The sequence below is a fragment of the Bubalus bubalis genome, chromosome 19, assembly GCF_019923935.1.
Source record: "Bubalus bubalis isolate 160015118507 breed Murrah chromosome 19, NDDB_SH_1, whole genome shotgun sequence".
NCBI lineage: Eukaryota > Metazoa > Chordata > Mammalia > Artiodactyla > Bovidae > Bubalus > Bubalus bubalis.
The window spans coordinates 1,342,568-2,495,871 of record NC_059175.1 but is presented as its reverse complement, the minus strand read 5'-3'; the positions used below and the strand labels follow the sequence as shown (position 1 = coordinate 2,495,871).

The window sequence follows — 1,153,304 nt, the reverse complement described above, 5'->3', positions numbered from 1 at the left end:
AAGCTCTACGGGGCCCTTCAGCTGTTTTGTTCCCTGATGTATTCCAGTGCCTGGCACATAGGGGGTCTACAGATGTGTTGAGTGAACCGTAGCAACTCAATGCTGTTGGTATTTCAGGACTCCTGTTCTAAGAAACAGCTGGGGAGCTGGAATGTCCTGCCCAGAGACACACAGCCAGGGAGGGGCTGACTGCCAAGTCCGCATCTCCGCCCCTGGGCCTTGCTGAGGCTGAGCTGATGCAAGCTTCGTGAGGTGGTCTCAGCCTCGGGGGTCCCAATGCCCCTCCCCTTGACTGAACTCCCCATGGGGTTACTAAGTAAGCATCCTTACTCAGCACCCCCTCTTTTGTGTTGAATAGGGAGAACCCCTAGGCTAAGGAGCTCTGCCCTAGTTAGACCTGGGGGAAGAGGCTGGACTTGGCTGTGGTGGGCTTGTGCTGAACTTTCTCATGCTCCAGAATATAGAAGTCAGAGGCGCTTGGCTTCGGGCGGGGGCGGTGGAGTGGCTGGCAGATGGGGAGGGCCTGGCAGAGAGATGAGGCTCACACAAAGCAGCTAATTCTGACAGTGTCTTGAAGACCCACCTTCTGAGGCTAGAGAAATCAACCCCACCCATTTTACCACAGGTTCCTGGCTTGCTCCCATCCCCTCTTTCCCTGAATATTATAGCCACGCTCAGCATTAGAACGTGGCTTTCTAATCCTTGTAGTATGCATTTGCTTTGCAAACCCTCATGCAGCCAGTTCAGGTGTGGCCGTGGCCCTGGCCTTGCCCAACCTTCTCCTGGGTTGTTGCTGGCATCTCTCCAAAAGGCTGGGGCACCTGCCTAGACCCCAACGCGGTGCTGAGGTCTCCAGGAAGGTCCCGCTGGTGTGACCCCAAATGGACTCATCCTCTCCCCTTCTCCCCGTCTCTGCTCTGCTGCTGCCGAACCCCAAGCATGCCACATTTGGTCTTGCCCCTGGCCTTTGCACACCCTGTTCCCACTTCCTGGAATGCCCGCTCTGCTCTCCCCCACCCACTGAACTGCTCCTCATTCTTCAGGAGCCAGACCTAGTGCTGGTCTCTCCTGGAGGTCCTCCTGCTCCCTGCCCCTTCATGTGTGGATGTGTGCGTGCACACGTGCACACTCACACACACAGATATTCTGAACACAGACATATGCATTTATGTTCCATGTACACACACACAACATGCACACATGAATTAATTATGCATCCATAATTCCCATCCCCTCCACAGGTACACACACCGTACTCCCTTCCAGATAGACCCACTCGCAAGTATACAGACATATTCCACGTCCCACACATGTTCACACACCCTCCTGCCCTCTGTACCTGCTCTGCAAACACAGCCCCGAGCCACCCCCTTCTTTATGCCTCAGATCACTGGGCACAGGTGTCTTTTAGCAGGTCCTGCACTGGACCATGATGGGTCATCCCTTGTTCCTCAACCTGGACCAGAAGTCCTGCCTGAATCCCCCTTCCTAACAGGGTGGCTGGCACACAAGAGGACAGAAAAGCCATTGGGAGGTGGGGACAGAATCAAAGTGAACTCACGAAGAAAGGGTGGGGTGGAGATGAGCCCTAAAAAGGATACCAAGAGCATTCAGCCCAGGGCCTCAGTAGAGCTGAGGCAGACAAGGGCATCTTTACTTTGAAAATCAAAACAAGCACAAAAGAAAGAAAGTGATGCAGCACCTCCCTGGTGAGTCTCACGTGCACCTCCGGGTAAGAAGCCCTGGTCAAGGCCACCAGCCCTCTCGTTCTCAGAGTTGGGTCATGGTGGCCGTAATTACACACAGCTGGGTTGGGACCCGTGCCCTGGTTCCTAAACACCCTGTAATACCCAGGCAGCACCCCTCCACCACTCCAAGAAATAACTATTTAACCTAAAATGTCAACTGTGCCCCCTTGAGAAATACTGGTGGAGAGAAAGAAAAGAACATGGGTTTTTGGAAGCAGTGTGAATCCCAACTCTGCCCCTTCCTGCCCATGTGATCTGGGACAAGTCATTGTCTGCCTCTGAACCTCGGTTTTCTCACTTGCAAAAGGAGATGTTTATGCCTATGTCACGTGGTTATCGTGAGGATCAGATACACACAAAGCGGGAACTCCCTGGTGGTTTAGAGACTAGCACTGCGCTCTCACTGCTGAGAACCCGCGTCTGATCCCTGGTCAGGAAACTAAGATCCTACAAGCCACAGGGTGCAGCCAAAACAAAAACTGTTTTTACACAAAGCATCTACCTAGCTGAGTCACAGGGTACATGGAAGGTGTGTGATTAACAGTGGCTTCACTTTAGCCCTGGAGCCTTCCAGAGCTAGACTTCTGAAGCCAGGTACTTCCCTCTGCCACGCCTTTAGCAGATCTTCCTCCTAGTCTCTCCTGGTCTCTTGGTTTCAGAAGTGTCCTTGTTCTGTCACTGGTCTTCCTCTCTTCTCTTTGAGCTGTGTCCATGTGAGCTGGAGTTCTGAGCCCTTCATCTTCAGTCCCCCACCTTGAATATATATATACCTCTGCTTGAGTGCCTGTGTTAGCTCTGGATGGGTAAAGCATTCCTTGAACGCAGGGCGTGGGGGGTGTGTGTGTGTGTGTGTGTGTGTGCGCATGCCTACATGTTCACGTGCATCTGTTCCCCTTTCTAACTTCTCCTCTGATATGATTTTCAGAAAAGAGATGGTAGGGGAATCCCTGATTTGGAGGTGTGGCATTTTCATTTCTAAAAGTGTGAAAATTCACATCCTTCCATGGTAGCTCAACTGGTAAAGAATCTGCCTGCAAAGCCTGAGACCCTGGTTCGATTCCTGGGTCCAGAAGATACCCTGAAGAAGGGATAGGCTTCCCACTCCAGCATTCTTGGGCTCCTGGTGGCTCAGATGGTAAAGAATCCACCTGCAATGCAGGAGACCTGGGTTCCATACCTGGGTTGGGGAGATCCTCTGGAAAAGGAAATGGCAACCCACTCCAGTGTTCTGGTCTGGAGAATTCCACGGACAGAGAAGCCTGGCGGGCTATAGTCCATGGGGTCGCAAAGAGTCGGACAAGACTGAGTGACTTGCACTTTCACTTTCAAGTATACTCATGACATAAAAATAAGAAGACCCAATAATAAAACAGTGCCCACACAAAGTGATATTCCCCATCTTCTCCCAGTCTTGCTATAACTAACTTTTAGAGGAAACTGTCATACTTGTTTTGGACAGAAGAGTGTCAAAGAACTCTAGAAGGGGGCTGTGGCGGGGTCCCTTACCCTTCCTGAGCTTCTCTGGATGTTGTTATGCCCCATCTCAAATGTTTTGTCTGTAGCATATATTTTGTTTAAAAATAATAAACTTGCCTTTTGGTATTATAGAGGAGCAGAATTTGACACCCTAAAACGTGTCTCTTAGTCATATTAATTATTTTAAGCTGATTATTTTCTGAGAAATAGGATATAGGGGAAGGACTTGGAAAACAAAGTAGGCCCTTTTGTAACTAACAGTTACCTTTGCAAGAGAAATCCCCGTTTTAAAGTGTGTCTCCCTCTCTTACTCTCAAAGGTCACCTTTATAAGATCACCAACATACTAGTTCAAAACACGGGGAAGGTTCTTCCCAGTGGAGCCTTTTGGGAGCTTCAGCCTTGATGCTTTTGCCTGCATTTACCTCCATCTGCCATCTACTTCCCCAGGTCTTGTTCCAAAATGCAGTTCAGATTATGTCACTCCCTTCCTCAAAAGCTTCCCTGGTGGCTCAGACAGGAAAGAATCTGCCTGCAATGCAGGAGACCCTAGTTTGATCCCTGGACTGGGAAGATGCCACGGAGAAGAGAATGGCCACCCACTCCAGTATTCTTGCCTGGAGAATTCCACAGACAGAGGAGCCTGCTGGGTTACAGTCCATAGGGTCGCCAAGTGTCAGACACGACTGAATGACTAACTTTTCCTCAAAAGCTATCAGCAACTTCCCATCATCTCTGGCAGAAAGTTTGAAATTCTGTGTTCTGCCCTTTCAGGCCCTCCACCAACTTCCCTGGGCTTTACTCCCACTGCAAGGCACTCTCAACATGCTTTACCCTATGTCCCAGCCACATCCAATATGTTCTGTCTTTCCTTTTTTTTTTTTTATTTTATTTTTTTGCTTTTGCTGCTTCTTTCACCTGGACTACCTTTTTTGCTTTTGTTTTTGTTATTTTCTTCATCTGGACTACCCTTTCTTTCCCATTTCCCCCCTCTCTAAAAGTTACTCAGGGCCTTCCTTGGTGGTTCAGATGGTAAAGAATCTGTCTACAATGCAGGAGACCTGGGTTTGATCCTGAGTCAGGAAGATCCCCTGGAGAAGGGAATGGCAACCCACTCCAGTATTCCTGCCCGGAGAAGCCCATGGACAGAGGAGCCTGGTGGGCAACAATCCATGGGGTTGCTAAGTTGTACACAACGGAAGCAACTTAACACACAAAGTTTACTCATCCTTTAAGACACCCCTCAGACACTTCTCCCCTCCCAGAACCTCCTATTTGAAGTTCTCCCCTCCCTATAATATAGCCAAGTGCTGGAGTTGACTGGATACACATTTTTCTTCTCCAGGACTGAAAGCTTCTGAAATTCAGGGACTGTGTCATTAATCATTGTGGTTGATCTCCTTCCCCCTTTCCTGCATCCAAGTGCTTGGCACAGATTAGGGATTAAATAAATCATGGAATTAAAGGGTTTTCTACAAGCTCTTATAGGAACCACTGATGCTGACAGATGAGGAGTAGGGCTTGATGACTGCTGGAAATCCTCCCCAGCCAGGCAAATAGCAGGAGAAAACCCAGGAAAGACTCTAAGAATTGTTGAAATGTGTATTCCAGTGGTTGGGAACCCACTCCAGCCGAAGCCACATTATCTTCCCTTCTGTAAGAGCCAAGCAGCCTCTTCCCTTTCCAGCCCCTCCCACTTCTCTCCAGCTCCCATCTCTGCTGCTCTCCAGGGGAAATTTATGTCTGTAATGGTGTAATGATTAGCTCCCAATCCTGGTATGCATTAACCTCGAATTGATGGTGTCAGCTAATGAGAGAGAGGGAGCAGGAGGGCTCAGGCATTATGGCGCCTCTAACTGCAATCCTTTCTCTAGGGCCTGGCTTGAACTTGCATGTTTTTTCACTCCCAACTAGGAAAGATCATTATAGTTTTTCTCATACTCTATGACATCAGTAATCTCCATTTTAGTCAAATCTTTCTCCCCCATCCCAAATAAAGTTAACAATATATTTCTTCCCACAAAGATTTCTTTACCTGTGGACTTATTTTTGCCCTGGCAAATGGGAGGCACAAGGTTTAACCATCAGTTATTAACTGCGACTCTGGATGAGCTGCTTAGCTTAGTCTGTTTCTTATCTGTAAAATGGAGATAGTTATGATATCTACCTCATGGGGTTGTTGAATGGATCCAATGGTTTGACATATGTAGATACTCAAGCATAGGGCTGTGCTTAACTACTGTTAAGTAGTCATGATTATTGCTTGGTCCACAGGAGCACTGGCAGCCTGTGCCCTCTCTGGGCCTCAGCATCCTTTTCTCTAAAATCGGGGCTGAGCCTAGAGGGGTGGGATGGGGGAGTAGTGGGAGGGAGGCTCAAGAGAGTAGGGGTATATGTATACATATAGCTGACTCATGTTGCTGTACAGCAGAATCTAACACAGCATTATGAAGCAATTATACTCAAACTTAAAAATAAAGAAGTAAAATAAAGAATATAAAGAGAATTATAATTAGACAAGAGTTAAGAAAAAATAAAGCAGGGGCTCAGACTTGGCCATCTGTAACTCTCAAGTGAAATACTAAGACGGGATAGCTTTTTTTTTAACTTTTTATTTTGTACTGGGGTAAAGCCAATTAACAAACGATGTTGTGATAGTTTCAGGTGAATAGAAAGGGTCTCAGCCACACATATACACATATCTATTCTCCCCCAAACTCCCCTCCCGTCCAGGCTGCCATGTAACACTGAGCAGAGTTCCCAGTAGGTCCTTGCTGGTTATCCATTTCAAATACAGAAGTGTGTACATGTAGATCCCAAACTCCCCGACTACCCCTTCCCCCCGTCCTTCCCCTAACAACTATAAGTTCATTTCTGAGTCTGTGAGTCTGTTTCTGTTTTGTGTAAGTTCATTTGTATCATTTCTTTTTAGATGACACATACAAGCATGTCATACATGTCAAGCATTCTCCTTCTCTGTCCGACCTACTTTGCTCAGTATGACAGTCTCTAGGTTGAGATGGGATAATTCTCTGGTCTCCTCATCACTCTATTTATATACCAACCTGGCCGCTGTTTCTCATTACTTAAAGTCTCACTCGATTTGCTCCACTCACCAGTGCACAAGATTCCTTGGATAGTAGTCATAATCGTCCCAGTAACGCAATGGCAGGGAAGGGACTTCCTTACTTAGAGCTGCTCCCTGCCATCTGCAGAAGTTGCTGCACTTTGTCAATGGCTTCCTCAGATGGTCTTCATCTCTGGCCACCGACAATATCAGTTCACTTAGTGATTCTTGTGTCTGCATAGTGTTTTAGAGAGTTTTCCATCTCGGTGGTCTCAATTCGTCCTCTCAAGTAACCCCATGGGTAGCTGGAGTAAATATCTGTCAATCCCAATTTAGAGATGGCAATACTTATTTGTTTGTGAATATTTGTGGAACATTTGTACAGCTGCCCCGGCTCAGATGACTGGTGTGCATGGCTGAGGTGTTGTGGCTCTCAGTGGTGTCTGGGTCCCAGGCCTCCCTGTGCTGGGCCCAGTGTGCCCTGCCCTGCCACACCCCTTGCCTGGAGGCGGCCCCAGTCACCACCCTGGCTCCTGGTCCTGAGGCCCTCACTCGATGATCACCTCCAAGAGAGGCCATCAGCCCAGGCAGCCCCCTTGGTGTCGTTTACTGAGCCCGCTGTTCCCTGGTGAATTGCTACTCACGCTCTGGGCTCCAGCTCCTCCCCTGTGGACCCTCCCTCACTTCGCCTTTCTTTGCTCCTCCCAGCAAGGCACTTTAGATTCATCTCCATGACCACACTAATCACACTGTAGTGTGATGACTTATGTACACTCCTGCATGTCTGTACCTGCACCCCCCCACCCCGCATACATCCCCATCCATATACAATGCTACTAACTGGAAAATTCAGGAGGTCGAGGGCCCATTCTCTCATTCCTGAGTCTCAAGAGTCAAGCCCAGCATCAGCAAAGGCTCAGTAAATGTTTGTTGAATGGATGGAGTAATTCTGAATGGGTCATTCCCTCTCTGAGTAATGTTGGTACCTTACATCCTCTGGGTGTAGTTGGGTAAGGAAGAGGAGAAGATGGGGAGATGGTGAGGGGAGAGAGTTATTAAAGATAGAAGCAGAATACCAGGCCTGGCACCTCTGTGCTTCCGGGGTAGATTGTTTTAATATGAGATGTGTCTCGTTTATAGATGTCCAGTAGCCATTGTGGATAAGTACCCCTCTCAATTTGCTGCCATGTCCTTTCCTCCCAATAGATCCTGGGCCAGGAAATTAGAAAGACACAAAGCAACCAGGCAACTTGCTTAGCAGAAATGAAAGGGAATTTCTGATGGTCTCTCAAGTGCTAGGCTTCCTTGTCACTAGGTAATATTATCACCATTTTACAGGTATAGTCAACATTACACAGTAGATCCTGGGCCAAGGTGAGATTTGACTTAAGACTTCCCAGGACCAGGAACACTAAGGGTCTCCAGGCTTCACTGGGGACCAGAGAGAAGGGTCTTATATTGAAACCTAACAGACTGGGAGGTGGGAGAGGGAAAGACCTGGAGAAAGTTATGTCGACTCTGGGAAATGATTGATGTCTCCAAAGGTGGACTCTGCTTCATGTCTATGTGGTATTATCTTACTTATAAAGAGTTACTGAGCTCAAGAAAATGGCCAGAAGTAGGGGACAGTAAGGGTCACGTATGTCTCCTGAAGGGACCCCCACAGAGGGGCAGATGGAAAGCTGTAGCATTGTTTGAAGGGACCCTGAAGTAAGAGCTCCAAAGCTCTGTGAGGGAGAGGGCTGTGACTGTGTGTATGCCCTCATGTGTGTGAACTGTGTGTGTGTGTGTGTGTTTACCACGTGTGTGGACTCTCAGGAGCATAAACTGAGCCTTGTTCAGTGTGGTTCTCTGGGTTCCTGGCATCACCAACTGTGCCATCTGCAGTGAATCTTCCTCTACCTCAGTTGGCTCCTGCTCCAAAGGACCATCTGGGCCACATCCCCCTCACCCTGCGGGAGCCCCTGTTTGACTAGCTCTTGAGCAAGATCTGTTAAGAAAGTGTAGATTAATTTTATTTTCTCAAGAGTCACATTATCTGGAGAACCCTCTCTGGCTTTCAGGCAAGTGCCTGGACTATGGGCTGGCACAGGGCCACGGGGCAGGGACAGTCGGCTGAGCAAACAGAGGGCCAGCTCCTTCCTTCATTACCTTTGTGTTCAGCACCCAGGTGGGGCTCAGGCTGGGCTTTGGGCAATCAAATGACCCACCTGTCCAGTCCCCTTTCCCCAGCCTCCCCCAGGGCTCTTGTACTGAGCCCGAGTCTAAGTGGTTTCCTGCCTGTGTATTGGCCCTCTGAGGAAGTACTGGCATCAACCCTTACTCACACCCCACCATGACTTCCTGACCCTTCTACCTAATGGAATAATGGTGTGTGTGGGACTCTTCATAGACTATGAGCTCTTCATAGATTGTGAACCGTTTCATCCAACAGCTAATTTACAGGCCAGGGAAAATACTATTAGAATTGTCTGTGGTTTATTCATTCACTGACTCATGAACATTTATTATACCAACTCTGGGCTAAGCGCTGGGGAAATAAAGATGTATCAGACATAGCCTGTCCCTTGAAGGGTTCATGGTCAGCTGGAGGAAAGTTGTAAACAAGAAACCCATTATGCAGTACAGGGAGCAAGGAGAGTGGCATTACAGAGAAAGGAGCCAATGAGGTAGGGGAAGAGGAGAGAGACCACTTGTGGGCTGAAAACTTCGCCAAGGAGGTGACAACTGAAATGGTTCTTGAGGGATGGGTGTCTGCTACCCAGGTGAAAAATAAGGACAGGGTCCTTCTGGGCAGAAGAAACAGTGTGTATGAAAGGCTAGAGCGGGAGAGCGTGTACCAGGAAGACGCCAGGAGAGGGGAGTGTCACACGATGGGCCTGGCACCCATCTGGAGAAGTCAAGAAGTTTGGATTTTATCAGACAATGAGGAGCCAGCCGAGGACTAGCCAGAGAGCTGCCTGCTTGCCATACATGGTGTGAGAATATGGTGAGTAGGTTAGAGAAGCTCCTCAGCGCTGAGATCGTGTGGTTGGTGCCCAAAGACGTGGTAAGATTTGAGTGGGGAAAACCTCTCTGCTGGGAATGGCTTCCCACCTCATTAACTCTGTAGATCTGGCAGCAAAGTGTAGACAAACTCCAGTCCCTACAGCTGGAACATGCACCTATGCTGAAAATACATCTTACCTATGAAACACAATGTGTAATAATTAACAGGAATAGATCCTTCATTCTCCAGCCAACATGGAAATGCAGACGTTTACTCATACAAATTTAGAGTGGAAAAGTCCTAATACCTTTTCATTGGATTTTGTTTTTCCAGTGAGTTTGGGGACTAAAGATCCTCCTCCTCTTCTTTTTACTTTTCTAATGAACAAAAACCTTCCTTCGTTTTAAAGTCTGGAAAGCCAAGACCCTGAAAATGTAAGTGAATCCCTGCAGATTCCACTGTGTTCAATGGCAGTGTTTATACTCATGAAGATGGGGGTGGGGCTTGTGATTCCTGAGTATGAAATGGCCCATCTATGACGTCCTGAGAGGGGTGCACTGATGCAATTGCCTAGGAATTTTTTTTTTTTTTTTGAAACAAACAAAGAAACAACCACCCTTTATCTTCCACTTGAGTTATCTGGATCCCAAGGCCAGAGGCTATTGCCACCCATGTTTTCCCTAGCTTCTGCAAGATTGGTCTTCACATCCCAAGTAGAGATGACCAGACAGAGGGAGAAGTGAAGAAAACATCTCCCTTCCTGACTACTCCCTTCACTCCAAAGAGTCAGATGAGGCAATCTTTTATTTTTAATTAATTAATTAATTTGAAGTAGACCATTTTAGTCTTTACTGAATTTGTTACTATACTGCTTCTGTTTTTCTATGCATTCGTTTTTTGGCCATGAGGACTTTCCAGATGGCACAGTGGTAAAGAATCTGCTTGCCAATACAGGAGACACTAGAAATGCAGGTTCCATCCTTGGATGGGGAAGATCCCCTGGAGGAGGGCAGGGCAACCCACTCCAGTACTCTTCCCTGGGAAATCCCATGGACAGAGGAGCCTGGCGGACCACAGTGCATGGGGTCGCAAAGAGTGGGACACGACAGAGTGACCAACACATGCTTGGCCACAAAGCAAGGGGGATCTTGGCTCCCTGACCAGGGATCGAGCCCACAGTTCTTGCACTGGGAGCCAGGCTTCAGCACTGGACCTCCAGGGAAGTCCTGGGGCAGGGCTTTCCGCTCGGAGCATCTCTGCAGGGCTGTCAGTGGAAGGCAACATTATGCTGCCCTTCATGCCAGAGAAGTTCGCAAAGCAGGAAAGCAGCCCCCTTGCCCCTCACTCCTACGATGCCTTCCTCGGGTTTGAGCCTGCTCTCAGTGTGAATCTTTTGCTATTGTTGTGGGGGCATTTCTGCAGCTGTGTTTTATATTTTAAAACATTAAGAAGTGTGAATTAAAAATTTTCTCTTTCATTCCTGTACAGGGTAACCAGATTTGGCAAATAAAAATATAAGACATCCAGTTAAATTTGAATTCCAGGTAAACAAAGAATACTTTAAAAATATGTGTGTTCCAAATATTGCATTATTTGGTGCTGATCTGAAATTTTAATTTAACTGGGCATCCTGTATTTTATGTGGCAGCTCTACTCTCTCCACAAGGAAAATGGCTCAATATCTGTTTTCTCTGACCAGAGCAATTGTTTACACTTGTTTTTGCCATGATGATTTGCTTTGAGCTTGTTAAAATAATTGGTCAAAATATACATGTGCCTGGGGAGTTCAGATGTCTGCATTTCCAGAAGAGTGTAGGAAATTGAATCCAAATATTGATATTTCTGATGATTAATCATTAGCAGTGTTTGTGCCTGATGCAAGCTCTTCCTTTTGACTGAACTGACAGATTAGTGAAAAAGATAGCCAGTCACTCGCTTCTACCTAAGCCCGTGTCATGAAGCGTCTTCACTTTTCAATGGGTTGTTTAATGTTTACAACCATTGTAGTTAGTGTGTAATTAACACACGGAAAATACCTCCTTGAGGCTAGAGGCCGTCTGGCTCTGTAAATAGTATTTGTACTGACCAAGCCAATAAACTGTGCACACCGGAGGGACAAGCTGTGCACCAACCCCCTACCCCCACCCTGCCACTGACCCCAATAATTTAGAACTAAGGTAGTCCTTTCGGAGAAGGCAATGGCACCCCACTCCAGTACTCTTGCCTGGAAAATCCCATGGATGGAGGAGCCTGGTGGGCTGCAGTCCATGGGGTCGCTAAGAATTGGACACGACTGAGCGACTTCACTTTCACTTTTCATTTTCATGCATTGGAGAAGGAAATGGCAACCCACTCCAGTCAGTGTTCTTGCCTGTAGAATCCCAGGGACGGCAGAGCCTGGTGGGCTGCCGTTTATGGGGTCGCAGAGTCGGACACGACTGAAGTGACTTAGCAAAGGTAGTCCTTTAAGAGTTACAGAATAAAATTCATAGAATATGAATGAAAGAAATCATCTCTAGACATTACAGGGGTTTTTGCCAGTATTTTCCCAGAGCCTTTTAATTTTATTGTATAAATTCCCATAGATGGGCAGGCACAGATCTCTCTCTTCTGGAGTTAAGGGAGGCTGGGCATCTAAAGGTGGATAATCTCCTGTTAAATACTACTTTTTAGAGAAAAAAGGGGCTTCCCTGATGGCTCAGCAGGTAAAGAATCCACCTGCAAAGCAGGAGACACAGGAGACATGAGTTTGATCCCTGGGCTGGGACGATCCCCTGGGGGAGGAAATGGCAACCCACTCCAGTATTCTTGCCTGGAAAATTCTGTGGACAGAGGAGCCTGGCGGGCTACAGTCCACGGGGTCGCACAGAGTTGGACACGAGTAAGCACCTAAGCACTCACACAGAGAACAGAAGACAAGTCTCCCTAGGGTGACCGCAGCGAGTGGGGACTGTGTGGCGTGGTGCCGTATAGCCTGTATGTTCTCATGTGCCCTGAGCAGTGGTGTTAGCACTGCAGTTTGTCTGCCAGCTATGCGAGGAACAGGCCCCAGAGCCTCTGTATTCAGCAGCAATTCACTGCTGGCTTCCCGTGGCAAAATGCCAACTGTCTAACCTTTCTGCATTGCTATAGAAAAGGTGAGTGCTTGCTCAGTTGCTCAGTCATGTCCGACTCTTCATGACCCTTGGACTTAGCCCTCCAGGCTCCTCTGTCCATAAGATTCTTCAGGCAAGAATACTGGAGTGGGCTGCCATTTCCTCCTCCAGGGGGTCTTCCCGACTCAGGGATTGAACCCGAGTCTCCTGTGTCTCCTGCATTGACAGGCAGATTCTTTACTGCTGAGTCATCAGGAAAACCCATAGAAAAGGTAAGTAGCTGTTCAAAATTGCAAGTGCATATAGAGGAGATATACTTCGGTCATCATCTTCTATATTTTATACAGTGTGTGTGATCAAACTGTATTCAGAGGCAGGGGTTCTTCTAGCAGGTCAAGGCTGACTGCTGCATCAAACTCCGTTGCTGTCCATTCTGGGGACGGTGTTTGCCATGAACACACTGAGCCAGGAGAAATGATAGAGTGGCATTTCAGGTTTCTCTCCTTTTGGGTTCTATTTTGTGTCCCATTGTTCAGGAGATTAACTTAATATAAGAAGGAGGCAATTAATTTAGCTTAAGGGAAGCCTATTCACTCATTAAATAAACATTAGCAGAACACCTGCTCTGTGATGCCCTTTCGGCCTAACAAGAACAAACAGGAGAAACAGACATCTTGTTTGTTGGTTCAGTGGCGCCAGAGATGTGTGGTTTGGTGGCCTAGACCTATGTCTTTTTGTGCATATTAGAATTATAGGTCACCACTAGGTCATGAAGATGTGGATGGAGCTGAGTATTATAGGTATAGGACAAAGTGGTGAGGACAGGGCAAGAATGGTCTGGGAGCTGTCCAGGCCTGGGCAAGGATACAAGATCCCTCCAACATTCCAATCCAGAGCCCTCAGACAGAGTCAGTTCAGTTCAGTTCAGTCGCTCAGTCATGTCAGACTCTTTGCGACCCCATGAATCACAGCACGCCAGGCCTCCCTGTCCATTACCAACTCCCGGAGTTCACTCAGACTCACGTCCATTGAGTCAGTGATGCCATCCAGCCATCTCATCCTCTGTCGTCCCCTTCTCCTCCTGCCCCCAATCCCTCCCAGCATCAGAGTCTTTTCCAATAAGTCAACTCTTCTCATGAGGTGGCCAAAGTATTGGAGTTTCAGCTTTAGCATCAGTCCTTCCAGTGAACACCCAGGACTGATCTCCTTTAGAATGGACTGGTTGGATCTCCTTGCAGTCCAAGGGACTCTCAAGAGTCTTCTCCAACACCACAGTTCAGAAGTATCAATTCTTCGGTGCTCAGCTTTCTTCACAGTCCAACTCTCACATCCATACATGACCACAGGAAAAACCATAGCCTTGACTAGCTGGACCTTTGTTGGCAAAGTAATGTCTCTGCTTTTCAATACGCTGTCTAGGTTTGGTCATAACTTTCTTTCCAAGGAGTAAGCGTCTTTTAATTTCATGGCTGCAGTCACCATCTGCAGTGATTTTGGAGCCCCACAAAATAAAGTCTGACACTGTTTCCACTGTTTCCCCGTCTATTTCCCATGAACTTGGGTCTAATTATCTATGTCTAATGGCTTTAGCCAGGCAACTAGCTGGCAAGGTAAGTGGTTAAAATGCTGGATATGATGGCAGGAGCTCAAAAAGTCATAGGACTGGAAGGGAGAGGGTTGAGTAAAAATTCCAGGGTCTAATTATCTATGTCTAATGGCTTTAGCCAGGCAACTAGCTGGCAAGGTAAGTGGTTAAAATGCTGGATATGATGGCAGGAGCTCAAAAAGTCATAGGACTGGAAGGGAGAGGGTTGAGTAAAAATTCCAGAGTAAAAATTTTCTGTTCATCTATTGATTCACTCATTAATTCACTCAGCAAACATTTATGAATATCTGTTCTGCAAAACTCAAAGATAAATAAAGCTGACTACGTACCCTCAAGGAGCTTAGCACCTTGTGGGAAAGAAAGGCAAGTGACAATGATTAGAAATACTAACTGGAAAAAAGAGAGATACTAGCTAAACCTTGCTATGAACAATCTTTTTGTGTCAATCCCCAATTTCCTCAGGGTGACAGAAAGAGAGCCGGGTGTCACTTGTACATGCTGTGGATGGCAGTACAGGAGAGGAATGCTGAGCTTAGGGGGCCCATTGCTTTTATAGCGGACAGTAAGCCTGCCTACCCTTTACTTTGAAGGGGGATGCTATACACCTTCTGAGTCCACTTGCTATATAAACTTTCTTGAAAAGATAGCCTATAGTCAAGATAGTGTCTCCATTCACAAGATATGCAGAAACATGAGAGACTCTGGAAAACTGTTTTCTCAAAATAAACAGGGTCACCAGCAGGAGTGGGAAAGGGGTGTGGTGTAATCAGACACTCTCCTATTGGCTAATGGTAAAGGCTTTTGTTTATGAGGAACATGTGGCTTCCCCCTATGAGCATCTCAGAGCAGATATCTGAAGAGAAAGGAAGCTTCTGAAGGAAGGAAGGAAATTAAAATCTGCTGAGGACCTCCTGAGTATGTCAAGGCTGTATATTGTCACCCTGCTTATTTAACTTATATGCAGAGTACATCATGAGAAACTGCTGGGCTGGAAGAAGCACAAGCTGGAATCAAGATTGTCGGGAGAAATATCAATAATCTCAGATATGCAGATGACACCACCCTTATGGCAGAGAGTGAAGAGGAACTAAAAAGCCTCTTGATGAAAGTGAAAGAAGAGAGTGAAAAAGTTGGCTTAAAGCTCAACATTCAGAAAACAAAGATCATGGCATCTGGTCCCATCACTTCATGGGAAATAGATGGGGAAACAGTGGAAAGTGTCAGACTTTATTTTTGGGGGCTCCAAAATCACTGCAGATGGTGACTGCAGCCATGAAATTAAAAGACGCTTACTCCTTGGAAGGAAACTTATGACCAACCTAGATAGCATATTGAAAAGCAGAGACATTACTTTGCCAACAAAGGTCCAGTCTAGTCAAGGCTATGGTTTTTCCTGTGGTCATGTATGGATGTGAGAGTTGGACTGTGAAGAAAGCTGAGCGCCGAAGAATTGATGCTTTGAACTGTGGTGTTGGAGAAGACTCTTGAGAGTCCCTTGGACTGCAAGGAGATCCAACCAGTCCATTCTAAAGATCAGTCCTGGGTGTTCTTTGGAAGGAATGATGCTAAAGCTGAAACTCCAATACTTTGGTCACCTCATGCGAAGAGTTGACTTATTGGAAAAGACTCTGATGCTGGGAGGGATTGGGGGCAGGAGGAGAAGGGGACGACAGAGGATGAGATGGCTGGATGGCATCACCGACTCGATGGACGTGAGTCTGAGTGAACTCCGGGAGTTGGTGATGGACACGGAGGCCTGGCGTGCTGTGATTCATGGGGTCGCAAAGAGTCGGTCACGACTGAGCGACTGAACTGAACTGAGGACCTCCTATATCTCAGACTCTGCAATCAACATTTCTACAGCTTCCATTTCACTTTGTCTCAGAATAAACTTTCTTTTTTATTGTGGTAAAATTCACATCACATAAAATTTACCATTGTAATCATTTAAAAGTGCACAACTCAGTGTCATCAAGTTCGTCCACCAGGTCATGCAACCGCTACCACTATCTAATCCCAGACATTAGCATCAGCCCAACAGAAACCCCAGACCTTGGAAGCAGTCAGTCCCCATTCCTCCCTGCTGCTCAGCCTCTGGCAACCACTAATCTGCTTTCTGCCTCTATAGGTCTGCCCACTCTGTATATTCATAACAACCTTTTTTTTTTTTAAAAGACTTTCTTTGGATGTGGACCATTTTTTAAAAGTCTTTATTGAATTTTTTGCAATATTGCTTCTGTTTTATGTTTAGATTTTTTGGCTTCGAGGCATGTGGGAATCTTAGCTCCCCAACCAGGGGTCAAACCCACATCCTTGCGCTGGAAGGCAAAGTCTTAACCACTGGACCACTAGGGTAATCCCCACATCAGCCTTTTGATATAAGTATTGTCATTCCCATTTTACAAATGAGGAAGCCATAGCTCAGAGAGAGAGGTTCACGTCCTGCCCAAGGTCGCAGAGCTGGTCGGTGAGGAATGTGATGGACTCTGCACTGAGCCCTCCAGGTAGAAGAGCATGGTCAGTCACCTTTGAACCTGGCCTTTGAACTTGGCTTAGAAAGGCTCTCAGGAGCGTGCCCCCAGTTAGCACGTCCAGGGTGTGGAGCAGAGCAGAGGAAGGGGAGAAGCAATCCTGTGCACCGGGTCTGGATCAGAAGGCAGGCAGGAAGGAGAGGTGCTCCAGGTGGAGGAAGAGTCCAAGATGTTAGCAGGGGTGGCCCGTCGGTCAGTGGAGCCAGAACCCCTGCTGAGTGAGGGCGGCTCTCTCTCGGTTAGGCGGCATTTGGTGGTGGGGGCAGGACCCTGATTCTGGAAGTGCTTGCAGCACAGAAGGCTGTGGCTCCCCTAGTCCAGCTCTAATATATCTGTTTATTCGAGTGAGCCTGACAAGAAAGTGCCCGAGGAAGTCAGCTGACTTAGGTTTCGTTTTCTCCGGGTAAACCCAGACCTGTCTTTGGGTGAGAGTCTCTCTTGGCAGCTGCCAACAGCCTCCACTGCCCCGGGGGTGCTGAGTGACTGAAGGGGAGTTCACGAGCGGCCTCTGGTCAGAGCAGCTGCCGTGTGAGATCTCCCCTGGCTGTGTGAGCCTTTTGTCTGTCTCCTGGGAGCCCGTGAGAAGCTGGGTCAGAGCCCCACACGCCCACAGCAGCCGTCTCCTTCAGCCTCATGGGGCCACTTTCTGGGCCTTCCCCCAAGCCTCTGGGACTCAGGGAGCCCCTTTCCTTGCTTGGGGGAGTATGGTAGGTGTTGGGTATGTTCCTTCTCAGATTCCCGAAACTCAATAAGCTCATGGTCTCTGCCTCTGGGGAATGTTGGCTTCCTGCCTCCCCAGCGCTGGCGAGCAGCATCGCGTGGGGGAAGGGGGGGGTTCTTTGGGCGGTCCTGGGTCATCCTCTCCTCTGGAGGATGTCTCTCAGAAGGATATGCATCCCTCAGCTCTGACCCGAGGGTCTTCAGAAGGGTTATGTATTCAGCAAAACGAGCCTTTCCAGATGGGCTGAGCTGCAGCAGCTGACACGTAGGGCCTCCGCCAGCCCCCGTGGGCCCGTGGGATGCAGCCGTCACTGCATCTGGCTAGTCTGACTCCAGCCAGATGAGCTGGGACGTGAGGTGTGTGCCTTCCTCCTGGCGGGGAGCTGGGTGAGCCTGTTCTATGGGTTAGGGTGACGACCCTATGGGTGAGTGGGAAGAAAGGGGGGATGCCCTAGAAGATGTCTGAGTGCCCACAAAGATGGATCCTGTAGCAAATACCCTATTCTCACTCGGCAGAGTGGACACGGAATCGGGACTCACTGAGCTTCATCCAACTTTGCCACACGTGGCCAGGTGGACTTGGGCAAATCCCCTTACATCAGCGAGGCTTTGTTCCCTTCTTTTACAAAGTAGGTAATACCCACCTCACTGAGGTGTTGTGAGGCTTAAATGAGAATGTGTGTGAGATCCCCGAGAGATGGGGAATAAATGTAAGTTTATTCAAGTCTGGTTATTGGAGACTTTGACTTTCCATGTAGCATTCAAATATCCTAAGAGAATGAGTGGATTTGCTCATGGCCCCTTCTCTCTTGGCCTCAGAGCCTGCCTTAGCCATTTCTGGGACATTTTTCTGACCAGTCATCCTGTGCCAGCCTGTCTGACTCAGGAAGGGACTCCAGTCCCTTCCAGTTTCTGCGCAGCTCTGTAAATTAAAGGCTGCAGCCTGCGTTTCTAGCTGCTGAATGAGGACGTCCCTGTGAGACCCCCTGCTCTCTGCTCAGCTCCTTTGCTTTAGAGTGGTTGAGGCTGCGCATGTGATTCATGCTGCCCTCTGCCGTGGGAGGCAGGGAGAAAGATGGCTACGCATGCTTTGCAGCCAGACGGCTTGGGGTGAAATGCCGGCTCCATCGCCAATTGTCTAGGTGACCGTGGGCCAGTGTCTTCATCTCTCTCTGCCTTAATCTCACCTTTTCTAAGAGGTAGACATGATCGTCTTACATGCACATGTCAGGCTATTGGGCAGATGAGATGCGCCGACACACACAGACACGTAGGACAAAACACGGAAGAAGGAAGGACGCCACAGCTTCCAGTTGTTATCAGGACCTTAAGTTCTGTGCATTTGCCTAGGAAGGATGCCACAGCTTCCAGTTGTTATCAGGACCCTAAGTTCCGTGCGTTTGCCTAGAAACCCCATGGGCTATGAGCCAAGCACCCATGAGGGCGTCAGCAGCACATTCTGTTTTCTAGATCCGAGAGGTGGGGTGATGGGTGGGAGGAGGCAGAAAAGGAACATTTCTTGGCGCCTGCTGGGTGTCAGCCTGCATCCTACGACCTGTCCTACATTTATTCATTTACCGTGATGAGAATCCCATCAGGCAGGTGTCTGTTTTTATTGATACTTCACAGAGAAGGCAGCAGGTTCAGGGAGGTTAAACACCTCGCCCAGATGTTAGTGGTGAGTCAGGGCTCAACCCTGGGTCTGTCTGAAAAGAGCATTATTCTCCCATTCTCACTCACCCTTTCCTGTTGGCTGAAATGGAAAGTTCCTAAACAGAGACGGGACTGTTCTTTAAGACCTATTGTGCTCTTGTTGGTTGTATTTTAAGAGCTGCCCTAAGTGACTGTGAGACAATCTATAAAGATTAAATACAAGCTCCTCATCCCAAACCGTCCTGGGAGCTTTCAGGTCAAATTGTTAACATGCCGATGGTGGTTCTACCATCAATCCGTTCCTCTGCTGAGCTGGGGATTTGATTGCCTATAGTTATCATTTACAGCCACAAAGTCAGAAAGAGTCATGGCTGGTTGTATGACATTTGTCACTTAATGTTAACTCCCTTCCATTTAAAAGTGTTAATTTCACCAGAGTAAAAAGAGGCTGCTTTCCTCCACTTTACAAGCCATCTAGAACCTTCTTAAGCTTTCTAGAAACTAAAATCTTTGGAAACAGTTAACATTGGTTTTCATGAAGGGCAGTGGTGCCGGCTTGGGCAGACAAAGCCTCCAGGGGTTAAGACTGTAGAAATGGGAGCTTGGGAGGCCAAGAGTTAGTCCAGGTTTTGAGTGGGAGACGCCATTGGGGTGGGTGTTTCTGGCTGTTGGTGATGGCGGGAAGTCTGGGGAGATGCACAGACAGTCCAGGAGAGGGCCTGGGTGGTGGTGTCCCCCAGGGGGACGGTGTGGGAGGTGATTCCCAGGCAGGACTCTGTCAGCTTTGAAAAGATGAGTGTCGGGTGGTAACACTCAGCACAGCTGTTTGGAGCAAGCCACTCTTGTGAATGAAGAGTCCACATTTTGGGAGTAGGGGATACAATGGGAGGCTCCCCTCTCTTGGGGAACCCCATGGGGAAGGGCTGAGTTGACATCAAAGACTGCCAGTGGAAAGGGAAGTCCTGTGCCGGGTCCCACCCTGATGTCCCCTAGGTCAGGAATGCTTTCTGGATGAGACGAGTGGAGCAGGGAAGATAACCTTCTCTTAAAACCCGGACACTCTCCCAAAGCCCATCATATGAATCAGAAGGCCGAAGCAGGTGGAAATGGCTTACCTTAGCCTCCCTCCGCAAACTGGCATTCGAGCCCATCTCAGTCTGTGGACCATTCATCCCAGACGACAGAAAGGGTGACTGGGCCCAACCCGACTGACCTTTGTGGCCTTCACATGCCCAGGAGCCACCTCTCTCAGCATAGAGTGGGTGACGAGGAAAGACACAGCTGGGGGCTGGGGAGCTGTGTCTGAGGCAAACAGATGCCGCCACACCAGAATGCTACAGTGTGAGGGACTGAAGAGGCCAGCTACCCCACCCATTACTGCCCAAATCCAGAGGGGGACGTGATCAGATTCGGGTTGGGTTGTCCAGTTTGTTGACTTAGCAGTGCAGCCAATGTCTCTTTGATCAAAGGTGTGAGCTAGTCCTTGAAGAAATTCTCTCTGACTTCCTGCAAATAAATATTTGCATCAGAGTGTGGTGGTTCCGGTGGCCCAGCAGAAACAGGCTTGAGAGGAATGAGAATGGCTAAGGTTACGTTTTCTTTAGATGTATAAGGGAACACCACAGAAAACTCTGCTATCAGACAAAGCTGTGAGTGAAGTGGGTGTCGTTCGCAGCAAAGGTGAGATCTAACACAAGTGTGCTCTCTGTGCGGTTACAAAGAGTAACGCGTTAACCCCTGGCCACAACCCTGATGAAGAAGGTACTGTTATTACTTTTTATTATTGTATTATTATTAGTTATTACAAGTTAGGGTCCTTCAAGAAGCAGAGGTCAAGAGGAGATTAGATGTGCCAGAGATCTGTGGCACTAAATGGCTATGAAGGGTAAGGGCCGGGACACTGATGAAGGGCTGACAGCCGTAAAAAGGAGAGAGGGCAGGAAGACTGGGTAGGAAGAGTTCAGACAGCAGTGCGGTTCTGAGAAACCCCAGCCAGGCCGATGGCAGTCTCCAGGCAGAAGTCACTTTCTAGATCACCTGTCCTGCAGGGATGGGATGAAACTGGCACCCCCTGCCCGCTCAGTCACTGTCTGGCACAGATTACAGGGTCATGTGGCCCCCGGCCCAGCAGCGGGCAGCCCTGCACTCCTTCTCTTCTGGGGCAGAGGGGGACGGTCACACCCACATCACAGCCCCTACTCTGAACCCATAAGCAGAAGGTAAGTTCTCTTGAAGGAGGTCTGGGAAGCACATCTCCACGGCCACCACACCCCCATTTTACAGGTGAGGAAACCGAGACACAGAGAGGTTACGTCACTTGTCCACAGTTTCAGGCCAATAAGTGGAAGAGCTGGCACCAGAAGTGGCCTGGTGCCAAAGTCCACCCTCTTAACCTCTGGTCATACTGTGGGCTGTGAGACTATCTGTTGGATTTTAGGGGAACGCACAGCTTTGAAACCAGGCAGTCCGGCATGCCCCTTCCCGCTCTGGCACATACTGGCTGTGGCAGATTGAGCTTGGGGTACACAGAGTGCCTGGAACCGCGGCCAACAGAGAGCCGGTGCCCCGGCTCCAAGGGGCGGCCCGGGGTCACACAGCACAGAGTGACATGGAGGAGAGATACATTCCAAAACAGGAGGATGTTTGCAACAGCTTCTTGGAACTCTCCAGAGGACCTGAGAAACGACTCCCCACACAGTCCCCTCCTTTTGAGCAGCACCTTCAGGTCAGACTCACGTGCAGAGCGTGGTTATCCACTGAGCCGTCCTCCCCTCATCTCTGGTCTGATCTCAGCCTAGGGCTCTGTCTCCATGCAGGGTGTGGAGGTGTTAAGATCCAGCTTTCTGGATTACTTCCAGGAGTCCCATCAAGAATCCAGCTTGCGTCTCCAGACCACGACCATTAGGATATGGAAGCTCTTCTGGGTGATTTCAAAGACCTGCTTCCTGTTGTCCTCCCTGTCCATGCACCAAGCCTGCGGGCAGCCTGGCGCTAGGGAAGGCCCAGCCATCAACTGGAGCGGGGAAAGGTGCCAGGTACTGGCTCTCAGGTCAGCTCCATAGTGATGGCCATGTTGTTAAAGGGCTTTGCCTGAGTTACTGTGTTAATCCTCAAATTTAAACTAATACTGTGAAAGGTGTTACTAGCTCCAAACGTGTTGTTAAACGTGATGCTGGTGAGGGATGTATTCACTCAGCAAATGATTCCCAAATGTCTGATACGTGCAGGCGCTGTGTGAAGTGCCAGTACCTGTGGGGAGAAGAATGTGAGGTGGGCCTTTCCCTTAAGAAGCTTGAAATTCTGGGGGATTTGAGCATAGCAGCAGAGGAGCAGGCGCTCAGCTGCGAAATGCGCAGAGGTGGGCGGGCCAGCCACACTCAAGGTTGAGAATATGTCTCAGAAGTGGCGACAAGGACTTCCCTGTTGGCGCAGTGTATAAGAATCCGCCCACCAATGCAGAGGACACAGATTTGATCCCTAGTCCGAGAAGATTCCACACGCCAACAAGCAACTGTGGGATTGCCCATGTGCCACAGCTACTGAGCCCGCGTGCTGCAACTACCGAAGCCTGCACGCCAAAAGCCTGTGCTCGGCAACTGCAGTGAGAAGCCCCTGAACTGAAACTAGAGAGTAGCCCGCCTTCGCCACAACTAGAGAAAGTCCACGCAAAGCAATGAAGAACCAGGGCAGCCAAAAAAAAAAAGTGGTGTCTATCATATGAGGTCTTGAAGGGTGAGCTGAGGTTTGCCCAGGGGCTAGGTAGAGAGAGAGCATTCTACAAAGAGGGACAATGCATACAATGGCATGGATGTAGGCAACAGTACACGGAGAGCAGCCTATAGTTTGGTTTAGTTGTATATAGACTCCTGGGGAAGACATGTCAGCAGACAGTGGGGAGTAGGCCATGAACCACATTGTAGACCTTGCTAAGTAGGTGAGATTTTATCATATAGATTATTTGAGAGTCTTCTTATGGAATACAACAGAATAGAATCAACAATGACAGTAATTGCTATTATATAGATATAATAATTATCATAATTTTATTCTATTTTTTTATAAGTGAGTATACCAGACCTTTTTCTAAGGGCTTTGCATGCGTGCTATGTCGCTTCAGTTGTGTCCGACTCTTTATAACCCCATGGACTGTAGTCTGCCAGGCTCCTCTGTCCAAGTGATTCTCCAGGCAAGAACACTGGAGTGGGTTGTCATTTTCTCCTGCAGGGGATCTTCCTGACCCAGAGATCGAACCTGCATCTCTTATGCATTGGCAGGCAGGTTTTTTACCATTAGCGTTACCTGGGTTTTACCTGAATTAATGTGCTAATCCTTAAATTTAACACTTATTAAGTGTTAAAGTATTACTTTAAGTGTTAAAGTATTACTGCAAAAGGTGTTATTAGCTTGACTTCACAGATAAGGAAATTAAGGCATGGGAAGAGTGGGTGTCTGAGTCTAAACGCAGGCTGCCTGAGTCCAGGGCACACATCTGCCCTGCTCCTTGCCTAGGGAAGAGAAGCAATGGTGCAGAGCCCGAGTGTGATAAGGACTCTGTTGCTTTCTGCGATTTCCAAGTCCTGTCCTAGCCTCGCCCTGAGGTTTGGTTTTTACTCAGTGTTTCAGTGTCAGGCAGCCCTGAGGTGCTTCTGAGATCTTGGGATGAAAGACCCAGATTTCAGATAATTCACAGTCTTTCCATTGTTGATACTGCCTGGTTAACATCCCGCTCTCTCTGAATGTCAACTCCCACCCCCGAGAGGCGGCCTGCTGACAGCAGGAATGCTCCTGAGCTGACTGCTCCGTGAGCAGGCGCCAGGCCTAGGCCTGGGGTGGCCTCTGGAGTTAAATGCAGCAGCATTTCCCCTCATTCTCACCAGGGGAGACCAGGCAAGGTGTCTGTATGTACATGTGTGCTAAGTTGGTTCAGTTGTGTCTGACTCCTTGCGACCCTATGGACTGCATCCTGCCAGGCTCCTCTGTCCTTGGAATTGTCCAGGCAAGAATACTGAAATGGGTTGTCATTTTCTCCTGCAGGGGATCTTCCCAACTCAGGGATCGAACCTGCGTCTCTTATGTCTCCTGCATTGGCAGGTGGCTTCTTTACCACTAGCACCACCTGGGAAGCCCATAAGCTGTCTACTTAATTCTAGCTAATATTTCATCTCTACTACCTTTAGGCAGGAGTTCTTAACATCCCCATTCTTCAGATGAGGAAGCTGAGGCTTATGGAGGTGAAGACTTCTTGCTCAAGATCATATAGCTCATAAATGGCAGAGCTGGAATCTGAACCCAGCCTGACCGCCTGTAAAACCCACTCACTTTCCCCCACAACATTGTAATCTTGTGAGGTAAGTATTACCATCCCTGCTTTATAAATAATGAAATAGAGGCTCAGAGAGGTGTAGTCACTATCTGAGGTCACATAGCAAGTACATCGCAGCAGTGGGGTTGGAGCCCAAGCCTGTCTGTCTCCAAGGACTCTGGGACAGTCTTTCATCCTGGTTCAGCCTAGACTCTAAGGAGGCCACACTCCCTGGAATCCGGAGAATCTTCTGTTCTTCAGTCCCCAGTCCCCGAGCCCAGCACCCACTCCTAGCTCTGTGCATCTGGAAAAGCAGAGAGGCTTATTCTGCCTTTTCTGTCTCTCCACCCCATGACCTGATTCTGCAGCACGAGGGTGAGCCCTGAACCAAAATTCAGAAGATTGGGCCAAGTCCTCGTGTCTCCCTCTCGACCTTGGGCAGACCACTCATTTGTAAATTGGGGTGGTGAGTGCCCAGTTGGCTTCTTAGGGGAGCTGCGGGGAGAAGCAAAGCAAGCAAAGCGGATCAGAAAAGGCTTTGAAAGCAGCCCAGGGTGGTATAGGAGTACTATCATCATTTTGCTGTTGTCTTCCCTTCTCCCCTCTTGCTTCTGTGCAGCCTCTCCCAGCAGCAAGGCGCTTTGCAGGCCTCTCTCCAGACCCACAGTTCGTGGTGCCCCTCTGGTCTGGCTTGTTGGACCACATTTCTCAGAGTTTTCCCACCCTCAGCCCTCCCAACTGTCTCTGAGGCCTCTGCCTCCTAAGGGGAAGATGCCCAGGGCAGATAACCCAGTTGCTTTCGTGATCAAACCCAAAAGTAAACAAAGGAAGATTTACAGAGGACCTGCAACTTGCCAGGCACATGAAGGGTTTAATTGTCACTGCCACCCTGAGAATTCCTCTGGTTTACTTTTGATGAACATGAGGCTAAGAGGTCACCTGCTTAGGGCATGCTGGAAGGAGAAGTCCACCTCTGGGCTGTTGCACTCACTGGGAGGCCAGACTCTTGACTCCGTTCTACTCACCCTGCCAATGGGCAGGTCCTTCAGTACCCACGTCTGTGGCTGTCTGTCCTGGAGGCCTAACAAGCCAGGACTAACAAGCCCTGGGCTGGGAAGATGAACTTTTCCTTCTGGCTGCCCAGGATCTTTCAATCACCCAAAGAAATGGAGACTCTGGGGACATCTCTCCTCCTGGCCCCTTCATCCCAGCCCCACTTCAGATTCAGAGCACCAGGTGGGCCTGAAGGAGGCAGGGGCAGAGGCCTTTGTCTGCATTCTGGCAGGGCCAGTGCCTGCAGAGGGCAGCCTCTGATGTGGGCAGGTAAGAACTGCTGTCCTTGGGGATCAAAGATGCTGCTTCTGGTGGGCAACCCCATCAACGAGCGTGTGATCTTGGACAAGTCTCATCCCTTCTCTGAGCCTCGGTTTCTTGGTCTGTGAAATGGGACCATATCTTTACTTCTCGGGGCTTCCCTGATAGCTCAGCTGGTAAGGAATCTGCCTGCAATGCAGGAGACCAGGGTTCGATCCCTGGGTTGGGAAGATCCCCTGGAGAAGGGAAAGGCTACCCACTCCAGTATTCTTGCCTGGAGAATTCCATGGACTGTATAGTCCATGGAGTAGCAAACAGTCGGACACGACTGAGCGACTTTCACTCACTCACTCACTCACTCACTCACTTACCTTTCTGTGGTGTGGGCGGGATAAATGAGTCACCAAGTGAAGGTAACGGGAAAGCAGCGTCGGACCTGGTGCATGATGCGCAGGCCTCGGAGCAGACGTAAATGTGTGTTCCCTTCCAAGGCGGTGGCAGCGGAGCGTGACCCGGCGCCCAGCCCTGGGAAGCAGGAGGCCCTCTGCATGCCCAGGCGCTGAGGTTTGGGGTGGTGGGGCGCACCCCCTGGTTCCCTCTCGGGCAGCAGCTGCGCACCGCCTGCTCCCGGGCGCTGCGGGGAGGCCCAGGCTGAGGGTCCCGTGGCGCGTTCAGCGGGGCGCCTGCTCCATCTAGCGGCGTCTGGCGAGCACCACCGCCGCGCGCGCCAGCCTGCCACAGCTTCCGGGTTCCACTCCTCCTGTGTGCGAAGAGAGTGCTGCTGAGTGCACTGCGGCCGCGTCTTAATTCTGCGTCTCCCGTCGGTCACCACGTCCTCTGCGTGGTCCTGCAGGCTCTCACACTGGTTCTACCGGGTTTTCAGTTCTTTGGTCCACTCACCCACCAGCCACTCCCCATGCTTTTGGTCGAATTCGTGATGTCCCCGCCGATCCGTATGGGCTTCCCAGGTGGTGCTAGTGGTGAAGAACCCAACCCGCCTGCCAACGCAGGAGACCTAAGAGACATGGGTTCAGTCCCTGAATCGGGAAGATCTCCTGGAGGAGGCCATAGCAATCCACTCCAGTATTCTTGCCTGGAGAATCCCATGGACACAGGAGCTTGGAGGACCATGGCTCAAAGAATCGTAAAGAGTCAGACACAACTGAATTGACTTAGCACGCACACACGCATGCACCACCATCCTTCCCAGAGCTGGTCCCTCTTTGGCCTCTGGAGACATCTCTCTTCAGCTCCATTTCAGCCTGCGGCTCCATCTTCTTCAGAACCCTGTGACTCTCTGCCCCCTCCAGAGCAAGCCCCTTCTGCTGGCCTGGCATCTGAGGCCGTCCATCTGGTGGCCCAGCCTGAGCCCTCACCTCCCCCACCTTGGCCTGCTCATGATCCTTTAAGCGTCACTGGCTTCCTGACATCTCTCCCTGATTTGGGGTCCCCTCCTCCTGCTCGTGGTCTCTCTAGGTCCCACTCTGCTGGGAACCTTCCAGGATTACTAGAATCCTCAGGGTGCCATCCCCTTTGGACAGCAGTGTGGAGGTGTTATTGGAGTCAGAGGTGGCCAGGTCAGGGGTGTGCATGGAATGAATTGTTGTTGTGAGGATTACGTGAAATGACTTTAGGCACTTAGAATGGCATCTGGCTCATTGTAAGCACTGAGTTAATGTTGTTATGGCCATTATTATAATTATTAAATCCTGTGTCCATTAATTACCAGCAGTGACTCTGGGCCCCTGATTTCACTTCACTGAGTTCTTCCCATCTGGAAAATGGGTACTTTTTTTTATTATTTATATTCCTATCCCAGAAAGTTGCCGTGGTTGCAGCCATGAAATTAAAAGATGCTCACTCCTTGGAAGGAAAGTTATGACCAACCTAGATAGCATATTGAAAAGCAGAGACGTTACTTTGCCAACAAAGGTTCATCTAGTCAAGGTTATGGTTTTTCCAGTGGTCATGTATGGATGTGAGAGTTGGACCTGTGAAGAAAGCTGAGTGCCGAAGAATTGATGCTTTTGAACTGTGGTGTTGGAGAAGACTCTTGAGAGTCCTTTGGACTGCAAGGAGATCCAACCAATCCATTCTAAAGGAGATCAGTCCTGGGTGTTCTTTGGAAGGAATGATGCTAAAGCTGAAACTCCAATACTTTGGCCACCTCATGCGACGAGTTGACTTATTGGAAAAGACTCTGATGCTGGAAGGGATTGGGGGCAGGAGGAGAAAGGGATGACAGAGGATAAGATGGCTGGATGGCATCACTGACTCAATGGACATGAGTTTGAGTGAACTTCAGGAGTTGGTGATGGACAGGGAGGCCTGGCGTGCTGCGATTCATGGGGTCACAAAGAGTCGGACACGACTGAGAGACTGAACTGAACTGATCCCAGAAAGTCGCCGCAGTACTAAATGAGGTGCTGTACAGAGATGCTCAGCACATAGCAGGTGTCCAAGAAAGACTAGGCCTCTCCGTTTAGTCCACACTCTGGCTGCTCATCAGCTTTTCATAGATCCTTCTTAGTTATCCAGAAGTTCTGCCTCTCTGGAGGCAGAATGCCTTCTTCCCAGTGGACTTTAATCTTTTCTCTTAAGGCCTTCAGTTGATGTGAGGAAGCCCAGTGCGTTTTAGAGGATAGTCTTTTATTCAGATTTAAATGTCAGTCACATCTATTAATGCAAAATTTAAGCATTGCTTCAGTCATATCCAACTCTTTGAAACCCGATGAACTGTAGCCTGCCAGGCTCCTCTGTCCATGAGATTTCCCAGGCAAGAATACTGGAGTGGGTTGCCATTTCCTTCTCCAGGGGATCTTCCCAACCCGTGGATCGAACCCTCATTTCCTGCATGGCCTGCATGGCAGGCAGATTCTTTACCCACTAGACCACCTGGGAAAAGCAACATCTGGAATGGCATTTGACAAAAAACTGGGTACCGTGGCTTAGCCAAGTTAACACAAAAAATTAGCCATCACAGTGGGCTAACATTTATCTTGTAAGGAGTTTATAAGCTCATTCATTTTCTCTCATTCATTCTTTTTAAGTTCCTTCTCTGCCTCCCCATACTCCTCTCTGCTTCCTTTTCTCCGTCTTTTACTTACTTTCCAGCAGCCAGTTTAGTGCCTCTGTCACTCTCCCCGACAGAATCCACAATGATCCATCTTTCTCCGCCTCTCCCCAAGCACTCACTGTTCAGTGTCAGCACAGAGACTTTGGCTCCTTGCACTGGGCAGGGAGTGGGGGTCTAAGAGATGGGAGGGCTGGGTACTCTTAGTTCCTGGTCACCTGCCACAAGGTTCTGGCCACCCTTCAGGAGTTCTCGTCTGGAGAAGGGGCCTGGCTTGGACTTTGGGAGCGGGGAGGCAAGGTAGGATTCACTTGGCAGGCTTCCTGGTGGGGGTAGAGAGCGAAGTGATACAGCTGGAGAAAATTGGCTGGAGTAAACTGGCCAAAAGACTGACCAGGGAAGGTAAAATGATGAGGCTTGTTCATGTAAAGTGCTTCTTGAAGAACAGAGCTCCCAGAATGGTAGGTAAACCATGAAAGCTGGTGGTGGTGTGCTCTGGGATCCCAGGCCAATTTTAAAAACATCTATATGATATAATTTGACATATAATACAAAAAATAAACTACACATATTTAAAATGTATAATTTAATGTTTTTGATAGATGTGTATACTCATGAAATCATCCCACAATCAAAATAATAAATACACCTGCCACTCCCAAAAGTCTCCTCTTGCCCCTTGGTGATATCCTTCACTCCTCTCTGTGCTGACCTTCCCCAGCCCCAGATAACCATTGACCTGCTTCTTGTCACTATAGATTAGTTTGTGTTTTCTTGATTTCATATTATAGAGCATATAGTATGCATTCTTTTTGCCTGGTTTCTTTCATCAGTATAGTTGTTCTGAGATTCATCCATGTTGTATCTGTCAACAATTCATCTTTCTTTATTCTGAGTTGTGTTCCTTTGTGTGATGACTGCGCTGGCTTGGGCCCTAAGCCCACCCCTGAACCAGTCACTGTGGCCGGAGGCACGGGAGGGAATGATTAGCCTAGACTACGTCATGTGCTCCATGTCTAGACCTGTGAGTAGTTAGCTCTCAAAATCGCATGCACCATCAAAAGTCCACTCAGTGGGGCTGGTGACTTGTGAGATTTTCCTCTTCTCTTCAAGATCTGAGGTTTTTGGTCTCCAATCATTTCCTGGACTGAGGTGCAGAGGTTGTTTTTTGAGGTCTGTGAATTAAATTGGGCCTTATTTTGATGTGAAGAGACTTCTTTCAGCTCCTGTAAGAAACCCATATGGGCATCTTTGCACATGTTTTTGGCATCATTCCCTCTAGAGGAACTGTAATTTGGCTTGAATTTGTAGACTTGTTTTCACTGCTTTAGTTTTCATGACTGCTGCTTTCTAACACCTTCTGGTGTTTATACATCATCACAGCTAGTTTTAGGAATAGGTGGAGACAGTTTTCATGTTCTCTAGGAGGTGGAGCTGGGCTTGGATTTCAGAGCTGGTAGGCTTTTAAGCACATTTCCAGCTGTTGTGAGCACTTCCCTCTGTGTCTTTGGGCATCCTTTTCTCATCTGAAGCACAGGTGCCTAAGTGCCTGCCTCGCAGGGTGGTTGTGAGGCTCAGGTAGGGTCTTATCCACGGAGAGCCTAGCGCGGAGCAGCGGCCCCCACGCCACCTGCATCTCCTCCCAGCAGCCTCTCCAATGGGCCTTCCTGGCCTCGCTCAGGATTTATTCAGAGATGGGATGTTAGCGAACCACAGGATTGGTCATGATGGGATTTTTCATTTCCACATCAGATCAGATTTCCTTATTGGAATAAGAGAATCTCAGAAGCCTGAGCAAGAAGTCACAGCAAGCCTAGACCCAGGTTTTCTGAAAGTGGCTAATGACCACCCAACCTCTGAGATTGCGTCAGGTTCCGCTCAAAGGAGCCTTTCCTCTGCACCCGGTCTGGAGCAGCCACCCCCGTCATTTTCCTCATGTTACACTTCTGTTCTCTTCATACCACTTTAAATGGCCCAAGTCATTTTATTTGTTGTCTGTTTGCTTTCAATAGAATATAAGAGTCTTGAGAGCAGGACACATACCTGTCCTATTCATTGCTTGTTTTAGGTTAGGTTCCTCCAGAAGCCAGTCCTGGGACAAGGATGTGGAAGTAAGTGGTCTGCCTGGGAGGTGATTCCAGGAAGTAATGGTAGGGGGATGCAGGAAATGAGACGGGGAAGAGAAAGAGGTCAATAAGGGGTGCACTTTTGAGTAGGTTACTACTGTGGGTGATTGGGGCTCAATTCCAGTGGAGAAAGTAGTCTGGGAAAAGGCAAGAGTTCTTCCTATTGGAACCTGGGTTATTGATTTGCCAACTTGGCATTAGTCATTGGCTCAGGGCTGCTCCTAGGCAGTGTTAACAACCTGATTCTTCCTGCCTGCCCTTTCCACAAACAGAGTGGGGCTATCTTGGCCACAGTCTTCTGTGACAGTCAAAGTCACAGGCAAAAAGTCACATGCATTTGCAGTCGGCAGCCGTTGAGTCCACAGGAGTGAGTGCCAAGGGTGTCTGGCAAGGCATCTACTACACAGCTGAATCCCCATCAGCAGGCGTGATGACTGGCAAATAGTGATAATCTGTTGGATGATTCAGGGGGAGGAGGATCCCTCCAGGATGCCAAGGGGATGGATGTTCCAAGCTGAGAACCTTGTTTCTGTAATACCTCAGCTGCTGAGGGATGCATGGATTCACAAGAGCCCAGGCCTCTTTTTGTTTCTGTGCCTCTGTGGAAACCGCAGAGTTTATTTTTATCCCGTTCCTTTATTAAAAGCTTTGACGAATGATGGCCCATTTATTTGCAATTGCTCCAACAGGGTGTCCTTATCCCTCTACCCACCAGGATGACCAACGTCCTTTCTGTTGCTTATTCATCTTAGGACAAGTTTTGACTCTTCCTTCCTTTCTGATTTCTCTGTGTTATCTCCAGATGCTGATTGTCCTGTCAGTATTAGGTTCTGAGGACTGAATTGAGTTTCTTATTTGTGGCCTGGCCAGGACAGGGAGAAGGGTAGCAGCCCTTCCATTCTTCTGGAGCAAGGGCTCTTAGCCCTAGGTGTACACTGGAATCACTTGGAGAGTTTTTAACACATACTGATGCTCAGGGCCCCACCTCTGGAAATTCTGATTCAGAACCTGGGACAAGGCTCAGGCATTAGCTACTTCGAAAACTTTCTGTGATTCTGATAGGTAGCCATGGGGGAGAAATGCTGGCTAAACTAACACAGGCATTAGACAAAGGCACCTGGAAAGGTCATAGGTATGTGTGGGTTCGGGTACAGCTGGAGCCAGCAGCTCAATGATCTCATCAATTTCTGGTTTATTTTTACATTGTTTATTTAAAAAAAAGCAAAACCTCTCTGCTTATCTCCTGTGATTCTGGTTTATTTGTCCTTTGGTTATCAGATAAGCTCTCAGAATTCGCAAATCACTGCAAGCTGTCCTAGGACTTCTCTTATTCATGTCCAGTAGGAGACAGAACATCTTTGTCCCACCGTTCCTAGCACAAGTCTTGAGATTCATGCTGTGTGGACTGGCATATGTACGAAGCCCAGCTCTGAGCCAGTGATCGTAGCCAGTGGGATGGTTCAGATCCTGTGCTCGTTCATAGGACTGGGTATGGTCAATTCCCCACTATAGCTCTGCATGCACTTTACAATCACTGGGAAGCTTCTAAGGAATTCTGATATCTGGGTTCTACCCTCAGAGATTCTGCTTCAAGTGGTCAGGGATGGGGTCCAGGTATTGGCATTCTTCAAAAGCTCCCCAGGTGATGATGAACGTGTAGCCAGGGTGGAGAACCATGGCCTAGACACTGTACAACCTCAGGATGCAGTGCACACCCAGTGTGGGGAGGGTCACAAGTGGAGATCCTCTGCTTGGGCCTAACTGTATGCCTCGTTAGGGGCCAGCCACCTGTCCAGCAGCCTTAGATGACTGCATGGCTGCACTCAGGAAGCTCACATAGAGAGGCAGAGCGGTGGCCTCTGTGTTCCCAGCCATAAGAAGCAGTAGTCAAGGGCAACCAGATTGGGAGTATTTCATGCATGCAGAGGTGTGGTGACCTGCTCTTGTACAGATAGCTAAGATACCCGAGGTATCCACAGACACCTAAGGCTTCCCCTTCTCTGTATCTGTTTCCTCATCTGCTACTTGGGTTCAAAGAACGCCTTTGCCTCTCAGAGCTGACTGGAGATGAATGAGGTTTGTGTGAGGGACCCTTGGTTCCTCGAGGTGAGACGGAAGCCCCTAGCAGGAGGCTCCAGGAGACTGTGGGAAGAGTGCGATCTCTCTAGGGAGCTGCGCGACCTTAGTCAGTGTCCCTCACCTCTCCGAGCTTCAGGGTCCAAACCAGCAAGATGAAGACTCTACGTTCCGGAGCGTTCTACCATAAAGTAAGGTAGTGTATAAAAGCCCAGAGTGTAACCCTTGGCACGTAATAGGGGTTAGTACATTGCTTTCTTTCTAAGAATGCCACTGTTAACTCTTAATCTTTTTAATATGATGTCAAATGAGGAAACCAAGACTCCCAGTGTCCAATAAAAGCAATTATTTGCTGTTTATAGGCTGGAGTCTCTTGATCAACTCCTGGATTCTAAGTCCCTCAGCAGGAGGTCCTGCCCACCGCTTCATCTCTGTATCCCCAACCATGCCATGTGAGGCTCCAGACTTTCTACACCAGAGGGTCTTGGGAGTGGCAGTTGTGCTGGAAGGGACAATGTGAAGAGCCTCATCTTTAAGTTGCATTTGCTTATGGTCACAGTCTTTGCATTTGAATCGGATATTTGCCTGGGGGAGGGTGATGCTCTGCTTGGCACAGTGCCTGGCACAATGGCAGTACTAAGAACTGGAGGCCAAAGGGATGGACTAGTCTTCCCTTCCCACAACTTACCTTTTCTGCCCAATGTAGTCATGGATGAAATGAAGACTAAGAGTGTAAGAAATAGTTCTGTTTATTGATTAGAAGATGGTATAAAATTACAGCAATTTGCAGGCATCCTGGGCTTTCTGGGAGGGTCATGCAGTGCTGGACTCAGGCAGGAGATGGAGTGAGGCATGGGTCACTGGGCGCTGGCCCCCTTCCTGCGCCACTAGCGCAGATGTGAGCACGAGAGGGCACTACTGTCCCTGCCTCTGGAAACGGAGCACATGGGCAGTTTGGGTCATCAGACAATGCCATGCTTAGTTCAGTCCTATCCTACATATGTTAGGTGCTGGCGCTCCCAATCTAGTCAGGGTAGAGTCTGACTGTGCTGTATAACACTCATTCTTCCCACCAAAGACAGGGAAAGAGGCACATTGGTTCGGGAGGCCAGAGGATGGTGCGTGTTTGGCTCAGGTCATCTTGCTTCCAGATACATCAAGGTCTGCTGGACTTGGAGGCAGTGGCCTGGGACACGCAAGCAGAAAAGTGTGCACTACTGTTTAAGCTCAAGCAGAGGGACCTTCCACAGGGCAGTGTGAAGAGATGAGCATGCTTCCAAAAGAAACCCGACTTCATCTTGTCTCTGTCGAGAAGAGGGAGGAGGAAGAGCTAGCAATCAGAGACTGAGCCACATGGTCCTGGGTTCCATAGTATGTCTTCACAGAGAATTCTTCCAAAGTGTAAAAGGTGTTTCTGTCCCAAGAGTTAGTGTGTAAAATCAGCAGGAGGGCCGATCAAGGTGCTCAGTTGGTGTCTCTGAGAGCCGGATGGCTGCGTTCACAGTTACATGACATTTTGGAACAGCTGGAGGGACCGCATGATGTTGTCATCCTGGGGAGGGAGAAGGGAGGGAAGAGGATGGTTAGAATTCTCTGAGGCCTCTCCCTGAGAAGCTCTATAACTGGTGAGCACATCTCCCAGAATGAGGGACTTCCCTGGTGGTCCAGTGGTTAAGAATCTGCCTTGCAATGCAGGGGATATGAGTTTGATCCCTGGATAGGGAACTAAGATCCCACATGCCAAGGAGCAACTAAGCCTGTGCAAAAACTACTGAGCCAAGAGAAATTCAAAGCAAGAAACACCTTCTCTGGCCTTAAAGAGAAATTCAGAAGAAACAAATTATTCAGTAAACCAGTGAAGATTGCTTCTTTTAAGAAGCTGTGGGGAAGTGCATTTTATCAAATGCTTTTTCTGTGCTTATAGAGATGATCACATGTTTTTTGTGTTTTATTCTATGATGTCATTAATCACAGTGATTAATTGTTGAAGGTTAAACCATTCCAGCACTCCTGTAGTAAGCCCTATTTGTTCATGATGAATTATGCTTTTTACATATTGCTGGATTTGTGTTTCCATGCCTGTGTCCAGAAAGAATACATTAGCTCCCCAAATTTTGTATCTTGTAGTGGTCTGGTCAACTTTCCATGATAGGGTTATGACAGCTTCATGAATCAAACAGAGAAGTTTTCTCTTTTTCTGTGTGTCCTTGAGTTTGTGTATGATTAGCATCATTTCTTTGTTAAGTGTTTGGAAGAATTTACCAGTGAAGGCATCTGAGCCTGATGTTTTCTCTGTGGGAAAATCTGAAATACAGATACAATTTCTGTAACAGGCATAGGACCATTCAAATTTTCTGTTTCTTTTTGTGCTAGTTTTGATAAGTTATATTTTGTAGGGGGTTTGTAGACTTCATATATTATCAAATTTATTGGAAAATTGAACTGTTAACTTTTTAGTGCTGGTAAAGCTTCTGGTGATGTTACCCCTTTAATTCTGGATATTGATAATTTGAGTATTCTCTCTCTTTTTTGTTTAAATTGGTCTTGTTAAACATTTATCAATTTAATTTTTTCAAAGTGGCAATATTTGGATTTACTGATTTTCTTATTGTATGTCTCTATTTTATATTTTTATATTGTATATTCTCTAAGGAGTAAGTATGGGATGTAGAAAATCCTCAAATGTTTGGATCTTAACACGTTTCAAATTCCATGTGTCAGAGAAAAAAGTATCTTAAATTAAAATATAATGAGAATATGACATCAATAATCTAGGAATCTAAAGCAGTACTCCACTAAAGCAGTACTCCAGGAAAATTTATCCCTTTAACTGCTTATATTAGAAAAGAATGGTTGAAAACCAATGATCTGAACCTCTGTCTCAAAAACGTAGGAAGAATACCTAGAAAATTGAATTAAAATTAAAAAGCAGAAGGAAGAAAATCATTTGGAGCATGTGCATGCATGCCAAGTCGCTTCAGTCGTGACTGGGTTGCCATGCCCTCCTCCAGGGGATCTTCCTGATTGAACTCACGTCTGATTAAGGTTCCTGCGTGGGCAGGCGGGTTCTTTACCACTAGCGCCACCTAGGAAGCCCAATTTAGAGGACACATGAATGAAACAGAAAGCAGACTAAAGTAGAGAAAGTCAACAAAGTTGATTATGGGTATTTGAAATCTTTTAAAAGTACAAGCATTTGGAAGTCAGGCTGCCTAGATTCTAATTCTGGCTCTGTTACTAATGGAGTGACCTTAGAGTGACCTTAAAGAACCTCTCTGTGCCTCAGTTTTTTTGAGAGTGCAATGGTATGGAACATAGTACCTACTTACAGGGTGGTTTGTGAAAAAAAAGTGAGTTAATGAATAGCTATAGAAGTTGCTAATGTGAGAAACTAAACTGATTAAAAACCTGTCAAAAAGCAGAATACAATCAAAGCATAGTCAACAAGCATAGTACAATAGGGCATAGTATTTAAAATTAAAATGATATAGCTCAAGTTCCATCTCAATCATTTTTTGAGGCTTAACCATATCTCTTAACTTAGCAATACCTCAGTTTTCCCTTCTTTAAAATGGGTATGATGAACACTGGTGGTTAGCCAGCTCATAATGATTAAAATGTGGAAATGTTTCTAACCGTGTTGGTAAATAACTGCTGACCTGAGCCTCTCTTTCAGCAACTTCCCCTCTGGCTGCCTGATAACTGGTTCAGAACCCCTAGACTACCCAAAGATCCATCAGCTAATAGGTTAGTAGCAAGTTTAGCAGGGCTTCTCTAGGGCACTGCTCCAAGGCATTGGTCAAAGTCAGTTAAGAATGATCAATTCTCAGTCTATTCTAGTTATTGACTATGTGAAGTTTATGTAATGTACCTAAAACTTGGCTGGTGCTCACTACATGTTAATAACGTCTTCCCTCTCCCACTTTTCTTGCACTTGCAGTTCTTACTAAGAGGAGATCAGAGTAACTGTATATCTTTCTGAAACAAAGTAGGGGTATAAATGCATTTTTCTAAATTAGAGGAAAGTGATTATTTCCAGTTCAGTCTCTTGCTGACTCTGGGGCCAATGTATCCTTTAGAACACAAGCATCAGCAGAGACCCACTGAATTAGGATCTGCATTTAAATAAGAACTTCAAGGAGGCTGGTTTGCACATTAAAGTTTTAAAAGCATTGGCCAGGGCAATTGTGCTAAAATGAAGCTTTCTAGATCCACACCCAAGATCTAGAGTCTCTGGGATTGAGACCTGGAAATGTGCATTTTCACAATCATCTGAGGCAATTCTTACACACACTGTGGCTTAAGAATCACAGCTTTAGACTTTTTCCAGCAACTCCCTTATAATCTAGGGCAGTGGTCCCCAATCTTTTTGGCGCCAGGGACTGGTTTTGTGGAAGACAGTTTTTCCACAGATGGTGAGGGGCGGGGAGGGTCGGATAGTTTGGGGATGATTCAAGTGCATTATGTTTATTGTGAACTTTATTTCTATTGGGCTTCCCTGGTGGCTCAGCTGGTAAAGAATCCACCTGCAATGCAGGAGACCCTGGTTCGATTCCTGGGTCAGGAAGATCCACTGGAGAAGGGATAGGCTACCCACTCCAGTATTCTTGGGCTTCCCTTGTGGCTCAGCTGGTAAAGAATCCACCTGCAATGCAGGATACCTGGGTTTGATCCTTGGGTTGGGAAGATCCCCTGGAGGAGGGCATGGCAACTCATCCTAGTATCCTAGCCTGGAGAATCCCACGGACTACAGTCCATGGGGCCGCAAAGCGCCTTGCACTTTGTTTCTGTTATTATTGCATCAGCTCCACTTCAGATCCTCGGGCATTAGATCCGGAGGCCGGGGGCCCCTGGTCTAGGGAGTGGGCCATCAGGGCCATCAGGCAGAGGAAGACTGAGAAATGACAGTGCTGCCCACTTGGAAGTCTGCAGTTCCACAGAGACCCGCTCTGGGCTCTCACAGCCCCCCGCTCCCCTGCTTAGTCTGTGCGGCTCAGCCCGTGCGTGGCCAAAACCAGCCGCAGGCCGGTCTAAGCAGTGGAGGTTGCTGACATTCTGAGCTGCATTGCCGTGGCCGCGGTGGCTCTGAGTCGAAGGGCTGCAGGTTTCTCGTGTTCTCCCTTCTTCAGGTCTCCAAGCCCCAGATTTCCTTTCCCAGATTTAGAGGTTTTGTGCCCTAAGATCTCTCCTTACCTCCTGACAGGATTCAAGAAATTCATCTAAAGTCACGATGCCATCTTTATTTTTGTCCATTTTCTGAAAGACACAGGAAACAGTTTAAAGAAACTGGTAATCTGCATTCCAAAACTTGCTTTTTGCTCACCAACATTCCCCTGACAATTAGGATGGTCTTTCATTGGTCAGACAACTCCAGGCCCTAGTTACAGCACTGTGACCCCCATGAGCACCTTTCAAATGCAAACATTTGCTCTAGACGCTCGTCTTCTCATCACCTGATTATTCTGCTGACTCCTAACATGTCTTGCCTGGTCTCACTTCCAGCCTGTCCATTTGGCAGTGAGCACACTGGACATGGGCAGTTCTACTTCTGTCCGTGTCACCTACTGTGTGACCTTGAGTCTCCCTGAGCCTCTGCTTTTCTCATCTGCAAAGTGAGAGGATTAGACTAGAATGAGCTCTCATGGTCGCTGATACTCTCCTGCCAGGTGAATTTTTTTCTTTTTACTAGCACACCACTAAGATCTTGCCACTCTTCTAAAAGTCACAGATTAACGGCATCCACCTACTTTTTACCAGAGCAAGGCTAAGCTCTTCGATTTAAAGATCTCACTCTAGTTTCCAACCCATCCTACTTTCCATCTGATCTCCCCTTGCTCCTCCAGCACAAATGCTTAACACCAGCCACACAAATGTGCTTAAGGACATCTTCTGTATTTACTCTGAGGGCTTCCCAGGGGGCGCTAGTAGTAAAGAACCCTCCTGCCAATGCAGGAGACGTGAGACACAGGTCTGAACCCTGGGTTGGGAAGATGCCCTGAAAGAGGGCATGGCAACCCACACCACTATTCTTTTCTGGAGAATCCCATGGACAGCGGAGCCTGGCAAGTTACAATCCATAGGTTAGCACAGAGTAGGGCACAACTGAAGCGACTTAGCACGAGGAATACACAGAACAATATCTTTGATGTATGCACATGTGCTATTTACTCTGATCTCCCAGCCATTTTTATGAAATTTAGAGTCCACACGCTACTTATACTTAATAATATTCATCCTTGCTCTCTTCCGTAGTGTATACTTGTCTGTGTAATAAAATAATCTATTCCCAGGGGACGGTACATCTTGTAATTCTGTTTCTTACCATGTGTAGTGGAGGCTTGGATACAAAACACTGCTCAGACACTTGTGGGTTGGTTGGTCTAAGGTGAGCTTAAAGCTTACACACAGGGTGTGTGCTCTTACCTGGAAGAAGATGTCCACGTGCTGCCTTGGAGTGTCTTCTTTAAGCACAGGATATGTGTATTTCCCCATCATGTCGTAGATGGCTTTGACAATGTCCATCATCTCCTGGAGAGGGACACGGAAGCACACGGTGTGGGAACCAGGAAGGTAAGCTCTTCTAGGTGACACTCTGGGGCTCTCTGTCCCCCTTGAGAATGAGAGTGATTAAAAGAAACCTCAGCTAGTGAGAGGGAGTTAGAAAGGAAGCTGAAGGGTAGATATGCTGGGAGCCTCTTCCCAGGACATTTCTTTTTGTTGTCAGAAGTTCTTGGGTGGCTCACCTCTTCCTGAGCTTTCCCAAGTGATAAGTTATAAGTGGGATTTGAGTGGATTTGTTCATGTACTGCATCCCACTCCAGTACTCTTGCCTGGAAAATCCCATGGACAGAGGAGCCTGGTGGGCTGCAGTCCATGGGGTCGCTGAGGCTCGGACATGACTGAGCGACTTCACTTTCACTTTTCACTTTGATGCATTGGAGAAGGAAATGGCAACCCACTCCAGTGTTCGTGCCTGGAGAATCCCAGGGATGGGGGAGCCTGGTGGGCTGCCTTCTATGGAGTCACACAGAGTCGGACACGACTGAAGTGACTTAGCAGCAGCAGCAGCAGTTCATGTACTGACGGACCCACATCGCATTTTTGGAACACCTTCTCTCTGCTCTATAATTCCTTTGCATGATTGGCCTGTGTGGCTTTGTTTGAACCAGCTGATTGGAACAAACGTGGACATATGACTATGGAACTGAGTCACTATGTCGTTATCTCTTGAGAAGTCGGAGTGAAAAGCTGGAGTTTGTGTCAGAGTTAGTACCATGGGCAAATCATTTCCAGGTTTTAGTTGAGATCAGGGGAGAGCAGACACTGAAAATAAATATAGGAAGAACTTCTGTAAAGCGTAGGCTGGAGCAGACGGCATAGAGGAGATGAGAGAAATGCTGGGAGGAAGGGAGCGCAAGTAGAGAAGTGACAAGGGTAGAGGAATAGAAAGCAGAGAAGGGAGGCGGCAGATGGAGGAGGACACAGATTTTCCCATGAGGAATTTCTCGTGCGCTTACATACATACACACGTACCCACACACACATGTGTTTTCTGAGAAAAGTGGTTGAAGTAGACAGAGACAGTAACAGGGATCAAGAGAAGCCCCGGAAAGGCAGGGTCTGAGAATGGTTACCCTATTCACTAAAGCGTCCTCTGGGGTCTCCCCACTGCCAACCATTCCTGCAGAGGACGGTGTGGCCATTTTGACCTAAGACAGTGCTGCAGGAGGGAGACGAAAGAGAGGAAGAGATGGGTGTAGCATAGGGGGAGACCAATAACTTTCTACTTTATAATGGGGATTAAAATGTGCTACATTAAACTACCTGTAATATTTTTCACTTTAACAAGAATTATTTATTTCTTAAAAGACTTTTCTAAGAAATTACCTATATCTTTACAAGAAAGGTCTCAACTTAAGCCCATTGATGTTGTTGGTTTTCTATCTTTGTAACCAAAAAATCCCTTTCTACAAAGACAAAAATTGCCATGGGGCCAGATAGATGTTACAAATCCTTTCATATTTTCTTTCCCACCTTTCAGTAACATGGAACAGTGATCAGTACATACTCATTAAAATAAGTAAGTGGTTCTTGTTGCTCTGTGGATCTGTTTCCCCAAAACTGTGAGCTCTGAGGATACACGCTCCATCCTTCATTGCTAAATTCTCTGCACCTGGCACCGTGTCTGCAGGGGCTGGGAGCCCCATGTCCGTTAAGTGGCCCCGTGGCGTTTTCCTGGTTACCCTGGCCAGGCATGGTGTTCCATGGACTTCCTCGATCCCTACTCAGGATGAGGAAAAGGAATGCAGGAAAGCAGCCTTGTCTTCAGGATATTTGATGGAGTGTCTACAGAGACCTGGGATTTCCAGGTGGCATTAGTGGTAAAGAACCCCCTGTCAAAGCAGGAGATGTAAGAGACACGGGTTCTACGTCTGTGTCGCAAAGATCCCCTGGAAGAGGGCATGGCAACCCATTGCGGTACTCTTGTCTGGAGAATCCCATGGACAGAAGAGCCTGGCGGTCTGCAGTCAGTGGGGTCACAAAGAGTCGGACATGACTAAGCGACTAAACAACATGGGTATTTATTTTGCAGATTATAATCCCAAATATAAATTTGTATTTGTTGCTCATGTTATAATATTAATAGCTTTGGCTATTGTGAACTCCTTCAGGCTGGCTTCTAGGACCTTCAGATATGCTCTTCACCACTCTTCTTTCTTTAATAGTACTCCCATTTTTTTTTTTCTGACACTGTAAGATGCTCTAAGATCATCTTGTATTTTCTCTTTCCCAGGCCTGGAATCAACCAAGTCCAAGGGGACTGGTTGCTTTTCTTGGAGAATGGTATTTAGAAACCAGGGTCGAGGTGCCAGTACTCATTGCTACCAGGGTGTCATTGCTCTTAGGTCCTAACAATGGACAGAACTAGGGTATATATACCTGTCCACGTGCTTATTTAAAAATGTGTGCTTTAATGAGTCCTTAACATCCATATGGCTATAGATTTGTTTCCTGAATAACTTTTATAAGAGAAAGGACTTAAAGATAAATTTTGATTGCTCTCTCAGGATTTTCTTTGCTATGATTTTGATGAAACTATTTCCAAATGACTGCCAGGGGAAGGTCCAGCTATCTTTTCTAGGAAGCTGCTTATCCACACTTTATTTTCTTTTAAGGAGAATTTTATTAATCCTGCTTCCAGAAAGGTCTGATGGATATTTAATGGGGACAATTTTGTCTATATTGTAAATTACAGAAGGGGAGCAGGAGTTAGTAAGATTATTTAGAGATGGAATAATGGTTGAATGAAGGTTGAAGATCTTGTTATAAGGCTCACTTTAGGGTCCTTTTTTTTTTTTCTTTTTAAAAATATATTTTGTAAAGTAGTATTTGAATATTTTAGACTATCTTTTATTGTTCTTTCATTGCTAAGTCACGTCCGACTCGTTAGTGACCACATGTACTATAGCCCATCAGGCTCCTTTGTTCATGGGATTTCCCAGGCAAGAATGATAGAGTAGGTTGCCATTTCCTTCTCCATAAAGTATCATATATTTGAGTATATATAGAAGCATTTAATTATTTACAACATTGAGATAATATTATACATCCTACTGTAAAAAATAATGTTTAAATGGAATGTATAATGCTAATTTAAAATTATATCTAACTGCTTTTGCATGGTTTTACATGGCCACTTGTTATTCCATTATATAATGGAGTTCTTACCATATCTGCTGTTAGTGGACATTAGAATTTTTCACATTCTGGGGATAGTTCACCACATTATCTTCAGCACCAAGAACACCTAACAAGCCCTCAAATATATGTTGAGCAAATCCATGACTGAATGAATGAGGAATGGAAATTGGAGGGTTGAGGTGAGGATTAGAGATGATATTTGTAACTCTGGACACTGTACCTGGCACATAGGAAGTCAGGAAGTGGGATGCTATGAGATGCTAAATCCAAGCTTTGACTGAGATTCCAGGATACAGTAGATACCAAAGTGAGTTTTGAGATAGACCTGTGGGTATCTCGCTATCTATGTACCACATCTACTTTGAGGCTCTAAAGGTGTCCAGCAGTGAAGCTTCAGAAATTATTTGTGATGAGTTATTTAGAGATACGCCTGAGGCCAGGGACGGCGGCTGGGAGGACCAACCCCACGTCCAAGGAGCCGTGGCTGCGCGGGCGCAGGAGGGCCTAGAGGAGCTATCCCACGTTGAAGGTCAGGAAGGGCAGCAGTGAGGAGATACCCCTCATCCAAGGTAAGGAGCAGCGGCTGCGTTTTGCTGGAGTAGCCGTGAAGAGATACCCCACGCCCAAGGTAAGAGAAACCAAAGTAAGATGGTAGGTGTTGCAAGAGGGCATCAGAGGGCAGACACACTGAAACCATACTCACAGAAAACTAGTCAATCTAATCACACTAGGACCACAGCCTTGTCTAACTCAATGAAACTAAGCCATGCCCGTGGGGCAACCCAAGATGGGCGGGTCATGGTGGAGAGATCTGACAGAATGTGGTCCACTGGAGAAGGGAATGGCAAACCACTTCAGTATTCTTGCCTTGAGAACCCCATGAACAGTATGAAAAGGCAAAATGATAGGATACTCAAAGAGAAACTCCCCAGGTCAGTAGGTGCCCAATATGCTACTGGAGATCAGTGGAGAAATAACTCCATAACGAATGAAGGGATGGAGCCAAAGCAAAAACAATACCCAGTTGTGGATGTGACTGGTGATAGAAGTAAGGTCCGATGCTGTGAAGAGCAATAATGCATAGGAACCTGGAATGTCAGGTCCATGAATCAAGGCAAATTGGAAGCGGTCAAACAAGAGATGGCAAGAGTGAATGTCGACATTCTAGGAATCAGCGAATTAAAATGGACTGGAATGGGTAAATTTAACTCAGATGACCATTATATCTACTACTGTGGGCAAGAATCCCTTAGGAGAAATGGAGTAGCCATCATGGTCAACAAAAGAGTCCGAAATGCAGTACTTGGATGTGATCTCAAAAACGACAGAATGATCTCTGTTCGTTTCCAAGGCAAGCCATTCAATATCACAGTAATCTAAGTCTATGGCCCAACCAGTAATGCTGAAGAAGCTGAAGTTGAACGGTTCTATGAAGACCTACAAGACCTTTTAGAACTAACACCCAAAAAAGATGTCCTTTTCATTATAGGGGACTGGAATGCAAAAGTAGGAAGTCAAGAAACACCTGGAGTAACAGGCAAATTTGGCCTTGGAATATGGAATGAAGCAGGGCAAAGACTAATAGAGTTTTGCCAAGAAAATGCACTGATCATAACAAACACCCTCTTCCAACAACACAAGAGAAGACTCTACACATGGACATCACCAGATGGTCAACACCGAAATCAGATTGATTATATTCTTTGCAGCCAAAGATGGAGAAGCTCTATACAGTCAGCAAAAACAAGACCAGGAGCTGACTGTGGCTCAGATCATGAACTCCTTATTGCCAAATTCAGACTGAAATTGAAGAAAGTAGGGAAAACCAGTAGACCATACAGGTATGACCTAAATCAAATCCCTTATGATTTTACAGTGGAAGTGAGAAGTAGATTTAAGGGACTAGATCTGATAGATAGAGTGCCTAATGAACTATGGACTGAGGTTCGTGACATTGTACAGGAGACAGGGATCAAGACCATCTCCATGGAAAAGAAATGCAAAAAAGCAAAATGGCTGTCTGGGGAGGCCTTACAAATAGCTGTGGAAAGAAGAGAAGTGAAAAGCAAAGGAGCAAAAGAAAGATATAAGCATCTGAATGCAGAGTTCCAAAGAATAGCAAGGAGAGATAAGAAAGCCTTCTCGTGATCAATGCAAAGAAATAGAGGAAAACAACAGAATGGGAAAGACTAGAGATCTCTTCAAGAAAATTAGAGATACCAAGGGAACATTTCATGCAAAGATGGGCACAATAAAGGACAGAAATGGTATGGACCTAACAGAAGCAGAAGATATTAAGAAGAGGTGGCAAGAATACACAGAAGAACTGTACAAAAAAGATCTTCACGACCCTGATAATCATGATGGTGTGATCACTGACCTAGAGCCAGACATCCTGGAATGTGAAGTCAAGTGGGCCTTAGAAAGCATCACTACGAACAAAGCTAGTGGAGGTGATGGAATTCCAGTTGAGCTATTTTAAATCCTGAAAGATGATGCTGTGAAAGTGCTGCACTCAATATGCCAGCAAATTTGGAAAACTCAGCAGTGGCCACAGGACTGGAAAAGGTCAGTTTTCATTCCAATCCCAAAGAAAGGCAATGCCAAAGAATGCTCAAACTACCACACAATTGCACTCATCTCACATGCTAGTAAAGTAATGCTCAAAATTCTCCAAGCCAGCCTTCAGCAATATGTGAATCGTGAACTTCCTGATGTTCAAGCTGGTTTTAGAAAAGGCAGAGGAACCAGAGATCAAATTGCCAATATCTGCTGGATCATGGAAAAAGCAAGAGAGTTCCAGAAAAACATCTATTTCTGCTTTATTGACTATGCCAAAGCCTTTGACTGTGTGGATCACAATAAACTGCAGAAAATTCTGAAAGAGATGGGAATACCAGACCACCTGATTTGCCTCTTGAGAAATCTGTATGCAGGTCAGGAAGTAACAGTTAGAACTGGACATGGAACAACAGACTGGTTCCAAATAGGAAAAGGAGTACATCAAGGCTGTATATTGTCACCCTGCTTATTTAACTTATATGCAGAGTACATCATGAGAAACCCTGGGCTGGAAGAAACACAAGCTGGAATCAAGATTGCCGGGAGAAATATCAATAACCTCAGATATGCAGATGACACCACCCTTATGGCAGAAAGTGAAGAGGAACTAAAAAGCCTCTTGATGAAAGTGAAAGAGGAGAGTGAAAAAGTTGGCTTAAAGCTCAACATTCAGAAAATGAAGATCATGGCATCTGGTCCCATCACTTCATGGGAAATAGATGGGGAAACAGTGGAAACAGTGTCAGACTTTATTTTGGAGGGCTCCAAAATGACTGCAGATGGTGATTGCAGCCATGAAATTAAAAGACGCTTACTCCTGGAAGGAAAGTTATGACCAACCTAGATAGCATATTCAAAAGCAGAGACATTACTTTGCCAACAAAGGTTCATCTAGTCAAGGCTATGGTTTTTCCTGTGGTCACGTATGGATGTGAGAGTTGGACTGTGAAGAAGGCTGAGCGTCCAAGAATCGATGCTTTTGAACTGTGGTGTTGGAGAAGACTCTTGAGAGTCCCTTGGACTGCAAGGAGATCCAACCAGTCCATTCTGAAGGAGATCAGCCCTGGGATTTCTTTGGAAGGAATGATGCTAAAGCTGAAACTCCAATACTTTGGCCACCTCATGCGAAGAGTTGACTCATTGGAAAAGACTCTGATGCTGGGAGGGATTGGGGGCAGGAGGAGAAGGGGATGACAGAGGATGAGATGGCTGGATGGCATCACTGACTCGATGGACATGAGTCTGAGTGAACTCTGGGAGTTGGTGATGGACAGGGAGGCCTGGCGTGCTGCGATTCATGGGGTCGCACAGAGTCGGACACGACTGAAGCAACTTAGCAGCAGCAGCAGCAGCAGCCCCAGTCATGACTCTGTGCGACTCCATAGACGGCAGCCCACCAGGCTCCCCCGTCCCTGGGATTCTCCAGGCAAGAACACTGGAATGGGTTGCCATTTCCTTCTCCAATGCATGAAAGCGAAAAGTGAAAGTGAAGTCACTCAGTCGTGTCCGACTTGTAGCAACCCCATGGACTGCAGCCTACCAGGCTCCTCCGTCCATGGGATTTTCCAGGCAAGAGTACTGGAGTGGGGTGCCATTGCCTTCTCCATGACTGGGGCTATTTCCTCTCTGATTAGCTCTCTCGTGCTCCTAGCCTCAGCTCACTTACCTCTTTGTTTATGTATCCGTCTTTATTGATGTCATACAAATTAAATGTCCATCTTAGTTTCTCATGGACGGTTCCTCTCAGTAAAATTGACAGAGCAGTTACAAAGTCCTGAGAAGTGGAAGAGGCATGAGACATTAAGCAGCGAGCCACTGGGTGGGGCGGCGCTCTGTCTGGGGGTCAGACTCCGTGACTGTCTTTACAGAATGGTATTGCCCAGGTCCTGTTTCCTGAAGGATGTGGCCAAGCTCAGCACAGTACGCCACCCACCTTCCACTGCCTACCTTGCCCCATACTGGGGAAGGAGCTTCTGGAGGAAGAAGGGAAGTCAGCGTGTGCTGACATCGGCTGTCGCCTTACCCCAGGGCTGTAATTACCGTACAAGTGGGGGCATCCTCTGGCGGTTAAGAGTGTGGACTCTGGAAACATACCACCCGAGTTCAAAGCCCTCCTTTGCCTCTTACTGTCTGACCTTGGGAAAGCCACTCTGTCTCTCATTATCTTACTTTCCTCTTCTGTAGACTGGTAATATATAGTAGAACCCTACCTTGTTAGGGTTGTTGTGAGGGTTAAATGAGTTAACAGGTGTAGAGCGCTAAGTGCAGCGCTGGTCAGCTCGGTGCACATGTGAGCCATTAGACGGTCAGTCCCTGAGGCCCTGAGTTCTTGGAAGACAGTTGTTTCTTCTGTCTTCAGAAAATCCTTCTTAAATGGTATAGAACTTAAGCACTGAATGATCCACTCCTCCCAATATGCCCATCATTTAAAGGAAGAGTTGTTGGGGCCCTGGGGCCTCTGAGAGACAAACATACCTCAAACTTCACAGAGCCTGTCTGCGTGGTGTCGAAGGCATGGAAGAGGTAATGGGCATACATGCTGGCATCTGCAAGACACAGAAGGAGAGGCAGGTGATGGGAACAGGGACCCCGCACAAGGGAGGGAGATCACTTAAAAGCAATAAGAAAGAGGAGAGGGTGATGCTGGGGCGATAAGAAGGAAAAGCAATAAGAAAGAGGAGAGGGTGATGCTGGGGCGATAAGAAGGAAAAGACTGCCGAGTGGGAAAAGCCACTGCTGTGACCTGAGACCTGTCTGGTTGTCCTGGGGTCTAGGGGGGAAGTTCTAGCAAAAGCTAAGACAGGTTTCGTCCCTGTTAAGTCTAGCCATCCCTGGAGAGACGCTCCTGTGTCTGAGTACAGTTCTTGCTGGATGAAGGACTTGGTCCTGTGTGGAGAAGATGTTCTTCCGGGGCAGCACAGTGCCATGGACTGCGCACCCACTAAGGGTCAGTTAGACCTGGACTCAGAGCAGTTCCATCACTACCTCGCTGTGTGACTGCAGGAATGTAATGCAACCTCTCTGAGCTTCACCTTCCCATCTCTGCACACTGTTTAACTCTTCACGTAGTCATATCATTAGAACCATCGTTGTTTGCCACATAGTCAAAACTCAGTAAAGAGTGGCTCAACAGGACTCCACAGATAGTGGGTGTGGGGCCTGCATGGGGCAAAACTGTCCCCAGCTGGGGGAGGAGCTCTGCACTGGAACTCACACCTGAGAAGGCGCCTGTCTGCTGCTGAGGGAGGCGTATGAGAAATAGAGCCGGAAAAGTGTCTGGGACACTTGGATCTCTGTTTCATTGGCCCCCGAGGAAGGGGTCCTGCAGGAGATGGCTCCTGGGCAGGAAGTAAGTTGACATGTGACACACGGAAGCCATGGGAAGCCTCTGATGCCCCAGACCCCGGGGCCAGAGCGGGTGCCCGCAGGAGTCAGGCAGGGTGGCAGAGCGCCTGTGAGCCTGGCACACAGGCTAACCTTATTTATAAGCACGATTTTATTCACCTTGCATCTTTTTCGATTCTTTATTTTTATAGCTTCTGGTATTTACTAAAGTTCTTTTTCAAAATTCCACCTTGTCTCAGCCGTTTTAAGGGAAAGATGGAGCACGGCGCAGTGGGAGGTGGGCCTAACACAGCAGAGCTTTGGATGGACACTCTGGGGTCCAATCCTGGTCTGCCGCTCTCTAGCTGTGTGATCTGCAGTGAGCTGCTTAGCCTCTCTGAGACTCAGAGGCCCCATTCTCCCATAACCATACCAGCTTTCTAGAGACTTTATGATACTGCTTTATCACTACCATCTCTGGGAGAAGGTCCATTTTCAGAGCTCTTTTCTGCTAAAGCTTTAGTGGATTCCACATCTTGCAGTAAGGGAGGAACGCTGCTCTGAGCTCTCCCCAGCCCTGAGGTGGAGGCAGACAACAAGGCCCTGTGGCCCTGGAGGAAGGAAGCATGATGGAGGGAGCAGAGAGGGAGCCAGAGGGAGCAGAGAAGGAGGCGGGAGCAGAGAGGGAGGCGGGAGCAGAGAGGGAGCTGTGAGGGGTCTCTTTCAAGACCGGACTCACCTCCATGAGGGAAAAACTGAGCGTAGATCTGCTTGAATGTCTCTTCATTGACCACACCGCTGGGGCACTCCTGTGTGAGGGAGATGGAGTCAGTGGGGGAGGCTGACAGCTTTGGGGGTCCTCATGAGCCCTGGTGGGTGGGGACCGGGTAACCACCTGTGCACTTCCCTGACTCCAAGGAGAGTGGCTGGAAGTTCTACTTTAGGACTGAAGCTGCTTTGCAAAATGGTGAGATGTTATCAGAGAACAGGCACTGTGAGGTGGGAGTCTGGGCTGTGGGATTTTTAACAGAAAGACCTGGGTTTGGATCCTGGCTCAGCCCCTTCTATGCTTTGTGACTTTGAGTGAGTCAGCCCTGATTCTCAATGTCCTTACCATGAGAATGTAAAATAGGGCTACCAGTACCTTCCCAGCCAGGCTCTCAGGAAGTTAAATATATGAAATCATGATGGTGAGCTGGGTTAGCAGCAGACCTAAATCCCCACATTTCTGGGACACTAATGACCCTGATGGTGTGATGAGCTATCCTGAGGTGAGTATCTAGGCCGAAGCTGTGCCACCCTGCCAGGTCTGGGCCACCGGCCGGCTTCCCGTCCACCGAGACTGCCTCTTTCTTGTTTGGCACCTTTCTCTCTAGCTGGTGAGCAACCGTGCTCTCCTGACTCCTTTATAGAATGGCCTTCCTTACATATATGCAAAAATCTCTTGGAGGGGTCCCTTTGGCATTTGAGAGAGCGGAGTCCCAGGTGGGAAATCCTCCTGGGCCTTCAGAAGCCGTGTAGGTCTTACATTTTTGAAACCTCGATAAAGGACTTGCAGCTCCCTCTTGGTGAAGTTGGTCTGTGCCTCCAGCTGCTCCAGCCCCTCAGGCCGATGGCAAACCATGGTCATCTCCAGCTCGTCTTCAATCTTATCTGGAACCAGAAGAGATGGCATTGGGGTGGCTCACCTTGGTGGTCACTTGTCAGACTGTAGCCCGGGTTGTCAGAAGGGGGGTGTGGTGACCAGGACATAGGGTCATGGGCTGGGGGTGTCACACTGCAGATGACCTTCTTGCCTTGAGCCCCACCTCTCTATTCAGTCGCTTTCTATCTCACCATCAGTCCATCACTCCAGGTGTGTTAGACACCATCTATGGAGGGAGCTTCAGCCCAGGAATGTGTGTTCCAAGTGCTAAAAATAAGTCCATACAAAAACATTTCCTTGTCTTTCAAAATATCTGTTTTGTATATTCAATTTGCTGCCCACTGAATATTCCACTGCTCATCTGAATATTCCAGAGACACAGGTAAGTGAGCAGATGGATTAACATCCTCCGAACAGCAAACAGAGACAAATCTACTAAAAAACCATAGAGTAAAGTCTTACCATCTGGGAAACTAGAGGTAGGCTAGCTTGATTTGGCAAAAAGTACAAATTATAGCATGTTAAATATTAATTTAAAAATATGAAACCACTTTCCAGTATTGTAATATCTAACAGACATCCTTAAATGATAGGAAAGTAACTTAAATGGGAGCTACTTTACATAAATGAAAACTTTGGAAGCATTTGAAGGGCTCTACAAACAACTGTTTACGTGTACTAGGGTGCAATAGTTTTGCACTATTATTTAGGAAGCTTTAGTCATTTAAAGCATCCTATTGCTCTGTCCATCTCCTATTGAAGGATCACAAAATCCAAATAAGCGGAACTTTGAACGTTTTACCATCACCACTGGGCTTCCCTGGTGGCTCAGCTGGTAAAGAATCCACCTGAAGTGTGGGAGACCTGGGTTCAATCCCTGGATTGGGAAGATCCCCTGGAGAAGGGAAGGCTACCCGCTCCAGTATTCTGGCCTGGAGAATTCCATAGTCCATAGGGTCGCAAAGAGTCGGACACGACTGAGCATCTTTCATTTCACTTCGCTTTACCACCATAGAAGTGTTTTCCTTTGGGACCTACCAGAATGCTTTCTACAAATTTACTTCAATCAAGAATCAATTGCCATCTAGCCTTCCTGCCCGTCGTTGTCAGGCAGGCATCACCAAGTCCAAGTATTGAGTAACTGTAAATCTGAACTGGCAAGAGTAGGGATGAGATGGGCAGGCTTCTGGAAATGTACACACACCATCATATCCCATGATGACGGAGGGTGAGGATAGGCTGAGTTTCTGTCTGAGAGGATAGGATGGGTACATGCATTTCCGTAGCTAGTGTCAGTCTCTTTGCATCAGATTCTTTCTGCAATTATCACTTTTCCTTTTGAGACAATGACCCCAATGAAAAAGGAATCCACCAAAGTCAGTTTATATCTTCTCTGAGGTAATGGACATTGGGGTAGAGTTCCAAGGGAGAGGCAGAAGAACTCGGTGACAATTTCCAATTGTTATCTTTTTTATGTGCTAGGGAACACACGTCATCTTATCCCACAGGGATCAGAGCATATTACTCAATATAAATGACACTTTGTTTGCACAAAATAGCTGCCAGTGGCCAATTTCCTTATAATTTGAATAGAGCCATTAATTATTGTTATGTTACCAGCTAACAAGTTAAGTAGCAATTATGAAACACTGTAGCATTCTCAAACAAATAATCCCACATAAGTATAATTCAGAATTCTCCCATATATTTTTAACTCATTTAAAAATAGAAAACAAGTTGTTGGTTTAAATCTTCTAACATTAGATTTTAGTAGCAACTTTATTTTAAAAATGCACAGAAATTTAACAGTGAAAAGAGGTGAAAGTTATATTAAAAGGTAAACAAGGAAGACAGGAAAATATTTTTGGAAGAACTAATGTATTTTTGAAGTCACCTAGTATACCTTTTCAAGTCTGTCTTATCCAGAAGCTTAAAAGACTTCTCTTTTCAGTATTGACTATGATCAGATTCTTCACAAGCTCAGGGAAATTCCTTTGCAGAAGTTTGAGAGACTCTGACTCAGAAACTGCACTTGCTTACCATCTCTTTCATTAAAAATGCACTAAATAATTATAGATATATCAAATATTAAACTCACTTCATTAAGACAGAACTGGTTTGTTTGCTGGCTGACCAGCAGGGTCAATTTTCCATATCAAAGAGATTCTATAATATCTGAATATTTGGATGTTGACTGCCAAGCTTTTGTTTGGCTTTTTCATCACCCTCTAATTGTCAGATTGTGATCACATCCGTTACTGAAGAAAATTTATGTACTTGGGATTCAAGATGCTAGAGCTGGTAAATCACTGGCATGGTGAGTGTTAGGGGCTTAACCAGTGGTTCTTAATTTTTTTTCATTGTAAGAATTACAATTTACATCACAATCCATATACATAAAGGAACAATTTTGTAAAATGTTTTGAACCAAAGGTTTCATGAAATAATACATTTTCTCACTAATGGGAACTGTCCTCTGTTTTCAATTTTAACCTATTCCTTTATAAAAGTGTGCTGATTATGACCCTCATGGTCATGATTTGGGAACATACAACACTAATTTGTTTAAACCTAGAGCAATCTTTATGGGGGCGCCCATACTCTAAGCATTCTTTCCTTCACACCAGCTGCCCCTTCTTTTTCTCTGTAAGGTTCATGGTTCTGGCCACTGTAGCTATATTCCAAAGCAACCTTGGAAGGAGCTGTGGAGGTTTTCACATTCCTGTTTTCCCCTGGGGAGCCTCTGAGTGCTGTCCAAGTGGTCCCACTAAAGGAAGGAGGATGGTCCAGCACCCTGATTGGAGGAAAAGGAAACAGAATGAATAGATGGGACCTCCTTGATAGTTTCTTCTGAGGTTAAAAGTTTCTGAGGCCAAGTGCTACTTGGTATTACTATTTTTGTTATTAAAAATAATGATGAGCCAGTTGCAAAGTCAGGTTGAATTTGAATCAAAAAGATAAAAATTAACCCAGAGACCGAATACAATGGGGATAACCACAAAGCAAGAATAAATCAGAATATCTTTTGTTTGTAAATTGCCTTTGTCCTGTAAAATGTTTTCATGCCCACTGTCCCGTTACAACCTGTGTGTGGTGGGGAGTGGGGAACATTACCTTCTCCATCAGAATATTAGGAAGATGAGTGTCCTAAAAGATCAAGAGTTTTTCTAACTATAAGAACCTTAAAAAGGGATGAACAATCCAACGCTGGGGGTAGTTAAAGAAAGATAGAGTACCAGAATAACATCTAATGAGTGTAGATGTTATACAGGTAGTTCTCAGACTGAAGGCAAGTTTGGAGAAGATGATTCAGATTATGTGGGCTTTAATGTTTCGGGGCCACAGGCTCTTCTGAGTTTGGATGAAATCTATAGGCCCTCTCAGAAAAAGAAAATGCACCTAACTCACATTCCCTGAGCTCCCGTCTCTTTCAAACACTTGGAGCCCACGTTGAGGACTTCTAGCGCAGAAGTTCTCCACACTCTGTCGCCTCTGCCTTTGCCTGAGTCCTGGCTCACACAGTCAGTTGGAGACAGAACTGGACCTCAAATCCGGCCAATCCAGGCAGATCTGGCTTCCATGTGCCTCTCCAATGGCTTCTGCTTCCCTCCAGCACAAGCTGCAATTTGGTTTGTAACCAGCTTCGCAGTAGTTCTGCTTTTGGCAAGCTCTCTGCCCATGTAAGAGTGAGGCGCTTACACTATGAGCAGTCTGTGGTCTCCTCCCTGGTAAGGGGTCTCCTCTGTTAGGTTCACAACCACGACAGGATGAAAGACCATGGCCATTTCCATTTCCTTCTCCTTGGACTGGAAAATATTTTCTGGATTGGATTTTGTACCAACCATCTAGCTTTAAGGTTGCAAAATGAGTTGGTCCTTAGCTTGAACAGAGTTCAAAGACAGGTCTTGTTTGGCCTAGAAAATGTATTTTGTTGGGAATTTCCAATATTTAAAGATGAGAGATTCAGGCACAAGTTTGGATTTCTAGTTTCTCTTGGAAACTGAGATTCCCTGACCACGTTGGCAGCAGTTTATCAGAGCTGAGCAGGGGCCGGCCCCTCGAGCCATGAAAACCTCTAGTGCGCCCTCTGTCTTCCTCTGCATGACTTCATTTCTTCTCTCTGCCTGCTCCTGCAGGCATCTGAGGTTTTGGTTCCTGATCTCTACCCACTTACCCTGCCACCCACCTACCTTTCTCTGATCTCATAACACCCAGACGACCACCTTCTCTCTTCCTCACCATTTGTTTATTTAAACACGTTTTGCTTTGTTTCACAAAGGGTTTGAAGTTGATTATATGAAACACATATAATAAAATAAAAAGAGATAAAGTAATAAGAAAAACTGCCTTGGAAAATATTAATTAGATTAGGAGGTTGAGACCACAGGGAAAAAGAGAACACAGAAATTCAGGTCATTTGTTCCAAGCAGTTACTACACTTGAGCCACAAATTGGCTCTGAGCTTTCACATGTATCTTATAGTCTGTGAGAGGAAAACATCAGTTTCTTTAGGGGAAGCAAAATTTTCCTATAACTTGTCTCTACAAGAATGTTTTCAACTGTTTCTATTTAAAAGAAGTTTGCTGACGGGACACAGAAATTTGGTCTGTGTGAAAAGAGTAATGACAAAATACATCCTTGATTAAGAAGCACTCCCACTGAAAGTAATGTAACCAAAGCAGTCAAGTTAAACTTTTTTTACCTCTCTGATACTGGTAATACCACCAGGCGATGTCTAGGAAAAAGTAAGAAAACATTTTACCAAAACTGTTCATCAAACAAGCAAAATATACTTTTATTTTCCATGGAAAGCCTGCTCTGCGGGTGTCCAGGTCACCATCCAGCGCAACGTATGTGAAGAGGTCTCTTCCTAGCAGAGCTGGAACTGACCTCCCACGGCCAGAACAGCCAAGAGCAATGGGTTACCTTGCAGTGCCCACTGCTTCCAGCAGGGGGCTCATTGAGCATGCCCGCAGCCATGCAGCCATGCAGCCCGAAGAAAGGTAGGGGGCGAGGGGCAGAGGATGCACGGATGTGGATGGGTCTTGGAAATACCTGCATGTTTGATTGAAGAGTGCCCTATAAGATAACCCTCCACAATACAGGCCCCATTGCTGCAATCGGCCATTTTGTGATTTGAAGCTGCATTCTTGAAGGATTCTTTACTCACTCAATAACTATCAGTGAAGTGTCTACTATGAGTACATCAGTGAATGAACAACTCTGTTCCCTGCTCTTGTGGAGCTTACAGTCTACAAGCCTTTGCTTCTCTCTTCCCCTCTCCGTTGCGAGAAGTAACACAGATTCAGAAAAGGATAGAGGGTTATTGAAGAAATTGCTTTGCACTTTGGGAGGACCGGACAGATTGGTTGCAGGCAAAATCCCCTATTACACTGAATATAAAACATGAGACAAAATATCAGACCTGGAAAATCCTCCATTTCATGGTGGAGTTGGGTGGAACTAGGTCCCAGACAGTGGGAAACAGGTTCTAGTTGCTGTTCTTCTGTTGGCCTTTTTGGGGCTATTTTGGGATCATCCTAGCTTTCTCTGTATCCCTGATCAAGAGTGCATAAAGCAGACCAGCCACCATCTTGTGTGTCTGAGTCATTCCTTACCCACAACCCCAGACAGGAAAGGCTTCTTTCCCTGCTGCCCTGAAAGTCGTGGGACAGGTGGGTGTCCTATTTCTGCTCTTGTTGCCTGACCTGAATCCTGCGGGAGAAACTTATCATACTGCATATGTCACTCTCATAGGTCGCATTTGTATTTATTTTTCTAACGGAGGCTACTTTTAGAACAGTTAAGGTTATGGAAAAATTGTACAGAAAATAGAGTTCCTATGCATTCCACCTTCACAATGTCACCTATTTTAACATCTTGACTTGGTATGGTATATTTGTTGCAATGGACAAACCAGGATTGATATATTATTTTAAACTAAAACCTGTAGTTTACATTAGAGTTCACTCTATGTAGTACAGTCTTGTAGGTTTTGATAAATATATAATGCCATATATCCACCATTATAGTATTCTACAGAATAATTTTACAGTTCTAAAAGTATAGCATTCTTGTAGAGATATGTCTACAAATATGGTCTGACTTCTCTGGCATTCCAGGAATGTGACAGGTATTGGGAGAGAGATGATTTTACCATGTCTATTCATAAGGAGTTAGACTGATGGGTAGGGCACACGCATAGACCAAGGATCACAAACTCAAATGCCAATTGTTGTCGTTGCTCAGCCGCTAAGTTATGTCCAACTCTTTGTGACCCCATGGACTGTAGCACCCCAACCTCCTCTGTCCTTCACTATCTCCCAGAGTTTGCTCAAATTCATGTCCATTCAGTCAGTGATGTTGTAATTCAGATGAGTTTGGTAATGTAAGTACAACCATGGAGACTGCTGGGGACTGAGAACTGGAGAGCCATTGCCCCATGAAAGGGAAATAGCTGTTATGCAGCCAGTTGTTGTTATGTAGAATTTAAGCCTGGTGAATCCACATCTTCAGGTTTTTCAAGAGATGCTACAATCGAAAGATGATTTGTGTCCTGATTCTTAGCTGTTATTGATGCATTTAACATTTATATATATACCATTGGACAAGTATAATATTACTGTTGGTAGAATATTGTGGATTTCTGGAATGGAATTCTTCATTGGCAAATCATTCCAAGCTCTGTGTATGTGTGTGTGTGTGTGTGTGTGTGTGTGCACTTAGTCACTCAGTTGTGTCCAACTCTTTGTGATCCCATGGACTGTAGCCTACCAGGCTTCTCTGTCCATAGGATTTCCCAGTCAAGAATACAGAAATGGATTGCCATTTCCTTCTCCAGGGGATCATCCCGACCCAGGGATCAAAATCATGTCTCTTATGTCTCCTGCATCGGCACTAGGAGGATGGTAATGCCATTTGGATGGCAGGGGAACAGAAGAAGTCACAGGGAAGATTTCAAGGGAAAGTGATCGTTTATTGAGTCTTGAAGGAAGAAGGACAATGCAACAGCATGTGAAAAGGCACAGAAGCTGAAAGGGCCCTAGAATTGCAAGCTCTCTTGAAGCAGAGCTGACTTCTCACTGAGAAAAACAAGAAAAGGGGAATTTAAAAAAATCACAACTGTTTGGAGAGCTACCAGGATATGTATCAAAAAGATCACACATCATGACCAAGTGGGCTTTATCCCAGGGATGCAAGGATTCTTCAATATTTGCAAATCAATCAATGTGATACACCACATTAACAAATTGAAAGATAAAAACCATATGATTATCTCAATAGATGCAGAGAAAGCCTTTGAAAAAATTCAACATCCATTTATGATAAAAACCCTCCAGAAAGCAGGCATAGAAGGAACATACCTCAACATAATAAAAGCCATATATGATAAACCCATAGCAAATATTATCCTCAATGGTGAAAAATTGAAAGCATTTCCCCTAAAATCAGGAACAAGACAAAGGTACCCACTCTCACCACTACTATTTAACATAGATTTGAAAGTTTTAGCCACAGCAATCAGAGAAGAAAAAGGATTCTTCTTTTCCACATTGGAAACCCTAAAGACTCCACCAGAAAATTACTAGAGCTAATCAATGAATATAATAAAGTTGCAGGATATAAAATCAACACACAGAAATCCCTTGCATTCCTATACACTAACAATGAGAAAACAGAAAGAGAAATTAAGGAAACAATTCCATTCACCATTGCAATGAAAAGAATAAAATATTTAGGAATAAATCTACCTAAATAAACAAAAGACCTATATATAGAAAACTATAAAACACTGATGAAAGAATCAAAGATGACACAAATAGATGGAGAATATTCCATGTTCACTGATCGGAAGAATCAATATAGTGAAAATGAGTATACTACCCAAGGCAATCTATAGATTCAGTCCAATCCCTATCGAGCTACCAATGGTATTTTTCACAGAACTAGAACAAATAATTTCACAATTTGTATGGAAATACAAAAAACTTTGAAAAGCCAAAGCAATCTTGAGAAAGAAGAATGGAACTGGAGGAATCAACCTGCCTGACTTCAGACTATACTACAAAGCTATAGTGATCAAGACAGTATGGTACTGGCACAAAGACAGAAATATAGATCAATGGAACAAAATAGAAAGCCCAGAGATAAATCCATGCACCTATGGACACCTTATCTTTGACAAGGGAGGCAAGAGCGACTGAGCGACTGAACTGAAGCAAAGCATGTGAGCGGGACTTTCAGCAATCTGGGAAGACAAAAACTGGATCAGTGCCACAAAGACATTGAGGACGTGAGGCCCCAGACTGGAGGGACCACAGAGACATGAGCCTGGTAACGCGAGTTGCTTATTCCCTCAAGGCTTTTGATAATTCCTAAGTGACAGAAGTCAAGAGAAACTGAGAGGTCAAGACATACTACCACAAAATTTTGTAGAGCCAAACAGAGCTTTTGGCAGGCTCATGGTGTTAAGAGATAACTGTTAGCGTTCTGGGTCTTCCTAGGAAGAGGGTTCCTGGTAAATACCCAGGCTTTCAGCTTGACCCCTAAAGGATTACATTTTAGGAGCAAAACCAAGTTAGGAATAGGTCCGGCCTTACAAAGACTGAAATCCAGCCTCAACACAACTCAGCCCATGTTTGAGTTAAGTTTACTGCCCCTATTCTAATACTTTCTAGAAGTGGAAGTTCAGCTAGGTAGTTTACAAATTTTTAATTCTAATGCCCACCTTTCATTAAAAATGCCAGTTGTATTAAGAGACAGGACCAAAAGTAAAAGAAATAACATGGTAATAGAGATTTATGAGACCTAGATATTGAACCTCTCAAACATGGGCTTTAAAACAATGAAATATGCTCTAGAAAATAGAGAAAAGATGGAGAATGCCATCAGAAAACCAGAATATATATAAGAAAGTAAGTTTAAAATTCTAGAATGATAACAGTAGGTTATGCACAGATGAAGAGAAAATTAATGATTTGTTAGATAGGTCAAGAGAAAAATATACTCACTGATGCACAGAGGGAAAAAATGGAGACTAGAGATAAAAGCACAAGACATGATGAAAAATTCTAGCATTTATAATTGGAGTCCTGAAATAAAAAGGAGATAAAGAATGATTCTGATGGAATATTTGAAAGATAAGTAAATGAGAATTTGAAAAATGGATGTAATAAATCAAGCCGCAGATTCAAGAAGTACTACAAACCTCAAGCAGATAAACACAAAGAAAACCACATCTAGAAGCATCACAGTAAAACTGCTGAAATATAATACAAAGACAAATAAAAACTCTTCAATATAAGAGAGCAGCCTTCAAGTTATAGCCAAACCCTAACTAAATGCTGCTTACAAGCATAAGGACAACAAAGGCAAAAGTAAAAGTATGTAAATGAATACAGCATGCAAACAGTAATTGAGAAATTCTGGCACGGCTATTTTAACATCAGATAAACTAAACTTTAAGGCAAGAGGCTTTGCTGGAGAGAAAGAGTTTTCAAAATGAAAGAGGCCATTCACTGGGAAGACATAGCAATCCTAAATTAGTATGCAATAATAATATAGCTTCAAAATACATATAAAGCAAAGGCTGACAGACCTAGAAGGAGAAATAGCAAGCTCACAATCAGAACTGGAGATTTAAAAACACCCTGGAAAGATCCCCTGGAGGAGGGCACAGCAACCTACTCCAGTATTCTTGCCTGGAGAATCCCATGGACAGAGGAGCCTGGCGGGCTATAGTTCATAGGGTCACAAACAGTCGGACACAACTGACACGACTTAGCACGCGTGCACACGCAGTGTGTAATTGATAAAACAAAAGACCAAAAAGGGCATAGAAGATACGAGCAATGTAATTAGCAAACTTGGTCTCATTGACGTATGTAGGTCTCTTTACCCAACAATCATAGACTATTACACACCCTTTCCAAGTGCATATAGAACACTTACCAAAATGGACTGCTTCCTGGCTCTTAGAGCTAATCTCCAAGAATTCAAAGAATTGAAATTTTCAGGATGTTTTCTGTTCAAAGTGAAATTAAGAAATCAAGAGCAAAAAGAAAACAAAGAAATCTCCAAATGTTTGGACATCAAGCAACATGGTTCTAATTCCTAAGTGTCCCATGTATCAAAAGAAGAGACGTCATGGAAATTAGAAAGTATTTTGAACTAAGTGATAATGAAAACATGACATATCAAAACTTGTGGGCTGCCATTAAAACTGTGCCCAGAGGGAAATTTAAAAGAGCATAACCTACTTGAGCTGCACATAATTTATGTGACAGGGTGCATAAAACTGAATGATGTGCTATCTCTTGTTATCATATTTTTAGTGTTTCCAATGATTCAATTTTAATGTTGCGTAAGCTATGTTGGTTACTTTAGAGACTATTTGTGATGGCATGCTGGCATCTGAAAATGTAATTTTTTCTCTCCCCTAAACATGGCTTGTTGGTCTTTTCTGGATAAGTTTAATAACATCTTTCAATTGACAGATTACCCCAATGTAATCAGGGATGAAGATCCTCGTTGGTGCCTCTGTGTAGCCAAGGGGGAAACAAGTTCTATTAGACCCTTAAGTGTAATCCTGGAGGCTGAAATCCCTACAGCCAAGACTTAGAGGTGAGTCATAAGCTCAAGCAGACACTCACGGCACACAACTCATCAGCTCTGAATTTTATAAACGTAAGGATGAGTCCCCGGAGTGCTGAGTTGAGACTTGATAAAGATTTTCTGAGTGTTCTAGACATTTTTTTCAGTCTTCTTGGTTCAATAAAACTCAAATCATGTTTTGCTCCAAGCATCTGTTCTCTTAATCTTGAAATCCTCTTTCCCCTTTTAAGCAAAATTGAATCTATACATATCTCATTCATTTATACCTCAGTCCTAAAAATGTTCTGGCAAAGGAGAGTCCTACCAAAAAAATATTTGAGTATTTGAGTACTGCTGCTTTCACTAGATGGGGGTTTTTCTGGATGAAATGTCTCAAAAAAATATATAGTGTACCTGAATTCTCTGACCTTTCTCCTCAAAAGGGGATGTTTTTGAGGGTGACTTTCAGATCAGCATACTAGATGGGGTGTATGGAAGGGGCATGTCAGCTGTATACTGCAACTTCTTGAAGATGGTGTTGGTGGTAGAAATGAATTTTCAGGAAGGTAATGCAATTATTTAAACTCCACGGAGTCACTACATACGTTGTGATGTAAGTCGTAAGTCACAATTCTTTTGTCTGTGTGGTGGTCAACATTCACACATTTTCCACCAAGACTGAAGAAACAAAGACACTCCTGGGAAAGGAGCGTGTCACGTAGATGCCAGGGTTGACAGCAAGGAGGAGCCCTAACTGGTGTTTCAGGACAAGGAGCAAGGCCACTGACATTAGGGACTCTTGAGTCCTCTCCTCTCCAAAGCAAACACTTCTGTCCAGCTAGCCCCCCTCCCCCACCCCGCCCCCAGGTTGCAGAGCAGAAATATATGTCAGCTTCACTGCAGTGTCTCAGCCACAGGCGAAAATCTCTAGATAATGTTTTAAGTGGACTTGTTTGTCTAGAAAACGTGTCCCAGGATGAAACTTTGGATGATTTACTTAGGTAACTCCCATAGTTCCTACAGCTGTAGGGGAGAATTAGTTATATCCTGCCACCAGTTAGTAGTCAGGAAGCGGTGGGGAAACCTCCCACTGTTTCTCCTTTAGTCTCAGCAGGACCTTGCCCTGAAGCTCCAGCACTTGGAGACAGCCAGGTAATGAGCAGTGGCTGCCCTGCTTTGGGGAAAGAGGGCATACTACCCAGGATGAATGGGTCTAGAATATTTCTGCAGGAAATCAGAGGATTACATGGGTGGGATTTTGTTACTTGGCTGAGAGGCTAAAATGATTTATTGCAAATGATGAGAGAAAAATAGTGTCTAGGGAGAAAAGATGCTCTTAGTATTAAGATGGACAAATGAAGATACAGAGACAAGCTGAAGGAATGACTCAAAGGAAAAGTAAAATTGCCACCTGAGCAAGACTTATCTCAGGTTGGCAAAGAATTTTCTCATCCATGGAAACTCACTGGATTGAGGTCAGGCTAAGGAGTCAATAGCCTGTCTTCCAGTCTGCTTTTTGAAGAGTAGTTCACTGCTGTCCAGATACCATGTCAACTTGCTGGGTGTTGGTTTCCAAGTAGGGAGCTTGAGGGGGTGGCGAGAAGCCTGCTTGATACCATTTTCCAATTTCTTGCTGTACATACCCCCTTCATAGCCTAGTTCAGGTTATTAACATGAACTCACTGAATATGGATTTGGGAAGCAAAGCCCATGATCTGACAGTATGACCTGACTCCATCACTTTATTACTGCATATTTAGCATATGCTTAACTATTCAAAATCAGTATACTAAAGACCTGAAAATCAATTTAATACTGGTGAAATATTCAGTTTCATAGTCATTGTAGTCCTTGTAACCCAACTAAATAAACCCTTTCTTTTTTTTAATTGGAGTATAATTGCTTTATAATGTTGTGTTAGTTTCTGCTATACAAACAAAGTGATTCAGCTATATAAGTATACATATAACCCTTTCTTTGTTAGTGGGAAAATAAACTCTTGTATACCATACAGAACAATCACAAGCAGGGAAATAATGGAGACTGGCCAAGTGAGCTTTTTCTGGATTCAGTTTTAATGTGTCCTCATATTAAGTGCCTCTCTCAGTGAGCTTAGAGAGTATGGTAATAGTTTTAGAATTGATCTAATAATTTCACTATCCCTAGGAGGTATGTGGTCATTAGACTAATTGGATACCCATCTTGTAGCTGTGAATCTAAAGAGATAAGATATATAATGCTCTCTCTGCATACAGTAGGTGCACAAAAATGTTGTTCCCACCTTCTAGTACATTAAGATTGTGATCTTAAGGGTCATTCTCAAGCGCAGAATCCAAAATCATATCTGTTAGACTTTCTAGGTCATGATTACATTGTCTCTGATGGATCTAGTTAATTATGTGTGCTTCTCTTCACAATACAGGAAGATTTCTTGTTCTGTGATTTACCCTGTCAGAGAGTCACCCGGTTGCCAGTTCAAGTTGGATATTAACTAGATAAAGTGAATATTAACATTCTATATTAACTGCAACGGACATAACCAAACATAAGACACTGAAAGAGCCACTAAGCACCTCAGTCCGCAGACTGCCACGGAACAGGGCAGGGTTTCTATGGGTGTGGACGCCAGAAATGTGAGCAAACAGACATAATGACTGGCGGTCACTGAGAAAATTCCCTGCCTCTCCTCCGCTAGAGTTATTACACGGCTCCATGTCCTCTGCCCTTAATAATCCAGATAGTCACAGGGTGCACTGCGGTGGTCCAGTTCTCGGCTGGAGGAGAGAACTGGATGCTACCCTCTCCTGGAACACGAGCTGCCGAACCAAGGACTGCAGCCAGGTTGTCTGCCTGCCTGCCCAGAGGCAGGGAGAAGGCAGCAAGGTGTCCTCTCCAGGACTCAGCTAAGAAGCCTCTTAACTGTGCACTTAATAAATGAAGCCTTGGCAGACACACCTTGAATTATTAATGAAGTTATTCAGCTTTGATTGTTTTCTTCTTTGGGGGAAAGGTTATTCACTCAAACGCCTTTGATTAGACTGTATAATACATCACAATTGGACCTATTTTATGTGCAACTTTATGGTGATAATAGTTCTGTCTCATTTAGAAGCAAATCAGACATTATGAACTTCGTGATTTATTAATGTATTGATTTCTGTAAATGTCAGTGCATCTCACATCCCATCAGAGAGCCTGAGAACAATCAGTGCAGGACCAATAAAAATGTAAAATGAAATCATCATTAAAAAAGGGAAAGACTGCATGTTAAAAAGCCCTGCTGCCTCTCTGAAATGTTTCGGATTCCAGATCATTACCACGCAGGGACCCCTCCCTCGGAAGCACAGCCTGCATGAGATTGGGGCAGCTCTGTCCCATTTGTCTATTCTGTATGGACTGCAATAAGACACAAGAGGTGAACAGTCAGACCTGGAGGGGCCTCCAGGAGCTTGTGCCCTGACTTCTTTTCCTGGAGACGAAAATCAGATAAGGGGGTCCCTCTCCATCAGATTCGCCCCACTACAATCCAGCACCCCCTTGCTGAGTCTTCAGGACAAAGCCCAGACTCGCCAGCTGGCCTTGAAGGATCTATCCTAAAGGCCCAGTTTACCTTTCCAGAGCAATTTCCCCACGACTACATGACATGGGTCTTTTGCAACAGCTGCAGAGTCTACTGACATGTGGACCTTTATCTCTGCCGAAGTATGTGATCAGCTGACTCCAATCCCAGCCACCTTTGAAACTTGACTAAGAGCCATCTCCTCTCGCTACCTCCTCCTAGCAGCTCTCAAAGACCACCACGTGGAAAGCTCTCTCTGTCCAAACTCCAAAAGCACTTATTACCTGTTAACAGTTACCCAGTGGGTATCAGAATCTACCTTTGGGTGTTTCATTGTGGTGTGAGATGGAGTGGGGAAGGGAGACTGTGTCTTGTCTTTTTTTTCCTACCCCACTCCCTCCATGATGTCTAGTATATCTACTTTGCACATAGTAGGTGCATAGTAAGTGCTCATGAGTGTACGCATGCATGCTAAGTTGCTTCAGTGGTGTTCGATTCTTTGCGCCCACATGGACTGTAGCCCTCCAGGCTCCTCTGTCCATGGGATTCTCCAGGCAAGAATACTGGAGTGGGTTGCTGTGTTCTCCTCCAGGGGATCTTCCCAATCCAGGGATCAAACCCATGTCTCTTATGTCTTCTGTATTCATAGGAGGGTTCTTTACCACTAGCACCACCTGGGAAACCTCTAGTAAGTGCTCATTATTTGCTAAAAGTGTGTAGAACTATTAGGAGCTGAATGGGAATTACATCAGAAGTCCCAAGAAAGCAGCCAAGAGACTATCTGGAAAGCAGTTGGCTAATTTGGTGACTAATTCCATCATTTAACAGTTTTGTTCAGAAACCACAATCTGGCAGTCCACAGGGTATAGTTGTTATCTCACTTCTTTCAGATGTGAACTTTGCCAACATTGTTTTCACATAAAATATGGATTTGGTTTCATATTTTATGTGGAAACACACAGCACAATTGGCCGGAGCAGAGAAGCTGCTTGCTCCAGAGCGAGTGCACTCTAGAGAACCGCAGATGCCACTGCTCCCTATTACCTCTCCAGCACTAAGATCAGGGGGACTTGTTGTCCAGCATCACTCATTTATATTACCCGCCTGTGTCTGTGAGCCCTGTGTAACAGCCAGTCTTCTGCCACATGCCATGTTTTTCCAAGTGACTTTTGTGTGTTTTGTGATATTATACAAATGACTGATTTTCATTTTGGGGGATTCTAAGCAACATGGAAAAAAAATGAGTGCCGGGTGTGATTAGAGAATCTGTGTCTTCGTACAGATTTGGGCTGTGTACTACACGATGCTTCTGTGCTGCTAACATCACATGAATCAAGAATGGGGTTGAGGGAGTTCCCTGATGGCCTAGTGGTTAGGATTTGGCACTTTCACTGCAGAGGCTGGGGTTCAATTCCTTGTTGGGGAACCATCTTGCATGCCACACAGTATGATTGTTCATACAAAAATAAATAAATAAATATTTTTTAAAAAGAATGGAGTTGACTTACAGGTTCTATTTCAGTACTTTTCAGGCTTCTATTCTACAGCTGCTGCTGCTGCTGCTAAGTCGCTTCAGTCGTGTCTGACTCTGTGAGACCCCATAGATGGCCTCCTACCAGTCTCCTCTGTCCCTGGATTCTCCAGGCAAGAACACTGGAATGGGTTGCCATTTCCTTCTCCAATGCATGAAAGTGAAAAGTGAAAGTGAAGTTGCTCAGTCATGTCCGATTCTTAGCAACCTCATGGACTGCAGCCTCCACGCTCCTCTGTCCATGGGATTTTCCAGGCAAGAGTACTGGAGTGGGGTGCCATCTCTTCTACAGAACACTCTTCAAATCACTTAGCTCCTGTGAGATATGTTGTTATATTATTCCCATTTTACAGAGGAAAAATCTGTGGTTCAGAGAGGCAAGAGAAAATATTAATATTACCTTTTTCTTAAGAGAAATGGAATCAGAGATCCTATAAGACATCCCTGAGGTCACCAAGATGGTAAGTAGAAGAGCAAAGGCTAATCTCTTCATCTGATTGACAGATAATTCCTGGCATAAGGGACCACCCTCTGGGTCTCTCCTGGGCCCACTCCTGTGTCTTTGTGGTTGCTCCTCTGTCTCACCGAATGAGGGGCTACAGTCTTCTATTCAAGCTTCTCACACTCTGCACTTGCGCCCAGTGGCAGGAGGGGAGAAACTGAGTAGCTTCAGGGTCTTCCTCCGCACTTTCTCCCCTGCCTCAGGCTCGCTGCCATCCATTTAGCATTTCCAGTTTTGTTTCCCTTTTCTCAGCAGGAGAGTGGCCTTCATTCTGGGTGACAAGTTGTAGAAGTCACAGAGCATGAGTTATAGAGAGGTATTTTAGCCTGCCCTCTAACTTCACAGATAAGGCTCCTGGGGTCCAGAGAGGGAATCAGACTTGTCCAAGGTCACACCCTGGTTTCCTGAACAGCAGGGTTAAACTCAGCTCAGTCCTGCTGGCAATTCAGTATTCTTTTCAAAGCACTGTTTACTCCTTCAACAAATAATTACTGAGTGCCTACTGGATGCCAGCCATTCTTTTAGGCACTGAGGATAAAGGTGGTGATGTGTCCTGCGAATGATGATATAGTAGGGTTACAGAACTAGAGAGAAATGGGTTCTGGGAGGCACTATTTAGACAGTGGTCAGGGAAGGTGTTCTCTTGGCAAAACTCTATTAGCCTTTGCCCTGCTTCATTCCGTACTCCAAGGCCAAATTTGCCTGTTACTCCAGGTGTTTCTTGACTTCCTACTTTTGCATTCCAGTCCCCTGTAATGAAAAGGACATCTTTTTGGGGTGTTAGTTCTAAAAGGTCTTGTAGGTCTTCATAGAACTGTTCAACTTCAGCTTCTTCAGCATTACTGGTTGGGGCATAGGCTTGGATTACTGTGATATTGAATGGTTTGCCTTGGAAATGAACAGAGATCATTCTGTCATTTTTGAGATTGCATCCAAGTACTGCATTTTGGACTTTTTCATTGACCATGGTGGCTACTCCATTTCTTCTAAAGGATTCCTGCCCACAGTAGTAGATATAATGGTATTCTGAGTTAAATTCACTCATTCCAGTCCATTTTAGTTAGCTGATTCCTAGAATGTTGATGTTCACTCTTGCCATCTCCTGTTTGACCACTTCCAATTTGCCTTGATTCATGGACTTAACATTCCAGGTTCCTATGCAGTATTGCTCTTTACAGCATCGGACCTTTCTTCTATCACCAGTCACATCCACAACTGGGTATTGTTTTTGCTTTGGCTCCATTCCTTGATTCTTTCTGGAGTTATCTCTCCACTGATCTCCAGTAGCATATTGGGCCCCTACTGACATGGGGAGTTCCACTTTCAGTATCCTATCATTTTGTCTTTTCATACTGTTCATGGGGTTCTCAAGGCAAGAATACTAAAGTGGTTTGCCATTCCCTTCTCCAGTGGACCACATTCTGTCAGACCTCTCCACCATGACCCGTCCGTCTTGGGTGGCCCCACATGGCATGGTTTACTTTCATTGAGTTAGACAAGGCTGTGGTCCATGTGATCAGATTGGCTAGTTTTCTGTGATTATGGTTTCAGTGTATCTGCCCTCTAATGCCCTCTCTCAATACCTCCTGTTTTATTTGGATTTCTCTTACCTTGGACATGGGGTAAGAGAAAGGCTCTACACATGGACATCACCAGATGGTCAACACCAAAATCAGATTGATTATATTCTTTGCAGCCAAAGATGGAGAAGCTCTATACAGTCAGCAAAAACAAGACCAGGAGCTGACTGTGGCTCAGATCATGAACTCCTTATTGCCAAATTCAGACTTAAATTGAAGAAAGTAGGGAAAACCACTAAACCATTCAGGTATGGCCTAAATCAAATCCCTTATGATTATACAGTGGAAGTGAGAAATTGATTTAAGGGACTAGATCTGATAGATAGAGTGCCTAATGAACTATGGACGGAGGTTCGCGACATTGTACAGGAGACAGGGATCAAGACCATACCCATGGAAAAGAAATGCAAAAAACCAAAACGGCTGTCTGAGGAGGCCTTACAAATAGCTGTGAAAAGAAGAGAAGCAAAAAGCAATGGAGAAAAGGAAAGATATAAGCATCTAAATGCAGAGTTCCAAAGAATAGCAAGGAGAGATAAGAAAGCCTTCCTCAGTGATCAGCGCAAAGAAATAGAGGAAAACAACAGAATGGGAAAGACTAGAGATCTCTTCAAGAAAATTAGAGTTACCAAGGGAACATTTCATGCAAAGATGGGCTCGATAAAGGACAGAAATTGTATGGACCTAACAGAAGCAGAAGATGTTAAGAAGAAGTGGCAAGAATACACAGAAGAACTGTACAAAAAAGATCTTCATGACCCAAATAATCACGATGGTGTGATCACTCACCTAGAGCCAGACATCCTGGAACGTGAAGTCAAGTGGGCCTTAGAAAGCATCACTATGAACAAAGCTAGTGGAGGTGATGGAATTCCAGCTCAGCTATTTCAAATCCTGAAAGATGATGCTGTGAAAGTGCTGCATTCAACATACCAGCAAATCTGGAAAACTCAGCAGTGGCCACAGGACTGAAAAAGGTCAGTTTTCATTCCAATCCCAAAGAAAGGCAATGCCAAAGAATGTTCAAACTACCGCACAATTGCACTCATCTCACATGCTAGTAAAGTAATGCTCAAAATCCTCCAAGCCAGGCTTCAGCAATATGTGAACCGTGAACTTCCAGATGTTCAAGCTGGTTTTAGAAAAGGCAGAGGAACCAGAGATCAAATTGCCAACATCCACTGGATCATGGAAAAAGCAAGAGAGTTCCAGAAAAACATCTATTTCTGCTTTATTGACTATGCCAAAACCCTTGACTATGTGGATCACAATAAACTGTGGAAAATTCTGAAAGAGATGGGAATACCAGAGCACCTGACCTGCCTCTTGAGAAACCTGTATGCAGGTCAGGAAGCAACAGTTAGAACTGGACATGGAACAACAGACTGGTTCCAAATAGGAAAAAGAGTACCTCAAGGCTGTATATTGTCACCCAGTTTATTTAACTTCTATGCAGAGTTCATCATGAGAAACGCTGGGCTGGAAGAAATACAAGCTGGAATCAAGGTTGCCGGGAGAAATATCAATAACCTCAGATATGCAGATGACACCACCCTTATGGCAGAAAGTGAAGAGGAACTAAAAAGCCTCTTGATGAAAGTAAAAGAGGAGAGTGAAAACATTGGCTTAAAGTTCAACATTCAGAAAACTAAGATCATGGCATCTGGTCCCATCATTTCGTGGGAAGTAGATGGGGAAACAGTGGAAGCAGTGTCAGACTTTATTTTTTTGGGCTCCAAAATCACTGCAGCAATGAAATTAAAAGACGCTTACTCCTTGGAAAGAAAGTTATGACCAACCTAGATAGCATATTCAAAAGCAGAGACATTACTTTGCCAACAAAGGTCTGTCTAGTCAAGGCTATGGTTTTCCAGTGGTCATGTATGGGTGTGAGAGTTGGGCTGTGAAGAAAGCTGAGCACCAAAGAATTGATGCTTTTGAACTGTGGTGTTGGAGAAGACTCTTGAGAGTCCCTTGGGCTGTAAAGAGATCCAACCAGTCCATTCGAAAGGAGATCAGTCCTGGGTGTTCATTGGAAGGACTGATGCTAAAGCTGTAACTCCAATACTTTGGCCACCTCATTGGAAGAACTGACTCATTGGAAGACTCAGATGCTGGGAGGGATTGGGGGCAGGAGGAGAAGGGGACGACAGAGGATGAGATGGCTGGATGGCATCACCAACTTGATGGACATGAGTTTGAGTAAACTCCGGGAGTTGGTGATGGAAAGGGAGGCCTGGCATGCTGCGATTCATGGAGTCGCAGAGAGTCGGACACGACTGAGCAACTGAACTGAACTGAACAGGGAAGACAGTAGCCCAATTAGGCATCAGTAAGTGGCGAATGATGGTGAGCTTTGCAGTCAAAATAGTCAAGCTTGAATCCCAGTCCTGCAGCTCAGTAGCTGATCAGCCTCAGCATGTTACCTCCACTGTCCGAGTAACACCCATCTCCCATCCCGCTGGGACCGCTGCAACGACTGCAGAGAAAGTGCCGGCTTGTTGAAGGCACTCGGTGACGTCCCCTCCTCACTTTGTGTGGTGGGGCAGGGAGCTTAGCTTAATAGTAGGTGTTTTGCTCAGCTATGAATGGAGTGCAACCTACACAGAGCCCACATAACACTCCATTAACCAGGGTGGCCAGCCGGAAGACTCTTGTAGTTTAAGATGAACAAGCCAGGATTAGCCTGTGAATGCCTTAGTGGGTCACAGGACTCTGAAGCTATTTAATCCGAGGAGTGGTGGGTGGCAACTGCTAAGCTTGGAGGGATTCTTTGATAAAACTTTCTAGACTGGACCTCTGGCTTGGAAATCCCAGCCTTTCTGAGAGAGATCTTATTTCTCATCATTAGACATAAATCTCAAAGTAGCTTACTGAGAAGCTTAAGTTGAATCATAGGAGTCTTTGAATATTAAATCTCAAATACAAGCAAGCCAAATAGCTTCCACTCATGCCTTCTCTGTGAATTCTCCAGACCTCCCCACCTGATCTCAAGACCTGAAATGCTTTGTCTATAATGATCTCTTCTATGGGATTATGGGGTGGGGACACTGAAAGAGGAGGCACAATTTTTCACTTTATAGTCTATGGTACTGTTTGAAATATTTTTTTAAGCTATATGTATGTGCTGCTTTTATAATTTTAATGTTTTGGTTGAAACACTACATGTTGAGTAGATAATGGTAAATAGACGCCATTTGTTTCATTGGGAAACTGGCCTGGTTAGGTCTCGTCTAGTGCAGTTGTTCTAGTTGTATTTGTTGTGATGTTGGTTTTGTGTAATCAAACTTTTTTTGAACAAAGCATGATATTCTGATGGTCATTAGTGCTTGTCACGAACTATTTCTGGTTCTTCTTCCAAGCACTTACTGCTCCTTTCAGTTCAGTTCAATTCAGTTCAGTTGCTCAGTCATGTCCCACTCTTTGTGAGCCCATGGGCTGCAGCATGCTGGGCTTCCCTGTCCATCACCAACTCCCAGAGCTTGCTCAAACTCATGTCCATTGAGTCGGAGATGCCATCCAACCATCTCCTCTGTCATCCTGTTCTCCTCCTGCCTTCAATCTTTTCCAGCATCAGAGTCTTTTCTAATGAGTAAGTTCTTCGCATCAGTTGGCCAAAGTATTTGAGTTTCAGCTTCAGCATCAGTCCTTCCAATGAATATTCAGGACTGATTTCCTTTAGGATGGACAGGTTGGATCTCCTTGCAGTCCAAGGGACTTTCAAGAGTCTTCTCCAATACCACAGTTCAAAAGCATCAATTCTTTGGTGCTCAGCTTTCCTGCTTCTTTTGAGAGAGCTAATTCTTAGGTAGGTTGATAAGAAGTCCAGGGTCCCTGATGAGAAGGAGGAGGAGGAAGAGGAGGAGCAGGGAGAGGGAGGGGAGAAGGGGAGGGAGGAGGGGAAGGAGGAGAAAGGGGCCTGGGGCTCTAAAGGGGAGAAAAGGACAAAAGTTTTTCTCTACATTGCTTTGTCTTAGTCAGTATAACAATGTATCTTGCTCCAGGACCTGCTTCTCCTTAACAAGAACCTTCTGCCTAATCTTATTATCTTAAGATTTATTTTGTGGGAGTAGGTCTGGTAAGACCTTTCTATTGTTAGCTCTAATCTTGTTAATTTAAGATGTATGTTGGGGGAGTGGGTTGGGTAAAAGTAAATAAGGCCTTAATAAGACTAACAAGGGGGGCGCTCTTCGTTCCCCTTCTGATGTCTATGACAGAAGCTTTCTCTGTCTTCATTTATACTTTAATAAAACTGCTATACTAAAGCTCTTGAGGGATCAAGCCTGGTCCGTGGTCCCGAAGCTAAATCTTCTTTGGAGATCAGGAATCTAGCTATCGCTTTGCAGTTAGGTGTGACCCCTGCTGGCCAATCATGTGGGAACAGGAGCGACACTGCTTTCCAGGGTGGAAAGAAAGTGAAAGTGAAGTCGCTGAGTTGTGTCCAACTCTTCGAGATTCCGTGGACTGTAGCCTACCAGGCTCCTCTCTCAATGGGATTCTCTCAGCAAGAATACTGGAGTGGGTTGCTATTTCCTTCTCCAGGGGATCTTCCCAACCCAGGGATCGAACCCCAGTCTCCCACATTGCAGGCAGACGCTTTAATCTCTGAGCCACCAGGGAAGCCCCCAGGGTGGAGGTAGAGATTAAGTGAATAATTTCTGAATTATAACTGAGCAGAGTGCTATGGAGGAAAGGCATGGGATACCATAGGAACTTAAACTGTAAGACTGAGCCATGACCACAGGGCTTCTCTGCGGCAGTGCAGAAGGACAAGAAGGGAATGGACAAGTGGAGAGTGAGGACAGAGGGAGGCAACAGCCTCTCTCCAGGACTCTGCAGTGAGAAGAAGGAGGCGTCCTCCAGGAGGTGGAAGAAAGCCCATCATTGTGTCTGGAGGCTGCGACATGGTGAATAAGGGCCAGAGAAGTGTGAGGAAGGCATGGACCATATTGTGCAGGGCTCGGGGCCTGCGTTAACAGTTTTAGAAGTGGCAAATAGCAAATAAAGTACAGTACAAAGAGTTTTATTTTTTTGAGAAGCCAGTGAAGAGTTATAATATAACATTCATCACCCAATGAGGGCTGATGTTAATCATAAGAGAACCAGGACATCCTTAGCTCCTCTCCCACTTGCTGGGACTTGGTGGAGAATGGCTTTGCAGAGCAGTTCTCTGTCTGATGGCTTCACATCCTTCCTGTCCTTATTGGCTCTTTGCAACAGATAGCCTCTGTTAACAAATCAGGCCTGAGATTTTAGACTTGGTCTCAGCTCTCTATAAGTGAGAGAAAAGGAAGAAAGCCTGTTTCTCCCTTTTAGTTAGTAATACCTATCATTTGAGATACTGAAGTTTCAGCTGGACTGCCCAGGGGTCTGATTGTCTCTGTTTAGAATTCCAAAGGCTGAGTCAGGCTTAGCTGTAGACCTGACTCCATGGCATCAAGAATATTATAAAGCTGGAGAAAGTCTCTTAGGACTAAGACTTTTTGTAGCTAACCAGAAACTTCCTTCTTTATTCTTATTTTAGTTAGCCCATAACCCTGAAGGGGAAAACAGGTCCTGATAATTGTAATTAAAAGGAAGAGATTAAATAATGCAAAGAGCTTCCCTGGTGGCTTAGTCAGTAAAGAATCTGCCTGCAATTCAGGAGACCTGGGCTCGATTCCTGGATTGGGAAGATCCCCTGAGGAGGGCATGGCAACCCACTGCAGTATTCTTGCCTGGAGAATTCCATGGACAGAGGAGCCTGGTGGGTTACAGTCCACGGGATGGCAAAGAGTCAGACATGACTGAGTGACTAACACTAGGAAGCTAAGAAACCATGAGACCAGGATCGAGGATGCAGGTAACCTTGTACATCCTTCAGATCATTTCTCAGAAATATTCCTAGAAGTGGATAAAAGTAGGCTTCAGGAAATAGGGAATTTCTGTCTGTCTATCTATCTATTTATTTCTAAGATAACATACATAAAAATTCCAGCAGTGGTTATCTGAGGAGGTTGGGGTTGGATGGCTGTTAAATGCGTATGTTTTAAACTTTCCATAACGAGTAAGTACAAATTTCTAGAAAGAAGAAATCCATGAAGGTTATTTTTAAGTCAACTTAAAGAACAAATGTGGGATGCCTTGGAAGTCTTGGTAGGGAGTGGGCAGGTGAGGATGGAGCGCCTCAGGCTTGGGGACCTTTGTGTAGCCTTGTGACATGTCATATCCACCAACCTCAGTTTCAACACGCGGCAACAGTAAGAACAATCTCCACTTGTTAGGGCTCCTGTGAGATTTCAACGAGTTAATGAATGAAGATGCAACTGGCATGGAGTACAAGTTCAGTAGATGATAAACAGTTCCTGATAACTATTCTCTGACTTATAAAGAAAAAAGACACAGTCTGGCTAGAGGCAGTGGAGGAGGCATTTCTCAACATCAGGGGTTGGGAGTGGAGCAGGGAGGGTCTTCCTTCGGTCAGAGCAGTAGCTGACATTTCAGAAGCATTTCCTAGATACCAGGCCGGCATCTAGTGCTTCATATAACCCTTTACAAAGGTTACATTATTTCATGTAACCCTTCCCAAACCCTGTGAGTTCTACGTTGCTACCCTTTTACAGACAAAGAACTTGAGACCCAGAGATGTAAGGTCATAAGTTAGTAAATGACAGACCTGAGACTCAAACCGAGGTCTGCGTGAATGCCAACATCTATGTTCTTAACTGCTACATTATATTGCACGAGCCTTCTAACCACATTGAGCTGGATTGAAATTCCAACTTTGTCACTTGAATGTGATCTAACTCATGTGTCATGGTCCTGATGGGGATTAAATGTGACAAGGCATGTGAAAGACCTGTGTCTGGTACCCAGCGATGCTTGTCATACAGTGGCTCCCTTGGTCCCACATCTGGGCCCCCAAGAGGACATTCCCACAGCTTTTTTGGTCTTCTGCGGAAGTTTCTCAAAGCTATGCTGCTGAAAAAGCAATTTTTTTTTTTTTTTTCTGTAGCTATGTGGATAGATTTTTAATATTTAATTAGAGAGACCTTCAGCTTGGAGAGAGGGCAGGACTTGTTATTAAATCCCTGCTGCTTCGTCTCCTTCACTTGCCCGTGGGATTATTCATTCATTTCCAGTCACACAATTTAATATTGCAACAGCTAATGGGGAGATGTTGATAATTTGTAAAACTGGTTGGTCCTGAGGCCACTAGAGAAGCTCCAAGCCTGGGCCTGATGGGGGCTGGGGCGGATTCTCTGGAGAGAGGGCTTCCAAGAGCTCCCTGTTTATTATCTGCAAGCATTCAGGAGTGCCTTCTGAGATGCCCTGCTGGACATAGGTGAAGATGAGAATGTTCACTGTACAGTTGCATCCTCAAGGAGTTGGGACCCTGGGACACCTGAATGCATTAAGGGTTTTTGTGGTAAAATTTGTATCCAGGGTTTGTTTTAATCAGGTACCTTAATACACTGGAGAAGGAAATGACAACCCACTCCAGTATTTTTGCCTGGGAAATCCCATGAACAGAGGAGCTTGGCAGGCTACAGTCCATGGGGTTTCAAGAGTCGGACATGACTTAGTGACTAAACCATCACCACCACCACCTTAAGGGGCTTCCCTTGTGGCTTAGCAGGTAAAGAATCCACCTGCAATGCGGGAGATCTGGGTTCAATCCCTGGGTTGGGAAGATCCCCTGGAGAAGAGAAAGGCTACCTACTCCAGTATTCTGGCCTGGAGAATTCCACAGATTGTATAGACCATGGGATAGAAAAGAGTCAGACACAACTGAGTGGCTCACTCACCACCTTAAAAAAGACACACAGATGTGAAGATGACTGTTACGAGGAAGAAGTTTATACTCACAGATTCCTAGACACGGGAGACACAGGACACCAATGCCAGGCCACTCAGGGAGGCACCAAGGTTGGCAGGAGGCAGAGACAGATGAGAGGGGCGGTGTGGCCCACAGCCTTTTTTTTGGATTTTGTGGGAAAGAGTGGGCAAGACAGGATGGGTATGCAAGACAGGAGCAAGCTTAGGATTGGAAAGTTTGAATAATGTGGCAGCCCCGGGCTACAGGGGTGGTCCCTAGTCACCTGGTACCTGGTTCTGGGATGATTTAGGGCAGAGTCAATATTGGCGTGGTGTGTGAGAGTTAGATAAAGGAGATGATTGCATCTGGGCTCTGGGTTGGTTGACTTGCACACAAAGGCACACTTGCAGAGTAGTCATTTGCTATCCCCAGCAGCAGCAGCAGCAGCAGCAGGAATTAACTAGCTGGGCTGGGGAGTGGGGGAGTTTCTCCAGGATAAAGGCCCCAAATTCCAGAGCATCAAGAATATAGGAAATAGGGACTTCCCTGGTGGCCCAGTGGTTAAGAATCTACCTTGCAATGGAGGGGATGCAGGGTTGATCCCTGGTTGGGGAACTAAGATCCCGCATGCCATGGAGCACCTAAGCCTGGGCACTACAAGCTAAGCCTGCATGTTCTGGAGCCTAAAAGCCTAGGAGTCAGTGTGCTGTGACGAAGACCTCACATGCCACAACGAAGACCCAACACATCCAAACAAATAAATATTTTTAAAAAAAGAATAATCAAATATAGTCAATGGAGTTTGGTTTTGTAATCAGACAGACACACGTTAAAAAATGCTTACTTTGACACTTCCTAGGTGGGGCATCAGTAACAAACCTCCCTGGGACTCATTTCACACGCTCAGTATCTCCTCTGAGGACAAGTGCAAGGACTACTGTGCCTCCTGTTTCTAGGAGTCTGTGAGTATAAACTCCTTTCTTCATGACAGTCATTTTCACATCTGTGTGGATTAAGGCCCTAATTAAAACAAACCCTGGGAATGAATTTCACCACATCAGTCATTCTAGAGTGCATAATTATGGAGTGTCTTTGATGGGCAGTATGATTACATGGGTGGACAAAAACAGATATGCTTCTTATCCCCAGTGAAGTTACAGTTTGTGCATGGGAGACAGAACTTCAGAATCACAGAAGACACACATATAAAATTATCACTGAGAAGTTCTGGAAGGGGGAGCTGCTATTTGATGCTGTGGGAGGAAATGGCAGGGGCTGCGGAGTGTAGGCAGTCAGGGAAGCTTTCCCTGAAGGAGTGATCAGTTCAGTTCAGTTGCTCAGTTGTGTCTGACTCTTTGTGACCCCATGGACTGCAGCACGCCAGGCTTCCCTGTGCATCACCATCTCACTCAAACTCGTGTCCATTGAGTCGGTGATCCCATCCAGCCATCTCGCCCTCTGTAGTCCTCTTCTCCTCCCACCTTCAATCTTTCCCATCATCAGGGTCTTTTCCAATGAGTCAGTTCTTCACATCAGGTGGCCAAAGTGTTGGAGTTTCAGCTTCAGCATCAGTCCTTCCAATGAATATTCAGGACCGATTTCCTTTAGGATGGACTGGTTGGATCTCCTTGCAGTCCAAGAGACTCTCAAGAGTCTTCTCCAACACCACAGTTCAAAAACATCAGTTCCTCAGCACTCAGCTTTCTTTATAGTCCAACTCTCACATCCATACATGACTACTGGGAAAACCATAGCTTTGACTACATGGACCTTTGTTGGCAAAGTAATGTCTGCTTTTTAATATGCTGTCTAGGTTGGTCATAGCTTTTCTTCCAAGGAGCAAGCGTCTTTTAATTTCATGGCTGCAGTCACCATCTGCAGTGATTTTGGAAGTGAAGGAGTGATAGTGGACATGAAATCTAAAGAGATGGGAGCTCACTTGGTGGGAAGGAATGTGTGTGTGTATGCATGATTCTAAGAAGGGAGGGAAGATGGGGTGGAGCTTTTCAGGAGCCTCTGGTGTACAGGCTCTGGGGAAGGAGAAAACAAGGTGTTGAGAGGAAATACATCTGAATACGTCCTTCAGTGGCTCCCCATTGCCCCAAGGAGAAGGGCCACACTCTGGAATGAGGCAGTCAAGGTCCTTTCTGATCTGCTCCCTGCTTAGCGTTCAGGTTTCTTCTGTTGCTTCACTTGTACCCACTGACACCCTATTACACATATACTCACTCTCTAGAAGTTCTTGCTGTTCCCCCAGCGTGATTTCCCGGGTGACATTTTCATAGCTTTGCATGTGCTCCTGCCCCCACCTGCTGCCTGATTTCCTTCTCTCTCGCGGGGTTATTTCCTGGGTCTCCTTCAAACCTGTCCCATTGCACTGCACACCTGTGAGGACACTGTTTAGGCTACAGTGAGAATGGTGCTTGCCGGAGTTGTGCAGCTCTTCAAAAGATGTCACCGCAAGAGCTACTTCCTCTGAAATGGAAGTTGTTCTGTCTTCCCCAGACAGCATCAGTATAAGATCTCACTCTTTGCAGCATCTATCATATGGCATGGTAAATACAGAAAGGCTTTTCTGTCTCTCTTGATCATGGGCTCCTTGAGGGTATGGCAAGTTGAGGCACTCACTTACCAAATATGCAATATGTTGAGCTCCTATTCTGGGTCAATTACCATCCCAGGCACCAGCCACATGGTCACAAATGCTCTGTTCAGCAAGACTGACACATTAAACAAATAATCACTCAAATGAATGCATAATTACACAATTATTTCTGTGAAGGAAAAGAGTGGGGATAACATGAGTCAGAAAAACCAGAAGGAGTCAGTTTAAGTTAGAGGGAAGGAGAGTCGGCAGACACATAAGCTGAAGTGTAAAGGTGAGAAAGAGTGGTAGAAGAGTTTCAGGGAGAGGGAATAGAGTGTGCCAGGATTATGAGATGGGAAAGAGCTTGGCCTTTTGAGGAAGTAAGTGGAAGCCAAGTGCTGGAGCAGAATGATGAAAGGAGGAAGTGGTATCAAATAAGAAGGCAATTGGTCAAATCAGCCAACTTCAGGATTTTATCTTTAAGCAGGGAAAGCAGAGGTATCAAGTTTATAACTGCCCCCAGACTGACCTAATTAAACTTCAAAGCTTTTGCACAGCAAAGGAAATGATCAACAAAGCAAAAATAAAACCTACTGAGTGGGAAAAAATGTTTGCAAATGATATGACTGATAAGAGATAAATATCCAACATATATAAACAGCTCAAAAAAATGGACAACGTGATTAAAAAATGGCAAAAGAACTGAATAGACCTTTTTCCAAAGAGGAAATACAGATGACCAACAGACACGTGAAAAGAGGTTCAACACCGCTGCTCCTCAGGGAAACGCAAACCCAGCCACAGCGAGACACCGCCTCACGCTGCCAGGGGGCTACATCAAAAGAAAACAAATGATAAAGTGTTGGCAAGGATGTGGAGAAAAGGGAATCCTTGCATACTGCTGATGGGACTGTAAATTGGTACAGTCACCACGGAAAACAATATGGAAGTTACTAAAAAAACTACAGGCAGAACTAACTATGACCCAGTAATTCAACTGCTGGACATATATCAAAAAAAAAAAAGCAACCTCAAAGCAAAAATACTAATTCAAAAAGATACATGGACCCTAATGTTCGTAGCAGCATTATTTACAGTTGTCAAGATATGGAAGAAACTTGTGTCCATTGACAGATGAATGGATCAAGAAAATGTGGTACACACACACACACACGCTAACTACTTAGCCATAAAAAATAACAAAAATTTTCCATTTTGCATCAATATGGGTGGACTTGGAGGGCATTATATTAAATGTCAGAGAAATACAAATGTATATGACGTCACTTACATGTGGACTCTAAAGTAGACAGCAAACTGGGTGAATATGGCAACAGTGAAGAAGCTTCACAGATGTGAAGAACAAACCAGCGGTTACCGGTGAGGAGGGAGGAGGGATAGTATACAGCGGGGAGCGGGAGATACAAATTATCGGGTGGAAGATAAGCTACAAGGGTGTATTGTACACCATGGAAAAGAGAGTCAATATTTTATATTTACTGTACATGGAGTATAGCCTTTAAAAATCATATAAAAATTGCCCCAAACCAGAAATTCACCTAAATATTCATCAACAATAAACAGCAAATTGTTAATATCATCACACAATAAAATGCTACACAGTGATGTGAATAAATTAAGTGCAGCAGCATCCAACAACATGAATGTAGTGCAAAAGCAAGTAGAATTAACCTGTGCTTTTAGAAGTCAGGATAGTAGTTGTCCTTGGGGAGTAGGGACTGAAGTGGAGCAAATAAGGGGCTTCTGGGATGCTGAAATGGTCTTTGCCTTGTTTGTTGGAAAAAATTATGGGTGTTGGTTGCATGGGTTTCTGGTGCATATTTCAATGAAAGTTTTTTTTTTTTTTTAATCTGTTTGTTGTTTTTTAAGTTGCAGAAGAAATACCTGCTAAGAGAGCGTTGTAACTGGATGAGAGATGATGCAGACTTTGAAGGAGACCCATGAGAAAGTGACTTTAAATCTCTCTGTCTGAGGAAACCACCAGACTTGCTGATGTAGTGGATAGGGTATGAGGGAAAAGGGCGGGGAGGTGACGAGGAAGATTTTCCAGGCTTGAGTGATTGGATGGGTGATGGGACTGTGTTGTGCAGGGGGAAAGGCTGGGAGAGAGTTGTCACATTCCTCTCTGTACCCCTCGCCCTAGCAAGGGTCTCTTACAGAGCATGATAAACACACACTTTGGTAAATGCACACTTACCTTTGATTCGTAACCTAATGATCAGGGGTTTCCCAGCTGGCTCAGTGGTAAAGATTCCACCTGCCAATGTAGGAGACGTAGGTTCAGTCTCTGGGTTGAGAAGATCCCCTGGAGAAGTGAATGGCAACCCACTCCAGTATTCTTGAAAATACTGGAAAACCCCATATCCTGGGAAACCCCATAAACAGTGGAGCGCTGTGGGCTACAGTCTACGGGGTTGCAAAGAGGTCATTAGGGCTTGGTTATCTGAGCAAACTTCAGGAGACAGTGAAGCACAGGGGAGCCTGGCTGTAGTCCATGGGGTCACAAAGAGTCAGACTCGACTTAGTGACTGAACAACACTTAGTAATTAAGTGACAAAGGTGGAATTTGAACTATGTTTTTTAATGTTGCCACATTACTTCTGTCTGATCTGGGGATCTTGTATCTTAGTGGGAGATGGGGATATTTCCCCATTTCAGCCTCTATGATGACAGGAGGGAGTCCTGATGCTCAGAAAGTGCTTGGAGATCTCCAAAAGAGAACAGCTCTCAGATTGTGTTTTGCCCTTCTTAAAAAAAAACGTTTACCCATAATGTCTGTTTATAGGATAATAGAAATAAGCCACATGTCTCAGGCTTATTAAAGTATACAACTTTCTACTTTAAGACAGCATGGCTGTCATACATTTTGAATCATATTATTCAACATTGCCAAAATGTATCATATATTATTAATTTATTTTTAAACAGACATCTTTCTTATAGATTAACATTCTAATTACTTCTGAAAAAGTGGGCAGCAGGAAGGCGAGGGTTCCAATTAGAATCGTCCTGAAGATAAATTGAGGTCACTGGCTGAGAACACTTCAGCCTTTTCCCCATCTGGGAACAGGACCATCTGTCATCCTGGAGGGGCCAGGCTGGGATTGTTTTTTGTGCTAGATCTTCCCCAAGTGTTGGAAGTTCTCCCCAGGAGTGAACTGGGGTGCTTCCAGCCATAGATCCTGCAAAAGCACCATCCAAGGTTGCATACTACTGCTAAGTCACTTCAGTCGTGTCCAACTCTGTGCGACCCCATAGACGGCAGCCCACCAGGCTCCCCCATCCCTGGGATTCTCCAGGCAAGAACAATGGAGTGGGTTGCCATTTCCTTCTCCAATGCATGAAAGTGAAAAGTGAAAGTGAAGTCGCTCAGTCGTGTCTGACCCTCAGCGACCCCATGGACTGCAGCCTTCCAGGCTTCTCCATCCATGGGATTTTCCAGGCAAGAGTACTGGAGTCGGGTGCGATTGCCTTCTCCAAAGGTTGCATGATGAAGGTGAAAACCATCAGGACAGAGCTGCCTCCCATCTGCCTCTTGCTGCATCTCTCTTTCTAGTCAGTGGCCCTTTCTAAGGACCCCCTCCCCACCAGGCACACACAGAGTTCCTGTACTGATTCCTCCCCCAAGCAAAAACCAAAACTTCCCTGTGGCAGCCAGGAGGGCAGCTCATGCATGCTATGTGATGACAAGAGAATTTACGGGTCTTTCAAATGTTTCATGTAATTGTAAAATCTCAGCATTTACAATTTGGATGAAACCCAATCATGTCCATTCATATCAGGACGTGTTGATTGAGAGCCTTCTGAGGTCAGTTCAGTTCAGCTGCTCAGTCGTGTCCGACTCTTTGTGACCCCATGGACCACAGCACGCCAGGCTTCCCTGTCCATCACAAACTCCTGGACCTTGCTCAAACTCATGTCCATCTGAGGTCGGATGTTCGCATCTGTATAGCTGGAGAAGTGGAAAAAGGTGGATGCTGCCCCGGGGTGTGTCTTGACTTCCATATCTGTCATACACTGGTAGTGTCGCTTCTGCAGTTAGGTCACCAGCCCAATGCATTTCTTTGTATGTGAAGGACTCTCACTTTTCAGGTTCTTCCCAAGGATTAGGTAGGCACCCAGGACACAGCACGTAGTAGGTGTGCAGCACTTGTGGCTCCCTTTCTTTGCCCTCCTGCCTACTCCTGTGTGAGGAGGTGGTCTGGGCCACCATGCCTGGGAGTCAGTCTACCGCCATCTTCAGTGGACACTGTGGGCGGGCTGGCCTGACCCCTGGGAGCCAGCACAGGGCAATGAGCACTAAAACACATCCCTTGACCCCTGGTTCAGTGTCCTCTGCAGGGCTGGACATTTCCATTCTCTGGGCTCTAATTCCTCTACAGTGGAAAGAGAGGGTGGGGAAACAGGGGCGCTGGATTTCCACTTGCTAGCCTTGGGCAGTTCTTTCTCTATTTTTTGTTATTAATCAATTATGGATCTAGTCTCCAGAAACTTCTCTAAAGTCACCTTGAACCTATGCTATCTTCAATTTATATTAAATTTCCTTTTGAGATACCAAGTTTCATTAAGTTTATTGGCTTTGGGTAACTCAAATTCCTTCTAATCAGCTCTAGTTTACTTCTTTTAATCTAATTTTAGTATGTTTAGGATTTGCTCAACATTTATTTTTTTAATGTATAAGCATGTCTATGCTCTCCATATTCAGATTTTAGGGAAGAGACGATTTACATAAAAGAGCTTAATGAATTCCTACTATGTAAATTAATGAATTCTTACTATATGTAAGGATATGTTAAGTGCTTTCACATTTGTTAATCTCCTTTTATCTTACCAGCAATCATGAGAGGTAATATTTGTATTCCCAGTTTGCCATTGGTCAAACTAAGTCCCAGAAAGCTTAAATGACTCTTCCAGGGTCCCAGAGAAAGTAAATGCTTGCACTGGGATGTAGAACTGGAGCTCTCTTTCTGTAATCTGGTCCCATCACTTCATGGCAAACAGATGGGGAAACAATGGAAACAGTGACAGACTTTATTCTCCTGGACTCCAAAATCACTGCAGAAGGGTACAGCAGCCATGAAATTAGAAGTTGCTCACTTCTTGGAAGAAAAGCTATGACCAACCTAGACAGCATATTAAAAAGCAGAGACATTACTTTGCCAACAAAGGTCCATAGTCAAGGCTATGGTTTTTCCAGTAGTCATGTATGGATGTGAGAGTTGGACTATAAAGAAAGCTGAGAGCCAAAGAATTGATGCTTTTGAACTGTGGTGTTGGAGAAGACTCTTGAGAGTCTCTTGGACTGCAAGGAGATCAAACCAGTCCATCCTAAAGGAAATCAGTCTTGAATATTCATTGGAAGGACTGATGTTGAAGCTGAAACTCCAATACTTTGGCCACTTGATGTGAAGAACTGACTCATTGGAAAACACCCTGATGCTGGGAAAGATTGAAGGCAGGAGGAGAAGGGGACAACAGAGGATGAGATGGTTGGATGGCATCACCGACTCGATGGACATGAGTTTGAGCAAGCTCTGAGAGTTGGTGATGGACAGGGAAGCCTGGTGTGCTGCAGTCCATGGAGTTATAAAGAGTCGGGCACGACTGAGCAACTGAACTGAACTGAACTGCTTCGACAACGTTGCGATGTTGTAATGTTGCCCTCCAGCTTCTTCCTGCCTTCCTTTTCCTTCTCCCTCTTTAAACACTGAGAGATGGAAGTGATTATTCCTGGAGTTGCTCAGCATTGATTTTTGCTTCTCCAGACATGGAGGCTGTTTTTTTTCTTGAAGCCTCAATGTCTTGTCTGAAAAGGACTGGAAACTCGAAAGCAGGGGTCCTCTAGGGCTCCCATCTAGCAGCCTGCTTCATTTCCGTTGCGCTTGGCTTCTGTGGTGTCTTAGGATAAACCTGTCACTGCTACAGCTTAATGCAGACCTAGCTGAACAGCAGCACATACATTTAATAGCATGCATGTTTAATTGCATCTGGCCAATGAATGCATTCCATGTTTGTGGATCTTTACTTAGGTGGTTCTTGGGGAAAATTGAGGGCATGTATATCAAGCAATTTTTGAATTATGTCTCTATTAGAATCTGTGAATGTCTCCCCAGGGGAGCCAGGAAAACTCTATTAGCTGAGCAGTTTAAAACAGGATTGGAGGAAGCAGTGGGGGAATATCCCATAGGGAACAATAATTACAAACAGCACTTCCATGTAAACAGGTCTTAATGTGCTTTCTATATTAAATTCCTGAGAGTGAGACTCTGGGGTGGTATCTCAGCGCCCCCTCCAGGGTCACACCCCTGAAGTGCTGGAAACTGAGGCAGAAGGCTCAGAGGGCCCTGCTGGCTTCCCCAGCACTGGAAGCCTCTCAGACCTTGACAACGCTGAGCTGTAGGCAGCAGGACAATACTGGCATTGTTGTGTGACCTTGAGGAAGTGACCTTGAGCAAGTCACTTCCTCCCGTTGGGCCCTTAACGTTTTAGCACTGAGTCAAATGCTTTCATACAATTCATTTCAATTAATTCTTACAACAGCCTTCAAGGTGAGTTATATTACCCCATTTTACAGACTGGGGGCTAAGTACCCCACCCAAAGTCATTAGTCAGCAGATGGCAGAACGGGGGTTTAAACTCTGGCCTCTGACTCCAACTTGAAGGTTATTTTCATGACACTAGATTGTTCCTATGCTCTTTAGGGTGTTGTCCAGCTAAACATTCTATGAAATAAATCTTTTTGGTACCAGAAGCTTGGTGATCTCACCTTGGCTTTTGCAAAACTCTCTAAATAAAACTCATTTACAGTCTAGCAGCCATGGAAGCAGATATATCACTCATTAGTCCTGTATTCTATCTATGACTGCTGCTGGTTCCAGTGTTCTAGGGGTTATGGCTGGGCCAGGGCACCCGTAAAGCATCTGTTGTCCTTGTGATGGTACATAGGGAAATGCTGTGTTCCAAGCGTAACCCGGAAGGGTTAATTTGGAATTTATGCTGGATCTGCTTCTGTGACTTGAACCCCCATCTTGCCACTTTTGTAAGCATACATAATGGCCTGCCTTGGGGAGATAACTTGAGCCTCCCACCTGTGAAGGACTGTAAGGAGGTGAAACTAACAAGTTCCCCTGCCTGAGGCTCACCATTCTAGGGGACATTTGCAAGGACTGAATGCTCTTTTTCTTTGTTTCCTTACCCCCACCCCTCATCTTTGATCCGTGAAAGAACCTGGCCTTGACAAGATGGTTCTTTTGAGGCTCTATCCTGTCATCTTCTCGGTCAGCCAGTTCGCAAATAAAGTCCCTTAGTCCCAACACCTCTTCTCAGATTCACTGACATTGAGTCAGTGTGATACTTGGACTCGGTAACACTGGCTGGATTGCCCCTCTTCTGTCTACCTTGAAAGCAAGTACATGGGTCTTCTTACATAAAGTGGAATCATGGGATCATTAAAACTTCCAGGTTGGACAGACCTTAGTTAGATCATCCAGTAGATTTCAAACTCCTAGATAGGCAAAGAATTCTTTAATCAAAGGAAATTTGCTTGGCGGTTAAGTATGTATATGAGATGAAAGCGTCAGATGCTGAAATTAAAGTGAGAGATCATAAGAATGTTGCTTTCCTTCTTCAAATCCCATAAGGTGGTTCTTCAGGAGATTTTATAATTCATCATTGGAAACTAGTGATCTAACCCAACCTGTACCTTTTATAGTTGGCTAGCGTGAGCTCAGTGAGGGACGTTGGTGTGCCCCAGGGATTGGAACTGAGGCTGGAGTTCAAGTCTATTGACTTGCCACCCAGGGATCTTTTCTTAACCTCATAAACAGTGGCAATGAGTGTGTCCCAGGATTGGGCTAAAAAGGATTCTAGTCCTTTTGCTATGAATAATTTGTACATTAACCCATTCATTCATCACCATTTACTATGTGTCAAGTAGTAGAACTTAACCCAATTCTTAGAATACTCTCTGAAATATCAGAGTATTACCCTAGGGCAGGCCAGAGGAAGAATAGCTCACTTCTGCCGATATTTAGAATGTATATGAGGAAGATAACAGAGAGGTTTAGAGAAGGAGCCAGGCTTTGACCCACAAGAGAAGAGCAAGAAGTAACTGTGCTTAGTGTGGCATGTGGAGTCTTTGCTGGTGAACATGGAAGCCTTTGTCTTGGGCTGCCACATGCATTGCAAGATGTGAGAAAGTTTTGTGGATAAATCACTGGGTCTGTCGTCTGTCATCCATTAGTCGTTTGTTCATTCATTCAACATTTCTGGAGCATCCTATGTATTGGGCACGGTGTTGGGCAGAAGGAATTATGGTGAATAGGACAGACATAATCACTATCTTTATGAGTTGGCCTCTTCCCAAGTTTCCTTTTTGTGGGATAAAGGTATTTGTTCATTTGGTTCACTCATTTAACAAATACTTGTTCTTTTTTTTTTTTTTTTTAAATTTTATCCTATCCTCAAACTCCACACAACTGCACTAGCTTTGCCAAACATCAAAATGAATCCGCCACAGGTATACATGTGCTCCCCATCCCGAACCCTCCTCCCTCCTCCCTACAGCTCAACTCCAGAAAAATAAATGACCCAATCAAAAAATGGGCCAAAGAACTAAATAGACATTTCTCCAAAGAAGACATACAGATGGCTAACAAACACATGAAAAGATGCTCAACATCACTCATTATCAGAGAAATGCAAATCAAAACCACTATGAGGTACCATTTCACGCCAGTCAGAATGGCTGCGATCCAAAAGTCTACAAGTAATAAATGCTGGAGAGGATGTGGAGAAAAGGGAACCCTCTCACACTGTTGGTGGGAATGCAAACTAGTACAGCCACTATGGAGAACAGTGTGGAGATTCCTTAAAAAACTGGAAATAGACCTGCCTTATGATCCAGCAATCCCACTGCTGGGCATACACACTGAGGAAACCAGAAGGGAAAGAGACACGAGTACCCCAATGTTCATCGCAGCACTGTTTATAATAGCCAGGACAAATACTTGTTCTTGTTGCTAGAACCACCTATCCTCTTAAAGTTGATTCCCTTAGGAGACACAGCTTAGAATGACTCTTGAGGGGACAGGTCACTCCAATCATATTCTCTCTAATTTTTAAAGTAAGCATATGTGAAAGCAGCCAACAGTCTAAAGCCAGTTTATCATTGTTCCTCAATGTCCATGGAGAGACTGACTCCAGGCCACCTCTCCCCTAGCAGATACCAAAATCCACAGATGCCCAAGTCCCTATAATGTAAAATGAAATGGTATTTGTGTATAACCTATGTACCTACTCCAGCATACTTTAAATCACCTCTAGATTACTAATACAATGCAAATGTTATGTAAATACAATGTAAATGTTATGCAAATACTTGCTCAGATGCAGCAAATTCAAGTTTTGTTTTTTAGAACTTTCTGGAATTTTTTTTCATATATTTTCCACGTGCAGTTGTTTGAATGTTGACATGTGGAACCCACCAATGTGGAAGGTCAAGTGTACTATGATAGTACCATAATTTAATAAAAACGGTTGTACTTGGGCTGTTCCCATGCAAATTCACTGATGAAACAATTGTCTAAGCAGTGATCTGTTTTTCAAGAGTGATTTGAGAGCGGTCAGGGTGCAGAAGTAATGGAACATAGCCTAGATAAATTTCAATAGAAATGGATTAAAAGCAGGGAAGTCAGGGAGAGAAAGAATGGAAAGACCAGCCTAAGTGGATATCACAGGAGAAGGCTCTGAGCAGCATGAGAGAGATTTGGACTCCTGGGGCTAGATGGAGAGGAGACCAGGGGCATGGAGAGGGAAGGCAGGGAGGAAGAATCTATGTGTTTGCCTTTTTAATCCTTGAATGTTGCCTTGAGGGAAACAGAGGAACAATACTGCTGCTTACTTATTTCAAGGGTATTGGATCAATGAAGTATTATGTTGAATACACTAAACAAGTGACTATGTGGGTGACACTGAGCTCTTTATTTTGGAAAACCTCAAATGCCTGGCCTGCAAGATGTCTAAGAAGGTAACTAGGCAGACTGCTTTTTATGGTCAGGTATGGATGCTGGAGACAAAGGCTGGGTTCCTCCCTGGGGCTGATTTTGTCTAGGGGCAATGGTGTTCTGGCCACAGCTCAAGTGCAAGGTTGAGTTGCTGTTACTTTCTTGTACAGAGTAGAGATTGAAGCACAAAGAGCAGTTGGTAAAGTATTAACTAGCTAAGCAGACTCCTCAAGGCTTGCGATGATAGGATGTAAGTTACTGGACACCCAGGTGAATCTTGGGGTGCTGGTCTCAAAGCTGGCTGAATCTCCTTCCTGTTATTGCCTCCCCTTCCCCCATCCTTTCTCACTCACTCGCCTCTTCACTGCTTTTTCTAACCATTTCTCACTCCTCTCCCCTCTTTTCTTCTACCTCTCAAACTTCCTGTCTTATTTCACTTCCTTTCTCTCTGTAGTTGAAAATATTGTGAACTTTTTAAGAAGAATCATTATATTCCTTAAATAGAATTTATAGTCACTTCATGTAAAAATCAGGTTGTGATCCTTCTGTCAGTAGCCAGGAATCTGCATCGTTATCTTTAGCTTCTGAGCGGTGGTGTCACAACCTTGTCTCTTTTCACAAGTGAAAAGTGCAAGTGAAGTTGCTCAGTTGTGTCCCACTCTTTGTGACCCCATGGACTGTAGCTTAGAAGGCTCCTCCCTCCATGGGATTCTCCAGGCAAGAGTACTGGAGTGGGTTGCCATTTTCCTTCTCCAAGGGATCTTCCCATCCCAGGGATCGAACCTGGGTCTCCCTCATTCCAGGCAGACACTTTAACCTCTGAGCCACCAGGGACTCCATACAATAGTACTTGGGGATAAAAGTGGAACAAGGATGTCAGGGAAAGCTACAGGCACTTTCATTTTATCTGTATTGTAAGAAATTGTTTTTATTTTATTATTTTTTTCTTAATATATTTTATTAAAAATTTTAATATAAATTTATTTATTTTAATTGGAAGCTAATTACTTTACAATATTGTATTAGTTTTGCCATACATCACCATGAATCCTCCATGGGTATACACGTGTTCCCCATCCTGAACCCCACTCCCAGCTCCCTCCCCATACCATCCCTCTGGGTCATGCCAGTGCACCAGCCCTGAGCATCCTGTATCATGCATTGAACCTGTACTGGTGATTCATTTCACATATGATATTATACTTGTTTCAATGCCATTCTCCCAAATCATCCCACCCTCACCCTCTCCCACAGAGTCCAAAAGACTGTTCTAGAAGAAATAGAAAATCTTAACAGACCCATCACAAGCACGGAAATTGAAACTGTAATCAGACATCTTCCAGCAAACAAAAGCCCAGGTCCAGATGGCTTCACAGCTGAATTCTACCAAAAATTTAGAGAAGAGCTAACACCTATCCTACTCAAACTCTTCCAGAAAATTGCTGAGGAAGGTAAACTTCCAAACTCATTCTATGAGGCCACCATCACCCTAATACCAAAACCTGACAAAGATGCCACACACACACAAAAAGAAAACTACAGGCCAATATCACTGATGAACATAGATGCAAAAATCCTTAACAAAATTCTAGCAATCAGAATCCAACAACACATTAAAAAAATCATACATCATGACCAAGTGGGCTTTATCCCAGGGATGCAAGGATTCTTCAATATCTGCAAATCAATCAATGTAATACACCACATTAACAAATTGAAAAATAAAAGCCATATGATTATCTCAATAGATGCAGAGAAAGCCTTTGACAAAATTCAACATCCATTTACAATAAAAACTCTCCAGAAAGCAGGAATAGAGGGAACATACCTCAACATAATACAAGCTATATATGACAAACCCACAGCAAACATTATCCTCAGTGGTGAAAAATTGAAAGCATTTCCCCTAAAGTCAGGAACAAGACAAGGGTGCCCACTTTTACCACTACTATTCAACATAGTTTTGGAAGTTTTGGCCACAGCAATCAGAGCAGAAAAGAAATAAAAGGAATCCAAATTGGAAAAGAAGAAGTAAAACTCTCATTGTTTGCAGATGACATGATCCTCTACACAGAAAACCCTAAAGGCTCCACCAGAAAATTATTAGAGCTAATCAATGAATATAGTAAAGTTGCAGGATATAAAATCAACACACAGAAATCCCTTGCATTCCTATACACTAACAATGAGAAAACAGAAAGAGAAATTAAGGAAACAATTCCATTCACCATTGCAATGAAAAGAATAAAATATTTAGGAATATATCTACCTAAAGAAACTAAAGACCTATATATAGAAAACTATAAAACACTGGTGAAAGAAATCAAAGAGGACACTAATGGAGAAATATACTGTGTTCATGGATTGGAAGAATTAATATAGTGAAAATGAGTATACTACACAAAGCAATCTATAGATTCAATGCAATCCCTATCAAGCTACCAAAGGTATTTCTCACAGAACTAGAACAAATAATTTTATAACTTGTATGGAAATACAAAAAAACTTTGAATAGCCAAAGCAATCTTGAGAAAGAAGAATGGAACTGGAGGAATCAACCTGCCTGACTTCAGGTTCTACTACAAAGCCACAATCATCAAGACAGTATGGTACTGGCACAAAGACAGAAATATAGATCAATGGGACAAGAATAGCCCAGAGATAAATCCATGCACCTATGGACACCTTATCTTTGACAAAGGAGGCAAGAATATACAATGGATTAAAGACAATCTCTTTAACAAGTGGTGCTGGGAAAACTGGTCAACCACTTGTAAAAGAATGAAACTAGAACACTTTCTAACACCATACACAAAAATAAACTCAAAATGGATTAAAGATCTAAACGTAAGACCAGAAACTATAAAACTCCTAGAGGAGAACATAGGCAAAACACTCTCCGACATAATTCATAGCAGGATCCTCTATGACCCACCTCCAAGAAACTGTTTTTAAAAAGTGAGAATTCACTCATCAGTTGCTTGTGTAATTACTATGTAAACAAATAGGTAAACCTCTTTTTACAAATCAGGTGAGTTGAATATTTTATATTTCTCTTTCTGTGAAGAATCTCAACCAAGTCACATGCAGTTGCTTTGACTAGTATATGGCCCTCACTTTTCTCAGAATCTATGACTTTGGATAGAAAAGTAAGCTCTAAAAAGTTCATTGTGCTTGTATGATAGACTGTGAAATACCAGGCATGCTATGCCAGCAAATCCTGTGTGTCTTTGTGCTGGGTTTCAGATGTTCTCAACTGCAGGATGGGGCTGGGAGAAGCGGGCAGGGAGCAGAGCGGGGCCTGGAGTCAGTCTTGTTTTGTCAGTCAGGTTAGGGGTCTTCAGTCTGTGGCTGAATGAAAAAGCGGTGGCTTGGGTCTGGGTGCCTCTGGGGAGCTCTTTAAGATCCAAACACTAGAAAGGCTTCTGACCACAGAATGCATTCTCCTGATTAGAGGAGAGGAGGTCCTGGTTGTCCTCCTGCTTGTCATACAAGTGGAAAATTTTAGATAAAGAACAGGGGGGTTCCCCGGAGCAGAAGAGGAGGTTGTCCGTATGGGGAATTAGAGGTCTGAGGAGACCTCTCCCATTTACCTTGAAAGGGAACATCATAAGTTTTGAAAAATAATAAATAATGAATAGACTTGGTAGGGAGAGAAAAAGGAGAAGCAGAGGAAATAAGTGTCCTTTTCTCCCAATATTTCAGAGAAGGTGGATAATAGACACTGCTTAAAGCCAACATTTAAGTAGTCAAGGATTAAGTGTGCCATTTAAAGCATAATTATACATACAGAAGAATTAAACAAAGCAAATCTGGAGGTATAAAAAGGGAAAAGAAACAATGAGGATATAGTATAGCACAGGGAATTACAGCCATTATCTTGTAATAACATTTAATGGAGTACAATCTGTAAAAACACTAAATCACTATATTGTACACCTGAAACTAATATAATACTGTAAATCAACTATACTTCAATTAAAAAAAATGAAAGAAGGAGAAAAAAAGAGAGAGGGTGAGGTTAAGGTTGTAGATGAGTAGTCCACTTGAACTGTTTCTGTTCGTTCAGTGGTAGGATGGTATACGGACACGCATACACACAGAGGCACCAAGACACATTTACCAGTAGGATCATGCTCCTCTTAGAGGCTCTAGGGGAGAATTCATTCCTTTGCCTCTTCTAGCTTCTGGGGGCTGCTTGTGGCTGCACCATTCAGTCCCTGCCTCCATCTTCACGTTGCCTTCTCCTCTTCTGTCTGTGTCTAACCTCTGCCTGCATTTCTTTTATGATACTTATGATGGCAATAGGACCCAACAAGATGATTCAGGATAGCCTCAAGATCTTTAATCATACTTGCAAATAACTTTTTTCTTTAATAAAGTGATTAGGACCTTTGGGTGCACCTTTGGGTGCCCATGTTTCAACCCAGTACAACCCAACTTTATTAGGTTACAAACATTTTACCAAAAGGAATACTACAGATATTTGATAACTAGAAATGGTGATATTCCCAATGCTCTAGGCACAGTTTAAGAGCAAGTTTGCTGCACTTGGACAATGAAAAGTGCTCTGGAACTCAGAAGGCATGAATTGAGTCCTAAAATTGTTATTTTCTAGCTATGTGACTTTGAAGTCAAAGCCCCAGAACCTGAGTCTTTTGTTAACACTATAAAAGTGGTTCAATGATAATATAAGATTTTTATCTCTCACAGGATTTTTCTGTTGTCCAAGTCATACATGAGATGGGCAATGTTTTTTCAACTATAAAATATATGCAGGCACTAAGTCCGTAAGAAATGGTTAAAGTCAGATATATGTGGGTAGTTGGCTTCATATGAACCATATTTCAAATATTTTGCCATCAAGTGGATCCAGAAAAATTTCTGAGTAATACTATATGTTTAATACAACTTAGAATGCATAGAAAATGGACTTTCTAAAGACCCCAATAAACACACACGGATTCTCAGGCTTTCCCAAAGAGCTTTGCCAAGTTATTATTGCTATACTTTTTGTCTGCTGTTCTTGTGTAGCTTGTGACATTCCTTTTTTCATGAACAAGTTACAGTCAGAGACAGCAAAATAACCCTATATTTAGAAAGATATAAGATACGGCAGCAGGCGAACCCACTTTGAGGAAATCTGTCATGTGCCTCACTGCTTAAGGCAGTGCTTGGAGTTAGAATCCCCAGAAAAATCCCCAAGAAAAAGAAATGCAGAAAGGCAAAATGGTTGTCTGAGGAGGCCTTATAAATAGCTGTGAAAAGAAGAGAAGCCAAAGGCAAAGGAGAAAAGGAAAGATATACCCATTTGAATGCAGAGTTCCAAAGAATAGCAAGGAGAGATAAGAAAGCCTTCCTCAGTGATCAATGCCAAGAAATACTGGAAGACAGCAGAATGGGAAAGACTAGAGATATCTTCAAGAAAATGAGAGATACCGAGGGAACATTTCATGCAAAGATGGGCTCAATGAAGGACAGAAATGGTATGGACCTAACAGAAGCAGAAGATATTAAGAAGAGGTGGCAGAAATACACAGAAGAACTATACAGACATCCTGGAATGTGAAGTCAAGTGGGCCTTAGAAAGCATCACTATGAACAAAGCTAGTGGAGGTGATGGAATTCCAGCTCAGCTATTTCAAATCCTGAAAGATGATGCTGTGAAAGTGCTGCACTCAATATGCCAGCAAATTTGGAAAACTCAGCAGTGGTCACGACTGGAAAAGCTCAGTTTTCATTCCAATTCCAAAGAAAAGCAATGCCAAAGAATGTTTAAACTACTGCACAATTGCACTCATCTCATATGCTAGTAAAGTAATGCTCAAAATTCTCCAAGCCAGGCTTCAATAGTACATGAACTGTGAACTTCCAGATGTTCAAGCTGGTTTTAGAAAAGGCAGAGGAACCAGAGATCAAATTGCCAACATCCGTTGGATCATCAAAAAAGCAAGAGAGTTCCATATAAACATCTGCTTCTGCTTTATTGACTACAACAAAGACTTTGACTGTGTGGATCACAATAAACTGTGGAAAATTCTGAAAGAGATGGACATACCAGACCACCTGACCTGCCTTTTGAGAAATCTGTATGCAGGTTAAGAAGCAACAGTTATAACTGGACATGGAAAAACAGACTGGTTTCAAATTGGGAAAGCAGTACATCAAGACTGTATATTGTCACCCTGTCTATTTAAATTATATATAGTATATCATGAGAAATGCTGGGCTGGATGAAGCACAAGCTGAAGTCAGGATTGCTGGGAGAAATATCAATAACTTCAGATATGCAGATGACACCACCCTTATGGCAGAAAGTGAAGAACTAAAGAGCCTCTTGATGAAAGTGAATGAGGAGAGTGAAAAAGTTGGCGTAAAACTCAACATTCAGAAAACTAAGATCATGGCATCTGGTCCCATCACTTCATGGCAAATAGATGGGGAAACAGTGGAAACAGTGACAGACTTTACTTTTTTGGGGCTCAAAAATCACTGCAGATGGTGATTGAAGCAAATTAAAAGACACTTGCTCCTTGGAAGAAAAATTATGACCAACCTAGACAGCACATTAAAAAGTAGAGACATTGATAACAAAGGTCTGTCTAGTCAAAGCTATGGTTTTTCCAGTGGTCATGTATGGATGTGAGAGTTGGACAATAAAGAAAGCTGAGCACTGAAGAATTGATGGTTTTGAACTGTGGTGTTGGAAAAGACTCTTGAGAGTCTCTTGGACTGCAAAGAGATCCAACAAGTCCATCCTAAAGATCAGTCCTGAATATTCATTTAGGTCATACCTGAATGTTCTAGTGGTTTTCCCTACTTTCTTCAATTTAAGTCTGAATTTGGCAATAAGAAGTTCATGATCTGAGCCACAGTCAGCTCCCGGTCTTGTTTTTGCTGACTATATAGAGCTTCTCCATCTTTAGCTGCAAAGAATATAATCAATCTGATTTTGGTGTTGACCATCTGGTGATGTCCATGTGTAGAATCTTCTCTTGTGTTGCTGGAAGAGGGTGTTTGCTATGACCAATGCGTTTTCTTGGCAAAACTCTATTAGCCTTTCCCTGCTTCATTCCATACTCCAAGGCCAAATTTGCCTGTTACTCCAGGTGTTTCTTGACTTCCTACTTTTGCATTCCAGTCCCCTATAATGAAAAGGACATCTTTTCTGGGTGTTAGTTCTAAAAGGTCTTGTAGGTCTTCATAGAACTGTTCAACTTCAGCTTCTTCAGCATTACTGGTTGGGGCATAGGCTTGGATTACCGTGATTTTGAATGGTTTGCCTTGGAAACGAACAGAGATCATTCTGCCATTTTTGAGATTGCATCCAAGTACTGCATTTCAGACTCTTTTGTTGACCATGATGGCTACTCCATTTCTTCTAAGGGATTCCTTCCCACAGTAGTAGATATAATGGTTATCTGAGTTAAATTCACCCATTCCAGTCCATCTTAGTACGCTGATTCCTAGAATGTTGAAGGTCACTCTTGCCATCTCCTGTTTGACCACTTCCAATTTGCCTTGATTCATGGATCTAACATTCCAGGTTCCTATGCAATATTGCTCTTTACATGTCGGACCTTGCTTCTATCACCAGTCACATCCACAACTGGGTATTGTTTTTGCTTTGGCTCCATCCCTTGATTCTTTCTGGAATTATTCCTCCACTGATCTCCAGTAGCATATTGGGCACCTAGTGAATTCGGGAGTTCATCTTTCAGTGTCTTATCTTTTTGCCTTTTCATACTGTTCATGGAGTTCTCAAGGCAAGAATACTGAAGTGGCTTGCTATTCCCTTCTCCAGTGGACCACATTCTGTCAGACGTCTCCACCATGACCCGTCCATCTTGGGTGGCCCCACATGGCATGCCTTAGTTTCATTGAGTTAGACAAGGCTGTGGTCCTAGTGTGATTAGATTGACTAGTTTTCTGTGAGTATGGTTTCAGTGTGTCTGCCCTCTGATGCCCTCTTGCAACACCTACCATCTTACATGGGTTTCTCTTACCTTGGACATGGGTCATTCATGTATGACCTAAATCAAATCCCTTATGATTATACAGTGGAAGTGAGAAATAGATTTAAGAGGCTAGATCTGATAGACAGAATGCCTGATGAACTATGGATGGAGGTTCATGACATTGTACAGGAGACAGGGATCAAGACCATCCCCATGGAAAAGAAATGCAAAAAAGCAAAATGGCTATCTGGGGAGGCCTTACCAATAGCTGTGAAAAGAAGAGAAGTGAAAAGCAAAGGAGAAAATGAAAGATATAAGCATCTGAATGCAGAGTTCAAAAGAATGGCAAGGAGAGATAAAAAAGCCTTCCTCAGCAATCAATGCAAAGAATAGAGGAAAACAACAGAATGGGAAAGACTAGAGATCTCTTCAAGAAAATGAGAGATACCGAGGGAACATTTCATGCAAAGATAGGCTCAATAAAGGACAGAAATAGTATGGACTTAACAGAAGCAGAAGATATTAAGAAAAGGTGGCAAGAATATACAGAAGAACTGTACAAAAAAAGACCTTCATGACCCAGATAATCACAATGGTGTGATCACTGACCTAGAGCCAGACATCCTGGAATGTGAAGTCAAGTGGGCCTTAGAAAGCATCACTATGAACAAAGCTAGTGGAGGTGATGGAATTCCAGCTCAGCTATTTCAAATCCTGAAAGATGATGCTGTGAAAGTGCTGCACTCAATATGCCAGCAAATTTGGAAAACTCAGCAGTGGCCACAGGACTGGAAAAGGTCAGTTTTCATTCCAATTCCAAAGAAAAGCAATGCTAAAGAATGCTCAAACTACTGCACAATTGCACTCATTTCACACGCTAGTAAAGTAATGCTCAAAATTCTCCAAGCCAGGCTTCAATAGTACATGAACTGTGAACTTCCAGATGTTCAAGCTGGTTTTAGAAAAGGCAGAGGAACCAGAGATCAAATTGCCAACATCCGCTGGATCATGGAAAAAGCAAGAGAGTTCCAGAAAAACATCTATTTATGCTTTATTGACTACACCAGAGCCTTTGACTGTGTAGATCGCAATAAACTGGAAAATTCTGAAAGAGATGGGAATACCAGGCCATCTGACCTGTCTCTTGAGAAACCTGTATGCAGGTCAGAAAGCAACAGTTAGAACTGGACATGGAACAACAGACTGGTTTCAAATAGGAAAAGGAGTACGTCAAGGCTGTATATTGTCACCCTGCTTATTTAACTTATATGCAGAGTACATCATGAGAAACCCTGGGCTGGAAGAAACACAAGCTGGAATCAAGATTGCCGGGAGAAATATCAGTAACCTCAGATATGCAGATGACACCACCCTTATGGCAGAAAGTGAAGAGGAACTAAAAAGCCTCTTGATGAAAGTGAAGGAGGAGATGTTGGCTTAAATGTTGGCTTAAAGCTCAACATTCAGAAAACTAAGATCCTTGCATCTGGTCCCATCACTTCATGGCAAATAGATTGGGGAAACAGTGGAAACAGTCAGACTTTATTTTGGGGGGCTCCAAAATCACTGCAGATGGTGATTTAGCCATGAAATTAAAAGATGCTTACTCCTTGGAAGGAAAGTTATGACCAACCTAGACAGCATATTTAAAAGCAGAGAAATTATTTTGCCAACAAATGTCCGTCTAGTCAAGGCTATGGTTTTTCCAGTAGTCATGCATGGATGTGAGAGTTGGACACTGAAGAAAGCTGAGCGCCGAAGAACTGATGCTTTTGAACTGTAGTGTTGGAGAAGACTCTTGAGAGTCCCTTGGACTGCAAGGAGATCCAACCAGTCCATCCTAAAGGAGATCAGTCCTGGGTGTTCATTGGAAGGACTGCTGTTGAAGCTGAAACTCCAATACTTTGGCCACCTCATGCGAAGAGTTGACTCATTGTAAAAGACCCTGATGCTGTGAGGGATTTTGAGCTGGAGGAGAAGGGGACGACAGAGGATGAGATGGCTGGATGGGATCACCGACTCAATGGACATGGGTTTGGGTAGACTCTGGGAGTTGGTGATGGACAGGGAGGCCTGGCGTGCTGCAGTTCATGGAGTCGCAAAGAGTCAGACATGACTGAGAGACTGAACTGAACTGAACTGAACTGAATATTCATTTGAAGGACTGATGCTGAAGCTGAAACTCCAATACTTTGGCCACCTGATGAGAAGAACTGACTCTTTTGAAAAGACCCTGATGCTGGGAAAGATTGAAAACAGGAGGAGAAGGGGACAACAGAGGATGAGATGGTTGGATTGCATCACCGACTCAATGGACATGAGTTTGAGTAAACTCCAGGAGTTGGTGATAGACAGGGAAGCCTGGCATGCTGCAGTCCATGTGGTCGCAAAGAGTCGGACATGGCTGAGAGACTGAACTGAGCTGAACTGGAGCTAGGATAGTGAATCACTTCTGAGGTTACCATCGCACAGTCAGTGTACATGGTGGTTTGGAGAAAGGCTGTCATCTGGTGAGGGCAGAGTTTCATAAAGCTGGCCCAGCAAGAGTGAGAAGAGAGGGAAAGGATTAACTGGTATGGTCTCTGAACCTTCTGGGAGGCATTACTTGCCTGTCGCCTCCACATTCCTGTCTCAATCTTCTCTCTGCAGCCCCTGTTGCCTTCACTTTGGTGGAAGTGAAGATGAGCTTGATTGACTGGCAGGCCCTGGCAGTGATAGTTGGGTGTGCATGGTGACATTAGCATATCAGGGACAGATCATCCTAGTGTTCCTACTCTGGACGTTTCACTGGCAACTTTCAAATCCAGGAGGATTTGATGAACTTTAAATCAAAGACATAAAGCATGGATTTTATCTTTTTCCCCTGTTGAGTGGTATATTCATATGATTGGCAGGATCTAAGGCTGAAAAGAATTATTTATGAAGTACCTGCTATGAAATAGATAATAAGCTTGGTACCTTCCCATATGCCACTTCATTTAATTCTTACATTATGTAGCATAACTACTAATGTTTTGGGTTTAATTGTGTCATCCAAAAAAATATGTTGAGGTCATAATCCCTGATAGCTATAAAGGTGACTTTATTTAGAAATAGAGTCTTTGCATATGTAATCAAGTTAAGATGAGGCCATTAAGGTCAGTTCTAACACAATATGACTGGTGTTCTTATACGAAGAGTCAATGTTATGTGAAAACAGAGACACAGAGAGAAGGTGGGCATGTGAATATGGAGGCAGAGATTGGAGTGATGCTGCTGCTGCTAAGTCACTTCAGTCGTGTCCGACTCTGTGTGACCCCATAGACGGTGGCCCACCAGGCTCCCCCGTCCCTGGGATTCTCCAGGCAAGAACACTGGAGTGGGTTGCCATTTCCTTCTCCAATGCATGAAAGTGAAAAGTAAAAGAGAAGTCGCTGAGTCATGTCCGACTCTTCACGACCCCATGGACTGCAGCCCACCAGGCTCCTCCATCCATGGGATCCTCCAGGCAAGAGTACTGGAGTGGGGTGCCATTGCCTTCTCCATGGAGTGATGCTACCGGAAACCAAAGAAGACCTGGAGCTATCAGAAGAAATGGGGAGAGGAAATGATTGTCTTCTAGAGGCCCGGGGGTAGTATGACCCTGCCAACACCTTGTTTTTGGAATTCTAGCCTCCAGAACTGTGACAGAAGACACTGATATTGTTTGAGCCACCCAGTTTGAAATAATCTGTTACAGGAAATCAATATAACCATCATTCTCACGTCTCTACTTTTTGCAAATGAAGAAAGTAAAACCTGGAGAAAAAGAGACTTGCTCAGGGTCACACAACTGATAAATAGCACACAAGGATCAAAACCCAAATCTTTTGACTCTGGTCCAATACATACATTATTTCAAAACTACTACTGAAAAATTAAATAAGAACAAGACCAAGGGCCTAAGAAAGATTACTAATGAGTTCTTCAGAGATGTCCCACTGTTCTCCTTAAATTTACTGCATCATATTGGCCCCTCCAGTAGGAGGTAGTCTTCTCAATATTAAGTAGGTGAATAGAATTTCTCATACACACAAACATTAAAAATGGTATCTCAGACTATACGGCAAAGGTTGTAGCATAGGAGCCTATGTGTGGTATAGACTTAATGACAGACCACAGGCTCTATCTGGAGCTGACTTACTTGTTGAGGTGCTAGTTGTCCAGGATGGAGAATGAAATTTTAGAGTCAGATATCCACTTATTGCTATTGCTGTATCTTTGGAAATTTTATGTAACTTCTCTAAAACTGTATTCTTCCTTACATAAAAGAAACAACAATATCTACTTTCCACAGTTATTACTTTTTTTCCTTTAGAGTGTTATTTTGAGGGCTACATTAGCTCATGTATATAAAAGCACCTGGCACTTAGGATATTGTAGGTGCTGAATAAATGTTAATCCCTCCCTTCATCTGGGTTCCTGGAGGCAATCTTAAACATATGTTCTCTACATTTTACCTTAATCCCCTCATTATTATAACATAAGATGAGTAACTGATATCTTTTGTGGTAATAAAATCAAAAGCTGTAACCTTGAGATGTTAGAGCAGAGGAAGGGAGATGATTACCTCTGGATATGGAAAGGAAGAACAGGGTAGTATTTCCACTGCACCTTATAAGGAAGTAGGCAGCTCTTACATTAATCTGTAATCTCAGTGGGTATCTACTCTGAAGGTCTGAAAGGGGACAGAATACGTTGTCTTGGGATCTGGTGGAAAAGAGAGGTTTTTCTAAATTTTTATGACAAATTTTTTGGCAAGATAAGTTTGGAATTTTAGAAGGGCACAAATAAGGGACTGAGGGACAGGAGGAATCTCTATGTGCATACAGAGCTATTCTTCCAGATTGTTAGGTTTCCAGTGGGTTTTAAGAAAGAAAAAGTTTTCTGAATGTGCTTCAGCCTTTAAAATCTCAGCCATAGATTTTAGAATCATATTGAAATTCACTAAATTTTAGCTAAAGATTAAAAATTTCTTACATAGAGATAACATATAAAATAAATAAAATGGAGCTGGTTTTCTAGAAGCAGAAATGAATGGCTCAGGGTCTGCTTTACCAACCCAACCACAAAACCAAATACAAAGCAATCTCGGGGTTACTCAAGGATTCCATGAAGCAGAGACTGAAAGTCACCAATAGCCTCATAGTAAATTGAGATCCAAATAAAACAGTGATATTACCAAGGTTAAACAGAGATAGATTATTGGTAGAAACCAGGTCTCTTGGCTCCTAGTCCAGAGCTCATCCAACCACATCATTCTGTCCTTAAGTCTCTGGTCTCCCTTATTTTTGGTTCATAATTTAGCTAATTCTTTGTCTGAAAATGTATTTCACTATTAGGTATATTACCTCTTGGAAGAGGAATTCAGTCTACACTATGCAGTTATGGAAGAATATATATCAAATATGCATCAAACATGCATTTAATATACACTGTTGGAGGCTGGCCTTGTTTAATGCATGGCTTATCAAAATTAGAATCTAGAAAGTTTCTCAGAGCCTAATTTTATGTATATGAACAACAGAAAAACTATGTTCTACTTGGAACAAAATCTCATGAGAAGGAAGAAAATGCTTTTCATTTTTTGAGCTCCTTTAACTTTGGGAACCAAGCCATTAGCTTTACAGTAATAAACAGCCTGGTCAACCTGAATGTTAAACTACATTTTCAGTAAGGAATGGCAGATGAGGTGGATTTAGAGTAAGGGTTCTTTTGAATATTGAGGGTTAAGGGTTGGGGAAAGAAACTGATATCTTTGTTTAATGTCTTTTCATTGTTGGGCACTGTGATTGGCATTTTGCAAAATCTTTTACTACCATAATCTTCCCAACTACTTCTTAAACAAAGTTAAACAACACAATGACTTTTGAAAGTTATTGACTTCTATCAACCTTATCAGACAATTCGAGAGAGAATTTTGATGTATTCTGCTAGTCTCACACAGCTAGTAATCCACCAAGACTCACATGTACATAGGGTGGGAAGAGAAGATCCTAATTCCCTCCTGCTTCCCCACCACTCTCCAGGCGCCACGTTTCAGCACCACGGGCAGTGCATCACTCCGGTGCTGGGAGTAAGGTTGGGATCAATACAGCTCTGATTTAGCCGGGCTTTTTCAAATCTCTCGGGTCTACGCGCTACTTTCTGTGCGTTTTCTAAACTACCCTCACAACAACCTAAGCTGGAAAACACATTCATATGAATCGAGGAAGCTCGAGGGTTCGCTTACCGTCTGACAAGTCAATCAGCCCGAGGTAGTGCAAAAGTTTCAGAGAGGAGCACACGACCACCACTATTCCCAGTGTTTGAAGCCCCTCGGACTCTCCCTCCGCCCACATCCTCGCGGAGTACTGGCGCACCAGCACGACGCCAAGCGGGCATTTAAAGCCGGAAAATCACTCTTCCAAGCCTCCTTTCCCGCTGTTCTAAGCGCACTGTTTATTTCCACCAGTCTCTCCTCACAGTCTCTCCCTCCCTCCCTTTCTCTCCTCCCAGCTCCCTCCACCTTTCTCCTCCTCCTAGCTGGCAACCTCTATGTTGTTTCATAGTAATCTTTGCTTTTATTTCATTTTCTCCTAAGGTAATCTCCCTAAAGGTTTATCCAACCCCTAACCATTAGCTACCCAATTGTTGCTGCTGTTTAGTCACTAAATCGTACCCAACTCTTTTGCGATCCCATGGACTGTAACCCACCTGGCTCCTCTGTCCATGGGATTTCCCAGGCAAGAATACTGGAGTGGGTTGCCATTTCTTTCAGCAGGGCATCTTCCCGACCCAAGGATCGAACTCATGTCTCCTGTGTGTCCCCTACATTGCAGGTGGACTCCTTACTGCTGAGCCACCAGGGAAGCCCACGTGTGACTGTAATTGGCAAAGTCTTATAGCATAGTCTGTCTCATACTCAGAGGGAATGCATGTGAGTGTAGACGTAAGGGAAGACAGAAAAGGAAGAGATTTATGCTTTTCATCTGAGATGGAGTTGAAGGTTATTTTTAAAAAGGACAACAATTTGTCTTTACCTCTTCAGTTGCAAAGAGTCAAGCTTATTCTGGAATACAGGTGGCCCCTGCTTTGACAACACAAAATGTCCCAGAAAACTGAGTCATCAAGAAAGTAACTATAACCTGGGCCAAGTCCACAGTTACATTTGTGCTTGGGCAGGTTTTATATCAGTATCAGAAATTATTAAGAGGGTAGTCAGGCTGACTAAACGATCACTTAGCAGCACTGAATGAGCAAAACTTCTGGAAATAAAGCAAAAAACAAACAGAAAAACAGAGAAGAAAAAGATACATGGTGTATCCTAAACTTTGGGGATCTATGGGGAACTCTGCAATTTTCTTACACTGATTGTCAGCAATGAGCCTGGCGGGGAACAGTAGTCAAAGTGGTGAAGAGGGAAGATTGGAGACTAATGTCACAGACCTGTTCTTGGGAAGATTATTTGGTCTCCATGAGCTCCAGTTTCCTCTTCTGTGAATAGACCTACCTCAAATAAGAGAACCCATGCCACGTATGAGAACAGAGCATGCACTTAACAAACCCTGGTCTCAGATATTGAGACTACACTATGTTGGCAACAATGTGGGAAAAAGACTCTCATGAATTGTGGATGGGAATGTACATTCAAACAATTTCTTGGGAGGGTAAATCTCATCAGAAATAAATAGTATATATACCCTTGGGTTCTGAAATTTCACATAGAGGGATGCATACATGTCTGTATAAGTATATATATATATGTGTGTGTATAGGATATTTATCACATCATTTGTTCATAACAGTAAAAGATTGAAAAAAAAAAAACATTTGCTTATCAGTGAGGAAACTGGTTAAGTAAATTACAGTGCATACATGAAAGGAATACTATATAGCTATTAAAAGATTGGGATATAAGGAATATCATTGTTGTTTAGTTGCTAAATCATATCCGACTCTTTTATGACCCCATGCATGATAGCCTGCCAGCCTCCTCTATCCATGGGATTTTCAAGCAAGAATACTGGAGTGGGTTGCCACTTCCTTCTCCAGGGGATCTTCCTGACCCAGGGATCAAACCTGTGTCTCTTGCTTGGCAGGCACATTCTTTAACACTGGGCCACCTGGAAGCCCATAAGAATATTATATAGTCACTGAAACTATACATCTTGTAAATTTAATTATAAGTTAAAATTTGTCTTTTTGGGGAAGAATATAGAAAAATATAATTAAATGAAAATAGTTTCTCAGTACAGTAGTTTAATTTTGAAAAGGGACATTTTAAATTTTACCATTCATTTTAATTTTGAAAAGGGACACACACATACACAGGCTGGCATATACCTATTTCCAGAAGGATAACTGATAATTGAGAATTTTAGCTGCTTCTAGAGGGTTTGGGGCTAGAGGAAGACCCATTATTGAAATTTTCTCCCCTGTGTGTAACTGATGTTAGACAGCAAGAATAACTAAATGTGAACACTAGTCTCTCTTTTCTTTCCTTCTCTGTGATAGGGGGAGACATATTCTACATATCTGAGCAAGACTCAGGAAACTCTTGTCTTCTCTGCTCTGTGCCTCCCCCATTGGTTCTATGTACCAGTCTCCAGTTTCACTGGTGCCTGGGCAGTGCCTGGAGTCAATCCATTCCAGCTTGCGAAAGCTTATTGTTAAAATTTCCAGAAACCAACAAGGCAGTTGTTAAACCTTTGGTGACTTAAAATCAACCACAGCAGGAGTATTTACACCATGGAAATTGTCAAACACTATAAATGAGTGCTTCCTCCCCCTCCTCGCTATCACAGGTTTACCAGGACTCTTACTCTGCCATTCCAGACCCCACTATGCCATTCCAGACTCCATTTGCCCAAAAGGAAGCCTAACAAATACACCTGACCCAAGATTTTCCTACCTTCCTGTGTTTTTTCCCCTCTGGAGCCCTAGCAAGTACAATGCTTAGCTCAGTGAGCTTAGTCGTATTTTAGGCCGTAGCACAGCCAGACACGAGGAACTAAATCAGGAGTACAGATATTTCCAAGTTTCTGGTAAGTCAGGTCTTTGCTCTCCTCCCTTCCCTACAAACTCTCCTGGTTTGTACCTGCTCCTGCCTGTCTCTCTCATGCTTCCTTTTCAACAAATCTACCTTTTAAGGTTGTTGCTGCCCTGACTTTCTCCTGCCTCTGCACTTTCACTTTCACTTAAGATTATGCATGTTCACTGCTCTAGATGCCAGCCCTGGGTAGATGGCTCTGGTCGCAGCCATATTTCTGTCCTGCATTTTTGCCTGTTATATGATTTCACCCGGCACACGACTTTCTCAGTTCAGTTCCACTAACATATATATTACTCAGCATTTGTTAGATGCAAGGCCAGATGCCAGCAACTAGACTTAATCCTTGGTCACTTTCTAGAATTTCTGGAAATAAAAAGACATGACAAGGAGGAACTGGGGTTCCCTCTTTATGCTTTGCTGTCACCGTGCAAACACATCCTTTCAACAATTCTGGCCTCAAAGACAAGCCCCTCCTGATTGTCTCCTAACCCTGATCTTTAGGAACAGCTGCCTTTCATGCGAATTACCTCAAAGATAACTGCACAGACTTAACTACAATTTTCTAGAAATTGTGGGGTGCTTTATACAAGCCGCTCCCCTGTCTGAGGGAATGTCTGAGCCACTAGGGAAGCCCACACACAGCTCTGCCTGCCTTCAAAGGCCACATATCCAGTTAATAAGTGGGGTATCTGTGGTGTGGCACTTGTGAGAGATCCATGAATTATTTATTAAAGAACCTGTTTTTTTCCTCACATCACATTTTCAGCCAGCATCATGTGGTGTCTGCACAAATCTTCCCTCTACATGTAACCTCCCTTTAAATTTTTATTGAAGTTCTGTCTTTCACTTGATGAGAAATTCTTACCCTAACGGGAACACTTCACAAATTGCTTTTTCTTATTTCCATATAGATTGTAAGGTGAATATGTTTGCATTGTAGATATCAGCCTGCATAGAGCTGGACATTTTTCTCACTTTGTCCCAAATTATTTTTTGGCCAAGAATCTTTGCTGGCCTTCTTCAATTCTTTATCAGCACTAACAGGCTTTTTTTTTTTTTTCTCTCTGGGCTATTTGCCATAAAGAAACAAAGGACTGGGTCATTCATGAGATGTTCCCTCTGAGTGAGGATGGTGGGGGTGGGGGTGGTGTACCAACCTCTTGATCTCTTGTATCAGATACCTGACTTCTGCTCCAACCCAGACACCACAAAACACAGGATTCCAATTCAGAATTGTCACAGTCTGACAAATGAATATTGGCTGTGGCTTTCAAGGTCCCTTAGGATTCTTGGGAACCAAGACTGTCACACTCAAAATGCCTAGCATCTTAGTCAGCTTAGGATTGTTGTTGTTTAGTTGCTAAGTTGTGTCTGATGCTTTTCGATCCCATGGACTATAACCCGCCAGGCTCTTCTGTCCATGGTTTGGTGCAAGAATACTGGAGTGGGTTGCATTTCCTTCTCCAGGGGTCTTCTTTACCCAGGGACTGAACCCATGTCTCCTGCTTGGCAGGCAGATTCTTTATTACTGAGCCACCAGGGAAGCCCCAGCTTAGGACACTATAACAGAATTCTGTAGACTGGGTGATTTAAACAACAGATATTTATCTTTCACAATTTCAGAGGCTGGAAAGACTGAAATCTTTCAGGGACAAAGTCAGGGAACCAGCATAGTTGGGTTCTGGTAAGATCTCTCTTTCTGGCTTGTAAATGGTTGCCTTCTTGCTATATCCTTACAGGGTGGAAAGAGAGAAACAGCTCTAATTTTTCCCTTTCTATAAGGACACCAATCTAATCATGAGGACTCCATCCTCATGGCTCCATCGAAACATAATCACCTCACAAAGCCCCACCCCCAAGTATCATCACATTTCGAATTAGAGCTTCAGCATATGAATTTTGGCAGAGACACAAACATTCAGTCCATAGCATGTGGTTTTCAGCAAACAACTTGCAGGTACACGGAATCTCTGGGCGTGAATTTTAGCTCTGCCACCTGTATGACCTGGGACAAGTCATTGAAATGTTTGAAGCCAGCTTCCTCACCTGTAAAATGGGAATATTCCGGGTACCCATATTATAAGATTGTTGCAATGATAACATGTGATATTACCATAAACTGCTTTACATAGTCCTGGACATCCAGTGAATAGCAGTGTGGCATAGAGGTTTGGTGCAAGCCTCTGGGGCCAGACCACCTGCACTGAGTCTTAACTTTGCCTCTTATTTAGCTCTGTGACTATCGGTGAGTTACTTAACCTCTCCGGGCCTGAGTTTTCTCACAGTAAAATAGATATGATCATAATACATATTACAGACAGTTGTGAAGATGGAAATGAGTTAGCGATCATTCATAGAAAGAACTATATTAGTATCATTATCTGCTCCAGGAGATCATAATCAGCTGGGTCCCATGGAGAAGTCACAGATTGAGTATGTACACACAGTTTGGATCTGGGAAGAAAAAAGTATTATTTCAGGTATGGGAATAACACTTTCTCTGGAAATTTCTAGGTGCTTGAACATCTCTTCTCTAGCTACAAATTCTCCTTCCAGACAAATGGTTTCAGCTGAGTCTGATTTGCTGCTGGTTCATCTTTGTTTGTGTCATCTCCCATCAGACAGAAAATAAAATTCGATTTTAATTAGTTACTTCCACTGCTTACAGCTTGCTTTTTGCTGTGTAACCTGAAGTAAACAGAGGTGTCCTTTGGTACAGGGCCCCCAGTATTGGAGAAGTTCACTTAGTTAACTGAAAACACATGTGCAATGCTGTGTCCACATTTGCTTGACTCCTCAGCGCTTGCCGCTTGTATGTGGGTTTCTGCATGGTTCTCCTGGTAACGGTAATGTAAAGTCTAAATCTCATCTGGATAAGCTAATTTGGTAGAAGCCTCATCTTCTGGAATGTTCTGTTGCAGTTGGTATAAAAATAATGCCAATAATTGCATTTGGAGATTTCTTTTCTTTAAAAGATGGGAAAGAAATGAAAGAATTCCTTAGTGTGCCGTCTCAGAGCTCTCAATTCTACCAGAAAGCAAACTATTTAACTGCAAGGTGGTTATAGTTCAGAGAGAAAATCATTACTGTTCTCATCACTGGTCAAAATATGAAAATTATTCTTGTGTTTGTTATCATAGCCTTTATCTTGGTGCCCTTTGGGGGGCACTGACTGGATTTGTTTAATTTTATAATGATAACTGTACAATACTAATGTGATGATATCTTCCTTCCTTCTTTCTTTCATTCCCCCCTCCCTCTCTTTCCTCCCCGCCTCCTTTCTTCTTTTCCTTTCTCTCTCTCCTTTCTCACATATTTACTGGGCCTCTGTCAGACACTGGGAACAGATGGGGAGAAAAAGTCTTTTCCATTAGGAAGTTCACAATGTCTAGAAAGTCCTCTAGGATTTCTATTAATAATTTGCAAAATTCAGCTTCACCTTTTAAATTACTTTGCGTAACGAGGTAAATTAATACTTGTTGAGCAGTACTTCAGAGCAACTGTACAACAACAATACTTGTTGAAAAAATAATGTGCCCCACTGCTTAATAAAGTTTTAAATTATGATGCAGCATTACTTTCATTTTACAGGTAAGAAAACAGGGGAGAAGAGAGGGAAATGAAATGCTCTTAGCATTTTTCATGGGTCGGGCCCTGTGCGGGGCTTGCACACAGGTTTTTTCCTGTACTTTAATTGTCTGAGTTGTGTGTTAGTCACTCAGTTGTGTTCAACTCTTTGTGATCCCATGGACTGTAATCTGCCAGGATCCTCTGGCCGTGGAATTTTCCAGGCAAGAATACTGGGATGGGTTTCCATTTCTTTCTGCAGGGAATCTTCCTGACCCAGTGATCGAACCCAGATCTCTTGGGTCTCCTGCATCGGCAGGTGGATTCTTTACCATTGCGCCATAATTATCACAAGACACGTTTTCCCAGGAGGTGATAAAACTAGCTGGTGGCAGAGCCAGGCCTAGAGTTCAGGTTTTCTGTGCGTTCTTTCTTTGAGAGGATTCACGGACTCCCCAAGACTCCGACTCCCAGTGGCCAGCGGTGGGGGGCGTGAGAGGCAGGAGTCAGAGCTGGTCATGGGCCACGATTTTCCTGTTTCTGCTCAGTCCTTTCTCTCAGGCCCTTTGCTTCTCCTCCCAGTAGCTACAGTAACAACACAGAGTTAGAGATTTTATATACTTTGTTAACTCACTTGGTCTCAACAATGATTCTATTTCTTCACTAGCCATTATTGCTCCTGATAGTGTGTTTATGGGAAGGGGCAGATGCCGAAAGGTGAAAGCCTCAGTGTATCGAGCTGCAAGCCTTTCTCTCATAAACACAGCACTGGGGAGAGCTGACCTGCTTCAGCCAACTTCCCATGGAATCCAAGCGGGGAGAGTCTCCACCCCTTGGGTCCCAGTCTCTCCTTGGGCAATTCCCAAAGGCAGATCTGTTTATTTGATTGTATCATCAGCTCCATGGAGACAGGGGCAGTGTGGAGGGTAAGGAGGAGAGACAATGGGAGAGAAACTTGCTGGGTTTTCTTCTTGGATTTTAGAAAATCCTCAGGAAAGATTATCCCAAGCACTTCACAAGATTCGTTTGGGGAGGATTCTGAACCCTCTTTCAAGAATTCTGTGTCCTTTGGGATGAACTTCAAGACCCCTCCTCTTTCCATCCCTCTTCACATCAAGCATCTAGCCTGCTGGGCTCATTCTTCATTTTGCATCTCATCTATATTCCCCTCCCCTACCACAGACATAGGTCTGTCTGCTAAAAGCAGGCTAGAACACAGGAGTGGCTGCTTCCCAGCAGGGAAGAGTAATGAGCACATTAATTAACAAGTGCACAAGATTTGCATTGATTGTCAGCCTGAATCTTTTTTACTGGTACTGCTAAGCCACTTCAGTCGTGTCCAACTCTGTGGGACTCCATAGACAGCAGCCCACCAGGCTCCGCCGTTCCTGAGATTCTCCAGGCAAGAATAGTGGAGTGGGTTGCCATTTCCTTCTCCAATGCAGGAAAGTGAAAAGTGAAAGTGAAGTCGCTCAGTCGTGTCCGACTCTTAGCGACCCCATGGACTGCAGTCCATCAGGCTCCTCCATCCATGGAATTTTCCAGGCAAGAGTACTGGAGTGGGGTGCCATTGCCTTGGTTTGAGCAAAACTTGACTGTTGTGGATGTTCGTTTGTAAATAAAGCCAGTGAGTAATGGCATTTAAATATCCACCAATGTGTTTCAGTTTTTACCTGTTTTGCTTTCTCAGGAGGGATCCAGGCTCTGTTGGAATTTCAACACACATTCTTTCCTTCCTTCCCTCCTCTTCTTCATTGCTTTCTTCCTCTCTCCAATATCATGTTCTCTAGGCACCAGTGATCCAACTGTGACTAAGATTAATCTCAGTCATCACAGAGTCTCCAGTCCAGTGACTGACATTGCAAACAGAACCACAGATGGGCACCGGTTCCAGCCAGTTTTGTTCCAGAGTGAATGCATTTAACATTGCGTTTCTAGTACACAGAACTTGACTTGCACTGCCCTGCTCATTCCCGTGTCTGTCTGTTTCCCATAGAATGCTCTGCCTGGCTAAAGTCAACTCAGTCACCTTTCAGTTCAGTTCAGTCGCTCAGTCATGTCCGACTCTTTGCAACCCCACGGACTGCAGCATGCCAGGCCTCCCTGTCCATCATAACTCCCAGAGTTTAACCAAACTCATGTCGGTGATGCCATTCAACCATCTCATCCTCTGTCATCCCCTTCTCCTCCTGCCTTCAATCTTTCCCAGAATCAGGGTATTTTCCAAGGAGTCAGCTCTTCGCATCAAGTGGCCAAAGTACTAGAGTTTCAACTTCAGCATCAGTCCTTCCAATGAACACTCAGGACTGATCTCCTTTAGGATAGACTGGTTGGATCTCCTTGCAGTCCACGGTACTCTCAAGAGTCTTCTCCGGCACCACAGTTCCAAAGTATCAATTCTTCAGCACTCAGCTTTTTCACAGTCCAACTTTTACATCCATATATGACTATTGGAAAAACCATACCCTTGACTAGATGGACCTTTGTTGGCAAAGTAATGTCTCTGCTTTGGAACATGCTATCTAGGTTGGTCATAACTTTCCTTCCAAGGAGTAAGCGTCTTTTAATTTCATGGCTGCAATCACCATCTGCAATGCTTTTGGAGCCCCCCAAAATAAAATCTGACACTGTTTCCACTGTTTCCCCATCTATTTGCCATGAAATGACGGGGCCAGATGCCATGATCTTAGTTTTCCGAATGTTGAGCTTTAAGCCAACTTTTTCACTCTCCACTTTCACTTTCATCAAGAGGCTTTTGAGTTCCTCTTCACTTTCTGCCATAAGGGTGGTGTTATCTGCATATCTGAGGTTATTGATATTTCTCCCGGCAATCTTGATTCCAGCTTGTGCTTCTTCCAGCCCAGCGTTTCTCATGACGTACTCTGCATATAAGTTAAACAAGCACAGTGACAATATACAGTCTTTGTGTACTCCTTTTCCTATTTGAAACCAGTCTGTTGTTCCATGTCCAGTTCTAACTGTTGCTTCTTGACCTGCATACAGATTTCTCAGGAGGCAGGTCAGGTCATCTGGTAGTCCTATCTCTGAGCTGAATTAAAGTCATGACTCTCCGCACTCTTCTAATTTGTTCTTTTTTCTCTGAATGTAGAGCACATATTTGTTAATCATGAGCTTTGGGGCTGGGGGGAATCTCTTGCTTTAATTTCTTGCATTGCTAGCTAACTCTCAGCTACAATTGTGAGAATTATTATTAATTAAGGAAGGCAGCATGGCACAGACACACGGACAGGTGGTTTGAAGTCCCTGGGTCTATGCATGTCTCTGACACTCAGTAGCTGGGTGACCTTCAAATAAATTGACCTTGCTGAGACTCGCCTATGAAATGAAGCCAGTCGTGCTTCCTGAGTCCCAGGACACCTCTGTTGACCAGGAATACACAGAGTGGTTTCAAATACTTTTGCAAGAGCATCCACCTTCCTTCTAGGAGCATCCCTTTCTACCCTGCCAGAGATACACTTGTCTAAGGCCTGACATGGGACAGTCCATGGGTTGAGCTTGGAACACTGGAGGCAGAGATGTTTGCTTGTGTGTTTACCTACCTAATGGCAATCCACTCCAGTACTATTGCCTGGAAAATCCCATGGACAGAGGAGCCTGGTAGGCTACAGTCTATGGGGTTGCAAAGAGTCAGAAACGACTGAGCAACTTCACTTTCACTTTCACTTTACCCACCTAATAGAACCTCAAATCCATTTTTAATGGATTTGCAGAATATTAAATTGCAGATTGCAATATTCTGCAGGTTTCAGAATATTAAAGGGGAAGACTAAAGCAGAGGAAGCATCCTGAAGAATTCTCCAGCAATCACTGATTCTAAGTCCTGTAACACCTGAGAGATAACACATTCCTCCTGGGAACAGTGGTCAAGGCAGTGGTGACTCTTGCTTGATGATATGGGGAGTGAACTGGTGAGAAGATTTTAAAATCTCTAAGAGGCAGATGTGCATAATCAGGACAAGTTCCCCAAGTGGTTTTTCTATGTGTTCTTCCCTCTTTAGAACTCAAGTACTCTAACTCCTTTAAAAAGCATTATAAAATATTTCAGACATAGAAAGAGGTATGAAAAAGAATCTGATGAATACTCATATACCTGTCTTAGGAAATTAAGCTATACCAATAGAGCTGAAGCCCATGTACCCTGCTTTGATTGCAGCCCCTTCCCCTCCTTTTGATTGTTTTTAAACATATCCTAAACTCAGTGACTTTCATTTCCATGCACTTCTTTTTAGTTTTACTACATGCAAGTATATACGTATATTTCTTAAATCATATAACATCATTTTACATGTTATTAAACATTACATAGAATCGTATCACATGTAGGCTTCTGTAATTTGCTTTTATTTTTTGCTCAAATCTATGTTCATGAAATTGTTGACATGTTGACATATGAAGCTGTAGTTTTTCCATTTTACTGTTGTATTATATTCCATTAAGTGGCTATACCATGATAAACACAGCATTCAACTGTTACCAGATGGTTTGTTACCTCTGTTCTGCTATTGCAAACCTTGTGACTCTCATCAGTATTGAACTTGCTTCTGATGTACATTCGCAAGACTTCCTTTTGGGTAGTGGTTCTCAGTGGCAATTTTGCCCCCAGGGGACACTTGCCAATGTCTGGAGACAGATATTCTGTGTGGTTTCAGCTGGGAACTGTAGTGGAATCTGGTGGATAGAAGCCAGGGATGCTGCTAAATATCCTGCAATTCACAGAACAGCCCTAACAACAAAGAAATATCTGTCCCAATATATCAAGAGTGTGGAGGTAGAGACATTCTGTTTTGAGGGAGTAGAATTGCTACATCACAGAGTTTGTGCATCTTCAACTTAAATATTGCTAAATTGTTTTCTAAAGTGGTTGTATTAATTTACACCCAAACCAGTGGTACACTCACCCCCATTTTATTGATTAAACCTGAGGTTGGCAAAGGTATGGAGTGACTTGGACAAGGGTATGGAATGATAAGTGGAAGTCACTCAGTTGTGTCCAACTCTTCGTGAGCCCAAGAACTATATAGACCATGGGATTCTCCAGGCCAGAGTACTGGAGTGAGTAGCCTTTCCCTTCTCCAGGCAATCTTCCCAACCCAGTGATCAAACCCAGGTCTCCTGCATTGCAGGCAGATTCTTTACCAACTGAGCTACCAGGGAAGTCCCATGGAATGATAAGGGCATTAATAAACTTTGACAAAGACATGGTACTCTATTTTCCCAGAAATAACACATCAAAGGAAGATGAATCTAGTCCTTCAATACAAGAGACATTATAAAGTGTCTATTATGTCGCCAGGAATTCTTCTTTACACTCATTGCCTCTCATGTTGCAAGGCTGGAGAAGTTAGTATCAGAGACTAGAGCAGTACACTTAATAGCTTGGAAGTGAGACAGACCTGGATTTGGGTCCTAGAATAGTTATTTACTAGCCCTGTACTTTGGGAAAGTTACTTGACTGCTCCAAGCTTCAGTTTTCCTCATCTGTGAAATAGGGATCATTATCATAGTAATCTACTTATGTCACACTACCACTGTGATAGAACTAATGCAACAGATGATCCATAAATATTAGCCGTGATCACATCACATCATCACTGTCATTTAATAGATGAGGAATACAGTCTCTGAGTTTAAGTAAGTTGATAAAAAGTCACAACTTGTAAGTGGTAGATATGGAATTTGAACTCTTCTGACTCCAAAGTCCATCTTATTTTAACTGTGTTATGATGCCTCCCTCAGAGGGGAGGACTTCTGGCTCCAAACCATTAATTTGGATTTTGTATGTGTGTGTGGGGGGGGGGGGTTGGGGGGGGGTGGGTGCAATCCATATGAATTATTAAAAGTCACACTCTGTCAAAAACTTTTAAATAACACATTTCAATGGTCTCATGAATATTTAGTGACTCAACTAAGTAAAACAAATGATGCCAAGACATCAGTCCCCTGGGGACCTGCTGTAATAGACAAGGATGATCTGTAATTAGAATATGGACTGCATGCAAATGGTGGGTCTACAGAGTACAAAAATAACTTAGTCTCTTACAGATTATGAATCTCTCCTTTGCCATATAATTGCTATTAACCTGCCCATCCCTGAAGACAAACCGACTGAAGCCTATCACCTCTGCAAAAGACCACAAATTTAAAATTAATGGTGTCAGAATGAATGATGCTTGCCTTCCTACACCCAGTTTGCAAATCATGTCCTCCACTTTCCCACCCCCTCTTCTCCTCCTGGGAAAACATTTGTCTTCAGAGGCCAGCAAAAAGGCATTTGCCATTACATACATCATGACATATTTTACATATGCTCCAAGAAGCCAGGGCTAAATTACACTGGTGAGTTATTAAAAACAGCTCTCAATGCTATTATTATTTATTGCATTTCCAACTCTCTGCAGCAGCTGATTACACTGCTTAATCTTGTATTTTTAAAAAAATTCTCCATCCTGAAATTAATTCTCCCTGCAATGAATAAGCAAGGTCAGCCACACCAAGCACCCTTTGGAAAAGAAAGTTTGGATTCTGGAAAGCAGTTTTATTGACAGTCCTGGGATTGAGCCTCTGTTTCCCCAGGCTCAATCATTTGTATCTGGGGAAACAGGCTCAATATTTCCCATGAAATAAGAATCTGCCTACAATGCAGGAGACCAGGGTTCAATTCCTGAGTCGGGAAGATCGCCTGGAGAAGGAAATGGCAACCCACTCCAGTATTCTTGCCTTGAGAATCCCATAGACAGAGGAGCCTGGCAGGCTACAGTCCACGGGGTCGAAAGAGTTGGACACAACTTAGTGACTAAACCGTCAGCCTGAACATTTCTTTTCCTAAGTGTTTTCTGAGGGAGTTCTCCAAATCACAGGTCTCACAGGCCAGTTCCTTCTTTGACTCATTGAAGGTGTTCGGGGATCCAGTCCCTGCCTACCTCCCAACCTCATCCCTCACAGTACTGCCTTTTCAGCCAGGGCACAGTCGTCACAGGGGCTCATGTTTCCTCCAGGACCAGGCTCTGCTTTCTGAGTTCTCCTGCCTGCTGGTACTTTTATCTAAAATTTTACCTCCACCCTTATTTCTTTTCTGAACATCTTTTCCTTTCAGATTCATCTTAGGAAATAATCTCCTTAGGGGAGCCTCCTGAATGAACGCATTTCTTACCTGCGTCCAAGAAACCATGCACTTACATCTACTGCAGAACTCGGCACTCTGTATCGTCATTGTCTATTTATGTACCTGTTTCTTGTCACACTACGAACTGCTTGAGAGCAAGGGCAGATAGCATTTAAGATCCCAGCATAAAGCCTAGCCCAAGTGCCTGGAAATTAAGAAATCGCCAAATAAAAGCAGTATAGTGGAGTGAAAAGAGCTAAATCTCTTGTATTAGGCATTTATTCATTCAATCATTCAACAAATATTTATTGAGTATCTATAATGAGCCAGGCACTGTACTAAGCAATAGAAACACCATGATTAGAAATCAATTCTTATGGTGCCAGTGGCCTAATGAGGCAGAGGTACCTGCCTCAAATAATAGCACAAGCATATAATTACAATTCATGGTAAGTGGTAAGTTCCTATAAAGGAACAAGCACTCAGGGCTATGACAACATGAACATAGGATGCAACCCAGGCTGGAATCAGTACAGGGCGTTTCATCAGGGATGCCTTCCTGGAGGAAGTGATGCTTAAGCTAAGAACTGAAGGATCATTAGGCCTGAACTAGATGATTGGAGAAGGTAATAGCACCCCACTCCAGTACCCTTGCCTGGAAAATCCCATGGATGGAGGAGCCTGGAAGGCTGCAGTCCATGGGGTCGCTGAGGGTCGGACACGACTGAGCGACTTCACTTTCACTTTTTACTTTCATGCATTGGAGAAGGAAATGGCAACCCACTCCAGTGTTCTTGCCTGGAGAATCCCAGGGATGGGGGAGCCTGGTGGGCTGCCATCTATGGGGTCGCACAGAGTCAGGCACGACTGAAGCGACTTAGCAGTAGCAGATGATTGGTAGGACAAGAGTATTTGAGGAAAAGGGACAGCCTGTGCAAAGGTCCTGAGGCGAGCAGGTGCCTGATTGCTGAAGAAGTTTTTGGGAACTGACTGAGTCTAGTGTTAGAGGCAGGAAATGAGCAGGGGTAGATAGTATGGTGTCAGAAAAGGTTGAGAGGCACTCTAGGGTTAGGCCATGCAGTCTTGTAGACAATGTTAAGGTTGTTCATTCTGGGCACAGTGGATTTTAAACAAAGGAACATCATGAGTGTGATTGTGTGTGTGTTACATTTTATAACGTTTGCAATGTAGAGAACAGAATAAAAAGTGACAAAGTACGTAGAGATTATGGCACATGTATCTGCAGATTGCCTCAGATAACACAAAGGTGGTAACATGGAGTTAATGACTGAAGGAACACATGGAGGTGGGAAGCCTCCTAGAGGTGCCCTTGGAGATAGCTTGACCTTGTTTTAGGGTCTTAGGCCTGCCCTGGGATATCCCTCTTTACTGACCAAGGCTCAGCCTTTCTGGAGTCAGCTGGTTTGGGGCCTCTGTTCCAGAGGCCTGGGGGCTGGCATACTCAAGCACAGGTGAGCTCTATATGTGTACTTATGCCTCTGGGAATAAAGAGATCAGAGAACTGGACTTACCTCTAAGTTATAAGTTCTGCCTCTAAGAACTTCTAGGTTCTTGGAAGGGTTAGATCAGCTTCAGAGTAGACTTAATTTGCTACCATGAGAAGAATGGGACCTTGGGATGTGTGGTCTGGTTCATCTTTCCCTTCCATCCATCCATTCATCCATATCTATCTACCCAATAAAGACTCACTGAGGAAATATTGGCGGCGAGTCTAGAGCCTGGTCTCGTGACCAGGGACCCTAGTGCAGACCTTGTTCCGCCCTGGTCCACACCCATCGTTACGTGTAAGTGTCTCAGCTACTGCCAGGAGATGAGACTGTCACAGAATTTTGTTCTTTTGGTTCTTTGGCTGCTGAATTGGAGCTCCAGGAAAATCCTGCTTTCTTCTCTCCTGATTTAATTGGCCCATTATTTTAAACTTTTGTAGATAAGGGAATAAAAAAGTCAGTGGAATATTGTATTCATCACATTCAAATTAATATGCTTAATTACCATAAAGACAGTGAGTGTGGTTGCAATATTTTCTCAAAACTTTTAATTGAACAGAACACGGGAGGGGGGGGGGGAAGCGAAAGCTGAAACAACCAAGCTCAGATGTTGTTTTTCACTTTCTCAGAATGTGTGCTGTTTGTGATCTACTCATCTCATTAGTGTTAATTATGAACTAAAATAAAATGGCATTTAACACTGTGCTGAGACTTTAATTAAAGCCAAACCTCTGTATCCAGGAACTCTGTGAAGTCCAAGGTAGTTATTCTACAAGCGTTTAAGCTTCTGTTGGGTCAATGGTACACCTATACATGCTCATTCCCCTCCTGTGTGAAGGCTTCTGGAAGCCATCCATCCATCCGTCCATCCATCCGTCCATCCGTCAGTCCATCCATCTATATATACATACATATATGTATCCCTTCACCAAATAACATTTTACTTCAACATTTAAACTTTAAAGTAGCTTTGGGGGAAGAAAACAAGTATTTGTTAAGGTCCATTATATCTTTCACTTCAAATACATTATCTGAAGCCTAATATAGCACCAGTAATATAAGGAACATTCAAGTAAGGGTAGTTAATAATATTGTATACATCATCTCTTTAATCATCAAAACAGTCCCATAAGATAGGGACAGATTATTATTATATCTGTGTTACAGGAAGTAAAATTGAGGTCCAGAGAGACTGTGTGACTTGCCCAAAGTCATATTCACTCCATCTTTTCCTGCTTTGCAATGCTGAGCTAGAAGAAGTATTCTGGATTATCTAAATTCATTCATTCAGCAAATTCACTCGCTCTGTGCCAGGATCAACACTAGTGCTGGAGGAAGCTCAGTCCCACTGCTTACAGAGTCAGTGGGATCAGCAGACACGGGCTGGAGACGACAAATCAGTCCTGTAGGTGCTGAGAGAGAAGCAGAACTGGAGGAGCATCAACAGGGGCACCACGTCCACCCTGGGAATCCAGGAAAGATGAGACGAGTGAAACAGTTTCATCCAGGAGTCCTGCAGAGACACCCAGTCGGAAGAGTGGGCTCATGGTTCTTCTCTCAGGGCCTCTGGCAACCCCAAGCCCAGCTGCCCGGTAGCAAATACAGCTCGGTGCTCAATGAGCCAGACTGTAATTGAGCCTCCATGAAATGCTGGAAACTATTCCCACATAGCATGCCAACGACTGACCACAGTCATCGGGGCTGCTTGGCACCAGACACTGGAGATAATGTTGAAACGTCAGTTCCTGGCATGGACTAGGCACTAGTACACATTTGTATTCCCTTCCTCCCTTGTTACGATTCCCCAACTCTGTGTGGTTCCTGGGTTCTGATATCTGAACTGGGCTCCTCTCCTGGATGCCACAGTTTCTTTATTTGGAAGAAAAATCAACACAGGAGAGCAATTGCTGGTATGGTCAGGATTCAGGGATCTCTAGGGCTGACTCATTGCTTAATGACAAGGGACAAGGTAGGGGCCGGGACCAGAGCAAGTCACCTGCCCCACGCCAAACAACAGAACCAGGACTTGGACCCAGGACTCTTGACTTCAGTCTGATGGCATTTCCCTTTTCCTAACAGAGCCCAGTGGGGAGCCTTTTAGGAGATTCTCCTATACTTAGTGGGAGGTCAGGATGCTGTGGAAAGTGATTCTTGCCCATAGGTTTGCTTCCTGTTTGCCCAACTTTGCTTGACTTATTCCTCTCCCCTCCCTAGGAGCCTTGCTATGTAGGGACTCTGTCTGTCTTTGACTTGCCCCATTAGCTCAATGCTTAGCCCTTCAGAGATTTCTCCTTTTAAACTGTGTCTTCAGGGAAAAGGGAAGTGATTTCAAGGAAGGCATATATTGCTTTTGGCATCTGCACATCTCTCCCCTGTGATTTTTTTAGGGGTGAAACCTGTGACTCAAAGTGGCCAGTTGCATCCTAGGTCCCCCCAGTCACAGTGATTGTCCTGGGAAGGGCACAGGACCTGATCACTATGAACGTTTGGGATTTAGTTACATGAGCTAAAAAGTCTCTTTCGTTTTTAAAATTTAATTTTTATTAAATTTTATTGTAGTATAGTTACTTAGGGCTTCCCTTGTGGTTCAGCAGTAAAGAATCCCTCTGCCAATGCAGGGTTCAATCCCTGGGTCAGGAAGATCCCCTGAAGGGAAAAATGGCAACCTACTCCAGTACTTTTGCCTGGAGAATCCCATGGACAGAGGAGCCTCATGGGCTATGGTCCATGGCGTAGCAGAAGAGTCAGTCGCGGCTTAATGGCTAAACAGCAGCAGCAACAAATACTTGCTTTACAGTCTTGTGTCAGTTCCTCCTGTACAGCAGAGTGAAGCAGCTATGGGTCCAACGCTTTGGGACCCCATCAGTCCATGGGGTCCCACAGAGTCAGACACAACTGAGAGACTGAGCACAGCACACACACACACACTCACACACACACTCTCTCTCTCATGTATCCCCTCCCCGTTTAGGTCACCAGACACACACACACACACACGTATCCCCTCCCCGTTTAGGTCACCAGACACAAACACACACACACAAACACACACATATATATCCCCTCCCTGTTTAGCTCACCAGAAAGTCCCTTTAGTTTAAGCAATTTTAAGGTAATTTTTCAATTATTTGCAATCCAAAGAGTCCAAAGAATGATGAAATAATAAAAATAGTAAATAATATGAATTGAGTGCTTACTTTGTGCCAGGTACTGTTTTGAGTTACTTTTGTGAACTTATTTAGTATTCACTGCTGCCTTATAGAATATGCAATGTTGTTCTTCTTACATTGGCCCTGGTGAGGTTAAACAGCTTACAGAATAAAGGGGACCTGGCACGTAGGTGATGGATCTGGGATTTGAACCTGGGCAGCCCAGCTCCAGGGCCCACGTTCTCAACCGCAATGCAATTCTGTCCCTAGGTATGTATTCTTTTCAGTTAAACCCCAAGGGCCCTCTTTTCATTTGCTGATCTTGTAGAGAGACAGTTCCTCATCCAGTCTGCTCAGATTCTTGGGAAAATGAAAGTGAAAGTTGCTCAGTTGTGTCTGACTCTTTGCGACCCCATGGACTATACAGTCCATGGAATTCTTCAGGCCAGAATATGGAGTGGGTAGCTGTTCCCTTCTCCAGGGGATTGTCCTAACCCAAGAATTTAACCCAGGTCTCCCGCATTGCAGGTGGATTCTTTACCAGCTGAGCAACCACGGAAGCCCAATCATACTGGAGTGGGTAGCCTATCCCTTCTCTAGCAGATCTTCCTGACCCAGGAATCGAACCGGGGTCTCCTGCATTGCAGGCAGATTCTTAACCACCTGAGCTACCAGGGAATCCAACAGATGAATTTCATGAGGTTCCCATGGGGGAGGTAATTTGCTTGTGCAAATACATCCCAGAGGCCTGCCCACCACACCAAACCTGCCCTTCTGTCATTAGAGGATGCGTTTCTTCAGATTATTAATAATAATTATATGGGATCACAAAGAGTTGGACACGACTGAAGCGACTTAAGACATACACACAAATAATAATAGCTTTTACATGTTGAATATTGCTATGTTCCAGACCCTCCTTTAAGCATATTGTAGACGTTATCTCATTTAATCTTTAGAAAACAGGGAAGTGCAGTCAACTGTGGGGCTCAGGTTCACTGAACTAGGAAGTAGTCTTGTCCTCAGAGTCAGTCTCTGACTCCTGGGCCTCTTGGACCTGTGGTCACCCAGAGGGAGAAGAGCACAGAGGCCAGTGACTAGGCAACCCAAGAAAGGCCAGAGGGACTTCCCTGCTGATGCGGTGGTTACGATGTCGCCCTTCAGTGAAGGGTTGCATGTTAGATCCCTGGTCGGGGAGCTAAGATTCCATGTACCTTGGGCCAAAAGACCAAAACAGAAAAAAATGGAAGCAATATTGTAACAAATTTAATAAACACTTACAAAATAGTCCACATCAAAAAAAGAAAAATCTTAAAAAAAAGCCAGAATGACTCATGGGCTCCAACCAACCACAGCTATGGGGCAGGAAGGAAAACCAGTTCCCTACTCCCTGGGGATATCCCTTGGTCTGATGGAGAAGATCAAGGTTGAAAGTATAGAACAGACCCCTCAACTAGCCAGCAACTAGGTGAAAACACCCCAAAATGTTAGTATGGCTTTCTCTGCTGTTGGCTTATTAGGATTAATTATCTTCATCTGTATTCTTTCATATAGTTGCTAAATTGTCCATAACGAGCATGACTAATTTTTTTACTCATGAATAAAACAAAGCAAAACAACAACCTATTATGAAAATTAATACAGAATTCTCCAATAGAAGGAATCCAGGATCCGTGGAGAAATGGTTGATTCTAGGGTTGGGGTAGGAAATAAATAAAATGAGCTAGGGACTTAGCTGGTGGTCCAGTGGTTAAGAATTTGCATTGCAATGCAAGGGATGCAGGTTTGATCCTGTTGGGGAATTAAGATTCCACATGTCATTGCTGTTCAGTCTCTAAGTAGTGCCTGACTCTTTGCTACCCCATGGTCTGCCGCACGCCAGGCTTCCCTGTCCTTCACCATCTCCTGGAGCTTGCTCAAACTCATGTTCACTGAGTCAGTGATGCCATCCAACCATCTCATCCTCTGTCATCCCCTTCTCCTCTCACCTTCAATCTTTCCCAGCATCAGGGTCTTTTCCAATGAGTAAGTTCTTTGCATCAGGTGGCGAAAGTATTGGAGCTTCAGCATCAGCATCAGTCCTTCCAATATTCAGGGTTGATTTCCTTTAGGATTGACTAGTTTGATCTCCCTGCTGTCCAAGGCACTCTCAAGAGTTTTCTCCAGCACCACAGTTTGAAAGCATCAATTCTTTGGCACTCAGCCTTCTTTATGGGCCAACTGTCGCATCCATACATGACTACTGGATAAGCCACAGCCTTGACTAGACAGACCTTCCACATGCCTTCAAGCAACAAAGCCCACATGCTGCAGCTAAAACCCAATGCAGCCAAACAAACACATACATTTTTTAAAAAGGTCATAAAATGAGCCTAGAGCATTTTGTATTGCCAAAAAAGTAAGGAAGTGCTCAAAAAACTGTACAATGATGAGAGTGTGTCAAAGACACACAAGAGCCAACTGAGAGAGCTCCCAATGGCCAAAGGTGGAACAATTTGAACAACAAAAATGTAAACTAATACTGAATCATAGCCCAGAGTATAAACACAAATATCCATGATAATATAAGCACGTCTCCTGTGCAGGAGAATTCCAAATAATTGAGTAGATACTCCACCCTCAAGGAGGTGGAACATAAACCCTCAACCCTCAGGTACGGGCTATGCAGAGTGGCTTCCTTCCAAAGAGGGCAGTATGAAAAAGGGGAGGGTGAGAAGCTTCACAGAGGAGAAACCTGACAAATGCTGCTCTGCCAGATGATCAAGGTCAACATCACAGTGACGAACCATGCTGATTGCATGTATCCTTGACACAAATGCGATATGAATGGCACTTTACCTCTGCGCTCTTCCTCACCCAAACTATGACCCAGTCTAAACACAAGAAAAACTTCAAGATGAGAAGTTTTTATCAAGATATTTTTTATCAAGAAAAGACCCAACTGAGGAACATTCTACAAAACTGCACAGTAACTCCTCAAAACAGCTAAGAGGAGCCTTGGTAATTGAACAGGTGATTGAATGGAAACTGTGGTGGCCCAGACGGGATCCTGGAGCAGAAAGGGACATTAAGGATCGATAAAAACTAAGAATATTTGAATAAAGTATGGACTTTAGTTAATAATAATGTAGCAATATTGATTCATTAATTGTGACAATGCCAAGGTAAGATGTTAAGACTAGGGGAAGCTGGGCGTGGGGTGTCCCAGAACTCTCTACTACTTTTGCAATTTTTCTCTAAATTGAAAACTTCTAAAATAAAAAGTTTATTTTAAAAAGTCCGGAAAAGGGAGTGGCAGTGTGTGTTTTAGTCTTCGGATGATCACTCAGCCCCAACAGCAATGCAGCTGGAAGGAGAAACTGTTTAACTCCCCCTGACTTCTACTTTGCCTCTTTTTCCTTAGAAAAATCTAGACATCTGTCTCTTAGCTGGACTGGAAGGGAACAAGGTTATTTTATCTAGCTGGCCTCCCCGCAGGTCCCACAGAGATCTCTTGGCAGTTAAATTCATTAACTTGGTATTTCCTAATGATTAATACTGATCAATAATCTGCCGGCTCTGGTCCTTAAATCAATTCTCCCATTAATAAGAATGAAAGCACCATTTTATTATCAAGCCCTGGACCTTTTGCAGAAAAGGCTTCTGGGGTTTGGGCCTTGTGTTCCTGCTGCTGCGTATCAAGTTAATTAAAACTCCTACTCAGGTCTCCCAAGCCTCATGCTTGTGACTTGGAACAATATTAGCTTGAGGGAAAGAGCTCTAGAAAAATGAGTTGAGTCTTTCATTCAGTGAGACGCTCCGTTATTTAGTCAACTAATTTTTACTCAGAACCTACTAAGCGCTCCGGTCTCTGCTCAAACGCCCGCACCTGAGAGAGGCCGCCCCCCTTCATCGTGTTGCCTGAAAGGTGGCTGCTGCCGCGCTTCCTCGTCGCTGCTTAGCTTCCTTCACCCTGACCGCTGCTGTAGTTTTCGTCGCCACTTGCTAATATAGTTAATGTACTTGCTCACTCCTGTCTTTTTGGTGTTTGTTTTGTTTCCCCACTAAATCTAAAGCCCCAGGAAAGATTAATTCTAAACGCGAAGGAGAGCCAGGGAAAGAAGCAGTAGGGGGACTTCCCGGGTGCGCCAGCAGCTGAGACTCTGCACTCCCAATGGGTTTGACCCCACATACTGTAACTGAGATCTGCTGCTGCCAAATAAATAAATGCTAAACAAATAAATATCTTAAAAAAAGATGTAACAAGGTAGGATTTGTGTTTTGGAAAGATGACTCTGCCTGGAGTGTTTGGACAGGACTGGAGGTACCTGTGGACAGAGTTGGAGGAGGGTATGGACAGGACTGGAGCAGTGAACACACAGGGCCAGTGGAGGCAGTTCACAGAGCTGGTGTGACCGCGTGGTGTTGATGGGATAGAGGAGAGGAAGGCTGCTGTACGTTGCAGGAGCTGGAATGGACAGAACTTGTGCAATGACTGGGTCTGGGTGAAGAAAAGGGAGATTTCGAGGCTGAGGCTCAGGTCTCTGGCTTTGGTACCAGTCCACTGGGGAAGGACACATGGGGAGATGACCTGAGATTGGATGGGATCATATTTCCTGAGAAGTGGGCATGTGATGAAGAATCAGAAAGTTATCTTTCTGTTCTTCTAACTCTGATAGTACCCCGGTTCCTTGTCTTCTATAGGAGAAACTCTGGAGACTGGGGCTGAAATCCCCATTAGCTGGCCTCATGTACGTTCTGGGTGGAGAGAGAAGGTTGGTGGGAGACAGGGGAGCTGGGGTGGGAAATGACACTCAGGCCACCTCCATTATGGTTCCTTCTCAAGTGTGATGCGGCACAACTTCATATGCACCCCCTTGAGTTGGCAAATGAGCAAGTGGGTCGGCATGCAGTACATAACTTTATGTTGACTTGCAAAGAGATGAGGAGAGTGTAATATAGGGTGGGCGAGCCATAACCCATGTGCCTTTCCAGCCTCAGCCCCTTTCTTATACCAATGTTCAGGGACCTCTGCTAGGTCAGGGAATGCAGCTGTGGAAGGCTCCAGGCATAGGTGCATGGCCCACCTCTAACCACTCTGCTTACCATCTCAAGACTTCCTCACTCCTGCTCACCAAAAGAAAACATGCTGGCTCTGCCTTTGTGATTCACTGACTCCTAGAACCTTGGAGTTAGCAGGGATCTTAAATGCCAGTTAGCATTATCCCGTATTTGTGGGCCAAGAGAAAGCAGACATGCCTTGGCCAAGGTCAGACAGGAAATTGTAATGAATGTGACCTTCCAAGTCATGTATGTTACTGTACACACATAAACCAACACTCAAGTGTCCCCATGTCCACAGACACACGGTCTCAGGGAAACACAGGATCCTTTCCTGGACTCCCTCTATGGGCTTCAGGCAGTGGACCACCCCCAAATGTTAATTCCAGGCTTGTCTGGCCTCTCCTCTGAGCTCCAGCAGTCTCCTCAGGATCTCCACCTGTACGGCTAACAGGGAGCTCAACAACACCACCAAGACCATCCCCTTGATTTCTGTCCAATTATACCTGCTCCTGAGTAAGTCTTCCAGAAACTAACAATGACAGCATGTCAAAAACCTAGGTGTCATCTGAGAGTCTTCTCTCTCTTTGACCTTTCCAGTCCCTGTGCAAACGCTCAGAGGAACCTGTCGGCTCAATTTCTGAATAGATTGCAAATCTGTATTTGTTAATCTCACTTGGTTCTCGAGTGAAGTGAGCTTCCTGTGTGAGCAGTTAACCCGTGCTGGTTCCACGTGTAGGACACACCATAAAGAAGGAACAAGGGCAGCTAAGTGTGGAGGCCCCTGAACCTTGCCTGTGGTGGTAGGCAGTGTACCGGCCAGGCATAGCCAAGGGCTCCACCTTGGTGGGTCCCTGGGCCCCTTGTGAGGAGGAAGCAGGAGGCAGCCTGGCCGGCTCTAACCCCTTTCAGATGCCCTAGTATAGAGGCAGATGCCAAGCACAGGGCAGAAATCCACATAAATGTAGAACAGGGAAGTTGGGGCAGAGGCCCTAGGCCTGGAGTCCTAATCTGTTTTGTTTTGTTTTTTAAATTTTTATTTATTTGTTTTTTGTTTTGGCTGCTTTGGGTCTTTGTGGCTGCACGTGGGCTTTCTCTAGTTGCCGTGAGCAGGAGGTACTCTCGAGTTGCGGTGTGTGGGCTCTAGGCCCTTGGGCTTTGGTTGTTGCAGCACGTGGACTCAGTAACTGTGGCACGCAGGCTTAGTTGCTCTGTGGCATCTGGAATCTTCCTGGATCAGGGATCAAATCTGTGTCTCCTGCACTGGCAAGTGGATCCTTAACCACTGGATCATCAGGGAAACCCCTGATCTCCTCTTATGCTGGGTCTTTAGCTGCCACCCAGCTAGCTGGGGAGAAACATAAGGACAGATATCCACTAACTGGGCTTCTCATTACAGAAACTGCACATCAAAAACTCCCTCTGATGTACTCTAAGCAAATGACTGCTTTGTATAAAAATCTTTCTCCTTTAAATATTAAGGGGAGAAAGTTTTCCAGTTTCCTTTGGCATGGCTTTCTTATTATTTCTTGAGGGCAAAGACTTCCCATTTCAAAATGGAAATCAATGAGAAACATGATTGAATTTGGGAAACGCAGTTTTACAGTCGACAGTTCCAGACTGTGTCACAAGTTCTGAAAGCTATAAATAGATTTATAATTCATACGAACATTCTGGAGATCAGAAAAGTGGCTGGGTCTCACTTTGTCATATGACTGACTTAGACTGTCCTGTCACTTCAGATCTGTAATGTTCTCTGTTCTTTTGGGACAAAGAACAACTTGAGATATTATTTCTTTGTACCTTTCTCCACACCCCTCCCACCTTGGTGGGTCATGGGAAGAATTAAATGGGCTGGTGTGCATCAAGAAATAGGCCAGAGTGGGCAGAAAATAGTAGGCCTTATCTTTCTAATCTTGGGACCCTGAAAGGGCCAAGAAAAGAAAATCTCAGAGGTTATTAGGGGATGAGTCATGATGAAATGGAGTAATTCTAATAGTAAACATTCTTCTCTCAAGGTTAAAGTTCTAAAAGAAGATTAAAACATGGAACCATGAAAGCAAAGCGTCTGGTCCAGAGTCTGGTTTAAGACAAAAAGTGGAGGAACTTCCCTGGTGGTTCAGTGATTAAGAATCTGCCTTCCAATGCATGGGACTTGGGTTCGAGCCCTGGTCAGGAAACCAAGATCCTATATGCCAAGGAGCAACTAAGCCTGTGCACCACATCTAGAATCCTTGCAGCACAGTAACGGTCTCATGTGATGCAGTGAAGATCCTCTGGGCAGCAACTAAGAGCCGCTGCAGAAAAAAAAAAATTCCCTCTGCTGTGCATATTAGTTCTTCACTCCACTCTGCTTACTTTGGAACGTGTGAGGTATTTTTAACCAGGTAAGACTCTGGGAGAGCCCTCAGGGAAGAATTCTTTAGAAAAACAAGGAAAAAAAAAAAAGTCTGCTGCATTGTAGGCAGAATCTTTCCTGACTGAGCCACTGGGGAAGCCTTGATGGCCCTGCAGGGGCACTTGTTTCAGAAGTTACCACACTCAAGGCCTCATCTGTTTCATTCCTGGGTGTGAATCTCAGTGGAGGAGGTGCGATGCCAGGGAAACACAGGCTGCAGGGCCAGGTGCCACAAGGACTGAAAAGAGAAGTTCATTCTAGGATATTTTTCGCATATCTGAGTCTGTGCACTGAGATTCATTCCCGGAAAACTGGAAGGAAGCTTTTCATAGAACCTGGCTCATATACATGGCCGGTAATTGAAGGAAGCAGCTGCCTAATATTAGGACAGAGTTCCCTGGAGGCTGGGAGAGGCTGACAGGGCATGTGCTCCGTGGCCACGCCCCCAGAGCCACGCCCCTCAGAGCCTTGCTCCTCTGGCTTCAGGAAGGCAGTGTGGCCAGAGGCCAGAGGCCAGAGCTCTGAGCCTTGAAACGGGAGGAAATGGTACACAGAGTCTGTGCCAGCCTGTCCTGCCCTCGCTCTTTCCCTTATTCCAGCCCCACCCACACCAGCCCTTCGGGGCCAGCCTTTGTTCCCACATCCACAGCTTACTCTGAAATGCACATCTTTTCTAATTTCCTGCCCTGTGGCAGAGCCATCGGTCCACGAGCAAGATCTGGCCTGAGAGGGACTCGCTTCCAGGATAGGACTTTGCCCCACTGCAGGCACACGGTAATTAAACTGTACTGTGGCTGAGAGGACAATGTTTCTCCAAGAAGACTGTCAGTTTTCAGAGGACAATGGGAATCAGAAGTGGAGTGGAAATAAGGGTTGAGATCTCAGCCACAGAACGTGCCTGTGCTTATCGTTGAAAGCCAAGCTCCCCCACAGCTCTGACATACCATCGATGTGCAAAAGCAGTCCAGGCCACCTGAAAATGGAGAAGCCAGCCCTGGAGACCTCGCTGCATTCCAAAGGCCATCAGCACATCCAGGACCTATCGACTGGGGCTTAGCGATGGTGGGTGCCGGGACTGGGGTTGGCCTGTCTGGGTGGAGCCACCTGAGACTGATTTTGGTTGTGGGTGCTGTGCTAAGTCACTTCAGTCGTGTCCTACTCTTTACGATCCCATGGACTGTAGCCTGCCAGGCTCCTCTGTCCATGGAATTTCCCAGGCAAGAGTACTGGAGTGGGTTGCCATTTCCTTCTCCTGGGGATCTTCCCAACCCAGAGATTGAACCCATGTCTCCTGCTTTGCAGGCAGACTCTTTACCATCTAAGCCACCAGGAAAGCCCACAAGCACCACTTAATTTGGGTTAGATGTAAGCAAATGTACTCAGATGGAGGTAAAGAGATTTTTATGTATGAGAGAGAAAGAGAGGAAGGGAGAGAGAGAAAAATATGAGAAAACAATGAAATGGGAGCTGAGGAGAAATTCAGTCTTGCATCTAAAGCAATGCTCTACAGTTAGTTACAATCTCTCTGGGTCTTGGTTTCCAAGTGAGGTCTCCCATAGCATGCATCTCACTGGGCTGAGTGTGACCTGTATGGTAACATCAACATTCCATCAGCCATATGTAGTCTTCAGACAGCCCGGTCCCGATACATGCCAACTTCATCAAATGCACAACTAAAGAGAGAGTTCTCCTAATGTTGAGGGAAAAAATAACTTTTGTTGGTTGCATTTTGAGTTGGTGTTTTTCATGTATTATATTGTAAGGATGATTTAGGGAATCTCAAGAGTAATTCTGACTATGCCCAGTTATTATCTTTTGTGCTGATTCCAGAGACACTGAAGTCATTATTTTATAATCTTCTTTATGCAGTTAACTTACCAGTCTTTATTTTTATAAGTGGTAATGATGCAAACTTGATCCCTGTTTATTCTTGAATTGTTCCAAATTTCAGATTAGCACACTCCAAAATACTGGTTTTATGATACAGGTTATAAATAGATTTCAGAATCAGATTGTGCGAACATCATCTTACTACATTCCAAAAAGCCATAAAGAAAAATTCGCATCATAAACCAGATAATGTTAATGCAAGTCATGTACCTAATGTGAAACTACTGGCTCCAATAATACTCTGAAAATGAGAATAACATTGCAATTTTCACCAACAAATAGCTAACCTAATTTAACCACAGGTAGACTTGAGCTCTATCCAGATGCTTGATATACAGGTAAATCATACATAATATCTGCATAAGAAAGAGTAATGAGCAAATTCAACAGCTGGAATGAGCACTTTGTTTTAAATATGTTTTACCTTCATTAAATGCATTAATATTCATGAGTAAATGAATTTTCTATGGCAATGACTGAGATTCAGCCAATCTCCCTACTTTTTAAATGGATGTATGTATGTGTGCTGTGCTTAGTCACTCAGTCCTGTCCGACTCTTTGACCCCATGGACTGTAGCCCGCCAGGCTCCTCTGTCCATGGTGATTCTCCAGGCAAGAACACTGGAGTGGGTTGCCATGCCCTCCTCCAGGAGATCCTCCCCACCCAGAGATGGAACCCAGATCTCTCGTGTTGCAGGCAGATTCTTTACCATTTGAGCTACCACGGAAACCTAAATGGATACCCAGCATCAAAGTACAGCATAGTTTTATGGTACAGCATGATTTTATGGTGACTGGAGTAGTATATACAGTTTTACAAATTTGCTATAGACTTGTGGACATGACTGGAAGGTGAGTTCCTTCAAGCTTTCCGGTGCAATCCGCCCTTGGGGATATCCCCAAGGCCCTGAGGCACAGAGCCTGGCTCGTGGCAGGTGCGAGGCAGCATTTGACAAATGGAAAAACCGGTGCCCGGGGGAATGGCATGGACACCCCAGAGCACAAGAGTACAGAGAAAAGCAGGTCCCAGAGGGCAGCCTTCTTGGAGGAATTAGGACAGAGACAAACCCCAGAGACGGGAAGGGCTTAGGACTGACGGAAAGCTGTGCAAAGAAGATTTCAGAAGGGGTGAGACAGGGAGAGACAGAGGGAGGCAGTGGTGTGGGAAGAGTGAAATTGCACAAGAAAGGGATGAGGATGGGGTGACTTTTGTAGAAGAGGAATTGCTGGGTGAAGAAGGCCACCTGTGGACTGGTCAGAACAGCACCCTTTACCTTAGGAAATATCCTTCTCCAATTTAAATGTTTTTAGTGAAAATTGTGATGTTCCTCAAAAGGAGCTGGCTCCCTGGCTACCAGCTGCTTGATGTGGAGGATCTGGGGGGAATCCATCAGTCTTCTTCATGGAATGCTGAAGGGTATCAATGCACTCTCTGTCTCTGCGAGGGCAAGCTTTCAAACAGACCTGGAGCTGTGGAGGGTGGCCATCCTCTGCTATGTTCATCAGAAGATGACAGCCTGTCTGCAGGTAAAGGGCGGGGGGGCGGGGATGAGAAAGCAGGAGACAGAGAGAGCTGCCTGGGGCTACATTCCAGGCCTCGGTTCCACCGGGGCTGCCAGCCTCCATCGGTGTGCCTCTGAGAAGTGCTTGGCTTAAAAGTGGTTTATGTTAACTGGCACCAAATTAGAGTTTGGTTTTTGCTTGTTTTCTTTTTCAGCCTAGTCACACAGCATGTGGGATCTTAGTTCCCACACCAGGGATTGAACCCAAGCCCAGGCATTGGAAGCTCGGAGTCTTAACCACTGGACCACCAGGGAGGTCCCAAATTAGAGATTTTTATGTGCATCCACAACAGGAGTCTGGGTTGAGCAGAGAAGGTCTCACAAACTGTGGCACAAAACCCCAACTCAAACCCAGAGGGAGTCTCCCAGATCTGTACTTTTTGATGATGATGAAGAGTGAGGAGAGGGGAGCAAAGCAGAGACGCGCTCACGTCTTCTTGCTCTTTGCAAGGTCAAACCTGGCAGCAGACTTCTCCCCCTCCCCAGGTGTACACAACAAGACGCAAAATCCTGGGTCCAGAAAGCTCCAACGGTGCCACCCCTCCTAACCTGTATTGACAGAAAAGGGATCCGGAGCCGGGCTGTCTTTCCTCCCCTTGCTAAGCAGTCGTTCTGTCTGCCTCCCAGCGCTGCCTGGCTGGAACTCCGCTCGGATGCCCAGCACTCTCGCTCCCCACCATCCCCTCAGGGATGCGAGGGCACTGTGCCCCCCGGCCCGGGCGCAGACCTTCATGCCTCTCCCCATAGCCCCCATTCCATCCCAGCCCCACAACAAGCTTTTCTTATTTGGGTGTGTGTTCTCTCATCCCAGAAAAGCAAAATGAAGAATGAAAATCTGAGCGTATTAACATCTAGAACCAACCTAAACAGCTGTAAACTTCTGGAAGGCAGGGACTATGCCTTAGTTTTTTTAACTTTTTATTTTATATTTGAGTATAGCTGATTAACAGCTTCAGATGCACAGCACAGGGACTCAGCCATACATGTACATGCATCCATTCTCCTCCAAACTCCCCTCCCATCCAGGTTGCAATGTAACACTGAGCAGAGTTCCCTGGGCTATACAGTAGGGCCTTGTTGGTTATCCATTTTAAATAGAGCAGAGTATACCTGTGGCTGGTTTTTGTTTTTTTGTGGGTGCTTTGTGGGGTAGGGTAGTTGGAGAAGGGAATGGCCACGCACTCTATATTCTTGCCTGGAAAATCCCAAGGACAGAGGAGCCTGGCGGGCTACACGTCAGACACAACTGAGCAATTAACACCACTACCGCTCGTGTAGGGAGGAGGATTCAGGGTGGTGTCAGGAAAAGGGCTCAGGCTTTCCTTACCCAACTCCAGCTTCTCCATCTGTAAAATGGGAAAGAGCAACTCCCTTTCAACAGGGATGTTTCAATGATAAAAAGAGAGAAGATACATGTAAAGGCACTGGTACATGCCTGCCATGCCACAGGCATACAAACAAATCTCAGGCCCTCTCTGCCCCAGGGGCTATCTTCATATAGCTCAGTTGGTAAAGAATCTGCCTGCAATGCAGGAGACCCCAATTCGATTCCTGGGTCAGGAAAATCCACTGGAGAAGGGAAAAGCTCCCCATTCCAGTATTCTGGCCTGGAGAATTCCATGCACTGTATGGTACATGGGGTCACAAAGAGTAGGACACGACTGAGTGACTTTCACTTTCACTCTGCCCCAGCACTCGAGTCTGACAGCTAATGTCACCGAGACAAGCAAATGTGGACACCTGCCGGCTTCTCCAGTCCAGCTGCCTGTCTCCATCCTGAGCAGGAAATGCCCCCTTGCCTCTGCACCTGGCCACTTCCGTGGCTCCAGGGCCTCTCCTTCTGATCCTGGGAACGCCGTCCCCCAACACACTCCCAGGGACGGCAGCTCTACCTTTCACTTCGTCTCCCACCCTCTCTCCTCCTCTCCCACAGCCAGCCCGCTTCCCCATCGCTCACCCTGACAGCCACAAACGCCTATTTATTTGCCAGCTAACTTCCTGGTGGTTTAATATCCCCTTGAATTACTGTACAATCTCTTTCAAGTTATATTTGATTATTTTTCACATTTAAAAACATGAACACAGTTACCCAACAATGGCACGTGCCATTACAGTCAGAAATAAAATAGTGTTGCAATACAACCTATGCATCTCAGACAAGGACTCAGTCCCTGGAAATCATGTCTCCAGCAAGGAGCGAAATCTGCCTTGATAGGTACCATATAAATGCATATGAGACAATAAATAGTTACAAAGGGAGAGGATGCTGAATAATTAATCCACCCGCCTCTCCAGGAACGCTCTTTATAAATCTGTCCCAGGCGTTCATTTGTTTTGTTTTGTTTTTTAACAGAAGCAAATATTTAAAAGTAAAAAATAAATTATGTTCAGGAAGGAGAGGTAAAAAGAAAAACTCAGTGGGAGGGAGATAGAAGATTATAGATGGTGAGAGTTCCAAGATTCCTGTAACATCAGCCGGATGGCACTTGTTAAGGAGACGGATGGGGATATTCTGAGGGAGACAGGACTGGTCTAAAATCGGATCTAAGCACTAGGTATTCATGCTGGATTAGTGCTATGGACTTTGTTTGTGGCTGTTGTTCAGTCACTAAGTCATGTCAGACTCTTTGTGACCCCATGGACAGCAGCACACCGGGTCTCCCTATCCTTCACTAACTCCCAGAGTTTGCTCAAATTCATGTCCATTGAGTTGGTGATGCCATCCAACCATCTCATCCTCTGTCATCTCCTTCTTCTCCTGCCTTCAATCTTTCCCAGCATCAGGGTCTTTTCCAGTGAGTCAATTCTTCCATCAGATGGCCAAAGTATTGGAGCTTCCGCTTCAGCATCAGTCCTTCCAATGACCATTAAGGGTTGATTTCCTTTAGGATTGAATTGTTTGATCTCTTTACAGTCCAAAGGACTCTCAAGAGTCTGGAGAAGAAGTCTAGCACCACAATTCGAAAGCATCAGTTCTTCAGTACTCAGCCTTCTTTATGGTCCAACTCTCACATCCATACATGACAATGGAAAAACCATAGCTTTGACTAGACGGAGCTTTGTCAGCAAAATGATGTCTCTACTTTTGAATATGCTGTCTAGGTTTGTCATAGCTTTCCTTCTATGGAGCAAGTGTCTTAATTTCATGACTGCAGTCACCATGTGCTGTGATTTTGGAGCCCAAGAAAATAAAATCTGTTACTGCTTCCACTTCTTCCCCTTCTATTTGTCATAAAGTGATGTGGACAGATGCCATGATTTTCATTTTTTGAATGCTGAATTTTAAACCAGCTTTTTCACTCTTCTTCTTAACCTTCATCAATAAGCTCTTTAGTTCCTCTTCACTTCTACCATTAGAGTGGTATCATCTGCATATCTGAGATTGTTGATGTTTGTCTTAGCAATCTTGATTCCAGCTTGTGATTCATCCAGCCCAGCATTTTGCATGATGTACTCTGCATGTAAATAAAATAATCAGGGTGACACAAAACAGCCTTGTCTACTCTCTTCCCAATTTTGAACCAGTCCATTGTTCCATGTCTGGTTTTAACTATTGCTCCTTAACCTGAATACAGGTTTCTCAGGAGACAAGTAAGGTGGTCTGGTATTCTCATCTCTTTAAGAATTTTCCAGAGTTTGTTGTGATCTACACAGTCAAAGGCTTTAGCATAGTCAATAAGGCAGATGTTTTTCTGGAATTCCTTTGCTTTTTCCATGATTCAGTGAATGTTGGCAATTTGATCTCTGGTTTCTCTGCCTTTTCTAAACCCAGCTTGTACATCTGAACGTTCTTGGGTCACATACTGCTGAAGCCTATCTTGAAGGATTTTGAACATAAACTTACTAGCATGTGAAATGAGTGCAATTATACAGTCGTTTGAACATTCTTTGGCCTGCACCCAGGTCTGTGTATAGCTGGAGAAGAAAAAACTCATAGGGACACAGTTAGAAAAGCTCTAGAAATCTCCTCCCTTCCCTTGACACTACTGAATTTCCAAGAATCTCAGGGTAAGTACAAGATTTTATGTGATCCAATCCAAACTTGACTTTGAATTGCATCCTTCCCACCTTTTCCTCATTATACCCTCCAAACCTTTCTGGTTTGGAGCCAAAAAGACCCCAAACTCTTCTGCCCTTCAGATATATTCGCTCACTGGCTTCAGTTATGTCCAACTCTTTGGGACCTCATGGACTGTGGCCTGCCAGGCACCTCTGTCTGTGGAATTTTCCAGGCAAGAATACTGGAGTGGGTTGCCCTCTCCTCCTCCAGGGGATCTTCCCAACCCAGAGATTGAACCCACGTCTCTTGGGTCTTCTGCATTGGCAGTGGATTCTTTACCACTGTGCCACTTGCGAAGCCCAATTCCCACTCACCCTTCTCCTGGTTACTGGGTCTAAAATTCCCCAGATCTGAAATTTCTTTGGATTCAGAAGGTTCCTTTTAAAATATGCTCCTTGTGCCAGTCAGTCATAACTTAGTGGGAAATACGGTGGGCTATAGTCCATGGAGTCTCGAGTGGACACGACTAAGCGTGTGTTTTTTTTTTAACTTTTTATGTTGGAGTATAATCGATTAACAGCATTGTGTTAGTTTCAGGTGTACAGTAAAGTGACTCAGTTCTATGTATACATCTATCTATTCTTTTTCAAATTATTTTTGAAAAATAATTAAATTATTATTATATCCCCAACTAGTTTAATGCATAATATTGAGTAGCGTTCCCTGTGCTATATAGTAGGTCCTTGTTAGATATCCATTTTTAAATATAGTAATGTGTACATGTCAACCCCAAATTCTTTAACTAACCCCCACTTCCCCTTCCCCTCTGTTAACCATAATTTTGTTCTCTAAATCTGTCTCACTGTCTTTTCATATGAATTTTTTCTGATTACTAATAAGGTTAAGCAACTTTGCATAGAATTGTGAGCCTTAAAATTCTTCTGTGAAATTAGTTTTTTTTTTATCTTCTGCCCATTTTTTATGTTAGAGTGTTTGCTTTCTTCAACTTAATCCTGGATACTAGTCTTATATTGGCTATATTAATATGTGCTGCAAATAACTTCTCCCACTCCATGGCTCATATTTTAACCCTCTTTAAAGTGACTTTTGCTTCCCCGGTGGCTTACATGGTAAAGAATCTGCCTGCCATGTGGGAGACCCAGGTTCAATCCCTGGGTCAGGAAGATCCCCTGGAAAAGGGAATGACAACCCACTTCAGTATTCTTGCCTGGAGAACTCCATAGATAGAGGAGCCTGGCGGCTGCAGTCCATGGGGTCACAAAGAGTAGGACACGATTGAGCGACTAATACTTTCACTTTCAAAGAATCTTCTAATGGGCAAAATTCTTAATTTGAATGAAATCAAACTTATTCATCTTTTCCTTATGGTCTGTACTTTTTGTATCTCCCTTTCCTAACCTGAGGCCATACATATATTCTCCTATATTGTCTTCTGAAAGTTTTATCATTTTTCTTTTTCACATTTAGATTTTTAATTCACCTGGTCCTAACTTTTTTTTTTTCATGATGTGTAGCATGTGGGATCTTAGTTCCCTGACCCAGGATTGAACCCGTACCCCTTGAAGTGAAAGCTCAGAGTCCTAACCACCCAACCACCAGGCAAGCCCAGTATTGATTTTTTTTCCCCAAACATTAAGCTTTTTATTTTGTATAGCTGATCAACAATGTTGTGGTAATTTCAAGTGAACAGTGAAGGGACTCAGGCATTACATATACATGTATCCATTCTCCCCCAAACCCCTCTCCCATCCTGGTACTGATTTTTATACCTGGCACAGGGTATGAAGCAGGCTTCCCTGGTGGCTTGGCAGTAAATAATCTGGCAGGAGACCTGGGGTTCGATCCCTGGGTTGGAAGATCGCTTGGAGGAGGGCATGGCAACCAACTCTAGTACCCTTTCCTGGAGAATCCCGTGGACTGAGGAGCCTGGCAGGCTATGGTTCATAAGGTCACAAAGAGTCGGACTTGACTGAAGTGACGGCACGTGAAGTAGGAATTGAATTTAATTTTTTTCCACAATAGACTACCGATTGTCCCCCTCACGGCTATTTAAAAGTCTATTGTTTGCTCCACAAGTTTGCAGGCCACGTATCAGCTCTCTGTATCTGTGGGAGGACCTTCTGAATGATTGTTTCCCATCGTCTATTTGTTTCTCTCTGTAACTACGCTCTCCTCACCATTCTTGCTTTATCCTGAGTCTCGCTTGTTGGTTGAGTCTGTCCTCTCATTACGTCTTTCAAAAGTATTGCTGTCATTCTTGATTATTTGAATTTCCATAAACATTTTGGGAGTAGTTCTTAAAGTTCCCCAAATATTAGAATTCTGATCAGATCCTCAGAATCATAGGCCACTTTGGGGTGAACTGACGTCTTCACCGTGTTAAGTCTTCCAATCCAGTCATGGCTAATTCTCCCCATCTACGTCTGTGTGTCTGTCAGATGCTCAGTTGTGTCCAACTCTGCGACCCCACGCACTGTAGCCCGCCAGGCTTCTCTGTCCATGGAATTCTCCAGGCAAGAATACTGGAGTGGATTGCCACTCCCTTCTCCAGAGGATCTCCCCGATCCAGGGATCGAACCCTGGTCTCCTGCATTGCAGGCAGATTCTTCAGTGTTTGAGCTACAGGGAAGGGCCCCCCATCTCTGTAGATCTTCCTTAATGTCGTGGATAAAATTTTATTAATTCCCCCCACAAATGTACAGCTTTTGTGGATTATTCTTAGATGTTTTAGATATTTAATATTATTTTAAGTAATATTTTTAAAGGGGCCAGTTTCTTTTTTCTCTGGGTGTTTGTTTTTCATTGATTTTTGTCCGAAAACCTCATTGAATACAAGAATTTTAATAATGTATCTCAGATAATTTGAATCTATGCAACTGTATCACCCATAAATAAGTTTTTTCTGATTCTTACACATTTTATTGATTTCTTTTGCCTTCCTGTGCTAGCTAGGATTTTCAAAACCATTTTTAAAAAAAGTGATGTTAATGCCCTTAAAGGGTACATTTTCAATGATTCTTTCTTAGGTATAGTGTTTGCTGCATGCTTTTTGCAAATACCCTTTACCAGGCTAAGAGAGTTCTTTCTAATCCTGGTTTGCTATGTTTAAAAAGATAATGGACAGGGCTTCCCTGGTGACTCAGTGGTAAAGAATCCACCTGTCAATGCGGGAGACATGGGTTTGATCCCTGATCCGAGACGATCCCACATGCTGCAGAGCAACTAAGTCTGCATGCCACAGCTACTGAGCCTGTACTTACCATGCTCTGCAACAGGAGAAGCCCCCGCAATGCAAAACCCGAGAACCACAGGTAGAGAAAGCCCCCGCTGCAACGAAGACCCAGTGTAGCCATAAACAAATAAATAAACCCCATTAGTTCTTTAAAAAAGATAATCAATGGGAGATTTTGTCAAACACTTTTACCTCATCCGCATATGTTGATGAGCACATGATTTTTGTCCTTTACTCTATTAATGTACGTTGCTTGAAGTGACTTTAAGCCAATCCTGCATTCCTGAGTAACCTCAGCTTCTTTATGTTGTTGGAATAAGCTTGCTAGTATTTTGTTGAGGATTTACAAAAAATTATTATTAATATATCTACCTGAGCAATATTATATTTTAATTACCCTTTCTTTGGCAGGATTTGATGTCAAGCTTATGTGTGCTTGATAATGAGTTGGGAAGTCTTCCTTCTTAAAATATTCCTTGAATAGTCATTACAATCAACTGGTAAAAGTGTCTGGGTCTGAAGTCTGTGTTGAGAAAAGGTGTTTATTAACTGATAATTTCTCTGAGGCTATAAGTTTTCAATATCATTTTGAGTCAGTTTTGGTAAGTCTATATTTTTATAAAATTTTTTCTGTTTTCTACAGGTTTTCTATTCACTGCAAGATGGTTGTTCAGAATGTCCTCTTAAATCTCTAAAGGTCTTACATTTCCTTTTTTTCCCCCTAAAATTTGTTTATGCTTTCTGGTGGGGTTTTTTTGGTCGGGGGGGTGGTGGGGTGGGGATCAATCTTACAAAAACAAAACTTAATCTAGAATTTTACTTACATTTACATTTGCTTCCCTGGTAGCTCAGCTGGTAAAATATCTGCCTGCAACACAGGAGACCCCAGTTTGATTCCTAGGTGGGGAAGATTCCCTGGAGAAGGGATAGGCTACCCACGCCAGCATTCTTGGGCTTCCCTTGTGGCTCAGCTGGTAAAGAATCTGCCTGCAATGTGGAAGATCTGGGTTTGATCCCTGGGTTGGAAAGATACCCTGGAGACGGGAAAGGCTACCCACTCTAGTTTTTTGGCCTGGAGAATTCCATGGACTGTACAGTCCATGGGGTCACAAAGAGTCGGACACGACTGAGCAACTTTCACTTATTTATTTTCAAAAGTTAATTTCTCCTGTTACCTTTATTATTTCCTTTTTCTTCTACTTTCTTGAGATTTATTCTGGGTTTTTTTCCTCTTCTAATATGTTGTCTACTTTGTTCATTAATTTTCAACCTCCCTCCTCTTCTTTTATAACTATTCACATCTTCAAGGCCAAGCTGCACAGGGTTGGGGGTTCCCCTGAAGCCTGAGGGTCGCCCTGCCTCAGCTCTGGGCCCCTGCTTCACCGTGATCATTGCAGCAGAGTGCTTTGCTGAACTGGTTGTGACCTGGAGGCAAGGGCAGGCCAGGACCTAAAAGAGCCAATAGGACCTTGGGCTACCAGCCAGCGCCCTCTGCTGGTGACCCCAAGCCTTCCCCAACCCCTTCAGTTTCTGGCAGCTGCAAAACTCAGTGGTCCTGAATTCTTCTCTACCTCCCTTGTCCCACAGAGCACTCACTCTGTGACCTGCCTGGCTGCTGGGGACATGGGCAGAAATCAGCAGTGGTCTGGGTTGAGAGCCAGGCGCTCATGCTGCTGCTGTTGCTCAGCTCAGCCCTGAACAGATGCAAGTCTTGACTTGGCCTCTGGACTCCTCCACTGTGGTGCACTCTCCCAGAGAAGCCAGACAGATGCTCACAGATGTCAACACATTCAATCCCTGCTCAAAAGTCTACTGTGGCTTTTCCATTATGGTTTATCCCATGAGATTGGATTTGGTTCCCTGCATTACACAGTAAGACCTTGTTGTTTATCTACTTTAAGTGTAATTGTTTGCATCTGCTACTGCTGCTGCTAAGTCGCTACTTACCCCAAACTCCCTCCCCTCTTGTCCTTCCCCTTGGCAACCACAGGTCTCTTCTCTATGTCTGTGAATATATGTCTATAACTGAGTCACTTTGCTGGCCCCAACCAGGGATCGAACCTATCCCCCTCACACTCCCCCTGAAGTGGAAGAAACAAATGTTAACCACTGAACCACCAGGGAAGTCCCTGCCTCCCTCTTAAAAGGGCCCTGTGATTACATTTAGGGCTCACCTGGATACCCATCTCAAGGTCCCAAACTTAATTACAGTGGCAAAGTCCCTTTTGTCCCATCAGGTAATAGTTACAGCTCCTGTTTGGAAAGCGTGACTCAGATTCCCACATTTGGATTCATCTCTTCTTCACTGGCTGATCCTGAGTAACTAACTTGGTCTCTCAGAACCTCCATTTCCTCCAATAAAATGGAGATAGTAATTCCAGTTACAAGAAGGTTGTGGGTTTAAAGATGAAGTGGGATGATGAATGCTATGGTTGAATATTGATTTGATTAAAATCTGCATCTGAATTTGCTTCTCTCAGATCCACCCTCAGCCCTCAGCTCTCCTGGGCTTGAAGCAAACACAGTAGATGAGGTTAAAAGAAAATTGAGGGGGCTGGGACTTGAAGGAAACTTCCTATGGAACTCCCCCACATGTGTCCTTTATACGTGGCTGTGGGTCTCAGCCATCACTCTGATGAAGATACTGGGAAAGCAGTATTGGAGCCCGATGGAGGCCCCCTGTGGCCCCCAGGTTTATTCAGTGAGCTGGGACCCTTTAATGTCAGTGCCCCTTGGGAGACAGGCAAGTGGAGGGGCTTGGTATTCCACGTGCTCCCATAGGCTTTGGAGGTCTGCGACGCTAGCAACAACGAGTCGCGTGCCTAGCACTGTGTGCACACAGTCGGTGCTCAAAGCATGTGGCCCCTCCCCTTTTTCCTCTTGCCCATCTGCTTCTTGAGAGCAGCCCCTGGGCTCTTGACGCCCTTCCCTTCTTAGGTCTAGAAAGAAGCCGTGAGGAGCTGCGGAGGCATCAGCCGGGATCCTCGGCAGCTCTTTTGGCCTGTGACGTGGCCAGCGGCTTCATGCCCTGCCCTCACGCATCTGATCAAGAGGGACTGGAGACGCCTCCAGGGGGCGCTGTGAGGACTGAGGGGGACAGGCGGCTCACACCCAGCTGGCAGGAGAGGAGGGCTGGGGGCCGACTCAGGGGCATGCTCAGAGGACCCGAGTCACCTCTCATAGGGCATCCTTGTTTGACAAGATGGGGATACACATTGACCCCAACTTCATAGACAGGCTTCCCTGGTGGCTCAGTCAGTAACGAATCTGCCTGCAATGCAGGAGACCTGGGTTCGATCTCTGGGTTGGGAAGATCCCCTGGAGAAGGAAATGGCAACCCACTCCAGCATTCTGGCCTGGAGAATCCCATGGACAGAAGAGCCTGGCGGGCTACAGTCCATGGGGTCGCAAAGAGTTGGACACGACAGAGTGACCTTCACTTTCACGGACAGGAGGGATCTGGGCAGGCTGCAGGGAGCAGGGGTGGAGGGAGAGGCGTGGTGGGGGGGCGGGTCTGTGCACCGAGCTAGGGCTGGTCCTGGAGGAGGCCACACCTGTGGGCGCCGCCTCCCTTTGCCGCCTGCTGTGCTGACGTTGTTCACTTCCTCAAGGGCTTTTCACTTAGTCTCGACAGTCACCACGTCAACCAATCACCTTACATTATTTTCAAAGAGACTTTCAAAGTGCTTAAAAACGAGCTTGCGACTTCCCTAGTGGTCCAGTAGTTAAGAATCCGCCTTCCAGGGATGTGGATTCACCCCTGGTTGGGAAACTAAGATCCCACTGCTTCAGGGCAACTACTGAGGCCGAGCACCACCAGGAAGACCCGGTGCAGGTCTCCACTCCAGAGACGAAGCATACTTAACCCTCAGGGCCTTCGTGGGCCTCGGACTAGGAAAACTACGTGAGGGCAGCAAAAGCTATAAGGCACTGCCCCCTGCTCTGAGACATTGGATGTTTCAGTTACCGCAGGCCCCCCTCCTACCAACCCTGAAGGCTTCTGAGCTCTTTTCCCAAAGGCTTCCTTTATGCCAGAAAAGACTCCGTCTTGGGGAGGCTGGAGTTTATGAACAGAAACATACCATAAATTTGATTTAGAGAGGACAAAGTCGACTGAAAGGCTGAAAACATCGCCAAGAGGATGGTGTTGCTCTTGAGTCTTGGCTGAGACCCAGGGGAGCAGGCCTCCCCAACACACCAGCAGACGCGAGGATTCAGAGTCTGGGCAAAGCACTGAGGGTGTGGGGTGTACCCTGGGGAGACGCCCATGCCGGCTAGGGAGGCTCATGACTGAGGCTCAGGCTGTGTATGGGCAGCTGAACACCTGCCTGGTCTGAGGGACATTTTATTTACTTCTCAGAGAGAGTAAATAGTCCAAATCCTGGGTTTCCCACCTCAGAATGACTTTCTTCAAGTGGAAGTTTGAAGACATCTGTCTCTCCCTTTGGGCTTTCTAGGTGGCGCTTGTGGTAAAGAACCCGACTACCAGTACAGGAGATACAAGAGACATGGGTTTGATCCCTGGGTTGGGAAGATCCCCTAGATGAGGAGGGCATAGCAGCCCATTCCAGTATTCTTGTCTGGAGAATCCCATGGACAGAGGAGCCTGGTGGGCTATGGTCCATAGGGTTGCAAAGAGTCAGACACGACTGAAGCGATTGAGCATGAATGCATGCACATCTTTCCCTTCATCTCATCTTCCCAGTGGACACAGAGCCCAGGATGCAGCCGCCCCAGAGTACCCTGGGAGAAACCATCCTCGAGCCTTGGGGGGGCACCTCTTTCTAAAGCATCCTGAGAACAGTGATTCGCACAACCCCGGCATGTCCTGTTCCCTTAAAACCCAGAGAAAATGAATTCCTCTCACACTTGGAAGAAACTGTCCCCAACTCCCTTTTAGGCAAGAGATAGCCCTGTGCACGTGACCCGTCCACAACAGGACCCCGAGGCCCGGAACCACGGAGAAGGTACAGGGGGTCGGAGGGGGAGGGTGTTACCCGCCAGGTCCTGAGGCTGCACACACAGGTCCCTCTGGAGTCTTTGACGTTTTAGTGCCACAAATCAAATGTCACTAGAAACCTGGCCTTTCCTCCACATCACAGTCCCCCCTCCTACACGCGCAGTGACTGGAGTCTAAAAACCATTCCCATCGGCTGCAACTTTGACATAAGGCGATGAGTGGGAGACGCAAAGCCAGGGATGGGAGACATGGCTAGTGGGATGCCCATGAATTTGGAAACGGCCGAGGCTGCATGCCACCGAGGTCGAGGGTCTTTCGGAGCATCCACGTGGGACTGATGAGGTTCCCTCAAAGTTCCCTGCACCCTTCCAAACCGTGACGGTAGGTCTCAGCCATTTGAAGCCACCAGATGAAGCTCTTAAGAGCCAGTGTCATAGATTATGGGTAGATACTCCCTTGGAGCAGGCAGCCCAGTGCAAGCCACATGCACAGGCCTTATGGTACCTATGGTACCCAGAAGCCACTGTCCCCTCCAACCAAAGGCCACGCCTCCCCCAACCAAAGCTAGGGGCCCTCAGTGTGACCCCGAGTTTTGGCATCCCCTTTCCAGACCCAGAGAAGCCTCCTTTGGGACGGGAGAAACCTGCACATTGAAGCCGCCCTATCTGAGAACCGAGAAGCAATGAAAGACTCGTGTCTTACTGTGGCCGCTTCTGCTCCCAAACTGCCAGTGTGCCATCACACAGCCCTCCCGCTGGTCCAGCCTGACTTACCTGCAAGAGAGAACGCAGATGGGATGATAGACGCCTTCCCTGGGGACCAGCACAGCCTCCTGGAGGGCTCCAGAGCAGCTTCTCACACTGAGGGAGGGTTGGCCCTGAAAAGGCCTTCCCCACAGCAGGGCAGAAACAGGGAAGCCCACATTTTCTCCTGATGCCTTAACTTTGACCAGGTCAACAGCCCCAGAGAAATGTGATGAGGCTCAGAAATGGAGTCTGGAAAGAAGTTCTTGGCAGGGACGCAGGGCAGTAGAGAGGCCATGCCCTCAGGCCTCCGTGGGCGCATGTTGGGAGGCAATAAAAGAGAGCTGCCTTCTGAGCTGGGAGGTGGGGACTTGCCTCTGCTTGAATCAGTTCCTTGGGGAAGGGAACAGTGGGGACCAAGATATATTCTCTTTTTGCACCCAGGGGCTTTGTGGTTCAGCAAATGTTGAATCCTCTGCACAGCTGCAAGCCAAAAGGAAGTAGCAATTTCAGGGTGGAGTTTGGATTCCCCCTGAAAGACAATGCTCTCCCCCGCCTCCCCCAACCCCCAGTTCTGTGCATCCAAAGCAAGCAAGAGTCCATTCTGTTCATCCCATGCCAAGCTGCCTTTTACTGTTTCCCCTGTAGGATATTCCCAAGGTTTATAGTTCTCTAGACTACAAAGTCTGTTGGCATCTCAGGCAATGGCAAGTGAGGGCTGAGAGTTTTAAACAACCAGGCTTCTCCTCAAATATATCTGCACATGCCTAGCACACACGAAGATTTTATTAATAGTAAACACTGTTTATCCTCCCTGATGTTATGCTCCACTTCTCACTCAGTCTATAGCCTTGGTGTGTGTGTAGAAAAATGGATATGCCTCTGTTCAAAGCCTGAGGCACCAAAGACTTTCCCTGCCAGCTTTTCCTTTGGCATGATTAATTTTAACTCAGCTCTGGGTGTTGACCTGCAGTTTGGGAGCATCATCATCCAGTACACAGCCTAAACCATAAGACAAATAAGTGCTCACCTGAAATTCAGACGGCAGCCATGGGCTGGACGCACCTAGATGTAGTTGACTTTTCCATTCCTTGCTAATGTCAAGCACCAGGCCGGGTAGGTTTCTTTCCCCCAAGCTTTGTCACAGCATTGATAAGCTAATATCCATTGTGAAACTCTAGTGCACACCACTTCCTGGCCTTCAGATCACTGTCCTTGTCTCAGGAGATGGGGAAAATATCTAATTCTCATATCAGCCACTCAGGAGTCACCCTTGGCGTTTCCCTGGTCCCCATTTCCTTCTGAATTCATCACAGAGTTCTGTTGATTCTACTTTTTAAATCTCTCCACCGTCACTGTCATCTGTAGAATCGATGGCTACGCTTGTGCAGCCCTTTGGGGCCATGAGGTAACATCCATAGGTTGATATTGGCAGAACAGAAAGATAGAAGGAGCCTGAGTTCCTCATGATTCCTTGAGGCTGCCATCCCAACCATGCACCAACTTCCTCCTGCCTTCTTTAATGTGTAAGAGGGAAAAACTTCACACTCTAGTGTTAGGTTATTTTGGAACTTGAACACATGCAGTTGAACCTTATCCAACTGAATTGGTGAGGTGGAGAAAGGAGATCTGACTTGTGAACAACTGTATCCCGGGCTTCCCTGGTGGCTCAGATGGTAAGGAACCTGCCTGCAATGCAAGAGGCCTGGGTTTGATCTCTGGGTTGGGAAGATTCCCTGGAGAAGTGAATGGCTACCCACTCCAGGATTCTTGCCTGGAGAATTTCATGGACATGCACAGTCCATGGGGTATAGCAGGTGGAACACACATGACTATTGAATTGGAAAGTGTCAGGGAGATGGGAGGACAGGAAGGTTCCACAGGTGAGAGTGGGCCGAGGAAACACGGGACAGAAGTTGTCACCACCACAGATGGTTGGGGAATTACTGAGCTTGGGTATTATATGTCCACCTGTATTACCTCAGCTGTATTACTTCTCACGATGATCTTATGAGTTTGATTTGTTTTATTAATGAGAAAAGTGAGTTTAGAGACATGATGTAATTTGTCAAAGGTCACATAGTTAATAGTGGATGCAGGATTCAACCCCTAAGAAGCCTGGCTCCAAGGTCTATCCCTGAAATACTGACTTCTGGAGGAGCATTTGTTTTTCTTAAATATCCAACAGGATGAGTGTTTTTGTTTGTTTGTTTGTTTGTATTTTACAAGTTGCTGAAGTACAAACAGAATTGACTGTTAGTCCAGAAGAAAATCTAAAGATCATCTAACTACAGCCTTATCATTATTATCATTATATAATATTAATCATTCAGTTCAGTTCAGTCACTCAGTTGTGTCCAACTCTTTGCGACCCCGTGAATCGCAGCATGCCAGGCCTCTCTGTCCACCACCAATTCCCGGAGTTCACTCAGACTCAGTCCATCGAGTCAGTGATGCCATCCAGCCATCTCATCCTCTGTCGTCCCCTTCTCCTCCTGCCCCCAATCCCTCCCAGCATCAGAGTCTTTTCCAATGAGTCAACTCTTCGCATGAGGTGGCCAAAGTACTGGAGTTTCAGCTTTAGCATCATTTCTTCCAAAGAAATCCCAGGGTCATTATTAAAATAATTAACCAGTAACAGCAGGAGTATAATAGCATCTGGACTGCCTTTAGTCGAATACAGTTACAGTTTCCTGTGGAAACTTGTGAAGGAATAAAAGGTGGGTTGCGCCAGGCGAAGCACGTTGCGGGACCCCAGGGAATCGAACTTGCTCTCCAGTCTAAACAACTCCCAAGGTAAGGTCGCCAGTGCTCTTGTTGCGGCGGCCGGCCCTGGGCCTTCCTCGGGCTGCTGCTGCCCTCTCCTGGTCATATCTGGAACTGATGAAAGTCTCCTCCCAGCGCTGGTCGCAGGAAGCTTGACTGCAGCGAGAGGGTGCTGCGGAGGCTTCTTCAGTATCCACTGCTCCCACCGTCCTGTCGTCGTTGTGTTGGGAAGGGCCGCACGACTTGTTAGGAGCAAAAGGAAGAGGCCGCTTTATGTGGGGCTTGGTGCTCCCAAGAACTGCCCACGGGGCTGCTTGGGACCAGGAGAAGAGGAAGAACCAGACAGACTGGAGAGGGGTAGGGGGCTCAGAGAGGGAGGGGTAGAGGGAGAGGAAGGGGGAGGGAAGGGGGGAGGGGAGGAGAGGGGGAGGGGGGGAGGGGGAGGGGAGGGCGAGAGGAGGTCTACTGGGGACCCAGACAAGGTCACTATAGCCTTTAAGTGACAGACCTATATCCCAAATCCAGCAAATACAATTTCCATTTCATAGCTGTGGGTGTTCTTTGGAAGAAATGATGCTAAAGCTGAAACTCCAGTACTTTGGCCACCTCATGGGAAGAATTGACTCACTGGAAAAGACTCTGATGCTGGGAGGGATTGGGGGCAGGAGGAGAAGGAGATGACAGAGGATGAGATGGCTGGATGGCATCACCGACTCGATGGACGAGAGTCTGAGTGGACTCCAGGAGTTGGTGATGGACAGGGAGGCCTGGCGTGCTGCGATTCATGGGGTCGCAAAGAGTCGGACACGACTGAGTGACTGAACTGAACTGAACTGAACTGAAGACCTTAGATACTAGATGTGTGACCTTAGCAAGTTACTTGGCATTTTTAAGGCCCACTTTTCTCATCGGGACCTGGGGGTGCTCCAGGCCATAGAGAGGTGCCTGACGGGAGTCCATGGGCCGGTATGGTGGAGCACTAGCAGAAGCCTGGCACGGGGTAGAGCTCAAAACCGCGGAGCAGGGGCAGTAACTGTCCACAGCACGTCAGCAAATGGCTGCAGGGATCTGAAGCTGGTCGGGCTCCCCAAGGGCAGGAGTGAGGACGCTGGAGCCTGGGTTAAGGAAACAGACACTGTCCTCTAAAATGCAGACTAGAAACCTGCATCTGTAAGCCGTCTCAACTCCTGCCTAAAATCTGGGTCCTGGAGGTTTCTGAGCACTCCCCCCACCCCAGGGGCCACTTTCCTTCATTCCCTTGGCACCTCTCGCTTCCCCCTGGTTTGAGCTAAACAGAGACAGGAGAGAATAGACACATCTTTTTCTTGGTGGCCTGGTCCATTTTATTTGACATTCGTTTATTCAACAAATATTTCCTGAATACGTTTTCTGGGCCCATCACCATTCTAGGGGTGGGGGAATCAGCAATGAACAGAATAGATGATCAGCCTGTCCTCACGGAGCTTACGCTTAAGCGTGGATAAAGGGAGATAGGAGACCAGCATGCTGTAGTTCGTCTCTCAGTCGTGTCTGACTCTGCGACCCCACGGACTGCAACACGCCAGGCTTCCCTGTCCTTCACCACGGCCCTGAATTTGCTCAAAGTCATGTTCACTGAGTTGGTAATGCTACCCAACCATCTCATCCTCTGCCGCCCTCTTCTCCCTTTGCCTTCAATCTTTCCCAGCATCAGGGTCTTTTTCAATGGTCGGCTTTCCTCATCAGGTGGTCAAAGTATTGTAACATGTCAACAACTACAATATGTAACATGATAAAGAGTGAAAATGTCAAGGAGAAACGAAGGCACAGAAGCGGAGGGGAGGGGCGCTGGGTGCTGGGGGCGGGGAAGGCCAGCAACAGTCTCCCTAAGCAGATATCTGAGCAGAAGGCGGTGGGAGCCTGAGCCTGCGGATGGGTGGAGAGTGCTGCAGGCAGAGCGTACAGCAGGAGCAAAGGCCCTGAGGCAGGAGCACAGGCACCCGTCTGTGGACCAGCCAGGAGGCTGGCGTGCTGGAGCAGAGGGAGGGGGGTGGGGCAGAGGCCCTGACGGAGGCAGGCGGCGATCAGGAGCCTGCCGGGCCTGTGCTCTTGGGGTGAGATGGAAAGCACGGGAGGAGTTCTGAGCACGGGAGGGACGTAGTCTGGTTTCTTGTTCACAGTACCTCTTTGTCTGCTGGCAAAGAATGGACTAAGAGAACAACGAGGAGGCAGGGCAGAAGCGGGGAGCCCACTGGCGAGGCTCCTGCAATAATTCAGGGCAGAGAGGGGAGTGGCAGCTTCCTATGGGGAAAGCCTTGCCAGGCAGTTAGGGTCTGAGGACAAGCGGGAACAGGGTGGTAAAGCGATGTCTGAGCCAGTGGATCCTGGCCTATAGGACTCTCAGGGGCCAGGGAGGAGCTGTAAAGGACTAAAAATCCATATTCCCACTAGGTACCCATACACAGGATATACCTAACATGTGTATATATCTTTATTTTAATCTACTGTAGATGCTGTGGTCCTAGAAATAATGTTAATTTAAAAATGTTGCTGATACGTTGTCTGTTTTGAATGCATTCTGTAGTGGATCCTACCCATTGCTCTGTTGGTGATGTGGATGGACTGGGGGTGGGAGCCAACCCACTGCAGACACGGAGGGGGATTTTGCCTACAGACAGCCTGGTTTGCAGGTGGCTCTGCCACTACATGACCTTGAGCAGGTTATTTCACATCTGAACCTCCATGTATCCATCTGTGAAGAGGAGATGACAAGTCCTGCCCTGGGGCGGGCACTATTGTGTGTGTGGGGGAGCACTAGGAATGCAGGTGGTGTTTACAGGAGGTGCTCGCTTTCTTTCCCTCCTCCTGTCTCCTAAAAGCCTTCCCCTGGGGATTTCCCTGGTGGTCCAGTGGTTAAGACTCTGCACTTCCAGAGAGCTCAAATCTGGTGCTCTATGACAGCCTATATGGATGGGACAGAGTAGGAGGGGGAGGGAGGTTCAGGAGGGAGGTTCAATATGTATACCTCCAGCTGATTTATTTTGATATATGGCAGAAACCAACACTGTAAAGCAATTATCTTCCAATTAAAAAAAAAAAAAAGACTGTGTACTTCCAATGCAGGAGGCTCAGGTCCATCCCTGGTTGGGAAAGTAAGATCTCACAGGCCAAAAACAAAACAAAACAAAACAAAAAAATGGCCACTGTTATTGCATTACCACGGGCTTGCTAGGTGACTGTGGGGGGCTGTCCGCCTCCTTGGTCCGTCATCTTGTCTTGTACCAAACAGGGATAGTACTGGACGGGAAATACCTCCAGAAGCCTGGGATCAGGAGGTGTGTGTGTCATCAAAGCTGAGCCACAGATGCGGTCTCTGCATGCAGAAGGCCATCAGTCAGTACTCTCCTTGTGCATGAATCAGAGGTGCTGGCCCAGAGAGCAGTCCTAGAGAGCTTGCCCCGGCTCCAAGGCCTCAGGCCTCTGCAGGCAATACGCCGTGGTCGGAGCTCTGCCCCTTGGAGCAGGTGGCCCATTCTCTGCTTTCTGCCTCCCTTGTCCCTGTGTGTCCTTCCCGCCTCCGCAGGGTGACAGGCAGGCTTCCAGGGCCCAGGTCACTTCCTGGGTGGCCTCCTCCAGCTCCATACCTCTACACACCATCTCTACACACAGTGATCCACAATTTCCATTTCCTGCCTGGCTCCCTCCTGAACACCAGACTCCTGCTTCTGGTTGCTTTCTTCACATTTCCACTTCGATGTCTAACAGAACCCTCAGACTTTAAAGAAGACCCCTGAACCCTCCAAACCTGGCCTATGTCTCCTTGTGGCATTTAGTGAAACTATTCTCCCAGGCACTTGGACACCACTTTTGGGGACTTGCTTGACCCTGGTCTCTCTCATACCCACATCCTGTCCAGCAGCGTCTCCTGGCGGTTTCACGTCCCAAACATACCAGAGACGGTCCCTTCTCGTCCCTCCACCCACCCTCACCACCTGTGCCTGGGGCTCCATCTCCCGCTGCCTGGGGACCCCTGTGGCCTCCCAGCTGGCCTCTCTGCCTCCATCATCCAGTCTCCTCACCGCAACCCGGTGATCCTTGCTTATAAATCCAAGTCAGATTGTTTTATAAGTTATATAAATTTAAGCCTGGAAAATGTCTGCTCAAAATCCTTCAGTAGCTCCCACTTCCACCTCAGAACCAAGGAGATCCTTGTATTGCCTGGAGACAAAAACTGGAGCAAAGTGGAAACTGTACCTGCTTCCTTGAAGCCCAGAGTGTGGGAAACACAGCCAGCCAGGACGTAAACAAACACCCTGCTGACAGAGGTTGGGGGGCGGTGGAAGGTCTTTGAAGAGGTGATATTTAAGACATCAAAGAGACTGAGAACTGAAAGGGAGTCTTGAGACATCTGCTTAAATAATTCCTCCTACCTCGTTTAGAAATTGAGGGAAAATGAGCCCATAGAGGTAAGGTGACCTGCCCGCGGCCACACAGCATATTACCTACAGAACTGGGGTTTCAAGACAAGTACCCAACAGTCTGGTTTGGGCTAATGAGAGCTGGCCTGAAGCTGCAGTTCCTAACAGGGATGTCTGGGAATGCTATGAGACGTCAATCTTCTCTTATTAAATATATATATATACATAACACAAAATAAAAGCTGTATGCATCTCATGCTTAACACGCCCATGCCTGATGCGTCCTCTGATGAGCCATGGTGCAGATGTTGCCCACTGGATTAACGGTGCCTCCATCCTGCCATGCGCCTTCACCCAGAGCCTCAGATGGCTCAGCCACGCTACCCGCTCCTGCCATTTGCTTAGACCAAAAAACTCCCGCAGCCAGTCTGGATTTCTGTCTCACCCGCACATCTGGCTTCTCAGCAAATCTGACTCCATACTCACAGTACATCCAGGATCTGGGCCCTCTCTTACCTGCTGCCTTCATGGTGGGCACATCTGTCACCTCCAGCGAGGTCCCTGCAGAAGCCCCCGGGTGCTTCCTCGCCTCTCCCTGTGAGTCCTCAGCCCCACGCCAGTTCATCGGTCCACGCACAGCACAGCCGTTAACCTGCTGTCTGGGTTTCACTCCACACTCTCTGCTGGCTCCCTTACCACCCTGGCCCCGCCCTGCAGGCCACACACCTTTGTCGTCCTGTCGCCTCCCTGGCCACTTTGCCTCTGACCTCGCCTGGGCTCCCCAGCCCTACATTCCTGGCTGGGCACTGGCTGTTTATTCTGCCAGGAAAGTCCTCCCCCAGAGACCAGCACATCCCCCAAACTGCTTCAGCTTGCGCTCCACAGGCAGTCCTGATCACTCTAGCTGAAATTCCAGTTTGTTCCCTGCTTGAGTTTTTCTTCGCTCTTACAGCAGGATGGCCTACTTACTCTCCTTATCTTGTTGGTCGTCTGCATGTTAAGAGGTCTGCTCCCCGCGGTGTTGCCCCCCAGTACCGGAGTACCCGCCTTCCCTAGGTTGCTCTGGCTCCCAGCACCACGCAGCACAGATCTCAGCTCAGCCCCATGTCGCCCCTTTGGACACCAGGTGGCGCCACACGCCAACTCCCAGCTCCTGGCTGACGGGCCCTTGAAGGAATGAGAGATGCTAAGAATCTGCCCAGGAGAGGCCGGTGGCCTGACCCCACAATGAGAATGATCCTCTCAGACCTGGAGATTCACAAAATTCTTCCCTGTGGAGGAAAAGGCCTCTCCTGGAGGCCTCTTCCTGGTTCAGTCTGGACTCAAGTTCCCTACACCAAACTCCAAGCTGCCTGTGGTTGGCCTACTGTGTGCTGGGTGCTGTGCTGAGTGCTTTTCTCCAGAGGTCCCATTAAACCCTTCCCATAGCCCTGGTCCCATCTGTAGACTTTGAGGAGCTTCCCTGGTGGCTCAGATGGTAAAGAATCTGCCTGCAGTACAGGAGACCTGGGTTTGACCCCTGGGTTGGGAAGATTCCCTAAAGAAGGGAATGGCAACCCATTCCAGTATCCTTGCCTAGAGAATTCAATGGACAGAGGAACCTGGTTGGCTATAGTCCATGGGGCTGCAAAGAGTCAGACACAGCTGAGCAACTTTCACTCATTCGGATGTGGAAACGGGTTAAGAGAGGCCAGGTTGCTTGCCTGAGGTCACACAGCTGATAAGTATAGAGCTAGGACTCCAACCCACGCTCCTTTGGCTCAAAGTCAGGGTTCTTCCACTGTATCAAGCGTCTCCCCTCACTGGCCTGGAGAGAAGGCAAAGTCAGAAGTTGGTCCATCCTAAAGTTAATACATTTCAGGAATCAAGGAGGGGAAATGACACTGATTTGTGCTGGCTGTTTTCTTTCATGTACTTACTGCCCACGTCCCTGATATTGCTGCTGCTGCTGCTGCTAAGTCTCTTCAGTCGTGTCCGACCCTGTGCGACCCCATAGACGGCAGCCCACCAGGCTCCTCCGTCCCTGGGATTCTCCAGGCAAGAACACTGGAGTGGGTTGCCATTTCCTTCTCCAATGCATGAAAGTGAAAAGTGAAAGTGAAGTCACTCAGTCGTGTCCGACTCCAGCGACCCCATGGACTGTAGCCCACCAGGCTCCTCCATCCATGGGATTTTTCTAGGCAAAAGTACTGGAGTGGGGTGCCATTGCCTTCTCTGGTCCCTGAGCCCAGAGAGGAGGTGGTGCTTGCCCAGGGTCACACGGCACAGCTGTGTTCTTTCTCCTCACTTCCTAGGGCCTGTGCAGGGATGCTCCAGTTGGGATGGCAGAGCCGTTAGCAACCTGTGCCAAAGGAGGCCGCATGCAGACAGAGATGGGCAGGCGCCTTTCAAAGCCCTGCAAGGAAGCCCCACGGGCAGGGTGAGACCTGGGAAGGCACCTCCTTGGGCTGAAAGAGATAGGATTTGAAGAGAGAATGATAAAAAAGAATGAATGCTCCAGGAGGCCTTGGACACAGTCTGATCTCAGGGTTCTTCTAAGGCTTTCTGAGTCTTTCCTGTCCTGTCGCCCTGGGTATTTCTCTCCCTCCCTACTTTAAACTTTGATCAGATGCTTCTTCTCTTGTCCCCCAGACCAAGATGAATCTGGGCAGAGAAATGGGCATGGGGACAGAAGGACAGGAAGGGAGAGCCTCTGCCACAGGCAGGGCTCAGTGCCGAGGGCAGACGGCTGCCGACTGTCCCGGCCACTGGGGAGGCACAGCCCCAATGCTCTGGGGGCATCTCCGGGGGGCGGCAGGGTGCTGCGTGGCCCGTCCTCGCATTCACTAAGTGCTGTCCCATCCCTGGTGAGGACCGGGGCTGTGAGCTGGCAGGCCTGGCCCGTCACCAGGCTGTCAGCAGCTGAGCCGGAATACCCCCAGGGCCTCATGGTGGGGAGGAGAGGAGCCAGAGGCCCCGGGGGAGGGGCTGGGCGCACGCGGCAGCCCCAGCTCCCGCCCAGGCTCTGAGCTTCGAGAAGCGCTGCCACCGCTGAAGGCGAACGTGAAAGGCGCTCAGTCGTGTGCGACTCTTTGCGACCCCATGGACTATACAGTCCATGGAATTCTCCAGGCCAGAATACTAGAGAGCCTTTTCCTCGGCTCCTAATGAAGAAGGAAAAATAAGTAAATCAGCAGTTTGGGGCCTGGCAGCTCCCTTGGGGAAGATGGCTATCCTTCTGTGCAGGGAGGTAAATGTGTTGGTTTTTTTTCTTAAATAAATTCTATCCAGGACAGCTTTTCTTTGAATCTCCAGCTGCTTCTGGAAAGTCTTTGAAATGGAGAAGAGCAGAGCAAAGTCGCTAAGGCTCAGACTTGCCCTGGGGTGCTGAAGCCGTTCCTGGTCCCCCAGGGGCGATGCGTGTGGACCCCCACAGTGCTTCCTGAACGTCTACTGGGGCCACGCTTGGCCAAGGCTCGCCTCCGCCCTCAGGGCTGCCCTGGGGGACAGGCAGTCTAGTGCCCGCTTCACAGATGAGGAAGCTGCTTCCCGGTGTGCTCCAGACGGGAGCTGCGCTCTCAGGATCAGGCAGCCTCGAAGACATGATTTCACAGGGCTGACTGTTCCTGGAAGAGGGACACACAGACACACAGAGAGGGAATCCCCTGGGCAAGGCCACACAGCCAGTCACCGACAATCTGTGAACCTGACTCTTAATTCCGAAGGTGAAGTCCCCTTCGCTGTCCACACACAAGCTGTTCTTAGTTGCTTATATTTGGTATGAATGTGGGAAGGAGGTAGCCATGGAGAAGTGATTATCTGGACCCAACACCAATCAGAAAGGCTCCCTCTGAGCCTCGGTTTCTGGACCTGTGAAGTGGGAGTGATGCTGAGTTCTGGAATTACATCTTTAAGACACAGTCTCACAGTCTGTTTCTTTTCTTCCATCCCTCCTCCCCAGATAGCTGCTTCTGGGTCACAAGGCCGTGCCTGTCCCCTTGAGGTATAATCATGTCTCGGGAGATCCCCCCACCCACCGGTCTCATGGTTTTGTGAACATGCTGTGCCCATTCACACCCCATCCAGTGCCTAGAGGGTCCCTTTCTTTTTGGAATTTTAAACTCTTTATTTATTTTTCTGCTTTATGAGAAAATATTTACCATGTTTGATTAGAGCACCCTTGTTTCTTGCTTTACATCCCTCCCTTGTTTTAAAGTTTACAGTGGCTCCCCCGAATCCCAGTGCAGCCCTCCACATTCCAGTCATGTAACCACACTCCGGACTCCCCAGACGGGCCAGGCTCTTTCTCGCCTCTCTGCCTTGGCACTTGCTGCCCCTCTTCTGGGATGGTTTCCTCGCCTTGTGCACTGGGCGAAATCCTCTCCATCCATAAGCCTCAGCCCAAATGTCCCTCCTTTGCAAAGTCTTCCCTGGTCCTCTGGCTCACCTTGAGTGGAGGCAATTGAGACCACACGCCTGGTTCACTTCTTGCATTCATTCACCAGCACATTGTAGGAACAATAATTTATGTTGATTGAGTCCCAGTGCTCAGCACCCTGAAGTATCAGCATCTTCTCATCCACCCATGCGGCACCGAGTAAATGCTTGCTGAGCCTTACTATGTGCAGGGTCTAGCTTTAGACTCCTTTCCTGATGGCACGCTGAGTTTCCTGAGGGAGGGTCTGTGCCTGGATCACCTCTGGGTCCCCAGAGTTGGCATCTGCCCTCAAAATGGCCAGAGACTGTTTGCCTACTGATCACCTCACACTCTCTCCTGCTCTTCCCTAGAAGAGCCAGCCTGCCCCTGACTCTGCCTCCCTACCCACTTTCCACAGGCCCAGACTGGCCCAGGAAGTGGGTCAAGTGTCCCCAGAACACTTAGCAGCCTGGGGAGGGTCTGCTCAGCCCATGCCTGCCTCCCCTTCCTCAGCACCAGCCCCATTCAGACAGCCAGACAGACAGGCAGACAGACTGATGTGTCCAAGTCCTCACCTTGGAACCAGTGGGGAAGGGGATCATTTCCTTTCATCACACTTACTGTTCATGGGGAATCTGGCCCGTCTGGCTCCCCTTCCTTAAGTTCAGGTTTAATTCACTTCACAGATGTCTTTGGGGGTGCATTTGGTGTCCCCACGAGGTGCGCATGTGCTGGGGTGTGGCAGTGGAGGGCGCTGAGCATGACAGCCCGGGCGCTGATGCAGCCCCACGGGGAAGAGGCCTGCTGTCCAGGGGAGCATGGGCCGGAGCACCCACTGGGTGGGCCTGACATCCTGAGCACCGGGAGAGGCAGGGCTGCTGGGCAGACGGAGGAAGAGAGCGGCGGGATCGAGGCATCTGGCTGCCTCCTCTGGGCTGCAGGGGCTTCACAGCCACAGGGCCTCCCCCGGCTGCCCAAGGCCCTTCCTCACTCCTGCCAACATCAGGCAGAGGGGTCTCTGATTGACTGGGTGGGGACTTGGCTGTCCAGGCCTCTGCTCAGGGTGGGGCAGGTTCCCCCTGGACCCCTGAGTTTCAGCCTTACCCTCTGATCTCTTTCCTTCTGGCCCTGACCTAGAACTTTAGTCAGGAGTTCTCTGTGTGGACAAGCCCCCCTTACCCTCACCCCATGACTCCCCTTGTCAGAACCCAGGCCTGGAAGGAGTGTCTGTTTCCCACGGCAGCGAGTTTAAGCAGCTGGGCCAGCAGGAGATCGATGCTTATGTCAGGGGTGAAGGAGGGAACAGATGTTTTCTGAACAGCAAATCCATAGATGCAGGAGGCGGGAGGGGATGGGAAGGAGGGACACAACGCTTTCGCATTCTGGAGTGAGCCTGGGGCCTGAAGGATGAACAGCAGTTCTCAGTGGGGGCTGGGGGCGCGGGCGAGCCTGTGGAACCGCCAGGTGGGCTCCAGTCCAGAGCTGCCCTTGGTGCCACGGGCTGCAGGCTGCAGGGAGGCGAGAAGGCCACGGGCAGGTTTTCCGTCTGATCCCTCAGTGCATGGTCAGAGCTCCCCGCCGGGGGGCTGGGGCCAAACCTGTGCTACTCAGGAACCCCAGACATGAATGCTGCCAATTTACCTTGAGCTCCCTCCGAGAAACACTCCATTACCACAAACATGCACTGCAGCATTCTGTGTGTGTTTAAATATTCACATGTTGACGGGTGTCTTAGCAGGACCACCAGACCTGGAGTGAGACCACTAAATCATGGCTTTAGAGCCCAGATCCTGGGCATGGAAAATACCCCATGTTGCTTTTTATGACAGTTATGAAGAAATAAGTGCCTTTTTCTTTATTACTTGTGTTATTGATCTTTTTCCCCAAAACTGTTCCTGGCAGTTTCCTCACAGGGTCTTGTGGGGAGAAAGCAAATCCAAAACCTTCAGAGTCAGAGAGACTGAAGTTGAAATTCTAGCTCTAATGCCTATTGTGCAATTTTTAGGATGTTGACCTCCCTGAGCCTCAGTTTCCCCACTTGAATAAAGGGGCTTCTGATAGGCATGTGCTCTATGAGGATGAAAGGCCCTGGCTTGAACAAGGGCTCAGCGGAGCCCGGGGTGGTTTGTCTGACCTCCAGGTCAGTGGTCCCCAGTCCGGTCCTGGCCTGTGGACTGTTAGGGACTGGGCTGCACGGGGAGTGTGTGGCGGCTGAGCAGAGCTTCATCTGTGTTTAGACGCTCCCCACCACTCCCGCTGTAGCCCGAGCTCCGACTGCGGTGGGGTCAACGAACGAAACGCGCTTGCATTATCCGGAAACCATCCCTGCCCTGGGCCATGGAAAAACTGTCTTCCACGAAACTGGTCCCTGGTGCCCAAAAGGTTGGGGATCGCTGCTCTAGGGGATGCAGGGGTCTCAGTGTGTGGGTCTGAGGGGAGGGTGGGAGGGCTGGCCGCCTGGGGCATGATCCACAGTTCACCGTCCAGGCCAAAAGCCTCGGGAGGCCCTTTTGGTTGCAGTCTCATTTTCGAATGCCGTGTGTGTGTGTGTGTGTGTGTGTGTACGGTGGGGTGGGGAGTGATCCCAAAGACAGAAGGTCCCCATGTGCCTCTCCACAAATGGGGAAGGAAGGAAGGGTGGGCCAGGCCGGGATCCGTGACACCTGTCAGGTGAGACCGGTCCTGGCTTCCCGGATGAAGACGTTCCATTAAAAGCTCTGATATTTACTGGAGAGAGAGGACACCTGCCATCCTCACGATGCTGAGCCATTGCCTTGGGGTCTTGGGCTCTAGAATCCAGGGGAGCCCCCAGCCCCTCTCCTCTCCAGCCCATCCCTCCAGGCAGAGCCTGTACCCATCTGAGCCTTGGTGCTGGGTGGGGCTGAGGGCAGGGGCAGGGGGCTTCCTCCTCAGCCCAAACAAGCCTCAGCTTTTTGGGGGCCTCACTCAGGGAGGGCTAAACACCATAGACTGGTTCAAAACAGATCCTCCAAGCACTGTCTTCAAGTCAAATCAAAGTGCCCCACGCTTTGTTGGCTATCTGAGGGCCAGGAGCTGCCCCCAAGCTTGGGCACTGGGCCCACGGGGCCCATCAGGCTCTTGCGCAGCGGCAGGAGGACCTGGAGTTTTGTGAGTTTTCTGGGACTCGCAGGGATCTCAGTCCTTGTCCAGCATAGCTTGGCATCATGAGAAGCCATAGCGAGCTCCCTGGGGGTGTAGGGGGGCAGCCCAGGCTGGCGTGGGTCAGGCCCGCTGGGTGCTGGTGCCAGTGGGGAGTGCAGGGGGCTTGGTAAGGGGCAGAGGAAATCTGCCTGAAGGCGCTGGAGAAGCAGCGCCAGCTCGCCGTTCGGGAGGCCCGTGACCCAGCGGGGCCGCCCTGCGGCTTCCGTCCCAGGTGGTTCATGGGTGCAGGGAATGGGTTGGAGGGGCTCAGCTCAAGCCTCAGGCTGCTGAAGCGGGAAGGGATTAATGACCAGCCCTGGGAGCCAGACAGCCGGACCTGGAGAGACAGATGTTCTCCATTGTATAGTATCTTTTTTCTCATATTGTTCAGGGCCATTACTAGCTTTGTCACAGGAGCGTCCTTTGAGAGCCTTACAAACAGGGAGCGGGCTATGCTGGAGTCTGCAGTCCTGTTCCTGCCTTCCCCACAAAGTCCACACACACACACTCACACACACAGAGTCAAACACTCACACACACACTCTCACACACACACACACTCACACACACTCAGACACACACACTCTCACACACACTCTCTCACACACACACACTCACACACACACTCACACACACACTCACACACACACTCACACACACTCAGACACACACACTCACACACTCTCACACACACACACACTCTCACACACACACTCACACACACTCACACACACACACTCACACACAGTCTCACACACACACACGCTCTCACACACTCACACACACTCTCACAACAGTCACACCACACACACATACACACTCACACACACATACTCTCTCACACTCACACACATACACACATACACATGCACACACCCCACAGAGGAGTGGGGACAGCCAGGCTCACAGCCCACACTGGCCACCCGGGAGGACACGGACTGCAGCCAGCAGGTCACCTTCTCCTCAGAAGGCCGCCCGTCTGTCTCGGGCTCCCAGCCCACTGGGCTGAGGACACGTGCTCACAGCTTCGCTGCAAGGGAGGCTGGGAAAGTAAGTGTCTGTTTTCCAAGCTTCTCGATAGGGAGGTGGACCCTGCCTCCCCTCATTAGATAGTGGAGTTCTCAAACCCAGGAGGGGTTTTCACAGGGCAAAGTCCAGTGTCCTCCCCGGCTTTATCCCACGCCTCTCCTCCCACCGCTCGTTGCACACACACTCTCACACACACACACGCTCCATAGGGCCCTCCGTTTGGTTATGCCCAGTGATGTGGTCCCCACCGTGGGGCTCTGCCTAAGCTCCCCCAGGTCTGTGATGCTTGCACCCAACTCGTGGCCCCATGGCTCCTCAGTGAGGCCTGAGCACTGCTGCTCAGTCTCCATCCCGGTTATGCTTTAATACTTTATATTGTCTTCCTGCCTTTCAAGCGCTTTGCACCTCCTGTAATCATTGTAACAGAAGGCAGATGGAGGCATCCCGCTGCCAAGGATTTTGGCTAGAGCTTACAATCTGGGGCAATGGCTGGGAAGTAACCCTAGCTGAATAAATAGAGCAAATAAATACAGTTGTTGGATGCATGTTAGACTCGCCAAGAAAGTGGGATGGCTTTCATGACCATTATCCCAACCCAGTAATTCAGTGTACGAGAGAAGGTCAGACATTGTCAAGGAGATGGGGAAGGGAATTTGCAGGAGGAAGTGTGCTTCTGATTGTTCTCTTCCCCTTGATGAAGGGGTGCTCCCTTGGGTCACAGCCCAGTGCTGGGGAGCCAGGAGAACTTTCCCCAGAGATGAGGGTGCCCATGTCCTGCCCTTCCTTCTCCAGGGGCTCCTGAGCGGCACGCACGTGGTGCAGCCATTGGCCTGAAGCTTGGGTATAGAGCCCTTGAGAGAGCGTCCTGAGCCCCTGGAGACTGGGGTGTCTGTGAATGTGCGACTGCAGTCTGCACTCCCCTGGGGGATTCAGGGCTGGGGACCGCACTGAGGCAGCCTCAGGTGGCCGACCACAGAGACAGGGCAGCTGGGCACTGCCATTTGGTGAGGTGAGGATGTGCCAGTTTCCCACAGCTGGGGGCTGAGGAAGGTAAGCATGCTGGAGACATTTGCATGAGACACCCTCATCCCTGCCAGGAGGGCTGCTGGCTGGAAGAGAGCACCCAGGTAGAGAGAGGCTGTTCCTGGTGGGGGACAGGGGGCCAGGAGCTGGGGGCACGAGGATGGCTACAGAAATTCAGCTGACAAGGGCATCTACCAACAACAGACTGGGGGAAAGCCCTTCACCAAGGAGCCCCATGAAAGAGCCAGCATTTGGAGGCCAGAAGCAGGCATCTCCAATTTTGGCATTGGTTTGATTATTTTGGATGAACAGTCATGCAAAATGATTCAGATAGTCATAGAAACTTGGGATGGAATCTTCCTTAAAGATCCCCTAGGATATGGTACCAAGCCAGTGGTCTTCCCTTAGTCTGCAATTCCATTAATGTTTGAATTTAGCATTTTGATGTTCTAAAAGGTAGCATTTCTTCAACCTCCCCATATCATTTCTTATAACTTAATAAATATATCTTCCTGACATCTAGCCTTTTTTCTAGTGAATCAACTCTTGACTATTCAGAAAACAGACTTATTTAGCCTTTTTTCCTTCTCCTGGCTCCACGACTACTGTTGAGATGTTAGACGGTTTCTTAGCACGCATTAAAGATGCAGTTCAAACTCTGTGTTCCAATATTCAGTTTGTTTTAGTTCATTCTTTATTGGGCTTCCCTGGTGGCTCAGCTGTAAAGAATCTACCTGCCAATGCAGGAGATGTGGGCTCAATCTCTGGGTTGAGAAGATGCCCTGGAGAAGGGAATGGCAACCCACTCCAGTATTCTTGCCTGGAGAATCCCAGGGACAGAGGAGCCTGGTGAGATAGAGTCCATGGAATCGCAAAGAGTCAGACACGACTGAGCGACTGAACAACAGCAACACACGACGTGACAGAACAGCCCTCCTGGCTGGGAGAAAACCGCCAAGAGCGCCAGCCGAGTCCAGAGACCCTGTCCCTCCTCAGCCACGCCTCCCTCCTGCCCTGCACCAGAAGCAGGAGGGCCAGGAAGGGAGGAGAGTCTGGGGATGCAGGCTGCACCTCCCCTCAGCCCCCCACCCCCGCTACCCCATCCCCGTCTGAGCTGAGGCAGTGAGAAATTTAAAATTGCATGTGAGACTGAAGTTCTAATTGTATGGGACTTTCAGCCACTTGAAGACTGAAATTATTCCTGAGATGAGAGCTGAAGTGATTGCAAAGCTAAGAGAAGAGCCAGAGACGTTGTAAAATACAGAGGGAGGGATATGAGAGACTAGAGACTTGAAGACAGTTTGGAGAAAATGAAGCTCTTTGTTATTTGTACCCCATTTGTGTTTAGACCAATCCACAGGTCTGTTACCTTCTGGGTCACTTATTTATTAATTCATTTCCTGCCTCCCCACTCCCACTTCACCCTGTGTGCTACAAGACCAGGAATCTTCTCGGCCAAGGTCAAGGTCACTGCTGTGTCCTTAATACCTAGAACAATGGCTGGCACATAGTAGATGCTCAATAAATATATTTCAAATAAGGGAAAGGACAAATGTCCAAATACATGTATCAATATTGCTGTGACCTATTTTATTAAGTTGGTTGAAAATGTTATTTGATATTTGAAGACTGAGTTTCCCCTCAGTTAAACTGGCTTGGACTCCTCAATCCCAGGAGCTGGTCAGTAGGCTGAGCCACTGATCACCCAGCTCAGTGCATTAGGCAGGGCTCTGTCCTCCAGAGACCAGCCACCAGGGGCAGGAGGCAGAGCCCAGGAGAGACTGGGCTGATGCGAAGGCCAGGCCTGGCCTCCCCCTGGGACACAGCGGTCACTGAGATCCAGTTAAAAGTGGCTGCGAGGGGGCCGGTGGCTCAGAGTGCCAGATAGGAGCGCTCCTGATGCCAGATTAAGGATTTTCCCAAGGACTTCCCTGATGGTTCAGTGGCTAAGACCACGTACTCCCAATGCAGGGGGCCTGGGCTTGATCCCTGATCCAGGAATTAGATTCCGCAGGCCGCAACTGAAGATCCTCCATGTGGCAACAAGATCCCACTGCTGCTACTAAAGCCCCATGCAGCCAAATAAATAAATTAAAAAACAGAAAGGGGACGTTTTCCCAGAGCGCTTCCGTGGGCCGGGTGCTTGGCCCTTCTGTTCGTCCGCAAGCCACCAGCAGAGGGCGGTGCCACCACCCCATATCCAGGCTCACCCCTCCTGCCCATCCTTAGAGCTGCTTGCACCCCTCACTTCCTTACCTGGAGCTTTAGGAAGCAGCTTGCACATCTGCTTTGTTTAAGGGAAGAGGGTTGGAGAAAACAGGGTGTTTAGTGTCTTAGGGCTGCTGTAACAAAGTACCGCAAACTGGGGGCTTAAAACAACAGAGGTTTATTCTCTCTGGAGGCCAGAAGTCTGAAATCACGGTGCCAGGTGGGCTGTGCTCCTTTGAAGGACATAGGGAGAAGCCCGTCTTTGCTTCTCCTAGCTTCTGGTGGTCCTGGCACTCATCAGCACTCCTCAGCTCCTCATATAGTGGCAGCAGAACTTTCTCTGCCTCCGTCTCCACAGGGTCGTCTTCTTTTTATAAGGATGCCTGACACTGGATTTAGGGAAAACTCAGGATGATTTCGTCTCGAGGTCCTTAACTGATTACATTTCCAAAGACTCTACTTCCAAATAAGGTCACCTTTTGAGGTTCTGAGTGAACGCGAATTTTGGTGGGACCCTACACCCTAACCCCAAAGGACTCTTGATTGACGACCTACTTTGCCCTAGGGCCTGTGCAAGTCACCTGCATCCTCCAGTATTCATTATGCTCCAACAAACTGGGAGACATGTGTTATTGTTTCCTTTTTCTCCCCCAGAGGAGGAAACTGAGGCTCAGAGAGGTTCCCTGACTTCCGTAAGTCGCATGTGAACTGGGGTTGAGCTCAGGGCTGTCATCCTCCAAAGCCATCTATCCTGGTTTATGAGAAGCTTGAGGACAGGGGTTTTGGCCTTATTCATCTTTTCATCTCTCTTCTTCCATCATTTCTGGAGCCATCACTCTGCACACTGATAGTTCTGAAAACTGATAAATAAGAAAGGGACCATTGACCTTGAGAAAGACCTGGAACAGGTGTATCACTGATGTGGTTGCAGAACCTTATGGTTGCTGGGTGTGTGGACCACCCCACAAAAACCTCCTTCAAAAACCTCTGTGCTGACAAGTGACGATCTCTCATTGACTAGATGCTCCTGCTCCCTCGAGAAATCTAGCAGCCCCTACAATCTCAGATCTGTGCTAGCCCTGGAAAACAGGAAGGGCAACCATAATAATGATGCAATCTAAACAACAGTTACAATTTGTGAAATGCTTACTACCCCACAGGCCAGGCGTTTTATACAGGCGATATCTTGAAATCTTCATAACAGCCCATATAGGTAAGTATTATTATCCCTGTTTTTGCATAGAGGTTGCATTCTGATCTGAGACTCCCTGACTTTGAAGTTGGTATTTCTGCATCTTTTTTTTTTTTTTTTTTTTTTGCTTCTTTTCAACTTCCCTGCCAGAAGGACACCTTTGTACCACCACAGATTTCCTGGGCAAAGGGTGGAGGGAAGTGGGAAGATGCCGGAAGCAGAATGTCTAGGCTGAGTCAAGAGGATTCCTAGGTCCATGGGGAGGGCCCCCATACTGCTCTGAGTTTTAAAGACTTCAGAGAGAAAAAAACATCATTCCCCGAAGAGCCAATTAATGAAAGTTGATTTGCATATCTAAATTGGTTCATGAAAATTGTAACAAGCTCCTAGTGGACTTGGGGGTGAAGTTCAGGAGTGTTGAACACTTCAAGGAGATTTTTGCGTTAAGGTTTTTTATTTGCTTGTTTTATTTCTTCTAAAATTTAACTTCACCTGGCTTGAAAATAGAGAATCCACTAACTTGTGGATCAGGTGTAGATCCACTTCAGGCACAGTTTGATCACGACCTCAGCATCATGTTCTATGCCGCTTGCCTCCTCCTCAAGTTCGTTTTGTTCTTGTAGCCAGTTCCTTCAGAGAAGCAAAGTGACTGTAGCAGCTTAGCTTTTCTCTTCCAATCAATAAACCAGATTTCTGAGCTGAGATCTTATTGAAGGTCATGTGCCTTCCCCGAACCAATGATTAAGGCCCAGGGAATTTACGGCATTAAAGTACTGTGTTAAAGCCCATCAGAGACCACTCCTCGAGCTACAGGTGAGATAACTACATCTCAGCTGCTACAGGACAGGGAAACAGTGGGATGGGTGTTGGGAAGACATCTCAACCTCCTCTACAAAGATGTCCATGGGGAAGGAAAGTGGAACTGACATCCTTTGAGCATCTGCTGTGAATCAGACCCTTTTAAAATTTTGACAGCACATTGTATGGCAGGTGTTTTTATTTCCATTTTCAAGATGAGTAAATAGATTGAGATTCCCAGGTTTGTGGGTCTTAACACTCTGGCATCAGTAAGTAGTGGATTTTGGGTCTGAATCCTGGGCACGTGTCCCTGCTACTCCCGTCTGCTGAGGGGGCTCTGGCTTTGTTGTCTCCCCTTCCTCTATCTCCTTCTTCAGACCCCTCATGCTTCCTAACACTTGGAACTCTGTGACTGAGGGATATTGGCACAGAGATCTGAAGATTCTTAACTAAAATGTGGATAGAATCCGGCGTTGAGTGTGCCAGGGACTTGCAGGATCATCTCATTTTCCCTAGTGCCATGAATCAACATTTCTCTTACCAAGTTGTTAGATAAAGGCACAGTGAGGGCAAGGCATTTTATTAAGGCCACACAGCAAGCAATGAAGGATCAAGAATGGCAGGTGCTGGAAAGCCTGTGTTCTAACCATCTCTTCTCTCAACTTTTAAAATTAAGTTTTACTGGCGTGTAGTTGCTTTACAGGGCTGTGTTAGTTCCTACTGCACAGCAAAGTGAATCAGCTACATGTCTACACAGAGCCCCTCTTTTTTGGATTTTCTTCCCATTTCGATCACCACAGAGCTCTGAGAAGAGTTCCTGAGCTTTACGGCAGGTTCTCATTAGTCATCTATTTTATGCATAGTATCAACAGTGTGCGTGTATATACATCAACCCCAAGCTCCTAATGCTCTTCTTTCAATTGCTTTTAAAGCAGCACATAGCATTTCTGCACTTGGAACTGGTGGACATTGCCGGCACCCTCAGCCAGGCTCCACGGGTGGGAATCACCTTGGCCAAGGCCCCTTTCAACCCAGGTCTGATTTCTGAGCTCCTCGGGGCCTGCTAGAAACTCACTCTCATCCAACAGACCTTCTTACATGCCTCCAACCTATACATTCCCAGGAAGCTGTTTGCAGCCATCATCTCTTTAAACGTCACAGCTGCTCTGTGAGAGGCGGGGCTCACTCTCCAGGGACCCACAGGGGTAAGCCGGAGCTCAGAGTTTAGCTACTTGCCCAAGATTACGAGCCAGGCCATGAACTGGCTCCATCAGATACCAGTGCCCAACTGTACCACTTCTAACGGAGGTGCTGGGAAAGGATTTGAAGGGAAGGTGGTATAATATCTGTGTTTTGAAGGATGAGGGAAGAGTTAAGCTATAATAGAGTCCCCTCATTGGTCCAGTGCTTTTCAGGTTCAAGCGATCTTGCCTGTAGAAGCACCAACTCACTCACTCACTAACTCAATCATCCATTCGACCCTTCAGTAACTATTTGTGTTTATGATTTTAAAATAGTTATTATTTATCTTGGTCTGCACTGGTCTCTGTTACTGCATGTGAGCTTAACTCCCGCTGTGGCGAGCGGGGCTCCTCCTGGTCGTGGCGGGCAGGCGGCGGCTCCTCTCATTGAGAGCGGGTGTGCGGGCTCAGGAGTCGTGGCTCACCACTGGCTTAGCTGCTTCGAGGCATGTGGGCTCTTAGTTCCTGGAGCAGGAATCGAACCCAAGTCCCCTGCATTGGCAGGTGGTTTCTTAACCACTAGGCCATGAGGGAAGTCTCGGGAGATATTTACTGAGCACTGTTTGGGTTCGGAGGATTCAGTGATGAACAGGACAGGGTCTCTGTCCTGAGGCAGCTTCCGGTTATCTCACAACAGCATGAGGCAGGCCAGATGTCAAACTGTCATTCCCATTTGGCAGACTAGGAAACTGTTGCTTAACCAAGTGACGTACTGGTCCAAGATCATGCCTATTACGCGAGTGACGTTACTAGGTCGGACTTTGGTTTTCCAACCCCCTCAGTTACACTGCCCTGGACACCAGTGGTATCACAGAGGAGAAAACGCCAGCTTGCTTTCTTTTTTAGTTTCTTTCTTTGTTCCTTCCTTCTTTCCTCCCTTTGCTTTCTTGACATAAAAATGTAGAGAAGACAGTGCGTTCTTGCAAGGCTCTATGTGGAGAGCTGCAATTAGGAGGGACACCCTACGCCTGGGGACCCTCCCTGAGCCCCCAGAACTTTGGAACCAACGTCCTTGCAGAGAAACTATTAGCATGCAGACAAGTTATTGCAACCAACCCGGGCTTTTAATCAGGCAGCATTTAAACTGTCCCGTTTTGTCTGCGACTTCGCCGGATGTTTACATCATTTGTAATGAGACAAATTGGGACAAATTGCCAAGGACACTTATGTAAATGAGACCAACAGACATGCTCCCATCTCCAGTGGTCGATGGAGGGCCTCTTCTACTTTCTCCTCCCTTTCTCTCTAGGGATGTTGTAGGGAAGAAATGGTACTTTAAATTCTGCAAACCTTCTCCCTGGGCAAACAGAATATTCCTTGTAAGACAACAGCTTTACATTTCTGGTTGTGAGTCTCTCCTTCCTCGTATTTACGCTCTCACCCACCTCGAAGGAAAAGTAATGTGCAATAAACAGTTGTTTTAACTGTTTCTGTTTTTCCCTGCACAGAGAAGAGTTGGATCTGCATTTCCTGGAGTAGGTCTGTGGAGCCTTTGGAGAACTCTTCATTCAATTGAGTTAGAGAAATAGGGCTACTAAAATTAGCCCAGAGACTCCCGTACGGGACGTTTCAGAGCCTTTGATAAGCTAATGAGCAATGAGAATCTCCTAGAGCAGGTATGGCTTCTAGGAGACCTTTCTTGAATTCTTCATGAGCAGAACCAGCTTTGTAAAAAGTCCTGTGAACACTGTCTCCAAAAGACTCGGCAGAAACACAGCCTCTCTGGCAGCAGCTGGACACCCTCCTATTATACCTTGTAAGTCTGGCTGATGACAGACCCAGATGCTGGAGGGTGAGGGCCCCACCTGAGTGGACAGCATGACTGGGATGTGCAGGAGCCAGAGGACTGTGGTGTGTGGGCCCGGAGCGGGCAGAATCTGACCTCGGCCAAGCAGTCCCCGAGTCATACCCTGCTGGCCTTATCAAAGGTGTGTCCTTACTGGCCCCTCTGCCTTGGCTTCCGCTGGATCCTCCAGCCTCTGGGCCTTCCTCCTCCCATACTTTGCAGTGCAGGCACTCGGCCCTGTCCCCTCATCACGTCTTCCTGTCCAGGCCTGGGATCTGCAGGGCAGAGAGCCTGCGTTCCGATCTTGAGATCCTTCATCTCCAGCTCAGCTCAGCTCCAGCTCAGGGCCTAGTGTGCTCACTAGGTATCAGATCTTAGGCCCAGAGATGCCAAGACAAATAAGACATGGACCCTTCCCAGAAAGAACATGCTTAGGGGAGGCACAGACAGGAAACCAGTTACAACCGGGGTGATCACCAGGGTGATGGGGAGAATCAGAGGACAGAGGGGCCTTGCCCAGCCTGGGACTGTCTGAAAGGCTGGATTCCAGAGGGCAGGCAGTGACATGAGGGTAAGCAGGAATTACCCGAGTGAAGACGGGTGTATGGAACTGCGCTCCAGGCAGACAAAACAGCCTGAGCCAAGGCCATAAGCAAGAGACGGCGTACCAGTTTAAGAAACTGGATGAAGGTTGGTGTGGTTCTGGGGGGAGCACAAGAGATGCAGAGACGGATGAGTGCCAGACGGGGTGTCTGAGAAAGAGGGAGCCCCGAATCCTGCCTCTTTCACGTGTAGAGGGGAGCTTGGGGCAGAGGGAGTGCTGGCTTTCACAATGTGTGAAAACCACAGATATGAAAATGAAGACCTCAGCCCCTTACCCAGCCCTGATCTGAGTACCTAGGCCCTGCAAGGTCCTGCCCGCACCCCTGCCTGAGCAAGAAAGTATTTGAAATTTACCAAAAAAAAAAAAAAAAAAAAACAAAAACAAAAACAAAAAGAAGAAGAAAGAAAAGAAGGAAGGAGAGAGGAAAGAAAAAAAGTGGCAGAAACACTCCATGCTCCAGCCTTTGTTCCCACTGTTCTCTCTCCCTAAAACTCTTCCCTGTGATGGTCACATAGCTTCCTCTCTGTTTATTAAAACCTTTCCTCAGATGCTGAGACGTCACCTCTGGTAAGAGGCCCTTTCTGAACATCCGTTTGAGAAGCAGCTCCAGTGTGGGCTTCCCAGGCGGCGACAGCGGTAAAGAACTCGCCCGCCAGTGCAGGAGGCATGAGAAGCAGCCCCGGCCTTCTCCACTTCCTCACCCTGCTTTATTTTCCCTCCGTTTTACTTTCTTCCTCCTGGTGTTCATTGCACACTGATTTGTCCACATGGCCATCGTCCATCTCAATGCAACGGAAAGCTCCATGGAGATGGGACCATCTTGCTGATTTCCAGTGCCTAGCTCAGCGCCTGGCCCACAGTAGATGCTCACTAAAAGCTTTTGATTGACAAACAAACAAAAGACCAGTTATAAGCACCAGGTGCTCCCACACGCATCGGCTCAGTAGATTCTCAAAACTACCCGTGTTTCTGGGGAAGGCTCAGCAGGGGAAGGCACTTGTGTCGGGCCCCCTCGTCAGCCACAGGTGGAGACAGGATGTAAATTCAAATGGAAAGATTCCACTTCTCTGAGCTTTGCTGTTCTGCCGCTCAGTCGTGTCCGACCTTTTTCCACCCCCTGGACTGTAGCCCACCAGGCTCCTCTGTCCATGGGGTTTCAACCCTATTAAGTAGACATTATAGTTCTCCAAAGGCTGCTCCCCTGCTGAAGTAACCCTGCTCTGAAAACACACAGTTTTACCTCTTTCCAGGCAATGCAGCTCCCTGAGCTTTCTGAAGGAAAAATAATAGAATAACTGCCAAAATGAAAATCAACAATAGGTGCTCTTTATTGCATGATTATATGTTCTGGTTGCTGTGTTAAGGACATTCCTCACATCAACTCAATGAATCCTCACAGCCACCTACAAGATAGGGATTATTATCCCCATTTGGCAGATAGAGAGACTGAGGCAGCTTAAGTAGCTCCAGGCTCTGGAAGTAAGTAGTGAGGTCTGGATTCAAGTACGAGCAGCTGTGTTTGGAGCTGGCATGCCTCTGTTCCCATGGCCACTGTTTCCACGCCTAGTGGGCAGTGAAGGATCCTCCCTTTGACCTTCGCCAACCTCTGTCTTTGCCAACAAAGGTTGTCCTTTGGTTTTTCCATTAGTCATATATGGATGTGAGGGTTGGATCATAAAGAAAGATGAGCACTGAAGAACTGATGCTTTTGAAGTGTGATGCTGGAGAAGACTCTTTAGAGTCCCTTGGACAGCGAGATCACACCAGTTAATTTTAAAGGAAATCAACCCTGAATATTCATTGGAAGGACTGATGCTGAAGCTGAATTTCGAAAACTTTGATTACCTGATGCAAAGAGCTGACTCACTGGAAAAGACCCTGATGCTGGGAAAGATTGAAGGCAGGAGGAGAAGGGGATGACAGAGGATGAGATGGTTGGATGGCAAACTCATGTCAATGGACTGAGTTTGAGCAAACTTCAGGATGGTGAAGGACAGGGAAGCCTGGTGTGCTGCAGTCCATGGGTTTGCAAAGAGTCAGACAGGACTTAGTGACTTAACAACAATAACAACTTCCATCTGGTGGAAAACCTCAGGCCACTGAGATTCTCTCTGCAAGGAACTTGTGAGATCATGATTGTGATGGAAATGGCTTTTTTTTTTTTCTAGGGCAGACAATTAATCAGGAGTATTAATGAAAATGCCAGCTCCATTATTGCAGAAACATAAGTAATTTATTGGGAATTGGACTGAGGCCATTAAAATGTTATTACAGGCTTGTCAGTCAGCCCTCCGTGTGCTTCTGCTAAGAAACCGCTGCCTTAATGAAATTGTTTGGTTCTCCCAACTCAAAGTTGACAATGCCTGGGTGTGCTGTGCTAGTGAAAGTGACATCCTGGGGTCCCCAGGCCCACACAAAGCAGCTTTCATGTTCTATCTTGCTTTAATCATCTGTGAAGCTCCTACTATGTGCCAGGCACTGAGACAGAGAAGCAAGCGTGGAGACACAGGCTATGCCATCAAGGAGCTTGTAAACCAAGGGGGGAACGTATGTGAAGACAGCTCTGTGAACGTGCCGGAAAACAGCACATGCAGTGACTTTAGAGAATTCAATTCTGGCTCAAGGTGGATGGGAGGCTTCCTGGAGGAGGTGTCACTATGCAAAAAAAAAAAATGTCTTTCCTGCTAAGTTGCTTCTCTCCCCTAAAATCTGATGGGACTGACAGCAGAGGTTGGTGATCTGAGGATTTAGTTTATGACATGCGTTCTCAATGGGGATGACAGAATTTTTACAGGGGTAAAAATTGGTTCTTTCAGGTGGAGTGTGTGTGAAAAACAACGACAACAAAAACTTAACTTTTTTTATGTTTAAAGCACAGGTATGCATACAGTACACAGGTAGGTATACAGCATATTTTTGGCATTAAAATTTCATAGTGGAGGGGAAGAAGATGAAGGGAAAAAATGCTTAAAAAAGACATGAATGAAGAAAAAAACCAAGGGACTTCCCTGGCGGTCCAGTGGTTAAGATTCCACACCTCTACTGTAGAGGGTGTGGGTTCGATCACTGGTCAGGGAACTTAAGATCCTGCATGCTGCGAGGTGCCGCCAAAAAGAGAACAAAAGAAAAAAAAAAGAAAAAAAATTAGCAGCTGAGAAGCAATCAGCAGTTGGAGCACAGACCCCAGTGCACAGAGGGGGTGAGCGTGCCCTCCGGGCATTGGCTGATAAGAAACCGCATGAGTTACAGCCCACAGTGAGGAGGTGGGGCTGAGGTTTTGGCCAGCCTAGATGCTGGCCAAACGAGCTGACAGCTTTGCTTCACTCCTTGTCTCCACTCATGCCCAGTGAAATCCTGTCGCCAGCCCCCCAGCAGGGTCTCTGGCTCTCCTCTTGGCTGTGGCAATGTTTGGGAAGCAGATGCAGGCAGTTCCCAGGGACCGACAGTCCTTCCCAGCCAGCTGTCCCCATCTGCTTTGTGACACGGCCAGAGGAAGCAGGTCTTCCCTGGGAACACATGCTCAGCCACTGCATCCCAGTTGCTCCCTGGGACTTGATGGTTATTTGGGAATCACCTATTTCAACTCATCACCTCTTGTGGGCATCAGAGCTGGGTGACCTCCTCTTGAATGCATTCAGTCTGCTCACTCCATTCAGGCTGCAAGCCCCTGGTGCATTCACGCTGCTTCATCTCCTGGGCCATGAAGAGCCAGCCACACAGAAACCAGCCACCCCCTGCTGAGGACTAATCAGGCAAAGCCTTGCGATCCCTTACAGAAGTTCTTTACTGTCCTTCCTGATTAGACAAACCTTCTAACGTGTCTACACATTGCTATTTATTCTATCAGTCAGGACAGGCCGAGATCTGCTGCAGTAACAAACAACCCCCAAATCTCAGGGACTAAAAGTAACAAAGGTTCATTTCTAGCTCCTTCCCCTCCTTCCCTTTTTTTCTTTTCTCTTATTTCTCCTGTTTCTAACTTCTCCGTCTATTTCTCTCCCTGTCTCCTGTGCCTTTGGGTTCAAAATCTTGGCTCTCTCACTAGCTATGGAACTTTGGGCATGTTATTCAGGGTTTTTTTTTTAATGCCTCCATTTCCTAATCTTTCAAGCAAGAGGTAATCATATTACCCATTTAATGGACTGTTGAGAAATTAAATGAATTAGTGCATGTAAAGTTCTCAAACCACGCTGAACATAACAGAAATACTCAGTGTTCTGTCTAATTACTAGCTATATGACTCTATGTAAAAGAGTCAAAAACAAAGACTGTGTGAAGACTCGCACAGTCTTGATGGACGGGAGACAGATGCTGGACGAGCACAGGGGGTGGCAGTGGTCCACACCAACTGGGTGGGAAGGCAGGTGGGGGCTTAAAGTGAGAGACTGCAGCTGGGGGTTCACAGAGAGGCAGATGTCTGCCAAGGGGTGACAAGTAGAAGAGCATTGAGGATGAGACGATCAGATACTACAGTCAGTGGGAGAACCCACACAGCTCAGGGCGTGTGGGGTGGGGATGTTCCATAGGAAGGAGTTATGATCAACTGTGAATTCTAGCAAAATCTCTGCTGTGTGAAAAGCGGATAAGACCAGGACTCAGCCCAGGACCAGGCAAGTGGACAAGGGGGAGCTGATGCTGCAATCAAGGGAGACAGGAAAGACCTCTGGAAGGAGGAATCAGCAGAACCTACAGCCCGATTGGCCCTTAGGGGTAGAGGAGGCATTAGCACAGGTTTCTAGCCTGCCCAAGGCAGGCAGGACAGGGCGCACACCTTTAGCAGAAAGGATACACCGTGGGCCCTGAATTATGCTGGCCACATTCACTCAGAGCCAAACCTAACAACGTTAGTCTGGGGCATGGTGATCAGCCTGCCCTCCTGCTGCCACCATGCTGATGAGACTCCACTCCATTAAAGCAATTTACTCCATCTCCTTAGACTCGGGAAAATGGGAGCAATCTCTAGGGAGGGCTATGTGATACCTGACCTCCGGCTCACCCTGGGAAGTGGTGCATTTTCAGCCCTGCAGGCAGAAGGCCTGTTTGCTGTCACTCATCCACGCTGTTATCGAGGTTCCCGGGATGTGTGATTCAGCCAAGGGATCTGCATCCTCCTCCCCTGTCGCCCCATCAGTCTCTGGAAGGGAGAGCAAGTGCTTCCTACCCGTGATGGCTCAGTTTCACTAATTGCACTTAATTCCTCTGCACTGTGCCCGGCAAGGGCCTGCTGAGAGCTCTCCATCGACTTTCTGCGGATTTGGCTGGCCTGTGGCTGGGAAGGAGGGCTGGCAAAGGGAAGGGAGGGGACACAGGCGCTGAGAGGGAGTGTGCTTTGTGCCAAGTGTTTCTGGAGCTCACACTTGCTGTTGCCTCCTGCCTCGTCTGCGTTGTAATTGGGTGTTGGTGTGTCTGGTTTTCTCATGGGCCAGGAGCTTGCTGAGGGCAGAGAGGCTGCCGTGGACATCTCTGTCTCCAGCACCTGTCCAAACCGCTCATAAATGTTTGTGGACACATCAGGGGGATTACTCACTAGCATGTAAGCTCAAGGAGGGCAGGGACCTGTCTCTCGTGTTAACTGCTACCTAACCAGAACCCAGCACAGCGCCCGGCAAGTGTTGAGCAAACACACATTGAATGAAAGAGTGAACGCATCTTCCCTCCCAGCAACCCTGCAATGTGGGTGGGCTAGACTGCATCACTGGGTCATAATCCCCCGTCCCCGTCGCCCTTCCCTGCCCCACCAGCCCTAGGCTTGGCCATGTGACTCTCTCTGACAATATAACAATTGGGAACCTGACTCCAAAATTTCTGCTCTTTTCTGTGAAAGCTGGGAGGAAGAGTGGGCTTGGGACCTGGGTGTCCCAGGTTCCAGGAAGGCAGCCGTGGCCATGAACTCCAGGGGAGAAGGCAGGCTTGACAGACGGCTGTCTCTGTGGCATGACCACCCAGCATATAATGCCTCCCACAGGGCTACATGGATGATTCCACATTTTCTAACATTTTCTTACTCTGAGCAACTGCTTCTAGCACTGTGCCCTGTCCCTCAGTCTCATGCTAACTCTGTCATGCTGTGCTTTTCATGGGAATTAGCCTTGCCTTTCCAAGATGCCATGAGGCATGGGGTGGAGAACTGAGTACCAGCTGTGGATAGCGGAGCACGGGCTCTGCCGAGCTCTCACCATGGGATGCCAGGCAAGTCAATCCCTTCTAGAGCCTGGACAGCTGGAAGCCAGGGGCTTGAACCAGATAAGCTTGGATGACCTGTCTTGCTCCAATTCTAAAAGCTGGCTTCCTCCTCAACCCCCAGCTGGGGCTGAGAACCATTTTTTCTCAGAATCAAAGTTAATTAGAATTGTGAGCTGAAAATTCATCCCAGAGACCCTCAAGAAATGATCACTGCATTTGAGTCTCACTGTCAAGCCAGAAGATCTGAAATCAAATCCTACCTTTAGCATTTCTTACCTATGTGACTTCAGAATAATCAGCTGGTCTGGGAAGACCTCAGTTTCCTGATGCAGAAAATGGGTGATAATAGCTATTGTGAAGAGCTATTTAATGACTTTCCTGCTAGCTCAGTGGTAAAAAAAAAAAAAAAAAAAAAAAAATCCACCTGTCAACACAGAAGACACAGGTTCAATCCCTGGGTTGGGAAGATTCCCCAGAGAAGGAAATGGCAACCCACTCTAGTGTTGTTGCCTGGGAAGTCCCATGGACAGAAAAGCCTGGCAGGGTAGAGTCCATGGACTTGCAAAAAGAGCTGGACATGACTAGCAACTAAACAACAGCAACAGAGCTATTCACAAGATGAAAGGGTCTAGTACATGTGAAAGAGCCCTGACTGCATTAGGTGCCCACTACGTTTGAACATACATCTCTAGAGTAATCTTCCAGGAGGAGGGGAAGGATATACGTGTGGCTGTTGATGGGGGCTGACGGACACAGGCTTACGGTTTGTCTATTGTGGTTTAGTTCCTAAGTCGGGTCCCGCTCTTTTGTGACCCCGTGGACTACAGCCTGCTAGGCTCCTCTGTCCATGGGGTTCTCCAGGGAGGAATACTGGAGTGGGTTGTCATTTCCTTCTCCAGGGGATCTTCCCAACCTATAGGAAATACATCCTACTAGTTTATAATCATTGGACCATTTATTAAGGACTTAATAGCATATCGGTGGTCACACTCGGCACATTACTTATGAGCTTGTTGAATTTTTAGAACAACTCCATGAAATAGGTAGAATACTCTAATTTTACATACTGATGAAACTAAGGCATCAAGAGGGGATTCATAGAATTGGCCAAGCTCACTCAGTTACTGAAAGGCACAGCCAGTGTTCAAATCTGGATCAGCCTGGCTCCAGCGTCCTGGCTCCTAATAGCTATGCAGGACACTCCCCAGGCGTCTTACTACTTGGAGCTGTGTGAGAACAGGAAGCCTGCCTGGCGTGCTGTGTCTGACAACCCTGCTTGACTGCCTAGAACTGCTTTTATTAAATTGTGCCTTGAAAAGGTTCCATGTATCTATGCAGAGGAGAAACTTAAGAAGCATCCCTACAGAACTCTGATGGTGCTTACAATAAGGATTTGGTTAAAACACTAGCTTACCCACATCACACGGGCTCAGAGGAGAAATTACTCTCACATATCCATGTTAACGACCAGTATGTTCTCATTTGAAGGTAAGTGGTTCTCAAATTTAAATGTGCATCACCATTACCTGGAGGCTTGCTTAAGACCCTGATGGCTGAGCCTCACTCTCAAATTCTAGGCTGGGGCTTGGGAATCTGTTTACCTCACAGATTTCCAGGTGAAGCGGAGGTCACTGGTCTGGGCACCATGCACTGAGAAACAGTGCTGTGGGATTTTGCACAACAGATCATGTTTCCTTCTTTGCAGGGGCTGCTAGGAAGCTCAGAGACAGATTAGAAGCCATCCTAGCGAGAATTCACGCACTTTTCCACTGTAGCTTTACATCCAGCCTCTTTTTATTTTTTTTCACTTGCATTTTCCTAATTGTCACAAGATCCTGACTCGGATAGATAAGTAAGTTAGCATTTAAAAAATTTTGTTCAACTGTATCTTTATAAGTCACCAAAAAATCCCTTTTGAAATGTACAGACACAAAAGTAAAAGATTCAGTGAAATGGCTAAGTGCTTAGATTACAGCATTAGGTTGCCAAGGGATTCACCTTCACCATCTCTGTGCATCAGTTTCCTCAGATGTAACGCAACACTTCCGCTTCCGAAGCCCCTTGGGAAGGTTTTGCATGTGTTAAGGCATGCGATGAAGTGCTTATTAGCATGGCGCCTCACATCACCAGCTCGATAAATGCTGGTGATCATGATAATTATCATCTGCCAGAAGCATAAATAAATAGCCTTGTGGCCGCCATTGCTCTCTGCTGACTCTGCCGCTGGAAGGAAGTGAGGAAAAGCTTTCTCATTCTGTGTGATAAGAAGCCACCATGGGGAGGACGACGTTCTCTTTTCTGGTCTTTGCTATGTACGATTCTGCAGGAGACAGAGTGAACTCCACGCTCCGTGGTGAACAACTTTTCCTGCCCAGAGCACGACATTGTGGGGAGCACCAGGAGGCCCCATTACATCGCTGTCACACCGGGGGAAACAGACGTCTCCCTGTTGGAGAGTGATGACAAGTAATATTAAGGCACCAAACCCCAGTGTTCAGAGCCTGACTCAGAGCCAGAGAAACCTTCCCCGCCTCCATCTAGAGCCATGCTTCCAACTAGGACCTTAATCCTGAGTTTTTAACCCTTCCTCCAGCAGAGACGACTTTACAGAGCACGAAAGGAGCAGTGTGGCTTTGTCATTTCTCTCAATGAAGAAATTCCACCACCTTCGAGCTAGTTTCATCTCCATTATGAGTCAGCTGGGTAGACACACTTCTCCTCGTTGTTAACATTTTCATTTATTTACCTTTGGCTTGCTGGGTCTTCGCTGCTGTGTGGGCTTTCTTCTGGTTGCAGTGTGGGGGCTACTCTCTAGTTGCCAAGCAGGGGCTTCTCTGTGTAGTGACTTTGCTTGCTGCGAAGCGCAGCCTCTAGGTGCCCAGGCTTCAGCAGCTGGGGTGCGTGGGCTCAGTCGTTGCAGCTCCTGGGCTCTAGAGCACAGGCCCAACAGTGGTGGTGTGCAGGCTTCGTTGCCCCACAGCACGTGTGGTCATCCCGGATCAGGAATTGAACTCGTATCTCCTGCCTTGGCAGGTGGATTCTTTAGCACTGAGAGCCACGCGGGAAGCCCTAATTTTCCCCATTTTATGGGTGAGTACACTGAGGCTCAGAGAAGCAGAGTAAATTGCTGAGGTGACACCATTGAAGCTGGCTTTCCAGGTGGCACAGTGGTAAAGAATCCACCCGCCAATACAGAAGACAGGAGATGTGGGTTCCATCCCTGGGTCAGGAAGATCCCCTGGAGGAGGAAATGGCAACCCACTCCAGGATTCTTGCCTGTAGAATTCCATGGACAAAGGAGCCTGGCGGGCTACAGTCCAGGGAGTTGCAAAGACTTGGACACGACTGAGCGCGCACGCATCGTCAATGTTATCTGACTTCAGCAACCGTTCTCAAGCCATGGCAGCATGAAACCCAGCAGGTCGGCTGCCTCAGGCTTTAAACTTCTTTCACCCTCCTCCATCTGCTCTGGTGTCTGCTTACCAACCCTGATGACAGCTGGACGAAATGACGTCTTATCTGGAAAGAATTTAATGATGTTCTCTTTCCCAGGAGAGCCTGGGGCCTGAACAGTAGCATGAAAGACTGGGGAAGAGGGCAGGACTTGAGGCGTGTGCCACACAGGCTTCTGTGTCAAGCTTTGGTGCCCACTCCCCTGACCCTGGCGCAGTTTTGAGGTGAAAACCTTCCAGATGATATCTGGGTAACCCGCAGAGGCCCAAATTAGGAGCCATTACCACGGAAGACCCAGCAGAACAAGAGGCAGAAGTGGTACGTTGCAGGGAAGGGAAGCTTGCCCCTAGGCTCGGCAGACCCGGTTCTGGCCCTCGCTCTCGTTGACAGAGGCGGTGTGACCTTGTGTGGGTCTCAGGGTAATGCGGCTCCTCTGGACAGCCTGGCCTGCAGCTCCACCCTCAGCCTGAGGCCGGTCCTCATTCCATCCTCCTTCCCTGAGTACACGGACTGATGGCCCCAAGACGGCCACATCCTGATCCCTGGGGCCTTCGCTTTTAGCCTGGCAAAGAATTTGAGATGTGGTTAGGCTAAAGCTCTTGAGACAGGGCCATCATCCAGGATCGTCCAGGTGGACCCTGAATAAAATCCCAGGTGTCCTTATAATAGGAAGGCAGAAGGAGACTGGACACACACAGAAGAGAAGGAGGCGACACTGGAGGGATGAGGCCAGAAGCCAAGGAATGCTGGCGGCCACCAAAATCTGGAAGAAGGGACTGCCCTGGCAGTGTGGTGGTTGGATGTCTACCTTCCAATGCAGGGGATATGGGTTCTATCTCTGGTTAGGGAACTAGGATCCCACATACCTTAGGGCAACGAAGCCTGCACATCACAACTACAGAGCCCACACAGCCAGAGAGATGCCCAAGCCCCGCAGCTGGGACTGGACTCAGCCAGATAAGCACATAAATAAATACAATACACATTAAAGATCTGCAAGAAGCAGGGAACCCCCTTCTTCTGACAAGGAGCATGGCCGTGATAACACTTTCACTTCGGCCCAGTGATACGGACTTTGGAATTCTGAGCTTCAGAATGGTGAGAGAATAAATTTCTGTTGTTCCCGGCCCGTCTAATATGTGGTAATTTGTTACAGCAGCCACAGGAAGCTAATACACTCCCAAACAAATTCAATTCTAAAAGTATTGGCAAGGCATGTAGATTTTACTGAAAGTTTCAAGGGGAGATGAGAAAGGAATTCACATTGAACATGATATATTAATAGCTGGAGATGAACCAGGCTCTGCATTAGAGCTCTGCTCTCCAGGAATCCTCCCCTTATCATGTCGCCATACGATCCTGATACCCCAGAGTATCAGGGGCACTCTACCAATTGCCACTTTCAGACAAACAAAAGAAGCAGTCAGCAGGTGGGGACTGACTATAAGAAGACACCGTGTTTTCTTTTCCATGAGTGGACCAAGCTGGGATTTAAGGGTCAGACAGACCCAAAGTCCCCTTCGAGGTGCTCACTGACAGCTGGGAGACAGTGAGCTCTTCAGGAGCCTCATGATCTCATCTGTAAAGTGGGGGTTTGAATGCCTACCTCTTGTGGTCGCTGAAAAAACAGGAAAGGCACCTTGGCCTGGGTTTGGCACATAGTCATCACTCAATGATCATTTATATTAGAAAATAATGCTTAGATGAACTGAGCACTTACTGTGGGTCAGGCATCACTCTACACTTGTTACAGGGATGAGCTCATTTATTCCTCTCTTCTGCTCTATGAAACATGCATGAGAAAATGGAGGCAGAGAGGTTAAATACAGAGAACTGAGGTGACTGTGAGTGATATGTGGATCCAAACCGGGATGTTCCACTGCAGAGCCACATCTTCAGACTTTAAAATGAGATGGTACCCTAAGCGGGGATGCGGCTGTGTCTGGGTGTGCTGGCAAACCTGAGGGGGCCTGAGCATTTCTTATGAGAGCACATAGCTCGGGAAAAGGACCTTGCAGGAGCAGCTGGGCAGTGCGAGGGCAGCTTGGTGGCTGACAGCGGCATCTGGTCCCAGCCTAGGGCACTGTGCGGTGGGAGAGAAGTTTTCTGGATGAAGCGGTGCTTCAGGGGAGAAGCAGAGCAGCAGGAGGCAGAAACAGCTGATGCCGCGTCTTGAGCAGAGTTTCTGCAGCTACAGTGGGAATATGAACCAAGGACTTTTGAGCTATGACTGTATATGTCGCCTCATGGAACAGCCTGTCTGCAAGGTAATGGTTATTAATTTTAAAAAGTGTTGTAATGAGGACTCAGTGAGGTCACACGCATGTTTTGGACACATCACATGGGCTGCCAGGCTCAGGCTCCTACACTCCCCCACAGCCCAAAAGGAAGGAAAAACGTGAGATGATCCAGGCTCAGGCTCATACACTCCCCCACAGCCCAGAAGGAAAAACCTGAGATGAACAAGTTTAGGGCCTGGGACTTCAGGCTCCTCCCACCCTCCTGTTCTCCAGAAATTTGACTGGCCACAAAGAGCTGTCAGTCATTTCATAGGCTGTCCAGACTGCTTGCTGCCTGCCAAGAATTAAAAACAGATGGTCTTCACACCACTGAGAGTCGCTCAGTCGTGTCCAACTCTGTGCGACCCCATAGGCGGCAGCCCACCAGACTCCTCTGTCCCTGGGATTCTCCAGGCAAGAATACTGGAGTGGGTTGCCATACCCTTCTCCAATGCATGCATGCACGCTAAGTCACTTCAGTCAAGTCCGACCCTGTGTGACCCCATGGACAGCAGCCCACCAGGCTCCTCTGTCCCTGGGATTCTCCAGGTAAGAGTACTGGAGTGGGTTGCCATTTCCTTCTCCAACTCTGTGACGCTAGATGGCCATAATTTTATTTTTTAAAAAAGGAAAGCAACAAATGTTAGCAAGGGCGTGGTGACACTGACCCTTGTGCGTGGCGGGTGAAAGTGTGTTAGTCACTCAGTCGTATCCGATTCTTTGTGACCCCATGGCCTGCAGCTGCCAGGCTCCTCTGTCCATGGGATTGTCCAGGCAAGAATATTGGAGTGGGTTGCCATGCCCTTCTCCACAGGTACAAATAAAATGGTGTAGCTACTGTGGAAAGCAGTTTTTCAGCTACCCAACAAGTTAAACATAAAACTATCCTAAGACGGGCAATTCCACTCCTGGTATGTACTCAAAAGAACTGAAGACATGTGTTCAAAAAAAAAAAGCCATAAATGAAAGGTCATAGCAGCACTATTCATAGTAGCCAAAAGATGGAAAAATCTTAAATGTTCATCAAATGATGAGCATATGAACAAGATGTGGCATATCCATACAGTGGAACATCATTCCGCCATAAGAAGGAATGGAACACTGACATGAGCTACAAGAATGACCCTTGAGAACATGATGCTGAGCCAGACACAAAAGGCGACACATTATTCCACTTACGTGAAACATCCAGAGGAGGTGAATCCATAAAGGCAGAAAGCAGACGAGTGGCGGCCAGGGGTGGGGGAGGGCAGAGTGGGTACTGGGTTTGCATTTGGGTTGATGACAAGTTTGGGAATTAGTGGGGACGGCGGCACAACGTTGTGAACATGTTTAATGCACTGAATCGAATACTTTAAAATGATTAAAATAAGGATACAGAATACAAGGATACGGATACAAGGACTTGTCTGCAACGCAGAAGTGTACTCACAGACTTGGAGATCAAACTTGTGGTTGCCAGAGGGGAGGAGAGGAAGGAGGGACAGCTTGGGGGTTTGGACTGACATGTATGCACTGCTAGGTTTAGAGCTGATAAGCAAAGGGGAACCTGCTGTTTGTATAGCACAGGCAACTCTGCCCGATACTCTGTAGTAATCTAAGTGGGGAAAAAAATTTGAAAAAGAAATTGTTGCTGTTGTTCAGTCACCAAGTCATGTCTGACTCTTTGTGACCCCATAGACTAAAGCATGCCAGGCCTCCCTGTCCCTCACCATCTCCCGGAGTTTGCCCAAGTTCATGTTCATTGAGTCAGTGATACCATCCAACCATCTCATCCTCTGTCACACCATCCTCCTCATGCCTTCAATCTTTTGCAGCATCAAAGACTTTTCCAAAGAGTTGGCTCTTCCCATCAGGTGGCCAAAGTATTGGAGCTTCAGCATTAGTCTTCCCAATTGGTATTTAGGGTTGATTTCCTTTAAGATAAACTGGTTTGATCTCCTTGCAGTCCAAGGGACTCGAGAGTCTTCTCCCACACCACAGTTTAAAAGCATCAATTCTTCGGCACTCTGCCTTCTTTATGGTCCAGCTCTCACACCTGTACATGACTACTGCAAAAACCATAGCCTTGACTAGATGGACCTTTGTTGGCTAACTGATGTCTTTGCTTTTTAACACACTGTCTGGGTTTGTCATCGCTTTCCTGCCAAGAAGCAATTGTCTTCTGACTTCATGGCTGCAGTCACCATCTGCAGTGATTTTAGAGCCCAAGAAGAGGAAATCGGTCACTGGTTTCACCTTTCCCCCTTCTATTTGCCATGAAGGGATGGGACCAGATGCCATGATCTTAGTTATTTTAACACTGAGTTTTAAGCCAGCTTTTTCACTTCTGGCAAGTATTCAAAAGAACTAAAAACACGTGTTCAAAAAAAAAAAAAACCCAGATGAAAGTTCATAGCAGTGCTATTCATAGTAGACAAAAGATGGAAAAATCAGGGAATCAGATACATCAGCCCATCTTTATATATTTATTGTGATAAAATACCCATCACAAAAGATTGACTATATTTTAACCACTTTTTGGACGCATAGTGTTAGCTTTTCTCTTTCAGTTTTCATTGTGTATTGGCATAGTTGACTGCCAGTGTTAGCTTCAGGTGTGCAGCAGAGTGATTCAGTTATGCACGTGCATGCACGTGGGAGAACCAAAGCTCGGAGAGGCACGCCCACTCAAGGATCAAATGCAGGCCTTTAACCACTGCTCCATACTGCACCCCCAGTTGGGCTGATTCCTGCCCAAGTCATTTCCTGAGCTGCAGGATGGAGAGAGGGAGATCCGCTGGCTTAGAGAAGCAGACCTGCCGGGGAAAGAGGCGCTGCAAGCAGCCCAGTGCAAATGGATTTTCTTTGTGCCAAGAAGTTGTTTGCAGAGACCTTCCTGGCCTGTGTGGGGTATGTGTATGCCCCAGCCCATCCCCTCCTGGGGGCTGAACCTGTCTTGCTGGCATTCATAGTCAGTCTGGCCAAACGGGACCACTGACTCAGTTCCCAGGAAAGGGCAGGTCTGGGAAATGTCTGAGCAGCCCTGCTGGAAGGTTCCCATGGCCAGCCCCGCAGGCGGGCCGGCTGACCTCCATGAAGCACCAGGAATGAGCACAGAGCAGGGATTTTTCTTTCCGTGGCTTGCTCGCCTCCACCCACCATCTGGCTGGCCTCCACCCCCTTCCCCAGACTTCTTGGAGACCAAACAGCCGACATGCACACAAAGCCTCGCATTCCCGGCTGCCACTTGGCTTCTTCCTACAAGTGTGACGCGGGCCACAGTGAAGGTCAAGAGGGGCTCTGGGGCCTTGCGTGGTGCTCCAGTGGCTAAGACTCTGTGTTCCCCGTACAGGGGGCCTAGGTTCATCCCCTAGGGTCAGGGAATGAGCGCCAACATGCTGCAGCCAGGGGTTCATATATCACAACTAAAGATCCCACACGTTGCACCGAAGGTCGAAGATATCAGGTGCTGCAACTAAGACCAGGCACAGACAAATAAATCAAAAAAATAAATATTAAAAAAAACAGATAGGCTCTGGGCCAAGGATCCTAAATATCTTGGCTGGCCTCAGGGTGGCTCTGCCGTTTCTCTCCTCTGCTACTCCAGTTCCCCTCCACTGAACCTGCTGTGTCCAACATAAACCGCTGTCCCCACGGGCTGCGGCACTGGAGAGGACTAGTCAGGCTCCGCTGCACCCCTGCCCCACCCGCCCCCTGTGGTGTGACTGAGTACACGCACTAAGTGATTCCAGTTGACTTTCTGTGGCAAGTCAACTTGCAACCAAGAGAATCCTGATGGACAGAACCCGAGGGAATTCCTCGAAAATCAGACCTACCCTTCATCCCACCTTCCCCATTTCAGTGAGTGGCGCCACCTGTTGGTCAAGTCAGACACCCGCAAGGCTCCTACTGCCCCTCACACCCAGGTGGATCGGCCTCCATGCCCAGCTGACTTTACTTCCTAACTCTTGAACTTGGCCCTTTCTCTCTACCTTAGCTCAGGCCTCATCATCTCTTGTCCTTATCAGTCTTCCTTAATAGTTCCTCAATTGACTTCTGCACCCCCAGTGTCTTTCCTTCTAACTTCTGCTTCTCCCCCAGTTCACACTCCGGTAGTGAGTAACACAGGAGGGATTTCCACAAACCCCAGATGTCATGCTCTGTCCCCATAGGAATAACACCTAGGTCTGTGTGACAAAGTCCAGACAATTCTGCCTGGCATTAAAGGCTCTGCCCAGCCTGGGCTCCACTTACCCTCCACCCCTGACCACACAGGATTTGAATGTGCTGTGCTCTCTCACCCTCACCCTGGCTCATGCTGGCCCTTTGTGAAGGCAACCTCTATCCCTCTCTGTTTGGCTAACTGGTCACCTCCATGACCCCTGCCCTCACATGCCCCCAGCCGTGTCATTTGTCCTCCCTGGGGCTCTTTGCCCAGACCCCTTAACACTCTATCACATGACCACGACCCTCTGTTTGCTTGTCTCTGTGGTGTCTGTCTCATCCATCACTTTGTGCCTGGCTCCCAGCACAGGGCCTGCCACATAGTAGGGGCTCATGAAGGAGTCAGTAAATAAGTGAATAAAAAATGATCAGTGAGTCTGAGCTCAAGGCTTTTGATTCTCAGGCAAGGAAAGCAGAAGCTTTTCCTTCCCCGCCTCCTTCCCTCCGAAGGTGTGATCCGGACCACTGCGGCTCCTCTCTGCACCAATTCAGCTCAGCTGAACCTCCAGCGACACTTTGAATTCCTGTAAATTACTTCCCTGCTATGACTTGTAAGCTGGGTTGCCAAGCAACGAGAGGGGATTTGGTCCTTATCAAAGGGCCTCATCCGCACATTTTGCACTCAGAAGGTGTCCTTGTTCACATCGGGGGCGGGCAGAACCCCACTCTTTCAGCCCCTCTGCTCTGCTGGGCACCCCGGCCACAGTCTCATCCTTGGCCCTGAAAGGAGCTGGCCACCCTGGGGGGCCCTGAGACAGTCTTTTTCTGAGCTGTGATGTTGACTGGCTCACTCTGAGGGTCAGGAGAGGAGAGAGTGCTCATGAGCTGTGAGCTGGCCCATACCCAGAGACCACACACTTGGAAATCAGGAAGCTTGGGGTTTGCAACCCTCAACGGGCACTTAGCCACACGCCCTTGGGAGTGCACTTTTCCGCGCGGGGTCTGGTTTGCTCACCCGGCCAGTGTAGGTGGTAAGACCACTCGCCAGGGCCGGGGGGGATTAGATGCGATGATATGAATCCCTCTGTGACACCTGGCGCCGAGCCCTTGCACGTGAGTGGCTGCGGTTCTTTGTAATCTAGGAGGTCTGTCACCACCCTGGACAGTGGAGATGCCAGCGCTGGGCTGTCAGGCCTTGAGAGAGAGCCCCTGCTTGTGCCTATCGAGTCACCAGAGGGAAACAGAAGGAGTCCAAGTTACACTGTGGCCCTTTGGGAGAGTCCTTCACCTGCCCTAGATGGCACAGCCCATGGGACAGAGGAGTGGATGCCTGCCTTGTCTACAAGTTCCTACGGCCCGGGAGCAAAGAGGGAGGTGGTGCGTGGTGGAGAGGTGTGGGCCCGGAGGGAAGCTGCTTCTGTGGACTAGATGGGGGCTGGGGTGTAGAGTCCCCAGCAAGTATTTGCTGATGGCTGGTCTTATAAGCAAAGCGAATCTGCGCTTTGTGCAGGAACTAGTCTTAACCTTTCAGAGTCCTGCAAATTAAAGACATCAGAGGAAGGTCTGAGTCTGGTGCAGGGTGGGGCCCTTGGGCTTCCAGGGTCTCCAAATTAGACCCAGAGGGAGCTGCCTGCCTCTCCCAAGCAGGGAGAAGCCAGGGTGAGGTCCTTTGAAGCTGACCTCAGCTTGGTCCCTCTGGTACCGTCCCCATCTCGGGGTGCGGGGGTGGGGGGGCTCTGTCCCCTGCTGCCTGCTTCACTGCCCTCTGCCAAGGCCAAGGCCCAGGTTAGACTCCAGACAGCCCGTGCCTCTCCAAGGACACCGTTCCAGATGCCCGAAGGCTGCACAATGGTCCCTTACTGTGCTGTGATGCCTCCACTGGAGCAGGAAGCACACGCTCCAGCCTCCTTTTTGTGACCCGTGCACACGAGCCAGGTCTGGTCCGCATTTGGTCTGTAGCCCCCACACAGGGAAACAGAGCAGGTGTCTACTAGAACAGGTGAGAGGTGTAATGAATGCCATCTCTTTTTCTACTTTCTCCACTGCAAATGCATTTATTGCTTCTGCCCCTACCTGCCCTCAGATTTCATTCCGTTTCCTTCTTGCATCTTGCACAGCTTTCAAATACCTTGTGTCCTATTGGTATTAAAACCTGAAAGAAGCCCTGGACAGCTCACCTGCCTCATCCTAGAGGGGGGATGAAGCCAGAGCCCAGGACTTTCAGGGCATAACTAAAGCCATAACTGAAGTTTCAAGGGATGTGCTGGTCTGGCTCCCAGGAAAGGTTCCACCTTGTGCCTCCATCTCTTGCTCCGTCTCTGGGGATGGCTGGCAGCTGATGGTGGTTCTGATCCATTGCTCCCATAATTACCTCCAAATGTTATTTTCTTGAAGCCATATTCTCCTCCACACCGCTGTGACTCCCAGAAGTCCCCACCACGTGCCCCATTAGTTTCAAATCTGGAGCTGGTGTATTTAAAGGGCACTGCAGCCCAGCTCACGGCCCTGGTGTATGAACCGGGACAGGGTGCTCTGAGGAGAGAGGGGAGGAGCAGAAGCTCACTGAATGCCTATAAGGTGTCTTGAACTCGCCAATGGCAGGTGAGCTCTTTGAATGACCTGGGGGGTTGGTACTGCATTTATATTTCTTGCTTTAAAGACTGAGGAAACTGAGGTTCCAAGATGGGGTGCAACTTGCCCAAGGCCACACAGGCAGTCCATGCCAGAACATGGGCTCACCCCACAGCTGTCTGTTCCCAAGTCTATGCTCCATGTCCTGCCCACACCTCCCACATTCTGTTCAGAAATGCCACAGGCGATCCAGGGTCACCTCTTGGGAAAGGTGCATGTGTAAAGTTCAAAGTCCTGGGGGCCAGAGGCCCTTTCTCACCCAGGAAGCTCTGATCCCGCTCTCTGTCCCCACAGAGCCTGGAGCTGGGAGTCTGACCCCAGTCTCACTCTGGGCTGGCCTCACTTCAGCTTTCCTGGTGAAATTTCATGTCACTGAAGACAGAGGTGTGCACCCCTTGCTGAGTCCCCAGCAGGCTCCATTCAGCAAACACGCACTCACTTCTCTATTCGGACAGTGAGTAGGGAAGGATGACTGCCTGCTCAGTGTGTGCCAGCCACCATGCTCAGCATCCTGGTTCACAGCAGTCTTCTGACTTAAACCCCAGTGTTCAACCCATTTTCTAGATGGGCACACAAGCTCAAGGAAGCTGGCTGACTTGCCTAAGGTCACAGAGATGGTAAGTGGCAGAGCTGGGAGTCAAAACTAAGCCTGTCTAATTCCAGCCCAGTTCTGAAGTACAGAATTTCCAAACGTTAACTGGCCATCTTCTAGCTGCCAGGCACGGTGTTACTCGGTTTGTAAGAGCTCTCTCTTTGAGTCAGCACAGTGGCAACGGATTATCTGTTACTAAATTGAATAGGGAAATGGAGACTCCAGGCATCTAACTGATTTGCCCAGGGTTGCGCAGCGAAACAGTGGTGGAATGGAGATTTGGATCAAGTCCTTTCGATCCCACAGCTTAAACTCTAATCACTCGCTGTCCCACCCCCACGTGCCTACTGAACACAGGGCATGAAGCTAAGCTCTTGGGAGGCAGCCATCAGCGAGACACCCTTCAGGGGTGGATGACAAGGAGGTCCTCAGTCGTAATGAAGTGTGAGAAGGGTGGTCTGAGATGACTTTCGGGGAGGACAGATGGGGAACGTGGTGGGCATGGGTGCACGGGAGCCAAAGATGGCTTCCAAGAGGAGAGGAAGCTTAGTTTGGATCTTAAAGGACAAGCAGGATTTGCAAGGGGGGAAGAAATGAGGAAGGGAATTCCAGGCAGAGGAAATAGCCTGAGCTAAGGCCCAGAGGCAGAATACAGCATGATTTTCTCAGGGAAATGCAGGTCATTTCATGTGGCACTGACCAAGAAAGAGTTCCAGGCGCTGAGCAATTTAAGGTGAAGCTGGAGAGGCAGGCCAAGGCCAGGTTGAGTAAAGTATGAGGTTACAAGCAGCAGTGTGCTCAATGGTCAATTGATCTATGGTCAATCCGTCTATGAGCAAGGATGCAAGGATATACAACAGAGAGAAGATAATCTTTAGAATAAGTGGTGCTGAGAAAACTGGACAGCTATATGTGTAAGACTGAAATTAGGACATTTCCTCACACCATATAAAAAATAAACTCAAAATGGATTAAAGACCTAAATGGAAGGAGTTCTATGGTTTCAGGGCAGAATTTCACTCTTCTTTATGGCTGAATAATATTGTATTCCACTGTATATGTATACCACCTCTTCTTTATCTACTCATCTGCTGATGGATACTTAGGTTGCTTCCATGTCTGTCCTTATTTAAGTACCTCCTTTCAGTCAGTGCTGCAGGAAGGAGAAAGTGGAGAAGATATTCAGGTGAGATTTACACGCTTGGCCTTGGCTTCTCTAGTCTCTTCTCACTCACGGTGTTCTAACTTCTCGCTCTCTGCTCCCAGACCCATCACATGTTTCTGCCCACCCCACAGTCCTGAGCACCACAAAATCTTAGGGTGGGAAAGCACCTTTGATTCCTCCTGTCTATTGCCTCCTCTTCCACTTGTGACCAGAAATATTCCACTGGATTACTTCCAATGATGGGGGGCTCATCATACAAGATAAAGGACACGTCGGGCAGGGGCAGGACCTCACTTGCCCTGATCTCATTTGAGATGTGAGAAAACTAAGCAGGTACCAGCACTAGATTGCACACATGCTCCTGGGGGAGAAAAGGGCCTGCTTAGCTGTTTCTGGGTGAGAGGTGACAGTCAAAGATGAAAGCATTGTATGTTACAATGACTTCGTTCGCCAGTAATCATAATAGCCTTTATTGAGCACTGGCTGTATGGCTGGTATTGTGTACTAGCTCATTTTATTTTATTTAGTATTTATTGATGGGCTTTCCTGGTAGCTCAGATGGTAAAGAATCTACCTGCAATGCGGGAGACCTGGGTCTGATCCCTGGGTCGGGAAGATCCCCTGGAGAAGGGCATGGCAACCCACTCCAGTATTCTTGCCTAGAGAATCCCAATGGATGGAGGAGTCTGACGGGCTATTTATTTATTTGTCTGTGCCGGGTCTTAGTTGTGGTATGTGAACCCTTAGTTGTGGCACATGGGATTTAGTTCCCTGACCAGGGATCCAACCCAGGCCCCCTGCATTTGGGAGTGTGGAGCCTTAGCCACTGGACCACCAGGGAAGTCCCTGTATTAGCTCATTTTAATTGCTGTTTCTGTTTTTACCTATAGACCGATGCCAGACTTTTAAAGGCAACATTTGCTAGAGGAAAAAGGAGTGAGTTGGCTCTGTCTGGCTCCTGTTCCAGTGCTTCTTCCAGCCTCCGGTTCTGGCTGAGGCAGTGTTAGTGGGCCTGGACTACAGGGCAGCCTGTGGGCCCAGGCAGGCCAATGGGACCTGGAAACAGACCTACAGGATCTCATTGAGGTCTGGGGCCTCGGCCTCTGCCCTCTCTTCCTTCCCACCCTACCGCCCACACACACGTGGGACATTGTGTGCCAGCTAGGGCACAGGAGGCAGCACTTCAGATGTGGTTTGGGGACTGCCTGCATCCTCAACATCCCGTTTCCGCTTTGGCCTCTGGCACGGCAGGAAGCCTCTTTCCCTCTGGGCCTCAGCTGACTTCTGACCCCTGGTCCCAGACAGAGCAGGACAGCGCCCTGTTCCTGGACAGGGTCCTGCAGAAGTGTGAAAGGACCCCCATGGACACCTCCCACACCTCCCCTCTGCACAAGACCAAGATCTCCTCTCCTATCACCGGGAGCCTCTGATGCGCCGGTATCCTGGGTAACGGGCGGGGCTTGGGTAGGCAGCAGGCAGGAGCCCTGCCCTGCGCTGAGTGTGTGCAGCTGTAAGCAGACAAGCTCTCCTGATCCCAGGGTGCAAGTGTTCCCACAAGGCTCCTAACGCTGAAATGACACCCTGCTTTCCACTTGTAAAATCTCAAGTGTGTCCATCCATCTCTCTTGCTCCTTCGATTCTTATAAAACCCTGTGAGAGAGGCCAAGTAGGTATTACTGTCTCCGCTTTACGGATAAGTATTACTGTCCCTATTTTACAGATTAAAAAGTGCAGCTTGGAGAAGCGGAGTGATTTGCTGCCCAAGAGTTGGAGCAAGAAATCAGGGACTTCCCTGGTGGTCCAGTGGCTAAGAATCCACCTTGCAATGCAGGGGACGCAGGTTCAATCTCTGGTCTGGGAACTAAGATTCCACATACCATGGAGCAACTGAGCCCGCGTGTCACATTTACTGAAGTCTGTGTGCTCTGGAGCCCGTGCGTCACATCTGCTGAGCCCGTATGCCACAACTCGAGAGCGAACGCAGCACCAAAAGATCTCACATGATGAAGCAAAAGATCCTGGATGCCGTAACTAAGACCGACACAGCCAAATAAATAAATGTTAAAATCAAAGCCAGTCCCCCCGAATCCTGGTTCTCTGCTTCTTCTATGCATGGTTTCCATGGGTTTGCATTTATACACACAGGGCTAGGTAACTTGTCTGGGGTCACCTAGCTAGAAGATGGGAGTGACAGAATTGAAACCCAGAGACCACGGCCGGGTGCCCAGTGCAGGACGTGTGGAACCTAGTGACCCTTCTCTGTCCCTTTCGGGCTGGTTTCCTCCTCACCTGCAGGCCCCTGCAGTCTGGGATCCCACAGGCGATCTACGGGGCAGGGCGTGGGGGTGGTAAGTCCTTCCTTCTCCCGGCTTCCCTGGCCGCCAGTGAGGCAGGTGGCTTCCCCTCACCTCCCATTTAAAGGGCGTCAAGCTTGCAGAAGGCAGATGGATGAGCTCTTCAGCCAGGGAAGATTTTGTTGCTAAAATACACGGTCTGATTACGTGTGATTGAGGGGCTGGAGAGGGAGATGCTCGTTGGCTGTGATTTGTTCTGGTTTGAAGTAGCTCTAAACAAGTCACCGGGAGGCAGGATCCGGGCCCGCAGGGTTCAGCATCGCCAGCCTTTGGCAGTGACACATTCCCTGTGGACGCCAGGGCTGTATTTGACAATCCTGGACAGGGTTTTCAAACAGCTTTTGAAATCAGATTCAGTACATTTATCTTGTCTCCTTTCCATCTGGCATGAAAGCTTCCCCATTTTTTTTTCTTTCTCGCTCCCTTTTCTTTCTTCCTTTTATACATACATGTCTTATTTTATTATTTTTTGTCCTCTCCAGCATCAGAAGTGAGTTTCAAATTAAGGGAAGGTGGCTTGGGAAACTGAAACCAGCCTGCTGCAGATAATGATGCTGTTGGTGCCCGAGCTTCGTGGTACTGCCTCCGTATCTGTCTGACAAGGAGAATCTGCTTAAGGGAATTCATCCTGCCAAGACTGAAGGCAGTGATTTGGGCCAGTGATTCATGACCCCTTGATGGGCCCATGAATACATTCATCTTCCAGATTTATCTCATTTCCGAAATCCATGATCGTCCATTCTGGCAGGAGGTGGTGATGGGCGAGGGACAAGCCTCTCTGCAAACGAAGACGGAGGGGGACCCTGGCAGCTCCTCCACATGCTGGGAAACGTGGCTCTGGGAAGGGGTTTCCGTGAGACAGTCTGCAAGATGACCCACTCAGCCCTGCAAGAAGGCTGGACGGCTTCTCCCTCATGGAGAGGATAACAGTCAGACTCCCATCTGTCACTATGCCTTGGTTTGAGTCATGGGACTGCCGCAGCTGCAAGTGACTGTCCTGTTCCTGTCCCTTAAACTGGACTGAGCCAGCCACCCACCAGTTGTGGACTCCCCGGGTTTTTCAGGGATGATGGCCCCGACCAACCCTAACAGAGGCAGAACGACCGGTGGTGAGGAGCACAGACACTGGAGCCAGGTCAGCTGGGCTCAAATCCTGGCTTTTCCATTTTGGTGGCTGCTGCATGAAGAGTGAGCATGTTACATAAATGCTTTGTGCCTCAGTTTCCCCAGAAAACTCACTTAGATAGCCTGACTGTGTGACTGAAAGGAGTGAATAGACACTAAACGTTGAGCCTGGTACAGCAAGTGCTCAGTGTTGGCTAACACCACAGCCTCCCGCTCTGCCTGCCAGCTTCCCAGATGCTCTGTCCTTGACTCTGATGTCTGCTTCCAGTCTCATTGGTTGGAGAACCCCCTGGGCAATCCCCTTTGTCTTCCAGCATCTTCACTTCCTGTGGGGTTTCCAGGTGGCTCAGTTGTAAAGAATCTAGCTGCCAATGTAGGAAATGCGGGAGATGTGGGTTCAATCCCTGGGTCAGGAAGATTCCCTAGAGAAGGAAATGGCAACTCACTCCAGTATTCTTGCTTGGAGAATTCCATGGACAGAGGAGCCTGGAGGGCTACAGTCCATGGGGTCACAAAGAGTTGGACATGACTGAGCGGCTAAGCATGCATGCAAGTATCCTCATTTTGGCCTTGGTCACAGCTCCAGCTCTGGTGTGCCAGAATCCCACAACTAATCAGGCCCCAAACTGGAGTGGGGTTCAGACAGGATGAGAGCTTTGGAACTGTGGTCCAATGCTTGCAGAGCTGAGACCCAGAGAAAGGAAGGCACTTGCCAGGGGCGTTCACCAGACCCCCAGAGCCAGTGCCCCTGGTTCCAAGTCCAGTCCTCTCTCCACTGTCCCTTGACCCTTTGAATGATGTTTCCTTACGGACGCCATCTCTCTTTTTGTTGCCTGTGCCTCAGGCTGGAGTCCCGGTTCCTAGACAGCGCTCTGGAACATGCCTCTGAGTCTCTCAATGGCATGGGTCTCAAATGTAGAGTCCCTCAGTTTTTGATCCAAGAGGCAGCTGCACAGTTACAAGCTCTCCAAGTAGCAGCCACGGCCTCAGATCCAGTGCAGAGGGTGGATGTGGTGCAGGCGTGTCAGCATTTGCAGAGAAATTTTTTTTTTTTTTTTTAACAAATGGACAGATGAGCTTGCCTGTGTGGGGTGGGGGCTGGGGGATTCTAATCTTCTAAAACAAATTGTTTGACTTTTTCCTGAGTACAAAGGGATAAACGAACCCTTTGCATGTGCTTCTTTTCTCTGTTTTCAAAGCCATGTTCTCAAAACCTTGGTGTTTCAGAAACAACTTCTGCATCTTAATGCTGGAGGAAGCCTCAGTTCACTTGCCTGTGCACACGGCAGCCCTGCTGCGCAGGCAGGCACGAAAGGAGGCTGGGTGAGGCCCAGCACTCTCCCCTCCACGCCCCCGTTGCTCCCACACACGCCTGCCGTAAGGCTACGAGACAGCACTGCCTGCCGGCTGCACCGTCTACACGCACGGTGCAGACGAGCACAAGGTAAGGGGGTGATGGACCGGCTGTAAAGAGCCTGGCTCTCTGGAGTCAGAGCCTTGAGTTCAGATCCAACCACCGGCTAGCACTGTGATCTCGGCAACATTAGCCTTCCTCTCTAAGTCTCAGCTTCCCCTTCTGTAAAGTGGAATAAAAGATTTCTCCTGTAGAGTTCTCAGGAAGATGGAGTGAGCTAACACAGAGGCTATCCCACCTCACCTCTGACTCGTACATTTTAGAACCTGAGCACTCTGGTCCATCACCGGGTGGACTCCATAGAGTGAGTCCTGGAGACGGGCAAGGGGTCGGCCCTGAGGGGCCTGGAGGGGAGAGACGAACCCTTCCTTCCATCACTTGAGGATCTCCACCAGAGCCCTTCCAGGCCGAGTGCTACAGTATCCCTTGTCAGTTGACCTTAACCTTACCCTTTGGGGAGGGCTCATCTTCTGAAATGCCTCAGGATAGAGCCTGCGGACCTGGGTCGTATGCAGCGCGTCTCTGGCCAGCGACACACGCTGTGAGTTACTTTCATGGATTCCCTCACTGATGACAAAAAACATGGTCCTCTCAAACACAGCTCCCTGGCCTGGGGCCATCCTCAGGGGCTGCGCTTCAAAGCTCAAACACAGCTCCCTGGCCCGGGGCCGTCCTCGGGGGCTGCGCTCCAGAGCAGATGCACAGCCGGGCTGCACCGCTGCCTCCCCTTTGCCTGTAGGGGGAAGCGGTGCAGGGGTGTCAGCGTTTGCAGAGAAATGTGCTTTTTTAAGGAAATGGCAACTCACTGCAGTACACTTGCCCGAGAAATTCCATGGACAGGGGAGCCTGGTGAGCTACAGTCCATGGCGTTGCAAAGAGCAGCTGAGCACACAGGCCAGTATCTTCATTTTGGCCTACACTTCATCCCCTACCCCTATACTCCACCCCCAGGACTGGAGCGCTGCTGGGCAGGACTCCGGTGGACTTGGACTGGGGACTGGTCTGAAGAAGAGCTGACCTAGTTGGGCTGACTCGCTGCTCCACCCCATCTAGTTGTGCACACAGCACTTCAGACTACATGGCCAAGTGGTACGTGCTACCCGCTTCATGAGAAACCCAGTGGGAACAATAGCTAATAATTACCACATGTGGACCTTGCGGTACTGCCTTTCACAACTCACTGAGGAGATGTTACAATTGTCATTTACAATTTATTAATATAGAGAAGGAAACTGTAGTTAGAGTCAGCAATACCTGGCCCCACGGTGGGAGAGGTCGCCCTTGAACCCTGGCTTTCCGACTACAAAGTACTGCGCTGTTAGTCATGAAACTACACCCCTCTCTGGGAGGGGGAAAACCCAAATGCCATCTCTTTGTGAAACCCAAGACAAGGCTTTATTGAGGAAGCTCCCCAAGGTGTCCAGCAGCCAGTGGCTGACTCTGTGCATTCTAGGAGGCACCAACAAAAATAAGGAAAGATAGGAACATATGTAGAGCTCCTACCATATGCATTGTATGTGTTGAGTCCTGTTAAGTGTTCAGAGATCCTGGCCCTGCCCATCTCTAGCTTGTCATGTAGGAGAAGTCGCCCTTCAGGAGCCTTGAACCCTTCATCTGTAAAATGAGAAGGCCCACAGGCAAGGTCAAATAACCCCTCACTGAGCAAGAGTTATATCTGACTCAGTCTCTTAAGGGTAACCTGGTATTCTGTTACACAACAGAGGTCTGGAAAAGTTAATTGACTTTTCTAAGTGCACACCCCCCATGAAGCTACAGCCTACTCTCTCTTACAGTAATGAATGGGGAGGGAGGCCCCCCCCCCCCGACACATGTTCCCAAGCTCCAGCCCTCTGTGAGGGCCACCCCCATGTGGTGTCAGCTCCTCCATCTCCCTCTACTTTGGAAAAGTGACTGAGCGCAGTGGGCAGAGGGACCCCCAGGGGGGGATGATATCTCTCTGTTTAATGAGGGACCGTGGGAGGGTGGAAAACGCACCCGATTCATCTTTGTTGCCTAAATACTTCTTAAATTCTCCCTTGAATACTTCTAATTCAGCAGAATGTGAACAATTATAGCGGGAAGCTATTCATAGGTGGAAGGGGGCTGATGGAATTATTTATCAAAGTGACATTTTAATTATAGTGAAGAATGAGTTTGTTGTCACCAAGACGGAAGATGGTGGTACCAGGCCTCCACACACCCCTCTAGAGTAAATTAAAAATGCTCGCCTCTTCATGGTAACTCCATTAGGTGCTGGAGATGCAGGGAGTAAATGGCAGGTTCCTTCCAACACTCATTTCTGGGTGGTGGTAAGATGTGAGGGGTCCTGTTTCATGCTGGGAGGTGGGTGATCTCTGAGATGCATGGGGTCAGCAGGCAGAAGCCAGATGAATTCTTTTCAGAAGAGTCTCCTGCTCTCAGGGGTCTTTCCTCCTTCCTACTTCTTTGTGGCAGCCCACTTGTCCACATTCCCTTGGTGTCCCACTCTCTTCTAAAACAAGAGATATCCGCAGAGTAAATCCCAACCATGCAGAAGTGTATACAACCAAGGTCAAGCCACTTAAAGTCAATGAGCCAACTTCCTTAACCTCCCTGACTCCTGGCTCCCCGTCTCCCCCTGAGGCATCCAGTGTGTACGGACTCTCCTGAATCGGTCCTGAGATAAACTACACATACACAAGCACATCTGCAGTCTGAGCTGGCTTCAGTTCCCTTCTGAGCTATTGCTGGGCTGTTTACCTCCCCAGTCAGGAGGAAAGCAGGGATTATGTCACGGGTCTCTCTGGTATTGGCTGACTCCCCGGTAGCATGGCTGTGTTTGTTAGTTTCTACCACCGAGTCAGCACGTGAGACACACCAGATACCACGCTTAGCAGAAGTATTAATTCTGATCTTCCAACTGGCCACAGAGGGTTGGGTTTCCATCCCCATTTTGGAGATAAACCTAGATTTGGAGCTAGTAAGTCATGCCTTCCAAGTCACGCCATGCAGAACTTAGGGTGGAGCACGGGACCTGCGTCTACTTGTTCAGTATTTAGTAGACTCTTGCCTGTGCCCACCACTGTGTCAAAGATCATTGAGAGGCCGCCTCTGACCTCCAGGCGCGCACAGCGTACACGTGGGTGGGACGGGGGGAGGGCAGGCCGGCTAACGCACTGTCAGTGACGTAACGATAGTCGGCTTCGCAGAGCGCGCTTAGTGTTTGGAAAGAGGAGACGGGTGCTTAAATACAAGCCCTGTCACTCTCCAGGTCATACGTGACCTCAGATAAGTCACCTCATTGTTTTCAGGGCTTAGTTTGCTTAAAAGTAAAATGGGCATAATGATATCCAGTTCACTGGGCTAGCATAAGCATTGGGGACTATACTCATAAGGCACTGAAGGAATCTAAATAGGCATTTCTCCAAAAAAGATACACAAATGGCCAATAAGCACATGAAAAGATGCTCAGCATCGCTAATCATTGTGTGCATGCACAGTTGCTTCAGTCGTGTCTGACTCTTTGCGCCCCTAAGGACTGTAGCCCACCAGGCTCCTCTATCCATGGGATTCTCCAGGCAAGAATAGTGGAGTGGGGTGCCATGCCCTCCTGCAGGGGATCTTCTGACCCAGGGATGGAACCTGCATCTCCTGAGCCTTCTGCATTGCAGGCAGATTCTTTACTGCTGGGCCACCAAGGAAGTCCTCACTAATGATCAGAGGAATGCAAAGTTAAAATCACAATGAGATACTACCTCACACCCATCAGGATGCTTATTCTCAAAAAAACATTAACTCGTGTTGGTGAGGATGTGGTTAAATAGGAACCCTCATGCACCACTTTTGGGAACATTAAATAGTACAGCTGCTATGGAAAACAGTATGATAGTTTCTCAAAACAATTAAAAATAGAATTATATGCTCCAGAAATTCCTCAGTTCAGTTCAGTTCATTTCAGTCGCTCAGTTATGTCCGACTCTTTGCGACCCCATGAATCGCAGCACGCCAGGCCTCCCTGTCCATCACCAACTCCCGGAGTTCACTCAGACTCATGTCCATCAACTCAGTGATGCCATCCAGCCATCTCATCCTCTGTCGTCCCCTTCTCCTCCTGCCCTCAATCCCTCCAAGTATCAGAGTCTTTTCCAATGAGTCAACTCTTCACATGAGGTGGCCAAAGTACTGGAGTTTGAGCTTCGGCATCATTCCCTCCAAAGAAATCCCAGGGCTGATCTCCTTCAGAATGGACTGGTTGGATCTCTTTGCAGTCCAAGGGACTCTCAAGAGTCTTCTCCAACACCACAGTTCAAAAGCATCAATTCTTCAGCACTCAGCTTTCTTCACAGTCCAACTCTCACATCCATACATGACCACAGGAAAAACCATAGCCTTGACTAGACGGACCTTTGTTGGCAAAGTAATGTCTCTGCTTTTCAATATGCTATCTAGGTTGGTCATAACTTTCCTTCCAAGGAGTAAGAGTCTTTTAATTTCATGGCTGCAATCACCATCTGCAGTGATTTTGGAGCCCAGAAAGACAAAGTCTGTCACTGTTTCCACTGTTTCCCCATCTATTTGCCATGAAGTGATGGGACTGGATGCCATGATCTTCGTTTTCTGAATGTTGAGCTTTAAACCAACTTTTTCACTCTCTTCTTTCACTTTCATCAAGAAGCTCTTTAATTCTTCTTCACTTTCTGCCATAAGGGTGGTGTCACCTGCATATCTGAGTCCCTTGGACTACAAGGAGATCCAACCAGTCCATCTTATAGGAAATCAGTCCTGGAAGGACTGATGCTGAAGCTGAAACTCCAATACTTTGGCCACCTCATGCGAAGAGTTGACTCATTGGAAAAGACCCTGATGCTGGGAGGGATTGGGGGCAGGAGGAGAAGGGGACAACAGAGGATGAGATGGCTGGACAGCATCACCGACTCAATGGACATGAGTTTGAGTAAACTCCGGGAGTTGGTGATGGACAGGGAGGCCTGGCGTGCTGCAGTTCATGGGGTCACAAAGAGTTGGACCTGACTGAGTGACTCAACTGAACTGGACTGGACTGCTCTACTCTTAGCGCTCAACAGTGCCTGGCACAGAGCAGGGGTCAGTGAATATGTAAACTGATTAATCTGAGACTCTGAATACCTAATTAAATCAAGTAATAACAAATACCACTTATTTGGTAACTTTTATGTTTTTGGAACTGTACTAATGCTGATAGGAAAGTATTATCTCACTTTTATCAAAGAGGTAGACACCATAATTATACCCATTATATCAGGTGAGGAAACATAAGCCCAAAGCCGTTAGCAAGATGTAGAAGCAGGTTAAGAGCTCTCAGCTGTCTAACTCCTGGGCCTGGATGCTGAGCCTCTGCTCTATACATCCCTCTCTCAGCTGACCTTGGCCCCTGACCTGTGGCCATTTGCAGTCAGACTGAGTCACAGGAAGCAGCCTAGAAATGGACATGAAACAGGGAATGACTTGCTCTGCAAAGTTCCCGAGCTCTCTTGGCACCTCTTGTATTTCCTTCCTGAGAGGAGCCGTGCTGAGTAGCCTCATTCAGGGAACTGCATTCAGGGAGCCTCATTCGAGGGTTTTCGGAGGACGGTATGTGTGTGTGTGTATGTGTGTCCCTTGGTCCCACTCTGGGGCTGCCTCCCTCCTGACACCATCTAATAAAACAGTACAGGCCGTGGCCATAGGTGCAAGTGACCGGCACAGTCACAAGCTGATACTTGTTTTTTAAAATCTTGCAAGACTACAAATCACACATAGAATCCAGCAAGGAAATAGGAAGGCCCCTTAAGGAGAATGCTGGCTGGCCCCAGGAGCGGGTTTATTAAACATGTGGGTTGGAAACAAGCAGGAGCCCTGCAGCCTGGCAGCTGGCACTAAGTCTCAGTGGGTCAGGTCTGAGCGGACCCCACTCACTGGCCATGTGGCCTCGGGAAGTGACTTTACCTCTCTGCGCCTCAGCCCCTCATCTCAGAAATGGAGACGGCAGTGGCTGCTGAAACAGAGGACTGTAAACCAGATGAAGCACCCTGCATGGGAGCTCAGTACACTGCTGGTTTCTTAGGTCCCTCCCTGAATTTCAGCTTCAGGGCACCGAGTTTCATACATTACGAACTGGAAAGGTTTAACTCCCTAGCAAGTTTTACCCGATGCCACAGTGCACATCTATGAGCAAAGCAGCATTTTCTCAGGGAAACCATGAGAGCTCATTTCAAGTCTGGACTGCTTACAACAGGCTGGCCTTGTCTCTCTCCCTCTCTGTGAGCTCATTCATTCATCCGTTCATTCATTCATTCACTAACTCATTCATTCACTCATGGTCTCTGCTAAGTGCTGAGCTTGGTGATGTCCAGAATAGGACATATATAAAGTAGAGTCCCCCTGTGCGAGGCTGAATAGTGTCCCCTAAGGCTGTCATCCTAATTCCTGGAACCTGTGAATATGTTACCTTACATGTTCAAAGGGACCTTGCAATGTGATTAAATTAAGGATTCTTAGATGGGGCGATCTCCTGGAATTATCCAGGTGGACCCAGTGTCCTCAGAGTGGTCCTTAACAGAGGCAAGAGAATGAGCATCAGAGAATGGCAATGTGATGACAAAGAGAGGCTGGAGTGATGCCCTTCAAAGGCAGAGGAAGGAGCCATGAGACGAGGCATGGGGGCCGCACCTAGGTGATGGAAAAGTGAGCAAGTGTCTTCTCCCCCAGAGCCTCCAGGAGGAACACAGCCCTGCACACCTTGATTTTAGCCCCTTTAGGCTCATTTCTGAGTCCAGACCTAAGAACTGTAAAATAATAAATGTGTGTTGTTTTAAGGTACTAAAATTGTGCTTATTTTTTGTAGCAGTGACAGGAAACGAATAGCCCTCAGCCCTCCTACGTTATTCTGTATCATGCAACTTTTTGATTTCCTTCAGAGCGTCCATTTGTAATTCCACACTTGTCATTCATCTGTCTTCTCCACTGTGCTTGTTGACTCCACGAAGGCAACGATTCCCTCTGTTCTCTTTCCCACCGTGTGGCCAGAGCTCGACTTACGTGTAGGCACCCAGACGCTGCTCCATGAATAGCTGTTGGGTAAATGTTCTGTCCCCGCCCTCAGGGACCCTGTACAACATAGTGTAAACCTGCTTTCAAGGCGGAGTGCTGCTCCATGGGTAGGGGAGACAAGAAATGTACTTACAAGGATAAAAGCAATGCCTACTAGAAATTGAATGCTTACTAGGCCAGGTACCCAGCTAAGCCCTTTAGAAGCATGGCGTCATTTCCTCCTGCCAACAGTCCTATAGAAGATGAGGGGTGGAAGCCCGACCAAGAGAGATGAAGTAACGTCCCCCGGCCATGTGGATGGGTAATAAATTAAAGCACAGCTGCCTGGCTGCAGTGTTAGCCAGTTTTCATTGTGACAGAGTGCTGCCCTGTGACTTCTAAGGCCCATGTAAAAGGGCTTTACACTCTCACCTATCCTCTCCCTCCACCCAACGATCATTATCAGCAGCGTCTTAATCCTAGCACCTAACTACAGCACCTAATATATGCAAAGGTGCCATGAAGGTTATAAAGAAGTAACTATTATTATTGTTATTATCATCATCGCAATTGTTTATTAAACACCTACTATGACTGAGCGACTGAACTGAACTGAAGTCTTGCCTAGAGAACCCCATGGACAGAGGAGCCTGGTGGGTTACAGTCCATAGGGTCACAAAGAGTCAGAGACGACTGAAAGGACTTAATACACACACACAAGGACACTTCTTGTGAAGGTTTATGGCTTGAGTAGGCCACAGGCATGTTGTTAAGAGAGCTAGCTTTGAACTCCAGATTTTATTTTAGAAAATGATTTCTGCTTCTGGATTTACTACTTATTAGCCATGTGACCTCAGGCAAATTACTTTGCCTTTCTGAATCAGTTTTCTCACCTGTAAACTATCGATACTAGAAGTTCCTACTTCCTCGGGTTGCTGAGGGTTCAAGGGGATGATGCTTGCCTGTGAAGGGATGACCCTGTGCTGGACACGGAGGGCACTCAGTCAACGGGGGCCGCCGTGAAGACAGTCATAAACCCACAGGCTGCTCTGCTCCAGGCTGTCACTGTCTTCTGTTTGGGAGGATGGGCATTGTTAGGCTCCGGGAGCCTGCAGAGGGAAACGGGGAGTGAGGGAGAGAAAGCACCTGGATCTCTCTATTACCACTGATTGCAGCCGAAAATAAAACTGAAATTCAGCTAGAAAGAAGGAGCATGTGAGTCACTGGGGCGAAGAGCCCTCCACCAGCCGCCGAGTCCTGGGTGCTGTCCCTCTACATCTTCCTGTCCTTGTCACTGTGACTTTCCTCTCCCCGGGCTGGGCACCTCCCCACACCTCACACGGATGAAGGAGCTCTCCAAGCTGCTCCTTCAGCCTCCACTGCTCACTGCCAGATCCTCGTGTTAAGAGCGGCTTTTCCTCCATGATTCTGCTGAGCTCAAACCTTCCACAGCTCACAAGCTTCTGGGTTTGGCATTCTGAGCTTTTCCAAGTTCAAGTCCCAACTGCCCTGCCATTCTTATCTCTAACGGTCCAGCCTGGCCTCCCAAGACCACTGTGAGTCCACTGTGTGCAGCCTCTCTCTTTCTGCATCCAGTCCCTTCTCTAAACATGGCATTAATGAAGTAGTCCGTGCATTCGTTATTTTACCTAGCCAGCAGATGAGAACAGAATTTCTAAGTAGCACAGAGTCTAGGGAGTGGCTTGGCACTTGCAGCCCACGAGCGGCTGCTGCCCAGTCCAGTGCCCATGACAGACATTGCTAATGGATCACACAGCATTTTTCTACTCACTGAGTTCAGACACAGCCTCAAAATTCTCAAAGTAATTTCTTAGGCAGCCTCTGCTTATCACCTGAGCTGGTACAACTCAGACTTCATCTTCAGGTAATATGGTAAGACAGATCGGCTCCATCCCCATGCCACTATCTACCGGGGTGACCCCAGACAAGGCAAATGTCCCTTCTGAGCTTCCATATCCTCAGCGCTAAACGGCACTCATTTTGACCTCACAGGGCTACTGGAGGATTTGAGCTCATGAATACTACAAAATAACATTTTCAGGTGTTTTCATTGCTTTCCCTCCATTTGCTTAACAGCTTTCACTGCCTAAGGGGTGGGGGTGCAACTGGAAAGGTAAGAAAGATTTTCAGTTTATTAAGCCTCAGGTGCTGAGCCCGGAAGATAATTTTGTGCCCCAAACAGAAGATTTTGAAGAATGAAGGAAGAGGCAGGCCCTCCTGCCCTCCAGTTCAATAAGGCTTCTCTAAACCAGTGCAAGGAGGCGAGTGAAGAAGAGGACTAAGATGCTGGTGGTCATTGAGAAGGATAGGGAGGAGAAAGAACCTCTAAATCAGTCTGGACTGAAGAATGAAACTAAAAACAGGCTGGCACTGGGGTTTCTGCATGCAGCCTGGCACAGGTGCAGCAGAGGTTCTAGGAAGAAGGACCGAGACAGCCTCCCAGCGTGCCCAAGCCCTGCATAGTGCCCATAAATGGACTGTTCTCGAGTGTTGTCTGGAGGTGCCTGCAGACCTGCCGAGCCCGCCTTTGCATCGGGATGGGGAGGAGGCAGCGGTGGCTGCCCAGGACTGGACGGGACTGGGGAAGTCTGTGCGTTCACTGAATGAGGTGGATAAGGACAATCGAGCTGGGTGTCCTGAACCCCCGGTGATGGACTGACCCGGAACAAGCGCTCCCATCCCTGCCTCCAGCTCCCGCCCCAAACTTAGATGCAGCTGTTGGAAAAGAAGCTGAGAGAGAAACTGAAAACACTGAGGTTAAGGTCCTGCTACCCAAAGGGCTAGGGACTCAAAATCGGTATGAAATTCAGTGATATAAAAACAAATTTACACTTTTTCCTCCTCCGAATTTGAGGGCTGCTGTTAACTCACCACATACACATGGTAGCTAGTGTCTATTAGTATTGCAAATGTCAGCCACTTCACTGCTAATTTTTTGTTAATTTTTAAATTGTTTGTATTTATTTATGTTTGGCTGTGCAGAGTCCTTGTTGCTGCGCCGGCTTTTCTCTAGTTATGGTGAGCGGGGCTGCTCTCTAGCTGCGGGGCACGGGTTCCTCATTAAGGTGGCTTCTCTTGTTGCAGAGCACGGGCTCTAGGGTGTGGGGCCTCAGTAGCTGCAGCTCCCGGGCTCTATACCATAAGCTCAACAGTTGCGGCGCGCAAGCTTAGTTGTTCCGCGGCATGTGGGATTTTCCCTGACCAGGGATCAAACCCACCTCTCCTGCACTGGCAGGCAGACTCTTCACCACTGAGCCACCAGGGAAGCTCCATTGCTACTTATTAATGCTAAATGGAAGAGTATCAAGTGTTCTTATAGTGAGGATTAAACGAAATAATGTTCTCCAAGCCCTCTAACATGTAGTAGGCACTGGGTGAATATTTATTAGCATCCTTGTTTTCCATCCCCCTTCGTGGAATGAAATCCCTCCCACCCACAGATTCTGAGAACTGCCATTTCCATTGTGCAGGCAACTTCTCAGGGGTTCTGAACATGATCTGACTGGCCTGCTGGCTCTGTTGTCAAGTACATTTGATCAGTTCATGAAGTGGTCTTTAAAAATGCTCTGTGCTTTGACAAAATTCAGAACAGCAGACTTGGGAGGCAGATTGCTTCCTTGTAATTCAAGGAAACATAAAGCTCTTCAGCATTGAGCTTTCAGTAAACTTCACATTCCTCCTCTCTGGTTCTTCCCCCACATTTAGGACGAGGGGTATAGACTTCAAGAATCCCCAAGGAGAACTGAAAGGTGGAAGGTGTTATGGGACTAAGAGGTCTACCATTGGATTTTCTAGTCTTCTCTCCTGGCTTCTCCCATCTCAGTCAGCTAGGGAGCCGATTCCTATCTCTTTGGGAATAAAGGGCTCCAAAAACATGCCCCAGACCAATAATCTGGAGTTAATGACCTATGTGTCCCTTGGAATCTGCTTTTGGGTGGCCATTGCTGCTAACCCTTTAACAATCTGGGAAGATGATAACACAGAGGGGGGTAGATGCAATACTATATTGCAAGCACTTGCTCCTATTAATATTTACTGCTACTGCTGCAAAGTCACTTCAGTCGTGTCCAACTCTGTGCGACCCCATAGAGGTCAGCCCACCAGGCTGCGCCATCCCTGGGATTCTCCAGGCAAGAACACTGGAGTGGGTTGCCATTTCCTTCTCCAGTGCATGAAAGTGAAAAGTGGAAGTGAAGTCGCTCAGTCATGTCAGACTCTTCGCAACCCCATGGGCTGCAGCCTACCAGGCTCCTCCATCCATGGGATTTTCCAGGCAAGAGTACTGGAGTGTAATATTTACTGAGCAACTGCTAAGTGTTAGGCTGTGTTGGGTATTTCTTTCTCTTTTTTTTTTTTTTCTACTTATCATGGAAACCCTGTGAGAAAAATCTTATCCCTCATTTTACTAACCAGCAAAAGGACCTGGGAGAAGTACCTGCTTATGACTTCCCAGCAAGTAAGGGGTGGAGCCACCTGCTACCCAGGGCAAAGCACCTTCTTAGTCAAGATGAACTAGAAATTGTTATTCAAACCATCTACATATCACCTGTCATCTGCTTTATATTGTTGGGGCTTAAGGCAGCTGTGTATCTTTTTCATTCCATAGATGAGTTTAACCATCATGCAAGGATCTTTAAATCATTTTCATAAATGAGGTGGCTAAGGCCTTATCTTGCCTCATAATCTCTTCTGCAATATTCATGTCACTTTCAGAGAGCTCAGCTTGCACACCCAGAAAGTCACTGAGATGGATGAGCTCCAGGAGCCTGGGCGCACAGGACGTTACTTTCCCACCTATGCCCCAGGCAACCATCATAAATGATTCACAGATCTCATTTCCACTGAACCCACATGTGGCCCCAGATCCTGAAACAGCTCTTCAGGAAATCACAACCAATGAATTACAAGTTGGCACAGGGAAGTGAATCCTATTTGTCCTTGTAGAACGAGGAGAACCGCTTCCCAGGTGCCTCAGTGGTAAAGAATCTGCCTGCCAAGCAGGAAATGCAGGTTCAATCCCTAGGTTGGGAAGATCCCCTGGAGGAGGAAATGGCAACCCACCCCAGTATTCTTGCCTGGAGAATCCCATGGACAGAGGAGCCTGGTAGGCTATGGTCCATGGGGTCACAAAGAGTTGGACACGACTTAGCAACTAAACAACAGCAACAATAAACAGAAGACTGCGAAGGGTCCTTCGTCTCTGACTTTCCATGAGGCTCTGTGGTGTGGAGACTGCAGCTCACGCTACGGGGGCCCAGACCAGCCTGGCCTGGCTGCTGGGACCGGTCAGCTGCCATCCCCAGGCCTCAGTCTCTTCCTCTGTATCATGAGCTCTGTGGTCTCATGTGGTTCCAAGAACCGGTGATTCATGATACATCACCTGATGAGGATTGGATACAAAGTGATTCCTCAAAATTTGCATCCCAGGCCAAGAAGACATCATCTAGGAGTGATGATGATGCTTCCCTTTAGGCTTATTAAAAGGAGTCTGTGCTAGGCATTTTAACGACAACATAAAACGCTGCTTGAGATGAGGCTCCAGGGAATAACAATACAACCGCACAGACTCAGGATCAAAAGTGCCTCAAAAGTTATTTGTGTCGTCTCACACTGAGACCCCTGTATACCAGGCCAAATGAAATATTTTCCAAGTCTCTGTTGTATTCCTCCTGTGACAGGGAGATTCTCAAGGCAGCCTGACCCTCTTTTGGACATTTGAGTATTTGAAAGCTTTTTCTTATATTCTGGTATTACTTCACCTCACTGGACCTTGAGACTTGGTCTCATACAGAGCCATCTAGTCCTTTTTCCTACTTGATACATCATCAGGTATCTGAAGCTACTTTTCAGGTCTTACGTCTCTATAAGGCTTTCCTGGTGGCTCAGAATGGTAAAGAAACTGCCGGCCATGCAGGAGATCCAGGTTCAATCCCTGGGTTGGGAACGTCCCCTGGAGTAGGAAATGCAACCCACTCCATTATTCTTTCCTGGAGAATCCCACGGACAGAGGAGTCTGCTGGGCTACAGTCCATGGGATTGCAAAGAGTCAGACACAACTGAGCAACTACCACTTCATGCCTCAATACCCCTGTTCAGCCTCTGCCATGAGACCACCTTGTCTTTAAGCTAAAACATCTTCAGGTCCTACATCCTGCCACTATTTCTCACGTGACATGGTTCCGAGTATCCACGCCCTGGATATGCCTGGGGCTCTCTACGTCAACATCCAGCTTGAACAGAGCCACACAGGCACAATCTGCTCAAGGCAACGTGAAACGGAGCTGGTAGGTGGCAGAGGGCCTGGGTCCTACGGTCCAGGGACTTGGATTTGGACCTCAGCTCTGTGTGACCTCATGTGAGGGACTTTTCAGAACCTCAAATGCTGGGTCTGGAAACGAGAGTGAAAACAGTACTTGCCTCATAGGGTTATTCCAAGGATTAAGTTGGCTCCTGCGTGAAAAGTACACACAGGAAATGCTCAAGTAATATTAGCTATTACCACCCCATCTTCCTAGAAACGGTATTTCTGTTAACATAGACTAACGAAATAATTACCCAGTTCCTAAGAAAGTGCAGGTCCCTTGGAGCAGTTCTGTCACTTCTAGAATGGGACATGGACTAGCGTGTGGTGGTGGAGAGGTTTGGACGGGGTCAGCACACCCAAGCAATTGATGGCCAGGGGACCAGTAGCCAACTCTCCTTAGAGACTCAGAAAATAAAATTCAGAGCAGAGAATGCTAAACCCTGGCCTGACAGAAAGCACCAGGGATATCTATGAACTTATAAGACACTCATTATTTTACTTTTTTCTTTCCCATTTAGGGCTGTTCATCCCAGGGTGTTCAAGAGCTGATTTAGGGCAAAGAATGTGAGCTGGTAATGAGCTTTGGGATGCCCCCCTTCCACCCCTCTCCTCTGGCAGGGATCAGAGAAGAAGCATGCAGGGCTGTCAGAGGAAGGCAGGGAAGGCTGGCTTTGATTCCCTGTGAGCCACGCTAAGTCCTGGCCCAGCACGTCTCCCCGCCTCCAAGTTAGGAGCCAAATCTGGCTCTGAGCAGGGGATGAGGAGCCTTGGAATTCCAAGAAATCTCTCTGAGCTGTTCGAAGAACCTCTAACTTCACTATGAAATGGCAGAGGATCCAGCAGAGCTCAGCGGGGACGAGAGCCTTAGAGAAGGTTTATTATACCCAGGAGATGCCATTAACTCATGGCTTTCCCTGCTGGGCCCATCATAGTGGAGATGTGCTCTCTAAGAACACCCAGGGGCATTTCATGACAGTGGCAGCCACTGGGGTCCGGGCCCACTTCTGCCTAACCCTGAAGGTAGACAGGCAGGGTCGTTTTCCTGGCCTGCCTGGGACTGACTCTGGGGACTTTGGCATTGTTGATTCTCCAAATGCGGTCCATGGAGCACCGTCACCAGCACAAGAAGAGTTACTTCTGAAAATGCAGATTCCTGGGGCTTCTCCAGTCCTGCCAAGTCACACTCTCTGGGGTCGAGACCTAGGATGTTACATGTGTAACCAGCTCAATGGGTATTTTTCACGCTCCTTAGGGTTTGAGAGCCACTGCATGTAAATCCAGGAGCACTTCTTATGTACTTATACATTCTGAGGCGGCTGAGGTTTTCAGAGCAGACGGGTTTACATAGGGAGGAAGTGAATGTGGATGGAAGGAGGACAGAGGTTGTAGAGATTCACACCTAGGTTGTATGCTGCTGAGTACTGGGGTGGCTTGTCACACAGCCTTCCAGTGAGTGCCAGGCTTACTCAAGCCATTTCCAAACTAGCTCACCAGGCTTCACTCAGGGCCATCTTTCAGTTCCTCAAACATACCAAGGTTATTCCCAGCCTTTGCTCTTGCTGGTCCTTCTGCCTGGAATCTCATCCTCCCAGTCTATTCATGACCAACCCTCTCTCAATATTTGTGTTTTAGTTCAAAAGGCTCCCTCTTTGTCCTGTCTATCTAAGCAGACCTATCCCCTCCCCAGATCTCTTTAGCTTCTCCGTGGCATTTGTCATTTTTGAAATTTGGTTATCATCCGCCTCTTTCTGCTTATTGGATAGAGTCATTGCTGGGTTCTCAGTGCCTAGAACATAGCCTGGCATTAGTAGGCATTTGACAAATATTTGGTGATGGAGAGAATGTACCACGTTTCCCAGCACCACGTCTTAAGGAACCACTGCTGAGTGAGTCTTTAAACGATCTCCGATCTGTGGCACTCAGAGATCCCCGTCTAGCTTTCCCGCTATTCTCAGCCCCCTCCTTGGCACTCACTGCTGTCTGCGAGATCCCTCTAGTTTTTTTTCCTCCCTTCTCACTCTGCTGGCACCGTGAAGGTGGGGACCTTTTCCCTGCCGTCGGGCCAGGGCGGAGCTCTGCTGTCTAGTGCACAGTGGCCATTCAAGACACATTTGTTGACTGAGCAAATTAACAACATAACATGCACTTTCTCCTAACAAATTGCACACCTAGTGACCTATCCTGAAGAGGTAATTACAGCCGCACCAAGTTGTTCATGGAAACACCTTTTTAGTATAGCATAAAGCTATACATAATGTAAAGTTCATCATTAGCTCATCAACTAATAAGTTGTAGTCTGGAAGAACATGGACTTTGCAGCCAATATAAATGGAGCTCTTTACATACATGCCTTTAGGTGACTTTTAACTTTTTCTTTTTTCTTTTATAAGTAACACTGCATTGAACATCCTTGGCCTTAAATACATGCTCATCTCTCCTATGTCCTTAGGATAGACCCCTAGAATTTGAATTATTGGGTTACTTGGTATGAATTCTTTTTTAAAAATCCTACTTTTTCTGAATACACCATGCCATCTCCAAAAATTAATCAACAAAATTGCTTAGAGCACCTGAGGGAATACAGTTTCTTTGTTTCTTTAACCCTTTTTAATCAAACAAAAAGAGTATTGGCCCAGAGTCAGAATTAACAAGCAAGACATTCCATATTAAAAGATTCAGTTAGAATGAAGACAAAGGCATCATATGAGCTCTGACATTCACATGCAACAGACACACAAATGAATTTCTCATAGGCTCCAGCTTTTGATTCAATGTATCCAGGCAACAGAAGTCTGGATTTAATAACAGATGTTCGCTGCATAGCAATCACCATATAATGCCAGGGTAGACTAAAACAGCATTTTATCAACCAATAAATGTGCTGTTTGCTTTATTTTACCATGTTGTTCTCCAGGTCCCTTCAAAACCGAGAGGACAGATTGAGTCACTCGGCATCTGCTGGGAGCAATATGCTTGGCTTCATTTAAAATGAAAAATCAGGTCTGTGTTTACATTCTTCACCAAAGCATGGGATCTGATGTGCTAACACACCCAACTGGGCTAGCTGGAAGGGTTTTCAGGAAAATCTCAGGGGAACTGGGACCCTAGCGGGAGCCAGTCACCCTTCTGGGAAAGACATATGGTGGTCCTTCCACTTCAATCAGTGCCGCTGGAGGGAGGTCCAGGTCTCTCCAACCCACAGACCGAGTGGGGGCAAAGGACCCTGCCGGGTGCCTTCCCAGGGCCGCAGGGCAGCTTTGAGGACAGGAGTCTACTTTGAAAAGGCCAATCACTCAACAACATTTGAGTAACAACCTTTGTGTGCGAATCTGTGAATACACGGACGTCCTTTCCTGAGGGAACATGGTTCCAAAGTGGTAGCCAAGAAGAATGCCATTTTGAGTCAGCGCAGGTTGGCTGAGATGGAGTCGGGGAACAGAGAAAGAAGCTATCCTTTATCAGGCAGGCACTCTGTGCTAGCTACCAGGCCAACTTTTTATATATTATCTTATTTAATAATCATAGCTTCCCAGGTGGCACTACTGGTAAAGCATCTGCCAGCCAATGCAGGAGATGCAAAGGACGCAGGTTCGATTCCTGGGTCAGGAAGATCCCCTGAAGTAGGAAATGGCAACCCACTCCAGTATCCTTGCCTGGATAACCCCATGGACAGAGGAAGCTGGTGGGCTACAGTCCATGGTCGCAAAGAGTTAGATGTGACTGAGCAACTTAGCACAGCAATAATCATAGCATGACTCTGAGGCAGTGCTCATCTGTCTTCTCTTTAGTGCAGGAGACACGGCTTAGAGTGTTGAAGTCACTTGCCCAAGCAGCTAACACGTGATGGGGAATTATGTCAGGGTAGAAGGTCAGCATGATGCTAAGTTGGATGTGACTGTTTTCCAAAGATGCTTGCAACAAGAGCTTTCAACGCACATGTTCTTTTAGAACTTGGCCACTTCTCCATCAAGACATGGGCTCTAAGCCTCTATCCTTGAAATGGAGTGGAGTTTTGTACACCAGCCAATAGGCACGGGGATTTCTGAGGCTAGATCATAAAAGGCACTGTGGCTTCTACTTTGTTTGCTGGGACACTTGTTCTTGAAATCTTTAGCTATCATGTGAGCAGTCTGGTTACCCCGAGGTCACCATCTACTGTCAGGCTCAAACAAGAAACCTATGGAGAAGGCTCTTTAGAGGGGAAAAAGGCCCCTGACTGTAGCTCTCAGATGACAGCCAGCACCATCTTGCCAGCCACGTGGGTGAGTCATGTTGAAAGTGGATCCTTCACTTCCCTACAGAGTTACCCCAGCTGACTCCTCACGGAACAGAGACAAAACACCCCTGCCAAGCCCTGCACAAACTGCAGACCTGTAAACAAAATAAACAATTTGTATTGCTTTAAGGTAGTACATTTGGAGTGATTTGTTATGCAGCAATAGCTAACTGATACACTGGGGGAATGCAGAAGAGGGCTAAAAGAGCTCCATTCATTCTCTAATCTTCAGTGCCTGGGTATAACTTTTCAGTAAAAAAAAAAAACAAAAAAACCTATGTTTTTTATATAACAGGTGTAATAAAGTAGACTTTTAAGAAGAAAAGGCCATTGGTAGCAGTCCTCTCCAATTCCTTTGCCCATCTCCACACAGGAAAGTCAAGCTAGCATAAAGGCTTATTGAGAAAAACTGTGCTTCCCTTGTCCAGAAGGAGAGAGAATAAAGGGAGAGTGAGCTGAGTAGGTGAAAAGGAAGAAGTGGGAGGACTAGTGAGGGGCAATTCTGAGCTACTCAGCAACAGAACCCAAAGGATGAATGTCGGTGATTCATACACACAAATGCAGTGTAGACATAGGAGCAATAGAAAAAAATGGTCACCACCCTAAAGCTGGTCCCAACTTAAGCTTAGGGCTATTATTTGACACTCCCTTCTCCTCCCAAACTGAGGAGAGGACCTCCCAAAATAACTAAGACCGAATTTTCTGCCAGGGTGGCAGGTAGCAATTTATACTAGATTACACTGACTCAAAGATATAAGTAACTGGTACTTCTTGCATTCATTTTTCCTGCCCTATTAAAGGGGAAAACATTTCAGTTAGTGTTGACTCAAATTATTTTTATCATAATGTTACTTATTGGCAAACATAAAGCTAGGTATAAAATCCTTATGCTTGTAGCTCTCATTGAGCTATAAAACTGAAACAAATTTCCAAATTAAGCACAAATAAGACTGCAAAATCAGTTAACTTCAAATTAGCAACATTAGTTTAATGTCAGGTGGTTTGGTTGAAAGTGAGTTGCCTGCTTGCAGTGTGTCTATGGTGTGGAGCTGACTTTTTTAAATTTTATTTTTAATTGGAGGGTAATTGCTTGACAATATTGTGATGGTTTCTGCAGTACATCAACATGAATCAGCCATAGGTATACAGATCTCACCTCCCTCTTAAACGTCCCTCCCACCTTCCTCCCCATCCCACCCCCATTTCTCTTCATTTTACTACAGACATTTTACTTCACCCTGCTGGTCTGCCTCATGCTATGAAGGTTCAAGGCTCTCCTGGCTTCTCTTGGAACTATCAGAAAATTGTATTTGATCACACGAGGACACTCTGGGTACTTAAGTCCTTCTCTATTTTTTCTTATTAGCTTATAACAATAAAAACGAAAACAAAACAACCCCAAAAATAAGCAGATGCCTGACTCAGTTGGAAGCATCAGTGGCCACTAAAATCACATTGCATAAATCAGGGGTCAGTGAACTTTTCCTGTCAAGGGCCAAATAGTAAATATTTTTGGCCTTGCGGGCCAGATGGTCTCTGCTGAGACTACTCCACTCTGCTCACTATTGCTAAAGCAACTCCTATTAATGCAAACTAATGAGCACTGCTGTGTTTCAATAAAACTCTAGGTAGAGACATAGAAACTGGAATCTTACAAAATTTTCAGATATCTTGAAATATTCTTCTTTTGGTTTTCTCCCCCCAGTGATTTTAAACTGTAGAAATAATTTTTGGCTCATAGGACATACATGAGATGTATGGAGAGAGTAACATGGAAACTTACATTACCATATGTAAAATAGAGAGCCAACGGGAATTTGCTGTGTGACTCAGGGAACTCAAACAGGAGCTCTGCAACAACCTAGAGGGGTGGGATGGGGAGGGAGGTGGGAGGGAGGGTCAACGGGGAGGGGACATGTGTGTACCTATGGCTGATTCATGTTGATGTGTGACAGAAACCAACACAATTCTGTAAAGCAATGATCTATTAAAAAACAAATAAATTTAAAACAAACAAACAAAAAACCCCAAACAGGTTGAGCATTGATTCAGTTCATTAACTGTAGTTTGGGGATTTCTGGCATAGACTGTGACAAGGTGGTTACAGCTGATGATCTAGAATATTATACCGATGTTCAAATGATTTACTATTGAAATGAAAATTTTAAAAAAAATTTTAAAAGATACTACCCTTGAGAATATTTGAGGAATTGAGTTAAGACACAGGACCCTGGAACATCCCCAGAGAGCAAGCTCACCATGATCAACAGGAAAAAGGAAGATGCTGGGTGCTGGGACGGATGTCCTCAGTCCTCTGCAGCATCTCTCCCCTACCCCCAAGCACAGATAACACAGTAGGAGCATAAGTACTAGCAGTACTCCCGAGACCATCCACGGAAGCAGTGCAGCAATGGCAGCTTTTGCAAAAAAGTTCTTTACCCAAGCAGCTTGGAAAAGACTCTGTGGGTCTGTGTCTGGGTTCATGTAAGAGAACAATGCCTGAGCTCAGGTAGGAGCCCTGGATACAGAGCTGGCCTTTCTGCTTTATTGCTTATTAGCTGTGAGACCTTGGACTAAACCTCTCTCTGCTTCATTTCCTCCATGTGTAAAATAGTCATGCTGCCACCAAGGATCCTTGCCCTCTTCCTCCCCAAATATATGAGGGGTGTTGTGAGGCTTAAATGAGATGGTATATGCAGTGTGCTGGCCACGATACCCAGAACACAGCAAACATTCAGTGGATAGTAAAGTCGTGGTCGTGAGTGTTGTTGGGTAGTTGTGTGAGTTTCCCCGAGCCCCATCTGTAAGTGGTGGCCCGGGCTAGTCTCACTTTATCTCAGAGGTGGATTGAATCAGCCCACGTAGATGGGTCAAGTGGCACACAGGTGCCCTGGGTGGTAGCAGCCCTCCTCTCTCTCCCCCGCCAGGACTCACACTTGTTCCTTTACTCCAGTCAATGCTTCTGCTGCTGCTAAGTCACTTCAGTCATGTCCGACTCTGCGCGATCCCATGGACTGCAGCCTACCAGGCTCCTCCATCCATGGGATTTTCCAGGCAAGAACCCTGGAGTGGGTTGCAATTTCCTTCTCCAATGCATGAAAGTGAAAAGTGAAAGTGAAGTTGCTCAGTCATGTCTGACTCTCATCGACCCCATGGACTGCAGCCTACTAGGCTCCTCCGTCCATGGGATTTTCCAGGCAAGAGTACTGGAGTGGGGTGCCATTGCCCTCTCCACTCCCATCAATAGCACTGTGCAAATTGTGGTGAAACTGAAAGGCGATTCATCAGTGGGACTGGAAGCATCTGACCCTACCAGGGAGAGGGAACGGGGACAATATGTCAGTGACTTCAGCATCCACAGATGCCTTGATCTTTTAAGTGCTGCCTGGCTGGGTTATGAATATTTTCCCTTTGATGCGGGGGTTTTGGAGGAGCTTCAAGAAAGCCTGTGAACGTAAGAAGGGAGTGTTCGGGGTGGATCTGAGTGGGGTGGTACCACTTAACCCTAGGTGTTTGGTGGATCGCAGGTGTCGGGGGGCACTTGGGTCCATTTCCAGGGAGCTTTTATCTACCCAGCAGGAAAATGGATGCAGAAGTTCCGATCTATGACCCAAAACCTCTTGGCAGATGTTTTATTGGGCTTGTTTTGTGTGTGTTTGTGTGTGTGCATGTGTGCGTGTCAGTTTAATTGACACAACTCTTACAAACTGGGACACTATACATATAGTCTATTTCCAGCTTCCTTGGAAAAGTCGGGAAATCTGGCCATGTTCCCCAGGGAAACAACAAAGTGGGTGGAGAACAGCTATCTGTTTAGACACGGTCACGCGCCTCAGTTCACCACGGTCCCCCACCCCCCCGGATCCCTTTCATCTTCCCGACGCGTAGACCACTTGGGTCGTCATTTATCACTGTGTGTGGGATGCTATTTGTCTTATTGTAGAGACACAGTTCTCTGTATTCACATCTCTATTAAATGCGGGGAAATGAAAGATAGATCAAGAGGGATGCATTTTTCAAGGAAAATGATGGAAAACATACTTTCTTCTGATATTGAAGAATATTCTTAGGTACTTTGTATGCAAATGGCCATCCCTGCTCACTTGCATGCCTCGTCTGGCCCAGAGCTACAACTCTGCTCTACTTCCTAAGCCTCCGGAAATCCCCACCTTTAAGCACAGTCTCCTTATTCGGGTAATGCACTCAGCCGATGTCTACCTGACGCAGGGACTGCCAAGCGGTGAGTCAGGCAGATGTGTTCTTGTCTTCTCAGCCTGGCCAGCTAAAGGAATTGCAGCAATGCAAACAAAGCACCCTGCGGTGCTCCCCACAACCCCCTGCCTCTCCCCTCCAAGTCCTGGTTGCCTTCATAGGGAGAAAGCCATAGCAGTATCACCAAGGCGGGAAATGCCTCGTGAGGAGTCAGCCATCTTTCCAGGAAGAGCTGATGCTTAGGCTGAGACCTGGATGGGGCGGTGGAGGGTGTTGTTCCAGGCAGGGGAAAAGCACGTACAAAGGCAAGAAGTCCAGAGCAAAGGGTGTTTGAGAATTGCAGGAAGCTAGGTCCTGTTGGAGCATGGAGGTGGATGGGGTGGAGGATTGTCCAGAAATGAGTCCAGGGAGGTGAGCAGCTGGGTTGTGATGCATGTAATCTGTTTGAAAGGGTTCACGGCTCACTGGGGGCCTGAAATGCATGGATAAAATCCCAGTAGCTAGAGGACAGCAAGAGTAAGCCAGAGCCCATACGAGGACAGTGGGGGAGGGGGAGGGGGCTGCTGAAGGGGGCAGGGCACAGCCCCTCCGATGGCTCTGCAGCAGGCCCCCCAATCCAAGGCTGATGGGGGCCCAAAGAGCATGGTGCAGGCCCGGAGCTGCACAGATCTAACTGTGCCACTTTCTAACAGGCCTTGAGACACTACTTTATATTTTTCAGTCTCAGTCATCTCACTTATAAATTGGATAATGATAAATACCTTCCTGAGTTGCTTGGCGGGTTAAATGAGGCTAAAAACATCTGGCACTTAAAGAGATGGTAATAAGAGTAAGTTGATTTTTTTCAATTGATTTTGGTGTACATTTGGAAACCTGATGCCTAACCTGGGATGACTTAGCTTCATTTCCTCCCACGAGGCATCTCCTGTTCGGGGGCCCCCACCCAGGAGGAGCCCTCCCCGGTGCCCGCCATCTGTCGCTGGCACTGGCCCCAGGGCTGACCTGGAGTCTGGCACAGGGCCGCAAGGATAATTACCACTTCTGAATCAATTCCTTCGAGCCCTTTTGAGCAGGCTGAGGAATGCCGTGATTAAAATGATTAAAAACCTGCCTCCTATTTCACAGCTTTTAATATTTGATAAGATTTTGGAGAGAGGGATGAGAGCAGGGTATGAAATCTGGCAGTTTACAATCCCAGCTTCCAGCCCTCTCAGGAACTTATCAGAGCACTGAAAAAGGCAAGAGCCAGAGAGAAAGAGAGTGCATATGAGGGAGGGTACGCTGGCATGCATCCTCCAGAGAGGGAAACCACAGAAAGAAAAGGGGAGGAGATCCTCCTCCTTTCAGGTTCTTCGTGGTTTTGAAAGCCAGTAATACTTAAGATTATTATCACAAAAATGATGCTAAGACAACAGCAGCGATCATTTATCAGGCACCCAATATATGCCAGGCATGTGTGTAAGGAACAGACCTTTAGTTTTCCCAACGATCTTAGAAGGGAATAGATTTCTTCTTAATTTTATAGAAAACAGAGGCTCAGAGAGGTGATGTGACTTTTTCCTGGTATCACTCAGTCAGTTACTGGGAGAACTGAAATCCACACTGGGTCAATTGGGCCCTGCGCCCCACCCAACACAGCATTGTGGAGCATCAGAGCAGGAGCAGGAAAATGCCACAGAAAAGCAGGAGCCCTCGGGTTTCTTTCCTGTCCCCACCCATAGGTATGACAGGCAGTTATCTTTGAAGAGAACAACTCCAGTGGTCAGATATCAATGCCCGAATGTTTTGCTCTTTTTGTTCTTCCAGCTCATAGCCTCCCTCCACGCTCATTTTCTTCCTTTCATCCGGATCTTGATGACTCTGCTGGAATGTTAGCTCATCTAGGACAGCGTCTCCGTCTTGATTCAAATAACCTGACAACGCTCAGCACGGCTGAGCACTTACTGAGTCCTGAGCACTTTCTGTCTCTTTTCCCACCTGTTGTCCTGTGATGCACCACAGCCTGACGAGTTAAACACTGTTATCATCTTTATTTGACCGATGAGGAAACTGAGGCTCAGAGGTGTTGGGAAGTTCATTCAAACAACCCCTACAGGGATCTGGACTGCCCTCCAGAGTGGAAAAGGCAGCTTGAGGCTTCTTAAAGCCAGGTCTGGGAGGGCCACAGACTGTCCACCAATAGTGTCAAAGAGTTCATGGTTCTACAAAACCCTGTGCATTTGGGGTCGGTTGTGGGGAGCTCTGCCATATAGGGCCACCCGAGTCAGACAGGTCATGGTGGAGAGTTCTGACACAAGGTGGTCCATTGGAGAAGGAAATAGCAAACCACTTCAGCACTCTTGCCTCTGATGCAAACAAGCTGTTATCAGAATGGGCTCCCTAAAGAAGGTTTGAGAAGTCACTTTGTTCTCTTCATCTTGGGAAGGTAAGAGAATGTTCCAGATTACAGTGAAAGAGCTCTGTCTCTGTCTTCCGGAGGTCATCCTGCCACCACACACCTCACCCACCCCCCCACACACACACAAGGCCATGACTGTTGTGGGAAGGGTCCCGGGGTTGCAGCCACTGGCTTCTTCCACTTAGAGAGGGAAGAGATACACCTGAGCCCATTCTGGGTAGAGTCACTCAGTGTGTGGGGTCTAAATCCAACCTATCCAACTGAGGAGGCAGAATGGGAGTACGTTAGCCATTAAGAATCCCAAACGGGATGCAACGTGGGAGAGGAAGTGAACAAGCCTGGAAAGCTTCAGAGAAAGAGCCAGGACCAGGAAGATTTCGGCTCAGTACAGGTATGAACGTTCTCATAGTCAGAGTGGTCTATGAAAGAGGATCACCATTCATAGTCACGACTAGAAGAGTGTGGGCCAAGGTCATGCACCTATGCGGGATGTTGTAGAGGGTACTTAAGCCTAAGGAGAGAGTTTACGAACTTTAAGATCTCTTTCAACCTCAGGAGGGCAGTAAGCACGGAACCAAACTCAATCTCGCTTCCTCCATGTCATTTGAGCAGTCAGCACATGTTTGGGACATACCAGTTTGTTGAATGAATGAATGATCTGCTGCCATAGATACACACCAAAGTGTTCAGAAACACCAATGAGGGAAACACCAATTAGTATTATTCTGTTAATAATAAAAGTCACATGAAGTCCTCTAGAGTTCAGATAGTCCATATGCATAAACTCCTTTATTGCTCCCATGTTATAGATCAGGAAACTGAGGTTCAGAGTCAAAGGTCACACTCGTCGAAGGTGGCAGAGCAGGGAGTCAGACCTGCAGGGGTCTGACTTCTTAGTCATGCTCTGTACACTAGGGCCGCCCTGATTCTTGGTCAGGTCTCTGCTCTCCTGAGAGTCCTACCAGCACTCCCAGCATTGGCGGTCTCTTTGTCCCCCTGGGGTTTTCCCTGCTACCCCTCCTCTCAGCCACTACAGGTCACCTCCAACCAGTGACCTGCCCTGACCCTTGTTCAGATCCCACAGTTCACTGCTGGCCCCTTAGCTGTGTTCAAACTTCCATCCATCACCTTGACTCACATACCCTGCTTACCGCCATTCAAACTCTGACCAGCATGGCCCAACGACCCTCTTTCTTCCTGTCTCTGGTCTCAATTGTCTTCCTTGTAGCTTCTTAATCTTTGCTTCTTCAATGATTAGATCCTGACTTTCTGTCTGAGCTCTGAAGCCCATTTCCATCTCCTGCCCTGTTGCCTGGTCCATATGAGACCCTAAACTGACTCATCACTGAACCTCCTTTTGTCCTCTTAGCTCGTCGCCCCTGGGCTGACCTCTCTTCCTCCTGACTTCCCATCTGATGTCTGGTCTCATCTCTGACTCCTTTACCTCCCATCCCCCACGCTGACTCATCCCTTGGACCAGGGTGTCTCCACGGTGACCCTTCAGGCACTTGGGATTGGACAGCTCTCTGTGGTGAGGGACTTCCCTGTGCATTGTGGGGTATTTAGCAGCACATCTGCTCTCCACTCTCTAGAGACCAGGAGCACCTTCCACTACTTGTGCCAATCAAGCATGCCTCCAGAGATTCTCGGACATTCTCAGGGGCAAACCCCTGTATGGTGAGAATCACTGTCTCTTAGCTCTGTGCCTCTGCATTCCATTCTCTGAACACTGACGCTGCACTCCATTCTCTGAACACTGACGCTGCACTCCATTCTCTTCCGCAACTCGACCTGTGCACTGCTGCCTCCAGTTCTCCTGTGTGCGTGCTTAGTCACTTCAGTCATGTCCAGCTCTTTGTGATCCTATGGACTGCAGCCTGCCAGGCTCCTCCGTCCATGGGATTCTCCAGGCAGGAATACAGGAGCGGGTTGCCCTGCTCTCCTCCAGGGGATCTTCCTGATCAAACCCAGCTCTCTGGTGTCTCTGAAGTCTCTGACATTGGCAGGCGGGTTCTTTACCACTAGTCCACCTGGGAATCCCCTGGCTCCCCTAGGTAACAAGTATTCCCACCTCCCAAGCTACATACTCCTGCCCTCCAGAAGCCTGAAGCAGATTCTTTTTCTGAGTATCTGACTGCTTGCCACAGACTTTCTGTTCTCCATACTCTTGCCACAGCTTCCTTCTTCCTGCTTCTTTGTTTCCCTCCTTCTCCCGCATTGTGATTTTGCATTTTAATGGCCAGTTCAATCTCTCAGGTGCTTTGGGTGGGTCGTTAATTTCACGCTGCGCTACTCCCATTAACAGCATCGCCCCTGACAACCAGGAGCCTGTTTCAGTTCCATCCTCCCTCTCCTCTGCCTTGTGTTTTGCTTTGGTCCAAGGCCCCGGTTCGATTCCTGGGTCAGAAAGATCTGCTGGAGAAGGGATAGGCTGCCCACTCCAGTATTCGGGCCTGGAGAATTCCATGGACTATGTAGTCCATGGGGTCACGAAGAGTCAGAAACGAATGAGTGACTTTCACTCACTCAAGGCTTCTTCACTAGTCCAGTCTCCAGGAGAGACGTCAGCCCTGGTGCATGTATCAGTGTAGACTGTGTGGTCTCTGAAGCATGGGGATCTGTTTCCCAAGGGGAGGGAGGCAGCTCGGTGGGTGGGGAGAGCATGAGCGTCTTGGTCCATCCTGTCATTGTGTGAACTTGGGCCAGTCATTGAATTGCTTGGAGGCTCAGTTTCATGCAGTCTTTCCCTTTTCCCTTAAAAGCGTAAATGAAAATACACACTAGTACAGATAACTCAGAATTAGGAAACAAGTTTCCTCTCATGACTGTCCTCTTTCAGACTCTATACACATATCATTTTTGCATTGTTGCTAATGTATATGCTGCATTTGACTCATTTTTCTCATTTACTTACATATTAGGCTTCTTAACACTTTGCTGTGTCATGTGGAGATGAGGCACGTGACTTAAATATACTGCCTAACTGGGCTTCCCTGGTGAGGCAGATGATAAAGAATCTGCCTGTATTTACTCCTCCCAGCAATCCTAGGAGACAGATACTATGTCCTCCCATTTTATGGATGAAGAATTTGAGGTCGCAAAGTCTCCTAGGGAGAAAGTGACAGGGCCAAGGTTGCAATCCTAGTTTTCTCAACTTAAAGCACATGTTTTGAAAAAAGCACATTGTTTCTCACATAAAAATTAATAGATTTGAATAAGCTGGTGCATATAAAGTGCCCAACAAGTGTCTGTGCACACAGTGGGTACCTATCAACTGTTCATGCTTTTCTTTACCTGTTTGGGGAATGGATAATAAATAGAAACTGTTAGTGTTTCAAAAAGAGCCAAGAGCCTTTTGAGTTCTTCCCTCTGCCTGACCACACTCCCTGTGGGGCCCTAGGTTCTTTCAGGCAGAGGCAGTATGTGCGCCCATGCTTCCTTCAGCACCTTGGACAGGGCTTAGTAAATAGTTATTGACTGACCCACTGACTGCAGCAGCGCTAGGAGCGCCAGTCACCTCCATGATGGCTCTGTGGGGAGAGATGGGGCTGGTGTGCTGGCCCGCAGCTGCTCCCAGACAAGGGCGTTTGCATAACTGGAACGTGCTGTCCCCAGCTCTAATAAAGATCCGAACGCTACTAATTGGCAGGCAGAGGCTGTGTTCTCTCTATGGGATCAGAAGGGAGCAGAGCGTGCCCTGAATGTTAATTTCCTCTGCAGCCTGCACGCAGGGGCGGGGGACGAGATGGGGAGGAAGAAGGGCCCAGGGGCACAACACATCCCACACACAGAGCTCTGGTCTCATGGCCATTTCATCAAAATGTACAGAAGCAAAAATGAAAAGGGCACAGGATCTGGGGCCAGGTAACTTGGATTGGGTTTCTGAATCTATGTCTTACAAGCTAAGGAAGAAACAAAGTCCTTGGTCTCTCTGGGTCTCAGTTTCTGTATCTGTCAAGTGGAAACAAATGTAACTGGCAAAACATTCGTTGACTGAATGGATGAAACCTGATAGGCTTTTCAAAGGGTGTGACATCAGCGATACAAATAGTCTGTTTGTTCACAAGAGCATAAACAGGCAAAACACATCATAAAAATAGAAAATAATGACATTCAAGCTTCTGGGTGAGGTTGGCCAAGAGTCCCATGTCTCCTGTGGTGAAGAGTAACACCATGTCCTAGCCCAGTGGCACCCATGTCTGGTTGGGTAATTACCTGAGGAGCTTTTAAAGATACAAATTCATAGGCCACCTCTCTGAAGACAGTATGTTTCAACAGGTCTTGGGAGGGTAGGGAGAATGCAGGAACCTGAATTTCTATTGGTGCCCCTGAGGAACTCACCAGAGAGGCAATCATAGTTTGTGCTCAGTCACTTCAGCCGTGTCCGGCTCTTTGCAACCCCATGGACTGTAGCCCACCAGGCTCCTCCGTCCATGGGATTCTCCAGGCAAGAATACTGGAGTGGGTTTGGAATGCTCTTCTCCAGGGGATCTTTCTGGCCCGGGGATCAAACCGCATCTCATGTCTCTCATATTGTCAACTGGGTTCTTCACCACAAGCGCCACCTGGGCAGCTCCACCTCACAGCCTTTTCTCCCCTCCTCAGCACCTCTGGCCACTGGAAAGACTGAATGAGGTATCACAGGAAAGATGTTGTTCCAGTAAGAGTTGTTCTCGATTTACCCTCCAGGACCTTTAGGGAAATTTGAAGGATTTATATGAGCAGGACTGAAAGAATATGATTATAAGAAAAATATGGAGCTTTAATTTTTGAACTCCTCCAGAACATGAGTATAGTTTTTATTTCTACTTTATTTAATTTTTTTCATATTTCCAAAATAGTACTTTATTTTTTCAATTTGTGAAGAAGTTGCAAAACTTTTTATTTTTTTAACTTTTTATTTTATATTGGAGTATATCCAATTAATAATGTTGTGATGATAGTTTGAAGTGGACAGAAAAGGGACTCAGCCATATATATCCATGAATTCATTCTCCCCCAAACTCCTATATTATTAGCACTGGCTGATGCTGAAGCTGAAGCTCCAGTATTTTGGTCATCTGATGCCAACAGCCGACTCATTGGAAAAGTCCCTGATGCTGGGAAAGACTGAGAGCAGAAGGAGAAGAGGGTGTCAGAGGGTGAGATGGTTGGATGGCATCACCGATGCAATGGACATGAACTTGGGCAAACTTCAGGAGATGGTGAGGGAGAGGGAGGCCTGGCATGTTGCAGTCCATGGGGTCGCAAAGAGTCGGGTGCAACTGGGTGAGTGAACAACAACAACAGTGCTAATATGTAATGAACTTATCAAACACGCATAATTATAGTAATTAGGAATTATAAAATAAACAACTATCAGTAGAAGGCCCATGACTTCTTTCTGAATTTCTGATGAACATTTGTGTACCTCTGGGGTGTGGGCTCTTCTATTTGATGATAGCTCCTGTCAAGGATTCAGAAGACCTTTCTTGATGTTCAGAGTGTGCTGTGACATTGTAACAGAGGAAGAAGGATGAAGGGTCTTTGGGAAATCTGTGTGTGTGTGTACCTGTGTGTGTGTGTGTGTGTGTGTGTGTACCTGTGTGTGTGTAGGGACAATGTTTGAAAGCAAGGACGTGTTGGGATAGAAACCTGCCTACAAAAAAAAAAAAAAAGAAACCTTCCTGAACATGTTCAACATCATAAAACCTCCACTTCTAAACTGTATAGCATACCTTTCCATTCCTCTACAGGGAAGACATAAGAAAGAGGGAGACAAAGGAAGACTTTTACTGCATCTCTTATGCCAAATATTTAGCACAGATATCCTTGCTCAGAAAACTCAGGCCAGAGTGTGAGGTGTCAGGGGAAGGGCAGGTGATATCATCAAACTGAATTTAGGACTGTGAACGTATGTCCAGCAAGCTCTGGGTACCACTCCATGCAATTCCATCAATATCAGCCACTGGAGTGAAATTCCAAGAAAGTGAGCAACTGACTGATCCAAAGTCAGCACAATCACTGGCTCATTCCTTTCACCACTGGGTCTTCACAGTCGGGGGGTGTAAAGTGTGCCCTGGCCAAAGCGGAGAGAAGAAGCACCTGCTGAATCAAGAGGCAAGACAGCCCCCTGCAGTCTGGGGGGCTTCTGACCCACAGTGGGGATGAGTAAATGTCAGGCTGGTGGACGGAGGATGGGGAAGCTCTGGGTTTTGTCGGCTCTCCCAGGAAGTTTCCTGTGCATCCAAGACTAAAAGGGCAGATTATGGGGGGACATAGATCTGGGCATGGAAGGTTGTGAAATGCCTCTGGACACCAACCCGAGAGTCTAGAAACTTGGTATCCCAACCCTGGGTTTCCTTTCCAGAATGGAGGGGAAATGAGCATCCGTCTTGGGGCCAGGGACTGCCAGAGGCCACATGACTATACCTGGCCCCATGCGTCATTCCAGGGCTTGGAGCCCATTCTGGGCAGACGTTCCACTTGCTGTGTTTCATCCTTCAGCTGAAGATCTGATCCCCGGGCTTAGGAAAACAGATTTCTCTGGACTGCAATTCCAGGAAACTTTAGATGAAAATGCACCTCTTGTTGAAAAGACTTTCTTGAGAAAATAGAGCATGTCTTTCTCTGACACGGCAGTTCAGGGGCTGGGAGATGACAAGCAGGGGATGGGGGGAGGGGGGCCCACAGGACACCAGGCTCTGAGAAGGACTCTGGAGAAATACAGGCACTTGCAGGGATCCACTGGGCTTTGGGAATGGACAAGAGTGAGGTGCTCCTCCTGCCTCTTGTGAACAGTGGCGAACACGGCAGCCAGGGCCCCTGCCTCACGGAGCGCTTGTACAGTCGTGTGGCCCCTGGGCACGGGTTCCACACATCCTGATGATGCCCAGTCCTTCATCCTTGCCGCTGATCCCTCCAGGGCTCATCCCTGCCTCCACATATAGGCTGGGCCTGCTGCCTAGAATCCCCTCTGCCTCCTGTCGGCCTTGCAAATGTATATTTGCTCTTTGGGTCTCAGCTTCATTTGAGCTCCCCCAGGAAGCCTCTGTTATCCTTGCTGGGCCAGCTGCCTCTCCTCTCTGTTTCCATTTATCTTAGCATTTGCCTTTTCTGTTTGTCTTTGAAAACATAATACAGTCTTTAGGGTCAAGTCTCAGTCTTAATCATTTCGTAGCTTCAGTTCCAAGGATAAGTCCTGCCATATAGCAGGAAACTCAAGAAATAAGTATTGCATCAAACTGAATGGACCACTGTTGTGTACCTGCTGTGTGCACTAAGCAACCTGGGCAATGGAGACGTGAGAGGCTTTAAGACACTTCCAGTCTGGTGGAAGGTAACCAGAGGCAGAGACTTTGCACCTAAGTGATAAGTGATAGATGAGCTTTAGGCAGTGCCTTCAGGGACAGGGGCAAGAAGTTGCTCAGTTGCTCAGTCATGCCGACTCTTTGCGACCCCATGGACTGCAGCACGCCAGGCTCCTCCATCCTCCACTATCTCATAGAGTTTGCTCAAACTCATGTCCATTGAGTCAGTGAGGCTCCTTTTGCCTTCAATCTTTCTCAGCATTAGGGTCTTTTCCAATGAGTTGAAGGGACAAGAAGGGAAGTAGGTAAATGCTGCCTCTAGTCTTGCTTCTTATGTCCCCTTTAGACACTCACTCCAGCCAACTTCCTGTACATTCCTTCTATAGCCTGGGACCAACTCCCTCCCTGCCTCTCCACATGCTGTCCTTCGTGCCTGTAATGATCTCAGCCCATTCAGACCCTGCCCACCCCTTCTGTCACGGTCACTGTGTCTGCTGTGTCATCCACATGCCAGTAGCCCTCATGGGCTGGCAAGGCAGGCGGGAGGGCAATGTTCATCTGAGGATCCAGGGGCTGGCCAAGCAGAACAGGGACTTTTAATTGACATTTAAATGTCAATGCGCCACATTAAATGTTACGGGTGTTTCATCACAGCTCGCAAGGAGCATAAACACATCTCCAGCTCCTTAAGAACTGCCCACATTAATCACAGATGCCCTTTGTAAGTGGAAACAAACCCAGGGCAGATGCCACACTCTAGCCAGAAGCTGGACAGCAAGGAAGTCCATCACAGATAAGAAGCCTGGCCTGGCCACTGGGCCTCTTAATATGAGAAGGATGGACAGTTAGAGAAAGAGATTTACACAGAGGGAGAATCAGAGGAAGAGGAGGGGGAGCGGTGGGGGGAGACTCAGGGAGAGGAAGGCAGAAAGGTGAGACATAGGAGACAGAGAGGAGGAAACACACAGCCGAAAACCCAGAGAGAGAGAGACACTAGGGGCTGGGGGGTGGGTGGGGAGCAGGAGGAGGGGAAGCTTAGACAGAAAGAGACAGGCAGAGAGAAAGGCAAGCTAAGACCGAAAGAGACACATTCATAGAGAGGGACACAGGGAAACTAACAGAGAGGGTGAAGAAGAGACAGCGACTGTCTGTTTACAGGAGCCAAGACACGGAAACAACCCAAAAGCCCATCAACAGGGGACCAATTTAAGAACCTGTGGCATATGTATATGTGGTATCCAATGCATGCCTGTATATGCAGTATATAAAATGGAATATTACTCAGGCACAAAAATGAGCAAAACACTGCCGTTTCCATAGATGGACCTAGAGAATATCATACTAAATGAAGTCAGACAGAGAAAAACGAATGTTACATGATATAACATGTGAAATATAAAAATAATACAAATGGATCTACTTATAAAACTGAAGCAGACTCGCAGACAGAGAAAACAAACTCATGGTTACCAAAGTGGAAAGTGTTGAGGGGGGCATGAATTAGAAGAATGAGATTAACAGATAAAAACTACTATACATGTATATAAAATAGATAAGCAACAAGGATTTACTGTTTTTAACACAGGGAGCAATTTTCAAAATCTTGTAATAACCTATAATGGAAAATAGTCTGAATATATATATATATAATATATAATATATATATATATAACTGAATCGCTTTGCTATATACCTGAAACTAACACAGTGTTGTAAATCAACTACACTTCAGTTTAAAAAAAGATAGTGACTGAGAAGCATCAACCCGCAAACGAAGATGGTTCTTACTAGACCGTCCTGGAAACTTGACTCCGGGACACCCAACAGCTGTCTGTCACCTTCACATGATCCCCAGGGGAGGGGCTGGAGGAGACGGAAACACCGGCTAACACGAGGTGGTTCCAGACATTTCCTAGTGGTTCAGCCGTTAAGACTCCACGCTGCCGCTGCAGGGGGCACGGGTTCCATCCCTGGTGGGAGAACTAAGATCCCACATGCCACAAGGTGCAGCCAAAAAACCCAAATCAAAACAAAACAGAAAGACAAAAGACATGAGGTGGTCCTGGGAGGGAGCGGGCCAGGAAATTCACAACACTGCTGTACAACATGGAAGTCCTACCGCACCCACGGGGCAGCTGAAAACTGAGGTCCAGGTCACAAGGTGAGATACTCAAGGGCACAGGCAGAATCAAGCCCAAGACTCAGGTCTTGTCTTTCCCAGGGCTTTTGCCATGAGCCAGCACACCTGTCCAGACACTCCAGCTCTCTGCCTGCTCAGATCTGAAGCCTGACCCAGGCTTCTAGCCCGGATCCAGACTGGGAGTGTTAAGTACTGGGGCATTCACAGCTTGTCACGTCAAGTTGTGGGGAAGAGCACAGAGAATTCCCTTGTGAGGCTTCCTGCTGGAAGCCCAGGGAAGAGAGGACTGGAGGGCAGGTGGCTGACCTGACAAGCTCTGTCTGCCCCACAGCAAGCTTGGCTCTTTCTGCTGCTGCCCAGTATAGGGTCCACAGGAAGAATTCAGGAACCTGCTTTATGCTGACCGCTGACTTTACTGATCAATTTAAAATTGTTGCTGCATAAACTTTCTCGTGACAAAGTAGCTGATTTACACAAAATAGACAGTTTACAGTGTAAGCCTGGAGAAGGAAATGGCACCCCACTCCAGTATTCTTGCCTGGAAAATCCCATGGATGGAGGAGCCTGGCAGGCTACAGTCCATGGGGTCGCAAAGAGTCAGACACGACTGAGCAACTTCACTCACTCATAGTGTAAGCCTATGTTGCAAGGCATATGATTGAACTACCTATGGACACCCAACTCTCCCAACTTCAGAAACACAACAGTGATCAAGAAGCTGAATGTTCCCTGGGAAATACTGCCAGCCTTATTTACAAGGATGAGGGGAAAGCAGGAGGGAACTGGGAGAGTAGAAAAGGTGGCTGGGACTGGAATGACAATATGGATGCTCTCTAGGGCTGAGGCTGAGGGGTCTACAGCTTTGGGAGCTTGCTGACTTGTGGGCATTTGTCCGTGTTTATCTGTCAGAGCTCAGACACATCTGCTTCAAGCCCCATCATTGTCTGGCAATTAAGTCCAGTTTCCCTAACTTGGACCAATTCCCTCACAGATTCGGGCCAAGAACACTGGGGATGGATGCAGAAGAGAAATGTCCAAAGTACCTTCTTCAAGGAGCCCCACCCAGAGGGGGTACTGACAATAAACAGACCCTGGCAGCATGCAATGTCCTCGGCAACAGAAGGTGGATAGACATGAAGGATTCTAAAGATGGTTGGATAGCATCACCCATTCAATGGACATGAACTTGGGCAAACTCTGGGAGATAGTGATGGACAAGGAGGCCTGGCGTACTGCAGTCCATGGGGTCACAAAAGAGACGGACACAACTTAGCGACTGGAAAAACAACAGCAACAAAAGTAAGACTCACTTGGCCAGAAGAGGAAAAGTTTAACAGAGAAGGGGATTTAGAGGCTGGACTTTGAAGGATGAATAGGAGCCTACCTCAAGGCCAAGGGGATGGGAGGGCCATCCTAATCGGCACACAGAGCAAGTGTGGTTATAAAGTTTGGGGAGCTAGGGTATGCTGTAGACAGTACTGGGGAGGAAGCCAAAACTTGACTAATATATGTAGCTGCTTTGTAGGTAATTGGACATATATGCAAATAACTAATTGTGGGTCTGTTGTGATAGCTTGAATAAGAGTAATATAAACAGCACTTTGGAGCTATAGAAGCATAATTTTGAAGACAATGAATCATTCTTTGTGGTGGTGGTTGTTTAGTTGCTAAGTTGCATTTGACTCTTTTGCGGCCCCATGGACCGGGGCCCACCAGGCTCCTCCATCCACGGGATTTCCCAGGCAAGAATACTGGAGTGGGTTGCCATTTCCTTCTCCAGGGGATCTTCCCGACCCAGGGATCGAACTCACATCTCCTGTAGTGGCAGGTGGATTTTTTTTTTTTTTTTTTTTTTTTTTTTTTTTACCACTGAGCCACCTGGGACTTCTATCAAATTTGCAAAAGGAATGTAGGTGGTAATAGAGAGAAGGTGGTTATGTCTAGGGAGACGGTCGATGCTGCCTTGAGGAGTGATGTTTAAGCTGGGATTGGGAAGGAGATTCTCAAGAGCAGATCAGACAAGATGCCCAAAGATGCTGCACGGCCCCGAGTAGACTTGCCTTCAGAAATACTTCGAATCAAAGCCTGTATGCGATTCAAGAGGACACAGGGGTCCTTTTTTCAGTGCTTTTATTTCACAGATGGAGGAACTGAGGTCCTGGGAAGAAAAGGGACTTATTCAAGGTCACTCAGCTTGTTTAGGGGCTAACAAGATACAGCTCCATACGTCAATCTGCAATTTCTGGATTTTAAACAACTCTTGGATTTATAAGCACTTTGTTTTCTTTTATTAGATTTCCATGTCAGGGCTGATGCCCTTAAGGGTTTCTGTTTGTGCTTTTCCAGCTCATTAAAACATACTAACAGACTAGGGACCATTAGAGTTTCAATTCCCTGAGTCAGCACTTGGCTGCCTCATTCAGGGAAAGGCACAGGGGGGTTAGACGGCAGCACCCAGGGTCATTCCCAGCCGGCCCCAGGGACCGCACAAGCTGACGGCCGTGCTGGCGGCTGCTCTGACAGCTGTCGGGGTCACTCTGAGCGTCCTCCTGTCACCTTGAGTGGGGTCACTCGGCCCACCCCCAGGCCAGTGTGACCTTTCTCTACAGGTGAACTTGGCATCCCACCTGTCCAATGATGCAGCTGGAAGAGACATTTCCCCCAAGGTCCCACCCAGTTTCAGCCTTCCAATCTTAAATGGCAAGGGCAGCTTAAATAGCCAGCATCTTTGATGGTGGCACTTTCCTTTCAAGTTCATCATCCCAAGCAGTTCCCTCTGTCTAGAAATGCTCTTCCTAATAACGGTCATATGACTCAAACATTGGGCTTCCCCGATGGCTCAGTGGTAAAGAATCACCTGCAGTGTAGGACTCACAGAAAGACACAGGTTCAGTCCCTGGGTCAGGAAGATCCCCTGGAGGCGAGCATGGCAAGCCAAGTACTCTTGCCTGGATAATCCCATGGACAGAGGAGCCTGGCAGGCTACAGTCCACTAGGGTTACAGAGAGCTGGACACAACTGAAGTGACGAGCATGCACGTGACTCAAACATGAGCTTCTTAAAGAGGTCCTCCCTGGCCCCCATCAGCGCGGCGTCACAGTCCTGTGACTGTCTGTCCCTGAGAGGACAGGACCCACATTGTTCACTGCCGGGGACCCAACCCCAGGGGCCAAGCCTGGCACACAGGCCCTGAGGAGATGCTTATGGCGTGAAGAACGTCAGGGAGAGTCAGGAGAGGGGAGGCAGGGAAAGCGGCAGCAGGTGGCAGAACCGCCTACCTACGGTCACTCCTCCAGACTGCACCTGTTTGATATGGCTTCACAAAGGACAGTTTTCAGGACAGAAAACTGTTGACCACAGTTTGTCCATATTCAGTCCAGAAAATACTCACCCGCCCTGACGGTGGCTAACACACTCGAGTGCTTCCTATGTGCCACGTCCTTTCAGTGCGTGAAGATGCCCCTCCTTTGGTGGATACTGGTGGAACCCTAGTTTACAGCTCAGGACAGGCACCCAGGGGTGTCGAGTCAGTCGGCCAAGATCGCACAGCCAGCAAGGGGCTGGCACAGGGGGTGGGGACTGGAGCCCAACCAGGCTGGTTGGGCTCTGAAGTCCACGTGCTTCACCTCTGCACTGCACTGCCTCTCTGGAAAGGGAAACCAATGGACCTGTTCACGTCATGACAGCTGGAATATGGAAATGCTTAGATACAAGCCCCGGTCTGTCCAAATCTGAAGGCAGGACAGCCCAGGGAATCTTTAGCAGGCAGCGTCAGCAGTTGGAATCCAGGCTACAGACTAGCAAGAATCCCCCCATGTGGCAGCTGGAGCCGACCGCAAGATGAGGGCATAGAAATCTTCTGGGGCATTAAGGGGTGTCTCCCCCACTCCCAACCAAGTGCTCCTGCCTTTCTTAATCACATCTCAGGTTCTAGAACAAATGCCCAGGGCCTCCCTCATGAAATGAGCCATCTGCAGATGGGGCTGAAAAGAGATAATCGGAAGAGACACTTCAGATTTTCAGAGCAGGCCAGCTGGCTCCAGCCTGCTTCCGGGCCCACCTGCGGCAGGCCACCCCCACCCCTTCATCTCTCTCCCTGCTGACACCACGCCCTCCCCTGGCTCGCTCTGGCCTGGGGAGCGGGGACTCCAACCACAGGGAGCGAATCTCTGAGCAGCCAGGGCAAGGGGTTGACATACTTCACGAGGGTGGGGCTGCCTGAAGCCCCGGAAGCAGTGCACAGAGCAGGACCGGGAATCTCACGAGACTGGCAGCTCGGGGACATTCTTCCTCATCCTCACCCCCTAACTGTCTCTTGCAGCTCCTCCAACAGAACTCTGGAGGGACCCTGGGACACAGCAGTATGGAGGGAGGTTTAGGGCACAGTGGTTTAGACAGACTTTCAGGACAGCCACTTGCTGTGTGACCTGAAAGTGGTCTGATGGGCCTCACTTTGCTCATCTGTCATATGGGGATAATAACACCTGCTTTATGGAGTCTTGAGAATTGAGTGTTGAGATGTGTTTCATGTGTCTAGGGTGTATTCTGTGTTCAATCAACAGGCAAGTATTAATAGTTGCTATTGTCCTGGAAAGTTCCTTGTTGGAGCAGGTCATGGAAAGTTCCTGGCTGGCTGGTCTACACTGGCCCAGCCTTTCCCTGTGCTGAGGCAAGAGACTGGATCACAGGTACCTAGAAACTGGGCTGGGTCTGAGCAGTGTTTCCATCCCGTTAGCCTTTCCTCAGTGACTTTCCGCCCCTGCTTTGTACCCCTGTTGCCCCCAAATTATAGGACAGTCTCAATAACTTGATGTTGCAGCGCATGGGCTTAGTTGCCCGGAGGCACGTGGGATCTTAGTTTCCTGACCGGGGATCAAACCCGTTGGAAGGATTCTTAACCACCGGACCACCAGAGAAGTCCTTCCCAGGGCTTTCAAAGACGCCATCCAAGTTCACTTCACGAGGACTCCATGAGGAGTCCAACAGGAACACTAACTGGGCAGCGTGGACTGCAGGACTCAGGAGTGTTTACTCCTGACATGCTGGCACTTTCCATCATCTGCCCAAGAACTGCTTGGGGCAGAGTCTTGGGGTGGAGGAACCTGGGACACAGTGCCATAATGTAGAAGCTGTGGGGCCAGACAGCCCTTGGGAGAGAGTCCTGAGGCCACTGTAGTGACAGTGTAACTCAGAGTCTCAGTTTCCTCATCTGTAAAATGGGATAATGATATCAACCTGGCAGGTGACAGAGAAGATTAAACATCAGACAGGCATGGAAGGTGCTCCACACGTTGGCTCCTTAAGTAACCTCTGTCCCTTTGGAGGGCATGGTTCCCACTTCAATCGCTCTGCCCCTACATGGTTAGATAGCATCACCAATTCAGTGGATTTGAGTGATGAATTTGAGCAAACTCTGGGAGATAGTGGAGGACAGAGAAGCCTGGCATGCTGCAGTCCATGGGGTCACAGTGATTCGGACAGGACTGGGCGACTGGACAGCAATCCCAAGTTGGGGGACTGGGTGCTGGGAAGCCAGCCCCGCAGATGCTGTTGACAATCGCTGAGCGGCACACCTGCATTAACTTAAGTAACGGCGTAGCTCAGTCTCGGCCTAATTGGTGAACCTAGGTCTGCAGACTGTTGATTGGTGGGGCAAAGAGGAGCCTGAGTACTCTTGTTCTAAGAAGATGGGGCTGGAAGGAAAGAGATTCTGCTTCGCCTGCCAGCAACGAAGGATAATTACAGCGCTTGTCAAAATAGGATGTGGAGATAGAGCCCATTCCCTGCCAGCCAGTTTCTCAAATTCCCTGGGAATCCCTGGTTTAATTAAATACCTGGTGCAAATGCTTGGCACCGGGTGTCGGCAACATCCCTGGATTAAAAATCCACCCCAGACAGGGCCCGGACGAGCACATTCCCCCTCCCCTCCCCACAGGCTCCGGGTGGTGCTGGGGAAGAGGGTGGGGACAAGAAAAAGGAGAGGAGCGTTGGGAGGAGAGGATGATTAACACAGGAAAGAAACAACCGAAGGAAGCTCCGGCTGCTGCAGAAGGGATTAAATGGAACAAGGAAAGAATTTCCCAACTGGGAATCGTGCCTGCAAAGATATTTTCTCTCTTGATTAAGAAAATAAAACTCACATCCTGAGTCTGGCCACGGGTGGTGAATCTCCATTTGGGGAGGACGGCGGAGCTGCTCAGCCCTGGTTTCTAAGATGCAGCGGCTTCATGAGGCTCATTCATCAAGCCGCCTTCCCCATTCCTCGGGCCTCAAAAGCCTCTGCCCTGTCTTTGCCACCTTGGCCCCATTTTGTACACAAGAGCCATTCTAATCCCTCTACAGAATGACTGAGCTTGGCTGCGATATTAGACAAGACTTAACTGAAATCCAGAGATGACAGCTGGAAAATTAACACCGATCATATCCTGAGTCTGGATAAGCTGGCGTGCAAAATGCAGCTTCCTCTCAGAGGCTCCCGGACCTTCCCATCTTTCTTAGTGGTCAACAATCCAGACCCCATTCTGGCTCACCTCCTATTGATTCTAGATTGGGTGTCTCAACATAGTGGCCAAGGGACTTGATCTAGATAGCGCTTAGATATATTTTCTTGCGGACACACAGTCTTCTAAAAATCAGATAATTTTGTATGACATCTGTGTAATGAAAAATCAGATGACCTGGCTGCACAGGGTCACATCCCCACAGGCCTCAGTGGTCATCTGGAACCAAGGACAGGCCATGCCCTTGCAAGCATGTGACATTAGCATATGGGACTAGAGCCTGGGCTGTGCGGGCAAGAGTCATAACGGGGCCCTCCTGCACTGCCTGTCTGCACGGCACCAGGTACTGAATCAGCTGTACGATCTCACAGGAGGCTGAGCCTGTGTTCCCCCACTCACCCGTCCATCCACTCACTCAGCACCTGTTACTAAGCACTCCCTCTGTTTCACATATTCTGCTAAACCTAGAGACAGAAGGCTAAGTAAGACAGACATCCCAGGTCCACCTCCTCCTCACTTGGAGTTTCCAGTCTGAGACCCTCTCGCTATTTGTAAGGAATTGTAGCTGGAAATGCTCCATTATGCTTTTTCTTTCTGTATTTGTTGGCTATGCTGCACAGCTTGCAAGATCTTAGTTTCCCAACTAGGGATTGAACCCTCAGCAGTGAAAGCACAGAGTCCTAACTACTGGGCAACCAGGGAATTCCCTGTAATGAACTCCCTTTCAAGACAGGCCAGCCTTCCTAGGAGGTGTCCTTCTCCCATGATGATCACTGTGCCACTGAACAGCTCAGCGGTATCACTATGTGTACAAGAGATGCATTAGCTTGCTGAAGGGCACAGGTGGGGTGGAGATCTCTCCATCACTCCAGCTCACAGACAACAGAGGGGAGAGGGCATCAGGTGGAGTTAGAAAGAATGTGGACTCCTTAGACCCGTATTTAAATCCTGGCTCAGTGCTACCTTGGGCAAGTTGCTTACCATCTCTGGGTCTTGGTTTTCATCACCTGTTAAATGGGGATAATGATAATTCCTACCTAATGAATTGGTTATGAGAAATAATATTTGCAAAGTGATTAAGACACAGTAAGAGTTCTACTTAAGGATGTGTGTGTTAGTTGCTCAGTCGTGTCCAACTCTCTGTGACCTCATGGATTGTAGCCCGTTGGGCTCCTTTGTCTGCAGAATTCTCTGGGCAAGAATACTGGAGTGGGTAGCCATGCCTTTCTCCAAGGGATCTTCCCAACCCAGGGATTGAACCCAGGTCTCCTGCATTGTAGGCAGACTCTTTATCGCCTGAGCTAAAAGGATATGATTAACAAATGCACACAAATTCTGAGACAGGGGTGCAGATCATGTGAGTTCCAAGCATCCTTCCATGATCAGGGTTATAGGAATCATGTGCAAAACAGAGCTGTCCTTCCCAGGGCTGCTGTATTATACAGGACGTGCTGGACAAGGGTGTTGGACCCAGTACTGGGCCACACGAAGGACTCATCCAGGTTTTCTTTCTTCATCTCTCCCTCTGGCACACACTGGCAGCTTCATGCTTCGGTGTGTGGCCTCAGCACACCCTTGGGACGAGTTCCCTGCATATCAAACAGCCTGGAGCTGAAGATGATGTCATTCGCTGGGAGCTCTCCAGGGCCAGCTGGTTTTCCGAGGAGGGAGGGAGGTAGGAGGGAGGGAAAGATTGCATCTCACCACTCTCAGACGCCAGCGCGATAACCCTGCTCCTCGTTAGCACCAGCCCTGGCCTGGATAGCTCCTGACCTCTGGTCCACTTAGTCCCCTCTGCAATTCCTTCCCCACACAGCTGAGCTTTGAAAAGCATCAATGGGAACTTGCTATTCCTGCTTAAAACCATCCAGCAGCCTCCCCGCTGCCCTTAGAATAAAACTCCTTGGTACGGCCCAGAAGGCCCTGCGCGACCTGGCCATTGCTCTCCTTTTGACTCCTGCTTCCAGCATGCCCCCTCTCACTTATTGTGGTCCAACCATGACTGCCTTCCTTCTCTTCTCTCTGCATGGCCTGGAGTGGCCTTCCATCTTCTCTCAGATGTTTACACATCTGAGCCCTTTCTGTTAAGGTAGCCTGAGCACAAATGCCGCCTCTGCAAGGAGTCCTCCCGGATTTTGCCATCAAAGAGCTCTCCGGTCTCCCAGCACCACCTGCCCACGTCCCCCGTGTTGTTTCCTTTGTAGCACTTATCACTGCTCCCACTCATCTCACAGCTTCGTTACCTTGATTGCCATCTGCCCCCACCCCCTACTAGTACAGCAACTGACCACAAAACCATGAGAACACCACTTGGTTTTGCTCTTTTTGGCTCAGCTGTGTACCCTCAGCCCCTCGCACAGTGCATGGTGTTGAGATGACTCAATAAATATTCGTGAAATCAATGTGTGGCTGAATGGGTTCATTCGTTTCAGAGGTCAAGAGATGTATCCTGGTCCCTCCCAGGGACTGAGAGCACTGAGACCTCCTGTGACAAATGGCTCTAATTTTAAAAACTTCCTAAAGGCTATGAGAAGGCAGAGTCCTTGATCTATAGCACCGAGAACCCAGTCTCCCTCCAGCCCACCCAGACCTCACCATGAACAGGCACACAAAACCACCTACATGCACACGTGTGCACATGCATAAGTACACACACACACACACACACACACACACACACCCCTTTGTGCAAATAAGTGAAACTGTGTGGATGGAGGAAAAGAGAATGGATTACCAACCTGGTGAAAAGAAAATCTGGGCAACACAGATCACAGCAGAAGGGGTGTGAGCTTCCGCATCCTGCCGCCCCGCGGTGCACGCACCGCTCTCTGGTGTTCTACACCGCGTGGGGTCGAGAACAGACTGCGCGTCTAGGCACGGTATGTACCTTCAGGCAGCGCCTCCCACCCAGCACGGACAGACAAGAACATGACCTTGCATGTGGCGAAGGCCACACAGACACAGGCAGAAAGCATTACAGGAGGTGAGGCAAAGGAACATTCCAGTCTATTCCAGGGCTAAGGACGATGCAAAGCTCCAGAGAGGCTCTGACTGTGGAGCTGAAGGATAAGTGTGTGTTTTGTCTGTGTTTTGCTAGAAGACAAGAGAGAGAATAGGCAAGTAAGGAGAGGACATGAAAAAGGCATGGATGTGTCCGTGTACGTGGAGCGACTGGGCTGCAGTGGGTTGAGTGTGGTTGAGTTCATACATGATGAGAGGGGAAGAGATATGGCTGGGGAGGGAAGCTGTGGAGAGTCTTTAATCCCTGCTAAGGCACCCAGATGTCTGGAGCACAGACCTTGGGGAAACTCCAGAGCCTGCTTGACAAAGGAGAACTGTGGTCAGTCTTAAACTTTAGGAAGATTACATTAGCACAGTGCGGGGTAGGGATTGGAAGAATGTGAGTTAGAGGCAGCGAAATGCGATAAGGTGGTCATTAAGAGAGGATTAGGGCCTATTCCAGGGAAATGGTATTTTAGAGAGAAATGAGAGGATGGATTTAAGTGTAACTTAATAAGGAGACTCACAGTTCTTGGTGACCAACTAAATGCAGTGTTGAGTGAAAGGAAGGAGTTGAAGATTCCAACTACTGCGTCATCATCATCACCATCACTGTCATTACCATCTTCATTACCGTCTTCAGAATCACCACTGCTACCGTCATTGTCATCCAACACCAGCCCCCCACCATTACCGCTGTCGTCACCGTCTGTGTCGTTATCATAACCATCATCACGGTCAACACCACCGTCATGACAGTCACCACCATCGCCACCCAACACCATCACCGTCACGATATTCATCACCATCACCACCACCGTCATGACAATCACCACCATCGCCACCCAACACCATCACCATATTCATCACCATCACCACCACCGTCATGACAGTCACCACCATCGCCACCCAACACCATCACCGTCACGATATTCATCACCATCACCACCACCGTCATGACAATCACCACCATCGCCACCCAACACCATCACCGTCACGATATTCATCACCATCACCACCACCGTCATGACAATCACCACCATCGCCACCCAACACCATCACCGTCACGATATTCATCACCATCACCACCACCGTCATGACAATCACCACCATCGCCACCCAACACCATCACCATATTCATCACCATCACCACCACCGTCATGACAGTCACCACCATCGCCACCCAACACCATCACCATCACGATATTCATCACCATCACCACCACCGTCATGACAATCACCACCATCGCCACCCAACACCATCACCGTCACGATATTCATCACCATCACCACCACCGTCATGACAATCACCACCATTGCCACCCAACACCATCACCATATTCATCACCATCACCACCACCGTCATGACAATCACCACCATCACCACCCAACACCATCACCATCACGATATTCATCACCATCACCACCACCGTCATGACAATCACCACCATCGCCACCCAACACCATCACCGTCACGATATTCATCACCATCACCACCACCGTCATGACAATCACCACCATTGCCACCCAACACCATCACCATATTCATCACCATCACCACCACCGTCATGACAATCACCACCATCGCCACCCAACACCATCACCATATTCATCACCATCACCACCACCGTCATGACAATCACCACCATCGCCACCCAACACCATCACCGTCACGATATTCATCACCATCACCACCGTCATGACAGTCACCACCATCGCCACACAACACCATCACCATCACGATATTCATCACCATCACCACCACCATCATGACAATCACCACCATCACCACCCAACACCATCACCGTCACGATATTCATCACCATCACCACCACCGTCATGACAATCACCACCATCGCCACCCAACACCATCACCGTCACGATATTCATCACCATCACCACCATCGTCATTCCAGTTAACATTTAGGGGACTTGGCTGGACTTCAGACACTGTTACAGAGCTTAACTTAGGAGGAATCTTCAGATCCACCAGAGAGTCCAAAAGTCTTAAAGTGACCTACTGCTTACCTGTCTTTCCTGAACTTCCTTTCCTAGGTAAATTCTGCTATTCCAGAAAGAAATGTATTTGGATTTAGTTTTTCTTATGGTTCTCTTGAGTAGTGCAATTACATCAGTAGGTTTCGTAGCCTCCAGACACTGCCTGGCTCACGGGCCTGTTCTATAACTTGAGGAGCATTTAGGTTTCTAACCACTCGCTTTTCCTTTCTTAATGCCTCCCATGACAGTCCAGTGCTACCAGAAGCTGCACAAGACAGAAACCATGTCTGTTCTGTTCATCAGTGTATACTCACAGTGGAAGGTATAGTGGGCCTTCAGCAAGAATTTGCTGAATAAGCGTTATTTATCTCCATAAACCACTTTTCAGTGTTCATTGAGGGTTGACAAATTTCTGTGACAGAAGTGAACTCTATATTAAAAAATGAATTATCACTGTTCCAAGTTTCTTATATTTCTGTGGTTAAATATGACTTGAAAACACTGAATCAAACAAAATTAAACAGTTTTTAAAATAGCAGGACTTCTCTGAGTCGTGAATATTCTATTGTATGTTGTGAATCTCTAGGAGAAAGCTCATTATATAACATTCCTTCAGTTCATTTCAGTTCAGTCACTCAGTCATGTCCGATTCTTTGCAACTCCATGGTCTGCAGCACGCCAGGCTTCCCTGTCCATCACCAACTGCCGGAATTACCCAAACTCATGTCCATGGAGTCGGTGATGCCATCCAGCCATCTCATCCTCTGTCATCCCCTTCTCCTCCCGCCTTCAATCTTTCCCAGCATCCAGTGAGTCAGTTCTCCACATCAGGTGGCCAAAGTATTGGAGTTTCAGCTTCGGTATCAGTCCTTCCAACGGATATTCAGGACTGGCTTCCTTTGGGATGGACTGGTTGGATCTCCGTGCAATCCAAGGGACTCTCAAGAGTCTTCTCCAACACCACGGTTCAAAACCATCAATTCTTTGGCACTCAGCTGTCTTTATAGTCCACCTCTCACATCCATACATGACTACTGGAAAAACCATAGCTTTGACTAGATGGACCTTTGCTGGTAAAGTAATGTCTCTGTTTTTTACTATGCTGTCTAGGTTGGTCCTAGCTTTTCTTCCAAGGAGCAAGCGTCTTTTAATTTCATGGCTGCAGTCACCATCTGCAGTGATTTTGGAGTCCAAGAAAAGAAAGTTTCTCACTGTTTCCATTGTCTCCCCATCTATTTGCCATGAAGTGATGGGACCAGATGCCATGATCTTAGTTTTCTGAATGTTGAGCTTTAAGCCAACTTTTTCACTCTCACTTTCATCAAGAGGTTCTTTAGTTCTTCTTTGCTTTCTGCCATAAGGGTGGTGTCATCTGCATATCGGAGGTTGACATATCTCCCAACAATCTTAATTCCAACTTGTGTTTCATCCAGCCAGGCATTTCGCATGATGTACTTGGCATACAAGTTAAATAAGCAGGGTGACAATATACAGCCTTGACGTATTCCTTTCCCGATTTGGAACCAGTCTGTTGTTCCATGTCCAGCTCTAATTGTTGATTCTTGACCTGCATACAGATTTCTCAGGAGGCAGGTCAGGTAGTCTGGTATTCCCATCTCTTTCAGAATTTTCCAGTTTGTTGCGATCCACACAATCTAAGGGTTTGGCATAGTCAATAAAGCAGAAATAGATGTTTTTCTGGAGCTCTCTTGCTTTCTTGATGATCCAATGGATGTTGGAAATTTGATATCTGGTTCCTCTGCCTTTTCTAAAACCAGCTTGACCATCTGGAAGTTCACGGTTCATGTACTGTTGAAGCCTGGCTTGGAGAGTTTTGAGCATTACTTTGCTAGTGTGTGAGATGATGGCCATTGTGTTGTAGTTTGAGCATTCTTTGGCATTGCCTTTCTTTGGGATTGGAATGAATACAGACTTTTCCCAGTCCTGTGGCCACTGCTGAGTTTTCCAAATTTGTTGGCATATTGAGTGCAGCACTTTCACAGCATCATCTTTTAGGATTTGAAATAGCTCAAATGGAATTCCATCACCTCCATTAGCTTTGTTCATAGCGACGCTTCCTAAGGCCCACTTGACTTCGCATTCCAGGATGTCTGGCTCTAGGTGAGTGATCACACCATCGTGGTTATCTGGGTCATGAAGATCTTTTTTGTAGAGTTCTTCTGTGTATTCTTGCCACCTCTCCTTAATATCTTTTGCTTCTGTTAGGTCCTTACCATTTCTGTCCTTATTTAAAGATCCTTTGCATGACCTAATGTTTCAAGGAACACACTTTCAGAAACACTGGATTTAAATCAAGTGTTCAGTGATTTCATCAGAGGTAAAGCAGCTATGATTACTGCAGTTTTCCTTCATTACATTCTTAATAGTTAAGAGATGATCCATTTTATCAATTAGTTGCAGGAATGTCAGTTTCTCGTATCAGAGCAGGTTCTCTTAGCCAAGAACATCATTATGGTCTAAGGCTGGAACTAAAATCTTTTTGTATTAAAAAGAACCCAGGGAATCAAAAGATCTGAGTTATGGCAAATACTTTTTCAGGTCATGTGAGAATTTGTTTCATTCGCTTCTGACAACAGATCTCTGACATGGAGTAGAGACGGCAGGGCTTACTCTTGTGTGTGCAGAAGGCAAGCAGGAACACCAGCCCTCACACTGACCGTGAGCTCCCTGGTGTGCTGCCTGGCTTCTCTAGTCCAGCTCCTTCCGGAGGTCCCAGCATCAGGATTCTCCTGTCTAAAGAGGGACGGGATGATATAGCCTGGGGCAACCATGAAATTAGTGACTCTGAAAGCAGATTTACTGCTTTTAAATAATGATTCATAAAGAATTAGTTATACATTCAGAGGTCACTCCTAGCCATGGCAAAGCTTGCTTGGAAGCCAGTAGGTAAACAAAGTAGGTAAAGCCTCCCCACTTAAATCCGAGATCTCAAAGGGTTACACCTTTAATGTAAAGGACAATGAGAAATACATTCACACAGAAAATCTGCCTGACCTGACTTTGATGCTAGGGGTGAAGTGGAGAAGGGAGGTGACTCATGTTTCTAGAGAATTTGTAACCATATGCTTTCAATCACTTGGGTTTGTGGTCTGAAAACCTTAAGTAGAAATTTTAATTTGAAATGGTTTAGGGTTGGTATTTCTCCCAGGTGACTATAAGAAACAAGCACAGTCCTTTCTGGAGAAGTGAAATTTTAACTCATTCCTCAAAAAATTCTCAAAGATAAATTCCAAGGAAAATTCACTGTCAAAAACTGCAAAACACAGAAGAATATAAGGCACTATAATAGAGAACAAGCAGGAACAACAGATATCAAAATCAGATCAGCAAAGTTTCAGATATTAGAATTTTCATCAGACACAGAGTATGAGATGGCAATGTTCACATGTGTAAAAAAATGAGAGGTTTGAAAATATGAGTAAATAATAAGATACTATAAAATGTCTTAGGAGATTTGAGAAAGACTAATATAGAATAATCTAGAAATTAAAAACATATTTTAAACTAAAATGTAATAACCTCAGTGGATGGTTATGGATAAGTTAAAGAGCAAATGAGAAACAAGTAAAGAGAGAACTGGTAAACAATCAGGTAGATATAAATCAAGGCATCTAGAATGTAGGCTAGAAAGACAATGGAAAAAATGAAAGATGCTAAAAGATGTGGGGGATAGAGTGAGAAGGTCTAACACAGAGTAGTTGCTTATGACTATCTGGAGAGTAAACAGTTCAGTTCTAAAAGTGCAGGACTCATCACAGTCTATGACAGAGAAATACTAAAAGCAACCCGAGAGAAAAGTTACACCACCCACAAATAAAGAGCAATTAGACTAACAGCTATCTTCTCAACAACAATGGAAGCCAAAGTGTAATGAAGTAGTATTTCTGGTGAGCCAAGAGAAAAATAATTGGTCACCTGCATGCACATCCAGAGAAATTATGTTTCAAGAATGAGACAAAAAAAAGAACAAACAAACAAGATATATTTTTGGACAAATAAAAACTGAAGGTTTAACCATCAACAGATTCTCACCAAAGCATATTCTTAAAGATGTTTGCACAGTCAGAAAGAAATTAACCCAGACAGGTGGTCTGAGGAATACTAAGCAAATAATTGACCAATATGAGGGTAAATCTAAACTAATATCTACTATGTAAATTAATAATAATAGTGATTAATTTGTTGACTTAAAAAGGTAAATTACTGCTTTTAAGTAGGAAGTAGTATATCATGGCAGGCCAACTTTCCCAGGAACTAGAAAGGGAAAAAAAAAGCTGCAAAAGTAGAAAATTTGAAGATATCAAAGAGCTGTGGAAAAGAGAAGTAAGTGGACCTAAATTGCAGCAAACGAAGAGCTCTTCCTACATAAGCTGATAATTACTGATAGCTTTCTTCCCTGGGGGCATTTGTGAGTCTGGACATTAACTGAAGTTTAGCGTTGGTCCAGGGCTTCCCTGATGGCTCAGACGGTAAAGCGTCTGCCTACAATGCAGGAGACCCAGGTTCAATCCCTGGGTCGGGAAGATCCCCTGGAGAAGGAAATGGCATGTACGGAAAATCCCATGGATGGAGGAGCCTGGTAGACTATAGTCCATGGGGTCGCAAAGAGTCGGACACGACTGAGCAACTTCACTTCAGCGTTGGTCCAAGCAGAGGTTGAATGCTAGGGAAACGGAATTTAGCAGAGTTTTAATGATGGCCTGGCACGACAGACTAGAAACAACAGAAGTCAGAGATGTAAGCTGATTTTCTCTACGGGACCTTGCTCAGTGCTGAATCAGCACAGGTAACATGGATGCTGGGGAGGAAAATTGGAAAGAAAATCTCTTATGATCTCATGGTGCTTAGGAGACAGAGTCCCACTAGGCGGAGAGGACCTGACATTAAGGCCTGACTGTTTTACTCCTTTGGAGAATGAGGACACAGAATCAGCAGGGCTCTTATTCGACAGTCACACTCAAGGAACAAGGAAAAACCAGAGATGGTGGATTTAGTCTGTCAAAAACTGCAACCCACCACCGATGTTGTTCAGTCACTAAATCATGTCCAACTCTTTTACAGCCGCCTCACGGACTGTAGCCCACCAGGCTTTACTGTCCATGGGATTTTCCAGGCAAGAACACTGGAGTGGGTTGCCATTTGCTCCTCCAGGGGATCTTCCTGATCCAGGGATCAAATATGTGTCTCTTTCACTGGCAGGAGGATTCTCTACCATGGAGTCACCAGGGAAGCCTGGTTAACCCATCAATGACCCATCTCAATTTCTGACCAGGCTGAGAGACTCAGCCTTTCACCCTGTCCCCTGACAAAGGAAAGGAAGAGGCTTCTTTGATAGAATGAATCATCTAGAGCCTCCACGTTTCTTTAACACACAATGTTCAGTATACAGTCAATATTGTAAGATATGTGAAGAGGCAGGAAGAGGGAGAGAAAAGGAAGCAAACAATAGAAATGGATTCACAGGTGATCTGGATACTGTAGTCAGATAAAAACATTAACTATGATTACAGTGTTAGAGATAATAAAGGAAGTGATGGATGCAATGGAGGAAAATATGAGCCTTCTAAAGTCTACTCTCTTTCAACAGTTACCTGGAATCAACAAACAAGTACTAACTTACTAGATGGGTTTAACAGCAGACAAAACACAACAGACTACAGGATCAGTTACTGAAAGACAGAAACAACGGGAAACAGCCAAACTAAACAGGTGCTTATTACAGAGTATAAGCACCATGCGGGTCATGTCGAAGTTCAATATACACATTTTTGGAGTCCCAAAATTATCTTTGGAAAGATAATAAGCAAGGGTTTCCAAGCTTATGAAATACACTAACACTGATTCAAGAAGCCCAGTGAACGCCTCCAGTAGAATTAACACACACACACAAAATCACACCTACACATCTCACAAACTGTTAAAAACCAAAGACAAAGAGAAATTTTCCAAAGCAGTCAGTCACAGAGAAAAAAAGACAAATTCTCTTCAAAGAAACATGAATGAGTCTGTTAGCTAACGTTTCAATAAAAATGGGTGAACTTTAGAAAACATTCTTAAAATGCTGAAATTTTAAAAGTAACAAAGTACTCCTAGTATTATATGAACAACAACAACAACAAAATCCTGAAAAAAACCGGAACAAAATAAAAATATTTTCAGGCAAATGGAAATTAAAAATCAACAAAAATGTAATTTCATCAGACAAGCACTAGGGGATATACCAAAGAAATGAAAGGAAAATGATTCCTGCCAGAGACACAAAATTGTAAGAAGGAATGAAGAACACTACAAAGGAAATATTTAGGTTACTTTAAAAATCACAATATGAAAATCACAACATAGAGACTTCCCCAGTGGCCCAGTGGTTAAAAGACTCCACAATCTCAATGCAGGGTGCCTGGTTTGATTCTGGGCCAGGAATCTGGATCCCACATGATGCAGCTAAGACTGGCAGAGGCAAATAAATTTTTTTAAAAGTCACAATATATATCATATGCAGAAGTAAAAATTTTAACAACAATAGCACAACAAGCAAGAAGGGAATAATGGAACTCAATGGTTGCAAAGTTCTTCCATTGTTCAGGAAGCAGCAAAAGTCCTAACCTAAATGGGAGCTGACTGTGGCTCGGACCATGAACTCCTTATTGCCAAATTCAGACTGAAATTGAAGAAAGTAGGGAAAACCACTAGACCATTCAGGTATGACCTAAATCAAATCCCTTATGACTAGACAGTGGAATTGAGAAATAGATTTAAGCGACTAGATCTTATAGACAGAGTGCCTGATGAACTATGGATGGAGATTTGTGACACTGTACAGGAGACAGGGATCAAGACCATCCCCAAGAAAAAGAAATGTAAAAAAGCAAAATGGGTGTCTGAGGAAGCCTTACAAATAGCTGTGAAAAGAAGGGAAGCGAAAAGCAAAGGAGAAAAGGAAAGATATACCCATTTGAATGCAGAGTTCCAAAGAATAGCAAGGAGAGATAAGAAAGCCTTCCTCAGTGATCAATGCAAAGAAATAGAGGAAAATAATAGAATGGGAAAGAGTAGAGATCTCTTCAAGAAAATGAGAGATACTGAGGGAACATTTCATGCAGAGATGGGCTCAATAAAGGACAGAAATGGTATGGACCTAACAGAAGCAGAAGATATTAAGAAGAGGTGGCAATATACAGAAGAAATATACAAAGAAGATCTTCACGACCCAGATAATCACAATGGTGTGATTACTCACGTACAGCCAGATATCCTGGAATGCTAAGTCAAGTGGGCCTTAGGAAGCATCACTTTGAACAAAGCTAGTGGAGGTGATGGAATTCCAGTTGAGCTATTTCAAATCCTGAAAGACGATGCTGTGAAAGTGCTGCACTCAATATGCCAGCAAATTTGGAAAACTCAGCAGTGGCCACAGGACTGGAAAAGGTCAGTTTTCATTCCAATCCCTAAGAAAGGCAATGCCAAAGACTGTTCAAACTACCACACAATTGCACTCATCTCACATGCTAGTAAAGTAATGCTTAAAATTCTCCAAGCCAGGCTTCAGCAGTATGTGAACTGTGAACTTCCAGATGTTCAAGCTGCTTTTAGAAAAGACAGAGGAACCAGAGATCAAATTGCAAACATCCGCTGGATCATCAAAAAAGCAAGAGAGTTCCAGAAAAACATCTATTTCTGCTTTATTGACTATGCCAAAGCCTTTGATTGTGTGGATCACAATAAACTGTGGAAAATTCTGTAAGAGATGGGAATACCAGACCACCTGACCTGCCTCTTAAGAAACCTATATGCAGGTTAGGAAGCAACAGTTAGAACTGGACATGGAACAACAGACTGGTTCCAAATAGGAAAAGGAGTACATCAAGGCTGTATACTGTCACCCTGCTTATTTAACTTGTATGCAGAGTACATCATGAGAAACGCTGGGCTGGAGGAAGCATAAGCTGGAATCAAGATTGCTGGGAGAAATATCAATAACCTCAGATACGCAGATGACACCACCCTTATGGCAGAAAGTGAAGAAGAACTAAAGAGCCTCTTGATGAAAGTGAAAGAGGAGAGTGAAAAAAGTTGGCTTAAAGCTCAACATTCAGAAAACGAAGATCATGGCATCTGGTCCCATCACTTCATGGCAAATAGATGGGGAAACAGTGGAAACAGTGACAGACTTTATCTTTCTGGGCTCCAAAATCACTGCAGATGGTGATTGCAGCCATGAAATTAAAAGACGCTTACTCCTTGGAAGGAAAGTTATGACCAACCTAGACAGCATATTAAAAAGCACAGACATTACTTTGCCAACAAAGATCTGTCTAGTCAAGGCTATGGTTTTTCCAGTCGTCATGTATGGATGTGAGAGTTGGACTATAAAGAAAGCTGAGTGCTGAAGAATTGATACTTTTGAACTGTGGTGGTGGAGAAGACTCTTGAGAGTCCCTTGGACTGCAAGGAGATCCAACCAGTCCATCCTAAAGGAGATCAGTCCTGGGTGTTCATGGAAGGACTGATGTTGAAGCTGAAACTCCAGTACTTCAGCCACCTGATGCAAAGAGCTGACTCGTTTGACAAGACCCTGATGCTGGGAAAGATTGAGGGCAAGAGGAGAAGGGGACGACAGAGGATGAGATGGTTGGATGGCATCACCAACTCGATGGACATGGGTTTGGGTGGACTCTGGGAGTTGGTGATGGACAGGGAGGCCTGGAGTGCTGCGATTCATGGGGTTGCAAAGAGTCGGACACGACTGAGGGACTGAACTGAACTGAAACTGTTACAGGCTAAGAATGTACAGTGAAACTTCTAGAATAATCACTGAAAAATAATTATAGAATGTGAAACAAAAGTCAGTGCAAGAAAAATATAAAATAATAAAAATATTTGTTTAATTTCCAAAAAAGACAGGATGAAACGACAAATGGAAAACAAATAGCAAGGTGGTAGAATTAAACCCAATTATATCAGAAAGTGTATTAAATATAAATGGACTCAAAATCATAAGATAGAACTAAAATAATGAATAAAAGCATTTAAGTCTGAAAGAAGGTGTTGGAAGGGTGAAATTTTCTCTCTGTCCTGCTTGAGTTATTCAGTGCTGCATGCTTAGTCACTCAGTCTTGTCCGACTCTTTGCGACCCCATGGACTGCAGTCCACCAGGCTCCTCTGTCCACGGGAATTCTCCAGGCAAGAATATTTCGGTGGGTTGCCATGCCCTCCTCCAGAGGATCTTCCCAACCCAGGAATCGAACCCAGTTCTCCCACATTGCAAATGGATTCTTTACCTTCTGAACCACCAGGGAAACCCTTGAGTTATTTTAGCTGATCTGTTAAGGAAATTGACAAAAGACAGATTGACAGGAAAAAAACAAAATTCACATGCATGGCGATCCCCCAGAAATGAGACCCCCAAAGTGACCAAGGCAGGCTGTTTACAGATCAGTTTTAGACAAAAAACAGTTATTTTCAAGGATTTAGCAGAACAAAGGTGTCTGTGCATAGGGTAACAGACTAATGAAGAAGTAATGAGATTGGTTTACACAGCTTTCTTAGCCTTGAATTCCCCAAATCTGGTGATAAGAATGTTTTCCAACCTCCTAATATGGGGACTGCTACTGCTGCTAAGTCGCTTCAGTCATGTTCGACTCTGTGCGACCCCATAGACGGCAGCCCACCAGGCTCCCCCATCCCTGGGATTCTCCAGGCAAGAACACTGGAGTGGGTTGCCATTTCCTTCTCCAATGCATGAAAGTGAAAAGTGAAAGTGAAGTCGGTCAGATGTGTCTGACTCTTAGCGACCCCACGGACTGCAGCCTACCAGGCTCCTGCATCCACGGGATTCTCCAGTCAAGAGTACTGGAGTGGGTTGCCATTGCCTTCTCCATAATATGGGGAGGATATGTTCAAATGGGAGATTTATTTCCTGCTTTCACAGGGAAAGAAGTGGCTCAAAGTGTTGGGGTTATTTTTTAATATCTTTATTTTTGACCAGCTGTTTCCCAAATAACTTTTTTTTTTCCCCCCAAATAACTTTAATGCAGAAGAATTAACAACACATCTCGGGGGAGCCTGATCTGAATCCCAACAGCGGTAATTAGAGTCCAAGCATTATAAAAGTATAATGTCATTATTCATAAGAGTAAAGACATTAATATCAGTGAGATTCAGACCTTGTTAAGTGTGCATGCTTAAATTTCTAGAATACCCACTCAAAAAAAATCAATCTAGTGAACTCTCTATTCTGAATTCCTTTAGAAATCTTTGTCAGTTTCTCTGATTTTGACAGTTATTATTGTACAGTTACAAGATTTAGGAGAAAATTAAAACTCCTCCTAACCCAAAAATATTTACTAATGAGCTGGCTGCTTTACAATCAAGTATTACTCTCCACAGACACCATTTTCTATCTTTACTCATCTCATCCATGTCTTTGTTGGTTTTCTTCAGCTTGTTGCTCGTAGTATCAGAAAATGCAATGGAGAAAAAGGACAAATCTCTAAACAGAGCCAGATTTCAGAAAGTTAGCCAAAGAGTGGTTGGATGACTGCTCCAATCACATCTAAACTAAAAACGAAGTGGCAGAACTGAACTAGTTAATGATCAAAGCAGAGAAAACGGACAAAGATGCCAGATGTTTCAGAAGAAAATTTCATCATCTAATGATTGGAAGATACTCTTGGGAAAACTGATAAATCTCTAAAATATCTTCACAAATGCCTCTATTATCACGCTGTGAAAATCAAACACAAAATGAAGAATGTTTTGTGCTCAGACATGATTATCTCTAAAAATTTCATCCTCCCCTAAAAAAAGAAAATCAACACTTGAGAATTTCTGTTTTTAATGAAAAAACATTAGCACATTTGACAATATAACCTACATTTTGCTAACAGGAGATGAGAAAGGCTTGTTTTCAAGCTTCCAGTTTCAGTTTTTTAAAGTATGGCCCCCATTCAAACCTTTTTCCTTCACCATTTATAATGGATATTTTGACCCTTGTTTTAAGAAGACTCTCTTTAAGTGGTATTTTACTGGTATCAATTATCCTTAGAAAAGTGAAGCGTGCTTATGTCTGCTTTCTTTGACCTGAGAAGCATCTTTCTGTTTATATTTGTGTGCACGTCTTAGTTTCTTCTCCACACCAGATTGAGTCCTGACACCTTTCTGCATTTTGATAGCTGCTATGAGTCAGACACTCACTAAGTACCTCTCACGTAATCCTTCCAGCAACTCCGAGACATCTTAGATTTAGAAGCTGAGATCTGGAGAGTTTAAGTGATGAACTTGCCCAGTGCCACACAGGGAGTTGATGACTCAGTGCAATCCTCCAATGTGTCTGACTTGCAAACCAAGCTTTTAATTTCAATGCTACATTTCCTTATCCATCTTTCTCTTCCCAGGGGTCATCACAGAGCCGGCCGCATAGTAGGCGCTTAGTGAATGCTAGCACGTCTGAGTTGTGACTTAACTCGAGTCCCTGGTTCAGTGTGATATGGATGAATAGCTATTATGACCATTGTTCAGTTTGACTTTTGGGTGTATGGCTAGGAGCCCAGGTGCTATAAATCTGTAGATGGGGATGCCTCTTTGGAAGAGGCGCTGACAGTGGAGCATCTTTTCCCCATCTGGCCTTAGAGATGATACTATGTCATGGGGATGGGAGAACTGAAAGGGAGCCAGCAGGTCCTGAGCTTCTACAATGGGCCGGGTGTTGTCTGAGGTTTCCGGTGTGTTCTTGGAATCTCCTAAGAAGCCTGCAAGAGGCGTCACAATCCCACTTTTGGAGATGCACAAACTGAACCTCAGAGAGGGGAAGGCACTCGGTGAAGGCACTCTCCAAGGCAGGATGGACTACAAGCGGCAGAGCCAAGGCGCACGCTGTCCCACTGCAAACCTCTCTGCCTCTTTACGACGTTACTTTATCATCATTGTCTGGAGCATCCAAACGAGGTCAGAAAGAGGAGGAGAGAGGGGAGCTTTGCTTGGTGGTTCTGCCATTGCTAAGAAGGACAACAAGGTGCTCAGTCACCTGGGTGGCCAGAGGCAGAGGTTTCAGGAGGAGAGCTTGCTGGGGACTAGTGTTAAATAATCCAGCCCACATTTCTGGGGCAACACTCAAAGCATCATTCATTCAGTCAAGAAAGGTGAATCCCTCCCAGTGGGGTTAATGGAGACAACAGCACTTGCCGTCCAGAGCTGACTCAAAGCTGGTTTGAGCTCAGATAGACGACTCATAGAGGAACTGAGGAGCAATCGCAATAGACTCAAGAGGGCCAGGGTGAGACCTGACCAGTCCAAGAGGCCTGCCTCAGGCCTGGCACACAGCCGGAGAGGCCATGGGGCCCTGTGGAGCCTTAGGGCATGTGCAGGGTAGACCCTAATGCAGAATGGGGCCTCAGCAGTCAGCCTTCTCCCACCGCCCACATCCAGCCCACGTTAGAGACAGGCAACAAATCCCCAGAGAGGGGAGGGACTAGTCCCAAGTCACACAGCCAAGATGATCAAGCTTATGGGTTTTTTAACTGTGTGATTCCATTTATTTAAATCTCAAATTTAATGCAATATTTTAAAAATGTGTTATCTAGAGCTATGTCCATAAATGGGAAAATTAACAAGAATAAAAAGAGGAAAACAGATGGGCAAGGGAGTGGAAAGACGATTGATACTAGTATATTCTAGTTTTCAGCAAGGTGGGCTGTACATAGAGTACTTTGTTTTTATAGCTCTTCCCACCAATATTTCATAGCTGGGGAACCTGAGGTTCATTAAGAACTCGCTCACCTAAGGTCACCCTATGAGATTGTCTACCCCTAAATCCCCATTCTACAGATGGGACCACTGAAGCGGAGATGACACGGTGAGCAGAATCAGATCTGCTACCTTCTGCTCCCCTTTGGGGGTGGCCACCAGGACCTTTTCCACCAGGGACAGCAAGTGCCCGGGGCTCATCCTGCTGACGGCACACTTCAGCCCTGTTGCCTGCCTGTGGAGCCGGGGTCTTGTTTGTTCGCTTGCTTGTTTTTTGGCCATGCTACACGGCACGTAGGATCTGAGTTCCCGAACCAAACCCACATCCCAGCACTGGAAGCACAGAGTCTTAACCACTGGCCACCTGAGAATTCCCAGTAGGGTCCTTTTTTTACCCCAGCTTCTGCAGTTGGAGGAGGGTTAGCTTGAATAAAGAGCACTCCTTCAGGCAAACAAGGGAACGTGGTAAATTTGCCAGTGTTTCTGATGTTTCAGAAGCTTCAGTGCCCTGCCAGGATGGGGTGGGGGTCACTATCGAGGTCTTGTGACTGGGCAAGGGGCAGCGCTCAGTGTTCCCAACCTCTCTCCACTGCTGTGCCAAGGGAGGGGGAGTCCTCCTCACGTGGGGGGCTCTGTGAACTGTCCACTGTCATGTGGGAAGGCCCGTGGTTGCTGTGTAATTGCGGATAATCTACCGTCCCTGTGATCCCGGCAGCAGTGCCGGGCTGTCGCTGCCGTAACTCATGACCTGGAAGCTGTGTGAGGAATGGGGATTCATTTTCTACTTGCCAGTCCCAGGGCGGCTCGGCTCGAGCAGCCTCCTCCAGCTACCTCTACATAGACCCTTAGAGACTTTTGCAGAGTGGAGCGGGTGTGGCTTCTGGACAGGCGTACCCTCCGGGAAACCCATCTGTTCTCTCTGCAAGACGGGGGCTAGGAAGCCATGCCCCAGTAAGGCTCCTGGGCTCATTTCCTTGGCTAAAAAATCTTAGTTTCCTCACATCGGTTTATCACTTTCTATGGAAAGCATAGAGCCTTTCCATAGCTTCCCTTTGTACCTGGAGTGGAGTCCACACTCGTGGTCATGCTCCCGAAGACCTCCCTGAGGCCTTCCTCCATGCCCCACTCTGTGTGGCTTCCTGGTACTTCTGCTAACTCAGGCTCTTCCTGTGGCTGGTGCCTCCTTCTCAGCTTTCTGGGCTCAGCAGAACTGCCCCATTCCTCATATTTCTGACCGTTCTAGCCAAAGTGGCCCCTGCCTCCACCAGGAGTCTCATCTCATGGCTCCATTTTATTTCTCCAATAGTGCTTTCATGCGTCCTAAATCCCTTCAATCATGTCCAACTTTTTGCAACCCTGTGGACTGTAGCCCACCAGGCTCCTCTGTCCATGGGATTCTCCAGGCAAAAATACAGGAATGGGTTGCCATGCCCTCCTCCAGGGCATCTTCCTGACCCAGGGATTGAACCCGTGTCTCTTAAGTCTCCTGCACTGGCAGGCAGGTGCTTTACCACTAGTGCCTCCTGGGAAGCCCCAGTAGTGCTCACCCCAACTTAAATGCGTCTTGTGAGTTTGTTTGTTCACCTGCCTGTTGCCTTGTCACTCCCACTAGACTTCAAGGCCCAGGAGAGCAAGGGCCTGGCTGGCCTGCTCTCCGCTGTCCTAGCACCTGGCACAGCACAGGCGCTCAGCAAGCAACTTGTTAAGGAGCAGGTGCCAAGGGTGCAGCCCAGCCATCTCTACAAGTGCATCTTCTGAACCCAGATCTCTCCTTTCTCAGGGCAATTAAGCTGCATATCAAGAACACAGGGTGAGTAAAAATTTATCCTCCCCAGTGACTTCATGCCTGAGCTGAAATAAGAAGAGATTGATTTTTAAAATAGTAGTAATAACAGTAATTGTCTCTCAGCCTGGAGTCTGGCTTCAGTGGCCCCACCAGCCTGCTGTTTGGACATGCCCTGTTCACTTTCCCTCTCTGGGCCTGTGACCTCTCGTTACAACGAGGCTCCCAATACATGCTGCTTCCCCTTTTAGATCTCATGGGAATCTCTCCCCACTTCCCACCCAGGAAAACTCAACGTTATGTGTGAACTGACTGTGACTCGTAGCCGAGTCTGAAAGCTATGGCAACTGTCCAGGAGAGGCAGGAGGCTAGCCTGGGCCCCGGAGGCTGCGGAGGAGGCGAGAGGAAGTGAGACAGCCGGGGTCATGATCACAGATTCTGCAAACTGTATACGGATGCTGTTCAAGGCTGGGAGGAGAACATGTGAGACCAGGGAAGGAGGGACAGGAAGGCAGCCCAGAGCCCTGGGGCCAGTCCCTGCTTTGTGGGTCCTCCTAGAGGGTAACCCAACGAAGGAAGCCAAAATTGGATTCACTGAACGGTACTGGCTCACTGAGTGGCTGGTGAGCGCCAGGGGCGTGCCCTAGAGGACCCGTGGTGAGGAGGGGTCCTCTCTCTGGGCGTGTGGAAAGAGAGGTGCCCTCTGCATCAAGCTGTCTCCTCTGTGGATGGAGAGCTTCTGAGCAGGGCCTGGGCAGCATTTACGTACCTTCTATGCCAAGGACATGGCTTGGTGCACAGGAGACTTCTGGATGAGGACTGGAGGGCACACCGTGTACGTCATGGGACATGAGCAGAGCTTGCGGGCTGCCTAGTGTACCCCCCTCACCTCCTCAACGTCCCTCACTCAGCAGCAAAATTCCACCTTGACTCACTGCAAGCCTGAACCTTTCACTCTGAGCTGAAGCCTTGACTCTAATTATATGTCACATCCTCAAAGTAACAGCGAGTTTCCTCCCAGCTGCCTAGGCTCTAGGCAGAGGAGAGAAGCAGGAAGTGACAGAAGGCCCTGGAGGCAGGCTTGGGTATGGGGAGGGCCCGAGGAGTGACTGAGGAGGAACTGCCTGGGTGGAGAGACCCTTCCTGTGGCCCTGACCTAGCAGGGTCCAAGGTCAAGGTGATCAGGAGAACAGGAGCCTCAGGCTGTGAAGAAGGAACTGCCTTAGGGGGACTGTCAGTTCAGTTGCTCAGTCCTGTCCGATTTTTTTGCGACCCCATGAATAGTACACCAAGCCTCCCTGTCCATCACCAACTCCCGGAGTTTACCCAAACTCATGTCCATCAAGTCGGTGATGCCATCCAGCCATGTCATCTTCTGTCATCCCCTTCTAATGACAATCAGAATAGAATAGTTAAGCATCTCGTGCATCTGCTATGTCAGGCTCTGCGGGCTTCATCAAGTCACCCTGCTTGATTATCAGCCTGACTGCAGACTGATGTGTTCCCAGAGTGGCTGAGGAGGACGTGTCCACCAGAGAACGAGCCTTGGGAGTCTGCACTGCGTGTGCTCAGAGACTCCCCTGCCCACGCTGGGGGTTGCAGAATAGTTAGAATCCTGGCTAAGAACAGTTCCTGGAGCCTCGGTTTCCTCATCTGCAAGATGGGAAGAACCACAGTCGCTTCCTCCCAGGGCTATTTGAGAGCTTAGGTGAGGTTGTGAGGTTTCGGGGTGTAGCATACAGCTGCACTCAGCTGTGGGGAGTCTTCTTGCTTGAAACGCCCAAAGGGCAATGGAGCCGGGTCTGTGGCTGCAGGGACAGCCGCTTCAGTCAGGGTCTCAGCAGGACACAAAGCCCACTCAGATTGGGTAAACTGAGGCAGCGTTAACAAAGGGACTGTTGGCAGTGGTGACAGCGGGGTGTGGGAGACCATGGATGGTGCCAACCTCTGGGCCAGAACAGTGGGTGCCTTTAGCACGCCAATCCCAAGAATAAAGGAAGCTGTCAAAACCTAGAGACAGAAAGATCTGGGTGCAGAGGGCGGTCTGAGAGAGACCCGGTCCTCTGTCGAGGGGCCAAGCACCTCACTACAGTCCCACGGGACGGAGCCCAGGGGTGGGTCCCTTGAAGTCACTCTCCTCCCATCCTGCATCTCCTGCTGGAGACTCCACCCAGAACAGCCAGGACTTCCCTGGGGGTCCGCTGGGTAGGAATCCCCTGCCAATGCAGGGGGCACAGGTGAGATCCCTGGTCCGGGGAGATCCTACCTGCCACAGGGCAGCTAAGTCCATGTGCTACAACTACTGAGCCCGCGTGCCCACAGCCCATGCTCCGCAGCAAGAGAAGCCCCACAAGCCCAGGCACCGTAACAGAGTAGCCCAGTTCCCTGCAACCAGAGAAAGTCCACGCGCAGCAGTGAAGACTCAGAACATCCCCCAAAATACATAAATAAAAATTAGAACAGTCAGAAGCCAGAGGCAGGGTCTCGTTGATAGGGGCCTCCCAGGTCAGCCTCCTGGCACACGGGAGAGAGGAGGCAGAAACAGAGACTGTCCAGCTCAAGGGTGAGTGCGAGCAGGAAAAGGGGAAGCAGACAGCTACGCAGGCCCATGTTACAGATGGAGAAACTGAGGCTCGGTAGGGAGACTAAATCACAGCATGTGCACTACGTGACTCCCTCATTCATGCTCTTAACTGTTGCTCCCTGTGGTTCCGCCTATCACTACCCTGAGTTGGGTGTTAGTTTCCTTATTTACACATGTTTAGACAGGTAAAGTGACTGCCCAAGGTCACACGGCAGAGTCCAGATGGTAGAAGCCAGGCCTGGAGGCCCCAGTGCCATCATTCAACATGATCCGGCCTTGGCAGGAGAGAAGGTTCTAGAAGCTCTGTTTAGATCAGGGCTGCAATGTTTCTGAGCCACCAGCCTAAAGGGCCAAAGGACGGCGGTGAGGGTATGTGTTTGGGGACAGCTGGGTGTTGCCCTGTGTCTCTCTGTGAAGCCCCATCCTGGTGAAGCTCCAGGGTGCAATCTCTCCTCAGAGATGATTTTTCCAGCGCAGAGCTTCACAGGCGCGGCTCTCTTCTTAATTCATCCCGCCTAACACCCGGGGGACATGTCCTGCCACCGTGCCTCCCCCCTTTTCTGCCATTCCCCCACCCAGCCCCCTATCAGCAGCTTCTCTAGACTTCCGAGCAGGTTTTCTTTGACTCTGCTCTCTGCACCAGGCAGATAATACATAAGGCCGTTTGCCAAGGTCGTCTTTAACTCTGCGGCACTGCGGGTGAGGGAGTGAGGGAGACTTAAATCACAGGGTAGCCCCGCTTTCCTTAAGGTTTCAGCAGGGGTGCGGGTGGGAGAGGGGGGGCTCTGATCCCTCTCCTCCCCTCACTCTAGCTTGACTGGTGGGACGGGGCTGGCAGCTGGGAAATGTTTGCATTCCACTATTTCACCCTTGGGGAGGACAGAGAGAGAAAGGAAGGTCAGAGGAAGAGAGGGTGAAAAGGTTGTGGGCCACAGTCTGGACAGAAAATGGTCAGCTCCTGGAGAAGATGGGACAGGGCTTGGCCTGATTACTAAGGTCGAGATATGGCCTGGTTGCTAATAATACACCCATTCTACTGATGGGAAAACTGAGGTCCAGGGAAAGAAAGGTGGTGTCCAAGGTCACAGACAGTAGCAATCAGTGGAATGAGGCAGCAAACCATATCTGCCCAGGGCTAATGGAAGCAGCTCCCAGGTTAGGACCCACGAGTCCTCAGTTCCAATCCGGGCTCTGCTCTGACTTGCTGTGTGAGCCTGAGCAAGTCGCTACCGCTCTCTGGGTTTCAAAGTTTGATGATTTTATTTTTATTCAGCACCTTCCAGGGCTTCCCAGGTGGTGCTAATGGTAAAGAACCTGCCTGCCAACGCAGGAGATGTAAAAGAGGAGGGTTAGATCCTGGGTGGGGAAGAGCCCCTGGAGGAGGGCATGGCAACCCACTCCAGTATGCTTGCCTGGAGAGTCCCGTGGACACAGGAGCCTGGCAGGCTACAGTCCATAGGGTTGCACAGAGCGAGACACAAAGTGACTTAGCAGGCAGCACCTACCATGTGGGAAGCCCTGGGATGCTGCAAGGAACAAACATAATCCTGCCTTTATGGCGCTAATATTCAGGAGGAGACTCAGCAGAGACAATCCTCGAGACAGCCATCAAAGATGGATATTACGAATGCCATTTCACAGATGAGAACACTGAGCTTCATCACTACACTGATGGGACTGGAGGAGATGACTCCTCCGAGGACTCTTTCCACCTCCATGTTCTTCTGGCAGAGAGAAGCAGAGCTCAGGCCCCATGAGGCTGCACATCTCCCATATTTAAAACTTTATTTATTTGGTCTGGAGATGAGTGATCAGATTTTTTTTTTTTTCCAAAAGTAGATTTACCCTCTTAATTATGTTTGAGGTAGATTTACAATGATATTAATTCTCACTCCCTGAATAAACACGAGAGGCGAATGTTTGCTTAAGGAAAGGCCTCAAGAAGCAAGAGAGGCAAGGGGTGGGGGTGGACAGGCTGGGACTTGAGCATTTCCTGCAGGTTTTCAGAGACTAAGCATTCACCCAAGGAGAACAACTGGGGTAGGAGGTGCCAGATTTACAAAAGTTGGGGACAAAGTAGGAGGGGGCCTCTGGAGGTGGTCCCCTCCCCTCTTTTCTCTGGTCCTTTATCAACAGGAGCTGAGAGTTCGTTGCACACTTCCTAAGTGTTGCTGGGGAAGCAGAGAGATGTATAATCCTGTTTCCTGGTGCCACGGTCTGAATGTTTGTGTCCCCCGAAAATTCATATGTTGAAGCCTAACCCCCAATGTGATGGTATTAGGAGATGGGGCATTTGGTGGGTGATTAGGTCATGAGGATGTGATCTTAACGAATGAGATTAGTGCCCTGATAAAAGAGGCCAAAGAATTGATGCTTTTGAACTGTGGTGCAGGAAAACTCTCTTGAGAGTCTCTGGGACAGCAAGGACATCAAACCAGTCAATCCTAAAGGAAATCAACCCTGAATATTCATTGGAAGGACTGATGCTGAAGTTCCAATACTTTGGCCACCTGATGCCAAGAGCCAACTCATTAGAAAAGACACTAATGCTGGGAAAGATTGAGGGCAGGAGGAGAAGGGGACGACAGAGGATGAGATGGTTGGATGGTATCACCGACTCAATGGACATGAGTTTAAGCAAATTCTGGGAGATGGTGAAGGACAGGGAAGCCTGGCGTGCTGCAATCCATGGGGCCACAAAGAGTCGGACACGACTGAGCGACTGAACAACAATAGAAGAGGCCCTGGTTTCCCTGGTGGCCCAGTGGTAAAGAATTCACCTGCCAGCACAGAAGATGCAGGTTTGATCCCTGGATTGGGAAGATCCCTTGGAGAAGGAAATGGAAACCCACTCCAGTATTCTTGCCTGGGGAATCCCATGGACAGAGGAGCCTGGTGGGCTACATACAGTCCCTGGGGTCACCAACAGTCAGACGCAACTGAGCAACTGAACACACACACAAAAGAGACCACAGAGGGCTCTCGCCCCTTCCCCCACTTGAGGACACAGCAAGAAGACAGATGTTTATGAGCTTGTGAAGCAGGAAGTGGGCTGTCACCAGCCACTGAATCTGCCAGAACCTTGATCTTGGACTTGCCAGCCTCCAGAACTGTAAGAAGTGAATGTCTGTTGTTTATAGACATTTGTTAGAGCAGCCAGAATGAAGACACCTATCTTCTGGCTTTTTCTAGTCCACGAAAGCTGCCAGCCTTTTGTTGTGGCCTCTAGCACAGAGTAACAACATTGAAGAAAGCTCATATCTTCCTTCCTCTTCCCCCACCCAAGGGCACCCTATCATGTTCCACTGAGTTATCAGGCCAGTGATCAAGGAGAACTCTCTGCTCCTCCCTCCCTCCAGAAGTTTCCAAGGACAGGTGGTGGTGGTGTTTAGTTGCTAAGCTCTGTCTGACCCTTTGCAACCCCATGGACTGTAGCCCACCAGGCTCCTTTGTCCATGGGACTTCCCAGGCAAGAGTACTGGAGTGGGTTGCCATTTCCTTCTCCAGGGGATCTTCCTGACTCAGGGATCCGGCCCAGGGATCCAACCCATGTCTCCTGCATTGGCAGGTGGATTCTTTATCACTGAGCCACCAGGGAAGCCCAAGGACAGGAGCTAACCTAATTTGCGTCCTCCGAGACAGAGCCTGGCAAGGTCCCCTGCTCTAGACCTCCCCCGGGCGGCTGGCATGGTGCGGGGACCGTAACCTCTGCCGACTGAGTCAGAGACAGCAGCATCTGCAGTCACAGGATGATTTAGCAGCTAATGAGAAAAAACAAACAATGGAAGCAGTCCCCGCTGTGGGGGAAACGCATTCATCAGATTCTCTCTGAGAAACTGAGGCAGCCAGCACAGACCACTGCGCGCAGGAGGGGCCCTGGCTGCTAATGACCCTGGGCCTGGAGAATGCCGCCACAGCCGAGACCCATGAGGTCCTACCTGTCACCCTGCAGGTTCGTGTCCCCCAGGCCTCACCTCTGGGCAGGGCAGCCAGAGCTATCTGGAGCTTCCATGGGGCAGAGTCTGACTGCAGAGTGAGGCCAGGTTGACCTTGAACCAATGAATGAACAACTGCCTAGGAAAGCCACAGCCAGCCCACCCAGTCCAGCCCATCTCCTTCCTGCCCATGCTCCCTGCTGGAACCAAGGCAGTTTCATCAGGGGTGTTACTTATCAGAGCTGTTGGCTGTACCTGTTTTGTAGATCAGGAGACTTGCACTGGCAGAGGGGATGTGACTTCCCAAGGGTTGCAATCTAAAAGATGAAATCTGAACTTTGTACATGCAGGTCTTGGGACTCAAAGTTGAAGCTCTGTCCGTCAAACCTGAACCCGAGTCACTCCTTGTTCATGTCTTCCCCACATGTACTGCCCCTATTCCAGAGATGAGGAAAGTGAGGCTCAGAGGTGTTGAGTGACTCATCTGATACCACTCAGCTAGGAAATTACAGAGGCAACTTCCAGGCACTGTGCCAAGTGTTGGGCATATGAGAAAGTGGAGCCCAGTGGTTACAGCTCCCAGCTTACATTGCCTGGTGGGACTGCAAACGCTGGCAGTGTGGCCTTGGGCAAGCTACCCGACCCTTTCTGCATTGGTACCTCCTGTGCAGGATTATGAAATAGTGTAGGTAGGACTGTGCCGAGCTCACCAGAAACTCTCCATAAATGTTGGCTGGTTTTAACCCTTGTTCCACTATGCCTGGGGCTTCCCTGGTGGCTCAGACGGTAAAGAATCTGCCTGCTATGCCAGAGACCTGGCTTTGACCCCTGGGTGGGGAAGATCCCCTGGAGAAGGTAATGGCCACCCAGGCCAGTATTCTCGCCTGGAGAATCTCACGGACAGAGGAACCTGGTGGGCTACAGTCCGTGGGACGGCAGAGTCAGACGCGACTGAGCAACGAACACGCACTTCCACTACGCCTGGTTCTGGAAATGCAGAGATGAGGGAGCCGCTCCTTTACCCTCTCTGAGCTCTCTGAGTCTGTTGTGTTTGTTCTCTTCTTACTCTCAACACCCAAGACCCCTCCCCAGTTCGGGGTGCAGGCAGAGTGATCCACGCTGATGCCTCCTAGAAAGCAGAGAACAAAGAAGACCCTGCTTGACTTCTGAGTCCCTGAACAGACTCTGACTACTGCAGGCAAAGACCTAACTGTGCTCAGAGAAAAGGCTTTGATTCTGTGGACTCTCTGAATTCCAAAAACCCAGAGCTGTGAAGGACACCTGAAAAAAATGACAGATCTGGAAGGCTACCTGCTCTGTCAAAGGAAGCTGGGCCCGACCGCCCTCTCCCCTGCCCTGTATCTAAAATCTGCCTGAACTGGGGTGAAGAGGAGGAGAACGACCCAAGGAGGAAGAAGACGAGGCATTTGCTGGTGGTCACCGGCAAAGGGACTATGACCTTCCCTCCAGCTGAGTCCCTAAGGTGGGCTTGAGAGCAGAGGGCAGCCACACAGCCTTGGGGCCTGTGATCTGGACACCGAGATGGTCTCATGGGGCATCCTGGATAATGAGTCTGGGAGTGTGGGTCAGAGGACCTTATCCTAGAAAGCTCACCATCGCCTTGTGACCGAGAGAGAGAGAGAGAGAGAGAGAGAGTGTGAACTGGACTCAAGAGGCTTTGAGGCTCAGATACAGAGAAGACCTCAGGGATACGCATGGACCTGTGACCTGAAGTGAGGCACGTCGAGGACGTTAAGTGGATGCCAGCACAGACAGACGACTAAAGACCAAATGCCCCTGCTCTGCCCCATGCCTCAGCACTCCTGCCTGCCAGCAATGGCAAAAACTTTCTGACGTGAAAATGCAATTCCAGAGAAGGCAGAGGAGAACCTAAATTGATCAGAATTTTGTTTCTTTCATTTGGCAGAATGAACGCTTGAAGCTGAAATCAAGCTTAGTTACTGAATAATAATGAAAGCAACATATTTTGCATATCCACATTTGTGGTCTGAACTGACTGCAAGCTATAAGCCAAGAAAAAGTTTTAAAATGAAGTACTGATCTCTAAAGATTTAAGTCAGTGTAAGGACTGGAAAGGATGAGGGTCAAGGAAGGCTTCCTAGAGGAGGTAACCCAGGAACTGGGTTTTGAAGATCATAAAGGAGTTGACCAGATGGGTAAGGATGACAATGGGGAGGTTGTTCCAGGCTTGGGCATTGCCTGTGCACAGGTTTGGCAGAGAGAGAGGGCTGCCCTGTTGAGGGAGTTGAGAGTGGCCTGCAGCCAGGTGACCATGGGAAACAGTGTGAGCTGGGTCTGGAAAGACGTGGGGCCGGGACTTGATGATTTCAGAGGCCGTGCTGGCTGCCTCAAGGGCCTGTATCCCCCGGGTTGGGGGACTGGGGCTTCTGCAGGGCCTCACACATTTCAGCATGCCCTGGGCTGAGTCAGATGTAAAAACAGCAAACTATATTCCTTTCATGCTGCACTGTGGGGTAAAGGAACCAATCCTGTTTCTTCAACAAAGCAAATTATTAAAATGTCTTCATTAGGAACAGGAGCGGCATAACAAAGCTTGCTAATTATGAGATGTGAAGCTCCCGGTGCCATAGAACTGATATTACCAAAGATAGGAATAATAGTTAGTCGTGGACTTGCCAGGGGAGGACTGATCTCATTATTTCATGAAGTCAAAGTTGATATTTATGTAACATTCAAAGTTCCGCCTGAGGACACAAGAACCTCACCATCTCACTGGTGATCCGCAGGCTACCAGCTTCAACGAAACCTGGGGAAGCGAGGCGTCAGGAGCACAGTATCCTGGGTCCCAGCCCAGACCTCCAGGAGCAGAATTTGCATTTTAACAACACTCTTGGGTGATCTGTGAGCACAAAAGTGTGAATGTACTAAAGTAGAAGGAGAAAGCTCCCAAAGATCCATCAGCATAACAGTTTTCCTCTTTAATTTTCTACAGATGCCGCCTTGTTCTCGCCTGATCCCACTGACAGTCCAGAGCCCACGCTGCCTTCAGAAGAGGGTTAAGTCTTAAACCCACATACTCTGTCCTGCGGAAATGCATCTGTCAGGCAAGGCTCTAGCTTGCAAACTACTAGCATCCACTCTAGTTGGTTTACACAGAGAAAGAAGTTATTAGAAGATATTTGGGAATTCAGAGAATCTCCAAGGGGTCAAGGTGTCAGGTTTGGAGCCATTCTACCTGGACAACGTTCAAGGCCTCTTTAGGAGGAACCCTGCCCACTTTCCCATTGCTCAACACAGGCACCACGGCCACACGAGGGAGACGACCCCGGAACCACTGCCTCCACAGAGCTGCTTGTCTCTGCCGCCACTCTTGCCAAAAATGGATTCCATACTTCTAGGTGGGCCTCTTCCAAATAAAGCTTCATGGGGGTCCCTCTGCTATCTTAGCCCTAGATGAAAGGGCAGTGGGAAGTCTGAGTGTGAGTTCCCACTGAGGGGGAGGGAGAATTTCTAATGCTAAGAATTAAATGGAGGAAAAGCGCTCAGTAGATCCTGGGAAGCCACAAACGGCTGAAGGGCCAATCCTGTGGACAGCTCTCTGGACATGAGAGGCAGAGGTTGTGAGAGAGGCAGGCAGCCCCACCCTTGCCCTGGAAACTCAGTTACATAACACTCTAGTCTTTGGTCAAGTCATTTCCTCAGTTTGAGGCCCAGTTTCCTCACCTACAAAATGAGAAAAGTGTAGGAATCCCTGGCCGTCCAGTGGTTAGGACTCTAAGATTCAACTTCAGGGGGTATGGGTTTGATCACTGGTCAGGGAACTAAGATCCCGCATGCCATGTGGGTGCCCCAAAAAGGGAGAAATGAGAAGAGTGGTATCAGTAGCATCGTTAGGAGGATTAAAAGGAGCGGTTTGCAAAGCCCCCAGTATAGTATCTGACACATGTGCTCTTATTAACATAATACTCATCACCACCAATAACAGTCCTATCCCAGAGTCCTGGAAACCTTCTGTGCTTTGATTTCATTGCATTGCCACCTAAACAATCAACAAATATCTCATGAGCAATCAGCACCTACATGTGACAGGCGCTGCACTGGGTGTGGAATGGTAAATGAGAGAGATGGTCTCTGCTCTCCAAAAGCTGGCCATCCAGCAGAAATAAAAATGCCTACAGCGTTATGCAACGGGCTGATGGCTGTGGCAGTGTAAAAAGGAGGCTCAGCATTAACCCCCAAGAAAACCATCCAGAGGAGACAGCATTCAAGGATAGCTTTGCCAAGGGAGAAAAGATGGGAAGGAGGGCATTTCAAGTCTGCTGCTGCTAAGTCGCTTCAGTCGTGTCTGACTCTGTGCGACCCCATAGACGGCAGCCCACCAGGCTCCTCTGTCCCTGGCATTCTCCAGGCAAGAACACTGGAGTGGGTTGCCATTTCCTTCTCCAATGCATGGAAGTGAAAAGTGAAAGGGAAGTCGCTCAGTCGTGCCCGACTCTTAGCGACCCCATGGACTGCAGCCTACCAGGCTCCTCTGTCCATGGGATTTTCCAGGCAAGAGTACTGCAGTGGGGTGCCATTGCCTTCTCCGATATTTAAAGTCTAGAGACCAACAAGAACCAAGGCACAGAAGGGGAGCGTTGCAAGGCACTTTTGGGGAAGACTTTAAGACCTGGTGACTAAGAGTCTACACTCTGGAGTCAGGCTGTCTAATGTGAGTTCAAATCTCAACGCAGCCATTCATAAGCTCTAACCCTGGACAACTTTGTTATTCTACCTTGTAAATCTATGGTTTGTGCGTGTGTGTACTCAGTTGCTCAGTCATGTCCAACTCTTTGCGACCCCATTAGGGCTCTTTGTAGCCCACTAGGCTCCTTTATCTGTGAGATTTTCCAGGCAAGAAGACTAGAGTGGGTTGCCATTTCCTCCTTCAGGGAATGTTCCCAACCCAGGAAACGAACCCATGTCTCCTGCATTGCAGGCAGATTCTTTACTGACGAGCCACCAGGGAAGCTCCACACTCTTGGACATTTGTTTCCAATTATCTTCCAGACACCTGAGGCAGATGGGCTAGGTTTTCTGCAACTCCTGCTGTGCCCCGGCACTGGACAGAACACTTCTTGTGAATTCCTCTGTGCAGAGTGGTCCGTTCTACAGATAAGGGAGGCCACCCACCTAGCAAATACCACAGCAGAGCTGAATTTTGGCCTACAGCTCTTCGCACTGGCCCACAGGGTGTTGGGAGGGTCTAACAGGCCTTTGAAACAGCTGTCTTGCTGCTCAGAGGCTGCTTGCAGCTCCCTCCTGAGAAAAGGGCCTGCTGACTGGGGCAGGGTACCGAGAGAGATGAGCGGGGGGTGGTGGTAAGGAGTCGCGGCAGCCTCTGGTTCCTGAACAGCTGGGAGGCAGGCTGAGCCCCAGCAGCCTGGGTGGGACGGCTACTGAGATGCAGACTCCCCCCAGGGCAGGCCCCAGGCAGAACTGCTATGGCAGTCAATCCCGGAAGCTCCAAGGTGAGCTCCAGAAGCCTTCCCAAATCCTCCAGCTCACAGATACCACTGCGGCGTGCCACCTCCCCCATGTGCAGTGAAAGACAAAAATAAAATGCCCCCTTTGGAACCACTGCATCTATATATACAGGACGATAATTGTTTTTGAAACTATTAAGATGAAATTTGCCACTCGAACACACGCTATATGGCATTAGATGACATCGTTACTCTCAAAACAAAGGTGTTTTATTTATTTATTTATTTACTTGATGTTCTCACTGTTACTAAGAGTCCAAGGACAGGCAGAGAAAGCTGCAGCTGTCTTTCGATGTGCCTGCTGGGGACGGGGGTGTGAGTGTGTAAGCATGTGTGCAAGCCTCCAGCTCAGTGATCCTCCCACATCTCCAGGCCTCCAAGGAGAGCCCTTCAACTCCGCACTTTTGCAAAATAACTAGTGACCACCTGCTGTGGGTCTTTGGACCATCCCTGAACAGCCAGAAAGGCCAATGTCAGACTCATCTCCAGGTTCTGCCTCGTCTCTGACCTCGGCAGGGATCTCATATGGGGTCCCTCAGGTCATTCATAGCCTTATTTTATGAGTTATGGGCTCATTGAGATTCCAGGAGGAAAATGACTTCCCCAGAGGACCACAAAAGCCACAGGGCTACGATCAGAATTCCGCCCCCAGGTCTTTCTGATGCCATGATCACGTAGCTCTCCTGGCCTAGCACCCCTGCCCCCTCAGTCTAATTCAGCCCAGCAAACATGCACACATTCAGTTGTCTCAACTCTCCTTTGTACTACGGCAGAATGTTAGCAGATAAGTAACTGAACACAGAGCTTTATTTACCTCCTGCCCAACATCAACCCACTCTGGTATTCTTGTCTGGAGAATGCCATGGGCAGAGGAACCTGGCGGGCTACAGTCCATGGGGTCGCAAAGAGTCGGACACGACTGAGGCTAACACTTTCACTTTCTTTCAGTGTCAAGTACTGTAGGTTGAAGACGCTTTGACTCAGACCTTGAAGCCTCATGGTCTGGAGTTTCATGCTGGGCTCCTGGTAATGGTGACCTGAAACCTGGAGAAGGGTCATCTCATCCAGCTTTGGGATGGAGGAGAGGTATAGGAAGGCTTCCTGGAGGAGATGTTGTGCATGCCAAGTTCCAGAGGACAGGAAGTGCTGGTCAGATGAAGGGTGTGGGTGCAAGGCTGGACAGAAGTGTTCTGAACAGTGAGGACGGGATGAAAGCCGCAGACACTGTCTCGTCTTCCCCTCCTACATGCCACCCCCTGGGTTTCATTTGTGATTCTCCAATTCCAACAAATCTGCAAGGCCCAGAAGGATAGATTCTCAATTGGAGGGGCATGTTTTGGGCTCAGCAGACACTTGATATGCAAGAGGAGGAAAGAACCTCTCCACCCTCAACCCCATCCCCTGTCTTTGACCATGTCTCTTGCCTGCACAGACCACCCCCCTCTTCAATATGTGCTGCCACATAAGGGCTGCAGACTAAGAGTGTGCAGACTTCATAGTCTCAACAACTGACTTTTACAAATGAGGAAACTGAGTCCCAGGAATGTGACATGAGCTCAGCAAGTTCACACAGCTGGAAGGTGAAAGAGTAGGATTTGGAACCCAGTGGTAGGTGAGAAGGCTTCCGAATGGTGGTGCCAGAGAAGACTTTTGAGAGTCCCTTTGACAGCAAGGAGAACAAACCAGTTAATTCTAAAGAAAATCAACCCTGAATATTCATTGGAAGGACTGATGCTGAAGCTGAAGTTCCAATACTTTGGCCACCTGATGCGAAGAGCTGACTCATTGGAAAAGACCCTGATGCTGGGAAAGATCAAAGGCAAACAGAGAGGAGGGCGGCAGAGAATGAGATGGTTCAATAGCAGCACCGACTCAATGAACATGAGTTTAAGCAAACGCTGGGCGATAGCGAAGGACAGGGAAGCCCGGAGTGCTGCAGTCCATGTGGTCACAGAGTCGGACACAACTGAGCAACTGAAAAACAGCAGAAGGGGAAAGTGCCTGATGAGCCGGGGCAGACAGTGGCAGCTGGCACTGGGAGTCTCGGCCGGCACTGGGAGACTCGGCAGGACGGAGCTGGGGCCTGGCACTGGGAAGAAATTCCAAGGATGGTTGTGAGATGGAACTGCACGGAGTCTGGAAACGAGTCCTCCCCAGGAGAGCAGCCTGGCTGGCTCTAGCGTTCTGGACGGTGGCACTGTCTTCCTGGCTACTGGCAGATGTGAGGCTTCTGCGCATGGGACAGGAACTAACCACCACCCCTTGCCAAGGGGAACGCCAGAGACATGCTCACTGGAATGAATGCCTTCACCCAGGCAGACCCTGGGGATCAGATGGCTCGCCCCCCCCCCCCCCCCGCCCACCCCAGGAGAAGCTTCCAGAGCACTCCTGCCTCTGCTCAGCTGCCTAGGAAAGGGGCCTGTCACCATTTTTGGCTGGCATTGCAAAACTGCAGCCTGAGTCAGAGACACATGGCAGCAAAAGCCAAGGCTCCCGAATGAACTCGAAAAACTGCCAATCGGCAAAGCTCTATCTAGGGTTTCCACGGAGGTCTTCCTTTCTCTGTCACCCAGAAACGGAACGCATGTTGATGACGTGCAGAGACGGGTGAGCTGCAGACATTGCAGCGTTGGTCATGCCCCTGTTAGGCTTTGTTAAGTCTCGGGCACTACGTGGGGGCGTTTACACCTTCATCCTCACAACACCCCCTTGGGGGACTTTGAGCCCTCATTTTACAGAGGACCAAACTGAGGCACAGGAAGGTTCAGTCACTTGCTCAAGGTTATTCAACTGGTAAGTGCTGGACGCTCAGTCATGTCCAACTCTGCAATTCCATGGACTGTAGCCCTCAAGGCTCCTCTGTCCATGGAACTCTCCAGGCAAGAATGCTGAAGTGGGTTGCCATTCCCTTCTCCAAGAGATCTTCCCCACTCAGGGATCAAACCCAAGTCTCTTGCAGGCAGATTCTTTACTGTCTGAGCCACCAGGGAAGCCAAAGTTCCCCAAGCCTTGGATAGAAGCCCCACTTGCCCCCCAACCCCCTACTAACTGCAGCAGCCATCAGATGTCCCTTCATTCATCCCATCTGGGACAAAACCAAGTTACAACTTTCTTCTCCCCTTCTCCCACCCACTTCTCAGGGGACTGTGTAGGCAAGAGATTCCTCTGGTGAGCCCTTGGAGAGCTCAGAGCATGTGACTGTCCAGAGGGGGCTGTCCGACTCCACGCTCGGTGGGCTGGGCCTCGGAATACAGAGCTCCAGGCTCGGGTCAGGAGCCAGGCGCCTCAGGTGGCAAGGCGTCAGCCCCTTTGTCTCTCAGGACCTCAGTTTCCCCCTCTGGAAAGTGAAGACATGGACCGGTTCAAATCTTTTTGGGGGGGGCGGGGGAGAGATTTGCTGTGTTCTGAGTATCCACCTTGGGACGTGCAGCAAACATTCAATAAAAGAGCTACTGTGTACAAATTCAGTTCTGAGGGCTCCGCATGAGTTATTGCGCTGACCCCTCCCGATGACCCCAAGGGATAGGTTCTTTTGTTACTATTATCTCTATGCTGTAGATCGGAAGACAGAACACTTGGGACAAGTGACTTGCCCAAGGTTAACCGGTGATGGAGTCAAGATTCAAACCTTAGTCCAGCTTCAGAGCCCAGGGTGCTCGACCTTCCACTCCACACACACTTTCAGGCACAGCAAGGCCACACTGAGGAACTAGAGAAGTGCACTGTGGCGTCCAATAGTGCTGACTGTCCTGAGTGCGGCAGGAGATGCAGTGCAGGGCTGTGGCCAGACGGGAGGGGGCCTGAGCAGAGTCTGAAGGAGTAAGCCTGGCTCCCAGGGTGCTGGAAACCACTAAAGGGCACTAAGCATGGGAAGGTGGGTCAGAGTCACATTGAGAAAGATGGATTTGGAAGCGGTGGGGAGGATGGTTTCAAGGGAGTGAGGATGGAGGCAGGGAGGCCAGTGAGGAGGCCCCAGGAAGGAAGCCAGAGATGACCCTGGGTGGGGGCAGGAGGACAGGAAGAATATAAGAGCCACGTCCGCTCTGAAAATGACATGACCTGGCCTCAGATGACCTCCAGGTGGAGGGGGAGAAGGAGAAGGTAGAAGGATTTTTGCGTTTCTGGTTGGGAGTCTGGGGTGGTGCTGACCGAGAAGAGAATAGGGCTGAGCTGCAGATTAGGGTAAGGTGGACTGGAGCTCAGTTTGGAGCGTGATGAGCGGCAGTAGACATCCGAAGGAGATGCCCAACGTGACTTGGAGATGCACGGCTGGAGCTCAGAGGGGGACGTGGGTGCCGGAGTACTTGGCACTGACAGCGTTTGTCGGGGCGATGGGCTCTCACAGGCAGGGAGAACACAAAAGAGCTTAGGTTAGAACCCTGGGACCCCTCCTGGAGGCGGTGGGCAGAGGAAGAGTGAAGTCATCAACTCCCGAGCTCTATCGGCTTTGCATTAGCCGGCCCCACCAGCTAGGATTCTCAGGAGGCCAAATGATTACCCTTTTCTTTCAAACTCAGCCCTGAGAAGCAGGAACCGGCCACAGTCCCAAAACCCTGCCTCTCTGCTCTGGCACCAGCCCAGGATTCTCCAGCAGGCTCTGAATCGTGTAATTACCCATGCAGTAATTATGCCTGGCAGAAGGCTTCAGCGTTCCTGGGGGAGGGTGTCCCAGAGCATCACCTAGCAATCCAGTCAGCATCAGTCTGCTCCAAGGATGCTCACCACAGCCAGCTGCACTCCTCGGGCTGCAGTCCCTGGCCCAGGGGAGACCTCTTGGGCAGGAGCAGGTGAGCGCCTGCCGGTCTGGTGGGGCCCCTGTCTGCATCAGTCTGTTTGGCTTCCTGGAGGCACATGGCCCCGTCCTCGAGTACTGCGGCCCAGCACTCTTCTGCTGTCTCCCATGGCCCTATTTATGACCTGGGGGTGGGGAAAACCTATCAACTCAGAGCAAGCAGCTAATCGGTTTACTCAGTAGCCTCAGGTCTTCCGATGTAATTATAATTCCTACTAAGGCACTGGTGAGTGTCAGACTTATTTCAACAGCCACTGCAGACACGATAATCAAAGCACCGAGATTCCTTTGTTCCAAATCCTATACAGATGAGGCTCACAAGGTTTGCTTTGGAGGGAAAACTAGGCACGGGCTTGTTTTTTTTTTTTTTTCCCTTCTCTCTCTCACTTCCCCTCCTTCCTGTTTCTTTCTATACCGAGATCAGGAAGAAGCTGCCAGAACGTCAGGGCTGGAAACAGCCCCAGGCCTATGGGTTTGCAAATGTGGCTCTCGTGTGCTCAAGGGCTAGCCAAAGATGCCTCATGATGAGGCAAGAATGGTGCCCAGGGGAGGCTGCTGGCTGCCTCCCAGAGACCTCATAAGGTGGCATTTACCTTGGCGAATTCCCCAGCCTCTGGCCCCCAGCCTTGGAGGTTCAGAAACCTGCCTTTGCTGGCACACCCAGAAGGGACCCATCTGTCAGGAGAACACTCCCATTAACCCAGATCATGAGACCAAAATACAAAGCACCCTGAGAAAAGGAACTGCCTTGCAGAACAGGACCGCAGAAGCTGTTGTGAGCAGTACCGTCTCTCCCTGGACGCAGAGCTGCCTGGGGAGGGACGTTATAATAATAAAGTTTCCTGATGGATCTAGAATCATCTGGAATGTTGGCTGAACCACTAGAAAGCTTAATAGCATCAGGCACTGTCTGCTGCATCCTTTCCCCAGGAGGGAGAGAGGTAACAGCAGGATCACACAGGCCATGTCCCTGGGCAGGGCCCTGCCAACTGACCTCTGGTTGGTGAGCTGCCTTTCTCAATGCCTAAGATGACCAAATAGCATCTGGACTCAGACTCGCTCCCCAGGCAGGACCCCGCCCAGTTGATCGGGTACTCACCCCTGAACTCCTGTCTGTGGCGGGCCTGTCCGTGGTCTTCACCCTGCCTCCATCTCGTTCTTCCCCGAGGGTAAAAAGTTGCTGCTGGGCCAGCCAGGGACCACATCTTCTGCCTCCCTCCCCAACCCCACCTCCCTGCCACATCTGGGTGGGATTAAGAGCAAGCTCTCCCCAGCGAAACTAGTGTGTAAGTGATGTTAGCCATGGCTGGGTCCCAGTGGTTAACAAGCAGTGTGCTATCCACTTCAGCTAGATGTAAAGGAGGCCCTAGGGTTAGTGGAGTGACAAGACGGAAGGAAGTTGAATCCCTAAGTGACCACATGGAAGAAAGCTACTGGCCCACCAGTAACAGCCACACTGAACAATTTCATGAAGGGTAAACCTCTACACGTTAAGCCATTGAAATACTGGGGCCTATTTGTTACAGCAGCAAGCATCACACTCCAGAATAAATTTTCTATTCTAATCCTGCCTCCTAGAGATTACAGTCATCAGGCAATGGAATTTTAAATCTTCTGAAACTGCAAATTCATATCCAAACACCATCTCTTATGTCATTTCTAAATGGTGAGGGCTGTGAGTGGGTATGCTTTCCCAAATTCTAACTTGATTCTCACCCGCCGTCCTTCCCAGATATGAGCTGACGTTACGTGCAGATTCCAAGCCACAGGGGTGACATGGTAAACGAGACTCTGAAAGTATAGAAATCTGTGCAAATAAGCCAACACACCGATGATTGGAATGGTCTTTCAGCCTAAATGAAGGGTTTAAACACACACAGCACAGAAATGCACTCACAAAAGCAGAAGGAGACAGAGCAGAAAGACAACCTGGACTGTATAAAGGGAGCAGAAGATGGGAACTTCATCAGAGCCAGGATGCAAATACATTTCATGCTCCTTCATGTCAACTGTGGAGAAGACAATGGCACCCCATTCCAGTACTCTTGCCTGGAAAATCCCACAGACGGAGGAGCCTGGTAGGCTGCAGTCCATGGGGTCGCGAAGAGTTGGACACGACTGAGCGACTTCACTTTCACTTTTCACTTTCATGCATTGGAGAAGGAAATGGCAGCCCACTCCAGTGTTCTTGCCTGGAGAATCCCAGGGACGGGGGAGCCTGGTGGGCTGCCGTCTATGGGGTCACACAGAGTCGGACACGACTGAAGAGACTTAGCAGCATGTCAACTGTAATCAATTGGTAGTGACTGCCTGGGACGCTGTGTTAAGAAGGATTCTGAATCACATTCTGGCTCAGAAGAAAAAGTACTATAACAGATGAGCAAGGTCTGCCATAATTAATAGACGGGGGAATGACAGAGATGCCAGGAACTGTCACACTTGTGCTGGGGACTAGGACTGTGGTTGCAGAGGTGGTTCCAACTCCTTGTGACCCCATGGACTATACAGTCCATGATATTCTCCAGGCCAGTGATACTGCAGTGGGTAGCCTTTCCCTTCTCCAGGGGATCTTCCCAACCCAGGGATCAAACCCAGTTCTCCCCCGTTGCAGACAGATTCTTTACCAGCTGAGCCACAAAGGAAGCCCAAGAATATCAGAGTGGGTAGCCTATCCCTTCTCCAGTGGACCTTCCCAACCCAGGAATTAAACTAGGGTCTCCTGCATTGCAGATATATTCTTTAACAACTGAGCTATCAGGGAAGCCTGCAGTTGCAGAGGAGCCCATATTTATCAAGACTACGGCTTGGAACTCACTGGGTCAAAACATAACAACCAAAACTATTGTTAACCCTCAAATGAGTGCCCATTATGGTGCAGGTATTTTATATACACCTTTTCTGTTAATCCTTACAACAGCGTTGGAGGGAGCTCTCAGCCCTATTTTACAGAAGACAGATCTGAGGTTCAGAGAGAATAGGTGACTTACCCAAGATGACACAGTTCAGGAAAGGCAGAGCCAGACAAGAACTGCCTAGCTTCTAAGGGTGTGCATTTCACCGTTACATGGAATGCCTTCTGCATTCAGTATTCAGCAGGGTCTGGATTAAGAGGAACAAAGTGTGCCAGTCTTTTCAGCAGTTCCCCAGCCTTTCTGGCATGAGGGCCTGGCTTCATGGAAGACAATTTTCCCACAGACTGGGGTGGGGGGTGGGATGCTTTCAGGATGATTCAGAGCATTACATTCATTGTGCACTTTGCTGCTATTACTATTCCATCAGCTCCACCCCAGACCATCAGGCGTGAGACCCCGGAGGTTGGGGAGCCCTGAGTTGCTCAGTCTGGCTGCTGCCCCACTGACATAAACGCAACAGCGGTGGGGGTGGGGATGGGGCCTGTCTCTCAGGCAGCTCGGATGCAGGTTGTATGAAGACCAACTTGATTTCGGGTTTGAGCTTCCTATAGCCTTTCTCCGTCTCTTGAGTTGGTTTATTGCTCTTCCAAAGTTTTGGAAGAAGGCCAAGAAAGGCGGGAGGAGAAGGAGAGAAGGGATGGGAGCCTCTTACGTTGTCAGGTCCAATGATGAGTGAGCCGCCAGGGAGCGATCACAGAGCTGGCAGCCAGGAGAAGTGGGAGTAGTCTTGCATTGCATTGAGTTCCCCCAGAAGCAGCTTTCCTGAGCCTCAGCCTCATCAAGTGTCAATGGAGCTAATGCCAGGCAGCAGGCGGAAAGTCTGGCTTCCCGGGTGGCACTAGCCATAAAGAACCTGCCTGCCAATGCAGGAGACATAAGTGGTTGGGGTTTGATACCTGGGTCAGGAAGATCCCTTGGAGGAGGGCAGGGCAACCTGCTCCAGTACTCTTGTCTGGAGAATCCCAAGGACAGGAGAACCTCGCAGGCTACAGTCCATGGGGTCGAAAAGAGTCAGACACGACTGAGCGACTAAACCACCACCACCACCAGCGGACATGCCCAGCCCAGTGTCTGATGCTCCATTCAGGGCAGCAAGCTTTATCTCTCCCTACACAAATGCACACAAACACCACTCAAAGAGCTCTGATCCGCGTGTAGAGTCACTGGGCGAAACCAGAAGTCTGAGGCGGGGAGGGGCAGCCTGCCTCCGTTTCCATCCTTTACAGATCACACTCAGTGCTTTGGAACCTTGAACAGATCCAGCCCAGTTTGCATCCATCCCTCCACCCCACACTCACCTGGTGTCTTTGCATGAGTTCTTCTTTCTACCTGGGTTTCCCAACACACCTCTAAACAACAATACCAGTCACAACAATAAAAACGCCACCAGTGAATGAATTCTCCCCGTACTGAGTGCTTGCTGTGGGCAGGCAGTCTGCTGCCTGCACTCCACATGTTTACATCTCCTTTCAAGCTCTCCTTCCCTTCATTGCTTTCTTGATTCTGTTTCAGGGTTTTGGGGAATAATATATCAACTCCAGGACAGATAAAGGCTGTAGGCAGCTCTAATCCCCAAACCACTTTGGTCTTTCCATTACCTCCCATCCTGAGCTGCCTTGGAGACAAATCCCCATTCCCAGGCCCACTTACACTTGACTTTTCTTACTCTTCCAAGGAGCTGATGTGCTCAGTATTATCAACTTCACTGGACACCAGAAGACACCACGATTCACCTAGTAACTTACCTAGAGTCACACAATCAGTACGAGGCAAGCCTGGGATTTAAATCTAAGATTATTTGGTCTTCAAATTGAACTCTTTGTCAAAATAGTAGCTGGCCCCAAATGCCAAAAGGTTATCCTCATTTTTTTCCGAGCAATCCCACCAACACTGTGCGATCCATTCAGAGGATCCCCTCAGGCTCAGAGTTCCAGGACCAGGGGGTTCAAGGTGAAGCCATGCCCCCAGGTGGACAAGCTGTAAAGAACCCACCTGCCAATGCGGAAACCTAAAAGACTCGGATTCGATCCCTGGGTCGGGAAGATTCCCTGGAGGAGGGCATGGCAACCCACTCCAGTATTTCTTGCCTGGAAAATTCCATGGACAGAGGAGCCTGGTGGACTACAGTTTATGAGGTCTCAAAGAGTTGGATACAGCTGAGCATGCACGTGTCAAAGACGGACACACAAATCTCTGGTCTATCATTACCCATCACCTATTACATTAATCTCTCCATTAGTGATAGAAACAATAAATGCTACCAATATTCAGAACCACTACCATTCGTTAAGCCCTTACTCTGCGCCACATTCCTAAAAGGCCCAAGAACACTGCAGTGTCGGCATGTGCTTACCCCTTTTCCAAGACGAACAGAGGCCCAACAGGCGCCTCTCACTTGCCCAGGGTAAAAGGTGGACTACGGAGATGCTAGACTTGAAGCCACTCCTGTAATCTCTCTCAGGATTTGGGCAGAGGGATTGTGGCCACGAGGAACTTTTCTAAAGGAAGGATGTGCCTCTCCTCCTTGCTGCACACACAGAAAAATGGGCGCCGAGGAGGAAGCACGGTACCCCAGAAGCAGCTGGTGGAGATGCCATTTTCTCCACCCTTGCTCGTATTCAGTCAGTATAGAAATAGGGCAGGGTGCGTGTGGGCCAGGCGCACCTCCGGGAAGTCTTCCCAGCTTGCCAGATAAGAAGGGCTGCGGCACGCCCACCCTGGTCCTGGCGCGAGGGCAGGCACGTTCTGATGTGCTGGGGAACTGCCCGATGGGCCTTTGGAGGTGAGACATTTAACCAGTGAGTTCCTCTAAGAGCATGGCCTCTGTCCTTCTGCAACGTTACTCTCTTCTTCCACAGATATTTATTGAAGACGGACTACGCACCAGGCCTGGCACGGTCGTGGGATGCAAGTGTTGAGAAGGCTTATACGAAAAGGATTCTGCAAGTACCCACCACAAATAAAAGTAAAATCTAGAGGCACGGGCTTGATTTGTCTTACTCTTTTCTATTGTTGACAAGTACAGCGGGGGGAATTCAAATTCTGGGCGTTGGAAATCTTTCTGTGCAGCCTAGTTGAAGACAACAGATTGGATGAGGGGCATGAGAGCCTGACACCCACCTGTGCTACCAGCATCGCCGCCGCCGCCGCCGCCACTGCCCTGCTGTGAGCACCACCACACGAGCACCCTTCGCTGCACGACTTCCACAGCACTCCCGTCACCAACACCGCGACAGAAAGCCCCCCGCACACGAACCGTCAAGCTGCACACTTTCAAAGATGCAAACGTGCGTTCGCATGTCCAATCACATAAATTAGCTCAAGTGTCGGCGAACACTGTCGTGTGCACCCATTGCACGCGCGTGCGGTTACTACAAGTAGCTGTGCTTCTGTGTGCTTTACTGTTTCAACTCCCGGAGCTTACTCAGACTCATGTCCATTGAGTTGGTGATGCCATCCAACCATCTCATCCTCTGTCGTCCCCTTCTCCTCCTGCCCTCAGTCTTTCCCAAACACGTACAAGCACATTATCTCATTTAATCCCCATGACAATTCAATGAGTTGATATCATGATTGTTATTACTTCATAGATGAAGAAGCTGGCATGCAGAGAAGACTTAAACAATTTTCTTAAACCACGCAGCTCGTAAGGGGCAAGTTAGGACTGGACTTTGGTTCTATGTTACCCAATACCCCACATTTTTTTTTCCCCCCTGCATCAACTCTTAGTAAATGGTTATGGAACAGTCCCCAGTGCTCTCATGTTTCTGCACTAAACACGATCTTTGACATTCAGATCCTGTGAGGGGCTGTGTCAGAGTTGTGCCCAAGCTTCTTTGACACATTCATCCCAATTAGGGAATCCCAAGTTCTCCTGCATCTCTGTGAAACGTCAAGTCAAGTCACCAAATACCAGTTGTGGGCTCAAAACTGTGTTGAGCTTCCTGCAGGAGCTCAGAAGGGCAGAAAGAAAAGTCCCTGTCATTGAGGACAGCATACTCTTAACTGAGAGCCAAACATGTTTACAGGGAGTAATTATAGAGCAATTCAAGGCAGTCAATTGCTAGATCACGCAGGACAAACACAAGTGCACTGGGAGGGATGGGGAGCAAATGCGGGTGGAAGTAAGACTTTCCGGGAGACAGGCTGGGTTAGAGGGGACAGTCCCAGTCCCCACTTACTTTGTCCTTTGCTCATCCTTGCTGTCTGCTATCTTCCAGAACCCCTTCCCCCACCTCCTGGAGCATGGACAGCCTGACCTCCTGTCTCCGCCTCCATCCCTTCCCTCCCATTCCTGATGATACTCTTCTGCTGACATCCTCCACCTCTCAAGCATCACTGTCGTTTCATCCCTTCCCCTCTCTCATCCTCTTCCCAGATGTCCTCATGCTGCTCCTCCTGCTGAGAACGCCCCACCTGCATTCCTGCCCGGCCCAAGCCCAAGCCCAAGCCCTGCCACCCACGTCAAGCACCATCTCTCTCAGCCTTCCTCTCTAATTCTCTCACCCTGTCCCTGGGGAAGAGATGTCGCTCTCTCTCTCTTTCTCTCCTTGGAAGCTCCGCAGTGTAACACAATCTGCAGTTGAGGACAGTTAGATACCTGGATTCAGACTACCCTGGTGATTAAGGATGCAGATGCTGGAGTCAAACCCTCTGAGTTCAAAGCCTGGCCTGTGCACTTCTGAGAGAAGAGATACTGGACATTTCCCTCCTTAGCCCTCAGTTCTTCAGTTCTCTGTAAAGGGGCAAGTAATAGTACTGACTGCCTTGTGATGCCATAAGGTTTATATAAAAACCAAGCTGCTGAAGTGTCCAGCATGCAGTCAAAGATCTATAGATTTTGCTAATATTATTATTGTCACTAGCAGGAAGCTCCTTGAGGACAAAGATAGTGTCCTACACTACTCTCATCTCTTTCTGGCAGTTTCTCCTTCAGGGGAAAGCAGACGGGAGCCTGACTTTGAAATCACTGGGTGGCATTTGGGAGGCTCCGAAGAGCTCTGGTACCATAGTCCTTGATGTCTCAGCACAGAAAAGGACATAGTGAGAAGCAAAGTGATAGATAAGAAGTGATAAGAAGCATCCTCTTTTAATAAAATAGGATGCTTGTGAGGCTTACAAGTGGGCAGGTGAAGGGGTGATGCACCCTGAAAACTTCCTGGGCTACAGTTTTATAAACAAAGGAAAAGTGGGGAGGAGGAGAAGAACTTTTTCTTGCATAGACATTATGCTTCTATCATCAGCTCCTCCTTCAGGATGAGCAGGGGAGTTTTCTTGTCCCTACATGATCAAGCTAGGGCCACAATTTACTGTTTCTTATGTGTGCAGACAACATGTCCTCAGATCATTAACTGCTGAGCTCACTGGACAGGAGGTGGGTCTCACGTCCCATTGTTTCATTGTCTGGGGCGTGCTCCGTGCTTCTGTTGCTGGTTTTGTTGCTAACCAAGCCTGCTCTTCATTTCATGGTTAAGTAAACCTACTTTCTTGAGTAATCACTAACTTACAGACGGTTGTATTGTTATCTTCATTTCGCAAATTGGGAAACTGAGGCTCCAGTGACTAGAGAGCAAGGATCTGAAGCATGTCCAATTTAAAGGCACCTCCTGCTTGCCCTCTGACCCCCAAGAAGAGGCTGAACAACTGTGGCTGCTTCTGAGTCAATCTGCAAAATGAAGATAACAATACAACTATCACAGGACTACTACAGAAATGAAGAAGATTAGGTATGCTCAAGGCTCTGGGACATGGCAGGCCTTCAAAATTTAGAATTCTTCCTCCTTAAGCAGTGCTTCTCCAATCTCTCTAATTTCTACCCTAAACAAATCTATTTACCCTGGATAAGTCTTGATTAAGGCTTATCAGGTCTTAATAACTTGATAGGAAGTTCAGGTTATTAAAAAGGAATAACTTGAACTTTCTATCAAGGAAGCCTTCTACAATAATTCAGATTGTTCATTCGCTTTCCAACAGAGGCATTCTACCAGGCCCCCCAGAAAAGGCATTTGACTGTCAAGCTTCAGGCCCTTCCTTTGTCCATTAGATTCCTACTAACTTCTGTCAAATCTTCTGGCTTCAAATCCCACACAAAGGCTTTTGCACAACACCCAGGAGACCAGCCTGCTCTGCCACACTGAGCGCTGTCATGACACCCCTTGTGGAGAGAGGTCACTGGTTCCCGTGGCTCTGTCGGCACCTGTCCTGGGCTGCAGTCCTGGAAGCAAAGTAGACGAGGATGAACAGTGCCCCTCCATCAGACCTTCAGAGAGCACAGAACTTGGGGGTACAGCTAGGGTGATGACTTGTGGAATCAAGATTCAGGATCTCTCTTGGCTGAAATAACATTTTAAATTAGCAAATTAAAAATTAATGGCTTCCCTTGTAGCTCACTCGGTAAAGAATCTGCCTGCAGTGCAGGAGACCAGGGTTCGATCCCTGGGTTGGGAAGATCCCCTGGAGAAGGAAATGGCAACCCACTCCAGTATCCTTGTCTAGAAAATCTCATGGACAGAGGAGCCTGGTGGGCTGCAGTCCATGGGGTCGCAAAGAGTCAGGCACTGAGAGTACATAATCCTAGTCTTCTGTTTCATTTAAGGGAAAAAAAAAAAGATTAAAAAAAGGATCAATTGCAGAAATGCTCATCTGGGGAAATCTGACTTCCTGGCGATTCATATAAAAACAAGCAATAGCAAATGTCATGTGTATATTAATGCATTTATATGGAATCTAGACAAACGGTACTGATGAACCTATTTGTAGAGCGGGAATAGAAGCTCAGATGTGGACAGATGTAGGCAGTGGGGGAAGGAGTGGGGTACAAAGTGAGAGACAGCATGAACACATACATGCTATCACAGGGAGAACAGCCAGCCAGTGGGGAGCCGCTGTATAACACAGGGAGCTCAGCTCGGGGCTCTGTGACAACCTAAAGGGGTAAGGTGGGGTGGGGTGGGAGGCTAAAGAGGAAGAGGAATATATGTATACTTATGGCTGACTCACATTGCTGTACAGCAGAAACTAACACAGCATTGTAAAACAATTACGTTGCCAAAAAAAAAAAAAGTAGTGAAGGGGAAGCCTGGGGTTCAAATCCCAGGGCTGACACTCAAGCTGTGTGACTGTAGGCAGACTGCATGTCTTCTCAGGACTTGTTTGGTTATCCTAAAATGATACTTCAACCAGAAAGTTTCAAAAGTCCCTACCAGTTTGATATATAATCCTATAGTTACATATATACATATATGATACATACACACACACATACATACTATAATCAGTGCTCTAAGTCAAACACACACACATACATACTATAATTGGTGCTCTAAGTCAATGCTTCTCCAACTTCAGGGGCCTCCAAGCCACCAGGAGATCCTGTTAAGATGTGGGATTCAGTAGGGGTCTGAGACTCTGCATTCCTAATGAGCTCCCAGCTGATGCAGAAGCTACTGGTATGAGGACCACGCTTTGAGTAGCATGGTTCCAAGACCGCGGTCATTTGCCTCTCGTGTACCTTTGCTATATTCAGACCTCTGTATCTTACATGCCTTATTGTGTTGAATCCCCATCATGACGTTGGAGGTATTTACTATTGATATCTTAATTCTCTGGATGTTCACAGAGGCAAAGGCACCTGTCTGAGGTCAAATAGCTAATAACTGGCAGATCCAGGTTTTGAATCCAGGCCTGTCTAAACAAAACCATGTGTCCATACCTGCTATTCCACATACATATGTGTGATATGGATTTAGGCCAATGTTTGGCTAAGAACGGGAAGGAAATTAATGCGAGAGCAGAAGGCAAACACACCAGCAAGTTCTTGTATTTGTTTGTTTTGCAAAGATGACCACTCATCCACCCACTGACCCCTCCCTGCCTCTCGGGACCCCCTGAAAACACGGACTGATTCTGGTGCCTGATTCTAACAGCCTCGGAGGTATTTAAGTGCTCCATCCTTCTCTGACAGGCAATGACGGCTATAACAAAGGGAGAAGAGTTTAGTTCACAGAAATGATGAGAGCAGAGGAGAGATGTTTAATCCTATTAATGAATCTGCTAATTGGCCTTCTGCCCCCAATCCTTTCATATTCAGGCATCAGATTAAATAGAAACAGATCCAGGGGTGGTTGGGGATGGGGTGAAAAGCATTTTTTTCAAGGCCTGCAGATGGTTTGGTGGTTCCATATGGCTAAATGAGGTGCTTAGTCTACCCCTGGATGCCTTCTCCCCCACCTCCACACACACCCCGTTTTGGCTTGAGGTGAGGTCAGGAGGGAGGAGGCTGGTGAGGTTAAGAGCTCAGGCTCTGGGGTCAGCCAGAATCAGGCTTTGCCCTCCATATGCTGTGAGACATACGGACAAAGCACTTCCCTTCCTGGAACCTCAGTTCCAGGTTCACTTGTCAACAACATGGAAACTGTACTCGGGTTTGTTCTCCAGGGTTGGGTTGTTATTGTTGTCGTGTGTCCAACTTTTTGCGACTCCATGGACTGCAGCACTCCAGGCTCCTCTATCCTTCACTATATCCCTGAGTTTGCTCAAACTCATGTCCATTGAGTCGGTGATGTCATCCAAACATCTCATCCTCTGTCATCCCCTTCTCCTCCTGCCCTCAGTCTTTCCCAGCACCAGGGTCATTCCCATGAGCTGACTCTTTGGATCAGGTGGCCAAAGTATAGGGAGGAGGTTAATAAAATAGCCCAGGAAAAGGTAGAGCAAGGTGCCCAGCAAAGAGCAAGGCCAGGTCAACGTTTGCCATCACTATTATTATTAACCCTGGTAGGTGATCCACCTTCTCCTGTCTCATCATTGGGAATTTTTTCCATCATCTAAAACTCACAGCTTCCCACAGGAATCACCAGAGAAACTGCCCAGGATTCTAGTGGCCATGTCTGTGATGGCTCTGGGGCCCCGAGGGGTGGACTCAGAGGTCACAGGCCCAAGGCACAGAGGTCACCAAGGAAGGCCCAGGCACAGTGTACAGATGGAGCAACAGCGGAGGAAGGGACCTGCCCTGAGATGGGACAAAAGGCAAGAGCAAAGCCAGTACTGCCTCGGGTTGCTAAATCACCTCACCTCCTGTGAAGTGCAGTGCTCACTGTCTCCTGGGGCCCCTCCACAGCCCTGTAAGGGAGATAAAGGGGACGCTATCATGGTCTTCATCTCAGAGAGGAGGAAACTGAGGCTCAGAGAGGTTCATCTAAGAAGTCGCAGAGTCAGAGTTCGAGCCCAAGTCTCTTACTTTAACCAGAGGTCCTAACCATTGCATACCCTATTCCTAACTCCCTGATCTGAGCTGAGTGTACCTCCCACTGCCCCTTACTGCCCCAGTGAAGCTTTCAATTCCACCTGGAATAACAAGAATTAATCCAATGTTCTCTTCCCATGGCTAGGTTATGGGACGTCAGTGATGGCCCAACGGATGGCAGCCACTCCCTAAACATGACCCATTTAAACCCCTGGAGGACAGAGAAGCATTTAAAGTCAGGTTGTCTGAAGGTCCCAGGGCTCTCTCAGTCAGTCTTTCAGACACACAGACACACACACAGAGACTCCTTCTCTCTCCCCTAATACTGTTCGTCCTCTGCCTGATGAATGGGAACATCACCTCCAGGGCCATCATGCAGAACTTTGCAGCTCTTCTCCCCATGAGTAGTCCCGAATTCCTCATCTGTGCTGCCGCATTCCTGTACTACTTGGAGCCATCAAGGACTCATACCCTGGCCTATCCATCCTTACCTCTGGGCAGACAACATCCATCAGCATCAGGCCTTGACAGGGGCCCTAGAATAAGACTCATTCCCTGAGAGCTAGTCAGAGAGATAAATGTGTACATCTGTAATCACATAATGCTTGGAACTGTAGCCAAGGGAAGGAGTGGTAACTGTAGGGGAGCAGGGCAGACAGAAATGTATTTTGCCTGCAAGAGCTTGGGAGCAGGTGATATTGAATGAGGCCTTAAAGGGTGTATCAGTCAGTCAGTCAGTTCAGTCGCTCAGTCGTGTCCGACTCTTTGCGACCCCATGAATCGCAGCACGCCAGGCCTCCCTGTCCATCCCCAACTCCCGGAGTTCACTCAAACTCACATCCATCGAGTTGGTGATGCCATCCAGCCATCTCATCCTCTGTCGTCCCCTTCTCCCCCTGCCCCTAGTCCCTCCCAGCATCAGAGTCTTTTCCAATGAGTCAACTCTTCGCATGAGGTGGCCAAAGTACTGGAGTTTCAGCTTTAGCATCATTCCTTCCAAAGAACACCCAGGGCTGATCTCCTTTAGAAAGGGTGTATAGGAGTTTGCAATAAACAGGGAGGAGGAAGTGCAAGAAGAGTGGGGAGGCCAAAGGGAATCTCAGGTGGAGACATCAGGGAAGCAATGTTAAAGGACACATGGGATTGTTTAGTGAACAAACAACTAAGTGGACAGATACCCGGATTTTTTAATCTCAGACAAAATAAAGGGCAACGTGAAACACAAGGGAGCCCACTGTGGGTCAGTCTTCACTTTAGGTTTTGAATGAATCAACAAAAGAGTGAAAGCTGTGAGATATTTTCCCACCTTCCCCAAAGACACCACACTCCTACTGATATCCAAAAAAAAAGTGACCAGGACTCTTCTTAACTGAGTTTATAATTCTCAGCTCTCCAAGAAGCAGCACCTCATATATGTTTACTGGTAACTAGCTGAACTAAGGTTTCCTGTACCGTTGACTCCTTCCACGTTTCACAGTAGGGGGCTTAGATCCAGGACTTGGGGAGCAGGACTATCAATGCTCTTCATGCAAAGACAGTCTGCTATCGTAGCCTTTCTGGGACTTCATTAGCCATTCATCAGTTTGTAGATTCATGCATGCACTCATTTCTTCAGTCATTCCTTCTGTCATTCATTCAATCCTTCATTTGCTTCGTCACTCATCTATTCATTTCTTGATCTCTTCATTCTCTCACTCACTTATAGTGTATGTACCCATTTGCACCTTCACAAAGCAAAGCCTTTTTAGATACACAAAGAGGTCTAAGACACAGTCCTTTTCTGGGGGCCAGACAAAAACTCCCACTGATTTTAGGCAGCAGTCCTTTCACGCCCATCCTTCAGTCTTTCCCGTCTCCTGATCCTTATTTGCCTTGAGCTCCAATGACTCTCTTCTGGGATGGAGGGACCAGAGCTGTGCCTGACCCTGGGTGTGGTCTCCCACACTTATGTGACTCTCAGGGCGCCGGCAAACAGGAACACTGCTCTCAGCATTTCCCTGCTAAATGGTAAACAGGCTTAGTACAGTCCCTGGACAAAGCTAATTCAAAGCCAGCAGACCAAATAACAGAATTCATTTCAGGGAAAGGGCTGGTAACTGAAATTCCAGAGGGAAGCTAACTTTTCCTCCGGGGTCTGCAATTCTAGGAAATAACAGAGAATGGCCAAGCATTCCATTACTTATAAATTCCTCCATGGAAGATTTATGGAATGCCTACTATGTGCAAGGAATGAAGATGGGAGCTGTGAAGAATGATTCTGAGTAACTCAAAGTTGACATTCTGAGGGTGGGGGGAGGGGTTAAACCTCCATCAGTTGCCTTATTTAAAGCATGACTTGAGAGTCAGGAGTATGTACATCTAAAAGATTAAGGTATTTAGATGGGAGAAGTTGTTTCTTTCTGAGGTTTGGGGAAGCCTTCCTGAATGTAGAAATAGCTGAGTGGGGACTTGGAATGTGAGTTGAATTTTAACTATTAGACAAGGAAGCGGGGGAAAGGGTAACACAGAACTAAAAGGACAGACAAAGATGCAGAAATAGGTAATACTCAAGACATGAACACCCCTGCACAGCAGCATTCCTCTTTCAGACATAAGAACGCTGGCATCCCCAAGGGGAGGTGACTTCCAAGGGCCCTGAGCCCAGGCCCGTGTGACGGCAGAGCACCGCCGCTCTCCATCTCGCCGCCTCCCGCCATCTGGACTGTGCCTCGCTGGGCATGCTGCTCTGAGAACCGACCAAACCTGACCTCAGCAGGGGCATGCTCCAATAGGGTCTTTAAAATTCCACGATGCACACTGATCTAGGAGTGAGGGGAACGGTCCCGCATTTGTCTCTAATCTGCCATGTGGCCTCAGAAAAAGCATCTAAAAGCTATGAGACTTTGTTGGCTCATCTATTCAATGAACACCCTGGAGACCCCAGGCTCAGCCCTTGCTGAAGGCTCTGAATGCTTTCCCTCGACCACGGAGGATGGACAGCCCAGCCACCCCTACAGTGTGATGCTCCCCCTAAATTCTCTTGCCCCTCCCTCCACAGGTCCAGCTGCTGCCCCTGTGCAATCCTCCTCTAATCACCCCTGACCTGCCAGCCGTTTAAGCCCAGAGCTGTGTCTTTTGTATGATAAGCACGTACAAAACTGTTAGAGCCAGAAACCCTATCTGGAATGCAGAGTCTGAATCTCTAAAGCAGGACTTCTCCCATTCTTAATTAAAGACAAAGATTTCAAACAGAGAGAAGGACAGGAAATTAATGTGAAAGTTTTTCATTCAGTGACATAGCTCTTAAATTATTTTAGATTTCGATTGCCTTCTGGAAGCTCTCCCTGAACACCTAGGTTGGGCTAGGCACATCCCTGCCCTCAGCACTAAATCTTGTGGAGCTTTATATGTATTTGATTCCAAACTATATTTCCAAAACACGCAGGGCATGTGTTGACTAAGATACAATGCTTTCAGGAACAGCCACAAAGCAGAGAACAGCGGCGGCTGCGGCAATAGGACCAGCATCTGAGCACGTGGGATTTAGGGCCCGGTTTCCTGGACACAGCAGAAAGAAGGCTTCACAAATGAGTGGTGAGCATTCCCACAGGCACACCCTACTTCCAGCATGGCTTACTCTAGGCATTTGGAAGCTCCAAACAGTACAGCCATAAATTGAATAGTGGTTAAAATTTGCTGACTACGTATCATGTAGCAGAGCTTGTGCTAAGCATTTGATTTGCATTATCCTGAAACCCACACAACACAACAGCTATTTTAAGATTGTAACTACTACTGTCCCTGTTTTCTAGTTGAGAAAAATAAGGCTTAGTCATACAGTTAGTAAGTGGTAGCGCCTGGATTTGAACCCAGCAGGAAGATGGATTCCTGAGTTGAAAAATCTCCACCACTCTCTTCTGACTGCTTCTAATTAGATCTGAGCCTGAGGTCTCAGAGATCATAGTGGCAGCTCTGAGAAGAACATCAGCAATAGAAATCTTCAAATTTGAGAACCGGATGGAAGCTGAGAAAATGTCTCATGTAATTTTCCCCTTTAACAAAGGTGAAACTGAGGTCGCCATGGGGCAGAGATCTGACCAGGAAGTGATCTCTGATCACTAGCCTTTCCAGTCAGTTTCCAAGCCCTCGCCTCTCTGCAGAAAGGGTCTTCTGCTGATCAGCCTTCCACCGAGCAACACAAGAAGATAAGTCATTGCTCCAGGGAGGATGCTTGGGGGAATGTATGGAGCTGTGTATGCGAGTGTGCTAAGTCGCTTCAGTCATGTCTAACTCTTTGTGACCTGATGGACTGTAGGTCATCAGGCTCCTCTGTCCACGGGATTCTCCTGGCAAGAATACTGGAGTGGGCCGTCCCGCCCTCCTCCAGGGGGTCTTCCCCACCTGCGTCTCTTACGTCTCCTGCATTGGGAGGCAGGTTCTTTAATATTAGCCCCACCCGGAAAGCCTGCGTGGAGCTGGAGGCCCAGACAATTCCAGCCAGTGTGCAGGGGCTTTGTGCAAGTGGGGCTGAGTGGACACCCGGGCTCAGGCAGCTTGTCAATAGCCCTGGACCTGCACTGAGCTTCAGACAAGCATTATTCTGAGAGTTAAGTGAAAATGGGTGGATAAAGCACCTACCACTGTGTCAGGCACACAGTGGGGGCTCGCTGAGTGCTGGTGCCCCCTCTTTCCTTCCTTAGACTCCTAGGAGAGAGAAGCAAAGAGCTCTGGCCTCTGGGAATCCTGCAGGAATTTGTCTGGGATGACCTGGAGTTTTGAGTAGGAAAAGGGAATGGTGGATGGCAATGTCTGAGTGATGCCTGAGCTCTTCATCTCTGCCCAATCCTTTGTGAGGACTGTATCCTCTGTGTCCTCCATATCCATCATTCAGTTGACCTTGGCATCTTTCAACAGTCTCCTCTGGGTCCCTGGTGGGTGCAGTGAACACAGTAATCCACGCATGGTCCTCCTTCTCTCTACTTCCTCCACAACCTGTTTTCTGCCTGGAGACAGTATGCCTGTCCATTTTATGGATAAGAAAACTGAGGCTTAGACAGGTGAAGGGATTTTCCTGAAGTCACATAAGAAGGGAGTGATGGGCCTGAGGTTTGCACCCAGACTGCTGGGCTCTAGGGTCCAAGATCTTTCTGTGACACCTAGCTGCCTCCCAGGATGCAAATCCTGAGTTTCTTGTCCCCACAGTACTCTGGCCTCTGGGACCTCATGGAGGTCGGATGGTGGCGGTGGTGGGGGGAGTCCAGGATTTGGTGCTGAACTTTGTCCCCACTCATCCATGAGGAGTGGGGCTCAATGTCAAGGTTGTAGGCCAAGGCTTGCAGACCTCTCCTGCCTAGGAATGGTAAGAAGGCAGCCAGTCCCTTTCCTGCCAGAAGGACGTATAACTCAGCTGGACATATGGGCGGAGGCCTCTTTCCCATGTTCTAGGCTCTGAATGCCAACCCAGCTTCGTCACCTAAGATCTTCACGCAGAGATCTTATTCCTCAGTATTCAGCAGCCTGAGGTCTCTGTGGACTGGGCCAGATGCCAAGACCCCTCGTCGAGAAGTTATTCTTCAAGAGGTAGCTCTATGATGCAGACTTCCCTAATGAACCGGGAAGACCAACCAAGTCCTGACAATGGACTCACTGTGCGCCCTGGGGTCCACCATTATCCTAACGCTGATCTAATCACCAGCCAGCATAAGGGATAGCTCTAACCCTACCTGGAGCCAGAACCTGGGCTCCAACAGCAGAACTTAGAGGTTTAATGGTCAGGTAACTTAAAATCTTTCTACCACTCACAAGAGTATTCGAGCATAAAATCCGAACAAACCAAACCCACATATTCTTTTTCCTAACTGCATGCAGTGTCTTTATTCTAACAACCAACTTTCAAGCAGGTGGAGAGGAGGTCTGTATAGACCCCTGTGGTGCCACACGTTTTCCCCAACTTCCCGTGGACCCGCTGGGCAACTGTGCCACTGGTGAGACTGGGCTTATCTCAGCTGGCACCCAGGCAGAGAAGGGACTCCAATATACTATGCTTTCCAATCCCCGATGTTAGCTCACCTCTCCGCCAGACCTTGACAGTGCCCTCAGCTCCTCAGCGGTGCCCAGAGAGCGGCAGCATCTCGTGTGATGCCCTGGCTCCTGACACCCTGAGCCAGCGGCACCACAGCCTTGGAAGTTTTACCACCTGACTGCAGCTGACTCCTTTTGGCTTGCAGAGGCTTATTAGGGTGGGCAGACAGCACTCTCTCCCTGATGACCGGCCCCCAGGTCTGCATGGCATCGCTGCCCGGGAGGGAGTTCAGTGTGAATGTGCAGGCACCCTCCCCAGATGCCCACAGCCGTCTACGGGAATGGGGAGAGCTTCTCAACAGTTACACCCAGATAATTCAGCGGCTCCCCCCTCCCACCTGAATTTGCCTCTGCCTTCTGCGCTGAGAGATTCCCCAAGGAGTAGGGTCGTGGTACCTGGTGTCCCAGAGAGGTCCCGTGGTCCCTGAAGTCAGAGTCCACTCTGGCCCTCTCCTCTGTGAGCTCACCTATGTTCACACGAATCCTCCCGCCCGATTCTTACTCCTGTGGATACAGGAACCTAAACCTACTCTTCATGGAGAGGGGGGTCCGGGCCAAGGGGAACAGGTGGCACACCCCTGCCCAGCACCGAGCACCCCCCAAACCAGCCAGGGGAACAAAAGGAAGAAGGAGGTGGCTTACCTTTCGAGGGTCGTCTTTGTTTGGTTTGCAGAGAGGAGAAGGTGCCCATGACGGCCCCCATGGCAGCGAAGACTTGTGTGCGACTTGGGACCTCGGGCCCTGCCCCTCCCCTCCCCTGGAAGGACAGCAGTGTGGATCTTCTACTCCGAATCGGAGATTTAAAAAAAAAAAAAAAAGCCCCCGGCAGCTTGCTGCAGCTTGGTCTTCAGCGAGTGTGGGGCTGGGGCGCTGGGAGCCTTTCCTTTCCTTCTTCAGCACCGCACATGCACTGACTCACAGGGCTGGCGGCTCCTCGCCAGCCTCCGGACCCGAGCCCGGCCGCTCCGCTCGCCGAGGGTGGAGGACGATGAAGCCCGTCTGGCGCTGGACACCCGGCCGGCGCTCCCGCGCGGCCGAAGCTCCCGAGCCAGCGCCGCGTGCGGTGCGGGAGCCGCGCTCGCCCGCCCCTCCTGCCGCACGCTCCGCTCCCCTCCCGGCGCTCGGGCTGGGTCTCGGGGGGCCGAGTACCAATCATGAATGAACAGAGCAGGGACGGCGTAGAGCGGAGCCGCGCGCCTGCCTGCCTGCCTGCCGCGCTCCAGGCGAGTCTGAGCCGCTCGCGGAGAGCGGCAGGCGGACAGCCCCGGAGGGGCGGGGCGGGGCCGGAGCGCACGGGGGCGCCGGGGGCTGAGGTCTGGCGCATGGGTGGGGTTCAGGGGGAGGCAGATTAACCCTCCGGAGAACGTGTGTGTGGCCCGTGTGGGGTGCGTTGTTTCATTTGTCTTCAGGGAAAATCTTATTTAATCCACTTCCTGAATTCACGGGGTGAGAAAAAAGTCTGCTCCACCCAGGGAGGGGTGAATAGGGCTAAGTCCAACTGGGATGTCTTTTTTTCCCCAGTAGTCATCTACGGAGGTGAGAGTTGGACCATAAAGAAAGCTGAGCGCCGAAGAATTGATGCTTTTGAACTGTGGTGTTGGAGAAGACTCTTGAGAGGCCCTTGGACTGCAAGGAGATCCAACCTGTCAATACTAAAGGAAATCAGTCCTGAATATTCATCGAAAGGACTGATGCTGAAGCTGAAGCTCCAATACTTTGGCCACCTGGTATGAAGGGCCAACTCATGATGCTGGGAAAGATCGAAGGCAGGAGGAGAAGGGGATGACAGAGGATGAGATGGTTGAATGGCATCACCGACTCGATGGACATGAGTTTGAGCAAGCTCTGGGGGTTGGTGAAGGACAAGGAAGCCTGGTGTGCTGCAGTCCTGCAGCTGCTGCTAAGTCGCGTCAGTCATGTCCAACTCTGTGCGACCCCATAGACGGCAGCCCACCAGGCTCCCCTGTCCCTGGGATTCTCCAGGCAAGAACACTGGAGTGGGTTGCCATTTCCTTCTCCAATGCATGAAAGTGAAAAGTGAAAGTAAAGTCGCTCAGTCATGTCTGACTCTTAGCGACCCCATGGATTGCAGCCTACCAGGCTCCTCGCCATTATCTCATTTCCTCCACACCCAAGGCTCTTTAAAAAAGCAATGAAAGTTGCCCAGTCTTGTCTGACTCTTTGTGACCCCATGTACTATACCCTGCCAGGATCCTCTATGCATGGAATTCTCCAGGCAAGAATATTGGAATGGGTAGCTGTTCCCTTCTCCAAGGGATCTTCCCAACCCAGGGATTGAACCCAGGTCTGCTGCATTGCAGACCAATTCTTTACTGTTTGAGCCACCAGGAAAGCCCTTGAAGAGGCAGAGTACAAATAAATCGTAAGAGAGAACTCCATGGAGACAGCGGGAGCCTCCCATCAGTCACCTGGCTGTAGGGGCCCTTTATCCTGCTGTTCTGAATGGTGTACTCACTAAGGTGATCTTGGCCAGCTCCAACCAACCTTGGTTTCAATGGCTGTGGCTCCCTCTACCCTGGAAGGTGAGCCAGCTCACACACCATCTCCAACTCTGACCCCTCCCTCATCCATCCTGTTATGCACTAAATGTTTATGTCTTCCCCGAGTTCATATGTTGGAACCCTAATCTCCAGAATGGCAGTATATGGAGATGCAACCTCTAAGGAAGTGATGGAGATTTAAATGAGGTCATAAGGGTGGGGCCCTGACCCTGTGGAATTAGTGTCCTTACTGCCCATAGAACAAGCATCAGATCCCCACTGCCACCACATGATCAAGGAAAGACCATGTGCATACACAGCAAGAAGGCAGCCATCTGCAACCCATGGGGAGAGCTCTCACTGGACACAATCTCTGCCGCACCTCAACTGAATCTTGGACTTCTAGTCTCCAAAACTGTGAGAAAATAAATTTCTGTTGTTTAAGCCATGCAGTCTGTGGCATCTTGTTGTAGCAGCCTGAGCAGACAAATACACACTCACAGCCTGTCTACACCCTCAGAAGTCTCTGGAGCCAAGGTCTTGCTTTCCCTCTGACATGAACACCTATATAGAGCTCCTTAGGCCACCCCCAGGAGGCTGTTCAGGGGGGAAAGGATAAGATGGTCAGAGGCCCGCAGAGATCCTGCTGAAGCACAGTGCACTTGTCTGTTAAGTGACACACAAGCGGTGTTCCTTGCTTCCCTCGCTCATCACTGCTCCTCCAGTCATTCTCTTCCCATCCTTGTGGACAAGGGCAGATCACTGAGTTCCCACCACACATGGAGGCGGCAGTGTCAGATTAAGAGCATGAATCTGGGGAGGGGGATGCTGCTAGATGTGGGTTCAATTCCCAGCTTTGTCCCTTATGAGCTGTATGACTTTGGGCCTGATAAGTCCTTTCTCTGAACCCTGTGTTCCCCTTCTGTGGTCGGCATTAGCACCTACCTTGTAGTATTGTACGGGCTTCCCTGATGGCTCAGTGGGTAAAGAATCCACCTGCAACACAAGAGGCACAGGAGACGCAGGTTCCATCCCTGGGTTGAGAAGATCCCCTGGAGTAGGAAATGGCAATCCACTCCAGTATTCTTGCCTGGCAAATCCCAAGGACAGGGGAACCTGGCAGGATACAGTCCATGGGGTCACAAAGAGACATGACTGAGCACAGGGCACGCACAGTATTGCCACTAAGGGCGGTGCAGTCGTGTGTGTGAGGCCCTCAGTGTGTGCCCAGCACAGAGCATGACGGCCAGGGAGAGTGCACCGCCGCTGCCTGGTTGCCTGGGGCCAGGCGTGAGCCGTGTGAAAAGCGAGGAAGCCACCGCCTTCCCCTCGGCTTCCATCTTTGCTCTTCATCTGTTTCAGAGGAAATCTATTCTCAGGATCCCCATCTGGTATTAAAAGACTCAGATTAGTTAAGGAAGGGAATGTGGTTGGCACCTGATTATGTGCAATTCAGCACTCTGCTAGCTGCTGTCTTCTACCATTTCCCAAATGTTCCACATGCATAAGTCTGGCCTCCTTGAATAGATAGTGAGCTGTTAGAAAGCAAAGCATACACCCATTCCCCTGTCCTCCTCCCAGCATGGCTCAGCCTGGCCCAGGACATCTTGAGTGTCCCACAGATACTCTCACTGAGGTCACCCAGGGAGGGGAAAGGGGCCCACCCCACTTCTCTTTCTGCACGTGAATTTAGACTGGACTGCTTCATCTGTAAAATGTGAACAGGCCTCCTTCAAGTTTTGGTATGAGGGATGGGTTGGATAAAGTAAAGGAAAAATGTTTTATCTCTCTGTAAATCACTCTGCAAATACCCTTTATTATTTGTTCTGGGGTTAGTTTAGGTGTTCATTTATTCATTCATTCAACATATATTTGTTGGGACTTCCCTGGTGATCAAGTGCTTAAGACTTCGCCTTTCCATGCAGGAGTGTGAGTTTAATTTCGCCTTTCCATGCAGGAGTGTGAGTTTAATCCTTGGTCAGAGAGCTAAGATCCCACTGCCTCGTGGCCAAAACATAAAACGGAAGCAATATTGTAATAAATTAAATAAAGACTTTAAAAATAGTCCACATCAAAAAAAACTACTTAAATAAACACTTTGAAAAAAAAGTGTATATTTATTAAGCAACATCTACTTGCTAGGCATTATTCTAAACACATGGATCAGTACTGAATGAGAAGAAGCAAGAGTCCCTGCCTTTTGGAGCTGATCTGGGGCGGAGGGCAGTCAGATACTCGCATCTTTACAAACAGCAATCAGGAGGGAGGGAGTGAATATGGAATAAGGTGGTGGCGGATGCTCAGAAGCCAGATAAGATAACTTTTTGCAAACTACAGGTGATGTCACAAGTACAGATAGATCTCCAGAGGGCAGGGAAGCAGATAGAGCTTTCAACTCAGGGACATCAGGCTTCAAATGTGGGGTTTGTTTTGTGACCTTGAGCATGTTTTTTTGATCTTTGAAAGCCTCACTCTCTGCACATTTGCAAGAGGAACAATCCCACCAATGTCACTGGCAGGATGAGATTAAAATCGGCTGTGATAGCAAAAGCACTCGGCACAGGGTTTCCCTGCCTGGAGCACAGTCCTGGCTCAGAACGTGCTAACTTTATTCCTCAGTCTCCTCCTTGGGTCTCCTTTGCAAGCACTTTCTTCCCCACCTTCCTAGGAGCTAGAAAAGACCTTAGTGTAGGGCCTGAGCTTGGGAAGTGACTCTCCCGGGCCATGTCCTCATGCAGCAAGCGTGGCCTCATCTGTCGAGGCTGATTATGCGCCTTGAGGGAGAAAGGCTGATGTGGACTGCGAGGGCATGCGAGGGAAACCAGGACCCGGGCTCTGCCCTTCACGTCCTCACAGCGGCACTGCCTCGAGTGTCCCCCTTCATGCTCCAGTGCTGGAAGAGTCTCCGCCAGGGGCTGAGACGAGTTCAGCCAGAGTGCAGCCACCCACGCAGCCTAGACACTGGCAGCAAAGCCCTTCTGAGTTCCCCAGATCCAGGGAGGGGGAAATGACGTGCCAGAGCGCCTCAGCTTGCATTATCTGAAACAGCATTGCACCTTGTGGAGGTCAGGGAAGTCATGGGTGCCACACTAGACTAGCATAATGTAGGTGCTTCATGAACCTGATCAAATGACCCTCAGGGAGTGGATGGGAGGATGGCTGGAAGGAGGAAGGGTGAAGAGGTGGAGTACAATGTTCACACACGTTTAAATACCCGACGAAAACTATGACACTTCTTTCCCAAAAGAGCAGGGCGTGCTGGCACTCGCAATTGGCACTAAGTTTTCTGGTGTTCACGACCTCCCTATTGAAGCACATTTATGGACACCTGGTTAAGAAAATCTTTCCTCAGGAGGAGAGACTGTATGAAGGGATTTGACCCAGCCACTTCTTAGCTGAGCTTAACTTCTCTAAGACTCAGTTTCAACTTCTGTAAAATGGAGGTAATAATTACGCCAGTTGCTTAGGGTTGTTGTGAGGGTTGAATGAGAAGCATTCAAGTGCTTTAGCATAGTAACTGGCAGATTGCAAGGCTCCAGGAAGGATGCTCATCACCATTAACATCATTATTAAGCTTTGTTCACTCACTCATCCATTCAGTCACAATTTGATGAGTGCATTTAGTGAGCACCTCCTGTTTATCACACTCTAAGTGGGTCTCTGGGTTGCAGAAGTTGATGCTCACTGGCTTGGAGAACTCACAGTCCAAGGGACAAAGGACAGATACACACCCCCTATAACATCCCAGCCTTGTCAAGAAACAGTGGGAATGACCTCTCTAGCTCTGCCAGTGAAGAAAGTGTGAAAGTGCAAGCATTAGTCGCTCAGTCATCTCTGACTTTTTGCAATCGCATGGACTGTAGCCTGCCAGGCTCCTCTGTCCATGGGATTCTCCAGGCAAGAGTATTGGACTGGGTTGCCATTCCCTTCTCCAGGGGATCTTTCCAACCCAGGGATCAAACCCAGGTTTCCCACATTGCAGGCAGGTTCTTTACCATCTGAGCCACCAGGGAAGCCCACCAGTGAAGAAATAGGCCCTTAAACCTGGTCAGGCTGGCCTGCCCCCCTCTGAGTCCCACCCCAAGGTCTGGACTCTGCAAGGTTAGGGGCCTAGGGCAGCTTAGGAGGTCAAAGATCAGAGTGGAGGTGGGGTGGAGACAACAAGTGTGGAACTGGGTAGCAAGGGATGGGGCAGGAGGTCGAGATGAGAGTTAGGGGCAGAGCGAGGCTGAAGTGGGGTACAGGTGGCCCTGATAATTGTCATAGTGGCAGGGTGGACAGGTGACACTGAAATGATTGGGGCAATGGGGACAGAAATCATGGGCAGGATTTTTTATCTGTACAAAATATGGATTCATCAGTTCAGTTCAGTCACTCAGTCGTGTCCGACTCTTTGCAACCCCTTACCTGTCCATCACCAACTCCTAGAGCCTACTCAAACTCATGTCGATTGCATCGGTGATGCCATCCAACCATCTCATCCTCTGTCGTCCCCTTCTCCTCCCACCTTCAATCATTCCCAGCATCAGGGTCTTTTCCAATGAGCTGGTTCTTTGCATCAGGTGGCCATAGTATTGGAGTTTCAGCTTCAGCATCCGATTATTTACCCAAGATTATGGATCCATAATCTTGGGTAAATGTCCAGGAGTCAACAGTATTCATGCCCCTTCTTCATTCTCCTTAGGTTATATAACAATTACGTTAGCAACGGTAGCCACCATCTATGGAATTCTTACTATATGCTGGTCACATACCCAGTCCTTCTTATTCATTTCAGGACCCCGTAAAGTAGGTAGTCTCGTTATGCCCCATTTTATAAATGAGGCAAACAAAGCAAGTTAGGTTAAGTGACCTGCCCAGCATCACACAGCAAATAAGTGGTGGAACTAGTCTTGAACTTAGATGATCTGACTTCAGAGCCCACACTGCCTGTCTGGCCCCAAGTCCTCCAGCTGCTGTTGCAACTGATTTCTTCTAGCACTGTTTCTCTGGGAATTCACAGCAACGGTCTGACATCTTAGAGCTGAGGGACGGATAAGGAGAGGAGCCTGGCCCTAAGGGCTGCTCTCACCCATACCCTTGGTGCCTGGGGGCTGCAGCTATGGCCACCGGCCGCTGGGCCACCAGCCTAGAGGCACCCTGGGCCTGTTTTCACTCCAGGACTTCTCCAGGCTAGAGGCCCCCGGAAAAAGTGAGCAGGGAGGGGAGGCGGGAGCAGCAGCCCTGCCGTGCGATGATTAGTAATGATGCCAGCGATGAGCGCCCCGGGCCTGCGCGGCCGGCTGACCCCGTCAGCGCGGGCTCCCAGCTCGCCAGCGCGGCTGCAGCAGCTGCAGCCTGAAGAGGGAGGAAGGAACGTGGAGCGGAGTCGAGGCTGCTGTCGTCCTGAGGGCTGCCTCTGGGACAGGGCTGCAGAACGGAGGCCACTTAAAACTACTGGCTCTCAGCCGATGTTTCCTGTGCTTTGTCCTTTGACCACACACCCTGCTCCACAGTCGAGACTTGTGCCGTTTACTGCCTGGGTAGAGATGGCATAGAAGCTATGCAGTCACCTTCTGGGATTTTGACTTACAAAGACTCTGGTTTAAGATGAAAGGCCAGTTGGAGAGCAGGGCCAAGACATGTGTTCTTGGCCCACCAAGGGCACAGCATTCAGCTCTGAAACCCCAGACTGTGGAGAAGTCAGGGAACTGGGGATGCCTCACCCATTTCCTAAGTAGAACCGGGTCAGTGGACACAGCCCTGAGTCCCTCTTCCAGTCCCACCAGCCCTCTATATGGGCAGAGTATCTTTTTTACTGGCCTGTGCATCTTTTCTGCTGAGTCTGGCAAGGAGAAGACTCTTTCCCCTCCCCCCAGGAGGGGCATGGCCCAGAAAACCCCAGAGAACCAGCAAACCTTGGTTCCAGGATGGGGGGCACAGCTGTGACCTGGGTGGCACTGTGACCACAGAATGTACAGGGGCCAGGATTCCCAGAGACCACCTGCCTGCAGAGGTGATAGGCTGCACATTGATGATAAAGTCCACCCCACAACTCGGTTCTTCATAATAAGCCCCCAGAAGAATGTTCAGGCAAATCTGAGGGGTTGCAGCATCCTAAGTTTATTGAGATTTCATTTCTGCCCCCATCTCCTAAAATGGAAACTTGGAATAGAAATTAAGTTCAGCAATTTAAGAAATAAGCAAAGTAGTAGTCATGTATAGATGTGAAAGTTGGACCATAAAGAAGGCAGAGTGCTGTAAAATTGATGCTTTCAAACTCTGGTGTTGGAGAAGACTCTTGAGAGTCCCTAGGACTTCAAGGAGATCAAACCAGTCCATCCTAAAGGAAATAAACCCTGAATATTCTTTGGACGGACTGATGCTGAAGCTGAAACTCCAATACTTTGGCCACCTGATGTGAAGAACCGACTCATTGGAAAAGACCCTGATGCTGTGAAAAAATTGAGGGCAGGAGGAGAAGGGTATGACAGAGGATGAGATGGTTGGATGGCATCATCAACTCAATGGACATGAGTTTGAACAAGCTCTGGGATGTTGAAGGACTGGGAAGCCTGGGGCGCTGCAGTCCATGGGGTCACAAAGAGTCGGACACGACTGAGTGACTGAAACACAACAACAAACACTTCTGGCATAACTGAAGAGGTTGGCTGAAATTCTTAGCTACTCAAAAAGCGATTCTCACTATACCACAGTGGCTCTGCTCTTGTGTCCATTTTACAGATTAGCAAACTGAGGGGCAGAGAGGGATGTGATTTGCCCAGGGCCACAAAGCTGGACTGGGCTGTAGCGTCAGGGTGTGAACCCAGTTCTATCTGTTCTCAAAGCTCATGCCGTTAACCCAGCAAGGGAAAACTGCAGTGGATGGGGGAAGGGACGAGAAGGAAGTCAGAGGACACAGAGCAGCAGCGGAAGAGCCGGAGGGGCAGTGGGGCTCTCCACTCACCCTCCCTCCTGCGGTGGCTGTCCTGGGTCACAGGAGGATGGCCGCGAAGAGCCTCTGTGTTGGCTCAGAGGCCACCGCGGACATGGGCACTGCAGCTGGCCCCTGGTCACCTGGCCTGCGGGTGGTGGGGAAGGCAGACGCAGCACCTCCAGGAGCAGGGACATCCCCCGTGCTCCCCAGGCACCCCCGGTAACCTCTTTCTGAGAAGTCAGGCTGGCCCTCTCCCCACCCCTCCCCCTGGGCTGAGGCCCCCTTCCCAGGCTGCCACAAGACACTGGCTTGACAGCAGCAGCATTTCCAGATGATTTCTCTTTCTGTTGTCTTTTCCTGCACTGGGCTGGCCCCTAGTGACTGAGAGGGCTGGGCTCTCTAGCTGGTGCTAATTGACAGTCCAGGGCTCTCTTTCTCTGGACTGCCATTTGCATGATGCATTAGTATTCGTGCCCGCAGCTCAGGGCTGTTCTGGATGGCAGATGCTGTGCGGATGAGTGGCATGCCATAAGGACTTGAAGCGGTTTGCTGGAATCCAGGCCACTGAATAAGAGGACATGGAGGAAGGCTGCAGACGACATCGGGCTCCTCGCCTGCTTCCTGTTTCCCGTGCTGTCACACCTGGAGTCTGCCGTTTCTGCCACATATGTATGAGATCCCGGCCAACCCCTCCAACGGTCTGACCAGCATCCGCTCAGCCCCTGCTCTGCTCCACCTGGCCCACCTTGGTGCCAGAGATGCAGAGAGAGCTGCAGTGTCTTGTCCCGGCCCTAAGAAAGCTCACAGTCCTGTGAGGACAGTGGCATATTAGGCGTGTGAAGGTGGGCATGAGCCGCAGGCAATCAGCTCAGAGCTCTACAGCATCTCAGAAAAGGGACATCTAATTCAACCCAAAGAAGAAGAGTGGGGTAAGGGAGGGCAGTCAGGCATAGCTTCTCAAAATCAGAGATGCTGGGTCTTTAAAAATGAGTCGGAATTTGCCAGCCAAACCCCACTGTGAACACATGGCTGTGCTTTGTAACTGGACCCACAAGAGCCACATCCAGCTCACTCCCACAGTAGTGCCCCCACGGGCAGAGCATCACCAACTCCATCTATGGATTTCCTGAACCTACAGATGGATGGACTTTGGGGAAAGCTGGTCCATCCACCATGGGTGAGGACGTGATAAAACCCATGAGAGATGATTGAAGTGAGTGATGGAATCATCCCCAAACAGTCAGATGCAGAGGGTTGACACTGGTAAATATCTCCAGGGTTGGGTGGGAACTTTGTGGTTTCGGAATGCAACCCGATCTAGTATTTTACCATTTACCCAGAACCAGACTCACCCCTGTCTCACCAACGTCTGCTAAGCTGAAGAACTTTTACTCACAATACTCCTGAAAGCAGAGAATTAGGGCGAAAGAGGCTGAGATGAGGGAAACATCAAGGCCCAGGCCCCACAGAAGGAGTGCGCTGGGGGCTCCAGACACAGAGAGGAGTGGGGGCCAGGGTCCAGAGGAGGCCAGGGGGCCACACTGTGCAAGGCCTGTGGTCCTTGGTGCAGGATTTGTGTTTTATGCTGAGAGCAGTGGAGGGCCACAGGTGATTTTTTTTTTCACCTTTTATTTTGAAAAGATGACAGACTCACAAGAAGTTGCAAAAACAGTACAGAGAAGTCCTGTGCACCCTTCACCCAGTGTCCCCCAGAGGCGACAGCGGCAGCTATACAGGTGACAGGTGCAGCCGCCACTACGGGCTGACACTGGGGACCCACAGGCCTCCTGCAGATAGCACCAGCTTTACGTGCGCTCATTTGTATGTGTGCGTATATGTCGCACGTGCACGCCTAGTTCTGTGCTATTCTACCACATGTGTGTATTGATATAACTACCAGCAAAGGCAAGATGCCCAACTGTTCCACCGCTACAAAAGAACCAACTCTCCGCGCTCCCTCTTTGTGTTGCTCCACCCACCTGCATCCTGTCACCAGGAAAGAATAGCAAGAGAGGGAGGATCTGAGTGCTGTCTGCTGGGCCAAGGGCAAGACCCATCCCCTTTGATGCCCTAGAAGCCTCTCAGCAAAGCAAGTTCACCATGAATACAGATTGCTTTGAATGTCCCCACTTTGCAGCTGAGGAGCAAGAACAGACAGGTTCAGCAACTTAAGGTCCCACTGCCTTCTCATGATGCACTAGCAGGCTGTCTCTATTTAGATGATCCCAACAGCTTCGTGCCGGAGAAGGCAATGGCACCCCACTCCAGTACTCTTGCCTGGAAAATCTCATGGACGGAGGAGCCTGGTAGGCTGCAGTCCATGGGGTCGCTAAGAGTCGGACACGACTGAGCGACTTCACTTTCACTTTTCACTTTCATGCATTGGAGAAGGCAATGGCACCCCACTCCAGTACTCTTGCCTGGAAAGTCCCATGGACAGAGGAGCCTGGTGGGCTGCCATCTATGGTGTCGCACAGGGTCGGGCACGACTGAAGTGACTTAGCAGCAGCAGCAACAGCTTTGTGCAGAGCGTGGTGTGTTGACCGTGTGTCCTGGAGCAGAGGTCAGGGAGCTATGCAGAACCCACTCTCTCACTTCAAGGTCTCATCCCTTAATCTCTTTGTACTTCCCTGTCCCCGGGGGTGAAACGGTCTATCAACAACTTCAAATAGTCACGGTGAGGAACTGATTACAAAATACTCGCACAGTGCCAAGCATAAGGGAAAAAACATCTTTGTTCCCCAAATGCCAGCAATGACCCCAAAATACTGAAGAGAAATTGCTGCTCCTCTTCCCCCTCGCACTCCCGTCTCCGTGGGGAAGGTGGGGGTGATCTCGGAGGGTGAATGGCCCTCCAATCTGTAGCTCAGCCCCTCCTCACAGCTGCCTCCGCTCATGGCCCCACACACGGCACACACTCCAGGGCCTGTCCGCGTGGCTCTGGGATGCAGGGAACAGGCAGGGGACCCCCAGCTTTCAGTTGCTCTTGCGACCCTATGGCTAAGTTCTCTTCCTGAGACTAGAAGCTCTGGCTTCAGGCTTCCTCCTCCAGTGCAGCTTTCGGCAGTAATAAAGCCCTCACCTTCATCCACATTGAACATCTCTATTTCTCATGTGGTCCCCAAGAAACGAATGGGATTGATGGTGACCTTTAAACTCCAAAGCCAAGCATGGTTCTGGGCACAGAATCTCTGCCCTAAATAACGCCATACTTTTGTTTAGAGTGATTTGCTCAGAATTACTGAGAGACGTGTGTGTGCGGGGGAGCTGTTTGGGAGTTGGAATGGCAGGGGATGAAGGGAGGGTCAAGGAAGATGGAAAGAAAAAGAGAGAAGCTAGGGGTCGGACAGCTCTGGGGTCTTTAAAGGGCACCGAGGGGGTGGGATGGGTCAGCCGCTGCCCTGGGGTCCCCCTGCCTGAGACCATCAGCTCAGGCCATCACCCCCACCGAGTCTGCCCTGGCCCCGAGTCTGGCAGCCAGCAGGCAGTCTCATTCCCTTTCTGCCCGCAGGAGTGAACTCTTGGTTTCTGGCAGTGTGGCTTCTCCTTTCTCAAGGGGAATTCCTGCCTGCATCTAGCGGCCACCTTCCATCTTTTGGGGTAAACGCCGAGGTAACCTATGGGGTCTCGCTCTCCCTCCCCCTCTCTTTAGGGCCAGGAGCTTCCCTGGCTGCTCAGTCAGCGCCAAGAGGCCACGAGGTCAGCCTTCCCACCTGGCTCGCCGCCTGCCCTCCAGCCTCCAGGGCAGCGGGCACATCCTTCCTCTCCAACAGTAATGAAATCTCCCCTCTGCTAGGTGCCCTGCCGGGTCTGGGGTCAGCATTTTTATTCACTCAGCTCAGCCCTGTGCTCCAGCTCAGTAATTACACCCAACACCTCATCGCAGACAGGCCTGACTCAGCCCACAGGCCTGGCTTCCCTGAGCCATCACCTCCTGGAAACTTAAACAGGCTTCTCTGGTCTGCAGGGACTGTTGGTGTGTGACTTCGCTCCCTTTTCTGGGTCCTAACCTGTCATCCGCTCACATTGTTGCCCCTCCCCCAACACACATACTCAGGACAACCTGCCCAGGCCTCCCTCTGCTCCACCTGGCTGAATCCTATCCCTCAGTCCTGGCTTTCCTCATGTCACATCTCCCCCAGGAAGCCCTCCTGGGTTTTACTACACCACCTCCCTCTCTGTTCAGGTGCTTGTAGTGACTTCTTGCTTCTCTGAACTTGAACAGCTAGCACTGGGCGTGGTTTCTTGTTGTTTAGTTACTCAGTCATGTCTGATTCTTTTGCGACATCATGGACTGTAGCCCACCAGGCTCCTCTGTCCATGGGATTTCCCAGGCAAGAACAATGGAGTGAGTTGCTATTTCCTGCTCCAGGGGATCCTCTTGACCCAGGGATAAAACTCACGTCTCCTGCATGACCAGGTGGATTCTTTACCACTGAACCACCTGAGAAGCCCCTATGGTTTTTTTATAGGTCTATAAAATGCATCGTGACTAGATGAATTGATGAGTGGGTGAATGAGCACATGGGTGGATGGATGAATGAGTGAATGAGTGTACCCTCATATATCTAACTTCTCCCTCTGACTCTTAACCGCCTGCTATTTGGTTTTGTTTTTTAACTGCTTCACGGGATGACCCTGAAAGGAAGGGACCTAAATGTTATTTATTCATTACCCAGGTACATTCAGTAAAGCCTTGTAGTCTGCACCAAGCATGAAACATGAGACTATAGAAGAACTAATAAAGTATGTCTCCGCCCTTGAGAAGCTCTATCTAATGTCATGGCCCCTGTCTTGTAGGGACCCTCTTGAAAATAGGATGGAATCTGTGGACCCTCTCTCGAGAAACATACACACACACACACACACACACATGAAATATGAGTCAATTTCAAGAGCTCCTGAAATCCCTGGCCACAGTTTAAAAGCCCCTGGCCTGGTGGGAAAGAGAAACACATTAATAGATGATTTTAATGTCTTTTTCTAAGGGCTGTGCCAGGAGGCATGGCCAGCTCGTAACTGAGGGTCAGAAAAGATGCAGTGATTAGCTCACTTTGAGTGGGATGATGTGTCTCAGGGAGGTTGGAATCAAGGAAGAGATTTCAGAAGGGCTGGATCTTGAGCAGTGGGAATAAATTTACCAGACAGGCAAAGGGAGAGGAGAAGGAAGATGAACGTGAACGAGCACATGCAAAAGAGTGACTGCCAGGGGTGGGGAGAGAAGACTTGGGAGTGACTGCTGAAGCTCTGGGGTTGCTTTCCCGGGCGACGACACGCTCTGTGATTAGACAGTGATGACGGCAGCGCAGCCTCGTGACTATGCCAAAACTCTGAGTCACACACCTTAAGGGGTTAATTTGATGGCATGTGAATTGTGATTCTTAATTCCATGTGCCAATCTGGCAAAGTCATGATGCCCAGTTGTTTGGTCAGACACCAGTCTAGGTGTTGCTGTGAAGGCATTTTTTAGATAAGATTAACATTTAAATTAGTAAACTATGAGTAAAGCTGATTACCTCCTGTAGTGTGGGTGGGCCTCATCCAATCAGTTGAACATCCTAAGAGAAAAAGGCTGAAGTCCCTTGGGGAAAAGGGTTTCTGCCTCCAGACTGTCAAGCTGCAACATCCATGCTTCCTCAGGTCTCCAGCCTGTCAACTTACCCTGCAGATAGATTTCAGACTTACCAGCTTCCATAGACATGTCAATCTCTCTCGCTCTCTCTCTCTCTCTCTCTCTCTCTCTCTCGGTATAAACATAGCCTATTGGCTCCATTTCTCTGGAGACCTCTGACTAATACCTTAATTATATCTCAAGTCTAAAATTTTATTAGTAGAGGACTGATTAAATAAATAATGGTAAAACCATAAAACACAAGTACACAAGCATGAACCAGGATGGAACCCTCAGGGTGTGTGTAATAAGATGGCTCAGCATGACAGGCAGAGACAGGAGGGAGCTGGTCGGGCAGGCAGGAGCAGGCACAGCCATGCAAAGCCTTGATTATCATGCCAGGCTTCTACTGCCTGCAGGACAGTGAGCTATTAGTTAGGGCTATTTTTGGTTGCAAGCAACAGAAACTGATGCTGATTAACTTCAACAGAAGAAAGGAGCTATGAGTAGACTATGGAGATACTCACATCCAGAAAATACTTAACAATCAAATCCAGAACCTACCAGGGACCAGGGCCGTTCCAGGAGAAAGGCACCAGGAATTCATGGATAGGGTTTCTTTAGGATAATCAATTACCGCTACTTTTGGTTCTAGGATACTGTGGTCAGGCTTAGAAAAGAGAATCTGGCCACATTTTAGTCCCTGTGCCCAACTCTTAAATGGCGAGGGCAAGGCAGGACCCCATGTACAACTTTCCTGCCAGTTGGGTGGTATCTGGGAAGGAAACGAGGACAAGGGGCTGGCAGATAGATCCGCAGGAATGCATGGTGCAGACAACACTGGGGTCCTGGCGCAGCCAATGGACACGAGCAGGGGCTTGGTGTTCACTGAACTGTATTGTGGAGTCTTCATTCCAACCATGACAGTGTCCCTATACCCTGGGCTGTGTCAGGACCACAGACACCCTGTTGTCAGAGAACAGACTATTTAGTGGGAAGACTGGAGCCTCTTTGGGCTTCTAGCTGTGTGGTGTTTGATCAAGTCACTTAGCCTCTCTGAAACTCAGCATCCTCATCTGTCTAGGGCAGGCCATTGTGTGCATCTCCTAGGCTTCCTAGGAGGATTAAATGTGGAGACACATGCGACAAAACCTGGTTCAGGGTCTGACAAGTTCCAAGGGCTCTGTTCTTCTTCAGGGACCGTCTCTAGTCTTGACAATGATGCTGAGTCAAGCAGAATTACATAGGGGCCTTGTCAAGTCAATTTTCAATTAAACGGAGACTAGCCATGATCTAGGCTGGGCCTGGGGCCAAGGATGTGGGTCTTGGTACAGGAATCAGGTCTTTTATCTTTGGGCTCCCTGATTTCTCTTGTCATGCGCCCTACCCTGCCTGAAGGCTGCCTGCCTCCATCTGAGTCTGTGTCTTCAGCAGCCCCCTCTCCCTTGTCTCTGAGAGGTGGAGGATGGGGCCCATGGAGACTCAGACCTGCCCAGCTCCTTTGCAGATTCCCGGAGGTGGCTTCCAAAACAGTCCCTCCAAATTCATATGACTCTGAAGGTGGGGTGTCTGTGGGGGCTGCTGTTGCCCCCTCAGGCTCAACTCTGGGCCATCAGACACCCTCTTTGTCCAGGGCTGGGCTCTGTGTGCTTGAGTTTGGAATATGGAGGAAGACGTGTGGTCAAGGAGGGACAATGCCACCGCTGGAAGGAAGATAGGTTCCTTTACTAGGCCCAAGACAAAGGCCCCACACAGGCCAGGATTTGGTGAAGGCGTGAAGAATCAACTCTAACTCCCACTGGCTATGGCTGGAGAGGAAGGGTAAATGGGAAAGAAGCAGGAAAGAGGGAGAGAGCCAGAAAGCTGGGCAGAAAATGGGATTGAGAGAAAGAGAAGGGATCAGAAGGTGAAGAGATCAAGGAGCCAGACAGAGCAAGGAGCCCAGCTGAGTGATGTGAGAGAGGGAGAGGAAGAGAGGAGGGGACGAGGGCAGAGAGGGAGAAGGAGGAGGGAGAGCAACGGGCAGACAGACAGAGCTGGGAGACTGGATGAAGAAAGGAGAGAAGCAGGGGAGCAGGGAAGAGAGCGAGTGAGCCAGAGGGAGGGGGCCAGGGCGAGAGGGGACCCTGCCTCAGTAACCTCCAGCCTCCTGCAAACACTCACGATGGAGGCGGCCTGCCAAGGCTTGGGGAGGGGCCACGTGCCTGCCTCGCTTGTTTTCGCTCTCTGATAAATGACAAGCTCTAAATGGTCTATTAGAGCAGAGTGAGTTCTACAAGTGCCTCCGCCCACCACCACCCGCTGGGGAAATGCACTATATTTATAAGGTGACTCATGTGGCTGCCACACCCCCTGGGGATCCAAGGCTGAATGCTCGTCATGACTTCACCTTCAAAACACCACGGGGACCGTGGGCACAGGCCTACAGAGGTGTTCGTGGAAGGAGACATTCGGGTGAGTGAGTTTGTCGGGCGAGTTGGGGGTGCGCCTCCCGTGGTCGCAGGGCAGTGGGGTGACGGCAGCATAGGCCGACGCATCCGTGGACGGCTTGGAGTCGGTGCCTTCCTGTTGCCTCTTCCAGGATCCTTTTCCCCGACGCCCAGAGACTTGTCTAAGAGCTTTTGTTTCTCTTGGAAGCAAAGTGATGAGGTGGAAAATGGTTGCCCGTCCTTCGGGTCGCAACTCAACCCCCATTGCAAGCTGTCTTAGTACTACCAGCCTCTACTTCACTGCATTCCCAGAGTCAGAATATTTCATTTATTAGTGAGCTGTTCTCATCATCGGTAACATCTCTCCTGTCCAATAGACTGAAGGATGGTGATGGGCTTGGCTCAGTTGTATTTGTAGCATCACGGTATCTTCTTAACAAGCATTTACAGAATGGTGGTGGTGGTTTAGTCACTAAGTCGTGTCTGACACTTGCGGCCCTGTGGACTGTAGCCCGCCAGGCTCCTCTGTCCATGGGGTTCTCCAGGCGAGAATACTGGAGTAGGTTGCCGTTTCCTTATCCAGGAACTCTTCCCAACCCAGGAACTGAACCCAGGTCTCCTGCATTGCAGGCAGATTCTTTACTAACTGAACTACCAGGGAAGCCTAACTAACACTCTGTGAACAAAAATGTGACGTTTTGGTGTCTAGTGATGCTGAAGCTGTTATTTTAACAGTCATTTTGCAAATAAGGAAAGTGAAGCTCAGAGACATTTAGGAACTGATCTGAGGGACCAAACTAGAAAGGGAAGGTTGGTGCTTTAACTCAAGTCTGTCTGATTCCAGAGTCATTCTAACCATCACCCTGGAAACTTGCAGCCCCACACAAATCATCATTGACAGACACTTGCCCGAGTTATAGGGTGATTTGCACTCTCCCCTTGCACGCTAACTCCATAAAACAAGCTTGATGTTTCTAAATAGAGAGAAGCAGGAGGGACTGTGGCAGATAAAAGACGTAAAAGGGACTGTGGCAGATAAAAGACACGATCTTAAAACGAGGAGGCAGGTTCAGCCGGTTTTGAGGGGGCTCAGAAGCTGACCTTAGGCAGATCTGAGCCATATTCCAGTGATAGTCACAAGAGAGCCCAATGGTTGCATTTCCTGCTGGGTGGGGATTTTGGCTTTCATCCTTTTAGTCTGAAGGTCCCCTGACATGGGTCACCCTAGATTATTCCCATCACAACCCAGGTAGCTCCAACCCCACTCTCACCTTAATTTCAGGGCCTGGATAGGTGTGCCTGATAAACACCCATCTCAAGAGCCTAGAGATAAGATCTCTTAGCTCAAACTGTCCAGATATTCAGGCAGAAGGCCCACTTTTGACCCCATTCATGCTTGGAAAGAAGACTAGAGTAGATTAAAGTGAAGAAAGGCTATTTCTCCCATATGATAGTTTAAATTTAGAATTTAGGCTTAGGACTGCTAGGAGACACAAGGAATCTAGTTATGAACTATTTGAAATACCATTAGACTACAGATAAAATCTCTTAGGACAAAGGAGCTGGGGACAGCAGTAGCGAAATGCTTCTCCTGACAAGTACTCCACTTGTATGGCTGTGAATGTCACCAGGACTGTACTGGTGGAGAAAGGAGTTGGTGGAAAAGAGCTTTGGAAGGAATAATGTTAGAATTAAATCTCTCCCCCTCTCTCTCCCTCTCTCTGACAGACTTGGCCTTGTACATTCTTCACTCTCATAGCATACTAGATCAAATCTTTCATAATTCTGCCAGAATTCTTTGGGCTTTTAAGACATCAATGCTGAAGCACCAGCAAAAACAAATTCCATCAGAATCTCTGGGGGCTATGGCTTTTGACAGGGGTGTGATGCCTCAAAATACCAGCATCCCATATACCTGCTTCTGGGCCCTGCCGTCCATCAACCATGAGTCCTGGAGAAATTACTTCAGTTACCTGATGCTTGGTTTCTTCAAAGGTAAAGTAAAACAAATAATTGTATAGATTTCCTGTGACACTTATGAGGATAGACTGGCTGGAGACACAGGTTCAATCCCTGGGATGGGAAGATCCCCTGGAGAAGGAAATGACAACCCACTCCCATATCCTTTCCTGGACAGTTCTATGGACAGAGGAGTCTAGGGGGCTATATTCCAACGGGTCACACAAAGGGTCAGACATGACTAAGTAACTGAGCCCACATGCATGCATGATATAATAGCTGGAAAGAACCTTACATAGTGCCTGACATGCAATAGGAATTTAAAAGTCAGCCGTTGTTGGGACCTCCCTGGTGGTCCAGGGGCTGAGACTGAGTTCCCAAAGCAGGGGGCCCAGGTTCAATCCCTGATCAGGGAAGTAGGTCCCACAGGTGGCAAGTAAGAGTTTACACGTGGCAGCTAAAAATCCTACATGTTGCAACGAAGATCTAAGATTCCCCAGGCTGCAACTAAGACCTGGCACAGCCAGATAAATAAATAAATTAATTTTTAAAAAGACTTTTAAGTAATTGGCCATTTCTATAATTATTGTTGCTATTTCTACTAGTTAGTATTGAATAATCCCTGGCAAAAAGTCTACCCTTCCTTAAACCTCCTGGGGAAAAAAGTGAACTCGACCTGAAGTATCTGGGTTTACAGTGGGTGGGCCACCACCGTAGGAGGATGGGTGGTGTCACATGAAGTGTCTTGTGCTGTCTAAGTGGCAGATCCTTCTCAGAGTGGACTCCAAACAGTGTTTCCCGCTAACAACTCCTTTAAAGGTATTAATACCTCCTTGCCTTCTCCAGTATTCTCAACTGGCCTACTACCCTGCCATCAGAGGGAATGCCAGTACCTCACAATTGGTGGAAGATGTGGATTGCAGAACATCCCATAACCACAACCAACATTCTGCTAACCAAGTTGGAGGGGAGCAAAATGCTTTAGCAGATGATAAAGGATCAGGATTCCAAAAGTTGCTTTACTATACACAGGAACAGAGAATAAGATTTAGAAATACAGGCTCAGAGGCAAGAAATGTCAGTTGCAGTTCAGATATGATCATGTGGACCACTCAGAAAACAACCCATCACACATGAGGCCTTTCTTTCCACTAGAAAATAAAGTACAAATTGCTATCATTGTAGAAGGTGGGTGGGGTTATTCTCACCTCTCTCTGTGTTGTGGTAATAAATCTTAAATGAATAAGCTTCTTTAAAAGTGATTAGATATAGATTTTTCACTAAGGTACATTTGATCTGACTTCTACATTCTTCAATGAACTGACTACAGACGAATGAGAAATACAAAGTGTTTTTTATATATTTACTTTATAAACATAAAACAAAACAAAAGTGAAGTGAAGTTTACAGCTTGGATGAGACGTTAAGCTGTTATGTAAGTTTGTCACTGAGAAAATACGTTTGAAATTTTATATCAGGAAAACACAATTAAGCAAAGATAAAATTAAATTGGAAACTTTCCTGAAAGTCCAGTGCTTAAAACTTTCTTTCCATGAAGGATGTGCAGGTTTGGTCCCCAGTTGGAAAGCTAAGATCCCATAGGCCTCGTGGCCAAAAAGCTAAAACAGAAAATAGTAGAAATGTAACAAATTCCGTAAAAACTTTAAAAATGGTCCACACCAAAGAGAAAAAGAAAGGAAAGAAGAAGTTAAATTGGAAGCCCTACTGTGAACTTGACTTTAAATATTTTCCTACCTCTGTCACTAAAAGTGGCCAGAGAAGCAGCACCAACTCTCGCGTGCCCCCTAATGCCCAGCTGTGGTCTTCATACTCTTCTCCACGGAAGGAAACAATGGCTCTTTGGAGGGTGGCCTCAGGCAGGGAGGAGACAGCAAGGGTGCTCTCCCTAGTATCACAGGGCAGTTGTGAAGGAACCCAGACGCTGGGTGAGAGAGGCTTCCAGCTGTCCAGCTCTGACACTTTGAGTATGAGATGAGACTGACAGCTGTCATAAATGGAAACAGGATCTGTGAAGGGCCGTAAGTTCCTAATGAAGCTCCAAACAGAAAAGTTGATCTAAATTGCACAGAAAGGGCGAGCATAATAGAGTCTCATTTTACATTATTTTTAATAGCTGCCTTGTGTTATATATGAACGATGCTAGTTCCTCTATTAAGCATATCCTGGCTCTTCTCTCTTTCCTTGTAAGGAAGAAAGCGTGGATCTTGAATACATTTAATAGCCTTAGTTAAAAAAATAGAAATTAGTAGTCGTGCCCAATAAAAAGGGGAAACCAATAATGTATAGGAGATGCTGAACTGGGTGAATGTCTTCATGAAGAAACTGAACTGCTCATATTTATCCCTGGTTTCCTAAGAAATGAAACATTTTAGGAAAACCCTCTGGGTTCAGAAAAAGATCTATGAGAAATGGGCTTTTATAGTCTTAAGTACAGTAATCTTAGAAGACCCTGTTGAGGTCCCAAATAAGAATCTGTAACCTCAAAACTGCTGGCCTGAGATGATGCTCTTTTTCTTTTGGTTCTGGAGGAAATCTGTAATCCTAGAAGAAATTGGATTTTTTAAAAACCGAGTCCTAGGAATCTATCATATTAATTCTAAGAATGTAACTCTGGAAAGTATAAAACGAATGAAAAATATGATATATACAAAATATGGTCTGTATACTTTTGTAATTAGTTTCAGGGTAATGTAAGCATGTATTTTTCAGTCACTTTGATGTTTTCTGTGCATCTTAGCTGACTTTTTAGGTGTTTGAAGCTTTTAGGAGAGTCTGAACATTAAACTTACAGTTTTAATTAAAACATTTGGAGAGTGTGGTTAAATAATTTTGTAACCAATGTTTATAAGTAAGAGAAATTGAAATTGGTTTAATTTTTAATAAGTTTTGATATACCAATTATGTAAATAGTGTTTGAACATCAAGAGAAAAATTATTTAGTAGGTTCATAGGGTTGAATATTAAACAAAGAACAAGGAGGTGTGTGTGTTCCTCCTGGTAACAAATGTCCCACAGGCATTAAAGGAGCCGAAAAACAAGACATTACCCTTATGTAACCATACCAAGAACAGAAGAGACTGATGATTATTTTTCCTCTGGAGTATGCTGTACTACGAGGGATTGGGGACAGGAGGAAAAGGGGGCCACAGAGGATGAGATGGCTGGATGGCATCACTGACTTGATGGACGTGAGTCTGAGTGAACTTCGGGAGTTGGTGATGGACAGGGAGGCCTGGAGTGCTGCGATTCATGGGGTCGCAAAGAGTCAGACACGACTGAGAGACTGAACCGAACTGAACTGATGCTGTATTATGGGCTTCCCCGGTAGCTCAGCTGGTAAAGAATCTGCCTGCAACGCAGGAGACCCCAGTTCGATTCTTGGGCCAGGAAGATCCCCTGGAGAAAGGACAGGCTACTCATTCCAGTATTCTTGAGCTTCCCTGGTGGCTCAGATAGTAAAGAATCCACCTTCAATGTGGGAGACCTGGGTTTGATCCCTGGGTTGGGAAGATCCCCTGGAGGAGGGCATGGCAACCCACTTCAGTATTCTTGCCTGGAGAATCCCCACGGACAGTGAAGCCTGGTGGGCTGCAGTCCATGGGGTCCCAAAGAGTCAGGCATGACTGAGTGACTAACCGCAACACAGCACATGCTGTACTGTGCTTGCGTTTTCATACGGGAATTTTCAGAAATGGAGAAATCTTCAAGTCTGACAAGAATTGATCAAATGGAGCTTTTTCAAGTCTTATGTGGAAGATAAAAGAGGTCTTTGAGGCAAGGGTCCTAACCTCTCACCCAGTTGTCTTCAGTGCTCTCTGCCAGTACCACTCTCAAAGACCGAATTTCACTTCTTTTTTTCCCAGTACTCTGCTATTATTGGCTTCCCTGGTGGCTAAGGGGTAAAGAATCCGCCTGCCAATCCAGGAGACGTGGGTTCGATTCCTGGGTTGGGAAGATCCTCTGAAGGAGGAAATGGCAAGTATGCCAGTAGTCTTGCCTGGGATATCCCATGGGCAGAGGATCCTGGTGGGCTATATAGCCCATTGGGTTGTAAAGAGTCCAACATGATTTAGCAGCTGAAAAATAACAACTACTGCTATTATTATTATTGTTAATTTTAACCCAAAGAAGCAGTATTTTATCTTATAGGAAGCAATAGGCCATTTCTTTCTCAGTGCCTCCAGCTAGTAACCTCTTCAAAATGCCTGCAGGCAACAAGCCCCCAGTTTTCTCAGCAACCAAAAGTCCCCCCAGAAGTCCTGCCTCCTGTATGACACCACCACACATTTTTGGAATCCTCTGATTTGATGCCTCCTTGACAAGTTACTTGCAATCTCCATTTCAAAATCCAAAGAAAAGAGGATTAAACATTTGAGGGCAAATGCCTTGAAAAACCTGCCTACTTCTTGTTTTCATTTCTTTTTCATTAATTGCCTCAAAAGTCATGCGTGGAACTCAGATCCATATTACCATTTCATTTGCAGAAAGTGTTCAGTTGTCAGTGTTATTTTATTTACCTTGAAAGTCCCATTGAACGGTTATCTTGAAAGCGAACACCTTGCAAGAACCTCTTCTTTTTCACTTTAGAACTCACAGTGTATTCTTTTTAAAAGGAACCCAAGATGCCAAAATTCTCACATAGAAACTTAGACATGCAGGTGATTGTTCTGAAGATAGAAAACTGGGCTTGATGGGGAGATGGTTCCCCTGGGAAACTGAACATGGAAAATTGAACTTGGAGTTGCAAGATCTTGCAGTAAACCCTGAGACAGGGGCTGGAATTGGAGTTTCTGGAGTCATTGTGAGTGCCCAGGAGGTAAGACACCCTCAAGAGAACGTACAAGGGAGCATCCCAAAGGCTGGAGGGACCCACACCATCACTGGGACCGTCATTAGCAGCAGGGGCTCTCATGGGACTTAATGGCCAGGGAAATTTCTCCTCCCCCCATGAGTGGGGCTGATTTCCTTGTCCATTGAAGGAATCAGATTAAAGGATCTCATATTCTCTGCCTATATCTGTGATATCTTTCTGGCCATCATGCTGCCAAACTTTATGACAATTATCTAAAAACTAAGAAAAAAGTATAGAGAGTATCAAACAAATATGACTACCATAAAGTATATTTGAATAAGACCCCGAGCATAACCTGGCCCATCAGACCTTGATGTAGGCGTCTTGGATTCAACCTGCTACTCCAAGCTTCCTGGAGGCATGAAGATCCAAGATCCGTCTCAGTGACCCTTCTCTTCTGAAGCTCTCTCTGCCACCTTCCCACCACAAGCTGACATTTTCTCATCCTCCATGGATGCATGTCTATTGGAGTTTTGGAAATAACTCTTGTAAAAATTAATAAACAGAAATTTCAATTAATTAATTGAGATACCGGAAGCTCTCATGCCCTGTGGTGATAGCAGACTCCAACAAGAGAAAGAAAGGCTCTTCTTTTTTGGCAGGGATTCAGCCAATGAAAAGCTACAGACTTTCGGTTTTTATAACCCTCCCAACTTCCCTTCCCCCTTCTATAAAAGTACTCTCCTTCTCTTGACAGGTGGGAACCTGCCCTCGGCTCACCATAGTCGCAGACCCCAAATTGCAATTCTCTGCTGATCCTGAATAAACCCATCTTTGCTGGAGAAATATCTGACAGTCTGTTTGTTTTAGGTCAACACTCTATTGCAAATATTAATTCACAGTTCTCTGAAGATGTGAGCGCTGAGGGTGGAACCTGTGTTGGATTCGTCACTCTCTCTCCAGTGCCTGCAGGGGGCTGCGCATGGCCGCGCTGAAAGCACATCTGTTCGATGAATGAACAGAGACCAATAGCCACTAACGGTGCTAAACCAGGCTACTAGGTAAACAGTTAAGCGCCAGTCCACGAAACCAAGAGTTTCTAAAGGTGGGTATATATTAGACCTACAAAAAGAAATGTTTGCTTTCCGGTAGGCATGAAATCCCTGAGTGTATTTACAGGTCCTAGTAACATACAGAAAATACCTTCATCTCTGAACCCAAGGGGATGCCATTTATGATAAAATACTTTGCAATTCAAAACTGTCTCTGAGCTTCATAATTTATGTCAAGCATTACTGCTAGGATGTGATAAGAATATTTTCATTTTTCCTGAATCTGAGGAACTTGAGACTCTTTGTTGTATAGTAGGGAGGGATGTGTTAATTTGTGGAATAACAATGGTTTTCCCTGAGAATAGATTTCTGAAGGCAGAAGTCCACAGAAACAGGCTATTTTATTTACCAAAATTTCCTCTACAGGCAAAATTTCAGGCTGGTAACCATTTCAATGAGTCACATCACTATCCCAAAACAATAACTTAGAAGCCATGGATGAAAGGTCAAATCACAACATGTCTATTTTTTAAAGCTAAGCGAGAATCTTTTCTATTCATTGTTTATCAACAGTATGCCTTTAACTAACTAGCCATGAAACCAGAGTTAAAAACCCAGATTGAAACTAAAAAAGCAGTCTGCCTGTAATGCATGACACTAAGACAACTACATCGGAGCTGAGAGAAGCAGAACCCGTGCATTCTCACGGGGACTGGGAGCGTGCGTCTAGTGATGCTTCCTCATCTGTTAGCGTAATGAATCAGAAATATGATCATCTGAAAACTTGGAACTGCAAATTACAAGCAAGTCTAAACCAAAACCAGCCCGATAATCATGAAATCATCCCCCTGACCCCAGGAAGCATGGGCCACATGCACCCCCTAAACTTATCATTGAAGCTGAAGGCTGTTGAACCATTCAGGTTTTGATCCTGAGCTGAGTGGAGGGTCAGCTTTCCTAGGGGGTGAATTCCTGAATGAATCTGATCCCTTAGCAAGGGAGCAGCGGGAAAGGGAGGGAGGAAGTGGAAGTAGGGTAAATTATCAAGTGTGCGTGCCAGCATTCTTTCAGGGCCCTTGAAACTCTGTGGATAAGAACTTTTTCAAAGGGGCCCTTGCGCCAGTTGTGTGAGGAGAAGCATCCAGAACAGAAAGATATTTTGAGACTTCTTGGAACTTTGTGACTTTCTCCTTTTGTTTTGTTATTTTTATCTCCCCTGTTTCCTTGTCTTACCAGCCATGAGGACTCTTAACTTAGAAAGACCTAAGAAAAGCTGCCAGCTTGTTCCTGGGACAGCGTGTGGGAGGCCACCTCTCTAGGTCTCAGATGGGAGTCTGGGAAGATCACCCCGACAGAGACTCTCCTCTTCCCAGACAGAAGGAAGCAGACCAGCGTGTACAGAAAGCACTCAGGCTGGTGGCTGGCACCCAGCAGGTGTCAGTGTGAGGCTGGGGTGAGTGTCTGGAAAGGGATTTGATACAGAGGGAAGCAGAGCAGTGGAGGAAAAAGGCTTTGAGGTGGTCAGAGCTGGTTCATCTCCCAGTACTGCTGTTAACTGGCTGTGTGGCTTTGGGTGGGTCACTTGTGCTCTCTGAGCCCCAGTCTCTTCATCAGCAAAATAAAAATGATAACACTGAGCCCAGAGGAGTCTTGTGAGAATCAGAAATGATGTATGTAAAGCATGTAGCAGGATGGGGCACTTAGTAAGTGTTGCATGAATGGAAGCTGACTTCCCTCCTTCTGGTCCCATGCACTATAATTATTTTTAAATGTTAAGATGCCTTATCCTAGCCTTGTGTCTTGAGAGTCTCTTGGACTGCAAGATCAAACCAGTCAATCCTAAAGGAAATCAACTCTGAATATTTATTGGAAGGACTGATGCCGAAGCTGAAGTTCCAATACTTTGGCCACCTGATGCAGAGCCAGCTCATTGGAAAAGACCCTGATGCTGGGAAAGACTGAAGGCAGGAGAAGAAGAGGATGACAGAGGATAAGATGGTTGGATGGCATCACTGACTCAATGGACATGAGTTTGAGTAAACTCCGGGAAATAGTGAAGGAGAGGGAGCCTGGCGTGTTGCAGTCCCTGGGGGTCACAAAGAGTCAGACACAACTGAGAGACTGAACAGCAACAAGCCCTGTGTCAGCCATACCAGCATGACTGTATCTTGTTGCTTACCCCCTGATGTGGGGCGGGAGGCAGAGAATCAACAAAGGTGCCAGGACTGTGTGGCCATCATGGGCTTTGTGGATGAGTGACAGGAGTGCGATCCACCTCACTTGAAAGCACCACAGATGTGCCCCATCTGCCACACCATGTTGCCAGGGACCTCGGTGCTCAGCTGAATCTCCGTGTTTCCCTCAGCTTCTGGGTGAGGTCACTCTGATTATTCAAAGTACCTGGTCTCTCCCTGTTTTCCCCAGGACACTGACCTTATCTATAGGAAGCTGAACTCTAGAGTCAGCCAGAATTTAAATCTGGCTCCACCATTAACTAACTTAGTAACTTTGGACTTGGTGCTTTTGCTTCTTTATTCCTGTTTTCTCATCTGTAAAATGGGGATAATACCAGTACCAGCTTTATAATACTAGGAGCATCTGTGGTGAAAATTCAGTGAACTTGCACCCATAAAGGCTTTGGAATGTACAAAGCACTGAATAGATGTCAGTTGTCACTGTGACTATGGGGACCTACAATTCCACCCCGTTCCTTACCCGAGTGGGCTGACTTACAGGCCAGCGGGGCAGACGCCACCATGGCCAGCTTCCCCACTGGGCTTCTGTCCCCATCAGCCTGCTGGGGGCCTCCCCTTCTGTGAGCTCGCCTCTCCCTCTCACAGCGACTCTCTCAGGTTTGGGATAAAACCATTCCCATTTCGCAGGTGAGAAGGCTGAGGCCCAGAGGGACTGTATGCCTTCCTGGAGATCTGCCTGGCAGTCTGAAGCAGAGGCAGCGCTTCGTCTAGGTCTTCCTGACCCCACGTTTGCTGCTCATTCACCCCCGCCCCCGGGTGTGCAGGGTCAAGGCCCAGCCGGTGGAAAAAGGGTCAGGAACCCACTCCCACACCCCAGCTCCCCTGGGGTCCTGGACAGGCGCTGAAACTTCCCGCCCCACAGCCTCCTCTCCTCCCACCTGGCTGCCAGGAGGCCTCCAACACAGTGAAAAACGAGCCACTAAATGTATTATGACTTGTGAGGCTGTCTTAATAATTAAGTTTTATTAAAGCGAACACCAAGAAATTTCCTGACATGGCCTGCCTGGCGGAGCTCATCAAAAGGTGATAAACGAGTGGGTTCTGGGGAAGCGGTATCTGGACGGGAAGCAGGGGCGCAGAGAAGCCGCGGGTGGAAGAGCCGGAGGAGGCCGGGGCGCCCCTGCCCGGCGGCACAGGGCCAGGCCGCCCGCCTTCCTGCTCCGGCCTCCTGCCAGGCCCCGGGGCGGCGGGCTGGTGTGCTGCGGAGACAGACTTCAGAGCCCAGCGGGGCCACTGCTTACGGGGTAGCTTACCTCTCTGAGCCTCCCTCCCTCCTTCAACTATAAAAGAGGGGTATGAGTATATACCCTAGCAGGTGGGAAACTGCGGGGTAGCGCAGGGAGCTCAGCGTGGCGCTCTGTGATGACCCTGGGCGGCGGGGTGGGAGGGAGGCTCAAGAGGGAGGGGATGCGCGTACGCATAACGCTGACTCATGTTATACGCCCAAACCAGCACACCTCTGAAAAGCAATGCGTTGGTTTGCGTCCATGAACCAACCCAGACGTGTTTCTCTTCTTCTCTGCCTCCTCCTTCCCTTGCTTCCTTCTCTATATTAGTTCCTTGGAAGTAGCAGGGCTTCTTCAAGCTTTTATTTGTCAAAGAAATTTCTCCATCTAGGGACGCTGAGGGACATGAAGAACATTAGCCTCCATAGCATTTGCTATTCTGTAGCTATTTCTTGAGCACCTGCTGTGTACCTAGCACTGTGCTAGGTTCTGGGGACAATGAAATAACAAGGAATATGTAGCTTTGACCTTGAAGGGCTTTACAGTGCCCTGGAGAGACAGGTTGATCAAACCACCACACTAATACATGTATGGTTAGAAACGGAGCTACTGCTCTGAATTTTGCCTGGACTCGGAGGGTCTGGAAGGTTTTCTGAATTGGAATCTGAGAAATGATAGGAATTTTCTAGTCAACGGGTATGAAAGCACAGTGAGAGAATATTCTAGAACATGTGCAAGGTCCCAAGAGGGAGAGAGATGGCCTGTACCTGCCATTGAAAGAAGACCAAAGTCTGGGGCACGAGGAATAGGAGAAAGCAGCAGGAGAATCAGGCAGGTCTCATGAATTTCAGGAAAGTCACATTATGAATTTTGGATTTTTTTACCTTAAAGTTCATATTTAACCACTGAAGGGTCTCAGAAGGGATGGCCAGAGTGATGAGCCTTGAGTTTTGTGAACTGTGTTTGGGAAGACAAGCCGTGGGGTTTGCAGGACAGGTGTGGGAGACCAGTGAGATGGCCCTTGCAGCTGTCCAGACAAGAGCGGCAGCTGTGACCAAGATGGTTCGAATGGAGATGGAGACAAGTAGGGAAGGTTAAGAGATATTCATGAGACAAAAATGAACAGGACGTAGTGACAGATGAGGTGCGGGTCAGAAGAAAGAAGGCAGTGTCAAACCTGGCTTGCATAGCAGAGTGACTAGAGGGGTCATTCTCTGGGGGGGGACACCAAGAGGAAGATGCAATCATAGAGGACAGGGCCTGAGTTCAAGCTGGCATATGCACGTGAGATGGAAAAAATGTGTTTCAGGAAATGCTGAAAATAAGGGGAAATTAGGATTGTAGAACATCAGTTGTAGAAGTGGGACAGGAAGGATGAGGGAGATGGGGAGGGATGGGAGACATCGAGATCAAATGCAATGATGGGTTTCCTGAAGTGATGAAAGTTAGCTGTATCATCTTCAGACACAACTCTGAGTGCTCCTGCATCAGCATTCAGATGGCGATATATTTTAAAGTTACATAGTTTTTCCTGTATAGAAGTAATTCATGCTCATACTTAAAATTTATATAAAAGAATAGTTCAGAAAGGTGTAAAGTGCAAGATGAAAGTCACTGGAACCAAGAGAGATCATCCAAAACGGGCTAGTATGGGCTGTCTTTCAGAATTTAAATTACCTTTCAGAATTTAAAAATGGGGAGTCAGGTTCTCTGAGGAAAATGCGTTTGATTTCACTGATTTACAATGCTGTGTTAATTTCTGCGGTACAGCAAAGTGATCATATATATATGTGTTACATATATACACAAGCTACATGCATATGCACATTCTCTCTCTCTTTCTAAAGGTGTTTATTTGTTTATTTGGCTGACCTGGTCTTCGCTGCTGCACGCGGGCTTTCTCTAGTTGCAGAGTGTGGGGGCTACTCTCCAACTGCGGCGCACAGGCTTCTCACTGCAGTTGCCCGTCTCCCGGTGGCGCACAGGCTCTAGGGTGTCCAGGCTTCACTAGCTGCTGCATCTGGGCTCACCAGTTGCCGTTCCTGGGCTCCAGTGCTCAGCAGCTGTGTCACCTGGGCTTAGTTGCTCCGAGGCATGTGAGATCTTCCCCACAGGGATCCAACCCTTGTCCCCTGCATTGCAAGGGAGATTCTTAACCGCTATACCACAGGGAAGCCCCTACATTCTCTTTTTCTATATTATTTTCCATATGACTTATCACAGGATATTGAATAGTTTTCTGTGCTACCCAGTAGGACCTTGTTGTCTAACCACTCTATATATACTAGTTTCATGTACTAACCCCGAACTCCTAATCCATCCCCCCAACCCCCCACCCCCGGCAAACACAAGTCTGTTCTCTACGTCTGTGAGTCTGTCTCTGTATCATAGATAGCTCATATGTGTCATATTTTGTTGTTTTCCTCTTTCAAATTATGAAAGTATGATAAAACATTTACAGCAGACTTGGAAAATACAAAACAAAGTAACATACAGTTCTACTATATATTATAATTATCATTTGTGCCATATTTTAGATTCCACATATAAGTGATACCATATATATATATGCCTTGCTGTTCACTTAGTTTGATAATGTCTGGGTCCATCAGTCACCGAAAACTAACCAATCTAATCACATGGACCACAGCCTTGTCTAACTCAATGAACCTATGAGCCATGCCATGTAGGGCCACCCAAGATGGCTGGGTCATGGTGGAGAGTGCTGACAAAAAGTGGTCCACTGGAGAAGGGAATGGCAAACCACTTCAGGATTCTTGCCTTGAGAACCCCATGAACAGTATGAAAAGGCAAAAAGATAGGACACTGAAAGATGAATTCAGATGACCATTATATCTACTACTGTGGGCAAGAATCCCTTAGAAGAAATGGAGTAGCCATCATAGTCAACAGAAGAGTCTGAAATGCAGTACTTGGATGAAGTCTCAAAAATGACAGAATGATCTATGTTCATTTCCAAGGCAAACCATTCAATATCATGGTAATCCAAGTCTATGCCCTGACCAGTAATGCTGAAGAAGCTGAAGTTGAACAGTTCCATGAGGACCCAAGACCTTCTAGGATGAACACTCCAAAAAGATGTTCTTTTCATTATAGGGGACTGGAATGCAAAACTAGGAAGTCAAGAAACACCTGGAGTAACAGGCACATTTGGCCTTGGAGTACAGAATGAAGCAGGGCAAAGGTTAATAGAGTTCTGCCAAGAGAATGCACTGGTCATAGCAAACACCCTCTTCCAACAACACAAAAGAAGACTCTACACATGGACATCACCAGATGGCCAACACTGAAATCAGGTTAATTATATTCTTTGCAGCCAAAGATGGAAAAGCTCTCTACAGCCATCAAAGTCAAGACCGGGAGCTTACTGTGGCTCAAATCATGAACTCCTTATTGCCAAATTCAGACTTAAATTGAAGAAAATAGGGAAAACCACTAGACCATTCAGGTATGACCTAAATCAAATCCCTAACAAATACAGTGGAAGTGAGAAATAGATTTAAGGGACTAGATCTGATAGACAGAGTGCTTGATGAACTGTGGACAGAGGTTCGTGACATTGTACAGGAGACAGGGAGGGATCAAGACCATCCCCAAGGAAAAGAAATGCAAAAAAGAAGAATGGCTGTCTGAGGAGGCCTTACAAATAGCTATGAAAAGAAGGGAAGCGAAAAGCAAAGGAGAAAAGGAAAGATATACCCGTTTGAATGCAGAGTTCCAAAGAATAGCAAGGAGAGATAAGAAAGCCTTCCTCAGTAATCAGTGCAAAGAAATAGAGGAAAACAATAGAATGGGAAAGACTAGAGATCTCTTCAAGAAAATTAGAGATACCAAGGGAACATTTCATGCGAAGATGGGCTCAATAAAGGACAGAAATCATATGGACCTAACAGAAGCAGAAGATATTAAGAAGAGGTAGCAAGAATCCACGGAAGAACTGTACAAAAAAGATCTTCACGACCCAGATAATCACTATGGTGTGATCACTCACCTAGAGCCAGACATCCTGGAATGCGAAGTCAAGTGGGCCTTAGGAATCATCACTATGAACAAAGCTAGTGGAGGTGATGGAATTCCAGTTGAGCTATTTCAAATCCTAGAGGATGATGTTGTGAAAGTGCTGCACTCTATATGCCAGCAAATTTGGAAAACTCAGCAGTGGCCACAGGACTGGAAAAGGTCAGTTTTCATTCCAATCCCTAAGAAAGGCAATGCCAAAGAATGCTCAAACTATTGCACAATTGCACTCATCTCACACGCCAGTGTTCTTGCCTGAAGAATCCCAGGGACGGGGAAGCCTGGTGGGCTGCCATCTGTGGGGTCGCACAGAGTTGGACAAGACTGAAGTGACTTAGCAGCAGCAGCACGTGCTAGTAATGTTCAAAATTCTCCAAGCCAGGCTTCAGCAATATGTGAACCGTGAACTTCCAGATGTTCTAGCTGAATTTAGAAAAGGCAGAGGAACCAGAGATCAAATTGCTAACATCCGCTGGATCATGAAAAAAGCAAGAGAGTTCCGGAAAAACATCTATTTCTGCTTTATTGACTATGCCAAAGCCTTTGACTGTGTGGATCACAATAAACTGTGGAAAATTCTTCAAGAGACGGCAGTACCAGACCACCAGACCTGCCTCTTGAGAAATCTGTATGCAGGTCAGGAAGCAACAGTTAGAACTGGACGTGCAACAACAGACTGGTTCCAAATAGGAAAAGGAGTACGTCAAGGCTGTATATTGTCACCCTGCTTATTTAACTTACATGCAGACTACATCATGAGAAACACCGGGCTGGATGAAGTACAAGCTGGAATCAAGATTGCCGGGAGAAATATCAAGAACCTCCGATATGAAGATGACACCACCCTTATGGCAGAAAGTGAAGAAGAACTAAAAAGCCTCTTGATGAACGTGAAAGAGGAGAGTGAAAAAGTTGGCTTAAAGTGCAACATTCAGAAAACTAAGATCATGGCATCCAGTCCCATCACGTCATGGCAAATAGATGGAGAAACAGTGGAAACAGTGGCTGACTTTACTTTTTGGGGCTCCAAAATCACTGTAGATGGTGACTACAGCCATGAAATTAAAAGACGCTTACTCCTTGGAAGGAAAGTTATGACCAACCTACGTAGCATATTCAAAAGCAGAGACATTACTTTGCCAACAAAGGTCCGTCTAGTCAAGGCTACGGTTTTTCCAGTAGTCATGTATGGATGTGAGAATTGGACTGTAAAGAAAGCTGAGCACCGAAGAACTGATGCTTTTGAACTGTGGTGTTGGAGAAGACTCTTGAGAGTCCCTTGGACTGCAAGGAGATTTAACCAGTCCATCCTAAAGGAAATCAGTCCTGAATGTTCATTGGAAGGACTGATGTTGAAGCTGAAGCTCCAACACTTTGGCCACCTGATGTGAAGAACTGACTCATTAGAAAAGACCCTGATGCTGGGAAAGATTGAAGGCAAGAGGAGAAGGGGACGACAGAGGATGAGATGATTGGATGGCATCACTGACTCAATAGACATGAGTTTGAGTAAACTCCAGGAGTTGGTGATGGACAGGGAGGCCTAGCGTGCTGCAATCCATGAGATCGCAAAGAATTGGACACTACTAAGCAACTGAACCGGAGAAGGCAATGGCACCCCACTCCAGTCCTCTTGCCTGGAAAATCCCATGGATGCAGGAGCCTGGTAGGCTGCAGTCCATGGGGTCAGGAAGAGTCGAACACGACTGAGCAACTTCCCTTTCCCTTTTCACTTTCATGCATTGGAGAAGGTCATGGCAACCCACTCCAGTGTTCTTGCCTGGAGAATCCCAGGGATGGGGGAGCCTGGTGGGCTGCTGTCTATGGGATCGCACAGAGTCAGACACGACTGAAGTGACTTAGCAGCAGCGGCAAGCAACTGAACTGACTGACTGAAGTCCATCAGATGAATTGATCTTGAGCATAAATTTAAGTTTTCATAGTCTTATTAACAAGGGAACCAGAAAAGATGAAAAGAATGAGCTGATTTGCACTTCTTAGGGCAATGTGTCTACATGGACAGGGATACACAAGGGAGGTTTTTATGGGCCAGACTTAGAAGGTCCTTAGCTGACTTTCTCTTACATTAAAATTGGTTAGAATTCAGTCACATGACCATCCCTAAACTCAAGAGAGCTGGGAAATTCAGTCCAGCTGTACACCCTGGAAGATAGGAATTTTGTGGTCAGTTAGAAGCTACAGGCCCCGGAGGAGCTGAATTTTAATATTTGGAAAATTCAGCATTAAGTACAGAAATATAGAAAGGAATCAAACCCTTTGTATTAAAATATTTGTGCTTTGAAATAAGTTGTATCTATAAACTTGTGATGTTTAAGAAAATATGCCTTTGTGGAATCTTGGATGAACTTTTCCATTCTGATGTAAAATGCTTAATTGAGCAGTTGATTTAGAATTCTGATTTTAAGTTGAAAGCTTACTCAGTTTAAATAAGTACTGGAACCTATAAAAGAAAATAGTCTTTACCATATTTATAAGTTTAATGAATTGGATTAATAGCTGTTACTTGAATATTTGAAAAGGTTTGGTAGACAATTGAAGTACTTAAAAGATTCAAATATATTAAATCTATAAATGCAGTTTACAATGTTTAGAGCAATTTAATTAAACACATTTGTAAATGAGAAGAAACATTTCTCAAAGGTCCCCTTAAAAAGTGATTGTTAAAATTTGCTAGGCTTATAAATAAATAATAAAATTGGTAAACGGAACTTTAAAGTTTATGGAAGAACCTGAATCTATATGAATTTGTAACTTTATTAAATTGAATATTAATTTTAAAAACCAGCCTTTGAGTACTATATTCAATGCCCAAAAGCTTCTCTTGAGGGGATCAAATTAATAGATTTTTGTTATTAAAAATACAATTATGATTAAAAACTCAACCTATATAGAAGGAAGAGATGAAGTCCCTAGGCTCATCCCCCAGGTAACCATCTTTACTGGTTTCTTGTGTATCCTCCCAGAAATATCCTTTGCATACTCATATAATCTCCCCTCCTCCACCACTGTTTTTACACAGAGGTTTATTCTGCCTGATATCTTGCATTGCTTTTTCACTTAATGATATATCTTGGAAACATGTTTGTGCCTCTCATAAAAACAAAGATAACAAATGTTGCTTTTCATCTCTCTCCTCCAGGTCATGGACAAATTCCTCTCCAGAGTCAGTTGTTTCATTGTCTCTACTCCTCTCCTACTCACTCCGCAAAGCCCCTGGTTGCACAAAAATGGTACTTAGCCAGAATACGAATGGCTTCTGTGCTACCAAACCCACTCAGTTCTGCTTTGTCCTGATCTGCAGCTTTTGAGGCTTTTCTCTCTTTCTTTTCCCTTTCTGGGCTTTCCAAATTCTCTCACCTTCTCCTGATGCTCCATCACCTTCTATCCTTATATCCTCTCCTACCTAAACATTATATCTGAGAGAACCTTAAAAACCTGGACCTTAAATATCCTCTTGTTATCCTAGATCTTTTCATGAAGTGACCACGTCTCTGCCCAGGGCTTCCTTTCCACCTATATGCAGATGATCCATACATTTATATGTCCAGCCTGGAAGCCTCCTTCAAGTTCTCAATGTTCTCAACAGATGGGCAACTGCTTAAACAGCACCTGGTCCTAGACGGTTCAAAGGCAGGTCTGGCTATATAATTTGCTGGACCACTGCAAAATGAAAATTCAGGTCCCCTGATTAAAAAAAAAAATTCTTAAAGATTTCAAGATGGTCATTATTTAGGAGGCGAGAGTGCTACACAGTTTGTGGGATCTTAGTTCCCAGACCAGGAATTCAAGCTGGCCATGGCAGTGAAAGCGTGAGTCCTAACCAGTGGACTGCCAGGGAATTCTGTCAGGATGGTGATGGAAGAGCATTAAAGCAAGGATGGGTCCCTTTGCGATTGCACAAGTCTGGCACCCGTGAAGCTGACCCTGCTCAAAGGTATCTCAGACCCAGGTCTAAAAAATCACATCCCAGCCCCTACCTCGCCCCCCGCCACCAAATTCAACTTTTCTTGTCTTTGCTATATTAATAGATGGCACCACCGCCACCATCCAGCTATGTGAGCCCAGAAACCAAGAGTTACCTTTGACCCTCCCTCTCCTGCACAACCACATTATCCAGGGTACCACCAACCCCTCACATAGGTTTCCACACTTCTTAGGCTAGCCCAAGGGCCATCACCTCTTAGCTGGCCTAACGCAATGGGTTTCTCTCTGATCCCCCCACCACCTTCCTCTCCACATCATTCTGCAATCTCCAATATGACCAGAGAGATTGTTTTTTTTTTTTTTTTTTTTTTCAAAATATAAAGCTAAGGAAAATATAAAGCTGGGGAAAGATCCAGATGCTGGGAAAGATTGAGGGCAGGAGGAGAAGGAGGTGACAGAGAATGAGATGGTTGGATGGCATCACCGAATTAATGAACATGAATTTGAACAAACTCCGGGAGACAGTGAAAGACAGGAAAGCCTGGCGTGCTGCAGTCCATGGGGTTGCAGAGTCAGACATGACTTAGCGACTCAACAACTACAACACAGCTAACCATTACAACTCATCCCTCATTCCATAACAATCCTTGCTTTAACTGCTGCCCATTAAACTCTCCCACAGAATGTTTTTTCCTTTGACTCTTTGCATGTTACTTTTGACACATAAAAGCTTTTATATTTTTGTAATCAAGTTGGTCAGTCTTTTCCTTTGTGGCATTGGAGACTGGTATTCTCAGAATGATTCTATAAAAATATTGTCCATGTTTTCTTTACTTATTTTGTAGTCTCACTTTTTTATATGTAAGTGTGTGATCATTGTTTGGGTGTGAGACGTGAGGCTCCAGCTTTGTTTTATTCCAAACCCCTTGTTAGCAACCCCTGGCTGAGCCATCTTCTCCTCTGAATCACAAACTGACCTGGATCTGGCTCTGAATTCCCATTTGTGTCGAGTTTATTTCTGGCCTTTCCATTTTGTTCCATTGATCTCTCTTGCCTTGGGTACAAGTTTTCTGATAGCCTGACTTGATTCAAGGATAAAACCTGGACTCTTTTCAGGGTTTGAATGTCTTTCCCTCAATCCCCCATAAATAACAATTCCTTCCACAGAGTTTTTCTCTTTAGTTCTTAAGAAGAGATGAGGACAACAGAAGTTCAAGACTCTATTTTCTGATGAAGTCTGGAATGCCATTACTCTGGGCTATTGATTGAGGGCAGAGTTTTCAGCCAAGATGATGGTGGAGTTGATATCCTTGTATGGAAACTGAAGAGCCCAGCAGAGATGAATCCCCCCCTTCACAGAACGAGCTGGAAGTCTGGATTCCCGGTGCTGTGCACACCCCTGGGATTTCATGTGGGCCTGTCTCCTTTCTTCTTCTAAATGTCAAAGCCTTCAAAACTCAACTCACTTGTGCCTTTACCCAGAGAACCTCTGGTGAGGCTCCTCTCTGTGCTGCTTGCCTGGGTTCAGCTCTGTCTTACCTCCTAGCACGTGCACACAGTAAATAAAACCCCATCTTGCCCGTAAACCAGCCCCTGAGACCACTGTGGGCTTCCCCAGGGCAGGATCCAGGTCTGGGTTGACTTATGCCATTTACTTTGCACTGACCCTCAGCCTGGCACTCTGGGATGTATGTGGGTTGGAGGTGTGTATTGATTTTTTGCAGAAAAGCAATATATGCTCATTGTAGAAGATCCTGATAACAGAATTGCTCTAAACAACCCCACCCCCCAGGCCCAATGCCTTTTCCAGAAGAAACCACACAGTGTGGCATCTTGGTAAACATCTACGGAAGAGTTGACCTGCTTTCCCACACCGGCTAGCTGTTTACCCCCCTTTAGAGATGAAAGTAGTTCACTCATATCCCGCTTTTATTTTATCACATGGTATCACTTCTGCTGAACTCTACTGGTCAAACACTCAAGTGCTGCCCAGATTTCAGGAGAGAATGCACAAACCCCAGGTAACTGTCGGCCTTAGTTTGGAAGAGTTTTGTAAGAAGGGAGAGAGGAGGTCAGCCTGAAAAAATGAAGAGAGGAGACGAGGCAGACAGCTCTGCACACCCTCAGTGGTGGTGGGGTAGTCAGTTGATGAGGATGGCGTGATATACAGGGCATGGCAGCCTGATCTTCAAGAGGAGGCAATTTCCATTAACGTGATAGACACTGAGCTGAGCACCTCAAAACCTCAAAACAACACAGTCAAATCCAATCGCTGTCTTGGTATATCAGGAGCAGAACACAGACTCAAAGAAGCGTGGGGAGTCATCCAAGGTCAGGGAGCTGGGAAACCACAAACGGGAGGACACACTAATGTCTGCCCTGAGTGTAAAGCCCTAACACACTCTTAGCCACCACCCACACCTCTCTTGAGTTTCTGTAACATAGGACCTACAGACAGGAAAGCTGCAAAGCTTGGGAGTCTTGGAATCCTAATGCCCAGAGGCACCCTGGAATGGTCCCCACCTCAGCCTTACCTCCCTGTGGGGACCTCCTTCAGTCCCCAAAAGGATGTGTCTCCCTTGTCCCCCATTCCTGGAAGCATCACCCAGTGGGCTGTCTCCATTCTGTCTCTGTCCCACTGGCATGGGTGGGCTTTCCCAGGTGGTCAGGAGACAAGTCCCAGGGCTCCCGTCTTTGAATCACCTCTGCTGCCACCTGTGTGCCCATGAGTGCTCCATACACATGCTCCATCCACACTGGTGATTCTTGTGGCAGACTTTATTTTCTTGGGCTCTGCAGATGGTTACTGCAGTCATGAAATTAAAAGACGCTTGCTCCTTGGAAGAAAAGCTATGACAAACCTAGACAGTATATTAAAAAGCAGAGACATTACTTTGCCAACAAAGGTCTGCATAGTCAAAACTATGGTTTTTCCAGAAGTCATGGATGGATGTGAGAGGTGGACCATAAAGAAAGCTGAGTGCTGAAGAATTGATGCTCTTGAATTGTGGTGTTAGAGAAGACTCTTGAGAGTCCCTTGGACAGCAAGGAAGTCAGTCTTGAATATTCATTGGAAGGACTGATGCTGAAGCTGAAGCTCTAATACTTTGGCCACCTGATGCAAAGAGCCAACTCATTAGAAAAGACCCTGATGCTGGGAAAGATTGAAGGCAAAAGGAGAAGGGAACGAAAGAGGATGAGATGATTGGATGACATCACTGACTCAATGGATGTGAGTTTGAGCAAACTCAGGGAGATAGTGAAGGACAGGGAAGTCTGGCGTGCTGCAGTCCATGGGGTTGCAAAGAGTTGGACATGACTGAGTGACTGAACAGCAACAACGGTCTATTGGCTAATGAGCATCAGGGGAGAAAATTCATTGATATGATAGTCTTGGTGAAAGAGATAAACCTTCTGTGAGATCCAGACAGTGCTAGACCGTGGCTGCAGAGGATGAGGACAGGGGCAGAGGGAAACATTTATTGGACGTCATTTGTGTGCCAGGCACATAGTCGTGCCCCACAGGTGATCTCACGTCACCGTCCCCTAGCAGCCCAGGGGGCAGGTAGTACGAGCTTGTAGAAATATGGACACAAGGTCTCAGGGAGGTGAAATAATAGGCCCCAGGTCACATAGCTGATAGCAGGCTGAGACCGGACTGAAAAGAAACTCTTCCAACTTCTATTAGAGTACTCTTCAAGAGCTATGACCCGAAGTCACTTTCAGAGGTTTTAAAAAGCAAACCGAAAGGAGGAATGTGGCTCCCTTCCTGTCTAACATATGGAAGTGTACCTGCTGTGGGTGAGGGGACGGCAGCCCGGATGTCCGCAGACTGCCTTCTGCAATCCTTTAACTCGAATCTAGGCTCTTGAAAGATATGACAAAGACCATTAGATTGAAATAGGGGCCGTTTCCTCTAACACAGTAACTTTCCTTTAAACTTAAATTGAGAAACTAGGACTGGGCAATATCCTTTTAGTAGCTGCTCAGTGTAAATGCATTTTGAGAGCAAATGTTCCTTCAGAAGAGATCATTTCTAATGTTCTTTCAAATTGTCAATTTGGAGGATGAAGGGGAATGTGATTAGAAGACCAAAATAACAAAGAATTTTGAGACCAGCAAAAACGTTGCCTGCACGAATGTATAATTTAAACTGCCGAAGTGCTCTCACAGTTTTGATGCCAAATATACTTAATCAGTAATAATCCTGTCCCTCAAGAAGGCTCCTAATTTGCTTTATTGCCTTTTTAGATTTGTCCCCTTTCATTTTCTAAAATATAATCATAGTTCAGTGACTCCATCTGTGAGCGATTCGGCGATGAATTCTGGGTGGTAATGATGTACAACCAGCGTATAACAATTCCTTAATCACGCTGTTTCCTCTATTGTCGCCTCATTTGAATTCATGGTTTCCAGAAAATTCAATTATATTTGCAATTTCATCAAGAAATTACTCAGATAAATAACTGACAGAATAACAGTTCACTTATTTGTCAGGAATGAAGCAAAAGGAAGGGGGTGCAGAGAGAAGAAATGAGGGAAGAGAGATTTGGTAAAAAGCAGTATCAAGAAGCTGAGTTTTCCTGAGAGGCAGGCAGGAAGGGTGGCGAGGTGACAGCTGTGGACACCAGCTTGGCCAGCGGCAGGGGCGTGACGGGAAAGCCCTAATGAAGGGGCTTCCCTCGTGGCTCAGACGGTAGAGAATCTGCCTGCAGTGCAGGAGACCCAGGTTCGATCCCTGAGCCAGGAAGATCCCCTGGAGAAGGGAATGCCTACCCACTTCAGTATTCTTGTCTGGAGAATTCCATGGACAGAGAAGCCTGGCAGACTACAGTCAATGCGGTTGCAAAGAGTTGGACATAACTGAGTGATCGATACTTTCACTTTCAACACTTCCTAATTGAAATCTCCTCACAGATCAGGCCTGGCAGATCCCTCTCTGGTGCCATCACTGGCTTTTGCTGCATTTGTGGCAGCCTGGCCTTCATTCCAGGTAGAAATTGATGATGGGACATTGTGACCCCATTGCCACCTCTGTCATCTGAGTTTCATATTGGATTTTGGCTGCCACACACCCCAGCTGCTTTCTGGTTGCTGTGCAAAGCCTTCTCTCGACTTTAATCTTACCCATCAAGGGTCTCTGAGTTTCCAAGAAGAAAATTAGTCATTGTGCACAAAGCCGACCAGCATCTGTTGGCCTCCTGCCTGTTAGGGGCACCTGGCTCATTACACCCACCCACTGTTGGAAGGTCCAGCCGTCACGCAGCATGTATTTCATCTCCACTCGAAGCCACATCTGTCCTTGTCTCAGTCCTAGGTGCTACCAAACACACACCCCTCCAGATGCTCCCACGGGAGATGGGACTGGGGGCCAGAAAGAGAGCCACCGCTGTGTCCACTGTAGCGGCAGCATTCGGGGTCTTCATGGCGGTGCACGGATTTTTCCAGGTGTGGTACAAAGGCGCTTCTACAGCTGTGTTCCACGGCTCTAGAGTGCACAGCCTCAGTAGTGGCGGTACATGAACTGACTCTGTTGTGACTTGCGGGCTTAGCTGCCCTGGGGCATGTGGGATCTTAGTTCCCTGACCAGGGATCAAACCCTCATCCCTGCATTGGAAGGCAGAGTCTTAACCACTGGAACCCCAGGGAAGTCCCAGCACTAACTATTTTGGAGGCTGGTCTTGCAGACAGTGACCACTAAGCCATGACAACAGCCACCAGCTCAGGTCCTACTCAGGGCAGCTGCTGGGACAGACAACATGTGCCCTGTGTTCTCCCGGAAGCAGATATAATCACCAATGATAGCCTTTTTTTTTTTTTTTTCAATGAGTGTTAGCTGATGTTCTTCCGGGTCACAGACCCCCAGGACAGCAAAGCTTCCTTCTTTGTCCCCTCTACATACACAGGGGAGGGGAAGCCGAAGCACCTCTGTAGAAAACAATACTCTATTCAAGGTTCTCTACCCTGGCATGCACCTCCTATCAGAGATATATTTCTCACTATCAATTAGCTTGCATATCTTTTAAAATTAAGTTTTGAGAAATAAATTGGTGGTGATGGAAAGTGGACAACATCAACACCCTTTACCTAAAGATGTCCAGGGACCCACCCTGGTTGAACAGTGTTGGGTTCGTTGACACGTTGCACTGAGGGGGAATGCCCACCAGGGGCAGCAGTGAGCTGCCTGGGTAACAAGGTGCTCACAAAAGACTTAGAAAAGGATTGAGGCTTGTGCGCGGGGAGTTTAGGGAGAGTTCAGGGAAGAGGGACTTTGCTCTGGATTGGATGTTCTCAGGTAGCAAGGGGTCTTTATACATCTTATCTGTAAGGCAGAAGTAATGAAGAAGGAAATGGCAACCCACTCCAGTATTCTTGCCTAGGAAATCCCAGGGACAGAGGAGCCTGGCAGGACATAACTGAGCAGTCAGAAGACAATAACAACAACAGCAACACATGATGCTGTTACTGGTAGACTAGCCAGAAAAGGGAGACCCTGGTCATTTCTGTGGTTCAGACAAGGTTCTTGCTTTTGTCTGTGTTCATCATTGTGTTTATGGGACATGATTTTGAAGTGGTCTTATCTGTATCTTGCTCCATTCTGGTCAGTGTAGCTTTGCCTGATGTCCATGTTCTGGGAAATCATTTACGTTTAACAGGTAAACACCAGGACCCGGCCAGGAGTGCCAGGACAACTCCTGCCTATAAGGGTGTTTATCTCTTTCTGAATAATATGCTTCTCCAAGGTTGCTCAGTGGTAAAGAAAATCTGCCTGCAATGCAGGAGACCTGGGTTCGATTCCTGGGTTAGGAAGATGCCCTGGAGAAGGAAATGGCAACCCACTCCAGTATTCTTACCTGGAGAATCCCATGGACAGAGGAGCCTTGCGGGCTGCAGTCCAGGGGGTCACAAGAGTCAGACGCGACTTAGCGAGTAATCACCACCAAGGCCATGGATACTTCTTCATACCTGTGTTCTCAGTTATTCCACACGTTCCTCTAAATATTATCAAAGAGTGCCGGGACCATAGGAACACACAAGTCAGCCATGGCTGAGCCCTCCCTGGTCCTGCAGAGCTGGCAGCGATGGTGGGGTAGGATGAGTAACCTGCTTGAGGCCCACAAGGATGTTGTGAGTGCTAAGTCGCTTCACTCGTGTCCGACTCTTTGCAACCCTAAGGACCGTAGCCCACCAGGCTCCTCTGTCCATGGGATTCTCCAGGCAAGAACACTGGAGTGGATTGCCTTGCCCTCCTCCAGGGGATCTTCCTGACCCAGGGATAGAACCTGGGTCCCTCATGTCTCCGGTATTGGCAGGCTGGTTCTTTACCACTAGCACCACCTGGGAAGCCCCTCACAAGGATGTTATTAGCTACAGAATGGGAGGCACACCGCATGGCCAGGAGATACTTCATGCTAGAGCCAAGACTTAGAGGAGCCTTAAAAATAAATAGGAGTTGATCAGAGCAAGAGAAGGGAGAGAGTGTTCCCTATTGGGGGAACAGCTATGTCAAAGCTGTTGAATTTAGTGGAAGAGGAAAAAGCCTGGATGATAGGCAGGCACTAGGCCAGGCACAAAAACCTTTCGGAGGAGTCTGGGTAGAAATTAGCCTATGGTGAGTGATGGGGAGTCATGGAAGGGTTGTCAACTGGGAGAGACCTGGTCTGTCATGCTTTGCATGAGATGCTCAGAGTGCCCAGGAGAAAGGAAGACAGGCTTCAGTGCCTGAACTGGGCCTTTGCAACAGGAGGCCTCCGGTCCCAGGCAACTGTTTCTTGCCATCAGAGCAGAAGAAGCACATGAGGAGGTGACCCTGAGGGTAGCGTTAGAACTGACCCATGGCTGAGCGTGTGGCCCCTCGCCTGCTTCCGATCCCGGCTGACCCACACTTGGCACTTACTAACCCCCAGCACTACTCCAAGCCCCTTCTATGGATTGTTGTATTTTATCCTCACAATGATCTGATGGGGATTCTCAATTTTTTTAGTGCTATGTCATAGGTGATGAAACTGAAGCACTGAGAGGCGGAGAAGTTTGCTCAAGGTCACGAAGCTATTAAGCGGCAGAGCAAAAGTTCCACCCTGAGCAGCGGTGTGTTCAGGGTGGGTGTTCCTTTTCTGTGGGCTCCACTGAGCCTCCCGAGTGCTGGGCTCTGCTCTGGGCTCTTCGCCTACGGTGGCTCATCTGGACCTCACAAAACTGTGGACCACAGGTGTGTGCTGCTCTTCAAGGTCAGTCGGGGCCCAGAGTACAATTTGGAAAGGGAAGGCTATTTTCAGGAGTGGAGGAAAGGGCTGGAAGTTTACTAGTTACAGAGAAGCCTTTTGATTAACAAGTGTGCCAGCTTCAAGTCCTGAGCACCCAGTAGAAGGCATGCTGGTTTGACACTAACTCTTGGAAATTCTTATGTATATTTAAATGTATGTGGAAGTGAAGTGAAGTGAAAGTCACTCAATGGTTTCTGACTCTTTGTGACCCCATGGACTATACTGCATGGAATTCTCCAGGCCAGAATACTGGAGTGGGTAGCCCTTCCCTTCTTCAGGGGATCTTCCCAATCCAGGGATCGAACTCAGGTCTCCCACATTGCAGGTGGATTCTTTACCATCTGTGCCACTAAGGAAGCCCAAGAATACTGGAGTGGGTAGGTTATCCCTTCTCCAGGGGATCTGCCCAACCCAGGAATCAACCTGGGGTCTCCTGCATTGCAGGCGGATTCTTTACCAACTGAAGGATGCACAAAGCGACTGGCTGCCTATCTTTGTCTTTTGTTTGTTTAAAGTTGTTTTTTTTTTTTTTTTTTTTCTTTTTGATGTGGACCATTTTTTCAAGTCTTTATTGAATTTGTTACAATATTTCTTTTTCCATGTTTTGGTGTTTTGACCTTGAGGCATACGGGATCTTAGCTCCTAGATCAGGGACAGAACCTCCACTGCCTACTTTGGAAGATAAAATTTTAACTTCTGGACCACTGGGGAAAGCTCCTGGTTACCTTTGAAATAGATGGCAATAGAATGTGGTAGAGAGGGCAGGAGAGGGCTGGATTCTCATTTCTGAGGAAGATTCCTCATGGACATGCTGTGATAACATTAACAGTCCAGGCCAGGGAGAATTTTCTGCTTTGAATAAAGGATAAAATGCTGCCTCTGCCCTTCTCGCCTGTGCAACCCTCCACAGGTCACTTAAACTCTATGAGCCTCAGTTTCCTCATCTGTAAACCAGGAATAATGATGCTCACTTGGTGGGTTGTTTCCACGATTTGAAAGCATTCTTGAAATGTCTGTTAGGGTATGTGGCACCTAATGGGTGCTGGGTGAATGACAGGAAGTATTAAAACCAGTCATTTTAAACAGCGCTCTAGATCACAGACAAGTACAGCTTTATTTCCCTGTGATGAGAGCGGAGGAGGAGTGAGGACGGGCTTTGAATGTGCCCAGATGAGCTCCCGTGCTATTGTTTGTTTGCAGTTATCTTTTCGCTTGTGGCTTTATCTTGTCCATTCTTAAAAACTGTTACATAGAAACGGATGCTTCATTGGTAATTGTTCCCTTTGGTGGTCAGTGTTCCTCAAGCAACCTCTCCATTAATGAATCACCATGACAACCTGCCCACTTAAGAGGCTTGCAGCTGGCCCATGCTTCTCCCAGGGAGTACGTGGTCACGCCTCCAAGGGCCTGGGGGCTTCCGTAACTGGGCAGCAGAGGGGGGAGTGCATCTACCTGTAAGACCTAAAACGTGGGCATGAGAGGGCACAGGGTCTGGCCCACAGCAGATACAAAAAGAATGCTGGTGTGAGTAAAATGAGATAACGTGATTTGGGAGAGGGGGTTCTGAAACAGGGCAATTGCCCTGAGTCCAAAAATGTAAGGTGCCTCATGCTGCTAGGACGTGATGGTGAGGAGTCTACTGAGAATTATCCCGGCCTGGGATAGTTCTGTTCATTCATTCATTCAACATTCAGCATTATTAATAAGCTAGGCACTTACATAATGAAATACGGTTTCTATCCTTATTATAGCTCACAGAGTAGTTAGGGAAACACCAAAACAGACAAAATCCAGGGGGGCAAGTGCTTCTGAGAGCAACATATGGGATGCTGTGGGAGCCCAGACTCGGGGTGATCTGGGAGGGCTTTTCAGAGGAAGAGTTGTCAAGTCTGGGCACGTGGATGGATGAGCATGAGTCATGCAGAAGGAAAGAGGGCAGGGATGTGGATGCCTGCTCCTAGTGGGAGAAATGACATGTGCACCAAGAGAGGGAACGTGATGACTCCAGTCAGAGACTCAAGGCCTTCTGTGTCAGCAGGCTCTCATTTGTAAGCAGCAAGAATTAAGCCTGGATGATCTAAGCAGGACGATTAGTTGGCTCACTGAGAAACTCCAGGGGGTGTTAGTGATCAAGAACCCACCTGTCAATGTAGGAGACTCAAGATGTAGATTTGATCCTGGGGTTGGGAAGATTACCGTGGAGTAGGAAATGGCAATCTACTCCAGTATTCTTGCCTGGAAAATCCTATGGATGGAGGAGCTTTACAGGCTACAGTCCATGGGGTCATGAAGAGTCGGACATGACTGAGCCATTGAACACACACACACACACACACACAGTCACTTTGGAGGCTATATCTCAGACGTAGCCCCCAATATAGCATTGATGAACTGGTCCTGGGAAGATATCCACTGTCAACTGGTATCAATGTGCTGGTTGTTTGGCCAGCATCACAGGATCAGTTCTGATGCTGCTCCTGAAAACTAGATATGGTGGATCCCCTGCCACCTCTTTCACAAACAGGTTCTACGTGGTTCCAGATTCTTCAAGTCATAGCTTCCAGCTCTAACCTTGGGCCATGAGGGTCTGGTTAACTGGGTAGGACATCTGTGTTCATCATAGCTACCAAAGAGGCTGGAGCAGAGGGTATGCAGCATTCCCAGATTTATGGAGGTAGTCTCTGCTTTGCATGAGGGTTTTCCAAACACGACGTGGAGGGAAGAGCAATGCTGGGGAACTAACAAGGGAAGTTTATCATGGGAGACTCTGGGCTCACAAAGGTGAGTAAGACATGATAATTGCCTTCAACCTAACGGAAGTGATAGTCTTCTCCGTAAATAACTCAAGAGACTGGAGAAAGTGCAGGGAGAGAGCAGAGTGGAAATTGGACAAGGCATAGAATGAGCCAACATCAGGGTTCCGATCTGTAACCTTGGGCCTGTGATGCGGCAGGAACCCCTGCGATGCCCCGTGTGAGTAATGCTGACCGTGAACCATTCTGCCCCCAAGGTCTGTCTGAGTCAGTGGGACAGGACTGGGCAGGACTGTCCTGATAGGGTTAACAGTTCTTCAAAGACAGGGCTGTCCTCCAAACCCCTGGAGGACATTAACTGAGCCCTTAATTAATTCACCATTAATTGAACCCTACAGAAATAATTTCTATTTTATATTTGTAATGACACGTTGGACACTTGAACCTGTAGGGCTGCAACTTCCACCCAAAACAATCACTCAAATCTGGGTGATTGCCTAATGAGGGCAGCACAACTCCCCCAAAGTTCTGATGAATTTGGGAGGCCCTCTGCCCTCTGAGGGTGGGAAAAAGTGCTGGGAGAGGCTGAGAAGGCAAACCTTAGTACCTCAGTAGAACTGGCTGCTAAGTCGCTTCAGTCGTGTCCAACTCTGTGTGACCCCATAGACGGCAGCCCACCAGGCTCCCCCGTCCCTGGGATTCTCCAGGCAAGAACACTGGAGTGGGTTGCCATTTCCTTCAATGCATGAAAGTGAAAAGTGAAAGTGAAGTCGCTCAGTTGCGTCCGACTCCTAGCGACCCCATGGACTGCAGCCCACCGGGCTCCTCCGTCCATGGGATTCTCCAGGCAAGAGTACTGGAATGGGGTGCCATCCCTCTTACAAAAGGATGAACTGTCTTTATTCCAATCTCTCTGGACAGGATTGTTCTGCCCTAGCTCTGTTCTCCAGAACTGGATAAACCAAACCCCTTTAAGTTCTTTATATCTTCACTAGGACCACTGAGCACATCTGTATTTCTTTTTGTCCAAGAAAGTTTTTGCTTCATCTGACTTTTATCATTTTATATATAATTTGTGTTATTATGTGTTTACATGTTTCTGCTGTTCTTCTGACCTGCTGATGCTTAACAGGTGTCGATGAGAAAGTCCATATTCAACTAGAATTCTTTCAGTGCTTGTAGTCAGTGGAATAATAATCATCCCCAATATATTCCGGGTTTCCCTAATGGCTCAGTGGTAAAGAATCCACCTGCCAATGCAAGGGTTGCAAGTTTGATCCCTGGATCAGGACGCTCCCCTGGAGAAGGAAATGGAAACCCACTCCAGTAGTCTTGCTGGGAAATCCCATGGACAGAGGAGCCTGGCAGGCTACAGTCCCTGGGTTGGCAAAGAGTCAGACAGGATGAGTGCCTGAGCGCACACGCACACACACACACACACGTGTGAAGCACACACACACACTCTTGTGAAGCACAGGCTCTAGGGCACGCAGCCTTCAGTAGTTGCAGCTCCCAAACTCTAGAGTGTAGACTCGATCATAATAGTTGGTGCACAGGCTTAGTTGCTCCTTGCATGTGGGATCCTCTTGGCTCGGGGGTTGAACTTGTGTCTCCTGCATTGGCAGGTGGATTCTTGACTCCTGAGCCACCCGGGAAGCCCCATATTTGTGTTGTTTTGAGCCTCTGAGTGTTGATTTGTTAGAGCAACATTAGGTAACAGATACAGTGCCTATTCTCAGGGCTTCACTATCAGGCAAGGAGCCACCAAGAAGATGTTAGAACCAAGACTCTTGAAGGGCACAGAGTTCTGAATAGGGAACAAAAGCTTTGTTTGTAGACTTGCTCCTCCTGCTAAACAATGGCAGAACTATTTGCAGGGCAGCAGATGCAGAGAATGGACGTGTGGACGCGGTGAGGGGAGGGATGAACTGGGAGGCTAGAATTGAGATAGTCACATATACACCAACACGTGTAAAAGAGATGGCTAGCAGGAAGCTGCTGTACAGCACAAAGAGCTCAGCGAGGTACTCTGCGATGACCTAGGGGTGGGATGGGCAGTGGGAGGGGAGACATATATATAATGTAGTCATGACTGATTTGCATTGTTGTGAGGCAGAAACCAACATGATAAGAAAAATAATGATCCCAATTTTGTGTCATGGGGTATTTGATTGTTATGGTGATCAGAGAAGCTAGTATGAGCTGAAAGGAGCTAATTTCTTTGTGAAAGGAGATTAATCTTAAAAAGTATACTCCTTTGAATCGGTCCTGAGATTCTGCATCCATTGGCCATCATGAAATCAAAATACCCCTTAGGTTGTCAGCCATCTGGGCTTCTGTTTTCTCTTCTCAAGGGGTCATGTCCCCCGGCAGTGGTAACAGAACAGAGGGGCACTAGAAGACAGAAGTGAGTTAAGGGGGAGCCAGGACTTCTCTGTATCCTGGTGGAACGCTGGAGGTGGTCAGCAGCCTGGAGGGAGTGCTGAGGCTCCTGATATTAGGGGCCCCTCTCAGCCTTAGCCCTACAGTCAGATCAGGAGAGAGTGAGACTCAGAGGTTAAAATGGACCCAATGGGAAAATGCAGAAAACTCTGGAGTAAAGAACCCATTCCTAGGCATTTGCTGACAACTGAATTGGTAGGAGATGTGGCTGCTCTAACTGAAACCAAGAGACTGGAGCGGATAATATTGCTCTTGCATGTCAAACGTCCACTATTTTCCTTTCTGCTAAGAAATATTTTTCCCATTTCCCTCTGAGAAGCTATCCCTCTCCTACCTAGTCCTTTTGGTTAAGACGGGGTTAAATACACCCCTTACTCCAGGAGCCTGGAGAAGGGCATGGCAACCCACTCCAGGATTCTTGCCTGGAGAATCCTATGGACAGAGGAGCCTGGTAGGCTACAGTCCATGGAGTCATAGAGTCAGACATGACTGAGCGACTAACTCACTCAGGTGGACTTCAAGGAGTGGAAACATCAAATAGGAGATACATCTAAAGAATAAAACTAAGTCTAAATCACACCCTTGGTTAATGCGGGAGCACATGTTGTCTTGGGCACCTGGAGAAAGGAGACTAAATTCTGTCAGGACCTGGAGGGGGCTCACATGGCATGTCGTAGGATCCCAGGGGAGGGGTGTGAGGACCCGGCCGGGCCAGCTGGTAGAGTGCCAAGGGTGGGAAGCAGATCTGGGTGTGTCACAGGCCCTGCCTCATCTGGAGCCTGGGCTAAGACAGAAGGGAGAGAGGTGGGGTGTGGGAGCCTTGACCTGGCAGTCAGGTCAAATAAGACTAGAACACTGAAAACTCACAGCAAGACTTGAGCTCAGAGAGAGAGGACAGAATTGTCCAATTACACAGCCAGTGGGGGAGCCAGCCAACTCCAAACCTGGTTCTCCGCATCAGCCCACAGCTGTGGGCATCAGAAACAGGTTGCTCCAGCCAGTCTTCAAAGGCTATCAAAGGAAGCAGAAGGGGAGGAAACCCCAGTTCCCATCGCTTCACTGCCAGTGTGGACATCTCCTGATGGCCTCCACTAGGGGCCCTTGCTGGGCTGGCTGTAACAGCCGCTCCTGACTCAGAGCGCGCTCAGGGTAACAAAGGAAGAAGCAGGAGCTCTCAGCTCACTTTAAACTGCCAGCCTCTCTAGGTCGTGCCGCTTGCTTGCGGAAGATTGAGTGGGACAGATGGTGGGTGGCAGCTTCCCTGGTCTTGGCGCAAACTTCCTGAGAACCGCACAAATCAAGCCCTTCTATCATTGTTCAAGGGAGGCTGACTGTGACTGAGGGGCTGGGTTAGGAGCGAAGGACCTCAGTGGCCTCACCTCAACTCGGCCCTGTCGTTTTCTTTAGTCCCCACCAGCACTGCCCGGCCTTGAGGCCTGGGTAATTCAGATGCGAGGAGACGGCTGGAGAAGGGAAGGGAGCAGAGGGCAGTGGAAAGGGAGGGGTTGGTAGCTACTGCTGGGACTTGGGAGGGGGGGCACACGCGTCCCTGTGAGAGGAGGAGCCCAGCTGCTCTCCTTAGGAGAGTTCAAGTTCAGTCCTAGCTCCGACTCCTCCTAGTGGTGTGGCCCTCAGTAAGCTTCTTCCTAGAACCTCAGCCTCTTCCTTGTAAAGTGGAAATGCTAATAGCTGTCAGCTCATAAGGAGGTTGTGTAGATGAGTACATTCTAGCAATTATTTTATAGTCAGCAGCGGGAATCCACCCCAGGACTCTTCCTTGATCCCCTCCCATGTTCCCTTCTGATTCATCTGAGACCGTCCATCAGCTGTCAGATCAGGAAGGGCCATCCATCCATCTGCTCAACAGTTACTGAGCATTTTCTTTGTGTTCAAGGCTTTGGGAGAGACCACAGTTAGAGAGAGGGGCGAGCATGCTGCTCTCATAATGGGACTCTTTCCTGGCCATCTAGGTGAAATTGATAAGAAAACTGAGGCCCAGAGGGAGGAAGGCTTCTGCCATGAGGGTGGGGCCCATGTATGCACCATGCCTGGGTCTCCAACTCCAAGGGCTAGGCCTGGCAAGACTAGATGATGGATCAATATTTGCTGAACTGGTGAGTCCATGAATCAATGACTCCCAGTCTAGTGGCCTTTCTATGGCCTGCCCCAAATAACCAGGTGGTGGATACATGTATGGAGGGAAAAGCGTTAGTACTTTCCCCTATGTGGTCCTTATTATTCCCTTCTCCCTCTGTAAAGGTTGGGCTGAGAGAGCTGGAGGGGCTTTGCTCTCTATCTTGGGACATTGAATCAGGAGCCAAAGAAACATAATAATGTCGTTCAGAAATGTGGAGCTCATGGCCATGCCTGCAAATCATGTCAGGTCTGTAGAACTGAGGTGTAAGGGAAATCAGACGCCAAGGGGAAAAGCATTTTTTTTTTTTTAAGGAAAAGCAATTCTCAGGTACTAATACTATTCTTTCAGGATTCAACAAATCATACCCCTAACTTTTGTAGGGCTTGTAACAAGAATACAAACACAGGACTAGCCCTCCTTCCAAAAATGTCCACATTCTGATCCCTGGAACCTGTATATGTGGGTACCTGACAACAGGGTATTAGGTTGCAGATGGAATTAAGGTTCCTAAGAAGCTGGCTTCAAGTGGGGAGCTTACCCTGGATTATCTGAATGGGCCCAAGTATCCCAAGGGGTCTTGTAAATGGGAGACGAAGGCAGGGGAGAGAGCCAGAGAGACAGCGGTGTGAGGAAGACCTGGTGACCACAGCTAGCTTGGAAGGTGGAGGAAGGGGCCCCAGGCTGCGGAAAGCAGGCCAGGAGGGTCAAGGCATCGCATTCTCCCTCGGGCCTTCCAGAAAGAATGCAGCCCTACTGAAGCCTTGATTTTAACCCAGTGAGGCCCATTCTGGGTTTCTCACCTCTAGAACCTTGAAACAGGAAATTCACTGTTTTAAGTCATCACTGTTTTAAGCTCCGGAAGTAGCCTCAGGGCTACTTGGAGAGAGAATTTGAGGTTCTGGTACCCAGAGTATGGTCCTGGTGGGCAAAAACCCCGTGGCCCTTTCTCTCTCCTCCTCTCCTCACTCTGTGGGGAGGGGCATGGATGGGGGAGGATCAGAGCGGGTCCTCTAAAGCAGGAGCAAGGCCGTATCAGAAATCTGATTGAGTCCTGGCCTCCACCCACTCCTGTGGTCTGGGTTCTCCTCTGTCACGTCTGCGCTGACGGCATCATTCTGTTTATGTCCCTCTGCCATAGCCAAAAAGACGTCCACTCAGAAGGCAACGAGGAAAGCAACAAACGAAGGGGTCAGGTTCATTTGGCAGAAAGGGGACACCAGCCTGAGCACAGGATGATGCATCCTGGGAGTTGTCTGTGGTCCCTGCAGAGTGCCCAGGGCCAGTGAGATGGGTTTTCCCTGGAGATACTCATCATGCATAGAGAGGAAAGACCCATCTCCAGTTACCCAGGGCAGAGGCCCAAGGTCAGGCTGGATGGACCCCAGAAGGGCAGGTCCCGGGCCCTTGCAAATGAGCCAAGTACAGCTGAGACTAGAGGAGGGACTTGATCTCAGGTGCGTATCTAACTAATGCTGAGTCCTTACCACGGCTACAGGGCCCCTGAGGCTCCCGCCTGCCAGTCTCTGTGGCTTCACAGAGGTCCTCAACCACACGGCCTCCCTTCCCATTCCTGAAAAGACCTCAGAGTCTTTGCAATGCTGTCTCCTCCACAAGGAGCTGCCAGAAAGGAAAAGGGACTAACCAAAAGTCATGGAGCTCATCAGGGGCCCATCGGGGATGCGACTCCAGCATCCACCCCACTGTACGAGCCTGCAGGGGACAAGGCTTAACAAAGGTTCAGGGAATGGATGACACTTGAGAACCAACCATGATCCCAGCTCTGCTCACTTACTTCCTCTTGTAGAGCAAGCTGTGCTTACGATAGAAAACAGTGTCAGGCTTCATTCATTAAAGATCTTCTCACTTTCACCAAAGAACCAAGCACTGTAATGGGTCCCAGGGATACAGCCCAGGGGCAGGACCAGAGATGACTTCATGGCTGCACATGCCCCTTCCGTCCTCTGCTTCTCCATCTCTGACCCGAGTTTGTGGCTGGACAGAAACAGAAGTGCAGAGTGCCTGCACAGGTACACACACATTCGTACCCAGGGGCACACCTGCACCCGTTGTCAGGGGCTGGGAGCCCTGCCCAGCATGCTCCCTGGTGGGTGCAGCCTCAGAGTGTCTATCCCCTCAGGGGGCTCTTTGTTCTAAGCTCCCTGGAGCTGGCCCTGTTATCTGAATCACAAAGCCTCACTACAAAGGTGCCCTGTTCTCTCTGCTTCCTACCAGAGAGATTGCAGGCAAGGGCTGCTGCACATAATTGACCTCAGATGAAAAACAGTGGCTTCAAGGTCTGCTCCTGCAACTGCAAATGTCCTGCAGCCGTCCAGTCCTGCAGAGACCCTGGGATGGCACCTGCAGAGACAGTAATGCAAACTGAAACACAGTTTACTTACAGGATGTTCAAGAAGCCCATTTCCTGCACACCTGAGGCTGTAGGCTGAAAGTCACACTGCTCACTCATGCTCAGACTGATTACCGAAGTGGGCAGAGAGGGGCAGCTGAGGGCAAAGGCCCTGGAAGCGGGTGCCCGAACAGGGTGCTGGGCTGGGACAGATTTTGGGTGAGCGGGAGGGAACGTCTGCGGGTCTAGCCAAAGTGGTGGGAGAGTGCCCTCAGCCACAGGTATCGCTTGATCTTGCTGTCTCCATGGCTGCCACGCCTTAACACCAGATGTTCTTGGGTTAAAGTTCCAGGCACATTTCTAAGCAGTCGAATCTCTGCCCCAACTCGGAGCAAAGCTGTTGCCACCACCGCCTCCTCTCCCGAGTCCCCACTGAGCCCCAAAACAGAAAGAAACAGATCTACAGGAGGTCTCGGGTCCTGGCAGGAGGTGGACAGGGAGAGGATCAGGAGGTCTGCTCAGCCCAGTTGCCTGACCCTGGGTGTTCTGTGCTGCCCGAGGCCGGGGCTTTGCCAGGGACACGCTCTTCTCCTGTCCACTGTCTTAGAGTTCACATTCAGTCCTGCCAACTCCTCTCTGAGTCAGGTGCTGCTAATTTCTCCACCTTGGAGGCGAGGCCCAAGGTCACAGCACAGATCTGTGGTTGTGACGTGGTTTGAGCTCCAACCTCTGTGTCTTCCTGTAATACCATGTTAAGAGGGATCACGGATCAGATTCCGGCCAGGCTTCTACTTCCCTTACTCAACGAGGGGAACTCTACGGCCAGGGATGGCCTCTGTGCCCTCAGTACAGCAGGCTAACGTGCTCCTTGTTCTGTTGCCCTCTCAGCTCTTGGTCACTTCCTCTTCCTCCACCCCCTCTCCTCTTTCCTCGACACCACCCTTGGGCTGACTTTCCTCCATTCTCCACTCTCCTCTTCCCGATCCATTCTCTGCCGTTTCCTGCCCTGCTGTGTCCCATAGTCTGTGCCACCAGGCAGGGGTTTTTATTGCACCTCCCTCTCTGTCCAGCTGCAGTGCCAGAGGTGGCTGCACCCCTGAGGTCTCAGCTCCACCCACATTGAGCTCCAGCATCTCTGGGCTCCCTCTCCTTGCTCCATCAGGCCCCGGGATGCTAACGACTTCCTCTGTTTCGAGTCCCGGGGCACACACGTACTTGGGGTTTCCCTCAACACCGCCCAACCCCCTTCAGACTCTCTTTCCTTAGTCTCACTGACTGTGCCGTCTCTTTTCTGCAGGCCCTCTGAACTGGTACAGCGCTCTTCCAGCTTCCTTCTACTTCCCAGTTTCCTGCTCTGCCGTCTGTTCAGGCTCACATCCTTTATCTATTAAACATTGATGAGCCTCAAAGGCTGGTTCAAGAGGCTCTTCTTTTGTCAACCCATGCCATCAACCTGGTGATCTCATCTGCCCCCTGAGCTGCAATCACCACCCACCCAGATGACTCATTGAGGCCTCTCTCTAATCTAGGTTTTTCTGAGCTCCAGCCTGGATAATTCAACCCCCTCCTTGATGTTTCCCCTTGACTTTCCCCAAGGCATCTTAAACACAACATCCCCTAAATTAACCTTCTTTCTTAATGAAGGAGACCACCGTTGATGTAGTTGTGCAAGCTGGCGACCCGGAAGTCATCCTTGACCTTGCCTTCCACTCCTTTCCCACACTCAATCCATCACCAAGTTCTGTCCACCTCTCTCTACTCCCACAGACACCTGGTCCAGGCCACCATCAAATTTTATGTTGTTACTTGATCTACCAACATCCCTGTTGCTTCTGCACACTCTCTGAGCTGCCCTCTGCAATGTAGCCAGGAGATCTTTTCACAATGCAAATTGTGTCATACCATCCACTGCCTAGAGTCTTCAACGGCTCCCGGGTGCTCTTTGGTCTTGCATGGTCTGTCCCCGCCAGCCTCTCCCGTGTCCCATCCCTCACTTGCCCTTGAAGTCCCCCCCTCCAGGAAGCGTGGTCTGCCACGCTCCCACTCACAGGCACCCTCCCTCCACAGCGGCGTCTGCCTGTGTCGGCCCTCGCCCTCGCCCTCTTCAATCTGACCTCGTCACCCCTGCCCTGCCCTTGACTCCCACTCATCCTGAAGTTCTCAGCAGCACAGTCACAGCCCCAAACAGCTGCTCGGATCTCCTGACCAACGACACTGTACCACTCATTACAGTTTTAGCTCAACACGTACTTGTATGTTTCGTGAATACGTTTCCCCACCTGCTATGTCACCCAAGAGGGTTAAGGGCCCATGTGTCTCGGATGGGCAGTGCCCATCAGCAGTGCCTACTGTCTGGATCCAGCAGTGCCTGAATTCCTCATATCCTTGAACTTGCTAATTATGTGAACCATTAACTTTCTGCATTACTTATGCTAATGCAGAGCTGGAGTTTACATCACTTGAACAAAACAGAATCCTCATTGAAATGACGTCTGTGTCCTCTCTGTACCCCATTGTCCCCAGAAGCTTCCCAAGGTCTCCTGGGAAGGTGTCAGGAAAGAGCCTCACCTGGAATCGCTTCGATTTGGTTCCACTTTGCCTCTGGCTTGCTGTGTGACCTCAGCACATCCTCTGTTTTCTTTTCTGTGAAATAACTGAGCCTCTGCTCTGGGATTCGTGATGTCCTGTGTTTTTTCTGCCAGGGCCATATGACGGTTTTCTACTTGACTATCTGAGCTTGTCTGGCCTCCTCTGGACAGCCAGGTAGAGCCCTTGTTGGAAGAAGGAAGGGATGGACCACTCCTTCAGGCTCTAAGATCTGCAGGCCAATGTGCTCTCAGGAGCTCCTAAGCTCCGTGCCCACAGCCTGCCCCTCCCTGCCATCTCCCACCATCCCCCGGGGAATAAAACATGCCAACCCATGATTGAATTGGGCTGGGGCCTGCAAAGCCTGGGGAGGGGCAATGTTGCCCCAAGTCTTAAGGCTTCGCCAGGCCTGGTCCTGCTGCAGCTGAGGCCCTGTCAGGTTAAACCAGGCCCGCCAAGGCTAGCTCCGAGGGCCCAGCAAAGAGCTGGGATGCCACTCACCCCTTCCCTCTGCAGCATCAGGCAGACCTCCTTATGGAAAGGCAGCAGAAAGTGACAGGGGACAGATGCCAAGCTCAGCCCCTCCCGCTGCCCCTCTTCATTTGGGCTCTCCTGACCCATTTCGGGAATGAGCTGTAATGGCAGGTGGTGAGGGGACTTCCTGGAAGGCAGCCTGGGGCCCTGGCACTCAGCCAAGCCTGCACGCTTGTTCCTCACCTGCGTCTGCCTCCCAGTTAGCCTGCTGAGCTTTATAAATGCTGCTATTTGTGGAATTAAAATTTCTTCTTATTTGCATCTGGCAGCATGGTGGCAGGGAGCAGGGGAAGGGGTGATGGGGGCTAAAGGCTTCCGGTTGGGCCCTGGGCCTAAGGTAGAGATGCTAAATGCCATGGACCACTGCTGACCATCTGACTCCAGGGACCGGTGGCACCCATGAACCGGGAGGATCCACCAAGGCACAGAGGCAGGGGGATGGACTTAGGTGAGGGGAGGAGGCCCAGCACAACCACCCCCTGGAGCCGCCTCAACAGGCCTGGGAGGTCTCTGCCCTCCCTCTGTCCTGGACTGCCAGAGACAAATCACTCATGACTCGCCCTCTCCTTTATCTGAGACCAAGTTTCTAGAAGCAAGACCCTCTGTACTGGAGATTTATCAAGTAAGCGCTTCCAGGAGAAACCAGCAAACAAGGGGAGAGGAGGGCAAGATGCTGAGTGAGGCTGCTGTCTGAGACTCAATCCCGCCGGGACACAGGGGACCACAGGTGCCCAGGCTGGGTGGGGAGGGGTGGGCTTCTCATCTCACCACCAGACTGGGTGCTGGGAAAGATGGGAGAGAGCGGTGATGCCGAGCAGGGCCCTGTGGGACTCCTGAGCACCAAGGCCTTTTTGTCCCCTGTTGTTATAGCCGAGACTCCGGCCTCTATGACCTTCTCTCAGTTTCAAAGGGTAGAACAGTTGCTGATCAAAGGAGGAACAGCAATGAAAATACCTCTTGTTGTTGTTCAGTCGCTCAGTTCTGTCCGACTCTTTGCAACCCCATGGACTGCAGCACTCCAGGCCTCCCCAAGGTTGCTCAAGCTCATGGGCGCTGAGTCAGTGATGCCATCCAACCATCTCATCCTCTGTCATCCCCTTCTCCTCCTGCCTTCAATCTTTCCCAGCATCAGGGTCTTTTCCAATGAGTCGGCTCTTCACACACATCAAGCGGCCAAAGTAAGGCAAGATCAAAGGACCAGAGAGGCTCTTCAAGATTAGGAGAGGGACTACCTGAGACCCTGCACACACCCTCATCTTGTCAGGAACCCCAACCTCTTGAACTTTGCAGAAGGAAGAATATAAGACTGTTACTGCCTCCATCCTTGCAACATATCCTGCCTAACTCCATAACCTGTCCCTCCTCACCAGGGAGACGGGCACAGTTCTTGAGGTGCTCGTTGCCTCTCTGCCTGGCAAAGTAATAAAGTCACTCTCTGCTTCTCCTCCACAACTCCGTCTCCGTATTTCTGTTTCACCCTGGTGCACAGAGAGGCAAGAGTTTGGCAGCAGCGGGACGCAGACTCCAGGCTGCACTTCGGGCTCCAGGCGAGTGAGAAAGCAGCGCCAGCAGCCTGGGGACACGTCTCGGGAAGCTGTGACAGCGTTGGGCGTGATGGACTCACGAATGCCGGGGGGCAGCCTTGGTCTGTTGCCAAAAGGCAGATCCAGAATTTGGACACACAAATCTCATCTCCTGTGACCAAAGAGGCTGGAAGGAAAAGCCTGGAAATACAGAGGCTGGTGACGGAAAGGACAGCAGAGGCTTCGTGGAGGCACTGAGGCCAGGAGTGCCAGTGGTGTGAAGCTGGACCTCAGAAGGGGCTTCTTTCACTGGCAAGAGGGTGGCCTGCTCACTAACTGAGCAGGGGGGCTCCAAAGACTTTGTGCAAAGGCCAGCAATGAGGGAAAATCCAGATGTTTTTAGCTCTGCATGTGACTCCAGCTGGAGGGGCCACGTCCCTGCCTGCTCGCCGTGGATACATCCAGAGTGGCTGCGGGGCTGGGACAGAGCTCAGCTAGGTGGGCAGGTTTGTTCTGCTCATCCCCCCACACCTCCACGCTGCACTTGCTGAGGACGCTTGGCCTGTGCTGGGCTCCCAGGGATCAGAGTGCCAGGTCCAGGCTTGCTGTGCTTCCTCGGGCAGTTACCTCATCTCTGATTGCTCAGTTAGAGGCCAGCGTAGGTTTACAGACGGGTTTTGAGGACAGTGGCTTGCAGACAGAAAACACGTGGCCAAGCTCCTTCCTACCCTGATGTCTGTGACTTTGCAGTTCCCTCTGCCTGGAATAGGCAGGTAGCACAGTAATAAAAGAATCCACCTGCCAATGCAGGAGACACAGGAGACGTGGATTTGATCCTGAGTCAGGAAGATCCCCTGGAGGAGGAAATGGCAACCCACTCCAGTATTCTTGCCTGGACAGAGGAGCCTGGTGGGTTACAGTCCATGGGGTCACTAAGAGTCAGATAGGACTGAACATGCACATTTTTTAACCAGCCTAGTGGGCTTGTTGTCAGATGGCAGCCTTAGAGGATCTTAAGGAGCTGGGTCTCCAGCTGATATTCTTTTTGGTCTAGTCTTGGCCTCTGAGGGTGGGAATGAGGCTGATGGGCAGGTTCCCCCTTGGGAAGTCTGAGCTGAGACTTCAGGAAGCAGGAACACACACACACACACACACACACACACACACACACACACACACACGGGAACCTGTCAGAAATGCACACTCTTAGGCCCCCACCCCGACCTCCTGAATCAGAAGCCGTGGGGTGGACCCTGCCGTTTGGGGTCCAGTGGGCTTCCCCCAGGGGCTTCCTCATGACTGGAAACTGCTGAGGAGGACAGGGCCCTTCCCAGACCTAGCAGCTGTCCTTTTCACCCTGCCTGAGGCCAGTCACCCTCTGAAGGGGCTGCACAGACGCTTTTGATCATCAGGCAGAGCAGGAATCAGCCCTCTGGGAGCAGCCTTCCCACTCTGCCTGTATTGCTGGTATTCTTTACCTGACTCCACATTCTCTCCTAGAAATGAATAGCCTTGAATGGCCACATATTTGCATAATGGCTCTCCTGTCCCTTTCACTAGCCTGAATTAATTATTTTGGAATACCATTTCCCCAATCTGTTTGCTTAGAGCTTTGGTTCTTCACTGCAGGTCTCAGTCAGAATCACTGGGGCAGCTTGTGAAAATGCAGATGCCCGCCACACCCCTTCCTAGGTCCATAATCCTGTAGTGTAGCTGGACTGATGCACTTTACATACAATTGAGACAAGTCCAAGGTCTTGGTGTGCGGGGGTGGTAGCTGTGTGGGAGGGTGGCCAGGGTGTGTGTCTAATTAGATGAAGGGGAGCATGGAGGTGGAAATGGAAGAGAGAGAAATCACGGAACTGGTCCCTGAAGGAGCGTCCTGGGATGGTCTCTGCAGGATGTTGCCTGAAGAATAGCAGTGCTGTTTCCTAAGCACTGGGAGGATCATCTAATTCTCCTGTAGCCTGCAGGATAGGGCGGGGTGGGGATTTTATGTCACATTTCATAAACACTGTGGCTCATTAGTATCACATCACTCATCTAAGTGTTAGTCGCTCAATCATGTCTGACTCTTTGCAACCCCATGGACTGTAGTCCACCAGGTTTCTCTGTCCATGGGATTTCCAAGGCAAGACTACTAGAGTGGAGCACTGTTTCCTCTCCAGGGGACCTTCTTGACCCAGAGATCGAACCCAGGTCTCCTGCATTGCAGGCAGACTCTTTACTGACTGAGCCACCAGGGAAGCCCCACATGACTCATCAGGATTAAGCAAAGCCCTGTCCTGTGCCCTGGTCATAGCAAACACCCTTTTCCAACAACACAAGAGAAGACTCTACACATGGACATCACCAGATGGTCGACACTGAAATCAGATTGATTATATTCTTTGCAGCCAAAGAAGGGGAAGCTCTATACAGTCAGCAAAATCAAGAGCGGGAGCTGACTGTGGCTCAGATCATAAACTCCTTATTGCCAAATTCAGACTTAAATTGAAGAAAGTAGGGAAAACCACTAGACCACTCAGGTATGACCTAAATCAAATCCCTTACGATTATACAGTGAAAGTGAGAAATAGATTTAAGGGACTAGATCCGATAGACAGAGTGCCTAATGAACGGAGGTTCATGACATTGTACAGGAGACAGGGATCAAGACCATCCCCAAGGAAAAGAAATGCAAAAAAGCCAAATGGCTGTCTGAGGAGGGCTTACAAATAGCTGTGAAAAGAAGAGAAGTGAAAAACAAAGGAGAAAAGGAAAGATATACCCATTTGAATGCAGAGTTCCAAAGAATAGCAAGAAGAGATAAGAAAGCCTTCTTCAGTGATCAATGAAAAGAAATAGAGGAAAACAATAGAATGGGAAAGACTAGAGATCGCTTCAAGAAAATTAGAGATACCAAGGGAACATTTCATGCAAAGGTGGGAAAAATAAAGGACAGAAATGGTATGGATCTAACAGAAGCAGAAGATATTAAGAAGAGGTGGCAAGAATACACAGAAAAACTGTACAAAAAAGATCTTCACGACCCAGATAATCGCTATGGTGTGATCACTCACCTAGAGCCAGACATCCTGGAATGTGAAGTCAAGTGGGCCTTAGGAATCATCACTATGAACAAAGCTAGTGGAGGTGATGGAATACCAGTTGAACTATTTCAAATCGTAGAGGATGATGCTGTGAAAGTGCTGCACTCAATATGCCAGCAAATTTGGAAAATTCAGCAGTGGCCACAGGACTGGAGAAGGTCAGTTTTCATTCCAATGTCTAAGAAAGGCAATGCCAAAGAATGCTCAAACTACCACACAATTGCACTCATCTCACATGCTAGTAAAGTAATACTCAAAATTCTCCAAGCCAGGCTTCAGCAAAATGTGAACTGTGAACTTCCATATGTTCAAGCTGGTTTTAGAAAAGACAAAGGAACCAGAGATGAAATTGCCAACATCCGCTGGATCATTGAAAAAGCAAGAGAGTTCCAGAAAAACATCTATTTCTGCTTTATTGACTATGCCAAAGCCTTTGACTGTGTGCATCACAATAAACTGTGGAAAATTCTTCAAGAGATGGGCATACCAGACCATCTGACCTGCCTCTTGAGAAATCTATATGCAGGTCAGGAAGCAATAGTTAAAACTGGACATGGAACAACAGACTGGTTCCAAATAGGAAAAGGAGTACGTCAAGGCTGTATATTGTCACCCTGCTTATTTAACTTGTTTGCAGAGCACATCATGAGAAACTCTGGGCTGGAAGAAGCACAAGCTGGAATCAAGATTGCTAGGAGAAATATCAATAACCTCAGATATGCAGATGACACCACCCTGAACTAAAGAGCCTCTTGATGAAAGTGAAGAGGAGAGTGAAAAAGTTGGCTTAAAACTCAGCATTCAGAAAACTAAGATCATGGCATCTGGTTCCATCACTCCATGGCAAATAGATAGGGAAACAGTGGCTGACTCTATTTTTCTGGGCTGCAGATGGTGACTGCAGCCATGAAATTAAAAGATGCTTACTCCTTGAAAGGAAAGTTATGACCAACCTAGATAGCATATTGAAAAGCAGAGACATTACTTGCCAACAAAGGCCCATCTAGTCAAGGCTACTATGGTTTTTCCAGTGGTCAGGTATGGATGTGAGAGTTCGACTATAAAGAAAGCTGAGACCGAAGCATTGATGATTTTGAACTGTGGTGTTGGAGAAGACTCTTGAGAGTCCCTTGGACTGCAAGGAGATCCAACCAGTCCATCCTAAAGGAAATCAGTTCTGAGTGTTCATTGGAAGGACTGATGCTAAAGCTGAAACTCCAATACTTTGGTCACCTGATGCAAAGAACTGACTCATTTGAAAAGACCCTGATGCTGGGAAAGATTGCAGGCGGGAGGAAAAGGGGGCGACAGAGAATGAGATGGCTGGATGGCATCACCGACTCGATGGACAAGAGTTTGAGTGAACTCCGGGAGTTGGTGATGGACAGGGAGGCCTGGCGTGCTGCGGTTCATGGGGTCGCAAAGAGTCGGAGACGACTGAGCAACTGAACTGACTGAACTGTCCTGTGCCCAGCCTGTGCCTTCAGCATCCTCTCACACTTCCTCCTCCTGAGAATGTCAAGGATGTAGGTCAGTGAGCCTGCAAAAAATAAAAAAATCAGCCCCCTGTACAGACTGAAACAGCTGAAACTCTGAGGGATAAGTTGTCTGACATATAGGCTCCGGGACGCCCTGCCTGGAAGAAGAATTCAAAGACTCGTTTCCCGGCTTATAAATTTGCCATGAAATTTCTAAGCAGGCTAACAGAGTCAAGAGAGATTCTGAGGCTTTGAGACGAGGGAAGCAAGATGTGCCTGGCTTGTGAGGAGTGTTCAGGGCTTCTCTAGCCTGCAGGGAAAATCAGAGAGACGTTGGACTTCATAGTTAAACCTTGCCGGGAAAAAGCCAGGCTGGTGGGCAGGAGCTGCCAGCCTGTGGCCTGTGCTGCCCTCTGGTGGACATCAGCGGTACTAACCACAGCTGGCCAGGGCCGGTTTCCCAGGCTGACTGCCTCAGGCCTGCGCACCAGGGGAGATTGTCTGAGACCTGACCATGGCCAGGTCTGCCTCAACTCAGGCCCCCAGCAGCGGTGTTCAAAGTCCTGAGTCCTAGGTCCCTGGCTGCTGCACCTTCTCTCCGCAGGATCTGGCAAAGAAGCCTCTATGGTGCACAACCTTCCTGAGCCAGACTTCCTGCTGCTGCTGCTAAGTCGTTTCAGTTGTGTCCGACTCTGTGTGACCCCATAGACGGCAGCCCACCAGGCTCCCCCGTCCCTGGCATTCTCCAGGCAAGAACACTGGAGTGGGTTGCCATTTCCTTCTCCAATGCATGAAACTGAAAAGTGAAAGTGAAGTCCACCCTCCTAAATTTATCCATCCTGGTTTCCTGGGGAGGGGCTTGATAGCACCCTACCCAGGATGCCCTCTGATTTGGCAACGGGGTAAGGAGCAAAAACCCCAGGAGCCCTCTCGTTCAAGCCCTTGGATGATATTAAAAGCACCTGACATTAACTGAGCACTGGCTATATTCTAGACACTTTTCTAAATATAACAATATCTATATATTTCCCTATATCTTTCTATATCTGTCTATCATCTATTGAGAGAGGCTGGGCAATGATTGTCGAGACAAGCAGGACACACCTCTGGATGAATGGAGATACAGAGATCACAGGCAAGAGTGTGGTCTCTACAGCCAGAAGTCCACAGTCTCAGCACTGCCCTTGATGAACTGAGTCCCTGGTCAAACTGGCACCCTGCTTTGGGCCTCAAGTTCCTTATCTGTAAGATAATAATAGCATTTCTTTCTCTGAGGATTTTGGAAAATGCTAAATGGAATAATGAGAAGCATTTAGTACATGATGCACAGTAAGCCTTCAGCAGAGGCAGGTTTCTCTCCAGCCTTTGAAATTGGACTTAGGCTACCCAGATCTCTGGAGGAGGCAGAGGTGATAGTTATGATGGGGATGCTGTAGGTCACACCTGCTCACAATTGCTGAGTCTCTACCATGCTTACCCAATAGCTATGAATGGCTATGGTCAGTGAGTGTAAACTTTTGGCTGCATCTCAATAGTGCACACGTGAAGCTTCTAAAGACACTGGTACCCAGGTCCTACTGATGTAATTGGACTGGCGCAGGATCAAGTGTGTCTCCCAAGGGGTTCAAATTGTGCATCCGGTTTTGAGAGCCGGAGAATACTTCCCTCCTGCCTGCTCTCCCATTTAACAGCGTTCAGGTCTCAGCTAGGATTGTTGTTGTCATTGTTTAGTCACCCGGTCATGTTTGGTTCTTTTCGGCCCCATGGACTGCACCGTGCCAGGCTTCACTGTCTCCTGGAGTTTGCTCAAATTCATCTCCATTGGGTCAATGATGTCATTCAACCATCTCATCCTCTGCTGCCCCCTTCTCTTCCTGCCCTCAATCTTTCTCAGCTTCAGGGTCTTTTCCAGTTAGTTGGCTCTTTGCATTAGGTGGCCAAAGTATTTGAGTTTCAGCTTCGGCATCAGTCCTTCCAGTGAATATTCAGGGTTGATTTCCTTTACGATTGACTGTTTTGATCTCCTTACTGTCCAAGGGACTCTCAAGCGTCTTCTCCAGCACCACAGTTCAAAAGCACCAGTTCTTTGGTGCTCAGCCTTCCTTATGGTCCAGCTCTCACATAGGTACATGCCTACTGGAAAACCACAGCTTTCTCTAGATGGACCTTTGTCAGCAAAGTGATGTCTCAGCTTTTTAACATGCTGTTTAGGTTCGTCGCAGCTTTCCTTCCAAGGAGCAAGTGTCTTTTAATTTCACGGCTGTAGTCACCATCTGCAGTGATTTTGGAGCCCCAAACGGAAACGTCTGTCACTGTTTCCACTGTTTCCCCATCTATTTGCCATGAAGTGATGGGACCAGATGCCATGATCTTAGTTTTTTGAATGTTGAGTTTTAAGCAAGCTTTTTCACTCTCCTTTTTCACTTTCATCAAGAGGCTCTTCAGTACCTCTTTGCTTTCTGCCATAAGGGCAGTGTCATCTGCATATCTGAGGTTTCTGCATATTTCTCCCAGCAATCTTGATTCCAGCTTGTGCTTCATCCAACCTGGCATTTCACAGCTTGGATATCACCTCTTTAAAGAACTATCCCCTGACCACCAAGACCAGGCCCATTTTTTTTCTTTTGGTTCTATACCATTGTAAATCCCTATTCCTTTCCTTCAGAGAGAATTTACCTCATTTGTACTTATTAATGTGGCCATTTCAACATCTATCTCCTTTCCTAGGTAGATTTCCCATCTGTAAAATGGAGAAATTAATGTCTGCCTCACAGGATTCTTGCAAAGAAGCAGGTAAAGAGCTTGGTGGTCTTTCAGGTAGTCCCTGTGAATAGAATCCCAGGAGTCCCTTGGGGGCAACACATTGTCATCTTCAAATGTCTTAAAATGAACACTTGCCAGCTTCAAAGCACGGGCCTGGCACAGTCTCTCTGGATTTGGCCCCACAGTGGTCCTCATGTCGTCTGAACTTCCCTGGTGATACATCCTCATAATCAGAGCTGCTACGCTGTGAAATTCCACAAAGGACTGAGCCCTCCAGTACCAGTTCTGAGCTAATATTCTTATTTTATGTTCCCAGTTGGTGTGTCTTTTTAATCATCAGATGATTTGCTCAACAAATATTTAAATAAGGCCCAGTTAGGTGGCAGGCACCATTCCAAACGCTTTACACATATCTCATATAAGCAGTTTTGCTAGTTAAATAAAGCCAGTCCTTCTGTTGCTGGTTAAAACCTAAAATAAATGTCTGTGGGGGCAGGTGTTGATATAAATGAATACAGGGAGGGATTTTGGGGGGGGTTAGAGGGAAAGGGGTAGGGGAGATGCTCCTTTGGCTGCTGGAAGCTCAGGCCTTATTGAAAGCCCTGCTCTTAAGTTCCACCTAATCGTTTCTACACAAGTCCAGAACTGCCAGATTGTCCTACTTTTAAAAAGAAAGTATTGATAGCAGACTGCATTTTTTCTATGAAGATCTCAGTGTTTAGAAAACGGCTCAATTTGAAAAAAATAAAACAAAACACTTGAGATGAAACAGAACTCAGCTATGAGATGTGATCTGGCCTGGAGCAGCCTGGAGCCCTCAGGGGAGTGTGGGATGTTCTGGACTGCAGCCAGGTGCCGGAGTGCAGGAAGCTTTGGTGAAAGGGAGAGAAAACATGAGACTCCGTCCTCACGTCCAGAAAGGTATGGGGTCTGTGGGTCCTGCTGGGCCTTGGTGGATGTGATGGTTACTTGCAAGTGTGGCCTTGACTGAGATGAGAGATGCCCAGAAACCTGGGAAAGCATCATCTTTGGGTATGTCCGTGAGGGTGTCCCTAGAGGAGGCTGGACTGGGTATTTCACCAGTGTGCCTGGGTATTATCCCATCCCTTAAGCGCCTGAATAGAACAAAAAGGTGGAAGCAGGTGAGTTTGCTCTCTCTGCTTCTCCTTCCCCCCAGCCACACCTCTGTGCTTGTGTATCTTAGTTCCCCAACCAGGGATTGAACCTGTCCTTCAGTCCCATGGAATCAGTGTCCTAATCCCTGGACCACCAGGGAAATCCCTTGCTCGCTCTGCTTAAGCTGGAGTATCTATCTTTTCCTGCCTTTGGACATTAGTACTCTTGGTTCTTGGGCTTTCAGAGTCAGACTGAAACTAACCCCACTGACCCCTTGATTCTAGGACCTTAGGACTCAGGTTAAATCACACCACCAGCTTCCCTGGTTCTCCAGCTCAAGGATGGCAGATCATGGGCCTTCTTGGCCTCCATAATCACGTGAGCCAATTTCTAGGATAAATCTCCTCTTGTGTCTCTCTCTATATATCCTATTGGTTCTTTATCTCTGGAGAATCCTGACCAACATAGTGGGAGGGCCTGGCTCCCTACGGACCAGGTTCAGGGAGCCCAGTTTCAACAGAGACTTGGTGCTTCATGGACCCCAAATACTCAGACTTTCAGGGCCCCCGGGGGTTTGGAGTGGAGCCTTTTTTTGCTTTTCCAGCCCCATCTAAACTCTCCCAGATTCTTGCCAGAAAAAGGGGAGCGTAAATAATGAGAGAGGAGGTTCCGCACCTGCCCAGAAGCTGGGACTTTCAAGAACAAACAACAAACAAATGCAGGAATGGATGACAAGCAGATGGGCTGTCCTTTCTCCCACTCTGGATTGCGAGGACCAGACTCGATTTGCGTACGCTCCTCACTCGCTCAGCAAACAGTCAAGGGGTAAATGGAGAGGCAGCAGCAAGCAGCAAGGCCGGCTGGTCTCTGTCGAGCTTGTAAACTTTAATGCTTGCTTCGATACACAACCCAATCGTCTGTGAAACGAGGCTGCTTCCAGCGGCTCCCTTAATTGGAATCAGTTTCTCTGACTCAGAGGCCGAGGCTGAAGGCGCTTGGTCAGCATCTACTGAGGGAGCAGACGACAGGGAAGCTGTGCTATAGGATTGGGGTTGCGGGCCCCGTTCCTCCCCTCCACCAGGGCGTCAGGATCCTGTCTGGATGTTCTCAGCTGCAGGAGGAAGATGGTCAGTGAGCAATCCTGGGAACCAGGGGGCAGCTGTCCCCCTTCCTGTGGGGACTAGTGAAGGGGTCAGTTAAAGGAAGGGCTGTGATCCAATAATAACACAACAGCAGCAACTGCACCATTCACAGCTACAGCTACTATTTCTGGGTCACTTTTCATTAACCAGGAAAGTGCACTTCATGTCACAAATTCCCCACAACGCTTTTCAAGCTCCATCAGGCAAGGGTTCCCGACAGGAGGATGGTGCTGCCAAGGTGAGCTCTTGCTCTTGACTGAGCGCTTGACTCAGGCACAGGACTATAAGGGGCTTCCCTCACAGGACTTTATAGTCCTCGGGTGAAAGTGTTTGGAAAGCCCTGAAGCACCTAATAAGGCTGCGTTGAGTTAGCTGCACAGGATACGATAGATGCCAAGAATGCAACAATGTAATAATCTTCAGGAGGACTAGAGCCAAAGAGAGGTCAAACGAACTGGGCTTCCAGAGATGTGTAAGAGTTTGCCAACTGGAAGGAGAGGGAAAGGGATGTTGGGCAAATAGAACAACTTGAACAAAAATCATAGAAGCATTGGGGGAATAATAATCACTTCCATGTGCTCTTACCTATGCTATAAGAACATATGTATTGGAGGGAGAAGAATAAGGAAGAGAGATTAGTCTGGAGCTGGACTGTGACCAACCTCTGATGCTATGCCCTGAAGTTGGATTTTATCCTAGAGACCCTAGGGGCTCACTGAAGGGTGAGCCAGGTTTTAGCCAGGAAACGGACATATGTAGTCCAGCTCTGTGTTTTAAAATGTTCCTTCTGGTGGCTGGTGTGCAGTATGGGCTGCTGAAGAAAGATTCATGAGGCAGGACCCGAACAAGGAGGGAAGTTGCCAGGAAACCATCTTGGGATCAACAGAAGGCACTTCCTAACGCTTCAAGCTGCACAGGACGGGAAAGGGTGGCGTCCAGAACACCAAGCTCCTCCTCAGTGGAGGGCCCCAGGCAGAGGGCAGTCCTCTTTCATTGCCTTCTCATCCTGAGATGCCATAACCAAGTGGATGATGTAAGGACCTCTGTGGCTCAGATACAGCAGAGAGGATCCCTCATGCATCCTTCCCCACTGCTCCTGCCTTGTCGCTTGAGCCCCTCGGGCCAGTCCCTGCCCCCTTGATGGCACAGTCTAGCTCCAACGGTAGTGCCAGCAAGCCCCTTCCCCCAAATCACTTTCCCACACCCTTAGCAGGGGCACAGGACCAAAGTCTGATGAAGGGGAAACTAAGAAGAGGAAATATTGGGTTGGCCAAAAAGTTGGTTCAAGTTTGTCCATAAGATAGTACGAAAAAACCCAAATGAACTTTTGGCCAACCCGATCTTTCCCTCCCCATATTTAGGGGGCAAAGTTGAGGGTGGCGAGGTGGAGACCTGGGGGGCTGGTACAGAGGGAGCCTCTTGCATCCTTGTCTGCCCTGGCCGGGAACTCAGGGGCTTGGGTCCACGGTCCCGAGCCGGGCAGGCCTTCCCTTCCAGATGCCATGGGGTAGGCTGTGCTGGTTTGGGGCCAGACCTCACCAGGTACAGGCTGTGTGAGCCTGAGAAGTCCCTGCCCCTAGACGCCTTTCTTGAAACTGGGGAAATAAGAATGCCCACCGACCTCGTGAGGCAGTGGAGACGATTCACTGAGGAGGCTGCTGCTAATAGTCCTCAGGTCCAGGCTCAGGAAGAGGGTGACCGTGAGTGCCTAGCGCTTGGCCTGGGGGCTCTCCCAGCCTTGGGAGGCTGCCGAAGGGGTTCAGAGTGCAGAGGTCCTGGCTTACAGTCTTAACGGCCCAGAAGTATGTGTCCTAGAGTGACTCTCAGCCCCTCAGTAAGGACATAGCCTTGGGGAGAAAGGCATTTTGCTTCCTCTTTGCAGGTAAACCCAGGGAAACTGTGGGGAGCCACTGCCTGCCGCCACCCACCTCTGCAGCAGGAGGCTCGGGACGCGCTGACGGCAGTCAGCTGTCACCTTCCTCCCCTCCCCGTGGAGGTGGCCCCACTGCCCCTACAAGGCTGCAGATGGGATGGCTTCTTTCCAGGTTCCTCCTCCCAGGGTCAAATCATTGCTTTCTTTTATACAAGGGTGGCTGCAGTAGAGACCAGCTCTCAGCTCAATCCTCTTCCCACCCTCCTGGGAGCCCGAGAGATGATGCCTCCCACAAGTTCTCTCTTGGCTCCTGCAGCGGAAAAGCAGACCGTGTGTGAAATGTTTGTTTGGGTAAGTCAGGCGGTGCTAACCTGAACTGCAATTTATTGAGGGTGTGTGTGTGCAGATGGTGTGTTAAAAACCGTATGTGTACATTTTCCTCCCTTGCACAGGACGCCTCCAGGGCTAGATGCAATTCATAGCTCCGTTTTACAGATTAGTAAAACTGAGCCTCAGTGGGGTAATTGACTTCACTGTGTTCCAGCATCAACTCCCTGCAGTAGGCAAAACAAAAGAAGATGAGACTCTCTAATTGACCTGGAAAATCAAACAAATAGGACACGTGTTATTAACAGAGTTTCTCAGGGGCTAGACAGCCGCCTCGCTGGCTGGTGTGTGTGTTGGGGTGGGTGGAGGTGACAGTGGCTTTTCATGCACAAGGCATTAACAAATCCCTTATCCAGCATGCGAGGCCTGAGGATGAGGGGACCGGAAACGAACGGAACGGCCCTGACCCTGGGAGAGTTCTGCATCAGAGTCAGTGCAAGAAAGAGCAGCCCCTGCATGTTTCATGGAGGAAAGGACTTACTGAAAGGAAACAAGCTGCTGTGAAGTTACCTGAATTCCATCCCTGGGTTGGGAAATCCCCTGGAGAAGGGACTGGCTACCCACTCCAGTGAATTCTTGCCTGGTGAATTCCATGGATGGAGGAGCCTGGCGAGCTACACGGTCCAAGGGGTTGCAAAGAAATCAGACACGACTGAGCGACTAACACACACTTGAAATTACTAGAGGGGCTGGAGAAGTGACCTCCGGGGTTGACCTCCAGAACACTGCACAACTGAGCAGCCGGGGGCCACGCTGGGACCGCCACTGCCAGCAGCAGCCTCCCCTGTAGAGGACAGGACACGTGCGGGAGGAAGGACAGAGTTTAAACCAACTTGGGGGCCATGGCTGAGTTTTTCTCCAGCCAGAACGGGGTGTCGGAAGCCTTACCAGCACCAGCAAGGCCTCCTGTTCTATTTTCTCTTCAGACTCAGCCTACAGACAACAACAACAAAAAAATGCAAAAAGGCAAAATGGTTGTCTGAGGAGGCCTTACAAATAGCTGAGAAAAGAAGAGAAGTGAAAAGCAAAGGAGAAAAGGAAAGATATACCCATTTGAATGCAGAGTTCCAAAGAATAGCAAGGAGAGATAAGAAAGCCTTCCTCAGCAAAACACAGGAAAACAATAGAATGGGAAAGACTAGAGATGTCTTAAAGAAAATTAGAGATACAAAGGGAACATTTCATGCAAAGATGGGCTCAATAAAGGACAGAAATGGTAGGGACCTAACAGAAGCAGAAGGTATTAAGAAGAGGTGGCAAGGATACCCAGAAGAACTGTACAAATAAGATCTTCACAACCCAGATAATCATGGTGGTGTGATCACTCATCTAAGCCAGATATCCTGGAATGTGAAGTCAAGTGGGCCTTAGGAAGCATCACTACGAACAAAGCTAGTGGAGGTGATGAAATTCCAGTTGAGCTATTTCAAATCCTAGAAGATGATGCTGTGAAAGTGCTGCACTCAATATGCCAGCAAATTTGGAAAACTCAGCAGTGGCCACAGGACTGGAAAAGGTCAGTTTTTATTCCAATCCCAAAGAAAGGCAATGCCAAAGAATGCTCAAGCTACCTCACAATTGCACTCATCTCACACACTAGTAAAGTAATGCTCAAAATTCTCCAAGCCAGGCTTCAACAGTACATGAACCATGAACTTTCAGATGTTCAAGCTGAATTTAGAAAAGGCAGAGCAACCAGAGATCAAATTGCCAACATCCACTGGATCATCAAGAAAGCAAGAGAGTTCCAGAAAAACATCAGCTTTATTGACTATGCCAAAGCCTTTGACTGTGTGGATCATGACAAACTGTGGAAAATTCTTCAAGAAATGGGAATACCAGACCACCTGACTGCCTCCTGCGAAATCTGTATGCAGGTCAAGAAGCAACAGTTAGAACTGGACATGGAACAACAGACTGGTTCCAAATCGGGAAAGGAGTACGTCAAGGTTGTATATTGTCAGCCTGCTTGTTTAGCTTATATGCAGAGTACATCATGAGAAATGCTGGACTGGATGAAGCACAAGCTGTAATCAAGATTGCTGGAAGAAATATCAATAACCTCAGATATGCAGATGACACCGCCCTTATGGCAGAAAGTGAAGAGGAATTGAAGAGCCTCTTGATGAAAGTGAAAAGGAGAGTGAAAAAGCTGGCTTAAAACTCAGCATTCAGAAAACTAAGATCTTGGCATCTGGTCCCATCACTCCATGGCAAATAAATGGGGAAACAGTAGAAACAGTGTCAGACTTTATCTTTTTGGGCTCCAAAATCACTGCAGATGGTGACTACAGCCATGAAATTAAAAGACACTTGCTCCTTGGAAGAAAAGCTGCAACGAACCTAAACAGCATGTTAAAAAGCTGAGACATTACTTTGCTGACAAAGGTCCATCTAGTCAAAGCTATGGTTTTTCCAGTAGGCATATACATATGTGAGAGTTGGACCATAAAGAAGGCTGAGCATCAAAGAACTGGTGTTTTTGAACTGTGGTGTTGGAGAAGACTCTTGAGAGTCCCTTGGACTGCAAAGAGATCCAACCAGTCCATTCTAAAGGAGATCAGTTCTGAGTGTTCTTTGGAAAGAATGATGCTAAAGCCGAAACTCCAATACTTTGGCAACCTCATGCGAAGAGTTGACTCATTGGAAAAGACCCTGATGCTGGGAGGGATTGGGGGCAGGAGGAGAAGGGGACGACAGAAGATGAGATGGTTGGATGGCATCAGTGACTCGATGGACGTGAGTCTGAGTGAACTCCGGGAGTTGGTGATGGACAGGGAGGCCTGGCATGCTGCAGTCCATGAGGTCGCAAAGAGTTGGACACGACTGAGTGACTGAACTGAACTGACCTGAACAGACTGGAGAGGCATGGATTTAGGGGACACTGGTTGTCTTTCCTCCTTTGGAATGCACGTGTGTGTGCTCAGTTGCTTCAGTTGTGTCTGACTCTTTGCAACCCCATGGACTGTAGCCTCTCTGTCTATGGGATGCTCCAGGCAAGAATACTGGAGTGGGTTGCCATTTCCTTCTCCAGGGGATCTTCCCAACCCAGGGATCAAACCTGGGTCTCCCTCAATGCAGGCAGATTCTTTACTGTCTGAGCCACAAGGGAGGCTTTTAAATGGGAAAATAGCAGGACCTGACTTACAATTTTATTTTTCTTTTTTAAGCTACTCATTTACTTGTCTGTGCGGGCCTTAGTGCAGCAAGCAGGGTCTCCGATCTTTGTTATGGCATGACGGATCTCTAGTCGCACCATGTGGGATCTAGTTCCCTGCTAGGGGGCCAAACCCAGGTGCCCTGCATTGGCATCGTGGAGTCTTAGCCACTGGATCACTGGGAAAGTCCCTGATTTACACTTTTAAAAGATGCCTCGGGCTACTGGGTGAATGATGGATTGAGGTGGGCAAGAATGAAGGCAGGGAGGCCCGGAGGAGGCTGGAAGAGCGAACAGGGGGAAGGGGATGGAGATGTGGAGTAGTAGGGTGCTGGCCCAGGATGTGGAGCTCAGATCAGGCTCTTTCTTCTCCCATCCCCCAGCCTCAGCCCAAAGAATTCCCCACTCTCTGAGTCCTGCTCTGGCCTTTGTGGGTCTCATCATTGCCAAAAACCATGAGTTGTGTGGAGACGAGGGGGGAAGTGATGTGTCCTGTGTTTTCAGTCAGCCTGGTGTGATGATCCAAGGTTCAGATAGATCTGGGCTCAAAGACAGGCTCTGTTACTGACTATGGAACCTTGGCAGGTTGTTTCCATTGGCCTCAGTATTCACATCTGTAAAATGGGAATAGTAATGCCTTCTCGCGAAAATGCCAGCCCAACACTACACTTGCAATGCAAGCCCTCTGTTAACGCCTGCCTCTCATTCCATACTCTGCCATTCATGCTCCTGCTACCCCTGAACATGAGTAGGAAGGAGGGAACCCAAAGAGCCTTTCTGAAAAGTACCGCTGTAATAAAAATGTCAGCCACAGAAGACAAGGAGCCGGTGCCGCTCTGATGGCGGTGACGGCGATGAATGATTTATGTCCAGCGTAATGGTTACATAGGCAGCTGTTACATTTTAAAAGCATCATGCAAACAATATGAAACATTTATTTAAGTGGTTCTACACTATGGGGAATTTGATTTAATCAGCTTTTATTTCTGTTCTCATTAGAATGAAGTCTGGCAACTCTAGTAGACAGCCCTACCTCCGTGTGGTAGCTTCCAGCTACTGAAGGCAAATATTTTTACTGCGCCACAATCAAACATTTATACAGCACCCGGCTCCCCATCTGGCCTGCAGACAGGAGGGGAAGTATAGTGAATTCACGCCACGGAAGTCTCACACAGAGTGAAGCAAGGAGCACCCCCACATCTAACAGAATTAATAAACCGTTTGAAGAGCCCTTTGGAGAATAAAAATGTGCTCCGATTCCTAACATTTGTCTGAAGCGATGTGAGCTGTAGGCAAGTGATCTGAGGATTCTCAAGGTGGATTTTTAATCTTTGCTATTCCAGGGTGAGGGGAATATTTTAGTTTTGCTTTTAATTCTAAGATCATCACAACTCACAAACCATGAAAGATGTAAGAGGACCCTTTGAATATGATGTGATTTACTTGAAATTCTACCACGATTTCTTTGAATGATGTAACCAAATTTAGGGTAGGGGTTCTCCTGGGGAGAGCTTAGGGAATGGTATATAAGGGTTTTTTTTGTTGTTGTTGTTTTTTACTGCATTGACAATATTTTATTTCTTAGGGTGTTGAATATCATGAATATTTTGTATAATTCTGTATATCTTTTTGTATGTCTTAAATAGTGCATAATACAAATGGAAAAAGGAAAAGAAAGTCACTGGATATTAGAGTCAAAAGACCAAAATCCCCATGCTGGCTCTGCCATTACCTTTGTGAATCTTGAACTTGCCTCCTGCTTTTTCTGGACCCCAATTTCCCCTATCTATATAAAAGTAGAATTGGACTAGAGTCGTGTTTCTGAAATCATTTTCCCTGGAAAACTTCCCAAATAATGTCCCTTCAAAATAAAGGGTTCCATAGTTAAATAAGTCTGGGAAATGCTCTCTGTCCTCTGGGAAAATCATAGAACGTTAAAGGTTCTGGAAAGTCCTGTGACAAGGAAATCTGCTTTGTTAAATATCTATTAACATCACAAGGTACTAGCATTCTGTAAAAGAATCTTTGGGGCTTGTTACTCTGAATTATCTCAAAGATTCCTTTTAATTCTAGATTCTTTAAGTAAAACATTTAGGCCAATTTTTTGTCTCTGAACAGGACAATCTCTAGCCATCCCTGAGACAAAGAAACAAGACATCCCAGCCCACCATTTTCCTCTAGGTTTTCCAGGTAGCATCCTTCCTTCCTGCTCCAAGTTCCCCTTTTTCTGTACCTGGGTTCATGAGTGAGTGAAGTCGCTCAGTCGTGTCCAACTCTTTGCGACCCCGTGGACTGTGGCCTACCAGGCTCTTCCATCCATGGGATTTTCCAGGCAAGAATACTGGAGTGGGTTGCCATTTCCTTCTCCAGAAGATCTTCCCCACCCAGGGATTGAACCCAGGTTTCCCGCATTATAGGCAGACGCTTTACGGTCTGAGCCACCAGGGAAGTACTGGGTTCATACCCTCCCATTTTTGGGAAACTCTTCCTGAGTCAATCATTGTAATTCTTAGATGTCTGTCTTTCTTTTCTCTTTGACTCCCCACCCCAGAAGTTTAAATTATCCAAACTGTTCGTTGGTTAGTGTGAGATAATAAACCTGAGGATCAGAGAGGTTGTGTGACTGAGATAAGGTCACACAACCATAGAGCTGGTGAAGGATGAGATTTGAATCGGCTTCTCTCCTCATTGTTCTTACTCTTCTTTGCTTTATATCCAGTTTATTAATACATTCTGTCCCATGCTGCAATTTAAGCACATATGTTCTTGTATATTATCAAGATGCTGTTTCTTTTTCTTGCTATTGTTTATCTAGAATGGTTTGCACATCTCTCCTGTGAAGATTGTATCTTCTTAAAGGTGGAAACAACATCTCTGCACAAAATCCAGCACTACCCTGAGGACAGCACAGTGCTGAAAACGCTTCACTGCCGAGTCAGAGAAAGCGCCACCGGCTTCTTACTCTCCTTGCTAAGTAGCCCCGTCTCCAGACACTCCTGCGTGATATAGTCACATCATTCTGTTCACATAAAGCCGTGTTTAAAATTCCCCTTCAATTGTGGGGTAAGGCAGGAGTCTAGAATCATGTCAACCCACATCACAGATTCTTGATCAATTATTCACATTGGAAAAAAAAAAAATCTTGGTTAACTGGAATCCTCAAATAACCACACCCAATTTGAGCGAGAACGGTAACATTCGGAAGAAACCAAGTTTTCACCGATGATTAAAAGAGAAACTAGGGGGAAGCCTGGCACATAATCACCATACAGTGAAACTGGATGTGAAAGAAGGAAACCTGACTTTGTGAAGGGTTATTTTAGACAGTCATTCTGAAAAACTACCATTTTCTATTAAATCCTATGTGACTATGGCCAAGATTACTGATAGCATGGAGACTTGAGTTTCCTCTGTGGCGTTGCATCTCTCCTGGGGCCAACATGACAACAGTCTCCACCTCAGCACGTTTTCCTTTCTGGGAGCTCACCCCAAGGCAAATCGCGCGGCTCCACTGGATGCCCTGTTTTGTTCTGGGCGGTTTCCAGGAGAGACCCGTATGTCCACTAGATGGCAGTGTCTGCGCCCTGCTCTCACCTGACCTATCCCTCAGACCCAGCTGCTCCGGCCAAGTGGCAGCTACCAGCCACTTGCGGTTGAGACATGCTATAAGGCTAATGCCTTTGATTTCAAGGTCCTAATGGCAAAAAGTAATATATCTTATGAGTAACTGTTTTCTATTGACTGCAGTTGAATGAGACAATTAGGGATATATTTGGTTAGATAAATATACTGTTAAACCATTTCACTTGTTACTGTTTACTTTCTAATGTGGCTACTAGAACGTTTAAGATGATATATGTAGTCTCAGTAAATTTCTGTTGCCAGAGAAGAGAGAAAAAAGTAGAGGGGAGGGTGGCAATGGGCTAGTTGGGTAAAACCAGCACGAGGTCCTCAGCAAACTAATAACTCTGGAAAATGACCACTTGGCTTGAACTGGTGCTCCCTCATTAAATTTGGGTGCATTTAAGCTTTGCAGAGGGACATATGAATGTTACCTACTCATGTGGATGCTAAGAGGGTTTGCTGAAGTATAATCGGAAGTCATGGTTTGCTCGGTCCTGCATCCCAATGCAGTTATTAATAGCATCCCTTCCATTTCAGAATTGTCCCAATTAAAGCAGTAAATTATATGGTCTCTCTAATTAAAAGAGGTCATGTGTAATTGCTCCCTCACATGGTATAAGTGCATAATTTTATATATAAAAGAATCAAGTAACTCACATATGCAAGATGACTGCTTTCTTTTCTAAGTGACGTGATGTGAAAGTTGCTCAGACGTGTCTGGCTCTTTGCGACCCCATGGACCATAGTCCATGGAATTCTCCAGGCCAGAAAACTGGAGCAAATTATAGAGATGGAGACCAGATCAGTAGTTGCTAGAGCGAGTAGTTGCTAGAGGAGAGTGTGTGTCTGTGAAGCAATTACATGAGGAACTTTATTGAGGTTCCTTTCTCCAGGGCATCTTCCCAACCCAGGGATTGAGCCCAGGTCTCCTGCATGGCAGGCAGATTCTTTGCCAGCTAAGCCACCATAATTTCATGCAATTTCTGACTCTGAGCCAAACTTTTGCTTGAAGAAAAAAAATTCAGGTTAATAACTTTCAGGTAAATTCAGTCATTTCAGAATTATATTCAAATCCATCTACTTCCTTGTCCCAAGGGTAACATGTAAGTTGGGGAGGTCATGCAGATGACAGCAATGGGCTGGGGGGGGAGAATGGGGATGCTGGTCATTTAATTGCTTTCTCCAGCCAACTTTGTTCCTTTACCTCTCTAGTCACTGTTTAAATAGCCTGCAGTATCATGGCCCTGCCTTGGTCCATAGCTCCTCTCCTCCACATCTCTCTAAGACCTCTGTGTCCACTCTCCTGAGGACTGGCCGTGATTTACCTTTGCAGAGGTTGGCGCTGGGGGCTGCCTCTGCTGTCCTGTCCTGATGACATCTCCCTTCCTTCCTTCTACACTGTAGAATGGGAAGACCCATTTATTCGGCAGCCACACAGATTTTGAACGGGCTCTGACCAAGACCTTTGGCTGAGCTCGTGGGATACAAAGACAAGTGAAAATGGCTGCTGGTCTCAAGGAGAGCACGGTCTCAATCAAGACATTCATCCTAATGACTGCTGAAAGATGATCTCTTCCAAGAGAGACACACATACACGGGACTATGGGATGAGGAAGGAGGAACTTGTTCTTTGTAGGAAAGAACACCAGGGCTGGGGACCGTGTTTGAGGGACACCTGGGAAGGCGGAGGGCAGTGATCCAGCGGAGCATCCAGTGTGAGCAAAGCCTTGCCTTCTTATGTAGACCCAGTGATTCAGCAAAGATTAGTCCATCCATACAATGGAATATCAGTCCAAAATAAAAAAAGGAATGCAGTTTATACATGCAACAACTTGGATAAATCTCAAAGGCTTTATGCTGAGTGAAAGAGCCAGTTTCAAAACATTCTATATCATTTCCTTTATATGACATTATTGAACAGACAAAACTATAGCAATGGAGAACAGTTCAGTAGTTGCTAGAGGTTTGGTCAGAGGAGAGGGTGTGTCTGTGAAGCAATTACATGAGGAACTTTACTAGGGTTATGGAATCCTTTTGATTCCTGACCGGGCGTGGTTACACAAATTAATACGTGTGCTAGAATTCATAGAACTGAATGCCAAAAAGTAAATTTTACTGTAGAATATAAAATAAATATTGCATAAAATTTTTAAAAAAAGACTCAGTGGTTCAGTTTGATGGGAAGGAAGACTGTTAATGAGGGTGTGTGCATGTGTGTGAGAGAAATCCAGCTCTGGGTGGAAGGCTGAGGTGTTTGGTTTTGGTCTCACTGGGCTGGTTTTTGAGTAGGGGAGTAGATGGGATCTGAGCTGTATTTCAAGTACCCTTTGCCAGAAGTCACACGTAACACAGGTCAAAGACAGATGGGAGGTGAGAGAGGCAGCAGGCAAGGTGGCCCAGAGGGAGGCCTGGAGGGGCGAGGGGGCTGGGGGACTGGTGTGAGGGGGTTGTTTGGGAAAGACAGTGGCTGAAGTTGATTTCCTAAGCTTTGGACTTCAGGATGTCAAACAGAAAAGTTAGAAAGGCAAACAGAGATACTTTTGAGGTTTGCAGTGGGTCGAGAGTAAAGGGATGCTGCCCATGGAAAGGGAGAGAGAACTTAGTTTGAGAATAGATTAAGAAGTTGGGTGGCAGGATGAATTTTCTGAGTTGCCTGGTTGTCCAGATTAAGATGTCTAGTGGACAAGACCAGATCTCAGGAGGCAAGGTCAAGCTGGACAGAATCAGGAGCCATTTACTGCGGGGAATCAGGATGAAGGAAGGGCGGCACTGGTGGTAAAGAATCTCCTGCCAGTGCAGGAGACGCAGGACACGCGGGCTTGATCCCTGGGCCAGGAAGGCCCCCTGGAGGAAGGCACAGCAACCCACTCTAGCATTCTTGCCTGGAGAGTCCCATGGTGGGCTATGGTCCACAGGGTCCCAAAGAGTCGGATGCAACTGAAGCAACTTAGCAAGCACGCAAGCACAGGATGGATGACAGGGAGAAAGAGTGAAATAAGGTAAGAATGTCAGCCAGATTCTCAACAGGAAACAGGTGCTTCACTAAATTTGAGTAATTTGAGGAGGGTTTATTCATGAAAGGACTAATGACAAAGGTGTCAGTGGAGTGTGTTTTAACACAAGGGAGGCTTCAGGACTTTACTGCCTGCACTGTGACAGGGAGGTCACCAGAACCCAGAACACGAGAGGGTGTGTGGAGCCAGACACCCCAAAAGTGACCTCCTGTCTGGTGACCTCATGCTCTCCCCTACTCTGATCGCCTGAGTTGTCTTCCCATTGGCTGAGAGCGGACCCTGGGAGACAAACGGAGGTTCTAGCAAAGCAACTCCAGCCCTTCTTGTCGGGGATGAGGTTCACTAATTCCACAGGACAGCATGACTTCTGTCTGTTTATTCTTTTATTCAATAACTTTTATTGGGTTTCTTTCTTATTACAAGTGTAGCACATCTTCACAGTTGGAAAATTAGAAACTATAGACCAGCAAAAAGAAGAAATTAAAAATCATTAGGAGTCTGCTGCACAGACAAAATAGCTGCTAACAAAAGTGCAATTTTTTTCTGGATTTTTCTGTTAAAATATAGAGTGTAGAGGTCTTTCTAGGTTGGTGCATATGAATAGATGTCATTTTGAGCAGTTTCTTTTACATGGAGACACCACAATTTACTTAAATAATCCCTCTTAATGGAGATATGGGTTGTGTTCTACATTCTAAATAATACTGCATCTCTGTAGCTAAATATTTATACCTCTTTAAGCTCAGTTCTTAGAAGCAGAACTGCTGAGGTAAAAAGTATATTTATATGAAAAGATGTTGTGACATACTTTGGCATTAAATTTAAAAAAGAGAATATAATATAAGGGTTAGAATGTGGATGTTTTTGGCCAAACCTGGTTTAGCATCCTTAATGAATCTGGGCAAATGACTTAACCTCTTTGGGCCTCAGTTTCCTCATCTGTAAAGTGGGGATGATGATATTAGTGTGATCCTTATGTTAGTGTATTAGTGTATTAGTGTGATCCAATCCTCCTTGCTGTGAGGATTCAGTGAGTTATTCAGAGTGACGTGTTTAGAATAGAGCCTAGGGCCTGGTAAGTATTCCAAACAAAGTTAGTTGTTATTATTTTTAGGAGCTATTAAGTGGTTCATTAAATGCATAAATGCAACTGTTTTATTTTTTAATATTTATTTCTATTAATTTATTCATTTGGCTGCAATTGATCTTGTCTGTGGCTTGACAACTCCTAGTTGTAGCATCTGGGATCTAGTTCCTTGACCAAGAATTGAGCACCAGGCCCCCTGCATTGCAAGCACGGAGTCTCAGCCTTTGGACCACCAGAGAAGTTCTAAATGCAGTTCTTTTTCCTTAAAGACCTTCAATACTAGACCAGCCATAGTGTTGTGGTACAAAGTCAGGCAGGCAGCTCTGACAAGATGGAACTGACATAACCCAAGAGCTCTAGGGGCTTCCCAGGTAGCTTAGCGATAAAAAAAAAAAGTCAGCCTGCAATGTAGGAGATGCAGGAGATGTGGGTTCGAATCCCTGGGTGGGGAAGATCCCCTGGAGGAGGAAACTCTGCTTCAGTATTCTTGCCTGGGAAATCCTGTGGACAGAGGAACCTGGCGGGCTACAGTCCATGGGGCGTGGGACTGCAAATGGGCGGGCCCAACTGACAGAGCGTGCACACACACACATCTCTCACACACACACACACACACACACACACACACATGTAGATGACTAAGGAAGGGCAGGTCCAAGCAAGTTCAAGGCCAGCTTTGACTGAGAGCAGAGTGGCCCAAGCATCTTTACCATCTAGACAGAAGGACTCTCCCGCTGTGAGAGGTGACTCAGGAACCACATAGGCTTTTGCTTCAGCCTCAAGAGTTCAGAGCAGATTTAAGAATCCTCCCCAACCTGCTCATAGTGAGGCTGGAGGACAAGGAGAGGGGAGAAGTTGCTACAAGGCCAGGGACAGACTTTGGGGGCATGCAGTGGGTCTCCGAGGGCTTGCTGTCCCTTTAAAAATGAAGTCTTCACTTCTCATCCTGCTCTCCAGGGCCTCTTAATCAGGATACGTTTGGCTCTTGGCCCCTCTCCTCTTACCCACTTCTTCCTTTCCTTTCTATCAACCTTCCCCATGCCAAACCTATTCCTGCCTACCAGCTTGGTAATGTCTATTCCCTCTGCCTGGAATTCTCCTCCTCTAACTTCCCATGCCTGGCAACCTCATGTCATAGAGATGTCACCTCCAAAGACAGTCTTCCCTGATCACTTCCTCCTTGCCTTCATCCATTCACCACAATTTATCAAGAGCTCACTAAGTGTCAGGCACTCCTGGGCCCTGGGATGGAGAGCAAGGCAATAGAACAGGCCCCTGATGGAGCTCACATTCCAGTGTGGACAGGCAGACAGAAAACAGACAACATCTGTGCCAGGAAATCACAGAGAGGGACAAGGGTTCTGCACAGAGATGGGGCCTGGGGGTGAGAAGTGAGCCCTGACGCTGGGGTTGGACCATGTGGTCAGAGGCCCCCGAGAAGTGACATTAACGCTGAAATTGCTCAAAAGAAACCAGTCATGTTCCTGAGGAGACAAAAGCAGTAGTCTCTGATCTGGGAAATTTTGTCCCCCAGATGCTGGGAAAGATTTAGGGCAGGAGGAGAAGGGGGCCACAGAGGATGAGATGGTTGGATGGCATCACAGACTCAATGGACATGCAATTGAACAAACCAGGAGATAGTGAAGGATAGGAAAGCCTGGCGTGCTGTAGTCCATAAGGTTGCAAAGAGTCAGACACGACTTAGTGACTGAACAATAACGGGATCACTTGGCAATGTCTGGGAATATTTTTGGTTGTCACGATTTGGTATTGTTGCTGCGGGTAGCTACCTAGTAGGTATGCATGAGAGGCTAAATGTCACACAAGGCACAGGACAGGCCCCACGAGGAAGAATGATCTCAGCCCAAATATCACAGAGCTGAGGTCGAGAATCCTGGGCTATAAGATTAGGGATCCAAGGATGAGGAGCATCTGAGGGGAAATACGAGGGAGACACAGATAATGAATGACCAAGCAAATGCAGAGGTGGAATAATTCCTTCCATCCAGCCCATCCCCTCACTCAGAAAACCAATTAACAGCTAACATGTCTACTTACAGAGAAAGAAAAAGTTATGACAGTAGATAACACATTACACCAAAATTGTGCTGAAGTGACAACACTTAGGAATCATGGAAAAACACACAGAGACTGAGTTCATCATTCAAAATTGATTTTACAAGTGTTTGTTGAGCACCTACTATGTGTCAGGCATTACATACTCCTCCCCACTTCCATCGCTTCTCTTTTTTGCTGTGCACTATGTGTCAGGAGTTACTAACTCCTCCCCACTTCCATCGCTTCTCTTTTTTGCTGTGCACAGAAGCAAGAAGCAGCCAGAGTGAGAAAGCCTGGGTGGATTCAAAATATTCACCTATATTCCAAAGAATACTCATCAAATTTCAGGTTGAAATGCTTGAACCAATTTTAGTACAGAAAGAATAGTGAATAATAATATTTTTTCTTTCAAACACACACACACGTTTTATTTACATTTTATTGCTTTTATTTTAAGTTTACCTTTTGTTTATTGCTGTGCGGGGTCTCCACTGTGGTGCACGTGCTGCCCATCGCGGTGGTTTCTCTTGTGCCAAGTGCAGGTCTAGGGTATGTGGGTTCAGTAACTGCTGGCGGCACACGTGCTTAGCTGCTCGGAGGCATGTGGACTCTTCCCAGACCAGAGATCAAACCTGTGTCCCCTGCATGAGCAGGCGGATTCTTAACCACGGGACCACCATGGGACCACAACCCTGGGAAGTCCCACATTTTATATTTGTAAGTTTGAAACCTGGATCCATCCAATAATCAACATTTATGTTTAATATTTAATATGGGGTTATGGAGGAAAAACTGTCATTAGGTTGACTGCAGGTCTCACAATAGATTGGGAGATATAAGAAGGGTCTGTTATATGTGACATATATACCTCAGTTCCCCAACCCTTGCCTGGGGCAGGCATTGCTAATCAATACCGGCAATCTTGATTGGATGTACAGAATTCTGGACCCAGCCTCACAGTTCTTCCCAATGCAGAGCTCTAGGCACTTGGAGTCAGCAGATCTTAGTTACCATGAGGATGAAACTTTTTTGTTTTCTGGCTCTCTTTTGCATTAGACCATTTATTCCCCATTTTCAATTTGTACAACTGTTTTTATAAAACCTCAGTTCAGGAATAGTTGAGGATATGTTAGATAAGATTAGGAGTACATTCTGGATGCATAAATGGCTGTGGTCTATTGATTTTCCCACAGGAGAGAGAGGCAATTGGCTCTGAGTCAGTTGGTGGCTTTTGACTCCTTTGGGTGAGGGCAGGTCCCCGGGGCAGGCTGTGTCCTGGGGCACAGCCAGACCGTTTTTACATATTTTTATTTACAAGTCACATTCAAAGAGCTGGGCCAGGTAAAACTGGGCAGGACAAGGAGCCCTGGAGCTGAAGGCAGACCAGACATGAGGAGTGAGTTGGGCTCTGGGAGTAACACTGAGTGCTTCTCAGATGGCACTAATGGTAAGAATCTGCCTGCCAAGGCAGGAGTTGCAAGAGACTCAGGTTCAGTCCCTGGGTCAGGGAGATGCCCTGGAGTAGGAAATGGCAACCCTCTCTAGTATTCTTGCCTAGAGAATTCCATGGACAGAGGAGCCTGGCAGGCAGCAGTCCAAGGGGCTGTTGAGTCAGACAACTGAGCATGCAACATTAGGCACTGAAGGGCGTGGAGACTCCCCACTCCCAGTCTCCCCACCCTTTCCAAGACCAGTTCCAGGCTCCTGCACAGTATGGTTCTCATGGCCCAAAGGCACCAAAGGAGGGCTAGATACTCCCTTCTGCTGACCACTGCCCTGCCCCTTCCCCATCCTTTGCCCACCTCAAACTGTCACCGTCTTTGTGCTTTAAATAAGTCACTTTCTTCGAAGGGGCTCAGTCCCTGTGAGACAGCCTGGGACCCTTTGCCACAGGGCTTGTATCTGGACATCCCTCTCCTTGAGCAACAAAATACAAAGAAACTATATGGGACTAAAAATAACTGCATGCATGCACAGTTAAGGCAAATTCTGGACAAAAGACACAAAGAGACCAAAAAACCCAACTGCTTCTTCCAAAGAGGCTGGAGCAAAAGCAGCATATCAATACCACCTAAGGGGTGGGCAAAGCACCTAAGCCACCTCTCTTGCCAGACCTCTGGACAGCCCCCTACCCTCACCCCATATAAAAAACAAGCTCACCCTGCCTCAGGAAGTGAGTAAGCAAAGAAACCTGTTGAATTTCTTGTCTGGCCTCTAGTCAATTTCTGTTGACTTTAAGGAGGTCAAGAACTCTGGTGGGTAACACCTGGGCCCATCTCCTTCCTTCTCTTTCTCAGGGTTTCCCAAACATAAGCACAAAACAAAATAAGTGAAAACAAAACATTGAGAAAGTTTTAGTCCACCAGGAAATTCTGAAACAGTTCTGATCAGCATTTGCACTCAGAACCTGAAGAGGAAGAAAATAGTTACAGAAAGACCACTTGCATTGGTCATTGTGGACTGAGCTTAAAAGTTAAAGTCCAGGAAGCGTCCCCTCTGTCTGTTCCACATACCACTCTCCCCTCATCCTCACTTGGTATCAGACACGCCCTCACTCATAAACTAATTATGGTACAGCCTGGCCTCTTTCATATAATAATTACATACTGTTTGGTTATATTTGTGTGACGTTCTCAAATCTATCTCATTTCCGTTTACTCCTTGATCTTCACAGCACCCTGCAACATAACTCCTAGTATTGAAAGGTTGTTGCTGAACCATGAAAGACGCCGGGATTCTTGGCCTCCAGAGGAGAAGAATTCAATCTGGGGCCAGAGACGAGGCTTGATAGCTCAGAACTTTTGTGTAATAAGTTTTATTAAAGAGAAAGCTTTATTATAGAGTTTTATTAATAAAATTTTTATTATAGAGAAAGCTACTGCCTTAGACATCATAAGGGGGCAGAAGGAATACCCCCACTAGTCTTTAGCTGTATGTTATATAGCTACTACCAGTCTGCTAATTAAAGAAAGGAAATGTCTCAAAACTCAGAGAATGGCACCAGGCCCCTCACCCACAAGATGCATTTTGAGATAACCTTGGCACCAGGTGAGTCTTCCTGGGGCCATAAAACCATAAAACGATTGATAAGAATCTTGAAGAAAGGCAGATTTCCATACAAATATACTGTTTCATTAACATAGATTAGGAGAACAATAGGAGTATAACATACTGGTTTGTCACGTTGGTTCTGATCCTTTAGGCGGAACCGAGTTGAAGACAGACTAGGGTAAATACATGGCACATTAACATAGCTTAACACAAACATTTCCATAAGAAAAATGCACTGGCTAGCTCAAGGTTTGAGAAAAGTTAGGTTCAAGTGGAACCAGGTGTCATTAAAGCAACACAGAATTTTAAGAGAAACCTCCTTTTAAATGTGTATCGAGAAGGGGAAAAATGTAATACTAGTTTGTTTCCTCCTGATGCTTAAGAGAGAGATGAAAAATGTCTGACACTTGCAGCCTATTTCCTCCGTTTGGAGACCCCTGGCCTCCCTGCCTGTTACCCTCTCAGTATTATTCCCCTTTCACAGATGAGAAGACTGAGGCTCAGAGGGCTTTGCCCAAGAGAGACATGGGCAGATATTTGGGATATCTTCTAACTTAAGGTCTGGAAGCCTCCTTCTGTGTTCTGGCCACTTGCCGGACTGCAGGGTCACAGCATGGGGAGGCTGGCCTGGGTACCTCAAGGCCCCACTGGCTGGGGGTCAGGAGGCAGAACTACAATTGTTCTCGCACAACACAGCTGCAATATAAATACTGTGATATCTTAATTACATGTGGCTATGTTTTCAGTTCAGTTCAGATCAGTCGCTCAGTCATGTCCGACTCTTTGCAACCCATGAATCGCAGCACACCAGGCCTCCCTGTCCATCACCAACTCCCAGAGTTCACTAAGACTCATGTTCATCGAGTTGGTGATGCCATCCAGCCACCTCATCCTCTGTCATCCCCTTTTCCTGCCCCCAATCCCTCCCAGCATCAGACTCTTTTCCAATGAGTCAAGTCTTCTCATGAGGTGGCCAAAGTACTGGAGTTTCAGCTTTAGCATCACTCCTTCCAAAGAACACCCAGGACTGATCTCCTTTAGAATGGACTGGTTGGATCTCCTTGCAGTCCAAGGGACTCTCAAGAGTCTTCTCCAACATCACAGTTCAAAAGCATCATTTCTTCGGCGCTCAGCTTTCTTCACAGTCCAACTCTCACACCCATACATGACCACTGGAAAAATCATAGCCTTGACTAGACAGACCTTTGTTGGCAAAGTCATGTCTCTGCTTTTGAATATGCTATCTAGGTTGGTCATAACTTTCCTTCCAAGGAGTAAGCGTCTTTTAATTTCATGGCTGCAATTACCAACTGCAGTGATTTTGGAGCCCCAAAAATAAAGTCTGACACTGTTTCCCCTGTTTCCCCATCTATTTCCCATGTTTAAAAAGGTTCATTATGACAGGAAATGACCCCAGTGAGTGCCCAAGTCAGGCATGATTAACTGAAAGTGTCCATGGCAGCTCTAGGGCTTCCCTGGTGGCTCAGGGGTAAAGAATCTGCCTACCGTTGCAGGAGCGGCGAGTTTGATCCCTGCGTGGGGAAGATCCCCTGGAGAAGGAAATGGCAATTGACTCCAGTATTCTTGCCTGGAAAATCCCGTGGACAGCGGAGCCTGGAGGGCCACAGTTCACGGGATTGCCAAAGAGTCGGGCATGACTTAGTGACTGAAGGACAACAACTGCAGCTCGGCCTCCTGACCCACCCAGCAGGGCCCGCGGTACCCAGGCCAGCCTGCCCACGCCGTGACCCTGCAGTCCGGCAAGGGGCCAGGTGCCGCCCTGGCCCACTCCCTGCTGCCCAAGTTGCAGTCCTGTGCAAGCTGCACACTCACAGATCCACTCACCCATCACTCATTCATCCCCCCATTCACAACTCTTTATTGAACACTTACCCTGTGTGCATGACCGAGCGACTAACACTGCACGCTACTCTGTGCCAGGTACTGCTCTGCGCTGGGGGCGGGGGGGCAGTGGGCAAAATGACAATTCCACTGGTCTATTTTACATGCTAGTGGGCACATGAGTAGGGGGTGGTACAAACAGAGAAATAAGCAAAATACAGAGTATGTCGGATGGTTACACGTGATGGGAGGAAAATAAAGCGGCAGGCTAGGAAGATAGAGTAGGGTAGTCAGGGACGTGTCACTGAGAAGGGGGCATTTGGGCAGAGATGAGAAGGCGGGGGTTATGTCCCTGGGTGAGGGAAAGTATCTCGGGCAGAGTGAACAGCTGGTGTGCGGCCCAGAGGCTAGAGGGGAAGAGAAAAGGCAAGGATCCTTAGTGGGGGCTGGCTTGCCCGCTGAACCCCTAGAGCTTGCCAGTGTGGTCTATCCTCCACAGCAAGGTCCTCTGGAAAGTGTTCTGGGACAAATGTCCAAACGTCCGGAAATAAAATTTGTGAATCAAAGGATCTGCATATATTAAATGGTAGGAGTCACTTCCTGAAGCCCTCTCTCACAGCATTTTCCTCTTCCCTTTCTCCCACTCAGCGTGTTTTGCTTAGAGCCAGATGAATCTCCCCCGATTTTCTTTTTACCTTCCACTACTTGAATGCTCGGAGACCTTGGTGGTTCCTGCTTGCACACAGGAAAGCCCCGGCTTCCTCCCTCCGACCCCACAGACTTCCTCTATCAAACCCCACCTTTTCTCCTGCTGTGTCCTGGCACAGAACCTACTCACTTGTCAGCACACAGCATGTGTGTCTGGCTCTGCTGCTGCTGCTAAGTCACTTCAGTTGTGTCCGACTCTGTGTGACCCCATAGACGGCAGCCCACCAGGCTCCTCCGTCTCTGGGATTCTCCAGGCAAGAACACTGGAGTGGGTTGCCATTTCCTTCTCCAATGCATGAAAGTGAAAAGTGAAAGGGAAGTCGCTCAGTCGTGTCTGACTCTTAGCGACCCCATGGACTGCAGCCCACCAGGCTCCTCCATCCATGGGATTTTCCAGAAATAGTACTAGAGTGGGGGTGACATCGCCTTCTCTGGTGTCTGGCTCTGGAAAACCTAAAAAGCTGAAAACTGATGGGTGGGGTCACAGGTTAACTGAACTGCACGTCGTGGGTGGCTGGAGGCTCAGTGGCCACCATCCCTAAGAGACCCTAGACACTCAGTTGCATCTTACCTCTTAGCCACATCTCCTTTATTTTCACTGGACACAGCCTTGATTTATTCAACAAGCACACATCAGCACTTACTAGAGGCAGACTGTCCGCTAAACACTGGAGATCCCAAAATGGAAAAACTGGGTCCCAGCTCTTTCTGGGTCCCATGTGTCTTTCCCGTCCACCTTCATGCAGAATTTCCTTAATCAGCCCAGAGTGTAGTTCACTCCCCCCTCTTACCTCCCACAGCACCTGGTCTCTGCTTGATACTTGGCATAAATTTATTAACACTATCACTAATTCTTTTTAAAATATTTCCGTGTCTCATCTTTCAAGCTAGAGTGAAGCTAGAAGGCAGGGACTACATCTTATATTAGATCTTTGCAATTCTCTCTGCCTTATAGATTATCTGGCACATGTTTGCTAGTTAAATATCTGTTTGTTGAGGATATGATCATGCATCACCTCTGCTCAAAAAACACTTGATAAATCCCCCAGCCTGGCTCTCAAGCCCTTTCCTTTAGGACTACACTAGACATCACCTCCTCCAGGAAGTCTTCCAGGAGTGCTTATTTAAGGTAGACTGAGAGCCATTGCCACACACACAAGCACATGTGCACATAGATACACAGACACAGAGACAGACAGACACACACACATTGCTCCTTTGCCCTCTTCCATCAGAACAGCTGTCTGCAAGATGGGTGAGAACTTAGTCTTCAAAGTCACAACACCCCTGGGTTCTAACCCTGGCTCTACCACATACTGGCTGTGTGGTGGTTCCTGCACCTCTTTGCACCTCAGCTTCCTCATCTGTAAAATAGGCATTGTAATCACATGCCTCCTGGCAGGGGTGGAGGGCGATGCTAGGAGAAGTGAGCAAATGCTGCCGAGAGCTCCAGCACCAGCACCCATGCGGAGCACAGGAAATCAGCCTCATCCTTTCACTGGCCACACAGTGGGTCTTTGTGCTCCCTGAGGGTGGCCCAGAGCCGGCTTTGCTCCCCTGAATCACCGGCGCCTGTTGGGGTCGGGGACAAGAAGATACTTCATTAACACTTGTTGGAGACCTCCCTGGCAGTCCAGTGGTTAAGACTCCAAATGCAGGGTCCACGATCCCTGGTCTGGGAACTAAGAACTGCATGCCGAGTGGTGTGGCCAATATATAAACACACATTTTTTGGGTGGGTGACCATATACATTTGCCTTGAGAGAAAGCCTGATAAATACAATTATCTGTCATCCCCGAACAGCAGCACTAAAGCCCATGGACAGGACTTTGGAAGAGGAATGAGGCCAACTGGGAAGCTGAACGTGATTGCGTTCGGGGCCCCAGTTCACCAGCCACCAGGCACCTTAGTGGAGCTGTGTTGAACCAACCTCAATATCCTGCCAGCAGAATTTCTCAGACTCATTTAGATTCCATTAGGTTCTTCCTTTCTATTTTCATTTGAATAACATATATTTTCCCATTTTAATTTTTCTCCCTTCCTCTCAAATCAGAACATTTTGCCCACAGAGATATGGGCTACAGTTTGCATTTATAGCATCCTTATTAATCCCGTCTGACCTCTGGGCTGAGAGAGCAGCCTGGGGAAACAACGGCAGTTCCCTTTCCACAAGGCTATTAAAGTGCCTTTCTTTTCATTGGTCCAAAACAGAAGATGAGCTTAAAAAAAAAAAAAAAGCTGGATTTCCTTTTCCATCTCAGGGTGTGGGAAGGACACGCAGTTCCCTATGTGTAGGACTCGGGGGACCTGCTTGGGGTGGCTGGCAGACAGGGCTCTTGGACCTGCTTGCGGTCTTTCTGGATTTCTGGTGGGTACACTGGAACTTAGAACAAAAAATTGTAGAATTGGATAATGCCATGGAGTCTTGGCCTTCAACAAAACTGTCTTTCAAAAATGCTGGTCAGGTACTCTGGCTAATCCTTTGATACTTCCCGCATGTCTTTGAATATTTCCTATGCGTTAGACACTATTCCAAATGCTCTGCAGGTATCCACCGCTCGAACCGTCACAACAACCTGCTTACCTCTGAAAAGTATGTTATTTTTTCCATGTTTCAGATGAAGATATTGAGGCACAATGAGGGAATGAAGCTCAGCCAAATAACCTAGCTCCTGGCATCAGCCAGCCATGGCTGGCACATGTGGGTCTTTTCTAGAAATGATATAAGACCTACCGTTCTCCGGGTAGGGTCCCAGTGACCACAGGTTGGTGTCAGGAGCACTGAGTGCCAGCCCCCGTGCCCTCCCAGGCTGGGTTATGCCTTGCTCAGCATAACCCACCCACCCCTGCCCCCTGGTGGCTCTGGTGGCAGAGGTGGGTCTGGTGTCTGTGTGCATAACAGCTGCATGTCTTTGCCCTGCCCAGCTCAGTCCCGGGGCTCTTTTATCCCCGAGTCACTGGAGCTGAGAGCAAAGTGGGTAGGGATTTAAGGGGATGGAGACTGGATTAGTCTTGCAGGTTTCCTAAGAACAGTGGGGCAGGGAAATTGACGTATGCCTTGAGGACCCAGGTTCTAAATCCTAAGGACGACCCATTGGGGTCTCAAGACCCTGAAGGCAGGTCCTCAGAGAGTCTCCATAAGGATTTGTATGGGCTAGGAACCTGTTCCCTATCAAGGGGGCCACTGAATGATGCCATCCGGTTTGAGATGTCAGCTCCAGGAGATGACATGGTGGAGAAGGAATGGCATGGTCTTAAGTAGCAGATGGACTAGGGTGTATGACCTGCCTCTCACCTGATCTGGGTGACCCGGGTGTGTTAGCAACAACGCTGAGTCTAAAGATGAGCAGAGTCATGATTGCTGGCTGTCTAGAACACAGGCTCTCCCCGCTCTGCTCCTCTACTTCTTTGGCTGTGAGGGTAGCTTATGCCTCAAAGCCTACTTGCCTCACCAGCTACTCCTTGGGGCTCCCTCTGCCAACCCTTACCTGTGCACCCAGGGTGGGGTGCATTGTTAGAGACCAGGCTCACTCGCCTTCCAGAGCCCAGATGTTCTGGGAGTGAAACGTTTCAGAGCAGCCAGACTCTCCCCATATCGCCTTCATCTTTATTTAAAATTCTCACACAAAGCCCCACAGGCTGAGCAAAGCTTTAGTCTGCTCCTCTTTTTCAATGGAGCCTTTTTGACAAGAGCTGTGGTGAGAGTGGTGAATGCATTCTTCAAGAAGCCGGGGGCAGTGACAATACAATATTTCCGGTACGGATGGACCTACTTGCAGGGCAGAAATAGAGGCGCAGATGTAGGGAAAAGACTTGTGGACAGAGTGAGGGGAGGAGAGGCTGGGACGGATCGAGAGTGTAGCATGGATATATATACACACCACCACGTGTAGAGCACCAAGCTAGCGGAAGCTGCTGTGCAGCACCAGGAGCTCGGCTCAGTGCTCTGTGATGACCTAGAGGGGTGGGATGGGGCCGTGAATGGGAGGCTCGAGAGGGAGGGATCTTTCGTACACAAAAGCTGATCCATGTTGTGGTACAGCAGGAACGATCACAGCACTGTGAAGCAATTACACTCCAACTCAAAAGAGAGAGAAAATGCAAATTTCCCTTTGCCCAATACTAATCAGCAAACCGAACCAAAACATTCAGAATTTTACTGCTTTTTCCTTGACTGGTCCCCATGGCAGGCCTGGGGTCATCAAGTGGGGGCAAATGTGGTTTTGCCAGGGCCTCCTGCACTCTTGGAGTTTGGGCACAAAATAATTCTGCTCACATCCTTGATCCTATTGTGTTACATGACAAAGAGCTCATTCCTTCAGCTTTGGGCGAGAGCAGGTTACAGATGAGGGTCTGGCTGAGCCCTGCAGATGCCTGGAGGAAAAACGAGTGAGCGCCCCGCAAGTGACTCATGCCCCTCCGCAGTGGCCGCCTACTCCACGGAAGCCCCACCAGCCGGCTGCTGTCTGCCGGCTAATAATTCTAATCTCCTTCAGTCATCCAGTAACCATCTTTCATCTAACAATTCGCTCCTCCAATTAATACCGTCCACTGCTGGCTACTGGGGGATTTCAAGATGACGACGACAGCAAATGACGGCAGCAGCGAGCATCTGAGCTCTTATCTCTTGAGTGGTTGCAAGAGCTTTCCCTCTATTTTCTCCCCTAATCTACCCTAGAAGCTAGAAACTGTTCTTCCAGTTTACAGATGGGAAAACCGAGGGTCAGAATGATTAAGGAACTTGCCTTAAGTTATGCAGCTGAACAAGTGGTGATTCAACAAAGCCCTTGCCTTTGAAGGGCTACCTCCCTCCTGCTGATGGTCGATCTTCACTACCTTCCTGAGGATGAGGCAGTATGCTGAGCAACAGTGTGATTTTGGGTCACCACTATTCTTATGAGTGATTTCTATGAAGCTTGCCCTGTCCGCAAAATGCACGGGATCTAGGCAAGAAGGCAAGATTAGCAAATGTGAGATGATCAGAGAAACAAGGTCAATCCTAAAATTTCCATAAATGAAAAATATCTGGGGGAATTCTTTCCAAAATACATTTTATAGAAGTGTAGTTTGTTAGAGTGTTACTATGTCTTTTAAAAAATATTCAAGAGTCAGTTTCCATTTGTGAAGCATGGGACCCAGTGATGCTAATTTGTTTTTGGCTGCAGGACTTGTCAGGAACCTTACTCTCCTAACCTGCATGACACTCTCTACACCACGTTTCCTTCATTGCAAGATGTCATCAGTTGTAAGATGCCCCATTTATTCCATAATCACTTTCCCAGAGAATAAAAATTTTCACATATGTGAAAAATTTTCACATTTGTAAGGCAGGGGCTCATTTCCAAAGCATCAGTAGGTGGAAATCAAAGAAGTAGGTTATTAGACAGCATTTCCCAAAACTTCTGACCAAGGAACCATTTTATGCAGGACTGTTGCTCTTCAGAAAAGTCTCTGTGAATCATTGGTTGGAGGAGAAATCTGCTTTAGACTGGGGGAAGCCAAAGAGAACTGGAAGGAGGCAGCCTGGAAGTGGGTCTCACAATCTGGGCAGGAGAGGCTGCGTGGAAGACAGAGGCAGAAAGGGGTGGGTCCTGGAGCCCATTAAAGGGCTGTGTGCCGCCCCCAGGACTGGGTCCCACCTGGTACCCCATCATAATGGGGGGAGAATCGGATGTTCTTAGAACAGGCTTTCCCTACAGCATCTGACAGTGCAGGGAGCAAGACTCCACATGTCACAGTCTGTAATGGAGACAACGCAGCCAGCAGTTTCAGCCCAGGCCGGGGTACTGTGGAAGAGGAAATGTGGGCTCTGTGAGAGCCCAGAGGAGGGTTCCCCTCCTTTCTGGGGAGTGGTAGGAGAAGTCTTCCTGGGGGAAGTGGTTGTTAAGTTGGTGCTTGAAGGGATGGGAGGAGGTGAGCATGACTAGCAATAGTAGCCTAGATGCTGGGTTCACGAGCAGGGCACTGGAGGAGTTGAGAAGACTTCAGTTTAGTGGGAGTGGGGGCCTGGCGGGGAGTGGGGAGCAACATGGGAAAAACTGAACTAGGGCCAGATCATGCAGGACCCTAAAGGCCATGAGAAGACATGTGGCTCTCACAGCGCCAGCAGGCAGTGGAGACACGGCTGCTCAATTGTGTCTGACTCTGCGAGCCCATGGACTGCTGCCCACTAGGCTCCTCTGTCTGTGGAATTCCTCCTTGAATCTGGGCTGGTCTTTGATGAGCTTGGACTAATAGAATATGGAATAAATGAAACAGCACAAGCACTCCCCCTGGGCCTTGAGAATATTTGCAGCTTCTGCTTTGCCCATTGCTCTTGGAACCAGCACCATGAGAAAAGGCTCATCGAATCCACTAAGAAACACAGGGCACAGTCACCGCCTGTCACCGCAGCTGATAGCCAGCCAACCATGGGGAGAGCCAACTAAGTCGGCTATAGAGAGGCCTTCCAGGGGGGCCACGGACATCAGAATCAGCCAAGCCCAGACTAGACCAGAAGAACCACCAAGCAAGTCATACACCACTGCTCCTTCTAAATTTGGAGGTGGCTTGTTACAGAGCAATGAATATCTGATACACCAGTCTGTGTACAGAAAAACCATTTACAAAGGAAAAACAATCCTGGAGGGAAAGATTACAAAATGCAAGAGTAGTGCATTTATTCAACAGTGGGATTACAGGTGATTTTTAAAAAAATCATTTGCTTCAGATTTTCAAGACTATGCTTAAGCTATTTATGGTTTAAAACAAATGCACTTTTTCAAAACTGAAAATAGGAGCTGAATCTTCCTCTCTGGAGCATTCTAATTCAAACCTCTCTGGCTAGTTCCTGTTTAGAACTGGAACCTCATCATCAGCTTTCAGCAGATGTGGAGGAGACTTGCGTTGTGTCCCCCACTGTAAGGCCAGGATGGTGGGCTCTGGAGGGCTGCACCCAAGCTCCCCTCAGCCTCTCCCTCCTGGGCTTTGAAGTGAGAAACTTGGGAACTGCCATCTCTGTTTTCAACAGCCATACATAGCCCCTCTCTCTGAATCCCTGAGACATTCACAGTCTATACAATGCAGGCAGTCCCAGCCTTGCCCCTCGCTTTGGATTGTTTCCCTGTGTTTGGAGAGCTCCAGAAATTGAGCTGGCACATCAGGATAAGCCTGATATTTGGAGTGTAAGGGCCTGGACCCACATCCCAGCTTTGCACTTCCCAGATCCTGCGTTCATTTCTTGGCACCACTATCTTCCAGGGCTGAAGTTAGGCTGGACATTCAGAGATGAACTAGCCACAGTCAGTGGCCTAGGGGAGTGCTTAGCCTTGTGGGTGAGACTTACACACTCAAAAGCCAAAATCAGGGTGATCACATCATTTATTGTTCAAACTGGGACATCTGGGGGAGTGAAAGTGCCTAACTGGAGTCAACCAGGGCTGTCTGGGGCTAACAGAGACCTATGGGCATGCTGCCCACACTCCAGTGTTCTTGCCTGGAGAATTCCGTGGACAGAGGAGCCTGGGCTACAGTTCATGGTGTCACAGAGAGTCGGACACAACTGAGCAACTCACACCACCCATAGCCTAGCCTCTCCATATGAGTTGCAGTCAAGAGATGCAGTCCAGCTAACTAAAGGAATTTAAGTAAACTAAAAAGAAAATCACTGCTTTCCTTTACGTATGTAAATGTAGATGCTATTCATAATTCACAGCTACACTTTTGCTTTTCCTAAGTTTTTCCTAACTGAAGTTGCTCCAAAACCCTTGACGTGTCAAACAGGAGAATTTTCTAGGACACCTGGCCCACGTGATTTTCTCTTTCTGCCACCTCTTCCCTTTCTAGCTCTTAGCTCTTGTTACCTCTCTGCCTCCTGCGTCTCTGAAGCCAGCTGTCTCGCCCCATTCTCCAGAGGAACAGTGGGAGGAAGAGAAGAGAATCTGAGAGTCAAGGACACAGAACTATTTGGGGGTTGAGGAAAGAGTGGGGAGGCTCACATAGATAAAGGGTATCAATCTTATTTCTGGCATGCACACAGATAAATAGCATCCAGTGTGATAGATTCAATGATAGAACAGGCCCCTGTGAAGGAGGGGCACCTAATCCAGCTGACCCTCAAAAAACATTTTAGTTATGACTTAAATCTCTGTGACTTTAGTCAAATCACATAATTCTGCTGAGCTTCAAATTCTTCTTCGGAAAAGTAAATGAATGAATGAATGATATGAATGAGGAATGAATGAATGAATGATATTACAGAAGTCACAGTCCACTGACCAACAAAGTTTGATTCCTTTCTCCCACCTCCCATCAATCAGAATGTGATATCCATGCTGAGAAGCTGATGCTCATCCAAGACTACATTTCCCAGGCTCCCTTGCAGTGGGGAGCATGTGACTGGTCTCCAATAGAATGTGAAGGTAAGTCTTATGCGTCACTTCCAGGTCAAGGTGGTTAAGTATTAGGTATTCAGTTATTCTCTCTGTACCCTCTCTCCCTGCAGTCTATCAACTCGATAGGTGACCTCAAGGCCTTAAGACAGTGGAGCAATGAGATGTAAGGCACCTGATTCCCCTAGCAACCACCTGTGAAAGAAAAATCAAAATGGAGTCGGTATTGCTAAGAGAGCTCTTTAAAATGGAGCTAGGAGGCCATTCAGGAAATGTGATTATATACATCTTAGTCTGGATGGAATTTGGCCTTTGACCACTCATTATCCTAATGAAGTCGTCCAAAATATCTGCCAGAAACTCAAGATACTTTTCCAACACTTACCCCAAAATAACTTGTGAAAGCCAAGTTATTAGCTTATCAGATTCATACCCTAAACTAACTCCCGATTCCTTAAAGACATTTTCTGGCTTGCCTCAAAGTCAATCAGTCTCACCAGGAAATTTTCAGAGACCTCGTGTCTTTTTGTCTTTATAAACCTCTGGCTCTTTCTCTTCTCTGGAACATTCTCTCGGTTTCACCAGAATCTGTGTCTCCTGAATTGAAATTCTTAAGACTTCAAATAAACTCTTTTCTTATTTGCAGCCGCCTTCTCTGTTTTTCAACACACCTAGAGAAGAGCCATATAATCAGAAGCACACATGTTGGACTTTCCAAAGATAAAAAATGTACTGTTATTGGTAAAAGCAATTAAAATCTTGAGGTTGTTGCAGCAGTTAATTTATCCTGGCTACTTCACCTCTGTCTCAGGTGTTCAATAGATTAAATAAAATGAATGTAACGGCTTGAATATTACTCCTGCCCTGCAGTGATATAGCTATGTCCAAACCCTAGGATACTGGGAATGTGGCCTTATGAGGTAAAAGGGTCTCTGTAGTTGTACTTAAGGATCTTGAGGTCATCCTGGATTATCTGTTACATGAGTGGGCCCTAGATCCACTGATGACTGTCTTTATTTTTTTAATAATATTTATTTATTATTTATTAGACTGCACTGGATCTTAAGCTCCATTGTAGTGCAGGGGCTTAGCTACCCCACAGCATGTGAGGTCTTAGTTCTCCAGCCCAAGTCCTCTGCATTGCAAGGCGAATTCTTAACCACTGGGCCACCAGGGAAGTCCTGATGACTGTCTTTATAAAACAGGAGAGTTTTGGAAGCCACAGACAGAAGAGGAGATGGTCATGTGAAGATAAGAGGCAGAGATTGGAAGGAGATAGCCACAAACCAAGGAAAGCCTGGAGCAGCTGGAAGAGGCAAAGAACAGATTCCTCCACGGTGCCTTCCTGTTTTGGCCAAACGCTCCAGGAAACAGACTCACTCAGAAGGACAGCGTGGATAGCGGAGTGCAGTTTACGACACCGGCGGGTCCGAGGCAGTTTCCTTCTCAGCCAGGGCCCCCGACCGACTTTTGTGAAAACCTTATATACCTTAAGCGTACTAATCAAGCCCACATCCCCAGGTTCCTTAAGCCTAACCTGGAAAGTGCTAAAGGGAGATACAATCAGGTCACAGCCATGATTCATAATCAGAAGGGTCAGCTGGTTGTACACTGTAGCCTACACCAGTGGGTGCCATACAGATTACAAAGGTGACTGACTGCGTAGGGGATTATCACATTCTTTCTGGTGACGGGAAATCTTGGTATGGAATCTGGTGTTTATCAGTCCGGGAGGCCAGTTCGTCTGTAGGTATGTTATCGCCATGGCTACCAGGCACGCAGTCCAAAGCTCACTGAAAGTGCAAGATTGAGTTTCCTTCTTTTTCAAGATGGAGTCAGCTCGGCCTGTCCCTTTCCTTCCTTGTTCCTAGGGAATAGGGCCCTGCTGACCCTTTGATTTTGGATTTCTAGCCTCCAGAACTGTGAGAGAATAAATTTCTGCAGCTTTAAGCCACCCACCCAGTTTGTGGTCATGTGTTATAACAACCCGAGGAAACGAATGTGGTGAGATATGCCCAGGGCTTAGCACAGGGCCCAGCATGAAGAAGCACCCAGAAAATGGTGACAAGAAGAGAATCAGCCCGTAACGCCTCCACCGTTCCCTCCTTAGAGACAGGGTCTTCTGGAAGCTTGTGTCCCCTGAGAGCAGGCAGAGTTCACATCTGTACTGTTAATGCTAGGAGAAGTTTCTCGCTCATAACAGTATTTGTACTGAGAGTAAATGCAGACCTGGGAGCAGGCATTTTCATTAATGTGGAACAAAAAAATGAAAAAGGCTTTCTCTGCAGTGTCTCTTTTGAAATGCCTGTGGAAGCAGCTCCTGGGACCATCTGCCTGGGGCAGCCTGAAAACCAGCCTCAGGCAGAAGGGATGTGATCACTGGGCCTTCTGGAAGGCCACTCTGAATCCCTCTCCAGGCTGAGGTCCAGAGGAGTTCAGGAGACCTCTTGTAGGATCAGTGTGAGGCAGCAAAAAAGATAATGCAGACTGAGCGGGGAGGCCAGAAGCTTACGGCTCTGGAAATGTCTGTCCAGTAAGGTAGCATCCGTCAGGTGTAGCTATTTAAATTTAAATTCTTTACAATGAAATAAAATTTTAAAAACTTAGTCCCACAACTCAACTACATCAGATGACTGCAATTTATAGAATATTTCCGTCATCACAGAAAGTTCTATTGGGCCATGCTACTCAGCCAGGAGGTTCTGTCGATTACCAGCACTGTGATCTCTGACATGTAGGTCTCCGCTTGTTTCAGACACTGTCTCTGCCTCAGTGTCCCCATCTATAAAAGGAGGGTAATGACAATATTTACTTTGTAGGGTCAGGATCAAACGAGATACTAGATTTCAGGTACTCAGCTCAGTGTCTGACATGTGTTAGTGCTCTTTATGGGTAGAGAAATAATGTATGGTAGAGGAGTAAGGTGAGCTCACGGCTTGGGAGTGAGGAGGCCTGGGCTCCAGGCTAGGTTTAGATATTTACCGGAGGCTGTAGAGAAAGTTCCAATTCTTGCTCCATCAAAGTTATGTGGCTTTGGGTAAGTCACTTCACCTCTCTGAGTCCATATATCTTAGCAATAGAAGGGAAGTTCGAATTTTATTGGATCCTACGCTTCCAGAAAAAGAGAAAATTTTAAAAGCCTAATATTTTTTGACCCTGATCCCTGCTTTTAGAAATCTTTCAGAAGAATCAGAAAAATAAGCAAAGATTAAAGTTCAAAGATCATCTTTGGAGAATTAGCAAATAGCGACAAAATCTTGAAATTAGTTTAAATTTCTCCTAATAAGAAAATAAACACTTTATTGCATATCTGCATGATGAACAATTATACACATGCAACATCATTTTGTAAAATATTACATAAAAGGGAAAATGTTTCTATTTAAAACAAGCAGAACTTATTTAAAGTTATACAGTGTGTTCGTAAATTTATATTTTGGAAGCATTTGCATCTATCTATAGGCTAGAATACACCAATATTTTGAACAGTGACTTTTTTCCCAGGATGCTGGACCTTGATTGCTTCTATTTTCATCTTTCTGTATTTATCAGATTCTCTAAAATCTAGTTTGCCTCCACTAGTTTGCAAATGGAAAACCTTACACTAGCAGAAAGCTGATGACCTAGATGGTCTCTAAGGGCCCTTGGAGGCTCTGACAATCTGTGACTCAGCAAAGAGGTGGGAATAATCTGTTTACAGCCTCGAAACCTCTACTATGCAGGAGGCAGAGGACTGGGTGAGGGAATGTCATGCAGTCTCTGGGCTCCTTCCTGACAGGTGTCACTGAGAACAGCTGGTGCAGAGTAAGGCCCTGAATCTTGCCAGAAAAAGAGAGTCCAGACATCCCATTCACCCCTGACCACACTCAGTAGGAAGCCGTGAACGCACCATCGGTGACCGGGAATGTGTGAACTGTAAACAGACAGTGACAGGAGCTTGTTATGTGCTGGGTGCTGGGCTAAGTGCTTTCATAGGTTCTTTTCTTTTAAATCTTTAGAAAAGGAAATTTGGGACAAATAAACTTTTCACCACAGGACTGGAAAAGGTCAGTTTTCATTCCGATCCCAAAGAAAGGCAATGCCAAAGAATGCTCAAACTACTGCACAATTGCACTCATCTCACATGCTAGTAAAGTAATGCTCAAAATTCTCCAAGCCAGGTTTCAGCAATATGTGAACCGTGAACTTCCTGATGTTCAAGCTGGTTTTAGAAAAGGCAGAGGAACCAGAGATCAAATTGCCATCTGCTGCATCATCGAAAAAGCAAGAGAGTTCCAGAAAAACATCTATTTCTGCTTTATTGACTATGTCAAAAGCCTTTGACTGTGTGGATCACAATAAAATGTGGGAAATTCTGAAAGAGATGGGAATACCAGACCACCTGATCTGCCTCTTGAGAAATCTGTATGCAGGTCAGGAAGCAACAGTTAGAACTGGACATGGAACAACAGACTGGTTCCAAATAGGAAAAGGAGTACGTCAAGGCTGTATATTGTCACCCTGCTTATTTAACTTATATGCAGAGTATATCATGAGAAATGCTGGACTGGAAGAAACACAAGCTGGAATCAAAATTGCTGGGAGAAATATCAATAACCTCAGATATGCAGATGACACCACCCTTATGGCAGAAAGTGAAGAGGAACTCAAAAGCCTCTTGATGAAAGTGAAAGAGGAGAGTGAAAAAGTTGGCTTAAAGCTCAACATTCAGAAAAGGAAGATCATGGCGTCCAGTCCCATCACTTCATGGGAAATAGATGGGGAAACAGTGGAAACAGTGTCAGACTTTATTTTTCTGGGCTCCAAAATCACTGCAGATGGTGACTGCAGCCATAAAATTAAAAGACACTTACTTCTTGGAAGGAAACTTATGTCCAACGTAGATAGCGTATTCAAAAGCAGAGACATTACTTTGCCAACAAAGGTTCATCTAGTCAAGGCTATGGTTTTTCCTGTGGTCATGTATGGATGTGAGAGTTGGACTGTGAAGAAGGCTGAGCACCGAAGAATTGATGCTTGTGAACTGTGGTGTTGGAGAAGACTCTTGAGAGTCCCTTGGACTGCAAGGAGATCCAACCAGTCCATTCTGAAGGAGATCAGCCCTGGGTGTTCTTTGGAAGGAGTGATGCTAAAGCTGAAACTCCAGTACTTTGGCCACCTCATGCGAAGAGTTGACTCATTGGAAAAGACTCTGATGCTGGGAGGGATTGGGGGCAGGAGGAGAAGGGGATGACAGAGGATGAGATGGCTGGATGGCATCACTGACTTGATGGACGTGAGTCTGAGTGAACTCCGGGAATTGGTGATGGACAGGGAGGCCTGGTGTGCTGCGATTCATGGGGTTGCAAAGAGTTGGACACGACTGAGTGACTGAACTGAACTGAACTGAAACTTTTCGTTTCCAATAAGCATGCAAAGAACTGTTCAACCTTGCTGGTCATTTAAGCAAAGCAAATTAAAACTGGGACGAAAGATTTTTCACCTAGCCGAGGGGCGACTATTGCTAAATTTAATAGTGCCAAGTACTGGTGAAGACATGTGCAATCAGTCATGCTGATGTATACACATTTATTAATTGGTACAAATGTTCTGGAAAAAAGAATACCATAAATATAAAAATCTTTAAAAATGTAGAAACCCTTTGCTCTAGAATTTTTGCTTGGAGGCCTGGTCTTTATCCTAGGGAAATGGAAGTGGGAAAAAAATCATACACAGAGAATATTAAGTGAGATCTCATCGTCCAGAGGGTGCAAATGAGCAGCACTTACTGTGAGATACTGAGGTTTCAGCTCAGAGGCCCCACTCCCACAGCTTTCAGACAGGCATTTCTGGGGTTTTCAGCGGGTCCCACATGTGCTCAAGCACTCTGCTTCAACCTGCTTGATCTTCTTCTGCCCAAAAGCCACCTAAGGGAGATGGCCTCACACCCTCCCATGTGAGCCCCAGACCGACTTCCACTCTTCTCCAGACTGTTCTGCGCCCTGGAGGCTGAGCAAAGGGCTGTATCTCCTCTACCAACTGGATTCAGTTAGGGGGGCTGTGAAGCTCAGAAGACAGGTCTCTGGACAGTGAGGTCAACTCTTCATTCCCCAGCTGCCCCCTTAAGGGTCTCAGGTTGGAGGCAGCCCCTCTCAAGGGAACTCTATTTCAATGCTGGCACAGTACCCCCTGCCCCATCCCAGCTCACCTTGGCCACCCGCCAGGGTACTGCACTATTCCCTGTGTTTCCCTAGTCCCTAAACCTCCTCGAATTTCCCAACCTCCTCTTAAGTGGTGTGCTGGGAAACCAGCTCTCCAAAAAGCAAAAGCCCTGATTTGCAGTGTTTGTAGACCTCCATGGGAGAAATACCCCCACCGGGGCACGTGACCAGCTTCCTGTAGTTTAACAACTGGCTGACAAAGGCTCAGCACACCAGGGGCCTGCCCAGCCTCCCCCTCCCACCCCCCGCCCGTGTCCACCCCCCGCCCGGGACTCTGGCTGGACCTGGAGTCTCGGGCCCTGCCTCTGCTGCAGCTGCTGTCAGCGATGATGCAGATTCCCTTTCCAGAGGGCCACTGCGTCACTCCGAGCCCTCTGTTCTTATCACTCCAGAGCCTGAGTCACACAAGTTATGGCATAAAAAGAGCCCCATCCGCCTACATCCACCTCTGTCTCTCCTCGCTTCCCCTCCCCCTCGCAGTCTTGAATCAGGCTGAGACAGGGCTAGGAAACTCACAACCGGCTGCCATCTTCCACTTCTATGGCTTTCTCTTCTCTCTCCCCAGGTTCTGATTCCTAAACTGTGTCCTTATAGATCCAGCCTCCTCTGTATCTATCAGTTTAGGAAAAACGACGCCACTTTGAGTGAGGGTCAAGGTGAAATACATCTGCTGACCAGCAGAGGGCGACTCTGAGTTCCATCAAATAGGCAAACGCACCATTTCTAAACATTCAACAAAGGATGAGGTTTGCTCATTTAAGGGAATACTGTACAACCTTTTCAATAAAGTCTTATGGTATGGTAAAATGATTATAATATTGTGCCATAGTGAAAAGCAAGCTTTTTTTTTTTTTCTCATCAATTCTACAATATAAAACAACCTTGAGGACGTTATGCTAAATGAAATTGGCCAGACACAAAATGACAATTACTATATGATTCTATTTAGATGAACTATCTAAAGGAGTCACACTCATAGAAACAGAAAGTAGAATAGTGGTTGCCCTGACATGGGGGAGCCAGAAGGTGGGGGTTGTTTAATGGGTATCACATTTCAACTGATGCCAGGAGTCGACTCATTGGAAAAGACCCTGATTCTGGGAAAGACTGAGGACAGGAGGAGAAGGGGGGCAGAGGGTGAGATGGTTGGATGGCATCACTGACTCAGTGGACATGAGTTTGAGCAAATTCCAGGAGATGGGGAAGGACAGGGAAGCCTGGTGTGCTGTAGTCCATGGGGTTGCAAACAGTTGGACACAACTGAGCGACTGAACAACAACAACATTTCAGTTTTCCAAGATGAAAAAGTTATAGAGTTCTGTTGTATGGCCATAACCATATAGTTAACTCTACTGAACTGCACGCTAAAAAATGGGTAAGATGGTTTTTTTTTTTTTTAGCCAAATTAACAACAGAAAACCCTTAAGATTCTCTATTTACTTGAGTGTTAGAGATGTGACAGTGAGTAGGAAGCATTCCTGCCCTGGGTCTCAGAAAGCTCACATCCCCATGGGGAGGCCTGTCAAAGGAGAAGGCACATGAATAAATGTGAAATTCAGAGAGAGGAAGTGCTGTGGAGGAGGTGCACGCAGCGCTCTGCCTGCGCTGAATCAGAGCGCTGACCTGGCACCAGAGGTGAGGGGCATGGTTAAGGGCACAGGGGGTGAGGTGAGGACAGCGGACTGGAAGCCTCAGAAAGGAAGAGTTAAGTAGCAGGTGGGGGCCGAGGGGCCATGCCCTCCGGAGGGAGAGCACCTGCAGCCTTCTGTAAGTGTCTGAAAGAAGGCGCACTGCCTCCTCGCGCCAGCAGCTCCCTCTGCGTGGCGAGCGGTATGGCAGCATAATCTCCATGCCTTGTCTTCCTCCCACCCCTCTGTGTTGTCCATCTTGTCCATGGTGAGCTTAGGTGACTTTGCAGAAAGAAAACAGCATAACTCCTCCCCCACCTTACTGCTCAGACAGACGGCAGGGCTCTTCATGTAAGCTCCTCCTTGTTTCCCAGAGCATCGTGAACTGCTTACAATGATGCTTAATGACGCAGCAGGCTAGAACACCTTGTCGCTAAACAAGAACAGTGAGGCGAAGGGGTAACGTCGCTGGAAGAGTCAGAGGAAAAAGGAACGTGGTGTATCTTCACTCACCTGTCCTGTTCCCCTCGGACTCGCCTTGTCAGTTGCTTTGAATTCTGGCCCTTAATCGTCCTGTGTTTGTCTTCTCAACTCCATAGAAAAATCTTCTGTTGTGACTTCTTCTGCTCCTCATTATTCTCTCTCCCTTAAAATATATAATTTTTTCTTTTCTGTGCTGATTTTTTGCAGTGCTAAAACCCCCCCTTGCTCCCTCAGGGAGGGGCTCAGTCTGACCACCTCAGCACAGTGACAGATCCAGAACCACCTCTGTGCTGCAGGTCCTCAAATATTCCTGAGAGAGAGGCTTAGCCGGGGCTGAGAGTCACTCACACCCTCCTCCGTAGCACTAAGCCAGTGACACCCCTCAGCAGGGCCTCAGGACACGGGTTGCCAGTTTGATTTATGGGGCTTATTATTCTAAGTGGCGGCAGAGAATAGATATTGATTCAAAAGAGTGTAAATACGTGAGCAGATGCACAATCCAGAAAGGGCTACAGATGGAGGAGAAGGGGTCTGTAAAGCCCTGAAGCAGACGTCATGAAGAAACGCTGGTCCTCGAGGGAGCCTGGGGGAGCTGTGGGGTCAAGGCCGGGTTGTGAAGCCAGGTGCGCATCCGGCGGCATCACCTCACGTGCTGGGGAAGTGCCCTCGGCAAGCGAGATGAGAAGGCCTCCTGTGAGGATTGCCCAGAGGAAAGTGTGTGTGTATGTGTGTATGTATATGCATACAGGTGTAAATATATATGCATATGTGCATGTGCCTGTCTATATGCATATGTGTGTTTGTATATGCATATGTGTTTAAATGTATATGCACATGCACATGTGCCTGTCTATATGCACATGTATGCGCTTGTATATGCATATGTATGTGTGTGTGGATATGGTTATGTGTATATGTGCACACGTGTGAGCATAGAGTTGCACATGTGCATCCTAGTCACTCAGTTGTATCCAACTTCTTGTGACCCGCCAGGCTCCTCTGTCCATGGGATTTCTCAGGCAGGAATACTGGAATGGGTTGCCATTTCCTTCTCCAGGGGTTCTTCCTGACCCAGGGATCAAACCTAGGTCCCCTACGTTGCAGGCAGATTCTTTGCCGTCTGAGCCACGAGGGAAGCCCCTACACATGTGCATATATATGTACATATGTTTATGTGTGTGTATATACATGAATGTGTTTGCATCAAACTACTGCACAATTGCACTCATCTCACACGCTTAGTAAAGTAATGCTCAAAATTCTCCAAGCCAGGCTTCAGCAATATGTGAACCGTGAACTTCCTGATGTTCAAGCTGGTTTTAGAAAAGGCAGAGGAACCAGAGATCAAATTGCCAACATCCGCTGGATCATGGAAAAAGCAAGAGAGTTCCAGAAAAACATCTATTTCTGCTTTATTGACTATACCAAAGCCTTTGACTGTGTGGATCACAATAAACTGTGGAAAATTCTGAAAGAGATGGGAATACCAGACCACCTGACCTCCCTCTTGAGAAATTTGTATGCAGGTCAGGAAGCAACAGTTAGAACTGGACATGGAACAACAGACTGGTTCCAAATAGGAAAAGGAGTACGTCAAGGCTGTATATTGTCACCCTGCTTATTTAACTTATATGCAGAGTACATCATGAGAACGCTGGACTGGAAGAAACACAAGCTGGAATCAAGATTGCCAGGAGAAATATCAATAACCTCAGACATGCAGATGACACCACCCTTATGGCAGAAAGTGAAGAGGAACTCAAAAGCTTCTTGATGAAAGTGAAAGTGGAGAGTGAAAAAGTTGGCTTAAAGCTCAACATTCAGAAATACGAAGATCATGGCATCCGGTCCCACCACTTCATGGGAAATAGATGGGGAAACAGTGGAAACAGTGTCAGACTTTATTTTTTGGGGCTCCAAAATCACTGCAGATGGTGACTGTAGCCATGAAATTAAAAGACGCTTACTCCTTGGAAGGAAAGTTATGACCAACCTAGATAGCATATTCAAAAGCAGAGACATTACTTTGCCAACAAAAGTCCGTCTAGTCAAGGCTATGGTTTTTCCTGTGGTCATGTATGGATGTGAGAGTTGGACTGTGAAGAAGGCTGAGCACCGAAGAATTGATGCTTGTGAACTGTGGTGTTGGAGAAGACTCTTGAGAGTCCCTTGGACTGCAAGGAGATCCAACCAGTCCATTCTGAAGGAGATCAGCCCTGGGATTTTTTGGAAGGAGTGATGCTAAAGCTGAAACTCCAGTACTTTGGCCACCTCATGCGAAGAGTTGACTCATTGGAAAAGACTCTGATGCTGGGAGGGATTGGGGGCAGGAGGAGAAGGGGAGGACAGAGGATGAGATGGCTGGATGGCATCACTGACTTGATGGATGTGAGTTTGAGTGAACTCCGGGAGTTGGTGATGGACAGGGAGGCTTGGCGTGCTGCGATTCATGGGGTCGCAAAGAGTCGGACACGACTGAGTGACTGATCTGATCTGATGGGGCTTCCCAGGTGGATCAGACTGTAAAGAATCCACCTGCAATGTGGGATGCCTGGGTTTGATCCCTGGGTCAGGAAGATTCCCTGGAGGAGGAAATGGCAACCCACTCCAGTATTCTTGCCAAGAAAAATACCATGGCCAGAGGAGCCTGGTGGGCTACAGTCCATGGAGTTGTAAACAGTCAGACACGACAGAGCACGCATGCAGGTGCTTGCCAATTTGTATGTGTGTGTATGTGTGCATGCTTGTGTGCAATATGTGTACATATGTACAAGCATATTGTGTGCATGTGTATATGTGTTCCTGTGCATGTGTGTATATTAAGTATGTGTGTGCATGCACATATGTGTGTATTAAATATGTGTATGCTTATATATGTGTATGCTTATATATTGGAGAAGGCAATGACACCCCACTCCAGTACTCCTGCCTGGAAAATCCCATGGACAGAGGAGCCTGGTAGGCTGCAGTCCGTGGGGTCGCTAGGAGTCGGACACGACCGAGCGACTTCACTTTCACTTTTCACTTTCATGCATTGGAGAAGGAAATGGCAACCCACTTCAGTGTTCTTGCCTGGAGAATCCCAGAGACAGAGGAGCCTTGTGGGGTGCCGTCTATGGGGTCGCACAGAGTCGGACACGACTGAAGCGACTTAGCAGCAGCAGCAGCAGCAGCATGCTTATATATGATTCCCGAGACCTCATGTGGTAAAGAATCCACCTGCAATGCAGGAGACCCTGGTTTGATTCCTGGGTGGGGAAGATCTGCTGGAGAAGGGATAGGCTACCCACTCCAGTATTCTTGGGCTGCCCTTGCGGCTCAGCTGCTAAAGAATCTGCCTGCAATGCGGGAGACCTGGGTTCGATCCCTGGGTTGGGAAAATCCCCTGGAGAAGGGAAAGGCTACCCACTCCAGTATTACTGCCTGAATGTGAATATGTATGTGTACATGTGTATGCACATGTGTGTTTGTGCATATGTGTGTATGTATATGCATGTGTTTATGTATATTTGCATAAGAATGTGGATCTGTCCTGGCACATAGTAGATGCTTGATGAATGTAAATGCTCTCCTATATTGCTGCCCTTCTGTTCTTTCTGTGCAGCAGTGAGCGACTTCATAGAAGAGGATACAGACAATTTCTAAATCTCCCCCATACACGTCACGCAACAATCTCAGGCTTTCTAATTCTTGGTTCTGTAATACCACCATCACCAGCAAAAATAACAGTTCCCTTTCTAAGTCACTTCCAACATGTTCCAGTTATTATGGCTGCATTACAAATCTTCTCAAAACATAGGGGTATAAAGCAACCATTTAATGTGTTCATGTATTTTGTGGATGGGGAATTCCTAGAGGGTACAGGAGGGCTGGGTGATGTCTGAGGCCTCAGCTGGGGGACTTGAAGTCTAGGGGCTGGAGTCGTCTGCAGGCTCCTTCACACACACATTTGGGAGGTGCTGTCCGTTGGCCGAGAACTGAGTTGGGCTGTCAATTGGAACACCTAAGTGTGGCCTCTTGGCTTCTTCACCAACAAGAGTGTCAAGAGACAGCGTCCAGTGAAACCTGCCCCACTGTTTACCTTGGGAATCACAGTGTCACTTCCAGCACATTCTGTTGGCAAGGCAGTTACAATCTCTGCCAGATTGAAGGGGAGTGGACAAAGAAGCACCCTCCTGACGGATGTGTGTTCATGGCAGGCTCAGGGCAGAGCGCGCAGGATGGGATGTGCGTTGCTGCACCATCCTGCGAAAACGCAGTCTGCCACCTTGTGGCAGGCAGCTTAGATGATCGCTTAGTCCTCAAAAACCACTGAGGGACTGACCATACATATCTCCATTCTAGAGATGGACCAACTGAGGCTCAGAGAGGCCAAGTACTTGCCTTGGGCAGTATATTTAACATCTCTGAACCCCAATGACCACCCTCCCCTCTATAAAAAGGGTAGGACGAGCTCTACCTGAATATGACTGTGAGCCTGCGGTGCTTATTACCTTCTGGGGTTGTTGGAAGGTTCAAGTCAGGCAAGCAGTTTTGTGATCTCTAACCCTCTGTGCCAACTCAGAGCACCTGTCTTTATCAGTGGAACATCATTGTTTCCTTCCTTCCACGTACAATCATCTGCCCCACACAAACCCCACAGCCAGCCAGGGAGCAGGGTTTCCACCCACATACCCTCAAGAGAGAGGCATGTCAAAGCATTTTGGCAAGAGTTTGCTTCGATGCAGCAGAAGGATATACCAGCCCCTGTATGTTCCCATCTTCCAAGGGGAGAGTACTTTGGGAAGAAGGCTAGTTTGCTTATAAAGTCCAAATGTGTAACTCTTAATACCTCTAGTCAGTTACAAGAATGTAGCCCTTTAGCTGTGCTTTTAAAAGGCTGTCTGTTGTACTGAGGGTCTCTCCCCCAAAGGAAAAAGAAGGACCAGCATTTTTGCACTAGGTCACAGGCAGGAATCTTTTGGCTCCTGCGTGGGCCAGGACCATCTTGGAAAATCACCCCTCGGGATTCATTCTGGGCCATGTCCTTCACAGCCAATGGTGCATCTGCAAGGTCTGAGGCCTTTAGACGCCCCCTTGGCTATGGTGCCCATTAAACAGACGATTTACTCTCCTGTTAATAGGATTCGATTACGAAAAGGGGTGGGGGAAGGGAGCTCACTGCTGGGGAGAGTTTAGGGGCCTGAGCACTGCTCTCGTTTTACGGCCCAATAGGCTGGTTGTCTCATAGCAACAGAGGCAGAAGTGAGGAGGGGCTAGAACTCTTTCAGTTGGCAGGGCTGAGCTGTGCCCACCTCCCCAGGAGCTCTAAAATATCAAGTGGTGGGTGTCTGTACAACAGAGGTGAGCTTTTAGGTCTTAGAGCAGCACCAGGCTCAGAAGAGAGAGCCCTGGCTCTGTAATCTGGCAGGACCAGCTTTGACTCTGGCTCCTGCACTTGGGGACTCCCCAGGTGGCTCAGTGCTGAAGAATCCATCTGCCAATGCAAGAGACCTGGGTTCTGTCCCTGAGTCGGGGAGGTCCCCTGGAATAGGAAATGGCAGCCCACTCCAGTATTCTTGCCTGGAGAATCCCATGGATAGAGGAGCCTGGCGGGCTACCTTCCACGGGGTTGCAAAGAGTCAGATACGACTGAGCACTCACATGCATGTGTGCACACATGCAGCCTGCACTTAGAGCAGCTAACCGTGGATGAGTAATTTAAGGCCTTGAACTTCAGATTCAGTGTCTTCAACTGACCATTGAGTAAAGTGAGGGGCAGAGATGCTAGGATCATGCCAACAACCACTTTAAGGATGAAAGAGTAGAGAGAAGTATGTTTCTGCCTTCAAAGGTTATTGCTCACTTGTCTCTTCTATTGATGGGAACAAATCTCTGCCCATGTGTCCAAACTGTACAGTTTGACCACCGGGAGGTCACCGGGCCAAGCAGGCTCTTCTTAGACCTGGCCGGCTGGAAACAGCCATGAAGCTCTCACTGCTCCCGGCTTCTCCTTGGTTGGTCTTTAAAAGGTGAGTTTCTCTTTTCCTGCCCCAAATCTCCACCATTTCTAACTCTCATCACTACTCTGTACAAAGTAAGGTTTAAAAATCCCAAGAGGCTCAGAGAGGCATCGTGACCTGCCTGGGGTCACACAGTACACAGTTGCCAAAGGCTGAGGGTTTTGGCTGCTGGGCGGGTTGGAAATGCCAGCCCCTCCCGCTGCCCCACCCCTTAGAGCTTCCACTCCTCCTCCCTCCCTTCCGTTGGCAAAAAGAAACTCATTTCCCATCCCAGACTTCTCTGCCAGCCCAGAGAGATTAAGTGAAGAAGAAATGTCTCCAAATATACCGAGATGGTCTTTCCTGGCTTCTCAGATTTGCTGTCTGTGGTTTGAAACCTGTTGCCCAGTAGATTCTGGGAATTGCAGGGCAGGGGCCTGGATAACAGCTGCCAGCCCCTGGGCTGGGTACCTGCCCTCTCGAGTTTGTGTCCTGGGGCTGTGTGCTCAGACTTGACCATGTTTGGGCATGGAGGCTCGTCTCAGACGAGAACCAAAGGCCGCTTCCCCAGAGACGGGCTGGGAGCCCAAACTTCCTGCTGCAGCTCAGGCAGCCTCTTTTGGGTGGGGGCTGGGGACCAGGCAGAAAAGGGTCTGCCGAAGACTCGCAGGGCACCCAGGAGACTGTGAGTACTGAGGTCAAGGACACTGGGGAAGTGGTTTCTCCAGAGACTGGGGCTAGAGCGGAGACCTTCGCTGAGGGGCGCCGGCAGTGGGAACTCCCTGCCTCGACGGGCTGGCCATCACGACTCGGGGCTCCAGAGGAGTTGGTGTTAAGTCCCACAGGACTAGAACTGCCGGACCCGTGGTCTGGCGGCCTGCGGGGGGCTGGAGGTGGGAAGAGGGGTCCTTGGCCCCGTCACTGAGTGGCTCAGTGCCCTGGCCCTGGTCTCAGCCTGCAGAGCAGCCAGAGGGCAGCAGCCTGGAGATCAGGACCAGCCCTGGCACTTGTCACCAGGGGAGGGGTGGGGCAGAAACAGGCCCAGCAAGAGCACTGGGGACTTCTGATGCAAACCTCAGGGTTTCTTTCTTAATAGTAACAGTTAATATTTATCAGGGGCTTGCGTTGGGCCAGACGATGTGCTGTTTGGTACATCATTTGATCTTTATCAGAACTCTTGAAAGGGTGCATTATCACGCTTATTTTACAGTCACAGGTTGCTAGGTGACAAAGCCAGGATTTGATCCCATGCCTGATGATCTCAGAACACCCCTGTCCCTCACTCCATTAGACCCTTAAACACTGTCTTCTATGCCCTGAAAAGGATGTCAACCCAAATATTGCATTACTGAGGACCCCCCCAAATCCTGCCTTGCTTGGCCTTTCTTCACCTTTCCTCAATCCACCCCAGACCTCCAGTGACATTTCCAAATGGAGAGCTATATCTCAAAAGTCCAGAGATATTTAGCAGTTCTCAACTGAGGAGTTCTTCTTCGAGTCTAACTGAAATCCCCCATTTTACAGCTGCAACCCATTTCTCCCTGTGCAGACCTCAGGGGGTCTCAGCGGTTCCCAGCCTTCCTCCTGCCTAAAGGTTCTCACTACGGATGTTGAAACTTAGGACTATATCTGTATTCATATCCTTACCCTACTCTTTTATCCTGTGTGGTCTTAGGAGGATTTATCAAAACTCTGCTAGCCCCCTCCCTTGGGCTGGGTGACAGTCTCACTAGAGCTTTGCAGACAGGAGGGATCTGAGCAAGTGGCCGGGTCCAGACTGCTTTATCTCCTTTCCTCCTGAGTGCCCAGACGTGATACACTGGGAGTGCCCAGGGAAGGGGATGTTATGATGTGGCAGATGGGCCTCCCCGGTCTCAAGGATGCTCTGACTCTCCCAGGGAGGGACTGGTTCTATTGTGGGCACTCAGCCTAGGTCCTCCCTCCGAGGCATGATCCCGTGTTGACCCTAGAGCCTTGTGTTCCACAGCCCCAGGGGTAGGGCCAGGCACCAACCATCCCAGACAGTCCTGGGAAGGAAGGCTGTGTAGGATTTTTGCCCATCCCTAGGTGGCTGTATTCTTTAGCCTGCAAACACATGTGTGGGCTTGTTAGACTGGCCCTAGGTAAATCATGATGTGGGCTGTCCCATTTCCCACAAGATGGAAGGACAGAAGGACAAAAGTAATAGGAAAAAGAGTTGAATAGCATGTCTCTCATTGTCAAGAGAAGATTTTTTCCTTTGTGACTCTGTAGTGTCTCTGTTGGAATGTAGGGAAACCACACTTCTCTGTGCCCCAAATGTGGGAGAAAAAGTCATCATTGGGTATCATCCCTATTAATCACCGTGGAGGGCATGACAGGGCTGTAACCTTGGTATCTGATCCTGAAGTCTCCTTTTTAGGACAGTGGGGGTCTGGGGACACCGGAGTGGGGAAGAAGCAGGGTGGAGATCTCTGACTGGACACTTGAAGCAACTTAACAGAAGAGAAGTTGAGTAGAAAATAAGACACTTTGTTGAAAATCCCTTTGAATTAATAATGCCTATCTTGGGAATACTCATTCATTCATAAAAATAATGTTTATTACCTTAGGGACCTGGCAGGGAAAATAAAGTCCTTCCTGATAGCACGCTAACAATTCTTCTAATTCAGAGGTTACAGAGAAAGGCCCCATGACCCTGTTATCTTTGGTAGAAATGTTACCTTAAGCAACAAACAAAAAGCAACAACAAAGGGATTTACTGAAGGCTATAGCGGCAACTCTGGAGAAGGCAATGGCACCCCACTCCAGTACTCTTGCCTGGAAAATCCCATGGACGGAGGGGCCTGGCAGGCTGCAGTCCATGGGGTCGCAAAGAGTTGGACATGACTGAGCGACTTCACTTTCACTTTTCACTTTCATGCATTGGAGAAGGAAATGGCAACCTACTCCAGTACTTTTGCCTGGAAATCCCATGGATGGAGGAGGCTGGTAGGCTGCAGTCCATGGGGTTGTGAAGAGTCGGGACACAACTGAGCGGCTTCACTTTCACTTTTTACTTTCATGCATTGGAGAAGGAAATGGCAACCCACTCCAGTATTCTTGCCTAGAGAATCCGAGGGACAGGGGAGCCTGGTGGGCTGCCGTCTATGGGGTCTCACAGAGTCGGACACGACTGAAGCAACTTAGCAGCAGCAGCAGCATGGAGCAACTCACTGACTGCACGGAAAATTCATACCAGGACGGAAGCCGGGACGCTCTGGCTCCAGGAGGCGCCCGGGGACAAGAGTGACTCTCCTGGCGGGGGGTCAGGGAGGAGGGGCTCTGCTTGCTCTGGGAGAGGCAGGTCCAGGGAGAAGGATGAAGGGCTTCAGGCCCAAGAGGCAGGGAGGCAGGAAGCCACCCGTCACTTGCACCATTCTGCTTGGGCTCAGCGGGGCTCAGGTCCCCAGGTAAGAGAGCAGCTGCTGAGGCCACGTGATGCCACCTGCCCTCGCGGAAAGCAGGGAGGCAGCTGTTTCAGGATCCCCACGGCTGAAACCCCTCCTGTCGCCCCGATGTCTTGGCTGCCCTCCGGCGGACCTGCTGCCCCTTCTCTGCATGCTTCCCCTGCCCACAGCCCTGTTGTGGGAGTGGTTTTTTATTTAAGTTAGTTAAGTTTTGACTGCTGGGTCATTGTTGCTGTATGAGGCCTTTCTCTGGTTGTGGCGTCGGGGGGTTACTCTCTGGTTGCAGCGCACAGGCTTCTCATTGCGACGGCTTCTCTCCTGGAGCACAGGCTCTAAGCTCATGGGCTTCAGGAGTTGCAGCACGTGGGCTGAGTAGTTGTGGCTCACGGGCTTAGCTGTTCCACGGCATGTGGAATCTTCCCGGACCAGGGATCGAACCCGTGTCCCCTGCATTGGCAGGCGGATTCTTATCCAGTGCGCCACCAGGGGTGTCCTGTGAGACTGTTTCGGCTCCAGGAGTCTCTGAGACAAGTGTCCTAGGAGGACGTGCACAGATATTCCCCCTCTGCTGCTTACAGTATTAGTTTATCTCCTGTATTAGTTTCCTATCGCTGCTGTAACGAATTAGCACAAACTCGGTGGCCCCCGTAGAAATCTACGCATACACAGTTCTGGAAGGCAGAAGTTCAAAATCAGCAGCATGCTGGCAAGGCTCAGTCAAGGTGTCGGCAGGGCTGCGCTCCTCCAGAGGCTGCAGAGGACAATGCTTGGTTCCCTGCCTCTTCCAGCTTCCGGGAGCTGCCAAACCCCTGGATGACCGCATCACTCCAGCTTCATCCGCCCTGGTCATAGCCCTCTGTCTTTTCTGTCTCATCTCCTTCCGCCTCCTTCTTGCAAAGACCCTTGTGGTTACCTTTAGGTCTATGTGGATAATCCAGGATAATCTCGCCATCTTAAGAGGCTTAATTTAAAGTCTTTGCCATGTAAAGTATCAGTCACAGATCCTGGGGCTGAGAACATGTGCATCTTGAGGGCCATTACTGAGCCTGTCACACATTGGGTGACCTTGCGCAAGTCACTTTATCTCTCTGAGCCACAGGCCCTTCATCTGTAGAATGGGGATGATAATATTTGCCTCTCAGAGCTGGTGGAAGGCTTAAATGGGGCCAGAAAGCCCTCTGAGTTTTCCAAGCTCTGCATTGAAGATAGAGACGATGTTGGTAGTTGATCACCCTCTCCCCTCGCCCATCACTTGTGCTGATTCCATGTCCGTTTGCCTCTCTGATCCTAGAAACGTCTGCTGTCCCCAGTGGCCATGGGAAAGAAGCTGGTGATGGCCCAGAGGCGGGGAGAGACTCGGGCCCTCTGCCTGGGGGTGGCCATGGTCGTGGGCGCCGTCATCACCTACTACATCTTAGGCACAACGGTGCTGCCCCTCTATCAGAAAAGGTACCGGACTCCCCGGCCTGCTCCCACCCTCCAGTCTAAGGGGTCTGGCATCTGTCGCTGTGTTGTATATCTCGAGTGACAAGGAGCTCACCACTTCAACTATACACACCATTTCATTTGAGGGCCTTTCTGATAAGTAGGGGGCTTTCCAGGTGGCACCCGTGAAAGAGCCCGCCTGCCAATGCAGGAGACAGGGGTTCAATCCCTGGGTCAGGAAGATCCCTTGGATGAGGGCACGCAACCCACTCCAGTGTTCTTGCCTGGAGAATCCTGTGGACAGAGGAACCTGGCGAGCTATGGTCTATAGTGTTGCAAAGAGTTGGACAAGGCTGAAGCGACTTAGCGTGCACTGATAAGTAGGAAGTGTCTACATTGAGCTAAATCTGTTCCCCTGGAGCTCTGCTCTGGAATCTCAGAGAATGTCCCATGCCTTTGTTTTCTGACATGTCAACCACGTGAGCTTTTAAAGGAAAGACTGGGAAGTTCCTGATCCGTGCTCTAATGAGAAGGAATACGCTCAGTTTTCTCAGCCTGATCTTAGGACAAATCTCATACCCTTGCCTCTGGGCATGTTCCAGCGGCCGACAGCCCCCTTCTGTCTGGCAATGTGTCTCCGGCCTGATAGATGGAGGTGAGGCACGATTCATTTGCTGGTGTGTGGCTGAGCCCATCAGCCTCTCCTGGGTCTGCTCCTGCCTCACTTTTTACGGTGCTGGAGCCTTTCCGGGCTGGAATCCTAGCGAGTGAGGCACTGCTCAGAGTGGCCATGTGCCTCCAAGACATTTCCTCCGGGTTCAGCGCCACCCCTACTATCTTCCCCACCTGGGCACAAATCAAGCTCCTCCTCCATCTACTCTTTTTAAGGGAAGGGGCACAGATTCTGAAACCATCCAGACCTGGCTTCAGGGACTGTGAGCCCTTAGCAAAGTCACTTGACCTCTCTGAGCTTCTCTTCCACCCTCTGCAAGATGAAGATGGTGTGGACAAGGGGTCTGAGGTCTGGCTGCAGACCAGAGTCACTGCGAAGAATGTTGAAAACACATCAACCCATCTTAGAAATTCTGATTCACTTGTTCTGGGGTGTGGCTTGGATGTGAGGATTTTTAAATATAACCAGGGTTTGGGGTGAGCAGTGGGGGCCAGGCCAGTTTATGTAGATATTGTCCAAGAGGCCAAAAAACTGATATTCTGATTTTATGATTGCTCCCCAGGACCCAGGGACTCTGGGGTCACGCTCCCTTAGTGCTGGTTGCTAATGGCAGATGGGTCTTGGTCCTGAGTCTCTCTAAATGGGTTTGTGCTGGGCGCTCTGTGACATCAGGGTTCTGAGATTGTTTGTGTGTGCATGGTCTCCCCAGCGTGTGGACCCAGGAATCCACGTGTCACCTGATTGAGACCAACATCAGGGACCAGGAGGAGCTGGAGGGCAAGAGGGTGCCCCAGTACCCATGCCTGTGGGTCAACGTGTCATCCGTGGGCCGCTGGGCTGTGCTGTACCACACGGAGGACACTCGGGACCAGAACCACCAGGTACTGACTGGGTGGGGAGTGAGGACACGTCCTTTTAACCCTGGCAGGTGTGTGCTTGTCCCCAGCTGGCTCCCGAATCCCACTCTGGAGGAGAGCAAAGACTGGAAAAAGATAAACCCAGCTGACCAGGGGCCACAGCTGTTCTGAGGCCCAGCCAGTCTTAGCACTTCAGACCCACCACTGACTGGCTGTGTGACGGGGGCTTGGCCCTGCCAAGCCTCAGTTTTTGTTAATTGAAAATTGAAGTGCTGCTATGAAGTCAAGGACTGTGTATAATGTGCCAATCTTGATGTTGGCTGGATAGCAGGCACTCAGAGGAAGCAGCTGGTAGTGTTCTTATTTCATTCTATAACGTGGGTCAGATGAGAAGCCAGACCCAGAGCTGATCTCACATACAGGAACCCCTGTGACTCCCTGACTCCCCACTATAGGAGGCCAGAGGCCCAGATTTGGAGCAACGTTTAGAGGTCAACACTTGGAAAGTTTTCCTATCACTGCCTCTCAATGCCCCCCTCACACCTCCAAATCTACCCCTGCAGTCCTTTCTGTAGGAAACACAAGTTGACTCATTTTCATTCATTCGTTCGTTCAACCATCACTTCCTGTGTTAGGGGTTGGGTTCAAGAGAAGAGAGCTCATACACGAAATAATACCTAGTAGAGAGGGCCAGTGCCATAGAGAACAGTGAGGTGAGGGTGTCAGAAAGGCACTGGTGTTAAAAATCAGGCAGGTACTGGTTACACAGAAATGCAGAGGCGGGCACATGTGTCAAGGGGACACAGAGAGCAAGGTATGGGGAAAGAAGGTGGGGAGATACAGGATTCCAACCCACAAAGAGACAATGCTACAGGGCGGGGTATAGCGAGAAAGAGCTTCAGAAGCAGCTTAGGGTCTATTCCCAAAGGCCCTCCACACCGCCAACGTGTGCAATTAAAATGGGTTTTTTGGGGGTAGTTTTTCTTTTTTTGTTGTTGTTTTTTGAGAGAAGCAAAACTTTAATGAAGAATGCTACATGTTATTGAAGGTATTTAGTTCTCATATTAAAAAAATATTACTTAAAACATTTTACTAAAATTTTTTTTTGCTCACAAAACAGTCTTCAGAGATGTCTGAGAGAAATAGCATGCACAACACAGTTGGAGAGAAGGAGAGGAGGTTTAATTCCAGCATAAGACACTGACACCACACAGGTAGGGAAGCGACCATTTCATAGAGAACGGGATTGGATGTTTCTATTCAATCAGGATTTTTATTTTTTTTTTTTAGCTTTAAGAGTTCAACCAAAGGAAGGAGATTGGGAAGAAAAGATGGGGGAAGGGCTAAGCTCATTCACAATCACCATTTTACAAAACACCACACTGCTTCAACCACACGAGACATGGAGGTTGGCTGTAGCTGGGCAACCCAGCAAATGCCAAGGATGCAGGGTTGATGTAATAGGCACACAGTTTTAAAGAGACTGGTTCTGTCAGGCTGGTCTCTCATCGACCTGAGCCGGGAAGACATGAAGCTCCTTCACATTTTCATCAAAGGCCAGAGCTTTGCTGGGAACTAAGTTCACTCCAAATAATGCTCCTGGCACTGGCTTTAACAGGAAGTAAAGTTATTTGCAACTCCTAATAGAATTCACCATTTCCTAGGGGAAGTTCTACTGATTACCAGGGAGTTAAATTCATGCAAACCATAAAGAAAGGAAATACTAATTATATTCTGGCGCTGTACAAGCTGTGTGCCTGTTTTCTGCCAAGCACTACCAAACTGTGGAATTAAAATGTGATCAGGGAAGCTGGGGCTCCTCACCTCTGGGTGTTAGGTCCTCCTGGGGGTCTTAACAAAACCAGGGTCCTACACCAGACCCACTGAAGCAGAATCTCTGGGCTTTCCAGGTCATTCTAAGTTTCCTTGGGAATTACTGCTGTGAGCAACTGGAGTCTTTAAAAGGTGTGGAGTGCTGGTGGCTTGATCGGAGTGAGATGGAGGAGTGTGGGGGTCAGTTACTAGGGAGGGAGGTGGGGCCACCGCAGCTGGGACACAGCTGGGACGAGGACGGATGCTGACAGTCAGAACTTGGCAGCTGATGGGGTGGTAACGGGCAGGGTGCCTGGGGGGGTGGTGGGCTCGTGAACAGGCCTGGGGGCTCCTGCTGAGGTGGGTCTGGGCAGGCAAGGGGCCTGGCTGCCTGTCGTCACTAGCATGGCTCAGCCACACCCGATGCAGCTAGGGCCTCCGCACCCGCCTGAATCAGCTCCTCCCAGGACCCCTGCCTCTTCTTTGGCATCCAGGGTCCCTGATTTATCCCCAGGATCAAGAAGCACATTTTCAAAGACAAACAGAAGTGGTCACTGGTGCGGTGGGAGTTGGGAACAGGCTGGTTTGCAGGCTACCAGCTCGGAGGAGCTCGAGGTCAGACCTTCCCCCGAATGGGCTCCCAGCAGCCTGAGGCCTGCGTGCTGGGTTCGGAAGGACAGCACGGCCAGCACCACATGTTCAGTCTTTTCTCCCAGAGCACCCAGGCGCCCTCAGGAGTGGTGCTGAGGGCAGCCTGCTGCACTGCTGTGACGGGGGAAGGGGACTTCACGGCTTTGCCAAACAGCAGGGTGGTGTACCAGCTGCTCTTCCCACCTCTGTTCAGCTCTGTGGTGCCAGGACCTGGTGCTTCAGGATGGCTGGGTGTCTTCTGGAGTGGCATGTGCAAGGCTGTCTCCCTCCACCTCTATTCTGAGGAAGGAGGTCACTAGCTCACTCTTGGTTTATCTCATGAGACTTAGCCTGAGAGGTTCTAAGCTCCTTTTCATGGTCTGCGCTGAGGACAGTGACACCATGGGGCTTGGGAGAGAGGCTGGATCATTTAAGATCCTTTAGACAACTGGCGCTAATGGTAAAGAACCCACCTGCCAATGCAGGAGATGCAGGTTCGATCCCTGAGTCAGGAAGATCCCCTGGAGGAGGGCATGGCAACCCACTCCATCCTAACTCAATTGGCTAGGTTAACCAAGGTCACAGTCAGAGCCAGTGGGGAGACTCGGGCCAGGCCCTTTCAGCTCAGGATTCGGGATCCACTTGCTGCTAGGACCCTGGGCTTCTCTGGTGGCTCAGATGGTAAAGAATCTGCTTGCAATGCAGGAGACCCGGGTTCCATCCCTGGGTTAAGAATATCTCCTGGGGAAGAAAATGCCTACTCACTCCAATATTCTTGCCTGGAGAATCCCATGGACAGAGAAGCCTGGTGAGCTACAGTCCATGGGGTCGCAAGGAGTTGGACACGACTGAGCAACTAGTGCAAGGCTAGGACCTTAGAGTCCCCAACAAATCTGAATGCCAGACTCCTCGGGAGACAGCGGCCCCCCAGCCTCGGCTGCTCCCTGGCTGGCTGGGGCTGTGGACCTGCATCTGGACACAGCTCCGCCCTCTCTCCAGGCGGTCAGAGCTGCAGTGTACCATCACCTCTGCTGCTGGACTGAGTGCTGTCAGGGCAGGCGGCCTTGGGGCAGGACCTCACTCACATCCAGGGAAGAGCCCGGGCCTGGGGAGGAGCTGGCCCAACACTGTCTCTCATTTTGACTCATTTGACATGATCGTATAGGGCAGTGGTCCTCAAACCAGTGCCTGAAGGAGTCCCCAGGTTGCTGAGCCCCCTCCTCAGAGATTCAGAGTGAGCAGGGAGCTTGCGCTTATGGCCAGCCCTCCAGGTGGTCTGCTGCGTGGGCTGCAGGGGCCCATCCTTGCCGAGCATGTGCTGGAGGCTCGCGTAAGCTGCGTGCAGACCTCCCAGGATGGGAGACAGAGAAAGCCAGGGTCTCTCCTTTCTGCCTTCTCTGCAGAGCTTTCCAGCTGGACCTCATCTTTCCAGGCCGCAAGGTTCCTAATCACAGTGATCAGTGTCAGAATTAAACATATACTGGGCTCTGTCTGCACAAAGCTCTTTTAAATGCATTCTCTTTTTCCTTTGATTCCCAGTGTCAAATACCAGCTGGATAACATCTTGGGTTTTGCTCACACAGAGTTAGATCTCATAAGTTTTCAATTCAAATTTTCACCAATATTTTAAAATTGTGAGAGTCCACATTAAAATCTGGTATTTTGGCTTCTCTTACTATTTTGGAGGCCTGGCTACAGTAGGTCTTCTGGATGGCACAGCATCCGTTGTCCAGATGGAGTGATGACTGCCAGCCTGGGTGTGTCTGGCTCTCTCCATCACCCCAGGCCCCACCACGCCCTGACAATTCTCCCTGGCACCAAGGCAAGTGTCAACTGGCCCCTGTCATCTTATTCCCTCACTGCTTCCCTTGTGGATGTTACCTGTGTGAGCTTTGTAGGCAATTGAGTGTATGACCTCTGCCCTGAATCCAAATATAGAGCCCACTCAGCCTATATCTCCCATTGGTCTTCTTAGACAGATAAGTTTGAAGTTCTTTAGTAAACTCCTTTGAAAAAGGTACTGCTATTAACCCACTTACGTGATGAAGACATCAAGGCTCAGCGTGTGTGTTAGTATCTCAGTCATGACAACTCTTTGTCACCCCATGGACTGTAGGCTGCCAGATTCCTCTGTCCATGGAATTCACCAGGCAAGGATACTGGAGTGGGTTGCCATTCCCTTCTCCAGGGGATCTTCCTGATCCAGGGATCGAACCTAGGTCTCCTGCATTACAAGCAGATTCTTTACCATCTGATCCACCAGGGAAGCCCTGTTAAGCAATTAGCCTGAGGTTCCTCAGTGGCTCAGCTGTAAAGAATCTTCCTGCAATGCAGGAGACACAGGTTCGATTCCTGGGGTGGGACGATCCCCTGGAGGAGCAAATGGCAACCCATTCCAGTATTCTTGCCTGGAGAATCCCGTGGATAGGGGAGGCTGGAGGGCTACAGTCCATGCAGTAACACAGAGTTGGACATGACTGAGCGACTGAGCACTGCAAGTGATGGGAGCAGAGCCAGGGCTCCAGCTGGGGTCCCTGCCTCCCAGGGTGCAGTGTGTATCCTGACAGCTCCCAGGCCACTGCCCTCCCAACCAATACCACGTAGGCAGCCCCTCAAACCATGCAGTGTGCAGCCTGCCAAGCTTTGGACAGTCTTGAGTCCACCCAGGCGCTCGAATCCAAAGCTGGTGTTTTCCTTCATTCCACACCAGGCCCTGAGAAACAGGGATTTCAACCCCATGCGTGCTCTCGATTCTCCCTACAGTGCTCCTACATCCCAAGCAGCCTGGACAACTACCAAGTGGCCCGGGCCGACGTGGAGAAGGTCAGAGCCAGGTTCCATGAGCACCAGGATTTCTTCTGCTTCTCCACGACTCGGGAGAATGAGACCAGCGTCCTGTACCGGCGCCTCTATGGGCCCCAGAGCCTCCTCTTCTCTCTCTTCTGGCCCACCTTTCTGCTGACTGGTGGCCTGCTCATCATCATCATGGTGAAGATCAACCAGTCCCTGTCCATCCTGGCGGCCCAGAGGTAGATCCACGCACGCCCATCTTCCTCTTAGGCCGCTCCCGCTCGTGTCCCATGCCCCCTCTTCTGCCTTCGCCCCCTCCCCCTCCACTGCACGGATGGTCTTTGGGAAATCCCTTAGTTAAGTCATTTCCTGCTCAAGACTGTTCAATGGCTCCTCAGGACCCAGGAGAACTGAAGGTCAACCCGTGATGGTTCTCCATCCCGGACCCCACTCAGTCCATCCATCTGAGTCAGTCCATCCCTGACTCAAATCTGTTTTCTGCTGTTCTGCTGTCCACTGGACTGATGCCAATGATTCTCACTTCTGTGCCTGCTGGGCCCTCCCAGGAAGTGCTCCCCGACAAGCCTCCATTCCTTCTTGGAATTCCAAAGTGAAAATAGCAGCAGCCCCATAGACACAGCACATTCATCAGTGGGACATCGCTTGTTTTCAGCATTCTCAGATCCGTATACATTCTTATACCAATATTAACAAATACAGGTACAAACTTCCGGTCTTGAAGTCATGGGGATATAACTGCAACATGCTGACAATAATTAGTAATACTTTGCTGCATATTTGAAAGTTGCTAAGAGAGTAGATCTTAAAAGCTCTCATCATAAGAAAAAAAACTGTCACTGTGTGTGGAGATGGGTGTTAACTAGAAACTTTTGTGGTGATGATTTTTTAATACATACAGATATTAAATATTTTTGTTACACACTTGAACACTAATATAATCTTATATATTGATGATACCTGAAAAAAACAAATATATACACAATATATAGGCTATAAGGAAATGATACTAACATACATAAAAAACATTAGTAGTGGGATTTATTAGTTGTAATTTTCTTCCTTTTATTTTTTGTACTTTTCTAAATTTTCAACAATAGAAAGGCTTGGTTTCACTGTGTTTATTTTTAATCAGAACAGTACCAACAGATGTAATTTTGGAAAAATGTTTGAAGGGTGAGCTCCCCATCACCAAGCAGATGGAAGTGACCTAGTGGACAGGTTGAACTCAAATCAGACACAGGCTTTTTAAAAAATATTTATTTTTAATTGGCGGATAATTGTTTTTCAGTGTTGTGTTGGTTTCTGCCATACAGCACCATGAATCGGCCATAGGTACACCTAAGACACAGACTTTTGAGAACACACAAGGTTAAGAATCCTGGACAGAGGGAAAGTCAACACAGAGATGGGGATTCATGGTTTTCAGTGTAGATTAATACAAGGTACCTGGGCCTGCCCCAGTGGTTCAGTGGTTCAGCAAGTGGTGAAGCAATGTCAAAGCAGGAGACACAGTTCTGATCCCTGGTATGTGAAGATGCCTTATGCGCTGGGCAACTGAACCTGTTCACCACAACCACTGAGGCCACCTTCTAGAGCCCACAAGCCAGAACCACTGAGCCCAGGTGCTAGAGCCGGAGCTCACAACCAGAGAAGCCACTGCGACGAGAAGCCCACGCGCAGCGCCGGAGAGTAGCCTCCACCCGTTACACCCAAAGACGTCCACGCACAGAGATGAAGACCCAGTGCAGCCAAAAAAAAAAAAAAAAATACAAGGCACTGACCCTGCAGGGAAAGCAGTCTCAGTCTTTCGGAGGGATAACTGGGGGAAGCTGTCGTAGATCCACTACCACTCCCAAAACTTGTCCTAGAGCAGTCCTTCTCAAAGTGTGGTCCCTGGACCAGCATTCCTGGAGGCTTGTGAGAAAGGCACACTCCAGGCCCTCCGCCCAGCCCCTCCAACCTGGAGACCACGAGGCGGTGGGTGGGGAGAGGTTGGTGGGGTCCCGAGGAGCTGGGCAGTACTCCGTGTTTTAACAGTGACTGCAGGGGACTCTGCGTGTGCTTGAGCATGAGAGCCACAGGTGTAGAGAAACACAGTCCTGCCCGGGACTTTGGGGAAGGAATCAATGCCTTTTTCAGGTCAAGTCCTCAGCTGGGCTTGAAGTTAGGCTGGTGTCTCTGAAGGTTCCTGGAGCTGATTCCAGGTGCAGCCCTGGGAGTGAATCCTGCCTCCACTTCCAGCAGACTGCATCTCTCTCATTCTCCGATGTGTCGTCTATAAAAGAGAGAATGTCCCTTTTGGGTGGTTGGGAGAGCTGAATGAGGGTTTGACACATACTGGGCGGTCAAAATGGAAGCTGTTCTTAGTAACAATAAGAAGGAATGAATATTCAGAAACTTTCAGATGAAAGTATACCAAAAATAATGTTAACTAGCATTTTTTGCTGCTTATTTATTCCGTGCTGGGCACAGTGCTAAGACGTTTGCCTCATAAAAATTCAGTGAGCATTACTGAACACACCTCATGGATAAGGAGAAGCAGCATCGGACAGAGGTTATATACATGGACTGGCTTCAATACCCAACCGTATTACTCCCTAGCTGTGTGGCTTTGGACAAATAACCTTCCTGTGCCTCAATTTCCTCACTTGCAACATAGGAACTAATCATAATATTTCCCATTTGGGGGTTGTTAGTATTAAATGAGTTATTGTATAATGTTCCTAGAAGAGTGACTGACACATGGTGAGTGCTGTATATTATGAAAAACTGAGGCTCTAAGAGGTCATTGGCCAAGGTCAACCAGATAGTGAGTGAGGAACGGGACTTGAGCCCTGGGCTGTGTGATTCCAGAGCCTGGCCTGTGATTCTTTAGCTGACTCAGTCACCGGAAGCCCCAGGGTCCAGGTAAGGAACAGCGTTGCATCCTGGGATCCCCAAGGTGTTCTCATGCAAGTCAGGGATCAGGGATCCCTGATGCAGCTTCACACCCTCCAGGTTCTTACTAGAGACAATCCTTCCAAGGGGGAGTAACACCCCACTCCCTGGAGCTTCTTCCTTCTGGGCTCGGGGACATCTTAAGAGTCCCGTGAATCTAGCAAGTCTTGTTGGGATATTGTCTTATAGTTTGGTAAGATCTTTTCTTTGGGGGAAAATTAGGTAAAGGATCTATCTGTGTGTTTCTTTACAACTGCATGGGAATCTACAATTCCCCCCACATTGAAGTTTAATTTTTAAAAAAGAAAGAGTATCCCCATCATGAATCTCATTTATAGTGGTTTCTTTGCATATGGTTTTCATGCACCTGCGTTTGGGGCTGAAATACACCAAAATGCAGACTATTCCAACAGCCCCTACAGGGGGAAAGGCCACCACCCTCTAGCAAGAAGTACCTGGGGAGGCCCAGGCCTCACTGCCCCATGCATTATTGACAATGAACTTCCTCTGCTTAAGACAAATGCCTTCTTCCTGTCAATGGAGTTTGGCCTACTTCTATCAAGTCCTATACCTACCCGCTGGTCACGGAACTTCAAGCCCAACATGGGCATGAACTAATGGGGATTTAAGCATGATGGAGCTAGACACAGAGGAGAAATGTTTCTGGAACAAGGGCGGCCTGGGAGCAGACAGCCCTCATTAGTCCTTTAAAAAAATCACTCTGCTAATAAAGTCTAGTGCTGGCGCTGTTTTTGCCTCTTCTCTCCCGGGCCAGCGAGTCCCACCTGGAGAGGTGCGCCTGGATCGCTCGCCCAGAACTCGGATGGCGTGGTGGAGATCAGTGGCAAGAGGACAGGGAGGGGCAGAGATGAAGCAGACACAGTGCCTGCTCAAGGGGCTGACCATCCTGCTGCCCTTTCTCCCTCCTTTCCCACCATTATCAAGGGCTTCCTTCTCCACAGTGAAGAACCTGATCGATGCAAACTCAAAATAATGCAATGAAAACTATTACTCAAACGTCAATTTTTGTGACCTCCTGAAATAATGCTAGCCTCCCCCACCTCCATCAACAATTCACCTAAAATTCCTCCTAATTTCAAAACTCCTTGGGTGTGCAGATTGTAGGCTGCACTCACCCTCTTGCTAATTGGCAGCACAGGCTGGTGCATAAGAATAGCCAATGTCTTTTGCACTTAGAGGAATTTGAATTATATACTTGCAAAGATACTGTTTGATCATAGTGCAGCTATCTTATGCCTCATCAGGCACTGCCCTTTCGTACGTAGGGAAAAGAGACCAAAGCAAAATCAGAAAATTTGAAGAAATTCACCATGGTCTAGGGTAATGGTTCTTTAAAAAAAAATTTTTTTTTTTAATGTGGAGCATTTGTTAAGTATTTATTGAGTTTGTCACAATATATTTCTGTTTTTTAAAAAAATATTTTTGGAATTGATAGACTCCAAATGCTGCTTCTAGAGAGGAGGCAAGGTATTTGAAGACGTGCAATTCTATCTGTAATGTTAATATGAAGCAAATGTGAAAAAACGCTAACACATTAGTTTTGAGGGGTGCTTTCTGAGGAGCATATGGGTGTTTTATATTATTTGTTCTATTTTTCTGTGTTCAAATGCTTTCTCTAAAATAAAAGAGTGAATGGAAGCAAAAATATTTTTGGTTTTTTGGCCATGTGGCATGTGGGATCTTAGCTTCCCAACCAAGGATCGACCCCTCACCCCCTGCACTCGAAGGAGGAGTCTTAACCCCTGGACCACCAGGGAAGTCCCTAGGGTGATGGTTCTCAAAGTGGAGGCCTGCAAGGTCAGAATTATTTTCATAATAATATTTGCATACTGCCTGCTTTTTGCACTCTCAATCTCACCAACATGTGCGGAATTTGCCAGAGCTTATGTGTGTGACATGTGAAATCACAAAAGACTGAACACGGACCTGAGAAACCTGTTGTCTGTTAAGCCGAGCACTAAAGCAATTTGCAAAAAAGGAAAACAATGCACCCTTTCTCAATAATTTTTTGAAAATGTAACTATTTCTCATAAAATATAATCTTTTGTTAACCTGGAATGGGTTTATCATTGCTTTAAAATAAATTCATTTAAATGAAACCTTCCGAGTTTTCATTCCTAAAATGGTTCAGTTCAGTTCAGTTCAATTCAGTCGCTCAGTCGTGTCCAACTCTTTGTGACCCCATGAATTGCAGTACACTAGGCCTCTCTGTCCATCACCAACTCCCAGAGTTCACTCAGACTCACATCCATTGAGTCAGTGATGCCATCCAGCCATCTCATCCTCTGTCATCCCCTTCTCCTCCTGCCCCCAATCTCTTCCAGCATCAGAGTCTTTTCCAATGAGTCAACTCTTCGCATGAGGTGGCCAAAGTACTGGAGTTTCAGCTTTAGCATCACTCCTTCCAAAGAACACCCAGGACTGATCTTCAGAATGGACTGGTTGGATCTCCTTGCAGTCCAAGAGACTCTCAAGAGTCTTCTCCAACACCACAGTTCAAAAGCATCAATTCTTCGGCACTCAGCTTTCTTCGCAGTCTAACTCTCACATCCATACACGACCACTGGAAAAACCATAGCCTTGACTAGACAGACCTTTGTTGGCAAAGTACTGTCTCTGCTTTTGAATATGCTATCTAGGTTGGTCATAACTTTCCTTCCAAGGAGTAGTGTCTTTTAATTTCATGACCGCAATCACCATCTGCAGTGATTTTGGAGCCCCAAAATAAAGTCTGACACTGTTTCCACTGTTTTCCCATCTATTTCCCATGAAGTGATGGGACCAGATGCCATGATCTTCGTTTTCTGAATGTTGAGCTTTAAGCCAACTTTTTCACTCTCCTCTTTCACTTTCATCAAGAGGCTTTTTAGTTCCTCTTCACTTTTAACACTGGTTAATATAACCCATATAAACCAAATCTCTTCTGGAGTTCTAAGTGTGTTTTTAGACTGTAAAAGGATTCTGCAACTAGAAAGCTTTGGAGCTGCTGACCTCGCGTGTCTGGAGACAGTCGGGGTCCTCTTGCTCCTCCTCACTGTGCCCTGTGCGCGTCCATGGCCTCCTCTAAGCTTCATGTGATCCCTACTTGGAGCCAGGAGGGGAGCTTCCATTTCCCCATCTCTCCTGCCTCCAGGGTCTCTCTGCCACCAATGGATTTGCTCATGAATTATCTTCCTGTTCTTTAACCTTCATCATGTCGATTCAAAGACGGAATTTATCATCTCCCTAGATTTCCACAGCTCTCCCTTCCCACTCATATAAAGCACATGCTCATCAGACAACTTCCTTAAATGCTAAGGAGGATGGGGAAGAGATGTGTATAATCGTAGAACAATCAATTCCCGACTGGGTGTTGGACAAAGGTGGTGCTTCATCGCACAGTTTGTGCCTCCCTTCTCAGGTACAGAGACTTCAGCTTCCCATAATCTCCCTCATCCCACACCAACCGCCCTCAAGCTGCATGAACTAAAAACAGGGGCTTCTGTGGCCTCCACAGCTTTAAGACACGTTTTCTGTCTCCAGTCCCAGGGAGACTGTTGCCCTGAGCCTCCTCTGTCAGTTCTGGAGCCCTTGCTTTTTGACACTCCTTTGTTTTCTTATATCCAAACATAAACTCATTTTCTCTGAAGGTCAGTAGTTCTTTAAAGATCATCTAACTTTTCCCCACATTCTAGTCTGGTGCTTGAGCCCTCCCTATAATGTTTCTCTTTATCAACTTATGTCAACATCTTTTTTGACAAATACCTCATTGTATGGGGAGGCAGCTCCTTCTATTTCAGGATGTATTTAGCAAATTACTCCTTGGACTATAATCTGTCATCTGCAATAATAAAAGCTAATATTTGTTGAGCACCTGTAGGCTAGGATCCAGGCTAAGCTTTAATATGTATGGTTCATTTAACCCTAACAAGGTCCTTTAAGGCTGTTATTACTATCTCAACTTCATAGATGAGGCAATGGCAGTGCAGAGATTTAACTTCCTGAAGGTCAAAATTAGCTAACAGCAGAGCTGGAATTCAAACCTGAACAGTATTGTTTCAGACTCTACGCTCTAACCACTGTGCACCCTGCCCCTTGCTGTTGTTCAGTCACTAAGTCACGTCCGACTCTTTTCAACCCCAAGGACTGTGCCACACCAGGCTTCTCTGTCCCTCACCATCTCCTGGAGCTTGTTCAGACTCATGTTGGTTGAGTTGATGATGCCATCCAACCGTCTCATCCTCTGTCGTCCCCTTCACCTCCAGCCTTCAATCTTTCCCAGCATCAGGGTCTTTTCTAATGAGTCAGTTTTTCGCATCAGGTGGCCAAAGTATTGGAGCTACAGCTTCAGCATCAGTCATTCCAATGAGTATTCAGGTTTGATTTCCTTTAGGATTGACTGGTTTGAATTCCTTGCTGTCCAAGGGACTCTCAAGAGTCTTCTCCAGCACCACAGTTTGAAAGCATCAATTCTTCAGTGCTCAGCCTCATTTATGGTCCAACTCCAGCCTCGTTTATGGTCCAACTTTCCAGTATGACTACTGGAAAAACCATAGCTTTGACTAAAGGGACCTTTGTCAACAAAGTTATGTCTCTGCTTTTTAATATGCTGTCTAGCTTTGTCATAGCTTTTCTTCCAAGGAGCAAATGTCCTGCTTCTTAGTCTCTGCCTAATGTCAAAAATGGCAAATTCTTGACAGGACTGATAGCTTGTTGGGTGCCTCTGTATACCTTCCCACAGAGCCCAGGCTCTCAAATGGCTCCCTGGAGCCACATCTCTGAAGAGCTCACAGATGTGGAGTGACGCCCAAGCATAAACACCTGGAAAAGCCCTGAAAAGATTCAGATGGAGAGCTGCCGACATGGACAGGCGGATGGAGTTAGCTATGCTCTGCCTGATGCCGTGATAGCCCAGCCCACAGCCCATCAAACACCTGGCAGCAACCCAGGCATGCTACGGCCACAGCAATCCATGAACTGGTCACCATATTAAAAAGCAGGGAGGAAGAGAGGCTGTGCTGACTTGTCTCTTTCTTAGGGACCTCACACTTCTCTTGGTCAACCCTGCTTTCTTCTCCAGGTGTTCCCAAACCGCTGGTTCCATACTCCATTCCAGAACTTGTCCAGGGGTGGATAGCATGCTTATTTATACACAGCTTCAGGATTTACTTTTGCAATCATCAGTAAAAATTGGGCCACGTGACACCTTCTTGGTATCTAATTTTTATGTGACTCTGTTGGCCATGCACGTGGTATTCTTTGAAACATCTTATACACATGTGTCTTTAAACACTGTTTTGTATGCTCTCTGTTGGTTCTTTCCAACTCCCGGAACTGAAATAGTTCGAGTCACAAGCCAGGACCTTGTTGGTCTGGAGCAGCCTGAGCCTCTGACTTTCTGTGAGTGTCTTAGCCACACCGGTCCATCACGCTGCAGGGAAGGTGTGAAAGCCAAACAGAAACTGGTGCCATTTGCCCCTCCATCGGATCATGCGCCCCAAGCAGACTCAGTCATTCTACTCTCTCTTTCAGAACGTGTTTTAAAGGCTTTTTCTTATTCTTAAATTTGGGGGGAGGTAAGTTTCAGCTTAGTGTAACCTTATTCTTCTGGTTCTAAACTATGTGTTTTATTTATTTTTGGAAAGGGGGCCTGCAGGGAGGAATGCTCAGAAAGGTGAGAGTTCAAATCTAGATTGTCTATGAATCTAGGCAGTTGAGACTCCATTTCCTCAACTGGAAAATGAGGGACTTCCCTGGTGGTCCAATAGTTAGGAATCTGCCTCCCAAAGCAGAGGGCATGAGTTCAGTCCCTAGTTGGGGAACTAAGGTCCTAAATGCTGCCAAGGTGCAGCCCCCTCAAAAAAGGAAAACAAGCACAGCATCCTTTGTCTGATAGGGTGCCTGTGATAATTCAGTGCAACGCTGAATATGAAGTGCTCAGCACAGCCCTTGGTATACAAAAGATGCTCAGCAAATCTTCACCATCCGTTTGAGCAAAGGTGTCTCCTTCCTCAGATGATATAGATTCTCCTCTGAGCTCGGAGAACTTCCCACTTCCCTCTTTTTCTCATGAGCAACTTCCCACTTTTCTTTCTTGTGAGCATCGAGGACCATCTTGTTTCTCCCTTTCACTCTGTTAACTGTGCTCTGTCTTAAAAATTTCTGTTATGGATAGTCTGTTTTGAACTTTCTTGAATCTACTTGTATAAACTCAGTTCCGGGGAAAAGCAGTGCCTGCTTGAACCATCCAAGGGCCAAAGGACCAGTTTCCATGACAGTCTACCTCATGGCAGAACCACCAACATTGACAATAGATCTGGCTGGAATAATCCTCCCAGTGTGAGGCAGGCAAATCCCTCGGCCCAGAAATCAGGCTTAATTGGAAATTAAATTGCATCTCCATGCCAACTGCAGGAAGCTTATATCCACAGCTAATTTATCAAGGTGATGCCTTATCTCTGAGAAGCACGTGGGAATAGGGCGGCTACATCAGCAAGGTTACAAGCTTGTATCTGATGAGATGAGCTTTCTTTAAAGTGAAGCTTGAACCCTTCTGGTTCTTCATTTTGGGATTCCTGCCCTTACTGGCTGCCTTCTCTTTGCCAGGCACCATGCCAGGACCTAGAGATGTCGATGCTGCGGGAACTTGCGCTGAACGCTCACTGCTCTGAGCCAGGGGCAGAAAGATCCCCAAGCCACAGCGCTTCACTTAGTTATCCAGAGGTGAGTGCTGAGGAAGGTAGAGAGCATCACAGATAACTTCATGGCTAAGAACCATTGTTTAACACCGGTACTAGTAGTCCACAATGGTCAGGGTGACCAGACTCTTCACTAACACCTTTACACCCATTTATTCCATTTATACAATTCTCCAGGCAATGGTAGTAAACAGATACATGATTTCATTATCACCACTTTACTGATGAGGAAACTGGGACCGAGGAAGTACTTAACTTGCCTGAGGTCATTGTCACTCAGTTAATAGGTGGCAGAGCTGGGATTTATTTATTTAGGCGGCACCACACAGCACATGGGATCTTAGTTCCTTGACCAGGAATTGAACCTGAACCCCCTCCACTGGAAGCATGGACTCTTAGCCACTGGAGCATCAGGGAAGTCCCTAGAGCTGGGGTTTAAACTAAGGTCACTTCTTAGTGAAGTCAATGCCTTTAAACACTATATGATACCGCCCCTTTGTTTTCCTCAACTATGAGGTTTTTAAAATGTCCACCTATAAAAGGGCTTCCTTGGTGGCTCAGAAGGTAAAGAAACTTCCTGCAACGCAGGAGACCTGGGTTTGATTCCTGGGTTGGGAAGATCCCCTGGAGAAGGGAATGGCAACTCGCTCTAGTAGTCTTGCCTGGAGAAACCATGGACAGAGGAACCTGGCAAGCTATAGCCCATAGGGCACAACTGAGTGACTAACATAATAGAAGGGTTGCAAAATTAGTATCTAGGAGACACATACCCTTCACCTTGGTTCACAAATTATTATCAATATTTTGCCATATTTACACTCCTTCTGTGTGTGTGTGTGTGTTGACTCATTTGAGGGTAGTTTCAGGGTTACAGAACACAAGTCTGGTTTGGAAACCAGGTGAGGATGAGTGTGGCTGGAGGAGAAGGTGTTTGTGTTGGAGGAGATATGAGCAGGAAGTGGGGTGGGACCACAGGGTACAGGCTTTGAGCTCCAGGCCCAGAAGTTTGGGCATGCTCTAATATGAAGAGGACATAATGCAATGAAGACATAACTTTTATTGAAGCTATTGGGAAGAATTAAAAAATTAAAGATGTGTATTCAGCGAATGATATTTTATGGTCTGATTAAATATACACGCTTATTGAAGACAAAGCAGAGAATATAGTTCTTCTATCAAGAAGAACTTTAAAAAATAACCATGTATCTCAGCTAAAACCCAGGATTTCTGTTTGTGTCTTTTCTGTTTTACTTTTTCTGTCCATGTATCTATTCACAGATTGGAGTCTCATTGTACATAGAGTTTTGTGATCTGATTTTTTTACCTGATATTATGTCAATAGCATTTCTGCTTGTTATTAAGTAGTCCTCAAAATAATTTTTCAAAGGTTTAATATTATTGCACCAGATGGATGAATCAAAATTTATTTAGCCCACTATTTTTTGACAAGTTGAGATCATCTCCAATTTTTCACTATTGTAATGCAATACCCTTATGCACACCCCTGAATAAAAAGTCTTTGTGTACATCTCTGATGATCTGCTTAGAGTAAATTTCCAGAAGTAGGGCTCCTGGGTTAAATGAACCATCTCTTTGTCAGCCCTGGTGTGGAGGAGACAGGAGGGGAGAATCGGGAAGAGATGTGGCCTGCCAGCTGCATCAAAGCAGTGAGACATGATGAGAGCTTGGACTTTGGGGACAATGCTGAGAACGGAAAGAGTGACAGACAAGAGAACCACAGGGGGAAGATAATCAATGGGACTCAGGGAGCAAGATAACCGAAGGTGCAAATTGGAGATGTGAAAGTTGGACTATAAATAAGGCTGAGTGCAGAAGAATTGATGCTTTTGAACTGTGGTATTGGAGAAGACTCTTGAGAGTCCCTTGGACTGCAAGGAGATCGAACCAGTCAATCCTAAAGGAAATCAGTCCTGAGTATTCATTGGAAGGACTGACGCCAATACTTTGGCCACCTGATGGGAAGAACTGACTCATTTATAAGACTCTGATGCTGAGAAAGATTGAGGGCAGGAGGAGAAGGGGACGACAGAGGATGAAACGGTTGGATGGCATCACTGACTCAATGGACATGAGCTTGGGCTAACTTGGGGAGATGGTGAAGGACAGGGAAGCCTGGCATGCTGCAGTCCATGGGGTCACAAAGAGTAGAACACAGATGAGCTACTGAACAAAAACACACTGAGGACATGTATGGAGAAACAGTGAAGTCAGGAGAGAGAGGTTTGCTTGGCTTTCACGAGTGTTGACTAGAGGCCACAGGAAGACATGCAAATAGGAAGACTTGTGATCTATCCTCCCTTCCTTTCTTCCTTTCTCCATTCCATTGAATTAGGATCACTGGCACCTTGCTAGGGAGAATAAATGTGGACAGAAAGATGGACTCGAGAAGACAGAACACAGAAGCAAAGGCTTTAATGGGCATGCAGGGCAGAGACTACCAGGAAAGAAAAGAAGACTCAGAGGCCTAGGTTCCAGGGCCAGCTTTGCTTCCCATTGCGTTGTCCCCTCCTGAGCATCTCGTCTGCCTGGTGGCCTGCTCAGTTTCTCTGGCCCAGGTGCTGGGAAAGCAGCTACAGCCAGGACAGCCCCTGCCCTTGTGGAGCTGGACTGTCAGTGGACAAACCAGGCCAGAGACAAAGGAATAAACGTGTGACGGAAATGCAGGAGTGCTGTTCAGGAAAATGAGACAGCCTCAGAGGGTAGAATATGCTGTTGTGTGTAGAGGGAGATGAGGATCTCAGACAGGAAAGGATTTGAATGAAGTGCGGGAGAGAAGCAGAGGAAAGCTGGTGGAGTGTGTCCAGAGAGAGGACAGAGTGACTGTCAGGACCCGGGGGTTAGGACCTGGTGTTCCAGCAAGAACAGCATGGCCTGGTGGTAGGAGGAGAATGTCAGCAGAGTAGGAGGCCAGAAATGCAGGGACAGATCATGCAAAGGCCGTAGGGACTTCCCTGCTGGCCCAGTGGTTGAGAATCTGCCTTTTGATGCAGGGGACGAGGGCTCCATCTCTGGTCAGGCGCAAGCTGCTGGGCAACGGGGTCTGCATCCCGCAGCTACGGAGCCTGTGAGCCGCAACGGAGACCCTGCCTGCTGCAGCTAAGGTCTGCCGCACTCAAATAAATAAATACAAATAAAGTCAACCCTTTATTAAAAAAAAAAAAGGCTATAGACCACAGAGGAAAGTCTGTATTTGACTCTGAACCTGGCAAGAAATCACTGGAGGCAGAGTTGCGAGGAAGCGGATTATGTATTCTAAAAATATGGGAATGGATAAAGAGCGATGGTTGAATGGATAAAAAAAAAAAATTACGGTTAATCCCTACTCTAGAGTATTATTCAGCCTTAAAAAGGAATGGAATTCTGACACATTCTACATGGATAAACCTTGAAAATATTATGCTAAGTGAAATAAGCCAAGTGCAAAAGGGCAAATGCTGTGTGACCCCACTTACATGAGGGACCGACAATAACCACATTCATAGAGGAAGTAAAGGTGTGGCCAGGAGCTGGTGGAGGAGGGAATGGGGCGTCATTGTTGGATGGGGACAGAGCTTCAGTGTGGGAAGATGGAAAGTTCTGTAGCTACACGGTGACGACGGCTGTACAACACTGTGAAACGCAATTGATGCCACCGAATCGTACACCTCAGAATGGTCAATTTCATGCTACATACATTTATGACAATACAAAATGTGGGAGGAATGCTATGTAAAGAATTGTCTGTGGGGTGTATTAGTTTCCTAGGGCTGCCTTAACAAAATACCACAGACTAGGCAGCTTAAACAATAGGAGTATTTTTCTCTGCGGCTCTGGATGCTGGAAGTCCGAGCCCAAGGTGCTGGCAGAGCTCGTTTCTGGCGAGGCTCTCTCCTCTGCTCGCAGAGGCCGCTGTGTTCTCACCGTGTCTGCACGTGGCCTTTTCGCTGCGTGCGTGTCTCTCCTTGTAAGGACACTGGTCTCATCAGATCAGGGCCCCACCTCATTGAACCTGAAATACTTGTTTTAAGTCTTATCTCGAAATATAGTAAGTCCCCTGGATACTCACGAGTTCCATTTTGAAAGTGTGTCTGTAAGCCCAATTTGTTTGTAAGTTCAACAAAGTTTCCCTAGGTGTCCGACTAACACAACTGACTATATAGTACTTTTCCGTAATAGGTTTATAATGCTTTTCACGTCAATAATATTTAAAAAATGAACACAAAAAATAAAGAAAGCATTTTAAATCTTAAGTCGCTAAGTCGTGTCTAGCTTTTGCGATACCATGGACTGTAGCCCGCCAGACTCCTCTGTCCATGGGATTTTCCAGGCAAGACTACTGGAGTGGGTACCATTTCCTTCTCCAATTTCAAACCTTATGGTACAGTATCTTGAAAAGCACAGCAGTACAGCAACAGCTGGTGCTTCTTAGCAGCTGATGTAAAAGCATCAGCGCTGGTTTTACACTTGCTTCTGAACATCCTGGGCTTGAAATGAAGATGCTGCATTACTGTGCTCTGCACAATATTGTAAAGGACACAAAAGCACAACCCCTTGCACAGGACGCACACACGTGACAGTCGTGACCCAGGAACTTAACTTACATGATGGAACCTGCGAACGCGCGTTCACGTCTTTGAAAGCTGGCAACTTGAAGGCTGCTATGCAGGGGGCTTACTGTACAGCCTGAACACAGTTAGGGCCTCGGCACGTGAACGGGGGCGGGGAGCACAGAAAAGCCCATAATGGAGGATGTCAGTGCTGAGGGCTTGGATGCAGAGAGTGCTTCTTTGGTACTGTATGCGAGCTTCAGAGTCATAGCTCTGGCTTTGTCATCTTGGGCAAAATAATCAACCTCTCCCAGCCCCAGGGTGGGAATAACAGAAGAAGGTAACTCATAGCGCCAGGCTGGATTGACTGCAGGGATCCTTGTAAAACCTTAGCAAACAAATAGTACACAATGAATGGACAGCGGCTGTTATTATTCCTCATATGGGGCCTGTTGGGTTTGGCAGGACAGGCTGCTGCTTTTCGACGGGTGAGGCCAGGACAGGGTTAATCAGCACAAGGACGGCAGGAGGGTGCTGCAGTCCAATACGCCTCAGGGCTGTGGTTTAGGAGTATCCCAAGGCACAGCCGGTTCCCAACTGATGTTTTCAGATAGCGAGCTGCAAGCCTGGGCTTGGCTTTGCCTGTCAAGCACAGATGGTTTGAAAAATGCCACCCCAACTGGCCCAGGGTTAATCAAAAGATTACAGAAAGAAAATTGGGTAGGCTAACCCCAGCCTCTCAGACACAAGCCTCTGAATCACAACTACCCTTCTGACTCCTGCTCCATTATCTGCCTCAGCTTCTAAACCACCTCATTCCAGCAAGAAATGAAAACTGGCTGGGCTGGAATTACAATGGGAATGCTTGCTGGGTGGTATTTCTTTTCTTCCCCCTCTGTGCAATCTCAGCTATTGGGCTAGTTCTCCCATATTTTTTGTGGTTGGGCTGGGGAAGGGGAATCTGTGCATGAGGATCTGGGGTGTAGTTGGGGGGCGGTGAGTCACAGAGCTCAGGGGAATTCTCCAGAGTTGTGCTGCTTGGGTCAGAATGGAGGCCTTGAAACCTGTGCCACCTCTTTGTTAAGCTGGGAAAGAACCAGTTTTGTCTTTATTACTTTCCTACACCAGATCTGAATTTCAGAAATGAAGGGAGTGTCATGTAGGGAGTAAAACTGGAACTTGGAGGCAGACAGCCTGATTTCCAAGTCTGGCTGTGTTCCAAGCTGGCTGTGTGACCTGGAGCCAGACACTTCCGCTCCTGAAGCCCAGAACTTCTCAGCCGTCAAGAGGGTTAGTGGGAGCTCTCCACCTCCTGGGGTTCTTGTGTGTATTAAATAAAACTGTGTACAGTGCTCACAGCAATGTCAGGCATAGAGCAGATGCCATGCATAGTGTTACAAGGACTGCTGGGAAATCTTAAAGTTCTAAAACTGGAAGGGATCTTTGAAACCAGCCACTCCCTCATTTTCGTGATGACGACACTGAGGCCCAGAGAAGGGAGGGATCTGGAATCAAAGCCAGGCCCAGCTCCCAGTCAGCTGCTCTTTGCAGCTCTAAGACCACGAAATGGAACTCGATGGCTTTAGGAAGACAGGACCACAGTTAGCTTTGCATTCATGGCCCTCCTGCCATCATCCCAACAGGAAGAAGGCTTTCTCGTGGAGCGTACAGGGAGGGGGCCGACGGCGGTCATAAACATCTTCACTGGTGTCTCTTCCTGGAGTGCTGGCTTCCATTGCATCCAGCTGGCCTGGGGAGCCTGTGTGACCTCCCCTCTGTGCATCTGGCCAGCCTCCATGGACGGGCAGCAAGGGCAATCCCATAGAGCATGCAAGAACCAGGGTGGAGGGGTGGCCAGGCCCTTGGTCTTACTTGCACTGACCCTTCACCTCATCAAGGTCACTGTGGCTGGTGACTTCTATCAACCTCCTGCACAGAAATTCAGAACAGGAAGATGGGGCATGGGAGGCCTCCACACTAGCCTAACAAAGCCCAGGCCTCAGAAAAGGACTCCAGTCACACTTTCCTGAGTGTTGCTGGGCAGGGAAAGCAGTCGGTCATCATTTATTCAACATCCATCCACAGCTCGAGGCATCACCAATAAGGCCCATGCGGCAACTGTGCCTACTCTCAGAGGGGCAAGGGAATGGTCAATACAAACATAAAACCACTGAATAAAAAGGATAATTTCAGCTGTGGACAAATCCTTGTTTACAAAGACGTAATTCAGAGCGGCTGAGGGTGGAGGTGGCAACTTTGGAGGAGCAGGGCATCTAGAGAAGATCCGGAAGAAGCCTTGACTCAGGCCTTGTTTCTTTGGCCTCTGCCTCCTTCCTGCCAGCTACAAGTCCAAGGTCTAACCCCAGGAAAGGAAGAGAAGGGTGGGAATGTGGCTCTTCCTGGGCAGCTGTTCTGTGCTTGGTGCTGGGGGTGTCACAGGCGCCCTCTCCTCGTAGCCCCACGAGGAGGGAGAGACTGGCCCCATTTTTCAAGGGAGGACACAGACTCAAGGTGGGACATGGCTTGCCCTGGGCTGCCCTGCCAGGCAGGGGCAGGATTCGAAGCCAGGGCTGCCTGGCTCCAGAGCTGTGCATCCCCTGCGTCTTCCAGCCTTCCATGGCTGCTTCACCCGACCCCATCTGTTCTCACGAATCAACAGTTCTCTGGGACATGGGACTTACAGTCTGGTGAGAGAGGTAATCCAGGGAAGATTCTGCCACCTGAGCAGAATGGGGAAAGTGAGGGTCACACTGGCATGGCCAGGGACCTCCGAACCTCCCAACACTGAGCAAGACCTGATTTGAGCCACTGTGTCTTCATGTTGCAGCCCTCACACCTGCCAGAGGGGCCCACTTCCAACTACTTTTAATTTGAAACAAACTAGGTGCTCCCCCGTGGTCTTAAAGTTAATAGGATGTCTGTGCAGCAGGGCTGGGATAAGCAGCCTTGAACAAATCCTTCCTGCCTGGTATGGGTGTCATGTGGAACAGAGGCCTGGGGGCCCAGAGAGGGACAGCCTGGGCAGGGGGAGGAGGTCCCACCCTCCTCTCTCCTCTGCTGTGGGACTAAGGGGACCCCAGAGTCCCAATCCCTGAGGAGAGCACCTGGCCAGCAAAATGAATCAAGGAGTGATGGGTCTGCCACAGAGGGACAAGGATAAGAGACCTGCAGGCTGGGATGAGGGCTACTGCACAGGGGAGAGCCAAAGCAAGCACACTGCCCACCCTGGCAGGCTCTGGCTTGGGACTGAGGAGGCAGGAATGCACTGGAATGATGGAACTTTCTGCTGATGGCAAGGTACAAATGCTCAGAGGTTGCCAGTTGCAACCAAGGAAGAGGTTGTGCTCACACAGACTCAGTGCTTACCTGCATGGCTGGGACAGCAGACTAGATCGGACTGGGGGTGGTGGGGACCTTAATTTTCCCAGCAAAGATGGGTGCGCACAAGTTGAGCTTCTCAGGAGGCGGGTGGTGTCCTCCTTTTGACAGAGGGCACTGTCACATCTCACAGGTTGCAAGATCCCCAGAGGCAAGGTCATTGCTTTCCTAGATAATTCTAGTAAAGAGTCGATGTCTCTATTCTAGTCTTCCTGATGACATAAAACTTGTGTATTTCTCCACTGGCATGACCATGTTTCACACTTGCCCTCTAAGAATGGAGAGCGGTGAGGGAGGGTCCCTCGTGGGTGCAGAGTTGGCCCACCATTCAGTAGGTGCTCAGACCCCAGAGATGATAGCGAGGCCAGGTGGGCACACGTGCATCTGTCTTGCTGACCTTGGAGTGTGGGGGTGTTCCCTTTACCCATCAGTGTTCCTTAATCCAGGCCATGCCACATTATGGAATTTGTCCCAACTCCTTGCAAGACAGATGGCTGCCCTGAATTGATTCAGCAGGTACAATCATTTCTGACAAACACACCTACAAAATTAACGAGAAGCTGGGGGAACTCTCCTGGTCACAAGGTGGGGAGCATGCCTGCAGGGGCATCTTCCTCAGCCCTGGGGACAGGGAAGCACCTGGTCTTGACTCCACTAGAACCCGACTTCTAATTCCAGCCCTGCTACTCATCGCCAGCTAGGCCACCTGGCTTAGCTAAAGGTCAGTTTCCTTAAAATTGTAAAAATGGTTTGAAATGATTGCAATGCCTACTTCCAGGGTCAGGAGGGACTTGCTCTCAACTCCCTACAAGTGCAGAGTCGCCCCCTTCCCAGCAAGCTGCCAGCCTGTGACTTGTATTATCCTTGTTAAATGAGAAAACAGCCTTTCGTGGTTGATATCGCTATTATCTCCAATGAACAAGGAGGAACTTTGGTTTGGGGAGGTTTTGCAACTCACCCAAATTCACACAGCTGGTGTACCGCAGGGTTGGGACTCCAGCCCAGCCTGCCCGAGGGCAGAGTCCTCCCCAGGTTCAAGGTCAGTTTCTTGAGGCCCATGAACAGCAGTGAAGAGATGGCAAGAGGCACAGCTTGTCTCCAGTGGGTCTGAAGCTGAGCTCCTGCAGTGCAGAGAGAAGTGACCTGGGCCAGGACAGGAGGGGGAGTTGGGGCTCCAGGTCAAAGTCCTTGAGATAAATCTTACAAGATCAGCACTGCCCCGCTTTTGACCCCGCAGCCACATGGGTGGTCAGGACAACTGAAGCTCTCCTGGATTGGATTCCTACCTCCTGCTTTGCTTTGCCTTTGCCATCTGTGCCTGGGGTGACAAATGGGTTTACAAAATGCAGAAGGAAATGGGCTTAAACCTCCCCAGCCAGAGGGGAGCCTGCACGACCTCTAGCTTCTGCCTCCGAGTCCTGGAGTCTCTGAGCTAGACCTGAGGGGCCGGCTGCACGGGAACAGGAGGACGCAGGTCCCCTGGGGGCTGGAGCTCTGGGACTCCCGGCAGGGAGCTGGGCTTCTGCTAAGTTCTTCCTTAGAGCAGGGGAGGCCTGGCTCTGGGAGGCACACTCGTGGCTCCTGATCAGGGAGTCAGGTGTAAGAAATGTCAGTCTCAGCCCTGGGTGGGCCACAGGAGAGAAAGCTCAGGAGAAGGAAAAAGCAGAAGTTGCTCTCAGAGTCTGTGTTAGGGGCTCAAGAAACAAGCAGGAAGTGAGACATCCCTGCTATCAGATGCTCGCAGCCCTGAGAGTACCAGTTAACCACTGCGGGAGCACCACGGAACATTTCCGGGAGATCTGTTGCGCAGGAAGCTTTAGGCCGACCATCTTGTGTAATCTTATAAGGAGGACACTTATGATTCCACTTCACAGAGTAGGTAACTAAGGCCAGAGAGAGCACGAGGCTCCCCAGCAGAAAGCCCAAGATGTACTAGTCTGGCATCAAATTGCCTTTTCCACTGCATAATCGGCTTTCAAACTTCTTTTTTTTTAAGTAAGAAACTTGCTGTTAAATATCAACAAAATGCAGTAAGTAAAGCAAATCAAAGTAGAGCCGGAGGGGCAGGAGTGAAGGTGCCAGACACTTTCCCATCCCCACAACTCACACATGACCGCCCCTCTGTTGACAACTGAAAAGCCCTTCCCAAGACACAAAGAAGCTCAGGCAAGGTTCTGAATGATTTGTCTGTCTGGAAGCTTACCCTCTGGCCATAGGCTGAGCACCTCTGGGACAGAGGTGTGCACGGTGCTTCCTAGAAACTCAAGCTACTCCGGGTACCACCGCAGGGTGCCGTGCAGCGCTGCTTCACTCATTTAGCCCTACTGGTGGTGCACTCACTCTGCGCCGGGCCCTGGATGCCTAACTGGCCACAGTGGTGGGTAAAAACGCACCTGGCCCCTGCCCTCATAGAGCTCAAGTGAGGAAGGCAGCCTTTAGCTGATGTGTTCCTAAAAGAAAAGACAGATCACATATCGTGATCAAAGCTATGAAGGAAAAGACCGACGTCAAGGAGGAGGACCTGATCTGTTCACATCTGGAGATCTAGCCATGAGAAATCTAGGCCACCAGCCACTGAGACCACTAGGATGGGAGGGCTGGCATCAGAGGGAGGTGACCAGGACATGGGCATTCGTGGGCCCTCCCTGTTCCCCAGTTATTCCCAAGGCAGGCAGAAACGGTAAGCTGCTCCCGGGACCAGCTGGAGGTCCCTGGGAGTTTTACATTCCTCAGTCGCAAAAGGAGCAGAAAGAAATTCTTCTAAAGGTTGGATTATCACAAATCTAGGGCTCAGTGCAACGAATAATGAATAAGTGAAATCACAATGAAAATCAGAAATCATGATGCAAATGTCACGTGTCCACATAGGCTCTACTCTAAATTCACCTAGGGCTGGTCTATACATTAAAAAGACCTTTCTCCACTCCCCTGCTCTAGGCTTAGCCCTGCTTTCTTGGTTGTTTATTTTTAAAATATTTACCGAACACCTGGGGTGGGCAGAACTCTGGTTTCCCAGCATGTGCCTGGCGCAGAGCCAGGGCTGTGTAACCACTCAGGGCTCTCTGCGGAGCCAGGAGCAGCGTGCCACCCCGGTGCCTGCCGTGTCACCTCGCACGTGGGTCTGCAGAAACTCAGCACCGAAGCGGGTCCAGGGAAGTCCAGGCGGCCACTTGGTCCCCAGCGCTGGTCCCATGGAGCCCTTTCTGTGCCACACAGATCTCAGTCTCTGGGATCCTGAGTGGAGAGAGGGGGCCATCCTGACCCACCGGCTGGCTGCTCTGCAGAGGCTGAGGCTTCAATGAGCTCCCTCTGCCAGCGCCAACCTCATTCTGCTGCCCAGCCCCGGTGTGCCTTCTGGACTCGGTTGAGATGCCGCCTTTGGAGGAGCTCTTCACCTGCCTGGGTGTCTGTTCTCTGATGCCTCCCTCCGTCTCAGCACCAGCGTGACATCCCCATGGTGTCTGCATCTTGTGTCTGTGTCTTTGGTCTGTTTTCCCACCAGCATGCACATTTGTTGACAAAGGGCTCGAGTCTTATTCATCCATGTGTCCAGTGTCTTATGAGTGTGGCGCAGAACAGGTGCTCAATAAATGTTAAATGGATGATTATAGGTAAATATGCAGATGAAAGTATCTTCATGCTCATTTATTCAAATAGCCATCCACCCTCTGTCTTCTATACACACCCTTTTGCACACCCTCTCTCTGCCTGACTGGCCTCACCTGCTCACGCTCACTCCTGCTTGCTGCGTTAAGTCCTTCTGAGATCTCTCCCTGCTCTGATGCTGCCTGGAGTGTACAGCCCCGCCTGAAGTCAGATACATGAAAGAATTTGGAAGCCTGGATGGTCTGGGTCCCCTCTGCAGACCCATGCCCATCTCAGTCCTTGGCGGCTCCTTCACGTGGGGTCACTGCAACATGCCCCGCAAAGCGAGCCTGTGTCTCAGCTTCCCTGGATCCTTGCAACAAGGCTGGGAGGTAGACGGGTTAGATTCATTTTACAGATGAGGAAACTGAGGCTCAGAGAGGCTGTGACTTGCGTAAGGAACAAAGCTGGAGTTGAGACCTAGGTTGCCTAAGTCCAGGCCAAAGCTCTTTCCATCGCGTTCTGGGCAGCAGAGACTGGGATAGGATGCCGCTCACCACCCGTTAACCCCGAGAGCCAGAATCGCCGGTGTGAGAAGAAAGCACTCCATTCGTGTCAGAGGACTGAGTGGGGCCGCTCTGCGCGATCCTCTGAGCCCTCTGCTCTCTCCCCTCACCCCAGTCCACCCTGCCTGGAGCCCCTGGGAATTCTGCTTGGCAGCTGACTCTCAGTTTTGAGTTTTCATTCCACCTGGGGTTCCAGGAGGGGCAGTAACCTGTTTCACAAGTGCAGTGGGGGACAGAACAGGAGCGGCGAAAGGAGCGGAGAAAAGAAATAAGCAGAATCTCACCATCCTTCCTTCTATACCCACCTTACCATGTCACCAGGCTAGACCTGCCGGGCAGCCTTGACCCAGGTCATTAGAGAGGCTCATACACAGCCTTTATCGTCTCTCACTGTCGTTTTCAAAACCCCCATCAAGGGCTTGTGGGCCTCGCTCCTTCTCCAAATACCCTGTCCGCTGCTTCCCCCAAGACTCTTTCCTCCTGAACGAAGGGCATGAAAATTTAAAGACGTTTTTTCAGCCAGTGCAGTCACATCACGCTGCTGCTCTCTCTTCAAATTTTATCTCCAGAAAGTTTGCCAGAGTGTCTCTGAGTGCCTCATACTCCCTGGTACAGAGTGCGATGAGGGGCCCCAGACACAGGGATGGCCCAGAGACGTTAGCCACCCCTCTGTGTCCTGAGGCTGAATGGCACACAAGGAGCCCTGATTCTGGTCCACAAGCACCCTTTGTGGGCTACCTGGGCAGTCAGACCTGAAGACTCCCTGCCACCCCAGTTCTTGGGGCATGGGCTTACGTAGGAGACGCAGAAGGACAAGGGATCCCAAACCACAAAGAAATGATGAACAAAACCCCAGAAACGCGAGACCCTGGAACCCAAGAGGAGAAAGCTCTCGGCACATCAGACCCAGAGCTAATATAGATCCTGTATTCACCAGTGCACCACGGATTCCAGCCTCGAAGCCACTCCTGCTGGCTCCCTCCAGCGTCTCTGATCTGCAGAATTACTCACAGCCCACCGCATCAAACCTCTCTTTTATCAACAAGACACAACACTCCTCTGTGGATAACTTCTTGAAACTCTAGTCATTCTAAGCCGTTTCCAGTGCTCTGGGAAGGGTCCTGTCCCTCTGCCCGCCTGTAACCAATCAGCCACACACCACCAAATCCATTTCCAAAGTTCCGGGCAATTACAGCCGCTGAGCTCCCTGGCCTGGTGCCCGCCTGCTCAGAGCCAGGACCCAGGTTGTCAGCAACCCCGAAACCCAGCCACCAGTTTCTCCTCCAGCTTCCTCGGTGACCCAGGTGGACCGAAATGCCACGCTTACTGCACCGAGGCACTCGGACTGGCCAGACCACACCAAGATATAAAACGCGGGTCAAGGCCAGGCTCCCTACCTTTGCTGAGGGTCCCCGTGATGAGCTTAAAGATGGTCTGGGCAAATTTCACGAACCCAAGCTTGCATCTTTTGGAGCAGCCGCTCATGGTGGCAGAGGAAAGGCAGGTTGTGTTGTCAGCGCCCAGAAGGGAGGCACCCACCTTGCGTGCCCTGGAACTTGGAGCCTGCCTGCTCGGATCCTGAGAGATGGATGCACCCCAGAGGCTCCAGGAACAGCACAGCTGCCTCTGCAGTGAGTCCGGCTTCTGCATCCAGAGAGCCCACAGGGCACGGTGTCTGTTCCCTTCCTTCCTCCCGCCAAGCCCCTCCCGCTGTCCCCCCAAGTCCTCGACACGGGAGGACCTCCAGATGCCAGGCTGGGCCAGCACCGCCAGGGCAGAGGGCGCTGCGAGGGGATGGAGGAGGAGAGGGAAGCTGAGCAGAGCAGGGAGGGAGGAGCTGGAGCTCTCCCAGGCTTTGCTGACTGTCTTTCTTACATGGCAGTGGTAATGTAGCAATTAATACCCAAGTCAGAAGGGAGGGGACTGCTACGCAAAAACGCTCCACTCCACAGCCTCCCGGCTCGCTCTCCCGCTCTTTCCTTCCTGGTTAATCTAATAGATCAATTCTCTGAGCTGTGCCTGACTGGGACCTGGGAAGACTCCCCCCAGAGCGGGAGATCACTGCTTAGCGCTCAGTGGAAAGTTTGCAGGCAGCCTCTGAGTGGCCTGGTTTGCATCATGGAGAAGTCGGGCCAAGCGGGGAGCCCCACGGGAGCTGGGCTGTGTGGCTCCCTGGTGCCAGCAGCAGGGGCTGCCAGCCTCCGCAAAGTCACGCCCTTGCTGCCTCCTGGCTCCAGGTGCCTTTTCACCGACACCCCCAACACACGCCCACCCAGAGTCTGCCATTCAGCTCCAGCTCCCACCCCTGCAGAGCAGGTAAGAGTCTCCTTTCTCATCAGGGCAGCAGAGGAGTGCAAATAGGGCTTTTCTGGATGAAGAAAGTATTCCTCAGAGATGCATAGAGGAATGGCTGAAATTCAGACAATTTGACTACAGTACGATACTCTTAGAAGTAAAACTGCAAGGTAGTCGGCAAATGTGAACTCCAACTATGGCTTAACAAAAAGTCTGGCTGCCGTTCAGTACCATAGACTGTGTGGATTGGACAGAATATAAGGGGACATCTCATCCCATGCTCTAGACATGGCATGAACCTTCCCCATGACACCCCTACTTTACTTTCCTTGGTTATTTAAAGGGTTCCCAGGCACCCCACTCCAGTACTCTTGCCTGGAAAATCCCATGGATGGAGGAGCCTGGAAGGCTGAAGTCCATGGGGTCGCTGAGGGTCGGATACGACTGAACGACTTCACTTTCACTTTTCCCTTTCATGAATTGGAGAAGGAAATGGCAACCCACTCCAGTGTTCTTGCCTGGAGAATCCCAGGGACGGGGGAGCCTGGTGGGCTGCCGTCTATGGGGTCGCACAGAGTCGGACACAACTGAAGTGACTTAGCAGCAGGATGGGCCACCACCATGGGTACCACCCATCAATGCACTGTGGTTTCATTTGAATAGCAGATGCAAAATCTACCTAGAGTTGAACTAAGCCACGCCTTGAGAATGTCTTTTTCTTCCTTGCCATCAGCTTGACTATTATCTGCTTCTCTGGGATGTTTGAGAGAACTAGATTGCTTAAGAGCCAGAGAAGGGAGAACACCCATTGATAAAATGCCATATATGCCAGAACTCAAGCTCCATCTTCTGCAAGTCATGGGAAAGTGAATCTTGAAATGAACCTCAGCCCTCAGGGAAGTCACCAACAAATTCCAGAGACAGGCCGGTAGCACAGAGCCTTTCTCCAAATCCAAGTGCCCCTCACTCCTGACTTGCTGGGACAGTGTGAATCACACGCATTGCAGGAAAGAGCCTTGGTGGAAAATACCCCCTGAATTGGATGTCACAGAGCAGGGGTTCCCAGCCCCCAGGCTTAGACAGGACCCAGCCTGCACAGCAGGAGGCGAGCGGTGGGCAAGCAAGCAGAGCTTCATATGTATTTACAGATGCTCCCCATTGCTGGCATTACTGCCTAAGCTCCACCCCCTGTCAGATCAGCTGTAGCATTAGATTCTCACGGAAACATGAACCCTCCTATGAATTGTGTGCATGAGGGATCTCGGTTTCACGGTCCTTTGGAGAATCTAATGCCTGATGATCTGGGGTGGAGCTGAGGCGGTGATGCTAGCGCTGGGGAGTGGCTGCCACCGTCTCCCATCACCCCCAGGAAAACAAGCTCAGGGCTCCCACTGATTCTGCACTATGCTGAGTTGCATAATTATTTCATTATATATCACATTATGATAGTAATTGATATGAAGTTCACAATAAATATAATGCACTTGAATTATCTGGAAACCACTCCCCCTGACCCTCAGTTCAGTTCAGTCATTCAGTCATGTCCCACTCTTTGCAACCCCATGAATTGCAGCACATCAGGCCTCCCTGTCCATCACCATCTCCCAGAGTTCACTCAAATTCACGTCCATTGAGTCAGGGATGCCATCCAGCCATCTCAGCCTCTGTCGTCCCCGTTTCCTCCTGCCCCCAGTCCCTTCCAACATCAGAGTCTTTTCCAATGAGTCAACTCTTCGCATGAGGTGGCCAAAGAATTGGAGTTTCAGCTTTAGCATCATTCCTTCCAAAGAACACCTAGGGCTGATCTCCTTTAGAATGCACTGGTTGAATCTCCTTGCAGTCCAAGGGACTCTCAAGAGTCTTCTCCAACACTACAGTTCAAAAGCATCAATTCGGTGCTCAGCTTTCTTCACAGTCCAACTCTCGAATCCATACATGACCACTGGAAAAACCATAGCCTTGACTAGATGGACCTTTGTTGGCAAAGTAATGTCTCTGCTTTTCAGTATGCTATCTAGGTTGGTCATAACTTTTCTTCCAAAGAGTAAGCGTCTTTTAATTTCATGACTGCAGTCACCATCTGCAGTGATTTTGGAGCTCCCCAAAATAAAGTCTGACACTGTTTCCCTGACCCTTGGTCTATGGAAAAATTGCCTTCCGTGAAACTGGTCCCTGGTGCCAAAAAGGTTGGGGACCACTTGTCATAGGCCTTGAAATTGCCTTGTTATTCACTCTGTGTCTTAAAGTGAGGAAGGTCCCAACTAGAATGCATACGGTATCTGGAGATGTTAACGGCACTTAGTTTTCTGTACACTTGCTCACATATCCAGGACTTGGCAATCTCAGAGTCTGTGGTGTGGAGCTGAGCAGCCAGGATGCAGAAAGCACTGAGGGCCCAAGGATGCAGGAAACACCAACCCAGGTGCACCATGCACACACAGTTGGTGCCCTTCTGGGCCTAACGGCGGAGCAGATTCATCATGAGATGTGGAGCCCTCGTCAAGAACCATTCATCCAAGGAATGTGGCTCATTTTGCAGAGTCTTCGATCAGATGGAGACGCAGGGCAGGTTAATGTGGAAAAGAAGGAGAAAAGAGCTGGCGGTGGAACAGCACCTACTAGGCAAGGAGCTGGCCGAGGGCAGCACCACCTGGGCACCAAAGAAAAGTTAGAGAAAGATTAGAGGAGCATATGGCTTTGCTGAGGAGAGTACTGGCCTCTGGATGGAGAATTCACTTCAGAGGACAGGGAACTCTCAGCTACACCCAGCTGTTTCTCTCTTCCATCCCACAGAAGGGGAGGACATTGAAAACTGAGAAGACAAAAAAAAAAAAAAAATCAACCAACCAACCATTAAAAAATAAAGCTGGTGACTTTACTGACATCAGCTGACCCTGAACTTGATCTTTCAGCTGGAAACCTGGCCAGGAATCCTGCTGGAGCAGGGACTCCTAAAAGGCTGTCAGCAGCATCTAACTTACAATGACATGAGACGTCCGGGAAGTCACATGGGGGCTCCAGCTTCAGCTCGGGAATCTGGAACCCCAACCTCTGAACACGCAGGAGGAAAGAAGCAACCGTACTTGTTGTTTGAAGGATCAGGACAATCTTATAAACAAGTACCTCATGAGTCCTCCAAGAAAGACAGGTGATGGTTAAGCCGGTGGGTCTTTGCACCAGGTATTTAATCACTTACCTGCTCATTCCACACCTGCATATACTGAAAACATGCTATTACCATGGCCTCAATCCAGGCACTGAGTATACAGCGGTGGGCAAGACACACCAAGTCCTGGGCCCACCAAGTACCCATTCGCGTGGTGGGAGGACGAACACGGTCAGCCATCGTGTGTACGTATAAGACAGTGCTTCGAAGAAAAAGAAAGCTCCTACTTTACGGTGTCATCAAGGAAGCTTTCTCTCCATTAAAATGACATTTAAAAAGAGATTCCAAACCAGATGTAAAGCTCCCTGGGGTAATAACCAACCATTAGGGCTGAGGAACAGCAAGTGCAAAGGACAAAGACAGATATGAGATTCTAAGGTCGGCAATTCAGCAATTATCAAGCAAGCCAATGAGCCTCAGTTTTTCCTTCTGTAAAATGGGAAGAATAAGTCTTACCTCCAAAGGTTTGGGGGAGATTTACATGAAATCAATGTGATTAATTTAGCTTCTGGCATAATAAACCCCTTTGTTAGGGGCAAAGTTCCTTATTGACGCTCCGACTGCTGCCACTCTTGTTGGTGGGGCCGCCACTCCTGCCCTGTTCCCTAGAGCAACTCCGCACTCTGTAGGCAAAGCTTCATGCTCACTGGGAATCATGGAGCCAGGCGCCGATGCTTAATCTTCCCTAGTAGTAGCTCAGACACTAAGCATTTCAGATCCTCCTCTGAACACAGCAAAGCATCAAGTATCTGACTCGTCAATCTTAGATAAATGACTCAGGCCCAGAGAAGGTCACAGCATCTAAAACACCACAGAGCAAAATCCCCAGGAAAATGGGGAAGGTGTTTGGTGTGCCAAGCACATCCCCAGCCAAGGAAGGCAGGTTGTGCCCATATTGAATTCATGATGGGAGAGTACAGAGAGGATCCTTCTCTGCTCAAAACACATGCTATTCTGCAAACAAGGAGCAGAAGAGGCCACATGGAATTCAGATGGCATCAGGGAAATTAAACCATCAGCAGGCTTATAATTAGTCAGCCTCCCCCTACAGATGTGCCTTAGCCAAAGGAACTCAGGAAGATAGTTATCTCTCCACCTGAGATCTTTTATGGGAGCCTTCACAGGCTAGTACCAGGGGGAAGGAGAGGCAGACGGTGGCTCCAGATGGTGTCTGGGCTGGGGAAGGTGCTCTGACCTCTCTGAGTGCAAGGCTGAGACAGGACAAACATGCCGGCCTTTAAAGGGTGGAAAGGCTGTCCTCAAAACGGCGATGATGACAGCGGGCTCGTTGAGTGCCTTCTGCACGTGGGGCGACGGCTCTAAACACTCACTTTCCGCATAGCTGATCCTTAGAACTCTATTACGTTTCCTATCTACAGGTGAGGAAATGGGCCCAGAGAGAGAAAGTAACTTGTGCATAGTCACAAAGACATCCTGAGTCAAGACCATTTGACTTTAAAATTGTTAGAAAGTTATTTAGTGTCTCATTAGGGTTCAAAATTAAAGTGACGGGCAGTGTGAAGGAGACATGGTTTGCCTGATTATTAAAAGAAAAAAGCAGCTCTCCATTAAAATCATAAAGTCCCCATCCCCGAAGGCATCACAGAGACAGAATGGAGACATTCGCCCTGGAGGGAATTCCTGCCACCACGGTCGTGGGGGTGGGAGCCAGGTGGAGAGTAGGCACAGATTCAGTCACAGAGCATCCAGGAGACAAAAGCCACACCAGCTATTTTAACAGAAAGCATTTCCTATAAAGACGTGTTCAGCAGGTGTCGGAGGACGGGAAGGGCAAAGGGAGCCAGCGAGAAATCCCAGAGGTGGTAACTTCAGGAAGCAACTTCTGCTCTAGTGCTGGGTGGGATAGGGGGCGACCAGGGAAAGCGCTGGGGTCCTTGGGACCTGGAAGCTTGGAGAAGGCACTCCGTGACCTTGAGACTCAGACCTTTGAGGAAGGGGTGCCAGCTGACTGGCGCTGGCATCTCTGAGGGGGAGCTATGAGGTTCATTCTGGGAGAGCTCTGGATGCTGGAAGCTGCCACCGCCAGCGGACAGTACTGTTGCCTGGGGACACGGATGGGAGCAGGAGCACACTAGAAGGAATAAACACCCCCTACCGCTTGCAGAGTGCAGCCCAGCATCATGCAGCAGGGCAGGGCAGGGAGCCTTGAAGCTGGGGGTCAGCAGCCAGTTGACACAGTCCAGGTACCTTCCCTTCTAAAACTCTAGAACCCCACTAAGTGCCAGGCATTGAGGACGCACCCGCAAATAAGACTACATCCCTTCCCTTGTGGAAATCGCACTTTTGAGGTAGAGCAGGGGAGGGGTGCTTAGACCATAAACAAACAAACAAATTTATAAGGTAGAGAATTTCAGAGCATGAAAATAAAGCAAATAGTGACCGGTGTATGTTTCTCTAATCAGCAGGACTGTCATTGAACAGCCCATAATAGGACAACCACTAAGAGGAAAACAGCAGATTCCACTGGGGTCAGGATCATCGATAATCACTGTTTCTCTGTGCTGGGTGTTGTATTTGGATTATCTGGGTTTTGCCACAAATTTATGATGTTGGTAGTGTGATTTATTATACCCATTTTACAGATGGGGAAGTGGAGTCCCAGGCAGACTTGCTGGCTCGCCCAGGGGAGGAGGTGGATCCAAGGGAACTGGTGACTGACTGGAGTCTGGGGAAGGGGAGGGAGTCAAAAGCCACATGCATTTCTAGAAACAGAAGCAGGAAATGTACAAAAAGGATGAGTTTTGGGAAATGAAACGGTTACAGAGTCCGTTTGTTTTGGGGAGAGAAACGTCTAGCTTGTTGATGGAAATGAAAGTGAGGAACTCAGGAGAGAGGGTAGGAGCTAGAATTCTCATAAATAAATGATTTTTCTTGCTGCTTAGGAAGAAAATAAATGTAGCATCCCAGCAGGCCAAAAATATTAGCATTTAAATAAGGCTTACACAGGTGGGGAAAAAGGGCAATTTCCTTAGAATTAAATCAGACTTTTTCTTTCCTCCGGGGCTCAGAAAAGTCCATTCTGCTCAAGTGTGGTCTTCAGAGTGTTGCTCCACGTTCTCAGTGGGACTCCTGTCCTCTCCCCATTTTCATCATGAGAAAATGATGCCTAAGAGTTGATGGAAATTCCTCAGTGTTGTTGGCCAGAAGTCTCTCAGGCTCATTTGCCTCTTGTGTTAGCAGGTCTGCAGGGCCTAGTGGGGGACTGGAGGAACCACAGTTTTGCAACGGAGAAGGGGAGAAGGGGAGTGTGCAGCTGCAGGGACTTCTAGGGAAAAGACGGGAAGAGACCAAGGCGATCCTTGAAGTTGCCCCCTCTCCATCTGTTGCCACTAAATGCCACCCCTTTGCTACCCCATTGACACATCTTGCCCAGTGCTGCGCTCCCCTGTCTCCTCCACCCTTGCCCACTATGCTCAGCTGGACTTGGGGCCCCTGTCGTGTGTAATCATGGAAAGAGAAGAGCTAGCTTCAGTTAGATACCGAAGATCCCAGGTGCGGCCTTACTGCCCCAGGCTGACCACGGATAGCCATGCAAGTCAGGCTCATCGGTCTCACGGTTGCTTCCCCTCTGCCTCGCAGAGCCCAGGAAAGCAGGACACAACTCCACAAAGTGCAGACTTGGGGGCTGGGGTTCCAAGTCTAGATGCAGCTGATTCTGGATTCTTTACTCTTACTTTCCTGGATCTGCTGGATCTTATTTTTTGCAAATAACCCAGATGGCTTTTCCCATATTCTTTAGCTCAACAAACCACATCATAGCCTCCCAGGACACGGACGTCACAGGGCAGGAGTCATCGTTGGTTTCTCCCCATCCTCTTTCCCCTCTGTATTATTGGCAGGATTGTTCCTTCCTGAGGCTCCTTGCCTCCTCCCAGCTTCCAGTGACGGCCGACATTCCCCACCAGTCCTTGGCTTGTAGACACATCCCCCTCACCTTGGCCTTGATCTTCATGTGTCTGTGTCTCTGTTTTCTCTTCTTATAAGGACAGGTGTCACTGGTCAATAGTCCCAAGCCATATGACTCCAGCTTGAATTAACTGATTACATCTGCAAAGACCCTATTTCCAAATAAGTTCACATCCTGAGGTTCCTGGTGGACACGTAGTTTGGGGGGGACACTACTCAAGCTTCCCCTCTATCCATGCCAGTTCCAGCTCCATCTAAGCTGTTGCCAGTTCATGTCACTTCTGCTTCCTTAGTGTCTCTCCAAGTGGCCCATTTCTCCCAGTGAATCTGCTTAGTCAGCCCCTCATTTACATTCCACTGATGACTTCCCATTGCCTTCAAAATCACACCCACACTGTTCAGCAGTGCTTTCAAGGCTCTCGGCGATTCCACCACTGTTTATCTCTCCAAGCTCATCTCTCTTAGGACGCACGGCTGTATTGATTCGCATATAGATGTGGAGTCTTTTGTGTGTCTGTTTGTTTAATGACGGCCTCTCTCCCTGCATGTAAGCGGCTCAGAGAACAGGGAGAGTGGCTCTCTTGTGCGCGTTTCTACCCCATGCCTGACATGCACGGTGAATAAACTCCATGCTCCCTCTGGTCCCAGTACAGTGCTGGGCAGTGCTGAGAACTTCAATGATCCGACAGAAGGACTCCGATCCTGAAGTGATGCTGAGACTTGGGAAGACGGACCAGAGGAGCTGAGCTACCCGGCCAGAGACATAGGGGAAGGGTGGAGGGGCTATGGGGGGCTCCTCCACTTCAATGGCCCTGATGAGCCGTCTGGCCAGAGGGACCACAGTCCTGGGGCCTTTGGAGACACTGCTGCTGTGGCTGAAAGGCTGGGGTGGGGGGCACGGTGATCTCTGTCACCTCTAGCCCCCAGTCGTGTCTTTCTTCCACCCTAAACCCTCCTGTAGCCTCCTTGCAAGGTCCAGGGTTAAGGTCTCAGCAGCCTCTCTCACTCCTTTCCAGCTTCACTGGCTCCCTGGCTGTTCCTTACACAGGCCAAGTATGTTTCAGACTCAGAGTGATTGCGCTGTGCTTCTTCAGCCTGGAACACTGTACTCACACAAAATCATTCTCACCTGATTCAGTTGTTTTGCTCACATGTCATCTCTGCACAGAGGTCCCTCCAACAACTTTATTGGGAAAGCGCCCCTCCCACCACTGATTCTTTTACTCGGTGGTGGCAGATTATATCTTCCTTTAGGGCACTTGCCCTTTCCCACCTCTGTGTTATATATGCGTCCCCCACCAGCTTGCAAGCTCCCACACACAGGGCCAGGTCTGTTCTCTTCTGCTCCATCCACAGTGCCAAGGAAGAATCCCCACGTCCCCGCTGGTCACAGAGACAAGCTCCCTCTCCTTGGGGTTCTCTAGCTGGCACGCTCTTCTAAATAAATTCACCAGAACACGCTGGAAATTTTGGTCTGGTAGGGATCTTGCCTAGTTTAGAGCATCCACGGATAATATGGGTTTGGAGCCCATGGGACTTGAACTCACCATAATCACTCATTAGGTGTGTGCACTTAGCCAATTATTCCAACTTCCTGAGCCTCTGTTTCCTTATCTTTAAAATGGGCATAATCAGCATCGATTCTGGTGTTAAACAGGAGGGGGCGACTAACTGTCCTGGTTTCGGAGGACTGAGGGACTTCCGGGAATGCAGCTACTTTCAGTGCTGAAATCACAATAGTCTTGGTCACTCCTGGGTCCCGCACAGACAGACAAAAACAATGACTCAGATGGTGAAGAACCTGCCTGCAATGAAGGAGACGGGGTTCAATCCCTGGGTCAGTAAGATCCCCTGGGGAAGGGAATGGCAACACGCCACTATTCTTGCCTGCAGAATTCCATGGACAGAGGAGCCTGGGGGCTACAGTCCATAGGGTGGCAGAGAGTCAGACAGGACTAAGTGACTAACACTTTAACCTCCTTCAATGAGAGTGCAGAGCCTGTGTTTTTAACCCAAATTCCACACTGTCAGATTTTGGGTCACTTGATTTTATATTTTACTCCATATATTATCACAAATGACCCAAATCCTCTATGGCACCAAGGAGGGTGTCAGAAATAGTAAAGAGGTAATTAGTCGTGGGTGGCCAGTACCCTTTGCCTCTATGACTGCCTCCCTCTCCTACCAGTCACAGTCCTGTCCCCTCAGATCCACTCATGGAGAATAGAGGGGTTGACCCTGGCAAGACCACAGCCAGACCAAATACCCAGGCTCCTTCTACCTTCAGGCCACCCACCAAGGAAACAGGCAGAAAGGTCACATGACCAGAGCCAAGCAACAAGTCAGACCTGTCCTTCTAGAAACTCATCCAGAGGCAGTGATGGGGGAACGTGGAAGGGAAGCATTTACCAGTAAATGAGTCTCTTGAAAGATTCATCTTCATATTGGTAATTACATCTGTGCCCAGTGGGGCCGGCAGGATCCTGGGAAGCGGGGAACCGTGGGGCATGTGCATCAGTGGGGTGCTGAGTAGGGGCTGTTTCCCATGCTCTGGTAATGCTCACTGCAGATCCCAGAAAACCACCCTTGTCCCTGTGCCCAGTGCCTCAAATGGTGAAAGCAACTCAACTCTTAGAGGAATTCAAGCTCAGTGCCAAGCTGGCATGTTCCCGGAAAGGCAGGAAGCAATGGCATGCCAAAGGGGATGTGAAGGCTTTCGGGAGTGGTTGGTGTTGTGTTTCCCCACCCAGCACATACGCTTGCCCACAGCGGGGAGGGGGAGGCTCGCCCCTTTAACACACACCCCATCTCTCTCCCCTAGGTTACCTTTCCACTGCAGAATGTCAACACCTTCTAGTTTGGCATCGCCCTCACCCTCTAGTGAGCAAAGCAGAGGTGGACCTTGTCACTTGTCTAAGCCCCCTTTCCTTGTCTGTGACATGGTTGTAAACAAGCTTCCAGATTGGCAATATCCAGGTGAGGAGTAAATAAAATAATACCTGAACAGTTCATTTCTAAATTGAGAATGTGGAGTAGCATCATGTTATGGGCCTCCTAGCTATGTCACCTTTCCACAAAGGAAAGCGCTTAAGTCTCAGTTCTTCCATTCCTCACTCTGTAAAACGAGGCTACCTGTAGCCTGTGATTACCGTATTCAGTGAAAAAAATGTATACATGGAATGACGGTGAGTCCCACTGCCTAACTTACAAGCTCCATTCACATCCCTTGACTCTGGCCAAGGGTCTGAGAGCTGGGCGTCCCTGGGCTTCAGAGGTTCCAGAGCAGGAGGACAAAGGCCCAGATGCAATGGGTCTGGAGGCATTTCCAGGGCCCTTTTACTTCTGTGGCTTCGGCCTGAGTTGGAAAGTGTATAGGTCCTGCCTCTCCAAACGTGTCAGTAAGCTAGGTCATCTCAGGACAAACATTTATTAGATGAGAAAAAGCCTAATTAAGTTGGATTTCCTGACTTGAGGAGCTGAGACCCCTCTCCTTATGGGGATGGAGCTCTGTGCAGCCTTGGAGCCCCTCTCTGTGGCCTCCACACACCCCTTCCTGAAGTAGTATCGGCCCTCACTCTTTCCTGTCCCTTACACATGGACAGGAAGTGCCGAGACAGACACAGAAGAGGAGAGAAGGAAGCTGTTATCCTCTCAGCTGGCACCCACGTTCCTCTCAGGGAAGGCATTGGCTTTGTGGAGGTTTAGGTCCCTGAAGAAAGATCTGAACTGGGGGTGGGAGAGAGCTGAAGAAGGCTTAGAAGAGGGCAGATGCAGGCTGACCCCGGGGATTGGGAACAGCCGAGGGGTGTTCAGGGAGACGTCTGAACTCACCTTTCAGTCGCCTGTGGCCACTAGGCACACTTCCTCTGTCTCCCTAAGCTTCCTGTGCAGTCCTTGGCTACACACCCGGGACTTGTCAGAATTTTTAAAAGTGAAAATTAAGAGAAAAGATTGAATTGCAAATTCTGATAGATTTAATGTGGAACAGGATCAGGGCACCCATGAAACCAAGCGGGCCCTAAGCCAGCCTAGCTCAGGGTCTGCAGGCACTCAGAGGCCCAGGTGTCTGGGAACACCCCGCCCTCCCTTTCCCCCTCCCCCATCTCTTCCCCTCCCTCCAACATCTACGTAATGGTGAGAGCTTGAGAGTGGAAGGGACCCCCTAGGTGGTGGTGGTGAAGGGGAACATCCAGAAAAAGCCAGTGGAATCTTAAAGGATAAGGCATCTCAGCTGATTTCCTGGCTTCAAACATAGAAATACTAATATCAGCTTGTGCATTTATCATCCTTTCCAAAGTGCTTTCCCTTATTTTGTCTCTTTTAACCTCAGCGTTTTGTTTCAATTTTCAGACAAGGAGACTGCAGCCCTGAGAGGTCATGTGACCCATTGGAAGTGGCACTGCCCAGGGTCTGCTCCCTACTGCTGTTGGGACCTATGCTGACTCAGCTGAGCCCAAGCCTCTGGCTGCAAGTTTGCTAATCGTTAGGATGTTAAGTGACTCCAAAAATACTATGGGGGTGGCTTCTAGGAGGCAAAGCTGAGCCTGGAAATGGGGTTCAGGACCAACCTCTGTTATGACCCACCCCTACTCCCCACCTCCAGTAGGTAGGGAGCAGGAGGGTGAGCAGGAAGGGGCCAGGGGCAAGCCCAGCTCAGCTGCCCAACAGGGGAAGGAGTGGTTGTTTGGTATAGCGAAGAGGATGGTGGGGAGCCTAAGGAGGGCTACAATGGGGCTGAGCCCAGAGGTGGGTGTGCACGCAGCTGGGGGAAGCCTGGGTGCAGAGACAAGGGCCTCAGAAGAGACAGCAGCTGCTGCAGTGTTGGTTGGCACTCGAGGGGCTGTTTTTGACCAAGACTCACTCAACCTCACTGTTTTCTTGATGGGAAGAGTGAAAGTGAAAGTCGCTCAGTCGTGTGCAACTCTTTGCAACCCCATTGACGGGTCCATAGAACTCTCCAGGCCCGAGTACTGGAGAGGGTTGCCTTTCCCTTCTCCAGTGGATCTTCCCAACCCAGGAATTAGAACTGGGGTCTCCTGCATTACAGGTAGATTCTTTACCAACTGGGCTATGAGGGAAGCTCCTGCTTGAGGAAGTCACACAGAGGCTGCTCTGTGCCTAGAGTGGGTTTCCCACTGTTTCGCTAGAGGGAGCCCAAGTTCCTACTCCTTGCTTGCAGCCCACCTGGCCAGAGGTGACCTTCCCTGGTGCTCCAGGGAAGATACGAGTCAGGGGCTCAGGGGAGGAGCAGCTCTGCCCCCTAGTAATGGGGAGATGTCAACAGACATTGGAAAATGTTTTCAGGAAGCAGCAAAGGCTAGATTTGACTGTAAAATGAGTGCAGTTTCTACTCAGAATTTGTGAGGTACTACACCCCTTCCCTGCACCTGGTGGTGTGTATTCTACCCTCGGTCGGCTTTCGTCCCCCAGGATCGGTGCTCTTCTCAGCAAGTCCCGCCAAGTACAGAGTTCCAGGACCCAGATACAGTGACGGGGGAAGGGAGAGGCTTAGCTGTGTGCTTAATGAGGATTGTAAGACCCACCACCTATCAAGAAGGCAGGATGAGTGGTTGTCAGACTTGTGGGCTCTGTAGTCAGACGATTTTGTCTCCAAATCTCCCCTAAATAGATGTGACCACCAAGGTACCAGGAACCTCTTCTATCTTGTTTACCACAAAACTCCCAGTGCCCGGAATAGAGCCTGGCACAGACAGAGGAGTCAATATTTTATGAATAAACCAGCAGCTCCAACCTTGCTGCTTCTTTAGCCTTGCCCAGTGACTTCGTCCCTTTGAGTGTCAGTTCCCTCCTCTGTAAAACGGGAGGAAAACTTGCTTACCAGATGCACGTGTGTGCACGCTCAGCTGCTCGGTCATGTCCGACGCTTTGCAACCCCATGGACTGCAGCCCTTCAGGCTCCTCTGTCCTGGGATTCTCCAGGCAAGAATACTGGAGTGGGCTACTATTTCCTCCTCCAGGGATCTTCCCTGGCCCAGGTATCTAACCTGAGTCTTTTACGTCTCCTGTATTGCAGGTGTATTCTTTACTGGTGAGCCACCCGGGAAGCCCCGTGGTGAGGATTAAAAGAGAGAACCAGCCGTGGCACTCAGCACTGGGCTTAGTGTGTGTCCACGAAGCCTTCAATAACAGCAGCTAGTTCATAATTCATATGCACCCGACACTTTGCGAGGTACTGTGCATGTGGGCACATGCTTTTCTGCGTGAATGTGTGTGCACTGATGGGCATGCATACATAATCTCAAGTTATCCTCCCAGGAGATGGTTCTATTATTATCTTATTTTTACAGTTGAGGAAGCTGAAGCCTGGAGAGGTGCTTCAAGAGACAAGTTGCTTTGCTGGTACGTGGTGGTGTGACCAGAATTTTAAGGCCTGGCGTCTTTGTTTTCACACTCAAAAATGTTTGCTTAGACTCCTTCTGGATCGGATACTCTGCAAACAGCAATGTACTGGTTTGGGTCACCCAGTGCAGAAGACAAAGCAAGTCTTCAGCCATCCTTTTCTGTATATATGACACTTACTTCCAAAGCCAGTGGCCAAAGGTACCCAGGAAATGATGAGCTGAATTGCCCAAGGAGCAAGATGGGTCATCAGGTATCAGCCTTGCATCTTGCTGCCTTGGGGAAACAGGATGCTCTCAAGGAGTTTACAGCCCACGCTGGCAGGGCGGGAGTGGATCTTAGCTTTCAGCATCTCTGAGCATCTCCCAGGTCACTAACCACGTGCAGATGCCAGTGTCAACCCACAGGCAACAGAGGCTGATATTGTAGGTCTGGGATGAGACTTTGGGGCCTGAATCTTTGACAAGCACTCTGGATAATTCTATGCAAGTGTGCTTTCTGCTTTTGGAAATTTGAAAAAAAGATCTATCAAATAGGTTTGTTCCCTAGAGTTGTCTGTTAAGCAGGAAGGGAGAGCAGACTCTGGAAGCTTTTCAAGAAAGGAGGATGTCAAAGAGATGTCAGTTTATGGGTAACTCCCCACCTACCGCAAGCTCCCCTCCCCCCATCATCCCCCAAACACCATTCCAGTGGCCACCCTCCAAAGAAGCACTGAGTTGGCTCCCAGGCAGCCACCCAGCCTTGCCAACGGGATAGAGAACATTAAGGGGAGGAATAAGGAATCAGCTCCTCCTGTGTCCTGTTCCTCCACCTCCCCTTGCTTCCACTGGAAAAAAGAAAATTGCCAAGTAATTGGTCTTCAACAACCCCTGCTGGTCTCGGCCCTTTCATTCTTGCTGAGATTATAATTAGGGACTCAGTAATTTAAATTGAAAATCCATGAGCAGAGCAGAGACTTCATTTTTCAAACGTTTTTTTCACAAATGGTGCACGTGTGCATGCTCAGTCGTGTCTGACTCTTTGCGACCCCATGGACTGTGCTCCTCCAGGCTCCTCTGTCCATGGGATTCTCCAGGCAAGAATACTGGAGTGGGTTGCCATTTCCTACTCCAGGGGGTCTTCCTGACCCAGGGATCGAACTTGCGTTTTTTGTATCTCCTGCATTGGCAGGCAGATTCTTTACCACTGAGTCACCCAGGAAGCCCAAATGGTGCTCCCAGCCAGTATGGGCAGCAGTGGCTGGTGAGTCCAGTGGGGACCGGAAGCTGGGGAGCACAGCCCCTAAGCTCTTGGCAAAAGCACAGCAGCAGCAGCATGGATGAGCATTCGCTATACCCTGGAGGTTCGGTCTGGCGTGCTTTCTAAGCCTTGTTTGATTACATCCACCCTCGGAGGTAGCACTAGGTCTATTCCCACGTTATAGACAGGGAAGCCAAGGCTCAGAGAGACAGTGATTTGCCCAGGGTCACATAGCTAGGAAGGGACAAGACAGACCTGAAGCCCATGTATCTGAACTTGCAACCTATGTGTTTTATCTAAAATTTGTCTTCTCAGCAATGGACCAGGGGCCTAAATCCCAGATCCGAGTACATTTCAGGTTCTGTGGTCCTTGTTTCTCCCCTACTAAAGTCTGGGTGCAGCCGCAGCCTGCCCTGTTCCCTGAAAGTCTATAGGTCTGAGTGAGGTTCTTGGTGGGGCTAAGAAAGAGGAGGAGAATTCTCCCGTCCTGTGAGCTATGGCTTCTCTCTGCACTGATCACTCTGCCTCCTACCCCTGGGTCCTTGAAACATTGTGTCTGGGAAGGAGCACCCATCACATCACCTCCACCTCCCATTCCTCTGAGGAGGAATCAGAGACCTCAGAGAGGAAAAATGACTGTCCAGGATGCCTCTGCCAGCTCTTGGCTGATGGAGTTGGGACTGGGAGCTTCCCGACATCAACCAAGCTGCTTCTCTGCAGCTCTGTAGAGCTGGGCTCTGGTTCCAGGGAATGGGCCTGTCCAAACAGAAAGCCAAACCAAACAGAGAGCAGGTGGGGAAGGGAAGGAAGCGCCCGTGTCTTAGTCGTCTATGATACGTGGGCTGTGAAAGAAAAGGGTGTTGGGGCCACCCTGTCAGCGGGAACTTTTGGCTTTGCCTTTCTCAGTGTCGTATAAACAGAATGTCTGTGGTCCTTACCTTGTAGAGGTGATGTGAGGGTCAGCTGGGGTCGTTGATGTACAACATGCCCCAGGGCAATGCTTAGTAAAGGTTGGTTCAAGGCAAAACCATTACTTGTTTCCTTGTTCAAAAGTGTACTAATAGTATTAATAATTCTTATAATAACATTAAGGAATATTAATGCCTCTGTTCTCCAGATGGGAAAACCAAGGCTGACGGAGATTAGGGGACTTAGACAAGCATCTTGTAAGAGGCAGGTCCTGGGTCCAGCAGGAGGCTGTGCTATTCCTGGGCTGTTCCCCCCACCCCACACACAGCACGTCACTCTAATCTGAGGGGGTGTCAGCAGGACAGGGATATCAGTGGTTGGGGTCTCTGGTCTCCAGGCAGACCAACCCATGACCTGGCTTTCCAGGACAAGCCTCGGGAGGCCGACTGTACATTTCAACCATCCAGTGCCCCAGAGCAGGAAGGGTGCAAGTTTCCTTGTAGGCCAGGAGCAAAGCTTGGGGACCTTGCCCCAGGTCCTAGTCCTTTTTAAATTTTTTAAAATGCTTATTGGAGTATATTTGCTTTACAATGTTGTGTTAGTTTCTGCTGTACAGCAGAATCAGCTGTACATCTATCCCTTCTTTTTTGAATTTCCTTTCCATTTAGGTCACCACAGAGCATGGAATAAAGCTCCCTGTGCTACTCCCTGTGTAAACAGTCAGTTAGGTCCTGGTTCTTATGGAATCTTCCCTGGTTGCCAGTCACCTGCTGCGGGGCCTCTTTCATTTAGTAAATAAGGAAATATCCCCTTTAAACTCTTTTCCTTGTCCAGGAAGGAAGGAAGGGATGGAGGGATGGAGGGAAGGAGGGAAGATGAAAGAGACTGTGGCTGATGAAGCATGTGTGCTAAAGAAACAATTGGGACATTTGTATGATGGGAATATGAGAATACAGAGATTTTTTGTTTTGTTTTTCTTTTAATATTATTGCAACTTTAATGTAAGTTTGAAAAGATTTCAAAATAAGTTATGAAAAAACTAAAACATTTCCCCTGTTTTCAAATACTATTTGTGATTTTTAAACATGTTCAAGAACAGTCACTCTTCTTTCTTGCCCTTTGCCCTTTGGTGTTTTGGTCTCCCCAGCTCTCTCTGTCTTACTCTGCCTCCCTCTTTCCCTCTGTGCTTCTGTCTCTGTCACTTGGCTTGGGGACATCGCGAAAGTTAACCTTGACATCAAGGGATAGCTTAGCCCTCTTCCTTTCCAACACTCCCCTCCAGAAGCCCCTCGACTCAGAGCTTAGGGGCTGGCTGAATCAAACAGCAGCTCAGCACCTTGGCAACAATATTGCTTTTTAAAAAATACTTTTTTATTTTTTTTAAATTTTATTTTATTTTTAAACTTTACATAATTGTATTAGTTTTGCCAAATATCAAAATGAATCCGCCACAGGTATACATACTTTTTTAAAGCCATACCATGAAGCTTGTGGGATCTTGGTTCCTTCACCAGGCACCAAACCTGCTCTCTTGCATAGGAAGCTCAGACTCTTAACCACTGGACCACCAGGGAAGTTCCCAAGGGCATCACTTTTAAGTATCACTGTAATTTTCTCTGATCTTAGAAACTCCCAGCTGAGCCTCTCTGCTCACATTCCTAAATGTAAATAAACACGTCTCCAGCTGGGAAGGGCAGCATCATAAACTGGCTGTGTTTGTGCAAAGCAAAACTTCTTAACCAGAAAGTGGCATGCTCTTCTTCCTGCCTGGGGTGGGCAGAGAGAAGACAGAGGACAGAGGAGAATGGGAGGAAAAAGGGAGAGAACAAGCAGAAAGCAGGGGAGAAAGAGAGCAGGTGATGGAGAGGAGAGGCTGCAGAAAGGCCCCAGGGAGTCACACCCACCTCTCTCACACCATCAGAGAAAAGCTGAAATTGACAGAAAAACTGAGGCTGCGGAAAACCGTGTCATTAGAGGGAGAGGGCAGAGTTTTCTGCACCATTAAGAGTGGCACAGCAAGGGCCGAGAGAGGAGTTTCTGAGCTCCCTAAACCCCAGGAACTGTAACACCACATTCTGCATCCTCTCTCTACCCACGGCAGAGCTGAACTGGCCTCTGAGTCCAAACCCCTGTTCTGCTGATCTAGCTTTGTCTGCGGCAAATGCATTTGGGGCTTCTGCAGTTTTCCTGAGAAACAGCACATTTCCTAGGGAGTAAACACCATCACTGATACTTGTTCTTTTCCGCTCGAGGGACCATCCCAGGAACAACACCTGGACCCCACTCTCCGAAGGAGGAAAGGTCATGCAGTGAAGTCATAACCTCAGCAGGAAACGTCCACCACAGGACCTAAAGGGTTCAGAGAAGCCTTGCGCTGTTTTTTCCAGCCTCACCATCAAAGGGGCAGAGGTGAGGCCAGGGTGACAGAGACTTTAGCCCTGTGCACACGCCGTGCTCCCACAGCGCTGATGCTCAGAGCAGTAACATCAGGATCTCCGTGATTCCTGGGCCAGTCGGGGGCTCAGAAGGAAATCAGGCTTTCAGCCTATCCACCCCTGGAGAAAAGCCACAGTTTTGTTACTGCTCACCTTCTCTAGGTTGGACCTGGAGGTGGGGAGGGGAGAGAGGAGAGTGATGTTGCCCTGCCCTCTGCTGGGGGAAGCACAGCAAAACCACACTAAATTCAGGGGCTGAGGAGCTTGGGTTTCAGGTTATCTGAGCGGAAACCCTCCTTCGCTCCACTTTCTGAGACTGCATCCTGGCTGGCAGAGCAGAGGCCACGGTGGACTCTTGGCGCTGAACTTGGGGAAACCAGAGCCCAGGACTCTGGACTCAGAATGGCCCTTCCCAGGATGCATGCTGTAAAACGTTTTCTTTTCTGATGAATCCTCGCTAAGAAAACATCCTTGACACGTTCCCCTTTTACCTAAGACTCAGACGTGGGCGTTTGCCTCGTCTGAGTTCAGTGAAGTGTCTTCTGTTTACTGAATTTCTCCTCTTCCTGTGGTTTGTCTGGGCAGTGCCATTTTGCATCAACTTGTTGTCTGGGATTTGTACCCTCCCACCTGCCCACTGGGTGTCAAGAGTCAACAGAAGCCCTCTGTGTCCTGAGACTGGTGTAGGCCCCTTTGGTCACCAGAATGTCCCACGGCAGCCTTCAGAGGGCTGGGATGAAAGGATTTCGGGCAGGGCTGACCCCTGCGCAGAGCTGCCAATCAGACCTATGGCTGCTTTCTCTTTTGTTGCTTTGATGATAATTTTTGTTAATTTTCAGTTATGCAGATGTTACGGTCATACATTCATCCTTAAAAACCACAACACAGAACATTAGCAACAAAAGACCCACACCCCATATCATTTTGCTTCTTTAAAAAAAAATGTTGCATAATATTTCATCTTTGCCAGTGAGATTTAAGGCTTACTGGCTTTGCTTGGTTTGTCTCTCTTCTCCCTGTCCCTATCAAGGATGCGGGCAGGAGCGGGTGGGTGACAAGAAGCGGGATGCATCATTTCCACCTGAGAAAGGGCAGGAAACAGAAGATGCCTGAGCTGAGTCTTCCTGAAGACTCGTCTTCCCCACCCCAAGGAGCCATGGAACCACTCTCACGGATGCAGGGAGAGTCTGGTCCTCCTAGCAGGGCTTTTCCGCTCCTGCCACCGCGATGCTCTCTGGGGGAGGGCCACTGCCCTTCTCTTTGCTTGGTCTGAGATGATTTGAGGAAAGGAGGAACACCATGTGAGCAATGGGCCTGGCCATGCCTCCCCATGGATCAACCGAGGTGCAGGGAGGAGCGGGTGGGACTACTTCTTTGTTCCCTCCCCGAAAGCAGCAGCAGCTAAAGGAAAGTTTGAAAGCCCCAGAAACCAGCTGTGGTGCCAGATAGTAATGACCTCTGCTTCCTCTCCTATTTTTTTTCCCTTTGCACGTACGTGTGAGTATACACAGGGCTTCCCTGAGGGCTCAGTGGTAAAGAATCTGCCTGCAGTACAGGGGATGCAGGTTCAATCCCTGGGTCAGGAAGATGCCCTGGAGAAGGAAATGGCAATCTCACTCCAGTATTCTTGCCTGGGAAACCCCATGGATGGAAAAGCCTGGCGGCTACAGTTCATGGGGTCACAATAGTTTCACACAACATAGAGACTAACCCACCATGCACCCCATGAGTTATACACACCGCTCCCCCTCATTATGTGACCATGGGCAGACCCCCCGAGGAGCCTACAGTTCACATTAGCCTTCCTTCCCCACACTGTTGCCCCACCATCCACATGTCCCCCAGACCGCAGCCCTCGACCAGGAACACAGGCCTTTACCAGGAACAATGGCCTCCGTGACTCTCAGACGGTTGACCAGAGAGACTGTGCTCTTCCCCTGCCACGGTACAGATGTGGGAATTTCCCTCGAGATAAGGACCACACCTCCTTCTCAGCAACCACTTGTGGCCCCAAGAGCAAGAGGGAGGTCTTACGCCCCCAAAGAAAACGGAATTGCCCGTGACTCATACCAGGCCCTGCTGGTTGAGAAATCTGCTTCCTGGGGTTGGGGGTAGGGGAGTGGAGCAGAACTGGGGCCAGGGGAGGGGTGTGTGTGTGTGTGTGTGTGTGTGTGCATCCGCAATTGGCCTTCTAGCAAACTGTGGCAATGCTGAACTTTCCCGGGACCAGGGCTTTCAGAAAACCAGCTTCCAAACCATCAAACCATCCCTTCCTAGATGATCGTGTGGCCCAAAATCTGTTCGGACTTTGTTTTAAAGACCAAGACAAAAAGGACTAAATGAGAAGGAAAAATAATTCAGCCATGTGAATTATTCCTCCCACAATAACGAATTAGGAAGTTCAATGATCTGCTCCCATGCGAGGTGGAGACAGGGGAGGGTGTTGTATGAGGTGGGCTCTCGGAGGCCCTTGGAGGCTGGGTCTGACGCCTGCTCCCCTGGGAGCAGCCTCCTCGTCCTGTTTCCAAGCCATGGAGAGACACCTTCTTGCCTTCTGAAGACTCTGCTGCTTGTTTGATGTGCAGCTAGGTCTCTGGAGGGCAATTGGGATTGTCATGTTGGGTCTTGAGGGAAGAGGAAGTGAAGCAGTTTCGATTTTTCTTTCTTTCCTTCTTTCTTCTTCTTCTTCTTCTTCTTCTTTTTTTTTTTTTTTTTTTTTTTTTTGTGCTATTGTGGCAAATGGGAAATATCTACTTGGATAAATAAAATGGGGAACCGAGACTCACCACATGATTCTGATCATTTTCTCACTTTGGCAGAACAGGAGCAAAGAACAAAGGCGCTTTCTGATGCCACAGCTTAACTTTTAGGCAGCGAGGTCTTTGTTTGTCTAAAGAAAGGGAGAGAGAAAATAATGTTTGTTGAAACCTTATTATTTTATTAAACTGTCTTATTTACTGTTTCTCCAAACCCAATGACATGATACTTGTGTCCCCAGGTCACGTTGGGGAAACTGAGGCAGTTTCTGAGGCAGAAACTGAAGAGGCTTGCCCAGGGTCATTCATGTAGCGACGAATGCTTGAGAAAGGATCCAAAATCTTAAAAAAAAATTTTATTGAGGTATAGTTGATTTACAGTGTTTCAGGTATACAGCAAAGCGATTCAGCTACACACACACACACACACACACACACACACACGTTGTTATCTAGTTGTTTCAGTCATGTCCACCTCTTTTGCTACCTCATGGACTGTTGCCCTCAAGCCTCCTCTGTCTATGAGATATTCCGGGCAAGAATATTGGAGAGGGTTGCCATTTCCTACTCCAGGGGATCTTCCCGATTCAGGGATCAAACCCCAGTCTCTTGAGTCTCCTGAGTTGGCAGGAGGGTTCTTTACTGTCTGAGCCACCAGGGGAGCCCATATGCAGGAGACCTGGGTTCGATCCCTGGGTCGGGAAGGTCTCCTGGAGTAGGAAGTGGCAATCCTCTCCAGTATTCTTGCCTGGAGAATTCCATGGACAGAGGAACCTAGTGGGGTACAGTCCATGATGTTGCAAAGAGTCAGACACGGCTGAGCAACTAGCTTTTCTTTCATATACATTCTGTTTCCATATAGGTTATAACAAATTACTGAGTAGAGTTCCCTGCGCTATGCAGCAGGTCCAGAGGATCCAAGATGGGCTGTGACTGTTGCTAAATTTCCTGGGTTTCCCTGGTTCTTGCACAGTCTCTGGCCCTTCCCTTCACACTCATCTATTACTTTGCTCTTCACTCAGGAGCCCTGAGGGACAGTGATCAAATCAGTCCTGGACTAGGCTGTAACATCTAGCCCTGGGCTGCCCTGGGCTGTTTCTGGGCAAGGCTGTTCACTGTCCTTCTGCCGTTATTCAAAGATGGGACGTGGGGCCAAGGTGCCACCTCAGTTTGTCCAACAGCAATGTGCCCAGTGCTCAGGACAAAGGTTGTCTTACCTGATACCAACCAGGTGGTCAGAGGAGGGCTCAAGGCAGAGACCCTCCATAGACAAACTACATCTGAGACAGTGCGGACGTTTCGTGTTTGTGTGTTTATCACCCCTTCACCCACTCAGTTACACGTGCCTCTAACTCATTTCCAGACGTCACTTCTTGGCCTGAAAGAAGCTGCATGATCTTATCCCTGTGGATGTCCCCAGCCTCAACTCCTGGCCTCCTTCCTGTTCGCTCTACTCTTTCTACTCTTTTCTGTTCCTCAAACACCCAAGTTTGTTCACATCAGGACTTTCTTCTCCTCTTTGCTTGGCTGTTCCTTTCTCACCATTTGGGTTTCACACAAATACCACCTTCTTGTAAGGGAACCTGACTATTCCTTCTAAAGTGGCACCTCAGTGACATCACTTTGGTTAACTGACTTCACAGTACTTCTCAGTTACCTATCTTGCTTAGTTCTTTCTTCCATCCAGCTGTTCCTAGTATATCTTTTTTATCATAAACTGATGATCCAGTAAGTGAAATGTTTCTGTGAGTTCTATGAGCCACTCCAGCAAGCTGCTGGAGCCTAAGGAGGGGGCTGCTGATCTACAGTCAGCCAGTCAGAAGCACAGGTGACAACCTGAACTTGAGGTTGGCCACTGAAGTTGGGGGCATGGGGTGGGAAGTCTCTTGCAACTGAGCCCTTCACCTATGGGGTCTGAGGCTGTCTTCAGGAAGACAGTGTCAGAGTCTGAATTGGGTTACCGGATGCCCTGGGATTCCCCGGTGGCTCTAGCAATGAAGAGCCTGCCTGCAATGCAGGAGATGTGGGAGTCATGGGTTGGATCCCTGGGCTGGGAAGATCCCCTGGAGAAGGAAATGGCAACCCACTCCAGTAATTTTGCCTGGAGAATCCTACGGACAAAGGAGCCTGGTGGGCTATAGTCCATGGGGTAGCAGGGAGTTGGACACGCCTGAGTGACTTGACATGCACACACATCGTACACCCTGATGGTGCCCAAGTGTTGCTTGGTGTTATGGGAAAACCCCCTCACACCACACACATTGGAATTGGGTCCATTCTTAGTACTCAAGAATTATTGAAAAAAGGAACAAAAGGAGAAAAGAGTGAGAAGTAAGCCTGGCAATGTCAAGCGGAGTTGGGAAACGCTAAACTGAGGGATTTAGACATCAGTCCCTGGTGACTCAGCTGGTAAAGAATCCGCCTGCAACGTGGGAGACCTGGGTTCAATCACTGGGTCAGGAAGATCCCCTGGGAAGAGAAAGGCTACCTACACACTCCAACATTCTGGCCTGGAGAATTCCATGGACTGTACAGGCCATGGGGTTACAGAGTTGGACACGACCGAGCGACTTGCACTTTACAGAGGATGATGAGAAGTCATGGAAGAACTGATGAGACGTGTGTGTCTAACAGTCGCCCTGCTGGAGCACCAGAAATGTGTTGAGAAAAATCCAGGCTGAAGTTTCAAGACTCTGAACCTCATTTTGTAATCACTATTTTCATTTTCTTTTCTTTTTCTTAAAGAGTTCCTCTCTGCCCAGTTGTAAAAGCAAGTCTGGAGCTTCCTCTAACAGTGCAAGGTGGGGAAAGAGTATGATTTCCATTTGGGACATGTTGACTTTGGGGCAAATGAAGGCGCTCTAGGAGGAGGTGTTCTGCAGGGAGAGTAGTGTGGTGGTTGCAGCATAGGTGGGGTTCAAGGCTGTGTGAACTTGGGCCAGCTGTTGGATCTCTCTGTGTTCCATAAAGTGGAATGATGAGCCCAGCACCACCCTCCTACGCTTGTTGTAAAGATCAGAGGAGACAAGGTATGGAAAGTGCTTAAACAGTGCTAGCATGTGGTAGGTCCTCAAAAGAAGTTGCATGTCAGCCCTTTGTACTGTGTGGGAAAGTGCAGATGTCGGTGCCACCAGAGAGATGGAGACCTTGAGAGGAGTTGGATCATGCAGGAAGAGTGTGTTAAGGCATGATAAGCAGGTCAAGACAGAGCTCTGATATTTATCAGGGTGATCAGAGAAAGAGGAACCAGCCAGAGATGCCGAGAAGGATTAGCCACAAAGGTGGGGGGGAGGAGAACACCATATGGGCACTAAGTCCCGGGGGTCACCTGCTGCTGACAGCCAGGCTGCTTGGGTGGACCTTGGGGAAACCACCAGTGAGCTGGGCAGAGGGCTTCGTGAGAGTCGGGCACTGGGAATGAATGTGTGTGCAGACGGCAAGTGTGGACCGCGTCCTCCTGAGAACCCCGACTATGAGAAAAATAGAGGCATGGAGGCAGGGGAAAGATTTTTTGTGTTTGATTCATTTTGCCTCTGGAGAACTCAGTTCATTGTTTAAAGATGAAATTCACAGACTTACAAGGAGGTCTGTGAAGAAGAGTTGGTGGAGAGGATATGAAGATTTAGGGAAACAATAAAATCATGGATGGAAAATGTGACTGTTGTGGAAGAATTAGGAAGGGGAGGGTGGAGGGCAGAGGGAGGAGTCAACCCTAACCAGCTCTCAAGACTGGAAGGCAGGGGCGAGGGTGGGAAGGTTATAAATAAGTTTGTAGGTAGGAGGACAGGAAGTGGGGAGCTATGCCTGATAGTCTGTTTTTGTCTGTGAAGTAGGATACTAGGTCATCTGCGGAAATATGTTAATATAGAGCATCTCTCCAACTGTGGGGCATGTAGGAGAAGCTGCAATTGAGAATCTTAAAATCTCAAGGCTGGGAGGTCCAGGGTTGGAGGAACCAGAGTTGATGGGGACATTATCAATATCTTTATAAATCACTTTACATCGAGTCATATAAAGCATTGAACACAGCACACCAAGTGAGGATGAGGCCTCAGAGGTAATTTGCACATCTTTATTAGTGCTATACAGTTCATTTTAATTTACGACTCTTTGCTCACTAGCTGCTTGAAGCAGTTCAAGATCGTCCTATCCTGCAGTTTAAACGAACTGCTCACACATTAACTTGTAAAATTAGGAGTAATTTCAAACACACAACAAAGTTGGAAGAATTTCACCCTGCACACCAATATTATTCACCACCTAGCTTCTACCATGAACATTTAAACAAACTTCAAATTTTAGCACGTTGTAGATTTGGAGAAAGCTTGTGCTGGCCATTCAGAGGCCCCTGGCACCGTCTCCTCCGTGTGTGCGCATCGTGTATGAGTAGAGTGTTTGTCACAGCGAATGAGCTAAAACCGATACAGTGTTATTAGCTGAAGCAACCCACTGTTGTCAGGTTTCCTCAGCTTTTGCCTGGCATCCTTTTTTTTTCTGCTCTATGAGTTCATTCAGGGTATCACACTACATTTTTAAACTCATGTGCTTGTTTACTTTTGGTTGTGCTGGGTTGGGTGTGCAGCTATTCACGTCTGGTCGTGTTTGGTGTGCTGCTGCGTATGGCCTTCCTCTAGCTGTGGGGAGCAGGGCTGCTCTCCAGTCGCAGTGCATCCGCCCCTTACTGCAGCGGCTTCTCGTGTTGTGCTGCACAGCTCTAGGGCGTGAGGGCTTCAGTAGTTGTGGCTCACGGGCCTAGCTGCTCCTCAGCATGTGAAATCTTTCCAGATCAGGGATCGAACATGTGCCCCCTGCATTGGCAGATGGGTTCCTAACCACCGGATCACAAAGGAAGACCCCAGTACATCTTGTTGTCCTCTCTCCTTGAGCTTGTGCAAGGTCCATCTAGTCAAAACTATGGTTTTTCCAGTAGTCACGTATGGATGTGAGAGTTGGACTATAAAGAAAGCTGAGCACAGAAGAACTGATGCTTTTGAACTCTGGTTGGAGACTTCTGAGAGTCCCTTGGACTGCAAGGAGATCCAACCAGTCCATCCTAAAGGAAATCAACCCTGAATATTCATTAGAAGGACTGATGCTGAAGCTGGAGCTCCAATACTTTGGCCACCTGATGCAAAGAACTGACTCATTTGAAAAGACCCTGATGCTGGGAAATATAGAAGACAGGGGGAGAAGGGGACGACAGAGGAGGAGATGGTTGGATGACATCATGCACTCAATGGACATGAGTTTGAGTAGGCTCCAGGAGTTGGTGATGGACAGGGAGGCCTGCTGTGCTGCAGTCCATGGGGTCACAGAGTTGGATGTGACTGACTGACTGAACAACTCCTGAAGCTCCTCTTGGCTGTGACAGTTTCTCAGACGCCCCTTGTATTTGATGACCTTGATAGTTTGAGGAATAATGATCAGGTACTTGGCAGAGTGTCCCTCAGCTGGGAATTGCCTGATAATTTTCTTTCAAAAAATGAATTACGATTTATTTTTTCCACTTTTATTGACATACTAAAGCGTGTAAGTTTAACAGAAACAGATGCACAGACTTAGAGAACGAACTTATGGTCCCTGGGGGGACACATGGGGGGAAGGGCTAGTTAGGGAGTTTGGGAGGGACATTGACACACTGCTATACTAAGATGGGTAAGCGACAAAGACCTGCTGCCTAGCACAGGGGTCCTGCTCAATGCTATGTGCAACCTGGATGGGAGCGGTGTGAGCGGAGAAGGGATACATGTATACGTACGTCTGAGTCCCTTTGCTGTCCACCTGAAACTATCACAACATTGCTAATAAGCTATACTCTAGTGTAAATAAAAAGTTTAATAAAAAGATGTGTAAGTTTAAGATGTACACTGTGACGATTTGATACACCCACACGTTGTGAAATGATCACCACGTAGGGTTAGTTAGCATCTCTGTCACCTTAGTTAATTATCATTTCTTTCTTGTGGTGAGAATATTTAAAATCTACTCTGTTAGCAGTTTTCAAGTATGGCAATACAGTATTATTGATCATTATGGCCATGCTTTATATTAGATCTCCAGAATTTATTCACCTTTTAACTGAGAGTTGGTGACCTTTGACCAACATCTCCCCATTTCCCTCTTTCACCCTTCTACTTTCTATTTTTATGAGTTTAGCCTTCTTAGATTCCACATATAAAGGATATCATACTGCCTGTATCTTTCTCTGCATGACTTATTTTTTAGTGTAATGCCCTCAAGATTCATCCCTATTGTTGCAAAATGGCAGGATTTCCTTCTTTCTCGTGGTTAAAGTAGTATTCCACTATATATTCCCTGTCTCTTTATTCATCCATTTGTAGAGGAATACATAAAATGAACTTGGAATTGAAGACAAATATGGTGTGTTTTGGAAGATATATATAAAACAGCTGCTTCACGTTTTGCAAATATGACAAATTCGATATTTTGTGCCAATGTTAGGGCTTCCCAGTGGCATTAGTGGTAGAGAACTTGCCTGCCAATGCAGGAGACCTAAGAGATGTGGGTTTGATCCCTGGATCAGGAACATCCCCTGGAGAAGTAAATGGCAACCTACTCCAGGATTCTTGCCTGGAAAATCCCAAAGACAGAGGAGCCCGGTGGGCTACAGTCCAAGGGGTTGCAAAAGAGAGTCAGACATGACTGAAGCAACTAAACAAAAAAACCAATCTCTGATGGCCGACCACCTGCAAGGTATACTGCTACTTCCAGCATTTAAAAAGTTTTGTTTTTTAAATTAAGATATAGTAATATTGATATAGTAAGATACAGCAAAGTTGGTGTGCAGAATCCTATGAGTTTTAATGTCTAGGTTTGTTTGTATAACCAACCGACCACCACAATCAGGATACAGAACAGATTCCAACACTCAAGAAACCATCTTCTGCTACCCCTTGGTAGTCATCCTCTCCCGAGTCCCAAGTCCCTGGCAATCACCGTTGTGTTCTCTACCACTGTGGTCTTGTCTCTTGCAGAACGTTATATGTAAGGCGTCTCATAGTATGTCGTCTTCTGAGACTGACTTCTTTCACTGCAAGTGATACCTTGGAGATGCATCCAAATGTTGCATGGATCAAGAGTTCATTGTTCTTTACTGCTGAGTGGCTTTCCATGGTATCGATGTGCCATTCTTGTACCCATTTGCCAGTTGGAAGATATTTGGGTTATTTTCATTTCTTGACAATTATGAATAGAACTGCTATAAATATTCGTGTACATTTCACTTCTCTAGGGCAAATACCTCAGAATGGTAATGCTAGGTCACAGGGTAAGTGAATATTTAACTTGATTACAAATGACCAAACTGGTTTCCAGAGTAGCTGCACCACTTTGCGTGGTTACCGACAACAGAGGAGAGAGTTCCAGCTGTTCGCTGTACAGTCCCTGGTAATGAGGGGCTCAGGGCTGGAGCTGGGACTTCATTTCTCTCCATGATAATCCTGCGGGGCAGGTCCCCAGGTCTGGAGCTGGCCTTCAGCGCCAGAGAGCTCTTGTGCTGTGGCCCCAGCTCCCTTCCCCAGCTTCAAGAAAGCCTGAGTTCTTCTAGAAGTGCTTCTGGACTTCTTCTGGATCTCTGTACAGGCTTTGCATTTCCCTTTGTTATTTGGCTGCCACTCTTTGAGCTCTTCTCTGTGGCAAGCACTTTGCTGAGCCCAGTCTTATTTTTAATTATTATTGTTAAATATTTTAAACATAATATAAGCACTTTCTTTTTCTTAATTATTATTGTTAAATATTTCAAACACCATAAATAATGATAAATCCCAATGTACCCCTTACCCCAATTTGATAAATTCATATTTTGCCCCCTTAGCTTCAGATCCTCTTGTTTTAAGAATTAAGACTTTACAAAAACACTGAAGTCCTCCCCTCCCCAGTCTCATTTCTCTCCCTCTCTTCCTAGAAACAGTTGCTTTCAGAAGATTGGTAGATGGCACCCTTCCATGTTTTTATACACTTACTACCAATGTAAATATTCATAAAGCATATATAGTATTTTTTGCTTAGATCTTTTACCTTTTTTAGTGTGATGGAAAACTTAACATGAAATCTATCCTCAACAAATTTTTAGAAGTACAATACATTCATGTTTGGGCTTCTCAGGAGGCACAGGGTTAAAGAATACGCCTGCCAATGCAGGAGACACAAAGACGTGGGTTTGATCCTCGGGTTGGGAAGATCCCCTGGAGTATGAAATGGGAACCCACTCCAGGATTCTTGCCTGGAAATTTCCATGCACAGAGAAGCCTGGAGGGCTACAGTCCACGGGGTGGCGAAGCGTCGGACAGGACTAAGTGACTGAGCACCGCACAGCACAGCAGTCTCAGCTGTGTATGTGCTTTGCTGGCAGAGGCTCTCTGGAACTGTTTCAGCTGTGTAACAGAAACTCTAGAACCCTGGAACAGTAACTCCGGATTTCCCCTTCTCAGCTGCTGGCAACCACCATCCTACTTTCTGCTGTACAAAGAAGTACCTGACCACTTTACATACCTCATATCAGGGGAATCAGGCGTTATCTACTTCTGTGACTGGATTATTTTATTTAGCATAAGGTCCTCAAGGTTCATTCCTGTTGTAGCACGTGACAAGTTTTCCCTCTTCTTTAAGGCTGAATAATTTGCATCCCCACTTCTATTACAACAGCCACAAGTGGAAACGACCTAGATATCTATCATGGGTAAACTGATGAAGAAAATGAGCTATGTACATACAAGTGAATGCTATTAAGCCTTTCCCCTTCCGACACGTTTTCTGTGTGCATATTTCTGTCCCATTTCAGAGATGAGGAGACTAAGCCCTGGTGAATTGTTAGATGAGTGAGGCTTTCAAATACCCGGTTGGCTGGCACACTGTCTCTCCCACGCTCTCCTGAGACACACAGAGATCAGTGCTATCCCACTCCTTTGGTCTTACGCAAACCAGGACCTCTTCACCAACACCAATAAGCCCTGGGGGACAGAGGAAGCCCAGTCTCACTCAGGAGGACAGGCCCTGGGCGATAGCTGACTGTGGGATGCCAGCTTACAGCACAGGGTCCAGCATCTGAGAAGTGGGTCATAAATTTGCACCAAATACTGAAAGAAAGCAATGAACAAGTGGAAGGTGGCTCAGATCTGAACTTCTCCAGTGCCAGGAGGACATGCTTTGCCCATGCCCTCGAGTTAACACCAGTCTAGAATTTCCAGTCCACGGGCTTCCCAGAACTTCCCTTTGTACAGACAGAAAACTTGCCTCTATCATTTGCTCATTAGACACTGGATAAAGAAAGCCTATCTCTCTCACCCAGGCTTGGTTTTGTTGATACTTGCAGATAAAAAAATGGATGGCCAATAATAAGCGGAAGTTTGAAGATCATCCATCTTAACGGAAGAAGTGGTACCAAGAAGCTGCCTCCCTCGGGCTGACACATCAGGGTCCAGAATCTGGGCTGAGACTCCCCCAGAGGTGCTTCCCCCTCCACTAGAGCCTCAAATTTCAGAACTTCGCGTCTCGACATCATGTCTTTTTGTTGTTGCTGTTTTGTCTAAGATTAAACACAATTACTTCTTCATTATTTACCATTTTATTTTAATTCAATTCATTCTTAAAAATGTTTTTATTGTGGTAAAAGTCATGTAATATAAAACAGCCTGTATTAACCATATTGAACTCTACAGCTCAGTGGCACTAAGTACCTTCACATTGCTGTGCAACTCTCACCAGCATTCGTCTCCTGAGTTCTTCACCTTCCTGAACTGAAACTCTGTCCCCATCAAACGCCAATTCCACATTCCCCGTCCCCATCGTCACCCACAGCCTCTGGCCTCTACCATATATACCCTACTATGTATAAAATAGATAACTGATGAGAACCTCCTGCGTATCATAAAAAAGAAGACACAATCTGTTTGTAGGGCACATATTAAGTTAGCCCTAAAAATGCGTTCCAGTATGCATGGTGCTGTGCTGTGCTCAGTCGCTTCAGCCATGTCTGACTCTTTGCGACCCCATGGACTGTAGACCACCAGGCTCCTCTGTCTATAGGATTCTCCAGGCAAGAATATTGGAATGGGTTGTATGCCCTCCTCCAGGGGATCTTCCCAACTCAAAGATCGAACCTGCATCTCTTATGTCTCCTGCATTGGCAAGTGTGTTCTTCACCACTAGTGAAGCACCAACTGGGGAGCCCACAATGTGCATCAGCAGCAGCAGCGTAGCAGTGCTAGTTGCTCAGTTGTGTCGGACTCTGTGCGACCCCACGAACTATAGCCCGCCAGGCTCCTCTGTCCATGGGATTCTCCAGGCAAGAACACTGGAGTGGATTGCCATTCCCTTCTCCAGCCAATATGCGTTAGATGTAGACAAATACTGCTTGATTCCACTTATATGAGATACCTAGAATAATGTGAATTCATAGAGTCAGAAAGCACATTGGTAATTCATTTAATTTTTTAACTCCAAAGAAACTTTTCCTCTTTCTGAGCAACATCGCATGAAATTGTGACTTAGATGAGCTAACTGTATTTTTCCAATAGGCAATAATGTTTGTGCTTGTGTGCATGTGCACAAAACCTAATCTATTTCAAATGTGTGTTTTCATCTGTGCGTGCATGTGTACTAAGTCACTTTAGTCGTGTCCGACTCTTTGAGACCGTATGGACTGTAACCTGCCAGGCTCCTCCGTCCATGGGACTCTCCAGGCAAGAACACTGGAGTGAGTTTCCATACCCTCCTCTAGGGGATCTTCCTGACCCAGGGATCCAACCAGCATCTCCTGTGTCTCCTGCATTGCAGGCAGAGTCCTTACTGCTGAGCCACCAGGGAAGCCGTATTCATCTATATTCTAACTCAAATCGCTTTGTGTGCCACGCCAGGGGAACTCTGCACAAAACAAAGCTACTGTTCTGTAGACCTGGAGTTAGCCACACTGAATGCACAGCTCAGGAAATATACTGGTGTGCAGGCCTCAGTGAGGAAACCAAACCAAAACATACTCTTTTTTTGATACTGTAACTCTAGATCCAGCCTGGCATGGCCTCGACTGGATATTTCTTGATATGTGTGTGTTCAAGGAGGGGAGCTTTTTGCTTAAGAGTTACAACCCAGAACAGGACTTCCTGATCTGTACACTGGGGTCCAAAATCCCTAGTGATCAGACCGTGTTTTTGGTTACAGGCAGCAGAAACTGACTCTATGTTAAACAACAAATGGCATGCATTGAACCACTGTGGAGGCTGGGAGCTCAAAAAATGGAAGGCGTAAGAGCAGTCTAGGAAAGCGGGCAGCAGCCGTGGGACCTCCAAGGGTCAGGCTGCAGGGCCCACACTGCAGGGCCCCCTCGGGAGCCAGGTAAGGCGTACACAGTGCTCCAGATGTTCCAGGTGAATACACGTCTCTGCATCACCAGCTCAGACCTCAAAATCCTGGCACTGAGTGTCTGATGGGCTGCATCAACAGAGGAGAGGGATGGGGAAAGTTAACCCCCTTGGTTCTACAGCGTAATACACGCTACGTTGACCGTGGCCGCAATGACAGGCGCGTCCCCCAGGGGATGTGCTGCTGCCGCTGTTTAGCTGCTCATTCATGTCTGACTCTTTGTGACCCCAGGGACTGAAGCCTGCCAGGCTCCTCTGTCCATGGGATTTCCCAGGCAAGAATACTGGGGTGGGTTGCCATTTTTCACTCCACCTAAGGGGTGTGCACGGTGCTAATTGGAATAAGGCTGCTGATGCTGGACAGCTAAAAGAGGAACAATCCTTACTCTGACCTTTCCAAGGTCAATTCCAATTATTTGAAATTAATTTGTACAGAGTGCCTGATAGAGTGCCTGGTACCTGATTAAATAATTCCATGGATGGTCTGGGCAGATATATGAAAACCTTTAAAGAGAGAGAGAAAGAGGAACTCTAACTTAAAATGAAATACCAGTAATCTTCCTGGGAGAACTTCAAAGGGGCAGTAGAATTGCTCTTTAAAAGCTCTCTCTTTTCTAGACCAAGCCACCAATTATGAACAAAGCAGTTTTTAACACGTGGCTTCTGCATATAGAGCCAGCGCTGAGGCTAGCTGTTGGAGGCGGCACTTATATTGCCAAAGCAGCACACTTTCCAGAATGACTGTCCTCAAGGAAGGACATGGAACTCTGGACTCTACCGCCCAGCCAACACTGTGAACCAGAAGGTCCACCACCTGGGTCCCCTGAGAGTCTGATCTAAGATGGAAAGAAAGATATAATGTCACAGCAGAAGGTTTAAAACTAAGGGCTAACCTTGCTAAAAGACCCTAGACCATGTTTCCTTCTGGATAGAGTAGAAATGATGCTTCAGTTAGAGTTTTTAGTAGAGCAAAACAAAAATGGCATTCTTTTCTCTGGAAGTCCCCCAATACCCAACTTATGGTTACCTTTTAGGATTCTTACTGCCAGCTTGCAGTCTGGGGCCCAGTCAGCTTTAAGAATTATCTGGGAGTTTGCTAATGGGACAGACCCCTGGAACCTACCCAAAGATCTTAATCCAGAGGACTCAGAGAGATCCAAAGATCTGCATTTCCCCCAAGCTCCCCATTCAGGGAGTCTCTGACCTGGTGGCCTAGTCTGAGTTTACATTTTCTTGCCATGGAGAAAGCTTGCTAGAACAAGTTTTATAAAAATGGGGCCTGCTAGGCTAAATAAAATTTCACAGGGAGTGTTAAGAAACCCTGAATTATAAAAACACAGAATGTAGTAAATGTTTAAGGAAATTAACTCATGCAGGTATCTTTTCCCATGAGGATAGTTGTGCTGGTTGAAAATCATTTCCAGTTTAACAGGCCTCTTAAAGGCCTCAACTAAGTAACAAGTTGCTATATCGGCTCAAATTATTGTGCTTATTTAATGACAGTTCTAGCTACTGTGTGCTCACTTGGTACTCTGTGCTCTGGGTTTTACACACCTGATTACATTTAATTCCCAAGAAACCCCATCAGATGTGATATTGCGGTTCCATTTCACAGCTGAGAAAACAGAATCTTAGTAAGATCTTGCCCAAGTCAAGATCAGGATTCAAATCAAGTCTGTGTGACCCTAGAGTCTATTAACCTGTGTGATGTCCTTGGCAGGACCATCAGGGCATTTTAAAATTCATGGTTCCAAGTGTGATGCAGATATTCTCACCCGCCATCCTTGGTATACATCAGATTATTGAGGGTCTTCTAGGACTTTCCCCATACAGGTTAAAGTGAAAGTGAATGTTAGTCACTCAGTCGTGTCAGACTCTTTGCGACATCATGGACTGTAGCCCACCAGGCTCCTCTGTCCATGGAATTCTCCAGGCAAGAATACTGGAGTGGGTTGCCAGTTCCTTCTCCAGGGGATTTCCCAACCCAGGGCTCGAACCCCCATCTCCTGTGGCTCCCACATTGGCAGGTTGATTCTTTACCACTGAGCCACATGGAAAAGTCTACTTCTAGTAATTTATCCTGCAGACATAATCATGGATAAAAGAAGATTCATTTCTGGGTTGTCCATAATAGTGAAATTTGGAACCAATGTAAATATCCAACTGTAGGGAGTTACTGAAATAAATTCTAGTACCTGCATATACCAGGACATGCTACAGCCATTTAAACAGCTGCTCCAGACATTCAACCATAGGAAAGTTGTTCACAATATGTTGCATACATTTTTTAAAAGGGGTTATACAGAATTGTCCAATAAAGGACAGAAATGGTATGGACCTAACAGAAACAGAAGATATTAAGAAGAGTTGCAAGAATACACAGAAGAACTATATAGACAAGATCTTCATGACCCAGATAATCATGATGGTGTGATCACTTACCTAGAGACAGATATCCTGGAATGCGAAGTCAAGTGGGCCTTAAGAAGCGTCACTATGAACAAAGCTAGTGGAGGTGATGGAATTCCAGTTGAGCTATTTCAAATCCTAAAAGATGATGCTGTGAAAGTGCTATATTCAATATGCCAGCAAATTTGGAAAACTCAGCAGTGGCCACAGGACTGAAAGATCAGTTTTCATTCCAATCCCAAAGAAAGGCAATGCCAAAGAATGCTCAAACTACCGCACAATTGCTCTCATCTCACACGCTAGTAAAGTAATGCTCAAAATTCTCCAAGCCAGGCTTCAACAGTATGTGAACCATGAACTTCCAGATGTTAAAGCTGGATTTAGAAAAAGCAGAGGAACCAGAGATTAAATTGCCAACATCCATGAGATCATCGAAAAAAGAGCAAGAGAGTTCCAGAAAAACATCTATTTCTGTTTTACTGACCATGCCAAAGCCTTTGACTATGTGGATCACAACAAACTGTGGAAAATTTTGAAAGAAATGGGAATACCAGACCACCTGACCTGCCTCCTGAGAAATCTATATGCAGGTCAAGAACAGTTAGAACTGGATATGGAACAACAGACTGGTTCCAAGTCAGGAAAGGAGTACATCAAGGCTGTATATTGTCATCCTGCTTATCTAACTTATATGCAGAGTGCATCATGAGAAATGCTGGACTGGATGAAGCACAAGCTGGAATCAAGATTGCCGGGAGAAATATCAATAACCTCAGATATGCAGGTGACACCACCCTTATGGCAGAAAGTGAAGAAGAACTAAAGGGCCTCTTGATGAAAGTGAAAGAGGAGAGTGAAAAAGTTGGCTTAAAGCTCAACATTCAGAAAACTAAGATCATGGCATCTGGTCCCATCACTCCATGGGAAATAGATGGGGAAGCATTGGAAACAGTGACAGACTTTATCTTTTTGGGCTCCAAAATCACTGCAGATGGTAACTACAGCCGTGAAATTAAAAGACACTTGCTCCTTGGAAGAAAAGTCATGACCAACCTAGACAGTATATTAGAAAGTAGAGACATTACTTTGTTGACAAAGATCCATCTAGTCAAAGCTATGGTTTTTCCAGTAGTCATGTATGGATGTGAGAGTTGGACTATAAAGAAAGTTGAGCGCTGAAGAATTGATGCTTTTGAACTGTGGTGCTGGAGAAGACTCTTGATGTCTGGACCTGATGTCTGTTAGAGTCCCTTGGACAGCAAGAAGATCCAACCAGACCATCCTAAAGAAAATCAGTCCTGAATATTCATTGAAAGGACTGATGCTGAAACTCTTAATACTTTGGCCACCTGATGTGAAGAACTGACTCATTGGAAAAGACCCTGATGCTGGGCAAGATTGAAGGCAGGAGGAGAAGGGGACAACAGGGGATGAGATGGTTGGGTGGCATCACCGACTCAAAGGACATGAGTTTGAGTAAACTCCGGGAGTTGGCGATGGACAGGGATCCCTGGCGTGCTGCAATTCATGGGGTCGCAAGGAATCAGACACGACTGAGTGACTGAACTGAAGTGAACTGATAAAGAATTGTAAGAAGAATGTGATCCCATTTTGACACTGCAAAAGAATTTTTAAAAAAGAAAATAATAAGTTTTGTGTTCAATTTTTACTATTCTCTTTTCTTGCTTGTGTTTTATTAATGTTTCCATAATGACTGTTTTACCTTCGTAGAAAGAGAAAAATCATAACTTTATTCAAACCATATAAACTATGAGGGTAATAGACAACTTGAATGCATTTGGGTGTTGCAAGGCTATGACACCATCATGTGTGGTCCCCCTCGCCCCCGCCCCTGCTATCTCTCAGATCTCTGCCGTCTGACCAACTCAACACTCCAGACAGTGACGAGGATTCACGGCATTCTAAACAGAGGTGCCTCAGAGTCTTCTGGAGATACGAAAATCCGCATGTGCTGTTTTAGTTATGTCCTGAAAAGTCTGACCTCCCTACTTGGAATTAGAGGGTGCTCTTGACTCATGTGCTTCCAGCCCTCCAGCCCTGGCTGAGTCTTACAGGTCCCCCAGTTGTGCTTTTTAGGAGAAACCAAAAAGCAAGCTGAAGAGGCACCAGGTCTGGAAGGATTCCCGCATGCTGGACAGTGAGAAAGGGAAACGAACCTGTGTTCTGGTTTCCCAAGGTCCTGCCAGCCAGGCTGTTGCAGAGCCTTAGTCTGGGCCAGTCAGGCCTCATAAAGCCCCTCTGTGCCAGCAAGCCTGTCTCTCCTGAGATACTGTGTTGACCTGCCCTCAAGGAGACCCTCATCCAGTGGGAGAGGTGAGCGGTCAGATGGCCCCGCCTGGTTGGCGGTACACGAAGGGTGGGTGCAGCCCCCCCTGGGAGCACTGAGGACGGGCCTTCACCCACATTTGGAGGCTCAGGGAATCTTCCCCAAGGAGGTAATGCTTAACACTGACATTCCCTTAGCACTGAAGTGGAGAGCAGGTCCTGTACTCTTTCTCCTAGAAGGAACAGGGTAATGTTCTCAACCTCCATTGAATCATCTGAAGTGATTCTGAAGTCACTTTCTGGGAAAGTTGGGGGCTGGGGCTCTAGAACCCTTGTCAGATAATCAGACAAGAGCCTGGGGATGTGGGGTACCGCAGCCAGACTCAAAGCCAGGCTTCGAGTCGGACCCAGTCTCTGATAACGGGGCGGGACCAAGAGGGAGAGTAGGAGCCAACTTGGCTATGGGCAGGGGTAGGGCGGAGGCGGAGAGACGGAAGCGCAGGGAGCCGTAGACGGCGAGAGCGGTGCAGCTCGGGGAAGGCCACCAGGGGGAGCTCGAGGCAGCTATTGCTACTGCAATTTGCTCCCTTGCGACTGTGGCTTTCTTGTTTTCCTTCTTTTTTTTTTTAATTGGAAGAAAATTACTTTACAATGTAGTGTTGGTTTTTGCTATACAACAACGTGAATCAGTCATAATTTTATATATCTCCACACTCCCTCTTGAGCCTCCCGCTTCCCCCCACTCCACCCCTCTGCTGCTAAGTCACTTCAGTCGTGCCCGACTCTGTGCGACCCCATAGACAGCAGCCCACCAGGCTCCCCCGTCCCTGGGATTCTCCAGACAAAAACACTGGAGTGGGTTGCCATTTCCTCCTCCAATGCATGAAAGTGAAAAGTGAAAGTGAAGTCGCTCAGTCGTGTCCGACCCTCAGCGACCCCATGGACTGCAGCCTTCCAGGCTCCTCCATCCATGGGATACTCTTCCAGGCAAGAGTACTGGAGTGGGGTGCCATTGCTTCCACCCCTCTAGGTCATCACAGAGCAGCACTAGGCTGGGTTCCCTGTGTTATACAACAATTTCCCACTAGCTTTCTGTTTTACACATGTTAGTTGCTCAATCATGTCCAACTCTTTGTGACCCTGTGGACTATAGCCCTCTGGGCTCTCTGTCCATGGAATTCTCCAAACAAGAATACTAGAGTGGGTAGTCATTCCCTTCTCCAGGGGATCTTCCTGGATCTTCCAGGAATCAAACCTGGGTCTTCTGTGTTGCAGGCAGATTCTTTACCATCTGAGCCACCAGGGAAACCCGTTTTATGCATGATCATGTATATATACACGAGAGCTGTATATATGTCAATGATACATTCTCAGTTTGTCCCACACTCGCCTTCTCCTGCTGTGCCCACAAACCAATGCTCACTGCAACACTAGTTACAATAGATGTGATTACGGTTTTAAGTCTTCAGCCTTCGGTGTCAGGAGGACTAAAACCCTTTACAAGACCCAACCAGGAACTGAGAGAAGAGAGGGACCAGGATAGAGGAAATGCTGTTTGACATTAACCCTTATAGGGTACGCGTGACTTAACAAGGCTGGCGAGGAAGAGCAGAGATGCCTTCACATGGTTAGTGGCTAAAGAGAGACCAGTCTGTGAATTTCCCCAAGGTCAGCCATGCACCCCGCTCTCCTGACAGCTTGCCTCGATCCATGGCCCCTCCTGAGCTGTTTCCAGAGACGTGTTCCCTTTACTTCACGTCTTTGGTATCCATCAGTGTGAGGGAACCTTCCCCAACCACCCAGCCAGGAAGTCCTGTCCTGTGCTCTCTCTCTCTCAAACAGGCTTGTGCGTCCACAAGCGTTGTGTCTATTGATAATGACCTCTGGGTCCACTGTTTGCTTCTTGCTCGTTGGTTTCTCTCCCACGTGTGTTTCCAGGGCTGGAGCTTGTTTTGTTCATCACAACCTGGTGCTTAGAACAGCGGCTGGCATGTGGTGTGGCTCGATTTTAAAAAAGCACTGAATGAGTGAAAAGTGATTGTGTCTGAGGGGAGGAAAACAAGTTCTGGAATCAGATGCAGACAGACCTTAGGACTGAGCCCAACTCCACCACTTACCCATGGGGTGAACTTTGAGTCTTGACTTGTAAGACGGGTTATGCAAAAACTGCGGATTTGCAAAGAGCCTAGTGTCAGAGAGGATTCAAACCCTGGAGCGTCCATTATTGACTACAACCCTCTAGACCAGTACTGCCATAAGAAGCTTGGTGCTGATGGAAATGTTCTGTGTCCAAAATGGCAGCCACTGGCTATGTGTGACTGCTGAGTGCTTGAAATGCTTGTAGCTGAGGAACTGAAATTTTCATTTTATTTCATTTCACTTTGCTTTCAATTTAAACAGCCACATGTGGCTAGTGGCTACCATACTGGACAGTAGAATCCCAGAGATCCTTATTTGTTCCTTTGCTAATGCTTTTCTCCCACACACAGATGGAGTTTCTCTGTGCCTCAGTTTCCTTATCTTCAGTTCAGTCGCTCAGTCGTGTCCAACTCTTTGTGACCCCATGGACTGCAGCATGCCAGCCCCGCACCCCCATCCATCACCATTCCTTATCTTATAGTAAAAGGCAAAAGATTTACACAATCTGAAGAGAAACCAGAGTATATCCTTAGCTAACAGTGAGGAAAATAGCTTATAGGGCTCTTATGAGGATGAAATAAACATATATATATGGCTTAGAACATAGCCTGGCACAAAGCAAATATTCAATGACTGTTAATTATTATCATCACTACTATCTTGTCATTATTTTTATCATTATCAGTTCAGTTCAGTCGCTCAGTCATGTCCAACTCTTTGTGACCCCATGAATCGCAGCACGCCAGGCCTCCCTGTCCATCACCAACTCCCGGAGTTCACCCAGACTCATGTCCATCGAGTCCGTGATGCCATCCAGCCATCTCATCCTCTGTCGTCCCCTTCTCCTCCTGCCCCCAATCCCTCCCAGCATCAGAGTCTTTTCCAATGAGTCAACTCTTCGCATGAGGTGGCCAAAGTACTGGAGTTTCAGCTTTAGCATTATTCCTTCCAAAGAACACCCAGGACTGATCTCCTTTAGAATGGACTGGCTGGATCTCCTTGCAGTCCAAGGGACTCTCAAGAGTCTTCTCCAACACCACAGTTCAAAAGCATCAATTCGGTGCTCAGCTTTCTTTATAGTCCAACTCTCACATCCATACATGACCACTGGAAAAACCATAGCCTTGACTAGACAGACCTTTGTTGCCAAAGTAATGTCTCTGCTTTTTAATATCCTATCTAGGTTGCTCATAACTTTTCTTCCAAGGAATAAGCATCTTTTAATTTCATGACTGCAATCACCATCTGCAGTGATTTTGGAGCCCAAAAAAATAAAGTCAATCACTGTTTCCACTGTTTCCCCATCTATTTCCCATGAAGTGATGGGACCAGATGCCATGATCTTCGTTTTCTGAATGTTGAGCTTTAAGCCAACTTTTTCACTCTCCACTTTCACTTTCATCAAGAGGCTTTTTAGTTCCTCTTCACTTTCTGCCATAAGGGTGGTGTCATCTGCATATCTGAGGTTATTGATATTTCTCCCGGCAATCTTGATTCCAGCTTGTGCTTCTTCCAGCCCAGCATTTCTCATGACGTACTCTGCACAGAAGTTAAATAAGCAGGGTGACAATATACAGTCTTGACATACTCCTTTTCCTATTTGGAACCAGTCTGTTGTTATAAGACCACATAAAACTAAAGGCTTTGTTTTCTGGTGAATCTCCATTATCTAGAATGTTTTGGCACATAGTAGGCATTCAATACATATTTCTTGAAAGAACAAATAAGTGGATTGAATTGAATACAGGACTTGGATAAAAATCAACAGTCACAGACTCAAACTCTTTGGGGAGCTTGACAGGGAAAGCAAATGCGTGAAGGGTGATGGTGTAAAAGGGAAGGAGACTGAGGACTGGAGCAGACTGAAGAGAACATGCCCCAGGGGAGGCATTCAGAGTCATTTCCCGGGAGCGGGGACAGCGCAAGGAGCACTGTGGTCCAAGCAGAACTCCCATAACTAAAGGACACCCACAGGTGGTGACTCTGGGGGGCTTCCTTGCTCTATAATGACGAGTCTCTGGCTCCACTTTCCAGAGGTTCAACCCTAGGCATCCTCTGAACGGGAAGCATCTAGGATCCAGAGCTCAGAACTAACCAGCACCATAGATGCTGCTGCTGAATGAAGGCATAGTCATTCAGGTTCTCACTCACTACAGATCTTCCTGAGGGAACAGAATGGTGCCTCAGAACTTACATGTGCCAAAAAAAAAAAAAAAAAAAAAAGAAAGAAAAGAATGAAATGTGACTGGCTGGAGAAACAGGAACGGCAGTCTGGGAGTCGCAGCTGAGTTGACAGTAATGGCAGGGAAAGGGCATGTCTAGAAGGAAGTCTTCTCTTGGACAGGGTTTGTGTTTTGAACACAGAGCATGGAGTCAGAATTTATGAGCTCAGCCTGGGCCATTTACTGGTTTTCTTGAAGAGACCAGCAGGTAGAGTGACCCACGTCATGGAAACTGCTATTTCTTGCTCTCCTCCCAGCCATGCACAGGTGCGTCTATGTGGGCACTGTGCAGGTGCACATCATACTGGCAGGGCTTCTCCAACATCAGCTCACCTCGTTTGCCTTTCACCAGTGCCCTGATGGTATCAGGAATCCTGCTCTAAGAGTCAGCATCCTTCATGAGAGTCGTAGCTGCGTGATCTGGGTCACCTCTGGGCAGTAATTAGGTCGATGAGTTCTTCCAACTAAAAGAGTCTATGTCATTCATTGATTCTAAATCAGAAGTGGCTGAGTGGAACAGACCTCAGATGTGATTTCTTGGGCCCACTTGTTTTTTTTTTTTTTAAGTTAGTTAATGTATTAGTTTTCTACCACTGTTGTAACAAATGCAGTGGTTTAAAACAACACAAATTCATTACCTTACAGGGTGGAGGGTGAAAGTCTGACTTAGGTCTCACTGGGCTAAAGCAGGGGGCTATGTTCCTTCCTGAAGAGTCTAGGTGAGAATCCTTTTCCTTGCCTTTCCCAGTTGCTAGAGGCCACTCATATTCCTTGGCTTGTGGCCTCCTTCCTCCATTTTTCAAAACCAGAAACGTTTCATCTCTCTGTGTCTTTTTCCTACAGTCACTGATCACGTTTCCCATTGACTGCCTCCCTCTTCCACTTCTAAGGACCCTTGTGATTACATTGGGTCCATCCAAGTTTTCAAGATAATCTCAGTATTTTAAGGGTACTTGACTATATTCTGCCTAGCACAGTAGGCATTTCTAGGCATTTTCCTAGCACAGGCTGCATTTCCTTTTTTTGCAACATATAAATCTTGCTTTTTATTTTTTAAAAAAGATCTAGCAGCACTGGACCCCAACCTTACACTACCAGGCTCCCATTACAGTATGGCAGCGACGAGCTTAGACTCAGCTGCTTCTAGTTTGCCTTAGTCCCCACCCCTCCTTATAACCTACCTGTCTAATGTCCAGAATAAAGTACCATTTACCCTTGCCTTGGGTTACTGTTTTTCCCACCAAGCTTGCTTCTCTCATCTGCATTTTTCTGCTGGCCTCTTCAGCCTTTGAGCCTGCAGCATCTCTTCTTAATTCTTGGGAGATGTCAACGTTACCATTCTTGTTGTCTGTCCATATCAGAAAAATTACATAGCTGTGTATGCAACTGACCCTACCCAACATGTGACATGGGAAAGGGGAGCTCAGTGTTGTATGCAACTCAGGAACTCAGCAGCTCGTTGCTGGTCTTTGAGGAAGGAGAAATGAGTCAGAATGCTCACAGCAGTAACAATGCTAACAAGAACCACCATCTCTGGCGTGCCAGGACTGCACTCTGTGCTTGCCGTTTTATTTCACTGAGTCTTCACAGTCACTTAATGAGGTTGATGCCATTATTTGGCTTCCCCCACTTCCCTCTGAAAATTGTGGCACAGAGAAATTAAGCTGCCCAAGTTCACACAGCTGGTGTGTAACAAGTTGGGATTCAAAAGTGTTATTTTGATTCCAGAGTCTGAGTCTTGATTCCTATAAATTCTGCCTTTAGAGTGAAAGAACTGTCTGTGGTTACAAGCTTTTGAGGGATTAAACTTAGGAAGACGAGCTGGTCCAGAACGATCATTCTACCAGGACTCCAGAATAGATCTGAGTCCCTATGAGTTCCCAGGTTTACACAGGAAGCCACGGAAACAGGAACAAAGGCTTTCTGTCAGAGGGTCCTGCCCTTGGGAGAATTCTGGCCGTGAAGCTGTCTAGGTTGTCTGGGAGTACAAGCTGCTGGCAAGAGGGCCTGAAACTCTATAACAGATAACAAGAACAGTGGTGGAGGTTGGGGAGGAGGGGGGAAGTTTATTTTGCAAGAACCTGTCACTTCTGTTGGCTTTTCACACTTTAAATTTAGACGTGTGAACCTATGTAACCTCCCTGGTTTAAAGATAAAGCAGACCCTCTAGTTGTAGACGGGGTGGAAGGATATGGGTCTGCGGAGGCGTATCAGCCAGCTGGCCACATGCTCTAGAATGCTGCCACCCGAGTTTAATTTGGGGCTTCTTCCTGTGGCAAACGGGAGGCTGATTTCTTGCTAAGTGTAAATAGGGTCATATTGCCAGAACAAATAAAGTGTAGACAATTCTTCTTAATGGGGGCAGATGAGACCTCATAGGAGCAAACTGGCCAAAGCGTCCGTATAGCCTGATGAGAACTCTGTGACTCAGTACCTCTGTGTCCCCATTCTCCAGGGGCGGCCCTGAAGTTTGCCTGCTGTGTTAGTGTATTGTTAACTGGGCCCCTTCCACTTGCAGAAACTTCCAGCTTGGTCAATAACATATATGATCGCCCTCCAGTGAATAAGTAGCATCGACATAGGCATACTACCACGTGTAAACTCCATAGCTAGTGGGAGGCTGCTGTGTAGCCCCGGGAGTGCAGCCCAGTGCTCCCTGATGGCCTAGGGATGGTATAGGGCTTGGGGTGCAAAGGAGGTTCCAAAGGAGGGGATATGGGTATACATATAGCCAATTCACGTTGCCGTACAACAGAAACAACACATCCTAAAGCAATTATCCTCCAGTTAAAAATAAATTTAAAATAATCTCTGTGAATAAATAAGTTTCAGAATCAATAGTTGATATCATGTTATAGGCATATCTCATTTTATTGTGCTTTGTAGATATTGCATTTTTTAAATCGAAGGTTTGTGGCAACCCTGTGTTGAGCAAATCTAACGGTACCATCTTCCCAACAGCATTTGTTCACTTCGTGTCTCTGTATCATATTTTGGGAGTTATTATAATATTTCAATTGGTTCTACTTGTTGCGGTGATCTGGGCTCTTGCAATGCCACACTGAAGTCTCAGGTTAGCATTTTTAGCAATAAAACATTTTAAAATTGAGGTATGTACATTCTTTCTTTTTAAACATAAGGTTATTGCACACTCAATAGACTACAGTTTAAATGTAAACATAACTTTTATATGTACCAGGAAACCAAAAACTTCACGTGACTTGCTTTATTGTGAAATGTATTGTGGTGGTCTGAAACCAAACCTGCAATGCCTCTGAGGTCTGCCTGCATCTGTCTTTTTTATTTTGATTCCCAAGAGAAACAGACAAAATTAATCCGTGACTGAGAGCATCATAGAAAGTTAGAGCTGAAAAGAAGCTCTAGAAATTTTCTAGAGAAAGGGAACAAACCTGTGACAAACCTGTACTATATGCCAGACACGGTTCAGGCACAAGGCACGAGCATTTGCCACATGACTGCCCAGAGAGACACTGAGCATGAACGGCTTCTGTCAAAGATGAGGAAACTTCACAAAGGGCTCAAGGCCAGACACCCAGTTGATGGTATGCCTCTGACTGGAATCTAAGTTGGGAATTCTCTATCTCTGGACCCCACAATCTCTTCCTTACCCCAGGCCTCCTCTTTTTCTTCCCCTTGACATTTTGGGGACAAATGAAAGAGGAATGGCATATGCACCCCGGAAGAGTTATGGATTTTTTATTGTTGTGCTATGATCTGAATGGTCTTGTCCCCCAGAGCTGACATGTTGAAATCCTAACCCGCAGTGTGCTGGTATTAGGAGGTGGGGCTGTTAGGAGAGGCTTAGATCAAAGCCTCTTGCAAATAGGATCAGTGTCCTGATAAAAGAGACCCTAGAGAGTTTCCTCTCCCCTTCTACCACACGAGGACATAGTGAGCATGTGTTATGAGCAGGGAAGGGGGCTCGCATCAGAACACAACAGTGCTGGCGCCTTGATCTTGAACTTCCAGGCCCCAGAACTGTGAGAGAAAATTTCTGTTGTTTTAAGCCCCCCAGTCTGCAGTTTTTTGTTTCAGCAGCCTGAACTAAGACAGGCTGCAAGCAACAGAACCCAACTTTGTGCTATCTGAGCAATAGGGTAGTTTATTAGGAGGATACAGGGTAACTCATATTATTCAAAAGGATGGTTTAAGAACAAGACTTGAGTGCAAAGATGCTGGACAACTCCAGGGGTCTCCACAGCAGAGGGACATAGATTTCTTCAGAGTCTCAGGATAAAATGAGTGAGGGCTGGTCATTCTCTCCCCTACTTTACTCCTCTCCTGGGCCCCCATCCCATCCCCACTCAGCCTGAGCCACCAGCCTGTCATCCAGGTGAGTGTCTCCTTACCTGTGGACACTGTCATGGGAGTCAGTGAGCGGCAGCTACTAACCCCGCATTAGCATTGCTAACCTGTTTTTTTTTTTTTTTTTAATTAGAGAAAAATGTAGGTACACCAAGAATCATTATTTATTTATTTTTAAAGATCTAATGAAATGAGAGCTTATCATAAAAATAATAACACTGAGAAGGAAATTTGGTGGTTTCCGTGGCCTGTAACATTTTAAAATAACAAGTGGAATTATGGCTGATAAAATTATATTATTGCTTATTTTCAGGAAAAGCAACATCAGGACATTTCATGGACAGTGGGGGCATTAACATATTTCAAGGAGCTATACACCTTAAATTATATAGATATGTCAAACATATCTCAATAAAACTGGAAGATATAATGAAAAACAAAAAACACTCCCTAAAACATCTTACCTATATCAATACAACCTATGCAAGGTTAAACATCTCCTCCCATTTAACAATGTTTCTCTGAAATCAGATTGATTATATTCTTTGCAGCCAAAGATGGAGAAGCTCTATAGAGTCAGCAAAAACAAAACCGGGAGCTGACTGTGGCTCAGATCATGAACTCCTTATTGCCAAATTCAGACTGAAATTGAAGAAAGTGGAGAAAACCACTAGACCATTCACGTATGACCTAAATCAAATCCCTTATGACTATACAGTAGAAGTGAGAAATAGATTTAAGGGCCTAGATCTGATAGATAGAGTGCCTGATGAACTATGGAATGAGGTTCGTGACATTGTACAGGAGGCAGGGATCAAGACCATCCCCATGGAAAAGAAATGCAAAAAAGCAAAATGGCTGTCTGGGGAGGCCTTACAAATAGCTGTGAAAAGAAGAGAAGCGAAAAGCAAAGGAGCAAAGGAAAGATATACTCATTTGAATGCAGAGTTCCAAAGAATAGCAAGGAGAGATAAGAAAGCCTTCCTCAGCAATCAGTGCAAAGAAATTGAGGAAAACAATAGAATGGGAAAGACTAGAGATCTCTTCAAGAAAATTAGAGATACCAAGGGAACATTTCATGCAAAGATGGGCTCAATAAAGGACAGAAATGGTATGGACCTAACAGAAACAGAAGACATTAAGAAGAGGTGGCAAGAATACACACAAGAACTGTACAAAAAAGATCTTCACGACCCTGATAATCATGATGGTGTGATCACTCACCTAGAGCCAGACATCCTGGAATGTGAAGTCAAGTGGGCCTTAGAAAGCATCACTATGAACAAAGGTAGTGTAGGTGATAGAATTCCAGTTGAGCTATTTCAAATCCTGAAAAGTGATTCTGTGAAAGTGTTGCATTCAATATGCCAGCAAATTTGGAAACCTCAGCAGTGGCCACAGGACTGGGAAAGGTCAGTTTTCATTCCAATCCCTAAGAAAGGCAATGCCAAAGAATGCTCAAACTACCTCACAATTGCACTCATCTCACACACTAGTAAAGTAATGCTTAAAATTCTCCAAGCCAGGCTTCAGCAATACGTGAACTGTGAACTTCCAGATGTTCAAGTTGGTTTTAGAAAAGGCAGAGGAACAAGACATCAAATTGCCAACATCTGCTGGATCATGGAAAAAGCAAGAGAATTCCAGAAAAACATCTATTTCTACTTTATTGACTATGCCAAAGCCTTTGATTGTGTGGATCACAACAAACTGTGGAAAATTCTGAAAGAGATGGGAATACCAGACCACCTGACCTGCCTCTTGAGAAACCTGTATGCAGGTCAGGAAGCAACAGTTAGAACTGGACATGGAACAACAGACTGGCTCCAAATAGGAAAAGGAGTACGTCAAGGCTGTATATTGTCACCCTGCTTATTTAACTTATATGCAGAGTACATCATGCGAAATGCTGGGCTGGAAGAAGAACAAGTTGGAATCAAGACTGCTGGGAGAAATATCAATAACCTCAGATATACAGGTGACACCACCCTTATGGAAGAAAGTGAAGAAGAACTAAAGAGCCTCTTGATGAAAGTGAAAGAGGAGAGTGAAAAAGTTGGCTTAAAGCTCAACATTCAGAAAACGAAGATCATGGCATCTGGTCCCATCACTTCATGGGAAATAGATGGGGAAACAGTGGAAACAGTGGTTGACTTTATTTTTTTGGGCTCCAAAGTCACTGCAGATGGTGATTGCAGCCATGAAATTAAAAGACACTTACTCCTTGGAAGGAAAGTTATGACCAATCTAGATAGCATATTAAAAAGCAGAGCCATTACTTTGCTGACAAAGGTCAGTCTAGTCAAGGCTATGGTTTTTCCAGTGGTCATGTATGGATGTGAGATTTGGACTATAAAGAAAGCTGAACACAGAAGAATTGATGCTTTTGAACTGTGGTGCTGGAGAAGACTCTTGAGAGTCCCTTGGACTGCAAGGAGATCCAACCAGTCCATCCTAAAGGAGATCAGTCCTGGGTGTTCATTGGAAGGACTGATGTTGAAGCTGAAACTCCAGTGCTTTGGCCACTTGATGCGAAGAGCTGACTCATTTGAAAAGACCCTGATGCTGGGAAAGATTGAGTGTAGGAGAAGAAGGGCACGACAGAGGATGAGATGGTTGGATGGCATCACGAACTCAATGGACATGGGTTTGGGTGGACTCTGGGAGTTGGTGATGGACAGGGAGGCCTGGTGTGCTGTGGTTCATGGGGTCACAAAGAGTCAGACATGACTGAGCGACTGAACCGAACAACGTTTCTCATGCAATTCAACATCAAATAATTTTTGATTCAACCCTAACAATGTTTGGCATCTCTCTCTTTATAATATGAAAGAACAAATCCTTTGAGATTTTCAAGTTAATTTGAGATCAAAATTATATTTTGTATAGGGTTTGTATTGGAGGGTTTGTATTGGAGAAGGCAAAACACCAAGAATTGTCAAAATGACAAAATATTTGAGAACTCAAAGACAAAAGTTCCTTTCTTTCATAGCCTAAAGAATATGGTTGGTACAAATTGTTCTAGGGCTTCCCAGGTGGCTCAGGGGTTAAGAATCCTCCTTCCAATGAAGAAAATGCAGAAGATTCAGGTTCCAACCCTGGGTCGAGAAGATCCCCTGGAGTAGGAAATGGCAACCCACTCCAGTATTCTTGCCTGGGAAATCTCATGGACAGAGAAGCCTGGTGGGCTACAGTTCATAGGGTTGCAAAGAGTCAGACACAACTGAGTGACTGAACACACATGCACACACAAACTCTTCTAGATAAATAGTGGTTATTCACCAAGTAAGATTTCCATATTTGGAAATAACATCTCTCAGTGGAAAGAGTCGTAGCATTAGACAGGTTTGGTTTCAAATCCTTCTAGTTATCTGTGAGGCCTTGGACAAGCATTCACTCTTTCTTACAATCTGTAAAATGGGCATATATGCCCCTATCTTCCTTTTACAAAGAGCAGTCAAGTAGATCACATAGTATTGTAGAAGAAGATTCTAGAATTTCTTTTCTCCAAACCCTTGAGGTTTCACAGAAGGGTTGGATAGACAAATTACCTGTTTTCTAGATGCAACGTCTTTGCTCCAAAACCCTAATCCACTCCTTCTAAGGGATCCGTTGTCTCTAGGAACACAGTCATGAGAAACTCTGATATTCACCCATAGGAAGGTGTAAAGGACTGAAGAGACCAAACAAGGTGCCTCTCCTATTTGGAAGGTGCACTCTGTCTGGGTCAAAAATCTGGAAGGTCAGATCTGGTGGTCAGGGCACTGATATGGTCAAGGAAGCTAACATCAGAGGCTCCAGAAATGGCATGGTGGCCACAAGCACCAGGACTACACTGAGACAGGAACATTCAGAGTGAAAACCAACAGCTAAGTGACTTGTCAAGACTGGAGAGACAAGTTGTGAGAGAAGAACAGACAGAAATCTGCCTGGCCCTGAGTTGGCACTCGCCCTCCATACTGACTCGCCATGGAAACTTGGGCACAGGAACTCTGGTCTCTCAGGGTCTATACAATTGCTCATCTACTTACTCACAGGTCTTTCGTGAGGATGAAATGGGCTGAGAGCTATAACAGATTTGGTCCACGCTGGGCTGCTGGGCTTGTTGCTGCAAATCTTCTCTTCATCTTAGGGGCAGGAGGAGCTTCCCAGGTAGCACTAGTAGTCAAGAACTCACCTGCCAATGCAAGAGACGGAAGCGTAGGTTCGATTTCTGGGTTGGGAAGATCCCTTGGAGGAGGACATGGCAACCCACTCCAGTATTTTTGCCTGGAGAATCGCCATGGAGGGAGGAGCCTGGCGGGCTACAGTGCATCGGGTCATAAAGGGTTGGACACGGCTGAAGCGACTGAGCACGTAGGGGTGGGTGTGCTCTTCCAGGGTCCACAGCTCTCCCTGAGAGGGTGGGCTAGAGTAGGCCACAGTCGTGTTTGCGGGGCTTCGGGGAACATTGCTTTTGCTTTTCTTGCACACACTCTACCCCTCCTCCATTGCCTTTCTCCAGCTTGCCTGGGGAGGGGGAGGAGGAGGGGGGCAAGGTTTTTTTCTCCTCTATCAAGCTGAGACGCCTGCCTTCCTCTCTCTGGCTCTCTGCCCACCGCCCACCCACCCTTGAGGGCACTTGGGGAGTTTCCCTTCGCGGCAGAGCTATCTGGGGATAGGCTGCCCAAAGCGAAATATAGGGCAAATGAGGAAGACCGGCTTGACAGGAAGTCCAAATAAGCACTTCCTCCCACCCACCTTCCACATTCTGACGCACCTCAGCCAAAACAACCGAGAAAGAGAGACACAGAGAGATGAAAAATACACATTTTTTGAAAAGAATGAAATTGTCAGCTCTGAGGAAGTGGAAACTATTGCTGCTCATTACCTCACAAGCAGCAACTGGTTCATGCTTTCCTGCTGCGTATCCCGGGATGGGTGGGGGTGGTGACTGTGTCCAGACGGGGGTGGTCGCCAGGACACAAAGCGCAGGGCGGCCTGGAGAAGCGCTGCCCTGGGGCTCGCCTGAGCTGCTCCCCGCACTCCCGCTCCAGCCTCCGGGAACGTGGGGAGGAGCGTCCCTGCACATGGGGCAGCCGCTGCAGGCCTGCCCCTCCCGGCACACACGCCCCAGGCAGGGCCCGCTCTGTCTAGTGTACGGCTGCATGGTGCAGGGGGCGGCCAGCTCACCGAATGGCCAGTACCCCGTCCTGTGCCCCGGGTTGGAACCTCCTGGGTGGGTGGAGCCCTCAGTATCCAGAGGGTTTGCACACAGAGGGTGCTTCCAGTGTGGCCTCGGAGAGCAGAGCGGAGAATGGGGTCCTCCCTGGGAGCTGACGGCTACAGCCCTTCTTCCCACTGTAGACAAACATGGACAGACCCCAAGGAAAACTTCCAGGAGAGATTCACCTTGGCCTCAGGGGATGCATGGGGCTGTAAAAAGTTGGTGGAGGTGAAAATGGAGTAAACCCCTGTGAGGGCGGTCTCTCCATGGCCCGCAGTGCCCCGAGGTGCCACTGTCTCTGGGCCACAGGCACCCACTTGGTCTCTTTTCCCCAGCCAATGCCCTCTGTCCAAATCACATCCGAATAAGCATGTCCTCCCTTTCACTTTCCAGCTCCGTGGGTCCCTCTCCTAAAGACGTCAACGGGCTCCTAAACACAGGCTCTCCTTCATGGTCTCTATGTTTGCATTCCCCGCTGGTCCCCAAGCGACAGCTCCTATCCCTGCCCACCCCCCAACTCCCCCACCCCCCGCCGCCCCAGGCTGCAACCCACAAGCCTCTTCTAGCAAATTGCGTTTTTCTCACTTCTAAAATTAGCTGTGAAGAAAGGCATTTATCTCCTCATCTCATTCTTCTGTGGGTTAGTAGGAAAAAGAGCTTCAAGTCTGGACTGGGCAGGGTGGGGTAGGGGGCACATTAGGAGATCCTCCCCCCACTCTGGGTTGCAGTGTGCACTGCTCCCATAGCCACTTTTTGTCTCTAAGACCTAAAAATCTGACATGTTGCTCCCTGCAAGATTTGCTTTCTTGTCCACAGGCTCTGTTGGATGTACATTTAAAATCCGTACCCCAAGAGCCCCCATCCCCATGTACTGATACGACCTGCTGTTATTGTGCACAGAGCATTCACCATCGCCCTAACCTGGAGAAAGAGATTACACGGCCTTAGAAGGCCTCCATAACCTTTCAGTTTGAGCAAAACCCCTCATGAGTTCTGCTTTTCCCTCTGGCTGGAGGAGAGAGAGATGGGAGAGGGTGTCCACCCCTCAAGCCACGGCTCTACATCACCTAGCCTTACCTGCTCCCTGTTCTCCGCTCTGCGTCGTGCTTGAAGTCAAGCCCGCTGTGAGCTGGCCCCAGCCTTCCTCGCCCCGGCATCTCCTCTGCTCTCATGACTGCCCATTTTATAGGTGTGGAACTTGAGGCCAGGCCAAGTGAGCTGAGCTGCCCCAGGTTACTCTGGTCTTTGGTATCCTGAGCCTCTCTTGGGGGCCAACTAGCCCCGCCCCTGGAACTTCTGGAATTCTCCAGCCAGGGACAGGAGCTGTGAAACTCATGAGTGTTGGGAAAGCACCAAGGACTGGGGAAGTGGAAAGGCTCCAGCCTGAAGCAACCCACTTCCCCTTGCGCCACCTGTGCTCCTGGCCCAGCTGCCCTTTTTGGGGAATGGGTCTATGACCCTGTAGGGAAGGGGGCACTGAAGACCTGCCTCAGAGAAAGTGCTGTGTCCTCTTCTTAACCAGCCCTGGTTGCCAGCCTCGCCTGCTTTTCGTGGAAGGCAGACTGATAGAGAAGACGCTGCATAGGCTCTGGAGACCCAGCCGGGTTTGAACCTCCGCTCCACCCTGTGCAATTTATGGAGCATCTCAGAGTCCGAGGTGGTACAGAGGTCAAGATCAGGGGCTCTGGACTCAGAGACAGTTCCAGACAAGACCTGCTGCACCACCTACCTGCTGGGTGCAAGGGTGGCAAGAAGTTTTACCTCCCTGAGCCTGAGTCCCTTCTGTGAGCAGGAGTGATAACAGTGCCCACAATTGGTGCAGAGTCCTCAGGCTACTCCTTGGCACAGTGATTCTTGGTGATTCCCATTGTCGTCACTGTCATCCAGGTTTCTTAACTGCTATGTCTCTCATTTACATAGGTCTAGAGATTGTCCATCTTGGCCACATTCATTGGATAATTCTTCCAAAAGAACCTCATGTTTAGCTGTAAGTTAATTCCAACTTCTGCTTTTCTGTAGATTTGGATTCTTGTGAGTATGGGTAAATGTCATTTTAAAAATTGCTTCTCTTTCTGAGGATGATCTTGAATGTTCCTTTCCACAGGGGTGCACAGGTATGCAATGTTTTATTTGCTCATGAACCATAGCCCAAGACACACACACTCCATACTATGCCACATCACATATCACACACAGGTTCAGAATGCCTTCCTTCAGCTGCCTCTTCCAAGGCCCTGCTTCCATCCCAGCTAATTCTATGATATCTTCTTTGACTTCTGTATGTGGAAGCCACTTATCTATCTTCCTCTCTTTTCAAATGGGCTTTTTATCATTTGCTGCTCTTCTGGGGATTTAAAAAGTGAAGGGACCTCTCCCATCCGTGGTAGAACTTTTGAGCAGCAGGCCATGCTTTCTAGGGCACGGTCAGTTGCAGAGAGCACTGAGGTTCCAGGCCTGTGAGAAGTGCTCGGCCTGGGCTGCCTCAGTTGATGCCTCTGGCGCCCTTGGAGGTGAGGATGACATTAGCTCAGATTCATGGACCACCTCCGTAAAGGTGCTTAGTCCGGGGTAAAGGGCAGATCCCATTTACATGAAGACCTGGCGAGGTTGGTGCGTAACAATGAGGGTGGGGCTCCTGAGGTTGTGTATAAGATGGAAACTGCGTGGCTAAAGCGATCTTTGAAAAAGCTTCAGGAAGGCATCACTTCAGGGCCAACTCAGTAAATGCAACAGACTCAACATCAGGACAGCAGTCGTTTGTGTGTTCCTGTGGAGCACCGGACGGGTGAACTTGGAGCCTGTGACGTTAAACGGATATGTTTGCTTTTGACACTGGGTTCACCCTCAGTCAAGGAGATGCTCAGGGTCTGAGAAACCAACAGAGAGAACCCAGACTCCCATCTGCTGTCTCCAGGGATGTGCTCTTTAGATAGAAATGTGGACGAATAAATAGTAGATAGAATGTCTAGGGGGAACAAGAGTGACTAGACTATATGGCAACATCAGTAGCAATTGTTATTTTTTATTTTTTTCCTCCCTTAAGTTTTCTAGTTAAACGCATCGTTTTATGTGCATATGAAGCAATTTTTCTGTTCCTGTTTTGCACATATGGAAACTGAGCTTCCTAGAGTTTAAGTCTTTGCCTGAGGTTGCCCAGCATGGAAACTGAGCTTCCTAGAGTTTAAGTCTTTGCCTGAGGTTGCCCAGCATGGAAACAGGTATATCTGAAATGAAGCCAGGGGATTGTCCTGCTGGTCCAGTGGTTAAGACTTCACGCTCGCACAGCAGGGGCCCGGGTTCAGTCCCTGGTCAGGGAACTAGAGCCCACGTGCTGCACCTAAAGATCCTGTGTGTTGCAGCCAAGACCTGCTGCTACCAAATAAACAGATGAAGAAGAAGATGAAAGAAAGAAAGAAACGAAGCCCAGGTCTTCCCAGTGGTGCTCCTTTCTCAGTTCTGGATCCCAACTCACTGACTCAGAGGATCCACTTGTAATAACTATAAGGGGCAGCTAAAGAAGCTCAACTTTATGCTCTTAAGAGAAACTGAGCCGTGGTTGGAAAGCGTTGAAAGGTCATGTTCCTTCCCCTTCACTGATGTGGGAGATTGTCTATATTTTAGGTGAACGGTCAAATTAGATTTTTAATCTGCAAAGACCTACCCAAGCAGGAATGTGGTTTAAACATATGGATGCCAGGGATTTCAATGGAAACATACTTGGGTGTCTAAGTTCCCTTCATCACTCCTCCTACTGGGCTGGGGTAGATGGGGCCCAGTGGGGAATTACCAGCCTGTAGCTCTTTCTGCCTCTTGAGTCCCCAGAGCTGGGCTTCCTTGTTTACTTATTTAGAGCTCAGCAGAGGAAGTGGTAAAGGAAACTTGCTGAGTCGTTTTCTGAGAAGAGACCATATTTGTTCGCAGAGGAAGCTGTTGCTTTCTGGGATCTGGCTACAACAGAAAGGACAGCGGCTCCAACAAGACTTTTCCAGAGGGTGCCCGGGAGTTGGAAGAGCTGAAGACACCTCCAGACTCTGGATTTGGGGTTCTCTGTCCATGGGTGCAGCGCCTGTGCTCAGCTGGTGAGCTTCATCCTGAGCGAGCAGCCATGGCATTCAAGAACGTGCCCTTTCGCTCTGAGGTCCTGAATTGGGACCCTAACACCCTTGCAGACTATTTCAAAAAGGTGAGCCTTGCTCTTTAGTGTCTGGGGGGCTGGGCAGAGGCTTGAAGAGGGAGTGCAGGCAGAATGCGAGAGGTGTGAAAGACAGCAGTGAAGCTTCCAGCCTTGTGCAGTCTCTCTGGTTGATGGAGCAACACTGAGCTCTCTGGCAATACATTCTGGGGAGAAGGGAAGCCCTCAAGGGGCAAGTACCTACTACATGCTAGGATTTGAGTGTGTCCTCTTCAGGCACAGTCGCATCTAACTCACTCCAGGATCGCTGTCCTGCTGGTTCAGCTGCAAAATAAGCTCAAGGAAGCTAAGTGGACCCAAACCCCAGGGACTGCATATGATGGAGGCAGGATTCCGGTCACACCTGTCCAGTTTCAAAGTCCATGCCCTGAGACTCAGAACTGCTATAACGGCTAGTGAGATCAAGGCTTCTTGCTCGAAAGGGAAACATGGAGTCTCGCGGGGTAGGAGAGAGGAAAGGAAGGGTGGAAGACTGTGATGAACGATGCTGGAGATGGTGTCTGAGCAAGTCATTGCTTGTGACTTTGAAAGAGAGCTGTTCAACCACTTACCTAGAACAGAGTCTCATGGGAACTTCATGAGGGTCTTATGATGCAGGCTGAGAAATGACATGAGCCTCAGGCCTTCAGACACCAAGGCCCCTGAAAACGAAAAGATTTGCCGGGAAGGGTCAGGGGTCAAGCTTGTGGCAGAGCTGAGACCAGAGTGTTGCTGTCCTGCCTTCTAGTCTTGAAGGAGCTCAAGGATCCTTATGTTTGGTCATCTGCTGGTGGGGCCATGGCTCACAGGCTTGCTTGGGCAGATCCCAAGTCATGTGACCCTCTATGACTGTCCAAGGGATACGATGTCTCGTGAGGGACCACTGAGCTCTTAACATTCCCATTTCTGGAGGCTGGCATCTAATTCAGTGGATACTCCAGATTATCACGAAGATATGGTTTTAAGTCATGAGCTTAGAGGTTTTCTAAGTCAACTTACTATTTTTCCTGGTATGGGGTAGACTCCCTGTAACACATACCCAAACCTGGGGTCTACATGGTACCAAAGTACTCAGTGTCATAACTATTCTCCCCTAAGAAAAATGTGAAAATGTTGAATTGGGTGTGGCATGAGAGAGGCACAACCCACAGATCCTGTTATTTGCTGCTTGTTGTGCATCTCGTTTCTGTTATTTTTCCCTCACTGGAAGTCATAATACACTTAGGTTTCAGCACAGTGGGTGCAAAGCTTGTTGAGCTAGCTGACTTTTGAAAGAGTCAAAAGTATTTATTCTAAATACTTTTCTTAAATGTAGACCAAATAACTGAGGGCCACAGTGAGATTTGCTAAGATGCTATGAAGTGGCATATTAGATCAATAAAGAAAAGAGAAAAGAATTGAGAACTAGCAAGGGCACTCCTGGGGACAGGCTGATGGGCCAGAGGTCCAGTCTCCAATCTGGGAAAGAGAATTGCACAACCCAGGTCAGCAACTGAAGAATCCAAGGGTAAAGTTCCGTTCAGGACAGGGAGATGGCCTACAGGTCAGGATGATTCACATAGATACTCTCTGCCTGAGTTGGGGGAAGAGAGAATTTTCTTACAGACCTTAGACTCCAGATCATGTCCACAGAAACTGAGCAGGTTCCCTTCCCAGCATGAAGGCAGGAACGAGGAGACTGAAGGGTGTTTGTGATCTAGGAAGTTCTAGCCCTTCTACAGACCCAGAGAGACACCCTTCAAATACTGAGCATCTCACTTCCCCCAGAGAGAAAAGCTAAGTGAACTGACCATGGAGTCATCTGGGGTTGGATCTTGGATACCAAAGTCCTACTGGCAGATGCAATTTCTCTTTCATTTTTTTTAAATCAAGGAGTGTGTCATGTTTCTGATTTAGGCATGCCGTTTTCTTTTTCTTCCTTTTAATTTATTTTTGTTTCTTTATTTGACTGTGCTGGGTTTTAGCTGTGGCGTGCAGGATCTGCATTGTGACATGCTGGATCTCTCAGTTGTGGCGTGAACCCAAGCCCCCTATATTTGGAGTCAGCCTCTGGACCCCCAGGGAAATCCCAGCAGGTTTACTTTCTAACGAAGTGCTGGGGCCAGGTCCCCCTTGGAGGCATCTCCCCAACCAGCTCTGGAGTCAGCCACACCTTGGCTTGAATCCTGACTCTGCCACCCACTAGCTTGCTGACCCTCCCTTAGTTACTATACCTCTCTGTGCCTCGGCTTCCTCGTTGGTAAAACAGAGATACTAATAGTGACTAGCTCATGGGATTATCGGGATAAATAGAGGAGATATATGTGTGAGGCCTCCAGCAGAGATGGGGGCCGATTCATGTTCAAGCTTCCCTTTCTCCTACTCTATTCACTGGACCCAGCCTGGGGACTCCATGCAGACCAGCGGACTTTTGTGTCTTACTATCTCAGACACGTGCAGCTCATCCTCTGTCCAGAACTTAAGCCCTCGAGGATTGAGGTCATGTTTTCTATTTCTTTAAGTCCTCTAATTTCTTTTGACTTAACATAAAGGGATCCTTGGACCATGCAATGGAGAATACTCTGGATCAGAGCCATGAGTTCTAATTCTAGCTGTGTCCCCAATTCACTGTGTGACCTTCAGCCAGTCCCTTCCCCTCTCTGGGCCTTAGTTGTCCTATCCTCAACACCAGGTACCTGCTCAGAGCAGTACCAACCAGAGCTTGTCACTCATAAGAATTATCTGGGTATATGCTAAAATGGCACCCCACTCCAGTACTCTTGCCTGGAAAATCCCATGGATGGAGGAGCCTGGTAGGCTGCAGTCCATGGGGTCGCTAAGAGTCGGACATGACTGAGCGACTTCACTTTCACTTTTCACTTTCATGCATTGGAGAAGGAAATGGCAACCCACTCCAGTATTCTTTCCTGGAGAATCCCAGGGATGGGGGAGCCTGGTGGGCTGCCGTCTCTGGGGTCGCACAGAGTCGGACACGACTGAAGCGACTTAGCAGCAGCAGCAGTAGCATGCTAAAAAGACAGGTCTTCCCTGGGAGCTCAGTTGGTAAAGGATCTGCCTGCAATGAAGGAGACATGGGTTTGATCCCTGGGTCAGGAAGATTCCCTGGAGAAGGAAATCCCCTAGATTTGCCAGTATTCTTGCCTGGAAAATCCCATGGACAGAGGAGCCTGATGAGCTACAGTTCATAGACTCACAAAGAGTAGGATACTACTGAAGCGACTGAGCACACATGCATGCTAAAAGGTCTTACTCCCAGGCCTAGATATCACTGACTCAGAATCAAACTTCCAGGCAGGCCCCAGTCTGCAGGATTGTCTGTCTATCTAGAGTCCAAATCAGAACTCTGCAAAATCAGAGATTCAGCTGATAACGCTGATGGTGAAATTGATGAATTAAAGGCAGTTGAGTAATACTCCATTGTGTATATGTACCATAGCTTTCTTATCCATTCATCTGCTGATGGACATGTAAAATATCATGTATGAAACAAGTTGCCAGTCCAGGTTCGATGCACGATACTGGATGCTTGGGGCTGGTACACTGGGATGACCCAGAGGGATGGTATGGGGAGGGAGGAGGGTTCAGGATGGGGAACACATGTATACCTGTGGCGGATTCATTTTGATATTTGGCAAAACTAATACAATTATGTAAAGTTTAAAAATAAAATAAAATTAAAAAATAAAATAAAAAGAAAATAATAATATAATTCTAAATTAAAAAAAATAAATAAATAAAGGTAGTTGAATATTCCAAGAACAATTTCACCCATTTGCAACATGGATAAAAGGGATGTTTGGGGCTATGCAGAAGCTGGTTTCTTCCCAAGGACCACTAAATCATTTTTTCCGAGCTTTCTAATATTCACCCTACTCTGTCACACCACGAGATTCACAACAATTGCACTCACTCTTTCAATTTCTTGGCCATAAGAAAAGGTTATAATTTTAAGTTTGCACCAAAAGAAGGCCTCCACACACTGTGAAATCCATACTTGTGAGGAGAAGCTGAGATTCTCAAGGACAAACATTTTACCTTAAATTCTCTAGCTAGAAACCTCAAATTTAGAGATATTTCAAAGGTAAATGCTTACACTGTTGAGGACTAGGTCAAACAGACACCTGCTTCAACTGTCAGTTGATGTGACTCTAGGAAAGCAACAGGTTCTAAAAATGATCATTCCCGTTGAGGCTGTAATTCTATTCTGAGACTCTGACTTCGACTATTTAAAATAGAAGAAAAAATTTTATGCAAAAGAGTATCTATGATGTTTTTCGATCTTGTAAGTTAAGCTGCACTTAAGCCTGTTGTCTGTTCACTTACCGTTTGTAAGTTTTATTGTTAGTAACTAAAAGGAGAACATTCCTGATAGAGATATTAAAGCCTTGCTCCGGAGCCCAGCTGCCACCTCTGTCACCTGCCTATCCATAGAACCTTATATAAGTTACTTGACTCTTAGTGCCTTTGACTCTCCATTTGAAAAATGTGAAGCTTAAATGATTAAAATTGGTTTAAACACTTAGAATGGTGCCTACCATATAGCAAGTATTCCGTAATTGTTAGAAGTTTCCATTATCATTGTTACAGCAGCAGTTTGGGGGAAATAACTAAATGTTCAGCAATAGAGCAAATTAATTAAAATACTGTTCAAAATCACTTTGTAATAACATGAGTCAGTGCCTTTATTTTTCAAGAGGAAAACAAGACAAGGAGATTCAATATGAATGATAACATTGATTATGTTTAGAAAGATGCTTTGGAAAAACCACTGAAGGAGACACATTGCCATGTTCACCAAGGTTGTCTTTGGGTGACCAGATGATGGCTACTATTTATTTTCTTCTTTCAACTCTTTTCTGTTTGCTGGAGGAGCGTATGGCCAGCCTTTTGCAGCCCTAGCAGCATTCTTTCTGTAGGGGTTGGCCTCAAAGCCTTCAACAGGCAATTTCTCCATTTTAAAAGTCCCAAGGGGTTAGTTAGTGAAAGCAGGGCTGATGTAAGGATAGGGCCCCTCTGATAGACAGGGAGGGGAGCGGGGAGCCTGGCTAGCCACAAGTACCACAGATTGCTGAGCTCCTGGGGCAGGCAAGGAAGGGGAACCAATGGCGTGAACCTGACTTCACTGACAGCACCTCCTCTGCTCTTTTTCAGCTAAACTACAAGGACTGTGAAAAGGTCGTGAGGAAATATGACATCGATGGGCCACGGTTTCTGGTGAGTGCTGGCTGCTAGTTCAACACATTATGACCAAAACTATTCTGTAACTTTAACCAATGGCTGCACAGCCAACTGGTCTACCCTGTCTCTGCGGCTGCTCAGGGGCAATGCCTGTCTTCAGGATCCCATACAACCCAAGGCCTTCTTCAGGGTTTTGTATGAGGACCTCTCCCATCACCTCTCAGGATTCTCCTATTTAGAATACCTCCGAGATCTTTCACTGACACTAATGTACATTCTGAAGTCAAAGTGTAAGTAGGAATCAAATTACAGTTAACACACACACATACCCCTCTTGAAAATCTATTCAAATAGCACTCATACTCTGAGAAGTTCAAGGGGGAAAAGAGCCACATGGGAGAATGGAAGATTCTCTTTTCTTATTTGCCACTCTAGGGAACATACTCACTGACTAGAATAAAGGGTAGAATCACCCTCCTTATTTCAATTATGTCCCTCTTTCTCTTTACTAAATTCACATCATTGGTTTTGTGTCAATTAACACCCATGTGCTATGACTTCCTCTACTCCTTTATATTGCAAAAAGTTTCCAGTGTAATGCTAAGATGCAGCTTTATATTAAGGACTAAGCCATTATGGAGAAGGGGCTGCTGCTCTAATTGGAGTTTGAGCCACTGGGCAGTGGCTGGGGAGGTGGTGTAAGCATTTCCCCTGGAGTGACACTTTTGCCAATGGGTAATGGAGACTCTGACTGCACCGATCCAGCCCTTTTGGTTGTGTTTCTTCATTGTTCAAAAATGAAGCAGGAACAAGCCTTCAAAGGTCTCACAGGGTCAATGTTCCCAATTTGGATTTGGACTCAGTGGATAAGTCAAACTGTTTCCTGGCAAGACCTGGTGAGCAGCCCTGAGGAACCTGGGCTATGAGGCTTCGGGGTGGAAGGGGCCATGGAGGGCACACGCTCTGGTTTTCCACCCAGTACATCAATCCATTTCCTATATTGCATCTCTGCTACCAACAGCTTCTTGAATTCCTTCACTGATGGCGAGTTCACTACCATACACAGTCATCTATTCCTTTCCGGGCAGTACTTAAGTCTCACACTGAGACCAAACTTATGCTCCCTTTGCTCTCATGTGCCATATAAGACATCTTCATTCACTGTTCCATGTAAATCATTCAGTCATTCACCCTGCCATTCACTTAACAAGGACTTTACTGGGCTCCTTTTATATACCAGACCATGCCATGTGCTCGGAATGTAGAGATGATTAAGATGTGATTTCTGCCTCGCAGAAGCTTGTTTTATAGCAGAAAGTTATCTCCAGGAAGGCTCTAACTACCACCTGAATTGCAATTAGAGAAACATGTACAGAAATGTGATGTGATTTATTCTGTCACACACCTAGTAACTGGACTAAAGCGTACATTTAATTTAATTTAACACTGCTTGAGTTTTGAATAGCGCTACTTCTTTGCACTGGGCTTTAAGCCAATAGACTTTGAGCATTTAATTGTTATTCTTCTTGCAACTTACCGCTAAATCTGAATATTTCATTCTTTTAGCTTTTAGCTAAAAGATGCTTTTAGAACTGAGACCTGAGACTTCTCAGGGCTGAATCAAAAGGGAGTAAGACCTCTTTCTTGAAGATGGTCCTGGTCATAGCCCTGGGTGACCTCTAGTAAGCACATGCCCTCTCTGAACTTCTCCTTGTTCCTTCCTCTGTAATGGACCACACTGGACTGAGTGATAGTGGGTGACAGTCCAGCCCAGCTCTGGGGGGGGTGCCCCATCCCGCTCTTGTGAGCTTCAGGCCTGTTGAGACAGGGTTGTTGCCTTGGTTGAGGAGCTTTGCCTTTTCTACCCCGATATCTGGGACATGCCAGGCCCTCAGAGAATGCTGCTCACTTTCACTACTGTGTGAACAGCAAGAAGTGGAAAGAGGGACTCAAGGAGCGAGGGGAGTAGGGAGCAGAGCCCAGCCCTGCCCTGGCAGCTTCTGCTAAAACCGCCTTCCATGCCAGATGCTCTGCGTATGATCTGGGCTTTGATCTGAGCTCTGAGCTCTCAGCTATCACCCTTTCCAGCTTTATGATGTCCAGAGCCATTCTGCTTTAAGGGTGAGAATGGAAGGCCCCAGCTGTCTTTGCCCCTCCAGCCCTCCCTTTCTCTCCATCCTCTCCCTTCCTCCATCCTTTCCTCCATTCCTCCCTCCCTCCTTCCTTTTCCCTTTCTTCCGTGCAGGAGCGAGCAGCCCCCTGGAATCTGTGCTGCCAGCATTTTGTTTTCCACTGAGAAGTCTGGTGAGGGAATGGGGGTTCCATGCTCCCAAAAGGCTAAAGAAGAGGAGGCCACGTGCTTGGAAGCTGTGTCAGTTAGAAAGGTGTGCAGCTGCATGAAAGAGAAACTGAACCACAGTGGCTTAACCAAAGAGGGGCTTATCTTTCTCAAGTGACAAGGAGTCTAGAAGTGGGCACTCAGGGCTGGAGGGATGCTAAAGGAAGTCATCAAGAACTCAAGCCTCACCTAGCCAATGGAAGCTCTCTGTGGCTTCTGTGCTAATGGCTATAAGATGGCCACTGCATCTCCAGGCATTACATCTGCATTCCAAGCAGGAGGAAGAGGGGGAAGGCAAAGAGTGAAAAACTCAAAGTGCATGGGGATTGCATTCCCCTGTATTTTCAGGGGTACTTTCCCAAAAGCTTTATTCGGTTAGACTTCAGATTATATCTCACCGGCCACAATGGAGTCCTGCGACCTGGGTCACATGCAAGAGAATTTAGTGTGTTAAATATTTTGAACTGGAAACATTTACTGCCTTGAACAAAATCCAGACCCCATCAGTAAGGGAGCAAGAGAGTGGATATTGGGTAGGCAAGCGACAGTGTCTGCTACAAACACCTCTCCAGGCCGGGTCCAGTTCTTAGCTTTTCTTGCTCTCTTGTCCCTCTTAAGAATGCACTCAGCACATAATCATATTCCTGTAAAGCCACTAGTCTAACTCCAAGTCATTGCACAAGTAACTCAGCGTTTCCAGACATTGCTGAAGGTCTTTGAAGAAGGTAGAGGAGGGGGTTTTACACTGTTACATCACATAGAAAAATTCTCCAAACATCGTGTTTGTGTGTGCTCAGCTGCTCAGTCATGTCTGACTCTTTGTGACCCCATGGTCTGTAGCCTGCTGGGCTCCTCTGTCCGTGGGATTCTCCAGGTAAGAATACTGGAGTTGGTAGCCATTTCTTCCTACAGGGGATCTTCCCAACCCAGGGATGAAACCTGCATCTCCTGGATTGCAGGCAGATTCTTTGCAGCTTGAGCCATCGGGGAAGCCCAAACATGTTTACCATCTTCCATCTTTCCTCCCAATTCCTATCCCTGTTTCAAAGGCCTTTCTCTGTGTTTCTAGCCACACTCACATGCTTACCTTTTCCTTCACCTGCTTCCTGAAATTCCCTCAGCTTATGTCTTTGACTCAGCAGAAGAGAAGGCAATGGCCCACCACCTAGTTCTCAGCATGCATCCCTCTGGCCACTCCCAGCAAGCCCTCCAATCCTCATGCCACACTGCTAACACGAGTCTTGGTATCTTCCCTAAGAAGGGAGTGGTTCCAGGGAAATAGATGCCATGGCTCAGTGATGCTAAAAAAAAGAAGTTAAGAAGTTTGATGAAAGTCTTGATTGTCTCAGGACTCTTGCCAAAGCCTCCTTCCTAGCCCTGTCGCAAGATCTGATATGGGGGCTGGATCAGACTCTGTTCCTAAGAACTGGAGTGGATGAGGCCATAGCACATTTTAAGAGGCCCCAGCCCCAGTGCCAGCTGGACTTAATGGGAAGTTTGCCCAGCTCATCTCAGAAGGCAGCCAAAATCCTGCCAGGCAGCTACCAGCCCAGAGCGGAAGAAGCAAAGACACTAACTAACCTCCAACAGCCAGCCAGACCCCACCTGCTCCGCCCCGGGACAGAAATTGCTCACCTAAACCCCATTCATCGCTCTCAAAAGGTCTGTCAGGCACTGGGCCAAGCACAGGACACACTTCATCTCATTCAGTCCTCACGGCCCCTGACACGGAGCTGTTCATATTATCAAGGTTCCCATTATACAGAGAAGGAAACTGAGGCCTAGAGAGATTAAGTGTCTGTCCCAAGTCAGGGAACTGCTAAGTAAGGGAACCAAGATTCTAAACCAGCCTGTCCGACTCCAGTGTTCCCACCCTGACCGCTGGGCCTCTGGCCTCAATTAGACGGTTAAAGGGGCCCTTCTTTGCCTCAGCTTTGGTTCTATGGAGCATGTGCCCACCCTCTTTGCTTCCCTCTTCTCTCTCCCTCCCCTCCTCTCTTCCAACACAGGCCACTAGGGCTCCAAAGGGCTTAGACATGGTAGGAGGAAGCTCGCAGGAAGGAAATAGCCCACAAAAGCCAGAGAGCAGGGTCCTAGCCCCAGCTCCATCGCCTACAAGCTGAAATCCCCTTACACCCCCGGGCCCCACTTTCTCACTAAAATGAGACAACGCTGACAGTTTGTACATCACAGGGCTGATGCGAGGATTAATCAAGGTGCTGTAAGGAGGCAGAGTCAGTTCTTTACAAACACGAGCCTCTTTCTCCTTTCCCCTCTCGGTTCCCTCAGGACAGCCTCTTTATTGCTTCCTCGCATCTAGAGAATCCCACCAACACCCCAGGTGAAGGAGGCAGCTGGGCTGTGACGAGGCCGCAGAGCACGGACCCCCTCTCCAGGCCGGCTGCTCACAGCCGTTTCACGGCAGCCGAGGGCCTGAGGTCTGGGGTGGGAGGCTAGGAAAGCTGTTACAGCTTGGCCAAGTCCACATAGAATCCGAGTTTCGGGCTCCCTGTGACCGATGTGGCCGTCCCGGGCCCGCGGGCTCCATGCTCCGTCTAGAGGCTGCCTGCTCGGTCGGGTGGATGCGGCCTCCTTTTCCGCTGGCTGCAGTCCCGCGGTCCCCTGTCATTTCACACCTGACTCTGCTCACCTGGCCTGGAGCCCCTCCTGCGGGTTGTAACTACCACTGTCTCCATTTCAGAACCTGGCAGAGAACGACATCCAGAAGTTCCCTAAGCTCCGCGTGCCGTGAGTACTGACCCGATGACTGGGGTGCAATGGGGAGTAGACCCGGGAAGCTGAGCTACTTTTCTGTCACTGTCAGCTTAAAATAGGAAAGCAATCAGGAAGAGAGAAGGCAAGAGCAGTGTTCGGGGAAGAGAAGTTACATAATGTGTCGAGAAAAAGAAGCAACAGTTCTAGTCCAGCTGGTATTTGGCTGCTCTTGCCAAAGATCAACCTGATTCTGGACCATGTTCTCATTTCCTCTCTCCCCAGTGGGGTGGGTTGGCCTTTGAAAATAGCACCAGAATCAAGAGATCTGAGATGTCATCATGGTTTTCACCACCAACTCAGTAATTGCTTCAGTTTTTTGGACCTCGGTAAAATGAGAGCATTGGACCAGATGAGTCTGGCAATGGACTCCATTTGGTCTGTCAATAATGACCCATTTTGGGTGGCTGCCACGGGCATCGTGTTGAGGATTCTGAGGAGAAAGGGGTCGTTTCTGAGGTCTGACGTGGGTGCTAACGCGCGAAGTTGCAGTGTGCATATTGGGCCCTGCTTTCTGTCCTTCTAGGAGAAGGCGATGGCACCCCACTCCAGTACTCTCGCCTGGAAAATCCCATGGATGGAGGAGCCTGGTGGGCTACAGTCCATGGGGTCGCTAAGAGTCGGACACGACTGAGCGACTTCACTTTCCCTTTTCACTTTCATGCATTGGAGAAGGAAATGGCAACCCACTCCAGTATTCTTGCCTGGAGAATCCCAGGGATGGGGGAGCCTGGTGGGCTGCCATCTATGGGGTTGCACAGAGTCAGACATGACTGAAGCGACTTAGCAGCAGCAGCAGCAGCAGAAGTCTCACACTCAGATGCTTGCAGGAGCCAGGTAGAAATGTGTGAAATGGGCCAGGCTGAAAAATACAAAGTCCAATCATTTACCAGCTTTGAATAAAGCTTGAACATGGAGAAATGTTTTTCTGCTGTAAGAAAGACGATACGGTCTTAGTTGCAGCACTCGGGATCTTTCTTGCACCAGGTGGGATATTTCGCTGTGATGCGTGGATTCCCTAGATGTGGTGCATGGGCTCAGTTGTTGCGGTGTATGGACTTGGTTGCCCCAAGGCATTTGGGATCCCCGATCAGGGATCAAACTTGCCTCCCCTGCATTGCAAGACAGATTCTTAACCACTGTACCTCCAGGGAAGTCTCAATACCCAATCTTTGAATTTTCAAGTAGCTAGAAATATAAGTTTTCTGCAATATATCTCAATTTTTAAATGTTGCTCAAATATTTTTTAATATTGTGAATGCCAAAGTTAGCACCCTTATGGGCTAGATTTAGTGTCGGGGCCCCTAGTCTGAGATCTCCACTCCAGACACCCTCTGGGGTCCTTTCTCTTGCTCTAAATGTCTTAGGGCTCACAACGATGAAAGGGAAGTAGGTCAATGAAATAGGAGGTGAAAAGTTTCGTGACTAGGTAGAGCTGCCAGAGTAGCTCAAGTAAGAAAAATATGACTCTCAGATTTCCCTCATCTGGAAGGGTGAAGAAAAAGAAGGGAATAAGGATTTGCCTTTGGTACTGCCTGTCTCCAGGGGCCACTATTGCTGAAGAATAATTGATCTTAAGAGTTTTTTTCCTAGTCCAAAATGGCTATTTAAATCTAAGTTAAATTAAAAATTCAAGGACTTCCCTGGTGGTCCAGTGATCTAACACTCCATGCTCCCAGTACAGAGGGCCTGGGTTCAATCCCTGGTCGGGGACGAGATCCTGTATGCTACAACCAAGGGTTCCCATGCTGCATGTAAAAATCCTACCTGCCACACTAAAAGATCTCACTTGCCAAAACTATGAACCAGTCCAGCCAAATAACTAAAAATAAAGATTCAAAAAATAATAAAACATTCAGCCCCTCAGAGGTACTAGCCACATTTCAAGGGCTCAATAGCTAGATACAGTGGTGATGATTATATTGGACATTATAGTTGGATGCCCTAGAAAAAGGCCACAGTTCTAGGTCAAGGAGAGAACTTAGCATATAGCAGTGAGAACTGGTGGCTGGTGGGCCAGAGTCAGCCTGTAGACACGTTAAGCTGGATCCACACAGTGTTTTAAAATCAAGAAGTGGCATCAGGAAAGACTTTGGGGAAGAAGGGAACCTAACTTGGATCTTGAAATATATTGACAGTGGTCAGATGAAAAATGATTGAAAGACATTCTAGAAATGGGGACTATATTGCGAAGGCATGACACCAATGTGTTTATTGGAACTGCAAGTAGGTCAGAGCAGTTGAGGCGTACGTGGGGGAGTGAGCAATAAAAAGACCACAGCAACTGGTTACGATTGTGAAGGATGCTTTGAGCTGTTCTGAGTCTGAGAGTGTTGGTGAAGTGAGTTCACCAGGGGGAACACTGAGGTAAAACCCTGCATGTTGACTCTCTCCAGGGTGTGTGAAAGATGATGGAGAAGAGGGCTCAGTTGGAGGCATGGAGCCTGGTTAGGAATGACGGCTATGGTCATTCCTATGAGATGGCAGCTTCTCCCAGGGCTGTGGCTAGGAAGATGCTGGGAGGAGGGGATTCAATCAGAGCAGTAGAAGGAAGGGGACGAGGAAGGCACTTTCAACTGGGAGGATCATTTTTTCAATCTTAAGGCCAAGCTGAGCTGATGTCTGCAATTCAACGTGAGGTGGAGGTGGGATATTTCTTCAGTTATTTAAAAACTAAAAGAACAACTTGGCCTGCAGTAAGAATCCCCCTCCAGTGGGTTTGTCCCCCAAGGCAAGGCACGAGGGCTGTCCACGGAGCGTGAAAGGCAAACTGGTGGGGAAGGCATCCAGGGAAGGTCTGGAAGCCCTGATGAGGTGATTCTGAGTGTGAGCATTGGTATAAAAAGTACCAATTTTCAGCTGCACTTCTGTGAGCTCTGTGCCTGGGATGAGTCCTAGAGTACTCTGAGTTTCCAAGTATATAAAATGAAGGAATGGGTTACATGAACTCCATGAGCACATTCTTTTAAAAGATATTATTTCAGATCTGAACAGGCAGACAGGAGAGCTTAGGGAGTAAAATGCAGGCTCTGAGATCAGACTAGTTGAGACCCAATTCTCCCATTCATTAGCTATGAGTCTGTGGACAAGTTATCAGAGTTCCCTGAGCCTCAGCTTCCTCATCTGTAAAATGGGGACAATAACAGACCCTGTCTCAAAGGACCAGTGAGAGAGAAGAAATAACGGAGATATAATAAAATGTACTGAAGAGGCATTAACTATTCTAGCCATTTTATGCAAAATCCCAATGAGCACCATTTCAGACTTTTGCTAATGATTTTATCCTACTAACTGGGGAGGATGAAAGCATAGAAAGGCATGGGCTTTGGAGCAAGGCAAAGCCAGGTTCTAAAGCAGGCTCTGCCTCCTACCAGCTGTGGGACTCAGGCAAGCCATTTCAAGTCTGAGCCTCAGGTTCCTCGTCTAGAGGAGAGGAAAGAAGCAACTCAGAGAGGGCAGTGTATATGGGTACGTGGGTAAGTGGGAGGCAGCCCACATAAGCTGCCTGTGTGTATAGATATTCGGGGCTCATTTGTTCCATTCCTTTGTACACAGGTCCATTAGCCCTAGACCATTTCCCTAAAGGGCTATAGAAAAGAAATTGTTTATGTACAGTAGACCAAAACAAGATTACACTCCTCTGAATATCTCAATTTCCTTAAATTTGCTTTAAAAAGTCAGTACTAAATGGATTTTGTAAGAAGGCAGTTTCTGGTGGGAGTGTGTTCTCTGTCTGCAGACATATGACTGTCTCAGGCCTAGTTTCTCTCAGAGACCTCACAGACAATGTGATGGAGGAGAGTTTTAAAATAAAACAATGTAACATCCTTTTAGAGGACTGAGCCTAGCACCTATGGTAGAACTGAGCATGATCTGGTTAAATCGATAGAATACAAGATAAAATCTTCTGATGATCATCTGGAGTCTTTTTTTTTTTAAATGTTGTAAATTTTTGTTGCTATTTTTGCACTGAGTCTTTGTTGTTGCTCGATGGCTTTCTTTAATCATGCTGAGCGGGGGGGGGGGGGGGGGGGGGGGGGGGGGGGGGGGTTGGGGGTGGGGTGGGGGTGGGTACCCTCTAGTTGCAGTGTGTGGGCCTCACTTTCTGTGGCTTCTCTTGTTGCAGAGCACAGGCTCTGGGGTGCAAGGGCTCAGTAGTTAATGGTGCCTGAGATTAAGTTGCCCACAGCATGTGGGATCCTCCCAGAGCAGGGATTGAACCCATGTCCCCTGCATTGGCAGGCAGACTCTTATCCAATGTACCACCAGGGAAGTCCAATGCTATAAATTTTATGTTTAAAATAATACAGTGTAACTTAAAAAAAATAGAAGAAGAGGGCAGGGATGCGGTGGTAATGTAGGTAACAGATAGGTATTGGATGATTCTCTTTATAACATCAATGATCACTGTCCCCATCATCCATAGTGGAATTAGGATGGAAAAAAGCTAAGATCCAGTTAGAGAGACAAGGCAGGTGCCTGTTGATTTGTCTGTCTTCTGAAAAGGCGTCCTCTCCTAACCTCAGAAACAGCTCCCTGTCTCATCTGCTCAGCGCATACCTAAGATACAAAGCATGGCGGGCAGGATGGAGGGAGGGTGCAGAGCTGAACTCAGCACTGCGTTCATGACATGTGCTCAACTCCCAGCAGAATGGGGACAGTGCCAGGTCCCTCTCCGATATGCCTCCCCTCTCCTGCTCGTTGGCCAAAGCCCTATCCAGGGGCCCCGTCCTCCCTACACGGAAAGTGCCTCCACCCCACTGACTGCCGCTCCTCCTCCTCAGTGGGAGCCCAGAGCGCTTAACTTCCGCTCAGCTCCATGTGAAAAACCCGCATGGGGCCTTTGACAAACACCTCCCCCAGTGCCCTGCTGTCCTTGCTGGTAAAACAGGATAGCTCTTCCTGGCTACTACACAAAATGACTGGAGCACAAGTGACATAAGACTTGTAAATCTGTCAGGGGGAGGGCATGACTGAGAAGTGGGAGACCCTCAGATTCTTGCTTCCGCTCATGTGTCTGGTTGCCCCTGGAGGCCTGAGTCTTGAGACCGATGTCCTGGCTTCTCCCTGTCTCCTCAGGTGACAGGACAGAATTTTGGAAGGTTTGACTCTTGGTTCACAGAAGACTTGCCTTTAAGGAGGAATTTTGTTCCTTTAAAGAAAGGTGAAATGCAAGTGAAAGCCAGATCGGGTGTGAGAACGTGGGCTAGGAGGTGGGACAGGGGTCGGGATGGTGTCAGAGAGCAGGGAGGGAGTGAGGGGTGGAGGAGGGCCTCCGGGCGAGGGACAGGCCAGTGTGCCTCTGAAACTGAGGTCAAGGGAGCAGCTCCCCATCCCCCCAAGCCCTCTAGGAGACAGGGAAACTCATCTACAGCTCACACTATGCAAAATTTGGCAAGAAAAACATTTCAGCTGTGCACGAGACATATAATCACACAGGCAACAAGACATAGTGTTCGGGAAATAACATTGACTCTTACTCGCACTGTGGGCTCTTACACTTTCCATTCTGTTCTGTCTTCTTCCTCCCTTCCTCCCTGCCTGCCTTTCTTTCCCAGTTTCCTTCTTACTTCTGTGTGGCCAGCAAAGTTGATTTCAAGACGCACTTGTGACCCTCCACCCCCATTGGCAGAACACAGGGATCATGGAAAGGGAGCCCCACGTGTCCTGGGAGAGCCCTACAGGGGCCATAACAGGACAGAGACCCTGAGTTCTGCTTCTGCTCCCTCACCTCACTCCGCTTCCTCCATTTTTATTCTCTTAAAAACAAGTCCAAGAAGACCAGATCACAGGAGTGATTTCCCAAGCTTTCAGCCCACAGGACCCACGCATGTCTCTGGGGCACTTGTTGTGACTTCACCCAGTGGCTCCCAGCCTCCCCTGGATGCTCTGATGGCTGAAGTCTCCAGTGGGCCTGGCCATCAGTGTTTGTGGCTATGGTCAAGCCAGTCAGGGATTCTCCAGCTAGGGCCAACCCTCCTGTTTCGCTGATGAGGAAAGGAGGACTATGGAGGGCAATACCCGGCCTGAGGTCAGGCTGTGGGCACTGTCCGTGGGCAGGAGGCTGCAGTCACACTCAGCAGGACCCCCCTCCCAACCTCTGTACCATCCAGCATGACCAGAGGAGGCCTCCACCTGAGAAGTGAGAGGCCTGCCCCCATCATACAGCGAGCTAGGGGTCTCGGCTGCCACGACCTGGCTTCCTGCGGAAAGGTCCGCTCCACTTCTGCGGCTAAACACAGAGAGAGCCGTGTCTACCCGAGGCCCAGCCCCATCCGTCTCTCCTGGGGCTGAGTGCGGCCTGGGGTTTGTGGGAAGGAGGGAGAATGAGTCACCTCCGGCCACTCACTGTCGCTTGGTCCTCTGGGGCGTGGGAGTGAGTGGGGGACAGCCATGAGAGTTTGCAGGCAGAGGTGCAACAACCTCGTGCTCTGATCCCCAGCACCGCCGCCCTGCACACGCGCCCCCCACAGCCAGCAGCCCCAGCTGCGGGAAGGGGTTGCTCTGAGGCCCCCAAAGCAGGGGGCCCGGGGGCCCCACGTCTGCGACAGGCTGGGCTGCCGGCCCCTCTCTGGCCCTGCTGTTCTCAGCTCTGTGGGGCTGCGGTTTGCCATTTCCTTCCTTTGCCAGTTAGAGCCCCAGCAGCCTCCTGCCCGGCTGCTGAAGATACCATAAGGAGTTGCCTAGAGCAGCAGGTCTTTTCAGGATCAAAGAGCTATGCCAGCCGATCAGGGCCACCCCGCTTCTCCCTGTGCCCTCCCTTACCGCCCTTACTGTGCGGGGGACCCGCTCCCCAGCACCCCCTACTTCAGGTCCTGCAGAAACGTCACCTCCTCCCAGAGGCCCGCTGGGTGGTTTTTCAATTGTAACCGCAGCCCGCTCCTGCACTCCCGCCCCCTTGCCCAGCCCACACCTCTGCTGCCTGCGTGTCCACACAGCTCTCACCTTGAATTTCACTTCCTCCAGTGTTCACTGTTTGTCGTCTGTCCGTCTCCCCTAGCAAGTAAGCTCCTCGAGAGCAGGGATCTTTGTTTTGTTCACCGAGGTGCCCTGAACCCCAGCAGAGCTCCTGGTGCTTAGGTAGCCTGGAGTGGGCACTGTTGAGTGAAGGGATGGGGGTCACGGTGCCCTGACTGATGCTTTGTCAGAGGAGGGAGCAGAGGGATGCTTATCAGTTTCTTGAACAACCGCTTAAAGGAGACAGAGGAACCAGAAACAAGCAATCTGGTGGTGTGATTGGAGCTTCCACTGGGAAGCTCCCCACCCCCACTTTAAAGCATCTCCCCGTGACGTGTGACATCCCAGCAATGACATTGGAGGAAGGGTTACAGGCTCCTCTCTCTCCTCTAACGGCCCAGCTCGTTTATTAAGTTTGTTCATCCTGTCATTTGGGCTTCTCTGGTGGCTCAGATGGTAAAGAATCCGCCTGCCATGTGGGAGATCTGGGTTCTATCCCTGGGTTGGGAAGATACCCTGGAGGAGGGTATGGCAATCCACTCTAGCATTCTTGCCTGGAGAATCCCCTTAGACAGAGGAGCCTGGTGGGCTACAGTCTGAGGGGTTGCAAAGAGTTGGACATGACTGAGCGACTTAAGCACAGCACAGCACATCCTCTCACTCGAATGAGTTGAGAGGTTCTGAGCAGGTTCCCGGGGAACGTGGAGAAGTGGGGGGGTGGGGACTGGGGACCTGGGGGATGATGAGGGAAGCAAGACGTGGTGGGGGCCGAGACTTCTTTGCTAACTTAGCAATTTTGTTTTAGACCAAACTTGTGACCTTGCTGGTCACTGCAGCAGGAGGAGGGTAGACTCTGGGTCCTTCCCAGAGGGCAACGGGCTCCACAGAGCCATTCCCAAGGGCTTTCCGGCCTCAGGGGCACTGATACGCTGCGCCGACAGTGTGCTGCTCTGGAAATGAGGGGGCCTGGCTTCTGAGGCTGCTGCGCGTCGCTGGGGGAGGGGCCTGCCGTGCAGCTCAGTCTCTTCCTCTCCGGGCCCCTGTGGCCCCACGTGTAAAATGACGTAGGGCGAGACCACCTCTGAGCCTCCTCCAGCTGCCCCAGATCTCACAGGAACACGAGCCTGTCAGCTGACGGACCCTGGGTCTCCTCAGTGGTGCTAAGGGAGGCTAGAGTTTACTGCAGAGGGCATGCCGGAGCTGCCGTCCCACTCTGCCCTTCCTGCCCTGGGGTTTAGAGATTTGCTGTTTTACAACATCCAAGGAATGAGAGGGTCCTGGCCAAGGCAGGCCTCCGGGCATGGGTGATTCAGGGAGTCTCCCACTTTGCAGGCTGTGCCTAGATGGGGAATACTTCACCAAGTGTTTATGAGAATCCATGTCACCAAGGAGGGAACAGAGGATGGAAGGAGATTTCAGGCCCAAGAAGCGCACCGAAGCTCTTGTCAAGAGTTCTGCAACGAGCAGCCGATTCCTCCAGGTCTCAGAGGTGGATTGAAGATTCTTGTTAGACATCGCTACAGGGATGTCAAACCAAGAGTCAGGGGAGCTCAGCCCTGCGAATACCAGCACAATAAGATACACTGCGGTCGTGTCCTGATCTTAAGGCTGCTGGATTTCAGAGGAGGAGGAGCCGGTGTGAGCCGGCCAGTGCCCACGGAGGGCCCCCCCAGGAGGCTGAGCCCATGCCGAGAGCTTCCTGGGCAGGAGCAAGGGGATGGAGGTGGCAAGAAAGTGGGGAGCAGAGGGAGGGGACTGGCTGGAGGCCAAAGGAAGAGGCCGGCTAAGGTTGGCCCAAGTGCCTGAGGTCACACCGACGGGGAATCTTCAGGACTCGGGGGAGGAAGGCTGAAGGTGGAGAGAGAAAATGCTTTTATCACCTCACCCATCCCTTTGTCTTCTAGGATTCTGAGTAAGTTAAGTCAAGAAATCAACAAGAATGAAGAGAGAAGGAGCATTTTCACACGCAAGTGAGTGGGGCAGCCAAGTGTCCAGGGTCACTTTAATGAGATGCGAAGAATTTTCAAACTCAAGTCTAAATGGGAGTGGTTTTGCCCTCATTTTTGATCTGCCCTGCATCCTGCCCCTGCATCAGGGGAGCTTCCCCTAGAAAGGCAGGCAGTCATGAGCTCCCAGTTGTACCACCAACGTGACTTCAGCGGTTTCCAGAATTTTCGGGTAGCCTGGCCCGAATTTCAAAGCAACAAGGACAAGAGTCCTGGGTGGTGAGATATACCCTCCCCTGGGGGCTCCTCTTGCAGGGCTGGGCTAAGAGGGATATCTCCCCGAGTCAGTAGGGCCGTTAATGCCATGTTGCTTGCCTTTGCAGACCCCAAGTCCAGCGGTTTCCGGAGGAGACAGGTAAAGGTCTCTGGGGGTGAGAACGATTGCTTTGGAGATGGGAGGCACTTCGGCTCTTCTGACTGCTGGTCTAGTTGGAGGGGAGGAGAGATATTACTATGCCAGGCACCTGGCCATGATCCCCTTCCAACTGAGGCCCTCTGCACAGACACAGGGAGGGACTCTGCGGGTGGTGCCTGGAACAACCTGGGTTTTGACTGAGCACCCAAGCACAGCCAGTCTTCCTGCTTCTGAGTCTTTAAAGCAATTATTCAGCTGCTAAATTCCACATCTTGTTAAAATGCAGATTCCTGGGTCCTTCCCAGTTCCTGCAGAATCAGAAGCTCTAAGAATAGGGCCCAGGGAATTTGCATATTTTGAAGCTCTCTCAAGTGACTTTCACATACGTGAAAGGTTAAGAACCACCGCCTCTGTCTGGTAGAATGAGCCCCTCAGGTGGGAAGTCGAGAGCTGGCACTGAGTTGCTGACCCCCAGGTGCGCAGGATGAAGGCGGGGGTAGGGGAGGGCACCAGGCTGGGGAGCGGCCGACTTCCCTCTGTGGCTTCAGTCAGCACTGATAACGGTGTTGTCTTCCTCCACAGAGAGCCACGAGGAAGACAACGGAGGCTGGTCATCCTTTGTGAGTATGGGGCAGGTCCTCCCAGTTTACAGCAGGGTCCGGAGGTCCTTTGTGGTGAGGCCCCGGCGTGATGCGGGGGAGCGAGGCCCTGACGGAGCCCCGTGGGCTCAGGTGTGTTCTGTGGCGGTCGGAGCGTGACTCTCTGGCTTCCAGTCCACACGGTCGCTGGTCTCGTCCGGCCCTCTTGCCCTCGGGGCACAGGAGCGGTGGTGGAGGACACCTAGGGAAAGGCTTGGCCGTGAGCCATTTGTGACGAACGCCGATGGCAGGCTGGGCTCGGCTGAGGCCTGCGGGGTGCTGACCCGCCGCTGTTCACCAGCACCCCATAGCAGGGCCCTCCCCCAAAGCCCTCCTCACAGAGTCTACACTAAAGCAGCTTTAAAGTAGCTTTTCTCATAGGCTTAAGTCCCCGTTAGCAACCCACTCCAGTATTCTTGCCTGGAGAATCCCAGGGACAGAGGAGCCTAGTGGGCTGCCGTCTATGGGGTCACACAGAGTCAGACACGACTGAAGTGACTTAGCAGCAGCAGGAGCAGCAGTGACACAGAGGGAAAGGGAGCTCAGAATGAACTATCTGCCCTTGAAAGACCTCAGGGATGGGACGGCCCAATTGGGTTTTATACTTGAGGGGTCATGATGACCCCTTTGAGAGTCTGATGTATTCATCAGCTGGTGATGTACAGCTTCTCCCCAGAAAACTGCATATTATCATCAGCACACTTGAAGCCAGACTTGGGCTAAGAACTCTGTTACGGCTAGTAGCCCAGTCTGTTCTTTTTACAGAGGAAGCAGCTGAGCCCCCTGCAGGACGTGACTTATGTAGAGCCCCATGACCGGTTAGAGGCAGGCTGAGGATGCAGCTCGCCCACCCTTAGTCCAGGGGTCCTTCTGGTAAGCGGCTGCCTCTAGTGCCTTTAGGTAGCAGACACTAAACACCCCTGTTCTACTGGGATTCTGGTAAAAGCAAGCATTGAATTTGAAAAAAAAAACCCCAAAAAACCTGCTAGTTAAGTCTGTGCTTTTTGCATGAGAACAAAGGAATGTAACAGATTAATTTTGTTCCCAAGGGATAATTGACCAGAGTTTCCTCCCAAATATTTACATTTTCACATAGAAACTGTATCATAGCCACTGCTTGCCATGCAGTTCCTCCTGTGAGCTCAGTCTCAGGCTGGCCTCCTCCATCTTGTCTTTAAACAGGGAGTCCCCACCAGCTGCTGCTACTACACTCGGGCTTCCATGAAGTGCCCAGCACTGCACAGGGCACTCGGGGGGCAAGGACAGACAAATGACCCCATGACCATTTTATAGCTTGGAGAATACACACATGTGTGTTCTCCAAATCAGAATGTGATTTGGAACAAAAACACACATATGAGCCGAATCACTGGAGAAACTAGTTGTTCTAGAAGCAAAGAGGAAAAGTCTATTGTTGAGAAAGGCTGATAAGGTAAAGGCCTGGTGGAACGTCAGGAGCCGTGGGGCTAGGTACGCAGGCTGGGAGATGGTAGGGAGGCCCTGCAGGTCCAAGGGGCAGTCAGCAAGGCCCGGGGAGGGGTGAGGCTGTGGTTCTCAAGTCTCTCCTGTTCATCATCCTCTGCTCTCGAGCTGCAATGACGCTGACGGCAGGATGAAGTCTTTTTTGTGTTCAGGAAGATGAACTCAACCTCATCTTGGCTTCCAATGTGTATATGCTTTGGAATATATATATGTATAGGAATATATATATATGTGTATATACACACACACATATGATATATGTGCTGTGCTGTGCTTAGTCACCCAGTCAAGTCCGACTCTTTTCGACCCCATGCACTGTAGCCCGCCAGGCTCCTCTGTTCATGGGGATTCTCCAGGCAAAAAGACTGGAGTGGGTTGCTGTGCCCTCCTCCGGGGGATCTTCCCAACCCAGGGATCGAACCCAGGTCCCCCGCATTGCAGGCAGATTCTTTACCGTCTGAGCCACTAAGGAAGCCCAAGAATACTGGAGTGGGTAGCTTATCCCCTCTCCAGGGAAACTTTCTGACCCAGAAATCAAACTGGGGTCTCCTGCATTGCAAGTGGATTCTTTATCGGCTGAAGCCCATAGGATATTTATGTCAAAAAAAGGCTGTATTCTTGCCCAGAAAATTCCATGGACAGAGGAGCCTGGTGTACCACAGTCCATAGCATCGCACAGTCGGACACGACTGAGTGACTGAACACACATCTTTCTGTTAAGCTCCTTAGACAGTCTTCCTTAAGCTACCTGGCAATGCCATCAGGATTTCTAGGTTCTAGTGCGCACCTTTCCTCACCAAGTTGCAACCTCCTGCTGCTTCTTTCTGCACCCTCTTGACTTTAGAGAAATGCCCAGGGCTCAATTAGGACCCACGTGACTTTGGCCTGAGCGTGATAAGCCTGTCATCGCTCGGCAGCTGATGGTGTCACCTGTGCCTGGGAAATCATGATTATAACTGTCCACTTTCATGGGCTGCTTCAAAGGCAATCACCCAGGCCCTAGAGCTTACTTTCCCTGAGACCTACAGAGGAACAAATATAAAATACAATAAAAAAAACTTAAAGTTTAGAGAGTCTCTTCCAAGAGAGCTAGCTGTCATGAAACATAAGCTGTTGTCTCCGTACACTCAACTCTCAGCAGAGACTAGCCCAACCCTGACTACCCTCTCTCAGGCACAACTTAACCTGCCTTCAGTTAAGGGGCTTTGGTTGTCTGATTTTCCCATCAGCATGGCCTTGGAGGCTGTGCCAGGTTATGATGAGAGGAAAGTTTTGAGTATAGGCACCCCGAGAACGGGGCTTCCCAGGTGGCACAGTGATAAAGAACCCGCCTGCCAATGCAGGAGCCTCAGGAGACATGGGTTCTATCCCGGAGTCTGGAAGATCCCCTGGAGAAGGAAATGGCAGCCCACTCCAGTATTCTTGCTGGGACAATCCTATGGTGGGCCCCAGTCCACGGGGTCGCCAAGAGTCGGACACAACTGAGTGACTGAGCGCACACCCCGAGAACAGAACTGACAAGTAACCAGGGGCATCATAAATGCCCCTAGCGTTTAGTCTTTGTCTTGGTGACGCTTGAAGTGCAAAATGTGTTTATTCAAAACAGCAGGCCCTCCCATCCCTCTGCTGCTGTGTCCACCTCATCTCTTCCGCTTTTGTCTGCTGTGCAAAGACATACAGGGAAAAAATGCACTTGCTTAGGGAGTCTGAAGACCTTGACTGGGTCCTAAGACAACAGCTTGCTGGCCGTGAATTGTGCTCCCTGAGCTCAGTGTCCTCATCTGGAAAGTGGGAGGAACCAAGTGAGGACCGCTGTGAGGCTTTGCAGAGAGAGAGTAGATGTGGGCACGCCCACTACCAAGGAGCCTCTACACACCACACTGCCCCCGTCACTCTGGCAGGAAGAAGATGACTATGAAAGTCCCAATGATGATGCAGATGCGGAGGACGACGGTGACTACGAGTCCCCCAACGAAGAGGAAGAGGCACCTGCGGAAGATGATGCCGATTACGAGCCACCACCCTCCAACGATGAGGAAGCTCTGCAGAACTCCATCCTGCCTGCCAAGCCTTTGTCCAACCCCAACTCCATGTACATAGGTAAGGGCCCTGGAGCCCAGCCCCCAGCCCCCACTGATGCACAGGAGGCCAACACCCACGCAAGCAGAGAGCACTGCGTGCTGATGCCAGCTGACCGGCTGTGTGGCTTTGGGCAAGTGACTCCACCTCTCTGGGCCTCAGTTTCCTTATCTGTGAAATAGGACAATAATAATACAGGCCATATAGGTTTGCTGTGAAGTTTAATATTAATGATTTGCAGCCAAACCATTGCTGGTGGTGGCTGATATCAGGACTGAACTGCTGCTTGAGGGCATTTAGAAGGAACAGCTTATTTTGTGTGTTCCTTTGGAACTCAAGTACTTTCCTGTTCCTCCATGTCTTGGACCAATTCATGATTACGTGGCACTACTACCCACAGATTGTCAGGATAAAAGCAACAATATTGAATGTGGTTTGACCATAACTTTAAACACTTTCAACAGTATTTACGATTTTCATTGTCCATCTGTTCCTGTCAGCACATTTCTCCCTTGCTCATTTATTCATTCATCCATTCAACAAAAATTATTCGTCTCCTATTATCCAGGAATCATTTTAAATGTTGAAATTCAAAATTATCTGGAAAGAAGACACAGCCCTTGCTTCACAGGGCTCACATCCTACCAGTGGTGGTAACAGAAATAGCCACGTGTACACTTGTGTAACATCAAGGAGTCAGCCAAACAGTTGATGATCAGCACCACAGAAATTAATACCACGAATCCTTTAGGCTGTAGAATGCTTGGCAACTTTAAAGACATTTCAAATTTTGTCAGAATATCATGTTTTGAAGCACCCTGTATGATACAGATGACAATTACCAAGCCTGTTTCATATTTAGGGAAACTGAGGTCCAGAGAAGAAATAGGTAACTGTCGTTGAGTGTCCCATACACGCCAGTTCTGAGCACACAGAAAGAGTTCATAGTTCAGTGGGTGAGGCAACAAAATGATTGAATTAAACCATGATATACACTCAGGAAGACACACGTGGGAGATGAGGCCGAGGCTATTCCTAGTCCGGGCTTGCTTCCCTGAGGGCATGATATTTCAGTTTCAATTTAAAGGATGAGCAGGAGTTGTCTAAGTGGGGGTAGAGGTGTAAAGGGAAAGCGCTCTGAGCCATAGAAATGGCCGTGCAAAGGCACTGAGGCTCGAAGAAGGTCAGAGGGGCTGAGAGATGGCCAGGGTGGGTGAGGTATGAGGTTAGGCCAGGTGGAGGAGCGTTGCCTCCCCAGGGCTGAGACTGGGTGAGGCAAAATAGGTCAGGGCACAAAATGCAGGAATTACTCACAGTCCTGGCCTGGGCTTTCGCTGTCAGAGACGGAACACTGTTAGTCTGTCAGCCTGGCCCGGGGATGCTTCTGTGATGATCAGAGTAATGTGAGTTTCTATGCAGAACCTGTGGTTTGGTAACTGGAGCTGGTGACTGACTCCTCCCTTTAAGGAAGGAGGAAGTGGGAGGGGAGGACAACGCAGAGCACGCGTGAGGGAAGGAAAGGGACCTAGAGCAGGATCTTTGTGAGCCATGACAGCGGACTTGACCCTGCCCAGGCAGCTGGGTGTGCCCGTGCGTGTGGCTCTGCACGTCACATACATGTGTATACACATGTGTGTGCACCTACACTTGCCTGTATATGTAGGGGCATGTATGTCTACTTCTTTACAGTTTTGTCTGAAAACACTCCCTCAGGGTACCAGCTGAGTTCATTATCAGGAGGCTTTTTTTTTTAATGCCTTCATCAACAAAACCTCTGTTAAATACTCAGTCCCTAGAGGTGAGGGGAGAGTTGCTTCCAAGTATAAGAGTAAGACGAACTGGGCAGGCACAGAGAAGGCAGGGGGCCAAGGACGCCTCGCCCTGTAGGGCCTAGCTGTGGGCACATCTCTGCCACACATCCGGCAATGCACCAGGCCGGTGGCCCCACTCACCTGGATGCAGAATTTCTCCTTCCATTTGAACGCCTCTATTTCCACAGACCGCCCCCCTACTGGGAAAGTGCAGCAGCCGCCTGTGCCCCCACAAAGGCCGATGCCCTCCCTCCCTCCTTTGCCCGCGGCCGGCCGGATTCACCAGGTAGGCGCCATCCTTTCTCTTATGCTGCCTCGCATCCACTCAATGACTTCCTCTGTGGACAGAACAGACTGTAGACATCTTTATCCAACTGCAGCCAGTAAGAAAAAATTATATGCAGGCTGGGAAATTCATACCCAAGTACAGTGGGCTTTTGTGGGGGGTGAAATACTGGTGATTTTTATACACAGCATCATGCTTTTTATCACTGGTATTTTCTCTTTACCATAAACAATACAAGTTGTTTGTATAATAAAAAGTTTCCTTCTAATATTCATTGTGCTATTATCTCCCACTTTTGAAATAAGTGAAAACTGTAAAATAAAATCTAAGAGGAACAAGTGAATGGTGGTCCTAGGCCTTCTCTCTCCTGAGAAAAGACTGGCACCACCTGCTGGCCAATAGCTGAAATTCCATGGAGAGAAAGCTTGGGACCACAGTGTGCGACGTGATGAATCCAGGGAGAGAGGGGCACCAAACCCCTGGTCCTCTTGCTTCAAGCTTACAATTCCAGATTCCATGGATCAATTAAGTAACAGGCACACCTCGTTTTGTTGCATTTGCTTTATTGCACTCACTTCACAGATACTGTGTTTTTAATAAATTGAAGATTTGTGACAACCCTGCGTGGTCAGATGATGTTTAGCATTTTTAAGCAATATTTTACAATTAAAATATGTATGTTGCTTTATTACACATAATACTATCACACACTTAATAGATTCCAATATAGTATAAATGTAGCTTTTATATACAGTAGGAAATAAAAATGTGTGACTAGTGTTGATGAGAATCCAATTAGCAATCAAACTAAGATTAAAAGATAATTTTATTCTAACACGGGGGACAGACTCTCAGAAGTGCTGAGAACTGCTCCACCAGTCAGGAGCTAGAGGTTCAGTTTCATACATTTTTGAGAGAAAGACTCATGTGTCATACTCACAAGTTAACATTATACACAAAGTTCACCAGAGCTGTTTTGGTCAGGTGTGCATGCAGAGTAAGCCTTTAGGTCAGTGCAACCCCCTGACAGGATGAGAAAGAAATACTAAACTTAAAAATCACAGTGGTGGTATCAGAAGAGAGGGACCATTTCCCCCAAAATTTGTTTATATCCTCCTGTCTTGAGGAGGTCTGGTTAATGCAGATGTATATTGCGCAGTAGGAAAGGCCCATCACAAATGGGCACATACTATATGTGTTTCAGTCCTGAGTTGGTCTGATTATCCTGCCACAGAGAAATTTATGATTTTCCCATTCACTAGCCTTATTTTGACTTTTGCTTCATTGTGGTGGTCTGGAACCAAACCCCCAATATCTCCGAGGTCTGCTTGTATCCAGAGAGACCCAGAGAAGTTCAGGCTCAGGAGTCCACAGCTGGAAATGCACTGTCTCCACAAGGGACCGCAGCATTCAGACAGCTGTGGTGAATGCCAGGTGTCAGGGCTAAGGGACGCAGAGGACGCGTTTTCCCCAAAGCTCGAAATCCAGACCACACCACCACTAGGACACTCTGTCTAAGAACAGATGGCCTCCTCCTGCTTTTGCAGTTTTATTACAAAGGGAACTCATGGAGCTGAATTTATCTACACATGGGTTTTGCTCTGGAAATCTGCAGCTCACTCTTGGGATGCAGAATTTCATTCATTCAATCTATGGATACTTACTGAGCAGCAGCACCCAGCAGTGTTCTGGGAATAGAGCATGAACAAGACAAATAAGGTCCCTGCTTCCATAAAATTTTCATTTGGGTTGGGGGAGATGAATAATCAGCAAGTAAAGAGATGCATAAACAAGGTAATTTGCATAGTAATGTGTAGTTAGGGAGACAGGAGACCAGGGAAAGTGATGGTGGGTGGAGAGGTGACGTTGAGCTGGACAGTGTGAGACAGCTGTGGTGAGAGCTGGGAAAAGAATATTCCAGGCAGAGGAAGATACAAGTGTGGAGATTCCGAAGATGCACAAGCATGAGAGTTTGCAGGAACCGCAAGAAGGTACTTAGGGTGAGAGCCCAGTGGGCCCTGGAGAGAGGAGCACACAAAGGTGGTGGAAGGGTGGACAGGAGTCAGCCCAGGCAGGGCCTTGTGGGCCATGGTGGTTTTAGTTTTGTTCCTAATGTGATAGGAGCCACTAGAAAGCTTGGCAGAGGAGTGACATGCAGAAAATGCTCTCCTAGAGTGGGGAACAGGGAGCTCAGTTCACGTGAGAAATGGACAGGTGTGTACCTGTCCATGAGATGGAGAAAAGTGAACAGATTCAGACCTATTTGGGCGTATAAAGCTCTCAGGGCTTGCTGACGGGTTGGAAATGCTTCCTAACATGTGGATTTCTGTTACAGCAGCCACTACCCCCACCCCAGCCCAACCACGAGGAGCCTAGCAGAAGTAGAAACCACAAAACGGCCAAGCGTGAGTATGGGGCCCCCTCTCTTGCCCACCTGCCCTCCTGCCCCAGCCCAATGCTCTTTTCTGTGAATTGACTTCAGTCTCTTTCCCTTCCAGTCCCTGCTCCTTCTATAGACAGAAGCACGAAACCAGCCCTAGATCGTTCATTAGTTCCATTTGACAGAGAGCCCTTCACACTAGGTTGGTATCTTTCATATTTGTTGCTCAGTAATAGTGGCCAAGAAGAGGTGGGCACGGGTTGGCAGCTGAAGAACAACAACAACAATAGTAGCTGACTGGCGACTCAGCTGGTAAAGAGGCCGCCTGCAATGCAGGAGATCTGGGTGCCATCCCTGGGTCAGGAAGATCCCCTGGAGAAGGGAATGACTACCCACTCCAGTATTCTTGCCTGGGAAATCCCATGGACAGAGGAGCCTGGAGGGCCACGGTCCATGGGGTCGCAAAGAACTGGACACGATCAAGACACTAACAACACAGAAGCAACGACAGTGGCCGCCATCGGTGCATGCTCACTGCGTGCTGTTCACGGCACCGCCTCATTTCACAGTCGTCACAGTCCTAGGGGGAGGGCGCTGTTAGAATCATCCTCGCCGCACAGAGGAGGAAACCGAGACATGAAGAGGCAACCTCCCAAGCTCACTCAGATGCCAGGTGATGGGGTGGAGACCCAAGCTCAGAGCTCCTGTGCTGCGCCCTGGGCTGGGCCTGCTTCTCCACGGGCACCGTCTGTGCACACACACCCATCACCTGGTCCTCCTGAAGGATGACGGGCAAGCATCTGGGCTAGGAGGCAGAGGCCAGGGAGAGCTGTTGTTGGCTGCCTTGGCTGCTAACTGAGCAGCTCACTGACCACAGGGACGTTGCTTTTTCAGAGCTGTCTCCTTACTTGTAAGGTGGATGCTCTATAATGAGAAAATACTTAGTGAAACTCTAAGGTGCTATTCAAATGTCAGAGTTGTCTTTTGTTGTGTGTATCATTGACCAAACTGTGGGTATACTACAGTCCTTTCCTCCAGAATGGATTCAGAGTATTCTTGGATGGCAGCTGCTGCTGCTGCTGCTAAGTCCCGTCAGTCGTGTCCAACTCTGTGCGACCCCACAGACGGCAGCCACCAGGCTCCCCCGTCCCTGGGATTCTCCAGGCAAGAACACTGGAGTGGGTTGCCATTTCCTTCTCCAATGCATGAAAGTGAAAAGTGGAAGTGAAGTCGCTCAGTCATGTCCGACTCTTCGAGACCCCATGGACTGCAGCCCACCAGGCTCCTCCGTCCATGGGATTTGCCAGGCAAGAGTACTGGAGGGGGCGCCATTGCAGCTACCTCTCCTTAAAGCTATCTTTAATTGTGTTATAAAACTTAGCTACAGTGTACTTAGCACTTACTATGGGGCAAATGCTTCAGCCACCACAAATAAGTTATAGTCATCTCTGGGTATCTCTAGGGGGACCAGTTCCAAGATCCTTGTGGATATGAAAATCCAGGGATACTCAAATCCCTTATATAAAATGGTGTAGTGTTTTCATATAACTTCTGTATATCCTTCCATGAACTTTAAATTATCTCTAGATTACTCATCATACCCAATACAATATAAATGCTATGTATGTAGTTGTAAATACAATATAAATACACATACATGGTTGCCAGTGCATGGCAAACTCAAGTTTTGCTTTTTAGACCTTTCTGGAGTTATTTTTCCAAATGTTTTTGATCTGAGGTTGGTAGATCGTGGGTATGGAGCCCATGGATACAGAGAGCTACTTCCACATTGTCTCTAGTCGTCACCCCAGGCCCACAGAGGGGGCTGCATTATCATCCCCACTTTGCAGATGATAAAACTGAGGTTCAGAGAGGTTGAGTTAATTTCCCAAAATTGCAGACCTAGGTGCAGGATTTGAATTCGACTTGGATTTGAACCCAAGTCTTTCTGACTTCAAAGTGGGTGCCTTGTTCTACCACATCTTGCTGCAGTTGGAGACCCTGGACTTTCTTTGCCGGGGAGCTCTGGGGAAGGAGTTCTGAGCCTTGACGGATAAGGAACCTGGAGTCCAGCCCCACCCTAGCCCTTCTTCAGCTACATAGTGAGCAAAGCATTTAGCCTCTGTGGCCTCTGTCCCCTCTTCTGTCGGCAAAATGTCAGTTCTCGGATTTGGTGCTGAGCTTGCTACAGTTTCCCTGAACTGCGTCATAGCTCTGCTGGTTCGTGCCAAGCTATGTCAACTATCCGAGTTTAAAATGGCCTGTGGCAGAGGGCTGGACACATTGTATGAAGGTGAAGACAGAGACTGGACTTCAGACTCCAGCCCTGCTTACTACCATGAGCCAAAGTGTCAGAAAATTGTAATACTGATGTCACATCTTCCAGGGTCACTTCCTGCACAAAGGTCACCCTTTTAAAATATTTTTGTTTTTACTTAGTTTTCTTTTGAAAGACACCTTTTCTTGACAGTACTAGCTCTAGCCTTGAACCCCTTATCCATGATGCTTTGGGAGAATTAACCTCTTAAAATGTTCAGACTTTTATCAGGAGGCTCCTAACATGCCCTGGGAATATGCATAAACCGGCAGACATTTTTCAGAAAATCTATTCAGGCCTGATGATATAAATCCGTTTCCTGGGTACCCCTCTAAAGTAGGGTTTCCATATCAAACCAAAATTTTATAAGTAATGAACATTTTTATACCATCCAAACTACTCAGGTAGTCAGCTCTTCACCGTGAGACAAGATTCTTAGGACATATTATGGGCTGGACATGTATTCAGTCTTTGAGGAATAAATTGTGTCTCAAAAATGCAGCTCCACTCTTATGGGGTGTTGACTGAGCTGGGAGGTGGACGGAGGGGGAGAAAGAGGAGCCATGTAACAATTCTCAGCACCCACGGGTCATTGCTGGCCCTGCGTATAAATTGTCACCTAATTCTTACAGCAAATCTATGCAGTTTAACACATAACGCCCATTTTACAGGTGAAGAAATTGAGACTCAAGAAATTTAAGTAACTTGCTCAAAATCATACAAGATTTGCATGTAAACCTGGCTGAATCCAGTTAACTAATGCTTTTATTACATTGAAGACATAGGGTATTACTCTGGGAACTTCAGACAGAAGAAAAAGTACATTGTTTTGAAAGATTTTGCAATGCACGGTTCTCAGGTACACCTGCCATTTCTTCAGGAAGCCTCCATGTCATCTGTTACAAGAGAAGAGTAAAAGAAGAAAAGGAAGGGAGGGCGGGAGGGAAAGAGAGGGCGAGAATAAAGCAAGAGAGAAAAACAAGAGCCAAAGCAAAATGCTTTGCAGCCCACCGGAAGAACCTCCTGAAACTCTGAACCCCAAATTAAAATTTTTTCAGGAACTAAATGCCATACCTTATGCAATGGCAAGTGTGCCACAGGACTGAAGGCAGACTGACCCCTCCGTGGCAAATGAGTTTATTTCAGATATGCAAATAAACTTGGGCTGTGCAAAGCAGCTCTTGGCCAATGAAAGAGGCACAAAATTTCAAGAAGGCATTAATCTTTTTCAGCATCAATTATATTAAAACATTTTGGAAAGAAGCTCAGAATTCACAATACTGCTTGCATGTACACAGCTCTGTGTGACCCTTGCGTGACGCCTCTTAATTTGTCTGAGACTATAAAATTAGGTGCTCTTGTAAGGGACCCTCCAGGTCTAAAGCCTATGATTCCTCAACGTGTTGTGTGTGTTAAGTCACTTCAGTTATGCCCAACTCTTTGTGACCCTAGGGACTGTAGCCTGCCAGATTCCTCTGTCCATGGGGTTCTCCAGGCAAGAACACTGGAGTGGGTTGCCATTTTGCCATTCCCTGCTCCAGGGGATCTTTCTGACCCAGGGATCGAACCCAAGTCTCTTAGGTCTCCTGCATTGGCAGGCAAGTTCTTTACCACTAGCACCACCGGGGAAGCCCATGATCCCTCAATGCTTAAACCCAATTATCCCTCTTAGGGGCCAGGATTCAGTTTCATCAAAGGTTTCAAATCTCAGCTGTTACATGCAAGGCTTATCTGCTGTTTGTAATTTACAGGAAAGAAGCCAGTGATTTCTGACAAGGTGAGTTTTCTCCTTGTTTTGTTTTGTTTCTGCTCCGTGTTGTATCTTGTCCTTGTTCTGTGGAAAGTGCCAAGAATACTCACATATCTTCCCTCCTGCCTTGCAGCCCTCGGTCCTAGGGGGAAGGTGAGTGACTCTGGGTGCCTGTGTGTGGGTACAAGGCACGTGCTGTATGACTCTGGTTTGTTTCTCATCCATCCTTTCTCTCAAAACCGCAGGCCTCCTGGGGAGCATTTTCCCAAGATACAAAAGCCCCCATTACCGCCAGCCACGGAAAGGCATGACAGAGGCAGCCCCCTGCCAGGGAAGAAGCCACCCGTGCCAAGGTAAGTATCTTCTGTTGCTTGGGTTGTGGCACGGGAGGGGTGACGTGAACTCCTGCCTTGGATCAGTTAGCTCCATGTAGGAACCCAAGACCATGGTGCTCCTGGGTGGGAGTGAGCTCGTTTTGCCGCCGGGGCTTGAGGGATGTTCAGGCTTCTCGGGTTGGATGCAGAGAGCGTGGGTCACTTTACAGGACAAGGTGATTAGCACAGAGAGGCGTAAACAGATGGTTCCTCTGGAGCTCAGGAACAGCACCGTTTGTGGAGACCTTCTCAGCCAGTCTGATTTTTGGTTGAATTTTCCTTCCACCACAAGGGGCAGCACTGCACTTACCGTTTCGTGCAGGCGGTGGAGAGGACATCTCTGTAGGTCTCTGTGAGCAGCTTCCTCACCGCTCAACCACATTTTATAGTGGCAGAGCACCCATCAGCTCTAACATTTCTAACTTTACTGTGCAGTCTCCAGGGACCTATTAACCAAATGGCACAAACACCGCTGGGGTAGGCCCAGCTCTGCTCCCTACTAAAGACAAAGCCAAGACTTCCATCAACCTCATCTGTGCAACCAGGATTCAAAATTATGACCCTTGCTTGGCTAATGTGAGGATGAAATCAGGGCCAGGGCTAGGGTGCACTGGTAAAAAGCTCAGCAACTGAGTCAATGTTTTAATGGTATAGTCTAAAAAATCAAAATGAATGCCAAAAATATCATAGTGAACAAAATAGCAAAGTTTTAAATAAACAACAAGATGAGATCATGTGAATCACTGATCAGGAGGCAAATTGCCAGCAAACTGTCCTCCTCGGGCCCCTCTCTGTGAGGACACGATGCGAGCCCATGAAGGCTGCTGCCCACCACGGGTCTAAGGCCACCGCCACCAAATCTGCTTGGCCAGTTTGTGCATCTGGAAAAAGGGACCAAAGCAGCAGCTTTTCCCAGCTGTCTTTCCTTCACACCAAGAGTGAGCCCCAAGACGGCTGTTCTCAAACATCAGCAAAGGAGCATGTTTCCTCAAATGCTTTTATTTGCTTGGAGAAACATCCACTCAGGGAAATTTAATAGCTACTAAAGAGTTTGCTGACTAAACCATTTTTCTTTAATGTAATTATTTGCTGCAGTCGCTAAACAGAATAGAGGTTTGCCCAGCTCAGCTCACAATAATGACAGAACGTTGAGTCATCTAGCCTCCCTCTCCCCTGCTTTTCTGCTGGGTTTTTTGGGTTTTGTTTTTTCTTTTTTTTTTTGCTTCCCATTTTATTACGGCTCAGTGGGTTTGATTTCTCGATATTAGATTAAGTGAAACTATTTATATTCTTTGAAACTCTTTATGCTCAGTTCTTTTTCTTTGCCCTGATTCATTTCAGGCATATGCGGGGACCAGAGAGAAGAGAAAATGTAAGTACAGAATGTCATTTGGTAAATGCTTGGAAACCAGTGTAGACTCTGCAGAGGTCGAGGCTCTATCTCAGCCTTCAGTGAAGTCCAGTGCTGGAAGCCAGGCCTATGCACAGTAGGCTCCTGAATACCGGTGTCTTTTGGGGTCTCCATCTTTCCCTCCTGCCCAGAATGCTGCATGGCTTAGCTCCTGTCCCTCTGAAGGTTCCTAGGGAGGCTGGGTTAATTGCAACCCCATTACCAGGCAGTAGTGAGCAAGGGGAGTGGCAAGTAGGTAGAAGGGAGGATAAAGTAAGGCATGCTTCAGAGTCTGGCCTCCCAGAAAGTCTCTTAAGCCTTTCCCCTTAAATACCTCTATGGCCTAAGAAAGAGAGGAAACAGCATTTATGCAATGTATATTGTGTACATGTTGCCAACCTAGCTACTTTTGACTGACTGTTTGCCTAGGACTGCTCAGTTTTAGCAATGAAAGTCTCATGTCCCAAGAACTTCATCAGTCTTAGGCAAATGAGGACCAGGACTGTTAGTCATTCCAGCGTCACATTTTCTTTGCATTGACTATCCCTAGGAGGAGTCATTGTTTCCCTTTCGCTAACAAGAAATTGAAGTTTGGAAGGGGAAGATACTCTTTGCAAGTTGCACAGCTGGGAGATAGCCAGGATTGAAATCCAGGTCTGCCTGACTTCCTCTGTACTGTAAACTGCCCGAAGAAGGCCATCACACCTGTGCCATGCTCAAGGGCTCAGTCCATAGGCGCCTGGTGTTCCATAGCTCTATGCTAAATGGTGCACTTATTCCGATGAAGTGCTGCGATATAATGGAGATATAATGCAGATGAAGTGCTAAGATATAAGATGTAATGGATATGCTCCAGTGTGCTAAGGGGCATATGATCACAGGATGTACTACAGAGGAGAAGTGAAGGAAGTGATGTATAAGAGTTGAAGAGCTAAGTGTGACTTCTTAGCAATGTGGTCATTGAATGATTGAGAGACACAGGATAGTCCCTCCAAGGCAAAGGTCAGTGCCCTTCAGCCTCAGGAATGTCCTGACTAAGGCAGGCATGGGCAGTGCCCGTGGAGACTGTGGGAAGAGTGAGGGCAGCAGATTGGTTTCAGAGCCACAGGGGCAAAGAGGAGAGAAGGTTGAAAATGAGGGTAATATCACATTCCCAAGGATCCTTATCTCTGGAAGGATTGGCACTTGTTGTCGTGAGAATCTAAAAATCTTATGTCTTGGACCAGAGGAGACATGGTTGAAGCAGTGTCAAAGACCAATTTCATTTTGGGGATTCCATAAATCCATGTGTATTTATCTGTGCAGCCCTTTGTTAGGATTCCTTCCCAGTTGGCCAACCTGGATGAGTGATTCTGGCTATTCCATCTTGCCTCATCTCAATGGTAGGACTAAGGATAACAAACTTTTATTGAGCACTCAAACATACCAGGCACAAATAGTAACTAACTTAATCCTCTCAACAGCACTCGAGGAAGGTGCTCGTTCATCACTACTGTCCGAGCCTAACAAAACAAGTCCAAGTTGACAATTCTGATCTACTAGTCAATGGCAAAATTATTTTTGCCTCTCTGAACATCATTTCCTATCTAAGGAGTAGAACATAGAGCCCCTCCCTTATCTGTTTCAGAAGGCTGTCCTAAAGATAGATGTGCTGCACCAAGAGGACACACCTTGGAAGCTATTTTCAAATCATAAGGCTGTATAAACTTGGGCAAACTCCAGGAGATGGTGAGGGACAGGGAAGCCTGGCATGCTGCAGTCTATGGTTGTTGCGAAGAGTCAGACACGACTTGGCGATAGAGAAACGACAAGGCCGCAGTGCTTTGAACCAGAGTGGTCAATGCAAAGTTGAGACCCGGAGAAGGTTAGGCTTTGGGTCAGAGAGATTAGGTGTGAATCAATTTCTGTAACCCTTGGCAAGGTAGGAGTGCTTCTTGGGCAGCGTGTTTTCATTTGTAAAATGAAAATGTTAAATTCTTGAAGAGTTGCTGGAAGAATTGGATGAAATATTGCCTAGGAATCTTGGGAGACATAGTAGATATCATCATTATTAGTATCTCTAGGGCTATTTAGACACTTCAGAACCTCTTTTAAGTATATAAAGAGTGTTTCAGATTGGAATGTCTTTAAATGACTATTTGTATTAAGAAATCATAAATTACTTAGCAAGTTCTACTCTTCTCCACAGTACCTTTATTGTGGAGACACGCAACTGCTAAAGAAAGAAAACAGAGGCATTTCTGTGATTGAGAAATGCATTTTTCTTTGAGAAATTATGTTTTGATGATAAATTAATATCTTTTTTTTTCTTCCCCTTACCAGGATGAAGATGATGGTATGTTCAGAAAGACTTTCTTACAACTTGTAACCTTTCCTTTAGTTTTCTGTGTTCAGATGGAATTAGTTAGTATAGAAACTCTGTAGAATCCATTATCATTGTAAAATTAGTATTGAGCATATGTATGCCAGTTGGTATACTGTATAACTATAATAAAATGGAATTACTTGGCTGCATTACCAAAAAGAACTGCTAAGTTCATGTATAACAGTGCAAACTATTAATATTTACTAGTACAGCAAAACTGAAAATCATACATACAGTATGATAGACAGCATTGGGTAAAGGATTACTAACTGTTTATGAATGACATGGCATAAAATTTGTCTTTCATTTAAAAAAAACTTGTGAATCATTTCTGAAATTCATATGATTTCTAACTGACAATTTTCTGACAAGTTAACATTTCAAAAATGAAAAAAAAAGTGTACTATGAAGAATGATGGAGAATGGCAGCATTTGAAACTGTGTTCTGAGGTGGTAAACCATCGAGAAAAACCCTATGGGGTGGGCATCCACCCCACCTCTTCCTAATGACATTTCGTCTTTTGAATTTTTGTATCTCCCTTTACACGAGCTGTTTCTAACCAGGGAGCAGTCTGGGGATGTATGTCCCTGTGACACTTGGATTCTGACAATCTTTCCTTTTTCTTTTCCTCTGAAGTACATCAAAGACTTCCGCCCCAGCCATCACCTCTCCCCATGACCTCCAACACCTTCCCTTCAAGATCTACCAAGCCATCGCCCAAGAACTCCCTCCCATTAACTCACTCGTCTGGAGCCTTCTCAGAAAGGTGTGTGCTGAATCATTCAGTTCTGACCTAGCATAACGTCTGGGGCCACTGATATTGAGCTAATGTCAGGTGGGTTGAGGAAGAAAGAAATAAGCCACCAGTCATAGGGTCAGAACATTTTGGGTCTTAGGAAAGAAAACCAAGCTGAGCATAAAGAATGCACAAATGCACATATTAGCTCACCGCTGTTTTCTGAGTGTTGTGCTTGGGGAGAAGAGAGGTACAGAATTGCCTGCCCTGTCATGGCCCCAGACAGAATGGACTCTGGCAGGAAACAGGGAATGTTTTTTACTCTGTAGGTTAAAAACAAACAAACAAACAGTCAAGAAGCCCAATTAATTACTTGGAGTTCACCCTCCATCGTGGATGAGAATGCCCATCCAGTGCACCTTGCACTTGGCAGGCGTGGAATGTTCACTGTACGGGCTCTGTCCCCAGCAGGTCTGTTTTCTCAGCAGCAGCAGTATTTCTCAGGACCCATGAGGAGGCAGGCTCTCCAGAAGGAGAGGCACAGACAGGAGGAGGACTCAGGGCATTTCTCATAAATAAGCCCTCAGGCTATCTCCCGGCACCCCCGAGGCTTCACCCACCAGCCTTTCCAGCTCCTCTTCTCCTTTACTATCCAAAGGGAGAGGCCTAGTCCCTACCCTAAGGATGGAAGGAAACTCACCCACCAGTAAGATCCTTCCACTCTGCTAGGTATCTGGAAGGATTCTCAATTTTTTTCATTTACCCCGGGTGCCTCTTGCTCTGATTTTCTGCTGCTTCTTCTCATTCTTCCAGTTGTTCTTCTTCTGCTGCCACGTCTGCCACTTTCTTATGCCACCTCATCCCACCCTGAGCCCAGCCCTATCCTTCACTCTTTCAAAACACCACTCGCACGAGATTTCTGAACAAAGCAGGCCTTTATCAAAAGTATGGCCTAATGGGTAGGGAAACTGCTGCTCAGTGTGGAGCAGACAGGCTTTCAGGGCCTCCCACTGGCCCTCCTCCCCCGCTGTCCCCGCAGATGCAATTTCTGTCTGCTGTAGCCCTGCCAAGCCCTCTGTCTCTCATGCCCTCCCCTCTCCTTGTAGACCACTAGGCTCTGGGGATTCACCATCCCAAGCAACACGCCCATGGAATATATTTCCCTAACAGAAAGAGAAGTGTTCTCCCAGAGAACTTGAGTCGTGCTCCAGACTCAAAGTCCTCAGACTGCTGCTGCCTTTTTAAAGTAGCTTTTAAAGCTCTTCACACTGTTCTCAGGTTGCTTTTGTTTTTCGTCTTGAGAAGCTTGTTAGACTTTGGCATGGTCTTCCTGAGACAGAAGTGAAGTATGTTCAGCAAGTTCCTTCTTTTTGCCCTGCCCCCGTGGTTTCAGGGAGGGGTTGAGGATAGCCAGAGAAGCAGCATTTCCCCAATTCAGGCTCCCTCTCTGACCCCTTGACCCCAACCCAACTTAAACCTGTTCTTTTTCTGCCTCCACAGTAACACTAACTTTCCGCAGAGCGCCTCCCTGCCACCATACTTCTCTCAAGGTTTGTACTCTGGGCTCTAGTGGCCTACTCTAGCCAATATGCCGTCATGACTGGATGTCCCAAAGCCTTTGGCAAAAGTTTTGTTGTTTCCTAAAAGCATCTGACTTCCTTATTCAGCACTTCCGCTTCTGAAGTGTACCAAAGTTTGCTGTAGTGACAGGATACGCCACTCAACAACAACACACACAGACGCGCACACACTCTCCCGCGTGAAGGCGGCCGTGGCCTTTATCTTCCCACGCAGAACTTTTCTTCCCTGCTGTCTTTATATGATGCTTAGGACAGTGCTAGCTTTCTCTGTAGTTTTGATTTCTATAATGAATCTAACCTGGAGTGCTAGTTGAGGAACATGTTTAAAATACAGATTAAGGGACCCCAACCCGCAGGATTCTGATACAGTAAGTCTAGCTGAAGACCTGTATTTTTTAATAATACCTCTTTTGGGTGTCCATGGTAAGCATTTCTTGAGACAGTCCTCAAACTTTAAAATGCATGCAAATCACCTGGGGGCGATGTTAAAATGCAGATTCTAATCAGTGGATCTTGGATGGGACCCAAGGTTCTGCATTTCTAGCAAGTTTCCATGTGATTCCCAAGTTCCAAGTTCCCAGCTGGTATTGCTGGTTCATGGACCACTTCAAGCAGAAACAAAGGCCTACATGGTAGGACTAGCTGTGTTTATTTTTTATCCTTAAAGACTTGCAAGTGACTAGCACATGGTAAGCACTTTAAAACGTTTGTTGAATGACTGTCAAATGACTATGAAGTCACCCAACTCTAGTAAACAATTTTTTTCCTCATGCTAGGAAACACATCTTCTGATTTCTTTTTCGAGAAAAAATAGAAATATGGCTTTTAATGTGAAATTACCTAATTTTTAAAGGTTGACTTAAGATTTAAAAATTCTGTGAGAAAAAAATAAAACACTTTTTTTTTTTTTGTAGTCATGTACACATGGAGGAACACTAGTATGTGTTATAAACAGAAAACTAATAAGTTTAAATTTTAACTTAAGAGTAGACTCTTTCTTTCAGGAGCATGTCTATTGCATTTAGTTGGGCACATCATGCCATATGTGTATGAGATTCTGCTGCTGACACCAATGAAACCTTTCATTGTTTTCAATGTTTCCTAAGCATTTTAGGATATAGTGTCCTTATTCACTACATGGCTTCCACAGTGCCCCCGCCCACCCCTCAGTGGCCACAACTCATCATTTTGTAAACCTACTTTGTGTCCCTTGCCTGGTCCGTCCAGGCATCTGAGCTTCAGACACTTCACTTATACTCAGTTCAGTCAGTCAGTCAGTTCAGTTGCTCAGTCGTGTCCGACTCTTTGCGACCCCATGAACCACAGCACGCCAGGCCTCCCTGTCCATCACCAACTCCAGGAGTTCACTCAGACTCACGTCCATCGAGTCGGTGATGCCATCCAGCCATCTCATCCTCTGTCATCCCCTTCTCCTCCTGCCCCCAATCCCTCCCAGCATCAGAGTCTTTTCCAATGACTCAACTCTTTGCATGAGGTGGCCAAAGTACTAGAGTTTCACTTATAGTAGTATCTCCCAAAGTAAATTCCATAGACTCCTGCTTCTATGAGTTGGTGACAGAGATTATTAATATAAACAGTTGGCTTTTATTATTTTTTTGAATATAATTATCCCTTTAATACAGGAGAGGGGATTGGTTCCAGGACCCCCACTGATAACAAAATCCCAGGATGTTCAAGTTCTTTGTATAAAATGATGTAGCACAGTTGGCCCTTCACGTCCACAGCTCCACATCCACAGACTTGGCTAAGCCATTGGTTGAACCAGTCTGTAGTTGGCTGAATTCACCGATGTGGAAGCCATGAATGCAGAGGGCTTATTCTACTACCTTAATCAAAATTGATCCCTTTTTTCCTAAGAGTGCCAGGACACCTGGCCCTCAGTCTAACCCACTGGTTGCCCCAAGGTCAGGAAGACAAAGGATGTGCTTTATATTGGCCACAAACCTGTCCCAGGTCTCTTGAGGATCTAGATATTAAGGGTTGAGGGTGACGGCAATGAAAAGTAATATATTGTCTGTCATGAATAGTGACTTTGTGGTGCTGACCTGCAGATGCAGATAGAGAATAATTCCTCAATTCTAAGACAGCCATGCACTATAGACCTTCATTACATGACTTTCTCATATAGCTAGATTTCATTCCCTCAACCAACGTTATACAAGTGTCTGCATGTTGCACTGCAAAGGGGAGCATGGGGAAGGTCTGTTCAGGTGCTGGGAGCCTTAAGAAGGAAGATCAGCAGCTCAGGCCAGCCCCGTCTGCATCGCGAATAATCCCGGCTAGGAAGACCTGGACTCTTCAAGTAACTCTCCCCTCTCAGGGGCCCTGGGGCAGGCGATTTACCCTCTGTGGTGTATTAGATGTATTAGATGAAGTGACAGACCTGGTGCAGAACCACCTGGAGTGCTTGTTAAATGCAGATTCTTGAGCCTGGGTGATTCAGGGTCCCCCTGGAATTCTCTTTTATGCACAGTCATATTTGGGAATCACAAGTTCAAGTTCTGGCCCTGCCACTAAGACACATGATTTGTTTAGACTCTCTGAACCTTTGTTTCATGATATTCAAAAAGAAGACAATACCCACCTTGTGGGGTTGCTGTGAGGATGGAAGGTCATGTACACAGGTGCCTTACTCAGGGCCTGGCCAGAGCAGTGCTGAAAAAATATCTGTTGAATGAACAAACGAATGATGCATGAATTGTTAAGAGAACATTCAACTCACGGAATTTACCATCCTGTAATAGCTGTTCTGGCGTATAGAGACAGGCTTAGCAATTGCAAATCAACACAATCAAACCTTTCCTGAGATTAGGAAACACATTCTCTTGAAAAATTTCATGGAACTGTCAACAAGAAAAAAAAAAGCATTAGAGAAGGGGAGGCACAAGTGCTGGGTAATTTACAGACTCCGACACAGGCTTCCTGATGGATCAGATACCGTTAGGGCCTCCTTCTATGTGAGTCTAACAGTTCTGCTTCTGTAAGAAATTTGATCAAGAACAGCAGGTAGTAAGCGCTGGCTCTGAGAGCTAAGAATATTCTCAAGGTAATTTCACCTCATCTCAGGTAAGTCACATTTCTTTTTGTGAAAATGAGAACATAATTATCTTCACCTCCACACTGTTACCACTTGGTGGTATATACATAAGGTGCTCAGTTAAGCAACCAATCAAATGTGCGGTGTAGTGTCTCAGAATTTCACTGGCATGGCTGCGGAACAGGGCTCGAGCAGCCCTTGTGGCTTTGAACAAGTGAAAGTTATTTTGGAAGCTGTGGTTTCTTGAAATGTTAATTGCTGGGAACAACTGCAAGGGCATTGTGGGGGGTGGGCAGTGATGGGCTATGACTAGTGAAAAATTGCTTAAAGTAAATTAAGGTTCAAAATGCTATACTTTCAAAGGTCCTGGCAACAGACCACTTCCCAGAATGGAAGGCAGGAACTTCTCGCCAGTTCCAAGCAAACCTAGACCACAATCCCCTGGGGAAGAAGAGGTAATAAGGCATATGTTCATATTTTATTTCTACACCAGCAAATGGATCATCAGAATCTTCCACTGAATACTCCCCTATACTTTTATTTTCTTTTAGTCTTAATTTTTTTAGTGAAAAATATTGAGAGGAGAATTCAGTTGAAAAATAGGTTCTTTTTCCTTGATGTTCCTCTTCCAATGGCAAATGTGTGTTTCACATTAAACAGAAAAATAATTCTATTTTTCATCTGTTTCTTAGTTTATGACATAGCATAAGTCATTTAACTGCTCATTAACCCAGTGTTTTTCATTAAATATATTATTATTCTAAACTGAAGAAATTATTACATCTGAATCTTTCCTGATTAGAGACTCAATTATCTATGAATGCTTATTCACCTCTACCTTGGGAATGAGCATATGATAAAAAGCAGTTCACATAAAATATCTTCTATTTAGCTTCACCTGAATGATTCTATATTCAAACTAATAACACAAGTGTTTCAAACTTTATGGAACTGAGGTGGTGATTTATGGAAATGATTACTTGGAGGCTCTTTTTTTTTCACTTACTTATGTAACTACAAAATTTATTCCATTTTAAAAAATTTGCATTTTCAGAATTCATTAAATGAAGACTGGTACGTTTCTTATATTACCCGAACAGAGGCAGAAGCAGCTCTTAGAAAGATAAACCAGGTACTGTGCTACAAGTTTATTTTTTGAAGTATAAATAGGAGAAAAGAAATGGGACTGACTTTTCCCGAGTACCAGTGATGGGCTTTAGATACTGGCTTCAAGCTTGCTTTTCATAGCTGCTAACAACTAACAACAGATTTTTGTTTTTACAACCTCTCTTCCTACAGTTTGGATAGATCATCCAATGAAACAAAGCCCAGGGGATGCAGTGGTACAGAACCTGCCGCCAGTGCAGGAGGTACAAGAGACTCGGGTTCTACCCCTGGGTCAGAAAGATCCCCTGGAGGAGGAAATGGCAGCCCACTCCAGCATTCTTGCCTGGAAGTTCCCATAGACAGAGGAGCCTGGTGGGCTACAGGTCATGGGGTCTCAAAGAGTCAGACAGACTGAACATACATTGTGGGCTAGGAATTCTGCTGGGTGCCGTTCATGCTGTTATACCAAAGGGTACCAATTAGTGCCAGCTTCTCACCTACTAATGTCCATAGCAATGACTCCTAGGACCCTGAGAAAAATTTTAAATTAAGGTAGTCATTTGATTGAAGGAATCTTAGGAGATTTTATTAATGAAAATGGTCCATCTTTTCACAGGAATCACACAGCATCAAAAGGAAACTCTTTCCCCCAAATTTCCAACATCTTACTAGTTGTATCTTCCTCTTGACACCCAATTGCCATCCACAGCAATGTGGAAGAACCCATATTGAGACAGACAGCAGCAACTTGTTGTCCTTTTCCCTAGAAATTTCTAATTGTCATTTAATATTAAAGGTCTTAAACCTGATCTCCTGTCTTCCGGTATTGAACACTAATCTTAAGCCTATATATCAAAGATACTTCACCTTTCGCATTCTTCACATCTTGAGACTACAACAAAAGTCCTGGAGCCTCAAGCTTGGTGGCACTTTTATTTTTTTTTTAATCATAGGAAGCGATTAGTGTTCATCTCCCCATCTTTAAAAAAACATTATTTATTTTTGGCAGTGCGGGGGCTTTGTTGCTGCTCAGGCTGTCTCTAGTTGCGGTGAGCGGGGGCTTCTCTTCCTTGCGATGTGCAGGCTTCTCACTGCAGTGTCTTCTCTTGCCGCGGATCACAGGCTCCAGGCACAGAGGCTCAGCAGTTGTCGCTCCCCAGCTCTAGAGCACAGGCTCAATGATTGTGGCACATGGGCTTAGTTGCTCCGAGGCATGTGGGGTCTTCCCGGACCAGGGACTGAACCCATGTGCCCTGCATTGGCAGGCAGATTCTTAACCACTGGACCACCAGCAGATTGCACATTTAAGTCACTTGGGGAGCATTAAAAAAAAATTCTGATTTTACCTGGAGAGATTCTGACTTAATTAGTCAGATTAATTAATTAAATTAATTAATTTAATTAGGGATGCCATGTGGGCTCTGGAAATCTTCAAAACTTGAAATTCCAAAGTGAAGCCAGAGCTATGAATCCACAGGTATATTTGTCTAAGAGAGACGTTTTGACTAGAATTTACTCATTCAACCTAGAATGAAAAAAGAACAAAGGAAAGGCATTATTGCAAATTGATCATCCTGATTTCAATACACAGAAGAAGGAGTAATTTAAAGTTCTTCCTAAAAAAAAAAAAAAAAAAAAATAAAGTTCTTCCTAATTCATTCTATTTTAATATTAGATCTTTATAGTATTATTATAATATTACATAGCTAATTTATGAAATGAAATTTTAAAGTATAGGCCAGATCACCACACTATTTTGGTAAATATCAGGAAAAAAGGATGATCCACATTGGGTTTTTTTCAGGTGTTTGATGATGAAATGCAGTATCTGGGCACCATGAGGTTTTAAAATGGGTACATGTCTTAGGTATTTGGGTGTATTCTGACTTTGACCATGGAAAGAAAGTGCATAGAATTAACTCTCAGGAGCAGGAAGAGATATCTTTGGTTAACCACTAAAGTCCTTATTTTGCTGGCCCTGTATCCACTCAACCATCTATTATTTGTTTTATTATTGTAAAAGAGATTCCTTTTTCATTGAGAGACTTCAAAGAGATCTCTTTGAAATTGGGAATTTCTCTAATATAATCTCTGCTGCCTGCTTCTTGACAACCAAGAAATCCATGACACACGGGACTACTGCTGTTTGGGGAGCTAACTGTTCACTAAACTGTCAACCGGTAGGTTTCAAGATCTCTAGAGGATCGTCTGCTGCTCTTAGAGGCAACAGAAGTATTGACTTTTGCTACTTCCATAATAACACGAATTTATCCTTTTAGGACGGCACTTTCCTGGTTAGAGACAGCTCTAAAAAAACAATATCCAATCCATACGTTCTCATGGTGTTGTACAAAGATAAAGTTTACAACATCCAAATCCGTTATCAGGAGGAAAGCCAAGTTTACTTGTTGGGAACTGGACTCCGAGGGAAAGAGGTAAGGGTTTCAAGTTGTCAAACTTCCCCCAGTTTTCTGCGTGTGCCTCTCTGCACACTTACCTGCACAGAACCTGGCTGTGGCCTTCTTTGGGGGTCCACACTGCCTGACAACTTTAGAGTTAAGTTGCATTAGTGAAACCCTGCATTTGCTGGAAGGAAATAAAATGTTAGCAGTATCTACCTCTGCCACAGTGTCTTTTTTACATCTTTTATTCCAACTAGTCTAAAATCACATGTGTAACTTAAAAAAATGTTTAAATTAAAAAATATCATTAGATGGTGCCAAAGGCAAGTCCTTTCTATGACACAGAAGTGAGTTAAAGTCACCTCTGTGACATGATTTTGATGTAAGGATACAGTGTATTTATAAGGCCGTGTCTTAAATGAACATCTGGAAAAATGACTTGGGTCATTTCTCCCTAAAAATGGAGGTTAGGCCAGTGAAGCTGTGCAAATTGCCGAAAACATTTCCCTCTGTTTCCCCAAGGTGTATATTAGTCCCTTTTGGGGTAGTAATGAGAACCGTGTAAAGAAAACCTTTCAGGGCTGCTTTTTGCAAAGGAAACTATGGCTAAACCTAATGCTTTTTTAAGTTCAAAGTTCCAGGAGGAGGATCAGCTGTATCAAACATTTCCAGAAGGAAACACAACTTACCCATAACTTCTACTTCACTCCAAATATTTTTAAGTTATGACTATGTAAACCAGTAGAAAAAACCCATGATTTTGGTCATATGTTTGAATCACTGGTTCGGGGTGGGTAGAGCTGCATCGGAGAAGGCAATGGCACCCCACTCCAGTACTCTTGCCTGGAAAATCCCAGGGACGGGGGAGCCTGGTGCGCTACAGTCCATGGGGTCACTAAGAGTCGGACACGACTAAGCGACTTCACTGTCACTTTCCACTTTCATGCATTGGAGAAGGAAATGGCAACCCACTCCAGTATTCTTGCCTGGAGAATCCCAGGGACGGGGGAGCCTGATGGGCTGCCGTCTATGGGGTCGCACAGAGTCGGACACGACTGAAGCGACTTAGCAGCAGCAGCAGCAGCAGCAGCAGAGCTACATCGGTCCCATAGAAGCAGAGATGTCTGCCCTCCAGGATCTCTACTGGGCTTGTGTGGAAGCACACAAATACAAACCTCTCATTGCCTTGCCCTGGAGGGAGGCACCTAGAAGAGTAGTCTTGGAGGAAGTGCACAACTCTGTCTGGGGTACCTAGGTAACGTCTGACTCATTTCTAAATGGACGGATGGGGGTTTCTCAGTTTGGCCCTCAAGGAAAGGGTGATACAGGTAATGCATAGAGGGACTCGCTACAGCGCTCTTGTGCGTGTGGAGGTAGCAGTGGAAACACAGCAGATATCAGGAGGGAACTGTTATGCCATACCGCAGATACCATCTTCAGACAGCAGAGATGCCGTCTGACCTCCAGATCCCTTATATCTCCTAACATTATTAGCGATTTAAAGGAGGGACACAAAATCCAAAACCAAGTCACAAATAGAACAGTCCTGAAATCCAATGATTGGTGTCCTTATAAAAAGAGGGAGATAAACGATGAGGCCCCATATTCAATAGCCTATGATAAACCATAATGGAAAACAATATGAAAAAGGTATACATGTATCTTAATCACTTTGTTATATATCAGAAACTAACACAACATTATAAATCAACTATACTTGAATAAAAAATAAAAAAGAACAATCCTAAGGTAAAGCTATCATAATCAGACTCTCCCTCTCTCTCTGTATATAATATATATAACCCCCTACATGAAGTTAAGTAACATATACATAAATACATACTTGCCTTTCATCCATAGTATGTTGAATGCTGGTGAAGAATTTTTTTCAAAGTTCCATAGCAGAAATCATTAAAAGCTTTGCCAAATTTTATATAGACTGATAATCCTTACAGTACAAGAGGTAGGATATTATGCAGATTAAAAAAAAACTGCGAAATTCATGCTACACATTCCAATGCTGATTTTCTTCCTATTTTGAATCTTTCAGGACTTTCTGTCTGTGTCAGATATTATCGACTACTTCAGAAAGATGCCGCTTCTGCTTATTGATGGGAAAAACCGAGGTTCCAGATACCAGTGCACGTTAACGTACTCTGCAGGTTATCCCTAGCAAGTTAGCCAAGCAAGCGAACCTTCCTCCTGCCTCTGTCCCAGCATGGGAAGATCAGTCAACCTTGGTGAACGGTCAGACCCTTAGGGCTGAATTGAACCCCTTCAACACGAACATAAGGGTTTTGTCCTTTCACTTATGAAAATGTTTGGAATGAAGACTGTCAAATATCCTATAATTTATTTATTTTTCTTCAATGTTTGTAAAGTGCATGAGTAATAATGTTCACACTTGAAGTCTAACAGTGCACTGTAATGATTCATTTGAAAAACATGTGTATTTTTGAATACCCATGTCCAGGTATCGTAGTTTGCACACCTATAGAAACAATTTGGGGCAACAATTTAGAAACACTGAAATGGTAACAAATTTTGGTAACACATGAAACTGATTTTTTAACTAGCCAATCCTTTGTCAGTCAAAGGCAATCATCAATTTTATATGTATAATTTGAAATTACTAAAATTCAGTTTCTTGGCAGCAATAATTTAAGAAGCTTCAAAAGATTTCATCCTTTCTTATTTCATGTTTTTGCTGGAGGGTGGGGATTTTTTGTATACTTTTTTATGAAAAAGATAAATGCATGCTGGAATAACTTCCTGGAATTAAAATTCATTTGCCTTCTGCTTCACTTTTTGGTTCCTAAAACAACTTATTGACTTTATTTAGTTATTTAACTATTATTTTCCTGTTTTAAAGCAAATTTAAGCTACAAATACCAAAAGAAAACATTTTAAATTTAGAATGAGGCTTTGGCATCAAATACACCAGATTTAATTTCATCACATCTGACATCCTCATCCTATTTCTTCCACCTCTACCCAACTCCAAAAGTATCAAGTGATGTGATTTTTACCAACATCTTCCTGGGAAGATGAAAGAGCAATTTATGTGTACATGGAAAAGTTTAATCAGACTTTCCAATTAGATACCTTTCTTCTATTTTTATCCCCCCCTGCCATCTGTCATAAAGCCATTATCTTCACCCTTCCCCAAAAGCCTTTATAAATTCTTCAAAGCAATTCAATTCTTTCCTTCAACTCACATATCTCATTTAATAAAAAAACAATAAGCAATTTCACAAGACGAAAACTTCACATTGACTTAAATTTCCCCTTTTGAGGCCTTGGTTATTATTCCACAACTTGTATTAATAATAAAATTTTTTGTCTTCTTGGTTTTATCCATGAGTTTTATAAGCCACAAATAATATCTTGTATTTGCATTTTCATGAACTTGTAGAAAGACCACTGTAAGAGATATTGGAAGTCATCTAGTTAAAAGTAATGATTTGCCAAGATAACGAATCTGTGGAGACTTTTAATCAATGATGATAGACAAGATGCTTCACAAAACTTCATCCTTACAAACTAGAAGTTCTCAAATCAGGACCCAGAACTCAGGAATTCTAAAACCGAAAAACCTGCATCATTTACAATGTGTTTATTCAATAGGATATTCAGTGAGCATTTATTTCATGTTTTTTCTGTGCACTGAGCTGGGTGCTGGGCATTGAGCACAGAAAACTCTACAGGTTCTGGTACAGAGTGAGCTGACCTTGTGCCTTGCTTCATGGTATTCTATACTTAATGTTCAAAAATTTCTAAAATCAAAAACACAGTAGATTTCAAAGCAACTATCATGTAGTGAATAATGTTTACAAGGTAAACAAATGCTTATTAAGTTGCTGTTGGTGGAAAGGGGTAGAAAACCTATTCCACTGCAATAACTGAAATGAGTTGTGAGTATCGGATGTTTTTATGACAGCTATTCTTCCTCCCTGCTTCAGGCCATGGCAACTCTATTCTTTTGGTGGGGCCTTTCTTTCTCCAGAGGGTTTCCCAGGTGGCTCAGTGGTTAAGAATCTACCAATGAAGGAGATGCAGGTCCGATCCCTGGGTTGGTAAGATCCCCTGGAGGAGAAAATGGCAACTCACTTCAGTATTCTTGCCTGGGAAATCCCATGGACAGAGAAGCCTGGTGAGCTACAGTCCATGGAGGTCGCAAAGAGTCGGACACAACTGAGTGACCGAGAAGGCATGCATTGCTCCTTTTCCACTGTCCTGGCCTATATCCCAGCCTCACCAAACACAGCTGTTCAGAACCCATCTTAATTGAAGCTGGCCCGGTCAAGATCCTTCTCTGGATTGTTAAACACAGAGGCTAAGACAAAGGATCCCTCTTTTCTCTGGGGTCTCCAAAAGATAATGCTGTACACCCACCTCTATTCTCTTCTACCTGTTACATGAAGTGATGAGTTTTTAACAGGAAAGGATATAGACCAGTGCACAGAAACAGAACCAGGGCAGAGATATCTGATGAATTAGTGAAGGCCCTGAAATCTATCCCAACCATGGACTTTCAAGTCACATGACCTAATAAATGATTTGTTTGAGTTGTTTTTGACACTTGCTACCAGGAGACACCTGATTAATATAAACCTATACTATACATTTATAATTTAGTAACTCTCTTTCAATCTAAGCCAAATTCAAGCATAGAGGATAGGATGAGCAGCGCTCCATGGCCAACTTCCTATGTAATACTCTTGCTACTGGTGAAATAAATTAGCCATTTCTTGGAACATTAAAACAAGAGCATGAAATGATTATTTACAATTCAACACATTTTTATTTTTTTAATTGAATATATTAGTAAACTCAATTCTCCTAGAAATGAGTTAATTCAACAATAAAAAGTCACAAATTTACAACATATAAATAAAAAAATCAGATTAAAAACTATCAGAAGCAAGGGATACATCTGGCATTTTAGACTCTTCAAAGTGGGGGCTGTTTCTTTCTGTTTCCTTTAAGTCATCTGTCTTCACAGGATGACTAAAATGTAGGGTCAGGTCACAAAGCAGTAACTGGGAGAGTTCTGTGTAAAAGAAAAAAAATTAATAATATGAGACACTATATTGTAGCACATATGTCACAGGCAACTATTATTACTTTTAAGTTGCTATTTCCTAATTATTAATTTAATTTTTAAGTGATTATTGCTTAAACCACAATTTAGATGTGCCAAATTTTGATTTAGAATCAAATTTATACACTGCAAAACAAACATGATATAGAAGCTTACTAGAAGGGTTCTTTAGCTAAAATTGTCAGCTGTTTTACTACATTGCAATTTGATTTATGAAAATTTATGTATTTTTTAAAATTACTAGTTTTATCTGCTACACATGCATACAGTATAAGGAATCAAATAAAGCATGTGACAAAAAAGAGCAGTTCCTATCTCCCAGAGGCAACCACTTTTGATGTTTTTGGAGCTCATTTTGTTTTTGTGGGTTTTGTGTGTGTGTGTTGCATTTTTGTTTATTTTGGGAGGGGTGGTATTTAAGCTCCATATCTCTAAATGATATTTATATTTTTTCTCAATTTTAGGTATTTGCTTCTGACCACAGAAGATTAAAATATAGCTCTTTCATTTATCCCTATTCCCCTAATATATTTGAGTATAATTTTTCTTAGCTCAGTATTTAATGTTTAATTTTTTTGATTATATATTCTTTACAGGTGAGTCTTGTAGGACATTTCCCTTCCTGCAAGCTTACACCCAACCACAGTTAATAATTGTTTCCTTTTTTCATTGCTTAATTACCATGGATGTATTCCAAATTTCCACAGTTGGGTAAACCTCCTCCCTGTATAGTCGAGAGCTTTTACTGTTCTACTGTTGAGAGTCTCTCCTCTCCTAGAGCCTTCTCATCAGCTCTAGTTTGGACTGACAGCTCTCTAGAAAGCTGTACAGTTCTCACCTTGGGAATTCCCTTCACCACTATCCAATGGACTCCCTTCACCCCTCCCTTGTGTGGATTATCTTTCTTCCAGAAGCTCATGTCTCTCTCTCTGTTTTTTTTTTTGGTCTATTCCTTTGGTGGACTACAACCAAAGTAACTTTCTAAGGTAGGGAAATGTACATGTCTGAAAGTTTCTCTCTCTACACCAATGCTTAATAGATTGACTGGCTATAGCAATCTAGGCCGGACATCACTTTTCTTCAGATTTCCAAAGGCAGTGCTGCGCTTTCTCTTAGCTTCCAGCGTTTCTATGGGCAAATTTCATACAATTCTAATTCTTAGTCATTATTTCCCTTTAAAAGATTTAAGAATCATTTTGTTCTTCCAGTGTTCTGAAATTCTGTAGTATTGCATTTTAGTATAAGACTATTTTTATCTACTGTGCTGGGCTCTTTCACTGTAAAAAAAATATCCTTCAGCTCTGGAAAATTTTCTCAGATTATTTCTTTAATGAATTCCTCCTCATTCATTGTCTGTGTTCTTTCTTTCTAACACTCTACTTATAGAATGTTCGACTTCCTTGTCCATCTGTTTTTTTTGCTCTACATTCAAGGGAATTTTCTTCACTTAATCTTTCAACCCCTCTCTAGAGTTTATTTCTATTGTCACACTTTTAACTTTGTTCTCCAAATATTTTTATAGTATCCTACTCCTTTTTCATACATGTAGCACCTTCTTTTACTTCCCTGTGGATATTAATGATAGTTTCTTAGAGTTTTTAATTTTCATTTGTAATCTTTTTCTCCTCACTGATTGAATCTACTTATTGGTTCCGTCTCTGCTTTTCATATTAGATGTTTTCCTCAAACATCTTTTTTTTCCATAGTTGTCTGCTCATATTTAAGACTATCGTACCAAAAAGACAAGTAGAATTTCTTTCCCATGGCAATTATTGTGTGGTGATCTGGCTAGGTGTTTTGTTGAGGAAACTCAGTTCTGAGTATCTTTAGGTCTTTTCTCTTAGGCTTATCAGATTCCTGAAAGAAAAATCTGCCTGAGTGCATAAATCTAGCCGCCAATGTTTTGTAGCCAAGTGGGGAAAGAAAGCTATGGGTTTTGTAAGTCAATATTAAACTTTGTCTTAAGACCCTTGTTTTTAGTACTACTATTTCCTTCAACCTGTGAGACTTTAAGTCCCAGGTCTACCAGTTTTGTAACTCTGGGAAAGTTAGTTAATCCCTTTATATCTATTTCTGTATCTGTAAATGCCAATGGTAATATTTCCAACCTCATAAGGTTGTTATAGCAATTCAGTCCATTTATGTAGAGCTCTTGGAAGAGTATCTGAATTATGGTAAATTATGGTAAAGTGTTAGCTATTGACATTAATACTTCTGGGAGAAAGTGTGGGTAACGGAGTGTTTGTTTAATCTTCCGTATTTACCAGAAGTCTACCTTCCTAGTCGGGCTCTATTAGTCCTTTGTATTTTCACTGCCTGCCTATCCCACAACTTTTCAGGAAAACATTGATCATATTTATTCTATTTTACTTCATGAAAGAATAATTGCCAAACTAGAACAGTCAAGCTCCTCTAATTGTTTTAAATGAGTGCAAGCATCCAGAATCAATTATTCATTTAATAAATGTTGGCCAAAAGCCTATTATACAAAGGCACTAGGTTAAGTGCTAGGAATAACCTTAAGAGATGGGATAAGTAAGCAAACATACAATTACAATACAGTATGATAGGTGATATGAAAAAGTAGAAGAAATGACATACTGGCTTAAAAAAAGTTTTCCAATGTAAGTAACTGTGACTAAGAAGTAGCAGTTGACCTGGTTGACTATGCCAAAGCCTCTGACTGTGTGGATCACAATAAACTGTGGAAAATTCTGAAAGAGATGGAAATACCAGACCACCTGACCTGCCTCCTGAGAAATCTATATGCAGGTCAGGAAGCAACAGTTAGAACTGGACATGGAACAACAGACTAGTTCCAAATAGGAAAAGGAGTATGTCAAGGCTGTATATTGTCACCCTGCTTATTTAACTTATATGCAGAGTACATCATGAGAAACGCTGGGCTGGATGAAGCACAAGCTGGAATCAAGATTGCTGGGAGAAATATCAATAACCTCAGATATGCAGATGACACCACCCTTATGGCAGAAAGTGAAGAGGAACTTAAAAGCCTCTTGATGAAACTGAAAGTGGAGAGTGAAAAAGTTGGCTTAAAGCTCAACATTCAGAAAACAAAGATCATGGCATCTGGTCCCATCACTTCATGGGAAATAGATGGGGAAACAGTGGAAACAGTATCAGACTTTATTTTGGGGGGGGGGGGCTCCAAAATCAGTGTAGATGGTGATTGCAGCCATGAAATTAAAAGACACTTACTCCTTGGAAGGAAAGTTATGACCAACCTAGATAGCATATTGAAAAGCAGAGACATTACTTTGCCAACAAAGGTCCGTCTAGTCAAGGCTATGGTTTTTCTAGTAGTCACGTATGGATGTGAGTTGGACTGTGAAGAAAGCTGAGCACTGAAGAATTGATGCTTTTGAACTGTGGTGTTGGAGAAGACTCTTGAGAGTCCCTTGGACTGCAAGGAGATCCAACCAGTCCATTCTGAAGATCAGCCCTGGGATTTCTTTGGAAGGAATGATGCTAAAGCTGAAACTCCAGTACTTTGGCCACCTCATGCAAAGAGTTGACTCACTGGAAAAGACTCTGATGCTGGGAGGGATTGGGGGCAGGAGGAGAAGGGGACGACAGAGGAAGAGATGGCTGGATGGCATCACTGACTCGATGGACGTGAGTCTGAGTGAACTCCGGGAGTTGGTGATGGACAGGCCTCCATGTCCAGACAATTAATGGGGTCCCAAAGAGTTGGACACGACTGAGCGACTGAACTGAACTGAACCTGGTGAGGTGGAGGTGGGGAGGCAACCTGTGGAGGTGGAGTGGGCACTTCAGGAAAAGATACATGTAATAATTAAGGCACAGCCACAAAAAAAGAGCAAACGTGTAGATATGCAGATAGTTCAATGGGGCTGGAATCTGGAATGTGTAGGGAATGAAGAATGAGGTAGCAGAAAGGAGAGGTAGGCAGGGTCTGATCTCAAGGTCTTATAGTCCATTTAGGAGGTCTGGACTTAGTCCTGAGGACAATGATGAGCCAATGAGCATTTTCAGCAGATTTATATTTCAGAAAGGTAATCCTTGCTATTGAGATTGCTTTTGAGAGATGATGAATTAAGCAAAGGTAACCCTATTCCTTTACATCAGACTCCTCACAGCCTCTGTTAATATGTACTGTGAATTTGTGACAGAATTATCTAGCATAAAGCCCTTCCCCAAATTATTTTATCATCAGTTCACTGATTCCATTTATAACATCTATTAACATCACCTGAGACAGCAGTGTTCCCAGATCAGTCCGTGAAATGCTTGGGAAATGCTTCAGTCAGTTCAGTTGCTCAGTAGTGTCTGACTCTTTGCGGCCCCATGGACTGCAGCATGCCAGGCTTCCCTGTCCATCATCAATTCCTGGAGTCTACTCAAACACATGTCCATTGAGTCAGGGATGCCATTCAACCATCTCATCCTCTGTCATCTCCTTCTCCTTCTGCTTTCAATCTTTTCCAGCATCAGGATATTTTCAAATGAGTCAGTTCTTTACACCAGGTGGCAAAAGTACTGGAGTTTCAGCTTCAGCATCAGTCCTTCCAATGAATATTCAGGACTGATTTCCTTTAGGATGGACTAGTTGGATCTCCTTGTTGTCCAAGGGACTCTCAAGAGTCTTCTCCAACACCACAAATCAAAAGCATCAATTCTTCAGCGCTCAGCTTTCTTTACAGTCTAACTCTCACATCCATACATGACTACTAGAAAAATCATAGCTTTGAGTAGATGGACCTTTGTTGGCAAACTAATGTCTCTGCTTTTTAATATGCTGTCTAGGTTGGTGCGGGGAGCCAGGGGCTCCGCCCGTGGCAAAGGTCATGAGGAAGGAGGCTCGACATACGCAAAGGCGGGATCGAGCCTCAGGAGTCCCCCTGGAAATTCTCGAGCATCTACCCCTAAAACCAGAGTCTGCCTACTTTACTACTTTGTGCTCTCACCTACACCTCTGACTTTATGGGGGGCTGTCCCCCACCACCTCTTTCGGAGAAGGAGTTAACTTAGAGCTCCAGTTAATAATAATTCCTGGGTGTGACAGGAGTGTTTTAACCTACAAACTCCTCTCAAGTTTCTCTAGCCTGCCTGACAGGCTTGTCCGGCCACATGTGATTGCTCACAGCCTCCCAACCGTGAGAGGCACGAGATGCTTTAAACCTTCTAAAAACAGGTTCTTTAGAGAAGTTAGAAAACTATTAGTATAGTATAGTAGGCTGATTAGAAATTGTATTGGTGAAGGGTTTTTCATTTGTTGAGCCGATGTTTACTGCTAAGTCTCCACATCCCCTGCCCTTATACACATTAATAAATATATAGAAGAAATAAGTATTAACCTTTGATATTAATCACGTTAGACCTCAGGCTAAGCAAATTCTTTCCTTAATTAAAACCCACTGCACCCTCACCCTATAGGAATGTAACTTTATCTGGTACCTTTGGAAGGTGGCGTCTGTTTTAAGAATAATCACCCCTGGAGAAATAAGTGTCCTGGTTGACTGACCGCTGTCACAAGGAGAGGGTCATAAATTGTCAGTAGGCCCCCTGGCCAGAAGATGATGTAACACCCCTAAGACCTCTGTATACATTTGTATGAAGCACCTGACTTTAATAAAAGTCAGGACTGCTGACCCCGCGTGACTTTTGTATAACATCTCAGTGTATAAAAACAGACCCTGGAAAAATAAAAAATGGGATCAGTTCCTCGAAAGACTGGTCTCCCCATGTCGTTCCTTTTCTCACCTTCTGGCTGAACCCCCATCTGGAACGTGGAGGCTTGTCAAGCCTACTAATTATGCCTGGGCTTCCAAGATCTGACCGGGGAGCCCTTAGTGTCTCCTCTCCTTCAGGAGGACGGAAGGACGCCTGCGGCCTACGTAGGTGATGTAAATTCCTTGCCTTGGAATTTTACTAGCATTCCACGTAAACCAAGTTATTCAGCCTCTTTTCTCCACTGAATTTTCCTACTGAACTATCCTCATTCTATTACTCTTTATATCTCTAATTAATATCTAATTAAAGCTATCGTATCCTGATCGCTGAAGCCATCTCTCCTTTGAATTTCCCTGGATCCACAGGGGCTGGACCCCGGCAAGACCAGGACTGGACCCCGGCAGGTTGGTCATAACTTTTGTTCCAAGGAGCAAGTGTCTTTTAATTTCATGGCTGTAGTCACCATCTGCAGTGATTTTGGAGCCCCCCAAAATAAAATCTGTCACTGTTTCCATTGTTTCCCCATCTATTTGCCATGAAGTGATGGGGCCAGATGCCATGATCTTAGTTTTCTGAATGTTGACTTTTAAGCCAACTTTTTCACTCTCCTCTTTTTTTTTTTATTTAGAGAATACTTTATTAGTTTCTGTAATCAAACCCATGTAGATAAGACCTTACATATTTAATACAGTGTGTTACCCCTGTACAAATGGAAAAAATTATGTTTAACGTTTCTAGACCAATATGGCTGTTAATTTCTGTACAATGCCAACCCAACACGGTACAACTGGGATACTTTTTCCAAAGTTGACAGCACAGCTAAAGTTTCCAAAAATTCAAATTATATATATATATATATATATATATATATATATATATATTTATTTATATAAAAAGACCAATAGCAGTATGTTATGCATCAATAGCAGCAACAGCTTTTCCAAGTTCTGCAGTCATCTGAACAAAATTATAGAGACATCCAGCACACTCCATTAAAAAAAAAAAGTAAAAAAACAAAACCTCAGAAAACAGCAAAGTTCTGTTACTGTTGTGGTACCTGGCACCATTTTTTTTTTAATTACGTTTCTCAATCATCATCTGGAAAGAAAACATTCTAGAATAACGTCATTAAAAACAGATCTGATAATGCACGGTCACTACTACATATCATAAAGCAGGTACAAGATATTTTACATTCACAGAGGTATGATACAGTACTGTCCTACATCTATAATACTAGAGGATATAATTAAAAAGGCATTATTTGAGACTTGATTCTACTTTTCCAGCACAGGGCCCAAAGGATGGTTATGACACAGCTCTGGTACAGAAATGCACCTTCTTAGATAGGATTTCCTTTCTTTATTGGCATAGTTCTAGGTACTCACTGCTCTTCATGAACATCAGCTAAAAACCATTAAAAAAAATAAACAAAAACCAACCATTGGATTCATACAAAGATGACTGAGGAGAGGCAAGCAGGACTCAACCTAAGTAGTATTTGACCAAGTCTGTCATGTCTGAATGGTTAAGAGCTTCATGGAAGAAAGGAGATGCCAAGTAGCACTTCAAAGCTTTGGGCCACAACCAAAACACAGCATCATTTCAAACAGAAGCAGCAGCCAAACACTGCCCACTTGGATATGTTCAAGGATGTTGACATCAGTATTTCATCATCTCCTCACTCATCCAGGAAGAAGGGAAGTTCAGTTACTGTACTTTGATTGTGTTCAACTCAATCACCATGTTACAAAAATAGCAAGCTGCCATAATAAAAAATAAGGCTCCTCTATCCGCACCAGTTATCTTCTGTTCTTTACCACCAAGCCCATAAATGCTATAACCATATTCCAAGAACATGAGGGAGCACAGAAACCACATCTGATGTCTTAGCTGGGATCATCACTTTGTTCAGGCTGAGCTACTCCTCTGTGGTGTTATTTCCCTCTATTTCTGGTGTTTCATCTAACCATAAGTGCCGGGGACCAGCCCCGGCTGATCCAGGGTATTCGAAGGAGAGACGGCTAGGCGAGGGTCAGGGAATAACTGCTTAATTACACTTTAATTAAGGATACAAAGAGTAATAGAATAAGGATAGCTCAGTGAGGAAATTCAGTGGAGAAAAGCGGCTGAAATAAGGATAGCTCAGTAGGAAAATTCAGTGGAGAAAAGAAGCTGAGTGGCTTGGTTTACGCGGAAAATCAATATAACCCGTGACACCAGGTTAGCTCTGACCACGGAGGCCGCAGGCGCCCTCTCGAATAGCGGAAGGTGCCCCACCTTAGACACCTTCTCGAGTGGGTCTTAGAAGCCCAGGCAAATAAATGGTCGCAGAGGACATCCGCGCTCCAGATGGACGCTCAGCTGGAATTTGGGAGAGATAGTGACATGGGGAGACCAAGTTTCAGTGAACAAGGCCCGCACTTTATTTTCCAAAGTAGTTTTTATACCTTAAGTTATGCATAGAGGATAATGGGGGAAGGGGTAGAGTCATGCAGCAAGCCAGGCTTTTTTCCTGTAAACTTATCATATGCAAAAGTTCAGGTGATAGACATCATCTTCTGGCCCGGAGGCCTGTTAACATTTTAAGAAACTTATCTTTCTCTAAAGGTGATTATTCCAAAGTCAGGCGCCAGCCTTCCAAAAAGCATTGGACAAAGCGGCATTTTACATTTCTATACACCCATTATATCAATCAATACACTGCCAAGGACACAGTAGGTAAGGAGTATGGAGACTTAGCAGCAAACATTGGCCCAACAAGTGAAAAACCCTTCACCAATACATTTTCTAATCAATCTTTTAACTACTCAAAGGAATCTGTGTTTAGGCAGTTTAGAACATCTCCTGCCTCTCACAGTTGGGAGGCTCTGAACAATCACATGTGGCCGGAAAAACCTATTCAGGCAGGCTAGAGGATTTCCAAAGGAGTTTGTAGGTTAAACACTGTCACACCCAGGAATTATTAACTGGAGCTGTAAGCTAACTCTCTTTTCAGAGAGAGGTAGTGGGGGACAGCCCCCCGTAAAGTCAGAGGTGTAGGTGAAAGCACAAAGCAGAAAGTAGGCAGACTCTGGTTTTGGGGGTAGATGCTCGAGAATTTCCAGGGGGACTCCTGAGGCTCGATCCCGCCTTTGCGTATGCCGAGCCTCCTTCCTCATGACCTTTGTCATGGGCGGAGTGCCTCACGCTGGCTCCCGGCAGTGATAGAATTCCAGTTGAGCTATTACAGATCCTCACTCAATATGCAATATGCCGGCTCCCAGCACATAAGGATTTTAGTTCTACATTATATGCACTCAAGGAATGTGTGCATGTATTCATGTACAAATTCTGACTGAAGATGCATGGCCGTCAACAGAGTGCATGTTATACAGTAGGTGCAAGCTGGCAAAGCCTCATTTTACTGGTGCAGCAGCTGTGTGTCAGTGTAAATTGCTCCTATGTCCCTTGCGCACCTCCGAGCTCTGGACAGGATAATGTCATTTCACTTTCGTCAAAAGCGTCTTTAGTTTTCTTCGCTTTCTGCCATAAATGTGGGAAATGCTTAGGAGAATATATGGAAAAACATAACAGGCACTCCCTACTTGGTGCCTAACTAACAGCCACTTCTCTCTTCTTCCTGGGGCACAACTTGATTGCACTTGAGGTGATCCTCTCCCCAGTTTCAGCAGTACATCCTGACTGGTCTAAACTGGTTGTGGCAGTCCTAGTCTCCTTGGTGGTAACTGCTGGAGGATATACATGTGGTGCAAATCTGGCCAATGAAAGGAAAGGGAAAATGTGCTGGAGGGATCCTGAGAAAGGATTATTTAAGAGACACAGGCAGAGAGAGTGTCTGTATATGATCATGTTTGCCGGTAATGACCATGAGAAGTGATAAACAGAGTGAACGTAACAGAGCAGAAAATATAAAAACCTAATATCTGATGAAACCTTTAAAACCCTGAATTAACTTTAGGGTTGCCCAATCTTGAATCTTATTATTATTTCTTTATTGTATAATAAATGTTAAATTGGTATTTTGTTACTTGTAGAAAGGTCTCTTAACTGACACAGAGGCTGTCTTCATATATCAAGAGTTGTCATAAGAACAATAACTACATATTCAGTGATTTTCATGGTTAGAAAAATGACCAATGGGTGAAAGGAATAGGGAGAAGACTTCAGCTAGTCCATGATGAAAAACTGTCTATAGAATAGACGGGTAACAGAGAAAGTTTTCCAACACAGAGAGAGTTTTTCCCAACACAGGAAATGTTTGGTCAACAATAGATGAAATATTCAATCACAGAAATTCTACATACCTGGAATAAAATTACAGACTATGTCTGTAAGGTGAGTGACTAAATATCATGATCTATAAGGTCTAATCCTACTAGAATCATCAATTCACACAATCAAGCAAACTTACAAGTTTTGACTTAGAAGGAACTTTAGAGACTTAGTAATGATTAATGGATAAAGATACTGAATTTTGCAGATTGTGACATCACTGTGTAATAGTTTGTTGAAGGGAAGGATGGGGAGTAAATTTAGAGGGGTTAGTTAGACATCATAACGTTTCTATAAGGAGGAGAATGGGATCCCTGAGGATGAGATGGTTGGCTGGCAGCACCGACTCCATGGACATGAGTTTGAGCAAGCTCCCGGAGTTGGTGATGGACAGGGAAGGCTGGCATGCTGCAGTCCATGGAGTCACAAAGAGTCGCACACGACTGAGTGACTGAACTGAAGCTTTTATGAAGTGTCGGGGATGAAAATTCAAGTCTGCTATCTTTCAGGTCAATGCTCAAACATAATGCATCTTCAGAGTTCATACTACATTGTAAACATTGCTTAAAAAAAAGAGAAATCATAATGAATAGGCAAAACTCAGTTACACCCAGCAGAAGCACAAATTGACTACTCTTTATAACAATGACTTGCAAACATTTTAATTCAGTGATTCCTACTTACCATTCATTTTCTTTAGCTCCAAAGAAATTGTGTTAATGTTTTTAATTATGGCTTCCACATTTAGTTTATGGTCAGTAACATTATTCTTAATCATCTGGTTCAAAAAGAGAAACAATGCACAAATCAGAAGTATGTATGTATACTTTAAAAATACTCAAATTTTCAGCACTTCTGGAAGAAGAAAATCTGTTATTACTAAAATTTTAGTGAAATTATAGTTTCTTTAAATAGTTAGAATTCTCACACAGGAAGTCATCAACTTGTTACTATTTTTCCAACTGAAAACACCTCTAACCAGAATTCTTAGGATGAGGCTGCTTCTTTAATCAAACCATATCCATACAATGGAGCCCTTACAATGGAAATGCAGATGTCCCCATTTCAGAAATCCTCAGCACTTATAAAACTACCTTGTGCCTGGGTGCTCAGTTGTTTCAGTCCTTTCTGATCTTTGCCCTTCTATGTACTGTATCCTCGGAGAAGGCGATGGCACCCTACTCCAGTACTCTTGCCTGGAAAATCCCAAGGACGGAGGAGCCTGGTGGGCTGCAGTCCATGGGGTCGCAAAGAGTCCGACACGACTGAGCGACTTCACTTTCACTTTTCACTTTCATGCATTGGAGAAGGAATGGCAACCCACTCCAGTGTTCTTGCCTGGAGAATCCCAGGGACGGGGGAGCCTGGTGGGCTGCTGTCTATGGGGTCGCACAGAGTCGGACAGGACTGAAGCAACTTAGCAGCAGCAACAGCAGTACTGTATCCTACCAGGCTCCTCTGTCCATCAGATTCTCCAGGTAAGGATACTGGAGTGGGTTGCCATGCCCTTCAGAGATCCAACCTGGGTCTCCTGCATTGCAGGAGGATTCTTTACTGCTGAAACACTGGGGAAGCCTATAAACTTCCTTACAATTTAGCAATCTCATAATATCTTCTCTAATTTTATTTATGTAAGCATCATTTTCTAACTTATGCTTGAATGACAGGGTCCATATATGATTTATTTAAGTACATATTAAAGCATAAAATAAGACACAATTATAATTCCTTGACTAAGAAGATGGCAACATGGATACTTCTACTTCAGCTTAGGGAGTTAGGGCAATGAACATTTTAATTCAGCTGAGATACATTAATCAACAGATTACTCCTTTATAGTACAAAACATATGTTTAGTCAGTTGTGTCAGATATAAACATATGGAGATGTTTCTAGGTCATTCACTAGAAACTAACCTTAGTCATTCAAATATCTCAAAATAGCTTGAATAAACCACAATTAGTGCACACAACTTCAGAAATACAGAATATGGGAAGTTATGCCTTATGCTGCTTGTCAAAAAAAAATGAGAACAAACTAACCTTGGAATCAATTCTTTGACCCTGCCTTTTCCTGAGTCAAGGAAATTTATCCTATTTCACTCACTTCAGAGCCACTGTAAAAGAAATAAATTGTTTGCTCTCCAGACAATGAATAAAATACACTTTGCATCCACCTACAAGCCCCTAGGTGCTCAAAATCGAATGGCAGCTATCTTACTTGGGTATAGCAAAGACAGATATACAGGTCTGAGGAGAAAGTAAAGATGATAAAAAGCAAAAGGAGGTGGGGTGGGGATGGCGCAGTTCAAGAACCTTAAAGAAATGAACACAAAAATAGAAGTAAAAGCCCTGAGGTAAGTAGAAACTAAATGGAAGGAGAAATGCCCAAGAAAGCTGACCCTCCCCACTCTGGGTTCCAGTCATCCAGGACCCTCAGGTGTCCACAGGTAGGTGGGGTCAACGGGCAGCGTGGCAAGGGGGCCCCTTCGGACTAGATGGAGGCCAGAGCTGGTCAACCCTTCCCCAGGAAGCTCCGCCAGGCCACCCTCTGAGACTGGAGAGGCCGGCCCAGCGGCGCTTCTCCGGGCGGTGGGAAGTGGAGGCCAGGATCGGGGCCCAGGAGCCCTGGAGCCCTCCACACCACAGACTGAAGGCATGACTGCAAGGCAGGCACTACCCCGGGGCCAAAGGCCCGGAGGCCAGGCCATCCCCGAAAGGGGGGATCGTTACCCTCCTCCCGTTCTAAAAGCCACGCCCTGCTTCTGGTCTGACGCCCGGGGGAGCCTCAGGTCTGGGGCCGCAGTCTAGGGTCTGAAGATGGCGCCTGTGGCAGCCTCGAAGAGTCCACAGCCCTCAAGCTCCCAAACCAGATCGGAAAAAGCGAAACAGACTCAACGTGACCACCAGACGCGCCCGGACCTCCCAGCCAACCATCCCTTCCTGACTCAACACACGCCTGTGCCTGTGAGGAGAGCGGCTCTTGGGGGCCGCAGGCTGAGAGACCTTGCGAACTGCACTGGGTCCAGGCTGAAGATGCAACTTGAGGCAGCCTGGAGAGGTCAACAGTCTTCACCTACACCACACAGACCACAGGTGGATTAAGATTATTTAAAACCCAGTAACCCAGGCCAGCCCACAACCCCTACCTGTGGGGACGCACCAATTTCTCCCTGTTAAGTGGGGAGAGCGAGAGTTGGGCCGAGGAAGTGAGACTGGGCTTCATGATTGGTCACTGTCCTTTTCCTGGTGCATCCTGGGAGTTGTAGTCCCAGGCTAGGCCCCTGCAGAGAAAGCTCTGGCTGCGGGGCAGGAAGTGACTAGCGCTACTACTGCGCGGGCAGAGGCGGACAGTGAGAAGGCATTTTGCCGACTGTGTGCCAGGCGCTGGGCTAGGTGCTTTACAGCTCTTGTTTGCCTTTAATTTTCACAGAATAGGAGTGTGGTTAAGGTCAGACTCTGGACTGAAACTTCTTGGGTTTAAATTCTACTCCAGCGCTGATATAGCTATAGATGTCCTCAGCTATCATATGAAGATGATAATAACTACTGTCCGTCTTCTTTTGAGAGTTAAGTGAGATAATGCATTACATTGGGCTTGGCAGATGATGTGCTCCATAAATGTTAGCTATTATCACTCTTATAAATCTGTACAGATGAGCTGAGAGGTATACACCAAGTGGAGAAGTCAGGATTCAAGCCATCTCTGCTGGATTCCAAGAGGAATTTCGGTCACCACTGCCTTTGAGTTGACTCAAAGATTTTTCTTGGTGCCCTCAGGAATTGCCTTAGACTCGATGAACTTCAGATTCAGATTCTACACAAGTCCACCTTCTCTAAAGCTTCCTTATTTGCACTTAGCCTCTTGAACCAGTGGGTTCCCAACAACTTGCAACATATAGTCTGTTTTTATTTTATATCCGACCTGAAGGCTGAGATGGTAAACCGTCTGCCTGCAATGCAGGAGACCTGGATTTGATTCCTGGGTCAGGCAGATCCCCTGCAGAAGACAATGGCTACCTATTCCTGTATTCTTGCCTGGAGAATTCCATAGACAGAGGAACGTGGTGGGCTACAGTCCTTGGGGGTCACAAAGAATAGGACAGGACTGTGCAATGAACACTTTAGTTTTTCACCATCTTCATTTTAACACTAGAATTTGTTCTCTGGTGCGGAGTTAGATGAGGAAGGGCGTAGAAGGGCTGAGCTTCTGAGCTTCAGTCCTAAGGACAGGTAGCTATGCGATCTTGGAAAAGAGTAACTTCTTTTCTCTGAATCTCAGTTTCCTCATCTGTTTCCTTGTGAGAGAGATGATCCCAATCAGTGTTTTCTAAATATCACTCCTTATTGGGGGACTGTTACCATTGCTTGCCCTAGCTGTGTAACACCTGTTTTATTACTTTAATATTTTAAATTTACTTTCATTGACATTTAAATTACTTAATTGTTTTAATTTCATGGAGTTCAGTATGATGATTTAGTATGGAGTAAAAGTTGAGCAGAGGAAATAGGAAAAATGAAGACCATGTAAATAAAACAATCATTTAGATGTTTTACTTCTTGATGACCCTAATCCTGAAGCCTAATCTCTTTGTTAAAATGTGTTAATATTAGAGAAATATTAAAGTTAGTCTAGTACACACTGAGACTTTCTTCTTGATGTAGTCAGAAGAACTGAAAGAGTTGGATGGGGAATAACTAACAGTGTGATTACACATTGTTTAATGCCTCTGTACCATGTAAAACCGCTCTCAGATCCTTGGTAGTATATGTCCCACACATTGCTGAACATAATATTAGCTGCTGTCCAACATACCATCCATCCCTGAAGACTTCTCCATTCTGTGGAATCTAAAAAAGAAAGCAAACAAATGTATGTAATAGGACAGCAACAGATGCACAGATACGGAGAACAAACTAGTGGTTACTAGTGGGAAAAGGGGAAGAGGGGTGGGGCAAAATAGGGGGATGGGACTAAGAGATACAGACTGCTATTCATAAAATAAATAAGCGACAAGAACACAGCACAGAGAAATATAGCCACTACTTTGTAATAATTTTAAGTGGAGTACAACCTGTAACAATACTGAATCCTATGTTGTACATCTGAAACTAATATAATATTGTGAATCAACTACACTTCAACTATAAAAAAAAAAAAAGATCTCATACTCAACTTGCTATGCTGCTGCTGTTGCCAAGTCGCTTCAGTCGTGTCCGACTCTGTGCGACCCCATAGACGGCAGCCCACCAGGCTCCCCCATTCCTGGGATTCTCCAGGCAAGAACACTGGAGTGGGTTGCCATTTCCTTCTCCAATGCATGAAAGTGAAAAGTGAAAGTGAAGTCTCTTAGTCGTGTCGGACTTTTCGAGACTCCATGGACTGCAGCCTACCAGGCTCTTCCGTCCATGGGATTTTCCAGGCAAGAGTACTGGAGTGGGCTGCCATCGCCTTCTCCTCAACTTGCTATAGGTATCTTCAAAACGTAATCCTGGAAGGCCTTTTCTAGAATTAACCCTACTCAGTTCTGCAGTTTCAAACTCTCTGCCAGCGCTTCCCTAACTCACCATTTTAACTGTGGACACATGCTAATGTCAGAGTCTTGCATTTTCTTATTTCTGATATGTGTGCTGAGCATTTTTAGATCTATTTCTCCAAGTGGTGAAAAGGGGGACAAAGAAGCACAGAAGCTCAGAAAATAAACATTCTTTTAGAGGCTCCCCAGGTGGCGCTAGTGGTAAAGAACCCATCTGCCAATGCAGGAGACATGAGAGACTCGGGTTTGATCCCTGGGTGAGGAAGATCCCCTGGAGGAGGGCCTGGAAACACGCCCCAGTATTCTTGCCTGGAGAATCCCAACGACAGAGGAGCCTGGCAGGCTGCAGTCCATGGGGTCTCAAAGAGTCAGACATGACTGAGGCAACTTGGCACATTGTTAGAAGCTTTCATCTTCTGGAACTCTCTCAGGTAGCTGTTATCATCCCGGTTGTATAGAAAGTGAAGCTTGAGCTTAGTGCATGCTCAGGGGCCATAAGAACCAGATTTAGTCTCAAGCACAGATCCTGTCTGTGAGATTCCAGAACCTTCTGTGCTTTTCACTGAACCAAATTGTTTCCCAGACCAGGAAACTATCTCTTGATACATGATGTAAACAAATACATCATGGATCCATAATGTCATGGGCTTCACAGATCATTGAATGTGAACACACACACACACACAAATACACACAGAAACATATAAATATGGAGTGACCTCTGAATGAGGGACATTAATAAAACAAAAATAACTTACACTGATCTATACAAGCAGAGATAATTCAACGTCAAAAAGGAAAGAGGAAAAGGAAGGAAGATCATAATAATTTCAGGGTAAACTACCTTAACAAATATCTTCCTGGCTGTGTCTTTTTGCCTCTCCTTAATTGAGACAGGCTAATGAAAACTTCACCTCAGACCTGCCTGAATTCAGATGTGTGTTTGGAAACTCCACAAAGACAACAGCAGGAGAAAAGAAGGTGTTTAAGAGAAGTAGGGGGAAAAACATAGGCGGGCTGAGATAGCATTAAGGCTGACAATGATGAAAATCAAGTAGCGATGGGGGCTGGTGCTGAGTAGGATGTGGTGTCTCTGGGGCCCTATTGTCCGAAACACACTGAATCCACTCATTCACAGGGTGCAGTGAGTGTTTGCAGGACCTGCATCAACTCAGATACCTGTGGACTAGGATTCTGTTCACAGGACTTTCAATTAAATTTAAAGACGTTCTACCCACCCTAGTGCTGATCACTTCTTATGAATAGGTTCAAACTTGGGGAAAAGATCATCATTAAACCTTTTATTGAAAAAAAGAATTAGCTTTGTGTTTCTTTTAAATTAATGTTAAAAGAGGGAAAAAGATATCCGGACTCAGAAAGACTGCAATAATATATTTTCCTCCACAAACATGTCTTGGAACAATGATGACTACCTGCTGATGTGCTTTTCCTCCTCAAGTAGCTATAGATTCTTTTTTTTCCCCCACTAAGAACATAAAACTTTAAAAGCATGATCTGCTGCTTAAGGCTTGAGACCATTATAGATGAGGCCCTAAAATAAATCTATCTTCCGTAATAAGTTTGTAGATCCAACATTTACTGAAACCCAACACAGGTTGCTGTTGTTGATGCTATTGTTAATCAAATAAGGGAGATTAAAAAGCTGGCAAATTCCCCCATGAAGAGAAGAGCTGTTATAGAACAACAAGGTGATTAAGCATTTTATGGAGCCGGGTGTGAGTGCCTCAGTTAGTTTTATTACAAATTCTTGACATAAAGTCTTCATTTCTAGGAAAACAAATTGAGTAAATTATCTCCTGTCTTCCCCTTGCTCTCAGAGCTCCCATTCCCATCCTCCCCCTGCTCACTGTAGATTACAAGTGCTGGTCTCTGTTCTGAGGGCTTACTTCCTGCTGGAGCTTCAGCTCCTTTCTGAATACTGCTTTACACAACTCCTGTGTATGCAGATGTGGCAGGCAATGAGCACATGCTCAGATCATTACCCGAGGAGCATGGCCAGTGTCCAAAAGATCAAGGACATTCTCCTGCATTAGAAGAGCCAATGCTTTCCTCAAGGCCAATCAAATCAAGGAAGGAAGACAGTGCATGGCTTCTGCCTCTGGGGGTCTAAAGTGGAGGTAGGGGGTTCCTGCCTTCTGTCTTCTATAAGCAGCTGAGGTTATATTGGACACAGTCATTTTCTTTTCTCTGAAAGAAACACTTCCATACTTTAGAAAGAAGTTATTGGGATATGTGTGTACATATTGCAGAAGGGCATGGCAACCCACTCCTGTATTCTTGCCTGAAGAATCCCATGGAGAGTCTGGCAGGCTATAGTCCATGTGGTTGCAGAGTCGGACACGACTGAAGTGACTTAGCTCACGTGTACATATAGCTGATTCACACTGGTACAGCAGAAACTAACACAACGTGGTAAAGCAATCATATTCCAACAAAGAAAAAAAATATATATATATATAGCTGAATCACTTTGCTGCATACCAGAAAGAAGTTATTAACAAAATACACATGGCTCACTGCATTAGCTAAAATATTTTGATTTCTAATTAAGAAATTATTTTATGTAAAAATCCTGCTGTCTGTGACAGCAGAAATGGACCTCGAAGATATTATACTCAGTGAAATGAGCATGATTCATCTTTTAGACAGAGAAAGATGAATACTATATGCTATCGCTTATACGTGGAATCTAATGGAATGTAGAGTGGTGATTCCCAGAGGCTGAGTGGTGGGGGAGATGGGAAGATTTGGTCAGGAGGTACAAGTGTTAAGTTCCAGGGCCCCAGTGTACAGCATGGTGACTATAGCTGAGCAATCCCACGTTGTGAACTTGAAAGAGAGTGGAGCTTTCGTTCTCCCCATCACAGCAACAAAATGGTCATCATGGGAACCGAAGAATGAGCTAACTAGCCTGATTGTGGTAGACATTTCACAATATATCAGTTCAGTTCAGTTCAGTCGCTCAGTCGTGTCCAACTCTTTGCGACCCCATGAATCGCAGCACGCCAGGCCTCCCTGTCCATCACCAACTCCTGGAGTTCACTCAGACTCACGTCCATCGAGTCAGTGATGCCATCCAGCCATCTCATCCTCTGTTGTCCCCTTCTCCTCCTGCCCCCAATTCACAATATGTACATGTATCAAATATCACACTGTACACTTTAAACTTATATAATGTTATATGCAACTATATCTCAATTAAGCTGGGGAAAAAAGAAATTAAAGTTCTGTGCCAACATTTTCTTCTGAAATAGGCAGTTATCCAAATAGAGTTGCCAATAAAATATGGGACATCCAGTTACATTTGAATTTCAGTTAAACAATTTCAGATAATTTTATTATTGTAAGTATGTCCTGAATATTGTTTGGCAGATAATTATATTAAAAATTTATCTAAGAATGAAATTAACTGGGAATTATGCACTTTTATTTGCTAAATCTGGCAACCTTATGTCCAAAACACTTCAACCTTGAAAAGCAAAGCAAACAGTCTGAAGGACTATAGATTCAGTAGGTATGGAAGCCAAGAAAATACTGAGGCTTTCCAACTTGATGTCTAAAATTTAAAAATGCATATACTTACTGTGCCAGAACTTGGCTTCTTCCTCCCTTCAACATTCTTACAATGCAGGAAAGTGGCTGGGTTTTTGAGAAAGCAGATGGACAAAAGCTGTCAATATTCAACATGGTGCTATTTTTGACAGTTGCTTGCTATGCCTGCTTGCCTGAAAACTCTTTGCACTCGGCTTTTTAGGAAATGCCTTCATCCAGCAAAGGCATATTCATGACACACGTTGTATTTATTTTCAGAGATCCTCCAATCAGAGGAAACCTTATCTGTCCTTAAATAAGATGTTTCTAATTCTATTATGTCAGCTCTCCATCTCCCAAGAATACTTCGTTGTTTATTAAAAACATAGATCCTGATCAGATGTTTCTCCCTCTGGGCATTGCCCCCAACTCCCACACCTTACCTGCATCAGCCAGCCATGAAATGACAGATGAGTGCCTTTATGAAAAAAAAAATACATCATGTTCATGAAGTCAATGACAATAGAATCTAAGTGCATACTCACATTTTAAATGAAAAAATATATATGAGAAATATCAATAACTTCAGATATGCAGATGACACCACCCTTATAGCAGAAAGTGAAGAGAAATTAAAGAGCCTCTTGATGAAGGTGAAAGGAGAGTTAAATAGCTTGCTTAAAACCAAACATTCAAAAAATGAAGATCATGGCATCCAGTCCCATCACTTCATGGCAAATAGATGGGACCATAGTGGAAACAGTGACAGATTTTATTTTCTTGGGCTCCAAAATCATTGTGGATGGTGACAGCAGCCATGAAACTGAAAGACACTTGCTCACTGATCTGTGGAAGGCGTGGTTACTGATGCTGTCCTTTATCCGAAGGCCCTTTCACGTGAAGCATTTGAGAGACTTCCGGTTTTTAAAAAAGTCCACGTGGCGCCATTACAAGAGCACAGCTGAGGCTGATGACTGGAGCAATCCCAGTGGGGAGCCCAGGGACGCTTCCAAATACAAGGCAAAACAGGACAGGATGAAGGCTAACAGAACTTTGTACAGAGCTGAATGCTTCAGTCCTCTCCGTGAAGAAAAGATGGCCTTCTGCAAGTCACCCAGAAAGAGCTCCTTTCCTCCACCAGCTCTGAGTGTGGCGCTATAGATGATCCAGTGCTTGAATGCGTATTTTTCTCCATATAAACTGGACCTTTCCTGCAGAAGTTTCCCGTAGCTACTTCATATCTTCCACTCAAGTAGTGACTTGAGTCATTTTTCATAGTGCATGGCTGCGGTTTGGTTGGCGCCTGTCGTAAGGGGACACAGAGCCTTATTAGCGCCCGCGCCCTCATACTTCCGTCTGCTTTATCATAGACTGTCTGCAGTCTCCCCAGATGTCTCACCTCCCTCCCCACTCCAGATACAGCTGATCTCTACTGCTGCTCTTTGTGACCAAATACCATGTTTGTCCCAACTAAGGCCTTAGGGCATCTGGAAGTTGAAGACGTCAGCTGAGAACGTCTTGATATTCCGGTCCCAGGGCCTGTCCTCTCTTACACATCCCTCCGCACTCTGTGCTTTGGACTCTGGCTTTCTTCCATCTGACCGGTTTCTCATTGTGAGCTGTAGATACTCTCATGTTAGATCTCCCTCTTGGGTGCATTGATTTCATTTTGAAATTCATTTGTATACTTCCATTCTGTTGATGAAAGTGTTCCAAAAGTTGGAGAAAAAAAAAAAAAAAGATTTTCTCCTTGGAAGAAAAGCAAAGACAAACCTAGACAGCATATTAAAAAGTAGAGATATTACTTTGCCTACAAAGGTCTGTCTAGTCAAAGCTATGGTTTTTCCAGTAGTCATGTATGGATGTGAGAGTTGAACTGTAAAGAAGGCTGAGTGCAGAAGAATTGATGCTTTTGAACTGCAGTGTTGGAGAAGACTCTTGAGAGTCCCTTGGACTGCAAGGAGATCAAACCAGTCAATTCTAAAGGAAATCAACCCTGATTATTCATTGGAAGGGCTGAAGCTGAAGCTCCAATAATTTGGCCACCTGATGCCAAGAGCCAACTCATTGGAAAGATCCTGATGCTGGGAAAGACTGAAGGCAGGAGGAGAAGCGGGTAACAGAGGATGAGATGGTTGGATGGCATCATTGACTCAATGCACATGAGTTTGAGTAAACTCTCGGAGATGGTGAAGGACAGGGAACTCTGGCGTGCTGCAGTCCATGGGCTCACAAAGAGTCAGGCACGACTGAGTGACTGAACTACAACATCGTATGTGCTTAAGAACAAGTGTGGAAAATAAACGCCTAAATCTTAATGATTATCCCTGAATTGTGAGATTTATGGATGATTTATTTTCTTTGCGTTTACTTATTTATTCCAGCTTACTTATTTATTCTTTACCACCTTGCCGCCCGGGAATCTATAAATCTAAGGTAGGGCTCCCTGTATCTGCATTTTAGATCCCTCCTCTTCCATTTTAATCTGGGTGAACTGTGGACCATATTTCAAGGAATATGACTTATGGCTTCATTGAACTTTTTTTACCTATATCAAATAGGTATACCTTTTACCTATATCAAATGTGTGATCATAGTTGAAACTTATTTTGGTACTGATGACAGAATTCATATTCTGGAGAAGGAAATGGCAACCCACTCCAGTATTCTTGCCTGGGAAACCCCATGAACAAAGGAGCCTGGTGGGCTACTGTCCATGGGGTCGCAAAGAGTTGGACACGACTGAGCAACTAAACAACAACTAAGCAACTATATATATACATACGTGTATGTACATAATTTTCAGCCATATATCATGTCCACTTAAGGCCCCCCTCACACAGCAAACAGAGACGCACAGTGTTGCTAATTAATTCTTGGAGGTACGAAAAAGGAGATGGATAGTCCAGCTTCAGGTTCTTCCTAATTTAGGTCTTGGTTTCTTCTCTTTCCTAGCCTTTTTGGTTATCTGCTTCCAGTCTCACTTGCAAACTCCGGTACCAAAGTCAGAGATTTTACATGATTTTCTTTTCTTTAATATTTACTTTTTTGGGGGGTGCGCCTTGCGGGACCTTAGCTCCTTGACCGTGGATTGAACCCTTGCACCCTGCAGTGGGGGAGAGTTCTAACTACTGGATTTACATTTTTATGTGTAACATTTTGTGCTAAAAAGCACTCCGTGCTTCTAGCTGTGCGGCCATTGTCCTGGTCTTGGAGGCCGCCGTCCTCTGTGCCGCCTGCTGTGGCATCCCTGCCGGCTTCCGACGGCTGCTCTTGCCCCAGGATCTGCGTGCTCTACGCACGTCGATGAAACCATGGCATCTCCTGCTCAAAGCCCTCCAGTGGTTTCCTATGGCCACTTCAGAAGAAACACCGAGGTCCTAACCAGGTCTATAAGCCCATGTGAGTTCCAGGCTCCCTTTGCCTCACTCTTCCTTCATTCCTAGAACATACCCACAGCTGTTTTGCAGTTGTTTCCTTCTGACCCTCCCACGGTGGTTTCTCTTCATACTTTAGGGTTCAGAAAACCCATCACTGTCCTCTAATATCACTCCATCATCTCTCCCAGGCCCTTATTTCTTTCTATGTAATACTTGATTTCATTTGCAATTTTATTTTTTTAAGTTTAATTTTTTAAGTTTCTGTTTCTGTTTACTTTTTAGTTTCATTGGGGTGGGGCTCTTTTGCTATTGCTGTATCTCTTTTATAAGGGCGAGAAGCTATTATCTTGTTTACTCTTGTCTACTCATCTCTTCTCATTGTAGCCTGTGCCTAGCACAATTCCTGGATCACAATGAGGGCACAAACGATCTTTGTCCAGTGACTAAATGAAGGAGTTGGCCTGCTACAGTGGTATCCTTAGACTCAGAGAAACCAGGGTGTGCATCATACCTGCCAGTGTCCTGGGCCCTCAGCAAAGCTCTGGCAGCAGAAGTCACATCTTTGTGGCTTCTAAAGCCCTCTGAATGAGGGACAGCTCCTGTGGTGGCCAAGGAGATAGTGGATGAACCACAGAATCTAAACACTGAATATTCTCAGTTTTGTGTGCTTTCTGATTCATTCTGGTGCATAGACCAAAGTTCCAAGAGAGCAATGAAAAGCACACTCACGGTTGTTCTAGAAGGCAACAGGCCTGAAAGCTTCACAGCAGCCTCGTGTGGTGTGGGGAGAATCATGAAACTTGTCTCTTATGAAAGAAGTCTCTTGGCTGTGGATCGTCATTTGAATAAAAATCAAATGACTTCGGATCTGTCCAAAATGAAGGATGTTTTAATACTTTGTGTGTAAAAACACGGATTTTTTGCTTCTTTTTTATTAAACAGATTTTATTATTTTTCAGAATCTTGTCAGCATAATCATTTTATGGGTGGATGAAATATTCAGCCCTGTTGCTGCAGGAGTCCTTTCCTAGCAATTACCTTGTGGCATTTTCGCTGTAATTAGGTTTTCACCGAGGATTTTTCCCTGGGTCTCTGTAATAAATGAAATACGACCAGAATTTAAATTTGTCAATTACAAGCAAGCACAGTGCATAAACACACAACAGAGCCATGAATTCCAAACCTCAGGCTGTTGCTGGGGGGCAGATGCTCTGAAAATTAAAATGGAAATAAAACTACTGACTGGCAAGTGAAAAGTGGCCCCCAAAGAAAGCAGATCTCCCTTAACACTCATGCATGATTCTACCCAACAGGGCGAGCTCTTGATTACAAATTCTTCACCGTGAAACTGACAAGCAGCAAGGAGTGAATCTGTGTTAAAATGATTTACACGGGCCTCCGATCTCTTGCTCTGGGTCTTCCTGTGTTTCCTGAGTCTAGATCAAAAGGATTTTGGACATGGATGGCCAGAGTCCCATTGCCTGTGCAACCTGTTGGTGATCGGGGATAGACAGATTTGGGACGGGGTCTCCTGCCTCCCACGAGCTCCATTTTCGCTGGCCTGCCGTCAATAATTGCCTCTGTGGGGCCCTCTGCTGGCCATCCCTTGTGCAGGGGAAAATTCTAGGAGTATGCTCTCTTGAGGACTCTTGACAGATCCTTTATTTCATTAAACAAACCACAAAGCAAGAGCCACTTTTTTGAATTGCATGTGTAAGAAGTCTTAGGCAAAGAAAAAGAAACACATTTTTTGGTAAACTCGCCGAGTATCCTGTGTTTGTTCATGTGACACATCTTTCCTGTGTGTCTCTTCTGCGTCAGTCATATAGTGGTGAGCCCAAACCGACAGGTCTCTTGCAGGTCTGGGACGGACAGCTCACAGTCTGGAGGAAGAAACACACCAGAATTCACAAATGGCACAGTTTAATTAGGCCCTGTCATACAGGGCGTGTGATGTGGTTGAGGCAGCTTTCAGGGAGAATTTCCCTGGGGTAGGGACACTTGGGCTAAGATCAGAAGGAGAGAAGGACATTCCAGGCAGAGGCAACTGCATGTTCAGGATCAGAAGACAATCCTAGTACACGAGAGGGTGTGAAGGAATGTCCAGCAAGGCTGGAGTGCATGCCCTAGCAAGGGGATGCCTAGGGCAAGAGGAGATGGGAGAAGGGGGCAGAGGCCAGATCATGGAGGTTGTGTGGAGGGATGGCATCTCTCCTGACACCTGTGGGAAGCTACTAAAGGCTCCCAGGTAGAGGATTGGAATGATGGTGGTTGATAGGATCATATTTGTGGTTTGGAAAGATGACCCTGGCTTCATGATGGGGAACAGGTTGAAAGAGGAGACAAATAGGCTCAGAAGTCCACTTAGGAGTTAGTGGGATAGTCCACGTGACAGTTGGCAATACCTTGTTTGAAATGGTGGAACTTCCCTGGTGGTCCTGTGGTTAAGATTCTGCACTTTGACTCCAGGGAGCACGGGTTAGACCCGTTGTCGGGGAACTAAGGTCTTACATGCTGTGTGTGTGCTGTGTGCATGCTAAGTCGCTTTAGTCGTGCCCGAATCTTTGCGACCCTATGGCTGTAGCCCGCCAGGCTCCTCTGTCCACTGGATTCTCCAAGCAAGAATACTAGAGTGGGTTTCCATGCCCTCCTCCAGGGGATCTTCTCAACTCAGGGATCGAACTCACGTCTCTTAGGTCTCCTGCATTGGCAGGTGGGTTCTTTACCACTGAGCCACCTGGGAAGCCCATGTTATATGAGGAATGGCCAAAAAATAAAAAAATTAAAAAAAATTTTTTTCTAAATGGTTGCAGAGAGATGGTAATGAAACCAAAGAGCATTTAAGGGGTAGAATCTACATGGACTTGGTGATGAGTGAGATATGGTGGGAAGAACAGGGGCAGGGTCTGCATTATCTCATTTAATTGTTAGAACCTTGCAAAATAGCATTATCCCCAATTAACATATGAGGAAAACTGCGGCTCAGAGAGGGTTAGTGTTGGGCTTGAGATTGCAGTGTCTCTGAGATCCCTTGGGGTTATTTACCCCAAATTCATCTCCCCTATGTACTCTCAATGTACCTTTAACTTCTTGAGAACACCCTAAAATGCTTGCTGTATTTGTTTCCTTGTTTTTTTTTTCCTGCTAGATTGTTGAAGCTTCGGCCTTGTCCTGACTGTCAGTGATAGTCCAGTGCCTGGCTCAGAGTGGGAGCCAGGGAGACTTTGTTGAGTGAATAAGAAACTTTCATCAGTCTCCTATGGAAGGGAGCCAGGGCAATGTATTCTCACTGACCTAATTCCCTCTTACCCCAGGACCACAGGTTTGGGATTTTTGTTGGATTGAGGCAGGAGGTAGATGCCCCGCTCCCAGGGTAAAGCGATTGGAGATTCATTCCCTGTGGACCAGAACTCTAAGATGAGAACAACAGGAGAATTAGGAGAGCAGGCTGGACCCTCCCCAGACCACACATTCCTCATTCTCGCAGTCAGGAGACCTCCCTGACCACACACATGCAGAAAGACTCCTTGGATGTCAAAGGAGAGTGACGCTAATTAGTCCAGGCTACTCACAGGCTGTTGTGGTAGAATCCGTCTTGGCTAAGAGATGTGTGTGCTCACATGGGAGGATCCTGAGATCCTGAGACAAATATGGACTGTGAACCAGGCAAATCAAAATGATTGGCCAAAGGAAACCCAGAAGAAATGCCCCTTGTAAGTGACTTCAATTGCCACGAGGGGGCGATAGGAACCCTCTCTCTGAGCTTGCATGTGTGTGTCTAGCCACACATACTATACTCCTTTTCCTACCAATAAACACTTTCCTTGTTTCACTACTTTTCATTTTTGCAGGAATTCTTTTTGGCAAAGCCAAAAGGCCCGGGCCCTCTGGTCTAGTGGCTGGGGTTTCTTGTTCACACCTCTGCGACCTGGCCTTTGTCTCTGGCCAGGGAGCTGAAGTCCCTGAAGTCCCCACTCCAAGCTGCAGAGTGGTCTCCAAGACCTCCAGAGATCAGAATGCTCAAAATGGATTTTCAAGAGGGATTTAGAAGCTTTAGTATGGTTTAAAAAGCACAGGCTTCAAAACCATATGCCTTTGGACTTCTATCTTCGCTCATCAGTTTATAAGCTGTGCATTCTAGAGTTATGCTCATGTCCTCCTGGGGAAAGTGAGGATAGCTTGAGTATTTACTTCATTGGGTTGTTTGAATATTGCATTTGATCATCTATGCAAAGGGCTTGGCACATTGGTATATAAATTCCTTATTTTGTAGGAAAAAAAAGGGTCAAAGTGACATGGCTAGCCGAGAAGGTGGATGAAGCTGCGAATTTCTCTCCGTCTGCCTCAAAGTTCCTGTCACTTACAGACTCCTCTTCCTGCAGTTTATTCTGGAATAAGGAGGGAGGAAGTTGGCTCTCTGGGGGTCCCTGACAGGCGGACAGATGTCCCTTAAGGCAGCTTTCAACAGAGAACTCCTTTTTATTGTTATTATTATTCTTTGTGATGTACAGCATGTGCCTACAAGCCTCTGGGCGTGATCGTAGGTGAGGAATTAATAAATCATATCTGGTTCCTGTTTAATTCATGGCTCCCACAAAATTAAACATGGAGACAAGAAGGAGGACCTAAGAAAACAAAGTGTCCCAAAGTCTGGATTCTGGGACACAGAGGGCTGCGTGAGGAACAATACCTAGCCAGAACCGCAGGTGGAGCAAGACAGGTAGATACCAGATGGAGCTGAGGAGCCTGTGCACACACCAGAGAGCAGCAAGTCCTCCCTTTAGACTCAAGGAATCCAGAAGTCTGGGATCATACATGAAAGTGCAAGTCACTCAGTCATATCTGACTCTTTTGTGACCCCATGGACTGTAACCCGCCAGGCTCCTTCATCCCTGGGATTTCCTAGGAGAGAATTCTGGAATGGGTTGTCATTTTCTTCTCCAGGAGATCTTCCAGACCCAGAGTGAACCCATGTTCCCTGCATTGGCAGGCAAACTCTTTACAGTCTGAACCACCAGGGAAGCTCATACATGCATAGATTCAAATCCTGGCCACGCGACTTATTTCTGTTAGCTGAGCCAAGGGCTCAAGGTCTCACAGCTGGTTGTTTGCAGAACTGGATTAAGATGAACTCAAACCTGTGGGTGGTTCTCAGTCATTGTAGGAGAAGAAAAAGAATTTTCCCTCTCCTCTTCTAAGTTCTTGGCTAAAACTCCCTGTAATATAAAGACGGGCTTCCCTGGTGGCTCAGACGGTAAAGAATCTGTCTGCAATGCAGAACACCTGGGTTCGATCCCTGGATTGGGAAGATCCCCTGGAGGAGGGCATGGCAATCCACTCCATCTCTTATCTGGAGAATTGCCATGGACAGAGGAGCCTGATGGGCTACAGTCCATGGGGTCGAAAAGAGTCATACACAACTGAGCGACTAAGCACAACAATATAAAGACAAATTTTATTACAAGAGAAAAACAAACAGAAGTGTAGTAACACTGTTAGAAAACAAAATTCAACTGAGTAAATTTTAAAGCTCCACTGGCTTTATTCAACAATTCATGAAGCAGGCAGCATCTGAGCCAGCAGATGGAAAGGAGCTCTGAGGAGCTGTACAAGATGAAAGACTTTCAAAGGGAGAAGGGAGCAGGAGCAAGGATGCTATACTAGGTAAAGAAGTGGGTTGATTACCGTACGGTTACCTTCCTTTAGGTGCTGGCAGGGGTCCATCAGGCAGATCACCCCACTAGTGCCAATCAGGTGATTCCTGACGGTCTAGTTTAAGAGTCCTCTTCTATGGGAATCAAAACTATAATTTTATTAAGCCTCAGTCTGGGGACTTGGGGCTTAGCATAAGTAACTCCATTTTAAGTCTGCTGTTCTCTTAGTTTTAACACCGCCCTTTCGGACCTCTCTCCCACCAGATCCACCACCACCCCACCTCCCTAGAGCACCACAGAGCGTGGAGCTGAGCTCTTTGTGCTTTACAGCAGGTTCCCACTAGCTGTCTACTTTACATGTCAATCCCAACCTCCCAACTCATCTCCCCCAATGCCCACTTGTCTGTCCTCTACATCTCTGTCTCTATTCCTGCCCTGAAAATAGGTTCATCAGTACCATTTTCCTAGACTTCACATATTTGCATTAATGTACAATGGTTCAGATCATAAAGAATCTGCCTGCAATGCAGGAGACCCATGTTCGGTCCCCAGGTTAGGAAGATTCCCTGGAGAAGGGAATGGCAACTGACTCCAGTGTTCTTGCCTGGTAAATTCCATGGTCAGAGGAGCCTGGTAGGCTACAGTCCATGGAAGTGCAAAGAGTCAGACACGACTGAGTGACTAACACACACACACACACACACACACACACACGGTATTTGTGTCTTTCTGACTTACCTCACTCTGTATGACAGACTCTAGGTTCATTCACATCTCCACAAATAACCCAATATTGTTCCTTTTTATGGCTGAGTAATATTCCATTGACCCTGATGCTGGGAAATATTGAAGGCAAAAGAAGGAGGTGGCAGAGGATGATATGGCTAGATAGCAGCACCAGCTCAATGGACATGAATTTGAGCAAACCCCGGCAGACTGGAGGACAGGGAAGCCTGGTGTGCTACAGTCCATGGGGTTGCAAAGAAACAGACATGACTTAGCGACTGAACAACAACAACAGTATCCATTGTATATGTATACCGCATCTCCTTTATCCATTCATCTGTCAACGAACATTCAGGCTGCTTCCAGGTCCTGGCTACTGTGAATAGTGTTGCAATGAGCATTGGAGTGCATGTGTCTTTTTAAATCATGGTTTTCTCAGGGTATATTCCCAGTAGAGGGATTTCTGGGTCAAATGGTAGTTCTATTTTTAGTTTCTTAAGGAACCTTTATACTGTTCTCCGTAGTGACTGTATCAATTTACATTCCCAGCAGTTCTTTTGTTTTTAACAACATGTATACCTTGTATATGGGCTTTCCTCGTGGCTCAGATGGTGAAAGAATCTACCTGCAATGTGGGAGAACTGGGTTTGATCCCTGGGTTGGGAAGATCCCCTGGAGGAGGGGATGGCAACCCACTCCAATCAGTATTCTTGCCTTGAGAATCCCCATGGACAGAGGATCCTGGTGGGCTATAGTACACTGTAGCTGAATAGCTTCCTGAGATGGCCCAAGCCTCCACTTTAAATACTAGCTTACCCTGAAGACAAAAGAAAGATGGGGAGGCTGGTTAAGGGAGGTTCCCAAGAAAGGCACAGTAAATATGAGTGAGATTTGCTATGAAGATTTAAGTCAGTGCCTTCCTCATTGACCAGAGTTTTTTCTGATTTAGAGTCATCCGTGGGATTCCCTCGTGGCTCAGACGGTAAAGCATCTACCTGCAATGCGGGAGACCCAAGTTCGATCCCTGGGTCAGGAAGATCTTCTGGAGAAGGAAATGGCAACCCACTTTAGTACTGTTGCCTAAAAAATTCCATGGGCGGAGGAGTCTGGTGGGTTACAGTCCATGGGGTTGCAAAGAGTCAGACACAAGTGAGTGACTTCACTTTTTTCCTCTTCCTCGTACAAAGAAGGAGATGTCTACAAATAGAGATATCCTTTGTATAAATGTTAGTGTCCTTACATAAGGGCATTACTACTCTGTTTAAGAGCTTCTCTTGAGTCTGCAGTTTCTCAAAATAATCAGTTCAAAATAATCTTTATGCCAAAAAGGCGTAATTTGAGGTGGCATTTTCTGCTACCCTTCACCATCATGTTATACTGTTTATGAGTATAGTACGGCATATTTATTATTGTTGTTTAGTTGCTAAGTCCTGTATGACTCTCTTGCGACCCTATGGACTATAGCCCACCAGGCTCCTCTGTCCTTCTGTGGGATCTCCCAGGCAAGAATACTGAAGAGTGTTTCCATTTCCTGCTCCGGGAGATCTTACTGACCCAGGGATGGAACTCTCATTCCCTGCATTGGCAAACAGATTCTTTACCACTGAGCCACCAGAGAAGCCCCTTCTTGTTGCTTAAATATTTACTGCATAACTATGAGCTCCTTAAAACAAATGCCTAGTATACAAAAAGAGCTCAACAAATGCATGCTGAATGTTTTACTGCCTTAGACTTCTCACTTCTGAAATTCCCTGCCCCTCAATACCCCGCTCCCATCCCACAATTACACTGATCACCAGAAAAACCATTTAAGAGAAAAACATCTTAAGATCTTCACAAATTACCAAATTCACAATATAAAAATAAATATCTGCACAGCATGGGGCTGTCTTTCAAATGTTATGTCCCTCTCGTCGTGTTTTCCTGGGTAAACTGTCGTATCACACATTGATGACTGCCTTTTTCCCCTACTCCTTGATGGCCACTTTTTGCAATGAAATAACAGTTTTAATCTTAGGAGACTTGCCCCATATGTGCTTCAGAGTCAAGTGGTGATGAAGGGAGAGCTGGGCTCCCTTACTCCATTCCAAGGACAGCAGGATTCAAATTCTCTCCAAAGCAAAGCCTTAACCTGTCACGCACTAACCCCTGGGATGCTTGCCCAGAGTCAAAGCCAGGGAGCCCCACACCAGGGGTCAGTGATGGTCTATGTGGGCCTTTCCTTCCCCAGGGCCAGGTCAACCCTGTCTGGGGCCACTAGCAAAGTCTCTCATATTAATCCTGGGTTTTCTAATATTTCCAGGCTTATGTCTTAACCTAGTCAATATATCATTTCTAATGCAAATTTTTCCCAGTTACAAAACCAAAACTATACTAGCAGACTCAGAAAAGTGCCCCCAGAGATAAACAAGAGATCAGATCACGGGCAGTTTCTCCTCATAGGACGATACTGCTGGTATTTTTGCACAGAGTCTACTAGTCTTTTCCCTCCTCCTATTCTGTAGCTCTAGAAAAAGAATTTTCCTTCAAATGTCCTCCTATTTGGGGAGGAAAAGTTCCTTCTGTTATCCTTTCCAGAAAGAACCCAATAATCCCTATTATGAAAACTCTTTCAAAGAAGCAGTCTGTTCAACACTGTTGCTAGGCCAGTTGTTGCTATAGCAATGCTTGGCCCTAGAGAGCAATAAACAAGCTTCCTGACCCAGCCTCTGAACAGAAGCCACCATTATCGCCCCCAGAGCTTTCCAGCCGGGCTCATTTTGCCAAAGCTATTCATTTAAATTAGCAGCTCCCTTCTCAGTCGCTACTGTTTCTTTTGCTTCCTGCCATGCCTGGCCAGGGGGCTGAAAAGCAGTGAGGACAGTACGCTGAGGCTGGAAGGCTGGCGGCCACTGCCCTTTGGTGGGCGGCCTCTGGGGGTCTGAGGCACATGCAGAGGCTTATCTTCTGGCGCTGTCTTTGCTGAGCACACCATCTACCGTCTTGGATGCATGTCACCCAGGGCAAAGCAAGGCAGGCTTCAGGCTTATGGGTTCAATTTAATTATATCAAAAAGTCTGATGATACCATATTTAACCAACCCCATGTAACTTTGTTTGAACTAAACATATTGAGATAATCTCACACAGAACATATTGGAAAGCTCTTTGCAATGTTATGTACAGCAGCAAAATCTTACAGCTGAAGGGATGACGACTGGTGATGGAGAAGATATTCAAAGTAGAAAACATACATTATTTCATTTGATTCTGGCAACAATCCTATAAGGGCAGGCAGTATCTTTTCTTCCCTCTTTTAAAGATGTGGAAGCAGAGGCTTAGAAAGATTAAATGATTTGCCCAAGATCTCAAAGCAGAAAGTGGTAGAGTTGGTTTCAAATTGATGCTGTTTACCTTGGAGTCTGCTCTCTTGGCCCTTGTGACATTGCCTTGAAGGACAGCAATAGATATGTATGGAGCTCCTATTCTTTGCACAAAACACTGGAGGTTTACATGTTCTGTTTAAACGTCATGATTGGCCTGGGTAGACACTGGCACACGTGTTTGCCAGACAGTGAAGCTGAGGCCCAGATATACGGTGTGGCCAAGGTTGTCAAGCCAGGAGTAGAGTGAAACTTGAATTCATACTACCTTGGCTTCAAAGTCTGGGCTGCTTCTTCTGTACAGCCTTTCCTGGTACCTAAAAACCATTAAGACTATCGCCGTCCATGTACAAATGAGGAAACTGAGGCCTGGAAATACAGTGGCCTGCCCAAGGTCATTGTTCACGGTCCAGAGACCACCTCCCTCTGGCTTGACAAGAGCTCCTTTGCTGGTCTGATATGCAAAAAACTTTTTTTTTAATTTATTTATTTTAGTTGGAAGCTAATTACTTTACACTATTGTAGTGGTTTTTGCAAAAAACTTTTAAAATTAGCCAAATCCCAGGTGAGTCCCAAGCACCTGCACTTGAAGAGTGGTGTATTACAGGATCACAGTGAAGTTGTGAGCTATTTCTGCTCTGTGCTTGGTCATCTCTTCTCCCTAACCTGCCTTTGTCAAGCCTCACATTCATGGAACGTCATCTTGGAAGTGAAGCTCCTGATAGCAGGTCTTATTTATCATCCCCGCTCCCCCTGCGGGGCCATCGAAGGAGGTGGTGGCACTTCCGCTTCCAAAGGCCACACCCCCTATGGATCACGCTCTCAAATGATGTCTTCTTCCGGGTTCTGGTAACTGTCTTCTCCCCGTACCACTTCAGGCTGTGGACAGAAATGGTGCCAGACTGGTTTTAGCCATGGTGTCAATATCCCACGGCCTTCTTCTTCATCCAGTATTGCCCACGTCTTGGTAACTGTCTCTCCTCCTTCACCCATTGAGTGTCTCCCACCTGGACTCTGACTGATTCACTCGCCCAGTTATTCTCTGACTCATCCTCCACTTTATTTCCTTCCCCAAATTTACCACAATCAGTAACTGTTTCACATATTATGAATTTGCTCTCTTAATGTTTTTCTCCCTTCTACAATATCAGCTTCAAGAAGACCAAGACTTTATTGATTTACTATCAGATATTTTCTCCTAACATCACGATGGCCATCTTTTCAGCCCAACTGTCAGTTTTGCAGGGAGTTTTCAGGGAGACCTCTGGAATGATTCGTTGAAACTGAGGGTAATGTTGGTGGCCACCTCCATTGAAAGATCCCCTGAGAGTCTTTTTTTAGGTGAGAGCAAAGGTGACCCTGATTGCTTCTTCGGATTTGTCCTGGATAATTCCCACGGCCATGATGCTGACTGTCAGGAGCATAGATATCATTGTGCCAAGATCAAATCACTCTCAACCAAGTTGAGTATGTGCACCAAATAGGGCTGTGGGGCTGTGGCAATGCCCTCTAGAAAAGGAAATCCACCCGTGCAGAACATGATCTGCCTTCAGCTGCTGTCCTTGGGATGTTCATTGTCTGGCTGAACACTGTTTGAGGAGTCATGTGAAAAGAAATGGAAACCTCACCCACGAGTCCATCCAGATGATCTATCCAAGGCCGTTCAGGAGGAGCCATGGGACCTCCATTTATTTGGTGCCAGAAGGAGGACTCCCACTTCAGACACACAGTGACACCACTCCCAGCGAGAGGCAATCCAGGGACTTCCCCAGCTCCTTTTGAAGATAGTCTAGCCTCCACTTCACTGGCCAAGGCTCGCAGTCTCTCATCAGCATGAGAGACAGGCCATGTTGAGTCTGAGAGTTTAGGCCCTGGAGTCTGGTAAACTGGTTCAAATTCAGGATTCTCCATTTACTAGCTCTGGGACTCTGAGCAACTCACTTAACTTTCCTGGACCTCAGTTTTTTCATCTGTATAATGGGAATACCATCAGCCTTCTGAATATACACATGTGGAACCCACAGCTATGGAGGGCCAATTGTACTATACCTTTTTGTATAAGAAACTTGAACATCAGTATCTGCAGGGGTTTCTGGGACCAATCCTTCCTGGATACCAGGGGAAGACTGTACTCAAACCTATATCCTAGGGTCATGGTGAAGATTAAACCAAACAAGATAAACAGGGTAAAGCACCGGGTACCTGCTCAATGAAGCGTTACTATAGCAATTTTAAGGAAAGATCCGATTTTCCTTTGAAAGGTCTGCTGGGTAATTTTTAAACAACCTAGTTTTACAGCCCTTATACCCCTTCTCTATCATCTTTCCTTTGCATTTCACTGTTTCCCTAAAGCAGGCATTTAGGTTGTTTTCTAGTTCTACTCCAACCCAACATTTAAAAAGCTTCCTTGTCATTGCTTGTGAACCCCACCCCGTGGCCACCAGTGGCCCGGCTAAGGGAAATGTGTTAGTGATACAGAATATTTCCCCAGCAGCCCTCCCTGTCCTACCCTGGGGCTCTTGGACCTGCCATGGCGCCCACCAGGCCCCTCCTCTCCCACTCCACTGTCCTGGCAGTGCGGGTGAGCCCAGGGCTGTGTGGACAACTGGGAGCAAGGGCAGGCTCTGTGCTGGAATCTCGCATCTGCCATTTATTTAGATTATGAATTCTGGGACTCTAAGGAATTGCCCTGTGCCCCAGTGTTCTCATTTGTAAATGTAGTGTGAAAAACATTCGTACCAAGGGCTTGGAAGTGGAAGTCATTTCTATTAGATTTAGGATTTTCTTTTCTTTTCTGGAGGAACTCTCAATACACCTGGGATGATTAAATGAATATTTCGAATACCTGAGATTGCATCAAATGGTATCAAGTACGGGCCAATCTTGCTGGTTAAAGTGATTGCATTTCTAAGATTGCATTTCTTCTTTTTTATCTAACTATGGATGGCTGCCTTTGACTTTAGTACTGATCTAATCAGATGCTTTTTTTCCCCTTCCGTCCTCCCTTCCTTCCTTCTCTCCTTTTGGTGGAGGGACGATGCTGAGGTTGGCAATCAGATGGGCAAACCATGGCTGTTCTTACACTGAGAGCTGCCCGTGTCTACTTCACTACACTCAAAGAGCAACAACCGTGGCAACTGCTGCTGCTATTTAGGGTCTGCTCAGCGAAGTTCTTACTGCTCATCTCTTCACCAAAGCTGAGAAAGCCTCCAAGACCTGTGTCTGCTTGCCCACCTCGCTTCTCAGCCCTTTGGCCCACCTACCCTGTACTCGGCCATTCCCCAGACTTATCAGATTGCTCTCCATGGCGCTGTCTCTGCCCTCGATGCCCCCTGGAGAAATGTTGCTTGTCTTTCCAGAAACAGATAAAGTAGCTCCCTGAGGCTGTAAGTGGTGCTTCTCAAAGGATAGCCTTTGACGGGTACCAGTTTGCAAACAGTAACTGGTCCACAAGAAGACAAGTACAAAAAATAGCAATATGACAGAGCAATTTTAAGTCTGTTGAATCCTAAGTTTATGTTGTAATTGTGTCTATCTTTGCTTTTTCAAATTTTGAATTTACAGAAGTGTTGGTATATTTGGGAGCAGGGGACAGAACGGCATTTTGTTTTCTGCAGCCAGTTTGAGAAGCTCTGGTCCAGACTAACATGCCCAACCCTTAACTTGGCTTGCTTTCCTGTGACCACCCACCTCCACCTTGCCCAGCCTCACCTTCCTCCCCATTTCCCCTTTTCCCAACCTTCCCATTCACAGCTGCTTCCCTGCCTTGAGTCTTCTGATGTATTCTATCTTCTGCCTGGTAGCTCTTGTATCCTCTCTCTGTTTGGCCTCTGCTTCTGGACTCCTGGGGCAGCTCAAGCGTGGCTTCCTCAGCCACACCTCCCAACATGCTGCAGTCTCACTTAGGGCAGCCCTCGTACTTCTGGGACACCTGCTTTTCCTCCTTCTTCCTAGCATCTGATCCCAACTGGAGAGTTTTCCGGGAGTTCCATTGCTTAGGAACGTGATATCCCATCCCTACAAAGCAAGTGATATCATACTAGTTGTCCATCATCTACCTGGTTTCCAGTTAACTGCCTGGCACATAGTATATGCTCAGTAAACATTGTCTGGCTCTTGGATGACTGAGTAAATGCATGCTCAACAGAACTCAAAGATCATTAACTATTTTAGTGAATTATCTGCTTGCCCTTGGGCAGAGTTGTTCATTTCACCTTCCTACACCTCTCTTATGCCTTAAAAAACTTTTTTTAAAAACAGCATTTCTTCAAATATATATGATCAAAAAGTAGGGCTTTAGGATCAGGGAGAAAGGAGTTTAACTCCTACCTCTTCCACCAGTCAGCTGTACCACCATAGGCAAGTCATCGAGCTCAGTGCAAACTCAGTTTTGCTCATCTGAAACACAGGTGTATAAACACTTACCTCACGGGATTGTTAGAGAGCTAGGTGAGATGGTGCAGTCAAAATCACGGAGCGGAGTGGCGCCAGGTGGATGTCCGATCAGCATGCACTCTTCCCTCCTTTGTCCCTGCTCCCTACTCGGTCATGACTTCATGAGGGGCACACGCTGTGCCTTATTCACCACGCTGCCACTGGAGCCTGGGGTACAGCAGGCACTAAACACAAACGTACGGACTGCATAAAGAGTTATTAAATTATTATTCAATTGCTAAGCATAAAAGGCTTCCCTGAGGCTCAGACGGTGAAAAATCTGCCTGCAACGCTAGAGACCCAGGTTCTATCCCTGTTTGGGAATATCCCCTGGAGAAGGGAATGGCAACCCACTCCAGTATTCTTGCCTAGAGGATCCCATGGATGGAGGAGCCTGGTGGGTTATAGTCCATGGGGTCGCAAAGAGTCAGACACGACTGAGCAACTGACGTTTTCACTTTCATAGACATCAGATAATTGTACCCAGTGATCAATAGTTTCAGTTTCTTAATATGCAAAGTGGAGATAATAACCCTTATTGTTGAGACAATTAAACAAAATAATCCATGTATTTGTATAACATATAAAGTGTTCAATAACTGGTCATTGATAGTATTATAACTATTAATAGATCAGTTTGTATCCCCAAATTCTCAGCCCAAGTGCATCTGAAATAAAGCAAGCAAGCCAACAAATAAAAGCAGTGGACATTGGTTTGGCTGGACTTCTTTCTAGAAATGTTGTGAGTAGATAACCCACCCCCACCCCACTATGAGCACAGCTCAGGTCATAAGGTCGAAAACAAATTGGCTTGTAATCAGGAGTGACGGCAGGGGGTGCTGTTTCCTTAATAAAAAGATGGCCAGCTGTGTGCAGCTTTGATGCAGAACTTGATGGTTTAGGAAGTCAGGAGCAGTAAGCTCCTTGGGGCTGGAATCGTGTAGGTTCTGAACAGAAATCTGTTGACTGATACTCCCAAACCCAGGGCCCTGAATGTTAGCCCCTTTGGCCGGCCTGGGGACTGGGCTGGTCCCATGCTCTCTCTATCATCAGCTTAAAGCGAGGCGTCAGTGTGCATGGATGGAAGACAGAAGCAGAGGACGAGGCACCACACAGCTCGGGGGCCCTCCCCACTGTTTGGGCTGTGCTTCTCTCACCCAGCTGCACGGGGTGGGTGGAGAGGAGGAGCAGACCCGAGGCTGCGGGGGCTGCCCTTTTTGAATTCTTGCTTGCACAAAGGCCCCATGTGAGCGCACAGCAGCCTTTTAAAGCACATAGTTGTTCATCAGGATGACGTTCTCTAGGGTGGAAGTGATTTCCTGGTTGCAACAAGGCTTAGCCTTGGTCCTGTCTCTAAGGTCACTAATAACTTGAAGGAAGATGTAGAAGGCTTATGTATCAGATCCAGTGATACACAGCATCTGGTTATCCTCTCCAATCTCAAACCATGCTATCTCTTCCAGAAGCCTTCCCTGGCTCTTTTGTCCAGCTAATAGCCCCTCTATGCACACAGCACCACTATTCTTCTCCACCATCACACTCAGCCCATTGAATTGTCATCAGCTGTTTAACTGCCTGTTTCTTCCTTTGGACTCTGCCAGAGAGTCCCTTGGACTGCAAGGAGATCAAATCAGTCAATCCTAAAGGAAATCAACCCTGAATATTCATCAGAAGAACTATTGGTGAAGCTGAAGCTCTGATACTTTGGCCACCTGATGTGAAGAGCTAACTTATTGGAAAAGACTCTGATGCTGGGAAAGGCTGAAGGCAAAAGGAGAAGGTGGTGGCAGAGGATGAGATGGTTGGATAGCATCACCAACTCAGTGGACATGAATCTGAGCAAAGTCCGGGAGATAATGGAGGACAGAGGAGCCTGGCCTGCTATGGTCCATGGGGTTGCAAAGAGTTGGACACGACTTAGCGACTGAACAACAACAGAGATTATCAAGGGCAGAAACAGGTCACTCATTTCTGTGCCCCTAGCACAGGGCTTGGCTCAGAACAGGTGCTCAGGGAATATATGATGAATGAATGAAAACAAGACTTGGGAAAATTCAGGTAATAGACTGCATAATAAACAAGGACTTAAGAAAAGATAATTCTCAATGGAAGGAGTTGCTGAAAGAAACAAGACTAAGTTTATTCAGATGGAGTGTAAAGGTCTGTTCCTAGTCTTAAGAAGAAACCGCAGAGGGAGAGGGTGGCCCAGTGCTGACTTGATAGAACCCATGCATGTATGCGGTAGGGGATGGAGGGGCAGAGACAGCCCTAGGGTGAAGAGGGGAGGTGTTAAGAGCCTAGAGGTGGAATCTTAGAGTTAACAGTATGGTGTGCAGAGCTTGGAAATGGCAACCTTTTCCATAGTCTGTTTGGGTTTGACCACATCTGGAGTTCAGGGATGTGAAAGAGGCAGTTACTTTCTGGGCAGGGGATAGGATGAGGCAAGAGAGGTGGCCAGAGTGCAAAATATTAAGAGGTCCTCACTCCCAGGCTCATGCTAATGCAGAATGGGCACCCAAGAGCCGGGGTTTCTTCAGTGTTGCAACTGGGCATCTCTCATCTTCATGCTGGGCTTGACCCTGGGGGCTATCAAGAAGGCTCTGGGAAGTAAAGATGGTTGAACATGCAAGGGATGTTTACCCTGGAGAAGAGAAAACTTCATGGAGATCCAGTCTAATAAATAGTTTCTCCTGAACAGCAGAATGAATCAGCCATACATGTACTGCGGCTGCGGCTGCGGCTGCTGCTGCTGCTAAGTCACTTCAGTCGTGTCCGACTCTGTGCGACCCTGTAGATGGCAGCCCACCAGGCTCCCCCATCCCTGGGATTCTCCAGGCAAGAACACTGGAGTGGGTTGCCATTTCCTTCTCCAATGCATGAAAGTGAAAAGTGAAAGTGAAGTCGCTCAGTCATGTTCGACTCTTAGCAACCGCATGGATTGCAGCCCACCAGGCTCCTCCGTCTATGGGATTTTCCAGGCAAGAGTACAGGAGTGGGGTGCCATTGCCTTCTCTGATACACGTACTACCCCTTCCCTTAACCATAACCCTACTGCCACTATCATACCTAGACATTTAGCTACTAGTCCTTAAATAGAATCCCATTTAAAATAACAGCCCTCATGTGCAATTTTCAAGGTACTTCCTCTTAACTTCCACACTCTGTTCTCATAATCTAATTTTCATATTTTGTTGTGTGAGGCAATAAAGACTAACAATATGTGCCAGTCGCCATGCAGTGGACTTCACATCTCACTCACTTAATACTTGCAACACACCACAAAGTAAGGGCCATTATCCCCACTTTACAGGTGGGAAAACTGAGGCCTGGAAACACAAAATCACTTGCTTATGAATAGAAGCTCATACAGAATCATGTAAGTCACGTAGTTCTGGGCCTTGTACTGCTCCTTCTGTGGTTCAGAAAGAATGGGCCATATGTAGAGAGCAGATAAGATATGCAAATACGTTTTGAGATCTTTAAAATGCCCTTTAAATGTATAATACTTGTTGCTGGTTATTATGAGTAGTGCTAACTTATTATATACTTCAACAACTCCTCATAAAATAAATTATCTTTGACTTGGGTGTAACTGGTCTTCTAAAAAAATTTTTTTTTTAGTTGGAAATAACAAAAATTTACCTCCTAGCTTAGACAAAAGCCTGTGTTTATTTTTTGCCTCCTCTATAGAGGACTTAAAACTCAAAGACCTTAGTGGAATCGATTTTAGGGATTCACCAGAGAGGGTTGCAAACTTGTTTATCAAATTCTCATTGATTTTTCCCCCATAGGAATTGCCAGCTATACAGGCAGAGCAAAAAGGATTCTCTTCCCGCCGTCCTGAGCAGGTATCTTTGAAACAAAAATGCAGAAATAAATACAGGCATCCATAGTCTCCAAGCCTCTGAGGTTACAATCTATAATTTTCTCTCTTGTTTGAGTTGACCACAAAGTACTGGTATTCACTTTATTTAACAAACAGTATGAGGCCCTGTTCAAAGCCCTTTACAAATACCTAGTCATTTAATCCTCTCAGGAAACCCTCTGAGCTAGAATTTCTGATTAGCGTTCATTTTGCAGATGAAGAAGATGAGGCCCAGAAGAAAGATATTTTTTCCCCCAGGTGATCGTTGTTCAGTGGCTCAGTCGTGTCCGACTCTTTGCGACCCCATGGACTGCAGCCCTCCAGGCCTCCCTGTCCTTCACCACCTCCTGGAGTTTGCTTAAACTCATGTCCATTGAATTGGTGATGCCATCCAACCATGTCATCCTCTGTCATCCCCTTCTCCTGCCTTTCCCAGCATCAGGGTCTTTTCTAATGAGTTGGCTTCTCGCATCAAGTGGCCAAATTATTGGCGCTTCAGCTTCAGCATCAGTTTTTCCACTGAATATTCAGGATTGATTTTCTTTAGGACTGACAAGTTTGATCTTGCTTTCCAAGGGACTCCTGCCTAACCATGATGCATTGTTGCCTTTTCAACCTCAACCTCTCCAGCTGCAACATTCATGCTCACAGGACTAAAGTCTCTTGAACTGGTAGTTTTTTATTTTTTATTACTAAATGTACCTGAAAAAATCTACCAACAACAACCAAGAATTACCTTGCCTGTCTCAAGGTCGCAGACCAGATTTAGCAGAACATACCTGCCTTGGCTGGGGACACCAGAGACCAGGAATTTGAAGCAAGGTGTTTTATTTTTCCTAGTTAAGCCTGAGTTTGACAAAGGAAACAGAAATCTTGTTTGCAAATGTAGATCCTGCTTGAGGCAAAGCCCCCAGATGCTGTAGTACCTCCAACATCTGGATTAAGAGTCAATTACAGTTCTGGGTGTTTAGCCTGGTTTCCATGGCAGCAGTCAGCTAAATGGCTTTGTCTGCTTCTTTTACTTTTGATAGAGCTTTAACAATAATGATCATAATAATACTTATAATAACATTATAAGCCACAATCATAATGATCAATACTTACCCAGTGTTTGCTAGGGTCAGGACTGTGATAACAAGCTCTAAGGGCTATGGGTCTGATGTTTGATGCTCAGAACAGAACTTCGAGACAGAGGTGATGCTGATGTGCAGTTTACAGATGAGGGAAAAGATCTAGAGAAGTTAGTTTCCTCACTTAAAGGCACAAAGAGTTGCAGATTTGAGGTCCCAAACAAGGTCTGCTTGACCAGGGCCTGAGTTAGTTTTCCAAATTGCTTCTCACATTATAGAATCATGTGCATGAGCTTGCTAAGGTCACTTCAGTTATGTCTGACTCTTTGCGACCTATGGGCCATAGCCTGCTGGGCTCCTCTGTCCATGAGGTTCTCCAGCCGAGAATTCTGGAGTGGGTTGCTGCGTCCTCCTGTAGGGGATCTTCCCGACTCAGGGACTGAACCTGCGTTTCTTATGCTTACCTGCATTGGCAGGTGGGTTCTTTACTGCTAGTGCTACCTGGGAAGCCCATAAAATCTTGGCCTTAATTCCAAACCCTCATACTGCACATGGAAATTCAGTTTAAGAGTATTCTCAGAACTTCCCTGGTGGTTCAGTGGTTAAGAATCCACCAGCCAATGCTGGGGACACAGGTTCCATCCCTGATCTGGGAAGGCCTCATATGGTGCAGGGCAACTAAGTCTATGCACACAGTTACTGAGCCCACCTCCTAGAGCCTGCGAGCTGCAGCTGCTGAAGTCTGCACACCCTAGAGTCCATGCTCGCAGCAAGGCAAACCACTGCAATGAGAAGCCCGCCTACTACAGCTAGAGAAGGCTCACATGCAGCGATGAAGACCCAGCATAGCCAAAAATAAAAATGTAAGTAAATAAAAGAAAACACATACAAAGGATCATTCTTTAGCTTTCCTTCCTTTATTTGTGTGTGCTTAGTCTCTCAGTTGTGTCTGATTCTTTGTGACACCGTGGACTGTAGCCCACCAGGCTCCTCTGTCCATGGCATTTTCAAGGCAAGAATATTGGAGTGGGTTGTCATTTCCTACTCCAGGGGATCTTCCTGGAGTAGATCAACCCAGGAATCAAACCTGTATCTCTTACACCTTCTGCATTGGCAGGCAGAGTCTTTACCATTGTCCCATCTGGAAAGTTCCATTTATTTACTCAAAGACAAAATATTTTCTGAGTCATTATCCTGCACTAAACTGGGAAGAAAGCTTAGCTTTGGCCACTAAGTGGGGGAAGAAAGCATATCCCCTGCTTCATGGGGGGAGCATATAGTATAAAGAGCTAATAAAGGGTGAGAGATGGGCTTTTACCAAGAGATTAATAGGTAACAAAACAAAGTTAACACCTGGTGTCTGGAGACCCCGAAGGAGGGGCATCTACTCTGGTCTAGAATTCAGGGAAGGCTTCCTGGGGAAAGGGATATCTAGGTTGGGACAAAAGCAAAAAACCAGAGCTTTTCAGGAAAACTGGAGTTAGGACAAGGGGCATTCTGGGCATGGGAAAGAGCACTTGCCACCGGTGCGAAAAATCAGACACTTCCAGGTCTGTGGAAGAAACTTAGCAGGATCTGAACTGGGGTGAAGGACGAGGCAGCCAGACACGGAGACAGAAACTTAAGGATTGATTTTTCAGGAGCCTACATGCTCTGTAAGAGCTAATGCTTGATTCCTGGGGTGGTGGAGAGCCTTCCAAAGGGGGATTCTCATGAGCCATCAGTCACAGAGGTCAGCCTTTACCTACTCAGTGCTGTTTACAGTGGGACCGGCCATTTGACAAGGAGAAGACCCCCAGGTGCTTAGAGATGGAGGTGACTGCACATGGTGATTTCTAACCCCCTGTGGTTACTCAGAAGCCAGCTGATATCCTGTGGCAGGGAACCACTCATGAGACCTTCCTAGCAATCTTCTCCAGAAAATGAAGATTACAGTCTCAGCACAGAAGAGCAGTGCCTAGGACACTGAGCAGAGATTAGGAAGTCAGCTCTGCCTCTTGAGAAGAATGCAAGCTTGGGTATTAATTGCCATCTAGTTTCTTCTGCTGCTGTTAAAACAAACTGTTTACTTATTTGAATGATTGCACTTTTATAGATGAGAAGAGTTTTGGCTTTGGATTTCAACATGTCTCAATTCAAACCTCAGTTTTGCTGCGTACTTACTGAGGGGCTTGGGGCCAGTTGCGACCATCTCTGTTCCTAAGTTTCTGGGTCTCTAAAATGAAGGGAGTAAGAGTGCCTACCTCTTATGATGTTCAGGACTGTTTGTGCTTATCACCACACCTGGCATGTAACACTCAACAAATGATGGCTCCTATTAACAGTTCTGTGGACAAACTCTTGGAGACAGTGAGGGACAGGGAGGCCTGGCACGCTGCAGTCCGTGGGGGTCCCAAAGAGTTGGACACAACTTAGTGACTGAACAGTGACAACATTAACATTTCCAGTTCAGTCTCCTTAAGATCTGAACAAGTAACTCCTCCTCCTTCTCCTCCAATTTAAAAATTCGACATGTAAAGCTGAAGAAATGAATTAGTAATGGTGGAATTTCAGACAGAGGGGAAGAATTAGGACACAGAAAACAGTTGAAAATCCATGGAGGAGGACTCTGGAAAAACTCACAAGGTTTTGTGACATCTGGCAGTTCTCTTTCTCTCTGTTTTTATATTTGGAGATAATTTCAAACTTGTAGACAAGTAAATAAACCTATCAGAGTCATCTATTGTTAACATCTTGCCTCATTTGCTTTTTCTGTCCGTAGGCATGCGTGAACACACACATGTGCATGTAATCACACATGCATGCACTCACATGTAATTTTTTTTCTGAACCATATAAACAAACTGCATATATCATAGCCTTTCATCACTGAGCACTGTGCTGGGTGTTTTCTAAGGATGAAGATATTCTCTTACATGATCCTAGCAGAGTCACCAACCTCGTAAACTCAAGACTGAAATTTTATCTGATCTACCATCCACATTTCAATTTTGTCAGTTAACCACAAAATAGTACTTTTCTCTCAGTACAGTTTCCAGCCTGTACATCTGTTTGTCATATCTCTTTAGTCTCCTTTAATATGGAACACTTCCATCTTTCCCTCACTTGACATACGCCTCTCTGAAAAAAAAAGAGAGGGGAGGATGATTTGTCAGTCAGAGACAACAGGATTTGAACCCCAACTTTTCATTCAGGAGCTGAGTGACCCGGGCAAGCAATTCTTCCGCCCTGAGATTCAATCTTCTCATCAGCTTAATGGGAAAGTCTATGTGGTGAGAATTCAGTGAAATGGTCTATGCTTCTGGGCATCTAACAAGGATCCTGGAACCTAGTAAATGATCAGCACATTAGATTAATGCAATAAACATAATGTAATCAGTAATGCATTAGTAATTAATGTAATACAGTGTGATCATTTCCGGCTCTGACACTTTCTTGCTGTGTGACCTTGAAGAATTCGCTTTGCCTCAATATCCTAGGCTGCAAGATTGCGTCTTTTAATATCTTCCTCCTGGGGTTGAAGGAGACAACACAGGTGGAATATTCAGCTCAAGGCTGGTGCTCAAGGTGTTCTGTTAATGCCAGTAACTTTTCTCTTTGCAAATGCCAACTAGCTTCTATCAGCAAATAAAAACTTCCACCTCCGTTTCCCTCATCAGCACGCCTTTCATACAGAATCCTCCAAAGGCAGGTATGGAAATTAACTTTGTGAAAGTTGACTCCAGGTCCTTATAGCAGGAGGCATCTGGTGAGATGCTCCGAATCCCCAAGATGCCCTCTGTTTGAAGGTGAAACTGGAGGGAGTTCCCTGGTGACCTGGTGGTTAGGGTTCGGCACGTTCAGTACTGTGACCTGGGTTCAGCTCCTTTGTTGGGAACTAAGACTTCGCTAGCTATGTGGCTTGGCCAACTTAAAAAAGAAAGAAAGGAAGGGAGAAAGGGAGGCAGGGAGGAAGGAAGAAAGGAAGAAAGAGAGCGAAAGAAAGAAGAAACTGGAGACCTCGCCTCCCAGCAGAAGTTTTTCTCTGAGTGTGTTTGGGAGCACTCTTCTCTGTTGCTCAAACAGACGGCTGTTGTGGGTGTGGTGGGTGTGCTGGGAGTTTGGGGCGGTGGTGCTGTGATTCACTGTTGACTAAAATGAGAGTCTGGGGCACCTTGTGACTTCCCTGTCATCGTGGAAACTGACAGATGGCTGCCCAGAGCCGCTCCCCAGGGCTGCTGGGAGGCCGAGGCCTTCCTAGGGCTGGCCCCCTGCCAGCAGGTCTCTGTCAGCGTCACCTCCGCGGGGAGGCTTTTTCTGGCCCCGGCATCTCATTTTACCCCCACCAAGCTCCCCAGTGTGACACCCCCTGTTTCATTGTCTTCTTATACTTCGCACCATCTGATGGCTGGTCTGGTTTATCTGTTTCCCTGGTAAGATATACGTCCCAGATATCAGAGAATGTGTCTGTGCTCCCCTCCATCACCGCACCCCCAACCCGCGACACGGTGTCCCCACTTCTATGGTCGCCAGTGCTTGCTGTTGCCTGACTGGAGGCGTCCTCTCCACTCTGACCTCCCGGGATGAGAGGCTCCAGTGTCAGCAGACTGACAGAGCTCACCCCGCTTGTGCTCTGTCATGACTTTGGAGAGTGTGGTGGAAGGTCAAAAGGGGATCTGCAGTGGGTGAGACAGGACTGAGTTAAGACCATGTAATCCCTGGGAGATCAACTTGCTCTCTGAGGTGGGGTTTCCTCCCCTCTTTCTTTAATTGGAGTTGACTGTCATGACCCCTTCAAGCCACCATGGATGCAAAAACCTTGGGGATGGCCAGGAGGGCTTTACTGAATCATCTTCTCAAACATGAAGACCTTCCTTGTCCAAATGAGCTGCAAGTAAAAATTAGGAGTTGTTGCATGCAAAATGAGTCACTGATTTGATCGCTAAGACTCATGGAACTCACCCAGAGGGTAGGACTGATAGGTAGGGTGATGGGCTGGAAAAGGCATAATCACTACACCTCCAATCTCTCATTTTATCCTACAGGATGTGAAACCAGGGCTTGGAGTCCAAATCCTACTCAAGCTTCATAATATCTATACGACCTGGACAGATGCTTTTCCTCTCTGGATCCTCACTTTGCTCATCTGTGAGTTGGAACCGTAACGCCTACCTCACCCGGGAGGACGGGGTGATGTGCCCTTGTTGGGTGACCCAGAACAGGCTGAGGGAACGGGTGCTCAGGCAGGTTAGGATCAAGTTCAGGACCGTGGCCTCCGGAGTCAAACCTACATGTGTGTGCCTCGGGTCTCCATCTTACTAGTCGGGTGACCGAGGATAGTGCTCTTTACTTCTCCCAAACCTCAGTTTTCTCATCTGTAAAGTGGCCATTGGTGGAATCAGCTAGAATCACCTAACATAATAGGTGACTGTTACGATTGAAAGCTTTATAAATGTATATCCTTCCTTCTCAGATGGAAATGAAGCTATCATGGTGACCAGGTCTCACAGGACACCCAAATCCTTAAATAAAATAGTGGATTTATTTTTCAACCAAATCCAAGAAAAATATCGGTCTCAGAGGTCCGTAATGTGTGCAACAAAAGGGTTGCTGGAAGGATCTTTAGTGTTTGGGAAAGTGAGGATGAAGTTTCTAGAGATGCATTCCAGAGAGAAGATGGAGTGACGCCCCCATCTGCTCTGTGGCATCTCCTCTTTACAGCCTCCCTTGGCCCAGAGCATCAGCCCTGTTCACAGCCTCTCTCACATCCCGCTTCCGCTCCTCAGGAAGCTGTATCGGTGACTCCTCAGACACCTTGTCCTGAGATGCACTCTTTGGGTATGGCTGACCCCAGAGGCCCTTTCCTGATGAATAAATCTGCACCTCTTGGCTCGTGTGTGGGCAAGGCAGGTGGCCTGTGGCTCAAAGAGGCTGGAAGTGACCTTCTCCAACTCGACTCCATGGGCTTGTTTGCAAGGACGCAGACGTGCGCGGCCACTGACAATAGGTGTTCCCACATCATATACGGGGCATATTTTGCTCAGAAACATGGCCTGTTAGTTGTTGAAACCTTTTTTGCATTCCCTGAAACAAATGACACTGCTGTGTATTTTCTTTTGGGGGGCTGTAAATAAAAAATCTTTTATGTTGACAATGATAATATTATATTCGACAATCTATTTGCATGTCTTGATTCTGTGGACTTTATTGCTCAGTATAAATCCCCAGGTTGAGGCACATTAAGCGTCACTCAGGGAGAAACACTGCATTTTATCATAGGGTTGGACAGCTACGTGCGTGGAATGTCACCTGCGGGGACAAGTGTTTGCCCCGATATGTGCGGGATAAATGCACATAGAGAGGGAGAGAGGCATACGTGCGCACGGGACTTGGCATGTGTATATGAAATCTTTGGATTATCTTTGGATCCTCAGTCAAAATGGATTTCCAAGCCGGAGCCAGACGTCTGAGCACAAGCCTCTTTGATGTGCTGCATATGGTGCCATGAGTCAGGTCCTCAGGAAAGTGACCGTGCCTGCTTTGGCCCTGGCCAGCAATCTTTGGCCGATGTGGAGGGCAGAAAATTGAACTGAGGACAGAGAAGTATCTCAGAGACTCTCAGAGGAGTGGAGTCCCTCACTACCTTCCTGCAGGTGTTCTGAATACTTCTGAGCAGAGAAGCATCTTCTCCCAACAGGCAAGTCAGTAACTGCTGAGAAAAACCTTGCCACAAGCTCGAGCCAGGATTAGTACCAGCCATCAGCTGTCCACCAAGCACTGACTATGTGCCATGCATTGTGCTAAGCACACTGTCATTTAGTCCTTACAACAATCTGATGTGAGGTAGGTGCTACAATTATCCCCATTTTATAGATGGGGAAACTGAGATCCCGTGTTCCACAGCTGATAATTTGCAGAGTGGAAATCCAACCCTTGTGCAGTGAGGCTCCAGCTGTCGCTATTCATGACAGGACAAGATATGCTAAGTATGGCTTCAGAAACCATCACTCCGATGCCAGGCATAAAAATATAAAGAAAGAATGAGTAGTAGTAAACCACTACTTATGTCTGTTTGGTTCTGTTTGGTTAATTATGTCTGTTTGGTTGTCTGGCATACATTAATTTCCATATTGTTTTTCTATTTCTAACAAGACTGTCTTCTTTTCTGGTGAAGTTTTCCAGGTGTAGGAAATGGGAACATATTGGCCAGGTTTACCTAAAAGTCTTTGACTCTGTTAAAGGGTTTGGTTGTAACTTCACCCCAAATCCCTTGGAAAAGAGCAAGGAGTCCTTCAGCTCCATTCAGAAGAGCACTCTTCTGGTTTTGGGTTTTTGGGTCACTAGACTGGTTACGTTATGCAAATGGATCCTCTAAATACCCAACTTTTAAAGGAAAAGTTCTGTGGCTTGAATTATTAAAGTGCTTAATTAATTGTGTTTCAAGTCCATCTACCTTTTTTTGAGTCTAAGGAAGATTCACTCAGTCAGAAGGATTAGATGAGAGGATTAAAAAAAAATTTCCTTTTTCTCCCCCTTTTTAATTGGCCCAGGATTCACCTGAATGGCTGTTTTCAAGTTGAACTTCTAAGTATGGCATTGGTGAGTGAAATTGCCCCTTTTATTTTCAAGGTAATTGAATCCCATTTTTCACTTACCATTTCCTTCTAGAAAAATCAAAATGTTTTTAGAGTTTAGCTTTTCAGTGAGTGACTTAGAAAAACAGGAACCTTAGTATCATGAAAGGCGCTGGGCTGGTGATGACATTCAACACAGAGTTGAAGGCTCGTTGGCAGCTGGACACCCCACCAGCTGGCCTGGAAAGCATTTGGATTTCATTGTGTTTGCACTTGAAACACCAAAGGAATGTCCGCACCTCATCCTTGGGTCAGGGCTCGGGGGTAGGAGAGCTGAATTCTGGGCAGGATTTTGTCACCCATGGAGCAGCTGAGGGGCAGCATTACTCGGAGGCAGGGTCTGGAACCATGTGCTAAAGGCCTAGATGGGTGTCTTGGAAAGCGTTAGACACACTTTCCCTCTCGCGCTGGACTCGTGAGTCTATCTTAGGCGGCACTGGCATAGGATTTTAAATAATATTGAATCACATTGCAACATAACGATTTTCTTTCCTACTCATTTTCAAGCCTTCTGATGACCTCAAGGACAAAGTCCCAGTTTCATGTTTGTGTCATGAACATTTCTCTCACCTCTCTTTTAGACGAAGCCCAAGTCTGAGTCTTAGACTTTTAGAAGGTAACCATTTCTGGTTTGAATTTAATAACTCTGTTTCATTTCTTATTATTGCATTTTTGTGATAACTTTTGCTGGATGGCAGTTTCTGAAGTAGGATAGAAAGTTTTGTTTTAAAACAAATGAGTTTGTTTTTCACTGTTGGGTACATGATTGTGTTCCTGGATGTGGCAGAACTCACCCGCATGGCGCATGAACCCTAAAGTACGGGATACACTGGTTTACGTGGCCCGATTGGAAATTAAAGGAGGTTGGTTTCTCCTAGACGCATAGACGTTTGCCCTTTACCGAAAGGATGTGTTCTAACTGGAGGGGGCACAACATTGAGATTGGATCTGATTTCCAGCCTTCCCTTTACTCCCACTAGCCGCGAGTCTTAGCCTTTGAGAACCTTGTTTTTCCTGTCTGTAGAGTGGGTATCATAGAGTTGGAGAATGGCAAGTGGGCTTTGTTTCCTAAAGTGGAATGGGCAATGCAGGTGGCGTTCACCTGGGAGGTGGGTGCTGGCCCTGGGGCTGAACCTTCAGAAGTGCAGTTTCCCTACTTCCAGGGTAATTTTGTTCTGTTTCCTTGTTGCCCAGGTTCTGAGTATGTGGCTGGGCGGGAGGGAAGGTGGAAATGTAGTTTATATCCCATGTAGTGTGGTGAGGAAATGGCAACCCACTCCAGTGTTCCTGCCTGGAGAATCCCAGAGACAGAGGAGCCTGGTGAGCTGCTGTCTATGGGGTCGCACAGAGTCAGACACTACTGAAGCGACTTAGCAGCAGCAGCAGTGTGGTGAGGAAGCGCTTCCCAGGAGGCGCTAGTGGTAAAGAACCTGCCTGCCAATGCAGAAGATGTAAGAGACGTGGGTTCAATCCCTGGGTCAGGAAGATCCCCTGGAGGAGGGCATGGCAACCCACTCCAGTATTCTTGCTGGAAAATCCCATGGACAGAGGAGCCTGGTGGGCTACAGTCCATAGGGTCGCACAGAGTCAGACACGACTGAAGGGACTTAGCACACACGCATAGTGTGGTGAGGAAATGTGCTCTTGAGGCCAGAAAATCAAGCAGACCCATCTGGCCAAGACGGATCAGCAGCAGGAAGGTCAAATTTTGTGCACAGGCAGGTTTTCCCCTTCTCAGGATGCAAATCTTTAGCAATTGGAGGCAGGCTCTGAATGAAGCTTAATTGAAATTCATTCTTAATCACGGCCATTACTTAACATCAACTCTACGTACTAAAGCTGTGTAATCATAATTAAGAGTTGGATTTAGGAAGCAGCATGGAATGCGAAAGCCAGTTGTGGATGGGCCCAGGGCCAGCAGGGACAGTGGCGGACTTCTCAGGTGACTAGACTTTCCAAGTTGTCGAGGACCAAGGGCTGCCCCGCTGCACAACTCCAGGGGGCACCCTCCACGTGGTTACATCACACAGAGGCCCTGATGCATACCCCAATCTCAGAGGTCACCCCAGAGGGAGCCAGTACCACATCAGAACCTTGAACCCCATACTGCAAATGTTTTCACAGACACTGGCTCATGAGCTGGCCACTGCCCCTCTCCCAGCTGTGACCTCTGTGTCCTTTATCTCAAGAGCAGTTGCCTCTATTTACACTAAATAGACCCAGCGCCATTCACTGGTTCCTGTATGTGGGGCAAGTTGGGCTGGAGGCCCCCGCAGCTGGTCTGAGCAGGCAGCTGGCCTGGTGGTGGTCATGCGGAAGGGCCCGCTCATCCCACAAAGTTTAGCAAACACCTTATCTCCTGCAGAGCAGGTGAGGTAATGTTTATAAAGGATCGCACTGTCCCCTTACATGGGCGAGGATGCCAGTGTGACCAGCCCGTGCCCAAGGGTGGACTCCCAACACCCTGCTTCCACATTCTCCTCTCCTGTGCCCTCATCTGGGGGGAAGACCTCTCTGCTGTCCTTCTGGCCTGCAGGTCTTGGGAGAGCAAAACCTTCACTCACCATCCCACTGACCTGCCCCTCCCCATGTCCCCAGGCACATTCACAGCCCCCTTGGGAGGCATTAGGGGACTCATCTTATATATGAGGAAACAGAAGCAGAGGGAAGTAAGGTATCTTGGCTACTGTTACAAAGCAGATGGGTGGCTGGGTTGGGGGCCCAGGATTCTTCCCCTTAAAGTCCATTCTAAACTGCTCTATTTGTGATAAACATTCATTTAAAGATCCCTGATTTTTTATATGGATGAATGGATAAGTAGTTAGCTATACAGATACAAAAGGAAGAGATGGCTGGACAAGTGGATGGGCGCTCAGTCACTCCAATTGTGCCCTGCTCTCTGTGACCCCATGGACTATAGCCCACCAGGCTCCTCTGTCCATGGGATTCTCAAGCGAAGAATACTGGAGTGGGTTGCCAGGCCCTCCTCCAGGGGATCTTCCTGGCCTAGGGATCGAACCTGTGTCTCCTGCATCGCAGGAGGATTCTTTACCCACTGAGCCACAGGGAAGCCCGGACAAGTGAATAGATAGGTGGAAAGACAGAGAAACGATCATGTAGGTGTGGGCCGCTCCTGAAGGACACAGAAGAAACCATGGACAATAGCTGCCTCTGGAGCGGGAATGGGGATCTGGGTGTGAGAGAGAGACTATCTTTCATTGTCTTTTTCCTTTGCTTCCTCTGAAGTGTTGACTGTTTTTCAGATGCACATATTCATTTTTAAAAGTTCCTTTTCTACTCCTGTGCCCTCTCCACCTCTGTGCATCCATCTGCAAGCCAATTAGAAGCTGCCAGTCTAGAAAAATTGCAGGAGGTTTCTAGGGGAACCCACAAAGTTTCCTTATCGGAAACCTACTCCTCTGGATGAATCAAATTCACTGGCTCTCTCGGATCCATGGGCAGCTCAGGCTTATACCAAAAAGAACAAGAGTGGAACGTGGGTGAAACTCAGCCTTTGAAGTCCAGGAGTGCACTGCCCCGGTTAGCTCCTCCTCGGTGACCAGAGAGCCTGCTAGCAGAGCTAACAGTGGAGATGCCCACCTCACTGCCGCTTACAAATATGCCTGTGAACCCCCAACACGGCCAGTCACTCAGAACTGGTCAGATGATTTGGGGTTCAGCCATACAATAGAATGGCATTTAATTATTAAGAATAAATAAGAAACCTGGTACTTTCCACATTCAATGTTAAATTAAAACAAGGGAACAAATACCTCTATCTTCTTCAGTCTGGTTTCATGGGTCATAGGTTCTTCAGCTGATCTGAACCTCAGCCAAGGCTGCCCCCCTCATCCTGCAATTTGGAGTCCTCAGAAGGAAATGCAGAGAAAGAAGTCAGAATATGTCAAAGAGTTAATATTAACTATCTCTTGGTTGTGATCTTTTGAGTAATTTGTATCATTTTTCATGTTTTTTTTTCCCTCTTGCAATGTGCAAATATACTTTTTTATCATAAAAAAACATTTATAAAGAATAGTCTCTTTGATAAAGAGCGATAGTAAAAATCTCTGCACCGGGAGACTGGAAGGAAATAAGATAAAACATCATTTGTCTAAACATATCTTTGGGTGGTTAGATCAAAATTTATTTTTTATCCCTATTTTTATAGTTTTCTGAATTGTCTGCATTTGATAGTTTACTTTTATAATGGAACATTCATATTTAAAGTGACCTTGTTTTTTGTTTTTGTTTTTTAATGAGTGGAGAGGAAAAGATAGGCTGTCAGAAAATTCTCTCCAAAGCCTATCCAAGTGTCTCAGTCACTATTTCATGAGATCCTCCAATGTGCATAGGGGAGGGGTTGATGATACAGAGGTGAAGGAGATATAAATCCTTTAATTAAATAGATGGCAGTCCAGTTGAGGAGATAAGACCCTTCCTGATACAAGATGCAAAGTGATTTCCTAGCAGTCAGGCTATCGGGAGTAATAATCATAATTACACAACTCAGTGGCAGAGGGGCCGGGAGCTCCAGCTTTAACGCCACCTCCTCCTTTGGGGAGGAGCTCACCTTCATCTCTCAGTCACATTGGGTCTGAACCTGACTTTCCTCTCCTACAGACATAACCTACCTCATGGGGTTGTTGTGAAGCTTAAATGAAACCTACACAAGAAGGGCTGAGCAAGGTACTTTGCAAACATCCCATCCTCAGCACGACTCATCATCACTTCGGCTGGTGTGCCAAGCCTGCTCTTTGAAAATCAGGCTCTCGTGAATGTGGCATTTGAACTCACATTTATCTCATCTCAAAGCCAATGGTCTTATTCCAACTAGCCTCTGCATTCCCCTTCTAAGCTCAATCTGAATTTCTTGTAAACTTCATCGTATGGTCTTGTCAGGAAGAAAAATCTGAATTTTCATGAGAACATCAAAGGAGAAATGAATCTGTTTGAAAGAACATCAGAGGAAGGTAGACTCCCCTCTTCGTGCCGTATCTTGCAGCTTCAATCATTTTGCAGTTCTTGTCTCTTGGTACAGGGTTCCTCTGAGGGTGACAGAGGATGCTGGCTTGCTCTGGCTGGAGGGAAGAGGGTAAGGACGCATGGGGTGGGGTGGGTGGGTAGTGGGATCTGGAAGTGTCTCAAGGACCTCTGCAATGAAAGCCAAGAAGTGTAGGCAGACTGCCCTCAAGCCAAGGTCAGAAGTCTGGGGGAGCCAAGAGGAAAGCACTGGAGGTTGAGCAGAAGACGTGAGGAAAATCAAAGTGCAGGGAAAATTCTGTCTATGGACTTTGATTAATTCCCAAACTGGTTAGCTCCTTGATGTACTGTGCTGTGGTTAGTTACTCAGTCATGTCCAACTCTTGCAACCCCATGGACTGTAGCCCACTGGGCTCCTCTGTCAAGGGGGATTCTCCAGGCAAGAAGACTGGAGTGCGTTGCCATGCCTTCCTCCAGGGGATCTTTCCAACCCAGGGATTAAACTCAGGTCACCTGCATTGCAGGCGGATTCTTTACCATCTGAGCCACCAGGGAAGCCCAAGAATACTGGAGTGGCTAGCCTATCCTTTCTCCAGGAGATCTTCCTGACCCAGGAATCAAAACGGGGTCTCCTGCATTGCAGGCAGATTCTTTACCAGCTGAGCTGCCAGGGAAGCCCAGTTAGCTCCTTGGGAGAGGCTTAATACTGGTCGTTTCTCCCTGCCCCTCTGGTCAACTGTCTTTTAAGAGAGCTATGTAAACCTAATTGTATCTCACCCCACCTCATTCTTCCTATCTCATTCATCCACTCTGCCCCAGGTCGCTATGAATTAGTCTTTTCCAGAATTTCATATAAATGGAATCATACAGAATTCTTTTGAACCTGGCGTCGTCTACTCAACATACTGTGACTCTCCTCTGAGCATCTTCCCTGTTGTGTGTGTCAGTAATTTGCTCTTTTTTTATTTATGAATGATAATCTTTCCAATCGGTTCATGGGAATTACCTCCATCTCTTCAGATAAGCCAGAGATGGCATTCTCTGACGCCTCTGATGCTTGGTAGGAGCCTGTGCACACGGACAGCCCTTGAGAGTGGCCCAGTCTATCTTCCCTGACCCAGGGCGTGGGAGTGAGCACTCTGTACCCACACTCACCAGCTGCCCTGATACTCAAAGCCCCCGCCTCAACTCCCACAGGCTGGGAGAGAGAGCCTCGAGGGCCCTGGCATGTCTGCCTCCTTTCGGAACCGGTCCAACACCTCACACAGCCATGGCGAGACGTTCTGGTTCAGCCACGGGCGTTAGGAGACGTGGCCAGGTGACCATGGGCAGATCCTTCCAAAACCGTGAACTTTTATTTCCTCATTTGTCAGACAAAGGCATTGGCACTTCCCTGGCTGGTCCAGTGGTTAAGACGTGTACTCCCAGTGAAGGGGCCTGGGTTCAATCTCTGGTCAGGAAACTTTAATCTCACTCTCTGCAAAGTGCAGCATAAAAAAACCAATCAAACGAAAAACAAAGAAAACCCCTCAAAACAAAAAAACAGAGATACTGATATCCACCTCACAGGGCCATCAAGTGGACACTTGGGCATGAATGTGCTGTACAAAGCAGAAAATACGTCCTGTACAGCGGCAGTTAGTCTGCTCATGGGGTGAAATTATCATCCCATCTCAGATTAATAACTGTCTGCTTTAGCTAAGACTCCCTCTCTCCCTCTGGATCTTAGTTTCTTTACTAATCAGATGAGGGGTTGAGCTTGAGTTCTCCAAGGTACCTTCTATCTTGAAACTTTTTGGATTTGAAGGTGCTAAAAGACTTGATTAAGGGCCTACCTCATAGTTCAGCATTGAAAAATAATTTTTTTTTTTTTTTAAGAGGACAACTGGCTTCTCTGAAAATCCTCTTCCTGGGTAAAAGATTCAACTATACTTTTGGGTACAAACCAGTGTTTTTACATCAATCAATAGGCTGAAATCTTTACCTATTTCCAAGCCCATCACAGAAAAGAATAGACCTTCTTCCTCCAGTTCTGCTGGCTGGCGCTATGAAGCATGTTTTGGTGGATGTTTGATGGGGACAAACGTGCCCCCAACTTGCTGGGGCAGCAGGAGCAGCATTCCATTTTGTGAGCTAGTATTTCCATTCCAACCAGCTCTACATGGGCTAAGTCATTCAGCAGAAGGCTCCTGAGGGCTCTACACGGGCTGAGTCATTCAGCACAAGGCTCCTGAGGGCTCTACATGGGCCGAGTCATTCAGCAGAAGGCTCCTGAGGGCTCTACATGGGCCGTGTCATTCAGCAGAAGGCTCCTGAGGGCCTACTACGTGTTGGAAGGTGTGCGTGCACGGCCACTGCCAGCAGCCCTATGATGGAGGAATGAGACCACTTGTAAGGTGGAGAAGCAGGGTCAGTGGCGTGCAGCCCGCAGCATTCCTTCAGTTAATTGTCATCTTGGGTCTAGAACGCTAGGTCCTGTCCGCTGTGATGGGCCCTGCATTGGGCAAAGATAATCCAGATATGTTTGAATTCTTTGTGACTAGGAAGAGGAGGTAATGGCTTAACATTTACTGAAAAGAAAGTCGAGAATTTCAAGATGGCAGTTACTTAACACCCAGTTCAACGACCTCATGTTACTGATGAAGAGGAGGGGGTCCACTGAGGTGATCTGACTTGCCCCGGGTGGCACGGCTGGCTGGCTACGAGTGGAAACTTTTACTCAGCCCTGCCTATTTCCAGATTAGAGCTTTCACGGATGCAGCCCGCCCACGGCGAGAGTGTTGCAGAAACAAGGAAATAGAGAATTAGGAACAAAGTTGTTTCCAAGTCACCTGTCCCCAGTCTGTGGAGTTCAAAGTAAAGAGCAGAATTCTGGGAACCAGTCAGCAGAGATGCTTTTAAAATAGGACAATGCCCTGTCCCTTTCCTGTGACCTCTGGCAGACTCAAGGGCAAATTTCAGAACAGCCGTTTCTGAAAGACCCTCTCAAGCATTAAGATTCAAGTCCTGGGTCGGTGGAAGTGCAAGAGGAGGAGATATATGTATACTGACAGCTGATGCACCCTTTGTACAGCAGAAACCAACTCAACAGTGTAAAGAAAGAATCCTCCAATTAAAAATAAATAATTAAAAGTGTTCCCTAAAAAAGACAGACTCAGGCACTCCAGAGTTGCAATTCCTGCGTTTTCTCAGCTGCACCCCATGACATGTGGGGTCTTAGCTCCCTAACCAGGGATCGGATCCATGCCCCCCTGAGTCGGAAGTGCAGGGTCTCAACCACTGGACCACCAGGGAAGTCCCCAGAAATTCCCTTTTCACAAGCAAAGACTCTTTTACTATTTGGCCCCACACAGGCTTTGTTTTGAAGAACTTTGGCTAGCTATAAAGTTATCTTTATTAATCCATCACGTTACTTTTTTCCATTTTATCTTATGCAAAGACATAAACGTCAGATTGATACGAGACGGTCAGTGAATTGGCACGTGTGATGACAGCTGCCCCGAGGGGTGCCCACCTCCCGTCGGGCTGTGCTGGACGCACACCTGATGGTCTTAGCTCAGCAGATCCTCCTGCCAGCCCTTGAGGTCAGTACCCTTATGATCCCCGGTTCCCACGTGCAGGCACCGGTGTTCAGCGAGGCCATGCTGCTAGGAAGTGGTGGACACAGGAAATCTGAGCCCCTGGGCTGTGCTGGGAAGCACCCCCCATTAGTCTGTACACCTTACTGAGGCCAGGAGAGTAAGCACCCAGGCATGCTGAATCTAGGACCCTGACTGCCTCTGAGGGCCCTTTCCTCCATCCGGGAAGCCCTTCTGGGATCTGGGGCGGCTGAGGAGCTATAGGGGTGCTGTAAGATCCAAGAGGACCCCGACCACCCAGGGCAGCCTGGACTGAGGCACGCGGACTCCGCAGCCTTGAGCACGGTGACCGTTCTCCCCACAGGACACTAGACTCTCACACTGGGGCAGGTGGGGCCACATGGCCCACAAGGGAAGGATGCGAAAATTTGTGAGCCAGGCAGACAGTGGTGCCAAAAAGATTTTTCCATTTCACAGCTGTGTGAACTTGAGCAATGCTTATCATTTCTTCAAGCCTTGGTGTTCCCACCTGCAAAATGGGACCAGGAAAACCTACCTCGGTGCTACTTCAGACGATTCAATGAGAGAAGAATGCCTGAAAAACAGTAGGTACTTACAATTGAGAGCTCCCATTCTTACTATTTGGCAAGCACAGCTCTAAGAATCTCCCTTGGCCATGAACCTGAAATATTCTATTTCTGACTCACCCAGAGTCTGGGTAAGGCTGGGTCATAGCTCTACCCCGGTTGTCTCTTGTACTGACCAAGGTCTGGAGCAGCCCTCTGTGGGTCAGCAACCATTCCCCCCGACCCCCCACTTCACAATCTGGGGAGAGGCATGCCTTCTCCTCGCAAAGACGTGGATGCACCCCGTGCCAGGACAGCTGACCTGGAGAAGTTGACACGTGGATCAGGTGAAGGCAACAGAGAACCAAGAAAGCATGAAAGAGAAGAATGAGGACACAAATGCAGAGGTGATGGTGGAGGCTACATTGAAATTGATGGGGAGCAGGATATAAAATGTAGCCACATTCATAATCATTATTATCTCCTTCTGGCCAAGTGATTATCTTGTTCTCTCAAAGGCCATGTGTGGGGGTATCGTCATCATTATTCCCATTTTACAGATAGGGAGGTCAAGGTGAGTACAGAGCCACCCCAAGACTGAGATCATTTCTCTTATACTCTGTTGCCATCTGACTGGGCTCTGGGTATCCAGTTGGTGAGTGATGCCACGGGCTGGAGCAAAACCACCTTATGGACCTCCCTCGCTCTTTGGGGGGCTCTATGTACCTGACTGACTTTGCCCAACCTCTTCAAATTGTGGTCCCGGCTCAGCAAACCTGCAGGAACTGGCCTCAAGGGGGCAGCAGGAGCCGCGGAAACCTCAGATGGGATGCAAAACTAGACTGTACTTGTAAAGCTAGGGGACACGCACACCAGAGGCTACCCAGGGGAGCCTGAGAAGGGGGCTGACACGCCGAGGCCCACACTGCTTGCTGGGAGCTGGAGGCAGGCTTTGAGAGAGGGGGACGCAGAAGGGGGTTGACTTAGCATGCTTGGCCTCCTGCAGTCTCCCCTCCTGACTAGTCAGGGGTTTAAATGTGGCGTGCTCAGCCCCCAGGAGTGAGGGAGGCAAGTACAGTCTGGGGAGGGGGAGAGCCAGAGAGCAGGGGTGTTTGGGATGCATCAAGCTGGAGTCCATCAGGACGGGCCTTTCCCAAGCCACCAGGGACCACAGTGAGCCCAGGCATTTCTCAGGACTGTACTTAGGCCCCTCTGGCCTCTGCCTAAACCACTTGCCACCACTGTGTAGTTCTAGGGTCCCCTAAGGGCCAGGCTCCTTAGGGACCTGAGTCAGAGGGTCTGGTCTTTTGGCCGTTGTCCAGAGGATCTGTGTGTGCGCTCACATCTGACAGCCCCTGCTCGGTGCTGGCAACAGGAAAACCTCATGGAAGGACCACAGAGGATGAATACAGCTGTTTATGGCTCACCCCTTGCCAGGCCCTAAGTGCTCTGGGATATCTTTCTAAGTATCTCCCCCTTCGCGGTATTTCCTTTGTTCTTTATACAGGATGACCCAGACGGAGGTTCAGAGAGGTGAAGTGCCATGCCCAGGGCACACAGCAGTCAGTGCCTGAGGCAGGATCAGAACTCAGGGCTGCCTGCTTCTAAAGCAGGAGCCCTTTTACTCTGCAGGTAACCAGGCATGTGTTGGAGAAGCAGTAAGTTTGTGTCCAGCCCAGGATCAAGGAAAGGAGCCAGGATGTCTGTAGCCTTCAAGAAGGATTCTTGCCTTGGAGCCTGCACCACGGGCCCTGGCATATATCAAACACTGAGACACTTAAGATTTTTTTAAAAAACTTTTGATGATATAGGAGAGCTAAGCCTTTTGTTCTCTTCTCCACCCTGGCCTCTGCCAGAGATGGCTCATCCCCCTGATCAGACCAGAGGCCGTGTGGCTCTGGACTTGAACCCTGTGCATTTTGGCAGGAAGGGGGTCGGGACTGGAAGAAGGGTCTGAGTCTGGCAATCCACCTTCAGACTCCTCCAGCTTCCTGGAAGCAGGCCCGTCCAGCTCTGCTTCCCACTGCCCTTGGATTTTCCGATCTCAGTTTCTTTGTATGAAAAATGGTTCTCCTGCCTGTAGCCCCACTGGAAATTTGCAAGGATTCCGTGAGAAGGAGGCTCTGGGAACCCGAGTGTGCAGTACGGCCGACAATCATTACTGAGGACAACTACTGCGTGCTGTCTCTGTCGCTGTGGGGTGAGCCTCTGACCACACTGACTCCATCCCATAGTCAAATAAGATTCAAATAGTCCATTTGAACGATCCCTGTGGTGACCTCATAAACGTTTGACTAGCTCTGGTCAATCAGATGATCTGTGTTGTTGGTGTCTCTTCGTGTTATTTTGTCTCTTATCTATCAGTCTCAGTGTCATCAATATTCAAGATAGTTATTTGAATGACTAGAAGCCAGACGTTTCTTTCCAGGCCCCACAGCCCAGACCTGCTGAAGTGCTTTCCTTCCTCGGGCTTTCCTAGATTGCGAAATGACAAGGTTTCCACTGCGCTCAGGACAGTCCAGTCCCCTGCCACCTGAGGGTCCTCCCTGCCAGCTCAACGCGGTGGAGCCCACAGGTCATCCACAAAGCATCAGCTTTCCCCCAGCCTGCATAAATAAGAAAAGGAAAAATGGCCACATCAGCATCTTGAGGTGTTTCAGATTGCTGGATCTCTTCAGCCTTTCATCAAAGGTGATGCTTAGCCAATAGGCTGGTGAATCGGAAACAGGGAAAGGAAAGACAGAGACAATTAATAACATCACTTGCTCAGAAAGATGGCCCTCAGAGCCTGCCCCACTGCCCCAACAGCAGACACCTCTCACCTTTGGAATCTTCCAGGTCTTCCTGCACCAGATATCTTCTGCTTATGGTTCAAACTACAATGGCAGCTGTGAGCGGGTAACAGCTCTTTGGCTCTTTGGAGCTGGGCTGAGATCTCAGAATCTCCCAATTTGAGCAAGTGCTTTATTCTCTCTGAGCCTCAGTTTCCACATCTGTGTGATGGGTACTTCTTAGTCTTAATTCCCCAATGTAGGATTAAGGGGAGGACTTGAGATAATTCATAGCAGTGTTGGTATTTAGTAGATGTGGACCATGCCAACCCCACTCCCAGACCCCACCCCAGCCAAATCTCCAGGCTTTTTAGAAGACTGTTGCTTTGTAGTCGACAAATTTCTGACTCCTCAATTTCCCAGGTGGCGCTAGTGGTACAGAACCCACCTATCAATGCAGGAGATGTGAGAGGTGTGGGTTCAGTCCCCAGGTCAGGAGGATCCCCTGGAGGAGGGTGTGGCCGCCCACTCCAGCGTTCTTGCCTGGAGAAGCCCATGGACAGAGGAGCCTGGTGGGCTACGGTCCATGGGGTCACAAAGAGTCGGACATGACTGAGAGACTTAGAACCAGCACCAGCACCAAATAAGGGTGCCAATAGTACTTTCGCTTTGACTAGAAATTGCACGTCTGGGTCTCTAACCAGAGGAAATGAAAACCTTCAGTTTACATGATCATGGATGATTATTGCTACATTGGCTGAACTGTTGAGAGGAAACTAGAAAACTCCTACAAAACTAATATGCATTAATAGGGGAAAGACCAAATAAACTATGGTACATCTGCAGTGTTGAATTAAAGATCTATGACAATAATTTCTTTTTCCTTTTATTCATTTGGAAAGATGGCTATGATGCATTCAGTGAAAATGTTAGGCAGGGAAATACATATAATATGATTTTTTTTTTAAACATCTTTTTTTTTTTCTCACTCCAATAGGTGAATATATATATTTCTAGGAGCCTAACAAGAGATGTGGCACTTCCCTGGTGACTCAGTGGCACAGAATTCCCATGCCAATGCAGGAGACCCAGCTTTGATCCCTGGGTTGGGAAAATCCTCTAGAGAAGGAAACGGCAACCCACTCCAATATTCTTGCCTGGGAAATCCCACAGACAGAGAAGCCTGGCGGGCTACAGTCCATGGGGTCGCAAAAGAGCTGCCCAGGCCTTGGCACAGGCCCCTGTGCTGACCCTGACTTAGTGACTAAACCATAACAAGCGACGTGGAGTGATATACATCAGCTGCCAGCACTGCAAGTGGGGTGTAGAAGGGAGACTAGAGGGGGAAGAAGATTTAAGAGTCTGTTGAATTTACATCTATTCATCTCTGCATTGTTTGCTCTTTTCTAAACACGTGTCATTTTTTTTTGTAATGAAATAAAGTTGTTAGAAGACATGTATTCACGTCCTCAGTGAATGAAACGAGTGTTGGAACGAGGTCTAGTAATCCTACCATTTCACTCTTTTGAAATGGGAAGTGTTTTCCTGTCTCTACCAATATGCAAATACCCCTGAGGGGACTGATAAAGCCAGAGTTGTCACTGAGCACTAATCTGGGGCTTGTCAGCCTCAGGCCAGGATTAAAATAGGGGTGTGTGCGCGCGCGTGTGTGTGTGTGTGTGTGTGTGTGTGTGTGTGTGAGCGCGAGCGCGCACCTGCTCCTATGTGGGGCGGGGGAGGAGCAGAGAGGAGTATCATCTGTCAGTTACTTTCTGCATGTCCCGTGGTGTGCTATGCGTCTTCATACGCAGACCCCACCCCATTGAGTCCAGCTGCAGCCCTGCAGAACAGGGACCGGCCTCATTTCACGAACAAGGAAACTACAGGTCTAAACGGTTTGTGATGGTCTTGCCTAAGATTATACCCCAAAGGCTGAGCTGGATACAAACGCAGGCCTTCAGATTCCAAGGCGAAGCAGGATGGTTCCAAAAGATCTGTTTTAAAACAATATGAATAATAAGAATAGCAATAGTAGCCACTCCTTTAGGGTGGGCCCACTATCGCATCTCGGGAGTGTACTACCTGCTGTCTGCTTAATAAAATATCTGTTTGAAGGAAAAAAAAGAATAGAAACAATAAGACAGCTAGCATTCATTGCATTTTAGCTTCATCCTTGCCAGATCCTGTCAAGTACTTTCGGTGACTGTCTCAGTTTTCAAAAAGACCGACGGTAGGAACCATTATTGCTCCCATTTAACAGATGAGGGAGCTGAGCCACAAGTAAACTGTGGCAGGAAGCAAACTCACAAAGTGGAAAGAAGGAATTTGAAGCCAGGCAGTCTAGCTTTAAAGCCTGCCCTTTGGGGCCCCAGGGACACAGAGCTTAGATGCCAGAGTTCTAGACTGCCATTCGGCGCTCTTTCCACTGGATGAGGCTGACCTCAGTCCCCGGGAGCTGCTCAGAGATCAAGCCTGGATGCCTCCCTGGCTCTCCTCCGGCTCTTCCAAACAGGCCTTAGTGAGGCTTCCAGGGCTGACTTTAACTTTGTCCTTCTCTGGGGCAGCTCGGGGCATCTCAGTTCGAGCATCCTGTCTGCATGGACATCAGCTGCCCACCCCCAGGCCTTGGCACAGGCCCCTGGGTCAGCCGGGCACCTGTCTTCAGGCCTCACTTGGAGAAAGCCATCTCACTTATCTAAGACAGGGTGTGCCAGAAGTTAGGCATTTTCTCTCCACTGGAATGATTTTTGTAATCTCTGCCAATCACCCAAAACATTATTTATTTAATATTTTAATTTAAATCCTCTTGCTGTTTGTTTAAAATGAGGGAAAAAACCCCAAACTTTAAAAGGAAATATTTGTCATGGTAAACCTATATTACATTTATTACGTTTGGTGAACCAGCATATCTTACCATAGATAGGATATTGTGAAGCGAAGACGATAGAAAGCAGAACGAGTGTTGGAGAGACAGGCAGACTCGCCAGCACCTGCCTTTCTCCTTGACGCCCTGAAGGCCTGAGTGAGCCCGAGGCACCGCACCACGTGCCTGGGTGTTGCTGGCTGTGGCTCAGTGGCTCCCCAGCCGCTGTTGAGAAGCGTCACCTTGGACATGTTCTTTCTCCTTGATACCCCGGGTGTTGGCCATGCAGCTCTCGCAGCTGCTCTAAGGAACTCTGTGCTCATCAGTCCCTCCAGAAAGCCTCTAGGCTAGAGCACCTGTCCTGCCCAGTGATGACCAGCCCAGCAGGCCTGTCCTTCAGGCCAGTCCAGGCCCCTCCACTGGCTGATGGGGCTGCTTTGAGAGCCTTCCAGGAAAAGGTCTGGAAGGACGTGACATTCGCTTTAACAGGTAATACTGCCCTCTAGAAGGGGAGTGGTGTTAGGGGAGACAAACTATCTTATTGGGTCATCTGATTTTTTTAATACTGAGAAAATATTTAATAATAAGGAGGGCTTCCCAGGTGGCCCTGGTGGTAAAGAACCTGCCTGCCAATGCAGTAGATGTAAAAGACGAAGGTTCAATCTCTCGTCCAGAAGATCTCCTGGAGAAGGAAATGGCAACCCACTCCAGTATTTTTGCCTGGAGAATCCCATGGACAGAGGAGCCTGGTAGGCTAGAGTCCACGGGGTCGCACAAAGTCAGACATGACCTAAGTGACTTAGCATGCATGTAATAATAAGGAAGACTTTCCTGAGATAGTCTGGCATCCCAGTGCACTATCCTACTATTTAAGTTATTGGGTATTAAATATTCACAGCAGCTGTATTTTAGAGGTGAGAAAACTAAGGCCTAGAGAAGTTAAATAACTAGCCCCAGGTCATACAAAGATGAATGAGAGAGATGGGACTCGAACCCACACAGTCTGGTTCTCTGTGTGTTCGTTTTATCGTGCTGCCTCTCAGCCCGAGAGCCAAGGACTGTGACCGATGCTGGGGAGAGAGATGGAGGCAGAGTGAGACTCCTGGGGTTCTCTCTGCAGGGTCTCCCGCCCTTTGCTTTGCTGGGGAGGTGAGGCTGACCTTGCACTGCCTGTGTCATTCTGGCGCACATCCAGCCAGACACTGCCAGGATGGAGTGTGCAGAGCTCACTGGAGGCGGATGAAGCCAAGCCCCGCTTCCCCGCTGACAGCAGCCCCTGGCCCAGGCCGGCCCCCGGCTGGCCCTGGGTGACCCCCCAGGAGTGCAGGAGGAGCGCTGCCCTCGCTGTCTGTTGTGGCTTGGCAGAGGTGCACGCCAGCCTCCCCAGGCGCTCCAGCCCTCCTGTTTACCCTGCAAACAGTCAAGCGCTCCATGCCGCAGTTCAGAGGCCAGGGGGCAGCCGCCTCGGGGCTCCGGGCGGTCCAGGCCTGTCTGAGCGTCCCTGGGCCTGCGCCTGCACACGCGCCCAGAGGCCGTCTGCCCAGGAATTAATGGCCCACACCCTCTGTAGGTGTGGACACGAGCCAGGGAGGCGGTCAGGGCAGGAGGAGGGGAGGGGACGCAGGGAGGGCAGGTGCTGCTGGGCTCTGCCCAACTCAGCCTCTCAGAAACCTTGTGACCTTGAGCCTCTGGGGCCTGAGGCCTCAGTTTCCCATCTTTCAGAGCCGGGGAAAGCAGCAAACTCACAAACTCACAAGATTCTGGAGATGTATCTGCTGGGGGCATGGCAATGGAACGAGATCACCAATTTTTTTTTCTTTAATTTTTTGGCTGTGCCACGTGGCAAGTGGGATCTTAGTTTCCCAACAAGGGGTCGAACCCATGTCCCCTGCATTGGAAGCAAGAGGCTTAACCACTGGACCACTAGGGAAGTCCCAAGAGCACCAATATTGAACAATATTATTATGATAGTTAGAAGGTGTTCGACTCCTGGCATTGAACTAAATCTTGAAAACCTGGCATTGAAAGCATAACATATTTTCAGAAGAGTATCCTGGTGGCTCAGAGGTTAAATCGTCTGTCGGGAATGCAGGAGACCCGGGTTCGATCCCTGGATTGGGAAGATCCCCTGGAGAAGGAAATGGCACCCCACTCCAGTACTCTTGCCTGGAGAAGCCCATGGAGGGAGGAGCCTGGTAGGCTACAGTCCACGGGGTCTCAAAGAGTCAGACATGACTGAGCGACTTCACTTTCACTAATTATAAATGTCCCCCTGAATGAATTTTAGCACATTGAACAGAACTGCAAATAGCACCCTGCAAATAGATCAAGAGGCAGAATATCCCCAACATTCCTGACAAAGTCCTCAGATGCCTGTCTGGCAACTAGCTACCGTCCAACATGCATCGTCTCTTGATTCTCCAGAATTCCAGGAGGTGGTGAGCAGGGCCATGGCTACAGCATCCTCTGCTCTGATGTTCCAATTCTCCTGCTGCTTCTTTGGTTTATGGAGCTAGCCCCTTCTCCCCCACCTGAAGGCGTGTCTAACTCTTTAATTAAAATGAACTTTATCACAAGAGTTTTCTGAGACTTTCATAGAGAAGATTTCAAGAAGACTGGAGATCTCCTAACTGTAATAAGATCACTAATGGCAATAGAAATAGCTCTTATTTATGGAGCATCTGCTTGTGCCAGGAACTTACATAGCTAAGTGCAGTGAATTCTGGTTATGTTCTGTGAGGTGGGTGCTGTGTGTCCTCATTTAAAGGCGTGGGCACCGAGGCTGGGAGAATAAAATAATTTTTCCAGGGCTTTACCATCCATAGTTGGCAGAGCCAGTATTCCAAAGCAGGCCTGCTCAGTTGCAGAGCGTGTGATCTTAATGATGAAGCTGGACCCCAATCTATACCCTCCTGCCTTTTGAAAGCTTCTTAAAATCACGACTGCTAGTTAATCCTTGGTCAGAACCAGTGGGGCTTTCCAGGTGGCTCAGCAGTACAGAATCCGCTTGCTGATGCAAGAGACTCAGGTTTGATCCCTGGTTTGGAAGATCTCCTGGAGGAGGAAATGGCAACCCACTCCAGGATTCTTGCTTGGAAAATCCCAGGAACAGAGGAGCCTGGCGGGCTGGACCCCAACTGAGTGCACACGCGTGCAGAAGCAGTGAGACAACTTGAGGAAGTTACACTGTCAGGGAAGGAAAGAGCCCCAGAGGGCTCAGGACTCGCATAATACAGTAGTTACATTTCTGTGTTCATGGACCGGTATTAGAATCTGAGGGCATACTCTAAAGGATTGCAAAGCAAATACCAGATTTATAAAAATAAATTGAGCGATATTGAGGATTTGGATGTTTACTAAACACATGAATGCACAGATGAGTAGCGATGTGTAGCTCCAGCTCTGCATCTTCATTGCCTCCTACAGGGGCGGCCACTTTGTAGACCTTGGTGTCTGCTTTGTTGCTTGAAGGAGTGATCACACTGAGTGACACTAGGGATCTTAGTAGCACACCACATCCCTGCATCTCAGGCCTCCGGTACGGCCTCACATCCAGCATGTGTGTCTGACTCTGTGTGACCTCATGGACTCCAGTTTGCCAGGCTTCTCTGTCCATAGAAGTCAGGCAAGAATACTGGAGTGGGTTGTCATTTCCTCCTTCAGGAGATCTCCCTGACCCAGGGATTGAACTTGGGTCTCCTGCATCTCCTGTACTGGCAGGGGGATTCTTTACCACTAGCGCCGCCTGGGAAGACCCCTCAGATCTAGCAACCTCCCTGGTTTCTCAATGTCTGCCATTTTCCTTCAGGCCAGAGAAGGGCAGTAGGAAGCTCTAGGAATAGCTAGTGTTAAAAAAAAAAAAGGAATAGCTAGTGTATTTATATATATATATATATAATTATATATTATATATATAATAATATATATATAATATATATAATCCAGATTCACATTGGTTCAAGATGCTTTCTTCAAGCTTAAAAAGGCTGGCGCTGGGATGCTCTTTGCTTCAAATATGAAAAGACTCGGCAACCATGGCTTGAGCAGTGACTTCATTGATTCTCCCATTATAAGAACTCCAGAGCCATGAAAGTTCCAGAAAGTTCCTCCCATCTCTCTAATCCTTTGCGCTTGGGCCTGGGACTGTCCCCTCATGGTTGCCACATGCAGCGATAGCTTCTAGCATCACAGCTACCTACCCACACCAACATCCAGCCAAAGAAGTGTGTTTCCTTCCATTGATGGGTTACATGCTCACATGCAAGGAAGCCTCGGAAAGACAGTGTCTAGCACTTCCAGTTTCTACTATGATGGAGAGTGGCTCTGCCTGTAAGGAAGAAGTGAGCCTAGGTTTTAGGAGACTGGCTATTGGAAGGGTAATCAATAGAACTACCACGACTGGCAAAGAAGAACTGCATGTCACCAATATGGTTCTGCAGCTGTCTCCCACACAGGGCATGGACTCACGCAGCCAAGCTCACTGCACCAGTGCAGACCTGCTCCCCAGACTGCACACTTCAACCATGTCCCTTCCCTGTGTGAGGACGGGGAACATAAACATGGAGAATGTCTTCCGACAAAAACCAGTTGCCTTGAGCATCCACAATATGCCAGGTTCTGTGCTAGAGGCTTAATCTATTATTTCATTTGTCCTCCTATTTTACAGATGAGGAAGTTGAGGCTCAGAGAGGTAAGGGACTTGTCTGAGGTGGCACAGGTGGAATTGAACCCAGTTCTCTGACTCCAGGCCTGCCCTCTTGGAAGCTATTATGAAATTGCCCTGACCTGAAGTCTCTGGGGCTTCAACATGAATTTGCATTCTGGTAGCATCTCCTTGGCTTAAGGTCGAGCCAGAAGTGCCTCGGTTTTCCCGCCTGGCCTGGCTTCAGCTGACCCCTAATCTAGGTCCTGTCTCCTGCTGGACTCCTTGCTCCTACCAGTTACTTCCCTTGTGTGCGTGTGTTTGGGTGGGTCTGGGGCAGCAGGGTCACTTTCACTTGCCACTTCAGGAATGCCTCTTTCCAGGCACCTCAGGCCACCGCTACAGAAGGCAGGTGGGCAATCAGACCGGATCTTGGAATTACAGACAGGGAAAATCCAAGGGAGTAGATCCTGTTGGCTCTGGGCAGGTGCAGCTGTTGTTGTCCCCAGCCTCAAGTTCTGGCTGCCACCCCTCCCCTGGGCCACGGGCAGAGGGCGGGGTGCTGCAGGAGCATCAGGGAGCAGGGTGAGGGTGTGCTCCACGTGGACATGCCCACACCGGCCCCACAGCCCCTATGCTGGAGCAAACACGCACCCCATCCTGTCAAGAGAACCCACTGGACGTTGTGAGGTTGCCCCTGCCAAATAAACACAGTTAAGCTTGTTGTACGCTTTCCCCAAAATAAAAGTTGTCAGACACCCTCAATCTCCAGGGTCAGGCTTTTGGGAAGTGACCCCCCTCCTCTAGCTAGTCCCTGTAAGAGAATTCTGGTGCAAGGGAGAACCATCAGACCCACAGTCAACCATCTGCTTCATCTTGTCCATCTCACTCTCCCGTCCTCTTCTCTGGATCTGAAATGCCCCTACTAGGAAGGACAGTCATTTTGCATAACGGAGTTCTACTTGAGAGCAGGAAGTTGATCATCCCACCAATATTTTCGAAGGCCCGGCGACGGGCTCATCCTGGGCTTCCCAGCTTAGAGCGCTACACATGCCTGGATCTCTTTCCATCCGCCTGTCCATCCAAGCCCTCATCCATCCAACAAGCGTTTGATGAGTGCCGGCTATGTGGCAGGCACTGAGGATCAGGGAATGGGATACCCTGCCCGTGCAGAGTTCACCGTGTGGTGGAGGAGACAGACAGGTCACCCCTGTGATGCTCTCACGTGCAAGGAGCTACATACCTTGATGGGGGTCCATCTCTGCCTCACCCCAAAGCATTCGGTTTCAGTGGGCCCTGTCATCATTTCAGGAGTGGAGGATGCTCTCAGGGAACAAGACAAGTGGTCAGATGAAGGAAGACCACCCTGGATTGGAGTGGGTGAGATAGGAGGCAGACATAGGCAGGGTGGCTGACCCAGAGGTGAGGGGATGGCTCTGAAGCAGATGGGGAGGGTATGGAGAGGGAGGGAGGGAGTTGAGCACTGTAGGAGGTGATGTCAATAGGACTGGGTGAAGGATAAGAGGGTGGTGAGGGAAGGAGAGTCAAAGGTGACACCCACACATCTTTTTGGGGAAACTGGGTGGATGTTGGGGATCCTCCCTGATGACAAAGAAACGCTGGAAGAGGGGCTGATCATCAGGTCACACAAAGGCAGTGGAGCTGGACTAGCACTCAGCTTTCTATCAAGGCGCTCCGTCCAGGAGACATGGCCTCGGGGTACAGTGGGGAGAAGGCTGCTGTTGCTTTAGGAGAGGGAAAGCTGCTGCTCCCTTAGAGCAGTGGTTTCAGCTGGGGGTCCTCCACCCAGGGGACATTTATTAATGTCAGGACGCAACTGTGTTTGTCCCAACGTGGCATCTAGTGGGTAGAGGAAGGTGTGCTGCTGAACATCCTACAGTGCCCCAGACTGGAGAGCGATCTGGCCCCAAATGCCCACAATGTTGAGGTCTTGAAACACCTCATTAGAGAAGCTGGACAGTGAAGTTCCATCATGGCAGCTTGGGAGCCCGAAGCTTAGGTTCAAAGCTCAGCTGCCCCGCTTTAGTGCCTGTCTGGCCACAGGCAAGTTGCTTGGTTGCTCTGTGCCTTGGGTTAAAGGAGCTCTGGATTGTCAAGCATCGAGCGTTTCACATGGAGCCTAGTGTCTAGGAGATGAGCGTTTAGTAAAGGGGAGCAGTTTCTAAGCCTGTCCCCAGTCACCTTAGACGGTCACGCCCTGGGAGCATGAGGGAGCTCACCTCTGCCTGCACCTGCTCACCTTGGACGCTGGCTGTGACACGTGTGTGTAAGCTGGGTACGAGCACAGCTGGGCTCTCACATGATGCCAGTCACCATGCAGAATACTTACGTGCCTTAGTGCCAGGGTCCAGCCCCAGCTGATCCAGGGTATTCGAAGGAGAGACGGCGTAGGCGAGGGTCAGGAAACAACTGCTTAATTAAATGTTAATTAAGGATATAAAGAGTAATAGAATGAGGATAGCTCAGTGAGGAAATTCAGTGGAGAAAAGCGGCTGAAATAAGGATAGCTCAGTAGGAAAATTCAGTGAAGAAAAGAGGCTGAAATAAAATTCCAAAGCAGGGAATTAACGTCACCTATGAAGGCCGCAGGCATCCTCCCGTTCTCCCGAAGGAGAGGAGACACTAAGGCCTCCCCGGTCGGATCTTAGAAGCCCAGGCAAAATTAGTAGGCTTGACGAGCTTCCCCGCCTCAGAGGAAAAATTCAGCCAGAAGGTGAAAGAAAGAACGACATGGGGAGACCAAATTTCGGTGAACAAAAAACGGGGAGTACTTTATTTTCCAAAGTAGTTTTATACCTTAAGTTGTGCATAGAGGATAATGGGGGAAGGGGTGGAGTCATGCAAGGACAGCAGTTCCTGGTTTTAACTGAAGCCGGGCTTTCAAACTTATCATATGCAAAAGTTCAGGTGATTTACATCATCTTCTGGCCCGGAGGCCTGTTAACATTTTAAGAAACTTATTTTTCTCTAAAGGTGATTATTCCAAAGTCAGGCACCAGCCTCCAAAAAAGCATTGGACAAAGCTGCATTTTACATTTCTATACACCCATTATATCAATCAATACACTGCCAAGGACACAGTAGGTAAGGAGTATGGAGACTTAGCAGCAAACATTGGCCCAACAAGTGAAAAACCCTTCACCAATACAATTTCTAATCAATCTTTTAACTACTCAAAAGAATCTGTGTTTAGACAGTTTAGAACATCTCCTGCCTCTCACAGTTGGGAGGCTCTGAATAATCACATGTGGCCGGAAAAACCTATTCAGGCACGCTAGAGGACTTCCAAATGAGTTTGTAGGTTGAAACACTGTCACACCCAGGAATTATTAACTGGAGCTGTAAGCTAACTCTCTTTTCAGAGAGAGGTAGTGGGGGACAGACCCCCGTAAAGTCAGAGGTGTAGGTGAAAGCACAAAGCAGAAAGTAGGCAGACTGGTTTTGGGGGTAGATGCTTGAGAATTTCCAGGGGGACTCCTGAGGCTCGATCCCGCCTTTGCGTATGCCGAGCTTCCTTCCTCATGACCTTTGTCATGGGTGGAGTTCCTCACTCTGGCTCCCGGCAGAGAGAGAATTCCAGTTGAGCTATTCCAGATCCTGAAAGAGATGCTGTGGAAAGTGCTGCACTCAATATGCAATATGCACTCAATATGCAATATGCTGGCTCCCGGCACCTTAGTTCATGTTATCCTCAGAAAACCCTATCAAGTAGGGAAGTTATTCCTATTTTACAGGTGAAATGACTGAGACTCAGAGAGATCATGTGCTAGGCACTGTGAATACATACAGGAATAAGGCTTATCTGTAATCTCTTAAACTTCTGTTCAGTTAGGGAGACAGGAAAATAAATTGACACTATAACAAAACAACAGCAAGTGTAATTTCCACTCTACCTCATCTGCCCTGCATTCAACAAATGATTCCTGAGCATCTACTATGGACCAGGCCCTGTCTCGGTCACCTGGATTCTTGTCTCTAAGTAGTTCACAGTCTAGTGGGCAAGACAGATGACAGGATAACACAAGCTACCAGCATCCATATGACTTGGCATCTCCCTAGTGCCAGGTACTAACGTGCTTTGGCTCATTCAACCTTAAAATTTGTCATGACAAGGTATTACTGCTACCCTCATTTTACAGTTTGGGGACTGAGGTTTTGAAAGGTTATTAAGAAATTTGCCCAAAATATTACAGCTGATTTGTGGTGGAGCCAAGTGGGGAAGCTTTGGTCTTTCTAACCCCAGAGCTGAAAGTCAGATAGATTCCATATTTTATAGGTATCACCTGCTCATACCTGGCACCCTGTTCCTACCACCTTCTCCGTTTGCCTCAGACATCCCTTTAAACTTCACTTTCTGGAAGTGGTCAGCAGTCAGCCCTGGGCTTGCTCAGCACTGGGAGAAGATCCCATTCATAGTTTTAAGGTAGTGGGATCCTGGGTGTTGGCAAGCTGAAGCTTGTTCCCGCGAAGCCCAGACGGCAGTAGACAGAGCAGGGCAGTCCTAGGGCACCGCCTAGAACTCAGACAGCCTCCTGAGGGCACTACTTCCTCATGCGGCAGGATCTCCTTGCACTGACAGGGCCAGGAGGATGTAAGCTCAGCCCATCCTCTAAGAGGGGCTGAGGGCATGTGTGCTTTAAAGGAAGAGGAAGAGGGACCCTGCAGGGTTATCTCATCGAAGGGGCTCCCTGTAAGGACCCAGGGAGGGCCATCATTTCCCTAGCTGCCTTTCCAAGTTTCCCTCAACGGAGCACAGTTGGATGGCTCAAGGCAACCCATGCGCTGACTAAATGCAAGCCGGTGGATTCCCCTCTTCCGGGCACAGGTCCCAGGTGTCCCTGCCGTTACTGCAGCATGCCAGGGTACCAGTTGGAGTCCTGTCAATTGCCTGCACAGCTACCGATCAGTAAATCACGCATTTGTGGCCAAATTTTTTGTGGTTCCATTTATTCACCAGATATCACTGAGAATCTCTAAGAGGCCTGGCGCTGGCATCTGAAAGTCATGATGCAAATGGGGCGTGGTGAGCCAAGCAGATACGGCCTGTCCTCAAGGGCACATGGGATGGAGGCCGTTTCCATGGCTACTGTCACGGCTGGGGTTGTGGCCTGCTGTCTCCAGCAACAGGCAGTTTTCTAGAAGAGCCGAAGAGCAGGCACATCTACCTAGAATGTTCTGATGTGAGAGTGTCCAGAGGCATCCACATCCATCTGGGGGACCCCAGAGACCTCTCAGAGGTGGTGGCCTCTGATAAGACCAAATTTTCACAAGTGGAGCTGGAGAAATCCTTTAGGTGGAGGAAAAATGATCAGAAAAACAGCAAAAAATTCTCAAAAAAAATTATCAGAAAGTTTGCCATGTTCCAGACTCAGAATACCTGTTTTGCTCAGTCATATCTGACTCTTTTGCGACCCCATGGACTATAACCCACCAGGCTCCTCTGTCCATTGAATTTTCCAGGCAAGAATATTGGACTGGGTTGCCATTTCCTACTCCAGGAGAGCTTCCAAACTCTGGGACCGAACCTGTGTGTGTCTCTTGTGTCTCCTGCATTGGCAGGCAGATACGTTACCACTGGCACCACCTGAGAAGCCCACAAGTCACAGGAGAGCAACAGGGACCTAAATAAGGCCGAAACTGAATTGCCCCCCCCCTCAATCATCGATTCTTTCTTTCACTCACTTGCTCATTCAAGATACATTTATCATATACCTGGCACTGTGCCACGGGCTTTACAGGGTGATCTTATTTACGCTTCACAGCACCTCCCTGAGGTAGGAACTCTCCACACTTGGTACACTGTACAGATATGGAAGCAAAGCTCAAAGAGGGAAGGTCATTGGTCAATGTTGCACAGCCAGTAGGTTGACTTAGGTCAAATTCTGATTCTGCCACCTTCAACTGTGTGACCTCAGACTTCACAAACATTGCTTTCCTCGTGTACAAAACAGCTGTGATGATCCCTAACCCACAGCTGCAGTGGGGTTAAATGTTCCCAAAAGGTCTGGTCTGTAGATGCTTTTGGTATACTTCAATTCTCCTGCCCTGTCTTGGCTCCCAGGGTTCTGGGCTGTGACTCTTCTTAGAACCAGGCAGGGCTTGTTCTGTCCATGAAAATCTGCCCCCTCAGCCCTCAGGCCACCCATTCCTGACCTTCTGGAAGCATCTACCACAGCTGAGTGGTGGTGTTCAGGTCCAGATCTCTGGTGCGTGTGTCCTGGGGATGCCACCCTGCAGGGAGGGTGTGGGGAGGGTGCACATTCCCCTCAGCTGAGAATGTGAGGATTCAGCAGTCCTAGTTCTCATATCTCTGTGCCTGAGCATTGCTGCCAGAAACTAGCAAGGCAGTACGTGTTTTAAATGTAAGGTAATAAAAGTTTGGAAAAATAAAATTGAAATCTTGCCCAAGTGCTAACTCCTGAAAGGGCCCGTTTGTCTTATTAGGAGCCAGCTGATTAAGTATGAGTGGAAACGTTGGCGGCAGTCAAAGTCCTGGCTCAGCCAGGGAGAGAGAGCCCCAACTGGCCCCAACTTCTGGGGCCTCGGGGTCCTGATGCTGGTCTGGGGGAAAATGAAAGTGAAAGTGTGAGTCACTCAGTCGTGTCCAACACTTTGAGACGATCATGAACTGTAGCCCACCAGGCTCCTCTGTCCATGGAATTCTCCAAGCAATAATACTGGAGTGGGTAGCCATGCCCTTCTCTGGGGATCTTCCCGACCCAGGGCTCCTGCACTGCAGACACATTCTTTATCATCTGAGCCACCAGGGGTTTGGGGGAGGGGCCACCCTATAAAACTTCCATGGGCTGCACTGGGCTGGAAGACACAGAAACCCAGTTTGAAAAAGAGTCAGATGAGGGGGGAAGAGAAGACGATGGAAGGCAAACCAGGATAGTAATCCCAGTTTAGCTCCACACTTCTTGGCACTGTCTCTTGCCAGGTTTTGTGCAGGGTGCTTTGATAAATGCATCCTCTCCAAGCCATACAGCAGCCCTAGGAGGTGAGAGCTGCACTGGGATAGCAGATACGCTTGACTGTGTTTGCTTTGTGGTGGGCTGGCACTAGAGAAAGGCCAGGGAGATAGCAGGGCCCTCCATTTAAGGAAGCTCCCACTCTCAGGGTTGCGAAGGTGCAGGGTTGGCATCTGAGAATGAGAGCCTCCTTAAATGGGAGGGTGGTGGGGAAGGGAAGTTGGGAAAGCAGGCGTCTCAGCTCACCTTGGCCTTGTCTTGCTCTGTGACCCCAGGACAGCTACTTTTCTAGACCTGAATTTCCCCAGCTGTGAACCTGGGTTCAAGAGCACCTACCCCTCAGGGTCATGTGAGGATGACATGAGATGTGCTGGGTAAAGGTGCTCAGATAACCATGAACACTTCTTAAATGAGAACTGATATTATTACCAGATCATTTTACAGATGAGGAAACTGAGGCTTAGAAAGGTCGCACACCTAGGAGGCAGGGTTGGACTGAACCTAGGCTGGGGTGGGGGGCTTAGAGTGAGGTGAGGGATGAGAGGAGGCATTCAGACTTGAGGCCTGGAGATAAGGTGAAGAAGTAGGGCTGTTGCCAAGGACCTGACCTTGAACTTGGGTGGCATCAGCATTGGGGTGCTGCTGTGAGATTATGGATCCGTCATGAAGCTGTAGCTAGCTTCCTAGAGAAACTGACGGAAGCTGGCAATCATCTCCCTCAAAACTGTACCCACCCCATTCCATACAACCTGTGCATATCCCTGGTCTGTACAGGAAGGAGGCTCTTGATTTTCAGATGTCGCATGGGTGCAGCATGTGAGTCCTGGGGCCAGTTTTGCCATAGCCCCTCCTCCCTTCCCTTTCCCCTCATTCTTTATTGCTTTTGATAGGACCTTCTTGACAAGTTGAGGCACTGGGGTTCCAGAGGTTTCCCACCTCTCCCTGTCCCCTGCTTGGGACCTTGCTTGGGTAGACACAAGTAGCCCAGACTGAACCCCCGTGTCACGATCTACATGCTGGCAGCAATTCCTGCTTTGGGTACTGCACACAGTATTCAGGCTCAGGTTACAGAAATGGAAGAGGGGAACGTAGACCTGGCATTTACCAGGCGCCCAATAAAAGTATGACGAATCTGTAGGTAATTTTGCCATGGCCCTAATCATAAAACGTCATCATTACTGGTATATGGCCAATTCTTCCCTGTTGGGTTGTAAGATCTTTGAGGATGTAGGATAGCAACCTTATTTTATTCATGTCTGAATAAAAGATGAAGGGAAGGGTGGAAGGGAGGAGAGAGAAGGGAAGGTGTCAGGGCATCCTAGTTTTTGTCAGCCTGGTAGAATCTCTTTTCCTGCAGACTAAATAGGCTGAGAAAATATAAAGTTGGAGCTGTAGATTGTCAGAAGCGATGTGATGGGAGACAATGGTTGTGACCCACAGGGATGGAGAAAACAAGCCTTGACAATATCAGTTGAGTCTCTGAATCCAGCCAGACCTAGAAGTGCCTCCTGGCTGTATGAATCAATGGTTTTCTGTTTTGTTCTTTTCTTTACTTTTTACCCCCAAAGCTAATGTGCATAAGGTATCCATCACTTGTAACTAAGGACCCTGACTAATACAAAAGTGAGGACGATGTCCTCGATGAAGCGAGTGAGGATGAAGTGGGGTGGGCGGAGGGAGGGATGTCTGCTGCGTGCAGGGAGTGTGCGCTGTGCCGTTTCTGGTACGGTGGGCTCAGGGCTTCTCAAGGGCTAGAATACCGCCTCCAGGTCCACCAGAGAAGAGGGATTAGGGACAGAGGGAGGTTGTAGGTGGGGTGGGGTGGATAGAAGTCCTGGGAGGCAGGGAGAAAGGATTAATGAAAGCCTGAGCAGCAGCTTCTGGTGTTTACAGCAAACAGAAGACTGGGGGCCCAACACCCCCTGGACCTTGGAGGGGAGGGAAGGGTCATAAACAGGGGTGGGAGTGGTGAATGGAGAGAGTGGAGGCAGGTAGGAGGGAGGCGGATCATGATTCCTGGGGCTGTGGCCCCTCTTCCCCATAACCCGGGCTTCTTCCAGGAGCTGGGTTTCTGCTTGCCCCCCCCCCCCCCTCCCAACCCCGACCTCCTGGCTGACCCTGCTCTGAGCGCTCTCTACCCACCTTCCCACTAAGACAGAGATCTGGGATGGGGCCAGGCTCAGGATTTTATCAAACTTCCCAAATGAAGCTCATGACCCCACATGTTTGAAAGCCAGTGACCTAATTCAAAACTCTGTTTTTATGAATGTAAAGACTGAGGACCAAGAAGCAAAAGGGCTCTCTCACCATCACATACTAAGTCAGTATCAGAGGCTGGGACTCAGGTGCCCCCAGCAGAGTAAGCAGTGCTCAGTTTCTGTCTTAGGGCACGTGCTTTTTAATCCCAGCAGGGCCCAGAACGTTGGCTGGAAGCAGAAAAGAACACAGACCTCCCTTTGCTTTTTTACACTTTCAGACCCTAGGAGCAGGGAGAAGGTCCAGAGCCAGCCCTCTGAGCTGACGTATCAATTGTATGTTAAGAGTCGCTTGGCTCTGAGTGAGGGCTCAAATCACCCACAACCCGCAGGGACTCACGACAGCCCCAGGGCGCTTGTCAATGTGCTTTCCTCCTTTGGCCATTTCAGGTTCTAGGGAAGTCCGGCCTCCAAGTAAGACAAAGTTGTGCGCATGCTCACTAGGTTGTGTTGGACTCTGCGACCCCATGGACTGTAGCCCTCTAGGAGCCTCTGTCCATGGGATTTCCCAGGCAAGAACATTGGAGTGGGCTGCCGTTTCCTCCTCCAGGGGATCTCCCTAACCCAGGGATCGAACCCTGAAGGCTCCTGCATTGCAGGCAGCTTCTTTATCACTGAGCCACCAGAGAAGCCCAAGACCACATTTTAATCTCTTGCTACTCGAAAGATGAACTCTGAGCCAGTGGCATCACCCTGAGGCCTCCAGTGCAGAATCTCAAGCCCCACACCACATCTACTGAATCAGACTCTGCATGTTAACCCCAGGATGTGATTCCTACACACGTGGAAGTGTGAGGTGCACTGTTACACGCCACAGTGTAGCTTGAAATAAATGGCTGATTATCTCCGCCACACTTGGCTGATTCTACAGCAAGGCAAACTGGCCTCGTTGATGTATGAGGATGGGCTGTGAAGTATTTGGTCCTCAATGTTTTTTTGTAAATCAGGTCTTGCTGGAAACCCACCAAAGAATAAGCAATTTAAAACAAACAGCAGTAGCAAAGGAATTAGCAATTGAGAATAACCAACAACGAGCATGGATGCCTTGCTTTGTGGTGTGAAGTGTTGCAGCTTCCCTTGGGAAGTTTGTATTTTTTCTTACTAAACAAACTTAAATTGAAGCATGACTGTGCACCCAACGTACTCGTTGCCTGTTACAAAGTTTGCATATTCCATGAGCCGTTGGTTGCCCCAGGAGCCATACCAAGCATTTAACACCCTTGACGTTATGGAATCTTGACCACAAAGGGTGAGGGAGGTGTTCCTTTTATAAAAATTCACTTGTGGCTGCACTGGGTCTGCACTGCTGGGTGTTGGCTTTCTCTAGTTGTGGTGTGCGGGCTTCTCATCGCGAGGCACAGGCGCTGGGGTGCTCTAGTCTCTGTAGTTGTGGTGCCCCAGCTCGGTTGCCCTGAGGCGTGTGGAATCTTCCTGGGCCAGGGATCGAACCCGTGTCCCCTGCATCTGCAGGTAGGCGCTCAACCACTGGGCCATCAGGGAAGTCCAAGGGAGGTGTTACTTCTACTCCCAGTTAGCTAAAGAGCAAAATAAGGAACAAACAGGGCCATTCACTCTGATTTTGGCATTTTAGCTTGCCTTTTACTTTATGACCTTTTTCTTACCATCTCCCACACCCCACGATTTCATGTTTTCTTCTGTTCTGTGTGTCTACTTGGCCTCCACTCATTACAGGGCCCTGTTATGGGTGGTACTGGACTTACCTGCAGGCTGGCTGATTCAAGACTGAGTCCTCATCCACCATCTTTCTCACACACCAGGCTGATCTCTCCTCTGTCCTCAATTATCCCAGGGCCAGGTATCACAGCTAGGATCACACCCTGAAGCCCAAAGCCCACCAGAAGCATTCACACTGGCCCACCTTAAGCTGATTACCCAGCCATGCCTTGCCTTTTCTGTGGACACCCCAATAAAGGCTGTCGTTTAGGCCTTCTGCTTATTCCTGCTCACCTTCTGACCCAAACCTGATTCTTCCCAGGGGCTGGCATGGCATGACCTCTCCTTTCAGGAAATGCAAATGATGGGAATCTTCTTCCAATGGCATAGACCTCTCTGTGGTCTACACTAGTAACCTCCATAAATCAAAACCCCTTGGGTGCCAATAAAACGGCCATTCCCATCACTGCCAAACCCTGACGTTTAAGACTTTGAGCCTCCTGGCTTCTAGCTTCTAGCGGGTAACAAAGACCGGATTGTGCAGCGCTTCCCACATGTCTCCTGGAATAGATGTCAAGACTACTGCAGTAGAGGAGAGAGATCAGTGTCCACTCTGACTACAATGAAGACAGCTGGAGATTTTTAGTCAACCAACAGAGTAGGGGGTCAGTGAATGGAAAATTACTAAGAGGAGACATCACCGTAGAAGAATTCTTACTAAAATGAGTTAACAGGATTCATACTGAAGGCAGGCCAAAGACTTGGATGCCAAGGTGGGGACTGAAAAATTTAATCAGGTATCAGAGGTGATCAGATATCTGTGTGGGAATTCTTGCTAAAATGACTCTGCAGAATTGTTAGGCAAGCCAATGACAGGGTCCAAGGATGAGGCCTTGCCAAAAGAGAGAGCCCATCAGCTACTGGGATGCTAGTCACAGTGCAAATTAAGTCAGCTGGTGAGTGAGCAATGTATCCATTTAAATTTTCTATTTTAAAAATCTTGCTTAAAGTTATTTAAAATATTTGTTCACATGATGATACTGTTGATGGAAAAGATGAGAGGAAATGATCACTTTCAGACTCTGCTACAAAAGAGTGGAAATGAGTGCATTTTTTGCTGAAAAGGAATTTGGCAATATGCATCAACAGTTTTATGATTTATCTCCTTTGATCCAGTAATTCCATTTCAAAATAATAATAAGTACTGTAGAAAAAGGGGGGAAAAAAGAGGCTCAGAGGAGTCCATCTGAAGTTTAATCAAGGAGAGACTCTTGATGAGTTTTGTGTGGAGTCCTTTTCTCCCCACACCTTGTTCATGTGATCATCTCAGCTCTGTTTGCATTTGTTTTAATTTGGATTCTGGCTCTTCAGGATAAAAAGAAATTGAGTAAATAGAGATAGTCCATGTTCAAGGAGAGGAGGGCCCTATACTGCCAAGGCGTCCATTCGCTGCAGCTTCAGTTCAGTTCAGTTGCTCAGTCGTGTCCGACTCTTTGTGACCCCATGAATCGCAGCACGCCAGGCCCCCCTGTCCATCACCAACTCCTGGAGTTCACTCAGACTCACGTCCATCGAGTTGGTGATGCCATCCAGCCATCTCACCCTCTGTCGTCCCCTTCTCCTCCTGCCCCGAATCCCTCCCAGCATCAGAGTCTTTTCCAATGAGTCAGCTCTTTGCATGAGGTGGCCAAAGTACTGGAGTTCCAGCTTTAGCATCATTCCTTCCAAAGAAATCCCAGGGCTGATCTCCTTCAGAATTGACTGGTTGGATCTCCTTGCAGTCCAAGGGACTCTCAAGAATCTTCTCCAACACCACAGTTCAAAAGCATCAATTCTTCGGCGCTCAGCTTTCTTCACAGTCCAACTCTCACATCCATACATGACCACAGGAAAAACCATAGCCTTGACTAAACGGACCTTTGTTGGCAAAGTAATGTCTCTGCTTTTGAATATGCTATCTAGGTTGGTCATAACTTTCCTTCCAAGGAGTAAGTGTCTTTTAATTTATGTGTAGATTTAATGTCACCCCAATCACAATCCCAGTTGTTTTGTAAATATATATATATAAAACTGATTCTAAAATTTATATGGAGAGGCAAAAGAGGCAAAATAGCTGATACCATATCAGAGAAGAACAAATTTAGAAACTGACACTATCTGTGTTCAAGACTTCCTATAAAGCTATAGGTATCAAGACAGAGTGGTACTGGTGCAAAAACACACTAATAAATCTATGCAGTGGTTCATTGCGGCACTATTCAAAATAGCCAGAACCGGGAAGCAACCTAAATGTCCATCAACAGAGGAATGGGTTAAGAAAATGTGGTGTATATAAATATATATATATATATATATATATGATGGAATATTACTCAGTCATAAAAAAGAATAAAATAATGCCATTTGCAGCAACATGGATAGCCGTAGAGATTCTCTTTCTGAGTGAAGTAGGTCAGACAAAGAAAAATACATGATATTGCTTACATGTGGAATCTAAGAAAAGACTACAAATGAACTTATCTACAAAATGAAATATTAATAGAGTTACAGATGCAGAAAATAAATTTACAGTTACTTACTTCGGTGGATTAGAGGGGAGAGATAAATTGGGAGATTGGGATTGACATATATACATTACTGTGTATAAAATAGATAACTAATAAGGACCTACTTACAACACAGGGAAGTCTACTCAACTCTCTGTAATGGTCTATATGGGAAAAGAATCTAAAAGAGAGTGGCTGTATGTATTTGTAGAACAGATTCACTTTGCTGTACACCTGCAACCAACACAACATTGGAAATCTATTATACCCCCATAAAATTTAAAAATAAATAAAAATAACTTTACACATTAGTGCAAACTAGAGTACATACAGGGCTTCCCAGGTAGTGCTGGTGGTGAAGAACCCATCTGCCAATGCAGGAGATGTAAGAGAAGGGTTTGATCCCCAGGTCAAGAAGATCCCCTGGAGGAGGAAACTGTAACCCACTCCAGTAGTCGTGCCTGCAGAATTTCATGGACAGAGGAGCCTGGCAGGCTACAGTCTATAGGGGCACAGAGTCATTTATGATTAAAGTGACTTAGCACCTATGCACAAAGTACACACACACAATCCGTGAAACAGATTAGAGTGTTCAGAAATAGACCCACATGAATATAGCCAACTGATTATTGACAAAGGACCATAGCAACACAATGGAAAAAAGTTTTTTGAACAAATGGTGCTAGAGAAACCTAGTAACCACATGCAAAAGAAGGAATCTAGATACAGGCTTTACACCTGTATTATACAAGTATTTATTAACTCAAAATATATTATAGTACTAAATGTAAAATGCAAAACTACAATACTCATAGAAGATAATATAGGAGAAAATCTCTACATAACTTTGGGTTTGGTGATGCAATACCAAAGGCCCAGTCCATTTAATAAGCATTTAGCAAATGTTAACCATTCTTATGGTAAAGTTTGTATGTGTGTATGGACAAAGATTAAAGAGGGTTTGTTTGCTGTTGTGATGGAATTGCAGGTTAATCTTTTTGCTGCTGTTATTAAGGTTTAAACTATGTCAATGTTGCCAAAAGTGTTGTATTTTAAATCAAAACAGTCCATTTTTCCCTCCTTCTTTTCTTTCTCCCTCTCTCACTCCCATCTTTCCTTCTTTTCTTTCTTTCTTTCTTCCTTCCTTCTTTTTTAAAGGAGCAAAGCCAAAAGTCTCCTCTAAGAGTGCTATGGCCTGCCTGGAGTTAAGGAACTAACCAGAGAATGCTTCTGAGCCTGGGGCTATGTCTGGAAAAGCTTGATTCTGTTGGCTTTCCAAATAAGAAAATGAGGGCTGCTGTTTAGGAGGAAGAAATCAGCCTGAAAAATATATATCCAGTCAACACAGAGGTCACCGGTGACCCTGCTATCTCCACTCCAGGGTACTCAGTGTCACGGGGGACAGACACGTCTGGTCTCAGGGCACCGTGTTCTGGTCAAGGGAGAGGTGGATGAGTTGTTCAGTGCAAGCAACTGAGGCTCATTTGAGAAGTTCGGGGCTGGAAAGCAGAAAGTGACTTAGGTGTCTGAGGTATCACATGAGGAGATTGGATGACCTGTCTAAGTCACACGGGGAGGTAGGTGACACGCTGGGCTGGTACTAGAGCAGGCCTGGCAGGTGATGTCTCAGCTGGCACAGTAGCAGGCCTGGCAGGGGACATGCTGGTCTGCACCGTGGCAGGCCTGGCAGCTGACATCTGGGCCGACACTGTAAGAGGCCTGGCAGCTGACATCTGGGCCGGCACCGTGGCAGGCCTGGCAGGTGACATCTGGGCCGGCACTGTAAGAGGCCTGGCAGCTGACATCTGGGTCTGCACTGTGGCAGGCCTGGCAGCTGACATCTGGGCCGGCACCGTAGCAGGCCAGGCAGGTGACATCTGGGCCAGCACCATGGCAGGCCAGGCAGGTGACATCTGGGCCGGCACTGTGGCAGGCCTGGCAGCTGACATGCACGACATAAGCAAACCTAGGAAGCATACACCAGGGGCCAGCTGCTACTCAGACGCTCAGAATTCTGGCCTAGTGTTTCAAATCTGGAAGATCTTTCCAGACCTTTTTCAAATGGAAGCAGGAAATGTGTTATTGTAGGGAATGTCTCAGGATTCGAGGGATGGCGATTCAATGACTATCTTTAAAGGCTCGAATACAGACAGGGGTCTGCCATGTTTCAGTGTGCCTTCTGACAACTTGAAGAGATTTTTAATTATGCTGGAAAGTTAAATGAACAATCTTGAAGAGTATGAAGATCTCAATAATTGAAGAACCTTCAGACCAAAGTCAATGTTGTCTTCTTCTCTCAAACTAACACTCAAAGATTTTGTTTGAAACAGATTGAGCAAGGTTGGATACACCCAAGTGACATCTTTCAATATTTAGTTTACAAACTTAAATACAAATATTTAGGCTGTAATACTTAGGCTTTGATCTAGATGGAAACAGGGAGAGCTTGGAGAAAAAAATCAAGGGAACGTTAGCAGGCCGGACAATGTTTAGGGCTGGACTGTGACTCACGTTTGGAGAACTTTCCTCTCAAATTGTAACAAAGCAGGTGAGCAACAGTAATCAGACAATTTCTGGAAAATGCTGAGTAACCATTTGGGAATTAATAGAAAAAGCTGAGCTGACGTCTTTTTCTCTATGATTTTGCCGAGAGACTCTGGCAAAGCTGTCATGACAACTCATCTTAATTCTTGGGGAACCTGGGTTCAAATCTCAGCTTGCCCACTTGCTGCGCTACTGTGATCTGTTGTAGGATGTGGACCTCACTGAGCTTCAGGGCTCTCATATAGAAAATGGGAAATATAATACTTTATAAGAAAGAAGGAAGATAAACGTAATAGGTCCCAACTGCTGAATGCTTGCTGTGTGTTAGGCATAGATCATATCACTTAACTCCATCACTTCAACATCCTTGCCATTGTCATTGTCGTCAGGATGTGTACAAGCCTTGGGTAAGTGTAATAGTGCCATTTATCTAATTGTCATCATTTTTATTACAGGAGATGTATAACCTCCCAGTCCAGGGCAGGAAGTAACTTCTCCGAATCGTATAATTGACACTCCAGGAAAACTTCCTTAAGCAATCCTGCCCCAGGAGAATCATCCTTTAAAATATATGCTGGCTTTTTTGTCCTTCTGCTCCAACTCTTGGATATATTAAGCAGTTTGGAATGAAAATAGATGGTCTTTTTTTTAAAAAAAAAAAACAAACCATTGATTGGGACTTCCCTCGTGGCGCAGTGGATAAGAATCCACCTGCCAATGCGGGGGATGCTTTTCGATCCCTGATGCAGGAAGATTCCACGTGCCAGGGATCATGCCTGAGCCCCTGCGCCACACCTACTGAAGCCTGCGTGCCTAGAGCCTGCGCTCTGCAGCTGGAGAAGCCACCGCAGTGAGAAGCCTGCACACCACAACTCGAGAGGAGCCCCTGCTCGCGGCAACCAGAGGAAGTCTGAGCAGCAACGAAGACCCGGCTCAGCCAAACGTAAAACAAATAAATTAAATAAAGCAGTGTGTGCATGCGAAAAAACTTAATTAGAAATTTTACTTATTTGTCTGCGTTGGGTCTTAGCTGTGTGGGATGTTTTCCTGTGGCACATGGGCTCCTCTAGGGCACAGAGACTCAGCAGCTTGTGGCAGGCTGGCCTAGCTGCCCTGCGGCATGTGGGATCCCTGTCTTCTGCTTTGCAAGATGGATTCTCAACCACTGGACCATCAGGGAAGTCCCTAAATGGTCTGTTTTTTATAGGTAGATATGAAGATGTTTCTTTTATCTGTATTACCTCTCAAGTATTTCTTGCCCATAGCCTGGGCATGTAATATCTGCCAAATAAATTTTGTAAAAGATTAATGTGCTGTGTTCTCCCATTTTGAAAATAATTTAAGCTTGGGATGATAAACTTGGGAACTGCAAGTAGACAAGAAGTAAACTCTGAGGGGCAGTGGGTAATATGAAGTGACATAAAGTTCTTTAGAAAGCAAAATGCAAATCTCAGTCTGGAAACTGGAAGATGGGAGGGTGGCTACTTTCTTGGTCGAACTGCAAGAAGCTGTGACACATGGCTCATGGCTCTCGGCTGCATCTTGCCCAGGCCTCGCACAGTGCAAGGGAATGCTTGGTAGAAAATGTCTGAGCTCAGAACTATCCATTTCCCCACCTCTGGTATATGCAGAAATGGTGGGGACTAGGACCGTCTTGTGGAGAAGGCAATGGCACCCCACTCCAGTACTCTTGCCTGGAAAATACCATGGACGGAGAAGCCTGGTGGGCTGCAGTCCATGGGGTCGCTAAGAGTCGGGCACGACTGAGAGACTTCACTTTCACTTTTCACTTTCATGCATTGGAGAAGGAAATGGCAACCCACTCCAGTGCTCTTGCCTGGAGAATCCCAGGGACGGGGGAGTCTGCTGGGCTGCCGTCTATGGGGTTGCACAGAGTCGGACACGACTGAAGCGACTTAGCAGCAGCAGGACCTTCATGTTGTCTTAAGAACCAGAGTGGGACATTGGCAATCAGTGGGCAAGAGCTAGGGATGTGAGGAACATCCAAATGCCAGGAAGACAGGGTTCTTTGAGCAGCACTGTGGCAGAGTGAGGCTAGGAGAACAAACAACTCCGCCAGCAATGGCAGGGACCCTCTGGGGAACGACGGGAGCTTTAGGAGCACGTATCCGTTTCCTCACACCGTGTGTCTGTATTTTAATTTCTTCCTGCAAAAAACTTATGTGATGTATATGATGTGACCAATAAAGATAAGGCATTGTTTCCTTTTGGATTTTTCCCCTAAAGATAGGTATTATTTGCGAACACGGTTGAAGGATTCACAAGGTGAGGGATGAAGTGGTTGAAGCACTGCAGGAAGATGGAGTAACGGATCAAGGAACGGAAATCTCTTTAGCAGCGCCCACACCTGCCCCTCACACTTGACCTCAGTGGAACCAGAAGGACATAAAGAATCATTTCTCTTTCTCTGGGTCTCCCCACAAGCAGGTGGCTTGTTAGCCGCCGAGGGGCCGGTGAAATGGAGAAGGTGGCTTATCATAAGCTTGGGTCAGGGTGGGGACAGATACTATCACAGGGGCCAGATCCACACAAGGGCCTCAGCCCTCACTTGTGTTTAAACCCAGCCTGTTCCCTCCAAATTCCCCGACAGCCATCTGATAAGATGCATATAGCTGTCTAGTTTGCATGGTCCTGACAATTTTCATTCAAAACATATGCAAATTCTAAGGGCAGGTTGCTGGAGACAGAGGTTGTGGTGAAATGCTTCTCAACTTTTAACCAAATGAATCTATTAATCTCAAGAAGAGGAGCTTTTGATTTTGGCCTCTATTTGCATCAGAGGTATAGTTAGATCCCTGCTCATTCCTTCTCCCATCTGGCGGCTTGTCTCATCTCTGGGAAGGTGAGTCACTGAGCTCCCTGGTTCCTAGTGAGGTGGCCACGGATGGCCCTCTGAACCCTCCAGTTGGGCCCTGTTGAGATGGGGCCTGGGCGGGCTCCGGGCACATCCCCAAGCCCCAAGCCGCTGGGCAGTGGTTGGAGCCAGCGCTTACCAGAAGCAGGCTTTCAGGCCCTCCGGGGCACCTGCCTTGTGTGTTTATACAGCGGCAGGGTCAGCCGGGTGAGGGAGTAGTACACAGAGAGCAAAGTGCTGCACACACCTCTCTGATGAATTAAGGCTCTGAGACCAGTGTGTCTGGAATGGTAACCCGGTCTCTGCTGAGGAAAGAGGTAATCTCCCCTGAGGCCAGAAGAATTCTGCAGAAGTGTTTCCTGCTTCCTCTCTTAGGCCTTGTGGGCTCGGGCTGCCATCTCCTACAGCCCAGGCAGGACAACGGCTCAGAGCGGTGGCCCTGGGAGGTACCACCTGCGTGGGCAGTCACATGGGGCCCGGGCCTTAGAAGGACCCTGCTCTTAATTTACTGTTGAGTTGTAACTGTGCTGAAGTTCTTAATGTATTTTGAACAAGCAGCCCCCCATTTTCAGTTTGCACTGGACCCACCAATAATGTAGCTGGTCCTGGGCTTGGTCTACAGAATCTAGAGACCACCAAGAGTAGCTGCAGCCCCTTAACTCAGGGTTCAAGGCTGGTTCTGATTTAGTCTCCTGATCGCCTTTCCAATCATCCCCACCTTCTACACTCTGGGGAAGTGGTTGCTTCAGCCAGAGATTCAGTCATACACCTCCGTGCCTTTGTACTTCTTCTTCCATGACCTGGTAAACCTTTCCCTCTCTTCAATTTCCTGTAGACTTCCACTCATCCTTCAAGATCCTAGAAAATAATCTTCTTAATTTTTTTTTCCTTGAAGATATCTTTGAAATCCTGCAGGCAGTCAGTGGTTTCATCTTCAGTGATTTCAGAGCTGCTCAACATCTGCATCGCTGCTCTCAGTGATTTGCAGTATGATAAGGCCCCTGTCTCCTGGGAATGTTTGCAAATATTTAACAGCTGGTATGGCAGAGGTACCAGCTGATCAGAGCTGCTGGAGGAAGGCCAGGCCCAGCCCAGCAGCAGGGTCCCGGGGAGGCTCCTTGCAAGGCCTGGGTTAGCTTTTTGCTGGCTGGATCCTGGGAATCAGGGGGCCTTTGGGATCCGGGGCAGAGGCTGTTCACCAGCCATTAAGGAGGACTTCAACCTTTTCAAGGCAGGTACTGCTGGCCTGGTCCATCCTGGCTGATGAGCAACCTTAAGAGCTCCCACTGGAATATGAGCTTTCAGCAGGGTTTGGTATAAGCATCTCTCCATCCAGGTGTTTAGGACACAGGTTGGCTCCGAAAAGGAGGATGGGAAGGTGTGGGGAAAGGCAGAATGGCATATAACTGCCTGGGTCTAGGCATCCTCCTCATGGGAGAGGGAATAAAGAGCCTGCTCTGAAATCAGGGGGCATCACCTATCCGGCTTTCTGCTAAGGACCCTCTGCAGACAGTGAGTCCAGCATATTGCAGAGTATCCTGCAGAGACTGGGAGAAAATGAAAGAAGAAAGAAGTGGTCCCAGGATATATGCATCCATACAAGACACAGAAACACTCGCTCATACACCAGCACACACACAGAAATGCTCAGTACATGTGCACATCACCAAACGCATGTCTCTCCCACACACCCCATGGTCCCAAATATGCCACCATATCCCTAGATCCAGGAATGACCCATAGAAACAAGGATGTGGCCAAGGCAGCGTCTCTGCTGGGTTAGGGGGATGGCCAGAGAGGGGGCGCTGCATAAATGCTCTGGAGGGAGGGTGACCCGGGTACTAGGAGGGTTTGGAGAGGCAGAGAGAGGGAGGCAGGGGGTATGGGGGAAGGAAGGGGCAGACCAGAAGCCTATGGAAAGGAGCTGTGGTGTCAGGAGGGAGGAGGGGGCATGGGTGGAGAACTCCCATGCTCCAGGCAGACACTAGGTCCTCCGCCAGTGCCACCCCCTCTCATATTCACACCTAGCCTGCCTGGTGTCGGTGGCGGTCTCGTGTCACAGATCAGGCTCAGATCCTTGAAACAACTTTCCCAGAACCTCACAGCTGGGGAATGGAGGCTTTGTGTGGATCCAGGTCTGCTGGATTTGGAATCCTCTTTTGTGTCTTTCCACCTTGTACCAGCTGGTGCAGTGATAAAGAATCCACCTGCCAACGCAGGAGACGTAAGAGACTCATTTGATCCCTGGTTGGGAAAGATCCGCTGGAGGAGGAAATGGCAACCCACTCCAGTATTCTTGCCTGGAGAAGCCCATGGACAGAGGAGACTGGTGGGCTACATACAGTCCATAGGGTCGCAAAGAGTCGGACATGACTGAGCAGGTGAGGTGGCCTTGTACCCATTGGGCATGGGGCTGTGCATACTGACCTTTATTCCCCACCGTACAAGTCTCTCCCTCCTAAAGGAGGCACCTGGGTGACTGCGCGTCCTCCGCTTCTTATGCCTCCATGAGCCCTAAACAGGGAAAAGTAGGCGAGAGCTGCCGACACTTGTGACCCGGGGGTCTTTTTTGTTGGGGGCGTCCTGGGTCTTGTGAGGCGTTGGCAGCCGCCTTGATCAGCAGCATCCATTCCTCCTCCTCCTCCACCTTCAGTCGTGACAACCACAAGGTCTGCAGACATTTCCAACTGTCCTCTAGGAACTAAAACCACCCCTAGTTGAGATCCTGACTTAGACGACTAGTCTGTGAGGGTCTGAAGGGGATTTCTTAAGCCTCCTGGCCACTTCTGCAAAGCAAAGTAGATGCCCATTCCTCTGGCCCAGGGGCTGGCAAGCCAGGCGAGGGCTTCGTGGGCGGAGCCGGCCCCGCCCTCCTCCATGGGCAGCTGAGCGCCCACAGAGACACTTTGTCCGGCAGCTCCCTTCCACCTGCACCCTCAGGACGTGCAGACCCAACGGCCAATTATGAAAATGAAAAATCCGTGTCTGGGCCTCAAATGAGTATTTTCCTTCAGTGTTTGAGTCTGTTGTAATAAGTGCTTGGTTCACCCAGGAATCCCAGGAATGTGGGTCTGATAATGAAAACAGGTGTTGGGCCCCGAGGGGCCCCACTTGCTAGACTGGCACAGAGGCCATCGCAAAGCAGCCCTCCCCTCCTGAGCCAGGGCACTTGGATGAAATCGGCTGTCCTCACTTGGCCCTGGGCGCGTTTCCATATCCCGCTTCCAGCCGCCCGGCTGCAGCACTTGCCTCCTGAAGAAAGTAAGAGTCCTTGTGAATGTCTGGCTTCGTTTCAGGAGAAACAGTACACACCTCCACCTCCAAACTAACATTTTTTGAGAAGTTTGCTTTCTCATTTATTGTCACAGCCGGACTATTATTATTCCCATTTTACAGGTGAAGATGTTGAGGCACAGAGAGATTCCCGTCCCTGCCCAAGGGCTCATAGCTGGCAAGTGGCGTTGCTGGGCTTTGAATTAAGGCAGCTGTTACCTGGGGCATTCCCAGATGGCACTAGTGGTAAAGACCCACCCGCCAGCGCAGGGCACATGGGTTTGATCCCTGGGTCAGGAAGATTTCCTGGAGGAGGAAATGGCAACCTGCTCCAGTAATTCTTGCCTGGAGAATTCCATGGACAGAGCAGCCTGGTGGGCTGCAGTCCGCGGGATCGCAAGGAGTTGGATGTGACTGAAGCAGCTTAGCAGGCAGCTGTCACCTGAGCTGGTGCTCTAAGGATCTGAGTTTGAACGGCAAAGTGACCAACTTGTCTGGGGACATCGGAGCTGAGACCCGGGGACAGGAGGCCTTGGCTTTGAGTGTCCACTGGCTGGGCGAGACGGGAGAAGTTCTGCAGGAGACTGAGAACTCCCTGACCATCACGTCTCCTGGGTGCCAGCCATCTAACTATACCCTCTGAATGACGATGGAAGGGTTGACAGGGAGGACAGTCTACTTGTCTGGGTTGGCCAGGGAAGTCCCCTTTCCTCAGGGCTCCTGCCGAGGTCCTCATCCTTTGATGTTTTACCCTAAAAGAGCATGTTCCCAATTCAGGATGATTGTCAAGACTATTTCCCCAGGAATCAGTATAGTGAGGTGGTTGCATTGCCAGGGGCTAGATTGTGGGGCATCCCTGCCATCTGATGCCACATGATCTCAGGCAAGTGACTGAAGTTGGGCTTCCTCACCTGCAAGCTGGAGAGAACAAAACTGACCCCAGACTGAGGTCGCGAGCATGGAGCCTGGTGCCCTGGGCTCTCTGGAGATATGGGGAGGAGGCCAGCTAAGGCCAGCTAAGGCCTGTGGTCACCTGGGGCTCAGCTGGTTCACCTGTAAAATAAGGGAAATGATAAAACCCCATTTCAGAGCTGAGGGCCGTAGATGGAATGCGCAGGGAGCATCAGCTGGCAAGGGCAGGGTGAGAGCTTACTGGTGGGAACGGCCTTGGCTGGGCTGGCGTTCCAGGGAGACAGATGCTCAGACAGGGATGCAGGGAGGGCACTTGAGAGAGATGAGGCTGCCAGGTGGGCAGGCTCCGGTTCTGAGGCTGGTCTCCTCCCCTGGCTTCTGAAGTCCAGGGACTTGAAGGTGCGAGAAATGGCGACACAACTGAAAAGATTGTTGGCGGTGGCCCTTTATTCCCAGCATCCCTGGGGCCCAGAACTGGGATCAGGAGTGAAGGAAGTAGCTTGGCTGGGCTGGGGGGAAGAGAAGTCTGAGGTGGAGACCCTGGGGTGGGTACCCCGCCTCCTGCCCTGCTCCCTGGCTGCGCCCCACATGCACGCCCTACTATGCGGTGCTCACAGTGGACTGACTGTGGGCCCAGAGGACCAGGGCCAGGGCTGGGCTGGTGCTTAGTACTGCTAATAAAGCCACTCTTTAGCAAGGGCCTGCTGCCTGCCAGGCACTGAGCTGAGTGCTTCCCAGTCATTACCTAACTGAATCTTTACCAGGGCTCTGCAGGTAGGGATCACACGTCCTGTTTCATGAGAAAATTGTTGGCTTGAAAACACGCACCACCTCAAAGCTGAGAGTTGGGTTTGATTTGGTGGGAATTTTTAGGACTTCAAACCTGGGAGGCAGCATCTCAGGTAACCCTGAGAGAGCTGCTCCAAGCAGGTGAGGCACCTGTTGTTCAGTTACTCGGTCGGACGTCTGACTCTCTGCAACCCCATGGACTGCAGCACACCAGGCTTCCCTGTCCTTCACCATCTCCCGGAGCTTGCTCAAACTCATGTCCATGAGGCAGGGAGACAGGTTATATAGCAGCTTTGCAACAAAGGCAGGTAGTCTGAACATCAAAAGAGTATTGCTAAGTAAAGGAAAACCAGGTATTTAAAGTTAATGAATTTAGCACTTTTCTATGTATGAGAAGGTACAACAGTCTGGGCTCACTGAAATAATTTCTTTGATGTGCACCTAAGCTCTCTGGGGCCGTTTTCTTGTGTTTTGACATCCCGAGTTTCCTCAGGGCTCATCGAAGGGAGTGGCTACAACTGAAGACTGTTAGACGGCAGGTATTCCTCCCTTCCTGAGTTTCCCCAGGGCTCACCAGCTCACCAACAGTGCTGAAGCAATTGTTGATGCCTGTGACATCCTTTGTTTAATGATACGGCAGGAAATATTTCATTTCTCAAAACTAAGGTTCCGAGTGGTTAGGCGCTCTGCTTAAGGTCACACAGCTGGCAAACAGTAGAGCCCAGATTCATCTGCAGGTGACCCAGTCCCGAGGCCTTAATCATATACTCTTGGCAGCTCTTTAAGAGAACTGTTTCTCTTAAACAGGTGGATGAGACAAATACCCTATACACCTTTTTCTTGTCCTCTTAATAGTTTATCCTGTTGAATTTCAAGTCATCAGTTCAACATTTAGTGAGTGATTTCTATAAACGGTTTTCTATGTTCAATGTTCTAAATCATCTATTTGATGACTTTCCGAGAGGAAGTATAAAGGAATACCACATTAATGTGATGGGATCTGAGCTTGGCCACTTTATGTCATAGAGATGGAAGAAGTATTAAGCCAGGCTCTGTGTTAAACATGGGTGACACAAATGCAAATAAGGTACACAGGCAAATTCCTGCACTATCTCTTATTAATGTTAATGCATTTATAAGTACATTTTGTATACATTTTTTATTTACTTGAATTTACACATGGTAAAATGCACATTGAGTGAATTCCCTCATGCACGTATACTCATATAACCACTAGTCCTTCAATGAACATTTATTAATCACGATTCTTCGAAGACAGAGTCTACAATGGTGAGCACCATCAGCAAGTCCTTCTTTCTGCATGAAGTCAAAAGTCCAGCAGATAGGAAGACGACAACGTGATAAACAAATAAAGAAGTCTGCAAAATTATTGCAGTTTTGTTTGTATTATGAGAAAACCAAGCAGGGTGCAGAGATAAAGAAGAAAGAGGAATAGATTCCATTTTCAATAGGGTGGCAAAGGAGAATCTTTCGTAGGCAGCTGAAATGCAAAATATTAAAGTTTGTGGTTTCTTGGGAAAAAACATTACAGGCAGAGAAAACAGAAAGTGTGAAGTTCCTGAGATGGCAAAGAGCTGGCATTTAAGAAGACCAAGGTGGGACATCCTGGTGGTCCAGTGGCTAAGACTCTGTCTTTTCAGTGCAGGGGACACAGGTTCAATCCCTGGTCAGGGAACTAAGATCCTGCAAGTCATGTGGCATGGCCAAAAAATAAAAATTTCTTTAAAAAAGAAGACTAAGGCAAGTAGTAAGATGTGGGTGATGGGGCTGTGCGGTCACTGGCCAAAACATGCCAAGCTGTTACCAAATCCAAGTTTGTGTGCCCGACGCACTGTGCGGCCACACAAAATGAAACATCAGAGTTTGGAGCAGAGAAAGGCTTATTTCAGGGCCAAGAAAAGGAGAGTAAGTGGCTTGTGCTCAAAATACCCTGAACTTCTAGAAGGGTTTCAGCAAAGTATTTTTAAGGCCAGGTAATGGAGGTGGGTCACAGGGTATGTGATCAGCTTGTGCACAATTCTCTGATTAGTTTACTTTGAAGTGATCGGGTGGTTGACCTTGTCAGTCCTCAGTAGGTCTGGGGGCTCACGATCAGGTAGTGAGCAGCTTCCGTTTGGTGGTGCTTTTAGCATCTATAAAACAACTCCCGAAGTACTCATCAGATACTATTATCTATGTACTTGAGAGGAACCAGAGCAGAGGATGCAGGGGAGGTGTCTGTCCCAGGAAGGCCCCACAGGGTCCTGATCAGTCCTCACCAATCAGCCCAACGTGGTGGGGAATTGGGAGTTGCTTTTATAGACAGAGACATACCATGTGGGGCATTGGTGTTGTGGTTGAGAGGTCAGGGAAGACTACTCAACTGCCAGGTGGGCAAAGCAGGGGAAGGGCATTCCAGACAGGACACTGTGAGCCCAAAGGCTGTGTGGTGTGAAGCAAGACTGCTTGTTCAAGTGTCTCCGCAGAGCCCTGCTTGGTTGAAGCCCAGGGGAAAGTGAGGAGCTGGGAAGGAGGTGTAAGTGAGGGAACAGGAGGGGCATCCAGAGGCCAGCCTCAGTAGACACTGAAAAGAAAGTGTTAGCCACTCGGTCGTGTCTGACTCTTTGTGAACCCATGGACAGGAGCCCACCAGGCTCCTCTGTTCATGGGATTCTCCAGGCAAGAATACTGGAGTGAGTTGCTGTTTCCTTCTCCAGGGGATCTTCCTGACCCAGGGACTGAACCTGGGTCTCCTGCATTGCAGGCAGACTCCTTAACACCTGAACCACCTGGGAAGAAGGCACAGAAGGGATTTGACTTAATCCAGAAAACAATTCTGGAGAGAGACCGTCTGGGCAGCATGTAAGGGGAATTGGAGACATCATGGGTGTGCTGCATGATGAGTTCCCAGAGGCAGCGGGGTCTCTGAAAACCTCAGTGAGTGGCCTCCTGAAAGCCTCCTCATGTGTACAGGGCCCCTGAAGCACAGAGGTCTCTCTCACAAGTCTACTTGGGGAAAGTGCTGTGTTTGATTTTGAGGTCCATAGTGCCTGGACACAGCAGGTGCTCAGAAACGGCTGATTTTGAATGGACTCCCATCTCACACGAACCTCTTGCTACCATCCCAGGAGGAGTCCTCACGGGCAGGGGATTCCAAAGGCTTATCTTGGGAGGCATGTCCCATGGTGAAGGGGCTTTTACAGCCAACTCTGTGTGCTCTAGCAGCCTGCTACCCCTCCGACCAGGATGAGATCTGAGGCCCCATCCACATTCTGGGGGAAGCCAGCGATCTCTAAACCAAGGTGGGAGGCTGGGCTTCAGTGGGATGGGGGTTTCCAGTGGGAAAGACATTAGCCTCAGTTGGATCCCTGGGTAGGGAAGATCCCCTGGAGAAAGGTATGGCAACCCACTCCAGTATTCTTGCCTAGCACAGCCCATGGACAGAGGAACCCACAGGGTTGCAAAGAGTTGGACACGACTGGAGTGACTTAGCACGCATGCACAGCCTAAGCCTTGTGTGATATCACCGTGTTTTACTTTTTCACAATCACCACCAGTGGGTGCCCATCCGGTGCTAGGGCTATGGCTGGGGTTCCGGGTTGGCCAAGACACCCAGAAAGAACCACAAGAGCTCAGGGGCCTTCCACCTGCCAGAGCCAAGAAAGCCAAGCCAAGGAGCTCTGCCAAACCGAGCTCCAGCTCTGTCCACAGGGAGGGATTGGCAAAAACAGGCCTCCCTCTGCCTTTTCCTGATCTCTGGACACTCGGGCCCTCAGACTGAATCCAGAGGGCCCAGGCCCAGACTCTCATTGCAGTTGTGGCCTAGAATGTCCTAGAAGACCTGCTCAGTGGTACTTAGAGGGATGGCAGGGATGTAGAGAGAGAGGTTGGCTTCTGAGAGTCTTTCCCTGGGTTCTTGTGTCCAGTGTCTCCCTACTGCTCAGAATACCAGAAGAGGGGAGAGGAAATTCCTGGAAACTGTGGAAACGGAGGCTAAAAGCCAATCAGGATTCCACCCTTGGAGGGGTGTTTCCCAGGCAGCATAGTGGTAAAGAATCCACCTGTGATGACGGAGACGCAAGAGATGTGGGTTCAATACCAGGGTTGGGCAGACCCCCCGAAGTGGGAAATGGCATCCCGTTCCAGTATTCTTGCCTGGGGAAATCCCACGGACAGGGCAGCCTGGCGGTCTATGGAGTCACAAAAAGTCAGGACTGAGCGACTAACTGCACACATACTCATGCACACACGCACGCACACACACCCTTAGAAGTCACCTGGGAGGATCTGTATTTTAATCCAGAGCATGGGATAGGTTTAAGCAGAAGTGGGACGCTGCCCACCTTGTGTTCTAGAAAGATCTCTGGAGCACTGTAGAGATAGATACCAAAATCCATCAGGGTTCTCCAGAGAGATAAAACTAATTAGATATATATATCTCTATCTCTCTATATATGAGATACATGTACATATACAATATATATTTATCTTAAGATGCATATCAATACATAGAGAGAGATTTAAGGACTTGCCGCACCTGGCAGTCGGCAGTCTGCTGTGCCAGCTTAGAGGCTGGAGACTCAGGCAGGACTTGGTGCTGGGGTCTCTGGCAGGGAAACAGCACGCGTCCGATGACGGGCACCCAGAGGCCTCTGGGGGATCTAGGGTAGGTCACACCCCTGAGCTGGGGTCCAATTTCTACCCAAAGTGGAACTTGATCTGGGCTTGTCTTCTCCTGAATCAAAATCCCCTGCACACCTCCCAGCACCCGTCAGTGTATCTGCCCAATCTGACTGAACTCCTTGAGGGCAGAGGTTGGGTCTTACATTGGGGTTCACTGCATTAACAGTGCCAGAGGCACAGGAAGTGCTCAATAGTGGAAGAATAAGTGGCTTTCCACCCAGCACCCAACCCTCCCCCATCCCCTTATACCCTCCTCTCCCGCCCCAGACTTACTGGGCACTCCAGCAGCTCACATGCCCCTAAAGGGCAGAGGTACATACAGACTTTGGGGTTCAAGATGAGGCATGCCTGGGGCCAAATTGTTGGTCTGATACTTACATGCAGCCTGTTTACACATTAATTTTGATTGATAGATTGTTGATTCTTTTTTTTTTTTTTTTTCCCTTCATATGCCTATTTGTCATGATTTTGTTGGGTACTTATGAAAGCCAGATTCAGTCTGGGTTCACACAACAGAGGGCTATGATCTGTGATCTTAACAAGGTCATCATCTGGCCAGGGGGAGTTTACCAAGAAAATAACAAGACAGTACATCTTGCAGGCAGCGTAGGAGAGGATAGCACAGGGTATTAAGAGAGCCTGGAGAGGGTGCCTAACCCAGTGCGGGGAGCTGAGTCTGAATGGTGTGCAAGAGTCAACGAGGTAGAGGGCAGAGTGAGGGCTGACCGGGAAAAGATGCCCCAGGGGAAAGGGTCTGTCTGGCAGGGCCTGCGTGCAGCAGGGAGACATTTCCCAACAGAGTCGGCCTTTAGCGCTCTTGCTGGGAATTGGCATGTTTCTTGCACTTTTTCAGCATCCCAGGCCACCCGCTCATCTGGTTCTTGCCATAAAGTGCTCACTTTGTGCCAGGTTGAAATGAAACCTCCTTGTCCTCCTCCTGCTCTTCCCCTCACCCTGCTTTGGCACGTATCTCCTTCAGGGAGCCTGAGCCAATTGGAGGGCCTGGGAAGAGGGTCCCTGGGGACACAGGTAGGCCAGCAAGGGCCACCTCTGCAAGCTGGCAGTCAGCACGTGCCAGGCTGTCATCATCCACAGAAACCCAGGCCCTCGGTGCAGGCTTAGGTGTTCTGCCTTGCTCTTCCCATCTCTAAAATGGGTTAGACAATCACCTTTGCATTAACTGTGATTGTGTGTCTCCTTACTGGGCTACTGCGGTACAGAGGTGGCCGGCGTAGGTGCAGTCTCAGCCCCACGGGGTTCTCAGTCTATCTTGCCTCAGCTTGTGTCTTGGCTAAACCTTGTCATCTTTATCTTTCTTCCTTAGAGGGACTTCCCCGACCTCCCATCTGAAGTAGAGCCTCGAAACTTTTTCAATACACCTCCCGCTGCGCAGCCCTGAATGCGATCTGTAGTCACAGCTTTATTTCCGCCGAATACCTGTTCCAGCCAGTCTCCTTCAGTGGGCTCCATCCATAGGGCTTATCAGCCATCTTATCTGTGAACTCAGCACAGGATTGAGCCAGAGTAACAGCTAAAACACATTTGTTAAATAAAAGCAAGCTTTGGGGAAGACAGCTGTAAAACGGGTGATTAGAGTGGGAGGAAACATCTTGGGGGTGGGCGGCGCTTCCCTTTAGGGTCTCCTGAGGTTTAGCTCTTACCAGGGCCTTTCCCTCAGGGTAGAGACTGTATCTTATGGGACACGGCAAGGGGCCTGGGAGGGCCAATGAACATTTACTAAACAGTCCATCCTGTGCCAGCCACATGTTTTTTGATATATATCTCTCTTAGTTTGCACCACCACCCCTTGCCCAGCTCAGAGTATTGAGGCTCTTACATAAATGGCACCCCACAAACATTTATAGCTAGATCAAATCACTAGGTTTGATTTAGACTAGAGATTGTAAAAAGATTTCATTGCATGGGCCAACATTGCCTAGGGTGGGTCAGTTCGTTTGAACACTATACTGGGAAATGGTCTGTGGCTGTAGTGGGTTGAATGGTGACCACCCCCCAGAAGGTTCACATCTGAACCCCTGGAGCCTATGAGTGGGATTTTGTTAGAAAATAAGGATGAGAAAATCTGGAAAACTGCATTTGCTGATGTAATTAAGTTAAGGGTCTTGCAATGAGCTTATCCTAGATTTTCCAGTGGGTCCTAAAATCATTGGTAAGTGTCCTTATCGGAAGGAGAAGAGCAGAAACACGACACACAGAAGGGAGAGCTAAGAGTGATGCAACCACAAGCCAAGGAAAGCCAAGACAGACTGGAAACTGGAAGGGGCAGAGAAAGGTTCTCTCTTAGAGCCCTATAAAGAAAGCTGAACGTTGAAGAATTCACGCTTTTGAACTGTGGTGCTGGAGAAGACTCTTGAGAGTCCCTTGGACTGCAAGGAGATTCCATCCAGTCCATCCTACAGATTAGTCCTGAATATTCATTGGAAGAACTGTTGCTGAAGCTGAAGCTCCAATACTTTGGCCACCTGATGCGAAGAACTGACTCACTGGAAAAGACCCTGGTGCTGGGGAAGATTGAAGGCGGGAGAAGGGGACGACAGAGGATGAGATGGTTGGATGGCATCACTGACTCAATGGACATGGCTTTGAGTGAGCTCCGGGGGTTGTGATGGACAGGGAGGCTGGCGTGCTGCAGTCCATGTGGTTGCAAAGAGTTGGACACAACTGAGCAACTGAACTGAACTGAGCTGAGAACCCTCAGAGGGCGTGAGGGCCTGCTGATGCCTCCCGCTTGGTTTCCAGCCCCTGGACCTGTGAGAGAATAAATTCCTGCCATCTCAGCCACCCAGTGTGCGGCAGTTTGTTGAGGCAGCACCAGGATGTGAATATCTGGCCTTCTCAGACCTTAGAGGAAGGGGCACCACGATCAGTTTACAATGTCTGCATGGTAGAGGAACAAAGGGTGGGAGGCACCTAAGTCATCAGCCAACGTTGACTTAGATCAACCAGATCTTCCTCTCTGTCAGCAGATACCAGATCATTCTATGACTATCATTCAGCACCAAAGGGTCCAGAAATCCATCAAGATTCCTCTCCTTTGGCTGAGGGGAGGCAGTTGGAGGTGTGGGAAGCAACAGTAGATTCATTGTCAGTGACTGGAGGGGGTCATCCTGAAAGTGGCAAACGTTTTGGGAACTTGGGAGAAGTGAAGCATCCCACAGCTGGTCATCGTTTTTATTCCCCTCCTGCCTCCTCTCAGTGGGACCATAGAGAATCTTTTGGAGAACACAGGCTTGATGTGGGGACGTCAGCCTGCATCCCATCCTGACTCCTGAGAATCTTCCTGGAGTTCTGCTTTTGTTGGAGTCACTTATTCTGCATCTAACAATCCTCCTGCTGGCACCTCCTCATCCCCTTTGGGCCCTTCATGCCACCATTGAAACCTTGGTTTTCTTGTTCTGTCCATGGCAAAATGACAGCCAAACTCCCTCCTCCATGTAATGAAGGGGCAGTCCAGTGTGGGGAGGATCATTTGGGGACACAGCCTTCCATCCTTTCTTGCTGTGTGATCTTGAAGAACTTTCTATCACTGGCTCTCAGTTTGCTCATCTGCAAAATGGGAAAAAAAATAATACCTGTTTCAAGATGTTGTTTCAAGGTATTGTTTTGTGCCCAGTACAGACACTGTACAGAAATATTTAAAAACAAAACATTGAGACAGACACACAAAATCCATTGTCCTACTGAATTCTAGACAGTTCTACCTTGTCCTTAGCAGTTTTCTTTCCTGGACCTGTAAGTAGCCACCATTTATGGCGTGCTGACTGTGCGGGCACCGTGCCACCTTACTCAGCCCTCACAGCAGTCCACGGAAGCGGGTACTGTTGATATGCCCATTTAACAGATGAGGAGACCAAGACTGACAGAGGACAGCGGCTTGACATCATGAATGGAAGCTCTGTCTCCAGACTGTCCTAGGTCTGAGCTTCTGCACTGAAGGGCACTTCATGTACTCCATCACTGTGCCTGGACCGGCTGGGGAGCCCACAGCCTCTGTGGTCCCCTAGACCACAGACTCTTTAAGCAGAGGGAATGAGCTCCCTGTCTTTCCATCCCAGGTACTCCACGCTGAGTCTGGGGCAGGGCTGCAATCACTAAGCATGTCAGACAAAGTGAATAGTGGAGGGTTTGGAAAAACTGTCTTGTGTTTTAACAAGGTGGAAACTTCATGCTCTGACAAAGGGGATCTGCGTCATCATCCGCCTTCAACCCTGTGTACTCTCTTCAGCAGCACATATACTAAAATGGGATGATACAGAGAAGGTTAGCATGGCCCCTGCACAAGGATGACATCAAGTTCGTGATGATTTCTCATCTGGGGGCTTCCTTGTGGCTCAGCTGGTAAAGAATCTGCCTGCAATGTGGGAGACCTGGGTTCGATCTCTAGGATGGGACGATCCCCTGGAGAAGGGAAAGGCTACCCACTCCAGTATTCTTGCCTGGAGAATTCCGTGGACTGTGTAGTCCATGGGGTCTCCAAGAGTCGGACACGCCTGAGAGGCTTTCACACTTTTCGACTCTTGTATCCTGGGTCACCTTGGGTGTGTGTGTCAGTGGCTTCTTTTGTAAAATGGGGACAATCTTGGACTCTCTGCCTTGGCCTGGAGGGGTCAGTGAAGAACCTTGAGCTGGAGTACAGCTCGAGGATGCAGATCTTGCTCACACAATCCAGCCCCGACAGCGCCCAGCATACAGTAGGTGCAGTGTAAATGACGGCAGGAGTAGGTGACTCAGCACTTTTCTCACCATTTTACTAAAATCTGCAAAACCCACCTGACATTGATAGGGCCCTGGCAGAGCTGAGTTGTCTTGGTTTGGAGCAGGGCTCTGCCATCTTCTGTAGGAATCAGCTGAAAATATGGGGGTTGATTAGGGCTGGTCCTTTAACTGGGGGTGTGCTTACATTAGATTGGTGCAAACGTAATTGCAATTTTGGACCGTGAATTTTAAATCATTATAGCTAGGCTCAAACACATCTTTATTAATCAAAATAAGAATCATTACAATCAACACATTTTTGCCAATGAGAAATGTTTGTTTATTCCAATAGTGTAAAAACCCATGCCATGGGATTCAGTAAACTCTTGGAAAGCATTTTCTGCCTCCTGCTGGTTATGGAAGTGTTTTCCCTGCAAAATGTTGTCGAGATGCTTGAAGAAGTGGTAGTCATTTGGTGAGATGTCAGGTGAGTAATGGCAGGTGATGTAAAATTTCATAGCCCGATTCATTTAACTTTTGAAGCATTGGTGGTGTGACATGCTGCTGGGCGTTGTCGTGGAGAAGAATCGGGCCCTTTCTGTTGCCCAATGCTGGCTGCAGGTGCTGTGGCTTTTGGTGCATCTCATTGATTTGCGGAGCATACTTCTCACATATAATGGTTTTGCCAGGATTCAGAAAGCTGTAGTGGACCAGACCAGGAGCAGGCCACCAAACAGTGACTTTTTTGTTGCAAGTTTGGCTTTGGGAAGAGCTTTGGAGTTTCTTCTTGGTCCAGCTACTGAGCTGGTCATTGCCAGTTGTATGAAACTCACTTTTCATTGCGTGTCATAATCTGATCGAGAAATGGTTCGTTGTTGCATGGGATAAGAGACGATGACACTTCCAAAAGATGATTTTTTGATCTGCAGTCAGCTCATGAGGCACCCACTTCTTGAGCTTTTTCACCTTTCCAATTTGTTTCAAATGCCAACCAACCATAGAGCAGTTGGCGTTGAGTTCTTCAGCAACGTTAATTGTTCTCAGTTGGTTGTTGTCAACTTCCGATGGCTGGTCACTACCCTTCTCATCTTCAAGGGTCTCATCTCCTTTGCAAAACTGCTTAAACCATCACTGCACATTAGCAGTTCCTGGGCCAAGGCATTGTTGATGCTGAGAGTTGTCCCCACTCTTTTACAACCCATTTTGAACTTGAATAAGAAAATCGCTCAGATTTGCTTTTTGTTTAACATCATTTCCCTAGTCTAAAATAAATATAAAGTAAACAGCAAGTAATGGCTCAGATTGTAAAGAATCTTGCTGCAATGCAGGAGACCTGGGTTCAATCCCTGGGTCAGGAAGATCCCCTGGAGAACGGAATGGCAACCCACTCCAGTGTTCTTGCCTGGAGAATCCCATGGGCAGAGGAGCCTGGTTGACTGAGTGAAAACAGTTCTTCTACTCCAGTATCAAACAATAAAGTTCAATAATACAAAACCGCAATTACTTTTGCACCAACCTAATATATTTAGCCTCTGCTTTCCTAGAAAGGGTTAAACCTCAGGCGGCCTGGCCTGGGTGTTCTCCAGCTCTGCTTTGCCCCATTACCTTGCCTCCAGCTGAGCTAGGCCCTGGGTTTACCCATAAACAGGTGCCACACTTCCCCGAGAAGCTAGAGATAAGGGCTGTCTCCATGCCCAGGCAGTTCATGTGCTCTCCATGTCCCAACCGACCCTCTTGCCTGGGTCTCAGCTGTCTGGGAGGTTATCTTTTTTAGGCAACTTGGCCCCATCCTGTGGAAACCCCTGTGTTAAGTATTAAGACTTTGGGGGCCTGGAGTGACCACACAGACACATGGTATTGATGATCAGGCTTCCAAAATCAGTCTTGGGCCAAGCAAACACTGGCAGGTCTCACCAAACCCACCAAGTCTGGGATGATCTGGAGAACCTTCATTTCGGATCTGAGGCAGATATCCTCTCAAGGCTCCAGGAGCTTCACTAACTTTTTATTTCTAGTTCCATCTACACTATCAGATACTTCCTCCTAGCCAGTCAGTTATTAGGCATAATATCAGAGATGTCCTTCGGCCATTCTGCTCACAAACAGCTGAATTTGCCAGGCTAAGCGTGACTCATGAACCGGTGTCACTCACCACTTGTCTTGTATCCCCACCACCCTGCCCCTTCCCCAACCCAGAGCTAGGAAAGACTTCTGTATTCCTAAACAATTTTTAAAAAAATCAAAAGAAGAAGATTGTGACATGTGAAAATACTCATTGGAAAAGACTCTGATGCTGGGAGGGATTGGGGGCAGGAGGAGAAGGGGACGACGGAGGATGAGATGGCTGGATGGCATCACCGACTCGATGGACGTGAGTCTGAGTGAACTCCGGGACGTGGTGATGGACAGGGAGGCCTGGTGTGCTGCGATTCATGGGGTCGCAGAGTCGGACACGACTGAGTGACTGAACTGAACTGAACTGAAATTTTAAGTGTCCATAAATAAAGTTTAATTGGAATAACAGCCGTTCATTGGTTTACCTCCCATCTCCGGGGCTTTTGTGCTTGGCGGAGCTGCAGTTGCTGGGAGCTTAGCGCTGCTGTTTGGCACGCTGCCAATCAAAGGGGTAGCGCAGGTGCCACCTCTCCGCATAAAAGACACTCAAATATGACGCGACGGGGACTGCCCTGCGGCTCCAGCGCTAAGACTCCATCCTCCCAACGCAGGGGCACAGGTTCCATCCCTGGTCGGGGAACTAGATCCCGCAGGCTGTGGGGCCGAAAAGTAAACAACAAACAACAACAAAAATATATGTAAGGAACAAATTGGGAAGAAATACTTGTAAAATATACAACAAAAAATATGCAGCATATAAAATCCACTACAGATCAGCATTAACAGAGGAACACTTGCAATTGCCTTTGAGGACACATGACAGCCACTTTGAGCCCCAGTTAAATGAAATATTGTTCCCCCAGCAGACTCCCGTCTTCTCATTACTAGAACTGGGTTTCAAAACTTGGGACTCTATTATTTTATTTTTACTGCATTTTTTATTCATAAAAAATTGCACCTTCATTGTATCCTGGGTTTTGCCTCTTGGCCTGTAGAGCTAAACACAGAAGTTTACTGATCTTTGACCTAAACCACTGGACTGTGCCAGAAATTTCATTATTTTGGTCTCCCAGTTCCACATCTTTGGTTGTCTTACCTCCATACAGAGCCTAGGAATCCTTACAGACCATGGTTAAGTTTGGCTTCAAATTTAACCACTCAAATCTCACCACTCTTACAGGAGCATTAAAAAATCAATGGGAGGACCTGTTAAGATGCATCCTATGTCCTGCCCTCCTGGATGACTCTCTTCTCCCCTCCGGGTATATCCATTCCCCCCTCCACCCTACTCCTTTCTACTCTCAGGGAAGACTCTTTGACTTGTTAAAGCTTCATTGATTTTCTTCTCCTCTGCTCAGAATCCACATAGGAAATATTCAATTCATCCTGGTGACTTGATAGATCAACTGATACCAGAGTGTGTGTGTGCGTGTGTTAGTCGCACAGCCATATCCAGCTCTTTGCGACCCCATGGACTGTAGCCCACCCGACTCCTCTGTCCATGGGATTCTCCAGGCCAGAATACTGGAGTGAGTTGCCATTCCCTTTTCCAAGGGATCTTCTTGACTCAGGGATCGAACCTGGGAATCCCACATTGCAGCACATTCTTTACTGTCTGAGTCACCAAGGAAAATGAATTCCCTCCTATTATTAGCAAACACTGTGCTGGCGGCTAGATCAGTGGGAGAGTCTCCGGCCGTACATCGCCACCCTAGGACCAGCGGCTCCGGGCCCCAGGGCTCCAGTGGCAGCCAGGAACCTTGAGGCCCGTTTAGCCTGTGCTCCGTCACTTCCTAACAGCGTGACCTTTTTCAGCTGCTCCAACTTTTGCGGTCTGCATTTCCTCATCTGCAAAAGATGGGACCCAGGTTGGGTTCCTTTCAGGCTAGCCTGAAGATGTATTTAAAACCAAGTACGTTGGCAAGAGGGCTCATCTGCAGGGACAATGCTGAGTCCTGCCAACATCTTCCTCCCTTCCAAGCAGTAAAACCCAGTCCTCTCAGTTTCCCCAGCCCCAGGCCGGGACAAAATGTCTCTTTAAGCATTGGTGGCCCCATTCCTCCCCTCCTTCCTTCTCATCCCTCAGCCACATGCCCCCGAGGAATTCTGGAGCAGACTTACGTCAGGCTCAGCCAAGCCCAGTTTCTTCATCCAGGACCAATTATTTTTTTCCTTCTTACCTTAAAGAATAATAATGAATCACCCTGTCAAACACAGAGTCCTTTCTATTATTCTCTTTGTCTGCCTTTGGATTTCCTCTTTGGTTGTGCAATTTGGCCTTTACAATATCCTTCCCTTGCTAACAAAAATGAAGCACTTGGGGAGAGGTGTTTGGAGATGTTTGGTCTCCTCTGGCAGGAATTTGGTGAGCTCTTGATTCTTACTTCTCCCTCTCCCACCACGTCCCTGTAGCTTCAAATCCTGCTGCCTTCTTCTCTTAAGAATGTCTCAAGTCCGGCTCCTCCATCCAAACCCCACCGTACTGTCTGATTCGCCACCTCTCTCATCTCTCTCTGGTTCTGTGTATCCTCCACCCCAGCTTAAATCCTTCTGTGTCTTCCCATCACCCAAAGGATAAAGTCTTAGGTTTCCTTCCACACTGGTGACTCACAGCTGAATCTGACATACATGCATGTGTGCAAAGTCACTTCAGTCATGTCCAACTCTGCGCAACACTATGCACTGAAGCCCACAAGCTCCTGGGCCCATGAGGATTCTTCGGGCAAGATTTTTGGAGTGGGTAGCCATGCTCTCCTCCAGGGAATCTTCCCGACTCAGGCATTGAACCTACATCTCCTGCATTGGCAGATGGGTTCTTTAACACTAGCGTCAACTGAGAAACCCAATCTGACGTAGTTTGTCCAGAAGAGTCATTTCTAATACTGAATTTGGATGCCTTTAGTATAGATTTTGGAGAAGGAAATGACAACCCAGTCCAGTGTTCTTGCCTGGAGAATCCCAGGGACGGGGAGCCTGGTGGGCTGCCGTCTATGGGGTTGCACGGAGTTGGACACGACTGAAGCGACTTAGCAGCAGCAGCAGCAGCAGCAGCAGCAGCAGCAGTATAGACTTTGGAGAAGGAAATGGCAACCCATTCCAGTATTCTTGCCTGGAGAAGCCCAGGGACAGAGGAGCCTGGTGGGCTGCCGTCTATGGGGTCACACAGAGTCAGACATGACTGAAGCGACTTAGCAGCAGCAGCAGTACAGACTTGGGGCTTCCCTGATAGCTCAGCTAGTAAAAAATCCACCTGTAATGCAGGAGACCCCGATTTGATTCCTGGGTTAGGAAGATCTGCTGGAGAAAAGACAGGCTACCCACTCCAGTATTCTTGGGCTTCCCTTATGGCTCAGATGGTAAAGAATCCACCTGCAATGTGGGAGACCTGGGTTCGATCCCTGAGTTGGGAAGATGCCCTGGAGAAGGGAAAGGCTACCCACTCCAGTATTCTGGCCTGGAGAACTCCATGGACTCTATAGTACAGACTTGTGATTAGCTGGCACCCAAAGCATCAGTACTCTTGCCTGGAAAATCCCATGGATGGAGGAGCCTGGTAGGCTGCAGTCCATGGGGTCGCGAAGAGTCAGACACGACTGAGCAACTTTACTTTCACTTTCATTGGAGAAGGAAATGGCAACCCACTCCAGTGTTCTTGCCTGGAGAATCCCAGGGACGGGGGAGCCTGGTGGGCTGCCGTCTATGGAGTTGCACAGAGTTGGACACGACTGAAGCAACTTAGCAGCAGCAGCAGCAAAGCATCAGAATGTGTGAACTCCCACAAGGTTCTTACTACGCCTGCCTCTTCAAATGTTACGTTGCTTTTTTCCAGTCAGCATCCGAGCCCCCACCTTTTAAAAAATTAATGGATGAATTTTATTTTTGTTGTGCTGGCTCTTCGTCGCTGGGCTCGGCTTTCTCGGCTGTGCTGCTGTGGCTTCACTCACCGCCGCGCACGGACTCTATGGCGCAGGCTCGATAGTTGTGGCGAAGGGCCTTGGTTGCTCTGCAGCATGTGGAAGCTTCCTGAACTAGGAATTGAACTTGTGTCCCCTGCATTGGCAGGCAGATTTTTATCCACTGGACCACTCTAGAAGTCTTGAGCCCCTTTTCATTAGGGAAGAATTTTGTGTTAGTCCTAGATGGCAGAGCCCAGATGCCACCTCTCCCTACTCAGGCTGACTGGGGATACAGGACCTCAGCTTGATCATTCGCATGTTTCCCTTGGGCTCTGGGTCTTGAGGAGTGGGCCAGGTAAGAACTACTCCGGTGGAGTACTGTGGTCCTCACTACCAGGCCCAGCGGCTGACCTGGACTGTCATTCCTGCACATGGTCCTCCTTGGCATCTATCTTCCTCCGGCACCTGGTTCCCCAGTCCTATGTTTGATCCTTGAGCCACTCAAGACCCTTCCCCTGTGTCCCTTTTCAACTATTGTTACCCAGAAGCAGTTTCTGTGGCAGCAGCACAGCCAAAAATAAACAAACAAATAAATTTTTAAAATCGAGACATTAAAAAAAAAACAACTGATCTTGATCAATGACCATGAGCCACTCTGGAAATGAGGCATGCATAACCCCCTTGTATGTAGCAGACAAATGACTCACCCAGTTCACCTAGGGGTAAGTGGTTGGCAGGGCTGGGGTTTGTTCGCCTCCTCACTCAGCGACACTGTTTCCCTCTTTGTCTGGCACATGCTACACCCAGAGACTCGGGTGGAAAGGGTCAGAGGCTTTGGTGACTGAGATGGAGCTGGAATTTTGCATAAGAAGGATTTACTGAAACCAGAGCAGGTGTCATTGCCATCCTGCTGGAAGCCAGGCTCTCGACACCTGTATTTTGGAAAAAACAATCACAATGAGAAGCACTGCTGGGCACACTTTAATTGACAGACACATTCAGGAGGACAGCGGGCTGCTCCTGGGGTGGGTGTTAAGCCCTGTGATAACCCTTCAGAGAGCCCCGAGCTTACTCTCGTCCACCTCTCCCCCCACAAAAATTCTTGCCCCACCATTCTCCTCTTTAGATAGAATGAGACCCACACTATCGCCCAGGCCTGTGAGGTCCTACTGGTGTCTCGTCCTAACATCAAAGGTGCCGCGAGCTCATCCCCTCTCCAGTGCCTTTGCACTTGACTATTCCCGTGGCCCTGCTGGACTCGTCTTCTTCCAGTTCTTTGTGGGACTGGCTCCTTCACACCCCCTAGTCTCTACTCAAATGCCATGTCTTGAGAGAGACTTCTGGCACCTCCTCTTTTTAAATAGTGTCCCCAGTCACTGCTGAGCCCTGACTCTGCTTCAGCTCACCTCACAGTGATGATCATTAACTGGCATGATATTAGATGTTCATGTAATTACATAACCTGCTTATGTTTAACTGGCTGTTTCTCCCATTAGGAGGTAAGTTCCATTAGTATAGGGACTTTGCTCATTGCATATTAAAAAGCAGAGACATTACTTTGCTGACAAAGGTCCACCTAGTCAAAGCTATGGTTTTCCCAGTGGTCATGTATGGATGTGAGAGCTGGACTGTGAAGAAAGCTGAGCACAGAAGAATCGATGCTTTTGAACTCTGGTGTTGGAGAAGACTCTTGAGTCCCTTGGACCGCAAGGAGATCCAACCAGACAATCCTAAAGGAAATCAGTCACAAATGCTCATTAGAAGGACTGATGCTGAAGCTGAAACTCCAATACTTTGGCCACCTGGGGTGAAGAACTGACTCACTGGAAAAGACCCTCATGCTGGGAAAGATTGAAGGCAGGAGGAGAAGGAAACGACAGAGGATGAGATGGTTGAATGACATCACCAACTCGATGGACATGAGTTTGAGCAAGCTCCAGGAGTTGGTGATGGACAGGGAAGCCTAGCATGCTGTAGTCCATGGGGTCACAAAGAGTCAGGGATGTGACTGAGCGACTGAACTGAAAAGACTGATGTCTCCTACACTTAGATCAGCGCCTGGCTCATAGTAGGCAATAGGGGAAATTTCGTTGACAGAGATAAATTCCCAAAGTTAAAGGGAGTTTCCCTCTTCCATTGGCTACCCTACCCTTCCGTTTTGCAAGACACAAGAGGACACCACTTACATTGTGTCCTGTGTGAGTGGCGCCCCCTGGAGCCCACACAGTTCCATGGCATTCCATGGGACGCCTGCTTCCTGGAGTTGCCCAGCGGGACTTCCTGGGAAATGCATAAGCCCTGACATCAGATGGCTCTGGGTTTGAATATGGCTTCAACACTTAGTGCCTGTGTAAACATGGACATGTATTTAATTATTCCCTGTGTCTCAGCTTTTTCAGCTACATATTGGGGGTGATTATAAGACCTGCTTGGTAGGGTTGCTCTGAGGATTTCGTAAGATAATATACACAACGTTCTCTAATATAACACTGAAACCATACATCTGAGCCTGGTAGGGATGAGAGTCAGATGCTGAGAATACATACAGAAGCTCTAGGGGCTAAATTACATAACAAGTGAGGATTAGTTCTATCACTCCGGTCAGTGGGTCACAAACTCAAAGGCATCCAGGGCTAGACAGGTCACGCACACAGTGAAGTTTGCAAGGTCGCTGGAAAGCCAGTGCTCCGTCTAAAGGGAGCAACTGCTACCCTGCTCCAGCCACGGTTTGGTGGGGGGCAAGAATATGGCACAGGAGGGGTAGAGTGGCAGCGGGGTCGGGGGTGGTGGTGAATCTTGTCTTAGTATTGCCAGAGCTTCTTCCTTTTCAGAGAAGCCCAAGTCTTCATGTTTGCCTGACATCTCACAGGTTTTAAATATTGGCAACTAAATTAATTCAGTGTCCTGGAACCAGTCTCAACTAGCGTTCTAACCAGCTTTGTCACTTCCTGGTATACATTCCAAAAGTCTCTCTTAATTTTAATCCACTTCATTCGGGTATAATTTACCTGCAGTAGAATGCTCATATTTTAAGTGTACAGATCCATGAACTTTGACAAATAGACGCACCCATGTCATCACCACAATAACCAAGGTATACAACGTTTCCATTATCCCAGAAAGTTCCCTGGGGTCCCTTCCCAACCAACCTTCACCTCTGCCCTCACCCCAGCCCTAGGCAACTACAGGCCTCCCTTGTTTGATTGCTCTTCATTTCATTGTGCTTTGCAGATATGTTTACAAAATGAAGGTGTGTGGCAACCCTGAACCAAGCCAGTCTATCGGTATTATTTTTCCAGCAATATTTGCTTACATCCTGTCTCTGCGTGATGTTTTGCTAACCCTCCACCAGCAAAAAAAATTAAGACTCACTGAAGGCTCATATAAAGCTCAGCATTTACAATCAATAACAAATTTTTAAATTGAGGTATAAACATTGTTTTTGTAGATGTAACACTTTTGCACAGTTAATAGACTACGGTACAATGTAAACGTAATTCTTATATGTGCTGGGAAACCAAAAAATTCATGTGACCAAAAATCTATTGCTGTATCTGCTTTATCCTGGTGGTCTGGAGCCAGACCCACAGTATTTCTGAAGTATGCCCGTATTGATCTGTTTTATGTCACTATAGATTGACTATTCTAGAATTGTATATAAATATTTATGTAATTATTTATTAATGCTCTTTGTGTCTGGTACCTTCCACTTAGCACAGTGTTTTAAATCCTTTTAAATTCTGTGAGACCTGTTTCGTGGCCCAGCATATGGTGAACATACCATCTGCCCTGGAAAACAATATGTGCTCTACACTATCGAATGCAGTGCTCCAGAAATATCCATTTGGCCAAGGTGGTTGCTAGTGTTGTTCAGACCCTTTATGTCTTTACTGACTCTTTTGACTATTTATTCTATCAGTTGTTGACAGAGAAGTGTTAAATCTTCCAACCAAGACTGTGAAATTCTTTACTTTTCCCTTTCATTCTGTCAGTTTTGCTTCACATAAAGTTTTTCCATTTGTAATATTTGTCTATCTGATGAGCTGACCACTTTATCACTTTGAAAGTGCCCATTTTTTATCTGATTTGCAAAACAGATACAGAGACACAGACACAGAGAACACATAGGCACCAAGACGGGAAAAGCGGGAGGGATGAACTGGGAAATCGGGATTGACATACATTTACTGCTTTTTTTTTTTTTCCAAACAGGCTTGTATATTTTAAAGAAATTAGGAAGAAAAAATAGACTTTAATAATATTTACCCAGAATTTTATCATTTCTGATGTTCCTCATTCCTTTTGAAAGATTTGAGTTTCCAATACTATCATCTCCCTTCAGTGTGAACAATTTCCTTGAGTTTAGGTCTGCAGGTTATAAATTCTCTTCAGTTCAGTTCAGTTTAGTTCAGTCACTCATTCATGCCCGACTCTTTGCGACCCCACAGACTGCAGCACGTCAGGCCTCCCTGTCCATCACCAACTCCCGGAGTTTACTCAAACTCATGTCCATTGAGTTGGTGATGTCATTCAACCATCTCATCCTCTGTCATCTCCTTCTCCTTCTGCCTTCAATCTTTCCCAGCATCAGGGTATTTTCAAATGAGTCAGTTCTTCATATCAGGTGGCCAAATTATTAGAGTTTCAGCTTCAGCATCAATATTTCCAATGAATATTCAGGACTGATCTCCTTTAGGATGGACTGGTTGGATCTCCTTGCGTTCCAAGGGACTCTCAAGAGTCTTCTCCAACACCACAGTTCAAAAGCATCAGTTCTTCAGTGCTCAGCTTTCTTCACAGTCCAATTTTCACATCCATACATGACTACTGGAAAAACCAAAGCTTTGACTAGGTGGATCTCTGCTTTGTAATATGCTGTCTAGGTTGGTCATAACTTTTCTTCCAAGGAGCAAGTGTCTTTTAATTTCATGTCTGAAATCACCATCTGCAGTGATTTTGGAGCCCCAAAAAATAAAGTCTCTTACTGTTTCCATTGCTTCCCCATCTATTTGCCATGAAGTGATGGGACTGGATGCCATGATCTTAGTTTTCTGAATGTTGAGTTTTAAGCCAAATTTTTCACTCTCCTCTTTCACTTTCATCAAGAGGCTCTTTAGTTCTTCTTCACTTTCTGCCATAGGGCGGTGTCATCTGCATATCTGAGGTTATTGATATTTCTGTGGGCAATCTTGATTCCAACTTGTGTTTCATCCAGCCCAGCGTTTCTTGTGATGTACTCTGCGTATAAGTTAAATAAGCAGGGTGACAATATACAGCCATGACAAACTCCTTTCCGTATTTGGAACCAGTCTGTTGTTCCATGTCCAGTTCTAACTGTTGCTTCCTGACCCGCATACAGGTTTCTCAGGAGGCAGGTCAGGTGGTCTGGTGTTCCCATCTCTTGAAGAATTTTCCATAGTTTGTTGTGATCCACACAGTCAAAGGCTTTGGCATAGTCAATAAAGCAGAAATAGATGTTTTTCTGGAACTCTCTTGCCTTTTCCATGATCCAGCAGGTGTTGGCAATTTGATCTCTGGTTCCTCTGCCTTTTCTAAACCCAGCTTGAACATCTGGAAGTTCATGGTTCACGTACTGTTGAAACCTCACTTGGAGAATTTTGAGCATTACTTTACTAGCGTGTGAGATGAATGCAATTGTGTGGTAGTTGAGCATTCTTTGGCATTGCCTTTTTTTGGGATTGGAATGAAAAACTGACCTTTTTCCAGTCCTGTGGCCACTGCTGAGTTTTCCAAATTTGCTGGCATATGGAGTGCATCACTTTCACCGCATCATCTTTTAGGATTTGAAATAGCTCAACTGGAATTCTATCACTTCCACTAGCTTTGTTCATAGTGATGCTTCCTAAGGCCCACTTGACTTAGCATTCCAGGATGTCTGGATCTAGGTGAGTGATCACACCACTGTGGTTTCCTGAGTCATGGAGATCTTTTTTGTATAGTTCTTCTGTGTATTCTTGCCACCTCTTCTTAATATCTTCTGCTTTTGTTAGGTACATACCATTTCTGTCCTTTATTGTGCCCATCTTTGCATGAAATGTTCCCATGGTATCTCTAATTTTCTTGGAGATATCTCTAGTCTTTCCCATTCTATTGTTTTCCTCTATTTCTTTGCATTGATCACTGAGGAAGGCTTTCTTATCTCTCCTTGCTAGTCTTTGGAACTCTGCATTCAAATGGGTATATCTTTCCTTTTCTCCTTTGCCTTTCACTTCTTTTCTTTTCATAGCTATCTGTAAGGCTTCCTCAGACTACCATTTTGCTTTTTTGCATTTCTTTTTCTTGGGGATAGTCTTGATCCCTGCTTCCTATACAATATCACGGACCTCCATCCATAGTTCTTCAGGTACTCTGTCTATCAGATCTAATCCCTTGAATTTATTTCTCACTTCTCTTAGTTTCCATTTTTTTTTTGGACATTGAGATTGACATATATATGCTATTATGTATAAAATAGATAGCTAATGAGAACCTACTGTGTAGCTCAGGAAAATTAGTGCTCTGTGGTGATGGGAAGAAAATACAAAACAGATGCGATATATATATATATATATATATATATATATATATGTGTGTGTGTGTGTGTGTGTGTGTGTGTGTAGCTGATTGCCTTTGTTGTACAGCAGAAATTAACATTGTAAAGCAAATATACTCCAATAAAAATTAATTTAAAAGAAGTCCCATTTTTCTCTGATAATATTCCTGGTCTTCTGGTCTATTTTATCTAATAGCACCATCTGCTTTTTGTGTTTACTCTTTTCATCCATTGATGTTTAACCCTCCTGGGTCCTCTCTGCTTAAAGCCTGTCTCCTGTAGACAGCTTACAGTTGAGTTCTCCTCTTTAATTAACCCCACAAATCTCTGCCACTTCATTGCAATGTTCAGTTCATTAACAGTTAATATAGTTGCTGATTTGACTGGATTTGATCTATTATTTTATCTTTCCTCTTCTGTTTGCTTAAGTTTTTCAGGTGTTTTGCAGTTTCTGTATTTTAAAGAATTATTTGAATATTTTTAAAGGCTCCATTTTAGTTTATCTATTGGCATTTTATTTCCACTTCTTTGCATTATTTTGCATTATTTGCTCTAGAGATTATAATGACTTCCTTAACTTCCCTTAACAGTCTATTTAGAATTAAGGTTGTACCGCTTTTACAAATTATGCAGGAAAAAAACCCTTGTACTTATATAGATCCATTTACCACAAAACCCTATTCCCTACAGTAAAGTTCCCATTTGAAAATCTATATACACCTACATACATTTTAGACTCTACATGACAATGTTACAGGTTTTGTTTTTTTTTTTTTAAACCGTCTTGGGTGTTTTAAATAAATTAGGAAGAGAAAAAAACTTTAATAATATTTGCCCAGAATTTTTATCGTCTCTGATGTTCCTCATCCCTTTTGAAAGATCTGAGTTCCCAGTGTTATTGTTTCCCTTCAGTCTCAACAGTTTCGTCGAGTTCAGCTCTGCAGGTGACAAATCCCCTTGGTCTCCTTTTATTTGAAAATGCTTTGTGTTAGCTCGTTTTAACCATCCTTCAGCTCCTGTCGCACCTCTTCCATGCAGCCTTCCTGGGGTCTCTAGCACACAGGAAGCCCGGTTCTCAGAACTTTTATTGGTGCTGGAGGACATGTCTTTAACGTAGAGCCAAACTGTAGGAGGCTGAGAAGTCCACAGTCCACCCGCAGGACTGAGTGCTTGTGGATGACCAGTCCTCTTTCCTCCCCGCCTCCTTCCCTTACCCTCTCTTTCTTCCTTCCCTCCCTCCCTCCAGATCCCATTTCTTCTCAGAGGAAGAGAAGCAAAAGAGGGCAAGAAGCAGAATGCAGCCACTGACTGGGGAGCCCCCCGTTTGACCGGGTCCCACCCCAGCAGCGCACACTGCCCTCCGAGAGCTGCTGGTGCTGCCAACAGGAATGGCTCAGTCACAGACAGGAGTTGCCAGCGCCCTGCAGACACTCCCTTTACTGCCGTGCCCGTTACCTTCTGGGCCGAGGAGGATGGGGGCCGAGGACTGTGGTCCTCAGTCCTCAACATCCGCCTCCCTCCCAGGGGCGAGGCTGGGCTCTGTTTGGGCCCCTTCACAGGTGGGGCCTTGCCCAGAGTGCACGCCTCGCAGACCCATTGTAGGGGAGGAGAGAGGCTGGAAGAGCGGGCCCGGAGCTTATTCGTGGAGACCCCAGACTTTGGGCATATTTGGTGGCAGTGGAATCTAGCGTGATGAAGCATCCTAGTCTGGGCTTCAGGGACCTGCATTCCAACTCCGCCTCTGACTCCATCTCCCTGGAGACGTTTGTGGAGTCCCCGCCTCTCCCAGCCTCTGGTGTCCATTATCTTGAGCAAGGGGTCAGCTTGTTCCAAGTGTGTTTGTTTTACGGTCTGAAACTGTATCCCTTCCCTTTACCTCCTCAGCCAGGACTGCCTCTGCCTCTCCTGCCCGGAGAATTCTGCCTCTCTGTGGAAAAGGATTCCCCAGGGAAAATATGAGCAGTTTTTAAGGAGGCCAGCTTTTCCCTTACTTCATTTTTCCTGGTTTGCTCACTCATGGTAAGTCCAGGGCTCCCCAGCACCAGGTGCAGCGGAGAAGTTTCAGCCATGGCATCGATGGTCTGTACTGAATCCTGGCTGTGGGTCCTTGACCAAGTACAGAATCTCTCTAAGGCTCCGTTTTCTCATCCGTACAATGGAGATAATAGTATTGATTGTAGTGGGCTATTTGGAGGATTAGATGCAATAAGGCAGTTCAAGTCCCAACACGGTGCCTGTCACACAGTAAACCTACAGTGAATACTTTTATTATTATTATCATCAACAGCATTATTTACCACCTCCTCTAACTCTAGGCCTCCCTGGTGGCTCAGACAGTAAAAGAATCTTCCTGCAGTGCAGGAGACCCAGGTTGGATATCTGGATTGGGAAGATCCCCTAGAGAAGGGAATGACAACCCACTCCAGTATTCTTGCCTAGAGAATTTCATGGACAGAGGATTACAGGCTAGAGTCCATGGGGTTACAAAGAGTCCAGACATGACAGAGCAACAGACACTTTCTCTTACTCCAGGGGAAGACAGCCTCCCAGAGTCTGAGAAAGCCACTTGGCATGGCTTGATTCAAGCACGTCTGAGGAGGTCTCTCCAACTAGAAGACCTCCAGCTTCTGTGCGCAAGTCCTCTAGCGGTCACTGTGCCAGGCACCCAAGTGACTCACTAGGGTCTGTACATGTGAACCGTTGTGAGTTCAAAAGCTCCCTCTGCACAGCACTTGAGCCAGTGCCTGCCGACAGCCCTCAGTCAACTGTAGCCAACAGGACTGTTGTCACTGCCTAACTAGGGAGCCACCTCCAAGGCTGCGCTACAGCGTAATGAGGTGCAGGGTCAGTAGACATGGGCAGGGGCTGGCTGAGGACTTGAGGAAATTTGCTTGACCACTCTGACCCTCAACTTCCTTGTCTGTGTAGTGATGGGGTTAGTTCCACTCCCTGCACAGGGCTGTTGGGGGTGGGGTTATGTGATCATAATGCTGGGGTGATGACTGCATGAGCTGTAATCCCAGGCCAGATTTTGAGTCCCACAAGCTCCCCTCTTTTTCTGAGGAGCTTTGTCTTGTCCCTAAGTCAGTGTGGAGGAGGGAAAGAGACTGACACCTGTGCTTTCTCCACCTCCTGTCCCCAAAGCCTTTAGCTCCAGGCTGCACTTGGCTCCATATTGAGTCAACTCAATAGACGGGAAAGCTCACAAGGAAGGGACACATGTAGTTTTTTTTTTTTTTTTTAATTAAAAAGAACATAAGAAAACAAAATCACTTTCCAGGGTGTGCTGCGATGCGGCATCACTGGTATATAAAGCATGTACAAAAACAGGAAAAAGATCCCATGAGCTGCCCGCGTGGACCCCTCTGTGGCGGTCTGAAGCCCCTCCTGGGCTATGAAAAAGGAATCACTGATTCGCCCTTGTTTTTCTTGGAAGACTCAGCCACCTCCAGCTCACTGGTCCATGACGTGCACACAGGAAGTTGGGCTTTACAAGATTTTGCCAGTGGGTGGAGCAGGGGTGAGAGTTTGAGGTGCACACTCCTCCCTTCCCTGCCCGGCTCTGGGTCTATGGGGCCGGGGAGGCAATCTCCCTCTGTGGGGGGAGGTTAGGCACACTGTCCAGCAGGGGCAGGGATCTGGGCTCCTCCCTTGAGCAGTAGCAAAAGGAGTGTTGGCAGGTAAGCTGGGGGCCACAGAGTAAAGGCCTGGACCAAGACGAGATGTACCCGGGCTGGTACTAAATGTGACGGCTGGCTGGAAGGCAGTGGAGAGATTTTGATGTGTTTGCCATCATCAATTCATCACACTGACTTTCCTTGTCTGCTCAACCAATCCCTCCATTCCTGCCTCTGTTGGCCCAAACTTTGAGGGGAGTCACCAGAACCTGCACGTGACTCCCTGCCCCACCACTTCCTAGTTTGCATGACTCTGGGAAAGTGACTTAACTTCCTCGAGCCTCAGTTTTCTCATCTGTTAAATGGGTAGATTCATATGACTCTCACAAGGTGGCTGGAAATAGAAAGTGAAATCATACCTTCAAAGAACCTCATACAGCACCTAGCACAGAAGTGCTCAATAAATGGCCAGGGTGGTTACTGTCATGCAGGCACCAACATTTCCACTGCAAAGTTGGTTGGGCAGTATGGGTGGATATGTGATACACACAAGGTTTATACAATGTTCCAGAAAAAAGATGAACTCCTCTGAGCCTCCTGTGTGTGCCTGGGCGATTCAGAGGTCTGGAGCAGCGGCATGGAGGACCCCGGCATGTCCGTCGGGCCTGGCTCAGGAGCTGCTCCGTTTCTAGACCTCAGTGCCCTCCCTGGGGTAGAGGACGCTGTTCGTGCTGATGCTCCCATAGAAGGGGGGGCTGAACTGGTTGAGGACAGAGCCCCCATAGCCCAGAGCGTTGCTGGGCATGGGGCTGGCCCACTCGCCCCCACCTGCGGGGCCACTGATGTTGGTGAGGGGGGTGTAGGAGCTGAAGCTCAGCGAGTTCTGCCCCCCCTTGTCAGCGGGCTCCAGGCTCAGTCCCGGCGTGGTGGCCGTGGGGCGGCTCACAGGGCTCGGCCCGCTCACATAGGCTGACATGGTGGAGAGGAAGCTGCTGAGGCATGGGGTGCCTGGCGGGGGTGGCGTTGGCCGCTTCTCCGGGGAGCCGGTGGGGCCCGGTGCAGCGCCGTCCAAGATGTCCTGGGCCTCTGCGGTCTCGGGGCTGCCTGCCAGGAGACCAGCCTCTGTTTTCTCTGAGACCATGGAGCCCGCGCTGGAGGAGACATCTGATTTTCTCTTCCTCTTCCTGCGGAAATTTCCATTGTCGAACATCTTCTCGCAGTTGGGGTCCAGGGTCCAGTAATTCCCTTTGCCTGGCACAAGAGTGGGAGGGGGTAAGTACAGAGATGGAGCCGATACTTTGCTTCTGTTCCTCCTTGTTTGTCATAAGCTAAAACCAAAGGTAACAGATGCAGAAAGGCAGAGAAGAGGAATGCCACAGACTCACCATGCATCACACCACACAGATCTTTACTCAAGCACCCACCTCACTCCTCAGCACTCTTGGAGTACAGAGTGAGGCCTGAGCCATGAAGGAATTTACTGTGTGGGCTCTTCAAGAGGTTCGAGTACTGGGGCCGAGGCAAGGGAGGGGCTTCTTCCAATGCTGATGGGAAAGAGAACTCAGGGAGAAACAGAGGGCTTTCTGAAGGTCCTGAGCATGAACTCCAAGGGTGGACTTGAGTCCCAGCTTCAGACTGGGGACCTGGGGCGGGCCTGGGTTTCCTAGTGTGAGAAGTGGGCCCCCTGGACCTGCCCCTTCTTCCTCAGGCTGGCTGTGAGAGAGGGCTAATGCTACACGTGTGAAAGGGATTTGTGCCCGAGAGGGACAATCTGAACCCTGCCTTCCACATCTTCAGCTGAAGGGAGAACGCTCACGTTCCTCTGTAGGACCAACAGTCCTGCCCTCACGACCCTCAGAGCGGGTGGGAGTGGGATTCTTCTGAGAGGTATGCTGGCTTCCTATGGTGTGACAGGAGTGCACTTTAATTCTGGGAAATGGATACACGAGCATTCAATATATTACTCTCTGTGCATCTCTATGGGCTTCCCTGGTGGCTCAGACAGTGAAGAATCCATCTGTGATGCCAGAGACCTGCGTTTGATTCCTGGGTTGGGAAGATCCCCTGGAGAAGGAAGATCACTGGGAGAAGGCAACCCACTCCAGCATTCTTGGCAGGAAAATGCCATGGACAGAGAAGCCTGGTGGGCTACAGTCCCTGGGGTCGTAAAAAGTCTGGCACGACTGAGTGACTAAGCACACACCTGTCTCTAAGTTCTAGAAACTGCTCGTTATAAAGGAACAGCTCACACCCTGGTGTGAGAGGGACCTCCATTCAGACGCTTGCTCACTCACAGTCACATCCTTCTGTGTCACCCTAGGCAGGGTGCTTCACCTCTGGCTGTTATTTTCCTCAGCTTATAAAGTGAGGATAATAAGAGCCACCCTGCAGGGCTTGATTAAAGGAGGCAGGCGGCGTAATGTGGCCCCGAGTGGTTGTCCCACGGATGTCTGGTCCCTCCCCAGCGGGCCTGGAGCGCACGTGGCTTGTGTAGTTCCAGCAGTCACCACGCCCACCCCCACAGGAGCCTCTGCACGCTGGATGCTGGGGTCTGAATCAATGGTTACAGTCACTGCAGTCCATGGAGCTTATGTCAGCACCAAACCCCTCGAGTGCGTCATCTCATGAGCCCACTGCCCACAAGCCTGGCAGAGCGACTATTACCCTGGTCCTGTTTTTCAGATGGGAAAACCGAGGCTCAGAGGTCACTCAGAGGTCAGCGGCACATCTGCCTGCAGGGTCCACCTTTGCAGCTGACTCCTTCTGCCCACCACCCCTCCACCCCGGGCCTCGGGGTGGGGCAGGACCCTTCAGGGCTTCCTAGAATGGGGTGCCAGGAGGACTGAGCCTTCCTGGGGGATGACCCTGCACCCACGGCCCCCTTACCTGGGTCGTCCTCATCGCGGGGCACCTTCTTGAAGCAGTCGTTGAGAGACAGGTTGTGGCGGATGGAGTTCTGCCAGCCAGCCTTGCTCTTGTTGTAGAAGGGGAAGTTGTCGGCCACGTACTGGTAGATCTGGCTGAGGGTGAGGCGCTTGTCGGGCGCCCCGTGGATGGCCATGGCAATGAGCGCCGAGTAGGAGTAGGGCGGCCGCACTAGCTTCATCAGCTCCTCCTGCGAGGGGAGCGGCAGCCAGCCCAGGTCACCGGCCCCTAGCGTGGGCATGCCGGCGGGCAGCAGCTGCCTCTGCATGCCGCCGTAGGCCTGGGGCAGGAAGGGGCTGCCGCCTGGCAGGTAGGGTGGCGGGGTCACGGCCGGCCCGTTGAGCCAGAGGTAGGGGTTGGGGGCAGCCCCATACTCCCCGCCACCCTCGAAGGAGGGGGGCCGCTGCGGGCTGGGTGCGCCCTGGGGGTGGAAGAAGTTCTCGTAGTAAAGGTTCATCTCGGGGGGCTCCTGGCCGAGGCTGGGGAACTGGGGGCTGCAGCGGGGCGGGGAGGGCGCCGGGAGGTCGAAGGAGCTCATGCTGGGCCGGGCTGGCCGCCTCCACCTGCTGGGAGCTGGCCCTGCCAGGTGCGGGCAGGCCGCGCTTATACTGGCCAGCCCCACCCCGGGGCGTCGCCGCCGGCCCGCCCCTCTCTCCTCCCCCGGGTCGCCCGAGGGCCCTTCCCCGCGGCCACGGCCACGACGGGCCCGCAGGACACGCTCGGCCGGCTTCCCGGCTGCTAGCAGCCAGGACACGGGCGCGGAGCCCCTCCCTCTTTCCTTCCTTCCGCTGCTGTCTCCCCTCTGTTTGTCTCCTCATCACCTGCCCCTGTTCCTCCTCCTGTCTCTCTGCTGCCCTTTCCCCTTCCTCTCCTGAACTGTCTGCCCTCCTGCTTTCTTGGGCTCTCCTGCTGTCCTCTCCGCAAATCACTCTTGTTCCTTCCCTTCTCTCTGGCATGGAGCTGTCCGAGATTCCCTCCCTGGCAGTCCCTGTCTCTCTGAGCTTGTTTCCAGGTCTTTCTACCTCTGTCTCCTCCTGCTCAAGTCCTCACCATCTCTGCTTCTCCCCTGCTTCCTTTTGCTGTCCGTGTCTGTCTGTCTGTCTCACATCATCTCTGTGTCTCTTCCCCTTCCCCTCTGTCTCCCTCTTCTTCGCATCCTGACCCCTCACCCAGACTGGAGGAGACACTTCATCAGAAGCCACAGTCTGAGGTCTTTTGAAGTGAAGACACGTTTTCTGGAGTTTCCAGGAGAGAAGCTGGCACTGGAGAAACAGAAGAGCCTCTGGCCAGGTTCAAAAAGGGCAGTCAATTATGGGTGACCTCCTTACACACACACACACACACACACACACACACACACACACACAGAGGAAGACCTGGGGATTCTCCCAGAGCAGCAGCAAGGCTCATAAAAATAACAACAAAAGGAAGAGGATATGAATGGGACTGCAGGAGAAAGTGAGAGAGAACTTGTATTCTCCTGGTTTCTTTCTGGCTGCAGGGACAGAGCAGGCTCTGGTTCCTTATCTGATCCAAGTCCTTTCGTGTTTCGGCTTGCAGAGTCCCCCAGGACCCAGGGGCTGAGGCCAGGAGGAGAACCTTCTTTGGGTCATTCTTCCCCAGCCTGCTCCGCCTCGGGCTCCAGAAGCAGGGGCCCCGTCCACACTGGTTCCTCTGCGCCTCGTGGTCAGTCCGTCCACCTCCCTGGGCCTCATTCTCCATCTGGTGCTTGAAGGCGACTTGTCTCAGCTGCCCCTTCACCCCGGGGCAGGCCCTCAGCTTGGGGAGTGAGTGGGTTCCCCTTCTCAGAGCGCAACGAGCTTCCCCTGAGCAGGTTCTAGCAGCACCTGGAGACTTCTCTCTGGGGTCAGAAATGGGAGAAAATCTCATGTCAATCTCTCTGGTCACCACCTCCCTCCGGCCCTCCTGCCTCTACTTCCTTCTCAAGACTCTTTCAACTTCCTCTCTCTTCCTGCAGACCCCACATGTCTCCAAGGCCAAAGAGAAAGCTTCTTTGCTTTCTTTCTTTCTTTCTTTCTTTTCTGGCGTGCGGGTCTTCGCTGCTGCCCTGGGCTCTCTCCAGCTGTGGCGAGGGGCTGCTCTGGTTGTGGAGCTCAGTGGCTCAGGGGCCTGCAGCACGCGGAATCTCCCTGGGCCAGGGACCGAACCCGAGTCCCTCGCCTTGGTCGGCGGCCTCTTAACTCCTGGATCCCCAGGGACGTCCGTAGAAGGCTGCTTTCTGTCCCAGCCAGAGGATCCTCCCTGCCTGTGTCTCTGCTCTCCTCCACATCGGGTTCACTCGGAAGACCTAAGTGACGTCGAATGAATCTCATTATCGACATCTTGCTGCCCAGAGGATGATTTGGGTGCCTGAGTGGGAGAGCTCCTTCAGGGCCTGAGGAACCACTTGTCCCCACCTTGGACAGTGAGTGAGGTGTGGGTCAGAAAGGGCATGATTACCCAGGTGAGGCTTGGGAGCAGCGCCTTTGTCCTTTCTTTATGAAAAGCAAAGACAAGGAGGCCGCAATTTTGTTTAGAGTTTCTCTACCAGGCTTGCTGAGGGCAGGGCCCTGAGTTTTTAGAGGACAGTCACATTGGAGCCCGCTAACACAGACCCAAAGCCCGACAATGAGCCTGGAGATGTCACTTCTGATCATTCATCCTGCAGAATCAAGCAGAGCAAGAACTACCACCACAGCATTATTTATAGGTATAAAAAACTGTAACTAACCTGAATGTCCAACTATAGGGGATTGGTTTTTTAAAAAACAGTATTTTCTGAATGATGAAGTAATATGCAGCTATGAAAATAGATTGTATTTAATGATATGGAAAAATATTACATTCTAATAATGGGGAAAACAGGCTGCAAAATAGCATGATTTTTTTGCAAAAATACATATTATACATGTACATGAACTGTGTAAACATAAACAGCAATCTGTCGATTATTATTTCAAGATAGGGAATTAGATATTATTTTGTTGTTGCTTTCTATAGTTCCTAATTTACATGATTAGAGAAAGGCAAGCACACAGGTGATTTGCTTTGGAGGTTAAATATAAAAGGCCAGCATAGGCAGTAGAGAAGATATACTGCAGGCACAGGCTCTGAGCCCAGAAGGATCTGGGTTCAAATCCAGCCTCACCACTGAATAACTGTGCAGCCTTGACATGTGATTTAACTTTCCTCGGCCTGTTTTTTCAGGTAAAAATAGGAGTAATGCCACGAGTTTATGTGGCTGCTGTGAGCATTCTATGACGTGATCAATGTAAGTCATTTCACATGGTGGAAAGAGATGCCCTCAAATTTTACTTATTATATAAAAAGTCAATATACGCTTGATACGTACAGTTCATCACCGAGTTTGCTACCTTTCGAGTTGTTTTCTCAGCAGTGAGTGTGGCTGGTGGGGATTTACGATGAATCAATGAAGGGTGGGATACTTGGTGGAGATACCAACTCTATAGCCAGAACCCGCCGTCGGCAGCTGATGGTCAGAGGGACCCCGAGGCACGTGACAAGGTCACGGTTGAGCTGGGTTTGGACCCTGTCTCCCAACCCCTTAGTCCACCCTTTGCCCGTTGCTGCATCTCCTTCCTTAGAGGTGTTTTTGAGGAACACTCACCTGAGCCTCCCCTCGCACCTGCGCCCCAGTTCCTTTCCCAGGAGATCAGAGAAAGACGGGCATGTCACAAGGCCTCCCCCACACAGAGGCGCCCACCCAGGCGTCCAGCGGCCAAGGAGCCCAGCCCCTCACGCCCTCCCGTACCTCCCCACGGGGCCAGGCCTTGAGGCCTGGGGCACTCAGCCCAGCCCCGGAGTCCTCACGCAGGACTCCACAAGCGCGGCCTCAGCCCTCAGGGGGTACCGGGAGCTGCCTGTAGGAGCCCGGGGGGTTTGGGGGCTACATCTGGGAAGCCCCCATCAACCCGTCCCAGGGCTTCTGGGGAAAGAGTCAAGCATCTCTATAAACAGTGGTCCTTTTGAAGATGAAATTATTTTAGGCTTTTTGAGTTTTCCCAGAGGCGGAAATCCAAGCCTGAGAAGATATGGCCGCCCTGCTTCAGGGAAAACAGTAAAAGGCTGGACAGGCAGGGCCTGAACCAGCCAGGGATGCGGAGCTGCCGTTTGCACGTTGTGACTTATTTGCATATTACATATCCAGAGGGAGGCCATGTATTCTGAACCCCAGATTGAGATACCTGGGACAAGGCAATAGGACATGAAAAAAGGGCTGGGTTCAAATCCCTAAGTTGCTGTTTGTTAACTGGGTGATCTTGACTACGTTTCTTGAACTCCCAAGGCCTCAGTTTGCTTCTATTAAATGGAGCTGCACATAGAACCTGCCTCATGTGGATTTTGCATGCAAGACGATGTGATATGTGTGTGTGTGTGTGCGCGCGCGCGCATTATCTGCCCAGGACGCGGCGGCACTGCGCTGAAGGGGACGGTGATGTGCGCCCCTGGTAGCAGAGGACGGCTCTGACAGCAAGGCTGAGCAGGGTCCGCCCTCTCCAGTCAGGGTTTTCCCACCGGCTCTCCCCTTGGGCAAACCTGGACACTGAGGGCAGCGCCGTGGGAGGGGGAAGGCCTCCTCCCTTCTGGAGCACGCACTCAGCCGTCAGCCACGTGCTCTGGGGGCCGGGAGCCCACACGGGCCCAGAGCCGGCAGGAAGTGCGGACGTGCACAGGCCCCACCCACCGGGGACACCACCTCTGGCCTTGACCTTCAGGGGGCAGAGGAACGTGAGGAAACAGGCCAAGCAGGGTGAATAACCGGAGGCCCAGGAGGCAGGGGGATCTGAACCTGGAGCACAGGGCCGGAAAGGGAGCAGGAAGCTCAGGCTCCAGAGCCAGACTTCTGGGTCTCAATCCTGACGCCCCTCCTTAGGCACGGTAATATCTCAGAGAGCAGCCTATTGTTCTGGGCCTCAGTGTCCTCATCTGCAAAGTGGGGAAAGGCAACCCCCCCCCCCCCCCCCCCCCAGTGTTGTTACGAGGACTGCGTGCCGGGCACATAGCACACGCTCGATGAATGTGAGCGCTTGTCAGGGGCTCGGGAGCCTGAGGGTGAGGGGAGAGGCCCGTGGTCCAGCAGCTGGAACTGCACGGCCCTCAGCCCGTGGACTTCCCTACCTCCTCTGGATTCCTCTTTCACAGGCTTGGCTGCTAGGGCTCTGCTCCTGTCTGCACATAAAACAACAGTTCCGGAGTTCCAGGGTTTCTGGGAGCCTGACAGGGTGAGGATTGGTCAGGATGGGGAGTGGGCTTCCAGCCTAAACTCTGTGCTACAGTTTCCTCATCTATAAATGGGGACAGGAGATCAGTTTTCTGCCAGGGCAATGAGCTGCTTTCTCTGGGCCTCCTGTCCCGTCCCGCAGCAGTTCACCAGCGCTGTGTCTCAGTGCACTTTGGGGTTTCCCATTGAGGGCTCTGGTTCTGGTGAGCGTGAGGCTGGAGAAACATGGGCCAACACCGCCCTCTGGTGGCCATCTATTTAAAAGCAGGGAGCCGAGTGCAGAGACTGGGTGACCTATCGGGTCAATGGCCCAGGGTTTCTGAGCCCTTTAAATAAAGAAAACGGTTCACAGGATCAGCAGCAGCTTCATGGAGGAATCATGCCCCCGACTCTGGAAAAAAACACTTTAAATCTACTGTGAAAGAAATAGAACTGGGGTGGCAATGGGGCAAAATGCCTTAGAAGGCAGCCCGGGGTAGGGTGAGGGGGCAGTTGGACTGATCTGGATTCAGATTTGCCTTCTCCAGTTATATTTTCTGAGTGCCTTGTTGTCGTTTAATTTTTGAGTCTCTGTTTGTACGAAAAATGAGCATAACCAGGGTTACCTCCCTCAAAGGGCTGTTGCAAGAACTGAATGAGATAATATAGGAAATGCCTCTCAAGGGATGCTTCGCAATACTAGTTCATTCTTTCACTTATTAGAAGACACTAACCAACTGTCTCCACAGCAGTAGCTCTGGGTGTGTGTGCAGGACACTGTCGGAGTTGCACAATGTGGAGGCTTACAACCTCCTGGTTTTCCCATCTCTATGCAGTGTCTGCAGTTTCAATTACTTATCATTTTAAAATCAGCTCTCACATTTATTTTTTTAGCTAAATTTAAAGAGCAGTTCCATATGATTTATGGGAATGGTTAATCAGAAATCAGTATCACTTGCCATAAATAAAATAGGGAGAATTGGCATTTTTTAGAGCTCACATCATGCTGGGCACAGCCTGAGTCCTTACCTTGTTATCTCATCCAGTCCTCACCACAATTTTTTGGGGGGGGGGGTGTTCTATAATTATCCCCATTTTATAGATGAGGAAACTGAGGCAGTACCAGCCTGAGCTTGCTCACTCTGCTAGGATGTGAGATCAGCAGGTCTTAGAGAGGTGATGAAACACACCAGCCAGGGACTTTTTCCTTGGAGAAGGCAAAAGTGTTGAAGAGAACTGAAAAGGGAGTGATTTTTCTCATCATGTGTGTGACAGGCAGAATAAGGACCCCTCCCCAATAATGATTTCCAAATCCCCAGAATCTGTGAATTCTTCCAAGATAAAAGGAACTTTACAGAAGGGATTAAGTGAGGACCACAGAGACTGATTGTCCTGGATGATCCAGGTGGGCCCAGTGTAATCAGAAGTGTTCTTCTAAGAGGGAGATAGGGGGAGATTTAATCACAGAGGAGGAGATGTACCAGTGGAATCAGAGACTGGAACCATCTGGCCACAAGCCGGGGAATGCATAAAGAATGCCTTGCCACCTTTAGAAGCTGGAAGAGGCAAAGAAACAGCCAGGGGAACCTCCACAAGGAACTAACTATCATCTTGTGTGTGTGTGTTAGTCACTTAGTCGTACCTGACTCTGCGACCGCATGGACTGTAGCCCACCAGGCTCCTCTGTCCATGGGATTCTCCAGGCAAGAATACTGGGGTGGGTAGCCATCCCCTTCTCCAGGGGATCTTCCAAACCCAGGGATGGAACCTGGGTCTCCTGCCTTGCAGGCAGATTCCTTGCCATCTGAGTCACCAGGGAGGCCTAACTCTCATTGTGATTTGACCCCAAGACTGGTTTAGGATTTCTGACCTCAAGAACAGTAGTAGACAAGTTTGTGTTGATTTAAGCCACTAAGCTTGTGACCGTTGGTGACACCAGCAGCAGGAAGCTAGTATAAAGGTATGGGAGGCTGCGGCCGCCTCCACTGAACATGCCCTCTTGTATCACCAGCGGCCTTTGCGATCCACCTGCAAACAGTCTTCTCAACAAGGAGTCCCCTCCCCCAATCCCTGGGGAAGGACACCAGTTGGGCAGCACGGCTCTGGCTGGGCTGGGTCACTCATTCCTTTTTCACTCAGGACTCTGTGGGCTCAGCTGGCCGCTCTAGGCCTGTTTCTCCATCTAGCAGATGGGGGCCAAAGCTGTGTCGTTTTCAAGGTCCTGCTCTGCAGGTCTCGCCTATGGGTCCCACCTATGGAGCTTATTAAAATGCACTCTTCCCAGGCCTGTGCCTGGGAAGAGGCTCTGACTTGTGAGGCCCAAGTGGTGCTGGGCATAGCCCTCTTAGGGAGCCCCAGTGCACACCCAGCTTAGGGAGCCAGTGGGCTAGGGATCAGGTCATGGCCTGCCTACTATCCTTTGGAATCATGCCAGTCGACAGCCTGCTCCTCGGAGCCCAAAACATAAAGTCTCCGCTCTGCCGTTTCCAAGCTGGGTGACGCAGGGCAAGTCCTTGTGCCTCTCTGGGCCTGTTTCCTTAACTTAAATTGAGACCGGTAATAGTCTATACTTCAGAGGGGGCTTGTGAGAGTCCAACAGTTACTAAGTGCAAATCGCCAAGAGCAGTGCCTGGCACATAGTAGGTACTCAAGTGTGTTGCCTCTCAAAATATCAGCTGCCCAGCCTGGCATTCCAGACCCAGCCCGCACCGGGATGAGCTCTCCCGTCCCACGGCCCCACGCCCCACCTCCTCTCCGCGCCGCCGCGCGGGTTGCGGCCACGTGACCGTCACGTGACTGCCGGCAGGTGCCTGTCTTTCCTGCTCTCCGTGTGGACCGCTCTGCCTCTCTCTCACCCCGCCTGGCAGACGGCCTCCACTGCTGGGCCCTCGCACCTGGCACGCTTTGCGGTGGTGCCCAGCGTGCCGCCTGACTTCCCTGGGGGCCCACAGCCTCTCGAGGGAGGGGATGGAGCTTTCTCCAGAGCTTTGGACCAAGCACGTCACACTCGTGGCGGGGAGAACAGGCGTGAGTGCTGCCGCAGCAGGGACTCTCCCACATGTCCCTGTAAATCAGAAATCAGCTCGCACATTTCTTTTAACTTAATGAATTTATTTTAAAGATCAAGAATCAGTCTGCCAATGCAGGTGACATGGGTTTGATCACTGGTCCAGGAAGATCCCACATGTTGTGGGGCAGCTAAGCCCGCGGGCCACAACTGCCGAGCCCGCAGGCCCTCGCATGCACTTCCCAGTCCATTTCCTAGCACGCCCTAGCGTCCACCCAAAACAACAGACGCCACCGCACCTACAGGGTAGCTCCCTCTTGCCGCAACTAGAGAAAACCTGCTTGCAGCGATGAAGACCCAGCACAGTGAAAAATAAATAATTAAAAAAAAAAGAAAGAAATCAGTTGATGCCTGTGTGGCTGGCCCGGGGATCACCGGCTCTCATCTCTTTGTCCCAAGGTCAGGGTCAGGGTCAGTATGCTTACTCAGGGTCCAGGTGGATGGGTCTTCATGTGACCCACTCTGACGGCAGATCCTAAGACCCCTGGAAACTACACCTGCTCAAGAGTAAATGTGCTCACTTAACAAAACTAGGCAATACCTGTTCATGGAAATCTAATGCTGTCCCAAGTATTAGTTTGGTGTAATTTTACATTGGTGTAAATTTTAGATTAGATTTTTTAATTACATGTAACACCAAATATGTTATTTGTGTTTAATTTTAAACTCTTTTTAAACTCTGTGTGAATTTGGGGAGTCTGCCACTGGGACATATTTTTCATAAAAGCTACTTCCTTTCCCCCCAATTTTATAAATAGTAAAAAATAACCAAATCCAACTATCTTAAGAATTTTCCCATTAAAGTCATTAAGAATTAAGTCTAAGAAAAACAGTATGGTTCATTGTGCTTATTATTATAAGAGTTTGGGTTAACAGCTAGTTATGATAAGGGTTATTTATTATGAACCGCTCAGTGAACAGCAGACATTAATATTTTATGGAAGTCGTCTTCATGGTACCAGCTCTTGCCTCTCCTGCACTCAGTCCTGACCTCCCTGCCCCACCTGTCACAGGGGACGAATACTTTACCACAAACGCCTCTGTCCCTCACCTAACGTACTCTTCCTTCCTGAGTCCGCCTCTGGCAAAATCCTATGAAAAACTGGTGTTGGGGCTGGTCCTTGTCTCCCTGGAAACCCTTGTTATCACACCCTGAAATGTCTCTCATCCTGGGTCTCACCGCTCCAAGGGTCTTCCTCTACACAGTGTCTAAGTTTCTCCACCTGCCACTCATAGGCCGTGAAGCCATGAAGATGCTCAGGCTGGCCCAGTTCCTCAGCTCCTCAGGGACCCTCCTCTGCTCACATGCACTCCCCTGCCCCTTTGCAAGGTGAATCCAGCCCGATTCCAGACCTCTGGGTGCTGTTTCCTCACCTCAGGGCGCTCACGGTGCAGCCCGACCCCTCATTACCACGAGGACAGAACTCACTGGAGGCCTTGTTGAGCAGAGAGTAGAAGCTGGACCAGGCAACAGGGCGGGGCTTGGAGAGGGGAGGTGGTGGCTGCCGGAAAGGACGGGGGTGGACACGGGCGACAGCTGGCCTAGGCGTGCCGGCGCCCAAGATGCAGCACCGGGTAAAAGCCAACTTCTGGCCCAGCTGCCGGTGTATCTATTCATTCATTCAGTTGTGTATCTTTGGCAGTGTTGGGGCCTAGCTGCAGTGTGCAGGATCTTTTGTTGTGGTGCATGACCTTCTCCCTGGTTGAGGCGCCCAAGCTGAGTAATTGCATCCTGTGGGCTTAGCTGCCCCATGGCACGTGGGATCTTAGTTCCCCAACCAGGGATTCAACACGCATCCCCTGCATTGGAAGTCAGACTCAACCACTGGACCACCAGGGAAGTCCCCAGATACTGGTGTGATCCCTCCTGTTCCATGTACCAAGTGTGTGGTCTTAGCTCACATCATGTCTCTGTGCCTTGGTTTCTCCATCTAGGTAATAACATAAAGTACAAAACCATTAACCAAAAATAAAATAATATTTAAATGAACTGAATTCTTGGAGAAGATTCCTGGGGGTGGTTTGAGCTAGGCAGGCAGATTTTCATTGGGATGGGTGAGAGCCAGGTTTCATAACATCACTGGAGGCCCTGGGCCTGCCTGTCTCCTAAGCATCCCCAGGTGCTCCTAGTCCAGTCCTGGGCCTGAGGCGTTCGGTTGATGGATCTATGTACTGAGGCTTGCTTGAATCACCGCATCATTTTTATTGTCAGTAAGAAACAGCAACACTTTGGAGATGGTCAGCTAGAAAAGAGACTGGTTATATTAAAAATATAAAGTACAAAACTGTTAACCAAAAATAAAAGAATATTTAAGAGCTGTTCTGTTAAGTGCTAGGACTTAGAAAATGAAACACACACTCAAAAATATAGCTCCTTATATCTAATAAACTGGGCTGTAAAAACACGTGCCCAGGATGATGTGGAGACATTCTGGGAGAAGGCATCCTTGGTGGTTGCTTGTGTGGCTAAGAATCCAAACGGGCCATCGTCACCCAGCACCTGGGTACGTGGCCCTGGCGATGCTGCATCCGTCACCACTGCAGTGGGGCCCGAGCAGCCGGGCTCTCTGAGTGCAGGCCACTGGTGGACGGGCTCCCCACTCTTTGAGGCATCAACGTCCCACCACCTGTCTCCGACTCTAGAGGCCCCCATCCCTGACTCCCCAGGCATGGCCGTGGTCAGCAGCATCTCACAGGTCGGTGGACGTGGAGTCGGAGGTCGGCTTGCCTTCTTCTGTAGGTTTGCCAGCCAGCTGCATGGGAGAAGAGGATAAACAGACTCAGCCCGAGACAGGGTTCCCATGAGCCCCAAAGCAGGGCTCCTCGTCCCCCTCAGAAGGGCCCCTGACCTGACCCCTGCCAGAGCCCATTGGGCCTGAGCGGCTGTGACCTTGGTTGACGTGACAGAAAGGCTGGGCCCTGCAGTGGTGAGAGCACAGGCTTTGCTGGTTCTGGGACCACGTGAACTTGGGCGGGTTGCTTCCCCAACTTCGTGCGCCTGATGAGGCCCTCAAAGGCACAGAGGAAGGTCAAATGGATCACGTTTGGAAAGGGCCTAGCCTGGGGCCTGCTCCATGCACACTCACAGGGGACGTGCGATTACTACAGCCACAGAGTCTGGCTTTAATGGATGCTGAGGATCAAACTGCTGGGGTGCCTTCCTGCATCTGGAGCAGACTGACGCAACAATGGGGGAAGGGACTTGAGAAGTCAGGGTTTGGAAACTAACTTTGAAATAGTAGGATTCTGCAATGTAAGTTGAATAGGACAGTTCTTCCAAAAGAATGAAAAAGCACTCTTAGCTGCCCAGGACAGCTGGCTGCCGTGGCTCGGACAGGAGCAACACAGGATAACTCAGGCAAAGGACAGTTCCAGGTCCTGAGTTCCCAGGAGCCCAGCACTGCCTCTGACACATTCCTGCGGCCCCGCGGGGCCCACCCTGCTCAGGGACGCCCTCTGGAGCCCACAAGGGGAACTGCACTCTGGGCCTTTCTGGTCTCTGTCCCCACCCTGGGGGCCCTGCCCCCTCCCTGGAGGGGCCCCCGGGTGTAGCACACACATACTCCACGCAGGTCCCCCCCTCCCTGGAGGGGCCCCCGGGTGTAGCACACGCACACGCGCCCCACGCAGGGCCCCGTCTCCTCCTCTGTCCTCGTAGCCCTCTTAACTTCCTCCTCCCGCCCCCCTGCCTTCCTCCCACAGTCCGGGGCTCACCATTGTCTTGAAGAACTGGTTCACTTTCTTCCTCTTGAGCGTCTTCTTGTCGCCGTCTGACAGCGGGAGGAAGGTCTGGCTGAGGCGGGGGGATGCGTTGGCCTCGTCCATCCCAGGCATGCCGACCACCGAGAGCGTGAGGGCTGCAGGGGAGCCGAGAGCCGCCGTGAGGAGTGGGTGCAAGGAGCGCGAACGGGGTGGATGGCAGCCAAGGGGGGCAGAGACAGGGTCCCGGGGAGCCGGCCGCGGGGCAGGCAGGAAGCCATGAGCATCCGCCAGGGCCGCGGAGGCCATCCGGCCGCTTCGCGGAGCCCTGCCTGGCCCCGCAGACAAGGGCCTGCATCCTGGTTCCATCAAGGCCTCATCCAAGGGCTTCTGGGCTGGAAACAGGGGCCCAGGGCTGGGGTGGGGGGCGGCACCGGGGCCCTCACTTCTTCATGAGCAGGGCCTTTTGCCCACGTCAGGGAGACAGTATTGGCCCACGCCTGTCTTCCGACCGAGAACAGAGCTCCCTGGGGGGAGAGCCTCTCCAATCAAGGTGTCATCCGGTGGTTAAAGCTCCTCAGCTTGGAGTCACAAAGGCTGCTCTGATCCTGGGCTTTGGCCTTGGGAATGTGGGGGTAAGAGCACAGAGCTCAAGGGAGCTGTAGGCCTGCTGAGGGGACAAGAGTGAAACGACTGCGGGGGCATGCTGCCCAGGCGCTGGGCACTGGTGGGGGCACCGTTCCTGGGCAGCCACTACTCAGGAGCTGGCATTCTACAAGCCTCAGTGTCCTCATCCATACAGTGGGGCTAAGCACACGGTGTCTGTCACAGGTTTGAGAGGAGGCTTAAAGCAGCGCTTCCCAACCTTTTTGGCACCAGACACCAGTTTCATGGGAGACACTTTTTGCATGGAGTGTTCGGGGGGAATTGTTCAGGTAGTAACGCGAGCGATGAGAGGCGGCAGATGAAGCTTTGCTCGCTTGCCTGCCGCTGACCTCCCACTTGCGGCCTGTTTGTAACAGGCTGCAGACTGCTTGGGGCTTGGGGACCCTTGGCTGAAATGAAACAATGAAGGAGGAGCATTTGGCATGGAGCCTGGCACAGAGCGGCTGACACTTGAGACTCGCCACGTGCCAGATAGAGTGCTCTTGATCTGGCCGCATCCCCAGTTAGGGCCCCGGGTTCCCATGTGTGACTCAGCAAAGGCCTTCTATATGCTGCTGATGTCCTCACCAGACAGCGAATGAGTGATGGGGGAAACAAGCATCCGTGCATCGGACCCTCTGCAACTGTAAGATGTGATGGCAAGTTTTGTAAGTTCTGGAAATAGCCTTCCAGGCCCCAAAAGGAATTGCCGGACTGAAAGACTTACCAGGGGCAGACTTCCAGTCCCTGGAAGGGCCTGGTTAACTGAGAACCCAGGCCTACCTGGTGTGACATCTGGAGTCTCACTGAATCCTGAGGTCCAGAGTGACGGCAACCTCTCCCCGCTGCCCCCAGCCCTGGGCAGGGCCTGTTGGCATGGCTTCACCCACCAGTGTACCATGAGCAGGGCCGCTTCCTCCGGAGTGCTTAGCGCTCTTTGCTCTGTAGTTGTGGCTCCCACCCATCCTCACCCGGCACCTCTATACCCCCGTGCTGGCGGTGGAGGCACATACCTGGGATGGTAGGCATGGACTGACTGGCAAAGCTCATCTGAGAGAGGATGGACGCTCTGGGGGCGACGGCCACATGCTCCGAAAGGTTGGTGTCACTCATGAACTCGTGCTTTCTGGAGAGCTGGACGAATACATCATGCACACACGCACGCACACACACACACCACAGAGGCTAAGCATGAGGCAGCTCCAGGCTCTGAAAAACCAGTGTTAAGGGACTGGCATGGCTTCTACAGACTCGGCCTGAAGTCCCTCTGTTCTGTTTTGCATCACTCTGTGTCAATCTACGCCACAGGCTGCATACTTCTCAAGTGTGGTGGTACATACAGTTACATACTGACATATGTACATATAAACTATACATATGTTCCTGTACATATCAACTATACAACTGTGCTGAGCATTCATCTAGACTCCTGTGTGAATGACACCCCCTGGAATTGTGAATGCTGCCTTACTTCCAGCCTTCTCCCCCTGGCAAGAATAGTCTCTGAGGCCTACTGGGAAGTTTGGGGAAGATTCTTTCATCACTGGAAGGGATCTCAGCTGGTCCCTTGCCCTTTCGTCTGGCAGCCCTCCCTTACCAGGACGCTAAATCCGTCTTCCTATTCCAGGCTCCCAGAATGCCTTCAACAAACCTCTCTCTTGGGGGAAAGTTGGGGTTGAACCCAGGGCTGTCTGGCACTAAGTCTCATATTAAATAGTTATTAGTTTATAAGACAAAAACTCTCCAAGTCAGGGCAGTGAGAATTTCAGCTCTGCATGCTCAGCTGGGCTCTGGGTCCATGGGAGAAGCTTAGGAGAGACGTCACTGGTTGGACTGCCCTGCGGTTGGGGACAGAGGGCTGAGAGATAGAAATGCCTGGGCCAGCCTGGGAGGGTGACTCTCCCACACAGAGGTAGGCCAGGAGGCTACTCCCCAGCCTTGCAGAGTCCTGTGCGATGGTAGAAAGGACACAGTGACAGCCCGGGTCAAATTCCACTCTGTCACATTCAGGCTGCTGGGGCGCCAGCCAGCACTTCACCTCCCTGCCCCTCAGATGCCTCATCTGTAACCCCACCCAACTGTGAGGCTTGAGCAAGCCACATCTCAGAGCCCCAGCACTGTGCCAGACGTGCAGTGGAGAGCTGCCTGTGGCGTCAGAGAGGATCCTGCCCTGGCCACTCACCCGCTTCAGGTCCGACTCTGCTGATGGCTTCTCGTCTGCGAACACCACACTGCTCCTCTTGGCTCTCTTCTTGGACCTCCGCAGCTTGACCTCAGGCAGAGTGCTCCCTGGGGAGATGGGTTCCTCCTGCTCCACTTTTGGAGTCTTGGGAGGTGCCATTTCCAGGTCAAAGCTGAATGGCAAGAGGGACAGCAGGAGAGGCTGCAGTTAGAACTTACTGGAACTGTCTTGCAGGGACCCAGGCTGACTGACCTGTCATTATAGGGCCAAGGGGTAGATCAGCTCACATGGCAGAGTTTGGGGAGCTACTTAATTTGCAAACACTCAAAATACAGGGTAAAATAAAATGGAAGGCAGTGAGCCATAAGACTGGTGACAGGAAGATAAAACTGGTTAAAAATATGAACCTGGATTCCAGTCTATGCCACTCTTGAGCTGAATGACCTTGGGCAAATCACTCAATCTCTCTGAGGCATGACTGCCCTTTATTAAATGGGGGTGTTTGCAGCAACGTTACGGAGTAGCCAAGAGATGAGGCCCAGGAGCCCTTAGCACATTCTCCCAGAGTGCGCCATCACAGGATCTGTCAGCGCAGTAGCTGGGTTGCACTCTGAGTGGCTGAGCAGGGAGACCCGCACAGAGATACAGGGGAGGCAGGTACAGGAGGAGAAGCGGGGTGGGGGAGGGGAGGCAGGTACAGGAGGAGGAGCGGGGTGGGGGAGGGGAGGCAGGTACAGGAGGAGGAGCGGGGTGGGGGAGGGGAGGCAGGTACAGGAGGAGGAGCGGGGTGGGGGAGGGGAGGCAGGTACAGGAGGAGGAGCTGGGGGTAGTTGGGAGGGACGGAGCCCCTGCAGAAGGGAGCAGGCTGGCTGATGGAGACTGTCACACGCTGTGGCAAGTTCTGCGGGGCCCTCAGGAAAAGCCACATTCCTCTCCGGGTCTCAGCTGACCCCCTAGCAACGGCACTGAACCCTACAGGGTGGCTGGTAGAGTTCTGTTGAGACCCCAGGTGAGGAAAGGCTTTCAGAGAGTAGGGCAGGAAGGAGGAGAAGAAAGCCCTGGGGCAGAAAAGGCAGAGGCTGTGCTGGGGGCGGGGCTGGGGCAGGGGTGCAGGGGGCCGGGCTGGGGCAGGGGTGCAGGGGGCCGCCTGGGGCAGGCACTGACCTCTCGGAGGTGGCTTTGCTGGGCGTGCTGCAGTCGGAGTTCAGGGAAGCCATGGAGATGATGGACATCTGCCTGTAGGAGCGCAGCATGGACCGCGGCCTACCCACGCGCCTGTCCTCAAAGTCGGGCTGTGGGGGCAGGAGCAGGGAGCAGGGGGTTAGCAGGCAGGCCTGATGTTGGGGCGAGGCCCTGGGGTACCGGGCCCTCCACAGTCCTGCTGCCTTTCTCCTCCACCTGGGCGGGTGGAGCCATGGGGCAGGGCAGCACATGAGGAGAGAAACTTTCTGGCTGGTTGAGCCTCTGGGTGGTTGTATAAAGAGTTTGTTAGGCCTTTACTCCTGGTTCCTGAGAGGTGATGTCTAAATTCTTACAATTTCCCCTCTGACACGAATGTCTTTGTTTTCCACCCCTTTTCCACTGATGGGGAGACCCAGGATGGGGGCTGGCCAGACAGACCAACCTTGTGATTACAGGGCTGGTTCTCCAAGCCAGATAATATTAGCTCAGCATCTGGGGAGAGGAGGGGAACTGGAGATGGATTTCATGATTGATTCAATCATGCCTATGTAATGAAGCCCCAATAAAAACTCCAGACACTTAGGTTAAGGTGAGCTTTCCTGGCTAGTAATCATACATGGATGTCCCAGTAGGATAAATATTGACTATGCCAAAGCCCTTGACTGTGCGGATCACAACAAACTGTGGAAAATTCTTAAAGAGATGGGAATATCAGACCACCAATCTGCCTTCTGAGAAATCTGTATGCAGGTCAAGAAGCAACAGTTAGAACTGGACATGGAACAACAGACTGGTTCCAAACTGGGAAAGGAGTTCATCAAGGCTGTATATTGTCACCCTGCTTATTTAACTTATATGCAGAGTACATCATGAGAAATACCAGGCTGGATGAAGCACAAGCTGGAATCAAGATTGCCAGGAGAAACATCAATAACCTCAGATATGCAGATGATACCACCCTTATGGCAGAAAGTGAGGAAGAACTAAAGAGCCTCTTGATGAAAGTAAAAGAGGAGAGTGAAAAAGTTGGCTTAAAACTCAATATTCAGAAAACTAAGATCATGGCATCTGGTCCCATAACTTAATGGCAAATAGATGGAGAAACAATGGAAACAGCAAAAGACTTTATTTTGGGGGCTCCAAAATCACTGCAGATGGTGACTGCAGCCATGAAATTAAAAGACACTTGCTCCTTGGAAGAAAAGCTATGACCAACCTAGACAGCATATTCAAAAGCAGAGACATTACTTTGCCAACAAAGGTCTGTCTAGTCAAAGCTTTGGTTTTTCTAGTAGTCATGTATGGATGTGAGAGCTAGACTATGAAGAAAGCTGAGCGCCAAAGAATTGATGCTTTTGAACTGTGGTGTTGGAGAAGACTCTTGAGAGTCCCATGGATTGCATGGAGATCCAACCAGTCCATCCTAAAGGAGATCAGTCCTGAGTGTTCATTGGAAGGACTGATGCTGAAGCTGAAACTCCAATACTTTGGCTACCTGATGTGAAGAACTGACTCATTTGAAAAGACCCTGATGCTGGGAAAGATTGAAGGCAGAAGGAGAAGGGGACAATAGAGGATGAAATGGTTGGATGGCATCACCGAGTCAATGGACATGAGTTTGAGTAAGCTCGGGGAGTTGGTGATGGACAGTGAGGGCTGGCCTGCTGCACTCCGTGGGGTCGCAGAGTCAGACACGACTGAGCAACTGAACTGAATCCTGAGGACACAGAAATTATACACTGGGGACCCTCCCAGACCTCATCCTATGCTTCTCTTCATTTGGCTGGTCGTGACTTGTTTCCTTTATAAATAAAAACTGTAATTCTAAGTACAGTCATCCTTCAATATCCCTGACTCCTTAGGACACCAAAATCCAGGGCTGTTCAAGTCCCTTATATAAAATGGCATAGTCTTTGCATGTAACTTATGCATGCATGCGTGCATCGTAAGTCACTTCAGTTGTGTCTGACTCTTTGCAACCCTATGGACTGTAGCCCACCAGGCTCCTTGGTCCATGGGATTCTGCAGGAAAGAATACTGAAGTGGACTGCCATGTCCCTCTCCAAGTGAAAGTGAAAGTCGCTCAGTCGTATCCGACTCTTTGCAACCCCATGGATGTCCATGGAATTCTCTAGACCAGAATACTGGAGTGAGTAGCCTTTCCCTTCTCCAGGGGATCTTCCCAACCCAGGAATCGAACCCAGGTCTCTTGCATTGCAGGCGGATTCTTCACCAGCTGAGCCACAAGAGGGATCTTCCCAACCCAGGGATCGAACTGGCATCTCCTGTGTCTCCTGCATTGACAGGGGGGTTCTTTACCACTAGCAGCACTTGGGAAGCCCAGCTTATGCATTGATGCTGTTGTTTAGCCGCTGTCACGTCTGACTCTTTGCGACGCTGAACTGCAGCACACCAGGCTTCCCTGTCCTTCACCATCTCCCAGAGTTTGCTCAAACTCATGTCCATTGAGTTGATGATGTCATCCAACCATCTCATCCTCTGTCATCCCCTTATCCTCCTGCCCTCAGTCTTTTCTGGAATTAGGGTCTTTTCCAATGAGTTGGCTCTTCACATCCAGTGGCCAAAGTATTGGAGTTTCAGCTTCAGTAACAGTCCTTCCAATGAATATTCAGGGTTGATTTCCTTTAGGATTGACTGGTTTGATCTCCTTGCAGTCCAAGGGACTCTCAAGAGTCTTATTCAACACCACAGTTTGAAAGCATCAATTTTTGGTGCTCAGCCTTCTTTTTGGTCCAATTCTTATATCTGTACATGACTACTGGAAAAACCAGAGCTTTAACTAGATGGACCTTTGTTGGCAAAGTGATGTCTCTGCTTGTTAATACACTGTCTAGGTTGGTCATAACTTTTCTTCCAAGGAGCAAGTGTCTTTTAATTTCATGACTGCAGTCGCCCTCTGCGGTGATTTTGGAGCCCAAGAAAATAACATCTGTCACTGTTTCCATTGTTTCTCCATCTATTTGCCATGAAGTGATGGGACCGGATGCTATGATCTTAGTTTTTTGAATGTCGAGTTTTAAGCCAGCTTCTTCACTCTCCTCTTTCAGCTTCATCAAGAGGCTCTTTAGTTCCTCTTCACTTTTTGGCCATTAGAGTGGTGTCATCTGCACATCTGAGGTTATTGATAACCTACATATATTCTTTGATGTAATTTAAATCACCGCTAGATTACTTATAATACCCAATACAATGTAAATGCTATATAAGTAGTTATAAATATAATGTAAACATCAGGCTAATAGTTGTCAGCACAGCAGAGTCAAGTTTTGCTTTTTGGAACTTTCTGGATTCTTTTCCCCAAATATTTTTGATCCTCCCTTGGTTAAATCTGCAAACAGAGAACGCATGGATATGGAGGGAGGGCTACTTCTTGAGTTCCGTGAAATGATCAGAACTGAAGGGGTGGTGAGAATCTCCAAACCTATAACCAGCTTGTCAGAGGTGCAGGGAACCCTGGTGTCTTGGTGAGGGGGTCTTGTGGGGGACTCTGCCTGTAACCTATGCAACGCGGCCTAAGTCTGGGTGGTTGCCATCAGAACGGCATTGGGTGTTGCACAGACAGTGTTGGAAAAGGCAGCCTGTGTCATGGAAAAACTGCTGGCCTGAAGACAAGACACCTGACTTCATCTGTGTGCTTTCCAGTACCTCACTTCCTGTCTCTGGGCCTCAGTTTTCCCATCTGTAAAATCAGAGGGTTGGACCAGATGGCCTCTGAGAGACTACACAGCCTTGACATTTTATGAGGATACTTTCTGGAGAAGAGGATAAAAGAAGAGGTTCCGTGAGCACCAGGCCAATGGCCTCTTGAGGACACAGAGCTTGTTAGTGGCCACAAGCGCTGGCTTTGGAGGCCATCAGAGCCAGGTGCAAACTCGGAGCCTCACTTGTTATATGTTGTTGTCCTTTAGTCACTAAGTCCTGACTGACCCTTTGCAACCCCATGGACTGTAGCCCACCGGGCTCTTCTGTCTGTGGGATTTCTCAGGGAAGAACACTGACGTGGGCTGTCATTTCTTTCTCCAGAGGATATCCTGACCCAGGGATGGACCTCGCATCTCCTGCTTGGCAGGTGGATTCTTTACCACTCAGCCACCTGGGAAGCCCCATTTGTTATAGCCTTTAGCAAGTCACTTAATGCCTTGGAATCTCTGGAATAGACATGAGGCGTTAAAAGCCACCCCCAAGCTTGTTGTGAAGCCTAAATGATCTAAGTGCTTAGATCAGACCAGCATATAGTAAGTTGGTGCTTCATCAATGTTGCTTTTATCATTAGCACAATCTCTTGATTGTTCGGGACTCAATTTATAACCGGCATTTATCTGCAATGACTTTTAAGGGACCAAGTTTCCTGGAAGGGTCCCTGGATTGGCTCTGGCACTGCTGGTCCTCAGGCCCCTCTCAAGGGCAGGCTCCTTTGCGCTGGTCTCTTCGTCCTTCCTGCCCCACCCCACCCATTTCACCCTCCCTGGCCTTGGGGACCAGCCGTACCATCTCTCTGACACCATATTCCTTCTCCACCTTCACTTTCAGGTTCTTGAAACATTCCTCCATCCGGTCGTGGAAGGGCCGCAGATTTTCTGACACCCTTCTCTCGTGGATCTTAATGCCAGCTCCCAGGAAGGGGATCTGGGGAGAAAAGTGGTAAACGATGAGTCAGAGGTTGGCCACCTGGCTTCACAGAGAGGGCAGAAGTCAAGTCCACCCGCTGAGAAATTGCTGAGGGCTTTATGGTCTCAACAACCTTCAGCTGGGGTGACCAACCCTGGGAAATGGGAAAATTGCATTCTTGAGGTTTGCTCTGAAAATAGGATTTCTAGGAGAAAGACCTCTGGCTGTCTTGCCTCATGGAAGGGTTGCACCCTCTCCTCCCGCTCCCTCCCATTAGAGGCTGCATGTTAGGGAAAGTCTGCATCTGGTGGCATCTACTGAGGGGCAGAGTGTGAGACCAGAGGAGTGGGATCTCTGTTGCTTTGACTTAAACCCTTGTCCAAGAAGTTCTTGGAGATGCAAATAGAGTGTGACTGTTCAGAGACTGGGAGGTAGGAGAAGGGAAGGGCTAAGCAGAAAAGGCATGGGCACAACCTGATCTTACAACATGTATCCAGTGATGATAAGACCAAAGAAAGACAGCTGAGTGTTCATATCATGGAGCTAAGGAGCCAATAGGGGACTTTTAAAGTGAAAGTTGGTCACTCAATTAGTCCAACTCTTTGCGACCCCATGGACTGTAGCCCACCAGGCTCCTCTGTCCATGGAATCCTCCAGGCAAAAATACTGGAGTGGGTTGCCATTCCGTTTGCCAGGGGATCTTCCTGACCCAGGGATCGAACCCGGGTCTCCTGCATTGAGGGCAGATTCTTAACTGTCTGAGCCACCAGGGAAGGGAATATTTTTAAAGTGATGTGTAAGCCCTGGGAAGATGAGGGGGGAAGAGATGAGTCATGTGAGGCAGTCAAGCCCTTATTTATCAGCAGAGGAGGTCAATCCACACTGCATGAATGGTAGACACAAGGACAGAAGCCAAGCACAGTGGCTGCTGTGCGCTGAAAACTTAGTAGTGTGATCTCAGGGAAGCATAATGAGGCTGCAAGGAGTACAATACTGATCACTTTGGAGAAAAAAAATGCTTTGATGATGGTGATCATCAAATGTCCCAAGACATTTCTGCATCCTTCTCTTGGAGTACTCCCCCAAATGGCAAAGTGAAGGAGAGACTGAAATTCAGTGAGGCCAGGAGACACATATGAACCTGGTCCAGAACATGTCAGGTGGAAGGTGGGTGGAGGATGGTAACTGACCTTCCAGGACAGAGGCGGGGGTGTGGTAAGGGGACAATCTGCTCTGGGAAGCCAGGAAGGGCGCAGGGGTTAGAGGCCCCTGGCAGCTCAGAAAGGCTAGAGTGAGCTGAGAGGCTGAAAACAGGGATGGATTGAAATTCTGTGACAGGAGCAGCTGGATGGCCAGGTCCCTGCAGTTTCATCTGGTAGTGTGTCATATTTTCTCATTTCCTCAAGAAGCAGGAGCTTATCCTCTCGAATGATTAGAACAAAGAGCATCGAGCTAAGGGGTACCGGCACAACAGAGGGCCGGGATGAGGAGCCAGACAGGAAACAGGGGGTTGAGGAAAAGTCTGCATACTGATAAAGGTGAGACCTTCATTTTTCTGTCTCCAAATTGCCAGCAGCACAGAAGCCAGGAGTTCCTTTGCAGGCAATAGCTCAAAGCATCTGTCCTGGAGAAAGTGAATCGCCCAGACGTGTGTGCATTACTCAGTTACCGTATGTAATGCCATCCAGGTGACAAGGCCTTCTCTCATGAGCAGAGATATTCATTCAGCTTTTGAGTGTCCCCACTCTTAACCAGGAACAGATTGCCAAGGATCACCAGGTATTGAAGGAAACTCTTCAGTGTGAAAGACAGTGATCAGAAGCAAAAGACAGGAGAGCAAGCAAACACCGAGGAGGAAGGAAAGAGGTGGGGGAGAAGGGAGGAAAGGAAGCATGAATGGATTAACCTGGAAGAGACAGAAACAAGAGCGCCTAAGAAAACATTATTTAAAAAATAATTAATGTACAAATTAAGAAAAGGTTTTCTATCCATTAAACAGAAAAAGATTTTATTTAAAAAGGAAGGAATGATAATGGAAATACTGCATTAAAACTACTGAGATAGTGTTGTAGGTGGAGATAAATGTATAGTTTTAATTTTATTAATACATTTTAGAAAAGATAGAAAATCAATTAGCTAAGCATCCATCCCAAGATGTTAGTAGAAGAGCAGCAAATTAAACCCAAAAAGGGCAAAAGGAAGGAAATGATAAATGTAAGAGTAAACGTGAATGAAAAAGAAAATAAACTGAGAACACAGAGGATTGACAAATCCAAAAGCGGGTTCTTTAAAACTGATCAACCCCTTACAGGGCTAATCAAAAAGATGCCAACAGGCACCATCACCAACATCGAAATTGTGAAAAGGAGTGTCACTATAGGAAGTATAAGCATCATAGAAAGTCATAAGAGGGTATTATTAAAAAGTTTATGTTAATAAATTTAATATTTGGATGAAATGGACAAATTGTTAGAAAAATACCGTTTACCAAAAAGGACACAAAAGAAACAGGAAATCTGAGAAGTATTAAATTAAATATATACTTTAAATCATTCTTGGCCTGTGTGGCTTCGCAGACAAATTCTAGCAAACATTTAGGGGATAAATAAATGCCAACTTTATAGAAACTCTTCAGAAAGGATTTTACATGTGGAATAATTTTCAACTTATTTCTTGAGACCAGGATAAGTGTTATAAAAATTGAATAAGAATATTATAAGAAATGAAAATTATAGGTTAATATCTCTTTTGAGCATAGATACAAAAATCCTGAAGAACATATTTTCAAACAGAATCTAGCAATATATAAAAATGATAATGTATTATACCCAAGTGGGATTTATGTCATACATGCAAGGTTGGTTTAATATTCAAAAATCAACTAAAATAATTCACTGAATTAGTGGGATAATGAAGAAACAATAGATATGTATCTCAATAGATACATAATGTATCTCAATAGATACATAAAAGGTACTTGATAAATTAAAAATCCATTCATGACGAAGTAGCAAACTAAGCACTGAGTGGGACATCATCTTTAAAACACCCCACTGTGTGAAACAGTGACCCTTGCCCTGATGTGGGAGACAGATGTCCTCTCTCTCTTCTTATACTCATCAGCGCAAAGAGGCAAGAAAAATAACTAAACTGTACAAGACTGGAACAGAATGAGTAAAACATTTTATGTTAGAGATGACATGATTATATCTGTAAAACATCGAAAAGAAACTAAGTGAATTTGGTAGGATTACTGGATACAATGTAAACATGTTAAAAAAATGTAATTATAGTGACAAACAAAAAGAAAAAAGTTTAAAAGCAATCCTACTTTGAATAGTTAAAGATATCAAATCCCTAAAAACAAGTCTAAAATGTGAAATATTTTTACTATGAAAACAACAAAACTTGCTGAGTGAAATTAAAGAACTAAAGAAAAGGACAGAGATCCCATGTTCCTGTATTAGAAGAGTCAATATCATGAAGACAAAAATTCTCAAATTAGTTTATATATTTAATATATTTTAATCAAAATCTCTGTATTTGGGGGATGTTTAAAAATTGGCAAGCTGATTTAAAAACTTATATGGAAATATGAAGGAAAAGAAAGAGCAAGACAAATTTGAAAAAGAAATTGAAGCTCTCTCACTGCTAGATCTCAAGGCTGACTATAAAGCTCAGTGATTAGAAAGAGTGGAATTGGTGCAAGCATGGACTAACAGATCGACAGAAGAGAACAGGAAATCCAGAAACAGACTGGCACGCGTGTGATCAGTTTATGCCAAAGTGGGGGGAAACCGCCTTTACAACAAATGGCGCTGGAGTAGTCAGAAATCTGTATAGAAGACCAACAGACCCCTTACTTTATGTCAGTCAAAATCAATCACATACGTAAGAGTTCAGCACGAAACCAGAGCATGTCCCAATAAACAGCAGAATATCATTATGATCTTGGGGGAGTCAGTCTTCGAGTGCACACAAAACTGATAATCATTAAGAATTTCATAAATTGGACCTTATGAAAGCTACAAACTGCTGTTCTTCAAAAATACATCATTGAGAAAGTCAAGAGACAAGCCGCGGACTGAACAAAGGTATCTACAATGTGTCAGACTAGTGTGTCAAAGACATATATTTGACAAAGAACTCATATCCTGAATATATATAAACTGTTCTGAATTATTAACAAAAGGCAATTCAGTTAGTAAGATAAGTAAAAGATCTGAACAAACATTTCACAGAAAGGTTGTTCAATTAGCCAACAAACACAGGAAAATGCAATGAGCGCCATTGCTCGCGAAAGGAAACGCAAATTAAAATTAAACTGAGATACCCTCACAACCAGCAGAAAGACTAAAGGTAAAGAATCACAGCATGATGTGTCAGTGGAATGTGGAGCAATTCGGGCTCACAGAAGCTGTTGGTGGGGGTGTAACTTGGCTCAGCAACTTTGGGAAGCTGTTTCTCCATATCCAGTCAGACCACAGATGAACCTGTGACCCAGCATTCCCGCTGCTGGACAGAGAGTGAGTGCACTGAGCGCTGCTGCTCATCAAGAGACACGAGCAAGAACGTTCACACAACTGCTTCCACACTATGCAAAGCCCGAAACAACCCGCCGCCGGCAGCAGAGTGCGAGACACACGGGTATGTCACCGGGATATTGCTACAGTCACACAATGGCGAACACTTGGAAACAAAACAGAAACTGCTCCTGCATGCAACAGCCTGGATGAATCTCAGACATTACACTGAAAAAAAAAGCAGCCAGACACACAGCAACACATACTGTCTAATACCATATTCATGACGTTCAGAAACAGGCAAAACTAATCTATAGAAGTTTGCCATTATCTATTAAAGACAGCTGAGCGCAAAAGAATTGATGCTTTTGAACTGTGATGATGGAAAAGACTCTTGAGAGCCCCTTGGACTGCAAGGAGATCCAACCAGTCCATCCTAAAGGAAAGCAGTCTTGAATATTCACTGAAAGGACTGATGCTGAAGCTGAAACTTCAATACTTTGGCCACTTGATGTGAAGAACAGACTCACTGGAAAAGACCCTGATGCTGGAAAGACTGAAGGTGGGAGGAGAAGTGGATGACAGAGGACGAGATGGTTGGATGGCATCACCGGCTCCATGGACATCAGTTTGGGTAAACTCCAGGAGTTGGTGAAGGACAGGGAGGCCTGGCATGCTGCAGTCCATGGGGTCACAGAGAGTCGGACACGACTGAGCAACTGAACTGAACCGATTAAAGCCAGATATTCTCATATATTATAACCAAGCAACCCCATAGCTAGGTATATACCTGACAGAAATTGACCATGTTTGTGCTAAAAAGATACATATGAAGATGTTCAGAACAGAACTACTTGAAATAGCCTCAAACTGAAATCACCCCAAATCTCCATCAGTTAAAAAACAAAACAAAACAACATTTTCTGGCATAGTTTCCAGCTGCATAGACTATTATACATCAATAAAAATGAATAAATAATGGCCTTGTATAATAAAATTAATCAATTTTAAAACATAACTTTAAACAAAATGTTAGACACAGAAGATTGCGTACTGTGCGGTTCCATTTATATAGAGGTCAAAAATCAGGAAAAGCTTAGAAATGAGTGCTTGGATGGTTAGAAACTATTGTTAAAAAGCAAGTAAATGGTTATTGTAAAGGCAGGATAATGGTCAACCTTGGGGAGAGCTGGCAGTGACCACAGGAAGGCACGGGAGAGGCATCTGTGTGCTAGAGGGATTCTGGGTCTTCATCTGGGGGTGGTCACATGGGTGTACATTGTGATAAACCCATGTGCTGAGTATTTTTGTCGTGTCTACTTCTCTGTATGTAATGCTTCATAACATGTTTACAAGAAGAATGTACTATAGACATCTTTTCATGCCGATAAATATAGAGAAAAATCTTTACAAAGAAAAAAATTAAGCACTCAATCTTGAATCCATGAAATCGTAAACCCATCCTATACTGTGCCCTTCCAGCTCCTGTTGTGTTGCTAGAGGTACAGGGATAGCTCTCTTTGAACTCTAAGGATCTTGTGTTTTGAGAAAATCCAAACTGAATTTGACTTTGCCAAACCAAGAGCCAATCTATAATTAAGCTTCAAGAGGGGAGGCAGGGAGTGGGTCCAAGCCTGGCACACAGTTGGAGCTCAATGTATATTATGTAAGTTGCAAGAATGAATGGAAAGAAATGAAGGAGGAAGAATAATCTGCTGTGTGTAATGTTAGAAAGGCCACTTCACCCTGAGCAGGGCAGCGTCTTTTGAGTATTTAGGATGCTAGCCTCTGAGTGGGAGGGACGTGGTCCAGGGCAACCCCCTTTGGTGGGCTTCCGTCAGCAATGTGGCAGAGGAGGTGGGGCTGGTGCTAAGGCGAGGGCACGCGCTCTCCACTAGGGGGTGCTGTTGGAGGAGGCCTGGCCAAGGGCTCTTAGAGGCTCTAACATCCAACACATGCTTTTAGTCTCCCTTCTTTGCTTGTGGTGTCCCTTTACTAATGGAGTCGGACACGACTGAGTGACTTCACTTCACTTCACTTCTTTGGGAAAATGTCCTTAGAAGGCACAGCCTGGTATCAGCTGCACTGTGAGGCCACAGTCCAGGCCATACTTTGGGTGCAACGGATACGGCCCAGAGAGTCCCCTCCCAGGGGATAAGGCATGCCCAGCAGACAGGACAGGGCAGCAACATGGACTGAGACTGACACCCGACAACCAGACAAATTTGTGTGACATTTTCGCCCTCCTTGGGGTGCCCCAGAAAGAATGGAAGCAGGAAACCAACCAAGGTTGAGACTCCCTGCTTCCCAAGCTGGGCATGGGGAGGGTGGGCATCATTACTTGAGCATTAAACGACACGGTGACCTCCAGAGCTGGGCCCTTGGGGATGACTGGGTTTCATAAGTGGCACAAGGTAAGAAGGGAGAGAAAATTGCAGACACACAGAGTGCACCTAGGAGAGTGCACTGCACAGCCCTTGGCGGTTCATTTTAAGGCCTCACTTTGCATAAATTGGCAGAGGCAGAGAAAGACCTGAATTAGGAATTTTTATTTTAAGAAAAGAGGCTGCACCCAACGCTTCGCACTCCTGATTTCCCTGGAGTCACAAAAACTCCCCACCACAACAGCTCGCTTTTCTTTGCTTTGTGACTGGCAAGAAGGGAGGGCTGGCCCTGCTTGCCGCCCCCCAGCGCGCCCTCTGGAGCTCACCCTGGGTCCTGAGTGGTCCGTGGAGAGCAGGGAGGTGTTGGGGAGCGGGTGCTGCAGGCCCAGACTGGGAGCCTGGTCCTCTGAACACCTTTGGGGAGGGGTCTGTGGATCGTTTCTTCTCCAGGGAGTGGGAAAGAGATGGAGGGAGAGAAAACCCAGGAGAGGGAGCCAGAGAAAAAGCGGAGAAGGAGGAAGGACAGTGGAGAGAGAAGCAGAAGGGATGCAGAGCCAGGAGTGAGGTGTGAGGGGGGCGGCAGAGTGAGGCCCGAGTCAGAGACAGGAGGGGGAAGCAAAGAGCTTGTCAGGAGAGAAATACAGAGGGCGGTGCAGAGTGAGACAGAGAGGAGACGCGGAGGGAAGCAACGGGGGCGACGGGGTGCAGGCAGGGGACAGATGGACGAAAGACACGCAGGGAGCGGGGAGAGCAGGCAGGAAGAACAGTCTGTCTGAGGCCCGGGGCTGGACTGCCAGGGGCTGAGCAGCTTGTGTGGAGGGCAGGTGCTAAGGCGAGCACCTTTGATCCCGCCAACCAAACCAAGGCCTCGATTATTTTTGAAACCTGGTATCCATCTGAGCATTAACTGTGATAAACTGGGTCAGCTGTAGAAGGAGGGGAGGTGGGGGTGGGGGCTGGAGTCTCCCGTTATCTGATTGGTGGGTGCTGGGTGCAGGGGTGGTGGTGGGAGGTGTGCGGGAGCCTGGATTTCATTTGGGTCCCACTGGGAGAGGCCACCTCCTGAATTCAACACGCAACAGCGCAGCCCTAGCAACACGCAGCAGCGCAGGACCCCTGCACAGTGCCCCGAGGCACCCCACTTCCAGGATGAGCCTGCCCAGGTGAAGACAGAGTCAGAAGAAAGGTCCAAAGCCAAGGGGCAGGAAAACAAGTAAAGCTAGGCCATACCCGCCAGGGGCCAGCGGAGGGCAAGCCGGCCAGGAAAGGCAGAGGAGGGGCTCCCCAGGCCAGCTCTGCTGTACCTGCCAGGCGATCAGGTCCTTGAGGCGTGTCAGCTTGTCCTGGTCCTCTGGGTGCTCCCGGGCGTACTCCTCAGTGAAGAAGGCCTGGGGGGACAGACAAGACATTGGGGGTTTCCTGTGCCTTTGGCATGAACCCCACAACACATCTCTCTGGCACTGGGAGAGGGTTCCGTTTGAAAGGGGCAGGAGTGAGGCCACTGTTATGTAGATGGGCAGCAGTCAGGGAGCTCAGAGACTCATGTCGCCTATTCCCAGGGCACAGATCAGTATCCACTGGGAAAGGATCACAAACAAACCCCAGGGAAACAGCTGTTAGATGGAGGTGCGGCGGCGGGGGGCAGGGGAGGGGTGTGGTCTCCGGACCAGTAGCATCAGCTTTGAACAAACTCCACCCAGGCTGACTGAATCAGAACCTCTGGGGTTGGGATGGGGTGGTGGTAACCATGTGTTAGGAAATCTTGCAGGGGTTTCTGCTGCAGTTCAACGCATTGTCCCATGGGAAAAACCTCAGTAAGGAATTTCACCCGACGGACTTTCCAGTTCACCTCCCTATGGTGTGGGACCTCGGCAGCCCGGCTCTTTCTGGGCTCATGTGCTCAGTGCGTGTACATATACACAGACGTGTCTTATCACCCCTCAAGGATGTACAGAGGGTTACCAGTGATGACTGTACGGGGTATCCAAGGGTAACTGGAAGGACTGACTGGAATTACTGTCCCTGAATTATACTGTTGTGTCGTATTCTTAGTCTTACCTCAATGGATGACATAGAAAAGTTAATAAGAAATTCATCATGAGATTTTTGAGAATGAGTTGACGATTTTTCCCTCAGCATCCCATTAATGTATGGCTTAGGTGAAAACCAAAGAAAACTTTCTATTCTATCTCAGTGCTGGGAAAAGCTGTGCCCCAACCCCCACCCCACCCCCGCTTACTGAGTAATTATTTTCCTCCAGTGGAAAATGTGACTCCTATAACCGATGGCCTTTCCCTTTTTGCCATGGACACCATGAGGCTCAAAAATGAAATCTGTGGCTGAAACGTGTGCGGATTTCTAGAGGGACCTTATGACCGGAATATCTAGATAACAACTCCCTCTTTGAAGTTGATGTCCCATCCCTTCTGGATTTTCACAGATTCTGGGTTTCACTTCTTCCCATTTGTAGAGGGTCACTTCCATCATCTGTAGAAGAGATGACTTTTCACAAGTGGCATGGACTTTGACTGGTGGATCCTGAATTTCCTGGTATGGATTACGGTCATCCCAGCGTCTCTCTTTGACAGAGGCACCTGGATGTGCCCAGCGGGATAAGAGAAGCCTATGAACGCTGCTCCTTCCTGCACCACACAGAGCGCAGCATGGAGGGAGGGAAGCAGATGAGGGTCAGGCTGTGGGAACTCTGGGGGCGCCTGAGGCCCGAACACCTGCCGTGCCCTTCTGAGGGATAGACGGCTGCATGAGATGAGTAGCAGTAGCTCTCTGCCCGGGACCCTCCTGCCACCACCCTGTCCCGTCCAGGAAAGGGGACCCCTCACCTTCTCATACTTGGCGAACCCTCCCATGACAGCAGGGTCCACGATCCCATTCAGGAGCATGGAGAGCGGGTTAATGGGGAGGGTCTCGTCACTCTGATACTGGTTTATCATCATCAGGATCTTCTCATTGGCGGTAGACATGGTTTCGATGGCATTCTCCAGAGGGCTAATTGTGGTCTGTTGAAAACAAGATCACCAAGAAGAAAGGGCCTGAGCAGGCTGCTTTAAAAACAGGTAAAATTATTGGGATTGATTTCCTTTGGGGTTGGAATTCAAATGAAGCAATGTTCCCCAAGGGTCTGTAGCAGGCTCCCATGGTAATTACTGAGCCCTGGGGGCCGTCTGCTGTCTGGGGAAGTGAGAAGCTGAATTTCTGCTTAGTGAGAAAAAGATTTCCCTGGGGAAATGAAGTAGGCAGTAGCAGGCACTCTTTGGGGTTTCAGTGGTTGGATGTGCTCCAAGGAGGCTTTTTCCTCTTATTACCTGGTGAGAGACACTCCCACTCAACCCATGAGGCCCTGGATGTGCACCCACCATGTGTGAGCCCTGAGCTGAAGGCCAGAGTAGCTGATGATACAATCACCGGCCAGGCCCACATCAGGTCCCGAGACTTGTTATATGCGTGGTCACTGCTCCAACGTAGGCTTCGTTTAGTTGGGAGATAAAACTAAACACCCTTTCAATATCTCTTAAAAAGCAAGATAAATAGAACCCTGGGCTTCCCAGGTGGCACAGTGGTAAAGAATCTGCCTGCCACTTCAGGAGATGCAAGAGACAAGGGTTCAACCCTGGGGTCAGGAAGATCCTCTGGAGGAGGAAAGGGCAACCCACTCCAGTATTCTCAGCCTGGGAAATCCCATGGACAGAGGAGCCTGGCGGGCTACAGTCCATGGGGTCTCAAAGTCAGACACCACTGCAGGACTGAACACAGCACAGCAGAGTGGCATTAGGCGCTAACTGGCAAAACCGTGGCTCCCGTGAGCATAGGATCTAGGCAAAACAGGAAATAAGAAGTCTTCAAGCTTTCTCTGTGACACAGCCAGATGCTGTCTGCGGCAGCAACTCAACACTGTCATTGTAGGAAGAAACCAGCTGCAAGCGGTGTGGGCATCAGTGAGAGTGGCTGTTCCAATGAAACTACTTAGCAAAATAAATGCAGGTGGGGTCTGGCTCATAGGCCATAGCTTCCTGACCCCGGAACTAAACGAAGCAAATTAAAAAGGAGTGCAGATCTCAGCCGGTTTTTCTATCTGTGTGACCTTCGGCAAGTTTCCTAAACTTTCCAAGCCTCAGTTGACTCTTTGGTAAAATGAGAAAATCTACTACAAAAAGTAACTGATGGCTATTATTATTTACCTCTTGTAGACATTAGGACAAGGAACAGCATCCGTCCTAAGAAGGGAAGACTCACTGGCAGGGTGGGTGGGGGCTGGAGGGAATGGTCAGGAAACCTGAGAAGCCTTCCTGGAGGAGGGGGCCCTAAGTGGTGTGGTCTGTTGAAACGGTGGTGTTACAGGGCCTGCCTCATGAGTACACGGCAAAGAGTAGGTGAGATAATATGACACTTGACTCACAGCAGCGCTCTTTACAAAGTGCATCGGCTAGTTACTGTCACTGTTGAGTGTACGAGAAGGGCAGACCCGGCATTCATAGCCACAATTTTAAACGAGTTCCCTAAATCCCTGGGGAAGCCTAGCCTCCTCACCCACTTTCCCTGTCTCTGCACGTTTTTGAAGACGGCCATCTCCTCAAAGGTCCTGCGAGTAGGCTGTCTCTGTGTGTCACTGCCACTCTCTGTCACTCATGCACACACATGTGCAAGCACACACATACACACGCAAAGGGGAGCTGGAGGGGAAGGCTGCTCAGCCTGGTGGGGGCAGCGGCCCGTGTTCTACAAGCTGCAACCCACCGTCCAGGGTCTGTCTTAGGAATCCTCTGAGCTGCATGAGATAAGCATTATTATTACAACTTACATCTGCCACTGATCACTGGGGCAGTTCAAGTTCCATCTTCAGGCTTTAGCTTTTTCATATGCAAAATAATTCCAATGGATGGAAACTAGGGAAGGGTTTGCACACTGGAAATCTGTAGGTCAAACGGGGCCTGGGCCTGCCATTTAGCCAGCACATGAGTTCTAATGTTTTTAGAAATTAATTCAGCCTGAAGGAGCTTGCTGCAGCTTCTCCCACTGCCTGTTGTCTTAATGTGACCATTTCTCATATTTACAGTATCTTCTTGGGCTCTGAAGGTATTTAGATTTGTAGCTCTTGGATTAAATGACCTTCAGAGTGTCTTTCAACTCGGAAACTCCATAGTTTTATATTTTTTTTTTCCGGCCACACTGTGTCTTGTGGGATTTTAGTTCCATGATGAGGAACTGAACCTGAGCCCTTGGCAGTGAAGGGTGGACAGCCAGAGAATTTCCATCGTTTTTTCATGTCTATTTTACAGATGATGAAAACTAAGGCCAGAGATACACTGTGTTTGTCCAACACCATATAGCCTCTTAATAACTAGGTTGAACTTGGGCCTCTGATCCCCAGCTCAGAACTTCTTGTAAAGATTAAATATTCTCAGGACCAAGAACAAGGAAAGAACTCTCAATAAGCAAGACTTACACTTGAATCCCATCAGAAAACACCCCTCCACACAAACCATACTATAGTCATGACGGTTCATGAAAGAAACCACCAAGAACAAGACACAAATTCTGTAACACAAAAACAAACCTCTGGAGAGGGATTCACTCAGCAGGCATCAAATTTTTGTGTCCGAAACATCCTTAATTATCAATAACTCAACGGACGGAGGTTAATAGAGATAAATTTCCTCTGGTCAACTTTTTGGAGGCTTTCCCAACCACTTCTATCAGGGGGGTATCAGTCAAGGTTGACTATTTCCTTCCTAATTTCAGAATCATGAGTTCATAAAGTGACCACTTCAGATATTATAGGCTTCTGCATATTAATTGAGTGACGGGTTGATGAATTTACTTAATAACTATTCTTAAGCACAAATTATGTATCTGGGACTATTCTTTGCACTCAAGAGATATGGCCAGGAACAAAATGGACAAAAACCTGTCTTCCTGGAGCTCACAGCCTAGTGGAGCTTATATTCTAATGTTACTATATGCAAAATTATAGATATTCAAAATAAACATACAGGCAAGTTATGTTGTCCATCAGGAGGTGAGATACCCTGGCAGAGGGGGCTGGGGCATGCAGGGAGGGCAGGCAGGGATCCCCTCAGTTTGCTGACAGCCCCGTGGGGACAGTGACGAACAGAGGCGCCTCTCTGAGCCCACCAGAGGAGAGGGCACGGCCAGGATCAACGGGTAGAGACCACAGCTTAGTGGAAAGTTTCCAATTCCTCACCTCAAAAATGGGATTAATCATAACAGCATACTTCACAGGGTTTTGTGGGATTAAATAGAATAATGCTATAAAGCCCTTGACACAGCTCCTGGAACACTTGTCTAAGCTTATCACCCACCACTGTGTCCCCTGAATAAAGGTCACATGTTGTTTCTTCCTCTCCAGGGCACTAACTCTGGGGTAGGCTGGGGACGCATTGAGGAGGAGAGAGTGACTTTATCCAGATGCCTGATATGAGAAGGTAAAGTCAAACTTCACCTCTTTTATTAAAAAAAAAAAAATTCAGTTTATTTATTTCTGGCTGTGCTGGGTCTTAGTTTCAACACTTTGGATCTTCAATCATCATTGTGGCATGTGAACTCCTAGTTGCGACAGGCATGTGGGCTCTAGTTCCCTGACCAGGCATCGAACCCAGGCACCCCCCCCACCCCCGCACTGGGAGCATGGAGTCTTAGCCACTGGATGACCAGGGAAGTCTCAAACCTCATCAGTAAAAGTCTCAAACCTTTTACTAACCTTGAACAATCCACTAACTCACTCAGTACCTGGGTTTCCTCATCTATAAAATGGAAGAATAATAATATCTACCTTGCACTTGTGGAGGGGTTTAAATGAGGTCACACCTATGAACAGTTTAGCACATACACCTATGAACAGTTTAGCACATGCTCAGTAATGTCTGTTGACATTATCATCGTTATTACACTTTCCTAAGGTCTGGGCCATGCCTGTGTAAAGGAGATTGGAGGGTCACCTGGCTGCTGGGGGTTGTGGGCCTTAACGGCTGAAGGGGGTTGGTTTCAGTGCTGATCAAACAGCACTGGAAATGTCAGTCAGATCGTGTCCCTCCTGTGCATGCAGCTCCCATTCACCCAGTGGAAAAGCCTGAGACCTTATGGTGCCTACAAGGTCCTACATGACCTGCTAGCAGACTGCTGCCACTCTTCCCTCACGAGTTCTGATTCAGACGCAAGCTCATTCTGCCCCAGGGCCTTTGCACCTGCTGTTCCCTCTGCTAGAAGGTGATTCTCTTGGATATTTGCATAGATCACTCCCTCACTTCCTCCACGCTTTTGTTCAAAAGGCATTTAGCCAGAAGACTTTCTCTCTCCATGCTGTTTAAAATAATCCCCATTCATTACCTTTCTCTTTTATTTTTCTCCAGACTAGTTTTCTCCACCTGACATAGTATATATTTACTCAGACTTTTTTAGTGTCTTCACCACTAGAATGTAAGCTTCACTGTAAAATCTCCAGGTGCCTGACATGTGTTAGGAACTCAAACATTTGCTGAATGAATAAGTAAGTAAGATATCCTGAATACGTCCCTGCTTCTCCAGTTTCCCTCGTTTTCCCTTTGCATGCTGGGAGCTGCAAGATCCTTAGCTATCTGAGAACATAGAGACCCTGAAGTGAGTTAAGAAGCAAAATGCATGCTATATGTGGAGCAAATACATGGAGTTCACACATTTGCATTGTAGTCAGAGCTTTGCCTCTGCACGATTTCCTTTCTCTGAGCTTTTTAGTTCATCCTTCTCGCAAAGGGCTCCCAAACAACTGCTGTGGCGGAGGACATGAGGCCATGGAATTCCAGGCCCTCTGCTTCACCTGTACCAGCCACAGAAGCTCCCTGCTCATCAGGTTTATTACTGGATTCTATGGTACCTTTCATTTTCCAGGGAAAAAAGCAGGAAAACTAGATGATGCTTCCCTTCCTGCACTGGAATTCCTGAAGTCCTGCCTGGTGGCTCAGACAGTAAAGAATCCGCCTGCAATGCAGGAGACCTGAGTTCAATTCCTGGGTCAAGAAGATCCCCTAGAGAAAGGAATGGCAACCCACTCCAGTATTCTTGCCTGGAGAATCCCATGGACAGAGGAGCCTGGCGGGCTACAGTCCATAAGGTTGCAAAGAGTTGGACATGACTGAGCAACTAACAGTTTTTCACTTTTCCTTTCTGCAGCGGCTTTTAACAAAGGCATTTCCCTCTCCTGGTCCCAGGAGACACCTGAGGCCGGCAGACTCACCTGGGACATGTGAACCACCTCAAACCAGCGCAGGATGCCGGGAAGCTTGTATGCGGTCACGAAGGAGGTCCTCTCGATCCACATCGACTGTCCCATTGGAGGGAGGCAGGGGCAGGAAAGCAATACACTTATGAAACCTGAGCAGCAGAGTTGGGACCTAGCCAGGCCCCCAGGCCTCCTATCCACCCGGAATCGGAATAAAAGATTACAAGATCCAGAAACACACTCCCACTTTACCCTGAAGAATCCTTTCCCAATGTGAAGTTTATATTTTCCCTAGATTCAGGTCCAGTATGTTTTAACTTGGGTCTCTGAACAGGCATAATTTTGGGGCACAATTGAATGCATTCACCTGCATTTTCTGGGTGTGTGTGTATAGCAATCATCATATTCTTAAAGGGGCAGAGCACCTCCCCCCCCATATATGAAGAACCACAGTTGAAGGGAAAGAGCTGAGAGAGACTTGGAGCTGGCTCCTTGAGCTGGCCTTGGCCCTGGGGAATAGCAGACAGGTCCCAGGAAACACAGGGACACTGGGGACTGTGAACTCCCGAGGCTGACAGGGCTCTTGCCAGGCCTGGTGTACATGGAGAGTGGAAAGGCTCAAGAAATGAGACGACAAACCCAACAGAAGAGCCTGGCGAGCGGGTGTCATCATACCACCAGAGCCAGGCTCCTTCCTGCGGGCTTGGGTCAGAGGCCCTCCCAGTATGATGCTGCAGGAGCATGCTCTGGCTGGTACAGAGGCCCAGGGAATGATCGCGGCTGCTGCAGGGGAGAGGAGACACTTACGGCAAACTCATTCTCAGGATCGACGGTCCCCCTGCGCACTGGCCGGGAGTAGTGGAACTTCTGCACGTAGTTGGATTTGTAAAAGCTGCAAGACAGGAAGAGGCTGAGGCTCCTGAGAGCGAGACCTGACCTGACCCCGCACTGCCCAGGGAGGCCTCCGCAGTGAGCTCTAGGTCTGGTAGAGCCCTCGCTGTAGTGTTTAAAACCAGGCTTTCCTTCTAAGATGATTTAGAAGCTCGTCAGTCGTATGCCCTCATAAGAACATAGCACCCCTCAGGGCACCCCAAAAGTTGAAATTCTATCATTAATACACATGTTGGTGCCCGGGCCATTGTTTCTTATGATCTCGATGAAGGATCTGGATACATCCAAGGTCCTAGACTAATGGCCCAGAGGTATCTTCTACGGATTCGTTTAGGTATCCCAGCTACCCACCCCTCCCCACCCCTCACCAGTCTTCCTGAATCTCTAGGGCTGTTCTCGCATCAGAGCCAGCAGGGCGTGGCGCTGGCTGTGTGGTTGTCATCCCTTGCCCGAGGGTGCCTTACTGAGATGGGGCAGAAGGCTGAGATGCAGGCAGCTACATCTGTTTCCCTACCTCCCTAGTGTGAGACCACTTCTCCCCCAAGGAGCAGGGCATTCCTCTCACAACTGAGCTCCTGCTTGGACAGGCCCTCCTAGAGAAGAAGCCTTTCCGAAGGCACTCAAAGTGTGAAACTGGGCACATGGGCTGAAGGGGGTGAGCCAGACAGCTTGGAGTGGGCGCCTGCTGCCCACAGATCCCACAGACCTTCTGCTTCACCGCCTCATTCCTGACCTTGGCTTCTAGTATTAAACAGATCACTCTTGTCTTCATGCTGCTACCTCCAATGCCTCCTTTATTTTATTTTAAATTTTTTGGTTTGTCGGATCTTAGTTCCTTGCGCAGGGATTGACCTTCGGCCCTCGGCAGTGACGGCACCGAGTCCTAACCACAGGGGACCTCCCTTAGCCTACCCTTTAAATCAAAGCGCGGACACATCCATTGTCAGTGCACGCCTTCACAAGTGCCTACAAGATGCCCCTCTGGAGAAAGTGCTCAGCCCAAGCATCGTGCCCGTCACCCACACTCTCCGGCTGTGGATTCCTGGAGCCGCTCAGGGACCAACCTGAGTAACAGGCTCTCCACGTCCCGGTCAGTGAAGCCCATCGCTGCTTCCTGAGGACTCCCTGGCCACAGGGTGAGCCCGCCCTCATCCTCCCAGCCACCCCTGGTGTTAGCCTTCCAGGGGCAGGGCCCAGAGGGCTCATGGGGGTGATGCTTCTTCCAGGAAGGAAATGGAAAACGGGCTAAGATAGAAGGGTACCAAGGCCTGTCCTCCCACCAGCTCTGCTTGCTTGGCAGCCCCACAGAATGTTCCTCCCCACGTTCCTTCCCCTGAACTGAGGGGCTTACTTTATAATCTGGTCAGGCACCGGCTTATTCTTGAACCTCGGGTGTTCATCCAGGACGGGCTGGACAGTGAAACACTGGATGTCTGCAATTCCTGTAGTTAAGAGCTCGCAACATGTTGGTCGGGGGTGGGGGGCAGTTCCAAGCACAGCAGGTCCCAGCTGAGACCCGCCGCCCCCCAGGACAGTCCTCTGGGGCCAAGTTTTTAATGAGTGACAACCTCAAGATCCTAGGTCCTAGTGACCACTTAGCAGTCACCGTGGTCCTTCTCAGAGCTGCAACCCTATCTGAGGGCTCAGCCTTTGCTAACAGTTGGTTAGTATTAATAGTCCTTAATCTCTGCTATACTATTATCATGAACAAGAGTAACACCTAATGCATTTGTAGTTCTTGATTGACTGCACAGAATGTCTCCCCTCGGTCTCCTTTCATCTCTCTAGTTCCACTGACCAGCACTGTTAATGTTAATCATACTTTCCAGAGAAAGGGACATCAAGGTCAAAGAAGCTGAACAACATGGTGAAGGTCACACAGCTTGTGAGCACAGAGCAACAGTCTGTATTTGGTCTGTAACCCTAAGCTCAGGGTTCGTTGCTTATAATTGGTGCTCCCTGCTGAGCAGCAGCATCGTCATCACCTGAGGGCTTGTTAGAAACGGTGACTCGCAGGGCCCACCTAAGATCTAATGAAGCCCAGTCTGCATTTTGTAGGATCCTCAGGTGAGGCACATGCATGCTGCAGTTTGAGAAGCCCTGCTTTAGAGCGGGTGAATACATGCCATCTAGCACTCTGAGAGCAGCTGCCTGGGCCAGGAATATAAGGCCACGTCCAAGCTCAGTGGGAAAGAGCTCCGTGATTGATTAGTGATGCCTGACATGGGCACATGCTACAGAAGAGTTACCACGTGTGCCAGACTTCTGTCACGCCTCTTCTAGACCTTTGTTCACTGTCAGTCAATCATGTAGCAACCAAATAAACAAGGTCAGTCATTGCCGGTCCCACCCCTGAACCTTACTTCCGTCTCCCCAGCTTCCACAGCTTCCTTACCCGTCTGTCATTTTCAGGTATCCAGGTTCTCTCCTCCCTCTATTCTACCTGAGGTCCACCATGGCTTGAAAACTCTTCCCCTGAGCCTGACATTTCTGCCAATTAAGAAATCACAAACTCCTCCTGTTGGCATTCAAATATGCCAATTTTGAATATGAACTATTCAAATCTTCCAATAGGATTCCAACCCATTTCCCACCATTATTTCTGAGTATGCAATAGACGGTACCGTCCCCTTTGCTCAGACTCTCTCTCCACACCACCGTGAAGTTCAGTCCACCCTCAGCCAGGTGTCCCTTTCCTTCCTGACCCTCCACGGCATCGCATCTGAACACAGAACTCTCATCTCTCCAGCTCCTTGTCTTCTCCCTACAGTCCCCTCCCCACCAGACTGGGAGCTTCCTGCTGCAGGTGCTGGGACTCCTTCACACAAAAGAAATGGCCAGAACGCAATTCCAAGTTAGATCCAACCCTCCCTCTCTCAGTAAACTCACTCTATGCTAACAGGCTGGGGATGTAACTGTTTTACTGCTGAAGAGCACTTCCACATTCAATGAGAGTCCCTCAGAAAGAGACAGAGAGAAAGACAGAGGTAGAGAGACATCAAGAGAGATTCAGAGGCAGAGACAATGAGAGAGAAGAGGGCAAGAACAAGCCATTCTTAATACAAATGAATAAGCCTGATTGGAAGAAGTCGCATAATACTCAGGAAAACTAATTTCTATCTCAAGCTCTACAGCAAACAGCCCTCTCTGGGAGGGAATTCTTTCTGGATTAAGTCTAGGGCAGGAGTTGGCAACCTATAGCCCTCTGGTCAAATCCGGCTCACTGCCTGTTATTGTAGGGCTCCCAGCTAAGAAGAGCGTTTATAGTTTCAATATTTGAAAAAAAAGAGTATTATGTGACATGTGATAATATTAAATTTAAATTTCAGTGTTCATAAATAAAGTTTTATTGGTACACAGCTACACCCAACCATTTATGTACTACCCATGGGGTTCCCCCAGCACAAGAGAGGTGAGCAGCTGTGACAGAGATACATGGTCCACAGAGACCAAAATGTGTCCCATCTGGTCCTTCCTGTAAGTCTGCCAAACCCTGTATTAGAGGAGGTTCTAAGCCACGCCTGCTATTTGGTCCTAGAGGAGGACCCAAACCTGTCCTGAAGAAGCCAGTGACATCACCCTCCAACCGTGTCCAGTAGGCTGCATGGCTGCACCCTCTCCCTATGTGTTACATGGCAGAGGGATGCGTGGGGAACAGGAGACACCCACCCAAGAGGCCTTTGCTGTTAAGTGATTTCCCCCACCTGGGTACCTACGTGAGAAGACACTGGGTCTTGTCACACAACACAGGAAGGCAACAGAATGGAGCGTTAGGAGCTCAGAGTTTGCAGAAGTCAGATTGGGGTTCAATCTTAGTTCCATCAATTTCTGAGAGCAAAAGTCAGACTGGGGTTCAATCTTAGTTCCATCAATATCTGAGACCTCGTGCAAGGTGATTACATGTTTAAGCCTCATTTTTCTTATTTGCAAAATGCAGAGAGTAAAAACACCCAACTCATGGGATTGTTATGAGGATAAAATGAAGCAATACGTGAAAATGCCTGGCATGCCATCACTTTACAATAGTTAATAGAGAACACTCTGTTCATGAATCTTAAATGAAAACGACGGCATTAGAGAAAGAATGCAGACTTTGAGACAGACCTTGGAGTTCAAATCTCAACTCCATCATTAACTAGCTTCGTACTCTTAGGCAAACCACCTTATCTCTCTGCCTCATGTGCTTCTCTATGAAATAGGGACAATTAATACCAACCTAATAGAATTTTATTGGGGTTGTTACTGTTTTTAGTCACTCAGTCGTGTCCAATTCTTTTGTGACCCTATAGACTGTAGCACGCCAGGCTCCTCTGTCCACGGGATTCTCCAGGTAAGAATACTGGAGTGGGTTGCTATTTCCTTCTCCAGGGGATCTTCCAGACCCAGGGATCAAACCTGAGTCTCCTGCATTGCAGACAGATTTTTTACCACTGAGCCAGCAGGGAAGCCTTTATGGAGATTAGAAAAATCTAGTTACAAACCCTTCAGTCTTATGCATGGCATGAGGAGGACACTGAGCAAATGTCAGCCCTTTCCCTCTCCACCTGACTCTTGGAGCTGAATCAGGCCTGCGTATGATGACACGGCCCAGTAACAGATGCTTTCTCCTCCCACCATGAGTTAAAAGGCCACACAGTTGTTGAGTACCAGGACATCCACGTAGCAGGGCCTCAGTACTAATCCCATGTCTCGCCTGTAACCAAACTCACATGTGTAACCAGCCAGCTTTGCCGCTGGTTACACTTCCTCCTGCAAATAACCCTGGTAGAGCACGCATGAAGGACAGGTGAGCATAATGAAAAGGTTACAGATGAATATGTATCACCCGAGGGGAAAATATTTGCATTAAGGTTCGGCAGACCTAGCAGACCAGCTGTGGAACCTGTCAGCCCTATTTTAAAGGCTGTAACTTAATTTGTGCTACAGGGCGCAACACGGGAGCTGGACTCGGTTAATGCAGCCGTTGCAGCATCAGCCCCTGACCTGGGGAACACTGTGCTTTGCTGCACGGAGCCTTGTTTCCACCGTACCAGCACCATCTCCTGTCACTTCGACTTCCTGTGTGCCCCAGACGGCTCGCTGCATCCATGCCTCCCTCCCTCCTACCTTTCTCGAGCTCCCCTTTCTTCCCCCTCTCTCTTGTCTTCTTTCTCTTTGTGTTGGCCAGCAAGAGAGCTGCCCTGGAGGATCACTGCAGTGAGCAAGAGCACGGTCTCTGCCTTCCTGCAGCTTCCGTGCTATTTCTACCATTTTTTTTTTTAATCCTTTTTATTGTAGAAAAGCCCCTGATGCTGGGAAAGATTGAAGGCAGGAGGAGAAGGAGATGACAGAGGACGAGATGGTTGGATGGCATCACTGACTCAATGGGCATGAGTTTGAGCAAACTCTGGGAGATGGTGAAGGACAGGGAAGCCTGGAGAGCTGCAGTCCATGGGGTTGCAGAGTCGGACATAACTGAGCAACTGAACAACTGTGGTTACAAGTCACATTATTAAACCGTAACAGTTTAACCATATTCAACTCTACAGCTCAGTGGCACTAAGTACATGCACCTTGTGCAACTCTCACCATCACCCATCTCCCACATTTTTCACCTTCCTAAACAAAACTCTGTCCTCAGTAAACACTAAGTCCCCATTGTGCATGCGTGTGTGCATGTTAAGTCACTTCGGTCACGTCTGACTCTGTGACCCTGTGGACTGTAACCCACCAGGCTCCTCTGTCCGTGGGATTCTCCAGGCAAGAATACTGTAGTGGGTTGCCATGCCCTCCTCCAGGGGATCTTCCCAACCCAGAGATCGAACCCATAGCTCCTGTGGTTCCTGCATTGCAGGCGGATTCTTTACCATTGGGCCACTGGGGAAGCCCAAGTCCCCATCACCCCTCCCCAAGCCCCACTCCCTGGCCCCTGGCATCTACCAGGACACTTTCTGACTCTATGAATCTGACTATTCTAGGTACCTCATATAAGTGGAATCAAACAGTATTTGTCTGCACCTACTGTATACTGGAATGTATTTTTAGTGTTAACTTGATATATATCCCCGACTTCCCAGGCAGCACAGTGGTAAAGAATCTGCCTGCCAGTGCAGGGAGATGCAAGAGACACGGGTTCGATCCTGGGGTTGGGAAGATCTCTTGGAGGAGGAAATGGCAACACACTCTAGTATTCTTGCCTGGAAAATTCTCTGGACAGAGGAGCCTGGTGGGCTACAGTCCATGGGGTCACAGGGAGTTGGACACCTCTGAGCACACACGTATACAATATATGCCCTATGAACAGACTGCACCTTCTTGGTCTTTTTCTCTCCACGCTATTCAGTTGACATACATACACTACCACGTATGAAGTAATTTTACATTTGAAATTACAAAAGATAATGACAGATTGAGATCAGTTTGCTAAACAAAAGCAAACAGGGGTTGAGATAGCAGAGTACTGAAGGCTTCCAATAAGGTGACCAAGGAAGGCCTCCTCTGGGAGGTGCCGCTGAGTGAGACTTTGATGGGTGAGAAAGGAGCTGAGGGAAAGGTGTTCCAAGCAAAGAGAAGGGGAAACACACAGGCCCAGAGGCAAGAACCAGCTGGGCACGTTTAAGGAACAGAAACAAGATCTGTGTGGCCCAGAAGCATGAGAGAGGGAAGGAAAAGTGGGGGCAATGACGCTGGAGACACAGGCAGGGGCCAGAGGAAGGACAGCCCTGCAGGCTTGCTCAGGAGTGCTGAGTTTACTGTAAGCGCTACGTGGCACCATGTCAGTTCTTGGAACCTCAGGGCCTTTGCACACGATGCTCTTTCCCTCTGTCTAGGACATTTTCCCACCTCACCACTCACCTTCAACATCACCTTCCTCAAGGAAGACTTCCCTTCCCTCCCGATCATGGCAAACAGCAGGGCTTTCTTATAGCCTCGATCACATTTTTACAAATACCTATTTAGTGATGCTGTAAACTTCTTTTACTTGCTAGACTGGAAGCTCCCTGGGTGGGACCACTTTGTGAGTGTAATCGCTGGTTCCCTGTACAAGGAAATGCTTGGCAGAGTCAGGGCTTAATGGAAATCATCACAAAGAAAGAAGGAATGAGTGAATTTATCAATGAACGCAACATTTAGAGTTTCCTGAGATGGGTTCTTTTTGGAGCCCACACTGGACACTGAAATTGGCACCACTGCGGTGATTCTGGCAGCAGTCCCCAGCTCTAGGGCCGGGCTTTGTGGGTTGAAGTCCTGGCAGGGCGGCCCATGCCAGGCCCTTGGCAGGGGCATTTGTTAAGGATACACTGGCCTGGGGCGTTCTTCACATCATCCCCAGGTGCAGAGGTTGTGTTCATCTTCTCCGCATTGGGAAATTGGCTCATCAGCTGCATCTGGAAATCTTCTCTTCGCTCATACTCCTTCCCTCGGTAGATGAACACTTTGTTCTGCAGAGAAAGGACATCCATCAGAGATCCCAGGGCCCAGGCTTGGAGGAGATGGTTCAAGCCAAGCTGGGAGGCTGGTCAGGAGCACAGGGCTGTGGTGATAGCCTAGAGATCTCTCCACCCTCTGTCTCCCCTCCAGGGAAAGGATGGAACCTCAACTCACACACCTTCTAGCTGGGCACACCACTTTTCTAAAAGGATTGGTTCTAAAGGGAGAAGAGATCATGGATGCTGAGAACGTTTTCTTCAAACCATCCTATGTACAGCCTCCAGGGTGATTCCTCACTCCACTTTCACACCTTCTCTCCCATCTACATGGCCACAAAGCTTCCCTCCTGCCTTTAATGGACCATGTGGGCTGGAAGGGACCAGCATGAGGGTCCTTCATCACGGGGCACCATGGAAACACTTTATCCTTCCCTGACACGTTAGCTCCTTCTAGACCACTAGTTTTTAAACAGGCAGTGATTTTGCCTCTTGAGGGATGCTGGTTATGTCTGGAAACAGTTTTGATTGTTACAGCTCCAAGGAGGAGTGGAGACCTGGGACCTAGTGGGCAAGAAGCCTTCAATGCAGAGGATCGGCCCACAGCTGATCGTTCTCTAGTCTAAAACATCTATAGAGCTGAGGTTGAGAAACCCTGTTCTGGACCCTATCTGTGCCACTGGGCTGCCTCTAATGGTACTCTGAACTCTTCTGTCCAAACCCATGCCTGTATCAATGTTTCCAAACCTGGATCCTCATTTTGGGCTTCCCTGAGAGCTCAGTTGGTAAAGAATCTGCCTGCAATGCAGGAGACCCAGTTTGATCCCTGGGTTGAGAAGACCCCCTGGAGAATGGTGGTAACCCACTCCAGTATTCCTGCTTGGGAGATCCCATGGACAGGAGCCTGCTGGACTACAGTCCATAGGGTTGCAAAGAGTTGGACATAACTGAAGCAACTTCAAGTCAAGTCAGGATGGGTTTATTATCATTATTTTTAAATAAGTTGTTTACCCTCCATAACTAGTACTGAACAGTTAACCTTTCATATCCTCAGGATCTTATTCCATGGATTCAACCAACCATGATTCAAAAATATTTGGAAAAAAAAAATCTAGAAACTTCCCAAAAGCAAAACTTGAGTTTGCTGCACTCCAGCAACTATTTACAAAGCATTTACATTGTATTCAGTATTGTAAGTAATCTAGAGGTGATTTGAACCATTTAGGAGATAGAATGCAAACACTACACTATTTCATATAAAGGACTTGAGGATCCTCAGGTGTTGTTTCTCTGCACAGGGTCTTAAAACCAATTCCTGGGAGTACCAAGGGACAACTGCATTTTAAAACTGTCTTAGTTTTAATTTTGGATGTCATAAATGCAGATAAAGTCTACAATTACAGAAGTTCTCTGGGGACCTTGGTCATATTTTTAAGAGATAAAATGGCCCTGAGACCAAAAGGTCTGAGAACTTGTGCAATACAGTTCCCGCTGGGTAGCAGAGCGCCTCCGGCCCCTCTGAGCACCTCGTCCCTGGGATGGTGTGCTCACCAGCTCACAAGACAGCCAAGGTTGCCATGTATGTAGAGAAACAGCGGGTGGCTGAGGTGCTGTTAGTGGAGGGGGACTGAGGAATGTGCAGGGGGAGGGACAGCACTCGGATACCAGAGGCACCGGATCTGAGCTCAAGCAGAGCCTCAAAGAGCAAAGGGAGACCCGAGAGGCCGGGCCCGGGCCCCTTGCCTAGTCCGAGTCACCCACAGACTTACCCGGAGGAAGGAGGGGAAACCCTGGCCATAGTATCCAACGGCAAAGTAGTCTGGCTTCGGTCTGAGGATTTTCATGATGTTTTCATAGAATTTTGCCTGCTGGATCTAAAAGAAGAGAACTCACAGCTTGTAACACCACAGATGTGTATTAAAGGCACATTCAGCTCCGAGGGGTTAAGACGTGATCATGACACCAGAACAAACGTGCCGCGTGCACGTCTGCGTATTCACGGAACCGTCTGGCGTCATAATAGTGATATACTTACAATATACCAGGTGCCCTGGTAATCATCCTGCCTGCAGTAACACGTGTACTTGCATCACCCTCCTAACAACCCCAAAGAACTGTGTCTCTGCTTTGCAGATAAGGAAGTGGTATCTCAGTGCATCCAGTAAGTACGGAACTGAATCCAGCTGGCTGTTCGGAGCCCCGCCAGCATCATCCCTCTGCTCCCACCGGGAGTGCGTCTGCGGCCGTCTATAGATGGGTAAGTGTTTCTGGATACGGATGTCTTCCTGTGTATGCACACCCAACGTACTTCACCAGTTCCAAGAGGTGCGTGCTTTTATATTTTAACATCTTCGAAAAGAGTTTGTGTTTTACTTTATACCTAACGGCATCTTCCAATCGCTGTTAACTGGAGAGAAGTCATGACGGGGCAGGTAAAACAGAATGGTGCAGCTCACAAACGACAGCATTTCACACTGAACACAATGTGGAAGGTAAACGTGTGTGGCCCTGGATGTGAACTTGCGTGATGCGGGCTTGGTGCACAGCCATACACGCCCATGAGTGTGTGCGTGAATGTATACTGGGTGTGTGTGCATGCATGGGTGGCGGTGGTGATGGTTTAGTCTGTAACACAGGAAGTATGTAGTTGTTAGTACAAATTATTTGTTTGTTTTAGTTGCTAAGTTGTGTCCAACTCTTTTGCGATCCCAAGGATTACAGCCCGCTAAGTTCCTCTGTCCATGGGACTCTCCAGGCAACAATACTGGAGTGGGTTGCTGTTTCCTATTTCAGGCTCTATAGGTGTGTGCGTGCATGTATGCATGTGTACTGCATACAATATAAGGTGTGCGTACCTCCATACCCGCAAACATCTATGTGGGCAGACTCAGGCAGACCTAAGTGTCTCTTGGTGCAAGAGGTGCGTGTGTTGACATCATACCTGAGAACACTATATTCCACACCCATCCCCCCAACCAGACAAGCCATCAATCCTTTTCCAACACTCTGACTCTCATTTCACAGTTCCCTAGAAAGAGCAGGACTGACTAACCTCTCGAAATGCGCTCAGATGGGGCCCTGGAGTCCTGGGTCTCAGGCCACCAGGACATGTGTGTGGGGAGAGCAGCCCCCCAGGCCACCTCCCCACCAGCCCGGGCCTCTGCTTCCCCCTACTTCCCACTTTCCCCACCAAATCACGAGCTTCCAGGAGCTAATGGGAATGGCCAGATGGGGAGCACTTTAATGTGACTTACCTGTTAATCAGAAAGCACGGATTTGCGTTTTTATCTAATTGGTTTAGTGATTTGTGGGAATTTCACAGCAAATGTGGTAGTGTTTATTGGGTGTGCAGCAGCAGCAGCCCCAGCACTGGGCAGGTACTTAGCGCTCCATCCGAGAAACTGTGCCCAGTGAGCTTTCCCAGAAGACCTCCCTTTGGAAATATTCCCAGCTGGGAGGGAGATGCTCAGCACAGTTTGGCTCAGCTCAGCCCAACTTCCGTTCCTTTCCCGGGATCCTACCCCGACATGCCTCCTGCCTTGGCTCCCTGTCTCCCCAGCCTCTCTGCCTAGCCAAGGTCCCAAGCACCCAACCTCCAGGGCAGCCGGCTCCCCCTGGGGACTCCTTACCAAGTTCTGGCTCAGCAGCTCATAGTCAAAGATTTCCATCTCATACTGTTCTGCCAGCTCCTTGCACAGACTGATGGCCTCTTCCCACATCTACAAGGAAAGTCATGGAGACAAAGGTTACAGGGGGCTCCAGGCTTGCAGAGCCGTTGCCCAGGAAGGCACCGGGGCAGCTCCATACCTGGGACTGAGCCACAAGCCTCCCTGTAGCCCAGACCCTGCCCCATACCCAGGGAACCAAATGCATCCCAAGAAGCAGGCCTATCCTCTGCTTCTCACCCTAGCTTCCTGATAAATAATGAATATCCACACACTAGGCTAAGTGCTTTATTTACATGCTCTCTGGATCTTCACAACCCTTCTGAGAGATGACTAGCAGCACCTACATTTCCCAGGTGAGAAACAGAGGTTCAGACCGGCAGAGCATCCACCCCAGGTCAAAGGCCTAACCTAAAGCAGGGCCAGGATGTGCACTTGAGGATGACCCTTGACCTTCTACTAAGCTTTAGTGGGCCAAACTGAGGAAGTAGCATTGACAAATATATACTACCATGTGTAAAATAGGTAGCCAGTGGGAAGCTGCTAAACAGCACAGGAAGCCCACTCTGCTGCTCTATGATGACCTAGGGGGTGAGATGGCAGGAGGGGAAGGAAGCTCAAGAGGCAGGGGATATATGTGGTGTGTGCGTGACTGATCCATGCTGTTGTACAGCAGAAACCAACACAGCACTGTAAACATTGCAAAGCAATTTTCCTCCAGTTAAAAAAAATCTCCTCCTTTAGAAAGTGAAAGTGTTAGTCCCTCCATCATGTCCGACCTCTTTGCAACCCCATGGACTGTAGCCCACCACACTCCTCTGTTTGTGGGATTCTCCAGGCAAGAATACTAGATTGGATAGCCATTCCCTTCTCCAGGGGATCTTGCTGACCCAGGTTTCAGAGCTGGGCCTCCTGCATTGCAGGTGGATCTTTACTATCTGAGGCACCAGAGATTTCCCAAAGAAAAATGGTTCACAAAGAAAATAAGCAGGCAGCGAATTTCTGAGGCTACACAGTTGGAGCCAGATACAGTTCTCTTGATGTTTTCTACTGGGATCTTTTCACTCTGCCAATCCCATCACTTTCTTTTTCCCTTTGGCCAACTTCCTTCCCTCCCTCCCTTCCACCCTTCTCTTTCTCTCACTTTAAAAAACAAATGTGGTAAGAACACTTAACCTGAGATCTGCCCACTTAACAGGTTTTTAAATGCATAACACAGAACTGTTAACTATAGGCCCAATGTTGTACAGAGATGTCTAGAATTTACTCATCTTGCATAAATAAGCCTTTATACCATCACTTCTTAACTGAATTATTTAGGGTGAGTGAGCAATGGGCGGCATAGAGGTGGAGGAGGTACTAGAGTATTAAAAAGAGTGATGAAAACTTTTTTTAAACAGGTCTTTTGCATCTTTAAAAAAATTCTGGAAACAAACAAACAAACAAAAAAAAAACCTCTGGATAGAGGGGGTCCTTTCCATCTGTTCCACTTTAACTGAAACCAATAGATGATCCTTCCATCCTAGACCAAAGCAGTCCGGAACCTCTACAGAGGGGCAGAGGGAGGTGCTGGGTGGGCTGGAGATCTGGCAATCTCAAGGGACACCCATTACATTTCAAATTTGGTTTCAAATGGAAGATGCACCTAAATGGAGAAGTCGGGGGAGGAGGGGGAGGAGAGAGGGGAGGTTGCCAAAATGCAGTGTGTGCTGTGTTGCAGAAGTGCTCTCTCTGCATCCAAGCATAAAAATAAATAAAAGCAAGTGCTGAGTGGAGGAGCCACGGCTGTAAACCCATGGACAGCTTAGCGAGCAGCATAAAAATGTTTTACGTGCCAGGAGGAATCAAGTCCACAGACGAGTATGGGCTGGTTCTTTCTCCTTAGCCTGAATGAGAAGATGGGGTTAAAGGCCCAGGGCTGGGCCAGGGGGCTGTTTGGCTCAAGTGGAGGTCTTTGCCAACTTTCGGTCATAATATGCCAGAAATACCCTCCCTACGTGTTAAGGGATCAGTGAGGGGCTAAGAAGGGAGACAAGCAGGGAGTCAAATGGCTGGAACGTCCTTTGGGTCTGCCTGTGTGGTCACTAGGACCTCTGCCAGTCACTGACCCCTGAGTCTCCTACGCTGGTCACTGAGCACCTGCTGGCTTCTGGGCATGGCACACAGGGATGGGAAGTGATAGAGATGGACAAGACAGTCTCTGCTTCCCTGAAACAGAAGTGGGTCAAGCGCACACATGAGCAGATGCACTGGTTGGGTTTTGAGGGATGTGGAGGAGTCCATCAGGTAATGACAAGAGGACTTCAGGAGTAGAAAGTCATTTCGTGTGTCTAGATCAATAAGTGTCCATGAGGGGAGGTATGGGGAAAGGAAGTCAAAGGGATGCTGAAGACTTTGGGCTTCATTCTAGAAGCCACCACAGCAGTGGCACACAGAGGGAGCGATACCAATCTGCTCCCTCCTCTCTGCCCCTGAAGTGCTTTAGCAGCACCCTGTTCCCACCCTCTTCCTCCTCATTATTGCACAACACCAAGGGGATATGTGCAAAAAATAAAAAAGATGATGACCCGTATGTGTGCTTTGCCGATTAGTAATTCGTCCCTTAGTACTGGGGCTTATGCCTTCTTCCTCTTTGCTCAGCGAAGGGTTGGCTGAGTTGGATACTGGCAGAGGACAAGGCCTGACAGGTCCTTTCAGGGTTTTCCCACCATGACTGACTTAATCAGCCGATAAACCAAGAGTGAGCTCAGACTCGATGCCCAGCAGGACGCGAGGCTCCAGAGAGGGCCGGGTCTCTGCCCTCAAGAGGCTTATGACCGTAAATTATTAAAACAGTCCTCTCCAATCGCTCAATGCCTGGGAATTTATACACCCTTCCACAGACATTACCTCATTTCATCTTTTCAGGGAAGGTGGGGAGATCACACTCAGACAGATGCAATGAACTGCGGTGACAGAACAGGCCAAAAGTAAGTGTTAAATTGTGCCTGATGAACTGTAAGAGGCCAGGCCATTCAGAGAAGAGGCAGGGCTGGAGGTAAGCTGGAGGACTCAGGAAAAGCTTGGGAGAGGAAGCAGCAGTCAGCTGGGGTCTCAAGGGCAGAGAACTGAGTTTGCACACTGCAACCTAGGGTCCACACGTCACAATTAAAAAAAAAAATCCCCCATGCTGCTACTAAGACCTGGCACAGACAGATAAATAAATGTGCTCATGCTTAGTCGCTCAGTCATGGCCAACTCTTTGTGACCCCACGGACCGGAGCCCACCAGGCCCCTCTCCTCTGTTCATGGCATTCTCCAGGCAAGAACACTGGAGTGGAGAGCCACTTCTCTTCTCCAGGGGAGCTTCCCGACCCAGGGATCAAACCTGGGTCCCTTGCATTGCAGGTGGATTCTTTACCATTTGAGCCACCAGAGAAGCCCCTAAATAAATAAATATTAAAAAAAATGGAACAAGTTAGTACTATGTACCAGGTCTTATGCTAAGTGCTTTATATCATTTTCTCACCTAATTTTCACAATGCAGCTAGAAAGTAGGTACTATCAATATCTCACTATTATGGATGGGGAACTGGAATCTCTGGAAGGCCGTGGGGATTGTAGGCGGTAAAGGAATGAGGCTTGAAACCCAGATCCTGAACTCTCAGCCACCTACTGTGTCTCCTTGCAGCATTTGAGTTGGTGCTTCCTGGAGGGCCAGTCGGAGGCTGGAGGGTAGACAGTACCTGGTTTGGCCAATCTCCAGATAAAACATGACAAATCACCCTGATCTTGCTGTTTAGAGATCAATGATGACACCAGAATGTCATTCATACATTCAATTAATAAATGTATTCAACATATATCTTTTGGGTCCCATTGTTAGGGTCTACTAGGCACTCGGCAGTGGACAAGACAAATATCTTTGCTCTTGGCCTTCTAAAGTGGAGAGCCAGACAATGAACGAGTGAAAACAAAACGATCGAGGTGATGTCTGACAGTGATAAGTGCTTTGAAGAAGAAATAAGTATGACTCACAGCAGGGGCACTGCTGTGTGTGGTCTGGGAAGGCCTCCTTCAGGACATGACATTCTTTGCTTGGGCAAAACCCTGAGCTGTGAGAAGGAACTGGCCACGGTAAGATATGGAGGAGAAATGTCCTAAGCTGGGAAAAGCAAGTGCATAGGCCCTGAGGTGGAGAAGAGCTTGGCACGGAACATGTGAGCAAGAGGGAGCCTGGCAGAGTTGACATGGGAGAGACAGTCAGAGGACAGCTCGTATGTGGCCTCATGGGTCATGGGAAAGATTGCAATTTGATCTAAGTGTTGCGATGGCTGTTTGAGATGACCGTAAGCAGGACAATGGGTTATAGTCTATGGGATAAGTATGTTTTATGACCACCCTGTTTCCTGTATGAAGGACGATCTGTTGCAGAGGAATAGAGGATACAGGGCTATTGCATAGGACTCATTGTGTCCAGGTGAACAATGCTGGTGCCTTGAACATATGTAATAGGAATGGGGATCGAGAGACGTGATCAGACTTAGAGTTGGGCAGAAGTGCTGACCAGACCTGCAGATGGATTGCCTGTAGAGTATGGGAGAGAACAGTCCTTCCCAGAAGCTAGGGTTCCCACGGAGAGAGGAAGGGCAGGGACCAATTACCTTTCCTTTGTCAAAGTAGCCTATGATGATATCATAGAGCGTCTCCTTCAGCTGCCGGTGGGTCTGCGGGTGCTGCTGGCCTGTCTGCATGACCTGCGATGCGCACTGCTCATCTGACCACTGCAGAGAGAGGACACACGCAGTTACCTGGGGCAGGTGTCTCCCCTACTGCTGAGGAGTGGGAGGAAGCCCTGCAGACACCCCTGCCTGTGTCCTTGCTGCCCTGAGCATCAATCAGAGAGATGATGTTGGCTCACAGGTTCCACAGGAAGAACCTCTCCGTTTCTGCGGAGTCACACTTATTGACTCTCTGGACTCTCTGTTGGCTCCTGTGTATGGATTGTAGGATTTTTCTCTGAATCCCTGCAAGACATGGCCCCAGCTCTTTGAAACCCAAAGGAAATCCTTGAGACTTTGTCCTGCTCCAGCAGCACTTTCAAGAGAAGAAAAACAGCTCACAGGGCATGCTAATGATTTATAGTTGATGCTTGGATGTTATATAAAACAGTTTGAATGTTATGTAAAACTGCAAGATATGTCTCAGGGGGTTCTTGTTGCTGCTAAATGCGAAGGTCACTTGAAACCTTATGTGTCCAGACAGAACAGTGCAGAAAAGTAACCTGCCAGGTTAAAAGTTTGGGGACACAGGGGAAAACAAAATGTATTTGGCTAGTTTTTCTTTTCTTTTTTTTTTAACTTTTGCACTTGCTGTGTGGGCCCCGTGGGGTCTCAGCATGAAGCCCTCGCTGGGAGGGCGGTACCTTGAGAAGCCAGGTGTGGAGGAGGAGGGTATAGGCGGCCTCTGTGAAGTTGTCGCAGTCCAGGTGAAGGTCGCGGAGTTTGTACAGGTACCTGTTTGGGAAATATTCAATCACCAGATGCAGGAAGAATGCAGGCGGTAGGGCCAGGCCAGACAGAGCAACTGGATACCTCTTGGGTTCACAAGGGAGTCCTCCATTTCCTGCCATTCAGTCCCCTCGCATGGGTGACAGCGGCAGCCTGAGAAGCTGCAGGACATTTAAGGTACGACAGGGACATGCTAAGTATTGTAAATGCCTCAGATCATTTAAGCTGCCTGACCATCCTGTAAAATGGGTCCATTGAGAATTTTCATTCACAGATAAGAAAGCTCTGGCCTGGAGAAGTTAGGTATCATTCCACCCAGTATTCAACTTCATACTGAAGACTCTGGCCAATGCAATATGACAAGTAAGGGAAAATCAAGGAAGGAGAAGCAAATGGCTTGTTGGAGGTCATGTGCTAATGAATGAAGAACTGGAATATGATTCTAGTTTAACCGCCCTCAGAGACTATACTCTAATCATTGTACAACTCCAAGGGCATGGACAAGTCATAGCGCTGTAAAGGGGAACTTCTACCCTCTCTTCAGTGCTCTCCAGGTGTAAAGGAAATGAAATTTCTGATAAGTAAAGAAAGGGGTTAGAGATTAGACATTCAGGTGGAGGCATTGTAGAAAGAATCTACAATTCAACTGTAATGACATTCCCATCTCCTACCCTTCTGCAACGTGATGATCTAGTTCTGAACCCTAGGATGACTAGGGTTGAAAGATCTTAAGAACAGGACAGGATCAGAGGAAGGGAGTTTCAATCAGTTATTTGATACATAATGTGTATAAGTGAATCAACTTCTCTGTGCCTTAGTTTGCTCATGTGTAAAACGGTAGTGCTCACAGAACCTACCTATAGGGTTTCTGGGCCTACAAAGGGCCAAGCAGACCCTGTAGAAAAGGCTCTGTGAGTGACAGCCAGCATTGCTACCAATAAATGCCAGTATCCACTGAAAGTGATTAGCCTGCAGCTGGCAATGAGCAGTGGCAGCTATTATCTATTATCATTGTGCATCAGGTTCTTCTACAAAACATTCTCTCCTGCCACTGTTGGAAGCAGAATCCAGAGCCAAAAAGCCATTGCTTTGGTGACTTGCATGTCATCAGGAGCATTTTTTAAGCCCAGCTCTTAGCATTTTGGTGAAGGAAAGCTGCTGTGATGCGATGCCCTGATCCTTCCTCTGAGAGGAAAGGCACTGTCTGTAATGGTGCCAAAACTCTGCCTTGGCTATCTAACTACAGGGAACAAAGGGCTTCCCAAGCATCTGCGCTCAAATCAGGTCTCAGTGCTCAGGGTTAGATTTCCTGTTATAAGAAAATTTTCTGCACAGAATGTCACCCAAGGAGGAGCTAGGGTTTAATGTCCTTGGCTACATAAAACGTGGCCAGTGGGCCAAACGGAGGCTGCCTGAGCTCAGGGTGGGGACTGCCAAAGATTCTCAAGGGGAGAAAGGTCAACTAGTGGTTTCTGATACTAATGAGCTAGTGACCTTTTGCTCATTTATTTGTTCCATCAGCAAAGTTGAACTGAGCACACAGGCTGTGCCAGGCATGAGAGATAAATGGTGGCAAAAGCAGACCCCATTCGTTCTCAGAGGTTAGCATTTATAATTTAGAAAAAGAGACAAGCATCGACTAAATAACCAAAGAGGTAATTGCAAAAATACAGTTGTGGCCGATGCTGGGAGGAGAGGTCTATGGGTACTGTGAGAGAAGGTGTCATCCAGACGGTGCTTCCGGAAAGCTTTCCCGAGTATGACACCTGGGTTGGGATCTGAAGATAAGAGGACAAATTGGGGGAGGCATTCCAGAGAGATTGTACATTCATCCATTCCACTAATGGGTGCTTTATATATAATATCAATTCATCCTCTCAACAATTTTTCTTTAGATAAGAAAACTGAGACAGACATTAAAGTAGATAGAGCTAGAAACAGGTAGAAGCGGGTTTTGACACCAGCTGTTTCTGCCTTTACAATCACTCTTCCCCACTTAACTTTCTGCTGATCAACCAGCTATCGTGAAATTGCACGTAGCCTGCACGTAAGGAACGTGCAGCTGTGGTCAACTTTTAGAAACCCCTGGGTACACAGTCACATCCTATCCTGTCTCCACCTGCTTGTCCTTGGTCTCTGATCCCTGATGACTCGGTCCAAAAAACTTGAAGAAATTGGTCCTAGGGAGAGCTTCTCTGCTGCTTTCAACTCCTTAACTGACCAAGATACTCCCTATCCTTTGTCAACTCAAGGGTTTAGTGAGCAGTCACAGAGTGCAATGGAAGACACCCTGATGGGCCTGAGTTGGGGGAGGGGTTCAAATGCAAACAGATGGCAGATGGGCAGCTTGAGTGAGGTGGAGGGGCTGAAGCCTGATGGGGAATGGAGACCATGGGGTGCTGTGTCCCATCTAAAATGCTGTCGCCTAGCCCAGGTGGTGGTCCTCAGGACGTGTGGGCCCAGTGTGGCCATACCTTTGAAGTTTTTCAGAAGAGGGAAATTGTGAGTTTTATGTAACATCTCTAGATTTTTAAAATTTGGCAACCAAGTAAAAATGTTTTTAAAATACTATGCCTGCCAAACAGGACAGATTTTTCAGACTATATCTTATTTACAACGTCTGGTGTAGGCAAATGTGGTTTTCCTAGATTACTACTATAGGACTCACATCTATAAAGCTTATGGAAATCTGGGATTCTCCATCTGTGTTTCTAAAATGGGAAGAAATGAAAAGAGGTTGGGGAGGGAACCAAGGGCCAGGCACTTTACCTGTAGCATCTCATTTAATCCTCAGAACAGAATGGAAAAATTCTACATGGGGTAACCCTAGCCCAAGGACACCGAGTGATTTTTCCAAGGTGACGGAGGATAATAAGTAAAGCCCCAGGTCCTTTGGACCCAAAGCACAGTGCTTCTGCAGTGAGTCATGTCTAGTGATGTTACAAATACTGTCCAAGCTCCGGACAATCTATGGAATTATCTTTTTTCCAAATGATAGTTCCTATTTCTGGAATAATGCTAAAGTACCTAAAAATATTTGCAGTAATAGCAGAGTGAGTTTGGACATGGAGTCTGGTCTTCAACTGAATGTGTCAGAAACCTTGAAAGGGCCTTGGTCGTTAATCTTACAGCCAGTTCTACTTTGTAGGCCTTTGTCTCACAAGGAGATGCATAAAGATATACGTCCAAGAATTTTGCCATTGTGATATTTATGATAAAAAAACCTGGAAACAATGTAAGTGTTCAACAACACAGGACTAGCTATATAAATTATGGTATACTTTGGAATGAGAATTTTATAGTTTCACTAAAAATTATGCTGAAATACATCTGTTGACATAGAATTCTTGTCAAGCAAAGAATAAATTATGAGCTATATGATCCCATTTTTTCAAAAAATAGTCATGCATAGAATTTGACCTATATATAAATATTAAACAGTCTGGGAGTATGTATAGATTATGGTTATTTAAAAAGAGTTTTGTTTTGCCTCTTCTTATTTTATGAGGATTTTGGGGGCAATAACTATGCATTATTTTTGTATGAGTAAAGTAATTAAAAAAAAACTCTGAAGGAAAAAAATGAGATTCTAAGAAACACTGACAAGGGACTTCTTTGCCTCAGGTGAATGTCCCCCCAAAATCCTTCATGTGATTTTTCAAATAAGTGTCTTTTAAATGCCTACAAAGAAGCTGCCATCATACATCTTGGTAATTTTTTCCCTTTGAAGTTGGGCTAGCCAATGATCTAAGTATTTGCCCTCCAAACCCTGGACTAGGGCTTCACATGCCAGCCTTGTAACAAATACAAGGGCAATTCAGCAGCACAGTTCACAGCAAAACAGCACGGCAGGTCAGAGAACTCCAGGTGGATTTGGGAGGCTGATTGCAGGAGCATGGAAAGAGTTGAGTCCAAGAAGATGGACAGGAATCAGAAGGTCCGAGTGTCAATAAGATGTGCTTATATCCTGCTGAAGGCAGTGGGGAGCCATAGATGGATATCTAGCAGAAGAGTGACACAGCAGGTTTGGGTTTTAGAAAACAAAAATCTTACCTTATATACATCTCTTCCCGATTATTATCTTTGTAGAAATTCTAGAGAAGGGAGGAAAAACAGTGCTGAGTGTTTTTCTTTGCAGAACAGCAGGGGTGGAGGGCATTGTAGTGAGGATGAGAGGAAACGGCTATTTACTATCTGGGCAAGATGGGAGCAAGAAATTTACCTTCCTGAATGCACCAAACTGCTTATTCTGACTTGACAGTCACTTCCCTGATCCTTAGACTATAAAGGGACAGAGGAAGTATCCCAGCCATCACACAGGAGGTGCAATCCAGCTACTTGCTGCATTGAGAGATAGCCTTTCGAGGAGACTGATTAAGTTTACTTTGACAAGTCTACTATGAAAGGCAGCCCAGCTTGATCTTTAAAAGCTCCGATCCTGCACTGAGGAGAACCTGAGTTGGAATCAGAGTAATAGCAACAGCCAGAGTAACAGTAACATTAATCACAACAGACCCCAGTGATGACGACAGAGCATAACTTTCGACAGAACCATCAGGAGCTATGCCGAGATTCCACAGGCAAAAACATCTAAACTAGGCAATGCCTATTCCATCTCAAGGCTCACGTAGACCAGCGGTTGGTCTGGAATCACGTGCATTTTAAGAAAAGTCCTTACAGGTTTTGCGTCAGGAGGGTACGATCTCACACTTGAGCCACACCTGGAGAAGATCCAGGTTTAATTCAGTGCACCCATGTGCACCTCGGGCTCTCCGAGGGTGAGACGGTGTGTTCCAGGGCACAGGCAGTGGTTGGCAGAGATCCACTAGACCTGCAGACAAGCCCACCCCATCCTGTTCTTCGTGATATTGTGTTTAAGCCACACCCAAAATCAACAAGGTGTGCTTAAATTCTATGCTGGGTTTCAACTGCTTACAGACCTACCTTTCCTAACTTTCTCTCAGGTCAGATTCTGTCAGTTGAAGGCCAGTTTCTTCAACCAACTTCTACCTCTCCAATGACAAGAAACTGCTAAACTCCTAGAAAACCCCTCCTTTGTACCCTTTATGTAAAGCGGGCCGTGTGGAGTTATTAGCAATGAATTTCTTTCTGCTGTAAGCAGGAATTTTAACTCCCCTTAGCATTTCAGAAAATCAATGGCAATATCTAGGGCATTTAAAGAGTCCACTTAGGGCAATCGGAGGGCACACAAACAGAGCTCTGGGCTCACAGTTTATATTGCTGGCACACTGGAGATGTTGGGGGGGTTGATGGACTAGATGCCATGCGGTCCTCTGGCCAACCTTACTCATGTTAGTTCCCTTAGGGTGGGCTGACCCGGTGAATATGAAGCACTGTTGCTGCTCTAGCTGTCTCATGACCACATCACAGGACATCGGAAGGGGAGACTGGGAGCTGGCCCATGGCAGGTCGTGTGGTACAGGGGTGACGAGTCTGGGTTTGGAGTTAGCTGCTCTGGTTAGCTTGTCCCATAGTACTCTTCTGTAAATCCTAGTTATGGGCAGTACTTCATTCCATAAGATAAGGAAACTAACACCCAGCGAGCAGTTAACCAGGGCTCAGACCTGCACTCTTGCCCGGAAAATTCCAGGGACAGAGAAGCCTGGCAGGTTACAGTCCACGGGGTTGCAGAGTCAGACACAACTGAGCGACTGAGCACACCCACACAGGACTGCATAACCTATGAATTAGGTACTATCATTTTTACCATGTAACAGATAAGCAAACTGAACCTTCAGAAAATTTCCTTGGGTATTCTATTAATTATCCGAGGGAGGGTGAGAATAGGCTGTGTGACTCCAAAGCTCATACTCTTAACCTCTTTATACCGCCACTTGCTTTCTCTGTGGTGCGATAAGTGGCAAAGGAGATACTGCCATCCCTTGGTATCTTCAGGGTCACAGTGCCCGGACCACCACAGATACCAGGATACAAGGATGCTCAAGTCTCTTACATAAAATGGTACGTTAATAGTATTTGCATATAACCTGCACACATCCATATACTTTAAATCATCTCCAGATTATTTGTATTTACTAAAACAATGTAAATGCTACATAAACAGTTGTAAATCCAATGTAAATGCTATATAAACAGTGGATAGCATCCAGTAAATTTACTTTTTGGAACTTGGTGGATTTTTTTCCCCTGGTGCTTTCTGTCTGTGGTTGTTTCAATCAGTGCATACCAAACCCCTGTCCATGGGGTTGCAAAAGGCCAGGGAGAGCTGACTACGCTCATTCCCATTTCATGCATATGATAAACTGAGGCACAGAAACGTGACAATGATTGACTTCAAGTCACAGAGCTGGCAGATGTCAAGAGAGGGATTCCCTCTCCTGTTTTTCTGATTTCTAAAGCCCTGAGCGAGGCCTCCCCACCCAGAGCAACAGCAGAACCCAAAGTCAGACCAGCCCCCATGACTGCCCTGATTGGACAAGGGGAGAGGCCACATACCAGCAGGTTCACCGTGCAGCTCATGCGGTTGTCTTTGCTCTCATCCGTCATGACGCCCCGGTAATCTAGCAGCTTCTCCAGGAGGCCTTTGACCAGGTTCACAAAGTTTTCCACCGACTTGTAGATGGTTGGGTGTTCCGCAGCACACTCCATCAGGCTGCCGCACAGATGGGAGGGTAGTGAGCTCAAGGGCCCGGGAGAAGGCACGCTGGGGGCGGGGCGGGGCGGGGATGCGGGGCGGGGCGGGGGCGGGGTGGGTGGAGTAAAAGCCAAATCAATCTGTGAATCCAAGTTCCCTTGGTTCACTGTCTCCTTTTGTTCCTTTATTCAGTCATTATTTATACACTGATTTGGGGCTTCCTGTCTAGTCATACCTATGGTTTTTCCAGTAGTCATGTATGGATGTGAGAGTTGGACTAGAAAGAAAGCTGAGCGTCTAAGAACTGATGCTTTTGAACTGTAGTGATGGAGAAGACTCGTGAGAGTCCCCTGGACTGCAAGGAGATCAAACCAGTCCATCCTAAAGGAAATCAGTTCTGCATATTCATTGGAAGGACTGATGCTGAAGCTGAAACTCCAAAACTTTGGCCACCTGATGCGAAGAACTGACTCATCTGAAGAGACCCTGATGCTGGGAAAGATTGAAGGCAGGAGGAGAAGGGGATGACAGAGGATGAGATGGTTGGATGGCATCACCCACTCAATACACATGAGTTTGAGTAAACTCCAGGAGTTGGTGATGGACAGGGAAGCCTGGTGTGCTGCAGTCCACGGGCTCGCAGAGTCGGACACAACTGAGCGACTGAACTGAACTTGGGGCTTCCCAGGTGGCGTTAGTGGTAAAGAACCTGCCTTGACAGGTTCAGCCGTAACAGACATGGTTGGATCCCTGGGTTGAGAAGATCCCCTGGAGGAGGGCATGGCAACCCACTTGGGTATTCTTGCCTGGAGAATCCTGTGGACAGAGAAGCCTGGCAGGCTACGGTCCGTTGGGTCGCAAAGAGGCAGACATAACTGAAGCGACCTCACAGGCACATTGACCATACAGTGTAGAAAGTATTTAAAATTTTCCCCCACCGACAAAATGAGAAAAAAATAAAAATAAAATTCTAGTGTGGGCAGTGGTGTGGGGAAATAATTACTTTTATAGACCCATTTTGGGAGTGAATCAGTACAACTTTCTGGGGTAGCAATTTTCAAAGTACCTGTAAAAATTGTAAAAATACATATCTTTTGATCCAATAATTCTATTTGGGGAATCTATTTTACAGAAATAATCCCATAAGTAGGTAAGGGTGCATTTATAATACTTAGAAATTGTGTCTAATAGCAAAATAGTTGGAACCATTTTAAATGTCCAATTAAAGCACATTCACAAAATATGATTCAATGAAGCCATTAAAAAGTCTCAGAGATCAATGTTTTGACACAAAAATCTCTACAAAATATATAGTTGAGAAAACCAAATCTCAGAACAATATTTGTTTTTTAATTTAGCCATCTTCCAAAGAACCTACCATGTCCTAGGCATTATTCTAAACAGCTTACAAATTTTAACTCATTTAATCTACCATCACAATCTTATGAAATATTTGCTGATGGGGAAATTAAAGCACAAAGAGGTCAACTAATTTGTTCAGGGTTGCACAGTTGGTAAATATTAATAACAATAGTCTGGCTCCAGCTTCTGCCCTCACACACCAAATGCTGTATGTGAGTGGAAGTGCGTGTCTACTTCATGTGTCTTTGTGTGTTTATAAATGTGACCATCAGGAGGCATAAACACCAAGCTCTAAACACACACTGCTTCAGACAAAGGGTCTAGGTGGAGGAACAGAAGAGGACAGTGCTCACTTTTCAATGTAAAAGTTCATATGTTATTTGGACAGGTTACAACATTTGTCGTAATATTAATATTCTAAATCTTAAGAACAAAAACTAAAATGGTGACATTCCTTAAGTAACTATTAGTGCTAGGCAATATGCTAGAGTGGGGGTGGGAGAAAGATATAAATATACATATATATATATATATATATACATATATAAGGAATTACGCCTGCTCTTAAGCGGCGCACAGGCCAGGTGAGGAGACACAGATGGACTGCAGTTTTGCTTCGTGATTACTTCTCAGTCGCTTATTCTGCACCGTGCGTATGCACTCAGTTGCTAAGTCGTGTCTGACTCTGCAACTCCATGACTGTAGCCTGCCAGGCTCCTTTGTGTACAGGATTTTCCAGGCAAGGAATCTAGAGTGGGTTGTCATTTCCTTCTCCAGGGGTCTTCCCACCCCAGGGATTGAGCCCATGTCTACTTCGTCTCCTGCATTAGCAGGTGAATTCTTAACCACTGAGCCAGACACTGTCTAATCACTTTTTCTTAATAAATAATAACGGTCATTCTGATAAGTAAAAATGATTCCTCTTATTTTGAAGATGAGGTAATCAAGGCTCAGAGAGGTTAAATGTCCTTCCCAGTATCACTCTGCTAGTAAGTGGTGACCTTGAGAATCAAGACAATCACTTCAGTGTTTCTCTGCGAGAAACACTGGTGTGTTCTCAGGCATGTTGAGTAGGCAAACACTTCTCAGGCTACATCTGTTTCTGCCTACTCTGCCCGCAGCAGTTTAGGTCCCAAGAGTTCCTAGGAGGGGGAAAGTAAGGAAGGCAAGGACTCTGGAGGGTCATTTTGCCCAGAAGCCAAACCAGACTGCAAGGAGATGACATCTCAAACTGTGGCTGCGATCAGACAAATCCATCTTCGCTGTAGGAAAAGCACCTGTTCCCTGCTCTTAAGGAGAGATGCAAATTGCTCTGTGATTTAGCCCTGTCTGGCTCAGTCACAGCTGTGCCTCACTCCTTCTGGGATGGTCACTTCAAGCCTTGTTTTCAATCTTAATGACAGTGCATTCACATTTTGTCCCTGTGTTTGGGGTGTGATTTCTCACAGTCCCCCTGGTAGAAGACATCTGAGGCTGTGAGCCCGGCCAGATCAGTGGCTCTCTGTCCTGGCTCATGGTAGAGTCCTAAGGGGAACTTCTACAAAACTCAAGATCCACCCAAGGTTGACGTCTTTGTATCTCTGGAGATGAGGGTCAGCCAGCAGGCAGTATTTTATTTCTTTTCTCTAGGTGATTCTAATGTGCAGCCAATATTAAGAACCACTGGTTTTCTCTGCTGTTTCGCAGACTTAAATATGCTCAGGGATCACCTGGGCACTGCGCTCATGATTCTGATTCATCAGATTTGGGTTAGGGCCTGAGATTCTGCATTTTAACAAGCTCCCAGCTGATGCTATACTGTTGGCTCTTTGAGAAGCAAGGGTTTAGAAAAAACAAAAGTCTTGGGTTTCTGACTCTATTTTTCAGCTACAAGGTAAGAAGACTGCTTATATGGTCTAGGGTTGGTGAGACGGATAGGCGGATTGGTTTGAAATAACTCATCCACCCATCATTCATCACCATCCATCTAGCCATCTGTGTGTTCAACATGAATTCTTCTGGGAACTAGGGATTCAGAGATTTCAGAAATAGCAATTCACTGACCTCCAGGAGTTCGCAGTCTAGCAGTGAAAGCAGATATAGAAATAAAAACTAACCATAATTCGTGATACTATTATTTACTGAGTACGTGTGTTCCAGATGTTGTGCTAAGCTGGCTTTATTGATTATCTTGTTCAATGCTCACATAATCTCCTTGAAGTAGGCATCATTATCACCCTCAATTTGTAGGCTAGGTTTGAGGCCCCCATGAGGCTGGGTTCTAATCTTGATCCTGCCAAGGTCACACACTTTCTTTCGAGTCCAACAGTGGAGTGTAAGTGACAAGGAAAAAGAGCTGTGAGACTCTCAAAGTGATGCGGTAATCCCTCACTTGGTGGAAGGAGGGGTGGCAGGACACTGGGCACCCGGCATCTGTGCTCCTGCCCCGGCGGGGACGGAGGGGGCTCACACTCTCCGCAGAATGGTTTGCATTCAGGACGGAAGGTCTTCAGAGGGAGGAGCCCGGGCCCACAGCCTCTGTCAGTGCTGGACTGGACTCTCATTTATTCCTTTAAAGACTGTGTATGGTGTGCTTCTTATGACAGGTCCCCTTTCAGCTGAACTGGTTTGAGATCTAGGCCCCAGAATACACTTTTCCTGTCCCCTTCAGGCTTCTGGCCTCCTTGCCCCTTCTAGAAATATTCGCAGGCAGATGGAATGCAGGAGGGTCCATTTAATGTGGGACTCTCACGTTAAGACAGATGTGGACAACGGGAGTGGGCTCCAAAGCCAGCTCTACGGATGGGGAGGGCCGAGATCCTGTGTAAGGCTGTGCACGCACAGGAGCATAGGAACACTGGAATTTAGCACCGCTGCACACCCTAACACTGGTGCCTTGGCTCAGGGTTTCAATGCTGCCAGAGGAGAAGCCGTGTTCCACCCACAGAAGTTGCCAGGTTGCGTGCCCTCCTGACTGTCTGCTCAGAGTGGGCACTATGTATTAGCGGAGGCCCTGAAAGATGGGAGGAGCTGGAAGAGAAATGATACATAGGCTCATGGCTTCAACTCATTATACCAGTATCCACCTGATTGGGCTTCCCAGGTGGCTCAGTTGTAAAGAAACTGCCTGACAATGCAGGAGGCACAAGTTCAATCCCTGGGTCAGGAAGATCGCCTGGAAGAAGAAATAGCAACCCACTCCAGTATTCCTGTCTGGAGAATTCCATGGACAGAGGAGCCTGGGTGGCTACAGTCGATGGGGTCACTAAGAGTCGGACATGACTCAGTGAGCACACACATGCATCCACTAGACTAATGACAATAATAGCTACTATTTCTAGCAACCTACCAGGCATCACAAACTGTAATAAGTACTTTTCATGACGTGTCTTGTTCATTCTCAATAAAAGCTCTCAGAGTTGGATGGTATTTTTATCCCCAGTTTGCAGCTAAGGAAACTGAGGCTCAGAAAGTCAAAAGGAAGGAGCAGGGACTTGGTCCCTGGGTGCTTGATGGGGTCCTGATACTGTGGGTTGGGCTTGATTAGCTTTGAAAAATCATTCACACCTCTATTTCAGCAGAAAAATAATGAGCTGTTTTTAATTTCCTTGACCTCCAAAGACTCCTTTTATAAATAATCACTCAGGAAGGATTGGAAAATCCTGTTGATCATCTGAAGACTGGCTGCAGGGCCCCATCCGCTTATATGAGTGGAAATTGCCAGCACCATCCCTGGTTTCACTTCTGGTCAATATTTAGATTTTCCTTTCTTGAGCTTTAAGAAAAATATTAACACGGGCAAAATGTCACCTCCTCCCTGGACAATCAGTCTCAATACCCAGCGAGGAGCAGAGGAAGGGTGTCTCCTCCAGCTGAGTGGGCTCTGCTTTCCCGGTTGTTTGGTGAGGGCTGTGCATGGTGACAGGAGGGGCACGGCCAGCTGGGGTGGTGCTGCCTGGGAGTCAAATCTGTCCACTGGGCTCTGCCTGCTGGGCCGGGGAGGGAGGGTCATGGCGAGGGTCAGAACAAGACCTTCAGTGTGCTTTTGTTGTTAAAGCAAAAATTTCCTAAGAGGATTGGGGAAAGAATTCAAGATTGACTATGTATCAGAGAATCAAACAAATCAGGGAATCTACAAATAGGAGGGAACATGGGATGTGTGAGCCATATTCCTACACCTTAGGAGAAGCCCTCACTTCTCATGGTGTCAGAGATAGACTCTGGGAGTTAGGAAGCAGATCAAACAGCATTTATTCAGCTTCTACCTGCTGTGTCCATTCTTCAATATAATCACAGGAGGCTTATTATCCCCACTTTACAGATGGGGCACACTGAAGCCAAAGCTGTTACATGATTGGTCCAAAGGTGTGCAGCTGCTGAGTGGCGGAACCAAGATGAAAATCCTCCAACAGCATACAAATGATCAATGTGCACATGAAAAGATTCTCCACATCATTAGCCATGCAGGAAATGTTAACTGAAATGACAATGAGGCATCATTTCATATCTGCTTGTGAAGTGAAAGTCGCTCAGTCATGTCTGACTCTTTGTGACCCCATGGACTATACAGTCCATGGAATTCTCCAGGCCAGAATACTGGAGTGGGTAGCCTTTCCCATTTCCAGGGGATCTTCCCAACCCAGGGATCGAACCCAGGTCTCCTGTATCGCAGGCAGATTCTTTACCAGCTGAGCCACAAAGGAAGCCCTCATATCTGCTAGGATGTCTATAATTGGTAAGAAACATATTAACAGAGGGATGTGGAGAAATTGGAACCCTTGTATATTGCAGGTAGGAATGTAACTGGTATAGTTACTTTGGAAAACAGTTTTATGGTTCCTCAGAAGGGTAAATATAGAGCTGCCATATGACCCAGAAATTCCACTCCTCGTTATACACCCAACAAACGTTTGCATATGAACGGTCATAGTAGCATTATTTGTGATAGCCCAAAGTAGAGACAGTCTAAGTGGTCATAAGCTGATGAATGGATAAACAGCATAGGGTGTATCCAATCAAAAGAAATGAACTCTGACACGTGCTACAGCCTGACGAACCCTGAGAGCATCTACAGCCACAGAGGACTGTGTGTTGTATAATTCTAGTTATATGAACCTTCCCGAATAAGCACATGCATAGAAACCCCAAAGACGGGGAGGGGATGATGGCGAAGGGGTATGGGCTTTCTTTCGAAAATGTTCTAGAAGTGATTGCGGTGATGGTTGCACAGCTCCGTGAACACACTAAAGCCATACTGGCCGTTTGTATGCTGCTGGAAGATTTTCATCTTGGTTTCACTACTCGTCACTTTAGGTGAACTGTCTGCTATATGAATTATATCTCAATAAGCTGTTAAAACATCGTCCTGAGCCCAAGTTCCGGGCTCCTAGGTGCTGTCCACTGCCCACTGCCTCACGAGGCCTCTGTGCTGGAGTTTAGCAGAGCTGGGTTCAGTCCCTGCTTGTCCACTTGACTGGCTTGACCTAGTCTCAGACAAGACACTTCCCTGAGCTTTAGGGGCATTGCTGTGAAATGAGATCAAACAGAGAAACTCAACTAAAGGAGACAATACAGAGAGATCACTTAATGAGTTTCCACAGATCGCATGCACTCCAGATCTGTTGACTGTGATCAATATCTGTCAAAGATTAAAAAAGGAAAAAGGAAAAGACAGCAAGAATTATTCCACAGGTAAGAGACAACAAAAGTGAACATCCTGGTGGATTATTTCCCTCTCCGCTACACAGCAAAGTTTCTTTTATCACCTGTTCCATCAATATCAAAGAAATAGCCACTGCAGAGAGATGTGAGATTTCTTCCAAAAATGGAGTTTCTCCAATACCCACGAGCCTCCGGATTGGTCTCCAGGGGAGGACAGAGCCCCTGGGGTCCTGGGCCCTCGGGCCTCAGGCCCACCCTCCTGGTTCCTCCCGCTCTGGGTCCTAAACTCACATTGACTCCAGCAGCTGCATGTACTGCTCGTCCCCTCGGCCACCTTCCACTTCATGGTCCAGCTTGAGGATGATTTCGTTTTCAAACTGAAGAAGTAGGAGATGAAAGTCAACAACCACAATGTTAGAAGGCTGAATGTTGAAATTAGTCCATTCAAGACTCTAACCAGAGCTTCAGGGAGCTTTTATCATTTCCCAGGCTTCCCAGGTGGTGCTAGTGATAAAGAGCACGCCCGGCAACACAACAGATGTAAGAGACTTGGGCTCAGTCCCTGGGTCAGGAAGATCCCATGGAGAAGGGAATGGCAACGCACTCCATTACTCTTGCCTGGAGAATCCCACGGACAGAGGAGCCTGGCGGGCTACAGTCTATAGGGTTGTGAAGAGTCAGACACGACTTGGCAACTGAGGAGCAGCAGCAACTCCCAGGTTTAGTGCTGGAAACTGGGAATGCATTATGAGACAGGACGCTACACTTGCCTTTTAGGAGTTCCTTGGGAGTGGAGAAGAGCAGTAGATAGTTAAGTGCTGGAGCAGAGAGATAGGCATATGAAAGAGAGAGACAAATAGAGGGAAGTCTTCAGGGAAGGCACACAGCCCATGGCATTTGACTTTGTTCTCAGGTTTATGTTGAAATTTTTCAGGAGAAAGGAAAGAGAAAAGAAATTCCAAGCAGAGGGTATGGGCAAAGGCTCCGAGGTATGTGACAGAGCACTGATCTTCAGGAGGTGGCATGCTGGCATGATCAGCTATTATTTCTGCATGCCTAGCATTCCTTTTTTTATACTTGGATAATCATATCCACCTTAAGTTCAATTTGTGGGACTTAGGTGGGCTGAACACATCTCCCTAGCTCCAGGTGTGGGTACATGACATAGGCCAAGCACCTGATCAGTGTCTTTCATTATCCAGACCCTACAGTTAAGAAGGGCCCAGATCAAGCCAGTGAGACTCAAATCTGAGGTTTCGATGGCACTCTTAGCAAAAAGAAGTCTTTCTGCTTAACTTGAAGATTGTAAGCCAGAGGTTGCTGGGGAGGAACACAATGAAGGAGTCTGCCTAAGAAGGACACCAATGTAGTGGAAAGCAGAGAGGAAGGGATAGGAAGAGACTGAAACCTGACAATATTTTCGAGCTCCTGAATCAAGCCACACCTGAAGCTATAATACTTACGTGAACTGATGCCTCAGAGAGTCAAGACTGGTGGCAACTGTAAGAGAGCTCAGACTGGCGAAGGGAGGGCTTCCCGGATGGCTCGGAGGCAAAGAACCTGCCTGCCAGTGCAGGAGACACGAGAGATGCAGGCTCAACCCCTGCATCGGGAAGATCCCCTGCAGAGGAAATGGCAACCGGCTCCAGTACTCTTGTCTGGGAAATCTCATGGACAGAGGAGCCTGGTGAGCTACAGTCCATGGAGTCACAAAGAGCTGGGCATGACCGAGCATGCATAGTTAAGTGGCCGGAAAGCACCTAGACACCAATTCTTGCAATGAGGAAGCCAGTGTGTATTTTATCTCCCATGTTCAATGTCAAGAAACTTTTCACCCAGTTGAGTTTAGGGCTCAAAACATTTTGAAGGGCCATTCAGTGTCTCTTACATGGCTAAAATGCAAAAATGGTTTGCAAACTGTTTTAATATCATGCCTTGATGAGTCCATCCAAATCATGTGATCCAACTCATCACTCATTTTACTGCTAGATAAGAAACTGGCACTTCGAGAAGGGAAGGAGGCTCTTGGTGAAGGTCGCTAACATTCAGGGAGTCCTTAGGCATTCCTGGGTCCTAACTGAGCCTCTTTACATTTAGTCCTCACAATAGCCCCATGAGGTCTGGAAGTCAAGGGTCACCTTTAAATGCTATCATGCATTGAAAGCAGCCAGCCCCACCCTCAGAGTGTCAGTTATTAGTACAGATGAAATAGAGGCTCAGAGAGTTTGAGTGGCTTGTTTAAAGTCTCAGGTGGATGGCAGAAATCTTCAGGCAAGTGCTCTGCAGTGCACAAAAGATCAAGCCCAGTTTAGTTGGCTGGAATCCTTTAGGTGATGGAAGACAGGGACCAGATTCGCTTTCTCCTTGGTTCACATATCACCTGTGGGGATGTTGTTCCCTCTCTTCTGTGTGCTAAGGGCCAATGCAAGGACCAGAAACTTGTGCTCGTTCAGTTTGTGTTAAGAAAAAATCTCCTATGTTTCCACAGTTAAGGAAGATTTAGGCAAGGAGATACACAGGTCTGGAAAGATGGGTAGGACTGTGATAAACATGAAAAGGAAGGGCATTCAGATTGGGGAGGTGGGGATGGACTGAGCAAAGGTGTGGAGGTGGGACTATGGAGACAAATGAGGAGAACAGTTCAGCTGGAGCATAGAGTTCAAAAAAGGGTGGAAATAAGAACAGAGCCGCAGGTATGGGGGCCAGTGTGGTGAGGGTCTGGGCTGCCAATCTATACAGAATCATGCCCCTTATGTGATGCATTTTGTTAAGCCTGTTGTATATGTCAATTGTCACCCAAAGTCAGGCTGGCATGATTAGACATGTCTACCGTGCTGAGCCCAGGTAGGAAGAGAGACAGCCAAGGGACCACAAGGGAAGGTGCTGATGTTATGTCAAGGGGGTAAACAAGCACCGGCTTTAAATGTCTCCTCCATCTCCTTCACCATCTCGGGAAAATAAGTAGGTCTTTCTAACCCTCAGCTTCATAGTTTATATCAGGGCTCAGCAAACACTTTCTTAAAGGGCCAGTTAGTAAATATTTTAGTTAGGCTTTGTGGGTCAGTCTCTGTCACAAATATGCAACTTCTGTGTTGTGGTACCAAAGCAGCCATAGCTGGTATAAAAACAACTCAGCACGGGTATAGTCCAATAGAGCTTCACCAAAGAAAAAAGTGGCAGGGCAGTTTTGGCCTGTGGGGTCGTATTTGCTGATCCTGACTAATATAACAGGCATAGCTGTGGTACCTCCTGCATGGGGTCGTTAGGGAGGCTGGGCACATTTTATTTACAAAGCACTAGGCGATTGCACAGGCTCGAGCGTGCACTGGGTTTTCTTGTCATCTTATGATTACTGCTAATGTTATTGTTATTACTGCTGAATGTTACTGGAAAGCAGCTCTCAGGGAGAAAACCAGCTTTGCTGAGCTATTCAGTGGTAAATGCTGGCATGCTTCCTCCTCGGGAGATGAACTTTCCTTTGGAGCCGAGAAGTGGATGGGGTAAATAAGCACTTGTCTCAGGGTCACAAAAGAGCCCAGAGGGAGGGAAATTACAGGGTGCAGGGATGTGCAGAGCTGACGATGCCAGCCACGCCTGAGCCCTCCGGGGCGGGTTGGAGAGGGGAGGTTTCAGTCAAGTACATCCCAGGGCAGACTCTGGTCCTTTGGGCTGCTGGGACCAGCGGAGGGCTATGCTTGAGAGTGGCTTTGACCACAAGCTTTGGCATTAAATAGACTTGGTTTGGGGCTTCCCAGGTGACACAGTGGTTAAGTATCCACCTGCCAGTGTAGGAGACACGGGTTCAGTCTCTGGGTTGGGAAGACCCTCTGGAGTAGGAAATGGTAACCCATTCCACTATTCTTGCCTGGACAATTCCACAGACAGAGGAGCCTGATGGGCTACAGTCCATGGGGTCACAAAGAGTTGGATATGACTGAACACACACACGCACACAGACTTAGTTTGAGTCTTGCTTCAACTGTTTTTCCTACCACAGGACCTTGAGCAAGTTAGTAAGCCTTTCTGAGGCTCAGTTTTCTCATCTTTTAAATGGAACTTTTATGGTGTTGAGGGGAGATATCAATGGGAAACACATGTGAAAGGCCTGGCCTGGTGTTTAGCACGTAGTAAGTGCTTGACATTTGTTAGTAATTGTCATTATGCCATCATTGACACTGTCCTCATCGTTAGCATCTTAATCTCATTTAACCTTTACAACAGTCAAGGGAGATGGGTATCATCATCCCTGCTTTATAAATGAGGCAACTGAGGCAAGGTGGGACCTTTGCCTTGGGTTTCAAAGGATGATGTACTTGACTTAGGGTACACCCAAGGGTCCCTTAAACTCCCAAACATATACTACATTATGTCACCATGATAGGCCTTACTCCCAACATTGCCACTGTGTAGAGCGTAGGGAGCAGCCCCAGCTTCTCCAAATTATTTCCATTTCATCCACAACTAACAAGATTGCATCACATCACTGATGCCTCATCCCACCCTGCAAAGCAGGTATTTGCTAAGGAGCATCTGCAGGTTACTTCTGCAGAAGTTGGATGCTATAGGGACTTCCCTGGTGGTCCAGGGATTAAGAATCTAAGGACCAACGCAGCAGACATGGGTTCAGTCCCTGGACCAGGAAGATTCCACCTGCCGAGAGGCAACAGAGCTCATACACTGCAACTACTGAGCCCCTGCGCCACAACCGCGGAAGTCCGCGTGCCCTAGAGCCCATGCTCTACGAGGAGGAGCCCCTGCAGCGAGAAGCCCATGCCCCACGACTAGAGCAGAACCCTCACCAGGCTGCAACCAGCGGAAGCTGCGCGCGGCAAGACCCGGCACTGCCAGAAGTGAACACACGATGGAAAAAGGATCGTGCAGAAGCCTAACTTGAACCTTCAGTGCTGAGGAGAAAAGAAATGAGCTCTCGGAGCTCGACTCCCTCTTGTGGCCGGGGGACCTACACGGCCTCATGCTTGCGTCATGCCTTCCCGGAACCGCTTCCTCTGTCTCTCCCGACTGCTTTGGAACCTCTCAGCTTTGTTCATCATCTTGTTTGCCTACATTTTTTTTTTTTTTTATAGGAGCCCCGCCCCACCAAAGTGTGAAATTTAGGGGACAAGAGCTCTTCTTCAAAGGAAGGCCTTGACTATGACATGGGAGGGGTCAGAGATGGTGACCAGCTAGGGTGGCACAGAGATAACAAGGAGGAGAGTGGCATCCATATGCCAGCCTGGGGTCTTCTTTGCTGCCAGCTGTCCTGGGGTGGTCAGAAGCCTGCCTGGGAGGAGCTGGAAAGGACAGCGTCATGCGAAGTGGGGAGGCTGGTGGGAGTCAGTGCGGCTTCCTCATTTTCTCTGAGTTGTCCCATCACTTCCTGTTTCATTTCATACTTCATGAAGCTTGAGTTTGGTATTATGATACCATAATAATGCTATTATTATATGCATTTTGTGGATGAAAAACAGGCTGAGAAAGTTTAAATAACTTGCTCAAATTTATTCAGCTTATAAGCAGCAAGTCTGCCTGGCACCAAAGCATACTGTCCAGAAGACAGTAGATGCTCAGTACATGTTTATTGAATTGATTTGCTCTTTTCCACATGCTGTTCTCAGCCATGTGAATCACCAGTTTATCCCATGCCAAGACTCAGTCTCAGTGGAATCTGCCAAACTGATATCTTTGTTCATTTATTCATTCCACAAGCAATTATTGCATTCCTGCAGTCTTCCAGGCACCGTTTTGTGCATTCTCAGTCCTGTCAGCCGTGTCTGGCTCTTTGTGACCCCATGGACTGTAGCCCGCCAGGCTCCTCTGTCCATGGAACTGTCTGGGCGAGAATACTGGAGTGGGTTGCCCAGCCCTTCTCTAGGGGATCGTCCTGACCCAGGGGTCGCACCCACATCTCCTGCGCCTTGCGCACTCCAGGTGGGTGCTTTGCCACCAGTGCCCCTGGCAAGCCGAGGTGAAGGCACTGTCTTAAGTGCTGCAGTCAAATGCTATTGTCCCTTCCTTCTCTGAGAAAGGGATTCTCTCCTTCTGAGAGAGGAAGTCCCTCCTTCCTGCTGAGAGCTCAGACACTCATGATGATCAGGACAGAATCCTGCTCTTCAATCTGCCCATAGGTAACCACTCGACTCAGTCTCTGCATCGCGGGACCTCCACTCCTTCCCACAGATGTCATCTGAAAAGACCATAGCCTCTCCCTCCACAAAGAATTTGCCGGCAAGACAACCGGTCTAACCATCCCCTGGGGTTGCTCAGGCAGTAGTGAGCTACCCTCGTTATCCTGCATTATAAAAACATTCGCTGGAATGTTCCTCTCTCTGTCGAGGCTCTCCCTCTGAAACGCTGTGGGACGGGGGTCTAAGTGCCTGCAGTCACACTGAGAGCACTGACATGGCCCCTATTACATCCATGTTGGGCACTTGACAGGCGCTGAGAGTCCCGGGCCTCAGGGAACCGTGCTGGCCCTCAGAGAGCTCACGGTCTTGACATGGAGGCAGACGTGTGAGCACACTGCCGTGCTCTGGGGCAGCGGCGCCAGACCTGAGCCCTTCGCAGGCAGGATGAAATGCTTTGCACGCCAACTGCAGCAGGACCACTGCAGCTACAGCGTGGCCAACTCGAAGCCCCTCTTGCTGACACGTCCCAATCCAGTGGATGTGAATTCCAGCCCCAGGTGAAGACAGAGCCCCTGAGATGGTCTGGGGTGGAGTGATATACTCATGAGCGGTAAAGGGTGTCAGTCAACAGCATCAGCTATTTCACTGTGGTTAGAGGAGAAGGCAGGGGAATCTGGTGACGAGGCTGCAGAAGAAACCCTGCTCAGACAGACCGCCCTGTGAGCCTCCTCCCCCCGGCCCCCCAGAGCCTGCCCCCTCCCTGCCCCAGTCCCACCGTGCACCCGCTGCTGGAGCACACCTCTGTCGCCTGCATCCAGATACTCCACTGCCCCCAGGAAGCAGGACAGGCTCTCTCCAAATGGGAGGCCACAGCTGAAAGGTGACTAGGATTCATCAGGTGAAGAATCAGAGGAAGAGCCCCGCAAAGGCATGGCAGCAGGAGAACTATGACACACTGGGTGTCAGGCCAGAGGGCCTGCTGTGCGGGGGAGCAAAGGTCCTGCTGAGTGCTCCTGTGGGTGCTGCTATTTCCTCTCACACCCACGTTTTAGAAAGGGGACCTTGTCGCTCTCTGGGCACCCAGTTCTCTTATCTATTGGCATCAGGTGTGGCCACAATGCCGCGTGGGTTTCAAACCCTGGTTCTGGGTTGTTCTCCGGGTCTGGCCATCAGGGTGGTGTGGAGCTCAGAGGGCCTGGCTTCCTCCCTCCCCTGGGGATACCGTCTTTGTGTGCTTACTCTGAGCCAGGCAGGGACACCTGGCTCTGCTCATCCCACACTGGGCTCTGGTCCGCACGCAGCTGGTGTGCACACAGGCAGCTGCCCCATTAGTCAGCCCGACTCTCCTGTTTCTTTTGATAAGGCAGAGATGAAGAGAAGCAATTGGGGAAGGAATTTACAATGAACACAGGCGTGGAGCGAGGAGCTAGGGGACGACCCCATTCATGGAGATGAGGCGGCTGCGTGCCAAAGGGGTGCCGTTAGGGCAGGACAATCACACCACAGGCAACCCTCAGAAGCTCTGAGGCCACTGGACACGACTGTCAGGCTGTTGCCCAGGGAGGACCCGGGTTAGCTTCTCTTTCAGACACTGTGTGGCGTCAGTACTGGGAGTACTTCTTTTGCACACCTGCTCCAGGACATCTTCTGAGCCCGCTGGTGCCCACCCCACTGGGGAGATCTGAGGGGAAGCAGAATGCCCTCATCCCACCCAGGGTGCCCCTCCCATGTTCCCAAGCTTCACGGACTTCGCCTTAAAAGGTGGCAGATTCCAAACAACCTTCAAACATCCATCTGCAGCTGCGCCTTCCACCCTCCCGCACCCCCAGCCCAGCTGGCTGGCTATGGTCTCTTCCTCCATCTGCATTCCTCACCTGATTTCTCTACAGGCTCCCTGTAGGCAGACGACTGGTCACCAGCCTTGGGGACCAGAGAACGCCTGTGAGTCCCTGAGTTGGAAGTGCACCCTCTTACACTGGGATCGTCACAGCTAACTAGTGTCTTTCCTCTTAGAACCTCTTTCCTCTTAGAACTTTTCCAAAGTGATTGGCACATCCGATAGATGTTTCTTGCCGAAATGAATCTGAGAAATTCAACAGGTCTGTTTATTGGGGGACATCTCCATGCCTTGGCTCCGTGCGTTATGCCCCCTGGAAATCTGTAAGTGGGGCTCCGACATGCAGGGGCTTCCTGAGGTATTTAACCTCCCGTCCCTCTTCCTGGAGCATCTGGTGGAATCAGTGCTCCGTTTCATGAGCAGGCATTGCTTCAGAGGGCACCACCATTCTCTGTCAGCCCGCATTTACTGCGATGAGGCCAGGGGCTGAGCAGTGCAGTGGACGCAGCCTGGCTTGGGATCCTAGGGACCTGTGCGCTGCAACCTCCGCTCTGTGTCTTTCTCGTATGGCTAAGGGTAAGTGACTTCACTTCTCTAGGCTTCAGGGTTTCCATCCTAATATCGGGATGGGAACTTTCCTGGTGGTCCACTGGCTAAGACTCTGCATTCCCAACGCAGGGAGCCTGGGTTCGACCCCTGGTCAGGGAACTAGATCCCACATGCCACAACTGAAAGATTCCGTACGCCACAACAAAGCCCGAAGATCCCGCATGAGGCAATGAAGGCTCAGCAGAGCCAAATGAACAGATACACGCGTGGGATGCTGCTGCTGCCTACCTCACAGGGTTGTAAGCAAAAGATGGCATGAATTAACGCATGGAAAGCACTCACAGGGATTGACACGGAGTCCACACGGTTAATGCCAGTCATTGGCATTATCATCAGCATCACTTTTTTGACATGAAGATGAGGCAGAAGCAGAAATGAGTGTAGTGTAAGTATCTAATAACGATACTTCAGACAGCTGGAATGACAGAGGAGTAGAGGGCAAAGGTCTCTTAAAGGATGAGCTCTGGGGAGGGCTTTGCGGGATTCAGAGGCACATAGACGGTGCTGGCAGGCAGGACCACGAATGTGGCTGAGAAGCAAAGGAAGAGGAACAGTAAGAGGATGCTTGCCAAGGCCACACAATTCAAGTGAACCGTGGAGATGCCTGGAGAACAGGTGGGTAGGTGGAGAGAGCCAGAGAAAACGCTGGAACACTGGCTGAAGGCGAGCAGGGAGGACCTGGAATGCAGGCAACAGGGTTTGCACTTCATTGGGTGAGGAACCAATGAGCAAAGGAAGAATAAAGTCCAAAAGGATTTTAAGAAAGAGCAGTTTGGAAACTGCTGCCCTTTAAGTCGCTTCAGTCATGTCTGACTCTGTGCGACCCCATAGACGGCAGCCCACTAGGCTCCTCCATCCATGGGATTTTCCAGGCAAGAGTATTGGAGTGGGGTGACATTGCCTTCTCCATTAGAAGGCACTTAGATACCTATTTTAAGAAATTTTTTTGGTGCAGGATGTGGTATAGAATGAGAGACAGGAATGCCAGGGTGAGGAGGGAGTCCAACTAGGGGAGCACCAGAAGAGGAGGGGCAGGGAGGACAGAAGGGTGAGACCTGAGGGCCTCGCATCGCTGAGGCAGACTTGACGGGACACAAAGACCAACCTCCCTAAACCGGGCCTGACTTCTGAATGGAGCCGGGACCCTGTTGTGGAAACCAGGGCTTACTTCACCAGCGCAAGTGACTGGAGTGGCTGGGCCCACCAAAAGGGCCTCATTCTTCCAGTCCAATGGGATTTTCAATGAAAACGTGTGACTAGTGGCCCCTGCATTTGCCCCAAGTGGCTCCCTCCCTGCGTGCGGGGGAAAGCCCCACTTCACCCCGCCACAGCTCTGCCGGGCCCTCCTGGGCGTCGGGGTCTGCGCCTCTGCTTGCTGACCCCCTGACACGTGGCCAAGTCTGATGTTCAGATCTTCTGTGTTATCTCAGAAGCAGAAGTGCTGGGCCAAGGTGGGTCTCAGGTGTGTGCAGGGGGGAGGAGGAGCCCCTTGGAATGCACCCTGAGGGGGCTTCTGCAGGGAAGTAGGATTCCTATCCTTTAGAGAAAGGGACCACACTGATACCCAGCTAGAAAGTGTATTTTAATCTTGGCCTCTTGCGGGAAAGCATGATACAACCCTGACCAAATCCGCTCTGCCAGCTCATTCCAGGCATGTGAATCAATGTCCCCAGCCTCCCAAAAGCCTCTGAACGAAGCCCAGGCAGATGGAACCAAGGTATCATTATGGGGAAATGGGCTGGGGATTAGGGATGCTGGCCTGAGTTTCCAGCCTCATTTTTTACCTTTTTGAAATCTCCACTCCTTTGATATTCACACAGCATCATGTCGAAGAAGATTGGGATGGTGGCTTTCCGGAGCTCAGCCTCAGGGATAAGTGTCATCTCTAATATGGGTCCCACCATGCCTGGGATGAAGCAGATTTTGTTCTGGCCTGAAAGAGAAGAGGGACATGGGCCCATGAGACCATTTTTGTGATTTCATAGGAGAACCAGACCAAGCCTGGGAAAATAAAAAAGGGAGGCAGAACAGTAAAAACAAAAGTTAACACTTATACAGTTGTTTACCCGGAGCCAGGCACCATTTTGGACACTTTACATATTTTAACTCGTGTAAATGATGCGTGCATCACCCAAAACAAGCCCCGTTGTTAGGGATAATGACCCAGGCGTGTGGACGCACACTGCTGTTTACAAGGCTTTTCACCTACATTATCTCCTTTGCAAACAGGGCCCTGATGGAGTGTGTTAGCGATGGCAAATCACAGGGATACTTGAAATGATGTCTGTCTGCAGCACAAGCCATGTTTCTGAGATTTGGAAACATGCTTTTTTTTTTTTACCAACTGTTTTGTGAAAACAAGAAAAGCAAAATTTGCTGCCAAGAACCTGCTATAAAAGTATGGTCAGTGTAATAGTGGGAGTTAAAACCCTGCTTTATGGTCAGATCAACTACAGCTTCTTGTTTCTCCTTCCTCACCTCAAGGCACTCCTGTGTCCCCTCCCCTGCCCCCTGGCATTGTCAGCACGCTGGCCTGGCTCCAGGGTCACCAGCTCACCAGCCGCCTTATCGCCAGGCCTGTGCTCCTGGTGCTCCTTTGTTGACCATAGTTTTTCCTGCCTATTCCTCAACATCTGCCCATTACCACCTGGTTTCCCATGGATAGATAGATACACTTTAAAAAAGCCCTGCCACATGCCCACCGCACCCCTAGCTCCATCAGATGCCCTGCCCTGGCTAGTGGTCTGTCTCCTTAGCCAACTTGGCAACGATGGCTTCGTTTGATAGACAGCGGCCTCTCCCACGGAGAGCCCTGTGAGAGCAGAGAGCATGTCTGTTCTGATTACATCTGCAGCACTGAGCTTGGAGCCTACCATGACCTCAGTGCACGTCCGCTGGAGGAGGAAACGCATTTGTCTCGCCCCTATGCTCACTGGCTAATTGGACTTGGACATGTGTCATGAACATGTGATTGCCATGCCCACCTGCTGAGACGACCGTGTGAAAACACGTCTGTGTAGACTTCGTGGGGGCTCCCCTGGGGGTTCAGGGGTAAAGAACTCCCCTGCCACTGCAGGAGATGCAGCTTCGATCCCTGGGTTGGGAAGATCCCTTTGAATAGGAAATGGCAACCCACTCCAGTATTCTTGCCTGGGAAATCCCATGGACAGAGGAGCCTGGCAGGGTACAGTTCATGGGTTTGCAAAAGAGTCAGACATGACTTAGTGACTAAACAACAACAATAACAACACTTAGACAGAGTCTAGGATAATCAGCCCTGCGGCAGGGCCAGTGCGGCCAAGTGGTGAAGGGCACTGTGGTTTGGTCTGCTGCTGCTGCTAAGTCGCTTCAGTCGTGTCCAGCTCTGTGCGACTCCATGACGGCAGTCCATCAGGCTCCCCCGTCCCTGGGATTCTCCAGGCAAGAACACTGGAGTGGGTTGCCATTTCCTTCTCCAACGCATGAAAGTGAAAAGTGAAAGTGAAGTCGCTCTGTCGTGTCTGACTCTTAGCGACCCCATGGACTGCAGCCTACCAGGCTCCTCCATCCATGGGATTTTCCAGGCAAGAGTACTGGAGTGGGGTGCCATTGCCTTCTCTGGTGGTTTGGTCTAGATTGCCTGAAATAGGCAAATGGATCCTCCATCAACTAGCTGTGTGACGGTAGGCAAGCTGGCCTCTTAAGGCCTCTGCATCTTCACCTCTAATATGAGAGAATAATAGGAATTATTATTTATCAAGTGCCTGGCACATGGCACACTTTGCAGTGTTAGCTATCACTGCTGTGATGTTTGGCCAAAATGAACCATGAAGGGCAGCCTTGTCGAGCAGAATTGAGCAGACTCCTCAGAACACACACATCAGATGTGGCAGAGAAAGGGAAAAGGAGGGGCACTCAGGAACTGCGGGGATTTCCTGGGGAGCATGGGCAAGCCCATCCCAGCAACCCTGCCAGTGAAGCTGACACCCAGGTGTTTCGTCAGCAGCTGCGTCTTTCTCCTCCTGACTCTCAGAGCCCAGGAAGCCCATCCTGCTTTTTCCCCACTGTCAAGGTGAACATGGCATTGGTGGTCTTTGCCTGGGGGAGAGGGCTCCTGGGGTGCAGAAACTCAGGCAGTATGGCGTACAGCCTGGCACTGTTGCTTTCGATTAAAGCTGAGTAAAGGAGCCAAGAGGGAAGGCTGCAAGAAAATGAATTTTAATTCAGCCTAAATGAGGCTTAATGTTGGAGTGAGTGTTTCCCCAGAATCAGATAAAAAAGGCATCATCTTAGGAATATCTTCAGTTAGTGAGAATGAAATAGTGAAGGCAGGGAGAGAGGTGAGTGAAATGTGAAGACACTTTTCCAGGATACCAGCTTCATTATACAGTGTGTTTGCATTATACTCTGTATTGTTCCAAATGGAAAAAAAAATAAAATAAACTAGCTTTCTTGCAGATTTATAGTAACTGCTAATCTAGGTTTCTGATTTTGTCCTTCAAGATCCTTTAAACCCTCACTGGGGTTTTAAAATTCAAAGTTGAGTATAATAATAAGTAGCAGGTAAATGGGAAACTGTCAGATAAGCCACCATGGAATGGAGAAATTGCTTATGTGACAAAAGCCTTTAGAATACTGGAGGGCATTGGGTCTGATAAAGATATATTTGAGATGGTTTAAAATAAAGAGCAGACATGCCATAGACTAGGGATTTCCTAGGCACTTCTGACCTGCATTCTTTGCAGTCAGTTGAAGAGATGTTCAGAAGAATAGGGAAAGAGGAGAGAGAGATGATAATGATTTCTAAATGCAGTGTGATCTCAATGGCCCTTACAATGCTCCATAAAAAATTTTATTCATTTACATCAGAAATGGAATTTGAGCACATTGGATTTTGTGTTCAAGTAATCTGAATGTGTGCCTTTATACACATAGATGTGCACATAGGCACACACACAGAGAACATATTTGTTGCTAAGTGAATGTGAACTCATTTTGGAAAAAAATACTCATTCAAGAGACATACCTGCTATTGTTCTTGAAAAAAGGCAAGGAAGGGAATGGGTGAGAGGGTCTTTCTCACATAATGGAAGCTGACTCTCACTGGGAACAGATACCAATTAGAAAAGGCTTTTAAAGTCCCAACAAGTCAGTGGGTAAGTCCAGACGCCGAGTTGCCCAGGCTCTGGGGAAGCATCTGGCAGGAGTGCAAGCGCAGGGAGGAGCTGGGGTCTGTGAGAGGAAAGCCGGCCGCCGTGTTCCCCTTCTGGTCTATGCAAGGGCCTGCCTCTCCTGCCTCGCCAGGGAGAGGTGAGAGTGCCGGTGAAGGTCTGAGAGCATGAGGAAGGCAGCCTGACAGAAACAAGAAAGAACAGGGAGAAGGACGCGGGGAGGGTGGGGAAAGAGGACGGGAGAAGGCTACCCTGTGGACCAGGCTGAGCATGAAGGTGGGAGCGTCCCTGACCTCAGGAGGCTGACAGGAGACCTGGGGTGCTCAAACTGAGAGCAGGAGACCCTCTGAGTCTGGCACAGACCCTGAAATGAGCAGGATGAGGGCGAGTTATCACCCTCTGGATTTCAGAGTCCTGCAAGCCTCCTGGGGACTCTGAAATGAAGCTGGGTTGATCAGAAATGACTCTGCTCATTGAAAAGAGGAAGAAGGAACGCAGATCTCTGCCTCTCCATGTCAGGCTTGGAAAATGTCCCTCTTGGTACTGATCTAAGACAGGCAGTCGAGTCTCTCCTTGTGGCCCAGAACGTGCCTGGCCCAGCTTCCCTCCAGGCCCTATAGAATCTCTGAGCCTGACAACCTGCCTCAAACTCCTCCACTGCCACTCCAGACTGTGTGGCTTTGTGAAGAAGTGAAGTGTAGTTGCTCAGTCACATCCACCTCTTTGCAATCCCCTGGACTATAGCCCACCAGGCTCCTCTCTCTGTGGGATTTCCCAGACAAGAATCCTAGAGTGGGTAGCCATTCCCTTCTCCATGGGATCTTCCCAACCCAGGGATGGAACCCGAGTCTCCTGTGTTGCAAGCAGATTGTTTTACCCTCTGAGCCACCAGGGAAGCTTTGTGTCTGTCACTTAATGTTCCCTAGCCTCTATTATCTCATCTGGGGTCTTCTCTGGTGGTCCAGTAGCTAACACTCCATGCTTCCAATGCAAGGGGTGTGGGTTCAATCCCTGGTCGAGGGATATCAATACCCCACATGTCATATGGCAGTGGCCAAAATAAATAAATAAAAATATTAAAAACATATTATCTCATCTATTAAATGGAGATATAATCATATTCCCTGCCTGAAGAATTGTTGAGAAGCTTAAAACAAAGGGCTCTGTACAGGGTCTGGTTCGTTAGAAAGGCTCAGTAAACGTTGATGTTGAGTGTGCTGATGCCAATGCTGAGCAGCGCGAGCTCAGCCCAGGGTGAGCTGTGGGAAAAGCAACGTAAGAAGCCGCGGTCCAACCCCATGAAAGTCTCAGGCTGGTCAGTTTTTTCGTTTACTTCTGGAGTAAAGGGCTGGCACGGAAGGAGGTTGGATCAGATGTATCTTATCTCCCACGGCTGACATTACCAGCCTCCAAACCCTTCTCTATCCCATCAAAACATGCTCTTATCTCTCCTCAAAGATGTCTGACAACCCCAGTCTGATCATGTTGTCCACAGCTACAGTCCTTGCATGGGTCCCCTTGGTCTGCAAAGTCATTTGGCCCGAAGCCCCATCTCCACACCCTGCCTCCTCCCCTCAGCCTGACCCCACCCCGCGCTGCCCACCATGCTCGTCCCTCCTGTGCCCGACTCCACCCGAGTCCCACCGCCACTGGCCCCACGAGCACATGTTACTTGCTCTCTATCCAGTATGGAGGCCACTTGCCCACAGTGACTTTGAGCAGCTGGAATTAGGCTGGTCCAAGTTGAGAGGCGCTTCAAGTGTAAAAACCCACTAGATTTCAAAGAAAGAGTTTTGGAAAACAAACCAAAAAAGGTAACCCATCTCAATAATGTTTTATGTTGGTTATAGGTTGAAATGGTAACACTTTGGAATATGGGGTTAAATAAAATATATTGTTAACATTAATTTCACTGCGTTTTATCTTTTTAAAAAACGTGGATGCTAGAGCATTTAAATTTAGACAGGTGGCTCACAGGCTAGTTCCTTAGGACACCACAGCTCTGGGGCTCAGAGCTCCCCCAGTCTTCATCGAGGCCACCTTGAGCTCACTCACCAGGCAGGAGTCCTTTATACACTCTCTGGGTGCCCCGGCTTCTGCTCTACAGCTATTTTCCTTTACAACCATAATTGGATAGCTCAGCAATCAGCATGTTGCTGTTGAGTGCGAGTCTGTGCGGCTGGGCCGTGTCTCTAACGACAGCTGTCTTCCTCTGCAGCCTCAGCCACTAGCACAGCGCCTGACCTGTAAGGCGACTCGTCTTCATTTCCAGCTGCTGCTGTTATAAATCACCACCAGCAGTGGCTTAGCACAACACAAACTAATCTTACGGTTCTGGAGGTCAGAAGTCTGAAATGGGTTTCTCTGGGCTAAAGTCAAGTGTGAGCAGGGCTGAGTTCTCTTTGGAGGGTCTGAGGAAAAAACCGCTTCCTTCCCTTCTCCAGCTTCTAGAGGTCGCCTGCATTCCTCGGCTCACGGCCCCTTCCTCCATCTTCAAAGCCGACAGTATTGCTTTTTCTAATCTTTCTCCAACTCCCCCGCCTCCTTTCTTCACTTCTAAGGTCCCTGTAATTTCTTTTGGTCCATCTGGACAGTCCAGGATACTCTTACCATCTTCAAGATCCTTAATCATGCCTAAAAAGTCCACTTTGCCATGTAAGTTAATTTATAAACAGGTGCTGGGGGTTAGGACTTGGACACCTTTGGTAGGCTATTATTCTGCCTGTCACAGTGCTCAATATTTGTTGCTAAATGAATAAATGGATGGTTGGTTGGATGGATGGATGGGTGGGTGGATGGATGGATGCCTTTCTAATCCCATTTCCTTTTTCTGCCCAGTAGCTTCCCCCCAACTCAAGGAAGTCATGTTTGCTTAGGCTGGTTGTTCACTTGGAATAGTTGCTGCCCTTTCAGCTCTGACCACCCTGGGGTCTAATTCAAGAGCCATTGACTCAGTAGAGCCTTCCTCCTCTTTGCCTCAACTCCTGAGTCTCGACCACACATTTCACATTAACTTAGTTTGTTCTTCAGACTCTCAGTTTGTCCTGTGTTTAGAGCTCAATGGTGGGCTTTTCCAGGGAGGGCATGCACCATGCCTTATACTCCCCCAACTCTCTCATCCTCCCCTGGTGCTTAGCGGTGAGCCGGGCCCTCCACAGATGCTGAAAAAGTGACGGTTCAGTTGCTCTCACAGCTCTGCCGGGAGCGACCTCCCCACATGTAAGGCCATGATGCCAGCCACTGGAATTTATCTTTCTCTCCCATGAAGACTGTTAACACAGCAGACTGGCATTAACCCCAGCGAACATGGGCTGGTTAAGTACAAAGTCATTTTCACAAAATGTGCATTGCTTCCCTCCTAGCGGAAATCAAATGTTATGATGCTACACTATCAGGGAAAGTCCATTATATTTGGCATTATCCAGGATCCAAACATACAGATAGCATTAACCCTTTAGTGGCTGGATCCTAGTACAGATCCTTCTCTCTATTAAGGCCTCCTTGCATGTATTTTCTCTCACAAAAGCGTGCGTGCGCCCGCGCACACACACACACACACACACAAACACACTTGTCTAGACTTTTCCTTGAATAGTCTTCCAGCCTGAGATTATCTTTGCAATTAGCTATCTTATAATCACAGGGCTGCTCAAATCATTCTTGATGAGAAGAAGATGATGATGCTGATGATCATGGTGATGAAGCCCTGATTGCTTTGGGCATTAAAACAAAATTTTAAAACTTAACAGGCATTATGATTTACTCATTATCAGTAGTCTTTGGAAAACATAGTTTACTATTTCCCATCCTTTGAAAATATTTTGCATGTTCTGGAAAGAACCTATTAGTAAGAACACTGGACTTCAGGTCAAGTCTGGCTCTTTTGTCTCATCTGAGTCACTGATTTGCTGTTGACCTTGGGAATGTCCTTGTACTTCTCTGGGCCTCAGTGACTTCACCTATAAAATCAGGGCACTGAATTAGATGATACATCAGATAGAGTAGTAGCAGAATCTGATTACCACAGCTAAACTGAGTAAGCTCTGTTTAGTTTTCCTCCTTAAGACAGTCAGTCCAGAGCTGCTTCTCCATCCTTAGGGTGTGACTCTTCATGGCTTCAAGGTGGCCACTGCACCTCCAGGCATCTTATTCTTTCCCAGAAAGGAACAAAGGGAAAGACTACAAGCAAAAAAATGTGCTATGCTCACTGCTATGCCCTCCCTTTCATTTTAATTAGGAAAAAGTTTTTCCCGAAACCCCAAGAAGTGTATTTCTGTTGATTCTCATCAGATAGAGCTGGGTGGGTCACATGGCCACCACGAGCTACAAATCATTGTTAACTGGACAAACTGTGATCATGAAAAAAAAATCAGGGATTGGTCAGCCAGGAAGAAGGGTGGAAGGGCTATCATGTGGGCACTCAGCCAGGCTTGCCACCGGCAGCGTCCGTGCTTCACTCTGTGCTGGATGTTTCACAAGCTGCACTTTAACGCTCATCATTGCCCAGTGTAGTGTCTTCACTGCAGTGGTCCCCATGCACACAGTGCTTGGTTCTGGTTGGGATTAGCAGATTAACCTCGTTAGCTTGCTGAGAAAGCCTGCTAATGCCAGCATCTGGCCGAAGACAAAGTAGGATGGGACTGGGGACCCATCCACTCACTCTGCCTCCTCTTTCTGTTCCCCTATCCCTGAAGCAGATGGGCAAGAAGAAGGCAGCAGGAAAGGCCCTTCAGGCCAATACACCTTCCTCTTCCAAGGAGTCCAGGCTAAGAGATGAGGAGATGGCCATCCTTGAAACAGAATTTTTCACTTTTTGTTTTCTACAGTGGACATCTGTGTCTTTGTTCGATTTCTCCGTAACTCCATGAACATTTTACTTTGGGAAACTCTGCCTCCCTTGATGGATGGAGGCTTGGTGGGGGCATTGATGGAGTGGTCACCCAAGGAAGAACAACAGAAAGCTGTCTCCTAGAGACTGGACCTTTAGCAGAGTGATGTAGGGATAGAATATCCTAAAGGCAACATCACACCACCTGTCCTGGATCCTTGAGTGGCTCTAATCCTACCCTTCATAGCCTATTTCCCTTGCCCTTCCAATTAGTGCCTTCTCCAATTAAGGCAGCCACAGCCAGCATCTCTTTCTTGCAACCCCCAAACCTGAACAAATATATCTTTGAATTCCGCTAATTCACCCCACAGGTACTTGCATACAGCAAGGGGTCCATGGCGCTCTGGACAGACACACCAGTGTACTTGTCCTGTTGGGGTTCGTTGTTCCACTGCTCAGGCATGTCTGACTCCTTGAAACTCCATGGACTACAGCATGCCAGGCTTCCCTGTCTTGAATCCACCTCCCATCTACTCTGTGATGCTGGACACACACTCTCTGCCTCTCTGAGCCTCAGTTTCCTTGTTGGTAAATCAGTGGGTTGGACAGACCTGTAGCTTCAAACTATTCTCTGAAGTGCTTCAGGGTTTCTCCCAGAAACTCTGCAGGGGTCTCCATAGGAGCTCAGGAGAGTAGTTCTACCCACCACCCCTCCCCACCCCACCCCATCCCACTTCAATTAGAACAGCTTGGCTTTCATCCAATTTCTGTATTGAGCAGGGTATATTCTTTTTATTGGTCCTCAGCTAGAAATAAACATTTGAAAAATGCTGGACAATATGCTCTCTAAAGGACCCTTCCAGTTCTGATGTTCTGTGATTCTAAGCAGGTAGAGTATTTGGTAACATCTTTTCTTTCATCAGCATAATTGGGAGCGCAGGAGCTCCTGCCAAAACAATCTATATCTAAATAAAATCTTCTATGTGCAAAACAACGGCAATGAAGGACATTCAGAAAAGCCCAGGCTGTGCGGAGGAACCGGAAACAAAGCACAGATCCCTGTTTTGCAATCCTGGCAACACTTGGGATGTAGATCTGGGAGAGGAAGCCCACCACGGCTTTACCTCGTCTTTGCTGCTGCAAAGCAAGGAAGGCAAACTCATCTGCAGACTGAGTCTGGGCCCCTTGTTTCACTGGACACATTTGGTGCTTTTAAAACTTTCAACTAGTTACCACCAATATTAATAAATTAGAAAATGCATTTAAAAATTATGTTTCCGGGCTTCTTTTGATAAACTAGAAGCTGTGACAATGTCAGCCTTGCATTCTAATAGGACAGAAGTCTACCAGGCAGGATACCAACTGCTCCTTCCAGCTGGGGTGCACCTGCCTCAGTTTGCAGCAGCCCCACGACTCCCTCCCAGACTCCTGCCCCGAGGCCAGATGCTGGCTGCCACTTGCACTATGCACTTTTTTCCTATGGCATGGTAGTGGTAAATGACATACAAAACGTTTCTTTTATCCCTATCATTATCCAAAGTAGAGAAACAAAAATGCTGTTCCAAAAACACAGGGCAGAGATGGCATTTCTTTTGGTGATGGCTTGCAAAAGAGGGGAGTTTTGTACACACATGCACACACACACATGTACACATACAGAGGATACTTGGTAATGTCTAGGGTTTCCCTTGTGGCTCAGAGGGTAAACAATCTGCCTGAAATGCGAGAGAGTCGGGTTCGATCCCTGGGTCAGGAAGATTCCCTTGGTGAAGGGAATGGCAACCCACTCCAGTAATTTTGCCTGGAGAATCCCATGGATAGAAGAGCCTGGAGGGCTACAGTCCACGGGGTCATAAAGAGTCAGACATGATTGAAATGACTTAGCATGCACACAAAGACATTTTTGGTTGTTACAACTAAGGAGGATACTGTCATAACAGGGTGAAAATGATGATACAACTCTTCCATGGGTGTGGCCTCCTTAGCTTCCCACTCGCAGTGCTTGCCCTTCCGAGCCTCGCAGACACCCTAGGAGACGGCGCTGTCTCCCCAAGCTGGGCCAGTGTCACTCGGGCCCTTGCTCTGCACCTCACAGCGTGCAAATGACAAGGCAAGGCCCCCGGCAGAGGCGGAGTCTGTTCTGGGCCCGACCCCCAGCTCTCCCTTCAGTTTTGGGAACCAGTCTACGACCCTGCTACCAGCACGTGTTCTTGACCTGAGTGCAATGGTGCCAGCAAACACAGAGCCCAGGCAGATGGCCACGTGCTTTCCCGACAATGAATGCACCTTGCTGGGAAGGGCGAGGAACCGCTGTCCAGGAAGTCAGATGGGACTGATAGACACTAAGAGGTCTGGGGAGGTGATTTAGGTTGAATCCAAGAGACAGGCAGAGTCCTGCAAGTGCCCTACTGAAGAGAGCACATCTAAGACGAGCACAGAGCAGTTCAGCAGCAGAGTCAAGGAGGATGCACAAAATAGGAGGCAAAAGAGCTCACTACTTGTTACTAATTATTCATCTGTCTACCGGTTCATCCTTTCTGCACAGATTTATGGAGCAGGATTCAGGCCTTGGGCAAGGTGTGCAGCCCCCATCCTCATGAAATCAAAACCAAGCTCTGTGGCTTGCTACTGTTTCATCTCAAGCAAGCTCCTTCCCTCTGAGTTCCCTGATCGATAAAATGAGAGGGAAATGTTTCCATCTTGCAGGAGGTGATATGAAGATTAAATAAAATCTCCTTGTACAGGGCTGACTCAGACTCTCAATAAAGGTCTTGCTGACTCTATCTCCCCTTCCTTCCTCCCATAGGTACCACTCAGCTTGCCCAGGATTCCTGTAGCTCACTGAAGCAGGGACAGCCTCTGGGGTCACCTTCCAGCTCAAATCATATCACAGGAGAACCTCGTCTGCCACAGAATCAACTCTCCCCCATAAGTTTGGAGGGCCTTTGGTAGATCACAACATCACACAAGAAGCAGGATGCAGAACACACACCAATCAACAGGAAGCACACGTGACAGGGAGGCCATGCGTTCCCACAGCAGTCATACTCGTTCTCCTTGTAAATTCCAGTTTGATTTCTTAACCCCTCAAGGGCATCAAGGAGAAGCAGATCCACAGCTGTTTTGGGGGGTGGGAGGTTGGGATGGGCACTCTCTCTCATCAGGCACTTATTAAGGACCTGGGGTGTGTACAGTGATAAACTGTTATTTCAAGCTTCCTCTGCTGAAACCCCCATGGCCCTCTAACAGATGGTCTTCAAGAAGGAGCCTGGCATGTGCAGATGTGTCTGTCTGAATGCCTCTGCCTACTCACCAAGCTTGTACCACATATCACGGATGGAGAAGCCAATTAGCCGTCTCATGTCCCCATACCTAGGAGAAACAAAAAAAATGTCTGCTTCAGGCATCACCTCAGAGATTCTCACAAACCTCCCCCCTCCTTTTCAGGAGCTCCAAATGCAACCTACTTATTCAGGATTTTGTTGTATTTGGCGTGCGAGAACTGCTCCAGCTGCAGAGAATCCTGAGTGATAAAAGCCACTGCCAGATGAAAATAGTTGTTCCACAGCTGTAAATGAAAGAATGGAGAACCGTCATCGGGAGGGCTGAAGTGGGGAAGCACATTAAACGCTGGGTAATGTGAATAATTTATGAAGATGGAAGAAGATAGAGGCAGAACCAGTTTAATTCTGTGCACTGCAATTTTCTAACTGGCACTGACTGTGAAATTAACATTCCAGCCAAAGGAGGACAATGGATGGATTTCTCTAGGCACTGACCATGTACATCCTCTCTCTGACAACAGGATTTGGGCAAGGAGAAAGATTTTAGGGCTGCTCTTTCTTTATTGCTGTTGTTTTGCTTCACTTTGCTTTTCTGGAAAATGAATAATTCAGCCCAGCTGGGTGTCCTGGTGAGGTGGTTCTCTGCCCTAGAATTAGGGGGCAATAAGGGATAAGGATTTCAGTGACCCTCAGATCAATTCTAAAGGAAATCAACCCTCAGTATTCACTGGAAGGACTAATACTAAACCTGAAGCTTCCGGTGCAAAGAGCCAACTCATTGGAAAAGACCCTGATGCTGGGCAAGACTGAAGGCAGAAGAAGGGGGCGGCAGAAGATGAGACTGTTGGATAGCATCACTGACTCAATGGACATGAACCTGAGCAAACTCCAGGAGATACTGGAGGATGGGGAAGCCTGGTGTGTTGCAGTCCATGGGCTCACAAAGAGCTGGACGTGACTTAGCAACTGAACAGCAACAACAGCGTCTCTGGAAGTCTTTTCTAATTCAGCTGGCAGCAGAGGACCAGCCTGCCGCCTATTCTACCTTAGGATATGTCGCCTTCTCCTTCCCTTTAGCTCTATGGTTTTGAAGTTTGGTCCTGGACCAGTAGCATCGACATCACCTAGGAACTCGTTAGAAATGGAGATTCTCTGGCCCCACTCCGACCTACTGAATCCAACCCCAGAAATCCATGTGTTCACAAGCACTCCGGTGATTCTCATGCTCATTTGAGTTCAAGGGCCACTGAGGCCCAGCTGATAAGTAGGCTTACCATAATTTTAACATTTACATGATCTCTTGGTGCTAAATGCAGAGACTAGAAGCCACTCCACCCGCTCATGGTGAAACAGGTCCAGCAAAGTGTGCAGCAGAGGGAAAGTGCTCCAAAGATTAGCAGAAGTGACAGTGACATTGATGCAGGATACAGAACGGAGAGATCGAGACTCAAACCAAGGTACTGTTGAGCCTCAGTGAAGCCATCTGCAAGGGGGGGCGGTTACCTCTGTATCACTGCAGAGGACTGTGGTAAAGATGATGTGGTTAAAGGGCATGGATCTCAGTAAGAGTGCCAAAGCTCTGGTTAGCTTTATTATTCTTTTCATTATTCTGGTGACTTCTTTGGTACCAAAGCAAATAATAGTACAACCTGGTGCCTTTGGTGCTCAAGGGCAATTATTACAAGATGTCATGGCCCTGAAAGGAGCAGGTGGGGGACAGCTTTGATGGACGAAGCCCATACATGTCCAGCATCCTCTAAATGTTGACTAGCCAAGAGGAGGGGTAACACCAGCTAGAGAAATCACCTGCCAATGAGGCTGCCATCTTTCACTCAAAGATGCTCACTGGAGGTTTCCAATGGCCAAGACTAAGTGAAAAGCAGCTATACTTTTGGTAACATCCTTACTGCTGGCTTCCCTGGTGGCTCAGACGGTAAAGCATCTGCCTGCAATGTGGGAGACCCGGGTTAGATTCCTGGGTCGGGAAGATCCCCTGGAGAAGGAAATGGTAACCCACTGCAGCACTCTTGCCTAGAAAATCCCATGGATGGAGGACCCTGATCGGCTACAGTCCATGGGGTCCCAAAGAGTCGGACACGACTGAGCGACTTCACTTTCACTTACTGCTGTTACTTTCACATGAGTTTGTGGCTCCTGTTTCAGAGAAAAGCAAAACAAGCCCTTTGTTTTACCATGGGCCAGACGCTTTCCCACATAGCCCTCCCTCCACCTCTCAGAACCTGGCAGCCATTATTAGACTCATTTTACAGATGAGAAGAACAAGGTTTAGAGGGGTGAAGTATTTTGCCTAAGGTCACACAGCTTGTTATACATACAGCAGAGCTGGGATTTAAACCCAGGCTTACTGATTGATGGGGCTTCCCTGGTGGCTCAGATAGTAAAGAATCCACCTGCAATGCAGGAGACCCAGGTTCAATCCCTGGGTTGGGAAGATCCCCTCCCTGGAGAAGGGAATGGCCACCCACTCCAGTATTCTTGCCTGGAGAATTCCATGGACAGAGGAGCCTGGAGGGATACAGTCCATGGAGTCACAGAGTTGGACGTGACTGAGCGACTAACACTTTCACTTTACTTTTTCACTACTGATTGACACTCAGGTCTCTTTCTACATGCTGTGGTCTGTGTTTAGCAGAGACTATACTGACACGTATTTACAGAACACCTTCAATGGGCCAGGTGTCATCATGTGGGGCTGGGGCAGTGGTTACACAGACAGCAGCTCCTGCCCTCGTGCAGCTTATACTCTGTTGAGGGAATAGCTTTCCTTCTTTTACTTGAAACTTTATTTCTCAGAGTCCAAAAGACCAAGTCTTTCCGGGGTGCAGTGAAGTGACCTCCTGGCTTGTGGCCCCCATAAAATCAACTCAGCACACAGAGCCCCGAAGGACCAGATCCTATCCCTCCCTTCCTCAAAGTCTTCCAAAGGCGCCCCATCACTCTGAGAATCAGATCTCAAGCTCTTCTGTTTCCATAGTAACCCTGCTTCCAAACACAGTGAGGGTCAGGGTGTCTCTCAGCCACACCAGCTGCCCTTCCTCCTGGTGACCCCATGACTTGCAAGTTCTGACAATGTATTGCTTTGTTTGCTCAAGCTCAGAGCTCACAGCTCGTCCTGTTTAAGACCAAGATACGAAACCACGAGCCAAGGAAAGGGAAAACCTGGTCATAGGGCATGGAATGGGTTATTTTTTAGGGTGAGAAATTCCTGAATTTAGGGGATTTCAAAAGAGTAATCAGGATACAACAGGAAATAGATGTGTAACAAAGTGAGCTGAATTGGTATTGCTTTTGAGAAAAATTCCAGAAATCTCACACCTAACATGTTTGAGAACACCTAAACATGTCAAATCTAATGAAACTTCTTACTAAGTTCTACCTCTATTCTACCTGACTTAGTCCCTCAGAAATGTTATATGTCACCCTATTCCTGATTTTCTTTTTGTTTAAAGTTGAGATATAATTCACATATCATAACATTAACTTTTAAAAGTATACCATTCAGCGGGTTTTACCATACTCACTACTAGATTTACTGCTAGATTTACTGGTAGTAAATCATCACTGCTGCTGCTGCTAAATCGCTTCAACTACTATTTAATTTTAGAACATTTTCATCATCCCCCAAAGAAAGCTTCCACCCATTAGCAACCACTGCCATTGTTCCATCCCCCTCAGCCCCTGGCAACCACAAAGCTACTTCAGTCGCTGTAGATCTGCCTCTTCTGCCATTTCAGAGACATGGAGTCATAAAACATGCGGCTTTTCACGTCCGGCTCCTTCACTAAGCGTGATGTTTCCAGGGCCCATCCGCACTGTGGCAGTGTCAGTACTTCATCTGTGTCTATTGCTGGACACTACTCTGGGTATCGCTGTGTACAGATAAACTACGTTTTGTTTGTCCAATATGGACATTTGGTTTGTTCCTACCTTTTGGCTTTTAGGCCTTCCCTGATAGCTCAGTTGGCAAAGAATCGAGTGTGCAAAGTTGGTAAAGAATCCGTGTTCAATTCCTGGATCGGGAAGACCCGCTGGAGAAAGGATAGGCTACCCACTCCAGTATTCTTGGGCTTCCCTTGTGGCTACAATTTGCCTACAATGCGGAGGACCTGGAATTATTGGGCTTCCTTTGTGGCTCAGCTGGTAAGGAATTCGCCTGCAATGTGGGGGGCCTGGATTCAATCCCTGGGTTGGGAAGATCCCTTGCAGAAGGGAAAGGCTACCCACTCCAGTATTCTGCCCTGGAGAATTCCATGGACTATATGGCCCATGGGGTTGCAAAGAGTCAGACACATCTGGGCCACTTTCACTTAGCTTCACTCTAAAACTGGAAAAAAATTACAGGAGGAAGATTAAATATTCTTGGGCTTCCCTGATAGCTCAATTGGTAAAGAATCTGCCTGCAATGCAGGAGACCCTGGTTTGATTCCTGGGGTCAGGAAGATTCACTGGAGAAGGGATCAGCTACCTATTCCAGTATTCTTGGGCTTCCCTTGTGGCTTAGCTGGTAAAGAATCCACCTGCAATGTGGGAGACCTAGGTTCGATCCCTGGGTTGGGAAGATCCCCTGGAAAAGGGAAAGGCTACCCACTCCAGTATTCTGGTTTGGAGAATTCCATGGACTATATAGTCCATGGTATTGCAAATTTTTTTAGGGCTTCCCTGGTATCTCAGAGGGTAAAAAGTCTGCCTGCAATGTGGGACACACACAGGTTTGATCCCTCGGTTGGGAAGATCCTCTGGAGAAGGAAATGGCAGCCCACTGCAGTATTCTTGCTTAGAGAATCCCATGGACAGAGGAGCCCGGCAGACTACAGTCTGTAAGGGCACAAAGAGTTGGACATGACTGAGTGATTTCACTTAAGCTTAAGCTTTGGCCTTTATGGATAATGCTGCTATGAACATTTCCATATGAATTTCTGTGAACATATGTTTTTGGTTCTCTTGGATACATAATTAGGATTGCACTTGATTTTCTTTTGATTTCCCTCCTTGAAGATCTTTGTGAATCACGAGACCATAGGTCCAGTGCTTCTTTTTCTCAGTAGGTCAGAAATTACGCCCCCTAGCCTGGATGGGAGGGAGGTTTCAGGGAGAATGGATGCATGTATGCAGGCATGCACATGGTCACTACAGCCGTACCCTAGGGACTGTAGTCCGCCAGGGTCCTCTGTCCATGGGATTCTCCAGGCAAGAACATGAGTGGATTGCCGTGCCCTCCTCCAGGGATCTTCCCAACCCAGGGATCAAACCCATGACTCCTGTAGCTCCGGCATTGCAGGCAGATTCTTTACCACTGACCCACTAGGGAAGCCTGGATATATGTATATGTATGGCTGAGTCCCTTTCATCGGAAACTATCATAACATTGTTAATCAGCCTCACCTCAATACAAAATAAGAAGTTCAAAAGAAAAAAAGCAGTAATGGTATCCCCAAGTGTTACACCCACAGCCCCCCTCCAGTTCTGCCCATGAGGCTCCGTGGGGCTGACCCTGGGACTGAGGGGAGGCTGTCCTGGCCAGCAGCTCCATGGAGGGCCTGGGAGTGAGCAGTGGCAGCGACTAGACACAGCTGGACACTCGTGACACCTCCTCCCTGCACCTTCCTGACTCTTGCTCCTCAAGAGTCAGAGCCAAATGAACTAATCTGGCATTCCTGGCAGTTTCCAATGTTTTCTTCCGCAGCAAACTGCCTATTCCAGGGAGGGGGAGGAACTGGTCTGTTCAGACTCACAGATACAACACGAGCATCTCGGTCCCCATGGCACTGTTCATGGTAGTTCTCACACCTGCAGCAGCCAAGTCTCATCCTTTCATCAAAGCCCAGCTCAAGACCTACCACCTCCACCAGGCCTTCCCAGAAGGCAGAACTCATCAGGCCTGCTCAGCCCTTCCAGATTTGAGTAGTGTGAGTAGGTGCAACCAAAGATGTGGATTCATTCCATTTCACACGCGAACTTGTGTTCCACTCACTTCCCATGACGTGATGGTCCAGTGGTTCAGAGTGTGCATCAGTACCTCACACTAGGGGATGAACACCAGTCTCTCTTACTGGCTGAGCTATTGTTGGCTAGTCACTGGACCTTTCTGAGCCTCATTTTTCTTACTTATAAAATGGAAAAAATCATGGTAACTACCATAAAAAGTTGTTATAAGTGCTGGATGAAATAGTGTGTGCTTGGAGACATCCACCAGCACGCCGTCAATAGCATGCTGGTGTTGGCCTTGGTGCTGGCTCCTCTGTAAGGCCCACCAGTACCAAGGGTCCTGGCTTCCACTTCCTTGTATCCTTAATGCCAAATTCCACACAATGGCTTGAATACAGTGCTCCAGAAAATATTTATTTATTGATCTCCATTTTGTTAGAGAGATTCTCCAGTTGTTTCAGAAGATTTCACGTTTTTCTTTCCTCCCTGCCCCAAGCTGCCTGGTGGCATTTTATTAAGAGCCCTGCTGGATGGCTCAGGGAAGCCACAGAATCTCTGGCTAAACACACAGGTTCCTTTTCCCTGGGGAAGAAGTAAGGTGATTTCTGATTGGGAATTTCATATTTTGAAACCACAGGACAATAGAAGGTTAAAGCTGGGATAAATTTACAGGTCATCTGATCCAATTCTATTCACAGATGTAAACAGTGAGATCCAGATAAATTAAACAACCACCCAGTCATACTGCTGTTGGGTGTAATTAGAACCCAGCTATTTTAATTAACTCTCAAAAATTATAAATGTAGTATGCATACAGTAAAAAAATTAAATGGTTGAAAGGTTAAATAGTAAAAGTTATTTTCCATCCTACCTTGGACCCAAGTCTAATTCCCCAGAAGACAATATTGTTAACAATTTACCAGCTATCCTTCCAAAATTTTTTGTGTATAAACAAACATATGTATAGACATCTTTTTTCTAATAGTCTGCTCTACTTTGCTGTTTTCTCTCATCAATATTACGTGCAGATGTTTCCACATTAGCGTATACAGATCTGCTTCATTCTCTTTTATTGCTGCGTGGTCTGCTGCTTTAAGAATGCACTTCAATTTTAACCAGTTTCCTATTTACAGACATTTAGCTGGACTGCAACTCGTTTCTTCTTTAGCATCCATGCTGTAATCAACATGCTTGTTTATACGTCTTTATGCACGAGAGACTGTTTGGTAGTATATGTTCCTAGAGGTGGAACCGCTAAGGCCCAGGGTCTGTGCAGATTTTGTTACTGTTTGTTGTCTTTGTTGCTTGTTTTCATAGATACTATCAGGTTGCCTTCCAGAATTCCAATCCAGTTACCAGCTCCCTTGTCCTGGGCAAACTACCCTCTCTCTTTCAACAGAATCTAAAGGGAGCATCCCAGATGGTGCTAGAGCTAAAGAACCCACCTGCCAATGCAGGGGATGTAAGAGACATGGGTCCCATCCCTGGGTTGGGAAGATCCCCTGGAGGAGGGCATGGCAACCCACTCCAGAATTCCTGCCTGGAGAATCCCATGGACAAAGGACCCTGCTGGACTACAGCCCATAGGGTTGCGTAGGATAAGACACGACTGAAGTGACTTAGCAAGCATGCAAACTACTACCCAGTTTTGTGATCTCAGTTCAAAAATCACTTCCTGGAGAAGTCTTCCCAGCTCGCTTGGACTAAAGTAAATTGACCCTCATTTCAGTCTGTTCACAGGATTCAGGACATATCTTAAGCAGAAGTATTGTGTTGGCCAAAAAGTTTGTTGGGGTGTACCATGGTACAGAAAAACCTGAACGAAACCTTTGGCTAACCCAATCATTTATTTTGTCTCCTCTACCAGATACAAGCATCATGCAAGCAAGAACTTCATCTCTTTATCTTCTGTTGTACATCCAGTGACTAAGATCATGTCTAACCCAGCATACACTCAGGAAATATTTATTGAAAGTATTCATTAATAAGCCCAGCACTTACGCATGTGTCCTTGTTAAATCCTCCCCAGAAACTAAGCTATTTGTATTATGGTTCGCCCCATTTTTAGAGAGCAGGAGATTGAGGCCCAGAGAGGTTGAAGAACTGGCCCAAGGCTCCACAGTTATAAAACGGTGAAGCTGGCATTTGAATCCAAGTGTATGTGTCTCCAGAAGGCATAGTCTTGAACTACTCTGCTCTTCTGTTGAAATTGCTTTTCTTCTTTCTTGATATCCCATTAGCCTTTTTTGCTGGTTGAGGTTCATCCACTGGCTCATCAGATATCTTTACAGCAGAGACATCAAAAATCTTTGATCCTATAAGATTCTTTCTCAATGGCCTTGAATTATTATTTAGCCCAAATTATTAATTAAAAAAAAATAAAGGCCCAATACCCAGGGTTGCTAAAACGCAGTCATTGTACCCTCCCCTGTGGTGGAAAGACTCAGGTGCCATGGCCATTCTGAAGATGCCATTAATTTTGGGGGTGAAAGTTTCCAATTACAGATTCAGGTTGGGAGCATCAACTAGAGGTTGTCTGTGACCCTCAGGCTAAGTAGGCAGGGCCACAGAAGCTGTCAGCAAGCACGTGACCACCTTGCTGCCTGGAAGAGGTGTCCTGCGGTGCCCTCCCTGTGGGGAGTGCTCTGGGCCTCTGCAGGGCTTCAGTGAGTGCTGCACGTGCTCCTTCTCTCATTTTTTGCCATCTCTGGTTACACTGCCCCTTATAGAGACCAAGCCTGCCCTCAGTCTTCCACAATGGCTGGGGATATGCTGGTAGGTTTTCATTTCACAGGGTCTCCAGTATAGGTTCAAAAATGATCCCAAGATATTTGCTGCCCAGATGATCCAGAGATGCCTCAAGACTAAGGCTAGAATTAATGAAGGCAGAGCCAATTAGAGCTTCCCAAGTGGAGAGAATGGTCTTAGTAGCAAGCGGATACCTGCCTAAGATGGAAATATTTACCTGGAGCCACAGAACACATCTGGTCCACTGATTTCTGGGCCAATCAGAGTTTTTAACATCTAGAGGGCCAGGAAGAGCTAACATGAACCGACAGTGTTTCTGGAACTACCTAGAGCTGTCTGTTAGGTCCAAAAGGCACCCTATTTCTGAGAGATAGTACAGAAGAGTGAAAAGACTGGGGTTGAATTTCAGCAGCCCCACTTAATAGTTGATGACCTTTAATAGGAAAATCAATCACTTCTCTGAAGTTCAGTTTACTCACCAGTAAAATGGATATTTCCCAACCTAACAGGGTTGTGATAAGGGTCAAAATGCCCTACATCAACACCTAACAAAAGTTAGTCATCTTCTTCAAAAGCTTGGATGCTAGAAGATGGATTTATAGTCTGCTATTGAGACTCCAAGGTCCTTGAGGGCAGAGCAATGTTCTGCTTTGCTTCTGAATTTCTCAAAGCTTATTGTAATAGTTTGGACTCATGAACACTGCTCTTAAAAATTCTCACTGAGTTAAACTGGAAATCTCTTAATGTTCCTTGACCAGGCAAAGAGATGTGAATGTCAAGGCCCAGTATCTTGAATATGCCTGGGAATGCAAATTTTTTTAGCCCCAAGCAGGAAATGTCATTTTTGTAATTCCCAGGTCTCATCACCTACAGAATGGCACCCACAGAGCTTCCTGCTTTTTTGCCCTTTGAAGCATAAAACCCCAGTTTCGGAAAAGATACTCAGGATAATCCAATTGCACTTGCTCCTCCTCTGGACAGCAGCTGCCCAGGCCAGCAGCACTTAGCAATGGATGCTGTTGCTGCTGATATTAAATGCATAATTAGTGAAACTGTAAGAAGGAAACAAGGCGTGTTCCAGCAGGGCACAGAGAACAGATCCATTCTCACACGCATGGGGTGAAGGTGGCACAGAGAAGGTTGAAGAATGGTCCTCTCCTTGAGTGCTTCCCAATAAATACCTATGGAAGTCTCATTAGGAAAAGAGACTTATTTCACCTTGGAATGTTGGCCACTTGCCAGTTTACAGATCTCGTGGGTGTGACGGTCCTAGGCAGTGCTGCGGTGACCAGAAAGGGGCCTCCCTACGGTCCTGTTTGCGGAGGACTGACACAGGGGTTCCCTGACCTGACAAGTCTAGGAGCATCATCGCCATCACCACGGTCATCACTGAAATGATAATTACTGTAACTACAAGGAGTTAATACTTATTAAGCAGCCACCACGTTCCTGGCATTGTTCTAGGTATTTTCCATGAATTAGTTCACTCAGTCCTCTCAACAAGCCAGTAACATAGCTACTGTCAGTGCCATCGCTTGATGTGGAGGACAGTGAGGCACAGAGAGATTCAGTAATTTGCCTAAAGTCACAGAGCTCCTAAGCTCAAACCTTCCATGTATGAAGCCCCACTTCTCTGGGCAACTTTCAGATGCAGATTTCCTTTCAGGAAAACTGGATAAACCTAAGAGAATGGCATGAATCTGAGCTTCTCTTGGAAAGTATCCCCTTAAGACCATGGAGGAGAGCCAGAGTCAGGAAACCCAGGCTGGGGCTGCCATTGCCAACACCCATGGAAAGAGACGAGCAAACCAGCCACTGGTTTTATGGCACAAACGTGGCCTTGCTGCTGGTCCCTAGGGGTGCCGTTCCAAGCTGCCCCTTCAAAAAAGCTATGGCCTTATTAACTTCCCGGATCACATGCTCATAACTGGAGCCTGCAGGCATCTGGGCCATATTTGGAAGGGGATCAAACACTTCTCCGGATTCAAACAGCCAAAGTGACATGTTTTGTTTCCATGTCAAAGATTTATACCTCTCACCCAGCCCCTGCCAAGCAATCAACCCAGTGTGGGGGTGAAGCTCCAGCTCTAGCCTGTGCCCACAGTGATCTGCAGGCTCCAGTGCCAGACACTGCTGTGTGTTCAGGCCACCTCTGCACTGACACGCGGTGTGACCTCAGGCTGTCTGCTCATCGCCTGGGAGTCTCAGTGCCCACATACCCCCAGCAGAGAAAATCACAGCCATGGTGACTACCTTGTAGGGCAGTCGAAAGGACTGAGAAAGATAAGGCAGCAAGTGTGAGATCCTGCACGTACAACACTGTCAGAAAAGGGCAGCTGTTCCTTTCGTCATCATTATCATTCTAGTTCAGTTGCTTGATTTAAATACAAGGTAGTGGGAGAGAATCGTATTCAAAGATACTGTGGTGGTGTTTCATTGCTAAGTTGCGTCTGACTCTTGAGACCCCGTGAACTGTAGCCCGCCAGGCTCCTCTGTCCATGGGATTCTCTTGGCAAGAATACTGGAGTGGGTTGCCATTTCCTTCTCCAGGGAATCTTCCTGACCCAGGGATCGAACCCAGGTCTCCTGAATTGCAGGCAGATTCTTTACCAACTGAGCTATGAGGATAATATTATTCAAAGATAATATTTATTGAGTATTTATAGGCTGGTGCTGCTAGCAGAGTGGATCTCACAGACCTCAGCCCAAGTGTCACCTCCCGAGTTGTTCATTCAGTCGTGTCCAACTTTTTGTGATCCCATGGACTGCAGCATGCCAGGCTTCCCTGTCCTTCACTATCTCTTGGAGCCTGCTCAAACCCATGTCCATTGAGTCGGTGATGCCATCCAATCATTTCATCCTCTGTCATCCCCTTCTCCTCCTGCCTTCAATCTTTCCCAGCATCAGGGTCTTTTCCAATGAGTTGGTGCTTTGCATCAGGTGGCCAAAGTACTGGAGCTTCAGCTTTAGCATCAGTCCTTCTAATGAATATTCAGGGAATATTCACCTCCCCAGGGAGTCCTACTGTGTGCCAGACACAGAGCATAGAGTCTCTGTGGCTTCATACTCCCAAACTGACTTTCTACTAGAGGAAAGAAAGAGAATGGGCACGTAGGCAAATGAGAAAGGCAGCACCAAGCAGTGAAGAGACTACAGAGGCTACGGGGCGATGCGCAGTGACCACGGGGCTGTGGGGGCCCTTCAGAGAGGATCAGGTAGGGAGGCCTCCTGGAGGAGGAGGCGTTGGATCAGGAACTGCTGGGACCTTCCTAACAGGTGAATTTCCCGAGCAAGTGCACGTTTCCATTCTGGAAAAACCCCTTCAAAGTAGCAAGGGGAGGTATTGTCAGCATTTTACAGAAGAGTCCGCTGAGACACGGATGCAGTCCAGGACTTGCCTGAGGCTGCTCGGTGGGTCAGAGCCCAGACAGGAACTGAACACCCAAGACGAGCTGGCAGAAAAAGCTGTTGCCCCAGTTTGCTGGCTATTCCCTAAGTTTGTGCTTGAAGAGATCCTGGGGATCAGGGGCTTCCCTGGGGGGGTGGAAATCCCCTTTTAAGGATCTTCTCTCTCACACCTCAAGCCAGAAATAGCAACCCAGACTTGTCCAAAAGGCTTTGAAGAGCTGGTTCTTCTTGCCGGGCCGTGAGCAGATGAGTCACTCTGTCTGCCCAGGACCTCTGAAGCTCACAGAGGTCCTGGTCTTGTCTGCGTGCTAAAAGTGATTTCTGGAGGTATCAGAAAGTCACAAAAGTTTCATCTTTCAATATCTAAGAATGGCTGCTTTTCTAGGTACTGGTGAATAACAAAGTAAAAAAAAAAAGTGATAAATTTTTAAAAGGTAACACCTACTCTGACAATGAATGAACGCAAGTCTCTTCATTAGCACGATACATTATACAGTCACATTTGCATATGCTCCTCAGTTGATGACTATTTAATCAAGGACTGGGTTCCAAACGCTAAGTACTTCCTTCCCTCCCTAAACCCGCACCACTCTGTGGAAACCCCCCGAGGCACAGGCATAGCTCCCAAGTGTTTCAGGATGTGCCATCAGCCAGGTCTCTGGAAGAGCCCTGCCAGGACAGTTCAAGGCACGCGCAGTGCCTTACACTCACCTGGAACTCAAAGTTCGTGTTTTCCAGGAATTTCTGGTTCATGGTTTCTGCAAACTTGTTGATAGCTCTCAGGAAGACCCTAGAAGAGGGGAGAAGGTCAGCAAGCCATCTGAGCACGCTACCCTAGATGTCCCTCCCCCATGCTTCAGCCTGAAGGCCCCTCAGCGGGCGCCCCGGAGACTGAAGGAAGAGGCCGGCTGACCCATATTAGCACCTGCTCACACTGCGGACGTGGGGCCGCATTTACCTGGCCCTGTCTGGCTTCCTTTAGAAAATGTGTATTGTCTTTTGTTCGAACTGTTACAAGCTTGTGGCAGAAAATTCATGTCATCCAGAGAGATAGGAAGAAAAATTGCCTCCCCCCAAATAAAATAAATAAACAAACAACACGCCAGCCCATCCTATCATCTAGGGAAAACCATCCTTGACATGTTGATGAATGGAATTTCAAAGGTCTCCCTAGACATATATACACAAACCATATTTTAAAGATAGCATTTTGATAAATGGGGTTAAGTGATAAATTCTGTTTCACAGCCTCTTTTACTTGACAATAAACTGTGTGTTCCTTTCATGCCAATGAATTCAGATACATATCATTCCTTTTAATCACTGAAGAACATTCTATCGTATGGATGCATCACGGTTTCTTTCATCAGTCTTTCACTGACGGACCTTTATGTTGCTTCTCAGCACTTCCTGTTGTACACAGTGTTTCAGTGACCACTCTCCTATGTATGCCTTGCGTCTCCCATATATACCTCTTCTCGGCCCTTCTCTTGGAAGTGGTGATGCTGAGCAAATCTTATGCGTATTGAACATTTTTGTATCTGTTGTCAAATTGTGTTTCTTCTTGAATGTCTTGCCATCCATCTCTTCCTTTCCTTCTCCACTACTGACTGCCCTTGTAGCCTTTAACTCTTGCCCTTTCGACCTCTAGAATGCCCTGCCCTGTGGAATATCCCCAATCCTGTCGATCGCCCACTTCAATGGCCCCCCAAGGCCCACGGGATAAGTCCAAGCTCTTTCTTTTGACAGTGAATGTCCTCCATGACTGCCCTACCTTCTGTGCTAAGATTATCTCTCATGGCTAATCTGTGCCTCAGGTGGTTTTTGGAATGTACAGCTGTGTTCTTTTGTATAGAATGCCACCTCCTTCTAAATGCTTTAGGACATGGCCTGTTGCATCTTTCAGGACTCCAAACGACAGTCAGTGCAACTGCCTTTCCCAGACTGGATCACCATCTACAAGAGTTGTTTCTACTTCTATTTCTATTGTGATTCAATAACGACTGTCTCCTCCACTGTACTTGCCTTGAAATCAGAGACCCACTCCATAATCTCATCTACTCTCCAACCCACATGCCTCTGACTCCCAAATTTGATATCTTCATCCCTGACCTTTCTCCTGAGCTCCAGCTTACATTCCAGCTCTCAGCTCTGTGCTCTCACTTGAATGGCTGATAGGCGTTTCAAACGTACATGTCAAAAGCTCAGCTCCTATTATCTGCCTCTTTCTGTCGTCTTCCCATCTAAGTTAACAACAACTCCATTCTTCCAATTGCTCAAGGGGTGGGGAGGACTCAGCATCCTTAACTTTCCTTTCTCTTACATCTACACTTGACCTGTCAGCAAAACCTCTTAGCATCACTTGCAAAAAACATCTAAATTCAATTACTTCTCATCACCCACTGCCCACTGAACCAAGCCACCATCATTTCTCTCCTGGATTTTTGCAGCTACCAACTGCTACCTGCCTCACTGTGGCCAAGTCTCCATGGTGCACGTGTTTGCAGAATCTAAGAGGGCAGGGTCCAGACCTTACCTGTACCATAGTCTATAATTTTTGATTAATAGTAGACAATCAGTAATTTCTCTACTGAGTGTCTGGTCCAGAGGAAATGTCTATTTGGTTACCCATGGGAAGCCAGAAAAAGCAAGTGTTTATTAGGAGGTTATTGCTTTGTGTACTAACTGGGACTCAGTTCTCCTTGGGAGCTTCTGAGAGACTGTATTGAACATACTGGAACATGAGAAGTATCCTGGGCTGTTTCCCATTAATGCCAGCCCATCGCTGGTTGAAAGTTGCTCCTAGAGACTTTATGTCCCTAGCATTTCTGGTCTACCCTGCAGGTGGGCTGAGCAATCTCCTACAGCCAGAGAAAGCCCAGGGAATGAAGGAAGAAGGAAGCTCTCAGGATGCACAGGAAATGTCCATGTAAGCAGCAGACATATTTTGGGTGGGCCATGAGTGTGGGAAAGGCAAGTATAGCTACATCAGGCACTGCTTGTAAGGAAGTTGGGCCGGGTGTTCATTAAACACCAGATGTTCACGGAACAAAGACGGGAATGCATCCTGGTATCAGGATCACAAGATTTGTACACACTCACACAATTGGATGTGTTTTCTAGCTTTGGCACTTCTCAGCAGTGTGGGTTTGGGACATGTTAATATCATGCTTGACATTTAAGTGTCCTTGCTTGCAAAACAGCAGCAGCGTAACCCCTTTCACAGGGTTTCTACAGGGTATAAAGGCAGATGTATGGTCAGTGCTGAGCAGAGCGCCTGCCACAGGGTGACAAAAGCAACATGCCAGCTACGGCCACCCAGACCCCTCTGGATGACTTCATTCTTCTATGGGCAGGGCCCTGACAGCAGAATGGACAGTCAGAGGACAAGCTGCAGCCAGCAGGACTATGTAAAGACGGGAAATAAAAATCCCACAGAATCCTCCACCCCATCAGGCTGCCAAAAGTGAGATCTCTTCGGTTTCGTTATTCTGTCATTTGCTAGTGTGCCTTTGCAAAAACACTTATGTTTTTCTCCTTAAAGATTAGCATCTGATTCCCCAGATGGAAAGGCATTGAGTGGCTGTCATATTATGTATAAACATCTCAGACTGTCTAATATGTTACCAAAATGAGGGGTTTTACACATTTGCAGCAGCAATAAAACTATCAGTACTTTTAGTAACAGTTATTATTTTGATTGTCAACCTAAATCCGTCTCTGCCTTGCAAAGGCCAGTCCATTAACCAATTAATTAGCCCCCTGTGCAGATGGTAGGGACTAGTGGCAGATAGGGGCTGAACGACAGTAAACCAAGGCTCCTCCCTCTCTCTGGATTCTTCTGCAGCCATCCTTTGGAAATCAGAATATCGCTTGACTTTGATTTCCCATATATGGGTTTGGAAAAGCATGTCTTTTGTATTTTCTAAAAAAAAAATTGTGCTTAAAGCTTAAGCATTAATTTGTTGAAGTGTGTTGAATGAAAACACACTCAACTCTTTCTGTTACTTTAAAAAATGAACTTGAATTGTTGCAAACAAAAAATTCATAATCAAATATCAACCTAATATTTCCTGCTGAATTTCCTCCGAGATGCTTGGCAGACTCTACAAAAGTTAATACTAACCACAGTCACAGGTACCAATGAGCACCAGGCTCTGCACTAAGTACTCGGCATGGGTTCCTTCCTGGCTTTTTTTTTTTAATTCTCACATTAGCTCTCTGAGTTAGAGATTCATTTTCATTTTAGAGACGTGAATTTAGTTAACTTTCCCAAGAAGCCAGCTAATACATGTAAAAGTAGGATTTAAACAAACGTATGGTAAAGGCTAATACAGTTTTGTCAAGAGAACGCACTGGTCATAGCAAACACCCTCTTCCAACAACACAAGAAAAGACTCTACACATGGACATCACCAGATGGTCAATATCGAAATCAGATTGATCATATTCTTTGCAGCCAAAGATGGAGAAGCTCTATACAGTCAGCAAAAACAAGACCAGGAGTTGACTGTGGCTCAAATCATGAACTCCTTATTGCAAAATTCAGACTGAAATTGAAGAAAGTAGGGAAAACCACTAGACCATTCAGGTACGGCCTAAATCAAATCCCTTATGATTTATACAGTGGAAGTGAGAAATAGATTCAAGGGATTAGATCTGATAGACAGAGTGCCTGGTGAACTATGGACAGAGGTTCATGACATTGTACAGGAGACAGGGATCAAGACCATCCCCATGGAAAAGAAACGCAAAAAAGCAAAATGGTTGTCTGAGGAGGCCTTACAAATAGCTGTGAAAAGAAGAGAAGCAAAAAGCAAAGGAAAAAAGGAAAGATATACCCATTTGAATGCAGAGTTCCAAAGAAGAGCAAGGAGAGATAAGAAAGCCTTCCTCAGTGATCAGTGCAAAGAAAGAGAAGAAAACAATAGAATGAGAAAGACAAGAGATCTCTTTAAGAAAATTAGAGATACCATGGGAACATTTCATGCAAAGATGGGCACAATAAAGGACAGAAATGGTATGGACCTAACGGAAGCAGAAGATATTATGAAGAGGTGGCAAGAATACACAGAAGAACTGTACAAAAAAGAGCTTCACGACCCAGATAATCATGATGGTGTGATCACTCACCTAGAGTCAGACATCCTGGAATGTGAAGTCAAGTGGGACTTCGGAAGCATCACTATGAACAAAGCTAGTGGAGGCGATGGAATTCCAGCTGAGCTATTTCAAATCCTGAAAGATGATGCTGTGAAAGTGCTGCACTCAATATGCCAGCAAATTTGGCAAACTCAGCAGTGGCCACAGGACTGGAAAAGGTCAGTTTTCATTCCGATCCCAAAGAAAGGCAATGCCAAATGATGTTCAAACTACTGCACATTTGCACTCATCTCACACACTAATCAAATAATGCTCAAAATTCTCCAAGCCAGGCTTCAACAGCATGTGAATCGTGACCTTCTAGATGTTCAAGCTGGATTTAGAAAAGGCAGAGGAGCAGAGATCAAATTTCCAACCTCTGCTGGATCATCAAAAAAGCAAAAGAATTCTAGAAAAACATCTATCTGCTTTATTGACTATGCCAAAGCCTTTGACTGTGTGGATCATCACAAACTATTGAAAGTTCTTAAAGAGATGGGAATGCCAGACCATCTGACCTGCCTCTTGAGAAATCTGTATGCAGGTCAGGAAGCAACTGTTAGAACTGGATATGGAACAACAGACTGGTTCCAAATAGGGAGAGGAGTACGTCAAGGCTGTATATTGCCACCCTGCTTATTTAACTTATATGCAGAGTACATCATGAGAAATGCTGGGCTGGAAGAAGCACAAGCTGGAATCAAGATTTCTGGGAGAAATATCAATAACCTCAGATATGCAGATGACCCCACCCTTATGGCAGACAAAGAAGAAGAACTAAAGAGCCTCTTGATGAAAGTGAAAGAGGAGAGTGAAAAAGCTGGCTTACAGCTCAACATTCAGAAAACTAAGATCATGGTATCTGGTCCCATCACTTCATGGCAAGTAGATGGGGAAACAGTGGAAACAGTGAGAGACTTCATTTTTCGGGGCTCCAAAATCACTGCAGCTGGTGACTGCAGCCATGATATTAAGACGTTTATTCTTTGGAAGAAAAGCTATGACCAACCTAGACAGAAGAGACGTTACTTTGCCAACAAAGGTCCATCTAGTCAAGGGTATGGTTTTTACAGTATAGATGTGAGAGTTGGATTATAAAGAAAGCTGAGTGCCAAAGAATTTATGCTTTTGAACTGTGATGTTGGAGAAGACTTTTGAGAATCCCTTGAACTGCAAGGAGATCCAACCAGGCCATCCTAAAGGAAATCAGTCCTGAATATTCATTGGAAGGACTGATGTTGAAGCTGAAACTAAAGTACTTTGGCCACTTGATGTGAAGAACTGATTCATTTGAAAAGACCCTGATGCTGGGAAAGATTGAAGGCAGGAGCAGAAGGGGATGACAGAGGATGACATGGTTGGAGGGCATCACTGACTCAATGGACATGACTTTGAGTAAACTCTAGGAGCTGGTGATGGACTGAGAAGCCTGGCGTGCTGCAGTCCATGGGGTCGCAAAGAGTTGGACATGACTGAGAGACTGAACTGAGCTGAACTGAAGCTGCCTTCAGAACCTCAGTATTTAACCACCCTGCTATTTGGTCCACCAAGAAATATCTGTAATTCTGTTCAATCCAAGCTGTGAGCTCACCATTAATAATGAGAATGATGGGGGAATTATAGTTTTCATGTGTATACCCTGTGCCAAGTGCTCTACAGACATTGTTTCATTTAATCCTACAAACTGAAGTAGGTGTTATGTTGGCACCCATTTAACAGAAGAGGAAACTCAGCCCTGGAAATATCAAAACTCCCTATATTCACATAGCCAGTAAGCACCGGAGTCCACCCAATCTCAGGCTTGCCTTTCTTCAAAGTATCTGCAGTTAACCATACAGATATTCTGGCTCCCTTGAAGGCCAGCCTGCATGGCCTCTCAGCACTGGGCATGCTCCTCCTCGTGCCCACAAGGGAGCCCTTTCCCACTTAGTCCCCATCATCCTGCTGCTCTGCTCACAGCTGACTGGGCCCAGAACCAACACTTGACTCAGGCAAGCCTTCCACAGGCTGGCTAGAAGCCCATGGGTGATCTAGTGAGGGCACCCTAGCCTGGACAGTAGTAGATCAAATCCTTTTAGGCGTTTCAAAAGCAGAGCAACCAGGGAGAATGCAACAGACCCTGGCCTGAGTAGAAGCCATGAACAGATGACTCTGTGAGGCAGCAGAAGCCATATATAAGAGAAGTCAGCTGCTGTGGGTAGGAAGAAGCTGGCAGAAAGCGAGCCAAACTCCAGGCTGGTATGCTGAAAACTGCTCCATGTGAAGCCTCTCTGTAGCCGCTGGCCCAGGTTCCCAGCTTCCTACTTGCCTCCATGTATCAGAACAAATCCTCAATCCTGGAACAACTGCGAGTCCCTGTGGGTCTCATCTCCTGAATGAACCCATGCACCGCACACATTAGTCCTTGGACGGGATGCAGTAACAGAAGGCGCACGCACACGCCTCCAGGAGCTGAGCAGGCCTGCCTGGGGCACGTTCCCACTCTCCTGCTCCTCCAGGCTGTGGCCTTGAGCGGGTTGCTTCCCCTCTGGGACGCTCAGCCACCCCCTCTGTGTGATGAGCCGCATGTGAAGATGAAATGAGATGCGGTGCGTGAAGCTGGGGGCCCAGGGCCTCGGTGCGTAAGGGCCCTTCCTAAGTGCCCGTTGTGCTGCTGCCATTATCCTGAGCTGCCCGGCCACCTTGCGGCTCAGAGGCAGGAGGACCTGGGGATGAGAACACTCCAGTGTGACAATCAGCCCACGCACAGTAGTCGTACGATGTGAATAAAAGAGGCAACTGGAGGTGGACGTGCCCTTTCCAGTGAGAAAGCCCACGGCTGAGAGGGCCTCCCTGACTCCCATTCCCCTTGGTGCCGTGGTTAATGGGATGGAATTGATTCCACTGGTCAAAATTTGGAGATGGAGATAAAAAAGCTGGCCAGGGAAAGGGAGTCCTTCTTCTTCCCCTAGTAGCAGTGAGAAAGCCCTTTTCCCAGAGCCTTTATGTGGCTTCCCGCACAACACACAAGTTCTTCGCGATATTGTACATGAACAAAATGTGCCCAGAAACCTCTTTTCCCCTCCTCCATCTACACTTCGATCTAGGAATTAAACATTTGGGGTGGGGGTGAGGGGTGATGGTTGGGGATTTAGACACATCCCTAAAGTTTCTCTAAATGGACTGAATCAACACAAATATATTGAAGATATATGAGTGTCCTGGGCATCATGGAACCAAGAAGTTACAGGGCATCAGAGGATCCCAGCTCATGGTCAGGGCATGGCCCACTCCAAGTGCCCCTCTGTGAATTCTGGGCTCTAGTTAGGGGTGCAGCAGTCTCCTGGGACTGGAACCCGGGGGCCCAGGTGAGTGTCAGGATTAGATGTGCTGTGCTGGCTAAAAAAACCCATGGAGAAGCCTCCTTCTGGGTGACAGGTTTTGGAGTAGGTGGGATCAACAAAAAGGAAGTAGGTAGCAAAAATTAATGATGGTGGGAGAAAGGGGGAGTGGGTGTCAGTGATTGTAAGCAAACTGACAGGAGTGGCCCCGCACACACTGAGAACTTCTCCGCTCAGCTTTCTAGGGCCAGCTCTATGACCCTACTGTGTGCCTCGTGTGTGCCGGAGATGATATGAGATCTCAAAATATGTCACTGGTAAGGCAGATGAGATCCAGTCCAGGTGTGTCTCTTTTGTGAAATACTGGGGATATTCCCAGATCATAGGCATGTGAGAGCTAAAATAATAGCTAACATTTATGAAATGCTTGTTATATGCCAAACACTATTCTAACTACTTTATACATATTATTTCATTTTGATCTTCACAAAAATCCTTTGTGATAGGTCTTATTATTATCCCATTTTACAGTGAGAAACACAGAGTCCACAGTGATTAAGTAACTTTACCTGAGGTGATGGAACTATTAAATGGTGGAGGCAGGATTTGAGCCTGGGCAGTCATAAATCCTGACTTCTCTGGGCTCTGAACTCACTATAGTGGCTGCAGCATTTGGTCACACTTCCATGGGCATACTTACTGCCTCACCAACAAGACAGTAAGCACCCTGCCTTCTGGCACCACGGCGTGGATGGGCCTGTCCACCCGCTAGCCTCTGATGCCCAGGACACTCAGTATGCTTGTGTTGATGGACTCCATTTAGAGAAGCTTCAGGGATCTGTCTGACTCCCCAACCACCACCCCTCACCACCACCCCTCACCCCCGCCCCAAATGTTGGGGCAGATCAAAGTGCAGATAGAGGAGGGGGAAAGGGGTTCCTAGGCATATTTTGTTCATTTACAATGTTGCAAAGAATTTGATCATTCAAAAATTAACCATGCCACATACATCAGATCTTACTGAATGTTGCATCATACCAAAAAGAAAAATGCTCTCACAGGAGGGATTTCTTGCGGTAGACATGTCACTCTGTCTGCATACACAAGCAGTACACAGTGGAGGAGACATTCAGATCCGGAAAACTCCATTCCCTCCTCCAACAAGCAGATAAATCATAAACGACTAATACATACATACATAATAAGCAACCACAGGGATATTAGAAAAGCAGAAAATCATAAAAATATATAAGTATTAGGGAAGGAAGAAAGGAAGCGGCTTCCCTGGCGGCTCAGATGGTAGAGAATCTGCCTGCAATGAAGGAGACCTGGGTTTGGTCCCTGGATTGGGAAGATCCCCTGGAGAAGGGCATGGCAACCCTCTCCAGTATTCTTGCCTGGTGAATTCGATGGACAGAGGAGCCCGGTGGGCTACAGTCCATGGGGTGGCAAAGAGTCGGACACAACTGAGCGACCTACACTTTCATTTTCAATAGGGAAGAAAGGAAGGAAGCAAAGGAGAAAGGAAGGAAGGAAGGGAAGGAGGGAGGGGGGAGAAGAAGAAAGGAAGGAAGAAGGAAGGAAAAGAAGATATTGTAACATACAGGGCAACCAACATATGAAGTGTGCTTTGGCCACATGAATGGATGGAGCTTAGGCTGCATATTTTTAGAGAAGAAAAAATTACATTCTGGGAAATACTGATCTGGTTTACACCATGGTGTATGTTCCATTTGTCCAATTTTTGTTGAAATCTTCCATTAACTAGCTGCATGACCTTGGGCAAGTCACCTCTTTGGGCCTCTTTAAGTTATCTGAGCCAATAAATAAGCAGTGTGAACATCCTTACAATGCACTTCATAACACAAGCCTATTTCACAGGATAAAGCAGTAGAGACTAAGAACATGGACTCTTAAATGAGACATTAATATTAAAATGAGAAATTAATATTAAAAATACTTTAAAAACTCATGTATTTGGAAATTAAATGTCCACTTGTAAATGATTGGTGTATTTAAGAAGCCACAACAAGGAAAACTAGAAAATATTTGTAGTACAATGAAAATGAAAAGAGAATTTACCAGAATTTGTTGCAAGCAGCTGAAGCTGCTCAATGCAGTTAAATACAATACGGTATTTTGAATAAGGTATAAAAATAAATAATGGACACTAACATAAAATTTTGTGAAATTTGAACTAAATCTGTACCTACTGTATCACATGTTAATTTCCTTTTTTAAAAAAAAAAACAACAGTATTTCAGGTCTACTATATCCTTCCACTTATCTCTGTATTCATTCTATTCAGTTTTGAGAGTTTGCTATTAAAACTCCAACTAAAAGTCTCAATTTATCTACTTAAAAATAATTGTAATATGTAACAGAACTAAATGTAAGTTTGTTCTGTATTTTCCAAGTCTCTTGTAGATGTGATATCATATTTGCATAATTTACAAAAATACAATAAAGAAGTAAGCAAAGAAAAAAAAGAACATGGACTCATTGCCTGGCTTTGCTGGTTTTTGCTAGTAACACAACACTAAGTACTGCAACGCTAACAACATGTATTCTGTGTGTCAGTTTCCTCATGTATAAAATGTGGGTTACAACATTTTATCATATCAAAAAGTTGTTTCAAAGATTAAAGGAGTTAATACATCTAAGGTATTTACAATGGGAGCGTAATACATCTAGGTATACAATCTAGGTGTGTGATACATGTTAGCTATTATAACACCATACAAAATGCAAAAACTGAAAAAATTTCAAGTGCTCTGTAAATGGAAGGGATCACCATAGTTAGAAGATGAAGGAAATCTACAAGCTGAGCTATGTGCCTGCAAGAGAAAAACAGTCCTCTTTTCTGGATGACACCAGGCACATGCTTCTCTAGCCCAAGGCTACATTTGATTTCTGCACCTGGAGATGGCAATGCTCCCATTGCCTGAATTCTTCCCAGGTACCGGCAGTGATCTAAGGAGTAACTAGTCTATCCTCACACACACACATACACAAATACCATGAAATGGATATTATAATTATCCCCATTTTGCAGATCAGAAAACTGAGATGCCAAGAGGTTAAATGACTTTCCAGGAAAGAGAAGGTGGCAGAACTAAGTCTGAAACCCAGGCTGTATTTCTGAATTCAACTTATTTTATTTATTTATTTTATTGGAGTATAATTGCTTTATTACTTTGCCAACAAAGGTCCGTCTCATCAAGGTTATGGTTTTTCCAGTAGTCATGTATGGATGTCTTGGACTATAAAGAAAGCTGAGCACCGAAGAATTGATGCTTTTGAACTGTTGGAGAAGACTCTTGAGAGTCCCTAGGACTGCAAGGAGATCCAACCAGTCCATCCTAAAGGAGATCAGTCCTGGGTGTTCATTGGAAGGACTGATGTTGAAGCTGAAACTCCAATACTTTGGCCACCTAATGCGAAGAGCTGACTCATTTGAAAAGACCCTGATGCTGGGAAAGATTGAAGGCAGGAGGAGAAGGGGACGACAGAGGATGAGATGGTTGAATGGCATCACCGACTCAATGGAGATGAGTTTGAGTAGGCTCCGGGAATTGGTGATGAATGGGGAGTCCTGGTGTGCTGTGGTCTATGGGGTCGTGAAGAGTCAGACACAACTGAGTGACTGAACTGAACTGATAATTGCTCTGTAATATTCTGCTGTGCAATGAAGTAAATCAGATATATATAGACATATATCTTCTCCCTCTTTGCCCTCCCTCCCACCCTTCCCCCCATGATATCTCTCTAGCTCATCACAGAGCACCGAGCTGAGTTTCCTGGGCTTTATAGCAGGTTACAAGTAGCTGTTTCACACATCATAGTGTATATGTGCCAAACCTAATCTCAAATGTAGGAATTTCCTTCAGAGATGCAAATGTTTCTATTTAGTAGACGACTCCAGTTCCTTAGGTTCCCTTGCCTGCCTTTCTGCTCAGTTGCCCAGTCCAGGATATTTGCACATGCTCTGCTTGCCTTGGCATGCTCTGGCTGGCCTGGCACACTCTTCTCCCAACTCCCACCCCAACACTTGCTTTTCATCTCTCAGAGCACAGATCTAGATCACATCTTATAGTTCTCTTAATAAAGTACCTCTCTTATATAACCCTGCCATAATTTTACATTATTTATGAGATTATTTGATTAGTCTGTCTCTTCAATTGGATCACCAAAAAACGGTGACAAGCACCCTGAATGGTGTTATCTCCAAGTATATGTGTGTGTGCTCAGTCGTATCTGATTCTTTGGGACCCTATGGGGTGTAGCCCACCAGATTCCTCTGTCCATGGGATTCTCTAGGCAAGAAGTCTGGAGTGGGTTGCCATTTCCTTCTCCAGGTAATCTTCCCAACCCAGGAAATGAACCTGAGCCTCCTCCATCTCCTGCATTGGCAAGAGGGTTCTTTACCACTGCGCCACCTGGGAAACCCTAGGTCCCTTAGAAAACTATATTCTAATTTTGTAGGTTTAAAGAAGCAAAGACTATTGTATTGCCTCTAGGGTCCTGTCTCCCCTCCAAAGACTAAAGTCTGTGGCTAGCTGAGATTTCAGATAGGAACATTCCTTCAAAGCACTTCCGTGTGTTTCCTCTGGGATGACTGTTGGCAGCTCAGAGGGGGAGGCTGGCCTGATCAGGGAGGGCCCTGCCTCTGTGGGCGTCCATCTTCCTGACTCTGTATCAGTTGCGGATGTCTGTGCATTTGTCTGCTCATCATCCATTTCTGGTAGTAACTCTTAGATTTTCCTTTGAAGAATTACTCTCCCAGCCTCCCCCTTTGCTCCCAGACTTTGTAGTTTGGATAAAACTAGCCACAGCCTCCCCACTTCCAAAGGTGGGTCATATGAACCAAGCCTGATGAAACAGCATATTTCATTTCACTGGCCACAAAGTTTTATGGATTGGGATGTAGCTCAAGCCAGATCTTTGAAAATTATTCTGGGAATTTTGCTGTACCTCTTGAAGGAAAAGTTTCTTCTTTCTACTGGGGCTGCTAATCCAACAAGACATATTTCTGGAATTTCTGCAGTCAGGTTTCTACTGCAAAGAGAGCATCTGCCTTAGAATGAAGCCAAGAGAGAAAAGAGCAGAGATAGAGATACAGATTCCCTGCAACACTGTTTGAGCACCTAGATATATCCATGCCCGCAGCCATAACCCTGGGCTCTTTAAACTGCCCGAGCCCATAAATTCTTTCTGTTTGGCAAATTTGAATTGTATTTCTTTAAAAAAATCCTAATCAATAAGTACCCATTGTGACCAAACGGGAAACGTACTGGTGAGGGATAAATCAGGAGCCTGGGATAAACACATGCACACGCAACCATATATAAGATAAATAATCAACAAGGACCTACTGTATAGCACAGGGAGCTCTACTCAATATTTTGTGATAACGTATATGAGAAAAGAATCCAAAACAAAATTAATACATGTATATGTATAACTGAATCACTTTGCTGTATACCTGAAACTAACTCAGCACTGTAAGTCAACTATACTCCAATACAATTAAAATATTTTTAAAAAATTTAAAAAAATAAATACCCATTGGATATACAGAGCTTATTACAAAGTATGAAAAACAGAGTTTATTATATACATGTTTATGAATGTCAGGTTCCGTGCCAAGAATTAGAAACACAGAGATAAGCCGGACCTAGTTCTTGCCTTCAAGACGCCGTTCTCTGGTGGCAAGAATGGTCACAGCGAGAGACAATGGCAGTACAGGGCAAGCACTATAATGTGGGTGTGCAAACGCAGAGGCGGGGCGTGTGCTCCTACCGTAAAGGCAGCCCCGAAGGCCCCACAAATGAGAAATTACATGCACAAGAATTTTTAAGACGCTTTTGTGTTGAGTTTTGTCTAAAAAGGGGGACAGTCATAGTTTATGCAAAGTCATAGGAAGTATGAAGCAGTATGTTACATGAACAGTTGAGTGTCTCTGAAATGCAGGGTGAGTCGAAGATGACTCACCTGGATGCTTCATGAAATTTGGCAAAACCCCAAGACCTTACTGACCAACTGGCAAAGAGTGAAGGGATCCAAATGCAGTTTGGGAGCCGGCTTCTTCCAAGCACAGATGAGTAGATGGACACTGATGTGAGGTACCACCAGCTGCGTCATTTTTTAGCTCAGTGCACAGTGAAAATGAAGTCTCCTGGTCCAAAGTATTAAGAATTCAAGACGCTGACAGCAGGGCCCGTTGGAGCGCAGGGTCCTCTGCAGCTACACAGGATGGATGCTCAGGAAGCTGATCCTGCCACAGGGCCAGGGACAGACCTGCCTCTCACCTATAATGTGGCGGGCCCAATTCCCACCAATGCCTTCAGCATTGGAAAAGCCAGACTCCCACCTGAGTGATGTGAACAGAGAGAATCAGTGCAACATAAGCCCAGGCTAAGAATTCGGACATTTTTGTTGTTTGGCTGATTTTCCTCTTCCCAGCACAAACACCGGTGCAGAAACATTTATCTCCTTCTGCCTTGACAAACCTCTCCTCCCCTTCACCAGCCCCTAAAGCTGGCCCTAAGAGCAAGTGTGTCTGCAAAGTCACTTGCTAGGCACATAGGCATCCGGATAACAGAAGAGCAGCTTTGCAGAGGTCAGAATAGTAAGGGGTGGAAGCCATCTGGGACTGGAGTAAGGTCCTGGGCAAATGTGAGATAGAAATTTCAAGACTACAAATTTCAAATTTGTATCTAGTGACAAAATTATTAATGTTTACATTCTTTTCTCATTGCTTCCCACTGAAGAGATTTCTGCCTTTACTTCTTTAACATCTCCTCTTCTTCCATCCTCTCAGGACATTTCTGTCTTTACCAGCCAATTCTTGGCCCCTGGGACACAGAGCAAGAGCAATAGGTAGAGAAAGACAAGACTTCTTGCCAGTGTAGAGTGAAGAGTCCCTATGGGAATCATGCGTGCATGCTCAGGCGCTCAGTCATGCCTGATTCTTGGCAACCACATGGACTGTAGCCCACCAGGCTCCTCTGTCCATGAGATTTCCCAGGCAAGAATACTGTAGTGGGCTGCCATTTCCTATTCCAGAGGATCTTCCCAGCCCAGGGATTAAACCCACATCTCCTGTACTGGCAGGCAGATTCTTTCCCACTGAGCCACCTGGGAAGCCTTTCCATGGGAAGCACCTAAAACAAATGTAGGAAGCCAAAGGAAAGTGAGAGCAAAAGGAAAGAGAGAGCCTAGAGGACCCCAGTTTTAAAAGAGTTTGTGGATAGGAATTGAGAATAAGGTTGTGAGAGAGACTTGGGTAAACCATGAGATAGGAGAGATACAGGAGAATGGAAAAAGGGAATATTAGATAATATTGCTGAGTGCTATGACTTGAACTTCATTTTGATGAAATAACATTATTTGAGAAAAAACATTAAAAATGGAAATTGCTCACAGTTACTCTTGTCTATTGGGCTGGACTATGTGGGATCTGAGTTAATCTTGGGTTACACTTGTATTCTATGAGATATTAATAAGTACTATATACACATAGGGAGACATAAATATATGCACACTGAATGATTCAATGGGCAAGTAAATCTGTGAAATGCTGTATCCCATATCTTCCTCTTAGAAAATCCCATAGCATCCCCCTAGCATCTTCCTCTTAGAGAATACATTAGCATAAAGGCTCTGAGAAGTCCTGTATCACAGAAAGCTAATCAAAGCTGCTTAATCCAATGCTTCCTAAACGTATTCTACCATATGTCCCAGGATATATTTTACTGTTTGAATAAATTTAATATAGTACAATTTTAATAAGGCTGATCTTAAGCTCTCCTGTCTCAAGGTTTAGAGAAGGTGTTGTAGATGAAGTATATTTTAACTAGTATTGGAAGGATGGGGAAGGTAGGGAGTAGCCAGTTCAGTATATAGAAAGGAATGAAAAATAATGAATAAATAGCTCAAGACTGGTGAGCAGTTCCCTGGGGTTTCAATGCAGAAAGAAAGGATCTGTTGCACTTCAATTTATTTTCATCAGGGAGAAACTCTCCCCACCTCCTGGTGCGATGTCACGTGGGTGCTGAGAGGCCCGGGGCTGGAGGCGGGGCCACTCACCTGTTCCGGACCATGCTCATGGCCAACACCCCCTGCCTCTCCTGTGATGTCACGTGGGTGCTGAGGGGCCTGGGCCCCGGAGGCAGGGCTGCTCACCTGTTCTGGACCATGCTCATGGCCACCCAGTCCGCAGGGTACACGTTCTTCCCAATGAGGTCCTTGAACATGATGAACGTCTCCATCAGGAAGTCCTACAACAGCAAAGCAAAACACCTGCCATCTTGCTTTATAGGAAATGACTGGAAGGACCTAGATCTTGTGAGTTGTTCAAACTTTTTCTTTTTTCTTTTTTGGAGGTGCAGAAAGGGAAGGGGCATAGCCTTTCATTATGTAAACCCAATGAAACCAATAGAGGTGGATTTTCAAATGAAATCTTACAATTGATTACTGGGAGACTGTTTCACAGATATAAGTGGAACATGAATATGGAATGTGAAAACCCTCTCAAAATAAAGCACTGTTAATTCTGTCTTTGGGAGTAAAGGAGTAAATGTATTCATTGATATGGCAATTTTATAATCATCTTGCCAAATATGCATTTGAGGAGGAAATAATCTACACTTATGAATGCATCTCAGGTCATTGAGCAAACAAACTATTATTAAAATGAAACATCTAACTGCCGTACTGTAAACACAGCTAATTCATATGTCACAGGCACACGCATGAGCAAGCTAGAGGAAACATGGCAGGGACTCCCTCCCTCTCCTTTGAAGAGGCTCAGAGTGGACCTCAACATGCTCCACCAGGCTTGCGATGGGTCAGACTTGTTCTCTACCTTTGGAGAACATAAATTCAAGACAAATCCAGATAGCAAAGTGAAGAACCGCTGACACTAGGAGGAAATGAAGTTATCCCATCCATTTGCTTTGTGTGTGTATGCTCAATTGGTCAGTTGTGTCCAACTCTTTGTGAGCCATGGACTGTAGCCTGCCAGGCTCTTCTGTCCATGGGATCTTCCCGGCATGAATACTGGAGTGGATTGCAAGTTTGTTCTTCAGGGAATCTTCCTAACCCAAGGACTGACCTGGCATCTCCCACATCTCCTGCACTGCAGGTGAATTTTTTACTGCTGAGCCACCCATTTGCTATAGGCAAAATTTAAAATCCATAGGAAACCTGTTCAGAGCTCTTTCCTTAAGCCAGTGGTTTTCAAATTACTTTAACAGCAGAATTTTTTGTTTGGAGAAAATCTTACTTGGAACCTAATGTATAAAACAGATAAAAGTGGAAACAGCTCTGGTTGAAGTATGCATGTATGTATGTGTGTTGGGTGTGTTTATGGTAGAAGACAGTGAGGTTGGGAGAAATATAATTTGAAAATCACTGCTTAAGCTCAACTGTAAAATTCTGGAAATGAGATTGGCTCCTTTCCAGCAATCATTGCTTCTAGGGAAATTTACCTCAGAGACTAAAGTCCCAGTTTCCACATCAGCAGAATGGGGATAACATCTACCTCAAATGGTTGATTAAGTGCACACTGTCTATAAGATGGTCCACATGGAGCCCAGCCCACTGTGAGTGTTTACATGCTCAGGATGACGCTGGTGAGTATAAGTGTTCATCCTCAGGATCACCTGGGGAGGTGTGGGTGTTGCCATAGGCACAGTCCCTGCCTGTGGAATGTAGGCTTTCCTACACCGTGGTAGGAAAGATGGTAACGACTCTGCCTGTAATGTGGGAGGCCCAGGTTTTTCCCTGGGTCACAAAGATCCCCTGGAAAAGGAAATGGCAACCCACTCCAGTATTCTTGCCTGGAAGATCCCATGGACAGAGGAGCAGGGCGGGCTACAGTCCATGGGATCACAAAGAGTTGGACGTGGCTGAGCGACTTAGCATGGTGTAAGGACTGGAACAGGGGTTCAGACCCTCCCTCTGCCATATACTGCTGTGTGGCCTTGAGCAAGCAGACTGGAGACTTGTAACCATGGCTGCTAGCGTCTCTGCCAGCTGCTGGAGGGATGGTTGAGAGATGCATGATTCAGTACAGAGCGATCTGTTTCCCACCACCCTCTCCACCCTCTCTTCCACTGAGGATCAAAAGTGAGGGATCCAGTCTATTTCCACGTCCCATGACACTGAGGAGGGAGAAAACCTTAGGTTATTTAGATTTCCTTTTGTTTCCTTTTTTTTTGTATAACCAGAAAGAGGTTCCCTTTCTTGCCAATATTACTCCAGTGAAGAGTCCTCAAAGCTAAATGGCTGAAGGGACAGGACATTAGTTTCCTATGGTTCTCCACTCTGTGAGCTTGGCACAATTCTGGTTCCCGTGTGTCCTTCAAGGAGAGGTAAAAATGAGCCCCTGGCAGCAGAACCCCTGAAGCTGGCGGTAATAAGGAGACAGTGACAAAGGTTCCATACTGAGGGTAAAGTGCCTGCTGCACTCTGGGGCAGCTTGGGCTGGGCTTTCTTTTGATGACGTCATCTGCTGCAGAGGTACAGCCCCCCAGCCATCCGCCACAGCAGACGGTCCTGTAGCAAATGAATCCTGAGAGGCCAGAGGAACAAAGGGCTCAGAGACCAGTTTTCTCTATGCGTGTGTTATTATAATAGAGTGATGGCTGCCTTTTACTGGACTCCTACAATGTGAGGGCTACTGTTGTCTCATTTAATCCCTTCACAATGCCGTGACATAAACGATATGATCCCCACTTTACAGATGGGTAAACTGAGGCTTAAGAAAGGTTAAGTAGCCCACAGTCACAGCTAGCCAGTGACAAATCCTGGATTCAAACCCAAGACCATGTGACTAACACTCATGCTCTTAAGCCTCAAAATGTCTATGATTCATCAACAAATATGGTTTCAAGTCCTATGTAGACTAGACACTCAGGGCTCACATCTGACATGGGCTGAAGATGTATTTCAGGAGTGATATATACAAACCTAAGTGGAAGTGAGAAACAGGGAAGCACATGAACATTTCTGCAAACCTAGACCCACACACGTAAGGTTCATGGAAGATATTCTTGCCCTAAACTCTCAGGAATCTAAAGAGCACAACGTGTCTCCCAACACTGCCCCAAAGCATTCTGTAGACTCACCACAAGTTCAGAGCTGGTCTGGAAGGTCTCAATATAGAAGGAATAGTGCTGGTCACCCATCTGGTTTAAGATGGCTGTCATACATGCTACGAAGTGACTCTGCAAGAAATAAAAGTGCCGTCAAACAGTGGAGAGGTGGGCCATTAGATTCATTTTCTCCATTTACTTGACTTCAGACTGGAAAACATCTCTCCATCCCAGGGTAGTATAACCCCTCTCCAACCCACCCTCGCTAGGGGTGGAGAATTTCTTCTTAGCAGATGAGCATGTGAAACTTCTCTAAGAGTAAATGTCTCCTTATGGCTTATTCATCAGCTCATTCATCTAAAAAAGCATTTATTGAACGTCTATTATGTGCCTAGGACTATATTAGGAGCTCCAGATATAGACAATAAGGATCTGATTTATTGCGTCTCCAGTTGCTTTACATTGGGAAAAGAGCCCTGTATTGATGTCAGGAGATCCAGCTTGTATCAACATTCTGAAGACAATTGATTTTCTGGTAAATAATTTTACATGTCTAATCTCCAATTGTTCCATCTGTAAAGTGGGACAATAATCCACCCATACCTAACCCCAGAGATGTATTGTAAAGATCAATGGCTTCTATGGTGCCTTGAGTACACTGAAGTTCTCTATAGGAGCATCGATGGTTGGACCATGAATCAGCCAGTGAGAAGCCAGCGGCTGTCAGGGCTAATGTCTGCCAGCAGAATTGAGGGGGATCTACTCTGGGAACCTGGTAAAGGAAGTACTGACCATACATCCACCAGCTGGGGAAAGAGTGTCTCACCAGCACTCAAGAGTGTCTCCTGTAAGATTCCACTAGGCTGCCAACTTAATCAAAGGAAGTTCCCTGCCAAGGGCAAGCCTGTGGTGGATGGGAAGCTTGGGGTGATGCAAATGTCTCCAGGGATCCCCACTGCTAAAGGGTGTCAGATATAACACATCATAGCTGTGGGTCTGGAAGTGTTGTGTTTGAACCAAGTATTATATCTGTATCACAAACTACTAACTTTGTTAAAAAACAAACAAACAAACAAAACCGCTAAAACCAAAAAATGAAAAAACTCCCTTTGTTATAAAAATATAATGTGAAAAAAACTCCCCCCAATTTCAGGTTTACAGTTCAGTGACAGTGATAGAAGGAACAGCCTCGATGTCCCCAGGAAGCTCCTTCTGCATTTCTCCACAGAAGTCTTTTGGTCAACTGAATGTTCTTTAAGTTCATGTTCCCAAAAGTAACTCCCAAAGATATGGATTCTCAATTGCTTCTAGGTTCTTTCCAATTAGGACCTTAGGGATAGCATGCTTTCCCAGTCAGCAGGACTAGCTATGTAATTTGTGGGGCTCAGAACAAAATGAAAATGGAAAACTACTTGTAAAAATTCCTCAGAATTTAAAGACGGCCCTTCTGAGCACTGGACCAGGTCACACACCGGGGAAGGCAGAGCTGCCTGTGGGTGACCACCACACACACGCACCACAAGCGCTCAGAAAACATGCAGAGCTGGCAGGAGTGCAAGGAGCAACATCAGTGACATTACTGGGGACTGGGGCCGGGGGCCTTTTCCCTGGGGGCCAACTGCCCTGGCCACCCTGGAGTCCAATGCTGCCTGCTGAGGCCCCCGCGGGTGATGGTGAGTCTGTGAAATTATCCATCCCTCTCAAACCAGGCAGAACGCCACCAGCACTGCAAACTTCACCAAGTCCCACGGAGACCAAGAAACAAGTTCATTATTGTTTATCCCTCCGGCCAGGCTGGGTGCAAGAGGGGACGCATCTTCCGAGTAAGAGGTGTGTGTGGTGGGGGGGGGGGGGGCGGGCACACACGCGTGCTTCTCCTCTACTCCCTCCATCTCTTCCGTGAGGAGCTTCCTCCAAGAATTCAGCCAGTGGCCACTAGAGGTCTTTCCTTTTCACATGGTAGCTGCCGAGCAGTTTTTTCGGCTTTTTATTTATTCCTACGTGAGCAGACCCACTACACTTCTTGCATATAAACAGTGAAAATTACAACATAAAGGACTTATTATTTCTTCTTTTGGAGTAATTCCGCTGCTGGCCAAAGCCTGGCTCGTTTTGCAAAGAAATGAAGGGCATTCTCTGCAGGTAATTCCACTGCTTCAAGGTAAGAGATCTGGGTAGGTTTTATTTTTTGTGATCCATCATCCTTTCAGAGCAAATGCTATCATTTCTTCGACAATAGTTTACTTTTAAAGCTTGGGCTTAAATGAGCCCTGGGATTGTGAGCTTGTGTGTGTGTGTGTGTGTGTGTGTGTGTATGAGAAAATCCACCATGGTCGGAACTGCAGGCTGCCCCAAATGCACAGATACAGATCCGGAATGCTTGTTATTTCCAAAGGCTTGATTTGAATTTGAAGGGGGTGGGGGAAGCAAGCAACAAACCTCAGAGGTCAAGTTGCCTGCAAATTATCTTGAAAAGGCTACTTGTCTTAAGCCTTCCTTAGAGAAACTTCCATGCTTCATTTTAAATGAAAATAAAAGGGGAAGGGGATTCCCATGCCGTCTCATTTGGAAAGAGTGACTATTTTATGAAAGAAACCACTATCTTTTTATAAGGACTTGTTCAGTTCATCGATCAATCAAAATTACTTTTACCAGCTTGTTCATCTCTTGATTCTAACTACCCCGTAGAAAAACCTGGCTGAGTGCCTTCCAGCAGGATCTGTAGTGTGTTGTGACTGAAGTTTGGACAAGTTACCTGCATTTGGCTGTTAATGAGAAATGACAGTGCTTTACTTCCAACTGGAAGCTTTCCTTTTTTTCTGCTATGGTATCTAGCCCACTTTAGTATCAAGTCTGTCCGAAATCACACCCATGTGACTGACTGATTTGTGAAATGGCATGAGACACCAGCAGCAGGTTCAAATTCACTAAAGGCTCCTCTTTGTCATTTAAATTAAGAGCCAAAACCCTCTGTTCATCATACAATGAGAGAATGGTAGAATCACTTTGTGTCTCTCTCACATGTATCCCCTTTTCAGCAGAGCCCTCAGCTCAGCAAGCCTCTTCTTTGCTCCCTGTCCTCTTTCCCTTTCACAAGTTGGAGACCTTCCGTATCCACCATGTCTGAAGGTTTAGAAAGAGCTGTAGGGGTTGGGCGTGGGGGAGAAGATCAGACTGCATTTGCTGTAGCAACTCAGACCTTCCTGATGTTGACACTGCTCAAACTTTACAGCGCTGGAGCCCAGACTCCCAGCCCTGCCAGCAACATGGCAAAGCTTGAAGGCAGCCTGGGGGACAGAGGGGCGGGCGGACCCCCTGCCGTTCAGGCTGCTGAGAAGGTCCCTTTTGCCATCCTTGGTGGAAATTTTGTGGTCAACAGATATTTACTATCAGGGCGTGAGGCAGCCACTCACCCATACCCGAGCAGCATTCCAGCTGCCCTGATAGGAAATTGCTTCTTAAAACCGAATGGCAGGGGGACCTGCATATTAAATTCCGGAGAGAAACCGTATCTGAGATGCTGGCACAAACCAGGCAGAGTCACCTCAGCTCCATTCGGGGTAGCTTAAAATGTAGCTAATGAATCACAGCATGAAGAGACATGGTTTGAAACTAGGTCAAATGTGTAAAAATAAACGCAATGATTGCTGGCACTTGGCTGATGAGGGGCTACTTAACGCCTTGAGTGGCAGGGCTTATTTGCCATATAGAACCCTCTTCAGTGATCCATGACATTCAATCCTCTTAATTAATTCACCCCATCAGTAAGTAGGGAGGTCCTGCACACCTGGGAGAGAATTGAAGCTCCAAAGGAAAACAGTCAGGGTCTCTTTGCTGTGTGATGGCAAGAGAAAATGAGAAACCCAATATTGTGTCATTAGTATTAATTAACTGGGATACTGGGTGATTGCAATCAGGAGAGTCGCCCTCTCCAAATCAATTTATTCCTTTGCGTAAAAAGCCATCACCGTGATCATCATATGACCATCGTCATCCTCCTCCTCTTATTGATAAGGCCAATAGTTTTGGTGCACAACACTCAAACATATCTATTTAACCTCTTCTAAAGCAAACACACCTACACACACGGTTAGGACCCTGCAGGGCTGAGTGAGCCAGGAAGAGGCGATCAGTCTGCCCTGCCTTGAAGAACTAACAAAACAAGGGGACAGGGGCATGGCGGATGCGAATGCACCCCTCCCCACCTGAGGCTGGTGGGAGTGATGAGATCTCAGAGGGAGGGAAAGAGCCAACTTCAGGAGCTTGCTACCTAAATGCCAGCATTACTATGCGATGCCAGCTGGTGACACGTTGCCATAGTAACTTCAAATAATGTGCTCTACCAAAATAAAATAAAATACAGAGCGCCAAGGAGAGGAAGCAAGGGAGGAAAGTTTGCATGCCGAGGGAGATGCAAAGTTTTGCCTGCGGGGCCGTCACTGTCATTTGGAGACTGAGAGTAGCTGAACGCCGCTCTCAGGTTGCGTCTCCGTTCACCCGCATGTCTGCCATGTGGTTATATAACAGATTTGATTTTGGGGTGGAATTGGTACTGTCTTTGTGATAGATCCAGGACTGGAGTGGGAAGCTATGGTGTCAAGGAAAACAAGGACTCTAAAACCCCTTCATCTTAGCAATTTGTCAGGAAGCTGAGAGTTACAGTTTGCAGCAATCTTTGGGGAAAGTAGTGTATGCAGTCTGTCTTAGCAACCATTATGTGCTGGGCCCTGTGTTAGGCACCCACGTGCAGCAGTGAGCTGGATGGATAACGTTCTCTCCAAAGAGTCTACATCTGGTTCTGCCACGATGTAGAACATCAGGTGGAGACCTAGGAGCCAGACCGCCTGAGCTCAAATCTCAGCTCTATCTGTCACTAAGCGCGTGACCTTGAGCAGGGTCTTGCATCTTAGAGTGAAAGGGAATAGAAATAGTTCTTACTGCATATGTTTTTGGTGAGAATTAAATCAATCTGTGTAAACCTCTTAAAACATAGACAGTCCTCAAGATGATCAGCCATTAGTATTATTGCTGTTGCTGCTGACTCGGACCCTGAAAAACTGTGCAGATTGGCTAACTGAAATTTCTCACCTGGACAGATGAAATGAGGACTCCAGCTACCCCTGACTGTCAGTGGAAGCATCAAGCACTCCCAGTCGCAGCTTGGGACATGTGGCTAAGTGTCCTTTGACTCTGAACATGGCTTTAGTCAACAACACGTCCAAAGAAAAGCTGTTTAGTAAATAGAGCATGTGCCTCTTTGAGCAGTGCATGATGGGAGGTTCTTTTTATTCGGGACAGTTGCTGGCAGGTAGGATAGGATGAATGACAAAAGTGCCCACATTGTTCAAAAGCCTGAAATGTAACCGTTTTCATCGGAAGCTTAGTACTCCAGCTGTCTGGTTTTCGGAAGAGCCTCTCCTTGTGTGCAGTGACATTCTTTGGTTACCCAGGAATCCTGCTGTGTGATAGTGTAAACCAAGTCACCTTCCTTCAGGGAGAAGATTCTTAATGGGCACAGATCCAGGGGTTTTGTGTAGCCTGCTCCATGTCAAAGTGCAACATCACAGGAAGACAGGAAGGTGCCACTTAGATGCTGTGCACTCTGGATACAGCTGGACACATTCTGTCTGTACAACACAGCAACTCTTTGGAGCTAGCTATGTGCACCCCTGCCTGGCACTGTGGGCATTAATGATCAGCTCTCCAGAAACTCTAGGGCCAGACAGAACCATAGGCGCACCATCTCCTCAGAGAGCTCTTCTCATTGATGAAGAGCAGGTGGGGAGAGGTAACAAAGCGGCTTTGAATCCAGGCTGGAAGGGCAGACTGAACTGGCCACACACTCTTCCTTTGAAATGAACACTTTCTGATCTTGGTTGCAGCCTGTGCAGGTGGCTCTGTAGTGTGGGGTCACTTTACATCTTCCAAAGGATACCGTGAGGTGTTTAATCACAAAGGGAGGTGGAAGGCAAGCAAATTCTGTTCATTCATTCCTTGGGCTTAGGACTCTGCCTTTGTCATCTCACTGAGTCATGGCAACAGCCTCAATAGGTCAACTTTATGCCCATTTTACAAAAGAGGAAAGTGAGATGCTTAGAGGTCAAGCAGTTTGCCTAGATAGACATTTAGAACAGGATGGGGCAGGGATAAAAATCTGGGTCTTTCTGACTCAAAAACCTGTGTTCTTTTTGTAAATCCATGATGTTTCTCATCTCGTCACTGTCAGCTCCACCTGGGCAGAGGATTTTGTCCTTTATGCACTGCCACATCACCAGAATCTAGAGTTTAACTTGCACACAGTATAGGCTCAATAAATATCTGTAAGATGAAAGGCTGAACTTATAGTATTCTTCATCTTTAAAAGAATGTTACAGGGATAACTCCCCCAAACTCTGAAAAGTTAGGGTTGTGTGTAGAACATCTTTGCCTTAGGAGAGGACAGAAATTAAAGAATTTTTGCTCTACTCCTTATTATTGTTCTTATTCCATCTAAAGTTGTATTTGATTAAGCCAGAGTGAGATCATGGTTTCACGCTTTCCTTAATTTAACAAATATTTCTTGGGCACTTACTGCGTTCCAGGCATGGCTCTAGGTGCTTTGGACACACATGAGTCACGAATGAGATTAACAAGGGATTTGTTCTTAAGGAACTCACACTCCCACTAGGTAGAGGGCCAGGGATGGGGAAACACATCACAAGCCAGTGAATACATAAGTGAGGTCATTTTAGGCAGTGATATCTGCTGCTAAGGAAATATTACAGAGAAATGAGATAGAGATGGCGAGGGACCTGTTTTCAATAGGGGAGATGAAGGTGGCCTCTTAGAGAGCTGACTCTTGAGTGGAGATCTAATGATGAGAGTTGGTCATGTAAAAATCTGGCAGAACAGCATTCCAGGGCACTTAAGTAGCAGATGCAAAGGCCCTGAGGTCAGATGTGCTTGGAGTGCTGGAGAATCCAAAAGAAGGCCAGAAGGTACAAAGTGAGGGAAGGCAAGGAGAAGAAGATGAGGTCAGAGAGACATCCTGAAGGCCCTTGAAGGTCAGGGGCAAGGGCCTGGGTTTTCTTCTAAGTGCCATTGATTTGGGTTTTAAGAAGCCAAAGGGAGGCCACTGATTTGGGTTTTAAGAAGCTCCCGCTGGCTACTGTGTGTTTCAGGAGGCGCCCTTTGAAGACGCAATTTGTGTGTCTTCCCATACTCTTCCAAGACGCTGGAGTTGTTTCCAGGTGTGACCGTCCCCTCAATGTCAACTCTCCTGGTTTGTGGTAGCATCACCACTTCTCAGCAAGCATTTCTCACTAAATGACTGTTTTATAGCAGAGTCTTGGCCTTTCTTCAGCAGGTGAAATTCTAGTTTTACGTGGATCTCAATTGTCTTCAAGTTCACTGGTTTGTCTCCCTGTCATTTAGAGCTGAATGAAAGGGAGGGAGCCTGCTCCGGCATCTCCCAGTCTATGATGAAAGCCATTCGACCTCATGGAAGTTGAGAAGCCTGCTTGCTAGGAGAGGGGCTATCATTTAGGACACCTCCGTTTTTAACTGAACACAAGATGATTTTTCTAAATGTTTTTAATTATATCTGTGAGATGTGGGTGGGGAAGTTCACAAATGTGACAGAAAAAGGAATTGTTTCAGGAACAAGGATTTATTCTCGGCACACACACCAATGATGGTCTTCCAAGCTTTACACTGAATGCCTCAGGAAGGGCTGCACAGAAAAGCTTGTGTTGAGTCCTAGACAGAACAGTACTGTTCTCGCCTCACATGTTCCTGAGAAAAGTCAAAGTCAGGAGCATCACTAGCATGCAGGCTATGCATGAGCACCCGAAGCAGCCTCTCACCTTCTCCTGCAAACATTTGTATCCAGGTTGCATAAGACACCAAGGTCAACCTTCAGCAGGAAGAACTGTCATAAAACGATATTATGACTCATAAAGAAGGTACTGTGGGCTGAAGGATAACAATAATGACTATAACTTCAAGGACTAAGTGTGTGTCGGGCAGTGTGCTCAACCCTCTGTTGATCCATCAGTAAGGACATTTTATAGGATTGCGGCCAGGAAAGGAAAGAGCTGGGAGAGAGAATTAGTATTGAACAGACATTCCTATGGCAGACACTGAGCTAAAACGTATGTCCATTGTCACAGCGGCTGCCAGTTACTGAGTGCTTACTACAGGCCAAGCACCGCATGTGCCTTATCTCAATGAATCCTCCCAACATGCAACCAAAGTTGGTAAAATGACGTGTACTTTACAGATGAGGAAATCAAGGAGCAGGGTGGTGACATGACTTGGCTGGCTCAGCTTAATTCCAGAATATTGTTTTATAATCATTACATCATCTTATCAATATGAAAAGCAATACCTCCAAGTATCATGAAGAAGGAAGTGCATGATATTTCACTCCACCACGCCTCCTGCCTAACCTTGAATATTGTGTGTGTGCGTGTGCTCAGTCATGTTAGACTCTTTGTGACCCCACAGATGGGAACCCACCAGGATCCTCTGTCCGTAGGATTTTCCAGCAAGAATACTGGAGTCGGTTGCCATTTCCTTCTCCAGAGGAGGATCTTCCTGACCCAGGGATCAAATGTGTCTCCTGTGTCTCCTGCATTGACAGGCAGATTCTTTACCACTAGGGCTACCTGGGAAGCCCTAACCTTGAATATTAAGAATATTCAATATTCATTTCAATCCAATAAACATCTAAATGTTAAGGATATTCTAGAATCTCTTGTGCCTAAACAGAAATAGAAGGGTGGGTGGAGAGATGGATGGATGGAGCTAGGCTGGCAGACTACATAGGCAGATAGACTAACTGGTAAGCGTTGTCACATATTTATGTAAACAAGACCAGCCCTCTAATGACTTTGCCCTATGGCTTATGAGTCTCCATGATTTTAGGTTCAATTGAGGATAACCCCTTCATTTTCTGCATTGCTTGGGGTTTTGAAGGCCAAGAAGGGTTCAGTAAGAAATGCCAACACCAAATATTAGGAAATGCATGCGGTTTCTCATAGAAGCAGCTTTCCTGGAACACACGATATACCAAGTACTGGGATCAAATGCCCGCTCTCTTCAACAAGCTCTGGGTCTTTGGACAAGTTGCTTTACCTCTTGGAGCCTCAGTTCTCTGGTCTCTGAAATGGGGATAACAGTGCTGAGTATAGGGCTGCTGTGAGGATGTGGTGGAACGCGGGTGCAGTGGGCCCCTCCGGACACTGGTAACACCGGAGGAGCTCAGAAAGCCTTCCTGCAGAGCTCAGCCTCAGCCCTCTTTGTGGTTCTCCAGGAATAGTGAGTTGGTCAGCTGGGGCAGTGTGGGCTTAGCTTCTGGCTGACTCGTGGAGGATGATCTAAGCCTCCTTGTGGACCTGGGGAGCTGCACTGTGGGTGATGACTGATACGAGCTCGCCATCTGTTTCCCTGCACAGACTCCCGGTTTCAAGGAGCAGAGATCAGGCAGACAGTGTGCTCACAGTCACAGGGGGCCAGGGAAAAGAGGTTTCAGAAGGGACAGTTACTCTGTGCAGTAAATGGTGTCTTTAGCTGACCCCTCCTGTTTCCTTCATGAGGAATGACGACAAGTGAAGACACGTGAAGTAGGTCTCACACATCGTGTTCTAAACTTCAAGCTCAACTTTTCAACCGGGTCTCTCCTGGCACCTCCCCACAGGCCCAGCTGCCCCTGCACACTCAGCTATGTGGTCTGATAAAGTCCATCAGGTGTGTGCTGAGGTGGCCTCTGTGCAAGCTCTGCGTACTGCCCAACTCAGCAGTGCGTAACTGAGGCAAAGAGACATCCCTGGTGTGTCAGTCCACACTAGCGGAGGGTTTTCCCCTTCCCGAACAACTCCTCATTCTCAGTTAGTCAATCAATTGGCAAATACTTACTCAGCACCTACTATGTGTAAGGAACTATATCAGATACGATCATGGTTCTTAGCCTGCAAGTCTCAGACTCAGAGGGAAAATTCTTTTTCTTCTTTTTTCCCTTTAGTGTTTTTTCTCCTCTTCTTTCTCCTCCTCCTTCTTCTTTCTCTCTCTCTCTCCCTGTCTCTCTAATACAGTAGTTCTAGCCTGGAGGCAATTTTGTCCCCCAGAGGGCATTTAACAACATCTGGAAACACTTCTGTCTGTCATACAGAGGGAGGGGGGAGGTTGACATGTACTGCATAAAGGCTAGAAATGCTGCCAAACATCCTATAATTCACAGTTCAGCCCTAACAACAGAGAATGATCCAGCCCCAAATGTCACCAGTGCGGAAATGAGAAACTCTGATCTGCAGAGAGACACACGTGATAGTTCTGAATGACAGATGCAAAACCAGAGTTCTAGTTTTCTCTAGGCGTTTCAGAAGTGGGAATAACCTTTGTAGTTAGGAATGCTCAGGAGAAATTTCACAGAGCATGTGGGATTTGAAGAATGACAAGAGTGAAAAAGATGAAGCAAAGAATGGGAAAGGACGATTGCAATAGGAAAAACATTTCATTTGATGATTTGATTAATTTGATTGATTGGTGGTAACTGCCTAAAGATCTGTGAGAAGAATGATTCTAATGCCAAGTCATAGCTCAGCAGTAAAGAGTGTGGCAATCGATTAGTGATGTCTGCTCTAGTCAAGGGAGGGGGAGGGATAATATTATTATATGTGCTGAGGGTTTCGTGTTCCACTTTGACATGGAACACTGGGAGGAAAGAAGCAGAGGTGAAAACAAGCAAAGTCCTTTGGTACAACAGAGGTTCACAGAGAGAGATTACATGAGATATGTGGAGGGGCAGATTGGAAGGACCTTAAATGCCAGGCTGAGGGCTTTGAATCTCGATCTGTTGGTAATGGGATGTCATGCAGGCACCTGCCTACTGGGCTGCCTTCAGGCCAGCTCTGCTGACAAGGTCTTGAGAACTAAAGAAGGCTACCCAAAGTCCTCGCTCTTCATTTCTATGAAGGGAGGACTATTTCATCTGTTACCAGTAAAAACTGGCAGAATTATCATGCTCTGGCTTCTACAAAGCTGATCCCAGTGATGAAAAAAATCCTATGAAGCCAAACTCAGAGATAATTTTTGAAAAACTGACTCTACAGGTTCACATTAATAAGCTCCTGTAAAACCCTTTTGGATAGAGCATTCCTTCTGATGTTATTCACACAAGAGACAAAACAAAAGAAAACCTCAAGGAGGAGGGGACGGAAGGGAGTGGAAGTCCATTCCTGGGGCTCATGTTCCAGCTGACCCCCTGACAGGGATGCAGACACTACCCTGCCTACTGACCCTCCGCTTCCTGTCAGCCCCCAGCTCCCCGGCTGGCGGGCTCCTCCTCAGGCAGTTTCCTCTCGGTCCTAGGAATGATACCTCATTGATTTATTGGTTTGCAATTGTCCAAATGACATCATACTCCTTTTTTTTTTTCCATTCTTTCCCTTTGCTCATCTCACTCCTCTTAAATTCCCATTTGTCCCACTTCCACTTCCCTGTCCTTTGGAATGGTAACAACAACTTCCAATTAGCATCCTCCGCAGTCCGCATTAGCTGCCTGCTGACTCCCTCTCCTGTCATCATTAATAAAGGTGACACCGCAGCTTGGCATGAATGCAGGCCCTCCCCCACCTGCCCGCCCTCCCCTTACCGGGAACAGGAGGCTCCCTGGCCATGGAGCCCCTGTCTCTGACACTTGCTTGCTGCACACATCTCCCATCCCTGTATTCTGCTCCACACCCAATTAAAAATCAAGGGGCCAGTGAAAAATGCCAACCAGAGAGCTGGCCTGGTGGCACCCAGATATCAGATCAACTTACTACAGCCCCATATCTACTAATTCCATCCAGAAAAGAAAAAAGATGTCACAGTTGTCTGGACTGATTTGTTCTTTAAAACCCCTGCTGACTCTTTCACCCTGGTAGGCCTGGAGAAATCCTAGCAAAAGTCTAACTGAAGTCAAAACTTAGAATTAAGAGAGTTGATGAGAAGGGTGATTCTTGGGAGTCCTTGTAAGCAGCCTTCTTGCAGCACAAACAGGAAAACCATGGACCAGAGAGGTTAGGTGGTTTCCCCAATGCCACACAGCCTCTGAAGTGGCAGAGCTGGTTCTGACCACAGTGCTGAATCAACTGTACCATCACCTACCACCTCCAAACACTAGCCCTTGAGTCTCCAAGTTTCCCTACAAACAAAATGACTGTTCTTTCCCACTTTTATCTCAGCCAAGTGGTTGTACTGATTCCTGAATAAATAAACCTCAGCCAAGGCTGATGTTTGAGATACACATTCTTTTTTAACTTCTTCACCACTTTGGGGAAGAACAAGCTATTGAGCACTAATTTCATCTTTCAAAAAAATTGAATGTGTGTCTCTATTACCACTGTTCATCCCTACTTTGATCTATTACATTCTGTGCCCAGCATCCAAATATGGTTAAGAACATCAAATTAAAAACCAAAAGATTGATCACTGAGGTCACTCTGTGTAATGAAAATTGTCTGTGCGTTGAAGTGGCCTCAGGGCAGGAACAGGGGTGGATGTGGGGGCTTTGCTAACATCACTTGGCCCTGAGATCCTCCAACACACAGCCCACAGGCCTTGTGTAGCTCACAGAAATGACTTGTTTGGCTGGAAAGGTGTTTTAAGAACAACTGACTTGTTGTCAACATTTTAAAACTAGAAGCTATTATAGCATAAGTTGTGGATTTTCAGCTTCTGTTGGGTATTTGGCAGATTCAAAGATAGCCATTCTGCATTGTGCATTCCCACATGGAAGCACTGGGAGCTGCCTCCTGAAGAGGGAAGGGGCTGGGGTGTGGGGGTGGGTAAGCACTTTCCAGGTAGCCACAGCCTGGCCTCATTCAAGAGTGACCAAGTCATCCTGGTTTGCCCAGGACTTTCCCAGTTTTAGCACAGAAAATCCTGTGTCCCAGGAAACTTCTCAATCCCTGGTAAACATCCTACCTCATTCTTCTTTTATATACCTGCCTGGGTCCTGTGGGCACTTGCAGGTAAGGACTCTTCCCTGCTGCTTCCTTCATGCCCTCCTCCTGCCTCCTCAAAATGACATTCAAGTCTCCCCACCACATGAATCCTGTTTCTTTCCTTGCCTCTCTTTCCCACTTCCATGCCATCTACTCTAAACTTCTCTTCACTCTCCTGGTGTTTCCCCAAGCAAAGGATGCCTTCTTTTATATACCATGAAGTCTGACTTATACACATGCCATCCCCTCCTCCAGGAATCCTGATGCTCTTCTGTACAGACAGAACCAGGCACTTCCTCTCTCTGCTCCAATAACACTCAAATCTTCTCCTTTCATTGTGCTCACTGCCGTTAATACAGCATCAAGAGAGTAGAACCTGGGGACGACTTTTCCTAAGGACACAGAGAGAATCAGAATTGTGACAAGACAAAAAAAGAGTAAAAACTGTAAAACTTACTTTGAAGTCCAAGTTTGTGGTTGTGAGTTATTCACCTAAATGAAAACTGGAAACCATCCCATGGTGATATTTAGCATTCCAAAGTCCAAGAACATCTGGGTCTCCTGAGCACTGATATACAACTCTCCTCCTGCCTATAACAGGGAATTGTAATCATATACCCAGGCATCTGTGTTCTCCACTAGCTCTGGAGACACTGAAAGGCAAGGACCTTCTTCTGTATCCTGTACCCTCTATGATGCCTGGCACATAGAAAGTGCTCAGTTAAAGCCTTCCCAAATGGGTGAGTGAGTGAGTGAGTGAACTCCCATCGAGAAGACAGAAGGGCTCCCACTTGCTGTGATTTTAAAGAAAAATGTCTTCTTAGCTGGCCAGGGCCCACAGGGCCTCTGTTGTGTTAGCTGATTGCCCTGAGCCGTATTAGGAGATAGAACAACCAGTCTATGATTAGGGTCAAGCTGTCATTCTTTTGGTCGTTTCTCATAAGATCATAAGATTACAAACTGCTGACAGCTTTAGGGTCACTTTTGATAAATAAAGAGAATTCCAGCAGTCTAGCTTCATACTTAACATTTCCCCTGGGACACGCTGTGGGCAGCTCATAGTAAACATGTCAACACTGTCTTCCTTTCTCAGACTCCTCTTCCTCCTCCTTATGCACTCTGTCTCCGAACCACCCACTAGCTCAAGATGACACTCCAGCCCTAGTCCTTGATTCTGCTTTCCACCCCACCTCTAACGCCCCAATCCATAAATCACCGGGCCCTGGAGATCAGACATTTGTCTTGAATGCGTTCATTTCTCTGCCTCCAGTCTCACTGCCTGATTGAAGCTATCCTATTATCACTACCTGGATTATTGCAGCAGCGCCATATGTGGTCCCCTGCCTCTGACTTTGCCCCCTCTAGTCTCCATTTTGCAGTCAGAATGTGATCTTACTGAAACAGAAATGAGACCAACTCTCATTCCCGCTTAAAACCTTCAACAGACCCTACTGACTCTTAGAATACAAATTCAAACCTCTTAGCACAGGGTGCTATTCCCTGCATGATTGACCCTTTTCAGCTTAATTTCTTCCCCTCTTCCTACTCGCTCCTTTAAACTCTACTATCAGGCCACACAGGATTGGTCTCGATTCCAGTCTCAGCATGTGTGCGCGCGCGCGCACACACACACACACACACACACACACACACACACATAATTTGCCTCATCACTTCTACTGAACTTAGTATTCTCATATTTGAAATCTCTTCCTCCAGAAATGCTTTTGGGATTCTCTGCAGCCCCAGCTGGGTTGGAGGTCCCTTTCTGAGCTCTCATGCCCTGGAATCATCACTGTGATGGCACTGGTCAGAGTTTTGGGGAGCCCTCTCCTCATCTGTCTATCTCTGTTTAAGACTGAAGACAGAGACTGGGGTAGGGTCCTACTTTATTCTTATATCTGCATCTGCAACATAGTGCCTGGACTTCCCTGGTGGCTCAGATGGCAAAGAATCCACCTGTAATGCAGGAGACCCGGGTTTGATCCTTGGGTTGGGAAGATCCCCTGGAGAAGGGACTGGCTACCAGCACTCCAGTATTCTTGCCTGGAGAATTCCATGGACAGAGGAGCCTTGCAGTCTATAGTGCAAGGGGTCACAAAGAGTTGGACATAACTGAGGGACTAACATTTACTCACTTGCACACAGGTACTCAAAAAATGTTTGCTCAATGAATGAATATATGGTCTCAGATGGAAGAGTAACTGAGACATGGATTGGGAAGGTACCTAAACGGCATGTGCTTATTTAGGTCTGCTTTGAGGGGAAACACAGATGGTAAAGACCTCTCTTCTAATCAAATGGGTCCTTTGAGGGAACTGGACTAAACTCTGTCATGGAAAGTATGTGATGGCTTGAGCCTGAGGGTGAAGATTCTGCAGTCCCAGTTGTTCTTTCCAGACTCCTGTCCACAGTAGAAAACAACACTGGGCCCAGTGTTAGGAGACCCTGGTCTCAGCTCCAGTCCTCGCGTTTGCTTCTTGTGTGCCCCAGGGCAGGCTCCTTTTCCTCTCTGGTCTTCATCTGTGAATCCAGGCTAGGGAATCAACTCCTTCGCCTCTGAGTATGGTGCCTCAGAGTCAGCCACAGCTGAGTTTGTACCCTGGTTTTCCAAGTGTGAGCTATGTAGGCCTCCAGGAAATGCTGGCTTCTTGGGATATTATGTGGATTAAGTGTAATTACACTCCTCAAGTGGCTTCTGCAGTACTGCTAACAGCATAAGTGCTCAGTCAATGCGCACAGTGAAGAACACAGGCACCCTCATTTGGCCAACTTATCAGTGGTTACAAGGTGGCTAAACAGAATCACCCAATACTTGGGCTTTTCAACTCTAAGTTGTGTAACACAGCCCCCACAAAAGGGCCAAATGCACATATTTATAGCCCCTATATCCTTCAGACAAAGCATTCAACAAAACTGACACTGTGTCATGATTACGACAATAAATGTTTATTATACTGAATCAAACCACAACTATGCTTCTACCCTAGTGGGATTACATATTTCATTTTGGAATTTTAAAGTCCTTGCAGTTTCAAAGCAAGATCTGTCCCGCCTGTGTGTGTGTGTGCTCAGTCATGCCTAACCCCATGCAGCCCGCCAGACTCCTGTGTCCATGGGATTTCCCAGGCAAGGATACTGGAGTGATTAGCCATTCCCTTCTCCAGAGAGTCTTCCCACCACAGGGATGGAACCCATGTCTCTTTTGTCTCTTATTTGGCAGGCGGGTTCTTTACCACTCGCGCCACCTGGGAAGCCACTCTGTCCCATGCTACGTAGAGATTGGTAGCATGTTGTCAAGGAAAGCGTCCCTGGCCTGTGAGGTCAGGTGATGTTCCCGTGAGGGCCCCCAGGTCTCCAGTCTTGAGGTTCTGGCTCCTCTACCAAGGAGCATGAAGATGGCTCTCATCTTCCTCTGGACTGGAACCATGCAGGCTGTCACCTTTGCAGCCGGTTAGAACAAGGGGACGCATGGAAAGTGGAAGCCAAGAGGCTGAAATTCTAGTCCTAGCTTTGCCATCAATGAGTGTGGTGATCTTAGATGAATTTCTTAACCTTCACAGGCAATCATGAAAGCCTATGATTGATACCTAAAATTAGAGAGATTGCAAAATAAATCCCCTTCCTTCCTTATTCCTTGGATGAGGTTTAAATTTTGCTGCACACTAGAATTACCTGCTATCCACTTGCCCACACCTTGGGCAATATAAATATAAATAAATATTAAATATAAATATTCTGGGGCAATTCTAAATGTACAGTAAACTTCGGGAATCAAAACCCATAGGGAGTCAGGGTAACAATAGACAAAAATAAAGCAAGCCACTCTGACTGCAGACTGGCCAGTTGTCTCAAACAATTACTCAGTTCCTATGAAGTTACTTTTCCTCATTTCTAAACTCCTAAGTCTTTTGCAAGCAATAAGAGATAATGTATGGGAACCTAGTGCCTTGCTGTTCAAAGTGTGGTCCGTCGACAGGCGGCATCATGGTCACCCGGAAACTTGTGAAGAAATGAGGAGTCACAGGTCCCAGTCTAGACTCAATGAATTAGAATCTGATTCTAAGATTTCCAGGCGGGTAGTAGGCCCACTGAAGTTTGAGAAGCACAGCTCTAGCACTCGCTGCTACTCGATAAAATGTCTCTTTTGTACATTTGCACCTTCCATCAACCCTCCCCTTTCATTCATCAACGCTTGCACACTACGTGCACAGCCAGACACTGGGCCTTTCACCCAGTGACTGGCACACAGTGGGGCTTCACCAGATATTTGGCAATACAACGAATGGATGCAAAGAAGAATCAGACCTGGCTCCTGCTCTCAGGGAGCTTGTGGTGCAGGAGGAAAATTAAGACATGAGCCCCAATATTCTAGGACAGGATAATAGTAATGACTGATGAAGGCCTCTCTTTATTTGTACACTTGTTATGTGGCAGATACAAGTTAAGCAATTTACAGGTATTATCTCATTGAATCCTCACAACGACTTTGAGGTTAGATGCTATTATTAATATGATCTGATTATACAGATCAGATCAGATCAGATCAGTCGCTCAGTCATGTCCGACTCTTTGCGACCCCATGAATCGCAGCATGCCAGGCCTCCCTGTCCATCATCAACTCCCGGACTTCACTCAGACTCACGTCCATCGAGTCAGTGATGCCATCCAGCCATCTCATCCTCTGTCCTCCCCTTCTCCTCTTGCCCCCAATCCCTCCCAGCATCACAGTCTTTTCCAATGAGTCAACTCTTTGCATGAGGTGGCCAAAGTACTGGAGTTTCAGCTTTAGCATCATTCCTTCCAAAGAAATCCCAGGGCTGATCTCCTTCAGAATGGACTGGTTGGATCTCCTTGCAGTCCAAGCGACTCTCAAGAGTCTTCAACACCACAGTTCAAAAGCATCAATTCTTCGGTGCTCAGCCTTCTTCACAGTCCAACTCTCACATCCATACATGACCACAGGAAAAACCATAGCCTTGACTAGACGAACCTTTGTTGGCAAAGTAATGTCTCTGCTTTTGAATATGCTATCTAGGTTGGTCATAACTTTCCTTCCAAGGAGTAAGCGTCTTTTAATTTCATGGCTGCAGTCACCATCTGTAGTGATTTTGGAGCCCAGAAAAATAAAGTCTGACACTGTTTCCACTGTTTCCCCATCTATTTCCCATGAAGTGGTGGGACCGGATGCCATGATCTTCGTTTTCTGAATATTGAGCTTTAAGCCAACTTTTTCACTCTCCACTTTCACTTTCATCAAGAGGCTTTTGAGTTCCTCTTCACTTTCTGCCATAAGGGTGGTGTCATCTGCATATCTGAGGTTATTGATATTTCTCCCAGCAATCTTGATTCCAGCTTGTGTTTCTTCCAGTCCAGCGTTTCTCATGATGTACTCTGCATGTAAGTTAAATAAACAGGGTGACAATATACAGCCTTGATGTACTCCTTTTCCTATTTGGAACCAGTCTGTTGTTCCATGTCCAGTTCTAACTGTTGCTTCCTGACCTGCATACAGATTTCTCAAGAGGCAGTTCAGGTGGTCTGGTATTCCCATCTCTTGAAGAATTCTCCACGGTTTGTTGTGACCCACATAGTCAAAGGTTTTGGCATAGTCAATAAAGCAGAAATAGATGCTTTTCTGGAACTCTCTTGCTTTTTCCATGATCCAGTGGATGTTGGCAATTTGATCTCTGGTTCCTCTGCCTTTTCTAAAACCAGCTTGCACATCAGGAGGTTCACGGTTCACATATTGCTGAAGCCTGGCTTGGAGAATTTTGAGCATTACTTTACTAGCATGTGAGATGAGTGCAATTGTATGGTAGTTTGAGCATTCTTTGGCATTGCCTTTCTTTGGGATTGGAATGAAAACTGACCTTTTCCAGTCCTGTGGCCACTGCTGAGTTTTCCAAATTTGCTGGAATATTGAGTGCAGCACTTTCACAGCATCATCTTTCAGGATTTGGAATAGCTCAACTGGAATTCCATCACCTCCACTACCTTTGTTCATAGTGATGCTTTCTAAGGCCCACTTGACTTCACACTCCAGGATGTCTGGCTCTAGGTCAGTGATCACACCATCGTGATTATCTGGGTCATGAAGATGTTTTTTGTACAGTTCTTCTGTGTATTCTTGCCATCTCTTCTTAATATCTTCTGCTTCTGTTAGGTCCATACCATTTCTGTCCTTTATCGAGCCCGTCTTTGCATGAAATATTCCTTTGGTATCTCTGATTTTCTTGAAGAGATCCCTAGTCTTTCCCATTCTGTTGTTTTCCTCTATTTCTTTGCATTGATCGCTGAAGAAGGCTTTCTTATCTCTTCTTGCTATTCTTTGGAACTCTGCATTCAGGTGTTTATATCTTTCCTTTTCTCCTTTCCTTTTCGCTTCTCTTCTTTTCACAGCTATTTGTAAGGCCTCCCCAGACAGCCATTTTGCTTTTTTGCATTTCTTTCCCATGGGGATGGTCTTGATCCCTGTCTCCTGTACAATGTCACGAACCTCATTCCATAGTTCATCAGGCACTCTACCTATCAGATCTAGGCCCTTAAATCTATTTCTCACTTCCACTGTATAATCATAAGGGATCTGATTATACAAGGGCTTCCCAAATGGCGCTAGTGATAAAGAACCCACCTGACAATGCAGAAGATGTAAGAGACACAGGTTTGATCCCTGGATCAGGAAGATCCCCTGGAAAAGGGCATGGCAACCCACTCCAGTATTCTTGCCTGGAGAATCCTGTGGACAGAAGAGCCTGGCAAGGTACAGTCCACAGGTCACAAAGAGTCGGGCATGACTGAAGTGACTGAGCATGCACACACACTCACACACCTTACACCAACGAGGAAACTGGCACAGAGAGGATAAGCGGCTTGTGCAGAATGACACTCAGCTAGTATGTGGTGCTGACAAGGCAGGCTGGCCCCAGCCTCACCACTCTGCACCACTGTCTCTGCAAGATGAAGCTCAAGGGGCAGCTTCTGCCTCAACAGGGCTGACCAGGCTCTTTCAAGGGCAGCCCCCGCCGCAGGTGCTGTGGGGGCAGCTGCAGGAGGCCCTGCGGGCAGCGGTGCAGTATGCGGGGTTCCTAGTCCCAGCAGAGGAGTTGGCCAGAGGGCGGAAAGCTCCTGCAGGCTGCTTCTCTGGCACAGTCCACCACAGCCAGCTGCCCCTCTTCCAGGCCTCTCTCAGGTCACTCAGACATTTCACTTGCAAATGCATTCTGCAGACAATGCCGGGCTTCTCAATGACAAGTCCAGGGTACAGAAAGAAAAATCATTGTCTGAGCTTGTGAGTAGAAAGGAGCAACTTTCAGAAAACTGTCTGATGAGGAATAGAGGCTGGGAGTCCCACATCAGGGGTCCTGAGCTCCAGGCCAAGGAGGAGTTGTGAACGAGGACAGGCCTGTGGTCATCGGAGATAAGAGATATAATGGAACTCCCCTTGGCCTTTCTCACCAAACAGAAGAGTTGCCAAAAATCTGCATCTAAATCATGCTTTGGTCAATATAATTTTATCATTCAACAGGAGATGGTGGATGGTATGGAAATGAATGGAAATATTTATTTGTGTTTCAACAGTCTGTAATTTTCCATACCTTACCCCTTCCCTATGCCTGCATTTTTGTAGGGATGGGAAGCTAGGAATTTTGTTTTCTCCATTTGGAATGATGCTATTACAGTGTGGACCAGACTCCTGAGCGTCACCTGGGATGTTGCTTGAAATGCATATTCTCAGGTTCCACCCCAGACCTGATGAATGAGAACCTTGGGAGTGGGCCCAGGGGCCTATGTTTAACACGCTTTCCAGGGGGCTCTGACGGGAGAACTGCTGCCTTAGAGGGTTTTGGGCCAAGCAAACTCACAAGTTTGCTTTAATGAGCAACTGACATTAGGAGAAAGGAAGAGAGACACATGATGCTGAGAGGGAGGAGAAGGCAGAAAGAGAGGGAGAAGATGGTGAAAAGACTGCTGGGACCAGGAGTGAGGTGGTGAACTGAGGTTCTGAAGAGCAGGTATCAGTAACTCCTGCCCTTGGCTGTGCCCTTGGTGGCTAGACTCATGGCCCCAGCAGGACTGAACTGCAACAGCTTCCCACTCTAGGGACATGAATGAGCAATGGCCTCCACAGCAGCAAGCAGGAGGACCACCGGGGTCTCCACAGGCGCTCAGTGAGGCTGAAGACCTCAGGGAGGGAGCTGAGTCTGAGTCACTGTCAATGCTAAGTCAGGTTAGGGCTGCCCAGGTGAGATGCACATTCATTTAGAGAAAACCAGGGGATGATCATCTTCTATCTCATAACAGTTCATCGATATAAATTTATACCCACTGTACCTGGACAAATTTAAGGCGGCACTTCCTGGAAGACCATTCTCAGTCCTTCTCAAACTCTCTCTAGGCAAAGACAGCATAAAACAAAGGGGTGGGACGATTTATATCGCAATACAGATGTTGCAGGGGCATCCAGGGGAAGAGGCTAGGACAGCTCAAATTTCTGCTTCTGTTCTCTTTGCTTCTAGAGGAGCAGTTTCTCTAGAGCAAATCAAGCCAATATCCTCATTACTTGGCTTCTTCATGGTGGGTAGGTTTCTCCAGACCCTCATTTTAACTACTGCAATGTCAATTCTCACACCCTTGGGTTTAAGCCATCAGGAGCTCAGGATCTAGTACCCTCCCGCCCCCCAGCCCTCACCTGGGAGGTCACGGTCGTGGAGCACCCCCAGGTAGCTGTGACGCTAATACTTTCTCTGTTCTTGGTGATGAGAAGTCTTCCTTGTCCTCAGTCTGGCCCCCATGCCCTCTCTCCACACTCTGACTTCTCCTTTGATATCCACTGTCCACTACACTACCTCAGCGGAAAGCTCTTTCCTTCTCTTTTCACTTCATACAGCCCTATTTCTTTCTTTCTTTGATGTTTTTGAAAATCATTTCCAATCCTCCATTGCACTATTTTATACTGTGTCATTTTAAGTCATTTTTAAGTTCCTAGATTTAAGAGGTCAGAGATCATGACCTACATACATCTTTGCATTACGCCCTCTCCAGTGCCCAACACAGATTAGGTTTTCAGTATTTACAGAATGATTCTGTATACATAATTGCCTATTTGACAACCTCAGGTGGATATTTTACAGGCATCTCAAAGTCAAGAGGCTCAACTTGACTGCTTGATCTAAACCTCTTCACTCACCTGAAGTCTGATCCCCTTCCTTATTTTAAGAAATAGCCTCTCCATTTTCCCAGTTACCTTTATGGATAGCTTCATGTATCTCTGACTATCTCTCTTCCTGGCCACGTCCAATTTTCAGACAAGTTCTTTCCAATTCTACCTATGAAATATTTGGCTAGACTCTCTATTTCTCTCTACCCCAGTTCAATCCAGCACCATATCTTCTTACACTATAGCAATACCTCCTAACTGGTATCTGCTTTCAATCTTGCTTCCTTGCTTTCAGGAAGCTACATTTTAAAAACTCCAATTCTTAAATGAAAACAACAACAACTCCAAGTCTCATTATTCGTGTCTAGACTTAGCCACAATAAAGCCTAAACTCCTTTCTTTGGGTCCATCTCCCACTGCTCTGCTCAGACACACTGGCTTTCTCTAAGCTGTAAAAATTAGCTTGTTCTTCATTTAATCCTTCTTAACAAAAATTAATACTTTTTTCCTTCTCAGCACTTGTCACAATTCTTAATTAGGTATTTATGTATGCAATGACTTATTTAATATCTGTTTCCTTTCCTAGGTGGAGCTTCTTGAGGGCAGGGACAATATCTACCTAGTTCACCACTGTCTTTCCAGTACCAACACAGTACCTGAATACAAGAATACAAGATGTGCACAATAAATGCTTTTTAGATTAAAGCATGTTTAAATTTTAAACATTATGCTCAGCATGCTATGCTTACCCTTGCTCTGTTGGTAGAGTTGATTAGCTAACAAAGGTGAGATATTGGCCTGATGTAAAGCAAGACTAGACAATTCAATTTACTCCTCCTCAGTGCAGTTGAAGTCATTTCAATTATATTCAATTCATTTTAATTTAATTCAACAAACCATCACAAACACTAGAAATCTGAAAGCCTTTATGCTAGCAGTAGAGAAATCAGTGATGAAAATTATTTATTCCCTGCCCTCAGGGGGCTTCTATTTGTTGATCCACATCCTAGGGCCAAAAACAGTTGCAAAAAATATGATTGAACTTTCCATCAGGAAATTACAGACTACTGGTCAACCTAAACTGGCTCTCATTATCATCAAATACCAATTAATGCATTGGGATATCTGATAACAGTTGCAGAGGTTTAAATATTGCACAAGACTAGGAGAAGTGAATGATGAGATGATGACCAAGAATGTTGAACACAATGACTCACCCTCCATCACTGGTCATCTTCAGTGACAAATTCTCCAATCCATCTTGAAAGCCTATCTTAGGAATTCATGTTCTTTTTCAATCAATAATGTCTCCCTTTTATTCTTTTTCATTTTGAATATATGAGATTTTGGCCTACTCACTTCCCAAAAGATGTGCGATGAATGACATTAAAGTATAAGATCAATGCTGTGAAGTGAGTTCATTTATTGTAAGAAGCAGAGATAGTGATTTTCAAGGCACCATCACTAAGCAGATGTAAATACTCAAGGATCTGGCTCTGAGGTCTCTGACAGTTAAGGCAGAAAAAAAAGGAAAGACATCAATTTACACAGTTTTAACTTTGTGACACTGAGGCAAGTATGTCTTTCTGCAGGAACCATGTTATTTTCTCCACTGGCAGGAATTTGTCATGGTCCTTTTAAAAGGACTTACAGAAGCAGAGTAGACCTTACCTTAATCAGTTTCACTAAAGCAACAAAGGCAGCTCAATCTGACTGTTCTCATATACGCACTAAATAAAAGCTATTCTTTGAGAGACTGATAGCATGGACTACAACACGCTGCCTTTGGATGATCTGGCTTTATGTTAGTTTAATATAATTTAACCTCACTTACTCTTACCTGGACCTCAATAGAAACCAAAAAATTATTTGCCCTCCTTCCAAACATCTTGCTCCCTGAGATGTTGTGTTCTCTCTTCCAAGTCAAATCTTTGCCATAAGTCTAGTTCCTATTTTCCTCTCTGAGTATTCTACCTAATCTCCCTAATTTGGGAGACAATGAAGAGAACCGGAGATGCGAAAACAAGAGCAAGACAAACAGAAAGTCTGATCAAATCTTTCTTGGTCTTTTCAGATCTAGGATGAATCTTAAGATGCAGGAAGCACGACTACGATAGTATCTGCTAATAAATCCCTGACCACAAGTGAAAAATGTAAAGTCAGAGGATCTCAGAACTGGAAGGACTCAGAGGTCATCTATTCCAGCCCTCACCCTCATGCATGATTCCCTCTGAAGCAGCCCCCGTAAGAGACCCAATGACCTCTGCTTGAGTAACTCCAGAAAGAGAGAAAGGTCCACCCAATCAGGTATCCCTCCCCTGTGGACAGTTAGAACTGCTAGAAAGTTATTTCTTATGTTGGGACATAAACTTCTTTTTTTATCACATCAGACACACACTGAACATCACCCAGACACTGAACCACTTCTGGAAAATGATCATCTACTTCCCCTAAAATATACTGAGAAGTTAAAGTTTTCATACAGACCCTCCCCTACTCACTGAAATATTCTGCAACGCTACTTAAATTTTCACTTGTTGTTTCTGCCCAGTCCTAGGCTGAAATACTTTGGAAATCAGAATTTTATTAATGGAATCTATTTGATCTGGATTCTGGTTACTTAGTATCATTCTTGACCAAACCTACTATGAGCTGGTAATGCTGATAAAACACAATCATTTGAGGGACACAAAGCATGCTATATAGTTTCCCAACTGTCTTAAGTGTTTTTGGCAAAATAGAGAAGTGTGAAAAGGTGCAAACCCTTTAGCCTGTGTCAATTATGAGGTTGACTGGTAGCTGACAAATGACAGCCCCTTCTGCGTAAATAGGCTCTCTATTGCTGGGCATTGACGGCACAGCAGTTTTCCCCCGCCCCCTGGCTTTAATACTTATTTAGCAATCTTTAATCTATGCCTAATGTCGAATCTTTAAATGTGACATTGTTCTTATAAAATGACTATTTAAACCACATGCTGCAAATTCATACAAAAAAGGGAACAATATCCTCTAGTTTAATAATCAGAAGGAAGGGGTGGAGGGATAGAAGACGAGAACAGTCACCCTGGGTGCGTATGGGAAGCTACAGTTTAGATAAAAACGTCAGGATTTCAGGGAGAACATTCTTAATCCTTAGCCCTGTTATTCGGATGGTGGGTTTTTCAGATATTCTGTTTGCCCATCTCTGGGGCTCTTCATTGTCTTCCAAATCCAAGCTTCGCCTGGCGAAGGAAGGTGAAAACAGTACTGCCACCTAACAGTCTCACAGGCATCTCAGGAGCAACAGGAAGGTGTGAGGGGCAGGCCCATTCCTGTCAAGCAGTTTCCGGATTATCTGTATGTCCACTGAGCAGGACTCCTTCTTCCCTGCTGTGAGGGCAGATGACCGAGCTGACCAAGCACTGAGCTCTGTCCCTCTGTGTGCGTGTGGACACCAGCTTCCCGTGCGCATGCCCCCCCGCCTGTTCAGGGAGAAAGCGCCCACTGGGTGAACTGTAAATGTGCCTGCACCACGCTAATTTTCAAGAGCACAGGACACAGTGTCCCAGCAGAGGTGAGCTGGCAAGGCCTCTCCTGGCACTGTGGTCACTCAGGATGGACACTGCAGTGGAAACCTTCCCTTCTACTGCTTAACTCGGTGTGTCTCTGTAAGCTGGCCTGTTTGAGGAAATAATAAATGGCTGTGAGCAGGGGGAGTCAAGGGGGCAAGGAAGACAGCAGGACTAACTGGAGTCCGGCCAGACCTGGAACAAACATGACCAGCCCTTCACCCCACAAGTCCAGGTCACTGTGGGAGCCCAGAAAACCTAAGAGGTTTCCATATGTTCCCCAGTATCTTAGGGCACTGCCTCTGCTGCTCCATCAGCAGTGAAAGAGACCCAGTTCTACCTGTGACCTCAGTTTTCTCATCTGCTCAGTGGGGATGGTTATACTTATCCTCACAGGGCTGCATGTGGAAAGGACAAAATAAGAGCATTACGTTAAAATAATAATCATAGCTAACATCAGTAAAGTGCTTGATACACTGTCCATCAACATGGTAAATGCTTTCTATGTTTTATCTCATTTAATTCTCACAACGATTTCCAAGGTGGAAACTCTTACTACACCCACGATATGGAGTCAGAAACTGAGGTGCAGAGCAGTTAAGTAACTGGCTAAAGATCACACAGCCAACCAGTATGGATGGGGCCCGTTTTCACTCATTCATTCACTGCTATTTATCAAGTGCTTGCTCCACATGAGGCCCTGAGAAGCAAAACTTCAGAGGCAGTCCCTGCCTGCATTGCTCTTAGTTTCATTACTGGAACAAACAAAATTCAGAGTAAATGGAAGTGGATGAGAACTCCAAGTTCTATTAAAGCCTCAGTGGGATCCAGGACGAGCCATTCCTGGTGCTGATGATTGAGACATGCTCAGGGAGATGGTGCTGGTTCTACAGATGCCCCAGGGACAGAAGCCAGGCATATTGGCCAAGGCAGAAAGGTCTTGAATATTTTCCTTACGTTTGATGCAAGCCCAGACTTACAGGTTTGCAAGGAACCTTGAGAATGAATTTAATTCATTTCTTTGCCTCTGAGAAAGATTGCATTTATACTGTTCTTTGCCAGAGAGCTTCAGCCAGGGAACCTCTTGTATTTAAAAACCTGGTTAAACAAAGTCTGTATTTACAAACAGGTGAATTTAAGGGCATTCCAGTACTTTTAAATAGTGAACACTCCTGGTGCATTTTAAATAGGATTGATTCAATGCATTTTCTTAGCACACAGCTTTTCAGGAATGCAAAATACACCTGTACCCAGCATCTCAAGGCTTCTCAAGATAGATGGTGGGTTTCTTCCTTTCTGGAACATGCTCATACCATTTAAAGCATTTGAATGAGTCTTTCCTTAAATCCAACCTGAACCTTACCTGAGATGATTAAGGCCACTTGAGTGAACTTTCTACCAACCCAAGAGAGAGGAACTTGAGGGAAGAGAGTGGGTCTGAAGTAGGTCACAACCTTGCACTGAGGACTGCCAGGAAATCTGGGAGAGCCGCTTGGATTAATTAATAGCATGATTTGTGGCTATGTCCTGCCATCATTCTCCTAATTCTGTCTAGCTGCTCCCAGAAATTCAGTCCCTCTCTGAAAATCCTTTCCTTGGAGACACATAGAGCAGCATCTGTAATGTGTGCCAGGCAGCTTAGCACTTGCTCAACCAGGAAGGGTCTTAGAGACTGTCAAGTTCTGCCCTTGCAGGGCAGAGCAGGAAGTTGAGACTCTAGGGACGAAAGTGACTTGACCCTGGATGTGCAGCAAATTTGGAAAAACTGAAATAATCCATACTCCAGACCCCATGCCTAGTGCTCTTCCCATCACAAATCTGAGTTTTCTCCCCTCATCTAATTCTGTTTCTTTAAAGCCCAGAGCTGCATCTCATTTTTTTCGAGGACCCTCGTAGTACAGACTTGGGCATATTATTATACTGCCTGAAGCACATGTGGCTTGCTTTGACTCGAGTGGGTTCAGACAAGACCATCTTGGCCATGAGACATGAAGGGGAACAAAATCTATGGAGCCTCTGTGCTTGTTTGTAAATACAGGCTTTGTTTAGTCAAGTTTTTAAAGTGAAGGTTCCTGGCTGAATCTCTCCAGAGAAAAAGAAGAGAACAAATGGGGTGTCCCTCCATTCTTTCTTTACAAGTTACTGAATATAGGTGTTTGAGCCCAGAGCCTTCCTATTGGAAAGAAGGCCCATTGCTTTCGAGCCAGACACCCTTCTGCCCCTAGTGGTCGTGGGCAGGGCATTCCCTATTCCTCTCCTCCAGGACCAGCTGGAGCTCTAAGATGGCAGAAGCCTGGCATTTGTGCCCCGCTCAGGGACAGCTGGGAGGCTCCTCAGCGTTCCATCCTTCCTGAGTCTCAGCAAAGTTGTAGGCTTCCTGGCTCTGGATGGCACAAAAGTGCTTAGCGCTGCCCAGGGTTTCCTCTTGGAGGTGGGGTCTTGCTACTGCTCTTTCACTCCCTGGAGCACTCACTAGGAGGCTTTGCCAAGGCACTGTCTGCAATCGGTATCTCTGCTACGTTTTAACAACTGGTAAAAATACCTGCTTATATTTCATGGACACTCCTCTGGCTGGCGGTTCATACAAGCTGACACTGATTCACTTATGGTGGTGCACACATGTGAAGTGCAGATGGACGTGTCCTAGCTTTCTCAGGCACCGACGACCTTGACCATTCATGAAGTCATTCCCCTCAGCTTTGGGAGCTCACCCTTAAAGATGTGTTTAAAAAAAAAAAAAAAAAAAAAAGCTCAGGGAGGCCCAGGACTCTGATTTTGGGCAAGTCACTCCCTTTCTTGGATCTCAGATTCCTCATTCATAAAATGGGAAGACAGGGACAGACAGGGCCATGGGTCCCTTCTGCATCCAGGTCCCACCTGACTGCTGCACCATAGTCGTGAGCAGGGAGGCTGGAGGAGTCCTTCTGCTTGCGAGCTGGCAGCCTATCACCATTACCTTGCCTGAGGGCTGAAAATTTTTCTTTGCCTCAAAATACAAAAAAAGAAGACTGCAAAATCAAAATGAGCAAATATTTAATTAAATGTCTACATAATGTAACGTTATGTAAATGCCATTAATTATTAAATTTGATATCATAAACATTTCATTACATTTTAAAACAATTTGCTTCTTAGAATTTCTCACTTTGAAAGAATTCTCACATATTATGCCTGGTGATGGCTGAGGGTTTACAGTCATGAGTTAGTCTCAGCCAAATCCTTTCAACAGCCAAATCATTTTTTTAAAATCCCTTTTTGAATATGTTACAGCAAAAATATTTGGCTTCCCAGGTGGCACTAGTGGAAAAGAACCTGCCAATGCAGGAGACATAAGAAATGTGGGTGCAATCCCTGGGTCGGGATGATCCCCTAGAGGAGGCCACGGTAACCCACTCCAGTATTCTTGCCTGTAGAATCCCATGGACAGAGGAGCTTGACAGGCTACAGTCCTTAGAGTCGCAAAGAGTCAGACACAACTGAAGTGACTTAGTACGTGCACAAAAATATTAATGTAGAATGTGGGTAACTTTCAACCTGTTTAACAAGATGTGAAGTGAAATCTTCAAAATCAAAAATTTTGAAAACTTTGAAGTTGCTCTAGAACTACTTTTATAACACTAAGAACTAATATAAGTAAGTATTTACTCTGTACCAGGCTCTCTTTCTAGCCTTTTGCATGCATTATCCCATTTAATCCCTGAGACCATCTTTGAAGTGGAAACTGTCCCCATTTTACAGATGAGGAAACTGACACAGAGGTAAATCATCTTTACAAGGACACAGACAGGATGGGAAACCAACAGCTCCAGGGAATCTGCTCTTAGCCACACTCCCAAACGAAGCGTGAGACACCCTTGGACTTTTCCAGAGAAGGAACAAGTGCTGGCAGGGCAAGGAGGAAGCGGTGCACCCATCCACAAAGGAGTGCATCAGAGTTTATACCTCGGTTGGCCCTGTTGCTACCGCCACCTCTCTGTAGCTCTTTTGCTCACAAAAGTCCTCTCTGGCTAACTCTCAGCCTCATCTACATGCTGTTAATAATGAAGAAAAAAAAAAACTTAAAAAAAAAAAGAGCTGATAGCCATTGACAGCTCAGTCAGGATTTTATACAGCACTTAATTTCATTCAAACCTCATAACAAACCCCATCTTATAAACAAGAGATTTGGGGTTTAAAGACTTGAAATACTTTGTCTGTGGTCACATGGCTTTCTGAGATAGTGGAAATGAAGACTTACACTCTGGTCTTACTCTAAAACCTAAACTCTCTTTTATGTTAGGCATATATGTGTATTCTTTAAGCAATTTGATTAATAAAAGCATAGTGAGTAAAAAAGTAAAGCCCTCCATTTGCCACTAGAACCTTTTCCTCTTCCCCTGGTGGATCCCCTCTTCCTGTGTTCCTCTGTGAATAGTTTGGTGGGCATTCTTCCAGAATTTTGCTATATATTTACCTATCTATGTAGGAATCTATTCATCGATCCATTCCTTCTTCATTTATTTATTCCCATGGCTTCACTCTCTACAGGTGGCAGCTCCCAGGATGGAAAAGGCAGTGGCAACCCCTTATCAGAAATGTTGAAATCCCAAGGGCAAGGCTGACCCTGATAAATATCCATATCGATCAGGAAAAGCAGGTGGGGTGCTTGTCTTATCATCACTTCTGTCTCCCTGCCGCTTCTCTGGCTCACACACCAGTTTCGTCTACTCTTGCACGTCTCGTGTGCTGAGATGGCCCACTTCATTCTCAGTCTGGGAGCTCTCTGGCCTCAGCTGGCCCATAACCTATATGTGGGGAGTTTTGTGAATGGGTCATTTGAGCAAACTCCAGGGCAGAGCTGCAGTCCATGGGGTCGCAAAGAGTCAGACACGACTGAGCAACCGAACAACAACATCTGCATAAGACTAGGGGCAAAAATCTGACTCATGGCTGCGTCTCTGTCCTTTCCTTAAAAGGAATCTTAATTAGTTTATCCAGAAGAGAGAACCAGATGATAGACTGAATGACTTGGGGACAGGACCGTGCTGCATCGATGTTTGCATCTCCAATGTCAGCACACAGTAGGTACTCACAAAATGATTATAGGAAGCAGTTGGTAGAGAAGGAAGAGGGTTTCCTTGTGCTGCATGTGGAAAAGTTCTGTTACAGTGAATTTTCTGTTTGCAAAGATGAGCAATTTGTAGTCCTCTGGTGTATTTTTTTCCTTTTATTTTCACAGCCACAGTTCAGGGGCAAGGCAAAGCTTTCATCTCTGTGAAAGAGTAGGAGAAGCCCATGGGGTTTGGGTAACTTAAACTAGAAGGCTGTCTCTTTCACTTGGTGCAAAGATGAGAATATATAATAACTGCACCAACAATGTCATCTATAAAAGGAGTGACTTCCTGGCTGAGAGATGGTCAAGATAACACTGTACCTCAGAGTGGAGGCTGGGTAGTCTACGAGCTCAGGGCTTCAGTTCCTGTGCCTGCGTCTGGGCTGTGTGATCTCAGGCAAGTTACTTAACTCTCTGTTTTTCAGTTTCATCATCTGTAAAATGGGGATCATATAGCACCTACTTCATGAAATGTGTGGAAGAGGATTAGACAAGATGATATAGGTAAAATATTGAACACAGAGGCTGGTGTATATATATACATGCATGTGTGCACAAAATTATGCTAGTATTACTAATAATGAACTCTAGACCTTCATCATAATGCTGTTCTAAATATCTAAGAACTTGATTCCTATTGACAACCATTTGTTGAACGAATGAGCGAATGCACTATACTGAGCAGGGTCTGATGCTGGAGCAGGCGTTCCCCCAAACCATCCCTGAATCCCCAGAATTAAGCAAATGACATAGAGCAGTCTTCCCACGTGAGTTACCCAAATGTTCCCAACTGAGAGGCCTGCAGTAGTGCGGAGACAAGGGCTCTGAATGTTCACCCACAAGATCTGGGTTCAAGTCCCAACTCTGCCATTTGTCATCTTCCGTGAAAACATTAGGAACTCCTCTATCAGCCTGGGGCCAAATGTGCAGCTTCAGAAGGAAAGTCCACAGAACAAACAAGAGACTCAACAAATGCAATCCAGAAGGGCCTCAGATACTGTCCCTCATGGGGTGGTAAGATCCAAGTCTTCCCATTTTTGATGAAGACATGGGCATAAGAAACACTACTTTCCTCTTCTACTCTATTCTTGCAAGAGTGATGATAAATGAGGGACATTGGGGATGCAGAAGGGAGTTGGGCCCAGGACTGTGCCTGTCTAAAGCAGGCCTCTCTCATCAGCTTTAGCCAGTCTGCTCCAGGCAGGAAGGCCCGCTAGTCAAGGCAGTGAGTCTGACATGTGTGTCTGACTTCTGAAAATCTGGAGAGTCCTGTGAAACCTGCCAAATTTTGTGTCTATCTAACCCAAAATTAATTTCATGACTTTGAGTGGGCCAGCACTACGAGGGACAATCAGAACACTGTGGGCCAGATTTACCCCCAGGGCTGCAAACGGGGTAAATTACCCATAACCCTAACTGTCAGGCAGTGCAACAAGGCGCTGCCTACCAAGTAAAATGTTCAGCACAGAGGTTGGTAGACGTATATCCCTGCAGCCCAGATCAGGTGAGGAGCCTGCCACGCTGGCAGTTAGTCACACAGAGTCAGGGGTGGGATCTAGGCCCAGTACCCCAGCCAATCTGAAGAGATCAAGTAATACTGTGGCAGAATGTGGCCATTATAAAGAATAACAACAAAATGTCCAGAAGAACGCAACACTAGACAAAATGCTTCATAGGTGAAAATAGTACACCGGAGGCTTCCTGTCATAGAAAATCCACAGCCGACTCCGGGTGTGTGAACCAAAACCAAAATAGAAGCTTACATAACCTTTGGTGAACGATTCCTCTGCTACAAGACAGAGCCAGGTGGCATGCCCCCAAACTCAAGCCTTTCAATCCTGGTCACAAGCAGTTTCCACTCCTGATTACTCAGGTTTGTCTTCAGAAAGCCTCTGTCATTTTAAAGTCTGAAAAGGCTGTTGTGCTGAGATAATCCTAATATTTAGTGAGCTCTTAGTACACGCCAGATACTGCCTAAGCTCTTTGCATATATCAGTGCGCTTAATTCTCAAAAAAAAAAAAAAAAACCATGAGGAAGGTTCACTAGTTCCCCTATGAGGGTGTCGAGGCCCAGAAAGGTTAATAACATCCCCAAGGGCTCAGAGCTAGAAAATAGTGGCTCTGGGGTTTAAACCCAGACAGGCTGACTCTGGAGTCCAAGAGTATAGTTACCACCCACGACGGTTCCTGCCTAATCTTGTGATACCAAGACACGGAGAGGGTGGGCAGGGCACCACCACCTACTGAGAATCTCAAGACAGGTTATAGGATTCAGTTTGGCTCCAGCCTGAACATTCTTGGGAACAGAAGGCACCAAACCCCTAGTGAACAGTGTCTGTGATCCCCAAAAGGACAGACCCTCCTCCCCCGCGACTTTTATTTCCCCTTGCGAATGCGAATTCTGTCAGAGGGTAATCTAAACGACTATTTGCTCTTAAAAAAAAAAAAAAAAGTTGAGAAATGAGGGTAACTTGCTAAGTGATGTGAGGATGGATGGATGTTCAAGAGTCTATTTGCATTCCCCACTTCAAAACTGAGACCTCTGGCTCTTTTCTCATGAAGTCTTAAATGACAGGGCAATATCCTCCTCCATCGGCTCCTTTAATTAAGTGAATTCTGAGTCTTGGCACCTCTGTGTACACTCAGAAGCTCTCCTACTCTGTTTCCTTTCGAGCTCTGTAATTTCTTTTAAAGATCACACTGAACGTGTTATTTGTTCTGTGAGACATGACCCAGAGAAATCAAATTCTAACCTGATCACAGCATTCCACTCCCTGTGGCCCCCCTCATTAAAAAGGTGCCGTGCCCCCCATCCTCAGTTACCATGGCCTCTGGATTAACTGTAAACTCAGTCTGTGGTCCCAGGCTCCAGCCACCTTTCCCACTTATTTCCCACCTGCATTACCTCATTCTCCTCCCCTTTAGCTAAACTGGGCTGCTGGTTGTGATCTCCTTTCAAGACTATTTAAAAAACCAGCCCTCAGGCAGCCCCGCAGCATGTGGGTTCTCACCTCTCCTGGGTCTCCGGGAGGCCTCCCAGGCACCTGCATTTATAAGGCGACCGATGTCAGGACCTGCATTGCCACCACCTCCCTCCCAGGAAGGATAAGCAACAGAAGGGTAAGGAGCACTGTCAGCGGCTCCCCGGCATGCTGCACACACAGTAGGTACGCAGCAAATGTTCGTCATCTGGGAAACTGGTTCATGAAGGGAACACTCTTGGCCTGGGTTTATGCAAAAACTACCACAGACCTATAAACCTTTTATCTGCATGCTCTGGTTTTCAAAGAGTGATAATCCTGTCAGGAAACTCTGATCCTGAGATAGGGAGGGACCTCAGTGGCTTCTAGGACACCTCTGGGACTGGGTGCATGTGAAAACAGGAGGGAATGACCTTCTAATTTGGTAATTTAGCACACACTTATGGCGGCCTGGTCAGTTGCTCAGTCGTGTCTAACTCTTTGCGACCCCATGACTGTAGCCTGCCAGGCTCCTCTGTCCCCGAGGCAAGAATACTGGAGTGGGTTGCCATTTCCTATTCCAGGGGAGCTTCCCGACCCAGGAATTGAACCCAAGCCTCCTGCATTGGCAGGTGGATTCTTAACCACCGTGCTACCTAGGGAGCCCAGCAAACACTTGTAATGCCTGCCTTACGCTGAACAGCGTGGAGACACAGAGGAATAAGCCAGTGCCAGTCATTGACAAGCTCCGCAGCAGCAACGGGAACAAAGGACCCTGAGAATCTTGCCCTGAGCGGGTGGCCCAAATTCTCTGCAGAAGGAAGGAATAAGGCAGTGGAGAAGGAAAGGAGGAGGGAGGGCAGGAGGCCTAGGGAGAACACAGAAATGCATGCTTGTCTGTGTGTGGGGGGGGATAGATGGCAGGCAGGCAGCAGACAGATGATGCATGATGCAGGTGACGGAGAGATGGGTGGCTATGAAAAAAGTGAAGAGTTGTAAATAATCATTTTCTCCCTCCACCCCAAGTCTCTCTGTACCATTATCCTACTTTATCTGTTTAATGGCACTGATCACAACCTGACATTTATTTACATGTTTGTTTATCTTTCATAAAAGGAAAATTCAGACTATTCCCTACTAAAATGTAAGGTCTGCGAAACCAGGGGTCCTACCTATACTGTTCCTCACAGTCTCCCCAGAGCCCAGGCCAAGAGACAAATGACTATTTGTTCAGTGAGTGAAAAAAAAGCAGCTGTCAGATGGCATCTTCACACCTAGAATTTAGACTGGGAAGTAAGGAGGGTAGGTGTCAAGTGGTGTCCTGACTCCTGTCTTGATGCTATGAGGGGAGGTCTCCAGGCCGCTCTGAAAGCGGGGTCAGTCCCAGGGGGAGAAACTGAGGAAACGGGCGTGGCAGCTGCTGACCCTGCTTCTAGCAATTGCGAGGACTCCCCACCTGCTCTGAACCTGGGCACAGTTTTTCAGAATGCTGCATGGCGTGGCTCTTATTTTTATTTATGGCATTGTTTGTGTGCTCATTCCAAACCAGCAGGCACCATGACCCAGGGGGACCCACTCCTGCTCCCCTCCTCTAGATAATAGGCAGTTTGAGGGATAATGCATGCAAGCTGACAGCTAGTCATTCCCTCCCCACAAGACAAATACACTCAATGTTAAGGTTTTATTATAGGTGGGGATTTTCATCTCCCTTTTCAGATGAGGAGAAGAAGAAATAATGAAACAAAAGGAAGCAGTTTAATGGGGAGGGTTGGAAAAGCCCAGGTTCCTGGGCAGACAGACCTGAGTCCTAATGAGGACACATTCCTGTTAGCGAGTGGTCTCGGACTTCTGCATCCCTTTCCGAGCCCAGCCTCACCACCCGTGAAAGGGGTGTGCTGATGTCTACCTGGGAGGGTGGTGGGGAGGATGACTGATGACGGAGTGTGGGGCCTGGGGCTTGGCACTCCGCCTGGGCACCGTCAGCAAATGCCAGCTCCCTCCCACCTCCCATTGGAAAGCGCCCCGTCCTCATCCAAGATCCATCTCTTTGTCCCAGTCTCAGCTCAGTTTGTTAGTTCAAGTGAGTGGGTCCACAGTGACTGTCTCACATGCCAGTTAGAGTCTGGTTTTATTCTCAGGCGGCCCAGGTTCAAGTCCTGGGTCTGATGATTGCTTGGCATGTGACCTTGGAGAGCTGTGTCATCTCTCTGAACTCCAGTTTCCGCAGCTCTAAGAGGGGCCCATAACAGGGCCTCATGAAGCTGTGTGAATTAAGTGGATGTTGCAGGTGAGACGTGTGGAACTGCTGTGGGAACGTGACAAGCGCCTTCTATGTGAGTGCACTCTGTGCGTCCCACAACCTCTCTTGCCTTCTTTCTGTCCTAGTGACATGACAAAACATGCCTACGCCGTTCCCTCTGCCTGCAACCCATGCCCCCAGGTTTCCAAAGCTGGCTCCATCTCCATATTCAGGACCTGCCTGAAGGCCGTCTCCACGGTGTAGTCCTGCTGCCCACTCAGCCTCAATGAGCCACTCTCAGCCCTGACATTCTCTATGACAAACTCCTATTGTGTGACTTTCAGAGCATTTATTACCATGTGAAGTTACTTTTCCTATTTGGTTTGCTTTATTATCTTTTCTCACCCCCACCACCCACTAGAATGTAGCTCCATGAGAGCAGAAACCGGCCTTATTCCTTGGAACAGTGCCTGATGCTAGTGAGTACTAGATTTGGGAGATGAAGAAGTGAGTGAATGGATGACAATGAATGAATGACTGAATGAGCCTTCAGGAGAAAGGGAGCTGGATCACTTGACTCTTGGCAGTGTTTTGCTGGGGTTCGGCTCACCTGATGCCCCACACAGGAGCTGTGGTAAAGGCCAGATTCCAAAACTCCTCTGTGCTCTCCTCCAAATAGGAAAGCTAGATAATGCTGCACCTGATGAAGCCAAAGATAGCTCCTGGGAGAGCCCTCTGGGGCTTCCTGGGACTAATCACCCTCGATCACCCAGAGAGAGGAGCTCATGCAGCTCATCCCTCAGACTCTGCCTCCTGATGCAAAAGATCAAGCGGGATGGGGGCTGGGGGCTGGAACACATCTCCCCCGACCTGCTGTCTTCCAGAAGGACCCCATGGGGCTGGAGACTGCTCTTCTCTTTAAGTGACAAGAGCTTGGGTCTCTTTCTCCCTCAAGAGCAGAAAAATTGTAGTTATTGCTTCCCTGGTGGCTCAGAGGTTAAAGCATCTGCCTGGAAGGCGGGAGACCCAGGTTCGATCCCTGGGTCGGGAAGATCCCCTGGAGAAGGAAAATGGCAACCCACTCCAGTACTATTGCCTGGAGAATCCCATGGAGGGAGGAGCCTGGTAGGCTACAGTTCATGGGGTTGCAAAGAATGGGACACGACTAAGCAACTTCACTTTCACTTTCATGCCTTTCTCACATTCACTGCAGCTGAGATTGCCTGTGGCATGATCCGGGTCCTTTTGGGTGAACACAGCTTTGGGTCTGAAGAGCCTCACTTAGCTGATGGTCTGTGAATGGATGGTGGCCAGGGGCAACGAGGGGAGAGCATCAGGGTTGCACCATGGCTGGAGCCTGCCTGGCCCACATGGCTTCTTGGAGCTGGCAAGGGGGGGATGTTCACCTTTATGGAAAAGAACCACATCAATATGCTGGGTGACTCTTATGCAAATAAGGATAAAACTTGGGACCTGAAGCCAGGAAAAAAATAGGCCACACAAAGGACTAAGGACTTAAGCACATCAAAATAATAAGCAAACACCAGAGGTAAGGCTTTGGGGACACAGTCGGGGGAGGAGAGAGTGGGATGGACTGAGAAAGTAACATGGAAACATATACATTATCATATGTAAAATAGCCAGTGGGAATTTGCTGTATGACTCAGGAATCTCAAAAGTCAGGGCTCTATGACAACCAGAGGGGTGGGAGGCAGGAGAGAGGTTCAAGAGCGAGGGGACGTATATATACTTGTGGCTGATTCATGTCGATGTATGGCAGAAACCAACGCAATATTGTAAAGCAATTATCCCCCAATTAAAAATAAATAAATTAAACAAACAGACAAACAGAGGTGCTGGCTGCTGGAGAAAAGGCTCGAGACTGATACTTCCAGAGGGAAGTTTTCTGCAGGGGGAGGAATGGATGATTTTCAAGTGGGAGGAGCACACCCAGCAGCCTCCCTGCTCTTCCTTAGCGTGCCCGTAACAAGGGGGCTGCCGACACAGCCCAGCTCGCCACTAGCTGAGAACCCTGGGCAACTTACTTCACTTCTCTTGGCCTCAATTTTCTCACCTGTGAAATGGAGGAATAATACCTCCCTGATTCGGTAAGAACCTTTGGAAGATTAAATGAGACGATATGCACAAAATGCTTAGCACGACGCTGGGCACAGAGCAACCACTTGGTTAATGATACTGATTATAATTTCAGTGGCGCTTATCCCCACAGATTTTCCACACTAAGACACACAAGAGTTCAAATGGGTTTCACTCTATCCTCCTGACCTTTCTTGCACAAAATAGCATGGCTCTTCTAACTGGAGGAGGGAGGGGAACTAACACTCATGATGCACCTGCTATGGCATTACTAGGGGATCACTGCCCCATGATATGGATGATGGCACAGTCCCAGAGAGAGAAGTGACTTTCTCAAGTCCACGTGGCTTGTAAGCAGCAGCGAAACAGCTGTTTGGCTTGAAACTCACAGTCTTTGAACAATGGCGAAAGGTTCTTCCTGAGTCAGAAGAAAGAGATGGGGACCACAGAGTGTTCTCTGATCTGAGAATGGAGGGTCTCCACGGAGGTGAACGTTTTTTGTCCTGGTTATGTCAAGAAGATAACTCTGAAGTTATAATTGAGGTCTAAATCTTCCTAGAGTCATTTGCCAGACATTCTCAGGGAAGACAGACCCCAGAGAGGAGGTCTGAAAGAAAAAAAAAAAAATTGGAACATTTGACTGATGGAGACATGGCGATGAGATGAGACATCCGGGAAATGAAGAGCTCTGAGTGACTGGAGCCCACTGGGCTAATTGAGGGGGAGGACATCCTCCCGCGGTTGGAGACTGCTCAGCTTCTCCATCCTCACAGCCAGCACCACAAGGCGCTTCTAAAGCTGCTCGGAAAGGGTGAGGATGCTGGTGTTATTGATTGCTACCCTGAGCTTTCTATAAGCCTGTTTGCTCATTTAACTCTATCGATCACTGTGAAGCAGGGATCATTGTCCCCATTTCACAGACAAGGAAACTGAGGACCAGGGTGGCTGAACGTTCCACTGGGATGGAGCTGGGGTTCCACTGGGGATGGAGCAGGGGCTCCGAAGCCTGGCTGGTGTTTACTTCCCTAGGTTGTTTGTGCTGCCTCCCTCCAAGCCTCCTTACAAGGATCCCTCCTAGCACCAGCATCCCTCCTAGCACCACTCCCTGCTCCTTTCATGGGCACGGGAAGGCCACTGGTGCTGCGCTCTGTTTTTTATAATCTTCCTTGCTCGGCAGAATATGCCTCTGCCAGCCTTGCAGGGTCAGCCAGCTTTGTTCTGAGGTACCGGTTGCATCACTGGCATTGCCTCTCAGACACCTCTCCAGGCAGGAATGCCCCAGGAAGTCGAGAGCGTGCCATCTCTCCAGGTGGCATAGATCAGGCTGCTCCGTGGCGGGCACTTTGGCGTGTCTTCTCACTTTTCTGCACCTCGCTTTTTTCCTCTATAAAATGGGTCCACAAAGGGACCATGGCCACAGGCAGGACTAAAGCACATCATCCACATGAAGTACAAAGTCCAAGGCCTGGGACGCAGCAAACACTTTATAAATGCAAATTAGTCCACACACAGCATCACACTGTGCTGATGCCAGAAGTCTCCTGGAAACTCGGCCCTGACCCTCCTGCTTTACAGAGAAGATAAATACGGGCTCCCAAAGTAACACAACATTTCTAATGTTTCACAGCCAGTGGCAGAGACGGCATGGAAACCAGTCCCTTCACACCCAAGCAGGCACTCCAGAAATTCGTCAACATCAGCGTCAGACTCACCAGCAGGATGGGGTGAAACAAACCTGGGCCCCATCCTGAACCTTCTGGTTCAGTGAGTCGGGGTGGGGCCTGATAATGTGCATTTCAATCAAGCTCCCGAGTGATGTGGATTCTGTGGGTCCCAGGACCCCACCTTGGGAAGCACTGCAGTAGAGTCTGCCAACTCTGATGCCTGGCGGGGCCGGGTAGGTCGGCTGCCGCACCAGGTGAGCTGGGGGCTTGGGCTGATTGCAGACCAGGCCCGGGCTGGTGAGAACAGCCACTGCTCACCAGCACAGGATGGTGCTGTGCAGAAATGCGGGCCCTGTGTTCCCAGACCTTCTGTTTTCTCAAGAGAAGCCATAAATCTGTCCTTTCATGTCAAAACTCCCAGAGTTTAAATGTTAGCAACTATTTTGCATTTTTAAAACCTGTTTCGACCAGGGAATCACACTCCTGTGCTGGGACCTTGACGTGTTGCCCTGTACAGGTCTCCTGGATCGGGAGGCGAAACTGGCCCAGCGAGAGCTGCTGTCCTCTTTCCCCTCAAGAGAAATATAATTCAGAACTTGTGGGTTATATCCTGAGAGGGAAGGTAATAATGAAGAGATTTTAATCCGTTGATCCCATCCATTCACATTCTCCATGCATTCTCCAAAGCTGAAACTTAACTCCAAGTGTGTACATCACTAAGCAGGAACATTTGGTCTGGTGGTTTCGCTTGTTCCTGAGCCCATGTGGTCTCCCTTATGCAGAGGGAGACATGTCCTCTACTTCTATGTTTCCCCTCCAAAGCCAAGGTCAGCCCCTGGCTACCTTGTATCATCCAGGCCTAAAAGCAGATGACCATGGAGCCAGTGCCATCTTGGCAACAAATTCCTCTTCCTCACTGGAGAGGGAACTTGGGGAAGAAAATTACAATTTTCTGTAAAATATGGAAATAGATGCTTACAAACGAGTTCAGATTTATGCTAATTTCCCAATACCTCCAGACTTCCCACTTGAACATCTGTGTGGTTCATGGGCGAGTGCGTGAACTGTTGCTAATCAGAAATGAATTGTGTCAGCTCCAGAGACCCGTATGTCTTGCATTTTAAGAATTTTCTGCTCCTGCTCAGTCTTCCTCTAAGTTAATTAGACCTTGGGAGAGGCATGGATACTCTTCCATGATTCAGAGTAGCCAGAAGTCACTGGAGAGGGAGAAAAGACCAAGGAAAAGAGTGTTTTTCTTGCCTTGACAGTGGATTTTTTAACTCCCTTCTCCGTCATACATACTGCCATAAATAAGATATACTACAGACTTCCTCAGATGTCAACATCTTAATGAGAGAATCTGCTTTCTGACACCTTGCAAAAGGTCACTAAAGGAGAAAGAGATGAAAGACAGGCCCACATCCTTCCCATGTCAAACTCCCCCGTTCACGCAAGCGGTAGCAGTGGGATCGTTACGTTGCAACTGTAGAGCGGCTGTGAAGCCCAAATGATACAGTAGAGTTTTATTTTCGAATGGTGCATATTTTTAAATTGGGGGAAAGGATGGGGCTTGACATTTACGGGCGACAGAGTTCCTGTTGCACAGAGACCCTGCTGTTAAGCACAAGCTGAAACAGGCAGCCGCAGAGAAGCGGGGCTCTGCTCTGGAGGGGCCCGCCCCCACCCCACCCTCCACCTGGAGCAAGTGCCTCATATTAAAAGTCTGCTGGTTCCCTGTGGCCTCGTGGTCCTGCCAGCCTTCTTCCACACAGCAGTCAGAGTGATCTTTTCCAACCTGGATGGAATCATGTCATTCTCTACTGAAGACTTCATGCTTCCACCTATGGCTCTTAGGATAAAGTCCAGAATCCTTGAGAAGGCCAATGGCTCTGCTTGGCCTATCCCCCTGTCCTTTGTCACGCGGGCACCCTTGGCATGCTCTACTCTAGGCCACAGGGCTTCACACTGCCGCTCGCCTGTGTTCCCTGGGCCTGTGCGCCTGCAGTGCCTTCTGCTTGGAACACTTGTGCTCTACCCACCTTCTGCAGGCTGCAGACCTCAGCCTCTCCCAACCTCCCAGACAGGGACCCTCCTTACAGCCTTTCTTCACACTGCACACTTTCCCTTCAGAGAATTTCTTCAGTTTGAAACAAAAGACTCTATTGTGGGAGACCTAATATCTACCCACCCCCCTTAACCATAACTCTACGGAGGCTGGTTCCCTTCTTTGGTTTTGCTCACCTCTGAATACCTGAGTCTTGGCATGGCCAAGGTTCCTCAACCTCAGCATAACTGACATTTTGGGTCAAGTGATTCTTTGCTGGAGTTGAGCGGGCTGTCTTGTGCGTTGTAGGATCAGCAGCAGCAGACCTGGCCCCCACCCGCTAGGTGCCAATAGTAACCCCAAGGTGTGAAAACCCAAAACGTCTCCAGACTTTGCTAAATGTCCCCTGGGGGCAAAGTAACCCAGCTGAGAATCACTGAACTAGGGTCTGGGGCATATCTGGCACTTGATAAGGATGCAACCACTGTCCAGAGTCCTTTGTACTTTTTTTTTTTAATTGGAGTATAATTGCTATACGATGTTGCATTGGTTTCTGCTGTACAACAATGTGAGTTAGCTATATGTGTACATACACCATCACTTCATGGCAAATAGATGGGGAAACAGTGGAAACCGTGTCAGACTTCTTTTTCTTGGGATCCAAGATCACTGCAGATGGTGACTGCAGCCATGAAATTAAAAGACACTTGCTCCTTGGAAGAAAAGCTATGACCACCCTAGACAGCATATTAAAAAGCAGAGACATTACTTTGCCAACAAAGGTCCGTCTCGTCAAGGCTATGGTTTTTTCAGTAGTCATGTATGGATGTGAGAGTTGGGATTACAAAGAAAGCTGAGCACCAAAGAATTGATGCTTTTGAACTGTGGTGTTGGAGATGACTCTTGAGAGTCCCTTGGACTGCAAGGAGATCCAACCAGTCCATCCTAAGGGAAATCAGTCCTGAATATTCACTGGAAGGACTGATGTTGAAGCTTAAACTCCAATACTTTGGCCACCTGATGCGAAAAACTGATTTGAAAAGACCTTGATGCTGGGAAAGATTGAGGGTGGGAGGAGAAGGGGACGACAGAGGATGAGATGGTTGGATGGCATCACTGACTCAATGGACATGAGTTTGAGTAAACTCCGGGAGTTGGTGATGGACAGGGAGGCCTGGCGTGCTGTAGTCCATGGGGTTGCAAAGAGTCGGACACAACTGAGCGACTGAACTGAACTGAACTGATACATACACGCCCTCCCTTGTGAGCCTCCATTCCATTCCTCTAGGTCATCACAGAGCACTGGACTGAGCTTCCTGTGCTGCACAGCAGCTTCCCACTAGCTGTCTATTTTACACACGTGTGTGTGCTTGGTTGCTCAGTCATGTCTGAGTCTAGGTGGCTCCATGGACTATCCTGCCAGGCTCTTCTGCCCAAGGAATTTTCTAGGCAACAATACTGGAGTGGGGCACCATTTCCTGCTCCAGCATTTGCACATGGTAGTGTATATATGTCAATGCCACTCTCTTAATTCATCCCACCCTCTCCTGTACTGTCCTTTTTAAAGCAGCAGATCTCCACCTAAAAATCAGTAAGATAACTGATACAGAGACCCGTGGAACAGGCACCACTCCACAGGAGAAATGAGGTCCTGGGATCCATCTCCTCACCTCTCACCCCCCAGCAAAGCCACCCAGGACTGGGGAACACAGGAAACCCCCGGGAATGTAAGAGTATAGGTTTGGAGGCAGAGATAAAATCACCTCTGCCAGGCAATGCTGAGCAAGTCAAATGCTCGGGACCTCCGTTTTCTATCTGTAAACAGAAATGACAGTGAGCACCTTGCAGGTTTGTGGTCAGCAAAGCATTTCACTCAGTGACACACAAGAGGAGAGAACTATAGGTTTACTTTTTTCCCCTTTCTTCCATCCTTTAGGGATCTTACCAGAGAGCTGAGCTCCTTACAAGAACCTTAAGTATCTTCCTAATTTTGTATGAAAACAAATACCTGGACATGGAGATCCCAGAAAGAACCATTTATTTTTATGCAAAAAAAAAAATCCCCAAAAAAGGGAAACAAAGAATTTGTTTAAAATGGCAGTCACTCTGGGCAGCCCTGTAAATATTTCTAGAAGAGACAGTTAGCTTTAGAGGGTAGGTTTGCCCTGCAGGTATGGCCTCCATGGTTGGTGAACTATAGGCACACAATACTGTCAGTTGAATAAAGAAACATCTGGCTATTTCAAAATCTAGTGGTTCCTGGGATCTCGGAATTTGAGTCAGCCTGAGTTTCTACTACTGGGAGTCCATGGTGATGCGCCCCTTCACACCCCACTGCACAGGACAAGAGAAGCCGGTGTGAGAGATGAAGAAGGGAGACTAGACTGGCAAGGTGGAGAAGGGACCCTCCAGCATGTGAAAGAAGAAACATTTGATTTCATGGTCATGAGTGACGGGGAGTAGAATGACTGACACCCCAGTGCCTGCCAGTTCCAAGACCCAAAGGTCCAGGGATAACAGGGAGCATTCACATTTGCCCTTGAGCAGTTTACCATGGGTTGAGGAACTGCTGCTGGGCAAATGGAGTGCATACAGGAGGTGAAAAAGAAGAAAGTTCAGAAGAAACAGAAGAAAAATAAGAAAGTAGTCTTTTTTCATCTGCAAAATTAAAATACTTATAATAGTTACCTCCTCGAGTCACAGGAATAAAGTGAGTTGATGTGTTTAAAGAACTTAGAACAGGATCTGCCACATAGTAAGCACTCAACACAAGTTACTGTTATTACTACTGCTACTCTTATCTTTAGCTTTTTACTGAACACCTACTATGTGCCAAGCACAGGTAAACATGTGTCATCCTTCATTCTCACAGCCTCAAGAGACAGAGTTTATATTATCTCCACTTTGCATTTAAGGAAACTATAGATCAAGGAGATGGGAAAGACCTTTCTGAGGTCACAGCCTCAGGGGACGTGGATCTAGGATGCAAAACAACGTTGAGGGCTTAGCAAACATTTCTTTTCAGCTTTTTTTTTTTTTTTTTTAATTTATACTATTTACTTTTGGCTGTGCTAGATCTCCGGTGCTGCATGCTGGATTTCTCTAGTTGTGGTGAGCAGGGACTCTCTAGTTGCAGGCTTTTCTAGTCTCCAGGCATCTCCTCTTGTTGCCCAGCACAGGCTGGGGAGAGGGGCTCAGCAGACGCAGCTCATGGGTTCTAGAACATGGGCTCAGTGGTTGTGATACACAGGCGTATTTGCTCCTTGGCATGTAGGATCTTCCTGGACCACAGATCAAACCTCTGTTCCCTGCATTGGCAGGCAGATTCTTAGCCACTGGACCCCCTAGGGAGGTCCCAGCAAACATTTTTTAAAGGGTCAGATTTTTCTTAAAGGGCCCACTAACAAATGTGGGGGCTCTGCAGACCATAATGTCTTTGCTGCAACTATTCAACTCTTCCACTACAGTGGAAAAGCCTTCACAGGCAACATGTAAACAAATGGGCATGGCTGTGTTCTGATCAAACTTTATTTTCAAAACCAGGCAGCCAGTCAGTCGTTGGCCAGCCACTCTAAACCACTGCCATTTGCAGTCTCTCAAAGGACACTTCCAGCTGAACCTCACAGCCAGAGCTGTTAAGACTGACATAGGGCACAGAATGTGGGCTAAGGAACGGCCTTAGAGATTCTTCTGCCCACCTGGCAGCCCCTACCTCATGGTCAAATACCACACCTCTCCTCCCAGAGTGTGCGCGTTGCTGTGTATGCAAAGCAGCAGCGGGTGAGGTGGTAGGAGATCCAACCAGTGATGGAGAACCTGTGTTTGATTTCTAAGTATGTTTGAATTATTAAGTGTCAGGCTCATTAAGTGAAGGGTGCTGTTATAATTCTATTGCTGGAGACAAAATTGCTATTTAAATTGAGTTTCGCCAATTTAGCTAATTTACTAAGTAGGCATTGACCCGTCTTAATTATTATCCTCAGATCACAGATTATTCATGGGGACGATGCAGTGTTGATGCATCAAGTCTATATCCTGGAGGGCACCGCTGTTGGAGCTTTAAGCACCCTGGAGGATGTTCCTTCCTGTTGTGGATAGGTAGCCAGACTCGGTCATCCAGTGGTGCCCAAATATCTGCTTATTCATAAAGATAAGGAGTCCCATAATTGTCACGATGAAGATCTGCTGATTGTCCCTGCTGCTAAGTCACTTCAGTCGTGTCCGACTCTGTGTGACCCCACAGACGGCAGCCCACCAGGCTCCCCCATCCCTGGGATTCTCCAGGCAAGAACACTGGAGTGGGGTGCCATTGCCTTCTCCGGCTGATTCTCCCTACCCCCCGACAAAAACTCACAGAGGATGGAACAGGTTGGGTTTGTCTCCCTCTGTCCCATGTCTGTTCCTGGGTAGCCATGAGGCCTCTGATGGGTCACTGCACCTTCCAGCCTCAGTTTCCTCCCCTGCACCTGCCAGACAAGCTCAGAGTTGGCTGCAGCGGGCAGTGGAGGCACCCTGAGCCTGCCCCACCCTCTTTCTTGTAGCTTTCTTCAAAGCTGCTCTCTGGAACCCTTCCTGGCTGCACCCTAGCCCCAGCTCTGCCTCTGAGGCACAGGCATTTTGTTTTCTGTAAAATGGTGACCCACAGCCTTATCATTCTTTGGTCTCTTTAAAAAAAATTCTGTGCTTCTGTGGATTAATTCTGTGTGTAGAGTCAATATGCAGATTTCCTTGCTTGTTCTCTACCTCTGGAAGGACAGATCAGTGGCTTTGTAACATTTTCAGACAGTAGGGCAACTATTTAGCTCTTATTTGCAAAAATACTTAGGAAACAGAAAAATGCTTCCTTAAAGTTGCTTGCTTGTTTTTTTTTCCTTTGAGAAAAAATTCTTGCTAACCTTCTAAAGTCTGTCTGTCTGCTTGGCCTTTTATTAGTTTTATTTAGAGGTGTGACGCTATCACCATTTAAGGATGTAGCTGATAGATAATGCTGTTTTCTGCATGCTCTGCTGAGTAAATGTCATTCCTAACTATTATTTATCTGCAGGACTTTTGAGTTACAATGTCTCATTCTACCAGAATCGTCTGATTTTCGACATTTTTAGAGAAACCATTTTTCTCCCATGAAGTTAGTATACTGTGCACAATTTGACAAGTTTTAACACATAATGTAGTCATTGGAGCTCTAAGCAAAATAATTTGGTGATGAAGGATGACCTCCCCCTCCGCAATGTCCATCACTGCCTCACTATGAAGACCTTCATTTCACTGCCAAGTAGGTAGGACATGATAAAGCGCTGACTTCTCAACCAGCACACATTAGCTTCCACTTCTTAATACAGTCTCCCAAACCTTGACCTGATATTCAAATGGCTGCCACCCAAAGGTGCAAGTGGCTTTAGAAACTGGTTCTCAACTTAAACTTATCCACCCAGATACCCTTTGAGCACACATCAGACCTTGGTAACTTAGCAGGAGAGAAGGGAGAGAGCAGGTGTGGTCCAGTCTTCTGTGATGGCTCAGCAGGATCAGGACACGCCCGACAGACATGCAGTTTCCCTCCTGGCATCAGAGTCAAGACCATCGCCTCTGCTGGTTTTAAACTTTGATCCATAATACATGGGAGAAGAGACCTTGGCTGCGACTTGCAGATCCTGGCTCTTGCAAGCGGCGAACAAACTCATCAGAAGTGGCAACGGCACGAGGAGCCACGGCCGCCCGTGCACACGGCTGCTCCCTCCAATCAGAGGGCCCCTCGTGCCGCAGCACAGTCCCTGCACAGAAACTCGCTGGCTTGTCTTGACTGCTGCTCAGCCGTCCACCCGACAGTGCACGCCCGCTCCAGTGCTCTTTCCATTAATTATTGGAGCTCCACGAGATGAAACTCCCCATCTCAGAAGGCCAGTGTGCCAGCAGCTAGGTCCACATCCGGCCAACAGTGGCCCGGCTTAGTCCTGCACAGCACTTTCACTTCACAAGCCACTTTGTTTGTTTTTTTAAGTCAGAATTAATATCAGAGCCAGACGGTTAAAGCTGTTTTGGCAAAGCATCACACTTTATTTGCCTATTTGCAGATGATGTTAAAATTAACTTATCACACATACGATAATGAATCTAAAAATAAAAACAATGGCAGGATAACTAACATTTATCGAGTCCTGATGCTTGTGAGTATCGCTGAGCAGACACTTCACATCCACTACCACCTTTAATATTCATTTGTATCTGAATGTGTAGGAATTCTCCAGGCAAGAATACTCGACTGGGCAGCCATTCCCTTCTCCAGGGGATCTTTCTGACCCAGGGATCAAACCCAGGTCTCCTGCATTGCAGGTGGATTCTTTACCAGGAAAGCCCTAATATCACTAGTGCCACTCTAGAAATGAGAAAGAAAGCTTAGCACAGGGTCAGACAGCTTGGAAGTCAAAAGCAACATTTAGATCCAGGACTTCCCTGGTGGCTCAGACAGTAAAGTGTCTGCCTACAATGCAGAAGATCCGATTTCAATCCCTGGGTGGGGAAGATCCCCTGGAGAAGGAAATGGCAACCCACTCCAGTATTCTCACCTGGAAAATCCCACGGACAGAGGAGCCTGGTAGGCTACAGTCCATGGGGTCGCAAAGAGCTGGACATGACTGAGTGACTTCACTTTTTTTCACTGTGAATTCAGTGTGCACGCTTAGGTTGGGAGAACCTCGGATGCTGCCAAGCATCGAGTCCTGACATGTGTGTAAGCGTTCACTCACTATATGACAAGGGCTGTGATGGGCTGGGGGCCCCTGCCCCTAAGGGTTTGTGTTCAGTGGGCCTGAGGACTGGTGAACCAGTGGGGGCAGCCCAGGGGATACTGGCTGTGACCTGCTTCGAGGGCAACTCCCAAAGCATCTAGGAGCAGGGGCAAATCAGCCCTGATCTAAGAGGTCTTCCTGGGGAAGGATGGCGATGGGAGGTGGGAGGGGGCAGTTGGGAATCATTCTAAGGGATTCCCGGGTTCTATCCCATTCCTACTCAGTGGAAAGTAAAGCATGTGACCTAGCCCCTCCCCAGTTCATGGCTACTGCCACCCTACAGCTGGCCCCTTGCCTGGGCGTCTCTCAACCTCAGAGACACCCCACACCGAGGTGAGACAAGCTGCAAGTGTGATCACCGATCAACGTGCAAATGAACAACAGGAAGACTGAGGAAACCTAACGTATCCATAGACTTCGGTCACACTGAGTGAAGAGAAGGCTGCAGAGCAGGTGAGGCCCATGAGTCAGCATCATCAAAGATGCCACCAGAAGGACGTCCGGAAGTGCGGGCGCCCACTGAAGCACACTTGCGCATTCTCCTCCACGATCACACCAAGTCTGCACTCCAGCCGCCCCCGCTTCATTCCTGCCTCGTAAATCTGCACGTTGAAGAAAATCCAAGAAGGGACTGCAAAGGTTGGCAACTGCCTGGAAGCTGGACAAGTGGAGGGCTGACCCCAGCACAGCTGGAAGACCAGTACACACAGGTGCTGCTCCAGTGCGGCCCTATCTCCAGAACAGAGGCCAGCAAGGTCCCTTCTTGTCCACATGCATTGATGATCAAGAAGATCAAATAAAAAGGGAATGAATTGGACTACAGATGCCTTGCTTCTGAAGGTGGACAAATGAGCAGATTGCTTCCCCAGCTGAATGTGACATCAATATTAAAATATAATGCAGTGCTGAATTCATTTATGCTGACTCTTCAGTCTCAGGATAATGACAAATTTAGCAGAACAGGGAGAAGTGACCTACGGCAGTGGCTGTCAGCCTTTGCCTGCACGTCGGAATCATCTGGGGAGGCCCGGCTGGCACACACACTGGCACACATACTAACGGGATCATTATTGCTGGGGTGGGGCCCAGGTGTCAGGACTTGTGCAGCCCCCAGGGAACTCCAACAGGGAGCCAAGGTTGGGAACCATCCTACAGGCTAAGACTCCACACTTCAATAGAGGAAGCCGCGAGTAAACAGAACCTGGTTTCCATGGCAACGTGCAACTCAGCTCCTCTCCCTTTCAGAGCACACTGAGAGGTGAATTCTTTAGTCTCCTGGTCCCTATCCCTGCTCTGTTTCAGGTGACAGGGCCTCAAGCGGCAGGGCAGGGCATCTTTCTTATTTAGTGACTGGAGCATTGGGTGGGGGCCATGATATAATCTTGCCAGGAAACACCTGCAGGAGAAACCATTCTCTGTGAAGAGTGTGGGCTCACGTGGAGTGTGTGGAGGAGTGGTTAGGACACGACGCTGGGGGCAGGAGGGAGGTTTTCTGTAAGAACTGCCGTCTGTAGTTAGTCTGAGGTTGCACCAGTGACATGAGATTGTTCTGGTTATCTTTCTTGGGTTTGGTCCCTGGAGAACTGTTACATCAGAGCTCTTATTTAAAATAAGAGAAGGAAACTGCTGTTTATTTTTAAACATTAGGCATGTGCAATGTACGTTTATAAGAAACGATCAGAAAGGGAACACAATTTACTTTTAATGTTGGTCACTTCTGGAGACCGGATTTTGGGAAACAGCAAAAGGGACGAGAGCTTTTTACTTTACACTTGTCTATAAGGTTTGGGTTATTTAAAACAAAGAGCATATAAATACTGGCTCTTTGAGCCAAACAAGTCAGTTCCACACCAGATCTAAAAACCCCAACATCTAACTGCAAGAGCATCAGCGAGTTATGCACATTTTTGCTAAGGACTTCATAAGGAGGCCCAGGATCAGGTCACATCAACTGAGAACTTTCTGTCACCTTCCCTCTCTGGTTCTCTGCACATCTGCCCATGCAGTAGCCACCCTGCACCTGTTCTTTCTCTTCCCCCTCTCCAGTCCAGCTCATTCCAACCGTTTCCAGCTCCCACATCTGCTCCCGCCCCCAGTCTCACCTCTCCATGTCCTTTGTCCTCCTCTGTCCTTACTGTGTGCATGCGTGTGGCTGTGTGTGCAAGTATGATCTGAAAGATCACATACTAGCTGTGCAGCTTCCATCACCTCCATCAGACCCCTTCAGCCTACTTTTTCTGTCCACAAAGCACTGATCACCATCTAAAGTTATGTCTTAATTTGTTTATTGCATCCCTGTCTACCTCCCCACCAAAGTATCCTGAGGTCAGGGCTCTTGTTCACTGCTGCATCCCTAGCCCCAGGAGCAATTCCTGGCATGCAGAATGCTGTCGAAGGTATTTATTGAATATATGAGTGAATGAAGAATGAGTGAACCAATGATATTGCTCCGATCCACAATAAAGAAAGAGAAACAAAGAAAAGGCAAGGCGGGAAGGAAATGATGGAAAGATAGGTTCCCTGGAGGAAGGTTTCTGGAGCTGTTTCTGGGGCTAGCTGGGAATTGTCTTCTGGATTTCTCGGCTGCATCTACTGGAATCACCACTCTGGCCACCTTATCACTTACAAGCCAATGCACTAGAAACTTCACAGTTTTCATTTATAACCCTTGCCACCACCCCATGAGGTGGTATTAGCTGCTTCACAGATCAGGAAACAGGCTCAGAAATGTTTTGTCACTTCACTAGTCCAACAGCCAGTAAGCGACAGAAACGGGATTAAAACTCTAGTTAGTCTGATCCCAAAGCACTTTCCACGAAACCACACCATCTCATAAAATAACCAAATCTCACTTCATATGCCACGGTCTTAGTGCACTTGGGTAGGTGAGAAGGGAAGCTTGAAGCCTCAGGACGCTGAGTTGGGAGTTCTTTCATTGTTGGGAGATGGCAGTGTCAGGCCAGGCCGGTGGGGCAGCCCTGGTGTCTGTGATGCTCTTGCTGCCCCACTGTAGGAGGCATGGGGCTTTGGCTAGCAATACGGCTGAGCTGAGCCAAGCCATCCCCACTCTCCCCAGATCCCCTTCGGTATGCACATGTATCTGGAAGATGGCTTTCCAGGACAGGGCTCTGCTCTGGGGAGTCGTGGCTGAAAGCATCCGTGCCTGCTCAGTTGTTCTGTGGTGTCTGACTCTTTGCGACCCCATGGACTGTAGCCCACCAGGCTCCTCTGTCCACAGGAGTCTCAAGGCAAGAATACTGGAATGGATTGCTGTGCCTGCCTTCAGGGAATCTTCCTGACCCAGGAATTGAACCCGTGGCTCCTGCGTTGAAGGCAGATTCTTAACCTCTGAGCTACTGGGGAAGCCCATGCAAGGCTTAATCCTGAGATCAAGGACGTCAGTAGCACAGTGACCACCAAATAGGCCAACCAGCCAAAGCTGCTTTATCTTTCTCAGGAGAGAAATGACCTCCACAAACCCACTTTTCCAAACTTGTGTACTCCCTCCCTATGCCATGGCTGTGCAGGGATGCTCATGAAAGAGACCTGAAATTAAATGATACTTTCTCCCTTGTTGTACTAGCCCTTATTTATATAGCTAATTTGCTGCAAGTGTGGGAAGCAAAACAGAAGCACAAACTTTGATGAAGAACTGAGAGCAGAAGAAAAGAGACCAAGAGAAACGGTTATTCAACAAATTAGGAAGAGAAGCTCACCCATTCAGTGCTTCCCACTGACACTGGGAGGGCGAAGAAGATGTAGATTTAAGAGAGAGGAACAACACTTCTCGAAATTAATAATTCAAGGCAAAATCACAAAACCTAATTGCTCCCTGTCAGCCACAGCTCATCCCTGTCTTCCGTTATTTTGCACAAATTGATTTGGCAGCATTAAACAGTCACCACATTCATTTTTAAAGGACTTTCTTGTTATCTATAGCCTGTTAATATGTTCATCCTTCAACCCCTTAAGTAATTCCGGGCAGATTTTTCCTCATTTGGAGTGAATGAAGCTCTCTTTTGACAGGAGGATGGAAATCGTCCAAGCTGAAATGTCATCCCAGAGGAGACACATCACCCTGAGAGGCTCCGAGGCCCCCTCAAGCCCAGGCAGAGCCCCAGACGGAAGTGCATAAGGAGTGGAGGATGGCCCGAGTGTCTTCTGAACCTGGGCTTTCTCCACCGCCCATGTGGGCTGTGTAAATGTCTATTAATTAAATTTCAGAGAGATGAAACTTTTTTGGTTTTTTTTGGCAGTCACATTAGCTCCACATGCTTGATACACATGTGTGGCTAGTGGCTACCAGGCAGGCATCAGTGCTGAGTTGCTTCAGTCGTGTCCAACTCTTTGCAACCCTATGAACTGTAGCCTGCCAAGCTCCTCTGTCCATGGAATTTCCCAAGAGAGAATACTGCTGTGGGTTGCCATGCCCTCCTAAAAGGTAGCTTCCCAACCCAGGGATCAAACCCGTGTCTGTTATGTCTCCTGAATTGGCAGGCGGGTTCTTTACCACTAGCACCACCTGGGAAGCCCAGCGGCCACCAGATTGGTAGCACAAAGCAGGATTTCTGTTATCTCAGAAGGATTTATCGGACAAGGGAGGTTCAAAGCTTTCAGATTCTGATAGGCCTCTTACTGTCTTATCTCATCCTGCAATCAGATAAGCTATTAACAGCCGTTCTGCCTATAATTGACCACAATCCACTTTGTGGAAAATCCAGATGTGAAAAGTTAGGGGCCCTGCTTCTGTTTTTCACTCATGTGGGATGATGTACTTGGTGTCAAGCGGCAAGGAATGGGGTATGTTTATCATGTGGCCAAGGATGGATGGAGCAGAGTGAGGGAGATGTGGGGCCTTGGCTTATGCATGTCTCCCGCACAGAGCTTGGGAGCATCTTTCACCCGCACTGGTCCTCAGTGCCATTTGCCCACACGCTGCAGGGGCCTCTGAGCCCTGGGGTCTCTCTGCATAGGCACCCGGTTTCCTTTTCAGGGCAGAGCACAGAGGAACCTCCATCTATGGGGGCCAGCTTTGGACTCAGGTTGACTTCGAGCACTCTATCTGCTCTTCTCTGGGCACAAAGATAAAAGGAATACATAGAGCCACCTCATCCTACATATTTGGCCTTTAGCTTATCTCCAGGCAAGCCTTGGCATAATTAATAGTGCAGTTATCTGCCAATTACCGCACTATTCAAGCGGGACTAGAAGTACCCGGGGCGTAGAGTGAGCATCCTGTGCACGACTAATAATTTTCAGCACTCAATTACCTGTGTTGTATTTAACCTAATAACACTAGATGCACATTGCTGGGCTCTGATTGCTGTTTTCTTCCATCCGCCCACTCTTGTATAGCTATTCTCTGTGAAGTTGTCATGGTTTGTTGACAAATCGCATTGGGTTCTTTTTCCGAATTTCTTACACTTCTCAAAGTTAGGATGTATCTGGGACTCTCTGCTTCTTTTAAAACTTTCTCTCCTTTGGCTTCCTTGACACTGTCCTTTCCATGATTTCTTGGCCTCCCTTGTAAGCTGGGCCATGCTTCAGTCACTCACTGGTGTTGTCTGCAGCCCAGCAAAGCTGCTGTAATGAGCTGAACGTGCTGTTAGCAGCAACCACCAATGGGGGTGGGGGTGGGGACAGGAAGCTGTGCTCTGGGGAAGGAAGGCGGGGAGGCCTGACTGACTCCATGCACACAGGAAAGCATTCTGGGGGCGGCGGGGCAGAGCAAAGGCAGACCTGCTTCATGTAGGTGCACAGTGGGTGTCCCTGCTCAGGGTCACTGGTTGCAAGAATTAGGGTTTGTTTTTTTTTTTTTTCACCATAGGATGCAGAAAGTGGACTCCAGTCCTCTCCAAGATGACACAGAGAGGGGATGGCAAAATCAGCTGGCCTATTTGCTGGTGAACTGAAGTTGCTGCTAGTACTGGTATGACCTTGGGATAGGCCAGTCAGCACGGTGGCCCCGAGTCTGCAACAGGGAAAGCTTGGCTGGGAGGACCTGGGGAAACCCCAGGTCGTCAGTACCACATTCCTGCCTCTCTGCTTCTTCCCCTACACTTACACCCCCTCCACCACACCCATTGGTAAAAGTCTTATGAATCTCTGAATTCCGCTGCCACTGAGTTCTGCTGGACACACCATCTCAATGTCCAACCCTAACTAAAGAATTTTTCCTACATATTCTATCTCTGATCATATAGGATTGTACTTCTATAATTATCTTGGATTGATTCCTTTGCCTCTTGAACCCCACACTCAGCTGGTTGCCAACCAACTTCTTCCAGTTCTATCAAATGTGTTTCTGAGACGCTTCTCACTGCCTCAGAGCAGTGGTTCTCAAAGTCTTGCCTAGACCAGAAGCATCAGTACCACCTGGGAATGCCTCTGAAATCCGAATCCTCAGGTAACACCATGAGAATCAGCAACTCTACGGACAGGCCCATAACCTGTCTAAGGTGCCCTCTACAACCGATTCAAGCTCACAATTCAGCCTCCTGACTGTGACTTCCAAGGCTCTAGATGACCTGGTCCCTCCCTACTTCTCCAAACTCATCTGAAGTCACTCTGCCCCCTCCTGACTCTCCAGCCACAGCAGCCTTCCTTCAAGTCTAGAAAGACCCGGGGTCCCCCACCCCAAACCTTTGCAAGATCCTCTGCCTCCAATGCTCTTATGCTGTGCCCTTCTTTCTACTTTTCACATGGAATCTCCTCTTAGTCTCTTCATTCTCAGGATAAATGTCATAGGGATTTGACATTGGTCTCCCCACCTAAAGTGCCTACTTTGCCTGCGCACTCTCCTTTACTGCCTCCCTACCTCTGCTCCTTGGTCGGTTGTTTATATCACAATTTACAATTGTTTTCCTGTTTATTGGTCTTTTTTTTTTTTTAAACTTAGAGCTAGGAACAGTCATCCTTGTGTTTCTGCTTTTGTTCACCCTGTATTTCCAGCATAGAGTCTGAAACACAATAAAAGCTCAATAACTAACCAGTTGTAGAATGAATGCACCCAACCTGACATTGTCTCTGTTTACAGAGCTACAAGCCTTGGAGGCCTTGGTTTGTTTATCTTCAAATGATCTTCATGAGCCCCTCTGGCTCTCCATCACAGAATGATTGGTGAAATATGATATAATGTGATGCATTATTTGCTCTGATTAAATACTAGTTCCTCCTGCCTTGGTCAGCCTTTGAGCCAGGTCACTGCTCCCAACGGTCAGCCTCATGCAGCAGCTAGATTCATCTTCCTCAGTCATCATTTTTACCATGCCCTCTTTGGACTTGGCCATGAGAACCACAGAAGATTAATGCAGACCATTCCCATTCTGAGGCTCATGTGATTAAGAAAAAATGTGTATTCGTTAACAGTAATGCCAATGCTTACATGGCAGTTCAAAAAAAGTAGAAGATGAATGGTTCATTTTGCAGACACTCATCATAAGTAAGAAGAGTGCCCTTGTATGTGAAGTGACAAAGTCCTTTTAATATCAAGAATGGAGCAGGGTGCTAGGACAAGATCTGCATGTGGCATGTGTGGGACTATGAGATGTGTGACCTCCCTGTAGTTCCAAATCAGGGCCTGAGTCCATAGTGTTGTCCTAGATCCCCTTGGGCCCCATGGAATTCCAGAGCATCCCATGTGGCTCTCAGATAGAGATTCCCTTTGCCAAGGTCAGCTCTAAGCAATGGACCCAGAGACCAGAGATGAGGATACCCTGCCAAGGCATGAAGACCATGGTGTGGGCACATGGTTATGCTTACAAAGCTCCTTCAGGAACTTCATAGTTTGTCTTTGGGGACATGTAAGACCTAAACCAGGCCTGCTGGCAGGGGACACCTGTTTCTCAGGGAAACAGAACTTGCTAAATCCATGAAGAATAACAGTACCAACCACAGATAACATCTTTGGAGGACTTACTCTCTCAGTTTGCACTCTACATGAATGATCTGTTTTGTTTTAATCCTCCCAACACGACCCTATAAAACAGCTGCTGCTACTACCTTGCCCTGTAGATGAAGAAGCTGAGATACCGAGGTCCCCATGGGTCATACAGGCAGTCAGAGGCAGGGCTGGGATTCTACCTACAGAGGCCTTAGCCACGACCCACCCTTGCCGCATTCCCACTCCCTCTCATGAGGTGGATCTGCACTTGTCCAGGTTACAGAAAAGGAAACCGAGGCTCTACCAGGGCTGTCTGGCTGTACCAGGGCCTCATCTCCTACTATAAGGTTCAGGGTTTTCCCCACTTTGCCATATTTAAGCTCTTTGGCCTTCCGTAAAAAGAACAGATGGATGAGGGGCAGGGGAGAGTAGTAAGAAAAAAGTTATCACAGAGGAAAATTATTCTAAAAATTGAAATTGAAAAATATTCTAAAAATTGTTATAGGTCATTAAATTACTAAAGCAAAAAAAAAAAAACAAAAAACAGTCTGAGATAGAATTAAGAGTGATTTGTTAAGACTGAAGCCTTTCCAGGAGGCTTGGGAGGGAGTAAAGTGCCTGCATGTCGACTCTCATTTTCAGTTCCAGGGGTTCCTAGAGGAAGCAGTCAATTGCAAAGTCCAAAACTGAGGCATTCAACTTGGCCTTCAATAATACGTCTACCTACCTATACGCCAGGCCAAAGAGAAGATCTGAATCGTCTAAACTGATGAAAAGAAAAAAAGAGTTCAGAAAACATGGTTTTGTTAATTACTCAGTTTTGGGCCCTCTTCCGGAGAAGTATCTCCAGTCTGCTGCAATGGCAGAGAGAAGGCACTCCATTTGTTGGGCAGGATGGAGTTGCTGATAAGAAGTCTCAGTCCCTTCTAACGAACTTCAGTGTGATTGAATGGAGCTGAGGAGATGAAACAGGTGTCCGATGAGAATCCAAATTGCTGTTCAAGAGGCAGCTGAGAAATCAGCAAGATTTTCATGTCCTAATTCTTCTTGGGAACAAATGAATGAGAAAAGTCTGCCCCTACTTGAGACAGCACACAGGGAAATCTGGACTTGCCAACAAGATGGTTGAAGGAAGCAAAAATGGGTCATTGGGCAGCAAGCAATGACAAAACAGAGGCTGGGTTTTGGGGGAGAAGAGGTAGGAGAGAAACAAGGTGGGGCAGAGAGTTCCTGTTTCATAGTAAAACGATTCCCTGTCCACAGCCTGATGTCTTACAGGCCTGACCTCATATCCTCGTAGCCCAGGGTATGGGACCAGAGCTCATTTGGATGGATGGTTTAACTCTCACCACTGGTGCTTACTCATTAGATGGCTGCAGCCCTCCGGGACTTATGGCCACCATGCAAGGAGCAACATAGGAAGAATATGCAGGTGCCTCTGCTTCTGAATTCAAGGGGCACAGAAAGAGGGGAGAAAGGGGAGAAATGGCAGAAGGAGACAAGGGGAGGTCATCTAATTACCCGTTACCAAGCCCTCTGCAAACACAAAGGCTCCACCTGAATGATAAATGTTATTACTGCAGCTCCATTTTGCCAACTGCGATGTTTCTACTTGCAAATTTAGAGAATTCTCCAAGGTAGCAGCAGATTGCTTACCCCACAAAACTTCCACCCTAGCTCACATCCTGACTGGCTACAGCTACAGGGTAAAACGCTTTCTGGCAAACTCCAAAACACACGTTGCATAACATCTATGCAAATAATGGAGGATGGAAACTTTTGAAAACACCTCATAAATATCTACCTGAACAGAGTCATTTACATTTTTATAGCACTTTGAAACTTACAAAGCGTGTGCACATCCAATGTCTCACTTAGTGTTTCTATTCTTACAGGAAGTAGTGTTATCCTTCATTTATCAGATGAGAAAACAGCAGCTCAAAGATGAAGAGATATGCCCAAGGTCACCAAAGGAATGTGTAAAAAGGAATGAATAAGTGCTTAAAGACAAATTTCTTGGTTCAAAATTCTCCTTGTATGAACGTGTGTTCATGCCTGTGTGTGTGTGCATGCATGTGTCTGCTCATGTGTGTTTGCCAAAACATTTTTTCAGCACCTAAGATAAAGTTGCAGCCTTATGCTAGAGTAATGCTTTTTATATATGCTTTTTATTATCATGAAAGGAACAAACCAATACTATTGAAATGTGGCAAAGACATGAAAGTATGCATAACAAACTAAAAAAATCTGTTTAAGCTTACCACCTAGGCACAGCATGTTTAGAACAAAGCATCTGTCAATCACGCAACCCTACACTTGCACAAACAGGGGAGGTGACAAGAGAAGGTGTAGTGATGCAAAGCACAGACTCTGGGGTCAGACAGCCTGTGAGCAGATCCTAGTTCTGATAGATGGCGGCTCTGTCCTCGGGCCAGGGACTTAGCCTCTCTGATCGTAGTTTCCATGTCTATGTGTGCATGCTAACTCACTTCATTCATGTCCACCTCTTTGTGACACCATGGACTGTAGCCCACCTGGCTCCTCGGTCCATGGGATTCTCCAGAAAAGAACACTGGAGTGGGTAGCCATTCCCTTTTCCAGGGGATCTTCCCAACCAGGGATCGAACCCAGGTTTCCTGCATTACAGGCAGATTCTTTACCATCTAAGCCACCAGGGAAGCCCTAAATAAAAGGATTACCCAAACTCAACATACAAATTCCAAGATCCTTTCCAAATGCTTCTTTTTGAAAAAAATCTCAGGAATGTGTCAGATACTCAAAAGATAGATTATGTCCGATCAAACAGCTTTGCCTAAGAAGCTCTGTGGAATGAAACAATACAATCTAAGGATGACACAGTAGGTTAGGTTCTGTTTCCAGTTCTGCTATGTATCATCTGTGATACATACACAAATCACTTAGCCTCTCTGAGTATGTAAATTTGTAAATTGAAATAACTCTGCCATCCTAGGAAATTAATGTAGGTGATACTATAAAGTATAAAATCCTTAATTGTGAGGGCTTGATTTTCTCAATCCTGTTATTATTACAAAAGTAATGGCTAATATCAACCTTGTTGAGATGATTCAACATATCAGGCCTGGCTGCAGATTTAACACTAAGGGCGTTAAGAAAGCTCTAACCTGACCAGGTGAACTACTTCCAGGTCATCCAGCTAACAGATGTAGTTTGTGGACATTATTGATATAATTTTTATTTGATAGCATTATTTCTAGGTCTTCTAGATGAAAATTATTATGGTTCTACCTGCATAAATTAAGCCTCATCTTCTTTGAAGCTTTACCTCTTAATCCATAAAATGATAGGATTCACTCTTTGGAAGCAACAAATAGTGTAGGCAATACAGATACTTTACTGGAATTTTCTCTTTCGCAAGCTACCTCCAAAAGCTGCACCCCAGCTAAGCAAATACTGAAGTGATATTACTGCAACTTGTGCTAATGCTTTCTCTCAAAAGTAGAACGACATTAAAGCTAAAGAAATGAGTGAAGTGAACAAAAAGGTTGTTTGGGTTATGCCAAAGCTCTCAGATCATAGTTGCCTGGTCCCAGGATGTACATGGAATTCTGATTAGACCCAGAAAAATTCTTCGAACTCCTCTGGGGCTTTTTTTTTTGAAGATCATTTTTCCATCCACAAGGAAGTATTTAATATCACAGTATTATTAAGCTCCTTGCAGCATAGGGGCGAAATACTGTGGGTGTGCATTATCCAACTGAGGAACTTAAAAGTTTGATAAAGATCTTGGGTAAACACTGTCATTAATATTGTTTACAACCTGTTCTGAACTGTGAGCTCTCATTGTCAGCAAAGGCAGTCAGCTCAATGTACTCTGTGGGTAAGGAGACGTAATCCTATCTCTGAAGGCAGCTTCTCCTGAAGACTTCTTCTCTACATGGGGCTACGTAATGGCTGTGATACAATGAGTTTGGAACATGCTGGGTTAAACAGACATCTTTACTGGATGTCGGAATTCTTGTTGCTCTTTTTACTTTTTGAGGAGGTGACATTTTTAAAATTATTATATTCATTTTTAATTGGAGGGTAATTGCTTTACACTACTGTGTTGGTTTCTGCCATACATCAGTATGAATCACCCATACGTATATAGATGTGCCCTCACTCTGGATGTGGGAATTCTCAGAGCCTTTAATGTATATGTCAAATTTCTAAGAGAGGGATAAAAGAGGCAGAGTTTTTCATGTGAACACGATCACAGAACTGTTGATCTGTGGGCCTGGGTTTCCATGAAATGAATATGGAAAATCTGGCTTGTACATAAACCTCATTTTGAAAAGATACTGTAACAGTCCTCAATGACTCAAAACCCCGGGCTCATTGATTTTCCTGGATAGCCTCTTGAAAGATTTCAAGAAGGCAGAGAAAATAAAGACTATGAGGTGTTTAGGCAGGTGGTTAGTTTGGTCCACTAGAGCAGATGCTTACCAAGTTTAGGCAGTGTTCCTGGTTAGGAAATGATTCTCCTGAACGTCACAATCCAAAGCCTCCCATCAGAAGCAACATGGATTTAGTTCAAACCTCAAAGATGGTTTCCCAAATGCCTTCCCCATTTCAGACAATTTTTTGACTTATAGTGCATTCATTTCTGTTGACCATTATCTGACATGCTTTTCCTTTGTGGCAGTGAAACACTGGCACTGGGACTCTTTTTTAGATATTTGTGGAAGGAATTGGAAAATATATAACTAAGAGGGATAAATAAGATACTTGCAAGGTAATTGAGAAAGTGTTTCTATGGTCTGAGTGAAGACCTAACAAAATGAGCCTTAGTTCACTTAGCAAATTGTTTAACTACATATTTTGACAAGAGCTGCCAATCTCTAGGAACAACAGCTTTCTGCCCCTGGGCTCAGAGAAGCTCCAGGAGTCCTTGGGTGTCAGAGCTTTCCATGTAGATCACGGTGAGCTATGCCTTTCAACTCTTAGGCTTCCCATAAGTCCAAAGGAAGGACTAGTCCCAGCTATATATTAAATCTGTGGAAACAGGAGCAAGAACAGAGCTGATGCGCTCTCAAGGGCCACACTGTCCATCATCTGCCACTGGGCTGGGCTGTCTCCTTTTATGAATTCTTCAGCGGAGTTACAGCTGTGTCCTCTGACCAGACTCAGTTACTGTCAGTTACTCAGTAAGTGATGAATGCGCTTCCTGAGTGGTGTGGACAGTGAGGTCTTAAGTTAAAATATGAGTTCCAGGTAGCAAACTGTGTCAGCAAGAAAGAACGGGCATGGGAGGCACCTTTCCAACTTTGCCCAAACCCACCCAGTTTCTGGAATTCTACTAACAACTCTCAGAGAAGGTGGTTGTTCCCCCCTTGGCATTTCTGAAATCAAAGTATGCAAATGAGTTCCCACACAGCTAATTCCATATAATTATCTTTTACACAATATTACGTTTTATTGCATTACATTATATATTTTGTACAATCATGATAATTACATAACTGTCACCATGGTGTCGCAATATGGTATGGTGGTGAAGAGCTGAAGTCAGACAGTGGGATTTGAACCTGACTCTGATACTCGGTGATCTCCTCCAGGTTGCTAAACTTTGAGAAAACAATCTTTTTCTCAGTGTTCTAATCAATGGAGATAAAAATGGCCTCTATCTCATTAAGTTGTTTTGTGAATTAAATGACATAATTCACATAAAGTGCTGGGATCTAAATTCAAGAACATGGATGACCATTATTACCAGGATGCATATTCATGATTAACAGAAAGTGTAGTCATTTGGTGTAATTTCAGGAAAATTAAGAAGGCCAAAAAAAAAAAGAGTTCAATAAAATCCTTTTCACGAATCCTTTCCATTAATAGTAATCTGCTGGTTAATGTTTAAGCTTCTGCCTTTAAAGCACCATCAAATTTAACTTCAGGTCCGGATCTCAGTTCCCATGCAAACACTTTAGGGAAGAATGATCTTTCAGCTGCATTCAGCTGCCTACATGTTGGCAGGTTTCACTGGGGCTCAGAGAATTGCTGGGGAGGAAAGACCGTTAAGCACACTGCTGACCTGAGGAAAGAGGGTGACGCGAGCCAAGGCGGGTGACCCCATAGTGTTCTCCAATCTGGGTGAGAGTTTATTCTCTTGTCACTGGAGCCACACCTCAGTTTGCAAAGGGAATATTTCTGTTCCATGTGTGCACTGAACAGCTGTGTCCCTAGCAGAATGCCTAATTGAGGAGGACGTTAACTTCAGTTTAAGGACCAATGCTTGTTACAGTACAGGGCCAGGTCTCTGAGCAGTCTTTTTCTTCAAAACCCAGGGAAAAATAGCCCAACATGTCAGCTCCACTTCTTGGCCTCTTGGTGCTGCTCTGATTCTTTTCCAGTAGTAAGATCTGGCTAATTTTGAACAATCTGTGCCATTACACCAAGCTGTCTAATCCTGGTAGCTGTAGAAACACAGCTAAGCTATGTGTTTTTATTTATTGTAATAAAAACACATCAGAAAAACCCTATTTGCCATACATTTGCCACTTCCTTGAGCCATTAAAGACCATTTTAATGTTCGTATCAAATCATCACATGTTGGAGAATGAGGGTCAAAGCAAAGACAGAGGGCAGACTCCACAGAAGAAGTCAGGCGCCTGCCAGTCTGGGCTGATGCTGACGGGCTTAGCAGCACGGCTGTTACTTTGTAGTCTGGTTTAAGAGGAAGTAAAATCTGATGAGCATGGTTAAGCTTGTGTCCAGCCATTCACTTCCATGGAGTTAAGTCAACTTAATAAATCTTCATAAAACTTGGAGGAAAGCATAGTCCAGTCAGAGAATACAAAATAGGGTGTCAGGAGACTCATGTGGGCCTCAGCTCTGCACCGTATTTATAGTTTGTGACCCTGGAAGATGTGTGTGGCTTCTGTGGGCCCCAGGTATCTCAATCTCAAACAATGGGTTGAATGACATCACCTCTAGAATATTGCTTTAAGTTGAAAATTATATTTAAAATCAATGATCAGTGCCACAAGTGATATGAAATTATGGTGTCCTTGTGAAAAAACTAAAATGTGACCATCAATGTCAGCCTTAACCACCATTTCAAATGCCAACCTATGCTCCTATCCAGCTTAACCCATTACCAGTTTGATGAATGTCCTTTCATTTTCTGTCTTTACATTCTCGTACGTGTGGCCTCTACAATATATTTTAAATTATAGTTTGCATTTTTAAAAATAATGATCATATTGGACTATATTCTGAAAATTGGTTCCCCCTTCCTCCTGGAGACATATTAAGGAGGCCTATCCATTTCAGTACATACAGATCTAGCACATTCCTTTAATTGCAGGATGGTGCTCCCTAGGATGAATGTCATTTCCCTCCTAGAGGGCATTCATGTAACTTTCTGTGTTGTAATATCACCAACAGAGCTGCAAAGACCTTGTGCATATATGTGAGTAACTTTCTAGATTTGATATTGAATAGAGGAATCACTGGGGTATACTCAGAATATTATTTATCATTCAAATATTGATATTTTAAAAAGATTTTAGTTGGGAATTCCTTGGCAGTCCAGTGGTTAGGACTCTAACATTTCATTGCCGAGGATGTGGATTCAATCCCTGATTGGGAATCTAAGATTCCGCAAGCCACATAGCATGGCCAAAATTTTCTTTAAAAGATATTCATAATTATACCAGTAAAACAGGCAGAAGCTGGGACTACCCCCAGCAAACCAGCATGTATGATCTCCCTAGGCAAGGAGCTTGTTTGTTTATTAAAATACTTGTTCATTTGTTAAAATTTTAATAAAAAGTAACAAATGCGTTCAAAAGCAAATTGAATGAGATATTTTTAAGCTTTCAAATTCTACTATCTAAGGTTTGACTTTTTTTCTCCAAAATGAAGGATAGAATATCAAAAGCTTATGCTAATCCTCAGATGCCAGCTAAACACGTTTCCTCGCTGAAAGGCAGAATTCATTAAGAGAGGACATGCATTAGGGCAGAGTTCCTGCCAGTCCTAGGTTTGATCGTCTGCAAGCCCTCTGCCCTGGAACACAGTACCATTTTTCATTTAATGTCTCATCGCAGTTTCCAGAATGAAAGTACCAGTGAAAGAGAAAACTTGGCTTTATACAATTCGTCCTTAAAATTATCAGTCTTAGCTTCACCTCAAAGTCATCATTTTCTACATTGTTGGCCAGGATAAGGCCCTTTCTGAGTCTGGCATTATGGTTCATGTCATCGTCAATGATTTTTCCTGTGGCCTACTCCATGAACACATTCTCTTTTCTACTCTTATTTAAGCATATCTGGTTTCTTTGATACTTTCTAATCTTTCATGGCCATTAAAATCCAGCAAACAATGCTCAATTTTCACCTTATCCTACAATTACCTTGATGGGAAAACAAAGATTATCAGCAGGGCCTCACACTTAAGTAAAGAGCTTTCTTTGCAGATATAAAAGAGATATGATGGTTTCATTATCAAGTAATTTGCTTCATTGATATTCACAGGAATTAGCACTAGAGCTCCAACTTTGCATCAAAGGGAACTCTAGAATGCCTTCCTTGACTACTGGAAAAATCTATAAGCAACAAGGATTGTTAATATCAGGGAGCAAAACAAGTGGAACCAATGCATTCACTGGTACTCACTGAACTTCGGTGGCCAGCGCTCATGACTGTCATGAGAGATTAACAGTCGCACAAACATGGCCTAGTCTACCAGGGGTTTATAACACAGCTGGGAAGACAGCCCTGCTGAGAACAGCTGAAAACAAAGTCTTAAGGAGCACCTGGATAATTGCTTTACAATCCTGTGTAGGCTTCTGCCAAACATTAACATGAATCAGCCAAAGCTGCACATATGTCCACTCCCTCTTGAGATGCCCATCCACCTTCCGCCCCATCCCACCTCTCTAGGTTGTCACAGCACTCCAGGTATTATCCCCCAAGTAAACATTAAAAACAAGCAAATTATGAAAAATTGAGGAAAAATACATTATTTCCTAGTTGTATAAAAGAAAACAAACCTATCTAAGAAGCCAATGGCAGTAGAAGTAAAATAAAAGCATAAACTTTCAGTTAAAAAAAAAAGAAGCACCTGGAATCCATAGCTAAACTGGTTGCTGTGGATTTTCCTTCATTAGTAAGGCTCGGTCTTCTGTCCAAGGAAGAGCTGTGCTTTGATGCTTGACTATATCAACATCCCTTGCTTTAAACCTTGGGTAATAAGGCAACAATACAGGCACCCATCTTATGCCCAGACTCCCAGAATCTGGCATTCCTGCAATGGATAAATTTAATCTTGGATTTGGAAGAGTAAGAACAAAGATGGTTTGCATAGCTTCTGAGGAAAGTGGTTAAGAGCATGGTTCCACAGACTGACGTCTGCTTTCAAGACTTGGTTTCAAGTTTGGTTTCCATTACTTATTATTCTGGCTCCCCATGTAGCACTAGTGGTAAAGCATACACCTGCCGATACAGGAAACATAATAGACGTGGGTTCGACCCCTGGCTCAGGAAGATCCCCTGGAGGAGGCATGGCAATCCATTCCAGTATTCTTGCCTGGAGAATCCCATGGACAGAGGACCCTGGAGGGCTACAGTCCAAAGGGTCGCAAAGAGAACACAAGTGAAGCAATTTACACACACACACACACACACACACACACACACACTTAATACTCTGTGAAAAGTGAAAGTGATTCTGTAATTTGGGCATATTAATAACATTTCTACCTTTCACTTTTCTCAACTGAAAATAAAGATTAAAATAGTATTATCCTCCATCTTCTGTGTATATTTTTTGTATTTTCTGAAGATTAAATAACCTAATGTAGGCTAAATTGTTGAACTGATTCAGGCACATATAAAGTCTCAACAGCCTAGTTGTTATTATTAAAACCAATATTTCATATTTTAGAATGCTATTTAACAAATTCTAACCTAATTTAACCCATATGGTGCTGGGTAGTATTCTAAGCCTTTTAAATGTATTGATTTGTTTGATCCACTAACAATCCTACAAGAGAGGTATTAGCATTTCCTCATTTTATAGACGAAAGAATCAAGGCACAGAAAGACTGCCCAGCGGCTAGCCAGGGCCAGAGCCATGGTTCAAATCTCAGGCTCTTCACCTCTGCACTACCCTGCTCTCACCACTCAAAGGGGCACTTGGGAAGGTCTTCCCAGTTCTAGAACAGGGATAACTGGGAGGGTCAGGAACACAGTGTGACCACAGAGACATTGACCACAGGCTCTCTCCCAAGAGACTGGTCCCTTAGATTCACATGTGTGCAGACATGGATCATAAATAAAGGGTTCTGTTTTGATAAAATTACTTCACTCCACACCTGGGCATCAGATGATAGCTTGTTTACAATGGATTCTTTGTGACTCACCCTCTTGGAGGACACTCTCCTCAAAATTTCAGCAGCTTATGTCTCAGCCGGGCAGAGTGTAACATGAGAGTCAGGAAGACCTCAAATCCAATTTGAATTTTCATTTACTGCCTGGACAACCCTCTGTTCTGCCTGAAGAATTTCCCATGGTATATTTGAGTATAAACAGGAGAAAATAAGGGAGAATCAAAGATGTTTTTAAATATTTCTGATCTAGTGTGACATGTTTCTTATACTCTTACAGAATTCAGAAAAAAAAATTTTTGAAGAGTAAGATTTGCCCTGATGGATTGTTTTTTTAAACCAGATTATATTGAGGATAAAATCTTAAATCACTAAACTTGCCATTTCTTGCATTTACCAGCTCACTTTTGGTGTATCATCTAGTTCCCTGTGTGAATTCTTAAGTAAAACACTTTGATCACTCTCCCTTGGTGGTTTAATATAGCTGAATTGATTAGAATTAAAATTTTTATTAAATATTGAAAATATTAAAAAAAGAAAATATATCTATTTAATGAATGCAAGTAGGGAAAGAATCTGCTCAACTCCTGACAATGGAAGTTCTAGCTTTGTCTGTAGAAGTTTGACACTAATTGTGTACGTGTGTGTATCTATGTGTTTGAGCTCTGTCAACCCCCCACGCCATTTCTCCATATGGTCAGGCAAATTAAGAAATGAACCTAAATCATTAAAACACTCCAGTGGCTCAATTCATTAGTTAGATGACCTTGGACAAGTGATTTAATTCCTTGGGTCTCAGGTTCCCATCTGTAAAATGAAAGCAGTGGGCTAAATTAAAGGATAGAGACAACGCACAATAGAATTGATATTAGCTATTGTTCCTGTTGCTTTTGCTACTGATTTTGAGTCAAGGTTTTCAAAGTGCCAAAGCCAGCTTTAGGAACATAACAGTCAATATTAGTTCTCTCAAATATTATGCAGCCTTTATTTGCTTTTGCTCAACAGCTCTCTCTTTATTCACTTCTGATTCATTTGGCTCTTACCTGAGTAATTTCTAATTTTCTGGTTTTGTTGGGTTTTTAACTGGCACTAAATCTCCTGAAAAGTTCAAATAGTGGGGCCTCAACACCAAGCCTGGAAGAGATAGTAAACAGCGCCGGGGTGCGGACAGCTGGCTGCTGTCTGGAAGCTGAATGTGCTCTGTGTTCGCCCTGTGATGGTCCAATCTCCTCTGGGTCCACACAGTCTGTTTGTCTGGCTGCTGGCTCTAGTTCAGGAGGGGCCACGTGGTGCCAAGGCCAGCCAGTCACAGCGGTGCCAGGATACAGAGGCACTTTTACATCAGATCATTTACTCCAAGGACTGTAAAATCTAAGATGTCCACAGGGATCAGCAGATCATGTGAATGAGTTTAGCCTGACTGGGCATAGGAAGGTGTGGTGGAGGCAGAGGGGGTGAAAGGCCCCACCCCATCCAAAGGGTGCAGAATGTTCATGTCCCAGGGACCGTGGATTGATGTCTTACGGGAATGTGGGCCCAGGTCACTCCCTGAGATGCCAGAAATCCAGATGGTTTTCTATGTAGAATCTCTTGGTTTGAAAATGTTACCAATTCATTTAATTTTACAGACACTGTATAGGCCAAAGCAAAAATAACCATTTGACACATCTGCGAGTTGTCACATTCTGATTTAGCCTTGGTCTTTTGAATTTAAATGTAGTGCTTTCCAGTAAGGCCTCCCCGAGAGCGTAAGCTTCACAAAGCAGGACCCTGGAGTCTGCTTCACTGCTGTCCCTCAGGAGCGGTTCCTGACTCAAGAATGGGTGCTCGAGATCATCTCCTTTCACAAGGAAGGAACCACCGAGATTAACTGAAGAAAGGTGGGGAAGAAAAAGCCATTGATAGTTTATACAAAAGGATGGCATAAGGTTACTTGAGCTTTAGAACAGCATAGCATGAGGGAAGCATCAGGTTGAGAATCAACAAATCATGGACATTGGAGGAAAGCAGGTGAGAAATAACAAGGAGCTTGGCTGGAGGCAGTTCTTGCTTCAGAGGACTGCCCTCAGGGTGTAAAATCCAGAAGACACCCCAACCACAGGGCTTCTGAGAAATGAGGGCATGCATTTGGTTTTTTCAGTCAGAAGCTTCATTTGAAAGGCATCCTCAGAAAACCCAAGATGTCAACCAACCTGTTGTGCGGCAGGTTGGTGGTGTGATAGATGCAAGCTTTCTGAAACTATTTCCTCATCCGTAGAAATGGACATGATCCTTCCTACTTTATCATTTGGCAGTCCAAACTGAGGATTAAAAGATGATGTTCTCAGAGCCTCTTGCTCAGTATACAAAAAGTCCTTAAATGGGATTGACATTGTGGTTATTATAATATCTAAGCATCAAATCGCTCAATGTTAAAACGAGAGGGTAAAAGCAGTGCCATCATTCCTAGACCTATGTTGGGGCTAGAAAATGTCTAAGCAGAGGCCATGATAAGACCACACCATCTACACTGAACTCAAAACCAAAGTTAGAAATATCTCTGCTCATAAATTAACCACTCCCAGAAAAAGCTACAAAATCATAGGGAATTTCAATATGCTTGCTGGTTTTTGTTTTATTTAAAATTTTCTAGAGCTCCTGTTAGGCAATACATTTAGGTGCCATCTTCTGAACAGTCAAAGAAACGGGTTGACAAGAGGCCCAAGCTGTGCTCTACTGTCAGGGGCTTCCTTGGCGAGGAGGCTGCTCTATCCCCAAGGTGTTCTGCGGAACATAAGAGGCCAGAGGAATCATAACCAGGTTCTCCCGAGGCTCTGTGCTGTCCTGACCATACATCAGACTGATAGCTAAGACTCAGGAGGAGTGGAATTTACGTGAAGCGACTTTGTATACAAAGAGAAAGGTTGTCTCTACTCTTAGGATGAGTACAGCCAAACAGTTTCTATCAGTAGCCGCAAAGCTCTATAAACTTCAATAGCACATTCCGACTCCCCTAGCACACTAATGAAACTGTAAAAGTATAGCTGTCCTTTAATGTTTGTGCCTGAAGTGATGACCTGTTTCAAATGGCAGGAAACTGAAGACAACATTTTAATGGGTGTGACGGCATTCAGAAAGAAGCCTCGGTGTCTAATGAGAGTTGAGCAGGCAGTACAATTGAGGAACAATTTACTACCAAGAAATCAATTTGAAAATTCCATACAAGATTATCACCCATTAAATTGTCTTTCTTCAAAACTGCAGGCCCTAAAATGTTACTTCTGGACAAGAAATTTTACAAACAACAAATGCTAATTAAGTAATCTATTCAAGTGAGTTGATTGAAAGAGAAAAGGAATTACCTCCTGTGGAAAAATCTCAACACCCCAGCTATATTGTCGCTGCTGCTGCTGCTTTTGGTCTTTGCTCTTTATGAAAAACTAAGAGACACTGGGCAGGATACTGGGCCACTCCATTTCCCTGTCACCTTCACACACTATGGACGCAACGTAATGTGAACGGCTATACACACAACACACGCACACAGTCCCCACCACACACGGTGGCGCGTAAACAATTCTGTCTCTGATGTAAGAATTTAAGTAGACACAGACAGTTCTGTAGCATAGCCCATAGTTAAAAAGGTAGAAGAGAATGGTGACATCTGAAAAAGATCCACTATAAAAACACATACTCATCATACAATGTAAGGCGAATTTGTGTGGGGCTAAGAGTAAGACCCTTGGCAAACAGAGGAACAATCCTTAAAGCCAGCAGAAAACACAATTAAGAAAGGGCGTGGAAATAAGATGTCCCCTTCAGCCAAGGAAACCAATAGGCTTTGTAACCAAAAACAAAGAGTGGCCTGGCCTACCGCTAAAACAAAAAGACGTGGAGGCAGAGGAAAGCACAGTCACTTTTCTCGTGCCCAGGGTCCCTCACGTCAAGTCTTTCGGTACATGCTGTTTTCTAACAGAGCGGGGTGTTTCCTTTAGTTTTTCCTCAGCTTGGTGCACATGGGTACCCAGTTGGTCAGGCCGTCTGATCTCAGGGACCTTGGATGACCACACCGGACTAGAGAAGACACCAATTCTGACCCAGAAAACAGCATGGGGAAGAAAGCAAAAAGACCTTTACTAGCCCTGTTGCTCCTTGGAAGTAAAGACAACGGGGCATTATTTCCACGCCAGTGGATGAGAACACACAGCCCGCTGTTTCCTTTCCCGGTGGCTGTGCTTCCCAGGGCGCCTGTGGGTGGAAGTGCTGACTGCAGACACCGCCTGTCTTGTGTTGGTTTTGCCTTTAGGCAAAGGGCATGGAGTCCATTTTTACCACTCGTGTAGCACCCGCTTCTTGGCTAATTATGGGAACGTTTCACATTGTGCCCTTTAACTTGAACATAGACAGAGAAGGATTGAATATGAGTATTGATTTAACATCATGTGAAATTAAGCCTGAAGGACATTATGTCCTCATAAAGCATAATTACTCCTAAAGTTTTATCTCAAACTGTCTCAGAGGAACTTTCACCAGCAGGTCATAAACAGACTTGGAAAAATGTCACTGGCCATATTAAATATCCCCTAGTCTAGACTGGGAGGGCAATTTATGCACAACCAAGTAGGGTGAGACCAGCTCTTGGCTCTCAAGGTTCCATGGCCCCGACAGCTTGTGAGCACCACAACATGAAGGGAGAAGAGAAGAGGGGGTTCTCTGATCAACAGTTTGTATGAGATCTGTGTGTGTGCAGAATGCAGCATAGTTTAATAAGGATCTGAAAAAGGCATACAGCTTTTAAATTAATAATAATCTTTCTTTTCTAATCCTTCACTTCTGAGCATAGCACATGCCTGACCTATTACATAAATTAACCAAAGAGGAGACATTTTGTCAGTGTAAAATAAAATGAAATAAGAATACTAAGGAAGGAATAAATCCAGAAAAGAAGTTACTGAGATACTAGCAGTCAGAACCACACTTGCATGAAAGTTTGCCAGTGAGTATCAACAAAGGTATAGATTTTTCAGTAGTCATGTATGGATGTGAGAGTTGGACTATAAAGAAAGCTGAGCACTAAAGAATTGATGCTTTTGAACTGTGGTGTTGGAGAAGACTCTTGAGAGTCCCTTGTACTGCAAAGAGATCCAACCAGTCCATCCTAAAGGAAATCAGTCCTGAATATTCATTGGAAGGACCGATGCTGAAGCTGAAACTCCAATACTTTGGCCACCTGATGTGAAGAACCAACTCACTGGAAAAGACCTTGATGCTGGGAAAGATTGAAGGCAGGAGGAGAAGGGGACAACAGAGGATGAGATGGTTGGGTAGCATCACTGGACATGAGTTTGAGTAGGCTCTGGGAGTTGGTGATGGACAGGGAAGCCTGGCGTGCTGCAGACCATGGGGTCACAAAGAGTCAGACACGACTGAGTGACTGAACTGAACTGATCAACAAGAGTAGAAATACTTCTCGAGGGGGAGGGACCTGAGAATTTTGCTTGTAACTCTCAACATCAGGTGACTCACAATCACCCCCAATATATGAAGGGTTCAGAGACTGTGCCTTGTCCAAGATTTTGCCCAGGGACCAGATGGCTAAACCACTCTGGATGATCAACATTGTGAGTATGTTGTATAGGGCCTGTGGTCTGAGAAAGATACCAGAGACAGAGGGCCACCTGGCATGTTCTCTGGAAAGCTGAGACCCAAAAAGGCCACAGCCATCAGTCCAAATTCCCAGATCCTGCTTGAAACTGCCTCTTTCTCCCCTTAGGATTGTAGCTGGAGGTGTGATGGTTCATCCTGGGGATGTGGTTATCATGCTCCTCTCTAGGTTATCTGCTGTGAACGTGGCATACAGTTTTACTCAGGGCTAAACACATAGGCTACAAACCTCAGAGATGTTCCCCAGTATAAAGGGGCATGACGCTGAAAACAGGTCAGTGGTGTTTTATGAATTAGGCCTGAGAAAAAGTAAGCATGTCTCCAACTATAGGCAGCACAATCAATCTGCTGATCTTTCTTAAAAAGTTAAAAGAGTAAGCAATAAATCAACAGTGAGGGGTAAGTACTTCACCATCAAACTCTCTTGAGATGCAATTTTAAATGACTTCATAGTGACCTTGCCTACATAATTTCAGGGCTCAAAAGACATTTTCCTCAGATCTTCCAAGCAGCAACTCTCTTGGAAAAGTGTCCCACTTTCCTCAGCGGGCTACTTCTAACAATCAGATGCCTGTATGAAGACATTCCTCTATCTTGTAAATGGACAGACTTGAGATATGGATTTTTGATTGCAATTATCTGAAGCTGAGAAAGCCATCTGGGCCAGGAAGATGTGTCATTAGAACATATGGTTCAACGAACACCAAGCTGCAGACATGGAGATAAGCGGGGCTCTAGTGCCATTCAGAGTGCCTTTAAGCGTCATTACTGCTGCTCCACGGCAAACTTGATCCAAATGCTGAGAGAAAGCCACCCTGTTGGCTTGTAGAGTCGTAAAGAAACAATGCTGGTGCAGAGGTTGAGTGACATTTTGTAACTCAAGCTGTACAAGGAGCAATTGTGTGATAGGAAAGAAAAGCATAGAGGATTAGGCCAAGGAAAGAGCTTGGTGATATTTAGCCTAAAATATGTCTTGTGAGATCCTGCTATTGTTTATCCACTCAGATCCTGCCAAAGCTCCAAATATTAATGATGGTAATCCTTGTAAGTGAAGATTCTGCAGTGTATCTTATTCAGCGTGTCTTATTCATTGACTTTGGGGTAGACTCAAAGTCCTTACTTTTATCGAGGATTCATGATATAGAATAGAGTCAATATATGGGTTTGAAGAGCAGATTTGAATTTTGAATTATTGCTCTGCTAGTTAGAAGATGCATATGTTGGTTAAGTAACTAAACCTCAGTTTCCTCATCCATAAAATGGAGAAAATAATACCTACCCTGCAAGATTGTCATAAAGATTTGAACAAGGAAACAGGAGCTTACTCAAACTCATGTCCATTGAGTCAGTGATGCCATCCAAACATCTCATCTTCTGTCATCCCCTTCTCCTCCCACCTTCAATCTTTCCCAGCATCAGGGCCTTTTCAAAAGAGTCAGTTCTTTTGCATCTTATAATACGATGTTATCAACTATAATCACTATGTTATATATTAGATCCTCAAACCTTATTCATCATATAGCTGAAAATTTTTACCCTTTGTACCAACCTCTCCCTATTTCTCCCATCTCCTAGATCCTAGAAACCACTTTTCTACTCTTTGTTTTTGTGAATTCAAGCTTTTAGACTCTACATATAAGTGATATTATGCAGTATTTATCTTTCTCTATTTCCTATTTCATTTAGTATAATGCCCTTCAGATTCATCCATGTTGTTGCAAATGACAATATTTTCTCCTTTTTAAGGCTGAATAATATTTCATAGTGTAGACATACCACATATTCCTTATCCATTCATTTCTCAACAGATGCAGATTATTCCCGTACCTTGGCTGTTATGAATGATGCTGCTGTAAACATGGGGGTACAGTTACCTCTTGGAGACAATGGTTTTATTTAATTTGGATATATATCCAGAAGTGGAATTGCTGGATCATATGGTGGTTCCATTTTTAATTTCTTAAGGAAACTTCACATGTGTTCCCTACTGGTTGAACCAGCTTACATTCCCACCAACAGTTCACAGTTTCCCTTTGCTCCATATCTTCACCAATACTTGTTAGTCCTCATCTTTTTGATAACAGCCATTCTAACAGGTGTGAGATGACATCTCATTCAATTTTGATTTGCATTTCCTTAACACTTGTTATGATGAGTACCTTTTCATGTACCTGCTGGCCATCTGTATGCCTTCTTTGGAAAAAATGCCTATTCAGATTCTCTGTCCATTTTTTAATTGGGCTATTTATCATTTGGCTCTTGAGTTGTATAATATCCATATGCATTTTGGATAGTAATCCCTTATCAAATATGTGCCTTGCAAATATTCTCTCCTATTTCATAGGTTTCCTTTTCATTTTGTTGATAGTTTCCTTTGCCTTGCAGAAATCTTTTAGTTTGATGTAGTAGCACTTGTTATTTTAATTTTTGTTGCCTTTATTTTTTCAATTTTTCAAATTCAAAAAAAGCATTGCCAAGATCAACGTCAAGGAGTTTATCCCTTATGGTTTCTCCCAGGAGTTTCATAGTTTCAGGTCTAATGTTCAGATCTTTAATCTGTCTTGAATTGATTTTGGGGTGCGATATAAGATGTGTGCTTAGTCGCTCAGCCTTGTCTGACTCTTTGCGACCCAATGGACTGTAGCCTACCAGGCTCCTCTGTCCATGGGGATTCTCTGGGCAAGAATGGGAGTGGGTTGCCATGCCCTTCTCCAGGGGAGCTTCCCAACCCAGGGGTTGAACCCAGATCTCCCCCATTATAGGTAGATTCTTTACCAACTGAGCCACCAGGGAAGCCCAAGAAAACTAGAGTGGGTACCCTATCCCTTCTCCAAGGGATCTCCCTAAACCAGGAATCAAACCGGGGTCTCCTGCATTGTAGGCAGATTCTAGAAAAAGAAAGTGATGTCGCTCAGTTGTGTCTGACTCTTTGTGACCTACCAGTCTCCTCTGTCCATGGGATTTTCCAGGCAAGAATACTGGAGTGGGTTGCTATTTCCTTCTCCAGGAGATCTTCCCGACCCAGGGATTGAACCCGGGTCTCCCACATTATAGGCAGACACTTTACCGTCTGAGCCACCAGGGAGGGAAGTCCAGGCAGATTCTAATACGGGTCCAATTTCATTCCTTTGACAGTGGCTGTCCAGTTTCCCCAACACTATTTATTGAAGAGACTATCCTTTTCCATAGTATTTTCTTAGCTCTTCGGTCAAATTAATTGAACATATATGCATGAGTTTACTTTTGGCTCTCTAATCTGTGCCACTGATCTATGTGTCTGCTTTTCCTCAGACACTGCTTTGCTTCCTGCGGCCTTTAATAAACCCTGAAGTCAGGGATTGTGATGCCTCCTGCTTTGTTCTTCTTTGTAAAAGTTTCTTTGGCTATTTGGGAAATTTTGCAGTTCCATATACATTTTATAAGTCTTTTTAAATTTTTTTTTATTTTTTATTGAAGGATAATTGCTTTACAGAATTTTGCTGTTGGATCGAACCTGTAGATTGCTTTGGGTAGCTTTTTTTACAATACTAATTCTTTCAAACCATGACCAGAAAATATCTTTCCTGTTTATTTATGTCCTGTTCAACTTCTCTAATCAATGTCTTGTGGTTTTCAGTATACATATCTTACATCATACCCAAAAATCAAGGAGAAGGGGGCGGCAGAGGATGAGATGGTTAGGTTAGCATCGCCAATTCAATAGACATGAATTTGAGCAAATTCTGTGAGTAGTAGAGGACAGAGGAGCCTGCCATGCTGCAGTTCAGGGGGTTGCAAAGAGTTGGACACAACTTACTGATTGAACAACACAACAACAACAACTTTGGGTTTAGTTTGTTCTTATTCTACTTTCTGAGGTATAAAGCTGTTGTTTATTTGAGACCTTCCTTTTTTCTTAATGTAGCCATTTATCACTATAAAATTCCCTTTAGAACTTCTTTTGTTGAATCCCAGCAAGCACTGCATCAGACATTGTGCTAGGTACTTCCTACCCATTTCACTTATTATTCTTCACAGTACTTTGAGGAATTTATTATTGCTATTTATTATTATCATTTTACAGATGCGAAGACTAGGTTTCAGAGAGGTTTAGCAACTTGCTCATGGTCACACAGTTAATAATCAGTGGAGTCAAGATACAACCTCAAGGATGTCTTACTCCTAAATCTGTACTCTTAAAATGTCCTCAGTACTGATTCAATAAAATGCATTGGAAGTGGAAAACAAAAACAAAAAAAATCACATACATTTTATTACGCTGTGCTTCCACTTTCATTTGTCTCAAGATATCTTTTAATTTCTTTGTTGACTCATCGGTTGTTCAGAAGCAATACTGTTTAATCTCTACATATTTGTGATTTTTCCAGTTTTCTTCGTGAGGTTGATTTCTAGCTTCATACCACTGGTGGCTGGAGAAGATGCTTGATATGATTTCAATCTTAAATTTATTGGCTTGTTTTATAGCCTAGCATATCATCTATCCTGGAGAATGTTCCATGGGTGCTTGAGAAGAATATGCATTCAGCTACTATTGGATGGAATGTTTCTGTATATGTCTGTTAGGTCCATCTGGTATATGTATTTCAAGTCCAATCATGATTTCAGCTTTCAATAAGTTACTTTTCTTGGGGAAGCAAAAGCACTATCCTATATACTTTGAGGACTTTTTTCCTCTTAGCATATGGGAGCTTATTTGTGTTCCTTTCTCTGTTGCTTCCAACCTCATCTCATAACTTGGGGACCACATTCAGAAGACCAAATGTTCTGATTTGGGAGTCAATTTTAAAGCATAGAACAGAAGGAAGCATATTCTTAAAGTTTTTATGAATATATCTATATGTCTTAACGGAGAAGGCAATGGCAACCCACTCCAGTACTCTTGCCTGGGAAATCCCATGGACAGAGGAGCCTGGTAGGGTACAGTCCATGGGGTCATGAAGAATCTGACACAACTGAGCGACTTCACTTTCACTTCTCACTTTCATGCACTGGAGAAGAAAATGGCAACCCACTCCAGTATTCTTGGCTGGAGAATCCCAGGGATGAGAGGGTGGTGGGCTGCTGTCTATGGGGTCGCAGAGAGTCGGACACAACTGATGTGACTTAGCAGCAGTATATGTCTTAAAGTTTGTATGAATATGTCTATATGTCTAAATCACAATTACATTTGCAAATGGCACAAGAACCACATGTGTTTATATATTTTATTGATTTTCCTCAGCTGTTAAAAATATTTTAATAAATCTAGTTGCTACCAAAGGACCAGTTCTAAAAATAAAGCCCAGCTTAAACTAAAGATGAAGCTATTAACATTTGTCCTGCAGCCTGTAAGACTCTAATGAGTTCCTTTCCAGCATTAGTGAACTTAAACCTTAACTGAAATGGGGCTGCAAACCCATTGGGGCTTCCACTGTCCTGTTGTTCATTAAAAGTTTTCCTGGAGATGGCTTGATTAAACTGTTCCATCACAGGTTCTTAGATGACGACAGAGTAAACAGGATGCAAACACAACACTTCATAAAGGACTTGGAATATTTTATAGAAGCAAAATGCTTCAGATAGAAGCTACACAAGAGATGTTTAGTGATGGAGACAGGGCGATGGCATGCACTGATGCTCTATAGCAGGCTTTCTCAACTCAAGTCTATTGGCATTTGGGGCCAGATAATTCTTCACTGTAGAAGGCTGTCCTGGAGGGTGTTTAGAATACTCTGGCCAGATGCCAATAGCAATCTCCTCCCAGTTGTGGCAACCAAAGATGCCTCCAGACTTTCCAAAATGTCCCCTGGGGTTCAAAAATTGCCCCTGGATGAGAACCACTGTTCTAGAGACAGTCAAGCCTGGTTCAATTCCCCCTCTGCCATTTTCCAACTGTGTGACCTTGAGCAAGGATTTGACCTCTCTGAGCCTTAATTCGGTCATGTATAATATAGAGATAATTGCACTTTCAATTGCAATTTCAATTATATTGGGTTGTTGTGAGGATTAAATTAGATAATGCATGCAAAGCATTTACTATAATGTCTGGTAAATACTCTTCACTAAGTGGTAGTTTGGTAGTTACATTATCATTAACTACTTTGACTTTCTAAAATGTTTCAAGCAAACAGGCCAGACTCTAGCTCCTTCTCTGCATGAGCCCAATTATCAGGCACTTGGTCCGAACAGAATAAACAAACAAGCAGAGCGGCCAAAAGAACCTCCCTCCAGGAAATGCACTGTTACTGCCCCCAGATCAAAGCAGCGTCTCCTATGATCAGGCTTGCTGATAAGACCTGGACAAACGTGATTTATTACTGGGATTCCTAAGAATGGATGCAAACCAAATGCAAAATCAAGTTGCCTGTCAATAAAGCAAAAAATGATTTCATTAGTGACCAAAGTGCCTCAATGGCCATCAGATGTGGCCCCCAAAAGCATTTCCAGCCACATCTTTTGCTTCATTTTTAAAATTTTTATTTACCCATTTATTTTTATTTTTGGCTGTGCTGGGTCTACACTGCCGTGCATGGGCTTTCCCTGGTTGCGTGAGCCGGGGCTCCTCTGCTTTAAGGTGTGTGAGTTTCTCACTGTAGTGGCTTCTCTTGTTACAGAGCACAGGTTCTAGGTACGCGGGCTTCAGTAGTTGTGGCTCATGGCCTAGCTGCTCCTGCACACGTGGGGTCTTCCTGGACTAGGGATCGAACGCGAGTCACCTGCATCAGCAGACAGATTCTCAACCACTGGACCACCAGGGGAGTCTTGCTTCATTTTGATTGGAGTTTCTAAAACCTCACATTTACATGTGCACATCGTCAGCTCTGCAGGACTGTGACAGATGGCAGACTCCATGAGGAAGGGGCTCTGCTCACTGCTGTGCTTCCAGTGACAAGGACAGTGCCCATCTCAGAGAAGGATCCAATAAATACCTATTGAATGAAGGTATTTCCCTCCAACCAGCATTTATGTTCTCAGCAACCTGAGCACTGCCCTTTCACACACTCCAGCAGGAGAGAGTTGGCTGGGAGTCTTTTATCCTCAGTCTCTAAATTGCCTATAATCTTTACAGAGCTTAAACTTAAGACTGCTCCTTATTCTTTCAGACATTAAAGCAAGGAGGGGAGGGATGGTTTGCCTCTGGGAGGCTGATTTGGTAGAAAGACAAAGTGTTTTGGTGACTGGCTGATCCCAGCCCCAACATTTATTGGGTGTGTGACCTTGGACAAGTTAATTCATCACTTTAAAACTTGCTTTCTGGAACTTCCTGGTAGTCCAGTGGTTAAGACTCTATGCTTCCAATGTGAGGGGTGCAGGTTCCATCACTGGTCAGGGAACTAAGATCCCATATGCCACATGGCATGGCAAAAGTGGAAGTGAAGTCGCTCAGTTGTGTCCGACCCCCAGTGACCCCATGGACTGCAGCCCACCAGGCTCCTCCATTCATGGGATTCTCCAGGCAAGAGTACTGGAGTGGGTTGCTATTTCCTTCTCCAATGCATGAAAGTGAAAAGTGAAAGTGAAGTCACTCAGTCCTGTCCGACCCCTAGCAACCCCATGGACTGCAGCCCACCAGGCTCCTCCATTCATGGGATTTTCCAGGCAAGAACACAGGAGTGGGTTGCCATTTAAAAAACAAACAAAACAACAACAAAAAAAACCACTCAATTTCCTCTTCTGTTAAAACTGAGGATGACAGGAGCAGCCGCAAAGGTTGTGGCAATAACTGAGATGAATCATCACTTGGTGGCTAGTATTTACTGAATGCTGGCCATAAGTATACACTGCCTGGTGTGGTCCTTTGACTACCATACGAGTTAGCACTGTTATCATCCCCATTTTACATACGATAAAACTGAGGCGCTCTCTTAGCAAGCCAAAAAGCCTTTATCTGATCTCAGAACTTTCTGACTATCCAACACCCTTTCCACAAGGCCTAGTATGTGGGAAACACTCAGTATTTATTGAATGAATGAAGGAAGGAATTAATTAATTAAGGAAAAGAAGGTCAAACTCAAGCCTGCTTAGTAACTCTTCATGTGAGAAAAACATCTTCATATTCACTAGCAATTAGTATCCCATCTACTTCGACCAACACCTGCTGAGATGTTAAACCTAGTAGAAAAGAAAATGCTTATGGGTAAAATGGCTTTCTGAAGACAACAGACATTTTAGATATAGTCAGGTTCAAGGGAGCTGCTTTTAGGAAAACAATTTGACTCTGCAAATGAATGTTTAGCTATCCTCTTGTCAGAAAGTAAGCACTGCCTGACTGCTATAGTTTTCCCAAAGTGCTCTCATTTCATTCAAGTCTGAAAAGGACAGAAGAGCCAAGTTACAGCAGAGGTGGGCACGGCCCCCGTGAGTGATCTGGACCTCCTGGGCATAGATGCCACCGTTGTGCTGGCCACCTCCTGAGGGACCCTCTGCCATAGCACAGGATACAGCACGTTTGTCCAGTCCCTGCCTGCACCTCACCACTTTAGTTTGATTCTAGACATCACATAAGCCTAAACACAGGACCTGAGCAGCGAGTCATATGATTCTGGAAGCAGTGGGGCATTTCATCACTTCCAACCTGCCAGAGAGAATTGAGCTCTCAATACACTTGGTGCCTGGCAGCCTGGAGCTACTTATATTTAGGAGTCAGTCTCAAGTCAGAACTTGCAGAAAGGAGAACCCAGAGATTGCAAAGGGGCAACTTTCAGATGATTTGGTTTGCCCCTCAAATTATTTAAAATTTTTAAATTAGTAACCACCCATTAAAAACTGGAATATTTAGCATTAAATTCTGGCTTCTGAAAAAATCCTTGGCTCTAATAATGCAGGACCTGGATATCATTCAACAATGAAGGCTGACACTATGTCATTTTTCTCTCTTCCGATCTTTCTCTCAGCCTGCTTCATTCATTTACCCTGAAGACATCTGAATTTGTAGTCCTTCCTAAAGCCATCTCAGGAAATAATAACAATAATGGTTCCTCACATCTACCAAACACTCTGCACAGCCTCACTTGATTCTGACCACAGCACTGTGAGAGGGTTATGACTAGTATCTCTGCTTTGTAAATAAGTAATCAAGGCTCAGAGAGGTTCGGTCACTTGCTCAGGGTGACACAGCTGGAATCAAACGGTGTCTCTCTGGTTCCAGAAGCCACTTCCTTCCCTAACATTGAACCGCTTTGGTTGGGAAACAACTGCAAAGGTGCGGGCATTCTCCCATGAAGATAGATCCTCATTAGAAGAGGTTTGGGGGTTAAGAAACCCACAAATTAGCTCCATAATATGTTCCTGATGGAAATCCCAATGTGGTTAATATACTTAATGCTTGGTGAGCTGAGGCTACCCAGCATCTGTATCAGACAACTGCTGCCACTTAAATGATGGAGAGCTTTCTTAACTGACTGAAGAGCCCTCACAAGGGGAAGAATCAGTTGGGAGGCCCCCAAGAAAAGGGTGAGGCAAGGGGGTTTCTGGGGTCACCAGCACCCTAAAGGCCCGTGACCCCTGCTGACCTCGCCCCATCCCCTCCTACAGACCCTCCTCCTGCCCACCTGCCTCTCTGCCTCACCACTCCCACTGAGGAGAGGCTGCCCGGAAGTGAGACTTTAAGGTGTGTTTGTACACACTGCTAGAAACCTCACAGATGGGCAGATGGGAGCAAGGAGTTCTTTAAAAAACAAAACACACCTCAACTACTTGGCAAGCTCAGAGTGAAAAGGAGAGACAGGTTCTATGAAGATGCAAGAAAAAACCCTCCTCAGAGTCAAACCACTTCCTGGGAGCCAGCTCACCACGCCTCTTGCTAAAGATGCTATCAGCACATCACAGTCACCCAAGACTCGTACAAAAGATCAGACTGCCCCAGACAGCTTCTTCTTAATACCTTCTCTTCCCCTCAAACCCAGGCGGGCTCTCATAGTCCTCAGGATGTGATCTGAACTCCCTGAGAGCCTTATCTCTGTTCTCATGACTTCCCTAAGTGCTTTCTACTCTCCAGTTCCTCTGAAGAAGCTGCTGTCTTATTTCTTCAGTTGGAAGGCGTCCTGTCCAGTATTTCCTGAAGTGAGTTCCTTCCTCGTTGCCCCACTGCTGCCACCCCCAACCCTTCACCTGGCTAAGTCCTGCTTATTTTCCACACTCATACTTAATGTCTAGCCCTTTGAAGAGACTCCCCTACCCTCAGTACCTCACACTCAGGCCACAACAAAAGCATATCAGGGATGCCTGCCAGTCCCATGGACTCCTACAGCTTGTGGCTTCTTCATGCTGGGTACTTATCACACCACACTTTCTTTTTTTTAAAGATTTTTCTTGATGTGGACCATTTTTAAAGTCTTCACTGAATCTAGTACAATATCATTTCTGTTTTATGTTTTGGTATTTTGGCTACGAGGCATGTGAGATATTAGCTCCCCCACCAGGTATCAAACCCATACCCCCTGCATTGGAAGGTAAAGTTTTAACCACTGGGCCACCAGGGTAGTACCTGCATTTTTTTTTTTAATTTTATTTTATTTTTAAACTTTACATAACTGTATTAGTTTTGCCAACTCTCCCACTATACCGTGAACTCTGGGGCAACATTTCACCTCACTGTTGCATCCCAGTACACATCACAGTTCCAGCAGATCAAAGATGCTTGAGAAGCATTTGAGGAAGGAATCTGTGAATGGGAGGAAGGTTCTCCACTCTCTAAAACAATCAACATCAACTGAGAATCTTAGTTCCCAAATGACCCCACCCCACAGAACCTCAGTAGCATGCAACCTATAGAACAGCAGAGACTCAGTATTTCCTACTTTTCTCAACCCAGGCCATGGCCTCTCCCTCTAGGGAGCCACTCTACCTGACTTCATCACATAGAAGCTGAGAGCATGAGCTCTGGAGAGTTAAGTCTCTGGGTTCAAACCCCTTTGTGCTACTTCCTGCCGTGGGAGCTTAGCAAAGTCACTCCACTTCTCTGTCTCAGCTTCCTAAAATGGGGTTTGCCGTGTAGTTTGAGGATTAGATGAAATAGCATTCACAGCCTTTAAAAGAACACTTGGCACACAGTAGGCGCTCAGTGATGCTATTTATTAGCATGCCTCTTCACTCCTGTGAGAGCTGGTCTCGACACTTCATCAGCTCCATAGTGGGGGAGCTAACACATGCTTGGACCAACCTGTCATGACTCTCCTGTACTTCCCTTGGTCGGTTTGGTGTTTCTGTGGTGTTTGCCCTGATGGATTGCATAATCCCCGAAGGTCAAGAACCACTCCCATTTGTGTCACGGCGTAACCCTGCATGAGAGCTGGAGAACCACACAGCTTGATTGATTGCACATCTGGGTGATCCTTGTCTCCCGAAGGCTGATGCCTTAGATGGATGGCATGCCGCCCAACACGCATGCCCTAAACATGAAGGCAGGAGAAGATGTCACTGCCCCCAGCAAACTGCCACAGCACAGAAGAAGGGGGTGACTCTTCTTATCAAAAGATGTACGCACACATCGTGGTTACATCATAGCCCATGGCTGAAATGATTCAGAAAATCCTACAAATGTCTTTCGAAAATCCTGATCTGAAGCTGTCAGTTTGTTCTTGTATAAACATTTTTTTCTTAGAACAACCAGAAAATTTGTTTTAAAACACAAATGTTCTCATGCTTCTTTCTCCCTTTTTCTCTCTCTCACACACACACTGTTTAAAACTTCTGCTTTCAGAATCAACTGAAAGACTTACCACAACCTTCAGCATCAGCTCTGCTGCTCCTGCCTACCTCCTCAGGGCTAGCCTTGACCTGCTCCCTGGGCTCTGGCCATGAAGGACATTCTGTAGCTATTACACAGGCCAAGTACCTCCTTGCCTCTGGGGCAGTATACACGGTATTCTTCTGCCCGAAACACTGCCCTTCCATACCCATCTGCTCACCTAGACAACTCCCCGCATCCCTCCTGAGCTCAAACATCACCGTCTCAGAAAGTACTTCCCTAACCCAAATGTAAATTTGGTCTCCCTGTTATTCTCCCTGAGGACTCCATCTTTTCTCACAATACTTAGCACATCTTATAATTATTTGTGTGTTTGTTTGCTTAACATTGACCTTTCCTACCCAAAGCTAAGTTCTGAAATGGGCAGGACCATGACTGCTTGCCATCACAGGTTTATCCCAGGGTGGTCCCCCAGTGCCAGACACATGGTGAACTCCCAGTCTACTATTTTCTTGTCTTTATCAACTTCCTTACAAATTCCAGAGTAGCTTTTATGCGCATCTTGATAATTGGAAATAATCTTTTTCAGTTTTTTCACCATCAAGCTCCTTTGTGTTGCTTCCTCTCTCCCAATAGACTTCATGTATTGAAAGATAGCGGGTAGCAAACTCTACATATTAAGTCATAATTAACTTACTTTATCACCATACTCATCAAAGGAGTACATAACTCTTAATTAAAGCTTCTAATTAGTAGCAGTGGACAAAGAAGATGGCATTCTTGACGTAATTACGGCCAAATCAGAGAAACAGTAGCTCCAGAAGATCTGTTTGGCCTACAAAGTCCTTCATGCCCTGCCTCCTGCAAGCCAGTCTTCCTGACAATTGCCTCATGCCCTTGTCCTGCCAAGAACCTAAGTTCAGGTCGAGGGAACATCATTTATTTCCCTGTCTAGACTAGACATAATTTTTAGTCTGCTACTTCCTTTATCTTCACCTGCTTGAACTCCTATTCATCCTAAAAGCTCAAGGGTCCCCTCCACCAGGAAGCATTTCCCCACTCCAGTAACAGTAGGCACTCCAAAGGTACATTTCCACAGTGGAAAGTAAAAGTCGCTCAGGTGTGTCTGACTCTTTGTGACCCCATGGACTGCAGCCTGCCAGGCTTCTCTGTCCATGGAATTCTCCAGGCAAGAATACTGAAGTGTGTACCCATTTCCTTCTCCAGGGGGTCTCCCCCACCCAGGGATCGAGCCTGGCTCTCCCGCATTGCAAGCACATTCTCTACTGTCTGAACTCCCAAGGAAGCCCCTCATTTCCACAGTACCCCGACCCTGCTTACAGCTGGCCTCTTATCATACTGTCTGTAACTTGCCCACTTCATCCTTTAGACCTGAGAACATTAAGGTACTCCTAATGTTCCACACAGTATTTGGCACATAGCAGATGTTTGATAAAAGGAGAGAAGGGATTAAAGAAGGAAAAAAGAAAAGGAAAAGAGAGTTTGTGGCTTCTAGTCTTGGGGGGAAAAGATAAGATCTTTTGGGAAAATTCCATCATTTTAGTGGAAAGAAATGACATAATTGAAAATCAAAACCAATTAGTATATGATTAAGGCAGAGATCTGATAACATTAATTAGGGTTGTAGCAGTCCAGAATATTTTTTCTGGGAAATCTGAGACAAAGAAAGTAAGACAAACTTCTGAAGTTTTTTTAAAAAGGCACAGCATAAACACAGGGGAGATTCACTGCTTAGGAAGTCTTTATGTGTCAATAAGGAATAGAGAGGGGCACAGTGAGCCTCCCCTTTGACAGCAACATCTTCCCTGAACAAAATGTGATATGTGGAGAGATGCTTTCCCAGGACGCTAATCTCAAACGAAAGTAATTTAAAGTCAAAGGCCTTCTCAGACCTGCTCCAGACTCAAGTCTCCAAATAGCTATGCACAGCCCAAGACAAAAATTCATATTCTCCATTACTGATCTTTTGGCCCCTCTAGCTATCCATAGACCCACTCAAGGAGGGCAAGACTGGCTCATTTCTGACACACATTGGGATTTGTGGCCATTGATTTCAGTGCTGACTTAGCATCATATTTCTAAGTAGATGGTACATGGGCTCTTCCACCATGGTCTTATTCTACCTGTCTCTGCAGGGAGAAAGCCAGGAATACTGGCTCCATTCACGGATAATGAAATAGAAGCCTCAAGACAGGGTATCGGCCACTCTCCGCATCAGAAGCCCTTGTTCTACCTAATGAGCCGTTCTGTGAGGGCGTCCTCAGTGCTGGGGAGGGTGTTCAGTTTCCTTTGGTTCAGTTTGGCAGTCATTTTGGCATCATCATCCTCATTACTAACACTTACTGACATCTTATTAAATGCCTGGCACCGTGTCTTATCATCTCTCTTCATCTACACATTAGTCATTTCAGGTAGGTCCCTTTTACTTACAATTTTGCATTTTATATAATTGGAAACCAAGGTACATAGATCATACACCATTCACCCAAACAAGATTTCAAACTCAGATCTTTCCGACTCTACAGCTTGAGTTCTTAACCACTGGGCACTATTGTTGAAACCACTATAATACAACCGGGTTTCTCTCCTGTAGCCCTGTGCTTGCTTAAGTTTTCCATCTGATCATCTCACTTACTGCTTCCTATAATCACAGGGATGGGCAAACCATGGTCTACATCTCAGTCACTCCCTGTTTGTGTAAATAGGGTTTTATTGGAAAACCAGGCCATTCATTTATGTATTATCTACAGGTACTTTCATGCTGCAATGGCAGAGTTAAATAGTTGTAACAGAGACTTCCAGAGATGCAGATATTTGCTATCTGACCCTTGATGGAAATAGTTTGCTGACTTCTGATACAATAGATAAGACCAACACTATGCCAAAAGGTGAACTTTTATTATCTCATTCAACATACACAATTGTATGTGCACACAAGCACACAGAGGGTACTCTACATGCTACAGATAAGGAAACTGAGGCTCAGAAAGCTTATAACTAATAAATGATAGGGTGGAATTCAAACCCAGGCTGTCGGGCTCCAGAGCCTACGCACCTAACCATATGCTACGGCTATTGACTATGTGCCGGGCACTGCAGAGGCACTGGTCATGCATGTTAAACAGGATATGGACCCCAAAGGAGCCCCAGTGAGGGAGGAGATGGTGGCACCCCGCTGATGAATGCCTGGATGGAGGAGAGCAGGGCTGGGGCTATGGGAACCCCACGGATGTGCATTTGCTCATGTTGACAGCAGATAGGACACACAGAGGAGGCTGCTGGCAAGTGACACTGTCCTTTCTGACAAGGGGACTGTTCCCCAAATCTGCTGACATTTGCTTCGCCAAGTGATTTCCTAATAGTCTTTATCTTAAGTAATAATTTCAAAAGTGATTTGGCTGCTCTAGCCAGCCTGCTCCTGGATTTCTAAGATAGCAGCATTGTAGGAAATGGGTTTTGTTTTAGCTATTTATCTATATGCAAAGGAGAAAAAGCTCATCTCGTCTTTGGAGTATCTGCCCCTATATTATGTAGACCTGGAAAATACGAAAGTGGCCTGGAGTACAGGAGTCATCTTTATGCCCCTTGACAGAGCCGTGGGCTCCCGCACACGAACCTGAAAGTGGGTCACCCAGACAAACGTTTGCAGGGCAGGGAACTCGTGACCTCACCGCTGGTGCGCTGCATTGTGGCATCACCTGAGCTTGGAGGGATTTTTGTCTTCAGCTGAAACTCAGTTTGCATCCTTGAGGCACACCTCTAAGGAGTTCTGATTCTTTTTTCAGAAACATCACAGAAATATGTTATCCCCCCACTTGATGTGGTAGTGGTCTTCAATGGAACATCATGTCCCCCGTTTCCGTCCGCCCCCACTTCCACACACACCATTTCTCTTATCTGGGTTAAAGAACTCACATCTCTTCAACCAATTTTATTGTGATATTTCCCGAATCACATCAGAATTATCTTTTCTCCTAGAGGTTAGACCGGAAACCTTAGATTTGAAAAATATTTATAGTGAATATTCTGATGGTAGATTTTTCTTAGAGCTCAAGACTATGAAAAAAGCCACGACTTGCAATGAGATGACATAGTTTATGTACTAAGTAATGATAATGACACGTTGCACTGGGTGTCTCTTTTGGCCGTGGTTTACTGGGAAACTCACACCAAAGTTAGCGCTCAGTTTTCCTCCTCTTTCCTATCTTTGGCCTCCTATCTTCTGTTAGTTACTATTGCTTTTGGTTTTATAAAACCCGCTTTTTATGGTAAACTGTCACAAGCATTCACTTCTATATCAGCGAGTTCTCACAACCACTAGGTACAGTAGGTAGGAGAGGAATACACCCGTTTGATAGATTAAATACACCTGTTTTGATAGATGGGCGTTTGAGCAGCATGACTGGTGAGTGATGGAAGTCTTTGTTGTTTCTCACACTTTGATAATAATGATGGGGGTGGTGATGCTAAGGGTGCTAATACTAGGAATGATAACAGGAGCCAAAAGGATTAAGTGCTTATGGCCTGATGCGTAACTTTCCTGAATGCTTTACAAGTATGATTTCATTTAAACCTTACAGCCAACTTATGAAGTAATGTTATTAGCCATGTATTACAGATGGAGAAACCAAAGCACGGAGAGGTTAAATAATTTACCCTAAGTCATAGATTCAGAAAATGGCAGAACCAGCATTAAAACCGAGGCAGTGCATTTTCAAAATGTATGCCCTTGTCCACCATGCTATACTATCTAAATGATCAGACCACTCTAAAAAGACTCACATCTGGTATTTCAAATGGGGAGAGCCATCCACAGCAGCTCTGCCCTGTAAGGCTGTGGACCTCACCCTAGAGCCTCTCCAGGTGAGCTTCGGGGAGCCGCCGTCATCATCCGCTCCCGAGCACAGCCGTGTTTCTGGCTCCCTCTTCCCGTCCCCATGCTCTGGGTGCTTCTCCAGCAAGCCAGGCTCAACACAGGACCAGTGTGGATGGTGCAGGGTGGCCCGGGCCTGGCTTCAGACCATGTCATTTGTATAAAGGTCTCTGTTCAAGCAAGACAAGGGAGCCAAGAGGTCTGCTGGCTGATTCTTTCTATCCCTATTATGTGCCAGACACTTCATTACATAAGCCAAATATTCTTTTCATTCTAAAATGAGGAAACTGGGCTCAAAGAGATCATGTGACTTACTCTAGGTCATTCAACAAGTATAGGTTGTTGCGAATAACTATGGGTTATTCGCGAATAGGTTGCGAATACTTCTTTATTATGAAAAAGGTCTCACTAAATAACTATCTGTATTCAGTCTCAGGAGATGGAATGCCACCTCACTCCTGTGGCCTGTGTTATACTTGGGGAATGGGGAGAGGGCGAGAGCCCTAGTGGCTGGAGTCTGGGGCACACATGGGGCTCCAGGAAGCTCTAAGCAGGACAGGATAAGTGAATTCAAGCTGCTTCTCTCTGGGTGGGGCAGGCGTGGAGATTCCGGGGACTGCAGGTGACTAAGGGTGAGCACCCCTGGGCCCGGGGAAAGTGGTCTGCCCAGCTCCGTGCTTTTCTCCGTCTCCTGCCCTTAGGGGTAGGGAGGAGGCCTGGGCTGGTGCTGACTGGGTGGCTGCCTGGTTCTCTCTGCTCACATGCCCTTCCCCTTGCAAGAAGGAAGGGAGAGAAGGAGGAGGAAGAGGAAGGCAGAGAACGAAAGGAGAAAGAAAGAGAAGGGAAGATATTTAAACGCGACATTTTATCCTTTGTGATTTGACCAGTTATCAGTAAGTCACAGAGCATCCTTGTCATCAGCCAACATCGTGGGTCCACCAAGGTAGAGGCAATTAAAGGTGTCCTCGCTGGCCTGTGATGTGCACGGGAGATAGATGGGGTATCAGAACCAGCACTGGCAGGGACGGTATGGGAGGGTCAGACAGGGACGCTGATACCAGCAATGGTCTGAGGCAGTCAGCGAGGAGGAAGTGAACAACAAAAAGCCATGGAGACATCCCCAGCCTCACAGAGAATACCCAAACCAGAGGAGACGTCTGGCAGCATATTCTCTTCAAGTTTACTGTTTTTACTTTACTGTATTCCTTAGTGTTACTTGAGATTTGCCGCAGCTCCCAGCAGGGACCCTCACACCCTGGGACTTTGTCCTCTGACCTCTGTCTGTGCAGGTAGGGACCCAATGCATCATGGTAGTCATAGTAACAATGAGAGCAGTAGCAGCTGCTGATTTGAGCACCTTTTGCTCGGCTGGGAATTGAGGGCTGGACTCTTTAACAGCACAGGAATCTTGAGCCTCGGCACACTGCTGGCTGCCCCCGAGTTCTCGGTTCATCTGCGAATAGATCAGACCATAAACTTCCCCCCTTCCCTTCTCCTTGTGAAAATTCTGCAGTGCAGGCAGGGATCCAGAAGCCAGAAAGCCTTCACTGCAGCTGCCTGCCAAGGCGTTGCGGTACCGGGGAGGGTGGAGCGCTGCGGAGTCTGGGGCCTGACAACTGTCTGTTGTGTGCGTGTGTGTCGAGGAGTGGGCATCCGCAAGTCCATGCTGTGAGCCACATCGGCTGGCCTTCGCCCGAGGTGCCTCTGGTGGGTGCTGGACTTCATCGAGCCCCACGGGACGCTCCCTGGTCCCAAAAGTTTGAGGTCCCTTTGGCCATACCAGACCACACTCTTGGTAAACCTCTCCCCTCCCTTCCAGTTTCCTCATTTGCAGAATGGGAGGGATACTGCCTGGTCTTGCCAGGACTTGATGTGAGGCCAAAATGGACCCGTATATCTGGAAACCCTTTGAAAACTTTAGCATTTCTATTCAAGGCCAAAGGGTTGTTGGCATCATTCTTATTTCTAGTATTAATACCAGAATTTTAATCAGCCAAATGCATTTGGCTGGTTTACACGGGAGTATAGGTCTCTTTCGAATGGGAAGACTTTGACTGTTTTATTCATAACAGCATCAGACAATTGACAGAATGAGATTACCAACTGCAAGCTCAGACTGATTAAGAAGGAGGCAGGTGCCACAAAACCAAAGAAGGTGTTGCTGACACAGGGAAGGCGCATCCCGCCTTCTCCGGCTGTAACTGACCCCCACCCCACCCCATCTGAAACAGGAAGTAGGGACAGCTCCACAGTGAAAAAGAACCTAGATGCAGCCTAAGCCAACCCCTGACTCCACAAATGAATCTATTTAAAGAATGCAAATCATCATTGCCCAGCTTCTTGTTGGCTTTCCTTGACTTGAGCAGATGGAGAAGAGGATTGAGACATAACCACTCAACCCTGTGCCTGCACTTCCATCTGACACGAAGTTACTCCTCTGATGACAAATACAAAACGCTAAAGATTCTTCTGCATGTCTGTGCAGGCAGCTCCCCAGTGTCCAGCCCCAGGGAGAGTACATCAAATTCTTTAAAAGTCCAAAGAGCATAACCTTAAAAATGGTAAGAAAATGTCCCCAGTGATGTAGTGAAATAGAAATGCAGTGAGAGACTCGATCAGGAAAGCTTTCTGGAAAAAAGTCAAACACTGATAAAACTACAGATATGTGTATCACTCTCTCCTTTATGAGAAGAAGCTGGAAGAAGTGACCGGCAATTGCATCTGAAGCTAGCTAAACTTCTACCCTGGAGACAGCAACCTGGAGGCGACCTTCCAGATGTACCAGCAGAAGCAGCCCGTGCCTCTAGCTGGAGAATGTGTGGACCAGAGATCTGTCGACCTGCAGGGCAGGTACCCTAAAGTTTGCAGGAGAGGCAACCCCAAGAGATACTGAGTTGTCATCCTTGACACTAAACAGCCAAAGGAATGAATCACTGACCCACAAGCTCTTCTTAAAGATGCAAGGGATAATGAGAAGGGACTGGAGAGAAAGAAAAGAAAAGAAGAAGGGGACAAGGATGAGGAAGAAGAGTGTAATACAGACAGTGCAAGAGAGCTGGGGAAGGGATGGAGAGGGAGCTGGAGGAGGAGACGTGCAGGAGAAAACAGAAATGAAGGACAAGGGTGAAGACAGAGAGGGAACTGAAAGGAGAGAGGAGAGGGAACCAAGGAGGAAGGCTTCGCTGGATTTGTAGCATTTTCTTTCTGAAGCTAGGCTGGGGGTTAACAGTGATTGCTGTATTGACTATATTCTCCTCTGTGCTGTTTTGCATGCCTGAAACATTTTATAATTTAAAAAAGGAAGAGAAGTGAGAAGACAGAGAATAAGAATAAGGAAGTGGTAGATGGCAACTCTGGGCTTCACTGATGGTTCAGTGGTAAAGAATCCACCTGCTAATGCAAGAGACATGGGTTTGATCCCTGGGTCGGGAAGATCCCCTGGAAAAGGAAATGGCAACCCACTCCAGTGTTATTGGCAATATCTCATGGACAGAGGAGCCTGGTGGGCTACAGTCCATGGGGCCACAAAAGAGTCAGACACGACTTAGGGACTAAACAACAGCAACAAAGATGGCAACCCTAACTTCCCTGCTTCCTGTGACAAATGCAGTCTATGGGCTGGAGCAGCAGAAGGGGAGTGGGATCTGAGCCACCAGGGAAGCTGATCTCTTCCACTAGGTCTGTTCTAAACAAGGTGCCAGATCCTGAACCAGACGTGATCCCTCCATCTCACTGCTGCACTGGAGAACAAAGGCCGAAGCCCTGGCATCCTGGTCCGCTTCTGCCTTCAGCATGGCATCAGTTCCAGAACTGCCTTCAGCTGTCCAGTGGTGCCTCAACAGCTCAACAGACCTTCCCTGGGCTCCTGCTCTGTGCTCTGAGCTCTCTGCTCTCCTTTCTGGGGCCCAGGATACAAACCAGTGACTCTGCATTCTCAAGGACTTTACAGGGAGATGAGAACTGCTCAGAGCCTAAGTTTCCCCATCTGTACAATGAAAGGGTTTATCTCAGTGGTTTTCAAACTGGGCTTACTTGGAACCCTAGGGTTACAGGGCATGGCTCAGAGTAACTGGGGGAGCACTGCATCCCACATTTGTCTAGAATAGTGTGACTTTATTCTGTTTTAGATGTTGGGATTGGGTTCCAGCTTGGATTTGGAAATCTGATTCCAGGGCTAGAGATTTGAAAACCACTGAATGAGATATTCCTCAAAGTGTCAAATTTTAAAGTTTTATGTGCTATTTCTAAGGTTGTATGACTCTAAGAATTCATTTACTCATTCATTCAAAAAATATTTATTGAGGTTCCTCAATAAAAGGGACAGAGACACTCAACAAATAATCACATTAATAGAATAGGGGACAGCTGCACAGAGGGACATGGAGGATGGAGAGGAGGTGAGGAGAGGCCTCCAGGAGAACACACCCTTGGACCTGAGGCTTGATGGGCAGAGAGGCCAGCCTTAGAGAGACCTGGGGAAGAGGGGCCCAGACAAAGGAGACGGCCAGTGCAAAGGTCAGATAATAAGAATCAATCTGGTGTATCCAGGGCCAGCAAGGAGAAAAGTGGTCTGAGAGGAGATGGGGTCAGGAAGGCAGACATGGCAAGACAATGCAGGTTCTAGCAGATTCTGTAAAGATTCGAGATTTAATTTAAATTCGGTAGGCTACCTTTGGAGCGTTTCAAAGAAGGGCCTGATGTGACCTGATTAAATTTTATAAAAATGACTCTGGCTGCTGTGCAGAAAATGGATGGTAAAGGAGGCATGTATGGAGACCTCTCTTTTGGTGGCACAGATGGGATATGATGGAGATCTGGCCTAAATAGCAGAAATTGTGAGAAAAGGTCAGACAGAGCACAATGAGAAGTGAGAAAAGGATTCCATGATTACCACAGATCTACTATCTCTTTAGAGTCCAGATATATGAGGCCTCAAACTGGTCCTTCAGTGCCTAATTCTGCCTCCAAGTACTCCTATGCTTAGTCATTCCAGATGGTAAAAGACAGTTTCTGTCAACTTCTTAACCATTTGAGGGTAAGTGTAGAATAAGACAGACCCTAAGTATTTACTGCCCTCTTTTCCTTTTGGAGAAAGTTGGTGGGGCAATTTTCAAATTGGAAAGACAAGCAAAGGCTTGGATCACAAACATTAACTCTTATTTCAGATAGGTATGCAGTAATGCTTGCCGACAGATTTGCCGAGCAGCTAACTGGATACAGATGGAAGGGAATGGAAACTGATGGGAAGAACCACAAGACCCAGAGGTGAGAGATCAGATCTCACAAACTCAGCCCTGTGTCTCCTACACTGGAGGATGTAAAGGGAGTGTAAGACCCTTTAAGGATGCATCCTCCAGCTGAGGAAACACGACCAATACATAAAATGGTTAGACAGCCGGCTGGCTAAATGGAGTGTGCGTGTGTGTGTGTGTGTGTGTGTGGTGGTGGTGGTGGGTTCATGAGGTCTCCATTAGAGCGGGTTCCAGTCCCACCCCTGTGACTTAGGACAAGCCATCTAACTCTTCCAGGTCTGATTCCTCCTCTTGGAAACAGGGGCAATGCTTGTGAACACTGTAAGGAGGGATTACATGGGATTTGAAAATGCTTTGTGAGTTGTAAAGTGTGGTATAAACAGTAAGAATTATTATTACTGATTCTGAATACAGAAGGAGAAAGGAAATGGCAGCATGTAGGCAAACTGGAGCTTTCTCTGAAAAACAGAAACATAATCAAGTGCCCTTGCTCAAACCCACCAATGACTCCGCACTGCCTAAAGCCAGGGGTGGCCAGCTGTACCCTATTCCTTAGGCCAAATATGTCCCATTGCCTATCTTGTACATTTAAGTTTTACAGGAATACAGACACAGCCATTTGTTGACATATTGCCTACAACTGCTTTCTTGCCACAATGACAGAGTTTGAATAGTTGCAGCAGAAAGCTTATGGCTGGTGAAGCTAAAAATATTTACTATCTGGCCTTTTATGGGAAAAAAAAACCTGCTGACTCCTGGAGCAAAGGACAAAGTCCAAACCCCATTTGAAACATAAAGCACCTTTGGAGCACCCTGATACAGCAGCATTTGAGTACACAAAATGAATCAAGTGTCCTCCTCTGAGTCAACCCTGTCTGTACCACTTCCCAGGGACTGATTCCATATAACACAGCATTACCAGGTCCCTTCTTAGTGCCATGATAGAGCTTAGGTCTTATTCTTCTTTATAATCTCCACAGTGTTTATCATAGTGTCAAGATCATAACAGATTGTCAATAAAGTTTAACTGAATTGAAAATGAGTCACAGACAGAGCAAGCATAATCTACTAAGGGACATAGTTTATTTATCACAGAAAACTATTGAAAATATATCATTGATAATATATCATTGAAAAGAAAAAGGAAGCAAGTTAATTTATTTGCTCTTAATTAGTTACACAAATTTTTATTCCACACGTGCATGCTAAGTCACTTCAGCCATGTCTGACTCTATGCAAGACTATGGACTGTAGCCCTCCAGGCTCCTCTGTCCATGGGATTCTCCAAGCAAGAAAACTGAAGTGGGCTGCCATGCTCTCCTCCAGGAGCTCTTCCCCACCCAGGGATCAAACCCGCGGTCCTTATGTCTTCTGCATTGGCAGGTGGGTTCTTTACCACTAGCACCACCTGTACTAACTACAAAACTATCAGAAGCTAAGGCAAATGAAAGCAATATGGGGTTATATTCATTCCTTTGACAAGAATTTACTTAGCACTTGTTCTCTGTCAAGCTGGTGGTAGGAGTTCAAGTGGACTGTGACCACTTTCCTTTGTAGTCTAATTGAGGAGACTGAATGTCATCAGATAATAACTGTACAGGGAGACATATGAAATATAAACTTGGTACAGAGAGATGGACAGAATTCCTGGGAATGCCATCCTTGTGTATTCTCTCTTATAAATTCACCTACAGCTTACACTCCCACAAGAAAGTGGATGGGCCCACATTACTTATATGATATCAGTCTCCAGTTGGTTTCTGTGTTAAAAGCTAACAACTGATCATTTTATATGGATTATCTCAGGTAATCCTCACAACCACTCTATGCGGTGTCATGAAGGTCAATCACTTATTTCAGATCAACAGTCAGAAAGCAGAAGATTCTAGTCAAAATCAATCAGAATGAAACTTATGCACCTAAGCCTTCACTGTCTAGCCTAAATACATGCCAGAGAAGAGATCCGGGAGTCTATTTCAGAGAAAGTCTAAAACTGAAGATCTACGGAGATAGGACTAAGTGTCTTTGTACTTACAGACGCCAATTTTTCATAGGAACATCTGATATGGTTTGTGTCAGTAAGTCAATAATCAAGAGAAGAGAGAATGAAGCATTGAAAAGATCTGCAACGACCCCCAGCCACCTTAGCGAATAGTTCTGGACCTTGGCCAGGATATCCAGTAAGCCCTAACTGCCAAGGCCCAGGCAACTCCCTATCAATTAAGGGCGAGCTAGGAGCCTGAGACCTGAGGGCTACGGAGGCCTTTCCCTTAACCAGCTATTCTCCTTGGGACACGTCTGTGAAGAGGTCGTGGTGCGCATGGTGGGCAAAAGATGCTAAGTTGTGTCCAACTCTGTGCAACCCCATGGACTGCAGCCTGCCAGGCCTCTCTGTCCATGGGGTTTCCCAGGCAAGAATATTGGAGAGGTTGCCATTTCCTTCTCCAATGTAAATATGCAGTTTTTTAAAGGTGGAAATGTTTATATTTGCTAAGCTTCCTAGGTCATGTCTAGGACACAAGAGTTTTCGCTCTTGTGAAAGCTTAATTGTTCACATTGTCACTTTCAGTTTTTCATTCTTTACCTGTATGAAATGTAGTATAAAACAAATAAGCCTCCAATTAAAATAAATAAATTAAAAAAAACAAATAAGCACATAGAAAACGCCCAATCTTGAATAAGTAGCATAGTGAGAATGAGATACAATTTCTCTCCCATTTAATTAGTAATGAGGAAAAACATCATCAGAAACTGACCAAACAGTGACAAAGAGGCTCTGGTGAAAAGGCTTTCTCATGAAGCCAATAGTAGGGCTGCTCACTGGTAGAACTTTCCAGAAAGAGAAGAGGTAATATCAATGAAATGTAAAATGCCTTTAATCCACGAACCCTTCTTTCACAAATTTATTCCAAGAAAATAATTAGACAAGTGCTCCAAAGTTCACAGAGAGAAAAATGTTATCTATAGGATTATTAATAATATAAAATATTTAGAAACAACCTAAATATCCACAAAAGGATATTATTTGAATAGATCATGCTATAACTAGACAACAGAGTGCTATTAGCCTACTTAAATGATGGTGCGAAGCTATGTGCCATAATGTGGAAACTTCTCCATGTTGTTTACTGAAAAAAAAAAAAGGCTTCCTATAAATGCGCATGGATACAATGCGCCTGCTATGACTGCAGATGTTGCGCAGCAGAGTGCCGAGAATGCACCTCACGACACCACTGGTGCATGTGGCTCTTCCTGCTCGTGAGATATCAGGTGAGTTTTTCCTTCCTTTTTTTATCTACACTATTTGATTTTTTGCAATGAACCTGTAATGCTTTAAAAATATAAAACTTTTTAAAGATTAAAATAAAACATGTCAGGGATGTATACATTTCCTAGAGGAAAAGCAGGGTGAAAACCAGAATAGCGGCTGACTTTCAGAAGGAAAATGTGAAAGGACTGACAGCCTAACAAGATTAGTCCTTTCCCAGTTCTGGAGAAGGCAGGAAATCCCAGTGGTTAGGAGCTGACGCTCCAGGGCCAGTCCTTGGGTTCACAGGGTAAATGACTTGGGACAAATTACTTAACCTTCTGTGCCTCAGTTTCCTCATTTACTAAAGGCATGACTGACAGTGCCTGCCTCTAAGGCTGTCATGAAAATTATTAAGGACAAAAATAAATGGACGCCTATGACAATGCCTGGCACACAGCCAGAGTTCAGTAGATATTAGCTCTTATGGAAACCAGCTTCAGAAAATCGTAGCCTAAGTGATCTGTGACCTGAGCTCTGTGATGAGGACTCTGCATGCACGGTCTCACTACTTCTCCCATCAGACCCACATAAATGCAGTGTCTATGCTCTATCTCATCTCCATTTTACAGATGAAAACCATGAGGTTAGGAGAGAATAAATACTGTCCCAAATCCTTCAGCCCGGAAGGGACAAGGATCTGAGCCCAGAATGTGAGGAGTAATTCTAGAACCTCATGACAGGTTGACAGCTTGTTAGCATTAGATGAACCCTTTCCTCTTTCAGGACCTGCCACCACCTGCACCAGCCTCACTAGGTTAGCTGGCCCTCTTAGGGTAGCTGGGATCTGGGAAAGCCAAAATCACTATCAGCATCATCTAGTAATTCCTGAGAAGAGCAGAACACTGAGAATCAAGGCTTAAGCTGCACCCACAAAATGGGTGCCCCCAGCAGCATGGAGAACATCTTGGGAGCGAAGCACCCATGATTAGAGAAGCCAGAGGTTTTGATCTTTATGATAAGGCTGAGTGCCACAGACAGAATATTCCCTCAAAGACACCCAAATACGGATGGACTATTTTGTCACTCTCATAGTCTTTTAAAATCCTTTGTTCAACACACAAAGGCTTCACACTTGCCTCATTTCACCTCATACTTGAAGCAAACAGATTCACTTGCCCTGGACAGGCCAGGGCACAGTCCCCTGCATCTCGAAGACCTGCACAGGTCTTCAAACTCTGTATTCAAATCACTACCCTGAATACCAGGAAGATCCCAAGAGGACAAAATCATCACCTTATGGGTAAGAAGCCGGACTTTGGAATCACAGACTCCTGGGTTCATCTCTCAGCTCCTCCACTGGGTACTTAGTATCTCTGAGCCTCAGTTTCCTCATCAGTCCATCAGGGGATCATAAAACCTCATAGTTTTGTTCTAAGGATTAGTGAGATAATGCAGTATTGGGAAAGCAGTAGAGTCAGAGTTTAAGAGCACAGACTCTGGTGCCGGACTATTCAAGTTCAGACCTTGGCTCGGTCACAAGCTGTGTGTCCTTGGGCCCCAGCATATTCAAACTGTAAAATGGGGGTTATAAGAACATCCACCTCTGTGGGGTAGGGAATGAACGAGCTATGGCTTTGAAAGTGCTTAGAACAGCACCTGGTGCATTAGTGAGCACTTGATAAACAAGGGTGGTAAGGAAATGCAAGTCAAACCCACAGCGTGGTAAAAATAAATGGTAACTGTTATTACTACAAGGTACACTTTCCATGGAGAATTTTATGCACATTTATCTCCTAGAAAGCAAATAAAAATGAAAAAACTGGGTGAAAATCTTGTTCTCTAGCAAGTGTTTCAGTCCTAGCAGAGAGAAGTCACCATCCGATTGCCTAGCAGAATACCCTAGGGTCCCCATCCCCATCCCCAGGCTCTTCTCGGCTGCATTCAGCCATCCTCTCTGGGTAAATACTCATTAGGCACTCACAGTGAGCCTGAAGGAGGGCTAGAAACATCTAGTGGTTAAAAAAAAAAGGCTTCAGCTCCTGACACCCTGGAGCTTACAGGGAAGTGGGGGAGATGCACATTAAATAAATACATAGACAAATGATTATTTAGGGATAATAAAATTTGTGTTTCAAAGAATGTGATACAAAGATATTGAATCTAAGGGAGGTCCTGATATGATCTAGCACCAGAGGCGTGTGTGAGGGAGGAGTCATTTGAAAGGCATTTAAGCTGGGGTTTCATGGATGAATAGGAGTTGGCTGGGTGATGCCTGGGAATGAAAGGAGGAGATAATCCAGGCAGACGGGCATTTTGCTTCAAGGCCTGGCAGCCACAGGTGCCTGGCTCACTAGGGGAACAGACACAAAGGCAGCAAGTTGACTTACTCTAGACCACCCACTCAGAAGCCCTCAGCTGGGAGACGAGTTTGGAGAGAAACCCAAGCCCACAGGAACTGTGTTCTCAGCGGCATCTGTTGTCTCTTCTTTTTCAGACTCTCTTGTGTGCTGATAAAGACTGCCAGGTCCCTGACCCCAACCCCAAGTGAACAAAGTTTTGGGCTCAAATACCCAGAGGCTGCTAATGTGGCTCACTTTCTCCACATGTGAACTTCAGCCAAGACGCCACAACAGGGACTCTGCCCTCTGAAGGCCCCTGGATGTCCACGGCACACCCCACTGGGTTCTGTGAGGCTATAAGTTTCTGTGAGGAAGATAAGTTTCGCTCACAGAAGAGAAGGGAGACAGCATGAAAGAAAACAATGGCCTCAAAGGAGGAACCTCTGATTGACATGAATGGGGATGTTCCGTTAGGAGCATCATGTACCAGGAAAGAAGCCAAGCCCCGGGTCCTTTATTTCTCCACCTGTTTACATGTGATGGAAAGAAGATGTGTTTAAGGTTCCTGTAGTTTTACGCTGGGAACTGATGCTCCCGGAAAGGAAGCCGTATGTTCCAGACGTAGCAGGTTTCTTTTGGAATTCACACATTGGGAGTCTGGCGCTCTCCTCTAAATGGGACTTACGTTGTCTTTTTGTTCAAGACCGCAAGCTTCTTCCAGGATCAGAACCGCCTGCCAGCCTCCTCTGATAAACAGCCCACCAGCTCTCATGGTAGTTCAGAGGTTTAATAATTAGCCTAACTCCTTGTTTATCTAAGTGGTAATTACCACTGCGATGGAATAATATTTTAACTGCAGGGGAAGCCTTACAGAGAGCCCTATCCCCCCTAAGTAAAACCTACTGGCTGGGAATGGCCAACAGAGCTGCCCATACTCGGAGGCAGATCTCTGTGTCTGAGATGCCGTCATTAGAAGCTGCTCCAAAGACCTAAGGAAATGTGCCCAGGAGAAGTGTGTGGTCCTAATCCTTTCAACTGAGGCTCAATGGCCCAGCAAAGCATGAAAGTGAGGCCTGTGCTTCTGAAACGTAACAGTCTAGAGTCTGTGGAGCTGGTGAAGCAACCTCACCACCGCAGGAGCAAATCTCAGCAGGTCCGATTCAAGGAAGATGGCACCAGTAAGACTCCGCCTGGTCTAGCTGAGGTGGATGTCCAGACGTCTGAGGACCCGGCTGTAATGGGCAAGACTCAGGCCTCCAGGCACCATCACCTCCCCACCTATTCGCTCTCCTTTCCCAGGTCCCAGAAGGCAGGGGGCTTTCGGAACATAGCGATCCAAACGTCCCCCAGTCTCAGGAAGCATTTCCCAGTTTTCAAAAGGAAGAGACTCACAGCTAGCAAGTCCCTGGTGGAAATGCCGACAGCATCCCAAAGTGCCATCCAGGTGAACGGCAGTCTCTCTGAGCAGGACATTGTGTCCTCTGACCTTGCCTACTTACGGCTGGCTCAGCATCTTGAGGATGGGCCTCGAAGGGTCAAGGTATCCCACCCGTTTCTCCCTAGAATGTCCAAGGTGCAAAGCAATGGGCCTGTGAGCCTATGCTTTGAAGCTGGGACATGGAGAGCCTTGGAGAAAGTAACAGCTGCCATTCAGGTCCCAGATGATATTTACCATAGTCCTACCTGGGCAGGAAGGGAGTCCACTTTGAGCCCAGACCGATCTGCTGAGATGAGCAACTCCATACCCCCTTCGGTTGACAGGCATCCAGGTGACGGGAGAAGAGAGCTGCCACCAGATTCAGAAAGAATCCCCTCCTGCTTAAATGCCCCCAGTAGAGCCAGTCACATGCCTGGCACAGGGAACCTGCAACCTGAATTGCTTTTGCCCAAAGATAACTCCAATGACAAAGACCTTGGCCCTCTGTCATCTAGGTCAAAGGAAAGGTGTGCTCCCTCATATCCACGGACTCACAGCTCCCCTCCACCTGGCTCCCAGAGTCAGCCAGCCCAAACAGGGGGGGCTTCAGACTGTTCTTCATTGAGTAACAATTACCAGGACCTGCAGTCACTTCAAACTAACAGTGAGTCAGGATCTGCCCCTGTGTGCCAGGAGCAGACGGCAAAGAACCCCATCAAGTCAGACATCCCAGAGCTTCAGAACTGTCCAGGAAGCGGTCACCTCCCCTCCTCTCTCCCCAACAGGGAGACCAAGCAGCAGAGAGTGACTGGCGGGATTAACCCAATTCACCTGGTGCAGGGCGAGCTCTGCGACCTCCAGGGCAGGCTGCAATCTGTGGAGGAGTCTCTGCACTCAAACCAAGAGAAAATTAAAGTCCTTTTGAACGTAATTCAAGACTTGGAGAAAGCTCGAGCTCTCACAGAAGGGTAAGGTGGATTTGGGGGAGTGGAGGGAGGGTAAAGTCATTTGGGAGGATAGGGGCAGAGAGACACCCTTGCCTTCCATTAGTAAAATGTCTCCAAACTGTTTGAAATTCTATCGTTTTCCCAAATTATAAGCAATGGTCTCTCTTTCTTTGGACTGGGTTTCATTGGGTTGTAGGCTTAGGTGGATTTCCATGATGATTGGTTTTTATTTCCAAATGACAACAGATTGGGGAAAGGGGACAATGAAGCAGCAGGGTCAAAAGTTACTTTTTATTAAGATGTGGGTCCAGTCAGTAATGATAGGGGAGAATGACAGTAAGCAGGTTCTGCCCCAACCCTATCCCTGTAGGGAGTTACTACGTTTGCACAGTATTTTAGCTATTTGTGTGTTTGTCACAGAGGACTTGAGGTAGCCACAAAGCTTACTGTTGACCTTCCCCTCCACTGACCACTTTGAAGGCTTGAGCCAGTCCATCATAGACCAGCGAGGTAGGGACTGAAATGAGATCATAATTCCGCAAAGAGAAAGAAGCTCCAGAATGCTTTCCTGGGTGACTCAGCATCCGTCTGAGGACAGGAAGGCAGTTATTTGTCTAGGTGTGGGATGCTCCTTCCTTGAAACAGTGCTCCCTAAAGACTGAGGAAAAGGAATAGTGAAAGCTAATCAACCAAAGGGTAGGAAAAGGAAGAATTAATTAACTGGCATTTGCTGCTATGAATCAGAGTCAACATAGCCTTACAAGAGAGAAGCACTGCGATGAGACAGGGAGAAATGTACTGACCTAAAGGGATCAGGAGTTTTAATCATCTTCCTCTACTCATTTGCAAAGTCCCTCAGTTTCCCCATTTATCATGTGGGGGTAAGAATAACTGACCCATCTCAGAGGATTATTGTCAGCATGAAGAAAATCCAGATCTCAAAGTATTTAAACATCTATAAAGCATTCTAGAAACGTGATATCCTATTAATATGGATTTCTTGTTTCTTTGTTTGCAATGATCATGAAACTTCAGACTTTGGAAATCATGAGAAGGACAATGCTGTGCTGCAGGAAATGAGTCTGTAGGATGTGTGCATCCCAGGGGGCGTTTGCCCATAGATTTATCTAGCAAATGCTCTATTTTGCAGGCGCAACTTTTATCGAACTGGCCAAGATCTCAACAATTGCAGTACCTGCCAGAACACGGCATGCATCATATACAGGTACCTGGCCACAGCTGAGACCTGCTCTGTAGAGCACAGAAGTTGCGGGGTCCACGGAACACTCTTGTAATCTCTGTTAGATGCAGAAAGTCAAGAGAGGGGCAAAGACAGAAGGCCTTTGGATACATAAGACAAAAAAAGAAAACAAGGTTGTTTGACTATGAAATGTTAACATCTGAGGGCATTTCAAAGAGGGCATTGTTTTGTTTCCTCACAATAAGGCCTATGAGCAAATCCTTTTGAGATCATCACCCTTCCCCTTCCTGAGCACTAAGCACCAGCACCTTGCTAAGCTCTGCATGTCCCTTTGTATCTCACTTCACAGAACACCTCTTAAAGTAGGCGTTCATGTCCCCAGGGAAGTTTAGTCCTTTGGCCCCACTCACACATAGCATTTTCAGAGAGCTGAAGGGGATCTCAAAGCAAATATTCCGAGACTCAGGACTCGGATCCATATCTTTCTGACACCAAGCCCTATTTATGATCCTGATTGTTGTACCGCACATCCTACCCCTCCACAGTAACTACCACATGCCAAGCAATTACAATATGTCAAGAACTGTGATAGGCACTGTATATTCAGTTCTAAGCACACTGCTTCTTTCCAGCAAGAGGCAAGGTTGCTGCCTTAGAGTGAACTTTTAGAAGAAACAGAAGGGAAACGTCGTACAGTGGTAGGAGCCCTAAACTAGGAGTCAGAATCCCCAAAACTACATCTGCTAACATGTGTGCTTCAGTTTCCTTATCTGCAGAGTGGAAACAATTACTCCTCTTGAGAGTTGCCATAAGGAATAAACGAGAAAATACATGTGAATGCCTTTCATAACAGTAAAGTGAAAGTGAAGTCGCTCAGTCGTGTCCGACTCTCTGTGACCCCATGGACTGCAGCCCACCAGGCTCCTCCGTCCAGGGATTTTCCAGGCAGGAATACTGGAGTGGGGTGCCATTGCCTTCTCCAGGTTGTAACAGTAAACTTCTGTACAAATCTAGGCACTCATTCCTGCTATTACTGGATCGCTCAATGCCCATTTAGCTGGTGGTCTCCTTTCAGCAGCACGGTGCAAAAGTGGTCGAAAGCGGTCATTTCAGGTGATGGCTTCTAATTCTGTTTGACAAAAGGATATAGTGTGATTTTCTCTATTACTTTTCTCTCTTGATGAGAAAGGCAGCTAGGGTCTGAGCACACTGAAGCCCGACTGGTTTGCCTGTGTGTGTTTGTTTTTAATGTCTCACTCTTTCCAGTAGAATCCTGAGATTTCACCCTAGCAAGGGATGGGCAGCAGGAAGTCAGGGGCTCCTGCCTCAGGTGAGGTCTTGGACATTTTCTCACTGAACTGTCAATTCTTTAAACCTAAAAGTCACAGGATCACAAAGTGTTTTCATCAAATACCAGGAGCTCCAGGATCTCACAAAAATATGCCCTTTACCTTAGTGTGAAATATCTCCTCTTAAAAGGGAGCTCTGGAAAAGGCTTGGGCATTGGAAAGAATAATTAAGGAGTCTCATCAATTGCTTACCTTTGTTCCTTCTTTTTTTAAAAATATCCTCTATCTTAAGCAAATTTCCTATCACCAGGAGGACAAAACTCATTAAATGTCTAGATTCAGGGAGGACAGAATCTTTTCCTCCTAAACAAAAAAATATATACAGATATTTTTTTAAATAACTTTCATTTAAAGTTTGAAAAGTCTCTTTTTCCCAGCAGCCAAATGATATATTTCCTATTATCTTAAGATGACTTTCTATTTAGCTTCTGTAAGTTAAAGGGACAAACGATCATTTTCCTGTCTTCTGTGAGTTTCATGCCCTGGCCTTGGGCAAATCCTTTCTGGCCTCTGAGTTTCCTTATCTGAAAAATGAAGGCCTTTGATTAGATGGTTTTGATGGTCCCTTTCAGTTCTGACATTCTGGTGTTCTAGGTTGAATTAAAAGTGGTAATATTTGCCTAAACTATAACCTTCCAACCAGTATGAGAATATTTACATTTTTCTAGTACTTACTTCAAATGTCCCAAGTAAACAGTCTAAATTCACCCTTGAATGGGTTGGCAAACCTTCATTTACACATCCCTTTCCAGTTTTCCAAGAAGAGCAGCCACTGCATGCATCTACCCCTCATTACCATTCAAAGCCAGACTGCTCTCCCAGACAGTTTCTGTATCGTTGTGTCTAAGCCATTGTGAAGGAACAGGCAATTAGTCTGACGAAAGCAAAGAGATCAGTACAACATCCCAGTAATAGTAACAGAGGGAAGATGAGAATTGTCATTTCTTTTTTCTTTTTAAACATTTCAAATGACTTCAAACCCTGTGTTGTGTCCTGCACAGTCAGATCTTGTAAACTAATAAATAAGTGATGTGAAATAGTCATCCCCAGGCCCTGCGCAGCTGCAGGCTCTCTCTCTGACGACGGATGGACGCCAGTGCATGTCACTGTACATAAAGCACATGGGCGCATCATGGACTGCCTGCCGGGTCTTCTTCCCTGGAGATGCTGTAACTAAGTTAGCAATCCATACGGTTTTCTAAGTGGCTTCATCAGCTGAAGGCTATGGCTATGCTACTTGCTTCCATCAAGACAAGTGGGGTCAAGGGTTCCATCCGAATCATTCTCTCAGCTTCAAAAGGAGTCTTTGGCCCACTGCTCCTCAAAGCCTCATTGGCTTTCTTCTTTCTAAGGTACACTGTGATAGATCCTCCCTTCCCAAGGAGAACAGCACCAAAATGGATGCCCAGAGATGTCATGCGTGACTCTCAGGACCTTCCATACACCAGGAAGAATAAGCTCCTTGGAGCTCTGACTGCTGTGGGACTCAAGGGAATGGGGTGGAAATTGGCCCTGTGACTCAAGCTGGTTCCAGGCTGTTTAGTTCCCAAACACTCTCCTCACCTCTCCTTAGCATTACTCCTAGGACAAGTAACTGAGAGGGTTTCTGAATGCCTCCTGTGGTACTCAAAATTAAATAGCATGGAATCACTTAGTGAGAAGGTTGTTCTCTTTTCAAATTGATTTCAATTCTTCTGATTTACCTAGAGGGAAAAATCTGAGTTTGGTGCTAGAATGTCTTCAAAACCTTTCTAACACTTACTTATCACAGTTCTTTGCTAAAAGTGAGCATGTTTCAAGTTCATAGCCATGGGCAAGCAACAGTTCCTAACCAGAATGTAATCATTTCTAATTCTTTATGGAAGCTTTTAACTTTCAAAACTAACTCTCCTATATATTCACTGTTATGCAGGTCTCATTTTCAAAAGATATATTGCCTGCTTTGTATACATGTTTTTAGTATAAAGAATGAATTGATTTAAAGAGAAAAAATTAAGTACATAATTGTGCAAGTGGTGTGGGGAGTTTCACAAAAACCTTGCAGGTAATAAACAGCGATTACAATTTGGGAAAACAGTGCCCTAAGGAATGCTCTTCCTTTCCTCTTCTCAAGGTCATGGCTCTCTCCAAGCCACATCCCTCCTCCTTCTCTCAGTCCAGTTTTTGCTCCTCCAGCCATATCTCCCTGCACTTCATCTTCACAGTCACTCAAAAAATAATCACGGAGCCTCTTTGGAGGTCTTTGACTACACCGATCATGCATTTATTTTATGGATGTAGCTCCCAGGAAAACGTCTATCTGGTTTAAGTTAAAATGTCTCAAATGTTTTAAGGGAAAAGAATTGGAAGTTTTGCTCAGAAAGAAAAAATTTCTCCTATCATCCAGGTGTGTTTCTTAGGAAATGGAAATAAAGAGCAAGCAGCAAACTAAACCATTCTGAATGGACGAAGGGAGAGACTGGCCACATAAGATGTGAAAGGTGCTAGAGAGGAGGAGATGACAGAAGAGCTCTTGTTTGTTCAGGGGTCTTCCTGGACAGGCTGTCTCCTCTTCTTATCCTCAGCCTCTGTTCATGGCTTCAATGGCACTCATGGATTTTAATATCAGTGACATCACCTTCCTCTATCTTCTCTTTAATGAGTGTTCTCTCTTTATATATATACATATATATATATGTATAAACTACCTACGAATCTTCCCATCTTGATATCTCAAATGTACCTCAAATTAACCCTAACCATATACCAAAATACATTTCATATTTTCCTCCACAAAATTCTCTTCCTACATTTCTTATTTGTTCAGCACTGCTGACCATGATTTCATAAAGAAACCATGGTCCACATTGTCTCATTCTTCTCCTTTACAACACACATCAAACTGGCTACTGATTCTCCCTGCTATATCCAGCCCCTTAGCTTCATTCCCTTCGTCTCTGGACAGTAAAGGTCCTCATCACTTAAACGCTAACTGGCCTTTTTGCCACAGGTCCCTTTCACTCTGTCCCAAGTAATTCTTCACACAGGTTGCTAACTTACTGAAAAGTAGAATCTGATCATGTCACTCCCCTGCTAACCAATTTTGTCCCACTGCCTGTTGTTCCCTTTAGCTAATTTTCAAGGCCCTTGGAATGTGACAGTAACCTTGTTAACTGCTGGGTCTCCTATCTCTTCCCAGCCACAGTGAACTACTCAGCTGGCTTCAAATACTGGGTATTCTAGCATACATAAGTTTCTTAATTTCCTGGAATGCCTTTTCTGCTCTGCTTCATCTGGAAAACTTGTAGCCTTGCAGCTTAAAAGCCAGTTCCTCTGAATAGCCTTTCACTCCTTCCCAAGAAGGAGCCCCTTGGCAAGCACATTCCTCTGCTATACTATTTCTCTTATGACATTGCAACACAGTGTTTATGAGTTTCTTTCCTTCACAGCAGAAGACCAGTATCTCAAAGTCATGGCCAGTGTCTAATACACAGTTAGTGATCAGTAGAACCCTCAAAGAAGGGAAGAGCTATACTGACTGGGGTGGGGTGGAGGATGAAAAGCAGTGGCAGGCTTGAGACAGCTGTTTAGATGGTCCTAAAGTCAAGGTGGGCTTCCCAGGTGGCACTAGTGGCAAAGAATCTGCCTGCCAACGCAGGAGATGTGAGAGACTCAGGTTCAATCCCTGGGTCAGGAAGATCCCCTGGAGAGAGGGCATGGCAACCCACTCCAGTACTCGTGCCTGGAGAATCCCATGGACAGAGGAGCTTGGAGGGCTACTGTCCATGGGGTCACAAAGAGCTGGACACGACTGAGTGACTAAACAACAACCAAAGTCAAATCAGTGTGACAACTTTTGTGTGTCCCTACCCTTGGTGGGGAAACAGAAGGTCTTAATTAATCAAATAATTGTATTAGGGAAGGAAGGCTTCTGTGCAGCAGGTCTCAGTAGATCTCTTGGAACTGAATCAAACAGTGACTGAATGTAGTACATGGATTTCCAATTTTCAAATACCCGGAACACTACAAGATGGAACCTAATCAAGTCTTCCTGTGATGACTCAGAGAACTTGTTGCAATTCACAAGACATTGAGATCCTTGTTGATCATGGACTTCCAACCCTCTTGCCCAGTACTTCTGTACCGACTATGGTAGGAAAGCAAAGTCTGATTTGTGGAAAAATGAACACTCCATCCAGGCCATCCCGTCTCCCTTCTACAGTGTCTGAACCGCACCAGTGAGTTCCTTGGAAAAGAGCTAAGGCACTAGATCTGCAGGGTCTCTCAGTAAAACATCAAAACCCAGTGTAGTCGATAGAATGATGTCCACAGGAGACGTCTACACTTTAACTCCTGGACCCTGTGAATACATCACCTGACCTGGTAAAAGGGACAATGCAGGTGTGATTAAGGATCTTAGAGGACAGCATGAGTAGCCTGGAGGGTCCAGGTGAGCCTAATGTAATCATATGGACCCTTACAAGGGAGAGATGAGGGCAGGAGAGGGAGAGTCAGAGAAGGAGGTGAGACAGCAGAAGCAGAGGTAGGAGTGACGTGGTCACAAGTTAAAGGTGGGCAGCCTCCACAGGCTGGGAAAGGCAAGGGACGCATTCTCGCCTGGAAATGCCAGAAGGAACCCAGTTCTGCTGACACCTTCATTTACAGTTCTGGAGGACTTCTGACCTCTGGCTCTCTAAGAGTAAAATTCATGTTTTTTTTTTTTTTAATACTTTGGCCACCTCATGCAAGAGTTGACTCATTGGAAAAGACCCTGATGCTGGGAGGGATTGGGGGCAGGAGGAGAAGGGGACGACAGAGGGTGAGATGGCTGGATGGCATCACTGAGTCGATGCACATGAGTTTGGGTGAACTCCAGGAGGTGGTGATGGACAGGGAGGCCTGGCGTGCTGTGATTCATGGGGTTGCAAAGAGTCAGACACGCCTGAGTGACTGAACTGAACTGAACTGAAACCCACTAAACTTGCGGTAACTCATTTCAGCAGTGGTAGGAAACGAATGCACCTGGATTAAATCCTCATAATTCATAAACTGCTCACATCTAATTGGAGGTTGGTTTATTTGACTTTGATGATTTCTACAACTCTGACAGCTAAGGGAAGACAAGGATCTGTTGGGATGAAAATTAGGGGAAAGAAATGAGAGCTGCCAGTTACTGGGGCTTGCCAGTGGCACTAGTGATAGAGAACCCGCCTGCCAATGCAGGAGACACACGAGCTGTGGGTTTGCTCCCTGGGTCAGGGAGATCCCCTGGAGGAGGGCATGGCAACCCACTCCAGTACTCCTGACTGGAGAATCCCATGGACAGAGGAGCCTGGTGGGCTACAGTCCATAGCGTTGCAAAATGTCAGACACGACTGAAGTGACTTAGCATGCACACATGCACCAATTACTGGTCACTGCAAATGCTTTTTGTTTTCATATCTGATCCCAACCACCAGATGAGATAGATAAAAATACTCCCATTTTACAGGCGAGGTAACTGGGGTCCAGGGACTTGCATGTTATTCATGTTAGACAATGGAGACTGAGAGTGAGTGAGAGAGGCACTTGAACACTTATTCTGAAACTAATAAATGGCAGTATCAAGATTGGAACTTAGTCCTCTCTGCCTGTTGGTCAGATTCCATGGCATGCTGCCTTCAGAGGCCAGGCCTGCTTGAGGGTTATCAGGGCTCAGTGGAATGTTGTATGGCTGAGTTATCTTCGGCCAAGAGCATAGTTAGGGTTTGTGTTTATGATACAGGACATAAATGGTGTTCTCAAGAGTGATAGCAGGCCATCTGCAGCAGTCTCCTAGGTATCTGTGAATATTTGTTGCTGGTCTTCAAGCCCCAAACCTCCTGGCTCAGCGAGGTGGGGAAGAGGATGGGAATCTGTAGGTACAGCCAGCCTCCCAGGAAAGTCTGATCCCAAAGAAGTTTGAGAAACATTCAACTAGGTAAAGTCAGAGTCTTGAGAGGAGGTGGTGGCAGTCGATTTACTAGAAATGTTTGTGACATAGAAAGCTCTTGCTCATAAACTAGCCCAGAAACTAGCTTTTGTTTTAAATGCATCATTGGAGAGATGCTTTACCTTTCTGCTTGGCTTCAGTTACAGGGCTAGTGGTCATGGACAGACCTAACTAAAGGGCACAGGTGAGGGTGGAGGAAAAGGGAAAGGGAAAGGAGAGGGGCTTGCTCACAGAGTAAGCGTGTCTTATGATGCCTCCTATTTGCAGTGAGAAGAGAAAACAAGCTTCTGCCGGTCTACGTCGGGGCCAGGCTCTCATCTTGCATTATTTAGGGTGTTCATTTGTAGTCTCTCCTTCCTCCCACACCTCCCAGCTCCTCAGACCTCATCTGAGAGCAGGAACAGAATAGTAATCCCTGATTACTTTCCTCCTCCAATTAAGGTGCAGACCAATTAGAGCCCAATTCTGCTCCCAGGCCAGGAGCCCCGATGCTAGGAACTCTCCTCTGGGGTGTCCTGGAGGAGCAATTACAAATGCCTGCCAGGGTGGGCGTGCAGAGTGCCATCCCACGTCACCCACACCACTTCAGGGAGGTGTAGTCACGCAGGCTCCTGACCCAGGGCACGTGCGTGAAGAATCCTCTCATTTCCTCAAACTCTACAGACCATAGGCTGCCTTTTTTTTTTTTTATCATTACTGATTCCTCCACTGCTGCGATCCTCCGAGCTAGGCAGAAGTTAGGGAGGTACAAAAGGAGATTTGCTGCCAGCACCTCCCCTTGTCCCTGGTGACCAGCCTCCCGGTTCTTGCGCCCCCTCACTGCTCCGACGTTCAGAACTTATCATAAGGAGTCTCTCTGGAAGACAGGGCAAAGCCATACAGCTGTGTGCCCTGTAGGAGAAAGGCCAGCCAAATCTTCATCCAACTAAGGAAAGAGGCTCCAGAGGGTTACATGAGTCACCTGGGGTCGTGCAGTCAGAGGTGCGAGAACCTTCTTGAGTTTCCTTTGATGGTTAAGTAGTTTGGCCACTGGGCCTTGGCCTTGCCTGCCACTTAAAGCTATCACCTAACCAGAGAAAAAGGCATTTCACTAGAAATGCAATATACCTGCTGCTGCTACTGCTGCTAAGTCACTTCAGTCGTGTCCGACTCTGTGTGACCCCATAGATGGCAGCCCACCAGGCTCCGCCGTCCCTGGGATTCTCCAGGCAAGAACACTGGAGTGGGTTGCCATTTCCTTCTCTAATGCATGAAAGTGAAAAGTGAAAGTGAAGTCGCTCAGTCGCGGCCGACTCTTCACAACCCCATAGACTGCAGCCTACCAGGCCCCTCCGTCCATGGGATTTTCCAGGCAAGAGTACTGGAGTGGGTTGCCATGCTATATACCTAGGTCTGTGAATTTGTTTAAGATGCTCTCCCAGTGTGGAGCCAGGGGAACTGTGAGAGCCTTGTCTCCAGCCACAGTCCTCTGTCTGGCCAGCAGTGACGTCTGCAGTGAAAAGTAATTACAAAGCACACAGCATAGTAATGTGTGTTCCTTCGAGTAATCACAGATGCCTTTGCTGCTGTCATGTCAGTGCAGTATGGACTGATCAGTGTTCAATTCAAATGCAGGAACATGAATGTTAATGGCAACCCTTCAAACAACTGCCACCAAACACAGCTCAAGCTGTCTCTTTTGAAAACAGGCATAAAGTTTGAGGGATATTGTGGAAACTTCTCTGAGCCTTGACAGCTTGGTCTCCCAGACATTTGCCATTAGCTTCCATTTCTCTCGGTATGTTTCCCCCCTTGCTTCTTTTCCCTCGAATAGAAGGGGAAAGAAGAGGATTTATAGCATCAGCAATTTGTCTGCAATAAAAATGAAACCGATTTTAATGCATTAATAGCTAAACAGGCTGAAACATGCCATAAATATAACATCAAGCATGCTGAGAATTTCACAGGAATAACAAATGGATGGCTGCTGGCGTGCGGAACACAGTTGACCGCAGAATGACCCAATCTTTATTTCTCTGTCGAGTTAATGCTACAATCGTTACTATTTGTTGATTCAGACACTGTGCCAGGCGTTTTACTAAACAGCATACATGTATCATCACTTTTCAGACTCCCAAGAACCCTTAAAAATGGGGCTGGTTATTATTCCCATTTTATGGATGAGGAAACGGAGACTTGGGCAGGTCATGTGATTTGTCCAGGATCCACCAGCGCTAGGGCTTAAACCAGTCCCTTTTTCAGAAGGCATTCCTATCCCTTCCCCTCTTACCTTCTCACCTTGCACCATCACTGAATATTCGTACTACAGTTCTCTGAGATGGCCTTCCCTTTCTGAGGACTTAATGTGAAGACATTCTCAACACAGAGCCACGGCACCCAGAGTGCAGACCTCTCCCACAGATGGTGATCAGCAGGGAGATTTCTGCAGCGTGGCCCTGCTTATTTATGCACCAAGAAGAGAACCTGCAATTCTCCGGGGACTTGTCAGCACAGATGCCCAAGGAGAAGGGGCGTGCTTGCTGGCTTGAAATGGCTGTGATCTGTGAAGCTTAAAATTGTATCCTATAAATAATGAGCACACTGGTCATTAGGAGGAAGTTTTAGAAACAATATTCCTTCCAGGCTGGGGAAAATTAAAAAAAAAAAAAAAAAGCCATCTAAAGTTTCTACTTTCCCAGACTGTGATTCATCCACAGAGACACTTTCCAAAGTGGTGTGATTTATCCAAGTGGACAGGAACCCAACCACCCTCGCTGAACCCATTGATTCTTACAGCTAATTCTTTTAAAAAGAAAGTTGCAGGAGGTCAATAAATCCGTGGTGCACCTGGGTTCTGTGGTGAGAGGGGCCACAGAAACACTCCAACAGAGATGAAGAGGTAGAGAGAGACTTGCAAGTGGTTTTGTCTTCAGGGAGATGCCACGGATCATTAGTTTCTCAGCCAACTTGCTTAGAGTGTCTGGATTTATGGTTTGTCACCATGTCTCTTGATAAAAGAGCAAGACCCACCTGCTGAGAAGGATGAGCAAAGGGCCACTGCAGGACTCAGCAGCCTACAATCAGACCCAACACTGCGGAGCCCAGACACCACCTTGAGTACGCAGCCTCTGATGGGGCGTCTGTCTTCTCCGAATACACAGCCTCCCTGTCAGGACAGCCTTGCAATCAGGAAATGCTATGGCAGGGTGGGCTGGTCGCCTGGGTCATGAAGGGTCCTCCAGTGGCCCAGCCCACATTGAGTCTTGTTCCACAGGGAGATGTGAGGTCATTTAGGTGCACTGGGCTGGGGTCACCATCTCATCCCACACTCATTTGGTAACCAGGATCTCATACATATTGAACACTACTGTTCTTTCAGTGCTGTGAATCTTAGTGTACAAGCTTTGGAGCCAGAGAGTCTAGGCTCAAATCCTTGCTCTGTCACTTACTAGTATGTGCCATTGGCAGAATATTTAACCTCCTCTTGCCTCATTTTCCTCATTTGTAACATGAAGATAATGCTTATCTCATGGGTCTGTGAGAATCACATGAGGCATGAGAACTAATAAATTTGTAGTATGATGTATGGAATAGAGTTCATTCCATAAAAGATAGTCCTTCTTCTTCTCCTTTTTATCCAACCTCTTCTTCATTTAAATTACCATGCATCCTCACCTAAAAGGACCCAGGTTCAGTTCAGTTGCTCAGCTGTGTCTGACTCTTTGCGACCCCATGGACTGTAGCACACCAGGCTTCCCTGTCCATCACCAACTCCCGGAGCCTACTCAAACTCATGTCCATTGAGTTGGTGATGCCATCCAACCATCTCATCTTCTGTTGTCCCCTTCTCCTCCCGCCTTCAATCTTTCCCAGCATCAGGGTCTTTTCCAATGAGTCAGTTCTTTGCATGAGGTGGCCAAAGTACTGGAGTTTCAGCTTCAGCATCAGTCCTCCCAATAAATATTCAGGACTGATTTCCTTTAGGATGGACTGGTTGGATCTCCTTGCAGTCCAAGGGACTCTCAAGAGTCTTCTCCAACACCACAGTTCAAAAGCATCAATTCTTCAGCACTCAGCTTTCATTATAGTACAACTCTCACATCCATACATGACTACTGGAAAAACCATAGCTTGACTAGACGGGCCTTTGTTGGTAAAGTAATGTCTCTGCTTTTTAATATGCTGTCTAGGTTGGTAATAGCTTTTCTTCCAAGGAGCAAGTGTCTTTTAATTTCATGGCTGCAGTCACCATCTGCAGTGATTTTGGAGCCCCCCAAAATAAAGTCTCTCACTGTTTCCATTGTTTCCCCATTTATTTGCTATGAAGTGACGGGACCAGATGCCATGATCTTTGTTTTTTGAATGCTGAGTTTTAAGCCAGCTTTTTCACTCTCCTCTTTCACTTTCATCAAGAGGCTCTTTAGTTTCCCTTCACTTTCTGCCATAAGGATGGTATGATCTGCATATCTGATGTTATTGATATTTCTCTGGGCAATCTTGATTCTAGCTTGTGCTTCATCCAGCATTTCACATGATGTACTCTGCATATGAGCTAAATAAGCAGGGTGACAATATATAGCCTTGGCATACTTCTTTCCCAATTTGGAAACAGTCTGTTGTTCTATGTCCGGTTCTAACTGTTGCTTCTTGACCTGCATACAGATTTCTCAGGATGAGGTAAGGTGGTTTGGAATTCTCATCTCTTGAAGAATTTTCCACAGTTTGTTGTAATCTACAGAGTCAAAGGCTTTGGCATAATCAATAAAGGAGAAGTAGGTGTTTTTCTGTAAGTCTCTTGCTTTTTCTATGATCCAAGAGATGTTGGCAATTTGATCTCTGGTTCCTCTGCCTTTTCTAAAACCAGCTTGAACATCTGGAAATTCACGATTCACGTACTGTTGAAGCCTGGCTTGGAGAATTTTGAGAATTACTTTACTAGTGTGTGAGATGAGTGCAATTGTGCGATAGTTTGAACATTCTTTGTCATTGCCCTTATTTGGAATTAGAATGAAAACTGACCTTTTTCAGCCCTGTGGCCACTGCTGAGTTTTCCAAATTTGCTGGCATACTGAGTGTAGCACTTTCACAGCATCATCTTTTACAATTTGAAATATCTCAACTGGAATTCCATTGCCCCCACTAGCTTTGTTCACAGTGATGCTTCCTAAGGCCCATGTGACCTTGCATTCCAGGATGTCTGGCTCTAGGTGAGTGATCACACCATCGTGATTATCTGGGTCGTGAAGATCTTTTTTGTACAGTTCTTCTGTGTATTCTTGCCCATCTCTTCTTAATATCTTCTGCTTCTGTTAGGTCCATAACATTTCTGTCCTTTATCGAGCCCATCTTTGCATGAAATGTTCCCTTGGTATCTCTAATTTTCTTGACGAGATCTCTAGTCTTTCCCATTCTATTGTTTTCCTCTATTTCTTTGCACTGATCACTGAGGGAGGCTTTCTTATCTCTCCTTGCTATTCTTTGGAACTCTGCATTCAGATACTTATATCTTTCCTTTTCTCCTTTGCCTTTAGCTTGTCTTCTTTTCTCTCCCCAGACAACCATTTTGCCTTTTTACACTTCTTTTCCTTGGGGATGGTCTTGATCCCTGCCTCCTGTACAATGTCACGAACCTCCGCCTGCAGTTCTCCAGGCGCTCTCTCTATCGGATCTGGGCCCTTGAATCTGTTTGTCATTTCCACTGTATAATCATAAGGGATTTGAGTTAGGTCACACCTGAATGGTCTAGTGGTTTTCCCTGCTTTCTTCAATTTAAGTCTGAATTTGGCAATAAGGAGTTCATGATCTGAGCCATAGTCTGTTGCCGGTCTTGTTTTTGCTGACTGTATAGAGCTTCTCCATCTTTGGCTGCAAAGAATGTAATCAATGTGATTTCAGTATTGAGCATCTAGTGATGTCCATGTGTAGAGTCTTCTCTTGTGTTGTTGGAAGAGGGTGTTTGCTCTGACCAGTGCATTCTCTGGGCAAAACTCTGTTAGCCTTTGCCCTGCTTCATTTTGTACTCCAAAGCCAAATTTGCCTTTACTCCAGGTATCTCTTGACTTCCTACTTTTACATTCCAGTCCCTTATGATGAAAAGGACACCTTTTGGGGTGTTAGTTCTAGAAAGTCTTGTAGGTCTTCATAGAACTGTTCAACTTCAGCTTCTTCAGCGTTACTGGTGGGGCCATAGACTTGGATTACTGTGATATTGAATGGTTTGCCTTGGAAATGAGCAGAGATCATTCTGTCGTTTTTGAGATTTACCCAAGTACTGAATTTTGGACTTTTTTGCCGACTATGATGGCTACTCCATTTCTTTGAAGGGATTCTTGCCCACAGTAGTAGATACAATGGTCATCTGAGTTAAATTCGCCCATTCCAGTCCATTTCAGTTTACTGGTTCTTAAAATGTCAATATTCACTCTTGCCATCTCCTGTTTGACTTTCAATTTACCTTCATTCATGGACCTAACATTCCAGGTTCCTATGCAGTATTGCTCTTTACAGCATCAGACTTTACTTCCATCACCAGTCACATCCACAACTGGGTGTTGTTTTTGCTTTGGCTCCATCTCTTCAGTCTTTCTGGAATTATTTCTCCACTGATCTCCAGTAGCATATTGAACACCTACCGCCCTGGGGAGCTCATCTTTCAGTGTCCTATCTTTTTGCCTTTTCATACTGTTCATGGGGTTCTCAAGGCAAGAATTCTGAAGTGGTTTGCCATTCCCTTCTTTAGTGGACCACATTCTGTCAGACATCTCCACCATGACCCATCTGTCTTGGGTGGCCCTACAAGGCATGGCTCATAGTTTCATTACGTTAGACAAGGCTGTGATCAGTTTGATTAGCTTTCTGTGATTGGGGTTTTCTAGTTATACTCTCTAGTTACATCATTTTCTTCTTAGAGTAGACCCTGGTAACAGCTAGGCCATGGGCTAAAACATCTGATCCCTTTTTAGGAGAGAGGACTAGGGGTCAGGAAAGAAAGCTGAGATTCTGATCCTGACTCATGGTGTAACTCCCTTCACCAGAATCTAGGAAAACAACATTCCTAGATTCCTGAGCTATCATGAAGATAAAATGAAAATGCAGACCTGGTATGTTTGCAGTTTGAAAGTGCTATATAAAAGTAAGGTTTCTATTGTTTATTTCTGTCTAAACTTTTTTCTTCTTGCGTCTCACCCAACTTCTCTTTGCCCAGCCAAGATGCTATATCTGGAATCTGACTCTTATTTGCTTTATGCATTTACACATTTACCTACTCTTTGCTTCTCACTAGTTCTTCTTTCAGACAAGCCATGACTTAGGCCTCTTGCTACTTCCAATTACCTAGAAAAACATTCTCCAGCTTTCTACCTCCTAGCATGATGGCTGAAGCATTGATCTGTCAGCTAGATTAGTGAGGTGCCCTCAAGAGGGAAGACTTCAAGCTTGCTTGTATTCTCGGTTTACACACATCTCACTTTCTAAATGCAAAGTGGCACCATGCACAGATCTCTTGTCTGGGAGTGGCTCTAAGACTCCCCAGACAGTGAACTGGGCAGCCCTGATCAGGAGTCAGGCATTTCATGCATCTTCAGAGAACCAACCTTATAGACTTTGAAAGCTCCAAACTATCTCAATGGTTCTGGGCCTGAGTCCTGTATTGTAATGATTTCTTGAGCACTATCTGCTACCCACACCTCACCCCCCACCACTGTGAGTCAGAGTTCTCTGCAAACTAAGCACCTAGCACTTCCTGTGGATGGAGAATACATAAGGGTGGGAAGGTAGAGAGAGAAGGGGGGGATGGTTGGAAAAGTCATTGGTGTTCTATCTTGATATCAAACCCAAGGCAAGCAGCCATTCTCTAGAATCTGCCAACAACCCTCTGCTAAAAGTTTGCTTGAATTCTCTCAAGCAGGCATTTTAATCCCTCTTAGAAGAGGTTGTTGAATATGGTGTGGGTTAGCCAAGTGGGAAGTTGAGGGGGATCTCCTCTTCTCTACCCAGCCTCAAAACGAAAGACAGATGAGAGAGGGCACTGCCCCTGCCCATTTATAAGGCAGCTGCGACCAAAATAAAATATATTCCTTCTCCTCCCTTCTAAACTAAACAGTAGTTTGTCAAAAGGATGGGTAAGAAGAAAAGTGACAATTTTCCTTTATGTTAATAAATTACTTTGGCCTAAAAAACATTAATCAATTTCTTTCCAAAGGACACAGGGTTCTCTATACTCTGTTATTTGTCTGGCCTTGAAAAGAAAGTCACTTTCAATCCCCTTTAAATTGTCAAGACTAGTGGGGGCACCTGCGGAGATCCCTAAGTCCCAGTGATTATAATGGAAACCTGTGGTGTTTCCATAGAAATATAAAGAGTGCATTCTTCCCTGAATGTACATGGCTGGGGGGGGGGGGCGGGGGGGGGGGTGTGTGGGGGGAGCCGGTGAAGACTGATGTTTCTGGCAAGGTATACAATTACTGAAGGGCCAAAGGCACGAGTGAGGAGGTGAGGCATTCACTCCCTGAGATAGGAAGACAAAAGACTTGGTGGAGTGGGCAGAGACCCCATCTACCTGAGGACACTCCCCTTGTTATTGTCCCCCTCTGTACAACTACCTGGTAAGGTTGCTGCAGAGCCTCTACTTTCGTTTGGGTCTTAGAAAGAAAAGCAATTTGACCAAGGTCACCTAGCCAGTAAATGGCACTGCCTCCGTTCAAACCCAGGAGAATTACACGCAAGAGCCCTTTCTCTGAGCTCCCCAGTGTGCTGTGCTTTACCTTGTGAGCTGAGATAGACTTAACATTCTGTCTCCTGGCTCTTCTGTCTCTAGGCCTGCCAGTTCTATACACATTTGAACATACCCAAAGCACTGTTTTTTTCTAATCAGTATTAGGGCACTGTTATGAGTCTAATCACTGCAGATGGTGACTGCAGCCATGAAATTAAAAGATGCTTACTCCTTGGAAGGAAAGTTATGTCCAACCTAGATAGCATATTCAAAAGCAGAGACATTACTTTGCCAACAAAGGTTCGTCTAGTCAAGGCTATGGTTTTTCCTGTGGTCATGTATGGATGTGAGAGTTGGACTGTGAAGAAGGCTGAGAGCCGAAGAATTGATGCTTTTGAACTGTGGTGTTGGAGAAGACTCTTGAGAGTCCCTTGGACCGCACGGAGATCCAACCAGTCCATTTTGAAGGAGATCAGCCCTGGGATTTTTTGGAAGGAATGATGCTAAAGCTGAAACTCCAGTACTTTGGCCACCTCTTGTGAAGAGTTGACTCATTGGAAAAGACTCTGCTGCTGGGAGGGATTGGGGGCAGGAGGAGAAGGGGACGACAGAGGACGACAGTGATGCTGGATGGCATCACTGACTTGATGGACGTGAGTCTGAGTGAACTCCGGGAGTTGGTGATGGACAGGGAGGCCTGGCGTGCTGTGATTTATAGGGTAGCAAAGAGTCGGACATGACTGAACGACTGAACTGGACTGATGAGTCTTGACACACTCGGGTGCTTTGTTTTGGCTGTTTGTTGCTTGAATTAAGAAATCAGAGAAATGTCACATATAAGGAGAAGAAGGAAGCTGGTTTGTGTGTATGTTCATATAATTTGGTAGAGATATATGGATGAAGAGCTGGACAGTAGGGGTTGTTGAGATATATACAAGACAGATTTTAAAGCAATTGTTAGTTTAATCACCTGTATCATACACTGAGAAGCTACATCCACAAAAGCAGCATCCCCATCTCTATCTCATTGTTGTGTCCCTATAACTGAGCAGTGTCAGGCCTAAAACAGGATGGATGCTTGAATGCATGGATAGATGGAAGAATGAATGGGTGAATGGTTGGATGGCTGGCTAGATGAATGAGCAGATGACTGTATGGATGAATGGATGGTTGATGAATAAATGGAAGGTTAGATGGCTGGCTGACTGGATGGATAGAGGAATGGTTTGATGCACAGATGGATGGATGATGGATGGTAAGATGATGGGTGGATGGAATTTCCTATCTCTAAAAGCTGAGGAAATTCCTAGAATGAGCAGAGGGTGCCTACTTTCTTTGGCTCTATCCCATGCTCTAGAATGAAGGTAATTTTCTGCCTTGGTGAAAGAGGCAGGGTTATTTCAGGAGTCAGGAGAACTATGAATGTGGATGTTCTCTGTATGTGAATTAATACAACAGAGGGTGAGAATCAGGGTTTGCAATTAATTGTTTTGGATTCCTTCCTTAAAGCAACAAGAGGTTGCCAGAGATAATGATTCCCCAGCCTCTGAACCCATCTCCTTAAATCTGAACTGGGGAGAGGGAGCTGTGGGGAGTGGTGACAGAAGCCCACCCCAGCTTCAGGAGCAACAGGGGCACATCCTGGGTAGTACATCCAGGATGTACTACCAGGAAGTGGGAGCTTTAGCGTGTGTCTGCAGATACTTCTCTTCAGTGATCTGGCAAAATTCTGAGCTTTGGTTAGAATATCTCTAATGGACATGGGTTTGGGTAGACTCCGGGAGTTGGTGATGGACAGGGAGGCCTGGCATGCTGCGATTCATAGGGTAGCAAAGAGTTGGACACGACTGAGTGACTGAACTGAACTGAACTAAACTGAATAGCTCTTGATGTTGGCTAGCAGTTACTAAGGACGCAGAGTCACTAGTTACCAGTGTGAAGAGGCAGGGATAACGTCTGTCTATCTGTCTGTGTGTTTAATACCCCACTTCTGGTACCTAACTGCGGGCCTGCTGCATGGGAGATACTCAATAAATGTTTGTTGAATGACTAGCTGAATATCATTTGATGTTTGTTGGTATCTGTCTCTGAACTGAGTGTTGTATATGCATTCTATTGTTTATACATCACTGAGATCCCATGAGTAGCACCATGCTTATTCTTCAGTTGAGGAGACTTTGGCTTGAATATGAGAAATGACTTTGCCACCATCTCACAGTTAATCAGTCATGGAGCTTTGCTTAGAAAAACACAGGCTGTGTTACACATCCATTATATAAATCACACATCCATGAGGATGTCCCTATAGAGGAGACCAGGGAGGCACAGAAAGTGAAAGGATGCAAGTTAAGAGAAGAAAATCTGGAGGAAGCTTTTCAAATATATACAAATAAACACCCATCCCTGATGGTCCCTGAGCATGATTGTTAAGCCCCTATTACTGTTCTTATTATCACCATTGATGTTATTACTATTAATATATCTGGCTCTTGGCTTTGCTTCTTTACTTAACAATGAGTCTTGGGTAGCCCTACACTTGTGCTGATTCATATGATTCCTTAATACAGACATATTTAAATATCCCCCTTTAATGGGCATCTCCTGATCACCACTTCTCTTTGTGTTACTTTATGTGTATATGTTGGAGTCATTAACGTACAGACTCCATGGTCTCCTCTGTACACAGGTCTGCGAGGTAAACATGGCACCTCTGGGGACCAGGGTCCTCAGGGGCTGAGAGAGTCGGAGGCCGAAGAGCCGAAGCTCTGGCTTGGACGGGTGCTCAGGCTCCCCCTGACCTTTGAGGGCCTGGGAATCAGGCCCGTGGCATCAGGGATGGTCAGCCTGTCTTGTAAGTCTGGCTCAGCCTTCTCAGAGCCTGGAGAGCCGGGCCACAAAGACTGACTCCTGCAGACATCTCTGCAGACTGTGTATGGGCTGCCTCTGCCCTTAACTGTCTAGGAGATTTACCTACAGAGGAGCTGCCAGAGCCAGAATGCTTGTGAGAAGGCTCTTAAGCTTGTAGCTGTGTTTGTTACATGGTTTCATGCTAGAACTCTCAGAGGGCCCAAAGATGAGGAGCCAGCGTGGGAGTGTGGGAGGTGGGGGAAAAGCAGAGTCACAGAGATGGTGCATTCTCCTTGTTTAGCAAGGAGGAGAAGGAAATGTCTCACCCAGAAGAGGAGAAACCCTGTGCTGGTTTGTGAAGTGTCATGATTGGTCAAAGCCTCCTACCCAGCAAGGGCTGAAAAGGGGCTGTCATTAAACAGACACTGAGCTGGTCCTCTATGCCCACATCACCTCCTAGAGACACAGGATCAGAGTAAATGCTGCTGAAAAGGCAGGTCATGATTGTCACATGTGACTAACAAAGCCCCCAGACAGCACCTTCTCACTGGACACCCCAAGCTGGCTTACTGTCTGTCAGGCACTGCTCTAAGTTCTTCCTTTATATTCTCTCACTTAACTAATATAGATTCGTTATTGTTCAGTCACCAAGTCATGACCAACTCTTTGTGACTCCATGGGCTGCAGCACACCAGGCTTCTCTGTCCCTCACTATATACATATTAATTCCAAAAAAGCCTTTGAGACAGGGGCCATTATTAGATCCATTTTATGGGTAAGGAAACTGAGTTGTTCGTTTTATCACATATTTCTCTGTATTACTTAAACATTATATTATGAGGCAGTTTTATGCTTAAAGTGTATATAAAAATAATGAACAATCAGGAGCATTAAATAAATGTGAGAGAGAGGTTGGAACAACTTTAATTGGCCATCTACTATTAGGCTGCCATGTTATGTGCTTCATTTAAACTTAGAAACATCCCTAAGTGGAAGGTATTACACATGCCAATTCCATCAATGAGAAACTGGAGATTCAGAGAGACTGCATAGTTCCCCCAAGGTCACACAGCAAGCAGGCACCCAAGCATTTGGGACTTGATCCCAAAGCCCAGGGTCTTCTCTGTCTGTTGGACACTTGGTGACATTCAATCAGTATGTGCTGATTTGAATTTACTTTCCTTCCTTCCTCTCCGTGTTTTTCAGTGTAGAATATGATTTCCGGCAGCAAGAAGGCAGGTTTCATGAAGTTCTACAGAGTCTGGAGGAAGTGGAGCTAGCTGAGGAGGCCTCTCCCCCACCAAAGTCCCCACCAAAGTCTCCAGTTCCCGAGAAACAGGACTTAAGGCGGAAAACCAAGAAGGTGAAGAAGAAGTGCTTCTGGTGGATATGAGCTCCTGGGGACCATGCCCTCTGCCCTCCCTGAGGCGGGGAACCACTGCCCTCAGGCTTTCTCTATTTCCTAGCGAAGGCCCCAGGCTATCAGCCGCTCGACCTGCAAAACCAGAACGACTTCTTGATGGTTTAGCTGCTGCTGGACACCTGATCACAGTCTCACCTGAGTGCGGGGCCTGCTGGCTGAGGATTTCATGGGCCCGAGTTAGCACCTGCCTAGCTTCCTGTCATATATCCTAGTTTTCAAATCTAGATTCCCACCAAGGGCAAAACCCCCATTGCACTTCCCTACATCTCAGTGATGCTCAGCACTTCTTGCTCATCCTGGGTTTATCATCCCAAAGAAAAGAAATAAAAATGTGGTGCAGAGCAGTGAGACAGAGGAGGGTTCTAAGCAGATACCCAGAAAAAAATCATATATCTTAACTGGCAGTTTTCTAAAATATTGGCACTCGTGAGTACAATAGAAGTGGGCAGGGCATAGCAATGCCAGGTCGCCTGGGAGGCTTGGTCGTTTTCACTTTTGATTAGCCCCTTGATCCCAAATCTAGGATTTGTCATCTCATGCTGTGTGTACCTTAGAGTCTGTAGCAGAGTAAGGACAACACAGGGTAGAAGGGACCTGTGAGTATGACTATCCTGCAGCTGTAGCTGCTCCAGGGTGTGCCTTAAATCACCCTGCTTCTCAGCCTGGGGCCTGAGACTGCTTGGCAGATGGATGCAGTCTGGTTTGGGCTTGAACTTTAAGATTCCATAATTAATTTCCCTGCAACATTTAAGATCATGAAATCCAGCAGTCTGTCTGTCCATTTCATCTTACCAGAAACATAAATAAGACTAAGATAAAACACAGCATTAGTACTTGCCCACGCATCCTTGCAGCCTTGTAGATAAGTTCACAGTCTATTAATCTACATACTGTCCCTTCCTGGTGACCAGACCATGGTCACCTGATTGAAGAAGCAGGATTGGGGATGAGGATAGATTTTTTCCATCATAGTATTAAATGCCTTTCCTTCCCAAAGTCTGAATTCCTTTAAAGTCTGGCTCATTCTTTTGATAAGACCCCCATACATGTGGGTCCAGCCAAACTTGCATGGCTGAGCAGACTACTGAAATAATATAATTAAGTAATTGCTAAACACTCTTGGGGATGAGCGGTGGGTTGGCAAGGCTCCTTTTCCTTCTTGTTAAACTCTCTACCAGCCTGTGGTTGGATTGAGGCTGCCCAGAAAAGAGATGGTAAACTCAGTGAACATTCAGTGAAGAAGGCACTTCATAATGCCCTTTGCTAAAGATTGAGCGTCTGCGTTAGAGTCTTTGCAGAGTGAAGCACTCTGTGTGACCGTGGGATGTACATTCCCCACTGCAAATCGAGGCTAATTGAGCAAACCACTCCGACAGCTTCACCTTCCCTGCCACTGCACTGCAGTGCACGAAGCTATTTCAGTGAGAGTGAGAGGGGAATTTGGCAAGGAATCTCGGCTTGCACTATTTAAATCTGGGAATGTCATTCAAGATGTTCTTGTTCTGTTTCTAGTGTAATGTTTAAACCCACAAAATGAGACTGGAATACTTAACATGAAGTTAGAATTAAGACAAATACACTTGTCATACTTAAGAAGTCACATTTCAGTAAGATATGCTACCACTGGCTAAAAGCCACGAATCTATCTGTATCCACACAATCGACTCGCGGTTGGCCCCAACAACAGAAAAGAACAGCACAGAGGCTAATCCAATAAAGTTAAATCACTGGGGATCTTTTATATAATTTTATCTTGTAGTAGAGCTTCCATCTTAATTTGCTTTGCTTACACTAATTTTCAAATTAATTTATGTTCTTGGGCAGCACAATAGAATGGAAATAATCCTGTTCTCAGAATTAAGAGGCCCAGGCGACAGAGCAGTCTATTCCAACAACCTTTAGCAAATTTTGTAAATTTTCAGGGCCTGTTTATCCATTCTCAAGTGGAGACAGGAACACCTACTCCACTTGTTTTACAAGGTCTGTGTACATTCCAGCATCAGATGAGCAGAACCACTCAGAGCTGACCAGGATCACTTGCCGAAGTTAGCCTGTCATGAGGAAGAGATGTCTGGGAACACAAAATGGATGATCCAACATTTAGATAACCAACAAGGGTATGCTGTCGTGCACATATGTTGAGTTGGAGCCTCACATAAACCCTCATTTGAGTTAGATGATATTGTGGTCAGAACAAGTTGAACTTTCTAGAGAGAAAAATCAAGTGAGGCTGCGATGATTCTATACCAAAGCACAACACACCATTGCTCAGGCCACCAACCTGAACCTGGACACTCGGTCTCTTCTGAACATTTAAAATTGTTATGGGGGAAACAATTCAGTAAAACCTTCCCGCTAAACAAAAGTGATCATTTCTGTGTTAAAAAAAAAAAAGTATATGTATACCAAAACTCTATACTCATATACTCAATGTGAAAATTGCTTCTTTGTAAAATATTATGTAACCTCTACCATGATCTCCTACAGAAATGCTGTACTTGAGGTTGTCTGGTTTCATGGAGAGATATTAATTTAGCAAAAGTTACTTTTATAAAATTGAAAGGAAAAAGACTGATACATCAGCTTAAGTTGCAGGAGTTTATGTAGCTGCTTTCTCTGTAGTTAAGAAAATGTGTACTCACTATACTTGGAACTTAATACCAGCTCATCTACAGAGCACCTTCTTAAAGACTGTACTATGTAAGGTTTTGTAAATTTCTAAACTGTTTTAAATGGGATATTATCTTTTGCAATAAACTTACATATTTTTCCTAGGTTTTAAGACTTCATTACTAGCTTGGGTTAATTTGGGTTATAAAATTTAAACTTAAGAAGGATGTCTCCATGGTTGTAATGACAGGGATTGTTGTTGAGTCGTTAAGTCATGTCTGACTCTTTTGCGACCCCATGAGCTGCAGCCCACCAGGCTCCTGTGTCCATGGGATTTCCCAGGCAAGAATCCTGGAATGGGCTGCTATCTCCTTCTCCAGGGGATCTTCCCAACCCAGGGATCAAACCTGCATCTCCTGCAATGGCAAGCAGATTCTTTACCACTGAGCCACCAGGGAAGCCCAATGGCAAGGATAGTTTTCACTATAATTGCTTCTATATGTTTCCCAGGGAAACAAATTAAAAAAAGAGCAGATTCAGAACTTAGCATGGTGATGATCTGAAGGCCTACATGTCCTGGAAGCCAGGGAGGCATTGTGAATCAATGATGCAATTCCCAGTTTCATTCAGATGGATTTTTATTACTCATGATTTTTATCATTATTATACCCATATACCTGAAATATAATTTATTTAAGATTTTTATTTAATTACTTTCCCCATAATTTTCTTTCAAAAAAGGCAGCTGAATATCACAACCAAGAGAAAAACCATTACAATATTCCAAAAGTAAAAGTTGAAATCAAAATAATTTTTAAAAATCCTTGCTAGAGCCTGCTGAGTGTCACAGGTGCTGAGCCTGAGACCAGCTCTCTTTGTTAAAAAGGGAGATTAGGAAATATTCAACATGTGTTAAAGCCAGTTTAACACAAAGTGCATTTTCTACTTGACTAATCAGGATGTCAGAGAGAGAATTGAAAAGGAAACAACATTCCCATCATGTGATTTAATGATTTTCCCTGTACTGTTCGTGAGCCCTCTAAAACCAGCCTATTTACCAGTTTGGGGGGAGGGTGGGGAACCTGGACATAGAATCAGCCGTCTCAGGTTTGGTATTATTCTGCTATGCTCTTTTTGCAGGATGACCTTGGGGAAAGTTAACCTCAGTGAGTGGCTGATTCCTTCTCTTATAATGCAGAACATCACCCTTGCCTGACAAGGGTGTCTGACAATTAAGTGGGAGAAAACCTTGAGCATCATGGAAAGCACACTATACGAGCTCAATAAATGTGTATTTATTCTTTTGTTGCTTGAAATAAACCAGAGGAGAGGAGGAAAGATGTCTTTATAGAACTGCAATGGGTTTTCAGAAATAGTTTAAGGTTTTTTCAGGGCAAAGAGTGGTGTTAATAAGGAATAAACTCTTCCTGGCCTCATTAAAACCTGAAATCATGACAATGGATGTTAAGTAACAAATCTTTGTTGAGTCAGAAGAATACACAAGCCTATCTAATGCACCATATCCAACGCCTTCTGGGGGATGAAGGACTCTTGCAACATTGACTCAAATCCCCCAGAGGTAAACGACAATGCAAGAGCTGGGTGTCTGCCATTTGCATCATGAGGCAACTAAGAAAGGCTAGATGACGTGTCCAAGGACGCGCAGCCGTCACGAGGGAAGCCAGTGCTGGGAGCAGCGTGGTGGGCGGACGCAGTGTGTGATGGTCTGCCACCCGCCGGGGCCAGCACAGTTCCAGGAACCACTAGCCCTAGCACGAGGTGGCTTCTTTCTTAGCTGAGCAGAGGCCTCAATACAGCCTTTGCTCGAAAAGCCTCTCATTTTAAGCACCTAAGGCAACTTGCTATATGCTAAGAGCACATCGCTCGTTTTGAGTTCCAAGAGACACTGGTGTTTTGTGATCATTATGCCCATCAAGCACAGCTTGCAATAAAGAGAGTCGGAAGATAAATCCTCACCCAACGCTGTTTGCCTTTGGTGCAAACCATGTTTGACTGGCTTCTTGCTCATAACCTCTTTATCCCAACTTCATCCCCATTTTCATTCTACCAGTTTACAGCCTGAATTCCTATTGCTCACTCTACCGCCCCTACTCCTGAGGTTTCCCAAATATGTGATTTCTTCCCTCTCTTCCAGGATCTTCAGCCTGTAAAGAACAACCTAGAATCTGGTTTTCTCACTGCCAGGCTAAGCCAGGTCCCAAGGTTAGAGTGCCTCTCCACTACCAGCATTCTGCTGCAAACCCCCATCATCTCTCAGCCGCCTCCACAAAAGCATCCCATGTGGTCTTCCCTGTGCATGCCAGTCCCTTTCGTCAGATAGCAATGAAAGCAGTCACTGCTGAATTTGCATCTGACCCGGGTCGTGCTCTGGCTGTCACAATCTGGCTTCCTGATAAATGTGGGAAGTAAGACTAGGTCTGTGGCTGTGACTCGGAAGGCCCCACCCGGCTCTCCTGTGGAAGTTCTCATCACAGGCCCTTTCACTCTCTGCTCCAGAGTGACACTGAGTCACCTTTGTTCCTCAGGACGACCACGCTAGCACTCCTAAAGGGTCTATGCACACTTTTCCTTCAGCCTGTAATAATTCCCACTGCGCCCCACCTCACCGAGTTTCCAGCTCTTCTGGGGTTTCCCAGGTAAGGCTTTCCAAGACCACTACCACCACCGCCCCAGATCACGCTAAACAGCCCTCTTACACACTCACTTGGCACCAGGGACCCTTCCATCAAAGTCCTTGGCACAGTTGACCTTGAACATATATTATGTCATTCTTTGATGAGTGTATTTCTCTTATCTGTCTGATTATCTTCCTAAGGTAAGAATTCTGCTTAGTTTTGCTCACTTTTATATCTCTAGCACATAGCACAATGGGATTCAAATACGTGTTGCAGGGATAAATTAAAGAATGAATTTGATTTCATGGAGAGACAGGAAGAAATGATTTCCAGTTTTTCCTCTTGTTAATGTACAGGCTCTGGGCTTCCCAGGTGGCCCAGTGGCAAATAATTCACCTGCCAATGCAGGAAATGCAAGAGCCACCTGTTCAATCCCTGGGTTGGGAAGATCCCCTGGAGTAGGAACTGGCAACCCACGAAAGTATTCTTACTTGGAGAATTCCATGGACAAAGAAGACTGGCGGGCTACAGTCCCTGGGTTGCAAAGAGTCAGACATGACTGAGCACACATGTACAGGCTCTATCTGTGCTCTCAGGAGCACCCAGCCTTCCACTGATGGGGGCCTTCAGGAGCTAATGTGGCCAGGGCTTCTAATTCCACTGTAGTCCACATGGCATTCATGACCCAGGAACACCAAGCCACTACCATCCCCTCTCACCACGTTTATCTTGAATATGGACAGCCCAGTTTAACCTTGTTTCAGAACAAATTGTCATCATAATTAAATCCCAATGCATTTTGCACATTTTACCAAGATACTGCCTTACTGTATGAAAGAGAAAATTAGTTTTGAAATTAAAGCAGATTGTTAACTATTTTTGCTGCAATATTTCCATTAAAGTGCCAGAATTTATTACATGTGACCTAGTCCATTTCAGACAAAATGCAATTTAAAGGAGACAGGATCAGTGTAACTAAAGGAGCATTAGGGGCAGAGCATTTTGTCTTGGCTTAAACCACAACTAAAATGAAAAGACAATAAGCATCACACCAAAGGATTATTTGCTCCAGAGAAAATAAAAGCTTTATTATCATGAACGGCTTTCACAAACTCTCAGAATCCATAACTATGGTACATTAAATTTCACTCCAGTGAAACCCACATTTTTTTCTCCTGGAAAAACCTCAACATACGGTGCTTAAATCTTCAGCCGAAACACACTGACCTCACATCTGTGCCTGGGCCTGGTTTCCCAGGTGGCACACGCAGTGCTGTGATACCCTGGTCACGCTAACGGAAGGGCCTTCTTCCTCCCGAGCCAAACGGGCTGCGTCATTTTAACTGCTGAAACCATGAAATCAGGAGGGGTTCACATAGCTCTTCCCCCACACCCCCGGCGCAGTGAGCCCCACTGAACCTAATCCCACATGCCGAGCTCCCATATAGGTGATGGATGAGCAGAGTCAATTGTTGTCCTTGTTTTTTGTTCGCTTGTTTGTTTCAAGGTAAAAATAATGTGCTTTCTGTAATTAGGGATCAAAGAGAGCAAGATCAAAGCTATGCAAAGCATCTGCATTTGCAAACTCAGTTCGCTGACCTGACTGGGTCTCTTGGAACTGACCCTCCCTTCTTCGCCACTACTGCACAGTCATCAGCTCCAAGGAAACTTCTCATATGAGCCTCAGTTCATAACCACTTTTTTCCAATAAACAGTTATAGATTCCCTTCTCTGTGCCAGGCAAGAAAACTACAGATGCAGCCCTGGCCTGAGAGAGCTTCTCATGGTCCGGTCCAGGGGAGGGGTGGGGAGGGATTCCAACAATAAGCCCATGTCCCTTTCTGATTTACTACCTGAGGGACGTCATGCCCCCTCTTCCTTTTGACCTTCTGAATGCTGTCCTTTTATTCTTTTGTGATGATTATCTGTCTTGAATTACAGCTATTTCTAGTTTTTGCTTGCTTACCCCACTCTATGAAACATCATGAGAGTAGGAATTGCTTTTCTTTCCTTGTAAAGGACGTCTTAAGTCCAAGACGTCTTTGTTTAATTGAACTTCCCTGGTGGTCCAGTGGCTAAGGCTTCACCTTCTGATGCAGAGGGTGTGGGTTTGATCCCTAGTCAGGGAGCTAAGATTCTACATGCCTTGTGGCCATAAAATGATATTGTAACAAATTCGATAAAGAATTTAAGAATGGCCCACATCAAAAAAAAAAAAATTAAAAACGAAAAAGAAACTAAAGACTTCAACATTATTGAACCCTTGTCTGTTCCATATGAGCCAACACCCTGGTCTTCAAAGTTTACTTTCCTCACAGTTTCCCAGCTCCTTTGGATCTAGTCTCCTCCCAGCTGCCTGGGACTCTCTCTAAGACGTGTATCCGGCCATGCCATTTCCAGCTTTTCTATCTGCACCCCACCACCATCCAGAGCATAAAACTCCTCCAACAGCAACAAGGTTCCCCCCAATCTGACTCCAACCTAGTATGTACAGCCTAACCTCCTCCCACTCCACTCTACTCATCTCCTTGCATGCGTTCATGAATGTTAAGTCGCTTCAGTTGAGTCCAACTCTTTCTGACCCTATGGACTGTAGCTCGTCAGGCTCCTCTGTTCATGGGGATTCTCCAGGCAAGAACACTGGAGTGGGTTGCCATGCCCTCCTCCAGGGGATCTTCCCGACCCAGGGATGGAACCTGCACCTCTTATGTCTCCTGCATTCACAGGTGGGTTCTTTACCACTAGCCCCACCGGGGAAGCCCACTCACCTCCTTGTTACCTTCTAAAGCACATTGGAGGATATGACATATCAGTGGCTTAGCACATGCTATTCCCTCTACCTGGGACACTGTTCCATTTTACCTATTTACCATGGGAAGTAACTTCCATTTGGAAGAATGAATGAATAGTAGCCATATCACTACTAATCATGGTAATAAAGGCTCTGGTTTCTTGAAGTTACAAGGCACTATGATAAAATGTTTGCTTTCGTTATCTTATACATTCTTCAAAAAATTACCATAAGGTAGGTAACTGATTACTCCTGTTTCCCAGAAGAATAATCAAGGCTTGGAGTGAATAAGGTGAGTAAGTAATTTGTTCAAGTCCAGAACTATGCGATGCTGAAAGCTGGAGTTCTTTCAAGGTCTGTCAAACTTGAGAGCTTGGGTTCTTAACTTCTATGCCAGACAGCAAGTTGCAATTTAAATGTCAACTCCTCTCTGCAACTTTTTCTGATCATTCCCCACCCCTGCCGTGGGATTAGTCACTCTGTCCTCCGAGTACTTGTAGCGCTTTGTACAGACTGCTGCTTATATTATCTGGACATTTCTTTTGTAAATCCCTCACACTCATCTCACCAGGGAGCAAAGTCCCAGGGGACAGGAATTGTCATCTGCATCCCTGAGACCCTCCAAGTGTTTATCACATTGCCTGAAAAGCTGTAAATGTTTCACTTTTGTTGAATGAATTTAGAGAAAAAAAAAAAAAGGAAACATTAAAAAGAGAAACAGTCCAGACTGAAAAGACAGACCAGAACAAGACCAGGAGTCCTGACTTTAGCCCCTGATTTTCTGCACAATTTTGAACACGTTCCTTCACCTCCATCCCCCAACCTCTGTCTTCAAAATAAAACCATCTGCCTTTCTGGATTCACAGGCTGGTTAGAAGAAAAGTGAAATTATATACATGAAAATGTTTCAGTAGGTTTGACTATCTCATTAATTCCTATTTTTAAAGAAATAGTGTTTGAAGGTGTTTTTTTCCCTGATTATAAAAGGAAAGCAAAATCATTTTAGAAAAAACAAAACTGCAGAAATATACAAATCATGTTATTTTAGCTTCAGAACAAGGCCCCTGGGTCTGACCTCTAGGCGGTCCAGAGGCTCTGGTGAGGGGTCACATTCCTTCCCTGCTTTAACATTTCATGGCCCATGATGACTTTCTTACTGTTGTTTTTGATATTTCTATAATCCTCTCGATAAATTTAAATTTTAGAATTTCCTTATGTTAAAAAATTATCACAAATACGTAATGGCTACATAAACTCATCACTGTGTGAATGTAGCGTGAGTCTAGGAAAACGGAACTGATTTCCCTGAAGTCACGGAGAAGGCCAGTGCCCTGGTAGGGACGACATAGATGGGGACCCACAGGGAAGCCTGCTTCACTTGCTGTTGTTCAACAGCGTTTCTCCACGAGCAGCTCCAGTCCCTCACAACATTTCCAGGGAAGGTGCCTCCATGATGAGATTTTTCCTCCCTGTCTGGGATTCAAGACTTTGTGGCAGACATCTGGTGGCTGGTTTCATCTCAAGGTTGAGGGGTGGCTATGTTTACAACCCAGCTGTAGCAAATATTTTAAGTCAAGGCCATAAAATAACTTGTAATCTGACTCCTAACACTTGTGTCAAAGCAGGGAGAACGCTATAGCACAGAAGGGGGTGGGTGTGTGCTCAGACGTTCAGTTGTGTCTGACTCTCTGCAACCCAGTGGACTGCAGCCCGCCAGTCTCCTCTGTCCTTGGGATTCTTCAGGCAAGAACACTGGAGTGGGTTGCCACGCCCTCCTCAAGCAGATCTTCCCAACCCAGGGATCCAACCTGCGTCCCTTATGTCTCTTGCATTGGCAGGTGGGTTCTTTACCACCAGCGCTACCTGGGAACACTGGAGCACAGCAGCGGGAAACAGTGGCTCTTATTTACTGAAGGGCTGCTGTGTGTTCCATTCTGCGCTGCGAGCCTTAACACACATGTCCCAGTCCTCACCACAGGACTGACAGGTGCTGACCATTATCAGCCCCATTTTACCAGGGCTTCCCTGGTAACTCAGACAGTAAAGAATCTGCCTGCAATGCTGCAGACGTAGGTTCAGTCTTTGGGTTGGGAAGATCCCCTGGAGAAGAGAATGACAATCCATTCCAGTATCCTGGCCTGGAGGAGTCCATGGACAGAGGAACCTGGTGGGCTACAGTCCATGGGGTTTCAAAGAGTCAGACATGACTGAGCAACGAATACAATAACACACAGCCTCATTTTACAGACAAGGAAACTGAGGAAGCCGAACTGTCATGTGGAGACTTCTTAGATACAAGATAAGGTCGCCTCACTCGCTGAGAGAAAGAGGACCAGTTCCCAGCCAGCAAAATCTTTCCAAACTCCATACCATGTGCCCCAAGCCCTATAGTCCTTAGAAAGAAACACTGGGCGTAAGGGTGCTCATCAGGGCCTAAACGGAAGACCTTCTAAAGTCTGCAAGGTTCGCCAAGGATGACGTAAGACCAGCCTTGCTTCTAGCACCAGGAAATAGGATAGGAGATATGGTAGAGTCTACCCTTTAAGAACACACTTAAAAGTACTTATTCAAAATCAGATGGGGCCAGCTCTACTGACAGAAGCCAAAAGACACTGAGATATTTGCAGGCAATGTCATTAGGATAATGATACACTGGTCCTGCATTTCCTAGTACTCCCTGTACTCTTCTCAAACCTGGTCTCTGCCTCCCTCTCTCTGGGTGCTGCCAATAGCAGCCCTGGGGTGGCCAGGGGAGGCCACAGCTTCTCCAGGGTCTGAGCTCACCTGCCCTGCAGAACCACAAGGCTCGTGTTACTGAGTCACGTGTGAAACTGTCAAGGCAGTAGCGTGTCTATTATCTAGGGGTGCTCTTACGTCCTGGCAGAGGTCTGTTCAATTGGGTGGACCAGAGAGAATGCAGTGGCTATTTTTAAAAATTTAGGAACTTTTGGTGCTTCTCTGGTAGTCCGGTGGTTAAGAATCCATTTGCCAATGCAGAGGGCACGAGTTCAATCCCTGCTCCGGGAAGATCCCACATGCAACTAAGCCTGTGCACCGCAACTACGGAGCCTGAGCACCCTAGAGCCTGAGCTCCACAGCAAGAGAAGCTGCCACAGCGAGAAGCCCCAGGTACTGAAACTAGAGAAAGCCCTCATGATGGAGACCTGGCGCCGCCGAAAATAAAAATAAATAAAATTTAGGAAAAAAATTAGGAACTTCACAATTCCCATCATGTGACTTATCATGCAGCAAAAGGAAGCTTTGGAAATGAGGCTGGATTTTTATGCTCTGGCTCTCAAATTTTAATTTGCCTAAAAGAATGCTACTACACAAAGCCAATAAAGTATTTGGAATTTTATATAGATATTCAAAACAAATCCTTAAGGGAAAGTCTGGCATGAAAATCTTTTCTCATCTTACTTTTTAAGTCAGAATGTTTTTTAAAGCTAACCACTGATTTGTGCTTTCAGTTAGTTTTGATCTTTCCATTCATTCACGCTCACAGCTCAGATGAGCACCTCTACTTGCCATGCTCTGGGCCAGTGGGCAGGAACCCCTGCCCAGGAACCTGAAGGAGGAAGGGAGTTCGCATGGTGGAAGACCTTGTCTTGAGATGAAAATTAGGAGGGTTTGTTCTAGACCAGGGGTCCTCAACGTCCAGGATCTAATGCCTAATAATCTGAGGTGGAGCTGATGTAATAATAGTAGATATAAAGTGCATAATAAGTGTAATGTGCTTAAAACATCCTGAAACCGATCCATGGAAAAGCTCTTTTCTAGGAACCTGGTCCATGGTGCCAAAAAGTTTGGAGACTGCTGCTCTAGACAAAGGTAGTGGCCTGTAGGAGAATGCAGAAGGGGAAAGGAGCACTCCGGGAGCAACAGAGCAGTTCCCTCGCGCTGGCACAAGTGTGGGAGTTAAGGGGCACCGGGGAAAGGCATAGCCTGGACTGGGTGCCCAAGAGCCATGCTGAGCAGCTGGGCCTTCATCCTGGGAAACTGTGGGGCCAATGATGCTTTATCTCCACGAGAAGTGCTACTTCAGAAGACCAAGTTGGCCAGTGTGAAGAACTGGAACAGAACGAGAAAGAAGGGAGTATGTCTTATTAGAAGCTGTAGCGATGGCAGTGGCGAGAGATAGTCACGGCCGGACCCGGGCCGGTGGCCTCAGTGGGAGAGAGAAGCACTTCCGTCTGAGAGGTCTGTAGACCAGAACGAGCAGGATATGGAGAAGAGCTGCATGTGGAAGACGATGACTCTCTGTCCTTCCAAAGCCCTTTAGAATCTCCTTGTCTCCATTCTGCATTGTCTTCTCTAAGACCTGCTATTTCATAAGCACCAACATTCAAATAAACAGAAAATTTTCCTGACTTCACAGGTTTTTATGGTTCAGTCACCAGAATTGAACAGCTTGATCCCAAAGATATCATTGCCATCATAAAACCACCAATATTTTATGCCATCTTATAGGTTTCTAAAAGTTACCACACAGGTCATCCCATTAGGTTCCACGGTCTAGGCAGAAAAGCAGCTAGGTTTAAGGTGCTCATTATGACCTTTAGAATATTTGATGCCTAAATAGCAATTTAAGGTATTAATAGTGTAGGAGTATTTAAGTATATTCTATTTAAGTATATTTAAGTAATAGTTAAGTATATTCTATTTAAGATCAGGGACTCTAGCAATGGCACCCCTCGGGTTCAAATTCTAGCTCTTTCAACAAATAAGCTGTGGTTACAGGCAAGCTACATAACCTTTCTATGCTCATTATTTCATTTGTAAAATATGAGTACCTGATGCAGATTAAGTGAGGTGAAGCACATATGGTGACTTAACTTTCTGCCTGGAACACCGATGTCTTCTCAATAAATGAGAGCTTTAGTGTACACATCATTTTTTAATGAAGTGTTAGGTCACCAAGTGAAGGTCAAGAGTCAACTGACCACTTCCGGTCGAGCCCCCCACCTCCTCAGGTCCTGGACTGCCCTCAGACGTGTTCTCCACGGGATGGGCTTGATGTGAGTGGGGCTGGCACTGCCGCCATGCCCCTGCACAGGCCGCCTGAGTCGCTGGGCTCGCAGGTGGCAGAGAGTAATCAAGCAGATGGGCCATTTGTCATTTGGAAAGAGAAGTCAGAGCTTTGAAATTCTGGCTCTCTGATGACTCAGGTGCTTTCTGAGGGATGTTTTCCACTTTTGTTTTTTCCTTTTTGAATAAACTGCTCTGAAATTCTGGAGCTGGCCTCATCTCAACTGCATTTACCTGTATTTAATCACTCAGTAGACTCTGCGAAAACTGGGGTAATTAGGCCCAAAATATATCACCAAGAGGCTTATTTTAACTACCTAAAATAAAGCTAGATCCTAATTTCAACAAAATTATCAGATCATTTCCCTTCCAAGAACTTCTGGTGGTGCTCAGGATTCCTGATTCTCCCTGTGGGATTGTCCAGCCTCTGCGGTGGGAGGCCAGAGGCTGGGCACAGCCTTTTCTAGAGCAGTCAGCAGCAGGACTCATCAGCCAGAGAGGGGTTCTCTGATGCCCCCTCACCTGCACAGGTGAACTTGGACATTTTCCCCCACACTTTGAGACCTGGGGGACAACACAAGGTACCCACGGTCTGATGTCAGAGGCCCCTTGGTTCACATCCCATCCTGCTACTAGCCATGTGACTTTTAACTATGATGCTTCCATCTTTGGAAGCTCAGTCAATCTATTCTCCTGACCAATGGAAGAGGGTCACACTTACCTGTGAGCCTCAAAAGTGAACGCCATTGCACAAGAGGGATTTTCAGTTAACCTTTCTTATATTTTAGCAATCTCTGGAGATTATAGTCAGTGTAATAATAAACTACCTTGCTGCAGTTTAATTGGTAGCAAGATCTCTTTCTAATGATATCATACAATCATGGTGCATCTTACACTGGATAAAATATGACTGTAGCACATAGAAACCATTCCCTGGTAAAAATGCACACTCTCAGATTACTGGCTTTTTCCATTGCGTGTTCGCTCTTACACTACAACCTTCTTAAAGAGCTAAGAATATGTGAAAGGGAATATTGGTTATAAAGGAGCTTTTGGATTAAGCCAGAAAACGCCAATTACTTCAGTCAATACATAATATTTGCAAGAATCTTGTACACATTGCTGTTCTCTAATCTTATGCTTGTAACAGACATCACAGATCAATTCAGCACTTCTTCCCACTGAGCCAAGATGTAGCCTGAGAATTTTTTTCAACACAGTACAACAGGCAGCCATTGCCAACCCACCAGAGCTGGCACATACAGTGAAATCTATTTTCTGCCCCTGACTCAGGGCCTCAGAAGGCAGGGAAAGAGAGAAAGAGGATGGGCATTGGCCAAATTAGGAAACTTAGATATTTGACAAAGATCTCAAAAAATAATACAGTTCCCTGTGCCAGGTCTAGAGTGTGGAAACTTTCTCCTACTCGCCCTTATCCAAAACGTCCTTTCTACCAAACCACGCTGCCTTTCTCAGCATCAAAGTCAAAATCTTTGGTCATTTCAGTAAATCAACATTTATCTGACAGATTAGACTCTGGCAAAGAGAGGAAGAGAGAGAAGCAGCCATGTAAAAGTTTGTTTTTCTTTTTGTAAAAATTTCCTTTTGCTCATTTGTTACCATCAACATTTCATTGTTCAGGCAGATGGTCTACAGAGGAAAATCAGGAATGGCTATTTCCAGCAAATGATAATTACAATGTGCTGCACACAAGAATCAATCCATCCTAGCTAGGGTTTCTGTAATTTTAATAGCCAACACCTTTTATTGCAACGTGTCTACTCCTACAAATAAGAAAAAAAAGTCATTATTTAACCCCACGTAGTGACACAAGAGCAACTCAGCCTACGCCCAGTCAAGGCATCTTGGGATTTCAGAACTAGATGCTTCTGGTTTTTGTCATAAAATTGATTGTTTAATATTCCCAAGTAATGGAAACCAGCCAATAAAAATCATATCTGGAAAATTTAAAGTGATGGTTGGAATGGCAATCTCGTCTCCTTGTCAAATTTCAATTTGAATTTAAATTGGGGCCTTCAGTGCTAATACAGAGACCCCTGACCTCTGAGTAATTACTTTCCAACATAATTTTCTTTAATTTGGATGAGATAGTTCTAAGAGTTGCTGGAAAGGCCTATTTTATGAAAATGAAGCTAAATCTCAGGAAAGACCTGTTTTATTTCTTCCTTCTAGTTCAGGCCCCTGAAGAAGGCTATGGCGATCCACTCCAGTATTCTTACCTGGGAAATTTCATGGACAGAAGACCCCAGTGCGCTACAATCCCTGGGGCTGCAAAAGAGTCAGACAGGACTTAGCATCTAAAGAACAACAAGTTTAGGCACATCCCTGTTTCTAGTGAGGAGTGCTTGCTACACGCCTCTAGTACTCCCTACTCGGCACTCTCGTCACCGTAGTTACAGCAGCGGACCCAAGAGTCACCGAGACTAACGACACAGCGGGCAGCTCAGAGCTTCTGCAAGGCTCCCAGCGTCAGGCCGGAGTGAAGCGAAGTGAAAGTCTCTCCGTCGTGTCCGACTCTTTGCATGGACTCTTCGTCCATGGAATTCTCCAGGCCACAATACTGGAGTGGGTAGCCTTTCCCTTCTCCAGGGGATCTTCCCAAGCCAGGGATCAAACCTGGACTGCAGGCAGATTCTTTTACCAACTGAGCCACCAGGGAAGCCCAGCATCAGGCCTGGGCAGGGCAAGGAAAGTCTGAACAGGCAATTCTTTACACTCTACCCACACTTCCTGAAATGTGGGTTCCTGGTAATCAGAAAAAGTGTTCCCTGAAAAAGGAAAGGCAATCTAAATTGAGAGAAAAGGATATACAAAAATATGAAGGTATACTATAGCACCATACTTTCAGGGAGTATTTCACTCATTCCTTTGCTCAACAAATATTTATTGAGCACCCACAGTAAACCAGGTACCCTGCTAGGTGAGAAGGATAAAAAGGATGAGTTAAATGTGGTCCCTGTCCTCATGGCGGTCCATGGAATACAGGGGTCATGAGCACAGAAGTCAGAAAACCCCCTCGTAAATGACTAAGTGTGGTAAGCCTGATGACTGAGTGTGTCACCAGGGGTGCTGGGAGCCGAGTGGGGTGGGGAGGCACCAGGTCAGAGGTGCTGAGAACAGCAGGACTTGGCGAGTGGCTAGAAGTGGCAGCGGTGAGAGGGAGGGGCCAAGGACAGCGCCTCAGTTCTAGGAGGTCAGCTCCATAAGCTGAGATGGTGAGTGCTGGGAGTGTGGCGGAGACTCCGGGGGTTCGTGATGAGTTGGGATTGGGATACAGTGAGTGTGAGGTACTTGAGAGGCAGCCCATTGGAGGGCATGGTTTTCCTGCAGGCCCAGACTCATTTCTGAGCCTTTGTGCTGAGTATATAAGAGGCTCTCAGAAAATACTGCGTGAATAAACAGATGCGTACTATGTAGAAGACACACACGTGCAGGTGCTTCTCGGGCATTACCACATTCCACTGTCACAGCAAGTCTATGAAAAAGGCCTGTCATTACCCCCGTGTTACAGATAGGTCCAGTCCCAAGTCTTATGGTAAAGAGAAGAGCTACAGATGTCAACTGCACGGATGAAAATGACTTAGAAACGAAACAAAACAGGCAAAGGAAAAGATGCTCAGTACCAACAGTCGTCAGATAAACGCAAATGAAAACCACAATGAGGGGCCACTAGAACTGTTAAAACCCAAAGGACTGACAGTATCAAGTGCTGGTGAGGGTGTAGGCGAACACGGAACACCCGTACACTGATGGGAAAGTAAAATGGCAAAAACAGGGAAAAGAGCTTGGCAGGTTTTATAAAGTTAGACACACTCTTCCCGTAGGCCCCAGCAATTCCACTCTTACATTTCTACCCGAGAGAAATTAGAGTTTGTTCACACAACATTTACATGTAAATGTTCACAGCAACAGTGCTCACAATAGCCAAAAATCATAAACAATTCAATATCTATCAACTTAAAAAGAATAAACAAAATGTAATATATTCATTGCTACTGCTAAGTCACTTCAGTCGTGTCCGACTCTGTGCAACCCCATAGACGGCAGCCCACCAGGCTCCCCCGTCCCTGGGATTCTCCAGGCAAGAACACTACAGTGCAATACTTTTTAGTAATTAAAGGCGATTTCATACTGAAATACCCTAAAATATAGACAAACTTCAAAAAAACTATTCACAGAAAGAAGCCAGATACAAAGGGCCTCCAACTGTATGATTTCAGTTATATGAAATTTCCAAAAAAGGCAAATCTATAGAGACAGAAAATAGTGGTTGCTAATCTAGCTAGGGTAGGGGTAAAGCGGTAGGGGTGGGCTGGACAGTCACTGCAAACACAACTTTTAGGGGTGAAAAAAGTATTGTAAACTAAATTATGGTTATGGTTGTACAACTATATGCATTATAAAAGCTCATCAAACTGAATACTTATAATGGTTAAATTTAAAGGTATGTAAATTACATCTTATGAAGCTGTTAAAAAAGAGAAAGATGAGAGAGCTGTGTGATTTAGAAGAATGGGGAGATCTCAACCAGGTTGATGAGGTTTGGGCAGCTTTACAGGGGAGTCTGTTTGTGCTGGACCTAGAAGACTAGGTAGGATTACAATTCCAGACAAGGCAGCATGAAAGTGAACAAGTGCCAGGCAAGTTTGGGCGACATCGGTTCAGTTCAGTTCAGATGCTCAGTCGTGTCTGACTCTTTGATACCCCAAGGACTGCAGCACGCCAGGCTGCAGCTGGGGCAATATGCCGATATCCACTTTGGCTAGATACTGTGGATGGATAAAAGTAGATGAAAAGGCTGAAAATTTTGGTTATGGCCAGATCACAGAAGCTGAGAATGGCAGACTAGTGCATTTATACCTTAATTTGGTAGACAGCAGGGAGCCACTGAACATTCTAGAGTAGGGGAGTGTCCTGGCAAACATCAACAGACCAGCAGCGTGTGCACTGGAGGGCAAGCAACCGGGACACGGCACCAAACAAAGGTCTCAGCATGACACAGGGCCAGACTCGGCTCGCCTGACTATGTTGCTAATGTGAAGGGGAGAGGCGGGAGGAGAGGGGATGACAGAGGATGAGATGGCTGGATGGCATCACCGACTCGACGGACATGAGTTTGAGTGAGCTCTGGGAGTTGGTGATGGACAGGGAAGTCTGGTGTGCTGCAGTCCGTGGGGTCACAAAGAGTTGGACACAACTGAGCGGCTGAACTCAGAGAGTTCACCCAAAGAGAAAGCAAAATAATAACAGACGCCAATTACTTGGTGCTTTCTATGGTCCAGGCACTGTTTTAAAGACTCACTGCTCTAAAAAAGAGACAGAGACTTAAGAGCCTGCTATATATGGAATGAGCCAAATAGAGTGATGATTGTCTTTAGGTCTGGCTCCAAAGAGAAGGAATAAAGATTAGGGAGGTCATAAAATGCTTATCTAAGGTGCATTAAGGGAACCACAGATGTGGAAACTTGTAACTGAATAAAAAATAATGGTGATGCTCTAAAGGTGGAAGGATGGACAAATGACAGAGGATGATGCACATGGCTCTCTGCTTCAGAAGGCAGGAGTCCCTGGGTACTGCTGGGGCCCTCCATGGATGCCACCACTCTCTTAAATGTACACACTGTGCAGTAAGGAGCCAAGCACCCACATGAGCAGACAGGACTGAATGGAGAGAAAGAAGACTGTTACACTTAGCTGCTTCGAGGCAGGGATCAAATACCTGCCCAGCGACTGTTAGAATAAACCCTCAGCACCATATGTTCTGTATCCAGGAAGCAGGACTATAGTTACTGATAGTCGACATCCCCAAACCTGGCTCATATCATACTATTTTAAAGTAGAGATCTCAAACTGGCTTTCTGAAAGCCGAATCCAGATGTTTGGGGATCATAAAATGTTTATAAATATTTTTAAGCAGCTGCCAACCCTTAAACATCAGGAAATTTCACATAAAGTATGGGAATTTTCAGCTTTTCTCGAGAAGTTGGGAGTTCTGGCAGCTGTATAGCTAATCCCACATAGTTTCAATCAATCAAAGCTGAGTAGCACTTGTCTCCATTAAATTTTAGAGTTCCTGCCTGGTGCATTTCATTTTTTCCTTCACTCATTCATTCACTCAACAAGTTTTTATCAAGTACCTACTATATTCCAGGCACTGCTGAAGGGTCTGGAGATACAAATGAACAAAACAGACAAAGATCTTTTCATTCTTCAGCTCATATTATTACAAGGAGAGCCAGCCAATAAGCAAAGAAATAAAATTATATATATATACATACACACACACACATTCACATACACCCACACATACACACACATAGATATATACAGATATATATCACTTATATAGTGATAAGTACTAAAAGAGTCCCTTGGACTGCAAGGAGATCAAACCAGTCCATCCTAAAGGAAACCAGTCCTGAATATTCATTGGAAGGACTGATGCTGAAGCTGAAACTCCAATACTTTGGTCACCTGATGCCAAGAATGGACTCATTGGAAAAGACCCCGATGCTGGGAAAGATTGAAGGCAGGAGGAGAAGGGGACGACAGAGGATGAGATGGTTGGATGGCATCAGCGACTCGATGGACACGAGTTTGAGTGAGCTCTGGGAGTTGGTGATGGACAGGGAAGTCTGGTGTGCTGCAGTCCATGGGGTCACAAAGAGTTGGACACAACTGAGCAGTTGAACTGAACTGAACTAAGAAACATGAAGGAGCAAGGTGTAGAGACAGAAAGCAGATGGACAAGTGCTGGATACTGTGGACAGAGCAGTCAGGCAGGGAAGTCTCTCTGATAAGGCGGCACCTAAGCCAAGATTTGATTAACATCAGGGTATAAGCAAGGAATAGATAGGCTAAGCAGAGGGAATAGCTAATGGAATAATGTTTTATGTGTGGGAGAAACACATAAAAGAACCATCAAGGCGGGGAGGGCATTTCATGTTCTAGCAATGGTTTGGGTTTTATACTGAGTGAGATGGAAGACCACTAGCGAGATTGAGCAAAGGAGTGACACAGTTGGACGTGCCTTACTTACAAAATCTTCTCTCTGGTGACAGAACTTTCCACCATTTATAGATGAGGAAGTTGAGACTAAGAGAGGCTCCACTTACCTGCTACATTCATCTTGGTAGACAAGTCCTAAGCCCAATTTTATCTTAGCAACTCGAGTTAACTCTCATGTTCTCCCAACCCACGCAGGAAAAATCTGACCTTTATAATCCAAAACAAAGCAACAATTGTTGCTGGGCATTTAATATGACCGATGTTCCAGAAAATTCATCCCTTGACCCCAAACAGTTTGGAATGTTTGACAAGAGGAAAAGATCTACTTACAATCAGAATATGATCCCGCCCCATCGTGATGACTGTCCGGTTCACCGTGCGAAGCAGCTGGACCATGATTTCTTGGATGTGGTGGTAGGTGAAGGCCTATAACACAGAGACATCTGTGTGACAACCAGGACACTGTATAATGTCTGCACACCTCTTCCAAAGGACACACAACAGTGGTAAGCATGGTGATCACCACGTCCACCACCACCATTACCAGCAGCAGCAGCAGCAGCATCGCCATCAAGTTTCCTTGCCATCACCACCTGCTTGGGGCACCAGGAACTTCACTAACCACCTTAAACTTAAGTCAGTAATTAAGAACTTAAACTCTGGAATCAGAAACTTATGGTTCAGAATACTAACTCTGTCGAGAATTACTATATTATATTGGATGAGTTACCTAACTTCTCTGAACCTTGGTTTCTTCATCCGTGTAACAGGATCTAACCTGGAATAAGAGGAAATTTAATGCAGGAAACTGGTTATACAGGTGACGAAAAAGCTGAGACACCAAGGTAACTTAAGGATTAGCAATGGCAGGCAGCCTCTGTTACCTCCAGGCTGGAGTCTAGGCTGGATAGAAAAAAAGAAGGCAGTGTTTCTGTAGCTGGGACTGGGGTTAGGTAATGAAAACCGTAACTATGGGAGAGCTTGTGCCGTTGAAAGTGCTTTATCCCCTTTGGAGGAAAGAAGTCAACAATGAGCCAGGTCGTAACATTCATAGGGTTCTGCCACTTTAAATACAAGTCCCTGAACCTCGGGTAGGACTTGGTGGTGGTTTTTGAGCATGCGTTGTGGCAGGGAAGCGTTTTATGTATGTCTGCCTATGTCCATGGGTTGCTAAGAGTCGGACACGACTGAGCGACTTCACTTTCACTTTTCGCTTTCATGCATTGGAGAAGGAAATGGCAACCCACTCCAGTGTTCTTGCCTGGAGAATCCCAGGGATGGGGGAGTCTGGTGGGCTGCCGTCTGTGGGGTTGCACAGAGTCGGACACTACTGAAGTGGCTTAGCAGCAGCCTATGTCCTCAGGTCCCTTTACCAGCATAGACGTACAGCACAGAGCTTCATTCATGTATACCCAGGAGAGTAGTCGTGGCCAAGTGGAAAGGCTGTGGGATTGTAAACTCACTAGCTCTGGACCTGAGTTTCGACTTTGCCCTCACCTGCTATGTGACCTCACTTATCATCTTAACCTTTCTGAGCTTCAGGTTCCTTATTTATAAACCGTGAAAGGTTTTCTAACCAGCCTTTCATGGTTGATGTGAACATAAAAGTGAAAAATGAATTCTGGAAAAATTCACTTGCCTAATTCCACTGCAGGAAAAACCGCAGGTCTGAGATAAACCCTGGACATCAGTGATTTCTGAATTGCACGTGGGTTATTCTGACAGCTAAGAACCATGACACAACACAGTGAAGTGCAAGAAATGAAGGTTTGGATTTGGGAACATCCTGTGACTCCAGGACCTAACAATAGACTGACATAAAGAAAGTGATAAAGAAATGGTGGCTGAAAAAGCAGGTGATCATTCACTCATTCATAAAGCACCTTATATATCTTTGCTGCATCCAGCGTAACTATGGTTTATCTCTTAATGTAACAAATGAATGGAAAATAGGTTCACAGTTGTGAAAGAGAGAATAAGAATACAAGAAGTGCTTATTAAAAAATGTCCTTCCCTCCCAATGGGCCTTCAGTGACTCTTGGCACCCAAAGATGAATAACCCAGAGCTTTCTTCCCCTCTCTGCCCTACACTCACTTCTATACGCTGGCTAAGCCCTGATTCCCCAGCCCCGTGGAGCTCACTGCAAGGACCTCTGCCACCAGAGCTGCCATCAGAGCATGTATTTTACAGAAACAATTCTCAGACTCCATTAAGTTCAGCCAGACCTCAGTCTCTTGCTAGGCTTGAGCTCCCCATTATCCTGCCTTTCCCCACATCTTACGTTTTCCTCCTGATGCTCAGGAGTGGGCAAGAGAACATCTGCCTTTACTTCCTGGCTACAGGTGAACGTCCCTCCTGATTTCCTTCCCCTTTGTTTCTTCAAGCCTTTTTACTGGTTTACAATCTCCTATTTCTTGCACATCGTGTGAGCATGATGCTTATAGCTTACTAAATCCTGGCACATTGCTAAACACTTTAGTTCCTCTCACAACGAGATGGATGATATTACGATCTCCGTTGTTCAGATAAGGAAACTGAAGCCAGAGAGGTCAAGTAATTTGTACAGAGACAGCCAGCTAGAAAGTCAGGGAAAAAGGATTCAAACCCAGAAGTTTGGCTGCAGAACCTTCCCCTCATCCAATCTCACCCAGACTGGCTGGAACAGGGACACAGATCTCTGGTTGTTACTTTGAAACCTCGTTAGCCTCTTCCATACATCAAAATGGACAGACTCTGCCTTCAATTGAGCCAGTTTCCAACTGCCCTCGGTGACTTCTAACCTTTTCTTTCCCTTTAAAGAAATCTTCAGTGCTTTTTTTCATTACTCCCTTATCTTCTCTGTATTCCTTTACCATTTCATCAACTTAAGCCCACTGCAAATTTATATGATAGTTTCCACTTGATGTTATTTTTTTCTAGGATTACATCTCTTCCTTTACCAATACAGATAATAAAACCTTTTTCTCTTGCCCTCCTGCCCTCTGCCTCTTTTAAATAGCCATTTTTCTTAGTCCAAAGAGCATCAATTAGACTGCTCAGGAAGTTTGGTATTTAAAAGTGGAAAACTGTCAAATTCAATTCATTTCACTCTGAAAGCTCCCGAAAGGGGAAGTTGTGTAGCAGAGTGTTTTGAGATCAGACAGATTGGGTGTGAATCTCAGTTTTGCTTATTTGAGCCTGGAGACCTTGGGTGAATTACCTTTCCTCTCTGCATTTCAGTTTTTTTTAGTTATAAGATGTGACAAACAATAGAAACCTCAAAGCACTGTACTGAAATATAAAGTCCTGCGGGAAAAGTACTAAGGGCCAACGCGCAGTAAGCCTTCAGTGCGTGGCGGCTGCAGCTCCCATTCCCCTAGGTCTGCAGCAGCATTCTGGCCCGCTTGTAGTCCCATCACGTGGCAGAAGGTGCAGTGCAAGGCAATGCACAATCTAAACTCTGAATGATATCGAAATGTCACCCAAAGAATGTACAGCGTATATGCAAATGGAAAACTTTCAAGATGATAAACCTGCGCTAAGCAGTAAAAATGCAGCCACAAATCACCCGCCGTTAATTGCTCCGCTGCCAGGCAAGGGAGGGAACCTCTAGGAACATGTCTTACAGGCTCGAACTAAACGGTGGCTTGTAATTGAAATGACAAAGTCAGTCTTCCTGTTATGGCCCTGGCAAAGAAATTAATCTTTCCAACCTAAACACACTGCAAATTGTAGTGACTTTTTTTCTTTTAATAATCATAAGCTGTGAGATCTGGAAGGAACTTGGAGTCCTTTCCTTAAATGAAATCTTATGCTTAAACCTACTATATAACATAATGAAAGGCGAGCTCAAACGGGGGTGGAGGGGCAGCCCCTGCCTTCCTGGCTCATCCTAGTCCTGATGTCAGCCCAAGACTCTGTGGAATGAGATTCAAAACTACTGATTTCCCACAGTGCTTCCAGAATTGTGACAGAGCATACCATATAGGAGACAATTTTAAGTAGTAATACACAGACACAGCATTTCCTAACTTTGAATACAATTGTGTGAAAGGTATCCCCTTCTTTCAAATTTTTCTTCAACTGTTTTGACAACACCAAGTAGAAAAATCTCTCTTTAGTGCTAATATGTCTTTAACACCCCTCTAGGTCATGCAAGATTCCTTTTTTAACAAAGAGGGAAGAACAGACAGTACACAGCAGCATCTAGCTAGAACTCAGTAATATTCCTTTATGTTTATTGTGCTTATTTTTAAAGTTAAAGCTTATTTATGGCAAGTGTCTAGGAAAAAGATCCGAAAGTTGGAAATAAAGCAAAATGAGGAGGCATGTTTTTTAAACAGAACATTTCTGACAAGCTCACATTGGAAAAGAGGGGAGTGGTCCTCTTAACATTCTCGGGAAATGTAATTTTGTTTGATTACCATCCACATCGTGGCATCTGGTCCATCACTTCATGGCAAATAGATGGGGAAACAGTGGAAACAGTGACAGACTTTATTTTTTTGGACTCCAAAAAGCACTGCAGATGGTGACTGCAGCCATGAAATTAAAAGACACTTGCTCCTTGGAAGAAAAGCTATGACCAACCTAGACAGCATATTAAAAAGCAGAGACATTACTTTGCCAACAAAGGTCCATCTAGTCAAAGCTCTGGTTTTTCCAGTAGTCATGTATGGATGTGAGAGTTGGTCTATAATGAAAGCTGAGAGCTGAAGACTTGATGCTTTTGAACTGTGGTGTTAGAGGAGACTCTTGAGAGTCCAGTCAATCCGAAAGGAAATCAGTCTTGAATAGTCTTTGGAAGGACCGATGCTGAAGCTGAAACTCCAGTACTTTGGCCACCTGATGCCAAGAACTGATTCATTTGAAAAGACCCTGATGCTGGGAAAGATTGAAGGCAGGAGGAGAAGGGAATGACAGAAGATGAGATGGTTGGATGGTATCACTGACTAAATGAACATGAGTTTGAGTAAACTCCAGGAGTTGGTGATGGACAGGGAACCCTGGCGTGCTGCAGTCCATGGGGTCACAAAGAGTTAGACACGACTGAGCAGCTGAACTGAACCATCCACAACTGATTACAGCTCTACAAGTTATGAAGGTTAACTTGTAGAAAAATAACCAAATGTGAGTTTTGTTTTTTGCTTTTTGCTGGTTTGCTAAAGGTTCTACTGATTTGTAGAATTTTGTCTTATATGTAAGGACAATTTTCTACAAGCATGTGTTTTCCCCCCCAAAAAAACAAAAAAACAATAATCCTAAATACTTTTAAATCAGCTCTTTCATTGTTCAGCTGATACCCTAATTTATTACAAAACTCTGAAACTTGCTATCTAACTGCATAAGATGATATTAACAGATATTTATTTATTTGGTTGCACCATGCCTTAATCAGAGGCTTCCCTGAAGGCTCAGCAAGTAAAGAATCTGCCTGCAATGCAGGAGACACAAGAGCCTTTGGTCCAATCCCTGGGTTGGGAAGATTCCCTGGAGGAGGAAAATGGCAAACCCATTCCAGTATTCTTGCCTGAGGAATTCCATGGACAGAAGACCCTGGTGGGCTACAGTCCACGGGGTTGCAGAGAGTCAGACACGACTGAGTGACTGATGCAGGCGCCATGCGTGTGATCGTCAATCTTCGCAGCAGCAAAGGGATCTTTAGTTGTGGCAAGTGAACTCTTGGTTGCAGCATGTGGGATCTCGTTCCCTGACCAGGGATGGAACCCAGGGGCCCTGCGCTGGGCGCCTTAGCCACTGGACCACCAGTGGAAGTCCCCGTCAGATGATATTTTTAACTGTTTGAGGACTCTGCATTATACAAGTGACACTGACTACTTAATGAGAGTGATATAAATTTCTTTATTTTTATCAAAGTTACAAATGTGTGTAGTTTAAAAACATTCTCCAAGGTTCAGTAAAGAAGCAAAACAACAAAACGGCAGTGCCTCATGTTCTGCTCACCAGGGGAACCTCTTTACTTCTTTTAGCTGCTGAAGTTGTTATTTTGGTATTTATGACTGTGTTGCCAAAAACATGCTTGCATTACTCCTTTCTAAACAAACGTTTTCTTCCTTTTGGTACTATCTGCAAGTTCTCCATCATATAAGACAATGATCTCACTCTCTTTCCTGTCTCTTCCCCATCAGGCCCTGCGTCCTTCCCATTTCTCCTTCCCATTCAGCTGTAGTGTATGCAGTTTTGCTTTGACCCATATTTAGCATGGGCTTCCCTGGTGGCTCACACAGTAGAGAATCCACCTGTAATGCAGGAGACCCAGGTTTGATTTCTGGGTTGGAAGATCCCCTGGAAAAGGAATGGCTACCCACTCCAGTATTCTTGCCTGAAGAATCTCATGGACAGAGGAGCCTGGCAGGCTACAGTCCATGGGGTTGCAAAGAGTTGGCCACAACTGAGTGACTGACACTTTGACATTCATATTTAGCAGTTTAAAAAGTTCTCCAAACTGTAACCAATTCCCATTTTTAGTGCCACCTGGGAAGCCCAGAGTTCTTCCTTAGTCCTCTTTAACCAATGGTGACATTTTAGTGTGGGCAACTCAAAGGCTGGTTGCCAACCCTGGGCACAGGAGTAGGGTTTGTGGTCTGGAAGCTTCACTGCAGGGTGATCTGACTAGGGAGTTACTATGAGAAGCTCAGGTATCAGTACATACAATTCTTTCTTCTGGGCTGGTCTGGGCTGGTCAGATTACACAGACAAGACTTTTCTGAGCTCTTGTCTGAAGGGTTAAGGCCTGGCTGCCAGCATTGCAGAAGCTGAGTGGGAGGAAAGTTCTGGGCCTGTGAGCTTCCAGGATGCATACTTTGTTTGAAACCTTGTTTTGAGTGAGACATCACTCCCTTCAATTTTGCCTGGTGTCTCCTAGTCCAGATACCTGCTGTTTTATCCTCTTTATAGAATGAACGTCCAGTGACCCAGCTGCTCAGAGTCAGGCTGCTTCTTTCACAGACTTGCAACCGATCCTCCTTGTTTGAACTTCTCTCCTTCATCCTACCTCCAGGGACACTCGGTATCACCATTTCCTCAAACTGTGGGGGCAATCTTTGCTTTAGACTGGATGAATTTTCAGTTTTCTGCATTGCTGGCTTATGAATCACATCATTTATTACTTTTTCACATGATATCTATCTTCCTTTTATAAAACTCCCTTTAATATTTTTTTCAGTAGGTTTTTAACAGGGAGCAAAATATATAACTATGTTTCATCTACCATCTTTTCAAAGATGTCTACCCTAAAATTTCATGTTTAAATGTTTATAAGTGAGTGGATTTAATTAGAAGAATTACAAGTACATGGGTCAACGTTTAAATAACAAAAAAATCAGATTATATAATACAAATGTCTCAGGTTTTGAACTTCAACTTTCTTGGGAGGGTGGGTGAGTACTACAAGGTCATGTAACCAGTGACAGTCATGTCATTAACGCTAGAATGAAAAATCAGTTCTGCCGAGCAAAGTCCAACTGACTGCTCCCTCTGCTCCAGCATGCGAACAGCTTTGGCCCTTGTGTTCATGCCAAGGACAACCCCAGCTCCTCTTTTCAGTATTACGATGAAGATTATCAGGTCACAGTCACAGAGTTAAATCCAAAGACCTTCTTTGTTTAACAGAAGAGTAATAATGCATTTTCTGACTGTAACATCCATGGACACTATTGCTTTTCTCTTCTTTGTGTTCCTATATAAAAAGTCTTTCAACCTCTTTCTGATCTCGAGAGCACCACAAACACTAACCCAGAAAGAAAACATCCTACCTTGCAAGATAGTACCCACTATCACCGAAAGCACAGTCATCCTCTCTCTCTTCTCTGGCTCCTAGCGGTGATGTGATTTTCTCATGAGTTTAATTCTGGGTTTAAGGCTGTTTTCTTTCCTCCTACGAGAAGTGGTTTCCATTCTGAAAGACTTGACTTTACCACAGAAAGCTCATTGTGTGAATCAAGTGAAAGAGTCAGCTAGTGACTCAATAGACATGGGAGTCAGGATCAGTGAAGTTGGATGGGGGTCTTTGCTGCACCCCATCATCTCTGCCTCTCCTACCCATGAGTAACCCCCGCTTTTGGGCTAGGACTTGGGCAATTCCTTCTTGCGGTCATGAGTATCTTTACACTATAGGTTAGTTTTCTCTAGAGGGGAGAGTTTGAGTTGGTGGTAGAGGGAGATAATAAAGGAAAGGAAGATGTGGGTTCTCACTCTCACACCGCTGTTACCTAACAATCTCAAGGTCATCCTATAAGCTAGGAGTTGTGCATGTGGACTTGACATGCATAATCTCATTTCCTTATCTTAAAAACCCACTGAAGCCCCAGATGTGAAATACAGGGATCAGAGAGGCTTACACAGGAACAATAATTCCACTTGCTAGGGAATTATCCATCCATTGGTGGCCAAGTCTGAACCCGAGCTGACTTCTGTCTAATTCTATGCTCCTTCCACGTTACAAAGTATGATGGTGGTGCTGAGGTGGGAAGTGCTTTAAACCCTCCAAAACCTCTCTGGCAATGATTTTCAGGATTCTAAAGATACAGTCTCTCCTTGAGAGATTATAGAGCTACCACTAACTGTGTTCCTTCCTTGTGACGGTCAGTCTCACATCTTTGAGCCTCAATTTCTTCATCTGTGGCATAATGGCACCCACAATACCAGAATTACTTTGAGAATCTAATGATTCTCTGTAGGTATTTCCAACACATGATTGCTAACATTTTTTGAGCTTTTACTACATATTATGCATATATTTGCTGGGAAAGATTAAAGGCAGAAGGAGAAAAGGGCGACAAAGAATAAGACTGTTGGATAGTATCACCAGTTCAATAGACATGAACTTGGGAAAACTCCAAGAGATGGTGAGGGACAGGGAAGCCTGGAGTGCTGCATCCTATAGGGTCGCAAAGAGTCGGACATGACTTGGTGACTGAACAACAGCATGCATGTATTACCTTAAGGAATTCTGAAAGCCCCTAAGAAACGAGGGAAATACTTTAATTATCCAAGATTTACAGATGAGGAAACCGAGGTTCTGGCTGTGGTCACATGTCACCTAAATACTGATCCAAACTCCAACTCAAGTCTGTTTGACCCCAGAGTCCAGGCTTGTAATTGCCACTGCCTCTGTTTTTTAGGATCACAGAAATGAATGGATGTGGCAGCATTTTGTAGACGATACATCATTCTGTAAATGTGTCCAAAGTAAATAATAACACAGACATTTGTGTGCACAGCTGTTGATAGCATATTGTATCACTTATAATATCCAAATGTAGCAAGTAAGATAATGTCCCCAAATCGGGCTTATCCACACAATAGAGTAAGGGGAACATATATACATCTTGATTTGGAAAGATATCCTTAATATATCAGTACAAGCAGACTACACAGCACCACATATGATATAAGCCAATTTATATTTTGAAAAATATTTTTCTATGTCCAAAAGTTCTGAAAAAATTAATAGGGAACCATTAACCGTGATACTCTTGAACAGGGAGGAGAGGAAGAGATATGAGGTCAAAAGGATAATTTACTTGCTAAGATTTGTTGGACATTTTCACAATAATCATGTGTAATAATAAAGAAAATAGAACTATTGCCCAATTGGAACAAAATGAGAGTCAGTCCACACACCTTGGGCTTCCTTAGTGGCTCAGATGGTAATGAATCAACCTGCAATGCAGGAGATCTGGGTTCAATCCCTGGGTCAGAAAGATCCTCTGGAGAAAGGAATGGCTACCCACTCCAGTATTCCTGCATGGACAGAGGAGCCTGGCAGGCTATGGTCCATGGGGCTGCAAAGAGTCGGACATGACTGAGCGACTAAGCTTGCACGCATGCTACACACCTAAGGAACCATATTCACAGAGGACTGAGTGGACACACACCAGGGACAGCCGTGCACTGCAGGTAGCTCTGTGTTCAGAGGTGAGGGCGCTTCCCTTCCTGGAGAGCCCCACCCTGTGCTCCTGAGGTGGCCATGGAGCCTTGGTGCTCACACGCAGAGGGCTGTTGTCAATGGTACTGAGACAGAGTGGGCAAGAAGCACTGCAAAGTCACACAGGTCAACGCTTTTGTAAAAGGCACAACTATGAAATATTTTATTCCATTAATCAAAAGCTTTTTACCTACATTTCATGGCAAGTAAAAAAATCTACTTAAAGCAACAACAAAAAAAAAGTGACAAAACTATCACCTCTCTCTCTCACACACACACACAAATACCATTGTGCCTAGAGAGAAATGTTGCTTTTATTTAGATTCTGTAAGTGGTTTTGTGGGGTTTTTATTAATACACTGGGATCTCCAACACACAGCCTAGAGTGCAAAAAACTGAACCTCCCAAAGTCTAAGGGTCGAACATCTTAATGCTGATGAATGGAGGCTGGGTGGGGCCATTTGTGAAGATGTACCTTGGAGATGCTCTACTTTCCTGTTCTTCAAAACAGAAGGAATCTACGGGGATTGTGTAAGGAGTAATGAATAAAGAACACAACTAACATCTGTTGAATTCATACTGCGTGTCAGGCAACGGGCTGTGTTCAGTCCAGTTCAGTTCAGTCGCTCAGTCGTGTCCGACTCTTTGCAACCCCATGGACCACAGCACGCCAGGCCTCCCTGTCCATCACCAACTCCCGAGCTGTGTGCTCTGTATTTATTATTTTGCTGCATCTTGACCAAAACCCTGGGGATAAGTGTTACCCTATTTTAGGATGTAAAATAAGGTCCATTCTAATCTAATTATTATTACTGTTCAATAAATGTTGAGCACTTAATATATGCCAGATACTTCTACAAGGTCTTTACAGACACATCTCATTTAATTCACAGAATAATCTTATCAATCTACTATACTGGTTCTTCCCATGTTACAGATGAGGGAATTCAGAGGTTTATTAAACTTGCCCAGAAGCACAGAATAGGTGATGGAGCTGAATTTGAGTCTATGTCCTCTCGGTTGCAAGGCTCCTGTGTTGTGTGCACGGCTCTTTATAGAAATTTTGTATTATTTATAATACATACATGTAACAAGGAAGACAAATTAACAAGTGGCCCACCAGAAATGGGCTCCTTTAGGGTTTCCACTTTAGAAATGGGGCTTGTGAGCTATTTATAATTAACAGAAATTGTACACTAACTCATTTTCAGTATTATTACATAGTCTTATGGCAATGTCAAAATTCCTTGTTTGAATAAGAATAAGACATTGGCCAGAAAATTCAGAAAGTGCTTATATATTACCCATTTGTTTAAATAAGTATTTAAATAATTTAATTTTAATGCATTTTGCTTGTTCATGAGACAATATATTTTATGTATCCATAAGAATATGATTAAAAAATATGGTAAGAAGTGGTGAAAAACCCTGGCAGTGAAAATCTTTGCTATTTATCCAGAAAGTGATTTAAATACGGTTCTATCCCTCTGTGTCCTGATCACCCAGAGCCTTCCCCACTCCTCCATTCCTGACCACGTCTCTCTCCTCCTCCACTGGAGTCAAACACTTCCTCTCTGTTTCCCTCTGCTTTATGCCACTGTGTCACCAGCCTTCATTCACAATCCTGCAGTGGCTTTAGGCAAAGAAGGTGCCTGTGCAGACAATCCTGCAAATGATTTCTCAAATATACCTCCAACTATTTGTTGATATTTGCGGTTCCATGAATCAAATGTCATTCTTTGACTGAAGGCTAATTCTTTCCTGTTAAAATGAGGCCCTGAACAAGAGCATTAAAACACAAGACTACAAGCTCCTGTGAGGTAAAGGTCATGGTGTATGCAGTCGTACCTAATCCCCTTTCATGGCTGAAAAAACAGATGGCGAGTCCTCTGGGAGACCCTTGAGGATAAGGGCTAGACTGTCATTATTTTAGGTTCGACACTTAGCACAAATACCTGACACACAATAAGTAATCACAGTTTTAATAAGGGGATGCAGGATTCACTTCATTAATTAATTAGAAAAGCTAATATGAGATGTCACATAACTGCTGTACAGAATAAGGAGAGATTCTTAGATAAGGGGATGGAATCAGAATGTAGAATCTGGAAGCTTCTGGGCATGGACTTCCTCAATTGTATGGGCCACACAGCTTGGCTCCACGCAAATGACTAAGGGGTTCTTAGACCAGGGGAAAGAGAAATCAAAATATATACACAATCTTCTCCCCTCTTTCCAACAGTGAAAATGTCCCTAATCCTCCAGATAAAGAATATAGGTATTAGACAGCTCATTCAGTGATGATTGATCTAGTTTCCTCAGCAGGGTCTCCCCAAATCAAAACTCTACTGCCAATTTTTTTAATGGACTCTCTCCCTCCCAAATCAGGCAGGCATAAAACTGAGTTCAGAGACAGGTCTCATGAAACATCCCAGGATCTTGTGTCTCAGCCAGAATTCAGAGCCTGCACTCACTGATAAGACTTAAAGATCAATTATACCAAAAACTTTAGAAAAATTACCAACAACAGGAGGCTTTCAAATCTTACCCTTGAACCTCTGTGCTTTGCCCAGAAGGATGGAGAAAGTAGGCTAATCTTAAATACAAGAGGATTGGTCAAAAAAGAGCAATAAATCTGAGGAATGAATGTGTATCTTCTGATCTATGTGTGCAGTTATACAGACATCAATGTTGTCTTTTCAGTTAAGACTGAATATAATTAAAATTCTTCCTGGAAACTCATCTCTATAAAGAAGCAATATGGAATTTGTGCTGCTCTCCATGGTGCTGATAAAATCCTGCCTCCTAAAACAAAGGCATTCTCCTCTTCTGGAGAAGTCAGAGTTCATTCTCTCTCTCCTTCCCTCTCTCTCTTTCTCACCTCACTGTCCCCTATAGCATGTGTGTCTGTCTGTTTTCATGTTCATAAAGCTTGTATAATTTTCTTCATTGTTCCTTAATTGTAATGATGATTTTAAATATTTTTAAACTTCTATCACATATCTAATGTTTACTATCACCCCCAGTCAACTCTTCAGAAAGATAAGTCTCTTACTATCTCTCTGTGGCAAACCTACATATCTACAATCCATCTGAAAGAGGAAGGACCAGTTCATTTTTCTGATTAATTCCAAAGTTTCCAATTTGATATACAGTCTCTGGTAGCTTTCTGGAAAAGAAGAAGGTCATCTATTTCCTGGTCTCCATAATATACTCAGTGCCCGCCATGTTAAGCCATGGCTCTGATCCCTTTCTGACCAGCTGCAAGCAGAGAAGTCTTCTTTCTTCTGAATATTCAGTCCCTTTTTATTCTCAAAGAGTGAGAGAGGGGCATAATTGATTAGTATAACCAGTTCATCTTGAACTAAATGCATGTGTTTATTCTTGAAGTACATTGAGCTTTTTTCTGATAAGTGTGTAGCACTTAGAAGTAGTCTTCTGCTTCCAGTGCTTCTAGATCTGGGGTGATTTTAATCTTCCCACAGTCACAATGTGTTCATGAAACAGAATTTACCTCACCTTAGCCTTAAATTGCAACCAACTCCTTCAAGGAGTTCAGCCTTTTGGGTCTGATGCAGTTCTGTTTCTCCCGAGTCCTAACACAGCCACCCTTGGTCACCTCATCCTTCCCAGAGAGGAGGCAGAATGGCCTGAGAGTAGGCCCTACCTGTGTCTGAGACGCCCTTCTCTCCTCGTCCACCTGCCAATTTCTACTCAGCAGTCAAAAACCCAATTCAATCATCACCCTTGCAAAGCCTTTTCTGACTCAATCATTCTAAACTCCCATTTCACCCCACACAGGATTAGTTGTCTTTCTTTCTGGGTTCCCACAAAACCTTATTCATACTTCTCAAAACTAGGGACCCACACAGTTCAGTTTTGAATGACCAAAGTGAAGCATCTGCTTGACAAAGAGTAAGTACAGAATTTTGTTGATGTTTAGTTGCGAAGTCTTGGCTGATTCTTTTGTACCCCTTGAACCATAGCCCTCCAGGCTCCTTTGTCCATGGGATTTCCCACTTAAAATACTGGAGTTGGTTGCCATTTCCTTCTCTGGAGATCTTCCGAACCCAGGGATCAAACCCATGTCTCCTGCATTGCAGGCAGATTCTTTACCACTGAGCCACCAGAGAAGACCAAGCACAAAGCACATGAATAAATATATAAAATGAATGTATCAGTGGATAGAAGAATGGCTGGACAGATGGATGAACGGATGGGTAAATGATATTGCCTAAATTTACTTTAGGACATCCCTGGTGGCTCAGACGGTAAAGAATCTTCCTGCAATGCAGGAGACCTGGGTTTGACCCCTGGCTCAGGAAGATCCCCTGGAGAAGGGAATGGCAGCCACTCCAGCATTCTTGCCTAGACAACTCCATGGACAGAGGAGCCTGGAGGGTTATAGTCCATGGGGCTGCAAAGAGTCAGACACGACTGAGCAACTAACACACTTAAATTTATGTTGCATCTTATCAATTCAGAGTTTGATGCAAAATAACAGATGTGTTATGTATTCTCAAAGAGCAAAGATGCTGGTGATTTCTTTCCTTCTTTTTCTTTATGCAGGCACCATCTCCTCTTCTTATTTCACCTTCTAGCCTATAACCAAGAGGATGTGGTGTCATAGTTTGTCTTCTAGAATAGACTTCAAGCAGAGAAATATTTAGTCTTCTTGGGACTGTTTGAAAGTTTGGAAGATTATAACTATTCCTCTCCAATCTTCCCTGAATCATGTCATTCCTTGTCCCCAGAAATGAAAACATCACTTCTGTTCTCTAAAGACTGACTCTACTCACATAAGAAAAACTCTATTTCCACAGAAGTTCATTTCAGATTCTGTTCATCAGATTTCTAGTGCCTGTCCATAAGGTCCTTTGAGGCATAGCTGTCCTTTGTTACCTACTCACAACCACACGGGGACATGTCAAGCCAGAGGGGGACATTAAAAAATAACAACTTTGCCTGCATTTTTACATTTCTGATCCCTCACAAAAATGTATAGGAAAAATTATGGCTAACAAAAGCAACTATCTCATTATCCATTTGACACATTTATAAATTAAGCAGAGTAGTTTTTCAAGGTTATTATTTATTGCACAAATACTACCATAAGCAAAGTTCCAGCCCAGCAACATGTCTCACCTCCTCTATGGTACCTTCTCACCCTCATGCCTGAAAAATCTGTCTGCAGCCTGCAGACAATCTGCGCTCTGCTTTTTCCAGTTAATTTGGCATAGCATTTTTATTAATATATTTGATGGCCAAGGGAAGTCAGTTTTTACTTACCCCTTGAGGAGGTGTAGGGAAAAGTTTAGATTCAGACAGAGTGAATTCTGGCTTTGCTACTAACTTTCTGTGCAGCCTAAGTCTGTTTATTAAATGTCCTGTAAGCCTTGTTTGCTCATCAGCAACCAGGGCATGATAAGAGCTCACTCACAGGATCACAGTAAGAGCTGAGTCCTGCAGACAAGGTCTTTCACACAGTGTTTGGCTTACAATAACACTCATTTATGGGAGACTCACAAATAACAGGAATACTTTTAAAACATGGGTCTATCGTGAAGTAGAAAATAAAGCATGCATGAATAATTAAGATAAAGCAAGAGATTGAATTCAAATAAATTCAGCTTTGGGAAAGATCTCCAGAATATTGAGAATTTATATTCATTCACCTAAATTTAGAGATACTTAAGTGGAAAAGCTTGAAAATAATTGAAATCCATCAACTTTTCAAAGATGTTTGAGTGACTTGCTTCAGATCACACAGACTGTCAGAACTAGAGCTGGAAATAGAACTCACATGTCCTCAAAAACAGTTGAAAGACTCTGATACCAAAAACCACCTTCCTGTCACCACCACCTCAACCAGTACAGCCTGGGAAGCAGACATCATTAATCAAATACTTTTGGGGGGATTACATCAGGGCAAGAGGGAAGGATAGAAGAAACCTATACTGAGTATTAGCATGGTGGCCATGACTAACAACACATGGAGAGGTGAGCCAGGCTCATGCAGGACATATAACTTCCCAATGAGCACGCAGCTAGTGAGAGCGGAAGCCGGGATTCAAACCCACGGCCAGTGTGTGTCCAGAGCTCTTTCGACTAGACTCTGACTCAATGAAAACTATTTTTTGACTATCCAACCTGCACAGGTATTATGTTAGGACATGACAGTGAACAACACAGATGCAGTCTTTGCATCCATGAGGCTTAAAGGACACTTCAAAGGTGTTGTTGTAATGAGAGTCACGTAAGGTGAAGCATGTACAGTCTCTGTGAACTATTCATGTAATGCCAACAAGTAAATATGAGCCTCTGCTCTCTGTCTAGAGTTCAATTACACTATAGGTTAAACAGGCTCAAACAGGCTGGCCTGGAAATTTCACCACCATTAATCTTCTGCATGATTTCCATCAGAAAATGCATGCTGAATTCTAAACTGATGTATGAACAGCTTTAGGAGCACAACAATACTCAAAAGTTAGTACCTGTTTTTTATATGAAGCTGATTTACAACCGCAGCTGATTTACCTTTCTCATTAGGTTTTGCTGAACACAAAAAATAAAATTAGTGTCAGCATGTATTTCTGGAAAGTAGACTAATTGAAGATGGGAGGATCAATCAAACCACAAAGATTAATTATTGAGTATCTGCTCAGAATCCGGCACTATGCCCAGGCAATGTAGAAATACAGAGAAAACATAAGACTGGACCAGCCCTGTGCACGGAGAGGCTGTAAACCAGCTATGAGGCATGTTCATAAGAGCACTTCCAGTAGGTGGTGGTCTGTGTCAAAATTCTGGGAGACTGGGGTAAATATATGTCTTCGAAATGGGCTGGGGCAAGGTGGAATGGGGGGAAGGGTGGTGTCAGAGATGAGGGCAATTAACCCAGGTTTCAAAATAGTTCTGCTTTGGATATTCAGAGAGTTCATGATGGCAGTGGTAAGACTGATAACCATAGCGAAAGGCAGAGGACAAGTGTGCCTCCCAAAACGCATAGACCATTGACTCCCCAGACTAGAGCTGGAGAGTCCTAGGAAACAGGTCTCAGACGTCGTAAATGTAACAGCATTTTGTCTTAAGCACCTTTGCCTCCCACCCCTATGCCTAGAACACTGCCTGACAAACAGCAGATGTTCACGATCAAAGAGTGGAAAGACATAACCTTCACTGCAAAGAGAAGTAATAAAAAAAAGTGCTGGTCCTCCTTCCGCACGTGCCAGACAGTCCGAATACGACAAGAATAAACGTAACACAGCACACAGCTGAATGCTGAACTCCACAACAGACCAGCAGTTGTCGGCATGCTGCAGGCAAAGCGACTAAGGCTGGGCTCACAGAACCCAGGACGATTTCTCAACAGGAGGGAAACTGGGCGGGGCCTGCCAAGGCATCAGATGGCACAAGGCGTTCAGATGTCACAGCTGAGATATGTAGCGGGCTACGACAGAAATGAACACACGGGAATCCAGACAGATATATTAGGAAGCAACAGGAAGAGATGGGACTGTGGTTTGTAGTAAGTAATTTGGCAAGCCAAACAAAACACATCCGCGACTAGATTCAGGCTGTGAACCACCAGTTGAAGGCCCTCAGGATAAGAAAAAGGAAGAAAAAGAATCCCAAAACATGGAGGGAACAGGCCAAGGACAAACAGAGAGCAAGAAGCAGGAAGGCTCAGTGGACGAGTCAGAGGGGTCTCCCCAGAACCCAGAATGCCGCTGAAAGTGGTAGGAAATGTGGTTGGAGAGAAAAAGCTAAGCTGAGTTTATATTCCTGGTAGAGGGAAAGGTAATAAATAGAAAGTGAAAGACAACTTTAGGATGCTATGCTGCTTGGAGAAATTGTACTGAAACTAAACACTTTTTCCCCCCAATCTTGGCTGCTAAATCAACTGTGCTTATCTCTAAGACTAATGTTATCTAAAATCGCCCTGAGAAAATGTCCATTCTAGAATTCTTGGGTTGTTTTCTGGAAATTTCCCTGGTGCAGTCACTGGTGGCTGTCCCTGCCTATGGCAGCTGGGACTCTTTAGACAGAGCTGTAGATCAAAAGCATCTTCAAAACAGCACTTTCTTCTTCACTTAAGGATTTACATTTCTACCAGTTGAACAAATCAAAGTTATAGTTCCCTCAGTAACTGTAACCTGGACCAACTATAGTGATATTTTTCTGCTGCTGAGCAGTCTTTTAACTCATGCCTCCCAGCTGTGAACAGGAGATTTAATTCAAGCAATATATAAGAAGTGTTTTTTGGAAAACAAGTGGCTGGCCCAGAGAAGGTTTAGTGTAAATGGCTGTTCCTTTCAACTTGTGCTTTTATGCAATTGTTCCCTACAGACAGAAATCTTCACAGCATCCTCTACAGTCTTCTGAACAGGTCTGAACAGAAAGGTACTTTCTCTACTCTTGTAAGTTACCAACTTGCCCATTCATGGGTCAGAGCCCAGATTTGCCATTGCAGGCAGCTGGTGTTGATTGAAGGCTCCATAAACTGCCAGGACTGAGATGAGAGAGTAATGTGATCAAGGCTCTTACCCAGGAGACAATACTGCAAGAGCATCAAAAAGCTCATTAATCAAGGAAAGTAAAATTTAATGCCATATTTTAAAAAATACAAATTAAGGCAGAAAAATAAATGATGAACAAAATCTTAAAATACTGGTTTTTAAAAATGTTGCATTGAAATACAGCTTTTCTTGATTACCGAATTTTTGGTGCCCAATTACACTTTGTCCCTAGCCTCAGGCAAATGCATCACTTGCCCAACCCTCATCCCGGCCCTGGGAAGCAGTTGGGAGAGAGCCAAAAGGACGTAGTGAATTTAGCTGCGGGTTAAAGTGCTGTACTCAATATGCCAGCAAATTTGGAAAACTCAGCAGTGACCAAAGGACTAGAAAAGGTCAATTATCATTCCAATCCCAAAGAAGGGCAATGCCAAAGAATGTTCAAACTACTGCACAATTGCGCTCATTTCACATGCTAGCAAGGTCTTGCTCAAAATCCTTCAAGCTACGTTTCAACAGTACATGAACTGAGAACTTTCAGATGTACAGTCTGAATTTAGAAAAGGCAGAGGAACCAAAGATCAAACTGCCAACATCTGTTGGATCATAGAAAAAGCAAGGGGATTCCAAAAAAACATCTATTTCTGCTTTATTGACTATGCTAAAGCCTTTGACTGTGTGGATCACAGCAAACTGGAGAATTCTTAAAGAGGTGGGACTACCAGACCACCTTACCTGCCTCCTGAGAAAATTGTATGCAAGTCAAACAGCAACAGTTCGAACCCGACATGGAACAACAGACTGGTTCCAAATTGGGAAAGGAGTACGTCAAGGGTGTATATTGTTACCCTGCTTATTTAATTTATGTGCAGAGTACATCATGTGAAACACTGGACTGGTTGAGTCACAAGCTGGAATCAAGACTGCCAGGAGAAATAACAACCTCAGATATGCTGATAATACCACTCTAATGGCAGAAAGTGAAGAGGAATTAAAGAGCCTCTTGATGAGGGTGAAAGAGGATAGTGAAAAAGCTGACCTGAGATTCAACATTAAAAAAACTAAGATCATGACAACCAGTCCCATCCCTTCATGGCAAATAGCAAAAGTGGAAGCAGTGACAGATTTTATTTTCTTGGGCTCCAAAATCACTGTGGACCATGACTGTGGCCATGAAATTAAAAGAGGCTTGCTTCTTGGCAAGAAAGCTATGACAAAACCTAGCCAGCATATTAAAAAGCAGAGATATCACTTTGCTGACAAAGGACTGTATAGTCAAAGCTAGGATTTTTTCAGTGGTTAGTCATGTAAGGATGTGAAAGTTGGTCCATAAAGAAGGCTGAGTGCCAAAGAATTGATGCTTTCAAATTGTTGTGCTAGAGAAAACTCTTGAGAGTCTCTTGGACAGTAAGGAGATCGAACCAGTGAATCCTAAAGGAAATCAACCCTGAATATTCATTGAAAGGACTGTAGCTGAAGTTCTAATACTTTGGTCACCTGATGTGAAGAACCATCTCTTTGGAAAAGACACTGATGCTGGGAAAGATTGATGGCAAAAGGAGAAGGGGGCAACAGAGGATGAGATAGTTGGATGGGATCACTGAATTGATGGACATGAATTTTGAGCAAACTGCAGGAAATAGTGAAGGAGAGAGAAGCCTGGCATGCTGAAGCCTACCAGGGCACAGATTTGGACACGACTCAGTGACTGAACACCAAGAAACTCTTTTAGACTTTGGTCATGGCAAATAGAGGAATATTGAAGAACATCTTGAGAATTATTTCTAGTTGGTGCTAAGTTCTAGTCAACTGTCAACAAAAACTGTCTACTAATTTTCCAGGTGGCTCCCCTGACAATAAATGACCCAAAGACCATCTAGTAAGTTATGCCAAACCATCCACTTGCTAAACTTGCCAAGCAAAGATCAGGTGACATTCAGGTGCCAAACACTGGCCTAGGAATTACCACCTGGATAGAGCTAACAAACAACCCTGGGCAGTGCTGCCACGTGCAAGGTCCTCGTGACCAGGACAGGCTGCAAACCTCCTCCATATTCTCAGTCCCCACAGCGTCATCCTCGGTTAACGCATGCTGAGATGACTGAGTCAAGTAATTCCCCAATAACTCACTTAGTAGGAGGTTCCAATCACCTCCAGACAGATTGGGGCATTTAACAGAGTGGAATCCTCTAGTAAGGCTGGTCATTTGTCTGTGAGTTTTGTCATTTTTGACTGAAAAAAGCACAGAAAACCCCTTATGTATCAGCAGCCCTTCACACTGGAACAGGTGTGCTTTGGGAAACTGCTCACCCTCAAAATGCATTCTTTGGAAGTGAGCAATCCTTCCTGAAACACTTCAAAGTAAGCTTATTAAGAAAAATAATGTTAGGCCTACAGAAAAGTTGCAAAAACAGTAAAGAAAATTCCTATGTACCCTTCATCCAGCTTCCCTTAGTGTTAACATCTTAATGGTAGCGTAATCAGAGCACAATATCAAAGCACAACATTTGTTCCAGTACAGTATTATTAACTAATCACCAGTTCAGTCACTCAGTCGTGTCCAACTCTCTGCGACCCCATGAACCGCAGCACACCAGACCTCCCCGGTAAACTCCCAGAGTTTACCCAAACTCATGTCCATCGAGTCAGTGATGCCATCCAATCATCTCATCCTCTGTCATCCTCTTCTCCTCCTTCCCTCCATCTTTCCCAACATCAAGGTCTTTTTCAATGAGTCAGCTCTTCGCATGAGGTGGCCAAAATATTGGAGTTGCGGCTTTAACATCAGTCCTTCCAATGAACATGCAGGACTGATCTCCTTTAGGATGGACTGGTTGGATCTCCTTGCCATTCAAGGGATTCTCAAGAGTCTTCTCTAACAGAACAGTTGTATTCTAATTTTGCCAGTTTTCCTTCTCATGTCCATTTTCTGCTTCATGACCTAATTCAGGATCCTACTTTGAATTCAGTTGTCACATCTCCTAAATCCCCACCAATCTGTGACAGTGCCTTGGTACTTCCCCATCTTTCATGGCCTTAAGTTCTGAAGAGTACTCATCTGCTATTTTGTAGAACAGCCCCTGCTGGGGCTTGTTGAAAGCTTTCTCATTATGAGACTGGTTGTATGTTCCTGACAGGACTCTCTAGGAAAGCAGTACTGTGTCCTTCTCAGTACAGCTTCTCGGGAGGCACAGGCTGCTGATGTGTCCTTCCTGGAGACGCTCCCTTTCACCACCTGGCTACGGGGGTGCCTGTCAGGTTCCCACACTGTGAACCTACTGTCTTTCCTTGTGTTATTGGTAGGCAGATGTTTTGGGAGGATACCCTGAGACTATACAAATATTCTGTTTCTCATCAGGCTTTTGCCCATCACCTTTAGCATCCATTGGTGGTTCTTCCTTGTAACAATGATAACCGAAATGCTTGCCTAATCAAAAGAGAGCTTTTTATAATCTTTAAACCTTATTTAAGACCCAAAGGCCAAAAACGACTGCATTGAAAGACAGTAACCTCCCTGTCAAACGTGCCTTTCCCACAGCCGTGTGGCTTAGACGTCTGGTTTAGGAATGGCACTCAAGCCTTCATCCCCATCCACCACCTATGCAGGCATCTGGGCTCTCATCCTCACTGGCCCACACAGGCCCTCAAAAATCCCGCATGCTACAAGGAAAGAAGTTATTGGTAATCAGTGAGAATTGCCATGGGAAATGAAACAAATTTCCTTATCTCTGTTCTAGGTTGGGTGTTTAGTTTGTCTTTGAATTGTGACATCCCTGGAGCATCCTTTCATTCACCAGTCTCATGAGAACCTTTAGACACAGCAGATCCAGGATCGCTGGCAAAAAGAGGAGGCACACAGGCAGCTCCCCTGAACCTGTGGGGTTTTTTCATTTCTTTGAATTTTCTTTGAAATTTTCTTTGAAATTTCTCTGAATCCCAGACAGTGGTATGCTGGTAAATGTTTGTCAATTGTCTCTCCAAGAAGAGAAAAAATAAAAGTCTGGATATTAAGCATTTGTCAATTTTCTGGAATGAGTACTTCCTTCATGGTTGATTTCAAGCTACCAATGATGATACTGCTGAACACAGAATTGGGAAGAAACGGGCTGCAGCAGAGCATTAAATATTAACATCTATAATAGTAACTATCTGTATGCATTTCTACCATACAGACACAACAGATATAAATAACCTCAAGCTCATAGATAAGAATAAAGTATGGTAAGATAATTAGGAAGTGATACTCCTGAGTATATATTTATTACCTTTGACTTCAATATCATTTATTAGTTGTAGATATTTATATAAAATTTTAATGATGGCTGTTATTTAACAAATAGCTCACAAACTTCCTAAACCTTTAACACTTGGTTTCCATGAGCCGGTACAAGCCAGCTCCAGCATACTGTCCCATACAGCGGCTATCATGAGCCCCATAGTCCTGGAGTACCCCAAAGGAGCCCTGAGGCGCAGGCTGGTGCCCTCTCCAGGCCCTCCAGGAGCCGCGTGAGGGCCGGGTGCCCGCGGGTGACGGCTCTGCTCCAGCAGCCCCTGCGCTCCGTGGCCAGGCCCCCGCGATGCCTGCGAGGGCTCCAAAACATCGGCTGCTGCCAGGGCCGCTTGCGCTCTGCCTCAGTGCCGACACCACACCGAATGCTCCCTAAGCCTGGGACCTGTTTGCCATTCTCCCAGGAGATCACTTGGCCCTTAACCATTCTTGAAAGAATTACAGGGATGTTTCAGAAGCACCCCAAAACAGTGGAAAGAGCTTAGGAGGGAAGGGAACTAGTGAAGGAAGAAGCAAAGCCACATGGATCCAGTAGAGATTATCCACCGAGTACAATGCTGCATGCTTTCACAGATGTTCTTGTAATCCTGGCACACCCACCCAGGGACACAGCAAGCCTATTTTTACCAGGAGATTACTTGACTTCCAGGGTTCCCCAGATAATCAGAAGCAGAGTGAGCACACGCCCCAGCTCTGCTCACTCCTATAGCTTCAGCATGCGGGGTAGCACACAGGGTTCTTTCCGTTGTTTGTGGGATGGATGCATGAATGCAGCCTAACTCCAAAGCTCATGCTCTTACCTCCACCAGGGAAATGATGCTCGTAAAGTGTTAAGAGGTAGTGTGTCAGTGAAGTCATGGAAGACGCAGTGATGTGTGAAAGGCTGACTGTGGAGTGAGATAGGGTGAGTCCCTGCCGGCTCTGCCTTTTACTAACTCTCTGACCTTAGGAATGTCACCAAGCTTCCCACTCTACGCCAGTAGAATGGGGATAATAAAACTGACCTTGCCATGTGGTGGCCAGAAACAGAACAACTGTGATGTATGAGAAAGCACTTTGCAGGTTGAAGGGCACCCAGAAAGACAGTGTCCCACATGTCACTGTCCATGACACTGCTGTGCCATTCCGCTAGCCTAGGAAGAGGACATTTAACACCACAGATGCACAGGAAGAGCAATAGGTAAATAAAAAATGGCCTTAGACACAGCGGAAGTATAGGATTCCCATCTATTTCAACTTTAAGTTCAGAGCTTAATTGGCTGTTCTGTTTGGAATGCCTCACAGACAAAAGAATTTCAGCAAGTCTTGTCTTCCTGTCTTTCATGTGATATATGAGGGAGCAGATAGGTTAGAAGAAAACCCTGCTGCTTCTGCAGGGTGGTATTGATCCTGGGACTTAATTGATAATGCAAAGAGGCAGCATCAGCCTCTCTTCTAGCCTGCATCAGGCAGGCTGCCTGGGATTCACAGGAGCCCAGAATTTCAGAGGAAGACAGCCAAGGACAGGGGGCAGGGTCTGCTTGTATCACACGTGGAAGGTCCAGGCAGCACTAGACCAAGAACACCCCTGGACAGACGACTCCCTGTGCCCACCTCAGGCCCTCCCCACCCAGGGGGCCTTCACAGGACTGAATTTGCTAATGCTCTTTTGCAGTCAATGTCAGCTCCTCTGTAAGGAAGGGACATGAGGGTGAGTGGATGTGTTTGTGTGTTTTAAAACACATGCACCCAAATTCACACATGTGTATTCAACATAGTAGCTGAATTGACTGAAGCAGGTAGCGAAGGTAGGGGAGTGGAAGCAAGAGATAAGGACAAAGGTGAAAACACACACACATACCTGAAACCAGAGAGGGCCTTGCAAAGACCGATGAGGAAAATGTGTCATAAACTGTGTGATTAATTCAACCTCTGTACTTGATATCCAAAGTGAAAGTTGCTCTGTCGTGTCTGACTTTTTGTGACCCCATGGACTATATATCCATGGGATTCTCCAGGCCAGAATACTGGAGTGGGTAGCCTTTCCCTTCTCCAGGGGATCTCCCCAACCCAGATATCAAACCCAAGTCTCCCGCATTGCAGGAGGATTCTTTACCAGCTGAGCCATCAGAGAAGCCCAAGAATATTGGAATGGGTAGCTTATTCCTTCTCCAGTGGATCTTCCTGACCCAGGAGTCAAACCAGGATGTCTTGCCTTGCAGGCAGATTCCTTACCAGCTGAGCTACCAAGGAAGACCAAAAGAGGAAGGAGCATACCCTCTCAGCACTCAGAGTGGAAGACCCGATGGAGAACTCAGGCTCTGCCCCTGGTGTGGAGAAGTCATATTCACTCACTTCTCCATTCCTTTAACAGATAGCCAGGCTTCACACAGGATGTGCAAGGGGAAGGGGAGGGCTACACAGCAGAGCAGGGCACTCCCAGTTACAAGACAGATGGGTCCACAGAGGATGATAACCCTGGCGTGAGCTCCATGGACCACTAGAGAGGGCTGTGGAGGAGGGCTAGAGAACACTTCCCAGGGAAAGTGACATTTCATCTGGCTTCTGAACATTAGGTAGGATTTAGCTAGGCAAAGAGAAGAGGCGGTGCACTCTGACAATGCAGACAACACACAGCAGCCCAGCAGAGAGAGAGTGTGGGCACTTGAGGCACTCAAAGAACTTTAACAGAGAGGAGGCTGGAGAGTCAGAGTGGAATCGGCAAGAGGCAAGGCTGGAAGGGTAAGCTCTGCGAGGTGGCGGGAGTGAGGCTTGCTCTCTGAGCTTCGGTGCTCCGAGCCTGGCAGGAGACACAGCAGAAAGCGGGACACAGCAGTCAGTTCTGTCGTGTCAGTCTGAACACATGGCCATGAACACATGGCCATGAACACAGAGAAGCAAGTCCTCAAACCTGCCTTAGGACGAGGGGTGTAGAGAGGACACAAAAGTGAGATTGCAGATGGGAATTATTACCCAAGCTGAGCCTAAAAGGAGTTTGGGATTTCTACTTACATAAAAAGAACAGGAATAGGAAAGGACATTTCAAGCATGAGCAAAACCCCTCTCTACCAGTGTCTAAGTTGATGAATAAAGATAGCATAAACCCCAAACCAATCATGACTATCAGAGGACCTTGGTAAAACTCCTCAGGTTTAGTCAATGGGCTCAAAAGGCTTTGTTTTTGTTTTGTTTTCAAGCTGATTCTGCAGGTTCTCTACCTTCATGATGCAGATATACCCAACACGATCCCCTCTTCAGAATCAGGAGTCATCTGTACCCACTTTGTGATCACTATGCAGGGTACAACGTGACGACTCTCCTGTCTGTCGGAGAAATGAAACATACAAGTGAAAAGCCTGATTTAGTGGTGTGGGGGGAAGAAGCCAACTCCCTCCAGGTCTGGCACAAGATTGAACGTTATGAGTTACTTGGCAGCCAGCAAAGCATAGGACAAAGCCAGTTTGAAACCATCTTTCAAAGTAACCTAAGTTGACAACTAAACTTGCTCAGGTGAGGGGGAGGAAAGGAGTTAATACGGGACTTAAGGCAGAAGTCAGGCCTTTCCCCCTTCACCTAAGCCTGTGCCTCTCCTATGTTAAAGTGCGACTCAAGCAAGCTGAGTGAGGGAACGTAACAGGACCATTAGGAAATAGCAAGGGACTTCCACGCTGGTCCATCTGCCTGCCAACGTCGCAAACACGGGTTTGACCCCTGGCCTGGGAAGATCGCACATGCCATGGGACAACTAAGCTCATGTGCCCCAACTACTGAGCCCACTTGCTGCAACTGCTGAGTCTACGTGCCCTAGAGCCTGCGCTCTGCAAAGAGAAGCCACTGCAAAGAGACGTGCACATATTAAAGTAAGAGCAGAACACGCCTGCCACAACTTCAGAAAGCCTGTATGCGACGAAGACCCAGCACAGCCAAACATGAATTAAAAAAAAAAAAAAAAAAATATATATATATATATATCTCTCTATCAAGACCTAAGCTTAGGCAGACAAACCTTCCTGAATCATAAGCCACCCAGGGTTACAGTGAAGAAGGTAGTAATAGGAAAACATAGCTTCCTCATGCCAGGCCTGCTGTGCTGGGCTGTAATTACACAGATAATGACAACCTACTGAAGACAAGCATTCTTTCCCATTCCTCAAACACACAAGGTCCCCCAAAAAGGAAGCTCGCAACCTGCACTGTAATTACTAAATTTCCACACGTGGCTCTGCCCCTTGGCAATGGTTTAGGAGGCAGGTATAGCCCATGCTTGAGATGGAGAGACAGGCTATTCCATGGTGCCAAGAGAAAGTCAGTTTAAAAATAGATGGCTATGTTGTTATCAACACAGAGGATCCAAGCAACCAGAAGAAACATCCAGGGCATTTAACCTAGGAGTCTTTCTCGTTTTTCTCTTCCAAATTTCCAATTTTGAGAAATTGGTGCCTGAAGAAACCAAAAGCACATCTGATGGTTTGGATTTTCAAAGTCAGATCTTCACACAGGCCATGTCCCCACTACCACATAAAAATGAGTTGATGAGCACAAATCAATGTGTTTGAAGACTGCCATTCTACGGTTTATTAAATGCCATATTGGAAGAGGAGACGGTTTATAGACTGGAAAGGGCTCTTCAATTAAGAAGGTAAAGAACTGAGGATGAGCCCAACTGTTCTTCCATTACTGGTGAATAGTGAAGGTTAAAAAAAATTAGGTCCCATTAGAGCAGTGGCTCTTACAGTGTAGTCCTTGGACCAGCAGTATCCACATCATCTGGGCATTTTGTTAGAAAAATAAATAATCAGGCCTTGAAGCAGGAGGTAGATGCCTCCCACCTCCACCAAGTGAGCAATTGGAGCCCATTCTCTGCAGACACAAACTCCAAAATATCAACAGCAGGACAATCGAGGCAGGGGAGGGCAGGGCTTCCCTGACGGCTCTGTGGTTAAGAATCTGCCTACCAAGGCAGGAGACGCAGGTTTCCGTCCCTGGGTCAGGAAGATCCCTTGGAGAAGGAAATGGCAACCCACTCCAGTATTCTTGCCTGGGAAATTCTGTGGACAGAGGAGACTGGTGGCCTGGCGGGCTACAGTCCACAGAGTCACAAAGCATTGGACACAACTGAACAACTAAACAACAACAACAACAGGACAACAACAATCAAGAGCTGAGGCTGGGCCCTACCCAGATAAGAGACCTCATATTTCTCATTCTTAAAGTCAAGGAGACCTTCCCAAATAGAAAGTTCCTTGGAGGTCAAAAGAAGAGTGATGCTAAGCTACCAATAGGCCTCTTCACTGAAATCCATCTTGGCTGAGAGATGCACACTCGCACAGACACACACACACACACACACAGACACACGAGAGCACCCTGAGACAAACCAAATAAGGACTCAGAACCTGGCAAATCAAAATGTTGACCAAAGGAAACCTGGAAGAAATTCCCCATGTAAGTGATTTTAAACACCACAAGGGAGTGACCCTCTCCATGGGTCTGCCTGCATCTATCCACATGGACTATATTCCTTTCCTCCTAATAAACACTTTACTTGTTTCACTACTTTCTGTCTTTGTGGGAATTCTTTTCTGCAAAGCCAAAGGACCAGGGCCTTGTCACTGGCCACTGGCCTAGTGGCTAGGATTCAGACCTCTCACTGCCATGGACCAACCTCACCCTCTGCTGCTGCTGCTGCTGCTAAGTTGCTTCAGTCATGTCCGACTCTGTGCGACCCCATAGACGGCAGACCACCAGGCTCCGCCGTCCTTGGGATTCTCCAGGCAAGAACACTGGAGTGGGTTGCCATTTCCTTCTCCAATGCATGAAAGTGAAAAGTGAAAGTGAAGACGCTCAGTCGTGCCCGACTCTTAGCGACCCCATGAACTGCAGCCTACCAGGCTCCTCTGTCCATGGGATTTTCCAGGCAAGAGTACTGGAGTGGGGTGCCATCGCCTTCTCTGTCACCCTCTGGCTCAGAACCAAAACCTGCTTCAAGCTGCTGCAGGCTGAGGCGACCTGAGATCAGCCCCATCCTCCAAACCTAACGATCAGAACCCTGTTTTCACAGCTCCTCCAGGTCACTGGGATGTACACTCATGTCTAAGACCTTTTGCACTAAGGCTGTGGTCCTCCACCCTGCTGCCTATTATCACCACCCCATGAGCACGCTATTGCGATACTCTGGCCAACGCCAGTCAATCAAAGCACAACAGCTAGGACTGGAACCTGGGCACAACTACTTTCTAAAAATCTTCTCCTGTCATGCAACGTGTAGCCAGAGTTGAAAGCTTCCACAGCCTGGAACAAGAGAGATTTAGATTAGATACTTTGGGACTTCTGATTTTTGGTTTACCTCAAACTAATAATGGTTACTGAATGGATCTTCTTCATGGAAGAAAACGTTTTTGAGAAGAGGAAGGAGAGATTTCTATCTTCATGAGCTGAAGAAGTTAGACGTGAAGCTCGCACACGGTGCCAACACTGTTCCAAACCCAATGGTAGCAATGCTATTCACCCACTCACCAGCAAAGACAGCTGCTCATCCTGGGAAAGAGGTGGGTGAGTCCCGGGTTCAGAAGTCATTACCAAACCCACACACTCAGAGGCCCTGGAGAGTGGCACTACGCCTCCCACACACCTCAAGACCAGCTGCCACAAGCCCCACGGGGGCCCTGGGCCTCCCACGCACTCGTTGGCTTTGAAGCCCCAAGCACTTGGGGTGTGTGAGAGCGCAGCCCCTTCTCACCAGTGTCCAGTGTTACCCAGTGGACAAAATGATGACAACCTGTCAGGATAGAATTCCAGGGGCCCACTCCCCTGGCTCAGGCAGAGCCTAGCATTGCTGCTTAACAACTGATTTGTGAACTGGGGCCACCCCTTTACCCAAATCAGAAAATTGGCAGAACACGTGATAAGTGTGTCCTCAAACAGGGGTACCCTAGCGTAAGCCCAAGTATCTGGAATTTTTCCCTATGAAAAGGGACCTGAGCACTACTATATAAGAAACACTGGAAACTTTTTTTCAGCAGGAAGAAGCCATATTCTTTGGGAAATTTCTGGAGATACAGTGTGCCAATCGTTATGTTTTTTACATGGTGAGAGTAAGAGCAAAGATTCCCTAAATTTTTTTTTAAAGATCAAATAGCAAAGACTGGAACCAGTTCAACAGCTGGCTAGTGAAAACATGCTGATGAAAATAACCCCGTCATCATAACATTCTCACAGAGTGAATTAGAGGTACCCAAGCTTTGGGGCATTATACTCACTCTCCCCACAAAAAAGACAGGATAGGAAAAGACAAGAGGGAAAAGACCATGCTTTTGTATCCCCAGGGTCTATAATTATGCAGACTTTGGAGTCTGACAACCTGGGTTCGAATTTTCAGCCTTCTATTTATTTGCTGTCTGGCCTTGAAATTTAAGTCTGTGAATTTCAGGTTTCCATTTGTAAAATGAGAATGATAATCTTTAGCAGTGATCAATGTGTGAAGAAAGAAGGCTTGGACTGCATTTAGCAAGTACTTACAGAATAGCAAATAAAGTAGCATTGGTGATCATTATTTAATTATTCACTTCTGAATAGTGAAGTTGAAGCTTTCCTTCTCTTGAGAAGGCTTCCTTGAAAAAATGTTTACACACACACACACACACACACACACACACACACAGAGTCTGTGTAGCTCCAGTTCCCAGGATGCATCTAGATTTTAGTCACTGTATTATATTCTCACTTTTTCTTTATATATTTATAGGTATTTTCTTAGGAAAAAAGATATGCCTTTGTATGCCAAGTGCCTGGCATATACCTAGTACATTGTATGTATGAATGAATGAATGCATGAAGCTGGTTATGTGCCTCATTCACCTAGAAATGAGACAAGAAAAAACAACCAGGATGGTAAAAGTGGAAAAGACATGACAGAAGAGAGACATACTAGGAAACTGATAATAATGGTTCACTATTGGATATGAGCAGGAAAAAATACTGTTTTGTAGTTTTCTAATATAGTCAATCACAGATCCAATTCATCTAGAAAGCCCTTCTCAGTGAATCTGAAGGGAGGAGAGAGGATGGTCACACAAACACTCAGGGAAGACTTACTGGCTGTCTCAGTCTACCTGGTGCTCTGAGAGCAGCCCATCTAGGGACAGACACTCCTGGACATTATTCAGGGATGAAGTAAGGTTCCAGACGAACCTTGAGTCAACCAAGAATGTTTATCCCCACCTTCAAGTCTCAAGAATTCTAGTCCTGTGTTTAATCAGTAAAGACTTCTCAGTCTCTACTGTTACCACCACTCCATCTTCCTCATTGTCTTCTGCAGACTCTGCCCTTTGGAAGCCCTCTACTTACTCCCACCAAGACTTTCCGTTTGGGCTCAAGCTTGCCTAGCCTCTGAATGATGTCAAGCAGTATACGCTGGCTTCACGGCCACGGCCACCTCCCTAGCACCACCTTACTCCTCAGTCTACCTCTAGGGTCCAGGCCTGAGCATTCTGTTCATCCATAAAGAGTCTTAACCATCTCACCACTGTGGGAGGTAACCAGGATGGGGAACACATGTATACCTGTGGCGGATTCATTTTGATATTTGGCAAGACTAATACAATTATGTAAAGTTTAAAAAATAAAAAAAAAATAAATAAATAAATAAAGAAGAAGAAGAAGGAAAACCAAGGAAAATCAGCCCAGAAAGCAGGGAAGTGAGTTTTCTTGGCTATGTAGGCATAGCAAATTTTCCTTATTTCCGTCCCTACAAGTCAGGGTTTTAATAAATGAACAATTCATCTAAAAAGCCTACAATATGTCCATACCCACACCCTAAGAAAGCCTATTCAACAAGAAATACGGTGATAAAATGCTACACGCTCAGCTCTAGTCCCCAAGCCGTCTTTAACAGATGGGGAGTTAGTCACTGGAAAAATAAGCCTGCTGAGCAAGCCATTGACTTTTATCTTTAGACTTCAACTGCTATTCATCAGCATCAATATTTTAGAACTTAATCAACTGAGCGCTAGTCTGAGTTCAGGACATCTACATCATCATGAAGACTCACCGCGTCCTGACAGCTGAGGACCTCCAAAATGCTGTTGAGTAATTCGACACAGTACTTCTTCTCCTGGACCTGGTGTTGCATGTCGTCCTTCTGCTCCAGGAGCTCCTTCAGCTCCTTGGTGATGACAGGAAGCAGAATGTCCCGGCATTCTGGAATGAAGGCAGTTCAGAGGCATATGAGCTTGTTTGCTTGTTTTAGTTTCCTTTCTTTCTTTTCTAGATAATGTTTCATCACAGAAACAATTCACGAGTATATCCTTCTTGTAAAAATGTAAATGTTAGAAATTAGGTTACCATTTTCTTAGAAAATTATTTACAATTCTGGCCCTTCTCCCAACTCCCACTCTCAAGAGGCAACCAACCCGTTATTGTATTCCATACACATATATGTGTATATACATATAAAAATGTATGTGTGTATAGGTGGGTGTATACTGGTATAAAATATGCAGCATCTTTTTGATTTGGCTTTTCATTTAAGTAAAACATATCACACTATGATGATAATCCTTCAAGATCATTTTTTTATGTTTTACATATGCATGCATCAGTATAAAAACATAGCATCATTCTTGTTTTGTTTCCTTTTTATAAAAGAGGACTACACTGTATGTACTGTTCTGTACTTGTTTTAGTCACCAATGGTTTTGGAGCTCTTTCTATGTTATTATAGATAGGGATCAACATTAAGTTTTTGCAGCTGTTTTACAGTATGGATATATTTGTTCATTTGTCATACCCCTATTGATAGACATTTTTCACTAGCATAAATAGTAAAAAAAAAAAATGAATTACTTCCCAATTCCTTATGCACCATGGCTTTCATTTTAAATAAATTAAAACCTTTGCAAAGAAGGGTAACTCTCTTGGCAATGCTGTCTCAGGAAATATCTGGAAGGTTCTGAAATCCTATGCAGCTTTCTTTTTATATTTCTCTTAAAACCAGCAAACCTTGAGGGAACTGAAAAATTCAAAAACATTTCAAGTCATCCCCACCTAGATGCTTCTAGCACTAAAATGTGACTCATACACAACGATTTTATTTTAATTCAATACAGCAAATAAGAGTTGAACATCTCTGATGTGGAAGGCACTGTATTTCTAGATGTACAGGGATAATACATGGTTCTCACCCATTAGACACTTAAAACTTGACGGGGGAGTCAGCAACAATGCAAAGAGCAAAGGCAGCAGACAGAGTCAGGTAAAAGCAGGGGGAAGGAGACACCATCTCTTGTTCTGTCAGCCCAGGGTCCACACCTTCTTCTGGCACAGCATCCTGGTCTCACCCTGGGGAGCCAATGTGCGATGGAATATGATCCGAGAGATATTGTCACAAGGCTCCCTGCCTTCCTCTGGACAAGGGTCAGGTTCAGTTCAGTTCAGTTCAGTCGCTCAGTCATGTTTGACTTTGCGACTCCATGGACTGCAGCATGCCAGGCCTCCCTGTCCATCACCAACTCCTGGAGTTTACTCAAACTCATGTCCATCGAGTTGGTGATGACACCCAACCATCTCATCCTCTGTCATCCCCTTCTCCTCCTGCCTTCAATCTTTCCTAGTATCAGGGTCTTTTCCAATGAGTCAGTTCTTCTCATCAAGTGGCCAAAGTATTGGAGTTTTAGCTTCAGCATCAGTCCTTCCAATGAATATTCAGGACTGATTTCCTTTAGGATTTACTGATTGGATCTCCTTGAAGTTCAAGGGACTCTCAAGAGTCTTCTCCAACACCACAGTTCAAATGTATCAATTCTTTGGTGCTCGGCTTTCTTTATAGTCCAATTCTCACATCCATCCATGACTACTGGAAAAATCATAGCTTTGAGTAGATGGGCCTTTGTTGGCAAAGTAATGTCTCTGCTTTTTAATATGTTGTTTAGGTTGGTCATAGCTTTTCTTCCAAGGAGCAAGGGACCCTATTTAGGATATCCCCTTGATTTGAACCTCGAGGAAAATTTAAAAACAGTAATTGCTGACACTGCTAACATACGGAGTGCTTACAATGTGCCAGGTGCATTTTAAGTGTCTTGCACGAATTACCTCCATTAATGTTCCCAGTGCCTATAGGAGGCAGATAGATACTGTCATTCCTCCCCTTGTGCTGATGAGGAAACAGGACATGCCCCAGTCTGCACACATAGTAGGTGGTGGCCCCTGTCTGACTGCAGAGCCTGTGCTCTTAGCCACCAGACAGACGGTATTATCTCTCCGGGAGCTCACCTGTCTGCACAGGAGCGCCCCGGGAAGGCTGCCCATTGGTGGATGCTGCCTCCTCTCCCAGGGCTACTCTGAGTCTCCCCTCTCTGAAGACTGGTTCCCCAGCTTTTCCTCTTATTCTTGAACTACTCCTTATTATCCAAATGCACTTATTTTTACTTAAATTTACTAGAATAGGTTTATGTTGCTCACAGCCTAAGATTTCAACTGGCAGAGTTATTAAATGCCATGAGGGCTTCAGAAGAGAGAAATAATCTATGGCTGGAAGGTGCATAGAAGCTTCATAGGCTCTGACAGAATCACATCCCTTCCCTCAGAGCACCAAAATCAGTTTGTAATTAAATTCTAACCAGTGTAATTAATTAATGCCCATTCATCCAACCAAAGTGTAAGCTTTGTGACAGCCAAATTAAATCTCAAGTGTCCAACACAGTATCTGGATCATAGTAGCTATTCAGTAAATCTTGGTGGAATGAATAAAAGAGGTGTCATTTGAAATGGTCACTGGTGAGTAAATAATATTGCCTTTGATAGAGTGGAGATTTAGAGAACAGAGAGTGATTTAGAGTACATGGACCAAGATATGGTACATACATACAATGGAATATTACTCAAACATATAAAAGAAGAAAACAGTGCCATTTGTAGCAACATGGATGCAACTAGAGAGTATCATACTAACTGAAGTCAGTCGGACAGAGAAAGGCAAACACCATATGACATCATTTACAAGTGGAATCTAAAATACGGCACAAATGAACGTATCCACAAAACACAGACAGAGAGAACAGACTTGTGGTTGTGTAGCACAGAGTCGGACACAACTGAAGCGATGCAGCAGCAGCAGATGTGTTGAATAAACTATTATATACAGGACAGATAAACAACAAAGTTCTACTATAAAGCATAAGGAACTATATTCGATATCTCGTGATAACCCATAATAGAAAAGAATATTAAAAAGAATATATGTATATAATGGAATCACTTTGCTGTGCAGCAGAGATTGGTACAACATTGTAAATCAACTATGCTTCAATAAAATTTTTAAAAATAAATAATAGAGTACATGGACCTGGGTAAGTAGAATAGTCTCTTGGAAGTAGAAGAATAGGAGATAATACTGAAAAGGAAAATTCTTAAATTCAACGGTTGGCATAAAGTTATAGTTTGTGTTAGTCACTCATTTGTGCCCAACTTTAGCGACCGCATAGACTATGGCTTGCCAGGATCCTCTGTCCATGGAATTCTACAGGCAAGAATACTGGAGTGGGTAGCCATTCCCTTCTCCAGGGGATCTTCTGGACCCAGGGATGGAGCCCAGGACTCCTGCATTACAGGCCAATTCTTTACCACCTGAGCCACCAGGGAAGCCCTAGAATAATAGAAGATAATATTGAAAAAGAAAATTCTTAAATTCAGTGGTAGGCATAAGGTTATAGTTCTATGGAAAAAGAAAATTATAGGCAACAAAATTTTGACTCAGCTTTGTTCAGTACTATAGATGTAATCAAGGGTTACAGGTTAATGGTATTTTATTTGGACTTAAGAAATGGGCCTAAGGACTTTTGAGAATACAAGATGTTGAGTTAGCCATTATCCTTTGTTTAGAGAGATAAGAAAAAAGACTGTATAATATCTACATACTAATTACCATAAAATTTAAGTTAAATCTTTGCTTATCCCATATCTTGTCACCATAAAGTTGAAATTTTGTCCAAGTCTCTTTACTAATATTGCTAAAGAAATTTCCTGCAACGTTTACTTAACAATTCGTTTTAAAAGTTACCTTCTAAAAGATGTTAACTTTAACTTTGAAATTTTTTGTTTGTTGCAGGAAATTGTGTGTGTAAGAATGCTTGTTACATTGGGACTTTCCTGGTGGTCCAGCAGTTAAGAATCTGCACTACCAAAGCAGGGGTACAGGTTTCATCCCTGGATAAGGAACTAAGATCCCACATGTCACGAGGCACAGCCAATAAACACATACAGAAAGGTCCACAGAAATGGGGTATCATTGATCCAAGATGGCATTTACCTCGTGTCCAAGTTTGAATGCAGATCAAAACCTAATTGTCATTATAAGCAACAAGAATCAAACAGTAACCTTTCTTTGCTATCAATATCCAGGTTAGAAATCTTCTTTAAAAATAAAAGAATGATGTTATAGGTAAAACTGAGTTCATTTGAAGTTGCAAAACTCTTTGTCTTTGGCAGATGGGCCTCACCAACTTCATGAAAATTAAGTCCCTTCACTGATGTTGTCATAATTAAATCCCACCAGAAGAACTGTTCTTTCTTTTATTAAATTAGGCAAGGATTATAAAGTCTTCCTTTTTGAAAAGCTTATTTTTCTTGTAAAATAAAAAGAGACTGCAATAAAGGAAATTTAAAACAATGAAAACCTTGTTCTTCCAAAGTTCTCTGGGCAAAGGGAGTCATAACAATATTTTTTTTAAAAGTGACTCACGTCATTGTGGGCTTCCCAGGTGGCACTAGTAAAGAACCTACCTGTCCATGCAGGAGACATAAGAGATGAAGGTTTGATCCCTGGATCAGGAAGATCCCCTGGAGGAGGGCATGGCAACCCACTCCAGTACTCCTGACTGGAGAATCCCATGGACAGAGGAGCCTGGAGGGCTACAGTCCATGGGGTCACAAAAAGTCAGACAAGCCGGAAGCAACTTAGCACACACGCATTCCACCGCAGCATATAGAACAGCTGGAGGAAGCAAAGGCCGAAGAGCAGAGACCAGAGAACACGCTACTGCAGCAGTGCAAGTGATGGCAAATGAGAATGAAACCGCTGGATCCTACCTCCCTGCATTCCTACCCTCTGACACAACATTCTTAGCTTCTGTTGAAACTAAAGATTTGGCAAGGGCTTAAAGAAAGATCTGGAGAAGGAAATGTATGGTCTTGAGTTTAAAGCATAAAAAAACAATGTTTTAAAGCCCAAAACAACAGACATTTGTGATCCAAGATGTAAAATCATTTAAAACCTCTACATCTGTAAATGGGAATTCCCAGGTAAGGAATCCGCATGCCAGTGCAGGAGACATAGTTTTGATCCCTGGGTCAGGAAGATCCCTTGGAGGAGGAATAGGCAACCCACTCTAGTATTTGTGCCTGAAAAATTCTATAGGCAGAGGAACCTGGCGGGCTACAATTTGTGGGGTCGCAAAGAGTCAGACATGACTGAGCGACTAACAAGCACACAGGATCTACAGAAAGGAGGTCTGTAAAGGTAGACAAAGAGTTAGTCTACTGAGGCAACTAATTAACTCATTCCTTCACTTCACTTGTCAGTCTACCGTTTATTGAAGGTTCCCGAAGTGCCAGTCTCTATTCTTGGGTGGGAGAGAATGCCCATCACAGCAAGAGAGTCAACAGAGATAAGAGGCAGACTTAAGTAGACAAGAAAAAACTGATGCCTTTACTTTCTTGGAATGGCAACTGTCATTGGCCATAAAACAGAGCAGCAAAGTAGTGAAAGTCAGGTTTTTCCTTTGAAATTCATTCTGGGAATTCCCTGGTGGTCCAGTGGCTAGGATTCTGCGCTCCCAGTGCAGGGGGTCCTGGTTCGATCCCTAGTCAGGGAACTAGATACCACATGCCACAGCTAAAGGTCTCATGTGCCACCACTAAGACCCAGCACTGCCAAATAAATAAAACAAGAATATTTTTTAAAGTTCATTCTGCTGGTATTCTAGTTGAGATACTTCAGCCAGATCTCCTTATAAAGATATGGGTGTAAGGGAAAGGGCCAGTTGAAAGATTTTAGGTGTTAATGAAGACCTCCTTGAGAAGTACCAGACTTTACATTCTACTTAAAATGGAGCTAAATTATTAGATTCTCATGAAAAAATACAACAGTGAGTTCTCCATCCCTAGAAATATTTAAAAAGTAGGTAGCTTAGCTGCTCCTGAGGACTTCCCCGGTGGCTCAGATGATAAAGAATCTGCCTGCAATGCAGGAGGCCCAGGTTCAATCTCTGGGTTGGGAAGATCCCTTGGAGAAGGGGATGATGACCCACTCCAGTAATCTGGCCTGGATAATCCCAGGACAGCAGCCTGCCAGGCTCCTCTGTCCATGGGATTGCAAAGAGTCAGGCATGACTGAGCAGCTGCTTCTGAGAAGGAATGATGAAGAGGTATTCAAAGTATCAGATGCAGGGTTAACAAAATGATGGTTAAGTCCTCATCCAAAACTCTATGATTCATAAAACAGAGTTTGAAAGGAAGGGGCAGGAAGGAAGGTATATTTGCTAGGTGGAAAGACAGTGGATGTTTGCCTTGTTTGCGAACCACTGAAGTTGTGGGAGCTCCAGACCAGGCCACAACAGAATCAGTGGTTTTTCAATCTGAAAGTCACCTACTTTACAGGTTATCAAACCCAGCATCCCCACAAGATGAGGGCCCTTGGTTCTGAGAGTCAGCAAGATTTTAGCTGAGGAAGCCATTAATAGTGTGACCTGCTTTTCAGAAAGTACTTTGTCTTCTCATTAACCATGACTTCTCAGAAACGTCTGGCTCCTCTGTTTTGAGATGAAATAATTTTTCTCATTTGTAATTGGAGCTGTGAAATCATATTAGTCTGTAAAGCCTCAGGAAGCAGTATTTCTAAATTGTGATTTGATTGTGAAGCAAACAAACAGAAATGATTTAAAAGATAAATATTGCAGAGCCTTAAACCAATGTTTATACGAAGGGGCAATGAGCATCAGAGACCTGCAAACCCAGCCTGGGAAACTGAGCCAAAACAAGGCTGGAGGTCTGCCATCAGGAGATGACAAGTTCAAATTGTAATTCAGACCAGGCACTTAGGAACCTGCAGAGCTACTCAACTCTGTATTGTCACAGAAAGGAGTTTTCTTTTGTCAAAGTAACTTGCAGAGACAAAAATGCAGTGTTTCTGGGCTCTGAATTCTTCCTTTTCAGAGACAGTTTTATCCTTTGGCAGAAGGTGCCATTGCCTGAATTCATAAGTCTCTTGAAGTGTGATATGTTTTTGCAATAATTTCACAACTCAGGGACACTTCAAATAAGATGGCCTTTTTCATCGTCTCCTTCTCCCCGCTATCAGCTCCATGGAAAGATCAAAATGGATCCTCTGTGCACTTTGGAAAACCACCCTGAGGTGCATCAGGCCACAGATATGCCTGTGATCACTGCCACAGCTGCAGCCCCAGAGGAAAATGCTCCTAAGAACAACATCTGAACTTGCTGTCTTCCCCCACGAGCCCGCTTCTTCTCCTGTGCTCACTCTGAGCAAAGACACCCCCAGGCACACTGTCCACCAAGCAGACTTGATTTCTTCTTCTATCCCCAACATCTTCTCCACTGAAAAGTCAAATCCATCTAACCCCTGGGCCAACTTCCTGTATGCTCTGTTCCAAGTCTCCCAAATTGATCCCCTCTTCCAATCTCAGCAGCAGGAATTTCCTAAAACTCAAACCTGACCACGGGACTCCCCTCCTTGAGGAGCTTCGGTGGAGCCTCTCCGAGGGCCTGCAGGTGAGTTTCACACATGCTTCAGCAGAGCTGAAGGCCCGCGATGGGCAGACATCACTCACCCCCGCACCCTCCACCTCCCACGCCACTCCACCATAGCCTCGCCACCCCTCCTGCGTCTCAGTTTTCACATATTGTTTTCTTTGCCCAGAATGTACTTATCCCATCCATCTTCACCTGACTAACTCCTCCTTGCCTCTGAGGTCTTAACTTAGTTGCCAAATCCCCTATGTCAACATTTGTGACACCCCAACTCTGACTGGGGTAACCCTGTTCTCTGCTCCTGTAGCACCCAGGCTAGACTTGCATCTTCCCATTTCTCATACTATGTGACCATGTCTATGTAACAGGACAAACAATGAGATTCTTATTAATATCCCAGAAATGAAGCTGAAGCCCAAAGCTGAGGACAGAATAAGCCCCACATTCTAAATTCAAATCATCTCCAGTAGTTGTGGTATACCATCATCTCTCATGCACAGTTCAGTTCAGTTCAGTTTTTCAGTCATGTCCGACTCTTTGCGACCCCATGAATCGCAGCACGCCAGGCCTCCCTGTCCATCACCAACTCCCGGAGTTCACTCAGACTCACGTCCATCGAGTCAGTGATGCCATCCAGCCATCTCATCCTCTGTCGTCCCCTTATCCTCCTGCCCCCAATCCCTCCAAGCATCAGACTCTTTTCCAATGAGTCAACTCTCATGCACAGGTATAGTCAAAATCACTGCAGATGGTGACTGCAGCCATGAAATTAAAAAGACACTTGCTCCTTGAAAGGAAAGCTATGACAAACCTAGACAATTTATTAAAACACAGAGACAACAATTTGCCAACACAGGACTATATAGGCAAAGCTATGATTTTTCCACCAGTTATGTATGAATGAGAGAGTTGGTCCATAAAGAAGGCTGAGCACTGAAGAATTGATGCTTTCGAACTGTGGTGCTGTGGAAGGCTCTAGAGAGTCCCTTGGACTGCAAGGAGATCACATGAGTCAATTCTAAAGGAAATCAACCCTGAATATTCATTGGAAGGACTGTTGCTGAAGCTGAATCTCCAATACTTTGGTGACCTGGTATGAAGGGCCAACTCACTGGAAAAGACCCTGATGCTGAGAAAGATTGAAGGCAAAATGAGAAGGGGAAGGCAGAGGATGAGATGGTTAGATAGCCTCACTGACTCAAAGAACATGAATTTGAGCAAACTCCAGGAGATGATGGACAGAGGAGCCTGGCTTGCTACATTCCACGAGGTCACCAGGAGTCAGACACGATTTAACAACTGAACAACAACATCATCCTTGTGGTCTTTTCAGAGGTACCGGTTCAGTACCAGGCTTCCCTGGTGGCTCAGTCGGTAAGGAATCCACCTGCGATGGGGGAGACTGGGTTCGACCCGTGGGTTGGGAGGATCCCCTGGAGGAGGACATGGCAACCCACTGCAGTCTTCTTGCCTGGAGAATCCCCATGGACGGAGGTACCTGGCGGGCTACAGTCCATGGGATCACACAAAGTCAGATATGACTGAGCGACTAAGCACAGTTCTGTACCAGTCCTATACTGACCTGTATACACCTCATCTCAGAACTAAGGGAGGGTCTACAGAGGCCTTTGGATAGAAAGCAATGCCCATAAAAAGAAGGTATGGCCTCTCCTCCCTGAAGCTAAGGTAGAGGGAGCAAGAGCCAGAACCATCACACGTGAACATATGAAGATGAGCCTGGCCCCGTCCAGCCCTACTAGGGACATGTTTGCTGATCTTCCATCCCAGGTACATCCCACTTCCACCAGCAGAATCAAGAGCCTTGAGAACATTCAGGAGTCCCTCTCTTCAGGGAAAAAAGGTTAAACACACGAGGTATCTATATCAGGGCCTCAGGCCCATCCTCAGTGTGGTTACCCCATTTCTCAGTCTGCCTGTGGCAGCCTTCACTTGCAATTTCACTCCACTCACAGCCAGCCCCTTACTTTGTCACCTGCGTAGGTTAACGGACTCTTCAATCCTGTTCAATTTTTCACAGGCTTTAAGGTGAAACTCGTCCTTCTTTGGTCAAGTTCCTATTGACTGAGAGGCAAATTCAGTTCAGCTCATCCCTCCTGGGGGACCATGAGGAACTTCAGGTGGTCAAGGCTTGCCCTGCTCTCGTCCCCTCCCACCAACCTTTGAGCAAGCAGGGAAGACCCCTAATTGAAACCCAACATTTACCCAGTTTGCAAAGCTGAGCAGTGCCAGCCCAGCTCCACTCAGCTGTTTTCCTTCTGCTTGGTGTGGGCAGCATTTGCAGATGTCAGAGGCCACTTGGTTCCATCAGCTGGGCATGCAGGAGAACGACCACACACCGCTCTAGTCTGACAGCAAACGGTTCTCACAGCCTCCCTCCTCTAGCTGCTGTGTCATGAACAAAAGTAATTCCACCCACTGGGAAATCAATAACTACCCACCAACTTCATACTGCAGATCAGATTACAAGGCTTTTACAACTCTACCAGGCTTGTCCCCCAACACAGTCTTAAGCATCCCCTCATGATTCACTCTCCTTACCTTCCCAGAAGCAGGCCTAATTACAACATCAGAGTCATCCCTCACTCCCTCCAGCCTGCCTCCGCTGTGAATTTCATCTCTGCTCTATGAACCCTGAGGGCCAAAATCTGTCTCCCCAGCTCAACATACACAGACAATTCAGAGATGTCAGAATTCAGCAACTGTAAACATTCTTGTCGGGTATCTTAGAGGGGTGAAAATATAATTAGGCAGTAAATCCTAAAGAAGAAACATACTTTCAGAACTTTATTCTAGATACTCACTTGAAGTCCAAACCAAGCTATTGCTTTTGCCATAATATCCTCTATATTTAACATAAAACATGAAAATGCGCTAAACCTATAAGTGAATCCCCTGTAACAAGGTAGAGTTTGTCATTCAGAAACATAGTCAGGGCAGGAAGGGTAGGTTGATGTGTAATTGCTGGAATTTTCAAGATGATGTATGTTTATGTCCAAAAAATGTCACACTGGTTATAAACATAATTTGTAATCTCTACATGAATATATTTCTATCCTTAAACATGTACAGAGATGATTACTGGCACTGTTCTCATGGATATTATGTTCTAATGGAACATCAGAAACTATTTAAGAAGATAATAACTGTCTTAGTTTGGACTCTCCAGAAGCACACTTGGAGATGAGGTTTGGGTGATGGTGATGCACTTGTCAGGGGATGTTCCAGAAGACCCTGGAAGGGAAGCAGGGCAGTGGGACCAGGAAGGAAAGAGCCAGGGAGGCTGCAAGTCTCACAGAAGGGGCCTCTGGGGACAGTGTGGGCCACAGGGGTGAAGTAGCTGGAGTATTTAGACATCGGGCATGGGCGGTCCCAGGCTGTCTGGCTGTTCTCAGTGTCCGGGCAAAGGGGGCCTGCAGCCAGAGGCCAGCTGCGGAAGGCAGGGCTGGCTATTGGGAGGGAGAGGCCGCCATCACGGCTGCAGGAGACGCGGACAGAGCCCTACGCGCTGATGCCACAGCAAACAGTACCAATAGCCGCCAGCAAGCCAACCGATTGAGTAACCTGAGAAAGCGTCTCGGGGTGCAGGGAAGACTATTCCACATGGAGCAGTTAAGACAGTCTCTGAAATGGAGAACCTAAGCTGAGACCTGAGGGTGAGAAGGGAACAGCCTACAACCATCTCAGGGAAGACCATTCCCAGCAGAGGAAATGGTGTGTGAAAGTCCTGGGGCAGAAATTTGCTTAATATGTTGGAGTAATCACTGGAAATATGTGTGGCCAGATCATGGGAAATGGAAGGCGTAATATCAACGTGTGGCTGGGGCCAGGTGCCATCAGGCCCTGTAGCCCATGTAAGCAGTTTGATTACTAGGTGGAGATAAACATACTTTGTTTTTGTATTTTCAGGCTTCTCCAGTGGCTCAGCAGTAAAGAATCCACCTACAATGCAGGAGATGCAGGAGACATGGGTTCAATCTCTGGGTCAGGAAGATCCTCTGGAGGAGGGTACAGCAACACACTCCAGTATTTCTGCTGGAAAAATCCCATGGACAGAGGAGCCTGGCAGGTTATGGTCCATGGGGTCCCAAAGAGTTGGACACGACTGAAGCGACTGAGCATGCATTTTCAATAGAGGATAGGGGCAGGTCTAGAGAGGAAGGCAGAGAACACCAAGGAGGCATTTCCTAGAGGGGGAAAAGGAGTACAGTGTTTATTAAGCCCTTACTGTTCACCAGGCATCCTGTCTATGAAGAAGTATATCATTTTACCTATTTTATGGATGAGGAAACTAAAACTCAGAGAGGTTCAGAAACTTGCCAAATATTGCACAGCTAGTAAGTGGCAAAGCTGGGATTTAAACCTAGAAAATGTGATCTCAGAGCCCATTTTCACATCTACTAAACTACCCTGGTTCATTACAATAACAGTGAAGGGGAAAGAAGATGAAAACTTGATTCATTTGTAGCTGGAGAGACCAAGGAAAGTAGACAGACTTAGGTTACAATTCAGAGGCAGAATCGAACTTGCAGATGGGTTAGATGTGTAAGCATATGCATTGTGAACATCTGAGTGAGAGAACAATACACTTATTTTAGGGTTTATCAAATTAGGATCTAATCCTGGAGCCCATTTCATTGCCTCAACTAGCAAGTAATGAAAGACTGAGACTTCCATCAACATTTCTCTGAACGTGAGAAGTGGCTGCAGAGATGCCCGTCATCACACCTTCTGGAAGCTATTAGCGCATAATCAGTGTGTCCTGGCAGGTGACCTCTTTGCGCTTTCCAAGATCATCTACACTGCTACTGCGACCAGCCTCCTCCCAACCAGTATCCTCATTAAACCACAATCTAGCTCCATAGAAAGTGCTTTTAGGACAATAAAAGAGCAGATACGGCCAGTTGAGTAGCAACCCAAAATTTGATTTGCTTCCTAATGTTTAGAATGATTATCTTCATGAGGCCACACCAGATGAGTCTAGAAGACTGTCTCACCCACCTCCTAACCCTGGCTAATGGAAGGAGAAGCAAATGAAATGCTTGGGGTTGAACCAAGTGGCCTCTACCCTGGACAATCCAGGCAGTCTTTAAAGAAGGATTCTCATCACAGCAATGTGCTCCATTTAAAATTCATGCGAGAGAAGAAATGGGTCAAGGTAGCTTTTTAACTGGGAGGGGCTGGGTCTTACATCCTTTGCCCTCATTTTGCTCCTATTCAGTGACATCTGAAATTCACATCCATTTACAAGCACTTAGGGTACCCATTGCAACAGTCAGCACCACACACAGCCCTCCAGAGCTTGTCGTCCTTGACCCACTGCCTCTCTCCAGCACCATGCTACACACAGCCTTTAATCCCTTCACCCCAGCCCTATCTCCCCTGGAGACTCACACAATTCCCTGTCTCCATGAGTTTCAATCTTTACTTAACTGCAACTCTTTCACCTTTCAGTCTTGCTGAGTTAATCTGTGGTCACATACTCAAATAGGGTTTTCTCAGCAGTAGGGGTCATATTTTAATAAGGGGTAGAAACCAATTGTCTAGAAATCCAATGAGAATGAAAAGGAGCAGGAGAGTGAAGTACCAGGGATGAGAGCTAGGTTACATATGCTGAACTCCTACTGGGTTCAGGGTACCATATTGGAAAGTTACTTAACCCTTACCAAAACCTCTTCTGTATATGGCATTGTTCCAATTTTACAGATGAGAAAATAGGATCTCTCAGTAGCTTGCTCACAGTAGGATCAGTTAGCTAGTGTGACCCCAACAGAGGCAAGATTTCAAGGCAGACCATCACGTGACTCCAAGGCCAGCACTGTTCCAACTTCACTCACAGACTCATGAGTGCAAATAATTATTCCCAAATTCTAGAGTCTGCAGACTGGAGGCAGACACCCTTTGAATTTGTTAGCTTCCTTAAGCTCGACTTAAACAGAAAGCCCAAGACCCTGGCTAGTTGGTTTGTTTAATGATTCATTGTTTTGTATGTTTTAGTTAAAGTTACGGTATCTAAGACTAAAAGAACTAAGACAAACAAATCCTAATCCTAGAATCATAGATTTAAATAAAAATGAACATCTATCAACATGGTGACTTAGTCTTAAGTTTAGTCACACACTTCTTTCATATTTTAAAATTCAACCCATCATTAATTCAACTCCAATTGGTTGAGCTTACCCGTCTCACTGCAGTTGGCTAGCAGACAGCAATCACAACCTTCAAACCTCACTCGTGTTCCCCAGAAGACAGTGAGAGCCTGGGGTGAGATATCTAATCTCAGTCAAGTCATGTCTCCTGCAGCTCAGAGCACAATGCCTGTCACACGGTAGGATCCTAATAAGTGTTAGAAGAATGGATGGTTTTTGCAGATGTCAGAAAGAGAGAGCCCCATCTGCCTATACCAAGGGCAATTCTCAGAAGCAGAAACCTACTTAGTGTTGGGTTATTTCAACATTCATTATGCTGTGCTGTCCTTGAGGAATGCAGACGGCAGTAGCTGAGGGCTGGAGGAAAGGTGATCAGGAGAACAACATGTGTGTTTCTTCATCTTCGCCACTTTCCTTGAGCAGCCACTCCTGTAACATCTTCCCATCTTTGACTTCACCACCTGATCTCAAAGGCAGGGATGGGGAAGTGGGCAGAACTCTGGACTGAGGGTTCAGAGACCTAGGTCTGCCAGGCTGTGTGATGTCAAATATATCATTCTACCTCTCTCCCTTCAAAAATGGGGATTAAAATGCCCAGAAGTGGATCTAAATAAAGCGCACAGGTTCAGTTGTAGGTATAGGTGTACCTCACAGACACTGCAGGTGCAGTTTCAGACCGTTGCAATAAATCAAAATGCTGCAAGGGAACAAGTTGCATTTTTTTTTTTTGGCTTCCCAGAACACATGAAAGTTATGTTTACACTATTCTGTTGTCTTTGGGTTTCCCAGGTGGCGGAGAGATAAAGAATCCACCTGCCAGTACAGGAGACGTGGGTTCGATCCCTGGGTCAGGAAGATCCCCTGGAGGATGAAATGGCAACCCACTCCAGCATCCTTGCCTGGAGAATCCAGGGACAGAGGAGGCTGGCAGGCTACAGTCTTTGGGGTCACCAAGAGTTGGACACCACTGAGCAACTGGGCACATACTCTGGTCTATTAAGTGTGCAAAAGCATTATGTCTAAAACAAACATATATCTTCATTTTAAAATGCTTTATTGCAAAAAAAAAAAATGCTAACCATCATCTGACAACACAGTTACTGTAAACTTCCAATTTGTAAAAAAAAAAAAAAAAAAAAAGTAATATCTATGAAATGCAATAAAGTGCAGCACAATAAAATGGGATGTGCCTGTACTAAGTGTAATGAGGCATGGGGATCTGATGCTATACCTAAGAAGTTTTTCAGTCCAGAGCAGGACATATCAAAACTTAAGAAGTTGACATGTATACTTGGCAAAACTCCTGGTCCAGGCATATTGGAATAAAATTCTAGTCTTCTGGACTAGAAGCTATTATCTGCACCATTCAAACAAAGTGTGCTTTTGTCTGGAATATCAAGCTCAGAGAATTCAGTCCTGAGAGGAGGGAATGATTTGAAGTGATTGGGACATATGCCTCAGATTTTCCTGCTCCCTTTTGTATATGGATGGACTAAAAGAGAGCTCGGGCAAGCTTTCTCTGAACATCCTTTTACATTTCTGCTTGTGACTTAGAATAATAATGCCACTTACCGGCAATGCTCAAGCTACACACGAACAATCCTAGATCGCTGTCATCACAAAACTCACCAACGCCAAAAATAACAAAAACCAACAGGATTGTTTTTGATCAATATGAGCAGCCAGCATTCCATTTCTGGGACAAGCACGCTCTGAAAGCCTCTTGTTTGCATTTTAAGGCTAACAGAGGGGTCCTTCATTTTCAGAGAATTAAATGAGAAAATTCTGCTGTATTCAAACATTAGCAAAATGGAATGTTGTGTGATCGTTTCTAACATCATCTGATTCTCTCCTTCCCTCACCTTTCCCTCAACAGCTCCAGAGGCGAGGAAACTGCAGTCCCTCTCATTTATAGCTCCACACATTTAAAATCTAGTGCTGTGTATCACAAAGGGGAAAAGGACAAGTACAATAGCTTTCAAACAAGCTGAAGAATAGGACGCAAACTCCAAAGAAAAGGGGGGGGCAAAAAAGATTGCTATGCCCCCTGCCCAATCAAAAATGGAAACGGGAGGAGTTTCTCCTTCTGGCCACAAGCACTCAGCTAAGAAGGTGGAGAAGAAAGACTGCCCCCAGGAGCAGAGGTTCTCGCCTGCTTCACTTCTCCACTCACGCAGCAGAACCAACAGAAGCCCCCCTGGAAGGCCCGAAGCAAAAGAGTGATTTAAGAAATGAATCACACACTTAGGCCCAAAATTTGAAGGAGAGGACCAAAGAGATCCTGTTTAGATTCTGAAGCCAACAAAGAGGAAATTGGGAAAGTGTGAGAAGGGAGAAAGTAAACAGAATAAATGTCAGTCAGCAACATGTAACAAACTTTCTGTGCAAAGGGAGGACAATAGATGGTCCTCACTCTCAGAGCAGACCCAGCATCAAAAAGAAAAGAAACAGTCAATCGATGGGAACAGGATAAAAAACACACAGGGTGAGATAGTGTTTCCAATTGTGTTCAGTTCCTACAGTGTTTCCAATTGTGTTCAGTTCCTGCAGATGAATCTCAACTTGTACTCCTGCAAAACTGACAGTATTTTATTTTACGCAGTACTTGTTGATATATTTATTCTTAGTTATATGTACTCCTTCCTGTGTTACCTAGTTCCAAAGAGATACAAAAAGGAGCCGACAGGCCAATATAAAAGGTAACATAAGAGCTCCAGTTGCCAATAAAATGTAGTTCCTCACTTGTGTGATAAACTATCAGGACAAGGATGGAAATCATCCGCGTTCTAGAGTGTGTAAATCACTGAGGTAGAAAAGAACCAATGCCTTGGGAGAAACACAGCCTTTTCTGGCACTATATTTTTCAAGAGATTTTTTTTTTGTATTTTGAGTTTTAATATGAAATGCTCTACTTTAAGTTGAGGAGTGATTACCTGCTTTTGATATCAAATTGTGGAATTCTAAAAAGAGCCTGAGCAAAGCTGTTTCATTTGATTACTTGATGTGCTCACATAAAACATGGAAACAGTGAGTGGAGGAGGGTTCATGACTGCATGCTTGTCCTTACATGGCACCTTCATTTATTAATACTTTTTATCTGGATGAATATTTATGGAGTGCCCAGCAAATGTCAAGCATCATATGTAGCACAAGGGTGTAAAGGACCAGGACATAATGGCAAAGATGGAAGTAGCCAGATTCAAGGCATATATGGGAGATATTCAAAGGCCTTAGTGATTGACTTGAAAGTAAAAAATGAGGCACAAGAAGATCTGAAGGCTAACTCCCAACGACTGGCAGAAAAACAGTGGAAGAGGAGAAGGTTTTCATGAACAGAATGAATATAGTCTTGGAAATGTTGAGTTGAGAACCTGTAAGACATTCAAATAAAGATGTCAAAGGGACAAAGGTCTGAAAATGATTTCATATAAATGGCAAGCATGAATTCAACTATATTAAAGATACATTGTACGTGGCCTCCTCCCATAAATATTTTCAATAAGCTATTAGAGTACATTTAGCAGAGAACAGCTTATTAAAGTTTATTTGGTGATGGTTGTGAAGATCACAATGAAATGTAAAGAAAGGAAAAGGAGGGGAAAGAAAATTCAGAAGACAAGGAAGAAAATAAGGAAAAGGAACTGGGGTCTAAACAGGGACTGACTGGGGATATATGAATATAGGAAGTTGGGACAAGGGAGGTTAGAGGGGCTTAGAAGCATGAGGGGTTTTCACTTGAAGTTTTTAGCTCATTGCAAAGACAAGGTTTAGGCAGTCTAAAGATGGATAAGCAGCCATTCTGCCCTGGTGATCTGAGCAGTAAATTTGTCAACACTGTCACTTTACCAAATAGAGCCAGTTGAGTAGAAACTGGAGGGCAGCGTTTGTGGGAACAACAGTCAAGGTCTATCTCTAGAGCACCTGCAGCTCACCAGGCTGCTGAAACTGGGGCGGGGCAGCGGCGAAGGCCTGGCCCTCTCCCTGAGGGCCCTCCTGTGAGAGCGCCGCACACAGCCTGCTGGCCCAAGACAGGGCGAAGGGGCAGATGGGCTGTGAAGAGGAGGGGTGGGGAGAACTGTCGGACGCGAAGGAGTCTTCATCTCACTCCTCCAACACAGTCAGGACCAGGCCACACCATAAGCTGGAGTAGACCAAGGATCTCAGTTCCTATCTGTGTGAACTTGGACAAGGTATTTAATCTCTCTAAATCTTTGTGGTTTTGTCTGTAAAGTAGAGATAATAGGAGCACATCTGTCACAAGCCTGTGAGAATGAAATGAGTACGTAAAGTACTTAGAGCAGCCACTGGACCCATGGAAAGCACCACGCAAGTGGAAGCTTGGGACTCCCTTTAAGTCCAATGGTGAAGACTCCTTGCTTCTAATGCAGGAGGCCCACGTTAGATCTCTGGTGGGGGAACTAAGATCCCACATACCCTGTGATGTAGCCAATAAAAAGAAGCTATTATTATTAATTTTTAAAAATAAGAATATGTAACTTTCTGGGTAATGGAAATATGCTTTATCTTGACATGGAGGGTGATTACACGGGTGTTTACAAATGAAAAAAAAATTCACTGAGCTGTACACTTCAGACTTGTACATTTTACTACATGTAAATTATACCAAATTGTAAAATATTCATGCTATCAGGTAGGTATTCTTATTTGACCTGTTTGATAGATACTGAGGCTTACTGCCTAAGATCCTGCCCCAGGTCTCACTCTTAGGCATTCATACTCCAGAGGCTCTGCTCTTAAAGCCTGGGCTTGGGTTCTCGTGTAGTCTGAGCATTGGTCCTCTGTCAGGCTCAAGAATGCAGTTACCAAAGCTGCTGGAACCTCCTGCATGGAGCGGGAGCAGTTCTCTCCTCCTCTCTCCCGTTCTCTCTCCCTCCTTCAGCACGCTCCTCACATCAGTTCAGTTCCATTGCCTCGTTAACTATTCAAACCAAGATCCATGCCAGGGAACTGGGGAGCGAAGAAGTGTACAGCCCAGCAGGGGAACACCCAGCAGAAGACTGGCAGCGATTCAGGGCTGAAGCCAACAGGTATCAGCTCTCCAAACTCCTCCAGGGTACAAGCTGCCCTGCTGGGACCTAAAGTGCACCCACTCCAAATATGTGCGCCATTCTTGCCAAGACAAAGAGCACCAGGCAAGGAAGACTGAGTGATCATAATTTATGAGGTGCTGTAGAAATTAATTTTGTATGCCTCCTCCATTAGCAGTGTGTCTGAATTAACTTTAATATGCAAGTTATCATGTTAATCTTTGATACTAAAAAAGAATGTGTCATCATTAACCCTCCTAGCCCTGAATTTAGCAATGTAGTCTTTTTATTAGCCCTAATAGAAGTAGCATATTTCTTGGCATCTGAATACCCTACCTCTCTGTATGCAGTTCTACCAGTCACTCCATAAAATCCCTGCTGATTCAGAAGCCCATTTCTCAAACATTTGACTCTAACTGCCCATAAGTCACCAGAAGTTGACTCCACCTTCCTTTCTTTTTTTTTTTTTTTTCAGATTCTTCTAAACGAGAATAAATTTTCTGCTGAAGGAGCATTCCACAAAAAGCACATAATGGTCAGTAGAAGGAGGCCCACAGCACAGGGGGACACTAAGTTCTCTGTGATATTGATGAAAGGAGAGCTCATGTCAGGCTAGGAGTAACTAGTCTTCTGAACTCCAGCATCTCTGGGTAAATAAATTACAGAAGCAGGAACTTTTGTTTCAGGGAACAGGAAATAAATTAGGCAATATTAGAAGATCAGCTGTCAAAAACAACAGGAAAATCACCCGAAGAGTGTAACCTAGTACATCTTTGTCTCCATGTATTCACTTTGTATAGGCAAATTATAAGTGAAAGCTACCCATATCTCCATTTGATGAATAACTTTAATATTCCTATTCTATTCATCTCACACATTCTACCCTTTAAAATGTGATAATAGTGGGAAAACACTTCATAAATTTCATTTTGCCACCTTTCTCTTTTATTCACACACATTCATTGAACAGCAAGGTAATCAGAAATTAAAGAACTTTTTAGAAGGGAAAACAAGACAAGGAGGAGGTCCAAAACAGAATTTAAAATAGGACATCAGTCCCCGAAAAATTAAGCCAGTTTCTATTTTCAACAAATGTAAGAGAATATATGGTTTGTAATTAAAAATATACACAAAAATATATACATGTGCATGTGTGCTAAGTTGCTTCAGTCATGTCCAACTCTTTGCTACAGTCTATGGACTGCAGCCCGCCAGGCTCCTCTGTCCATAGGGTTCTCCAGGCAAGAATACTGGAGTGGGTTGCCGTGCCCTCCTCCAGGGCATCTTCCTGATCAGGGATCGAACCCGCATCTCTTGTCTCTCCTTCATTGGCATGTGGGTTCTTTACCACTAGTGCCACTTGGAAAGCCCAAAATCCATACATACTGAAACCAAACTGGCTACCAATGTAACTTTCTGGCTTGCAAGAAACTTATCAATAATGAGATCTTCAATATATCTCTGGTATATGGGTAGTTTTTATGTTCTCCTTTTCAATCCAATAATTGTTTTTCTGGCTGCTACATGGAAAAGACATGACATGAATAAGAAGGAAGCTGGGATTCAGCCGCATCTCTCCTCAAAAGGCTTACGGCATTCTAAAGGACAGAATCAAATATTTCCCAAGCTTTAGTTAACCAGTATTTATGACAATGTGAAACCTACCCTTTACCTGCTCATAATTTATAGCCTATGCTGTTGTTTACTTAATCTTTTTCATAAAGTAGGTCCATTCTAATTTATTTATATTTATTTTAAAAGAAATTTTTGGTATTTCAAATGGAAAACCAGTATTGCTTCCCACAGATAGAAGGTAAGGTGACAATCAATACTAGGAAAACAAAACACTTTTATTAAATTCTAAGAGGCACTTAAACCTGAGGTCTGTTCCCTCTGTGCTATCAAAGATTAGCAGAGAAAAACTAAAGACAAAAAAGCAAAAGTATACAATCCTTGGCATAATCAGAAAGATTGAAAGGGACTTGAGAAAGAACAAATGATCTGTTTCTGTGACACGGTACTTTATCTGTGCATACTTAAAACTACCCTGCATGCTGAGGAAAATAATTTAGCATGCAGTGTGATACATATCACACTTTGAGAAACAGAAGTAAAAAGAAAGAAATCAAAATCAGATCCAAGGCTTTCCATTTCTGCAACTAGCCCACGGTGTGACTTTGAGCAGGTCATGTCTACTTTCTGGATCACTTTCCTTAGCTGTAAAATAAGGCAGTTGAAACAGGCAGTCTCTCCAAGGAGCCATTCGACTCTACACATTTTATGAAACTTTTAAACAGGTTCTAGAATATTTCCTCATCATCTAAAATATGTGGTTGTTAATTGCATTTATCCTATTATCTGCAAGTCTTACCTGGAAGAGGCAAGTCTTACCTGGAAGAGATAGCAAAGATTTTAAAAGATAACTACTTTGGGGTGAAACAGCCTTTTGAAGCTGTTGTGTTGAAAGAAATCGATAAAATCGACTGCAATCCAAGCACAACTGAAGCTGACTGTCCAGGATATAAACCCGTGCTTCCCTCAGCTTTGGAAGCCAGTGGCAAAGCACTGCCTTTAAACTGGCCTTACAACCCATCATGCAATCATTTGCCTAGCTCAAGTGGTACTGTATGCCAAGTGAGTCAAAAAGGGTGCTGATTCAAAACACCAGCTTTATTCATGGTAGACTGAGGGGGACAGAAAACAGATCAGTAGTTAAACACCAGCTTGGTAACTGTAAGCTTCTTCTTATTAACAAGATCTGGTGTAGTAAAAGAAGTCACATACTTTATAATATTTCCATAAGAAATTATACAAAGTTTGACTATTATCATAATTATGGTAGTACATATGTTTAACCTGTTTCTCATAGTCTTTTTCCTGTCTTGATATTCTATAAAAATCAATTTAAGCAACATTTTAGTTTTTAATGCCCTACTTGGCTCCAACTCTGAACTGATAATAGTGAAAATGAATATAATAATTATAAATGAACAATTTATGAAAATAATAATTATATTAAGTTTAAGCTATCATTTAGGGAATATTGTCTGTCATCCAGGAACTGCACTAAGCATTATTTAATTTAAAATTCACACCAATCTGATTATTATCCCCATTTTATAGATAAACTGAGAACCAAAGAAGTGATGTGACCTTTCCAAAGTCACTGCTGGAGACAACTCAGAGGTTATGAAATTGCACAGTGTCTCTCTAGATCTTGACAAGCCTTTGGGGAGGAGATCATCCAAGAAGTCTTTTTTATACACTTGGGGTCAAAAGCAAATCATAATAAATAAATAAATCAGAGATTAGCAAAATTTAGTTTAACAAATTGAGAAAGGCTAAATATTCACAATTCTGAAGCTCTCATGTTTCTTATGGTTTTTAAAATAATTTTTTAGATTTTGTAAAAAACAAGAAAGACTTGAACATCATTTAGCTCTCCCTTCAAGTCCCATGGCACTTGGCTTATATCTCCACTATGGAATGTTCATCTTACATTTAAACAGAGTGCCTCATTTTGTAAATGAAGGCAAGCTCCTTGAGGAAATCACCATATTTTTTACCAACTTTGTATTTTCTAAATGGGTATCCAATGTTTTGTTTATAGCAGAGGATCAATAAATATTTATTGAATTGGAAAACCTGTTCTCAACACTGCCTCTCTGTTAAAAAGGTGGCCTCATCTATTCTGAATGAATTTGAGATGTCAGAGGGGCAAAGATACGGGTACTGAGGTGAAAGCAAAGACATAGATTAAAGATTAAGGTTGCCATTTGTAAGCATCGAAATGCCACAGAGCCACAGAGTGGATGAATTCTCCTAGGCAAGAGTGGGCAGAGCAGAGCTGGAAGAGAGCTGAGAACCAGAGCCCTGAGAGTGGCTGTTGAATAAACTGAAGCTGATCTAGGGCAGTTCTCCTTCTCTCTTGGGCCCCTCGTTCCCGACCCTCTCAGGCATGGAAAGAAGCACGTGAAGCCATGCACCCCCCACAACAGTGTGCTTCGAGAATGCTCCCGTTTCCCAAGGCCAACCAGGAGACAGAAACGGTGCAGGGCTCCCGGTGTTGCCCCCTAAATGGGTGAGAGAGGAAGAAAGGAGTGACTGACCAGATTCAGGCACGGGAACTGAAACCCCGTAACAAGCCCGGCCACAAGGAAGGAGCCTGGAGGCCAGAGTTGGTCTCTCCCTGGGAACAAGAGCAAGAAAACCATCTCTCCTGCTCCACTCCACAAACCCCAGGGTCCATCTCTTGATGTACATGTGGCCCAGATTTCCTGATGAATAAGGAAGAGGGAACAACAACACATCTCATGCTCAGAGAATTATTTTATCCTTTTCCTGCTGAACCACAGTATGAACCACTTTGCTGTTCTCAGACTGGTCCCACCATCTATCAAGATTTATAACTCACTATAGGCCTCCGAAACAGCAAAGATTTTCCTGAGAGATACCTGGGCCCTGCTTTCTCGACACAGGCCTCCAGAATATAGCAGAGTGCTAGTAAACCTCTTGCTACCTGGACTGTAATTGATTTTTAAACCTGCACCTGCAATCAGAGGAGAGCCCAGAATACCGATAAACCAAACCAAAGAAAACCAAGCCTCCCACTGCACCCTTCAGTTCAGATCAGTCGCTCAGTCGTGTCCAGCTCTTTGCGACCCCATGAATCGCAGCACGCCAGGCCTCCCTGTCCATCATCAACTCCCGGAGTTCATTCAGACTCACGTCCATCGAGTCAGTGATGCCATCCAGCCATCTCATCCTCTGTCGTCCCCTTCTCCTCCTGCCCACAATCCCTCCCAGCATCAGAGTCTTTTCCAATGAGTCAACTCTTTGCATGAGGTGGCCAAAGTACTGGAGTTTCAGCTTTAGCATCATTCCTTCCAAAGAAATCCCAGGGCTGATCTCCTTCAGAATGGACTGGTTGGATCTCCTTGCAGTCCAAGGGACTCTCAAGAGTCTTCTCCAACACCACAGTTCAAAAGCATCAATTCTTTGGCGCTCAGCCTTCTTCACAGTCCAACTCTCACATCCATACATGACCACTGGAAAAACCATAGCCTTGACTAGATGGACCTTTGTTGGCAAAGTAATGTCTCTGCTTTTGAATATGCTATCTAGGTTGGTCATAACTTATCTTTCAAGGAGTAAGTGTCTTTTAATTTCATGGCTGCAGTCACCATCTGCAGTGATTTTGGAGCCCTAAAAAATAAAGTCTGCCACTGTTTCCACTGTTTCCCCATCCACTGCCCATGAAGTGGTGGGACTGCACCCTTAGGTTCTGGCAAATCAGGGACATGGGCAGGGCCAAGCCTGGCAAAGAGCAATATTCTTAGACCCACAGAAATATCTGCATGGAGAGAAAAAGTCAACTGAGTGATTGGATTGCTCCCTCCTTCTCCAGGGGTTCAGAAGACAAGGCCCCAGGTCCCTCTAGCCAGGAAACACAGAGCCAGTTCAGATAAACCTCTCAATGTCAGGCCATGGATTCACTATGGCCTGTGTGGGCAATACACCGCCCAGAATACATCTGAACACAAGGAGTCCATCCCTGTCATTCATGTCAGGCTGACACCAGAACCCTCAAAACCCCAGGATAACTAAATGCTTTCTAAGTAGTTAATCGTACTTGAAGTTGCTGCCACTTTTCCCATGCTGTTCTATCAAGACAGACTTGCCCACTATCAGAGATGGACAGGATATTAGAGATTCAACTCTCTAATGATACACATGAGAAATGGAGGCTGGAGAGGGTAAGTGGTTTGTCCAAGGTCATGTAGGTCATTGGTAGCTTTCCTGGACTAGAGTTTAAATCTTCCAACTCGCATTACAGTGCTTCCTCCAATAAACTGTTATCTACCTTCCTTAAGTTAAGGTTCCTTCACCCTTTAAACACTTACTGAGCACTTACTAGGTGCCAATTATTTGGAATAGAGAAAACACTCTTTACCTGAGCTCCAGAAGGCTGTACTAAGCAAATGCAAGGAAAATCTGAGAAGTGTCAAAAAGAGGAGGGTCTCTCAGATCCAGAACATGGGGATTCTCATTGCATTTGTTTGACTTGTGATAAACTAAATGTGAACTAGGAAGAAACCTCCTATGTGGCCAGAAGCCTGCCAGCGTACCAGGCCCAAAGGTACTATGTGAATGAATGGGTCTGACTCTTTGTGACCCCATGGACTATACAGTCCATGGAATTCTGCAGGCTAGAATACCTTCTCCAGGGGATCTTCCCAACCAAGGGATCAAACCGAGGTCTCCCACATTGCAGGCAGATTCTTTACCAACTGAGTTATCAAGGAAGCCAAAGGTACTAGGAAATGAAGTGAAGTGAAAGTCGCTGAGTCGTGTCCAACTCTTTGCGACCCCATGGACTACAGAGTCCATGGAATTCTCCAGGCCAGAATACTGGAGTGGGTAGCCTTTCCCTTCTCCAGGGGATCTTCCCAACCCGGAGATCAAATGCAGGTCTCCCACATTGTAGGCAGATTCTTTACCAGCTGAGCCACAACAGAAGCCCAGATTCCATTATAGTAGAGGTACTATACTGGGTGCCAAGTTCTTCCACTTCATCATCACGAGAGGAGGAGTTCAAACTTTTCCATCTGTTTGGGAGAGCCAGCAAAGATTCACTAGAGGAAGATGCGTTAGAATGACCCAACATACCTTAAAATATATATTATATTTTATATATGTGTGTGTGGCCTGGTGGTTAAGAGTCTGCCTTGCAATGCAGAAGACACTGGTTCCATCCCTGATCTGGGAAGATTCCACACGCTGCAGAGCACTATCATGAGCCACAGCCATTGGGCCCCTACCCCAGAGCCTGCCAGCCACAACTACTGAGCCTGAGCGCCCTAGAGCCCGTGCTCTGCAACAGGAGAAGCCCCGCAATGAGGAGCCCAGGCACTGCAACTAAGGAGTAGCTCCTGCTTGCCACGACTGGATACAGCCCCATGTGCAGCAGCGAAGACCCAGCATGGCCAAATAAATAAATACACCTTTTCAAAAAGTAAAATGAAGAAAAACACGTTTATTATTTGTAGGGTGGTGGGTAGTGAAGCTTAAAATTTAAAAACCTCATCAGGGCTGACTCTGTCCCTGGTGGGTAACAGAACCAGTTGCAACCAGAGTAGAGTGGCAACTGTCAGGACAAAAAGGGCTCAAGCTGGATGGGAGAGAATCAGAAAAATAATGGTAACAGTGCTCACCTTGGCACAGTGTGCCTACATCTTAGATGACCCAGAAAGAAAATTAGCTGTATCTCTCTCTGGGAGGGAAAATGACACAGGATGACTTCCTACAGCCCACACTCTCTCTGCGGGGCCTCTAGCCCATCACTACCCCTACCGCATATCCTGCAGCCCCAGGGCATGGCAGAGGAGAGCCTGGCTGAAAATCAGTTAGTGCCTGAAGCAGGCTTACAAACAGGGAAAGAGGCAAGGCAGGCTTCCTCCAGGATGGAGCTGAAAAGAGCAGATTTAAAGAAGACGCTGCCTGGGAAGATTGAGGGGTGGGGTGGGAAACAGGGACAGAGAGACGGAGACACAGACAGGGAGACGTTAGACCTGCACGGCTGGGAGCTTGTGGGCAGTGGGTTGGGAACGGGGCAGCCCGAACCACCACCTCATCATTTTGTGATTCCTCCAGATGGGCCTCAGGAAGTTATCCCCATGGCCAGCTCACAGGGTTTTGTGGCAGGACAAAACCCTGTGGCAGGGATATTGAGAGCCAGGGAAGATAAAGTCCCTCAATCATGGGTATGGGCAATGAAAAGGAATTCATTCCCTTGCCACCTCCATAAGGCACCATGTGTCCTTAAACCAGAAAGAAAAAGGACCCAGCCATGCTAGAGTCACACTTTCAGTGATACAGTTGGCATGTGGGCAACTAACTGACCTTGAAAGAACCACTTAACCTTCCAGGACCTTTCCCCATCCTCTGCAAAATAGACGGTATGAGAGGCAGATCACTTTGTTTGTGTGCTTGTGTGTGTGTTTGTGTGTTTACTGCATTTTAAAGATTTTAAAACTAGGCTTTATTTTTAGAGCAGTTTTAAGTTCATAGCAAAGTTGAAGTTCATAGCAAAGTTGAATAGAAAGCACAGTTTCCATGTACTCCCTGCCCCATCCATGAAACAACAGCCTCCCTCTGCATACTATCAGCATCCCTAATCAGAGCCAGATTAATTTTCAAGAGGTTTCTTTAGACCTAGAATCTTTTATTTAACTCAAATAGTCTTGGTTAGAGACAGAGAGGGGGGAGGAGAGGGAGAGGGAGAGAGTGAGGGGTGGGGAAGGAGGGACAGCGGGCTGAAGAGGGTTGGGGCCTACGAGAGCGTCCATTGCTCTTAGGAAGGAGAGGGAGAGAGCAGCTAGTCTGATAGATGCAGTGGGGAATTGGCCAGATTGCTGTACATGCAAGTGTGAACCCTCTGCAGACGTTTTCTGAATTGCTGCACTGGACCATCTGTCGGCAGCTGGTTGTTAACACCCATTCTAGCTCAGACATTGGATCCACCCAGTGGTGCTAAGTTCTTTAATGTACATGTGCACATATAATCCTTCAGGTAAATTGCAAAATAACCCCACCTGTCCTGTAGAGCAAGTGTTTATCAGTCTCATTTATGTTAAATAGAGCTGAGGTATCAGGAGCTGCCCCCAAAGTCTGACAAGAGTCTCCTTCTGGACTTTTGTGTTTACATTTGGGAGGACCGAGTAAAATAGACAAGTGTGCAGTGCGCGCATACCCCAAGCTTCACCACCATCCCTGTTGCTCACAAGCCTGGAGCACAGCCAGCAAATGGGTTTGACACAAGTGTACTATCAGTCAACACCCTGAATGCTGCGACACGCAGACAGTTAAGTATAGAATGGACTTCAGTAACCTCAGATACGCAGATGACGCCACCCTTAAGGCAAAAAGAGAAGGGGAGCTAAAGAGCCTCTTGATGAAAGTGAAAGAGGAGAGTGAAAAAGCTGGCTAAAACTCAACATTTAAAAAACGAAGATCATGGCATCTGGTTCCATCACTTCATGGCAGATAGATGCGGAAACAATGACAGACTTTATTTTCTTGAGCTCCAAAATAACTGCAGATGGTGATTGCAGCCATGAAATTAAAAGACACGTGCTCCTTGGAAGAAAAGCCATGACCAACCTAGACAGCATATTAAAAAGCAGAGATATTACTTTGCCAACAAAGGTCCATCTAGTGAAAGCTATGGTTTTTCCAGTAGTCATGTATGGATGTGAGAGCTGGACCATAAAAAAAGCTGAGCGCCGAAGAATTGATGCTTTTGAACTGCGGTGTTGGAGAAGACTCTTGAGAGTCCCTTGGACAGCAAGGAGATCCAACCAGTCCATCCTAAAGGAAATCAGTCCTGAATATTCATTGGAAGGTCTGATGCTGAAGCTGAAGCTCCAATACTTTGGCCACCTGATGCGAAGAGCTGACTCATTGGAAAAGATCCTACTGCTGGGAAAGATTGAAGGCAGGAAGAGAAGGGGACGACAGAGGATGAGATGGTTGGATGGCATCACCAACTCGATGGACATGAGTTTGAGCAAGCTCTGCAAGTTGGTGGTGGACAGGGAAGCCTGGCGTGCTACAATCCATGTGTCACAAAGAGTCTGACATGACTGAGCGACTGAACTGAACTGAACCAGGAGCCTGGGGTTGAATCCCAGCTTCCTGTCTAAGTCTCAACCTCAGTGCCTGAGGAGATAATAATAGGAGATAAAATAGGAGATAAAAACAGGAGATAATAATAGCACCTATAAGATGGGGGAACAGAGGCTCCATGAAGAGGATGATATATAGTTCTCAGCACACGTAGGTCCATACATCTCCAAGTGAAAAGGACCTGATGTAGCCTCTAATTCAAGCTTCTCATTTGAAAGACAAGGAAAATAAAACTCAGAGATTCGTTCACTTCTAAGTCGGAGTAGATAGAAAACTGCAGAGCGGAGAATTCAGGTCTCCTGAGCTCCAGTTCCGTATTCCACATTTAACGTTCTGCTGTTAGATGATTAAGAATACTGGTAATACTAGTAAGGCTTACTGGTGGCAATGAAACTCCATTTATGAGTCCTCACTCAATGTCAGACCCTTCCCAGCCTCTCCCAGGCATTATCTCATGCAATCCTCACAGTAGACCAATGAGATAAATGTCCGACATTGTTCCCATTTGACAGATAAGGGATTGGACACTCTAGATATGAAATGTCTTGGTCAAGGCAGCAAAATCAGGACTTGATCCACGGCTTTGTTTTGAACAAGTGCCCTGGACTGTATCTACTTCAGAAATGAGATGTCTCTCCTCAAATACTTTTACGCTCTTTAGCTAAAGCCATAATTAGAGCCTCATTTGCCTTTGGATGATTGGTTTCCCTTTTTACTCTGGTGTCTCCTCTAGGGCAGCCACTCCAGCCTGGAGGGTGCCATGCTCAGCAAATCCACCTTGGCTGCCAAAGCTAACGAGGGATCTCAGTGTGGTTGCACTTAAGTGCCTGGTATTAAGGAGAAGGTACAGACACACACACACCCGCTACCACCCAGGATGACGGTGGGCTATGAAAACATGGCATTCCCAAGTAGGAACATGCTGCTGCAGCTCTTTAAGAGAGGATAACATGGCCTGTGTTACACTGCGTCTACCACACGAGGAGGAAGAAAACTCCTGTGTGTGAGTGTGTGTGTGTGTCTGTAAAAGGAGGAAGAAGGCAGAGTCAAAACCCTAGGCAAGCACTAGGAAAGCTGGGTTCAAGACATAACAAGCACAAAGGACATCCATTTGTTTACCAAGACAATGAATTCCAATACTTTTGTCTAGCACAAAATTCAGTTCAGTTCAGTCACTCAGTCGTGTCTGACTCTTTGCGACCCCATGAATCGCAGCACTCCAGGCCTCCCTGTCCATCACCAACTCCCGGAGTTCACCCAGACTCACGTCCATCGAGTCAGTGATGCCATCCAGCCATCTCATCCTCTGTCGTCCCCTTCTCCTCCTGCCCACAATCCCTCCCAGCATCAGTCTTTTCCAATGAGTCAATTCTTTGTATGAGGTGGCCAAAGTACTGGAGTTTCAGCTTTAGCATCATTCCTTCCAAAGAAATCCCAGGGCTGATCTCCTTCAGAATGGACTGGTTGGATCTCCTTGCAGTCCAAGGGACTCTCAAGAGTCTTCTCCAACACCACAGTTCAAAAGCATCAATTCTTCGGCGCTCAGCCTTCTTCACAGTCCAACTTTCACATCCATACATGACCACAGGAAAAACCATAGCCTTGACTAGACGGACCTTTGTTGGCTAAGTAATGTCTCTGCTTTGAATATGCTATCTAGGTTGGTCATAACTTTCCTTCCAAGGAGTAAGCATCTTTTAATTTCATGGCTGCAGTCACCATCTGCAGTGATTTTGGAATTTCAGAAAATTCTGAAAGAGATGGCAATACCAGACCACCTGACCTGCCTCTTGAGAAATCTGTATGCAGGTCAGGAAGCAACAGTTAGAACTGGACATGGAACAACAGACTGGTTCCAAATAGGGAAAGGAGTACGTCAAGGCTGTATATTGTCACCCTGCTTATTTAACTTATATGCAGAGTACATCATGAGAAACACTGGGCTGGAAGAAGCACAAGCTGGAATCAAGATTGCCGGGAGAAATATCAATAAACTCAGATATGCAGATGACACCACCCTTATGGCAGAAAGTGAAGAGGAACTCAAAAGCCTCTTGATGAAAGTGAAAGTGGAGAGTGAAAAAGTTGGCTTAAAGCTCAACATTCAGAAAACAAAGATCATGGCATCCGGTCCCACCACTTCATGGGAAATAGATGGGGAAACAGTGGAAACAGTGTCAGACTTTATTTTTCTGGGCTCCAAAATCACTGCAGATGGTGACTGCAGCCATGAAATTAAAAGCACAAAATTAAATGAACTCAAATGTCCCTAAATAGGAAAATAGTGAAGTCAATTATAGGCCATCTATACAACAGAGTGCAAAGTCCTTAAAAATGGCATGGAAAGGGTTCCTAATTATCCTCCGTGAAAGAAGCAGGTTAAAAACCTGGTAAAACATTATCCCAGTTATATATAATATATGATACAAAAGAGAGGAAGACTAATAAGGGTTACCTCCAAATCATGAGTTCATTGGGGTTTTTATTTACTTCTAAATGTGTTAAAAGGCACACAATATTTTGATAATATTAATTTATATAAAAATAAATGTCATTTTTCCTGCACTGGTCCAGCATTCCCAAGAGACCTCATAATTAGAGCTTATGGTGTGATCCGAGGCCCTCATTAGTGAGGGAGTATGTCAGGCAGGGATGAACCTGGGGTTCTCTTACAGCTTGAAAGGCAGTGGTCTGCAATGAGATGGTGCTTCGGCCCCGACTATACAAGGTCTCCCCAAAGACTGCTCTCTGGAGACAGCCTGGACCACCCTCGCTAGCCCTCACAATTCAGCTGACACCCTGCCTCTTCTTGTCCTCAACATTCCAAAAGCACTATTCGCACTGAATTCCAGTAGTAGTCATTCTTATGGGATTATTTGTAAATAGCCCTATAAATTTATAAAAGTTTATTAAAACCCTATAAATTATTAAAAACCCTGTAAATCATAAATTTACACCAGACACTGCTGCGCTGGATCCATATGCAGATTTTACTCAGCCTGAAAAATAACATTTAAAAAATAAATCACCAAGTTTTCCTTTAAAAAACCATTTGGAGGACTTCTCTCTCTCAAAAAAAAAGAAAGATTAGGTAGCATTGAGCCCACATACTGACCTGCTAACAATCACTTGGCATTGATTCCCAGCTGTCCAATATACCCAATTACATGCACTTCGCCAGTCCTCACCATTCCCTATTGCTCCCCACTCCGAGCTGAGTGTGGACTGATCATTTCCACATGCATTTCCTTAGTAGTAAAGAAATAGTTCTCTGTATATTTCTCTCTCAAAGGTGGGGAAATGAATGACTGAACAAATGGCACTGTGTTTTAGGGGGAAAAAAATGAAAGGAATCATATTTCTTTGTGAAGTAAAGAAAGTTTCACAGGTTTACTAGGCAAATGGAAAATCTGTTATAAAAAATATAACTGATGATGACATTAATTGTATGTATATATATGTATGTGTATATTAATATAATATATTTGCTTAGGTTCTATAAAATGCCATAATAACTATCACTCTGCTCCTTCATTTCTGTTACCTTCATAACCTATGTAGGCTCAAGTTTGAAGATCTTTGGGATAAGTCTTTTCTCTCCCAACCATAAGCTCCCTGCTGCTGCTGCTGCTAAGTCGCTTCAGTCGTGTCCGACTCTGTGTGACCCCATAGATGGCAGCCCACCAGGCTCCCTGGTCCCTGGGATTCTCCAGGCAAGAACACTGGAGTGGGTTACCATTTCCTTCTCCAATGCATGGAAGTGAAAAGTGAAAGCGAAGTCGGTCAGTCGTGTCCAACTCCTAGCAACCCCATGGACTAAAGCGTACCAGGCTCCTCTGTCCATGGGATTTTCCAGGCAAGAGTGCTGGAGCAGGGTGCCATTGCCTTCTCTGTAAGCTCCCTGGTAGGACAGAAAACTTTCTCTTCCAGATGCCACTTTGCACAGCCATTTAGATAGTGCATGTTGAAATCAAACAGACCCCATCTGGAATCCTGGCCTTGCCATGCTACTTGGTTTATGACTCTTGGCAAGTTTCTCCACCTCTCTAACCTTCAGTTTCCTCACCTGTAAAATGGGGATATTGTTACCTACCGTTTACAGGGAAGTCTTCATAATAAGATTAATTAATGTGTGAAAAAGCTTAGCATAGCACCTGGAACAAAATAATGGTTAAATAAATGATAACCATGACATTATTTATTATATACTTCTTTCATATTTCCCATAGCACAGTCTTGCTACATTTTTAGATTTTCAACAAATATTACTGGAATGGAAATAAATCTGCACCTGGTCTTCAACTGTATCATGGTCATAAGGAAACTTTCTCCTATTCTAGGAAAATATGGAGGAAAGAAACAGCAAAATCAAACTTTAACAGGTCAACATAAAAATCTCCAAACATTCTGAAACCTGCCCTACTATCATTCAAACCATCTCTAACTGTAACTTCACAATGAAAACAAATAAAAACATTTGGAGTAAACATACAATTTTTTAAAGATTTATATAAACTCCTTCCTTTCATGTGTTTCCACTTATACAGTTATTGCAAAATTGGAAAATATCCCATGGAACATGAATCAAAAGGTATAAGAACAGTCTGATTTTGCTCTTCTCTAGTTTTAATGAGGATAATTTTTTTCTTAATTGCAGAAGAGTTGATTTGGATTGTCATTAAAGAAGTGATCTGGGATTCTGGGCCCCACATCCCCACCCTCAATTAAACTGTATTCCGTAATGTCATTAAAAGCTGCTATTCTAAGTATTTGGGGAGGTTCAAGAGGGACTCTTTTCTTTGATTGTATGCCAACATTTTTTTTTTTTTTACTTCAGCCAAAATAAAAGAGAGAGAGAGAGAACAGTTTAATAAATCTCTCTTGGATTTGTTCTGCAGCTTATTAGATCACTGTCTTCTCTGATTCTAGATCTGAAGGTTTCTTTCTGAGACTTAATTCTGCTATCAGTCACATTGAAAAGGAAAGAGATGTGAGCAGCAGCCCCTTCTCAGATCTCCAAATGCAGAGGAGACATTCTGGGACTGGGGGGTAGCTTTGTGACACTGTAGGTGGGAGGGGCAAGCCCCTACTTGAAGATCTGTGATGCCTCCAAATGCTCAGAGGAGAAAAATCTTAGATCCTCAGAACTCAACGGCTCTTTCTTGAAAAAAATAAATTGCCTCCAGTAAGTAAATTCTTTTACCATTTTCAGGATTCCGTGCCTTGCTGTGTGATCTTGAGGGCATCATTCCATTTTCCGGCATTTGTTTTACCTTCTATAAAATATCCTCATTCCTCACTTCCAGCTCTAGCAGGACATTTAGAAGTTTTAGGGGCAATATATGGGGGAAAGTGTTTTTAGGCACTAAATGGTATTAGAAAGATTCAGCACTATGGTCTCTGTCACTCAGGGAATGATTTTTTAAATCATAGATTTTCGTGTTGGTAGAGCTCTGAAAAATCTTGCACAATCTCATGATTTTATAGATGTTCTACAGAAGTTCAGTGAGTTGTCGAAGATCACACAGCTGTGCTGTAAATGAGATAATGTCCATTTGTGTTTGTTGTAGTGCCTCGTGTATATAAGCACTCGTAAACCTCACCTACAGCTGCCACTGCTGACATTATTGTTGTTGCTATTATTCAGTCTCCTTACTCTCAGCTGCATGCTCTTTCTATCAGATACCTAAAGAAACTAAAAGAAGTTTGCCCCATGGACCCAAGAAATTTAGAGTCCTGTTTCACAGCAGGAGAAGCCACCTCAATGAGCAGTCCACTTGCCACACCAGAGAAAAAGCCAACACAGCAACGAAGATCCAGCAAGGCCCCAGAGAAACAAATAAAAAGAAAAGTGACAGTTTCAAGAAACCATCTCATGTTTTCAAAACTGAGAAGGTCCAAACCTGGATTATGTCTGGGTACACAGTTTGGAAAAGACCCCGATGCTGGGAAAGATTGAAGGCAGGAGGAGAAGGGGATGACAGAGGCTGAGATGGTTGGATGGCATCACGGACTCAATGAACATGAGTTGAAGAAGCTCTGGGAGTTGGTGATGGACAGGGAAGCCTGGCGTGCTGCTGTCCATGGGGTCACAAAGAGTTGGACACGACTGAACGACTGAACTGAACTGACATAGTTCCCAGGATGCCTAATCTGGGGCCTGCTTCCCTGGTGGCTCAGATGGCAAAGAATCTGCCTGCAATGCTGGAGACGTGGGTCCGATCCCTGGTTTGGGAAGACTCCCTGGAGAAGGGAATGGATATCCACTGTAGTATTCTTGCCTGGACAATTTCATGGACAGAGGAGCCTGGTGGGCTATACGCATGGGGTCGCAAAGAGTCAGACATGACTGAGGGACTAACATTTCCGCTTTAGGGAGGAGCGGTTACCCCTTTTCCTGACCCTCCTGATGCTTCCACACTCAAGCAGTACTAGCACAGAGAAACTGCACACCGTGGACCAGGATTGAACGCCCGCAAGTCCCCATGGAAGAGCAATGTCTTGGAAATGCAAAATCATGTTGACATGGAGAAAGAAAAGACTGCCCAACACATGAATCGAGGAACACTATGTGGCCTAATGGCAAAAAAGACAAAATCAGACTTCTACCTCACACCATACAGAAAACATAAGCTCTCTAGATCGATTAAGGACTTGTGTATCCAAAATAAAACTGACATTCTTAGAAAAAATTACAAATGAAAATCTTTCAGAATGGGATTGAGAAGTATTTCTTATAGATGACACAAAAAGATTTGACTATTAAAATGATGGATAAATTGATATTAAGAGTAAGAAATGAAAAAATGTTAAGTGAAAAGACAAGTTGCAAGCAGGGAAAAGCTTCTCATAATACACAAAATCAGCAAAACATGAGTATGAAGAATATATAGGATATCCTGCAAGTCAATAAGAAAAATACAACAACCCCTGCCACAAAATGGCCAGAAGACACGACAGACATAGCATAGACATGAAACACTAAAGGCAAAGAAGCTAAGGAAAGATTTCCAGCATCACTGGCGATCAAGAAACTGCAAATCGAAACAGGGATGACATATTTTATATCCATTTTATTGGCAGATTTTTTAATTGGGGCTATATCAAGTTTTGAAGAGAATCCAGATCCACATAATAATTTTCATGAATTATTGGTGGGAGAGTAAATTAATGGAAAACACTTTAGCAGTATCTCCTGAAGTTAAATATTCAGATTTCCTATGACCAAGCTAGAGAATGAAATGGAAACCCACTCCAGTGTTCTTGCCTGGAGAATCCCATGGGCAAAGGAGCCTAGTAGGCTATAGTCCATGGGGTCGCATGTCCATGGGGGAGCCTAGTGGGCTATAGTCCATGGGGTTGCAAAGAGTCAGACGCAACTGAGAGACTGACACACATGGCCAAGCAAATCTACTAGTAGTTATGTGCCTCAAAGAGACTCTCAAACATTTACCAAAAATGTACCAAAATATTCTTAGTAGAAATGCTTCCAAATTAATAAAGTCAAAACAACCCAGGTGCCTAAAACTGAAGATCTTAAAGGGATCAATGGAATTACTAGTTAGTGTATCTAGGGCTGGGAGTAGGGAATAGGCATGGGTATTAGAAGGTATGCCAGGCAGTGCTGACGGAGGAAAGAGTCGTGGAAGGGCATGTATGGTGCCAGGAAAGATGAGGAGCCAGTCAGGAGGCAAGAGCACGCCCCTTGAGGAAGAGGGCTTATTCCATACTGCCCTTTCCTTCACAACAGTCTTAGTGCCCAGCCTGACGTGGGCATGCCAAGTCCCAGGCAGGATGCCTGTACCACATGTCACTGAAGGAAAGCTGTGCTTTAAAAACCTGCAGTGACATAGAACCACTGGCGTCAGAGGTCCCGTCTCCTGCTCAGGCAAAGGTCCCTATGCACAGCCGTCGAGAGATGCCCAGCCTTTGGACTGGGGGCAGGGAGTGAGGAAGAAAGAAAGAAAAAGTCTCTCAGGAGGAGCAAGGAGGCACTTATTTCTAACATGGACAATGAAGCATTTTCAACAAGAAAATGAACACATCTTCTCCTGTTTATTCACTACAAGAACAAAGCATGGTATAGTGGAAAGAAAATGAGCTTTGATATTCAAATGATTTGCGCCCCAAGTCCAGCTCTACCACTGCTGCCCATGAGTAGCAGAGAGAGACTGTAATCAAAGATTCTATATGTGCTTCCCTTCACTTCCCAGATTCCTTCACAGCTGGGCTGGGAACATAGAATGGGTTCTGGGCAAAGGACTGTGGGTGGGATCTTGGGGTGTCATCTTCAGGTTGAGGTTCTTGAGAGTGGCTCTGCTTTCTCCCTCCTTCTCCTCCCTGTTGCAGACAGGTCAGGGGGACCACTGGCATGGCTTCACAAGGGACAAAAGGGCTATGACTTTCATGACCTTTATCAGACTTTGCACAAGAGATAAATAAACCACTGATATTTAGAGACTGATTTGTTACTTCAGAATCACAGCCCAGTATACTAATATGCTAATACGTCATACCCACGTCATTTATCATTGGGGTAAAATTATTTGACTCTCTAGGCCTTGGTTTGCCCACTATAAGATGGGGATAATTATACCTATGTAACCCAGACATTGTAAGTATTAATATATGTTTATGTCCTGTATGGGCTTCCCGGGTGATACTGGAGGTAAAGAACCTGCCTGCCAATGCAGGAGATATAAGAGATGCAGATTTGATCCCTGGGTTGGGAAGATGCCCTGGAGAAGGGAACGGCAACTCACCCCTTGTATTCTTACCTGGAAAATCCTATGGACAGAGGAGCCTAGCAGGCTACAGTCCATGGAATCACAAATATATGTCTTATATTGCAAATTACATATCAGTTCAGTTCAGTCACTCAGTCGTGTCCAACTCTTTGTGACCCCACGGACTGCAGCATGTCAGGCTTCCCTGTCCATCACAAACTCCTGGAGCTTACTCAAATTCAAGTCCATTGACCTGGTGATGCCATCCAACCATCTCATCCTCTGTTGTCCCCTCTCCTCCTGCCTTCAATCTTTCCCAGCATCAGGGTCTTTTCCAAGGAGTCAGTTCTTTGCATCAGGCGGTCAAAGTATTGGAGCTTCAGCTTCAGCATCACTCCTTCCATTGAATATTCAGGACTGATTTCCTTTAGGACTGACTGGTCACCACCTGCAGTGATTCTGGAGCCCCCAAAATAAAGTCTCTAATGTTTCCATTGTTTTTCCATCTATCTGCCATGAAGTGATGGGACCAGATGCCATGATCTTAGTTTTCCGAATGTTGAGCTTTAAGCCAACTTTTTCACTCTTCTCTTTCACTTTCATCAAGAGGCTCTTTAGTTCTTCGCTTTCTGCTGTAAGGGTGGTGTCATCTGCATATCTGAGGTTACTGATATTTCTCCTGGCAATCTTGATTCCAGCTTGATGAAGATCCAGCCTGGCATTTCACATGTTGCACTCGGCATATAAGTTAAATAAGCAGGGTGACAATATACAGCCTTGACGTATTCCTTTCCCTCTTTGGAACCAGTCTGTTGTTCCATGTCCCATTCAAACTGTTGCTTCTTGACCTGCATACAGATTTCTCAAGAGGCAGTTCAGGTGGTCTTGAAGGTCATCTCTTGAAGAATTTTCCACAGTTTGCTGTGATCCACACAGTCAAAGGCTTTGGCGTAGACAATAAAGCAGAAGTAGATGTTTTTCTGAAACTCTCTTGCTTTTTCTATGATCCAATGGATGTTGACAATTTGATCTCTGGTACCTCTGCCTTTTCCAAATCCAGTTTGAACATTTGGAAATTCATGGTTCACATACTGTTAAAGCCTGGCTTGGAGAATTTTGAGCATTACTTTGCTAGGGTGTGAGATGAGTGCAATTGTGCTGTAGTTTGAGCATTCTTTGGCATTGCCTTTCTTTGGGACTAGAAAGAAAACTGTCCTTTTCCAGTCCTGTGGCCACTGCTGAGTTTTCCAAATTTGCTGACATATCGAGTGCAGCACTTTCACAGCATCATCTTTTAGGATTTGAAATGGCTTAACTGGAATTCCATCACCTGCACTAGCTTTGTTCGTAGTGATGCTTCCTAAGGCCCACTGGACTTTGTATTCCAGGACGTCTGGCTCTAGAATGATCATATGTCTCTCCCTTTAGGATGCTGCTGATGTCACTGTTATTCTCGTGGTTATTTCAGTCACACAGTGGATGCAATAGATGTCTTTATTAAATAAGCAGCAACTGTGTCAGGCACTCTGCTAGCTGTTTAACATGCATTATCCTAATTCATAGCTAAAGAAATGAAAGCTCCAAGAAGTTACTTGTTCAAGGAATACAGCTAGTAAGTGATCAAGCCAGGATCACAAACAAGGATTTCCTAAATCAAAAGTTCATATTCTAACATCCACATTCCTACTTATATTTTTCAGATGCAGAACCCGGAGGCTCAGAGATGCTACATAAGTTCACCAAGCAAAGGGATAACTGTTACAGCGAGAGGACTTTCCTCCACTCCAGCCAGTGCTGCACTGATGTGATACTTGGAAAAAATAGCCGCCCTCTCAGGGTGCTGGACAGGGGTGTCCGCCCCTCCCACTACAGAGATCCACTGTGAACAGGGGGTCCCAGCAGCTCCAGGTACTGTGGGCCGCATATAAAAGGAGGGGGGAAGAAGGAAACCACATCTTCATAAAAGAAAAATGGGATGCTTGAGTTCAGAGAACAACTCAATAAAGTTTCCAAAGAAAATCCCACTCGCTGAAAATAAACACTGGAAGAGTTTCCAAATCTCTGTCGGATCTCTGTCTCTTTCTCTGTCTCCCTGCTGGTCTCACTCCCTGTCTCTCCATCTTCCTGGCCCCGCCCTGTCCCTGTTTGCTTTGGAAGTAGAGAAAAGCCAGCCATGTGGATCCCAAAGCAGTTTACACTGAAGCAGATGGCACATCTGATTAGCATCAGACTGAAAAGACACATTACTTAGAGATTAGGTTCTCACAGGGACAAATCTGTTCCAAAGGCACAGAAGGTTTGGTTTTCTGGCAGACTCCCCCCAGAGTTTTCTTGGGGCATACCTATTCATCCTTTCTCCCATCATCACCGCCAGGCCAGTCTGGAGATAACAGGAAATCCGTCTCCATCAGTTTCCCAGTTTTCCTCCCACTGAATCCTGAAGTCATTCGCACAGGGCGAGCCCCTCCCTGAAAGACCTTGGCTGCTGGTGACCCCTGACGCCCTCACACCCCAGGATAACAGGTCACATTATGCCACTGAGCTGCACAACAACCCAGTGAGGCTCACTCTCTGGTTATTCCCACTTTACAGATGAGGAAACTGAGGCTTGAAAGGAGTAAGAAATTTACTCAGGGTCACAGGTCAAGTAAACGCTGAGACAAATGGAGGCTAATTGCCTCCATGAAAGAAGGAAGATTTAAAAAGTGTGTGTGTGTGTGTGTGTGTGTGTACACTTGCACGCGCACGTTTTAAAATAGCCCCAAGGAGGGTCTCAGGTGGCAGAAGACTCGGATTTCATCCCTGGGTGGGGAAAATCCCCTGGAGAAGGGCATGGCAACCCACTCCAGTGTTCTTGCCTGGGAAATACCGTGGACAGTGGACCCTGGCAGGTTACAGTCCATGGGGTCCTAAAGAGTCAGACACGACTAAGCGACTGAGCACACAGGAGCAAACCATCACAGAGGATGACTGTCAGGTGTCCCAGACCATGTAGCCACACTGAGGCCCGCGGCAAGGTAAATAGCGAGGCGAGAAACCACAAACATCTCACGCTGACCTGTGACGCTGGGTTCATATCACCCGGGCCCTGCACAGAAACACTCTAGGGAAATGAGACAAAACCTGGGAAAACCATTCAAGGCCAGGATAGGAAGTGCATACACACCAAGGCCTTTTTATTCATTAAGTCCTATGCTTCTCAGACCCTACAGAAAAACATACAGCTTTCAGCGAAGCAGGGAAACGTAACTTAGGGTAACTTAGGTGTGACTACCAACTACGATGGGATGCCCTTATTGCCAAGAATCTGAAGGTGGGAAGTTGGAAAAATGAAAGGAGAGGCAGAAATAATAACCGCAACACCAGTAATAACCGTGCTCACTTAGTATGAGATGTTACATTGCTTTGATAAGCATTTTAGATGCACTGTTGGTCTCGTCAGCCCACATAACAATCTTCTAAGATATTCTATCATTTTTCCCATTTTGCAGATGAGTTTGCTGCGGAGCAGAGAGGTTAAGCAAATTGCCCACAGTCACCCAGCTGATGAGGGGCTGAACCCAGGAATCCAACCCAAGAACCAGAGCCCTTAACCAGTAAACCTTCTCTCTCTTTTCCATAGGATCCTCCTGAAGAGAAGCCAATAGGATAGTCTGCCAACAGTTTGGAAAGTGCTTAAAAGCCTCCTGGCTCCTTGTCCTGATGTCAATACAAGTATTCAAGGCTGTGAGTACAAGCTAATGTCACCGACAACACTCCAGGCAGTCTGCACATCTGGCAGTTAAGTAAGCGCGGGCTTAAAGTAAACTATTTCTCTGAGGCACAGGACACCTCCCAGGGGGACAACAGGAGGGATTTCCCTCTAGTTCAGACCTGGCCAAGGAATCACACTCACCTTATTTCAGGGCATAAAAGAGACTTTCATCCAAGAGCCACAGACACCCAGTGAGTGCGTGCATATGCAATCAGAGTGTTTTCATTTGGAACCTGAGGACTTAAAGAGGAGCCTGAGCTGAAGTTTCCCTTGGGGTTATTGTTTTAATTTATGCTTATTTTTTTAAATTGAAGGACAGTTGATTTACCATCAACTATGCTTAGTTGTATTATACCTGTGTTAGTTTCAGGTATACATAAAGTCACTCAGTTCTATATTATACATATATTTATTCTTTTTCAGATTACTTTTACAATATTCATTTATTCATGTGTTTATTTGTCTGGCTGCACAGGGTCTTAGTTGAGGCACACAGAGTCTTTAGCCGCGGCACGCATCTCTCAGCAGTGGCACGTGGGATCTAGCTCCCTGAGCAGGGACTGAACCAGGCCCCGCACTGGGAGTGTGGAGTATTAGCCACTGGACGACCAGGGAAATCCCTTTGTAAGAGGGTTCACTTAGCAAATAAACAGTGGAAGAGGAGCTACCCTTAAGCTGTGCATAGGACCACATTGCTTCCGCACCTAAGCTAAGGATGGACTGATGAATTATACACAGCAGCCTCTTTAATATGGCTCCCTAACGGGCTCTCCGTTCACCTACTTCCAGTCTCTGTATGTATGTAAAGGTGAGAATTTTGCATTTCTTTTGTAACTGTGTACCCTGGGGCTGGCCTTCTGTCACTTAGTATTAATCAGAGGGTTTTTACTGACTCAAACTCAGAGGCACAGCAGGACTGCTGGGCGGCAGCTGTCTGGCCCATCCTGTGATTATGCTGACCCCAGGGGCCACGGTCAGCCCAGGAGATGCGGCTCCAGTAAAGGAATTACTCTGACTCCCGGCAGGCTGGAACTGATACCACACGCCCAAACCAGGACGGCGCTAACATTCCATCTGGCCTGGACGCTGAGCGGGGTCCTGAAGACAGCAGCTCTGAACAATGAAAAGAGCCGAGCGGCTCTGCTCCCTGCTGCCTGTGCAGCACCATATGCAGCAAGAGTCACCCTCGTCACGCCCCTCAGACGGGACTCGATTCACCTCCGCAGTGACACCACCTGAAATCCAGGAAGGGACTCCCAGGGCAGGAAGGGGCAGGCTTATTTCAATGCTTTCAGCGTGAGGGCGATTCCTTCTGACATGGAAATCAGAAGGTGAAACCTGAGAAAGGATCACTTGAAAAAAAAAAACAAAACTAAACAGTAATACAAGACATATAACAAGTCTTAGCAAGATTAGTTTCCAATCACCTACACAAACCACTTTGCACAAACAAACCATGTCACACATCGTATAAATGGTCAGCCAACTCCAGGCATGAATAAACATCACAAGATCATCTTTCTTCCCATGCCTTTCTCCTACTCTTAATGGGATGGGATTCAGACAGCAATTTTGGCTGCACCATGTTAACCAGGCATTAGGGGGAAAAAATGTTTACAGTGAAGTGGTTCCTGAATGTTTCTGTGATTACCTAGCAATTTACATAAATCTTCAAGCCTCACTCTGAATAAATCCCAGACAGGTGATGAGTGGTCCTCTGCTTTCTAGGACTCCTTGTTCCTTGCAGTTTGCTTCTCATTGTATCACTGACACCAGCATGAACAGAAAGGAATTGGAAATTGGAAAGCCTTGAGCTGAGGGTACAGAAAACAGAACTGACCCTCAAAAGTCATCTTTTTCAATCCAACAAAAAGGAGTGGTGTCAGGAAATTATGAATATTGACATATAAGCCCTGTGTACTCATAGCTGGAGGATGTGGGGCCATCCAGCTCATCAGCCTTGAAAACAGGGAGCCCCAAGGCTGGGGTGCTGGCTGGGGACTGGCGGTTACCAGAGATCAGCTTGGGAGAGTTCTGACCACGACTGCTGCACAAGCCCACTGTCTTTCCCTGCTCTCCAGGAAGTACCGTTACATGAAGAAAGGCAACGTCCAGAGTAGCTGTGTAACACGCTACTATGAAAGTGATAACACGAGACCAGGGAGACCCTACAGTATATATGTGTTTGCTTGCTCATACAGCGAGTGCCCCAGGAAGCAAACGCAACAGCAGCCCAGAGCCACTGATGCCTCTGTGAAGGGATTGGAAATTTACCTACTTCCTCTCACGTAGAGCAAAAACCTCACAGCAAAATAGCTCCAGACTGGACTTCCTAGTGTTTCAGAGGTTTAGACTCTGTGCTTTCAATGCAGGGGCCAGAGGTTTAATCCCTGGATAGGGAACTAAGATCCCACATGCCACATGGCACAGCCAAATTGAAAACAAAAATTATATGAAAATGGCTCCAAATCTAGCCTCTTATTAAACCTTCTCAGGAAAAACAAATAGTACAGCCTATGTTTTCTTTAAATTAATTTCGATTCTGATATTTAAGTTGTCAGCTACGTTCTACTCCCCCACTTCATTCAGACTAAGGGAGCTCTTAGAGAAGAAACATTTGGTAACTGGGTAGCATGTGATGGGCATGTGGAGTTTCAGGCACCCCCACCAGCCAAGATGCTTCACACTCACCTTGCTTTTTAAAAAGATTGCTCTGGACTATCTCATTCATGGACTGGACTTTCTGCTTTTGGAGCTTCACAGGAGGGATGCACGTGTAGAATTCATAGAGGAGTTGGCTGAGGGCAGGAAAAACAGGAGCACGGAGAAGTCGTTAAACCAATGCCTGCCACCTCCTGACACAGTCCTTCCCCAGCCTGTCGGCTGTGGAAGCAGAAACAACATCTTGCTCCCTTTGCCACCCCTCCCCCTGCCCTGTGCATGATAAGCCTTCAGTAAACATGCATAGTTGGTCTCGATGTTGAATACTAATACCAAAAACACTCAAAAGGATGTGAAAATCGGAAAATAACATCAAGAACCTCAACCTCAGGCACATGTTTTGCACTTGACATCTACTGTGCCATAGAAACATCACAAGTTTATAAGGCCGATCCAATGCTTATCTCAATTTTACAAGTGGGAAAAGTAAGGTTTAAAAAGATTAACTTTTCCAATGCTACACAGTTTAAGGGATCAAGAAACAAGGGTTTAAAATCAGGTTCTAATTTCATTTCCATACCATTTTATTTCTCTTATGTTTTATACTTGGTAATGCTTTAGATATCTTAAAAAGGTCCTAATTAAAAAAAAAAACAAAAAAACAAAACTATGAGAAGTTGTAGATTAGAACAAGTTTGGGATATGAAAAAGAAGACAGCTCTTTCCAAAGAGAGTGAAAATAAAAATGCCACTGAAACAAAATTATAACCCGTCAGCTTTCCAAAATAAGCTCATTGTGTTCATTTCTTTCAAATCCTCATTAAGCATCTATTTAATATGTGACAGGCAATGTGCAGGGCAGAGGGGATAGAACAGAAACAGATTAGGTCCCAGTTGGCATGGAACTTACATTCTAATGAAGGTCAATGTACAACACAAAAGCCAGCAAATCAATACAGGGCCAGACACGCAATGAATGGATACGGAGTTGTACTGGCACAGGGGTTAAGGGAGGAATTTAATTTATTTTCAATATTCAGAGGTAGCTTCCCCAAGAGGACAACATTCAGCTTGAAAGCAGAAGAGTGAGAAGCCAGCAGACATCTTCATGTGAACAGTGGAAAAGCTGATGAGAGCTGCATAAAGTCTGGAGAACACCGAATAGAGTCACGCCAATGTAACTGTCTTAGCTTCAGTGACTGTACTGTCGTTGTCTAAACGTGAACAACAAGGGCAGCTCAGTGAGAAGCATGTAGGGATTCTCCATATACTATCTCTGCAGCTCTTTTCTAAATCTAAAAGTATTCCAATATAAAAGGTTTTTAGGGACTTCCCTGGCAGTCCAGGGGTTAAGACTCTGCCTTCCAGGGCAGGGAGTGTGAGTTCGACCCCTGATTAGGGAGATAAGATCCCACATGCCACACAGCATGGCCAAAAAAAATTTTTAATGGTCTATATGCTATCTTGCAACTTAAGTGAATTTGGGAAAAGGAAGAAGAGGGTATATCTGGCTCAGATGCCCCTAAATGGCATAAGCATATTGAGATATTGTGCTCCTCTCATGAAAGGAATGGGGTGAAGGAGGAAAAAGTGAAGGGGAGCCCATCTCATTATGCCATTAAGTATGTATCAGTGGTTCTCTATTTGTAATCACAGGGCTTACAGGGCAAAGACTGGAACCCCCAAAACCTTCAAGCCCAGGTGAAATGGAGATATTTCCACTAAACATAAGTTTTTAATCTACATGTTTTATATTCTGTATCATTGTGCATGCACGTGTGCTTAGTCCTCCCTGACCCCTGGACTAGAGCCCACCGGGCTCCCCTATCCATGAGATTTCTCAGGCAAGAATACTGGAGTAGGTTGCTATTTCCTCCTCCAGGAGAGCTTCCTGACCCAGGTATCAAATCCACGTCTCCTATGTCGCCTTCATTGCAGGTGGATTCTTTAAGCCACCAAGGATTGATATCAATGATACAATTCTTTATCATTGGTATCAATCAAAAAATATGCTTATTTTATAGCTAGTTTTCCCCAAATCTGACATAAACGAAAATATAACAATCCCACAATGAAGTCCCCGGAGGAAGTTCCGCCCGCCTGGCCCCTCTTTCCCCATGCTGAGTGCCCATCTGGAATTCCCCACAAGAACCCTCGTCTCTCTCTGCATCCCTGGCTTGGCCACAGAGCCCAGGAAAGTACAGCATCAGCTCTCACCTGAGTAACTTTGCATCAAAGACGGTTTCCACATCGTGGAGGACAGATGGGATATATTTCAAAGCTGCCACCTAGGTAGAAAATAAAATAAACATGAGTTATGCCCACGGCCAATGACTCTGCCAACAATTCTGCCTGGTGGCGAGGATGCTTTGCAACAGGACACAGATCAAGGAAGAAGGAGCCTACACCCCGGGTACTGCTACAGTGACTCAAACTCTACACGTGGACTGAACCCTCAGATATGTGACTTTCTTCTGTCTTCAAGGGCCTAGCAATGCAGAGTGGAACAATCACAGATTTGGAAGTTATATACACTTACAGTCAAATTCTGGTTCTACTCCTTAGTAGCCATGTGACTTTGGACAAAACACTTAACCTCTCCGATTTCTCATTTTCCTTGTCTATAAACTAGAGGAAATAATGCCTATTTTGCAGGATTGCAAAGATTAAAAATATAAATGAGGCATCCAGCAGAGAGCCAGGCATATTTTGGATGCTGTGTAAAGGGTAACTTCTATCATCATCAGAAGACAGTGTGCTTGAGTTGTACTGTTGGTGGTAAGGATGGTATGGACTGAGTTCTATTTCTAATTTCTCTCCTTGGCCAATTTGAGAACAACTGTGGACACATTTCTGAATCTACTAGCTGGATTAGGAAAACTGGGCATTACGGTGGCTGGACTTTTTCCTTCTGTGTGAGGTGGGAAACACACCCAGGGCCTCGTAAAGCAGCACCATTTGCTAAATAACAGAGTAGACTGTAATTTCTACAAAGAGAGTTGTAAGTCACCTATTTGGAACATAATGTTTAAAAATCTTGTAGGTGTATGCACTTTACATTTTCTTTATTTTCTTTTTCTGCATATTCTAAAGTGTTCTGTAGTCAATAAGTATCATCCTTTAGGGCTTCCCTGGTGACTCAGTGGTAAAGAATCTGCCTGCCAATGTAGGAGACACGTGTTCAATCCCTGGGTCAGAAAGATGCCTTGGAGAAGGAAATGGCAACACACTCCAGTATTCTTGCCTGGGAAATCCCCATGGACAGAGGAGCCTGGGGGCCTACAGTCCATGTGGTCGCAAAGAGTCAGACAGGACTAAGCAACTAATACAACAAAAATCACTGTTTTACAATTAAACCAAAATTAAAACAGTGAAAATTATTTTTTTAAATAAACTCTTCCTCCTAGCCATATACAGCTGAGTTTCTTAGTGAACGTGGATATCCATTATGACTATGCTCCACTGAAAGTTCTCAGAGAAGACACCATGCTGTTAGATAATTTTATTAAACCTTATTTCCTTCTACAAGGGACACACTATTTTCATAGATCAGGAACCTCTACGGCATCAAGATTTAATAACTAGGTCACAAAGTTAGCAAGTGGGAGAGTCAGACTTTAAACACAGACAGGCTGCTTACAGAGCCACTCCTGTAAGCCTCAAGCTACACGCCCACCTCACTCAAATAGCAACTCTCTCTCTCCTTGCCTTCAGGCTTATTCTCCTTGTTATTTATGAATTTTGCACATCAGACTTGTGTTTATTGAAAAAGTTCAGACAAGTATTAGGATGAAAGCGATCCCTGAAGTCCTGCACCTCCATCTCCGCCCCAATCCCTGCTGCTCGGCCCAGAAGGGGCACTGTCAACACTGCCATGAGTCCCGATTGCTCTCTACGCATGAACGTGTGTGTGTTGTGTGTGTTGCATGTATGTGCCTGTGCACGCGGATGTGTGTGATTACACAGTTCTGTAACTTGCTTTTTGCAGCTAACCATGTACCACCAGGATTTTTGCCATCATTTCATAGAGTGCGCTCTTCATTTCTCACTACTGCGTAACAAGACTCATGTGGGTACACCAAGTTCTCCTTACTAATGGACTCCGTGCTTGGGCTTCCCTGGTGGCTCAGACAGTAAAGAATCTGCCTGCAATGCAGGAGACCCAGATTCAATACCTGGGTAGGGAAGATCCCCTGGAGAAGGAAATGGCAACCCACTCCAGTACTCTTGCCTGGAGAATTCTCCAGAGAGAGGAGCCTGGTGGGCTACAATCCACGGGGTCACAAAAAGTCAGACACGACTGAGTGACTAACATTTTCACTGTCACACTTTCCGTGCTATCTTTAGTTTCTCTTTATCTTAAAATAAGTGGCAAGAAAATATTAAACACATGCATTTGTGTGTCTCTGAGAATCCCAATGGGATGGATGCACTGCTGAAGAGGAGCTGGTGCATCAGATGTATGTACACACATGCAAATGTACACACAAATGTATATTCATATATGTTTTAGGAGAATCTGTCATATTACCTTAGAAAGAAGCAGTAATCAATTTCCTTAAACTTATAACCTTGCTAACACTAGTGTGCAAGTCTGTTTAATTTTGTCAGCCTGATATATAACTTGCAGCTGTTACCTGCAGCTCTGTGGGTCTAGTGCAGGTGGGCGCCCTTTCTATATTTATTGAACAACTGCACTTACTATCAGCACAGTGGTCAAGAATCCACCTGTCAATCGAGGAGAAACAAGAGATCCATGTTTGATCCCTGGTCTGGGAAGATCCCCTGGAGAAGGAAATGGCAACCCCCTCCAGTATTATTGCCTGGAAAATTCCATGGACAGAGGAGTCTGGCAGGCTGCAGTCCATGGGGTTGGAAAGAGTTGGACATACAGAATAAGCACATATGCAAATATTTACTATCTACTTGCCTGTATTCTTTCTCCATTTTTCTTTTGGGTGATTTCTTTTCATATTGGTGTGGAATTCTTCATATATCATTAATATTAACCCCTTTGCAGTAACATATTTTGCAAGAATTTTCTTTTACTTCTCCTGTAGTTGACTGTTGCTTTCTTTAAGCTTTGTTTATCTTTCATTGTACAGAAGGATTTTAATTTGTATGTTGTCAGATGTGTCAGACCTTTTCTTTATAGTTATTGGATTTTATGTCTGAAGATTTACTCTTTATTCTTTCAAATCAAGATGACAAGAGATAAAAAGATTCCAGAGCAAATGTTTCTAAAACTAGGCTCTATTGGGACACCTTTGTACTATAGGATGGTGTTAGGTATTCTTTGGGAGGGAAAGGATTTGCAATCAAACAATTAGGGGAAAGTTTGGTTTAAGCAAAGATAAACCAGTAAGGTGCATTTTTTAGTTTTGATACTTTTTTTTTTTTTTGGGCAGAACTTCTCTGAATTTTAATATGCTAAGTTGCACTATGACATTCCTCCAGGCAATTATCACATACAGTGCCTTCCAGCCTAGTTGGTCAGGCCATCTGTATCAGGAAACATCAAGATACAGCAAAAGCAGATGCCTGCAGGGCTGCGTAAGCAGCAGACAGAAGTGAAATAAGAAGAGCGTAGGCCAGTGGGAAGAGATCAGGTGTGTGGAACCCACACTCTAAAGAATAAGGCATTCTTGCTCACTTGTTTTACCACTTCTAGCCAAATCAAACACCCCTGCAGGCTGCACTTCTCCACGGGCTGCCAGCTTACAATCTCCTCATCCTAAAGAGATGCCACATGCTGAGGCACGTGCCCTGATAAAGGCCGGTCTAAGCATTCAAACAAACTGTTCGTTCCTTCACTCTTAGGCTGAGGAACACAGAACAGAGTTCCTTCCTTTACTCTACGCCTGCAGGGAGCTGAGGTAGGGGGATCCCCAGTGCTCCGCCCAGCACCCGCAAGTGCGGAGGGCTGTCTCCTCACTCCCCAAGCCTCAGCATTTTCACGTGGGGCAAATGACAGAGGGGAGTGATGGCAAATAAAGCATACCTTGCACCTACTGTAATGCCCAGTACACAGCGGGCCTCCAAAAGTATGCATGCTGTATCTTCCCCTTCTCAATTCTCTGACATCAGCCAGCCCTCACTACCCAGCGCCTGGACAAAGACTATTGTGGGCTCATCGATTAAGACCATAATTAAGACCAAAGTGAGGGAACAAAAACAGACATGAAATCCTTGGCAAGTCAGGGAAAACCAGGACTCTGGTGTCTGCAGCAAGTTGCTGGCTTTCAAGCGCTGCGCGTCATTCCAGGGCTTTGGAGAGATTCTATAGAGCAGCAGTCACCAGGCGTCTGTGTGGACACTCACACTTCAGTGCTTCGGCTGTGAGTGAGCAGGAGCTGGACGAGGCTGGCACGAGGGTTACTTCAGAAGAAGCCCGTCTTCCCAGCCTCCCAGCGCTGGGCTAGTGACAAAATAAAACAAACGGAGTGGTTCCCATCCTGAGACTCCAAGGGTATTATCAAGTCAGCTGTGGAATATGAAACGTCCATCTGACCCAGGTGGTCTCACAGAGAAGCGGCGGGCCTGTGGTGTTCTTTCCCAAAGGGGACGGGAAGTTTGCCAAGTCCGCTGTCACAGTCCTCAGGGGGCCTGCCTTCACGCAGCCCGGACACGCCTGAGTGCAGTGGCAGCAGGTGCGTTCAGCAGGTGCCGCCACTGAGCACTCCCAGGAGGCAGAACTCAGCCACAAGTCCCACTGGGGATCTCCATTGGTCGCACGTCTCTAAGGCCTGGGAACTAGAAACAGCCTGGCTTTCTAGACCCGTTGGCCTCCCGGGAAGCATGCTGCTCCGCTGTTGTTGACGTTTGCCCCTCTAACACCACTATCGCACAGAAACCACTGCTGCCCTGCTATCGCTTTCATCTCACGGCGGAAAACACGAAAGCCTTAGGCACTCAGTCGTGTCTGACTCTTTGCAACCCCATGGACTGTAGCCCACCGGGCTTCTCTGTCCTTGGAATTCTCCAGGCAAGAATACTAGAGTGGGTAGCCATTCCCTTCTCCAGGGGATCTTCCCGACCCAGAGATCGAACTCAGATCTCCCACACTGCAGGTGGATTCTTTGCTGTTTGATCCACCAGGGAAACCCCATCTCATAGTATATATCCTTATATCATATATAATATATAAGAAAAACACAACACAGGTATTCTTATGCATGTATGTATGCATATATATATACATGTTTATGAATATATATTTGGATTAATATATATTAATCAAAGTAGCAAGCCATTAGTGGAAACTTTATCCATGCATGATATCACTTCATTTTTACAACTACTCTAGGAATAGATACTGTCATTCCACTAGAGAGGTAAAATAACTTGCCAGAATACATACAGCTAATAAGCCACACCCTGATAGCTCAGCTGGTAAAGCATCTGCCCGCAGTGCAAGAGACCCCGGTTAGATTCCTGGGTCAGCAAGATCCACTGGAGAAGGGACAGGCTACCCACTACAGTATTCTTGGGCTTCCCTGGTGGCTCAGCTGGTAAAGAATCTGCCTGCAATGTGGGAGACATGGGTTCAATCCCTGGGTTGGCAAGAAAGGCTACCCACTCCAGTATTCTGGCCTGGAGAATTCCATGGACTGTATAGTCCATGGAGTTGCAAAGAGTCGGACACAACTGAGCAACTTGGCACTTTCAATAAGCCACACAGCAAAGATACGTACCTGATTCTTCCCAACTGGCTTCTAGCCAGTATGCTCTGCTATTGCCTATTCTGCTTTAGGAAAACTTCCATCTTGGCAATTGGGGAAGTTCTAACAGAGGAGACAAAGCCGAACTCAGGGAGGAAGTAGATGAAGAAAAGTCTCCCCATTAAGAGGATAACTTTTTTAAATGTATGTGTTTATTTTGGCTGTGCTGCATCTTCACTGCTGCCAGGGCTTTTCTCTAGTTGCGGCAAGTCGGAGGTGGCCACCCCTGCTCGGGCTTCTCGTTGCGGTGGCTTCTCTTGTTGGGAGCAGAGCACGGGCTCTAGGGTGTGAGGGCTTTGGTAGTTGTGGCTCCCAGGCTCTAGAGCACAGGCTTATTAGTTCCGGCACATGGGCTTAGTTGCTCTGAGACATGGGGGATCTTCTCCGATTAGGGATCAAACCTGTGTCTCCTGCATTGGCAGGTGGATTCTTTACCACCAAGCCATCAGGGAAGCCCTAAGAGGATGGCTTTTGAAAGAAGATATCATTTTTTCTGAAAAGCCTCAAGCGTCCTTCTCACCACATACATGAGGGTTGCAAGAAAGGCCACCAGGAAAACATTTTCCAGATCAGTAATTAGTTTGTAATATGGCTCCAAGTGAATTTCCCAGATGAATCATCAGTTCCAAGTCCCTCTGCCAGAAGCCAGGTACAGCACTCAAGAAGAGAGCCAGACCCCAGTCAAGCAGTAGTGATTTTACTGTCCCAAGAGGAGTCGTAGGAGAACACTTGTGATGATTGCTATCCAGAAGGATTTCACCAGAGCTGATAATCCTGGGCTGTGAGCACACAGCAAATGTTTAGGAATAACAGCAAAAATCAGAACCACACTGCTGCACTCCCTCAAACTCAAAGTGGATTTCTCTTCTGTTTCCAGACTCCTCATCTATCATTCTCTCTCTTGCCCACCCCCTCTGTCTTTCTCTTTCTCGCTGTCTTGGTCTGTCTCTCTTTGTCTCCCTCTCCTTCACAGAGTAAGATTGCACAGTATCGGTGCCAGCAGACAGACTTCTAGTGCAAAAGAATGTATCTTGCAATGATGCAAAGTTATACAAGAACACTAGATGTCTTCCTCATTCAAGAGCTCTGACAATATTCCCATCCCACCAATTTACAATCCTTTTATTTTAGTCAAATGATGGACAGTCAAGGTCCCTGGAAACTGGACAGACATAGCCACAGGGATTCAACATAGCTGACCAGAAGAAGCAGTCTTCCTAGAGATGCTGAGCTGTCCCTGAGGAAAATACATCTACTCTCCCCAGACATTCACCCCTGTCTTTCAGATGGACTTCACCAGAGCTGGTAATCCTGGGAATTATCATCAAGGCAAGGGATGAGGGACCAACAGGTTCTGGGAGACACATGTCTCCACGCTTTCTGTAACCCAGAATTGTGCTGGCCCCTGAAGCCTAGCAGGAGGCAAGAGAGCTCAGTGTTTAAAATGACTGGTGGAAGAGGCCAAGTTCAGATCCAAGTGGGTCTCTTTCATCTGCCTGTCCTTGGGAAAATTAACTCTCTATGCTCCAGTTTCATCAGGAGATCGAAGGGAATAAAGTCACCTACTTTATAAGGTTGATGTGATGACTGAATGAAAAATGTGAGTGATCAGTATAACTCCAGCAGCCCCTTTGGAACAAAATTTCACCTATCCTCCATACATCCCACATTCCCAAACATCACCTCTAAGTATGCAGTAGATGGTGGAAAGGGGACAGCATTCCAATCATTAACAAGCAGAGGGGAAACTCCAGCTCTTGCTAATACACTTGAGTCTCATTTCTCCTCCCACCGCGGGCTCAGCATGCAGCCTTCAGTCCACGTCCCAAGAATGAATCACATTCTTCCCTTGCTTCAGACTCTTGGATATTTTACAACAGTTACCAATGAAAAGGGAGGAAAGAAAGAGGCCTCCTTAATAGCTCGAATTTGTGACTACAGACCAGACATCTGCCCATCTGTACTGCTGTTTATGGAGCTTATTGCTTAACCACCTAGCATTTTGCCAAAAGATTCAATTCGTTAATGAAACCTTACTTTGCTCGGTGATTAGGAACTCAAGCTCTGGACTATACAACCCAGATTCAAGTAACCTGCTACTTCTTAACTGTGATTAAGTTACTCAATCTCCCTAAGCCTCCATTTCCTCATCTGTAAAGTACAGATAAGAAGAGTAGTTGCCTAATAAGGTGTTTGTTATTAAAAAAAAAAAAAATCAAATGGGCTAACAGTATATGTAAAGCTTTTAGCTCAATGTGTCACACATAATAAATGCTAAAACATAAAATACTGGAAGCGAGTATTCATTCTTGTGCCAGCTGAAAGCTATTTAAGTGACAGTTACTGTTTCAGGTTCTGGAGACATAAAAGGCAGAGGTCTCTGCTTCCTGGATGCTCTAGTGGCTATATTAGCATGTGTGACAATCAGAGCAGCCAAGGGAGCAGGCTCTGTAATTATGAGTTGCTTATATATTTCCACTCGTACCATCAAATTGGAGAACGATGAAGAATCACAGTCTAAAGGACAGTGGGTCAAACGGATCTACACAACGTCACCAAATGGCCATGACTCACATTTGAGCTGCATCCAGCTCACAAGTGTCAGATGCTGACCGTCTCACCCCACCATCAGCTTTATCAACAATCACAGGGCTGGCACACATGGCGACTTCTGAGCATACCACCCATTCCAGAAAGCCCTGACCATACCCATGCTTTGTGCATTAGAGAATATTAACTTTGGCATTAGAAGACCTGGGTGGATTGAAATCCTAGCTCTACCATCATGGATAGGTACACTTTAGGATGAATTATTTAACTTTATGAGCCTCCATGGACAATGAAGACAGTGACTCCTTGCAGACCTCTGGCAGGACTGAAAACGCTGCATGTGAAAGCTTGGTTCATGCCTGATACTCAATCAGTGACAGATGTTTTTAACGCTCTTTCTACTCTCTTTGGATGCCTGGCTTTAAATTCCCCATAGTTTCATGTGAGATACTGCCATGCCATCTCTGAACAATAAGGAAAACCAGAGAAAGCAATTCAGAAAAGCCAGATGAGCCTCAGACATGAGAAATAACTAGCTTGGGTCCAAGAATTCACATGGGCAAAACTGAGACTAAATCAGATGGACTTAACTCTGAACTCAGGCAGGCATGAATTAGGGCTTCCACCTAAGCCACTACCCAGCTGGAAGTGTAAGGTTTGAATGGGAGTGTCAATCATTGGCGTTCTCCATGCTCTCACCCAAAACTTATGGCAGACATTACTAATAGATCACAGCACTCTTTCCTACTCTACCCCATGCAGGCTCAGAATCAAGACTCCAGTCATGCTGTCCTATTTCACTGGCAAAACTTTGCCTTCCTTTTTTTATTTTTTATAGAGTCAGTTCTTGTAAGCTTATCCTCCTTGAAATTTATATCTGTTTCTTGATCTAACAGAATAACTGGATGTCCTAAAACTGCTTGACTTCACGTGACAAGGTTAGAAACACAAATATTCCCTTCCAGATTCCACTCTGTTGAAAATGCCCTCATGAGTTTGAGTGAACTCCGGGAGTTGGTGATGGACAGGGGGGCCTGGCATGCTGTGATTCATGGGGTCGCAGAGAGTTGGACGCGACTGACAACTGAACTGAACTGAACTGAAAGGAGGAAGAGATATACATGACTAAAAATTATTTAAATTGAACTATGTAACAGGCTTTACCCACCATGCTTTACATGCATTACTTTAATCCTCTCAATAATCCTCTAAATTAGACAGACATTAGGCTTCCCATTTTATAAAAGGGTAATTGAAGCCCAGGAGACTGAAATCATTTGCCCAGTGCTACGTGCCCAAGTGTGGATGCTCCATTTCCCACTCAGATCTCTCTGGCTTGCTTCCAAAGCTCTCTCTCCAGTAGTGAATATCAAAGTCTGCAGAAGACCCCTTGTGCGAGGTTTGCTGACATCATATGACCTTGACCCCTCTCTCCTCATACCCTAAAAGAGCATTTGGTTTTTTCAGATGGTATTGCTCTTCATACTTGAATATGACTTTATATTCTTCTTTGACAACTTTTCAACAACCATAGGAAAAGACAGAAAACATCATCGATTTCATCCTAGAAGCTAACTTTGGCCCTTAGAGTAAATTTTTAAAAAGGCAAAATCCCTTTTCATGGCTCTTGGGGTGGAAGTCTATAAGGAGAAACCAGCATAACCTGGCCCAGATCCCAGGGAACATAGGCCATTTTCTAACACAGCTACCCAGACAATCAAAACCTGGGTAGAAAGACTCATGCCAAAGACATAATAATCCTATTAGCTCTCTGCATTTGCATAGTATTTTATAATTGGCTCTTTTGCAAACAATGTTTATCTGATCTTCACCCAGACACTAAAGTTTTATAGATGAGGAAACAAGAGACCTTGAGAGGTTAAATCCAGCATTAAATCAGACAGCTTGATCAAAAGGAAACATTTTGTTGACCCAGGTCCTCTCAGAATCAGACATTCTCACTGGCTCATCTTTTAGCTTCCTTTTTCTCCTTTCTTTCCCTGCCTTTGCATTCCCTTTATTCCTTCCCCCCAAATGCAGGTAGTTCATCACAGGGAAATCGGTGCTGAAATTGGAAAGGTCGGCTGTGGGATGCCTTATTCCCGTTTTTCGCAAGGTCACATAGTCTCTCTCTGGGCACCTCTACCTCTCTGGGGCATCGACTCCTTTCTCCTCCCCGCCAACCAGCTCCTCTGTCCCTCACATTTCAGCTTCCCTGGAGCCTATTTCAGACTTGATGCAATGCAATAGCCTCTACAGACCCCATGGACTGTAGCCTGCCAGGCTCCTCTATCCATGGGATTTCCCAGGCAAGAAAACTGGAGAGGGTTGCCATTTCCTACTCCAAGGGATCTTCTCAACCCAGGGACAGAACCTGCCTCTCTTATGTCTCCTGAATTGGCAGACAGGTTCTTTATCCTTAACGCCACCTGGGAAGCCCCGTATCCCCAGTAGGTACTAAATGTGTAGTGTAAACAACAGTATAACGTAGCAGTTCAGAACATGGTCCTTAGAGCCAGGCAGGAAGAGATCTGAATCCCAGCTACACCCCTTAGCAGATAGGAGCCCTTCAATTTCCATATCTATGAAACAGAGATCTTAACACCTATTCTGAGGATTATTCATTCCACAGATATTTATCAAGTATCAACTATATACTAGGACTTTTTATGCTGAGGATATAATGATGAACAAGACAAAGCTCCTCTCTACACACACACACACACTCTCTCACTCACACACAGAAGTTCCCAACATTCATTAAATCAAAGGAAGCCATCACATTAGCAGAGTGATTCCCACACTCCGCTTCATATGAAAATCAAATGGGGAGACTTTCAAACTCCCTTTTCCCTGGTCACACTCCATACCAATTCCACTAGGAGGTATGCTGGTGGTAATTAGTCCTCAGAGTGCATTCAAGATCCTCATGTGATTTCACTGCAAAGTTTGGAACCCATCATGTCAGCAACAGACACGCCCAGAAAGACTTCTGCTTTTGCATCCTCACCTGCATTCTAGCCGAACACCAGTACCTCACTCATTCTAACCAGAGGCCGGGCAACGCCAGGCATAGCTAGCTAGCAGGCATTTAAGTTAGCAAGTAAAAAGATATCTTATCAAAAGAAGGGGAAGTCGTGTGCATTGACTCATTGGTTTAGATCAATTGTGCTCGAGTTTTCTTCTTCACAACTCATGAGGCACTTGTGAATTAGTGCCGTGATAGTTATGAAGGTCAACCTCAACAGTCTCTTCACTCAGTCTCTTGGCTGCCAAACTCTTTCTCAAACAAAGGTTTCTCAAAGATTTACAGAGCTTGTAGATATGTATCATGAACCACTAAATCAGAGGTCCCGTTCTCTCCAAAGTATCTCGTTTATTAAGGAGACTCTCAACCCCAAAGGGGATCTGAGTTTACAGTGTTGAGATTAAAAAGTGGACAGGTTCAGAGACTGACACCTTAACTATTCTCACCACTAAAAATGGATCAGGTTTGACCTATTTCCTTCCAGGGAGCAAAAGCTTCAGAGTTATTTAGGAAGAAGCACTGCTACTTTCATGGGAAACAAACAAATAAGCGTTCTGCTGTCCCGAGGAGCCCTTGGTGTTCATCCTTATACCTTATACCACGAGGCCAGCCCCGGCCTTCAATTAACACAGGGCTGTGCCCATTCAAGCAAAAGTAGTCATTATCTCACCGTGCTGTTTTCTATCAGATGACCAAGGGAAAAGGCAGATTTTTTTTTCTTTTGTAGTGTAAACCAACCTGCAAAAGGATGGTTGTTTTATATTGACTTTTCATCAAGTTGTTGATGGATTCAAAGAGCCGTCTCATGGATTCTTCAAACTCCATCTGTTCCTTGCCTTCGTAAAGCCTGAAAGAAGACACATCTGAATCATTTCTCAAACCAAAAAGCAATACCTTTGAAAGAGTGTGCCAGCTACAAACTTGATTTGAAACTGAGAAAGGGGTGGAGACCTGGACTTAAGGGGCGGGGGCTGGTTCAGCAGTGGCTGCTTGCATGATCCTCTCAGGGGAAACCCAGGTCCATAAACACAACAGGTACCATTCAACTGACTCGACATAATAAATCATCCCCCGCCTGCCTTTTATTTAAACCCTGAAGAATCTCAAAGGAATGAAACTTGTCCAAGCTGAAGGGACATTAATAATTTCATCCTTCTTGAAGAATCAGAGGGAAACTTGTCATCAGGTTTTCAAAGTATTTTGGAAGCATCAAGGAGAAATATTTTCAAACATTCTGCCCTTCCCCTTAGCCACTGCCCACTTGTGGGATGAACACGGTCATACCTGCTGTATGTCAGGGGATGTCATTCTCCCTGCCCTCTCATTTCAGGAGTGTACTGAGGACCTAATTTAAAACTTTTGTTCCTCTGATTATAAAGTCCCTACATTGATATTGTTTTTAAAAAAATGCATTACTTATGAAGTGAGATTCCTCATCAATCCTACTGTAAAACTGGTAATTATTAAGGATGGATCCTGCAATGCAGGAGGCGGGGGATCCATCCCTGGATCACAGCAACCCACTGCAGCATTGTTGCCTGGAGAATTCCATGGACAGAGGAGCCTGGCGGACTACAGTCCATGGTCTGGCAAAGACGCAGACATGACTTAAGCGACTGAGCATGAGCACAAAGGCTGGATATCCTTGCAGAGATTCTCAAAGTCTGTCTAATGTATACAGGTGACTTTTTATAGAAACCATCCCCTGGTGTAAAATCAGTCTTTAGGCCCCCGAGTCTCAGCACCCTTGTGGCCCAACCTTGGTATGTTGTTCAGCCCAAGGCCTCTCCAAACAAGCCTTTATCACCAACTGGTGAAAAATCTGCACCCAATCTGTGGCATCCTGGGCAAGACACAGAGCAGAGCGCTCCTGTCTCGCACTCAGATAAAGAGGCCTCCTGTCACAGCCCTCCACGGCCCAGCCCTGGGCTGCCCGCTGCCCAGGAGGTGCCTTGCTCAGGTGGAGCACCGACGCACTGCAGGGTCTGCCCCTCCCGCAGTCGCAGGCTGGGCAGCACCGCCGCCTCTGCTCTGTCTCTGCTCACCTCGCCCAGCCTCTCACTTGCTTTTCTTTAAGCTCCTGCTCTCCTTCCTTTCTCGTCTCAAAGTGGGTGTCTATGCTTCTCTTCTTCTGGGTGTCATTCACTAACTCTCTGTCAGTCTGAATGTTTATCTGCTTTTCTCTCTCTCTCTCTGACTTCATCTCTCTTCTTAGTCACTCTCTCTGTCTCTTCTCTTCTTTGTTCCCAAGTAGCCCCTTCCTAAAGCCTCCTGAAGTAAGAAGCTTAAGGGGAAGCCACAATGCTTCAATCCAGCACAGGGATCCAGAAACTGCTGCTGACTTTCTAGGTATCTAGTTCAAGGTCATAGCGACAAGGCTGAGAGAAACCCGGAGTTCTGAGGCCCCCCTCCTCCACGCTCCCTCGCCCCTCCCCTGCCTCTTCCTCCTCCTCTCCCCTTTCCCCCTCTACTGCACCTCTCAGGCCTGAACCAGACAGGTTCTGCCATGGAGGACGTGTTTTGGAGTCAGTCAGCCTGGGTTCCAATCTCTAATCTGCCCAGGACTAACTGATTAGTTAGTAACAGCAAACATAACGGAGCACGACTCTGCCTCCAGGCACTGCCTGTGTTAAATCATACACCCCCGCCCCACACTATGGTAAGGGACGCATCCTCATCCCCACTTTACAGATCAGTGACTCAGCAGCATGCCCAAGGACTCCATGCCAGAAGCGCAGGGGCCAGAATCCAGACCTGGCCATAGGCTCCTGGGCCTGGCCGCTCCATCACTTTGTCCACCACTGGACTGGGTGCCTCACCACCAGCCTTAACTCCTGTAAGCCTCAGTTTCTCACCTACAAATGCAGGCTGTGCCAGCACTGTGTCCAAGGACCGTGAGGAGCCCAGCTCACACACACGTGACCTGCTGGGCACTTGCTGAGTCCTGGTTAAGTGTTAGCTGTTGTTAATTGTTGGAATAGGAGTATTGTACAAATAAAGACATAAACTCTCAATGGATTGCACACTGCCCAAATCCCATCAAAGTGGAAAAGATGAGACAGGGTCTGGCAGGAAGGAAGTGCGTGCGTGCTAAGTCACTTCAGTCATTTCAAACTCTTTGTGACCATATGGGCCACTGCTCACCAGGCTCCTCTGTTCATGGGATTCTCCAGGCAAGAATACTGGAGTGGGTTGCCATGCCTTCCTGCAGGGTATCTTCCCAACCCAGGGATACAGCCTGGGTCTTTTATATCTCCTGCACTAACAGATGGGTTCTTTACCACTAGCACCGTCTGAGAAGCGTGGCAGGAAGGAAGGGAGGATCCTAATTCACAGTGGTGGTACTTTCCTTGTGAGATAGTACTGTGAGATTTTCTCTGTGCCTAAAGCTAAGCTTGGAAAAGGTGATGGCACCCCACTCTAGTACTCTTGCCTGGAAAATCCCATGGACGGAGGAGCCTGGTAGGCTGCAGTCCATAGGGTCGCGAAGAGTCAGACACGACTGAATGACTTCACTTTGACTTTTCACTTTCATGCATTGGAGAAGGAAATAGCAACCCACTCCAGTGTTCTTGCCTGGAGAATCCCAGGGACAGGGGAGCCTGGTGGGCTGCCATCTGTGGGGTCGCACAGAGTCAGACATGACTGAAGCAACTTAGCAGCAGCAGCAGCAGCAAAGCTAACCTAATGGATGGCCCCTCCCTCAAGGCTTTTGCTTTGAAACCCCTTACTCTTTCCTCTAACCAGCGCTGCCTGAAAACATTTAATAACTGACATTGTAATTTCTGTTACTGGTCTATGGTGTCTTCCTCCCACATTTAACACCCAGATGTGGCTGTCCATGGTGAACACATCATTATTTACATCATTATCTACTATATATGGCCTTTCTCTGTAAGGCATGCATATTTGTATGCTTCTGGGTGCACGTGTGTGGGGGCATCCCACCGTTTGTACTGCCAACAACAATGGCCTCCAGCAGCTTCCTGCTGCTGGTTGACCCTGTCCACCCCAACACCCCCTCCCACAACTGACTAGTCCATGACAGAATTCATGATTTTTAACAGAAAATCACAGAAATGGGCTGTGTTGGGAGTCATCCCAGGCAGTGTTCAAGGGGGAAAGTTCATGAACTCTCGCTGAAGAGGTATTTGAGGGTGCCCTGATTCCCGGCATCCCTGTGTCTAGTTATTTAACACATTTTGGATTTTATGAGCTGCACAACTATTCTTCCAATAACTCCCTTTTTCACTTAGATTAGCCCTGGCTGGGTTCAGTGAAACTCCTCTCTGGTCAGAACTCTGTAGGGTGAGGGAGGCATCTGCCTGCAGCTCCCTGGAGTTCTAAACCAAGAGCTGCTGGGGAGGCCAGTGAGCACCAGGCCCACGCTTCCTACTGTGCAGATGACGAGACTGAGGGCCTGAGTGGGCGGAGCCTCTGCTTTGCCACCACCTTGTAAATGTCCCTGACTAAGGTGGGAAGGCAAACAGACTTGTAGGTTGTAAGACCAAGTCAAGGCCTTCTACTCAGATTTCAGCTTTGTGGGAAACTGAGTTTAGTTTCTACCAGCAGAACAGATGTGATCTGCTCTAGGTCACAGGCTGCACCAGTGGCAGGGCTAGACCCAGAACTCAGCGTTCTTCTCTTTCCACGCTCTGAGACTCTAACACACAGCAGAGATGGCACAGATCTCACAAGGCCAAGACTGGGGCACCTGCCTCCATGGGAATCTGGGCTGCTCCCTGCTATTCACCTTACAGGTTAAGCACCTTAATACCATATTCCATTGAGTGGAAATACAATCTACAGGTGCCAAAGTTTTACAAAGGATAAGAAACAATCCTGTGAAGAAATGGCTTGCATTTTTTAAAATTTATTTTTACGTGGAGGATCATTGCTTTACAATAGGGTTGGCTTCTGCCATACAACAATGTGAATCAGCCACAGATATATGTACGTTCCTTCCCTCTAACCTCTCCCCCACCCCCCACCATCCCACCCCTCCAGGCTGTCACAGAGCACCAGCTGCGCTCCCTGCTTCACACAGAAACTTCCCACTGGCTATCTGCTTTACATATGGTAATGTATACGGTTCAGTGCTCTTCTCTCAATTCATCCAACCCTTTCCTTCCTCCATTGTGTCCAAAGTCTGTTCTCTATGTCTGTGTCTCTTTTCCTGCCCTGCAAAGAGGTTCATCAGTACCATTTTTCTAGATTCCATATATATGCATTAATATATAAAATTCGTTTTTCTCTTTCTGACTTACTTTACTCTATATAACAGACTCTAGGTTCATCTACCGCACTAGAACTGACTCAAATGTATTCCTTTTTATGGCTGAGTGGTATTCCATTGTATATATGTACCACCCTTCTTTACCCATTCATCTGTCCATGAACATCTAGGCTGCTTCCATGTCCTGGCTATTGTGAATAGTGCTGCAACGAACATTTGGGTGGGAGGAAAACCTAAACAGATATTTCTCCAAAGAAGTCATGCAGAGCAGATGTCTAACAAACACATGAAAAGATACTCAACATCACTCATTATTAGAGAAATGTAAATCAAAACTGCAATGAGGTACCACCTCACACCAGTCAGAAAGGCCATCATCAAAAAATCTACAAACAATAGATGCTGGAGAGGGTGTGGAGAAAATGGAACCCTCTTGCACTGTTGGTGGGAATCTAAATTGATACAGCCACCATGGAGAACAGTATGGAGGTTCCTTTAAAAGCTAGGAAGAAAACTACCACATGACCCAGCAATCCCACTTCTGGGCACACACCCTGAGAAAACCACAAACGGCTGTGCCTCACAGTGGCTACACCATTAAGCCAGATTGTCACAGTCTTATCAGTCCTGTCTGTGTGTGTGTGTGTGAATTTTGAAGCCTGGGCTTTTATTTGGTGGGAATGGGAAGAACAGTTGAAGAAAATGACTACAGTTGGGAAGAAGAAAGGAAGTAAAAAACTATTTAGTAAAGAACTTTGCTGTCTAGCTAGACTCCTGCATAGACTGGCTGTGTAGCCTCAGACAAATTATATCTCTGAAACTTAACCATTCTTGTTGATAAAACAGAGACATGATGCCCACTGAAAGGGTTATTTTGAGGTGAAAAAAAAATGAGATGTCTCTCAAGTGCTTAGTATTGTAGCTGGCATTTAATAAATGTTAATATCAGTAATTCCTGTTGTTGATTTCTGAGCACATTGGCAAGCTCTCTGATCTGAGTACATATAAACAGAGTATTTCTTAGAAAGAGTAAGGAAAAATGCATAAAGGTTTTAGATTATATGGAATAAATTAAACTGACGGGGATGCAGGGGCAGGGCACATTCCGGACTGTGGGTCCTCTCCTGAGAAACGTGAAGAGAAAAGAAAAATAATGCCTCATCTGTCTGCAAGGTTTGAATGTAGCCTTGAAGTCAAGGGCACAGGAGATGTAGTTTCAAGGTCCTTCTTTAGCACTTGTTCGCTGTATATATCCTTCCTTCAGGAGGGAAACATTTTTTCTGGCTTCAGAACACCTAGAAACCAGCTGATTCTGCCAGGGAACAAATTATTGAAGGGCCCGAAGGCCCTGACCACAAGAAAAACTGGAACAACCTGTGAGGCGCTGTTCTGGGGCATGTGAGTCCAATCACAGCAGGCACTCGGCTCCCAGGGCTTAGATAAATATAGTGCTGCTTGACTGGCATGTGATTCATTAAGGAGACACTGTGCACAGCTGAGCGCTCACTCAATGCAAATAGGGCCCCATATGGTGCGTACAATGCTCTGCACCACCTCCTCCACGCAGGTACCTAAAGCCTCAGCCGAAAGTGGGGATGCCAACCTCAGGCCAGCAACCCAGGGAAGCAGAGCTGAACCAAGGCGCCCTCAGTCTGCAGAAAGCCAGGAGGAAGATTCAAGCTGGAATCCAGGGTGGAGGGTTTCCTGGGCCCTGGCCCCTTTTCATTGCTGTACCTTGTGCCTCAGCCACTTCCCGCTCGTCTGAGCCACATTCCCTGGCATCCTCCTGGCTTCCTGCCCACCTCTGGGAAGCAACAGAGACACTTTAGTGAGACTGCGTGCTTTCCAACCCCTGCTCTGCCACTGACCAAGTGGGCGATCTCGGCTAAACGTCTTCATTTCTAGAAGGTTCAGTGTTCTCATTAGTAAAATGGGACTAGCCCCACACAGTTGCCCTACCTTAAAATAAAACATGTAAAGCAATTAACAGAGTGCCTAGTACACAGTTAATACTAGCTATGGTTATGGACTACCACCGTTTTCTTCTGGAACCACTCCTTTTTGCTATCTAAAGCCATAGAAGGAAGAAGCCAGAAACTTCCTAAAAGCAACTGCTGGATTTTGAGCCCCTACTATGTGCCAGGCACTGCGATGGAGATAAACAGAGTAAGACTCAGTCTCTATCCCTAAGAAGTCATGAGGCCAACCAATAGGTAAATAATGAATTGCTGTATAGTGAGAAAAACTGAACAATAAAAGTTTAATGTCTCTTGAGTGATTCCTAAAGGTCAGGCACTGTGCTCATTTTTTTGCATGGATTAGCTAATTTGACAGAGGTTATTATTATCTACATCTTACATAGGAGAAAGAAAAAAATTAAAGAGGCATGAACAGGGAAATGGAAGCTGAGGAGGGAGAATGGGCTCCAGCGGACACTGACCCCAGTGAGCCACCTGCCAGAGGCCCTCTCAGTCCTCAGCACCCTGCCCCTTAAACCTTAGCACATTCAATGTGGCTATACAGAAATGCCATGTACCTAAACGGCATCTTAAGGATGGTATTAACAGTCAACTTCTGCTACACTACCTTTATTATTATTACTTTTTCCACTAAGACAACTAATGCTGACAATAGCTACCATTTATTAAGCATTCACTATGCACCAGACACTCTTACTAACTCAGCTCGTAAACGGCAGAGTCAGAATTTGAGCCCAAGAGTGCCTGGATCCAAATTTCACTCCTTTAACCACTAGGCATTGGGCTTTCCAGGTGGCGCTAGTGGTAAAGAATCTGGCTGCCAATGCAGGAGACACAGTAGATGCAGGTTGGGAAGATCCCTTGGAGAAGAAAATGGCAATCCACTCCAGTATTCTTGCCTGGAAAATCCCATGTACAGAGGAACCTGGTGGGCTACAGTCCACTGGGTTGCAAAGAGTTGGACACAACTGAGCACGCACGCCACACAACCTCTAGGTAATACTGCCTCCAGGAACAGAGCCAAGTAATAGCAGGTTTCCGGGAACTGGAATAAGTCACAGTAGACAGGATAGCATCATTCACCCCTAGGATGAGTTCTGGGGCTGTCTAGGGAAGTTAGATGGCTGGCTCTAACCTTTTTCTGTTCAAGCTCTAAATCCAAGCTTACCTAACTGATGTTCCTACCCCTGAGCCAGTAATTCAATCTATTGCAGGAGGTGTAAATTAGTGACTCTACAAAAACAACCATTAAGCCATTCATAGTTTCCGAAGAGTAATTACTCTGAAAAATTCACAGCCCTCTAGAATTAGAACCTACCTACCTCAGTCTCTGTCTCTTTGTCTCTCTCTCTCCACTCCCCCGCAATCTGGGATAAAGAAAAACTGTAGCCAAACCAGTGGCTGAGTCTATCTGAAAATCATCCTTGCATTTATTGATCGTACTTATAGAAAGAAACCCTTCAGTGCACTCAGCAGTCACACTTAAATCAAAGCAATAGAGCTGAAAAGGGATCATGAAGAGATGCTCCTCTCTCTTATCCTGCTCTTCCCCACATGGTCATCACCAGCGTCACCACCCCCTCTCTTACCACCAAAGTCTATGGATCTGAACTGAATCACAAACTGCAGATTAAGACATGGAATTTTTGTGTGATGAGCCTGGAGTGAGTCATCCAGCTCAACACTGACCAGAGAAAAAATTTTGTTCTAAGCGTACCAAAAGTTGAAATGTAAGGAGTTATTCTCAGAAGAGAAAGAAAAAAGCTGTGTTAGAAAGGAACTCTGTAAGGAAGGGCTAGGATAATTAGAAAGGAACTCTATAAGGAAAGGCTAGGATAACTCTAAAGGAACGGCTAGGAGAAGGGCTAGGGTTTATCACAAAGTAGCCAGTGTGAACTCTCAAGCAGCTCTGGTGGCCAGAGTATTTCATGCAGACTTGATTGAGCTGAATATAACCAGCTGTCCATAGGCAAGGCTCAGACTGGTTCCTGGTGCTAATCCTTTTGTCATGGACAAAATTCTCAGACCGGTTCCTGGTGCTAATCCTTTTGTCATGGACAAAATTCTGTCTACTAGAGCTGTTACTTCTCCAGAATCTGACGTTTGAGAAGGGACTGCCCCTTAAGGCAAACTGCAAAGAAGTTTCACTAAACAGGCTTCTTTCTGTAAATCACCCCAGGGGAAGAATGATTTGTAGATAAGAGGGAATAAAAGACAAGCTCAACATGAGGGGATCCTGTTTTGAAAAATGTCTAGAGTGGATGCACACAAATTAATGCAATCACTGAAGAAAAACTGCCTCAGGTAGAAGCATAAACAGCCTACATTAAAAAAAAAAAAGAAGTCAACAATATGGAAGAAATGAAAGAAAACCAATCCATCTAAAACATTCACTTTACTTTTAAAATATGGCAACCCTGTATAATAAATTAATAGTAAGTAGGTAATAAAATGCAGGCAAAAGCCTTCAAAAGAACTCTAAGCTACGAATAGAGTGTGATGTGCACCCTGTGTCATCCTTCATTCTGCTGAGAGGAGCTGCAGCCTTTACGTAATTTGGCAGGAAGAACATAGCTGCATCAGTCTGCACTTAGGTAAATTTCTCCATTAGCATGGAAAATGGTGTTCAGGGTCTTTTCCCTCAATATAATTAGAAATTGAGTGTTCCCAAAACAATGTTTCTAAGGATAGAAATAAACACATACACACACACACACAATTTTCCATGGTTTCAAGACATATAGAGAAAAATATAAATTACATCATTTACTTGAAAGAGAAGCTAATACTCAGCAAAGTTCTTCCAGCTCTTTCTCTCAGGCCAAGTTGATCTAAAAAGTTTTGGTACTAAAAAGAAATTAGGTCTTGACTGCTTCTCTTACCATATCTTTCTTTAGTTTCTTAATGACCCGGGAAGTGTTCTCGATACCTTTTTTCAAAATTTGATTAAAATGTAGTTGAGCTACAATATTATGTTAGATGTACAACATAATGATTCAGTATTTTTTGCAGATTATACTCCATTAGAGATTATTACAAGACAATGGGTATAATTCCCTGTGCTATACAGTAGTATAACCTTTCTGCTTATCTGTTTTATATGTAATAGTTGTATCTGTTAATGCCATATCCCTAACTTGTCCTCCCCCACCCCCCCTCCCTTAGGTAACCATAAGTTTGTTTTCTATGTCTGTGAATCTGTCTTGCAGATATATTCACTTGTATTATTTTTTACACTCTATATATAAGTGATAACATATAGTATTTGTCTTTCTCTGAATTATTTTACTAAGCTTACTATTCTCTAGGTCATAACAGGAAAAAAGAATAAGTTGCATAATGATTATACACATGTGCACACACACACATGCTTATAAAGTCTATACATTAAGCTGATCATTTCATTACCTCTTAGAAAAGGAATTCTGTATATCAACAATCCCTTTATACATTTTTATATTATATTCTGGTTTTATAAGTGCTTACTCCTTGGAAGGAAAGTTATGACCAACCTAGATAGCATATTCAAAAGCAGAGACATTACTTTGCCAACAAAGGTCCATCTAGTCAAGGCTATGGTTTTTCCTGTGGTCATGTATGGATGTGAGAGTTGGACTGTGAAGAAAGCTGAGCGCCGAAGAATTGATGCTTTTGAACTGTGGTGCTGGAGAAGACTCTTGAGAGTCCCTTGGACTGCAAGGAGATCCAACCAGTCCATTCTAAAGGAGATCAGTCCTGGGTTTTCTTTGGAAGGACTGATGCTAAAGCTGAAACTCCAATACTTTGGCCACCTCATGCGAAGAGTTGACTCATTGGAAAAGACTCTGATGCTGGGAGGGATTGGGGGCAGGAGGAGAAGGGGATGACAGAGGATGAGATGGCTGGATGGCATCACTGACTCAATGGACGTGAGTTTGAGTGAACTCCGGGAGATGGTGATGAACAGGGAGGCCTGGCGTGCTGTGATTCATGGGGTCGCAAAGAGTCGGATACCACTGAGTGACTTAACTGAACTGAACTGAAGTATCATTTTTAATTTAAGAAGAGCTATCTACTCTTTGTGGGGGGGGAGGGCGAGTGAATGTTTCTGGGCTTCCAGTTCCTTTCTATTGTTGCTGCTGCTGCTGTTGCTACGTCACTTCAGTCGTGTCCGACTCTGTGCGACCCCATAGACGGCAGCCCACCAGGCTCCCCCGTCCCTGGGATTCTCCAGGCAAGAACACTGGAGTGGGTTGCCATCTCCTTCTCCAATGCATGGAAGTGAAAAGTGAAAGTGAAGTCGCTCAGTCGTGTCCGACTCTTAAGAGAACCCATGGACTTCAGCGCACCAGGCTCCTCCGTCCATGGATTTTCCAGGCAAGAGTACTGGAGTGGGGTGCCATCGCCTTCTCTGACAAACCTTTTCCCCAGAGTCTTTCCTGAAGTCTCGCCTTCTCACCCTGGGAACTGGTGCTGGAGCGGGAGAGGCAGCTCCAGGCCACATGCCTGGAGGCAGATGTCCCTTCACGGTCATGAGATCAAGACGGTGATTTCCAACCTACTTCCTGGTTTACAGCCTGGACTGAAGCCAGAGGGACACTGGCCTGAGAAATGTCAGGTCAGAATTACTCTAAATGCTGATCATGCCCAAACCGTCTGAACTTTGCCCGTTCGGTCTGTGGCTTCCAGAGAAGTATGATTAACCCCAGATTAACCCTTGATTAACAAGACTAACCCCTGCTCTTGTTCCACGAAGAGCCTTGACATTTGGTGTGTAGAGTTAAATAGAATTTTTAACATTTTCTTTACTAATGGTGCTGGTTTTAAAAATGCATGTGCAGTAAAACTCTGTTTTGAAATCTGAGAATACCTGAGGAGGTATCAAGTCTAAACACTCCAAGGTTCGCGTTCTTGGGGACCTCATCTGAGTGGTAGGAAGGCTGAGGGCCGGGCAAGGTGCCAGGAGAGGGCAGGGTGGCAGAAAGAGCTGCTGCCTGAGTCCCTGGACTGAGCTCTAAGCCAGAGACCTTCACAGCTCACTTCACTCCAGCACTGGGTCCCTTACCTCTAAGGAGACCACACGACCATTGAGGGAAACCTCGAGGACTCCTAACTGGCATCTACTGTCAAAGAGTCAGGATGGGGTATGACAATCATCTAAGACCAAGCCTGCTCACACTGCCAAGGCCCCCCACATGCCAGGGCCATGTCGGTGCCCAAGTCAGGGCCTGGAGTAGGTAGGGGTGGGTCTTCAAGAGCCTGAGGATCGGCCGGGCACCAAGTGCCATTTTCTGTATTTATTGAGTATAATTAACGTATACAACTGTGTAAGTTCAAGGTATAGCATGTGATAACTTGATACAGGTATATGTTGTAGAAGAACTGCCACAATCAGGTTGGTCAGCACGTTCATAACCACAGAATTGTGTGTGTGTGCTGAGAACATGTAAAGTCTGCTCTTTCAAGTATATAATACAACAGCAGTCCCCAACCTTTTTGTCAGCAAAAAGGGATCGGTTTTATGGAAGACAATTTTCCCTTGGACTGGGAGGTGGAATGATTTAATTTTCACCCACCACTCACCTCCTGCTCTGTGGCCCAGTTCCTAATAGGCCACAGATGAGCACTACCCATGGCCAGAAGGCTGGGAACCGCTGTGATACAATATTGTTAACTATTGCCACCAAGGCCATTTACTATGCTTCATCTTCACCAGCACCATTTTCATCCAAGTCCCCATTATCTCTCATTTGTAGAGGTTTCTGAACCACCTCCCTTCCTTCACTCTTAATCCCTTTCAATCCATTTTCTACACAATGGTCAGAGGGACCACTCTAAAAACACAAATGCCATGCTCCCTATTTCCCTCAGAATATTGTCCAGATACGAGGGCCTGACTTTCAACGATCATCAAGGGCTGTCCCTTACTGTCCTTCTAGGCAATCTTCTGCTACTCTAATGCCTCCACCACTGAATTCCAGCCACTCTGCCTTTCCACAGCTCAATTGAGCTGAATCTCTACTGTCTCAGGGACCTCCTGTCAGCTTTCTCTTTACCTGCCAGGTCCTACTCATCACTCAGGTCACAGCTTGGACAGCACTTCCTCCAGAACACCTCCATGACCTCATGATATGATTTGACTGTTACATGCTCTCAAGGCATCTCATACACACAACCTCTCTTAATTTCACATTCGCCACATCCCTTCCCACCTAGAGTAAAAATCCCATGTGTCTCCATCATTCACTGTCATATTTCCAGTGCTTAGCAGAGTGGTCTAGTGGCTATTCAATAAATATTTGTTGGGTAAACACTTAATTGCTAATGCAAACCAAACCTTGATCACAAGACTAATTTTTCAACAAGATGGAAACGTTCATTTTTAAGTCAAGGGCTTAAAAAGAAGAACCAGGTTTTATTGCCCAGCATGCCTGAGACAGGTATAAAATGTTTTGGTGCTGAATGTAGGGAAGAATAAATGCTGAGTTACAGGCCTTTTAGAAGCTGTAGGCTTGAGGGGGAAAAGTTGACAGATACCCATGTACTGAAAACCTTTTTACTGGCTTTAGATTTCCAGGCCTGAAACGACCTGTGAATTAATAATAAGGCACACATTCCTTCTGCCCCATGGATGCCTCCAAAATGGGGGAAAATGGCAAAAATTCAGATTCAGAGAAGCAAGACATGCAGTGCGTGCAGCAGACCAAGGCGCCCAGGCAGGGCCTTCAACATGCTGTCTGCTGGCTTCCAGGGTTTAGGAGAGGCTGCCTTCGAACATTTATTACAATGGAGGAGCCACTAGATTATTACATTAAATCATACCAGGAGGAGGAAAATGCTGATCACAGAAGAGGGGCTCTGATCTACACAGGTGACCTTTAAAACCCAGGGCTACCCTGCTGACACAGCTGTGCATGTCTGGCCTAGAACCTGGAGCAGAACGCATCAGTCACTCCAGGAAGCAAGCCATGGAGGAGGAGGGAGGGGAAACTAAAAAAGCAATGGAGTCCCTGAAACTCAGAAGGAAAACTTTTACTTGGCTTGAGCAGGTATTAGAAAACTTATTCAACTAATAAATATTAGTTGAGCTCCTACTATATACCAATAATGCTGTCAAGGAATCTATAAAAGGAAACAAAAATCAATACCCAAATATGTAAAATGGAAGCTGTGATAGGCATTTGGGTGTCAATTTTTATTTCTCTTTTCAAATTCCTTGATAGTATAGCGATCATCATATAATAGGTGCATGTTTGTGGTACATACTTGAAAACAAATGCATGGACAATGAGAATATGAAGAGATTTGGCCCAGAGAAGGACAGGGAGAGGTTCCCTGAGAGAGTAATGCTTGAGGTGACCCAGGAAATGAGAATGAGAGAAAATGAGGAGAAAGGGAGAAGGGGCATTCCATCCCCAGGAAAGCAGGCATACAGGCCCTGCAGCAGAAGGGAGCTGAGTGAGTCAGAAGAACCGAGTGGGGGACCCTGAATCCAGAGTGGAGAGAATCTGGGTAAGCTGGGTGAAGCGAGGCTGGGAGGCAGCCAGAGACCAGACCTACAGACCTTCCCAGGTCGTGTGAAGTTTTGCCTTCATCCTGAGAGCAATGAGAAGAAATTGGAGGATTTTGAGAAGGTGAGCACCTCCATGGGACCTGAAATGTGGGAAGATCATTCTGGCTGCAGTGGCATTAAAGGATCTCCTCCACGTTTGGCATTGTAGCGGAGACAGTGCCGTGGAGAGCCTCTCAGTGAAAACGACTACCAGAGCTGGATTTCTAAAATGAGGCCATGAACTGTTGACAAAGTACAGAACCCACAGAGGAGGAACACACTCACAGAGCAATGAAGCCAGCTTCTGCCTCTGAGGCACTGGCTCAACCCTAGTTTCTTTAAACTCCTGTGCGGATGGCTGCTCGAGGAAGAAAGGAATGACATCAGTCCTGGAGCCTACATATTGGAGACCCCAGCAATAAGCTGATGTCCCACGTTGCCACACCTTCCTATAAAGAAGGGTGAGAAATAAATCTACTGCATGGAAAAAAACAGTAAGGAAACTTGGTATTTGGTAGAGAAGGAAAACACAACTCCAGTCCTCACCTGGACTTTGTTTATTTGTGGTTGTGTTTTTTCCAAATTCACATGCCTCACTTGGATTGTCAAGGAGAAATTTTGACTTAAAGAAGTCTCTGGTTGTTAGTGTCCCCCAAGTAAATCATGGAAAGGAATTTTTATTTTCTTCGGAAAAAAATAAAAACTTTAATTCAAGGCTAAAAATACCTAACAACTAACAAAGTTGAAAGGGAAATAAAGTTAAAAAAATAATAACAGGGACTTCCCTGGTGGTGCAGTGTTGAAGACTTTACTTTCCAATGCAGGATGTGTGGGTCTGATACCTAGTCAGGGAGCTAGGATCCTACATGCCTCGTGGCCAAAAAATTAAAACAGTCAGTTATAATGAGGTAGATGAACCTAGAGCCTATTATACAGAGTGAAATAAGTCAGAAAGAGAAAGATAAATATCATATATTAATGCATACATATGGAATCTAGAAAGACTCTACCAATGAATTTATTTGCAGGGCCGCAGTGGAGAAACAGACATAGAGAACAGGCTTATGCACGCGGGAGCGCGTAGGAAGGAGAGGGTGGGATGTATGGAGAGAGTAACACGGAAACTTACACTACTATAAGTAAAATAGATAGCCAATGGGAATTTACTGTGTGACTCAGGGAACTCAAACAGGAGCTCTGTAACAACCTACAGGAGTGGGATGGGGAGGGAGATGGGAGGGAGGGTCAAGAGGGAGGGGACATATATGTACCTATGGCTGATTCATTTTGATATTTGGCAGAAAACAACACAATTCGGTAAAGCAATGATCCTTCAATTTAAAGAATAAATAAATAAAATCAGGAAAAAAGATAAAGAAAGAAAACACAAGCAATATTGCAACAAATTCAATAAAGACTTTTTAAATGGTTTTCATTAAAAAAAATCTTAAAAAAATAATAATGACAATAAAATGCACAAGGAATCATGGTCACCCAAAACACAAACAGCAGAATTAGCCTCACAAACACTCTCCCTATTGGAATTATCCAACAAAGAATATCAACTCTCATATTTAATATGTTCAAAATATAGAAAGAATGCTTGAAATATGATCAAGAAACAAAACTTTAAAAATTATATTTGAATAAGAATCCTATGGAATTTCTGAAAATAAATAATATAATGATTAAAATAAAAAATTTCATTCAATGAATCAAACAGTATATTAGATGTTGTTAAAGAGTAAAACTGGTGGGCTGGAAAATAAGTTCAAAGAAATTAACCACGATGAATCCCTAAAACCAAAAAGATAGAAAATATGAGAGTTTATGAGACATGGAGAATAAGAAGTCTAACATACATTAGCTGATACTTCAGAGAGATAATAGGATATATGGGGAAAATACAAAACTTGAAAAGAATGATGAATGAGAAATGCTTTAAAATTGGTATTAAAAATACCAAACTCCAGATCCAAGAAAACTAATTTCTAGTTGCATAAACAAACTCATTCCAAAGTATAACACTGAGAAATACAGAATATCAATGAAAAAGAGATGATCTTAAAAGCCACTGGAGAGAAAAGCAACAAATGCCTATAAAGGAACAACAGCAAGACTGAGAGGGAACCCTTAGAGCAATCACAGTGGAAAAGAGAACTAGAGGTCTACGTCCAGGGAAACTTCCTCCCCAGTTTCAGAATAAAGTCAGAGACTCTACCAATAAACTTTCTTCTGATTAATATAAAAGATTTACCTGAAGGAGAAGAAAAACATATGGAAGATCAAAGATGACAGGAGAAGTGATAAGTTATCTCCACTGTGATAAGAAACACAGCGTGAAGTCTGCCACCTTAACTACTTTTCCGTTAAAGTATAGTAGTGTTGATGGACTTTCATTCAATCGTATGAATAAATACTGACTGCTTAAGACAATAATAATGTCTAATCTGTGGAATTACCAGAAAAAAAGGCAAAACTGAAGTATCACACAATTCTAGCATAATATTTAAGAAGGAAGTGGCAGTGTCTTTTAAAATCCTTTGTTATTCAGAAGGACTGTGAAGATATCAACTTCAGATTTTTATTAAGTTAAATATGTATGATAGAATATCTAACTAGCCACTAGTAGAATTACATATAAAATGTATAACTTTCAAACTATTAAAAGGGAAAAGCAAGTGAGAAAATTGAAGACAATTCAAAAGAAAGAAAGAAAAGGACAGAAAAATCAGAGTGTTGGGGAAGAAGCACATCTAAAATGATACAAATAAGTTCAAAACATCAGCAGTCACAATAAAAATGTAAGATTGATGAACATTATTGTCAAGTTATTAATAGGTACTACCTTACACTGATTAAAGGCATCTATTTTTTAAATCCAATACATAATATAGATCACCATTTTTATTCAACATTGGTCTAGAATCCTAGCTAAGGCAGTAAGATAAGGAGAAAAAGAATTAGAAAGAGAGAAACAAAGCTTTCTATATTTACAGATACTATAATTGTCCACTTAGCAAATTCAAAGGGCTCAACAGCAATCAGACTCTACGAGGGCACGGATGGAAGCAGCAGGATCCCTGGGGTGCGCTAACACGGTGATCCAGGCGTGAGGTGGTGAGAGCTGTAAACAGGAAGTTGGTAGTGAAGATGGAAAGATGTGGATGAATTTGAGAGACATTTAAGAGGGGAAAAGTTTGGGATTTGATTGTAGATTATATGGGGGAGAAGGCCCACAAAACAAGAACTGTCAAAAAATCCCATTTGTCCACCTCAAACAACATGCTGAGCTACTGGTCAGTGAGAAGGGACGTCATGAGATAGGTTCTGGCTATGCTGACTTCGGTTGCCTTTGAAATACAAAATATATCAAGTAAACTATCAGATACACAGATCTGGAACTTGGTGAGGAGGTCAAGCTGGATTTCTGTGTGATCTGCACAGACTCTATAGCTGAAGAAATAGGTTTGAATTCAGTCACTGAGGGAGAGGGAGTTGAGTTAAAGGAAGACCGGGCCAAAATGAGCACTGAGGACCTCCAAAGGGTCTGAGAAATATAAGTGATACAAAAGAGTTCTATGCTATAAACATCAAGGGGAGAAAGGAAGAGAGAGAGGTTAGCAATATAAAAGGCTGTGGCTCATGCTACCTGGGATATTCTGAACTGTTGACTTAGGAACACATGTCTACCTGTGGCGGATTCATTTTGATATTTGGCAAAACTAATACAATTATGTAAGTTTAAAAATAAAATAAAATTAAAAAAAAAAAAAAGAATGTTACCATCTACGGCTTGTTCACAAAATACATTTGATTGTGGACAGGCTCTTCATTTTATCACCCCTAAGGTACCCAAGACTGGCAGTTCTGCCCTCCCTCCAGAATGCCCATCTGGTAGGAAATCAGGAAATAACAATTAATGATACTATTTAGCTTAGCAAACTGTGATTTGGAAAAATGTTCTTCTGAGGACAATTTCACCTGTAGACAAGAATGCATATCAGCATCCGATGCTCAAATCAAGTGGCTGACACTATCTGCAGCCTAAGGTAATACGGCTCTCTAGACCCTTATATTAACAGATCATTGAGCGGTGACCATATATTTTTAAAAACTTGTCCAAAACTCCAACCAATAATTCATGGTTGCTAAAACATATATGGCATTAAAAAAATAGTAAATGTTGTGATTGTAGAACAATCACGCTCAGCAGAGATGATATACGGAAACAAACAAATCTGAAGGGATTCCTCAAAGTGAGGTCGTATAGGCTGTGTGTTCCCTCACCCAATCAAATATGGGTAGTCTATGTCTTTGAATCTTGCAGGAGGTAACCAAAAAGCGTTGTGGGGGTTTATGAAACACACGTGTTTCAATTTTAAATATGGAATTACTATAATCTAAGACACAAATGCTTTGTAGAACTATAAGCACTCTGCTGGTACTCAGAGTCCTTTACGCCTATCCTGGGTTGTGTAATTAACTCAGGGATTAGCAATTCTGTCACTTTCCACGGAGCTGCCCATCTCAGCTGGCACTGGACAGTCGCAGCTCCCTCTACAGCTAGCTCTACACTCAGGCTCAGTGCCCCCCTCAGCATTAGACCAGGCAGCTGCCCCCAACCCACTCACGAGGCACAGGACACAAGTGCAACGGCAGGGCACTCTCCCTCCAGTGTGAGCTCGCTACCCCACGCAAGCACCTTCAGTTAAACGCCTTTTGAGGGCTTCGGAAGACACTTAGAATGAACTTCGCGAGGTAGGCTCTGCCTCTCCCTTCAGATTCATCTTTCTCCTAATCTCCCCTGTACTCCCAATGCTTCGGCCACACTAGTCTTGCCTGTCTGTGCCCATGAGAATATTCAATTGTGTCTGACATTTTGCTCTCATGTGGACTGCAGCCTGCCAGGCACCTCTGTCCATGAAGTTTTCCAGGCGAGAATATTGGAGTGGCTTGCCATTTCCTACTCCAGAGGACCTACCCCACCCAGGGATCAAACCCATGTCTCCTGCATCTCCTGCACTGGCAGGCAGATTCTTTACCACATCACCTGGAAGTCCAAGTCTTCTCTAACTTTCTGGAAAAAAAAGGACAACTCTTTGAAATGCTTTCTCATCCAAGCTCACTTGCTCAGACTCTCCCTCCCTTAAGGACTCTTCCTTCCATCCCTGTGTGGCTGGACTATCCTCATCCTTCACATCTCAGTGTAAATGTCACTTCATCAGAATCCTCACAATAGCACTGGGAGGTAATCCCAATTTTAGATGAGGAAACTAAGTCACAGAGCTTAGGCCATTGGCCCACAATATACAAGCAGTTATTGGAATCATTTACTGCACTGCTGGACCACCTATCTCAACTACTTATTTAATTCCCTTACCAGCATTTATCATGGTTTGCAGTGACTTGATGTTTATTTTTTTATTTATTTTTTATCTCCCATGGTATTATACAAGGGAAGCATGGGGGCAGGGCTACATCTGTCTTGTTTACCACAGTATCCTAGCATAGAACTTCCAAGTAGTAAGACTCAAAAATGTTTACTGAATGAATGAAAAATAGAACTGAATTGAATGAATGTCTTTGCACCTGGCTGTGTTAGGCGAGTAGATCTGAGACACAGAGGAACTAGTTTGGAGATGTGAAGGAAAGTGATCTTATGTACCCCATAACTAAGTCCTTTTTAGCTTCCCATCCATCCCAAAGACACAATAAGAAACAACTGAGTAACGTACTGGGTTGGCTGAAATTTTGTTCCAGTTTTTCCATACAATCTTACTATTATTCAGCACTTCCTATTAAGGAAACAATACTTGTACTTGGGGTGATGCCTGCCTTAAGTGGATTTGAAAGAGATCATAGAGTACATTGAGTCCTTTGACTCAGATCAGCATCCCCAACAATTAGGTGAGCCTGGTGAATTTCACCCCTCTGGCAAACTAGACCCTTTCTTATACTGCATGTTCATATTTAGGTCCAAGGGATTTGCAAGCACATTTCACAAACCTACATATTTATCAGTAAATCGATCTACCACCCAAGTCATTCTCTGAGGAACTGTCAACCTTAGCATTTGACAGAAACAATTATTTTTGTGCAAAGGCAAAGATTCTGTCAGCAAGCTAACTCCTAGACTTCTAACGTGGAGTTAACAGAAAAAGGAAATCTTTTACCGCTTCAACCTGAAAGAATGAATATGCTGTGTCCTCATGGCTTTTTCCCTTAACTATAGATAACATCTTGTTCTGCAAAATTAAACCATTTCAAGGGACAATGGAAGCAAATAGGACCAGCATTTTACGCTATGCTGTAACCAGAGTGTGAGATTGGAAACAAATAGGAAGCAATTGGCTCAGCCTCTGAGGGATGGTGGGGAAAAGGCAGTCCAGGAGTATACCCTGGCAAAGAGCAACCCACAGGGTAAGTGATTTCACATGCAGATGCCTGGAAATCAGTCAAAGCCTGATCCCTCTGCCCACAGTGGCCTCCTGGCTGGATATTAGGAAAGAGGCTAAACTCTGGGAGAGGTTTGGCTGATTCACCAAAGATCTCCTAAATGCGAAATACCTTGCTCCTGATCAGTTTTCAGTTCCCAGGACCTCAGAGTAATGGTTGATACTACTGACACGCCCTCCTGGAAATGTTCCCTTTCCTGGCTCCTCCCTGTAATGCCAATTCTTCCTGTTTCGCTTCCTCATCCTCCTTCCCCAGGACTCTCCCCTCATCATCCTTCCAATATGCTAATCTCCTGCATTCCATTCTGAGTTTTATAGCATTGCTCACCTTGTGCTACAGCTTCAAATGCCTTTCTACCAAAGGAGATCAATTTCTACCAAAACCGTATCTCCATTCTCCACTCCCCTGAACTCCAAATCTGTATCTAACAGCCTGCTGTGCATTTCCATCTGCCCATGCCAGTAAATACTACCAGTTTCACATGTCCCAAACACATCATCTTCTCCCCCAAACCTCCTCCTCCCTTCACTCATCATGCTGATGAGCAAAACCTGATAAAACGGACCACAGTGCAGTGGCAGATCAGCTGACGGTCCCCCTCCATCAATCTCACTCACACGTTCAATTAGTTCAATCCTGCCATCTGTAAACCCTGACCTTCCTGCTTCCCTTCTTCTCCAGCCTCGCTGTGACTGTCTCGGCTCAAGTCTTCTCACCTGGGTTATTATAGTAGCTTCATTATTGAGCGCCTGCCTCCCCTCCTCCATTGCCCATGTACTAACCTTGTGCTGTGTTGTGCTTAGTCGTTCAGTCGTGTCTGACTCTTTGCAACCCCGTGAACTGTAGCCCGCCAGGCTTCTCTGTCCATTGGGATTCTCCAGGCAAGAATACTGGAGTGTGTTGCCATGCCCTCCTCCAGGGGATCTTCCTAAGCCAGGGATTGAACGCAGGTCTCCCACATTGCAGGCAGATTCTTTACTGCCTGAGCCACCAGGGAAGCCCTTGTACTAACCTTACTTCTGTACTAATCTTTCTAAAACATTAATCTAATCATGTTAACCCCCTGCTTTAGAATTGTGATGGCTCCCCACTGCCATAAACAGCAGTTTCCAAAACTGTTCCTATGAGAAAAAATGTTTAAGTATGATTTACATGCCTGTTTATATATAAATTATATCCACCTACTATTCTAAGTCAAATGTTATAAAGTTTAACTTCTTCATCTTAGGACAAAATTAAGAAACTTTAATATTTTCATCTGATCCCAGGGGATGAGTCTGTACCCTCCCCGGGGTAGCACCCTGCGCTGTGACTGAGGAGAGCAGCATCTATGCCAATACCCCCAAGAGCAGAGGGTGGCATCAGACTCCTTGGTCTAACCTTCAAGGTGTTTCACGATCTAGCTTCAACTCCTTACTTCAAACACAACCTCGCTCCTCCACCACCGCAGCTTCACCCACTAGCCATGATTCCACGAAAGTGCTGTTCATTGGTGGGCACAGGATAAAATAAAGAACTGAGACTTTGATGTCAGATCCCTCCCTGCCAGCATCTAACTGCGTGACCTAGAGTCACTTTCTGTGCCTCTCTGGGCCTCAATTTCCCTTTCTGTAAAATGACTATAAAATGAATATAATAATACTGATACTGTGCAGGACTGTCGTGAGTATTCAGTGAGGTACAGTGAAGAATGATACAGGGCCATACACAAAGGAGATGCTTTATCAAGGGTCCTCAGACTAAGTTCTATGTCATACGTTGTTCCTTCTACTTGAAATTTTTGATTCTCCTTTCTTCCATGGGCAGAATTCATGAATACCTTTCAATGTCTAGTTTAAAAGATCACTTCCCCTGAGAAGAAAGACAGATCCTCCTGAGGCGGAGTCTGTCATTCAAACCTGTCTGCCCCCAGGAGCCATTTGCAAGCTTCTGCTGAATCATATCTCATTGCTTATTCCAGGCATGCTGGCATTTGACTGCTGGCATGCATGTCTGTCTCGCCCACTAAACTGCCACTATATGAGGAAGTCTGACATTAATTTAAGAATTCCCCACACTTAACAAAGTCCTTAGCACATAATAGGTGCTCAATAAGAGTTTATCAATATCTCCATATACAAAGGAGAAAGAAAGCGGTTTTAAATTGGAGAAGGAAATGGCAACCCACTCCAGTGTTCTTGCCTGGAGAATCCCAGGGATGGGGGAGCCTGGTGGGGTGCCGACTATGGGGTCACACAGAGTCGGACACGACTGAAAAGCATGTATACGTGGAATTTCATGTTATAATAAGGAGAATTTACTTAATGATTTTCAAAGTGCTTTCACATATGTTTGTAAGAAACAGGCTGTTACCTCCCCTTTGCCCTGTAGAAACTCATTAGATAGATAATAAATTAAAGAAAAGTAACCGCTTGATGATATCTGTTTGATGACAGTTTTCTCCGTTCTGATCTGATGCCAAGCTAATGTCATCATAAAATAATTCCATTAACTGCAATTGTGAAGTTTACTGAGCCATTACTGTCGTCAAAAAGTGAAATTATATTCAAAGCTGAAAACCAAGGCTCACACAGGAAAAAATGGCATTAATATGCAAACAAATTACATGCAAGAGAAACAGGAATAGCAATATGACCAGCATGCCGACCCATCCTCAGCATAAACAGATGATTACATTTTAATATTTATTCATATGTGAACAATGAAAGCAAATCACAGTGGCAGGTACCTTCGAGTTAAATTCACATGTGTTTAACAAAGCAGAGGCTTATGTATTCTCTCTGGCTGCAGGCTACACTGGGCATGCCTGAGCTTTATGCGCATAGCCTTGCTGCCTAACATATTCATGGCCTGGAGGATAGGCTAGTACATAATATTTACATAAGAAGAAACTGAACTGGTGGAAAGATGAGGTGGAGGCGGGGGAGGGGTGGGGGAGGCCAGGACAGGAAGAATAAAGCAAGATGCAAAATAAACAGGCAAAAGCGGGCATCAGGGAGCATGGAGTCATCTGCTGCTGCAGGCAATTAGAGGAAGGGCAAGGACGCCACACAGCCAGGCTGGCGGGCGTCTGCTCGAGGTGAGAGCTGTGCTCCTCCCAGCCTGTGTTAGTGGAGCAGCATCCCCAGTGCAGACGAACAGCACGGTGCCTGCCACAGCCAGCCTAGCCAGCCTTCCCAGGATGGGGAGGGCTGGGGAGCAGGGAGACCCCTGGAGACCCTGCTGCTCCCATGAGGATGCTCAGTGCACTCCTCTATCCCTGACTTGTTTCCAAAGTATGTGAGCTCAGCTGGGCCGGCCCCACGACAGCTTTTCTTCATTCTTAGGAGATCATGCAGACAAAGCCAGGGTAGCAGGGGCAGCTTCACCATGCTGGGGGGGATAACCTTCCTGAAAACTCCTGCTCCAAGTCATCACTGTCTTCACTGAAGCCCTACTGTGCTTAGGGGTGGATGATAGCACTTATACCCACACAGCCTTGCGCCTCTCCGCAGCCCCAGCAGCTAACAGCAGCTGACCCTTCCAGCCAGAGCTGCTCCCTCTCAGGACAGCTCCTCCTGGCCAGCCCCACTCACACTTGCATGGTCCAGTTCCAGTTCTTGAATATGCTTATTCAGATGAGGTGGAATGTGAAACTTGCCCTACTGATTCTTGGCTGTGTGACCTTTGAGCTTGAATTGAGCCTCAGCTTCCTCATTTGTGAAAGGGGGATAGATGTGCTGCACCATTTCTTACTGAAGCAGTACCTCTTATGTGGGGCTTCCCAGGTGGCACTAATGGTAAAGAACCCACCTGCCAATGCAGGCGGCACAAGAGACATGGGTTTGATCCCTGAATCAGGAAGATCCCCTGGAAGAGAGCATGGCAACCCACTCCAGTATTCTTGCCTGGAGAATCCCATGGACAGAGGAGCCTGGCAAGCTACAGTCCCTGGGGTCACCAAGAGCCGGACATGACTGAGCAACTGAACATACCTACTATGTGCTGGGTGCTGTTCTCAGTGCTTGAGAACAAAATAGTGCTTAGAACAAAATAATCAGACTCATGGAGCTGACGCTCTAGCAGGGAGAGGGCTAGGATGTCATAACTTCTAACATGTGATCGGTTCCACAAGGAGGAAAACTGACAAAAAGCAGAGTGAACAGGAGGGCAATCAAGAGTGCCAGGGGCAGTGGGTGCCATCATACACAGGGGAGCTGTAAGAGAGGTCAGGGGGTGAGCAAGTGGGTGTCTTGGAAGGGTGCGAACGCCCTGCAGTGGGAGGCTGAGGCACAGCAGAGGGGCCTGCGAGGCCAGCACGGAGTGAGAGAGGAGATGAGGTCAGGAGATGAGCACGTGTGTGAAGGCTGATGGAAGTAATGGGTGACGTGCACCAAGCAGGGAATCAGAGCTGGGGGTACTTGCTATGCAACAAGCACTGTCCAGCTCCCAGATGCCCATTAGTTCATCCGTTTGCACAACCACCCTGAAAGGCTTGTTGCTTGTTCAATACATGCCTGTTTTATACACAAGGAAACTGAGCTTCGGGCAGATTAAGTAATCTGTCCAAAGTCATAAACCTTAGTAATCGGTAGTGGTAGGATTCAAATGCAGAATTCAAACCCAAGCAGCCTAGCTCCAGAGATGGTGCCTTTAAGCCCAGAGCTGACCGCCTCCCCAGCCAAGGGTGTGGATGAGCGTGGTGAAGGAGGAGCATGTGACAGCAGACCAGCCCTCTGGAGAGGGCTAAAAGGAGGAAGAGGAGAAGGAAGCAAGAACTAAGCAGGTCTGTAATGATGGCAGAAGACACGATGCAAAAGAAAAGACTAGTAGAGCAGGCAAGGAACAGAGAGAGCTGGGCACATAGCTGCTCGGGCCAAAGGGCCTGACCACACACACAAGGCAAGTGGGAACTGCAGACACAGTGGGGGCCGTGCACGGGGCCAGCAAGAGACCTGGATGAGTTCATGGCTGTAAATACTCCCTCCACTGAGGGCCTCAAACAGCACTGACGCCTGGTAAAGGTGTCCCTCTTCCTAAAAATTACAGAGCAAGAAGCATGTCGCACAGCATGAACAGTAAACCAAACTCTGAGCGTGAATCGAGACACAAAACTTCACTTTCTACTTTAAATTTGAGTGTTTGAAACAAAAACCCTTTCTGTCTCTACTAGGTGAAAACATAACAGCTAACAGATTTATTTTGCTTGTGGAATAAATATCATATACTACATAGAAACTTTGTGCATATAATCTCATTTCACCATCAAAACACTAGGATAAAGCTGGTTTATCCTCATTTACAAATGAGGAAACTGTAGCTCAGAGGGCCTGGGTCACTCACTAAGGCAGGTGCTTATGGGGATGGAAGTGTGCAGAGGAAGCACTGCCCATCACTGAGCTGACACTGCCCAGGACAGAGTGGGTATAACCACAGCCCACAGCAACCCCTGTGCTCCGGCCTACAGCAGGGCTAGGCTTTATAAGCGGCACAGACACGTGGAAGCCATGCTATTGCAGACCTGGGCTCTTGATCCTCTCTCATTTGAGAAGTCAGGTGTATAGGAATTCTGCGGTCTGTTTCATGTGCCTGGCCACAGGAAGGGGTGCTCTTACGGGAATGTCCATCATGTGGATGAGGGAAGCACAGGCTACTGCAGGCTCTAATTCTACAGACTCAGAAACCCTGGGGATCTGCTCAGCTGGCTGTCTGAGCTTCAGGATAAAAGTCACTGCAAGGGGTTTTGTGGAGAATCTCAACACCCAGAACAGAATCACTTCAGCTCCGTCTGAGTATTCCTCACTATGCACTATACCTCTAAGGGGCTCAGTCATTCAAGAAAAGCCCAGTGGATATTGGTCACGTTTTTGGCCACTCAGCATTTTTTGACACGTTTCCTACAATTTAGAATTCTCCACATTTTTCCCCTCTTAGAGAAGCTCAAACCTGCTCCGCTGTAACTACGGTACAGGTATGTGCCAGAGACACCCACCCAGACTTTGACTCAGGAGCTAGTGACATAAAAAGAGGGGACAGGAAAATCATTTTCTTTGGCTGATACTGAAGGTGAAGCTCCAACACTTTGGCCACCTGATGCGAAGAGCTGACTCATTGGACAAGATCCTGATGATGGAAAAGACTAAAGGAGGAGGAAAAGGGTATAAGAGAGGATGAGATGGTTGGATGGCATCACTGACTTGATGGACATGAGTTTGAGCAAGCTCCAGGAGTTGGTGATGGACAGGAAAGCCTGGCGTGCTGCAGTCCATGGGGTCACAAAGAGTCAGACACGACTGAGCAACTGAACTGAACTGATGTGCTAGAAATGAACAGTCCTTTTAAAAATCCCAGTCCTTCTCAACAAGTTTTCTTCCTCTCTCACCCAACTGCATCCTGCATATTGATACAGGAAAATCCCTAGCCCCTGTAAATGCTCGTGTGCAGTATGCACAAAGAAAAGATGGTAAGGAACAACTAATGGATCAGCTGTAACTGTGCACATGAGGAAAGAAGACAAAGGAATAACAGGAAACAGAAACACAATAAGCTCTGAAAGCAATAATTATATTAACGATTTCCTACCAGCTGGCTTAGAAATCTCAAAGCACTGAAAGAGCTATCTACCATTCAGAAATGTCCTCTTAGTTTGCAAAAATACCACCATTACTTCCTAATGTCCTTGAGGCTCTGCTGAAGAGAATTCATCATGAAAGAGTCTAGAATGAGCAAGACCTACCTTACCTCAGCATGAGGTCCTAGATACTCCTTGCTGGTCAGCCTACATTTCTGTTTATGAGAGAAGATTCAAGATTATGTCTGGGTCACCTTAGAGACATCTTCTAGTCCCCAAAATGCACTTCATCCAACAGACATTTTTTGAGTATCAATTATGTTCTATATATTCTATGCTGGGAGTACAGCAGAGAATAACAGATTATCCCTCTTCTTAAGAAGCCAAAAATCACTTAGAGTTCCAATAGCACTGAATTTGTACTGAATGAAGATCTGGGGCCTTTGCAAGATGAGAGACCTTCAGGTAGAAAGGAAGAAAGCAAATGTACAAATGCCCTGTGTTCCACTGGAAGAAACAGACGAAGACTAAGAGAGGTAAGATAAGGAAGGAGGGAGGGAGGGAGAGAGGGAGGGAGGGAGGGAGGGATGGATAGAAGAGACAGAAATCAGAAGGCATAAGATATGACACACGGAAAAAACGTTCTTGTTAGATCTAAAGTTCTCATGTGGAGATGGGATAAGATATCATGGCCTAATCTGGAATTATAATATTTGAATCCTTGACCACTTCCAAGACTCACAATTGTCCCCTGCTGTTTTTTAAACAATTGACAAGTATCTCTTGAATTTGGAAGAATACCCCTTAGACTTCAATACGCGATCTTCACCTTGACTATCTGACAAAATAGAGGAATTGAAACAGATCCTTCAATTTTAAAATAGCCTAAATGACATACGCTTTGTGACATGGTTTAAAACACTCATCTCTTTCTATTCATCAACTGAAATATCAAAGAATTCTAAAAAGGAGAATCTCAAATGATTACCCATTTCAGTAGACTTTGAGTATGAATCTTCCATAACTCATCCAGAGTCTTGGTCAAAATGATGAGTTACCGACTTCTACTTGGGGGGGACACGGTCCTCCAAGTAAACAAGTTCATACCGTAAGTTGTTGACATGACCCATGGCTCCAGAGGTGGACATGAGACCATAAGTGCACAATCTACATATTCATTCCCGTGGTCACACTATTTAACATCTTAGCACATGATCAGATAGTTCTTGGCATAGGATTTTGGTATAACAACAGGGAACCTAGAATTGCTTAAGCTAGTAGAATATGAATCTGAGGTTCTGGTAGCTTCCACATTGGACAACTTGCCTCAAAAGGCGACCAACAAAAGAAGCAGAGCCAAGATCTAGAGAGACAGAGACTCGCTGAGTGGCACCAAGCATCTGGATCCAGCCATACCTACGGCCAACTACTCTGAGATTTTTCAATAGTGCTAAATAAAACAAAATTCTGTTTCCCCCTGAGTCAGCTTGGTAAGAATCCAGACAGTACGTTTACCGTATGCTACTTCTTATTTCCCGTAACACACAGCCAACTCGGTCATACACACAACCAATCCCCTGCCTAACTTCACCTTGTAGCTAGTATGAACATAAATTGTTATTTTTCAGGTTGCATTGGATTGACTCCATCTCTAAAGTCTTTTAAAAATGCAGTTAACCTCTGTGGTAGTGACCATCACATATCAAATCTCTTAGGTGCTCTAACATGTCAGCTCCCTTTTTGGCCACTAGGATTTCACAGATAGGCAGGTCAACTGCAAATAACAGCTCATCTTCATGCACATCCTTCTAGAGCCAAATAAATGTCAGATTTTCTGAGTTCTGCTTCCCTATCCCCATGGAATATAGATTCCTGGAAAGCTTTCATCATATCTCAGATCAAATGAAGAATGTTAGGTGAAATGCAGAAGAGCCTCAAATCACAAATCATATTCACTGGAGGAAACATAACTCTTCAACACATGATTTCTTTTTTTTTTTCCCTCTCCAAATGAACTTGGAACAATTATCACCTATTCATAAATCTCTAAGTTGGATTTTTAAGTTGTTTTTAATCAATGGCTGGCTGTAATTTTGTGAAAGAGTTTCTCCAATGGCACAAATACTGTTGTGTCCCAGAGGAATTGCAGAGCTAATCAATCAATCTTACAGAACAAGTACTCACTGTGAAAATAATGTCCTCGACCGAACAATGAACTTGAATACATATTCCAAAGCTTTCAGTGTTCTTAGGATTGGTTCACATTGCTCTCCTCTGCTGGAGGTGTCCAAGTAAGTCTTCAGCACCGTCATCAATTTCCTGAATAAGGGATTATATTTTCAAAATACATCTCTTTTCAACCCACAGCATGGTAATTAGTTTGCTTAGTAAATTACAAGGCATTCAATCAAAGGTTAAAGATGGTAGTACAGCCAAGCTCACTCACTTATTTACATCATAAAAATAACTCTGCTTAAAAATATACATTTAATACAGGGAATGAATAAGTATTTCCTGCCCACAAAAAGCCAGCAAAGAAAAAAACCAATAGAAAAAAAATCTTTTCACTGGAAAACCAGCCACAGTGAAGTTGTGAGTGCGGATGGTGGTGGTCATGATGTTCTTTTCAGTTTTTTCTTCCCACAGAAAATGTTCTTTTAATATCATGGAGCTCCTTTGTTTGGGAATTTTGTTTCTTTATTACCAGCAAGGTAGACTTCGAACTACGTGGCCTGCTTTTCCAGGCTCCTTCACCTTTTCCAGCATCATCTCTGACCTCTAGCCCTCAGCCCTCTGTACATAAACAATACTGAGCCACTTGTCATATACACCTTCTTTTCTCCAGCCTTGACTATCACAAATAGTTGTTCAATAAATGATAGCTGACTAACTGAATGAATGAATGAGCAAACACTGCCATGTACTTCTGTCACCATAAAATATTCATACTAACCTATGAGTTTGCGTATTTTTATTTAATCCAAAGAACACAGGCCAGATGGGGTTTTGTCAGAAAATATAGAACTCACACAGTGTGGTGACAAAAAGAAACTACTCAAGCTTCTTGTGCCCTCGCACCCTGGCAGGACAAGCAGAGGGTTCGCAGTTACTTACTTGTAAGCTAGGGTAGCACTGAAATGCTGTTGGATGTAAGCCTCCAGGACAGTGTTGAAATGCTGGAACTTCCGGTCAGCAATGAGACCTATTATGTAGATCTTCAGAAAGAGGCAAGGAGTCAGTGTTTGGGGGCAGACCCAGGACAGGAAGTCATAGTTACACAGTACAACTAAATCCCTATCAAATTCTTTTGCCCAGGAATTAGTTCACTAACGTATCTTTAGTCCTTTACATTATGGTAACATCTCTTCTATAAAGGGTTTCATGAAGGGTTTCATAAGATAAAAGGGTTTCACAGCCAGTCAAGTTTGAGAAATCTCAAGTTATCAACCTTAGACTACTTTCTTTATTGCAGGACTTATCAGAGCCTTCTACATGCTTCTGTGCACTGTGAATCTCCAAGAGAGCTGGGCAAGGTTCAGCACTCCCCTGAGTTCTCAAGTGAGAGTTCTTCAGGAAACATTTCTCCTTCAGGCTAGCTTTATAGGAAGCCCTCTCGGGAAGCAATGGGCTAAGTCACTGTTGTCTCCAAGTTAGTCCTTTAAAAGTGTAAATGCCACTGACACAAAGGGTTGACACATTCATACTTTGTTGGTCACTGACATCTTAATGTGGATGTTTCTTATGTTTATTTTGATATGACACTGAAAAGATGTGAGCTGGGACAGCAAGATCTTCCTGACCCAGGGATTGAACCCAGGTCTCCCACATTGCAGACAGATGCTTTAACCTCTGAGCCACCAGGGAAGCCCAAGAGGAGGCACAGAGCAGTTCAAAAGACGGGAAGAAGACAGATCTGAATGGTGTACCACCTACTGAAAGATGGTCTAGATAGGTAGAGGAGTGTACTGACTGCTAAATTGGAGACAATGAGGAGGAAGAAAGTAAAAGAGTTAGGAAACATTTGGGGTGCTTTACAACCTGACCAAGAATTCTCTCCCAGAATTCATGGACAGCCCAAGTGAATATTCATGATATTCAGCTTCATGTACTTTCAACCAGGGCCAAACCACCATCAACATTTGAACACTCCTATTTTAATCTTTCTGCCCATGCTTTCAAATCAACTCAAAACTAACAAGGGCAACAGGAACTCCTTTGAATGTTACAATGCTTCCAAAAAAATTCATGGAAAAGTCCACGTGGGCCTTAAGTTCTCCATGTTCTCACAGTGAGACACTATGTTAGCACCTAACGTCACAAAACACTGGCTGCTCTCTCTTACCAAAGCATCAAAGACGAGGATGTCATACTCATTACTTTGAGAATGCTCCATCATGATGTTGAAGAGTGCATCCAGAGTGTCCTGGAGAAACTGGGCAAGATAACAGAGGTCTCATAAGATTCAGGTGACACAGAAGTCCCACCTCTCTGTGTTTACCCGAAAGAATGAAGGCACACACCATGTGCCATGTTCAGGAGGTGCGTTCCTCACAAGAGCCAGAAACTGGAGCAAGCCAGTTGTCCATCTTCACCAATAAAAGTGAGCAAACTACTTCTATGTAGAAAGATGACTATAACTCTTGTGAGCATTGTACAGAGTAAGGTAAGTCAAGACACAAAATGTATGTTTATTATCACTCTATTTTTATGAAATTCAGTAACAGGCAAAAACCCATCTGTGATGATGGTGGTAAGCTTGGTAGCTTACTGGTTACCCTTGAATGGGTTACCGACTAAGAAGGGGTAAGGGAGAATCTACTGCAGTGATACAAATGGACTGTATGTTGATCTAGGTGGTGGGTACACAGTTGTGTTGTTGTTGCTATTCAGTCGCTCAGTCGTGTTGGATACATTGCGACCCTGTGGACTGCAGCACGCCAGGCTTCCCTGTCCTTCACCATTACCCAGAGCTTGTTCAAACTCATGGCAATTGAGTCAGTGATGACATCCAACCATCTCATCCTGTCGTCCCCTTCTCCTCCTGCTTTCAATCTTTCCCAGCATCAGAATGTTTTCTAATGATTCAATTCTTCACATCACATGGCGAAAGTATTGTAGCTTCAGCTTCAGCATCAGTCCTTCTAATGAACAGTCAGGATTGATTCCCTTTAGGATTGAGTGGTTGGATCTCCTTGCAGTCCAAGGCACTCTCAAGAGTCCCAACACCACAGTTCAAAAGCATCAATTCTTTGGTGCTCAGCTTTCTTTATAGTCCAACTCTCACATCCATACATGACCACTGGAAAAACCATAGCTTTGACTAGATGGACCTTTGTTGGCAAAGTAATGTCTCTGCTTTTTAATATGCTGTCTAGGTTGGTCATAACTTTTCTTCCAAGGAGCAAGCATCTTTTAATTTCATGGCTACAGTCACCATCTGCAGTGATTTTGGAGTCCCAAAAAATAAAGTCTGTCACTGTTTCCACTGTTTCCCCATCTATTTGCCATGAAATGATGGGACCAGATGCTATGATCTTTGTTTTTTGAATGTTGAGTTTAAATCCAGCTTTTTCACTCTCCTCTTTCACTTTCATCAAGAGGCTCTTTGCTTCTTCTTCACTTTCTGCCATAAGGGTGGTGTCATCTGCATATCTGAGGTTATTGATATTTCTCCTGGCAATGTTGATTCCAGCTTGTGCTTCATCCAGCCAGACATTTCGCATGATGTACTCTATATATAAGTTAAATAAGCAGGGTGACAATGTACAGCCTTGACGTGCTCCTTTCCCGATTTTGAACCAGTCTACTCTTCCATGTCCAGTTTCAACTGTTCTTCTTGACCTGCATACAGGTTTCTCAGGAGGCAGGCAAGATGGTCTGATATTCCCATCTCTTTTCCATAGTTTGAATTTTCCACAGTTTGTTGTGATCCACACAGTCAAAGGTTTTAGCGTAGTCAATGAAGCAGAAATAGTAGAAGTAGTTTTTCTGGAATACTCTTGCTTTTCCATGATCCAGCAGATAGTGGCAATTTGATCTCTGGTTCCTCTGCAGTTATGTACATGTGTAGAAACACACTGAACTGTACTTTTAAGATAAGTGCTCTGTTGTCTTAAGATATGTAGAGTATATGTCAATAACAATTTTTTGATAAAAAGAAAAATAGAATGCAAAGGAAGACAATAGAATACCCTTTGAGATGACTTTTCCAGCTGCCTAAAGGCTTCAGCAATATGTGAACCATGAACTTCCTGATGTTAAAGCTGGTTTTAGAAAAGGCAGAGGAACCAGAGATCAAATTGCCAACATCCGCTGGATCACAGAAAAAGCAAGCGAGTTCCAGAAAAACATCTATTTCTGCTTTATTGACTATGCCAAAGCCTTTGACTGTGGATCACAATAAACTGTGGAAAATTCTGAAAGAGATGGGAATACCAGACCACCTGATCTGCCTCTTGAGAAATTTGTATGCAGGTCAGGAAGCAACAGTTAGAACTGGACATGGAACAACAGACTGGTTCCAAATAGGAAAAGGAGTTCGTCAAGGCTGTATATTGTCACCCTGTTTATTTAACTTATATGCAGAGTACATCATGAGAAACGCTGGACTGGAAGAAACACAAGCTGGAATCAAGATTGCCGGGAGAAATATCAATAACCTCAGATATGCAGATGACACCACCCTTATGGCAGAAAGTGAAGAGGAACTCAAAAGCCTCTTGATGAAAGTGAAGTGGAGAGTGAAAAAGTTGGCTTAAAGCTCAACATTCAGAAAATGAAGATCATGGCATCCGGTCCCACCACTTCATGGGAAATAGATGGGGAAACAGTGGAAACAGTGGCAGACTTTATTTTTCTGGGCTCCAAAATCACTACAGATGGTGACTGCAGCCATGAAATTAAAAGACGCTTACTCCTTGGAAGGAAAGTTATGACCAACCTAGATAGCATATTCAAAAGCAAAGACATTACTTTGCCAACAAAGGTTCGTCTAGTCAAGGCTATGGTTTTTCCAGTGGTCATGTATGGATGTGAGAGTTGGACTGTGAAGAAGGCTGAGCGCCGAAGAATTGATGCTTTTGAACTGTGGTGTTGGAGAAGACTCTTGAGAGTCCCTTGGACTGCAAGGAGATCCAACCAGTCCATTCTGAAGGAGATCAGCCCTGGGATTTCTTTGGAAGGAATGATGCTAAAGCTGAAACTCCAGTACTTTGCGAAGAGTTGACTCACTGGAAAAGGCTCTGATGCTGGGAGGGATTGTGGGCAGGAGGAGAAGGGGACGACAGAGGATGAGATGGCTGGCTGGCATCACTGACTCGATGGACGTGAGTCTGAGTGAACTCCGGGAGTTGGTGAGGGACAGGGAGGCCTGGGGTGCTGCGATTCATGGGGTTGCAAAGAGTCGGACACGACTGAGCGACTGATCTGATCTGATCTGAAAGGTGACAGACCTTGTAAAAGAATGTCTGGAGGAGAATCTCTGCCACTGCTGAACTGGGTAGGTGGGTCAATGGTGTACAATTAAAGCATTGATCTTGAAATTCGACCCTTGCTTCTCCTTCTATGGGCAATTAACTGAAACTTGATAGCTACCTTCCCCCTAGGACATGTGTCAATATTTCCTACAGTCAAAACACAGAGCTACTACATAAAGTCTCGGAGTTTCCAGCTGTACTGAGTTCCTGACAGAAACAAGATCACCAGGAAACACTTTTCCCAACTCATAATGCTGGAAAGAGGGTTGCTTTAATTAGATTTATACTTCAGACACTATATTCTCCACCACCATGTGGACACAATAAAACATCTGACATCTGCATTGTTTTCTGCTTGTTTCACTTAAAATGTGAGCATTGATGTCTTCCTTTTTCTCATGTTTAACACATAACATTCTCAAAGAAGTGGAAACAAGAAGACTTTTTATTTCTAATAGCAACATGTAGATAATACTGAGAGATTACACTACTATAGCAACTTATAACAACAAAAGTAAATATTTACTCCTTGTTTAACCTTGTATGTTTCATATGCTTTAGTTCAATTATTGTACATTATGTGTAAGAGATTTGCTGAGTAATTTTTAAATATTTTTCATCTTGAAAGCTCATTACAACTCTGCCAAATGCGTCATATTGGTAATACTACCACATGAAGTTGGCTAGTGTTCGAGCTGGGATCTATACCAATGTTGATCTATTTCCAGCGACTGAGGACAGCCATGCTTTTCTCCTGCTCAGCATTCAGCGTCACTGAACCACATCATCCCCCAGCTTTATCAATAAAGGCTTCTAATGAGAATTTGGGACACTGTCTCCCATTGTCAGAAGAAAATCTGTCCTGTCTCCCTGAACACTTTATCTCTTCCCCGAAGCCACTCATGACTTAAAGGTCTGTCCCTGGTGGATGAAAACAGGCAAAATGACGTCCCACTTACCTTTACCACTTCTTCTCCATCAACAATCTTCAATTTTTCTAAATTCTCCTGTAACAGTTGTGGTTTCATACGCCACTTAAGCAAACCGAGCAGGCCCACTAAAATAGAGTCCAGACAAGCAGAATTACTATTTACTGGCCTAAACTGTCCACATCAGGACCTCCCCGGGCCTGCCTACACATACACATACACACAAACACATACATACACACACACACACACACACACACACACACACACACACGCAGAGCTCTAAATGGTTCCAGTACCATTCTGGGTGAGCTTTGTGGAGCACACTAGCGTAGAGATGCAGAAGACATCCCGGGAGCTGACAGACAGCCCCCCAACACTGCTGGAGCTTCGACTCAAGGTGGCCCCCTTGTTCTCCACGTGGTGTCGGTAAGAAGGAAGAGTCAGGTAAGAGCTGGCATCCTCCATTTTCTTGCTGTCTCCCTGGAAACAACACCCTAGTTACTTTCCAGCCGAAGGTACACACCCAGTGCTACAGAGTTTGCAAGGCCGGGTTACACAATGTAGGCAGGGAGTCAGAAACAGAGAGAACGTTATCAGAGGAGCGATGCATGTCAGCTGGCAAGGTAGGACTATTTTTCCACAAAGCAGATGAGATGCCAAGGTTACATTAACGGGAAAGGGGTTGAACATTCCCATATTTGAAGGCTCTATAGACTTCATTAATGGCACAGAGGGAATTGAAGATTCCCAAATAGCATATTTTAGTTCATTCTAACTTTCATAAGATCTTAACACAAACAAGCCCACCAGCGGGATAAGGAATCAGATTAAAGAGGGAAAGGCACTGGATTCTGAAAGTGAAGGGATTTAGACCCTGTTCACAAGCCTGTGCTATTGTGAATATATTCCTCTGTCTCTCTGTGTCTCATTTTTCTCTTGATTAAACTGATTATGAAGCATATTGCCTATGCTTCATAGCAAATTCTAGAAAGTCTGAGTGGACTAGGTGGCATAATGCGTACAGAACACTTCGTGCAATGACAGACACATCAGTCCCTCGGCTTGCTGACGTGAATGACCAGAGACAGGCACTGCAGCAGGTGACGGGTACTGAGCCCTGAGTCCGCGCTGGAGGCTGCACAAAGTGCTCGTGATGCTTCGGTGAACATCCCTTAAGCATCGCAGCAGCATTACTGTCACCATCTCCAGCTTACAGAGGAGGAGACCGAGGCCTAAGGAAAGTGACTAAATTGAAAACTGACTGCAAATGGGACTGTAAATCTATTGAGGAAGAATGGCTTTTAAGCCAAGAACTACCTGGACGCATCATAAATGAGAAAACAGAGGATGTACAGAAGAAAAAAAGGAGTATTCTGGAAAAGTCACAGAGACTCAGAGAAGGGTATCGTGTGATGAAGATTTGATGAGGCTGTCTTCGCTGTCCAGACCAGAGAAAAAGGGCAACCCCAGCCTCCAAGGCTGAGAAGGTCAAGGGCAAGAGTGTGATCTTTGTGCTGACCACTTAGCCTTGCCTGTTCCACAGCCACAGCCTTTGCCTCCCTTCCTACAGCCAGGTGCCAGCAGAGGCATGCCACTGTCATGAGTGGGGTTGTGGGGAAGCATGTACGATCAGGAAGACACCCCCCACTTCTCGAGAACAGTGCAAGTCTCACAATGCAGGAAGAACACAGCTGACAGCCACACTCTTCTACACGGCCCTTCTGCATGGGTCATCTTATGGCCATAAATACGACCATCACCGTGTGAAAAAGAAAACATGTCTCAGGAGGACACATGAGATGACTCCAGGTTAATCAACAGCAGGCTCAGAACCCTAAATGCTAATGTGTTTTTCTGTTCACTATAGTGGTGAGTCTCTCAAACATTTCTTGCTGGTCTTCTGCACATCCCACAGGCGTCTCACAGAATCGAAGCCCACTCTGTGTGTGACAGCCTCCCACTTACTGAGTCCCATGCGTCCCTCACTGTCACGTTTATGTGGAATAACTCTTGTGATTCTCACATTCACTCACTGAGGGCTCGCAGATGAGGACATGTAGGCCCAGAGGAGTCCAGACTCTACCAGGTCTCACAGCTGCAGAGCCCTGAGGCGTGTCACTGGGGGTCCTTTCTCTCATTTACCAAGCAATCCTGCCATATTCCCCTCACTTCCTACATGCTCCTCGCTGCAGAGTTAATCTCAGCTCACGGGCTTCCCTGATGGCTCAGCAAGTAAAGAATCTGCTGTGATACAGGAGATGCAGGAGACACTGGTTTGGTCCCTGGGTGGGGAGTATCCCCTGGAAGAGGAAATGGCGACCCACTCCAATATTCTTGCCTGAAAAACCCCATGGACAGAGGAACCTGGCGGGCTACAGTTCATGGGGTCACAAAGAGTCGAACACAGCTGAGCGCAGCACAGAGACATGGTACCTTTAGGACAACCAAGTCGTGGCATCCATCGTGCAGAGTGGTCCCATCTTCCTTCATCAGCTTCACATAGGACATGGCAAAGTTCTTTTCTCCTTTGTCTTTAGCTAAAAATGGCATTTTTGAGGTTAGGAAAGAAAATGATACCTGGGCCACTCACCCACTACCAAAAGGAGTGATCCCACCCCACTCCTTTTAGGGCCGCAGAGATGCCATTTAGTACTCACATTCCAGGGATGACCGATGTCGAAACATGAATCGCAGGTGGATCCTCTGCATGTCTTCAATAGGGACGGCCACCTCAGCAGGCAGAAACCAGAGCTCAGGAGACGATTAGTTAAATGGCCCTCCCCACTGCACCCTGCCCTCCCCCCAAAAAAGGCAGCCTGACCATTTAGCTGAGAGTGCTGTGTGCTGATATATCACCCATTCATCAAGCCTGATGAACTGTAAATAAATTACATAAGAACTAGCAATGAAGAGAAAATAAAGTACCAAATGTAATCCATTTGGCAAATTGCATTCCCAGCCAATGAAAAGGGATCCGTAAATTATAGTGAGGAAAATGAATTTCCCCAAATTGATATAAAAGTCACATAACTTTAGCGCAGGATTTGATGCACTGCAAACTGCACGATGCACATTTCCTTACACACTCCAGGAGCTCAGGCAATTGCAGCAGGGCTTAGCAAATTAACAATGCTCATTAGGGGGCTTGCTGGAAGACTGTCATTTATGTAAATGAATAAAAATGTTTGAATCTGATCATATTTGAGACATCCTAGGGCTCATTCCCATCTTTGGCTAGACACATGTTCAGATGCTTATTCCTCCAAGGACACTGAGCCAAGAGCATCACCCCTCGGTCACCCAGTCTCACTGTCTAGTGAGTGGTCTTTGCTGTATCCTTGATGGAGGTGCTTTTGGCCTGGGTCTGGACTACCCCACCTCTCAAAGCTCCACAGCAATCTCTATATGGTGCATTTCAGGCTTAGCAACCTATGGGAAACCCACTCAGGTTTTCGGTGGGCACTGCTCCAGAGATGAAATTTGAGTATCCCCAAAAATCACTTGCTTATGCATCTCAGAGCAAAAGAACTGAGGGTCACCTGGGAATTCTTTCACTGCATGTTCAATCATCATTACCATTATGTGAGGCACTGGCCAGGCTGACATTAGATAGCGTGCTTGCATCCAAAGAGCCTGCAGCCCACACGGGGCAATACAGAATTATCACGACATGATGAGGGCTCACAAAGAGATGTAACTGGGGCGCAAGAGAGCACAGAGAGAAAGCAGCCTGGTCTAATAGGTCTCTGACCCCAGAGATGGGTAGGTCATTTGAAGAGAATGAGTGCAGGGAGACCCACTGGGAACACGGGAATGCCGGCAACAAGGCAAGAACCACTGAGTCTTGAACAGCTCCCTCCACAAGGGGAGCCGGACCGTGCTTCAGTTTGGGTTCAGAGAGCAGGGTGAGTAAAAACTGCTATTAATCACAAGACAGAGATATCGGAAGCTGTGATCAAGCTTCAGTGTTCACTAAATTAATTCCATACTCTACTTCTAACACAAACTGTTCCCTTCTGCTATAGCCTGACAATCTGGTAATGCAAATATTTGTGGCTAATGCCATTTCCATCTGAGGTACCCTCTCAAGAGGGGATCTTCCAGGCATTAAATAGCTTTTTATAGCTTCACATTTGCTCCCAAGCTCCATCACTCCTCACTGATGAATAGAAGGACACAGCTTGATGGCTGGTGCAGTCTATGAGACCATCTGACAATTCCAAGGCAACCAGGTCCTGACCAGTGAAGGGTGGGCAAGAGAACTAAGGCCCTCACGCACTGGGCCACTTTTTCCAGTGCCTGACACAGCACCAGACACAGAATGGGGTGTTGTTTCAGGCCTTAGGGAGGTTTCTTAGATTCATGTTTGCTATTATTATCATCGTTGTTATTATTATTATTATTACCTTGACTGTTTCCATCCACCGTGGCTGTTTAACTTGATAGTATACAACGGACCGGTACTCGTTCATAGGCTTGTCCCCAGCTCCCACACAAATTGCATTCTGACCCAAGAGAAATGAAAAGAGAGAAAACACTATAGAATTGTCATTTTCTATGCTTGGGCAGTTTTGGGCCAAGGCCAAGGCTGGCCGTAGGGCCTGAGATAACCTTCCTTCTTTAAGCCTTCTGCCAGATATCCTTCTACATTACGGATTTAGCCATGAATGTGCCTGGCCCTAGGAGTGACAGCTGCTTTACTGCAGAGATTCTATTACTTGCATTCTGGCAATCACTGGAGCACAGTAGGTGCTGACATGGCTGTCCCATTGTCCCTGGTAACCAGCCTTGGAGTGGCTGCACACTGCCAGTCTTCTTAATCCTACTCGTTTCCTATATCTGAATTGCACAAAGTTTACAATAGGCTCAGATCAGCCAGGCACCAGCTCATTCCAATGGATTTCTGATGCTCACACATCGAGGTCCCAGCAGAAGCTAGGCAAGGGGCGGGAGATCAACCTTCAGACAGACACATGGGCAGTGGGGGCTAAGGAAGCCCACAGTGAGGGGGCATCTTCCAGACACCAGCGCAGGCTAAGCACTGGGATATGGGCATGAGTCAGACAGGAAAGCTGACAGGAGGGCTCGCAGTGTGGTGCAGGAAATCACTAGGCAACAGGAAGTGGTGACAGATACATGCGTCCAGTTCCTTGGTATCCTTGGGGGCTTGGTTCCAGGGCCCCCTCTTTCCCATTGCTGATTTAAAAAATCTGTAGATGCTCCAGTCTCTTATATAAAATGATGTAGTGCAGATGACCTTCCTTATCTGCAGATGCAGAACCCATAGGTTTAGGTATGGAGAGCTGACTGTGTAATACTATAGAGCACTGAGAAAGGTCGCTTCAGTTCTCCCTAAAGACTCAAAGAATATTTCTTGGAGGTAATGACAGTTGAAGATCTCAAAGAAAGATTCCACATTGGCTTTGAGCAGAAAGGCAGGAAGGATACTCTGAGAGAGTGAGAAAAGAGCAACCAATATAGGGTATTTATTGTTTGCCATAAAAATCACCCTCACAGTAACAAGGAATTATCTTGCAGTAGACTACGTGCGTGGAGAAGGCAATGGCACCCCACTCCAGTACTCTTGCCTGGAAAATCCCGTGGATGGAGGAGCCTGGTGGGCTGCAGTCCATGGGGTCGCAAAGAGTCGGACATGACTGAGTGACTTCACTTTCACTTTTGACTTCTATGCATTGGAGACGGAAATGGCAACCCACTCCAGCGTTCTTGCCTGGAGAATCCCAGGGATGGGGAGCCTGCTTGGCTGCCGTCTATGGGGTCGCACAGAGTCGGACACGACTGAAGCGACTTAGCAGCAGCAGCAGCAGCAGACTACGTGCATGTGCATGCTCAATTGCTTCAGTCATATCTGACTCTTTGTGACCCCATGGACTCTAGTCTGCCAGGCTCCTCTGTCCATGAGATTCTCCAGGCAACAATACTGGAGTGGGTTGCGACGCCCTCTCCCAGCGGATCTTTTCCACCTAGTGATCGAACCCACATTTCTTGCATCTCCTGCAGGGGCAGGCAGATTCTTTACCACTGAGCCACCTGGGAAGCCCTGCAAGAGAGAGTGAAAGTGAAAGTCACTCGGTGGCGTCTGACTCTTTACGACCCCATGGACTACGTAGTCCATGGAATTCTCCAGACCAGAATACTGGAGTGGCTAGTCTTTCCCTTCTCCAGGGAATCTTCCCAATCCAGGGATCCAATCCAGGTCTCCCGCATTTCAGGCAGATTCTTTACCAGCTGAGCCACAGAGTATGCCAGCCCCTAATTCTCTCTGTGTTCATTCCAGTTGTTTGGTCCCAAAACAAGATCTAAGGTAGGGTCACCCAGAAGAGTCTTGAGGTAGATTTTTAAAAAAGAACAAGAGATTTTAACCTCAAGTCTTCAGAGATCTAGGGACATGAGAACTGGTTTGGCAGCCCCAAGCCCCCAAATTGCAAAGTGTGTCTCTGGGCTTTTTATGGTGTAAGGATCCATGCTTCTCACCAGATTCCATCAGATTCTTTAGTGGATCCCCTACCAGGCTGAATGACCAAAGCTGGCCACATACCTTCACTTTGGGTCCCCTGGTGAAGCAAGCTAAGCTATGGGAAGTTACAATCCTGTCCCTCTTACTTGAGAGCCTGCTCCATACTTCTGCTGCTGCTGCTGCTGCTAAGTCACTGCAGTCGTGTCCGACTCTGTGTGACCCCATAGATGGCAGCCCACCAGGCTCCCCCGTCCCTGGGATTCTCCAGGCAAGAACACTGGAGTGGGTTGCCATTTCCTTCTCCCATGCATGAAACTGAAAAGTGAAAGTGAAGTCGCTCAAGTCGTGCCCGACCCTCAGCGACCCCGTGGACTGCAGCCTACCAGGCTCCTCCATCCACGGGATTTTCCAGGCAGGAGTACTGGAGTGGGGTGCCATTGCCTTCTCTGTCCATACTTCTGAGCGATCGGGAAAGAATGAGTTTTGTTTCAATACAGACTGATGCTACCTACAGCCAGATTGAAACCATTTGAAAAGGATATAGCATCCTTTCAAAACTTATCCCTAAAAAACAAGGACAACCAGGGAACTGCAAGTGAGGGAAGACATACAACTCTCTCTTCAGGGGGATGGAGCCTTTCAGAACTTCTTAGGTACTGAACTAGAAGCGTGCTTCCAAAGTTCTCCTGACCGTGTAGAGTGCTGTGTGGCCAGCGCTGTGCTGTGCCTTTTGTACAGAGCGCCTCACGACCAGCTCTGACAGCTACCGTCATCATCCCCATTGCAAAACTGAGGAAACCGAGACTCTAAGAGGCTAAGACAGCACCCCCACAGGAGGAGCCCCAGGACCACATCTCCCGCCTCTAACCCCCTGTCCAGTGTTCCCTCTATAATGGCCTAGATGCCTTCTACCTCCCAAGATTTATATCTCATGACGTTTATGGGCTTAGCATTTCTGCAGCTCCAGTGAATCCCATGTAGCTTATAAAAACTGAAAACACACATATATCTCTGGTGAAAGGAAAAATGCTGTACAGCAGGCAACTGAATCCCACAAAACTATCTTGATGATGAAAATTTTTGATTGCCTAAGGCTGAGGACAACATTATTCTGAGAAAGTCCTATGACAGTGCCCTCCCCATAGACACTTCAGAGAGAAACCTGAATGTCACCAAATCTGTAGAGAGAGCATGGCAACCAAAAACAGGACCCAGTTTTAGGGAAAATATAGATCTGTATATGTCTTCAGGGAAAATATAGATCTGTGTATGTTTCCATAAAAAAAGCTGAGCACCAAAGAATTGATGCTTTTGAACCGTGGTGTTGGAGAAGACTCTTGAGAGTCCCTTGGACTACAAGAAGATCAAGTTACTCCTAAAGGAAATCAATCCTGAGTATTCATTGGAGGGACTGATGCTGAAGCTGAAACGCCAATACTCTGGCCACCTGATGTGAAGAACTGACTCATTTTAAAAGACCCCGATGCTGGGAGAAATTGAAGGCAGGAGAAAGGGATGAGAGAGGATGAGATGATTGGATGGCATCACTGACTGGCCATGAGTTTGAGTAAGCTCCGGGAGTTGGTGATGAACAGGGAAGACTGGCATGCTGCAGCTCATGGGGTCACAAAGAGTCAGACATGATTGAGCAACTGAACTGCACTGAATAGATGTCTCCAGTGAGCCTAGACAATAACTTTCTCTGTTGCCCACCCCCATGGCTCCCAATTAGCAACGAGAGCCATTAACTGGCTTCAGGTCAGTAGAAGGAAGCCTGGAAAAGTTAATGCCAACTTGGCCTTGGTGGACACACTGCAGTGGGAGGAAAAATCAGATTCTAAACACAAGCACTGTTTACCTCATAGGAGTCACTTGAGGAACAAAGGACATCAGGGGTCTGAACACACTTTGAGAGTCTGAAAGTACTCTAGGCTGACAAGGTCAGTCTTATCATGGGAAGATGCCAGTTAGTGTCCACAAGGTGGTAATCAAGCCTGAGATGGCTCTCAGTTCAGTTCAGTTCAGTTCATTCGTTCAGTCATGTCCGACTCTTTGCAACCCCATGAACCACAGCACCCCAGGCTTCCCTGTCCATCACCAACTCCCGGAGTCCACCCAAACCCATGTCCATTGAGTCAGTGATGCAATCCAACCATCTCATCCTCTGTCGTCCCCTTCTCCTCCTGCCCCCAATCCTTCCCAGCATCAGGGTCTTTTCCAATGAGTCAGCTCTTTGCATCAGGTGGCCAAAGTATTTGAGTTTCAGCTTCAACATCAGTCCTTCTAATGAACACCCAGGACTGATCTCCTTTAGGATGGACTGGTTGGATCTCCTTGCAGTCCAAGGGACTCTCAAGAGTCCCAACACCACAGTTCAAAAGCATCAATTCTTCGGTGCTCAGCTTTCTTTATAGTCCAACTCTCACATCCATACCTGACCACTGGAAAAACCATAGCCTTGACTAGATAGATCTTTGTTGACAAAGTAATATCTCTGGTTTTAATATGCTGTCTAGGTTGGTCATAATTTTTCTTCCAAGGAGCAAGCGTCTTTTAATTTCATGGCTACAGTCACCATCTGCAGTGATTTTGGAGCCCAGAAAAATAAAGTCAGCCACTGTTTCCACTGTTTCCCCATCTATTTCCCATGAAGTGATGGGACCGGATGCCATGATCTTAGTTTTCTGAATATTGAGCTTTAAGCCAACTTTTTCACTCTCCTCTTTCATCAAGTGGCTCTTTAGTTCTTCTTCACTTTCTGCCATAAGGGCTCTACCTTTCTGCTGATAGAGAACTTCAATGAATACCTATTACTTAGATTACCTCAGCTGGTATTCACTAGAGTAAGGTTCCACTGCTCGTCTCATTTTCAGGCAGACTCCTAGGTATACAGAGATTATGTAACTTGCTCAAGGTCCTCCCTCTGATTCAGGCTGAGCCTGGCTTTCAGCCTGACTGCCTGGCCCCTGAGGTTGTGTCTTAACCACTGCACAGCACTGACCCCTGTGCCCTACCTCCACCCCAGTAAACTGGCTGGTCTCAGAGGAGCAGAGGCTTCTCAGCCCAGCATCTAAGCATCTGTACTTAAGCCTGCTTCAGGTATCTACACTGGATTGTGCATTTGACCCCCTCAAGTCCTTTCCAGGGCCTCAAACTGCAGTTGGTCTGCTGCCTCTAAACGCTACCTCCTTCCTGTTATTGAGTATTTACTGCCTGCCAGGCTTCCCAGGATTGGAGCAGAAAATGACAACCCACTCCAACACTCTTGCCTGGAAAATCCCGTGGAGCCTGGTAGGCTACAGGCCATGGGGTCGCTAAGAGTCGGACACAACTGAGCGACTTCACTTTCACTTTTCACCTTCCACTTTCATGCACTGGAGAAGGGAATGGCAACCCACTCCAGTGTTCTTGCCTGGAGAATCCCAGGGACGGAGGAGCCAGTTGGGCTGCCATCTATGGGGTTGCACAGAGTTGGACACATCTGAAGCGACTTGGCAGCAGCAGCAGGCTTCCCAGGTGGCTCAGTGGTAAAGAACCTACCTGGAATGCTGGAGATGCAAGTTCCATCCCTGGATCAGGAAGAACCCCTAGAGAAGGAAATGGCAACCCACTCCATATTCTCGCCTGGAGAATCCCATGGACAGAGGAGCCTGGTGGGCTAGAGTCCATGGTGTTGCAAAGAGCCAGACATGACTGGTGACTAAACAACAACAAGCTTCCTTACAGATAGTGTTTTGTATAAACTGCAACCCCATGAGGAAGAGATTATTATTCCTCTTTTGGTGATAGTTTAGTTGCTAAGTTGTGTCTGACTCTAGTGACCTCACGGACTGCAGTCCGCCAGGCTCCTCTGGTGCATGGGATTCTCCAGGCAAGAATACTGGCTATTTCCTTGCCATTTCCTTCTCCAGGGGATCTTGCCAACCCAGGGATCGAACCTGGGTCTCCTGTGCTACAGGTGGTCTCCTGCATTGCAGGCAGATTCTTTACTGACTGAGCCACCAGGGAAGCCTTTTTTCCTCTTTCACAGATACATAAACTTGCCCAAGATCACAGAGCTAATTGGAGGGAACGCTGGGATTTGAATACTGGCAGGCTGATCCCAGAGCCCACCCTGTTAACTTCTCTGCCACGGGCCCTCCTAAGCATGGTCGTTGAGACCTCAAAGTGAGCCAAGGACACACCTAACATACTCTATCCACTGACCCTGCTCCTCCGAGGAGCAGGAAGAAAAATTGATGGCCCTAAAGGGGGCTGCTCCCACAGGAACCCACCAGCACCAAACAGGAATGTTTGAGTGTGCTGTCTGACACTTAATTAGGCAGTAATATTGTATTTTATTTTGGCAGGTAAAGAAAGAAAGGCCTCCCACAGGCTTCCTTAGCAATTTTCAATAGTCAGTTAACTGAACTCCCCCGTAACTTACCTCATAGATGAAACTATGAATTATCACTGCGCCTGCAGTCACCTCTCCATCTCAGTCTCCAGAATATCTGCTTATATATTCATCTTTGATAAGTGCATCTATTCAGCCTGGTTGGATATGACTCGAAAGGATAGCATAGGTGGAAGTATTGATAAGAATGCTTTAGAAACAAGATAAGGGGCCTGCTTTTCCATTACTGTTCTTTCTAATTTTTCCTCCAGCAACATTGAAGGCAAGTGGATCAGTGTTTTAAAAAATGAAGCTGAGGTTAGAGTTCTCCAACAGGTAGTTGGATAAAAATTACTTCAAAGCATGGTCTATACATTTGTGAAATGCAAATTCCCTTTCAGATAAAAAGCCTTGCTCTTCCTTTGTGTTTCTTTGAGCAAAGTGTTTCTTACTTATTTTATTTTTCAGAAAAGTTTCACAATCCAACAAAAAGAGGATGACTTAAATGCTTGGATTTTGCTTAACTATGTATTAATTAATGGAACCAATCTTTCCCAACAAAAAGGCAATTGTGAGGATATCTTTAAATTTAAAAAATAATTATGAATCTTCCTAGAATTTGATAGAAGTGGTTATTAGCCTAATTTTTAAACTGATAAATAAATTGGGGATTTTTCTTTTTAATCTCTAGGCATTATTTGCTATTGTTTGCTGTTTAGTCACTCAGTCACGTCTGACTCTTTGTGACCCCGTGGACTGTAGCCCACCAGACTCCTCTGGGATTCTCCAGGCAAGCATACTGGAGTGGGTTGCCATTTTCTCCTCCAGGGGATCTTTCCAACCCAGGGATTGAACTTGCGCCTCCTGAATTGGCAGGAGAATTCTTTATAACTGAGCCACCAGGGAAACCCGTTTAATAAGAGGGCCTAGAGTCTTAAATCTAACCCCATCTCTGCCATATACTAACTCTGTGACCTTGCAAAAGTTATTTCACTTGACAAAGGTTTAGTTTCCCCCTCTGTAAAAATGGGGGAAATAATAGTAATGCATCATGCTTATCACATGCCATTGTTGTTGTTGTTGTTGTTGTTTACTGGCTAAGTTGTATGTGATTCATTGCAACCCCATGGACTTTAGACCACCAGGCTGCTCTGTCCATAGGATTTCCTAGGCAAGAATACAGGAGTGGGTTGCCATTTCTTTCTCCAGGGGATACTTATCACAGTCTCTGGCATATAGCAATGCCTCTATGAATGCCAGCTATTTGTAGGTGGAGGGTAGAAAAATCTGCCTGAGCTCTAGGCCCCCAAGCTGAAGCAGAACACCTATCTGTACTCACACCCCCATCTCCTGTGCGATCTGATCACCTACTGTGGCCTAAGAGGAATGTTTGCCCATGCTGAAACTTCTACTGAGAGCTGATTTTATTTTCAGCTAAGTACTCTAAAAGGAGAAATTGAAAAGCAAAACCGTCCCACACACTGGACATAGCTGCTGACAACCTTACAGGAAATATAAGTAAATAAATGTAAACACACATGACAAATATTGTACAGGACATATGCTGTATAAATATTTATAGCAATATGCTCTGCATTCCTGAATACACTCTGCCCGCCCTCTGGAGACCAATTTACGGGTAAGGCTTTCCACCAGAATGTCTGGCTGAGCATTGGGGAGTCAGATTAAGTGTCGGCAATGTCTGTTTTGAGGACATTCTGTGTCTTCACACCAGCCCAAGGCTCTGTACTGTTCCTTTCTCCTGCATGTATTTCGCCTGAATAAACTAGCTCAGGTTGCAATGAGAACAGCATTTTGACTGCAAAAAGCCAACATAAAAACTAAGGCTGAGCAAGAAAGGAATAAGAGGTCATGAAAGGAAAGGGACAGACACTGAAAAGCCAACTGCTTTGCTGTAAAGAAATAACAACACACCAGGGCTTATTATGGGCTACCAGGCCAGCCAAACTCTAAAGGTGTGTGTCACATCACTCAGCACCACCCCCGAAGGCACCTGGCACTCAGAGCAGGATCAAGAATGGAAAAAGCAAATCTTTATGAGCAGAGGCGCCCGAGGAGGGTCCTGTCACCCAGAGCAACAGCAGGGCCCCTTACAGGCAGTGTTTTGCCGTCCTCCGCACACACACACATGATCACTTCCACGTTCCTCTGTGTGGTCTTGTTGTACTTGTCAAAGTCGCCTTGTAAGATAGTGATGTAGATGTCGTTCCTGACGTCCCCTGAGGCAGAGGGAGAGAGACAAGAGTTGGAGTCTGTGCAGCGAGAGAGACATCAACCAGAGGGCGCGGGGAGTGGGGGATTGGTGGAAGTGCCCCTCCTTGACGTCTGTTAATGATACTAAAATCGGAACTACTTGGAAAAGCATTTTTACTTCATCAGGGAGCCCAGAGCAGAAGGTGACAAGAGGGTGGAGGAACAGTAGAAAATGAGTTGTGAAAGGGGAGGTGGTCACAATTGGGCATGTTTTTCTCTCCATTAAAAATCACTTAATTTTCATCCTCTAGTGACACCTTCTGGGAAGGCAAAGTAAAGCTTCAGTTGGATTGATCTTGGTGCGCAAATAACAACCACTGACAGTTCTCTCCATGGGTCTTTTACTGTGCAGAGGAGACACAGTGACTTTCCACATGTGTCCAAGTAACACGGACAGGGCCAGGGGCCAGGCAGGGAGGGTCTTCAGGAGCTGAGGGGGTGGTGATAGCTGAAAGCCCTGCAGGGAATGCACAGGAACTGGCATCTTAGTAAAGGCAGGCGTTAGTAAACTATGACTCCAGTGGACCACAGTTCAGCTGTGGAAAGAAGGGCTCAGTCAGTGAGAGTGCTCATGGATACCAGTACCAGACTCAAGTTTAAGGCAAACAGGCAAGTTTCAAAAGAGTATTATTATAGAATCTCATTTACTTTTTTTTTGTTACATACACATTTGGAAACTACATATAGTTGTGGTTACTTTTGGAGACAAAGATTTAAGAGAGCTTTTACTGTTTCGCTGTATTCCTTTTTCATGTTATTGGACACTTTACAACAAGTATGGACTATTTCTGTAAGAAAAAATAGCTTAACAGTTTAAGAGAATGACCATATTTACCCCTAGAAAGAGTGAAATTATTCCACATGTAGTAAAGTGGATGTCCATGGTAAATTATTAAGTGATAAGTCAGTCACAGAACACTGTGCAGAGTATATCAAGTACTGGGACAGAAAGTGTATAGAGTGTGATTCCATTTGTGAGGGGAAGTGCATGTGTATATACTCATGTGTTTATGTTTATTATATAAATGCATTTTGGATATATAGTTGTTTTTAGCAGTTACCTTCAGGGAAAGAAATAGAGAAAAGCAGTAGAAAAGAAAGGAGCTGGCTGTTGAAAAAGAAAATGGATCAGAGCAGCTAGGCCACCCTCAACCCCTCCCGGGGGAAGGAGAACCTGGCATGATGATCTCCGGGAATCCCAGCTTCCTGGCTACCACGGTGGTCCTGTCCACGAGGTGTGGGTAGTCCTTGCGGATCTGAATAATGTCACCCACGAGCATCTTCATGGTCACCCAGAGGCCTGGAAGGGAGCACTCAAGATGAAGAGCCAACTTCAAGGTGCTCTCTCAGCCTCTCTCTCCCATGGTCTCTCCCCTTGTTCTGTCTCCAGAGGAGATCGTGGAAGCAGAGACAAGATGCAGTGACCCAGCCCTGGGGGAGGCCGGGAGTTGGGATGCAAAGAGCTCTGGAGTGAGACACCTCTGATTTGAATCCCACCGGTTACTTCCAGCAGGGTCAGCTTCTGTCACTTCATCACACCCCTCTAAACCCACCCTGTGTAAAGTGGACTTGATCCCATCTATCTTATAGGACTGTGGGAAGGAGGGAAGCAAACAAGGAAACATCTCACAGGGCCTGACACACAGGAGTCAGGACATACCGACTCCTCTCTCCCTTCAGCACAAGGACATGTCTCCCTTCTATTTCTCAGACAGAGATTTCCATCTCTGTAGATCATGAGGCCCCACTCTTCATAATGGCCTGTCTGGAAGGAAGGTTATGTCTCCCAGAGTCTAGGGGTTTGAGCTGGTTGCTGTAGAACCAACGGAGCCCAAGCTGAAGTCTGGTCCAGCCTGCTTGGCCAGCAGGCACTGTACCTTGCCCTCCGCTGTCCCCCTTGGAGGCTGTGACTTTGCCCAGCAGGCTGTGAAGGAAGTCATTCTCAGCTGTTACCCTAGACAGGAAAAGAGAGCACAAAATGCTTGCATGGTACCCTTATAGATTCCCTCATCTGTGGTTTCAGGGGCTCCAGAAAGTTGCCCAGCCCCTCTACACACCTTAGGTGAAAAGGGAGCCTGCCCATGTCAGCTCAGAATGTACCTGCCATCAAGAAGCACATCTCTCTCTTTCACAAAGCAATATGGCTCTGAAACTTGGAGAATACCTAGGCTACAAGTAGAGGCCATTTGTATTCCTAGGAAGATTCTTAAAAAGAAAGGATCCCCAAGCCCTCAAAGTGAGTATCTGCTCAGCAAGGTGGCAAAGCTCTGGCTGTTCATGCTAAGTCCTAATCACATGCTAAATCCAAGTCACTGACCTTATTATCTGTTTTTAAAAAAAAATCCTCCTTAAACAAATGAGGACAATGTTCTCAAGCTTGGGGTCTTACTGTCTCAAGCTTTTTTAGATCAAGGAAAGGACGTCTACCTTCCTCACTGCCCTCCTTTAAAGTCATGGATGTGCGTGCCCATGAGAACTAGGTCCTGACTCCCTGTTATATGCTCCTGATATGCTGCTGCTTTGTAGCTTCATGGTCCCCGTCATATTTGTATTTGATGCACTGATCTGTTGTTACCTACCCATTTAATTCCCCACCTAAATATCAGCTTCATGAAAACAGCCATGTTGATCCTGTTTACCACCTCATGCTCCATGCCTAGCATAATGCCCAGCTCTCTGCCAGCTTTTAATCAAAGCTTGTTAAATAAATAACACCTGATGAACAAGCAGGTCAAAAGCTGGATGGTTTTGAATGCCTAGGCTCTGAGACCATCATTCTTACCCTTTCCTCTTGGAAGGTCCTAACTGGTTGTTATCAACTCAGGGAACCAGTTCATTCTGCTTCTGAGTGGCCCTCAATCAGGAAAAATGTGGTTTCAGAGAATAGAAAGTAATGGGAAATCACTCACGGGTGAAAAGGAATGAAGTGCTGCTTTTCCTCATCACTTTCTGCTTTTCCCTTGATGATGTCTGTTATATCCATAACTAGAAAAAGAAGAGAAATGACTTTATGGCTTAAGCCCTCCCGCTCCCAGGAAGGGATGACAATGGGATGAGATCGTAGGGCAGGAAGCTTAAAAAGGAAAGCTTAAAAAGGCAGGAAAGCCAGCATCGGCCACCTGGCAAACACCTTTGGGTAAGCCGGGCTGGGAGGAGGGCAGCCAGAGAAACGTTTGAGAGCCAGGGGCTTAGCAGAGGCCGAGGGGAAAGAGTCAGAGCCACGCCCACGGAACTAAGCAATTAGGTTTGCTTCTGACATATTCCTATTAGAGGTCTACTACACTGGAGAATCCCAGGGAAGGGGAGCCTGGTGGGCTGCCGTCTATGGGGTCGCACAGAGTCGGCCACGACTGAAGCGACTTAGCAGCAGCATACTGACAAAACCCAAGCACAGTGACTCCCTGTAGGGTCTGAAGAGCTAATCACCCTCTTTTATAAATGCGCTCATATTCACAGACACATATCTGGGGATCCTTGAACCCTACATTTCCAGAGGTATCCTCGATCTTCTGAAACTTCTCCTTAAATCAGCCACTGAAGCTCCATAAAACTAAGGTAAAGAACTCTTGTCCCAGAGCAGGGATTATAGAAATGGGGGCAGGGGGAGGAGCATTGAAACTTGCTAGCCAAATAGGGCCAAAATTCTAGCAACAAGAAATTCCTCAAACACTCCAGGCCCCCATCAGGGAGCCATTAAAACTGCCCAGGTAATGATCAACTAGTGACTGTATCTAGCTCAAAAGAGGAGTTTAGGGAGCTGCGAGAAAGAGGGGAGACTGTTATTTGAACCTGGTCAGCATCCATTCTTTCTGATAAACAGACACTCCCCTCACCTATTCTCAGTGAGCTATATTTGGGAGAACAATCTCCCTTTGGCTCCAGAGTTATAGCCTGGGCATCAGGCAACCAAATCCCCCTGCCCAGAATAAGTACTTTGGGGATGAGCAAATGGCATATATTTTAGCTCCTGGGGCTTCTCCCGAAATGAATGGAAAAGAAGTTCTCTCTTTCTCCTGGGCTGCTAAGCAGGTAGGATGCAAACTTGGAAGAGCTAGCCAACTAACTGGACAGTCATCTTCAGAATAAGTCAGCAAAAGGACACAGGAGCTGAGAGGTACAGAGATGAAAATGCATTTGAGTTCCTGGATCCAGCAATGCCTGAAGCAATCTATCCCTAAATCTTTCATTTACACCAGATTGCTGTCACTAGAAACCAGAAGAGAAAGCCAGTTATAGCTGGAGACAAAGACACACTTTGCAGTAAGGCCCTTGCCGCTTTAACAGGTACGTGGTGAGGTCAGGAGTGCCCTTCATACAGAAACAGAGCATTTACAGCAGGTCGTGGATCCACCAGGTCTAAGTCCCTCATTTTGCAGACAAGGAAACTAAGGCCCTGGGGAAAAATGCTTGTCCAAGATCACCCATCTAGCTAGCTGGCAATAATGCCAGTTTAAACACCAGTTAGCTCAGGATAAGCTCATTTCTCCCATTCTGCCACTTGGCAAGAAGTGCCACGGGACTTGTTGGAGAACCAGCTGATTTGTCATGACAGAAGATCTGGGTGTCCTCAGGAGAAACCTGAGACATTGGGTTTAGATATGGCATACAGGGATTATAAATTGTACACAACTAAAATGTTATATTTTAACCCAAAGAAGTAAAACTGGAATAAGAATTGCTATTTCCATGGGTGTTAAATTGTCTTTTAAGAAAAAAAATGTACTTTAGCTTAAATACAGTGAGTTAATTAAAAGAAAATATATTAGGTAAATAATACAGCAAGTGATAGTCAAATATAACAAGAGCCATAAAAGTGGGACAAGAATAATGAAGTCTTGGCAACTCCCAGGAGAGCGGAGGCTTGGGGAGAAACGCAGAGGTGATGTTTATCTCAAGCAGCCTTGCTCGGTTGTGCCAAGGGTCCAACCTGGAATTGAGTGGTGCAGTGGGTGACTCATTCTGTTTAACTGCACTTCCTGTCCTGGGTATTTTTTTTAAAAAGATGATTTGTTCCTCATAATTAGATCCCGCCTGTATTGTTCTTTCTTTTCCACCGTGCTTGGGAGCGAAGGTGCCAACGGCTCAGATGGCTCCGTGGTCCCAGTGCTCTGCTCCAGATGCAGGGATTTCATTATTCACCATCTTCGTCATAAATCTGGACTTAGTCATCAGTTACTTTGATTGAATCTCAAGAAATTTAAGTATTAGGGGCTGCCTGGCGTAGTTTTTGAGCAAGGGAGGGCAAGGAGGAGAGCGAAAGAACAAGTCTTGGAAGCGCAGTCACCTAGGACGTGCACTCCAGAACGGGAGGTGCTGTGTGCGCGCCCTTACCTGCCACCCCGAAGGGCCGCCTCAGCCCCTGCGTGCACTTCTTCGTGTTTGTGTCCTTAAGATCCATCTTCCCAACTCGGACTATTTGACAAATTAAGTAAATTTTATCCCTGTTGAGGTCTTTGTTTCCAAGATCCTGTAGGGCAGGAAGTGAATAGTTACATATTGTGTCTGATGAACAAAAAATAGAAAAGAAAACCTAGTAATAGAGAATTCAGGGAGGGGGCTATGTTTATCACTTAGTATATGTGACATAACTGCATTATACAATTAGTCCTGGAAAATGTGGAAAGCCAAGCTATCACATCCATTTCACACATAATTAAGGTGAGCTTTGGAAAAGAAACTGGGTGACAGGACTCTGGTGTTCAGTCCTGATTCTTCCACTTCAAACTGATGAGAAAAGAAGGATAGAGGTGCGATGTCAGCTATACAGACAGGAGTTCCTATATGCCAGTGGATGGATCCAAAAATAGCATTTGCTACAAATGACTTCATCCGTCTGGTCACTGCTCAGTGTCTCTGAGGGAGAAGGCACAGGAAGAAGGGAAACCCTAACAATTGTCATCTGCTTGTGTGCTCAGCTGCTCAGTCGAGTCTGACTCTTCTGCAGCCCCACAGACTGTAGCCCAATAGGCTGCTCTGTCCATAGGATTCTCCAGGCAAGAATACTGGAGTCCGTTGTCATGCCCTTCTCCAGAGGATCTTCCCAACCCAGGGATCAAACCCACATGTCCTGCACTGGAAGGCAAATTCTTTACCCCTAAGTCGCCCAGGAAGCCCAAACAACTACCATTTACTGAGCACCTAATACTGCCTGATAGCTCAGTTGGTAAAGAATCTGCCTGCAATGCAGGAGGCCCCAGTTCGATTCCTGGGTCGGGAAGACCCACTGGAGAAGGGATAGGCTACCCACTCAAGTATTCTTGGGCTTCCCTGATGGCTCAGTTGGTAAAGAATCTGCCTGTAATGTGGGAGACCTGGTCTGATCCGTGGGCTGGGAAGATCCCCTGGAGAAGGGAAAAGTTACCCACTCCAGTATTCTAGCCTAGAGAATTCCATGGACTATAGTCCATGGGATCACAAAGAGTTGGACACATGACTGAGGAACTTTCACTTTACTTCACTTAACGTATGTAAATCACCCAGGCATCAAACAACCACAAGATCCCAGAGCCTCTAACACAACAGAGTTGACTCCAGCTCAGGCTACAGGTCCAATGCAGATAGGCAGGGACTCCATGCACTCACTTACTCTGGGCCCCTGGCTGAAGGATGACCTATCTTTCACAATAGGTCTATCTACTATCCCCAGAGCAGGGGAAGGGAATGCGTCAAGACACTTACTGGCTCTTAAAACTTCCATCCAGAAGAGAGGCATATCACTTCCACTCCCGTTTCACTGGCCAAAGCAAGGGCCATGGCCATACCCAACTGCAAGGGGACAGAGAAGTATACTGAATTGTGTGTTCAGAAGGAGGAACGTAGAAGCTGTGAACACACTGATGTCTCAAACACTGTGAGAAGTGTCTCACACATCATTGTCTTCTTTGAGTCTTAACAACTCTCCAAAGTTCTATCATTAATACTATTTGTTGTTTAGATGCTCAGTCCTGTCCAACTGTTTGTGACCCCACTGTCTGTAGCCCATCAGGCTCCTCTGTTCATGGGATTCTCCAGGCAAAAATACTGAAGTGGGTTGCCATTTCCTCCTCCAGGGGATCTTCCCGGCCCAGGGATCAAACCCACATCTTCTATATTGGCAGACGGATTCTTTACCACTGAGCCATGAGGAAAGCCCAATACTATTATTGTAGCCCAATTCAACATATGAGGAAACCAAGACACAAGGAAGATAAAGGTCTTCCCCCAGGACATGACCTTAGTCCTTAGAGACACTGTCTGGTCACTCTGACCCCAAAGTCCATCAATCTAAACGCCACAATGTTTCTCCATTAACCTAGGTGTTTTATCATCGGTGCTGTATGGATGGAGAAGCCTTGAGGCTACTGTAACAATAAGACTGAAAACCAGAGGCAGGAGGCTAAGTCCAAAACCTGAGAGCACCAGAGAACCCCCCGACTCTAGCGAACATTAATTGATAAGAGCTCATCCAAAAGCTTCCATACCTACACTGAAACCAAGCTCCACCCAAGAGCCAACAAGTTCCAGAGCAAGACATACCACGTAAATTCTCCAGCAACACAGGAACATAGCCCTGAGCTTCAATATACAGGCTGCCCAAATTCACACCAAACCCGTAGACATCTCAAAACTCACTACTGGACACTTCATTGCACTCTGGAGAGAAGTCCAGCTCCACCCACCAGAACAGGGACGCAAGCTTCCCTAAGCAGGAAACCTTGACAAGCCACTCACACAACCCCACCCACAGTGAGGAACCTCCACAATAAAGAGGAACCACAAACTGCCAGAATACAGAAAGGCCACCGCAAACACAGCAATATAAACAAGATGAAAAGGCAGAGAAATACTCAGCAGGTAAAGGAACATGATAAATGCCCACCAAATCAAATAAAAGAGGAGGAGATAGGGAGTCTACATGAAAAAGAAATCAGAATAATGAGAGTAAAAATGATCCAAAATCTAAACACCACAATGCATTTCTTTCACCATCCAAAGGTGCACAGGAGGGAAACCCACCTGGACCACCCCAGCATTCCAGTGCCCTGTTCAAATCTTAAAAGCTTCAGTGTTCCTGAGACCCTCTTCCAAATGAGATTCAGCTGGAGAAGGAATGTTGAGGCACGTTGTTGGCATCAGAGCAGAGATCCCTGGTTCTGACCTCACTAGAGAAGAGTTACTTCTCTTCCAAGTTAATTTTCATGCAGGCATATGTACTGGGAACTCTGCTGACATCAGGGCCAGAGCCTGGTAGAGCAGCCATCCCCAGCTTCTCACTATGGCTGGTGTGGGAGAAAGAGGGACAGACATAGAGTTTCTGGGAACAAGACATGGCCTCATCATGGTCCACAATTCCTGCTTGGGGGCTGTCACGGTTACATTTTATGTGTCAACACGGATAGGCTATGCTGCCTAGCTGCTTGGTCAAACACTAGACTGGATGTATCTATGATGCATTTTGTACATCTGATTAGTATCTAAAATCAGTTGACTTTAAGTAAAGGGCATTTCCTTCCATGATGTAAGTGGGGCTCATCTAATCAGTTGATGGTCTTAAGAGCAAAACCTGAGGTTTCCTAGAGAAGAAGGAAGTCTGCCTCAAGACACTGAAATGTATAAATCCTCCCTAAGTTTTCAGATTGCTGTCCAGCCCTACCAATTTCAGACCTGTGAGCCCCTCACAGTCACATGAGCCAAATTCTTAAAATAAATCTATGTATTTATGTATCTTCTTGGTTTCATTTCCATGGAAAACCCTTCAGTGATACAAGGTCTGGCCTCTCACAGGTGGAAGAATAGATTCTCCCAAGTCTCCCACTGGAAAGGAAACAGAGAACGTTGGGGAGAGGGGGCTTTCTAACCATGGAAGCCCCTCCCCTCACTTGCATTTCTTGCCTTGCTCAGTAGGCAACTGAGTTTGAGTTGCCAATCATCTCACAGCCAGCCAGTGGGACAGCGTCTTCCCTGGCCTGTCTGACGCCTTCCTCCAACTCACCCTGAAATCCCCCTGAAACTCATCTATAGAAGCCATGTTCATGATTTCATTTCTCTCCCCCCCTACAATGGTAATAGCTCCCTATTCTTACCCTGTTAGTGTTAATTTTCCAGTGGGACAGCCTCTTCTCTGGCCTGTCTGATGCCTTCCTCCAACTCACCCTGAAATCCCCCTGAAACTCATCTTTAGAAGCCATGTTCATTATTTAATTTCTCTACCCCCTACAATGGTAATAGCTCCCTATTTCTTTCCCTGTTAGTGTTAATTTCCCTCAGCTGATGTGAAAGGTCCTGGACATAATATATCCTATCCCACTGATTCCCCACTATTCTCTGCATGCAAGTACTCTATTTTTGTCACAAAGATTTCTTTATCACTTCACAAACACACAATGCTCACTTTCAACTCTAGATCTCTCTTCCTAAGCCCCTGTTTGTACCTCTCCCTCTAAAGATTACCTCTTATTCCTCTATATATCCACATCCTTTCCATTCTTGAAAGCTCAGGTCCTGTTTCCCACATAATGATCTCCATCCCTAATTACTTCTCCTCTCCCATGAGGAATTTTTTTATATTTTGAAATATCTATGTTGGTGTCTTTCAGAGTCATTCCAGAGCCACACAGAATCCCTGTCACCTGACAGGTCCCTTCCTAAATGTTACAGGACGAATTATGCCACCCCACCCCCACCCACCACCAAACTCATATGTTGACCTCCCATTTCTCAGAACATGACTGTATTTGGAGACAGAGAGGTTAGAGAGGTGACTAAGCTAAAATGAGGTCATTAGGATAGGCACTAATCCAATATGACCAGTGTCCTTATAAGGACCTTGGGACACAAACACCAAAGAACGTATGAGCACACAAGAAGAATGTGGCCATCTGCAAGCCAAGGGGAGAAGCCTCCAAAGAAGCCAACACTGCCAACACCTAGGTCTTGGACTTCCAGGCACTGAAACTGCGAGAAACTAAACTCCTATTGTTTCAGCAAAAACAATACCCAGCTGTGGATGTGATTGGTAACAGAAGTAAAGTCCAATGCTGTAAAGAGCAATACTGCATAGGAACCTGGAATGTTAGGTCCATGAATCAAGGCAAATTGGAAGTGGTCATATAGGAGATGGCAAGAGTGAACATCAACATTCTAGGAATCAGCCAAAGAAAATGGACTGAAATGGGTGAATTTAACTCAGAAGACAATTATATCTACTACAGGGAGCAGGAATCCTTTAGAAGAAATGGAGTAGCCATCATAGTCAACAAAAGACTCTGAAATGCAGTACTTGGATTCAATCTCAAAAATGACAGAATGATCTCTGTTCATTTCCAAGGCAAACCATTCAATATCACAGTAATCCAAGTCTATGCCCCAGCCAGTAATGCTGAAGAAGCTGAAATTGAACAGTTCTACGAAGACCTACAAGACCTTCTAGAACTCACACCCAAAAAAGATGTCCTTTTCATTATAGGGAACTGAAATGCAAAAGTAGGAAGTCAAGAAACACCTGGAGTAACAGGCAAATTTGGCTTTAAAGTACAGAATGAAGCAGGGCAAAGGCTAATAGAGCTCTGCCCAGAGAATGCACTGGTCACAGCAAACACCCTCTTCCAACAACACAAGAGAAGACTCTACACATGGACATCACCAGATGGTCAATACCCAAATCAGACTGAATATATTCTTTACAGCCAAAGATGGAGAAGCTCTATACAGTCAGCAAAAACAAGACCGGGAGCTGACTGTGGCTCAGATCATGAACTCCTTATTGTCAAATTCAGACTGAAATTGAAGAAAGTAGGGAAAACCACTAGACCATTCAGGTATGACCTAAATGAAATCCCTTTCGATGATACAGTGGAAGTGACAAATAGATTCAAGAGATTAAATCTGATAGACAGGGTGCCTTATGAACTATGGATGAAGGTTCGTGACATTGTACAGGAGGCAGTGATCAAGACCATTCCCAAGAAAAAAATGCAAAAGGGCAAAATGGTTGTCTGAGGAGGCCTTACAAATAGCTGAGAAAAGAAGAAAAGCAAAAGGCAAAGGAGAAAAGGAAAGATATACCCATTTGAATGCAGAGTTCCAAAGAATAGCAAGGAGAGATAAGAAAGCTTTCCTCGGTGATCAATGCAAAGAAACAGAGGAAAACAAAAGAATAGGAAAGACTAGAGATCTCTTCAAGAAAATTAGAGATACCAAGGTAACTTTTCATGAAAAGATGGGCACAATAAAGGACCTAACAGAAGCAGAAGATATTAAGGAGAGATGGCAAGAATACACAGAAGAACTGTACAAAAAAGATCTTCATGACCTAGATAATCACAATGGTGTAATCACTCACCTAGAGCCAGACATCTTGGAATGCAAAGTCAAGTGGGCCTTAGGAATCATCACTACAACAAAGCTAGTGGAGGTGACGGAATTCCAGTTGAGCTATTTCAAATCCTAAAAGGTGATGCTGTGAATGTGCTGCACTCAATATGCCAGCAAATTTGGAAAACTCAGCAGTGGCCACAGGATTGGAAAAGGACAAGTTTCATCCCAAACCCAAAGAAAGGCAATGCCAAAGAATGTTCAAACTACCACACAATTGTACTCATCTCAAATGCTAGCAAAGTAATGCTCAAAATTCTCCAAGCCAGGCTTCAACAGTACATGAATCATGAGCTTTCAGATGTTCAAGCTGGATTTAGAAAAGGCAGAGGAACCAGAGCTCAAATTGCCAACATCTACTGGATCATAGAAAAAGCAAGAGAATTCCAGAAAAATATCTACTTCTGCTTTATTAACTATGCCAAAGCCTTTGACTGTGTGGGTCACAACAAACTGTGGAGAATTCTTCAAGAGATGGGAATACCAGACCACCTGAACTGCCTCCTGAGAAATCTGTATGCAGGTCAAGAAGCAACACTTAGAACTGGACATGGAACAACAGACTGGTTCCAAACCAGGAAAGGAGTATGTCAAGGCTGTATATTGTCACCCTGCTTATTTAACTTACATGCAGAGTACATCATGAGCAACGCTGGGCTAGAAGAAGTACAAACTGGAATCAAGATTGCTGGGAGAAGTATCAATAATCTCAGATATACAGATGATGCCACCCTTATGGCAGAAAGGGAAGAAGAACCAAAGAGCCTTTTGATAAAAGTGAAAGAGGATCGTGAAAAAGTTGGCTTAAAGCTCAACATTCAGAAAACTAAGATCATGGCATCTGGTCCCATCACTTCATAGGAAATAGATGGGGAAACAGTGGAAACGGTGACAGACTTTATTATTTTGGGCTCCAAAATCACTGTAAATGGTAGCTGCAGCCATGAAATTAAAAGACGATTGCTCCTTGGAAGAAAAGTTATGATCAACCTAGACAGCATATTAAAAAGCAGAGACATTACTTTGCTGACAAAGGTCCATCTAGTCAAAGCTATGGTTTTTCCAGTAGTTATGTATGGATGTGAGAGTTGGACTATAAAGAAAGCTGAGCACCGAAGAATTGATGGTTTTGAACCATGGTGTTGGAGGAGACTCTTGAGAGTCCCTTGGACTGCAAGGAGATCCAACCAGTCCATCCTAAAGGAGATAAGTCCTGAATATTCATTGGAAGGACTGATGCTGAAGCTGCAACTCCAATATTTTGGCCACCTGATGTAAAGAACTGACTCATTTGAAAAGATCCTGATGCTGGGAAAAAATTGAGGGTAGGATGAAGAGGGGATGACAGAGGGTGAGATGGTTGGATGGTATCATTGACTCAATGAACATGAGTTTGAATAAACTCAGGGATGGACAGGGAAGCCTGGCATGCTGCAGTCCATGGGGTCTCAAAGAGTTGGACACGACTGACCGACTGAACAAACTGACTGAAGCCACCCCATCTGTGGTACTTTGTAACAGCAGCCCTAGAAAATTAATACACTAGGTAATCATATAAGTCTCCTAGGTAAGCTCCCTTTTTACCCCTTTTCTTTGAGAAAAAATTTCACTTGCTCAAAAAAAGAATTAGATCTTTAAAAGCTGTTTCATCGGAATTGAGGAATCTTACTGCTATAAAAACAAGTAAAAATGCTTGAACACAAGTCATTCCCTGGAGAGTGTAAAAGCAAGCAAGTTCAGAAGTAGGCTTCAACCTCTGTTGTATGCCAATCACTTTTACTTTGGCCTCACAAATCTCAGACATTTGGGGAAACTGAGGCAGGACAAGAAACTGTCAAAACACATGCTACCTGATTTAGTAATTCATTCTTGCTGCTTTGGGGCTTCCCTGGTGGCTCAGACAGTAAAGAATCTGCCTGCAGTGCAGGAGACCTCGGTTTAATCCCTGGGTTGGGAAGATCCCCTGGTGAAGGGAATGGCTACCCACTGCAGTATTCTTGCCTGGAGCATCCCATGGACAGAGGAGCCTGGTGGGCTACCGTCCATGGGGTTGCAAACAGTCAGATACGACTGAGCAACTAACACACTAGTGCTCATATTACCATTCAGTCTTGTCCTGCGTGTGTTAGCAGCAACCCCTCAGCTGGGGAAAATCTGAGGAACCTTGTGTATAGGCTCCTTTCCTCTTACAGAACCAGAAGGTGAATGCTCATGAAGCAGATGGAAGGGAAATCCAGCATTTGCCCACCCCATGTGCCAGTTCCTCGGGCTCTACCCTCAAAGAACAAACTAGGAAGAGCTGACATCCAGAGACAAGAGAAATGAGGCCACCAAGGCACATGCCTGCCAAGTCGTATCTCATTCCTAACTTAAACATCATCTCAATTTCCAGCTGGACATAATTCCCAGTCAAACGCCATCACATCAGCCAGCTTTAATTATGTGCATTGCATGGATGGCCTCCTGACATCTCTCTTGTTTATTCAGTCATTGAATCACTGTCTGAACCTCCCCATCACAGCCTGAGCCAGGAGCCACCAGTTCACCTGCTGCCGTATCCTCAGCACCCAGCTCAGAGCCTACAAAGTGCAGGTGCTCACTGGTAGCACTTGAATCAATAGAAGAAGCTAGAGCACCATGACCTTTCCTGCCCTGAAGTGAAGACTCCCATCATTTCAAGAGAGGGAAGTGTCAGCAGTTAAGCCAGTCAACCAAGGTTCTCAAGTTCATCTGCTGTGGGAAGAAGAGGTAGAGGCACAGGCAGAATTGCACTAAGGCAGGATCGCAGTCTCATTATTATTGAGTGACACAAACTTACCAATGCCCTTTCCTGCATGTTTACATCATGAATTGGTTCTCTGCAAAATGAACCACTGATTGATTCCCTGTCTCTCTCCCTCTTGTGAAACATCTGTCTCCTGGTTTAATCAGGAAACTCCATGGGATTCTCCTATTTATCAAGAAAATAAATAGGCTCCTCCTTCTAACTAATAATAGATAAAGAGCATTGAGGCACATTTATATATGCCAAGAAAACTTCTGTCTAAGCAATTAGGATCTATGATCTTATTCCATTTTTCAGGAACTAACAAACAAAATAAATCAGCTGTGCTCCAATCTAATTGCAACACATCATAAGACATAGAACTTAATGGGCTGTAAATGGAAAATTATTGTGGAGCAAGGTAGGTTAATCTAGCATGTTGGTCACTCCTGGATCAAACCCACGGGTTTGATCCATGCCCAGATCTCTCCCCAGCTCCTCCTCTGAAATCTCCCTTTTTCACATGCAACACAGTGAAAAATCTCACAAATTCTCTTCTCCCCAAAGACACTTGCAGAAAACACCAATATTCTTGGATATTTTAAGATCATACTCTGAACACACCTTGGTGGAAATAGGGAAAGAGTGGGTTTCTGCAGGAAGTGATAACCCTTATCTCCTTCTTTCCAGTATTTCTCCCTTTTAGAACTAAAAGGCCAAGTCACTGTCGAGATTAATCATCCAAATAACAACTGATTTCAACATTTCTACTTATGTGTTGCCTGGTGAGTACTGGTATTTAGAAGGATGATCCCAGGGAACCGTAAGAGCCTTAGTCATCTATGTTCAGAATATCCAATTTACCAAGGCAGTCAATGTTCTAGAAAGGCCCTTATTAATATCAAGTATTTTGTAAAGGTTTTTTAGAGGGTCAGAACACAAAGCATGAACTCATGTTAACTGTGAATCAATCTGAATCTGCTGTATCTAGTTCACCTAAACATTATTGCTGGAAGAGGTGTATGCTTGTTTACACGTGCTCTTCACTGCGTGCACACAGGTGAAAAAGAGAGAGGGAGCAAAGAAGAGGGAGCCAGGAGGAGATCCACCTTCCCAAGTTTCCTCTTTGCAGAGACCCCAGAACACAGCTCTGCACCAAGGCCACGCTTCCTCCTGACCACTGACCAGCCCCGTTTCCAAGACTCTGGGCTGGCGAGTGTGGGATGTGGCACCCAGAGGACTGCACACACCTACCGTGAAGACCACCTTCAGGTTATTGAGCATCTCGATCTCCTTCGGGAAGCCTCTGCTGCCCCATCGCACCAGGTAGTTCTCACTGTGGGAAGAGGAGTGGCAGCCCGTTACCGTCAGGGGTCTCAACAGTCATTCGGTAAAGATACCCACTGAGCCTCTGCTGTGGGCCCGACACCATGCTGCTTGCTGGGGACATGGGAGCATCTGAGACAGACTCTCCCTGTCTGTCCCTCCCTCCAGGAGATCACAGTCCCATCAGAGAGGCAGACGTGAGACCAGCCAGACCATGGAATTACTAACATATGTGTGTTCACAACCTCTTTCCCCCTCCTATCCAGCAAGCAAATTCTAATTCAGCTGCCTAATGTTTTTGAAGAGAAGCCATTTTCTATGTAGAGGTGATAAAGAGTGGCAGAGGGAAAGGATCCTTTCCTCTCAAGGGAAAGGATTTTTATGTGTTTCGTTGGACATTAAGAATATATTGATGTGCAGCCACTGTGGCAGGTCCTTAAAAAGTTAAACATAGAGTTGTCATGTGACCCAGCAATTCTACTCCTAGGTCTCTACCTAGGAGAAATAAAGACATATATTCATACAAAAACTTATACATGGATGTTCATAACAGAGTTATTCATAATAGCCAAAAAGTGGAAACAACCTAAATGTCCATCAGCTGATGAATGGATAAAAAAAATGTGGTATATCCATTCAACAGAATCTCACTAAGCCATAAAAGGGAATATAGTACTGATTGACAACTGCTATAACATGGATGAATCTCTAACATATTAAGTGAAAGAAGACAGACACAAAAGGCCACATATTATATGATTCCATTTATGTTAAATGTCCAGAATAGGCAGGTCTGTTGAGACAGGAAGTTGATTAGTGGTTGTCAGTGGGGTTAAGAACAAGGGAATTGGGAGTGACTGCTAATGGGTACGAGTCTTACTATTGGGGTGATGGAAATGCTCTAACATTAGATAGTAGGGATGGTTGAACAAAATTAAAAATATACTAAAACCATTGAATTGTATGTTAAAAAGTGGCAAAGTTTCTGTTATGTGAATTATGTCAATAGTAATAATAAAAAAGAAAAATAAATAAAAAGCAAACAAAAAGAATATATTAAGAATATATTAAAATTCCCTGGCAGTCTAGTGGTTAGCACTCCATGCTCTCACTGTTGAGGGCCTGGGTTTAATCCCTGGTTGGGAAACTAAGATCCCACAAACCATACAGCACAGCCCCCCCAAAAAGAATGTATTTGCCCTTCCCACCTTATTCCCTTTTCAAGACTTGAGTAAAGATTTGAATGATTTTAAGTAATCCACTGAACCCACTGGATGTAGGACCATTTCCTTGAATGAATGTCACACTGTGATGGGCCACAGAGGGCCTTAGCCAGTATCTAATATACACTTAAGTACTGATTTACATGCAGTCATGCAACTATATATATATATATATATATATATATATATATGCAATCATGCTATAAAGGAAACGTTCAGGATGTTGTGAGGATGTACATCAGAAGAACTAGCCCTAGTCTGGGTAGTTAGGGGAGTCTTTGCTGAGGATATGACATGTAAATAAAGTTGGCCAGGCAAAGAGAGTGGGAAAAAGAAATGGTTCGAGCAAAGCAACAACGTGTGCAAAGGCCCTGAGACAGGATGGAGCTTATGCATCTAAAAAGCAGATCCAAGGGAAAAGTTGCCAGAGAAAAATTAGAAGGATAGGCCAGACCATGTAGGCCATATAGGATGTAAAGATTTTGGCTTGATTCTTACAGTAGGGAGAACCCACTGACAGTTCGTGTGAAGAGCAGTCACACAGTTCTGACACCTGATCGTTTATCAGCTCATAGCGTCTAGCGGCAGTACACTGTGCGCACACCCCTGCTTGGCTCAGGCTGGTCAGTCTAGCTGCATCAGCAAGGTCAGAAAATCTAGCACTGCCTTTTTTTTTTTTAATTTATTTTTATTGGAGTATGTTTGCTTTACGATGTTGTGCTAGTTTCTACTATACAGAAAATCAGTCATCTACATGTATACATATTTCTCCTCCCTTTTGGATTTCCTTCCCATTCAGGTCACCACAGCGCATTAAGTATTGATTACTGATTAGAGTTCCCTGTGCTATACAATAGGTTCTCATTTGTTATCTATTTTAGACACAGTATCAATAGTATATATATGTCAATCCCAATCTCCCAATTTCTCCCACCCCTCCATTTACCCCAGTATCCATACTTTGGTTCTCTATGTCTGTCTCTATCTCTGCTTTGCAAATCCAATCACCTATACCATTTTTCTAGTACTTCTTTAACTTAGAAGATTAGTATAATTTGCTGAGTTGATTCATTCAGTTTTTCATGCCATCCAGGAGCATACCATTGGTTCTTAAAATGCCCATTATCTTGAACTGGGATATAAACAAAATAAAACTCAAAACCAAGTCAGCCCAAAAGACATAATAAGAGAATTCAACAAACTTAAAGCAAATCACCTTCTTTTTTGAAAAGTTTGTTCTCTCTGATGTTCTGTTCTTTTCTCTCATTTTACCTCTAGAAGACTAAAAGAATAGTCTGAGCAAAGTTCATTGGGGAAATAGAATATATAACAAAAAGAACATAGCATCAGATTAACCAATGGTTAAAATGTAATCAACTTAAAGGAACATTTTTTTAGTAAGATCTAAATATTTAAGTGGAATTATCATCAAAAGAACCAAGAAGCCTCCGAGACTCCATATACAAAAAATATTTTTTCATTATTTCCCATTGGTTATTTCTAGACCACCATAGTGAAATACCTGGGTATTTCTCAGAACCTTTAATTATATGGGGTTTCCCTGATAGCTCAGTTGGTAAAGAATCCACCTACAATGCAGGAGACCCCAGTTCGATTCCTGGGTAGGGAAGATCTGCTGGAGAAGGGATAGGCTACCCACGCCAGTATTCTTGGACTTCCCTTGTGACTCAGCTGGTAAAGAATCCTCCTGCAATGCGCGAGACCTGGGTTTGATCCCTGGGTTGGGAAGATCACCTGGAGAAGGGAAAGGCTACCCAATCCAGTATTTTGGCCTGGAGAATTCCATGGACTGTTTAGCCTTTCCCTTCTCCAGGGGATCTTCCCAAACCAGGGATCGAACCCAGGTTTCCCACATTGCAGGCAGATTCTTTACCAGCTGAGCCACAAGGGAAAGCTTGATCCCAGCCAAATTCTCCCCAGCCCACCCATGGGCCACACCGCTGATGCACTAACTTGCCTGAGGCTCACTGTAGGCACCTCCTGGCTAGGGCAGGCAGGAGTGGGGAAAATTGGTTTCTTAGGGAAATAACAGCTACCCAGCTTCAGACTGACACGGGGAGTGCTTCCCAGTTCCCCGACCCCTTCCCTGTATTGTGCCTGCCCTCTTCTTTCTTTGTTTTCTACTCTTTTTTTCCTTCATTCTTTGGTAGAGGGTGGGCTCTACCCCCTCGTGTCCCTCCTCCTTATCCCTCCCTCTTCTGAGGGCTCCTCTGTGTCTCCAGCGCTCTCAGAGGCATCACTCAGGCATGCCCTGTTGAGCACATTATTTGATGTGGCACATCAGGGAACAGAGCTGCCATCTCACTGATCCATTGCTTCCCTCCCCAGAGCTGGTTCAGGCCATCCATCACTTCGATGAGCCAGTAGGCCAGGCACCCTTGTCAATTCAGCTATGAGGAATCCTTGTGTTTTTTGAGAGGCAAGGAGCACTTTCATGATCTTTGTCACAGGTGTCTTGGGAGCAGCTGGCAGGGAATAGCAAGGAGCCTATGACATGCCCAGTATCTCACGGTGGGTGCTAAGGAAGCAGGAACACTTGCTCAGTGTCTGCTGAGGCCTAGCCAGAGGAGCTGGACTGATTCTTTAAATTAGGGATTTAAGTTTGCTATAAAAAATAGTTTTTTACCATACAATGCTACGGAGAAGGCAATGGCAACCCACTCTAGTACTCTTGCCTGGAAAATCCCATGGATGGAGGAGCCTGGTAGGCTGCAGTCCATGGGGTCGCTAGGAGTTGGACACGACTGAGCAACTTCACTTTCACTTTTTACTTTTATGCATTTGAGAAGGAAAAGGCAACCCACTCCAGTGTTCTTGCCTGGAGAATTCCAGGGACAGGGGAGCCTGGTGGGCTGCTGTCTCTGGGGTCACACAGAGTTGGACACGACTGAAGCAACTTAGCAGCAGCAGCAGCAGCAGCATACAGTGCTAAGACCCTGGTGAGACCCACTGAGGATATCTGATACAACTCTTTCCTTGGTGACAGACTAAATTGGAAACTAGCTTATCTTTGGAGTCAGATGGACCTGGGTAGAAATCTCACCTCTGCCATTTTATAAATATATGTGATCTTGAGCAAGTCATTTGACCTCTCTGAGCCTCATTGTCTCATCCAAATCACCTGGAGTAATAAGGATTATATGGGATCATATACAAACCTCAGTTTAATCTTCTTAGATAGTCAATCTATGTTTCATAATTGTCTCCAGGAGGGCCATTATTTTCTAAAATGAATTTTGTAAAGTTACTAGGTACTGTATGGGGCTTCCCAGGTGGCTTGGTGGTAAAGAATCTACCTTTCAAGCAGAAGACACAGGGAAGATCCTCTGGAGGATCTTCCTGGAGAAGGGTTGGGAAGATCCCTTGGAGAAGGAAATGGCAATGCACTTAACTCTTGCCTGGGAAATCCTATGGACAGAGGAGCCTGGCAGGGTATAGCTCATGGGGTCACAAAGAGTCAGACATGACTTAGAGATTTCATCAACACAATCAAGGTAAGAAGATATCACATTCTCAATTGCAGTAGAAGGCTCAGGCTCCAGCTGCAATCTGTTGCACTAACAGGGATCTCGAATATGGGACCAGGTGTTGGCTCACAACCCCACTGGAGGGCACAGGCAGTGGTCACCTGAGAGGAAGGATGGACTGAGCCACAAGCAGAGGCCAAGGCTGGCAGTGGTGGCCAGAGATACATCAAAGTCTTTTCTCAGGAGATTCCCAACACTGTTTTGCCTTCCTTGAAATGAGGTGCCCAGAAGTTCCCTTACCTTTTCCATTCCCAAGAACAATTAATTGAGGTGATTACAATAATAGCCACTTGGAGCACCATGTGACAGGCCCTGTGCCTCGTGTGCTTTTTCTTATTAAAAACCTGTGACCCTGTGAGGTTGACGCGTGCATTTTGCAAATGGGACACTCTGGCTTAAGAAAGATTAACAACTTGCCCAAGGCTAAGAAGGAGTAAATGGTGGGGTCACAACGTGAACCTGCCTAGATCCTAGATTACAGCCTGTCACTGCCATTGAGGACACAGCATTTTCACCATTCATTTCTTAACTCTCTTTTTTAAAAATATATTTTTATTCTATCCAGTGCTATCTGTTTGAATCTTGTTATTTCCATTGTTTTCCATTAATCAAAAATTGCTTACAAAACCCTATTGTGTGATGTGGATAAACCTAGTCTGTCATACAGAGTGAAGTCTTCAGAAACAGAAAAATACTGTATAGTTAACAGGCAGACTGGTTCAAATTGGAAAAGGAGTACATCAAGGCTGTATACTGTCACTCTGCTTATTTAACTTACATGCAGAGTACATTCTGCAAAATGCCAAGCTGGACGAATCACTAGCTGGAATAAATATTGCCAGGAGAAATATCAACAGCCTCAGATATGCAGATGATACCACCCTCATGGAAAAAAGGGAAGAGGAACTAAAGAGCCTCTTGATGAAGGTGAAAGAGGAGAGTGAAAAAGCTGACTTAAAACTCAACATTCAAAAAACTAAGATCATGGTATCCAGTCCCGTCTCTTCATGGCAAATAGATGGGGAAACAATGGCAGACAGTATTTTCGTGGGCTCCAAAATCACTGTGGACAGTGCCTGTAGCCCTGAAATTAAAAGATGCTTGTTCCTTGGAACAAAAGCTATGACAAACTTAGGCAGGGTATTAAAACCAGAGACATTACTTTGTTAACAAATGTCCTTATAGTCATAGTTATGATTTTTCCAGTAGCTATGTACAGATGTGAGAGGTGGACCGAGAGCTGAAGAGTTTATGCTTTCGAAATGTGGTGCTAGAGAAGACTCCTGAGAGTCCCAAAGGAAACCAATCCTGAATATTCACTGGAAGGGCTGATGTGGAAGCTGAAACTCCAATATTTTAGTCACCTGATGTGAAGAGCTGACTCACTGGAAAAGACCCTGATGCTGGGGAAGATTGAAGGCAGAAGGAGAAGGGGATGACAGAGGATGAGATGGCTGGAGGGCATCACCTACTCAATGTACATGAGCTTGAGCAAACTCTGGGAGAAGGAGAGGGAAGCCTGGGTGCTGAGTTCTGAGGTCACAAAGAGTCAGACATGACAGCGTTGAAGAACAACACATATATATGGAATCTAGAAAAATGGTACTGATGAACTTATTTGTAGAGCAGGAATAGAGACGCAGATGCAGAGAATGGACAGAGCAGGGGAAGGAGAGGATGGGACATATTGAGACGGTACCACTGACATATATACACTAACGTGTGTAAAACAGATAGCTAGTGGGAAGTGGCTGCATAGCACAGGGAACTTAGCTCAGTGCCCTGCGATGACCTAGAGAGGTGGGATTGGTGGGACAGGTGGGAGGGAGGGGTATATGTACACATACAGCGGATACACAATATATCTGCTGATACAGCAGAAGCTAATACAGCAGTGTAAAGCAATTATACTTCAATTAAAAATAAAAATACACATATGTTTAAAAATTTAAAAACCCTACTATGTAACCATAACTCTACTTTTAGAAAAAATGCCATGGTAAGTAATATTTCCACCTGACTCCCTCATCCTAAAAAAAGTTATGTCCACATTCTCAGTCAGGCTGTTTTTCTACTGGCTGGGAATTTCTCCACAAGTAACGGTGGAAGGAAAATATGCTCGGCGCTCTGCCAACCCCCACCTCCCAAATGCAGATAAGTCCGGCAATACCGAACATACTTACCTTATAACCATTTGCTTGTTAGGGTCATAGAGAGACATGAAGAGCTCAGCATCTTCCCCAATTCTGCACACAAAGTTTCTCACGAAGACATAGAGGCTATGGGTAGGGGATGAGGAAATCCGGGAATACATTCCATAATCAGGCTGATCTTTTGACTGAGAGGTGGAAGGGAAAAGAGAGGAAAAGAGAAAATTAGCCCTGCACCACTTAGGACAATGGAAAGGTGGACCAGGATATTGAGAACTATGTAGGTTTTGAGCCTAAAGATTTCAACATTATGTTCAGGCCTTCCACCAAAAGCATCTTTTGTCTGAGTCAAGTCACTCTGACTGTCTTGATCTTGATCTTGGGGAATATTGCAAACAATCTAGCCTTCCTCATAAAATTTAGTGTCATAAAAAGCACAAACTATATAAAAGAAAAAAATGCTTAAACAGACTTTATCAAAACTAAATATTTTGCTCATTGAAAGATACATTTCTCCCAGGTAAGCACTGGGAGAAAATATATTTGCAAAACATACATCTGATAAAAAATTTGCATCTGGAATATACAAAGAATTCTTACAACTCAATGATAAGAAAACCAACCCAATGAAAATGGGCAAGGTATTTGAACAAACACTTCACAAAAAAAGATACAAATGGTAAAGGCCAGTAAGCACATGAAAATTACTAATCATTCAGGGACATTCGAAACAGCAATTAGGTACCCCTACACAACCACTAGACTGACTGAAGTTAAAAGACTGACAATATCAAGTGTTAAGAATGCAGAGAAGCTGGCACTCATGTGTTGCTGATGGGAACCCATGACTGTGCAGCCCTTTTGGGAAATACTATGGCAGTACCTTAAGAACTTAAACATACTCTTATCATACAGTCCAACAACTATCACCCAAAAAGAATAAAAACATTTGCCCACATGAAACTTTGTATGTAAATGTTCATAGCGTTATTAGTTATAATAGCCCTGAATTAGAAGCAACCCACATATTTAACAATTGATATATGATATATACCCTTGGTCAATGGTATAGCAACTGAGCAATGAAAAGGAAAAAACACTAATATGCACAACAACATTAACCTCAAAAACATCATGCTGAATAAAAGAAGTCAAACACCAAAACCATATGATTCCTTTCATATTAAATTCTAGAAAAGACAGTATAGTCATGAAGAGGGTGGCTCAAGACTTGGGGTTGGAGAGGGGGGTTGAACTGCAAAGAAACTCAAAGAAACTTTTAAGATGTTGGAACTATTCTATACCTTGATTGTGGTAGAGTTTGTCCAACACTATATATTAATAAGATTCACTAGATTGCAATTTTAAATGAATTAATTTTATTGTATGAAAATTACATCTCAGTAAAGTAAAAATAAAATTGCTTTCAAATAATGCACAGTGGTAATATACTTAAAAAAATATAAATCAGATGAGGTTACCCTTGTAAAGGTTATGTTTCCTTGGAATCTTCTGTTGGCTTCCTACCACAGTTGGAATAACATCTTCCTCGGTTGGAATGACATCTTATTCTTCCCCATGACTCTTAGGTCCTGTGAGAGCCAACTCCTGCTACCTGCCTCTCCAAAGTATTGCCTAAACTCTTTCACTGCTCTTTAGGCCCCATCCATACTGGCCTTTCTACTCCTTGAACATTCAGAACTCAGTCCTACCTCAGGGCCTTTGCACATGCCAACCTCCCCCACCACCACACTGAACATCTTATCCCCAAACTTTCCTAGGCCTGTTGCCTTCACATTATACAAGTGTCATCTCAGATGTCCCTCCTGGGAGAGGTTTTTCCTGATGGTACCTTTAAAAATAGCTCCTGATTCACTCTGTCTCACATAACCCTAATTGATTGCCTTTTAGAAATTCATCCCCATCTGGAATTATTTACTCAATTACTTTTTTATTACATTTCTTCTTTTTTCCTCTCTGGAATAGAAAATCCTGGCATTCAACCTCTCATGGGCTGAATCAAGATCCGAGTATAAACCACAATAAAATGCATGCTGTTACTGATCATCTCAGGTCATAGGGCAGATGTCCCTTTGGATAATATACAGTCTGGTTAATTAGATTATTTTAAGCTTATGGTGTGCTAAAACCTGCTTCCTTTGGCCAACAAAGTCTGTTTCACAAAGCTCACCATCTCTTCTTTAATACGCTCTGTGATTTTATCAGTCGCTTCTTCATGTGCGTGGAACAAGCTGATGACACTGGTATTATCAGGGTCCAAGATATTTCCATCTTCATCTCTGACAATCAGATCAAGCTCAAGGATTCTGAAAAGCAAGAATGTGAGACGAGGATAAATCAAGGGAGACGGAAGCCTACAGAACACTGGTGAGAAGTTTCTACCAGAAAGTTCACATGATCTCTGAGAGTCATAGGCTCCCTTAGAACAGCTCTACACAGATAGCTTTGCACACAGATGGGAGGCACAGTGATATAGATCAGCCTTTCTGGGAGGTATTGTAGCAGTGTGTATTAAAAAAAATGTAATGCATATTTCCTGTGATACTGAACCTAGAGAAACAACCACACTTGAACAAGGATGTGTGTGTATCAGCAAAGTATTAAAAAATACTAAAATTAACTTAGTTAACTAGTTAACACTAAAATGTCTGTCAAAAGAGAAAATGGCTAATCTGTAATGGAATTTGTAATGAAATTCCATGTAGTAGGGCTTTAAAAATATGACAGTTTTGATATGTTTCTTTCTTTATTTGGCTGACCCAGGTCTTAGCACACGGGATCTTTGGTTTTCACTTTGGTATATGGGATATTTGTTTTTATTTTTTAGTTCCAGCATTAGTTGCAACATGTGGGATCTAGTTCCCTGAGCAGGAATCGAATCTGGGATCCCTACCTCGGGAGTGTGGAGTCTTAGCCACTGGACCACCAGAGAAGTCCCTAGTTTTGATATATTTAATGATATATATTAGTGGGGGGGGGGAATCAATCTTAAAAAGATGCATACAGAGTGTTTTTAGTGAAAAAACAAAGCAAGGCAGGTATGTTACGTGGGTGCAAGTTCAGAAAGAAAGGTATGGACACGTGTACCAACACTACCAACATGTGTATCTGTGAGGAGAGGCAGGGCCCTGGGACGAGGAGGGGTGGAGGGGTCAAGGGAGAATTTTGCCTTATCTCTATGTGTTTAATGCTTATATAATAGAACATAATGCAGTATGATATACGATACATAATGCAGGGAAGGCATTCATGTACTTTTATTAATAGTATTTTGAAAATAATTGTTGGGGGTGGGAATCTCAGATATATCTTTGTTATCCATGGCTTGCTCTTTAACTCTGTAACTTCAGGGTCACAAGATTTTCCCTTGTTTGGTACTGATTTCTTTCAACTGCAGCTGCCATTCTGATTGGCATCAATGGTGCTAATAACAGCAAAATACTCACACAGCACTTGCAATAAGCTGTACATTAAATTGCTCACACATATTAAGGCCTTTAACTTTAATATTAAGGCCTCCCTATGAGGGAGGTACTATTAACACCTCCGTTTTACAGATGAAGAAAAAACTGAGTATAATTTCTTCATGTCACATAGCTAGTAAAAAGTACTGTGGCATACTTGTCTACACTCTTTATTTTCAGTGCAACCCCCTCCAAGTGCTCTTGCCTGGAGAATCCCAGGGACGGGGGAGCCTGGTGGGCTGTGTCTATGGGTTGCACAGAGTCGGACACAAGTGAAGCGACTTACCAGCAGCAGCATTAAATTTACTCATAAAAAATTCTAAAACGTACAACTTTTCCTTTTTAACAAAGTATAATAAAACATAAAAACCCAAAAACAGAACACTTGACACTTACAATTCAAAATCAAATTAGCAGAACATTAAATATTTACAAAACTGTATCTTTAAAATACATCCAATTTTGTAGAATTGACATAAAAGAATGGCTCAAAAATGCACCTTTATGGTATATGTTCTAGTTAACAGGCTCTTAGAAGCAGTACTGGGTTGGGGGATGGGCTTTATGTGTGCAGAGGTCCTAACTTAAAGCTGCCTTTGCACTTGATGTTGACACGGAGGCACTCCGTTGTCCATACGTAGAAAGGAGGGGGAGGTGGCTGATGGAGACTCTGAGAGCAACAGCAGTGGTCCTGCTTAGGAATCGCTGCTGCTGCTGCTGCTATGTCGCTTCAGTCGTGTCCGACTCTGTGCAGCCCCATAGACGGCAGCCCACCAGGCTCCGCCGTCCCTGGGATTCTCCAAGCAAGAACGCTGGAGTGGGTTGCCATCGAGTACCAGATTGGGAATGGCAGCATTTTCGCCTCTTATTTGAGAACTGGATTGAAAGGCACGTCTCTCCTCTCATCCAAATGCAAACAGGAGGGAGCCAAAGCTTACCCGTTTGCCCACATTCAGTAGGAAATTAACTTCCAACTAGATGTGACTCATAATAGTGCACAGCCGTGCTGCTGAACGGGCGATGCTAAAGGGGAATAAATGCATTTGACTGATGCTGAGCAGAGGCTCCCAAGACCTGGGAGAAGATGGACCATAGCTGACACATAATTCAATGCCAAGATCTCTATAGCTCCTTTTTCTTCAAAATTTATCAAAGTGGATTCAGCTCTAAAAATGTATGAATAAAACAAAATTCTCCCAGGTCCAGCTGTCTTGGGATCTGAAAGATTCATTTGAGGATTCCTCATTCCTTAGATACCAAAGAGCTTGTCCATTATCAGTTTCATCTGAAACCTGGAAGCTTTAGTCATCAAGGGGCAGGACTGGACCAGGGTCAGGAGAGGCTGCTTCCTGCTGGGACGTCAGACCATTCACTTTGGAGAACAGAGCATTTTGACAGTTTTTCCTTAGGAGGTAAGCCCCGTAGCTCTCTTCTGCTCCAGAAAGTGATCAAATGAACCCAGGACAGAAAAGGGTAGGGGAGGAAACCCTTACTGTGTGCGTTTTTCAAAAAACTAATATTATTTTAAGGTGAAGAAAAGAGAAATGGCTTTTTCTGTGGCTCCCCATCATTCTCTGGACAAATCTGAATTTTTTCTACCTGGCACTCAGACCCTGAGGTTCCAGCCACACTCATGCTCATCTCTCAGCTGCTCTAAGCTTCTCTCTCTCTCTCTCTCTGAACCCTTCACCTACTAATTCCTGCCAGTCTTGTTCGATGCAGAGCAGGTGTCACCCCTGCCCTGCCCCCTCCACCCTGTCACTTCTCTTCCTCTTCTCAGGAAATGCATGACTTCCTATGCAAGTGTCTGTTTACTTCCTCTTACTAACCGGCATGGTCCTCCAGGAGGCAGTCGAAGACAGAGGTTAAGTGCTAGAATTCTGGAGCCAAGTCACCTGGTTCAAATTCCAGTGCCTCCTGGTCAAAATGACCTAATTGACCTGTGAGTCTCCGTTTTCTCATCTAATAGACAGAAATAATAACAGCACCTGCCTCATAGAGGGGTCATAAGACTTGGCTGAGTTAAGGCATGAAAAGTACTCTAAATTGTACCTGGCAGATAGTAGGCACTCAGAAACTTACAATTCGTTCCCTTTGCTTGCCTTTTGTTGCTGCTACAGAGAGAGGCTGCATTTTGTAAATGCTGTGTCCTGAGTACCTATGAGATGTTCAACAGAAGTCTGATGGCTGAATGAAGGAACAGAATCTCTGAGGGCAGAAACAGGCTGATTCTGACCAGTCCTCCAAGATTCAGAGTCCTGCTCCCCTGACTCTCACAGCCTGAGCTGATGGTGCTCGTGCTATTCCTGACACTGGGACCAGAACTATGGCCTTTTGGCTTTCAGAAAGGTATCCATCCCATTTCAGAGCTCTTAGCCCCTGGGACACCAGACCTGCATTCATTTAAAGTGCCCAGATCTCTCTCTCTCTCTCTTCTGGCTGAAGTCGTCACGGAAGCGAAACAAAAAGCAGAGCCTCTCAGCTCAGGGCCTCGGCCTCTGAGGGTGTCTCTCACTTCCCCAAAGACAACTGACTGAAACAGAAAGCGCAGTGCTGGTCCAGGGATTCTGCAGAGGGAAGCTGATCAAGGGAGGACCCTGTCTCTCCCTTCACCACCATTCACCTGCTGAGTGCACATCCTGGGCCCAGCACATCAGCATGGATCTGCCTGAGAGGAGCTCTCAGCACAGCACTGAAGACCACTGAGGAGGTAGTTACTCTTCAGGGTACAAGGGCCCACAGAAGTGCCTAACCCAGCAGGGATGGGTGGGGGGGAAATCAAGGACAGCTTTCTGAGAGTGGTGACCATTTTCTCCCATCCTTGTCAGAAGCCCCCATGAGGAAACATCCAAAGGTCACAAATGCCATCGTTACAAAGCAGCAAAACGCGCTCCATTCCCACATCCCAGCTGTGACCATACTCAGCTAAAGATGACACTGTCCCAATGGCGGCAACAGCTGCAGAGCAACCCTTCCTGTCACTTTGGGATGGCGAACATGGTAAGCAGGTTTGGACTCGCTTGCCAGCTGCCAGCAGGGTAACCAGCAGAGGGACTGTGCTCCTGGGATGCGAAGCAGCTGTAAGTTGAACCCACTGACTGTCTTTGGATCATCTTCCTAGTGCATGTGACAAAGGTAAGGAAGTCTGACTGCTAGGAAGAAAACATTTTTTATTCCCACCGAATAGACTCTTTCTACTTCCTCCTCAGGCTCTATGTTCCAGTCTTCAGACCCACTTTGCAGTCTTCTGAACACACTATGTTCTCTCATGCACTCCCACACTCCCTTTATTTAAAGCCTACTTAATACTTCTTTATCTTTCAAAATTTAGGTCTGGTTACCTCCTTTAGGAAGCCTTCCTTGACTTCCTTCTCCAAATTGAATTAAGAAGACTCTTGCTGCCTAAGCCATAAAAGTTACCACAATACTTATCAATACTTTGCTTGTTGCTCACTCTCAACTGGACTGCCGTACTCTTAGTGTATGGGAACTTTTATTTCTGTGGCCTCAAAAAATCTAGCAGGAAATCAGGCCAAGTATAGGTGCTCAATGGGCTTCCCTGGTGGCTCAAATGGTAAAAAATGTGCCCACAAGGCAGGACACCCAGGTTTGATCCCTGGATCAGGAAGATCCCCTGGAGAAGTGAATGCAACCCACTTCATGTTCTTGCCTGGAGAATTCCATGGACAGAGGAGCCTGGTGGACTACAGTTCATGGGGTCACAAAGATTCGGATACTACTGAGCAACTAACACTTATAAGTGCTCAACACGTGTTTGTTTTTGAAGAACAGAAACTAAAGAAATAGGGAGGATGTCTGGAGAGCATTCACTTAACCAGGAGGGAGGGGAAGCCTTTACAATTCTCAAATGCTATCCAAGCAGTATAATGGTGAGGTCCAGAGGCTCTGCAGACAAACTGCCTGGGTCTAAATTCCGGTTCTGCCTTGAGAATTGATTTTGGACATGTTACTTAACTTCTTTAAGTGTCTCTCAGCTTCTTCATTTGAAAAAATGAGGATACTAAAACTGCCTGCCTCATAGAGTTGTTATAAGAATTAAATAAGACAATGAATGTGAAACCCTTAGTTTAAGACTGGTGCACAATAAGCTTGGATTGGGGGTTAGTTATACCCACTACCATTGTTAGTGCATTGACCTACATCAAAAAAATTGTAAGACCTTCTCCTCAACTTCACAGCATTCAGACTAACCAATTTCTGCTTCTTCCACTTTGAGGAAATGCTTTTGTAACTGTGCATTTGCGTTAGCCAATGGCATGTGCCTTAGATAATTTAGGACGGGGGAAGGGACATAAAGTCTTACATTGGGATTGAAGAGGGGGCAGTTGTAAATGCAGGAATAAAACGACAACTAAGCCAAAACGAACCAGCATGACTGTACTCCCCAGCTCCTTGGAAGTAGGTTAACTGAGTGTCCTAAATCTCTAGCCTGCTAATAACCACTGCATATGCAAGCATCTCTCCGCTTGTGTTTCCCCGGGTCCCACAGCGGTGATTACAAAGGCACACAAGCATGGGCCCCTTGGTAGCAGCTTCTCCCAAATAGAAAGTGGCAAATTCATCACTAAAAGTGAAACCTAGTTTCTCAGAGGGTGAGAGGGAAGAAGGCGTGTGGGGGTGGGGAAAAAAGCCTTTTTTTGGAGGAAAGAGAGGTTACTTGTTGCCATAGTCAATTTTGGATGTGACTTTCTGCTTCAGTTCCTTTAGCTCGTCCTTGGGCAAAGTTCCTGAGAGGAGCTGGGACCGCCACTCCATCAAGTCGTACATCATGGACTGCACCTGGAGAAAACGCTCCTTCTTGCTGGCCTAGGAGAAAAAACAGGAAACAATCCACAGTCACCTGTAATACAGGAGACCCAAGTTCAATCCTTGGGTCAGGAAGATTCCCCTGGTGAAGGGAATGGCTACTTACTCCAATATTCTTGCTTGGAGAATTCCATGGACAGAGGAGTCTGGTGGGCTACAGTCCATGAGATCGCAAAAAGCTGGACACAACATAACAACTAAACCATTGTCATATATATGTATGTGTATATATATATGTAAGAGTAGTACTTTCCTGAGTTTCATGAGTTGTTCTAGAACTCATGGAACCTGAGGCTAGGTTGGAGGGAGTGTCATGGGAGTCTCCGAATTTGCACCAAGTTGGACTCAGAGGTTAAAGCATCTGCCTGCAATGCAGGAGACGTGGGTTCGAACCTGGGTCGGGAAGATCCCCTGGGGAAGGAAATGGCAAATGACTCCAGTATTCTTGCCTGGAGAATCCCATAGAGGGAGGAGCCTGGTGGGCTGTAGTCCACGGGGTCGCAGAGTCGGACACGACTGAGCGACTTAACTTTGGACAGAAATGTAAACCACCTGAGGACCTGGCTCTTGCAGCTGGCATCTGAAGTGAGGGCGACGGCGAAGTCGCTCAGTTGCACAGAATCGAGCCCTCACACCTGGGTGGCCAGTGTCAGAACTAAAGTGAATGGTCTTATAGGGCATCCGGTTGGTGTAGGAGAGTTGGAGAATTGTTGGAATGAGACAGCATGTTGTAAAATTCCTTGTGTAAGTCATTTAAATTTACTGAAAAGGAAGACAATTTAGCTATTAAGTAAATACTTAATGTGCAGTATGCAGATATGACAAGAATCGTGGAAGTATAAGAATCACTTTAGTAGGGCAAAGGGCACGATGAACTTGCCATTCAAAGATTTCTAAAAGAAAATGTCAAGTTTCCATGGTGCATGTGTCAAAGGTGTGGTGGAGATAAATAATACATCACTTTAGCTTTAAATCTGCTGTTTGCCCCATAAACTTTACTAACAACTTTTGGGAAACCTATAGAAGGTAATTGAAAGTGCCCGTTACCATCCACTGTGAAAGAGCCATATAGGAGTCAACACTCATAACCATAAAGGATGAGCATACAAACAGCACAGAGCACCAGCGAGCGTACAGGACGCTGTGACAAATGTGCACGAAGCCTTGGCTGACACCGTGACTCTCAGCTTAATGGTTTTCTTAGCTATCCACTCTCATTAGGAGTTTTAGAAACATCAAAGGAGGATTTAAAATTAGATTTACTTCAATACAGGGAAAACCATGCAAAATACACTCTTAATTTTTCCAGGGTCAAGTTCTGTCATAGATCTGATGACAATAGTCACTAGTTAATTGATACATGAGAACAGTATTTTTCAAGGTGCTATCAGCAGACCACCAAATCAAAATCCCTAAGTTTATTAAAATGCAGAGCCCCACTGAAGGAAGCTTTACTTTCAATAGCACTCAAGGTGATACTTAAGCACATTCAAGGTTGATAACTTTTTCATTAGTTTTAAAAAAAAACCAGAAGGATCACCTCAGATGCCCCTTTACTGTGACTCTGCCACTCACTCACTGTGTGACTCTGAGAGTCACCTAACTTCTCTGGGCTTTGATGACCTCGTGCTCTGTGTTACACTCCGTCAAGGCTACATTCCAAATCTGAACCAGGCCAAAAACTGGAAGCAGCATCCATCCCAGGGTTGAGCAGGGTTTCGAGTCTCACCACGTAGAGCTGTTTCCAGATGCTGCCCCATTCCCAAAGCGTCGTTGTCACTTCTTGTGCCAGAGGAATTTCTGCAGGAATAATGTTCTCGATATTTCTATTTAAAGTGGGAGAGAAAACGGTGTGAAATTGAGACCCAGGTGCTAACAAGATAAAATGCTGGCAAATTTGCATTAAGCTGCAGCTGCTGAGAGGGGCCTTGCTGGCAGGAGACTAAACCACTTCTAATAGCCACACCAATTACATTATGCAAATGCAAGGGGCTTCCTTTTTCTCTGTCCTCCTGCATTGAGGTGGGCCCTTCAAGCTCATTATTCAGGATTAATCTACTTTAATTCAGTTCAAAGGCAGCTGCCAGTGAAAAGTTTGATTCTCCAAATGTACTAATACCCCCTCAGAATCAGATGCGAACATGAATCAGTTTGCACTGGAGACAAACATAGGCACGAAGAAGACAAAGCCTTCACATCTGCCAAGTCAGGTTTTCAAAGCAGACAGGATGCAGAAATCCACGAGCCACCTCAGAGTCAAGTCTGGGGAAAGAGGGCAAATACCTTTTTTTCTCCACTGTCACTTCTTTGATGTAGATAAAGGATTTTGGAAAAATGCCCTGTGGGGATGAGATAAGATAAGATGAGATTGGATGACTTGTCCCTATAGAAAAAACTGACCCCAGGTCTTCATGATTTTTCCAAAAGCTACTAACTGGTAAAAACCTCCAACTTCACAGGAATAATTCCAGTTCGACAGAACAAGTGGTGGGTGTTAAATTCACTCATTTAGGCCTAATTCCTCTCCCCTTCTTCAGCCGTTGTTCAGGATCCCACAATAGCCCCCTAGATTCCAAAGAATGCGCTAACCTCACTGCGATCACTCACACTATCAGATGGGCAAGGCAGGAGGGCTTGAGAGGTTCACTCTAAGGGAAGGGTCTCTGCCTTTCCCCTCTCCTGCCCAATTTTGGGAAAGCAGCCACCCTGTACTGTCAGAGAAGGTCAGGTCCTGAAGCAACAATGTCCCTGGTTAGCATGTGGGCTGCTTTGATTTGAGATCTCTTTCTTTCTGGATTTATTTGATTGTTCTCTAGAGAGCAGAGAGGGACCATGCCTTCCAATACAGCATGTCAGGGAGGAAGGAAGGAGCATCTATTATTTCCTTTCTCCATAAGCTTGGCTCAATCGACAAGAGAAGTTGAGCAATTACTTGGACATTCCTTCATCAGTTTAGCCAACGTGAACACCGGGGACACGAGGTAACTGCTAGGTACCGTGAGATGTCAGGAGATGAGCAAAGCACGTCCATCTCCCATGGAGACGGTGGTGTGGTGTGGGGCTAAGGCAGAGGAACTCCCTGAGGGCTGAGACTGGACCTGTCCCTCCTGAGTCATGTTGGAAACATAGGTGAGGAAAGGACGAATGCCCCAAGCCAGCTAAAGAAAGACTATAGAAGATAAATTTCAAATAAAAAACACATGATTCAATGGGACTGGAGAAATCATATATGGCTGGCATATTAGGAAAATTTTCAGGGAGAAGAGAGCTCTGGAAGTTGGCCTTAAAGAAGGAGTGAAGGGGGAATGGATCAAGCTACAGCAAAGAAAACACTGGACACAAGGAGAGAGGAGTGAAATCAGTCTGCAGACGCGCACCAGCGGGAAATAATCGCCCAGGGGACTGGCAGGGTCACGCACAGACACCAATACTGCCCCAAATAAAACCAAAATTGTCCTCACCTGTAACATTTTGTGCTTTACAAGGTATCCCCTATACCAGTCTGCAAAGAGAAAACAAAGAAACAGGTCTTTCATCTATTCTTACAAGTCCCTTGCTGGGGTTTATTGTTGTTGCTGTTTGTTTTTCACCAGCAAAGAAACTGCAAAGTGTTTTAGACCTCAGGTCTAGATCAAAGCCCTAGGATTCAACTCATTCTATTGAATGAGTTGCCAACATCTCCAAAAGTGACCAAAAATACAGGGATTTCACATAAAAATGCAAATTTAATCATTTAAAAAAAAAAAAAAACAGGAGGCCAGTGCTCCCCGATGGCTGCAGTTGGCTACTGGCGAGGGGCAGCTGGTCTTATCAGACAAAAGGAGGCATCTCCAACTCACCAGCCTCTACCCAGCCCCTCTCTTCTTTCCATCACCTGCGTGCATCCTTCCTGTGTCCATACACATGTTTTCAACCTCTGCCTTAGGAACACAGAAAGGCTGAGAATGTCTGAGGAGTTCGGCAAACATTCTGAAATAATGCCCACAGTTTTAACAGCAGCAAATTGTGTCTAACACGTGATCTGCAGAAGTTAGTCATTACAAAACAGATAGGTTCAGGGATGCGTGACAGGACAGGAGTTTTAAAAGATTCTTCCCTTTGAAGGAATATCAAGAATGATTCAATTAACAGAAATCCAAATTATATACACAGTCCTCAGACAGAATGAGCCTTGGAATAGCAAGTATTGATGACTATAATGAGTCTACTCGCCTTTGAAATGATTCAAGCACAGCCAAGTAGTGGCATTTGTTATCTCTGTAAATAAAAAGCGTCTGCCGGGAGGCTCATTAGCAAATCCTCATTACTGGGCTGACAGATTGCTGTCGAAATATGTTCTCAACAGACATAAGTGTGAGTTCCAAAACAAACATTTAAAATGCAAAGTCACCCCTCATAGTCATAAGCCAGCTAAAGAAAGTTCTAAAGCAACAGGGGCCCAAAGTGGTTCCTATTTTAGGAGACAAAAAGGTAGAGGAAGGAGAGAGAATGGAAGGAATGGACATTGGAGAGAAAGAATCTCAGGTTTGGAATGAAGTATCATTCTAAGTGGGCTTCCCCAGTGGCTCAGTGGTAAAGAATCCACCTGTAAAGCAGGAGACATGAGTTGGAACCCTAGATTGAGAAGATCTCCTAGAGAAGGGCATGACAACCCACTCCAATATTCTTGCCTAGAGAATTCCAGGGACAGAGGAGCCTGGCAGGCTACAGTCCATTGTGTTGCAAAGAGCTGGACATGACTGAAGCGACTGAGTGTGCACGCACATATGCACACACATACACACGTGCCACACACACACCATTCTAAGTATCCTTCATATATGAAGCCTTCTAATCTTCACAGCAACCCTATAAGGTGGGAAATGCAATGGTCCCATTATACATAAGAGTGGCCCACCTGAGGCACAGAGAAGTTAAGTAACTAGCCCAGTCACACAGCTAATAAGTAGCCATCACACTGTGCTTCTTGTCTAGTGGAGGAAGGAGCATGGTGGGGGCCTAATACTACCACCCTACCAACATCTGAATCCCCAAAACTACATCCCCACTAAGTACTTCCCGTGGTGGAACACTGTCTGCTTCATAAAGAACCAGATTCTAGTTTTACACTCTAATCATTTCCCCATAAGTACTGGTAATAATTAACTGTTAAAATTAGTGCTTATATTAATAGTGCTTGCTGTGTGCCAAGAATTCTGGTGAAGCTTTTTGTTTTGTTTTTTCACATTATAGATTGATTCTATAAAGTAGGTATTATTATTGCCTCAACTCTGCAAATGAAAATAGAGAGGCACAAAGAGATGAAGAACTTGCTCATGGTCATACAGCTAGTGAGTGATGCACCTAAATGATTTAAATCCAAGCATCCGACTCTGGAGATGACCTTCCATAGTACTACACTAGAACAGTCTCCTTTATTTGCAGTTTTTTCCCATTCAACCAACTTCTCTGTAGCATTACTATTGACTGCTGCTGCTGCTAAGTCGCTTCAGTCGTGTCCAACTCTATGTGACCCCATAGACGGCAGCCCACCAGGCTCCCCCATCCCTGGGATTCTCCAGGCAAGAACACTGGAGTGGGTTGCCATTTCCTTCTCCAATGCATGAAAGTGAAAAGTGAAAGTGAAGTCGCTCAGTCGTGTCTGACTCTTCACAACCCCATAGACTGCAGCCTACCAGGCTCCCCCGTCCATGGGATTTTCCAGGCAAGAGTACTGGAGTGGGGTGCCACTGCTTTCTCCGATTACTATTGACAGCGACCATGTATTGATCGCTAAATGCACACAAAGCTGTACACTACATGTTGTGCGTGTTTTCTCTCATTTAATTCTCATATCACACTGTGAGTTAAGCATGATTATTCCCATTCTGTAGTTGAAGAAACTGAGACTCAAATCAGTGGAGATGCTGGGCCAAATCACATGCCAGGGTTCAAGGGCAAGTCTGTGTGGCTCCAAAGCGGTTCCGCCATGTTGCCCCCCACGTGATGAGCACAAGCACAGATGGCGTTCTCTTAGACACACACAGTCGACGTTCTCCTGGCTGCAGTGGCTGCCGAGGCTACCAGACTCCCTGGGAAGACGGTCAAGGGACTGGCAGCTGCTCACATCGGCCTCTGCACAACCGGGCCACCCTCGGGGTCCCTGGACTTCTTATTCTAGCACCACCACCCTCCCTCACCCTTGATAACCAGTGACTTGCCATCCCTTGTAGGAATCCTGATTCTCAGAACTTCAACTCACTCCTGAGCAAGAAATTGATTGATGTTTACCCTCAGCATCCACATTCGGACTCCCAGATTTAAGTTAAAGAAACACTGACTGTGCTCTATTCTGTACATGGCACTGGCCTAGGTGCCTTCAGAAATAAATCCCCAGTGATCTTTGATGAAACGGGCTTACCACCATCTCCACTTGCTACATGAGGATGAAGCATCAGCTTCATCAGATCTGTTCTTAGGACTTTTTCTGAGAGTCCCAACTCTGCTGAATCAGTGACCTCTGTGACCTCTGATGTATGCTCCCGAATCTGGTCACCAGTCAGCTATATCTGGGAGAAGGCAGTGGCACCCCACCCCAGTACTCTTGCCTGGAAAATCCCATGGATGGAGGAGCCTGGTGGGCTGCAGTCCATGGGGTTGCTAAGAGTCAGACACGACTGAGCGACTTCACTTTCACTTTTCACTTTCATGCATTGGAGAAGGAAATGGCAACCCACTCCAGTGTTCTTGCCTGGAGAATCCCAGGGACAGGGGAGCCTGGTGGGCTGCCATCTATGGGGTCGCATAGAGTCGGAGATGACTGAAGCGACGTAGCAGCAGCAGCAGCAGCAGCAGCAGCTATATCTGGCTGTACTCCGAGACCTGACAGGACAGACAGCAATAGTTGACAGGCACAGCAAAATCCATGACGCCAGGCACTCTGATCAAAACCAGGCTCTGGGTAACAGAGCACTGCCCATATCCCAGGCCTTATCCCCTGGCTTAATGCACCTTCAGTTAAGTAACAGGGAAGGCTTTTTTGTCTAACCCTGTCCATGAGACAAGAACTTTTTAAAAATAGAAAACTCAGAAAGTACATACTGGGAAAGATGAGAAAAGGGAGCTTCGTTTTTTTTTTTTTTTTACCATTCTTATGGAAAATGATAAACTCCAACTGTCCTCCTTTCCCAAAGCCCAAATATCAAAATGAAATGTACCTAAATTCTCCAGTGACCCAGGAGTTGTGTGGGGAAGGGAAGAAGGAGGAGAGATTAAAAATATCCCAGCACATCAAAAAAGAATCCACATCCTATTTAATAGAAATCCAGTCCTCTCTCTGCCATCTGACGGCAACATGATCTTTGGTCATGTTACTTAAACTTCATTATTTTCACCTGTCAAATGAGGGAACTAACACCTACCACTCTATGTGGTACGTGTTAGTTGCAAAACTGTTTTTAAAACAGAATTATGAAGGTAAACACATCTGATAAAGGTACAGCATCTTAGACTGGAAGAAAACATACCAATTTCAGGAGGAGCACCGCCTGAGGAATGGACAAAAAGATAAGAATGCAACAGGGAGGGTAAGCAGGGGATCTCAATGATCTAAAATGTTTATTTCTTTAAAACATATATGAACTGAACACACAAAATGTTAACATTTCTTTATTTGCATAGTGAGTGTCTCAGTGTATTTCACTTTCCAGTTTGATTTAAATACCTACTAACGTTAAGAAGAATATAACAGAACCTACTATCCATCAGTGCTTAAGAGCATGAGCTCTGAAATGAAAGCCTGAATATGAATGAAGATCTGCAACTTCTTTTTTTTTTTGAAAGTATTTGCAAATTTTATATCTGATAAAAGGTTAATATCCAAAACATATAATACTATAAAACTCAGTAACAAAAACAAACAAACAGATTGATTAAACAATGGGCAGAAAATCTGAATAGACTTTTTTGTCAAAGAAGACCTACAGATGGCAAATACACGAAAAGAAGCCCAACATCACTAGTCATCAGGGAAATGCAAAACTACAATTATGTATCACCTCACCCTGTGAGAATGTCTATCTTCAAAAAGACAAGAAATGACAAATGTTGGTGAGGATGCAGAAAAAGGGAACCTGCATGAACTGTTGGTAAAAAGTAAACCGGTGCAGCCACCATGGAAAACAATATGTAGATTCCCCAAAAATTAAAAATGAAGCTACCATATAATCCAGCAATTCCACTTTGGGATATTTATCCAAAGAAAATAAAAACACTAATTTAAAAAGATATATGCACTCCCATATTCACTGCAGAATTATTCAAAATAGCCAAGATATAGAAACAACCTAAGTGTCCATCAGTGGATGAATCAGTAAGAAAATGCGATATATACACACATATAAAATATGGTACATGTATACATACATATACATACCATGAAATGTCATTAAGCAATATAGAGAATGAAATCTCATCATTTGGGAAAACATGCATGGACCACCAAGGCATTATGTTAGTGAAGCAAAGTCAGACAGTAAGAGACAAATACTACTCCCTCTTATATGTGCAATCTGAAAAAAAGAAGATACAAAAAATGGATTGGTGGTTGTCAGAGCTAGAATGTGGAGTGGGAGAAATGGAAGAACTGGCTTTTTTTATTATAAAAAAATTGATTTTAAAATGTAAACTATAGTACAAAATACTTTCATATATTTTAACTATTTAGAAACCAGTTAATGCTTTCATTGATCTCTTTTTTTTAAATTTTTTTAAAAAATTTTTTAAACTTTACAATATTGTATTAGTTTTGCCAAACATCGAAATGAATCCGCCACAGGTATACCCAACTTCTGAGTGATCTTTGACAGGTTAGTGCATTTCTCTAAGCCTCAGTTTTCTTATTTGTAAAATGTGAGCAATAATAGTGTTTGTCTCATAGGCGTAAATTAGATAAGAAATTCAGTTTGTACAGTGCCTTGCATATGGTGTTAAAAAATTAGTAAATGCCATTCTGTCTTTAAAAAATCCATAATCATCATCATCATCAATCAGAGAAACTTAGGCATATTTTCCGTTTTACTTCCAGAACCTACAGATTTTGAATATTGTTTGTTTGTTTTCAGTGACATTTCAACTTATTTCCATAACAACAAAGTAAATGACACATTCTTCAAATTCAACATAATGCAAGTTTATTGATGTTTTAGCCTTACCCACAATCAAAAGGGAAGAAAACTTATAAACTCCCCTCAATGGGACAGCCTTACTTCAGAAAACAGAGCCCCTTTTAACACCAACCTGTCTCTAGAGCAGACCCAAAGGAAGGACCATCTCCCTGCAAAGTGGCACTTTTGAAAATACCATCTTAAGTCCTTATAATGCCCCCTTTGTACCCTAAAAACAAAGGACCTGGATGGGTCAGGATCACTCTCAGTGGAGTTGTCTCAAGAGAAACTGCTGCATGGCTCTGGGCGCACCTCACTCTGTAGGTGGGAGATTCCCAACCCTTCACGCAGAGCTCTTTGCAGCTGAACCAAGGCCAAGCTGACACATGTGCCACCTTAGAAAGAAATATTTTTAAGTGAGAAGAGCAAATCTCAGAATAGTATGTACAGCGTAGTCCCATATTTTAAAAAACACTGACATAAGAGCCAGGTCTTACCTTAAGGAGGTTAAGCTATGTCAACTTCCTCCTCATCCATCCCCCTCGTTCCATTTTACTGGTAAGTGAAATTAAAAAGTTCCTTGGAAACCCTGTCTAGACACCCCATTATCTTCACCACTAAGACTGAGCTCCCGTGGCCTGGGCAAGTGTGTGGATCAGGAAATGGAAGGGAACCTTCCCTGGTGTTCTGGAAAAGAAGAGTCAGGTGGCAAATAACTGAGTACGAAGAAGACATTCCGTCTGAAGGGCTTATAAAGAGAGTCTAGGTGGCCCAGTGGTTGAGAACCTTCCTTCCAGGCAGAGTATGAGGGTTTGATCCCTGTTCGAGTAGCTGGGATCCCACACGCTATGGGGCAACTAAGCCCACACGCTGCGACCACCGAGCTGCGCACCACAACGATTCCTCAGGCTGCAACCAACACCCGAAATAGCCAAAAACTAATTAAGGTAATTAGTTTAATATTAAGTAATAAGCTATTTTTTAAAACAAGAGTCTCAGTAAGCTGGGCTACCCCCAAGGAACATCCCCCACCACAGTGTAAGCAATCAGGAGGTAGGGGGTGTTTTTCAGAGGTGGCCGTTGTTGCCTTCCAGGTGGGTGCATGGTATGGCTCTTACCCCAAAACCAAGTCCAAGCATAGGGGTGCCATCCAGAAGATTCATTCAGAGACAATGGGGGCATCTGGCTTCTTGTTCTCCAGCTACATGGCTATTCATGCAGAGGACTGGCTGACCTTTGGGTTTGTTTGTTCAAAAAGACAAAAAATTGCAAAGAGAGCACCCCAAATCCCTTCTGCCCTCAGCCTTGTTTAAGCTGGGGAAAGGGAAGGAGGAGAAGAAAATTAAACTGGACATGGTATTGGAGTCTTCTGAGATGTTGTTAAATATCAATAAAGATGTCAACCAAATATAACTGAAGGAAGTAATGGGAGAAAAATAACACTCTGTATTTATGTTTATTCCCCCATGAGGAGTTCTGACTGCTCAGTAAACACTTACATGTGTTTTCCACATCTGAGAGGAGGACGTAGAATGTTTATGCTGCCTCTGGGTAGAAAAGGCAGCCTGAAAGATGCAATGTGGACAAAGAAATAAGCATTAGGATGTCTAAGGCTCAGCAATGGGTGCCCTTCTGAAATGTTTGAGTTTTTAATCACAAAAAAATATTATCTAAAAGGAAATACTAAAAATGTTAGTGTTCTAGTGAAAGGAAATTCATTCATGCCTAAGGTTTCAGCTCAGATTTTGTTTCCTCCATTCATCTGACTGCATAAGTTCAGTACACAGGTGAAAAGGACATCAGAGGGCCAGCTTCTGGGTTCCTGGAGCCAAATTCCTAAGATACATATACACATGTCAATCTCAGTTTAATTCTGTATAATGAGGGTTGGAGGGAGAGATGGAATCCAACACAAAGCACCTAGAAGCCAAGCATGGGGCTAGACAGCTTCTCCACTTTTCTTATTTTATCCTCATAGCAAATCCAGGAGCAAGGTGATGATACTCCATTTTGCAGGTTGAGAAAACTGAGGTCTACCTCCATAAGATCACTCAGCTAGCAAATAAAAGAAGCAGAGAATAACTTTTTGATTCAAAAGTCCATGCTTTCTCTATGTTTGCATCTCTATGCCTGCCCTGCAAGTAGGTTCATCTGTACCATTTTTCTAGACACAGAGCGAGGAAGGAGAGCGTGGGGTGATCTGGAAGAGTGGCACTGACATGTACACCCTACTGTGTGTGAAACAGACCGCTAGTGGGAAGCTGCTGCACAGCACAGGGGGCTCAGCTCAGTGCCCTGTGATGACCGAGAAGAGTGGGACTGCAGCGGGTGGGAGGGAGGTTCAGGAGCGAAGGGACAGCTGTAAACCTATGGCCGATTCACTTTGTTACACAGCAGAAATTAACGCAACATTGTAAAACAACTGTACTTCAATTAAAAAAAATTAAAGTCCAAGGTGAAAAGACAGCCTTCAGAATGGGAGAAAATAATAGCAAATGAAGCAACTGACAAACAACTAATCTCAAAAATATACAAGCAACTCCTGCAGCTCAATTCCAGAAAAATAAACAACCCAATCAAAAAATGGGCCAAAGAACTAAATGGACATTTCTCCAAAGAAGACATACAGATGGCTAACAAACACAAGAAAAGATGCTCAACATCACTCATTATCAGAGAAATGCAAATCAAAACCACAATGAGGTTCCATTTCACGCCAGTCAGAATGGCTGCTATCCAAAAGTCTACAAGCAATAAATGCTGGAGAGGGTGTGGAGAAAAGGGAACCCTCTTACACTGTTGGTGGGAATGCAAACTAGTACAGCCACTATGGAGAACAGTGTGGAGATTCCTTAAAAAACTGGAAACAGAACTGCCATACGACCCAGCAATCCCACTGCTGGGCATACACACCAAGGAAACCAGAATTGAAAGAGACACGTGTACCCCAGTGTTCATCGCAGCACTGTTTATAATAGCCAGGACATGGAAGCAACCTAGATGTCCATCAGCAGATGAATGGATAAGAACGCTGAGGTACATATACACAATGGAGTATTACTCAGCCATTAGAAAGAATACATTTGAATCAGTTCTAATGAGATAGATGAAACTGGAGCCTATTATACAGAGTGAAGTAAGCCAGAAAGAAAAACACCAATACAGTATACTAATGCATATATATGGAATTTAGAAAGATGGTAACGACAACCCCATATTCGAGACAGCAAAAGAGACACAGATGTATAGAACGGTCTTTTGGACTCTGTGGGAGGGGGAGGGGGGAATGATTTGGGAGAATGGCATTAAAACATGTATAATATCATACAAGAAATGAATCGCCAGTCCAGGTTCGATGCAGGATACAGGACGCTTGGGGCTGGTGCATTGGGATGACCCAGAGGGATGGTATGGGGAGGGAGGTGGGAGGGGGGTTCAGGATGGGGAATACGTGTACACCCGTGGCAGATTCATGTTGATGTATGGCAAAACCAATACAATATTGTAAAGTAAAAAAAAAAAAAAATAATAATAATAATAATAAAAATTACATGACAAATAAAAAAAAATTAAAGTCCATACTTTTTCTACTTCTTTTCTTTTTTTGGAGGAGAAGGGAGATTTAAAAATTACTGAAATATACAAAATAAAAATATTCACATTTCTATCACCTAGAATGAATCATTGTGATATCTAGAGAAATACGCTTTGACTCTTCAAGATTATTTTTATTCTATTCCATTCCCCTCTAAACTTCTCAATTTTATTAGTTTTTTTTGTTGTGGGGGGGCAGTTACATTTTACAGTTTTCTAACAATGACATTCTTTTTGACAGTCATAAATAGTATTTCTTTTGATACTAATTTTGATTAATCAATTCACTTGGACTCAATGCTTGCCAGTATTTCCTCCTATTGCAGCTTTTCAATTCCTATATTTTAACATTTTGATTCCTCTCTCAATTGGCTGGATTTTATTTTTTGAGTAAGGTTTCTATAAGCGGGTTACATGGGCACACCCATATATTTTCTACTGAGTCATTTTGACTAATTTTTGACTAACACTGTGGTTTTCACTTTTTTTATATATATTTGCAGAGAGGAACAGTTTTCAATTGGAATCAAAAGCAGAACTCCCCATCTGCAAAAAAAGACAAGACCAGGCTTGATCTCCAAGCCCTTCGCCATCTAAGGCCCTCAGGGACTCATGGGATCCTATTAATTCCAGTTTGAAAACTCCTTATGGATATCAGTGCACTCATGCTAAATCCTAATCATTTTCATACCAATTCTCAGATATCTGGAATCAATCTAACAGACTTCCAAATACTGTATTTTCAAAGTATTCATGAACTGGCAATCATTTGCTAACTTAACATGCCCAGATCTTTCTAGAAAATTACTGTGGCTGCTTATTAAAAAGACACATTAAAATAAGGCTGATCAATCAAAGTTTTAATGAGAAACCAAAACTCAAAAGTTTAGGAGCAAGGAGATTAATCCCCAAAACAAAGGTGGGTTGAGTCAGAAAGTGCAGCCTTTTTGACCATCAAGCTCCAGGCCAGGCAAAAGTAAAGAAACGCTCTGATTATGTGCAAACTGTGTGATCAATTTACTGCCCTGAAGCACTTTCTCCAGGAAAACTACATGAACACAAGAGAAACACACTCATCTAAATTTCAAAATGTAGGATGTAGAAAACATTCTGAGGCTGTTTCACTTCTTGGAAGGCAGGCGATGGAGGAAAGGGAGCTCGTCTTGACAGGAGTGGAGAGAACAGCCCCTGACTCGCGATGTGATGCTGGGTGAGTCATTTCTCTTCCCTGAGCCTTGCTCCCTCACCTGCAAAGCTAAGGTCTCTGCCTGTTTCTCAGGATTAGCACTCAGTAGCACAAAAGTGACACTGAGAGGAGTCATTTTGCCTGCTGCCTTTACTTTTACTCCTTGCCCTTGGTAGATTAACTTAGAGTTTGCTCATCTGCCACTAAGCAGAAATGCATTTGTAAAACATAGGGTTGTGCTGTGGGAAAGGGGAAGGGTGTTTGTAATCAGATCTCCACCCATCTCCCCCAGTCCTACTCAATCTGCATGTAAAATGGAATCAGACTGGGAACTTTAGAGGCCTGAACACTGAAAAGTTCATAATATCTAAAATAACAATAGTACCAAAGAGTACATGCTAGGAAGGTGAACAAAATTCTCATTTCCCCCACAATGACTCCTGTAAAGTTGCTTTGACATATCAAACTCTTTCTCCCTCCAAAAAAAGTTCTGTTTGTTTGCTTATTTTGGTTTGTGTGTGTATGTGTGTGTGTGCACATGCACGTGTGCAAGAGTACATGCACCCCGACACAAATATGCAGGGTTACCTTGCTAATCGCGTACAGCTAATCTTGGGCTGAAGATGCTACCTGTCCTATGGGTTGCTATGAGGAGTAACTAGCCTAACATGTAATGGGAATAGTACAGTTCCACCTATGAGGTGAGAACCCACAGCTGGCCAGTTCTGTAGGCAGCCTCCTTTCCTCTGACCCTCTATTTCCACTTGAGGGGGCCTCGTTAACAGAAGCATACCTGCTTGGTGCCCACCCTTCACCCCCACCCCAGCATGGGACAGCCTAACCTAAGGGATTAGCTGGGAAACAGGGATGTAGCCCACTCTGCCCTTCCTTCTCTTTGCTCCACCTGGACACAGAAGGACACACGGTACACCCTCCACACAGCAGGATTATAGGCAGGCCCACGTGGTGCAGGGTCTGGGGAGATCCACCATGGTCCAGCTGAGCAGTGAGGACCAGGAGAGCCTGCCTGAATATAGCTATCATATTCGTAAGTTCATTCAACTCTCACACTCATGCCATGGTCCCTATGTCAATCTTATAGTGACACAGTTGATACATTGATTTCTAATGGTCTGCCTCATGAGTCCAAGGCCATTAACCTTAGTGCAAAGTTTACGAAGTACCCACTACCACCAATAACACCACCGTGATACTGTGGTTACAGCCCAACAGACACTTGGCTTCACGAGAGACAGTACCTCTGTGGGAAGAAAGAGATGCTACCTTGCCCAAGACAGGGCTCCCAGCTGGAAGAAGGGAGTGAACACTGCTCCCTGACCCAAACCAAGCAGCTGGGCACCATAGTCCTCCTGAATCAGGGTTATAATTTTCCAGACCTTTCAAAACCCTGATAATGCTCATTTCTTTATAATGGTGTTAAAACTAATAAAGAAGTGTATCCAGAAGGTGTCACAGTCCCCCAACAGCTCCATGGCGCAGCAAAAAGCACAACAAATGTCAAACCACACAGTCAGGACTTTGCTTCTCAGTATACATTCCTACAATAACAAAACACTATCTTTAGTAAATTTGAAAGACTAATATCAGCAAAATGTATTTAAACAGACCACGCAGAGTTGCAAGTTCCAACAGAAAACCGGAGCGGCTGGCTATGTCCTGGGGGTGTCCCAACACCTTTAGCCAAGCTCCTGGCTTCCCAGGATCACCTGGGCCAGTGACTCACCTCCACAGGTCTCCTGTATTCGTACCACATCGCCAATCTGCAGGGAGAGTTGGGAGGTCCCGCTCCCTTGGAAGTTGTATATGGCTGTGAAATGAAAGACAGGACCAGTGAGACCTCTGGATACCAAGAATCTCTGCGCCTTCCTTTCTTGACTTTATCTGATGCCCATGAAGACCTCATGGGCTGAACAAAACCAGCGTACAAACCACCTCTTGCCACAGGAGTGCAGGCCCAGTCTGGCTCCCAAAGGCCTCTGCTCATTAGTCAAACACAGCCCCTCCCTTGCTAGGCTCTGCGCCCCAGCCTGGTGATAGGAAGGGTGCTTATGTCATCTCCCGTGCTTGACTTTCCACGGTCCCATGCTCTGCCATCCCCTTGTTCCATTCTCACAGCAATCCTGTGAGGTGTAAACTGTGATCCCATTTTGCACATGAGGAAATGGAGGTGCTGAGAGGTTAAACAATTTGGCCAAAGTCATTAGGTTAAGAAGTGACAGGAAAATCAGTATCTAACATCTCTATTTTCAGCTGCTATCATGGGCTACTTGCTGCTCCTGTTACTCCACCCCTGGTGACAGCAGCCTAAAATACCAGTCTTTCCTCCACTCAAAGACCACCCAGTCTTCACTGTCTAAGAAAGCCGTATCTTTCTCCTACCCAGCTCTAGACAACCTGTGTTCCTCTATCTTAAAATGCCTGTTTCTTGGCCTTTCCCAAAGCAAATCTTTCAGGCAAGTCCTGTTTTATTCATGAGGCCCTCCTTGACTTCTCCAGGCCACACTAACCACCCACCCTCATCTCCTAATAGTTGGTAGGATTCTCATGAGTACTTAACATTTAAGAGTGTACTCTGATTTCCCATTTACACTGCCAGTTTCTGGGGAGCAGCAGTTGGCTATGAAAACACCCAGAGTCCCCCCTGTGCTATCAGAGGCCTCTGCTAATCCCCAGGAATGTGAGATTACACTCTATCATTACAGTGCCTAGCCCTTGCTCAGTGTAACTTAAGTGAGGATCAGGCCACAACCTTAACGTAGAGATGAAGCTTGTTCAAGGAATACCCAACTTGGGAGGTCTTCAGGAAGAGAACACAGTGATATTTGATTTGACACGTGAATCAACACACATGTGGTTTAATTTAAGGGAAGACCCTCAGGAGGATGGATGATTTGAACCTACAAGGTTGTCCTCATTCATACAGGCAGCAGGTATTCGGTAAGTGTCTACAGTATGCCAGTATGATCTTGCTCTTTTGGTGAAAACACAAATAAATATAAGGTTATAAAAAATGACACATGTGATGGAAGAGACAAATATGGCCACCTGATAGGTGACTTTCCAGGTGATACAGTTGGTAAAGAATCCACCTGCCAATGCAGGAGATGCAAGAATCACAGTTTCGATTCCTGGGTTGGGAAGATCCCCTGGAGTAGGAAATGGCAACCCACTCCAGTAGTCTTGTCTGGAAAATTCCAGGGGCAGAGAAGCCTGGTGGGCTACAGTCCATGGAACCATGGGTTGCAAAGAGTTGGACACGTCTGAGCACACACACACATGAGAGAGAATAATGGGGGGGCATCAACTTTTCCTGGGGTAGTTAGTGAAGGTTACTCCCTGAGCTGATTATAGATGGAGGAGTCAAACGAGTCAGCTATGGGGACAACGAGCGGAAGGGCATTTCAGGAAGAGGAAACGGTGTGTTCAAAGGCCCTGAGTGAGGAAGATACTTGGCACAGAGAGCATAAGGGAAACTGCCATGTGTGGAGTATGCTGAGAGAGGAGGGAGAGACGCAGACAGGCTGGAGAGGCAAGAATCGGGTCACACAGGACTTCCTGAGGAGTTTAGGCTTTATTCCAAGACAACAGGAAACTGAATAGATTTTACTCAGCTATTTGATAATAGATTTATTCAGATACAGTTTGTCCACTTAAAGTACGTACCTCAAAGATTTACTCACAAGTTGTGAAACCATCACTAAGATTAATTTTAGAACATTCTCAAAAGGTTCCACCAGCCACAAGCAGCCACTCATCTACTCTCTGTCTCTGTAGATTTGTCCATTCTAGACATTTCATATAATATATGGTCTTTTGCAACTGGCTTCTTCTGCTTAGCACAAGGTTTTAAAGATTCATCCATGTTATAGCAACTCTCATTACTTCATTTTTGCTGCTGAATAATACCCCATTGTATAGAGACATCTGAGGATGGAAGGCTGAAAGGGAGTGATGTAATCCCATAACACCGACTATCACTCTTGCTTCCATGTAGAGAGTGGATAGAGAGAGGCAGAGTGGACGTGAGGAAGCCCATGAACAGACCCTTGCTTTGTCTTTCTAATCCCAGAGGTCTCTGGACCAAGGAGAGACAATGCTGTTGAGTCATGTGACAAAACAGAAGACCGACTGAACTGAATGAGGAGAATCCTGAGTCCTCTTGGCAGTCTTACCACTGACTCAGTCCATTCCCTCTCCCTTTGGTCCTCAGTCTCTCCTTACCTGTCAACAAATTGCATTCAAAAACTACCTCTTAGAGCCAAATCAGCAAAATATGGTGAAGCAGGGAACTGCAAGAACAGGTGCTTGCAATGAAAAATCTGGCAAAAATGGTTAGAACCAACTTTATCAGAACTCTGAAAAACAGTCAGGAGTTTACAGCAACCAGGCAAATGCTTACTCAAGAAAAAGGCAGCTGAAACCTGGTAATGTCTTGTAGCAATTTAACTTATCCTTATCCCATTCTCTTTTCCCCATCTTTTGTTGTGGCAGTCTTGAAGATGGTATTCCATGTTCATGGTGTGGATTCCCAAGGCTGGAGGGAGCAGAGCAGACCTTGTCCCAAGAAATTGCAGTTGTTTGTTTTGATCTGTCTGTAGGCTTCCTGAAGGACTAAAGCCTTGAGTTTGCCTTTATTTCCCTGATTTGGGACTATCCTAAGGCGGAGATTCAAATGACACCACCCTTATGGCAGAAAGTGAAGAGGAACTAAAGAGCCTCTTGATGAAAGTGAAAGAGGAGAGTGAAAAAGTTGGCTTAAAGCTCAACATTCAGAAAACTAAGATCATGGCATCTGTTCCCATCACTTCATGGGAAATAGATGGGGAAACAGTGGAAACAGTGTCAGACTTTATTTTTTTGGGCTCCCAAATCACTTCAGATGGTGACTGCAGCCATGAAATTAAAAGACACTTACGCCTTGGAAGGAAAGTTATGACCAACCTAGATAGCATAGGCAGAGACATTACTTTACCAACAAAGGTCCGTCTAGTCAAGGCTATGGTTTTTCCTGTGGTCATGTATGGATGTGAGAGTTGGACTGTGAAGAAAGCTGAGCAGTGAAGAATTGATGCCTTTGAACTGTGGTGTTGGAGAAGACTCTAGAGAGTCCCTTGGACTGCAAGGAGATCCAACCAGTCCATTCTAAGGGAGATCAGCCCTGGGTGTTCATTGGAAGGAATGATGCTAAAGCTGAAACTCCAATAGTTTGGCCACCTCATGCGAAGAGTTGACTCATTGGAAAAGACCCTGATGCTGGGAGGGATTGAGGGCAGGAGGAGAAGGGGACGACAGAGGATGAGATGGCTGGATGGCATCACCGACTTGATGGACGTGAGTCTGAATGAACTCCGGGAGTTGGTGATGGACAGGGAGGCCTGGTGTGCTGGAATTCATGGGGTCGCAAAGAGTCGGACACGACTAAGTGACTGAACTGAACTGAAGGTGGAGATGCAGCCATGCAAAGGGGATTAATCAAAAACATTAATTCAAAAGAACTACCTGCTGCTGTACAGGGCAAAGAATATAAGCTGGGGCAAATGATAATCCTACCTCTAAGCCCTGGAGGAAAGGCTTAGAATTGAAATGCTTTGGAGAATAAGAGCTTTGAAGAGTACCATATATCACTAGGGATCTAGAAGACCATGTAGAGTTGGACACACGTTGAGAAAGGGTGTGAGAAAGGCCACATCTCAGCTCTGGTTGACTGTCAAGCTCCATGCAGGCAGGAAATGCAGGCTAAGGCAAAGTTGTAACTGGGCTGGCTAAGTGTTGAAGGTATGTCCAAACACCCACACACAGCTGCAAAGAGTAGATTGTTTTCTCTCAATTCTGGGCATTTAGAGACTTCCATGACCACATGCAACAAACAACATGGTCAACAAAATGCTTTAGAAAAGTCACTAATCAAAGCAACTGCTACAATCTGTATGAAGGAGTGACACCAAGCCCTGGCAAGGAGGGAGACTCTGACGTCCAAGCTAGCACATCATAATATTCAAGATATCCAGTTTTCAACACAAAATTTTGAGGATTGTAAGAAACAAGAAAGTATAGTCCATCACAGAGAAAAAAGGAAATTAATAGAAGCTGTCCTGAAGAAGGATAGACAATGGACTTAGGAGACAAAGACTTTCAATCAATTATTTTAAATATGCTCAAGTAGCTAAAGAAAACTGTGGACAAGGAACTAAAGGAAACCAGAAAAATAATGTCTCCAAAAATGGAGAATATTGTTAAAGAGAGACAAATTATAAAAAGGAATCAAATAAAATAAATCCTTTGCCCAAAATGAAACTTGAGAGGACTCTCGGGGGATTCAGAGTTCTCTTCTCCTGCATAAAGATGCCCTGTTTCTCCATTTGCCTCCACACTTGGCCTGACTTCGAGCCCTGCCCCCAGACAGGCTGCTGGCATTTGGACGCTACAGCTTGTTGATGCCCTAACTCTGCAGATTCCCCGCTTCCTGAACCCTCCAGGCCGAAGTCTGGCTGACGACACACCTGACGTGGGGCTGGGCAGGGCCACAAAGGTAAGAGGTTTCTAACAGAGGAAAACCATCCACGATGTGTTTACCTCTGGAGCACTAGTAAAGTAGGCCTGTCCATCAGATATTTGAAATTCAGAGCAAGGCTCTTATTTTGTTCCCAGACTGTAGCCTTCCCATCTTTCCTTAGGACTCTCTTCCTCCAACTCTGCCCAGCTCTGTCAGGTGAGAGGCTTAAGAAGGTATCTTGGACAGATCTTGAAACCTGATATTCAACGTGAAGGTCTGTATTCATCCCAAAGACTCACATTATAAGAAAATGAAAGTAACTGACATTGCCATTTAATTTATAAATGTATTTCTGCCTTTGCATGAGGACCTCTGTTCTCAAGGCTCCATTTGGGGAAAAGAAGACATTACTTGTCGACAAAGGAAGTGGCTTTGCATACCAATACCCAATTCTGTTAAGTTTTCTAAATGACTCACAGGAAACTTTGGACCAGAATGCCACCCCTTGCTAAAGTTGTATTGCTTATCTATGAATCTCACTTGAGTTGTTTCTGGCCAGTGTCAGAACAGGTCACCTACTTCACCACTCCCTGCAGGCCTAACCACTCTCAAGTTTTGAGTGAGTGATAGAAAAGGCAGAAAAACAGGAGGAACCTACAGGAATAAATAAGAAGTAAAGATCACTGCAATCATAGCCCTCCCCACTCTGGCCATGTCCCTCCATGAAAGATAAACAAGTGGTGAAAAGATTTCCATAGACACCTATCTCAGCTTCCCCTTTTTTATGAAGTTTCTGTGCCTAGGAGTATATTGGTACAACCCAACAAAGGGTTTGACCTTTCCCTGTATTAAAATACTATACTCAGCAGCTAAGGCAGCAGCTGGTTACTGACGAGCCTAATCAGACCAAACTACGTATGGCTGAGGATCAAAGGGGTATTTCAAGCGCTAGGGCCATCTGAGGCCATCGAACCCAATGAGGATGTTCATGTTGGAAATCCCAGATTGTCAAGCCAGGGGGAGCAGCTACTTTAAGACAGGTGGGACTTCCAACAACCCTGGAAATCAAATCCACTGATTGGCTACAGATTTAACTTAAATGTATTGAAATAGGCTGCTCATCAGGAGCCTAAATCAAGAGATTAAGGAAAAAGTAAGCATACACTGTTACAGCATGCAGCTCACATAGATGGAGAGAGAGGGGCCTCTGTGCTTCCTACAGCGTCAGGAGATAAGTACAACATTTCACTTGGATTTACAGATGAGGAAACTGAAGCAGAGAGAGAGTAAACAACTTATTCTTTCATCTCTAACTAGTAAGTTGCTGTTGTTTAGTCGCTAGATCATGTCCGACTCTTTCACAACCCCATCGACTGTAGCCCACCAGGCTCCTATGTCCATGGGATTTTCCAGGCAAGAATACTGGAATGAGTTGCCAGTTCCTTCTTTAGGGGAGTTTCCCGACCCAGGGATCAAACCTGTGTCTCCTGCATGGGCAGGCGAATTCTTTACCACTGAGTTACCAAGGAAGCCCAACTAGTAAGTTAGACAGAATTACCCAGAAATCTGGACTGTTTCCACTTCATATACAGCTTGGCCCCTCCCCTCACAATGGTGCTTACTTACATGTTACGTACCAAGCACATGGTATTTTTCAACAAACATTCACTCAATACCTACTGCATGCCAGAGACTGCTCTGGCTATTTGGGTTACAATGACACATAAGACAGACAAAATTCCTTATGTATGACTTGTATTAGCTCAGTTAACCTTCACAGTAACCCTTCAATGTACTACCCTCCATGTAACATATGAGAAACTGAAAAAAAGATTAAGGAACTTGCCCATGGCTACAAAACTAGAAAACGGAGTCAAACTCAGACTGGAATCTAAAGTCTTTCCTTTCCTGACTACCCCAGTGCCAATATCACAGTTTGTTGTGTGTGTATGAGTATATATGTCTATGTGTGTATATCTATAAACATAGATATACATATATATGTGTGTGTGTATGTGTATATATATACACATACACACACACACTAGACTTATTAATTTCCTGTCTTCTTCAACCTCAGCCAGGGTGGAGACTGAGACTGCCTGGTGGCCAGTGAATTCCCAGTGCTGAGAACAGCATCTGACTCACAATTGAAGTTCAATCAATATTTACTGAACTTTAATAAATACTTGTTGAACTGAAGGAATATACCCATGCAGGGCAGGTATGTCTCATCTCCTAAGTCTTTTCTTGCATTTCTTGACATTATTTAATGAGTTGCTGAGCCAGCTGGATTGCCAATTTTGATGGCAATTGACTGCCATTGACTGCCCTGTGACCCTTCAGGATGGATTTGTACCTCATCACGACCCTGCCACTTGCAGACAGGTTTGAAAACAAAAGCTTCAGCAAACACCAATTGTCAATAGAGTTTGTACAAGCAGCCGTGTAAGGGAACACAAACAGTATTGGTGAAAAAGAATGTAACTGCCTGCAGCTCATTTCTCTAGTCACTGATCTGGGCTTTGGAGGGTCTCCATTCCAGGAAGAAATAGAACCAGCCGACAAGTCCACTTTGGATTCAAAAGAAACACACACTTTTATTAAAATATACAGGTAGTTTGCCTGGAGTCTCTGGGCAAGGTGTTGGTAGCCTCAACACCAAGGCAACAACCTGACGTTGCATCAGGAGGGTGAATGTGATGACCCAGCAGAAGCTTCCAGCAGCAAGGCCAGAGCTCAAACCTGGTGCAAGTTGGCAGTGGGTGAGGCAGAAGAATCACAACCAGAGGGAATCAAGGAGAAGATGTCTTCCTCCGATCAGGAGAGGACAAGAATCACAACCTCTGAACACTTCTAGGTATCAGACTTCGATGACGACTTGACCCACAGTCACCCATTTAATCCTCTCACAATTCTCATGGTGGGTACAATTATTAGCATCTCTATTTTACAGATGAGGACACTGAGGTAGTGTAAGATGAAGTGAATAGCCCAGGGTGACCCAGATGGAAAGGAGATGAGCCAGGATTTCACCCCAGGCGGGCTGTCTTCAGAACACACAGCCTCAACCGTTACACCGCACTGCCTCTGGCTAAAGGATGTGTATTTGGTACCTACTCTCTGTCAGGTGCTTTAGGACCCCTACTGGATCCTCCTAAAACCTTACAGGTTGCCATTGGTGAGCCAAGGTGACATACTCAGCCAACAAGAGGAAAGTAAATTCCCAGGAGTTCTCTAAGCAGTGACTCTCAACTGGGGACAAATGTGGGGAAGGGAACACTTGTCAATGCTGGACACATGCTTGGCTGTCACAATCCTGGGGGTGAGGGAGGCAGGCATGGGGAGTGGGGGAGCTCCTAGCATCTAGCTGGTGGAGGTCAGGGACACTGCCAAATATCCCACAGTGCACAAGACAGCCCCATATCAAGAATGATCTGGCCCCAAATATCAATAGTGTCAAGGCTGATGAGTTCTGCAAAAACATCATGCTGGGATTCACTCTCTTTTTCCCAGTGCCCCCAGTATAGGTATATGCACACACACATGCTCACACTGTCTCACACTGTTCTGTGTTCACACACTCACATACTAGAGTTGGAAGAGAGGCTTTATGATGAAACCAAGGGCTGATTTCTCAGTCCTCAAGCTCCAGTGTGGGAGTGTGGTGCACTGCTGGGCTCTGCAGAAGGTTAGAGGGGGTGATAGAGGGTGAAGCCTGCTATCCTGGAGATTTTGGGAAATCTAGTTCAAGAGATAAAATGAACACACAGGAAATAAGAGGCTATCTTTTTTTTTTTTTTTATTAAAAAAAAAGGGGGGGGGGTGGCTAAACTGTGGAGATCCAACCAGTCCATCCTAAAGGAAATCAGTCCTGAATATTCATTTGAAGGACTGATGCTGAAGATGAAACTCCAATACTCTGGCCACCTGATGCTAAGAACTGACTCCTTAGAAAAGACCCTGATGCTGGGAAAGATTGAAAGCAGGAGGAGAAGGGGATGAGATGGCTGGATGGCATCACCGACTCAATGGACATGGGTTCAGCAAGCTCCAGAAGTTGGTGATGGACAGGGAGGCCTGGTGCGCTGCAGTCCATGGGGTCTCAAAGAGTGGGACACAACTGAGTGACTGAACTGAACTGAAGCTGTGGAGCATGACAGCCGTGGTCTCTCAGAAGAGACAGATCAAGAGAGGCCCATGAAGGAAGTGAGACTGGAGGGAGAGGAAAGGGCAAGGGGAGAGCAAGGGGGAGAACTGGGGTAAGAGCCCTGGGGAGGAAGGTGGGGAGGGAAGGCCCCAAGGGCAAGGAAAAAAGAAGGCAAATCAGCTTGACGGGTGCAGGGTTCAAGTGAGTCCTGAGGTGAGAACTGTGGGGCTTGGTGCAGGGATCCAGGTATTTAGAGGAGAGCTCAAGAACGCCTCAGTTGTGTGCTCTCTTACAGGACTCAGTCTCCGGACAGGAAAGGAGCTGGGGGTAAGGGCAGGAGGGTAAGCTTCATCTGAGCCTTATGAGGTTACTAGAAAGTGTAAAACCTTCAGCCTCTACTCCCTCTTCATCCCCCACCTTCTGCCCTCTCATTTGCTTACCATTCATCCAGTCAACAACTATTCTGCGCTAGGCATTGTGTGCTGGAGAAGAGCAAGAAGCACAGCACTGCTGCCATGGTGTTCACACTCTACGGAGGAGCCAGGCAATTCTACGCAAGGCCACAGTGAACCCTGACGGGGCGATGGCAGGAGCCACAGTGACCTGAAGCAAGGGGTGTCCCATCTCCAAACTGAGAGATGGGGCATTAGTACTAGTAACATTGTTTTTTGCTGCCTCAAGCAAAAAGGAGAGACTACTACTAGCTCATTACCTTGCTGAGAGAAGAGACTGATTTTCAGCTCTGCACTCCCATACTCAGCCCAGGACCATAACTTAGCATGGATTTATTGGACTTAAGCGATCTGAATAGACTATAAAAATAGTTTTCTTAATCTTGACCACTCCCAGATGTAAGAATTCACACTTTGGGCAGGGTGCCTTGGCTGTGTCTACTGTGCCTAGTTAGTGAGTACATTTTACCAGGGTCTATAGCTGGCTTCCATGAATGGGCCTCACTACTACTGCTACTGTTAAGTCACTTCAGTCGTGTCCGACTCTGTGCAACCCCATAGATGGCAGCCCACCAGGCTCCCCCATCCCTGGGATTCTCCAGGCAAGAACACTGGAGTGGGTTGCCATTTCCTTGAATGGGCCTTAATGAAACGGTAATGCAAAAGTGGACGTGTGCATGTTTTTGTAGGAAGAGGATTTAGAGCTTCCACTGGATTCCCAAGGGTCCCAAGTCACAGTATCAATGAGACTCTCTGATCTACCACGTTTGTGCTAGTACCAGATGGAATCTGGTTCCATCAAGAACCAGAGGGAATCGAGGTTGACCTCCAACAGAGCTCAGCCCTCAAACAATAAGCCGCCCAGGGCAGGAAATAATGCAGTCACATAAAACTAAAAGGCAAGGTGAAAAATGATTTCAGGATACCAGAAGAAATTTCTTCCAGGGATGAGGTGTAAGAAAACTGCTGGAAAGAGGTTGCATTTCAGTAAGAGTTTGAAGCTCTCTGCTCTTCAATTTCCTCATCTTTGAAATGAAGATAAAAGGACTCGTCTCTCAGCATGGCTGTGAGGGTTCAACATGACACCACAGCACTTCACAAATAGACCAGATTGAAAAAAGTTGAGGCAATGTTATTATTTATGGCAATATCGATGACAACTTAGACCAGGGGATTAACTAAGGAAGTCCTGTGTGCAATTCCATTCTTCCAGCTGCTCAGACCAAAAACGATAGTGTCACCCCTGATTACTCCCTTTCTCTCATACCTACATCCAATGCATGAGGAAAACCCCATGTGCTCGACCTACAATACACACACAGCCAAGCGCACCTCATCTCCTCCCCTGCTATATCCCCGGGTGCCCCCACACCATCTCTTGCCTAGATTATTATAGTAACTGCTGTGCTGGCCTCCATGCTCCCACATTTAATTCCTTTCTATCTACTAACCATAAAATGTCTACAATAATCCTTTTAAAATAAGACAGACAGTGGTTGCCAAGGGGGAGGGGTGGGACAGGGATAGGCTGGGAGTTTGGGGTTAGTAGACACAAACTGTTACATGTAGAATGGATAAACAACAAGGACCTACTGTACAGCATGGGGAGCTCAATTCAATACCCTGTGATAAATCATATTCATTGGAAGAACTAATGCTGAAGCAGAAGCTCCAATACTTTGGCCACCTGATGCTAAGAGCTAACTTATTGGAAAAGACCCTGATGCTGGGAAAGACTGATGCTGAAAAGAAGGCAGGAGGAGAAGGGGATGATAGAGGATGAGATGGTTGGATGGCAACACCGACTCAATGGACATGAGTTTGAGCAAGCTTCGGGAGATGGTGAAGGACAGGGAAGCCTGTGCTGCAGTCCATGGGATCGCAAAGAGTCAGACACAACTTAGCAACTGAACGACAAGTGTGTGTGTGTGTGTGTGTGTGTGTGTGTATAACTGAGTCACTTTGCTGTACAGCAGAAATTAACACAACATGTAAATCAACTATACTTCAATTAAAAATTAAATTTTAAAAAAGACAAAACATACTGCAATTCTTCTCAAATCCTTCAATGCCCTATCCCCTTCCATTTAGACTAAAAGCCAAAGTCTTATAACATGTGCCAGGCATTGCTCAATACAACCTCTGCTCAGAGCACTCATTTCTGACCACTCTGCCCCTGGCTTACTCTGCTCTATCCATACTGGCCTTCCACACATCAGCGAGGTTTCCTTGGCTGTTTATTCTACCTGGAACACTCTCTCCTGAGACAGCTCCCTTACTGCCACCACCAGGCAGGCGAGCAGCAAAATCCCGCTTCCCCGCCAAGTCATCCAGGTCTAGTCGGCACCAGGTTTGCACCTCGCTGCAGCCTAGCACACCAGTCACGGTCTCTGAAACCTGACATTGCCTGCACTTAATCCATCCCAACAGATGCCTGCTCAGCACGGGCTCTGTTCACACCCTGTGCTGGATGCTGAGGCACCTAAGCAAGTCACACTGCCCACCTAGGTCCTCTTCAGCATCCTGGTTTAGGCTTTGACCCAAGGAGTTCTGTTTTATCAGGGGCATTCTGAGTGCCCTGGGGCAATGTCTGGAGGGGGGTTTGGAAAGGTGCGGACACTGTCAGTCACACCCACCACCTGCACAGCACCTTTATTTTTTTATTATTATTTTTTTAAATTTTATTTTATTTTTAAACTTTACATAATTGTATTAGTTTTGCCAAATATCAAAATGAATCCGCCCCAGGTATACATGTGTTCCCCATCAAGGCCGAAGCTGACGGTGTCCTAGTGGGGTCAGAGGAGCAGGACATGGATGACTTTTTTCCAAGAGAACTAGAAACCAAGTGAGACTTCAGAGGCTGACAAATTCAGCCTGGCTGTTTTCTAACTCACATCAATTAAAGCAAGTGGAAAGAAAGGAGACAGTGCCTATTAAAGGGAACATTTGTGGTGCCTCCACAGCCTTCTGGAATTGGTTGGCAATAAGCATTAGCATTCCCCATTTGCAGAACATTTGCCACAGAACACAGACTGTAGCCCCCATGTGTAATTGGCCATTAAATTAAAGGCCTATAAACCTAAAAACAAAACACACACACAAAGAAGAAGTCCAAAGGTCCAGAAATTAGCAGAATATTATGGTGACTACATCACCTGTCTCAAAATTCAGCAGTAATATAAGAATGCTGAACTCAGGAGGAAGCAAAGCTTAGCAAACACATTCTGTCAAGGCTCATTCAAACACAAACATTATGGTGGGGGGCAAGATGGCCACTAACAAATGCAGTTCCCATAAACCTAGGGATTAGGACAATCTCCAAAAATGGACTCAAACAGTCAGCCCAGCAGGCACTCTTCAACAATCCCAAACTGCTGAAGCAATCAGAAAGGAGGAGGACCAGGCACCTAAGAATTGGTGGCAGGAAGGAATTAGATTTCCATCCATGTGTTTTTATTGCACCAGACTAACTTCTGGAGACAAATCGAAAGGTACAGTTTGCTTCCACAGCAAAAATAGGATTCCTTTAAGCATTTCCTTTACAATGTTTTCCCCCATTGCTCCTCAGGGGCCTTCTGAGACCATCCAGTTTAAGATTCCCTCCTTCCAATATTCTCATTCATGAGACAGGCTCTTTTCTTCAGAATAGCACATATCATAATTTACAGTGGTATACTTATTGATTTCCCCACAAGGTGCCTTTAGTCTTCCCACTAGACTATAAGCTCCAAAAGGGTAGCAAACATACTGGCCAAATTCTAGTAATTTCACTATCTAGCCATAGGAAATGCCCAATAAATATTTAAGAAATAAATCAAGTAGGAAGGAGTGAATGAGAGAACAAATTGATGGTCTCTGTTTCTGCTCTTTTACTATTAACTCTGGCAATAGGAGCAGTAATAGTGGTCCCTCTGTAGTGGAGATCTCCCCTGGTGTGTTTGGAATCCATGTTTGACTCACGCCTCCTATGCAAAGAATCTGTCCCCACTCACAACTCCTGCCAGCCCCATCCCATAGCCAGCGCATACTGGGACAGGCAGAGGCAGCATCTTGATCAGAGTGGGGCTCATTCTTAGCTTGGCAGTGACCTCTGACTTGGGGTGGCCTTTATGAAAAAGGTCAATCGATCCAACCAGACCTTCTCTCTCAAGACCGAACAAATAAACACAGAGAGGAGATTCAGAAGGTACCAGGACATGCTAGGTTGAGGTGGGCGGCCTGCTGGGGCCATCAGGCTGGGGCCATCTAGTGGTCTCAGAATATCAAAGTCAGGAAGGTGAGGAGAGAACAGAAAACTGAGCTCATAGGTTTAGAGTAGCTGGGAAGCCATAAGAAGACAGGCAGAATTTCCCAGGACTCCCCAGTCCAGCTCCTTCTGGAGGACTGCTGCTTATGTTTCCTGGGTTTGTTTGATTTCCCTTGATACTTAAAACACACTACTTTCCTCACACACACATACACACCGCACACCTATTAACTGAACACGTTTGAGTGAATTTTGTTCCTTCTAGTGAGAGTGTGTGCTGCAGGGACACAAGCACCCATTGCCCACTAGGCATCTGTCTGTTTCACTCTGGACCACCCCTGTCCAGGGAACAGCATCACCTGCATCCTAGCCCAGAGAGATCTTTCGAACTCATCTGTATTTCCCAATCAAGATGCAAAAGAGATCCCATCTCAACTCTGGAAGATCCTGCCGTGGTTTGAGTTACACCACTCCCCACCAAACCAATGATACTTTAGACTCTTAATCCCCAGCACCTCAGAATGAAACTTTACTCAGAGACACTCTTTTCAGAGGTAATACAGTTAAAATAGGTCATTAGGGTGGGCCCTCATCCTAACGGGACTTCTCTGGTGGCTCAGATGGTAAAGAATCTGCCTGCAGTGTGGGAGACCTGGGTTCGATCCATGGGTTGAGAAGATCCCCTGGAAAAGGAAATGGCAACCCACTCCAATATTCTTGCCTGGAGAATTCCATGGACAGAGGAGCCTGGCGGTCTATAGTCCATGGAGTTGCAAAGAGCTGGACACGACTGAGTGACTAACACTCACCCTAACCTAACTGGTGTTCTGATTAAAAGGGAAACGTTGGAAGGAGACACGCACACACAGGAAGAATGCCATATAGAGACAGACGCAGAGCCTGAGGTAAAAGGCATGGGGCACCAAAGACTGTTAGCGAACCACCTGAAGCTAGGCGAGAGACCTGGAACAGACTGTCCCTCATAGCTCTTTGAAGGAGCCAAGCAGTACTGCCCACCACCACATGTAGATAGGTATGCAACCGTAACTAGAGATGACCTGTGCAGAGAGGAGGCTTCTGAGCATAACTGAAGTACCCACACAGATCCACCCAGCAGGCCCAGCTTCAGGGTAAGCAAACCTTTTCTGCATTCACATTCCGAGAGCCCCCGCCCTGAAGCCTTCTTTTACGGCCCTAAACAGCACATTGCAGACCACAGGCCAACTGTAAGGAGCCACCTGCTGCCCTCACTAGAGCTCCAAATCCGTATGTTGAAGTCCCATATTTGGATCAGGTCTGTACAGATGCGATTAGGAAGCTGTTAGCATGGGGCCCTAATCCAACATGACTGGCATCCTTTGAAGAAGAAGACGGCTCACGCACGTGGTGAGCATGCACAGAGAGAGGACCGTGTGAGGACAAAGCAATGAGAGAGCAGTTGGCTGCCGGCCTAGGAGGCCTCAGGAGAAGCCAACCTCTCAGCACCTTGGACTTGGAATTCCAGCCTCCAGAACTGTGAGAAAATAATTTCTGTTGTTTAAGCCGCCCAGTCAGTACCTTTTTGTTATGGCTGCCTGAGAAAATGAATCTATCATCCCTAATACCCTCATTTCCCTCCTTGTTTAGGTACACTGGATTTTTAGCTGGGTGCATGACTGCTTACATTGAAGACTGCATTTCCAGGTTCCCTTGTGGCTAGGTTCAGTCATGTGATTAGGTTTTAGCCAATAGGATACAAGAGGAAGTGTCAAGTGGGCCTTCCAGCAAGTGGCCTTAATGCAAAGGGTCATGCCTTTCATGTTCCCTTCGGTCCTCTTGCTGCCTGGAAGATGGACCTGAGCTCAAGAAGCCAGTTTGGTGCAAAAGGCAGAAGCCTTGCCAAGGAAGCAGGGCAGGAAACAGGATGAGCTACTCTACCACTTCTTCAGGGACTATTTCTGGGCTTTCTATATGAGAGAGAAATAACCTTTTATTTTGGAGAGTTTCTGTCATCCATAGGAGTTTGCTACTCTTTTTCAGCTCCTCCTTTTCTGTCCCCTGTCCTCTCTTCCAAAGATAAAGCTGTCATCAATGACAAAAGTCTCAGGCAGAGAGGATTAAGACAGTACAGGCCTAACAGAAATGTTAATTATATGTGGAACTCATGCAGGATTAACCAGACAGTCAGTAGACAGGAAAATTGTCACCCACTGCTGTTCCATTCTGTGTCCAACCCCTGCCCCCCTCCAAGTGGTTAAATTATCTTCCTACAGGTGGCACACCTGCTCAGAACCTCCAATGCTCACACAAAGAAGCCCAAACTTATGAGCTTGGTACTCAAAGGCCTTCACAATCAGGCTGCAATCTACCTCTCCAACTTTTTGTTTTTTCACTACAATCATTCACTAAAATCAAAGAGGACTATTTATTGTTTGACCTAAATGCCAACACCTTCCAACCTCCTGCCTTTGTCTATACCATTTCTCCTTCCAGTTTCCCTCCTAATGTTGTACAGAGGGCCTGGTGTCTGAAGACAACTGAATCTAATGCCCAGCCCAAGTACTTCCAAGTTATGTGAATTCTGGAAGTCTTTGTCTATAAAATGAGAATAATAATCCACTGTCTCACATAGGTGTTTGGAAGCCAGACAAAGATATTGCATGAGAATGGGTCTTCTACTGTACTTACTGTTATAAGGCATGACTGTCCTGAACCTGGTGTAAGGGTGCATTACCCTGTGTCTCTCTTGGCTGAGCAACTATTAGCCCCTTGACCTCAGCTGCTAACTTTCATTGCCCAGTGTCATTACTAAGTGATTTTTCAGGTACTACCTCTATTCAATCCTCACAATAGTCTCAAGAGATCCATATTATGCCTACTATAGATGAGTAAACAGGGCCAGATTTGAACTCACAGCGCAAGCTTCTAATCTTACACAAAACTCCCCAAGGGCAGAGGCTATGTCTTTTCTTATGTTATAGCTACACTATCTCATCTGTGGCAAGTCTACCCAAGTGTCCTCTCTGGAACTCTAACAGATCACCCTTTAAAGCTCCATCAAGGAAGTACAAAGAACCTGGCCAGGGATCTACATGAGGCTCACTCTGGGTGCCCACCACACAGTGAGCTGAGAAAGCAGCCAAGAGGTTCTGGTATGAAGCTGCCTCCAGAAAAACCAGCTCCCCAAACAGACAGACACCAGCAGCCCTTGTCAGCTGGGCCAGAGGAAAGGGAAACCAAATGGGAAAGCAAAGCTCAGGAGCTCCTGTGTTGGACCGGCTGAGACTCCAGAGATGTTCTGACGACTCCCTAATCCTTACGTGGCTCTAGCTCTTCATCTTCCTTCAAGCCCCACACTCATTATCTCAGATGCTCTTCATAAAAGAATGCCTTGAAATAGAAATGTATTAATATCTAGACTTACAGTGAGGAAACTATAGCACAGACCTGTCTGCAAAAATGATGCTGTCAGAAGCAGAACTCGGACTCCTTACTCTCGGGCCCCTGTTCTTTCTGCAGGGTGACTCCAGTCCCCTGTCTCCTCATAACCCAAAGCCATAAAGCCTTGCTTTTTCATTCCATCTACCTGGAGTCTGCAGAGGAGGGCTGGAGAGTACCTTTCTTGCCTCTGCCATTCAACGGCAGAGATAAAAAGATCCTCTGATAAACAGATGCCTACCAAGTGCTCACTGGCCCTCTTAAAGGTCATATGTGCTCTGACCCCCACCCCAAATAGAATTTTCATAGGTAGGTGTGAACAACGTCAGATACTCCATCAGAAGAAGCCTCTGGCCCTAGAGCCTAACAGAGTTTCTAGTCTCTGAGCACACAGGTGAGGTTTCCTCTGCTAGGGAGGGTGAGACCCTACTCCATCCTGTAGGCCCCTCCCAGCCTGTGATCTCATGTACTGAATTGGGCTCCCATGCAGAGAATAAAGTCTAAAAACAAGCACTGATAAAATTTAATGAGGATCTGTACAACTCATTCTAGGCACTTTATGTGGGTTAATTCATCTAGTCCTTCGACAACCCTGAGCAGCAGGTGCTGTTATTGCTCCCATTACACAGACAAGGAAACTGAAGCCTGGAGAGAGTACATAAGTTGTCTAGCTCAGAAGGATGGGAAGCATTGGAAGCTGGAGTCCAAGAGCAGGAACCAGAGTCCATTCTCTTCACCCTGCAGCACAGTGCCCACCCGGCAGGAGCGCACTGCAGCCCTTCAGCCAGAGGGTGGGACTCTTCCACCACCCTCAGGCTCCCTAATTAAGTGCCCTGGTTCCCCTGGACCGCCAGTACCTGCCCCTTGTGTACCACCCAGGCACCTTCGCTCTTCTGTCCACCAGTCTCCCTCTACACTGGCTTCAGCACATATCTCATGTCCCTCCTCTGAACAGAAGCCCTCTATGGCTCCCCACTGCCTAAATGGAAAAAGTCTCAACTTCTTAGCATAGCATTCAGAGCCTTCCAAAATACGGCTGCAGCTTAACTTTGTGCACCCTTCCCTTCAATGCACCCTCCCCTCAAGGTGAAAGGAGCTACCACTTTTTTCCTCTGGATATGCTCTTGTTTTCCTGGATATTCCCTTCATGTCCAGCTTTCATCTCCTAGATTGCATTGGTCCCTCCACCTGTAAGGGTCTGCTCCATTTATCGGTCCCCATCTTCCCCTGAGAAGGGATTCAGCCTGATAACCCGAGCAAGAAGGGCCAGAGTTACAGAAGCTTTAAAGTTGAAAAGTTAGTGAATCTAGTTCAACGTAGGTGGAGAAATTGAGCCCCCTTCAGGGCATGGATTAGTATTTGTTCTCTGGCTGGGGACCATTCACCTTTAAACAGTCCACAGCGCCTGGAGCCTAGTAAATGAATGACTAACTGGTGAGCCCTCCAGGACAGTGCTTCTCCAGCAGAGGCCCTGGGATTCCCAGCATCTAATCATTCTCGGCCTTGGGTCCTCCAACATCTGACCTGTTCAGTTCTCATCTCTGAGGGCGGTATCTGGTGTCTGCCTATGTAGCAAGCCACAGAGAGGTTTTTAAATTCACACTTATCTGAAAACCACTTTGAATCTATGGGGATTGCACCACGGGTGCCATTTAGTAGAAAGAGTCCTAGTACCTGAAGCTTCCCTTCCCCCAGTCACCACTTCCGCCCCTGAGCTTGAGGCAGAGGCCTCTGGGAGCTTAGATGGCTGAAGCTGATGAGGCGGCTTCTTGGATGTCCCCGTATAACCTGGTGCGAGACTTTCTCCCCCAGAGACTGTCTGGGGCTGAGTGGAGGGTCTTGCCCTCCAGCCCTACACCCCAAGGATGCTCTGCCAAACAAAGGGGTCATCTGACCCAGGAGGAACAGGCAGGGGAAGCAGGCAGATGGGTGTCGCTTAGGGCAAGGGTGGCGGGAGGGATGTGGGGTCAGGCAAGGCCCAGCCAAGAGAGAGAACGATGCTCGATGCTCCCTCTAAGAGGCCAAGTCTCCAGAAAGGGTGAGGGAATCCCTGTAATGCTAGGAGCCTGACACAGAGGCAGGTGGCTCTGAGCTCTGCTGGAACCCATCTAGGAAATGCATAGGCACTTGGAGAAAGAGGGCAGCCCTGTGGCGGTGGGCAGCCAGGAGATGGAGTGGGCTGGGTGTGGCCTGCTGGGTCAGGTGCCCACCTTCCTTTCCCCCTGCCTCCCTTTTCCTATCCTGCTGGCCACACATCAGCAGAGGGAGCCCTCCGAGCTTGAGTGAGCGCTCGTGGCCTGTGTCCACACCGCTGGCTCCCCAGCACCTTCCTGGGCGGCTCTCTGGCCACCTGCCCTTCTCCTGCCGAGATCCCGAGGCCCAATCTTACCCACTCCATGTCGCTCCTTGTCAGTTTTGCGCCAGGGGGCCATGGCTCGGCCGGGACCTGCAGGCACCTCCTGTCGTCCTCTGGGGAAGCAGCCAGGGGTGGCTGGGCGCGCTGCTGGGCCCCACTTCCTTCCTCTTTTCAAACTCCCTCTCGGCCCGCCCTCCCCTCCTCAGGGCGCCAGCTCCTCCTCCCCCATCCCTTTGGGCAGGGGCACAGTAGAAGCTTAGTGGCTAGAAGTCCAGAAGTCCTCCACAAAGCCTAGGGGCCACACCCCACTTGCCTCCTCCCCAGGCAATCGAGCAGTGGCCGAGCAGGTACCTGGGGTCACTCAGGCCATCACCACAAGCACAGGAAGTTCCCCGTAACTGAGCCTAGTGATTAAACCCAGCTCCCTCCCACTTTCCCAGGTGGCTCCAGTGGTAAACAACCTGAGTGCAATTGTGTGGTAGTTTGAGCATTCTTTGGCATTGCCTTTATTTGGGATTGGAATGAAAACTGACCTTTCCCAGTCCTGTGGCCACTGCTGAGTTTTCCAAACTTGCTGGCATATTGAATGCAGCACTTTCACAGCATCATCTTTTAGGATCTGAAATAGCTCAACTGGAATTCCATCACCTCCACTAGCTTTGCTCGTAGTGATGCTTCTTAAGGCCCACTTGACTTCACATTCCAGCATGTCTGGCTCTAGGTGAGTGATCATACCATTGTGGTTTTCTGGGTCATGAAGATATTTTTTTGTATAGTTCTTCTGTGTATTCTTGCCACCTCTTCTTAATATCTTCTACTTCTGTTAGGTCCATACCATTTCTGTCCTTTATTGTGCCCATCTTTGCATGAATGTTCCTTTGGTACCTATAATTTTCTTGAAGAGACCTCTAGCCTTCCCCATTCTTTTGTTTTCCTCCATTTCTTTGCATTGATCGCTGAGGAAGGCTTTCTTATCTCGTCTTGCTATTCTTTGGAACTCTGCATTCAAATGGGTATATATCTTTCCTTTTCTCCTTTGCCTTTCACTTCTCTTCTATTCACAGCTATCTGTAAGGCTTCCTCAGACAACCATTTTGCCTTTTTGCATTTCTTTTTCTTGAGGATGGTCTTGATCCCTGTCTCCTGTACAAGGTCATGAACCTCCATCCATAGTTCTTCAGGCACTCTGTCTATCAGATCTAATCCCTTGAATCTATTTGTCACTTCCTTTATCCTTTTGGTGCCATGACCCATTAGGAGATCTGATAAAAGCTCAGGAAACTCACCTCTGAAAATATACAAGCACAGAACTTATCAACAATGCCAGGAGGTCCAGGGTGTTCTAACAGCCAGCAACAGTGGGCCCTGGGAAGTGAGTCCTAGACTTAGACTAATGGAGACACTTCTCAGAAATACTAGAATAGATTCTATCAAGAAGCAAAAATCTCTCTTTGATCCACAGTGATAAGACTGAATTAAAGTCTTCCTGAATTTCCTTTCTTTATTCATAACTCTCAGTACCCCTTTCTGCCTTGCACTAGAGAGTCAATAAGACAGATTAGGCAATATCACAGCTGACAGACAGCTATGGCAAACTATTAATTTCATTTTATCTAAAGTTATTTCCTTTTCAGTTTTCTAGCAGCACAAATTGGGTAGTATTTTTTATAGAGAGCAGTGAGTCAGTCAGGATTCCACCAGGGAAACAGAATCAGTAGGATGTATATGTGTCTTGATTGAATGATTGATTGCAAGGAATTGGCTTGTGTGAGTGTGGAGCTGGCGAGGTAAGCCTGAAATTCAGAGGACCGACCTCCAAGAAGTGCCAGCTGAAACTCTTAGGTAGGAGCTGTAGTTGCTATCCAGGGAGAATTTCTTCTTCATTCAAGGAAAGTGTAGTCAAGGACTTTGAACTGATTCATTCCCGCCTACTCAGATTGTTGAGGATAATCTTCTTCACTTAAAATCAACTGGTTGTAGATGTTAATTACATCCACAAAATACTTCCACAACACCTGGATTGATGTTTGGTTGAATGATTAGGGTCTATAGTTTCATCAAGTTGATTCATAAAACTAGCCATAATAGTAGTATTACAAATTGGACTCAACATCAGAAATTGGCAAACTTTTGGTATAAAAAATCAGATAGTAAATATTGCAGTCATTTCAGGCCAAGATGCAAAATCAAGGATATTATGTAGAGACTTCCCCAACAAGAGAGAAAAAATCTTCCACAATTTAAAAATGCAAAATCTGACATTAGTAATTGAGTCCATTCTTTTGTGACACAGGTCTAGTAATGAGAAAAATAAATTTGTGGGTTAGATCACATTTCACTCCATTAGAGTTCAAAGCTAGTGATGGACTGCAACTCTTCATCTGCTAATGGTGATCTATAATGATTTTTTACATTTCATCATTGAAAATGCTTCCCACAGGTGGTATGTAGTAAAGAATTAATTTTGCCCCAAATGTGGTCTGATATTTGTCCTCAGGTACTGGGAAGTGATCTCTTGAAATGTCATGGTTAGCCAGGGGAACTGGGGTTACATGGGGCAATTTAAAAATATGACTTAGGGTCTAAATTGACCATTTCAGGAAGACCAACAATGTGATATGTAAGCGGGGCTTTGGGCCACATGGTGTCAGTTGCTCTGCAGGCTGAGATCAACCACAGGGGCAATCATGGGGAAAAGTCTTACCTACATGGTAGAGCCCCAAGAAAATCTCTGGACACCAAGGTTTGGATGAGCTTTGCTCATTGGCAATATTCTACACATATTGTCACACGTTGATGCAGTGAAAGTAAAGCATCCTGACTCCATGTGGAAGGGCAACAAAAATGTCTGATACTTCCCTGGACTCTGCTCTATGTATATCTCGCCTTGGCTGAATTAACTCTTCATCCTTTACCAACAACAAATGGTAACTGAACGTAACAATTTCAGGGAGTTCTGCAAGTCCTGTTAGTGAATTATTGACCCTGAAGGTAGTTTTGGGAACTCTTCCAAACTTGCAATTGGTGTCAGAAGTGAGGATGGTCTTGTATGAATTGGGTGGTCTGGTATGAATATAGCTGGCTAACTCTCGAAGTTGGCTGGAACTCTCAAAGCAAAGTACTGCCAAACACTGATATCAATCCCTGTACATAATCTTTTATTAAGCATTTTTATTGCTCAGAAGGCATTTATAAAATTCTATTAAATATTCTCTTGATGTCTGCCTTTTAGCACACCATTTATCATATTGCTAGATATGGAACTGCTGAATGGAAACCCTTCAATTGCACAGTTAAATGAATTTGAGATTTAAAAATTACTTTTACACTTGTATTAAGGTCTGAAAACATTGCTAGAACTGTACTTTGAGACTGGAAAATATGTTCATTAAAATTTTTGAAGGAATGGTGATCTCACTTTCTGTTTTTGACATCACAGCAAGTTTTATATACTGCTTCACGTTTCTTGTGATTTAAATATTGTCATCAAAATGATTTTATCACAAGGTGATGCATATAATCATTGTTTTGCTCTGTCATTTTGGTTGAATCCATTAAGAAACATTATGAAGTCTGCAGCAAAAGCTAATTTTGCAAGTCATCCAATGTTCAGTAATAGTGGTAGAGGGCTGTTCTTAAGAAAAATTTCAATCGCCATCCTGAGCTCAAAAACTCACAGACTTATTACTGTTAAGCCATCAAACTGCTATGTAGGTTATAGGACAAGTAAGAATGTTCATCTTCTATTTTTGACAAAAGTTCACAAAACAGACAATAATTAACTCCAGAAGTGATAATGATCACGTTTGTCACAATTTGTTCAATAATGCACAATATTCAAATATTTTCCACCAAGTACCTTCTGATGAATATTATAATCAATTAGTAAAGGTTTTAAACACTTCATGTTTTCATAAGCTTCGTAAATTTGTCCAAAAAGCCTTTTCCTATTCATTAACAGCTATAAATACATCTTCAGTTCAGTTCAGTCGCTCAGTCATGTGCGACTCTTCTCGACCCCATGCATCGCAGCACGCCAGGCCTCCCTGTCCATCACCAACTCCTGGAGTTCACTCAGACTCACATCCATCGAGTCAGTAATGCCATCCAGCCATCTCATCCTCTGTCGTCCCCTTCTCTTCCTGCCCCCAATCCCTCCCAGCATCAGAGTCTTTCCCAACTCTTCGCATGAGGTGGCCAAAGTACTGGAGTTTCAGCTTTAGCATCATTCCTTCCAAAGAAATCCCAGGGCTGATCTCCTTCAGAATGGACTGGCTGGATCTCCTTGCAGTCCAAGGGACTCGCAAGAGTCTTCTCCAACACCACAGTTCAAAAGCATCAATTCTTCGGGGCTCAGCCTTCTTCACAGTTCAACTCTCACATCCATACATGACCACAGGAAAAACCATAGCCTTGACTAGACAGACCTTTGTTGGCAAAGTAATGTCTCTGCTTTTGAATATGCTATCTAGGTTTGGAACACATCTTAGCAGATTCTATTTCAGGCGGCATTTAGTGTTTCCTCCTTTTTATTGAAAATATTTTTGACCACAATTTTTCCACACAGATTATTCATAGAAGCTTACTCTTCATTCACTTCAACCTCAACATGAGGACTTGACAAATAAACAAGTGTGAAGTATTGGTCAACTTATCAAGAGCCAAGGAAAACTGTTAGAGATCATTTGCCATGGTTTGAAACTGATTATTGATATTGCTCCCAAAGTTATCAACTCTTCAAACAGCTGTCACCAAAAGGCTAATAGCCTTAAACTATTTATTTTCTCTAGACACATTTCATCTGTTACCACAACCAAAACTAATTTAATCAACTCACCATCAATAAATGTCTTTCCTTGTGTGGTTAATAAATGAGTCACCTGGACACTTACATTGGTTACAGTCTCATTTTCATTCTTCATTTTGAATGGAGAAATTGTGCTATTATGAGATATTCTGGTTTAAATTTTCTAATTTTTCTGGCTACTCCTTTTTTGCAGCTGGGAATGTTGTGATGAGGGCTTACTCTGTTATGCCATATTCTTTTAGCACAGTTGTAGTGTCACTATACAGCAAAGACAATGCCTTCCTGTCCAATTCTTTAACAAAATAATCCACAATCCACTGTGACTTAAAAGCATGATATTTGGATCCCACTCTTCTCTTCTTTTTTTGGTTCAGTTTGGTTGGTTTTGACATGACGGTTACTGTGCTGGTAAATAAAATACAACAGTGGTTTCTGTAAAGTGATACGCTTGGCACTTGAAACAGTGGCATGATAACCACATCCCTGAGGTCAGCAGGTTGCTGAACAGCACTGCAAGGCAATGAGAGCACCATCCATAGACAAGCTTTGTTGCAAGGCCACAACTCTGACATTGTAGTGTGAAAGCCTCTACATATGTGTGTAAATGAATGAGCATGGCTATATTCCAGTAAAACTTTATTCATTTTTGGACAATAGAATTTGCATTTCATATAATTTTCACATGTCATGAAATGTTTTTCTTCTTTTGAATTCTTTTCAATCTTTTAAAAATGTAAAACTATTCTTAGTTCATAGTTCATACAAAAACAGGTGGTGAATCAAATTTGGTCAATGAACCAAATTTTTTGTCTGTCATCCCTTGGAGGAATCTAAAAGATACTTGCTTTTTCATCTTAGATTTCTGATATACATGCAGACAAGTTCATAACAACAGTGTGATAAGGTACTTGATGGGGGAACAAAGGTAGGTGGTAATTCCAGAAGGTAAATAAGGTTGAGATTTGAGGAATATTAAAAATTTCTCCTCCATTTAGTTTGTGACATGGGAATCTAGATTTTTAAAATAATGTTAAAATAACAAAAATCTTCAACATATTAAAAGAGTTGAAAATCTGCTTGTAGTTGAAGATCACTGGAAGGACTGATGTTGAAGCTGAAACTCCAGTACTTCGGCCACCTGATGCGAAGAGCTGACTCATTTGAAAAGACCCTGATGCTGGGAAAGATTGAGGGCAGGAGGAGAAGGGGACGACAGAGGATGAGATGGTTGGATGGCATCATCTACTCGATGGACGTGAGTCTGGGTGAACTCTGGGAGTTGGTGAAGGACAGGGAGGCCTGGCGTGCTGTGGTTCATGGGGTCACAAAGAGTCAGACACGACTGAGCGACTGAACCAAACTGAACTGAAGGAGATGAAATTTAGAAGGTTATTCTGAATGAAGGTTAATTAACTTCTTAATGGGATGGTTTCCAATAGAGAAATCTTAAAGCTTCATACTGACTAGGATATGGCTTTTATATTTATCTGAAACATAGAGTTTTTATTATAATGATTTTATGGCACTGTGGAAAATTTTTGGCAAGAGAGATTGATGGTCAAATATAAAGATCTAACTAAAACCACTTAAAGAATTTACAATTATCTTGGTCACACAATTGTATTAAATACCATCTGCTGCTGCTGCTGCTAAGTGGCGTCAGTCGTGTCCGACTCTGTGCGACACCAGAGACAGCAGCCCACCAGGCTCCTCCGTCCCTGGGATTCTCCAGGCAAGAACACTGGAGTGGGTTGCCATTTCCTTCTCCAAGGCATGAAAGTGAAAAGTGAAAGTGAAGTCGCTCAGTCGTGTCGGACTCTTCATGACCCCATGGACTGTAGCCTACCAGGCCCCTCCGTCCATGGGGTTTTACAGGCCAGAGTACCTGAGTGGGGTGCCATCTGCTACATACCTGTAAATTAGGTGGTGCACTATTGATGACTATAGTATTGCACAGACTCTGAGAGATGATTGTGGAAAGAATGATTTCTCCTGGCAAGACCCCACCTGAGGGTCAGACTCATGTGTCCAACTGCCTCCAGGACCTCTCTTTCCCGCCCGACATTAATGTCTTCAGTTCTGAAACTAAACTCATCACCATAGCCACACCACAGACCTATCACTCCTCTGATTGTTTCTATTAATAATTTATGTAACAGGTGACATGAGTAACTCCAACTGAAATGTGCTCCAACTGAAATGCTAGAATTCCTACCCTATCACTTACATAGCTGCTTAGTTTGGAGAAGTTACTTAACCTTTCTCAGCCTCAGTTTCCTGAAGAAAAAAGTTTCTAACATTTATTGAACACTTACTGAATGCCAATCCTTGATTTAATACTTTACACGCATTATCTCATTTAACCCTCAAAGTAGCCCTATGAAGGGCATGCATTCTAAATTACTTCAATTGTGTCTGACTCTTTGCAACCCTATGGACTGTAGCCCACCAGGCTCCTCTGTCTATGGGATTCTCCAGGCAAGAATACCAGAGTGGGGCACCATGCCCTCCTCCAGGGGATCTTCTCAACCCAGGGATCAAACTCGCATCTCTTCCATCTCCTGCATTGGCAGGCACGTTCTTTACCACTAGCACCACCTGGGAAGCCTGAGGTAGGAACCATTATGATCCCCATTTTTGCTAAGAAGTAAACAGAGGCCAGGAGTCTTTATTTATAGCTGTCAACCATTAACTGCCTACAAATGGTATCCTCACCCTCTACTTCACCCTCTCTTTCCCTGCAGATGATTGTCTCAAAATGATCATCTCTTGGATATGCCCCTTCCTCTACACCGCTACCTTGCCAAGGTCGTCCTCATTTGAAGCTTGCGTGTGAGTTCTCTGTCTCCGGTTTTGCCTCCTTCCAATGTCTTCATCATGTTCCTTCTAGGATGGTTTAAATCCCCAACGATTGTGTCCACCTCAAACTCACAAAATAAGCTAGAAAATATAAACAAATCAGGTTTTAGGTAACTTGGGAGATTTTACTACCTTTGTGAAATCAAGATATTGCACATTCAAGTGCCATGCAAAGCCTCAAGTGCAGACCAAAGAAATCCATCCAGACTCAGACCCACGTTCAGGAAGATCACAGAAACCTCTTTCCCTAAGGCACAGCAGAAGGAGAACACTGTGCTGTTCAGCTTTCTCAGAATCATAGATTCAGGACTGAGATTTTGTTACAGTTCACTAATATGGCTGTGTGTGTGTGTGTGTTCTCAGTTTCTTCAGTCCTGTTGACTCTTTTTGACCCCATGGACTCTAGTGTGTCAGGCTCCTCTGTCCATGGGACTTCTCCGGGCAAGAATACTGGAGTGGGTTGCCATGTACTCCTCCAGGAGATCTTCCTGACCCAGGGATCAAACCCATATCTTCTGCATCTCCTGCATTTCATGTGGATTCTTCATCACTGAGCCACTGGGTAGGGCTGTAATGATTATTAAATATTGAAATATGAGTTGCTCAGGGCTTCTCCAGTGGCTCAGCAGTAAAGAATCAGCCTGCAGTGCAGGAGCCACAGGAGACACGGGGTCAGTCCCTCAGTTGGGAAGAGACCTTGGAGGAGGGCATGGCAACCCACTCAGTGTTCTTACCTGGAGAATTCCATGGACACAGAAGCCTGGTGGGCTATGGTCCATAGGGTTGCAAAGAGTACAACAGGACTGAAGTGACTTGGCAAGCAAAAAGTCACTGCCTCCAGTGCCTGAAGTGCCCTCCTCCCATCCCTGCCTTGAAAAGTTTTCACTGGGCACCACTGGGGTCACTATGATGGTGCCTTCCAGCTTGTCCTCTATAGTTTAAGAGGATTGGCCCCCTTCCCTGTGTGCCTCTCCTCCTCCCTCTGACTCTAAGCCACAGGGAGGAGGAGAAGTGGATGACAGAGGATGAGATGGTTGGATGGCATCACCGACTCGATGGGCATCAGTTTGAACAAGCTCCAGGAGTTGATGATGGACAGGGAAGCCTGGTGTGCTGCAGTCCATGGGATCACAGAGTTGGACATGACTGACCAGCTGAACTGACTAAGAGAGATGTCCGGAGATGGAACTGTCAAGTCAGCAGGTGTCAGAGCCTCCCGGTCCACCCTCCACTGGCGCCCCCTATGTGAAGTCCTTTGGGAACTGCAGCCTCCACAGTATAATATTTTCTATCATTTATCTCTTCTTGTTTTACTCAGAGAGTCATGGAGAAGGCAATGGCACCCCACTCCAGTACTCTTGCCTGGAAAATCCCATGGACGGAGGAGCCTGGTAGGCTGCAGTCCATGGGGTCGCTATGAGTCAGGCACGATTGAGCGACTTCACTTTCACTTTTCACTTTCGTGCACTGGAGAAGGAAATGGTAACCCACTCCAGTGTTCTTGCCTGGAGAATCCCAGGGATGGGGGAGCCTAGTGGGCTGCCATCTCTGGGGTCGCACAGAGTTGGACAGGACTGAAGCGACTTAGCAGCAGCAGCAGCAGCAGCATGGCAAATAGCTTCTATGAGTATGTTATAAGCAATTCAAGCAGTTTGGAGCTAAAACATGTACTTTCATTTTAGTAACAGGAGGAAACTTTAGGTCCTTATCAAGGCCAGAAAGGCTCCAGGGAAGAAGACATGAGTGCGCAGAAGTAATCAGCTACACTAAAGGGAGCAGCAACAAAGACCATCTGTAAATAAAGAGGTGTTTAAATAATTTTGCCTTAAGGTAACAGTCAAATCTCTAGAAGTGAAGACAGGAATGGGAGTTGGATGAGGAAGAATCAAAAGATTTTCTGCTTAAAAGAATTCACTCTCTTCCATTAAATATGAATACCCTCAACCCTTACTGCTAATTAACATTACCCGGGGCTGCCAGGGGGACCCGTCTAAACTGCAGGACTGAGAAGTCAAGGCACTAGTTAACATCCCTCCGTGCATCCTCCACACCCTTTAGGACACTAGTTAACTCCTAAGAGCACTGCACAAAGCCCTCCTGGTCAGATTCTAGCTCTCTGCGACACCATCACTTCCTGCCTCCTGCACTGCCCCTTCTTGCAGCCACACTTCCCTGTACTGCAGACACACACACACACTCTCTACCACAAGACGCGGTATGACAGAGGGGCAGTCTTGCCACGTGGTGCTGTTTGAAGTCTCCCGAAAGTGCCACAAGTTCTCACATTTAGCTGTGCTCTCAGTGTTCAGCAGCACCACCCCTCTTCCTTTCTAGACTACACTGTTTCAGAGAGGCAAGGGAAGTCATCCTTGGTGACCTCCAACTTCTCATCCAAACAGACAGCCCTCTTGGGTACCTGCAGCAGCCTGTTCTCATGACCTGCTATCCAGATTCTTTAACTGCCTTTTCTGTCCCGAAACTGTCAGAATTCACACTGTGTGCACAGGGATATCAACCCTGTTCCTTGTTTGTATCTAATTAGCACTGACTGATTCCTTGTCTACATTCAACAGAAGTCCAACCCCAGAAGTCCAAAGGTCAAATTTGGATGATGACTGATTTGTTTAACAAGCACATTTTATTCTCACGGTGATTTGTTTTTTAATTGCCAACAATGAACAACTGAGACACTTCACCTAAACTTTTGGTTTTTCTCAAAACAAATACGAAGATCTGGCAATTAGGGTCTGTGTTTCCAGATAGAAATGCCCTGGAGGTGATTTTAGTGGTTATTCTTTAGTCAGAGCCTACACTCTAGTTTGCCACAGTCCCCAGCACTCCCTCTCTTCCCCAAATACTGAGGCCAAGTCTTAATTGCCATTTATCATTAGATTTATACCACTACTTTTCTTAAGGTAGGCCTTCCCTGATAGCTCAGTTGGTAAAGAATCCGCCTGCAATGCTGGAGACCCTGGTTCGATTCCTGGATTGGGAAGAACCCCTGGAAATGGGAAAGGCTAGCCACTCAAGTAATCTGGCCTGGAGAATTCTATGGACTGTATATATAGTCCATGGGATCGAAAAGAGTCGGGTGACTGGGCGACTTTCACTTTCATTTTTCTTAAGATTAAAGACCAAAAAAGAAAAACCCCAAACAAAACAAAAATACTAGAACTCATGCGTCATCAAAAGTGAGAAAACAAAAGAGACCAAGAGGGTAAACGTTTTAAGAAACATGAAAGAGGGTCTACATGTATTCAATATGTAGATCTGAAGAACTGTCCTAAATGTAGATCTGTGTCAAAAGAGTTCTTCCTAAGCTGCCATTAAAAACAAAAAAACAAACACAGTTTACATCCTTTAAGATGCCTGCCTAGTTCCTAGAGGCATTTGAGTTGTGACCTTTGATAAGTGTGTTGGAAATAGAGGTGGTTAATATTTTTCTGGTCAATGAGAAGACTTTGTATTGGGTGACAGAAAACCAACTCAGTCAGGTTGTTCTTGGAGAAAGCAAATTGCTAGAGCCAAAGGAGCCCTTGAATAATCTCAGTCTTGGACAAATCAAGATCACAAGTATATGGCTTAACAGGAGACAACAGATTCTTCATAAGCACTTGTGTTATGGTTTTTCCAGTAGTCATGTACGGATGTGAGAGTTGGACTGTAAAGGCTGAGCGCTGAAGAATTGAAGTTTTTGAACTGTGGGGTTGGAGAAGACCCTTGAGAGTTCCTTGGACAGTAGAGAGATCAAACCAGTCAAACTTAAAGTCCTGAATATTCATTGGAAGGACTGATGCTCAAGCTGAAACTCCAAAACTTTGGCCACCTGATGTGAAAAAAACTGACTCATTGGAAAAGACCTTGATGCTGGGAAAGACTGAAGGCAGGAGGAAAGGGGGATGACAGAGGGTAAGATGATTGGATGGCATCACTGACTCAATGGACATGAGTTTGAGTAAGCTCCAGGAGTTGGTGATGAACAGGGAAGCCTGGTGTGCTGCAGTCCATGGGGTTGCAAAGAGTTGGACATGACTGAGCATCTGAATTGAACTCTGGCACCAAGCCTCAGACAATTCAGTCATGTCTCCTCCCTAAGAAGTTCTGTGCACATCTGCATACCATGCTGAGCCCTAGAGGCTGAGTGTTTACTCCACAAACATTTATTGAGATCCCTTCATGTGAAAAGCGATGTGATAAGCAGAAAGGTATACTTTGGTCAGTGACACAGGCCAGATTCTTTCTCTCATGAATTCTGTAGCCTATGAAGGATGGAAGAAAATCAACAAGTACACAATAAGGTTTAATGAGGAAAATAAAACAGAGAAATGATATAAAGAGTGTCTTGGGGGAGTAGAAAAGGCGAGAGCGAGGGAAAGGCTCACTGAAGAAGTTATATTTGAGAAAGGACGCTGGGAAAAGGATTGTTTCAGGGAGAAATGAACACAAATACAAAAGTCCTGAGGGGAGAACTAACTTTAAGCATTTGAGAAATTAAGAAAGAACCAGTGTTATGGGACTGTAGTGACTGTGTGGTAGGAGATGAGCTTGGAAATTAGGGAGGAACTGGATCATGTAGTACCTTGAAGACCATGGTAAGGAATCTGAATTTTACTCTAAATGGACAGGCCAGTAAGAGACAAGCAGGCCCTGGCACTCACGGGTTGTGGTGGTCTGTTCAGTTCAGTTCAGTTCAGTTGCTCAGTCATGTCCGACTCTTTGCAACCCCATGAATTGCAGCATGCCAGGCCTCTCTGTCCATCACCAAGTCCTGGAGTTCACCATCCATTGAGTCGGTGATGCCATCCAGCCATCTCATCCTCTGTCGTCCCCTTCTCCTCCTGCCCCTAATACCTCCCAGCATCAGAGTCTTTTCCAATGAGTCAACTCTTTGCATAGGGTGGCCAAAGTACTGGAGTTTCAGCTTTAGCATCATTCCTTCCAAAGAAATCCCAGGGCTGATCTCCTTCAGAATGGACTGGTTGGATCTCCTTGCAGTCCAAGGGACTCGCAAGAGTCTTCTCCAACACCACAGTTCAAAAGCATCAATTCTTCGGCACTCAGCTTTCTTCACAGTCCAACTTTCACATCCATACATGATCACTGGAAAAACCATAGCCTTGACTAGACGGACCTTTGTTGGTAAAGTAATCTCTCTGCTTTTCAATATGCTATCTAGGTTAGTCATAACTTTCCTTCCAAGGAGTAAGCGTCTTTTAATTTCATGGCTGCAATCACCATCTGCAGTGATTTTGGAGCCCCCCAAAATAAAGTCTGACACTGTTTCCACTGTTTCCCCACCTATTTGAACACCAGTAACTCCTCAGAACATTAACATCAGACAAGGCTAATTTGTGGCCATGATGGATAAAGACAAAAACAGGATGCAATCATGATGAAACACAGAAAAATATGGACATTGTAAAAATCATAAACATGATCAACTATCTCCCTATCATGGTTAATGTGTCTGCTGCTTTTTTCTTTTAATCAGTTTCAACTTTAGCTTCATTTTATTCTTTTAACCTTTAGATGAGATTTATTAATATATCTAATCATAGGATTAAACTTGCTTCCTTAAATACTACCCTATCATCAACATAAGCCCACATCCTATAACAAAGTCCCTTCTGACAGACTCTATGGCTCCCCATGGTCACAAGCAATAAACTCAATTTATTGTATATGTATGTTGCTGGTGGTCTTTTGATGAAAGGCACTGACAAATGTCAGTGGAGGATTTTAGGTGGGAAGTGATATATTTTTTTAAGAATACTATTCTCACTGGAAAACAAACTCTATTGGTCAAGAATAGAAGCAACAAGACCAATTCAAGGCTGTTTCAGCATCCAGGGAAAAATGATGGTACACGGGGTCAAAGTGGTAAGGCAAAGCAATCAAATTTGATATACTTCACAGGTGGTGTCAGCAGGACTTGCTTATGAAGTGGATGGGTCCATAGAGAAACATAAGTAGACAGTCAAAGACAGAGATCTAAAATAAAATTAGTGAAAACAAGATAGAAACCTATTTATTATCACATAAATTCTAAGTTGTCATTGCAGATCCATGAATTTATCAGGGATGCAAGCTCCATCCTTCCTGCTATCCCACCATCCCTCAGGTTTGCAAACATTAAGTGCATGACCCAAAATGACTTACCACCACCTCCCCATGCCAGCCTGCAGGAAGGGAGACGGGGAAGAAGAGGACATATCTGGCAAGTAGCACTCATCAGTTCTGCTCACGTTCCTTTTCTCAATATCTGGTTCCACGGCCATACCTCATCGCAAGGCAACTTGGGAAATTTTTAGCCTTTATTCTGCATGGTCATATGTCCAACTAAGGTTTCCCTGGTGGCTCAGAGGTAAAGAGTCCACCTGCCAATGCAGGAGACACAAGTTCAATCCCTGGGTCAGGGAGATCCCCTGGAGAAGGAAATGGCAACCAACTCCAGTATTCTTGCCTGGGAAATTTTGGACAGAAGAGCATAGCAGGCTACAGTCCATGGGGTCTCAAAAGAGTCAGACATGACTTAGTAACTAAACAACAACAACTAAACATGTCCAAAGAAATGGTCTCTTACTGTGGAGAGTAGGAAAACAATTGTTGAGACAGTGTAGAGGAAAGACAAAACCTGGTTGAAGTTAGTTAAGGAGAAAATATAAGATAAGAAAACAGAATGGGAAGTATAAGCAAATATTTTAAAGAGTTTTACTGGGAAGAACAAATAAATGAGGTGGTAGCTAGAGGAGACCATAGAATGAAGTTAAAAGAGGTGTGGTGACCATTACCTTCCAAATCTCCCACTGTGAAGAACAGAGTTGACTACAGGCCCAGGTTCTGTGTTCTGAAAATCTTTCTTTACAATCATAAGACTATACTCTTCCATGGGCTTCTCACAACCAGTGACCAGGAGTGGAGGGAGAACAAGATAGGCATGTCCCTCCATGACATAAGACTCCTTTGACTAGTAGCTTTAGCCTAAGGACTCCCCGCTGGGTAGGCATCGCCAACACTGTCTTAGAGTTGCAGTTCAATCCAAGACATTTCACTGTCTCTCTTTCCTTCTTTCTCTCTCACCTTCACAGGGGTCATACCTGCATCATGATCTGATGGCTCTTCTGATTTTCTTCCCATCTTCTCTCACAGGAGCTCTGTGAGGAAAGCTCCATTACAATTTTTGCATATCTAGTTCTGTTTTGGAATTAGCTTCTTGGAAGACGGAAGGGATGCAAGAAGAGATGTTGGAGCATGTTTGTAGCTTTATGGAAATGAACCCGGCATAAAGAGCCAATGTGCTCATGTTTAAGGGAGAGGAGGTCATTACAGGTAGATGAGATGGAATGGGAAGCATATTTTTAGATAGGCATGCACAGAATCAACTTTATAAATACAAGGAAAGCAGAAGACACGAGCACAGGTTCAGATTAAGGGGCAAATGCAAAAGAAGGAAACAAAGGTAGTCCTTTTTACTTTGTTTCAGCATACCACGGGAGGGAGTACTGTGTGGTGGTGACAGGCGGATTCTGTAGTCAGCCTGGCTGGATTCAAAGGCAAATTTCTGTCAGTACTAGCTATGTGATTGTTTCTGTTTCCTCATCTTGAAAATGGAGCAACTTTGCAGCAACTACTTCAGAGAGTTGAGAGAACTATATGAATTAATACTTGAGAGCAACACATGTAGAGCATTACTATTTAGCACATAAGCATGAAACAAATGTTAATTATTATTTTCTTAATAAAATGTAATGGTCATCAGCTGAGATAATTAAAGACATTAAAGGAAAAAGAAGTGAAAGTCATCTTGAAGAATTGCAAACAAGCACTCACAAGTCATAAGATTAAAGGGACAAAGTCAAGATTGAGTGGTTTTCTTCTGCCACATTCAGCCATTTGGGCACAGACTTAAATTAGACCAAAGATTCACCACTCTGGCTACAGTTAGAATCACCTGGGGAGTTTTTAAAATTTAACTCAGGGACTTCCATTTTAAAAGTTAACTCAGGTTGAGTGGCTAAGACACCACACACCCAGTGCAAGGGGTCTAGGCTCAGTTCCTAGTCAGGGAACTAGATCCCACATGCTGCAACTAAGAGTCCGTATGCCACAAGTAAAGATCCTGCATGCTAATGAAGATCAAAGACCCCGCATGCTGCAACAAAGACCCAGCAAAACCAAATAAATAAATAAATAAAAACTTAACTCAGGTCCTCTCCCCACCACCCATCCCATTCTGATTAATCTAGTCCGGGGTGGGAGTCTAGCAGACTTTTAAAGATATCCAGGTGACGCTAATGTGCAGCCAGAGCAGACAAGTACTGGAATAAGGGATGAGCTTAACAGAATGAAACTGACTGGGGTTTAACTGAAGTTTATCGTTTTTCCAGGTGAATTCAGAGGAGAGATCAAGAGAGTGATTAATTATGGATAACAGAAGTTAAGGGAAAAATTAAAGACTTTCATGATGGAGAGTGCAAAACTGGTAGAGTCTGGGGCTTGGAGTTCCCACTGGAGTTGAAGTGTTGGTACGGAAGGGACTGTGCAACTTAAACAGTTCATGATTATACATCTTTATCCCAAATGCCAAACACACTTACTGCCCTCACGTGTTCTACTACATAAACAACACCAAAATTTAATTCAAGTACACCATGAGAATTATTCTCTTATTGATGACTCTTTTTCAAAGTCCAGTCCAAGAACTTATTATTTGAATCTAATGGACCTAAAGTGCTTTTGTTCTAAAAGGATCACGGTGTTGGAAGCTCAGTTTCAGAGAACAAAATCTACTCTAATTTAAGTAGGAAGTCATGCATTACAGAGTATTAAGCATAACAGAACTGATGAGGGGGTTGAAGCAACAGATACTGGATTTCCAGGAATGACTACTTACCAAAGCTACACTGTGAAACTAGGCTTAGTAATTTTTATAACTGTCAAGGTTGATGTCCTCCATCTGTGGTAAATCAGTAAGATAAAGAGCAAAGACCAACCAGTAAGAGAGGTAACTAATATAGACCAATGTAATCCTAAATCATTTGCATGCTACTTCTTAAGTGAGATGGAAAAGTGCTAATAAGTGTTTGAAACTATGTTTCATTGTATAAGATGTCACAAAGTCAAGAAACATGCAATTTTATTGCCAAGAGTTATTAGTCAATAAAATGTTTAAAAATAACACTGTCTTCCTAAATAAATAAATATGGCAATAAAAGAGTTATTGGTTACTTTCTCAAATAATATGCTCAATATATCTTTGTTATCCTGATAGCTTTTCAGGTGGGGTATCTTTAATATAAAACAATGGGTCTAATTGTTAATTTAAAAAAATATACAATAAATACTATTTTCCTTGTTATTATACTTCTTTTTCCAGGTCAGCACTTAGATCCATTGCTTTAAATTTTAGAATATTTCACCTGAAATTTTATGGAACATTTTAAAATGTAACTAATATACTGACCTAAGTTTTTCCTACATTCCCCAACTTCATGGACAGTTTTCACAGCAAAAACAGTTCAGGCCAACTCTCTTCTCTTTACTTTTAATGCCCAGAATCAATGTGAAGGTATTTTAAAATGAGGGGGAGGGAAGGTTTCACAACCAGAATCTAGAGGAAATGTGAGTAACAGATTATTCATGTTAAAAAATTCATTGTAACCAGGTAGAAAAAAACAAACAAAGAAACACTGTTTCAAAGAATTATCTCTTCAAATAACACAAATCACTTTTTTTAGGTTATAAATTTCACCATACTTATTCTCTTTTGAATTATTCTTTGCATGTGCTTCCTTTTAATTTCTTTTTAACTTTTTTTGATTTTTTTTCTTAATAAGATGTCTCTCAAGGCTCATAGGAAGTACTATTATTAAAAATAATACTAGAGGTGGGGTTAAAATTTCTGGATTTAAGACTGAGTTTTAAAGGAAAATTACCTTGCCTTATATTTACATCTGCAATATACTTAGAACTGACATTGTGTAAGGCAGGTAGAGATAGGGATCAAGATTTATTTCTTTCTCTGTATGTTACGCAAATTGATTCAGCTTCAGTTTTCAAAAAGTCTACCCTTCTTCTTTGTATCTGTGGTCATTTTTTGGCCATAAACCAAACGAGCAAACGTATCTGGCTCTGTTTATGGTCTCTTATTCTCTTCCTTTGATAGATGTCTCGATGTTTGCATTCATATCACACTGAATTGATTATCATCTTATAACAGGTCTCTGTACCTGATAGTATAAGTCCACTACCTTTCTTCTCCTTCAAAGTTTTCTTGTATATTTTTGGCTTTTAATACTTCCATATAAAATTTAAGATCAACTTGTCATGTTCCAGGACAAAAAACAGCTTGCAAGGAATTTTACTGAAACTGTGTTGAATATTTAGATCAATGTGGACAGAAGTGATGTCTTTATTATGGGATCCCACTATTTATTTAGATCTTTAGTTTTTCTCCATGATGCTTTGTCATTTTCAGTGTAGAGGCTTTTTACATCTTTTCATTGACTTTAGCTCTAGGCATATGATAAAATTTATGCTATTGTTCAGTTCATTTCAGTTCAGTCGCTCAGTTGTGTCCGACTCTTTGCGACCCCATGAATTGCAGCACGCCAGGCCTCCCTGTCCATCACCAACTCCTGGGGTTCACCCAAACTCATGTCCATCGAGTCGGTGATGCCATCCAGCCATCTCATCCTCTGTTGTCCCCTTCTCCTCCTGCCCTCTCCCAGCATCAGGGTCTTTTCCAATGAGTCAACTCTTCGCACGAGGTGGCCAAAGTATTGGAGTTTCAGCTTTAGCATCAGTCCTTCCAAAGAACACCCAGGACTGATCTCCTTTAGAATGGACTGGTTGGATCTCTTTGCAGTCCAAGGGACTCTCAAGAGTCTTCTAGTGCAATTTGAGCTTTTTTCATTTCTATTTTTTTTTTAACTGGCTTTTTAAAAAAACTGATCCAGTTTTCAATTTTAGTAGTCTATCTACAAAGCATTTTATTTTTTTTGCACATACTGTCATAACATCTTCAAATAATGACATTTTAAAACCTCTAATTTTAACATAATTTCAGACTTACAAAAAAGTTTCAAGAATATTTTTAAAAAGTACATTCTTTACCCAGATTTTCCAAATGTTAACATTTAACAACATTTTCTTAATTATTTCCCTTTTAATGTATATATATGTTCTTCTTAACCTTTAGAGTATAAGGTGCAAAACATGATGCCTTTTTTCCTTAAATATGTCACCATGAATTTCTTAAAAACCAAAGGCAGCACAATGATCAAATTCAAGAAAATAACATTGACAAAAATGTTAATAAATGTCATACCATCAGCTAATCAAATGCCACTTATCCCATTAATGTTTTCTATTGCAAACGAATATTCCATATGGCAAGCTGTATTCACTTGTAATATGTATCCTTAGTCTCTTTTAATTAGGTTCAGTTCCTCCACCTTTACTTGCCCTTCATGATCTTGGCATTTTGAAGAGTATGGGCCAGTTTTTGAAGAGGATGTCCCTCAGTCAGGCCTTTAGGATATTTCCTCATGATTAGAAGCAAGTTATGCAATTTATGGCAAGCATATCATGATTGTCATGTATGCTTTCCTTACTACTTTACATCAGGAGGCACACGCTATCAATTTGTCTTGTTACTTCACTGGCAAAACCCAGTGGGGTCCCTGGGAAAAGGAAGATGGGATCTAGGTGATAAGATAGAGTCTAACCTCTTTTGGGCTTAGTCTAGTTTCACTTGCCTGTGGGGGGCTGTGTGCAGCAGAGATCTTGTACCTCGCCCATCAGTTTAGAGCTCCTAGTGCACAAACCGCCATTCCTGACGCCTGGATTTGGTGAGCTGTGTGTAGAAGCGCTGTGCAAGACACTTCAAGTCAAGATGGCAATGCAGGCAGTGTGCAGAGGTGCTGCGCCTAGCACTGCAGTTTGAGCTGCCTTGAGCAACACAACTGCACCTGCCCAGGAGGACTCTGGCCACTCCCCCCGCTGACAAGAACCCTAGGATGCAGCCCCACCAATGGCCTTTCGGGGAGAACATGTTCTCTGCAGTGGTTCCCAAACCTTTTGACACTAGGGACAGGTTTCATGGAAGAAACAGATTTGGGGGTGGGGTGGTTTCGGGATGGTTCAAGTGTATTACATTTGTTGTGCACTTTATTTCTAATCTAACGTGAGGCACCAGTCCATGGTCTGGGGGTTGGGGACCCCCGTTCTATAGTGCAAGTTCAAACCTCTCATTCTCCGATTAAAAACTAAAGACTTCCTCTGCTTCTGAACCAAACTTGGTCTCATTCTGTTGGTTCCAAAGACACCGGGCAGGAGAACCCTTGTTGGGGACTGACTTGGGAGTGTCGATGACAAATTTGGGCACCCCAGAAGTGACAGAACATGGCCTTTTCCCTTGCACCTATCCCATAGTCTCTGGGCTCAACTTGCTCCAGCCAAAGGATGGTAGAGACTTTGGGAGGTTCAGGTGAGGATGACTGCCTCTGATCTCTGAGTTCCCTCCTGAGGGGAGGAGCAGCCGAATCCAGAGCACTCTGCCTGGCAATCAACACCCAGGTGTGGTGTACACACAGTGCAGCCCCCAGTCATCTGGATTGTGCCCCTTGAAATGATCACACTGCCACATGGCTGAGCATCAGAGACTGAAACTCACACATGCCTGCCCACTGCTCCAGCTGGCTTTTCCGAGGTTGACAATGAGGGACAAGAGGGAGCCACAGCAGTCTTGCATGCTGACTCAGCAGCAGTGCTATCCTCTTGACCTCTGTACAGGCAGGAGAGGCCACACCAGGGCCGTTCTCCTCATCAAACTCCAGGGGTCACGGCAGTAGCATTCTCCATTGTCACTTTGAGTTTGATAAAGGAAAGGGGGATCAGTGATCCTTCGAGGACTCACGCCAACGGCACAGGACCAGTGTGCTTACAAAGAGGACACAAGTTCTTGGGTAAGCTCTCAAATTCAACAAGGGGCCAGGCAACCCAATGCTTAGACAGTGCCAAGGTGAGGGGCTGTGTTACCATAAGAACTATGAGACCAGATCCAAACTTAAAGTTTATAGTCAGACCATTACCCATGAGAAGAAGCCACAGTGCTCCAAAAGAGCCAAAGGCCTATGAATCATAGGGGTTACTGTACTCATGGGGGAGGCTAGTGACCCTGGCTGGGGGGACTATATACATATGAATATATATATATATATATATATATATATATATATATCACTGTGTATATTTGCATATTGTCCACAAATATACACAGTACTATATTTAAAAAGGGCTTCCCACCCCATGGACAGAGGAGTCTGGTGGGCTACAGCCCACTGGGTTATGACAGAAGTGACTAAACACACACACATATTTAAAATAGCTAACCAACAAGGACCTAGTGTATAGCATAGGGAACTCAGTTCAATATTCTGTAACAACCCCAATGGGAAAACAATTTGTGTAAGAATGTATACTTGTATGGGTATAACTGATTTACTTTGCTGTACACCTGTGACTAACACATCCTTGTTAGTCAACTATACTCTAATATAAAATTAAAATAACTTAAGAAAATAAAAAAAGTGTCCATAATAAAGGTAACCGCCACAGTGGCGACAGTGCCCATGACACTGGCCTCAACTTCAAACTGTTAGAAAAAAATTGATATTTGAAGTAAGCCAGGTCTTTAAACTCCATACAAAAATCTGTTGACCACCAGATTGCCCTAGATTATCTGTTAGCTGAGCAGGGAGGGTCAGTGTGCTCACTAATACATCCTGTGGCTGTTACGTCAGTGCAAGTGTCCTGACTGGAGAAAGTGCTGACAGGCCACTGGGAAAAGCAACTTGGCTAACAGAAGCCCTCCAGCCTCCTCCAGTTGAACAAATGCGGAGTAGGATGAAGCAGGCTCTCCCCAGCTTCACATGCTTTCTACCTTTCCTGAACTCATTAATAACCATTGTTCTCTTGCTGATATCTGGGCTGCGCATTTTAAATTGTCTGGTCCTTTGCTTCCAAAAGGATAGAATCTATAACACTCCAGATGATTTTTACTCAGGGATATAAACATTTAGGACTAAAGCCAGTGACGATCAAATGTATCTAAAGGTGGATGGAGGAAGTTCTGTTCCTCTCCCCAGGGTTACAACTACACCCAAACACAGCAGAAAACAGTACCAGAAGATAGGCCATCACCTCCCCGTGCCTCCACCTTCGTGTCCCCCAAGAATGAGGAGCGGGACAAGACGGAGAAGGGGTTTGTC

At 46.4% G+C, this 1,153,304-nt stretch overlaps 7 protein-coding genes, 1 long non-coding RNA gene and 2 other non-coding genes across 25 annotated transcripts; 5 read left to right on the top strand and 5 right to left on the bottom strand.

Annotated features, from left to right (window-relative positions):
* Positions 1–33,508: 33,508 nt before the first annotated feature.
* KCNIP1 (potassium voltage-gated channel interacting protein 1) lies at positions 33,509–436,711 on the bottom strand. 4 transcript variants are annotated; one of them, XM_006075532.4, is made up of 8 exons: positions 436,346–436,711; positions 49,892–50,016; positions 49,103–49,172; positions 47,515–47,585; positions 46,706–46,813; positions 39,199–39,303; positions 37,969–38,031; positions 33,509–34,327 (listed from the first exon to the last, which is right to left on the bottom strand). In XM_006075532.4, exons 2-8 carry the CDS (start codon positions 49,991–49,993, stop codon positions 34,280–34,282), a joined length of 567 nt encoding a protein of 188 aa, XP_006075594.2. In that variant the 5' UTR covers positions 49,994–50,016; positions 436,346–436,711; the 3' UTR covers positions 33,509–34,279. The 4 variants fall into 4 exon arrangements, with proteins under 4 accessions (XP_006075594.2, XP_006075591.3, XP_006075593.2 ...); XM_006075529.4 differs by having other exon boundaries at positions 436,204–436,608; XM_006075531.4 differs by lacking the exon at positions 436,346–436,711 and adding an exon at positions 289,717–289,832.
* Positions 243,967–244,039, top strand: TRNAC-ACA. Its single transcript has one exon. It is a non-coding gene; the product is annotated as a tRNA-Cys (tRNA).
* Positions 401,819–418,152, top strand: KCNMB1 (potassium calcium-activated channel subfamily M regulatory beta subunit 1). Its single transcript, XM_006075533.4, has 4 exons — positions 401,819–402,144; positions 406,179–406,336; positions 407,695–407,866; positions 413,048–418,152. Exons 2-4 carry the CDS (start codon positions 406,203–406,205, stop codon positions 413,315–413,317), a joined length of 576 nt encoding a protein of 191 aa, XP_006075595.2. The 5' UTR covers positions 401,819–402,144; positions 406,179–406,202; the 3' UTR covers positions 413,318–418,152.
* A 55,019-nt stretch (positions 436,712–491,730) lies between the features above and the next one.
* Positions 491,731–540,193, top strand: LCP2 (lymphocyte cytosolic protein 2). Of its 8 annotated transcripts, none has more exons than XM_006075527.4 (21): positions 491,739–492,039; positions 497,179–497,241; positions 502,245–502,291; positions 511,177–511,242; positions 511,602–511,633; positions 512,216–512,253; positions 515,655–515,853; positions 517,832–517,929; positions 520,268–520,334; positions 520,428–520,511; positions 524,378–524,403; positions 524,510–524,529; positions 524,622–524,729; positions 526,092–526,122; positions 528,463–528,475; positions 529,143–529,272; positions 530,743–530,792; positions 534,244–534,335; positions 534,935–535,012; positions 537,267–537,422; positions 539,440–540,193. In XM_006075527.4, the coding sequence occupies exons 1-21, from the start codon at positions 491,962–491,964 to the stop codon at positions 539,560–539,562; spliced, it is 1,599 nt and encodes a 532-aa protein (XP_006075589.1). In that variant the 5' UTR covers positions 491,739–491,961; the 3' UTR covers positions 539,563–540,193. The 8 variants fall into 8 exon arrangements, with proteins under 8 accessions (XP_025126608.3, XP_025126607.3, XP_025126614.1 ...); XM_025270825.3 differs by having other exon boundaries at positions 491,741–492,039; positions 520,265–520,334; XM_025270823.3 differs by lacking the exons at positions 537,267–537,422; positions 539,440–540,193 and adding an exon at positions 535,604–536,061 and having other exon boundaries at positions 491,731–492,039.
* A 1,980-nt stretch (positions 540,194–542,173) lies between these two features.
* Positions 542,174–555,717, bottom strand: C19H5orf58 (chromosome 19 C5orf58 homolog). Of its 4 annotated transcripts, none has more exons than XM_025270830.3 (4): positions 555,632–555,717; positions 554,526–554,599; positions 553,168–553,261; positions 542,174–542,442 (listed from the first exon to the last, which is right to left on the bottom strand). In XM_025270830.3, exons 3-4 carry the CDS (start codon positions 553,259–553,261, stop codon positions 542,297–542,299), a joined length of 240 nt encoding a protein of 79 aa, XP_025126615.2. In that variant the 5' UTR covers positions 554,526–554,599; positions 555,632–555,717; the 3' UTR covers positions 542,174–542,296. The 4 variants fall into 4 exon arrangements, with proteins under 4 accessions (XP_025126615.2, XP_045019596.1, XP_044788570.2 ...); XM_045163661.1 differs by lacking the exon at positions 555,632–555,717 and adding an exon at positions 555,440–555,602; XM_044932635.2 differs by lacking the exon at positions 555,632–555,717 and adding an exon at positions 555,489–555,564.
* Positions 555,718–643,850: 88,133 nt separating this feature from the next.
* LOC112580734 lies at positions 643,851–643,955 on the top strand. Its single transcript, XR_003105072.1, has one exon. It is a non-coding gene; the product is annotated as a U6 spliceosomal RNA (small nuclear RNA).
* A 16,182-nt stretch (positions 643,956–660,137) lies between these two features.
* On the bottom strand, positions 660,138–666,211 carry FOXI1 (forkhead box I1). Its single transcript, XM_006075525.3, has 2 exons — positions 663,401–666,211; positions 660,138–661,765 (listed from the first exon to the last, which is right to left on the bottom strand). The coding sequence occupies exons 1-2, from the start codon at positions 663,975–663,977 to the stop codon at positions 661,203–661,205; spliced, it is 1,140 nt and encodes a 379-aa protein (XP_006075587.1). The 5' UTR covers positions 663,978–666,211; the 3' UTR covers positions 660,138–661,202.
* A 7,699-nt stretch (positions 666,212–673,910) lies between these two features.
* Positions 673,911–1,131,743, bottom strand: DOCK2 (dedicator of cytokinesis 2). 3 transcript variants are annotated; one of them, XM_006075524.4, is made up of 52 exons: positions 1,131,399–1,131,740; positions 1,111,972–1,112,055; positions 1,099,766–1,099,806; positions 1,098,588–1,098,643; positions 1,098,034–1,098,130; positions 1,096,156–1,096,304; positions 1,090,184–1,090,319; positions 1,088,026–1,088,180; positions 1,081,000–1,081,081; positions 1,070,961–1,071,096; positions 1,068,539–1,068,614; positions 1,067,507–1,067,583; positions 1,066,804–1,066,929; positions 1,065,471–1,065,595; positions 1,056,909–1,057,007; positions 1,055,160–1,055,232; positions 1,054,936–1,055,039; positions 1,052,799–1,052,982; positions 1,052,530–1,052,627; positions 1,048,438–1,048,527; positions 1,047,210–1,047,310; positions 1,046,280–1,046,414; positions 1,017,079–1,017,187; positions 1,005,259–1,005,329; positions 1,003,072–1,003,178; positions 959,287–959,435; positions 927,856–927,951; positions 783,803–783,901; positions 780,855–780,949; positions 764,917–764,995; positions 752,287–752,387; positions 752,133–752,191; positions 740,626–740,774; positions 730,562–730,647; positions 723,130–723,286; positions 720,706–720,746; positions 716,568–716,658; positions 715,807–715,926; positions 711,128–711,217; positions 709,268–709,372; positions 707,372–707,513; positions 701,444–701,525; positions 700,009–700,093; positions 699,217–699,303; positions 693,812–693,988; positions 692,276–692,359; positions 683,945–684,082; positions 679,418–679,545; positions 678,254–678,425; positions 677,085–677,205; positions 675,442–675,584; positions 673,911–674,480 (listed from the first exon to the last, which is right to left on the bottom strand). In XM_006075524.4, exons 1-52 carry the CDS (start codon positions 1,131,439–1,131,441, stop codon positions 674,418–674,420), a joined length of 5,493 nt encoding a protein of 1,830 aa, XP_006075586.3. In that variant the 5' UTR covers positions 1,131,442–1,131,740; the 3' UTR covers positions 673,911–674,417. The 3 variants fall into 3 exon arrangements, with proteins under 3 accessions (XP_006075586.3, XP_025126604.2, XP_025126603.2); XM_025270819.3 differs by lacking the exons at positions 673,911–674,480; positions 675,442–675,584 and adding an exon at positions 675,598–676,046 and having other exon boundaries at positions 1,131,399–1,131,742; XM_025270818.3 differs by lacking the exons at positions 673,911–674,480; positions 675,442–675,584 and adding an exon at positions 676,054–676,481 and having other exon boundaries at positions 1,131,399–1,131,743.
* On the top strand, positions 884,651–907,401 carry INSYN2B (inhibitory synaptic factor family member 2B). The gene is made up of 3 exons (XM_025270821.2): positions 884,651–885,990; positions 887,120–887,194; positions 907,215–907,401. The coding sequence occupies exons 1-3, from the start codon at positions 884,651–884,653 to the stop codon at positions 907,399–907,401; spliced, it is 1,602 nt and encodes a 533-aa protein (XP_025126606.1).
* A 5,057-nt stretch (positions 1,131,744–1,136,800) lies between the features above and the next one.
* LOC123330593 lies at positions 1,136,801–1,146,873 on the bottom strand. The gene is made up of 3 exons (XR_006546615.1): positions 1,146,129–1,146,873; positions 1,138,972–1,139,112; positions 1,136,801–1,137,349 (listed from the first exon to the last, which is right to left on the bottom strand). It is a non-coding gene; the product is annotated as an uncharacterized LOC123330593 (long non-coding RNA).
* Between the last annotated feature and the right edge of the window lie 6,431 nt (positions 1,146,874–1,153,304).

What these genes read in the sequence shown, in the direction of transcription:
- KCNMB1 (XM_006075533.4), top strand. Translation starts at nt 406,203, where the DNA reads ATGGGAAAGAAGCTGGTGATGGCCCAGAGGCGGGGAGAGACTCGGGCC. An exon ending in CTGCCCCTCTATCAGAAAAG is followed by an intron (nt 406,337 to 407,694) that starts GTACCGGACTCC and finishes TGGTCTCCCCAG; the next exon opens with CGTGTGGACCCAGGAATCCA. An exon ending in CTCGGGACCAGAACCACCAG is followed by an intron (nt 407,867 to 413,047) that starts GTACTGACTGGG and finishes TTCTCCCTACAG; the next exon opens with TGCTCCTACATCCCAAGCAG.
- KCNIP1 (XM_006075529.4), bottom strand. Translation starts at nt 436,456, where the DNA reads ATGCAGAAGCCGGACTCACTGCAGAGGCAGCTGTGCTGTTCCTGGAGC. An exon ending in CACGGGGACCCTCAGCAAAG is followed by an intron (nt 50,017 to 436,203) that starts GTAGGGAGCCTG and finishes TTCTGGTTCCAG; the next exon opens with ATAAGATTGAAGACGAGCTG. An exon ending in TTTATCGAGGTTTCAAAAAT is followed by an intron (nt 49,173 to 49,891) that starts GTAAGACCTACA and finishes TCCCTCACACAG; the next exon opens with GAGTGCCCCAGCGGTGTGGT.
- LCP2 (XM_025270822.3), top strand. Translation starts at nt 491,962, where the DNA reads ATGGCATTCAAGAACGTGCCCTTTCGCTCTGAGGTCCTGAATTGGGAC. An exon ending in AGGAGCATTTTCACACGCAA is followed by an intron (nt 511,243 to 511,601) that starts GTGAGTGGGGCA and finishes TTGCCTTTGCAG; the next exon opens with ACCCCAAGTCCAGCGGTTTC. An exon ending in AAGAAGCCACCCGTGCCAAG is followed by an intron (nt 524,730 to 526,091) that starts GTAAGTATCTTC and finishes GATTCATTTCAG; the next exon opens with GCATATGCGGGGACCAGAGA.
- C19H5orf58 (XM_025270830.3), bottom strand. Translation starts at nt 553,261, where the DNA reads ATGATTAAGAATAATGTTACTGACCATAAACTAAATGTGGAAGCCATA. An exon ending in GGAGCTAAAGAAAATGAATG is followed by an intron (nt 542,443 to 553,167) that starts GTAAGTAGGAAT and finishes TCTTTTACACAG; the next exon opens with AACTCTCCCAGTTACTGCTT.
- FOXI1 (XM_006075525.3), bottom strand. Translation starts at nt 663,977, where the DNA reads ATGAGCTCCTTCGACCTCCCGGCGCCCTCCCCGCCCCGCTGCAGCCCC. An exon ending in CCGCGATGAGGACGACCCAG is followed by an intron (nt 661,766 to 663,400) that starts GTAAGGGGGCCG and finishes CTCTTGTGCCAG; the next exon opens with GCAAAGGGAATTACTGGACC.
- INSYN2B (XM_025270821.2), top strand. Translation starts at nt 884,651, where the DNA reads ATGGCCCAGCAAAGCATGAAAGTGAGGCCTGTGCTTCTGAAACGTAAC. An exon ending in GCTCGAGCTCTCACAGAAGG is followed by an intron (nt 885,991 to 887,119) that starts GTAAGGTGGATT and finishes TCTATTTTGCAG; the next exon opens with GCGCAACTTTTATCGAACTG. An exon ending in ACGGCATGCATCATATACAG is followed by an intron (nt 887,195 to 907,214) that starts GTACCTGGCCAC and finishes CGTGTTTTTCAG; the next exon opens with TGTAGAATATGATTTCCGGC.
- DOCK2 (XM_006075524.4), bottom strand. Translation starts at nt 1,131,441, where the DNA reads ATGGCCCCCTGGCGCAAAACTGACAAGGAGCGACATGGAGTGG. An exon ending in ACGACTTGGTTGTCCTAAAG is followed by an intron (nt 1,052,983 to 1,054,935) that starts GTACCATGTCTC and finishes TGTTGTTTCCAG; the next exon opens with GGAGACAGCAAGAAAATGGA. An exon ending in GAAGAACGCCCCAGGCCAGT is followed by an intron (nt 701,526 to 707,371) that starts GTATCCTTAACA and finishes CAGGAATTGCAG; the next exon opens with ACATCCAGTGTTTCACTGTC.